General features: G+C 39.3%; 2 protein-coding genes, 2 non-coding genes and 1 pseudogene across 7 annotated transcripts in view; 2 read left to right on the forward strand and 3 right to left on the reverse strand.

Moving 5' to 3' along the window:
- Positions 1-112,935, forward strand: part of RIT2 (Ras like without CAAX 2) — a 355,142-nt gene extending 242,207 nt beyond the window's left edge. Inside the window, exon 5 of the mRNA XM_066246856.1 lies at positions 112,514-112,935. Coding sequence (XP_066102953.1) covers positions 112,514-112,741 — 228 coding nt within the window. The 3' untranslated portion in view covers positions 112,742-112,935. The remainder of the gene's footprint in view (positions 1-112,513) is intronic.
- A 75,486-nt stretch (positions 112,936-188,421) lies between these two features.
- On the reverse strand, positions 188,422-188,526 carry LOC136315805 (U6 spliceosomal RNA). Its single transcript, XR_010727588.1, has one exon. It is a non-coding gene; the product is annotated as a U6 spliceosomal RNA (small nuclear RNA).
- A 102,684-nt stretch (positions 188,527-291,210) lies between these two features.
- On the reverse strand, positions 291,211-867,034 carry PIK3C3 (phosphatidylinositol 3-kinase catalytic subunit type 3). 4 transcript variants are annotated; one of them, XM_066246827.1, is made up of 25 exons: positions 866,895-867,034; positions 864,854-865,042; positions 860,062-860,205; positions 844,844-844,973; positions 828,820-828,906; positions 826,336-826,431; positions 824,615-824,686; positions 819,317-819,421; positions 818,595-818,687; positions 810,644-810,829; positions 802,991-803,145; positions 800,774-800,864; positions 797,828-797,895; positions 790,295-790,400; positions 787,988-788,104; positions 784,493-784,624; positions 782,539-782,667; positions 781,724-781,793; positions 778,865-778,929; positions 777,899-777,983; positions 775,472-775,546; positions 756,863-757,031; positions 753,841-753,931; positions 746,120-746,245; positions 291,211-291,312 (listed from the first exon to the last, which is right to left on the reverse strand). In XM_066246827.1, exons 1-25 carry the CDS (start codon positions 866,960-866,962, stop codon positions 291,298-291,300), a joined length of 2,664 nt encoding a protein of 887 aa, XP_066102924.1. In that variant the 5' UTR covers positions 866,963-867,034; the 3' UTR covers positions 291,211-291,297. The 4 variants fall into 4 exon arrangements, with proteins under 4 accessions (XP_066102924.1, XP_066102925.1, XP_066102923.1 ...); XM_066246826.1 differs by lacking the exon at positions 291,211-291,312 and adding an exon at positions 736,173-737,498; XM_066246828.1 differs by lacking the exons at positions 291,211-291,312; positions 746,120-746,245 and adding an exon at positions 736,171-737,498.
- On the forward strand, positions 436,959-437,466 carry LOC136315596 (large ribosomal subunit protein eL21-like; annotated as a pseudogene).
- On the reverse strand, positions 763,491-763,647 carry LOC136315849 (U1 spliceosomal RNA). Its single transcript, XR_010727628.1, has one exon. It is a non-coding gene; the product is annotated as a U1 spliceosomal RNA (small nuclear RNA).
- Positions 867,035-1,153,433: the final 286,399 nt, after the last annotated feature.

Raw genomic sequence — 1,153,433 nt, forward strand, 5'->3', positions numbered from 1 at the left:
TAAAAAGAAGAGAATAAGGAGAGAACAAGATGCCCACACCAAAGGTAAAAAACAAAGCAGTTTTAAGAAGGACAGAGTGGTTCCTGCTACAGATGGTAGCTTCAATACACAACATATTTTCAACCCTCTTGAAACCCCACTAAACCAATAGTAAGGGTTTTTTTTTAGGGGATAAAACTACAAGGATCAAGAAAAGAGAAAACGATGCAAACAGTCAAAGTTTGAAAGCTGGGAAGCAGATCCTAAACTGGCGGTAGATGAGAAAGGGACTGCTGTATATACCCCTGTATGTTTTAAACCCCCACTTTCTCCTAGTCAGCTCCCAGAAATCCAATAGCCACCTCAGAAGATTGAAGTCAGTGTATCTGGGACAAAAGAAACAGCCGATGAGAATCTAACACATAAATATATCGAGATCAAGACTCAATCTAATCCTAATCAAATCATCGTAACATGAAGCCCACAGTGATAGGTCTTGCGCATGCGCTCAGAGTTCCTTTTCAATTTTTTTTGTCTTATATTTGTGTAGCTTTGAATTCCTCACTAGATAACTGGCTATCCTCAAGAATGAAATAGTCTGAAAGAAGCCTTTAAAACTGTGAAAGCAAATCTCAAAGGGCTTAGATTTTCTACTGTTCTTGTGAGGAACAGCAGGATAAAAAAAAATTATATCTCTGAATTTCTAAAGACTTGGCCTTCAAATATATTTTAGTGCATATGATAGCAATTTATTTTCACAAAATATTAAATTGTATAAGAACAAAGAATTTAATGCACACATAAAAACAAAAAGAATATAATGGCTATCATTTATAATACTTCCCAGACCACTGGCTGTTACTCATTAGAAAAAGAAATGTACTAAAATAAATATGGATCTCTAAATAAATGAATATGAAAACTGTATTTCTCAAAATTACTTGGGAATGTGTTTCCCAGTGTTATTTACTAACTTTACAATATTCAGTAATAATGTTATTCAAGGTTTTGCCTTTTTTCTCCCCTTGTGATTACTTTTCTCACAAGTGGTAAAGAGCAAGAAGAGCAAAGAGGCTTGAAATTGAAAACAAAGTTAATTTAAGACCTCATTCCTTTTCTGTCTTTTTAGATACTCCCTTTCTCTTGACACCCTTGAAAGTGATAACTCGTATAAATAATCGTTCTCAAAAAAATCAGTGTTTTCCTGAAAAAATGTTTTATACACAGTTAAATTAACATTTGATTTTTAAAAATGAATTATGAGTGCTCAAATATTAATATGTGATGAAGGTAAACTGAAGTGGGAGTCAGAAACCTGAGTTATATCATCTTAGTTATCCGGATAAAAGATGTATTAGTCACCTCTCTTCTCTGAGACCTAATCTTTATACTAAAAGTCAGAGTATTGAACCAATAAATGGTCTGTGAAGACCTTTCCAGCTCTAAACTTTCTGACTTTAATATAGTTCAGTGACTAATTGAATTGACTTTTTTTGTGTGTTTGCAATTTGATGTTGAGTCATCTGTTTATACTTTAAAAGTTATCATAGTTTAGAACCCACTGCCAAGCCATCTCCTTCCCAAGCTCCATGCTGAGAATATCACCTGAGATTAAATCTTTGATAAAAAAAAAAAATCTACCCTTTTCTTCTATGCTCTTTCAAATGCAAATAGTCGAGAACTCTGTTAATATTAAGTTGATTATATCAGTCTCTTCACCATGAAGGACAGAAATGAAACAGGATAAGAATATTTGGGTGAAGATGGAAAAAAGAGACTAGAATAGGTGGCCTATTCTTTTATTTTCCCTAAAGCTATGTGTAATGCTAATGAAAATCATCATGGTTTCTAAAGGTACTTTTTACAAATCTACAATGTGTTTTTAACCATTTGAGTAGTACAAACTTTCATGGACATCCTCGTGTCTCCTGACCATCCAGAGTATAATCGATTTATTTTAAAAACGTGTAAGGCAACATTTTAAAAAGGCAAATGTATGTTCTTGTTTCCATAAATTGGTTATCAAACAAACATGATTTTAAGTTAATAAAATTGTAACGAACTAATTTTATTTTGGGGGAGAAAAACAACAACTCACTCCCAGGTGTTAGCGAGCATGAAAAAACTCACTACTCAAAAAGAGTTAAATAACAGTGCAGCTACATAAAATTAACATATTGAATAAGGGGTGCAGGAGTGGCATTAACTAAAGGTCTTACCTGCAAGCCAAGCATCTCTGTTTTCACATATTCAAAAGTGTGTTTTTCATAAATTAAAACACTAATAATTACACAATACCCCTTACTAGTACACTAGCATACAGAAAATATTTTGCTATTTCTATCTCTACTCTTTCATTCAAATCTCACCACTCTATGAAGTGTGTGTGTATGTATTAGCAGAGAAGACAATTTAGGCTTAGGAAGAGTAAATTAACATGCCCAAGGGGGAGAGTCATACTTTGAAACAAAATAAAACACAATCTGTATCCATTGTCTCTTGACTCAGAACAAGCATACCCATGCTAAATCTACAGAGAGAAGAAAAGATATGGAGAACAGGAAAGACTAAGAGTGGAAGGAATTGCAGGAGAGAGGTGGCAGACAGTGCAGTGGGGAGGGCTGAGAGGGACGAAAGGACCTAGAGGGCACTGTGTTAAGTGATATCAGTCAGACAAAGACAAATACCTCATGATTTCATTTACACGTGGAATCTGAAGAACAAAATGAATGGTCAGGCAGGATAGAGAAAGGCTCATGGATGCAGAGAATGGACTGGAAATTGATGGCAGAGCAGGGGTGAAGGGTGGAGGATGCAGAGTGGTCACTGGGATGTGGATTGCAGCATTGGAGTATATTCAATAGTGTCGTGGTGACTATGTGTGGGGTTAGGTGGGTGCTTGGAATAATGAGGTGTTGGGCAGATAAAATATATTATGCTCACTTTGTTAAAGATGGCGCTGCCCACGTGGAAGCCCATCGCCCAAGTGATATTAATGTGTGTTGGGGGTGGGCTGTGGGCAGGCAGGATCCTTGTAACCTGGGGCTTGGTTTTAGGACTAAGCCTTTCCCACCCTTTTTGATATGGGGTGGTGCAATCCTATCATGCCTCAGATAAGTGACTTTGTATTAGAGACTTCGCTATTTTGTATATTGGATTAAAGGTTTTGATTTCTGCAATATAAAGTGGGACAGACCGGGAGCTTGCTGTCTTGGTTTCTGAGATTAGCATTAGAGCAGAGACAGGTTGGACAGCAGAGAAAGGCCACGTGGAGGAGGCCAGGAGAAGCAGCCAAGATGATGGAGTGCTGAGTGAGAAGCCAGTTTGTGCAGAGTTTGTGCAGGGAGAAGGAAGGAAATGGGGAACAGAGGAGAATAAGTCTGGTGAGCTAGAAACTTTTGATTCTAGGAAACTCAGATAAGTCAGTAGCTTTGTGAGCACTGAATGAGTGGGTTTTGGAGCCCAGTGTGTGTTTTTACTTGTCTGCCAGGTGCAAGCTAGGATTAAAGCTAATGGCCCACTAGTTCTTGGGCTCCATTGTTTCTTTACTGACTGTCCAAATCCAATGCAGACCTGCCAGGACCAGGCAGCTGTGATAGTGGCAGTGGATACTGGCCATACATGGGGGGACCACTCCATAAGGGATAGAGTTGTCTGGCCTCTGTGCTGTGCATCTGAAGCTCATGTAGAATGGTGTTGAGCATGAACTATGATTGAAAAGTAACAATTTTTCAAAAAGTAAAAAATTTTAAAAAGCCGTATGCCAAAGTAATATGTGTTTGACCATGGCTCTTCATGGTGCTGGTCACAGTGACACATTGACTATTCTGGTTTTAAGTTTTCTCCCTGCTTAGATCCAAACTATGTGAGTGTAATATAGAATCACTCGCTTCACACACACCATCGGTTCAGCTTCAGAGGAATAGGTTCCTGCCCGTATGGTGTGACTCTCGGGGCACCAGGCAGCCCTGAGTGAGCCTTCTCTCTGCTCCTTGCACTCTCCCTCACAGGGATTCCATGTCTTTTCTTCCAACTATGGGCTGGTGTACAAAGCCATTAACACTACAGCTTAGGATTTTGGTGCCTAAAAAAAATGTAAATTCTCCAGTAAAGGAAAGGTTTTTATTTTTCCAATTGTTCTTACAATTCATAACATAGTATGATGAAGATTCTATAATCAGGACCGTATTAAAGGGAAAAGTGCATTGTACACCAAGAAGTTACACAGCAATTTCACAGTGTCAACACCCGGGAACTACAGGACATGTGAATAGAAGTTACACAGTTATCAACTATTTTTTTCTGTTAAAATCTAATATCTTCAAATCTAAGGGTTTCAACAATGTAAAAGGTAACATCTATTGTAAAGATTCTTGTTTCAGTCATGGACAAATATTAGTTGTGTTTATGTAAAACAGTTTGACTAAAGCATGGTTCTCAACAAATCTGCAAGTAAAAATATGAAAAAAAGAAAACCTTTTTTTTACATAGACTTCAATTAAATTATAATATTAAGAAGGCTGCAGCAGGAGTCCATTAAAGATTTAGTTACCTTCTGTGGTGAACATTAAGAAGCTATTACTCAAATTCTATTTAAACTGTTAAAAGAAATTAAAATGTATAAGAAAGACCATTACATATCACGAGCTAATTTTCTAACGCAAGTTTAGCAGCTGATAGATTGTTTAAGTCTCTCCAAGGTGTTAGTTTCATACTCAATAATTCAGAGACACGAACAGGGTTATGTTGATTCATAATTTGCTCCCATCCATCTCTCCATGGAATGATGCTGTGATGGCAACTCTGCCTTCATTCCCATTCTATATCTAAAGATATGCTCTCTGAGTTACACTCTGCAATTAGCAGCAAGAAAGTGACATTGTGTTCTCCCAGGGCCCACTTGTCACTCTCCATTGTATTTTGTGATTCCTAATTCAGTACTCTTTTCACTGTAACATGTAGCCTCTTCTTGTTTCCAAACCATTGGCAAGGACAGAGGAGTTAGTTTTCTTTCATTAGCTTAGAAAGTGTGCCCCCTCCTTTCTTTCTTAAGAGAAATTATGTTTATAAATGCAAGGTCCCTTCCTTTTAATTTTCCTTTTGAGGAAGAATTGCCTTAAAAAGTTCCTACTATCTTCTTTCATCAACTTGAATATTCTTTCTGTCAAGCAGAAGGAAGAAAAATTTCTTTGTTTTTCCTTAAAAACTTGAACCATTTCTTAAATTAAAAAGTCATCAAGGAGTAACTAGAAGAACAAAAGAAAATTTAATTTAAGCACTGTAAAATAAAACTATGTAAGATAAATGTAGGGAGTGTTGTTTAGAATGGTCCCGGGTTTTTCTTTTTTTTTTTTTTTTAACTTGATATCAAAACCTCAGATATGGAGGGATCAAGTTTTACACTACTGTGTTGAGTGACAAGTGAGGATAGCCCTGGACGCTCATTTCCGTCCCCCATTTGGTAGCCTAGTGCAGATTGGGTTCCCTGGCCCAAGAAAGTCTATGAGACAAGGCCATGGTTGGTGTCCATATTCCTGATACATAGAATACTTCCAAGGCCCTTGTATGTACTCCCTCCCATAGTTCCTGGGCCCACAAATCATTCAAAATTGCTCTTGTTACTTCAAAAAACTATAAGTTACTTAAGGAGCTTTTAGGCGAACTATACAGTTTTTGCATGTAAAGGTATGGAATCTGTAAGCAATCCACTCCACTGGGCAAGGCAAACCCCACTCTCCCTCACCCTTACCCTCACCACCCCTCCTTTGGCTGTTGTGCAGACAGAGCATTTATACCTGGGTGGTTTAAGCTGTAGAACAATGAGTTTGGTGATTGTGTTTGCTCTATTAGTTCTCTGTTTATAAGATTTCTCCCAGTGGAAATATGTTCATGCATATATATCCTTGACACTAGGTTATCAACAGAAATAAAAAACAATTGGCTTAGACAAATTTAGTGTGGATTTGTTGTGTGTCCAGGTGCTACTTTATTTGGAATAAATCAGATAATGTCTTGATTCAGTTCTATTTTGGCATCATGAAATATAAAAAGTGTTTAATCAGTTATTGTTGAAATATATATTTTATACATATATATATCTTCACATCATATAAATACATTTGACTTATTTAAAGAGTTTAAAATATAGTTTAAAATGTAGATTCTCAGATGAAACATTCAGATCAGATAAGGAAATCTTAAAGGAATATTAAGTGCCAAAATATGTCACTGCTTATTAGTTACAACAGAGTTAAGAGGGGTTAGGTGATGAGTATTGGCTAGAACAGTTCTAGAGGACTTAATTTTAGCAGTGCTTTATAAACATGAATCAGATAATTATCTCCCTCAATGAGATAGTTATTGTAGGAGGGGCACTTTGTGTGATGTATATCATCAGTCAGAACATAGACCATAACTCATTAATTAATAGCTCTGTGTTCCACATAATAACACACATTTGTTTTTAGTGATGAGAAAGTTAATCCCTAAAACAAAATACTCTGTCTCTTGAAATAAAATTAAATCTTTAAGAAGTTATGAAGTTGTTTGTGTTCTGTGTTGTGTAGTAAGGTGGTATATTGGGAAAAGATGAAAGTAAGAATTGAAGGTAAAACTTCTATCTTGAATGTTCTTATCAATGAGTTTCTTTTTTGATCTTCTCAGGAGAGCTGCCATATTGCCCAACTTTATAGGGAACCGTTCAATAAGGAATACAGTGAGTGAGGTAGTCTTTTTATTTTTATTATTTTTATTTTTTTATTAATATTCTTTATTTAATTTTTTAGATTTTATAATATTTATTCATTTTTATTAGAGAGAGGAGGGGAGGGAGAGGGGGGGATAGATAGAGAACAGGGGGAGGAGCAGGAAGCATCAACTCCCATATGTGCCTTGACCAGGCAAGCCCAGGGTTTTGAACTGGAGACCTCAGCATTCCAGGTCGACACTTTATCCACTGCACCACCACAGGTCAGGCCAGTGAGGTAGTCTTAATTCCTGACCTACTTATTCACTGGTTTCCCGTTCAGAGTTTTCTTAGGTATGGGATCTTCATTAGTGATGTTTTAAAGATGAATCTTTGTTTCTAAAGCATTTGATACTTTTTAGAATGTTATTTCATAGTTATTAACAAAATACACTTCTAAGGAAGAAGAATTATAGAAGGTAGAATATCCTCAGCTAGATAAACCTCAGCTGATTCTATGATTAAGACGAATTATAATGATCAGTATTTGCTTCATGTATAAATTTGCACCAGATAACAAAGGCTATGTCATCAGAAAAGAAAATGTATTTTCTAGTACTTAGTATCGAGGTAAATTGTTCCTCAATAAATATCATATAAGAAACCAAAATTGAAAGACTATCCTGTGGAAGAAATAACAAAGTTGTTCCAGAAATAATGTTAGGACTTAAGCAAAAGGGAAAATTTACATATACTATGTAATATATTACAGCAATGTAATGTGCTACCTAATGAAGAAAAATAAGAGCACTTCAGTCAGTGTTCTGGGCCATCAAATGACAAAGATATTTTATAATGGGTATTCTAATTGAGGAGAAAGGCTGGGAAAAGATGCCCATTAAGATTCCCAATTATACGATATTCCCATTTTCTGTGGAGTGCTACCAATAATAAGTTAAACTGTAATATCTTGGTGAATGATTATCTCTAAATCATGGAATATCAGCTATACAAATATTTTGATTTAGATATTAACAGAGCTATTTGCTCATGAATCCTATGTATATTACCTTTATATACTTGAGCATTGTTCAATAAATATTTATTGACCTATTATAAAGTAGAAGTTAAGAATACACACGGTACCTATATAGCTGCCTAGCAAATTAAAATAAATCATTTAATGTTTTGTAGATAAAAGAATGTGTGAAATTCAAAAGAATGTTTTCTATACTTCCATTTATCATTCATAAAACCTTAAGAAAATCCAGAAATACCTTTAAGCTACCCTTGGTTTCCTCTATGGAAAACAAGAAAAAATCTACTTTTGCTGATTTTGTAGGTTGGTAAATAATGTTGTATAAATTGATAAGACAAACTTTCTCTGGACTCTCAACTTTCAAACATACTGATTTTGGCTTACCTTCTGGAAAAAAAATGTTGGTAGTTTTCAATGTTGGCTACATGTTGCAATCACCAATAGAAAGTACTATGCCTGAGCACATACCTGAGAAATTCTCATTTAACTGACCTGAGTTTCCAGAGATTTAAGAGTTCCCCAGAAAATTTTAATGTACAGACATTGCTGAGAACCATAGGGACAGGAATAACACTTAAAAATCACCTGCTTTATTTAGGATATTTATTGCCTGTTGGACTAAGTATATAGTTAGAGCATGGTGAGATTGAATTCTACAGAACCCTGGTACTCAGTGTGGTCCACAGACCAGTGGGACCTACTAGGAACGTGTAAGAAATACACATTTTAGATCAACCTCAGGTTTTCTGAATCAGAAATGTAGAGCTCTGAAAATTATGTTTTGTGTAGTTAATTCTAATAAACTTTCCACATGCAAGTCACTGTCATCAATATGAGTGAGTTTCTCTGAAGAGTGGCAAACTGAAGATAAAGCTTTGATATCCTTCCTGCAGTTCACTCATTCTGAGACAGGCCCAGACACCTGGCTACTTCCTATGACAAAAAAGAACCCAAAAGTCAGTAGCTTCCATTTGGAGTATAGCAGAGTACAGAGTGTGCAGTGAAAATGCCAATTACTCTATTAATGATAACAGAAGAAAAGGTTGAATAATTAAATGACTATTGTGCATGAGTTTCATGGGGATTTGTAATTTACAAAACTTTTTCAATTATTCAGGGGCATAATGTGGAAAAGAATAAAATTGAAAAGTAAATTGAAAATCTCATTAGGGGTATGAGTATTTTAAAAGTTGATACCAGGTTCTAGTGCTGTGACGGTTTAGGCTGTGCAAGTAAAAGGCAGACATATCAACAGCAAGCAGGTATGAATGACTGATAAAGTGTTATTTTGGTGTGTTCAGGTCAGGAAATTATTGAAGGGTTGATTGATTGTTTACCAGTATCACCTCTATATAGCTTTTCTCCATTTCTTTATGAACACTCTTTTATTCAATTGGTAGATAGAGTTGCTAGTGCCCCATCTCAATGTCTTATGATAATTTCATTATTGTTTTTTTTTTCTCCTTTTCTATGAAACAATACCTGATTCAATTAGTTTGCTTTCAGTCTCTCAAGGCATAGATACCGGTCATTTACTTCTGCTTGGCTCTACTTAATTAGATTTATCTTTGAAATATACACCTTTTGGTGGTTATTTGAAAGGAGTCATAGATAGCCTGATCTGAGATCAGTATTGAGCCATTTTGGAATCGTAATCCAAGTTTATGTAAAAGGGAGAGTGACTCACCAGTAGTTAGAAAGAGAGCTGAAGAAATGGGAAAGGTTCCAGTGAATATTCTAGGAGTTAATATTTTAAAAAAGATAAAATAGTCCATTTCCTAGAATTTCCATGGAAGTATGTTTGGCTTTTAAATTTAAGGTGCAAGATACTTGTGTTATTGCTTTGTAAGAGATCTGGCTAAATTCTTTGTTACTCTTATCTAGAGAATTTTTCTCTATCTGAACTATAGATACTAGAAAGGCATAGGAGAAGAGATTTTCTCTCATTTCTAAAAATATCAAAAGGAGAATCAGAATGATTAGAAATCGACATATTTAATAGAAGAATTATGGTAAAAACAAACAAACAAAACCTAGAACAATTTGAATTAAAGCCCCTTAATTTTGGGGTATTTAATGATTTTAACAGTTAATAGATCATTTAGTATGTATTTTATGTTCTTAAGCATTATGCCTAATCTATTCATAGATGTTATTGAAAATATAAATAATGAAGACATTTGTCCTTGGTTCTCAGAAATTCCATAATCTTATTAGGAAGGTTACACATGTCCACAATGGAGAATTAAATTACGGTGGAAAGAAATTTTTGCTCAGGAAGCTGAGTCACTGCTGTTGACAGATACAGGTTCAGGCAGTTTGAATGTTGGGTTGCAGAAGCATAATACATAATATACAATAAGGAATTCATGAAGAAATGTATGGAGATTATATGAGAATTAGACCAAGTTTGGATGAACTCACAAAATATTGAATTGGCACTATAAGTTCCCAAGTTATGATTTGAAAATAGTGATGTTGATTCCAGCTTTGTGATAAATGCAATTACATTAAATGCCACAATGAACTATGTTTGGTTTCACATATCCCAGTATCTTTCTCTCTGAATCATATCACAGATGTATGCAATGGTAATATTATATATATATATATAAAAAAACAATATGCTTTTCTCTTTCGCTTTTCAATATGCCTGACCTCTGCCCCATCAAGTTTAAAAGTTTAACTTCCAGAGTGGAAAATGGGATTAGGATTGTGATAGAAATACAGAGGAAAATATATAGTTAATGGCATTCAAAATAGTATTATGCTTTGATGGACTAGGATTAAAAGCCAGCTATTACTGAAAAAGAAGGGGTTTGCTAATTTCTTTTGTCCTCTGTTTAGCATGATCCTAGTGAAGGGGAGAGGAAGTATGTTGGAAAAATTGACAGAAATAGAAGAGAGATTGACATACTTTTAGAAACTCTAGAACAGGTATCTCCAAACTACAACCCCGCAGGCTACATGCAGCCCCCTGAGGCCATTTATTCCCCCCCTCACTTCCAGAAGAGGCACCTCTTTCATTGGTGGTCAGTAAGAGGAGCACTGTATGTGGCGGCCCTCAAATGGTCTGAGGGACAGTGAACTGGCCCCCTGTGTAAAAAGTTTGGGGACCCCTGCTAGAAGAACGTTTTTCTACAGGATCACTGAATAAAATGATAACAAACCAACATGAATGTCAAGCTATTAATAGCATGAAACAGCATTATCAGCTAGAGCAGCGGTTCTCAACCTGTGGGTCGCGACCCTGGCGGGGGTCGAATGACCAAAACACAGGGGTCACCTAAAGCCATCGGAAATACATATTTTATTTAAAAATGTATTGTATAATAAATATATATTTTCCGATGGCTTTAGGCGACCCCTGTGTTTTGGTTGTTCGACTCCCCGCCGGGGTCGCGACCCACAGGTTGAGAACCGCTGAGCTAGAGAAATGGTTTCTTCCATATTTTGAAGTCTTCCTGTGCTCTCCTATCATATGAATGATCCATTGAGAGCCAGCATGCCTGACTGTGGATCATTCTCTGGTGAGACATCTGGTGATGTCACCACAGATTCGTAGACTAGAGTCTGAACACATGGCCAAGACTTGAAGGCTTGAGAGATGATGGGGAAGCGAAATAAGCTGGCGGCCCTGACAGGATACAGGAAGATAGACACATGCTACTATCCGAATCACTGTCTCTAACAGAGAAAGTCAGAGGTGGAACTCAGTCAGGAGTATCTCAGGGGCTGTCACAAGGAAAGGGATGAGAGAGCACCTTGCCCTAACCGTCAGTTAGTCAATCAAATCTCTTTCTTATACTCACACACCACTTGAAAGTGGCTGAGGGTGGAGGAGATGAATATGGAATATTAAGTAAATCAGTGTTAACCTAATTACCTGGTTTGTTTAACTGGACCTAGTAAACTTTAAGGCAGACAGTCCCAAATATAGCTATATTATTTTATTTCTTCACTATGCAGTGGTGTAAATCTTATGAGAAATATTATACCAGTTATAGACAAAGTAAAAAAGCTACATTTTCTCCATGAATTTGAGTGTAATATTAAGGACTTGTGACCCAATACAAACACACACACAGCCCTCATAAAGATAAAGGTTAGCCTGACCGGTGATAGCACAGTGGATACAGCATTCACCTGGGATGCTAGGTATCAGGCTCAAAACCTCAATGTCTCTGGCTTCAATGTGGGCTGATCCAGCTTGCGTGTGAGGTCACCAGCTTGAGCATGGATGATCGGCATGATCCAATGGTTGCTGGCTTGAGCCCAAAGGTCACTGGCTTGAGCAAGAGGTCAATGGCTTGGCTGGAGCCCCAGTCAAGGCACATATGAGAAAGCAATCAATGAACAACTAAAGTGCTGCAATGAGTTGATGCTTCTCATCTCATCTCCCTCTCTTTTTCTCTTCTAGCTTAAATAAATAAATAAATAAACATTAATTTCCTGATGGAGATAGATATGAAAGAAGAAAAATCTCTTACACAAAGTGTGACCTGCACAGACCCTTGCCATCCTGGGAATATGTGAACATGGTTGTACAGAGTGAGGTTACTTTTTCCCTTTGGTTCATCTGCTGTCTTTCACACTCTGCCTAAGGCCTGGCCTACTGGAATAAAACACACACACACACACACACACACACACACACACACACTGAAAGAAAGCAGGTTTATTACAAAGCTCTCTATAGCCTACTGAAGGCTACAGAGAGAAGGGCAGAAATGTTTGCTCTATCCCAGGATAGGTGGCACTTTTTCTGGAAGGAAGATTTTTGCTCTATTCTTCCACCTTCTCCCCAATGAGGAATCAAAGGAAACCACAGAATTTTTGTTCAGATTATAATAGGATAGAAGAGCCCATCTGGAATGGTGAAGTAGGGACTTCCAAAAGATTTGTTTCTCTGTAAAGGTAAAGAAAACACTGGCAAAAAAAAAAAAAAAATCAAAACCAACTTTTAGAAACTGAAAATTAACTACATTCTTGAAACAATCAGCGAGTATTTATTAAAGAGAAATGTCTACTCTCAAGAAGAGCAGCAAGCCTCGTGATGTTTAACTTGCCCATTACCAGTTCCCCCAGCTCCCATGCCTGTACTCCAGAAAACTCAGGCCCCAGAGTACCACATATGTTCATGCAGGAGCAGAGTGATGGCCCTTTCCCCACATCCGTGTCACATTTTATTGTCGGGTGCCAAAAGAAATTCTATTTGAGCCCAAAATTGTAGTCTTTCATGAATGTAACTGCATCTGCTTTTGCTTATTTATTTATTTTTTTTAGCCACAGGCTCTTTCCCATTCCAAGGGTTAAAATATTACCAGGTACTCTGCAATCCCCTACATAAATCTTGAGCCTAAAACTTGCTTCTAATAAAAGCATTTAATTTGCCCCTGTTGCAAAAGTAAGGACCCTGTTTATATCAGTGGTTATGAAAGCATTCTGGGGCATGGCCACTTCATTGCACAATTCTGATACTGTGAGGAATAAGGACCCTTTCCAGGGTCTGGCTATGCTGTCTGTGGGACGTAGTTGCCCAGCCATAACAGCAAGTCTGAGGTCTTTCATCTAAAATATATTTTGCTATAAATATGTATTTTTTCTAGTAATTTATTCTATTGTATTTTATTTGTGTGTGTTCAATTATAACCTTGTGTACAACGGATCTATTAGACTGGGTCAGAAAAAAATAACACTGGAGTAAAAAATAACACTAGTGTATCTCCCAACAAATGACTCAGTGCTGTTGTCCACAAATGTGTAAGTTTGATTTAAAAATAAGCTGAAAAGAATCTCATGAACAAATAGGTTAAAGCAAGAATACAGAATTTGAAGGGATCTCTGAAACACTCTAGTCCAGGATTTTCCACTGTGAAACTGTTGACATTTGGATTGAATAATTCTTTGTTGTGGGGGTTGGTTCTGTGCACTGTAGGCTGTTTTGCAGCACCCCCCACCCCCACTGGATGTTAATGCTCCCCCCATGCTAGTTGTGAGGATAAAATATGTCTGTGGGCAGAGACCAATAATTCCTCCTCTCCCCCTTATTGAGAATATTTGAGACTCAGTTTTTTCTTGTCTAATCCCTTTATGTTCTGAAAGCAAAATGAACCCTAGTGATTTCAAGTGACCTGCTTTTGATGGCATATAAGTCAGAGCAAAATCTGGTAAGAACCCTTGTGACATTTGTCCAGTGATCCTCCTGACATCACCCTCAGTAAAGAGAGTAAAGATATACTGGATCTGAAAAAAAATATTAAAACTTTACTGATTTCATGGTTCAGATGCAATAGTGACACACACATACAGGGGTGGGAAGAAGTAGGTTTCTAGTTGTGAGTACACAAAACACAGAATTTATTCTTGTGCTATTGTTTACCATTGTATTATTTTTCATACAAACAAATGTAAACCTAATTTTGCCCACCCCTGTATATAGTTACATATTTATCATGTTTGCCTATCTTCTTTTTTTTTTTTTTTTTTCTGAAGCTGGAAACAGGGAGAGACGGTCAGACAGACTCCCGCATGCGCCCGACCGGGATCCACCCGGCATGCCCACCAGGGGCAACGCTCTGCCCACCAGGGGGCGATGCTCTGCCCCTCCGGGGCGTCGCTCTGCCTCGACCAGAGCCACTCTAGCGCCTGGGGCAGAGGCCAAGGAGCCATCCCCAGCGCCCGGGCCATCTTTGCTCCAATGGAGCCTTGGCTGCGGGAGGGGAAGAGAGAGACAGAGAGGAAGGAGGAGGAGGGTGGAGAAGCAAATGGGCGCTTCTCCTATGTGCCCTGGCCAGGAATTGAACCCCCCGGGTCCCCCTCACGCCAGGCCAACGCTCTACCGCTGAGCCAACCGGCCAGGGCCGCCTATCTTCTTTTTTTAATTGCTTCCCTTATAATGTCTAAATCAAGTCTACAGTTTTTCAACTGCCAGTCCATAAACTGGTCCGCCAGAAATTTCGTGCTAGTCCACGAAAGAGTGAACCACCCTGATGTTGTGTGAAGATTATAGATCCAATGATCTTAGTCAAATTTGCTTATGCTCAGGATAATTTCTACCTTAGCAGTCCCCAAAATAATTCTCCTACTTTCACTGGCCCCCAAGTATAAAAAGGTCGAAAACCACTGCTAGCCAATTGAAAAAACAGGATTCTGTATGTTCTTCTGTGTTAAACTCTATAACTATTATCTACAATGCTGACTAGACTTTAAGATTTATGAAAGATATATTGCTTAGCAACCTAAGGAAAACTGAGATTACAGCTGACTGGTGACTTTTAGAAGTATAATTCTGAGGCATGTCCCCCTTTCTACTTACATGTTGGGTCAAGTGAATAGATGAATTTATTCCATTTTCTGTTCTCATTACAGATTTTGTCAGGAAAAGTGAATTATCACAGAATTTTACTGTGTGATATATCTGGTGAATTATAGCAGTGAGCACAAGATGGTTAACCTCTCTTATAATTGTATATCTTGAGTGACTATTATGCCCTTTTCAAGTGCTCTGGAATAAAAATTTACCTCTTAATCTCTATATAAATCTTAAGATGGTAATACTTAACTAAAACTATTAAAAGGGTTAAGAGTATTTCCCTGATGAAGAAAGTTTTTAGTCAATAATATAACCCCAAACTAAAGCAAGTTCCCAACAGGCCTTGTTATCTGAAGAATATAAAAAAAATATTTCAAATCTCATAAAATATCATTTGAGAAAGACATGTCTTAGCAGTGCAAAATAATTTGCTGGTTTTTCAGAAATGAAAACACTTATGATATATAATCCTGCTGACTGATAGTCAGCCTGGAAGGCTGTTGAGTTTCCCAAAAAATCAACGTAAAACTTATTAATAAGGTAAATCGTAGTGTTTTACATCTTCCCAATAAAGCAAGAACACTACCTTCATAAGCTCTTAGTAGTGTCTCGAAAGGCAGGGGTCAAAGAAGAATATAAGATTTTTGTCAAGCGATCTGTGATTTTAAAGTGAGTCTCACAAAGAGGGTAAATGGTTGGGATTTTTAGAATTTACAACCTATTGGCTTTGGATTGATAGATACAGCAAGGTGAATTTTGATGAGCAAGCTGTAAGCCTTTATATAAAGCTAATTTTAGTAGGGTCACAGTTTTCTCTTCTAGGAACAAGTATTTCCTGGAACAAATAATTTAGTTCTGTGGCTTGTTCTCAGTATTGTAGAAGTGTATGCCTGGTCCCATAATGTTTAACACATAGGCATAAAAACATGCCTGATCCTAACAAGACAGGGATGGGAATTGTGTTTATTTCAGTTCCAAAGGCCAATTTGAATTTACAATTACTATTAAGACCCTAACATAAATGTAAGAACTAATATTAACAACAAAGTATCCTGAATAAGACAGGAGTCTCAAAACAAGCCCACATAAGAATGCTCCGGCCCTGTGTTTATTGGGACTGTAGGGTTTAATTTTGTTCTCAGTCTTGCACTTGCCCCTTACTATATGCTCACTATATTAAAGATCCTAGACAAGGAGCTATAGAGCTGTTATATGAACAATACATAGGTCCCTGTAAATCAAGCAAAAGTTATATCATCTCACTTTCTGACTTATTGGTTGGAGAATTGGGATCCTTATTAGCTAAGAAAGCAATAAAGCTGTATGTATTATTATAACTGTTTTGTGTAAAGTTCTGGGCTATATATAGAATGTGGAAAACCAAACTATATAGTATATAGTATGGCTCTTGCCCTCATAACCTAACTATAAGGATAAACAAATTTGTAAAGAATAATTTAGTTTTTAAAAGTTACAGATAACTTGCTAAATCTGATGATGTAATTAAAGAATCAAGTGATGTAATGAGCTGCCAATCATGTGAAATAATAATAGAACAGAGAGTGGAATAGTTTGTTTTCTTTGAGTCTAGTTTCAAGAGACCTTCCAGGTTGAAAACAAGGTTCTTTTGCACAGAACAAATTCAATCCTTTGATCGCTGTTATAAACCCAGATTTTCTCTCTAAGCATTTAGTACAATCTATTTATAAGCTTACAGGTCAGAGATTTAAGAAGAAGTACATGAGTTGAATTTTAGCTGAGCCAAAAAGAGCTTGAAAACCTATGCAATCAGTTAAAACTGTTGAGCGTATACACAGGACTTTAATAGCTTCTATAGGAGCTACAGATCTATAAGAGAGAGACCTCAGATCTTAGAAATCCTGCTACAAAGCAGAATTACAATGTTAGCAGGAGCTTAGAATCTGAGGAGAGGAGTAAAAAGTATAGTTATAGGTGAGAAAATAGATCCTGCAATACTGGGAACTTGTTCAAGTATAAGATTCTCTGTTTCCTTACCTTGAGTTTTATGATTTTTACATGCAAATGTCAGGAAATAAATACTCATGATGAAGTAATTGGAATTCAGAGAACAGATACTTTATCAATTTATTCCGAATGGTGGATTTAGTGGCTATGCTTAGACATTGCCTGAATTTATGCCAGTGATTCATTTGAATTCTAACTTGTGCATGATCAAGGTTTATGAAACTACAGTGGCTTGTCACACATGCAAAGCAGTCTCAATTGCGACAGTCCTACAGCAACTCATTAAACACTCCAAATGGCTTAGCAGCTAGATCTATTTTTAACAATTATTATATCAATAGAGAAGGCATAAGTAGCTAACTTTAAGCATACATACAAGAAAGATATCACAAATTAATCTCAAGTCATTACAGAAAGAATTCTTACAAGAAAATCTCAAATGAGAATTAAATCGAACCCATTTCATTTTACAGAGACAGGCATATTATAAGCTGTACAGTCAGGTGATAATAGTTACAGAGCTTGTGTGATCAGAAATAGAGGGCACATGTTTGAAAAGGAGAGCCTTTCAAATGCCATTGCCATTTTGCATTGATTTTACTTGGTCTCAATGACATCTCTAACCACAAACCAATGGGTCAAGTGAGGAAGAGGCCTCAGACTATGAACACCTTGAGGTTAAAGTCACATACTTCACTCTATCCCTTACCTCATATTTAGCCAAATCAGTTCAGCTATTCAGAGCCTTATTAGTATTTTATCATGCCCCCTACTTTAGTAGGATGTTTAACTGAGCTCCTTTATAGTCTAAATTGATTATTGCCTCTCCTACTACTTTTAATTTCTATCAAAACTGAACTTCCCTAAGTTTTAGAATCATGTTCATGAATTTTAAACAACAGCTAGGAGCCTGACTAATTCATCTAGATGCACTAAGTTATACATGTGAGAGAACTAAATCATACCCTGCTACCAATTTGCATTTTTAGGGTACACTTCATATTTGAATGGATGCCTTTAGGACTTAATGACTTAATGACAATTTCATGGTGGAGAGTTGAGAGTGATAGGAGATGGGGACCAGCACTGTTACAGCCTGTGGTACACTTCCATCTGGAGTCAGGTGCACAACTCTGGTGTCTGGAAGCCTGCAGAGGCCAGGGATGACTTTATAGGCATGTGTGGAATCATGTGTCTCCTGCAGGCCATCCAATCTCTGCGGCCACAGAGTAGGGCAGGCTTTACCCATAAGAGAGAGGGTTCTCTGTGGTGAGACCCTTACTTGACTTTTAAGAGTGCGGAAGCAAAAAACATATTCTTGTCTTTCAACTTTACCACCTGTGTCTATGACGTTCTAAACATAAGATGTGCTAGATACTATGGAGCCCCATTTTGGAGAACCCCTTTTGTTTTTATTTTGTTGTTATTGTTGGTTTATTTTGGTTTGTTTTCAAAAACACATTACTTCCCAATTTATGTTCTATTCAGTAATACTCAGATTCTAAAATCATCTACCAGCAAAATCAGCATTTTAAAATTTGCTTTAAGCTTATTGTCAATATTAAACAGGATTCTACTTGAGAAAAGTATAAATTATAAGCACATCACAAAAGTAACAAGGGGTACTTCAGAGGAAGGAGAGAGGATGAGCACCTCAAAATGGTCAGAGACATCTGAGAACTAGCAGTCTCATCTGCCTAGATTTTGGCATCATCTGAATTAAGTAATGGAATCACCTGAGCAAAACTAGGTATTTTTGCCTGGTCATTGGCACTACCGCTTAGTCCAGGAATTTATGACTTTTGTTTTCTTCGTGTCCTCACTCATGAGAACCTCTTATATATGTTCACTACTGTAGGAGGCAAAGTGGAGGATGTGCAAGAACATACCATCTGGTTCCTGACATCTGAGAATTATAGAGTAGTTGGGGAAAGTGCCTATCATGGTGACAGGACCATTAGAGAGAATTGCCTAACATACTGTCAAGATGGTAAGTTCAGAGGTGGATAAGATCATTGGGTAATGGAACAGAGAGTTAAGGAAGCATCCTGGACAAAGTGGGACTTGAAGCCAGGACAAAAGAGTAGATAGGGACCTGAACCTTTCTGCCAAGGAAACAATTTTTATTGATCTATAAAAGCCAAAGGAGAATCAAAAGGTAAAATTTGAGTCTTTTTATACATTACTCCTATGAATTTTTTTTTCATTTATCCATTCTCAAGGATTTCCCCCCAGCCTCTGAAGTCACTTGATCTTCTAGGAATATCTTCACCAGTGACTCTGCATGACTTGTAAAAGGACTTCATGCATAAAGGCTATTAACACATTCATCATCAAATGTGGTCTGCCACCAGATTTACATCCAGACCAGCCTTACTCTTTACAATACAATCCATTAACTGTGCATAAACATGTTCAAGCAATTTAGATAATGTGGGTAATGGTGCAACTGAGTGATAGCCATGCCCCAGGGTAACATGATTCAAAACTGGTGGCATTTTAAATTTTCTGGCCAGAATTTATTTTACTGATTATTTTGATAGCAAATTAAAAGGAGAGGTAAAAGGGATGGGGCTATTCCAAAGAATTATCATTGCCAGATATCTTTCTTAACCAAGTTACCCTGTGTGGACCCATAGTGGATTCACTAACATTGTATTCATCTTCTTACATTTATGCATGCACACTCACACATACAGATACACAAGGAGGTGTTTTTGCTTAAATAAAATATGTGCTTCCTAAAGTATACTAAGAATGGGAGGGAAGTGTGCTTTGGGCCTTAGTTTTAGAATACTTAGCATAAGAATTATGGATTATTACACCTCAAAGGATACTTTGAATTTAACACAGTTCTAATTATATAGATGAGAAAATTGAGGCCCCGAGGGTTAAATAGTTTGCCCCAGGAGAGACAAATTCTTGTTGGCTGAGCTGAGAATGTGGCATATTTCCTGCCTCTCTAGAATTTCCCAGGTTATCATGCTGGGTTGGGTTAGAGATAGACAATTGATGGACATGATTCTGCTTAGGTTTATATGTGAGGGTGATGAATTAATGTCCCATGGTTTGCTGTGTGATCTTAGAGAGTTCTGCATTTATGAGGGTTTTTCTTTGTTGTTGAGCCTACTCTCAAACATAAACATAAGTTGGTCCTTTGTAGTACTACTATAAATATTAATAATAATCTAACTATTTGGGATACTTACTATATGCCACTCACTCTGATGAACACTTATCTCTGTTAATCCTCAGTTAGCCTGAAAAATTATTGAGTCCACTTTTACTCCAGTGAGAATCAGATAAATTATAACCTGCTTAAAGTCTTAAAGCTGGTAAGTGAGGGTACTGGAATTTGAACTTGGATAATCTTACTAAAATATGCTTAGATGCAATGGCAAACTCAGGCACTAAATAAAACTATTCCTTTTGATTTCTTGTGATTTGATTTCATAATTATAAGAGGATAAAAGGTCTAGAAATTGTCATCTAATATTTACAGACCTATCTTAGAAAAATTAGATATACAATGACTTTATTTTCCTTAAAATTAGATAGACAATTTCAAACACCAACATAGTTGCTCCAATCATCAAGGTTTTAAAATCACTAGCTCCTAATTTGGATCTTATTTGAACTCTTTGTACAATTTTGAAAAGGCTAACTACTGTGTAGAATTTGTAATTCTTTTCTTTGTGGCCTTTGATTTTTACAGCCCCATGGAATTGCATCTTCAACTCAATTTGTTTTCTCTACAAATAACATTTGAGAAGTCTCCTTCATCACTGTCTCTGAAGTCATTGCTACAAATCTCAAGACTTTTCTGATATCCAAGTCTCCATTGTATACCTGCCGAAGTTCTATAGAAATAAGTCATAATACTTTCTAAATAGGGAAACCCCTGAGCTTGCTTGCTTTATTCCAATGTCATTGAGGCCAATAAAATGATAAATGAACAGGTTGTGCTTTGAATCTGGAGCACGTGTGTTCTCTTTCTCGCTGTTTATTTCTACTTGAGTTGTTTTTTTTTTCCTTTGTGACTGTTTTATGCACCAAATTTCCAGACATATGGTTATGCTCTGCAAGCAGCTTGGCCAGATCATTAAAGAGTTTCATAAAAATGTATTTTATAATTGTAAGTTACTATTCTGAGGTTAATATTTCCTTTTGGTATCTTATTAGTGGAGACATAGGAGAAGTTCATAGTAGAGAACTTTATGTTGCTAGGGAGTTTCTGAAAGCCTGAGGTGGCAGATTTTAAAATTTATGGGTTTTAGTCATGTAGTCATTAATATAAAGAGTCTTCATGTATGATGCTTTTAGTTTAACATGTCGCTCTATAATTCTCTCCCACAATTCAAGTACGGAATTTCTCTTTGGAGTTCCTATAGCCTTGTGCTTACACTTTCTGAGCATTCATCACACACCATGAATTTCCTATTTACCTTTAATAGTGAGTCTAAAACTATTTGATGTCAGAGACTTAGTTGTTCCTCATTATATTCTTAATTATTAGAATAATATCTAGTGCACAGTAGATGCTAAGTAAACATGCTGAATTTAATTGATTCCAACAGCCATTAGAACAGAAATATAGAAAGCTTAGAACTTGATGGGCACCTGATAAAGTCTCTGAACTTTAAAAAAATTTCCTGTTTTCTGTTCCTTAGAATGATATTAGAAGAGAGTACTTACAAATTTTCTTTGAGTTAACATAATTAAAGGAGTGTAATTTAACAAAAATAACATATCAACTGAATAATGAGGACCTGATCTTCTTCATTTCTTGACCACATTTTGTTTTTGATGACTTCATTCGCAACTAGTCATTCCTCAGGATTGCACAATGGTTGCCAACAGTATCTCAAGGGCTACACAAACAGAAAAGGAATCGTCTCTTCTTTAGTTTGCACAAGTCTTCTATCTAATTCTTCTTTACATGAATTATGGGGTCCTGTGCCCATCATAGCTATTTTGAGAAGGGATATAATTTACTAATTGATGTAAGCCTGGGTAAATGCTCACATCTGAATTGTGAGATTTATTCATTCTTATCATAAACATAGAAATGGATAGTAAGATAATTACCATATGGGGAGTTTGATGTTGTTAACCTAAGAGGGAGAAAGCATAATGAATATTCAAAAAAGAATTCACAAATATCTGTTACAATGAATAAATGAATGTCATAAATATCAATGCCTCTTATCCCTAACCTATGAAATGAAAGTAACATTTGGAGAGAAATCTTCCCTTCTAATGTATGTCTTTGGAAACTTTATGAGAAGCTAGAAGGTGTATGGATCCAAGTCAGTGTATGTTTGAACTTGTTCTGTATTTAATATGTCTGCTATTTCTTTATATTATTAAAAATAGTTTCAAATGTTTATCTTTCCTTGCATCCACTTAGCCTTAAAGCCAACACTAGACATTTACCATACACTAACTCCCTGTGCATTAATTTATATATTTATTCAGTTGTGATTTGGTGGAAGGTTTGTTTTGCCATTGCGGGAGCTATCAGGACTGAGGACTTCCTTTATGAAACCATAATACACTTTTTCTGAATATGAAGGACTGAAAATTTATCTCAGCTTGAGGAAGGAAGATGATGTAAATCAGCCCACATTTCACTGTGCATTTGATAAATATCTGAGAAATGTATGTATAAGACTTTTAGTCACCTTCTCTCTTATAATTTTCATGTACATAAATTAATTTTCTTCTAATTTTTTTCTTATACAGCTGAATTCAATAAAAGTATGATTTGAGGGAAAATCAAGTATTTTATATCAGTAATTTATATCTGCACCTTCTGTTTCAACCCCTCAACACATATTTGTTAGAAGGTGATGCTTGAATCTATGTAAATGCAATAAATTAAAATCATAAATAAAAAAAGATGACAGACATTGATAATAATAGACCCAAGGGGATTTTATTTCTTAGTGAGTTTGATAACAACCCTGTGCCCTTTCCGCCAGATGTAAACTAACTTAAGTTGTAAGTGATATATAATAATGATCAATGAACGCAAATAAAATGAACAAATGATAATCAGTGTACAACACAACAGAAGGTGAATCTGGCAGAGTCTGAATGAATACTTTCCCCTGGAGAAAAATGCCATTAATAGACAAATTATTTCTATATCAGCCCCCAACAAATAAATGCTTTTTATCTCCTCAATTGGCTGGTAGTTGCTGAAACAATCAGGAAACGTCACAGAAATGATATTTAGTGGGGATAAATGTGGATTCTCAACTTTATATTTAAAAGAATCTATTATATGACTACAGGATGCAGGTCAGGCAAGACCTGGATGACATGAGGTTATGACAGAGCTCTGGAGGTTGGAGTGAGGACAGACTCAGTGTGACCTTAGGGTGTAAATCAGTGCTTCAAAGTTGAATTTATAGAAAAAGAGATTGCTCTCTTGGACAATCATGGAATTATATACAGATTTTATATTAAAACATAATGTTAAATTCCACAAATGAGAATGCAGACTAAATATGACACAATCTAAATTAATATCTTATTCTTTTGGTGTAATGGAGTTATTGAATGGTAGATAGTGAAATAGAAAGAGAAGGCAAGATGTTAAAGGAAGCTTAGGGTGTGCAATCTGAAACCCAGTGTTTAGATTAGAATTTAGATTAAATTTGACTCAAATTTACGGTTTCTAGTATATAAAGATGAAAAATTGTGGGTTATGTATTTTTATTGTTACATGAAAGAAACAAACCATCAAGAGCAAGAAAGATTTTTTTCTAGAGACCGCATTTTACCTAAATTCATCATATAGCTCTTTATAGAAGGGAAATTAGAAAACGATAAAAATGTATCACTCTGTACTTTAAAAACTGTACATTTTTCTTAAGGAAACTGATGTTTTATTCAGTTTAGGCATTATAGATGAAAAGTTGCTATAATGCCAACTGAAGGCTGATTTTGTATTAACAAGTTTAAGGTGAGCAAGGAATAGAAGAGAGGGGAAAATATGTGTTTCTCTGATACCACTATCATAATTATTCTTGTTATTTGAAAATTCTTAATGGGGTTTTCAGCAGAGTATTTATTGAAACACACCACTGACATCATTCACTTTCATTTCTATCCTCTCCCTAATCTAGCACATGTCTCTACTTAGAATTCTTATGTGCCAATTTCTGTCTCCTCTCTCACTCATAGATCAGCATTTAGGTCTTTTAAAATAGAAATTGTGTATAAATTTGATTGTAAAAATGTCATTCTTAACTTTGAAGTGTAGTCTACTAGTAAGGAAATGGGCTTTGCCATCTGACAGATGTAGTTTTTAATCCCTCATTCTAGTACTCAAACATATTGCTAAATATCTCTAAGTCACAGGTGTCCCATTAGGGAATGACAGTATCCACTTCAGAATAGTGTAAGAGTTATAAGTAATACCTGTCAAACTCTTGGCAGTTTTTGGATTTGGGGGTTTATAATAAATAATTTTGCCAGAATCAGAAAATAAAAATACAGGGTGCCCAGCTAGCTTTGAACTTCAGAGAAATAATAATTGTTTAGTATAAATATGTCCTATGGAAATAAATGATAACCAACCCACGAGAATAAGCAAAGGCTACTTATTTCCAGCAAAGGATCAGCCATTGTCCCGTGTGTTTTGGTAAAGACTCAAAGGCAGGCAGAAAAGTAAGAAAGTTGTACAGTAGAAAAAAGGGAAAGTTTCAGGAGGGCCTTGATGGAAGCTGTTGGCAAGAGAAAGCTGCAGGCATGCTAAATGAAATGGTCATCCTATGTGATTGGTTGGGGATACCTAGTTACCTAGTTATCTGCTTATGGTTGGTTCCAAATTGTGAGCAGGGACAACAGTCGGAAAGTTTATTAGTTATTAATCAATTCCTGGACCTTTGGGGTTGACTGTTAAGAAAATTATTGTTTGGCTTCCTGGTTTGTCTCTAGTGATAGTCTGACTTTCTACAAGTCTGGCTTCCTGGGATGGTTATTGTAGATAAGGGGTTGCTTTCCCTGACAGATTGCTGAAGGTTATGGGTCAAAGACCTATTTTTATATATGATCTGGACATTGTCCATTTCTGTATTTAATCTCTTAGTCCCAAATATTGCATGTGTCCTGGCAACACTAATATTAAGTACTTGCTAAATGGTTGATGCTATATAACTAATTATAGTGATAATGACATGTGTATTAGTTTCCCAGGAGTATTTGCATTTTATAAAATAACCAAAGAGAACACAATGCTTTCATGTGGCAAAGGCAGTCTCTTATGATGTAATGGCAGATTATGGAATTTTCTCAAGGGAAATTTTTAGGTCAGTCAAGTCCTCAAGTCACACCATGCTATTAACACATGCTATTATCAGTTTTCTCATAGAGTCAACTGATGCCAAGACATAAACTTTTTCATGTGAAAGAAATTGTTTAGATTAGGGAGAAATCACATGGCTCTCAAGCAAGTCCCACACCTCTCATTTCAACAAAGTCCAGTGTTTCCATTGAATTTTCTTTCTTCCCTCTCACTAGTCCTCCTGATGTTTATTGATTCTGTTTCCTTTATCACTTTTCATTGATTGGTGAATGTCTATATTTAAGCATTAGGGGTATTGATCTTGAAGGAATGGCCCTCTAATGAGGGTCAGCTGAAATCAGACATAAAACTTGGCCTTTTCTTGGTTTTTGTTATTATGGCTTACTGGGGCTTTGCTCTTCTCATCTGGTAGTATACAGTGAATTGGCTGGGGATAAAGAAATCTTTTTAACATGTTAACTAGTTGGGCTGTTTTCTGCTGTGTTAGCATCTCCCTGGTCCTTCTGGGCTGGGTGTTGCGATGGAGTGCCAGGACCCATCTGGCTGGAGCGAGTTGTTGTTGGAAGTTGATCTGCAAGGTGAGGTGTGCACTGACTTTGGCATGCTCCTTCCTCTCCAGTGAGGGGAAGTGGTGCATGCCAGTTTCTGGAACATATGTTTCTGTTTCGGTTGCTTGTTCTTTTTGGTTGTAAATAACAGCTGAAGCAAACTATCTAGTGCTTAATCAGAACCCATGGGCTTTAGGGTATCTAAATGAATGCACATGTTTTGGTTTCAAAGTTCTGAGGCCTTCATCCAAGAAGATAGTAGAGATTTGAAAAGGTAAAATGTTCTGTCAGAAAAAAAAAGCAGGATGAAGAGAAAAGTTTTCAGACCCAGACAAAGCTATTTTAATATTTCAGAGTAAAACTGCCACTTTGTAGCTATGTGAATAGGGCCATACTGTTTGACTTCTCTGAACTTTAGTTTCCTCATCCATAAACTTGAGCATAACACTCCGTAATTGCCATGGAAGATGAGAGGTAATATTGTAAAACATACACTGTGGGGTGTTGGCATCAACATCTAGAAAGTAGGAGAGGAGGTGATGGAAAAAATGGAGTCATTTTAAAAAATCAACAGGTTTCCAGTCCACTGTGGTTTCTGATAAAAAAAAATGCTATTACTGAATAAACTTTTGGGGGAATATTCCAAAAGGGCTGAAAAATTGGAAGGGGCTGTTCCCTGGAATCATAGTCTTCCCTGTAGAACAAAAACCAACTTTAGTTCTACAGAGTCATATGAAAAGAACACTATTGCATGAACCCAGCTTTTGATAAGCTTTTAATCTGCTTGAAGAGAACAGAAAAAAAGCATACAAATCAGTACAGTAGAATAAATAATCAGGCATCAAATGTATGGTGCCACCGACGAATTTCAGAGAAGAGAGTAATCATGCATGTGTTGGTTGAGTTTTTGTGTCACCATGATATCTGCACTCCCTTCTTCCACATTTCCCCAGTAACCCATTTTCTTCCTGAAATATACTTGGTAACATGCTTCATTTATTTTTCTCCTTAATATTTCATTGTGACTTATCTACATTTGCTTAATATCCTTGGTACCATGTAGACACAAACCAAGAGTATGATGCTTCCAAATTCCCTGTTTAATTTCAGTTAAAAGAATGTTTTGAAATGTCCAATTTAATAAAAACAAAAATAATTTATTAAACCTGGGCAAGATGGTTTAATAGCTCAAATAAGAACTATAGAAAGACCATAATTTTCCCTGAATTATACTTTTTTCTTCATCTTCCTTTCATGTAGTTGTTTCTGTAATCTAGAGCAGTGGTCACCAACCTTTTTTGAGCCACGGACCGGTTTTATGTCAGAAAATATTTTCACGGACTGGTCTTTAGGGTGGGATGGATAAATGTATCATGTGACCAAGACAAGCATCAAGAGTGAGTCTTAGACGGATGTAACAGAGGGAATCTGGTCATTTTTTAAAATTAAAACATCATTCAGACTTAAATATAAATAAAACGAAAATAATGTAAGTTATTTATTCTTTCTCTGCGGACAGGTACCAAATGGCCCACGGACCAGTACCAGTCCGTGGCCCAGGTGTTGGGGACTACTGATATAGAGAATCTTGTAATTGGAGAAGGGTTTGACAAAATCACCAAATAGCATTTCTCTTCAAGCTTGTCCCTTGAACAGGTCCCAGTCCATGAACTGAACATTATTGATATAAATACAAAACTTGAGTTTAAAAATATTTATAGCAATTTAACATAGTCATGTTCTTTAAGAACATAATCAGTTGAATGGTTCATTGAAAAGGTCTAGATCAGTTTGAATGTGATTATATTATTTACATGGTAAACATTGTATATAACTTGAGCTATGTAGCAGACAGGGTCAGTAGGACTATGTGTCCACTCATGACAGTTAAAAAAAGAAAACAAAATGGTCCTTTCCCACAGATAGTTTGAAAAATACTGCATTAGGAAATTTAGTGATTCTATCCAAATTTCTTTTTTTTAATTTATTGATTTTAAAGAGAGAGGAAGGGAGAGAGACAGAAATATCAATTTGTTGTTCCACTTATTTATGCATTTATTGGTTGATTCTTGTATATGCCCAGACTGGGGATTGAACCCACAACCTTGGTGTATAGGGACAATGCTCCAACTAACTGAGCTACCTGGCAGGGCTAAATTTTTTCTCTTAATACATGTCTAATGTACACAGCTGCAGAGTCCTTACCATGGGGAACAGCATTCCTGAGATTGTTAACATTGGGGAAAGGCTTGATTAAATCCTGTGCAAATCACAAAACATGTTAAAACCTGAGAGGCACTTAAATCATAGCACTTTTACTTTTGAAAGATAGAGAATGATATATCATCTCAGAGTAACTTGGTCATCTCAAGGTCAAGTGAATGTTACCAAGTACATTACTGTTCCTCAACAGAAACTAAAGAGCCTGGTGGTATTTTTTTTAATCTCTATTCCTATTCCTATGATTTCTATGGTCTTCATTTTCCTGTTCTTTGAGTTTGTTAATCTAGCATGGGAAAAAGTTATTATTCCCAGAAGCCATCTCTCTTCAGTATCATTTTGAGGTAAAAATCTAAAGATAGGAAAGCTTGGCCTCTTTGCCTTCTCATCGTCTTTTATTTTTCTTCCGTCTTACCTTCTGGTGTCCAGTGCCCACTATTCTCGTTTGCACGTTAGGCCCTATGACTATTCCACAGGCATAGGCTCCTAACATAGAGGAGAACACTTTAGCTGTACCATCCCCACCCATCCATTTGTTGCAGAGGCATACTTTGTTTTATTGGATGTTGCTCTATTGTGCTTCAAAGATGTTGTGATTTTTCCAAATTGAGGGCATGACCTTCCACTAGCAAAAAGATTATGACTCACTTTATCGCAACACTTGCTTTTTATGAGGGTGGTCTGGAACCAAAACCACTGTATCTCCGAGGTATGGCTGTGGTTTCCATTAGCCTAGCTTAGACACCGATGAGTTTAAGTTTAAAATGGTGGTTTTGTAAATCATAGCTTCCAGGGAAGCATTAAACTATGTTACCTGAAAGTCAAGAAAGTAAGGACACTTTCTTGGGAGAAATTAAAGATGATCATGTATGAAATGAAGCTTTACTTATTTATTTTTGGTCTGCTTAATGTTTATGTACCATATGCCTTTATGGATTATTACTATCCCAATTTCTTTTCTATATACAACTCAGAAGTGAGGAGAGGAAGTATTTAAGGAATAAGTCCTTAAGTAAGAAATTAAGGGTATTAGAAAGGAAACTTGATGATCAGCTAGTTCTCCACCATCATATTACAAAATAGAAAAATTAAAACCTAGAAAGTGATATGATTTGGTTACTTTTATTGAGAACAAATGCATTATTGTTGATAATAATTTCATATTTGGAGGAATACAAATTAATTTATTTATATAGTTTTGAGTAAACAACAAATATTCTGCCCAGGACAATATGGTACACATTTCTTTACTACCCTTTATTAACCTCCAGTCATTTTGAAGTATGTAGACCCCATGTTATTGAAAGTAGATTTCAACATTTGCAGGCATTAATTCCATCACGCTCAAAACTGTTTTTAAAGTTTATCATTCAAAGGTACACTTCTAACTTCATGTGTGTTTCTCTACATGTTTGTATATGTCCTGCTGTCCTATCTGTTGAATCTTTGGTAGAAACCAGAAAATCTAATCAATATGATGGACTGATATAAACTTTAGAGAACTGTCTTTAAAAGTGCATTGAGTGTGGCCAAAGTAGAAGATGGATTTTCAAAAACCTTTTTTCCTAAAATTTTACTCTAGTTAGAAATAGTTAAAAATAAAGGTTTTTAACTGGATGCTTCATGGGTCATAACTGTGTATGGACTTTAAGTGGAATCATTTGTCTCCAATGTTGAATGGTAGAGTGAGGACAGTTTGAAGACTCCTGCTTGACCAGCTCATTCAGCAAAATTAAATGAATTTTCTTTTGTGCTTATAGAGTTTAGCAATCATGTCTGTTGTGGGACTGATTTATGTCAAACATGTCAAAAGCATTCTGAAAGATACAGTGAATTCACTGTGGCATCAACTGCTTTTAGCTTAATTTGTAAGTACATACTCAAGTGGACAAATATGGAACATATCTACTAGAGTGTGACATTTTTCTGAGAAAACAGTATGGTTTCCCATTGAATAACTATATATTTAAATTTATTTCTATTTTAAAAGTCTGTTTATATCAGTAATTAACATTCTTTTATAACTTAGTAGAAATTAATTTATAATAAATAATCCTGTTTTCATTGGAAAGAAATTTTGAAAGCTATTCAAAACCATTATAGAAGTGTGTGAGAGAGAGAAAGAGTGCAAAAGTGGTAGCAAAATTCTATCCCCTCCCCTATAACAAATATCCAGTCACATAATTTAGACAAGCCAAGTTCAGTTAAATCATTATTTTTTTTTAAAAAATTGGACCACCTGACCAGGCACAGTGGATAGAGCGTCAGCCTGGGATGCAGAGGACCCAGGTTCAAAACTCCAAGATCACCAGCTTGAGCATGGGGTCTCTGGATTGAGCATGGGCTCATAGACATGGTTGCTGGCTTGACCCCAAAGGTTGCTGGCTTAAAGCCCAAGGTTGCTGGCTTGAGCAAGGGGTCACTCACTCTGCTGTAGCCCCCCCCCCAGTCAATGCACATATGAGAAAGCAATCAGTGAATAACTAAGGTGCCACAACAAGTCATTGATGCTTCTCATCTCTCTCCCTTTCTATCTGTCTGTCCCTATCTGTTCCTTTCTCTGTCTCTGTCTCTCTCACACAAAAAAATAAAATAAAAATTAAAAAAAATAAAATGGACTTTTGGCTTTGTCTAATCTAATCCAACCCATCACTTATAGGAGGAAAAATTAAGGTTCTTGAAGTTGATATTTTATGTTAATTGCCCTAGCCTCTAGAAGGAGTTGAAAACAGACACAAACCTAGATGGCAGAGTATTTGATTCTCAACCCAGGAAACTTCCAACTATACCATGCACAGACCAGTCAAGGACTTCAACTAAATAGTCAATCTTTTTCTCTCCTCCTGTGAATGTCCATAGTAAATGAGTTTTGCCTTTCATTTATTATATAATCCCTGGGGAAGAGCAAAGTATGGTGGAGAGAAGATGAGGCTGATAGAGTCCACTCCACAGCAGCTCTGGGGGGTGAGAGGGTTGGGGGACAACTTATATAACATCTCTTTGTTCTTCTACCTTATAAGAGAAGCAACATGTGTCTGCGTGATTGCTGTCTAGATTAAAATAGAGAGCACCTTTTCAATTCCATAGCACCCTGCCTGGCAGACAGTGAGGCTGGCACAGTGTTTCTCCCCTCTTCCTCTCTCCTCAGATCTATTCTTTTCCACTCTGATTTTCTTGTACCATTCTCCTCAGAGCAGTACAATAACTTACATTTCTGAGGGTTTTTTCTTCCTATCAGTGCTTACCAAAATGCTGAGCACAGTCAGTCCTCAATAAATATTCTTTTGAATTTTATCAATTAATTTGGGTTGAATCAATAAGAATGCATTCAATAAGTGACTCCCCTAGTTTCATTTTCAATTTAGATAACGAGCTTTTGACTCAGGAGATAAGTTTGAGCCCGTCTGTGACTTGCAAGCTGCATGATCTTAGGTGCAAGTTATTTTTCTTATTTAAGTGTGTCAGGACCTGTGTGTATGTATACCTAAAAAGCTATATAAAGTAGAGTGACTTTATTACTGGCAGAGTCTGTCCTCTCATTTAAAAGGCAATACTTGTGTTCATGTTCATTTCACAATACTATTTATTAGAAGTAAACATAAACCGTATTAAACCATATTCTGATCATGAGAATTGCTTAAAAATCAGCTTTCTAGTAAAATTATCTAAAAGTTGGACTATCAGTTTTTATTACTTTGTAGGGTGGGTGGAGAAGTGACTAATCCACAAGTTTATTTCATCACTTTCTACTGGGCACTTGAATTATTTGGAAACTGTTTGATCACAGATTTATTCCAACACAAGGCTGTTTACTGCTGCTTTGGGCTCAAGGGTAACCCTGATGGTTAAGTTCACTCTTACCTGGGCCAGACACTAAATGATTCATGGTCGGATTTAATGGCACACACTGGACTACAAGCTGCCTCCTTGGTTCCTCATTTCCAACCCATTTTCAACATTTTCTGCAAAACTGCTCCTCTGATAATAGTGGGCCCTGAGGCTTTCTCCTCTGAGTCTGCATCTGACCTAAGGAAAGAAAGTCAAGTATATAAATAGGGGACATGACATACTGTGGCTTCGGCTTGCCTAAGTGTCTGTGGGACCGGAAGTAAATTAGGTGGGTATTAAGCCTGATCATTCAAGTCAATGTTTTATAAGCTAGGAGATTAATTTCTATTGCAGGAAAGGGGAGAGCCAGCAAGATCAGGAGTTGTCAATCACTCAGGTGACTTTCCCAATCATAATTAGCACTTGCTCAGGAGTTGGAGCGAAATGATTGTGAACCCTTCTTTCCAAGTTTAGTTTGTGTTTTATATATCTGTGTTCCATACCTGCTGGGACAGGGTCAGATGTAACACTTAACAGTCAAAGATGTAAACTGAATTTTCTTCTTCTTGCCTCCATTCCTCCCTCTTGTCCCTTCATTCTGTCGGACTTCCTGTTCCTTGGGCACTATTCCTATTTGCCTCTACCCTTGCACTAAGCATACCTGCTTTCTTGTTAGAGGAAATGATTTGATACACACTCCCTATCAAGGCAAATGTGCCCCAAATACCAATGGGTTTAAATTTTTTATAAAATCAATGAGTACAATTTTTAACCAAAAGGACATATCTGGAAAAAAAAGCAAAACCAGGAGCTAGCTTTGTGGAGAATGAAAATTTTCTGTCCTTCAAATCAGTTCCCTTTTGACGTATTTGCTTGCTTAGACATAAAATCAGCTTTATGAGAAAACAGGTATTTTAACACTGAGGTAGTACTAAACACAGATGTTAAATTTCTTTTATTTGAGAAACCATTCCTAACTCTCTTAGTAGACACAAAGAAAAGAAAAAGCTATCAAGCACACTCATTTACATAATCTGTTCAGTTTAAAATGATAATTAGTTAGTCCAGGCTAAAATGTACAACTCAGCAGGCAAAAGTAATTTTAAAATCATTAGGCTTATACATCATGGTCAGGGGGTCAGCACACTTGAATTTCATTATGCACTAAGGAAAAGCATTTCCAGTTTCCACATCTTTGTTCTGTGCCCTTATTTAGAAGAGCAAATTCGAAAATACTATGGGAGGAACAATCCATTTCTATCAATTACTTTCTGGAAGAAAGTGCAGTTGGTGACCCAGGGATTCTGGTTTTACGTGAAGACTTTGATGAGCCTCGATTCATTTAATTCATTTCCTGGAAAGGAAAACGCCCAGCCAATTATCATCAAAAAGCACTTATCACAGACCCATCTATGATTAAGGCAGGGTTTGTTCACTGTCTCGCCTCAAATTCCCATAGCACCTATTGTTTTATCCTCAAAAGGCACTCAGATCAAATGGACAGAGTGATGGGGAGGACCCTTGAGCTCATGAAGAAGCTCTGTTTCCAGCTCCAGATGATTAGCACATTTCTGTCTTTAGGTCCTGTAGAACTTGGGTCTATACACTTGATGGATCCAAAGTTTAATCTTCCCACACCATTCCAGCAAGTTTGGTGAACAGGAAGTATATATGATTTCCCCTTGGTCATTCATGGAAGCTCTTTCTTGCTGGAAAATTCCTCAGCAGCTGGGGGAAGTTTTTATTGAAGGAGTTCTCATAGGTGTAAGGTATTTTCCACCAAGGAGGAAAGAAGGATGTAGCCACCAAGTGTGGACAAGAAAAAGCTTTATTTAGAGCACTCCCGGGCGAGGTGCACTGGTCCGCAAGACGGACCAGGGAAGTCGCGCAGCTTCTCTCGCCCGGGGGCTGTGAGGGGTAATTTATAGCTTTGGTAGGGTGGTGGTGGGTGGTGAAATTTCATTGGCTGACAGACAGATGTTCTTTCTCAAAATGCTCCTGGGCCATTTCTTTTGGCGGGCATGGGTGTGGCCGTTTCTTTTGGTAGTCATAGGTGTGGGTGGTTCCTCAGGTGACCTTCCTCCATTGCCAACTGACTTCACATTCTGACATTTTATGTTAGAAAGGGGCACCGCTATTCATCTGGCTACTTCCTGCTGGTTAGGGGCATCGTGGGGAAGGGAGGTCAGAAGGTGGTGGCTCTGAGGGTAGTCACGTATATGGGTGTAGAAGCATCTGGTTGACCGTAACTCGAGAAACCTCGCAGATGCAGCTGTGTAAGAATCTAAGAAAAAGAGGAGCAAACATGAGTAATATGCTGATAATTAGAAGAGGACTTAGGATAGGGGCAGCCCAGGTGAGGATGCGTGACTGCCCAGGAGTTAAGTGGGTTGTAAGGAGAGGTCCTTGCACAGTTTCTCTTGCAGACAGTTGAGGACCTTGATGTTCTCTTCCATCAGGCCAGTCTCATTGATATAGTAACAGCATTGCTCCTGGCTTTAATTCACTCTGGCGGCAGGTTCCCAGTGGGAGGGACAGGAGTACCAGGAGAATCTGCAGGGCCCAACCTTTTGGTGAGCTGAAGACGGACGGGGTCCAGTGGTTCTGACTGCCAGCGGTCCTGAATGGGGCAAGCTTGAGGTGAGAGACATGATACCAAGGTGTTTGCCCTAAGAGCTTGGCTGTGGTAGGAGTAGTCGATATTACCATATGGGGTCCCGTCCACCTGGGCTGGAGGGAGCCGGGCTGGAGCTCCCTCAGAAGAACTCTGTCTCCTGGCTGGAGGGGGACCACTGGGTGTGCTTCATCTGGACCCCCTATGGGAGGAAGGGTCTGGTCTGTGTGTTCCCTGAGAAGATGGCAGAGTAAGGATAGAAAGGGGAGGTATGTAGCAAGAGGAGGGGGGTTAATAGGTAAGTTGTGATTGATTAGGAATGGTCTACCGTAAATCAGCTCAAAGAGGCTGAGTCCAGTGGGGTTTTGTGGGGTTGCTCTGATTCTGGTGAGTGCCAGGGGGAGGAGGTTTGGACAGGAGAGTCTGGTCTCGATGGAAAGTTTGTTTAGCTGACCCTTCAGGATGCCATGGGCCCTTTCCACCTTACCTGACAATTGAGGGTGATAGGGTATGTGGAGTCTCAGGTGATGTTGAGAGAGGTGGCAACCTGTTGGACTATCTGGGCAGTGAAGTCCAGGCCATTGTCTGACTGGATGGTAGTCAGCAGTCCAAACCGTGGGATGATGTTTTCAACGAGAATGGAGGCAACGGTGTCTGCTGTCTCTTGTGAGGTGGGAAAGGCTTCTACTCACCCTGAAAAGGTATCGACAAAAGTTAAGAGATAATGGAGTTTTATGTGAGGGGCATGTGAGTGAAGTCGATTTGCCAATCTTGGCCTGGTAAGTGACCCCTCAGCTGATGAGTGGGGAAGCGGGGGCGGAGTCCCCCTTGTGTGGAGGCTTTGGAACAGACAGCACATGCTGCATGTACCTTTTCGATAGTCTGCTGGAGGCCTGGGAAGAAAAAGAGTGGTTGCAAGAATTGATAGAGAACTTTTGGTCCTATGTATAAGAAACAGTGAATATCAGAAAGGAGAGTTTCAGCCCATTCTTTTGGTAAGGCAATTCTAGCTCCAAGAAATATCCATCCCTGGTTGCATATATCCCCACCTTTTCTGAGGAGGGTATGCTCTTCCTCAGGAGTGTAGGAACGTTTCAAGGAGGTGGAGAGAAACATGAGAGGAGTGGGGGAGGTCCCCAGGGTGAGGTTTCGAGCCCCCGCGTTGGCCCGAGCATTTCCTAAGGCCACCGGGTCCTGAGAGGTTTGATGACCACTACAGTGTACCACGGCCACCTCAGTGGGTAGCTGTAATGCCTGCAAAAGTTTAGAAATGAGGGTAGCATTGATTATGGGGGGGGGGGCTTCGTAGTGAGGAAGCCCCTTTCCTTCCAGAGGGCAGAGTGGCTGTGGGTGATAAGAAAAGCATATTTAGAGTCAGTATATATGGTTATGCGTTTTCCCTGGACCAGAGTGAGTGCCCGTGTGAGAGCAATTAGCTCTGCTTTCTGGGAGGTGATGCCCTCTGGCAGCTGTTGAGCTTCTAGGGTGGAGGAGGTGGTGACCACCACATAGGCCGCCCGTCGTCGTCCATTGGGTCCCTGTACAGAGCTCCCAACTACAAAGAGTATTAGATCTGGATCTTTTAAAGGAGAATCTGATAATTCATCTCAGGGTCTGTTGAGGAAATCTATTAGCTCTGTACAAGAGTGGGTGGGTTCCAGAAGTGTTATTGGAGCTGGCAGTAGAGTGACTGGATTGAGTCAGGGAGAGGGCAAAAGAGTGACTGAAGGATCTTTGATGAACAAGAGATGAAATTTTTGTAGGTGGAAGGTCTTAACCAGGGGTCCCCAAACTTTTTACACAGGGGGCCAGTTCATTGTCCCTCAGACCGTTGGAGGGCCGGACTATAAAAAAAAAACTATGAACAAATCCCTATGCACACTGCACATATCTTATTTTAAAGTAAAAAAAAAAAAAAAAAAAAAAAAAAAAAAAAAAAAAAAAAACAACAACAAAAAAAACCAGGAACAAATACAATATTTAAAATAAAGAACAAGTAAATTTAAATCAACAAACCGACCAGTATTTCAATGGGAACTATGGACCTGCTTTTGGCTAATGAGATGGTCAATGTGCTCCTCTCACTGACCACCAATGAAAGAGGTACCCCTTCTGGAAGTGCGGCGGGGGCCAGATAAATGGCCTCAGGGGGTCGCATGTGGCCCGCGGGCCGTAGTTTGGGGACCCCTGGTCTTAACAGAGAGAGAGACTGTGAGAAAGGAGGTCGGTGAGTCAGTGGGAGGAGAAGACAGTGATGGGTTGGGAAAGGGTGAGTTTAGTAGCCTCCTTGGTGAGTTCAGCTGCCATGCCCAGTGCCCAGAGGCAGGGCTGCCAACCTTGATGGTGGTATCTAATTGTTTAGAGAGATATGCCACAGGGCGGTAAGTAGGCCCCACAGGTTGAGTCAGTACTCCAATTGCATTACCGTGCTTTTCATCAGTGAAAAGGTAGAAGGGGCGTCTGGGGTCAGGTAAAGCAAGAGGGGGAAAGAGATAAGGCCCTCTCGAAGGGTAGAGAAAGCTCTTTTAATAGTGTTGGGGGATGTGAGAGGTCCCGTGGGAATCTCTTTTGCAGCCTCGTAGAGGGGTTTGGCTAAGAGAGCAAAATTAGGAATCCAGTGTCTAAAGAAGCCCTTCAGACTGAGGAAAGTAAGTATCTGATCAGCGGTGGTAGGTGGCTGGAGACTGTGGAGGGCCTGAGTTCAATCTAGAGTGAGACCTCAGGTGGTGGGGATTAAGGCGATGCCCAGATAGACTATGGACTGAGAGTGAAGCTGAGCCTTAGTAGAGGAGACACGATACCCCTTCACAGCGAGGAAGTTAAGAAGAGTGGCGGTGTGTCTCCTTGAGGCAGACAGGGAGGGGCTGCAGAGGAGTAGGTCATCTACATATTGCAAGAGGGTACTTGTCTTGAGATTGCATGCAGCCAGATCTCGAGCTAGCACCTGCCAAACAGGTGTGGACTGTCCCTGAACCCCTGGGGTTCGTTAGTTTCTGGGTCAGTCCAAGTAAAAGCGAACAGAAAGTAAGAGAGTATAGAGGAATGGTAAAGAAGGCATCCTTGAGATCTAGGACCGTGAAGTAAGTGGTGTCTGAGCAAACGTGTGACAGTAATGTGTGTGGATTAGGGACCACCGGATGGAGAGGGACAACTGCCTCATTAATTAGGTGTAAGTCTTGTATAAGGTGATAAGCCCTTGAAGGTTTTTGAACAGGAAGGATGGGGGTATTGCAGGGAGAGTCCATGGAATGAGTAAGCCTTGGTTCAAGAGGTGGGTAATTATTGGTTTAAGGCCCTGGTGGTGACTTGCTGAAATAGAGAATTGGGGCCTAGATGGGAATCAGGAAGGATCCTTCAAGCAGATGTGTACAGGTGGGTGGTGGGTCACTACCACTGGGGTCGAGGTGTCCCAAATTTGGGGGTTGACAGCATCAGGTGGACTAGGGGGTGTGATCGGGTTAGGGTAATCTGTGGTAGTGGGAAAGCCTTCAGTAAGGAGTGATAGAAGTAAGTGGGAAGATGTTGTCAGCTGGATAGTGGCTCTGAGACTTTGTAGAATGTCCCGACCCAGGAGGGGTACAGGGCATGATGGCATAACTAAGAAGAAGTGCGAAAAGAGGATTCCGTGCAAACTACATGTCAGGGGTGGTGTGCGAAGGGGAAAAGAAGGGGTCCCATCAACTCCCATAACCGAGACCTGTGAGGGAACTGGAGGTCCAGAGTGTGATGGCAAAACAGAGAAGGTAGCCCCCATGTCCACAAGAAATAAGATGGACTTACCCGCTACCTGCAGCATTACCCAGGGCTCGGCGAGGGTGATGGGGGTCTTTGAGTCTGGGCAGTGTCAGTCATCCATGAGACTGAAAGTTTGAGAAATGGGCCTGCCTGGCTGGCCTGGCCTCCCATTTGGATGGCTTGTCCTCCGTGTGGGGACGCCAAGAAAGAGCCTGTTACCCGAAGGGGGCAATCGCTTCACCAGTGACTGGGCCGCTTGCTGTCAGGGCAGGGCTTAGTGGGCGGCCTCAGGCAGGGGCATTGCCGGGCCCAGTGACCCTTTTTGCCAAATTTAAAGCAAGCTCCTGGTGGGGTTCCTCTATGCAGCCCGGACTTGGGTCAGGCACCGCCTATGCCTTGCCCCTGTTGATCTGCCGGTCTCAGGGCTGCCACAAGAGCCTGGGTTTGGAGCGTTACCTTTTGCTACCTCAGCTTTTTCCTCTCGACCATTAAAAACTTTAAATGCCATATTCATCAGGTTTTGGATAGGGGTTTGGGGGCTGAGAATAAGAGGAGGGGGGCTCCTGGGGAGCCTGGCACCCAGATCCAGCTGGAACTGCCGGAGCCAGAGGCAGGACAAGACCAGGCCTTCCTGCAAGAAGACCAGGGCTGGACCATGGGGTTCAGGAGCCCTGCAAACTCGGGGGTCATTGGCCGGCGGAGGACGGGACTTCCTAGAGGGAAGAGACCCAAGTGGAAGGGATCTGCAGAGGGATCAGAGAGGGGTCCCTAGAGAGGGGTGCCCCTGGATGTCAGGCAGGAGAGGGAGAGAGTTCCTCAACGGGGTCGGCGAAGGAGGCAAGATCATAAGCAGAGGGTTTAGCTGAGGTTTCTCTGGCTAAAAGGTCCTGCGCCATAGAGCAGGTGGCACAGAGATTAGGACGGGAGCACAAATACCAGAAGCCCTGAATGTAAGGGATCTCTGACTATTTCCCAGTTCTCTGGCAATAGTTCTGTAAATCGGTGAGGGTGTTAAAGTCAAAAGTCCCTTCAGGAGGCCACCTGGTCTGGTTATCCAGTGGGTATTGTGGCCAAGTCACAGTGGAGAAGAAGATCAGTTTCTTCTTCTTTAGGGAGGGATCTATGTTTGATAGATTCTGGATAAGGCACCCTAGGGGTGTTTTTGAGCCAGGTTTAGATTCCTGTGCCCCCATGGCTACCCTCAGCATTGGGATGATCAGAGATGAGAATTGGCGCCCCGCAACTCAATCTCTGGCCACCAGACAGTCAGGCAGAGTGGGAGTGTCCAGCCGTCTCCATGGGCACACACGCACTCGGAAAGGGTAGGAGGCCCCGGATGCAGCTGCGATTACAGACAAGGAGTCTCAGAGTCAGAAAGAACTGAGGGGAGGCCAGAGGCAGGGGACTTACCGTACCATGTGCTGAAGCAGATGGGAGGTCGGAGGTCCTGGTCCCTCTAGGAAGGGAAGAGGAGAGGAGTGGCCCTTGTGGACTCAAGCTCCTCCTGGGTTTTGGCACCAAATATAAGGTATTTTCCACCGAGGAAGAAAGAAGGACATAGCCACCAAGTGTGGACAAGCAAAAGCTTTATTTAGAGCGCTCCTGGGTGAGGTTCACTGGTCCGCAAAACGGGCCACGGAAGTCATGCAGCTTCTCCCACACAGGGGTAATTTATAGTGGTGGTAGGGTGCTGCTGGGTGGCAAAATTTCATTGGCTGACAGACAGTTGTTCTTTCTCAAAATGCTCCTGGGCCATTTCCTTTGGTGGTCATGGGTGTGGGTGGTTCCTCAGGTGACCTTCCCCATTGCTAACTGACCTCACAGTGTCCACTTAGGTGACTCTTGTGAAACTATTACAATGAGTAGTGTGATAAGGTGCCAAAGAACTGTAAAACTTAGTATTGGCAAGGCCATTTTAAAGAGGAAAGGTCAGGCTTCTTGCCCCCTCCTTTCTGTGAAGAATGGAGGGAGAAGAATGCAGGAGCTTCCTGGCTTATAAAGACAAATGGGTCATCTAGTTATAGTTTAACTATAGTTCTCTGGAAGGACTGAGACCACTACTTGGTAGACAACAAAGAGGATAAAACTTATCTGAAAACTTCCTCTTCCCCACCCTTAAGATCCTTTAGGACTGTGGCCCCAACCCCCAGGCCATGAACCGGTACCGGTCTGTGGGCCATTTGGTACTAGTCCACAGAGAAAGAATAAATAACTTACATTATTTCCGTTTTATTTATATTTAAGTCTGGACGATGTTTTATTTTTAAAAAATGACCAGATTCTCTCTGTTACATCCGTCTAAGACTCACTCTTGACGCTTGTCTCGTAAGTTAGACAATTATATTTTAAAATACCACAGTTTTTACACTGGTCATATAATTTTATTTTGTGCATTTATCTGTCCCTAAAGGCCAGTTCGTGAAAATATTTTCTGACATTAAACCGGTCCGTGACCCCAAAAAGTTTGGGGACCACTGCTTTAGGAGACAAGTTTGCATGTCTTAATTAAAATTTCTACACTGATTCTAACTTTTCTCCCTCCTGGATTCCTGAGAGTGACATATAACTCTACTAGAGGTGGGTCGTGACCCCAGCAGGGTCGCCTAAAGCCATCAGAAAATACATAATGCATATCAGGTATTTACATTCCGAATCATAACTGTAGCAAAATTACAGTTATGAAGTAGCCACCAAAATTATTTTTTGGTTTGGGGTCACTGCAACATGAGGAACTGTATTGTGGGGTCACGGCATTAGAAAGGTTGAGAACCACTGCTCTAGAGTCTAAACCAGCGTTAGTCAACCTGGTCCCTACCACCCACTAGTGGGTATTCCAGCTTTCATGGTGGGTGGTAGCGAAGCAACCAAAATATAAATAAAAAGATAGATTTAACTATAGTAAGTTGTTTTATAAAGATTTATTCTGCCAAACTTAGTGAAACTCCAACATAAAGTACTTGGTAAGTAATTATCATTATATGCTTTAACTTGCTGTAACTCTGCTTTATAACTTTTATAAAGTAAAGTTACTTCCCTACTTTATAAATCACCATTACTGTGGAACCGGTGGGCAGTTAGAAAATTTTACTACTAACAGAGATACAAAAGTGGGCGGTAGGTATAAAAAGGTTGACTATCTCTGGTCTAGACAAAGGGATCAGGAGACCACTTTCCCTGCTTGAAAAACCTGCATTCTGTAACATTTTATATGCTTTCTAATAATCATCCTTCTTTAAATCCTTTATATGTATAAAAACTTGTAAACTAAACAAGAGGGGACTAGCTTATTAGATTTCCTAATAAGTGAGTCCCAACACTTTTAGCAAACATATTTGGTCTCTCTCCTTATCCTGTGTTGGTCAAATAAGTTTGTAAATATGATTTGTATGTTTGCTCGCTTATAGTTTGCATTGGCTGTGGGGGGACAGGCTTTAAGCAGGCACGGTCCTTATAGCCTAAGGCTTAGTTTTAAGACTAAGCCTTTTCCATGTTTTTAATCCTAAAATCTTCTCAACACTAAGCTTTTCTCCACACCCTTGACTGTTGCATGATGTGGGGTGGTACTCTGTTAGGAGGAATCCCATTTATGCTTCAGATAAGTGACTTTGTATCAGAGACTTTCTTATTTGTATATTGGCTTAAATGTTTTGATTTCTACACTATACAATGGGGCAGACTGGGTGCTTGCTCTATGTAGGTTCCTGAAATTAGCATTGAAGAGGAGAGGCAGCCAAGATGGCAGAGTGCTGAAGGAGAAGCCAGTTTGTGCAGAGTTTGTGCAGAGAAAAGGAGATGGGGAACAGAGGTGAATAAGGTAGAAACCTTTGATTCTAAGAAACTCAGATGAGTTAGTGGTTTTGGGAGCCCTGAATGGAAAGGGAAGTGTTTTCCCACTGTGTGTATTTCTTGCCCTCTGGGTGCAAGCTAGGGTTAAATGTAATGTCCCACCAGTTCTTGGCTCCATTGTTTTGTTACCATCTGTCTGAATCAAATGTGAACCTGCACGGGCCAGGCTGTGTTGGTGGCCGTGGCTACTGAAACTGTAGCAACCTTTCTGTGATACAAACTCCTGTTGTCACCTTTTCAGATAGTGAATTTATCTGCTTACCCCTCAAGGAAGTGGTGTTTGAGTGGGTACATCTAGGCAGTAAGCCCTCTCTACCCAGGAGGATCACGTGGTAGGGGTTGTGATGAAATTGCTCTCAAGAAGAAAAGCTGGATAATTCTGAGAACTCATAAATTCTCATTCCTCGGTTGCTTCTAGAAATGTTTATTTCTTCCCCTTTCCTCATCTCTCCCTCATATTCTGTTTTTATTTTGTCATTTAAATATGGCTTCCCTTAAGCTTCTTTATTTTTATACTTTATTCATATTATTCCTTTTTAATTCCTACCACTGGTTTTTAAACCCATTTAATTATATATTTAATGTTTTTATTTCAATGTTGCCATAAACTTCTTTCCCGATCTTTTAATTCTCTACATTATAACAAATAATATGTATACTGCTTTTGCTGCTTACTCATATTTTAGTTTTAATTACATTTTAATCCACTCTTCTCATCTCACATACCAGTTATACTCCTGCAAAAATCTTCCTAGAGCTCTCTAGTTTTTTTGTGTATAGACAAAATGATTTTGCTCCCACTAGTCACATGTGTCATCTCTCAGCTTTTCTCAACTTGCACTTGACAGTTTCTTAATACTGCATAGCCCTGAATCCTTCCATCATAGTGGGCCTGTCCATTCTTCTGCCGCTGCTTCCTGGAACATCTCACAGGTGCCTACATGGAAAACTCCTACTCATCCTACAAGAAGCTAAAGCGTCATCTAATCCTAACAAGTGTCTGACTCCTGCATCCTTCCCTCCAGGATGAATTGATGCACTCTCTTTTTCTTGAATGAAATGAATGAACGAATTTACACTTCCTCACACATTCTTTTCATACGAACTCTGAGAATTCTCCATGATGTTGAACTGCCTTGTTTCTGCCTCTTACATTATGCATTGTTTCTGTTCAAGGTCAGGGTTCTGATGATGCTTACTTTTAAATCCTAGCTTTGAGCGTAGTGTCTGTGTAGTGTAAACCCTGACTTTTTCTTACATTTGGGTAACGCATGTGTCTAACCGAAGCTGAGATTGCCAGGGCATCCACGTTAAGAGGGCTATCTCCAGCAAACACATTGCAGCCATGGGACTACATACAACGCCAGACTGCCCCCCCACACACACACACCACAGAGGCTGCTTTGTTTTAGAGATCTTAGTTGAATTTCAGAACTGACCATTTGAGCCTCTAGTTTTTCCTCTTCTGCCACACTTTAAATTTCTGCTTCTATGTTTTAAATTCACCAATAAAGAGTGAGTCTGCAAAAACCCTGCCCAACCCCCAACCCCAATGGTAACAAACCATAGTTCCTTTGCAGGAGACCCCCCCCCCCTCTGTCTCTCTTTCTCTCTCTGCCTCTGTCAGTCTCTCACCACAAAATTGCTGTGTGGCCCCAGGTGTACTGTGGGACTGGCCCCATAGGTTAGGAAATGCCACCAAACACTCTAATGCTTAAAAGATAGTGAACACATGAATGAATATTTGTTGATCAAAGCTGAACAAAAGGTGAATACCAATGATGAAATAAAAATGTAACTGAATATTCTACTTATATTGAAACCACATAGAAAATACCAAATTTCACTAAGCTGTTCAAGTTATTTGGTTAAAATATTAGTGACACAAATAGTAGTGTGTGTGAGTGTGTATGTACATGCTTGATTGTTTTTTATACCTATGGCTCTTTAGGTTTTTGTTGGTGTTTTTACTGAATTCTCTGTTGACTTTAATGAATTGGACAATGAATTCAGGCATGTTATGGTATATGTTAATAAAGTCATTGTTTCCCTATGTGGTGTCAAGCAGGAATCCCATCTTTGAAAATTTGGGGATAACATGAAACAAGATAAATTAATATTTGTAGAGTACACTGACATGCATAAGTAAATGCTTTATTTAAATATAAAAACAGTTAATAAAAGACCACTATGCTGGAGAAGACAATATCATAAAGTCAGTCAGGTTTACTTTAGAGGAAAAAAATATTACACTTGAACTAATAAGGATTTAACAAGATATTCTTTAGAAATAAACAGTTCATGAATTGTGATTATCTCCTATGTTTGACATTGTTTACATGATATTCCAAATCTCTAGTGATTTTAATGAAATGGAACCAAGGGGCTTCAGTATCAAGTGTTAGAATACAAATTAAAGGATTGCAACATTTACATTGTTTTTGCATAATCCTATTGATGAATACAAATTTGGTAATACCCATGATGTTGCTACCAGTTCCTCTTCAGCTATAACATCTCATCATATAATGCAGAAATATAAACACTGTTTTGTGTAAGAGTATCTCACCTTTGTTCACAAACTGAGTTTCTAACCACTTCTGTCTTTTTTTGTAATTTCTTTTCTTGAACAAAGATTTTTCTAAGAGTTGGTACAGCAAAGCCGTGGTTTATTGTCCTTTTCTTAATCCTGTACAATATTTTCATCACATATAACACTTAAAATATAAATGAAAAGGGGAACTATGTTGAAGACTCAATATTTATGAGCATTTAGATGACTGCTATATCCTTTCTGACTTGAACTTTTTTTGCATTCCAATTCTTTCTAGAAAGAACCAATCTAATGGTTGACTGACTTTTCTGCCTGTCACATTGCTCCCAAATGCTTCTGTTTTCTATTCCAGATGCTCCATAATCTGCCCTAACCTAACTATCACGCTATATTGACCATGCCTTCCAAGAAACCACCTTTCACTATAATCAGTGATGTGCCTGCAGTGTTTTTTTGTTTTTTTTGTCCTTGCTCTGTGTCTGTGCTCCTTGACATCCTTAGTTAAGGAGGAAACATGACCTATTGCTGTTTGTAGCAACCTTTCCAAATCCAATCTATCCTCCAAAGTAAAAATTAGATATCAAGAGCTATGCAAAGATTTATTTCAAGAATCTGTTATCCAAAGATTTCCCTCTTTTCTGCACATTTACATGTACATTAGCACAATACAGTCTACCACTGAAGAGTCTCATTGCTTCATGTGTGAATCTTGTCCTCAAATTTCTCAGGGGAAAAGGAAAATAATTTGTATTAAACACTTAAGTTTACTAGGTTTTTTCACTGTACCAATTGTAATAGGTTACAGAAACAGACAAAAGTAGAATTATAAAATGCACTTAGGGACCCAGCTGGTCTGGTTTTGTCTCTTCTCGGCATCAGTGTCTTGACTTTGTATATCTGGTAATGCATGGTCAATTCATTCTGGTTGAATAGTCATTTATTTTATATTTTTGAAAGAAGTGTCATAGAGGACCTCATTTTATCTTAATATTAAGCATATTGAGCAGCTGTGTCACTAACAGTAATTATTGTTTTTAACAAAAACTCTTGAAATAGCAACATGACTAATGTATTACTTTAATGCGTATCTAGTTGAGATATTTCAATATAAATAAATTTATATTATACATTATTTAACAGACAAGTTAGCACAAAAATAATATAAAAAGTCTATACCAACCACGATAATGATTATTTATTATAAATGACAAAGTATTAAATGCTTGTGTTGTGCATGCACTTCACAAGATACTTTATAAATATATATTATCCTCACAGCAGTCCTGAGCAGTAGGTATCCTCACTATTTTAAGCATGAGGAAATTGAGCTTCAGGCAACCTGGCTTGTCACAGGTCCCAAAATTATTACTTGGCCAACCAAAATTTCAGGCTCAGATTTCAATGGTTTCAAAGTTCTCTATCTTCCCCCTGGTCTAAGCTCCATCTCTTAATTCCCATGTAAAGATAAGTGACACTCATCAGAAAAAAACCAATGCAGACAGGCTTTGAATTTCAATCCCATTTTACTTCCATTATATCGCAATTGCTATGCTATATAATGGAAGCAATGCTAATCTGTTATTTTAAACTCCTCTAGTACATCTTATTATTGTGACATCTAATAAATGTTTATCTTTTAATGGAAGTAATTTCAAACCTACATGCAGATTATCCAATTAATTATTCAAAGACATTTTTGGATGATAATTGTGAAACTAATTATAGTAGATCAAACTGGTCACAGAATGGATTTTCTTTTCCATGATGTGAACAAAACTCAGCAAATCTAATCCATTGTCTCTCTCTGAAACTACTTTAAAAAAATGAAAAATACAAAGACAATCAACTTTGAGAACACACTGATCAAATGTTCAATTTAGCTCCAACTGAATTGTGAATGTTTTACTGATCAAGTTGAGTTCAGATCTGTTTAAAAAAAACAAAAAACAAAACGGATGTGACTCAAACCCATTTCCTCGGCCTCCAGCTCCTCTCCCTGCTCCCTGTGTGTGTCCAGGAATACGTTCTCTGGGATAGTCGGAATTGTGTTCAGTCTGTGTTAGGGCAGCTAGTTCCAGCTTGACCTGGTTCAGATAAGAACTTCAATTTAGCTCTTTCTCTTTTTCACTTCACAGCCAGGTTGTAGTCTCAGAAACATAGAGAAAATTTTCCTGTAATCTCAGTTCTTGCTATTTGAAGGATGGTCAGCAGACCAGCAGCAGAGCACCCTCTGGGGGTTTGTTGGTGATGCAGAAAAGGTGACTAGCTATAATAAGAAGCTCTGAAACAATATACTGAGTACATAAAAAGAACCTTTAGTAAAATCTCCCTGTTTACTCAATCTGTGGAAGAGATCAGTCTCTCAGATATGAAATCAGCATGAAGAGCCCAAGGGAATCCCATCAATCCTTCCTTCACTTCTTTTCCTCTTCCCCTTCTTCCATGAAAATGCATTGGTGATCTTGCTAATGTGGGGTATCGTGCTAGACTCTAGGGAAACAAAATAGGGAAGAAAAGCATCCTATCTTTGAGAAGGTAGAGTTCTTTTTTTTTTTTTTTTTTTGTATTTTTCTGAAGCTGGAAACGGGGAGAGACAGACAGGCAGACTCCCGCATGCGCCCGACCGGGCGATGCTCCAGGGAGCGATGCTCCGCCCCTCCGGGGCATCGCTCTGCCAGGAGCGGAGCCACTCAAGGCTGCAGGAGGGGAAGAGAGAGACAGAGAGGAAGGAGGGGGGGGGGGTGTGTGTGGAGAAGCAAATGGGCGCTTCTCCTATGTGCCCTGGCCGGGAATCGAATCCGGTCCCCCGCACGCCAGGCCGACACTCTACCGCCGAGCCACCCGGCCAGGGCCCGAGAAGGTAGAGTTCTTAAGGACAAAATAGTCACAAATACTTTGCCATGTTATAATAGAATAGTATAATAAAGAAATGGCTTTCTAACAGAATCCCCCAAACCAAATATATCAATCAGGATGAAATAGTTTATGTTGGAAATGTTCTCTTACTTTCAATAACTTAAAACCACAAAACTTTATTTCTTGTTTACTCTCTTGTCAATCTTGGGTTGGTAGAGAGTTCTACCAAATGTGGCCTTTATTGGCCCTGGCCGGTTGGCTCAGCGGTAGAGCATTGGCCTGGCGTGCGGGTGACCCGGGTTCGATTCCCGGCCAGGGCACATAGGAGAAGCGCCCATTTGCTTCTCCACCCCCCCCCTCCTTCCTCTCTGTCTCTCTCTTCCCCTCCCGCAGCAAAGGCTCCATTGGAGCAAAGTTGGCACGGGCGCTGGGGATGGCTCCTTGGCCTCTGCCCCAGGTGCTAGAGTGGCTCTGGTCGTGGCAGAGCGATGCCCCGCAGGGGCAGAGCATCGCCCCCTGGTGGCAGAGCGTCACCCCTGGTGGGCGTGCTGGGTGGATCCCGGTCGGCCGCATGCGGGAGTCTGACTGTCTCTCCCCGTTTCCAGCTTAAGAAAAAAAAAATGTGGCCTTTATTGAGGGACCCTAGTTTAGAGAAGCTTCTTATCCAGATGTTCATGATCCTGAAGACTGAAAAATAGGAATATGAAGACTCGTATGTAAATAAAATGTTTACTTACATCTTATTTACATCTTATTGACCAAAGCATATTATATGGCTACACCTAACTTCAAAGATGGCAAGGATATAGGATCCTACTATGTTCTGGAAAATAGTCAGAAATAAGTGAACAATACTAATAGCATTTATACCAAAAAACTTACCAAGAGATATACCAAGTTGCTCCTATCACACTTACCACACTGTTCTGCATACCTCTGGATCACTTTTTTTGTTTTTGTTTATCTTTCTGCTTGTGAGTATCTTCATGTATTTACAGGCCCAGGACTTCCATGTCTGTATAGAATGCTCAATACTTATACACAGTACCTGTATTTACTTACCTTATGCCTACTTGATATTAAATCTGGGACCTTGCATTCTTTGGAGAGTTAATTTTTGTAACATTTATAGATATTTTTTCTCATCACTGTATATATGTTCTCTTGATATTTCATTCTTCAGTGTTCACATGTCCATAATTCTAGTACCTTGCCCTGTGTTTCAAATGAATCATTCTAGTTACATTATTCCACTAAAGCACAACTGTTAGTGAATTATCTAATAGTATTTATCTATTGTATATTTATAATTTACCTATTTAAAAATTTTTCTTTTTAGAACAAGATTCTTTTTCAGAACCCATTATTACAGAAATTATACAGAAAGTTCAACCATTTGATTGTACATAGCTTTTTGAACAGCCTGGGAGACATTCCTGGATCACGAACACATTGTCCTTTGTGGTATGAGGCATTTTTGTAGGATCCTTAAACCTCAGTCAAGCTCTTTGTTTCCTGGTTGTGGCCCTGGTTAATAATTCCCACTTCACATGTCCCTGCACACACGTCACCTATAAATATATCATCAACATGAATGGTTTATGAACTTTCAAAAATGTTTTGGTGCAGTGATCTTAGTGTGTAATATTCAGTGGGAAGCCACAGATAATGCTGGAACTGCTCAATAACCAAAGGTTGCATTTAAGTTTTTTCACGTCTGTGCTGCACGTCTCTTTCTAGATCTGTTTAATCTGTAACTGAGTGAAAGATGATATGCTAGGGATGAATAAGAAATAAAATAATAACATCTGAGAATTAGAAGAGGGTTTTGAGGTCGTCTACTCTTAACTTCCTAGCAAAGTCTGAAATTTCCTGCACATCCATGAAATTGAAAGGAGGAAGTCTGGCATCCAAAACTGAAAGAATGACATGAATTAAAGCAAAGCCAGAGAAAACTATAAAACTTCTTGGAGAAAGAATAATTAGAAAGATTTCTCTAAAACTTAGGATCCAAAGAGAGAACACAGACAATACTAGAATCTGGAATTGAAAAGTCAGTTTGAGGTCACAATGTTCAAAGTCCATGCAAAGGAACTAATTTAGAATTCCTGTTTTAAGATTGAGGGGTCCACCTGACCTGTGGTGGTGCAGTGGATCAAGCGTTGACCTGGAACACTGAGGTCACTGGTTCAAAACCCTGGGCTTGCCTGGTTAAGGCACATATGAGAGTTGATGCTTCCTGCTCCTCCCCCTTCTCTCTCTCTTTCTCTTTCTCTCTCTCTCTCTCTCTCTGTCTCTCTCCTCTAAAATGAATAAATAAATAAAAATAATTTAAAAAAAGATTGAGGGGTGTCATATTACAGTTAGTGAGAAGTCATTAAAAGTTTGACACAGAGGAGTTGCTTGACCTTTTGCTCTTGTTTTCTTCTTAAAGAAATCCAAGGAATTTTCTCAGGAGGAAAGAGATTTACCGTTGTAGGTAGAGCTTTTTGAAAGGGAAGCAATTATTTATAGTACAGTCAATGAGATTCTTTGCTTGAGATTAATGGACTGGTCACTGCAGAAAATAGCCTTTCTTTTTCCAGGTAGTTGAATGCAGATGACCTAATAGTTCTCTTTCATCTTGGATTTTTATGGCACTGATTACATTAATTAGGAGAAGATACTGTATAATGAAGTTGGTCATGTAAAAAAATTAATAGGTTACTTTAATAAGTTTTTTCTGTGATTTGTGTTGCTGATATGAACAGCAATTATCCAGCTAAGTAATGAGCCACTAATGAGCATGTCTTTCTTAGATTACATTGCGACTGCACCAGAGGAATTCTGCTATAAAGACAAGCAATGATTTCTTTTCTGTAGGTAAGCAATTTTGACAGAAGTATTTGTAAAAACCCACAATAAAGAATCTCATTTATGAGTATAACCCCCAAATGTACCTCTTTACATGTTACCTTACACTTTAAACTTGTTTCTCTTCTTTAGATAGTTATTCCATTACACACACAGATTCATGGAAAACCTCTTCCAGGGCTGGTAGTATTCAGTTGTACATAGACTCATACAGGTGAGATGGGAAAGTCTGAACGTTTATCACAGAGCATGCACTCTACAGGATGGCATTAGAATGAACTGTCTCCTACAGACACAGTCAAGTATTCAATCCAGCTCTTGAAATTCATTTCAGATTTTCTAGTTTTCATGACTCAGAATGAAGCTTTGCTTGACAAGAGTCCACATAACATATAACAGAGCAGTATAGTGTGACGGAGAGTAAAATAACAGGGATTTGAGAGATTTGAACTTAAGTAATTTATGTCTATTTCTAGTTATAGAATGTTTTGAACCTTGTCCCGTACTGTTTTCATTTAATAACTTGGCTCAGATTGTCTCTAAATTCCTTTTCAGTACTTCAATGTTATGACGCAAATTAGATTATTTTCAAAACACAATATAATCAGAATTTTTGTTGAATTTAATGTTTTTACTATATCTTTGTCACCATATTATACAATAAGTTTATATGACCTGTGTTATTTGTTTTGTCTAGCCTATCAACAGTATTAGGAAATCCTTATAAACAAGTTCAACTCTAATACAAGTTTTCCCCAATGTAAATACATTCTAAATAAAGGCTTCCTATTGTAATGGTATATTAAACCTACTGATATAAAGTTTGAAAGAGCCCCCGGCCAGATAGCTTGGTTGGTTAAAGCATCATTCTGATATGTTAAAGTTGTGGGTTTGATCCCCAGTGAGGGAACATATAGGAACAGATTAATGATTCTGTCTCTCTCTCTCTAAAATTAATTTTTTTAAAAAGTTTGGAAAAGCCAAGTCTTTACTGTAAACCTTAAGAGGATGGCCTTTCTGGTAGTTTCCATATCATTTTAAATTTAGTAACTGCTACTGGTAAATAACTAACCTAAGTAGAACAGTAGGATTATATTTTGGTTATTGTTAGAGTTGTTCACGATTATTGAGACCAGTCTTCAGTGAATTTTTACACAATAATTTACACGAGCACACTACACAGCTTACCATTCTTCTAGGCACTTAAAAGATAGAGCAAACATAGTTTTAAGAAAAAACATAGTTTTAAGAGGGAACTCTACTAAACACAGATGATCTAATTTTCACTTCAATCAGATTTTCAGTTGGTTATCCCCTTTTTCCTCTTACCAAGTAAAAAAATAATGAATTCTCTCTTTTGTCCTATTTAGCCAACTTGATGATTCAAGTGATGTGGACTTGTTTATGTAAAGATAGACATCTTTATTGCGGCGCCTGTACAGAAATAGGATACAGAGCTATTCTTTTTCTCTAGAGAGGAAACAATAGCTCTTTAGTGATTAGAGGGGGCGATGGAATCCTCACACAAAATGATGACTTTACATGAAATTTGTGTGTGTGCTCCACATGAATGTATTATTCTTTTCCATGAAGTCCAACATTTTCCAGATCTTGATGTATGTAAACAGCATACAGATCCCCTTAGCTAAACAGCCCTGATCTGTGTTGTAGAACTCTGTGTTAATATTGTCCATCTTCCCCACATCAATTCAGTCTTTTCAGTTCTCTCGTACAACTCTGGGGCAAGGAAATAGATGCTAAATGATTTTGCTTTTGCTCCATTGAGCAAAACAACCTTGAGAGATGCCATGCTGAGCCTTCCAGGTATTTATTAATCCTTTGTTCATATTCATTCCGGCATTCTGAGAATGCCGACTAGCTGGCCAGCTGACAGTTCATGAGAGTCTGCTGGGCTCTTCCTATAACCCGTCATCCACATAAGACACAAAGAACCAGCCTTGAGTCTTTCGATCAAAAATCCCACCTTAACATCTTTAGCATTGACTGTTACCAACACCAGTAACTGCTGAAGCACCCTGGCAAACTCACATAGAATTTACTTTATTTCCAGTGAAATAGACACTCACTTTCTGTTAAAGTTACCTTGTCCCTACCTTTTGTGCTTCAAAGAGACAGAAGTTTTCACAACAGCTTAAGTTCAAGGACTGGAAATGTTTTTATTTTGTTATTCTGACTCAGTATCTATGATACAGTTTTCAGGTACCATGTTTTAAACTAGTGTTCTCAAAACACAAACACTATTCAAGGCTGCTTAAAACATGTAACCTGTTTGACCCATTCTCAAAGAAAACAGAAAAGCTGAGAACTTGATCTTATCTAGAAAAGACTGAGGAAGAAATGACCCACCCCATATAAAATGGCCTTCTTGGTAAGGCCATTTTAATGTATAAATTGGAAGACTCAGTGGAACATAATTTCGCTTTTTTTTTTTTTTTTTGTATTTTTCTGAAGCTGGAAACGGGGAGAGACAGACAGACTCCCGCATGCGGCCGACCGGGATCCACCCGGCACGCCCACCAGGGGCAACGCTCTGCCCACCAGGGGGCTATGCTCTGCCCCTCCGGGGCGTCGCTCTGCCGCGACCAGAGCCACTCTAGTGCCTGGGGCAGAGGCCAAGGAGCCATCCCCAGCGCCCAGGCCATCTTTGCTCCAATGGAGCCTTGGCTGCAGGAGGGGAAGAGAGAGACAGAGAGGAAGGAGGGGGCGGGGGTGGAGAAGCAAATGGGCGTTTCTCCTATGTGCCCTGGCCGGGAATCGAACCCAGGTCCCCTGCATGCCAGGCCGACGCTCTACCGCTGAGGCAACCGGCCAGGGCCAGTGGAACATAATTTAAAGGACAATGGAGATAGTGAAATTTACACAGAATTTTAAGAAACTATGAACAATTCAACTAATATAAGATATATATTAAAGTCATACAACCCCTGCAAACACATCTCAGGAACGTTCCTTCTATATTTTTGTAGTATGAAGGTTGTTTTCTTCAAGGAAAAATATTCTTCCCACATACTGATGTAGAAATTACTACATACAACTCAACTTTCTTGCATCAAGTATGGCCTTCTCTGTTAGAGGGGTATTGAACATTTTATAACTATTGCCTTTGCAAATTCAGTAGTTATTTAATAAATTCAAGGTGATTTTAGTGATTGAGGATCATTTCTCTGCAAAACATTAATTTAGAATACTTTCAGACAAAGTGCACTCCACAGACGCCTGCGACCCTGTAAGGTCAAAACTATTCTCGTAGTAATATTAAGTTACTACTAGCATCTTTTACGATGAAGCTGCCGGTCCTTTAGCACAACTCAAATTATTAGCACTAAACTGCATTAGTTGTCATTGTGTTCCTCATGGCCACATAGTACTAGTAAAAGCAAAGAAAAGGAAAGAGAAAAGAAAGCCAGTTTCACTTAAAAATGCCCTTGAATCAGTTACAAACAATGAATTTTATTGAATCTCTACCTTTGAGAACATGTCACTTTAATATTCTGTTGACAAAATGACAAAGAAGTACTGTGGCATATAAGAACTATAATAGCAGTTACAACTTCTCTCTCTATAAAAATTTATCTAGGAGCTTGGTAGCAATATAAATAAGTATGATTGTTTTGATTTTGTATAATCAATGTGTTAGCATTTGGAAAATCAGCATTGTTCAGTAAACCAATATTTCCCAAATGACCACTACGTGATGTTATAAAATCAGGAATGAGTAAAAAGAAAAGAATCCATTCAAAATGTAAGCTAGGCAAATATATTTAAATGTAAGAAGGTACAAGCCAAGGGGGCAGGGGAAGGGGAGGGGCACAAAGAATACCAGATAGAAGGTGACAGAAGACAATTTGACTTTGGGGGAGGGGTATGCAACATAATCAAATGTCAAAATAATCTGGAGATGTTTTCTCTGAACATATATACCCTGATTTATCAATGTCACTGCATTAAAATTAATAAAAAGATAAAAAAAGAAAGTACAAGCCATTTACTTATATGGTTTCAGATTCTATACTGCAACTAACTTTTAGTCCTGTTTTGGAATAATAGCAAAGAAAACCATCTACAATTACCCAGAATGGCTATTCAAATACTTCTCCCTTTCCCAACTTTGTAAGCCAAGAGTGTCTTAATCTACTATATTAAAACAATATAGTAATAGCATATTAATATATATAACTCACATAAACCAATAGGAACTCACATAAACCAATAGGAGCCACTAAACTAGAACCTTAGTCTTTAGTCTTATAGTCTGCCATCCCCAAAAAGATGGGTGCTTTCTTTTGTTCCTTTTTTTTTTTTTGTAATTTTTCTGAAGTGAGAAGTGGGGAGGCAGAAGGACAGATTCCCGCATGTGCCCCACTAGGATCCACCCAGCATGTCCACTAGGAGGCGATGCTCTGCCCATCTGCGGCATTGCTCCTTTGCAACTGGAACCATTCTAGCAACTGAGTTGGAGGCCATAGAGCCATCTTCAGCACCTGGGGCCAACTTTGCTCCAATGAAGCCTTGGCTGCGGGAGGGGAAGAGAGAGATACAGAGGAAGGAGAGAGGGAGGGGTGGAGAAGCAGATGGGTGCCTCTCCTGTGTGCCCTGACCAGGAGTTGAACCCAGGACATCCACAAGCCAGGCCGACACTCTATCACTGAGCCAACCAGCCAGGGCCTTTTTTTGTCCTTGGTTTTACTTTTGCTTAAAAAAAAGTCTCTTTCCTAAAGTCTCTTTCCAATGAGAAACCTCACTCTCCTTTCTGTGGGCCTTAGATTGCCTAGAATTCGGTGCACTCCACATCAGCTCTCTCTTTCCTGATTAGGGCACATCTAGGGAAATAAAGAATGACAGAGTGTAGGTGTTGAAATTCATTCCTACCTGGAAATTAAAACCAGAGTTAGAGATGATAAGCTTTGGTCAGCTGGTGATGGTAAAGAAGTTCAAGAAAATTGAGATTGACTTGGGTCACAGTGGGCTGTGATAGTTGACACGTATTTGAGGATCAAGGCCATGAGTTCATTATTTATATTTTGTTACATAAGGATGAAAGTTTGGGGGTATGTGGAAGACATTTACCTTTCCTAAGACTATAAACCTCAATCCAAATTGGTATGAACATTCCTTCTTATCCAGTTTATGCTTGATACAGATATATGTAGTTATCTTGGAAATGCTGATATATTTGTAAAGGGTTCCTTTGGGACATCCTGACTTTCAAAATTTATTGTCACCTCTTTTGATATATAAGCCAACATCTGTGAATCTAGTCTTAATTATTACTCCAATTCTTTGCTTATGAGCAGTATATTTTACTTGCTAGTCTGAATACCTATACTCCTTGGCTGATGTTTTCCTTTAAGACCTGAATGTAACAAAAATTGTGATATTAACCAAGTTTTTTCTTAAAAGTAGCCTCATACCTTAAAATTTACCTGTACTTGTGCTATGCAGGGTTCAGTTGATGCTGGCTAATCATCAGATTCTATTTCTTAAACTGGAAATAAGTATAGGCAGTCCCCAGGATATGAATGACGTAGGCTCTGTAGGTTTGTTCTTAAGTTGAATTTGTATATAAGTTGGAACAGGTACCTATTAAATGCAACTTAGACTGATGTTTGTCTTAACATAGTATTTATTTTTACCTCTCTGTGCATATAAATACTTAAATATTTTAACTTATACCTGCAGAACCTATCTCGTTCGTAACCTGGGGACTCTGTAATTAAAACAGAGTTCTTGTTGAAATCACATCTTTAAAACAAATGTTACCATTTTTATCAGAATAGTGTTGGTTGCAAAATGCTTTATAGGACTATTAATAAGCACCTTGGGCAGAAAAAAACATCAGGTTGAAATCTACCAACACATGCATTAATTGTTCCATAAAACATGCTCTGTTTTGTCCTATTGCCTAAATTAGATGGAGTTGCCAAGGCAACCCTTGCATCCTGTGATACCACTGTGGCTAAAAGAGGGCATACTAAATTCCACGCTCCACTTAGAGAAGGGCTAATAGGAAAGCTGCACAGAAGCGAAGAGTTCTCATTGTTTACACTTGACTGCAAACATACTCACACAGTATTTGGTAACAATACTAGTTGGAAATCATACCAGGTCCGATAGCAGTATTTTCAATGGACTGTTGCAACTGACAGCAAAGGTTTCAAATGGGCACCGAAGTCAAACAACACAACATAAAAATATTCTTTTAAGCTCCCAGCTGCACATTTCCTGTACTCGTATAAAAGCAATTGATCTTATGTTTCAAGTGAGATTCTAAAGGCTTGATCTTCCTTAGGATATTTGAACTATTTCATTATTTATTCATTAATTTTTTTCAATCATTGTTTTACTTTAGTCTGTTATTAGATACAAAATGCTTTGATAGTGGCTAGAGGCTGCTACTTTTTTACTCTAAAATCCAAAAGCTTATCTTTTATCTTTTACTAGGGTAAGGATATTATTGAGGGTAATGCTTGCTAGCTCCTATAACCAACAACAACAAAAACCTCAGTGGTTTAACAAAATGAGATTTTATTCTAGTTCATGTCAGAATATTATATAGATGGAGCAACTCTCCTGGGTGACTTTTTTCCAAATAGAGTCTGGAATCCAGGCTCCCTTGGGAAACTGTAATCTTCAACCCATGTGTCAACAGTTGCCACAAAAGGGAAAGAAAAGTGTGATTACAAGGTGGTGTTATGGTAGAAGTGCAGTGATTTTCATCATGTTTTGCATGATTCCTCCTTGTCCAGTGTGGCCTATGCACCTAAAGAAACAAGGTACATACCTCCTGTCACATCCCATATACAATGGCAGAACAGGAACTGAATAATTCAATAAACCTTACCATTCAAAAAAAAAATGAAATAAATGGAAATAAATGAAAAAAAAGAAATGTCACTCTGTAGTAATTCTGAAAGTCAGTTGACAGGTATTTTAAAGGACCCTCCATAGGGGTCAAAGGAATGTTATCTGATTAGGGCTTTCTCTTGGCTTTTGATCTCTGTGGCACCTGATCTTAATCTCTGATTTGAGCACTGAGAAACATGCTTTCGTTAATTTCTATATAGAGCTAAAGCTGATTCTTGCTCATGAAAAGTTGGAAACTGAAAGATTGTTTTAGGTCCTGAATAGTCAGTCATATTTAAGACATAGATCTGATTGATTTATTTGTGTTCTTAAAAAAATGTTTATTTTTATTATTTGTTTCACCTTTAAATACATTCATTTTATAGCCTTATAACATTATTGAACTCAGTTTCCTACATAATTCTTTTTATACTATTTCAATTTCTATAGAGTAATAATTTACCCTCTAGCTCTATTGCTCACCACTAATCTACATGATGGAAATTACTACCACCTGTTTGAATATGCCTTTTAGGGTCTAAATTCTAGTACCAGAGAAAGGAAGTAAGTCTGAATAACTTGAGGGAATGTTTCAATGAGGTCTCTAAAATAAAATAACTCAATTAGCTCCAGTATGACAAACTTCACCTCTGCTTTATAATTTATAAGTAAATACAATGCATAATTAAGAAATGGCCATTTTGAGGGGTAAATAATAGGTTTCAGTGAAAGATAAATAGATATTTGTTCATTCAAAAGGTAACAAACTACTTCCACTCATCTTTATAATTTATTTTAGGATTAAGTAATGTGGCTCTTAGTTCCTCTCTTTGGATAAAATGAAATTGGGAAAATTTAGTGTATACAGTTTAACTTACCTAAAGAAGGAAATGGTACTTGAGTAAAGAATGGGCTAAGATACTAAAGTCACTAGAATTTACTATTGATAAGAACAGTTAATGTTTACTGAATACTAAGTAGATGTACAGTGCCTAGAGTAGATGTTAATGAATATTTAATTAAAATTATCAGTCGATGAAGGGATTAGTGGCACTTTTATCTCCATCTTCCAGATGAGGAAACTAAGATTTAGCAGGTTAAATATCTCGCCCAAGGTCACAGTACTGGTAGGCAACAGAGCCGTGATTCCCTGAGGGCTAACTATAACATCCATAGAGTACTGGCAGTTTAAATGTTTACAATGAAATATGTTAGAGATTTGTTTTAGTTTATAAATAAATAGGGCATAAGTTTTCAAAATGCCTGAAAACAACACAGTTTTGAAATTCTAAGACATCCACATAAAGGGAAAATGAGAGAGAACATAAAACATAAACATCTATGTAATCAGCAATGTCAGGTTAGCAAGAGAACCAATCCACGCCACAAATAAAGTAAAAGAAGACACAGCAGTTAGGTCCCTGTATGTGGTTTGAAGAATCACTTTTTGAAAAAACATATTCTAGATCCCAGGAAGGATTTACAAAATGACTAGTACCTCTATTCCTTTTGTCTTTACTATTTTTAGCAGTTTCCCATTTTTATCTTATCAGTGTGCAAACAGGTATTGATACTAGACATTGTTGCTCATCAGTCTTCCACATTAGTGCATGCTCCTATAAATATTTTTCTTAAAACATAATGCCTGAAACAGCAGACAAGGCTGAAGATGTTATCTGACCTGACTTTCCTATGGATAGTTTTTTTTTCTATATTCAACCTAAAATTCCATTCATTTTTTTGTAACTACACCATACTACTGTTTGATTGTACTAAGCATGCTGGCTAATAAACTGCTCTCTCCTTCTGCATGAACTAGTTTTTAAATAAGTTCTCAAGCATCTCTTCATTTTTATATTTTTTTAAACCCATGTGTAAGACTGAACATTTCTACTAATTATAACCCTAATTAAAATTCATGCATTCAATTTGACTCTATTTTCAAGTGTACCCAATTCTGACTCTGCTAGCCTATATATTCTGCATTTCAGCTGGGCAAAATTGTGTTCCTTGCATTATTTATATGCCTTCTTTATAAGTCATTTTTATGAGTCAAATACAAATAAATAAGTAAATAAATAGATGGGTAAATAAATAAATAATGTTATTGATGGGGCTCTAGGCAAAGATCTGTAGCTCTTGGCATTTGATGTCCAAAGTGACATTGAGCAGGGACTCAGTGTCACATGCTGTGAGTACATTGTTCAACAAACAGCAAATGCATGCAAAACACTAGCATCGAGTTCATATTTTTGCATATTGTAAAACCATCATAAGAAATACTGTCACATAACTGTTTAGGTCAAGCATCTTCTCTTTACAACTCAGGAACTGAGCATGAGAAAGATGTAAAAATGGCAGTCATGAGTAATTGATGTTAGTGAAACTTATGGGAATGATGAAATTGCCAATGGAATACATGAAAAATTAATGGAATGAACTAGAGGATATAATTACGAATTCATAAAAAAAAATAGCCATATAGAGGATAAGGGTCCAATACATAAAACTAAGAGAAAACTGTAAGACATACTGAAGAAGAACGTCGTGTCTTGGAAACAAGACAAGGAACAATTAGCTTTGGAAGGTTCAGCTCTGAAGTTGACTTCTATGTGCAGTGCAAGCAGGTTAAAGTCAATGTGAATAATAGTTTAAATATAAAACCCTGAAGTAAATTGGGAATCAGGGTCCTGCAGACAGTAGCTACATGTTGAAACATGATTTATGTAAAGTTGATAGTTACTTGGACTGCAGTAATAGGACTATATACTAATAGTAAGTACTATTATATACTGCTATTATTAATGTATATTGCACTACATATAATACATATTTTATCACTGTTATATATTCACTCTATTCATTTATTCATCTACAAGAATTTGTTATATTTTTAAACATTTATTTTGGTGTTTAAATGGATATGAAAGATGATTATTTATGAAAAATGCAAGAATGAGAAATTCTGCTTTGGATAAAGGGCTTGACTATATTACTTCTAAGATCCATTTCAAGAAAGTCTATAATCTTATTATTTTGTAACACCTTAATAGAGTTACTTAAATTGCAACTCCATGAAAAGAGACTAGACTTTGCTCCCAGTGGAGTCACAGCTCCACTGGGGGTGGGAAGGTAAGGAGATAGAATTTCATTTGGATCACTGTATTCTTGTCTCTTCAGCCACTGAAGGCCTGATACAGGTGGCCTATATATTTATTTCTCAGAATACTTAATTTTCCCCTAATAGCTACTGAACTTACTATGTTGACAGTGTGACAGAAGTGAGGATAACAAGCAATTACAATAAACACTAAACTAAAATAAACAGTTATGCAGTGAGACTGGCTGCGTTTCCATGGGTTGATCATGATTAAAGACCCGTGAAAATTCTCCAGGATGATTCTCCAGCCTGCAGAGATTCTGAACGTAGGACTCTGTGTCTCCATTGCATCTGAGTCATCACCAGGCTCTCTTGGAGACCGGAAATTTTCAATTAAACCTTTGTGAATAAAGACAAAACCTTTCATAAAGCAATTGTCTGGAACCAGTGGCAACCCAATTTCAAACATTCAGTGTAGCCATTAATTGGCTAGGTGCCCATCCTGGGTTGGAGGGATTAGGAAGAAAATATGTCAGAGCTGAACATAAGGCACAATTTCAATTTTACTTTTTTATTATTGTTGATTTTTAGAGAGAAAAGATGAAGGGGAGAGAGAGAGAAACATTCATTTGTTGTTCTACTTATTTATGCATTCATTGGTTGATTCTTGTATGTGTCCTGACCGGGGATCTAAACCACAATCTTGGTGTATCAGGACACTCGACCCAACTGAGCTAACCAGCCAAAGCCCCTCGACATGTTGCTTTCCTACAGTCCCAGCAGAAGGCAAAATCTGATAGAACATCTCTAATTAGCTTTCCAATTTAATATCTATTGGTTATGATTTCTATTGTATTTATTTTTTAATACTTTTTTAGCTTAAACTTTAGAGAGGGAAAGTCAATAGTACAATAAACTATTGGAAATTAAAGTAAATCAGCTTTCATCTGTATAAATAATCTCAATGCTTAAAAAATAAGGAAAGGACTGTTGCTACTCAGAAGTGGCTTCAGTTTTAATTTTGCATGACTATGGGGTAAAATTTGCTGCAATAAGTTCACAAATCCTAGACTGTTTTGTTTCTTCCAAAATGAATAGTAGGGCCCTGGCTAGTTGGCTCAGCGGTGGAGCGTCGGCCTGGCGTGCGGGGGACCCGGGTTCGATTCCCGGCCAGGGCACATAGGAGAGGCGCCCATTTGCTTCTCCACCCTCACCCCCTCCTTCCTCTCTGTCTCTCTCTTCCCCTCCCACAGCCAAGGCTCCATTGGAGCAGGGATGGCCCGGGCGCTGGGGATGGCTCCTTGGCCTCTGCCCCAGGCGCTGGAGTGGCTCTGGTTGCGGCAGAGCGACACCCCGGAGGGGCAGAGCATCGCCCCCGGTGGGCAGAGTGAAGCCCCTGGTGGGTGTGCCGGTGGATCCCAGTCGGGCGCACGTGGGAGTCTGTCTGACTGTCTCTCCCCGTTTCCAGCTTAAGAAAAAAACAAACAAACAAACAAACAAAAAAACCCAAAATGAATAGTAGAACCATATATTCCATAGTATTATATAATAACCTGCATATCTTTATAGAATTAAAACTGATGATCCAGAACAGAGTATGTGGACATGAAAGGAAATATGGAGGATAGTACAAGCCCTATATTTGGCAAATAGAGTATAGAGATTCAAGTATTTAATTTATGCAAACTCAAATTTTAGACAGAATGATGGAGGTCTTAGCTTCTACCCTACATACTATTACTGGGCCACCTTATTGTAGAAGGTCATGTCTTGTCATTTTAGTGTTCTCTGAAATGTTGAAATTGGCCTTTTGAGTAAGTAAATTCCTTAGTTCCTCCTGTGGGTGACAAATATATTGCTTCCATACTTACTTTTCATTTCAGATCAGTTTATAGTAAGGGCATGTTTGTGGAGCTTAGCCAAAAAGGCAGAGGTTTTCTGAAAACCTTTGAGGTGGTGCTGTCTCCATGCCAGAGAGTGACCCAGAGTGACGGTCCCAACCAAACCACCCATAATCATCTTGGGTCAGCCTATGCAGAGATGGAGTGTGAGTGCTCTTCCTCATGATTTGTAATAAACAATAAGGAAAATGCCTAATTTTGCAAATGAATTACTTTTAGCAAAATAAGATTCGGAGCTATTAATGCATCTTCATGATACTGTCACTCTCTTGTAATATTTTGATTTTTCTTTTTCTTATAGTGGAATAGCAAAAGATGCCACTTTGGTTTTAGAGCTCAGATTTTCACATGCAAGCTTAATTTATTCCTGTGGTTTGAGTGAAGAAGAGGTGGTAACATTGCTGAAGTAAACACATTCATCCCCCTTTGGTACTACAGTCCATACTGTGGACTTTCAGATATCCTAAACTACCCTTCTTTAAGATTAAAATCCTGGCCCTGGACGGTTGGCTCAGTGGTAGAGCGTTGGCCTGGTGTGCGGAAGTCCCAGGTTCCATTCCCGGCCAGGGCACACAGGAGAAGCGCCCATCTGCTTCTCCATCCCTCCCCCTCTCCTTCCTTTCTGTCTCTCTCTTCCCCTCCCGCAGCCGAGGCTCCATTGGAGCAAAAGATGGCCCAGGCACTGGGGATGGCTCCTTGGCCTCTGCCCCAGGCGCTAGAGTGGCTCTGGTCACGACAGAGCGACGCCCAGGATGGGCAGAGCATCGCCCCCTGGTGAGCGTGTGGGGTGGATCCCGGTAGGGCGCATGCAGGAGTCTGTCTGACTGCCTCCCCGTTTCCAGCTTCAGAAAAATACAAAAAAAAAAAAAAAAAAAAAAGATCAAAATCCCTTTTTAGGTTATGTGCCTGGTTTCCTATCCTTTACATATTTCCTATGCAGCCACAAAGGAAGTGAACAAGAGTAATATTTACTGAGGGCCTACTGTGTAGATGTTCTCTGTAGACACGTTTGTATTATGTAAATCTCTCAACCACCCTGTCAAATTCTAACAATTATTCTCCTCCTTATAAATGGGCAAATAAGTATTTAGAGGTATCTAAAATTAGCCAGCAATAAATGCAAGAAAAGAAATAGAAATTTAACTTACTTTTATTGCTTTTACCAAAGTCTATTTACTCGACTACTCTGACGTCCTAAGATAATTCCTGTCTTTACTTAAGGAGTCAGGGAGCACAGCTGAATGTTTTACAAAAAGGGAGTTTAATCTTCACAGTTCTGGTAACTGAGCTCTCCTGGATGAACCCAGAGTACACATGTCGGGAAAAGTCGTTGAAAAGTATTTGAGAGAGTCAGAGGCTACTTGGTTCTGTTGACCAGGTAAGTACAAAGGAAGAAGAGCAGACTCAGAGGAACTGGGGTGAGTTCCGTTAGGACGAGATAGGAGGATGTCAGAGGAAGGTCAAATGAGAAAGACAGAAAATATTAAAACACGTGGTAATAACATTCCAAGTTTTTAAAAAACCACACATACAAAAGAATGGCATCTTTTTAGAACTCAGGCTAAATCCTGTTATATAATAACTATAAGTATGAACTCAGTCTCTCTTTTTTTAAAAAAACAAAAAACACCAAAGATAATGTTTGTCCACTTCATTGGGATGCTTAATGAGAGACCCAAAGAACTGAGAACCCCTGCACCCAGCACCCTGCTGGCTGTGGTCAGGAGCAGATGGGGGTGCTCGTGCCTGTTCCTCTCCTTACTTTCAAGGAAAGAGAAAAACATTTGAAATATTAATGTCAATTTTTCTACAGCCTGTGACATATCAAGATTTTTCTGTGGCAAAGAAATGCCCTAGGTAAATGGTAGAGGCCTCTCTCCACTGTCAATATGACAGTTATTTCCATCATTTTTTATTATGTATTATTTTTCATAATGATGAAAAAGAACTGCCCCCCTTCCCTGTTAGCATGGAAGTCCTCAAAGTTTTTCATTGCTTTCTTTGATAAATGACATGATATGAATCAGCTTCTACTGCGCAATATGAACTGTTTCCTATAATAAAAATGCACCATACAACAATTCCATCACCTTTATTGAATTTAAGGTTTTTTTATGTTAGACATTTGCACTGAGACATCCATGTAAACTATTTTTAAAATCAGAAGTATAAAGTGTGTCTTTAAGACCTCTTTATTTTAACCTAAAAGACAAAGCAAGCCCATCTTACCTTTCATTCCTATTCCTCTTAATCAAGAAAATTATAAGGAAAATTTTGGAAAGAGTAATGCAGAAGCAAGCATTATAATTAACACAAAAACTGACTAATTAGCTAAATCCATTATTTTGATACAATATGTTATTCAAAGGTTTATATATACTAGTCAATGCCATGTCATGTAAATCAGTGGTCCCCAACCCCCGGGCCACGGACCGGTACTGGTCCGTGGGCCATTTGGTACCAGTCTGCAGAGAAAGAGTAAATAACTTACATTATATCTGTTTTATTTATATTTAAGTCTGACCGATGTTTTATTTTTAAAAAATGATCAGATTCCCTCTGTTACATCTGTCTAAAACTCACTCTTGACGCTTGCCTTGCTCACGTGATACATTTATCTGTCCCACCCTAAAGGCTGGTCCATGAAAATATTTTCTGACATTAAACTGGTCTATGGCCCAAAAACGGTTGGGGACCACTGATGTAAATGATTTCTTTGATTTGGACTAGGTAGATATTTCTGCTTTAAAAATGAGGATTCCAGGCCCTAGCCAGATAGCTCAGTTGGTTAAAGTGTTGTCCTGATACACACAAGTTGTGGGTTTGATTCCTAGTTGGGGCCCATACAAGAACAGATCAGTGTTTCTGTCTCCCATTCTCTCCCTTCCTCTCTTTCTAAAATCAATAAACAAAAAGAAAAATAAAGATGAGGGTGCCAATGATTCAAAAGAACAAGTTTCTTTTTTTTTTCTTTCTTTTTTTTTTTTTTTTTTTTAATTTTTTTTTTTTTATTTATTCATTTTAGAGAGGAGAGGGAGAGACAGAGAGAGAGAAAGGAGAGACAGAGAGAGAGAGAAAGGGGGAGGAGCTGGAAGCATCAACTCCCATATGTGCCTTGACCAGGCAAGCCCAGGGTTTCGAACCGGTGACCTCAGCATTTCCAGGTCAACGCTTTATCCACTGCGCCACCACAGGTCAGGCAAGAACAAGTTTCTTAACTGATATTTCCAAGTGGGAGTTTTCTTGGAGGTAAAAAATATGTAGGCTAGTGAAATTACTGCATCCCTTCATGTAGCTAGTAGTTAATTGTAATAAAAGTGGGAACCCAGAAAATATATGATGACATCTGGAAAAATGTTCTAATTGTGGGGTGCTAATGGAAAATATAAGAGGGCTTAGATATGAGAGAGGGCTTTCCTAAAAGTTATCAAGCTGTCCTAGAAAAATGTCAGGAAAAAAAAATAAAGAAATCTTTTGGTTAATCTCCATCTTCATCTCCCTCTATCAGATAAAAAGTACAGAGTAAAAGCAAATTATGATTTATCAGCAGTATTCCACACAATCACTGTCCTCCTTGAAACACTTTCTTCTGTTTTGTTTTTCACTTTGGATCTTTTGTTTGTTTTTTGGGGGTTTTTTGTTTTTGTTTTTTTTGTATTTTTCTGAAGCTGGAAACGGGGAGGCAGTCAGATAGAGTCCCGCATGCCCCTGACCAGGATCCATCCGGCACGCCCACCAGGGGGCGATGCTCTGCCCCTCCGTGGCGTTGCTCTGTCACGACCAGAGCCACGCTAGCGCCTGGGGCAGAGGCCAAGGAGCCATCCCCAGCGCCCGGGCCATCTTTTGCTCCAATGGATCCTCAGCTGTGGGAGGGGAAGAGAGAGACAGAGAGGAAAGAGAGGGGGGGAGGGGGGGAGAAGCAGATGGGCGCCTCTCCTGTGTGCCCTGGCCGGGAATCGAACCCAGGACTTCCGCACGCCAGACCAACGCTCTACCACTGAGCCAACCGGCCAGGGCCTTGTTTGTTTTTTCTTAGTCATTTTCCTTTTGTCTCTCCTTATGACACCAATCCCCCCCACCTCCGCACCTACTGTACTCAATTACTAGATGATCTCATTGGCCTCATGACTTTAGCATCACTATGTGAAACTCCCCCAAATTCATTTCTGGAGCTGAAGTAACTCAGTTAAATATAAAGAAGAAAAGAAAGAAAGAAAAGTCCAGATAAGAAATGACTGGATTTTATGAGTCCACATGGGCATCATGGAGTTGATGAGCTTTGAGCTAGTTTTAAACAATGAAATAGGTTTTTAGATAGAGAGGGAGTATGTGTACAGTTTATAGAGAATGGTTGATAATGCCTATGTCTTGTACAAGGGCCTAAGAAGTAAAATATTTATGTTTAAATGGCTGCAGGAGGGGAAGATAGATGGGATAGGGGGAGGGGTGATGAAGCACATGGTCACTTCTCCTGTGTGCCCTGACCGAGAATTGAACCTGGGACTTCCACAACTGGGCAAACGCTCCACCACTGAGCCAGTTGGCCAGAGCCCACATACCCTTTCTGAGAGCTCCAAGTTAACAGAATGTTTATGGGAAGCATTTCCTAAAGACCAGTGTTTCCTCTCACATTTGGCTAAAAATACTCCATCAGCTATTATAGGAGAGAAAAATATTGTTAACAAAAAATGACCTTACCTACTATTTTGTACAGGGGGCAGAACAAGTAGAATTAGACCTTTCAATCAAAGCCTGATTACAAGAGATGACTGATGCTGTGAATGTCAAGTAAACTAAAGTGACTAAGCAGTACTAAGTACTAAATACATTATCAATAACCAATGTTGGGTTAGCTACTCTGACACCTACAGAATAGTCGGGGACACAAAACCCCTCGCCATATTCTGAGTGGTTAAACAAGGAAGTGGAAGTACATATCTAATCTGGTCAAGGCAACACTGTGGGATTTGTCTGGGTGTGCTATACACAACTGATGAACATTCTGAGTGGAAGCCTGCATGGTGCTAAAAAAAAAAAAACACAGGAAAAGAGAGAGGGCTACCTCATATGAGTAGGTTAATTCAAGTGTATTTAATAGCTTTGAGGGTTCTATAGTCCTGCTGCTTTTCTCTCTGACTCTGTCAAGTTAATTTAATGAATAAAGAACAGATTTGTTGCTACATTGGCTTGCCTGTTACACTAATAAAAAATGGCATCTAGGGAGAGAACCCTAAGAAAACACGGAGGGATCATTCCCATAGATTTCTGTGTCAGTTGACCTGCCAGAAATGGTGTCATCAGGCAGCTGTTGATGGTGTTTTCTGTTTTTGTTATTACTTGAAGAGATTGGGCCAGCCCGGACAGAGGGGTAAAATAGTCAACAGGGTCTTACCTCAGCTTCTTTGACCATTAGTGTGCTCATATGTGACATGAGAATACAGTATTTAACTTTTCTACCTGTAGACACCATATCAAAATAAAATATATTAAAACACTTTAAAATTTAGTGATAAAAATTTAAGATTTTTTGAGGGGGTGTAAATTGGTCTTCTAATCTGATTTGTTTTTTCTGCATTGTTTTTTCTACATCCTCGAACTAGGCAGGAGATGCATGTGTCTAGGAAGAAAGCTGCATGTGCCTTTCTTAATATTCTTAATATTCCATCTGTTCAGTGGAATATTATTTTAGTAGGAATCACAAGAGGGAAAATTGGAGGTCTCAGGATGTTTGAATTGTTCAAATTGCAGGGGAGCTATACATGTGTGAAGATGGTGCTAAGATATAAAAAATTTTAGATTTGTAAGTTACTTGAGTTGGCAATAGGGTGATCTCTATATAAAAGAAATGAAGTACAAAGTAGCTCCATCATTTTGACTGTTTTTTGAGGTGATAAGTACAACTTTTTTTTTGAATCTTAAAGAAAATAGAAAAAATATGTTTGCTAAAAAATTAAATCAAACAACATGTTCAACAGTAAAACTGAGTGACAAAATGTGTGTGTGTGTGTGTGTGTGTGTGTGTGTGTGTGTGTAAGCCAAGGGAATGGTAATCTTCACAATAAGAAGTTGAAGACTATGATAGAGTTTTTCTTACCTCCCCCTCCTTTTTTAAACTAGAGTTCCCTAAGCAAGGAAATACAATGAGTGAACATCTTATCAGGTGACTCTACTATGTCAAGTAGCCCACATAGCCAGCCTCCTGAATTATCTGACAAATTGGTTACTTCTCATCTTAGGAAATACTGTCATCGCTATTTCCACTGTTAGGTTTACAGCTCATACAAACTAAAATGAGGACTCTATCTCCTCGTTGGGCTAGTGTACGTGGTGATAAAATACCGTAAGTGGTTTTTCCAAGAGGTTGAGATTACTAGAATAGGGGTTTTGTCTTTGTTTCTTTTTCACATCTTATACACTGTTTTAAAAAAAAGCAGTTTGTTCACTCGTACTTTCTCCACTCACAAAATAGTTTTATCTATCTTTGCATATATATTTGGAAAGCCTTACTATTAACTATCAAATAGATATGTATTTGACTCTTCATTATGTTACTCTTACCTCATTTCTTGATGCACTGCCTCCCTTCTGGAATCTGCCTGGTCTGTGCTAATGTAGATCCTGCCCCCTGTCAGTGCCAGGGTTCATCAATAATCTTTTAAGAAGAGAGAGAAAATGGATTAAAACAACGACTCATAATATTTTTATAATCTATACCCCTATGTATTTCCCAAACTGATAAAGTGTTTTGAGGCAGTGATTTGATAGTTGAGAGCCAAAGTGATTTACAGAACAGGGGCTTACAATCCAGATAAGAAGAGTCATTAGCTCCCTGTCAATTTATTAGTCTGTGCTTGATCCTAATTTAGTTGGTAGCTCAAAGTAATTAACAGATGTAGAATAGAGAGCAAACACTAGGAAAACTCCTGTTGGAAGAGCCCTTTGTAAATAGCATATCTGGATTTAAAAGAGGAAATAATTATTTTCTGAGAGTATGAAAGGACACATTTCTATATTCCTGGCAATACTTTGGCTATGGAAATATATATATATGTATATATACATATACATGTATATACACACACACATATATATACACACACACACACACACACACACACACACAAACACACATGCACCAAAATTGTGACATTGGTGATTCAAAATAAATATAACAGTAGAACAGAGGTTCTCAAGGTGTGGTACCAGAACCACTGAGGATCTCCAAGATGTGGTTAGGGGATCTATAATGTCAAACCTTTTTATAATAAAATAAAAACTGCTTTTCATTTATTCTACTGCATTGACATTTGTATTGATGATACAGAAATTATGGTAGATAAAACTTATGGTAAATTAAAATAATTTAATGTGGTGGTATCGAATTCTACTAGTAATTGTTTTATTCTTGACCACCACATACTCACATTAAAATAGACCAGTTTCATTTAAGAATGCCTTTGATGAATCAGTAAATACTGATTTTATTAAATTTATATCCTTGAGTACATCTCTGAAATTCTGCATGAGAAACTAGTAAGTAGGCATACTTACTAATACTAATCCTGCCCCATACTAATATTAAAGGGTCATTTCCAGGAAAAGCACTTGTGCAATCAAGTGGCACGCTAAATTAGCCACTTAGTTCATAGAGGCCATTTATTTAAATTTGTAGTAATAACTAATTGGCAATATACTTATGGTTATTTGGATTTAGGGTTAAGTAGATATTTTCTTGGAAATGAATAAATGAGTTTTTATTTCAAGGAAAAAAATGACAATGTCATCAAACTTTCAAATAAAAATTAGGATTTTGGAAAATCCATATGGACCACATGGGGCTAGACAGCTTTCTAATACTTAAAGACATTTCCGATGAAATCAGTAGTGATATTAGTGAATGTGGCTTCTTGATATTTTATGTCAACATTTATAAATGCAACTTAGGTCAGTAAAGCAATGTCTTCCAATGATAAATGTAAGATTTTTTTCAAAAATAATTCATAGATAAAAATTCATTCAACATTCAAGATTGACCAATGAATTTTAAATGTAACAAAAATAAAGATTTTAATGACTTGGTCTCAGATTTCTACATTGTAACTAATATTTAGGGATACTGACCTTGCCAAGTTTTGGTGTAGTATCAAAAGGAAACACCATAACCATCTGAAAAGGAAGATACTTTTTCTTTTCCAACTATGTATTTGTGTGAGCCTGCATATATATGTTTTAACCAAACAATATATTTGTAAATATGGAATTAAGAAGCTGTATATTAGGGTTCTCCAGAGAAACGGAACCAACAGGATTATACATATATGTAGAACAGGAGATTTATTATAGAAATTGGCTCCCAGGATTATGGAGACTGAGAGGTCCCATGCTCTGCTGTTTGAAAGCTGGAAAATCAAGAAAAACAGTGATGTATTTCACTCTAAGTCTGGAGTCCTGAACTGGAAAAGCCTATGGTGTATGTCCTGGTCCAAGTCTGATGTCCGAGGATAGAAGAACATGGATGTCCCAGCTCAAACAACAAGGACAAATTTGTCCTTCTTCAGCAATTTTGTTCTGTCCAAGCTCCCAATTGATTGGATACTTGCTAGCTTTGGTGAAGGTGGGTCTTTTTTACTCAGTCTACCAATTCAAGTGTTAATCTTTCCCAGAAACACCCTCACAGACATACCCAGAAATAACATTTTACCAGGCATTCCTTTGTCAGTTGGGCTGACTGATAATCAAACATGACACATATGAGAACCTAGCTGTCTTCTATTAAGCAACATAAATTTGCAAAAATGTAAAACAATGACACTTGTTTATAAACATGTTTTAAACTTGTTTATAGACATGTTTATGTTGATATGTAATAGGGTTTATTATTATTGTATTAATATTTTTTAATCTCAAATTTATTTTGTAATATGGAAATATTAATATCTAGCCCATATAAACAAAAGATATATAAAGTTCTCAAAAATTTTTAAGAGTGGTGTCCTGACCCCTATCTTATACCATTCACTAAAATTAACTGGAAGTTGTTTAAAGACTTAAATGTATGACCTATGAAACTATAAAACTCCTGGAAGAAAATATGGGGGGAAAGTCCCTTGACATTAGTCTTGGCAATGATTTCCTAGATAAAACACCAAAAACACAGGCAACAAAAAGTAAAAAAAAGCATATTTCCCTTATCTGGAAATTTAATTTTTCCCTTTGAGGTTCCAGTCTTTCTTTATATAATTTCTTTAATTTTTATTTTTAATTTATTTTATCGACATGGTTTCAGGTGTCCCACTCAATATAACACCCTCTACACACTGCATTGTATTAAGAGGTTCCAGTCTTAATATCTATAAATTTCATGATTTCTTGGGTCTCACTCTTCTCTGAACTTCTATAGTGGACTAATATGAGAATAAGAGCTGTATAAACTTTGAACAAGGTGAGGGAAAACAAACAGGGTTATAAGAAAGTGCTCTGGAGTAATTAGACTGGATATAAAAAATTAGGCAAATTTGATCAATGAAAAGGAAGTTAGGCTTTTTATGTGTAACACAGAGTCAAAACATTGAGAATTATTATGAGGGTGTTGGGTGAGGATGGGGAGTTCTATATGACTAGAGTGAAGACTTCATATAAAAGACTAGTAGTAATAAATACCACTGGAATAAAAGGATGAAACAAGATGATTGTCAGACCTGAGACTTAAGAGTTGGCATGCTATTTAATTGCCAAGAATGTGCTCTCAAACTACACTACTTGAACTAGAAGAGGAAGGTAAAGCAATTTAAGTAAATAGACATTTACATTTTAATATTTGCATGTATTAATAGTTGTGTTTATACTTTAATGAATGAATTTATTTTAATTTCTATTAAACACAAATAAGTAGTTACAAAGATATAATGATAGTGATATAAAATACTTCCTGATATTTACTTCTAGAATAACAAGTCAATTATAAAATGCCATAAGTAAATAATAGTACAGACAAAAGGCAGATTTCTAATTAAAATACTATGATTAGAAAAATCTTCTCATTAAAAAATTCAAACACGATCAGAATAAATTCACATCCTTTGTATAGAGGAAAACAAAAACACTAAATGAAATCAAACAACAATCAACCCAAAAGTCCTAATGGCTATGACAAGTGTCAATACATTGCCAGTTATATTTCTGGGAGGGTTTTCCAGTTATTATTGACCTTTATTAAAATCCCCATACACCAGACATTTAGGTTATTCACCTCTCTTTTTATCTTTTTAGATCTGCTACAACTTACTGTTCCACTGATCTAGTTCTGAAATGATTTCCTTTCATCCACAGTGAATTAAATTTTAAAAAGGCATTTTTAATTGCTTACCCAAGGGTGAACTGAATATATATTTGGGAATCCTGGGTTCTCATTTTAGCTGCATTGCCTTGGGCAGGTTTTCTGGGCATCTCTCTTCTTTGATGATGATTATGACTCTTTAAAATTCTAAAATGTATGATGAATGAAAAATGTGCTAGACATAATACCAGGTGTTCTATATACCATCTAACTTAGTTAACTATCCAATGGTTCTATAACTGTAGATATAGATAGCACCATTTGGAAATGAGACTGTTTTTTCCTAAGGAGGGTAAGTTACACATATGCTCAAATGTGAAACTATCCCTTATAAAAAGGAATAGCCTACGGTTGAATATTTCAATATCACTCAAAATTTGGAGTATTCTCTCAATTACCTTATTATACACAATAAAATGACATCTGACATCTGAGGAGGACATTCTAACTTGAAACAACCTTAGTCATAGGTGGTAGTAAATGTTTATAGAAGTAGAATTGGTTTAATTTTTTTTAAAAGAGACCAAGAAAATTAACATTGACTTAATAATGATTCTTTGGCATGTAATTTCACAATTCTAAATGATGGGGATGATTAGAAATCAGAATTTGAATATCATTAAAAAATAATAGCTGTGATCTTAATGATTTACTATATCTATTCCTACAAGGCATGTGGTGAGGGGAAGAATCAACTGTGCTAAAATTATACAAATGACACTTGAAGTAAAATTTTCACTGCCAGCATCTTTTGGAAACAGAAAATACAGTATCTCAACCAGATGTGGAGAGAAGTGTTTGATGACTTCACAAATAACTCTATTTGTAAGAGTCTAGCATCAAAAATGATTATGAAATTTTAAAGAGTTTTTTAATAAAATATAAGGCTTGACTTGGGAGGGCAAACACATAATATGGAGTACAGAGATGTTGTAGAATTGTGCACCTGAAACGTGTAATTTTGTTAACAAGTGTCATCCCAATAATTCAATTAAAATATATGAGAAAAGAATGCTATGTATAAATTAATATATTATTATTATTTAGCAAGAGAGAGGGAGAGAAATGAGAAGCATCAACTGGTAGTTTTGACACTTTAGTTGTTCATTGTTTCTCATAAGTGCCTTGATTGCAGGTCTCCAGCTGAGCCAGTGACCCCATGCTCAAGCCAGTGACCTTGGGCTTCAAACCAGCAATCTTTGGGGTCAGGCTGACAATCATGGGATCATGCTGATGATCTTACACTCAAGCCAGCGACCCCATGCTCAAGCTAGTGAACCTGTAATCAAGCTGGATGAGCCCCTGCCTGAGCAGGAGACCTCAGGGTTTTGAACCTAGGACCTCAACATTACAGGTCGACTCTGTCCATTGTACCACCGCCAGTCAGGCTAAATTAATACATTATTTTTAATAAACCTTAAAATCTATGAATTTAGAATTAAATATTATAAGCAAATATGTAACTCAGTTTATAAATTCAAAACTTATTTTGGATTTTCTTATTTGGAACTTGGATTCCCTTCTATTTGATCAATTGTAGTTACTCATCCAATAATGTCTAGCCAGGAAATGACAAGGGATTCAAGAACAGGTCTGTTTGAATTCACAGCACTTTCTATAGTCTATAAATGATGTTTTTAAAATTTTGTGTGATGTCAACATAGAAAACATCCAAACCTGTTGAGAATTTTTATGAGTTTATTTGGGCCAAACTGACAACAGTTTCCAGGAAGCAAAATCTCAACAAACTGAGAAAATGTGCCTTAGAATGCCAGTTTTCCAGCTTCCTTTATTCATTAGAATTGAAGGAGATGTATAGAGGGGTTACATGAAATCCATAGGAGGGAGACGAAGGAGGCAGGGAAAATATAGTGGGGAAATTTCTAGGGTGGATAGAAGGCAAACTTGAGAAACACATACTTCTTTTACATTGGTGAGTACAGGGTCATTAATAATTAGCATTTATAGCACAGAGTGATGGTATTAGGAGAACAGGATAACAATGAGAAGTTCTGTGGTCTCCTGCTGCTGGGGGTTGTGCCTTTGAGGGGTAGAAAAAGAAAATTATTCTGACATTTTGAAGATATGTTATCCTAGATGTACAAGAAAAATGGGCAGACTTATTTAAGGTTAAGCCTGACCTTTGGTAAGGAAGGTACAGGCCTGGTTTGTGACTTCTCGCTATATAACCTGCTCTGTTAGGAATCTCTGATCAGACCATCCTGTGTGGTTACCTTTGGTCTCTTGAGTTTGCTAGGCTTGCCATGTATCTCCCTTCACCCCACCCACTCTTGACAGGTTTATTGCCTATCTCCCTTTCTGTTCACAACAAACTCTAATGAATGCCTGGATAATTCCAAAAGAGATTAATGGGTACCAAAGTATTTGAGAGAGTCTTAATGATATTTGTAAAATTTGAACTGAGTATTGAAGTTTATGATTTATATTGACAGAAAAAGCATTGCAGTCACAGTTAATATAAAAAAAAAAAAGGCATTCTACTTAATCTCAAAATTTCTGTTTTTGGTAACCAAACAGTAAAACCATTATTATTGACACAAAAATGCTTTACATTTATTGAGAGTTTACAGTCAAGCACCATGCAAAGCATACTGGAAAATGTCACATTCAATTCATGTAACAACCCTGAGGCTTGACATCATTCTCATTCTAATAAGAGAATCTAGGCTGAATTGAGTAGGTAATTTACCTGATAGCATAAAGAAAAAAACAAAACTATGGCCCAAACCCAAGTACAGGGGTCCCCAAACTACAGCCCACGTGCTGCATGCGGACCCCTGAGGCCATTTATCCACCCCGCTGCATTTCCAGAAGGGGCGCCTCTTTCACTGGTGGTCAGTGAGAGGAGCACATTGATCATCTCATTAGCCAAAAGCAGGCCCATCATTCCCATTGAAATACTGGTCAGTTTGTTGATTTAAATTTACTTGTTCTTTATTTTAAATATTGTATTTGTTCCCATTTTGTTTTTTTACTTTAAAATAAGATATGTGCAGTGTGCATAGGGATTTGTTCATAGTTTTTTTTTAATAGTGCAGCCCTCCAAAGGTCTGAGGGACAGTGAACTGGCCCTTTGTGTAAAAAGTTTGGGGACCCCTGTCCAAGTATATCCCAGTCCACTACTTGAGTTCATAATCTGCAGTATTCTGTTGCCTTAATATGTCATACCATTTAAGGTTAAAAGAAAAATCTTGAAAGAAAGAGAGGGTAAAAAAGATCTATGAACCTTTAACAAGACTCACCAAGAAAAGAAGAGAGAGGATTCAAATAAAATTAGAAATGAGAGTGGAAAAATAACAACAGACACAACAGAAATACAAAATATTGTAAGAAAATACTATGAAGAACAGTATGCCAAAAAATTAAACAACCTAGGTGAAATGGACAAATTCCTTGAAACATAGAATCTTCCAAAAATCAATCTGGAAGAATCAGAAAACCTAAACAGACCGATTACAACAAAAGAGATCAAAACAGTTATCAAAAAGCTCCCAAAAAACAAAACTCCTGGGCCCGATGGCCTCACTGGTGAATTCTACCAAACATTCAAAGAAGAACTAACTCCTATCCTTCTCAAGCTATTTCATAAAATTCAGGAGGAAGGAACACTTCCAAGTTCCTTTTATGAGGCGAGTATAATTCTGATTCCAAAACCAGGAAAAGACAACACAAAGAAAGAAAATTATAGGCCAATATCCCTGATGAATTTAGATGCTAAAATCCTCAACAAAATATTAGCAAACTGGATCCAGCAATACATGAAAAAAATCATACATCATGATCAAGTGGGATTTATTCTGGGGAGGCAAGGCTGGTACAACATTTGTAAATCAATTAATGTGATTCACCACAAACAAAAAGAAGGAGAAAAAGAAAAACCACATGATAATTTCAACAGATGCAGAAAAAGCATTTGATAAAATCCAGCACCCATTTATGATCAAAACTCTTAGCAAAATGGGAATACAGGGAACATACCTCAACATGATAAAGGCCATCTATGACAAACCCACAACCAACATTATAATTAATGGACAAATATTAAAAGCAATCCCCTAAAATCAGGAACAAGGCAGGGGTGCCCCCTTTCACCACTCTTATTCAACATAGTACTGGAAGTCCTAGCTACAGCAATCAGACAAGAAGAAGAAATAAAAGGCATCCAAATTGGAAAAGAAGAAGTAAAACTATCATTATTTTCAGATGATATGATATTGTATATAGAAAACCCTAAAGTCTCAGTAAAAAAACTACTGGACCTAATAAACAAATTCAGCAAGATAGCAGGATATAAAATTAATACACAGAAATCAGAGGCATTTTTATACATGAACAATGAACTGTCAGAGAAATTAAGGAAACAATCCCCTTCACTATTGCAACAAAAAAAATAAAGTACCTAGGAGTAAATTTAACCAAAAAGGTTAAAGACTTGTAAACATTGTTAAAAGAAAATTACAAAATATTGATAAAAGAAATCAAGGAAGACACAAACAAGTGGAGGCATATACCGTGCTCATGGTTAGGAAGAATAAACATCATTAAAATGTCTATATTACCGCCCTGGCCGGTTGGCTCAGTGGTAGAGCATCGGCCTGGCGTGCAGAAGTCCCAGGTTCAATTCCCAGCCAGGGCACACAGGAGAAGCGCCCATCTGCTTCTCCACCCCTCCCCCTCTCCTTCCTCTCTGTCTCTCTCTTCCCGTCCAGCAGCCGAGGCTCCATTGGAGCAAAGATGGCCCGGGCACTGGGGATGGCTCCTTGGCCTCTGCCCAGGCGCTAGAGTGGCTCTGGTCGTGGCAGAGCGACGTCCGGGAGGGGCAGAGCATCACCTCCTGGTGGACAGAGCGTCGCCCCCTGGTGGGCGTGCCGGGTGGATCCCGGTCAGGTGCATGCGGGAGTCTGTCTGACTGTCTCTCCCCGTTTCTAGCTTCAGAAAAATACACACACAAAAAAAAAATTAAAAAAAATGTCTATATTACCCAAAGCAATTTATAAATTCAATGCAGTACCAGTTAAAATACCAATGACATACTTCAAAGATATAGAACACATATTCCAAAAATTTATATGGAACCAAAAAAGAACACTAATAGCCTCAGCAATCTTGAAAAAGAAGAATAAAGTGGGAGGTATCACACTTCCTGATACAAGGCCATTGTACTCAAAACAGCTTGGTACTGGCATAAGAACAGACATATAGATCAATGGAACAGAACAGAGAACCCAGAAACAAACCCACATCTTTATGGACAACTGATATTTGACAAAGGAGGTAAGAGCATACAGTGGAGTAAAGACAGTCTTTTTAACAAATGGTGTTGGGAAAACTGGACAGCTACCTGCAAAAAAAATGAAACTAGACCACCAACTTACACCATGCACAAAAAGAAACTCAAAATGGATAAAGGACTTAAATGTAAATCGTGAAACCATAAGTATCCTAGAAGAAAACTTAGGCAGTAAGCTCACCGACATCTATTGCAGCAATTTCTTTGCTGAATTATCTCCACAGGCAAATAAAATAAAAGAATAAACAAATGGGACTATATCAAACTAAAAAGTTTTTACACAGCTAAAGACAATATGAACAGAATAAAAAGACAAACCACATAATGGGAGAACATATTCAACAATACATCTGATAAGGGATTAATAACCAAAATTTATAAAGAACTCGTAAAACTTAACACCAGGAAGACAAACAATCCAATCAAAAAATGGGCACAAGAAATGAATAGACACTTCTCCAAAGAGGACATACAGATGGCCAATAGGCAAATGAAAAAATTTTCAACATCACTAATCATTAGAGAAATGCAAATTAAAATCACAATGAGATACCACCTCACACCAGTCATAATGGCGCTCATTGACAAAAGAACACACGATAGGTGCTGGTGAGAATGTGCAGAAAGGGGAACCCTCCTGCACTGCTGGTGGGAATGCAGACTAGTGCAGTCACTGTGGAAAACAGTATGGAGATTCCTCAAAAAATTAGAAATGGAACTGCCCTTTGACCCAGCCATTCCACTTATAGGAATATATCCCAAGGACACCATATCACCAACTGAAAAAAAGAAATGCACCCCCATGTTTATGGCAGCATTGTTCACATAGTGAAGATCTGGAAACAGCCCAAGTATCTGTCAGTGGATGAGTGGATTAAAAAGCTGTGGTACATATATATTATGGAATACTATGGGGCTATGAAAAAGAAGGAAATCTTACCTTTTGCAACAATATAGAGGGACCTGGAAACTATTATGTTGAGTGAAATAAGCCAGACAGAGAAAGAAAAATATCATATGATCTCACTCATTTGAGGAATCCAAGGAATAATGAGAACTGAGGAATAGAATTGAGACAGAGGAGAGATCAAAGGGAACAGAGGAAAAGAGGACAGAGGGAAAGGGGATGATAGGGATGGGATAAACCTGAAGGGAAGGGGGAGGGTGTTAGAGGGAGGGGGGCAAGGGAGATGTTGAGGGGAATAGGGGGGAGGTGGGAGGCATTCAGGGTGACCCTAGAATCTATGTAAACACAATTAATTAAATTAAAAATACTAATAATATAAAGAAAAATCTTGAAAGAGAGATTTATTTCTTGATTGATTGATTAATAAAGACTGGGATTGATTATCAAGGATCGCTGTAAGCAGAGACTATATTTTGAGTTTGGCCTTGAGAGATATGTATAATTTAGATATGCAGAGGAGCTATGGGAAACTATGATAATGTGAATAAAAGATGTAACTATGAACAAGGTAGGCATGGCACTTATGAAAATGGGAAAAGTGAACAAATAACCATGTTCATCTCCCTTGACTACCTAACAAGGAAAACATGGCTTTGTCATTGCTGAGTCTTTGAAGATTTCTTCCACTGAGAGTTTTTCTTAAACGGCTAAGAATATATGAGTGCTGATGTATGAGGATTGACCAAGGGCTCAAGGAACAAATATCTACTTTATATTATTCAAAAGAGAATAATTAATGACCCTGCCATAGTGCGTTAGCACCTTCCATTGGACTGTTAAAATTATCATCTGGCTCGTAGGTCTCTGTCTGCCTGATGTTCCCAAATAAGTGTTTTTAATATGAAGTCAGAATTGACTGACACAGTGTTATGTTCTACAAGACTCACTGGACTTTCGAGAAAACCTTGAAAAAAGCAGCTATTAAATTGCTTTCTTATTTCCAACTAATTTCTTACAGTTACTCACAGGGAAGCTTTAAGCAAAACTAAGTAGTGCTAATGTAACTATGAACAGACATTTTATATGCAGATGTCCCTTAGGCGGGGGCTCTACTCTCCCCTCTATCCAGCCTTTATATAATTTATAGAGATTGTGAACTAAAAAAAACAAAAAAAACATTTTTATTTGAAATAGTGAAATTTTTATTTCAGTTGAAAAAAATCATAATTTTTATTACCTTGAGGTTAGTGTTCAGAAGTGCATTTAAAATTGCACAGGCCCACTTGACCAGGCGCTGGCGCAGTGGATAGAGCATCTAACTGGGATGAGGAGGATCCAGGTTCGAGGCCTGAGGTCACTAGCTTGAGCGCGGGCTCATCTGGTTTGAGTAAGATTCACCAGCTTGGACCCAAGGTCGCTGGCTCGAGCAAGGGGTCACTTGGTCTGCAGAAGGCCCATGGTCAAGGCACATATGAGAAAGCAATCAATGAACAACTGAGGAACTGCAAAGAAGAACTGATTCTTCTAATCTCTCTCCCTTCCTATCTGTCTGTCCCTATCTGTCCCTCTCTCTGTCTCTGTCACAAAAACAAAGAAATTGCACAGGCCCAATATAATTTGGACCAACCTGTGTTGCTTTTTCCGTACCTTCACTCCCAGCATTCTTTCTCCTTGCCCTGATTCTTCCCTCATCACCTCCGTCCATGTCTGCCTGCTTATCAGAGCTGAGCTCAGGTTCCATTTCCTGCAGGAGCCTTCCCTTGCCACTCCAGCCTTCGCTATCTCCTCTTTTCTCTCCATTTCTATAGTATTTGTAAGTAAGTGATATGTACATGTATCACACAGTTCATTCCATTTTTAGTGTTAGAATGTGCACAACCATTTGTTTGATAAAGCATTAATATTTAGAACTAAAGGAATGGGTCTTACATGTATTTCAAGCACAAGTTAACTATAGACTTCTCAGTGCAATCTGAGTTCCTGAATAACTTAGCCATTGCAGTAGCCTGTGATTGATCGTGCATGACTATCCATCGATGACTGCCCTCCATTTCTCATCTTCGTCTCATATTCGTTTCTTTTTGAGCTCCCTAGAAATGATCTTGCTTGTTCTATGTCTATCTCTGACACATTACTTTTCCTTCGGGATATGTAAGACTCCACCCCTTCCACGCTCTATGTTTAGGGCCTTTTGTCATTGAAGCATTTAGATACTTTTGGTGGCCACCTTGTACTCGGGTTTAAAACTTAAATTGCTCAAACTCATTCACTTTTCAGTCCCTCTGATTTACCCTATGCACATTGATGTCGAGAAATCTTAGGCTATCCTTAAAACATTTATGTTATGAATTTAAAACATTATGTTATAAATTTAGTGCTTTGTATGAATTCTTTATCTGAATTTACTTACCGTTATATAGTATAACTGTCCTAATGACATGTATGTATGTATTTTTCTATCATCTTACCAGCTAGGCAGACAAACATATGAATCAATAAGAAATTATATGTGATAAATACCAAATTAAAAATAACAAATCATCTTGCTGCTTGTTGTATAGTTAACAATTTAGTTCAAGCTGAGTAACACATCACATAACACTCAGGATATTTGGTGCTCAATGAACTAATTGTACTTAACACATGAGTAATAATTTCTAATTGTTACTATTACAGTAATCCATGGGAGAAAGAGACAATTTTTGAGCAGCCCCACTTAATGTCTGTTCAATGAATGGTTAAATGGTTGTGTTCCAGACACCTACAGCTAGTCTGAATCATTGCATACAGATAAAATCAATGTTAAACATACAAAGAAACTGCATATGTTGTGTAAGGTTTGAATTGTATTTAGCAGTTGGTACTTCTATGAGACTTGAAGCTAATATATTTTCAAGGATTTAGTTAGTATAAAGATTTACTTAATTTATCATTACCAAAAAAAAATTGCTCATTAGAAGGAAAAATGCCAAGAATAAAACAATTGAAAAAAGAGCAAATTTACGCATCACTCCACAACTAAAAGTCAAAAGGCAGAAGTCTGTCATTTCTAGTTCCTCGCTGTCATACCTTTGCAGAGCACTATACCTGAATGGTTTCATTTAAGTGTGCATAGCTTATGTGTCCTTGCTGGTCCTACAGGGTGTGAATTAACAAGTGTGCAACTAACTGAAAAGTAAAGGGCAAGAGAGGAGAATCCAGGGAACAAAAATTTCCCCACGCAGAACTAGCATATGTACACTAGTACATCTGCATAGACAACTATCAATGTTTATCCACAACCCAGCTCAATTCTGCCATCTCTGGTGCTGGAAAATCACAAGGAATAACATGATGACAGATGTGTGGAGCACGGACCTGACCTTCAGAGTAGCTGTGCTGAGGTTCTGGGGAGAGAACCAAAGGCTGCCGTGGGCAGGTGGCCAGGCAGGGCAAACAAAAGGCTTTCTCTGTTGCTGTCATTGTAGAGAAGCACACGTTCCCATCTGTCCTTCTCTGAATTACAAAGAAAATCACTCTCTGAGATGATGATTCTGATGCAAGGATGTATAGATTTAAGCAGAATTTCCACAAATGCAGGAAAAAGAGATACAGATTTATGCTATTTTGGGATGTAGAAACTGGGAGGACTATCAGGCAAGTACAGTTTAAGGAGTTAATGTATATTACTCCCCAAATGCCAGAATGTATAAAATCTGACAAATTTCAGAAGTCAACTGGTTTTCCTGTTGTTTGTTTCATTGTTTTAGAGTGGACATTCATTTCATTTTATAGTTATCATATTTTCCATGTTTTTGATTTTTTTTCCGTTTGAAAGCACTTTCACAGATTTTTAGTAAAGTAAGCAGTAAATTATAGTGCTCAGATTTTTACAGCAGGTCAGCCTTTTATGAAGTAATAACCTGAATCAAGATATTTACCAGCTGTGTGCCTCAGTTTCCTCCTGTGTAAAATAGGGATGGAAACAGTACTACCTAAAGTTGCTGTAAGAATTGAATGAGTTGCTACAGGTAAAGCATTTAGAATGTTACACCTGCCACATCATAAGTGCTCAATAATTGTTGGCTGTTTTTAAGTCTCAGAACATAGTTAAATCAGCTATTCTCTCCATTTTATGGATGAGGAAGGTGGCTCATCCATAAAATAGAGAGAATAGCTCCATTTTATGGAGTAGTCAATGGCAAAGTCAGATATAATGTGCTCTGTGCACAATATTACCTTTAGGTTAACGTAGGTGTTAGCTAATGATCTTATTTATAGACTATTAACAAATCACATTGACTTCTTTCTTAGCACCTCAATTAATTACTGTTGTTGATAGAGCACTTTTCACTTTCTCTTCGGTGTGTCTGTTTCTATTTATTAAACTGATTATAAGCTCTGTAGGTTGACGGTAGTATTTATATTTCCACCCCATCTTTCACAGTCCCTGCTGATATGGTAAGAACATGTGTACCAGGCCTGGCCTGTGGTGGCACAGTGGATAAAGGTTTGACCTGGAACACTGAGGCTGCCAGTTTGAAACCCTGGGCTTGCCTGGTCAAAAAAACATATAAGAGGTGATGCTTCCTGCTCCCTCTCTTCTCTCTCTCCTCTCTAAAATGAATAAATAAAATCTTTTTTAAAATGTGCACCAGGAACTTGTTAAAAATGGAAAGAAGACTTTATTCAAGACTATCAAATTAGGGTTCAAGACTATAGCTAGTGCTCAACTTACGACCACGATTGGGTCCGACAGACTGGTTGTAACACGATTTGGTCGTAAGTTCAGTAGGCTATATGTACAGTACTGTGAAATGATGTTATAAAAATCTTTAAGTCATATTTTATCATAATTTTCTTTCATTATTATATATCATAATTTTTTAAATTCATTTTATGCCATTTGTATCATCTCTACACCATTTTCTTTCTTATTTTTACATTCGTCAGGTTTAAGTAAAACACTGCATTACCAGTACAACTGGTTTAATATTTGCAAAACATACAAAATTACAAAATACAGGTGCATACAAAAATATAAAATACAAGTGTAAAAAATACCATAGGAAACATTTTCCCAATTGCAAAACATATCAAAATATATAAACATGTATGAAACATTTTATTGGCCACTGGTGCTTGGCTGCGGATCGTTGATGTCGTCCTCTGAGGCAGCAGTTGGGATTACCGGAGTTGGTTTTTTCATAAACATGTGCGATCACTTTCACTTTCTTTCCTCCTTCATACTTGTTCATTGATTGCTTTCTCATATGTGCCTTGGCCAGGGGGTTACAGCAGAGGGAGTGGCCCTTTGCTCAAGCCAGTGACCTTGGGTTCAAATCAGCAATCATGGGGTCATGTCTATAATCCCATGCTCAAGCCAGCACCCCTGCACTCAAGCTGGTGAACCCATGCTCAAGTCAGATGAGCACGCGCTCATTTTCAGGTCGAGATCGATGGCCTTTCTTTCCTTCTTGGCAGGCTGAGGTGTAGACAAAGACAATTCCCTCTTGGTAGACATTTTGAGAAGGGTTTGATGAAAAATATCCAAGACACAAAACACAAATTGCTGTACCGAGTCTGGGATAACAGTTGAAATGGTACACGCGGAGATGGTAGTGCTGCCAGAAGCTGGTCCGCACTGTCGTACACCCAGCTGAGCAACGCTTGTGCTGCCAGATGCAGAGCAGTTGTGGCTAGTGATTGTGGTCGTAAAGTCGAATGGTCGTAAGTTGCATAGGTCATAAGTCGACCAATATCTGTACTGTAGGCCCTGGCCAGTTGGCTAAGTAGCAGAGTGTCAGCCCAGCGTGTGGAAGTTCTGAGTTCGATTTTTAGTCAGGGCACACAGGAGAAGTGCCCATCTGCTTCTCCCCCCTCCCTCCTCTCCTTTCTCTTCATCTCTTTCTTCCTCTCCCATAGCCAAGGCTGCACTGGAGAAAAGTTGGCTCAGGTGCTAAGGATGGCTTCATGGCTCAGGCGCTAGAATGGCTCTGGTTGCAACAAAGTAACAGCCCAGATGGGCAGAACATTGCCCCCTGGTGGGCATGTCAGGTGGATCCTGGTTGGGCGCACGTGGGGGTTTGTGTCTCAGCCTCCCCGCTTCTCACTTCAGAAAAAATAAAAAAGACTACTGCAGTATGGGAGAGAGACAACACTCAATCAATTTTACTGAAAGAAAAAGTGGAGGATTTATAAAGACTGTATTGAGATTATGAGAAAAATTACTGAAGGATGTCAGAGGTCATCTGTGTTTGCCAATTGTCACTTATTAAAGTAAGGCTCCTACCCTTCCACAGAAATGGGGAGACAGGGGTCCTATCTTTCCTACTGATTACATTTCAAAGGGATGGCTCCCAGGCCTTTAAGAATGACATTCCTGGATCATAAAAGATTTACATCTCAAAGAGATAGAGAATGAATTTACAATCGAAAATTTTCTAAAGTGAATTCTCTAATGCTTCATTAATTTATTCCTAAATTTATCCCTCAGGATCCAAAAAGATATTAGTCAAACTTATGTTTACAATATGTACTAGTTGTATTAATATTTTTTTGTAAGGGAGACAGATACACAGAGAAGTAAAAAAAAGTGTCTAGTCAGTTGGTGAGTTTAATGAATCTTTGTAGCCAGGGTGGGAGAGGGGACTTTTTGTTTTTCTGTTTTTCAGTACTGTGACTCCACAGCAATCAAATGTATTGTCTCTATTTTGTGTGCTTTGCCCAATTTTTTTTTTTTTGAGGAAGTGCTCAAAAGCATTAAGATGCTCACAAAATAGCTAAAGAAAATACATGAAATAAAAAAATCGGCTATTCAGATTGAGACATTGGGAATGTTTCAATCTACCTGGCCCCTTCAACATCTAGCACTGAAGGGGTGGGTACAGGCATCAAGTCTGGTGTGAAACTGGCAGTGGGGACTGGAAAGGCCCAGGCATGGTGCTGATGAGGGGAGTTATGTAATTGTATCTCTTCCAAAAATGGGAGGTAGCTCCATGTATGTATGTTCTCATTTTTATTTCAAATGATATTTAAAGTATTCACCAGAAAATTGTCACGGTTTCCTTAAGAGTCCGTTTTAATGTGTTAGTAAATTTTTAGAAAAGGTCCTTCAAATAAGTCCAGTAGGCGTCTGTATATAATAATCACGACTGAACACGTTAGCTTCCTTTACAGTTAACAGATCAACAAAAGAAAAGGAGCAATGACTGACAGATTTCCAAGGGTTAACTGTTTTTCTTAATTGATGGAAAGTCACCATCTGGAGCTGCCATACTTTCCTGTCAAGATCTTTTCTTTCTTTTAGTGACACTATGACAAAGGAAATGAGCATATAATCTCTGTTCTGACTGCTGAAGGGAGGAGTCCAGACCTCATTAACTCAGGGGCGTAAGGATATGATTTTCAAGTACTGTGTACACACCAGCCCCTCCCTGTGTCTTTGCTGGCTCAGTAGCCAGCCACAGACAGCATGAGGGCTTTAAATAGCAAACTACCTGAGGATAGCTGAGGACAGACTGAAAAAAAAAGTTTTCTGGAAATCCAGTTGTCAAGTGAGGATCAATAAGGCAAATAGGTGATAAAGTTTTGATTTGAAACGTGCTATTGTTCTTTATGTATTGCCAATCATTTTGTAAAATATATTTTGCATATATGATTATTTTATTTTGTAGTTAGAGTTTGTACTTCCTAAAAGACTTATAATTCAATGCCCAAATACTAGACCAGAATTTGGTATTATTTACATATTAGCTTTTTCTGTATGTAATGAACTTAATTTTCTAGTGTTCACATAATAATAAGGCACTACTGCTTGGGCAAAAATATTATTTTTAAGAGAAAGTAGCCAACCTCTTTAATGGAATAAACTATGAAAATTCAATTTTTGTTAATATTACACGACACAGATAGAATAAGACTATATTTCTAAACTCTCCAACAAATCAGAAATGATGGGTGACCTGTAACCAAATAACTTGGTAAATATTGCCAATGATTTCTATCATATGGAATCAAATGCTTAGTTCACAATCTATCTTATTGACCTATCAGTAACATTTGCCAATGACCACTTTTTCATTGAAACTTGGAACATTCCTCACTTGGCTTCCAGGAGTCCACATTCTCCTATTTTATTTACCACTGCTTCTAAGTCTTCTGTGTTGTTTTATCTTTCTTTCCCTGATCTGCAAATGTTGAAAGTCCTATGTGACTATGGCTTAAATACCATTTCATGCAATTGAATCCTAAATTTATGTGTCTAATCATATTTTCCTTTTCTTTGAAATATGAACAAGTGGTTTCAACTTACTGGCATCTTGCCTTTTAAAAAAATTACTAAATTTGTTAGGGTTACATTGGTTAATAAAATTATCTAGGTTTCAGGCGTACAATTTTATAATACATCATCTGTATATGGTATTGCGTGTTCACCACCCCAAGTCAGGTCTCCCTCCATCTCTTCTTAAATCAGACCTAAAAATTTCTGAGTACAATGTTTCTTCTACCCCTGCACTTTCCACCCATGTTTTTCTCCATCTCAGTAAATAGTATACTATTCATCCAATTAAAAGGGCCATATAACTAGGAGGGAGCTTTTTTCTCTTCTTTTCCTGCATCTGACCATTTTCTACCACCTCTTCTACCCTGATCTAAACCACTCTTATATTTTTTCAAAATACTTAAATTCCTCCTCCTTTTCTTTTTCTTTTTTTTTTTTTTTTACGTAAGACACCCTAAGATACAGTCTCACATAATTTGATACTCCTGATAATGATACTTCCCTTCTTTTCCCTTCTTAATCCCCTGCCCGTGGCTTCTTACCACACAAAAACTCCTATTTAGGTGTTAATTGGTGCTATTTTTGTAATGCAATTATTGCATGTGTGTGATGTATAGTCAGAATCCTTAGATTTTAATCTAGACTCTACTTGGGAACTTTTAGCATATTACCAATCTTTGAGAATCCATGTCCTGGCCCTGGCCGGTTGGCTCAGTGGTAGAGCGTCGGCCTGGCGTGCAGAAGTCCCGGGTTCGATTCCCGGCCAGGGCACGCAGGAGAAGCGCCCATTTGCTTCTCCACCCCTCCCCCTCTCCTTCCTCTCTGTCTCTCTCTTCCCCTCCCGCAGCCGAGGCTCCATTGGAGCAAAGATGGCCCGGGCACTGGGGATGGCTTCTTGGCCTCTGCCCCAGGCGCTAGAGTGGCTCTGGTCGCAACAGAGCGACGTCCCGGAGGGGCAGAGCATCGCCCCCTGGTGGGCAGAGCGTCGCCCCTGGTGGGCGTGCCGGGTGGATCCCGGTCGGGCGCATGCGGGAGTCTCTCTGACCGTCTCTCCCCATTTCCAGCTTCAGAAAAATCCAAAAAAAAAAAAAAGAGAGAGAATCCATGTCCTTGTCTATAAATGAGTGTGATAACAACACTGCCTCATAAAGTTGTTAATTCTGAAAATCAAATAAGTTATTTGGTTAAACTGGCATTTTCTACTCTTGTATAATTTTTATGAACACAGAGAATGAGTTTGCAATAACTACTCAGTGAAGGTTAAGGATTACCATGATGAATATTGATGTTTCCTCCGGTGAGTTTTATAAAGTCAAAGATTGGGTTTATTTTGTATGTGCTATGTCCAGAATCAACTATAGGATTAGCACATATTAGAGGATTGGTAAGTACAATAATTGCTGAATAAGAGGAAAAAAAAAACAATATAATAAAAGTTGTTTATCTTTATTCTCAGTCCTTTTTTCTTTTTTTGATTTTCTCTAGTCCAGCTGTTTATATATTTATATTTTCTAAAACCTAGAAATATACTAATAGAGTCCATCCTTTCTTATCATGACTTTTCCTACCCTGTTTCACATTAGGCCCAAAAGCCAGAGCTCATTAAATCAATTTATTGCCTAAAATGTTATCCTTATTTATTTCTCTATTGAATAGACCTAGGAAGAAGAAAAGTATGAAAGAGTGTGTGCATGTGCATGTATGTACATAAGGTTTCTTCTGCCTTAGGAACTAACTTTGGGAAATTGAGCAAAGAGGGAATTCATAGATTGGTATCAGAAATCTATCTGTTTTGGTCATAAAGTCCATGTTTACCCTGAAGGAGCATGGCAGTCATTAACGTCTACCTAAAATATACCTGTCTCTTTACCTCTAGACCAGGGGCCCCCAAACTTTTTACACAGGGGGCCAGTTCACTGTCCCTCAGACCATTGGAGGGCCGGACTATAAAAAAAAACTATGAACAAATCCCTATGCACACTGCACATATCTTATTTTAAAGTAAAAAAACAAAACGGGAACAAATACAATATTTAAAATAAAGAACAAGTAAATTTAAATCAACAAACTGACCAGTATTTCAATGGGAACTATGCTCCTCTCACTGACCACCAATGAAAGAGGTGCCCCTTCTGGAAGTGCGGCGGGGGCGGATAAATGGCCTCAGGGGGCCGCATGCGGCCCGCGGGCTGTAGTTTGGGGACCCCTGCTCTAGACACAGAGCATATTAACTCTTCATAGTGTCCTTGTTTGTATGGAACCATGTGATTGGTCCTGGCCAGTGAATTTTTTTTTTTTTTTTCCATTTTTCTGAAGCTGGAAACAGGGAGAGACAGTCAGACAGACTCCCGCATGCGCCCGACCGGGATCCACCTGGCACGCCCACCAGGGGCGACGCTCTGCCCACCAGGGGGCGATGCTCTGCCCATCCTGGGTGTCGCCATGTTGCGACCAGAGCCACTCTAGCGCCTGAGGCAGAGGCCACAGAGCCATCCCCAGCGCCTGGGCCATATTTGCTCCAATGGAGCCTTGGCTGCGGGAGGGGAAGAGAGAGACAGAGAGGAAAGCGCGGCGGAGGGGTGGAGAAGCAAATGGGCGCTTCTCCTGTGTGCCCTGGCCGGGAATTGAACCCGGGTCCTCCGCACGCTAGGCCGACGCTCTACCGCTGAGCCAACCGGCCAGGGCTTTGGCCAGTGAATTTTAAGTGGGACAATGTGCGTCACTTCTAGTCCAAAGCATTTTATTGCTATTGTACAACCCTTCAGAGCTCTCTTCTCTCTCTAGCATGGTAATTGACCTTATTAGGGATGGCAGCTGTTCCAACAGGCGGGGTCCCTTAGTGATAAAAATAAGCAGAGTCCTCAGGCAATCTGTGATAAACATTTAGTGTGTGTAACAAACTTTTGTCATTTCCTGCCACTGAGATTTAGAGGCCGTATTATTTCAACATAACCTAGCCTGTCCTGACTTATATATAAGTTCATCTTTTCAAAAAAAAAGTTATTTTCTACTTTTATTTCTTATGCAATGAGAAAAATATAAACTAGAGCATGCTGTACAATCAAAAACATAATAAAATTTTAAGTCTCAATGTAGATCATATTTTGCATATAAACAGTAGAAATCTATCTATATCTATGTTTTTATATAGAGAGAGTCATGGTAGTGCTTGTTCTTCTGTTGCTGAATATTCAAGATCATGAGATTTCAAAATCTACACTAAGCCTCTCATTCAAAAAAAAATGTTTTGCATGGCCCTGGCTGGTTGACTCCATGGTAGCATGTTGGCCTGGCATGTGGATGTTTGGGTTGGACTCCCGGTCAGGGCACACAGGAGAAGTGACCATCTGCTTCTCCACCCCTCCCCCTCTCTCTTCTCTCTCTCTTCCTCTTTCACAGCTGTGGCTCAGCTGGAGCAAATTAGCCCTGGGTGCTGAGGATGGGTCCATGGCCAACCCTCAGACATTAAAGTAGCTTGGTTGCTGAGCAACAGAGCAATAGTCCAAGCATAGCCCAGTAGGGGTTTTGCCAGGTGGATTCTTGTCAGGGTGCCTGCAGGAGTCTGTCTTTCTGCCTCCCTGCTTCTCACTTAAGAAAAATTTTTAAAAAGATATTTTTCTTGTGAGAAAACAAAGATAAGACATCTAGCTAGAAATCTAGTTGTCCTATTTTATGCTAATATTGATTTTAAAAATGAAAAAACAAATGGAATAAGGCTATATCTCCATGGTTTCAAATACTTCATTTGGTCTGGTTTAAAAAAATAGTTATCTGAATACTTGAACATAATGCAGAGAAAATGTTTGGTTAACTAACTGACCAGCTGTCTTCATACCACATACGTTCTGTCTAGGGAGAAGATAATTGCACTTATTCTGTGCTTTTTTTTTTTTTTTTTTAGCTCAGGCCAAGGCTTTCATAGAAAATGGACTGATTCCGTCAATTTGTGGGTCAGGGAGAGAGCATGCTACTCTCTAAGGAAAGAGGGGAGAAAACCTCTTTCCCCCTAAACTCAAATTATTATACAATATCTGAGAAAATGACTCTACTAAAGTCACTCATGCAGTTAGAAGAAGAGGAAAAAATAAACATCATTGAGTCTACAATTTAAATGTGCAGACATTCAAATAAAATTGGTCTTGAATTGAAACTTAGAGGAGAAAAACCCTTCTGTAAATAGTTTGAATTGCTTTCTTTCTCTTAAGTACTCTGGGCTTGGAAATATATTTTTAACTTTGTTGAAAGGCGTTCTAACATATTGGCTCCTGGTGACACTGATTAATTGCTTTTTACAGCGTTGCTAAAATTGTCAATTCCATTACTTTTTCATTTTTTGCCAGGCCAACATTTTCTACAAACTCCTTTGTGTAGCCTTTAGAACCCATAGGAAAACTAAAACCACATAAAAGATGGAGAGATTTCCCTATGAACCTTTTAAAATAAGTATTATTTTAAAGAATAAAAAATGAGAATCATCCAGCTTTTGTGTTGGCCAGACAAACCTGGTAAATCTGGTTCATGCCAACATTTCTATCATCTCTTCAGGGGCATTGCCTTATTTGACAGAATATATTCAAATTTCTGTATTCATTAAAGCTTCATGTCATGGTATTTATTGTTTTTTACTAAATTGAATAATTAATTACTATGTGTTCTGCATAATATAATATAGATTGATCCATTGAGGAGAGGGATTATATGTAATTTACTTTAGCCAGCATGTAGCACAGACATGGTACTAAGTAAGCACCTAAAACAAATTTGCTTAAAGGACACTTTTCCATCTGTTTATCTCTCTAAGGACTAACTATTGAAGTCAACTATTAATAATTTAGCTTGCTGTGCCTAGATCTAGAAAAGAAATTATTTTCTCATTCTTCAGTTGATATTGCTGATATTCTCATTTGAAACTGTTTCATTATGCCAAGGTGTCATATTGGGGGGGGGGGATTTCCTGAGCCACATTTGTTCTTCTGATGGATATTTCTGAATAAAAAAATATTCTTACTGTTACCTTCAGATAATTTTTCCTGAATGTTTCTGAGTGTTTTTTGGTAGCTACAAACATCTTTTTATACTTCAGTGTTTTGCCTCAAATTAACAGCCTATGTAGAATGATAATCATCTCTCTGTCTTCCAAAACCCATCATTAGCTCCTATTTCTGGATGTGTTATGGTAGTTCTTGAGGCCTGCACTTAGGATAGCTGAGATGGAATGGGACGTTGTTAATAACTGATTAGCTTATTGGGAATGAAGAAGAAATAGGGATCTACAATGAATCACTAGGAAGTTGATTTGCTATTAAGATAAAGGAACAAAAGGGAATGAGAAACAATATGCATTTACGCATTTGTATTTTATTTTTATATTTTATATGAAATTTGAAAATAGAGGAAGTCCAGGTGGATGCATTCAGGGGACAATGAGAAAGTCAGGTCTGGATTTGGGCAGGGGGAATATGGCTGGGAATCCATTGCCTGCAGATGGAATTTTAAAATATGGCAGTGAGTAAAGGTGTCCATAGGCAAGCCTGTCTCTAACAATGTTGACCTGGCCAGGTCAAGACTAGAAATGAATGTCCCTGGTTGTTCCAAGGCCAAGCTCCCTTTCTTTTCACCTTTGACTTTGTCCTTCATCTTAAAAACCCATCTATCCACATATCCAAGCTCTATACACACCTCTCATAATGAGCCTCTACTTGACCACCTCCCCACACTTACTGTAAAGGGAAGATGGCCACGGGGCCACTAGGTTGGATCTAGAGGTAAGACCCAGTAAGTAAATTTAAGATCATTTGGGCAGTTAATTCTGAGGTTCTACATATCAAGTTCTACAATGGTATAGAATCTAGGTTAGTATATGATGTTGACCTCTTCACCCTGTATTGATTGGTGTCACTAGAGGAAGTTCAGAGAAATGCCCTCTTAAATTCAGGGACCAACTGGGCAAAGGCCCTGGTCAATTAAGTCTAAGAACAGTATTACTTAGTAGTAAGAGGCTGAATCCAAATCTTTGGGCAACACATATCCCTAGTGTATGAGAGCAAGAATCAGCAAGAGAAATAGAAAAAGAATTACATTTCACAAAATCCAACAAAGATTAGAATTTAACAGGAAAGTACTGATAAAATACTACAGAAAAAATTTTAAATGTAAGTCTGCAAAATCATTCTAGGTTCGGAAATACTAATAAACAGTTTTTGAGAAAGAATAAGCCTTTAATCATTTTTTTTCAGTAAAATAAGGTTGGATTTTTTTTTACATTTTTAAGAATTGTGGTAAAATATGCATAGCATTAAATTTACCATCTTAATCATTTTGAAGTGTAGAGTTAAGTAGTGTTAAGTATATTCACATTGTTGTTCATCCAGTTTCCAAGTATTTTTATTTTGCAAAAGTGCCTCAGTGACCATCGATTCCTCTTACCCAGAATTATTCACCTGACATGTCCCAGGTCACAGAATAGCTATCAAAGCCCATGTGGCCACTGCTCCTGTGGAGACTTGCTCTCCAGAGTGATGTCCATGTGTCCCAGGAGCCCAATGGCATGATTGGGTCTCTTTTGTCAAACCTGCATAGGCATTTTATAAGCTACAGGTTCTGATTTTACAGGTTAATTATTTTGACAAATATTTCATATACATATTTTCATTGAAATGCACAGATCTGCTTGATTGACTCCCTGTGACACGGAGTAACATTTGCCTTAAAATTTTTGAGCTTGTACTTTTCCATTTGGTTCTGCTCCCCCTTAGTACACGTCTGACTTGTCCCTGTGAGCTGGGGGAACCCACAGGTGTTGATTGAATCCACAACTCCGAAGAGGAAACCCACAGAGCAAATACAGTGTTAACCTTAAGTTAATAAAAGAGTTAATGTGTACTGCTAAAAAATAAAAAACAAAACTAAAACTCCATACCCATTAAAATACTACTTCCCAGGCCCTGGAAACTATCATTCTGCCTTCTACCTGTACATATTTGACTCATAAAAGTGGAATCATACAGTTTATGTAATTTTGTGTCTGGCTAATTATACTTAGCATAATGAACTCAAGGTGCATCCATTTTGTAGCATGTGTCAAAAGTTCCTTCCTCTTTAAGGCTAAATAATATTCCATTGTATGTATATACCACATTCTGCTTATCCAGTCATCTATCATGGCCATTTGTATCTTCCAATTTTACATTATAGTTAATAATGCTTCTATGACCATGAGTATGCAAATACCTCTTTGAGACCCTCCTTTCAGTTTTTAATATTTATATATATACTAAAAGTGATTGTTAGATCATATAATTTTACCTTTGAGGAACTACTGTATCATTTTCCATAGTGGCTACACCACCAGTAGTGCACAACGATTTCAATTTTCCCAAAGTTTTACCAACACCTATTTTCTTCCTTTTCTTTCTCTTTTTTCTTTGATAGAAGATATTCTAATGGGTATAAGGTGGTATATCATTGTGGTTTTTATTTAAATTTCTCTAATGATTAATATGTGGAGTATCTTTTCATGTGCTTTTGGGCATATCTATTTGTTTTTGTCATTAAATTATAAGCTATCTTTATATATTCTGGATATTGACCTATTAGTTAGATACATGATTTGCAAATATTTTTCCCTTTTTGTGGGTTGCCTTCTGGTCAACGGATTGTATCTTTTGATGCACAGAAATTTTAAATTTTGATGCAGTGTGATGTAGCTATTTTTTTCCTTTATTATCTGTGCTTTTGACAGTATATGCAAGAAATCATTGCCAAAACTAATGTTATATAGCTTTCGCCTTTCTTTTCTTCTAAGAGTTGTATGATCTTGAGTTAATTTTGTATATGTGTAAGGTAAAGATTTAACATCATTCTTTTACATATGAATATCCACTTTCCCCAACATCATTTGTTTAAAAGACTGTACCTTGGAACCCCTGTCAAAAATTATTTGACCATATATGAGAGGGTTTATTTCTGGGCTTTCTGTTCTATTGGTCTATATGTATGCCTTTATGCCAGTACCACAGTATTTTGATTACAATATCTTTATAATAATCTTTGAAATCCAGAAGTGTGAAACTTCCAACTTTTTTCTTCTTTTTCAAGATTATTTTGAATCTTCAGCATCTCTTGAGATTGCATTGCATGTAAAGTTAAAAATGAATTTTTCCATTTCTAAAAAACACCATCGGTATTGGTAGAGATTTCATTAAATCTGTAGATTACTTTGGTAATTATCAACATCTAAAGTTTTCCAATTCCTGTACATGAAATGCTTTTTCATTTATTTGTAATTGGTTACTTTTATCAGACCAGTTTTAGTGGAGAGGTGAGGCAATTGACTAATTTTAGTAAACTAAATTATGAATGGTGTGTAACTGTGGAGTATTCTTTGAACAAATCAAATTGGGAAAAGGAAAGAATAATATATCATCTAGGAAAAAAATAAAACATAGAAAATAGGATGCATCATTTATTTGATGAAATTAAGACACTAGCAAAGAAGAAAAAGTTGAGTGTAAGAGAGAATGAGAGAAGAAATAATATCTGGAGGACATAAAATTAGAAAGGGCATTTTACCTTCTTATAAATAGAGCTAAAATTGAAACAGTGGAGTAAAAACTCAGAGAAGTTTAATGATAGAAAGAAAATAGAGAAGACTTTTGCTCAATAGCCTGTCTTTAGAGAGGCAGGTCGTCTGCTGTGTCGGACAGTGAAAGGAGCTGGTTGTGAGACAAAATGAATGAGGAAAGGTGTGAAGTGGTTACAGGAAATGTGAGCTGTGGTGGCCACATAAAAAGCAAACAGAGTGTTTGGGAAGGATTGAGGATCCAGCAGAGATTTGTCAAAGTCAGCTAGGAGGTTTGAACAATTTTGTCTGACAGGATTCAAATACTTAAAGAAGGCCTAGAAGTTTAAAGAATAAAAGACTGGAGATTTGAGGGTGCTGGTGAGTGAGTTTTTTATTTGGCTGGGTAAGAGGTTAATGTATGGAAAGGAAAGAAGTAAATTACAGAGGAAGATGCTTGTTATGAAGAAAAAAAACCTAAGTCAAAAGATTGACAGTGCCAAATGTTCTCTACAACCAAAGAAACTGACTTACAATGAGCAATTGTGAAGCAAGAAGAAATACTATGTCATTAAGCATTGAACATGGTGTCAGAAGACTTGGAGGTTCAGGTCTGCTCTATCATTAATTTACTGTATGTCCTAGGGTGAATTGCTTAATTTCTGGAGATCTGAAGTCTTGCAATTAAGTAATTTTCAAGCTCCCTCCAGTCTTTAATTATTTGCCTAGCCTCCATGGAGTTTTTTTCTGCCATCACCATCCAGTGGCCCTGTTGTAGCTATTTTATATTTCTTTGGACCTAGGATAAATTGCCATGCCAACAAGTCACACATGGGCTGACAGTCATAAAAAAAGGTTACAGAGGAAAACGTGTCAATATTTCTAATTCCTTGCCTCACTTGAAAGGTCAATGCAATTCATTCCACTACACCACGGCTCAAATTTGAGGGAGAGAACATACCTGGAATTGCATTGCTACCAGTCAATAAGCACCAAACTCTATTTATTAGACACTATTCCAACAAATATACCATAATTCCACTTGAAAAATAAAATTTTTGAAATTTGTATAGTGACTTTTTCCCCCCATTCAAGGTGAAGGCAGTCTTAATACCATCAGTGTAGCTGTTCAAATTAATTCCTCATAATTTTAATAATCAAACATTATATACATACATAAATATACATACTATATGGTAAGCACTATACTGAATCCTGAGTAAAAATGAGTGAATTTTATATATGAGCTGAGAGAGGTAAAATAATTTGTCTAGTGCCATATAACTAGTAAGTTACTGAGCCAGGATTTGAATAAGAATTTGAATTCATGTTTATAAGATTTTATTTTGAACTCTTAAGCATAAGAATTTATTTTTACGACCACTACAATAAGCTTCTTCCACTTCTTCAAAGAACTTAGTTTCAAGTTAAATTATCAACATGGAAGCAAATATGGAGAGAAATATGATAAATGCCATCATAGAAGAGTGCAGAAAGTACATAAAAGAAAGCTTTTTAACTCTCTCATCTTGAAGGGGTCAAGAATGGCTCTGCAACGAAACCAACACTGCATCTTTCCTCAAATATGATTATTGGTTGTTCAGGCCAACAAGTAAAAAAAGATAATTCCAAATAAGGGAAAAAAGGTACAGAAATAATGAAAACTAACAAAGTACATTCAAAAAAATCAGAGCCTGTATTCAGTATCCAAAGTGCAGTCTCTGATAAAATTTGTATCATTCTGCCAGGAAATAGGAAAAAGTGACCATGTAGGTGGTTTTTCACATTTAACCTATATAAAATGCCATATATTAGGAGCTCTGCTCCTAGATCACTGTGACTTCTTCTCTGGCTGTGGATACTTGTGACTATCCCACAGGCTGGTCTTTGCATTGGCAACGGCCTAAATGAGTTGTACTATATGTTTGTCTTTCAATGCCAAAGTGGTCTAAAAGATTCTACCATTGGTGATACTAGTTACACTTCTTTCTTCTTATTATGTATCTCTCTCAAACACCAGTCCTTGGCTTTCTGGGTCTCCAAATGGCCAACCAGAAACTGCAGTTTCTTCCAAACCTGGTGTAAACCACAAGAAAGCCCAGGAATTTTGGCCTTGACTGCCTTGGAAATCAGTATTGGAGTTCTCCCAACAGGGCTACATAACCCTGCTCTTTCTCTAAGGTTCATTCACCACACATAGTCCAGTGGTTCTGAGCCCTGCAGCATGTCTTGTAGTTCAGAAAACATCCAATCCCCAGCTAGGAAATGGAATACCATTCTTTTTGATGCAATCACAGATAAAATGACTCTCTAAGTTACCTGAGATGGGGAAAAGAAAAAATGAGGTCTTGCTCACCAATCTGATATGCCAAGAATTTTTAGCCTCTTTTTAAATATTTCTGGAAGCAAATATTACTTAGCTAGTCCTTGCAATTTGATGCAAAATATGAATATCTAACACCAGGAATCAAGCTCCCACTGAATTCGGTCATTTGAAATTTATCTTCTTTGCTTCTGCCTTTGGGTCCTTTCACAGTAATCTCTACCCTCATTTGTAACCCCAGGGGACCAGGAAGGGGTCTTGGTAATGCTTTACATCAGTGGTCCCCAAACCCCAGGCTGCGGACCAGTCCGTGGGCCTTTTGGTACCGGTCTGCAGGGAAAGAATAAATAGCTTATATTATTTCCATTTTATTTATATAATATTTAAGTCTGAATGATTTTTTATTTTTTAAAAATGACCAGATTCCCTCTGTTACATCTGTCTAAGACTCACTCTTGACGCTTGTCTCAGTCATGTGATACGTTTATCCGTCCCACCCTAAAGGCTGGTCCGTGAAAATATTTTCTGACATTAAACCGGTCCATGGCCCAAAAAAGGTTGGGGACTACTGCTTTACATCACTGTATAATATTTGCTGAAATAAAAACTTGACGGCCATATTTGTCAGAACCCTTTTAGTTCTTACAAAATTCTACATATAATAGTTTAAACAACAACAGAAAAAATGATTTATTAGCTCCTCTAACGAGGATACCCAATTTATTTGGCTTCAGACATAACTAGATTCAGAGCCACTAACTATATACCATAACCATTCTGTTTCTTTGGTTTTTTTTTTATCTTCCTATTGATTATAACTTTAGCTAAGCCCTTATACTTCACAAAGGTAGCTACTCCTATCAAGAAAAATAACCACTTTCACATTGTGCTAGCAAAGTTTCTTGGAAGGGGTCTCATTAGCTGTGTCTAGGTTATAGCTAACTCTGTTTTAGGCAACAGGGAATCAGTCAATAGTATTAGAGGAGCAATAAAATCACATCTGAGTTAAAATTTCACACTACTGCCTTCCACAGTTTTACGTACTCATCCCTTTTTGTTCTTTAATTAAAGTGGACTTTTGACACTGTTCATAGAAACCTGCTTCTCTCTGGTAACTAATTAGGCTAACCTCCACTGAACCCCTACCCATCATGTTTGTGCAAAGAGCTTCTGAAGAGTTATCATTGCACCTGTACACAGGATGAGGTATCCATGGAAACCTTAAACTTCTAATGACGGGTGGTTGGCAGGTTCAGGCACCCAGAGAGCAATTTATTGCTAGGCTGCCTGGAGACCAGCACTTGGGCCTGCCATTCTGATTTAGATGATTTTGTTAATGGTAGCTCCCCACCAAAATGTATCTTGGGCTGGTCCCAGTATCATTCTTTGATAAACACATGCAGAAATGTAACTGTTTCTCCATTAAAGACAAGTCAAGGCCATGGAATAATCACCATATTACTTACCATAATATGGATGTACATACATACATGTTATACTATCTCATATACATATAAACTACATATAAAATACACGTGTCTAAACATTTAAGTGTATAGACAGATACATAAAAAATAGTCTTCCCCTTTAGGCCGGGACTAGGTCTCACTGCTGTGAACGCACTTTGTTCGTTCAGCCTCCCTGCTCCCCCTGGACCCGTGTTCCGTTTCTGTCCTCTCGGCTTGGAGGGCTGACCTTCGCAGCGAGCTGTCTGTCTTAAATATGGCAGGTCCTCTATCAGTTCCTCCCTGGGCTGTCGGGAGTTCCTTTTAATCTCACTTGTAATTTTCCAGGGGAGGTTTACAAAGGCCAAAAACAGAATTTTAATATTGTAAAATACCCGCAGAGACAGTAAATATTTCCTTTTTCATGAGGACAGGTTATATGTCAACTGGTCTCAGAGAAAATACAGACATTTTCCAAGTTAAACTTAATTCTATTTAAATTGTCCCTGAATTGGGATATCTGCCTTACTCCCGTGAAGGGACTCCCTTTACATGCAGTCATAGCTTAGGTGCAGGCATGCCGTTCTTGTTACACAATGCCTGATTCCTGAAAAAACTTTTTCTTCTAACACAAGCAAAATATTCATCCCACTAATTTGCAGATGCAGTGATTGTGCATTTTAAAATTAGATCTAGAAACTAATGGCAAAATCAATGGATTTTCAAAGCCCCCACTGAGAGAAAAAAATATAGGCCAGGGACACTTATTGATGAAGAATATACTGAGTGCTCCTAAATATTAAGGCAATAATGACTTCTCAAGATAGCTAAAAATGGAATCTTGAATTTCTCAGGTCATCTAGCCAGTAAACACTATAAACTAAAGAACACTGCAATACAAATTAGTATGGTAAGCAAGTTTCGGTTTTAATTATTTATGCTAATACTTCATAGCTTTCTGAAAGCTGGCACATACTTAGGGAAATAGGAGAGGTTAGTAGAAAGTCTTCCCACAGCAGTCTCTTATTCAGGTCTGCAGAGGAGGGGACAACATCAGTGATGCTGTGACTTTATTTGTGAATACAACTAATTCAACAAATATTTATCAAATCCTTGCTATGGATAAATTCTGAGGATAAAAAATGAAGTGCTGTTTATGAGAAAAAACAGGGCATCTAGCCCATAAGGTACCAGGAACTGTGCAGAGGGTGGGGTAAAGATAATGCTTCACTTCAAAGACAGTAGAGGTAACCTTTTAAGGGATGTGATGCATTCCTAGCAAATGTATCGAGGCATAAGGAATGACACATTCATAAAAGTGGGAGTAGTTTTGAATGGCTGGCGTGTAGAGTACAGAAGGTGTGGGGTGGTTGGCAACTGGGTGAATCTCCATTGTTCATTACACTTCTGGAAATAGGCATGAAAAAAATAATATGGGGGACAGAGATGGATAGAGAAAGGCAACAAATTACAGTATGTTTGAGAAATTACTGAAAACTGGGGGAAGAAATAATTTTAGATATCATCTGGTCCTCTCCCTTAATTTTTAGATAAGGACAGTGGTGTCCAAATTAGTATGGTCATCACGTTGTCTTGAAGGAAATGAACTTGGCTTATGGTTTTAAAAAATGAAACCCATGTATAAAAGTTATTTCTAAGTTCTTGCTGGTTTCCTCTGTACAAATGAGACGGCACTCGAACCCCAGGTATGCAGGCTTTATTAGAGGAGAAAGACCTGCTGGGGCACTGCTCCAGGAGAAGTGCACTGAAACAGACTCTTAGGCAAGCATTTATTAAGGCGGGGAGAGCTTTGAGCAAGCGTGCGTTGAGTCAGCAATTCTGGTATGCTCCCTTCTGCAGTCCTACGATTTCGGCTTCCTGGAATGCTTCTCCTCGGGGTAGCTGACCAGCTTCCTAGAACTTTTCTGTTTCAGGGGCGATAGTCCAGCAAGGGTGCAGTCAGACAGCCAAGCAGAACAGCAAAAGGGCAGTTTGGAAGTTTTGGTAAATTCATGTATCTATCATCCTCTTCCACACAAAAAGCAGATGCATGATGGTACTCATCCTGGTGATAGTCATCTAGACTACTCTAGTATAGTAAGTATGTATCAAGGCTCTACCATATACAAATACAGTGTGTTGTTTAATTTAAGATAAACAAAAACAATGCAACTACCCATAAGGAGTTACATGTGAGGCAAAATGGACTTGGACTAAGTCATTGGAGAAAGCTATTTTGTAGGAAGCAGACAGTGCTTGTAATATTTCCAAGGATACATTTCAGCCTTCCATATTTTTGTTTGTGTATTTAGCAAAAAAATTAAAATGCAGTTGCCTACCTATGTGCCTTTATCCTAGCAGAGGGAATAATAAGCACAGTTAAAAAACCTTTAATGTCTGCTGTGGACATGCTCCTCCTTTGAAGTTAGAAAAGTAATGAACTCACAACCAAAGTTTCATTGTTGTTACAGCTATTTATCTGTTTTAGAGATACTTTTTTTGTCACACATTTTCTATAAAAACAAAACAAAATGGAGCCATCTACTCATATTTCTTCTCTATGAGTCATTTTTTTAGTTTAAGATTCTGCAGGAGGAAGGCTGTCTTCTGAAAATAAGACAGCACTATCTTCTGAATACAATCACTAGGAAAGCCATCAGTGAAAGGCATCATCTGTGTTTTCCAATTTTAAGTGAATTGTCATATGGAAGGAAAAAGGAAGATTATTTTGACTGTGTCTTCTAAGGCCAGCATACAAAAAATAAATAGAAATCTAGGGAGAACATTTTTCTTCTTAATATTATTGACTTTTATCCAGTGAGAGCTACACATTACAGCCTTGAATTCTCTTATATGTGAATAAAGTCATTACTGGAAAGGTCCATAAAAAGTTCGGTATGTCCCCTCTCACAGGAATGGTTTAGAGGCTATAATGTCCGATATCATCAAAATCTATCATTTCATGGCTTACCTCTCTACCCAGCATGGCTCGCACTTAGACAAATTGTAATTCAGAATTTTGCTGAATTAGATGCCAACTGTGAATTACAGTAATCACAAGAGAAAATTTAGGTTGCTTTGATAGTTACGTATTATGAGAGGGAAATAAACTTGAATCCCTAAGGCAAACTTTGTATTAATTGAGAGGAGGGGAGAAGTTTATAAACTTAGTTGTCAGTTAGCTTTAGGAAATAACAGAGGTCAGGTTTTCAAGCCAATTTGATTATTATTCTAGGTTAAGGAGATCCACAGGTGATAGGAACACTGTGTGCCTATGAAATATACCCTGGGTATGGAGGAAGAAAAGTATTAGTTCTAATAAAAAACTGAGTGATCAAAAATCATCTCCAGTCACAGGGGTCACAAATGCTTCATGAAGTAGAGTCAAAACATTTTAGAAAAGCCTAAGGAGTTAGTATATAGAATGTTGAAGATATAAAGAAGAACAAAATGAAAAGGTAAAGAAAGGAGATCAGATAATAGAGAGTTTTAAGGCTTCTGGTCAAATGACAGAGTTGAACGCTGTGCTCACCTCCTCCCATGACCACATCATCAAAATTACATCTAAAGTATAGAACTGCTGTCCCTGAGATCCATCTGAACGGAAGTCTGATAACCAAGGATATAAAGAAGTCACGATGCCCTGGCCGGTTGGCTCAGCGGTAGAGCGTCGGCCTAGCATGCAGAGGACCCAGGTTCGATTCCCGGCCAGGGCACACAGGAGAAGCGCCCATTTGCTTCTCCACTCCTCCACCGCGCTTTCCTCTCTGTCTCTCTCTTCCCCTCCTGCAGCCAAGGCTCCATTGGGGCAAATGATGGCCCGGGCGCTGGGGATGGCTCTGTGGCCTCTGCCTCAGGCGCTAGAGTGGCTCTGGTCGCAACATGGCAACGCCCAGGATGGGCAGAGCATCGCCCCCTGGTGGGCAGAGCGTCGCCCCCTGGTGGGCGTGCCGGGTGGATCCCGGTCGGGCGCATGCGGAAGTCTGTCTGACTGTCTCTCCCTGTTTCCAGCTTCAGAAAAATGAAAAAAAAAAAAAAAAAAAGTCACGATGAGACTGGTTGTAGAGTTGTGGAATAGGCTGTAGGTTGGTCCTAGACCCACAGTGTGATGATTAAGAATTGGGAAGGGATACCCCCTAAGGACTGCTCCATTTGGGGCACCAGTGCTAGCAAGGGGAATCCCTCTAACATCTGGCTATGAAAACAAGCTGGGACTCATGGACATAGATAAAAGTGAAGTGGTTATCAGGGAGAAGGGGGTGTGGGGGAGGAGGTTGGGTGAAGGTTGTAAAGAGGAACAAATATAAGGTGATGGAAAATGATCTGACTTTGGGTGATGGGTATACAATATAATCAATAGTTCAAATGCTATAGAAGAAATGTCAACCTGAAACCTATGTATCCTTATTGATCAATGTCACCATGTTAAAGTTAATTTTCTAAATAAAATTTAACAATTAAAAAAAGAAAAGATATATCTCTTATTAAACCCATTTTAGAGACAGACATTAAGTATTAGAAAGGCTAAGTACCTTAGTTAAGGTCACTCAACTAGTAAGTAGCCCAGATAGGATTAGAACTCAGACCATTTGATTTCAGAAACCATCCTCTTAACTAGGACGCCTCCCTCCCTTATATCTTATTGAGGCCTGCTGTTTTGACTGAGGAGGCTCTGTTCTTGGCTGCTTCCAGGGAGGATGGAGCACAGATCATGTCAGGGAGCTGACAAGGCATTGCATGATGGTGTTATTTGCCACGTGCTGACATGACCGGAATCTAGAAAAGAAAACAGGCGTTGCCGACTCAGAGACATGGTCTCAGGCTGCTGCTAAACAGACTTGTCAAGATTACCTGCCTGGCGCTGGCATGCTGTGTGCCCAGCCATGGCAGCAGGTCATGTTGTCCTCCTGGGGAGGGAGCAGGCAACAGGGCTTGGGAAACAAATGGAAGGAGTTTCTAAGGCCACAGAGGGGCTTCCTGTAGCAGTCAGAAGCTGTCATCTGTGCAGCCACTTGAATCTACACATCCTATTTTTCAAATCCAAAGGGTTGTGAACTTGCATACATACATTCTATGATACAAGAAATCTAAAGGATATGAATTTAAACAATATAAGTTTGAATTTAATAAAGTGGAAGCCCCAGATCCAGGTGGCCACAGTCCTGTACGCCTCTCTAAATAGGAGTAAATAGCAGCTGCCCCTCGTCGCTACACTCCTGCAAGCCGACTGAGGACTTTTCTTGTCAAAATCTTGACTTCCAGTGTGCTCCTGTCCAAAACTCACTTGTCCCAAGCTCCATCTCTTCAGCCCCGGAGTCTCTGTGTGCTAGATGAAGGGGCATAGCAGGGGTAAAAAGAGAAGTCCTGGGTTTCCATGCCAACTAAAACATTAAAGAAATATATACTCTCTTGGAAATCCAGGGATTCCCAAGTTGTTTTAGTTTATTTCATTTATATAAGAGGTAATTAGGAGTATGGGATGACTAGGGAGAATTTCAGCTCTGAAAGTTCCCTTCTGTGCAAATATAAGAACCTTTGACAGAAGGGTCATTTTGCAGAGAGAAGTGCAATAAGTAGTGTGTGCCTACAGAAACTAATCAATGAGAGATGCTGTGGAAGAGACTCATGTAATGATGTGGTGGCCTGAAGACGACTCGAGAGGCCATGGCAACCCTGAATTCTTTTGCTTTAAGTATATTCAATACTCTTTAATTCTCATAGCCCAACTGATGTCCTTTTGTCATTCTTACTAAGTACATATCTATTAAATATATTCTGTATGCTAGAAGTATACTGACCATATTACTACATACTCTACAGTAATCAGCGTAAGAACCTTCTGAGGGAGATAGGATTATTCTTCTTATCTTAAAGAGAAGGAAATTGAGGTTTGAGAGGCAGAGTTACTTATCCAGAGTAAATAACTAATAGCTAGTACTAGTAGCTGTAGGAATAATAGCACTGGTTTTTGAGCACTTACTGTGTGCTACCCACTATGTTAGTGGTGATGGAGAGTCACAGAAATAACATAACTGGAGAGCTTGTAATTGCCTTTATGTTATGGAAATGCCCCTCTGGCTATATAGCATTAAGGGGTAGATTTGAGGAAGTCAAATCTGAAAATGTGAAAATTATTTCGGGGATAAGTAAACAAGACCCAGAAGTAAGGCAAAAGCTATGCAAATGGAGAGAATGGCAGCATACAAAATATTAAAAGGACAGAAATAAATGACTGAATTAGTAATTTGATTTAGGGATGTGGGAGCTAGAGGCATCTAAAAGGACTGCAAAGGTTCTCACCTGGCTTACTGAGAGTATTTGGTGCCATTAGCCAGGATGGAACATTTTGGGAGGAAAAATAATCTGATCATATGAATTCTGAAGTGCTTATGAAATATTCCAGAGGAACTCCCCTGCAGAGAGTTGTATATGTAATTCTGGAGTTAAACTGAGAGTTCAGGTCTGAGGACATCAATATGTCATTCATGAATGAGCACAATAATGATGACTAAAGTTATGGATCTGAATAAGAATATGTGAGGAGGAAATGCCAAATGAGAATAGAAAAAAACATCAGGGACATGTACCTAATTATGAGGAGTGAATGAATAATAGGGTTTTCAGGACAGCGGTCAGAACGTTCTTAAAGAGTAATCAGAGGTTAGAGAATGAAGGAAGAAGACAGTCCCCAACTCAAAGGAGAAGAGTTTAAAGAAGGGAGTGGTCAACTCGTCATATGTTAGACAGTGAAAGATTATTGGAAGCATCAGTTGGGTTTGTCAGCAAGGGTGATATTCATACATGAAAGCCATTTTAGGAGAATGAGTCAGAAGGAGACAGAACCAAGATTTTTAATGTTGATGTATAAATCAGAAGTGATTAAGAGAAATTGGCATATAAATCTATGATTTTTTTTTTTGCAACTATGCATTGTTTTCTAATCACTTTCCTGCCTCGGCCCCATTTTTCTTCTTTTTAACTCTGTACAAATTACTTGGCTGAATAATCTACATTTGATGGTGAATGAAAGAAGAGATATAAGAAACTAAGTAGAACTGGAGTCTTAAAATAGGTGACTTACATATTTTTTTTCTGAGAAAAAGGGGGAGTTTAGAGAAGAAGGCTAAAAATATGGGATGTAAGGGATAGAACAAATGGTGCAAGGTTGAAGTAGATAGCAAGGAGAGCTTAGAGATTAGATAGAGGCATTACACTTGAGAGACTCAGTAACATCACTTCATCAGAGACTGAGAGAGTAAGATAAGATATCTAATGAGACAGGTGAGCTTCCAGGTGCTAATCCCAGATGTTAAAGTCATTCTTTTTGGTTGCTTAGATTTCCTCACTAAGGTGAAGGAAGAGGACAAGAACATCCGCTGAAAATGAGGATAGGGTTAAAGACCTGAGAACAGAAGATTCTGAAGCACTAAATGAGGAATAGAAAAGAATAAAAAGAATACTGGCTAATAATAAGTAAAATGATTGCCAAGGGCATTGATGGTTCTGCTGAAGTTGAAAACGAAATTTACAGTAGTGCTAACAAGCACAGGCTTATACATTTTTTTCAGAAAACTACCCAGCTCCTGGTATGTAGGGCCAGAACATAAGGAACACTGGTTCATTTTGCCTTCTGTAGATCTCAGGATGAAAACTGATATCAAATTTACTTTTATCAGGCTCTTCCCTCTTTTCATGTCATACCATTTCCAAATATAAACCAAAAGGCTACAACAGGCTGACCATGAGCTTGAGGAACCCGGATATCTCTGGCTTTCGTTTGGACCTCACCAGAGTTATCTGCCACTGTGGTCCTTAGACTCCATTCAAGAAAGCATCATGGCCCAGGCTTCTTATCTCTTCTGCTTAGAGTTTCTGCAGTCTGCATGTTTTATTCAGCAAGTATATGTAATAGGGCATTTGTGACACTAGAAATGAATTTTAATGTAAAGGACTTAAAACCTTTAGCAATTCCAGTGAGAGTCTAGTTTCTGGCTCTCTAGTTAATGGAGAGTTTTTGCTGTAGTAATTGGATGGTTCTCCCTTGGTCACCTTTCTATATTTAATTCACCCACACATTCGAAGAAGAGAGGTAAAGATATTTATTGAGCACAGCTCATGTGCAGAATACTGAGGTGTTACTGGGGATGCAAGGTTCTTAGCCCTCATGGTCTTATATTCTACAGGGAACCAGACATTATACAGTTATAAAATGTATTAGTTAATTATAATTGTTATACATGTTAAAAGTATGATACATAAGTCCCTTCTGTTTTTACCTAATATAGATTTATTAATGTAATAAATTAACCATTGAGATATTTTTTCATGCTTAAGGAGTAAAATGTTGGCCACTGAAAAAAACTTAATTATTCATAATAACTAATTCCCTTAAGGTTCAGGAGAATCATTCATTTAATATACATCAAATACACACATTTATTCATTAGTGCAAATATAAGAGGATACCCTTAGGCATGGGCATACATATATGTATACTTATGCATACATATTCCTGCATGTATATTTCAAATACTGCCTTAGTTTATTGATTTATAATTTTAACAAGATATTTTAAAAATAAAGCCCTTAAGAGAAAAATTCAAAGAAGAAGCCAGATACTGCTTTTAGCAAAATATTGAACATTGACCTTCTCCTTTTTTCCCTGTCATAGCAACTACAGGCTGCCATGGCAACCTTTCCCCACAGCATACCACAGCTTCTTGGATGAAAAGCACAAGGCCTTGGAGACTTCAAATGTCTCTTATACAAAGCAGTCTAAACCCTTTACCCTAGAGCCATTACCATCCTGTGTTTCAGAAGGACTTGGCTGTGCCATTTAATTTATTATGTCTTGCTTTCTCTCTCCATTTAATCAATATCTCTCCAGAACAGCAAGAAAGAAAATATATATATATTTTCTTGCACAGAGTAGGCACTCAAGATACAGTACCCCCCTTTTTCTTTTGATTACTTAATTAATGTATACCAAACAAATTTCCCATGAGTCTAATTCGGCATTTAAATTTACTAATTCTTCTGATTGTGCTCTTCATTCACTCCATCCTCCCTCACACTCTGGTCTAAACCAGGTTAAGTACTGATGATTCCACAAAAGCTCCATTATCACTTCCACCCTAGGCCTTTGTCCTTCTAAAGTGTACCCCTTTCTGCTCCTGAAGACCCAAGCCCTCCCACCAACCCACGTAATTCTTCCTTGTCATTCAAGTTTCTGATGAAGGCTCCCTCCTTCAGAAAGCCACGAACCACTAATAAGGGCCTAGACACACACTACTTATAAATACTGCCAGAGTGCCCTGTCCTGGCCACCATAATGGTAATGATCACAGTGATCTGAACTTTCTTTTAACAAATAGAATGTTTTAAACCTGAAATTGCCAGAAAAATATAATTCTTGCTACCTTGATGATGTAGGCTCTATAATGAAAGTTAATAACTCCATGGGTGAAACATGAAGTGAAATACAGACAGGGAGACATTAAAATACATATATATACCAAATCCCAAAGAGTTTGTTCTATATGCTAAATGCCTTAACAGGGACCAGCAGGCTTAGCCAAAAAAATATTTCGTTCATGAAATTACTCATGGGAGAGCCAGACCCACCTTTCTACCAATCTCTCATTATTCAAGGTTATCAATTATAGCTGAGCAGTATCAGAGTTTCCTTTTGTGCTCTTAAGAATTATTTTGACTACTAGACAGTCACCATTACCCTGCATACCTTTACAACAACTTAATTTAAATTTATATTTACTGAGTTCAGATACAAGATAAAAACATGTAAAAAGCAGTGAAGCCCCCGAAGGTAGCAGATTATTGGGAATGAAACTCTACTTGACCGGCATGCATGCGATGCCCACTAGCAGCTAGGCCTGGAATGGAACAGGATCCGCTTGCCCCAGTAGTCTCATTAACTCCCCTGCAGCTGTGGCTGTGTTCTAATACCTCCTTTGGCAAATGGGAAATGGCATTTCAGGGAGTATGGGGCATATTACACAATGATCTTCCTCGGTGAAGAAGGTCATATATATTAAAAAGATGGTTCCCTTGGGTTATTGAAATTTTCTATTACTTGCATGAAACATTTTTTTCTTTATTCCTTTTTTGTTCTGCCAATGCTTTCTAGGACCTCCAGGTGGCCCCTTTGATCACAGACTTCCCCTCTTTGCAATTGAGGGCCATGGTTGTATAATGGTATATGCACTGATTGCTCCTCCCCTACCCTAAATAATCTTTCTATAACATTTATTTTTTCCCTATGTTTCTGTATTTGTTTAAAATATTCTTTTTAGGTTAATGCAATATAAACTATTCTATGCCATTTGTTTACCAATTAAGAATGATCTTATGTTGAAACACCTCCTATCAGAATAATCAATTACATATACTGCTCACAAAAATTAGGGGATATTTCAAAATGAATATGAAGTGATAAAATATTCCCTAATTTTTGTGAGCAGTGTATATGGAATACTAGCAAAGGGAACTGGACAGAACCCATGAAAAATAGCAAGAAGGCCTGGAAACAATACTTGATGGAAAAGTCTAGAACATGATGGTTAGTTTACTAAATATGTGTGTGACCTTGAATCACTTGCTTAAGCTTTTTTTTTTTTTTTTTTTTTTTTATATTTTTCCAAAGCTGGAAACAGGGAGAGACAGTCAGACAGACTCCCGCATGCGCCCGACAGGGATCCACCCAGCACGCCCACCAGGGGCGAAGCTCTGCCCACCAGGGGGCAATGCTCTGCCCCCTCCAGGGCCTCGCTCTGCCGAGACCAGAGCCACTCCAGCGCCTGGGGCAGAGGCCAAGGAGCCATCCCCAGTGCCCGGGCCATCCCTGCTCCAATGGAGCCTCGGCTGCGGGAGGGGAAGAGAGAGACAGAGAGGAAGGGGGGGGTGGAGAAGCAGATGGGCGCCTCTCCTATGTGCCCTGGCTGGGAATCGAACCCCGGTCCCCCGCATGCCAGGCCGACGCTCTACCGCTGAGCCAACCGGCCAGGGCCTGCTTAAGCTTTTTGAAAGTCCTCATTTGAGGGAAAAAAAAACCTGACCATAATTACTAAGCATAAAGGCCAGAATCTATAAAAATTACTTTTTCTTACATGTTTGGACTCAGGTTCTTCCATTGAATTTATAGTATATCATGTCTAACATCAAAGGTAGGTATGGTAAATTTATAGTTTGTCAATACTGGTATGAGATAGAATTTAATGAAACTTCAAAATTTATTTTTAAAGTATGCTTTCACCTTTTATTTTTAAAGATAAAAATGTTAGGCCTGACTAGGCGGTGGCACAGTGGATAAAGTATCAGACTGGGATGCAGAGGACCCAGGTTCGAGACCCTGAGGTCACCAGCTTGAGCGTGGGCTCATCTGGTTTGAGCAAAGCTCACCAGCTAGGACCCAAGGTCTCTGGCTTGAGCAAGGGGTTACTCGGTCTGCTGTAGCACCCCCCCCCCCGGTCAAGGCACATATAAGAAAGCAATCAATGAACAACTAAAGTGCCACAATGAAAAACTGATGATTGATGCTTCTCATCTCTCTGCGTTCCTGTCTGTCTGTCTCTATCTTTCTCTCTCTGACTCTCGCTCTGTCTCTGAAAAAAAAAAAAATGTTAGGTCACTGATCTAATAAAAATATTTGAAGGAAATATAGAAGAGATTAAATATTTTACTGAGTTGAATTTCTATTTAGATTTCATTATAATGAACATGAAAATTACCGAGTTATTAAATTAAATAACATAAAATATTCTGATAATGAATCTAAGAATACACGCAACTACATTCATAATTTGAAATAGAGGGTTTGCAATTCTTACATTACTTATGCAGCAGTAGAGTTCAAAATACTTCAACCTGCTGCAATTAATAAATTAGGCAGTTATGTCATCTGATAGGGGTGGTTCACTCTATACAATTTCAATAAGAATCTTTACATGGAATTTATCTTCCAGTTTTATTTCACGTTAAGATTGACTGTTACATTGAACTTTTAACTGAATTTTTAATTTGCCAATGATTTATTTGAATTATTTACATTTTTATAATTAGGAAACACTTCATAAATACATGTGTATAGAGAGATTTTTTCAAATGTGTAAAAAATTTTGTTGACTTACTTAAAGACATCACTCACTTCTCTTTTTCTGAGTGGGATTTTTAGCACCCAGCTACAGTGACATAGACTTCATTCTTTAAGTATTTGTGCATCATGTAGGTTTGTAATCATCCTTCTAACTCCTCTAATGGTAATTCAGGTGCCAGGCACTGTGGTAGACACTGAAGGGATGACAAAGGAGACACAATCTCTGACCTCAGTCCATTTGTCATCTCTAGAAGACCCACTGCTATAACAAGCCACAACATGATAAGCGCCACCAAAAAACCCAAAGATCTAACTAAGGCTGCTCTGAAGAGCTCGGCCAAAGAAAGACTTGTCATAATGCAGATGTCTTGCTTTCTGTTTTCACCTGAAGACTATTTCACATTTCATGAGAACTTCACCCCGACTTATTCTCAAAGCTCTGTAATTATAATTAATAATGAATAGTTAGAGCTTTAAGTATGTGCTCAGCACGTTCAATACACCTTGTATTGACAGTCTCTTACAAAACTCTAGCAAAGAACCTTTGAGGTTTTATTATGTTACGTATGAGAAAACGGAGGCCAAAAGTTTAAGAAATTCACCCAAGTTTGCAGAGCTAGAAAGAAGGAGATCTGGGATTGGAAACCAAGCAGTTTTAATCTAAAACCACACTTCTGACCATTTTGCTCTGTTATTTTTTTTTTGAAGACTGGAGAGTTGATTTCTGGTTCCATGTTTAATAAGCTCCAACCAGTTGCTCTTTCAGAGAGTCTGATTTCTCACTTGTCCTTCAGATTCAGAAATTCTAGAAATCTTCCCTCAAAATATTATATATTTTATATATATATATACATTTTATGTATATAGTATATATAGTATGTATATATTATATATAAAATATGTATATATATATTTTTAATTTTTTTAATGTAACAGGCCCACAACCCTGAAAGAGAACATGCTTTTTGATCATCTCTCCCTTCCTCTCTTTTTAATATCATTTCTTTTCCCTTTAGGTCTCTACAGAAGAAGGCATGGGTCTGGCCCGAGAATATAACTGTGCTTTCTTTGAGACCTCCGCGGCCCTCAGATTCTGCATTGATGATGCCTTCCATGGTTTAGTGAGAGAAATCCGCAAGAAGGAGTCCGGGCCATCCATGACAGAAAAGAAATTGAAGAGAAAAGACAGCCTGTGGAAGAAGTTAAAAGGCTCTCTGAAGAAGAAGAGAGAAAGCATGACATGAGAGTCTTCCTTCTAACTCCCTTTCTCTTTCCTCTCTCTCTCAAGTTTATCAGTTGGACAATTCCAGATGTTGCATTCTGCTTCAGTTCTCTCTCTCTCTCAATATCTTCCTGTAGGTAAAAGCAAGATCTATATAACTGTACCTCTTGAGATGGTTTTGTTTTGCCCTTAACAGTTGGATGAATTTTGTCAATCAGCCGGATATGCTGTTTAGTTTTTATAATATATGACTAAATAAAATTGACATTCCAATTGACTCATTTCCCTTCAAAGAGTCTAGCTTCATTTGGTATGCTGTCTGGTTATAGAGGAAATATTCAGAATTGCAGACAGAATGATAAAAGGCTCAGGGGATGTGCCTCTGCTTGATAAGACTCCGGCTGTTTGCATTTCAGGAATCTCAGTAAATAATGAAGCTCAGGAAGCAAGTCAGAGCAGAAGTCAGCAGCCTGGTGTTTCCTTAAATGCAGGAGTTGTGGTGCTTTCTCGTGAATACTCCACAGATGGCCCTTAGAGGAATTATTCATAATAGAAACTGGTTGTGGGTCACTGAAAGACTGAAGAGAAATATCCCCATAGTTACAGTGCTCCATCCTGTTGGGTTTTGGCAAAATTACCAGTGAAGTCACTGGGCAGAGGCAAAGGGGTGCTGTCTTTGTATCAGGAAGAGATGGTTACTATGTGTTTGGTGGTTCGCATCCTCATAAAAGGACACTCTGCTTGTTGTCAGTGAGAAATCTCTCTTGGGGCTGCTTTACCTGGGGTGGGAACATCTGTAGAGCAAGAGGTGTGTTAATTCCAGAGACCCTACATTCTCTTTATGTTGCCAAAATTTCTGATCTCCTACTCAAACCATGAGCCACCACCCATCTCAGGGCCTATTTTCTTGTTTATTTTACAATGGACCATCACGTTAAATAAAATTGCCTATTAACTCCTTTATCCCATTGTGTACATTGGTTTATTTAAATCAAAGCCCAGCCCTGGCCGGTTGGCTCAGCGGTTGAGCGTCGGCCTAGCGTGCGGAGGACCCGGGTTCAATTCCCGGCCAGGGCACACAGGAGAAGCGCACATTTGCTTCTCCACCCCTCCGCCGCGCCTTCCTCTCTGTCTCTCTCTTCCCCTCCCGCAGCCAAGGCTCCATTGGAGCAAAGATGGCCCGGGTGCTGGGGATGGCTCTGTGGCCTCTGCCCCAGGCGCTGGAGTGGCTCTGGTCGCGACATGGCGACGCCCAGGATGGGCAGAGCATCGCCCCCTGGTGGGCAGAGCGTTGCCCCTGGTGGGCGTGCCGGGTGAATCCCGGTCGGGCTCATGCGGGAGTCTGTCTGACTGTCTCTCCCTGTTTCCAGCTTCAGAAAAATGAAAAAAAAAAAAAATAATAATAATAATAAATCAAAGCCCAGAAAGCACCCTGTTCTGAATGTTTAATAGACATGTTAAAAGGAAAGCTATGAACAGACAACTAAGTTTGAGAAGGAATCCATCAAAGCAGTCTTCCTGGCTTGGCGAAGGATGAAGAGCTTATCATTCCACATGCAAGCACTTACCCTCCTTTATTCACCGTGCCCCTGGCACTGGCTAATCACTGAGAACGCAGAAAGCAATCCAAGCAGCCACACATTGAGCTCAAAGACTACCATGGCTGAAGACCAGTTGGGATTATGACATTTTAGATGGGAAGGCATATTTTGCAGCATAAAATGGCTACAACTAGGAAGGATTTAGAGATTATAATTTTCAATTAGTGGACAATAGTCTCAGCCTTTCAGAATATTATACATGGGGATCCCCTTACTTCTTGGGGCCAGGGCCTTTCACAAACCCACAAAGACTTCACTGTTCTTGCTCTAGGCCCTGGAATCAAGGCTCAGCTCAGTGTGAAATCAGTTTGTTAGTAACTGCCGCCACTCTTTTTGGATTTTTTTTAACCCTCGACTTCTATGAAATAGGGCATGAACTAATCAGTTTTCCCAATTCCATATTACCCCTAAAATCAAATCCACATTATCTTTTCAAAAGACATTCATAATTAGACAAAAATCAAAATATTAATAAACGTAGAGATGACATCAAGATAGAAAGGTTCATATAGTCAGAGAACTGGTCTTTGCCTCCTTTTCTCCTTGGTTTTTAATATTTAATATTCTGTTTTTATCCTGTTAAAATGGGTTAGTACAGTCTTTGCCTGCTGCAGGCCCTGACTCCTGGAACTCCTCCAAGTCTGGAAAAGACCCTGTGAACATGGCATTCCATCAGACTCGCGCTGGAAAATGTAATTTGGGTGAAAATAGTGGGCACCTGGTTTCATACAGTGAAACTACATCTTTGAAAACCTGATTACTGCCCTGTCTGTGAATAATAACAATGTCTGGCGTGTTTCCTCACACAACTAAGTCTTTGTACATTTTATTGTAAGTTTCCCTGCCTTTGGCTCTAGAGATTTATATCTCATTTCCATTTATCACCTTCCTCTCTTTCTTTATGCTTCTCCACCTGTAATGAATAATTGATGGAGCTTAGAAATTCTTGTGAGGTTTAGATTAAGAAAAAGTTACCAAGTCCAACCATTTCATTCTATAAAAGGAGGGAGGTCTGTAAGTGATGACCTGAAGGGCGACACAAATTTGAAATAGTTGTCACTAGTAGACATAGAGGCAGACTTCAAGCCTTCTTTTAAATCATTCTTTCTAGAAGTTTGGGACAGAAGAAATGTGCCAGAAAAATAAAATCCAAGTACTCATTCTGTTTGGCATAAGGCCAAAATACCAGAGTCTCATTTCTGACCACTCTCCCTGAAAACTTCTGACCATAATTAGGAGATCTAAGTCAATCTCAAAATCTTGGAGAAGAGAACCACAATGTGCATGTGTCTACATGGCCAAGGGAGGGTCAAGAAACTGTTGAAAACAAAAATAAGTGTCCATGGTAGATGAAGTATAGCCACCTAACACAATTTATCAAATAGCATTGTTCCAGAAACCATACTCCTATGCATGTGGCGGGTGGGTAGTGTGTGTGTGTGTGTGTGTGTGTGTGTGTGTGTGTGTGTGTGTGGTGGGCACTAGGTAATTCTGAACACAGTTTCTGGTCTCCAGAAATGTATCCTCTATCTATTTTTAGGTATTTTTCATCAACTTATGGTGTGGGTCCCCATGATAAAATAATTTACAGATCAGAGACAAATGGCAGTCTAAAATATATTTTGTGTTTAGTTGGCAACAGTTGAACCTGAAAATTTCTGTAGAAAATGCCAGTGGGAAAGAAACATGGGCAGTTAGGCCAAACATTATTCACTTCACACTCAGATGTGCAAGAAATAACTGCTTTATTTCTCTATAACTCATCTGTTCTTTCTCATGAGTCCCTGACTAATGGGTAGATGGGGGCAGAGGGGGACCAAATTTGAGTTCAGTCCAGTAATTTAGTGCTAATCTGAGGCAATAATATAAGAAATATCTTTAAATAACACAACCTCTGCTGGGTGCACTTATAAGAGTCAATGTTTGATCAAGTTCTGCCCTGTTTGCTCTCTTTTCCAAAACTGCATCTGGGTATAGGGGAAAGACATGGCTTATGTGACCTCATGGCAGTAAAGTTCCCTCTATTCATCTTCTAATTACTATAGTATCCTCTGCATTTTCTTTGATATTTAAAAATTTTTTAAATTCCCATTGATTTGAGATGGGAGAGGGAGAGGCAGAGAGAGAGTGAGAAAGAGAATAATTAACTCCTTCCACTTAGTTGTTCCATTTAGTTGTGCACTCATTGACTGTTTCTTATACATGCCCTGACTGGGGATGAAACCCACGACCATGGCGTGCGGGTACAACACTCTATCCATGGAGCCACCTGGCCAGGGTTTCTCTTTGATATTTTTAACTAAGGGTCTGGCCTGATTCTTTTTCAAATTTTATTTTACTATCATAAGAACACTTGATGAGAGATCGACCCCATACAAGTTTTTTAGTTTTTAATATATTAATGCTGGTTATAGATACAATTTATAGTTGTGCATTGGCTCTCTACAGCTTATTCACCTTGCTTGAAGCTTTATTCCTCTTGATTAGTAACTCATGATCCTCCTTCCTCCTGGCCCCTGGCCACCACCGCATTCTATTTACTAGATTAGTTGACCCTTGGCAATAGACAAGTGGGGCCATGATAAATAGGCACTTACTCCTGGAGTCTATGAACCTGCCCCTCTACCTTTGGGTCTTGAGGTCCTTCCCAACATAGTCTCTTTATTCTGACCCCAGGTCTCTTCCAGTCGATCTCTGCCAGTACCACTGGCTCCCCTGGGATCCCTTGCATGCCACACATAGGCAGTGGGGGTTCCTGAGCATGCTTGGCCTCAGTGAAGCTGTGGAGGCTTTCTGCCTCCACCTCTGTCTAGCTCATGTGGAACTGCCCCAGGGAGTCCAGCTTACTTCTAGCATTCCTTGGGGGAAGTGCTATACAATCAGAGACCAATCAAAATGGAGAATGGCTATAAAAAATGTGTACCATGACTGTTGGAAATTTGGTCATGATCCCCTGTGTTCTCAAACTTCCCTGTGGTTATTTGTAAGTAACCCCCACCATTAGCCAGAGGGCCTGGAGTGGTGGGATTAAGAAGATCTTGCCATCTAACCCATTTGCTATATTAGCACCTCTTTTCCACAAGACTACATGCTTCTCCTTTTTCTAAGTAGTCCTGCAAAAGCATGCAAGCATTCAAAATAAACAAGGAAGCAGAATTCAGTTGTCAAACATGAGAACTAACTTGTTTCACACGGCTTCTGTTCTGCTGAAGGACCAAAACACATTCCTTCGAAAGATGAAAGCCCCATTAGAAAAACAACAACAACTATATATATGATAAAAGACAGAAAAAAGCCATGGGTAAAAAATTCTAAGGAGAGGTGAATATAGGTAAAAATAGTTCAAAACATTATGATCCTTGTTATACATGCAACATCTAAGACTAAATAAGCCTTTTGACCATCTTTATAGAAATTAAAGTTGTATTTTTTTTTTGGTTCACATGGGTCTTTACATGATACTAAGAGATATCTAAAACCTACTAAGTTCTCTATTGTCAGCTTGCACTTCACACTTCCACTTAGCCTGAGTTTTAGTTTTTATTTGAGGTTAGATGGCAAAAGTGCAGTCACTTTTTCCAACCATTTAGCCACAATTCAATGTAAATATGAGAAAGTAGAAAATTTAACCATCTCATTAAAATGTACACACCATAAATATTTGTGTCATATAACGTACTTGCCACTTTTAAAAGCAGAACAGAGAGGCCTGTAGTGAGAGGGACAAAGAACATGTGAATTTTTATGGATGAAGAAAGGGTCTAGAGTCTAGACCATACATCATTTGAAGGGGACTGTAGGTCTACGTAGCCGACCATTCCTGGAAATTCTGGACATATAAGATAAAGGAAAGGAACACAGGATGAAAGGATTTCTAAGGGGAGTGAGAGGATGCTGATGACCAAAGCAGGGTAGGATATAAGAACACAACACAGAACTCCTATGGATAAACTATATCCTACTCCCTTCAACCTTTCGCTTCAGCCTGGCTCTGCCTCCCAAACTCCATAACTGGTGTAACTGCCTCTCTTCAAAATACTGGTGTACATCATTACATTGTCCAGAAAGGAAAATACATCAATAGATTACTATTTCCATCTAATCAAAATCTGGTACAAAGTTTTAATGACAAGGTATGAATTGTATTTTATTCATTTAACAAATATATTTCATAGCATCTAACTTCTGTATCTTAATAAAAATGTTCAATTAGCCCAACCAGGCAGTGGTGCAGTACATAGAGCATCAGGCTGGGATGCTGAGGACCCAGGTTCGAAACTCCGAGGTTGCTGGTTTGAGTGTGGGCTTATCCGGCTTGAGCACAGGCTCACCAGCTTGAGTGTGGGCTCATACACATGACCTCATGGTCGCTGGCTTGAGACCAAAGGTTGCTGGCTTAAGCATGGGATCACTGGCTCAGCTAAAATCCCGTGGTCAAGCACATATGAGAAAGCAATCAATGATTAACTAAAGTGCTACAACTAAGAGTTGATGCTTCTCACCTCTCTTCCTTCTTAACTGTCTGTCCCCATTTGTTCCTCTCTCAGTCATTAAAAAAAATTAAAAATATATAAATAAAAAAGTTCAATTATAGAGTAAATAAATAAAATCCTAGTGCTTTAAGCAACCATATAAATCATGATGTCCTGGTCCTCACCTAAAGATGAAGACATTAAGTACCAGAGCAGAGAAAAACAGCCAGGCCTGAGGGTCTGTCAAGCCCCTCCACCCTCTCTCAGGTCCTTCTGTGTCCTTCACTGTCCTTTCTGTGTTGCAATTTGGGCATCATTCAGCTTTCTCTTGAGGTGTAATTAAAACCAGCTAATAAATAAAATAAAAAATATGGTTCCTGGAATATATCCATAGTGTCTCTTTAAAATTATATAAAATATGATGACTATTTATCTCCCTTTCTAGGTTAAGCAAACAGGATGCCAGAAATAATGCTATTGTAAATCACTCCCTCCAGGGAAGTGCATTAGAGCAAGGCGTGGGAACATCAATTAAGGAGAGTCTGCCAAAGGTTGTTAATTTATTGCTGGTGAGAAGAGCTGGACTTACAGCAATTAGAGTGTGTATTTATGTGTGGAAGAGGTAAAGAGAGAAATAAAAGCATTATCAGCATGCCACCACCTTGGAGATGTCTGAAAAATTCAAAAACTATGAATTACATACTTAAGAGCTTTCAGCTCCCATTGGCCTGAATCACAGACAGACTCTGTGACTTTAGGACAGTCTCTAGTCCTTTACCTCTCTGAGCACAATTAGTTTCCATATAAATCAGGATGGGACAAGGCAATAGGATGATGGATATTCTTTCAATGATTTATCTTGACCCTTGACACAGACTGTATAATTTATTTATAATATATCCTCTGAGTTTAATAGGGTTTTTAAATAGGTTTATAATAATATAAACTATTTGTATTCTTTCAACTATTATTGGGAGGAAAGAGGAATTCTATAGTAACCACATTGCCAAAAATATCAAACAAAAATGATCAATCACTAATTTACAAGCAGTTAATTCACTCACAGATAGTTCTCATCCATTTATTCATCTAATAATTCAGTAATATTTTAAGCTCCTGTTGTGTGCAACATACCCTCCTTGCCATTGTTTTATTAATTTTTGTGTGTGTGACAGAGACAGAGAGAGAAAGTCAGAGAAAGGGACAGATAGGGACAGATAGACCGAAAGGGAGAGAGATGAGAAGCATCAAATAGTCTTCATTGCAGCACCTTACTTGTTTATTGATTGCTTTCTCATATGTGCCTTGAGCAGGGGCTACAGCACAGTTAGTAACCCCTTGCTCATGCCAGTGAACTTAGGCTTCAAGCCAGAGACCTTTGGGCTCAATCCAGAAACCATGGGGTCATATCTATGATCCCAGGCTCAAGCCAGTGACCCTGCACTCAAGCTGGCGAGCCTGTGCTCAAGCCGGATGAGCCCACCCTCAAGCTGGCAACCTTGAGGTTTGAAAACTAGGTCCTCCATGGCCCAGTCTGATGCTCTATCCACTGTGCCACCACCTGGTCAGGCTTATTAACTCTTCAGTAATCACACAATAAAACCATGCATATGTACAATATAAAAATATTTTCTGAGCACCTACTCTGTGTCTAGTACTGAAATAAATTCTGTGGATGCAACTGTAGAAATATAGCTATGGTGTTTGATCTCTTATCACTTACAGTCTAACTAAGATGAGAACAAAAACATATTTAGGTTTTTAATTTTAAAATTGAGACTATAACCAATGTTAATATGGAGAGTTTTGGGTGTAAATATTTTCCATAATAGGAGGATTTGACCCAGTTGAGGGAATCAGGAGCTCCCCTGAAGACAAGAAGATTGGGTTGGGATGTGATGGATATCATTTTTTAGGCCAAAAAGAGAAGGATGACCTTAAGGTGCTTTGAAAACCAAGAAAAGCATGAGCATAAGTCCTGTGGCAGGTGGAGCCATGATGAGTACAGGGGACCAGTATGACAGGGATGGAAAAGAGAAAATATATCTGTACCATGATGAGACAGGAGGGCAAGCTGGGAATAAAACCAGGCAGATCTATGGAGGTGAGAGTTAGGAGTTTGGTCTTTATCCTGATAAAAATGAAAGGCTGTTAAAGGAATTTAAATGGTTGGATGAAGTAATTATTTGCCTTTTAAAATGGCAATTCTGCCTCTGAAAAGGAGATTGAGAGAACAGAGTAAAATGCCATCATTCTATTTTATTTTATCAGAAGTTACATAACTGAATACCTATAATTTACTCAGGGCTGAATAAAACTTTAAAAGAATTGGTCACTCTCTGGAAAAATGTGATACTGCCATTTTCATAGCAACAAGTATATTCTGTCCTCTCTACATGGACTTTTGCAAAGCCCTTCTCTAAACAGACCAAGAAGTTAGAGTGTTCTTCAGAATTCCTTCAACTATATTTTGGAAAGGAGCTCTACTGCATGTCACCATTTGATTGAACATCTTTACAGAATTCCTTAATATGCTGGTGAGCCACAGATCAATCTTATGCCTATTATGACATTGTGGTTTCTGAAACCCACCCCAATACTTTAAGGTCACATTCTTGGAGAGTAATACCACAACTGCAGAAATCGACTATGGTGAGATGATTTTATTGGGTTATGTTGAGGTGTGTTGTGTTGTTTTATTATCATTGAGAAGCCCATTAAGCTTGTAAAGATGACAGAAGAAGAAGAAAAAAATAGCAAACCTCACTGATAGATAACAGGATGCATTTGCTCAATAATTGGAACTCTTGTTGTCAAGAAAGAAGGCCTGAAACTCTTAAGAGTTTGTTCCTAAAGGAAACAAATGATATAAGGATGCATCTCATCTGCGAGAAACATAGGATTGTGCCATTTGTATTTTTTCCTCAAAGTTTTTCCTGAGTTTCTGGTTTGACCCTGTTGTTGATCTCACTAGAAAAAAGAAAATGAACACAGTGATGGTCACAAAAGGCAGGTTACTTTCCCTATAAATCACCTCTTACTAGTGTGGGCTAAGTATATACAGAGTGGGGCAAAAGCAGGTTTACATTTGTGAGTACGTGAAGCAATTTATTCTTGTATTATTATGTAATAACAATTGTATTATTTCTCCGATGAACAACTGTAAACCTACTTTTGCCCCACCCTTTACTTTCTTTTTTTTTTTTTTAAATAAATTTTTATTAATGGTAATGGGATGACATTAATAAATCATGGTACATATATTCAAAGAAAACATGTCTAGGTTATTTTGTCATTAAATTATGTTGCATACCCCTCGCCCAAAGTCAGATTGTCCTCCGCCACCCTCTATCTAGTTCTCTGTGCCCCTCCCCTCCCCCTAACTCTCTCCCTCCCTCCCTCTCATGTCCTCCCTCCCCCCACCCCTGGTAACCACCACACTCTTGTCCATGTCTCTTAGTCTCGTTTTTATGTTCCACCAATGTATGGAATCATGTAGTTCTTGTTTTTTTCTGATTTACTTATTTCACGCTGTATAATGTTATCAAGATCCCACCATTTTGCTGTAAATGATCTGATGTCATCATTTCTTATGGCTGAGTAGTATTCCATAGTGTATATGTGCCACATCTTCTTTATCTAGTCTTCTATCGAAGGGCTTTTTGGTTGTTTCCATGTCTTGGCCACTGTGAACAGTGCTGCAATGAACATGGGGCTACATGTGTCTTTACGTATCAATGTTTTTGAGGTTTTGGGGCATATACCCAGTAGAGGGATTGCTGGGTCATAAGGTAGTTCTATTTGCAGTTTTTTGAGAAACCACCATACTTTCCTCCATAATGGTTGTACTACTTTACAGTCCCACCAACAGTGGATGAGAGTTCCCTTTTCTCTGCAGCCTCTCCAACATTTGCTATTACCCGTCTTGTTGATAATAGCTAATCTAACAGGGGTGAGGTGGTATCTCATTGTAGTTTTGATTTGCATTTCTCTAATAACTAATGAAGCTGAGCATCTTTTCATATATCTTTTGGCCATTTGTATCTCTTGCTGGGAGAATTGTCTGTTCATGTCCTCTTCCCATTTTTTTATTGGATTGTTTGTTTGTTTGTTGTTGAGTTTTATGAGTTCTTTGTAAATTTTGGATATTAGGCCCTTATCTGAGCTGTTGTTTGAAAATATCATTTCCCATTTAGTTGGCTGTCTGTTTATTTTGATATCAGTTTCTCTTGCTGAGCAAAAACTTTTTATTCTGATGTAGTCCCATTCATTTATCTTTGCCTTCACTTCTCTTGCCATTAGAGTCAAGTTCATAAAATGTTCTTTAAAACCCAGGTCCATGATTTTAGTACCTATGTCTTCTTCTATGTACTTTATTGTTTCAGGTCTTATATTTAGGTCTTTGATCCATTTTCAATTAATTTTAGTACACGGGGACAGGCTGTAGTCGAGTTTCATTCTTTTGCATGTGGCTTTCCAGTTTTCCCAACACCATTTATTGAAGAGGCTTTCTTTTCTCCATTGTTTGTTGTTGGCCCCTTTATCAAAGATTATTTGACCATATATATGTGGTTTTATTTCTGGGCTTTCTATTCTGTTCCATTGGTCTGAGTGTCTATTTTTCTGCCAATACCATGCTGTTTTGATTATCGTGGCCCTATAATATAGTTTAAAGTCAGGTATTGTAATGCCCCCAGCTTCATTCTTTTTCCTTAGGATTGTTTTGGCTATTCGGGGTTTTTTATAGTTCCATATAAATCTGATGATTTTTTGTTCCATTTCTTTAAAAAATCTCATAGAAATTTTGATGGGAATTGCATTAAATTTATATATTGCTTTGGGTAATATGGCCATTTTAATTATATTTATTCTTCCTATCCAAGAACAAGGAATATTTTTCCATCTCATTGTGTCTTTTTCTATTTCTCTTAATAATGCCTTGTAGTTTTCGTTATATAGGTCCTTTACATTCTTTGTTATGTTTATTCCTAGGTATTTTATTTTTTTGTTGCAATCGTGAAGGGGATTATTTTTTTGAGTTCGTTTTCTAATATTTCATTGTTGGCATATAGAAAGGCTATAGACTTTTGTATGTTAATTTTGTATCCTGCGATCTTACTGTATTGGTTTATTGTTTCTAATAATCTTTTTGTGGAGTCCTTCGGGTTTTCGATGTATAGGATCATATCATCAGCAAAAGGTGATACCTTTACTTCTTCTTTTCCGATATGGATGCCTTTTATTTCTTTGTCTTGTCTGATTGCTCTGGCCAGAACTTCTAGCACCACGTTAAATAAGAGTGGAGAGAGTGGACAACCCTGTCTTGTTCCTGATTTAAGGTAGAAAGTCCTCAGTTTTATGCCGTTTAATAGGATGTTGGCTGATGGTTTATCATATCTGGCCTTTATCATGTTGAGATATTTTTCTTCTATACCCATTTTGTTGAGAGTCTTAAACATAAAATTGTGTTGTATTTTATCAAAAGCCTTTTCTGCATCTATTGATAAGATCATGTGGTTTTTGTTCTTTGTTTTGTTGATATGGTGTATTACGTTAACCGTTTTACATATGTTGAACCATCCTTGAGATTCTGGGATGAATCCCACTTGATCATGATGTATTATTTTTTTAATATGTTGTTGTATTCGGTTTGCTAGTATTTTGTTTAGTATTTTAGCATCTGTATTCATTAGAGATATTGGTCTGTAGTTTTCTTCCTTTGTGCCATCCTTGCCAGGTTTTGGTATGAGGGTTATGTTGGCCTCATAAAATGTGTTTGGAAGTATTGCTTCTTCTTCAATTTTTTGGAAGACTTTGAGTAGAATAGGAACCAAGTCTTCTTTGAATGTTTGATAGAATTCACTAGTATAACCGTCTGGGCCTGGACTTTTATTTTTGGGGAGGTTTTTAATAGTTTTTTTCTATTTCCTCCCTGCTGATTGGTCTGTTTAGGCTTTCTGCTTCTTCATGACTCAGTCTAGGAAGGTTGTATTGTTTTAGGAATTTATCCATTTCTTCTAGATTGTTGTATTTGGTGGCATATAATTTTTCATAGTATTCTACAATAATTCTTTGTATATCTATGATGTCTGTGGTGATCTCTCCTCTTTCATTTTGGATTTTATTTATTTGAGTCCTGTGCCTTTTTTCCTTGGTGAGTCTTGCCAAGGGTTTGTCAATTTTGTTGATCTTTTCAAAGAACCAGCTCCTTGTTTTCTTGATTTTTTCTATAGTTTTTCTGTTCTCTATTTCATTTATTTCTGCTCTGATTTTTATTATCTCCTTTCTTCGGCTGGTTTTGGGTTGTCTTTGTTCTTCTTTTTCTAGTTCCTTAAGGTGTGAAGTTAAGTGGTTTACTTCGGCTCTCTCTTGTTTGTTCATATAGGCCTGAAGTGATATGAACTTTCCTCTTATTACTGCTTTTGCTGCATCCCAGAGATTCTGATATGTCGTATTTTCATTTTCATTTGTCTGTATATATCTTTTGATCTCTGTGCTTATTTCTTCTTTGACCCATTCATTTTTAAGAAGTATGTTGTTTAGTTTCCACATTTTTGTGGGTTTTTCCCCCTCTTTTTTGCAGTTGAATTCTAGTTTCAAGGCTTTATGATCAGAAAATATGCTTGGTACAATTTCAATTTTTCTAAATTTGCTGATATTGTCTTTGTGGCCCAACATATGGTCAATTCTTGAGAATGTTCCATGTACACTAGAGAAAAATGTATACTCTGTCGCTTTGGGATGAAGTGTCCTGTAGATGTCTATCATATCCAGGTGTTCTAGTATTTCGTTTAAGGCCACTATATCTTTATTGATTCTCTGTTTGGATGACCGATCTAGAGCCGTCAGCGGTGTATTGAGGTCTCCAAGTATGATTATATTTTTGTTAGTTTTTGTTTTAAGGTCAATAAGTAGCTGTCTATATATTTTGGTGCTCCTTGGTTTGGTGCATATATATTAAGGATTGTTATGTCTTCTTGATTCAACTTCCCCTTAATCATTATGAAATGACCATTTTTGTCTCTGAGTACTTTTTCTGTCTTGTAGTCAGCATTATTAGATATGAGTATTGCTACACCTGCTTTTTTTGGGGTGTTGTTTGCTTGGAGTATTGTTTTCCAGCCTTTCACTTTGAATTTGTTTTTATCCTTGTTGCTTAGATGTGTTTCTTGTAGGCAGCATATAGTTGGATTTTCTTTTTTAATCCATTCTGCTACTTTGTATCCACCCTTTACTTTCACATCAGGTTTAAGGTTTGCACCCAGCTTAAATCTAAGGCCCCTCCTAATCTCCATTCTTATTCCCCTTAATCTCTTCCTATCCAGAAAAAGGAGCTAAGCAGAATTAATAAAAGAAGAAAATAACATAAATCAAAGCAGAAATAAAGACTTAAAAGACAATAGAAGAGATCTAAGAGCTGGTTCTTTGAAAAGACAAACCTTTAGCTAGAACTCACCAAGTAAAAAAGAGAGAAGACCTAAATAAATAAATTTAGAAAAAGCACCAAATCAATAAATTTTAAAAATAAGATTCTATGGCAGAGATAGGTAAAGGGTTGGTGTTATTTCTTATAAGCTATTTTATAAAAAGCAATGGGGAGTTTTATGAGTGATAGAAAAATTTCAGAAGAAAACCCAAGGTTCCTCGCAGACATGTATTGATTAAAAAGAATCTGAGATATTCTCAAGATCCATCCATGTTGTCGCAAATGGCTGTATTTCATCTCTTCTTATGGCTAAGTAGTATTCCACTGCATATATGTACCACATCTTCTTTATTATGCTAAACAAAATATAAGTCAGACAGAAAAAATAAAAAAACCATATGATTTTAGTCTCTGTAGGATATAAAACTGAAAGCAACAAATGAACAAACGAGAAAAACAAACAGAAACTCATAGACACAGACAATAGTATGGTGGTCACCAGAAGGGAGGAGGCAGGGAAAGTAGTCAAGAGGAAAGGGGGTCAAATGTATAGTGATGGAAGATGTGACTCTGGGTAGTGGGCACACAATGCAAAATACAGATGATGTATCACAGACTTGCACACTTGAAACCCATATAATTTTATTAGCCAATGTCACTCAGTAAATTTAATTAAAAAAAAAAGATGTGGGGAGACTACTTGTTCTAGATTAGGATGAAATAGACTTACTGTTCTCTGATTCTCCTCTTTTAATACAAAATACCCTGGAATTCTCCATCAGGCAGTGCTACAGAGACAAGGAAAGCTGGAAGGAATAGGCTGGGAGGAACCTCAGGGACTAAGGAAGGGTGGCACAGTAAGTCCCCTGAGTCTCTCCCATATTCCCCCAGACTAGACCGGAGAGGTCTGCCGTGAGGACAGAAGGCAGGCAGGAAGGGAGGCAAGAGGGGACAGAGGGAGGGATGGAGGGCAGGAGAGGAAGGAAAAAGGGAAATATAGGAAAAAAAAAACATGCAGTCTTCCAAAGCTCTAAGAAATTAAAGCCCACATAAGATCACGTGGAGGCACAGCCAATGTCCAACAGCCAGCAATAGAAGGAAGGCCTGTTCCATGAGAGCTCTACTTCATAATCTGGCCTGGCAGCCATTTGATCCACTGGCAGAAGGAAACCGTAGACCACCCCAGTTCCTACTTTAGAGCCACGGCAGTGCGAGCCTAGGGCTACCACCACAGAAGGGACTGTAGCAAAACCTCAAAACAAGACAGACCCCACCCTGCAACTGGGGCTAGGCAGAAACCTAACCTGTGGACAGAGACAGCAGCAGCGGAGCCCTGCTTCTGTCTCTGTCCATCACCTGATGCAGACCCAGGCTCAGTGGTTCTACCCACTTACTACCCCCAACTTGACAAATCATATAAGGCAGACCAGTCTCTGCTTTTGCCCATGCAGATGGCACCAGCAGAGACTGAGGCCCAGGACTACCAGAAAAATGAAGAAGACCAAAATAGCATTACAGGGGCTCTGTAAACTAAATCAACATTGGAACTAAAGCCCACAATTGTCAGACAGAACTCAAACACTACACCTAAGCAGAGTGATGACCTGAAATAGGAAATTAAATAGGATCAAGAATCTCCTATCATAACAACTAAAATGGCTAGGATATAACAGAAAATCAGTTGTCATACCAAAAATGAAGAAAATCATGATCTGAATCATAAAACTGTTTCAACAATCAATTATGAATTCTCTTGAACCAAATGAATAAATATAATCTCAGCAAAGAAATAAATTCTGGAAAAGAACCAAATAGAAATTATGGAGCTGAAAAATAGAGTAAGTGAAATTAAACCTAATAGTACAATACTGCCACTGCCACTGCACAAAGCTCTGTAAGTGGGGGGGGGGGGGAAACCTTACTGGATGATCTCAAAAATAGAATGTGGATAACAGAAGGCAAAATTAGGAAATTGGAATACAGATCAATAGACTTCACCCAATCTGAACAGCAGAGAGAAAGGGGACTGAAAAAGCACAGAGCCTCAGCATTCCATGGTATAAGGATAAAAGATCTAACATGCCTATCCTCAAAGTCCCAGCAGAGTAGGTCTGAAAAAGTATTCACAGAAGTAATGGTTGAAAATTTCTCAAATGTAGTGAAACACATAAACCTAAAGATACAAGAAGCTGAGAAATTTATAAACAGGATAAGCGCAAAGAAACCCACATCAAGACACATTATAATTAAACTACTGAAAACCAAGGACAAAGAAAAGAAAAAAAAAGTCAGCCAGAGACAAAGGATGCATTAACAAGAAAAGGAAAACCAATTCACATGACAGTAGTTGTATTACGTGAAACCAAAGGGACCAGAAATAAATGGCACAATATTTTTCAGGGGCTGAAAGAAAAGAACTGGCAACCCAAAGTCTATATGAGGTGAAACCACTTTTTTACAAATGAAAAGGGAAATATAGTCATGCTCAGATGACAGAAAATTGTTGCTAACAGATGTTTTCAGTCTGCCTTTTAGGATGGCTGAAGGAAGCTCTACAGAGAGATAGAAAATGACAATGGAGAATCTGGGACCTTCAGAAAGGACTGAACTAGGTAAGTATAGGAGAAAAAAACTGCAGAAAAAAAGACTGCTCAGAGGATTTCTCTTGGGATCAGCTGCTTTGTGGACCAGGGCATGGCGATATAATAAAATCAATGTTCCCAAATCCTCTCTCCCTGCTCCATTTTGTATGTTTTATCCATCCCCTTAATCATATTGACAAGCCCCTGGTTTTGTTCTTTCCAAATTCCATATCACCAGATCCTCACTAGTTTTAAACAAATGGTCTTTACCAAATAATAAGTATAATGTTAGGCAATTTACAATCTTTCTGAGCTCTGAGCCTTCCTTTTTAAAAAAATTTTAATTGAAGAAACTTCAATTTGTTGCTCCATCAATTCTTGCTGTCATTGGCTGATTCTTGTATGTGCCCTGATCAGGGATTGAACCCGCCACCTTGGCATGATGAGATGAGGCTCAAGCCAACTGGGTTCAGACTAAGTCTCGTTTTATAAATCTTTAAAATGGGACTAATATAAGACTATGTCACAACTCAGTAGGCATAATAAATGAGATTATGCATATTAAAATATATTGCAGAGCTTTTTATTTAGTAGGTGCTAAAAGAGTAAGTAAATGAATACATGTAGTTAGTGTTATGCAAGTAACACAATTGGGCTCTGGGTTTTTCCACAGAAGAGGTGGAAAAGTCTTACCATAAATGTACAGATAGGTGATTTGGCAGAGAATACATAAGTCCATTTAGAAAATTAATATTAACCTTCCACCTTCTAGAAGTGAATCAGCCAGAGTGCTGTGAGCAAAACAAAATAAAGATTAAATATGGTCCTTAAAAGGTGGAAAGGGAGGAATCTTTTTTGCTTTTGTATAGTAGAAAAGAAGGTCACAGAAGAGAGTTCTCCCACTACAAGGTCAGCCTAATAGGAACCACTGCTAAAACTTCATGCTCAGAAAGTAAAGAATTAAGTTTTAAGAGAATATAAGTATACCCAAGTCTGTCAAAAAGCAGGTCATTGCTGTCTATGTGTCATTATTTTAATCAAGTCCCTGACATTTAAGTATATCAAAGTCTTAATAAAAAGAAAGAAAAAAAGAAAGAATGTCCAATAATATTATTGCCTCAGTCAACTTATTAAATGCTTCATAATTAAACTGATGTTCAACAATGCAATTCTCCCCAAAGTAGTCAGTCAACCAGCTTAAAACTGATGCCTGATGCCCCTGTGATGCTCAGATCTGTTTAGTCCTATTTTAATTATTCAAGAAAATGGAAGCTGAAGTTTTTTAATGAACATTATATACATGTTTAAGCAGATGTTACTGAGGATATGTACTAGAACACAACATAATACAAGAGAATATGAAAAGGCATCTTAGTTTTAAATATATTTCATTCAAGCTCCAAATTCCACTCGACTACAAGAGTAGCAAATTTTAGTCTTTATTTAATTAAGTGCTCCACATTACAAAAAAGAGGTAAGGACAATTCAAAATTGAAACCAACATATTCATTTGTACTTTGGTCTTTCTAGAAATCAATCCTAAGTATGAAAAAATTTAAAGAAAAATTTATTCAATGTTAATTATTTATTTACAAAAAGATTCTTCAACTACCACTGGTATTCACCTTGGTAAATGCAACCTTTAACCTGACTCTGTTCATGTCAAAGAGTTTTATTTATTCATTAAAAAAATAAAAACAAAGTTTTATATTTGGAAAAACTAAAAGCCCTGAAAAGAACACCCAGAGATAAGGGCTAAATTGAAGAGAAAACAGGAAAGAAATAGGATTAAAAGTCTAGAGCTAGATGAATAGCTTTTGTGTTAAGATCATAAGGTTTGTAAAAGATCAATAAATAAAAAGACACATGGCTAAGGGAAAAGATGGAAAGACTTAGCTTCGAACAGGGTAGAAAAACCAACTGGAGATACCCCAAAACAAATTAGCAATAACAAAATCAAATACTATTACTTCCTTGTTCCAAAGCCCTCATCTCGGTGAAGCTTCCCATCCTAGACCCCTGCATGACTCTCAGGCCCCGTCTCCTTCTGTCACTTGTCTCGTAATCCTTTGAGTGTCCTAGTTGAACACTGACCTCACATGTAACTGAAGTCACCTGAACACTGTGTTTACTGTCTGTAAGTTTAAATTATTTTAGCTTTGAGACATAGAAAATTCAATGCAGAAGTGTTAAAAGAAAAAAAAAAATCTTTGTCTTCTAACATAAAAAGGAGTGTAGGTGGAATGGCTTTGGGGTGGCTGCTAGTCAATTCCTCCCGTACCTCAAAAATTTCTTAAGGACTTTAATTGTTTTGAGCTTTTACTGTCATTCTTAATGTTTGAGTAGCTTCGTCATGGTTGCAAGGTGGATGTGGTTTCATTTTTCACCATATTTATATCCATAAGAAAAAAAAGGCATCATCCTTTCCCTCTTACTTTAAAAGCTAAGAAATTTTCCCAGAAGCAACATTGGTAGACTTATCCTCACACCCCATTGATCAGAATGACGTCACGTGTCATTGGTAGGGAGAATGTTATTACCATGACTGATTTAGGCAAAGCAAGGTTCAGTCTTTCTTGAAGTGCATAGCCTTCTGTTATATGAAAAAGTCGAAGTTCTCCTAGTACAGAAAGGCTACTGTGGAGCAGGAGAGCAGACAGTAAGCTTTTGAGTAGGCCACAAAAATGGCAGACCACCCTCTGTATGCCAAGTTTCTCTGCTAGCTGAGTAGTCCCCAGGAGAAGGTAAAGGTGGAAACTATCACAGGAAATGCAGAGAAATGAACATTGGTACTTCTTGTAAACTTTGCTTGTCTTTGTGTGTGAGTGTTAAGGCTATCAGCTAGGATATTTATCTATTTCACATTTTGTCTCTTCTTGGATCTGGCACTACAAAGAATTATCCTAGCACTCAAAGCATTTACCTGTAAACAGGAATTTATGACAGTACACAATGTGCCAGTGTGTTGCTAAAACACAGAGAAGACAAGTGAGGGCTATCTGCGTATGCCATTCTTTTAAAAGACAAAAAGGTAATTTGTTATTTTGATGTTTATTTTATCCATTTTTCCAGTTAGTCTGTCTTCTGACCTTCAATACTTTTGACCTTTTGGTATAAAAAAATAAAATATTCATTACTGTACTTTGCAAAGAGAAAAACGAATATATTACTGAATATATCATTGTATTCAGTAGTTATGTCCTTGAAAAGCAGTATGCATAACTTTAATTTTATAAACTTACAAAAGAAAGATGCCCTTCAAAGGATTTTGTATATATATATGCATGTGTGTATACAAATCGTTTGTACTTCATATAAACTTTTATGTACAATTTAATATCTTATTTTTTTCACTATATTATTTATTGTATAAACATGATTATTAATGCCCATAGAGAAATCTATATTTATAGACCATATATTACTTAATCATTCATCTAATTTTAGACCTTCAATTTTTTTCTCAAATTTCAATATTGTGAATATCACTGTGCTGACATATTTATATACAATTTTTGTCTGTCTTTCAAATTATTTCCTCAAGATTTTTAAACAAATTGCTAAACGTGCCAAATTGTTTCCTTGTAAAGTTATATCAAATCAATTTACACTTGCCAAAAGGTGCTATGAATAATAATTATTTCAGCTATAAGTACAGCTACAACTTGCTACAGGGTACCATATAAAAACACCAATAATTTCTTAAAAGATTTACTCTCCTTATCATTCTAAGTTTCAGAGAGGAGTGATGTTGATTCTCTTTTACCCCTTGTTCAAAAATTAACACTCATAGATGGCATGTAAAACTGAAAGCAACAAATAAACAAGCCAGGAAAACAAACATAAACTCCTAAACATAGAAAACCAGAGGGAAGGAGGTGGGGGGAGTAAATGGAGTCAAATATATGGTGATGAAAGCTTTGACTTTGGGTGATGGACACACAGTGCAATATACAGATGAAGTATCATAGATTTGTGTACATAAGTGTGATTAGATGATCTCTACATTACCTTCAATCTGAAGACAATAATTGAATACTGGGCAAACCACTTACATGCTCCATTGGGCTTCAGTTGATCCTGCTTTATCCTGTGCCCCCATGGTTACCTGCTTCTCACTAAATTACTTATATTAGTGTCCTGTGGCTGCTATAACAACTTATAACAAATTTAGTGGCTTAAAAAAAGAGAAATGTTTTCTCTCATAGTTCTAGATGTTATAAGTTCAAAATCAAGGTGTTGTCAAAGCCATGTCCTTTCCAAACTCTCTAGGAGAGACCTTCTAATTGCCTATTCCAGCTTCTAGTGGCCCAGGAATTCTTAGACTTGTTACATCATTCCAGTCTCTGTCTCCCTGGTCACATTGCATTCTCTTCTGCTATCTCCAAACTCTCTATGCCTCTCTACTATGAGGACAACGTGACTGCAGTTAGAGCAAACCCAGATCATCCAGGATAAGCACCTCTTCTTGAGATTCTTAATTGCATATTACCACATGCAGTGTTATGGAGAAATATTTGTGTTCCCCCCCAAAAGTTGTATATTAAAATCTCAATCCCAAGGTGATGGTATCAGTAAGTAGGGCCTTTGAAAGGTAACTGGGTCATTAGCATGAGGCCCTCATGAATAGCATAGAGTCCTTACAAGAAGAGTCAGGAGAGCTTGCTTCTCTCTCTGCATTCTTCCATGTGAGATATGAGAAAACAGTCCTCTGCAATCCAAGAAGCATGCCCTCATCACACAGTGGATCTGCCAGCACCGTGATCTGAACTTCTTAGCCTCCAGAACTGTGAGAATAAAGATCTGTTGTTCAAGCCCTGCCCGCTCCCAGTAAATGGTATTTTATCCCAGTAGCCCAGACTGACTAAGCCATTCAGTTATATTCACTTTTTCCATATAAGGTGATATACACAGGTTACATGGTTTGGTGCAAGCATATATCTTTTGGAAGGCCACTATTCAGCCCAATAGTATGTTTAATATACATTATTTCTCCCTAAGCTGTGTTACATGCTTAGGGCTAATAGCAGACATTCAGGTTCAAGCAACAATTAACCCTGCTAGGAATTCCTAACAGGACTCTGGGGAGGTAAATAATTTATTTCACTAAAAATTTGCATTTAAGTATTCATGGTTTCTAAGGATTTGGATATGTTGAAAAAAAAATAAAACTACCTATAAACTGAGAAGGTTATACATAAGGTGAGCAGTAGAATAGGGGCAAAAGATGAAGCTTAGAAGGGCTTCTTAGAAAAGGCAGTTATGCAATGCCTAGCAGACTGGTTTATTTTGAACAATATAGGTAACATTGCAGAAGGATATAGCAATGTGCAAAAATATGGAAATGGATCAAACCAAGAGCAAAAGTCCAATTAAGAGGCTCTTGCAGCAAGTTCATAGATAAATAATGGGAAACTGAACTATGCAAGACATGAATGTGGTAAAAATGAGAAAAATCTTGGTGACTGATTAGAACTGAGCATCCTTGGCCTGTCCATTCATCAGTTTTAAAAGTAGCTCCTAATAGTAATTTTGTGTCAATTTCCTTTCACACGGGCTATTTAACATGGTGTTTTGAAAGGCTCCGCAACTAATAATAACAGTTATGTTTTGTGCCGCCACAAGGCAGGATGCATATTTGATCGTCAATCATCCATCCCACAATCTATTTGGCACTGTGCCACACACAGCAGACCTGTGAGGCCCTCAGAGGGCCCTGCCAACAGATGCAGTTGGCGATGGCACAATTGAGTGAGTATGGAATGATTCACAAAGAAAAACGGCATCAGCAGTTTAGCAGGAACTGGTAAAGACAGGCGTGTCAGAATCCTGCTCCAAGCCATTAGATTCTCTTTGCCCCTCACAAAGCTTGTGCTGTATATATAGGGTCCTATCAGCCAATGGCTAAATGAGGCCTAGATGAATTTTCTGTAGGAGAATTTCCTTCTTTCTTTCAAGGAAGTACAAGTGCTCTTACGCTCAAATCAAGGAACAAGATGGGAGTTACGCGTCTTGCCTATTGTTTCCACCTTCTCATCCGGCAGAAGAGAATACTCAGTGAACAACAAACTATGAGTAGAGAGGGAATAAAGAAAATTAGACATGACCCCACTCCTTTTTTTAACAAATGAAGAAAGTAACATTCAGAGAAAATAAGTTATTTGAATAAAGCTACACATCTCGCAAGTAGCTAGCACTTGAAGCTAGGTTCTCTTAATACAAATACATTGTCTATTCTAGGCTTACTTGGTTTTACACAGTAACTAAGCTAAGTAGAGGCCTGCTGTTAGTCCTACATTAACAGTTAAGAGATGTGAGGTATGTTCTCTAATACAGGGTGGGGCAAAAGTAGGTTTATAGCCGTGAGAATGGAAAAAAAAATACACTAATAAACAATAATATAAGAAAAAGCTCTGTGCTTTGTATACTCACAAGTGTAAACCTACGTTTGCCCCATAATATGTGTCAATAACTAGTTTTGATTATGAAAACATTTTACATTCTGCTGGGCTTTAATTTCTTAATTTAAATATCAGGAAGAGTGAGCCTCATTAATGTCCCTATGATGAAAAACAAAGAGGTTAAAAAATACAAGATAAAAGTATTTCATTAGGAAAAATTTGGCATTGTGTTCCTTAAGTTCATGTATATTGCTAGGAATCTTTTGTGAGCAGAGAAGGAGAATGGCAGCTCCTGGTCGAGGAGAAATGGACAAAAAGGCAGAGAAAGATGGAGTCTGGGCAGAGCTTTGAAAAGGTTGATTGTGTAATTCTAATTGTTATGAATAATAATCCCTGACAATCATGTTTGGTGAGGGGAGAAAATGAAGAGAGAAATGGTAATAAAGTGTTTAGAGAAATCAAGTGGAATAAACAGGACAGGAAGGAAGAAAAGAGTACAGTTGCAAGAAATATACCGTATTTTTCACTCCATAAGATGCACTTCTCCCCCCACCCCAAAAGTAGAGGGGGAAATGCCCATTTATCGCATGGAGCGAAAAATACGGTATTTCATTAAATCTTTTTTTTTTTTTTCATTTTTCTGAAGCTGGAAACAGGGAGAGACAGTCAGACAAACTCCCACATGAGCCCAACCGGGATCCACCCGGCACGCCCACCATGGGGCGATGCTCTGCCCACCAGGGGGCGATGTTCTGCCCATCCTGGGCATCGCCATGTTGCAACCAGAGCCACTCTAGTGCCTGAGGCAGAGGCCACAGAGCCATCCCCAGCGCACGGGCCATCTTTGCTCCAATGGAGCCTTGGCTGCGGGAGGGGAAGAGAGAGACAGAGAGGAAAGCGCGGCGGAGGGGTGGAGAAGCAAATGGGTGTTTCTCCTGTGTGCCCTGGCCGGGAATCGAACCCGGGTCCTCCGCACACTAGGCCGACACTCTACCGCTGAGCCAACCGGCCAGGGCTCATTAAATCTTTTAACACATCATTTGGTTCAGTTTTTTTTTTTCTTCTTATTTTTCTCCTTAAAACTCTAGGTGTGTCTTATGGTCAGGTGCATCTTAAGGAGTGAAAAATACAACATTCTTTTTTATAAAGAGTTCTGATTCTAATAAAAATGAACCTATGCTATATCTTAAAGTATATGTTAGGTATACAAAAGGATATTAAGGATAATTAGAAATCTTCTCACCCCATTAAATTCAATTTCTAAATTAAAAATAAATGAGATTTTCTGAAAAAGAAATCTTTAGAAGTAAGTGAGGCAGGATATGTCTGGATTTTGATGTAGTCATATGGACAAGAAAGATGTTAAATTTCTTATAAAACTAAGTTTTTTTCAAGTTTTTTTTTAACCTAGATTATCTTGAAGAGTCTGGTGAAAGCTATGGTGTCTCAAGAAAAATACTCACACATGTATATGTACCTACCAGTGCACTTCCATCTAGATCTACACACACCCGTACAACTACACCTACTACTACAGCTACAGAAATAAACACGTTGTCTGTAGATGCAACTATACCTACAGGTGCACTTCCACCTAGACCTACATACACCCATACAACTACTCCTACTACTACAGCTACAGAAATAAACATATTGTCTGTAGATGCAACTATACCTACAGGTACACTCCCACCTAGACCTACATACACCCATACAACTACTCCTACTACTACAGCTACAGAAATAAACATATTGTCTGTAGATGCAACTACACCTACAGATACAGAGACTTACACATGTCCATATACAATTTCAGGGATTTCATAGATAGCCTGGGGTTAGTCCATAGATTGCTAGACAGAAAGGAAAGAAGGGAGGGAGGGAGGGAGGGAGGAAGGGAGGAAGGAAGGAAGGAAGGAAGGAAGGAAGGAAGGAAGGAAGGAAGGAAGGAAGGAAGGAAAGAAGGAAGAAGGAAGGAAGGGGAAAAAACTTCTATCACACTCTAGAGATTTGCTAGAATATATATTTATTCATTTATTTATTATTTATTTAGACAATTACATTTAACAGGGTGACATTGGTCAACCAGAGCACATAGATTTAGAGAAAACATCTCCACATCATTTGAACAGTTGATTATGCTGTATACCCATCACCCAAAGTTAAATCATCCTCTGTTACCTTATATTTTCTGTTTCAGCCCCTCCTCTTCCCCTATCCCTTTCTCCTCATCCCTTCTCATCCCCCTGGTAACCACTTAACTTTTATCTATGTCCATGAGTCTCAATTAGAATAGAACTACTATATGACCCAGCAATCTCTCTACTGGGTATATACCCCCAAAACTTGAAAATATGGGTACATAAAGACACATGTACCCCATGTTCATTGCAGCATTGTTTACAGTGGCCAAGACATGGAAACAGCTGAAATGCCCTTCAATAGAAGATTGGATAAAGAAGATGTGGTACCTGTATACAATGGAATACTACACAGCCATAAGAAATGATGACATAGTATCATTTATGACAACATGGATGGACCTTGATAACATTATACCGAGTGAAATAAGTAAATCAGAAAAAGCTAAGAACTGTATGATTCCATACATAGGTGGGACACACAATAGAATATATATTTGTGATCTGATTGTAATTTATCTAAGTGACAGGAAGAAAAATTCTCAAACAGAATGATCATATAATACTATGACATAGCATAGTAAAACAAAATGAAAGTTTAACTGTCTTTTAGCCAATTCTAAGGTGAGAGGACAAGCTTCTAACAATTTAATTCATATATAATAGAGCACAGCTAATCCTATGTGATAATTGTAAGTTAAATGAAAAACCTGGTTAAAACAGGATATTAAAACACACACATACATAAACATAATACTTTATGTATGTATGTATATGTATGCAAATTAGATACTAATCTTTTATTTTATAATTTTGGCAACCTTCATCCTAATTATACAAAGGAAAAGTGAATTTTGCACATCCAAGTTCTTTGCACTTAAGACTGAGATTACTTTCACTTTAGAATCAGAATGCCTGAATAGTATCATCCCTGGACCAGCTACTTAAAGTGATCTCAATCAAGTTACTTACATTATATAAGTTTTACTTTCTGAAACCTTATTAAGACTGTTATTAATTTTGAATGAAGTATGAGTTCAAAGTATTTAATAAAATGGCTATTTTATAATAGGCATTCAGTAAGTCTATTAGCGTTGTTACAAAAATAACAGTAAGAATTAACTTCAAATGTGAATAAGTCAGATGAGGAGTGGACAGGTTATACTTACACAGAAAGCAACAGCATAACACAGAGATCCAAAGAAGTCAGAAACAGAGCAGAAATGAAAATGGCAGTGACCATCAGAGAGTTATAAACATGGTGGTGTAGGGCCAAAAATAAAATAGAGTCCACTTCTCTGAAGGCTTTTACCTGGGCACTCACTGGCCCACAGAGAGGAGCATGAGGTCCTCACTAGTGTGACCACAAACATCTAGTTCAGGCTCAGGACGATTTTTAGTCAAAAAGTAAAGTGGAAAGAATCAGAACAGGAGTCAGCAAACAGCTTGAGTCCTGACACCAGCATCCTGGTTCACCTTGAGATCCTAATGAAAACACTTTGACTTAATTTCTTTATCTATAAAAAGACAGGAAAGAACACTACCAGCCCAAACATCTCGTGTTATTATTTCTACTCCTCTTGTCTGAATTTCCTGCAAAATGGTTTTTTGAATATTTATATCACAAATCAATTATAATTTATATTGGGCTTTGATAATATCTCTTCAGGAACCCTGGATTAGGAATCACTAGATAAAATAATCCCCAAACTCTCTTCAGCTCTCCAAAATTTATGATTTTAATATATTCTATCAATATACCTATATGGGAAATAAACAGCATGATTTGCTAGGAGCAAACACATTTTTTCTTTGTCTTTTATTATCTTCCAAATATTTATATATACATATGTATACACACACACAAACACACACAGAGATTTTAAGGTAATCACAGTTGATGGCATAAATGAGACTAGGACATAAAATAAACTTTTATTGCCTTTCACAGAGCCATTTTCTCCTTTGTTTCTTGAACTAGCACATATACTTTCAGTTTTCTCAGGTGCCAGAACACACATAAAAGCAGTTTTTGTGTGACTACCCCAGGATTTTATCTAAGTCATTAAATTCCGATGTCAGACTGCTCATGTTGTAAAATCAAAGAAGGGACACCGAATTGAGCATTTTAAAAAGTCAATTTTATTTGGCCCACAAGGAAATGATTTCTTATAAGACAGAACAGAAAGGGACAGAGACTGCAGTACTATAAAGCCTTTGTCTACCTGTAGATTAGGCCTAAGCAAAAGATGGATTCTATATAAGGAAAGAATGACTTTTTCAGAAGTCATAATTGAAAGGAAATCTAAAAATTGTGATCAAAATTTAATAACTTGACCTGTCATACAGTGAGGAAACACTAGATTCTGAGTGATCAGAGAAAAAAAATGAATAAGTGGGGGGAGGGAGAGAGGGAGAGAGAGAGAGAGAGAAGAGAGGAGAGAAAAGAACTCAGTCTGTTTTCAAAAAAGACAAACCCTAAATTTAGCCATAGACTATTCTTTAAATTAATAGTATTAAATAAATTGTGGGTATATTTGTAAAACTACCACAACATCCCTGCTTTATAATTAGATGCATAATTACCCTCCAAGACTTCTGGTTGTCTTTTATCTTCTTAGCTACCTTCTCTTAGGAGTCATTGTCTTTTTTTTCTGAGAGTGAAGACATTCTGCTTCAAAAGTTTAAGCTATGTTTTCTTTGTTCAGCAACTTGTAGAAAAAAATAAACCTTATATGTACTTTACAAGAACTTCTTGTCCTTAAAAAAATAGTAATTTCTTCACATCTCAGCCTTGTTATCCCTAGGATAGAGATATCACAGGAGAAATATGAATTATAGAATTGTGTCTCCAAAACAGTTCAGGGGTCACCTGCTCTAAATAGACTGCTTAAATCATACTAGCAAGATATATTTAGATGCTAGAGATATTCTAAGCCAACTGTTTAATCTCATGGCTGAAAATATTAAAGTTCAAAGATGTAAAATGATTTTCCAAGCTCACAATGCCGTCAGTCAATTAAGTATTAGAGTCTGGATCGGTGTCTATTTCTATTTCATCCTATTGCAATTTCAAGCACTCTTTAGTGATTTATTTTTCTTCCATCTTTATCAACTGAAACCTAAATTATTTTATCTTATTACTCCTATAATTTCCACCATTAATTCTACAGTGAGTACAATGGTGTTCTGAAAACATTTCAATTTCCAATGGAAATGACAGCATATGTAACTTTGGTTGGGAGCCTATAGCACAGTCAAGATCTCAACATGAGTATCATAACATGTGCTCAGGCAAATGTTGTGGGGTTGGGGGCTTTGAATGGGAGCCAAAAATGAACATAAGCCTGCTGGAGGCCCTCTGCAATACCCCTTTGGTGAGGTCAGCACAGCGGTGGCTGCCTTGCATGAGGACTGAGTTGCCCCAAATTAGTCAATGAGTCTCTGCAGAAGGAATGGTGGCCCTGAAGAGGCAGCAAACTTGCAAAAAAGGAGCACCTACAAAATGAATGGACTCAGAGACAATTATTCTCCATTGCTCAAAGTTCTTCTAGAAGAAGGTGACCCTTGAAAGTGGTGAGGTTAACACTTGGGATCACATAAAACATTAAAATTTTCACAGTTGTTAAGTAGAAGAAAATGGTAGGACACAAAACCAAATACAATGTGTGATCATGGTCAATATCTAAGTCTATTTATAAATCTATATATGTATATGTGTTTCATATAATTATATATAAACTTGGTTATAACTACACATGATATATAGATACTAACCACTTTATACACATGCATTATGCACAGTTTACAAATAGAAGACTAAAATTTAATGACAGGAATTTAATACTCTAAAATTTTAGCAATGGATTTATATTCAGGATGTAACATTATAACTTATTTTAATGTCAGATTTTCTAAATTTTCCACAATTGGAATCTATTTATTTTGTGTTTAGAAGAAATAAAATGTTAAGTCCTAAGTAATAGTTTCTATCTGAATAGTCATCTAGGTAGAGGTTTCTTCAGAGAAACCTGGGGATATCGGGTCTCTCCCATAATAAATTCTCACTTGATTGCTTTAAAACCAGCCTGAGCTCCTTGCCAAAGCTAATTGTCATTACAGCACACTAATTCAATCTGGCCTCATACTGGACTATCACATGGTTTATTTGATCAATTCTTTTTAGCCTGATTATTTCAGGAGAAACCAAATGTTAATTAAAGAAATAGCTGTCATTATTCTCAGCTTCTACTCCACTGAGGTCTCTGCTCAGGCTGAAGAACATTCTACCTTAGAGCGTGTGATGCTCTGCCCACCCTGTCCTGCCAACCTCCTGTTCGTTAGGGCACCCAGGTCATCAAGACCCAATGCCATGAAAGACTCCTGATTACAGCACCTGCCTATTATTGTTCCTCCTTATCAACATTCTCCTTTGTCATGTTCACAGCTACCATCTTACTTTCTCTGTATTCACACTGCTTGCTGACACTGCCTGCTCTGCAGTGATTTCAGATGTAGACTAGACTGTAAGACCAAGAAGGTCAAGGGCTTCTAGTTGGAAGAAGCTGTTTCATGTGTTTGGACTTTGTTGAAATGTCACACCTTCTAGGTAACTTTTTTTCTTCAACTAGTGACACAAGTCATTTTAAGGACAGACATTACATTATAAACTGTATTATTATGACTTGTGTCCCCTTCTAGTAAAGCAATAACTAGTGTGATGGACAGGACAGAGTACTGGGTTGGGAATTGGATGACCTGGATTACCTTGAGACTTCACCCCTTACTGAGTGACTTTGGACCAGTCACTTTGCCTAGATATAGCCTTGGTTTTCTTGCCCTATATGCTTCCAGAATCTGTTCTGAGAGTCAGAGAAAATAATGTATACAAAACTACTCAAAAGTATGTGCAAATGTTTATGCTATTTTCTATACTTGCATTCTGAACCATGGTTGATTATCCTTATAACCACCAGAATACCCAAAACAAGACTTAGTATTTCTGAGTACTGTGTAAGTCTTGTTACTTAGGTTAATAAATAACTAATGGCTCCATGAGAAACTCATGCAACATTAACCAAACAAAATGTGAGAATAATCCCCTCCTGGGATGCCTCTTTAAAGATCAAATTTTTTCAACTTTCTTAAAAGTTAACACTTTGATGTGTCTCCTGTGCCTCACACCCGTTTCCTCTTATTGCTGGTTTATGGGAGCTTGGCTCATTCATGGGCAGATTGTTCGTGTCTCTGACGCCTTCCATTTACAACCAGCTCTCATGCTGTCCTATATTTCTTATTGATGGCTTTTAACAAGCAAACCAGCCTGTCATCCCAGCCCAGCCATTGCAGTTTTCCTGTTGGAAGAAATCTTGTTCATCTGTTTACAAGGCCACACAGAATACACATAAACATGCTTGACCTAGCCCAGTGGTGGGAAAATATGAGAGTAATAATCTTGGATTTCAGGCGAGGAGTGGTGTATCTATATCCCTAAAGAGGGGACATTAGAAATGATTATAGCATTTAGCTGCTGGATGACCTATCTCATGTGAATTATGCTGACAGGAGCTAGGAAAAAATGTATTTTGTAACTTGATGATAATAGCTAAGATGATGATTAGCATGGTGATACTAATAAAAGCAATACCTATTTCAGTAATAGACTTGTATCTTTTTTGTTTCTCATTAATACCCTTTGAGATAAGTAGGGTACTATTAGCTCAAGTAGGAGATAAGGCAACTGAGGTACTAGGTAACTTTTCCATGTTCCATCCATTCATTTATAAAATGTGTGTCCTGTATGTCCAGCACTGTTCCAGAGAAAACATCTGTTCTTGGGCAGTCTGCATTCTAGTGGTAGAGGTTAGCCCAAATACATAAGTCACATGCCCGACAACAAAGATAATGACAAATGGAATGATGACAATGCATATACAACTTTTAAAAAGACAGAGATTGCTGGAAGGGAGGGTCAACAGGGGTCTACTCTCAGATGAGTAGTCAAGAAAGACCTGAGGGGAAAATATCTGACCTGAGATGGGGGAAAGGAGAAACGGCCAATAGGAAGGCTGCTGGGAAGAATTCCAGGCAGAGGGAATTAGAGGGAAAGGCTGTAAGGCAGGAAAGGGCTTGACGTTCCAGGGAGTGTGCTGGATACCTGTGTGGCTAGAATCTAGTAGCAATAAAGTGTCACAAATTAGGTCAAAACAATTGGGGCCAGATTATGCAAGGTTTATAACCCATAGTTAGGAGTTTAGAGAGTAATTTATTCTTTCTTCAGCTACTTGATATGGGCCTTTCACATGACATGTTGAACACTGGCTTAAATCCTATTTAATCATGACATATGTTTTTATATTACATTGTTGGAATTGACTAGTTAATATTTGCTTTTGAATATTTATATTTATCCTCTCTTATCCTGTCTATATATGATTCAGGATAAAATTTATGCAAACCCCATGAAATAACTAAACAATCATACCCTGTGTTATGAAAAATGTTGTATTGATATAAAACAAAAAATATTTTTTAAAAGTTTGATAGACGACACTTAAAAGCTAACTAGAACAAATATTTATATATATATATATATATATTTTTTTTTTTTTTTCTGAAGCTGGAAACAGGGAGAGACAGTCTGACAGACTCCCACATGCGCCCTACCGGGATCCACCCGGCACGCCCACCATGGGGCGACACTCTGCCCACCAGGGGGCGATGCTCTGCCCTTCCGGGGCGTCGCCATGTTGCGACCAGAGCCACTCTAGCGCCTGAGGCAGAGGCCACAGAGCCATCCCCAGCGCCTGGGCCATCTTTGCTCCAATGGAGCCTTGGCTGTGGGAGGAGAAGAGAGAGACAGAGAGGAAAGCGCGGTGGAGGGGTGGAGAAGCAAATGGGTGTTTCTCCTGTGTGCCCTGGCCGGGAATCGAACCCGGGTCCTCCGCACGCTAGGCCAACGCTCTACCGCTGAGCCAACCGGCCAGGGCCATATTTTTATATTTTAATGGAGGAGAGGAAATAGTTTTGCCTCTTTATTTAGCATTTCATTATTATTAAAAATGACTAGTTTAGCCCTGGCCAGAAAGCTCAGTTTGTTAGAGCACCATCCTGAAGTACAGAGGTTGCTGGTTCAATTCCCTAGTCAGAGCACATACAGGAACCGATTGATGTTCCTGTCTCTCTCTTTCTCTTTCTCTCTCCCTTCCTCTCTTATTAAAATTAATAAATAAATATTTTTAAAACATTAATTTATTTCTTTTTTTTAGTTTCCTCTGGGTTAGTTTAGCATTTTAAAATTTTCCAGAAAATTTTACTTCTCATTTTTCCTGAAAAATTTGTCATATATTTTATATATATTTTAAATTTTATTACAGCTTACCTATTTCTTTTTTTAAATTATATTTTGCTTATCTGTCTTTTGATTTTTATAACTCCTGCCAGATAATTGATTATGCATTTTAGAATAGAAGGGTTTTTTTAAGGAAGCATCTTATGATTTTCTCCCTATTTTTTCTTTACTTGGTTGCGCTTTCCTTTATATACATAGGATATGTATATAGACAATCAAGTGAAAAATATAGTTTAAGTCATCATTGTAAAGGCTGCATAATTATAGTTTTAATCATTTCTCCATTCATAAGTTGTTTTTAATTTTTCCTATTGTAAATGATTTTGAGCACTTGTTCTACTTTTCTATTAAGAAAAATATCTTACTAGTGGACTTGCAAAATCAAGGGTCATAAACATTTCAGGCTTTTTTGGAGTGTGTTACAGAGACAGAGAGAGACAGAGAGAGGGACAGAAAGGGACAGACAAACAGGAAGGCAGAGAGATGAGAAGCATCAATTCTTCATTGTGGATCCTTAGTCTCATTAGTTGTTCATTGATTGCTTTCTCATATGTGCCTTGACCAGGCAGCTGCAGCAGAGTAAGTGATCCCTTGCTCAAGCCAGTGACCTCAGGCTTCAAGCCCATGACCATGGGGTCATGTCTATGATCCCATGCTTAAGCCAGCGACCCTTCACTCAAGCTGGTGAGCCTGTGCTCAAGTTGGCGATCTCAGGGTTTTGAACCTGGGTCCTCTGTGTCCCAGTCCGATGCTCTATCCATTGCACCACCACCTGGTCAGGCCATTTCAGGCTTTTAATGCATTTTAACAAACATTCTTCCAGAAATGTTGATTAAATAACACTCTTTCAACCCATAAGTAAACCCTTAAGCTCCTATTTCTTTTCGGCTTTCCCAGGGTTCAGTGTTATTATTTTAATTGTTGATTTTCTCAAAGTGAAAAAATCTCAATGTCCTTAAAATATCGACAAGGCCCTATGCTGTCTGGACATCTCCCTGGCCCCTCTATACCCCTGATGACCTCACCCCCTCTCATTCTCTTCTTTCCCATTTGGTTTGATGCAGGTCACACTGAAGTCTCCGCTATTCCTCGCACTAAGCAAACTCTGGTCATGAGGTGTTTGTATCTACTGCTTCCTCTAACAAGAACAATTTTCCCTTGGATGTTCACTTAGCTTGTCCTCACTTCTTCATGTCACTTTTACAATAAGGCCTTCTCTGAAGACACTGTTTTAAAAGCAGCCCACTCCTTACCTATAACCATACTATAATATTAGAGCTGCTCTAGAAATAGTTTAAACTCATGACTTTTAAAATTATACACACACACAAATATATACATATATAAATATATTTTTTCAACAAAACTGTCAAGAAACCAGGTCACTCCTATAATGCAAACCTGATATATATCACCAAAAATTCAGGTTTTTTTCTAATAAAATTTCAACCTAAAGAATCCCAGATTCCTTGGGAAAATAGGTAAAATCCATGTATGAATCATGGACAGTAGTGGGGAGCATGGGATATTTTGTGCATAAAAAAGGGGAGTTTGCAAAGATTAATGTGATCATTACCAAATGACAACTTAAAGGGGCTCTGCTCATGAAAGTTGGACAATATGACCATAAAAAGGCTAATAATAGTTATATTGACTGAAATACATTAAGTCGATAAAAAGTCACTGGTCCACAGTGATCCAGACACTGAGAAAAATCAGTATGCAATATAGAAAATCACTTCTGATATCTCTTTGGAAAAAATATATTAACTTGTATTTACTTGAATATTTAGAATTAACTTCCAATCTTTAGCTATAACAGAAATAAAGAAAAAAAATAAATGAATAATTTAAATTTGCACTAATAAAATTAGTAGTTTTTTAACTAGCATAAAGAATGTTAAATTTTGTTGTTTCATTAGTGAAATTAATAGCAGTCAAAATAGATGAACTGTAAAGTATTAATGAGGCTGTTCACACTGCTGCATAGTATATAAGAATCTAGTGAGTTCTTTTTAAAAAAAACTATTTATTTAGACAATTAAATTTAACAGGGTGACATTGGTCAACCAGAGCACACAGATTTAAAGAAAACATCTCCACATCATTTGGACAGTCAATTATGCTGTATACCCATCACCCAAAGTCAAATCATCTTCTGTCACCCTATATTTTGTTTCTCTTTAAGGCTTTGTCCATGTCTCACAGCCATTCTCTATGCTAGATGTATAAGTGGCCTTGTGTCTAGCAACTGGCTCTTAACAACCTGATTGTGACTAGCAGGGTCAGCTGATCTTACCACTAATGTATTATCACCTTTACTTTGAGTGCACTTATTTTGAAAAGGAGCACTGGAGCCCACAAAGGGAAAGACCTGAGATTTCATCAAGCCTACTGGAAAAGTTATGTGCCTTTTTTGTGCTTCCTTGCTAATGCATCTGTGTATGTGATCTTATCTTTCCCCACAGTTGTGGAGGGAAAAAATATATACTTATCATCTATCTGTAACTATTGATAAATATTAACTTTTATCAAAAAAGATTTTATCATACATGATTGAATTGGCTTAGGATCCAAATAAACAAGCCTTTCTCAAAAATTCAAAGAATAGTAGAGTCTATCCTTTACTCTTTGGGCAAAGATAAGGAAAGACTGAGGCCCTGTTCTAAATTGAAAATGATTAAAGGAACATGATGACTAAATGTAACCTATGACCCTGGACATATAAATATCACTGAGATAATGAAGAAAGGTGAATGGGTTAAGTTGAAAAAATGATAAAACTGGATATTAATTTTCTGATTTTAAGAATTATACTCTTATAACGGGGAGAATGTCTCTTTTGTGCAAATATACATTGAAGCCCTCAAGGTTCCGAGGTTTTTGTGTGTGCAGCTTACACGCACATGGTCAGAAAAGAGAGAACAATGCTCAGCCCAGTGTGCTGACAGTGAGCAGCTCTGAGCTGTGTGAAGGGCCTCAGGAGCCCTTTGTACTGTGGCAATCCTCTGTGGATTGCAAAACATTTCAAAATAAACAGTTCTAATTAATAATACTGCTAAAACAAATCATTTTATAACAATTGCTGGAGCAATAGTCCTCACTCTTTCTCTTGATCTTAGAATTTGGGAATCCCTGATGAAGTTATAAAAGGAACTCTTAAAAAATCCTCCTGTACCAATCACAGCAATATCAATCATTGTTTATAAGGGTCTGAGAACAGTTTTTTGTTAATATAAAAGATCTGCACCCTGAATCATGACTCTAATATCTCCCCAGGCTCAGTAAACCCCCACTCACCAAAAAATCCTCTATAATTATAGAAGAAATTACCTTGTTATTTTAAATGTAAATTAGATGTATTTGAATAGATTAAATGTAGTACATAGAAATAGCTTTAAGAACCAAAGTATTCACTAGCTGAGCTAGCTATGTTTTTCTTTATTGTCTGTTTCTTTAAAAAATAAAAAGCAATAAACCTGAAAACATGCAAAAGAAACAAAAGGAAAAGAAAAAAGTTGGCACACCTGCATTTTTACCCACATAATCACCTCCAAAGAGTACATAACAATCAAATAAAGTAGATAAAAATCTCTGTAGTCATTTGTCATCAACTGTGATATCACTTTCTCTCCAAAACTCATAGTAACTTCTTCCCAGAGCAACCCTGATAATGTCCAGACAATGAATTTTCTAAAGGTGTATAAAGTTATGAAGGTTCAAGGACGTGTGCAGAACAAAGTGTTTCAGCCTAGAATGAAGCTGACTTCAGATTTCCACGGCGTTTGCTCTGTGGGATCCTTCCGGCCTGAGCTGATTCTGTCTTCAAACTATGGATAAATCAAACTCAGGATACCTTCCTAAGGCAAATTGTAGACCGCCAGCTCACTGTCTCCGAAGTTGTCTATTACATCCAAGTTTGTAACTCTCAAGAGATGTCATTCTGTTGTTGTTGTTGTTGTTGGTAAGCAGTGGTGAAGGAGAATACAAAGGCTACAAGGACAAATTGCTTCTTTCTCTGGGATTCTGTGACAGTTTTTCATGCCATGTCCCCAGCTCTTACTGTGTTACATTATGGTAATGGTGAACGTATCTGTCACCCCAGCCAGGATGAACACTCCTTGAGGGAACAAATTATGTCTTATTCATTTTGGCATTCCAGGGTTTTTGTACATGTCTGGTACACACAGGCACTTAATAAACATTTGTGGAGTTGACTGTAATATGTTCATTTGCTTTGAAGATTCACTAAACTTAAAACTTAAACACCTAAATGCAGGAGAAAATAATTCCCAAGAGTAACAATACATCATGCAAATGGCTTTATTACAACGTAGAGAGAGCTCCAACCATTTATTTGCATTTTTCTCTAGAGAATTTCAGCCATAATAAAAATTACCAGATTAAATTGCCCAGAAAATATGAGACCAATGCTGAAAGGTTATGTGAAATGTTAAGGAAAGATGCTAAGAAAGTGTGCCTGGTCTCCCTCCCTGAAAATATTCTTTAATCCTCATTATTTTTTCAAATCCCAGAAGACAAATTAGAATTTATAATGGAAAATAATTAGAGATATATAGCCTGTAGGTAACCCACAACAGCAGCTGAATATATATCTATTCAAAATTCAAGATGCCTATTCTTTGTTCTGCTTTCCTTCTCCCCAAAGGGCAAAGCCAGTGAAGACACTATTGCTTCACAGACAAATATGTGTGCCAAAGGCTCTCTTTGCTGTTCTCTACAGATAAGAAGGGTTTTCGCATCAAATAAAACCTATGCTGCTGGCAAATTCTACACTTGGGTCATTTGCCGCAATTAACTAAAATACAAGGAAGCTAAAATGAATGTTTCCAAGGGCTCATCATTTTTCACCTATGAAGTCAGTCTTTTCAGGGAGTAAAAACTGTAGTTCTGACAATTTGGGGGTAGTGATTTAAATGATCAATGTATCCATTGGGTAAGGTAAAGATTTTTCTTTAATTTTGACTAGTCATCACGGTTTTGTTTTGTTATTTTTAAGATTTTATTTATTGATTTTAGAGAGAAGAGAGAACAGTGTGTGTGGAGGGGGAGGGAGTGGGAAGCATCAACTCATACATAGCAATTCTCTCATGTGCCTTGACTGGACTAGCCCAGGGTTTAGACCCTATGACTTCAGCATTCGAGGTCAGTGCTTTATCCACTGTACCACCACCAGTCAGGCAGTCAACACGTTCTTAACCCTTTGAGTAGTGAGTTTTTCTCATGCTCGCTGACCCCTGGGAATTAGTTGTTTTTGGGGGGTTTTTTTTCAAAAAATAAAATTAGTTTGTTACAGTTTTATTAACTTAAAATCATGTTTGTTTCATAACCAATTTATGGAAACTAGAAGAAGATACATTTGCCTTTTTTTAATGTTGCCTTATATATATTTAAAATAAATTGATCATAATCTGGATGGTCAAGAGGCACAAGGACGTACATGACGTTTGTACTACTCAAAGGGTTAATATTCCATTAGATAAGTGTCAAAAATATGAGAAAACAAAAAGATAGCTGAAGGCTGGTCCTGGGTTAATCAGTCATAGACTGCAGTCTCAGTGAGAGCAAAGCAGGACATGAAAACTTAATTTAGGAATTACAGTGGATTTTAATGAAATGTTTAATTTTAGTATTTCTTTTGATGAAATATTTGCTATACCTTCACAAAAGACTTTGCTGTAGAATACTTTAAACTTGGTCCATTTCCTTTAATTTCCCTAGTCATTCTTTAAACTTCACATATAAACTACCAAGAAAACTCCTACATACCATTAGTAATCGTTATTGAAAGAAAAGAATTGCAAAAGCATGATGGAAATAATCTTGTAGGTAACTTTTTCATATTTACTGGCCCAGGCTTTCTAGTTGTGAACTTTGGGTCTTCATGATCCCTAGTGACAGCAGTCTATGGAATCCCACTCTATAATGGGGAATATAGCCATCCTACCTCTAAAGGTAGGTTACTACCTGATCCAGGGTTCTTGATTTCTCTCGCTATAACTTGAGTTTTCTCATTTGTGATTTAGTGTTTTTTCTGAAATCTATATTCTGATGGACACATCAATTATCTCTTTGTTTTTTCCCTCACATGTTAGAGCAATTCTCTGCTAGTCTTGTCTTTCCTATCATTGTACTTTTCAAGCAGTACACTTTGAATGCTATCTAAAACAAATTTTTGTCATTCAATATGGTGTTTTTTTAAAAAATTTGAGTATGTTAACTATCATTTATCAGTGATAATATAAACTATGTGTATTTATTAAATCTAGACATCTGTGTGTTTTGAATGAGAGATTATTATTGCTTCTGGCCAAGTTATATTAATCTGGGCAATCGTGCTCTTCCACCTGCTGTCAGTTCACAAGGGCTGCTGTAACAATGTACAACCAACTGGTGGCTATAACAATTGAAAAGTATTGTCTCACAGTTCTGAAGGTTGAACTCTGAGATCTCAGTTCCTAAGAGAATCTGCCCCCTGCCTCTTCCTTTCAATGAATGGTAAGCTTTCTCTTCCAGACCCTCTACTTCAAAAATGAGGAAGTCTTCACCTGACCAGAAGAAATATGATACACAAGATTTCTTTTAAAGCCAAATTTACCACTTATGAAAACTGAAATAATGAACAAAATAAACTATCAGGCAAAATAGAAATTAACTCGCTGAAAGAGACAGGCTAACAGTAATCAGGTTGGGGGGGATGGGTGAGGCAGTGGAGGGAGTGAGCTAAAAAGCACAAAAATGTAAGAGAAAAAACTCTTGGACACTGTCGGGAAAATAAGTGATTTTTTCTTACTCTTAGTGTTAAAGATGGCTGCTGCCCTCATGTGATAACAGCTAATTGCCCTTCTTGCTTGGAAAGGGGCTTGGTTATGCTAATATATGTTGGGGGAGGGCTTTTGCACTAAAATGTTTTAAAAGGAGGAGCTAGGAGGCCATTTTGGAGAGATCATGTTGTTCCAGGGGAGAGAGAGAGGCCATGTGGGGGAGAGGAGACAGCCAAAATGGAGGCAAAGAAATGGGAGCCTTTGATTCTAGGAAAACTCGGATGAGTCAGTGGCTCTGGGACCCCTGAATGGAAAGAGAAGTGTTTCCCACTGTGTATTTTTACTAGCTTGCCAAGTGCGAGTATAGAATAAAGGAAAATGGACCACCAGTTTTTGGCTCCAGATCAAATGCAAACCTGCAAGAGCCAGGCAGCTATGATGGTGGCCATGACTACTGGCTTTACAGACACAAACAACAGTGTAGTGATTGTAAGTGGGGGCAGACAGAGGATGGTAGAAGGGAGATAAGTGGTGATGGATGGAGACTTGACTTGGGGTGGTGAACAAACAAAACAGTGTAAAGATGATGTGGTGTAGAATTGTGCACCTGAAAACTATATAATATTTTTAATTAGAATCACCCTATTAAATTCAATGAAAAAGGAAAATAAATAAAAATGGCCAATAAAAAAATAACAGAAGTAGAAAAAATAAAAACATTATTTTATTACATTTCTGATGTGAAAATCATCTTTAGATTACCAATTTATATTGATGATTGATGATATGCATGGTTATACTTATTTATATACAGATATATATATTTAACAGGGCAAAATATTATCACCAAGATTATTTAAATTCTTGAAAATGTCATTGATCCATGAAATTCCAAAGCAGCATGCCACATTATTTCTCATTGTATATTATAATTCTCCATTGTTATGCTTCTCCTGCCAGAGAAAGGGAGAGAGAAAGAAAGAGAGAGAAAAAACTATATTTTCTCTCTGGAGGGAGGGAGGGAAGGAAGGAAGGAAGGAAGGAAGGAAGGAAGGAAGGAAGGAAGGAAGGAAGGAGGGAGGGAGGGAGGGAAGGAGGGAAGGAGGGAGAAAGAGAAAGAAAAGAAAAAGAAAGAACCTGTCTGATGTTTACTAAGGCTCATATGGATAAAGGTGGGGGTGGAGAAATGGGCATGTGAATATAACCTAGGATTGTAGGAAATAAATTTCATGTATTAAATGAAAACAGTGAAAAATAACACAGGGTTTATTCATGACATTCTGGCCAGTTGCCTGATTCTAACCATGCAAATCCCTTAGTTGGGAAAGCGAAGGATCAGCTGCTGTTTCTCTTCATTTCTTTCTACCTCTGCTCTCCAAACTCATTTCGGGTCCTAAGCGGGCCCTCATGCTGCCCCGCCCTCATAATAAGCCTCCATAAATGGATTGTTCCCCCATTGAATACCTCAGATAAAGCAAAAATAGTGTTGCCATCTTAGTCTGAGGCTGTAATTTATCTTTAACTACAAAAAGGAGAAGGAAGAAACACTGACAGGCTCATATTTCAGAGTGCAGATTTCTTCTCCTACCTTACGTCAGCCTCGCCACAGGTAGATGGCTGGCACAGCCCCTGGGGGCACCGTGCCAGGCTCTTTACTATTTGGGACTGCTCGGATCCCTTCCCCTTCCATTTTTGGATCATTTTTCTCCCTGCTGTCTTTAGAATTTTCCCATTCCACTGGCAATCATCAAGCCTGAATAATTGATACATTTTAGGAAGAGCATGATTCAGTGTCACTGTATTGGCTCATAGATAAAAGTTTCTGATCTAGAATCTCCTCTCTCTATTTAAGGTAAAGATTTTCCTTAACTCTAAATGGGCAGTGGGAGAGCCAGCTGAATTTATACTGAGTAAACTGTTTTTATCAAATGTAATCAAGCACTGAGATACTTGGAATTTGTGTTAGATATGTAAATTTCTTATGAATGCCTCCACAGAGTTTGTGGGCAAGCTGTCTTTTGTTATGAATAAGAAAGGTGTTTTGTTTTGTTTTAATCTTCTTCTTTCTTTTCCTCTAGAACTACCTAGAGAAATGGCTTGGGAAAAGCACCATCAAGCAAATTTAAGGTGTTTGTACCACACATCAAAATCCCCATTTTGCCTGACCAGGCAGTGGTGCAGTGAAGCAATGGATAGAGCGTCAGCCTGGGATTCAGAGGACCCAGGTTTGAAACCTTGGGGTCACCAGCTTGAGCACAGGGCTGGTTTGAGCATGGGATCATAGACACAAACCCATGGTCACTGGCTTGAGCCCAGGGTCACTGGCCTGGCTGAAGCCCCTCAGTCAAGGCACATATGAGAAAGCAATCACTGAACAACTAAGGAACTGCAACAAGGAATTGATGCTTCTCATCTCTCTCTTTTCCTGTCTGTCTGTCCTTATCTGTCCCTCTCTCTGTCTCTGTCTCTCTCCCTCTATCTCTCTCTCACTAAAAAAAATATTTAAATCCCCACCTTGTTCAGAGAGAAGAGTTCTGAAGGCTCAACCTAGTCAGGTCTGCACTTCTAGGTGAAGGTATCTGGAGCTCATCTGCAAGAAACAGGGAGCTGTTGAAAGATTGGAAATTGGAGAAGGACAGGACAAATTTAGAGACTAAGGAAGATGATTCTGGCAATAGCGCATGATGGACAGGTGGAGGAGAAGGGTAGGTTAAAGTGTATCGCTATTCCACCCACGGAGCCCGACAGCCTTCCGTGTCCACAGGCACTCTTCAGCACAATGCCATGCGCCACCTGCGGCAGAAGACAGAAGCCCTCTCATTGTCCTGCCCTCCCTGCTCAACACCTAAGGTGTGCCCTTCATGCATCCCCACAGAGAATTAGGCCAGGAAAAATACGCAACTCCACATGCACATAGATATTCACTATGTATACACTCATTTTGTAGGTGAGCGTTTTATGGCATATAAAATGTATATTAAGTTACATTCCAATGACAAATAGCATCCAGGTTGTCAAATGATTTAACACAAGCTGTCCTCATTAATTCAGCTCTGCAGAGCTGGGCCCGGAGTGCGTCTGAGCTCCTAGTGCGCGCTGCCAGCATTATTTATTTAATGCCACTTTGCCAGGTGTCGACACTCCTCCTCCAAAAAGGAGCTGCTCCAAAGTGCTTCATAAAAGCTTCACCATTATCTCTTCGAATCCACATCCTCGCTTAATAGTATGTCTTTTTTTCCCTTAGATTGCCCATCTTCAACTCTGTTTATTTGTTGAAGAAAAGACAACATTTTCCGAGTATGCTCAGCATACACCTTGTGAGTACAAGCAGTAGGAGACTGCTTCCAGACTTGAAATTAAGTTGCAGCAAAACTCAATTCCTACCTCCAAATCTCTCTCCTCTTGTCGGCTCGAGTGCCTCAAATCGTCGCTAAAAGTTGTCATTTCTAAGCTTTGGAAACTGACTCAAGTTGACTGGATGTTGCGTATCTCCTACTGAAGTCTTTTGGAGACCAGGAGAGCCATTAATGGATCTCAGGCCCCACAACTCTCTCTTCACGACCTTACACTCAGCAGTATATTGAATAGATAGATAGAAATCATTCATTCCCTTGTTCTGCAAGCTTATATCATCCCTACACTTATTTTTAATGCTGTGACCACCTCCTCAAACAAAAGGTTGACTCAAAACATACAAACCATCCTTCCTGGGCTAAGGCTCTATTACTCTTATCTTCATCATCAGTCAGCCATCCATTCTCCTAAACCAATAGCAGGACCATGGGGTCGCAAATGCCATTCATTACCTGAAAGCTACTCATCTCACTGAACTTGCATGCTCTGTTTTTGTAAGGTGGGTGTGGCTTTGAATTTTTTGATCGATCTATATATTTTGAACACTTTTCAAAATCACCCATGAGCCACTATTTATTTTTATCATTTACCAGTCTGATTACAAAAGAACTAATTTCACCCATAAAAAATGTTTTTTGCCACTCACCAGTCTAACTTGCATATAACACGAGGTGTTGCTCAAGACATCTTGTAGGAGCTGTATGTAAGATACAGACTTTTCCACATCATGCTAGCGACTGCCCCTGTAGTGTGGATTCTCAGTGAGGACAATTGCTAAAGTGAAGTCTTAAAGTGCTTAGTATATACATATCTCACTGACTGTGCTAGAGTATTTTTAAGTAACTTGTAGATATCATAAGCTAGAAAGCATACTGAAAAATACTGGACTTGGGAATAAATAAAACTGAACTCTACTGATGAATTTCTTAGAAATAATATTTGTGATCTTCCTTCTGCTCTTCTTTCTTCATTTATTGAATGGGTATAGCCTCTAATACTCTTTCCACTCCCAATGTTATATACCAACTAATATCACACAGTGCATTACCCTTTATAACATAACATCCTAGTATTATCATTATTACTTTACAGATGGAAATGGAGCCTCCATTCCGGGGTCAAGGGCAAAGGCATTTCACTACTTCTTTTTCTGTGATGTTCCATTAGATGTTTACTGATGGAGGCCACTTTACTCTCTCATATCTAAAAATAGCTTTTGCAGATGTTTTCTCCCCGTTCTCAATCCCTGTCTTTCAGGTTGTACCATGAGCCTTAGTTCAAATTCAAGAGGCATATATATCCTCTAATGGCTAGGGTTGTGATACTGGGTCAAGCTTGTGTGTTTGAGTCTTCCCTTCAGAGAAAGTGCCCCGAATGAGGTTTCTCAGAGCATCAGAAAAGTCGACTTCTGGTTAATATGCCCTACAAATCGGTCAGACATAGCTCGCATCCATGGACCCACCTGTCAGTCATGTCTGGCAATAAATATTTCAACATCTACATAAACCTCCTCGAAAAAATCCTGGTGGGAAAGTGGAAACACTCGCTGTCTTTTAAGTTGTTCCAAGAGACATCAACATCCAGAGATGCAAGGTCTCAAGCTATAGATGGTCCCTTTTCCCTGCATGGTGGAGCAGTAGCTATTTAAGTGGATTTGGGCAAAGGATAGATATCTTTATGCTTTCTAAAAATGTCTCCAATAAGCTCCTCCTTGAAATTTTTTGCTTTCTATGAACTTTCCATTCTGGATAACAGCACGTTAGGCTCCTTTTGTCCTTCCTGCATTGGTGGATAAACAGCATGCTCAAAGGAGCAACAGGCTGAGGAGCCATTGTGCATAGGCCTAAAGCCAGCATGTATGTTTCCCTGGCCCGGAGTTTGATGACAGTTCCTTTCTACTTCCTCAGCTTCTCTGTTTCAGACAAGAAGGACTTCCAGATCCTTCCTCCAGGGTTCATGTTCCCCCTGACTTGCTATCAGACAACCAGGCTCCAATGTGACAAGTTGGCAATGCCATTAGTTTTCATCTGATCAGAGGATATTATTTTATTTGCCAAAAGTAGAGAGCCTTTCCTCATCAACACTGGAGTGAATTTTGTTAAAGTAATTGCAATGAGTCAAACAATTGAGGAACAAAATAACAAAAAATGGTGAAAGCGTTTTATAAGAACTTTTACTCTGAATTATGTGCAAGGCCCAGACTGTATTTAGCAAGTTTCTACTTTGCATTCAATCCTCTGTTGAAAGGTCAGACATTTTCCTTTTCTGGGTAGAGCTGGCATTGCTTCCTTGAGATGAAGGGCCAACAATTTCAGTGCCCAGGGCCCTCAGAAGTGATAGCAGTCCAGCAAATGGTAGAATATTCTGATCTGTTTTGTACCTCTTTGGCAACAAAGACTAAATTGAAGTGTTTTTTTGTTTTGTTTTTAATTTTTATTTAATTTTAGAGAGAGAGGAAGGGGAAGAGAGAAACATTGATTTCTGTTTCCACTTATTCATGCATTCATTGGTTGACTATTGTATGTGCCCTGACTAGAGATTGAACCCACAACCTTGGTGTATTGGTACGATACTTAGCCAACTGAGATACCTGGTCAGGGAGGGAAAAGACTAGAGAGTCACTAGTAAATGTATTCATAATTGTTATTTTTTTGTATTTTTTTTTAAAGTTAGAAGCAGGAAGGTAGTCATACAGACTCCACAGGCACCTGACCAGGATCCACCCGGCATGCCCACCAGGGGGGCAATGTTCTGCCCATCTGGGGCATTGCTCCGTTGCAACCAGAGTCATTCTAGTACCTGTGGAGGAGGCCATGGAGCTGTCCTCAGTGCCAGGTCCAACTTTGCTCCAATGGAGCCTTGGCTGCAGGAAAGGAAGAGAGAGATAGAGAGGAAGGAGAGGAGGAAGGGTGGAGAAGCAGATGGGCACTTCCCCTGTGTGCCCTGGCTGGGAATCAAACCCAGGATCTCCACACACTGGCCCGACGCTCTACCACTGAGTATTCATAATTTGCTCTCTCATGCCACCTGTGGCAAAATCCCATTAGACCTTCCTTGTCTATTCTACCTTATCAACAAAGAAACAAATCTCTCCTCAAATAGTTTAAGGAGCTTATACAGGGAATGGCAAGTAAGCTCAATTGCTGGAGCGAGGAGTTTTAAGTCAGAGATGGGTATGTATTTTTCATTCTCATACAATGCACTACAGATAACTTGTGGGGAATAAACAGCAACTTGATTCCAACAATGACCGTAATTTATTGATCTCTTCATTCCAGTAAAATGGTAAAAAAGTACTCCCATAGCAGAGTCCATGAAGATGGGACTCAGGTAAAGGAAGCTTTACCAAGTGTCTTCCTTAACAGTGACGTGTATGTCTCTCCTTAATGAAACATGTTACTTTCTTTTTTTATATATTTTTAAAAATTTTATTATTATTAAATTTAATGCAGTGACATTGATAAATCAGGGTACATATGATGACGGGAAATTTCTCCAGATTATTTTGACATTTGATTATACTGCATACCCCTCACCCAAAGTCAAATTGTCTTCCGTCACCTTCTATCTGGTTTTCTTTGTGCCCCTCCCCTCCCTCTACCCCCTCTCTCTCCTTCCTCTCCCCATCCCCCACTTCGTTACCATCATAATCTTGTCCATGTCTTTGAGTCTCATTTTTATGTCCCATCTATGTATAGAATCATATAGTTCTTAGTTTTTTCTGATTTACTTATTTTACTCCGTATAATGTTATCAAGGCCCATCCATGTTGTTGTAAAAGATCCTATGTCATCATTTCTTATGGCTGAGTAGTATTCCATAGTATATATGTGCCAAAGCTTTTTAATCCACTCGTCCTCTGATGGACACTTGGGTTCTTTGCAGATCTTCGCTATTGTGAATAATTATGCAACAAACATGGGGGTGCATTTCTCCTTTTGGAGCCGTTCTATGGTGTTCTTGGTGTATATTCCTAAAAGCGGGATAGCTGGGTCAAAAGGCAGTTCGATTTTTAATTTTGTGAGGAATCTCCATACTGTTTTCCACAGTGGCTGCACCAGTCTGCATTCCCACCAACAGTGCAGGATGGTTCCCTTTTCTCCACATCCTCGCCAGCACTTATTCTGTGTTGTTTTGTTGATGAGCGCCATTCTGGCTGGTGTGAGGTGATATCTCATTGTGGTTTTAATTTGCATTTCTCTAATAATTAGTGATGTTGAGCATTTTTTCATATGCCTATTTGCCATCTGTATGACCTCTTGGAGAAGTGTCTATTCATTTCTTTATTTTTTTAATTGGATTGTTTGTCTTCCTGGTGTTGAGATTTATAAGTTCTTTATAAATTTTGGTTATTAACCCCTTATCAGATGTATTGTCAAATATGTTCTCCCATTGTGTAGTTTGTCTTTTTATTCTGTTCTTATTGACTTTAGCTGTCCAAAAGCTTTCTAGTTTGATATAGTCCCATTTGTTTATCCTGTCTTTTATTTCACTTGCCCGTGGAGATAAATCGGCAAATATATCGCTGTGAGAGAGGTTGGAGAGCTTACTGCCTATGTTTTCTTCTAAGATGCTTATGGTTTCACGACTTACATTTAAGTCTTTTATCCATTTTGAGTTTATTTTTGTGAATGGTATAAGTTGGTGGTCTAGTCTCATTTTCTTGCAGGTAGCTGTACAATTTTCCCAACACCATTTATTAAAGAGGCTGTCTTTACTCCATTGTATTTCCTTACCTCCTTTGTCAAATATCAGTTGTCCATAGAGCTGTGGGTTTATTTCTGCGTTCTCTGTTCTGTTCCATTGATCTATATGCCTGTTCTTATGCCAGTACCAGGCTGTTTTGAGTACAATGGCCTTGTAATATAACTTGATATCACGAAGTGTGATACCTCCCACTTTATTCTTCTTTTACAAGATTGCTGAGGCTATTCGTGTTCTTTTTTGGTTCCATATAAATTTTTGGAATATGTGATCTATATCTTTGAAGTATGTCATTGGTATTTTAATTGGTATTGCATTGAATTTATAGATTGCTTTGGGTAATATAGACATTTTAATGATGTTTATTCTTCCTAACTATGAGCATGGTATATGCTTCCACTTCTTTCTATCTTCCCTCATTTCTTTTATCAATATTTTATAATTTTCCGAGTATAGTCTTTAGTCTCCTTGGTTAAATTTACTCCTAGGTACTTTATATTTTTGGTTGTAATAGTGAAGGGGATTGTTTCCTTAATTTCTCTTTCTGACTGTTCATTGTTGGTGTATAAAAATGCCTCTGATTTCTGAATATTAATTTTATATCCTGCTACTTTGCTGAATTCATTTATCAGGTCCAGTAGTTTTTTGACTGAGACTTTAGGATTTTCTATATACAATATCATATCATCTGCAAATAATGATAGTTTTACTTCTTCTTTCCCAACTTGAATGCCTTTTATTTCTTCTTCTTGTCTGATTGCTGTGGCTAGAACTTCCAGAACTACGTAGAATGAGAGTGGTGAAAGAGTGCACCCCCGCCTTGTTCCTAATCTTAGGGGATTGCTTTTAACTTTTGCCCATTGAGTATGATGTTGGCTGTGGGTTTGTCATAGATGGATTTTATCATGTTGAGGTATGTTCCCTGTATTTCCACTTTGCTGTGAGTTTTGATCATGAGTGGGTGCTGGATTTTATCAAATGCTTTTTCTGCATCTATTGAAATTATCATGTGGCTTTTCTCTTTCCTTTTGTTTATGTGATGAATCACATTGATTGACTTACAAATATTGTACCAGCCTTGCCTCTCCAGAATAAATTCCACTTGATCATGGTGTATGATTTTTCTATATATAGTTGGATCTGGTTTGCTAATATTTTGTTGAGGATTTTAGTATCTATATTCATCAGGGATATTGGTTTATAATTTTCTTTTTTTGTGTTGTCTTTGCCTGGTTTTGGAATCAGAATTATACTCACCTCATAAAAGGAGCTTGGAAGTCTTCCTTCCTCTTGGATTTCTTGAAATAGCTTGAGGAGGATAGGAGTTAGTTCTTGTTTGAATATTTGGTAGAATTCCCTTGTGAAGCCATCAGGCCCAGGACTTTTCTTTTTTGGGAGTTTTTGATAGCTGTTTCAATCTCATTTGTTGTAATCAGTCTGTTTAGGTTTTCTAATTCTTCCAGATTGATTTTTGGAAGATTATATGTTTCAAGGAATTTGTCCATTTCATCTAGGTTGTCTAGTTTTTTGGCATACAGTTCTTCATAGTATTTTCTTACAATATTTTGTATTTCTGTTGTATCAGTTGTTATTTCTCCACTCTCATTTCTAATTTTATTTATTTGAGTCCTCTCTCTTTTTTTCTTGGTGAGTCTTGTTAAAGGTTCATCGATCTTGTTTACCTTTTCAAAGAACCAGCTCCTAGTTTCATTGATCCTCTGTATTGTTTCTTTAGCTTCTATGTCATTTATTTCTGCTCTGATCTTTATTATTTCCTTCCTTCTACTACATTTGGGCTTTACTTGCTGTTTTTTTTTTCTAATTCTTTTAGATGCAGGGTTAAGTTGTTTATTTGAGCTTTTTCTAGTATCTTAAAGTGTGCCTGTCCTATAAACTTCCCTCACAGTACTGCTTTTGCTGTGTCCCATAGATTTTGAGTTGTTGTATGCTCATTGTCATTTGTTTCTAGGAATTTTTTAATTTCTTCTTTGATCTTATTCTTAATCCATTTGTTATTTAACAACCTGCTATTTAGTTTCCAAGTGTTTGAGCTTTTCTGTTGTGGTTCATTTCTAGTTTCATGCCATTGTGATCAGAGAAAGTGCTTGATATGATTTCAATCTTCTTATATTTGTTGAGACCACTTTTGTGCCCTAACATGTGGTCTATCCTAGAGAATGTACCATGAGCACTTGAAAAGAATGTATATTCTGCTGCTTTAGGGTGAAAGGTTCTGAAGATATCTATTAAATCGAGTTGATATAGTGTGTCCTTTAAGTCTGCTGTTTCTTTGTTAATTTTCTTTCTTGAGGATCTATCTAGTGATGTTAGTGGGGTATTAAAATCCCCTACTATTATAGTATCACTGTTGATCTCTCCCATTAAATCCATCAAGGTCTGCTTTATATATTTAGGTGCTCCCATATTAGGTGCGTAGATATTTATAACGGTTATATCTTCCTGTTGGATTGCTCCCTTTATCATTATGTAGTGACCTTCTTTATCTCTTACTATAGTCTTTGTTTTAAAGTCCATTTTGTCTGATATAAATATTGCTACCCCAGCTTTTTTTTTTCATTTCCATTTGCGTGAAATGATTTTTTCCATCCTTTTACCTTCAGTCTATGTGCATCTTTTGTTTTAAGGTGTGTCTCTTGTAGACAGCATATGTATGGTCCTGGTTTCTTATCCATGCAGCTACCCTATGTCTTTTGATCGGATCATTTAATCCATTTACATTTAAAGTTATTATTGATATGTAATTGTTTATTGCCATTTTATTCTTTAAAACTGTATACCTCTTTTGCTGTATTCTTTTTCTCCTTTGATCTGTTTACAACAGACCTCTTAGCATTTCTTGCAGCCTTCGTTTGGTTGTAGTGAATTCCTTGAGTTGTTCTTTTTCCTCTGGAAAACTTTTTATTTCTCCTTCAATTTTAAATGATATCCTTGCTGGATAAAGTAATATTGGTTGTAGGCTCTTGTTCTGCATTACTTTGAATATTTCTTGCCATTCCCTTCTGGCCTCAAGTGTTTCTGTTGAGAAGTTGAAAGTCATCCTTATGGGGGCTCCTTTGTAGGTGATAGTCTTTTTTTTCTCTAGCAGCTTTTAATATTTTCTCTTTATCACTTAGCTTTGGTATTTTAATTATGATGTGTCTTGGTGTAGATTTCTTTGGGTTTCTCTTTAATGGAGTTCTCTGTGCTTCTTGAACATGTGAGATGTTTTTGTGCCTTAGTTGAGGGAAGTTTTCAGCTATGATATATTTAAACAAAGTCTCTATCCCTTGTTTTTTCTCTTCTTCTTCTTCAGGAACCCCTATGATGTGAATGTTATTTCCCTTCATGTTGTCACAGAGGTCTCTTAGAGTTTCCTCCAACTTTTTGAGTCTCTTTTCTTTTTTCTGCTCTGCTTCCGTGCCTTTAGTTATCTTGTCCTCTAACTTGCTGATTGATTCTCTGCTTCATCCATCCTGCTTTTAATTCCTTCCATTGTGTTCTCCATTTCTGATATTGTATTTGTCATTTCTGACTGATTCTTTTTTATTATTTCAATGTTCTTTTTTATATTTGCTATCTCTTTATTTAAATATTTGTAATGACCATCTATTGTTGTTCTAATATCTTTGAGCATCCTAACAATCATTATTTTAAACTCTGCATCTGGTAATTTGGTTATATCTGACTCATTCAGTTCCTTTTTTGGGGATTTCTCTTGATTCATTTGTGTTGCATTTCTCTGCTTTCTTATTTTGTCTGTGTAAAAGAAGGTTTCAGCCACTGGAGTCCACTGGGTATGGCCTCTGTGTTCCCTAGGTGTGGTCTGTCTGCAGGCCCGCCACCCTCTCTGCTGTTGCTGCCTAGGCTGTTCGGATATGGGCTTTGCCGGTGCCTGCCCACTGGGGCTGTTGCTGTGGTTTCCGCCTCTCCTCTATGGGAATGCCTGTGATCACGTGCTTGGGTGTACAAGCCTTGTTGGCCTTGGCCTTTGTCCCACCCCCGCAGGTGGCATTATGCTCGGCCCTGAAAGCAGGGGTGAGCACCTTTGCTCAGCTGTGGATCTCTGCCTGATTCCAGGCTTTCGCCCCACTCTTGCAAGAGGAGCCCACTCGTGGGACGGCTGCAAGTCTTGGCTACACAGGCTGGGTCAGACTGTGTGCCCATGCTCAGTAGCGGGACTCCTCTTGTTCTGGGCTTTTGGCTTCACCCCCACAGGAGGAGCAGCTCCCAAGTCAGGCCACAAGTCTTGGTTCTACAAGCAGGGCAGGGCTGTGTTCCTGCACCCTTGCTGAAAGGCGCGTCTCCACCCCTTCCGGGGCTCCTGCCCTTCCCCCACTGGCTGGATTACAGACGGCCTGCAACTGGGCTTGACCACTTCTGCACATCCCTTCCTCCCCAGCCGGGCAAGACTGAGCTCACACCTGGGCCTCAGTGGTGGCCATCCAGCTTCCACCCTTGCCAACAGAACTGCGCTTCCATGTCCTGCCACCACCCGCCCTTGGGCAAACCCTCAGCTGTGTGGGTGGGGCGCTGCAGCTCAGACCCTAAGACTCACTACTGTAGTCCCGAAAGCTCCCTCCTTCTAAGTGACTCTACTCTGAGTGCTGCGGGAGAGCTTCTTTGGCTGGTGTCCTGCTTCCTTTTGCTGGTATTGCTGTTTCCAGGGGAAATATTTACTTCCGATTTGGGGTGTGACTCGTCCCAGAGGTTAGGGTGGCTGTCTGTCAAAATGTTTCTCCCTGTGCCTCCTAGATTACACTCCCTTCCTGCTACTCCAGTCCTCTCCTTTCTCCCTGTCCCCTGGAGCCCTGGGTGAGTGGTTGTGAGAGAGGTTTTCTGCCTGGTTTCTTTAAGAAGAATCCTGGGTCTGAGAAATCAGTCTCTTTCTCACAAACAGTATCCTGTCTTGTTTCCAGCTAAATACTGTGCATATGCCTCTTCTAGGCTCTGAGGCTGCAGGCTGGGGCTTTGTTCCTGGGACTCAGGATCCTCCCCTCTCTGCTAAACTCACTTCCTGCCATGCAAGTCTCTCCCGGCTGCCATTCGCTCTGGGGAGCTGGGCAGCCCTCTCTGTGTTTCTGCTTTTCCTACCAGTCTCAGTGTGGCTTCTTTAGTGTTCCTTGGTTGAAGAGTCCTCTTAGTTTAGTCCAAAGTTGGTTTTTCCAGATGACGGTTCTTAAAATTAGTTTGTAATCCACTTTGGTTCTGGGAGGTGGAAGTTGGTACGTCCGCCTACTCCATCGCCATCTTGTCTCTTTAACATCTATCTGATTCTCTGAAACATGTTACTTTCTATCTGCATTTTGTTCTGTTCTTCCAATGTCACATATAGGAGTTAATCTTTTTAGATATATTGATTTAATCCTTTTCAAATATGTCTAGTTTGTTAAAACTTATAATTTCTAGCATTATACTTAAAAACCACATTGAAGCTTAATGTTTTTCAGTGTTGCAGTTGTAGTTACATGGTAAGCTCCTTTTTAAAAAATTTATTTAGAAAATTAAATTTGGTCCTGGCCAGTTGTCTCAGTGTTAGAGCATTGGCCCAGGGTGTGGAAGTCCTGGGTTTGATTTCCAGTCAGGATACACAGGAGAAACGACCATCTGCTTTTCCACCCCTCACCCTATCCTCTCTCTCACTGTATCTCTCTTTCTCTCTCTTCCCATCCCACAGCCATGGCTCAAAGGGTTTGAGCAAAGTTGGCCCCAGGTACTGAGGATGGCTCCATGACCTTGCCTCAAGCACTAAAATAGCTCAGTTGCCAAGTTGGGTAGAGCATCGCCTGGCAGGGGGCTTGCCAGGTGGATCCCAGTCAGGGAACATGTGGGAGTCTGTCTCTGTCTCCCTGCTTCTTACTTAATAATAATAATAATAATAATAATAAACAACAAAATTAAATTTGATGGGACTTCTTAATGTTTCTCCATTTAAACTCAAACTGGTTGGGGCTTGCTGAATCCTCACTACTATTATTCATTGCACAGTAGAGGTCTGTGTGCTCATTCTCCTGGCATTCTGGGCATGCACCTGGAAGGTTTCCTGCAGGATACTTAATTTCAGAAATACTGTTATCAAGATTCATCCATTTTGTTATAAATGATCCAATGTCACTATACGGAGTGAAATAAGTAAATCAGAAAAAACTAAGAACTGTATGATTGCATACATAGGTGGGACATAAAAATGAGACTAAGAGTCATGCACAAGAGTGTGGTGGTTACGAAGGGGGAGGGAGGAGAGGGAGGGAGAGGGGAAGGGGGAGGGGGAAGGGCACAAAGAAAACCAGATAGAAGGTGATGGAGGACAATCTGACTTTGGGTGATGGGTATGCAACATAATTGAATGACAAGACAACCTGGAGATGTTTTCTTTGAACATATGTACCCTGATTTATTGATGTCACCCCATTAAAATTAATAAAAATTTATAATTTAAAAAATAAAATAAAAATAAACAAGGACAGTTAATGAAACAATACTAAAATTTATCAGTGAATCTCTAAAATAATAGATCTATCTAAAACACAAATGTAATCTAGTTCTGCTAGTTTATTATATAGCATTCCAACTGATTCCCTCTTTGAAGACAGTATCATGCTTTAGGATCTGTAATCTAAAGAGAAAAGGTTCCACTCCCCAGGATTCTCAATGGTCCTGACTTCCCCACTGGGCACTTATTTTTGGTGTTCTGTGACTGTGCCATGAGAGGAGGAAACTGTTTGCTAAGTACAAACCTATGATATGCACTTTACAATCACAGTCTAGTAACACACCCAGCCACCACTGGCCAATTTTGTCTAGCTTTCTACTAATTATACAATAAATTATAGACCTATTGTTACTTCACATCTGTAAATAAATGCTGTATTTTTGTTTTAGAATTTCTCTATGATTGCTAACTGAAGTTAAAAGCTCAAATTTTTTATATAACTTCTGTTGATAAAACTCTAGGCTTCTTACCCATTTATCTTTGTATTCATGTATAGCGTAACAGTCTGAAAACTACCATTAGGAAAAAAATATGCATTACTTTAATAGTGTCTTTAAGTATCCATCCTGAAGACTGAACCAAAAAGCCCTCCAAAGTCTTCCACCATAGCTCCACTGACTTAATTCTAACACTATTTCCAAAGGGTTTTAAGGCTAATGGTTCTTCTCTTTTGTCCGTGAACTAACCCTTTTAGGATTTATTTTCTAACAGGCTCCAAGCTGTGATTTTGAAAACCAATAGTTAGTTTTTCATAAATATCCCAGAGCACACATTGGTGGGTGTGGAGTGTAGCCAGTGAAATCTGCCTGGTTAATGCTTAGCAATACCTGGGCCAATATACCCCACATATTCCAAAGAGTCACACCAGAATTGGTGCCCATTTAGAAACAATTTTAAACTCACTTTACAACTGCTTTGGGATGTGAAGAAATTCTACCTCTTGCAATGTCCTGACAAAGACAATAATTCTGAGCGTATACTAGAATCTTGTCAAAATTCACATCAACTATCACCTTCATTGGTTGTCAAGGATCTTCTGCTTTGCCAGTTACTAACTTTGTCACCATAGTTTTATCTAGGGTTCCCAGAGTTAGCAAACAAAAATGCAGAACACTCAGCTAAATTTAAATTTCAGATAGGCATGCAATATTTAGACTATATTTACACTAAAAAAAAGTTATTTATCTGAAATTCAAATTTAACTGAATGTCCTGTATTTTATCTGGTAATATTTATTCAATCACTTTTCCAACTAAATTTATTTTTCTCGTTAGAGCTTGTGAGCTGCTGAGCACATTAAATGTGTGAATGGCCAAGGAAGTGTTTTGTAAACTCTAAAAGATTAGTCATATGTTATTATTGTCATTATTACTGTTATTTTCTTAACCAATTATCCAACCTTAATTTCCATAAGGCTTATGTTTAATTCACTTCCAAATGTGTTTTATAGATATTAATGATTATTTTTTCAAATGGCCAAAATAATGATATATATTGTTTTCTTCAGACAAGCATTTAAGATTATGTCTTAGTGTCTATGGTCATGAGAGCAGTTTCCTCATAGTTTCTCCTGATGTTGATGGATTTCCTGCATCTGTTGTATAAACAATCACAGTGAAACAGTAGGAAACATCGTTCCAACTTGACTTAATTCCCTGATATATTCAAAGCATATGGCAAGGTGGCAAGAGACTGGTCCCTGGTTGGGAATTTTGAGAGATGGGGAGAGTGTACGTTTTTACATTGCTCAGTTGGCTCCCTAAAGCCTTCATTAGTGGTTTCAGGAAAAAGTGTAAAATAGCTCAGTTCTTTTCCACTCATTCCTAAGACAACAGAATGTAGAAGTTTTAAATGTGAGAAATCAGCAAAACAAAGTTCATCAAGATGAAAAATCTTTCAACCTATTTTCAAATAAAGATTGGACTATAGCCATACCACCCTGAACACGCCTGATCTCCTCAAATAAAAGTTATATTATGGGAGGATAGAAAAGAAGAGAACATACATAAAAAAAAATCTAGAGTGGTTGGCTTTAAATCAAGTACTAAATCTATCACTTAGGAAACATCCACAGTCTGGATGCTTTCTAGATTTCAAAACAAAGGAAAAAAATACCCTGAAAATCAAGACTCTTAGCAATAGAGCCCCCTTTACAAAACCACACAAAAATGTTTCCTCTGAAGAAAAGGAAAACTTGTAATCCTAGACAAAAAGAGTGACTTTGTGGAGCTTAATTACCGGTAATATCAATACAACTCAAACTAACTTGAGCAAAAGGCAACAAAAAGTCTGGAGTATCTCATAAAATTAGTTCACCCCATTCACTGACTTGAGTGCAGGCTCACCAGCTTGAGCACAGGGTCACCAGCTTAAGCGTAGAATCATAGACATGACTCCATAGGTCACTGGTTTGAGCTGAAAGGTTACTGGCTTGAAGCCCAAGGTTGCTGGCTTGAGCAAGGGATCACTGGCTCAGCTGCCCCCCCCCCCCAGACAAGGCACATATGAGAAGCAATCAATGAACAACTAAGGGACCACAACTATGAGTTGATGTTTCTCACTTCTCTCCCTTCCTGTCTGTCCTTGTCTCTCCCTCTCTCTCACTTGATTGTGCACATGAAAAAAAAATTAGTCCACCTCTAAGGTGAGTGTTAGCTGGCTCTGTACCAACTATAATCAAGCATTCGAATACTGCTGGTTCTCTACATCCTTTTCTCACACCAGATTCTTTCTGCATGTCAGCCTCTCTCCCATTGTAGATGTTTAAGATTTCACCAAATTCTGGAGAAAAGGCTGTCAAAGGACCACAGTTCAACACAAAAAGGGTTGACTCAGATAACGGCAGTTTGAAAAATCTTAGGAAAGAATTCTGATTGGTCTCTTTTACAACCACGTGTGACCAGAAGAAGGCACATAGATAAATCAGGTACCCATTGCCTTATTAGAAAAGTGTAGTTGGGGTGGAGTTATAATTACATAAAAGGCATTTCTGGGAGAAATCACATAGGTAGGTTGGGGTAGGAAGGTTTCAAAATATTTCTGCTCAAAAGAAATGTAGAAGGATACTGAGCAGGCAAAATGATAAGAATTTACTGCAGAGAATTGACAAACATTAAACTAATAATCAGACACTAAAATAAATTGCAATTTTGTGTTTCATTAGAGCAGGACACCTTATTAAAAGGTTTAGAAAGGTCTTTTTGGATGCTCAAACCATTAAAAAATTACAAAAAAAGAAAGGATACTGTGTCTAGAGAATGATAAAACATACAGGACCACAACATGGAGTTATGAAGGCATGGATCTAATGATGTCTACTGTGGACCAAATTGAAGATTTTATTTTTTTTTTCCTCAAGAGCACTGGGTTTTGATTCAAAGGTGATAGGACCCAATTGATGTTTTCATAACTTAAATCATACAGCTGAGAACTCCAGAGCCATGGGAATAAAAGTAGAAGATACAAAGAAAAAAATTGTAGTTGGGGTAAAGTGAGACATGATGAATGCAATTACTCACTACTGTGTTGCTATTTTGACAGATCACCCCTCTCCTTAACTATATTGGAAATCACCACATGGAATATCTATATTCAGCCAGGCTGATGGGATTTGACATTTCCTAATATGTGTGCACCTGTTCTGAGATTATGCAGACAAATGTACATGTATTGTTGAGACACTGGATTAAGCTGTTGTGTGGGGAAAGAAAAAATAGAAAGTTTGAAACATCTTTCCATAATAATAATAGTCCATAAAAATAACCATATCATAGTCATAGAAAGTTGGAAATGCCTGTGTCAGCAAGCCCGGGTATCAGCAAGCCTTCACCAAACTGATCAGTAATGAGAGCAGTCTGCCATTTTTAGACATTACAGACCTGGATGGCAACAATATGTACCACACAAACAAACAAATGCTGGAGATATTTGTCTTCATTTTCTTTATTACTAATGTTTTTAGAAATAGAATTTGAGATAAGTTTGCGATATAGCGACAATGTAAAGAAGTAAAGGGATAAAAACACACCTGCATGTCAGCAATGAGGCACACCTGGCCTGGCATTGAGCCAACACACAAATTTTCACATAGAGCAAGCAGAAAGATAAAAGTCAGTCAAAAATGACCAGTTAATTTTTCTACACATTGACCACCAACCAATTTGATGGATTTTAAAAAATTTATTGATTTGATGGTTAATTTTGGCCCTGCATAAAGATATCAACTGAATCTTCAGGATAACTTTACTAATGAAACAAATTTATTTATGGTGCACCATATTTTTACATAGTATAATCCTATATGTTAATTAAATAAACTAAAAATATATACAGAGTGCTCCCTGGTTAGGATAGACTAAGTTGTTCTGCTGACCCAAGAGACCCAACATTAATTCAGTGTCTTAAAAAATAAAAAGGCCTGATTAGGTGGTGGCACAGTGGATAGAGCATTGGCCTGGGATGCTGAGGACTCAGGTTCAAAACCCCAAGATTGCCGGCTTGAGTTCAGGATCATACACATGACCCCATGGTTGCTGGCTTGAGCCCAAGGTTTCTGGCTTGAGCAAAAGGTCATTGGATCAGCTGTTGCCTCCCAGTCAAGGCACATATGAGAAAGCAATGAATGAACAGCTAAGGTGCTGCAACAAAGAATTGATGTTTCTTATCTCTGTCACTTCCTGTCTGACTCTGTTTGTCCTTCTCTCTCTCTCTCTTGTTAAAAATAAATAAAATTAGCCTTGGCCTGTTGGCTCAGCGGTAGAGCATCGGCCTGGCGTGCGGGAGACCCAGGTTTGATTCCTGGCCAGGGCACATAGGAGAAGCGCCCATTTGCTTCTCCACCCCCCTCCTTCCTCTCTGTCTCTCTCTTCCCCTCCCGCAGCCAAGGCTCCATTGGAGCAAAGATGGCCTGGGCGCTGGGGATGGCTCCTTGGCCTCTGCCCCAGGCGCTAGAGTGGCTCTGGTCGTGGTAGAGCGACGCCCGGAGGGGCAGAGCATCGTCCCCTGGTGGGCAGAGCGTCGCCCCTGGTGGGCGTGCCGGGTGGATCCCGGTCGGGCGCATGCGGGAGTCTGACTGTCTCTCCCTGTTTCCAGCTTCAGGAAAAAAATAAAAAAAAAAATAAAAATAAATAAATAAATAAATAAAATTAAAAAAGAAAATAAGGTCTATTTCTCACTTATGTAATAGCCCAGGGTGGGTGTTTAAGGACAATGGGCATGATTCAGACACCCAAAGGACAGTGTGGCTCTGCCATCTGCAACAAATGACTTTCTTAGTGGCCATGCTCTGGTCATCTCAGCCCAGAAGAAGAAAGAAAAGAGTACTTATAGCAAGACAAGCAAACTTCAGGGGCAAATTTCAGGAGGCAGGTGAGAATTTAGTTAGATGGCAATGCCTCGTTGCAATGAAGGCTGAGATATGTGGTCTCTGGTAAGCCAGCTGACTCTCAGCTCAACAATATGATCTTGAAAGAATGAGGATGTAAATTTTGGTGACACCTAACTAATTAGGTATCTAGATAAAAATAGAATTTTTAGAAGAATATAATTCAGATACGCACAGAGACTTCAGCTCTGCTGTGAGTCTGGGGGACGGCATCACCTTAGCCAGCCAAGCACCTGTGGGGGCTGTGCTGGGGGTGATCTTTCATGGGAGTGACAACAGCTGCAGTTATGGGCTGTGTGATCTTGAATGTTCTCACGATAGAGTTTACCTCACAGGATTATGGTGTGAGTTTAATGACTTTAAGTAAAGTAAAACTAACAACTCAATGATGGTCACAGAATGAAAGCCAAACAGATGAGATCTGGTTCCTGTGTTTTCCAAATCTTTTGACCAGAGAGATTCCATCTTGTCATAAAATGAGACTTAAGACTGTTTCAGGCAAGACAGAGATGCTCCCTCACACTCTTCAACAAATTTAATTAGGATATGTTTGCAGATCAGGTGGAATTTAGGGTGCTTCTTGATGGTACTTGGCTTCATCCAAAAAGTCCTGTCACTCATCCTGTCCTTTTCATCTTTGTGTTCCCAAGAGAGCTGTACAGATTAGCAAGAGGATCACTTCATTTTCACCAATAAGACTCAATGTGGGAGTACCTCAGCTGGGCTAGAGCCAATAGCCTGAGCTTCCCTCCTTCTGAAAGAAGGTTCAGATCTTTATTACTAAAGAAAGAAGAGGCAGGGTGAGAAAAATAGTAATATAAATGAAGGGACTGGTTCTATGTGGTCAACTTCCTCAGTAAGCCAAATAGAAATTGAAAAGAGATGGGAGAGATCTATTAGCAGGTGTATTCAACAGAGTTCATTACCAAACAAGAGTGAGAGAGAGACACACAGACAGACAGACAGACAGACAGACAGAGACTATAAGGAATTGACTCACAGGATCTCAGAGGCTAACTAACCTAAAGTCTAAAACAACAGGCCAGCAGGCTGAAGACTCAGGTAAGGGTTGATATTAAAGTCTTGATCTAAATTCCTTCTTCTTCTAGAAATCCAAGTCTTTGTTCTTAAGGTTTTCAACTGAATGAGACCCACTCATATTATCGAGATAATCTGCTTTACTCAGTTCTACTGATTTAAATGGTAATCAAACCTAAGAAAATATATCATAACAACACTTAGACTGGTGTTTGACCAAACAACATGGCACCATAGTCCAGCCAATTTGACACCTAAAATTAAACCTCAAAGCAGAGAATGGCCTTTAAACACAAAAAAACCTAACATCTAAGGTGGGACAGCTGGACCAATCTCCTGGAATTTTTCTCATCAGATTAATTATCTTTTTCTGGAAAAGCAAATAGGAAGGTACTAAAAGAAAGCAGTCTTACCTTTACCACCAAGGAAGAAAGATCCCTTTTCTTTCTTCCTTTCTTTCTTCCTTCCTTCCTTCCTTCCTTCCTTCCTTCCTTCCTTCCTTCCTTCCTTCCTTCCTTTCCTTTCTTTCTTTCTTTCTTTCTTTCTTTCCTTTCTTTTTTTCTTTCTTTCTTTCTTTCCTTTCTCTCTCTCTCTCTCTTTCTTTCTTTCTTTCTTCTTTCTTTTTTTCTTGGCAGCAGTGGCTGACAAGGCTACCAGATAAAATTTATGAGGAAAGCCAATCATATCAAATAAGGATAAATGATCCTTATATAAGCATTGCAGTAGAGTATGAAAATCTCTAAATAATTTTACAACAAATGCATCCTAAATAAATATGTATGTATTTTTATGGGGAAGAGCATTAATATTTAATATTAAACTTACTCTTGTCAAAAGAAGGCAGAAAGGAGTTAGGTGACTGAATCTGGAAACACGCTAAACTGCAAGCAATGTGATAAATCTTTTGTAAGTTGTATTTTTATAAGTTTGCTCTAAACAGCTTAGCTGAATATTTTCTGATAAACTGTACAGAAAATTGGCATCCTTTAAATCTTCTGAGGCACCAAATCGTAATAGAATATATTAGAATGAAGCATGGCTATAATTTATAGTGAGCATCAAAGACACAGGATAAATTTGTTTTAAAGGGGGAAAGCTTATGAATTAATTAAACTATTTTTTGACTAAGGAAAATAATTTCAGCCTAGACCTTTTGAACACACAAGTTTCCTTGTTCATAGAAATTAAAATTTTATGGAGATATCACAACAAAAGGAATCGACAACCTGTAATGTGTCTAAAGAAGGAAAAACTGAATTGCTAAAAATGAACAATTGTTCACTCTTTGGTATATGTAGTCAATAAATATTTTGAAAGCCTGGAATATACAGAGCCCTGATGTATAAGATAAAATGACAATCTTCAGAGCAATTGTTCTCAGCTTTGAGTTGTAGAAATATTCTTCTATAAGTCATCATTTTTCAACTCATCCAATCAAACTGTTTGCTCTGCTATGATGTAATTGTTTTTGAAAAGAAGCATTTTGTGACAGTGCTTCATGGAAAAGGGGGTGTAAGGCTAAGATATTTCACATTCACTAAAGTGATTTCTTTCCCCTGGAAGAATTTTAGTAAGAGTGGACATTAAGAAAGCTCTAAGAATATAATTCTAAAACCCAACCATAACTGAAGAAGTCCAGCATTGAATCTAATTATCATTTGCTCAAGAGTAATTTCCATTGTTTGCATATTGCCACCAGCACTGTGGCTAGCCCAGACATTACACATTGTATGGTCCCTTAATCAATTATCACTGTTACAGAGATCAACACAGCAACTCTGCTGGGCCTTTTAAAGTGTTAGTTCTCACTTGCCATTTTAGTACAAGGCATCACAAGTCAGATATGAAAATCATGAAAGTTCCCAATTTCCAGTTCTAAAAGAATGGATTACACGGAAAAAATCATATATGTATGTTTGTGTGTATACACACACATTATTTCTTTTTTTAAAATAATTTTATTTTTAATGGGGCGACATCAATAAATCAGGATACATATATTCAAAGATAACAACTCCAGGTTATCTTGTCGTTCACTTATGTTGCATACCCATCACCCAAAGTCAGATTGTCCTCTGTCACCTTCTATCTAGTTTTCTTTGTGCCCCTCCCTCTCCCCCTTTCCCTCTCTCTCTCCCCCCCTCCCCCCGTAACCACCACACTCTTATCAATGTCTCTTAGTTTCACTTTTATGTCCCACCTACGTATGGAATAATGCAGTTCCTGTTTTTTTCTGATTTACTTATTCACTTCGTATAATGTTATCAAGATCCCACCATTTTGCTGTAAATGATCCGATGTCATCATTTCTTATGGCTGAGTAGTATTCCATAGTGTATATGTGCCACATCTTCTTTATCCAGTCATCTATTGATGGGCTTTTTTGGTTGTTTCCATGTCCTGGCCACTGTGAACAATGCTGCAATGAACATGGGGCTGCACGCACACACATTATTTCTATCCTAGTGAAATCTATGTTTCCCAGAGAATTCAAGTCTGAAAGAGGACACTCCTCCATTCTCTTAAACAATTCCTCACCCTCATTCCCATGTGCACACACACTTGCACACACACACACTTGCACACACACATACACACACACACAGATATATGCACTTCCAAATGTTTTTCTGTAATAATATACCTTGTTAACTAACTTCTGTTTTTTTTTATTTCCTTTGTTGAGTTTTCTTTTACTTGATTTGTTCTCTTTGGGTTTTTTTTTTTTTTGAGCTGGGCATTTGTTTTCATTCTTTCATTTATTATTGGTGAAAGAGTGGGAGTGATGTCAGAGAAATGGCACCATGAAAAGGGCTCCCGATACCTCTCCCCAATATTTCAACAAATTCAATAACTAGAGACAGAAAAACAATCCCAGGAGCATCTGAAATACACATACACTAAACAAAGGTATGATTGGGCGAAATGGTAGCTAAATAAATAATCCACTCTGAAGAAAATAAGATGGAGAACAGAGCACTCCACCTTCTTCACTGACTTGAGCAAGGGCTGCTTTCACTTGGAACTGAGAGAAAGTGAGGGCTGGGAGCATGGAAAATGCTGGGCTGGGGTAGAGATATTCAAGCCGAGGAGAGAGTGTGCCCGCAGCTCTGCCCACATGCAGCATGGAGCCAACACCCACAGCAAGCCCTGGCAGAGGTGGACGAGCAGTTGCCTTGTTTATTCCCAATACCCAGGTCGGCAAGTGCGGACAGTGTATGAGTGGTTCCTCCTAGTGACCCAGGGCATGGGCGCCCACGTTCCCGGACAGAGGGGCTGGGTCGGAAACTGTTGCCAGTAGCCTTCTGCGTGGGCTGCTACCACATTCTTGGTGTAATCCCTGCTCCCGGAACAACAGCGCAAGGGAAGTGTGCATAAGCCTGCTTCCCTACCCCTGGACCTCTCTCTGGGTGGGCGGGACACCTCCACCAGCCATACAGGCTAACAAAGCACATTACCCAGGAAGAAAAAATATGGAAGTGCTAGGGGGAGAGGCATGCAGGCAGCTTGCAGACAGCTTTGGAGAGCAAAACTGGGAATGGATATTGCTGAAAGGAGCCTAACCCGCAGTCTGCTCACTGTCCAGCTGGCTAACGCTGGCAGCGGCTCCAGCTGACAAGGTCTTCTTTCTCAGGTCTGCAATCTTAGAGAACCTGAAGGAGAGAAGTGATATTTTTAGGGCCTCTTGCTCTGCACACAGTGGCTGGGGTAACCTCCTGCCAGCCGATACAGAGTAAAAAATACATTCCTATGGAACAGACCTCAGAGAACACTGCAGAGGTTGGGCAGGCTAAGCTGTAGGCTTCTTAACAAGAGAGAGGCCTGTAGAGAGCAGTACCATGTAACGCTAAGGCAAATTTAACTAGTCATACCCGGGGAACCTTAGAAAAGAGCCTGATCAGAAGTCACTCGCCCCCCTACCTGCTTAAGCTGGAGGCTCTGGTCGGCAGAGCTTTTATACTCAGGGCTGTGCTCTAAAAGGACTTGGAGGAGGGACTTTGCAGCTTTTAAGACCTCCTTTTCTGCAGGCAGCGACTAGGGCATCTTCCTGCCAGCCAGTACAGGTTACAAAGAACAAAAAGCCTGGGGAGAGTGGTCCCACAGAGTGCTGAGGCATCCTAGACATGCCTGAAGGCTCATAGAAAGATACCTTGAGAGTAATTGGCTCCCAGCCCTGCCTGATTACACTAGCAGCTCTGGCTGGCAAAGCCTTACCAGAGCCCTGTGTTGAGTGGAAACAGCAGAGGGATTTGGCAGCTCTTTGAGCCTCCTACTCTCCAGGCAGTGGCAGGCAACTTTAGAGCTCGGTCACCAGGCTGCTGATTCAGGAAGGAGAGACTTGGAGAGAGGCTTCGGGAAAATAGACTCGCCCATTGTTGGAGCCTGCAAACGCTAACAAGCTCCAACTACCAACGATACTGAGGCCTAGTATATGTCATCGCCATAGCAACACATCAACTGCAAATATCTACCTAAGCGTGCCACAGGGGCAGAGCCTGGGGTACAGTGCCACTGACCAAAAAGAGAGAGAAGAAGGAAAGAGGAAAAAGATAACCTCACAAAATCAAGAATAAGCCACAGTCCTTTTAACTTTTTCCACCTTTTTTTTCTTTCATTTTTTATATTTACTTTTTTTCTTCCACCTTGGTCCTTTTATTCTCTTTTCATCTTATTCTTTTCATTTCATCTTAAACTTCATTACCCATAGGTGTTATATTTCCCATTCATTTTTTTTCTTTCTCTCAATGAGGGTTACATTCCAAAAACCTTAACTCTCTCCCCTTTTTCCTCTTATTTTTCTCCCTCTCTTTTGGTTTCTTCTTTTCTCTTTCACTTTTCCTTTCACTCGATTCTAACTCACAAACAAATTATTTTATTTTGGATTCAAATTTTTTCTTTGTGGCACTTTGTGTGCTCTTTACTTTTATTTTTATCTCGTTAGCATTTCCCCAACCTCAGCTCTCCATTCTATGTAGTTTTTGATCCACTTAATACAACAGAATTTTTTTCTCTTTTTTTCTTTTCTTGTCTTCTTTTCTCTTTCTATATTTCTCATAAGACCATCGTTTACAAGAAAATTGTTTTATTCTTGATACAAATTTTTTTCTTGTAACATTTTGTGGATCCTTACCTCATTTATTGCCCCTTTGTCACTTCTCCCCAACTCAGGCCCTCCATCCTAGGTAGTTTTTGTTCCATTTAGCAGAATATAATTCTCAGTTTTTTATGGAATTTTCTCAAAAAAAGAATTTTTTTAATTTTATTATTCTTTATCAATTCTTATTAGTATTATTAAGGAAACCACCCTCAGATACCATTAAGGAAAAGGAAATCGAATACCATGGATACAAAAGACAGAGATGTAGCACAGATAGATGAGGAAAAATCTATAGAAAAAAATTTTAATAGATTGGAAACCTTGGAGTTAAATGACAGATAATTTAAAATAGAAATCCTAAAAATACTCAGAGATATACAAGAAAGCACAGAGAGGCAATTTAGGGAGCTCAAAAAAACAACTCAACAAACAGAAAGAATATATTACCAAAGAAATTGAAACTATGAAAACGAATCAGAGATGAAAAACTCAATTCATGAACTGAAAAACAAGGTAACAAACTTAGCTAATAGAACAGGCCAGATAGAAGACAGAATTAGTGACATAGAAGATAGGTAACTAGAGACACAACAGAGAGAAGAGGAGAGAGACTCATGAATTAAAAAAAGCAAAAAGAAATCCCTAATGGAATTGTCTGACTCCATCAAAAAGAGCAACATAAGAATAATAGGTATATCAGAAGGAGAAGAGAGAAAAAATGGAATGGAGAATATATTCAAACAAATAATAGACGAGAACTTCCCAAGTATATGGAAAGAACTAAAGCCTCAAATTCAAGAAGCAAACAGAACACCGAGTTATCTTAATCCCAACAAACCTATTCCAAGGTACATCATAATGAAATTGGCACAAACCAATGACAAACAAAAAATTCTCTAGGCAGCCAGGGAAAAGAAGAATACAACATATAAAGGAAGGCCCATTAGATTATCATCAGATTTCTCAGCAGAAACTCAACAAGCTAGAAGAGAGTGGACCCAATATTTACAGTTCTGAAAGAAAGGAACTTCCAGCCAAGAATATTATACCAATCAAAACTATCCTTCAAAAATGAAGGAGAAATAAAAACATTCACAGATACAGAAAAGATGAGGAAATTTATTACCAGAAAACTCCCACTTCAGGAAATACTAAAGGGGTTTTTCTAACGAGATACAAAGAACAAAACAAAACAAAACCACAAGTAAAAGCTCCACCAAGAAAAAAATAAAACCAAATTTAAACTGTGACAACAAAAACAAAAAAGGGGAGAGGACGAAGATTAATAGTAGCAAAGGAGGATGTAGTGCAGAAGCACTCAAGAGATAATGTACTATAATGAACATGGTAGGTACCCTTTCCATTAATTAATGGTAACCACCCCTGAAAAAACCACCATAGAAGCATATGACTAAAAAAAAAAGTAACAGAGGAAAGAAGTATAGATTACAACCAAACAAAAACAAATGATAGAAAAACAAAAGAGAAGAATCAAACAAGATACAAAACTAACAGAAAGCAATATATAAAATGGCAGTAGGAAACCCTCAAGTGTCAATAAATACACTAAATATAAATGGATTGAAATCACCAATAAAAAGACACAGAGTAGCAGAATGGATTAAAAAAGAAAATCCAACTGTATGCTGCCTACAAAAAACACATCTATGCTACAAGAATAAAATTAAATTCAAAGGGAAAGACTAGAAAACAATATTCCAAGCAAATAACATCCAAAAAGCAGGTCTGGCAATACGCATATCTAACAGTGCTGACTACAAGACAGCAAAGGTAATCAGAGACAAAAACAGTCATTTCATAAAGATTATGGGAATATTGAATCAAGAAGACATAACACTTCTTAATGTATAAGCACCAAACCAAGGAGCACCAAAATATATAAGACAGCTACTTACTGACCTAAAAACAAAAACTGACAAAAATACAATCATACTTGGAAACCTCAATACACCATTGATGGATCTAGATTATTCATCCAAACAGAAAATCAATAAAGAAATATTGGCCTTACATGAAACACTAGAACAATTGGATATGATAGACATCTAAAGGACATTTCATCCCAAAGTACCAGAATATACATTTTTCTCTAGTGTACATGGAACATTCTCAAGAATTGACCATCTGTTGGGCCACAAAAATAACATCAGCAAATTCAGAAAAATTGAAATTATACCGAGCATATTTTCTGATCATAAAGCCTTGAAACTAGAATTCAAATGCAAAAATGAAGTAAACAAACACACAAAAATGTGAAAACTATACAACATACTTTTAAAAAATGAGTGAGTCAAAGAAGAAATAAGCACAGAGATCAAAAGATACATACAGACAAACAAAAATAACAATACAAAATATCAGAATCTCTGGGTGCAGCAAAAGCAGTAATAAGAGGGAAGTTCATACCACTACAGGCCTATATAAAAAAAACAAGAGAAAGCCCAACTAAACCACTTAACTTCACACCTTAAGGAACTAGAAAAAGAACAAAGACAACCTAAATCCAGCAGAAGAAAGAAAATAATAAAAATCAGAACAGAAAGAAATGAAATAGAGAACAGAAAAACTATAGAAAAAATTAAAACAAGGAGCTGGTTCTTTGAAAAGATCAACAAAATTGACAAACCCTTGACAAGACTCACCAAGGAAAAAAGAGATAAGATTCATATAAACAAAATCCAAAATGAAAGAGGAGAAATTGCCACAGATATCATAAATATAAAAAGAATTATTGTAAAATAATCTGAAAAGCTATATGCCGCCAAATTTAACAATCTAGAGAAGTGGATAAATTCCTATAAAAATACAATATTTCTAGACTGAGTCATGAAGAAGCAGAAAGCCTAAACAGACCCATAAGCAGGGAGGAAATAGAAAAAACTATTAAAAACTTCCCCAAAAATAAAAGTCCAGCCTGACCTGTGGTGGCACAGTGGATAAAGCGTTGACCTGGAAATGCTGAGGTTCCAGTTTGAAACCCTGGGCTTGCCTGGTCAAGGCACATATGGGAGTTGATGCTTCCAGCTCCTCCTCACCTTCTCTCTCTGTCTCTCTCTCCTCTGTCTCCCTCTCTGTCTCTCTCTCTCCCTTTCTCTCTCCTCTCTAAAATGAATAAAATAAATAAAATAAAATAAAAAATAAAAGTCCAGGGCCATACGGCTATACCAGTGAATTCTATCAAACATTCAAAGAATACTTGGTTCCTATTCTACTCAAAGTCTTCCAAAAAAATTGAAGAAGAAGCAATACTTCCAAACACATTTTTATGAGGCCAATATAACCCTCATACTGAAACCAGGCAAGGACAACACACACAAAAAATAACTACAGACCAATATCTCTAATGAATACAGATGCTAAAATACTAAACAAAATACTAGCAAATCAAATACAACAACACATTAAAAAATAATATACCATATCAACAAAACAAAGAACAAAAACCACATGATCTTAGCAATAGATGCAGAAAAGGCATTCGATAAAATACAACACAATTTTATGTTTAAAACACTCAACAAAATGGGAATAGGAGGAAAATATCTTAACATAGTAAAGGCAATATATGATAAAACATCAGCTAACATCATATTAAATGTCATAAAACTGAGGACTTTTCCCCTTAAATCAGGAACAAGACAAGGTTGTCTACTCTCTCCACTATTATTCAATGTAGTGCTGGAAGTTTAGCCAGAACAATCCGACAAGGAAAAGTAATAAACGGCATTCATATTGGAAAAGAAGAAGTAAAGATTTCACTTTTTGCAGATGATATGATCCTATACATTGAATATTCCAAAGACTCCACAAAAAGATTATTAGAAACAATAAACCAATACAGTAAGGTCGTAGGATACAAAATTAATATACTAAAGTCCATTGCCTTCCCATATGCCAACAATGAAACATCAGAAAATGAACTCAAAATAATAATCCCCTTCATGGTTGCAACAAACAAAATAAAATACCTAGGAATAAACATAACAAAGAATGTAAAGGACCTATATAATGAAAACTACAAAGCATTGTTAAAAGAAATTGAAAAAGATATAATGAAATGGAAAAATATTCCTTGTTCTTGGATAGAAAGAATAAATATAGTCAAAATGACCATATTACCTAAAGCAATATACAAATTTAATGCAATTCCCATTAGAATACCAATGGCATTTTTTAAAGAAATGGAACAAAAAATCATCAGATTTATATGGAACTATAAAAAAACCCAATAGACAAAGCAATCGTAAGGAAAAAGAATGAAGCTGGGGGCATTACAATACCTGAGTTCAAATTATATTATAGAGCATGGTATTGGCAGAAAAATAGACACTCAGACCAATGGAACAGAATAGAAAGCTCATAAATAAAAACACATATATATGGTCAAATAGTTTTCAATAAAGTGGCCAACAACACACAATGGAGAAAAGAAAGCCTCTTCAACAAATGGTGCTGGGGAAACTGAAAAGCTACATGTAAAAGAATGAAACTCAACTACAGTTTGTCCCCTGTACTAAAATTAATTCAAAATAAATCAAAGACCTAAATATAAGACCTGAAACAATAAAGTACATAGAAGAAAACATAAGTACTAAACTCATGGACCTTGATTATAAGGAGCACTTTATGAATTTGACTCCAAAGGCAAGGGAAGTGAAAGCAAAGATAAATGAATGGGACCACATCAGACTAAGAAGTTTTTCCTCAGCAAGAGAAACTGACAACAAAATAAACAGACAGTCGACTAAATGGGAGATGATATTTTCAAACAACAGCACAGATAAGGGCCTAATATCCAAAATATACAAAGAACTCATAAAACTCAACAACAAACAAACAAACAATCCAATAAAAAAATGAGAAAGGACATGAACAGACACTTCTCCCAGGAATAAATACAAATGGCCAACAGATATATGAAAAGATGCTCATCTTCATTAGTTATTAGAGAAATGCAAATCAAAATGGCAATGAGATACCACCTCACACCTGTTAGATTAGCTATTATCAACAAGACAGATAATAATAAGTGTTGGAGAGGCTGTGGAGAAAAAGGAACCCTCATTCACAGTTGGTGGGAATGTAAAGTAGTACAACCATTATGGAAGAAAGTATGGTGGTACCTCAAAAAACTAAAAATAGAACTACTATATGATCCAGCAATCTCTCTCCTGGGTATATATATACCCCACAAACTCAAAAACATTGATACATAAAGACACATGCAGCTCTATGTTCATTGCAGCATTATTTATGCTGGCCAAGAAATGGAAAAACCAAAAAGCCCTTCAATAGATGACTGGATAAAGAAGAAATGGTACATATATACTATAAAATACTACTCAGCCATAAGAAATGATGACATCAGATCATTTACAACAACATGGATGGACCTTGATAACATTATACTGAGTGAAATTAGTAAATCAGAAAAAACTGAGAACTATATAATTCTATACATAGGTGGGACATTAAAATGAGACTCAGAGACATGGACAAGAATGTGGTGGTTAAGGGGGGAGGGAGAAGAGGGAAAGGGTGAGGGGAGGAAAGGGGCAGAAAAAAACCAGATAGAAGGTGACAGAAGACAATTTGACTTTGGGTGATGGGTATGCAACATAATTAAATGTCAAAATAACCTGGAGATATTTTCTCTGAATATATGTACCTTGATTTATTAATGTCACCCCATTAAAATTAATAAAAAGAAAGAACAAAAAAAAAAGAGAAAGAGTTAGTGTTATGAATTTTCCTCTGACCACTGCTTTAAGTGTAGCCAGGGGTTCTTTATGGAGTGCTTTGATTATTTTATTCAATTCTGCAGTTTCAATCTGCATTTTTTTGTTTCACTCAAGGATTGTCTAATAGCAGCTTTTTAAAGCATTTGCTGGTGGAAGGGCCTTTTAATTTTTTATATTTTAATAATTGCTAGTTATAGTGTATTGTAATCAAGAGAATATTGTTGGTGATATTTGAGTTACAGTACATATTGACGTGTTCCTTGTGGTCCAGTGTATGAAAAACTTTGTCTTTAATAAACACCTAGGAAGGAAGTACATTTTCTATATCAGGGTCTACAATTTGGGATATGATGATAACATCTATTTTATTGATTTATGTCATTGAGGTCTCTGGTTCCTTAATTATATTTGGTTTGTCTACTTGATCTATCTTGAAAGACTGTTGCATTACTATAGATTTCTATCTCTGTACAACAGTTTATATTCATAAATTCCATATCATTTTGACTTGTGGAATTTAGCATTAAAAAGTACCTTTCTTATCAATTCTATCGCTTTTTTGGCTTGAATACTGCTTTATCTGATAGCAAGATCAGATCTTTTCCTACTATGTCTGTAGATCTGATGTAGCTTTGCTATTTTATTTGTTTTTCTAGTCATTTTCTAATTGTTTTAATCATGCCACTAGTATACAGCATATGTCTGTGTATTTCTTTGTAAACAAAGTGTAAATCACATTATTTTAACAAGTTAATTTGCATTTATTGATATGACTACTATGTCTCAATTCTGTGGCAATTGTTTTAGAATTATGTATGTTAGGTCATACTTGTTATGCTTATTTCTTTACAAAATTCATATTATTTGCTTTTTGATTAAAAATGATAATTATGAAAAATTGTATATATTTTCTTTTTTTTAAAATTATTTTTATTTATTTATTCATTTTAGAGGAGGGGGAGGAGAAAGAAAGGGGGGAGGAGCAGGAAGCTTCAACTCCCATATGTGCCTTGACCGGGCGAGTCCAGGTTTTTGAACTGGTGATCTCACCATTCCAGGTCAACGCTTTATCCACTGCGTCACCACAGGTCAGGCCTGTATATATTTTCATTCTAATGGTTACCTTTAATTTTACATCTTCTACAATGTCTTGTCTTATGTATTCTTTGGAAAACAGTTTTGAGTCAAGATTCAGTTTAGAGTTTAGTCTTGTAATTTTAATCTCTGGTTTATTACTTTTTAATAGTATTCCTTAAATTCTATTTTTTGCCTCTGTAACAATCAATAAGTTTATTCTAGTTTCTACTTCCTCTCTCTCTTCTCCATTCATGTTTGTTTTATTTTTGCTCTGATATAAAGGACTAGAAATCTGGTGGTCATACGAAATGACCACTGTTCTAGATATTATAAATTGTAATTAAAATGATTTGTGCAAAGGTGTCTGCTAATTCCAAATGAATTACCCAGGGCAGGCGGTGAGGACGCCCCTTTGCTTAGTGAGCCACGGGGTTTCCCCCTTCTACTTGCTTAATTGTTTAAAGTAGAGTGCAATGAAGGAAACCACTGGCGGTACATTTCTTAAGAGCCACCGCTATTTTGCATTTCTCTCCTGCCTTTGTTCAAGGGACTCATTTTGTCGAGACAGGCTTTTTTGTCTTGCATCTGAGGCAAGCCTTGTTTCTCTATGCTCATCAGTCTCATTTTGCCGAGAAAGACGCATTTGCTCTGTGACTGAAGCCAGCCTTGTCTTTCTCTGCTCAGTGGTTTCTTTTTGTTGAGAAAGCCGTTTTTGTGCAGCTTTAGCTCCTTTTCTCTCCTCTTCAGTGCTGTATTTTCTAGGAGGCATTCTTAAAAGAAATTACATTAAGACATAGTTTTTATGTAAAACAGATGATTGCCAATGCAAACAAATGTTCACCTTCCCCCTGACACGCTCATTTGCGTTCAGCCATGGCAACTTCACCCCATTGGCTAGTACAGTTATGCAAGCAACCAATAAGCTATTGGTGACAGACACTTAAGCTGCATATAATAAAGATAACATCTGTGCATTTGCCCTCTCCCCTCACTCATGCCATTGTTATATACTTGAGCTTCTATATTTATTATTTGATCTTTTTCCTAGTTGTCTTGAGAGGTTTCCTTTGCCCCTTTTTTTCCTTCTAATAATTTTTATTAGGATGTACCTTGGAGATGATCATATTGAGTTAATTTCTCAGGCCCTTAGTGTGCTTTTCAATATATGGATTTGGATATTCTTTATTTTTGGAAAGTTTTGTTTTATTATATGTCTTTAATATTCTCTTGTACAGTGTATTCATAAATTCATGGTGCACTTTTGACCAGTCACAGGAAAGGAACAAAAGACAATAGAAATGTGAAATCTGCACCAAATAAAAGGAAAACTCTCCCAGTTTCATACCTATTCAGTGCATTTCGATGTGGCTCACACACAGATTTTTTAGGGCTCCTTAGGTAACTATCCCATATAGCCTCTACAGACTCGACACTGACTGATGGCCTACCAGAACGGGGTTTCTCCACCAAACTACCGGTTTCCTTCAAGTGCTTATCCCACCGAGTAATGTTATTCCTATGTGGTGGCGCTTTGTTATAAAAATGCCAATATTCACGTTGCACTTTGGTAATGGATTCAAATTTAGTGAGCCACAAAACACACTGAACTTTCTTCTGCACCGTCTACATCTCCACTGGCATGGCCGTGGGCTGTTCCGCTGTATACATGGTGTTACATCATCATCTGCATATGAGCACATGTCGCCACATCATCCTACAGAAACTGAGAGGGTTTTCCTTTTATTTGGTGCAGATTTCACATTTCTATCATCTTTTGTTGCTTTCCTGTGACCAGTCAAAAGTGCACCATGACTTTACTGTATATTTTAGTTTTCTTTTGCAGGGAGTTTGGTGATACCTCCACTATTCTTGTCTGTGTGCCTTTCATTTCCATGACTTTATCTTTGGCCCCTTCTACTTCTTTGTCACCTCATTTTCATTTTCTTGGCCATGTTTTACCTTTTTTCAACAACATTTATTTGAAAAATTATTTTATATTTTATTTGTGTCCAAACTACAATCAACTCTATAACTTCCTGATTTTTATTTGTTTTTGGACCATTTCTGTTCTGATTCAAAGTGGTTTTGCATATCCTCAAATCCTCAAATAAATATTTGAGTATATTTAATTCAATTTGGAGTTTAGTCTTATAATTTTCTTCTGTTTTATGTTTCCACAAGATAAAAATTTATATTTTCTAATATGGTTTGGTAATTTTTACTAGATTTATTCAGCTTTTTTTAGTTCATTCTGTGGATCTGGGATGGTTTACAAGATTAATAGTACAAGGGCATGTTTCTGTTACCATATAGAAGTCTAGATTCTTTACTGAATTTGTGTCGTGTGTGTGGTTGAGGGAGGTACAGGTGTCTTTCCCCTTTGCTTTTCCACATACTGCTTAATTACCAAAGGTGCTTCTCCCTCACTTTTGCCCTTTTTTGTCCCCAGCAGCTCTTGAGCCCAGTCATGTCTAGTAGTGCATCCTTGTAAATTCCTTCTCTGCCATCCATGACCTGACCTACTAAGGCAGTGGTCCCCAACCCCTGGGCCACAGACCAGTATCGGTCTGTGGGCCATTTGGTACTGGTCCACAGAGAAAAAATAAATAACTTACATTATTTCTGTTTTATTTATATTTAAGTCTGAATGATTTTTATTCTTAAAAAATGACCAGATCCCCTCTGTTACATCTGTCTAGGACTCACTCTTGATGCTTGTCTCGGTCACATGATACATTTATCTGTCCCACCCTAAAGGCCGGTCCATGAAAATATTTTCTGACATTAAACCGGTCCGTCCATGGCCCAAAAGAGGTTGGGGACCACTGCACTAAGGCACATTAGAATTTTCCAACTAAAAGTGGATGCAATGTTTCTGGATGTGTTTTGGCTCAACTTTACTCAAGTCACTGACTCCCCTTTTGTCTTCCCCTACTTCTTCCCAGAGTGCGTGCTTTGCCTCAAAGTCTTGTGACATGGTGGGAACATAAGAGATCATTTACTGCCAGTTGGAGACATTTTTCTTCTATTTTTTCTTATTCCCTTTTTTGTTTACAGTTACTCTAAAATTAAGCCATATTCTATCTCCAACTACAGTGAGTGAGCTATTCTTGTGTAGTTTTGTTTGTCTTTCTGATTTTTTCTCTATTATTAGATAGGAAACATTAAGGGGCATGGACCTAAGAATGACTAGTTCTATAGCTACTCTATTCCCTTCTTTTATTTCATGAAAAATCAGAATTCAAAAAGTCCCCATGGGGAATAGCTAGCTAGAAGTCATACCCAAATGTTTCCAAGCTGAAGTCTATTCTTGAGGCTTTATATGGTGCCAGTCTAACTAGGTCCAGGTAAATTTTCCTTAAAATAATCCTTATTAAATATTTCTTTATTTATTCCTTAAAAAATATTTATTCCTCACAAGTGAAATTGTGGCATCTTTAGAAAGCAGACTTTCTACTTTCATTCTGCCCAAAGTCCCAGCATAAATAACTCCGGGGTCATGATCTCCTAAGTATCTTTCTTGTGAATCACAAGCACATTGAGCAACAATGATGTATCTTTGTTATTGAAGTTAAAGCCTATACGATTCCTGAGAGATTATCTGGTATAATTAGAAATAAAAAATTTAAGTAAATAAAACAACTTTTAAAAATTGTCCTAGATATTGACCAAGTCATCACCAGAAGCCAACTCTCCTGATTCTCAGTCTAGCACTACTTTTGAAATTTTGATTATTTTGCATTCCATGTGTGTTCATTTATTTTACACTTATAAAAGAAATTGCCTACCCCTCTTCCCCATCCTCTCCCCCAAGCCTCTTTTCATAAACATCTAAAAATTAAAATCAAATAAAAATAGACAAGTTAATATTAGTACAATTATGTCTAAATGTAGTCCTCATAATTATTAAAGTTCAAACCTCTTACAAGGGACCAATGCCCAACAGATTCATAGAGCGGTAAGAAAAAATACATATTACAAACTAGCAAATTGTAGTACAAAAATCAAGTCTGTGCATTGGAATAACCTTTCCTTTTAAAAATATAGACTGCTTCATGGATTTGCTTTGCATCCTTGCTCAGGGGACCAAGCTAATCTCTGTGTCATGGCAATTTTTGTGCATGTCCTGCTGAAGCGAGCACTAGTGCTGTTTTTTATGCTTTTATTGCCCAGGTTGTATGAAAACGTGCTTCGAAGAAATCAGCAACTACATAGTCATCAGGCTTTTAATTCTCCAGTTTATAGAGAACATTCACATTCTATGTATTTCCTATAAGTTACTTTTATACCAATGAGAGCTTCTAAATAGCACTGAGAACACAGATAATAGTGGTACTTGTGCCCTGAATTGGTAATCAAAACAAATTATTTAAAATATGATTTCTGGCAAGTTTTATGAAATATTGAAAATTATTATCAACCTACATTTCCACCTTTATGGACTGGTGGTTCTCTATGAACTCATGAACTAGATGAAAACCCATGAACTTGCTATTTTAGATTCCTTTTAACTTGGGCATTCTTTGTCTTTCTGATAGTCTGTGTCAAATCATCCATGTCATTCAATAGAAGCCCAACAACACCGACCTCATTATAAATACACTAGTTGACAATAAGGAATTTGGGTTCTGTGGTATTCTTTTTTTTTTTGACAGACAGTGAGAGTTAAAGAGAGGGACAGACAGAGGAAAGGAAAGAGATGAGAATCATCAATTCTTTGTTTCAGCACCTTAGTTGTTCATTGATTGCTTTCTCATATGTGTCTAGATGGGGAATGGTAGGGGGGCTAAAGCAGAGCAAGTGACCCCTTGCTCAAGCCAGCAACCTTGGGATCAAGCAAGTGACCTTGGGCTCAAGCCAGCAACCATGAGGTCTTATCTGTGATCCCACACTCAAGCCAGTGACCCCTTGCTCAAGCTGGTGAACCTGTGTTCAAGCCAGATGAGCTTGCACTCAAGACAAAGACCTCAGGGTTTCCTCCACATCCCAGTCCAATGCTCTATCCACTGTGCCACTGCCTGGTCAGGCCTTAAAAAACTCTTTTCCTTTATCATGCAAAAAAGTGTTTTTTAAAAATTATTCCTTTATTTTATTTTATTTTTTTTAGAGAAAGAGATACAGAGAGACAGACAGACAGGCAGGCAGAAACATCAATCTGTAGCTGTATGTGCCCTGACAGGGATCAAACCCACAACCTCTGTATTATTGGGACAATGCTTTAACCAATTGAGCTATCTAGCCAGGCTGCGCGTGTGCGTGCACGCACACACACACACACACACACACACACACACAAACTGTTCTGAAGGTAGGGTAAAACCTGATTGGGATGGGCTTTTGCGGCTCTCAAATACTTCAGCTGCTTTTTAATATAGTCCTCAAATCTGAGATGAAACAAACAGATTGGTTTTTCTAGAGACACGTATTACTCACCACCATCACCTATGGGCATTACATACATCTGTGCACATGCCGTATCTTAGATAGAAGGTAAGACCTTCTGTTTATAAGCTAGTTTTCACAAAAGTGACATTTTCTGATGTTATTAGCATTTAATTTTCCACCCATGCACTTACAAGTTCTCATCAACAAATGAATGCCACTGTGACACTAACCCTGAATGAAGCATGACTTTCTTCTTAGCGCCTTTTGTGCTGACACAATGGCAAGAATTAAACACTCACCACTGGCCACAGTAAAGTTTCTTATTGCAAACTCACCAACAACTTTTGACCTCTGGACCCAAAGACCATCAATTACCCAGCATGCAGGGGTTGAATACAGTAAACCGGCAGCATCATTTGCCTTTCACCACGTTAACATCCTATCATAGGTTGAAAAGCAATTTGCCCAATATTTCAACTGTCAGGGAGGATTCTTTATTAGCTTTTGGATAGGTCTGCCTTTCAAGTGGATGATTTGAATGGCTTCTGCAGTAGGAGAGATGCTGCCCTCAGATAATGATTTTGCATCTCACCTCATCATTAATGCTTTGGACCTCCAGGGAAGTCACTGTGCCTTTTATGAAGGTCGAAGCATTTTATAACCTTAATAAGGACGCATAGCCTCAGGAACAGCAAGTGGGAGCAAGTGTGGGGGATTGACTGAATAAAAATATAACCAAATTGTCTCTTCAGACTGTGCTACTTAAAGGATTTCAATTGCAAATCAACAGTTAAAGAGTACAATGGCACCCCAAACTTCAGTGCTATTTAAAAATACATACACAGAGAATATAAAAAAAATAAAATGACAAGATATTTATACATAGAAACTGGCATTATTCAAAGAAAAGTGAGAGAAATTATCTTTTACCCCTCTTTAGAAAAGCTTTTTTTGATGGTAATTTTATATTTATTTGCCAAATGTTTCACATGGGTGCTATATAGGGATAGTTTAATAAGCATCTTGATAGATTTGAATTCAAAACAATTAGTAGTCATGGTGGTTCTTAGTTATTGTAAATTTATTTCTACCTAGAATTTTATAGTGTAAAATAAATACAATATAATAAGGGTGATTATAAAAACTACATCATTGTCTATATTTCCCAAAGTATAGGTCACTGTTCCACATATTACTAATAACTTACAACTTTCAATAACTTACTTAAGAGTACCCTTCAACAAAAACATCCTAATTTATAAATTCAGTGAACTTATTTTTACTTTTCCTAATTTTCTGCTTTCTTCCTTTAGGCACATTTTCCAGCCATATATTCACAAAAACTGAGAAAAAAGAAAAAAGAAAAAAACCCACAGGAGTTGCTATGCCAGCCATTGTAATAGAATGTTATCTCATCTTCTCTGACCTTCATAGAAACCTTTAGAGGAAAGCATTTTATTCCTGTTTATGGCCTGTGGATCAGAAAGGTTAAATAATGTTGCAAGGTCATATTCCTGATAAATATTAGAGCTGAACCGTGCTGAATTCATCCTGTCATTCAAGTGTAGGAAAGCATCCTATCTAGTTCAGCAAAAAGAGTGCAGGCCAGAAGGTCTGGGGAGGGGCTGGAGCAGGACGCTGTTTGGAATGCGCACAACGGTCCTCACACTCGATAATACATTGATGAGAGGGCTGGTTCTCAGGACGAGTTCTGGGGAGCCTGTCACAAAAGGATGATGGAGGCAAGTAAGGCTCTGGATGGAGTCAGCAGTTGGAAGTAGCAATTGACTTGTCAGCTCTGTGGACTGGCAATTGGCTAGAAGGCCATTGGGTTGCCCAAGAAATTACTCCATAAGCTACAGGAAAATTTCAGATTTTCAATTCTACTTGCCCATAACTCTATGAACTTGAGCTATGTAAGGGTAGGGTATGGATCTCTTCTTCAGTTTATCCCAAGTGTCTAGAAATGCTTGCTGAAGAGTAGTTTCTCAATAAATTAAAATAATTTTAAAAAGTGATCAAATTCAAGCTAGGCAGAGGGCAAAAGTCAGGGTTAGTGTTCAGATACCTATACTAAGTTCAAAGGCACTATTTCTGGGTGTACATAGCACCAGAAATGTTCTGGGTATAGATAATACCAAGCAACTGGAATATATTAGTGTGCCCAAGAAACCCAGAATTTAAGAATAATGTTTATTTTTTGTTTGTTTACTCCCTTCATCTTTTTCACTGCAACCCTCTCCCCCCTTAACAATTGTCAATCTGTTCTTCATAAGTCTGAAACTTATAGACACAGACAATAATATGGTGACTACCAGAAGAAAGTGGGTGGGGAGAAGAAGAAGGTATAGGCGATATAAATGGTGATGGGAGGAGACTTGACTTGGTATGGTGAATACACAATATGACATACAGATGAGGTATTATAGAATTGTACGCCTGAAACCTACATAATTTTATTAACCAATGTCACACCCCAATAAATTCAATAGAAAAAGAAGGGGAAAAAACAATATTTAGTAACTTTAATTCTTTAATTAAAATCTGCCACATCAGTACATTGACACTTAGAATCAGAGCTTGGTCAGACTTGCATTACAGAGCCAAAAGCCATTTGATTGTTTCAGGGTTATTTAGTCTTTTCTTCTAGTTTTGCTACTTGTAGATGTTCCCACCATTAATCCAAACCTGAAGCTGACCACAACTGCCTCACTCACTCCAGCTCCAATAAGCACCATGTCTCAGCCTAGCACTAAAATGTCTTCATCTTCTTCCTTTAACCTTCCTTTACTCATTCATTTACTCCTTTGTTCTCAAATATCTATTAACGCCATACTGTTCCAGGCCCCGGGGATAGAACAGTTAGCTGAGTAGCCACCATGGAATATCATTGGCAGGGAAGACAGAAAACTTCGCAAGAACTTCTCCAGTGCCACATCTGTTAAAGGGTCAATTTCCAAACTTCATAAAGAACGTATAGAACTCAACAACAAGAAAATAAGCAATCCAATTTTAAAAAATAGGCAAAGGACCTGAACAGATACATCTTCAAAGAGGACAGACAGATGGCCAATAGACATATGAAAGATACTCGAAGCCCTACTCCTTGCATCAGCTAGTTTGTCGTCATGGATACTGGGAAACGGGAGCTGATCTGTATTCTCTCTTTCTTTTAAACTGGGACAATTGAAGCTCGATGTAAACTGAGATAATTGAAGCTTGACATGCAAACTCTGCCTGAGGTTGCATGTACTAACTTAATACTCTCCTGATCTTGATTTCCATTTGCTCATTTCCTTTACTACTCACTTGATTGCCTCCAGGGGTGGGAGAAGATAAAATATGAGTAAATAAATATATCACCCCAGAAATACTCCTTTCACCTACTGGGCATCTGGAGACTTTGTACATAGCAAATTGTCTTATATATTTCTTTTCCTTCCTGGACAACTAGACTGAGAGTAAGATTAAAATTTCCTTTTAATATTTAAGTGTTTTAGAGGCCTAGATGTATTACTTTCAATACGATGATAGAAGACAGAGATAGAAAGACTTTTTTTAATTCATTAATCCTTCCCTTCTTTCACCACTTTTTCATTACAGGCACTGTTTTAACCATTAGTAGACTAAGTACCGGTAACACACATTTCAAAAAGTAAGAGTCCTGCCATCACTGAGGTTGCATTCTAAAAGAGACAACTAACACATGCTCTGTGTGAAAATGAGAAATACTATGATTAAAGATGAGGCAGAGAACAGGGATAGAGATATGGTATTTCATGCATGAAGGTCAGAGAACAAGTCCTTGATACTAATATATCTAAGGGATATATTTTAAAAAATGCTCATGAGCCCTGGCTGGTTGGCTCAGTGGTAGAGTGTCGGCCTGGTGTGTGGATGTTCCGGGTTTGATTCTTGGTCAGGGTACAAAGGAGAAGCGCCCATCTGCTTCTCCACCCTTCCCCCTCTCCTTTCTCTCTTTCTCTTCCTCTCCTGCAGCCAAGGCTCCATTGGAGCAAAACTGGCCTGGGCGCTGAGGACGGCTCCATGGCCTCCGCCTCAGGTGCTAGAATGTCTCCAGTTTCAATGGAGCAACCCCTAGATGGGCAGAGCATCACCCCCTAGTGGGTATGCCAGGTGAATCCTAGTGGGGCACATGCGGGAGTCTGTTTGTCTGCCTCCCTGCTTCTCGCTTCGGAAAAATACAAAAAAAAAATGCTCATGAGGTTTTCTAGGGAAGAACCTTCCCCACAGAGGGAACCACAGTAGCAAAGATCTTAATACAAGAATTGTGTTGGCAACTTTGAGGAATCCCGAGGAGGCCATCGTGACTGGAATGGAAATGATAGAAGTTGATAGGAAATGAGGTCAGGAAGGTGAGGATCTTGCAGAATGTCATATAGAGCAAAGGTGGAAACAGGGTGTCCATTTTAGAGGACATCTGAAACAAATCAGGGAAGCAGACTGTCAACAGTGGAGGTGCTGTGAAATAACCAGGTTCCAGAGGCATTTTGAAGGTAGCTTGAGAGGCCTGGCTAAATAGATATGATGCTGGGTGTGAGGAGCCTGATTTCTGGTTCATGAATAGGAAATACAGGACTGATCAAGGTGACTAAATTGAGTAGCTTTAGGGTAGACAAGTACAAGTCATGCAAGAGTGAACCCTGAGTATAGAAATGAGGATTTGGGTAAAAGCCAGGAGTAAAGAGGGAGCAGTTAGAGAATAGAATAAGAGCAAAAAAGATGGAGAGAAGCAATTTCAGGGTCAAGAGCAGCCTGATTTTAAGCTTAGGAGGATATAAGAGCTATGCGCTTTTTGCCAATGACCAGGAGCTACTGACTCACTGCAAGACCGGCTCTCTCCCACTGCCTCACATTAGATACCTGCACCTATTAGAAGGAGTCCACAACATGCTGACCTTGGACCTGCCTTACTGAGAAAACTGGCTTACAAATAATACTGAATGTCAACTGTAATTGAAAAGTAATATATTTTTAAAAAGTTATGTGTAACCTATGAATAAAATAACTCACTAATATATTTTCTTATGTGAACTTCATCATCAATCTATCTTAAGGTGAATTCTAATCTAGAGTTAATTTGGCAAAAGTGAGGGCACAGTTCTTTTCATGTGTACTATGCATTTTCTCATGAATGTGATAAATTTACATATATGTATTTTCTCTGACATTCCCAATGACAATCGATATTTGAAGCAGTGAGGAGTTTGGGATTGTTCTATCCATACCTTTCAAACTGTTACTCCCTCCACACTGGCTAAACCCAAGGCTGACTGTTGTTACCCCAAGACATAGGAAACTTATGTAGAGTTATATACCAAAAAGTCTTGTTCTCTAAGGCCTCAGACATTATTTCACTGACAAACAGTGATTTTCTTATAATGAGGTATTTAGAAAACAACAATGTTGTTGGATTGGGTCCACAAGGGATTTTATTTACGAGTGCAGATATACACTCTTTTAATATAAAATATTATTATTTTTCTTTGCCACATTATAATGTGATTCAGTCCATTCTGGAATAATAAGATTCTGTCGTGCCAGCCCTACAAATTAGGCATTATTTTTAAAACTGTGCAAGTTACAGTGAGGTCAAAGCCCTTGTTTCTCTTGGGTAAGTAAGGAAAGGCATTTTTTAAAAAGCTGTGAATGATATAAGAAAAAACAGATAAAAATTATATTTTTATACGATAGGTTAGCACAAAAATGGGAAGAGGAAAAAATAATAAAAGAGGAAAATTATACCCATGAGGAATGATGCTCTTATCCTAAACAAGTCTTGGCTATAATTCTTAATTAATCTCTAGACCAAATGGGTCATTATTAGAAGCCTTATGTAAAAACAGTAATTGTTAATAGTTACTAAGCCTTCTTGCAGAAAGAGAAAAGAGCAGAGGTCATATAAAACAACTGTTAAACACAAACACACACACATAAAAACACAAATACCCACACAAATATTCGTTAAATTAAAACAAAATGTTACCCTTAAGTTTTACCAATCAAATTGGCAAAGAACTATTTAAAAGATCATAATCTATTGACAAGGAATCTTTCATGAGATAAACGGGTCTTCTCATACATTGCATAGATAACAAATTGGTATTTTTAGGAGAGTAATCAGCAATATGTGCTGAAAGCATCAGAAATGTTGATACATTTTGACCAGACATTTCACATCTGACAATTTACCCTGATACAATAAGTGAGGAATTATGGATTGATGCTCAGTGATGCTTATCAAATATTAACTGCACTAATAAAAAATTATAAACATTTACATATTCAAGAATGAGAACAAGTGTGGTAAATTATAATATGTTATGCGGAGATTAAGTATATTTTGAAAATGACATAGGAAAAAATTTTAACATAACACAAGTGGGAGAAATTAGGATACCAACTATTTATTTGGCAGGATAATAATTTGTATTAAATAAGGAAATACAGAAATAATCTATGTGCGCCATAAAGGGTAAGATAGCTAAAAGAAAATTCACCAAAATGTTAGCTGTCATTTTTCTGACTGGTCAAATCATAGGTGACTTTTATAAATATTTTATAAAGAAATATTTATATTTCTTTAAACTAGACTATAAGTCAAAGAGAGGGTGAGAGAGAGGGGTTTTCAAGCCTATGTAGAGTGACTGCTTAGTTATTTATGTGAAAGCAAAAATACAAACAAGCAAATATAGCCATGAAATAGCTACAAAACCCACATTTGCGGAGAAAGCCACAGACTGACAACTCTGAGGCTAATGTAGAGCTGACCAAGGGAAGTAACATGAATATTTTCTCCTGTGAAAGAAGCATGAGATTTGCATATTTAATGTAAAGCTACGAAAATTTCTGCTTCTGTGATCCAATAAGAAAAATTCATTCACATGGAAACTCCTCAGAGTTCAATTTGACTCCCTGCAGAGAGAATGAGCCAGTCTCTCCTGTGAAGCCATCGCGTTGTTCAGAGTCTACACCAGGGGTCCCCAAACTTTTTACACAGGGAGCCAGTTCACTGTCCCTCAGACCGTTGGAGGGCCGAACTATAAAAAAAAACTATGAACAAATCCCTATGCACACTGCACATATCTTATTTTAAAGTAAAAAAAAAACAAAACAGGAACAAAAACAATATTTAAAATAAAGAACAAGTAAATTTAAATCAACAAACTGACCAGTATTTCAATGGGAACTATGCTCCTTTCACTGACCACCAATGAAAGAGGTGCCCCTTCTGGAAGTGCGTTGGGGGCAGAATAAATGGCCTCAGGGGGCCGCATGTGGCCCATGGGCCGTAGTTTGGGGACCCCTGGTCTACACTGTGGTGAGCCAACACTTCACCCAAATAGCTCCATGTTTCTTCTAGGGCATAGACCCATTTTATTTTTATGTTTTTCTGTGAAAAATGAGAATGTTATTTTCTACACATCTATTGAGGACCTGGCACCACAATTACATGCACCCTTTTTATGTTTTGTGCATTCCTTGCTCTATATTTTTGTCTATTTTCTTATTCCTCTCAAGATAAAACATTATTTTTTCTCTTCTGCATTTCCAAGATGGGGTCCAAGATAGGTCACCCATCATCCCCGAAAACTTTCTTGACTCAACATGCTCAGTGTATCTTTCCCCTAAGCATTTAATTCTATACAAATTTTAGAACAAATACTCCAAAAATTTATATGGAACCACAAAAGACCCTGAATATCTTCAGCAGTTCTGAGAAAGAAGAACAAAGTTGGAGGAATCATGCTACCAGATATCAAACTGCACTACAAGGTCATAGTAATCAAAACAGGATGGTACTGACATAAAAACAGACATATAGATTCATTGAAACAGGATAGAAAGTCCAGAAATAAACCTATACTTTTATGGTCAATGAATATTTGACAAAGGAGGCAAGAACATACAATGGGGAAAACAGCGTCCATTCAATAAATGGTGTTGGGAAAATTGGACAGATACATGCAACAAAAAAACCTGAAACCACCCCATCTCCTTACACCATACACAAGAATAAACTAAAAATAGATCAAAGGCTTAAAGTTAAGTCACAAAACCATAAAACCCTAGAAGAAAATATAGGCAATAAAATCTTGGATATTTATCATAGCATTTTTTTTTCTGATATATCTCCTCAGGCAGGAAAACAAAAGAAAAAATAAAATAATGGTACTACATCAAACTAAAAAGCTTTTATACAGCAAAAGAACCCATCAACAAAATGAAAAGGTAACCTGCTGAATGGAAGAACACATTTGTCAATGTTACAGCTGATAAGGGGCTAATTTCCAAAATTTATGAAGAACTTAAACAACTCAACACCAAAAATAAAAACAACCCAGTAAAAAATGAACAAAGGACCTGAATAGACATTTCTCTAAAGAGGACATACAGATGACTAATAGACATATGACAAGATGCTTAACATCAATAATCATCAGAGAAATGCAAATTAAAATCACAATGAGATATCACACAATATCACCTCACACCTGTCAGAATGGCTATCATCAATAAATCAACAATGAACAAGTGTTGGAAAAGGTATGGGGAAAAGGGAACCCTCTTGCATTGTTGGTGGGAAGGCAGATCGGTGTAGCCACTGTGGAAAATACCATGGAGTTTTGTCAAAAAATTAAAAATAAAACTGCCTTATGACCCAGAGACTGGGAATATATCCAAAGAAATCCAAAATACTAATTCAAAAGATATATGCACCTCTATGTTCATTTCAGTGTTATTTACAATAGCCAAGATTTAGAAGCAGCCTAAGTGCCCATTAGTTGATGAGTAAGTAAAAAAGCTGTGGTACATTTCCACAATGAAATATTACTTGGCCATAAAAAAGGAAATCTTACCTTTTATGAAAGCATGGATGGACTTGGAGAGAATTATGCTAAGTGAAATAAGCCAGTCTGAGAAAGAAAAATACTATGATTTCATTTATGTATGGAATCTAACAAAAATAAGTAACTAACAAACAAAATAGGAACAGACTCATGGATACAGAGAACAGACTGGCAGCTGTTAGAGAGAAAGGGGGTTGGGGATTGGGTGAAAAAGGATGAAAGAATTAAATAACAACAACAAAAAACAGACAATAGTATGGTGACTGCCAGAGAGAAAAGGGGTGGGGAGAGGTTGAAGAGGGCAACGATGGATAAATGTTGGCAGAAAGAGACTTGACTTTGGATATAAACTCACAATGCAGTAGGCAGATGATGTGTTCTAGAGTTGTACATTTGAAACTTGTATGGTTTTATTAACCAATGTCACCCTAATTATATTGATTTTTAAAAAATAAAATAAGAGCCCTGGATGGTTGGCTCAGTGGTAGAGCATCAGTCCAGCATGTGGATGTCTCAGGTTCAATTCCCAGTCAAGGCACACAGGAGAAGCACCCATCTGTTCTCTACCTCTACCCTCCTCGCTTCTCTTTCTCTCTCTCTTCCACCCCTGCAGCCATGGCTCAAATGGAGCAGGTTGGCCCTGGGCACAAAAGATGGCTCCATGGCCCTGCTTCAGGCACTAAGAAGAGCTTGGTTGTTGAACAATGGAGCAATGACACAGATGAGCAGAGCATTGATCCCTAGTGGGCTTGCCAGGTGGATATTGGACTGGGTGCACGCAGGAGTCTGTCTCTGCCTCCCTGCCTCTCATTGAATTAAATTAATTAAGTAATTAAATTTAAAAATAAATATATCTCTGCACAATTTAACAGTTGATCACAGAGTAATTTTTTCCGTAGTTTTCCACTTCATCTGGAGGTACTAGAAGGCAAAAAATTTGAGGAACAGTCATCATTTTTTCTCCCCAATACCTAACACAGAACCGTTCACCCTCAGAAAAGACTAACTGAATGATTTCCAAACATATTTGAAGCAGTTCAGTGTTCCTTCAGCAATTCAATGCGTTGGGTGCCATGAGGCTTTTAAAGAGAAAACTCCAAATCATGTGAGAGAACTTGGACCAGATGGGTCTTTATTTTAATATGGCAGGGGAACATTTCCAATGCTGAAGGACTGCTTCTCTCCACCTCCTCCTCGGTAAACTCTGGCTTGTCACACCTTAATTATTTACCAGCCGCTGCCTGGCATGAAACCAGAGAGGACTGGCTCGTTACTGTTCCATTCCAGCACACATTCTTTCCAGAAGCCTTTAAGAAACTCATGAATATTTCATTGTCTTATCGGTGCCAGGAACATGGCACCATTATCTAAGAAACTAAATGCTATTTGTTGGTTTGCTTCCTTGAGCTATTGATGCCCAAACAGGGCACATTCCCTGAATGATCATTTCTGTGAATCCACACACATTGACAGGTGACACAAATGAAAAGCAGGCTCAGAAACAGGGCAATCAATGAAAGAAAGCATTTGGGGTGCTCTTCTCTCTAATGGCAGATCCTGCTTCAGACTGTGTGTGTGTGTGTGTGTGTGTGTGTGTGTGTATACACCAGAGCTCAGGAGTCATTAATAAAGTTTAACCTCTCTTTAAGTGGCACTTAATGAAAGTAAAACAATAAAACAAATAAAGGGGTAAATCTGGCCATAGAAAATAGCTTAATAGACAAGGGAAGAGACCCTAGTCCTTTTCTTTCCTTTTCTTTTCTTTCTTTCTTTTTTTTTTTTTTAAGAGAAAACTTCAAGCCAAGAAATCTGTGGGGAGTTTGAATATTTAATGTTATGTTCCCCACCCTCTGCTTTCACACTCTTCCTTATATGCTCAAAAGCCATATGATCAGGGACATAAGGAAGAGCTGCTTTACTCAAATATATCCAAGCTGTAAGGCAGTTTTGAAAATAGAAACCTAAAAAAAAGTATATCATATTTCAAAGTAAATCAGGTCCATAACGGCTAGCGGATTATGATAATATATAGGACATAATAACGTAAACCCTGCATTATTAAATATAATTATGGTTGCCTGTGATTTATTCCATTGAAAGTTTACATTTCACACCTTAGAATTTCTGCAGAAGGCACAAACATTATTTTCCCATTTTATAGGGGAGCAAATTGGCATGGGGAATTTAAATAATTTGTCTCTAAAAAATGAATAGCTATCTGATGGTGGACCTAATTGTCAAATGCCCACATTCTTGGCAGTTCAGATCCTCTCATTGAAACCATGTGCTGTATTTCTGCAGGGTATGCATTTCCAGGGGGTTTAATGATAATATTCTCTGGGAAAGGTTAACCCTCCAATACAAGTATTTGGAAGTTGTATGCAAGACCTAGGTCCAAATTGGCATAGAAAACTCTGAAATATCTCTAGCTGACACCTAATTATCTTTTTTTCCATAATTTCAAAATAATTTTTGAAAATATCTAATCACAAAGAATGTGCCACTAATTGTACAGAATTAGGTGCCAACTCAGCAGCTCAGTGCCACTTATTAGAATCCCTCAATTAAACCACACTCTTTTCTGTTTATTTTCAAAGGCTTATTTTATTCGTTTTCCGTGAGATAGACAGGTCATTATCTGCAATCTGACAGAGGCAATTAAAATGCAGATTGACCATTACTACAATAATAGTTATCATAGCTGCAGCTAGTAGCATATACTTAAAAAAAATAAAATTCTTGATACAGTCTCTGAAAACTAAAATTTGCCACAGTTTGAAATTATTTGTTTCCCTGATGATCAATTCAGTACTTTTTCCTAGATCATTTTTCTCTCTGGCCAGTCAGCTCAGTATGTAGGCAGTTACATACCACAAATGACATCGGCTGATTTCAGGGGCAAAGGAAAAGAGAATAGCTCTATCCTACTGCTCCTCACCTGCAAACTGAACAAGGTCATTGCAAGTGCAGTGTGATTCCCAGAGTCCCTTGAGATTGCACACACAATCAGGACCTTAAGGACCACAGCCCATACAGGGAAAAAGGTTTCAGGCAAGATGGAAGTGTTCCTCAAACCCTCAGTACCTCTAAGCCAAATGTTTGATGGGTGTGTTAAATAGTTATTTCTATTTAGGTGAGAGTAATTATTCTTCATTTCAAACATATCAAAGGAACCTAGAAAAGGAAGGCAGAACAAAAACTGGCAAGATTGCACTAGCTAAATACTTGAGATGTAAATGTCACAAATGCATTGATTGAGTTTATTATAGTGCAAGATCCTTGGACTATATAATAAGTGGAGACACTGAATTCTAATCCCAGATCTGTCACTAAGTAGAAATAAATGTAATTTACCAGGCTGTCAGAATCCATAGCTAATGTGAAAATTAAACTATAATTGTTTATAACAATCACTTTATAAGTGAAAATGCTCTTATTATAGTTTATTAGTACAAATATTATTAATAACTAAAACAAGAATAAAAAAGTAGCAAAAATACAATGACAGGAATATATATTTTATGATATAACTGCAGTTTTATATTCTGTGCATTATATATTTATAACTGAGGGGATTATTAGTGACTTGGAAACTAGAATTAAAAATAATTACAGCCCTGGCAAGTTGGTTCAGTGGTAAAGTGAGCATTGGCTCAGCACGTGGATGTCCCAAGTTTGATTTCCGGTCAAGGCTCACAGGAGTAGTGCCCACCTGCTTCCCCACCCCTTCCCCTCTCGCTTCTCTCTCTCTCTCTCTCTCTCTCTCTCTCTCTCTCTCTCTCTCTTTATCTTTCTGTCTCTCTTCCCTTCCTCCAGACATGGCTCAATTGGAGCAAGTTGACCTCTGGTGCTGAGGATGGTTCCATGGCTTCTGCCTCAAATGCTAAGAAGAGCTTGGTTGCTGAGTAACGAGCTATGCCCCATATGGGAAGAGCATTGCCCCCTAGTGGGCTTGCCTGGTGAATCCTGGCCCAGAGGGATGTGGGAGTCTGTCTCCACCTCCCCACCTCTCACTGAATAAAAAAATAAATAAAAAATAATTACAGAAGAATGTTCTAAAATTCCATGATAAAGTTCATCAAAGTTCTGGGAAATAGGAATTTTTTTGTTTACTAATTTCTGTCCTAAATTCTATATCTAAAATCTAATGTCACATATTTTCTTCAGAATCTCAGTACCCAATTAAGCAATCTGATTGTCTATAGTGGTTATACATCAATAAAATATGTATTGCAATCCAACTGTGTGTTCCGTCTCCACTTAGCCCTGGAGAACAAACACACAGATGTAGCAGACAGGCCTGTACTAAAGAGCTTTAAAACTTAACCTTATGTGGATTTAGGATAACATATAGAAATTGCTAAAGGATTAGAAGTGGAGTTAGCATTAGAATGTGGTGTGAAATGGAATCTCCTGTAATCACTGATGAAAATGAGGTGCTGTGAATCATTCAAGTATTCCTTTCTTTTCCTGTCTTAAGATCTCCTTTGACCCCATACATACATCTAGTTACAATAGTCCCTTGTTCCTCAACTCCAGGACAGCCTCTTGAAAGCCAATTGTTTCCTGATGTCTTATCTGCCTTGTACCACTTGCTCCAGACAGCCACTAAAACAAATATACACAGCTAAGTTCTATCTGACAAGCTCAACACAGAGCTGCCAGATGACTTGGGTGATCAGGTCTGCTTCCAAAGTTATCACAGGAAACAATTTTCCAACATTTCTGCCACTGCATAACACACATGGGCCTCTTTGCCATCTCTAATATCAGGTTTCTCCCTGTTCACTGCCTGATCATTAGCCTTTGCCATATGTTTTAGAAGGTTGTTATGGTAGCACCCTATAACTGCTGTTTTTTTTAATACCAATGGCCTAAAATAATTTTTAAAATCTCCTTCTTTCCCATCAATGCAAACGGAATCAAAGGACTTTAAAATGGCAGAGCCACATGATGGGAGGAACCTCGACCCCTGAGTTGCCACTAGGAAAACTGTCTTTTCATCAAACTTTATGATGAGCAACACAAAATCTATTGCATTAAGCCCTTGAGGGTTGCTTGTTACAATAACTAGCATTCATTATCCTTACTAATAAACAATTGCTCTTGAAATCCTACTTAGTTAATTGAGTACCACCACTATAAATCCAGTTGCCTAGCCCAGAAACTGGGATTTACATCTGCCATAACTTTTTCCTTATTCCCTCATCCAATTTCTCATATATTTTTTTACTTTAACTTCATAAGTAGTATTACTTTTGAAATGTTTGCATTTGTTTATATTACCAGCACACAACCTTATTTTAGATTACCAATACTTTAAGCCAAATTACATAGTCTCAGAGAGTTGATCCTCCACCCCAATTTCTGATACCCAATAATCCACTTTCCACATCATAGCATGAGAAAAACTGTCGAAGGGTCCAGTCTGGTCATATCATTTTCCTACTTAATATTTTTCAATGAATTGCTATTGCTGTAGAATACTGTTCTAATTGTTTAGACCAGTTAAGACCTCTCATGAACTGGCTTCTGTTTTCCTCATCAACCTCAATTCACCACTTGTCCTTCAACTTTCTGGTTTCTCAAATATACCATCCTCTCCCATATTTCTGAACTTTTGCATATCCCCAACTTTTGCACAAAACTTTCTCCATGATTCCACTGCCTCTTCCCCTTTGTTTTTTATTTTATATTTTGCTTCTTCTGGGATGTCTTCCACAACTTCCTAAAATAGCTGTATTATGTGCTTCACGTTGCACTGTCCCAGAACAGCAATCTCATCTTTAAACCACTGCCTTCTTGTCAGACTATCCCTATATTTTGCATTCCTTATGGTCAGGGACTGGGTCTTACTCATCACTACATTCTGAGCATCTGGTTTAGTGCCTGGCTCAGAGTATGCTCAGTACATATCAAATACGTGAACGATTAACTCTCTCTTTGTACAAACAGATACTTGTTGCGAGGTTAGTGTAATTACAGAGTAGAGTCTTTAAAATCTCCAGGGTTTATAAGAAGTCTTACCCACTATTTCAAAATGCAAAAATTCCCACTATTTTGTACCTCTTCGATACATAAATATAGAAATAAGCCTTGACTATATAGGGCTAGTGGCCAAATGTACAGAGGAAAAAAAGCTAGAAATGAAATATAAATATTTATATTATGTTTCTAGTTCATAGGCTAAGTATCTATTTTTAAAACCTTGCCTATTGCTATACACACACACACTTATACATACATAAAGTACTTCAGCATTTTTCAAATACAAGTAAATTTCTTAGGACTTGCGTGCATACTTAGAGACCTATTTACGAGACATATGCATTTAAGCACCATTTCAATCAAGGTAAAAGATCAGATGTAAAGCCACAATAAGCCCTTGAAATCAAAATCAACAAGGAAATCCAACTCAATCACATTGTAGTGTTTATCCTTTCAAGTAGCCAAATTTTACCCTTGACAATAACCAATGCAACTTCTTATGATTTTCTTTTGTGATTTATTCCAAATACTATAAACAAACTCATCTAAATGGTCTCATCTAAAATAATGAGTTCTACTTAATAAATTCCTCTTTATTGAATACATTATTTCTTTGTGTCAAAAAATCTAAAATGGGTGATTAAAGCAATTATTTGACTATAATTCTACTGCCAGAATTACCTAAAAATGTAGTATTTACCACAGCAAAGGGCAAGCTTACTTTCATTTTGAAGTAAAAGGAAGTAAGAAGAGCTAGCTGTTCCTTATGTTCTCAAAAGTCACTATTTCAGGTAGATGTAATGGTTTCTGATTTATGAGCATTCCAGCATTCCACTGCTTCAGTCCCAGGGCAAGACAAGCTTTTAAAGCATATTCACATTTTCTGTCTTATTTTTCATATGTAATAGTTTTACCCTAATTTTACAATAGTGGAAACTATATAGAGCAGCTAACTGCACTGTTCCATATGTGGACTCACTGTATGTATCAGGACATGCCCTGGGACATTCTCCTGCTCTTTTTAGGGGCATGCAGAGTTCTTAAAGCAACATGCTTGCATTCAACTGCTAAACAATTGGACAGATTTGAAGTTGTCTGTAAAAATTAATCAAATCTGAACGTGACTGGTGGCTAATTTTATAAGTTTAGGAAAGAGCTTCTCTTTTGTGCAAAACATGTCCTTGCCCTACTTGGAAAAGGCTCAAGTTCCTTCAGTTGGGATCCAGTCTTTTTTCTACTCCTACATATAAAGTTAAAGATGCAAATGTCCTGAAGGGAAGGAAACTAGTAATTTACAGTGCTCGGTATTTGGATAATTATTATCAGTTCTTAATGAGTTTTTAAGGAGGAAGAGGAGGGAAAATGAGGCCACTAGACAGGACAAAGAGGGGAGGCCAGGATATCGAAGACAAACTTCATCAATTTCATAACTTTGAAGCCAATAACTCCTTCTCCACACATTACTGAGCCACTCCTGATTCTAGCTGATTTATAGTGGGTGGAGGAGAGATCTCAGAACAAGTGGTTCATTCTTTACCCTTAAAAGTGAACATATAGTCAGTCATTTTGACAATGGCAGGTACGTTTTGGTTGCCACCTACAAGTTCAATCATGGTATATAAAGTATCCTATGTCATTCAGTAATGACTCAGAAAAATTGGAGTAGTTTTGGTCTTGGTTTTAGAATTTGTTAATGTTTTATTTTGTTTTGTTTTGTTCTTTTATTTTTTTTTAATAAATTTTTATTAATGGTAATGGGATGACATTAATAAATCAGGGTACATATATTCAAAGAAAACAAAACATGTCTAGGTTATTTTGTCATCAAATTATGTTGCAAACCCCTCGCTCAAAGTCAGATTGTCCTCCGCCACCCTCTATCTAGTTCTCTGTGCCCCTCCCCCTCCCCCTAACTCTCTCCCTCCCTCCCTCCCATGTCCTCCCTCTCCCCCCACCCTTGGTAACCACCACACTCTTGTCCATGTCTCTTAGTCTCATTTTTATGTTCCACCATTGTATGGAATCATGTAGTTCTTGTTTTTTTCTGATTTACTTATTTCACTCCTTATAATGTTATCAAGATCCCACCATTTTGCTGTAAATGATCTGATGTCATCATTTCTTATGGCTGAGTAGTATTCCATAGTGTATATGTGCCACATCTTCTTTATCTAGTCTTCTATCGAAGGGCTTTTTGGTTGTTTCCATGTCTTGGCCACTGTGAACAGTGCTGCAATGAACATGGGGCTACATGTGTCTTCACGTATCAATGTTTCTGAGGTTTTGGGGTATATACCCAGTAGAGGGATTGCTGGGTCATAAGGTAGATCTATTTGCAGTTTTTTGAGGAACCACCATACTTTCCTCCATAATGGTTGTACTACTTTACAGTCCCACCAACAGTGAATGAGGGTTCCTTTTTCTCCACAGCCTCTCCAACATTTGCTATTACCCGTCTTGTTGATAATAGCTAATCTAACAGGAGTGAGGTGGTATCTCATTGTAGTTTTGATTTGCATTTCTCTAATAACTAATGAAGCTGAGCATCTTTTCATATATCTGTTGGCCATTTGTATCTCTTCCTGGGAGAAGTGTCTGTTCATGTCCTCTTCCCATTTTTTTATTGGATTGTTTGTTTGTTTGTTGTTGAGTTTTATGAGTTCTTTGTAAATTTTGGATATTAGGCCCTTATCTGAGCTGTCGTTTGAAAATATCAGTTCCCATATAGTTGGCTGTCTGTTTATTTTGATATCAGTTTCTCTTGCTGAGCAAAAACTTTTAATTCTGATGTAGTCCCATTCATTTATCTTTGCCTTCACTTCTCTTGCCATTGGAGTCAAGTTCATAAAATGTTCTTTAAAACCCAGGTCCATGATTTTAGTACCTATGTCTTCTTCTATGTACTTTATTGTTTCAGGTCTTATATTTAGGTCTTTGATCCATTTTGAATTAATTTTAGTACACGGGGACAGGCTGTAGTCGAGTTTCATTCTTTTGCATGTGGCTTTCCAGTTTTCCCAACACCATTTGTTGAAGAGGCTTTCTTTTCTCCATTGTGTGTTGTTGGCCCCTTTATCAAAGATTATTTGACCATATATATGTGGTTTTATTTCTGGGCTTTCTATTCTGTTCCATTGGTCTGAGTGTCTATTTTTCTGCCAATACCATGCTGTTTTGATTATCGTGGCCCTATAATATAGTTTAAAGTCAGGTATTGTAATGCCCCCAGCTTCATTCTTTTTCCTTAGGATTGTTTTGGCTATTCGGGGTTTTTTATAGTTCCATATAAATCTGATGATTTTTTGTTCCATTTCTTTAAAAAATCTCATAGGGATTTTGATGGGAATTGCATTAAATTTGTATATTGCTTTGGGTAATATGGCCATTTTCATTATATTTATTCTTCCTATCCAAGAACAAGGAATATTGTTCCATCTCATTGTATCTTTTTCGATTTCCCTTAACAATGCTTTGTAATTTTCATTATATAAGTCCTTTACGTTCTTTGTTATGTTTATTCCTAGGTATTTTATTTTTTTTGTTGCAATCGTGAAGGGGATTATTTTTTTGAGTTTGTTTTCTAATATTTTATTGTTGGCATATAGAAAGGCTATGGACTTTTGTATGTTAATTTTGTATCCTGCGACCTTACTGTATTGGTTTATTGTTTCTAATAATCTTTTTGTGGAGTCCTTCGGATTTTCGATGTATAGGATCATATCATCAGCAAAAAGTGATAGCTTTACTTCTTCTTTTCCGATATGGATGCCTTTTATTTCTTTGTCTTGTCTGATTGCTCTGGCCAGAACTTCTAGCACCACGTTGAATAAGAGTGGAGAGAGTGGACAACCCTGTCTTGTTCCTGATTTAAGGTAGAAAGTCCTCAGTTTTATGCCGTTTAATAGGATGTTGGCTGATGGTTTATCATATATGGCCTTTATCATGTTGAGATATTTTCTTTCTATACCCATTTTGTTGAGCGCCTTAAACATAAAATTGTGTTGTATTTTATCAAAAGCCTTTTCTGCATCTATTGATAAGATCATGTGGTTTTTGTTCTTTGTTTTGTTGATATGGTGTATTACGTTAACCGTTTTGCGTATGTTGAACCATCCTTGAGATTCTGGGATGAATCCCACTTGATCATGATGTATTATTTTTTTAATATGTTGTTGTATTCGGTTTGCCAGTATTTTGTTCAGTATTTTAGCGTCTGTATTCATTAGAGATATTGGTCTGTAGTTTTCTTTCTTTGTGCCATCCTTGCCAGGTTTTGGTATGAGGGTTATGTTGGCCTCATAAAATGTGTTTGGAAGTATTGCTTCTTCTTCAATTTTTTGGAAGACTTTGAGTAGAATAGGAACCAAGTCTTCTTTGAATGTTTGATAGAATTCACTAGTATAACCGTCTGGGCCTGGACTTTTATTTTTGGGGAGATTTTTAATAGTTTTTTCTATTTCCTCCCTGCTGATTGGTCTGTTTAGGCTTTCTGCTTCTTCATGACTCAGTCTAGGAAGGTTGTATTGTTCTAGTAATTTATCCATTTCTTCTAGATTGTTGTATTTGGTGGCATATAATTTTTCATAGTATTCTACAATAATTCTTTGTATATCTATGATGTCTGTGGTGATCTCTCCTCTTTCATTTTGGATTTTATTTATTTGAGTCCTGTGTCTTTTTTCCTTGGTGAGTCTTGCCAAGGGTTTGTCAATTTTGTTGATCTTTTCAAAGAACCAGCTCCTTGTTTTATTGATTTTTTCTATAGTTTTTCTGTTCTCTATTTCATTTATTTCTGCTCTGATTTTTATTATCTCCTTTCTTCGGCTGGTTTTGGGTTGTCTTTGTTCTTCTTTTTCTAGTTCCTTAAGGTGTGAAGTTAAGTGGTTTACTTCGGCTCTCTTTTGTTTGTTCATATAGGCCTGAAGTGATATGAACTTTCCTCTTATTACTGCTTTTGCTGCATCCCATAGATTCTGATATGTCGTATTTTCATTTTCATTTGTCTGTATATATCTTTTGATCTCTGCGCTTATTTCTTCTTTGACCCATTCATTTTTTAGAAGTATGTTGTTTAGTTTCCACATTTTTGTGGGTTTTTCCCCCTCTTTTTTGCAGTTGAATTCTAGTTTCAAGGCTTTATGATCAGAAAATATGCTTGGTACAATTTCAATAAATTTGCTGATATTGTCTTTGTGGCCCAACATATGGTCAATTCTTGAGAATGTTCCATGTACACTAGAGAAAAATGTATACTCTGTAACTTTGGGATGAAGTGTCCTGTAGATGTCTATCATATCCAGGTGTTCTAGTATTTCGTTTAAGGCCACTATATCTTTATTGATTCTCTGTTTGGATGACCGATCTAGAGCCATCAGCGGTGTATTGAGGTCTCCAAGTATGATTGTATTTTTGTTAGTTTTTGTTTTAAGGTCAATAAGTAGCTGTCTTATATATTTTGGTGCTCCTTGGTTTGGTGCATATATATTAAGGATTGTTATGTCTTCTTGATTCAACTTCCCCTTAATCAGTATGAAATGACCATTTTTGTCTCTGAGTACTTTTTCTGTCTTGTAGTCAGCATTATTAGATATGAGTATTGCTACGCCTGCTTTTTTTTGGGTGTTGTTTGCTTGGAGTATTGTTTTCCAGCCTTTCACTTTGAATTTGTTTTTATCCTTGTTGCTTAGATGTGTTTCTTGTAGGCAGCATACAGTTGGATTTTCTTTTTTAATCCATTCTGCTACTCTGTGTCTTTTTATTGGTAAGTTTAATCCATTTACATTTAGTGTAATTATTGACACTTGTGGGTTCCCTACTGCCATTTTATAACTTGCATTCTGTTAGTTTTGTATCTAGTTTGATTCTTCTCTTTTGTTTTTCTATCATTTGTTTTTGTTTGTGTTCCATACTTCTTTCCTCTGTTGCTACCTTTTTTAAGTCAAGTGTTTTTGTGGTGGTTTTTTTAAGGGTGGTTACCATTAAGTAATGAAAAGGGTACCTACCATATTCATTGTAGTACCCTATCTTATAAGTATTTCTGCACTTCATCATCCTTTGCTACTGTTAATCTCCATCCTCTCCCCCCTTTTTTTCCTTTGTTGTCACAGTTTAAGTTTGGTTTTATTGTGTTCTTGGTGGAGCTGTTACTTGTGGTGTTGTTTTCTTTTGTTCTTTGAATCTGGTTGGAAAACCCCTTTTAGTATTTCCTGGAGTGGGGGCTTTCTGTTGATAAATTCTCTCATCTTTTCTGTATTTGTGAATGTTTTTATATCTCCTTCATACTTGAAGGATAGCTTTGATGGGTATAGTATTCTTGGCTGAAAGTTCCTCTCTTTCAGGGCTTTAAATATTGGGGTCCACTCTCTTCTAGCTTGTAGAGTTTCTGCTGAGAAATCTGATGATAATCTAATAGGCCTTCCTTTATATGTTGTACTCTTCTTTTCCCTGGCTGCCTTGAGAATTTTTTCTTTGTCATTGGTTTGTGTCATCTTTATTATGATGTGCCTTGGAGTGGGTTTGTTGGGGTTAAGAAAACTTGGTGTTCTGTTTGCTTCTTGAATTTGAGGCTTTAGTTCCTTCCACAGGCTTGGGAAGTTCTAGTATATTCTCCATTCCATTTTCTTTCTCTTCTCCCTCTGATCAACGATGAGAGAGTTTGCTTTCCTGGATTCTCTCTCCTAGTCCCCCCTTTCTGAATTAGCAGCCTGGTGATCCAGCTATAAGGCTGCAACTGCTTCTGCCTGGGGAGTAAGAGGCTCAAAGAGCTGGGAAATCCCCACTCTATCCCCACTCAGTGCAAGGCTTTGGGAAAGGCTCTGACAGTCAGGGCCTCCAGTGTAATCAGGCCGGGTTGGGAGTCAATTGTTGTCAAGGTGACTGATCAGCGCCTATCATTTAGTTGGACCTCTCAACCCAGGCTTTCCACACTTTGTAGCCTGTTTTTGCAGGGAAGAAGAGGCACTAGTCTCTGCTTACGACTAGTGTAGTATAGACCTTATTATCTGCCAAGTCCTTCTTGTTAGCGTTTATCCCTGAATATGGAGGCTCTATCAGTCAGAAGTTGCTCCCCGCCCCTTTAGCGAGAGGCACTAAAAAATATCACGCCTCTTGTCTTGGATCGCTGAACTGAGAGAGATCTTATCAATTAGAACCGAGGGTGCGCAGATTTCATGGGTTAAGCTAATTTCAGTGACTGGGTCGCAGCTGTGTTTCCGAAGGTATTTTAGGCTGCCTGCGCGCGCCCCTCCCCCAACGCTTGATTGTTAGCTTGAATGGCTGGGTGAGGTGCCCCGCCCACGGAGAGAATCTTCCAAGCCTCTCCCGCTCGCCCTGCCGCTGGCGGCTGGACCGCACCAGGCGCAGGATAATGGAGCCCCCTGGGTGTGCGGGCCAGCAGGGCGCCCTGGGCGCGTGGAATGCCCAAGGCACGCGCGCGAATGGGGCGCTCTGGGCACCGGTGGCCGGCGACCCCCACTCGCAGTGTGCGGGCCGCTGGGAACCTCAGCGGTGCTCAACCGGACCGGGCGCGCGCGCGGTTGCTCGCGGGGGCTCGCGGCGGCTGGCGGTGGCGGCTCGGGTCGGCCGCTCGCGGCGGCTCGCGGTTCCCAAGTATATGGGCTGACTCACCACAGGCGCACTTCCTTGCGGTTTGAAAGAACGTCCCTGTGGTAGATTTCTCCACACCCTCGTCTCTCAGATTCAAGTGATAACAGTCCTTTCGCTATCAGTTTGTGTGGAACTCCGGAATGCTCCGAGGATAAATTTTTCTATTTCTAGTTGATAAATTTGTTGTGATTTAGGGGAGAGCTGTCGGACACGCTGCTCACGGCGCCATTTCCGTGACGTCACTCTGTTTTGTTCTTTTAATTTTAACCTTGAAAGCTTTTAATTTAATCTAAAGGAAAAAAAACGATGCTTTGTCAATTTTATCTATCTTCAGAATTAAAGATATCAGCAAGCAAAATACAAAGCCAGGAGAGCCACCACTTATTAAACCTTGTGTATATATACCAAACTCTGCTCTTTATGCATATAATGGTCTTTGCAAAGATTCTAAAAAGTAGCTACTATTAGCCCCATTTTGAAGACTAACAACACAATACTGAGAAAATCACATATGACAAACCAAAGTCACACATGACACACTCCAAAGCGTGATTAGAACTCAGTTCTGTCTGACTCAAAATCCCCTTCTGATGGGAAGATAGGTGGCAGCAACCCTGGCTTGAAAGTCAGTTCTGAATCCTACAGAGCTGGTACTCTGTAGGAAGGGCCAAGAACATAACAGGACTGGAACAGAGCGGGAGGGTTTTAGAATGTTCTGGAAACTACTCTCGGTCACCCAGTCAACCACAGTATATACCTCAGACACGAGAGAAGGGCCTATACAAAGTACCACTGAAGCTGAACCCTAAATCTACAAGCAAAACTTCAGACTCTCTGTTGTAAACACAGTGAGGGATGGGTGAGCAAATGTTCACTAAACTGTTTGAAACAGGGAACTGGTCAGGGGGTCCCTTCCTGGAAGGACCTGCCATTGTTTAAAGAAGTGCCTAGACATGGAATGGAAGGAAATAATATCTCAAAGAGAATAAGAGAATAGAAAATCATAATGCTGGTCATTCTGTGGGTTGCTTAGCAGTCTTGGTTTTGAGAGACAAACCCCTCAGGTTTTCTGGGATAGCATTTGGTTCTCTATAAAGACAAAATTAAGGTTAGACTACACAGGTAATTTAGACAGCATATCATTTTGTTATTTGAGGGGAAGGTGACAGCCTCTTAAAGCTCTACTTCTGGCCTCTTATGGGTGTTTTAAATTCCCATTATGAGATACTATGTCTTTTTCAAGAGTCTGCTAATTTGAGTAGAATGAGTAAAATCTAGAAAATAAACAATCCAGTGTGAACTGGTTTGGAACCACAAGAGTATGTCCCAAGAGGATGAAAAAGATTTAAGTTTTTATTTAGGAGGATAGAAAAGTCTGAAGCATCAGGCCTTATCCAAGAGGGAACACTGTGGTCACAACAGTGAATAACTCAACTGCCAGGGCAGTGGAGTAAAGACCACAAGAGAGGAAGATGCTTGGCTCTGGAGGGTGTTTGCAGGTGTCCTGAAGAGTTAAAATGGGGAAGGAGGAGTAGCACAATGATAAATATCGAGTCTTCTGTATTTGTTGCATGTGCATGTGTCCTTTCTCTTCAAACAAAACACAGACCTTCCTCAAGCCCTTTATGGTTCAGACATAGCAAAGGACCACAGTTAGAACTAAACATTTTGTTGATTTGAAAGAAAATGCTTAATGTCTATTTTATTTTCTAAATGAAATCTGCTGATGATAGATTACCTTAACAAGGGCAAACCCGATCAAAGTATATAATCTAAGCACTATGTTCGGTCCTCCTCTACCGCACAATTCTTGTTCACAGAAGCATCTTAAGTAATTTTCTGAAAGAAAAAGAAAAACTCACAAAGCCCATGTAACTCAGTAGCAACAGCCTGCAGTCCTCAACCTAGTTAGTGTTTGGAGTGCCTCATTTAATCAAATATATGATGTACGAGAGAGCAGACTAGCTGTGTAGAGAACATACGATCATAACTCCCGGGAGAAGGGTGATTCCAAAATAGCAACCCCAGAAAGTTATCCACCAAGGTGAACAATTAAGCCTGATGGCATTCGATTCTGCTGCAGCTTGCAGCTTGCACACCACAGCAGTTTACTCTGTAATTCCCCATCTCTAAGCACGTACAGCTTGCATATACCTACACTCTGCTCTGGGGTTTCCTCGTCTATCAAGAAACTTTCAAACAAGGCCTGTGAAGACAGAACGACTAGGAATGACTAGTTCATAAAAGAAAATATGTTTGGAAATCCATAGCAAGCAGACAATTAAATACTTACTTTTTCTTTTACTTTTTTCTTTTATTTTAAATGAATGTGGCTAGATTGGGGTCTATAGGATTTAATCATTTATTTATTTATTTATTATTATTTTTTTATAATTTTATTTTTTTAATGGGGTGACATCAATAAATCAGGATACATATATTCAAAGATAACAAGTCCAGGTTATCTTGTCGTTCAATTATGTTGCATACCCACCACCCAAAGTCAGATTATCCTCCATCACCCTCTATCTTGTTCTCTCTGTGCCCCTCCGCCTCCCCCTTTCCCTCCCCCATTCCCCCCTCCCCCCCGTAACCACCACACTCTTATCAATGTCTCTTAGTTTCACTATTATGTCCCACCTACGTATGGAATAATACAGTTCCTGGTTTTTTCTGATTTACTTATTTCGCTTCGTATCATGTTATCAAGATCCCACCATTTTGCTGTAAATGTTCCGATGTCATCATTTCTTATGGCTGAGTAGTATTCCATAGTGTATATGTGCCACATCTTCTTTATCCAGTCATCTATTGATGGGCATTTTGGTTGTTTCCATGTCCTGTCCACTGTGAACAATGCTGCAATAAACATGGGGCTGCATGTGTCTTTACGTATCAATGTTTCTGAGTTTTGGGGATATATACCCAGTAGAGGAATTGCTGGGTCATAAGGTAGTTCTATTTTCAGTTTTTTGAGGAACCACCATACTTTCTTCCATAATGGTTGTACTACTTTACATTCCCACCAACAGTCGATGAGGGTTCCTTTTTCTCCACAGCCTCTCCAACATTTGCTATTACCTGACTTGCTAATAACAGCTAATCGAACAGGTGTGAGGTGGTATCTCATTGCCGTTTTGATTTGCATTTCTCTAATAGCTAAAGAAGATGAGCATCTTTTCATATATCTGTTGGCCATTTGTATTTCTTCCTGGGAGAAGTGTCTGTTCATATCCTCTTCCCATTTTTTTATGGGATTTTTGTTTGTTTGTTGTTGAGTTTTATGAGTTCTTTGTATATTTTGGATATTAAGCCCTTATCTGAGCTGTTGTTTGAAAATATCATTTCCCATTTAGTTGGCTTTCTGTTTATTTTGTTATCAGTTTCTCTTGCTGAGCAAAAACTTCTTAGTCTGATGTAGTCCCATTCATTAATTTTTGCCTTCACTTCTCTTGCTATTGGAGTCAAATTCATAAAATGCTCTTTAAAACCCAGGTCCATGAGTTGAGTACCTATGTCTTCTTCTATGTACTTAATTGTTTCAGGTCTTATGTTTAGATCTTTGATCCATTTTGAGTTAACTTTTGTACAGGGGGAGAGACTGTAGTCCAGTTTCATTCTTTTGCATGTGGCTTTCCAGTTTTCCCAGCACCATTTATTGAAGAGGCTTTCTTTTCTCCATTGTGTGTTGTTGGCCCCTTTATCAAAAATTATTTGACTATATATATGTGGTTTTATTTCTGGACTTTCTATTCTGTTCCATTGGTCTGAGTGTCTATTTTTCTGCCAATACCATGCTGTTTTGATTGTCGTGGCCCAATAATAGAGTTTGAAGTCAGGTATTGTTATGCCCCCAGCTTCATTCTTTTTCTTTAGGATTGCTTTGGCTATTCGGGGTTTTTTATAGTTCCATATAAATCTGATGATTTTTTGCTCTATTTCTTTAAAAAATGTCATTGGAAGTTTGATGGGAATTGCATTAAATTTGTATATTGCTTTGGGTAATATAGCCATCTTGATTATATTTATTCTTCCTAGCCAAGAACAAGGTATATTCTTCCATCTCTTTATATCTTTTTCAATTTCCCTTAACAATAGTTTATAGTTTTCATTATATAAGTCCTTTACATTCTTTGTTATGTTTATTCCTAAGTATTTTATTTTTTTTGTTGCAATCGTGAAGGGGATTATTCTTTTGAGTTCCTTCTCAGTTGTTTCATTGTTGGCATATAGAAAGGCTATTGACTTCTGTATGTTAATTTTGTATCCTGCGACCTTACTGTATTGGCTTATTGTTTCTAGTAGTCTTTTTGTGGATTCTTTGGGGTTTTCGATGTATAGGATCATATCATCTGCAAAAAGTGATACCTTTACTTCTTCTTTTCCGATATGGATGCCATTTATTTCTTTGTCTTGTCTGATTGCTCTGGCTAGAACCTCTAGTACCACATTAAATAAGAGTGGAGAGAGTGGACAACCCTGTCTTGTTCCTGATTTAAGGGGGAAAGCCTTCAGTTTAGTGCCATTTAATATGATGTTAGCTGATGGTTTATCATATATGGCCTTTATCATGTTGAGATATTTTCCTTCTATACCCATTTTGTTGAGAGTCTTAAACATAAAATTGTGTTGTATTTTATCGAAAGCCTTTTCTGCATCTATTGATAAGATCATGTGGTTTTTGTTCTTTGTTTTGTTGATATGGTGTATTACGTTAACCGTTTTACGTATGTTGAACCATCCTTGAGATTCTGGGATGAATCCCACTTGATCATGATGTATTATTTTTTTAATATGTTGTTGTATTCGATTTGCTAGTATTTTGTTTAGTATTTTAGCATCTGTATTCATTAGAGATATTGGTCTGTAGTTTTCTTTTTTTGTGCCATCCTTGCCTGGTTTTGGTATGAGGGTTATGTTGGCCTCATAAAATGTGTTTGGAAGTATTGCTTCTTCTTCAATTTTTTGGAAGACTTTGAGTAGAATAGGAACCAAGTCTTCTTTGAATGTTTGATAAAATTCGCTGGTATAGCCATCAGGTCCTGGACTTTTATTTTTGGGGAGGTTTTTAATGGTTTTTTCTATTTCTTCTCTACTGATAGGTCTGTTTAGGCTTTCTGCTTCTTCTTCACTCAGTCTAGGAAGGTTGTATTGTTCTAGGAATTTATCCATTTCTTCTAGGTTGTTGAATTTAGTGGCATAAAGTTTTTCATAGAGTTCTACAATAATTCTTTGTATATCTACGGTGTCCGTGGTGATTTCTCCTCTTTCATTTTGGATTTTGTTTATATGAGTTCTTTCTCTTTTTTCCTTGGTAAGTCTTCCAAGGGTTTGTCAATTTTGTTGATGTTTTCAAAGAACCAGCTCCTTGTTCTATTAATTTTTTCTATAGTTTTTCTGTTCTCTAATTCATTTATTTCTGCTCTGATTTTTATTATCTCCTTTCTTCGGCTGGTTTTGGGTTGTCTTTGTTCTTCTTTTTCTAGTTCCTTAAGGTGAGAAGTTAAGTGGTTCACTTGGGCTCTCTCTTGTTTGTTCATATATGCCTGAAGCAATATGAACTTCCCTCTTATCACTGCTTTTGCTGCATCCCATAGATTCTGATATGTCGTATTGTCATTTTCATTAGTCTGTATATATCTTTTGATCTCTGCACTTATTTCTTCTTTGACCCATTCATTTTTTAAAAGTATGTTGTTTAGTTTCCACATTTTTGTGGGATTTTTTTCCTCTTTTTTGCAGTTGAATTCTAGTTTCAAGGCTTTATGATCAGAAAATATGCTTGGTACAACTTCACTTTTTCTGAATTTGCTGATGTTGTTTATGTGGCCCAACATATGGTCAATTCTTGAGAATGATCCATGTACACTGGAGAAAAATGTATACTCAGTCACTTTGGGATGAAATGTCCTGTAGATGTCTATCATATCCAGGTGCTCTAGTGTTTTGTTTAAGGCCACTATGTCTTTGTTGATTCTCTGTTTGGATGACCGATCTAGAGCCGTCAGCGGTGTATTGAGGTCTCCAAGTATGATTGTATTTTTGTCAGTTTTTGTTTTAAGATCAATAAGTAGCTGTCTTATATATTTTGGTGCTCCTTGGTTTGGTGCATATATATTAAGAATTGTTATGTCTTCTTGATTCAGTGTCCCCTTAGCCATTATGAAATGGCCATTTTTGTCTCTGAGTACTTTTCCTGTCTTGTAGTCAGCATTATCCGATATGAGTATTGCTACACCTGCTTTTTTTTGGATGTTATTTGCTTGGAGTATTGTTTTCCAGCCTTTCACTTTGAATTTGTTTTTATCCTTGTTGCTTAGATGAGTTTCCTGTAGGCAGCATACAGTTGGATTTTCTTTTTTAATCCATTCTGCTACTCTGTGCCTTTTTATTTGTGAGTTTAATCCGTTTACATTTAGTGTAATTATTGATACTTGTGAGTTCCCTATTGCCATTTTATATCTTGCTTTCTGTTAGTTTTGTGTCTTGTTTGATCCTTCTCTTTCGTTTTTCTATCTTTTGTTTTTATTTGGTTGTATTCCATACATCTTTCCTCTGTTGCTATCTTTTTTATCTCATGTGCTTCTGTGGTGGTTTTTTCAATGGTGGTTACCTTTGAGTAATGAAAAGGGTCCCTACCCTGTTCATTGTAGCGAACTATTTTGTGAGTACTTTTGCACTCCATCGTCCTTTGCTACTGTTAATCTCCATCTTCTCCCCCTCTTTCTTTTTGTTGTTGTCACAGTTTAAATTTAGTTTCATTGTGTTCTTCTTGGAGCTTTTACTTGTGGCTCTGGTTTTTTTTTTGTTCTTTGTATCTGATTGGAGAACCCCCTTTAGTAATTCCTGGAGTGGGGATTTTCTGATGATAAATTCCCTCATCTTTTCTGTATCTGTGAATGTTTTTATTTCTCCTTCGTATTTGAAGGATAGCTTTGATGGGTATAGTATTCGTGGCTGAAAGTTCCTCTCTTTCAGGACTTTAAATATTGGGGTCCACTCTCTTCTAGCTTGTAGAGTTTCTGCTGAGAAATCTGATGATAATCTAATGGGCCTTCCTTTATATGTTGTATTCTTCTTTTCCCTGGCTGCCTTGAGAATTTTTTCTTTGCTGTTTGTTTGTGCCAATTTCATTATGATATGCCTTGGAGTAGGTTTGTTGGGGTTAAGAAAACTCGGAGTTCTGTTTGCTTCTTGAACTTGAGGCTTTAGTTCTTTCCACAGGCTTGGGAAGTTCTCATCTATTATTTGTTTGAGTATGTTCTCCATTCCATTTTCTCTCTCTTCTCCCTCTGATATACCTATTATTCTTATGTTATTCTTTTTGATGGAGTCAGATAATTCTTGTAGGGCTATCTCATTTTTTTTAATTTTTGAGTCTCTTTCTTCTTCTCTCTGTTGTGCCTCAAGTTGCTTGTCTTCTATTTCACTAATCCTCTCTTCTATCTGACCTGTTCTATTAGCTAAGCTTGTTATTTCGTTTTTCAGCTCGTGAATTGAGTTTTTCATCTCTGTTTGATTTGTTTTTATAGTTTCAATTTCCTTGGACATATATTCTTTGTGTTCATGGAGTTGTTTTCTGAGCTCCCTAAATTGCCTTTCTGTGTTTTCTTGTATATCTCGGAGGATTTTTAGTATTTCTATCTTGAATTCTCTGTCATTTAGCTCCAAGGTTTCCAATATATTAAATTTTTTCTCCATAGATTTTTCCTCATCTAGCTGTGTTACCTCTCTTTCTTTTGTATCCATGATATTCGATTTTCTCTTCCTTAATGGCATCTGAGGGTGGTTTTGTTGATAGTATTAATGAGATTTAATAAAGAATAAAAAGTTAAAAAAAATAACAATAAAAAGAATAAAAAATCGAAAAGAGTTGTTTTTTTTTAAAAAAAATTAATAATGAAATAAAGAAAAATAAAATAAAAATTAAAAAAAAGGAAATTATTCCCCCCCTCCTTTTTTTCCTCTCCTCTCCTCTCCCCTCTTTTTTGAGAAAATCTTGTGGTGGACTGTGAATTATAACAAACAATGCCTGTGATGGAGGGCCTGAATTGGGGAAAAGTAATAAAGGGGCAAAAAAAGAAAAAAAAAGAAAAAAAAAAAAAAGGAAAGAAAAAAGAAAAAAAAAGAGCGTATGGACCCACAAAAAGCAAATAAGGAAAAAATTTGGGTCAAGAATGAAATGATTTGCTTTTAGGTGTTGGTTGTCTAAGAGTTATGATGAGAGGAATAAGAGGAAAATGGAAAAATGGGGGGACAAATTAAAAAATTACTATTGTATTTAGTGGAACAAGAACTAGATAATATGGAGAGCCAGGGATGAGAGCACTGCTAGTGAGTTAAAAAGGTGAAGTAAAAAACCACCAAAATGCCACAAACATAGGTTTGAGTCCCAGATAAGATAATTTGTTTGTTATTGAGGTTTGAATGAGAGGAGATGTAAAGGAGAAAGGAAGAAACTAATATAGAGGGAGAAAGGAAAGAGAGAGAAAAAATGAGGTAACCACTAAAAGAAGAAAAAAGAAAGGAGAGAGAGAGAGAGAGAGTTAAGGGTTTTGGAGTGCAACCCTCATAGAGAGAAAGGAAGAGAAGAGAAAAGATAATGGGAGATGTAACACTTATGGGTAGTGTAGTTCAAGGAGAGGAGAGAGTAAGACCGGTAGAGAGTTAATCGGCCAAATTGGAGGAGGAAAAAAAAGTATCAAGAATGAAGATAAGAGAAACAAACGAACAAATATAATAAAATGGGATAGGTTATAAAGTCTGCAGATTATTCTTGATTTTGAGAGGTTATCTTCTTGCTTTTTCTTTTCTCTCCCTCTTCCTGGTCGGTGACTCTCTACCCCGGGTTCTGCCCCTTTGGCACGCTCAGGTAGAGGTTTGCAGTTGATAAGTCTCTATGGCAATGTCATGTATTGTGCTTTAGTCTCGTTGGCAGTCGAAGCTCAATAGCATTTATAGGCTCCGACAGTGAGAGAGTCCGTGTTCCTGGAGCCTTTCTCCTAGTCTTTCCTTCCTTAATTAGTAGCCTGATAATCCAGCTATGGGGTTGCTGCTGCCTCTGCCTGGGTAGTAAGAGGCTCAAAGAGCTGGCAACTCCCCACTCTATTTCCACTCAGCACAGGGCTCTGGGTAAGGCTCAGTCAGTCAGAGCTGCTAGCATAATCAGGCGGGCTTTCTGCCCACTCAAAGACCTCTGGCTCTGCCACTCTGTCCGGTAACACAAGCGGGCGCCCACTTCCGGGGCGCTTGGAGGAAACTCTCACTCACTGTCTGTGACCAGGATATCCGGCCAGCAGTCTCACGCTCTGAGTGAAACCCCCAACCGCAGGGAAAATTTGCAGCGTTGGAATTGAGTCTCACTCCGTCCCCGTGCGTGGCTTTTGCAAGGCGCTGGGGTGGCTCGAGATTCCGCTTTGGCCCACACAAAGGCCCCTGACTCTGCCCCTCTGTGCGATAACACGGGCGCGCACTGCCGAGGCACTCGGAGGAATCGCTCACTCCTTATCTGCGCGCGCAAACCAGGATATGAGGCCGGCCGTGGTTCCCTCTGAGTGAAACACCCTCCAGCACGGAAAATCTCCACCGTTGGAATTGAGTCTCGCTCCGTCCCTGTGCGCGGCTTTTGCAAGGCGCTGGGGTGGCTCGAGATTCCGCTTTGGCCCACACAAAGGCCCCTGACTCTGCCCCTCTGTGCGATAACACGGGCGCGCACTGCCGAGGCACTCGGAGGAATCGCTCACTCCTTATCTGCGCGCGCAAACCAGGATATGAGGCCGGCCGCGGTTCCCTCTGAGTGAAACACCCTCCAGCACGGAAAATCTCCACCGTTGGAATTAGTTCTCACTCCCTCCCGTGCGTGGCTTTCCCAGGAAGAAATTCTCGCCCACTAACTGCGCACCGACCAGGAGACCGGGTAAAATGGCCGCTCTGCTTTTCTTTCTTTGTTTGGGTTTGGCGCGAGTGTTAGCTTGTATTGCCCGGGTTGCCACAGGATCAGATTTTCCTCGGCTTGGATCTCTGTGCCACAGCCTGGTTCAGCCGTTTGTGCTGCGGCGGCCTGGATCTATTCACCCCCTTTGCCCGCCTCAGTTTCTATATTCACAGTTACCAGAGAAAGCCGCCCTGTTTAGGTTAGTGAGGAAGGAGGAGCATTTCTTACTCCCTATTTCCTTTGGGGTTTGGTTATATATTTAGCCAATTTTTCACTCAATCATACCTTTGGGTGTATTGCGAAGCATCTGGAAGCTCCAAGTATAGGTTTTTCTGTTTTTGGTTGAAGATCTTGTTGAGTTTTGGGGGAGATTTATCGGTATCGCTTCCTACCCCGCCATTACTCTGACGTCATCCTCTATTTATTTATTTTTAACAACAGATTTTTTTTTTTTTTACAAAGACAGAGCGAGAGTCAGAGAGAGGGATAGATAGAGACAGACAGACAGGAATGCAGAGAGATGAGAAGCATCAATCATCAGTTTTTTGTTATGGCACTTTAGTTGTTCATTGATTGCTTTCTCATATGTGCCTTGACCGTGGGGCTACAGCAGACTAACCCCGTGCTCAAGCTGGCGACCTCAGGGTCTCGAACCTGGGTTCTCTGCATCCCAGGCCGACGCTCTATCCACTGCACCACCGCCTGGTCAGGCTTTTTTTTTTTTTTTCCTCTCTTAATAAGGTTCCTGACCTTTGGAAAAATTGAGAGTATAATTAAAACCGCAATGAGTGACTAGGTAATTAGGAGCAAGAAGAATAAAAGAGAAAACAGGAAAAAGCTGTTATGTTAAGTGATTAGAACCCATCCAGATTCTAAATATAGCCTGCTGTCCTCTCAAAGTAAAGGAACTACCCTATAAATTGTTGCCATGTTTGCACATGGTTCCTTATTACAGGGGGAAAAACAGAGAAAGTTCAAAGTATATAATATTTACCATGTTCTGAGAGAGGAAAAAGTGTATGAGCATCACATATGTAGAAATAACCAAATGAGAAAAGCAAAGTCTATTTATTCAGAGCTTGCTATAGCAAGGGAGGCAGCTACCATACTTAGGTTTTGGCGGAGACTCAAAGACCAGCAAAGAAGTGGGAAAGTTTAATAGTGGAAAAATAGGGAGGCCTCAGGTAGGCAGTGATTGGAAGCTGTTGCCATGGGGAAGTTCTAGGTAGGCCAATTAGAAGCATGACTGGGTAGAGGTGCATAATTAGCTTTCTCTGGTTGCTTCTAAGTTGGAAGTGGGAACAAAAATTAGGGAGATTGGTAGTTATTAGCCAAGTCCTGGCCATTTGGAATGACTGTTAGAGAAGTTATGGTTGTTTTCTGGATTGTAACTAGAGAATAATCTGGCTTTCTACAAGTATATTTTATAGCAATCTGGTTTCCTGGATTATTCATTATAGATAAGGGATTGCTTTTTTAGGGAAATGACTGCAGGCTGTGAGTCAGAGTTTTATTTTTACAAAGGTCTTGCATCGTCCATTTGTAAATTCAGTCTCTCACGTACATTTAGATCACCAAATAAGAATGAAATATTTTAAGTTCTATAAAACTTTGAAAGTGATGACTATTATTTTATTAGGAAACAAATGGTAATATATTAAGATGAACACAGAGCCTATAATACCTAGTGGAAAATGGACTAAACTTTTTGTGATACTCTGAAAAATAATTGTTCAAAACATTTAGAAAAATATCAAGTCAGGACTGTATAATTGTAAAACAAAAGATATTTCAACTGTAAAAGTATTCTCAATAGTCTATTAGGTATTATAGGATGGTGCTTGTAAAGAAATATAGCTCTGCCACTTTCTCTTCTACAAACAAATCTAGTTTAATGCCATATTGAATCTTCTCCAAGGAGGACAATCCTAACGTTCTGAGTGGGCTTGATTTTTATTTTATCTTATCCTAACATGTTTTATTTTATTTCCAATTACCTAAAGTTATATAAAATCAAGACTGTTTTCTTATCTGGCTGTCAAATAGCTCCAAGTTTCAGAATAGGATATATCAAAGAGTTTAAGTACTGGCAATATTAGCAGAATCATAGTATTCCATTTCAAAATAACCATATGGAAGGGGACCCAACACCCCTTTAATTTACTCTCTGAACAACAAATAGGGAGTACATGCCATGTACGAGATATTAAGTCGCTGCTGGGATTTCAGAGGATTATGATTTAGAACCTTCTTCAAAGAACTTAGGGTCTGCTAGACAAAAACAGACTTATAATCAAGTAGGGGTAAGTACTAACTAGTCATTTTTCTGTAAAATCATTCCAGAAGTGTTTGTAAGATATAATGAGAACACACAGAGGCCTGGACTGTGGTGGCACAGTGGATGAAGTGTTGACCTGGAATGCTGAGGTTGCTGGTTTGAAACCCTGGACTTGCCTGGTCAAGGTACATATGGGAGTTGATGCTTCCTGCTCCTCCTCCCTTGTTTCCCCTTTCTCTCTGTCTCTCTTCTCTCTAAAAAAATGAATAAATAAAATCTTTTTAAAAGAAAACACATAAAAGAGTGCTCAGTTCTCTGGGATAGGTGATAAAATCTCAATAAAATTTGTTTAGAACAAGAAATTTTGGACTTGTATCTTTCACCACATGGACAAATCAGATAAGGCATTTAAGACAAGGGAACAGAGTAAGCAAAGGCATGGAGCATGAAGCAGCCTAATGCATCTGAGAATCCACAAGTTATAATTTCCAGAAAAAGGGTACATGTTAAGGAAGGGTAAAAATAAAAATAAGAGGGTTATTCGAGACCATACCAAAACACATCATAGTTAAAATTCAGAAGGTTAAAGACAAAGAGAATCTTCAAGGCAGCAAGAGAAAAGCAGTTAGTTACCTACAAAGGAGCTCCCATAAGACTGTCAGCTGATTTCTCAACAGAAACTTTGTAGGCCAAAAGGGAGTACCAAGAAATATTCAAAGTGATGAAAATCAAGGACCTATACCCAAGATTATTCGACCCAGCAAAGCTACCATTTAGAATTGAAGGACATATAAAGAGTTTCCCGGACAAGAAAAAGCTAAATGAGTTCATTACCACCAAACCAAATGAAGTATTAATAGGTCTTCTTTAGGAAGAAGAAGAAAAAATAAAGAAAAAAAAACATGATAAAAAAATTGCAATAAGCACATACCTATCAACAATTGACTCTAAGAAACAAAATACATGAATAAGCAGAACAGAAACAGACTTATAGATACAGAGACCATTTTGATGGTTGTCACGGGATAAGGGAGAAAAGTGAAGGGATTAAGATGTACAAGTTGGCTGTTACAGAATAGCCATGGAGATAGATGTAGAGTACAGCATAGGGAAAGTGGTCAATAATAACTAATAACTATGTATGGTGTCAGATGGGCGAGAGACAGGATGATCATTTAGTAAGTTATGTAATGGCTAACCACTGGGTTGTGTACACAAAGCTAATACAATATTGTATGTCAACAGTAATAGAAAAATAAAAAACAATTTTAAAAAGCTAGAATTTAAAAAGTGCCTAGTCTCCCAACCACAACACCAGACTGGCTCCTTTTCTCCCCAGTAGTGAGACTGCGGACATGTCAGCCAAGATGAGTCTCCTTGGCACTCTTTGAGTATGTTGTGTTCAACCTCGTACTTTGCACATGCTGTTTCTTCAGTCTTCTTGGGTAATCACTACAGGGCTAAGGACAGAAAATGGTGACTGGATAAACCTTTCAAAGAGAAATACTCAGCATTCACTGCTGGTTACAATCACTGCTACTCTTAAAGAAAAAGACTGTTTAGACCACAAATTGGTGATTGAAACTGATGATGCCCAAACTCCTGTACCTCAACCCTTCCATTGTGTGTTGTAAGATTTTTTAGTGTTAATTAGTTTTGAGTAAAACTTTTTACTTCGATGTGCTATGATACATTTGAGAGCCTAAGTTAAATGATGAGTTTTCAGAAAATACATCAAAAATGACTTCACTAGGCAGCTATCTAATCTGTTCAGAGCCTTAGGGGAAGTCAACTATTCCAATAAAGTTATTAGGTACAGCCATGAGGAACCAAGGGATAAAGTTCCAAACTGAGGACAGAATGGGTAAGAGTTGTGGAAGAGGTGGGAAAAAATGTTATTCTGTCTGTACTGAGGATTTTAGGTAGGCTGATTTAAGCATAAGTATTATTCTCTCACAGAAGTTTTCCATGACTCCCTAGTCCAGATTAGTCCCCCAATGACAGACTCTCTTAGCCATCTTCATTTTTCCTTTATTGTACTATTATATAATTAATTGATCAATTATTTGTTTTCTGTGTTCCCATTGAACCTGATTACAAGCTCCATGTTTACAGCGATTGTATACATCTTCAGTACTCAGGAAGAGAACTTTGTACTTGTTAAGGGAAAAGAGGAAAAGAGGAAAAGACAAAGGCAGGGATGCTGACTCATGCAGGTGATGATATAGAAAAGGTTATTTAGACCCTTACAATGAGGCCCCAGGAATGTCAAGGGTGACACAGTGATTTCAAGTAAATTCTTTGCATTGGTTTGCCATGAACAAGCTACAATATGTCCTTTCTCTTTTCTTCTGCTTCTTCATTTTTATTTTTAATTGAGAGCAGTGGAGGCAGAAAGAAAGACTCCTGCATGCCTCCTGACTGGGATCCACCCAGCAATCCCCCTATGGGGTGATGTTCTGCCCATCTACCATTGCTCAGCAGCCAAGCTATTTATAGCATCTGAGGCAGAGGCCATGGCACTATCCTCAGTGCCAGGGGTCAACTTGCTCAAATCAATTGATCCATGGATGCAGGAGCGGGTAGGGACAGAGAGAGAGAGAGAGTGGAGAGGGAGAGGGGTAGAGAAGCAGTTAGTGACTTCTCTGTGTGTCCTGAGCAGAAATTGAACCTGGGACATTCACATGCCAGCTGGGAGACTCTCTACCACGGAGTCAACCCACCAGGGCCATGTCCTTTTCTTTACTCTCCAGCAATACTTCTAACCAACAGACAATTTTTATCAAATGGCTCTTCTGTACTTTTCACTCAATCCCTATTATTGGTTGTAATATTGTTACTTAATATGTTAGAATCAATTTAACACACAGTACACAATGAGGTAACACTTTGCTCTGGTTTTTGAGGATTTGCTGCCATTTCTTTCTGGGTTCCAAGTCTACCTCTTCATTTCAGAACAGAAATACATTCTCTGCTATTAACAGAATTTAAAACTCAGCTTTCCACTAGACCAATTTATTTGTTCTTAAACATTTTCTCTTGGTATTGTCTTTCTGCAAATTATATGACCTTTTCTGATCTAATATTTGGTCTTAAATTCAGTGCATGCTCCCTTCTCATCTGCTGCTACTTTTCTTAAGTTATTCTTCTTGTGTAAACAAGTTTCTTTTTCAGTACTGTTTCACTCTTTTCACTATTTACTGTATTCACATACTTTTGTGACCATTCCTTCTCTCTTCCTGATATATCTCTGCTGCTTATTATGAAATCAGTATCTCCAAACTTCACATTTGCCCCAGGCATATAAATGCTCATCTACAGTGGTCAAGCTAAGTCAGGGGAAACAGGTGTTTAAATGATCAAGTGAGGAGCCAGGTGCAGAAAGCTGAGCACACATGAAATGAACAGACCAGAGGCCATGTAAACAAAAATGAAAGCAATAAGAATGGGGCTACATAGAGAAGAGAGCAAGTCAAGGAGCCAAATGTCCATGGAAACAGTCAATAACCAAGAGCGATGCAGAGACATGGTTGCTGTCTTCCACTTGCTCTCTTGCATTGAGTATGTAGGCTTCTCATTTGGCTATTGCTCAGATTGATATTTAATTATATATATTAAAAGCAGTCTATATTTTACCTTGAAAAGAGAGAGAGGGAAGAGAAATGCAGAGAAAAATGAATGGTAAAATGTCTCATTAGAATAGTCAGTAAAGAGAACATCTCCAGAGAAGGGGCCAGAGATTACTAAAGGTTCAGTGGGTCCACAGCAAGAAGAGCCCCTGATGTCTTACGTCTTAAAGGAGTCTACAGTCCTCCTTGCATCCCAGTGAAAACCAGCTTTGGATGAATCTGTCCTGAAGATAGCTATCTGACATGCATGTTCCTAAAGGAAACAAATCCAGTGCTCCCAAGAATAAAAAAGGGAACATGGATGGACCTTGATAACATTATACTGAGTGAAATAAGTAAATCAGAAAAAACTAAGAACTATATGATTTCATACATAGGTGGGACATAAAAATGAGACTCAGGGACATGGACAAGAGTGCGGTGGTTCTGGGGGGGGAGAGGGAAGGGGGAAGGAAGGGGCACAAAGAAAACCAGATAGAAGGTGATCAAAGACAATTTGACTTTGGGTGATGGATATGCAACATAATCAAATGTCAAAATAACCTGGAGATGTTTTCTCTAAACCTGATTGATCAATGTCACCCTATTAAAATTAATTTTAAAAAAGTTGAAAAACAAAGCCAGATATTTTGATACAAAGTAGGTCTGCCTTGGCTGAGTTATTTGACAATGAAAATTAAACTTTCCAATGAGGATATAAGGTGAATATTTTCCAAAAACTGAAAGACTTAAGCTTACAGTTAAAAGTTATGATGAAAATATATACAAAATACTTTATAAGAAAGAAATGCTTCTTCAAAAAATATGTATTAGCACAGATGTATTGAAATAAATGATATATATTTCACAAAAAAGAGAAACATTTCATAGCACTGATTTAATCAGATATTTTGCCACTTGCTAAATTCAACTGCCACCTTAAAAATGAAGAAAGAAATTATGCTTTTGGTTATGAATAGATTACAAAAGGTAGCATCTTTTGAATTTCCTTCAAAGAGAAACTACCCAACCCCTTGTCCCAACCTACCTGTGTACCGTTAACGGCTGTGATATTGCAGAGAGAGCTCCTGCCTCCAAAGCCCTAATTCTAGTTACTTCTCATTATTTGTTCAAAACCACCATGGTGATGTTTCTAAGGTGTTGTGAAAATAGCAAGTGAATTTAACATTATATCAGATTCCTTGAAGTACTCTGATTACTTTCAGCACTAAATTTTCTTCCAGCCCACAATATCCCCTTTATATTTTTAATGTAAGTATCTTTCATTAAATTTTTGATGAGTTTAGTTTTAAGTAATTTCATTGTGAGATATAGTATATTACAAAAAATTACACAAAAATGTACAGCTCAGTGGATTATCATAAAGCAAACAACTGGATAAATGCCATCCAGGTAGTTACAAAATAGTCATGGGGATGTAAAGTACAGCATAGGGAATATAGTCAATAATATTGCAATAAATTTGCATGGTGTCAGGTGGGTACTGGAAATATCAGCAGGAACACTCTGTAAAGTATATAACTGTCTAACAATTATGCTGTACACCTGAAACCAATACAAAATAATATTAAAAGTAAAATGTAATTGAAAAACGAAAAAATAAAAACCAGTGCCGATGATACCCTAAAGCCTCTCCCTCCACAATGCTTCTTCCTTATCACTCCTCCATCACTCTTTCTTAAGAAAATATTTGCTAATCGCACTGCATTGTATTCCATTATCTGATACACAAAATCATCAATCTGTACTATTATTGACCATAAACTTGTGTTGTTCAATGTTGGGACTATTAAGAATGAAGTTGTAAGCATTCTTGTACTATCTTATGGGGTCATATAGTTGAGTGTAGACTCAGATGAGTTTCTTTAACTTTAATAAATAATACCAAAAAAAAGCGTTATAAGACATCGTGCCAATTAACACTTCCATCAGTGTGTAATAGAATCCAGTGCTCTTCTTTCAATCCAATGAATTTGAACCAAACTGCTATGCGTATGGAGGCATCTAATTTTGGTTTTCTGTACTTATTTGTTATTGGGATATCTTCCTTTATGAAGTGCCCATCCCAAACTTTGGCCCGATTTTTATTATGTCATCTTTTTCTTACTGATTTGTAGATTTTATATAGTCTGGATTCACACCCGTCAAATGTTACATGTATTATAAATATCTTCCATTTGATGGCTTACTTTTTAATTTTCTTAAGAATAGTTCTCAGTGTTAATGTAGTTATACTTCTTAAATCTCTTTCTTTGTATATTGTGCTTTCTGTAGACTATTTTTTTTTAAGCAAGAGAGAGAGCCAGTGAGACAGAGAAACAGAGAGAGGGACAGATAGGGACAGACAGACAGGAAGGGAGAGAGAATAGAAGCATCAATTCTTCATTGCAACTCCTTAGTTGTTCATTGATTGCTTTCTCATATGTGCCTTGACCAGGGGGCTGCAGCTGAGCCAGTGACCCCTTGCTCAAGCCAGTGACTGTGGGCTTTAATCCAGCAATATTTGCCCTCAAGCCAGCAACCATGGGGTCATGTCTATGATCCCACACTCAAGCCAGTGACCCTGCGCTCAGACGGGTGAGCCCGCATTCAAGCCAGCAACCTCAGGGTTTTGAACCAGGGTCCTCTGCATCCTAGGCTCACACCCTATCCACTGTGCCACTGCCTGGTCAGGCTAGCCCAGCAGTTCTCAACCTGTGGGTCGCGACCCTGGTGGGGGTCGAATGACCAAAACACAGGGGTTGCTTAGCCATCGGAAAATACATATTTTATTTAAAAATGTATTGTATAATAAATATGTATTTTCCAATGGTTTTAGGTGACCCCTGTGTTTTGGTCGTTCAACCCCCGCTGGGGTCGCGACCCACAGGTTGAGAACCGCTGGGCTAGACTATGATTTTTTTTTACTTTCCTCAAAGTCATGACACTACATGACAATATTCTCTATTGTAACTTATTGGAGCCTTGTTCACCTGACAGATTTTTGTGTGTATTGTGAGGGAGAGAACAAGTTTCACTTCTTTAAAATATGTATATTTAATTGTTCTAGCAATGTTAATTAGAAGACTATACTTTCTCCCATAGCTCTGCAGTGTTAACTTAATTTTAAATCAAACACTTATGTATAGAACTGTCTGCCAGAAAACTGGCAGAATTTACTAAAGTTAGATGCATTCATATATTACAATCTAGCAATTATACTTCTAGGCATATAACCAATAGAGAAGCATATATATTTATAAAAATCATAAATAAAAATATTTTAAAACAGCATTGCTTTTATTAGGTCAAACCTAGAAAGAAACTAAGCAATCATCCACAGGAGTAAGAATAAATACATAGTATGAATTTATATTATAAGTACACATACAATGAAGGTAATAAGCAACAATAAAAGTGATGACCAAAGTTACATATTTCAGGAACAAGTCTTATTAATATAATGTTGTGGGGAAAGAGTCAAAAACATATACAATATGATTCCTTTATCTAAGATATAAAAACATGTAAAATTAAAACCTTTGGGAGAACAGAGTAAATTTTCATGAATGAGGAAGAGGGCAGAGGAACTATGAATTACTTATAACATTCTATTTCTTTACTGCACTGTTTTTATGTGATTCATTTTGTGAAAATTCAATCATAGCACTTACACTTTGTGCCTTATTTTTATGTCACTATGCTATATTTTAGCAAAAAGTTTATTTTAAAAAAATCAATAAGCTAGAAACACAAATACGTTCATGTTAATGTGGCATGTGTGAGTTTTGAAGAAAAGAACACTTTGTGATGTAGTAAATGAAAGAATGCAGGAAAGTCTTTAGGAAATGAGGCTTTTGTTGTGACTTTGTCATTAATTAGTTTGCTATCTTAAAAAGAGTCCCTGGCTTCTCTAGACTGTTGCTTTCTTCTCTGTAAACTGAAAGGCATTGAACCCTCAAAAGGAACTACAAGAAATGGTAATCTGAAATTGCATTTACTCAGATAACTACAGCAGAGTCACACATCTTTATGCCTATCCCCACGGGAACTCTAATTTTTATTTCTACTTCGTATGCTTTCTCCGTTGGTTTTATTGTTGGCCTATCTCTGTGGACATTTCCCATAACAGCTTTTATCTTGAAACAATCAAAAGCCAGTAAAAAAAAATAGGCAAAACCACTTCAGTGTTTCTCAGTAGCATGTGTGACTGGCCATCTGGTCCCATTCACAACTATGGTAAGATGATGCTTCCTCGATCTTACTAATTCAGTGCAATGTCTTCTGTTGAGAAGTGAGAGGGTCAATATTCAATTCTGACTCTCCTGTCAAAACTCATGGGAAACATCTGGCCCTTTTAAAGTATAGCACATGCCCATCCCTTCACTATTTTTTAATGAAAGGGCAGAGTTTGGTATGCTAGAGGACACCTTTTAAGCATATCAAAATAAACATTCATACAGCAATCTCTTCTGTTCATTACCATGATTTAGAGCCATACATCCATGCAGACAGCAAGATTAATGTCTGTTCTCATGCCCTCACACCTGCTTTAGAAGTGCAATAACTTTGCATCTGTGTCATGGCCCCTGATTTCTCTTTGATCCAATCTATCTTGTACTGTGCTAGCACGTTAATCTTTCCAAAACATGACTTTCACTCTTCAGTAGCTTCAGACTTTTTACATTATATCAGACCTTCTCAATTTTTAGCAAGCTAAAAGATCACTAGGGTCATGTACTGTTTTAAGAGGCAGATTCTGCCCTGGCCGGTTGGTTCAGCAATAGAGTGACCGCAGGCTTTTGGAAGTCTCGGGCTTGATTCCCAGTCAGGGCACACAAGAGAAGTGACAATCTGCTTCTCCACTCCTCCCCCTTCTCTTTTTCTCTCTTTCCCTCCTATAGCCATGGATGAAAAGCTTTGAGCAAGTTGGGCCTGGGTACTGAGGATGGCTCCATTGCCTCACCTCAGGCACTAAAATAGCTCGATTGCTGAGCAATGGAGCAGCAGCCCCAGATGGGCAGAGCATTGCCTGGTAGGGGGCTTTCCAGGTGGATCCAGGTTGAGGTACATGTGGGAGTCTGTGTCTGCCTCCCTGCCTCTCAATAAAATAAAAAAGAGGCAGATTCCAGGCCCTGGATGGGTAGCTCAGTTGGTTGCAGCATAGTCCTGACATGCTGAGGTTACTGGTTTGATCCCCAATCATTGCACATACAAGAGTCAACCAATGATGGCATGGATAGGTAGAAAAACAAATCAATGTTTCTTTCTCTGTCTCTCCCCCTTTCTCTCTCTCTAAACAACAACAACAATAAAAAAGAGGCATATTCCACATTCCCCACTTGAGATGTTGCCTTGGTTAGTTAAGAGCAAAACACACAAAAAAAGAGCAACCCTTGGTTGCCTATCCAAGTTTGGGAAAGATGGGAAATTACAGAATCTTCCCTGCCCTCTGTAAGTGGAGGAATGACTATGTAAAAATGAAACCTGCTCTGGTGAAAAATCTAACAATGAGTCTGTGTGCTGCCAAGAAGCCATTCTCCTCAGCAGGTTCCTATAAAACTTACCTTTGCTAATATAGTAAAACTTAACCTGACCTGGCTCATAGAAAAAATTAAGCTAACATCAACAAAGAGTGTGACAGCATGGGTATTTCACAGACATTTTTCTCAGATGTGTGAATAGGAAACTTTGGACAATAACCCAAAAAGTGGCAGGTGGCATGTGGCTGCTTCGTGGAGCTCCTACGTAACCCCTTCAGAATAGTCTCTCAGAAAGATCAAGAGTTCATTTAAATTATTGGAGCAATTAAGAAACCCCCAGACTCTAACAGGAGCAGCCGCTGTAGCCCTGGCAGCAATGAAATAGTGAATGGCAGCTCCAGTGGAGGCCAGCAGAGAGACATTAGCTAAAGAATGTTTTATTGTTTGGAGAGTCCATTCTCTCATTCCTCCACCCAGTGAATTACCCATGATAGAATACATGAACTATTATTGCACACGATATTGGGAAAAAATAGCTAGGGGCAAGTGTATTTTACCCTAAGCCAAATGCAAAGAGATCCATTTGATTTCCCGCAAAGAAATATGGTAGGAATGGAAATAATCAAGATGTATCATAGTACTCTGCCTATATCACCCCTTTCTATTTCTTTTCCCCCAACCACTTAATACTTTTCTCTGCAACCAAATAATAATTGTTCTTTTCCTGCATATGATGGCTATTCTATGCAGTTACATGCATTTACATGTATTTACATAGGCTCTTCCTTCTGTCTAGAATGTCAAACCGAGTGCCTACTCATTCTTCAGCTCCCAATCAAACTCTCCATTCCCAATCTAGCCCTTTAGGACCTACTTATTTTCAGAGATGAGTTATTTTAATCTCTGTTTCCTTCTTCTAGCATCTTACCTTTGATACATTTTTAATTCATTACACATAACACTGTACTAAGATCATTTGTTTTCACCACAAGGTTGACTCAAGTATCGAGTCCAAGCCTTTATAATCTGTATATTTCTTCATATGAAATATAGTGCATGCTCTGTTTGTTGAATTAAATAGAATTATAATAATTGAGGGGGGTAGCAAGTTCATTATAAAACATTTAAGAGTAGCTGGGTGCTTAATTCTCAGCTAAAAGAGTAACCCTCAGTGTGAAATATGAACACTATATTCTCTACAATGGCTAAGACAGGGAACATATAGATGATTTTCAAAAACTAAATGACTATATGTTTAAGTGATTATTATAGAAAATGACACTGAGTTCACTTAAATTGTCCAGATAATTAAAAATAAAGGCTAAATTCATACCACTGATCAATGTGAGTACTTTGATTCATTGTGCTGTTAAGGATAAAGTTGCTAAAGCTTTCATCTTAAGATAATACTTGTTCAAAAAAAAAGAAAAAGATAATACTTCCTTATGAATATTTCTCACTTAGAGCAGACTAGGCATCATGCTAAATATTTCAAATGTATTATCTCATTTAATACTCACAATAAGCTAATGATGGAGGTACTGTTACTATCCTCATTTAGGGAAAACTAAGTCTTAGTACGGTTACATAACTGATACAAGGTCATGTAGCTTTTGGGGACTGCAACCAAGAAATGTGACTAAAAACTGTATACAAATAATTATATCATACAGCATATTATAGATTGAGGTTATTGAGAAAAAAGGTAAGGCCCAATGTAAATTATAAAAAACTTTCCATATCAAGTAAAATTTTATTATTAAAGTGTTCTTTGAAAACTTAGTCAGTTGAAATGAAATTGTTCTGAGAATCAAAACAATAGGCCTCTGTCCATATCCTCCCAGAGAAAAAAGATAAGAGTATGGTGCTCCTAGAAGCCCTTAGGCTCCAATAGATTTTCTGAAGCTAAAGGAACTGGGAAAGTGTTTCAGAAAAAAAATGAGCTTTGTCATTTTTTGTGGCATTTACCAAGTAAGAGCCTGAGACAAAGATTGTAAATGAGCTGAGCCCTGTTAGTAGGAACATTCCTCTAACAGTACCAAACTCAGACTCAAGTGCCCATACCTGCATTTACTTTTTCATTTAGTTAAATGTAGGTGGGACATCTAAGTCCTCACTTCCAGTAAAGATGATACTTGTTCCTTGAACCTCTTTTCAGCTCCATCTCTAATGAAGTACATTGACTGTCCAGTTTCCATCAAACTTTCACACTTGAGAACCCCCAAAAACATAGTCATGTAAAACCTTTCTCCTCATTACTCATTTATGATTGCACTTGGCATCTGATATCCTCCATTAGGTAAGCTACTCACCTCATACTTATTTCCAAAACAACATAATCTCTCTCCCCACTTTTCTATCCAAGCCCCATCTGCATACTCTACCTTGATTAATAGCATTAGTGATTAAAACAGTTAAACCCAGTTAGAACCACCAGTTAGGTAATCCTTCATATCTCTTTCTCTTTCATATTCCACATCTTTGTGAAAATCTATACTCCTTCCTCTCAGACTTACATATTTTTCTCCATCACCAATTTTCAGTCTTAAATATTCTTACTCTCTCTGTATCTCACTTGAAGTTGAAATAGGTTCCTATGCATTTCCCTACATATTGTCTTGCTCACCTAATTAGTGCTCATCCTTAACAATGCTATCACAGAGAGCTCACAAAACAGAAGTAAATATAATGTCATCATGTCATTCCTTAGTCTGTAAACTTTCAGTAGCTACTTGCTGCTTAAAAAATTAAATCCAAAGTCCTTAGGCTGGTACTAGGTATCTTTCAAAATTTGGCTCTCATCTCCTTCCCAGATTTTTGCTTTTCTATTTCTCCCCAACCTTCATAAATACAAACAACTAGATAAATGAAATCAAGCACCATTAATAGGTCACAAATTTCTCTGAAGCACAAGCAAACCCAGTTTCTGTTAGAATTAAAACCATCCCCTTCTCACAGTTAATTTTCTTCCTGGAAAACTCCCAATTTATCATACAAATTAGGGCTCAGGTCCTATACATAGTGTTTCCTGAGTTCACCATTTGTCATTATTCCGCTTCTATATACTCCTAATACCTTATCTAAGTTTCTCTTTGGTTCTTCTCATATTATAATTAATGTCCTTACTTATTATATGTTTGTTGTTCCATTAAACTCTAAGCTGCTCAATGGCACTCTGATCTCAAATTCTAGCTGTCCATAAAAATTGCTCGACATATTTAACAAATATTACTAAAGCCAAGAAGAGCTAACAATTATTGTGTCCTTAATGTTTTCCAGAAGCCATATATTATCTCACTTTATCTTCTCCCAAACTTCAGGAATAGACTGTCATGTGCTAATAACAGCCCCATTGTACAGGCAAGAAAGTGAAGATAAATCATTCCCCTGATCTTACACATAGGTAGGGCCACAAAAGGTGTCATACTGGATGTACTGGTCCAGACTTAGGGCTCCGAAGCCCTTCACTCTAATAAAATGGATAATTTAGTCCTTCTTGGACTTGAAGTGAAGGATATTCTTCTCCCCAAACAGCAATGCCCTTGACATTTCTCTCTATCCATGCAATAGAGATCAGTATTTGAAAGAATATTTCTCAGATTTCTAAACATGTTTTCTTTATAGTTTTAACTTTAACATTTTTCTTGCCCTAACCTATCCAGTTAAAGCTCAGGATTGTTTCAAATGTGAATAGCTGCCATTCAGATCATGGTTTTGAATGATTCATCCAGGCCTTTAAATTATTCAACTCAATGATTCCATTATTATTGCAAATAATGAACTGAATGGCTCTTCAAAACACTCATCTACTCTCTGCCACTCTATGGGAGCTGTTCTTTCCTCAAGAAAGACCTGAGGGGGAAATGTGAAAAGAGTAAAGGGGTTTTGCTCTTAGCATGAATTTTAAAGTCATCACCTGCACATACAGAATTCAGAGATGGTGGAGTTGAATCCAACAAGACCCATTACTTTGAATGTGAATGTTTATAACACCTTTGTAAATAACTGCTTAACTTAATTCCATCACTAGTCTCCCCAAAACTAGTTTGTGTAGATAGTCACAATTTAAGTCTATTTGGTTTCTCACCTTTCTCTATCCTCTTAGACTATGAATGTGTGACAAAAACATTAGGGCCATGCACATTGAGAACTCCTGCCTGAGATCCCAGGAGAATACAGACACAATTTGTGTTCTTAATGTTCCTCTCGCCATTTCCAGCTGTGTTAGCTTGAAATTACTATAGTAAATAGAAGAGATATTATTACTAAAGTCAACATTTCCTTTGACAGGTTTGATGCTCTGAACAAAATCCTGAGAACTAAAGGGTTACTTGAAAATGTATTCAGTTCATAATCGAATGAAACTGTGATAGGTTCAGATAAATTTCTTGTGGCAAAACTTTCTTCATACTCTAATGTCTCCGGAAAAACTGTGACTTCTTTCTTTAACTCCTTCAGAAGTAAATCCACTGACCATGTGATTTAGGAAAACAGATGAATATTCCCTAGAGTCCCTTGGAAATGAAATGAAATGAACAAAATTGAAATAACACAGTTTGTTTTATTATGATGTATATGTTTGCTTGTTTATAGTTTGTTCATTTATTTATTTATTTATTTATTTATTTTGTATTTTTCTGAAGTTGGAAATGGGGAGGCAGTCAGACAGACTCCTGCATGCACCCGACTGGGATCTACCTGGCACGCCCACCAGGGGGCGATACTCTGCCCATCTGGGGCATTGCTCTGTTGCAACCAGAGCCATTCTAGTGCCTGAGGCAGAGGCCACAGAGCCATCCTTAGCGCCCGGGCCAACTTTGCTCCAATGGAGCCTTGGCTGCGGGAGGGGAAGAGAGAGACAGAGAGGAAGGAGAGGGGGAGGGGTGGAGAAGCAGATGGGCGCTTCTCCTGTATGCCCTGGCCGGGAATCGAATCCGAACTCCTGCATGCCAGGCTGATGCTCTACCACTGAGCCAACCGGCCAGGGCCACAAGTTTGTTTTAGGACACTTTAATTTGGGCCCTAGGAAGTTAGATCTGGAAGGGGCCCTGAATATAAACTGACATATTTTATGGTTACTCTGAAAGCCAAGGACTTGTGAGTCACATGGCTTGACAAGAACAGAGCTGGGAACCCAGCCAGCCAACTTCACTCTGTAACTCTGGGCTGACACTCACCATGCTCACGGGGATAAGGCATGATGGTGAATGAACAAAATAGACAAATGCCATCTCTACCATGGCCAGGCCTTTGTAAGAGAAATTCATCCAGCAAAAGAAAAGGACACTACATAGAGGCTTGCCCTAATAATTTTCCTTTATCACACTAATTTCTGTTATATTTAGGGCTAAGGAAATAATAGTGAAATATGACCTGTAATTTCAAGATTAACTAAATGTACATTTCAACATGATAAAGTGCTTTTAATGTTAGCTCTAATATCCTCCTTCCCTGTCTTCATTGATCAAAAGTCCATTTATGAAAATAAAACACAATGTTAATACTTCCTTCTCTGAGTGATGGGGTTAAAGGGGTAATCTTATTGTTTTGCATACATATTTTTTTATTTCCAAGTTTTCTATGGTGAGCATGTGTTATTTTAACTCAAAAACCCCATTTTACAAAGAGAAAGGGAACTACCCTTTAGGGCACAGCTTTAATAGGATCCCATATTAGTTTCTAAGTGACACTGAAACAAATTATAATAAATTCCCACAAATTTAGAGGCTTAAAACAACACAAACTTATTACCTTATACTTCTGGAAGTCAGATGTTCAAAAAGGGTGGGCAGGACCATACTGCTTGGCAGGAGGCTCTGAGGAGAACCAATTTCCTTATCTATTCGAGCTTCTATAGCCACCTTCATGCCGTGGTTCACAGCCTCTTCCTCCATCTTCAAAGCCAGCAGCATCTCCAACTCTTGATCTCTTTCTCTCTCCCACTTCAGCTTCCATCTACAAATCTCTGACTCTCTTCTGTTTCCCACTTCTAAAGACCCTTATAAATATATTGGCTATATAATCCAGGCTCCATCTCCAGATCCTTAACTTTATCATATCTGCAAACCCTTTTGCCATGAAAGAAACATGCTTATAGCTGTAGACATCTTTGGTGGAGGGCATTCATACAGCCTATCACAGACCCTGTTTATCAAGCCTTTCTGATTTCTTTCAACCATTCTCAATTTTCCTCTCTCTCAATTTCTCTATCTCTCTCTTCATTCACTACCCCCACCTGTCACATATACAAATATATGCACATACACACACATAAAACACTGTCTTTCTGTCTCTATGGAATATAGAAATTCCACTTTATATTATACCAATTAACATTCTATACCCCTTCCCCTCTAGACTTTATTTTTTATGAGAGAGACAGAGAGATGGACAGATAAGGATAGACAGACCAAAAGGAAGTGAGATGAGAAGCACCAATTCTTTGTGTGGCACCTTAGTTGTTTACTGATTGCTTTCTCATATTGCCTTGATTGAGGGGCTACAGTAGAGCAAGTTACCCCTTGCTCAATCCAGTGACGTTGGACTCAAGCCAACAACCTTGAGCTTCAAGCCAGCAACCTTTGGGCTCAAGCCAGAGACCATGGAGTCATGTCTATGATCCCACTCTCAAGCCAGCGACCCCATGCTCAAACTCCAAGGTGCTCAAGCCAGCAACCTTGGGGCTTTGAACCTGGGTCCTCTGTGTCCCAGGATGATGCTCTATCCACTACACCACCACCTGATCAGTCTTCCCCTCTAGACTTTAAGCACCATAAATTGTTTCTTTTCTCATTTTCTCTCCTTTAGTCAATTATCAAACATGAATTGAGCACCTACATATCACAGGCTCTGTCTATGAACAGCATCGATGAGGATACTGCTTAGAGAACTTGCATTGTGATAGTAGAATGATAAACCTACAGAAAAAAACATATAAACAAAGTAATTAGAACTTCTCTCCCCTAAATATTGGGAGAAACAGGTGGGATGTAATGAGAGTAATAGAGAGACGGATGGCAGAATCATTAGTGCTGTTCCTTCTAAAGGGTGAAAGTGAGGCTGAAACCCGAAATGGGAAAATGTAGTGGAGCAGAACAAAACCAGATGGAGGCACTGAGAATTAAGACGGTCCTAAGTCCCCTTCACCTCCTACAGCATCTACAACAGATCCCAGTATTGTTCAGGGGCATGGGTACTAATTTGGGGCTTGGGAGACATAAATAAATAAAAGACTAGAAAAATAGCCTTTAGTTTCCTCATCCTTAATATTAGGGAACTGAATAATAAAACAAATATTTGTAGGTATTTGATAAATACATATAAGATTTTATTTTTACATAGCTGAAGATGCACTGTCCTTTGGGATACTGAAAGTCAAAGGCATTTGGCACTAATATACTGTTTTATTTATTTAGGGTGTGTGTGTGTGTGTGTGTGTGTGTGTGTGTGTGTGTGTGTGTGTGTGTTATCAATATGTCCGGTTGGTAGAATGTTTCATTCTGGGAACCATCAAATAGACTAAATGACTAGAAAATAATTACAAGCGTATTATGGTCATCTAAGCCAACATCATTATTGTTTCTGAAATGAGGCTTCTGATTCCTCTGTGCTTCTAATAAAAGTGCGTGCACAGCCGACATTTATCGTTCTGACTCAGACATGCTGTCCACAATCTGCGTTCGTCCTTTGGCCACCTCCCAACAATGGGAAATTGTCTAACACTGCTGACCCCAATATGATTTGGATTCTATTCACTACCTAGGAAAACATTATAGATCATTCTTATTTGATCATAACAAGGCAGCTCAGCCCTGCTTTTATAATGGTCGTAAGTAAAAATAAATAACCAATTTCGCCTCAATGAGATAAAATCAATACTTCTCCTTTGCAATATGCTTCTCAGGAAGAAAACCCACAAATTAGTCTCATTTCTAAAAGTCTGGTAGCAAATCACTCAGCGATATAAATTTTTTTTCAAGTCATCATGAAATGGGCCAAAACACATTATCCGTATTTTGCAGGTGCCCAACAAGCTCATAGTGGCTCAACCTAAAGTAATTTTTACGGATGATTACAACGAATATATATCCTAGTGCACCTTAGAACAACCAATCTAATTTTTTTTTTGTGACTAGCATAACATAGTGTGAGATTGATCTGTGTGCTCACAACACCTATTAGGTGCTATGGAGGTGGAGATGGAGATAGGGTGAGATCCCTGTTCATTCTGTAAGACATGGTCACTGTTAATGTTCTGACACAATAAATGCAGTTACAGCAGCATGGCTATAAAAGTCATTCCTGGCATTTATTTTTTTCTTCTTAAAACTCCCAACGTTACTGTGGTAGTTATTAGGGGAAATTTTGAACCTTTTTCTTACAGGTATTAATCAACTTTTCTGATTCCTTTATGATTGTCTGATTAAGGTCTTAAACAATGTAAAGGACATAAATATAACTAAGCACCTAACTTACTTAAAAAATAGATGAGGAAGAGATAAAAGTCATAACCTTTTAAAAGTTATGAACATATCTGTTTTATCCAAAATATGGCAAAAAGAAATAAATGTAATTGCAAACAGTTTCAAGGTTTATTGCTTTTTTCAAGCAACTCAAAAATATGCAGGGGGGTGTATATTGTTTAAGAATCAAATAAAAAAGCACATGGTCAGTAAAATGCATTATTTACTTTTGTCAGAGCTTTTTGCTTATTTTGTTTGTTTTTGTTTCTTGGTTGCTGGTAATTATTATGAAAATAAATATACAAAGGCAAAAGCATTCTTTTCAAATGTGTCATTAGGTCATGGATGAGGGTTTTTCTGTAACAGTTCAGGATGTCCCTTCTGTTTTATTAGTGTTTACAGAACAGCAGAATCACCTACCCATCTCTGCCTACTGGAACTTATACAGTCCGCTGTGCAGAAAAAAAAAAAAGCATTTCAATGTCACTCAGGGGGCAATGAAGGGAAATAAAACAACATAATGCCATTAACACTCTTGAAACTTTATTTCCTTCAGTGTTAACTTGGTACAGCTATTTTTACGAATAATTTTATGTGCATAATTATAGTAAGACATGCACAATGGAGTCTGATTCTGAACTCTGAACTAAAGGCAAAGCATCCTGCCACCCACAGGGAGCCACTCGTCCTTCGCTAGGTTCCATTCCTCCTCCTAGGTAGCACAAGAATCAGTGGGACCTGTTTGTGAGGCTGATAGTCCATATCTTCTTACATACCCATTCATCAGTTCACCCCAACCTCGAACAGAGTAGAATACAAGACTCCTTCAGCTGCAACATCAGGAAAAGAGAATATTGGAAGAAAGTGCAGAGAACTTTTATTATGGGTATGATAAAAGGACTGAATTGGAAGTTGAAATTCTGGGTTCTGCTTCTGACTCTCTTAACTATAGCAATGCTGGTTAATTTGTTAATTTCTCCTTATTTATCTCAGTTTCCTTATACAGCCATGCACTGCATAATGACATTTCAGTCAATAACAGACTGCATATATGACGGTGGTCCCATAAGGTCATAACAGAACGGAAAAACTCCTATTGCCTAGTGATGTCATAGCCTATAGCCAACGGAACATCATAATGCAATGCATTACTCACGTGTTTGTGGTGATGCTGATGTAAACAAACCTAATGTGCTATCATTCATACAAGAGTACAGCACACACAATTTTGCACAATACATAATATTTGATAATGATAATAAATGACATGTTGCTGGTTTATATGTTTACTATATTACACTTTTTATGTTATTTTAGAGCATACTACTTCTACTTATGAAAAGTACGTTTGCTGTTAAACAGTGTGCCGTGTTCTGCCAGTGGCAGCCTCACACATCTCATGTTTACAGTGTCCCTTGATGGCATCATTTTCTCTTGCTCTTGCTTTGATCTCATGTTGTTTTGTACAGTAACACACTGTGCTGCTTTGTGGCCTAGGAGCAATAGGCTGTACCTAGGTGTGTAGTGGGCTAGACCATCTAGGTTTGTGTACATGCAATCTATGATGTTCACACAATGACAAAATCACCAAACCATGTATTTCTCAGAACATATCCCCATCGCTAAGTGACGCATGATCAAATATAACAGAAAGGGGTTGGACTAGATACTCTCCAGACTCCTTTCAGAATCCTCATGCATTCCCAATTTCAGTGCTCTTCACTGAAAAGCCATTTCCTTCTTCCTCTCACCATGTGGCTCACTTCATATAAATGACCTGGCACGACAGAACCCTCCATCGCTTGCCAGCTGAGCGTGCAGAGCTGACCTCCATTTTACACGGCCTGTGTCTATATGGCTGACTGGCTTGACTATTTGCAAGTCAGCCTTCTAGCAATTTATCTTCTCTTTGCAAGTTGGCAACAATTTAGAGGTTAAGACAACTGGAGGAACCTGACCGTGAAATGGTCACTCCCCGGCTCTACTTTGGCACAAAACCAGTCTTTTGTTGTCCCAGGTAGCTGAGCCTCATTATTGGAGTATCTAGCTCAGAAATTTAACAGTCTTAGGCTTATTTCAGGGAAGATACAGCATGCCACTGCCACTGAGAGCCTGCCCAGCCACTTCCTCTTACACAGGTAAGCCCAAAGATAGGCAGGGAATGACAGCACTGAAATCCAAGAGGTGGGCCATCCTGAGCAAGGGCCTCCTGCACTCATGTTTCAACTACACTGTAGTCGATACAAGTCTCTCCTCCTAGAGAAGCCAAGTCAACAGACAACATGCAAAGATGACAAGTTTGACAACTGAAAGGAATCATGAAAAATGAAGGCAAAGTGCAATTGGATTTCTAGTACTTCAATGTTTACAATAAATTTCTGTTTAACAAAAGGACACATTTGTCTTGGGGGAGGTCTAGGGGTCAAGTTAACACCATTGACTCAAAGGTCAGAATCATGAAACAATTCATGTTTATTCTAACTGCATGGTACATTTTTATGGGGCTATACAGTTTTAAATGTCCTCGTGTAAAAAGTAACCCCTGCTGAGGGAAATAGTTTTTCTTATGACATCAGTTGTAAGGACTGTAGACTTACACATCCTAAGTGTTATTGGACTGTACCATAGTTTGAGAAACATTGTCACAATTAAGTTTGACTTTCAGCACTGAGAGAAAAACTTTTAGGTTGAATATAGCCTGAAAAAACATATTCCACTTTGAAGAAGTCATATACAATACTTCCCTCTTATATCACGTAACTGAACTTCCTTTACTCCCTCCTGTAGGGTATAGCAATCCAAAATATTAATATTTAACTGTTTTCAACCTCTTTGTAAGCTACACTCTCACATGCATTAGCTCTTTGAATCTCACAAAACCTTACTCTCAAAATATCTGAATATCTCAATACGACACAACTGTCAAGGGCTGGCCCTGCTATAGTGATTCCAAGCCTGATACTTTTTCATTGTGCATAAATACACACACACACTAAACTCACAGAGCTGCTTCAGGCGACCAGATTCAACATTGGTGTCTGGAACACAAAAGTCAGGAGTGCAAGTAAATGGAGCCCAGAGGGCACACAGAGGTAAGGGTTCCTTCTCTGTGTAGTAGCTACTGCTAGCTGATCAGAATAAGGTGGCATCAAGCACAGAGCTTCATTCATCAAACCCTAGTTTCTTAAGTCTTTTATGACCCTGACACGACTATGTCCAATAGCCATTTAAGTGATTTTTATATTTTATGGAGCATCTTTAGAGAATTATGAAATGCCATTTCTCCTCTAAATTACTTTTCCCCCAAATAATGACTGGATCTCTGAAACCTTTGCTAATAAAAGAGTATGTTTTTGGACTTAGATTATAGTGTTGAATCAAAGCCAGTGTTTTCTTTAAAATTAAAATAAATTTCAAAATCTTTGTGCTCTACCACAAGTGAGTAAGTGGGCACCAAAGAAACTTTGAGTATTTGTGCTAGAGCCCATTTCCGAAACAAGCCACTTAAAACTGAAACATGCACATATCCTACATTAGGCCACTGAAAGCCACACGCATTGCAGAACCTGATTATAGTTTGAAATATGTTGCCCGATTCCCCGGCATCATTCATTTCAAGGATATAGCATGACAGGCAAATGGAGCTGACCAAAATAAATTGCATTGCTGCGCACGTTCAGCGAAGCTCACAGGAAAAAAGAAGAAGAATTTTAAAAAACACACACACAGAAAAACATCTATTCTCACCAAGTGGAAGTAAACTCAAGTCTGGATGGAAGCATGGCGCTCCTTATTGTGTAAGAGAATACGATTTGAAATATAGGCAGGATTTTCACTGAGCGTACTGAACAGAGAAGCAAACTTTGGGGTCGAGAGCATCCTGTTGTATTCACATAACTTCTCTGTGGATTTTGAGAGATGGATTTACGGTTTTCGTTCCTAGGTATCACAAATAAAACAAAGAGGTGTGCATTGCCCCACGAGGTGTTCATTTTGATGTGGGTCACGCAAGGTCATACTTCCAAATACCTCCGCTCTCTGGAGAATTCACTATGCTTCATGCATCATTTATTTCCCTCGTTTAGCTAGACTTTTGTCAGAAATCTCAACCCTGGTATCATGATATGATGAATTGTTGCTACAAGAACAATTTTTCTCCTGCATTCACATGTGTAGCTTTTTCTAAGTCTCTGTCCATACAACACACAAAGGGCTCATTGAGAGGGTCGAAATACGTCCATCAAAAATCCTTTTTTTAATTCATGAGGCAAATGCCTTGAGTGACTGCTTTGGGAATTAATTTGATGAGTTTTTTGGCATTGGGAAAATATAGCCTTAGTTTTAACAAGGATTTGCTGCAAATCCTAGAAAATGGACTTGTCAAGTGACAAAGACGCTTACACTGTCTATGGTCTATTTCTGAAGTGCTGGGGAGTTCAATTTGATGAAATTGTGCTGATAACTAGATTCAAGCTGTGATATCTGGAATCTAAAGGTCCAGAAAAATCATCAGCCATGTCATTAAAAATTATTTAAATTTTAATTAATACATATCTGCTTATTTGTAAAGGGTAACAACACCATGCACTCACAATTCCCATTATGTTCACATGAGTTCTTTCCTCTATTACCTATTCTTCTCCAACCTTTTTTGTTTTTTATTTCCTAGAAGAACAATATCTAAACCTTTAAGCTCTAAGTCAGAAAAAAAATCTCCAGAACTTTCTGGGGCCAGGCGGGCAATGCCCTGTTCAGAGTGGGCAGGATGTGGACACATATACATACTGGTTGGGGTAGAAGCAGGCAGCATTCAACCCCACCCACTTGTGTTTTGTTTACCTGAGGCCTGGCTTGTTCTTCCTTATCTTGGGAGGACAGGGTAATTTTATGATCATAGTCCACTCAGAAGAAAACATTGCCATGGATCTTAAAGTTTAGACTGATAGGCTGGGGTTATAGGAGGAGGTGTTAGAGAAGTTAGCTTGGAAAAGAAGTGATCTCACTCACAATGGGGTTGAGTGGATGGGAGTTTCTGGAAAAGGGGAAGAACTAACTGGTGAGCTCCTGATTCTCCCAGTTCACTATTTTGATGTTGATGCTATAGTGAGTGGTAAAGGTTAGAGTATAAGGATGGTGCTCAAACCAGTGAACAAAATGGAACCAGCATTATGAATATATGATCTTGTGATTTATCTCTCCCTACTCATCTATTCAACAAAACCTTTAAGCATCTTTGTGTGCCAAGTTCTATGTTACATGTTGGGAACATACAAACTCTTAAGTCAAAAAGAACTCAAAGAAAAAGTGATTGTTTCTGCTTGGAAACTTGAAAGGGGGGGGGGATGATAAGTAGATGGCTTAAATGAAAGAGGTAAGGTCTGAAGCTTCATAATGGACCTGGTTGTCAAGCTGACCAAAGACAAGGAAAAGAAAGCCCTGCTCAGTCTCAGAGAACACTGGAAATGAAGGTGAGGACACAGGAAACAGGGATGTATGATGATGGTGGGTGCAAGTACTTAGTGAAGATGGCTGGAGAGAGGTGAGCCTTATGAATGGAGGGGCAGAAGACAGGAGTGAGGAGTAAGATCAGAGATTACAGAGAGCAGCAGGGAGCTGCCAGGACTCCGCTTTGGAATTTAGACCTTGTCCTGAAGGTAGGAAATGCCGGAAGGTCTGGAAATATTTTTGATCAATGGCCATGTGAGCAGCAAGCTATGTTTGTTTTGTAACATGTATTACTATTTTATTTTACACATGTGGAATCTGAGGGTCAGAACTATAGCAATGTGCCAATAATAACAACATGTTTAGCAAGCAGAAATGGCACTCAAACTCAAGATTTAAACCCGCATGCTTCGGGCTCTCTCTACTAGAAGACAAAACTTTCACGAACAGTACCGCAGCCCCCTGCTTTGAATATCCACAAGTGCCCACAGATGCGTCTGAAAACCATAACAATCAAAAAGGGAAACAAAATCCATATGCAGAGTTTTTAAATGCCATTCAGTTTGGACGGCACGAATGCAATTATGTCTAATTTCCCACCTTCATCCTGCTAACATGTGCGGAGCCAGAAGCCTTTCGCTTTGGCACATCTGAGCACTCTCGGTGAAGAGCATCTGTGCCTAGCAGACCTCGCCAGGGCCTGAGCTGGAAGTAGCACAATAATACACCAAAGGTCACCACCATTAAAGCCAGGAGGAAGTCTGTTCTCAGAGATTTCCATTGAGCAAAACCAACTGCTTTGAGTCAATCTATAAAAATATGATTGTCCAAAACAAAGAAAGAAAATGATCTTATTACATATTGCTGAAATATTTTAGTTTTGTTTGTATCTGCCTATTACATATTAGTGATAGAAGGGGCAAAGCTATCTTTACTCAGGACTGCTCATTGATTCCTCCTGCGCTTTTCAGAAAGAAAACTACTCCTGTATTTCTAAATCCCTCTATTCTCTGGCCCAGGTTGATATCAGTTTCATAGAATTCACTCTGAGAAGTCACCTACTTCCTTAAAGTTAGCTGATTACACTGGGGAACAAAGTTTTTGTTGCATCCACAAAAACACTTGCTCTTACCTAATTCGAGTGTGCTGACTTCAAATCTGACATTAGTTTTTCTCTATAAGATACAGTTTTTTTGCAATTCAAGATTTTAAGTTTTCATCTTATTGTAAAATTTTCAACATTTACCTTAACATAATGAAGTAGAATGTCTTCTTGGGCATCATCTTTGTGAAAATATAATAATTTATATAATTCAGTAAATACAGTAATACACTAAAAGATATGATTGCATCAGAATTTGTCTACAATTTCAAAATAGAAGATATTAACACACTTATTTTAATCATAAAATTTGCGCAAAACTTATTTAAATTCTATTCAGGCAAAAATTTGCATTTGTAGCTCTTGCATTTATGTACTTGTTGAGGACAATCTTGTTTGATGCTCCAGCAGTAGTCTGCTCATCACTAACAGCTCCAAAATTTTCGGGAAACTTATCAAGGTGACTGTTCAGGAAGTGAATCTTAATGCTCATATTATATCCAATGTCACGGAAAGCCAACAGCATCCTTTGAATCAGAAGTTCATAGTTTTCTACTTTTTTCTTGCCACAAAACACTGCCATGCTGCTTTCACCTCCTTATTCATCTCCCTGGCACATTCTTCGTCACATATGAGAGTTCAAATTTGAGGCCCATTAAATATACCTGCTTTTATCTTCTCGAAAGACAAGGGAGGAAAAGCAGAAATAATATGTTGAAAGCATTCACTTTCTTTATTCAAAGCCAGAACAAACTGCTTCATTAAGCCAAGTTTGATGTGAAGTGGGGGAAAAATGATCCTGTCTCTATTAACTACAGGTTCATTCACAATATTTTGCATCCCTACTTTCAAAGCTTCATGTTTTAGCCACTTCTTCTGTGTCCAGTGTTTCTCCCAAGCTCGGCTGTCCCACAAACACAGAAAGCAAGGATACTTCATGAAACCTCTCTGTTGTCCTAGCAGGAAATTTACCATTTTAAGATCCGCACAAATGATCCAGTTATGCTCTTCATACTTCAGAAAGTTGAGGACAATTTTTATGTCATTAAAATCTTCTCACAGATGAGTCGAATAACCAATTGGAACCGCTGCATAAACATTACTGTTGTGTAGGAGAACACATTTCAGACTCCGTTTAGAGCTGTCAAGAAATAGCCGCCATTCTGTTGGACTGTAAGTGGTAACACCTAGCTGGCTGAGAAGACTACTGATATCATGACAGTAAACAAAGTGTTTGTCTTCAGAAAAAAAGTCCACAAAAATTTGTTCATGCTTCCTGAAATGGGATACTTTAGCTGACCAGTGAAGTACATTCTTTTCTTGAAGCCTGGAGGCTAATAACTCAGCTGCTTTCTTTGATAGGCCCAAATCTCTTACTAAGTCATTCAATTTGGGTTGGCTAAACTGCTGAGGGGTTAATGACTGCTTGGCATCAGAAGAAGACCCTTCAGATTCTACAACCATTTCCTCATGCATCTTATCAAAATACACTTGATCACCGTGTTCACTTTCTTCGTCCTTAGAAGAAATAAAACCATTGCAAACTGGAACTGGGAGTGTCTCAGAGTGTGGGATAGGTCATATTGCTGAAGGAATATTAGGATATGTGATCATTTGCCATTTTTGCTTGCCGATGCCCTTTGTATGGATCAGACAGAAATAATAGTCACTGCTGTGGTCCTTAGGTTCACGCCAAACCATGGGAATACCAAAAGGCATTCCTTTGTGTTTTCTTTTTGTCCAGTCACAAAGCATTTCCTCACAATTATGACACACAATATGAGGAGTCTAATTCTTATCTTCATCCCCAAGGGGAACTTGAAAATAGGCAATATATGCACATGTCACAAATGATGAAATATTGTGCCTTTGACGTTGAAGTGTGTAATAGCCACATATATAACACAGGTGTCAGGACTATTCTTACATTTACACCTACTCAAAGAAGCCATGATTCAATCTTAGAACAAAATAAGAGGGTGTTTTTATCAGATAATAATTTTTTACATTTAAAACAACTATAATTATGTAAAAGTGATGTTTGTAAAACATTAATTGCCTTGTGGTTATGTTCAATCCAAGAATCGTTGCCCTTTAACTCCAATTTAAAAATCAATGCATGCCATTAACTATAACAAAAATAAATTAAAATTGCACAGAACTAGAGCATGCACCAAAAACAGATTTCATATTTGGAATCAGTGATGCAGAAATATATAGAAACAGTTCTAAAACCTCATGCAACGAAAATGAAAAAAAAATTGTTCCCCAGTGTTATTTAATATTAGTTCCTTCAATGCTAATCTCAGGTTTCCTTCTAATGACCTGACCGTTGAAGAGAAAAGGAGGAGATAATCAATGTTCTCAGAGTTTTGCCTATTTCCCCTGGTTATGGAAATAAAACCCAACGTGGTCGAGTTTTCCAGCCTGCAGGAGGCCATCCTCCCTTTGACATTGAGTTACCATCATTCAATCACTGGCACTGATTCTCTTCTTGCAGCTTTAGTCCGGGGTAGTAACGAGCAGGTACCCTTCCAGGTAGACTAAACATTCATGGTGGCTATCTGCCTCTGGTCTCTCCAACTCTCCTTTATTGGTCCACACTTGCCCTCCTGCTCCATATTGCTTTGGCTCTCCCTTCCCCCTCCTCCCATGCAGCCTACACAGTCCTGTTTATTCCACCCAGAACATCAAACATCAGGCTAAAGATTTGACAAACCTTTCCAAAGACTTGAGAATGGGATAAGAAAAACTAGTGTCTATAAACATTGTTCCCAGAGTCCACAGACATAGTTCCATCTACTAAAGGCTTCCTCCTGAACTTCTTTTCTCTTAGCTCTCTGCCTGTCATTATATTGTCTGATATTTTATGCATGTATTTTCAGTGGTGGTGGTGGTGGTGAGGGTAATCTTATCTTCAACAGATGGGAATGTTTGACCATCATCCTCTCCACTCAGAATACAGGCTTCCAAACCACTTTTGGACCCAATAAAGAAGAATATCTCCCTTTCCCTACTGTACTTTTGTCAACCTATCCAAGGTCAGCTTATGATCACACAGAAATGTCACTCTGCTCCAGTGAGTATGGATGTTTATATTATAATTGAGTGCACATTAATGCCTTGTTTTCTGGGCCATCTCCATTCCAGAGAACTTAGGCAAAACCAAAGGCCCCATCAGAATGGATATTTTCAAACAGAAATATATACAGAAACAAATCTAAAAGAATCTTTCAGTAACATCTTGTCCTTGAGGTATTACTTTGTTCACAGCTTGTTTCTGGGTACACACCATTCTGCATTAATTTTCTGTGTGGTTTTACCTCTTCAGCCCATCTCTTGGCCTGATCTTTCATGTGCCCCTCATGTTAGCGGGGTAGATTATATTCACTTGCCAGGTTCACAATAATGATATAATTATTTTGCATATAGCAATATTTAGCTGTCAGTCTGTCCTAAAAAAATTATAACATTTTTTTTTTCAGGATTTTCACACAAAGGACCTGCTCAGTGGTTTTAGTGAATTATTTCATAAGTCACCAGGAATATAAAATAATTCAACAAGTATAAGGACATTGTCATTTAGACAAAATATGAATGAGGTGTTATCTCAATCATCTTCACTAGTAAGGGAAGTGGACATGAAGAATACAAACACCAGGAAAGATGAAAATAAAGTGTGATGGAAACTGTAGGAAGAGCATACAAACATACTTAGGGAGTGAAGAAGTTAATACTGGAGGTGATATGCTGACGGATTGTGAAGAATGAGAGACAAAGGTCAGCAGTGGAAGTAAGTGAGGTGGAAGCCAGATATTTGTCAGGTGAGGAAAACAAAGAAAGCAAACAGTCAGGATTTTGGTCTAGGGCGATAATGGCCTTATCGCTTTTCCACTGCTGCAAATTTGAAAGACATTCCCTATTTCTTCTTTAAGCAAATGTACACCAACTTTCAGAAGGTTGGTGCTTCCAGACGGGGGAGCACCAATTTCTTTCATTATAAAAAATGCACCCTTTTAAGTGGCTGTAGCCAGCATTTGAGACTAAATGAGAAACAAATGTTTTATTCACTCCAAACAAATAACATGCCCTGTGTTATAGAGCCTGAAATTGCCTCTCTGAAAATAATGGGATGTTTACAAAACATGTGCCTATAATGTAATGAAAACAGACCAACAGTCATCCCAGTGTTAGCTGAGCCTCTCCAGATCTGGCTAGAATGTGTTACTGATGACTTTGTTAGTTTTCTCAGGGGTAGGAAGTAGCACAGACAGATGTCCTAAGTCACGTGACCAGGCCGAAGACAAATAGCCAGGATGCAGCTCTGTAGACAGCTGTCTCAACCGATTAAAAAATAGATCTATCCAATCCCCTTGGTACCTTGAAAGACTCTGGGATTATCACAATTTATACACCAGCCCAAATATGTCTCCCATGTAATAATACAACTTAGCCCTTCCCTGGCATTATAATTTTTTAAAGTTCACTGAAAATATAGGTTCAATTTCAGAGTCTTTAAGGGAGATAAGTAGGAAAGTCTGGCTAAGCAGATATACAAATGTAGCATCACCCCCAATTAATTCATTAAATCTCTGAACATTTTAGTATGTGTGATCCATAATTTCATGACTTCAGTCAAGGAGATGCAGCCATAGAGATAAGAAACAAGTCACTCAAGCTAGGCCAGGCATTTGATGTCACAAAGTAGTATGCAGCTTCAAATTCTGGATACAATATATCTGCCTGGACCCCACAATTCCAGTCCTAATATTAACCCAAGAGACTAAAAAAGCAAACACAGAAACAAAACAATTCAGTTGTCCATCAATAGGAGAATGGATAAACCATTAGATATTTATGCAATAGAACTCTAGATAGTAATGGAAATGAATAACTTACTATTTCTACCGGACTTCTGATAAGATCACTGAAGCTGAGGTTGGAAAAGACACTTACCTTGTTGCAAATAGGTAGGTTTGCTTTGAATGTAATATGCAATAGAATTCTAGATAGCAATGAAAATGAGTAGTTTACAATTTCCACTTCCAAAGATATCACTAAAGCTGAACTCAGAAAATACACTTACCTTGTTGCAGGTAGGTAGGCAGTGTACCAGACCTATTCTTTTTATCTGTTCATCACACCCCAGGTGGGCACTCAGTACTTTGCAACAGTGAACAGGCACAACTTGTTGCTATTCTTGCTTTGGTAAATGTAATCTTTTTATTCCTCACATTGTTTCTTGACCTGTAAAGAGGAAAAATTAAAAAAAAAACCATATCTAATAAGTTAATACAACTATTTAACTAATCTGAATAATTTGTAAATAATTTAGGATTCTCTATGTACTCTGCTCACAAAAATTAAGGGATATTTTAGAGTGTGACGTCACGGAAATGGCGCCGTGAGCAGTGCATACGACAGATCTCCCCAAAATCTCAACAAATTTATCAACTAGAAACAGAAAAATTTATCCTCAGAGCATTTTGGAGTTCCACACACACTGAAGGCGAAAGGACTGTTATCACTTGAATCTGAGAGATGGGATGGAGCTGAGGGTGTGGAGGAAGCTAACTACCGCACGGGCATTTATTCAAGCCGAGGAGGGAGTGCGCCTGTGGTGAGTCAACCCACGCGTGCAACTGCCCGCCCACACTCGGGGAGGAACAGCCTGAGCACTGCGAGCAGCCGCCCGCCTGCCCTGAGAAACTGGGTGCGCGCCCCGTGCCGCGGTCTGGTTGCAGAGCAAGCTCCCCTGCGCCGTGAGCGTCCCCAGCGGCCCGCTCACTGCGAGCGAGCGTCCCCAGCCACTGGCGTGCCCAGAGCACCCCACTCACCTGCACACCCAGAGTGCCCCATTCTCCCGCGCACCCAGTGCACCCCAGCCGCCAGCGGCAAGGCAAGCGGGAAGGGTGCCAAAGCTATCTTCCCTACCCCAAGCTTCTCTCCATGGGCGGGGCACCTCACCCAGCCATTCAAGCTATCAATCAAGCATTGGGGGAGGGGCACGCGGGCAGCTTGAAATACTTTCTGGAGCACAGCTGCAGATCCAATCACTGAAATTAGCTTAACCCATGAAATCTGCGCACCCACGGGGCTCTAATTGATAAGATCTCTCTCAGTTCAGCGATCCAAGACAAGAGGCATGATATTTTTTAGTGCTTCTCACTAAAGGGGCGGGGGCAACTTCTGATTGACAGAGCCTTCATATTCAGGGATATATGCTAACAAGAGGGACTTGGCAGATGTTAAGATCTATACAGCAAGCAGAGACTAGTGCTTCTTCTTCCCAGCCAAAACAGGCTACAAAGTGTGGAAAGCCTGGGTTGAGTGGTCCAACTGAATGCTAGGCGCTGAACAGGCCTAGAGGCTTATTGAAAGTCACCTTGAAAACAATTGGCTCCCAGACTGCCAGAGCCTTACCCAGAGCCTTGCGCTGAGTGGGGATAGAGTGGGGATTTCCCAGCTCTTTGAGCCTCTTACTCCCCAGGCAGAAGCAGTGGCAGCCTCATAGCTGGATCACCAGGCTGCTAATTCAGGAAGGGGAGACTAGGAGAGAGGCTCCAGGAAAGCAAACTCTCTCATTGTTGGACCCTGCAAATGCCAACAAGCCTTGACTACCAATGAGACTAAAGCCAATTATATGACATTGCCATAGAATCCCATCAACTGCAAATCCCTACCTAAGCGTGACACAGGGGCAGAGCCTGGGGTACAGAGTCACCGACCAGGAAGAGGGAGAGAAAAGAAAAAGGAAGAAGGTAACCTCTCAAAATCAAGAAAAATCCACAGACTTTATAACTTGTTCCACTATTTTTTCATTGTTGTTGTTTGTTTCTTCTATCTTATTGCCTTTATTATTATTATTTCTATTTCCTCCACCTCGGTTCTTTTATTCTCTGCCCATCTTATTCTTCCCTTTTCTTGAACTACACTACCCATGAGTGTTACATTTTATTTCTTTTCTTCATCCTTACTCTCCTTTAGGGTTACAGTCCAAAACCCTTAACTCTCACTCTCTCCCCTTTTGTTTTTTTCTTTTCCTTTTTTTCTTCCTTCGTTTTTCTCTTTTTCTTATTTCTCCCTTTCTATTCGTTTCTTGTTTTCTCCTTTTACTTTTCCTCCCATTCAATCCTCAATCACGAACAAATTATTTAATTTGGGACTCAAGTATTTTTTTTTTGCTTTTCTTTTTGGTTTTTTTTGTTTGTTTTTGTGGCATTTTGGGTACTTTTTACTTTTCTTTTTAACTCATTAGCATTCCTCCCAACCTAAGGTCTCCATTGTATTTAGTCTTTGCTCCACTTAATACAACAGATTTTTACTTATATTTTTATTTTTTTCTTCTTTAATTATTTTTTTCTCCTTTTTTCTGTTTCCCTCTTATCCCTCTTAGTCAACCATCACTTACAAGCAAATCATTTTATACTAGTCTAAGGTTTTCTCCTTTTTTTGCATTTAGTAGGTCCCTACTCCCTTTTTTGCCCCTTGAACTCTTCACCCCAAATCAGGCCCTCCATTATAGGCAGTTTTTGTTCCATTTAGCATAATATAATTCACAGGTCATCACAATATTTCCCTAAAAAGGGGAGAGGAGGGAAAGAGAAGAAAGAAAAGAGGGGAAAAAAATAAATTATTACTGTTGTTTTTTTATTGGTGGGATGGTTTTCTTTTTTCCTTTTTTTTGCCTCTTTCCCCCCCAAAAAAATTTTTTTTTTACTTTTTATTCTTTATTAATTCTAATTAGTGCTATCAAGAAGACCACCCTCAGATGCCAATAAGAAAAAGGAAATCGAATATCATGAATACAAAAGATAGAGAGGTAACACAAATAGATGTGGAAAAATCTACGGAGAAAAAATTTAACATATTGGAAACCTTGGAGCTAAATGACAGAGAATTTAAAATAGAAATCCTAAAAATACTGAGAGATATACAAGAAAACACAGAAAGGCAATTTAGGGAGCTCAGAAAACAACTCAACGAACACAAAGAATATATTACCAAGGAAATTGAAACTATAAAAACAAATCAAACAGAAATGAAAAACTCAATTCACGAGCTGAAAAACGAGGTAACAAGCTTAGCTAATAGAACAGCCCAGATAGAAGGTAGGATTAGTGAAATAGAAGACAAGCAACTTGAGGCACAACAGAGAGAAGAAGAAAGAGACTCAAAAATAATAAAAAATGAGAAAGCCCTACAGGAATTGTCTGACTCCATCAGAAAGAATAACATAAGAATAATAGGTATATCAGAGGGAGAAGAGAAAGAAAATGGAGTGGAGAATATATTCAAACAAATAATAGACGAGAACTTCCCAAGCCTGTGGAAAGAACTAAAGCCTCAAATTCAAGAAGCAAACAGAACACAGAGTTTTCTTAAACCCAACAAACCTACTCCAAGGCACATCATAATGAAGATGGCACAAACCAATGACAAAGAAAAAATTCTCAAGGCAGCCAGGGAAAAGAAGAGTACAACATATAAAGGAAGGCCTATTAGATTATCATCAGATTTCTCAGCAGAAACTCTACAAGCTAGAAGAAAGTGGACCCCAATATTTAAAGCCCTGAAAGAGAGGAACTTTCAGCCAAGAATACTATACCCATCAAAGCTATCCTTCAAGTATGAAGGAGATATAAAAACATTCATAAATACAAAAAAGATGAGGGAATTTATCATCAGAAAGCCCCCAATCCAGGAAATACTAAGGGGGGTTTTCCAACCAGATTCAAAGAACAAAACAAAACAAAACCACAAGTAACAGCTCCACCAAGAACACAATAAAACCAAATTTATACTGTGACAACAAAAGAAAAAAAGGGGGGGAGAGGATGGAGATTAACAGTAGCAAAGGACGATGAAGCACAGAAATACTCACAAGATAGGGTACTACAATGAATATGGTAGGTACCCTTTTCATTATTTAATGGTAACCACCCTTGAAAAAACCACCACAAAAACACTTGACTTAAAAAAGGTAGCAACAGAGGAAAGAAGTATGGAATACAAACAAACAAAAACAAATGATAGAAAAACAAAAGAGAAGAATCAAACAAGATACAAAACTAACAGAAAGCAATTTATAAAATGGCAATAGGGAACCCACAAGTGTCAATAATTACACTAAATGTAAATGGATTAAACTTACCAATAAAAAGACACAGAGTAGCAGAATGGATTAAAAAAGAAAATCCAACTGTATTCTGCCTACAAGAAACACATCTAAGCAACAAGGATAAAAACAAATTCAAAGTGAAAGGCTAGAAAACAATACTCCAAGCAAACAACACCAAAAAAAAAGCAGGTGTAGCAATACTCATATCTAATAATGCTTACTACAAGACAGAAAATGTACTCAGAGAAAAAAATGGTCATTTTATAATGATTAAGGGGACACTGAATCAAGAAGACATAACAATCCTTAATATATATGCACCAAACCAAGGAGCACCAAAATATATAAGACAGCTACTTATTGACCTAAAAACAAAAACTGACAAAAATACAATCATACTTGGAGACCTCAATACACTGCTGACAGCTCTAGATCTGTCATCCAAACAGAGAATCAATAAAGATATAGTGGCCTTAAACGAAATACTAGAACACCTGGATATGATAGACATCTACAGGACACTTCATCCCAAAGTTACAGAGTATACATTTTTCTCTAGTGTACATGGAATATTCTCAAGAATTGACCATATGTTGGGCCACAAAGACAATATAGCAAATTTAGAAAAATTGAAATTGTACCAAGCATATTCTCTAATCATAAAGCCTTGAAACTAGAATTTAACTGCAAAAAAGAGGGGGAAAAACCCACAAAAATGTGAAAACTAAACAACATACTTCTAAAAAATGAATGGGTCAAAGAAGAAATAAGCACAGAGATCAAAAGATACATACAGACTAATGAAAATGACAATACGACATATCAGAATCTCTGGGATGCAGCAAAAGCAGTAATAAGAGGAAAGTTCATATCACTTCAGGCCTATATGAACAAACAAGAGAGAGCCGAAGTAAACCACTTAACTTCACACCTTAAGGAACTAGAAAAAGAAGAACAAAGACAACCCAAAACCAGCCGAAGAAAGGAGATAATAAAAATCAGAGCAGAAATAAATGAAATAGAGAACAGAAAAACTATAGAAAAAAATTAATAAAACAAGGAGCTGGTTCTTTGAAAAGATCAACAAAATTGACAAATCTTTGGCAAGATTCACCAAGGAAAAAAGGCACAGGACTCAAATAAATAAAATCCAAAATGAAAGAGGAGAAATCAACACAGACATCATAGATATACAAAGAATTATTGTAGAATACTATGAAAAACTACATGCCACCAAATTCAACAATCTAGAAGAAATGGATAAGTTCCTAGAACAATACAACCTTCCTAGGCTGAGTCATGAAGAAGCAGAAAGCCTAAACAGACCAATCAGCAGGGAGGAAATAGAAAAAACTATTAAAAACCTCCCCAAAAATAAAGTCCAGGCCCAGACTAGTGAATTCTATCAAACATTCAAAACTTGGTTCCTATTCTACTCAAAGTCTTCCAAAAAATTGAAGAAGAAGCAATACTCCAAACACATTTTATGAGGTCAAAATAACCCTCATACCAAAACCTGGCAAGGATGGCACAAAAAAAAAAAACAAAAACTACAGACCAATATCTCTAATGAATACAGATGCTAAAATACTAAACAAAATACTGGCAAATCGAATACAACAACATATTAAAAAGATAATACATCATGATCAAGTGGGATTCGTCCCAGAATCTCAAGGTTGGTTCAACATACGTAAAACGATTAATGTAATACACCATATCAACAAAACAAAGAACAAAAACCACATGATCTTACCAATAGATGCAGAAAAGGCTTTTGATAAAATACAACACAATTTTATGTTTAAGACTCTCAACAAAATGGGTATAGAAGGAAAATATCTCAACATGATAAAGGCCATATATGATAAACCATCAGCCAACATCATATTAAATGGCATAAAACTGAGGACCTCCCACCTTAAATCAGGAACAAGACAGGGTTTTCCACTCTCTCCACTCTTATTTAACGTGGTGCTAGAAGTTCTGGCCAGAGCAATCAGACAAGACAAAGAAATAAAAGGCATCCATATCGGAAAAGAAGAAGTAAAGGTATCACTTTTTGCTGATGATATGATCCTATACATCGAAAACCTGAAGGACTCCACAAAAAGATTACTAGAAACAATAAACCAATACAGTAAGGTCGCAGGATACAAAATTAACATACAAAAGTCCATAGCCTTTCTATATGCCAACAATGAAATATTAGAAAACAAACTCAAAAAAATAATTCCCTTCACGATTGCAACAAAAAAAATAAAATACCTAGGAATAAACATAACAAAGAATGTAAAGGACCTATATAATAAAAACTACAAAGCATTGTTCAAAGAAATAGAAAAAGAAACAATGAGATGGAAAAATACTCCTTGTTCTTAGATAGGAAGAATAAATGTAATTAAAATGGCCATATTACCCAAAGCAATATGTAAATTTAATGAAATTCCCATCAAAATTCCAATGACATTTTTTAAAGAAATGGAACAAAAAATCATCAGATTTATATGGAAGTATAAAAAACCCCGAATAGCCAAAGCAATCCTAAGGAAAAAGAACGAAGCTGGGGATATTACAATACCTGACTTTAAACTATATTATAGGGCCACGATAATCAAAACAGCATAGCATTGGCAGAAAAATAGACACTCAGACCAATGGAACAGAATAGAAAGTCCAGAAATAAAATCACATATATATAGTCAAATAATTTTTGATAAAGGGGCCAACAACACACAATGGAGAAAAGAAAGCCTCTTCAACAAACGGTGTTGGGAAAACTGGAAAGCCACATGCAAAAGAATGAAACTCGACTACAGCTTGTCCCCGTGTGCTAAAATTAATTCAAAATGGATCAAAGACCTAAATATAAGACCTGAAACAATAAAGTACATAGAAGAAGACATAGGTACTCAACTCATGGACCTGGGTTTTAAAGAACATTTTATGAATTTGACTTCAATGGCAAGAGAAGTGAAGGCAAAGATAAATGAATGGGACTACATCAGAATAAAAAGTTTTTGCTCAGCAAGAGAAACTGACATCAAAATAAACAGACAGCCAACTAAATGGGAAATGTTATTTTCAAACAAAAGCTCAGATAAGGGCTTAATATCTAAAATTTACAAAGAACTCATAAAACTCAACAACAAAGAAACAAACAATCCAATAAAAAAATGGGAAGAGGACATGAACAGACACTTCTCCCAGAAAGAAATGCAAATGGACAACAGATATATGAAAAGATGCTCATCTTTATTAGTTATTAGAGAAATGCAAATCAAAACTACAATGAGATACCTCCTCACCCCTGTTAGATTAGCTATTATCAAAAGACGGGTAATAGCAAATGTTGGAGAGGCTGCAGAGAAAAGGGAACTCTCATCCACTGTTCGTGGGACTGTAAAGTAGTACAACCATTATGGAGGAAAGCATGGTGGTTCCTCAAAAAACTGAAAATAGAATAACCTTATGACCCAGCAATTCCTCTACTGGGTATATACCCCAAAACCTCAGAAACATTGTTACATAAAGACACATATAGCCCCATATTCATTGCAGCACTGTTCACAGTGGCCAAGACATGGAAACAACCAAAAAGCCCTTCAATAGAAGACTGGATAGGAGATGACGTCAGAGTAATGGCAGAGTAGGAAGCGATACCGATAAATCTCCCCCAAAACTCAACAAGATCTTCAACCAGAAACAGAAAAACCTATACTTGGAGCTTCCAGATTCTTCGCAATACACCCAAAGGTATGATTGAGTGAAAAATTGGCTAAATATATAACCAAACCCCAAAGGAAATAGGGAGTAAGAAATGCTCCGCCTTCCTCACTAACCTAAACAGGGCGGCTTTCTCTGGTAACTGTGAATATAGAAACTGAGGCGGGCAAAGGGGGTGAATAGATCCAGGCCTCCGCAGCAAAAACGGCCGAACCAGGCTGTGGCTCAGAGATCCAAGCCGAGGAAAATCTGATCCTGTGGCAACCCGGGCAATACAAGCTAACACTCGTGCCAAACCCAAACAAAGAAAGACAAGCGGAGCGGCCATTTTACCCGGTCTCCTGGTCGGTGCGCAGTTAGTGGAAGAGAGATTTCTTCCTAAGCCGCGGAAGTGGGTGCCCGTGTTGCCCCACGGAGAGGCAGGGTCAGAGGCCTTTCTGTGGGCTGAGGGCAGAGTCTCTGGGCAGCCCCAGCGCCCTGGGAAAGCCACGCATGGGAGGGAGTGAGAACTAATCCCAACGGTGGAGATTTTCCATGCTGGAGGCTGTTTCACTCAGAGGGAACCGCGGCCGACCTCATATCCTGGTGTGCGCGCGCAGATAAGGAGTGAGCGATTCCTCCGAGTGCCTCGGCAGTGCGCGCCCGTGTTATCGCACAGAGGGGCAGAGTCAGGGGCCTTTGTGTGGGCCAAAGCGGAATCTCGGGCCGCCCCAGCGCCTTGCAAAAGCCGCACACGGGGACGGAGCGAGACTCAATTCCAACGCTGCAACTTTTCCCTGCGGTTGGGGGTTTCACTCAGAGCGTGAGACTGCTGGCCGGATATCCTGGTTGCAGACAGTGAGTAAGAGTTTCCTCCAAGCGCCCCGGAAGTGGGCGCCCACTTGTGTTACCGGATAGAGTGGCAGAGCCAGAGGTCTTCGAGTGGGCGGAAAGCCCGCCTGATTATGCTAGCAGCTCTGACTGACTGAGCCTTACCCAGAGCCCTGTGCTGAGTGGAAATAGAGTGGGGAGTTGCCAGCAATTTGAGCCTCTTACTATCCAGGCAGAGGCAGCAGCAACCCCATACCTGGACTATCAGGCTACTAATTGAGGAAGCAAAGACTAGGAGAAAGGCTCCAGGAACACGGACTCTCTCACTGTCGGAGCCTATAAATGCTAATGAGCCTCGACTCCCAACGAGAATAAAGCACAATACATGACATTGCCATAGAGACTTATCAACTGCAAACCTCTACCTGAGCGTGCCAAAGGGGCAAAACCCGGGGTACAGAGTCACCGACCAGGAAGAGGGAGAGAAAAGAAAAAGCAAGAAGATAACCTCTCAAAATCAAGAATAATCTGCAGACTTTATAACCTATCCCATTTTATTATATTTGTTCGTTTGTTTCTCTTATCTTCATTCTTGAGACTTTTTTTTCCTCCTCCAATTTGGCCGATTAACTCTCTACCGGTCTTACTCTCTCCTCTCCTTGAACTACACTACCCATAAGTGTTACATCTCCCATTATCATTTCTCTTCTCTTCCTTTCTCTCTATGAGGGTTGCACTCCAAAACCCTTAACTCTCTCTCTCTCTCTCCTTTCTTTTTTCTTCTTTTAGTGGTTCCCTCTTTTTTTCTCTCTCTCTCTTTCTTTTCTCCTTCTATATTACTTTCTTCCTTTCTCCTTTACATCTCCTCTCATTCAAACCTCAATAACAAACAAATTATCTTATCTGGGACTCAAACCTATGTTTGTGGCATTTTGGGGGGTTTTTACTTCACCTTTTAACTCACTAGCAGTGCTCCCATCCCTGGCTCTCCATATTATCTAGTTCTTGTTCCACTAAATACAATAGTAAGTTTTTAATTTGTCCCCCCATTTTTCCATTTTCCTCTTATTCCTCTCATCATAACTCTTAGAAAACCAACACCTAAAAGCAAATCATTTTATTCCTGACCCAAATTTTTCCTTATTTGCTTTTGGTGGGTCCATATGCCCTTTTTTTTTTCTTTTTTCTTTTTTTTTTCCCTTTTTTTTTTTTTTTCTTTCTCTCTTTTTTGCCCCTTTATTACTTTTCCCCAATTCAGGCCCTCCATCACAGGCATTGTTTGTTATAACTCACAGTCCACCACAAGATTTTCTCAAGAAAGAGGGGAGAGGAGAGGAGAGGAAAAAAAGAGGGGGGGAATAATTTCCTTTTTAAAAAAATTTTTATTTTATTTTATTTTTCTTTATTTCATTATTAATTTTTTTTTAAAAAAACAACTCTTTTCGATTTGTTATTTTTTTATTTTTTTTAACTTTTTATTCTTTATTAAATCTCATTAATACTATCAACAAAACCACCCTCAGATGCCATTAAGGAAGAGAAAATCGAATATCATGGATACAAAAGAAAGAGAGGTAACACAGCTAGATGAGGAAAAATCTATGGAGAAAAAATTTAATATATTGGAAACCTTGGAGCTAAATGACAGAGAATTCAAGATAGAAATCCTAAAAATCCTCCGAGATATACAAGAAAACACAGAAAGGCAATATAGGGAGCTCAGAAAACAACTCCATGAACACAAAGAATATATGTCCAAGGAAATTGAAACTATAAAATCAAATCAAACAGAGATGAAAAACTCAATTCACGAGCTGAAAAACGAAGTAACAAGCTTAGCTAATAGAACAGGTCAGATAGAAAAGAGGATTAGTGAAATAGAAGACAAGCAACTTGAGGCACAACAGAGAGAAGAAGAAAGAGACTCAAAAATTAAAAAAAATGAGATAGCCCTACAAGAATTATCTGACTCCATCAAAAAGAATAACATAAGAATAATAGGTATATCAGAGGGAGAAGAGAGAGAAAATGGAATGGAGAACATACTTAAACAAATAATTGATGAGAACTTCCCAAGCCTGTGGAAAGAACTAAAGCCTCAAGTTCAAGAAGCAAACAGAACTCCAAGTTTTCTTAACCCCAACAAACCTACTCCAAGGCATATCATAATGAAATTGACACAAACCAACAGCAAAGAAAAAATTCTCAAGGCAGCCAGGGAAAAGAAGAATACAACATATAAAGGAAGGCCCATTAGATTATCATCAGATTTCTCAGCAGAAACTCTACAAGCTAGAAGAGAGTGGACCCCAATATTTAAAGTCCTGAAAGAGAGGAACTTTCAGCCACGAATACTATACCCATCAAAGCTATCCTTCAAATACGAAGGAGAAATAAAAACATTCACAGATACAGAAAAGATGAGGGAATTTATCATCAGAAAACCCCCACTCCAGGAATTACTAAAGGGGGTTCTCCAATCAGATACAAAGAACAAAAAAAAACAGAGCCACAAGTAAAAGCTCCAAGAAGAACACAATAAAACCAAATTTAAACTGTGACAACAACAAAAAGAAAGAGGGGGAGAGACGGAGATTAACAGTAGCAAAGGACGATGGAGTGCAAAAGTACTCACAAAATAGTTCGCTACAATGAACAGGGTAGGACCCTTTTCATTACTCAAAGGTAACCACCATTGAAAAAACCACCACAGAAGCACATGAGATAAAAAAGATAGCAACAGAGGAAAGATGTATGGAATACAACCAAATAAAAACAAAAGATAGAAAAACGAAAGAGAAGGATCAAACAAGACACAAAACTAACAGGAAGCAAGATATAAAATGGCAATAGGGAACTCACAAGTATCAATAATTACACTAAATGTAAATGGATTAAACTCACCAATAAAAAGGCACAGAGTAGCAGAATGGATTAAAAAAGAAAATCCAAATGTATGCTGCCTACAGGAAACTCATCTAAGTAACAAGGATAAAAACAAATTCAAAGTGAAAGGCTGGAAAACAATACTCCAAGCAAATAACATCCAAAAAAAAGCAGGTGTAGCAATACTCATATCGGATAATGCTGACTACAAGACAGGAAAATTACTTAGAGACAAAAATGGCCATTTCATAATGGCTAAGGGGACACTGAATCAAGAAGACATAACAATTCTTAATATATATGCACCAAACCAAGGAGCACCAAAATATATAAGACAGCTACTTATTGATCTTAAAACAAAAACTGACAAAAATACAATCATACTTGGAGACCTCAATACACCGCTGACGGCTCTAGATCGGTCATCCAAACAGAGAATCAACAAAGACATAGTGGCCTTAAACAAAACACTAGAGCATCTGGATATGATAGACATCTACAGGACATTTCATCCCAAAGTGACTGAGTATACATTTTTCTCCAGTGTACATGGATCATTCTCAAGGATTGACCATATGTTGAGCCACAAAAACAATATCAGCAAATTCAGAAAAATTGAAGTTGTACCAAGCATATTTTCTGATCATAAAGCCTTGAAACTAGAATTCAACTGCAAAAAAGAGGAAAAAAATCCCACAAAAATGTGGAAACTAAACAACATACTTTTAAAAAATGAATGGGTCAAAGAAGAAATAAGTGCAGAGATCAAAAGATATATACAGACTAATGAAAATGACAATACGACATATCAGAATCTATGGGATGCAGCAAAAGCAGTGATAAGAGGGAAGTTCATATTGCTTCAGGCATATATGAACAAACAAGAGAGAGCCCAAGTGAACCACTTAACTTCCCACCTTAAGGAACTAGAAAAAGAAGAACAAAGACAACCCAAAACCAGCCAAAGAAAGGAGATAATAAAAATCAGAGCAGAAATAAATGAATTAGAGAACAGAAAAACTATAGAAAAAATTAATAGAACAAGGAGCTGGTTCTTTGAAAACATCAACAAAATTGACAAACCCTTGGCAAGACTTACCAAGGAAAAAAGAGAAAGAACTCATATAAACAAAATCCAAAATGAAAGAGGAGAAATCACCACGGACACCGTAGATATACAAAGAATTATTGTAGAATACTATGAAAAACTTTATGCCACTAAATTCAACAACCTAGAAGAAATGGATAAATTCCTAGAACAATACAACCTTCCTAGACTGAGTCAAGAAGAAGCAGAAAGCCTAAACAGACCTATCAGTAGAGAAGAAATAGAAAAAAACCATTAAAAACCTTCCCAAAAATAAAAGTCCAGGCCCTGACGGCTATACCAGCGAATTTTATCAAACATTCAAAGAAGACTTGGTTCCTATTCTACTCAAAGTCTTCCAAAAAATTGAAGAAGAAGCAATACTTCCAAACACATTTTATGAGGCCAACATAACCCTCATACCAAAACCAGGCAAGGATGGCACAAAAAAAGAAAACTACAGACCAATATCTCTAATGAATACAGATGCTAAAATACTAAACAAAATACTAGCAAATCGAATACAACAACATATTAAAAAAAATAATACATCATGATCAAGTGGGATTCATCCCAGAATCTCAAGGATGGTTCAACATACGTAAAACGGTTAATGTAATACACCATATCAACAAAACAAAGAACAAAAACCACATGATCTTATCAATAGACGCAGAAAAGGCTTTTGATAAAATACAACACAATTTTATGTTTAAGACTCTCAACAAAATGGGTATAGAAGGAAAATATCTCAACATGATAAAGGCCATATATGATAAACCATCAGCTAACATCATATTAAATGGCACTAAACTGAAGGCTTTCCCCCTTAAATCAGGAACAAGACAGGGTTGTCCACTCTCTCCACTCTTATTTAATGTGGTACTAGAGGTTCTAGCCAGAGCAATCAGACAAGACAAAGAAATAAAAGGCATCCATATCGGAAAAGAAGAAGTAAAGGTATCACTTTTTGCAGATGATATGATCCTATACATCGAAAACCCCAAAGAATCCACAAAAAGACTACTAGAAACAATAAGCCAATACAGTAAGGTCGCAGGATACAAAATTAACATACAGAAGTCAATAGCCTTTCTATATGCCAACAATGAAACAACTGAGAAGGAACTCAAAAGAATAATCCCCTTCACGATTGCAACAAAAAAAATAAAATACTTAGGAATAAACATAACAAAGAATGTAAAGGACTTATATAATGAAAACTATAAACCATTGTTAAGGGAAATCGAAAAAGATATAATGAGATGGAAGAATATACCTTGTTCTTGGCTAGGAAGAATAAATATAATCAAGATGGCTATATTACCCAAAGCAATATACAAATTTAATGCAATTCCCATCAAAATTCCAATGACATTTTTTAAAGAAATAGAGCAAAAAATCATCAGATTTATATGGAACTATAAAAAACCCCGAATAGCCAAAGCAATCCTAAAGAAAAAGAATGAAGCTGGGGGCATAACAATACCTGACTTCAAACTCTATTATAGGGCCACGACAATCAAAACAGCATGGTATTGGCAGAAAAATAGACACTCAGACCAATGGAACAGAATAGAAAGTCCAGAAATAAAACCACATATATATAGTCAAATAATTTTTGATAAAGGGGCCAACAACACACAATGGAGAAAAGAAAGCCTCTTCAATAAATGGTGCTGGGAAAACTGGAAAGCCACATGCAAAAGAATGAAACTGGACTACAGTCTCTCCCCCTGTACAAAAGTTAACTCAAAATGGATCAAAGATCTAAACATAAGACCTGAAACAATTAAGTACATAGAAGAAGACATAGGTACTCAACTCATGGACCTGGGTTTTAAAGAGCATTTTATGAATTTGACTCCAATGGCAAGAGAAGTGAAGGCAAAAATTAATGAATGGGACTACATCAGACTAAGAAGTTTTTGCTCAGCAAGGGAAACTGATAACAAAATAAACAGAAAGCCAACTAAATGGGAAATGATATTTTCAAACAACAGCTCAGATAAGGGCCTAATATCCAAAATATACAAAGAACTCATAAAACTCAACAACAAACAAACAAACAATCCAATAAAAAAATGGGAAGAGGATATGAACAGACACTTCTCCCAGGAAGAGATACAAATGGCCAACAGATATATGAAAAGATGCTCATCTTCTTTAGCTATTAGAGAAATGCAAATCAAAACGGCAATGAGATACCACCTCACACCTGTTCGATTAGCTGTTATTAGCAAGTCAGGTAATAGCAAATGTTGGAGAGGCTGTGGAGAAAAAGGAACCCTCATCGACTGTTGGTGGGAATGTAAAGTAGTACAACCATTATGGAAGAAAGTATGGTGGTTCCTCAAAAAACTGAAAATAGAACTACCTTATGACCCAGCAATCCCTCTACTGGGTATATATCCCCAAAACTCAGAAACATTGATACGTAAAGACACATGCAGCCCCATGTTTATTGCAGCATTGTTCACAGTGGCCAGGACATGGAAACAACCAAAAAGCCCATCAATAGATGACTGGATAAAGAAGATGTGGCACATATACACTATGGAATACTACTCAGCCATAAGAAATGATGACATCGGAACATTTACAGCAAAATGGTGGGATCTTGATAACATGATACGAAGCGAAATAAGTAAATCAGAAAAAAACAGGAACTGTATTATTCCATACGTAGGTGGGACATAATAGTGAAACTAAGAGACATTGATAAGAGTGTGGTGGTTCCGGGGGTAGGGGGGAATGGGAGAGGGATAGGGGGTGGGAGGGGCACAAAGAAAACAAGATAGAAGGTGACAGAGGACAATCTGACTTTGGGTGGTGGGTATGCAACATAATTGAACGACAAGATAACCTGGACTTGTTATCTTTGAATATATGTATCCTGATTTATTGATGTCACCCCATTAAAAAAATAAAATTATAAAAAAAAGAAAAAAAAGAAAAAATAGAAAAAAAAATAGAAGACTGGATAAAGAAGATGTGGCACATATACACTATGGAATACTACTCAGCCATAAGAAATGATGACATCAGATCATTTACAGCAAAATGGTGGGATCTTGATAACATTATATGGAGTGAAATAAGTAAATCAGAAAAAAACAAGAACTACATGATTCCATACATTGGTGGAACATAAAAACGAGACTAAGAGACATGGACAAGAGTGTGGTGGTTACCAGGGGTGGGGGGAGGGAGGACGCGGGAGGGAAGGGGGAGAGGGTTAGGGGGAGGGGGAGGGGCACAAAGAAAACTAGATACAGGTTGACGGAGTACAATCTGACTTTGGGCGAGGGGTATGCAACATAATTTAATGACAAGATAGCCTAGACATGTTTTCTTTGAATATATGTACCCTGATTTATTGTCATCCCATTAACATTAATAAAAATTTATTTTAAAAAAGGGGATATTTTATAGCCTCAAATTCATTTTGAAATATCCCCTAATTTTTATGAGCAGTATATACAATCAATCACCTGAAAGCAATGATAATTCGGTTTGATCCTTTCTAAAAACTAAAAGAAAAACCCAAAACTATATTTGAAAGATTTTTATACAAAATAATTTATATAAAACAGTACAAACCGACAGAACTTACCAAAACAAACAATAATATCCAGTTCTGAAGCAGATACTCTTATAAATGGCAACTTTAAAAGGTGAAACAACAAAGTAATTTGACCTTGAAAATAAAATAATGACAAAAACCTTAAAACCAAAAAAAAAAAAAATCTAAGAATAACATGAAACAGAAAAAAAAAGATTTTAATGAATGAACTCAGCAAGTATAAATAATTATTAACATGAGTTTAAGGATGAGAGATAAGGAAGTCAGCCACACTGTTTAAGGGCCCAGTGGTGGTAGAATAACCACTGTTTTAAAGGAGAATAATCTGGACTTTCCTTAAAGCTTTGTCACTAACTAGTCTGTGATTTTATGGAAGCAATTTCCCAAGGGTTATTGACCATATTGATCTTTGATCCTCCCCCATTAAAAAATTCTACTTATTGATAAATATCCAAAAGTTATTTTAGCTGAACTTGAATATTTTATGATTCTATAGCTAAATTGACTATGATATAATTCTTATTATTACAAAAAAAATCCCTATACTCATATTGTCTTCAAAATGCCTTGTCAACCATAACCTTCTTTAACCCCAATCATAAATATTATGGAGAATTTTGCAGATGATGAATGTGAAACTCAAAGAAGCAATTCATCAAAGGCCCCAGTGATGTTTAACAGAGCATTAATAGTGCTTAAGTCCTTTACAGCCTAAAACTTAAGTGTTTTAGTTCACATTTCTTCCCACAACGGTGCTCATCTGAAGAGCAATTAATGCTGACTGACATATAACTTGGTATTATTAGATAATGCCTAGGGCTAAGACAACATACAAATGTGATATAAAAATGTTTGCATTTGTAGAACTTCCAATTTTTGAGAGTTCTGGGAATGAGCGAGAAGTAAGAAGTAGGAAATCACAGGAGTAGTGTGTGGAGGTCTGGGTATCGTAGATTACTTTGCCAGGCATGAAGAAATGAAACTAGGACATGGGTTCTGGATGAGTAAATATGTACATGGATACACTGTGTTTAAGAAATAATAAGGTGTGATGCTCAGGGCTATAAGGATATATCTGGTTTGGAACATGGCAAGAGAGTTGGCTTAAAGCAACATCATCAGCATATATGGCCACGAGGCAGAGTAATGGTTGTTTGAATAGAAAATCCCTGATGTTAAGATTATGCTAATCCCTGCATATGCAGACAAGGATGTTGTGCTGCCAGACTGTGAGCAAGATGTGCAGTGCTGAGCAAGGCAGAGCGAAGCTTCTGGGGTCCACCTCGACTGCAAAGGAGGAAGCTCCTAACATGAGAGGGCCATGATATGTGGGTCCTGGGACAAACCTACTCACAGTCTGAGTTCATGCTTTCAGAATATTCCCAGTGACCCCCATATGTGGGCCCAACACTGTGGAATCTCAGTGGAATCAATAAGACAAACATGAGGCCAAATACATACAATCCAGTCTGAATCATTCACTTCTCTACTTCCAGTTTGGAATATAGTCTCTTTCCTCATTCTGCACATCTTTCCAGCAGAAAGAGTCAATGTTCTTCCTTGGTTAATATTTACTACTAGAATATGAACTTATTTAATAGGAATCTGCGATAAACTGAATGCCCCCCACCCAGATATCTACCAAAGAGATCCTAATCCCTCATATCTGTGCATATTACTTTATGCAGCAAAAGTGACTTTGCAGATAGAATTAATTATGGCTCTTCTGATAGGGAGATTATCGTGGATTACCCAGGTGGGCCATGAATAAAACCACAAGTCATTTTATAAGGAATAGGGAGATTTGACACAAAAGAAAAGACAATGTAAGCACTGAAGCAAAATACAAAATACTATGCTGGATTTAAAAATGAAGGGCCCTGGCCAGCTGGCTCAGTGGTAGATTATTGGCCCAGTGTGTGGAAGTCCCGGGTTTGATTCCCTGCCAGGGCACACAGGAGAAACGTCCATCTGCTTCTCCACCCTTCCACCTCTTCTTCTCTCTCTCTCTTCCCCTCCTTTGGAGCAAAGTTGGCCCAGGAGCTAAGGATGGCACCATGGCCTCGCCTCAGGCACTAAAATGGCTCCAGTGGCAATGGAGCAAGGGCCCCACATGTGCAGAGCATCACCCTCTAGTGGGCATGCCAGGTGGATCCCAGTCAGGGGTATGAGGGAGTCTGTTTCTCTGCCTCCCCACTTCTCACTTCAGAAAAATACAAAATAGATAAATAAGTAAATAAGAAGGGACCACTAGCCAAGTATTACCTGGAGTGCAGCGCTAGACCCTAGAAGAAGCAAAAACAAAACAAAACAAAACAAAAAAAACTCTTCTCTAGAGCCTCTGGAAGGAACAAAGTTCTGCTGACATACTGATTTTGTACCTAATATTGGACCTCTGATCCCCAATACTATAATACAATAAATGTGCACTGTTTGGGGGCACCAAGTTTATGGTAGATACAACAGCAATATAGAAATAATACCAAGTCGAAATAATTAGGAGAGTTGAACCAGTAGGGAGCAAAAAACCATAACTAACATTACAAAATTAAACAGATAATGCTTTGGATGGATGACTCTGTGAGTTACTCACATTGCTCTCAACCTCCATTTGGCCCAGTTCACATTCTCTTCATGTCAATCACCTCGTGCTTCAACCTGGTCTTGTTCTCTTCTACCTTGTTTTCCCATTTCCAGTCTCAGCCCTTCCATTCTGCATACCTATATTCTACATGTATTTCAAGATTTACAACCTCAGGTCTTCTCCTCCAATAAGAATACTACAAGTCTGGGACGCTCCATCCTTGAGGAAAGTTACTGTGCTTTGCTTTTGGTTTGTTTCCTTCAGAATGCTTACTTTCATGTTGCTGTACATGGGGGTGTTTACTATATATCCGTTGAATTATCCAATGATTGCTTGATTAACTTCTCTGGGTAAGCATTGAACCAAAATAACCATGACATGGCTAAACTAAATAAATTGGTTTTATTTGCAGTGAGGTACAAGGCCTTATTTAACCAATTTAGGAGCAGATAAAATAGAACAATTAGTGTCAAAAGGAAATGCAGGCATACAGACCCACACAAACTCAAATTCAAAATGTGGAATTTGAACTTTTGGGGGAGTGGCCCCAGTGTGGATTTTGAAGAAATGCTGATTCCAAAGACTAGAGATAGAATCAGAGTGAAACAACAGTGACAGCTCTTCTAGTCTAACCTGTTATCGTTTGAGACTAAATTATGTGTGAACAGTAATCTAAATCAACACGTGCTTAGAAAGAAAAAAACCCATGAAGAGCATGACAATAATCACAATTCTCTTAGAATCAAGAGAAATTACTATGATGAAAGGTGAAAAGAAACAACTCACCCTATAAGTAGACACTGAGAACAGACTGACAGCTGTCAGAGAAGTAGGAGGTTGGGCGAAGGGCAAGTGAAAAAGGTAAAGGGATTAAGCAAAGGAAAAACATATATAGACACAGACAATAGAATGGTGATAACCAGAGGAAAAGGGCACAGGGGGAGGTAGAAGAGGGTAAAGGGGGAGATAAATGGTTATGGAAGGAGACTTGACTGGACTCAAGGTGGTAAATACACAATACAATATACAGAAGATGCATTATAGAATTGTACCTATGAAACCTATATAATCTTATTAACCAATGTCATCCCAATAAATTCAATAAAGATGAAAAAAATAAGTAAAACAAGTCAGATGTCTACTCATTTTCAATTTAGCATGACCATATACCATTGCGAGTAAAAACAACCCAATTTTTAGTTTGATTCCAAGCATATCCTTTTCCATTTCTGTTCAGTTTAGCACTTATGAACAAACCCTACTTTGGTGAGCTCTTTCTAACATGTAAATTCCTTATAATTTTACGTAGTTATGCAAAACTGTAAGTAGAGGATGCCTTTCACTGCTTTGTGAGCTACTTAGCCTGAAGGGAATTTGTCAGCCTCAATGATTAAACAACTGTTCTCACAGAGGAATCTATAAAAAAAATGGAGATTCTATTTCAATTGAGGAAAATTTCTTGTAGAAAGGATCCCACATCTGGAGGAATGAGAAAAGATAGTTCATAAGCATTTGTAGGTGAGGGTACCCTGCTCCAATAAGAATGGCATTTGCTGTTAGGAGGACCTTTCTTCCTTGCTGAATGTCAACCCAAGTTTGGAGAACAAAGGAGTAAAAACTCAAAATTTCATGAGTTTTGCTAAATGTATGACCCTTATTTAATGCTGCTTTCTTTGTACTGACTTTTCCTTTGTTTCTCTCTGACCTTGTCCAGTGCTTTGATTTCGTAGTTCGAAGTGATGGTCAACTCAAGTTCATAATTTCCCCATTTGTTTTGTTTCTCTTCTCCTTGTCAGAACACATTATTTTCTCCCAGCTCATATTATCTCCTTTTGACAATTCATTTTAATTTTTAACAATAAACATTTTAATTAGATCATATTTTACAAACTATCAATCAGATAAAAAGAAAAGTGTAATCTCTAATTTAATATCTGTGTTAAAGCTCAACCATCTCTTTCATCTCCACTCCCATCTTTAACTAAAGTTATCTTGGCCTCTTAAATTTTACAGTTTGTTTTTACTTGGGTAATTATTTGGCCTTTTGAGATTTTCCTTATACACTTAGAGCTTTTCTACCACTCTCCCCCTTTTAAGAGTAGGGCCATCCCCGGACAGGAAGAAACTTCTATAGCTCAGAAGTTGTGGGGAGAGCTGTATGATCCTGGCCTCTCTTTCAGCTTCTTGCTGTGTTCACTATTGGTGCCATTTGGGGGACTTCATCCATATTACCCTAAACTGGTATCAGTGTGTACAGCTGGTCCCAACTGGTCTTTGGGGCATGATATTGGCTGTTGTTGAAGTCAATGGTCATTCCTTCCTTCCTGACTTGATCAGGGCCTCAACTATGTAAAATCAACTACATTTAACTTTGTACATACTAAATTACTAAATATAGAAGTAGGCATCCTCCCCATCTGTACCTAAGAAGTTAAAAATCAGACATGATGTTCTTAAACCTTTTCCAACTATCCTCATTTTCTACTCCTTATACCCCCTCACACTTGCCTCTGACATCTTGAACATCACATCCTCTCTCTCTTTGCACCAACTCCCACAGACAAATATTTTCCATTCCCTGTATGAAACGAACTTCACTTATTTTTGGGTTGGGGAATAAGTTTGTAGCGTTTTAATATTTTCTTTTATTTTACAACGATTTGTTTGCTGTTTGGCAAAGGGTAAGTATTCATTTGATAAAACTCTTTCTGCTCTACAGAACTATGTTAATTGTATTTTTGAGTTATTTAATTTTTTATTAGTTTTGAGGCTTAGAAATGGAATACCCAGGAGGCAAAACTCAACATTTTCGACACCTGCTCTTCTTTGCTTTTCATCGAGGTCAAAAAGCTGCCGAAGCAGCCCGGGACATTTGCGACTTGTATGGAGAAGGTGTCATAGGCGAGTCTACAGCACGGAAATGGTTTGCAAAGTTCAAAAATGGCGACTTTGACGTCGATGACACATGCCGCAGCGGAAGGCCTTCTGAATTCTATGAAGAACTGGGAAATGCTCAAAAAGAATGCCACGGTCAACAAGGAGCTCTACATTGCCCAGATACATCGCATGAATGAGGCTATTCGACTGAAAAGACCTGATCGACATGGTCAAACCATACTCCTTCACGACAATGCCAGGCCCCATGTTGCATAAGTCATCAAAGCCGCACTCCAAGAGCTCAAATGGGAGGTCCTTCAGCATCCGCCATATTCTCCGGACCTTGCACCGACCGATTACCATCTTTTCCGCTCCCTGTCAAACCATATGAAGGGCGTTACCTTCGATAACAAAGAGGTTCTTAAAAACTGGCTCAACAACTTCTTTGACACCAGACCAGGCGATTTTTGGCAGAACGGCATTAACAAATTGGTCAAGAGGGGGGAAGAGGTTGTAAACAGCAACGGTGAATATATAATTGATTAACTTATTGATATAATTATTGTTTTTTGTTTAAATAAAAGTCTTCGGTAAAAACGCTACGAACTTATTCCCCAACCCAATATTTATTCTTTTGTCCTTCCTATGTGTCAGCTACAATATGGTCAGTCCTCCAGATAGGTATCTTTTTTGCCTCCGTTTTATTTATTTCTGCTTTAATCTTTATTATTAATTTCTTTGTTAACTTTGGGCTCAGTTTGTTCTTCTTTTCCTAATTCCTTGAAGTATAAAGTTAGACTTAGGTTGTTTATTTGAGATTTCTTGCTTCTTTTTTTTTTTTCATTTTTCCGAAGTTGGAAACGGGGAGGCAGTCAGACTCCCGCATGAGCCCGACCAGGATCCACCCGGCACGCCCATCAGGGGGCGATGCTCTGCCCCTCTGAGGCATCGCTCTGTTGCATCCAGAGCCATTCTAGCACCTGAGGCAGAGGCCACAGAGCCATCCTCAGTGCCCGGGCTATCTTTGCTCCAATGGAGCCTCGGCTGCGGGAGGGGAAGAGAGAGACAGAGAGGAAGGAGAGGGGAAAGGGTGGAGAAGCTGATGGGTGCCTCTCCTGTGTGCCCTGGCCGGGAATTGAACCCAGGACTCCTGCATGGCAGGCCGACGCTCTACCGCTGAGCCAACCAGTCAGGGCCGATTTCTTGTTCTTAATGCAGTTATTTATTGCTATCAACTTTCTTCTTAGAACTGATTTTTCTGCAGCCTGTAAGTTTTGGCATGTTGTGTTTTCAATATTGTTTTCTTCAAGACACATTTTTATTTCACCTTTAATTTCTTCATTGATCCATTGCTTATTCAGGAGAGTGTTGTTAAATATATGAAAATCTGTTTGTTTTACCAGTTTTCCTTCTGTTATTGATTTCTAGTTTTATACCATGTGGTCACAGCAGATATCTGGTATGATTTCAATCTTTGTGAATATGCTAAGACTTGTCTTATGACCTGACACATCTATATGGTCTATCCTACAAAATGCTCCATGTGTACTTACAAAAAAAGCATGTTCTACTGTTGTCGAATAGAAAGTTCTATATATGCCTGTTTGGTCCATTTTGTTTACAATTTTGTTCCAAGCTGCTGTTTCCTTATTGATTCTCTCTCTGGATGACCTATACATCATTGAGAAAGGGACATTAAAGTCCCCAACTATTATGTATTGCTGTTTATTTTTCCTTTTAGCTCTGTTAGTTTTAACTTTATATATTTATATGTTCTGATGTTGGGTATAAAAATACTTATAATTGTTATATATTCTTTATATATTGACCCCTTTCTCATCACTTATAATGACCTTCTGTGTCTCTTTTTATAATTTTAAATCTAAAGTCTATTTTATATAAGTATAGCTACCCCTGTTTTTTTCTGGTTACTATTTGCTTTAAATATTTTTTCCCTATCCCTTTACTCTTTGTCTATGTATCTTTAATGTTAACGTGAGTATCTTGTAGACAATATATCATTAGATCTTGTTTTTATAAATCTATTTAGTCATTATACATTATATATATAAATTTTCTTTTTACACTGAACCATGTTTTTTCCTTTTTATTGAATTTATTGTGGTGACACTGATAAACAAAATCATACAGATTTCAGGTACATAATTCTACAACACATCATCTGTACACTATATTGTGTGTGCATCATTCCAAGTGGTCTCCACCCATCACCACTTATCCCCCCATACCCCCCCACTTCCCTCACTTCCCTCCCCTGGCAATCACCATACTGTTTTCTCTGTGATTTTTTTCTTTTTTTCTCAATCCCTCTGTGCCCCTAACACCCCAACCCCAACAGAGGTCAGCCTGCTCTAATGCATTTATATTTAAGTAATTACTGATAGATAATGATTTACTAATCCCATTTTGTTAATTGTTTTCTGGCTGTTTTGTGGACCAAAAAATTATTTTTGATCTCTATAGGCCATGCCTTAGATTTTCAAGTAAAAATAGCCAGCCAGTCTTCAAGACTGTTATTTTATTAGGAAATCTAAAATGTCTTGTTTGAAATTCAAATCTGAACAATGATATATTTTACCTAGTGATATCTGTTTTCACTTTCTCCATTAAGACTAGTGGAAAGGCTGATAGGGAAAATTCTGATTCAGTGATATAGTTGAAAAACGTTCTCCATCTATATAAACTTATTGTGATATTTAGCCATTATATGAATTCTATCTCTGTATATAAAAGAATGTGTGTTACAGTACTTATTTTATTCTTAATGACTTTCATAACCTTTCTAAGAAGAATGGTCACTAGAGCTTTCTTTGTTTTCTAAATTTGAGTGCCTGCATTAAAAAAAAAGATTGGGGTGAGCTCCGTTGGTGATTAAATGTTGTAACATAGGAGAAGAAAAAGAGGCAACTAAGGGCTGGTTGTTTGAGAAAGGGAATAACTGGAGACAAGAGATATATTAATAGGGAATCATCGGGGACTATGTGGAGGGGCATGGGATGCAAAATGCTCTTCCATTTCTCCTACCAACTGCTCAATAAAATGTATGTACATTAATATTGCTTCTGATGAAAGTATGTAAATTCTAGCATTGTGAAGAATTGTCAAGTCAATCAAATTTTTGGGTTTTACCAGTTCTTAGGCCAAGACACAGTCATTTCACAACTCAGTTACACACATTTTTAAATTGAGGATCTATTAAGTGCCATATTATGCTTCTTTTGTGTCTAATTACTTTTATATCAGAGATAAGGGTATACCAAACAATTGCTCAGCAAGATAAATTAGTATATTAATTTTTAAAGGATTTTAAAACAATGAATACTTTGCTGAAATAAAATATTGTAAAGCTCACTCATACATGAGGAGGAGCCATGTGACTGTAAAAATGAGTGTAATATCTCTACACTTGTTTGATTGTTCATATTAGGGAAGGGTCAGGGTGTGAATAAAATTGCATCCTTAAAACTGCATGCTTTCATAGTATTACAGAAAGTGAGGAAATTGAATTCTAGAAGAAACCACATACCCAATAAAAGGATCCTTGACTTAGACCTAGCTCATCTTTTCTCCTAGTCCCTTTAGAATTCTTTCTTCTAATACCTTATGGTCAATGACAGACTCTCTCAGAGTGCCTAGGAACTGCTTTGCCTAACAGAATATAAAATACTTCTTTTGGTTGAAAAAGTCTTTAACTACCTAAGTGCACAATTTTCCAATTACCTTTTCAGAAATGATGTGCAGGAATAATCAAACTAGAGGGTGAAACCTTAGCTCTTTCACTGATGTGAAATTGATTGCTTCCTTTGTTCCCCGTGATATTTCTCTTTAAAAAAGAAAGAAAAAAGCAAATCAATTTAAGTGCTGAATTGACAACGTGGAGTCTAGAGTGCCAAAAGACACTTATTGCTAAAAGATAATATAAAGTAGATGTAAAGATAAAGCAAACTTTCCTGGGACAGAAATTTCTGAAGCCAGTTGATAAGCTACAACTGGGTGTTCCTAATTCCCAATGCTGTGCCAAATAACCTTGCCCATAAAGGTATGAACCCTGAGTTTCAACTAAAGTAACTTCCTCAAGTTATGAGGGGTCACCTTGTGAAAGGGAAATGGAATTGTTCTTCAAGCCTTAAAGGGACAGAGTTAAGACCAATGAGGAGAAGTCACAGGCCAGAGACCAAGTGAAGCAGCTGCCAGGACCTGGGGGGACTGGTCCTTTTCTGGCATCTGTTCCACATTCCCTGTGGTCTGGTACTCAGAAGGGCAGAATAGACAGACCCACCCATGGCCTTCCTCCTCAATGACATGAAGCAGATCAAGAATGTGACAACACAGCCCTGTGAGGTGACCACAGAGTGAGGAGAATGATAAGAAAGTGAAATCCCCTCGGGCCTACATTTCTAATTCATCCCCTTCTCTTTAGTTCCATAATATAGAACATCAGGGTTCAGTTCATCAGTGGAGAAAAATAAATATTCTCTCTCATGCGTGAAGAAATTATTTCTTGTTAAAAAATATACATAGTATTAAGGTAATCAATGAGATGACAAATATTAATAAAATTACTTATTCCTGCTCTCAAAGAGCTTCATATATGGCATAAAGGTGCAAATTATAAAAAAAAAATTCAGTGGGTGTAATATTAGTGATAACTGGGACTCATAGAAGGAATCAGAGTATCTCACCCTGATGAGGAAAGGGACTCATGTAAGGGTCACTGGAAAATTTCACAAGCACCAAATCTTATTATTTTAGATTTATGTTTATTATTTTCAATGTCAGTAAGTTGCAATTTCTATAGAAAATAAAGTCAAAAGATACAAATGCAAAGAGAATAAAGGTTAAGTTTCCCTCCTTTCACTTAGAGCCACCTGCTTTCCTTCCAGGACATAACTGGATGTTTTGCATCTCCACCCAGACATACTCCATGCACTTAAGTATATATAATATTTTTCTACTATGAATAAAAGTATCCAGGATAGAAGTGCTATCCAACAGAAATACAACTTCTAGCCACATATATAATTCTAGTGATATTAATTGTAATGAACCCAGCATACTCAAAATAGAATTTTAGTATGTAGTCAATTTTTTAAATAAGATATTTAAAATTTTTTGTCCCATGCCATCAAAATCTAGTGTGTATTTGTATGCTACAGTGAATTCCAATTCAGACAATATATTTTTATCTGAAATACCTGCTTTGTATTTACACTTCATAAAATTAAAAATTTTAAAAATATTCACATATGCAAACTATTCCAAGCATACTTAAAATTTTTTCCATTATCTGAATCAAGCATCATATTTAAATTTTGATCAACTAAAATAAAAAATTTATTTCTTCTGTCAAACTACCCATATTTCAAGTGCTCTACAGCAGTGGTCCCCAACTCCCGGGCCATGGACCGGTACCAGTCCGTGGGCCATTTGGTACCGGTCCACAGAGAGAGAATAAATAACTTACATTATTTCCATTTTATTTATATTTAAGTCTGAACGATGTTTTATTTTTTAAAAAAGACCAGATTCCCTCTGTTACATCCGTCTAAGACTCACTCTTGACGCTTGTCTCGGTCACATGATACATTTATCTGTCTCACCCTAAAGGCCGGTCCATGAAAATATTTTCTGACATTAAACCGGTCCGTGGCCCAAAAAAGGTTGGGGGCCACTGCTCTATATCATATCACTAGTCATCAGGAAAATGCAAATCAAAACCGCAATGAGATACCACCTCACACCTGTTAGAATGGCTATTATTAAAAAGACAAGAGATAACAAGTGTTAGCGAGCATAGGGAGAAATGGGAACCCTTATTCACTTTTGGGGGAATGTAAACTGGTACAGTTATTATAAAAAACTATTATAAAGTTTCCTCAAAAGATTAAAAATAGAACTACCATACGATCCAGTGATTCCACCTTTGGGTATACATCCAAAGCAAATAAAATCACTGTTGTAGGAATGTCCGCATCTCCATCTTCACTGTAGCATCATTCACTGACCTTATTGTGGTAATCACTTCATAAAAATTTCACAACATATTTTCAAACTTTCCACACCTTTCTTTCTCTATCACTGTTAACAAATAACCTTTTCTACTATAACCCTGGAAAATTGAAAACTCAAAACTCCCTCCAGTTTATCAACCTCACTAAATCTTCCCCCTCCTCTTATAATGGAATTGTTTCCTATCTAAAATAAAATTCTCCACTTGTCTCAAGATGGCTGGCCTTTTCACCTGGGAGAGTTCACTCTTTTATTTACAGAACACCTTTGTATTATTAGGCTTCCTTCTTTTAACTCATCACCATCATCTTAGGGCTCTATTATTGTGTATGGTTTGTTTTGTTTGTTTTTAAGTGAGAGGAAGGGAGATAATGAGACAGACTCTCACATGCACCCCGACCAGGATCTATGGGGCAATCCTGTCTGGGGCAGATGCGTGAACCAGCCGAGACACTGGCTGTGAGAGGAGAAGAGGGAGAGAAGGGGGAGAGAGAGAAGGGGGAGAGAGAGAGGGAGAGAAGCAGATGGTTGTTTTTGCTTGTGTTCCCTGACCGGGAATTGAACATGGGGTGTCCATACACCAGACCAGCGAGTGCTCTATCCACTGAGCCAACAGGCCAGGGCTTATTGTGTCTGTTAAAAAAAAATAGTCATCTCTTTACCCAGTAAAAGATGGATCCCCAGTATCCTCTCTTATCTGTCCCCTCACTTACCTGCTCCTTCAGTAGTTAGAGAAGAGCGAAGAGCTGTCTCCAGTCCAACACCAGTCCTTTACCCATCTTCACTGCAGCCCGTCTCTAGCTTTCAACCTAAATTGATAATTTTTTCAAACTGCCTTCAAGAAATTTATATTCTAATTGGAGATAAAGACAATCCCACTTAACCAAATACAATGACCATTTTCTAGAGCTCAATCTGCATTCTCTCAGTAACATTCCCTAAGAGTAGTTCCTATTGCTGTTCTCTTGTCCTAGCAGATCTGCAATGAAGAACTGGGATTGGGGCGATGCTGGTCAAGGAGGCAAGCAGGCAATCAGAAGACGAGTAAGTTCTGGAGATCTGATACGCAACACAGTGATTACACCATGTCAACAACACTGTTAGAAACTTCACAGTTAGGAAGACAATGAATCTTAACTGTTCTCAACATAAAATAGGAATTACAAATATATAGCACAAAAAGCTGTTAGCTAATGCTACTGTAATAATTATACTGCAATACATAAATATACCAAGACCACACATTTCACACCTTAAAATTACAAAATGTTATATGAAAATTATATCACAATTATATGTAATACATTTATGTAACATATACATTTATAATAAATACATAGCTTATATACATTTATAATATAGAATTTATATATTTATAATAATACATATAATAACTATATATACAAAGGCCTCATAATGGGCCCTGTTATGTACGGGATGGCTCTTAACCTCCATATTATTATCCCTGCCTACACACACACACACACACACACACACGAGTTCTCTGACATTTCAGGATGCACACAGGGTTTTTGGTTGTTTGTGTGCATAGAACAACATTGTCTTCTGTGTTCAAAGTTAAGTTCTGGTTTAAACGGAAACTGATGCTTCTTTAAAATGTCAGTGTCCCCACTTTCAGTTGTAAATGCAACTGTCATCTTTACTCTTTGACTTTCACCGAACATCACGCATTGCGGCCCCACTCGATTCTGTGATCCTGGGGAACTGTCAATGCTAATAGAGTCACAAGAGATGGGGCTGACACACATATTGAGGGATCTCCTCTCCTCCTGCACGTGCTCACTGCCCCATCAGATTCCACTTACAGAATCACCAACTCAAAGATAAAATCACTAACACTTTCAACACAACAACAGCAAAGCACTCAATTAAGTGCAAGGCCCTCTGAGTGCGGAGTCTTGCGTCACTAACTGCACAGGGAATGCCCCCACGAAGCTGGCCCTGGTCTTCGGCATGTAAGTGGCATTTAACTCCATGGGATTGGCTGAGATCACTGTAGAGTGCAGACAGAACAAGCACGGTGGTGGTTAACCATTGAGGTTGATTGGGGAGAAAGAGTCCACAAGGAGCGTGAGGAGGAGCAGCCAGGAAATAAGAGGGCTGGGAATTGAAAAAAATATATCTTGCCATGATGCTATTAATCCATATTCTGGAACCCTCATTCTGTGACACTCTAAATAGGATGGCACTGATGTCCAAGTTCACTCCTGAGATTCTGATATAACTTCAGGTACTGTGGGTGAACACGAGAGAAGGAAGGCATTTAGCTGCAGTGGGCTAGCATATTAATGCTCTCGTAGGGACTTGTAGTAATATTTGAGATAGAGTTTTAAGCAGATTTTGGATTCTGAGAGATGATTGGAAGGAAATTTGAGTTAGGCGCCGGCACCCATGTCCATGAGGTACGTGAGGGCTAATTCTGCTGTGGCAGCGTGTGCACATGGCTTTTTTCCTTAAGAAAGACAAGCCAGACCCCTCCCTGGTAGCGACTGTCGCTGCTGCAGCGCTAACTTGAACCAAGAAAAAGAGAGACAATTGTCCCAGAATGTCAATTTGGCTTTCTGCGGTAACATAAGCACCAATTTCTCAGAAGGAGAACTACCACGGCCAATTCACCACCTGAACCTGCTGAATATGAATGAGCAGAGGGAGGGGGTTACCTTTTGGAGGGAGCAGTGTTCAAAGAGGTGCTCTCCTCCTCCTTCTGGTGAAGGAAGTGGTCTTTTCACTCCGTGCCAAGGGAGAAAGGCCCCAGGAAAACTGCTGAATGGTAGTGGGCGTCTGCTTATAAACAGGGTTCGCTTCTAACTTCTGCCTCCTGCCCAAGTGTTTTGAATTACAGTCCGTGTTTCAAATAACGTTCTGACTTAAATAAAGCACCATGCTGTCTTTGAAGATCAAAGTCTCCTTAGCAAACTGGACTGGGTCAGGCTGCGGCCACAGGCAGGAGGCCCGGGGCTTCGCCGCGCTGCCCAGCTGCTCTGTGTCCTCTGCACCGCCCAGGAGGGTCCGTCCCCAGCTCCAGCCAGGCGGGAAAGCACGGTGTCCGTTTCCCTGTGACTTGGGAACACTGCTCCGGAGGTGGTGGCCTCAACCAGGGGCTCGGAGAGCCAAGGGCGGGCAAAAGTGGAGATTGATACCTAACCAGCGAAGACCAGTGGAGACCGGGCAGAAGTCGCCAGGGAACCTCCTCTTCTGGCTGCCTCACGCGGGAGCGGAGACCCGGCCAGGGGTCTTCCCGCTTCTTTGGCTCCAGCCGCCTTCCTCCATCAGATTCACAGCCAGTGTTTTCCCGCCAAAGTGTCACTTTACAGTTAGTCGCCATTTTACCCCCAGCCCCTGGCAACCTCTGATCTGCTTTTTGCCTGTGAAGATTTACCTTTTTCTGGAAATGGAAGCTTGTAATATGTGGTCTTTTGTGTCTGGCTTCTTTCACTTAGCATATTTTGGAGGTTCGTCCATATTGCTGTAGCCTAAGTAGTGTTTTTGTTTTTAATTGCTGAATTGTAAGAATGTATCACATTTTGTTTAGCCATTCACCAGTTGATGAACAATTGAGTTGTTACACCTTTGGGGGTTTATGAATCAAGGCAGAAACACTTGTGTACAAGCTTTTATGTGGACGTTTTCATTTCTCTTGGGTCGATACCTAGGGGTGGAATTGTGGGTTCTGTATGCTAAGTTTAGGTTAAACACTTTATTTTTAATTTCCAACTCAAATCTCTTTATTAGATTTAAAAGTTTATTTTATTGATTTTAGAGAAAGGAAGGGAAAAAGTGAGAGACAAGAACATTGATCTGTTCCTGTATGTGCCCTGATCGGGGATCGAACCGGCAACCTCTGCACGTCGGGACGATACTCTGACCAACCAAGCTATCCGGCCAGGGCTCTTTATTAGATTTAATTTTCTTAAATGTTTTTTATTTATTTTAGAGAAGAGAGAGAGAGAGAGAGATGAGAGAGAGGGGGGGAGAGAGAGAGGGAGGGAGAAAGGGGAGAGGAGAAGGAAGCATCAACTCCCATATGTGCCTTGACCCGGTAAGCCCAGGGTTTTGAACTGGCGACCTCAGCGTTCCAGGTTGACGCTTTATCCACTATGCTACCACAGGTCTAGCTGGCTCTTTATTAGATTTAAAGCAAAATGTTTGATCAGAAAGCCATTTTACTGAAACTAAAATTAACTAAAATGGATGGAATTTCTAATTGAAGTCCTTGTTAACTGAGAATTAACTGTTCTTTTACTCATTTTTTTTTTTAATTTACTGAGCTAGACATTGTACTAACCACTCAATACTGGGTCAAGTTAACTAAACGTCATTGGTTTTCTTTGATGGCTGATAATCTTGCAATGGATCCTGATTATGGACATAACAGTCATGGTTCAGTGCTCTGTAACAAATGGAGCTGACAGTATAGAGCCTGACATTAGGATATACTTTGGAGATTTTATTATGTTGAGTTTACTGAATCCCTAAAACTAAGTTGCTTGATTTTACTGATGTTATTCTTTAAAAAGAGAGGAGGTAAAATAAATAAATAAATGTGCATGGTGCCTAGTTTCACAGCACAGAAGGTAAACTTTTGACACTCAGAGTCTACTGATGATGGCCCTAGGAATTCAAAGGTTGGGAGAGTGGGATTGTAGAAAGCTCTGTGGAAACGAGACACCAGGATATGAGGACTGACTTAGGAAGGTCCGTGTTTTCTTGAGGTGACTAACAAAACAGAAATAAAGGGCAAAACAGAATTAGTCCTGATGGTTTCAAGGTAGATGGTGGTAATGATCTAAAATTGAGAATTTAAGAAATAGCTAAATTCTAGTTGAAGTCTGTGGTTCATTCAGCTATTGGCTACTATATGCATTTTGAGCTTATTTATATCCATATCTTCCTACTCTAGGTTTAGAATGGCTGTATCAGGATGCTATATTAACTTCAATTTTAAAATCAGACATCTTATTTGGGGAGTTATCCTGTAAAAACAAATCAGAACAACAACAACAAAAAAAACTCCTTGGAGAAGGCTGACTCCAGAGCTGGGGCAGAGAAACTATAACTTGAGCCAGGATCATCTTGTGCAAAAAAGGGAGGACTCAAAGAATATGGGGGACATGTCAGGGGACACAGGCACCAGACTGAATACATGTCAGTTCTGGGCAATTTCACCTTCAATATGAAAATAGGAATGCATTTATAATAATATAAAGTAGGGATCCATAGAATCCATACTAATATACATAGATGAATAAATAATTAATGGTGAAAGGAGAGCTCTATCTTATATGACTGGGGAGGTATAATGTAAAAGTGTAGAAACAGTTAGGACCAACCTCCCACCAAAATCTTACTCAAGTAAAGTTCCCCTTGACCACCCCACTTCTCATTCAAACTCAGTTTGGCATACTGTACAATGAGAAGGTATTAAGCCAGGAATAGCTCCTGTAACTTGCTAAGGGATCCTGACGCGGGTCCTCACGTGATGGAATCTGAGAGAAGGGTGGGGTACATCAGTCTACCAGGTCTGCTAGGAAGGGAAGTCAATGATAACGTCACACAAATTTAGCAGCATTCGTTTTGTCAGCAAAGTGTTGTGGAGTTTATGAAGATGAGTAAGATGACACAATTGTATCTTACAATAATTCCAATGGGGATCAGCAAATTATGTTTATATGTTGTCTATGACTGATTTTATTTTTTTTCCTGTAACAGAAGAGTTGAGTTGTTATGACTGGGTCAATGCTTTTCAAAGCTGAAAATATTTCCCATCTTGGCCCTTTACAGAAAAAGTTTTTCAACCTCTACCAGAGATGCAAATATCACAAAAATGTCCCACTTTACTAAACACCAACTTAAAATCTGTAACTAAAGAATTACAAGAATTCAGAAGGTTGGAGAGGTCACTTTCAATATGGTGGTTTTGAGAAAAACCTTTTGGAGGGAGGAGGTGTCAAAAGAAACAGGATGAAAATGAGGATAGAGGTGGATTAAGAGCTTCTCGGCACAAAAAATGATGTCAGTATGTGAAGCAAGGAAAAAGCAAGACAAGATGGAGCTTGCCAATTTGTTTGGGCATAAACTCTCTCATGAGGATTTGCAAAGGTCTTTTCTTCTTCACTATTTTTCTAGTCTGCATGTGTGTTTGACAGAAAGCACATTCCTTACGCTCTAGGACGCCTCCTAATTATATGCTTCCTCTCCAGCTGGTAACCCCACTTGAAAGAGACAAACTCACAGATAAGAATTTGGTGACAAGTAAACATTATAATTAATGGCATTCTCTGAAACAGTACCTGAAGTTAACCTTCTTAGTCTTTTCTGTCATTTGATATTTGGTATGTATTTAGCACCGAGAGAATGAGACATTCTTTTCCTTCCAAAGCAAAGTCACATGACTCCACAATATATTAATCTGCAAAGATTACTTTGTGTTGCTCTCTCACTTATGTGCATTCCTTATCCCCAAAGTTGCACAAGGCAAAAAAGCTAGAGAGATTAGTGAGACTTCTGGTCTTAAAAGAGAAAAAATGAGCTGGTTAAACCAGAGAGGATACCTTCCATTAACAGGTGTAGGGGAGCCTTTTTAAAAGGCATATAAAAACTAAGTTTGAATCCAAAAAATTTATTGCACAAAGACAATATATGCTTATACATATATGTAACAATATCTTAAGCTCAATACTAACAGGTGTTACTGAACTACTGTTTTTGGACAGTTATCCAGAAATGGCTACATTTTCATATCCTGTTTTATGTATTTACAACCCAGAAAAACTATGAACTACAGTTTTCCAGAAAAAAAAACACACACCCCAATATTTATAAAAGAAAATAAATTTTAAAAAATGAACTGTACAAGTATTACCGATAATATGTTAATCTTTAAGTATTTTATATTAGGCAAAACCAAACAAATACTGGGAATGGGGAATGGAGGGAGGAATAGACAAAACAAAACAAAACTTACAGCCTGACCAGGCGGTAGTGCAGGGCATAGAGTGTCGACCTGGGATGCTGAGGACCCAGATTCAAAAACCAAGGTTGCCGGCTTGAGCGTGGGATCACAGAAATGACCCCAAGGTCACTAACTTGAGCCAAGGTCACTGGCTTGACCAAGGGTTCACTGGCTTGGCTGGAGTCCCCCAATCAAGGTACATGTGATAAAGCAAGCAATGAACAAGTAACAGTACCACAACTATGAGTTGATGCTTCTCATATCTCTCCCTTCCTGTTTTTCTGTCCCTGTCTGTCCCTCTCTCTTGCTAAAAAACAAAAAGCAAAAAAAAAAAAAAATTATAAACTAAGACAATCCAAATTCATGTAACTGCTTTCTTGATATGAAGAGATGAAGGAGAAAAGGACATTTCAAACTGAAAGACTACAATGTTTTACTATTTCCACATGAAATTCCTCCTAAACTGCTATATGTACATGATCCTAAAATACGATGCTCACATCACAGGTTACTATCAATGTGTATATTTGAAAATAAATACAATATTTCAAAACAAAACCCTTCAAAACCATATTTAAGCAATGACATCCAAGGAATTCAGACACCGTGGCACAGTTGGGATATATGGTATCTTGAAGATTAAATGTCCTTTCTTGCACAAAAGCCACATGATCTTATCAATAGATGCAGAAAAGGCTTTCGATAAAATACAACACAATTTTATGTTTAAGACTCTCAACAAAATGGGTATAGAAGGAAAATATCTCAACATGATAAAGGCCATATATGATAAACCATCAGCTAACATCATATTAAATGGCATAAAACTGAAGGCTTTCCCCCTTAAATCAAACAAGACAGGGTTGTCCACTCTCTCCACTCTTATTTAATGTGGTACTAGAGGTTCTAGCCAGAGCAATCAGACAAGACAAAGAAATAAAAGGCATCCATATCGGAAAAGAAGAAGTAAAGCTATCACTTTTTGCAGATGATATGATCCTATACACCGAAAATCCCAAAGAATCCACAAAAAGACTACTAGAAACAATAAGCCAATACAGTAAGGTCGCAGGATATAAAATTAACATACAGAAGTCAATAGCCTTTCTATATGCCAACAATGAAACATTTGAGAACAAACTCAAAAGAATAATCCCCTTCACGATTACAAAAAAAAAATAATAAAATACCTAGGAATAAACATAACAAAGAATGTAAAGGACTTATATAATGAAAACTATAAACCATTGTTAAGGGAAATCGAAAAAGATATAATGAGATGGAAGAATATTCCTTGTTCTTGGTTAGGAAGAATAAATATAATCAAGATGGCCATATTACCCAAAGCAATATACAAATTTAATGCAATTCCCATTAAAATTCCAATGATATTTTTTAAAGAAATGGAGCAAAAAATCATCAGATTTATATGGAACTATAAAAAACCCCGAAAAGCCAAAGCAATCCTAAAGAAAAAGAATGAAGCTGGGAGCATTACAATACCTGACTTCAAACTATATTATAGGGCCATGACAATCAAAACAGCATAGTATTGGCAGAAAAATAGACACTCAGACCAATGGAACAGAATAGAAAACCCAGAAATAAAGCCATATATATATATATAGTCAAATAATTTTTGATAAAGGGGCCAACAACACACAATGGAGAAAAGAAATCCTCTTCAATAAATGGTGCTGGGAAAACTGGAAAGCCACATGCAGAAGAATGAAACTGGACTACAGTTAGTCCCCTTGTACTAAAATTAACTTAAAATGGATCAAAGATCTAAACATAAGACCTGAAACAATAAAGTACATAGAAGAAGACATAGGTACTCAACTCATGGACCTGGGTTTTAAAGAGCATTTTATGAATTTGACTCCACAGGCAAGAGAAGTGAAGGCAAAAATTAATGAATGGGACTATATCAGACTAAGAAGTTTTTGCTCAGCAAGAGAAACTAATAACAAAATAAACAGACAGCCAACTAAATGGGAAATGATATTTTCAAACAATAGCTCAGATAAGGGCCTAATATCCAAAATATACAAAGAACTCATACAACTCAACAACAAACAAACAAACAAACAATCCAATAAAAAAAATGGGAAGAGGACATGAACAGACACTTCTCCCAGGAAGAAATACAAATGGCCAACAGATATATGAAAAGATGCTCATCTTCATTAGTTATTAGAGAAATGCAAATCAAAACTGCAATGAGATACCACCTCACACCTGTTAGATTAGCTATTATTAACAAGACAGGTAATAGCAAATGTTGGAGAGGCTGTGGAGAAAAAGGAACCCTCATCGACTGTTGGTGGGAATGTAAAGTAGTACAACCATTATGGAGGAAAGTATGGTGGTTTCTCAAAAAACTGAAAATAGAACTACCTTATGACCCAGCAATCCCTCTACTGGGTATATACCCCAAAAACTCAGAAACATTGATACGTAAAGACACATGCAGCCCCATGTTTATGGCAGCATTGTTCATAGTGGCCAAGACATGGAAACAACCAAAAAGTTTTTCAATAGAAGACTGGATAAAGAAGATGTGGCACATATACACTATGGAATACTACTCAGCCATAAGAAATGATGAAATTCGATCATTTACAGCAAAATGGTGGGATCTTGATAACATAATACGGAGTGAAGTAAGTAAATCAGAAAAAAACAGGAACTGCATTATTCCATACGTAGGTGGGACATAAAAGTGAGACTAAGAGACATTGATAAGAGTGTGGTGGTTATGGGGGAGGGGGGAGTGGGAGAGGGAAAGTGGGAGGGGGAGGGGCACAAAGAAAACTAGATAGAAGGTGACAGAGGACAATCTGACTTTGGGTGATGGGTATGCAACATAATTGAACGACAAGATAACCTGGACATGTTATCTTTGAATATATGTATCCTGATTTATTGATGTCGCCCCATTAAAAAAATAAAATTATTAAAAAAAAAGTTCTTTCTTGCTTGTTATTCTGAAGTCTTCATTATACACAGGTTGCTTCTAAGGTAGTTTCCTTACGGAGTCAAGCCTCTTGCGGGACCAAACCCCATTTCATTTTCTCCAGTACTACAGGAATTAACAACAGATAATCAGAAAACAATTAGCTTCACTGTTCACAAAGAAAGATAAACAATAGGCAATGAACACATAGTTCTTTTAGAGGACAAAAACTGAGCTAATTTCGATTCTTTTCAAAAGCATTTTCTATAAAGTGAAAAATATTACTTTATTAAATGTCACAAAGAGGATTCCAATTACCTACAATGTACAAGATTCCTGAGACTTAGCTTAAAAATCAGTTTATATGAGAAAATATTTTAGAGAAGGAATGTTTGCTGACTGTAAGCTCAAGATGAACCAATTATTATTACATGGCAGGCAAATCTAGCGCTTGGAAGGCAAAAGTCCCACTAAATCCTGCAGTGACAAATAATATTTTGAGAAGTATGGCTAGTTCTTGGTGTAACATTTATACAGAGGCTAGAAAACCTACAGGTAACTCCATAGACCACTTCTACAGTGAATTCATTCCAGAAAATATCTGGAAGAAAATCAAAGAAAGTAGTCCTGAAAAAATAAGACAGGCCCAGTCAGCAGTTATTTGGGGGCCAATACATTGACAGTGTTCGATATTAAAAAATCAAGCAGAAATAAATCACCATTTATAGCACCTAACCTGTAACAGGCACCCTCACAGTTAGAGCATTTAAGGTTTAAAAGCAAACATGGCACTGCCCTCTCTCCATTATCATCATCTTGCAAATTTAGCATTCAGTGAGAGTCATAGGACTCTAATGCGAAAGTAATCAGCTAATCAGCTATCAGTCACCCACTCTCTCTGTAAGGACAACGCTGATCCTTTTGTTTGGGTGAACATACACTGAGCCAACCACACCTGTGCTTCTGGTTCAACAGCACACATGCTGGCATCATCTCTGTTTCTGTGAACTTCACCTCCTTATTACTGGGAGGGAAAATCCGATGGAAATAACGCACTACCAGAAGTGTTTGTGTGTGTGCACATGTATGTGTAAAACTGGGCAAGGTGCTGGTTTTAACTTGACACAACTTAAAGTGGCAATTCTAAAAAGAATATCATAAGACATTTAATGCTAATAAAAATGTAATTTACAATTTAAGACACTGTGTAAATGTTTTCTTAAAAGCATTATCAGAGAAAAGAAAAATAAACTTAAACAGTCCTTGGCACATACATAATATGATACATACACAGCTAAGTGGTACTGCTATGTGGCAGGAACAGTTTGTGTTCGATGAGACCTCAAAGACAGAATGTTATAAACAGAAACAGTCATAATTGGGCAAATGGGGGGAACTCAGCCTAGGCAAGGAGCACAGGCAGACTGCTTGGTGGGAGGGGCAGCGAGGGTTACTGAGTATGAGGACTTGTCACGTGGGCGGGTCATCAGAAATACGAAGAAGCTTCCTTCTGATTGCGGGTGGAAGAAGATACAAGTTGAAACTGTAGGTTAAAACCAACTTGTGAAGGGTTCTCACTGACATGTTCGGAAGTCTAAAAATCCTGGACACAATTACGCATGTCTGTGTGAGAGAAAGCTGCTACTGAACAGATGGCTCTCCCATTATTTCCTCAATACTTCAAAGTGTCTGTGTCTATAAAAAAATATCAGTAATACCTGTGCTGCAGAGCCAGTACCAAATATTCACCTCCCTGTACAACTGAAGAATTTATATAAAAGGGTGTGCTATAACACAGAGGGGCAGGAAAACAACAATATAACAATTAATCTTATTAAAAGCAGGTATTGAAGCAAATAGGCAAATCTTACCACGGATTACATTTAAGTGCTTGAAAACCTTCCTTAGAGACGATAAGGAAATTAAATTTATACAGATGAAAAATAAACTGCAGCCTGACCGGTGGTGCCGCAGTGGACAGAGTCAATCTGTGACTCTGAGGACCCAGGTTCAAAACCCCGAGGTCACAGCTTGAGCACGGGTCGCTGGCTTGAGTGTGGGATCATCAACATGGTCGGTCACTGGCTTGAAGCAAAGGTCACTGGCTTGAGCCCAAGGCTTGAACAAGGGTCACTGGCTCAGCTAGAGCCCCCTCGTCAAGACACATGAGAAGCAATCAATGAACTAAGGTGCCGCAACTGGCAGTTGATGGTTCTCATCTCTTCCTCTTCTAAGAAAGAAAGAAAGAAAGAAAGAAAGAAAGAAAGAAAGAAAGAAAGAAAGAAAGAAAGAAAGAAAGAAAGAAAGAAAGAAAGAAAGAAAGAAAGAAAGAAAGAAAGAAAGAAAGAAAGAAAGAAGAAAGAAAGAAGGAAAGAAAGATTGATTAAATGGCAGGACATTTTAGCTGAAATTATGGAGTATGCTGACTGTTGCTATTACAATTATTAACTGATTTTAAGAGCTTAAAACATCAGTATTGCAGCAAGCACATGAGTTCTGTTTTTTAGAAGTCCTGGGGCAGCCATGTAGCTGTGCTGACTGTGGAGCAAGAGGATAGCACAGGGGCCAATACAACTTAACACTGGATTTTAGTCAACATGCAAAATAAATGATATCCCATATTTATCATATTTTTCTCAGATTAGCTATTTTCAGTGCCCCTTTTTACATCATACCCTCTTGACTGTTTGCACTGATGATTTCTTCTTTTGATAATCAGATTTAAAAAGTAAGGGAAGTCAAAAGATCATTTTTAAAATTTACAAGTACATTCTTTAAAAACTAGCTACTCACAATAAAATTTATTCATGTCTAGTCTGACCTGTGGTGGCGCAGTGGATAGAGCGTCAACCTGGAAACACTGAGGTTGCCGGTTCAAAACCCTGGGCTTGCCTGGTCAAGGCACATATGGGAGTTGATGCTTCCTGCTTCTCCCCCCTTCTCTCTCTCTCACTCTCTCCTCTCTATAATAAATAAATTTTAAAGAAATCTAAAAAAAAAATTTATTTATGTCTAATAAAGCTTCAATGTAGACTTAGGAACACATAATTTAGAAGCTATTGTCTATTTCTACAATCCGGGTTTTGAGTCTGAATCTGAACTTTGTCATCTATTGACCTTGAGATCTTGAGCAAATTATTTAGTGCTTCTAAGCCTCAGTTTTCTCATCTGTACACAGGCTTGGTGACACACTTATTTCACAGGTGTGACGATTAAGAGAGGTGATACAGAGAAAGCACTTGACATATGAGGCTTTTTAGCAGATCAGAGAGTAGTGCAGTTACAGTGGAAGCATCCTACGCTGGGCTTTGATCACATAAAGGTGAAGCAGGAGTATAAATGATCAAACGTATTCAAGAAAAGCTCTTCGGATGGCAACACATTAGAGACAGTCATCTCTCTTAAAGTTGAAAACAGATAGCTTTCTCCCCTAGTGCAGTACTGATGCAAACCCCCACAAACTGAAAACAAAGACACAAACAAACCCTGTTTCTTTGAGCAGAAGGTGGGGCAGGTGGCTTGCATGAAGAGGGCACGCTGTACAAAGACAATGAGAACCGAGTGCTGGGATCCCATCAGCCCGGTAAGAGGTCGTGTCATGGGGGGCACTGGAGATCTGAGACAGTTCTGACAGGATGCTCCTTTCACATGCATCACAGCAGTGGTCCCCAGGCCGCGGACCGGTATGGGTCTGTAGGCCATTTGGTACCGGTCCGCAGAGAAAGAATAAATAACTTATATTATTTCCATTTTATTTATATTTAAGCCTGAATGATGTTTTATCTTTTAAAAATGACCAGTTTCCCTCTGTTACATCCATCTAAGACTCACTCTTGATGCTTGTCTCAGTCACATGATACATTTATCTGTCCCACCCTAAAGGCAGGTCCATGAAAATATTTTCTGACATTAAACCGGTCCGTGGCCCAAAAAAGGTTGGGGACCACTGCTCTACAGCGATATGTGGCTAATGACTAACATTGAACAGCTCAGATCTATATATTGTTCTATACTAAGCTTATAAATTATTAGTACTTTGTTTTCTTTGAACTGCCTGTTCATTGTCATTGTTTATATTCTGTTGATTAATTGATTCACAGAACTCAAAATGTTAACGAATTAGCCGTTTATATGTTAGTTCAGCTGTAAATCCTTTTGCATTTGTGTTTTCTTTTTTCTGGAGCATATGGAGCATGCAAGCGTGTGCATGCATGTTTCTGTGTTTGTGTGTATAGCCACACTGTCATTTTTCTTTTTGTGTAATCAGATATGGAAGGGTTCTGTTTGATTATTGATTTGGCATGATGCCAGGAAAGGCCTCCCCCACTCTTTAGATAATTGGAAGTGTTCCTTCCTTCATTTTTTACTTTTATTCCTTTTATAATGTCATTGTTTTGATGATTAAGTAATTAATCCCTCAAGGCTTCATTTTGGTATAAAATACAGGGAACTGTTTTATGTAATGGCAACTCATTTCTCTCAACACTACTTATTGCATAATCCATCTTCTCCCTATTGATTTCACTTGTAATATAAACCAAATTCCTGTAGTTAAGAATATTTTTCTATGGAGTGTTCTATTCATATACCTGGCATTGTCTTAAAGAATGAATGTGCTTGATTCAGATGGGAGAGTTGGAGATGGTACTCACAACAGAGCAGATAAACAGCAAGGACACAGATTGAGGGTTCAAAGACTTGTAGGAAATGTTGGTGAGTTTTATGTTGCTAAAACAAACTTTTAGGACAACAATTAGAGAAAAATAAATCTGTAAAGATGGGCTGGCAGCTGACTGTGGGCAGCATTATGTGCTGCCTTAAGTAACCTATATTTAATTATAAAAGGGACTAAAATGAATAATTTTCAGTAAAACAACATGTCTGCTTTAGAAAGATTATTTTAGGAAACAGAATAGAATTGTATTTGAAAAATCAGTTTTATGGATAGAATAACCAATGTGAGAGTGTGACACAGCAGTTCAACGGAGAGATGGAGGACTGGATGATGTAATAAGGATGAAGAAGAAAGGATGGACTAGAGAGATACTTGGGAGGAAAACTCTGTGTCATTTGATGATTAATAAAAAGGCAAATTAGTTAAAGAGAAAAATAGTGAGTTTATTTTGGACTTGTTGGGTTTGAGATACTGGCTGATTGTACTAGCATGTAATCTGATACATGGAACTGACACTTGAATTTGAGCTCCGTAGAAAAGATGTTGGTTGGGATTCAGTATATGAACCTTAATCGATACCATGAGGAGACATGAGAAAAGGAATGGGCTGAGGGCAGAACTCTAAGGGGCACAATACAGAAGAGAAAGGAACAGCATAGACAAGAAAGGTACTACAATGATACAACAGTGCTATGCAAGAGGAGAAAAAAATTGAAAATGTAGAAAGTGATGAACGAGATCACTGTAGCAGAGAGGTTCAATACGTAAGAATCTAAAATAGCTCCTGCACTTGACAAGTAGTGTCTTTGATGAGAACCACCTAAGAACATGTTCTGAGATAGGGCTTATAGTGGATCCCAGTCATGTGACAAGTGGCTGGGAGACAGGAAATAAAAGTAATGGGTATAGAATAGAATAGGTAGAAAGAATGTGCAAGGGTTGAGCAGGAAGGCAATATAGATGGAAAGACTGAAAAAATAAGAGGAACATCTGCCCTTGAGCAAGAAAAAAAGAACCTCATTCTATGAAAAGAAGGAGAATTAAAATTCTGAACTTTAGGTGCATGTGAAAATAGGCGTATTTATCGGGTGAATTTCAGGAAGATATCTCTTAGTGACATTTTTGAGGTAATGAAAGACAAGGTTCTTCGCTGACAGGAAAAGTATAAAAGCTGAATAAAGTGTTGTGGAAATTGAAAAATATTTTGAAATCATAGTTGAGGAGGACATTCAGAAAAAGTATAAACAAGGGTGAGTGATACCAAGGGTCCAGCTGATGCTTTAATATAAAGGGTGGTTCAATTATTTGTTTACTATTTTTAAATAAATTTATTAAATTTATTGAGTGACATTGGTTAATGGGTCATATAGGTTTCAAGTGTACATTTGTATGACACAAGATATGTATATTGCATTACATGCCCAATTCCCAAAGTCAAACTATCTCCCATTACTGTATACATGGCCCCTTTGTTCACTTATTTTTTAAAAAAATTTGAGAAACTAAAACAATACCCAGAGAGTATTGATATCAAGAGAGTAAAAATAAGTCAAAACTCTCATCTTATTTATGGTCAAGTGGAAAAGGACTTGTGTGCACTCATGAAAAATTAAGTTCTTCATAAGAGATACCAGTGAATCATTTTGACATTCAGGAAGAACTTGGAAGGTAACAGAAGTCTTTATTGGGTTGAGAAATCTGACCTCGTCTGACTTTGGGCATTGCAATATATATAGATAACTTTCAACAGATAGAAAAGCAGGAAAGTGTGGAGGATAAGGCATGTGAGGAGCCAAGCTACAGAGGTTGAAATGCTATCTGTGTTAAGGGAGGAGTAGTAGATAAAATGCTCATTTATGGACTGAGAGATAGGAGAGAGGCCTGGGGAAGAGGGTCACAGACTTCAGAAAGGCTATAAAAGTAAGGTTTTGCGTGTGTGTGTGTGTGTATGTATACATACATATCATACAATACCATAGATATTACATATAAAATATGCATATATGTTATATACACACACATACACACAATGTCATACTTAACATCACTAGATCCGCCAAAACAAGATGTAACCATCTCTAATCTGAAATTCACATCTTGCAGAACACGTAACATGTTAGCTTTTTTGCATGCTTAGTGAATGGGTAGAGTGCATCTACAGTCTAATTATAAATGAGCTGAGTGGTAAACCAAGCTCTGATATATACAGTCAGGAAAGAAAATCAGCTTCCAGGGGCCTCATGCCATCTCTTTATTTTACTGAGCTAGGGCCTCACATTCCAATTTCAGAGACAAACTTTTTCCACCTGTTCCTAAGAAAGAGTCTTTGGATCAGCCCTGAAATGGAAATGAAGGCAATTCAGAGGATTACGTGAGATTTGGACTGGGAACACATCACTTAGGTTTGCATTTTTGTCTCAGTGATGTTCTGCTCATGGTATCAGCACTTTGCTTTGCTTCTATCCCCTTGGTAACTCAGGGATAAACATAAAAACTGAAATTATCCCTGTCTCTGAAGTGAGTGCTTCTTTCTGAGTCAGAGTGAATAGCTAAAGTCATTATTTGACTTCTTCAGCAGTCCTGCAAATGGGAGGCTGTACGTCTCTGCTAGGATAAGAGTTGAGCTTGTTCAGCAGATCCTCCTCATGGGGATGCTTATTCCTAGTTCTTAGGTAATTATTTTAAAAGCCATCTTAAACTCTCATGAACTCTGCATTTTTCAAGATTGAATTTTTGTTGAAATAAGTATATTTACTATGTATATTAACAATAAGTAGAAAGTGATGAATGAAATCACTGTAGCAGAGAGGTTCAATAAGTAAAAATCTAATAAGTAAATGAGCCAGTGTCCTGATTTGGATTTCCCCAGAACTAGGCACAAAAATTCAAGTGTAAGTATTCTACCTGGACAGTAAAGAAAACGCTGGTATGACAGTGAGGACGAGAAGCACAGTCCAGGGAAGCAAAACAATCAAGAGTAAATTTTCAGGACCATGGAAGACTGGAGATTAAGCCAAAAGGATAACTCCAGGAGCTAGTGTGGCACATACACGTCAGAATTATTCCAAACAAAGGGTGCAGAGCTGGGGTTTTCACGGTGAGAAAAAGCATACAGGTATAGAAACCCAGGTGAGGGCAGCTGGGAGTTGACTGGTGCTCACTGAGAAGGTAAGGCTAAGGATCTGGTTGGGGAATTGATAGCATCTACCTTCCCCCAACAACTGAATGCTTTTGTGAGATTTTATGTGCCGTAAACTATCAGAAATAGAATTATCAAAAATTTTTCCAAGTAAAAACTTCTTGGAATCCTAGTGTTCAGTTATATTTATAATTATAGTATATAATATAAAATAATATATAATATATAATATATATATTAGCACTCTTTTCCTATTTGCAAGCTGAGTGTATGCAGTCAGTTTAGAGCTTAACTAGTTTTACAACAGCAAAAGGAAGCTCATGATGCAAATTATATGTTTTAGTCAGTAAAAAACTCTATTTAATTTTTCTAGAAAGAGGAATTTACTTCAACCACTTCATTTTCATGGTGAAATTTCCCCTCTCTCATTGTGATGTACAGCACCATTATTAGTACCTACTGTTTGGAGAATAATCTGGTTGTCAGCATAGATACAAAAGAACCTGAAAATATAATTGCTGGCTGTGGAATTTCCACCAAAGAAGAAAAATCTTGACAAGCACACACACAACAAGATATGAAACACGCAAAAAGTAAGACATAAATAGATGTAAACAAATCAATCAAAATATATTACTGTGTCCCCTTCCTATATTAAACCCCATATTTTTTTTTTTTACAGGGACAGAGAGAGAGTCAGAGAGAGGAATAGATTGGGACAGACAGACAGGAATGGAGAGAGATGAGAAGCATCAATCATCAGTTTCTCATTGTGACACCTTAGTTGTTCATTGATTGCTTTCTCATATGTGCCTTGACTGCGGGCCTTCAGCAGACTGAGTGACCCCTTGCTCAAGCAAGCAACCTTGGGTCAAGCTGGTGAGCTTTTTTTGCTCAAGCCAGATGAGCTCACGGTCAAGCTGGCGACCTTAGGGTCTCAAACCTGGGTCTTCCGCATCCCAGTTCGACGCTCTATCCGCTGTGCCACTGCCTGGTCAGGCTAAACCCTATATTAAATGCTATGTGACTGAGCAGAAGTTTATCCTCCCTGAAATTTGGAATATACTTGAAGGAAACAGTAACAGTGAAACAAGAAGAGAATTCTACGAGAGCAAACATGCTTAGTTCACACATTGGGTAGCACAGAGTTGAGATATTTTGGAACAGAGAGGCATGAAATGTGCTACCCAGAAAATATGTCATGGAAGAAGAATGGGGAGAACCTTCCAGATTAATGTTATCAAAAGAATAGAAGAAACCATTGTAAATAATGAGTAATTATGTGGCTCTTGATACTCCTTTTTTCCCTCTTGAATTGACCAGTGATTTCCTGAACTAATTGAGCCAATGCTCTTTTGGTGCCAAATATGTGTGTTTCAGAGTTGCTTACAATGTCTCTTTATGACAGGTGACATAAAGAAAAAAACAGATTGGTGCAAACACCAAAAAAGAAGTTCTCTGTCTAAACATAATAATTGAACCTTAGTATGCATTTTGCAAACGTGATGTCAAATGTGTCTCCAGAGAACCAGCCTAAGGTTTCTCTCAATAGAACCCAAGGATTGTCTTTTGTTCCCATGACAACAGACCCAGATCTGAAAGAAAAAAAAATAACCCAAGAAAGCCTATTCTATAGATCTGAATGTATACCATGTACTAACTGATAATTATTGAACACCTGCTATGGATGTAGCACTGTTGTAACACTCCACTTGTTCAGACAGTCGTCTAAGAAAGTTAAAGATAAGAGAAACAGGTAAGAATAAAATCCAGCTAGTGACCAAATAAAACCCTTCAGCCATGGGAAAGCTACTAGAATTATTAATAAGGAGAAAAGCTTAGGAACATTTAGAAATGCATTATTTATTAAGAAACTGTCAATGGGACTCATAAAAGGCAGGCTGTGAGTGAAAAATACGCTTGTTTGGGTTGAACGTATTATTACAGACAGGCTGGAGATAAACTGGAAACAAAGGGGAACATTAATCTGACTCTCAAGAAAGCATTTGTTATGGCAGCAACTAGTGCTGCGGTTTAAGCAAATGAATCACGATACATGGTGAAAGTAAGTAGGAGTAATTAAAGAACAAAGGCTGTACACTGTCTCAGGGATGGAGTTGGATTTAGCCCTCTCATCTTGGGCCCAGTTAGGGGAGACTCAGCACAACAGACTACCTGACCTGTCTCTTGGGAAATGAGAAAATGAGCAGGACAAAAGATACATGAGAATTAAGGGGAAGAACACTTCACTGAGCAATTGAATGATGGGACTTATTTGCTAACAAGAAGCAAGAGCAGTGGACATGGGTGACAGCCCTTCCCCACTCCCACAGATTACTACTAGATTTTCAACCTGCTGACCAGGACACATCATGGCAGGGAGGATTTTATATCTCCTGAACCTGTCTTATTTGCTTATCTAACCACATAAGCCAAGGAGTACATTTAATGCCACATGGAATAATGCAACAAACTCAGACCTTGGTATAAACAGATCTGAGTTTAAATTTGGGTTCTGCCACTTAAAAGCAGCATACTGTATTTCCCCATGTATAAGACACACTCCTTTTCAAAAAATTTGGAGTCTAAAAACTGGGTACATCTTATACAGTGGTTGTAGAAGTGTGGCATTTCAAATGCCACAGATGGAACTGAGGATGAGGCAATATATGAAGACAGTGATTCATCATCAGACACAGATGAAGACAAACTAATGGATGGGAGTTTTGACAATGAGGAGCAGTTGTATGAATTTTATAATGAATAAAACTTGAGTTTAATAGCTTTATGGAATACATTTATTTTTTCAAATTTTGGGCCCCAAAATTAAGGTGTGTCTTTTCATGGGAGCATCTTATTCATGGGTAACTTGAACTTGTGATCATAGAGTCTCTGGGTATAAAGAAATAGAAACACCAATTTCATATAATTGTTCAATGGAAGATTAAAATTTTAAGACAGGATGAACATAAGATATTAAACACAGTTGCTGGCACATAGCAGGGGCTTGATGAATATTAGCTGCTTCAAAGTGTCTTTATTTCTCTATTTGGTTTAGCATCAGCTGAGAAAAGTAAGCTAAAAACTCAGACAATAACTGTGTTGATTTCGGAAGTGTTTCTTTAATATGTATGCCTGCATTTATATTGGTACATGATGTTCTGGGTGTTTCTTTCTTCATTGTGGATTCTACCTTTTCCCTTATAAAATATACTTTTATCCATTTTTCTTGAATTCTGGAATATTCTTTAAGTTAATATTGTCTACATTTTCTTCTTGAGTATTTTCTATTTCATTTCTAGTTGTAACTACTATACATCACTTTCCTCTTAATGGATGATTTTCTAAGCTGAATAAAATTTTAAAAACTGCTGAGAGTCTTCATATTTTAATCTGCCTAAATTAACTAATATATCTACATGTTCAATCACCTATTATCATAATTTTTTTCTCTAAAATATGAACTATAAAATGTTTTTGCTCTTTGCTCAATTTTATTTCTTTTTGTACTATATGACTTAATTTTACTTTGCTTTCTTCTTCTCCAGGAATCTATATGATACAAAGTAAGTTTTAATTCTACTAAAATTGCCCTCTAAGTTTTTCAAAACACTCTTATACCTATTTTTTTAATTAGTAAAGTAAAAAGTGCAGTAGTATCTTCAGACACCTTTACTCACCTAATAAGAATATTTTACTATGTCCCCTACTATTAAGGTCTTAGTCTTACTTTTATCCTCTTGCACTTATTTATATATGATATTGAAAGCTATGAACATGATAGAGAAGAGACCTTGCCTCAAGTTCAGACTCATCTATCCAGCTGGTTACTCAAAGCCTCAAATGCATATCTCTTAAACATCTCAAACTTAATATCCTCAAAATTCAACTTCTAAACAACTTTCCCTAAAAATCTGCTCCACCCAGAGCTTTCTCTCTATCAATGAATGAACATTTTGTCCTAGTTATTCATGTAAGAACTTTGGAGTCAATATTGACTCCTTTTTTATTCACTAAATCTTACTGGTTGCCTCTTAAAATTTTCTTTTATATCCTGTCTCTTCTCACCTCCACCTCTAACTCTTATCCATCATTACTTCTCACCCACCTGAATTGTCACAATCATCTCCTAACTAGTCTCCTCTAGTCTACTGTCTATACAGTAACCCAAATGAAACTGGTCATAAACTATGGTTTGTGGTTTCCTATTACACATTTTCCTCATCTGCATGCATGAGGGAGTGGTACCATTCGAGAAAAGCCAAGGTCCTACATCTTTTCTTGGGAGAGTGTGAGCTAGAAAATTCTCCTTATCCCCTATATCACATTACGAAGTGAGTTAAAGATATCCTTCCATTGAGTTAAATCATGAGATTTTGAAGGAAAGGGCTGATGCTGCCGAGTAGCCTCAGCTAATCCAGAAATGGTTTCCAGACTGAAGTGCCACTGACACACAATCCTAAAGCATATGGCAATTGCTTAGAAGTTAGGCATCAACTGGTGAAGAAAGAGATACAGTGACCTGGTCAGCTGGAGACTGTTATTCAATGGCAAAATATTTTCTGAAACAGCCACCCACTATAACTGAGAAAGCAGATCGTGTGCTTACTGACCTTAAAGCTCCAAGGGAAAAGGTTGGAAAACATATCATTTGTAGCTACATGTTCACCAGTGCCATTTGACTTTGCTGAACACATAGGAACTGTGCATTTCCAAACTTCCCTTGAATGAAGACTACATGCCTAAGTACTTGACAATGGAATGTCAAGTGGACAGCAGGGATAATGAACACGTTCAGGCCTGTCAATAAACTGGCCCCCAAGATTTTCAATGTGTTCTCATATATCCATTCAGGTGATAGAAAGCACAAGGCTCTGAGATGAAAGGCCCATACGTGAGAAAGAAAAGAAAGGGCCATTTTTTGAACCTTGTCTTATTGAGTAAATCTGTTTTGTTTTTTTAATGAACAGTTCTTAGTCTTCAATACTTTTGCTGAAAGAACTACGCTCATCATGTAAAGTTTCACTTTCTTCTAGCATTTGTTATTGCTAAGAAAAATGCTGATGTCAACAGAATGTTTGGTCATTTGACATTAAATTTTTCATTTCTTTTTGATACTTGAATGAGATCTCTCTCATGTTAATTATTAACCATTGATCTATTTAATCTATTTCTTTGGGACACAGAGTCTTTCAATTCAAATACCTATGCCTCCTTTTATCTTTAAAAATATTTTCCTTCACATTGCAGATTATTGCTTCTCTTAAAACTTTGTTTCATTTTTTAAAATAGCCATAAATCTCAATTTAAATTATTATCACTTCTTGATATCTTTTATCTCACTGCTCCAAGTAGTGGTTCTATTCTTTTACATTTAGGCGTGTCTCAATTTTGCACCCTACCTTACTAGTTCAACTTTCTATAGTCCAAAATGTAACCACGTGTCTTTCCAATTTTCCTTGCAGTTTTAAATGGCATACTCATTCCTTTTCTCAGCCAATTTTACTTTGCTATAAATCTGTTTTCTTCATACCTCTTCTTATAACCTTCCATTAAACAGTTTCTTCCCATGTGAATTTGTTGTTCTCTTGCACAGACATTGACCATTAAAACCTATATTCTTTTGAATATAGTAAGTGGTATTCTAAATTTTTAGCAGAACATTTCCAGATGTGTGTTCCTTCTCACAAATTCTCATTATGCTATTTATTTCCTTTCCTATATCCTAGAGTATAATTTTACATTTGTGTGTCACTGACTCATAAATAAAGCAAATCTACTCATTCTTTACTTGTCAAAATAAAGAGTGTATATAGATGACCTTTCCCTTCCTCACCATTTACGTGCATGATAGAAGAATCTACTTCACAGATGCACAGCTAGAGGGCAGCTAGAACTGCTAAACTTCCCCCTAAATCCCACTGTCTAGTACCCATTTATCAGTGATCTTTGCTAAAGCAAGGTAATATTCTTTTCTCTCCCTACTGCTTGCTTATATGATCTCTAAGTGATTTAAATACATTAAAAAACTACAATTCTAAATATAGCATTTTACTAGGGCTCGTGCTGTAACATATCTGTCCATTTGTTAACTATTTAATCATTGATTTTTTAATATTTTAGTGCTACATTTTGAAAGCACATTCTCTACCATCAAGATGTGAGTTCAGGTAGAAGTTATACTCTCTCGTTACTCAAGGGAAATATCTCTAGATAAAAAGCTCTACTGCTTCAGCCCTACAGCCCTGCATTTTTGCCCTTATGTTATTTGAAAAGTCCAGTGTCTGAATAGAAGGAAAGACAAAAAAGATGGGCAGATACTACTCTGATCCCAAAAAAAAAAAGCAGAAAGTAGTCCTGTTTGTTTGTTTGTTTTATTTGTTTGTTTGTTTTCAGGTTACATATCCTGGGTCTCTACATGGGTAGCTACTTGGAGAGGCCTAAATGTCTTTACCTCTTTCTGATGAATGAAAATATTTTGATTCTTTAACTAATATGGGCAGGAAGTCAATTATTCTCCCCCAGAGAGTTCCACTTGCTTTGTAGTCAACAGGTTGCTGACAATAAATTGAACATTTAGCCTTTGTCATTTGTGCTGATAAACTTGTTCTCTATTCCTCTGTTTAATGTACCTGCTATGAAGTTCCTGTTCCCATTACTTTCCTTTCCACACACTGAACTGTCATTCTGATCTATTTCACTGATTCCACTAACTGTAGCTAGAGGTACCTGCAGAAACTTCAAAGACCTAGCTCTTCAGCCCTCAATAAATTCCTGATCACCATCTCCACATATATAACTCCATGTCAGACATCTCCATCTTAACAATCTAACAGAGACTCAGTAAAACTTCATAGGTCATCATCAAATCCCATCTTCCTTGAACCCCCACCCCTCAAATCACTACTCTTATCATTTCCCTATAATATAATGAGATCCTGATCCTTTCCTGATCAGTCAGACTTGAAATCTTACAAGCAACTTCCAGTCCAGGTTCCTTAGTACATTTCCAGTAAAGTGTTCTTTCTAAAATATCACTTCCTCCAAAGTTTTTCTGCTTAGTTTATCTGGTAGCAATCCTTATCTTCATTATATTCACCATTATTATATAATATGTATGGAAGACTCTATATACCAGAAAATGTTCTAAGAACTTTGTATTTAATCTTCATAACAATGCTATGTAATAGTTGATATTCTTTCATCCAATTTATACATAAGGAATACTATAGTGTGGAAAAGATAAAAAAAAAAAAAACTTTTCCCAAGGTAAGTAATATAACTAGTTAGTGTTAGAAAAATTTTCTCCTTGGAAGGCAATAAAATATGTAAAAAAGAAAAGAGAGAAAGAAGCAAAAAGGCTTTGAAGTAGGTGAATCTATCCATATCTTGATGATTCTTCTAGTTTCTCTGTGCTTTGTTCTTGAGTTTGGTCTCCACATCTTTCTCTCTCTCTCTCTCTCTCTCTCTCTCTCTCTCTCTCTCTGAGCTGTCATATCAACATCTATAAAATGACGATAATGACAACAGGATTATAATAAGAATTAAACAAAGATAAATTTTCTGAAACAAAACAAGTAATTTTTTATATAAATTGGCTTTTCTCTAGTGGAAAAACAAAATAGCCTACTGAGACTCTTTTAGTCAACTAAGTTGCAATATGAGAGTTTCTGCAATCTCTAAATCTTATCTAAGAAGCCATTATACATGAGTACAGCTTTTGGTGTCCTGTTTTAATATTCAACTTTAAATTTTGGCATTTACATGCCTGACCAGGCGGTGGCGCAGTGGATGGAGCGTCGGACTGGGATGCAGAGGACCCAGGTTCGAGACCTCAGGGTCGCCAGCTTGAGCGTGGGCTCATCTGGTTTGAGCAAAAGTCTACCAGCTTGAACCCAAGGTCGCTGGGTCCAACAAGGGGTTACTCGGTCTGCTGAAGACCCGCGGTCAGGGCACATGTGAGAGAGCAATTAATGAACAACTAAGGTGTTGCAAGCGCAGTGGAAAACTAATGATTGATGCTTCTCATCTCTCTCCGTTCCTGTCTGTCCCTGTCTATCCCTCACTCTGACTCACTTTCTGTCTCTGAAATAAATAAATAAATAAAGACTTAAATTTTGGCATTTACAAATGATAAATTAATGGCTGATCAATTCCAGATAAATTACCATTCTTTAGAGGTGACACTAATCAATAGTAGGACATGGTAGGGCTGGTTTGAGAAAGGTTCATTTGACATTGAAGAAGAGATAATAATGGCCTGGTATTTGTGATTTTCACTACTTATTATGTTATTACCATTACAAACTTATTAGCTCTAATTAAGCCTTTTGATACTATAACTTCTACCAAGCTGATGATGGTAATCATGTTATTATGAAGATTATGTTAATAATAGGACTGGGTCTTTTAGAGATAAAGGATTGATAACAATAATAATTTAATTGTGTCAACATTCTCCATATATCAGCAGGAAGCACAGTATTAGATATGAACTGTGTTAGAGGACAGTTTAGGCACACTGGTTGTAGAAGGAGGCTTCAAACATGAGGTAACCAGCTGGGAACAGGGACAGAAAAGGTGGGTAGAGGCAGGAAGATCTAGAGGTTGGTACTCTTGGATGATCAGGATTAAGGAATGAGCTCATGTCAGGGATGTCACACTATGGTTCCTCAGGAACAAGCAGATAGATTTACTGAGACACAACAGAATTATGACACCAGAAAAAAAAGTGTAGAATTGAGGGACTTATGCTATAAGACCCAGAAACAGGATTAAAGATATAAGCAAAGATTCTATATAACCAAGGACAAAGTCCAGCCAAAGAATTTGACTGAAAGGCTAATGAACAGGAGAAAGAGGGAGGGAAGGAAAGAAAGACGGAGGGAGGGAAGGAGGGAAGGAGGGAGGTAGGATAAGAAGGAGGGAAAGAGAGAAGGAAGAAAAGAAGGAAAGAGAGGCCAGGGAGTGAAAGAAAGGGGAGGGAGGGAGGGAGGGACAGAGAAACAGAGATAGAATTTAAATTTAACAACCAGACATTAGTCTGCATCAGTCCAGGAAGCAATATTAATTTTAGCAACAGTCTATATCTGAGGAAGAATGAGGTGAGTCTCCTAGCAGCCATGGAATCTCTCCTTAGCCCCATCTTCACAGTAAATTTATCAATGATTAACAGAAAACATCCTGGCCCTGGCTGGATAGCTCGGTTGGTTAGAACATCATCCCAAAGTGCAGAGGTTGCCAGTTTGATCCCTGCTGAGGACACATACAGGAACAAAGCAATGTTCCCCCCCCCCCTAAAATCAATTAAGAAAAAAAAATAAAAGAAAGCAAAGACATTCTATCAGGTTTTAAGAATACCAAGCTAACACAATAGATGTAAGTCTGATTCTTGACTACTTTCTCTGGTTCAAAGTTAATATAAATATGTTCCTGTAATGTTCCGTTTATGAGTTTAAGGTTTTTCAGATAAAGTAATAACAATGTTTATACATTTAATTAATTTACAGCTAAATAATTATAACTCTGTTGTTCCTAGTGAGAAATAACTAATATCAATAGAGATAAGTTTTTCCTTCTGAACATTTTGAACAGTTTTATCTTTAGTCCTTAACTGTCAGTGGATACCAAGATTCATGTATCTACCTGCCCTCATGACATATCTAACTGAATGTCTAATTTGCATTTCAAACTGAACACGACAAAATAGGAATCTTGATTTCTTCATCCATCCTGCGCTCTTATCTGCCAGTCCCTTACACTTTCACATTTTTTTAGATGGCACCATTATTTATCCAACTGCTCAGACGAAAAAGCAAAGCATTGTTCTCAAGTTTTCTCTTTGCTTCTTGTGAATATCACAATCATTTAGCACATTCACTGACTACCCCCAACACATATCCCAAATCTGTCTACTTCTTTCCAGTTATACTTCAATGCTGGTTCAAGCCACTGTTTCTCTTGCCTAGATTGTCATTCTAGAGTTGCATCTGTGTATTTCTGGTACAACCCATCTACAATTCATTTTTCATGAATGGCAGATAAATAGTTATAAAATATAAATCATATTTTGATAAATCTCGGCTTAAAACTGTTTAGTGGATTTACACTACACTTAAAACATGTAATGTGACATATGTCCATGTAATGTGACATATCTCTTTCTTGTTCTCCAAATTGATTTCACATTATTCCTTATATACTGCCCTCCAACCACTGACCTTTCTTTTCTTGAACAAGTTCAACTTAGTGCCTACTTGGATCCTTTTCCCTCTTGTAATTCTCTTCTGTTTTTTGATAATCCAACCTAGCAGCCACCTAGTAACTATATACCACAAAGAACATTAACAGTGACCAAATCCAGAAATACCAAGCTGGAACATTACAGTCAATAGATACTCTGAAATTCAGCCAATCCAAAACTTTACTGAATGTCTACCCCTATATCAAGGCAATATTCTAGACCTTGAAGATCCCAATCTGATATATTAGACATTGGGGAATCCTAATTCAGAGATGCACAGAAATCATATATAAATAAGAATATTTTAAAAGCTATAACTACTAAATTTCAGTTAAGATGTACACACATGTGCAAAAGAATGTATCAGGAAAGACATATCTTTAGGCACAGTGCTGATTTCATGCCAAGTTCCAAGCTAAGCATGATGTGTGTGTGTGTGTGTGTGTATACATTATGTAACTTTAAGATGTGCATGATTTGATACACATATGTAATGCAAAATGATTTAATACATGTATATAACACAAAATGGTTTCCACAATAAGGTTAGTTAATATATCCATCACTTCAGATAGTTATAGTCTGTGTGATAAGAAGATTTAGATTTACTCTCTTAGTTACTTTCAAGTACAGAATAAACTTCACTACAGACACCATGAATTTATTCATCTTATAACTGGAAGTCCATACCCTTTGGTCAACACCCCCACCTATTCCTCCATCCCTCATCCCCTAGCAACCACTACTCTGCTCTGTTTCTATGAGGGTTTTTGTTTTGGCTTACTTTAGATTCCACATGTAAGTAAAATCATGCATATTGTTTGTCTTTCACTGTTTGACTTACTTCACTTAACATAATGCTCTCATGGCCAATTGATATTATTACAAATGTCAGAATTACCTTCTTTCTATGACTAACTAATATTCTATTGTTTATGCATACACTACATTTTCTTTATCCTTTCATCCATTAATAGACATTTGGATTGTTTTCATTTCTTGGCTTTTATGAATAATGAACATGAGTTTGCAGGAATCACTTTAAATTTGTGATTTCATTTCCTTCAGATATGTAACCAGAATTGGAATGCTGAATTATATGGTAATTCTTTTTTTTTTTTAAAGAAACTACACACTGTTTTTCATAGTAGCTGTACCAATTTACTTTCCCACCAACAGTGAACCAGGATTCCCTTTTCTTCACATTCCTGTCAATACTTTTTATCTCTTGTCTTTTTTTATAATAGACAGTATAACAAATGTAAGGTGAGATTTCATAGTGGTTGTGATTTCTATTTCCCTGATTATTAGTGTTTTTGGGCATCTTTGCGGGTAACTGTTGGCCATTTGGATGTCTTTTTGCAAAAGTGCCTAGTCAGGCCCTCTGTCCATTTTTAAATCTCATTATTTGGTTTTTCTTTTTGCAATTGAGTAATAAGGGTTCCTTATATATTTTGGATATTAACCCCTTATCTGATAGGTGCTTTAAAAATTTCTTCTCACATTCCATAGGTTACCTCTTCATTCAGCTGATTATTTCTTCTGCTGTGCAGAAGCTTTTTCATTTAATGTCACCTCACTTATTTATTTTTGCTTCTGTTATTTGTGCTTTTGGTATCATATCCAAAACCTTTTTCTCTGTTTTCTTCTAGGAGTTTTGTAATTTTCAATCATACTTTTAAGTCTTTAATTCAAATTAATTTCTGTGAGCAATGTAAGATAGGGTCAAGTTTCATTTCTTTCTTTTGAAAGCCATTGTCTTAAAACTATTTATTGAAAAGACTATTCTTGCCCCACTGAGTATTCTCGGCTTCTCTGTCAAGCTGGAAAATTATACTCTCTCTTTACTCAACCATATATGCACTGGAGTATTTCCTGGCTTTCTATTTTAATTCCATTGATCTATCTGTCTAATTTTATGCCAGTAGAATACAGTTGTAATTATTATAGCTTGGTAATATTGGTAGAATTCACCTATTAAACCATCTAATCCTGGGTTTTCCATTACTCTTTTTGATTACTGATTCAATCTTCTTAGTATCTATTGGTCTGTTCATATCTTCTATTCTTTATGATTGAGACTTACATGTTTCTAGGAATTTATTTCTTCTAAGTTATCTAATTTGTTGATGTATAATGGCTCACAGTAATTTCTTCTGATCCTATGTATTCCTGAAATATCAGTTGTATTGCATCTTCTTTCATTTATAATATTGTTTGGGTTCTTTTTCTTGGTTAGTTTAGGTAAAGGTTAATCAATTTTGTTTAACTTTTCGCAAAAAACTCTTGGCCTGACCAGGTAGTGGCACAGTGGATAGAGTGCCGGCCTGGGATGCAAAGGACCCAAGTTTGAAACCCTGAGGTTGCCAGCTTGAACGCAGGTTCACTAGCTTTAGTGCAGGGTCACTGGCTTGAGCCTAAAGGTTGCTGGCTTGAGCAAGGAGTCACTTGGTCTGCTGTAGCCCCTGGTCAAGGCACATATGAGAAGGCAAACAATGAACAACTAAGGTGTGCAATAAAAATTGATGCTTCTCATCTCTCCCTTCCTGTCTTTCTGTTCCAATCTCTGTCCCTCTGTTTCTGTCTCTCTCTCTCTCTCTCTCTCTCTCTCACACACACACACACACACACACACACACAAAGAAGAAGAAGAAGAAGAAGAAGAAGAAGAAGAAGAAGAAGAAGAAGAAGAAGAAGAAGAAGAAGAGGGAAAACCGAAAAGAAAAAAAACTCTTGGTTTCACAGATTTATTTCTATTATTTTTCTAGTCTCTGTTTTATTGATTTTTGCTGTGAACTTTATTTTCTTTTTCTTTGTTAACTTTGGGCTTAGTTTGCTGTTGGCCTTTTTGGAGAGAGAAGTAATTTTCTCAGAAATCTGTGACAAGATTTTCTTAACTTCTAGGCCATTGAGACTCAGACATTATTTGCACTTATATGTTCCTGTGTCTGTCTTCCAAAACTAGAGGCAAAGAACACTTTGAAGACAGAATTTATATTGCATACACTGCCTAAATATAAATATGAATAGTCATAATTAGTTTATAAAGTGTTAAGTACCCATGTTCCTACCATCAAGGAAATCTTGAAGCTGACCTTTTATTTCTGTATCTGCTGTTCTTCTCACCTCCCTTAACTACCTCCTCAAAAAAGTCAAGATCTTCGATTTTCTGTGTTCCATTCCCATGCTTATCTCCATAGTTTCAGGATAAATTACTATAATTCAAAATACATTGTTACAGTTTTTTAAGCTTCATATAATTGGAACCATAATGGTTATATTCTTCTGACTTACTTTTTTTTCACTCAACATTTATTCAACATGGTAGAGCTTGCGAAGTTTATATAGGTTAATGAGAATAGCTGATGTTCATGCCTTCTTACTGCTGTATCATTTGTTCTATATCATTGCTTGTCAATTTTACAGTTTTTATTCATGCTGTTTTTAGTTTCTTGGTTATATGAAAACTATAGCTAATCTCTCATCTGTTTCCTGGTTCACATGTCCAAGATGTCTCCAGAGTACACACCTAAGGCTGGAACTGTTGAGTGTGGGAGATGGATGTCTTCAAACCCATCAAGTAGGGACAAATTGTTTTTTAGAATGGTTGTACAAATATACCTTTTGAACATCTGAAGGTGGTCTATAAGATTTCCTACTGTCTCACATCCTTCCAAACTCCTTACATTGTCAGTAATTTTTACTTTTGCCAAAATGATGAGTGTAAAATAAAAGCTTTTATGACTTTAGTTTGAATTTCCCTGATTAACAGTGAGCTTGAGACTCACTTTGTATTTACTGGCCATTGATGCTTCCTTTTTCTACAAAATGTCTTAATTTTTAAATCATTTATTTATATATTTGATTCATAAAAAATATTTATATGTTCTTGATTTAAATCTATTTATTTTCCATGTAGTCTATATCTTTGTAAAATATGTAGCTTGTATTTTCACTTTAAAATGCAGATCTTGAATTGAAATGTTAAACTAGTGACGTCAGAGAAATGGTGCCGTGAGGAGCACGACCGACAAATCTCCCTAAAATTTCAACAAGTTCATCAACCAGAGACAGAAAAATCTATCCTTGGAGTGTCTGGAAATCCCACACACTGAAAACAAAGGTATGATTGAGCGAAAAATTAACTAAATATATAATCAACCCTGAAGGAAATAAGACGGAGAAAGGAACACTCCACCTTGCTCATTAACCTGAGCAAAGGCTGCTTTCACTGGGAACAGAGATAGAGTGGGGGGGGGGCTAAGGGTGTGGAGGAAGCTAGGCTGCGACACGGCTGTTCAAGCCGAGGAAAGAGTGTGCCTGCGGTGACTCAGCCCACGCGAGCTAATGCCCGCACCGGTTCCGGCAAAGACGGGCGAGCAGCAGCTGCCAGCGGTGCACGCGGGGAGTGCGCCAAAGCAAACTTTCCTATGCCTGGGCTTCTCTGGGCGGGTGGGGCACCTCACCCAGCCATTCAAACTAACAATCAAGAGTCGGGGGAGGGGTGCACGGGCAGCTTGCAGTCCTTTCTGGAGCAGATTGGAGGATCCAATTGCTGAAATTAGCTTAAACCATGGTCTGCTCACCTCCCAACTGACTTATGCAGCTCTAATTGACAAGATCTCTCTCAGTTGAGTGATCTAAGACAAGAGGCATGATATTTTTTAGTGCCTCTTGCTATAGGGGTGGGGGCAACTTCTGATTGACACAGCTTTCATACTCAGGGATATAAGCTAAAAAGAGGGACTTGGCAGTGTTAAGACCTCCTGTACTGCAGGCAGTGACTAGGGCATCTTCTTCCCAGCCAAAACAGGTTACAAAGTGCAAAAAGCCTGGGGAGAGTGGTCCCACAGAGTTTTAGGTGTGCTGAACAGGCCTGGAAGCTCAGAGAAAGTCAATTTGAGAGCAATTGGCGCCCAGCCCCGCCTGATTACGCTGGCGGCTCTAACTGACAGAGCCTTACCCAGAGCCCTATATGTTGAGTGGGGATAGAGTGGGGATTTACCAGCTCTTTGAGCCTCTTACTCCCCAGGCAGAGGCACTGGCAGCCTCATAGCTGGATCATCAGGCTATGGGAAGGAGGACTAGCAGACAGGCTTTGGGAAAACGGACTCTCTCATTGTTGAAGCTTGTAAACGCTAACAAGCATTGACTACCAACGAGACTGAAGCCTAATATATGACATCGCCGTAGAGTCTCATCAACTGCAAATCTCTGCCTAAGTGTGCCACATGGGCAGAGCGTGAGGTATAGAGTCACTGACCAGGAAGAGAGAGAGGGGAAAAAAAGGAGGAAGTTAACCTCTCAAAATCAAGAAAAATCCACAGACTTTATAACTTGTTCCACTATTTTTTTTGTTTCTTTCATCTTCTTTATTATTATTATTTCTTTTTCCTCCACCTTGGTCCTTTTATTCCCTGCCCATCTTATTCTTTCCTCTTCTTGAACACTACCCATAAGTGTTACATTTCTCATTTTTTTTCTTTTCTTCTTTCTTTCTATCCATGAGGGTTACACTCCAAAACCCTTAATTCTCTCTCTTTTTGTTTTTTTCCTTTTTTCTTCTTTTACTTTTCCCCTTTTTCTTTTTTCTCCCTCTCTATTAGTTTCCTCTTTTCTCCTTTTACTTTTCCTCTCATTCAATCCACAATCATGAACAAATTATTTTATTTGGGACTCAAATTCTTTTTTTGTGGCACTTTGGGTGCTCTTTACTTTGCCTTTTAACTAATTAGCATTCCTCTCAATCCCAGCTCTCCATTCTATCTAGTTTTTGCTACACTTAATACAATAGTATTTTTTCCTTTTTCTTGTTTCCCTCTTATCCCTCTCATTATATCTCTTAGTCAACCATCACTTACAAGCAAATTATTTTATACTTGACCCCAATATTTTTTTTGCATTTGGTGGGTCACTACCTCCTTTTTTACCCCTTGAACACTTCCCCCCAACTCAGGCCCTCTGTTATAGGCAGGTTTTGCTCCATTTAGCATAATATAATTCACAGTTCATCCTGATATTTTCCCAAGGAGGACAGGAGAGGAGGGGAAGAGAAGAAAAAAGAGGGGAAATAATAAATTATTATTATTTCTTTTTCCAAATTTTTCTTCCTTTTTTTTTCTTTTACTTTTTATTCTTTTTTAATTCTTATTAGTGCTATCAACAAGACCACCCTCAGATGCCATTAAGAAAAAGGATATCGAATATCATGAATACAAAAGATAGAGAAGTAGGACAGATAGATGCGGAAAAATCTATGGAGAAAATTTTAATATATTGGAAACCTTGGAGCTAAATGACAGAGAATTTAAAATAGAAATCCTAAAAATACTCACAGATATACAAGAAAACACAGAAAGGCAATTTAGGGAGCTCAGAAAACAACTCAACGAACACAAAAAATATATTACCAAGGAAATTGAAACTATAAAAACAAATAAAACAGAAATGAAAAACTCAATTGATGAACTGAAAAATGAGGTAACAAGCTTAGCTAATAGAACAGGCCAGATAGAAAGTAGGATTAGTGACATAGAAGACAAGCAACTTGAGGCAAAACAGAGAGAAGAAGAGAGCAACTCAAAAATTTTAAAAAATGAGAAAGCCCTACAGGAATTGTCTGACTTCATTAAAAGAATAACGTAAGAATAATAGGTATATCAGAAGAAGAAGAGAGAGAAAATGGAATGCAGATTATATTCAAACAAATAATAGATGAGAATGTCCCAAGCCTGTGGAAAGAACTAAAGCCTCAAATTCAAGAAGCAAACAGAACACTGAGTTTTCTTAACCACAACAAACCTACTCCAAGGTACATCATAAAGAAATTGGCACAAACCGATGACAAAGAAAAAATTCTCAAGGCAGCCAGGGAAAAGAACAATACAACATATAAAGCAAGGTCTATTAGATTATCATCAGATTTCTCAGCAGAAACTCTACAAGCTAGAAGAAAGTGGACCCCAATATTTAAAGTCCTAAAAGAGAGGAACTTCCAGCCAAGAGTACTATACCCATCAAAGCAATCCTTAAAATATGAAGGAGAAATAAAAACATTCACAAATACAGAAAAGATGAGGGAATTTATCATCAGAAAAGCCCCACTCCAGGAAATACTAAAGGGGGTTTTCCAACCAGATACAAAGAACAGAACAAAACCAAACCACAAGTAAAAGCTCCACCAAGAACACAATAAAACTAAATTTAAACTGTGACAACAAAAACAAGAAAAAGTTTGGGGGGCGGACGGAGATTAACAGTAGCAAAGGACAATGGAGTATAGAAACACTCATAAGATAGAGTACTACAATGAATATGGTAGTACCCTTTTCATTACTTCATGGTAACCACCCTTGAAAAAACCACCACAGAAGCACATGACTTAAAAAACTTAGCAACAGAAGAAAGAAGTATGGAATACAAACAAACAAAGACAAATGATAGAAAAACAAAAGAGAAGAATCAAACAAGATACAAAACTTACAGAAAGCAATTTATAAAATGGCAATAGAGAATGAACAAGTGTCAATAATTACACTAAATGTAAATGGATTAAACTCACCAATAAAAAGACACAGAGTAGGCCCTGGCCAGTTGGCTCAGTGGTAGAGCGTCAGCCTGCCGTGCAGAGGTCCCAGGTTCGATTCTCGGCCAGGGCACACAAGGGAAGCGCCCATCTGCTTCTCCACCCCTCCCCCTCTCCGTCTCTGTCTCTTTCTTCTCCTCCCGCAGCCGAGGCTCCATTAGAGCAAAGATGGCCTGGGTGCTGGGGATGGCTCCTTGGCCTCTGCCCCAGGCGTTAGAGTGGCTCTGGTCATGACAGAGCAATGCCCCGGAGGGGCAGAGCATCGCCCCCTGGTGGGCAGAGCGTCATCCCCTGGTGGGCGTGCCGGGTGGATCCCAGTCGGGCGCATGTGGAAGTCTGTCTGACTGTCTCTCCCCATTTCTAGCTTCAGAAAAATACAAAAAAAAAAAAGACACAGAGTAGCAGAATGGATTAAAAAAGAAAATCCAACCATATGCTGCCTACAAGAAACACATCTAAGTAACAAGGATAAAAACAAATTCAAAGTGAAAGGCTGGAAAACAATACTCTAAGCAAATAACATCCAAAAAAAAGCAGGCATAGCAATACTCATATCTGACAATGCTGACTACAAGACAGAAAAAGTACTCAGAGACAAAAATGGTCATTTAATAATGATTAAGGGGACACTGAATCAAGAAGACATAACAATTCTTAATATATATGCACCAAACCAAGGAGCACCAAAATATATAATGACCTAAAAACAAAAACTGACAAAAAATACAATCATACTTGGAGACCTCAATACACTGCTGATGGCTCTAGATAATTCATCCAAACAAAAAATCAATAAAGATATATTGGCCTTAAATGAAACACTAGAGCACCTGGATATGATAGACATCTACAGTACACTTCATCCCAAAGCAACAGAGTATATATTTTTCTCTACTGTACATAGAACATTCTCAAGAATTGACCATATGTTGGGCCACAAAAATAACATCAGCAAATTCAGAAAAATCAAAATTGTACCAAGTATATTTTATGATCATAAAGCCTTGAAACTAGAATTCTACTGCAAAAAAGAGGAAAACACAACCCACAAAAATGTGTAAACTAAACAACTTACTTTGAAAAAATGAATGGGTCAAAGAAGAAATAAGCGCAGAGATCAAAAGATACATACAGACAAATGAAAATGACAATACGACATATCAGAATCTATGGGATGCAGCAAAAGCAGTGATAAGAGGGAAGTTCATATCACTTCAGGCCTATATGAACAAACAAGAGAGATCCCAAGTAAACCACTTAACTTCCCACCTTAAGGAACTAGAAAAAGAAGAACAAAGACAACCCAAAACCAGCCGAAGAAAGGAGATAATAAAAATCAGAGCAGAAATAAATGAAATAGAGAACAGAAAAACTATAGAAAAAATTAATAGAACAAGGAGCTGTTTCTTTGAAAAGATCAACAAAATTGACAAACCCTTGGCAAGACTCACCAAGGAAAAAAGAGAAAGGACTCATATAAACAAAATCCAAAATGAAAGAGGAGAAATCACCACAGACATCATAGATATACAAGAATTATTGTAGAATACTATGAAAAACTATATGCCACCAAATTCAACAATCTAGAAGAAATGGATGAGTTCCTAGAACAATACAACCTTCCTAGACTGAGTTATGAAGAAGCAGAAAGCCTAAACAGACCCATAAGCAGAGAAAATAGAAAAAACTATTAAAAGGCTCCCCCAAAATAAAAGTCCAGGCCCAGACGGTTATACTAGTGAATTCTATCAAACATTCAAAGAAGACTTGGTTCCTATTCTACTCAAAGTCTTCCAAAAAATTGAAGAAGAAGCAATACTTCCAAACACATTTTATGAGGCCAACATAACCCTCATAACCTGGCAAAGACGGCACAAAAAAAGAAAACTACAGACCAATATCTCTAATGAATACAGATGCTAAAATACTAAACAAAATACTAGCAAATCAAATACAACAACATATTAAAAAAATAATACATCATGATCAAGTGGGATTCATCCCAGAATCTCAAGAATGGTTCAACATATGTAAAACAGTTAACGTAATACACCATATCTACAAAACAAAGAACAAAACCACATGATCTTATCAATAGATGCAGAAAAGGCATTCGATAAAATACAACACAGCTTTATGTTTAAGACACTCAACAAAATGGGTATGGAAGGAAAATATCTCAACATGTTAAAGGCCATATATAATAAACCATCAGCCAACATCATATTAAATGGCACAAAACTGAGGACTTTCCCCCTTAAATCAGGAACAAGATGGGGTTGTCCTCTCTCTCCACTCTTATTTAACGTGGTGCTAGAAGTTCTGGCCAGAGCAATCAGACAAGAGAAAGAAATAAAAGGCATCCATATCGGAAAAGAAGAAGTAAAGGTATCACTTTTTGCAGATGATATAATCCTATACATTGAAAACCCCAAAGACAAAATGATTACTAGAAACAATAAACCAATACAGTAAGGTCGCAGGATACAAAATTAATATATAAAAGTCCATAGCCTTTCTATATACCAACAATGAAATATTAGAAAATAAACTCAAAAAAAATAATTCCATTTATGATTGCAACAACAAAAAAAATACCTAGGAATAAACATAACAAAGAATGTCAAGAACCTATATAATGAAAACTACAAAGCATTGTTAAGGGAAATCAAAAAAGATACAATGAGATGGAAAAATATTCCTTGTTCTTGGATAAGAAGAATAAATATAATCAAAATGGTCATATTACCCAAAGCAATTTATAAATTTAACGCAATTCCCATCAAAATTCCAATGACAATTTTTAAAGAAATGGAACAAAAAGTCATCAGATTTATATGGAACTATAAAAATTCCCAAATATCCAAAACAATCCTAAGGAAAAAGAATGAAGCTGGGGGCATTACAATACCTGACTTCAAAGTATATTATAGGGCCACGACAATCAAAACAGCATGGTATTGGCAGAAAAATAGACACTCAGACCAATGGAACAGAATAGAAAGCCCAGAAATAAAACTACATATATATGGTCAAATAATTTTCAATGAAGGGGCAGCAACACACAATGGAGAAAAGAAATCCTCTTCAACAAATGGTGCTGGGAAAACTGGAAAGCCACATGCAAAAGAATGAAACTCGACTACAGCTTGTCCCCGTGTACTAAAATTAATTCAAAATGGATCAAAAACCTAAATATAAGAACTGAAACAATAAAGTACATAGAAGAAGACACAGGTACTAAACTCATGGACCTGGGTTTTAAAGAGCATTTTATGAATTTGACTCCACAGGCAAGAGAAGTGAAGGCAAAGATAACTGAATGGGACTACGTCAGACTAAGAAGGTTTTGCTCAGCAAGAGAAACTGACAACAAGATAAACAGACAGCCAATGAAATGGGAAACAATATTTTCAAACAACAGCTCAGATAAGGGCCTAATATCCAAAATATACAAAGAACTCAAAAAACTCAACAACAAACAAACAAACAAACAATCCAATAAAAAAAATGGGAAGAGGACATGAACAGACACTTCTCCCAGGAAGAAAAACAAATGGCCAACAGATATATGAAAAGATGCTCATCTTCATTAGTTATTAGAGAAATGCAAATCAAAACTACAATGAGATACTACCTCACACCTGTTAGATTAGCTATTATCAACAAGACAGGTAATAACAGATGTTGGAGAGGCGTGGAAAAAAAGGAACCCTCATTCACTGTTGGGAAAATGTAAAGTAGTACAGCCATTATGGAAGAAAGTATGGTGGTTCCTCAAAAAACTGAAAACAGAACTACCTATGACCCAGCAATCCCTCTACTGGGTATATACCCCAAAAACTCAGAAATATTGATACGTAAAACACATGTAGCCCCATGTTCATTGCAGCATTGTTTACAGTGGCCAATACATGGAAACAACCAAAAAGCCCTTCAACAGAAGACTGGATAAAGAAGATGTGGCACATATACACTATGGAATACTACTCAGCCATAAGAAATGATGACATCGGATCATTTACAACAAAATGGTGGGATCTTGATAATATGATACGAAGTGAAATAAGTAAATCAGAAAAAACCAAAAACTGCATGATTCCATACATGGGTGGGACATAAAAACGAGACTAAGAGACATGGACAAGAGGGTGCTGGTTATGGGGGTGGGGGGAGGGGGAGAGGGGAAGGGGGAGGGGAAGAGAGGAAGGGGAGGAGGAGGGGCACAAAGAAAACTAAATAGAAGGTGACGGAGGACAATCTGACTTTGGGTAATGGGTACGCAACATAATTGAATGACAAGATAACCTGGACATGTTTTCTTTGAATATATGTACCCTGATTTATTTTTATCACCCCATTAAAATTAATAAAAATTTATTTAAAAAAGAAATGTTAAACTATAATTTAATTACATTCATCAAAATTTTTCTATACATTTTATGCTTTTGAAAATTTATCTTCCCTTAATATAATAAACATCTATTTTCTAATAGATCCCAAGTTCTGCACTTTAAATTTAAGCCTTAAATCTATTTGTATTGGATTATTGTATACAATGCAAGGTATGCATCCAAATTTGCATTTTTTCTAATGGAAAGTCATTTGCCCATTTGCGAAATGGGGCATTCTTTTCAGCTCATTTATTTTCCACCTCTCTCATGTAGCAAGATTCTGGATAAGCCAGAATCTATTTCTGAGTTGTTTTATATCTCATTGGGTCATTTCTCTCTCCCCAGGTGAATTTTCACTTTCTTAATTATACAACAGAAGTATTATGAAATTATATATTAAATATATATTAATATGTAATATATAATAATACATATTATAATAATTATATAATTTGTTAGTTATTCTAAGACAGTACAGCATTATAATTAGAAGAGTAAACTCTGGAGCCGGATTATCTTGGTTTGATTTCTAGTTCAGTTCCATCACTGTCATTTGTGGTTCCCAGAGCATGTTGCCTAACCTCTCTACTCTCTATTTATAACCATATCTGATGTGCAGTAATGCTCAATAAAAAGTTAACATTACTTAAAATTTTTCACTACATTCATTTTTTTCAGACTCTCAAGAAATCTGAGGGGCAAAAGGTAAAATGTTATTAGATAGGCAAATCAAAACCACATCCTTCGTGTCTTCTTCCCATTTTCAAAATGTAATTAATATCATTATTTCTTCAGGTCATACCTGCTGTCCTCAAACCTGCTGTCATTTCTCCATGAGGAATTGGCCTTGACAAGTATTTTGGCCTCTTGCCCTGGCCTGCTGCCAGCCATCTGCTTATTTCCTGGGACATGCCGGGTGATGCGTTTTTTCCAGCCTGAACATTGTTTATTGCTCATGCACTGAACACTAACTGAGGTTTCCAGGAGCTTATTCCTCCAAGCCAACTTTGTTCCAATGCTGGGTCCAATCAGCCCAACGTCCCATGGGACACCATCCATCCAAATGCAGGGATGCATGGGTTTGGTCTTCTGGCTGAAAACCAGAGATCTCCCACGGTCCATTGGTCTTGAAGTCCACATTTCAGGAGAATGTTTGTTAGTGGAGAGATTCAGGAATCTCTGAAAGCACTCCAAAATGGCTGTTCTGTCTGAGCAAGAAACAGGTACAGAAGTTTAGAAAAAGGGACTGTTTCCCATGTTGCAACATGCTACATGTGCTCTGCCTCAGACAGGATGACAAGTAAATATTTCTTGGATGAATGAATGATTACAATATAATTATTATTATTATTACATTTTATCGTTGTAAATTCCATTCTCCAAAAAGTTTTTACATGAACCCAATTTAAATATTATAATCTTGGAATATAACACTTATCATTCATTCTTTATATTAACCTCATTTTTACCACTTGAAAATGAAAGAAACGACAAACATGGATTATGATCAAAATTAAAGAACTAACATGTCTTGTCTCATTTTTTCATTAAGCAATTATCGAATGCTGATCTGCCAGGAACTGCTAGCTACTAGAAAAGCAAAAATGATTAAAATAAGGTTTGTGACCCCTTCCTGCCTGGTCTACTCACTTTCAGCTTCATGTTATAGAAAGTGAAATAAATGTGAAAATACCTAATCATAAAACAAAGTTACAAATGCTGTCACACAGGTTTCTACAAAGTACTGGTAGGACCAACATTAAGGAGGTTTAAATTTTAGGCTGGCCACGGTCTTAAGAGAATCAACAGAAGATTCCAAAAAAAAAAAAGAATAAAGGCTGGCTGTACAGACAAAGGAAAGCATAAAGGAGTAAGGTGGTTTTGTCTTCAGGAAGGGAACTGAAAAATAAGGATGGATGCTGTATAGAAAAAGGTGATGAAAAATAAGGTTAGAAAAATAAATAAATTGAGTAACTACTCCAAATGCCACCAGTGGTAGTTGTGAATAGCATATAAAATAAAACATGTAAAAACATATAATAAATCATATTATGATAAAGATATTGGGCAATGCAATTTATTTTATTGTATATATAGTGGGTAATATTTTTTCTCTTCCTAGCACCTGATTGGTCTAAAGATATTTCCTCCCCTTTCCCATTGACTGATCCAAAGTGTGCATGTAGCCCAATTCATACCAATACCAAGAAGAGAAACATTTGTTGGGGAAGAATCTTTCTAACTTATAAAAGCACCCCCCATGTCCCCCTGGAGGCCAACACGTGGGAATATAAAGTAATAATCTTATGTCTTCCATATAACCAAGGTATTATCATAATCTGTATAAATTTGTGCATTGATGAGTAGCCCTTTGTTGTCTATAGAAACAACTTATCTTTGTGGATAACACCCAATAAATCTATTACTCAAGTGGCAAAGCAGGCACAAATACGTAAATCTGTAAAATATGCTTCAGGAGTTGTCCTGACCAAAAACATCTTCTCACTCATACATAAATAATTCTGGATCAGGTATTAAAATACAAATATTCTAGGAAAGGTAATGTATCAAGTGACCACAACTTATATTTAAATTTATTAGATGAATTTCTCCTGTTTTAGGAGGGTCAGGGACCTCATTTGATGAGAGAAGAGGGGGAGTTTATGCATTGCTTCAAGAAGCGAAAAAGCAATAGCATGTCTTCAAGTCAATTCTGCATAACAGGTAATCCCCCAAAGAGGTCACTGTATCAAGTATGCAGGCCAGGTGACCCTTCCCACCATTAGTTACATGTGGGAGTTGGGCAAATGGAAAATTGACTTGAGTGATGTTAGCCACAGCTCTCCTGCCCTGTGTGAAGACAGGCAGGCTGAAATTTCAATAAAGTAAAGATTCTCCAAGTTCATCTCAGTTTAAAATATACTTCTGTAAGAGTTTATTGGCAGACAAAGCACCTTAATATGTCTGGAGAAAGATAAGCCATTAGATTCAAGTTCACTTTCACCAAGAGTCTTTAGCACTCTGTTCTGTATAACCAAATTCAACCAGGGAAAACTATTTGTATTATCCACATATATATACATGTATGTAAAAGATATAATGGAGAGAGCTAAGTGATGGAAGGATAGAACAACAACAACAAAATACTATCAGTAGTTTATGTAATTAGGCTGAATTTGCTTGCATCTCAAAAGATTGTGTGATAATTAACTGAGATTGTTTATGGTTTGAACTAATCTTAATGTGGCTTTCAGACTAACCTTTCAGAAAAGTAAAAATATCAAAGGCTTTGGACAGGACAATGAAGTGATTAAGGCAACATTTTAGAGCACAGAAGCAATACACAGCACACTGAGGTTGAGCTAGCAAGCTGGTTCAGAAGCAATAACCATGGGTGGGACACTTAGAACCACTTCTAAGGAAAATACCTAAGAAAACAGAATAGATTCCAAAGCGTAGTGTTTGGACAAAGCTCAAGAAAACCAGAATTGGAAACAAACTATTAAACTAGGGTTTTAAAATGCAGAACAAGGAGCCCCTTGTAATGTCACTGGATTAGGCTATTGCCACAAACATCTTTTTATTTTATTCTATTTTTATAGCATTGCTGTAAACTTAATTTGAGTAGATTTACACTCAAATTAATCTTTGCATTCTCTTGACTGGCATATTGTCAACTCATCACAAGGTGACTTGTGGAGATGAAATAATAATAATAATAATAGTAATAACCTGAGCTGCTTTTGAAAAGAATTGATCTTATCTCTGGTACAATCAAACTGTTAAGTTTGGGAATCTTTGGAGCTTAGTTTCTCTTAAAATTAAGGGAGAGTAGACTAACCTAATCTTTAAAATCAATTTGCTCTACAAAATATTCTGTACAGATTGCCCCATGAATGGCATGGTTATTCACATCCCAGAAAGAAATTATGTCTTCCTATGTTTGAAGTAAGTAAATCTCAAGCACCTCTTACAGTACCTGCTCACCAGAGTGACTTTTGAGCACATGAGTGATATTTTCAGAATATCCACGACTTTGCTCTATGCCTTCATTTAAAGGCTTCTCACCTTTCTTGCTCTTTGTCTTTTACATCTAGTGAATCAGAAGGAAGGAGCTGAGAAGTCTGGACTCCTTAACCAACCCGCTTCCAAAAGAACTGCTCTGTCTTTCGCTGCGATTGCCAGCTGAGGAGCTGGGCGGGGAACTGTCAGATTAGAGGATTAGCCAGTCACTGCATGTGACTGGGATGTAGGTGAGGAACAACGGTACATTTATCTTCCGGGCTGCCAACAGGTTGTCTCCCAACTCCCTGGAGATTTGTCCTGTACAGGAAGTGGTATTTACCAACATCCACTGACTGCTCCTAAAAGCAAGCAACAAGAGGCTACCCTCAGTTGTCTAATTACCGACCTAGTTGCCCTGCAGGCACACCGAATCCTTGAGGTGGGACCCACTGGAAACCTAACACACACTAAGGGTGCACAAAGCCTTCTTACGTCTTCCTTCCACTGGTTCTGGAGGCTGCACTTCTTAGACTGTCATCTACCTTCAGGCATCACTTCCAAGCCTGTGTCCCCCGTTCCGCAGCACTGACCCTGGTGTGAACCACTAACTCGGGTTTTGGGACATATACACACATGCACAAACACAGTCGTAAAACCAAAAACTAAACAAACACAAAAATGTTCTTAATGAAAACATTAAAGAATGTGATGATTATTACTGACTAAATGGAGAGTAATACTAGAGGGGGATTTTTAACACTGCAACTGCACAGTCATCTTAAGAGATTCATGACTGAGTGGGTGCCTCAGAGCACCCCCCCCCAATTCTGGTGCAGTTAGTAGAAGGAGAACTCAGGAATGTGAATGTCAACAGTCATGTGGGACTGATACAGGAGACCTGTGGGCCACATATAGAGAAACTGAGCCATAGAGTCCCACATTCTCCCTCAGAGCTCATCAATGAATTTCATTAAGGGGAGCTCCTATAGGATGAATTTCAGTCCTAGCTGGGAAGAAAATAAAAAGTACTTCTTTTAAATTTTAATTTGGTTAGTAGCAAAAATACATACTGATAATTAAAGTTCTAAGTGACTGTATACAGTTTAACTAAATAACACTATTGAGAGTAACATTTTTTAAAAGATTCAGAAACTTGCTAGAAAGAGGATTTTGTAGATACTGTCTTCATTTCTTTGGAGTTATGTCAATTTTCTGGAAACTGAAATATAATGAGTGTGTGAATGTGTGAGTGAGTGTGTAAGTGCGATACTTGCACCATTCTCTCAGTCATGTAAGTCAGAAACCCTGTTACCTGTGACTCTTCCTTTTCTACCATCTCCCTTGTTTCACTGTGTCCTGTCGATTTTACTTTACTAAATATTATTCTGAATCTGTTCTCGTTATTTTCACCACATCTCATAAACTAAGCTGCCAACAATCACTTGTTTTCATATTGGAAGACTTACTTAACATTCAGTCTCTCTCCCTTCTGATCCAGCCTAACTGATCTTCTAAGACTAAATCTCAGTTCATTTCCCTTCACCACTCTCTTCCCATCTGCTTTAAAACACCTCATGAATTTCTGCTGTCATTGTCTTTAGGATGGAAACTTGAGTAGAAAAAAAGACTAACTAGTGGAATGACAGGTTGAGGAAGAACCTTGTGTTTTATTTTTCACCACTGTAGTAAGAATAGTCCCTTTTTGCCCTTGTTGGGTGGGTGAAGAGTAGTTGACCCATAAGAGATACATGACTCATAATTTTTATGCCTTTCAGATGGGACATCAGTGGTGTTATGCAATACAGGAGTAGAAGGGGTGCCTTTGCATTAGAAGTTTTAGTAGAGGAGGCAGCACTCTGTAGAAAGAATAGAGGTGGAGTGTGATCAGAAGCCAGTAAAGACAAGAAAAAGGTCTGGGGTCCAGATGATTGAATACCAAAGTCTTATTCTGACACCTGTTCCAGATATGGCTTGAGTAGGAGGGATAGTAGCATTATGTGAGTACTGAGAAGTGGTGGTTAGACTAGAGAATCTATTTGAATATTAGCCCCTGATTGATTTAACAGAATATTCTGGACCATGTGTTAAGCAAATCATGGCAAAGTGTATACCGAAACATTGCTCAAAGATCACCCTACATCATGTGAAGATACATTCCCCTAACACTTCAGCACTCATGTGAACTCTGGGAACCTCCAAACACTCAAACAATTGGAGAAGAGCTCAGATAAGGGGTTCTCAATGAACCTTAAGCAGAAAACAACAGGGAATGGACCCAATTATGAAACGGAAATTCTTGTCAAAGCCTTGCAAGTCCCCTGCCTACCTCTCACCAGCCTGATGTTAATACTCCTGGCTCCTTCACTCTCTTCTCAAAAGCTATTTTAGGCTCTTTCAGGTCTTTAAACTTTTCATATTATTTTTCATCTGGTGACTTTAATAGTAGTGTCCCCTCTATGTGGAAAACTCCCCTTCTCCCAAGATTCCTCTTCATGTTCAACAAATACATATTTGTCTGTTATGTGCCAGACTCTATGCTCTGTGCTGGATATACAGTGGTGAATAAAGAGACCTATTCCCTGTCCTCCTGGAGCCTGCAATTTGGTGAGGAAGATAAAAGATCAATGAGTTAAGCAAATGAAAGTATATCATCACAAGTTATGCAAGTGTTAAGATTAAAACCACTGGAGTGATGAAAATGTTCTAGAATTGATGGTTGTAACAGTCTTATACTCCACTGAATCGTCTACTTTATATGGGTGAATTACGTAGTATGTGAATTATGTCTCAATAAAGCTTTTTTATTTTTAAGTAATAAGTAAAACCAGTGAGTTTAATGATAAGTAGTAGTGGAGACGAAAAAGTCAATCTGGTTCTGGGTTCTGAGCTGAAGCCTACAGGTTAGGAGGGGGAAACCACAAGAAACACCCGTGAGAATAGTGGCGGGTCGGGGGTGAGAGTGCAACTGTTTAAGTGAAATGTTGAGCATTCTAGGAAGTAACGTATGCAATGTCCTTGAAATGAAAAAGCGATAAGTGGATTTGAGGAAATGAAAGAATGCCAAAGCGGTTGGGGATTCAGAGAACAAGAAGATCATTTTGGTCACATATAATGCTGGCAAGAGGGCAGGAGCTGATCCCAAGGTGCTGGGGTGTTTTGTTTGTTTTTACCAGGCAATGAAGGAGCAGTGTTAAGATGAGCTTTATGTTAATTTTTTTTTTTTTTTTTCTGTATTTTTCTGAAGCCGGAAACGGGAGAGACAGCAGACAGACTTCCGCATGCGCCTGACCGGGATCCAACCGGCACGCGCACCAGGGGGCGACGCTCTGCCCACCAGGGGGCGATGCTCTGCCCTTCGGGGGTGTCGCTCTGTTGCGACCAGAGCTGCTCTAGCGCCTGGGGCAGAGGCTGAGGAGCCATCCCCAGCGCCCAGGCCATCCTTGCTCCAATGGAGCCTTGGCTGCGGGAGGGGAAGAGAGAGACAGAGAGGAAGGAGAGGGGGAGGGGTGGAGAAGAAGATGGGTGCTTCTCCTGTGTGCCCTGGCCGGGAATCGAACCCGGGACTTCTGCATGCCAGGCCGACGCTCTACCACTGAGCCAACTGGCCAGGACAGCTTTATGTTATAAACAGTTAATTCTCCCAACTATGGAGAGTGGATGTGAATCAACCAGGACTGGAAGCAATGAGAGTGGTCACAGATTATTGCAATAAACCAGCCAAGAAATGAAGGTGAGTTAGACCAGTGTGACTGCTGGGAGGTAATTCTCCACAGATCCGGAGTTTCTCTACCTCTTCTGAGCAAAAGGCATTGACAACCTTGTTCAAGGATGTTGGGATGACAGATGGTTCTGGAAGCTAGAAACAGTGTCTCCCTCCAGGTCAGAGGGGATATTCATTTCCTGACAAGGACAATAGAGATAATATGTTCTCTGACAAAACGTGAACAAGTTTGCTAGTAGCTCCTATAAAAGATTGGGAGTTTCCTAAGCTCAGCGTTCCTCAGCTATAACACAAATTCTCATGTGCACAGTATCCACTGGGCCCCACCTCTACATCACCCCCAATGGACTTGGGAGCAAGGGGGACTGAAAAGAATATGAAGTTGATGCTGTCTACTGTCTAAATCCATCTGCGTTCTCAGTCTCCTTACAAAGTCTGTGGAAGTGTGGAAGGTCAGTATAATGGCTGCTTAAAAATTGTTTGATTCAGGATTAGACAGCTAACGAGTTCAAGATTTAAGGGAGGGGGCATATTCCCATGCACACTACACACATGCAAACCATTCACTATAACTAGGTTCAGCACAGAAACTCATCATAGAAGAACATGGGTACAGGTGAATGTATGCAGCACATGCCACTGTAATTATTAGTGACGTAACTCCAATACATAAACAAAAAGGAAGACACTAGCCATCTAGTAGGAAGATCATTCTGGTGAGAGCCAGGAGGACCAGGTCCTACTTCCAGACTTTCACTAGCTGTGGGATTTCAAATAAGTTATTTCACATCTCTGAAACACACTTTCTTTGTATAGAAAGTCAAGGGGTGGAGTGTTCCCCACTGTCACATTCTAGGATTCAGGTGTCTACAGATAACACAGTCAAATGTCTTAGGAACATCTTTAAATGGCATTATATCAGCTAGTTTTTGTTATGTAACAAGCCATCCCAAAATTTAGAACAACATAGTTTGCCCACATTGTTGCAGGTGAGCAATTCAGACTGGGCTCTGCTGGATAGTTCTGCTGTATTGGGTTAGTCATGGCTGATCTCATTTGGGGCTCATTCATGAGTCAGCTATCAGTTTTTGGGTAAGTTTAAGGCTGGCTGACTACTAGCCAGGCATGTCCATTCCCCACCATAGGTTCTCACCCTTCTGGAGATAAGAATGGCTCCCTTCCCTTGGTCATAGGGTTCTAAGAGAAAGCAAGAAGGAAAACCAGGGAAAATGTTTGTCAAGACACTGCAAGAGTCACATGAGTTTCCACACCATTGGCCAAAGCAAGTCATATGGCTGAACCCAGAGTCAGTGTGAAAACACACAGAAACACTGGGACAAACTGAAGCCAGTATTACACTCAATCTACTAGATGAAGGGATATTAAAAATAAAAATTAGAATAGCAATTGTTCACATCAACTATAAAGATACCATGTATCTGGATTTTTTCAAATTGTTCTAATTTTGTAAATTTTATTTTTAATGCATATGATTTATTACATGTATTATTAATTTACATTAAACTCACACATTTATTTGTAGATGAATTTGAAACCAAGAATTAGCATTTTTTTTTCAGAGTCTGATTCTTTCAGTTTGGGGAATATGGCTATTGTCGTTATTCACTCTTCAAGGATTTATTTCTGACCAACCACTAATAGGCATTAACACTATGGCACTTCACTATGGAGGGCTGTGTCATTAAAAGGGTATTTTCCATCCAAAACTGATAAGAAGAGCTAATCCAGTTTGTAACTAATACCTTTAAGAGACAAAAGCGGTAATCCTTTCCAGCCGCTCTTTTGGTTCTCCTGTTCAGAGTTATAATAACTGCTAGAGAAAAAATAGACACTTCCTGATTTTCTCTCTTACAAAGAGCACTGCTAAGCCAGAATTTACTTTTAATCTTTTTTTTTCTGCTATAACCCCTACTCATTTAACTACATACAGTCAAAACTCACTTTTCCTGAACCTGAATACCATGTTTCGATGAATGCAGAAGACAGTTGCCATGGACTGCAGAAAGCTTTGTATGTCCTTAACCTGGAAGAACAGACTGCTCCTTTGCAGAGAGACTACTCTATCAGGAGCCCTTTCCCAGATTAGGAAATCATTTAGAAAGAGAGACATAAGCAGAGCCTTTGTTCGTGCCACTTTCTTGTCCCCAGGTAAGACAAAATGATCTTCTTGTCTAATCAAAATGCTGTTAGGTAGATTAACTACTCTCGCAGAAACCCAGGAGAGGGATTTGGCGTACATGCAGGCAGAACATGTGTGCCATCCAGAACAGTGAATGGAAAATCCCCAAATTAGGGAAGAAATGTCTCAAGAGGAAGTGGGAGGACAGCCCTTAGTTTGAGGAACGATCCACTTGGAGTCCTCGTTTTCCCTGGAGTTGTTTACTTTCCTCCCAGGATGTAAGAAAGTGCTGACAAGGACACTGCTGATGCCTGTTCTCAGAGACCGTATGGGCTCATCCTCACCACAGGAATCCTTTCCTCAGAATTAGACATAGTTAGATCTATATATATAAATATCAGTTTAATGTGGCTATATATCTTAATAACCCACCTTGGCTTATTCTTAAAATACATTATTAGGCATTGAAATTTTACCCGGTGATTTCAAGATAGAAATTCATTATAATGAATTTCTTATTCTGAAATTTAGTCATTTTCTTAACACCATTTCTCCTGCAGAAAGGTTGCTTTTCCTTTAATATTATGTATAATGCTGGGAATGAATGTCTGTGAATAAGTCAGTGTTTTGTTGATTTTAGAGAGAGAGAAAGGGAGGGAGTAAGTGGGAAATAGGAAGGAGAGAGAGGGAGGGAGGGAGGGAAAAAAGGCAAGAAGGAGGAAGAGGGGGGGAGTGAGGAAGGGAAGGAGGGAGGGGGGGAGAAGAAAAGAGAGAAACATTGATTTGCTGTTCTACTAACCCATACACTCATTGGTTTGATTCTTATATGTGCCCTCACAACATTGGCATATTAAGACAACACTCTAACCAGCTGAGATACCCAGTCAGGTATGGATGAATTAATTTCTAAAACTAACAAGAATGCTAATGGAAGGTAGGCATTGTGTTGCAACAGATTTGTATTTTACTAGGTGGTGTATCAATAAACTTCTTCCTTTCTTTGTGTGTTGGATAAAGTAAAAGGATAAAAAGAAAAAACCCCACCATATATGAAATTTAATGAATGCACAGAACCTTCAAAGTGTCATTGAGACTGAAAGTACAAAGCTTGTCCCACTGATGGAATATGCAGAAGTAAAGCTATTAACCCTTAAACGTCTCTGCCCTGATGGCCCACTGGTGCCTGCACAGCTCTTCCTCATGTCCTGCTCACTCGGCTGTTTTTGTTTATCTCTGAATCATACTGTCTCTTTCACTTGCAGTCTATCACAGAAAAGGGACTTCTGTTAATCCCTGATGATACCCCGTGCCCCAGAGAAGATCTTTAATATTCTACACTGTCTGGCTCTTTGTTTTTACTTTGTTAAATAATCATTTGTTACACAGAACTAACTTTAGATACAATGTTAGGATCTAAGAGCTTTTCTCAAAATTATATCAAAGTGCCATTTTCCATTCCATTCCAACCCTTTAGAGGAGTATTTTTACTTTAAATTGACAACCTTAAAATAACACACCTCAAGAGGGAAAAACAAGTAATTAAAATGCAGAGCATTCCTGCTTAAAAAATTTTCCCCCTTGGGCCTGACCTGTGGTGGCGCAGTGGATACAGCGTCGACCTGGAAATGCTGAGGTCGCCGGTTCGAAACCCTGGGCTTGCCTGGTCAAGGCACATATGGAAGTTGATGCTTCCAGCTCCTCCCCCCTGTCTCTCTCTCCTCTCTCTCCCCCTCTCTCTCCTCTCTAAAATGAATAAATAAAATTAAATTAAAATTAAAAAATAAAATTTCCCCCAGAGGGTTGGTAGGGAAACTCAGCAATCTGAATACAATTATTTCAAATATCTACTTCTGAGAAAGGGTAGACAGAAGAAGCCCTCCCTCCATAAACCTGATACCAATTATTCCTAGGCAAAAAAATAAACAACATTACACTGTATCATACCCTCAACACACACTTGTTTACACACAGATGCACATACATAAATATGCCCCCCCACACACACACACAGTCTTCTAAATGACTACTGTGTCTGGAAGTGAAAGGAAATGGTGAGAACGTTTTGGTGGTCTACATAAACATTAGAAAGCATACAGTGACCCCCACATATAGTGGAGATAATATTTTTAGTATGTTCTTCTAAAAGAAAAGTTGAAAGGAAATAACACCCCCATTCTCCCCTTCCTTATTCATAATCATCAGAAAGAAGGAAAGGGGCTCCGATCTTTGAGGCAGATGGGATTTCACACACCTGAGCTGTTCACATGAATGGAATTCCCAACAGCATGAAACTCCCTATCAGTGATTTAGACTTCATTAAGCCCCTCCCATCACCCTGAGTTTTTGAAGCATATGACCCACACATGAGAGGTGCATAAATCACCCCCAAGAGTGGGGAAGCGAACAGCTTCCAGGCTAGAAGTCTTGGGGAACCATTACTGATATACAAATCCCATTGTTACATTATGGTCTCATTAGGAACAAAGCCCAGAAGCCCTGGCCTTTCAGCCTGTCTGAGCACTCAGATGTCTAAATGCTCCTCCCCATCTTATCTGAACCAGACTGATGCTGGGAAGGGAGGGTGTGAGTACAGGACTGTCATTTACCCTGAGGTTTCCCGCTCGAGGGGAAAACTAGGTGAAGGGATGAATACTATTAGCATTCAATGTTTGAGTCAAGATTGGAGTTACAGTAAATTTCCTTCTATAACTAACAGCAGGATTTCTGAAAAGACTGAAAGAAATAGGAAATATTCAGTACACAAAAAAATTAATTTTTTTTTAAAAAAGCACATTTCAAGGTCTAAATACATGGTTTTTGTTTACAACTGTTCCTTTACTAAGATGTGTGACTTTAAGAAACTTGTTTCTATTGTTCCTTAGTAAAATGGGGAAAATATTATATCCATATATCATCAAGTGATATCAAAGAAACACCTGCTGTGAAGCACACATGTAACATACAACCATTCATTTAAAAAAAAAAAAAAGGTAATGACTTCAACATTAAAGACAGCCAGAAGACTTAGAACCCATGTCCACCCCTCAGCTCAAAGGAAACAGATAAATGATGAATTGGTTAAAGAAATACCGGGATCACAGAATGAGAAATGACAACATGAGGAGAGAAACTTAACCCTCTAAATCCAGGAGGGACATGAAAAGGTCACTGAATCTTAGACTTGCTTTTAAGCCCAAATCCTAATAACACATTTGTTATGAGCTGAATGACATCCCATCAAAGTTCATATGTTGAAGTCTTAACACTCAGTACCCTTAGAATGTGACTATTTGGAGATAGGGCCTATGCAGAGATAAGTTAAAATGAGGCACTTAGGTGGGCCCTAATCCAGCTTGACTGGAGTCTTTAGAAGAAGATGAAGACACAGACACAGAGGAAAGACCATGGGAAGACCACAGGTGATCGCCTCCATCTGCTAGCCGTGAGAGGGCTGCACAGAAACCAACCCTGCCGACACCTTGATCTGGGACTTAATTGTGAAAAACCAGATTCCTGTTGCTTAGTTTACTCACACTGGTACTTTTTATGGCAGCCTAGCAAGGCATTTTAAAGTAATTTCTATCCATTCCTTTAACAAATATTTATTGACCATTAGCCTTACAAATCCAGTTTCTGCTCTCAGTAAGTTTATAGTCCAATGAAGGAGACAAGCATTATTCCAGCTCACACAGAAATGTGAAATTGCAATCATGGTGCCTGGTGGTATAAAAGCATAAAACAGGAGGATGCACCAGGGAGGTCAGGGAAACCCTCCGGAAGAAAGAACACTTGGTCAGAGAGGAGAACTACAATCTTGTCAGGCAATGAAGGGAGATTGATTAAAGACCTCCTCCCTCCTGCATGGCCCCGATCCTGGCTTCTGTCAGCAGTTCCCATAAGAATCCAATGAAAACTTGGAGCACAGAGAAATCTGAGATCAATTCTCTTCAGATTGTCTTCTTGTCTTTTGCAAAACTTCTAATTCTTTCTTTAAAGCCAGATATCATATATTAGATACTAAGAAGAAAGGCAAATTGGCCTTTTACGATTAGTCTTTATGCGAAGACGGCTAGAAGCTGAGTTGTGCTTAATGTTTTTTTGTTGCCGTAAGTGACAGAGGCTTCAAATTTTCTAGAGTCCTTGTTTATGTCTTACTGAGAAGGGCTTATCTAAGCATGCCTCCTCCGAGACCATCTATGCCCTGCGCCATTTACAGCTTCAATCTACCTGTATTCTACTGGCATCCTGGGGAGTGTTGGTAAGAATGGAGTGGGGGAGGGAGAACGGTCAATAATCCTATGATTACATCTCAGCCTTGACTTGGGTCTGTGCATATGGACTGTAACCTTCATAAGTATTTCTCAGGTTGTACAACTTTTATTTCTTCACTTTGTTGAGACAGGAAGACTAGAATGGGGCTAGATTGTGATGAAAGATGTTGTACAAAGTGTCTTGAGACTCAGGCAAAGTCTCTTCCCTTGGGAAGTAGGTCTTTGTCATCAAGAACACTGGGGGCTGATTTCACAGTGATTATCCATTCCACCACTACCCTGTCCCCAACCACTAAGAGCCATGAAAGATACTTCCTGCGGGTGATTTAGACCTTAGCTGTGACTCTCGAAATTCATCTGCCCCTCCCAGACTTTTGGAGTATCAGTTTGCCCTGCAACCTCAGTTCCTTGAAAGGCCTCCAAGATGTTCATTTTCTGATTGTTCAAACACTTTTCTTTTTGTAAAGCTGGGAGTGATGAATTCCACGCTTTTTACCTGTCAGAGTTGAAACCAGAAATACTGACTTTTTCATTACACAAATTTCTTGCTGAGGGAAGCAGTGTTGAGATTTATATTCTGGTACAAGCTCTTTCTTACTGTCACAGGCAATTACTAAAATGTACCACTTCCAAGCCTGCCTTGCAAAATTTATCAAATATGATGTATGAATTAATATTATATAATAATGCAAATAAATACATTTGTGATCTACTTTGTTGGATATATGATTAGGTAGTATCTCCCAGGAAGGACCTTGGGAATTAGATACAAGTCATAAACGTTTAATTTGGGAGAAGGTTGATGGAAGAGATGGAAGAACAATGGCAAATACTATAAAGGTTTAGAACAATGCATGCTCCTGAGAAGAGGCAATGGCCTTATATAGAAAAAATAAATAAGTAAAAAAGCATGCATATAGCATGGTCTACTTGTAAAATATAATACAGTCCATTTTTAATGGCTGACACAGTTTCCATGTGCTAGCAGAACATTCTACACGGAGATAGAATCCATGGACTGTTGTTTCATTCATTCATTCATTCATTCATTCATTCATTCATTTATAATATTGTCTGAGGCTGTTCTGAATCAAAAATACTAACACCTAGAATTTAATATTTTAAGATTTAAAAATGTAAAGAATTTAATATTTTAAATTAAAAAATAAAAGAAAGGATTCACTTGTAAATCCTTTTTTCCCAGTAACTCTGCTGCTGAGTCTATACTTCTATAAGAAAGCACGCCACCATCCTTATCTTGGCAAATGGGTGAGCTTGAGTCTAGTACAGGGGTCCTCAAACTATGGCCCACGGGCCGCATGCAGCCCCCTGAGGCCATTTATCCGGCCCCCGCCGCACTTCCAGAAGGGGCACCTCTTTCATTGGTGGTCAGTGAGAGGAGCACATTGACCATCTCATTAGCCAAAAGCAGGCCCATAGTTCCCATTGAAATACTGGTCAGTTTGTTGATTTAAATTTACTTGTTCTTTATTTTAAATATTGTATTTGTTCCCGTTTTGTTTTTTTTACTTTAAGATATGTGCAGTGTGCATAGGGATTTGTTCATAGTTTTTTTTATAGTCTGGCCCTCCAACGGTCTGAGGGACAGTGAACTGGCCCCCTGTGTAAAAAGTTTGGGGATCCCTGGTCTAGTAAGAGACTGAAGAGCAGTGGGCAGAGCAAGGTTCAGGCTCCAGCTTTCAGGCAGTTTGGTTAGTAACCCCAATTCCAGGCCAGGCCAGCTCTTCACGACATCATCTCTTCACCAGTTCTCCCATACTTCCCTGCATAATCTGCACTATTTGCTGTCTACCTGACTCCCCTGCTCAAGGTGACTCAGTTTTCCCACTCATCCATGAGTTTGTGACTTCCATTTCCACAATAATCATTAATTTACATTGCTAACCTGACCCAGAACCATTCTCTCCTCCATTCACACTTTTTTATTGCATCCAATTTAGTCTAAGTCTGACATCCTGCATAAAGCCTCTAGGATAATCCCAGCCCACAATAATAGTCAACAATTATAGAGCAAGTACTATATACATAGTATTATAGGATTTAATGCATTAATCTTCACAATAGCTCTAACAGTTGACATTATTATCTCTATTTGACAAAGGAAGAAACTAGAGTAAAGAGAAGCCAAGAGTGAGGCCACCAAGCTGGTAAGTGATGGAACTGGGTTTAAATCTGAACAGTCTGGCCACAGGGCTCCAGGATTTAGCCTCTGCCTAATAGAGACTCCTACCATACTTGTATTTCATTTGGTCCATACTGTATATAGCAAAGTATTTTAGAAATCCATTGATTCTTGGTTTCATGTATGAATGCCTGACTTCTCAGTGTATAGTCAGTATCAAAAAATAGGACCATATTTCATAGCATGTAACTTAGAACCAGGCACATGGTAAGTATTAAAATAATATATTCTAAAGGATTAATTATTCTTAACCTGATCCATTGAGCCAATCCAGGCAACTAATCAAAGGAAGAAGAATGGCATAACACATGTAAATTGTAATATTATCTGTATGTATCTAAAATATATTTATGCATATTTAAGAGGAGTTTCAAAGGGACATGACTTAAAAAACAGAACCACCACAACAAAAACACTTCACATCAGCATCCATAACCATAGCTGAGAAAGCACATGTCTGAATGTTCTGATATTGCCCCTTACTTCCCTTCACTCTTCTGAAAGACCACAGCGAAGTACAGAGTCGGAGAGCCCTCCAGCCCTCTGCCCCACTCTCGTTCTTCATTTTACACATGCCACATGTGACTCTGCGGAGTGAATGACTCTTAGGCATTTTGCTAGGACAACAAACACCAGGCCTCTGGAGGTTCAGGACGATACCCAGTTATGAGTGCCCGTTTCTGCTTTGTCTGCGTGACTTTGGCCATAGAGTCTTGAACCCTCAGTATCTTTGGAATTCAGTATTACACTTCAAAAGGGAGTTCATAGACTATCCTGCTTAACTTGTGGGCCAGCCATGGGAAAATTAAAAACATGTGTGTTTAAATATATTGAAAATAGTTTAAACCATTAAATAATGCCAGAAAATAACTGAGCAAGTGGAGACACATTCCTCTTTAAGTAAGAAGATCTTGCAAAACACAGGGGTCCATACTGCCTCGGCCTGTCTCTGTTATGAAGTGTTCTCTGACAACTGCAGTTCCCATTACGCCTCCTGGAGAACTTGTTACCTCCCAATCAAGAGGAGAGAATCTCATTTTAAGGTGTTTTTTTTGTTTGTTTGTTTTTGTTTTTACTTGGAGACTGAAATTAACTGTGTACATATAAGTGGGAAGAATTTAAAAAATTACTTTTCCTAAACCAGGAACCCCACTTTCACTGCCTCAACCCTTTATGACATGTGGAACAACTGTTTCCATATATATGATTGACAAAATCTATAAAGAAAGCCCATGATATCAATACATTCCTGTTCCCTAACAAAAAGTCCTCTAATCCCCAAATCCCCAAGTCATTATTTTGCATAGTAAATAAAGTTAATAGAGTTCTAATTAAGTATGTAAACTGAGTCTCTGACTATCACTAGATTCTAAGTCGTTAGCTAATAAAAATTACCTAAATATGCACATATCTGGCATTTTCAGGAGAAGGTACTATTCATTTTCTGTTTTAGTGGACAATGTAAATATTGAAGTACACCTGAGGTTATCCTTAGTTTTCTCAAGTGTCTCTTCTGATACAACACTGATCAGCAGGCTCATATCGAGAAATTTTTCATGAACCCTCATGCATTATCGGTGGAATTATAAATTGGTACAGCCACTATGGAAAATAGCATGGAGATTTCTCACAAAACTAAAATAAAACCACCATATGACCCAGCCATTTCACTCTTGCATACTTAACAAAAATACCCAAAAACACTAATTGGAAAAAGTGTATGCTCCACTATGTTCACTGCAGCATTATCTACAATAGATGTCCACTGACAGATGAATGGATGAAGAAGATATACACATATATAAAATGAAATATTACTCAGCAATAAAAAGAATGAAATCTTGCCATTCATGACAGCATGGATGGGCCTAAAAGGTATTATCTTAACTAAAACGAATCAGACAAAGAACAGCAAACACCATATGATTTCACTTACATGCGCAATCTAAAAAACAAACCAACGAAATAAAAACAGAGTCATAAAAACAGATATCAAGCTAATGGCTACCAGGCTTGGTTAATGGAGGAATGTATGAAAAAGGTGAAGGGGGATACAGTCAATAATAGTGATAACTTAGCACCATGAGAAATGGTCACTAGACTTAGTATGGCAATCCCATTGTAAGGTGTATAAATATTGATTCACTATACCTGAAACTAACGTGATATTGTATGGCAACTATAGTTTAATAAAAATTATTTTAAATTCCTCATGGTCTAGAAAAGGTAAGAGCTTCTAGAATAATTTCTTCCTCCTTCTGCATTTTCTAAACTGCCTTGTCTAAAAAGCAGCAACTGACATGTTCATGAAAACAAAGCCTGGTTCTCGTGTGGTAGGACAAAAGGACACTGAATGTTCCAAAAGGCTGTAAAATTTCATCCTTTGTTTGATAATTACTGGAAGCTAGCTTGTATGTGAATTTCAAGGTCAAGTGGACACTTATTAAGGTTATTCAGACCAAGAAAATCAATATTGTGAAAAATAATAAAATTAGTCAAAAGCACTGTGGGCCCTGGCCGGCTGGCTCAGTGGTAGAGTGTCAGCCTGGTGTGCGGAAGTCCCGGGTTCAATTCCCGGACAGAGCACACAGGAGAAGCGCCCATCTGCTTCTCCACCCCTCCCCCTCTCCTTTCTCTCTGTCTCTCTTCCCCTCCTGCAGCCAAGGCTCCATTGGAGCAAAGATGGCCTGGGCACTGGGGATGGCTCCATGGCCTCTGCCTCAGGCGTTAGAATGGCTCTGGTTGCAACAGAGTGATGCCCCAGATGAGGAGAGTATTGCACCCTGGTGGGCATGCCGGGTGGATCCCGGTCGGGTGCATGCGGAGGTCTGTCTGACTGTCTCCCCGTTTCCAGCTTCAGAAAAATACAAAAATAAAAAAATAAATTAAAAAAAAAAGCACTGCGTAAAATTTTTTGAACCTGAATTACATGCATAATTGCCTCAACTTTCCACTAGTAGATATTGGAACTGTCTTAGAGCAGTGAGATACCAAAATGGAAGGGGGAAATTAGAGGAGAGGAGGATCAAGCTAGGAAATGAAGAAACGCCCTGCCTCTCGCCTAAGACAAAGCAATTCAGTCATCTACTTATGCATTCTTAAAATAAATTGTAGTGGCCATCCTAACTCTATTGGTGACACCTGACATAATACGTACACTTTCTATTTGAGGGATTTAATGTTGCAATCCTACACTAATGAATAGTGTGTAAGACTTATGAAGTCTCTTGTAACACAGTAAAATAATTAACTCTGATAACTAGCAGATGCCCACGTTAACATCTGAATTTTTTTTTCTGGAAGAACATTTTCAAGTGGATTGGAACGTGCCTAGTGAAGTATAGAGAGATTCACTGATGGATTAATGGAATTCATTTACAACAGACTATGCGAGATGTCCATAGATTCGTAGATCTGATTCTAATAGTTTCTAAATTCAGAGATAATACTGGTATTTCAGAGAAAACTGAGGGAACCTAAAGGACTTAGTATACAATAGGATGGAAAGAATGGGAGCATAATTGGCCACAAGCCATTTCCTTCAAAGTGACATTGGGCTCGTTCACTAGCACTCCTTGAGTAACCCCCTTCTTCTGCCTGCTTCTGCATGGCAGTCTGACGCACAGCAGGATCAACACTTGATTCTATGTTAATTGGCTTGACAATGATCTCCCCTATATCAATCATCTCTCTAGATTGCATGCTCCTTGAAGACAGGATAGTAATACAACAGAGTAGTTACATTCTTTAACTGATTTTAGGAAACTTTGAAAAGTTTTTTTTTTTTTAATTCCCAGTTAGGGCACACAGACGGGACCATCTGCTTCTCCACCCCTCCCCCTCTCCCTTCTATTTCTCTCTCTCTCTCTTCTTCTCCCGCAGCCATGGCTCAGTTGGAGCAAGCTGGCCGTGGGTGCTGAGGATGGCTCTATGGCCTCACCTTAGGTGCTAAAATAGCACTGTTGCTGAGTAACAGAGCAGTGGCCCTAAATGGGCAGAGCATCCCCCAGTAAGGGGCTTGCTAGGTGGATCCCAGTTGGGGCACATGTGGGAATCTATCTTTCTGCCTCCCTACTTCCTACTTAAGAAAATATTTTTAAAAACAGTATTATTTTTACCCCAAATATATTCTCTTCCCTTTTAATTTAAATACCTAGATTCCATTTCTATAAACCAAAGTTTTTTATTACAGTTAGAAATATACTCTAAAATAGGAATGGAAAGCCTATTAATAGGGGAGATAGGTAAGAGATCCTGAAGCAGGCCCTCATCTGAAGGGAATCTGAGAAAAGTGTGGGAAGACCTACAAAATGGAGTTTGAATGAGAACCTGGGTGGTCAAGGGGAACTTGACTTGAATAAGATTTTGCTGAGAAGCTAGTCCTGAAGGTTTCTACATTTTTATTTTGTACCTCAACAGTATCTTAGATTTTCAAGATGACAAAATGAATGCAGCAAAATTTGTCTGACATTATTAAAATAATAATTATAACATGAAAATTCATAGATAAATCAGTAACTGGCCAAATAACATTCTGTCAGATTTAAAAAAAAAAGCACGTTCAAATTAGGATGCTATAACTGGGTTAATACATTTTCCTTGTACAATATGCCAAATTGAGTTTGTTTAAAAATATATAGCCTTTCCTTCCTAACTGACCAGGTAGGTACAGCTTTTAATTCTGAGCATTGCCTCTGCTCCCAAATAATGAACATAAAAGAAAGTGGTTACATAGATTTATGATACGATTTCATGGCATGATGGTGAATGCTCATAACTATAGAACCAGGTGGGAAGCAATACCTGATATTTAACTCCAGCAGTCCAGAGCCTACCCTCTGCGAGAAAACATTTATTTTTCTTGTAGTGTAAGGCCAACTTAGAAGAATAGATATACATAGCATGAAAGTTGTAACATTTTATGAGCATGCGTGGAGAATTTATCTTTTGCAGTCATTCTTCACATCATTTTTCACAATTGAAAAGCTCCATCCTTGTTATGCGATACCCTGTTTCTAGCTATAAAAATGAGAAACATTTTTTTCTTCAGACATGTTTGATTTAAAAAGAAAAAAAGATACAAACAGCTTGTTGTCAACTCCTTGTTTTCAGCTACAAATTGTGCATTTTACGTCCTCACCCAAATAAATATTATTTTTCCTAAGAGGTCACTTTTCTGAAATGCATAAATGAGAGTTATAGATACCATAAAATTATTTGGTACTTTTTGAAAAGCAAGAGAAAAATTAAAAAGGGAGAAAATTCTCTTTAACATAACCAAATAGTCTATTTATTGTTTCTATATTTGACCTCACAGCCTCAACGCTAGTCTATGGATTGCGGAAATAACACACACGAGACATGTGAGACGTAGCTTCCACAGAACCCTTTTTCTGCCCTTTCACTCTGTCACTGAACAGATTCCAGCAGCATCACTCTCATTTGTGTCTCCTCTTCAAGTTGCTCATCCCCTTTTATATTCCTGAAAGATCTCTTTAAAAGACTGTTAAGAAGTTTGTCGATATAATCTTAATCCTTTCGTGAAAAGGAAGAAAGACAAACTGGTAGAGTTGATAGAAGATCCCCGTGGCAGATGTCTTAGGTTGGCATCACAAGATTTTAAAACACATAACCACATGGTGAATATTTAAAACTGAGAGAGGACTCACACACAAAGACAATGGCAGCTGTCTTAATTCTCTTGACAAGTGGAATGCTCCCTCCATACGGGGCCTACATTCTGGTATCGGCCAATCAGCTTCTACTTCTCACCTTGTGTTTGAGTCATTTATATGACATGCCTGATCCCTGAGGAGCTCTGAGTTCATTCCCAAGATGCATAAGGCCATTAGCCATATGGCTCATCCCACCCGAATGCTGGGTCTTGAAATGTTGGTAGAACTCGCAGAAATAATTTTTTTTCTGTAGTGACAATTCATGAAGTCACACACAAAAAAGAAAAGGGACTTTAGAGGACATTTATCTTCTTCTATTCCTTCCTGAGAGCACAGGAGCCTGACCTCCCACCAACCCACCAATAAATAATCACCCTAAGACCAAGCAGGTTGCTAATCAGTAGCCCACTTATAATGCTGCCTCCTCATCCAGGGTTCTTGCTTCAACATTCCCATTAGCAAATGGTAGCTTCTTTTTCACCTAGTAAATATTTTTTTTGAAAACTGATCAAAGGTTTGAGATCTATTTTCCCAGAGTTATTGTATAGCAGGACTTCGCACCAACCCTTGGCTGGAGAATGAACTTCATTTTGCTTCTAATGATGCAGCCTCCCAGGCTCTGGTACTGTGGGTAGGAAGGGCTAACACGGACTGGGAAACAGCTGGGGTTGTCATGGCCACAGTGTGTGAAAGAGAAGGCAGCCCGGGAAATGCTGCAGGGAGGCTGACCGATTCAAAACCTGTCTGGCATCTGCTCTTAAACTTCATCCACCCTGGACTGTGACAGACAAACAAACATGCACAACACACGCACACAAATGTGTGGTTCTTATGCACTTGCCTTACAGGGATGCCAAGCCTGGAAGAGAATGTGTACGCATATATGGGAGAAAAAAGTGTGATAGAAGGAAAAAAATACATGGAGCACAGTAAATCTATATAAAAACAAAATCTAAATGTCACACTATACATTACCCTGTAATGGATCTCCTGCTGTGTCCTTCACTGTCTCCTTCCTGCTCCTCGCTAGCCAGCATCAGCCACGGACTAAGATTTGTATATACTTTTCCACCAGCAGCACTGAGTAACAGTTCTGGGAGTAATTTCCCAATTTGAATTTTAGAATAAAGGAAGAGTGGGTCGTTAGCAAAACGTGAATTAAGCTGACATCCTTGTTGGCACTGATAATAGTCTCTCAATTCTCTATCATCATCATCATCATCATCATCATCACCATCATCTCATGTTTTCCTTGGGCTTTCCTATACGGGTCAGTGTCCACAAACCCTATCCATTCTGTTCATTGTAAGACTTGCTTTTTTGCAAAACATTAGGACTTCACCTGCACTAAGGCATGGACATCTAAGGGCAACTTTTATTGGATAAGTTGTACAAATAAAATAGGAAAGTTTTGACTAACGAAATTGCAAATATCAATTATCAACTAATGTGTAGATGGCAATCGGGTTGGGCAAAGTCTGGGCAAGGGCTGGAGAGGCGTGTCCCTTTCCTGGCAAAGCGCCTTACACAGCTCAGCCACTCATTCTTGGACCAGTGTTTTTAAAAGAGAATGAAAGAGGGAAAGAGAACGAGGGAGTATAGGAGACATGACTACCACTCCAGAACCACGAAAAGTTCCATCCTCATCTCTATTATCTCTTAGGTCTGGTTCTCTAAAGGCAGGAACCACATGTAAGTACAAATAGCAAAATTTATCATAAGACTGTCTCATTAAAACCTGAGAGTAGGTAACTGATCCAAATGTTACTGTCATAAATTTCTCTGTTTTAAACAAAGTGACAGAATGAGTATAAGGGCTCCTGATGCTTATTTGTTTTGACACAGCCTTTATTTTTAGCTCTGACACTGGTCTAATAAAAACAAACTGGGGTTTGGGGTGGGCACAAGAAGAAACTTTCTGAGAAGGAAGAAAGTGATAGCAGGCATCAATAATAGATAAACAGGATCTGCACCGGCCTGTGAATTGCCATCCTAGATTTCGAAGTGAGACCCCACATAGCTGGCAACCCTTTAATAAGAGGCACCTTGTTTTTACTGTGCCTCAAGACAGGGAGCAAAGGTAAGAAGTTCATTGCACACTGCTTTCTTAGCTCCATGCCTTCCATGGGTCTGTCATTCCCTCCCTCTAGCTTCTCAAATGTAATTCTGTGTCTGGGGGTTTGTGGGGGGGCAGGCAGCTCACAGTCTTATATTCTTTATTAAAAATCAAATAAAAACACAAAAGGAGAGGCAGCCTGAAGAGCTTCCTCATGGCAGGGGGTCCATCTCTTGGAAAAAAATGACTTGCTATTTGCTTTGTCTTGTGTCTTCCCTATTAGAGGCTCCCAGAGTGCTCCTGGGCGTCATCTGTAATCTCACATCCTCAGGAGAACCCTGTAACAGTGATTTTTCTTTAATGAAAAGATCCGGGCCACTGGGGAGGAGATGAGAGGAGAGGGACAGGCTGCACTGTGTGCGTGCATGTGTGATGTTTGATGAGGAGAGAGAATATATCCTTAAATTTCATGTCACATATGCATAAGCGGAATAAGCTAACCCACTAAAATTTTAATCCTGTGCTTTCAAAGGTGTTTTACTTTAAATACAAGGTAAATACATGTCTATTTCTGATGAGCACTCTATATGGCAGCAAAGAATTTCTAAATATATAATTGCTTATATCGGGGGACAGAACTCCTTCCACCGATGGCACTTTGAAAGGGACTTTGCAAGCATGTCTGTCTTCTGTCTTTCATTATCTGTGTATAATATCTAGCGCCAGAGAACGTGGGGAGCTCATCAGTGCTAAGTAATGGAAATGTGGTAATTCAGCATAAGTGATCTTTCTCTCCACTGTCTCCTCCTCAGCTCCAGATTCATTATATTAAATGGGCTAATCTCCTTTATCCCTGTTTCTGATCCTGTTTATTCACTCATTCATTCAATGCATATTTATGAATAGGTACTGAATATTCAATTGTAAATAAAACAAGGATGCTAACTTCACAAAGTTTATTTTTGAGTTGGGGAAACAGGCACTGACTAGGCATGAATGAGTATATACATATTTGCATATATTACCGGGAAAAGAGGCAGCGGTGCCTCGACCAATGGGGACAGAGATAACTATTATAAATTGAGGGTCAGACAAAGCCTCTCTGGAAGATGAGAAGGAGCCAGAGGGGAAAATATTCTAGAAAGAAAGCAAGTATGTAAGGATCTTAATCCTGGCTTTTGTTTTGTCCTGGTAGCTTAGTTCTTCCTACTCTGTTTTTGCTGGTCCCCGCCTGATGGTCAAAAAAGATTGGAACTAGGCCTACAAACCAGCAGGATGTACAGGGTTTGCTTCTTACCTGCAGAGTTCTCTGCTGCTCACTCTCCATCTGTCTGCCCACATGCTTTGTCCCTAACTAAACTTCTTTGTGACTCTAACCATTCTGCTCCCAATTCCAATGTGTGGATTCCCCCCACACACACACACCAACAGGCAATTCACTACACTAGCTGGGCATTCTACAATTAAGCCCCATTCTGACACTAGTTACTCAGAGATGTCTCACACAGGTTAGGGCTCCACCCTCCAAGACCACCCCCACTACAGATGCCAACTGCAAGCCCAGGCTGTTATCTGTGCTTCCCATCAATGGGCTTCCGAGAACTCCTTCCCTTTGATTTGATTAATTAGCTGGAGTGGCTCACAGAACTCAGAGAAATATTTTATTTACTAGATTACTGGTTTAATATAAAAGAATACAGTAATACAGGAACAGCTAGGTATAACAGCTGCATAGGGCAAGTTACGTGGGAAGGGGCACGGAGCTTCCACATCCTCCCCAGGGGGTAACCTACTCTCCCAGAATATCCACCCACATGTTCACCAACCTGGAAGCTCTTCAAAGCCAGTCCTTTCGGTTTTTATGAAGGCTTCATTACATCAGCATAACTGATTCAATCACTGGCCACTGGTGATTGATCTCAGTCCTTCTGGGAGTAGGACTGAAAGCTCTAGTCCCAGAATGACTTGGTTGGCTCCACTGGTAGCAGCCTCCAGCCTGAAGCACAGTCCGAAATAGCCTCATTAACATAACAGAAGCAACTTTATTGCTCTCCAACACAGGAAATTCCAAGGATTTGAGGAGCTCTGTGCCAGGACAGAGACCAAATGTAGGACCATTAGCCATGTTTGGCCTGCCTCACGTTGTGTGTACCATTCCATCTGCCCTTTAGAGCTCCTCTCAGTACTTGCTGTGTGTACCATTCCATCTGCCCTTTAGAGCTCTTCTCAGTACTTGCTGTGTGTACCACCCCATCTGCCCTTTAGAGCTCCTCTCACTACTTGCTGTGTGTACCATTCCATCTGCCCTTTAGAGCTCCTCTCACTACTTGACCAAGGCTCTGGTCTGAATCCCTTCCCTGCTGTTTGTACTGTTATGAACTTCACCAACTTCTCAAATCGAACGCAGGAAGCAATTCTGACTCTGACCATTATGTTAGACTTGTGCTGTGATTTATGCTTAAAATTTAGACCTTGTTTGTTTGTTTTTTATCTAAAACAAAACAAAAATCTTATTCAATAGTCAACCAGCCTAGGCAACTTGACCTTGGCCAAGTCCTTCGTGAACAGCACTCATGGCAGGCTTGCCGTCTGTGCCCTCTACAGTGAAAAGCTATATAAAGCCCAATCTGTCCATTCAAGGTGGCAATTAATACCATTTTTTTTAATCAAGTGAAAGTTACAGATCAGTATTTATGAGCATGGGCTCTGGAGTCAAGCTGGTGGCTTTGAATTCTGGCTCAGCTACTGACTAGCTGTGTGAGACCTTGGGAAAAGTACAGCTTTTTTCTGCCTCACTTTTTTCAACTGTAAAATAGATCATAGTATTTACATCAAAGGGTAGTTGGGAGGATCAAATAAAGAAACACACATAAAGAACGTAAAAAGGTATCTGGCACATAGTAAATATCTCCTGAAAATAGCAAGAGCGACAAGGGGAAATAAATTGGTAACTACTTATGAAATTCAGCATTAGGAGGCTTGGCCAAGAAACACAGAAAATAAAATTGTAGACACTGAAAATCTAGATATAAGATTAGAATATGTCCAGGTTAAGGCTGAATTATTAGTGACTTCTGTGTCATAACTTTCCTTAAATTTCTTCTAAGCTAAAACAGATAATGTCACCATGGGTGGAAGAACTGAGCATGTGAGTAGGGGCCAGTTATCCCTGACTTCCGGAAAGGAAAAAAATGTGGGGGCTCCAGTATTTTCCTTTTTGTGCTCTTCCCCTACACCTTGTTTTTCTTTCATTGTCAACTCAGAGGTTTGGACTGGATGACCTGTTATACAATTTGACGATTACTTCTAGACATTCAACGATGTCAAACATCATGCAGAATTCAAATATGAAACAGCTGCTTCTCTAAACAAACTCCTTTATCCCTTAAAGGTGCATGACATAGATATATAAGAATCTCAACAGCAGCATATGACAGTAATGCACAACTCCACTTAAACTTGTTTCAGGAACAACAAACAGACTGTATTGTGACATGGAAAGACTTCCTGTAGGACATGGAAATTAGATATAGGCACCAAAGCCGTAAGTATAGGCTGTTTGTTTTTCCAAAAGCACACAGCCAGTTTGAAATGCTGATGGCATACGAACGTGACTGCCAACTCCAGCTAGCTACAGATCCCTGTCATTAGTGATAAATAACCATGGCAATCTTTGAAATAAATAGCATCCACAGTTAGAAGATGGCCTATTCCAGAGGATGTTTGTTTATGTCCGGCAATTAGAGCCCCGCCACTGTAGGACAGCCATAGTCCCAGTTGGACTTTAGGAAATGTGGCCTTCCATTAAAGAGACTGCCTTCAAGAAATTGGATTTATATGAAACTGAAAGAGATGGACCTTGCAAAGATGTGTTAACATGCTACATAAAATTACAAACCCCCACTGGCTCAGCCTCACATCCCCATCTCAACAGCCTGAGCAGTGGCAGAATTCATTCATTCAATAAATGAGAACCTGCACTGGGACAGCCATGGGCTAAGAAAAAAAAAAGAGAGAGAGAAAGAAAGAGAAACATCCCTGACTCAAGGCAACAATCATAAACTTACCCTTGGGTTGTAGAACAAATTTCGTTTTTCAAGGAGTTTCAATTCCAAAACCTTCAATTCAATAATTAAAATATTATGAGATCCTTGGGGTGAGATGACAGGGAAAGATGCTAAAACAATGGGAAGAGGGAGCCCTAGTTGGAAACTGGCAGAAGGTCAAGTGGGAAGTGAAATGAACCTCTAACTAATGTGGCATTCCTGGATCAGAGGGACTGGCTTTGTCATGCAGAGTGTGGCAGGATACATTTCTCCTATTGGTGTTGTTTAGTTCCTATTTTCCCATATCCACTACTCCATACAACAGTTTCAGGTTCTGTCATAACTTGACCTGTGGTGGTTGAGATGAACTTGTAGTCCAGGGGATCTATTGTAGGGTAGAATGTAGAATCAGTTGGGAAGATACTTTCCTTCCAATGTTTTATTTCTCAAAACACACACACACAAAACAAAACAACAGCAACAACAAAACACTTACTGAGAAGCTTGTCCCAAGTGTCTTGGACAGCGGCTATTTGAGAGGCTTCTTGAAGCTCAAAAATAATGGTCTCACCAATTCATTTCTGTGGCCTCTAAAGCCATTTGATTTGATCACTAAAATTAGATTTGAGAAGAGATGGGTGACCTCAGAGGAAAAGTAAAGATAAAGAATCCCAGATGCAGTGACATCAAAGAAATGGTGCCATGAGGAGGGCTCCCGATACCTCTCCCAGAAATTTCAACAAATTCAACAACTAGAGACAGAAAAACAATCCCAGGAGCATCTGAAATACACATACACCAAATAAAGGTACGATTGGGTGAAACGGTAGCTGGATATATAATCCACTCTGAAGGAAATAAGATGGAGGACAGAGTACTCCTCCTTCCTCACTGACCTGAGCAAGGGCTTCTTTCACATGGAACTGAGAGAAAGCGAGGGCTGGGGGCGTGGAAAATGCTGGGCTGGGGCAGAGATGTTCAAGCCGAGGAGAGAGTGTGCCCCCGGCTCAACCCACATGGAGCGCAGAGCTAACACCACCAACAAACCAAGGCAGAGGTGGGCACACAGTTGCCTTGTTTATCCTGATATCCTGGTCGGGGAGTGTGGACAGTGTACAAGTGGTTCCTCTTAGCACCCCGGGCATGGGCGCCTGCATTCCAGGATAGAGGGGCAGGGTTGGAGACTGTGAGCAGTAGCTTTCTGCATGGGCTGCGACCAGAGTCTCAGTGTAATCCCTGCTCCCCAAACAACAGCACACAGGGAGTGTGCAAAAGCCAGCTCCACTACGCCCAGACCTCTCTGGGCGGGGCACCTCTGCCAGCCATACAGGCTAACAAAGCACATTACCCAGGAAGAAAAAATACGAAAGTGCTAGGGGGAGGGGTGCGCAGAAAGCTTGCAGACAGCATTTGGAGAGCAGACCCACAGATCAGATCGCTGAAAGGAACCTAACAGGCAGTCTGCTCACTGCCCAGCTGGCTAATGCTGGCAGCAGCTCTGGCTGACAGGGTCTTCTTTCTCAGGTCTGCGATCTAAGAGAACCCAAAGGAGAGATGTGATATTTTTTTAGGGTCTCTCACTCTGCACACAGTGGCTGGGGCAACTTTATGCCAGTAGATACAGGGTAAAAAACACATTCCTATGGAACAGACCTCAGAGAACACTGCAGAAGTTGGGCAGAATAGGCTGTAGGCTTCTTAACAAGGGAGAAGCCTGCAGAGAGCAGTCCCAGAAAATGCCAAGGCAAATTTAACTAGATATACCTGGGGAACCTTAGAAAGGAGCCTGAACAGAAGTCAACTTGCCCTCCTACCTGCTTAAGCTGGAGGCTCTGGTCAGCAGAGCTTTCATACTCAAGGCTGTGCTCTAAAAGGACTTGGACAAGGAACTTGGCAGCTTTTAAGACCTCCTGTTCTGCAGACAGTGACTAGGGCATCTTCCTGCCAGCCAATACAGGTTACAAAGTACAAAAAGCCTGGGGAGAGTGGTCCTGCAGAGTGCAGACACATAAGAGACACACCTGGATGCTCATAGAAAGACACCTTGAGAGCAATAGGCTCCCACTCTTGTCTGATAACACTGGTGACTCTGGTTAGCAAAGCCTTACCCAGAGCCCTACGTTGAGTGAGAATAGAGGGGGGATTTGGCAGCTCTTAGGGCCTCGTGCTCTCAGGCAGTGGCAGGGGCAACTTCAAGGCTGGGTCACCAGGCTGCTGATTCAGGAAGGAGAGACTTGGAGAGAGGCTGTGGGAAAACGGACTCTCCCATTGTTGGAGCCTGCAAACACTACCAAGCTCCGAGGCCTAGTATATGTCATTGCTATAGTGACACATCAACTGCAAATCTCCACCTAAGCGTGACACAGGAGCAGAGCCTGGGTGCAGTGCCACTGACCAAAAAGAGAGAAAAGAAGAAAAGAGGAAGAAGATAATCTCACAAAATCAAGAATAATCCACAGTTTTTATATTTTTTCCACTTTTTTTTCTTTCATTTTTTATCTTTATTTTTTTCTTCCACTTTGGTCATTTTATCCTCTTTTCATCTTATTCTTTTCTTTGTATCTTGAACTTCATTACCTATAGGTGTTACATTTCCCATTCATTTTTTTTCTTTCTCTCTGTGAGGGTTACATTCCAAAAACCTTAACTTTTTCCTTTATTTTTTCTTTCCTTTTCTCTCTTTTATTTCCCATCCCTCTTTTGGTTTCTTCTATCCTCTTTTAATTTTCCTCTCATTTAACCCTCACATACAAAAAAATTATTTTATTTTGAATTCAAATTTTTTCTTTGTGGCATTTTGTGTGCTTTTTACTTCGCTTTTTATATCATTAGCATTCCCCCCAACCCCGGCACTCTATTCTATCTAGTTTTTGTTCCACTTAATACAATAAAAAAATTTTTCTTTCTCTTGTTTTTTTCTTTTCTCTTTCACTATATCTCTCATTCAACCAGCATTTAAAAGCAAATTATTTTATTCTTGATCCAAATTTTTTCCTTGTAGCATTTTGTGGGTCCTAGCCTTGTTTTCTTCACCTTTGTCACTTCTCCCCAACTCAGGTGCTCAGTTCTAGGTAGTTTTTGTTCCATTTAACAAAATATAATTCTCAATTTTTCATGGTAATTTCTCAAAAAATTTTTTTTTAATTTTTATCAATTCTTATTAGTGTTATTAACAAAACCACCCTTAGATGCCATTAAGGAAAAGGAAATCGAATATCATGGATACAAAAGATCAGAGATGTAGCATGGATAGATGAGGAAAAAACCTATAGAAAAAATTTTTAATAGATTGGAAACCTTGGAGTTAAATGACAGATAATTTAAAATAGAAATCCTAAAAATACTCAGAGATATACAAGAAAGCACAGAAAGGCAATTTAGGGAGCTCAAAAAAACAAGTCAACAAACAGAAAGAATATATTACCAAGGAAATTGAAACTATGAAAATGAATCAAACAGAGATGAAAAACTCAATTCATGAATGGAAAAACGAGGTAACAAACTTAGCTAATAGACCAGGCCAGATAGAAGACAGAATTAGTGACATAGAAGACAGGCAACTAAAGGCACAACAGAGAGAAGAGGAAAAAGATTCACAAATTTTAAAAAATGAGAAAGCCCTACAGGAATTGTCTGACTACATCAAAAAGAGCAACATAAGAATAATAGGTATATCAGAAGGAGAAGAGAGAGAAAATGGAATGGAGAACATATTCAAACAAATAATAGACAAGAACTTCCCCAGCCTATGGAAAGAACTAAAGTCTCAAATTCAAGAAGCAAACAGAACACCGAGTTATCTTAACCCCAACAAACCTATTCCAAGGCACATCATAATGAAATTGGCACAAACCAATGACAAAGAAAAAATTCTCAAGGCAGCTAGGGAAAAGAAGAATACAAAATATAAGGAAGGCCTATAAGATTATCATCATATTTCTCAGCAGAAACTCTACAAGCTAGAAGAGAGTGGACCCCAATATTTAAAGTCCTGAAAGAAAGGAACTTCTAGCCAAGAATACTATACTCATCAAAGTTATCCTTCAAATATGAAGGAGAAATAAAAACATTCACAGATATAGAAAAGATGAGGAAATTTATCACCAGAAAACACCCGCTTCAGGAAATACTAAAGGGGGTTTACTGACAAGATAAAAAAAAAATTACAAGAATAAGCTCCACCAAGAACACAATAAAATCAAATTTAAACTGTGACAACAAAAACAAAAAAGGGGAGAGGATGAAGATTAAGAGTAGCAAAGGAGGATGGAGTGCAGAAGCATTCATGAGATAGTGTACTAAATGAACATGGCAGTACCCTTTCCATTACTTAATGGTAACTACCCTTGAAAAAACCACCACAGAAGCACATGACTTGAAAAAAGTAACAGGGGAAAGAGTATGGATTACAACCAAACAAAAACAATGATAGAAAAACAAAAGAGAAGACTCAAACAAGATACAAAATGAACAGAAAGCAATATATAAAATGGCAGTAGGAAACCCTCAAGCGTCAATAATTATACTAAATGTAAATGGATTGAACTCACCAATAAAAAGACACAGAGTAGCAGAATGGAATAAAAAAGAAAATCCAACTGTATGCTCCCTACAAGAAACACATCTAGTCTACAAGGATAAAAACAAATTCAAAGTGAATGGTTGGAAAACAATACTCCAAGCAAAACAATCCCCCAAAAAAGCAGGTGTATATCATATCTAACAATGTTGAATACAAGACAGCAAATGTAAGCAGAGACAAACACGGTCATTTCATAATGATTAAGGGGACACTGAATCAAGAAGACATAACAATTCTTAATATATATGCACCAAACCAAGGAGCACCAAAATATATAAGACAGCTACTGAATGACCTAAAAACAAAAACTGACAAAAATACAATCATACTTGGAGACCTCAATACACCACTGATGGCTCTAGATAATTCATCCAAACAAAAAATCAATAAAAATATATTGGCCTTAAATGAAACACTAGATCACCTGGATATGATAGACATCTACAGTACACTTCATTCCAAAGTGCCAGAGTATACATTTTTCTCCAGTGTACATGGAACATTCTCAAGAACTGACTATATGTTGGGCCATAAAAATAACATCAGCAAATTCAGAAAATTGAAATTATATGAAGCATATTTTTTGATAATAAAGCGTTGAAACTAGAATTCAACTGCAAAAATGAGGTAAACAAACCCACAAAAATGTGGAAACTAAACAACATACTTTTAAAAAATGAGTGGGTCAAAGAAGAAATAAGCACAGAGATCAAAAGATACATACAGACAAACGAAAATAATACGACATATCAGAAACTCTGGGATGCAGCAAAAGCAGTAATAAGATGGAAGTTTAAATCACTACAGGTCTATATGAACAAATAAGAGAGAGCCCAAGTGAACCACTTAACTTCACATCTTAAGGAACTACTAAAAGAAGAACAAAGATAACCCAAAACCAGCCGAAGAAAGGAGATAATAAAAATCAGAGCAGAAATAAATGAAATAGAAAACAGAAAAACTATAGAAAAAATTAATAAAACATGGAGCTGGTACTTTGAAAAGATCAACAAAATTGAAAAACCCTTGGCAAGACTCACCAAGGAAAAAAGAGAAAGGACTTATTTAAACAAAATCCAAAATGAAAGAAGAGAAATCACTACAGATATCATAGATATACAAAGAATTATTGTAGAATACTATGAAAAATTATGTGCCACCAAATTTAACAATATAAATAAAAGAAATGGATAAATTCCTAGAACAATACAATTTTCCTAGACTGAGTCATAAAGAAGCAGAAAGCCTAAACAGAACCATAAGCAGGGAGGAAATAGAAATAACTATTAAAAACCTCCCCAAAAATAAAACTTCAGGACCAGACGGCTATACTAGTGAATTCTATCAAACATTCAAAGAAGACTTGGTTCCTATTCTACTCAAAGTCTTCCAAAAAATTAAAGAAAAAGCAATACTTTCAAACATATTTTATGAGGCCAACATAACCCTCATACCAAAACCTAGCAAGGATAACACAAGAAAAGAAAACTACAGACCAATATCTCTAATGAATACAGATGCTAAAATACTAAACAAAATACTAGCAAATTGAATACAACACATTAAAAAAGAATTCATCATGATCAAGTGGGATTCATCCCAGAATCATAAGGATGGTTCAACATACATAAAACTGTTAATGTAATACACCATATCAACAAAACAAAGAACAAAAACCACATGATCTTAGCAATAGATGCAGAAAAGACTTTTGATAAAATACAACACAATTTGATGTATAAAACACTCAACAAAATGGGTATAGAAGGGAAATATCTCAACATATTAAAGGCCATTTTTGATAAACCATCAGCTAACATCATATTAAATGGCATAAAACTGAGGACTTTCCCCCTTAAATCAGGAACAAGATAGGGTTGTCCACTCTCTCCACTTTTATTTAACGTGGTGCTAGAAGTTTTAGCCAACGCAATCAGACAAGAAAAAGTAATAAAAGGCATTTATATTGGAAAAGAAGAAGTAAAGATTTCACTTTTTGCAGATGATATGTTCCTATACATCGAAAACCCAAAGACTCCACAAAAAGATTACTAGAAACAATAAACCAATACAGTAAGGTCACAGATACAAAACTAATATACAAAAGTCCATTGTCTTCCTATATGCCAACAATGAAACATCAGAAAACAACTCAAAAAAATAATCACCTTCATGGTTGCAACAAAAAATAAATAAAATACCTAGGAATAAACATAACAAAGAATGTAAAGGACCTATATAATGAAAACTACAACGCATTGTTAAGGGAAATTGAAAAAGATACAATGTAATGGAAAAATATTTCTTGTTTGGATAGGAAGAATAAATATAATCAAAATGACCATATTATCCAAAGCAATATACAAATTCAATGCAATTCCCATCAAAATTCCAATAGCATTTTTTAAAGAAATGGAATAAAAAATCATCAGATTTATATGGAACTATAAAAAAACCTCGAATAGCCAAAGCAATCCTAAGAAAAAAGAATGAAGCTGGGTCATTACAAACTATATTATAGAGCCACAACAATCAAAACAGCATGGTATTGGCAGAAAAATAGACACTCAGACCAATGGAACAGAATAGAAACCCATAAATAAAAACACATATATATGGTCAAATAATTTTTGATAAAGAAGTCAACAACACACAAAGGAGAAAAGAAAGCCTCTTCAACAAATGGTGTTGGGAAAACTGGAAAGCTACATGCAAAAGAATGAAACTCGACTACAGTTTGTCCCCTCATACTAAAATTAATTAAAATGGATCAAAGACCTAAATATAAGACCTGAAACAATAAAGTGCATAGAAGAAAACATAAGTACTAAACTCATGGACCTTGGTTATAAAGAGCACTTTATGAATTTGATTCCAAAGGCAAGGGAAGTGAAGGCAAAGATAAATGAATAGGACCACATTAGACTAAGAAGTTTTTGCACAGCCAGAGATACTGACAACAGGCCCTGGCCAGTTGACTAAGTGGTAGAGCATCGGCCTGGCATGCAGGATTTCTGGGTTCAATTCCCGGCCAGGGCACACAGGAGAAGTGCCCATCTGCTTCTCCATCCCTCCCTCTCTCCTTCCTCTCTGTCTCTCTCTTTCCCTCCCGCAGCCGAGGCTCCATTGGAGCAAAGTTGGCCCGGGCGCTGAGGATGGCTCCATGGTGTCTGCTACAGGTGTTAGAATAGCTCTGGTAACAACAGAGTGACGCTCCGGATGGGCAGAGCATCGCCCCCTCTGGTCGCAACAGAGCGACGCCCCAGATGGGCAGAGCATTGCCCCCCTGGTGGTCATGCCGGGTGGATCTCAGTCGGGCACATGCGGGAGTCTGTCTGACTGCCTCCCCTTTTCCAACTTCAGAAAAATACAAAAAAAAAAAAAAGAAGAAACTGACAACAAAACAAACAGCCAACTAAATGGGAACTAAATGGGAGATGATATTTTCAAACAACAGCTCAGATAAGGGTCTAATATCCAAAATATACAAAGAACTCATAAAACTCAACAGCAAACAAACAAACAATCCAATAAAAAAATGAGAAAGGACATGAACAGACAATTCTCCTAGGAAGAAATACAAATGGCCAACAGATATATGAAAAGATGCTCATCTTCATTAGTTATTAGAGAAATGCAAATCAAAACTACAATGAGATACCACCTCACACCTGTTAGATTAGCTATTATCAACAAGACAAATAACAACAAGTGTTGTAGAGGCTGTAGAGAAAAAGGAACCCTCATCGACTGTTAGTGGGAATGTAAGGTAGTACAACCATTATGGAGGAAAGTATGATGGTACCTCAAAAAACTAAAAATAGAACTACCATATGACTCAGCAATCCCTCTACTGGGTATATATCATATATACCCCCAAAACTCAAAAACATTGGTACATAAAGACACATGCAGCCCCATGTTCATTGCAGCATTGCTCACAGTGGCCAAAACATGGAAACAACCAAAAACCCTTCAATAGATGACTGGATAAAGAAGATGTGGTACATATATACTATGGAATGCTACTCAGCCATAAGAAGTGATGACATCGGATCATTCACAACAACATGGATGGACCTTGATAACATTATATTGAGTGAAATAAGTAAATCAGAAAAAACTAAGAACTATATAATGTCATACATAGGCGGGACCTAAAAATGAGACTCAGAGACATGGACAGGAGTGTGGTGGTTACCAGGGGGTTGGGGGGGGAGGGAAGAGAAGGAGGGGTGGGGGTATGGGAGGGGCACAAAGAAAACCAGATAGAAGGTGACAGAAGACAATTTGACTTTGGGTGATGGGTATGCAACATAATTAAATGTCACAATAACCTGGAGATGTTTTCTCTGAACATATGTATCCTGATTTATTAATGTCACCCCATTAAAATTAAAATAAAAAAGAATCCCAGATGCAATAATAATAATAATAATAATAATAAAGAATCCCAGATGCCTGGTGTTGAGTAAAGGAGTTTGTAAAATTTTGAGTTTGCTCATTTTTAGTGTTGAAAAATGACACTGGGCAGTGCCAGGTATGTGACCTGTGAAACTGCATGTTACCTTCCTGCTTGGGAAGGGCCATTGTTTTGTTAATGTGTGCTGGAGGAGAGAGAAACCATGTTTGCAGAGAGAAAGCAGAGAGAATGCAGGGTGCTGAGAAAGAAGCCAGTTTGTGCAGAGAGGTAGAAGATATGCTGATGGGGAACCAGAGGTGAGGGGTCTTTGTGAGCTCTGCTGGGACTGGTGGGGCCTTTGATTCTAGGAGAAACTGGAGAAGATTCCCCAGGTTATCGGACTAAAGAATGTGTCACTGGCTTTGAGAGCCCAGAGTGAAAGGGAAGTGTTTCCTTGTGTGTTGCTCGTTGACCAGTACAAGACTTTAATAAAGGATGGCCCACCATTTTTTGGCTCCACTGTTTCTTTACCGTCTGTTCGAATCTAATGGGAACTTGCATATGAACGGCCATGATGGCCACAACTACTGGCTGTACACCTGGTAAAGCCGGTTCCTGTTCCCTAACCTCTGAAATTTTCCTGGAGAAGAAGGAGGGACTTGGAAGCCTCCAGGTGTTTGGAAGTAAAGCAAATCCCAGACTACACCAAAAAGAAAAAAAAAAAAAGAGCCAAACCATTTCAAGGCACAGAACAAGTGGTTATTCAAAACTTAAGGACCTAACTGTCACCTCCACAATGATCGGGGGACATAAGGGCTATGACCAGATGGGCCTTCCTGGGACATCAGCTCTGCCTACAAACAGGAACCTTGGCACATCCCTGGCAAGGCTGTGGGGCAGAAGGCTCAAATGTTCTAATATAAAATTTCCTACCAACTTCAACAAAGTCAGGTTTGAAACTTAAATTTGACAAAATCAATTTAAGAAAATAAACAAAAGCCATGTTTTTGCACACTAAATTCATGGATTTGGAATCGTATTTACTACTGAGAATAACAAAGAAACTGAGAGGAAAGGGTTCCATTTTGTCTGGGTCTAGATTCAGATATTAATGACATCAAAATGACATATTTTCCTGACAGCTGGAACCACACACAAATACATTGGGGAAGAAAAGAAGAAAAATTAAATTAATTCCAACAAGTAACTTTTTAAAGTAGCTCATTGGGAGGGTTATTTAATAGCATCTCTCCGTCTTTAGAACTGCAGGGAATGCATCACTCCATTGACATGTCTGTTGGCGCCTTCTTGGTGATGGTGGACTGAATGCTGTGGTCTGGTGGGCTTTACAATCACACAGAACCAGAAACCAGCAGCTCACACGAGCTCCACAGACTGTCTGACAACCTCTGGAATATTTCATGCGCTGGACAGGATCAGACCCACTGTATTGGATTATACTTTGCAGGGCCCAATACAGCTTTTAAAACTCCACCTTTTTTTTTTTTTTTCTGCTAGTGTGACCTCTTAAAGTGCCCCAACAGCACAAGTCATCAGCTGCATGTATGCTCCACAGGAGATAACATTACAAATAAGTAAGCTGGGCTATTGGGCTTTATCACATTTAACGTGCCTTTTGAAGTTCAAAACAAGATTAGCTGTAAATGCTTGGCAAACCTAGGTTAATCCCATCTTCATGAGAAAACACAAAAGGACATCCTTTACACTCAATATCCGCTCACGTTTTGTGTTATTATTTCAAAAGGTGAATTTGGTGCATTTGTGGTGAAACTCGTAACATTACTATTGTAGATGATGCTCCTTCCACTCGTAAACAAGGCATCTTTTCTTCCATAAAATGTCTGCATATCAAATCCACTGAAGATTTTCAATAGTGTTGTTTCTCAACTTTGAGGAACTGGACACTTCAAACCATGGTTGGTGTCAATAACTCTCAAACAGAGATAATAGTATTGGTGGTGTAATTTTTGGCTGGAGAGTATGTTTCTAGCTAGATATCTTTGTCTTGCACAGTAGTGCAAGCATGTTGTGCTTCCCCAAAGCTTAAGGCTTCCGTGGGACTCCCACATGTAGGAGAAACATGGGGCAATGTACCTGAAAGATAAAGGCTGGTGTTAAATGAAGAGCTCATTTCGTATTCATCGGCCATGCTGACCCTGATTCTCACATAAGAATCAGAGAAGAGTGGAACAAAGGGAGACTTCTCAGATGATATGCAGACATGGCAGAACTTTATAGCCAATTTATTAAATCATAAACTCTATTGGTGTCATTTTGATTAGCTATGTCTGGTTCACTGATGTAAAGACCTTGCATTTCTCAGCTTGGCATGGGTTAAAGATTTTCTTGCTAATTAAATACTAGACTTGTAAAAATATTTTATAAAGTGCTTCAATCTGTTTGTGTGTCTATCACCCACATACATCTATGTCTCAAGAAAGATGAATGTGTGTTATAATAGAATCATTTAACACTAATCTCTCAAAACACTGCTTTAAATGTACCTGAAATTTAATATATGAGTGTGACTGAGTGATAAAATGAAAAGGTCAATACCTTTGAAAGAAGAGTTTGTTATTACAATTCCAAGAAGAGGAGGCACACCACACCATGCAGAGTAGTACAAAGAGGCACCAAAGTTGACTAGGAGACAGAAGGAGTGGGTGGAAGCCATTATTATCATAGTGGTGGGAAATTGTTAGGTGGGGACATCCCCTATTAGGCAGGAAGGAAAACAACAGATGTTGAGGGTTGTGGTGACCGTTTTAGATATGATTTTTGGGCACCTGTGAAAACACAGGAATGGTATAGATATCAACAACTTCAGTTGCTAGTTTGGCCCATGTTTCCAAGATATCAAATCATTAATTTCAGAGTGTTAAGAATGATCTTTAAAAAAACATAATCTAACATTAATCACCTTACATGTCTTTTTGAGATATTTCCCAATGAATAGTCTTTAAACTGTTTAAAATTATGTTTACAAAATATTCTTATCCATTTTCTTATAGATGCTTTGGAAAAACTTATAAATTTTCTTCAAAATCTTGTTTTTCTCAACTGTAATTATTAAATCAATTACACTTCATTTTTTTCTTCCCCTAACTGTATAAAGAAATAAAATTTTTCTCTATCAGATTAGTATTCTATTTCATCCTTGTTCCTAATTTGGTTATTAACTGTCCTAGGTAGCATGTGGGACCAGGCAAACTTATTTTACAGCAGTAAATTATATATTCTGGTAGAAAGCAATTCATTTTTTAAAAATATTTTATTCCATACAAACTATTCAGCAATACTTAAAACACTGCCATTCTGCTTCTGTTAAGGTTAGGAATGAGCTCTGGCTAAATGTGCATTTAAATTGTTGTTGGTTGGTGCTGTGCATACAGGTGTGTGTGTGTGCACACATGTGTGTAAAGGGTTCAATTAGTATTTTGTGATAATCTGCTCATCACACAGAAACAGCGCCTAAGCAAAGGGATTGACTTTCAGAATTAATACTGTACTGAACATTTACGTTTCACAGCAAATATCAATAGGCCCAAAGTAGTTCGTGTGCTGGACAGTCTAATTGGCAATGCAATGAGAATGACCAAATTTGCTCCCAAATCCTTCTCACCAGATCTTTCCCCCTCACTCACATCCAGATACTGAAATATCACAAGGTGAACAAACACAGAGACCCACATTAGCTCAGTCCACTTGGCTTTTTAAGAGGCCAGTGGCTCACTGCAAATAAAAAAATAACATAGGACTTAAACTCAAGCTGTCGGCCCACGGATGTGATACTCTTCATCCAAGTCCACGAGCTTTTCCTCTTCTTTCATGTTATGGTTTATTTCAGATATGATAAAATAAGACTTAACGTTTAGATGAATTAAATATGAAAAAAATCTACTAGATCTTAAATAAAATCCATAGAATGACCAAGTTACACGCAGATGTAAGGGATAACTTATTCAAACTGAGTAGACATTGTCAAAATAACTTTATAATTTACCATTCATATGTTATAAGCAGGGAGAAACTGGGCGGAGATCTGGAAAGAGCAGGAGAGTAGGTTATGAAGACATGAAGCTAGGAAGAGGAAAGCATTGTTTTCTAGACTCTTCAGAAGGAGCAGGCCTTGCCAACAACTTGATCTCAGTCTTATAGTCTCCAGAGCTGCGAGAGAATAAAATTCTATTGTTTCAAGCCACCCAATTCGTGAACCTTTGTTTTAAGAGCCCTTGGAAACAATATACTAAGAGAATTAAGACCTGCTATTTATCTTTTAGAGAAAATGTCATTTAGATAGCCAGAGAAATTGATTCAACAGATATCAATCTAGTATAAAATAGGATTGAGTGTCAAAAAAATTAAGAAAGAAGAGAGATCAGAGGACAATGAATTATAGAATTGAATACTTGATTAAAGCTAATTTCTTAGGGTTAATTAAATAACACTTAATCTAACTCATTTTACTGAGAAAGTCTTGAAGAAATGTCACTTGAGCACTGACAATATTAATATTCTCTTTAGGAATTCTGCTTACTGTTCCAGGCAGTACTGCTGACCCTGCCTCACTCCCCATGGTCTTTGTCTCCCCCACTTCCACACAGTGGGATCGCCAGGCCTCCAGGAACCCCTCCCAATCCCACAGCCCCATCTGACCAGTTTGAAGGCACTGTCAACTCCATCATTTGCTAAACTGTATAAAGAGAAAGGGGAAGAAAATCAAGTGTCTGTTTCACCAGGCATTGCAGTAATACTTTTCCATACAGAGTAATATTTCATTCATTCATTCAATACTCATCTATAATTTGCCAATTTATATTAAGCATATCCTAAATGCCTAGTGTTTAACCAAATTTGAGGGATTCCAAGTTGGACAAGAGTAATGCTCCCTACTCTCTTTTCCACTCATATTCATATTTGCCTGATCCTGGGAGTTACACCTTAGTTCTCCTGTTGGGTTCCTGTTCTGCCTCTAAGACTCACCTGACCAGGGCTAATTCCTGCAGAATATGAAGCCCCTAAAATGGCTTTACCAAACAGCTGCAATGATGTTTGCCCAGTTCACTGGATTGGGCTTTCTCCTTGACACCTCAAATCACTCTAGAGTTTTCCTTGTTGTCTTCCTTAAGGCCTAATCTCCACTGTGGCAGCAAAGTCAAGTTCAGAAACTTTCAATAGCTGAGGATGCTTGGCTCAGTCCATGTAGCTCCTTACAAGGCCAGTGGCTCACTGCAAATAACATAGGACTTAAACTCAAGCTATCAGCCCACGGATGTGATACTCTTTATCCAAGTACATGGGCTTTACTTCTTCTTTAATTTTATGGTTTATTTGAGATGTGAAAAAATAAGGCTTTAAAAAAATAATGTTAAAATGAATTAAATATGAAAAAAAAAGTCTAGTAGTTCTATCAGCTTTATTTTCCTAGAGCTAGAGTCTCTGAATACACTGAATTCCCCTAAATCATTCCTTCAGTCTGTCAGGCAGCCGTTGAATATTTATTCAGAACTTACTGTGTGCCAGAACCATTCTACAGATATAGTGCTAAACACAATAGATATAGTTTCTTTCATCATGAAGCTTAGATTCTACATTAATAGAACAAGCAAAAGAAAAACCAAAAAAAAGAAAAAGCAAAATAAACAACCAAGTAGTACATAGATAAATAAAACAACTGCCAAGACTAAGACATTTTATCTAAAACAACACAACACCAAAGAGCTAAAAGGACATTAAAAGAGGAGGTTGGGAAAACTTTTCTAAGGAGCTATCTTTTAAACTGACATCAAAAGAACTAGTCCTGCAATTACAAGTAAAAATACACAAGGCCAGGCTAACAGCCAGCGCAAAGACCCCAAAGAATGACACAGCGTGTCATATCCCAGAAACGCGAAGAAGATACACAGTTAGTGCATAGTTGATGAATGGAAGAAGTAACTGCATTAACTTCCTATTGCTGCTGTCATAAAATATCACAGACTGGTCTAAAACAACATAAATTACAGTTCTGAAGGTCAAAAGTTTGAAATGGGTCTCACTAGCATAAAATCAAAGGGTCATCAGAGCTGTAGTCCTTTTGGAAACTTTAGGGGACAATACATTCCTTTGCCTTTTCCAGCATCCTACCTGTAATCCCCTTCCAGTGATCATATCATTCCAACCTCTGCTTCCATCGTCGTATCTTCTCTGATCCTGACCCTCCTGTGTCTCTGATACTCCTGTAAGTATATTGAGTCTACCAAGACAGTCCTGACTAATTTCCCCATCACAAGATCTTTAACCTAATTTCATCTGCAAATTTCTCTTTGCCATGTAAGGTAACGTTCACATATTCTGAAGGGATTGCAACATAGACATTTTGGGAGCTATTAGTCTACCTACCACAGTTATATTAATACAACAGAGATTGGAAAGTGAAGAGCATTCAGGGAATACAGGTCATGGTAAGTAATGGTAAATTTTTAAAAATAGAAATGGGAAGCTATAGAAAGCTTTAAGAAGGAAAGTACTTGTAAAGCCAGAAGCCATGGCCACTATCACAGCAGCCGCCCGGCTCGTGCAGGTTCGCATTGGATTCGGACAGTCGGTAAAGAAACAACGGAGCCACAAACTGGTGGGCCATAGTCTTTAATCCTAGCTTGCACCCAGCGGGCAAGTAAAAACACACACTGGGCTCCAAAACCCAATCACATTCAGTGCTCACAAAGCCACTGACTTATCCGAGTTTCCTAGAATCAAAGGTTTCTAGCTCACCAGCCTTATTCTCCTCAGTTCCCCATCTCCTTCCTTATCCCAGATACAAACTCTGTACAAACTGGCATCTCACTCAGCACTCCGCCATCTTGGCTGCTTTTTCTAGCCTCCTCCACATGGCCTCCTTCTGCTGCTGGCTCTACTCTCTCTGCTCTCTCATGCTAACCTCAGGAACCAAGAGGGCAAACTCTCGTTCTGCCCCCATTTTATATTGTAGCTTCACAACCTCTAATCCAATATACAAAATAGGGAAGTCTCTAATACAAAGTCACTTCTCTGAGGCATGATTGGATTGTACCACCCCACATCAAAAAGGGTGGAAAAGGCTTAATCCCAAAACCAAGCCCCAGGCTACAAGGATTCTGAACACACATTAATATCACCTGGGCAACGGCCTCACGTGGGCAGTGCTATTTTTAACAAAGTGAGCATAATATATTTTATCTGCCCAACAGTACTATTTTCCAACTTATGTTTTAAAAAAGATTACCCATACCACTAGGTGGGAAAAGTTTTCATGTTGGAAAAGAGGGCTAATTAGAATCAGATAGGTTATTACTGGTATCCCTGAAAATTGGGTAAGAGATGGTAGATGTCCAAACGAGCATGGCGGCAGCAGAGATGAAGAGCAGAAGAAAATCCCAATCACCCAATCACATCAACTGAATTAGTTAGTACATTATATGATGCGTGAAGGAAAGTACAAGAATCGAGGACTCTTAGGTTTTCAAAAATTTAGTTTCTGATGGTGTTGTTATTGACTGAGATAGGAAAGACTAAGGGAGAAGTTAAGGGGGGTGTTGGGCAGATAAAATGTATTATGCTCACTTTGTAAAAGATAACCTTGCCCACGTGGAGGCCGTTGCCCAGGTGATATTAATGTGTGTTGGGGGCAGGCAGAATTGTTGTAGCCTGGGGCTTGGTTTTGGGATTAAGCCTTTCCCACCCTTTTTGATGTGGGGCGGTACAATCCAATTATGCCTCAGAGAAGTGACTTTGTATTAGAGACTTCCCTATTTTGTATATTGGATTAAAGGTTTGGATTTCTACACTATAAAATAGGGGCAGAATGGGGGCTTGCCTGCTCTTGGTTCCTGAGATTATCATTAGAGGAGAGAGCAGAGCAGAGAGCAGAGAAAGGCCATGTGGAGTAGGCCAGGAGAAGCAGCCAAGATGGCGGAGTGCTGAGTGAGATGCCAGTTTGTGTAGAGTTTGTATCTGGGATAAGGAAGGAGATGAGAGACTGAGGAGAATAAGGCTGGTGAGCTAGAAACCTTTGATTCTAGGAAACTCGGATAGGTCAGTGGCTTTGTGAGCACTGAATGTGAGTGGGTTTTGGAGCCCAGTGTGTATTTTTACTTGCTCCCCGGGTGCAAGCTAGGATTAAAGACTATGGCCCACCAGTTTTTGGCTCCGCTGTTTCTTTACCAACTGTCCGAATCCAATGCGAACCTGCATGGGCCAGGCTGCTGTGATGGTGGCCCTGGCTGCTGGCCATACAGGGGGATTTAGGATTCCATTTGGACAGTGACATTTTAAGTGTCAATGATATATGAGATATATCATATCATTAGTTTCACACGTGATATTTGGAAGTCAGAGGAAGAACTGGGCTGAAAAATTTAATCTGGAAGTCACCCAAATGAAGAAAACTTTCAAACTGATGGTAATTAAGGAAGTTACCTGTAAAAAAAAAAAAACCCAAGTGAGGAGGACGAGAAGAACAGGGAAGGAGAAAGGGAGGAAAGACACATGGAGAATTCTTACATGGATGATTTCTTGAACTCCCAGGCACCAACTGTTAGCCCCTGACCTTTCCACGCCAGGCAACACTCAGCCTCTTCTTGACTGATTCCTCCAGTCCTTCCCAATTATAATCTCACCCTGTGGGAATATTTTTTAGACAAAGCTTCTCTTATCCATTTAAACACAAATTCTCAAATTCTAGCTTTTATTTACTCTTTTCTACTGCCAATGCCAATAATACCTACTCTTCATTAAATGTGAAATTTTCTGTTCCTCAGCTAGTGATTTCTAAATAAAGCTATCTCTCATCTAACAGTCACTGATTAAAATACTAATCCTTTTCTAAGAGAAAAGCCTCAGGCTTCCAGGATTCCACAAGACCTTTCAGAAAATGAAAAACTTGTCAGTCCCAGAATCCAATAAAATTAGAAGAGTTTTATTTGAGAAATTCAGTCTAATGGCCTTCATAATAGGTGCGGAAGCTGAGGCCTCAAACTATATTCAATGTTTTAGAGACAGATAACAGAGCAAGAACCAAAACTCAGGCAGCAAAAACCTTCATATGACAAAGATTCTTTCTACTAAACCATGTTATTTCTAGAAAGATTGAAATAGCAGTCTGATACCAACATGTTCTTGTCCCCATAGAGGAAACAATCAAAACTATGGAAACTCAGTGATTTTTCTATAATTTGTGAAATTTAAAACAAAACAAACAACCTCTCCTAGAGATTAATGTGATGAAAGAAATCAGGGATAATTGTGCTGTCCCAGCTAGAAACTGGGACAAAAGCCATAAACTGTCTCCATCATGTGATTCTAATGAAAAATGTCCAGTCAGCAACTCTAGAGACTTAAGTCCTTCTCTTCTAGAGAAGGGCAAAACTCAGAGCCTCGTGCATGTTTAGAAAGTGGACCAGAGAAATGCCAATTCGATTTCCATGACCAATTCAGTCCTGGACCCTTCTCAAGTACCAGCACCAGCAGCTCCCAATGATCATCAGTTGTGAAGGTGTTTTTTTTGCTACACTAAGAACTTGACTGATAACTCATTTCATAAGTCACCAAACAGTTGACAAAGGATAATGACTTTCAGTCGATCTTAAGTGGGAGATACATTCAAACCAAAGACGTAAAGGTGAAAGTCCTCTACCCACTGTCCATTATGCAGCCTTGAGGTAGTTAATTTATGCTTAATGCAATTTTCAGTGAAAGCTAAAAAGATCTGAGTGGTAATTAATCTTCAAGCATGCATGTAGTTGTGACTTTTCCTGAAAGCTTTTCACTCGACCCACTTTGGAAAGGGGCATTCGCAAACTCCTCCGCATTAAATAGGCTAATGGTGTGTCCAGGGGTGAACCAAGCACAGCATGTTTCTGTGGAACTCACTGGAGCAGCAAAATAGAATTCAATTCAAGTTGCAGGTACATGATAATATTAGTTTTGGTGATTGATTTTTAAAATACTGTGCTCAGGGGGATTTCTGTAGTAGATGCAATGATTTTTTTTTTCTATCACTCAGTGTTTCCCAAACCCATCATGTGCAATCTCTATAAAATAATACATTCATTATTATAAATACATTGAAACTTTTAGACAAGAGTATTCTCCTACCGATAGATTTTCTCTTTATATCTGTGGCTGAACGTTGAAGATTCTTGATGAAAATTGCATACATATGACGTTAAAAGGTGTGCAGCTCTTTCTTTGTACAGACTGAGACAGTCACAGAAAAATTTTATCTGGGGGAGATATCAGAACTCTCCCTGTAGGCCTCTTATTTTGCAAATGAGAGAACTGAAGCCTAGAGTGGTCACATGTCTCATCACTGCTCCTGGGGTTTGGACTCTAAACCAAGTCCTTTGATTAGAGTCTGAGGTACTTTTGACTTTACCCCATACTTCCGTACCCACCTTACATCCTGTTGAAATAAGGCTGATGATAAATTAACAAATCATATCAGATGAAAATAGATGATCTTTAAAAATATGATTACTTTTTTTAGCTATGCATTTTTTGTTTATAAAATAACTACTTATTCCACCAGCCCAATAGAATGCTTTTTTCCCAGGAAAAGCAACCCTTAGTTCAGAAGGCCATGTGCTCAGATAGCACCTGTGGTACTTTGAAAGAGGGTGCCAAAGCGAACAAAACGCCATTCCTGGCAGGAGGAGCTTAGGATCAAATTGCTGATAATAATAATACTGACCATAATGTCAGCACTGGGGCAGTAATTTAAAGTTGGGACGGGAGAGCCCTGGCCGGTTGGCTCAGTGGTAGAGCGTCCGCCTGGCGTGCAGAAGTCCCAGGTTCGATTCCTGGCCAGGGCACACAGGAGAAGCACCCATCTGCTTCTCCACCCCTCCCCCTCTCCTTCCTCTCTGTCTCTCTCTTCCCCTCCCACAGCCGAAGCTCCATTGGAGCAAAGATGGCCTGGGCGCTGGGGATGGCTCCTTGGCCTCTGCCCCAGGCGCTAGAGTGGCTCTGGTCGCGATAGAGCGACGCCCCGGATGGTGGGCAGAGCGTCGCCCCCTGGTGAGCGTCGCCCCGGTGGATCCCGGTCCGGCGCATGCGGGAGTCTGTCTATCTGTCCCCGTTTCCAGCTTCAGAAAAATACAAAAAAAAAAAGAAAGTTGGGATGGGAGAGCTAATTGTGTGCGAGGAGTTTTCAGAAAAAAACTTAAATTGGAAATAGTTTTGAAACTATGATTCAACTAGGTGGAGGAAACTAAACATCAACAAATGGTAAAACAATAAGCAGAGGAAGGCAGCTGGCATCTTCAGTCATCAGGTGACCGTGGTCCAAACAACCTACTGGCCCATTTTGCCCTGAGGGGGAAAGCAGACTCCCTGGTCCAGGCTTCTTGGTGTCAGCTGCGTGTTCATGACCACACTTTCCACTCAGACACAGGGTTTGCAAAATTGTTTTGATACTAGAATTTGCATTTATCACTTTGCTTTTTCGCTGCTTCTTTCTGCTCCCAGGAAAGATGTCACCTTTCATAGCCTCAGTTTTCAATTTGTGTTCATTCATATGCTACAATACAGAAATGACAGTGGGCAGTAGAATGTAAAGATGAATGAGATCCATTCACTGTTGGTGGGACTGTAAAGTAGTACGACCATTATGGAGGAAAGTATGGTGGTTCCTCAAAAAACTGCAAATAGAACTACCTTATGACCCAGCAATCCCTCTACTGGGTATATACCCCAAAACCTCAGAAACATTGATACGTGAAGACACATGTAGCCCCATGTTCATTGCAGCACTGTTCACAGTGGCCAAGACATGGAAACAACCAAAAAGCCCTTCAATAGAAGACTGGATAAAGAAGATGTGGCACATATACACTATGGAATACTACTCAACCATAAGAAATGATGACATCAGATCATTTACAGCAAAATGGTGGGATCTTGATAACATTATAAGGAGTGAAATAAGTAAATCAGAAAAAAACAAGAACTACATGATTCCATACATTGGTGGAACATAAAAATGAGACTAAGAGACATGGACAAGAGTGTGGTGGTTACCAGGGGTGGGGGGAGGGAGGACATGGGAGGGAGGGAGGGAGAGAGTTAGGGGGAGGGGGAGGGGCACAGAGAACTAGATAGAGGGTGGCAGAGGACAATCTGACTTTGGGCGAGGGGTACGCAACATAATTTAATGACAAAATAACCTAGACATGTTTTCTTTGAATATATGTACCCTGATTTATTAATGTCATCCCATTACCATTAATAAAAATTTATTTAAAAAAAAAAAAAAAAAAGATGAATGAGATCAAGCCCTGGCCGGTTGGCTCAGCGGTAGAGCGTCGGCCTAGCGTGCGGAGGACCCGGGTTCGATTCCCAGCCAGGGCACACAGGAGAAGCGCCCATTTACTTCTCCACCCTTCCGCCGTGCTTTCCTCTCTGTCTCTCTCTTCCCCTGCCGCAGCCAAGGCTCCATTGGAGCAAAGATGGCCCGGGCGCTGGGGATGGCTCTGTGGCCTCTGCCTCAGGCGCTAGAGTGGCTCTGGTCGCAACATGGCGACGCCCAGGATGGGCAGAGCATCGCCCCCTGGTGGGCAGAGCATCGACCCTGGTGGGCATGCTGGGTGGATCCCAGTCGGGCACATGTGGGAGTCTGTCTGACTGTCTCTCCCTGTTTCCAGCTTCAGAAAAATGAAAAAAAGATGAATGAGATCAACATGACCTTAGCTTTCACAGTCTATAGGAAGGCAGATAATTTGGAACAAGTACAATGAAGGGTGACCATGTTTATGTATGATAAAGTCAGGACAGGGTGACATGGCAACATGTAGTATGGGCATCTACAAGCTCTAGGATCCCAGGAAAGCTTCCCAGAGAAGGAGGGAGTCAGTTGATTCTAAAAGATATAGGTAGGAGATAGCTAAAACAGTAGAGCTAATATGGGGCTTTGGGCAAAATGTTCCAGGCAGTGGAATCATCACTCACAATGGCTGGAAGTAAGAGAGAACATGGGGACATCCAAGCACTAGGCAAAGTATGGAAAGTGGGGTCACGACTGACAGATGAGGCTAGAGGGAGAGAGGCAGGAAGCAATGAGGAGGCAACCTGAAAACTGAGATCTGAAATTATATTTTCTCTTTGGCATAGAGATTACATTATTCTTAAGGTCAGTTTCCTTGGTAGGCTTGTGGCAACTTTATTATTATTATTATTATTATTATTATTATCATTATTAGTCAGGGACGCAGAGAGACAGACTCCTGTACGCACCCTGACCAGGATCCACCCGGCATGACCACCAGGGAATGATGCTCTGCCCATCTAGGGCCATTGCTTTATTGTTCAGCAATCAAGCTATTTTAGCGCCTGAGGTGAGGCCATGATGCAATCTTCAGCGCCCAGGGTTAACTTGCTTGAATGAGCCAGGGGGGTGTGGGGAGCAAGAGATAGAGAGAGAGAGAGAGAGAAAAGGGGAGGTAGAGGGGTAGAAAAGCAGATGGTCTCTTCTCCTGTGTGCCTTGACCAGAAATCGAACCTGGGACTTCCACATGCCAGGTTGACGCTCTACTCTTGAGCCAACTGGCCAGGGTATGGCAACCTTTTTAATGGAATTCATGAAAAGATGGTATTTTAATAGAACAATGTTCTGCAGAGTTTAAAAAATTCAAAGTAATGGGTTAGATCTTTATTTTACAGGCAATGAGGAAGACTCATGAAATATTTGTCAGAAGAAACGTGACATGAAAGCAGTGTTTTAGGTGTATGTGCTGTAACAATGGTCAAGATAAAAGACAAGGAGAAAGCAGAGGAAAATAAAAAAAAACTGCATGGAAATGCGATATCTATTAGATAGCATAGCGATTTACATAATGTAAATTAAGTCACCTTTGAGGTAACTTCTCCTTAAAGATCTGTAGTTCACTTATGAGATTCTTCACAAATTCCAGTTATAGCTGCTGCTGCATAATGGAGCTTTTGATCCTTTGAGATAGTTGAAGTCTTATGATTTTGACTTTCTCCTATCTGGCTAGTAATTTTGGAGAAAAACTGGCACAAAATCCATTAACTTGATATTGTATAAAATTAGGCACCTCTACAGAGGTCATTATAATTTTGAAATGCATACCTTCTTTGCAGAAAATGAACAATCATGGGTATATATAAGTAAAGCAGTTTAAAGAGCAGCTGCTAGAATACAAAACCGTATCCTTCATCAATATTAATCATTATAATTGATTGGAGTCTCCTCTCTGTCTGGCAAATAAAAGCATGGCCCCAACTCCACCAGAATGCCACCCATTTTCCTTCCTCTTTTACTTGAAATGCTAAGACCACAGGCATTGACATAGGGATAGGGGGACACCAGATGTGTCGAAGACAAGCAGCCCAGCTGTTCTAAGTCCTGTTCTTACTTACAGCTCATGGCTTTCACAGGCAAAACCATGGTTGCCTAAAGTTCCTGTAAGTTTTTTACTCACTTCCTTGTCTACTCATTTCTCAGTCTTCGCAACTGAACAAACTATGTGCCGCGTACCAAAAGCTGACACTCCCTTTGGAATGCAGTTTAGATAAAGCCTATGTGATCGAACCTCTCGTCCCCTCCTCTCTTCCCCCTCTCCTTTCTTTTTTACCCAAACAATGGAAATTTATTATTGTCTCACACTTTCGGAGGCCAGAAGACCAGATCAGGCTGTTGGCAAAGTTGCTTCCTTCCAAGGGCTTTGAGACTATTAAGGCACTTAGTACAAGGACTAGCCCACATATTTTAAATTATAGCCATTATGATTATTTTGGGTTAAATTATGTCACCCCCCCAAAAAATACATTGAAGCCCTAACCCCAAATACCCTATTGAGAAATAGAGTCTATATAGAGGTTACCTAGTTCAAAGGAGGTCATCAGGCACGGCCAATACTGTGTCCCTATAAAAAGGGGAAATGTGAACACAGAGACAGGCATGTGCACAGGAAGAATGTCCTATAAAGATGAAAGCAGAGATTGAGTCTAAACCATTTCTTAAACCAAGAAACACAATCTAACCGAAAAAAGTCATTTCAAAAGAGCTCAACATGTTTGCTTCTGTTTTCTAAGAAGCATAAAGATGCTTTAAATATAAAAGCCATGGGCAGCACTTACTAAAATTCCTTGAACTCTTAATTCTATCTCTCCCTCACATTCTGCAAACTGGTGCTCCAACAACTGTCTCTTTAAACCTCCCGAGGGAAAGAATGAAACGCCAATGGAAACAAAGCCCAACACTAAATAAAGTCTTCCTCCACACTCGGCTCTCCACATCTTCAGTTCTTCATTACATGGGCCAAGCCTTCGCTTCAATCTTGTCTTTCCCTCCAGCTTTGCTCCTCAAACTCACCTGTGATTCTAAAAATTTATTTCCAAAGTCCAAAAATTCACTCTGGCACAGAGAACTCTCCTCAGAAAGATGAGCAGGGCAAGGCAGGCGTGCTGGCAATATTTGGAGGGATGGCATAAAAGGGAGGGGACCCGGGCAGGTACAGACCCCAAAATTCTTTCTGAGGAGGGGGTCTATGAATGCTTACAGGGTAAACATAGTCTTATTCCAATCATCTCGCCCACCCCAGCTTCCTCCCTCTTCCTTTCACCATCTACTCTGTCTCCTGCCTCCTCTTCATCACCGCCCTGTCCCAAACTTGCGACTTCACACTGGGACCACAGCACACAAGCCATTCCCTCTCCTAGAGATCCAGCTGTCCCCCACCCCCATGGCTTTTCTCTTTCTCCCTTTTCTAGATTCAGCATTTCTACTCACTTGGTGATAATTCCCAACGTGCTACTCTCTTAACTCTTCCTATTAGTAGAGCATGGTGTTAGGAATTTCTTTGCATGAAAATGCTCTGATTTCTCATTTAACCAGCATAGCGGGCTGACAGCTCCCAGAAACGTGCAAATTTGGACTTAGATACAAAAGAATTTGCCTGTGATCACACGGTGTGCTGAAAAATAATACAAGGCAAACCTAGTTTTAAAGAGTCAAACAATAATTTAGTGATAATGGTACAGATAGCTTAATGTATTTATTTTTGTAGTCAGTGACATCCTTGACATGTAGCATTCCTTCAAAGGATGTAAACATTCTTTATCACTCTGGCCTAAAATTTATTTGATAGAAACTGGTGCTTGTAAATTGCTACAGATAAATAATGTTTACCATCTGTATACTTTCTGTTTAGTGTTTTATTTCAGGATTGAAATCTCCATGCTTAAAAGACATCTCTAGAGAGAAAGTGTATGTGATTGGATGGGGAATTTTCAAACAATAAACATGATTCTGGTCATGGCTAGGTGCCTCAGTGGATAGAGTTCTGTCCCAGCACACCAAGGTTGTGGGTTTGATCCCCAGTCAGTGCACATACAAGCAGTATCCAATGAGTGCACAACAAAATAGAACAGCTAAGTGGAACAACAGGTTGACATTCTCTCTTTCTCTCTCTCTCAAATCAATGGAAAAAATAATAAAAAAAAGCATTATTCTAGTTTCATGGTTTTATAACAATGTGCAATTGTAGACATTGCAAGAAGTAAACTCAAGAATCACCTCCTTGACTCAATAGGCTGGGTGTCATTTTGTTTACTCTGCTAATACTGCTACTGATCAACATCTCTATACATAGCACTAGGCTTTTTGTGATATTGAGAACCCTGACTACAGGACTAATGAAGGATATAGTCTATATCTTGTTAGAGGTAGGGCTCACCCTCAGTGGAGCCAGTTAGAGGAAGAGGAGTTGAGTGGGGCAAGGTCTTGCCTTAAAGTGAAAGCTTATTTTTCTGTTAAGGAGACCAGAAAAGAATTCCCAATAATTGGGTAATCCAAAAACACCACAATAGGGACCTCTAAGATTGCTTTATTACTGTAAACAACCTACATTATCTCAAATATTTTGTACTGTCACAGACATTTCATAGAGTGGGTTTGGTGGACAGCCACATCAAGATACTGAGTTCAATGCTGTGTCTAATTTAGCATAGGAAAGAGATCACCATGGGAAGGAATCTATAATGTAGTCTGATCTTCAATAGAGGAAAGAAGAGGCCAGAAATGCTTAGGAAATTACAAGACCCTCGGATTTTACCGAAGTCTTACAATAAAAAGAATCTGATAATGGAAAAGATGTCATGGAACTGATCTTCATGTGCTCTTGGGAGCACAAGGGACTCATATCATGTGACTGACCTTCATGTGTCCTTGAAAGCAGATGGGACTGATACCATGGGACTGACCTTCATCTGCCCTTGGGAGTACATTAGTGGTACACTCAGGTTATGCCAAAGAAGAGAATAAATGCTATACACATTGTTTTTTTAAAAAGAAAATTTGTTTGACTATACTATTTCTTTAAAACCAAAAGGCAGAAATTCAATTTGTCAGTCATACTATATAATTTTATTTTTCCAGTTACCATTTTTTTCCCCTGTCAGATCAGTTTCTCACTATCCTGTGTGATGATTGCCTGAGAGCTTAACTTGTTATAGAACTGTCCTTGGGGCCTACCTTAAACCTAAAACTCAGTTCCCTGGGCTGATCCAGTCTTCCATTCCCTAATGATAAGGAGCCTATTTTTTCATGAACACTTGAGCATTCTACCACTCACCCCTCATGGACCTTCAGGAAAATGTGCCAGTCCTACCTGCCCACACTCCCCTCTGCCACACTTCCCCAAGGCTCCCTCTCCTCCCAATTCTTTCTGGGGCCAGTTTCCCTGGTACATCTCCCTGTTTGGATATACATCCAAACAGTAATTACTATCGCAAGTGGAATTGGTTTGATATAGTGGAAAGAACACAAAACTGTCTGGGGAAATTTTAGTGTTTGATGGTAGCACTAATATTAATGAGCCATGTGACTTTGACCAAGTAATAGAAAATTTCACAAATCTGCTTTTCCATTTATAAACTGAGATAATGACATATTCGCTATATTACCATAGAGGGTAGTTTCAAGGCTCACAAGAGATAATAAAACAACTCTGAAAAGTAAATAAAATTATCCACATTTGCAAAATATTTCATGACTTGGCATTTTTCATTCCTTGTCCTATGAAGTGGAAGATGAAGTTTTAATGTGATTTTAGGTAAACTATGACCTCATTTAGTAAATTAATGAACACTGACATAGAGCCGTGTTGCACTGAGGGCTATGAAGGTTAGGGTTCCTGGGACTAGGAAACAGTCATAAGAAAGTGAGAGGCAAAAGGTATTACACACTGCTTTTCTTTCTTTCTCCAGAAAAAGAATATTTTCTCTATCAAGAAAATACCGGCCTGGCTGGTTGGCTCAGCGGTGGAGCATCGGCCTGGCGTGCGGGAGACTCGGGTTCGATTCCTGGCCAGGGCACACAGGAGAAGCGCCCATTTGCTTCTCCACCCCCACCCCCTCCTTCCTCTCTGTCTCTCTCTTCCCCTCCCGCAGCCAAGGCTCCATTGGAGCAAAGATGGCCCGGGCGCTGGGGATGGCTCCTTGGCCTCTGCCCCAGGCGCTAGAGTGGCTCTGGTTGCGGCAGAGCGACCCCCCGGAGGGGCAGAGCATCGCCCCCTGGTGGGCGTGCCAGGTGGATCCCGGTCGGGTGCATGCGGGAGTCTGTCTGACTGTCTCTCCCCGTTTCCAGCTTCAGAAAAAAAAAGAAAAGAAAATACCCACTCTGGGTGTGGGGAGAGGGAGTCATTTATATAATAAAAATTCTTTTTATGAGTTTGGGATTGAAAGAGAATATCAAAAATAATCTTATCACATTACAAAGATACACAGGACAAAAACAAGGAAGGAAAGATGAAAAATGGAAAGAAAAGGAAGGGGGAGGGAAAAGGGAAGGGAGGGAGGGAGAGAGAAAGGGAGGGAGGAAAGAAGGAAGAAAGGAAGGAAGTTAGAAAAATAAAGGGAGAAAAAATAAAAGGAGGAAATGAGGAAGGAAGGAAGAAAAGAAGCTACTTATTAATAAACTGAGTTACTAGAGTCAAGTTTTCTGAGCTTGATTTCCTTAACTGACAAATAAGAAGACTTGGACTAGTGGACTGCTAAGATCTTTTCAAGTCTATAAAAAGAATTTTGCAATTTTAATTCTCTTTTTGTACTCTTAGGGCCATGAGCTACTTGCTTCCTATAAGCAAAAGCTAGAAAGGCGCTATTATGTAGCATCACTCTCCAATATATTTTGCTACAATGAACAGAAAAAGAGGGTTAAGGATTCTTCTGCCACACAGTGTTATACACTAAATAGTTTTTCCCCTTATTAAAAATTATCAAATCTTTCATCATACAGCTAATGTGCGAATGCAGGAATGCAGCGGTTGAAGCTGTCTGTTAACCATTAAGCTAAATAGTACACCATTTCATGCCTGACTTCCTTCAGCTATATGAAGGTTGTGGTGGTGTGTTGAAAAGGTAGCGGGGAATCAGGAAATAAAAAATTCGTCTTTGTGATGTCTGACAGTCTACTCTAATTTAAAAGCCTTTTAAAAGAGCTCCAATTCCCTACTCAGGAGAGCAGAACGTTTTCACAGATGGCATTGCCCACTTGGATAATAGCCCAATTGTTTGTCTCCACAATAAAAGGGATAGAAAGAAAATGAACTAGTAACACAGAGCCTCACAGATAATAAACATAGTGATAACATACTGGTCTTGGGAAGAGACCAATTAAATGAACAACCCTTTAGATTTCTCAAAGCCATCCTGGCCCAAGGCAAAACTGAAAATGAGGTTGCCCCCAAATTCCCACTGTCACTCCAAGGCTTCTCTTTTTTCTTCTTTTATTAAATTTATTGGGGTAACATTGGTAAATAAAATTATATAGGTTTCTGGTGTACAGGTCTAGAATACATATAATCTGTACAGTATATTGTGTGTTCCATTTCTTTGGATCCAGTATCTTACCGGTTTCTCCCAGCATGCAGCTTATAACTCACTTATTGAAGTGTTAAAAACCTATTTTGGCCTGACGAGGTGGTGGCGTAGTTGATAGAGCATCGGACTGGGATGCCGAGGACCCAGGTTCGAGACCCTGAGGTCACTAGCTTGAGCTCAGGCTCATCTGGTTTGAGCAAAAGCTCACCAACTTGGACCCAAGGTCGCTGGCTCGAGCAAGGGGTTACTCGGTCCGCTGAAGGCCCGCGATCAAGGCACATATGCGCAATGAAAAACTAATGATTGATGCTTCTCATCTCTCTATCCCTGTCTATCCCTCTCTCTGACTCTCTCTCTGTCTCTGTAAAAAAAAAACAAAAAAAAAAACCTATTTTGTTTTCTCACCTGAAATTATATGATATTGGCAAGAGCAATGGTTTATCCCAGCGATTTTCAATCAGTGTGCCACACTGGTATGCCATAAGAATTTTTAAAACATGCAATCTCTGACTGTTTAGTCAGGGGCACTGGTCTCTTTTCCCTTAGATTGTCAAGCTTAAAAATATGACAACAGCCAACATAACAATAGCCATTTGGTGTGAATGAATCAAAATTATACCTTTTTTTTTTTTGTTAGATTAGCAAAATATATATTTTCTGGTGTGCCACAGAATTTTTGTAATCAGGTTATATGTGCCATGAGATGAAAAAGATGGAAAAATGATGGTTTACCCAAAAGCAACGTGACATAATAGAAGCTCTCATAGAACTTGAATTTGGAGTCCCGCCTCAGCTTTACAGACAAACTGCTTTTTGGATACGGGCAAGATCACTCCTCTGAGTCTTAGTTTTTCACATGAAATGACCCAGGAACCAATAATGAAGGCAGAATTTCAGGCCTTAATAGAAGAAAAGATGAGAAGATTTGGGAAAACTCCCGACGCAGGTCTCCATATCCACTCAAAGAGCACAGGCAAGCTTAGTTAAGAAGCAAAAGCATGCATTATAATTCAGTACTTGCAAACGTATAATAATTATTTTTCTAATATCTACCTAAAGATGTTCTGTGACTTAGTAACGTAACTGCCTGGTTGGTGCAAATGATACCTTTCAAGCACAGGAGTAAGGAGTAAATCACTGCTGAAATTGGCAGAAGTGCCCACTGTCCTTTGTTTTGTCCTGGCAGTGTTTAGCAAACCACTTAGAGCGTAATTCCTACTGAGCACTTGACAAAGTAATGGGACAATATAACGTTGTGGCTCCACTGATAATGTCCTACAAATTAAACAAAATATGGTAAGTTGACTGTGCATGTTCATTTTTTTTTTTTTCTTTTTTTCTGAAGCTGGAAATAGAGATAGACAGTCAGACAGACTCCCGCATGCGCCCGACCGGGATCCACCCAGCACGCCCACCAGGGGCGATGCTCTGCCCACCAGGGGGCGGTGCTCTGCCCATCCTGGGCGTCGCCATGTTGCGACCAGAGCCACTCTAGCGCCTGAGGCAGAGGCCACAGAGCCATCCCCAGCACCCGGGCCATCTTTGCTCCAATGGAGCCTTGGCTGCTGGAGGGGAAGAAAGAGACAGAGAGGAAAGCGCGGCGGAGGGGTGGAGAAGCAAATGGGCGCTTCTCCTGTGTGCCCTGGCCGGGAATCGAACCCAGGTCCTCCGCACGCTAGGCCGACGCTCTACCGCTGAGCCAACCGGCCAGGGCCTGCATGTCCATTTAAATAAATCCAATGAGTTTTTCTTTATCTCTTGAAGAAGGTTAATCCCACGATAAATGGCTGTAAGAGGAAGTGCATTCCCGGGCAGTATCTGAGGAGACAGTGAGCCACAGACTGGCAATGGAGGAGTGAGAGTACTGCATGAGAGGAACTAGTCGTGAGAAAAGATGAAGACAGTTTAGAGGAAGTGGGGCACAATGACATAGGAAAGGGCATTTTCTGCTGCTAATGGGAATCTAATCACAGGGCTACGGCTGGTATTTGAGATGACATAAGAGATCTTTACATTTGAGACCTCTTAATATTCAGTGACCCTACAGAAGGAGATCTAATTCTTAGTTGCCCACAAGCAGGGTTGATACCTTTGGTCATACTGTGTGTGTATCATACAAAGAAAAATAAATATACAACAGAGAGAATTAACAAACATGGCCCTGGCTGGGTGGTTCAGTGGACAGAGCATCGTCCCTATGCACCAAGATCAAGGTTTTGATCCCCAGTCAGGGCACATATGAGAAGCAACCAACGAATGCATAGCTAATTGGAACAAATAATTAGAAAATTTAAAAAACATATAAAATATATAAAAGCTACTATTTACAATAGCATAAAAAATATGAAGTATCCACAAACAGATCTAACAATGGTTCTCCCTATATAGAGAAAACTTTGAAATATGAATGAGATACTGTAAAAGGCTTAAATAAATGGAGGGAGATGCTATCTATGTTTTAGGGTCCTGTAGTAGAACACTAAGTATTATAAAGATGTCAATCTTCCCTCATGTTAATCTATGGGAGGAGCAAAAAAGTAGGCTTAGAGTTGTGAGTACTCAAAACACAGAAATTATTCTTGTATCATTTATTTGTTATTGTATTATTTATTATTATTAACTTACTCTTTCCCACCCCTGTATAAAGTTCAATGTAATCCCAATCAAAATTCCAACAGATTTTACAATGAAACTGGACAAACAGATTCTAAGTGTGAATGCAAGGACAAAGACGATGAATAGCAAATAGTCACAGGAATGTAATGTACAGCATAGTGAATAGAGTTAATAACATAATAACTATGTATACTGTCTGATGTATACTAGATTTATTGGGGTGATCACTTTGTAAGTTATATAAATCACTATGTTGTACATCTGAAACTAATATATTGTATGTCAACAGTAATTGAAAAATAAAAAGAAATTATTTCAAAAAGTGAACAGCCAAAACATTTTGAAGAAACAGAACAAGGACAGGAGACTCATTCTACTATACATCAAGACTAATATAAATCAGGCCATGTGGAATTGATGGATAGACAAGTAGGCCAATGAAATAACACAAAGAGTCCACAGAGAGACTAACACAAAATATGGACATGGATAGGCTATATAATGAAGGTTGTAGTGCAGATACATGGAAAAAGAATAGACCGTACAATGCTTGAGCAATTATTATCCTCATGGAATAAAAACAATAGATCTTTGTTTCCCATAATACAAAAAATTCAATTATGGGTTTTTAAAGATGTCAACCTAAAATACAAAACTCTACAAATTTCAGAAGGAAATAGAGGAGAATATCTCTATAATCTTGGGGTAGAGAATGAGTTATTAAACAAGCCACAAAAGTACAGTAATCATAAAGGCAAAGAAAGATTGATTAATTCATGAATATCAAAGTTAAGACTCTATATTTCAAGAAACACCATACAATTAAAAACGGAAAATACCTGAAAGCACATAATTGACAAAGGATACTATTCCTAACTGACAAAGACATCTTGTGAATCAATAAAAAAAGGACAAACAAGCTAATTCCTTCTTCTATAGAGATTTATTGCATTCATCAGTGATGGACAGAATAAAACTTCTTTAAAGAAAGGGCTCCTTATCACTGATAATTTGAGAAATACTAATATCTAGTTGATCTAGACATAAAATTTACACTTAGAAATACTTTGAAAACTGGATTTGACCAAGAAAAAAAAAAGAATCTGATTTTTTGTAGTCTTTCTGTCAGTGCATATGGAGATATCACCTTTTAAAAAACAAATTGTTTAATTAATTGTCACACTATATAACCTGGGAAAACACCTTTCCCTGTCCCCATCTCTAGTCATAGATATTAACTTTCTTTCTATCCACTCAAAAGAAAGCTAATCTTATAGATACTATCAGCTATCCCTGAACTCAAATTTTCACCACTCCTGTCAATCTCAACATCTATTAATGGATTAAGAGAACAGGATAAATAGTAAGTCATATAATTTTGATCTTCCCACTTCCATACCCTCAAATCTTGGGTGTTTTGTTATATTCAGAACAAATTTCTTTTAGCATCCACCATACTTTCACACATCCTGTTCTTTCTATGTCTACTGCCACCATCCCACCTTGAAAAGTCACTATCTCTAGCTCAACCTCCTACAGTAACCACCAAAATGAATTCCAGCCTACAACTCCCTCTACTAGACTTTATCCCACTTATGATTGTCAGATTTATTTTCCTCAAGTGGAAATGTAATTCCAGCTCTGAAGTTCAAAACCCTCGGGCTGCCTACTAAACAATTGCTATTGATGAAATATAAATTTCTCATATCTGACATTCAACATTCTCTATGCCCTGAGCTCAGCTGAATTCCAATGTTTCTCATCTTATAATTCATAAGCTGCAAACAAACGGAAAATTGTTCTCTAAACATATCATAACCTGTGAAGCTTTCCTAAGGTCTTCAGTAGAATACACAACATCTCCCTCCTTCTTTCCCTCCACGACATTTTGCTTGATGGGTTCCTTATCTTACCCTACAATATGTTATAGTTGTTGGTCTCATAGCACACAGAGTATTAATGCCTCAGGGAAGTTGGTAATATGCTCACAGTGCCTGTGACGGGAATTCCATGAATAGAAGTCTAATACGTGTGGGAAATTGAATTCTCCAGCGCACAGGAGACAGACTTAACACCTGTTCTTGCTCGTAACTACCTTTCCACTGCTAGTGACCACTCTCCCATTTCCACAATCTTGCTTCTCTTGTATCGACTTAGACTTGTTCCACATGTAATTGCTCATACTGTTCTCTCCAGCCAAAACAGTCTTTCCACTTTCTTTGTTTATACAAATCTCATTTACCCTTTAATGACCTGTTTAAATCCTAACTCCTCCATCTTTCACATTTGGAGAATAGGATGTGATTTTTTCCCCCTGCAATACTTCGTTTTTTCTTCTGTACATTATGACCCCATGACCTACTCACCTTATAACTGGAAATCAGTACCTTTTAACCCCCTTCTCCCATTGCATCCACCTCCCAAAGCCACCTCCCAAAGCCACCTCAGGCAATCACCAATCTCTCCTCTACAGCCATGAGCTTCATTTTTTATCAGGATAATTTCTTATTTGGCAAATTAATATTAAACAGATTTATGGTATTACAGACATCTCTTTTTCAGAGTCACTTTAGAATAGTGTGTTTGTCATTTATTATTATTACAAGTTTGAGGTATCTGTGACTTGTCTGCCATGTAGTCCATGAGACAGACATGTTCTAATAGCTAAGAGTATACATTGTGGTTCTAGGTTGGGTTTAAATCCCAATTGTGCCCCTTATTCATAGCATGGGAAAGTTTCTTATCCTCTATGGGTTTATGCTTTCCATATCAGTAAAATATAAATTGTCCCTACCTCCTACAACTGAGGACTAAATGAGCCAGAATAAGAGAAACACTGAGGCCAGTGCCTGGCCCATGGCAAGTGCTCAGGAAATATATTATTATTATTACTTTTCCACCTTCTGTTATCATCTTTGGAGAAAAAGGGCTTAGCTGTTAGTGCTTTGCTTTGTTCAGAGCACACATTCATTCCACATCTGTGTATTCAGAACACACCGTATACTAGCACTGGCCTATAATTACTGGCACAGAAGGGTGAACAGAAGAAAGCTCACAGACTGGTAGAGATATCTGAGCTTGTTATTCAGCTCTCTACCACTCTCACCATTTGAACAAAAGAGGTTTTATTATTTCTATGGTCATAATAATTCCACCCTTCCTTAAATCTCTTCTCCACCTTAACAAGGAAAAACAAACAAACAAACAAAAGACCACTGAGTAAAATTCAGTGAACGTGAAGTCCTAGAGAACTAATATCACCCAGAAAAAAGCCCGCGGACTTTGCATAAGAACAATCTTAGTTCACTGTTCACTGAATGGTAGTTCACTGATCTACCATTCACCAGATGGCTGACTTTAGACTCATTAACTTTCCTGAGCTTAAGTTTTCCTACATGTTAGCATCTATATTGTATTCACCACTTAAGATCATTGCGTAAATCAAGTGAAATAAATATTTAAAGTGCTTGGCACATAGTGACACACCCAATAAAAGCAAGCTATTATTGTTTTTATGGAAGAGTATATATTTATTATAGACATTAGAGACTTTTATCATAAAACATCCTAGAATGCCTACCCTGTGAACCTAAAATTAGATTTAATTACTTAAATGTAATGTATTAGAAGAACAATAGGTAATAATAAAAACCTAGTCAATTATGTGCTTTTTAATAAATAATATTTAATAGCCCTTAATGAAATTTAATCATAAAAGCTAATATCTTAATATCAACTCTATGTTCTCATAAAAGAGAACAAAACTGGTACTTATGATATTTATAAGGAAGTTTCTATCTTGCTTGTGTTTTTATGCTAATTTCTTTCATAGGCCTGTCCTGACCAGTGCCAGCATTCATAACTAGACACACTCCTAAAGTCCAGAGAAAAACAATCTTTTCCCCAAACCCGAAACCACATGAAACACTATGGAGCAGCTGGTCAGTTACGCTTTGGTTACAGAAACTCAAAACTAGTATGTGCTCAGTCACTGCTTATTGTTTTTCTCTGACCTAATATTTTTTTCCAGGTTGTGTCCACTGTGAAAAGCACCACCCTGTCACCATACTTAGACAAACTAAACTTCTAAACATGCTTAAGAAACATCTAACAAGCCTGGCTGGGTAGCTCAGTTGGTCAGAACATCATCCTGATAATGTCAAGGGTGTGAGTTCAATCCTCAATCAGGTCACATACAAGAATCAACCAATGGCCTGACCAGGTGATGGTACAGTGAATAGGGCATTGACCTGCTATGCTCAGGACCCAGGTTCAAACCCCGGGGTCACTGGTTTGAGTGCAGACTCATCTGGCTTGAGTGAGGGCTCACCTACTTGAGAACAGGATCACCAGCTTGAGAGTGGGATCACAGACGTGACCCCATGGTCAATGGCTTGAGCCCAGAGGTTGCTGGCTTGAAGCCCAAGGTTCCTGGCTTGAGCCCAAGGTCACTGGCTTGGGGTCACTCGCTCTGCTGGAGCCCCCTGGTCAAGGCACATATGAGAAAGCAATGAGTGAACCACTAAGGTGCTGCAACAAAGAGATGAAGCTTCTTATCTCTCTCCCTTCCTGTTTGTCTGTCCCTCTTTTTCTCTCTCTCCTCCGGTCCTTAACAAAAAATTTTTTTAAAAAAATCAAATGATGATTACATAAATAAGTGAAATCGATGTTTATCTTTCTCAAGTCAATAAATAAAAAAAAATTTAAACAGCTAATATATATTTATTTTTGTTATCTAGGGATGCACTGTCTAATATAGCAGCTATTAGTTATAGTGGCTTTTTAGACATTATATGCTAGTAATATTTAACAATCAGCTATCTTCCAAAAAATTGCAACAATTGACAATTTCTGTAGAATAAATATTCCCATGGCGGCCCATTATAATCTATGAATCCACCAGCTCATGAAATTCTCAAAATTTAACAACTGGCTCTGGCAATCCAGAGCAAGCAGGGTCCCTCATACCATCCAGATGGCTAGTCCAAATTAAGATGTGTTTCTAAATGTGAAATATATGCTATATTTTTAAGACAGCAAAAAAGGTAAAATATCTTAACATCTATATTGATTATATTTAAGATACATTAACTTTAATAAAATATGTTATTAAAATTAATTACAATTGTTATTTACCTTTGTAAAATATGGTTACTAGGAAATTTAAAATTATATATGTAGCTTGTATTATATTTCTAAATAGATAGCACTAATCCAAAAAATATTTTTAAACAAATAAACACATTTACATTAAGTAAATTATAATATATATATTTACTTAGTTATATTGGTGACCTAATCATGGTTAAATCAAATTCCCAGAATCCTAAACCAGATTAACTCAGACTATTAAATGCTATTCCAGAAGAGTACAATGGTGTCTTTCATCCCCCCTCCAAAAAAAAATACCCAGAAAATACTAAATATCTTTGAGTATATTTAAAATATATATGTTTAAAAAGCTGTCTTATTATTTCTCAGCTCCTGTTTATATTAAACGGCACTGGAAAACACTTCATCTTTTGACATACCTGGTAAGGATGGGGTCAGTGGAAAATTTTAAATGTATACTGTGATCAAATCTCATAACCTTGAGCACACCTGTAAGAAATAATGGGCAAAGCAAATTGAAAACTGTAGCACATGGGCTGAGTTCATGGATATGTGGGTTTTATTGAGGCTTGTAATTTTCCAGTGGTCCAGTTGATGGCCTATGAATAGACTCCACGTGACTATGAAGAGTCTTTGACTGCACTTCAGTGAGCTGATAGCTGGGCTGGAGGGAATGGTAATGCATTCTACAGGGGCGCAGCACCTTCAAGAAGGACCAAGACACAAAAAGGTGTCTTCAATCTAAAAGTCCTAACTGGGCAGATGACATATGAGCTTTATCATGCTCTACCAGACTGTCAAAAAACATTTCTTGTCACCTGTACACACACACAAAGCAGGATGATTTCATTCACCAAAATGATGAATTGCCAGTTTGTGGGATCTGGTTAGTCATTGAAAATTGCTCTTTCAAAGTACTAATATGCATACAATTATTGCTATCCTTGCAGAATGCCATGATGTCAAGGCACAAATGGACAGGGCTCCATCCCAGGAAGGAGATAATGGAAGGTGGGAAGGTGTCATTAAGTGGAAGAAGGTATTCTGGACTGGACATCAGGGGAACTCTGTTCAAGTTCTGATTCCCGCACTGACTTTCTGTTTAACCAGGGGCACTGCATTTAGACATCAGACTTCAGTTTTTCACCCAAAAACCAGGGATAGTAGTAGATGTCTTATGAGGTGATTGTGAGCTTGAGTTAAGCAATTACATAAAAAGGGGCTTTGAATATTGACTATTTTACACACAGTGTTATGTACGAATAGACAGCTTTATGGAGCAAGCAGGTGTCACCAAAAAAGAGTCAAAGACAGTAACTTTCTGTGAAAAATCCATCTTGCAGATAAATAATTCATTGAGCAAGGCTGTCTAAAATTCAAAGTTCTCTGCAAAGTGTTGAGAAAGCTTTTTGAAAAATCACTTATTTCCCCTGCTTTCAGAGTTTACAGTTTAGTTTGGAAAGTATAAATAAACAGGTAAAACAAACCAAAGGCAATTCTAAGAAACAATTTAAACAATAGCATATTACTGTGAATTAGCTGAATTCCCTTAGCTCTTTTGTTATAAGAGACAAGCTTAGGTTTCATTCTGTGAAAATAGAAAGGAAGGAAGGAAAGAAGAAAGTGAAGGAGGGAGGGCAGGAAGGAGGGAGAAACTCTTGGGCAGGAGCTTACAATATTTTAAATTTAACTGGAAAGGCAAAGGTATAATAAAAAATATAAATAAATTATAGTAGGCAAAGCCCAGAGTATATGCTAGGAAGTCAAGAAAAAAGTCACAGAACATTGAAAAGCAGAGCATGGAACTTTTGACCATTGATGGGCTGAAACGCCACACCAAGATACCCAACTTGTATCAGCTGTCAATGGGGAGAGAGCCAAGCTCCTGAGTAAGGTCCTATTTTCAGTAAGAGGAAGACTGTGACTGTGATGACCAAATATTCTAGATCTGGGTTAGTCCTCTAGGAGAAAGCTGTTTCCTCATCTGTAAAATGGTAGCTTCCATTTAGGATTTTATAAGGATTGTAGATTTAAACACCAAAATTGCCTACCATATATGGAAATGTTCAATAGAAAGTAACTTTTCTTTTATATTTAAATAGAGTTTTACACATTTTAAAAGGCTAAAATACCTTTCTTTATATCACAGATGTGACCTTCAATTTTCCTCAATGAACCTCAATTTTCCATATAGATCAATGTCTAGCAAAGAACAGGAACTAAGCTGGCCTCTGGGCATTGACTCAGACTCCCTCCCCTTTACTCGAGTGGACTCAGAATCAGTGAGGAGGGTCAGCAGATGCAGAAAAGCACCATCTGTAGACTAAACGCCATCCTGAAAATGTGTTAGAACAGGCAAAACTGTTATGTTGTCGTTTTGTATTCCAAAAGAACAGATACGAGAGCTCTACCTTTGTCATTGGGAAGCAGTAGCTCACAAGGTCTGGCGGGTTGTGTGGCCAAGTTATACCATAGTGTAGTTCAGAGGTGCCTTAATGTGGGAACGGCTCTGGGTGGTGCAGAAGGGTTTGGAAAGAAGGTAGATGCAAGGAACCCCAGAGAGGGAAAAAACTACCAGTAATCACAGCACAGGTGTTTCAACAGGTTGCCAGACTCTGAGAATAAAGTATGAGGAAGTAGAGAGGCTAGTTATTTTCTGAGAGGTCACTCATTTTCTAGAGAAGGGTGTTTGCCCTATTTCAAATAGTGCCTTTCTTTCTTGGGTATACACCTCACAAGGCTTGGATTATATTTGGTTACCCACATGTGTTGTGAGATTAGAAAACTTATTTATACTTTTATGCATTTACTCAAGAACACCATGGTAAGTGTTGGCTCTGTGTGAAATTCTACACTAGGTGCCCACCATAAAAATGTAAGTGCAGACTGCCACCCTCCAGGCTAACATTCTACTCTCCTGTTTTCTTATATTAGACCAGGGGTCCCAAAACTTTTTACACAGGGGGCCAGTTCACTGTCCCTCAGACCACTGGAGGGCCAGACTATAAAAAAAACTATGAACAAATCCCTATGCACACTGCACATATCTTATTTTAAAGTAAAAAAACAAAATGAGAACAAATACAATATTTAAAATAAAGAACAAGTAAATTTAAATCAACAAACTGACCAGTATTTCAATGGGAACTATGCTCCTCTCTCTGACCACCAATGAAAGAGGTGCCCCTTCCGGAAGTGCGGTGGGGGCCGGATAAATGGCCTCAGGGGGCCACATGCGGCCCGTGGGCCGTAGTTTGGGGACCCCTGTATTAAAACCCTAATAAAGCTCATTTTCTCCAGTCCTTACGGGGGAGGCTGTTCACTAGTGTACTTTATCCAGAAAACAAATTTTCTCTTAGGAAACTGATTTTGAAAAATGTTAACATCTTCAGATATTCATAAAATGGAAAAAGCAGTGATTGCTAAGCATTTTACATGGTAAGAATATCAGACAATGGGTTTGAAAAACAGGTTTCTATTCAAAGATTGTGCTCTGCAGCTATGTTGCGCCTTTGGTCAGCTACTGGAACTTTCTGTGCTCATTAATGAACTGCAAAATAATCCCTGTTCAACCCACATGACAAGCCTGCTAAGAAGATGAATTTGGTAACATAGAAAAATGGCTGAAAAGTATAAGATGCTCTATACAGGCCTTTCAGTGTATGTTTTGAATATATTGAAGTGTGAAAAATAATTCTAATAGACACAGTATTTACTAATTGTTACCAGTCAGCCGAGGTGTTTTCTCAAAGGGCACAAATGATTGCAGTCCCCTGGGTGACCTGGGAAGTGCAAAACTGTGTAAATGAAGACAAGTAGGCTGAAAGCTGCCACATCAGCAGAGGAAAGTTACACCACCTGTTCTAAGGACACACAATTACGCACATTAACCAGCTTCCTGGGAACAAAAGTCTCCAACAATATATTAAGATCTTAGGGCCCTGGCCGGTTGGCTCAGTGGTAGAGTGTCGGCCTGGCATGCAGAAGTCCCAGGTTCGATTCCTGGCCAGGGCACACAGGAGAAGTGCCCATCTGCTTCTGCACCCCTCCCCCTCTCCTTCCTCTCTGTCTCTCTCTTCCGCTCCCAGCCGAGGCTCCATTGGAGCAAAGATGGCCCGGGTGCTGGGGATGGCTCCTTGGCCTCTGCCCCAGGCGCTAGAGTGGCTCTGGTCACGACAGAGCAACGCCCCGGATGGGCAGAGCATTGCTCCCTGGTGGGCGTGCTGGGTGGATCCCGGTCGGGCGCATGCGGGAGTCTGTTTGACTGCCTCCCCGTTTCCAGCTTCAGAAAAATACAAAAAAAAAAAAAAAAAAAAAAATCTTATTAGATTGAGACACTCGGATAAGGCAAAGAGTTATCTTCTCTCTGGTAACAAAACATTAACAGTGGTCTGCCCAGGCTGCTACGTGGGGGGCTGCCACGGGGGGGGGGGGCATTTTTCCCTTAGATGGAAACTTCCTGCTACTCCTGCTTGTGAGCTCACATCACAGCTCTCGCTACCATGTGGGGGGGGGACCACTTTCAGGACATTTGAAGTGGGAAAATCATAATTGATTCCTGGCCTCGGGAATTTCCCTCAGTGGCCTCCTAAGTCAGAAAAGTGTGAAGACAGCAAGGGCTGGCTGGGTAGAAGAGAGGGGAGAGCACTGGCTGGGGAGGTTGGCTGACCGGGTCAGAGACTCACCCTGTGTTTCAGCTGGGCTTCTCTCTACCATCCTGAGTTGTGGCCCGTGAGTGAGCGTGCTTCCCTGCACGCCTTCAGGCACGTGAGCACAGTTCTATCCATGTTAGATAGCACATACTATACCATGTACACACAGAGGAACAGAGAGGACAGAAGAACTGTGAGAAGGCTTGAGGGATAATAGAAATTTCCTGAGGGAAAATTGTGATTGTTTCATTCAATACTGTTTCTCCCCCACTCAGGACAGTGTATGACACACAGTAAGTGCTTAGATTAGTCAGCTTTTACTGAAGGAATGTTGCATTGAAAAAAAAAAAGTTGGTGGCTTAAAACAATAAGCATTTGCTTTAAGCTCATCGACCTGTAGACTTGCTGCAGCCTGCTTCACTGTGCAAGTCCACCAGCCTGTGCTGAATCTGGCTCCAGGCCGAGGGCCAGATTCAGGTCTATTCATGGCTTCTCATTATGGGACCTCAGGTTGGACATCTAAGATATAAACCCATTCTCTTGCTTCAAAATTAAAATATAAGAGCACAGTGGCCTGACCTGTGGTGGCTCAGTGGATAAAGCGTCGACCTAGAAATGCTGAGGTCGCCGGTTCAAAACCCTGGGCTTGCCTGGTCAAGGCATACATGGGAGTTGATGCTTCCAGCTCCTCCCCCCCTTCTCTCTCTCTGTTTATCCTCTCTCTCTCCTCTCTAAAATGAATAAATATATATATATATATATATATATATATATATATATATATATATATGCGCACAGAGAAAGGCTGTGGAACAAAGACCCAGTGGGAAGCAGAACTAGAAGTCCCGGCATCTATACAGGGGTGGCCATAGAAAGTGACTACAGACAAGTCACTGCAGAGAACACAGAGTTAAACCAGCAGTGTTCAGACTTTCTTTGGACAGGCTCACTCAGAATCCCTGTGGACACGAAAGATAAGGGTATCATGGCTTTACCAGCCCTGATGGAGGCTCCTGGCAGCACAGTGAGAAAAATGCTCCCCACAATGGTTCCTAGGTTGTCCTAGTCACAAGCAGTGGTCTAAGGAAGAAGGAAGGCATGAGCTGCAAGCCCCAGGAGTCGATGTCTGGCACAGGAAGTAGTCTGCCCACGTGAGGCAAGGGTCATCTGAGCAGAGAGAAGTACAACCCAGCAGTGATACAAGATCACACGCGTCACTATCCACATTCCTGGTGCAGGGGAGACGCAGATATGTCAGCAGCCACAGCCTCCTACCATGGGGACAGAGATGGAAACACTAGCAATGAGCAAGGGGGCTCAGAAACAAGCAGAAATTCTCTCTATTCCAGGCCACATGATAAGACAATGACAGTGTCTGGGGAAAGGCACAGATAGTTATTCTGCTCCTCACTTCTTTTAACTTACAGACCATGGTGATGGGTTAATGCAGATGTGTGTGTGCACAACGCATACACACACTCCCAGTGACATCCCTAATATAGCCTCATCACAGACTGATAGAAATAATAAGAGTCCTCTTAGCTATTTAATACACTGGAGGTTTATTTACCATTTCAATGTGTTTATCCTCAAATATCTGCATCCATTTTAATGATAAGGATGCTGTTTCACTGAATCTGGGTGAGATTCAAGATGAATTCTAGTAGTGTGTTCAATATTTCTCAACATTTGCATGCTAGACATCCTTCATTTATTGTAATTTTCTTGTTTTCTAATATTAACACCATTGTACACTGAAGCAACTATGAAAATTATCTTCAGAGAGCAGCAGTGTGGCACAGAGACACATGGGTAGAAACTTTGGATGATCTTGGGTGCTCTGCTTTTATCTCTAAAAAGAGATGTACTTTAAAGTATCTCTAAAACCCCTTCTGGTTTAAGTGAGACTCACTGTATATTTGCAAAGTTAAAATCCAAGGGTGTAGTTCACGCTCATCACGGAGAAGGCTGAGAAAACTCCCATGATTCAGGATCAGAGAACCAAGAAGGACCAGTATTTGAAGAGAAGGCTGCTCTGTATCCTTGCATCGTTATAAAAAGGCATGGATTCTACCACAGCTCACTGCATGAATGCTTGATCACTCTCAAGGACCACCATATGATGCTTAACATCTTTTGAATTTATGACCTCTTTTTTAAATGTATGAATATTATGGACTGCACCGCAGAAAAATGCAGCATATACCTAGGATCACAAACTTGTGTAACCAGTTTCAAGGTGTTTGACTTTCCCTAAAGCTCATCCATGGAGGGTTAAGTAGTCATTTCCAGGGTAGGAGTCCAAGTAGCCTTAAAATAATTACCTGACTTTGGGGGAATGTATAAAGAAAATATGATGACTACACTAAGGAAAAGTAGCTAAAATTTTAAAAAATTAACTTTTATCAATATACAATTTAACTTAAAAATTACACTTACTGAATTTACAAGCAATACATACATTGAGGGCCACATTTTTAAAAAAAATTTTTACAGGCCCTGGCCGGTTGGCTCAGCGGTAGAGCGTCGGCCTAGCGTGCGGAGGACCTGGGTTCGATTCCCAGCCAGGGCACACAGGAGAAGCGCCCATTTGCTTCTCCACCCCTCCACCGTACCTTCCTCTCTGTCTCTCTCTTCCCCTCCCGCAGCCGAGACTCCATTGGAGCAAAGATGGCCCGGGCGCTGGGGATGGCTCTGTGGCCTCTGCCTCAGGCGCTAGAGTGGCTCTAGCCATGGATGGGCAGAGGCGATGCCCAGGATGGGCAGAGCGTCGCCCCATGGTGGGCGTGCCGGGTGGATCCCGGTCGGGCGCATGCAGGAGTCTGTCTGACTGTCTCTCCCTGTTTCCAGCTTCAGAAAAATAAAAAAAAATAGAAAAAAATTTTTACAGCTATTACATAATTTGCACATTTGAAGAACACTAACCTAGTCTCACTGGCTATTCTTATAGATAGATAGAGATATGATTTGAGAGACTTCTAATCTGATAACCTCTCTGCAATCCTACTTGGTGGCTAAATCCCCCATCATATGTATATATGAAAATCAGGGAATATTAACCCATTTAACCATTAACACAAGGTTATGAGTATGTGCGTTATTTCTCTAACCAGTAGAATTCTTGGAGAACTGAACAAAGAACAGGAATTCTCTGTGGGTATTATGAGAAGAAATAGAAAGTTTGGAGAATGTACAATCACCAGCAGATCCAGCATAGACCCAGCCTATCATAGGGGATTCTTATGTGCTACAAGATAGCAGAGGAGCACTAAGAAACAGCAGGCAGAGTACAGAGGGGATTAGCAATGGAAGGATAGAGAGCAGAATTTGAAAGTCATTGCCAACGTGATTCCCCCAGATTCCCGCTACTGCCTGTCTGGCCATATCAGTGACAGTCATCAAATGCTTGCACATCCATCATCTTATAACTTAGATTCCAAGTTGGAATCTCTTTAGAGAGCCCTAAACTCCTGGGATATCTTAAAGCATCAATTTTCAATTGGGGGTGACTTTGCCCACAAGGGACACTTAGCAATATCTGGGGACATATTTGGTTGTCACAACTTTGAAGGTCTATCACTGGTATCTAGTGGGTAGAAGCCCAGCATGCTGTTAACATCCTACAATGCACAGGACAGCTCCCTACAACAAAGACTTATCTAGCCCAAATGTCAGTAGTGACAAGGTTGAGAAACCTTGTCTTAAAGGAACAAAGTAAGGCCATTAAGATTGGTCCACGGTAGGGGGCAACTCTAGAAATGTATGTGTTCATTCGGTGGCCCCTTGTTTGTAGCTCCATCCTCAAAACCTCAATCCTCTGAGCAGCCAGTCTGCCCCCCAGTGGGGTCTGAAATATCACTGATTTATCACCAACTATCCATCTCACAATAGGGAGGAAATTTAAGACCAGCTCTATCAAAGGAAATATAAATCTGCCCTTTCTATCAGCCTTAAAGAAACAGAATTTAATGATCTCAGCTGGGGCCTAATGAGCCAGTGTCCATATCAGAAAATTGCTCTATGTTTGACGTGTTTGACAGTGTGTTAGGGGAAAACGAGGGGGGAAAATATATTGGAAGACTAATTGAGCACTGCAGCTGAGCAACCCATGGAAGTCCTGTCCTCTAGCTAAAGGTCGCTATGCTTCGGTGGAGCCGGAGACAGATTGCCATGAGGATGTCACTCTTCTACATGGAAAAATATGACTATAACATAACAAAAGCTAGGAGTACTTGGGAGGTGTGATTTCAGTTGCAGGAACTGCTGTCAAAAAGAACCACCCAGCTGTGACTAAAGGTTTGACTTCTCTGTAAAGTGCACCAGACGTGAAAGGGTCCCCTGTGCCTATTGTTCTGCTTTGGGACTGGAAATATAAGGCTGAAGTATGTGGGGGCTGCCACCACAGAGCAGCCTGGGCCTGTCCCATGAGACAAGGTCATCCTGCAAGATTTGTGAAATGGTCAGGGCTCCTAGCACAGGGGCTACGCCCCTGATAGGGAGGGGTGTTACTGGTGACAAAGCCAAAGACATTAGAAGGATGTAAAGGAATGCCAGCAGAGAGAATGGGATAAATGTGATTCTGAAACAGCCTCGGGCAAGGGTTCCCAGCTCTGGGCTGCTGGGAAATGCCCAAGGCCAGGACTGGTCAGAAGTATAACAAGCACTTACGTGCATTAAGTCAGACACGGATGTGAAGATTAATCTGGCAGCTGCTTTGATGTGTGGTTAATGAATAGCTCTCAGTCTTGGTTTTCTCACTGATAAATGGTCTCACAGACTTCCTTTATGTTTAACTAAATGCATGAGAACTACTTACGACGATTAACTAAAACTGCCTATGAATATAACACATAGTATACCCTCTCTAGGTAATAGGTAATATTTGAGAACATGGGACTGAAATCAGCTCAGATTATAAGCAGGTCTGGTAGTGGTACAGGCAACAGGCCACATATATGAGGACCTTCTGTCATCACCATCCCACTTAAGTGTTGCTATGACACTTGAAAAACTTTAAGTGAAATGACTCCCTAGTTTAAAGCATTCGGGTCTTCATTAAAAATGAGCATACTTAAAGAAGCACATTGACTTATTCTATGTACTAAAACCTTATTGAAAATTATTCTAATAAATAAAAAAAAAAGTGTGAAGAAAAAAGACTAAATGTGGAGTAAGCAGATCTGGAACCTAGACTTGAGTCAAGTTAGCTGTATGACCCTGGCCAAGTCATTTCATCTGCCTGAGCTGCAGCATCCTTCACTGCAGTTAAATACAATTCTAGCTAATGCTGCAATCCTTAAAGGCATGGTAAGAATCAGGTAAGATAGTAGAGGCATAAACACATTAAAAATTTCAAAGTGCTATATACACAAATGACAGTATTATCCAACAAGTTACATATACATGAACACATGCAACAGATGCATTCATCTCTGAATATAAACAAAGATAGAAACATGCAAGTCCTTCAATTGCCAGCTTTAGAGTTGAGAAGATGAGCAACATGGGAACAGCATTATTCAGGAGCATATTCTACAAGCAGTGTCCCAAAAGAAGGAAATACTGTGAAACGGTGGAGACTGTAGACATGGACTTCCCAGATGCACATGTCAAGTACTCGAGGCAAACAACCCTCAAATGTCATATCCCTTCCCCATGATTTTCTCCTCACCCTGAAATGGCGATTATAAACCTATGAAAGAAACTCAACTGCTTATTCTATATTTATTGGTTTGTTCAGTGTATTTCTTAATTATACAGTTTTAACATCTAAAAACTAGATTTGGCAGGCAACTAGTTACAAAGATCAGACTAAAGAAAGTTTGCATTAGGAATGCTGGGGGTCCTCCAGGGGAATGGTAGAGTGGCTATAGATTAAGAAGTGAGAAGGGGGTCTGAGTGTGGACAGTTACCTGAAATTAGGAGATCTGTCAAGGAGGAATGATGAGCATGATGACATGTGGGTCCTCTTCAGCTAGGAGAAGCCCTGAACTGCCTTAAGTTTAAGTAGGTCTCTTCTAATACAAGCTATAACAGAGGAGTGATCAGGAACCCTACTAATAAAAGACTCCATGGCAGTGGAATCACTGCTTTTAGAAGCCTCCAGGGAGCATGGAGCTCAGGTCAGGAAATTTCAGTCCCTGGAACTCTGGTCTCCCATGAAGAATCTAATCATTGGGCAAGACAAAAAAATCTAGAATTTGTTAAGTACCCATTTTGTGTCATGTGATGAGAGGCTTTCTATCACCCTTGTACTGTAGATAAAGAAATATAGGCTCAAAAATTTCAAGAAATCCAGTGGAAAATGGCTAAGACCATGCTCTTTCACATGTACTCCCCAGTACCTCGCCCTTAGTAAATGCTTAATTAATGCTAATTCATTGGGAGAGCATTGAACTGAATTTTACTAATCGGACTGTCAAATATACACATGCCCACATACATTCTCATTTTCCCTTAAAAGACTGTAAGCTCAGCCTCTTCTCCTCTTATATTACCATCAGCCTAATGAAGGAACATAACAGAAGATTAATAAGCACACAGAATTTTGAATGAAACTGAATTAAAAACTTGGATAAGCCTAATAATGCATGTGTGTAAGCTACTTTCTTCTAAAAACTCCCCAATATACTAGAGCCAATATACCAAAGAGAGAGAGAGAGAGAGAGAGAGAGAGAGAGAGAGAGACATATTAGGTGGTCCTTTCTCTCATTTATAAAGAGGGTATTTTATTTTAACCTTCAAAGGGCATCTTTGGAAATTCTCATCAACCCTAATGCCATCTCTCCTATTCTACTTTTTTTTTTTAATCTAAAGTTGGCTGGCCCATTCTGCAGTGGTAGTTAAACCCACACAGACCTCCTCTTGAGGTTCGTTTGGTAATAAGCTTCTGAGATTCTCCACCCACATCACTGCCAGCAAACACAGCTGAAGTTCATTCACACTGCACAAAGTCTAGAAGACACAGATAGGAGACAGTGAAAGATCTAGCTGCTGGCATTGCTGATGACCATCCAAATCTTGAACTTAAAAGCAGAACACAGCCCTGCCAACACAGACAGTGCCCAGTGTTTCCCTTCATTAACTGGGGACGCAGGGACCTCTCAAAGGAAAGAAAAAAGAAAAAGAAACATGTACATTTTATACATACCTCATGGTTCTGAACTCCAAGATCATAGTACTGTATGACTTTATTTTTCTCCCTGATTCTCTTTTATAACATATCAGATTGCGGTTTTATCTTGTACTGTAATATGTAGAATAAAAGTGAATGGTTGCTACCCAGGAGATATGGATCAGCACATAGCTCTGTGGAACTATTAAGTGTTGCCTTTTATCATGTTAAATGGGAGAGAGTGACACAGCCCACCACAGAAGACCAGGTTTTTCTGTCCATTTTTAAAATATGTATGTGAATATACTGCAATCTACAGTAATGTACATTTCAGTTCTGCATGCAACACATTTCACACCCATTTTAATGAACCCCACTGGGCATTCCCATTCTTTTGTTGAGCTGGAATTGAACTAGAATGAGGGCCTTTCTAAACGTCATTCAATAAATGGAGTGTCTACTGACGGCCACACTGAACCACTTGCCAGCCCCCTAGCCCAGATCCCTGCCCTGTGCATGTGCTTTTTCCTAAAACTCCATCCACACCTGGACCTGATTCCATGCAAAGTATTTTTCATAACTCATTTCAGTCCTATATTTCTTCTAGAAGCTCTGCCTGCCTCATTCAGTACACAATAAATGTCCTAACCAACGAGTGCTCATTACACCATTTGTTTAACCCTTCTCTCCATCTTTCCATCTACCTACTCACCCACAAAACTTAGTTCCCAAGACACAGGGACCAACATTTATGTTTCTACCTTCAGTACTGAGTACAGTGCCTGACCTATATAATGAGAGCTTCCATAACCGAGGAAGGAAAAATACATATAAGTGCTTGTCGTGAATGAGTAAGCTCTGAATAAGATAGAAAAATGATTCCAGCCAAGTTTAGGTTATTTAGGAGTTCAATTTGGGGAAATTAGTGGATTTGTACACATTTTTTATTGGATAATGAGGGGCTAAGAAGAATGAAAATGATAGCTTGAATAAAGAGAAGGTTGAGAGCCACAGAATCCTTGACTCATCCTGTGCAACAGTACCAGAGCACAGAAAGATGTGTGCTAGACAGTGACTGCTTCATGGGCTGGACCAAGAATAAAACCCTCTGAGCATCCATCATGTGCTTTTTCACTGTAGTGAAATATAACAGATCAGCAAATTTTCACAATAGGCTTATTATGCTCTGAAAAAAAGACACAGCTTTGTTATAAAAATCTTTTGTCAGAATGGCCTCTGCTTTCATAAAATTTTAAGAGAATAAGAGAGTGCAGAGAAAGGGACAGATAGGAACAGACAGATATGAAGGGAGAGAGACAAGAAGCATCAACTCTTCATGGCAGCTCCTTAGTTGTTCGTTGATTGCTTTCTCATATGCGCCTTGACCGGGGGAGCTACAGCAGAGCAAGTGACCCCTTGCTCAAACCAGCAACCTTGGGTTCAAGCCAGCAACCTTGGGCTTTAAGCCAGAAACCTTTGGGCTCAAGCCAGTGACTATGGGGTCATGTCTATGGTCCCATGCTCAAGCCAGTGACCCCGCACTTAAGCTGGTGAGCCCGAACTCAAGCCGGCGACCTCAGGGTTTTGAACCTGGGTCCTCTGTGTCCCAGTCTGATGCTCTATCCACTGTGCCTCTGCCTGGTCAGGCCTAAGAGAGTGCCTTGTTCTTCCCTGCAGCAACCCCTTCATCAGGTGCTTTAAGGCAAATAAGATAACTCTTTAGTCCATGCTTTTGCTAATACATTGTTCCCATTGAATCCTATAAAACAAAGACTGTTCTACAAGCAAAAAAAAAAAATCTGTCTTGGCAAACAAGACTGAGCTAGAAGCATCTAACTACAGGTTTTTCTATGGCTTTGCCCTCTACCTGTTGCATACCCTGGGTATTATCTCAAATAAATGCAAGATGAAAAAAAAAAAGCAAAATACTTGGACACTCTGGCAAAAAACAGAGTCTAGTTACATAACTCTGAGCATGGTATCTAGGCACAAACAAGGTTCATTAATCAGGTCTGGCATCCGTGACCACGATAAGGGCAACAGACGAAGTCTTACCTCAAAACACCTTTCTAAACTGTTCACTGATAACTAATATTTACGCTTCCTTTTGAGGAAGGGCAGAGTCTTTCCTTTCCAAGAAATGAAGCTTTCAATGGCCATTCACTCCTGTGGTAGTGGGGAGATGCATACATTTAAATATATAATAAAATCGGAGGACAGAATGGGAATAGGAGTCCAAGAGGGTAATCTTTGGGTGGAAGGATTTCCGTTTAAGGAGGAAAAAATAAAGGCATGGTGAAGGTTGAGAATGAATTCCAGAATTAGCAGGAATTTAGAATTATTTCATCCAGGTTTCCTCAGACCTTAAACAACTGTTCTCTAATGAAGAGAATGCCCGCCGAAGCAGCAGAGCTACCTACCTATATATCTATCTCCTCTACAACTGGCTGCTTCTGCATGGTGCTAAGGGTTCATCTAGGCATGTGTACACAACTTTTATTTTCCATATTGGAATTAGATTGTGATTTTTTTTTTATCACTCAAATGTTGTGGATTGAGTTGCATTCCCCCAAATGATATATGGAAGTCCTAGCCCCAGGTACCTGTGAATGGGACCTTTTTTTGGAAATAGGATCTTTGCAGATATAATCAAGCTAAGAAAGGTCATGAAGACTTGCAGTGGGTTCTAAAACCCAATGACCTGTGTACTTACAAGAAAATGTATGTTAAAAGACATTAAGACATGACACAAAGAGGGTCATGGGAAGAAAGAGGCAGAGATTAAAGTGTTACAGCTACAAACCAAGGAATGACAAGGAATGCTGGGAGTCATATAAAGCTAAAAAGCAGCTAGAAAGAATTATTCCCTTCAGACAAAGCATGGTCCTGCTGACACCTTGATTTTGGATGATCTGCATCCAGAACTAAGAGAAAATACATTTCTATTGTTTTAAGCCCCTCGTTAGTGGTCATTTTAAGGGCAGCCATAGGAAACTCATACCTCAGGTATCATCTGATTTGCCTATTATGTTCACCTGTGTATTGGAACGCACTCCTGAGTCTCACATTGCTGCATAACTTGTGAGCAGAAGCACTAATGGCTTTGGATCCAGACTATCTTTTCAGGGATGCAAAAAGCTGAATAGCAAAAAGCTTTGGGAGATGTAGAATCTACGTCTGCGGCAGAAGGCAGGTGTGCTCACTGTCCAAGATGACAGGCACACTGTCTGCCTCCAGGGCCAAGGTTGAGAAGGTTTGCTTTCAGCCATACAGGGGCCATCTTGTCCTTGTTGCAATGCCCCATGGCAACTGGGGCTTGGAAAACCAGGTCAAATGGTGATACTGACTACTGTCACCACTGTGAGTAATAAATGGCCATTGTCTGAGTCAGGAGTCTTATGTTTTCTGCCGGCATTCATGAACCTGCAGCAGGCTAATTTGTTAGCTTGCAAGTAGGGTAAAATCTCAGACCTTTCACAGTCTGTGGGAAGACACAGTGCCTTCCCATCAGAGCACTGGACCACCTTCCCTCCTGTCTTCACCATCAAAAGGACACATGCCCCCTCCTCACTTGCTCATCAACATGTCATACTGGTAGTAGGGCCAGGTTTTAAGTTTGTGACCATTAAATACATAGTTGGGCAGTCAAGACCAGCACACACAAATCACCAGGCGTCCCCAAACTACGGCCCGTGGGCCGCAATGCGGCCCCCTGAGGCCATTTATCCGCCCCCGCTGCACTTCTGGAAGGGGCACCTCTTTCATTGGTGGTCAGTGAGAGGACCACTGTATTTGGCAGCCCTCCAATGGTCTGAGGGACAGTGAACTGGCCCCCTGTGTAAAAAGTTTGGAGACCCCTGATCCTAGACTCTAAACCAGCAGTATCAATAGTCCCTGACACATTGCCATAAATGCAGAATCTCAGACCCCCTCTAGATGTAACTAAAATCTGCATGTTACCAAGATCCCTGAGTGATTCATGGGCACACAGTGGTTTGTAAAGTGCTAATTTAGATTCCAATAAAATGAAGAATACTTGTGTCATTGTGCTATGGCAGTTGGGTGAGGGAGATCAGTATCACCCAAGGCTGTTAAGAAAAGCCACCTGGATTCTGGTGTTTGGGACTCTCTAAGGAAAAGGTAGAAATTGGGGGACTAGGGGGTAAGGAGGACACATGGACAGTAAGAATACATGAGCAAAGGCACAGAGGACTCTGCACTCTCAACTTTACAAATTGGTCCCCTTAATTTGATTTACCCAAATCAGAAATAAACTGAAGATTTCTAACTTCTCAGAGGCCCCCAGGGCCCTGGTAGCCTTGGTAGGAGATGGGGACCTCAGACTCAAGAAGGGGGGCTACTTCTCAACAGGAGGAAGTATTTAAGCTTCTATGATTCAGGGAAGCCTGCCTACTTCAGAGAAGCAAGAGGTTGTGGGTTCTTGATAGAAAAATATGGGTCAAGAGGACACCCAGTGCGAAATGTTCTCTCTCCCTTTTAACGGATTCTCTGAGCAGTTTCATTTCACCTATTGTCCCAAAAATGTTACTTTCTTCTCACATTTTAAGTACAGATATTTCAAGAGTTTGGCTCTTCTAACAGTCCATTACAAGCCCCAAAGATTTTAGGGAAGGAAGTTAGGTAAGAAAAAGAAAAGCCAGATATTATAGACAAGCTGACAGTCAGCCACACAGAGGTGGGCGTTGACATCTCATGGCTATCCAGACCCTCTGGCCTTGCATCTCCTTGTTGGAAAGCCTGACCCACGCTCCACCCTGGCCTCACTCCTCAGCAGTGGGGGCCACTCCTCAGCAGCGGGGGCCGGAACCTGAGTGCAGCATCCATTCTTCCAGCTCTGCTACAAAACACAGCAAGGAAGGCAGAGACCGCTGGAGCAGCTAGAAGGGCTCAGAGCTCTGAGATATTTCAAGACAAACAAAAAGGTTTTCTTGTAAGAAAATTAAAATGCAAATTGCAATGCTTGCTTAATATCCTTCGGAGAATCCTAATGCTATAAATACACTATTTACTCCTGGACGTGTGCATAGGTGCATAATTGTGTTAATATGCAGGAGGGCAGCTCATCCAGCTTGTTAAATCACCCCCTACATTTTATAGCTTTACAAATGTCAGGCCGTTAGGCCATAACTCTCCTGTGAGGACCTCATTACCTATAAAGCATTCGTATCTGCCACATAAAAGATGCAGGTGGGACACAGATTTAGCAATTAACCCATACATCTTTATCCGTCTGACTGGCCTTGCCTATTTTTTTTTTTAAACAACAATTATATTTTCCTGGGAACTTTTCACAAAGTACTACTCTCTCAGTTTGGGGAATGGAACTGTCAATCAAAAGATTCATTTCTTCTGGTAAGTAGTCTCAAAAATAATCCAGGTAGACTCCAGGTAAATTCTAAGAAGTTTTGCGATAGTTCCAGGGGCAGGAGGTCGGCAAGTTCCATAATGTGGTCCAGGTGAAATTGCAAAGGAGAGGCCCCTCCCCCTCATGCTGGACACACCCCTGCCACATGAACACCATCTGCAGGTCCAGACCTTGCCTCACAGGCGCACCTCTCTGGGAAATACCCTTACTCTAGGTCTTTCTTTACTTCTGTCCTCGCTTATCAGAACCTATTATTACCTTAGCAATGAGAAATAAATATACCCTCTGGGGTGACAAATCTTCTGTCATCAGTTAAATTCTATTCAAACTCACTTGAGCAATTTTCCAACAAGGTCTGAATTTTGGGACTTCTGAGATCATCTCTGCATGGTCCAATTTAGCAAGAATCACGCTAAGTCAGTCTAACCAGAAGCCCCCACCCTCCACAGCTGATGAGGTTTCTCAGCCTCCATCACCCCCAGGCAACAATGTCTGATCACCCTAGCCTGCTTTCAGCAAGAATCCTGTCAAGTCAGGATAGCTAGAATTCTCCCTGATCCTTGATGTTTCCACTCAGTCATCTTCCATCACTGACACCAACATGCTCCATGCCTATAAATACCTACTTGTCCACACTGTATTCCGAGTGCAGCCCAATCTGTCTCTCCCACTACACAACGCCATCACACGAGTCCCTATACCTATTGCAACAGTCTTCCCAACTCCATCTCCTTTAAATAAACTCTTCCTGACTGTAAGGCCAGGGGCTGCCACCATTGTGGTCATTTACATGCAGGTTCCCATTAGATTTGGGCAGATGGTAAAGAAACTGCGGAGCCAAAAACTGGTGGGCCTTTCCTTTATTCTAGCCTTGCACTCAGCAGGTGAGTGAAAACACACAGGGCTCTAAAACCCACCCATTTAGAGCTCAGAAAGCTACTGACACATCTGGGTTTTCCTAGAACCAAAGGCCTCCCACCAGTCTCAGTCACCTCTGGTTCCGCATCTGCCAACATGGCTTCCTTCTTCCTCCTCCTTCTCTTTCTCTTCTTAAAACTTTTTGGCACAAAACCTCCCCTCCAGCACACATTAGCATAACAATGGCCCTTCCCAAACTGGAAGGTAACCTGCAACTTCAAAGACCAGAGACATTTTTAACAATAAAAGTGAGCAAATTCAAAAAATACAGATGTTACAAACTCATTTGCCCAACACTGACATATTTTTACATGACATTGATTTTGTTTTACTTTAACAGAGTTAATTAATGATCAATGTCTTTGGGGCTGGGGAGAAGACTAAGGTTAGTTCAGAATCTGTGTCAGAACAATCTACTGACCATATATGAGCAACTTTAATCCTTATCATTATGCCAGAAAGTAGTGAATGTCTTCTCTATATTTCAAATATGAAAACTGGAACTCAAAAAAGCTAAGCACCTCTCCTAAGTGGCCCAGTACTCTGTATGACCCTCAACCCCAGGCTCTTGCCAGGACACATTTTCACCCCTTCTTAAACAGAAGGATGTGTCTCTTCTTAGCTCATCCAGTGAATGAGAGCCTTTTTGGTGGTAGCCTAGTAACTATTTCATGATTACTTTCTCCTCAGGAGTAAGGCATTAACCTAAAAAATGAAATTAATGACCTTGATACATAAAATATATTTCTCACCATGAGTGGGACTTCCTGCCTCTCCAATGATATACTTACAGAATAACAATCAAATTCCCCTTTGCTTTCTGTGCTGGGGTGATGGACAACTGGGGCTGCTTTTCTGATACCTTATAAACATGCAACTCTTGATTTACATTTCTAAGAGACACCAGCTAAGCACGTTCCTGTTCTCAGCATGAATGTGAATAGGTTAATTCCCAAGGGGCCACTTACAAGAATCTTACAAACAACCCTCAGGAAATTAAAATGTAAGTGCCAATTTTATGACAACTCTCAAGTTCCCAGGATAAAATCTATAATGTCTTACATCTATTAGGGCAATTTATTACCAGCCAGCCTTACTTACCCGGGTTCTTTAGATTTTTGAAGGACAACTTTCAGACACTTTGCCAAAAGTGTTTTATCTGAAGCAAAAACTTTTTTCCTCTAAGGAGTGTAGTTAGTCAGGTTAAGTCAATCATCTGAACTTGAACTGTACTGAAAGTAACCCTACTGAATTTTACAGATTCTTCTTAAAAGTCACTGAACATTTATCCTAAGCTGGACACTACAAAGTGATCATGATGGAGGTTCTATGTGATGAAATGATAATGCCTTTGAGTTTGTATAGCATGTTCTAAGAAGTATTCATAATGATAGCAACCACTAATTGTGTTCTAAGTTTTTTTTGTTTGTTTGGGTTTTTTTGTTTGTTTGGTTGGGTTTTTTTGTTTTTGTTTTTTTGTATTTTTCTGAAGCTGGAAACGGGGAGAGACAGTCAGACAGACTCCCACATGCGCCTGACTGGGATCCACCCGGAACGCCCACCAGGGGCGATGCTCTGCCCACCAGGGGGCGATGCTCTGCCCCTCAGGGGCGTCGCTCTGCCACGACCAGAGCCACTAGAGTGCCTGGGGCAGAGGCCAAGGAGCCATCCCCAGTGCCCGGGCCATCTCCGCTCCAATGGAGCCTTGGCTGCGGGAGGGGAAGAGAGAGACAGAGAGGAAGGAGGGGGGGTAGAGAAGCAGACGGGCGCTTCTCCTATGTGCCCTGGCTGGGAATCGAACCCGGGTCCCCCACACGCTAGGCCGACGCTCTACCACTGAGCCAACCAGCCAGGGCCTGGTTGGTTTTTTTGTATTTTTCTGAAGTTGGAAATGGGGAGGCAGTCAGACAGACTCCCGCATGCGCCTGACCAGGATCCACCCGGCACGCCCATTTGGGGCGTCGCTCTGTTGCATCCAGAGCCATTCTAGTGCCTGAGGCAGAGGCCACAGAGCCATCCTCAGTGCCCGGGCCAACTTTGCTCCAATGGAGCCTTGGCTTTGGGAGGGAAAGAGAGAGACAGAGAAGAAGGAGAGGGGGGTGTGGAGAGGCAGATGGGTGCTTCTCCTGTGTGCCCTGGCTGGAAATCAAACCTGGGACTCCTGCACGCCAGGCTGATGCTCTACCACTGAGCAAACCAGCCAGGGCGTCCTAAGTATTTTTTATAGGCCACTTCATTTAATCATGACAACAACTTTGATTGTTCACTATCATTAGCTAAATCTCAAAGTTGATGGGGTTGGACAGGTGGCTCATCAAATGGCAAACTCAGGTTTTGAACCAAGTCTATCTCATTCCCAATCCCATGCCCTTCCCTCTCATTTATGAGCCTCCATTTTCTTCACAGAACAAGCTAGTAAGAACCATGTAAAAACAAATCTTTGTCCCCATCTGACCTATAAGATAGCTGAGCATAAAATAATTGTCCTTTCCTATGTGGCTGAGAGATACTGTTTGTTAGTAAGGGAATAGAGACAAATCCATGGAGCTCCTGGTTCCAAGTCTAAGCTCTTTTCTCTAGAACATGCCAACAATGTGAAATGTGACTCAGATCAGTCTGTATGTTCCTTGGGATCACTCTGCAACCTGCCTCCAGTAAAACTCAGGCCCGGGATGTTATGAATACATAATTCAATGTACTGAACTCTTATAACCTTAAGTCATGATATATAAAGAGGGGATCAGGTGAGAAAACATCCCATAGCCTACCTAGCAGGCCATCAGCAGCAGTAATGGTGTGCTGGTAACCCGGCTCTCCAGAAAAGAGTGGCTGGGGAGTAAGGTTTGCCAATTCCCACTGTCTAAGTACACCCACTTAGCCAATTTCAGACTACCAACATCAAGGATATGTATAATCCGCTTTGCAAACCAGTGGAAACCAGCTCCGGCACACCACTGCCAAGGCCATTAGAAGTCATCAATAATTCTGAATCCTTCCCTTGGATAAAACAGCTCTTGTGTCAGCCATAGCTGGCACTTCTACACAATGCAAATGCCCTGGGAAGAATGCAGGAAAGGGAGATTCTTCTTTCAGAGTTTCTACAATATTAGACTTGAGGCTGTTGCTCTCCTTGGTGCTGATTTCTGACAAATGGAGAAAGGGACACTAGGAAAGCAGCTCGAATAATGATGGCAGGAGACACAAGAAGGGGAGTTTCATTTGTTTATAAATAAAAATCAGGCTAATAAAAGGAGACCCCAGGCACAGAGGCAAAGACAGATGGGCTTGAAGATGGAAGAAGAGAGAGAGTCGAGAGAAAGGAGATTCCCAAGCCACCAGGACAAGATCTCGCCCTCTGACGCTAGTGGTCCTGAGAAGCACAGCTTCTCCGGAGTGGCCTGTCAGGTGAGCAGAGTGTGCCAGGGACTAGAGCCAGGAGTCTGGGAACTGGGCCCGTTACCTTGCCAGTCAGTGATGTAGTAAGGCTGATTATATTTCCCAGGTGGGCCAGGCCTCCTCACAGGCATGAAACCACCTGACAGTGAGCACGTGGCAAGTTCATCATCCCAGAAGGTACAGGAGGCCAGAACATCCCACGGAGCAGCTAGTGGCATTTCTGGTCACCGTGAAGCTCCTTCCTTACATCCTATCCCTTGTCCCCGTGCTTCTCCTCTCCATGCCATCCCCATGCCACAGTCAACCGTGGTACATGACGTCTGCACGGAGTGGCAGGCTTGTCCCCTGAACTTGACCACACTCAGTGATTTGGGGACAAGGCCAAGGTCTAGGAAATCGCACTGCCTGTTCAGCAGCCTCCTCACTAGTGTGATGAGAACTTCTACTAGGAAAGGGAAGCATGGCTTGAGGAGGGGGTGGAGGAAAAGGAGAGGAACAGGAGAGAATCAACAACATGGTGTGTTTCCTCCCTACCTGCCTGACAGGCAGGCTCCCCCACCTCTCCAGACACCGAGTCTTATTCATGTGTCAGCTCTCCTTCTCTAAGAGCCTGGGCCTTTGAAAACCTCCTTTCTTCCAAAAGTCAATATTTCCAAAGAAGGAGGGCCTAATATCCTCACCTCCAGAGCAGATGGTCGCTAATTGCCACAAGTAAACAAACAGGCTGCGACAGATACATCTTGTAGCTCTGCATATCATTAATTTTCAAGAACACCGGGGGCACCCATTTCCAATTAGTGGTGCGTGTGAGGCTGGGAGCAGGACTGCAGTTGCTGTGCCAGGCTGGCCACGCAGGGTGTCCGCCACCAGACCTGCCTGCCCAGACCCGATAGAAGGAATTCAGAAAGCCACTTAACCTTGTTGCCTTTATTTTCTCATCTGTGAAACAGTGGGTAATAAGATCCCTCTGCTTCTGCGTGGGGGTTTATGGGAGTGAACTAATTAATGATTGTATAAAGCCTAATATAATGCAACATGTAATTGAAAAGTTTAATCATCAAGGTAATAGTCCAATAATAGGTTGCAAAGTGGTGATAAACAGCACGTTTAAAATGCAGATATTACTGTTTTGATATTTTCTCTCTGATCTGCATTTTCAAATTAGCAGCATAGATAATTTCACTTTGATTCCCATTTTTATAAGACTGTTTAATGCTACAAAGCTGCTTCCTCTTTTGTTTTAACTGCAATATTTCAACCAAGCAGAGAATGCTATATATTCCAGTAATAACTGGGAATTCTAATTAAAAGTCTTTATGCCCATGAGTCCTAACAAACTAGGCAGTCAAGGATCTGCTTGACCCTTACAGAGCTGGAGAAGTCACTGCTTTCATTTCCACTTTCCCAATCAGATAAAAGGAGGTCTTCCCAATCGTTGTCCTTCGACCTCCTTCTTGTTCCTGAAAGTTCATATTGTTCTCTCCTGTGTTTAAGCCAGTGAACAAGTTGTCTCTTTCTCCTGGAATGCCATCTACCCTCCTTCACAGCAATATTTCTTTTTGGATTATTCCTATTCTTTTTTTTTTTTTTTTTGAAAGGACACTGTCTATGACACTATCCTAACACCACCAAGAACACCTAAAATTCTCATAGTTATTAACCCTTCCAGAACTTACTGGAATCTCCTTTACTAGAATCATCACAACATATTGTTCTGGTTTGTTGACTATGCTTCCCTCACTGGACACCAAGCAACTTAGGAACAGAAAGAGTCTCTTATAATTCATGCATTTCCCTTTCCCAGGACAGCAAGTGGCACAATGTAAGTGTACAACAAATATTTCTGTAGTGATTATAATAAATTACAAATTCCTATAGAGCAGAGGTCCCCAAACTACGGCCCGCGGGCCGCATGCGGCCCCCTGAGGCCATTTATCCGGCCCCGCCGCACTTCTGGAAGAAGCACCTCTTTCATTGGTAGTCATTGAGAGGAGCACATTGACCATCTCATTAGCCAAAAGCAAACCCATAGTTCCCATTGAAATACTGGTCAGGGCCCTGGCCGGTTGGCTCAGCGGTAGAGCGTCGGCCTAGCGTGCGGAGGACCCGGGTTCGATTCCCGGCCAGGGCACACAGGAGAAGCGCCCATTTGCTTCTCCACCCCCTCCGCCGCGTCTTCCTCTCTCTCTCTTCCCCTCCCGCAGCCAAGGCTCTATTGGAGCAAAGATGGCCCGGGCACTGGAGATGGCTCTGTGGCCTCTGCCTCAGGCGCTAGAGTGGCTCTGGTCACAACATGGCGACACCCAGGATGGGCAGAGCATCGCCCCCTGGTGGGCATGCCGGGTGGATCCCGGTCGGGCGCATGCGGGAGTCTGTCTGACTGTCTATCCCCGTTTCCAGCTTCAGAAAAATGCAAAAAAAAAAAAAAAGCAAAAAAAAAAAAAGAAATACTGGTCAGTTTGTTGATTTAAATTTACTTGTTCTTTATTTTAAATATTGTATTTGTTCCCGTTTTGTTTTTTTACTTTAAAATAAGATATGTGCAGTGTGCATAGGGATTTGTTCATACGTTTTTTTATAGTCCAGCCCTCCAACGGTATGAGGGACAGTGAACTGGCCCCCTGTATAAAAAGTTTGGGGATCCCTGCTATAGAGCATTGTTGAATTAATTATATCTTTGTGTTAATATATATTTTCTTATTTAGTAACTTTTTTCACGTGTGAGTCGGCCCACAAAAGGAATTTAAGAAGACTTCTCACACTTGGTACAATTCAGAATAGCATTATGCTCAAATCCATATACCTTACTTAAAAAGTCTTCCGTGAGCAGCCCAAGTGCCCATGAGTAGATGAGTAGATAAAGAAGCTGTGGTACATATATGCAATGGAATATTACTCGGCCATAAAAAAGAATGAAATCTTAGCATTTGCAACAGCATGGATGGACCTAGAGGGTGTTACACTAAGTGAAGTAAGTCAGTCAGAGAAAGACAAATACAATATGAGAACAAAATAAATGAACAAACAAAACTGAAACAGACTCGTAGACCAGAGGGAGGGGATTTGGGAGACTGGGTAAAAAAGGTGAAAGGATTAAGAAGTACAAATCGGTTGTTATAAAATAGTCACAGGAATATAAAGTACAGTATAGAGGATATAGTCAACAATATTGTAATAACTATGTATGGTGCCCACTGGGTACTGCAAATATTGGGGAACACTTTGTAACCTATATGAATGTCTAACCACTATGCTGTACACCAGAAATTAATACAAAGTAATATTAAATATAAACTGTATTAAACAAAAATTTTTAATAAAAGGAATGTCTTCAATGATTTGATGCCTGCTTACCTTTCTAAGTTCAAAAGTGATCACTTCCTTCAGAAGAACACCTGCTGGAATCACCCTGGACTTCCTGCAGCTTCCTGAATCATCCGGGCTGCACAATGCTGGTTCCGGTGCTGATGCACCTGCAATGCTCCAGAATGGGCTCCCATGCTGGTTGATAAAACTACTCCCGCTCACCTCCATTATCATCTCCTCTGTGTGGTGTCCATGACACTTCATGCCCCTCTTTTCAGATGGGTGCTTTTCCTCTTTATACTTCCCCTGGATCCTTATGGACCACTCCGTTGCTCCTCTCACCATAGGTGCATACTTATGCCCTCCTCTCCATCAAGCTGAGCTCTTTGTAGATGGTGGCAGTGTTTGCTGCTGCCTCCATACAGCAGATATTCTTCCAATGATGACACATACTTAATGTTCAATTAATAGCTGTTGAATGAATTAATTAATTACTCACAGGCTATCATACAGGCTGATTGGATATCATACAGTCTGATTGGAAGGAGATGAAAGTTATAAACTCCTAATGCTCTACCCTTTAACTACAAAGCATGAAGTTTTCTCTTTGTCCAAGTTTATTATCAGATGTACTTGAAAAAATATGGAAAACATTTTCCCTAATTCACTTTCCACAATTTCCCTAGAATAAAATGTGTCTGTGTACCCACCACCTTTCCTTTTTCCATTACGCTGAGACATCCCACCAAACAATCTCATCTTCCTCTCTCTCTCTCTCTGCCCAAGTTTTAAAATCATCTCCCAGGCTACTTTGAAAGAGTTATTTCTGATCTACACAACTCCAGCCAGTAAAAGGAAATTCCCCAACCACACATGAAAATCATTTATCTCATTTGTGACTTGGAGAGCTTGGAGGAGATTGACAGTGACTGTGAGCATTCAACAGTAAACCCAAGACATGCTGAAGTCAAAGAATCCTAGAGATTGAGACGAGATTGATGGCATGAATAAAAAGTTAAAACTCTATATTTCAGTATACTTCTCTAATCTGTGCATTTTAAATGAAAAAAAAATTTGCACCCAAATTGACAGACTAATGAAATTTTCCATTTCTTTTACTAAAGCATTGCATTGGGCAGCTCAGATGCGATTGCTAATTAAAACTGCCAGCTTTAGTAATATGATCTTGTTCTGGAATATTTATATATAAAATGGGAAACTGAAAGTATTCTTTTACAGGTTATGGAGAAAAAGTGACATCTCATTTTCTAGGAAGACCCTTGCTCAAGGCTAAATATATTTGTGTGTGTGTGTGTGTGTGTGTGTGTGTGTGTGTGTGTGTGTGTTTCATGGCTTCTCTGAAGGAAGGGACTGAGCGGTTCTGCTTGAATAAATATCCAAGATGTTATCAACATTATTCAGAGACTCCAAGCCAGACCTCCTCAGAGAATAATAGAGTCAAGTTCATCTCACATCATATAAACTAAAAAAGTTCTATCTTTTTTAATATTATTTTTATTAATTTTAATGCAGTGACATTGATAAATCAGGGTAAATATGTTCTGAGAAAACATCTCCAGATTATTTTGACATTTGCTTATGCTGCATACCACTCACCCAAAGTCAAATTGTCTTCTGTCACCTTCTATCTGGTTTTCTTTATGTCCCTCCCCTCCCCCTCCCCCCTCCCTCGCCTTTCTCATCCCCTCCCCACCCCTCTACCCACCCCCTGTTACCATCACATTCTTGTCCATGTCTCTGAGTTTCATTTTTATGTCCCATATATGTATGGGTTCATATACTTCTTAGTTTTTTCTGATTTACTTATTTCACTCCATATAATGTTATCAAGGTCCATCCATGTTATTGTAAATGATCTGATGTCATCATTTCTTATGGCTGAGTAGTATTCCATAGTATATATATACCAAAGCTTTTTAATCCACTTGTCCTCTGACAGACACTTGGACTGTTTCCAGATCATCGCTATTGTGAACAATGCTACTATAAACATGGGGGTGCATTTCTCCTTCTGGAACCGTTCTATGGTGTTCTTGGGGTATATTCCTAAAAGTGGGATGGCTGGGTCAAAAGGCAGTTCGATTTTCAATTTTTTTTTTTTTTTTGTATTTTTATAAAGCTGGAAACGGGGATGCGCCCGACCGGGATCCACCTGGCACACCCACCAGGGGGCGATGCTCTGCCCATCCGGGGTGTCGCTCTGTCGCGACCAGAGCCACTCTAGTGCCTGGGGCAGAGGCCAAGGAGCCATCCCCAGCGCCCAGGCCATCTTTGCTCCAATAGAGCCTGGGCTGCGGGAGGGGAAGAGAGAGACAGAGAGGAAGGAGAGGGGGAGGGGTGGAGAAGCAGATGGGCGCTTCTCCTGTGTGCCCTGGCCGGGAATCGAACCCGGGACTTCTGCACACCAGGCCGATGCTCTACCACTGAGCCAACTGGCCAGGGCTGATTTTCAATTTTTTGAGGAATCTCCATATTGTTTTCCACAGAGGTTGCACCAGTCTGCATTCCCACCAGCAGTGTAGGAGGGATCCCTTTTCTCCACATCCTCACCAGCACTTACTCTGTTGGAAAAGAAGAAGTAAAAATATCATTATTTTGCAGATGATATGATATTGTATATAGAAAACCCTAAAGTCTCAGTCAAAAAACTACTGGATCTGATAAATGAATTCAGCAAAGTGGCAGGATATAAAATTAATACTCAGAAATCAGAGGCACTTTTATAAGCCAACAATGAACAGTCAGAAAGAGAAATTTTGGCCCTGGCCGGTTGGCTCAGTGGTAGAGTGTTGGCCTGGCGTGCAGAAGTCCCGGGTTCGATTCCCAGCCAGGGCACACAGGAGAGGCGCCCATCTGCTTCTCCACCCCCTCTCCTTCCTCTCTGTCTCTCTCTTCCCCTCACGCAGCTGAGGCTTCATTGGAGCATAAAGATGGCCCGGGTGCTGGGGATAGCTCCTTGGCCTCTGCCCCAGGCGCTAGAGTGGCTCTGGTTGTGACAGAGCGACACCCCGGATGGGCAGAGCATCGCCCCCTGGTGGGCAGAGCATCGCCCCCTGGTGGGCTTGCTGGGTGGATCCTGGTCGGGCGCATGTGGGAGTCTGTCTGACTGCCTCCCCGTTTCCAGCTTCAGAAAAATACAAAAATAAATAAATAAATAAACATGGAAAGAAAGAGAAATTAAGAAAACAATCCCCTTCACTATTACAACCAAAAAAATAAAGTACCTAGGAGTACATTTAACCGAGAGATTAAAGACTTGTACTCGGAAAATTATAAAACATTGATAAAAGAAATCAAGAAAGATACAAACAAGAGGAAGCATATACCATGCTCATGGTTAGGAAGAATACACATCATTAAAATGTCTATATTACCCAAAGCAATTTATAAATTCAATGCAATACCAATTAAAATACCAATGACATACTTTAAAGATATAGATCACATATTCCAAAAATTTATATGGAACCAAAAGAGAACACAAATAACCTCAGCAATCTTAAAAAAGAAGAAGAAAGGGGGAGATATCACACTTCCTAATCTCAAGCTATACTACAAGGCCATTGTACTCAAAACAGCCTGGTACTAGCATAAGAACAGGCACATAGATCAATGGAACAGAACAGAGAACCCAGAAATAAACCCACAGCTCTATGGACAACTGATATTTGACAAAGGAGGTAAGGGCATACAATGGAGTAAAGATAGCCTCTTCAACAAATGGTGTTGGGAAAATTGGACAGCAACCTGCAAAAAAATGAAACTAGACCACCAACTTACACCATTCACAAAAATAAACTCAAAATGGATAAAAGACTTAAATGTAAGGCGTGAAACCATAAGCATCTTAGAAGAAAACATAGTCAGTAAGCTCTTCGACATCTCTCGCAGCGATATATTTGCTTATTTATCTCCACGGGCAAGGGAAATAAAAGATAGGATAAACAAATAGGGCTATATCAAACTAAAAAGCTTTTGCACAGCCAAAGGCAATAAGAACAGAATAGAAAGACAAACTACACAATGGGAGAACATATTTGACAGTATATCTGATAAGGGGTTAATAACCAAAACTTATAAAGAACTTGTAAATCTCAACACCAGAAAGACAAACAATCCAATCAAAAAATGTGCAAAAGAAATAAATAGACACTTCTCCAAAGAGGACATACAGATGGCCAATAGGCATATAAAAAAATGCTCAACATCACTAATCATTAGAGAAATGCAAATTAAAACCACAATGAGATATCACCTCACACCAGTCAGAATGGCGCTCATCAACAAAACAACACAGAAAAGTCCTATCTTTGTCACTGAGAGAAAACTTATCAGTAACAGATAAATACCTCAAAAGATGATATAATAAGTTCAAGTCATAAATTCTCCTTTTGCCCTGTAGCTTCAGGTCTATGTTTAATAGACTGTGGAGCTCTCCTTTTCCCAGAAACACTAACTCTTACCCCCAGCACTGGTACCTATTCTGAGTGCACCGAGACATGTCTTGATGTGACCTCCCCAGTGGTGCATTGGTTGCACCGTGGTGCTGTTTTGGTGGCTGGTACTTTTTGGAGAGAGAGTCCCTAATCACGTCACAATAACTTTAGCCCATGGGCTTTCTATCTAACTTGTTTCTGGACCAAGGATATTTTCTCAAGCTGGACTGTATGACTTTATAGAGGGGAACAGAATCACTGCTCTATTATTTCCTTTGGTTTCCAGAATTTAAAGAAAAGAGTGACTTTTGAACAAGGTTTAGGAGAAAAACTGTGAAGTTCAGCACAGTGCTTTATGGGAGCCCTGGTTTGCTTTTTCTATATTCTGTTCCAGCTGGGCTATTTCTTCCTTTCTTCCCTTCTTTCTCTTTCTTCCCTCATATTCCTTAACAGTGTTCCCAGTGGAGTCTATCAGACCATTCATCTATGACTTCCCATGGATTTAAGTTATGATTACACTTTAAAAGTATAACTACTTTGTGGGAACATCGAAGCCCTGTTTGAAACATTATTATGACATGCTTAGACAGTTACTAAAACATTTTCCATAGCAGTGAGTGAATAAGAACAAAATCATTTGGAACAGAAAACTTCCCTTTTGCAAGCAAAATTAGGTTTCTGGCTTTTCCACCTAAGCAGAAATTAGTACTGCTTAGATACAGTGGCAACTTTGCACCACTACTAGTGACTTCAGGTCCCTTACTCAAGCTGCTTCCCACTCTCACCCTCATATAAGGGACCCATCGCACCTGTTACAGACAGTATAATCTATGCTCTTTCCTTTCCCTTGGCGGGTACAGATGCCCCTTAACTCTAGCCCTTCCAAATCAAGATCTTCTAAATGCTGTTCTTCATAATGAAATACAAGTTTGATAAAATGCTTCAGATACCTTCTACTCAAGATATTATTTTTACTATGCACAGGGGATATAAATAAATCTCCTACTTTGATCTTGACACAGTCAATTCTTGGTTAATCACAAATGAGTAGTTTAATATAATATAAAGTTCAGTATATATGTCTGACTTTTCACAAACTATGATAATGTAAAGGAAATCTGATTCAACTTTAGCAAGCATTTCAGTGCTCATTTTTAAAAATTAGTGGCTTTTATAATAAAAACTTTATACAACAACTGAAGTGTATAAAGTTATGAGGTGTAGTTAATTATATGGTTCTTGAAACAGGCTATGGATACTGGCCCCTATGGTAACATTCATAAATATTTTAGATATTGGAAGTTTCGGTGGAATATGTGTGTAGCTACCCTAGCTGAGCACTTATATGAAAAGAATATTGATTTGGATTATGAATTCAGTAACTTAAAATTATAGACTACTGGCACTGGAATGGAAGGGGACCATGGAGATATTGCTGGTATATTAGAATCTGTAGGAAACACTTTCAATGGATTTAAAGGGATCCCCAATCAGTCCTACAGGTGCTCAGAATAAGGGAACAAAGATTCTCATATCTGTTCTTTGACACAACATTTAATTTCCTGGGGGTAACATTTTCTACTAGTCATTGGCACCAAAACTTCAAGTTGCAATCCCTTATGTATAAGTTTATTATCATGCCTTATACATAATGAGAAAATGAGCAGCAGATATCAGAAATTATACCATTGCATCCTTTCTCTCACTGTCACTCCTTCAGCAACAAGCATTTATTGAGCATCTACTATGTGCCAGTTGTTATTCTGGGTGCTGCAGATTATAGCCATGAACCACTGTAGCCAAGGCCTCTGCTTGCAGAAGTAACATTTTATCAAGTGAGTCAGAGTACAAACAAGCAAACAAATAGGCGAATAAATGCTGGGTAAAATATTTGAGACAGTAAAAAGTTTTCCAATAGGAATAAGGACATGTAACATGACAGAAAATTCCCAGAGCATTTATGTAAAGAGAACTGTTTGAGAACATGAAAGGCAACTAAGAGCCAACTCTGCAACACCGCAGGAGAACATGACCGGCAGAGGGGTCAAATGGAGCAATGAATGACCCAAAGGAAAATGTGGGGGGGGGGGACAGGAAGGGTCCTGGGACTTGTGGTTCAGTCAAGTCTCTTCTTTCCAGGGTTCCTCTTGCCACTTCCTACTGCCCTCCCTCTGTTGATACACACACACACACATACACACACACACACACACACACACACACACACACGCTTTGCTGCATTCTCATCATTGTCCTGGTCTCTACATTTCAGGTTTCTTCGTTCTTTATTGCCTGTCAAAATGCCTCCATATATTGGAGTTCTAACTATGTCCTGCTGTCCTTAGCAAAGACTTTACCTGTGGAGTAGTCTGAACTCATCCAGCTCCGCTTCCATGACCTCCACCTTCTAATGTATCCATTCACTTGTCCACTACAACACACAGGCCACACATTTTGCAACCCGGACATGTATGTCCTGACCATTCTCAAACACTCACCTTACAGCTTGCCTTTTCCCTTTTGTCCATCTATTCAAACTTAGGGACACAAACTTAAGACACAAAGATCTAAGATGAAATGTGCCTATTACCTCATTCTTCTGTTCATTATAGCCCGCCCTAACGTATCTCATTTTTCTTTCAGTCTATGACAATTTGTGTCAGTATAATTCATTTGTTCATTAATCAACTTTGTAAGACCTTTTCTTTCTTTCATCATCATCAAGGGACATTATCTGTTTGATCTTTATTTACCTGTCTGCATGCTCATTTCTGGTCTCTTCAATTAAGTTTAAGTACTTTCAGAACAATGCTGTGTCTCATATCTCTTCCTTTTTCTTAGAGAGCCAAGCAAAGTATCCGGCACAAAATATATCCTTAATAGCTGTTATGATCTGAACTGACCTACCCACTGTTCTGCCTGACTTAATATGCAGAAGTATGTTTTGAATGGTCTTACCTTTAAAATAGGAATCTACTTATTCAAGATTTACATAAAATAAACAAATTATTATAGTATATCCTTTTACCAAAAGGAAACATCTTTCCAAGTCATGCCCCAAGCCCCTTCCCAGCAATATTTGTGAAATGTACATTAACTCTCAGCTCCATTGAGTCATAAAAAGGAACCCTCAGGAGGCAACATAACACGGGCAAATTAATGATTTCATGAGTGATGAATGGAATGGCGTAGAAATAGACGAGAGACCCCCAAGGAAAGCGGTCTACTCAGCCTGGAATAGGAACATCAGAGAAACAAGTCCATTTAAATAAATGTCACATCTCATATAAAATCCTAAGAAACCCAGAACCACCAATGCTGAGAACTACTTGCTGATGCCAGTCTTGCTAACAGTATAATTTTCCTAGAAAGAAAAGAAAATTATACAATATAGAGGTATAATTTTTGGAACCACAGATTTTGACTTTGGAGATAATTTGGTGAAACCATTTGTGGAGATGAGGGAACTAAGCCTAGACAGTGAACTGACTTGCAGAGAGGATCCTGATGTTGAGCAGTGCCCCTCACATCGGCTGTTTCTTATACATGGTGACAGTTTCAGAAACCGGTTTCCATTGTCAGCCTCTTTCTATGACCAGAGTTTTCTCAGGAGCTACCTCACTCCAAGTCATAAAAAACTCCTGAGAGGCCTGAAGCCTCTCACCCCACCACCTCCTTGGGTGCTGGAAGAATGAGTTACTGGGAAATCCAAGAGGCCTTATAAACCTACCACTTTACACTCATCATATCGCTGCTCATACCCTGTCTCTTCGCTCAGCTCCACACTGCTCAGGGCTTTCTCTTTCCAGGACACAAACCCCAACTGCTTCCCATCTGCAAGCATTTCCTCTCTTTATCATAAACCCCACCATCCTCCAAGCCTACTGTGAACTGGTCCCCTGCTCCCAGGCTTTGACACAGACTTTGCAGTGCCTGAAGGACAGTATCTGAAATAAATACATCGCAAATAGAAATTTATCTTTCTCCTTCATCATCTCTGCCTAAGATAAACTCTCTAGAGCTCCTTCCAGAACATCTCTGCTTATACCTGGGAGGGAGGGAAGGGAGGGAGGAAAAGAAAGAAAGATTTTGTGTTCAATGCTTCCTTATCATTGTTATCATGCTGCTGACCATTCAGTCTTATTCCCTGAAGCTTTAACTCAGAGCTCGCCAACCTTTGGCTAATCCTAGATCCTACTTCCTTCTTGGATGCTCTCAGTACCAGAGGCGGATTAAGTTGGTTGAGGCCCCGGGTGCAGAAGAAAATATTGGGCCCCTTAAATAAAACAGAGAGACAGGGAAAATAAAAATACATGTTAACCATGTTTTTAAATATATAAAAAATAGTACGTATTATTAATGTTAAAATTGCACATTCGAAACCAAACTTGGAGTCATTAGAAAAAAGTGTAAGGTTGGGGTTTTGCAGGGCACTTCAGAAGCCGGGACTCAGGGCGCATGCTCCGTGTACCTGCAGTTAAATCTGCCTCTGCTCAGTACTCTTGGTTTACAGCCATCTCACAACCTGTATCCCTTCACCTTGCATTTCTGTCAAAGTCTCCCAGCTCCGTTTCAGCCATCTACTTATATGTCCTTACTCTGTATTTTGTCACTGCCCATTGCTATGATGCCTCTAAAACATTTGATTTAAAATTCAGCTCTCATGTAACTTAATTGCCCAATAATAGAAAAAAAAAAGTTATATAAATTATTCTAATGGCAAAATATCATGCAATTGTTTAAACAAATTAAGCAGATATAAATGTACTGATGTGGAAGTTCACTAAGACATATTGTTCATTGAACAGAGTCAATCAGAGAATTATCATCTATTTCGATAAAAATAAGTGCAGCCATGTGTATATATTGTAAAAAGCAAGTTGAAAAGGATAAACCTTAAACCTCTGAGAGTGACTACTTTGGGAAAGGGATTGATAATGGGGAAGATAGGAAAGGCTTCAGCATTTAACCCTCTGTAGTTCTATACATCCTGAATTAGTTTCAATAAGAATGTGTTTCAATTACATTATTTGTGTAATTGTTACAGGTGTAAATATGAAAAAAGTTCATCCTGATCACAATGTTTACTTTCTATTACTCAGTTACCTCTTTTGCCTCTATTTTGACTTCATTGAGAATTTATGGGTTTTTACCCCCATTATGTTTCTGTCAGTTTCCTACTATCTGTCTTTCTTTAACTTCCAATCCTACTCTCCATTTTCTCCATCAAGTCAACCATCTTACTGCAATTTTGCAGTATTTGCCCATTTTCTCTTTATCATATCTACCCATATTATTCCAACTTCCAATAGATTCAACTGTCCACTTTTTTTAATCAACATATAGGTGACCACCACCACATTCTCCCCATTTTCTTCCTTAGATGACCCTCTTCCTTTCCTATAGGTTATTTTTTCTCTGCCTACAGGATTAGAATTTCTCAGAGATTTTCCTGAGCACCTCTTCTTGTAATACACACACACACACACTCACACATTCCCTTATGTAGATCTCACCTACTTTTGTGACTTTAAAACGCCACCTAAAGCTTAGTTATAATTTCCAAGTATTTATCCTATGTCTCTCTATTATGTTCCAGACATGTATTCAGATTTATGACACTCACAGATACCTCAGTCTTAATATGTCCAAAACCACATTTTTCTTTTATCTCTTCAAATCTGTTCCTCTTCCAATAATTGTTATCACTCTCTCAATGACAATCTCATCATCCTGTGGCTGCCCAAGTCAACATTAGAGTTGAATTACAATTCTTTATTTCAGATTTTAGTCATGCTTCATCTCTGTTCTCCACATTAATTCATTCACCCATTCTACTGAATGCATCCCCTAAATAACTCTTAAAATACACATTTCAAGTCATCAGCATGTCCTCCCTGGATTATTACAGAAGCCTCTTGTCTAGTCTCTCTCTCATTTCTCCATATAGCTCATTTCTCACACAGCCTGGGTGATTTCAGACCAGAATCTGGTCATGTCACTTCTCTGATAAAAATCACTTATTGATTGTTCTAACAAAGAAAGGCCGAAGTCCTTTATAGGCCTAACAACACTCTTTGCATATCATTTTACTTATATTTTACTTTCTCTGCTCCATTCATAATGAACTTCCTCAAAGTACTGTGCTTTCTTTCTTACTTCAATGTCTTGAGCAACCATGGACCTCTGTCTGTCTGCACGCTCTCCCATCACTCTGCGTTGAGCATGTTCCCACCCACCTCATAGTCTCTAATTAAAGCCCCTTCTTCCTATGGATTCCAGAGGACCTTAAGCCTTCTTTCATTGTTGTTCATGTCACTCTATATATTTTTTTTCTTTCTGAAGCTGGAAACGGGGAGAGACAGTCAGACAGACTCCCACATGCGCCTGACTGGGATCCACCCGGAACGCCCACCAGGGGCGATGCTCTGCCCACCAGGGGGCGATGCTCTGCCCCTCAGGGGCGTCGCTCTGCCGTGACCAGAGCCAAGGAGCCATCCCCAGCGCCCGGGCCATCCTTGCTCCAATGTAGCCTTGGCTGCAGGAGGGGAAGAGAGAGAGAGAGGAAGGAGGGGGGTGGAGAAGCAAATGGGCGCTTCTCCTATGTGCCCTGGCCGGGAATCGAACCCGGGTCCCCCGCACGCCAGGCCGAAGCTCTACCGCTGAGCCAACCAGCCAGGGCCCATATCACTCTATATTTTAACTGACTTTTTATTTATTGGCTTCCTTCACTGAACTATAATCGAGTTCTTTGAGAGCTAAGGCAAGTTAGTTTATTGTAATGTATGGGGTCTGTCACATGGCAAGAATATAGTAACATCCAAATGCCAATCACTCCTGATCTATCACTCTAACTAAAGTCTTTACCTTAATCTTCAGACCCAAGATGTATACCATCCATTGATTTCTTACCTCAGCATTCCATATGCTATGAGTTCAATACATGCCATATCCATGCTTATTCTGACCCAAAACAGTATAAGATGAATATAAAAAGTAATTGTACTCATGAAATGTCTGTTTATTCCTCAAGTGGACATATTTTCATTTTTACTGGGCACTGAGCATCTGTCTGTCTTTAGCCTCATTTTAGACAGTAACCAGATACATTTGTTCATTAGCATATCATGCATCAATATCATGTGAATGAAAGTTTTGCTACATGGATTGCTGGTCTCTGTTATAAAAGTATCTCCCGCAGCAGTCGCTAACTTGTGATTACAGAATCATTGTCAATCATTAGAAGAGAACTGTGACAGGGAACTAGGAAACTGGATATGGTCGAAAATAGTGTTATTTATTTAAAAACACAGGGAAGTCAACTAAAATTTATTGAGCATCAGATTCACATATGGTATCTCACTAAAATATTATAAGCTCCCTAGAAAGAATGGCTTTACAGAGAAAATGGAAGTTTAAGGAGGTAAATTACTTGGGAATATAAAAGATGCAAAAGTTAAGGTCAGATCTTTCTCAACTGCAAAGTCCCATATCCTTTTAAAAATAACCTCAGTAAAATTGTAAAAAGTGGTGAATAAAAATTGAAAAAGATAAGTCTATATTTTATTTAACAGTGAATTCAGTATCAATTTCTGTCAAAATTCTAAGAAATGTCACATTATAACATTTTCTGTAATTTTTATATATCTGTTAAAAAATAAGCAAACCAACACATTGGCCTATTATACCTTGATTTCAGGAAAACCATCCCCTCAGAACTTCTCTGTGGATAAGATAAAAATATCTAGACTTGCTAGCATAACTAGATGGAGAACATGTGGTTAAACATCGATATACCCCAAAATGTTAATTAATGGGTATGATGAACAGTAGTTTGGAAGACCTGATTAAATAAGTTCACACACACACATACATACACACAGACTTACAATGAGAATGTTATCTTCTTGATATTTGGCCTGTAGGGTGATCAATCCTGTTTTTCTAGGACTGAGGAGGTTTTTCTAGGACATGTGTCTCTGTTCTAAAACCAGCAGATCTCAGGCAAACTGGGAAGAGCTTGTTATCCTATCAGGATGGCATGTCTATCTCCTGCTTATATTTGCCCTGGTATTTTGGCTCTATTATCAGGGAAATAACCCTGAGTCCAAGGCTAAGATATAGTGGGAAGGTGTCATTTAATAATAATAGGCGGCCCTGGCCGGTTGGCTCAACGGTAGAGCGTTGGCCTGGCGTGCGGGGGACCCGGGTTCGATTCCCGGCCAGGGCACATAGGAGAAGCACCCATTTGCTTCTCCACCCCCCCCTCCTTCCTCTCTGTCTCTCTCTTCCCCTCCCGCAGCCAAGGCTCCATTGGAGCAAAGATGGCCCGGGCGCTGGGGATGGCTCCTTGGCCTCTGCCCCAGGTACTAGAGTGGCTCTGGTGGCGGCAGAGCGACACCCCGAAGGGGCAAAGCATTGCCCCCTGGTGGGCAGAGCGTCGCCCCTGGTGGGCGTGCCGGGTGGATCCCGGTCGGGCGCATGTGGGAGTCTGTCTGACTGTCTCTCCCCGTTTCCAGCTTCAGAAAAATACAAATAATAATAATAATAATAATAATGGGCAATTTTTACTCCTACTACATTATGCTTAGCTGACATATGGATCCTTGACCTTAAATTTCTCCCTAGATGTTTCCCTATCTGCTGATGGTGCTGACACCAATCAAGAAACCACCATTCCCAAACTATGTTCACTTCTCTAAACTGCCTGAAGTCCAACCATGAAAAGACTTCATCTCTCCCTTTGTACTGCCTAGCAATCAGAAAAATATCAATACTATCTGCTCTAGCTGACCACTGAGCTGGTGGTCCTTGAGAGGGATGAGCTCCATTCCTAAACAAAGCACAAAATAAAGACTGACTGAGGTCTAGAAAGGTCAAAGCCAAGACCTACAGACTGTCTTACCAGCTGAGTATAAACCCTGTGTTTGTTCCTTTTTGGCTGTTGACCAGAAAGGAAAGGCATCAATGACAGATGGAGAATATGACAGAGCATTTTGGGCAGTGTGAGCAGACAGTCAGTGGCTGGAACCGTACAATGATAGACACATTCAATATTCCTGCCAAAATACATAGGCTTGTGGATAAAAGCAATAAATCACTTTTGTTTAAATGAAAGTTGGTTGGATATATTTCTTTTTGTGACAAATTCATGAAAGGAAAGGGGATACACAGAATACTACTCATAGCCATCCAGGAGTAAATTGGCTTAGATTTTTAATAAACTCTTTTTTCTGTGGACCTCAAATGAACATAAACAGTAAACGTGGGGGGTAGTCCCTAATGATTTATTCCAGGGTCAACATTTATTCCTGACTTCTTAATGTATTTTGTGATAGTGGTTATGGTAGTGGTGGTGGTGGCTGCTGATTAATAGAATGACTATTCTGACTTTGACAAGTTTTTGAGAAAAACTACTAATTAAAAAGGTAAAGTCAGTGATGTGGCAGCCAATTGGTGCAATTTGGGGAATTTTTGAGCCAGTTGTTGAAGCTCAGATTGGACGAAATCAGTGCTGGTGAGAGTATTTACACCACAGGAATTGGCCAACACAGTAATCAGAGTTTTATTATTTTGTTTGTTTTTGTTTTTCCTGGTAAGCTAGCTGTTAAACATTCACTAATGTATAACTGGGCCAAATCTCATCCAAAACGTGCAATTCAGACCAGTGTCCAACTACAACTACCTCCAGAACCCCAGAGCAAAAGCACCTTGCTTATGTCCATCTTCTCCTCCTCATTTAAGGACCAGCCTTCATTATCTAGAACTCTACATTATCTCATGGAAAAATAAAAGTTAACCTTCATAAAGAACCTGTAGCTAAACAAAGAAAAAGTTACCATGAAGTGTGAAACGGTTATGAACACTAAGTGCCATTTATTTTAGTTGAAAGCACATAATTTATTAAGAATGAACAAAAAGAGAAAGTCATCACTTTTCCTCCAGTTAATAATGCCCTCCACTTCCTTGCCTCCCGATGCTTTGTTCAGTGAACTTCAGAAGATTAAAAAAAGAAATCCTGAGACAGCTTTTCCATCCTGAGGTCTTCTTAAAAGCTTTCAAATCTTTTCTTAGATTAAACTTAACTTCAAAAGCAGCGGCTGGGGGTCTGTGTTTGTCACTGTGAGAAGGAATTCAAGTGTTGCAGAGCTAAGATCCTAGAGTGACACTTCTTTTTCTTTTTTGTCCCAAAACACATTCTTTTTCATGCAATCCCATGGTCAAGCAGCCCATAAGAAATGTTAGGGAGAACGGCTTTTGCATTTTGGACATAAGTCATGGGTTTCAGCGTCCCGGGATGAATTCCAAAGGTTTTTTTCTCTCATCAATTTCTGAGATCTGTTACAAACATCCAAAATGTGGCTCATTTATTTCTCATTTCCTCTTGCTTTATTTATAGATTTGGGTGCCAGTGCCTTGCGATGAGGATTTGCATTCTCTGGCATTAGTCAAGGTCAAAGTACAGAGTCTTTGTGTGCATTTTAAGCTCTTTCAAATATGTGTTCACCCCCTGGTGCAATGCATTATAAAAAGATACGTGGCTCAGAATCGACCCCACAGGCTCCTGCATTTTGTTTGTCTTTTATTAAAGACTAAGCAGCTACATTTTTATTTCAAATTCCACATCAGTCCTTTCACAATAGCTTAAATCTTGAGCTGTCAGAAGACAAGAGAAGTATTAGATGACCTCCCAGAAATCTCTCCCTATTCCTAGTTTTTAGACACTGTAGGGGCTTCCCTCGCCTCTCTGTGTACCCAGGACTGCTTGTGACCCAATATTGAAGGTCACAGGCTCTCTGCAATTAACCCTTTCCCTAACATTTGCTTCCTAACTCCAAGTTGCTATTATATTCTGTCCTCCTGTCTCCAGAACTCAACATGTTTGCAGTAAGTCACAGATAAATAATACATATAGTATGCATATCTAAGAGTAACTGAGAATATATCCAACTTAACAATATCCAATAATGGTGGTAGAAAAACCTACTGAGAGTCAGGATAATGACTGTTTAAATAAGGTGACTATACAGACTAACACAGCTAAATTTCTTACAAATTCCTCACAGAACGGTTGGCATTTATTGAGCATCTCTAGATCTCTAGGCTGGTTGGCCTATCTGTAAAAAAGAAAAAAAAATCATAGTTACTTTGTTGTAAAAATTATAACAGGTATAGAAAGTATTTGCTCTGGAACATAGAACCAGGTCAAAAAAAAAAAAAAAGAAAAGCAAATAATCTAATAGCTGTTGATCAATTTCCTGTGCCTGGAAAGGTTCGGCTCTTAGTGGAAAACAGGATGCTGAATTCAGCCTCCGCTGATCTCAGCCTGAAGCACAGAGCAGCAGCGGGGGGCAGGTAGAATGCTCTACAGGAAGGAGTCCCAGCTACTCAGAGCAGACTGTTATGAAAGAATTGGAGGTCAAAATGAAAACCCCACGCCAGGCTCCCTAAGTGACCCCTGATTTTCTTAGTCTCCACTCATTTGGGTTTTCCCAGCTGCAAAACATATGCTAATGGCCTCGGGCTAGTGAATCAGAGTAACAGAAACATCTGCACACTTATCACACTCCTTCCAGCGCCGATCCAACAAGAGTTTTTCAAGAGAAAAAAAGCATAAATGTTAAATATAATTATTATTAATTACAGGATAAATTGAATTTAGAAACATAAAAAAAATGTAGAAAACAAGTGTGCTGTTCAGAATTAAGGACATATTTATACTGAACTCAAAATTAGTTTTCATACTGTGAAAGGTAGTCTTCTCACCAATTCTTCCTCTTTCTCTTGTTATGGAACTTAGATTGGTTCCTACAAAAAAAAAATCTATATGTTGATAGGCTAGATGTGACATCCAGAAAGATCATCTAAAACATGATTAGGAAGCTCAGTTAAGGAGGTGAGAAAAAATTCAGACAATAGAATCTGGGTTCCCAAGATCTACACATGTGGATGGTCAAGTGACAGGAGTACAGTGGTACCTTGGGAACAAACAGACCAACATGAATTTTTTAAGATACGAGCTGCAACTTGGTCCCTATTTTTGTTCAAGATCTGAGTGAAATTCTGAGATACGAGTTGTGATTCAGGAAGCTGCCGCTAATTGGCGCATTGGCGCATGGGTCCAGTATCGGCAGTTTGATATACGAGTTGATTGACATGAGTTCGGTTACAGAGTGAATTAAATTCATATATCAAGATACCACTGTACATATAACTTTCTCTTGTTTTGCTACATTTGAGCTAAAAGGCTCCTTTTATACACACTTTCTAGAAGCATATCAATGTGTATCAAAGAACAGTGAGGATAGGCAGTGTGATGGGTTAGATACTGAAATAGCTGGGTTTAGAGTAAGGCGAGAAGTCTAGGACAGTGGTCAGCAAACCGTGGCTCGTGACCCCCACATGCAGCTCTTTGGCCCCTTGAGTGTGGCTTTTCCACAAAATATCACGTGCAGGTGCAAAGGCCAGCTTAGGGGTACCCTAATTAAGTTAATAACAATGTACCTACCTATATAGTTTAAGTTTAAAAAATTTGGTTCTCAAAAGAAATTTCAATCATTGTACTGTTGATATTTGGCTCTGTTGACTAATGAGTTTGCCGACCACTAGTCTAGGAGAATCAATTATAACTAGTTACTTTAGCATTGATGTGGTCAGGGTTAGACTTTAGACTCTTCGAAATAGCAGAATCATGATTTAGGAAGCAGTTGGTACCCAAACATAAGACAGCCAAATAAATCCAAGCTCCTGACGGACAATAGATCCAGCTGGTTTAGGGAGAAGAGGCTACTAGGATAGTAGGTGTCACAGGTACAACTGCCAAAGATGGGCTCATGGCTCTTGAGAGAGGATAACCTTGTAACTCCTCCTCCCTTCATGTGATGATTTCTTTTCCTTGCCCTTTCAGACCCCATTTGTAGGCATCTCGACAGCTGCCTCTTCCCTGCACATATCACTACAAATGCTATATTCTGGACACTTCTCATTTAAGTCTTGCTTCTGCAGGCCATCTGGATAAATCACTGAACAAAGCCAGGCAACTTCTGAAGCAGGGGAGGAAGAGAATTTTCCTCTCAGTTTAAAGTACCCTTCCATCCGGCTGATGAGTCTCCAAGTTCCTTTCCCGTGGGACATTTTTCTTACACCATGCAAATGGCTCAGCACTTGGACCTGAATCACATCAATACCCAATTTTACAAATCCCCATTCTAAAATAAAGGTAGGACAAGAAAAATTAAGATCAATTAATTAACATACAAATGCTGTGGGTCCCTAAATCATTAACCTTAAAAAACGATATTCTCAGAACTAGGTTTCTTCATTTGCAGACATAATAAATCAAATACAAACATTTAAAACCTAACAATGAAATGATGCTCCTCACAATGGTATGTCTGATGAGCATGCCTGGAAAGACCAGTATATGAAAATACAGTGTAACATATGCCACAATAGAAGCACGTATAGGGTATCATGGGAGAAGAATAAACCCAGCCCAGGCAACAAGACAGGGATTCCCAGAGGCTTCACAAGGTGGGTAAGCTTGAGTTCAGTCTTGAAAAATTAGTCCTAAGATTCTAGGCAGAGAAAACAACACAAATGTCAAAAGAATATATGTAATTTTTGTGTGTGTGTCTATGTGTGTGCACACGTGCATGGGAATCCTAATTTCCACCTTCCTTCTGACATGCAATCAGTCATATAAATTGCATGATATGAATGAATAAAACTCAACGTGTTCACAGCCTGGGGTCTTACACTTGAAGTCTAACCTCCAGCTATAGAATCAAGTCTTTGTTCTCCAATAAAAGAATCCCAGGTACCCATATCAGAGGACTGTCATATATATATTTTGAGAAGAAGAGTCTTAATTGTCTACATCTTCCCAGAGTCACCTCCTCTACGTCCAGGCAGGCCCTGCCTTAGCTTTGGCACTAACACGGGGTCCTGAGACGGCACACAGGTAGGAGGCTGCTTCCTGCTGCAGTGAGAGCATCCAGGGCTCACGCACCATGTGGCTTCTCTCCTGCCCTGGCCAGGCGCCAGGCTCCTTTCCTCGGAGACACTTTTTGCTCATGACATAATTGGGTCATGCCACAACCACAGTGTGGTACTTCTAGGGACCAAGCCAATTTCCTTCCCTCTCCAACCTACTCAATGCTCACAGGGCCAGTCATAGGAAGAACAAGTGACAAGGAGCACAGCCAAGCAACAAGACAGTAAGGGACACGACAGCAAATCCTGATTTCAACCCCCTGCAGGTGTCCATGGCCTTCAGATCTGAACGGTAATTACCTTTATCTTGATCACTATTTTCCCCATGAAATATTATCACCTTCTAAGTTGTTTGGCATGTAGGTTGTAGTAGAGAACAGTACACAGTCCTAGGCTTGGGAGATCTGAGTCCTAGCCTTGTGAGTGTGCTGATCAACTGTGTCACTTTGGAAAAGCCACTCATCTCTGTCCCTGTGCTTCCTCACCAGACATGAGGCTGTTTACTCATCCTAGGCTACTGGGACTACCTCGCTATCAGGGAGATGAAAGCATGTCCAAAAACTTTAAAACACTGAGTAATATTGAATTAAGTCAGGAAGTTGTTCATCCAGAACAGTGGCCGAGACCACCGAGAGCAAGCAGGCCCATTTTCTAAGACAAGTGGGTCAATTGTTGTTGTCACACTTTTCCATCCATGCAAGATATGCCACCTGATTTACAAGAAAGTCTGGGATCAGAGAAGTTAAGTTCACTCTGCTGAATACTAAATATTCATTGAGAACCTCTCATGTACAATGTGCTGTGCTATATGTTTTAATTTCAGCGATTTGTCCGAGGTCAGGGAGCTGGTTAGCGTGGGGCTCAACTAGCTGCCCTCACTCCCAGCTGTGTGATCCATCATCCCACTCCATCACATGCTTTGGAGCCAACTGTTTCCAAAGGGCAGACAACAGAATTTATCTGCTTCAGGTTCACAGCAGTTTCATCCTGAGTTCTGCATAAAGCACATAGATTTTTCCCAGAAATATTTCATCGAATTTCTCTTTTTGGGGAAGGGAAAATACATCAGTGGCACCAGGAGTTTTCCAGGAAGAGACAGGAAAAAAAAAACAGTATCTCAGAACACACCTGGATTTCTAAGAAAAAACAGCGGGAGCAAGGACAGCATGAGATGCCAATAAAATCAACACATAAATAATTCTACAATAATTGCCAGGCATGAATTCACTGGCTGTCATCCTAAAATGAAAGGAAATCAGACCAGAGGTCTAGTAACATGATCCAAGTGATCTGCCATCTCGTCTTATTCATTGTTGTCCATTGTGGATGTTCTAAGGTGTATCTATCCAGCTGTGGCCCTCGCCACATGAAGATAAAGAATGAAAAAGAAATTTGGCTCTTGTCACAGAGGATGTCATGCTGATTTATCAACCTGAAATATAGTTTAATCTGCATAAAAATGGGGTCTTGCAAACTGACTGGGATTAATAGGCTCCAGCACTAATTCCTTCTGGTGGTCTCATTTAAATAGGCCATTCATCACCGTGACCTCATTTGATAATAGCCTTTACTGTAATATTTAATATTACATTAATTCTGTTGTAACTTAGCCAATGTTCATTTGCAGAATAATCACTAAGGAATTAGCTCTGCCCCCCGCCCCCACCCTTACCAACATCTCATGAATGCCAAAACAATTGAAGATAGTCGATTCACACATTTGCTAAATTGTATTGGTCAAGAGTTCTGAGTGTTTAGACAGAATAGGTGGTAAGAAAAAAGAGACATTAACACAGAATCTTCTCCTAGACTATAAGGTTGGACATTTATTTTCAGCTAATTAAAACATAAAATATGGCTCAATGCCAAAGTCAACTCAAAAGGTCAATTGGCATGTATTAGATGCTTTCTACTTGTGCTAGAATTTGGCAAAGTCATCAACAACACTATTGCTTCTCAGGCAGAATATGTTTGGTCCTTAGGAATATTATGGATTCTAATAAATTTTATCTAATTCATTACACTTTAATATGTTTATGGAACACGTATTGTGTCCTCTGCATATTACAAAGCTAACATACAGCTGTTCTAAGGAGGCTTACAATGGACAAGTCACGCCACACTTAAGTCATGGCAAAGCAAAAATCATGTTTCTACCAACTTGGCCAGGAATGGGATGCAAACGTTTCTTTTTCCCTTCACCATTCCCTGTAACAGTCAGTAGTATACCCGAGGGACAGAGGCACTCACACAAGAAACAAATTATGTGTGTGTTCACACATAGTTCTATGAATGGTCAGAGAATCCAGAGAGTGCTGTATCCGGCAAAGACAGAGAAATCAAGATTAGAACTGGCCAACCAGGCAAAAACAACCTAGGGACAGATAAGATTCTTCTTTTCCTGTCCTGCTAGATAGATCTCAGAGGGGACTGGCAATTGACAGTCGGAGATAACTTAAAAGCTCTGGGTCTGCTAAAGGATCCAATGTGTCAGAGGTGTCCTGGGCAGGCAGCAGCTGCGAAGATGAGCTCAGCATTTGTGTGTGTTATTTTCTCTTTCTGCAGGTCACATGCATGTGATTGATAATGGAATTACTGGTACTTTCCTATTTTAGAATTTAGAGTTGCATTAAAGATTATCTAATACAACTTGAGATGAGATAGCCCTGCCCGTAAAGAACAAGTAAATTGCTCACAAGCTGTAGGTGGCAGGGCCCCGGCCAGAATCCATGTCTCTTGATCCCTGGGTCCACTGCCCCTTCCACCTTCCAACCCCTACAGGCTACTTCAAGCATCTCTCACTCTGTATAAATGGCCATATTGGTCAGAACTCAGTTAAGGAGGGCACCAGTGCTCCTGCTGCTTGGGAGCTCTGAGCCCGCTTTATAAACCAGCATCCTGCCCACCACTGCCTGTCTTTCCTCCCCTGAGCTTCCGAATTCCAAATGCATATATTCAACCTCACAATGGACAACAGGACTTGGATATCTAACAGGCAGTTTAAACTTAACATCTAAATACAAACACTGGACATCCTCCCCTTAATACCTGCTCTGTATCAGTCTTAACCTGGTCAGTAAATGGCCATCCTATTCTTTTTAGTTTTCTCAGTCCAAAAATCATTTTAATCATCCTTAATCTACAACTTGCTTTCACATCCAATCTGTCAGTCAATCATATGACAGTGCCTCCAAAATACACCCACAGTCTTACCACTGTGTACCAACTCCAGCCACCACCATCTCTCAGCTGTGCTAGCACAATTGTTTCCCAATTAGTCCCTATATTTCCAAACTTGTCTCTCACCATCTGTTCATTGCACTGTAGTTGGGGTTACCATTTTCTTTCTCTCTTTTTTTTTAGAGATAGTGAAGCAGACTCCTGCATGTGCCCCGACTGGGATCCATCCAACAATCCCATCTGTAGTAGATGCTTAAGTACCAACCTATTTTTAGTAACTGAGGCTGATGTGCTCCATTGGAGCTATCCTCAGCACCTGGGACCACACCGGAACCAATCAAGCCACTGACTGTGGCAGGGGAAGAGGGAGAGAAGGAGGACAGAGAGTAGGAAGAAGCAGATGGTTACTTCTCCTGTGATCTCTGACCAGGAATCAAACCCAGAATATCCATATGCCTGGCCAATGCTCTATCTACGGAGCCACCAGCCAGGGCCAGGGTTACCATTTTCAAAGATCACATCACTCCTCTCCTGCAAACTAACCAATGATTCCTCATGTCTCTCAAGAAAAGGGCCAGAGTTTTCAAAAGGCCTTGTAGGAACCTACACAATTTTTCCCACTACTTCTGTGATTGTTTAACGTTTGCAGCAGTTCATGCTACACTCAGTAGACAGCATCAGTGGGATGGAGGACACCAGGCAGGAGGACTTGAGGGGCCTTTCAAACAGGAATTAAATGTTTATAGACTCTTGGGGCAGAGACCAGAAATGAGAATATATATTAAGAAAAATAGGGTTGGACACGAACGTAGGATGGGTCGGATTACAGAGGTAGGGGGTATTTCAACGCCAATGTCCTTTTCTGTCTGTCCTTAAACATGCCTTTGCTCAGAAAATAAATTCTGTCACCGTAGGCAGCATTTTCATCTCCTGCCCAAGCTCTTTCGCAAGCCCAACATGCTTCTTGTCACCCGTTCACATCTGTAACATTTAACTTTAATGCCTCTGCCCCTGAGAAGGGGCCAAACACATTTGGCGGGGGAATTTGGCTGCTTGGCTGTGTATCAGCCAGTGACCTTTCCTATTGACACTGTCTGCAGCGTGGCTTGGCCACATGGACAGGAATAAATTTCCTCCTGAACTGAGCCTCGGATGGGGTAGGGGGCATTGCACAGCCATTCAGATTTATTAAGGAGAGAGAATCGTCAAGGCAAGGGGAGTGAAAATCATAAAAACGGACCCAGAGTGTGAGTTCTCCTTACTGTGAAAGCTACAAGGGCTGCACTCTGTTGTGGCACCCCTGGGAGCAAGCCACTACTGGGCTTGGGATGCAATTAAAACCAAAACTGAAGTCTGGGTGGAAGAGCTTGCCTCACCCCAGCCGGGCAGACACTGTTTTCAGAGCTCCAACCTGCTCTGGAATTGGAACGCAGGAAAGTTCTTCATTCCTCCACCCCTTGATTTTACTCTCTGCTGTGCACGATAGTGTGGCATATAGTAAAAATCTGAACTATTAGTTATTGTGGGTGGTTTGGGGTGAAATGTTATTTGAGGAACGTGATGAAGTGTAAGGTTTAAAAATGCTGCCGATCAGTGAATTTTAAAATTGTTAAGCTGCAGCTTTTTTTTCTTGTTGCTGTTTGTTGTGTTTTTAACAAAACCTGAAGGAGCCACAATCCAAAATAAAAACAAAAGTATAGCTTCTCTGGTTAGAGGGGTAATGATAGAAGAGCTGTAACCACCCCCCAAAGCAGCCCAGACACAATTGTAGTTGTATGCAATCCTGAACCTCTGAGGATGACTGAGAAATAATGCCCTGCACAGAGGGGTTACTCTAGTTTTTATCATCAGAGTAAAAGGGCCAGTTTCTACCTACTCACAAAAATTAAGGGCTATTTCAAAATGAGTATGAAGTGATTAAAAAAAGGAAGCATTTGATTTTTTTTATTAAACAAGAACATCAGAAAAGCAAACAAGTCAAAGAAAGTTGTTCGATTATGCAAATGATGCAAAACCAACTATTATTTCATTGGTGAAAATGCACTATATAAACGGCTGAAAGTATTGGAGTATTTGCATGTTCCCTGATCCCCTAATTTTTGTGAGCAGTATAGTAGAGCCAAATCGGGATGTGAATTATCCAAATACATTTCTATCCAGTCTTCCTAGCACTATTTAATTAAAAACACTCTCATTTTCAAACTGAGTGTTCTTGGCTCTCTTGTCAAATATTAGTTTAAAAATATGTGTAAGAATTTATTTCTGAGCTTTCAATTGTGGTCCCTGTATCGGTATTGGTTTTTTATGCCAATGCTATTCTGTTTTGATTACAATAGCCTTTTATATACACTGCTCACAAAAATTAAGGGATATTTCAAAATGAATATGAAGCGATAAAAGAAAGAAGCATTTGATTTTTTTTTATTAACAAGAACATCAGAAAAGCAAACAACAAGTCAAAGAAAGTTGTTCAGTTATGGAAATGAGATGCAAAACCAACTTTTATTTCATTGGTGAAAATGCACTATTCAAAAGGCTAAAAGCATTGGAGTATCTGCACGTTCCCTGATCCCCTAATTTTTGTAAGCTGTATAGTTTGAAATTAGGAAGTATGATGCCTTTGTTTTGTTCTCATTTCTCAGGATTTCTCTGGCTATCTAGTTATTGTATTTTCTATTTCTGTGAGAAAACATCATTGGCACTTTTATAGGGATTGCACTGAATCTATAGACGTCATGCCTATATATCTCAATAAAACTGGAAAAAAATAGAAAAAAATTAAATTCTCAGGGATATATATATATATATATATATATATATATATCCATGCAATATATTCAGTGAGTTTTGGAAAGAATCTCCATTATTGAGTTAGATTGATTTTTATACTTCATAATTGTGACAAGTAACTTAATTCCCCAAAGTCACTTTGAGTTTATTAATGCTTCTAGCCCCACTGTGAGGATTAAACAGGACAGTATAAGAAAAATAACTGGAATAGTACTTAGCCCAGATGTACCCCTTCTCAACTGTCTCTCCCGCTCCCAGCCAAGCCCACTGTTTCAATGAGATTATGATGCTACCCGGAGCTGAGGCTGGGAGGTATACATAAACCACCAAGGACATTTCAAGGTGTTCAGTGCTAAATAGAAACACAGATAAAGTGCTATGGAAGTAAACAATTGTATGCACTAAGATTATAGGAGAGGCTTCAAAATGAAGAGGCGTCTAGTATAGGTGTCAGAAAGATGAATTCACATTCACTAGGTATAGAAAGGAGGCAAGTGGATGTTCTAAGTAGAAGGAAGACTGAACAAAAGAAGCAGGAAACTATATCAGATCTCAGCCAGAGCACAGGGTGTGGGGCCCTGAGAGACCATGAATCTTGCCTGCCCATTTGTCCTCCCAGTCTACATGCATCATCTTTGGGGCATAGTTACTAGTACTGGGAGATAAGATTAGAACAACAGTTATATTCAGCTTCCATTAATCAGCAAACCTGGGTAAGGAGTCTAGACTTTATTCTTCACAGAATAAAAACCACTAAAGGTTTTTAAGTCATAGCAACCTGATTTTTGCACAATATAATTCTGGTTTCCTTAGGAAGACCAGTTTTAATGCAAACATTGATTCCAAGGAGATAATACAGGAAGGTATTTAAATAATCCAGCAAATGATGATAATATAAGAATAGCTGCCATTTATCTTCAAATGTGCCAGGGGCACTTCCATACACATCATGACATTATCTCATCTAATCCTCAACACAATCCAGTGGGAAAGACTCTACAACCATCCCCATTTTAGAGGTGAAGAAACCAAGGCACTGGGCAGTTAAGTAATTTACCAAGAATCTAGAACTACTTGGCAATGGAATCTACCTATGCAATTAGGAGATTTGACTATTGACAAAGACCCAAAATAAAATCTGTGTGATTTTATGACATTAGACAAGAAATTAAGCTGCCAAAGATAACCATAATATTTCTATCTTGAAAGACTAGTAGATCATAATGTAGTTAAGTGAAAGAAAAAAATGTAAAGAAATGAGTGTATGTATTTAAAAGGGGGGGGGGGGGGACAAGGAGACAATTAAGAAGACAGATGGCCAGGGAATTGGCAATGGGGAGCCATATGCTTAATAACAAATTGCTTCAAATTTTTTTCCAGTGTTAATTTCCTTATATAAGAGTCATAATATATTAAGAGTCATAATATGTACATATGTTAGAGCCTATGTTATCCATTAAAAATTAATACTAAGTCCTTTTGAGTTGAATTTGAATTTAGGTCCTACGGTCATTTGAACTCTGAATGTTTAGTTTATTACCATACTTGAGTGTCTTCTGAATCTTTCAGAATTTTATATTCAAAAGACAGAGAAGGATGAGAATATATATAACTATAAAATATATCAATTGATTAAAAAATAAAAAAAATCAAGACCTTCGAAGAATGTCTCAAAGATATGAGATTTTATAAGAGACATTTTGATTAGGAAGGGAATTGAGACATTATCTAATACAAACCCTTGTTTTTTCTTTTTGAGCAAGTAACATAAAAACAAGAAAGTTAATATACCCTTCCTTTCGGCCAAAACCACCATCTTCCAGTAATTAGCCAAAATGGTCAACACAAAGGGAAAGAGGAGAGGCACCCACTGCCTGTTCTCTAGGTCATTTAGAAAACATGGAGCTGTCCCTTTGGCTAATCTTGTGAGTCTACAACAAAGGTGATATTGTAGACATCAAGGAAATGGGCACAGTTCAGAAAGAAACGCCCCACAGATGTTTCCATGGCAAAACTGGAAGAGTCTACAGTGTCACCAGGCAGTGGGTGTTGTTATAAACAAAAAAAAGTTAAGAGCAAGATTCCTCCCAAGAGAATTAATGTACATATTGAGCATATTAAGCACTCTAAAAGCCAAGACAGCTTCCTGAAACATGTAATGAAAAATTATCTGAAAGAGGAGGAAGCTAAAGAGAGAGGGAGCTGTGTTCAATGGAAACATCAGCCTGCTCTGCCCAGAGAGACTCTAGTGAGAACCATGGAGAGGAGCCTAAGCTGCTGGAACACATTCTCTCTGAATTCATACATGATAAATGTAAAAACCAAAAGACTCTGTACTGTTAAAAAAAAAGATACTGGAACTATGCCAAGTTCTGATTCACATCTTATTTTGGGTTCCCATCAGAGTAGGTAAAATTGCTGGAGATAGGCTGGAAAGTATTTTCAGTTGATATATTAGTCTTTTATAAAAAAACACTGAGAATTTTAAAAATCTGTATTTTTTTAATCAGACAATTGCATGCACCTTCCATAACAATATATTTTTAGGAAGGATGCTTTTAGATGCAAATGGTAACTGAAAAAATTGTGGGGTCCTTTCAGGAGTCTGAGCCCATAGAGGGGTCACACTGTACCACTCCTTGAAGAGAGGTAAGCAGATACATTCTGATGCATTGCAAAGCTGACACCTTTCCTATTTTAGCCTTTTTCCCAGTCCTTGAATGGCATTCACCTGCTTTTGAGACAAATATGACTCCCATTAACTACAAAATGTTAGAGCATTTGAAGTCTGTTCTGAAAACTCTAGTGTTAGATGCTGCTCTGCCTTGTTTCATAGCTTTACTTCCTCTCCAAGGCAGCAAACTCCTGGAAGGCAAAGATAACATTTTTATTCTGTTATTTACTGCACAGTCTATCCAAGAACAAGAAACATAGTAGGAACTCAAAGTATTTACTGATTTGCCTTGCTTTGACAGGAGTTAATCAACTTTACAAAATAAATTGTGGAAAATAATCTGTAAAGTTACAAAAAAAGATTATTTCCAACAGGCACATTATTTTAATGCTTCATGTCTTATTTTTACTGTTTTAGAAAGATAGACAGTTAGAAATATTGCATTCATTCAGTAATATACAATCGGTAATTCTGGTCTTACGATCACGTTAAGGAATCCTCTCTTCTTTTCATATCCAATCATGGCACTTCCATTTTTCTCTCCTCAGCCAAGTTGTTTATTTATATCCTGTGGTTCTTTAGAGGGTAGCTCTGCGCTTGTATTTCCCCCTCCTCATTTTCTATTATAATAAGTGACCACAAAATACTGTGTTGACATTCCAGGTTGCAGTTTCTGGGTGGAAGAAAAGCCACTTTTAAATGTGAATGACACTGAGTCCTGAAAGGAAGGGTCTTTGGAGTTTGGGAAGTGGGAACAGAGGACAAACGTGCACACAACCCTACTGGAGCCAACAGCATATCCTCAGGGGTCATTTCGGCCTCACTAAAGGCATTTGATAAGCTCAGAAAACCAGGAAATCTCAGCTTTCCCAGGATTTCTTATCTTTGCATTTAGAGGAAGCTTTGCATAACCAAGATAAAATAAACAGTACATATGCACCTGAAAGTTTCACTGTACTGTCTTACTTTCCACTCTTGCCTTTCAGAGACACAAAACCTCTGCTGTTTTCTTTATAGTCACAATTGAAGGTTTCCCTGGGACAGAGCACGGAGTTGAGACAGGAAAACTGGACTGGCGTCATTGTTGTCATTCTGTTATGATCACTATCTCTATACAGCCTATGTTGAAATAAAAAATGTCCTCCTTCTTGAATGTCACTTCTTTTTTAATACAAATTACAGTATTGACCAGCCTCCCACTGGTCCCCCGGCCACATCTCAAATCAGCAGGATTGAATCCTGTTCTGCTGGTGCCTGGCTTCCCAATGTCCTACTTATCTTTTGGTAAAAAACAGATTTGTACCTCAGTATCACAATATTATATTTCAAAGGGAAGTCACTAGGCATTTTAGCAGTAGTGACATGATTTGATTTATATTTTTTAAGAGTCACGCTGGCTCCTCTGTGGGGAATGGACTCTCAGGGGACATGAACAGAAACAGAAGATGAGACAGAGACTGTATGACAGTCCTGGTGACGGAGAGCAGGGGCTTCATATAGGGCGGGGCTGTGAAATGGAGAAAGGGGGTTAGGACATTTTGGGGAGGATTAAGATATGAGGAGCGAGAGCCGGAGAGGGTGGCACTAGGCGAGATGCAAGACATAATTTCAGCAGCCAGTTTTCTTGGCATTCTCAGGATGTTCTTACTTTATACATCATAAAACAGAACACCTGCCTTATTCCGAAGGATGACTGGTCTTGCCTACTACTACCTATTCCTAGTTCAGTTTGACTTTTTCCAGAACTTTTTGATTTACGCATAACTTCCTGTATCCAATCTTATCTATACACATAAAGAAAACTGCATATCTATTTTCAATAGACAGATATACACTGAATAGGGGAAGCAGGACATCCATCTACCCTCCCACCTGTCTGTCGGTATAAACACATTATCCTCAGGGACTTTGTAGCTAGAAAACAGGTCTGCCCCATTGCGAAGCTTCTGCTCCCCGCTACCCTGTACTGTCTCCCTAGAGGCATGCTGCCTTATCAGAGAGTACAAGAAATATCAACATATATATTAGGAATCCATTTCTCTTACATAACTTAAAATCTTATTCGGGGGTGGGGAAAGATTTTTTTAAAACTTACCCATATGGATCAGTAAGGAGCAAATAAATAATTAGCCTTTCAAGTACTAAAATGATATAGAGAACTTTCTGGCTGGAGGGGACACAGCAAATCGAATTAAATTAGTCTCTGAAAGTTTAATAGAATCTGTTAGGCAGAGGAAAAAAATGGATAGACATTCCAAACACTAGGACCAGTAAATATGTCAAAAGTAAGGAATTTGTGTAAGGAATAGAAAGGGACCTAACACTTATTAGGAGCCAACTGTGTCTCCCAAACTGTGGCATTCCATGTATGTCATATATTATCTTATTCGATTCTTACAATGCTGAAATAGGAAACTACCAGTATGTCCATTCCATAGACGTGAGAATAGGGAGGCAGAATACATGAGACACTTTTCCCAAGGCCAGGAAAAAAGCAGAGGCACAGCTGGGTTTTGCTCCTGCAATGCCTCCAGTTCTAGACTTGCCCTCCCTATGCTAAAACTGTGAGGGAATGGTGGGAGGAAAGGTAGGCTGAGGCCAGGCTGGGCGGGACCCTGATCGGAACATCTTTGAATTTGGCAACAGGCAGACATGAAGATTTTGAGCAGAGTAACCATTGCTGAAATTTTTTGCTTTTGTTTAGTTTTTGATTTTACTAGAATTTGGATATGTTGAATTCCCTCCTGAGGTAAATATTCTGAAACATTTAGATTTTAAAAAATTCCGGTAGGTTTATTTAGGTGTTCCTGTTATTTTAAAGTCTTCCTTCTTGCCTGACCTATGGTGGCGCACTGGATAAAGCGTCGACCTGGAAATGCTGAGGTCGCCGGTTCAAAACCATGGGCTTGCCTGGTCAAGGCACATATGGGAGTTGATGCTTCCAGCTCCTCCCCTCTTCTTTCTCTCTGTCTCTCTCTCTCCTCTCTAAAAATGAATAAATAAAATAAAAATTAAAGTCTTCCTTCTTGGAGCTCATATTGTAGACATGAAGGAGCTGTGATTCACAGATTCTATAACATAGGGCTTTAAAGTTACAATGTTGCAAAATAAATCACCATTTACTCTGATCACTTTTAGAAAGAGCTGATCACTTATAAGAGACTGTAAGTCAATATCTTGGTAATTTTTCAAGAGAATAATGCCTCCTATCTGACCTCCAAAGAATACAGGCAGTCCCTGGGTTACAGACGAAACAGGTTCTGTTGGTTTGTTCTTCAGTTGAATTTGTATGTAAGTTGGAACAGGTGTATTTACCAATTAAATGCAACTTAGACAGATGTTTGTCTTAACATACTATTTATTTTTACCTTTCTGTTCATATAAATACTTAAAAATTTTCAAACTACAGAACCTATTTCATTTGTAACCTGTGTACTGTCTGTATTAATTTTCTACTCTGTTTACAGCTTTATGGTGTTGGGGAAGCAAGAGACTCATAACGTTTAATTCTTTCTCTCTCAAAGTACTCATCATGTGTGGGAAGAAAAGATGTCCACACTTTAGAAACCATCAGACACCACAAAAATCATGACTGACTTTCTTGGAATTTTTTCAGTTTATGAAGCAATCACACTGACAATATCATGCATGGTGACAAGACCCAACCTATAGCTGGGTGGGGCAACGTTATCATTTCTCTTAGAAAGACTGGAACACAAAGATGTGGGTGGGCCACCTGACCTCCCCAAAGCCACACAGGCAGAGCAGATTTAGGACAAGAAGCACAAAAGAACACAACAAGCTGCCTCTTCCCAAACTGGTCTAGACAATGTGCATGCTCTGTCCAGCTCAGCGGGCAGAGTCCTGCTTGTTACATTCATGGGGGAAGTTTCAAAGAGGAGGTCTAAGTTGAACTGGGCCTTGGAGAAAGGTAAAGCTAGAGGTCTGAAGAGGCCCCAGAGGGGAGGCGGTGTCTACTGTTCTGTTCTGTAAACTAGCTCTGGGCCTCCCCCTCCCAGACCAAACCACATATTAGTAATACAGTCAAGATACACACTTTCTTAAGTATACAAAAATATGTTTACTTCTTCATTTTTCCCCTTCTACATATGATGCGTACCACTGACAACATCGATGTTTGGGGGAGGGGAAAGAAAGGTGCTGAGGAGGGGAAATATTGACTTTAAAAACAAAGCAAAACAAAATCACAGCGCAGCATCAATAGCTCATGATCTTTAAACTTAACCACTTGCACTCAGATGTGTGAGGCAGGTATTTTTTCCTCAGGCTCCTCTACTCAAGCTGAGAAAAAGAATTATCTTAAATATTTTCTGCTTTTCCTCGGAATGCTTCCAAGTGTGTACAATGCCCTCTGCTGAATGACTGCTGGACGTTTTCCCTGAATTAGCGTGTGATCTCCATGAAAGCGCGCTCTGCCCGCCCTGCTGCCTGCCCGGGGCAGCAGGGCACAGCCCGGGACTGGCAGGCAGCAAACGGGGGAGTCTTCAGGACCAGGCTTCTCTGAGCAAACATCCTCTAGTGGGCTTGATGACATCTGACAACATCCCCATCAGGCCAAACTGTATTCACTTGTGTCTCTCACCCTGTCAGCCAACAGAATAGCAAGGTCCCCATGTTCCAGCCGAAGGGGAAGCAGGTTAGCGCTGGGCCCAATGAGGACAGGAAAAACGAGACAGTTGTCTAAGTCAGTAAAAAATTAAGATCTGGGCCATTGATTCAGACATCTCCAATGCTCTCCAGAGTTTTACCTAAGTCAAAGGAGAAAATAAAAGAAACAGACTACTAACATAATAGCTGTCAAAATGTCAAAAAAAACTTCCTCAAAGGCCTGAGGTGCAGAGGCAGGGAATTCTCCTTGATAATACTCAGACAGGACCAGGAGGAACTAAATGTCTTCCCAAGGAAACTAAAATAAGGATATGTCAGTACCGAGTTATAGGTAGAAAGTCAGACCACACAAATCATGCATAAGGAAGAGACTCAAAGCACAGTGATACAGATGTAGATAGTGGATTGCCACATTCAGGCTTTTAAGCCAGCAGTTCTGGTACAATTCCAGAACTGGAGGATAAGGTCAAAGTAGGGAGAATTTACCACTAGCTGTAATAAGGCGTATATTCATGGGTTAAAGCAAAACTTTGGGATAATAATATTAAACAGGCAGCAGGAATTCAAATCAACTTAAGAATGCTAGAGAAAGATATAAGGTAAGAAGCCAGAAGAAGAAAAACAAACCCACAGAAATACAAGTGTAATATTGTTGGGGGAAAGGTAGCATAAAGCTAGGGACCCTTAATGCAAACATAGTGAGTAGAAAAGGGAAAAGAAAAATGTTTCTTTCCCAGACTGATGGTAACACAACCGATAAACATGTCCACATTAAAAAAGGGGGGGGGGGGTGCCCACCTACAAGAGGGATAAAAGATAATACAAATAAAGCAAAACTTGGCCCAATAAGACTATTTTTAAAAAATTGAGGCAGTTCAGCCTGGGGGAAGAAGACTTGAAGAAAATGAGAACTGTCTTCAGATATTTAAAGGACTCTTATCTTAGGATAAAAATTATTTTCTATCGTCTCAAAGGCGAATCATTCAGGTTTCATCTGCTTATTTGATTACACTTAATAACCCATTGTCATGACCCATGATATTTCTATCGCTGAACACACCTCACAAGAAACTTAAGCAGAATAAAATAGAAATAACCATCTTTAAACCTTTCAAATCTATAAATACAAACTAATCTCTGCAGCTATTCTAGGGATATAACATTTCTTTTAGTTCCAAGGGTTTCTACTTGGCTCTTAAAAATTACCACTCCATAAGTCAGAGGACTAACATGGGAATCTTACTTGTTACTAACTATATACCTTTGCCATCAATACACCAGGGACCAAGTGTTGGCTTTGTAAACCCGCTGGGCTAACTGACATAATGTCAGGCCTAAATTCTCTTTACCACCTGCTATTCCTAAGTCTCACTGCTGATCTCTGGACTATAATACTGTCTGAGTTAACAGAGAATTGTATTTTCATGGACCCAATGTGCAATGATTTCAAAGACCAGGTATTTTCTAGTCAGGACATAATTAACCTTAAATTTGCCACAGGTCTTTTTGGGGACGGTTAGGAGGAAGATATGTAGTAAACAGATGAAAATTAACTACAGGATCCTTCTGTAAGCATGCCCCATTTGCCTTTTACTCAAATGGTTGCCGGTCAAGTTTATAAGTTGGTTGGGGGACTGCAACTGTCTACGTAGTGTTAACTTAAGTCATTAATTATATATTCATTTTGTCTATTCATTAAGCCCCATGTGATTTTTAGGTATAGAAATCAATTAGAGTATTTTTTCATTAATATTTTATATTGGTTTTAGGTACATAGATAGTAGTTAGATTATCATATACTTTCCAGGGGTCTCCAAACTTTTTACACAGGGGGCCAGTTCACTGTCCCTCAGACCATTGGAGGGCTGCCAAATACAGTGGTCCTCTCACTGACCACCAATGAAAGAGGTGCTCCTTCCAGAAGTGCAGTGGGAACTGGATAAATGGCCTCAGGGGGCCACATTGCGGCCCGCGGGCCGTAGTTTGGGGATGCCTGCACAGTGTTCCCCTGATATTTCCAGTATCCCAACCGGCACCATACATAGTTATCACAATATTACTGACTATACTCTCTACACTGTACTTTAAGTCCCAGGACTATTCTGTAACCACCAATGTGAACTTCTCAGTCCCTTTGCCTCTTTCTCCCAGTCTTTCAAACCCTCTCTCCTCTGGTAATTACCAGACTACTCTCTGTGTTTATGAGTCTGTTCCAATTTTGTTAGTTCATCTATTTTGCTTTTTAGATTTCACATATAAGTGAAATCATATGGTATTTGTCTTTCTCTGTCTGACTTATTTCACTGAGCATAATACCATCTAGGTCAATCCAAATGATATTGCAAATAGTAAGATTTCATCCCATTCTACAGCTGAGTGATATTTCACTGTAGGTAGGGACCAGTGCTTTTTTATCCACTCATCTATTGGAGGGCACTTAGCTTGCTCCCATATCTTGACTATTGTAAATAATGCTGCAATGAATATTGGAGTGCATGTATTCTTTTGAATTAGTGTTTTGGATTTCTTGAGAAAAATCCTCAGAAGTGGCCATAAGGCAAGTCTATTTTTAACTTTTTGAAGGAACTCCATACTGTTTCCCACAGTGGCTGCACCATTCTGCATTCCCACCAACAGTGCCTGAGGGTTCCCTTTCGTCCACATCCTCTCCAGCACTTGTCATTTGTGGATTTGTTGATCATAGCTATTCTGGCAGGTGTGAGGTGATAACTTATTGTGGTTTCAATTTGTATTTCCCTGACAGTGAGTTTGAGCATCTTTTTATATGTCTATTGGCCATCTGTATGTTCTCTTTGGAGAAGTGTCTATTCACCACTTTCTTTGTAAGAGAATGTCCATCAATTTCAGTTCTAAGAACCTCATGATCAATTAGATCAATTAGCCATTGCCAGTATTCCACGCAGATCAAATTATTCTGATTACCATTTATGCCCTGTTGCCTTAAAATGTTAACATATCCATCCTTTTTCTGTGGATTAATAACTAATATTTTGCTTCTGCTACTCTAAGTACCAACATTCTCATTAAAATTAGGAAGTCATTTAAATGGTTGCATTTTCCACTTTTACCCCAGCCTAGAGAGCACAACCTATAAAGTCACTAGCACTTTTCTCATCAATGTATTTTTTCATGAAAGATAAAGTGATCATCATCTAGGCTCTCTCACAGAACATATTTTGGAAGCATGATCCAGTCATATATGATAAATCGTTTCCAAAATTCCATGTCTTCCTAAGGCTCTGGATTCCTTGCTCTATATCAGTGGTCCCCAACCCCCGGGCCACGGACCAGTACTGGTCTGTGGGCCATTTGGTACCGGTCTGCAGAGAAAGAATAAATAACTTACATTATTTCCATTTTATTTATATTTAAGTCTGAACGATGTTTTATTTTTTTTTTAAATGACCAGATTCCCTCTGTTACATCCATCTAAGACTCACTCTTGATGCTTGTCTCGGTCACGTGATACATTTATCCGTCCCACCATAAAGGCCGGTCCGTGAAAATATTTTCTGACATTAAACCAGTCCGTGGCCCAAAAAAGGTTTGGGGCCACTACTCTATATTAAACTAAGGGGTTTCTAGTATCTTTGCTTCTTTTGGCATATTGAGTCCAGTTTTAGTCGATAATCCAAGTAAATAATTAAATCCACTTCCAGTTACTTAAACTGGCTTGACCTAGCTTATTAAATCCAGAATCTCTTTTAAGTACACCAAAATTGATAAATTCAACCTGACCTAAAATATTACTCTCCCCCCCTATCTAGCTCCCTTAGGACTAATCCCTATATATATATTTTCCCCAAGAATTTTTGTGGATGCAACATATTGAAATGCATAAGTCAACACCCAGGTTTGATTCATAATTGATCCCCAAGAGCACACTGGGATCTAATGCCAGTTTCTACATGGGATAGTTCAGTGGGGCAGAAAAAGATTTGGCATCTTATCCAGTGAAGCCATTACAATGTCTTCAGGCATCAAAATCAGTCTCATCTTATAATAAGAACTGTTTTTGATGCCCTAGGATGTTCAGGGGAGTTATTGATTAATTGATTGATTGATTGATTGATTTCAGCGAGAGAATGTGAGAGAGCGAGCAAAAGAAACATCAACCTGTTTCTCTATCTTCCCTGACTGGGGATTGAACTGGCAACCTTTACGTGTTGGGATGACACTCTAACCAACAGAGCTATCTGGCCAGGACAGGGAGAGTTTTTTAAAAAATACTTTAAATGGTTACAAATCCAATCCTTCAGGGCTCAATTCTTTTTTTTTTTTTTTTTTTTTTAATATTAATGTGGTGACATTGATAAATCAGGGTACATATGTTCAGAGAAAACATCTCCAGGTTATTTTGACATGTGATTATGTTGCATACCCCTCACTCAAAGTCAAATTGTCTTCTGTCACCTTCTATCTGGTTTTCTTTGCCCCCCCCCTGACCCCCTTGTAACCAACACACTCTTGTCCATGTTTCTGAGTCTCATTTTTATGTCTCATCTATGTATGGAATCATATAGTTCTCAGTTCTTTCTGATTTACTTATTTCACTTCATATAATGTTATCAATGTTATTGTAAATGATCCGATGTCATCATTTCTTATGGCTGAGTAGTATTCCATAGTATATATGTACCAAAGCTTTTTAATCCACTCGTCCACTGACGGACACTTTGGCTGTTTCCAGAGCTTCACTATTGTGAACAATGCTGCCATAAACATGGGGGTGCCTTTCTCCTTTTGGAACAGTCCTATGGTGTTCTTGGGGTATATTCCTAACAGTGGATAGCTGGGTCAAAAGGCAGTTTGATTTTTAATTTTTTGAGGAATCTCTATACTATTCTTTACCAACCAATGCCTTTTCTTAATCTGGGAACATAGTAAAGCTGTGAATTCAAACTATGTTTTAATTCAGCAATCTACATAGTCCAGATCCATGACTGTTTTTGCACACATCAGTGCTGGAGCTTCAGGAAAGCCTTGCTCTCTAACTGAGCCAAGGAGTTAAGACTCTTGAGTCTGCCTTTTTTTTTCTTTATTTTCTTTTTAAGCTCTTCAATGTAGTCAGAAGTAGTCTTTCCCGTGATTGCGTTCTCTGTCATACTGCATGGTTCTTTCAGTCTGTCGAAATCATCCCTTAATTTCTGGTGGCTACAAGTGAAAATTTAAGCACAACAGTTTATACTGGGTAACCTCCAAGTCAGACAGCCCATTCTATATTTCTTTTCTTTTTTACTCTGCTATCTTCAACCACATCCAGTGGGCTATACTGTGGGTCAATGTTATTCTGTGGTTGCAGGATAGGCAACAGAATCTATCTTTACCTTAATTTAAGTGTGAATAACAACAAAATGGTTCTATGGAAATAACCTCCCAAGGTGAACTGATCATGAATCCCTAATGGGGCGGGTCATGGTGGGTAGTCATGCCCCACATATATAACTTTTTAGCAAAAGGCTTATCTTTGCCTTAAGGAAGCCCTATCCATTGTTTCTTTGCATCTAGGTTAACACACCTTTGAAATGCCTCTTCGTAGACTTTCTTTCTGATACATGACCACCCTTTCAGATCTGTCCTTCTATAGCTTGAGAGCACATCATCTTACCTATCCTGCGTTGTTTTCTTCTACTTTCATGTAATCTTCCTTAATTTCCCTTTTAAATTTCAAATTCATTAAAAAAACCCAAAACTCCAGAACTGTTATTCTCCAGAGCATTTGAAATCTTGCTTCCTGGCAAATGTCATCAGCTTTGCTCAGACACACTCATAAAAATTCTCTACACATTTAGGTGATTCTCTGTAGATATGAGAAAAAGGCATAGCCATCTATACCACAGAGGAGTTCCTGTGGAAATCCCACTGATAGTGCTACCTACTGCTTAACACCCAAATAACTCAGGACTAACCATCAGAATTTCCAACTACTGCAAAAACAAATAAACAAAGAAACAAAAACCCGAGTGACTGCACAAATGTACTTTCCACAAAGGCTGCACATTACTGTATTCTGATGTGTATATGCCTTCCAGAACTCATCCAGGTGCATCTGCTTGGCCAATGTGAGCTGCAGGGAGCCCAGAAAATGAAGCATTTAGCTACAGGAAACATGCTATAAGAAGGTTGGAATGTCTTTGAATGAACCTATCTCACAGGCTGCCACAGTCACATTTACCTCTGTGTGGTGACTTTTGATTCATGACACAGTTTTGAGATAAATCCTACTTACTATTTGAACCTGAATATAAGGTTTTCCACAGCTGCTATTTTTCTCTTAGGGAAGAAAAACTTCTGCAGAGAAACATTTCCATATGCAAAATAAAACTTGCTTTACATAGAAAAAGAAACTCTAATTCACTAAGCATAGGAGTATAAAGTGGTATAGCCACCATGATAAAAAGTATGGAGGGTCCTCAAAAAACTTAAGAATAAGGTTACCATATAACCCAACTATCCCTCTTCTGGCTATTGACCAAAGAAATTTAAAAACATTTATTTGGAAAGATATATGCACCCCTATGTTCATCACAGTATTTTCCACAGTAACCATGACATGGAAACAACCAAAGTGCTTTTTGATAAAGGATTGGACAAAGAATATATAGTACATATATACAATGGAATATTACTCAGCCATATGACAAGATGAAATATTGCTATTTGTGACAACTTAGTTGAATCTTGAGAATATCATGCTAAGTGAAGTAAGTCAGTTGGAAAAAGTCAAGAGCCATATGATTTCACTCACATGTGGGATTTAAATTGAAAGCAACAAATGAACCAAATAGGACAAACAAACAAACAAAAACTCATGGACACAGACAGATGATGCTGATTACCAGAGGGAAAGAGGGGGCAGGAGAAATAAAAGGAGACTTGACTTAGGGTGGTGAACACAATGCAATATACAGATGATGTATTATAGAAATGTATATAACTTTATTCACCAATGTCACCCCAATAAATTTAAATAAAATTTTTACTTGTTTATTTCTAATATCCAAGCTTTGATAAACACAAAATACTAAAAAAAAAAAGAAAGAAACCACGAAAACTCTTATTCAAGCACAGTCCCTTGCTTTTAGGGATCTTTAGTCAAGAAAGGAGAAAGGCAGAGATGTCAATAATAAAAAATAATTATGGTAACTACAAAGAGTGAAATATGCACAGGGAATATTGTGGATGTAACAATAGTAATGATGAAAGCTAAAATCGATTGAATGTGTCTAGTAATGATTTATAGCATTTTCATGTGTTTTATGTCATACCATCATTGTATAATTAAACCCCAATTGGACCATTGCAACCTTAACACCTACAACCCACAAATTTTCTTGGTCCAGGAGGGGTCTTACATTTACCTCCAAATCATAGCACAGAGGAAGAGACTGGTGTCCTCCATACCCTAAAAGGACCCTAAAAGAGGACCTCCTACACTGGTCCTCTCCCCTTCCAGATTAAGCCATGATGACATCGCTGCTTAGCTTTGTGCCAGCTGTGATATACCATATGAAGCTGAAAGTATACCATATGAAGTTTCCTTGTAGTATTCTATGACTTTAGATAAGTATGTTTTTCCAAGGAAAACTTTATTTTAAAAAATTGTGCCTGATAGAGGGTGGGGGGGGTATCTTATTTGTTCCAAATCATTTCACCCTCCTAATATTTGATTGATGAACAAATAAAATAGGGTAATTTTGCCACATACCTGGAACACCATCTGTTGCAAGGAATAATGCTTTGCTACAGTTTCACAAAACTGTATCCAGTGAGCAGAATAATAGTTCTGCCAAAGCAGTGAATGGGGATGTCATCAATTCAAGGGTGTGTGGGCAACATCTCCCTGTAGCTGTCCCCAGGTAAGACAGTGCTGTCTCCCACCCGAACTGGCTTACACTGGGGAAAGTACACCCGGACTTCCGGGTTAACCATCACCCTCTTTCTCTCACTGATTTCCCAGAGACAGAAGAGATTGACTTCAAGCTGATATATAAAACCATCCAACCTAACTTCCTCTGTGAACCAGTGAGCTGACTCAGTGAGTCCGAGAAAGGGTTCAGGACAGCTGCCCTAGGATAACATTTTAGCACATACGATAATGCTCTTACATACAGCTGATGCTCTTGATCCACTACCAAGATTTTGTTTTCTTTACCCCAGAAGAGGAAGTGGGTCAGCTAAGCTGGACAGAAGTCTGTCAACAATTTGATTTATGGGTCCCCTGTCCTATTTTCTCTCTCAAATAAAAATCAGCTTTCATTCAATCATTACAGTTTTATTCTTCTGAGCTTTGGAGTATTGAATCCTCAAGGCATAGATTGAAACTCTGTTAGCAGTCACAAGTGGTATTATTACCAGCGTCCTTTACAGCTATTTCTAACATTGCACCATCAGATAGAGACTTGAAAGAGTAAGGAATCTGGGTAGATAGACAAAAGTTAGGGTTTGCTGACTTCCCAATTTTTCTTGTTTTAATCTCTTTTTTAATTTATTGATTTTTAGGCCCTGGCCGGTTGGCTCAGTGGTAGAGCGTCTGCCTGGCGTGCAGAAGTCCCGGGTTCGATTCCCGACCAGGGCACACAGGAGAAGCACCCATCTGCTTCTCCACCCCTCCCCCCTCCTTCCTCTCTGTCTCTCTCTTCCCCTCCCGCAGCCGAGGCTCCATTGGAGCAAAGATGGCCCGGGCGCTGGGGATGGCTCCTTGGCCTCTGCCCCAGGCGCTAGAATGGCTCTGGTCGCAACAGAGCGACGCCCCAGAGGGGCAGAGCGTCACCCCCTGGTGGGCGTGCCGGGTGGATCCCGGTCAGGTGCATGCGGGAGTCTGTCTGACTGTCTCTCCCCATCTCCGGCTTCAGAAAAATACAAAAAAAAAAAAATTATTGATTTTTAGAGAGAGAGAGAAAGAAAAGGTGGGAGAGAAAGGAGAGAGGGAGGAAGACAGCATTAATTAGTTGCTTCTTGCATATGTCCTGATGGGGATAGAACCCACAACCTTGTCTTACCAAGATGATGCTCTAAGCAACTGAGCTACCCATCCAGAGCCTGACTTCCCACTTTTTCAAAGTGATGCTATGGGGCCGTGGCATATTGCCACTCCTTTGGGTTCTCTTGGCTCCAAGGTGGTTTATTTGGAGTAAACTGGCCTAGGTGACAGGCACTGTAAAGCTATAGAACAGAAATAAGGAAATCAATGTCTATTACTTGAGGATAAAGCCCATGACCTTGGGTTAGGGCAGCTTTCTCCAAACAGCCATCCCACACTTTGCCACAGACAGCTGCAGCCAACACCATGCCTTTGGTATTGTCTACATTACAAGCAGAAACGGCTCTCCATTTCACACCTGATTCTAAAGACTAAATTATTTTCCCAGGAATGACTTCTGAGAATTTTCACCTGAGACGCTAGCCCTTTAAAATCCATAACAAAGGCCTGTCAGCTGCTGTGCAAGACTCTGACATATTACCCTGACATTGGGATCAATCACAGCTCAGGGTCTGAGATTCAATATATCTTGTTGAAAGGATGCAAAATTTTTAGAATGCATTACAGGGAGGTTTGCAAATCCTATGGACATAAATTAGGAGATCTACTTAATATACTTCATGTCACTGAAGAGTTGCTGAGCACCTCAGTGGTGTGGAGACCGAGCAGGGCTGCTTCCCAGACAGAAAGAATGGTGGCATCTTGGACACGTGTGCCTGTCTCCTCCACCCCACTGGGCCCCAAAGTATTGTAACTGAACTTGGATTTCCTTACATCTTATTAGCCCCATCTGACCCTGAAACTGCTATTGCTTCAAAAAAAGGAAGGAGGAATGTTAGAAGGTAGAAAAGGAACAAAAGGCACAAGAATAAACTGAAGCAAACACGCATTTATTAGCTCAGCAAGAGGAAGTGGGAAAATATGTTTTTCTCTGGGAATTTCGATTTTGCTAATATTAAACTACTTGCAAAGCCATCACTGTTGCTTCTAATAAAGTCTGATGACTCACGAACTGCCCTGTCAGACATTTCCACTCCTGATTAAGCCAGTGGCTGTGGTTTTATAACCTGAGTTAGACTTCCCTTCTCCCCTTCAGAGTCCAGTGCTGCAGGAACCTTTCCCCACTGACCTGGACAGGCACTGTTGCAAGATGAGTAATCTTTTGCCTCGGTCAGAAATGCCTTTAGAATTAGAGGGTGGTGGAAACAGAGTGACTTTTGAACAGTATTTTTTTTTTTACCTTGGCAATATTACCCAGCCCTGTACCTCTCTGACTACAACACCCACACCTTTTGAAATGTCTCACTTATCAATTATTTGGTGTTAATGAAGTCAGGAAAGTGAAATTCTGGTACCCAACAGAGAACAAATCTGTGTCACCATTTATGAAGACCTGGCTGACATGCATGACCCCACACAACAGCTGCTGGCCAATGATTATACCCTTTCTTCCAGTCTTTTAAAAGTTCAAAGTGGAGACACGATAACCTTTGTAAAGGAATTATGCGCCTGTACGTTTTCATACCCGGTCTCAAAAGAACTTCCAAAATAAGGATTATAAAATGAGCAGCTGTCTTCCTCTAGTAACTAAAGCAGTAACACAAAACCCTCTGAAACAGCAAGCCATATATTTAACTTCACTATCAACATAAATAAATAAGGTAAAATATAGACAGAGCCATGAAGCTGCCATCCTTCCTGCGGAGTGAGTTATGTCTGAAGCCAAGAAGAAAACCAGCTCTTCACAAGCAAAATGTGATCAAATCACAGGCTATGCATGCATATTGAAACATTTTTCCCTAATTTACTCAAGAAATCCGTAAGTCCTAGTAAGCACACACCAAAATATGATCTTCTGGGCAACAAACACAAAGTGAAAGACACCCCAAAATATAGTGGCTTAAGTCAAGTAGTGTGTTGCCCTCTCATGCAGAAGTCTGTTAGTCCAGGGTTGACATGATGACAACAGAGCTGGAGACTCTGACTATTTCCATCTGTGCCTCTGCTCTGGACAGGGTGCTGCCCTCATTCTCATGGTCATCAAATCCACATTCAAGCTCATAGCAAAGGGGAGCAGGAGGACATAATAATAGATGATCTAAAATTTTAACATAAATTTTCCCACATCCCAGTGACTGAAACTTAAGACGAATTGCTGCACCTAAGTGGAAGGAAATTTTGAAACGTTTGCTTTATTTTGAATAGCCCTGTACCCAGCTAAAAATTAAAGGTACCAATTCTAAAAGGAAAAGAGAAAGAGCAGAAATTGGAAGACAGTCATCTCTCTGCCATATGTAACAGCCAGAGCCTGTTATAAGGTACTAAGGGATATCGATCTTCCATACGCTGAGTATTTCTCCCTGCCTATACACCTCCTCCCATGACCCCAGACTGTCTTCACACTCTGTGCCTTCAGACACAGTCCTTAATTGGTTCAGAAGCCCTGCACTGCCTGGCTCTACTCTCGTGCATTTTCTTCAGCACCACTATATTGTGTCATCAGAAATGCACGAACCGACATTATACTAGAATACTTCATCCAAAAAGAGTGGCCTCTGGGGTAGTTATGCAGAGGGCATTACCTCCCGATTACCCCTGAAAATCTGTGTTGCCTCTTGTTTCACAGGAAGCTTTCTGCAGCTTTTTCAGCTCACGATACCTTCATGGGGTCCCTCAATCAATCTTTCCATTTATTTCGATTAATCAAGTCCATAGTGATGGCCCAGGTTTAATTCAACTTTCTCCTTAAAGTTTTTCCTTACCACTTAGATCTCACTGACTGTGTTTTCCTTTGAATTTTTCTCAGCTCTTACAAAACCTTCATCCCACAGTCAACACTTGAATGCTCTGTTATGTAAGCTGTTTATAACATACAATGTCATGTATATTAATACTGTCTTCTCAATAATATCAATTCCTTGAAGACTTGGGCCATTTATCATGCTCAGTACCAGCTCAAAACTTCAAAGCTGATGAATTGACTTTTTAAAACTACTTATATGGTGCTTATCATATGACTGTCACTGTACAATCTAAACTAAAATTCATAAAAATTCATAAAGAACTTTTGAAGGTGATAGACTTTTTTCATGGCATAGAATGCAGTGATGATTTCACGGATGTATACTTATGTCCAAACTCATCAATGTGTATAGCTTTTTATATATCAGTCATAGTTCAATACAGTGATTTAAAAATAAATAGGACCTATAACATACCCCAGAATATTAAGGCTAAAGCTAATCAAGGAAGGAAGCATTAAATATAAACCAGGAGTAAAGAGAAGGTTTTGCATAAGTACTGAAAAGTCAGACTCCCCCCTTCAGCTTGGTTCTACAAATTGTAAACATTTTTTGCCAGTAGATGTGCAGAATGGTGAAAAAAAAGGGGGGGGGGAGGAGGGGGCCATTGTCAGGAGTAATATTTGCTTATTCTGCCAGTTCTAGGATCCACCATTTCAATTTCAAATGTCAATAGATTCAACTCTTTCAGATATGTCTCCTTGGCAACCCCTTTAATAGTTCTTTTATGTCAAGACTTTACAATGATGAGAAAGGAATTAACTGAGCACACACTATGATATAAACAGATTAATTCTTAACTAAAAAGAGATACACATACATATATTAGATATGTAGTTAATACAAATTGTAATTGATGCATACCATATGGCTATGATGTTATAATTCTTCCTCAAAATGGACCAAGAAAAACCCTCATCCATTTATCCAAATGGATGATCCCTCCATCTTTTGTCTTATGATTTCATCTCATCATTACTTCTCTTGGTCTTGGATTATTCCATGCCACATGGTGATCTACAGGACTGACCATTTTATTATGCCAAGTCTGATATATCAGTAATTTAGCAGCTCCTCAGCTCTTTCTACTCCTCCTCTTGCCCTTTTCCCTCTCTTCCCTGACCTGCTTTCATCTCTTCATCCTTTTCCTGGCAATAGCTTCTTTTCTTTGCTGTAGCTGTGATATGAATGACATTAGAAGTTCTCATTTGGGTAGGAACTAAGTCTCTTTTGAGAAAAGTGACATGCAATAAAAATAATCATCATTCTTCAAAAATCCGTGATTATTATCATTACACTTGTTTATGCTTATTTACATGTGTATAGGCATAGCTCTACACATTGCAAATGATGCTTACTTTCTCACATCTATGCAGCTAGAATGATCCACACAATGCATACAAAGTATTTTGAGACAAAGACCTGGACATAGAAGGAAGTCATTCTTTTTCCCTTCTCCTTTTTATTCCACATTTTGCTATTCTGGCCTACAGTGCAGCTGCTCTAATTGCTCTAGCTCTGGAGTAATACAATGCATTAAAGTGGCTTTTATGATTGATTAAATGCTCCTGCTCTGTCACTACATTTAATCAATGGCAGCAACCCAAAACAGCTTCATTGGTTACAAGGCATTACAGATTCAACTTCACATATTTTGGAACAAATTAGAATTTTTGTAACTACAGTATTTTTAGATCTTCAGAGGGTGACAATTATTTCTAGGAAAATAACATGTTCATTTTAATTATAATTCATTAGGATGCTCAGCATTATTGCAAGATACATTGCACTAATACCTTGACTTAGCAAAGACTGTAAAAATGTTGATTCTATATTTATTTCAATAGTTTGGGGATGACTCTCGTAGTAACTGGTCATTAGAGAAAACCTGAAATTCCAGCCACCAAGTCTTCAAGACTTGAAGAGTTTATGTGGAGAATGGTCATCTGCTTAAATCTTCCATGATAGGGAAATCTTCCTTAGTTCTAGTGGCTCAAAAGATAGTTGTTCTTTTGGCCCTGGCTGGTTTGCTCAGTGGTAGAGCGTCGGCCTGGCGTGTGGGAGTCCTGGGTTCGATTCCCAGCCAGGACACACAGGAGAAGCGCCCATCTGCTTCTTCACCCCTACCCCTCTCCTTCCTCTCTGTCTCTCTCTTCCCCTCCTGCAGACAAGGCTCCATTGGAGCCAAGTTGGCCCGGGCGCTGAGGATGGCCCTGTGGCCTCTGCCTCAGGCGCTAGAATGGCTCTGATTGTGGCAGAGCAACCCCCCAGATGGGCAGAGCATCGCCCCCTGGTGGGCATGCCGGGTGGATCCCGGTCGGGCCATGCAGGAGTCTGTCTGACTGCCTCCCCATTTCCAACCTCAGAAAAATTAAAAAAAAAAAGAAAAAGATAGTTGTTCTTTTATATATTTTTCTAGAACGCATAGTAAAATATCCTTCCCCCTTTCAGGAGTCCTATTTCTTCCCTAAGCAGCCAGCACAGATAAACCCCAAAATGATGAAAATAGCAGATTATAGCATTGGGACTCAACCATTAAAAGACACCTAAGGACAATGACCTCCTGTCCTCTGAAGATATAGCCCAAATAAGATGTTAAAAATAATTACAACAGCATCCCTTTTGTCAATAACACAGGAAGACATACATAAGTGAACTCATATACTGTGCTGATTGCATTTCTCTTTGTAAAGGAAAATGTTTCTAGGAGAAGCTACTATCAAAGAAAGCAAGAACACTGAATAACCTACATTCATAAACACACCAAAAATGGTAAGTTCTTCAGATGGTCATGAAAAATAACTGATCAGTACCCTCCAAAATTTCAAAGTATTGAAAGACAAAGAACAACTAAGGAATTTTTACATGTTGGAAACTAAGGAGAAATTATAATTCAATGCAATGTGGGATTTTAGATGGGATCCTGGAATGAAAATTAGACATTAGTGGATAAACTGATGCAATTTATATAAAAGCGGTAGTTTGTTAATAGTATTATTCCAAAGTTAATTTCCTGTTTTTGATCATTGTTCTCTGGCAATGTCAGATGTTAACATTAGGGAAAACTGGGTCAAGAGTTGAAGGGAACTCTACCACTTATGTTAATTTCTTATCAAGCTAAAATTAGCTCAACATAAAAGTAAAATAATTTAAAAAAAGTATTTAATAAAATAATCAGTAAGATCAGTAAGATTGGTAGTGAATGAACTCCCTGGTCATCAACTGCTAGAGGATTAGGTTGTCAGTTAGGATGCTTTTAAAAGCAAGCAATAGAAATCTAACTCAAATCAGCTTAAACAAGAACATTATTGGCTTCCTGGAAGTTCAGAGGTAGGTGGTGTAAGGTCGGTGGATAATGGGGAAATGTCAGGCCCGCGAACTTTGGCTGGGACTGCCCACAGCCAAGCATGCCAAAAGAAACTTCCCAGGAATCATTTGGAAAAAAGCGTCCTCTGCCAGCCAGTGAGGTTTCACTACATCATATTAGCTCTCCCACCCTAGGGACCCTTTAAATATCTCTCACACAGGTCACTCCTTGCGACTTCCTTGGCCTCCATCTTTCCTCAGGGCCAGGGAACCTCATCGGGTGGGATGCACGCTCTGTACTCAATAAAGCCTTTTATTATTCCACACTTCATGGCTCTGGCCCTCTTCCTTCTTTCTTGGCGGGGAAAAATACCTTACAGGTGGCCTTCTGGCTTGGTCCAACTGGGACTCTAGCTCTGTCTTTGTTATTCTTTCCTGATCTCACCATAGACCTTCTTCAGGCTGAATTTCCTTATGGCCTTAGGATAGATGAGTCACTGAGGTCTAGCTTCCTCATCTTCTTTCTAAGAAAGAGGGAGGAACCAACCCCTCTTTTCCTCTACCCTAAGAGCAAGAATCTTTCCAAAGGTCTTGACCATTTCCATTGGGTCATATGTACCAATGTAGGACAATGATGGGCAAAAGATTGTCATGATTTATTTAACTAATCAAATCTCATCTTTGAAACCGGGCACAGGCATATCTTCTCTTGAGTAACACAGCTGCATAAAGGTGAGGCAGAAACATGAGTAAAACCAGGTCTCTTCCAGAATAAAGGAAATGGATGTTTGGGAGGCAAACAAAAATATTCACTGCAGTTATAATAGTATTATAATAGTATTATTATTTGAACAGGTCTTGAAATTTTAAAAAAGATCACTATCGATTACATAAAATAAAGTACTACTCTGCAGAGTAGATAGCATACACACACAGAGAGAATAGTAACCTAACCCTTGAAACAAAAAGTTTGTTATATAGATTCAAATGTGTTTTCAGTTTATGAAGACTAGATAACTTCAGATTAGTCTGCAAATTACAGATTACCACACAATTCTAGACTTAGAGTTTCCTTACAGATCTGCACTGAGTCAGTGCAAAGCTCCTCCACCCCTAATAACCCCCCTTCTAAAATACCTCTCCTATGCATAGGCTGGCCACAGGTCTACAGTCAGGTCGTTATGTTTTATGTTGCTGTTATTCTGTCTTCTGGATGGTCGCTAATACAAATGCCCTCCTCCTTCCTACGGCAGGCTTTCCAATTCTGGAAGGTAACTCCATTTCTTTTCTTCATGCTGAACAAGGTTGTCTTCAGGCATCGCATATGTGTAGTCACCCTCTGGGCCACCACGCGCCCTCCCACATGCAGCATCCACCCCAGTGTTCTATCTCAGTAAAAGGAGCACCAATGGACCTCAACGCGCAGGAAATCAGAACGCTATCTTAATTAATGCAGCCTCACATTATGTGCTTAATATGTTCACATTTTTCATATTAAGTTCCTTTGGGGCTGAGGGGGAATGAGCTCCCAGGTAAAAAACTGCCTAAATGTGCTGAATAACAATAGAAATGTCCCTTCCATTCCCCTCCCATGAACTCCTGCTTAGTGGCCTCCTGAGGGTAATAACAATAAAACAAAGTTAAGGAGAAAGTTGGGGGAGAACTTAGCAGATGTTTAGCCTATCTGAGCCAGGAGACATTCTCTCCTACCAAGGCCCCAAACAGCCTTCAAACTGCAATAAAATAAACCTTGTTATTGTAGCTGAAGGAATCGCCTGAGTTATTGCCCTGCAGGCATTAGAAATTAGAATATGCATCAATCTATTCTGTGGCCTTGAGAGCAATTCTAATTCAATCTTTGAGAGTAGAGGTGAGAGGGAAAGACTGGAAAATCGTTATGTCCAGCAAATCTCCATTTCTCATTCCACACTCTAAGGTGTCCTTCACACAAAATATGACTTCTGGACAAAGTGCTTAAACTGAATAAAATTCAGTCTCACACAGCCAAGCAATCTGTTCTTCTGTAGATAAGTTTTTGCTCCTCCTTCCCCAAAAAGAGAGCTCTAGTGATGATCTGGTCTCACTAGATGGGGTGACCAGACAGCCTGATGGGCCAGGACAGTCCCAATGAGTCCCTGTTGAAGTACACAATAATTGTAATACAACCCCCACGTAGCATATGAGACAGTGACACCCAACATCATACAGCTTGGTCATAGCAGGGCCAGCTATAGAACTCCCATCTCCTGAGGCTTATTTCAAAATTTTCCCTAGGAAATCTCACTGTGGGGCACTTATTCTTCTCCCCCTCCTGCGTTGAGACAAGGGGTAAGAAAGACAGTCAAGGAGACCTTGTTTTTTCCTCTCTGTACATTACTTTGCTGAGTTATCTATTTTTTTATTTATTGGATGGAAGAGATAGCATGATTTAAGAAGCTTTTTTTTTGCTGCTTCTTTATGAAGTATTGTTTACTTTATCTTTGCTAAGTAATGTGTGATTACAAAAGGACAGTTGGAAGATACAGAAAACGTACAAAGAAAAGAAGTGTTCAGTCTCAGAATGTGGCAGAGGGAGAGTCTATAAAGAAAAAAATCCAACTTTTGTTTGTTTAGAATCATACCTTCAACTCTACTGACTCTTCCCAGACTGTCCTTTCTACTTTCTCCTGTGAATCCATGTTTGTGCATGTTTTTAAGGCCTCTCCAAATCTTTTCCTAAGAGCCCTGGTCTGCAATAAATAACCCCTAATAATTTCTCTCGCTCCAGGGGGTCTCGACCACTTATTTCACACATGGTATATACCCCTTTGTGACTTTCTATTACTTATTTTATTGCAAAACTTTCTCTCCAACTAGATTCACACTTCTTCATGGAACAGGATCCTTATCCCTCTCCATATCCATATCAGCTTGTCTACACCTGACAAGAGACTAAGAGTTATATATCTTTTGTAGTTTATGACCATGATGACCATGATGGTGATGTTATCAAATAGGTTTAGAATGACTGTTTAGTCTTTGCACATATAGTGCCTTCTTATTTTTTTATTATTAGCCTTGACCACATATCTTAAAGAACTTTTAAATCCTGTAAATAATACCTGTGTCCCCTTATAGAAAATTACATTCAGGCCTAGAGCTTCTCAGATAGAGAAGGATGTTGACAAATGGCTGCAAATTCAGTGGAGAGTTGCGAGATTGATTAAGGGGATGCAGGGTTTGATTTATGAGCAAACATTAAAAGGACTAAATATGTAGAGCTGGGTTCTACAGCCATTCAAAGTGGGCCTGGGGGACCTGACAACTGTGTATCAGTAGCCAGAGGATGAAAACAGCATTGGGAGGACTGCTTAAATTAGGGGAGAGTGCCTTCGGTGACACTCAGCAGGGACTGTCATTCTGGGGATACGTGCCCTGCTCTATGGATTCAGGGGTTCTCAAACCATCATGTGCACATAAATCACTGAGGGGTCATACTAAAATGCAGATTCTGACTTGGTGGGTCTGAAGTAGGCCGAGAATATCTATTTCTAGCAAGCTCCTAAGTAAGTCCAGAGACTAAGCACGCTTAGTCAAGTCTTTTCTCTTTTAGAATGGTACAGTCCTGTTGAATTACAGAATAAAATAAGCTTTAAAAATGTGATATGTGGCCTAAATAAAGTATTATGGGAACGCAGAGAGAGGGAGTCTGGGCACACACCAGACAAACAGACCAGGAAGGTGAGCCGTCCTCCCCAGGTGTTCACCTGCCTTCTGTGGCATCCGCACAGGGCCCACACTGTGATTGACCACCCAGCTCACTGCTTCTTCCGATTCATCTTCCCGCTTGTGCCAGATGACAGCATAGAAAGAAAGAGCAGCTACCTCCGAGTTATGATTGTAGGCTACTGGAAAGTTCCTTCTGCTTCTAAAATAGCTTCCTCACTTTTTGACGAGTGCCTGGAATCCTACAGCTGGTGCTTCATTCCTTCAAATTAAAAATTCCATCCTCTTGATGGTAGAAATGCCATTGTTCTGTGTATCGGGGTGTGAATGGCCTTCAGTTCTTTCCTGGTAGGCTATAATGGAGGGCAATAAGACATCATAAAGACATTGATTACTGAGGATGTAGAAAAGGATGGGGCAGTACAAGGTCAATCCACCCATTTCACACATAAAATGTGGTTCAAAGAAAAGATGCCGCTTTGCCTACTTCTTTGTTTCTTAAATCCAGACTTCCAGATTTTCAGGCCAGCATTCTTTCCAGTTCACCAAACCTCCCTCTCCCCTCCCCTAAAAATCTGCAATGCTCAGCTCTTCATCTGTTCCAGGCTGGAAGCATAACAGAGGGGCTTCTCTCAGCCCTTGGAACAAGTCACCAATGAACAGTTTTTCTCACCCAAATATGCTTGATCAGATAACTTGAAGATAATGTTTCCCTCATCAGAGATAACCCCTAAACACGTGAGTTTCCATTTCTTTATTATAACCAAAGCAATTAGGATGAAAATTGGGAAGGCGAGCCCAGCTGCTTCCTATCACACAGCTCAAAAAGACTTCCATTAAATCACTAACTGCTAAAAGATATATCTCACCTCTGCACATATGATCAAATGAGCATAGTAAGGACACATCCCGGCTACCCATCCCACCCCAACCTGTACTCCAGGTTTCTACCCATTTGATAACCTGGATATCTCTTATGGTCCTAAGGTATCACTGGTCACGTGGCGCTTGTTTGTATATCTTTTAAGGTGATTATCACAATAATTGCTAAGAAATTTATTATTATTATCAACTTCCTCTTTTTAAACTGAAGAAACCAGTTGACAGAAAAATTAACATAATGCCCAATGTCGCACTTAATCTGAAATGTGGATTCTGGGCTTTGAACTTCAATTTCCATGTTATTTTCTTAACAATATACATCCTTAGTCAAGTCTCAGGATAAGACAAGTTCAAAACTTGTTGCTTTTACTTAAAAAAAAATGGACTTCAGTGAGGCATGATAAACTATTGATTTTGTGTATCCTTGTGTGATTTTTATGATTTTCATTTGTTTTTCTAGCATACTGCCAACTTAGAAAGTACATTTATTAGCAAATGATGGCACACTTAGAATTTTCTTCAACTCAATGAGTTAAAAGAAGCAGAAGGCAAGAAAACCAATGCAGTAATTTGCTTAAAAAATCCAGTGCAAATCTTTGAGTCATTATAGATGCAGTGTGAACTCCTCATTTTCTGTCTCTATCTTTAGTACAGAACACTGAGAATTCATAGCCATTAAGATGTCGCCAAGCCTCTTTAAGATCCCAGTCTGCAGAGGCAAAATCAATCATGTTCAATAGGCCCTCCCCACTGAGACATAAAATAATTGTGGACACAAAGACAATGCCCAACAAGAAAGTTTGACAAAAATGTGTTAATTTAGTTTAGATTCTTTATCCCCCACTGATATAACTGACAAAATTTCCTACTCCCTATAGGTCCTGGGAAACTTAGTCTTTACTGTCATTTTTGTTTCCACCTTGACTATCAGAAATGAAAATATCAAAGTATTCCCAACTCCTTTCATTGGTATGAGCCTTTGGATCAGTGACACCAAGCCTAGTCATCATTTAAGGAACATCTCCTGCTCTACTTAGCTCTGTATAAATAATATCAACCTGTGTGATCTTAAATGGCAACGTCAAGAGCAGGTGTACAGGCAAGGAGTAGCACATGTTTTTCTCCACGTATTGTTTCCTTATATATATATTTTTCTCTATATAGCAAGACCTTTTGATTTAAAAGTAAGCAGTGATCATTTTAATGGTTATTATACATCCTAGCTGTCCTCCTTACTTTTGAGGTGCATCCAAATATATAAAGCTTTCAGTGCCTAAAGAGTAAAAAATAAAACCATGATGGTGGCATAGGTAGACTACAGTTACAAACATACATACACTAAACCAATTGGGAAAGATGACAGCAAAAAGAAAGGGTGGCCAGGACCAGATAGAAAGATAGCCAAGCAAGAGTACTAAGTTTGCAAGTGAAGGAAGAAATATTCTATATATAACAAAATGGCTTAAATTAGAATGATAGGATGACTGTCAATACCCAGTGTCAGCAAGGATTGAAGTAACTGGAATTCTCACATATTGCCTACAATAAGGCAAAAAGTTATAACCAAGTTGCAAGACAGTTTGGCAATATCTACTACATTAAACATTAACTTACCCTTTGGCACAGAAATTTTCTTCTTAAATATGTACCCAAGTGAAATGAATACATTTAGCCACCAAAAACATGCACAATAATTTTTACACTAACCTTATTTAAAATAACCAGAATTGAGCAGTAATCTCTTAATCAACAAGAAAATGGACAAGTAGGTGGCAGCATTCCCATACAACAGAATGTTATATATATAATAATAATAAAAATCTAACCGATACACTTAACAACATGGACAATTTTCATAGCTAGGACACTGAATGAAAGAAGCTAGACATAAGAGATACATAATATACAACTCCATTGTATAAAAGAAGCCATACTAGTAGTTACAGGACAAGGATGGGGTGAATTGAGAAGGCTTCCAGCTGGAAAAGAACATGTAAGAGACGTCTTCTGGGCCTAGAAATGTTCCATGTCTTCTGGGTAGTAGATACTTGAGTGTCTATATATAAAATTCATCACATTCCACTTTTAACAGTAGCATACAGTTGAGACCCAGGACAGGCCACATCAAGGTATCCCACAATGGCATATTGATTGTTTAGAATTAAAATCACCCGAGAAACAGCGGGAGCAGGAGGGGTTCTCTGACTTTCCCAGTCTCTCTAAATGCAGGAAATAAATCTCCCTGTGATAGGTGCCCCCTCTGCTCCTTAGGGCCCAGAGACAAACTCATCACAAGAATTTAAACAACCCAGCATCCAAAATGCCTGTGTAGCCAACTTCGTAGCTTCATAGCTCCTTTACTAATTTTCCACCCAAGCTCACAACTTGCATAGAATTCTTCCTGATGAGCACTAACTTTCTTTGTCCTGTCAATTTCATCACATTTATTTTCTGTGTCTAAAAAGTATAAAAAGGTGCCCAGTTCGATCATTTCTTTGAGCTTCACTTAATGATCTGAGTATTATACTGTGATTCTCCCATGTGCATGTCTTACATTGTTTTTGTCCCTATTATCTAGTTTTGTGTCAATTTATTGTTAGTTCGACTGTAAAACTAAAGAAAGGTAGAAGAGAGAAATTCTCCCCTTTCCTGACAATACTGCACAGCTATTTTTAAAAAGTAGCTGAAGGTAAATAATGGCAAACATAGGGTCTGGGTAGAACCACACTCACCTGCCATCCTTGCTTAGGGGCTTCCTTTGAAGGCCCAAGTCCCAATTTTAGCGAAATAACTTAAAGACAAAGACCCCAGTCCAAATGCCTAGAAACAAATGCTTCAGCACACTCCTAATTCTTAAATTATCCTCATCAGATGGCATTTGGCTAATGAGCCAGGTTTTTCAGAGAACTTAAGTGCCTATCAGACAAATGCCCGAAGGCCAAAGAGTAAGGCTGCAGTAAGTCTTTCTTCTGGGTATTATGCATATGTATAACTTTCATCACCAATGCAAATTTTTCTTTACTTACTTCATCTCCATTTCCCTATTTTAAAACTGTAAAATTTAGTCATTTGTCATGGGAATTCAGGATACTTGTAAAAATGAATAATATCCCATTATATTATAATCACCTCTTAAATGGGTTTTTATTTTTCATCTGTGGATTGCTAGTTTATTAAAAATTAGCTTGGAAGAAAATTAAAAATCCTCAGAAAAAGACAGTGCTGGAATACAATTTTTTTTTTTTTTTTAAAAAAAAGCCTTCTTTTTTTCTTTTAGTGTAGTACAAACCTACTCCCAATTTTAAGGTGAAACTGAACTGACTGATTGTGGTATAATGCTGGTTGGGTAGCAGATTGAATAAACAAGTGTTGGAGGATGGTCATAGCTTGGTAACTATCTTATCATAAGAAAATTACTCAACTAGAGAGATCACAATAATATTTGGACACTGATGTTGCTTAAAATATACCATTCATTAAGGTGCCATTGATTCAAACAATACTAGTATCTTTCTAACAATAATTCTAAGCAGCTAATATTGATAACAGCCAGCAGTATCTTCAACTATATTTAAAAAGGAAAATTATTTTCATTATAAACTTTATTTTAGCCTGACCAGGCGGTGGCGCAGTGGATAGAGCATCGGAGTGGGATGCGGAGGACCCAGGTTCAAGACCCCGAGGTTGCCAGCTTGAATGCGGGGTCATCTGGTTTGAGCAAAGATCACCAGCTTGGACCCAAGGTCTCTGGCTAGAGCAAGGGGTTACTCAGTCTGCTGAAGGCCCACAGTCAAGGCACATATGAGAAAGCAATCAATGAATAACTAAGGTGTCGCAACAAAAAATTAATGATTGATGCTTCTCATCTCTCTCTGTTTCTGTCTGTCCCTATCTATCCCTCTCTCTGACTCTGTTTCTGAAAGAAAAAACAACTTTATTTTAGAACTATCTTCTTAAACATTTGTCCTTAAAATATCAGTATCTCTTTCAAGCAAAAAGCCAAATTCCTGTTGCCTTGTTATTAAAAATATCAGATTTCCCTCTATTTATTGATTTCTTTAAAAAAAAACATATGGCTTTTAAAACATATTTCTGCAACATAATAACTCCATGTTTATTTCAAGATAATTATTAAAAATTAATTTAAAAAATTAAACATGGGCATTTCCAATGTAGGAGTATTTAAATAAATCCATGCCTCCACGTGGGTAGCACATACTTCATGCACCAAACTTACATGGAACTCTTACGATGTGGCAGACTGTGTACAGGTCTTTAGAAATTTAATAGTAAGAATTTAGGAGTTTACCATGGAGAGTGAAACTTGGGAAATCTGGGAGGTTATACAAAATTTTTTTCTTGCAATAAATATTTCTTTAAGTCTAAAATTAGCTGAAAATAAAAAGCTAACAGAAAAAAAATTAAACCACAAGAAACAAAAAAAAATAGTGTGTGAACTTGGAATATCTAAGTTTGGACTTCAATTCTGGCTCTCCTACATGCTAGCTGTTAATCCAAATTCGGAGGGACCCGAAATATGGAAGACAGGAGCAAGGTCCGTCGTTTACACATTAAAGCTTTATTGTCTAGCTTGGCCAAGTGGTGGGAACTCCGACAGAAATCTAAGGGAGAGTGCGCCGGCTCTTTGTTCTACTTAGTTTTTATAGTTTTGTAAGTGGGAAGTACAGAAGCAAAAATTGCAATTAGGAGCCCCTTACCGCTATTGGTTATAGTCATATGTCCTTTAACATGATAGGACCACGTTCAATTTGCAAACCATACATCATTTTGGAGAAAACAAAATTTACAAGTCAACACAATGGTAGAAAGATATCTCTTTACATATTAAAAGCCCTTCCCATATTTTCTAGTGTTCATCTGCCATCTCTGTCCAGAGTCAGACGTATTAACCACATGCATTTACATAAGAGAGGTAGTTTCCGTGGGGACAAATGCCCGCAAATGGTTCATTGCTATAAGAAAAGGTTTATTTTGGCTTTTCCCTTCCTGCACCTGGCTAGCCATTCACTCCTTTCCCCACAGGTGTGGTGGAATGTCAGGGAATCTATGCTTTCCTTCCCTTTTCATTTACAATACAATGGCAAGAGCCATCCTGGTTATGCCAATCACACAGTACAGAGACTATTCTCACAATTTCTCTGCACACCTTAACCCAAATTAATAAAATGTTCTCCAAGCCTCCTAAAATATTAATATTAATTCTGTAGCCTTTTGGTACTTTACAACATCTGCAGGTGAAATGGCTCAGTGGCTCCTCATAGCCATGCAATCAGTACCAAGGTACCCAACCTGGGCAAGCTTCGCTTTCATAATCTATAAAATGTGGCCGAAATTAAACGTTATTAAACATAAAATACTCAATAAATTTATTATTAGCATTAAGGTAATAAAAGAGAAAAGTGGGTAGACTCAAAATATATCAAGGTGAGAGTGGGTGACTCTGTGGACCGGACTGGGCTCTACTTCCGGTTGCCAGCTCACCCAGTTCTGTCACTGGAGCATAACCAAGGCAATCCTGTTCCAGTGTTCCAAGTTCACACTAACATCTTCATCCTTTCCCTAATCCCCGTTTGGCCCTGCCACTGCTTTTCCAAACTCCGAAAATGTTTCGAAACTGTTCTGAGGTCTGCCAGCAATAAGAGAGGAGTGTTGTAACTGGTAAAATAGAAAACTCAATCAAGAGATGATGCTGTGAATAGTAGCACCCTGGTGCTGGGTGTTTTCAGTACTCACAGATAAGGAAACACTCAGAGTGGGTCACAATACTTCAGCTGTGTCCCTTACCAGTTCAGAGCAACTGTTATCTCCCCAGAGAAGAGCTCTATTTCTATTTATGGGACCTAGGCTACTGTAGGAAAAGATTCAGTTAGGCTGTCACTGAATTCCCTTCCCCAGAATTGTTTATAATGTAAACTATACTGCTCACAAAAATTAGGGGATAGTTCAAAATGCATATGAAGGGATAAAATATCCCCTAATTTTTGTGAGCAGTATAGTTCTTTTGTAGAAGTACATGGTTTGTCGTTTGGTTCAAGGAATAGGCAAAGCTACCCATTCATCAGAGCTGGGGGAAGGCAATTTCCCTGATTTCCTGCAATCATACTCTCTGAAGGCTCCTACTTCCCCCATGCAAAAGGCCAACCCTGCTCAATAATGTCCCATTGCACGGGACAGTTCCTCTTGATATGTCCCCCTTGGCCCTTGCAGGAAAGCAAGCAGTCTTATTCATCATGTGATCTTCCAAGGAAGAAATCAGAAATCTATCAGCATTCAAGGCCCGAGTGATGGAGACAGGAACAACAACAAAAAATCTCAAATTGGGGCTGGATCGGAGCAAAGTTGACAAGAGCTCCTGAGGGACCATTTGTTTTCCTTATTTATCACCTGTCAGGGCAGGAAGGAAACGGGGACCAAGTCAGATAAAGGACTCAGTAAAAACATCAACAACTTGCCCTTATTTAGACAACATTGGTGAGGAATACCAAGAGAATCTTACTAGGGACAATGCTACCGGTGGGATATCTGTGTAAATTAACATCTAAACTGAGACCCCCTTGGAGAGGAAAACGAGCTGAATTAATGATTACTTCATAACAGCCAACATCAATCAGGACTGTCACAAGGAAATAAACGTATGTATATGGTCACTATACCAATGAAGACATTAGATAAAGATTCATTCTAATTTTGCCAAAGGACCAACAGATATATTTCTTTCAGACTAGAATAAACAAATTTTTAGAACTCAAATAAGTTGATGTTTCTAATTTACAGATGAAGCTGAAAAAAGGAAAGAGCCTTTATTAACAACTAAAACTAAAAAATGGAAAAGATCAATGTCTACTAGGCAGTTCCTGAGATTCATGTTTCCAAATCACTACATCTGATGAGGGAAGCAAGTCTACGCCTAGAAAATTCTAGAATTGTCAGTCTTCTTATCACATTCATCTGAAAAATGGACTCAAACATCACATCCCAAGCTACTATTCACTTCATTCTTCAGAGTATAATTTCTTATTAAAGGCTGTATTTATCAAAAGGAAGACCCACACATGAAGCCAACAGCCATTACACCCATCAGTACTCATGAAATAATAGGTCCACTCTTTTTCCAAACTTAAAAACATATCTGAACTCCTGAATTCAGGATCCAGACATATTCACCAATTAAACAATAAAATCAAGACTCATATACATGTTGGCATGCTTGCCTGTGCATGAAGCAAGACATATGGACTCCAACTCATAACATGATCAAAGCAAGCAGATCAGGACCTACCAAGAAACTACATGCATAGAATAAAAGTTCCCAGGGGAGATGCACGTATCAGGGTCTAAAGAAGAGGCTGGAGGAGGGGTTAAATACACCCCTCAAAAATACCAGACTGAAAGATTCCAGAAAATCACGTGGCTAAGCCTTCTGCCTTCTGGCCAGTGTCATTCTTTCTCTCTGGACACTCAGAAGTTTACTGTATCCATAATCACCTACAGTTTTCTTCAAACATTTAGTTGCCAAATTCTACTGTGCTCATACCACCTCATCTTTGCTGTTGCCATGCTAGGTCAATGTCTGAAGGAAACAAGGGATTTAGCTCAAAGCACAGACAGCTAGGCCAGAGACTGGGGAAGGCTGATGCTCTCTACCATTCTGTGTACTAGGTGCGACTTACTCTCCTGCCCCTGGACTGTCCTGTCATTAGACTCTCCTTTATATCCAGGTTTCAGATTTTATCTGACTCCCTAAAGAAAGGCAACTCTCTCCATCCTTCCGGACTGTCAAAAGAGGGAAAGAATAGGAAGACAGAAGAGGCAGCGAGGGAATAAGGATTGATGAAAGCAGGGCAGAGGTAAGAGGGAGTAACTCAGGGAAGTTACATAGCAATTTTCAAAAAGAAAAAGTTCAAATCAAACATTCCTGAGGCAAACAACAACCCTCCTGGATTTCTAGAACTGATGCTTTCCAGATGGCTTTGTGCACACAAAAGAAGGAAAACTCAGGGAATCTTCCCAACTTGACTGCAAATGCTACCAACATGTTCAATCTGCCGTCTCAAGCTGCAGCCCCATGAAGATTGTGAGGAACTGTAGTATGGAGGCAATTGTGGGGTGGTAGAGAGTACCGTCATCCTCCAATAGGAGCTGTTTTATGATTCTAAATAGGCCACTCTATTGTGAGCAAGGCCAAAATACATTATAACCTTCTAGCAGCACATGTTGGACAATGGGCTTCTTTAGCTAGTAGTTTTATGCTAATTTACATAAATTCTCTGGTCGTTTTCTCAACTCCTTGGGTCACTTAGGTTTCAAATTCTGATTTTCTTTTTTCAGAAAAACAATACTATATGTATGCTATATATTTCATAATCTACCAAGTTTGACTTGTGGAAGTAAGTCATAATCAAACAATTATTTTGCAACAAAATATATACATATTCATACTAAGTGGTATAAAAACTATAAACCGTCCCATTCAACTTCAGGTCAGATTTGACTGTCAAATCATTTTGCCACAAATTATAAAAGCTTCAGGGGTTTTCAAGTATTTTAGATTTTGGCATCATGGACTTATATTTATTGTTAATATTCTTTAGAATTGGGGGGTGAACAAAGAAAGAATTCAATATTGGATCACAGTTTCTTTCAAGGGAAATTACCCACTTTTAAGTATGTCTTTCTTTGATGCCCTTCTATCTATTATATATTGACTATAAAAATTAAGAAATGAAACACTGCCATACAATGATGTGTCCCGGTTCACCCTAAGAAAAGCAGACTATGAGTAACATGCCGAGGGGCTGCTTGGCAAAGTTTCTCTCTATCCTTTATTAGCTCCACTTCTTCAACCAGGTTACTCAATCCATCCATTCTTCAGTTTCATCTTCTGTAAAATGGGAATATTAGTACCCATCTTGAGGGAATATCTGATAATTCAATGAGGTAAACATGGTACACAAGAACAAAGCCCAACACACAGTGAGCACCACAAAAATGTTAGGTACATCATTACTGAGCTCACAGTGATCCTCAGCCAGACATTGAGAGAGTGGCCAGTAAGATTCAGTCTTACACATGATGTTGAATTACCTGGAATAATTTAGAAGGGCCTGCTGCTCCCAAGAGTACTTTCCTCATTGGCTGTTAAAAACTGTCTTTTCTTATAATAACTTCTGTTCAAATGCATAATCCTTGGAAGAAGTCAAACTTTGATGAGAATCAAAGAGCTAAAACTAAGTTTTTGTGAGAGAAAAGAAAGAGGACATGGGGTCTTTAGGTCCTTAGGAGCATGTCACCATCGAAGAGGGAGAACAAAAAAGTCAATATTCACTGGACAGTACTGCTGCAGGCCAAGGACTAGGGATGCAAACATCTCTGAACCTCAGTTCTCAGGAGGAAAGTGTCCTCTTTCTAAGTGACAGCACTGAAACCAATGATGGTAACCGTCTTGCCCAAGACGCTGCAGCAACACGTTGTCTTCAATTACTGATTATCTTACACAAGTCATTGTCTTTCAGATTTATCTTGTTTTGTCCTATTCGGTGTCACAAAGTGAAGATCTGAACTTCCAACCCACTAAGTCTTCAAAGTCTCAGTGCTGATGGTGGCTCGCTATAGTACAAGGCTGCCTGAGCATCAGGCAGGAGATTCCTCTAACATGAGACTGTACATACACATATGAGTATAGGAGATGGATAATAGATAAGTTAGGGTGATTTGCCATGAAATAAACCTAGTACAGTAGGATCATGGAAAAAGTACTTACTATGGTTTATTTGTCCATAATATTGGGGGAAATAATAATTCACTATTATGAAGACTAGATGTAAAATGTTGGCAGAGTATGCAACACTCAGGAGGGACAGACTCCCCTCCTCCCTTTTCCCCTGACTGTCCGAAGGACAGTTCTGTTGCTGCCCTATCTTACCTGTGTTCCTCCCCTAGAATCAAGGTGTTTAGGCAACATAGGGAGCAAATGCCGAAAAGAAAAAAGGACAAAAGCCTGACCAGGCAGTGGGGCAGTGGATAAAGCGTCCGACTGGGATGCGGAGGACCCAGGTTCGAGACCCTGAGGTTGCCAGCTTGAGCGCGGGCTCAGCTGGTTTGAGAAAAAAAAAGCTCACCAGCTTGAATCCAAGGTTGGTGGCTCCAGCAAGGGGTTACTCAGTCTGCTGAAGGCCCCCGGTCAAGGCACATATGAGAAAGCACTCAATGAACAACTAAGGAGTCCCAGTGAAAAACTGATGATTGATGCTTCTCATCTCTCTTTGTTCCTGTCTGTCGGTCCCTGACTATCCCTCTCTCTGACTCACTCTCTGTCTCTGGAATAAATAAATAAATAAACAAACAAACAAACAAATAAATAAATAAATGAAAAAAGGACAAAAGCAACATAAAAAGAGAGTGTATATGTTGGGACAGAAGGAACGGTGGCCTTTCACAGACAACACAACAAAACAAATAACCATCATCTATCCGAGAGAGCACCACCAAGGCTCAGAAACGTGCAGCTGGAGCCTTCCCGTACCCTGCACTGCTAACAGGACAGCGGCATTTCAGCACTCTTTGTAAATGGCAATGACAAGATGCACTCCCTCATTCCATTGGCCCTGACCTTGTCAGAAATAACTGCCTCTTTGCAACACGCTCTATAGGCTCCAGAGAGATGTGGTGACAGAAAGCTGGTTTGGAGCTCAGAGGACCCTCTGCTCATCCCTGCTAAGCCCTAGTTGGTCGAGGAGATATTTCAGGCCCTGGCCACACTGGGGAGAGGTTATCCTGTCTCCAGGCAACCGACAGAGCTGGAGGACTACTACTCAGCCATCTGCAGGCACGGCAGGGCAACTGCTGGGGAAGACCGTGCCCAGACATGTGGAGAGGGTCCGGTTGATTCTGTTTGCTAAAACCAGGGACCATGATTTCTTCCCACTTAATCCTTTCACTTTTTTTATCCAGCCTGCCAACCCGCCAACCCCCTCCCCTCTGACCTCTGTCAGCCTGTTTGCTGTCTCTGAGTGTTTCACTCCCGGTTGTTAGTTTATTTTGAAGAATTGACTTGGGGTGGCGAATACACAATATATGGGTGATGTATTATAGCATCACACACTTAAAACCTATACAGTTGTATTAACCAGTGTCACCTCAATAAACTCAATAAAAAATGTTTTAAAAGAAAAAATAAATAAATATTCCTGAATTCAGTGAACTTGGAAAAAAAAGAGACAAAAACAGGGACTGTGATTCAGCAACAGTGATGTGTCATTTTTCGGCCTGCACCTTGCCCCCATGCCCTGCCAGTGACACTCCCCTCCACACACCCACACAGTCTCTTCTTCAACTGTAAGCAGAACGGCCTGGACAGGAGAGGGACACTGTCAATATTGCTGACCTGCATATGACTCACTTTTCCTCATTAAATGTCCAAATGACTCATTACAAATGAGAGATTTTAGACAAAAATGAGAGGAGGTGTTAAATTAGCATAAGGATTGGTCATTTAGAAAATATTGCTGACAAATATTTACAAATGATTATTAACTGACAAGTCCCAGACTCCGACAACAAGGGACCTAATTCTAAAGGCCAACAATTTATGAACACAAGATGTTAATTTTGCACAGGCAGACCAATAATAAGGATGTAAATGAGTAATTATCAAATGCAAACAGAACAGAGAAAGAATCGTAAATATAAACTCCATAAAGGGTCAACTCTGGTTTATACTCTTTCGGGTTCAACTCAATGGACAGAGAATGGTAAAACTCTTAATAGAATTAATTCTTCCCCATAAATAAGTATTTTATACAACTGAATTTTAACTCTTTAAATACCCAATTGTCCAATGTCATTAGCAATGTTTTAAAGGCATATACTTCCCCAAATGTTAAAACAGAACCAGCTAGACCTACCTTAGCCCAACCTAATCTCTACTCAGTTATAATCAGGATACTTCATGAGTTGAGGATGGACAGCATCCACACTGCTGAATTAATATATGCTCTGGCCTGTCCTCCATCTGGGTGTGCTTCTTCAAGTGTGCATCCTCTTCCATTCTGTATACTGTCTCATGTATTATAAGGCTGAACTGAAGATCTCACAGATAACACTTAAGTTATCTGAAACTAGTTAACTCTTAAGGCCAAGGTCAGAAAATACAAATGTTGGGAGAGAAAAGAGGAAATTAATGTTGAACATCTAAGAACTCCAAGGAGAACCCCCCAACCATGGCCAAAATGTGGCCCTTGGAAAACACCCAAATAGAAACACAAGTTGTGTCTGGGCAGATAAGAACAGAGCATCTTACATCAGTGACCTAGGCATGGCGTTGGAGACAAAAATGATGGGTCTATAGGAAAGAAGATGGACCTGGATGATATGCAGGGCGAGTAGTCATCTGTTTCAATCACTATTCAAAGACAATGTTCACACTGCTTGCCTCAGACCCTGGTCTTCCCATCTTTCCCTAAATATCTCCCACTTCAGGATGCCACATTGATTTGGACTCCAAGTTTGCTGCCAGGCCTGCTGTGACAGTGGCCTGCTCCTTCCATGCCTATAACATAAATCCTGCCTGTGGCTGTGACAAGTTCTGACATTTGGCCATCTGTCAAGGTCAGGTTCACGCAGAAGCCAATCCAGAGCCAAGGGTTTAAGTGGAAGTGATTTATAATGGAAGTGTCCCCAGGAGAAAGCAGTAAAAGAATAGGAGAATCAGGAGCCGGAAGAGAAAGGAGCCAAGCACCTCTCAGCCTCAGCCTGATCCCCTGGGTAGCACTGGGATATAAATAAAATCTCAGTCTGTTCCGCCTTGAGATGAAGGAACCGGCTTTGGTGTTCTCCCAGCAGTTAGTCACCAGCTACAACGGTCTAAGTTTCAGGGTTGGAGTAGTGACATGAATCCCCAAGCACTTCCTGTTCTCCATAGAAGAAGGTGTTTCTAGCACCCAAGGGTATCCCTCAAGGTCACAGGCGCCAGGTGTTGGCAGCAAACCTCACCGAAGCTGGGAGCTGGGCTCACAGATCTGTTAAAAGGGATCTGACATGATCTGGGCAGGCAATTAAGAATCCTTTGTCCTTCAATAGCATCATCCCACGAAAATTTTATTCACTAAAATCACTGAGTTGTACATGCAAAAGGGATGAATTTTATGGTATATAAATTATACTCAAATAATGAAGAAATAGGCAGGGCAAGAAAAGCAATTAGAAACAAAGCGTATGAGCCACTCTTGGAGAATGTTATCATGAACAGGAAAAGAGGACAAGAAATGGGTGGTGTCTTAGGGGAAAGCGGGGCTGAGATGAAGCCTGTTTTAGATGGGAGAAATAATGGCACTTTGTGTGCTGGTTTAACTGACACAGTAGAGAAGAAAAACTTATGATGATCGAAGGGAATTATTAAGTAATTTTTATAAGATAGCAACTATTCACTGAGCCCATACAATATGTCAGATGCTGGACTACATATTGCATATACTATTTCATGCACTTCCTAACTGTTCCTCCCCCAGGTAATAGATTATTATACAGCTCCAATTGCTAGACATGGAAAGTAAAGTGATAATCTAGAATTTGTGACCCAAAATTAAAATTTCAGCATACCAAAATGCCCACATTCTGATCCCCAGGACCTCTGAATATGTCACATTACAGAACAAAAGAGATTCTGTAGTGGTGACAAAATAAAGGGTCCTGAGAGAGGGAGATTAATTGGGGATTATGTGATGTGTTCAATGTAATCAAACACAAGAGGGAGGCAAAAGAGGCCAAGTTATGCTCTTGGTGTTGAACATGGGCAGAGGGGCCATCAGCCAAGAAATGTAGGTGGCTTCCAGTAGGTGAAAAAGAGGATGGAGTCTCTTCTAGAGCCTGTAGAAAGGACTACAGCTCTGCCAACACTTGTACCTTAGGCCAGCGAGACCCTGTTTAGACTTCTAACTTTCAGAAACATAAGATAATAAATCTGTGTTGTTTTAAAGCACTAAACTTGTGGTCTTTTGTTACGGCAATGGAAGGAAACTAATACATGTGGCATAAAACAAGAACATGCGGAGACTGAGAAAAATATTGAAAGATGTGAAAAGCCAAGATAAAAGACAATTCTCATGGCCCATGCTGGAGAAAAATTTAATATTAATGATCTCTTCATGTAGGCTCTGGTGTTATTTTAATTTATCTAACACACTCTGAGACAGGGACGTGGGTGTGGAGGTAATGCCAGGAAGTACAAGTGAGGAAGCAGGGAGGAGTAAAACAGGAAAGAAGAAACAAAAGAATGGCTCCATAAGGGCCAGGGACCTTTGAGAAGCATACAACATGCTTTCCAGAACTAATCATTCAGTATAGAAAGGCTGGGCCATGGCTCCACTACCTCCCATCTCCAATTTGGTAAGGATTAACCTCTTTCACCCATGGAGGCTGCAGAGCTTTGGAGAGTTAACTAAAACAGAAGGCAGACAGATATGATGTCCACACATATGCTGAAATCAGAGGTAGGTCAGGGATATGTGATGCAAGGCATCAAAAGAATTATAGTGTGTTATAAATACAGTGATTATAGAAAATTTAAAAAATATATAAACCCCCACCCAAAAAGGGGTAAAGATGTAGACAGGCATTACACCAAAGAATCCATTCAAACTAAAAATAGGTGCATGAAAAATATGATACAGCTTTTAAGTCATGGAAGAAATGTAAATAAAAACAATGAATAACCTCTTTCCTATCAAGATGATGCTTCTATACTTGTGAGAAAGCTAAATTTCCCCCATTTCTCTGGGAGTTATTTTTGCTTTATATATTTAAAAATAATTAAAAACATGAATTTTCTTAGACTCATCATTCACAGTTCTAATAATTTAACCTAAAGAAATTAATAACATTTAATAATTTAAATGCCCTAAAATAGGGAATTGCTTCAATAAATCTTAATATAAATGTATATGGAACATTAACCATTATCATGTAACAACTATTTTTAGATATGAAAACAGAGCCATGACATATTACTAAATGAAATATCTAAATTACAAAGAGGCACCCATGGAGTAATTCAATTTTCTATAAAAAATATTTTATATCTGAAACTATACATTTCAAGCTCTTAGAATTATCTTTGAGATTTATTTTTCAATATTTTTACAAAGCATGTGTACTTCTTTTGTAATACAATTCCAATTAGGATTTCTAAAAAGAAAACCCATATTATAATATTTATAATGTTTTATAAAATGATTATCAAGGTAACTGCATAGTAAAACCTACAGATAATAGATACTTCATATTCTCAGAGGATAGGACTCGAGACACTAGAGGAGTCACAAATGGATGGACAGCATCCTAGCTATTTAATTTTTCTCTTATAATACAAAAGAGTATTATACAAAAATTTAAGTGGCTCATTCAGATCCTTAAGTCTACAAGGCTTTCAATTAGTTTATAAAGTTAGTAAAACACATGGTGAGCCAAACAAACCATTCTGCATCAGCTCTCTAGTGTTCAAAATAAATGTTTATCATCAAGAAACCCAAGCGGTGACAACTTGGAGGGTACAGAAGGGTGAAATTAGATGCTAGTGTTGATCTAAGTTCTTCCAACTATACTGAATGCAAAATAAAACAGGGCAGAGCAGCCCGGTTGCACTGCAGTGGGGATGATGGGTGTTCAGCCATGCTTTCTCACGTAAGATAAACCCTCCTGCCCTGACGGGTTGGCTCAGTGGTAGAGCGTCGGCCTGGCGTGCGGGGGACCTGTGTTCGATTCCCGGCCAGGGCACATAGGAGAAGTGCCCATTTGCTTCTCCACCCCCAACCCCCTCCTTCCTCTCTCTCTCTTCCCCTCCCACAGCCAAGGCTCCATTGGCCCGGGCGCTGGGGATGGCTCCTTGGCTTCTGCCCCAGGCGCTAGAGTGGCTCTGGTCGCAGCAGAGCGACGCCCCGGAGGGGCAGAGCATCGCCCCCTGGTGGGCGTGCCGGGTGGATCCCGGTTGGGCGTATGCGGGAGTCTGTCTGACTGTCTCTTCCCATTTCCAGCTTCAGAAAAATTAAAAAAAAAAAAAAAAAAAGACAAACCCTCCTTTCCATAAATTGATTCAAACCCATGAAGAAAAGTCATGGTCTACCGTGTTGTTCATAGGTTCCGTTATTCTCAAAAATTGTTTTATTGTTGGTAGTAGATCCTAAAATAAAACATTCACCATCTATGTATTAATCGGGCCTTTCCATTCTCTGAAGTTTTGACATCTGCAGCCTTAATAATCCTGGATAGACTATTTTTCCAGGCTAGTTAATTCCTAGAGGTAGCAGATATCTTGCTCTAGCAGCATTTCTTTACATGCAAATTGACCAATACAGAGCTCGCCCCACCACACACACCTCCCTTATGGGGCTCTTACACTCCAGACCAGTCAATATTCTCTGGCCCTAATCATCCCAGGGCCAGATGTCAAGCAACTAGAAACATCGCCAGAGCTTCCTGAAATGAAGTCAAACCAACACCCGTCTACCTTGCCTTGCCGACTCCACCACTCATAAACCACAAAGAAGGCTCTTGCACTCATTTTTTCCTGGCTCCCTTTGCCTGCTGACTGACCCTGGTGCCTCCCTGTTTGACACTGCCTGGTACAGCCTGCCCTCTGGTCTTGGAAACTGTAAGTAGGAAGCGATGTTGTCAATGGCACTTATCTCCTATCTGTTGGCCTCGCCATACTAGAATAATAATAAAAAGCTCCATTTTAAAACAATACATGGCTGCAGATAGCACCTGCTGATGGGTCCTGATTAGATAAGATGAAGTGCTCAGCAATGCCAAGTTAGCTGTCTAATGTTGTCTGATGTGCTTTATATTTCATATGGACTTTATAACAGCTTTTTACTATCATATAATGTTGAGAAGGGTTTATTTGAGAAGGCAACTATAATATCGAAGAAGAAAGAAGGGCCCTTGAAAACCAATGAGTTAAGGACAATTTTAATGTGCCTACAATGTTGTTAAGGCTAATTGGTTCTGTCTTACCTTTGGTGGCTGTTGAGAAATTCCTTACGTGGCCAGTGCTACAGGCTGCTGCCAGGCACAGGGAGAAGGCAGGGCTGACACTGCTGGCATGGGCCCAGAACCTCTTCTGCCACCAGCTGCTGCTCTTCCACATTTACCATCTTCAAGTCACAGCTTCGGCTCTGCCTGTACGAGCCTGCTATTGTCTCCAGGACTTCCGGATGCCCACAAGAATATTTTGTTCCCAAATATTGACTCTCTATCCTCTAAAGAAGCCTTAATTTTCTTGACCATAAGTTTACCTGATTCCAATCTCAAAAGAGAAAGGGAAGAGATGCAAATTAACTTATTTTTTGTGCTTAAACATGAAACATTATTAAGTAGTAAACGTGGCCATTGCTAACTTGGTTTGGCCCCTTAATTCTACTGGATCAGAGCTGATCTTCCAGCTCGCAGCAGCGTCTCAGGCAATGCAGTCTTGTTTAACATTGCTGGACTCAGGATCCTTTGTGGCAGACCCGCTACCCTCTACATCCCCAGGAAGGCTTAACACTGGGTCAGGACCTTGAACTACAACTCTCCTTTATGTTTCCTCTACCCCTTGGTAATACTCCAAGGTCAGCTCATTCCTTTTTGTAATAATTCTCTCCTACTTTTGACAAAAACTTCAATGAACAGATTTACTTGTCAGGCCATTTACAAATCCTGTTTGTATGTAATTCATCTGTGCTCTCATATGAATGTTGAAAAGGGTTTAACAGAATTAATGTCCTCCCGTCTTGCTTAGAGAAAAAAGTAGTTTGGAATACAGGGTTGAAGTCAGATTGCCTATCCCCAGGTCTTGACTCTGCCACTTAGTAGCTATGTGACCATGAATAAACTGCTTAACTTCCCTCTGCCTCAATTTTCTTATCTGTCAAGTAGGGATAATAAATAAAAGTGCCTAACGTATAGTTTTTGTGCAGGAGAGAATTTAATGAGGTATGACACTTCAATCATCAAAAATGGTCTTTAGCGTTCACTAAATGCTAATTACTATTACATACTTCCAACCCACTTTATAAGGCCTAGGTCCTAGTGCAGCTACTGTATCAACCGTACCCAAGCTTTGTATACATAATAGACATGTGAGACCTCGGTTTCAAAGGCAGGTTCCCACGTGCCAGCCCAGAGAGACTGACTAAGTGGGAGGACCTGCCTGTGTCCTAGCAATCTACATTCTCAACAAGCACGCTGGTGTTATTACACAGGTGCCCGCATTTAAGACAGCACTGTTCTATCAAAGTCATCTCTAATTACCACTTGTATACATATCAGCCCTGCTGTTCTGAATGTATAGCAGTTGGCGCTTGGCATTTACTACCCATGTTTCATGTTTAAGTATGATCATCAAGTAAGATTATAAGTTACTCAAAGGCAGACATTTTGTTTCCATCAGTTGGGTATTCTCCATAGCACAGAATAGTACCTTTCTTATATGAATGAAGGATGTACACTAGTTTTTTGATAGACTCATCACTGAGTCTCCAGTCTCAAAGGCACAAACCCAAATCTTCTCACTGAATTCAGTTTTAAACAAGCAGTAGCAGGCTCTGCTCTTTAATATAGTTTCAGGACATTACTTGAGTTATTCTAAAAATATAGTTATTTAAAATGCTTTATTTATATTTTGATTTGCATGAAAAGTTAGTGAGTTAAATCAAGATTTCTATTAGGCTCCAAATATTTTTCAGAGTAGATAGTAATGGCCCTAAGAAATAATTCAACATCCTCAAAATCATTTTGATATGTCTGGATATACCCAGAAGAAACATTAGCTTGAATATGACTTTATATACCCATTGTTTTTCATAACCTAAATGCCATATTTTATAGTAGCACACTGAGTTAACACATCATATGAAATCACCAACTCCTAGTAATGGGAAAAAAATATATTTTGACATTCTTCTAAACCTATCCAGAAACACTAGTCAGGTGACTAGCTTCAGTATCTATCAGTGGCCACACAGTAGAATCACTTAGAAAGCTTAAAAATATACTGATTTCCAGGTCACATGCCAGACCAATGAAATGAGAAGCTCTAGAGATGTGACTGAAGTATCAACATCTATAAAATTTCTTGGGTGACGGCGGCCTACAGCAAGGTTGAGGACCACTGGGACCACTTCATGGGACTCTATCAAGCTTGGTAGGCACAGACTCCCAGTTCCAAGCCTAAATGTATATAAACAATAGAGATATTAAACTAAAAACATAATGATTCTGATTTACAATGAGCCATAAATATCACTCATCTAATTAAGACACCACTTTACAGATGAGAATTAGGGACGAGAAATTATTCCAAATCTCTCATTATGAGAAAATATGCCACGAGGTACCTTTGCCTGATGCTTACTGCCACTATCGTTGATGTAAATGACCTATGCTACACTCTCCTCACAACAGCCGAGGTGTGGGAGAATTGGAAAAAATAAGTGCGTGGAGAACTGAAGCAGGGGAAAATAATTTTCAAGAAATTGTTGAGACTCGATGAGTAAACCTGACAATGTTGGACAACCTCCACAGTTTTACTAAAGTTTCATTGAGTAAATATACTTAAAGCACTTAGAACTGTACCTGGTAGATAAGAAGGGCTATTTAAGTGTTTGTTGTATATTATAAATATGGGAAGAATGTCCCTACCTGTGATATGCACTCTTTTAGGGAAATCGCTGAGTAAGGCTGTCAACTCTGTGTACCTTCCCATAGTTATGCCTTCAAACAACACATCAGCCTGGCTTAAAGTCCACACTTTGAGTGCTATATAGTACATTATACTGTATAGACAACTGGAACCATAATCAAGAGTGGTTAAACCACTGCCCAGGGACCAAATTCAGCCCAATGACTATTTTTGTAAATAAAGTTTTATTGGAACACAGGCCACATCTATTCATTTACATATACTGTGGTTATGGCTGCTTTTACTCAGATGCCATACGACCTGCAAACTAAAATATTTACTATCTGGCCCTTTACAAAATGTGTGGACTGCTGATCTAGATAATTCTGTTTAAGAAGAGAAATTCTACACTATCAAGATAACAAGGACAAATGTGTTTGATTTAGCCTCATTTTTCATATCCTTTCTATAGTTATCAACCTCAGCTGAGTTTTGTGCTTGTAAAGTCAGCTATACCCTAACATAAAAGCAAATTAAAATTCTGTAACAAAATAGCAAGTTATAATGGCAGAAGTCACAGCCATCACACTCTTAAAATTTTTTAGACTTGTAAGTAGACTAGGACATAGCCAATGGTTGAAATTTTATGAAGTTACTGAAATATTATCTTTCTTCAAGGTTAAAATAGTATGAGAATATCCTTATGTTATACTGTTAAATGAAAAAGTCAAATTCAATATTATATAACGTAGGATCACAACTATGTAAAACAAACTATATACATTTTTACAGGAAATCTCTAAAGCAAAACACATCAGAATGTGTTGCCTTCAAGTGACAGAAACATGACTTTTTGGTCTGTTTTTCTATGTAGTTAACTCTATAATAAACAAGCATTACTGTTATACTAAAAATAAACAAACTTGATTTTTCAAATATATAGTATAAATTATGTTTGTTTTTTAAGTCTGAAATGGACAATTTTAGGCACATTTGTTGGATGTGGCACTTGATATTTGTGACTTGCAAACAAAAACAGAACTACCACTAATGTGTTATATATGTACAAGTCTTTGACATTTAGAAAAGTTTTTCAGATACATCATTTTACTTGGCTTTTACTATTTCAAAAAGGATTTACAAGACTGAAATTGACAAAGTAGGGTAACAACTGAGACCTGTGACAAATGTAAGCACTCTTTAAAATTTACCACACCTAATTATATTCATACTAGCTTATTCCTGCTCCCTCTGGATACCATGTAAACGTAATATTTAGTTGGTGAGGATTTTTCTCCTTTTCTATGAAGTCTTGGGTTTCCACAGTAAGTTGTAGAGGACAGTTGGAATCTCTAAAGTATTGTTTGCTCATAGTTCTATAACAATGCAAGCTGCATCAAAATCTCAAGTACTTGTTCAATGGCTTCTCAATCACAGAATGACCCTTCAATAGCCCAGTATCCACAGATAGTACAGTTAAGGCAAGCTGAGCACACTGAATTATCTCAGCACCCAATCTTGACTGTCTTCCTCCTCCAGTGGGGCTGAATGGGCCAATCACATGGCAGAGGAGCTGACAAGGAATAGCACACAAGTCCTTCAGATTTCCTAAGAGCTTGGTGGACAATGTTGCTTCTTATAAACAAGAAACAGCTCTTGAAAAAGTTTTAAATTTTATCTTCAAGTCTTCCTTCCAGGTCCCTCTTTTGTCTCCCCACCACATCCCAGCCCCAGTTCTGTCACCCTCACTGCTCCAGGCACTTAGCTGTCCCATCTGCCATGCTCAAAGGCCCTGCTCTCAGGAGCTGCTCAGGGAATTTCTGCTAAGATAGTAACTGAGAAGAAAGAACAAAAACATATTTATAAATAATAATAATAATCCTCTGTTATTATAACATCAAAATGCATATGTATTTCTACTCAGCTTACCTCTCTCTTTCCTATCTCACCTCCTCCATTTTTGTAACTAGAACTATATTATATCTCCTCAAGCCTTTCGTTCCTCAATTAACACTACCCTTGTGAATTCTTCCTTTCTTTCTAAAAGCATCTTGCTCCTTCTTCAGCTAGAAACAAATTCATGGTAGCATAATAGTCAAAACTTCCACAAGCTGGGCTCAGTCTGTTTAGCAAACCTATCCTGCTCTCAGCAACCTCCTGACTGGCATCTCCACAAAGAGCCAGTTTCCATTTATCGAATAGACCTGATTCTGCCACATCAGTGTGCTTCACCTTGATGATACCTTCCAAGGGAATTTTCTTCTCTTGAACCTTTTAACCTTCTCTGAGAAGTCTTACAATCTCTCCTAGGCAAAGTGAGCTGATTCTTCCTCTCACTACCATTATACTCTCACATAAGTCTATTACAGCACTCATTGCATTTTATTATAATTGGAAATCTATGTCTCTATGGCCTCCATTTGACTTGAGCTACTTAATATCAGGGTCTTTATCTCTATCTTATCCAGATTATATGCCCATTTCTTCCCATCCTCACTACCTCTAAGCTACTAGTAGACAGCTGGGCAAATACAAGGGCCAAAGTAATTATTGAACTCCTATGAAAAAAAATAAGTTCATGAATGATTAATGCCATTATTTTCAGTTATCATAAGAGGCAAAGTAGGCAAGAATTTCTGGTCAGGTCACTGGACCTTTTAGAAAATGGTATCAACCAATTGCCTTGCTATGTAATGACAATGACTACAAGAGATGTCAATTGCACAATAAATACTCTCTCTCCTTTTTAAATTAAAATCAAACAAGCTTGTACTCTGAATAGTCAACTGTAAAATTTAAGTTAAATGCTGTAATTAAACAAACTTTACAACCAAATTAATTTGGGCTATTCAGACTAATTATTGGAACATAGTCATTTGAACATTAATATTGCTAGCGGGTCATGTAGAGGAAAATAGGGCTCAGGAGTCCAAAAAGTTACCATTTATCATATTTTTCAGGGTTACCTTCACCCAACCTATGAGGGGAAGTTATAATTATAGGAAATTTAACATGAAATTAAACAAGTAGACAAACATTTTCTAAGCAAGAAAGATTTACATTATGAGTTAAAGTTACGATTTAACCAAGCTAGAAATCTATGTGGCCATTTCTAACATTTATGAAATTATAAGGGATAAAATTTTATTTTTGTATTATTCCCAACGTAGTAAAATTTACCAAGTTCCTAAATTTTGTGGAGGGGCAATACATGTGTTCTCTGACAATTCCTGAAACTAATTAGTGATAAATATGAGTTCTCAAACTTATAAGGTTAATAACCTTGTCTGTTTTGAAATATCTAATATTCCTGCGTATTCCAACAGATTTTTTTTCCAATTCAGTCTGAGAAAGAACAGAGCCATGCATCATTAGGCTGGACAGATGATAAACAACATTGTTATGGTACTGTGGTTGCTAGGTTGCTAAAGGCTGTAAAGTGGTAACTCTCATTATTTGACACAGACAAGTTGCTAAATGAGTGTCAAGGCAATTGTTGATGCCCAAAGTGGTTGAAACAACCCAGCATATTTGCCATTGCAAGAACTGTCTATTCCTTTCCGAGAGTGCAGTCTGGTTCACTGTACTCACTGCTTGCAGATTTCCCATATTCAAGCACATCCAGAGTTTTCCTTTCAGTAAGTACTATTTTCATCAGACCATTTATCTGTCCAAGCAAAGGCACAGAATGGTTCCCATCTGTGTTCAAATAAAGTTCAAACTCCAAAGTCTGCCTTTTAAACCATAATGCAATCTATTCACAATCATCTTTCCAGTATTAGAGTCGCCACTCTTCCAAAATAATTCTGTTACCTGGACAAACTTATTTCTGATCATAGCATGTGTAACCACACTTCTACCATAGTTCCAAATTCTGTTTCTTTTACTACTTATTTTCCCCTTCAAATTTTTCCCATGAATTTTTTCCTGACTCTGCTTCTTCTGTGTGATTATCGTATCCTCTTAACTGGATATCATGCATTCTGCAAAAGGCTTATAATACAATAGATGTTCCTGTTTTTATATTTTGATCCTGAACTATGGTATAAGTATTTATCTTTTCTTAGTGTTTATTTTATTGATTTTAGAGGGGGGAGGAGAGAGAGAGAGAGAGAGACAGGGACATCTATTCCTGTATGTGCCCTGACTGGGGATTGAACTGGCAACCTCTGCACTTCATGACAAGGCTCTGACCAGCTGAGCTATCTGGCCAGGGCAAGTAAGTATAAACATTGCAAGAGACAAACACTGTTGCATACTTTTTTTGAAACTCCACAATCTATCAGTGAATTTTAAACAGTTGGTAATTCCTTATTTTAGCATCTAAATTGGATCAGACATAAAGGACATCTTTCCTCAAAAAATATCTTCTCTACCACTAATCATGCCAGGCACTCTAGACTTTATTTGAAGCACTTAAGCATTCTATTGTTGGCAGACTTACTTTTTGAGAAGGTCTTTCTTAGTTATACTAAGACAATTCTGCTTCCCAGCACTTTGGCTTTAGTTCAGTTCACTGAAATGATACAAATTAAGTTCAGCGCATCTCCTCTGATACCTGCTGCAAGTACTTGATTACCATGTCTTCCTCAAGACATTCTTCCTCCTACGCAAATATTTCTCATTCTCTTTAGTACTCTTCATGTAATGTTTTCAAATACCCTACTTATTCTTTTGGTCTTTTTTTTTTTTTTTTTTTGGACCCTAAGCTATTTACCAAATTTTCTCTTTAATATAGTCATGAGATCAAAGCATAAGTCTCCATGTTATCCCACAAATGCATAATTCAGTGGAAGAGGTGAAAGGTGATTTGCTTAATCTTGACACTACATTGCCAATAACAAAGTCTAAGTTTATGTTATTTTTAATATCACATCATAATCTTGGCTCAAATTAAAGTAATATCTACAAATATATTCCACACAACTTACTATGTACTCAGGTGTTTGCATCTTGAACTTGCATAATATTTGTTGCTATTGGTTTCCTAATCTTTTTCTATTAAACTTTCAAAGAGGGAGAAAACTTTAGGTTGGAATAATTTTTCTCCCTCAGAGAAAAGTTGTTGAAAAATGTAGATATGAAAGTTGAAATTTGCTTCTAATAAATTATAACCTCATATATTTAAGAGACTACCAGTTTAAAGGAAACTAAATTTACGCTGGATATCTCCAGATGACAAATAAATAATGAGTAGGATTTTAATGACAAAAGTTTACTCTAGCCTGACCTGTGGTGGCACAGTGGATAAAGTGTTGACCTGGAATGCTGAGGTCGCCAGTTCGAAACCCTGGGCTTGCCTGGTCAAGGCACATATGGGAGTTGATGCTTCTAGCTCCTCCCCCCTTCTCTCTCTCTGTCTCTCTCTCCTCTCTCTCCCTCTCTCTCTGTCTCTCTCTCCTCTCTAAAAATGAATAAATAAAATAAAAATTAAAAAAAATTAAAAAAAAAAAGTTTACTCTAAAGGTAAATGACTTCTTACAATTAAAACTGTCCAATGAAATGTGTTGTCTCCATAGAGACTATCTCATCACCGATTACGCCCAAACAGAAGTTGACAGTCATCTTATTAGTAATATTTTTAACGTGGAGTAAAAATTGGTCAGGTGAAAAAGGATCAGCTGGTGGTCCCATGTGGAGTTCCCCCAGATCAGAATCATAGACTACAGCAGCTTTGAGGTTCATTTAGAAGGATGGTCTACTCCATCTGACAAAAAGCAACAGTGTTTGATGAGCATTACAAATGGCCTCAATTGCCCCCTTGACTTTTCTGGACTTTGATTTTCTTTGCTCTAAAATAAGAAAGATCTGCCTGGATAAATACCATGCCCCCTTTTGAATTGAAGACTATCTACAGTCTTTCCTTTTCCAAGTACATTCAAGCCATCTGTTAAAAATTTTGTTCTGAATATTGATGGATATCGGTGTTAATAAATCAGTCTAAGGTTTCCAAAAGCTATGTTTTCCTCCAGTGGGAAACTGGCACAGATTTTGTCCTTTTTTAAAAAAAATTATACTGGTGATTAAATAAACAATGAAGTAATTTGATCACCAACTTCTATGACAAAGCACAGTTGATTCTTGAACAAATGAATGCCTAGTAAAACCATAAGTAACTGCCAGTCCATCTCTCTTTAGCCCTTTAGACATTATATTCTTAGACCAAATTGGCTCCGGGTCCCACTCACGCTGAGCCAGAGCAGAAACACTGTGCGTGCGCGTGTGTGTGTGTGTGTGTGTGTGCGCGCGCACGCGTGTGTGTGTGTGTGTGTGTGTGTGTGTGTGTGTCAATCACATTTAACCATCAGAAACAATGATCTCACTTACCCCTCCCCCTTCTCAGTTCAGATTTTGGATTTGTCAAGTGACTGACTAGTGTTAACAACTAGCAGATGGACAAGGGGGGCAGATGGGGTTCTCAAGAAAGCCGCTAAGAAGTGATTAAAATCACCAGGGATGGCACTCATTCCTCCTTTCAAAGGATGCTATATTCTTCTCACTATTAAATCTGATAAAAATAACAAAGCAGACAATAAAAGTGAGGCACTACCTGTTATTCTCTCTCTCTCTCTCTCTTTCTCTCTCTCTCTCTAGAAGACATGGTAGCTGGAAAATATTTAAATAAGAAGTTATATGTTTAAATACTTATGTCGTATCCTTCCATAAAATTTTGGGATGCACAATAAGATATTTCCTATTTTTATAAAATTTTAGATCTGTCAACTCAGTCCCTATGTATATTGGATTCCTACACCATTATTTTACTCATTTAATCATTTAAAATGCATGTATGAGACAAGCCCTGTAGTAGGTGCTGGCATTACCATGAACAGTATAACCTCCTTAAACTTAAACTCAGTCCCCCTTGGTGCAGTAATGGGTGCACACACATGACTACACCATTCAGAGCATTCACTTTGAGATACTGTACACATTTTAATAGCACTTCTCTTTCCTACATTTCTGGGTCACCTTTTTAGGAAATGCTTTCAGAAGTAGATTAGCAGCTAAAAAAAAACAACAACAAACAAACAAAGAAATCTTGTCTTATTATTTTATAGGTAAGCCTTATTTTTAATCCAAAATAGTTTTGTTCAGTTTACTTATCAAATTTGATTATGAATGTCATTTTACTGGTTACAGGACATATTTTCATATATTAAAGAATGTACCATGGGAACAAGAGAACATATAATAAAGGAAGTCCTTTGGGAAAATGCTTAAGCAATAATAGGAAAAATAATGCCCTCCCAAAGATGCCCATGTTCTAATCTTTAGAACCTCTGCAAATGTTACTGTACAAGGATGATGAAGTTAAGGATCATGAGATAGGCTGATTATCCCAGATTACCTCGGTGGACCCAGTATAATTGCGAGGGTTATTAGCATAAGGAGGCAGTCAGTGAAATGAGACGTTCAAATGGGAGCAGAAGTCAAATTTAAAGATGTTCATTCCTAGCCTTGGAGGAAGGGCTCACTACCAAAGAGTTCAGGTTGTGTCTAGAGCCGGATAAGAAAAGATTCTTCCATACAGCTTCGAGAAGAAATACAATCCTCTGACACTCTGATTTTAGGACTTTTGGTCTTCAGAACGATAAGGCAATAAATCTGTGTTGTTATAAATTACTAAATTTGTGAGAATGCACTGCATTAGCAACAGAAAATTAAAATAGCACACAAAATAGTTAAATAATGACATATTAGTATTCAAATCCATTCACCTATGAAAATGGTAAGACAGTGATATTTTCCCCTATATGCCAGCTTAATTGAAGAAAAGATGCCTATTGGTGTGCTGTGTTGATGACTCCTAAGGCCTGGGTTAGTGGGTGACATCCTGATTTAGTGGGTGAGCATGTAGCACTTGATTAGTGATGTTTGCGGCAGGAGTAGGGCAAAGAATGGTGATCTGTGTGTCTGTCATACGTTTGCTATCTCTGGTTGCTGAGAAGTGGCAAACTGGATCATTCTCTCAAAATCACAAAATATTAGAGTTTAAAGTTTGAGGTTCTTGTCTAGCACAGCAGAGGATTTAAATACCAGTTCAGTAGAAAAACTTATCAAAGTCACTTAGGATATTACTAATGGAATTAGATATCAAATTAAGGGTCTTTTTCTTTTTTTATTATTTATTAAATTTAATGCAGTGACATTGATATATCAGGGTACATATGTAGAGAGAAAACATCTCTAGATTATTTTGACATTGGATTGTGCTGTATACCCCTCCCCCAAAGTTAAATTGTCTTCTGTCACCTTCTATCTGTTTTTTTTTGTGCCCCTCCCCTCCCCCAACCCCTCTCTCCTTCTTTGCCCCATCCCCCCTCCGCCCACCCCCCACCCCTGTTGCTATCACATTCTTGTTCATGTCTCTGAGTCTCATTTTTATGTCCCTTCCATGTATGGATTCACATAGTTCTTAGTTTTTTTTTCTCATTTACTTATTTCACTTTGTATAATGTTATCAAGGTCCATCCATGTTATTGTAAATGATCCGATGTCATCATTTCTTATGGCTGAGTAGTATTCCATAGTATATATGTACCAAAGCTTTTTAATCCACTCGTCCTCTGACGGACACTTGGGCTGTTTCCAGATCTTCGCTATTGTGAACAATGCTGCCACAAACATGGGGGTGCACTTCTCCTTTTGGAGCCGTTCTATGGTGTCCTTGGGGTATATTCCTAAAAGTGGGATAGCTGAGTCAAAAGGCAGTTCGATTTTCAGTTTTTTGAGGAATCTCCATACTGTTTTCCACAGTGGATGCACCAGTCTGCATTCCCACCAGCATTGCAGAACGGTTCCCTTTTCTCCACATCCAAAACGACACTTATTCTGTGTTGTTTTGTTGAGAGCGCCATTCTGGCTGGTGTGAGGTTATATCTCATTGTGGTTTTAATTTGCATTTCTCTAATGATTAGTGATGTTGAGCATTTTTTCCATCCTTTTACCTTCAATCTATGTGTATCTTGCTCTAAGGTGTGTCTCTTGTAGACAGCATATGTATGGGTCCTGTTTTCTTATCCACGCAGCTACCCTATGTCTTTTAATTGGATCATTTAATCCATTTACATTTAAGGTTATTATTGATATGTAGTTGTTTATTGCCATTTTATTCTTTAAAGCTGTATTCCTTTTTTGCTATATTCTTTTCCCACTTTGATCTGTTTACAACAGGCCCCTTAACATTTCCTGCAGCATTGGTTTGGTTGTAATGAATTCCTTGAGTTGTTTTTTGTCTGGGAAGCTTTTTATTTCTTCTTCGATTTTAAACAATAGCCTTGCTGGATAAAGTAGTCTTGGTTGTAGGTTCTTGTTCTGCATTACTTTGAGTATTTCTTGTCATTCCCTTCTGGCCTCAAATGTTTCTGTTGAGTAATTGAATATCATCCTTATGGGGGCTCCTTTGTAGGTGATAACTTTTTTTCTCTTGCAGCTTTTAATATTTTCTCTTTATCGCTTAGCTTTGGTATTTTAATTATGATGTGTCTTGGTGTATGTTTCTTTGAGTTTCTCTTTAATGGAGTCCTCTGTCTTCTTGGACTTGTGAGAGTTTCTCTTGCATTAATTTAGGGAAGTTTTCAGCTATGATATGATTGAACAAAGTCTCTATCCCTTGTTCTTTTTCTTCTTCTTCAGGAACCCCTATGATGTGGATGTTATTTCTCTTCATGTTGTCACAGAGCTCTCTAAGAGTTTCCTCTGACTTTTTGAGTCTCTTTTCTCTTTTCTTCTCTGCTTTCATGCCTTCATTCCAGTTGTCCTCCAACTCGCTGATTCGATCCTCAGCTGTATCCATCCTGTTTTTAATTCCTTCCATTGTGGTCTTTATTTCTGATATTGTATTTGTCATCTCCGACTGATTTTTTTTTATACTTGCTATTTCTTTATTTAGGTGTTCATAATTACCATCCATTGTTGTTCTAAGATCCCTAAGCATCCTTACAATCATTATTTTGAACTCCGCATCTGGAAGTTTGATTATTTCCATATCACTCAGTTCATCTCCTGAAGGTGTCTCTTGTGGTTTCATTTGGATTGCACTTCTTTGTCTTCTCATTATCTGTTTTTGGGTGTTTTATTTGTAGATTTTGTTGAGTCTAGGCTTGGTGTTGTCTGCCTCCAGTTTTCAGTTGTGTTATTTCTAGGTCTTCTTAGGTTGGTATCAGCTATTATTTGTAATCCACTTTCGGATTTGGGCAGCTTTGAAGTCTTGATTTGTTTGTTTTCTTAACAGGTGATAGTCTTGTTTACTGATCTCAGCAGGGAGCTTCCTTGAAACTGTATCCAGGAATGTTATGAGTGTAACCTGAGACTCTGAAGGCCTCTTTAGCCAGCTAATCTCACTGGGGGCAGGGTGTTTTCTCAGCTTCAGTAGGGGGAGGTGTATCTCAGATCTCCATGGAGACCTGAGTTACTGCCCCTCCTCCCCACTTCTTGTTTTCAGCTGTGTCTTGTTGTGCTGATTCGAGCTGGATAGATGTCTGGAGATCTCTCATCCAGAAGCAACTCAGCTCTGTTTTGTGACAGGTTCAGTCCCACCCCCAGCTATGGCCGCCTCCAGCATGGATGAATCAGCTTTTTTAGCTCGTCTCTTGCATTCCTTAGCCCCTCACAGTCTGTCCCTCTCTCTTTCCTTTCCACTTGGGAGATAAGCTGGTCTTTTCAACACACCTCGCTCCCTGGTCGCCAGGCAAGTGGCTGTGAGCAGTAGTTTCTGCTCTTTTCCCTTGTGTGAGATCCTCTTAGGGCTCTCAGCCTCACCCCCCCCATTCCTGTAAGCAGGGGAGATTCAGGCGCTCCCTACCAGGTTTGTTGTGGCTTCTTATTTGCTCCTTGGTCTTTGAGAGCTGTTCTTGCAGTTCAGAGTTGGTTTTTCATGCTGATTTTTCCTAAATTGATTTGTATTCTGTTTGGTGGTGAGAGCTGGGTGTCTGTGCACCCGCCTACTCTGCTGCCATATTTTTCTCTGGGTCTTTTTCTTTTATGTGCAACTTTTCTTATGACATCTTCATGTGTTTGGTATCTCCAACACATAATACTGATAAAAAAAAATAACTGTTCCCTCCTCCCTGAGGACCTCTCTGTGTAAGCGCAGGGCTTCAGTGTGTTTGTGCTACCCTGTTAGGCTCTACCCATGTTCCCTTGCTGGATAGAACCCAACCTGTAAACATCCTATACTTCTCCGCTTCCGTGTCTTCTGCATCTACGATATCTATCAAGTGTTAAGTATCATTTCTCACAAAAAAAAATTTAAAGAGAGATATAGAGACCTAATGAACTAATTTATGCCTAAAACTGGCTTAATTATTGTGTTTCCAATAATATTTTTGAGAATCATTAACACTTTAAAATGTACTACAAAAAGAAAAGATTTAAATCAAATATTTGTAGCTTTCATTGCATGCAATACAAAGTCAGCAAAAGTAATAATCATTGGAGATAATTGATAACTATTTGTTAGATGTCTAAGAGGTGCTCTACCAGGTACTGAGAATGCTACTTTGAATAAGAAAGACAGCATTCATATCCTTGAAGAATTTACAGATCTGGGGAGCCCCTCAAATCTTACAAATTAATTTGAACATAGATCACCTGTTCCCTCTGCCACATTCTGGCTCTGAGGAGTAGATAGGCTTAGACACAGCTTGTTAAAACACAGCAGCTATTTGAGCAGTCATTGTGAGTTTGATCTTTACAGTCCAACTCTTTCTGAGAGGACAGACCACTAACTTCTTGGAAAAATGCACTTTTCACAGGGAGGCAGAATAATAAGTCATTAGGTATTCATAATCTGAAAACCGACTGCCTGAGTTTGAATGGGAGTTTTTCCCTTTTGAGAGATGTTAAACAAATTACTCCATCTTTCTGAGTCTGTTTTCTCATCTATAAACTGAAATAAATTATATCTTCTTTCTCATGAGGTAAGGAGTGAATGAAATAATCATGTAAAGAATGGTAAGTAGTTCAACCACTAGTATGCAGTAGGTGCTGATAACGGAGCGATTAGTATTGTGATTAATATTGCCATTAACATTAAAACCATTCTCTTCCCCTACTTCTCCATGACTGTGATAAAATATTTTGAAAATAAAGCCTGGTAGAATATTAAAAGGTCATATTATCTCTATCGGTTTTTGTGAATATGGTAGCTCCATTTGCCATAATTCCCCTTGTCTTCTTTCCCTGTTAGAAATGCCAAATCCACTAAAATGCTGGAAGGTAGTTTCCAAGCCTGGAAGTAGGATAAGGAAATGTAACCCAACAAGATCAAAGAGGAATTCTATTGGAGATGTCTTGGAAATATATTTCTACCTTATGGAGAGTGAAACATATAAAGAAAGATCTTCCTCTACCCTCTTCCCACCTGCATTGCATATTATTGTGTGAGGAGGTGATGCTTAAGTCAACCACCCCCAACCATGCACCATGAAGGGAAAGCCAAAGGAAATACCAGGAAAAGAAGAGACTCAATGGGGAACAGCTGCTGAATTAACCAGTGAGAAAGCCACTAGTTTGGGACATCTCTTTATGAGCAATCATATCAATTGAACTCTATTATTAAAGCCACTTTTAGGCCCTGGCCAGTTAGCTCAGTGGTAGAGCGTCAGCCTGGCGTGTGGGAGTCCCGGGTTCGATTCCTGGCCAGGGCACACAGGAGAGGCGCCCATCTGCTTCTCCACCCCTCCCCCTCTCCTTCCTCTCTGTCTCTCTCTTCCCCTCCCGCAGCCGAGGCTCTATTGGAGCAAAGTTTGCCCAGGTGCTGGGGATGGCTCTGTGGCCTCTGCCTCAGGCACTAGAATGGCTCTGATTTCGGCAGAGTGAAGCCCCGGATGGGCAGAGCATCGCCCCCTGGTGGGTGTGCCGGGTTGATCCTGGTCGGGCGCATGCGGGAGTCTCTCTGACTGCCTCCCCGTTTCCAACTTCAGAAAAATACAAAATAAATAAATAAATAAAGTCACTTTTAGTGAAGCTTTTTACCAGCAGCCAAATTTATTCTAATGTAGTAAAAATGACTGGGTCGTCTCCATTCCTTCTGCCAGGGTCTTGCTCTGATGTACAAAAAAGCTCTCAGTCACAGCCTGTGGAAACCCAACAGCTCTTCAAGCTGTTGGTGTGAGCTTGATACCTCATTAGAAACACTCAAGCCATTCTTAGAGAGCTGGGTTTTAAGGGAAAACAAAATAGAGTACAAATATAAAGTAAAGAAAAAGAAATCCAACATAAAATATTTAGATTTTATTGAATAAGAAAAGGATTTAATTTGTGGTATTTATTAAGATGAGTAAATGAAATAATGCCAACTTTAGAAAAAGTACTTGATTTTATCCTGGATACTCATGTTTCTGGAAAATTTCACCCCAAATTATTAGCACTGAGTTATGTTTTTGAAGAGAAACCTGTATGTTTAGCCATTCCATGAGTGAGGAAAGCAGGCAGACCATACAACTCCAGGTGATTCAGGTTTCTCTTCCAGAAACATGAGTATCCACTTTCATCACTTTAATGAACACCAGCCAACAAACAACTCCTCTATTCCTCTGCAGAGAGTTCTCTTGCACTGTTAGGATCAGATCATCTGCCTTCGTGGTGGGCTAGAAATAACTGACCCCTGGAAATGAATGTACCCCTGGGAGTATCCCTCAACCACAGATACACAGGCCTTTTCTAAAAAATATTTTAGTCTGCTTATCGCTTTGATGTGACCATCCTAATGCACATTTTCTACACTGATTCACGAATTCCTCTGTGGGATTAAGCTTTGAAGGTAACTTGCTTGATAGGGAACTCTATATGAGCTGTCTTCTTCCACGTTTCTACTCCCATGCCAGTGTTTCCTGGGATAAACTCTCAAGTAAACCACTTGTACTTGAATCCTTGTCTCAGGACCTGCTTAAAGGGAGATCTACACATCAGTAGACAAAGTGAGAATGACAGGTAATAACAGATACCTTACAACAGTGAAAAGTCATCTGTTCAGGGGGAGAATACACACATCTGCAGAAAGGTTTATATTTAGAATATAAAAAATACTGCCACAAATCAATAAGAAAAATAGAAATCAATTTTGAAAAAAATAAGCAAGAGACTTGAATAGATAAAGCCTCTACCCCAGTGGTCAATAAATGAATAAAAAGGTATGAAACCAACTCAATAATCAGAGAAATATGAATGAAAACTACAGTGAAATTCAACTATACAGGGTGGGGCAAACATAGGTTTACAGTTGTGAGAACACAAAACATAGAGTTTATTCTTGTATTATTAATTATTGTATTTTTTCCATACAAACTACTGCAAACCTACTTTTGCCCCACCCTACACATTCACTAGAGTGGCAAAATTTTTTTAATTAACAGTATTAATATTAGCAAGGATCTCAAGCAAAGGAAATTTTATACGCTGGTCAGAGAGTAAAATGGCACACCCACTGTGATACACTAATTATCAGTAACCAGTAAAGCTGAACATGTGCATATTACCAAGGCCTCACAGTGCCACTTTGTATATATGCCCAAGAAACTGTAAAAAGCCATCATAGCAACATTAGTATAATAGTCAACTGAAAACAACCCAAATATCTATCACCACTCAAATGAATCAATAGGCTACAGTTTCACAATAGTATCCTTTACCACAATAACAATAAGCAAACTAAAAGAGCACCTAACAGTATGACTGCATCTTACAAATATGATTTTGAGTGAAAGAATCCAGACGTAAACTAACATGGACTTCATTATTCCATTGATAAGAAATGTATTCTTTTTAAAGCAGACCTTTGAACATTATAAAGTTGCAGAATATGGCCCTGGCCGGTTGGCTCAGCAGTGGAGCGTCGGCCCGGCGTGCAGAAGTCCCGGGTTCGATTCCCGGCCAGGGCACATAGGAGAGGCGCCCATTTGCTTCTCCACCCCCTCCTCCTTCCTCTCTGTCTCTCTCTTCCCCTCCTGCAACCGGGGCTCCATTGGAGCAAAGATGGCCCGGGCGCTGGGGATGGCTCTTTGGCCTCTGCCCCAGGCACTAGAGTGGCTCTGGTCGCAGCAGAGCGACGCCCCCTGGTGGGCAGAGTGTCGCCCCTGGTGGGCGTGCCAGGTGGATCCCAGTCGGGCGCATGCGGGAGTCTGTCTGACTGTCTCTCCCGTTTCCAGCTTCAGAAAAATACAAAAAAAAAAAAAAAAGAATTAAAAAAAAGTTGCAGAATAGTACAGAGATATAAAGTACAGCAATACAGTCACTAATATTGTAATAACTATGTAGGGGCCAAGTGGGTACTGGAAATGTCGGGGAACCACTCTGCTAAGTACATGATTGTCTAACCACTATGCTGCACACCTGAAACTAATACAGAATAATAGTAGATATAAACTGCAGTTAAAAAAATAAAAACTTGCTTACTAAAAATTAAAAAGCATACATTTGAAAAGTATTTAAAAAGGCAAGAAAGTGGTTATCATAAATTCAGAGTAGTTGCTGGACACAATCTGGATTTTGACCAGGATGCTGCACATGTCAGTGCCACTCCCAGTGTGGTCTGGAAAATAGCACCAGTCTGTGAACTGCCAGGTAAGAGCGATGCTGTGAAGGTTATGTCCAGCAGGCCAGCAATTGGCTGGAACCACGTTGCTAAGGTCCTTGACAAGGCACTGACCAATAGTCAAGGTATGATATACTGATTAATAGTGGTGTTTTGTTAACATGAGTCTGAGGAGTTTAGAGGTGGTTTGTACCAACTTGTTAGCATTGTTTATTGATAACACTGATATTGATTTGGACCCGGTCTCAGTATGGCACCTGAAGGGAGGGCTATCTCATTGGGCATGGTAACATAGCAAGAATATGCTTACCTGACCAGCAGGTATAAGCAGCACCAGCTGAAACCCCATTTTGTGATCCTTCATCGAAACTATTCCGTGCTCACATGTAGTCCGATAAGAGCCTGCGTTGGCAAGATAAATGGGGCCTCCATCAGGCCTCTCTGGACACCTGCTGGGAGACAGCCCTTAGCTGTGATGCACTGCCTTGTTTTGATGCCACAGTGATACTATGTCCTTTTGTGTAACAAATTGTATACTTGTAAGCACTGCCATTTTAGGTCCGAAGAGTTTGTTTGTTTGTTTGTTTGTTTGTTTGTTTAGCAATTTAACTCTGAATTGCCACCATTATTGTATGAGTCCAGATGAGACAAGTAGAGAAATTGAGAGTCAACATTCAAAAACTTTATTTGACCAAGAAATCTTATGTCTTTTGAATATAGTAATTTAAAAATTGGATATGGGTTTCATTTGTCTTTGTTTTGTTTTTCTTTCACTTTTTCTGGTAATTGAATTTTACTGCTTTTCCAAAAATGCACATTTCATAAAACTTCGTCTTTTCAGTATTTCATTCTAATTGTATTTTTGAAACAGATGGATTAGGAAAAATACTGGTGCTTCCCTACAGTCCGAGAAGCACTCTTTCACATGAATGTACAGTTGGTGATAAATCATTATGCAGCGCAGCTTTCTTCTGCACACGTTCAGTGTGTTATACTACACAAGAAAAAACCGTTTCTAATAAAAAGTAAATTCCATGAGACTAGTTTTGCTTTCTCCTATGAATCTGCGTCCCAATCCCACACTATCTGATTGCTCTTGCCTCTGGGTTCTCTGACACTCTACCATGGCCGCCACCATCCAGGCTTGCAATTATTGTTAATCTGGGGTTACTACAAGAGATTCTGCGCTCCCAGTGCCATGCCTGGATTTCAGTTCATAGCTTCGTGCCTGACATATAGCATGTACTCAGTAAATATCTGCTGAATAAACACATTTTTGGCCAATGGGTATTATAAACACTCTCGCATGGTCATGACAGTCCCTCATTGTTCTTATTACACCTGTCTGAACCTGTTAGCGAATTCCCTGAGCATAAGCATCGAGCATGTGCAGGGGTATGATAGAACACAAGCACCTGGTGAGGCTTCAGGAAATATGCTGACATGAGTTACAAACGCACAACTTCTTTTATGTCTCTCTTCAGCCCCAAAAAAACCTCACCTAGAATTTGGACACAACCTGGCTCCCCTGCCACAATTAAGAAACCAGACAGAAAAGTAGCTTGACAAATTTGAGGTATCGCCCAAGTAAAACATGGGTTTGAAGTGATGGCGTAGTGCCAGTTAGGAAGCTGGAGACCACAGGCCACAGCAGCATGACTTGGTTTTGAGTTAGACCCAACCTATAATTATCAGCACATTTAATATGCAGGTCCTGTGCCAGATAATAGGAATATGATGACATGAGGTTTACAGTCTACTTGGCTTCTGGGAAAGCTTTCCCCTCCCTAAACCCTCCTAAAAGGAAACCTTTTCCCCAAACAAGATCAAATCTGTGGACTTCTGCTGTATTTCTCCATTTATATGTAATATCTCTGGTTTTCTAATTCAGCAGCATGCATTATTCCCCTCCAAACAGATAAAAATCCTATAAATCTGAAAACTCTTTCGGTTTAGGCTGCTTAGACTTCCAGCTCACATCCCGAGCCTCCCATCTCCACCAGGGTCCCCCTTGTTATGCATGCTGGGTACTGGGCATTATCGACAATGCTACATTGGTGTTAAATGGGATGCAGAGCCGCTTCCTGATGGATGGAGGCCAAGAGAGAAAATACCAAAGAGTCTGAAGCTCACCACATAAATCAGAAACTACTTCATGCTGTGATCATGATAAATAGATCTGAAAATACCTACCAGGAAAAGTTTAGAAAAGTCTTGGGGCATTGTGTTATACCTGAATTAAAAGGCAGTTTTGCTAAAAATGAACTTTGATTCAGGCCAGTAGTATGCTTGTTATTTTTTGTCTAAAAATGAAGTGTAGAAAAACCCCTATCAGGCACTGAAGAGAACTGGCAGTTGAAACTCAGGATGCATTTTGTTCAAGGGTGCCACCATACTGGACAGAGGAAAGAGAGATTATTTTTCATAGAGTTAATACCAGGAACCTAATGTCAGTATCTTCCTTGCATGGACTGTACCAATTTCTTTTTTAATCTTCTCATTTTGACTGATCTCCCTCAAATTTAGATTCAGATAATAACCCAATAAAGATTATTACTCAGTATTATTCAATATTCTGGGAAGTTAAATATTGTAGTCTTTGAGGTTATTATTTAAAAGTACCATACAATATCCTTGGAATGTGTTCTGAAGACCTGAAATTATGTTAGCAAATCGGTTAACTGATATGTCAGAATATTTGGATTTTGCTAAATGTCACAAAACCATAGGTCTATTTCTGATATAATTTCATGTTTTTGTCACAAACTGCTCTTTTTTTTTTTTTTAGACAAGCTGAATCCATTTTGTTCCTCACATTACTGACTTTGAGCTCATAGGTGAACCCAGGGAGGTGGGACGGCTCTGTGAATAGCAACTCCAAAAGAAGAGATCCCTCCCATTGCAATGAGCTAGAGAAAGAGTGTCTGCTCTGTTTGCAAACCCAAATCCTGGACTGGAAATGTCCCCTTACCAAACTTAAGGAGTGCCTTTAACTTCCTTATTTGTTAATAATAGCATAACAGTAATATAAACAACCAACACAAGGCATTCAAACAATAAGCTATAATCTAATTCACCACGCAATACCGATCCAGCTTCCTGGCTCATAAACAGGAACATTGCTATCTTGAGTTTATTTAAAATCAGGCTAGTAACTAAGTAGAAACTCTGTCCACTTCACAGTTGTATGGCAACATGGCTGAAAGGGGCAGGTCTAGAGTCAAAATAGAGTGCTCCATCATGTGACCTTGGGCAACTTACTTCAGCTTTGGTTTTCTTTGTAGATAACAGAGACATAAGTGGTACCTACCACAAAGGGTTTTTAGAAATAATAATAATAATAATAATAATAAGTACATACATTGCCCATGCAGTTCTTTGTGTAATAGAAGAGTTCAGAAAATGGCAAGTTAAATTAAGACTATTATTGGTATAAACTGATGGGCCATGCAGTAAAATGTTGAAAGCACTCTAAATGAATTACTAAGGTGAATATTCAACTGTGGCACTGAAGGCCAGCACCCATCCCTCCAGTGCTAGCTCCTGACACTGAAGACACCAAAAAAGAATGTGTCACTTCATAGTCGGAGAAACACTAATGCAAAACCCGGAAGCAGTCAAGTAGCCTGGAGGTGGCTGTCGAGAGAGAACAAGTCTCCTGCCTACTGGCATTACTTGCATTGGAGCCAAAGAAGGTAATAAAAATTCACACTGAGAAACATTTAATAAAATGAAACTTCACCCAAAAGATATTAATGCTGCTTAAATAATTCAGAGCTTTTTAATGTTTAGCTATAATTTTATTGAGGGGTAAGAGAGCATCAAGGCAAGGAGATGCCCATATTTGTAAGAATCGCCTTGAATTCAAGATGTATTCTTAGAGAGGGAAAGTTGTGTCTTGACTGGGTAAATTATAAAGCACACAAATCCTGTTTCAAAGGAGCCCTATGCAGATTCAGGTAATGTGAAATAATTATCTAACGTGACACAGTTATCTAAAGGCAGCTGAAAAGAGCAGTAGAAATTCATTTTTAAACACTCACTTGTATTATTTCTTTGCACTGGAGAAGGCACTGTGTCCTTCCCAACAGCAATACTACCACCACCTCCCATCTTCAGGATCCTATTAGATTTTGAAATGCACAGTCTCAAAAAGTCCTGTGCTGCTAATGGTTTGAGCTCTGTCTTAATTGGCTATTAACTTTCTTTGAAAGGCCATTTGAGAGCAATCATGGGGGAAAAGGGAACATTGTGAAGAATGAAATCAGAAGATAATTTGACCGCGGGGTGAAATAGGGACCGGTCTTGAATGGGCAAGCCCAGAGTCTAGGAGCTGAGCGAGCAGAGTTTTCCTGGAATAGAGTCTACACTCTGGGAAGTACCAGGACAAGTTGACTGAGTTGAGAACGTGTATGAGGGACATTTTTTAGTGCCTAGGGAGGGGAAACAACAGATGAGGAACTATTAGCCAGTACTGCCGCTTTCACTTATGTGGGAATAGTGCCAGTAGCCAGAAACTTTACCCATCAACCAAGAGTCTCATTTGGGTCCCAGTGAGAACAGTGGCAGCTCTGACCTGAACTGGTTCTCACTACTCCCTTGGACCTTGAGGAGGCTTCCCCACAAATCCCTACAGTTACCAGGTAAGTTGCTGAGAAAATATAATTAAAAAAAAAAAAAGAAAAGAAATCTCCCAGCCCAGAAACTTTTCCAGAAAAGTGGTTTAAAAAAAACCAAAATTTGATTATTGAATAGCATTAAATCAAAATTTGATGTACATCACTGGCGAGCACAAAAAGACTGAAAAGACAGAAAGAAATCTGATCCTTTTATATAGCCAGAGAGATCCTACCCAGTACCTATAAATTTGCAAGATAAACCACAAGTCCTGGAGTAAGGGGGCTATTTATTATATATAGTATGCCCTAAATTTACCAGGTAATTGTCATGACTGTCCATGTTAGTTAATTGGTTTTATACAAAGGAAAAATAAACTTCTCAAACCTTTTGGCAAGAGGTAGTTTGGCAACATGGAGCCAGGCAGCCTGATGTTGGGCTCCGACCCTCCCACACCAACTGGCCAGCATGGATACTGTATCCTATGATGATGACATTATACAGAGATGGCTCCCAGGTCCTTAAGAAAGACATTCCTGGGCCAGAAAGCTGACAAGAAGCTTATTTAGCTTTTAAAACAATTTCCATACATTTCAAAGGGACTGAGAAAGAACTTCAAAGTTTTCTAAAGTAAATGCCATAATAAGAGGGACAAGAGAGAAGTCTCCATTTTATTCAACGGGAAGAAAATAAAGCCTCTTATATGGGGACCCCTGAAGTGGATGCATTGGTGGTGAGTTCCCATGCTGGTATAATGGTGAGTATGGAAGAGCTCTCCCACCTAAGACAACAACACAGGTGGTAACCATGCCAGTGAAGAGTACAGTGCCTGTAATATCTGCTCATTAAAATGTTGTTGAAAAAAATAATAAAAACCTAATGTGTAGCTTAAGTAGAAAGGCACAAGCATAATGTATTTTAATGCCCACTATCATTTTTCTGGGTCATTAAGAAAATGATAGTGATGTGATTATTTCTCAAACACTTCTTTTCTGTCTTGGATTCAGACTTTTTTTTTTAACCAGTACATGGAAATTATTACTCTATCCCACAGCACCTCTAGTTATGAAAACCAAATGAGAGCAAAGATAAAGAATGCTTCTAAAGTTAAGATGAAGTATCACTATTTCTAGAAATGAAATGGCTTGTGATAATTCAAAGGAGGGTCATTCTAAAAGACACATTAGGCTTTCGAGTACATTATACACACATATATTTAAGCTGAACATCAAAATAGGCGCTGTTTCCTGTGAATGCAGATGAAATGGGCTTGTAAGAGGTGGGCAGGGAGATGCTGAAGAAGCATTCCTGCTGCAATGCATCTCCCTTCCTCGCACATAATACATACAACAGTGATGGCTGTTTGCATCTTGGTGTCTGTCCTTTGAAAACTTTGTGTTTAAACTACCCTTAATTAGCACCTGTGACCATCAATGAAGAAAGTCCATCACATTTTGCTGTGGAGGCTCTGATTATAGTCTAAGTCACTTATGTCTCAAGATAAAAGTGATTTTTTTTCTCATAGCAATATCTATCTCTTCCTAAACAAGAATTCAAGTGTCTGATTTTATTCTTGCATAACTTAGATTTATAATCCACAAAGCTGACCTGAGGAATTTAATGGAAAATTACTTCCATGATATGTCCTAGAATAAGTAAATACAATCTCACTCCAATATCTCCTGTTTCTATCTAAGCCTCTGGGCAGTCAAATTTATGTTTAGAATAATAATCAAAAAACTTTGGGAGGTCTTGCTATTGTTAAACATGTTGTCAATGATAGTAGACACTCATTTTATGGAGCACCCTTTCTTCGGAAACTGGTAATCTCAGCACAAAACAATAAATTCTGATTAAGCAGACTACACACTTAATCAAAATAGACTTTCTATTTTCCTAAAAACATTCCTGGAAAAAATTAAAGTTTACTATTCATAACATTTTTTGTTATGTCAACAGAATATATGTGTGTCATTGGCTAGGCTTTTCATCAAACTGATGTCTGGGGATCATATGGGCAGAACAAGACGGGTCCTAGGATCCACACACCACACATTAATGCTCTGATGTATATACAAGGACAATCAGCTGGGCTGCTGCTTACAAATTGTTCAGGTACCACTTAAGCATCAGCCACTGAGAAAAAGTTAAATATTTTTCCCATTGATTCATTACACCAAATGGTGACCAAGCAAAATACCATATTGACACCCCATATGTTTTAATGAAAACAACCAAGAAAAGATATTACTCCAAAAATACATGCCAGCGATAAAGCCTGTATAAGGTAGTTTGTAAACATGCCAGCAGTAACGCAGCTTCCAACGGGTGGAGAAGACCGGGCTGTGCTGAGCTCAGTTTTAGTGATAAGCTCTTTGGTAACAGCAAGGACAAGCTTCACAAAGGAACAGTTGGCAGTTGGCAAGGATTAAAAGACTAAGTACGCGTTCGAGGTTGGTCTGAATGGGTCCTGCAGAGCATCTCTGCGGGAATGGTTGTTGGATTCCCACTGGACCTTATCCCACAAACAAACTGCAATGTTTCACAGGGTCCATCCCATTCCTCGGATGAATGCACAGACAATGCCCTGGGAATAAAAGTCTTCTTGTGACAAATGCCCTTTCCAATTTGTGTTTCAAGGAGGAAGGGGGAAAAAACATTAAATTCAATGCATTCCACTGCATATTGCACTCATGCCTATGTTGACACAAATATGCTCAGGAGATAAAGGCATCCATCCATCTCGATTCTGGAAGGGCTCCTTCAGAGAGGGAATGGAATTCAGGCTTGCAATACCAGTTATCAGTCGTGGTACAGCCATGTTTATCTTACCCTTGATAGTCAGTCTTAATATGAACTTGAGCAGATTCCCCAAGTCAAATGTCAGAATAAAAACCCTGTAATGTTCCTGGTGAAACCTGAGAATGCTACAACCACAGATGTTGTCAACAGCTCTAGATCTGGTAACATACAGAGGTGACAAGGAATAGGCAGAACCCAGCCCTACTCTGCAGTCTTTTCCTCGAAAAACAATGTCCTACAAGAATGTGCAGGACACTCACTAAAGGGTAAAAGAAGCCCAGGGCAGAAGACATGAAAGACCATTCAGTTGATTTCAGAGAGTTTAACATCTACTGCTGGCAAACTTCTAGAACTGGTTATTGAATAGACAGATTATAAAGGCTAATCACTGGGAGAAATAACTTAAAAAAAATTTTTTAAGGCAGAACTCATTATAGTAGAGACTAGCACACTGCTAAGAACAGTGGTGTGCTCCGTAAACTAAGTGCCTTTTGTGTTCATGGGAATTGTGCTTGAACCCTAGCTCAGCCACGTAAGTGGCTGCCCTTGCACAGTTATTAGCATCCCTGAGCCTCAATGTTTTCATATGTGAGATTGCTACAGTAACTGTCATTGTGTTCAGGATTAATATTTCAATGAGTTCATGACTATAAAGAGTATGACACCATGTCTTCCCACAATGTGAGAATGATTACTAGTAATAGGCAAAACAGTTTACAAAAGGAGAGTTCTAAATTTAGGAATAATTGTGAAGAAACTTAAGGAAATCTTTAAGTACCCTGTTTCCCTGAAAATAAGAGAGTGTCTTATATTAATTTTTGCTCCTAAAGACATGCTAGGTTTTATTTTCAGGGGATGCCTTATATTTCTAGCTTGAAAAAAATTGCACTAGGTCTTATTTTCGGAGGATGTCTTATTTTCGGGGAAACAGTTATTGCGGGCCTGATTAACATTTTTACAAAGCCATTCATAGTTGCAGAAAGAAGGGGATGGTGCCTCTGGTTTTACCTACTTCACAGAGGGACTACACAGAGCCAAAGTGCTCTCTTAGCTCAACACTTGCCTTTGCCTGCTTCCAAATCACAACCATTGCATAACAGCTTGACCTATACAAGGAACACATTATTATTATTTTTTTTGTATTTTTCTGAAGTTGGAAATGGGGAGGCAGTCAGAGAGACTCCCACATGCGCCCGACTGGGATCCACCTGGCATGCCCACCAGGGGGTGATGCTCTGCCCATCTGGGGCGCTGCTCTGTTGCAACCAGAGCCACTCTAGCCCCTGAGGCAGAGGCCACAGAGCCATCCTCAGTGCCCGGGCCAACTTTGCTCCAATGGAGCCTCGGCTGCAGGAGGGGAAGAGAGAGACAGAGAGGAAGGAGAGGGGGAGGGGTGGAGAAGCAGACGGGCGCTTCTCCTGTGTGCTCTGCCTGGGAATCGAACCCCGGACTCCTGCATGCCAGGCCGATGCTCTACCACTGAACCAACCAGCCAAGGCAAGGAACACATTATTTAAAATGCCGCTCAAATGCCATTACTACTCTTTCTAGCTCTGAAACTTGAGAAATCCAGAACAGAGGAAAAATCAAGCTAGACATAATTGATACATTTTAAGTCAGTGGAGGTCTAAGGTTGAGATTTTTTAAGTGGTATTGTCCCCTGTACCAATAAGGATTGTTCTGTGAGATCTGCTTTCCAAAACAAGTATTAAAAAAATCTATAAAAGTAGCTTGGCTGCATTTATTTCTCTTGTTATCCTTACAAAAATGCTCAGTTCCAAAAATCATGAGCTTGTAACGGCTTGCTATTGTTAAACAAAATTCAACTAAGTAAATTTTAAAGCTCTAACTGGCTTTATTCAGTGATGCATGAATCAGGCAGCAACCCATCTAGCAGATAAAAAGGAGCTCAGAGGAGCTGTATAAAACAGAAGACTTTTACAGCCAGAAAGGGGAAAGGACAAGGAAAACGCAAAGTTTCAGGCAAAGTCACCTTCCTATTGGTGTATCACCTCATTGGTGTTGAGCAGGTAACTCCAGATGGACTGTTTCAAGGTTCTAGTCCTGGACAGACAGGCTGAAACTGGAACGAGGTTAGGTATTAAATGCTGACTTGCTGCTGTAGGCTTAGTACAAGTGACTCCATTTTGGGCCTGTTGTCTCTTTATTGTTTTGGCACTATTATATTCAGTTTTGGCCACCGTTGATAGTTTCTTATGTTTTAAAATAGAAGAGAAAGCCTTTGGTGATAGTGGTAACACAGTAGTATAAAAACTGAGGCTGCATGCTGTCCTCTGCTGTCATTCAGGAGTTCATCTGTTCACTGCTCACCTGTTTGCAACATCTGATTGCCTCAATTTTCTGCAAACTGTGATTCCCTGAACAGTAACGTTCTTCCTTTAACTTCTGAAGGAAGCAGCTCACTAACAGGCTCCGCCCTGTCTATCAATCATAATGAGCCAGATTGCTTTTCAAAGGCATTCCTGCGGTAAGAACTCAGTCAAGTGTCAAGGAATGCTTCTAATTGCAAAGTTAATTTTTATCCTGGTAGATGTGAAAATCCAAGGATTAAATCTGATTCCCCTGGTTGAACTAAAATATAAAAGTCCAGAATGTTTCATGACAGGGAGAGAAACCCTTAGATAAGGAATAACCCAGCAGACCCCTTAAAAGGACAGAAGAGAATCTGAAAAAAAATCACTAAGACATTCTCAAAGGTGTGGATCAGAGAACTGACTTCAGGGAAGGTGGCTGGTGTTAGAAGTAGAACGACCCCTGTAGCCCCAAGGGTGAGGAATATTCGCAGTCTCAGAGTAAAAAAATACAGGAGATAAACTCCCAGGATAGAAAAAGCAGTCAGACAAGCAGCTGCAGGCTCGGGTGTGGGTGTCCCTAGGGATTCCTATCTCAGTGAGAAGAGAAGGCAGAGTGTGGAGGAACTGCTTCTGATGCTTTCCCTTCCCTCTGTCCATCGCCTGGCCTGTCCACCACAGCCTGGCCTGGCGCCGGGCCTGTGGTACCAGTGTGGCATCAGCACCCACAGTCAGAAACATGCCTGTGATGGTTGCCAGAGGGAGGGAGCCTGGGGGGCTGGGTGCAAAGGTGACAACGTGGGCCTCTATTTTAATTTAATTATCAGGATGGAAAGGATTTTTTTCTGATAACAAATGAGCAGGGCCTTCGCCTGTGCTGCTTTCACACTAGCTTGAGCCCATCAGCCCTTGGGCTGCCTTCATCCACGCCTTCTCCACCAGGACACCCAGTTGGCTTTGGGTCATTTGCACACCTCACGTTGAGAGTAGCCAGTTATTTTCTCAGAACATATTCAGGGAGTGATCCTGTCATATTTGGATTATGGATTTCATTTGAGCAAGGCTGACATTTCCAAAACTGGGAAAAACCACTAACCTTTTCTAAGAAAACAAGTTACTTTAAACAATAAATGTTCCTGTAAAGAGGAGTTCGCAACCCCTGAAACACACATAAGCACTTTTTCTCTTGTTCATCTTAATAGAAGGTCACAAAGTAGGGCACAGGGCTCTCTAAACAATTCCTGCATAGGAAGGGGTTTGAATAAAATTGTGGATTAAGAATAGATAAACTGTTTTAACCCGAGGTGACATTTTTTCCTTGTCTTCTGGATCATGGTACCCCCACCCCCATGTCTTGTACTAAGCAGGCAACAAGCCCCAAGCAATGGGCAGACCCATCATGTGTGGTAGATAAGAGAGTCTTTAACTCACATACATGTTCCCTTTCAAAGAAGATCCTCAAAATAGTACAAGTGCTTAGGTCCAAGGAACCAATAACTTAGGGTGTATTTTCAGGGGTCAACCAGAAGAGAACTTTTATAAGTATGGGGAATTTCCTGGTATCTATCAGCATGCTCTTGTCTAGAAACTGTTCCTTCTTCATCATTACTGCCATGTCATGTCCAATGGTGACAAAGAACTGGGCAAAGTTCCTGGGAGTCCTGCCCTTGGGGAACCTGGATGTCACTCAAGGCCCAATAAGTAGCAAGGATCTTCAGGGCTACCTCAAGAGGCACCTCTCGGAATCTGTTACTCTTCCAAGACTGTACAGCTAGTAGGTAGTGGGAAAACATTTAAATCCGAATTTCATAGTTTTCCTTCTATACTGCATGCTCTCACATCATGACAGGGAAACATGTTGACAATGCCACATGATGTAACATTTATTGCCCTTTAATTGTAAACTCCTGGAAGGAAGGACATGGTCTTATCCTTTCCTTCTGTTCTTGCCCACAACGGCGTGGTAGACACTGACACAAGGCATAAAAGAACAATCATAAATAAACATAAAAAGAAATACAGTCAAACTCAGTAGCTACTGAATGTGTGGATAACGGATGCAGGAGCAAAGGGATTATGAGTCAGGTGGAAGAAAATGACTGTCAAATGCTGAGTTCCAACAGGGTAATGAATGACAGAAAAGACACAAATGGATGAGAAGAGGGAAAGAGGTAATTCCAGGCACAGGAATGGCCCAAGAACCACTAATATGAAGGAGGGGAATATGTGTGGGGATTTACATGGTCACTAGCATCATCCGGGCATCATTAGGGCTGAGGGGCTGGGTTTAATTTGATGCCAGATCCAAGAAAAGGATTCGTTAGAATGCCATTGTGTAAAATAGTCACAGCTCCTGTGTTTGAGTGGATCCCACTGAGTTGTTCAAAATAGGTTATGTTGCTTGGTAAACTTCTCTATCAACCTGTTCGAAGGGACTCAGAGAGCATCTGCTAACTATGCATGTTATGTGTTACACCACACAGAATGTCACCATCAAGAACAAATAGCATCCGTTGCCACCATGCTGTGGCATTATATTTTACAAAATATGTCATTATTAAGCGGCGAGGGATATTGATTTCTCAGTATGTTTCCTGCTTGCTCAATTGCTTTGGTTACAGCAACAACAACACTATATGTTAGATAAACAGAGGAGATACAAAAGGTTTATCCCTGGGTGGGTCCTCGATAATGTGCAACTTGTACTTTGCCCTGGCGAGTCATCAAGTTCCCCGAAACCCATCCTGATTCCATTTTCTTTTTTTTTTTTAAGGTTTTTTTTTTTTTTCAGAGACAGAGACAGAGTCAGAGAGAGGGATAGCCAGGACCAGACAGACAGGAACGGAGAGAGATGAGAAGCATCAATTATTAGTTTTTCGTTGCAACACCTTAGTTGTTCATTGATTGTTTTCTCATATGTGCCTTGACCGTGGGCCTTCAGCAGACCAAGTAACCCCTTGCTCAAGCCAGTGACCTTGGGTTCAAGCTGGTGAGCTTTTGCTCAAACCAGATGAGCCCTCGCTCAAGCTGGCAACCTCAAGGTCTCAAACCTGGGTCTTCCGCATCCTAGTCCAACCTCTATCCATTGCACCACCGCCTGGTCAGGCCTGATTCCATTTTCTTGAACAGAACCTGGCTTTTTTTTTTTTCACTTCTCTTTTGCTGAAGGTTTACAGTGTAAGAAAGCTCCCCGTGTCGAGCTGAGTCAGGTGGCACAGGGTGTGGTCTGAAAGTCGGACCAGCAGGGTCAGGTCCCTGCTGATTACCGAGTTACCTTGGGGATCCCACCACCTCCCTGACCTTCCATTTCTCCCTCTGTAAAGGAAAAAGACTGTTCTAGTTATTCCTAAAATCCCCTTGAGCACTAAAATATATATTATTCTCTAGTGACTTAAAGGATTTTTTTTCATTCAAGATACATTATTTATTTATTTATTATTATATACATATTTATTTAGCACCGAATACGTACCAGGTATTGTTCTAAACCTCAGGGCACACTGCAATTACACATACACACAAATATATAAATATATATATATATACACACACACACACACACACACACACACACACACACACCCTGCCCTTCTGGGGCATAGCTTCTAATAGATGGCAATAATAAAAAAGTAAATAGCATGTAAATGGGTGAGAAGCACTATGGAAAAAAATTAATTAGGATAAGTCAAATAAAGCATGGGATTGTGGAAGTAGAGCTAGGGTAGGAAGTGGGATGCTAATTTATTTTAGGTAGTCAGGAAAGCACTGGTTGATAAGGTCACAACAGAGCAGAGAACAGAGTGAAATGAGAAAGTAAACCAAACAAGTATCTGTAGGAAAAGTATTCTATGCAGCAGGAACTGCATGTGCAAAGGCCCTGATACAGAGCGGGCTTGCAGTGTTCTAGGAATCTGTTCTCAAGTGCTCTGCCTTGGAAAGACATCAGAGGCTCATCTGAATATTTCTGCATTTCCTGAATTGCCTTCTTCCCTGCTGTTGGATCAACACAATCTTGAGCAACGTTCCAAGCAGCATTGGGGACATTCTGGAAAATGCCTACCTTTGGATCTACTGAAAGTCCACAATGACTAGTATAGTGGAGAAATGAAGAAATCCTTCAGAAGGACATATGAAACTATAGTTTTCCTCAAGTAAATCAAATTCTCCTCTTTGCAAAGAGTAAACATTATGAGAGCTTTTCTTTTTTTCTGAAAAAAGGCAAAGTTGAAAGTAATGTAATTATATTTGAGCGGAAATGCTAAATGCCTAAATGCCTGCATTTGTAATTGTAGCCACACAATCACCTTGCATACACTTAATAACTTCATAAGATTGTTTAATGAGTCTCTTCGTAAATGAGAAACCCCACTGTCTAAAATGGGCCCATTAAATGGTATGCAGCTGTTTTGAGGCCTCCAACAAATTGCAAACAGGTCCCCTCTGGTATTCTGTAATGTTAAGTGCTGAGTTTAGGAGATTGAAAATTTGGCTATCCTTGCCTCCAAGCGTACTTAGGAGAGACATCAAGTGCTTCAGACACAGCCCCACACACAAGGAGACTAGGTGGCTGCCCACATGGGGAATCCTGGAAATCCAATCCCATGTTCACATGTTTCCAGATTACTTCAGTTTATACTGATAGCCCTCTTCTCTGGAATGTGCTATTGGGAAGAGACACAGAAAACACTTTATCTTTGCCCTTTGGATGTTTACCCTCCACCAGTGACTGTACATAGGCAATGTGAGGTCAGACATCATGAGACTCGCAAGCCAATTGCTGTAGGAATTTAGAAAGAAAGAAATGCTACTAGAAATAATCAAGTAAGGCTTCATGGATGTGGCAATATTTCTGATGAGCCCAAGGAGGACAACACTCAGCAAACTGAATAGGAAGGTGTTGACAGATCACTGAGTAATCTAGCATGGACAGAGAAACACACTTCAGAAAGCAGTAAAAATTAAATGCTAGAAAATACGGTGAGAATCACATAACGTAGATCCCTGAATTAAAAGTGTTAAGAATTTGGCTCTGGCCAGTTGGCTCAGCGGCAGTGTCGGCTAGGCATGTGGAAGTTCCAGGTTGGATTCCTGGTCAGGGCACACAGGAGAAGCTACCATCTGCTTCTCTTCTTCTTCTTCTTCTTCTTCTTTTCTTCTTCTTTTCTTCTTCTTCTTCTTCTTCTTCTTCTTCTTCTTCTTCTTCTTCTTCTTCTTCTTCTTCTTCTTCTTCTTCTCCTCCTCCTCCTCCTCCTCCTCCTCCTCCTCCTCCTCCTTCTCTCTCTCTCTCTCTCTCTCTCTCTCTCTCTCTCTCTCTCTCTCTCTCCTGCTCCCACAGCCATGGCTCAAACAGTTGAGCAAGTTGACCCCAGGCACTGAGGATGGCTCCATGGCCTTACCTCAGGCACTAAAGATGTCTCAGTTTCCGAGCAACGATCAACGGAGCAGCAGCCCCAGATGGGCAGAGCATCGCCACATAGGGGTCTTGCCAGTAGATCCCAGTCTGGGTGCATGCAGGAGTCTGTCTCTGCCTCCTTGCCTCTTACATAATAATAATAATAATAATAATAATAATAATAAGTGTTAAAAATTTGAACTTTAAACTATGAGTAAGTGAGCGGCCTTTGTAGGGTTTTGAACAGAAGTTACAAAAAGATTAATATTATAACAGTGGATATATTTTAGAGCAAAAGGAAGCTGCAAGCTGAGTTTATGAACTTGAGAAAATCAGCACCAAATTTGAGTGGTAGCAATGGGAATGCCAGGAAGCAGGTTAAAAATAACTGATCTATACCAGACAGTCCAGCAAAACATGAAAGTGTTTATCAATTGTGTTGTATACAATAGCCTGCAATAGAGTTCGTTTCTTAATTTTTCCTTTAATTCCCACACTAGCGCAGGATTGGTCACAAAATAGATGCTCCGGAAATAACTGTTCATTGGCCAACATGAAAACCTCCTGTCCCCTCCTTAGCTTCTTCAGTGAGCAACAACAAAGGGCTTTCCTTGGGTCCACCCCAGTCAGAGAGTGGGCTAGGGCCACAGCTTTGTCTGTCGCGTCCGGGTCACGCTAGATAACTTCCTCCTTGAAAACTCCAAAACACTGGCACATGCAGCCTAAAAATGCACGTTAGCAGCCTGTATCCCATTTCTTCCTCCTTGAGGAAGGCGGAGTGCCAGGACCTCCTGCAGCACAGACGGCTTCTAAATTAAATTTCTGAGCAAGCCATGGTGCCCCACTCATGACTATGTTAACATAAAGGCAACAGTTGCAGGCCTGACCTGTGGTGGCGCAGTGGATAAAGTGTCGACCTGGAAATGCTGAGGTCGCCGGTTCAAAACCCTGGGCTTGCCTGGTCAAGGCACATATGGGAGTTGATGCTTCCAGCTCCTCCCCCCTGTCTCTCTCTCTCTCTCTCTCTCTCTCTCTCCTCTCTAAAATGAATAAATAATAAAAAAATAAATAAAAAATTAAAAAAAAAAAAGGCAACAGTTGCAGATAAAAAGCAGAAACATGTATCTAACATGAGCATTTCCAGGCTGCTCTTGCATTTTCCAAAGAAAACTGCATGGTCCTAGTAAATAACTCTGAGTACCAGTGCTCTGCACACTGTACATAGAAAACGAGGGTTTATTCATAGGACACCAAGCAACCTGAGTGGTCCAAGATGGGCGTCGCTGTCCCACTTGAGCAACGACTCCTTCATGCTGCATATATGAGGTAGAGGTGGGGGGCACGTGAAGTCCTCGTGAATCTCTGTCCCAAGAACAGCCTTGGGCAAGGAAGAATTTCATCTAAGTGGCTGAAAGAACGTTGGAGGCTCGCTTGTGAATGTGATCCTAGTCTGGGTTTCCAGGAGACTAAGCAAGAGTCACACTTCACATTCTTTCCATTCTTTCCTTGAGTGTCACAACTCTCCTGAAGTAGGATTTATGAACCCATTACATAGATTCTGCTGACCAGACAAAAACATTGCTTAAGGGCTTAGGAAAATTGCCTTGAAAGACATGGCTACCCTGACAGAAATTTTAAAAAATTGAAAAAATCCGGTGTTTGCAGGAGTATGAGAAATGAGTAGTATTATAAATGGATACAGCTTTTTAAAAGACAATTTAATACTATTTATCAACATTACTAATGAACTTGTCACTTGATCCTGAAATTCTGCTTCTAGAAATCTATCCTACTAAAATACTTGTAAATGTACACAAAGACTTATGTGTGAGAATTTCTGGAACTGTGTTATTTGTCATATAGAAAAAAATAGTGGAAAGATCAATGAATAAATCATGTTTTATCCAAACCGAGAAGTGCTATACATTTTTTTAAAAAACATTTTAACTTTTTTATTCTGTTCACCTGTCTGTAGCTTCACAATTTTTATAATGAGTATGCATTTATATATTAGCTTAGTTTTAAATATCTTTGAATGTAAAAAAGACAAAACTCTAGACTCATATCCACTATTTATTCCATAGTAGTATAATTTATAAAGGATTTTTTTTAATTTCTACCAGCTTTATTGATATATAATTGACAAATAATAGTGTCTAAGTGTAAGTGTGATAGTGTACAGTGTGATTTGACATACATATATATTGTGAAATGACCACATAAAAGTTCAAGGTTAGTTAATATCTTGCATATTAAGCATTCTTTGGTGTGTAGTGAAAATATTTAAGATCTACTCTTAGCAAATTTCAAATACAGTATTGTTAGCTATATTTCCTATGCTGTGCATTAGACCCCCAGAATGTGTTCATCCTATAGCTGAAAGTCTGTGCCCTTTGAACAGCATCTCCCACGTCCCCTACACCCAGCCCCTGGGAACCACTCACTGACTACTTCTATGATTCAGCTTTTTAATATTCCAAATATAAGTGAGATCACATAATGTGTCTTTTCCTGACTAATTTCATTTAGCATAATGTATATAGGGCTTTTAAGAACCACATATCAGCCTGACCTGTGGTGGCGCAGTGGATAGAGCATTGACCTGGAAATGCCGAGGTCGCCGGTTCGAAACCCTGGGCTTGCCTGGTCAAGGCACATATGGGAGTTGATGCTTCCAGCTCCTCCCCCCTTCTCTCTGTCTCTTCTCTCTCACTCTCTCACTCTCTCTCTCTCTCTGTCTCTCCCTCTCCTCTCAAATGAATAAATAAAAAATAAAAAGTTGAATAAAAGAACCACATATCAAATAGTTTAGTTCTCCCAGGATCTGCTTGTCACATAAAGTTCAATTTTAGAGTTTTGTGTGGGCAAATGTATCATCAACTCAAACCCAAGTGGGTTTATGAGTTTTTCCCATAGAAGGTCTGGCAATGCCATACTGACCTTGCTGTTATCAGCAAAGAACAAATAACTTGGGTATCAAGAGATAACACATGGGGGCAATGATGGTTTCTTAATGACCTGATAGTTCTGTAGTCTCTCCACTCTTCTACGAAGTCCAATTTGTAGCTCATATTCGGCCATTCACTTCCTCATTGAAATACCTGAGTGCCTACTGTGTGTCAAGCATGAGACAAATAAAATACTGTCTTCTTTTTCAGGGAAGATAGAAGAGCTATTCAAATAGGGCAACAGTAGGGGCCATGGTTGCTCCCCTGGACTTTCCATTATGGCCCAAACAAATTACAATTATGCGTTGACAGTATATGCCTCGCAGAAGGTATAGGAGACGTGACAGAATCAGAAGCCGGGGATACTGGGCAGTTTTCAATGAAGTGGCCGTCGAGTAGCCATTCATTTTTCTGAAATTCAATCTTATTATTACTATGAGTTAACACATGCCGCCTCCCACCCTGATGTTTCAGGGAGAACAGTTAATACCATGTATAGGAAAGCAGTGCATAAACTGCAAAGGCATATACACCCCCACATACATGATTTTAAGTACATTTTCTTGCTGTGATTTAGAAGGCTTTGTGGGGGGAAATCCTCAAGTTCTGCAGGTTTCCACTTTTTCAACCCTGTCACATATGAAGGGGGCCACCTCTGGGTCAAGGGAGCAGCAGAAGTAACGTTTCTGAGTACAAAGGAACGTGTGAAGAATTATTAGGTGTAAAATTTCTCGTGCTATTAGTCAGACACTATTTATTATAAAAGTATGCATGTGCATCTATGAAATAAAGGTCACCTCTATAAACTACCTAAATGATGACACAGGGAGAGGCTAGCTAAAATGTTAAGCTGAGATTGGACTCGAAAACAAAATTATCTGGAATATCAACTATAAGCCAATTGTCAAACGAAGGAACCCGGGGCAGCAGAAAGGATGAGGAGGAGGCTGCAAAGACAGATGCGAGAAGGAAATCAGGGTTTGACAGCTGGGCCTGACCCACCCAGCTCCCATTCCTGCTTCACACAGCAGTCAGTAGTCAGACGAGGGGACAGAGGTTTCCAGCAAGCCTGAGACTTCATGGAGACATGAGACTCCACAAGAGAAACTTTCTCTCCCTGTGAGCCCCAAATATCCCGCTCAGATCCGCCTGTTATGCCACCTATAAATGGAGAGGGGACAGGTTAGACCCTATCCTTCAATCCACTCGTCAGGCTTACAGGTAACCTGCTCTCCCCAATCTCTGTTGCCCTAGTAATAGTTCTAGTTACAAGTAATACAAATACACAAGCTCCCCTCTCTGCCTTGTGCTGCTGGAACATAGGTGCTGGAGTAGAGGGTGGGGGGAGGCAGATGTGCATATTAAGAAAACTGTTTTGTATAGTTTTCTGTTTCTTTTATTTTTTTATTACAGAAAACTAAAATAGAGTAAAAACCTTAACTAGTGTTTTGAAACCCAAACCTCAAATATTTCCAAAACTGAGACATGATCTTTTTCCCTGTTTGACGAAGGTACCTTCAGGGGTCAGAGAAGTCCCACTAGTGATCTCACTCCATGGTGCCTGCTGCCCCATCAGCACCTTGGAAAAGTCTCCTTATCCATGCTCCTGGAAGAGGGTGAGAAATGGACTGGCCCAGGGCACCATTCCTCTCTCTTCAACACCTGGAGTCAGTCCTGCTTATTCAATTTACACCAGAGCCCCGGAGACTATGCAAATTACCGTATTTCCCCATGTATAAGGCCCAGATATTTTTGAAAAATTTGGGGCCTAAAAACTGGGTGTGTCTTATACAGTAGTTCTAGTTTGATTTTTGTTGTTTTTACTTGCATTTCCTGCTTTTTCACACTTTTTTATGCTCATTGTTGAAGACAGTGATTCATCAACAGACACAGATGAGGACAAGCTAATGGATGGGAGTTTTGACAGTGATGTGTTGTATGAATTTTATGATGAATAAAACGAGTTCAATAACTTTATGTAATACTTTTTTTTTTTAATTTTAGGCCCCAAAATTATACACAGGATCATCTTATATATAAATCCACTCTCTGCCATATGTTTGGTTCTATCCTCATGTCTTGTACTTTTTTTGTTTGTTTGTTTGTTTGTTTCTGAAGTTGGAAACAGGGAGGCAGTCAGACAGACTCCCGCATGCGCCCGACCAGGATCCACACGGCATGTCCACCAGGGGGCGATGCTCTGCCCATCTGGGGCTTTGCTCTGTTGCAACCAGAGCCATTCTAGCGCCTGAGGCAGAGGCCACAGAGCCATCCTCAGCGCCCGGGGCCAACTTTGCTCCAATGGAGCCTTGGCTGGGGGAGGGAAACAGAGAGACAGAGAGGAAGGAGACGGGGAGGGGTGGAGAAGCAGATGGGCGCTTCTCCTGTGTGCCCTGGCCGGGAATCGAACCCGGGACTCCTGCATGCCAGGCCGACGCTCTACCACTGAGCTAACCAGCCAGGGCCTCTTGTACGGTTTTATTGTGCTTATTTTATAAGTTTGTTTTTTGCTTGTTGAAGCACAAGGTTTTGGAAGAAACAATCAATTGACTCTGTCCCCCTGTTAGTTTTTAAGTCAGGCTTAGTGAAGGTCGGAAGCCACTGCCCAGGGACCGTCCCTCTCCTCAGAGGAACAGATGATGAAAGCAGGTTCCAATTCACCACCTAAGGTGCATGGTGCTGGGGCTGGTACTGGCCGAAGGGCTTGGCACGGTGCTTTTGGCTGGGAGTGAAGTGCTCAGTTGTCCCACCCCCTTTCTTCAGTAACAGGGTGCTGGAAAGCCTGAAGTAACAGTTCTGTCTTGAAAGAAAAGGCATCACGCTGGAGTGACTGTCGCCTCTTCAAAGAGTGAGCTACTGAGTTTTGTGCGACTTTTACATCTGGGAGATGCCACTGATCTAAGGCTATGGTGTTCATATTGAAAAAGAAAGAGAATAAACGCAGCCTCCAAAATACATGACTGGTGCGTCACCCTTTGTGAGGATGGATTTTAAAGGGGGGTGAGGGAACCATGAGGGCACAGAGGATCTGAATGGGTGAAGGAGGGAGTCAGGCACGAAGGAAATAAATGCTACCCAGTCTAATCACTGGGCTCGACCTGCTAAAATTTTATTGAGGATTTTAGTGTCAGAGTTCATGAGAGGTGTTGATCTCTTTTCTTGTTATATAGTCTTTTTTTGTGTTCTTTGGTTTTGTTATCAAGGTAATACTGGCCAGATAAGATGAATTAAGTATTGCTTCTTTTTTCTGGAAGGAACTGTGCAACATTCATGTTAACTATATATTTTTTCTTAATTGAATTTATTGGGGGGGGGGCACTGGTTAAGGTAATTATACTGGTTTCAGGTGCCCAAATCAACAACAACTCTCCGTATGCTGAACTATGTTCATCCTCCTCCCCTCATATTTGATAAAAATTCTCCACTGAAACCTCCTGGTCTAGAGATTTCTTTGGGGGTAGCTGTTTATTTATACTGTAACTTCAATAACCTTAATAGTTACAGAGCTATTTGATTTACCTATTTCATATTGGAGGAGTCAAGTAGCTGGTGTTTTTTGAGGTACTGAGAGGTTTCATCTAAATTTGTCAAATAGGCCCTGGCCGGTTGGCTCAGCGGTAGAGCGTTGGCCTGGCGTGCGGGGGACCCGGGTTCGATTCCTGGCCAGGGCACATAGGAAAAGCGCCCATTTGCTTCTCCACCCCCCCCTCCTTCCTCTCTGTCTCTCTCTTCCCCTCCCGCAGCCAAGGCTCCATTGGAGCAAAGATGGCCCGGGCGCTGGGGATGGCTCCTTGGCCTCTGCCCCAGGCGCTAGAGTGGCTCTGGTGCGGCAGAGCGACACCCCGGAGGGGCAGAGCATCGCCCCTGGTGGGCGTGCCGGGTGGATCCCAGGCCAGGCGCATGCGGGAACCTGTCTGACTGTCTCTCCCCGTTTCCAGCCTCAGAAAAAAAATACAAAAAAAAAAAATTGTCAAATACAGGTTTGTAAAGACAATCATAGCAATCTCTTATTGACCTTTAGATGTCTTTCTGGTCTATAATTATGTCCTCTGTGTCATTCATGATATTGGTTATTTAGATCTTTTTTTTTTTTTTTCAGTCTTGCTCCATGTATTTGTCAACTTTAATCATCTTTTCAGAGAATCACCTTTTTGTTTTACTGATTTTCTCTAGGATTTTTCAGTTACTAATTTCACTGATTTCTGCTCTTATCTGTATTTCCTTCTTTCTTGCTTCAGATTTATTTTCCTCTCCTTATTTTAGATTCTTGAAGTGGGCACTTAAATAACTGATTTTTTTTTTCTTCCCTAAGGTAAGCATTGAAAGCTAAAAAATTTCCTTTCAGGGAATTTACTTTCCTTTTATAATATTTCCTCTTCATACGTGAGAAAAACAGATGATGTTACAATTTTTCTTTTAACTACCCAATGTAATATAGAAAACTCAAGGGGAGCAGCAAAACTTATTGCATTTACTCATGCTTTTGCTTATTATTTTTCTTCTTTCTTTATGTTTCAAAAATTCTTCTTTTATAATTCCTTTCTACTCAAAACATTTCCTTCAGCTCTTTTTTGGGGTGGTCTGCTGGTACCGAGTCCCTTACCTTCCTTTCATATGAAATGTTCTGATTTCCTCTTTGTTCTTAAAGGTTCTTTTTTGTTTTGGGTTTTTTTTTCCTGGGTATAGAATGCTGGATTAACAGTTCCTGTCTTTCAGCACATAAACCTACTTTTTCCCACCCTGTATATTATGTCTATTCCATCTCGCCTCCATGGTTTCTGCTGAGAACCCCAATATTATTCAAATTTTCTTTTATAAAAAGAAACCATTGTCTATCACTTCTTTCAAGATCTTTTTTGTTTTAGTTTTCAGAAGTTTGACTATAATGTTCTCGGTTTTGAGTTCTTTGTGTTTATATTGTTTGGAGTTCACTCAGCTTCTTATATCCATACATATGTGTCCTTTCCCAAATTAGAGAAGTATTCAGATATTATTTTTTTAGTGCTTTTTCAGCCCCCTTTCTCCTCTCTGAAACTTTATTGACATAAATATAAATTTAGTTGTAAATTTTACAATTAATATTAATGGATTCTAGCCATGTATAAATGAGACAGTTCGATGTCAATAAAAAGGATTTGCTGCCTGACCAGGTGGTAGCACAGTGGATAGAGCGTCAGACTGGGATGCGGAAGACCCAGGTTCGCGACTCCGAGGTCACCAGCTTGAGTGTGGGCTCATCTGGTTTGAGCAAAAGCTCACCAGCTTGGACCCAAGGTCGCTTACTCGGTCTGCTGAAGGCCCCCGGTCAAGGCACATATGAGAAAGCAATCAATGAACAACTAAGGTGTCACAATGCGCAATGAAAAACTAATGATTGATGCTTCTCATCTCTCTGTTCCTGTCTGTCTGTCCCTGTCTATCCCTCTCACTGACTCTCTCTCTGTCTCTGTAAAAAAAAAAAAAAAGACTTGCTAAATAATATAACTAAGCTTGAGTATTTTATACAGCCAGAGGGCCAGCCTCTCACTTGGTTCCTACCACCACCCTACAGGTGGAAACTACCCTTGTAAAGGGAAGGCCCAAACAGAGAAGACCACACAGCTAGTCAGCAGTATTCAAGCCCAAGTCTCTCTGGCTCCAGGGCCAGGGTCATTAACCACTGTGCTCTACTTATTGCTTCTCAGATAGAGCTTCTGAGTATCAAGCAGGCTGCATGCAGAATGCAGAAATATCCTTACTGCTGAAGTAAGAGTTTTTGACATTCGGGGAGGGGGGGGGTGTGTTGTTTTTGTTTTGTTTTATTTTGTTTTGTTTTGTTTTGATGAGCTATGACCTGACAGCTTGTGCTAAAAGGATCTTTCATTACCTCATTCATAAGAAAAGGCTTGACTAGTATATATGCTTCTCCTTGTATCTCAGCCGCTTAATCATTCAAATTGAGTGAGTCTGGACACACATCTGTGATATGTTGGCTTTTCTTCCCTGTGGGTCCCCGTTGGTTTATTTGAGAACCGAATTTCTTTAGCTGCATGTGACTAGTACAGGGGAGCTCCTCACTCCCAGGAAATTAGAGCAAATAGAATATTTTTTGCTGTTTTCCTTCTTAAATCTTTCATGTTCTAGTCTCTTTGAAGACTGTATTAATAATCTACATGCATTTTTACACTGAATGTGTCTCATCTTATCCTGAAGGGAGGATTTGCCAAATGGAACAAAGGAGTTTTAATCATTTGTAAATTTGGTTCAATTCCTGGTTTGATAGAAGTTCTTTCTAATCTAGTCCCTAGGTCCATACAGGTCAAGTAAAAGACAATGTAATAGCTCATGCTTATAGTCTAGCAAGTGCTAATGAGGGTAATATTTATTCTAATACACAAGAACTCTGTGCACGCATGTGTGGTATGTAGTGCCTGTATATGTATTGATTATGGGAACTTTAGTGTCAGACAAAGCTAAATTTGAACTTTTCTTCCAACTATTAATTATAGGACTCAGGTCTTCATCTTTAAAAATAGAGATAATTGTTCCACTCATAGGTCTGCTATATCATAAGTGGTATAATTTTGCATGTGTGAGTTGGTTTTTTTAATATGCCTTATACAATGTCTAAAACACACAGGCATTCCATTAACATCAACACCCTTTCCCTTCCCACTTCTATTATGAATTTCGTGAGGAAACATTTCTTCGCATTGCTCTATAATCACAAATACCTCAGTAGCAGTTGCTTATTCCAACCCAAAGAAAAGAAAATATTTCCAGACAAAGCATGAGTGCTGTTTCATGTGCATCTATCATCTGAGAGAAGGCTCTGACTCTCGAATTCCCTAGGACAATGATGTCTGATAGAACTTTCTGTGCAATTCTGCAGCCACTAACCACAGGTGTCCTTTAAATTTCACTAGTGCAACAAAGGAACTGAACTTTTAATTCTATGTAATTTTAATTCATTTAAATAGCCACATGAGGTTCATAGCTATCCAGCTGGACAGCACAACTCTAGAGACTGACCCTATTACAGAGCTGATTGACATTTTAAAGCCCCTGGAAGCATTAAAATACTACTGAATTCAATAATACCTGGACATGAGAGATTTTCCAGGAGTATTAGATGCTTTGGCAAATACATGTTGCAAGCTAGAGATTCTCTTCCTCCCATTCTGTCTTTACCTCCACATTTCAACTTAACGCTTTTCATCTCTTATGCCCACCCCTCCTCAACATTATGTAAGCAGGTAAAATCAGGTTAAACGTAACATCAAATAAATTATTACATTAGTCAACAGAAAGTCTAAGTGCTATGTGTAAAGGCTTTCTTTTGAAACGCATGCTCCCTTTAATGAAGACACGAGAGAAAGAGAAAGGTGGGCCACTGTTTCTAGCACCTAGAAGTGCCTTCTCCTGAAGGCGCACAGGTCACCGGGGGCCGAAGTCTCTGCTCTTCTAGAATAGCACTTGCTGAGGACAAAATACCAATGAGATGAGATAGCTTCTGGCAGTGGGGCTGTTAATAAGGCAAGATGCAAATAATCATACCTTGTGCTTATCGAGTGCTTGGAGTTTTTTAAGGAAGAGACCAACATCTTGTTTGATTCTTTAAGTATTATTTAGGCAGGTTACAAAAGTGAGGCACAAAGAATCTGTGACAGATTCAGCAAACCTAGACTTCCTGAGTCTTAGGCTACTTTATTTGACCCTTCACTCACTAGTCTGACTCACCCCTGTCTGGGATGGGGCATTAGCATCCCTTGACTGATTCTCTTATTGGCCAATTTCAACTATCATTAAGTGTCTTGATTGTGTCGATTAGTTTCATGACTAAAGGACAGAGCTGTTTCTAGGATTGATATTAGATGTTGGTGCATAGTCAAGGTCATATTCTGGAAGAATTTGAAAGATCAACCATACAGACAATGACTCCTGCTAATCAATCAACCTATATAAATCAACCTATATAAATCCAATAGGTTGGAGAAGACCTCTCAAAAGAAACCTTGGCTTCTAGAGAAATGAACCCACCCCCTGAGATACAAGTCTTGGCCATAATGCTCTCTAAGAATAAGTTCTGGTCACAGATACAATGGTGAAAGTTCACAGAGAGGACTGTGACATGAAAGAACACAACTTGAATTGGCATGATCCTACTTGCCAATGTAGAGAGTACTTGTAATTGCCTCCTGTAATGAGGGTTTCATAGAAAGTGATAAAAAAAAAACTGGTTGTTTTGGGTTGTGCCTAGTCTTGGTTTAGAATCAAATTATTCATGGTACAGATGAAACTGACAAACCATGACAAAATTATTACATTCACTAAAGAGGGAGGGAATATTAATTTATGCCACTTCTTGAGGTCAAAGGGCTTTCAGAGGAGTAGTTCAGCAGGATTGATATTAGATGTTGGTGCATAGTCAAGGTCATATTCTGGAAGAATTTGAAAGATCAACCACACAGACAATGACCTCCTGCTATTCAATCAAGAGGAAGCATATCAGTTCTGCTGATGGCAATGACCTAACCAGTGCCACTCAAAGCAGAATGTGGTTTGGCTGACTGTCCAGTGAGCAGTCTGACTGACCATTCCCAATCGTACTTAGCGATCAGGATCACTGAAGTGCAATGAACAGTTTGGTGACCTAGCTGTTGACATTACTGCACAGCAGCAGCTGAAGTGAGGCAGAGCTTGTTGCCAATCCTTTTTCTGTCCTCATCCTATTAAAGTGAAGCTAATGCTTATGTATGAAGAAGTTGGCCCCAGACTACTACACATACAGTAGAGCCCTTTACCCATGGGAACCCAATCCAAGACCTCCAATGGATGCCTGAATCCATGGATAACACCAAACTTGCACCTTTTCTCTTAGAGAAAGTACTTGACAGCATCTCTTTGGCACATCTTAATTGCCAGCATCACTATTCTTATAATTGGGGACCTTATTAAAAATAAGGGTTACTTGAAAATAAGCATTGTAATACCACAATAGTCCATCTGATTCCTTAGCTACTAAGTGACTAATGGCTATCACATGCAACATAAATCTACTGTACAAAGGGATGATTTGTGTCCTGGGCAGGGTAGAGAGAGATGGCTCAAAATATCATTAAGCTACTCAAAGCGGCATGCAATTTAAAACTTATGAATTATATATTTCAGGAATTTTCTCTTTAATATAACCCAGACCACAGTAGACCACATATAACAAACTGTGGAAAGCAAAACTGGATGAGGGGGGACTACTGTACTGAAACACTCCTTGTAGTCTAGAAAGAAGGGACAGCTGGTAGACTGCACAGCTATATTCCACTGTGTTAGCTTGTTCTCGTTAGGCAAATAGTGCATGTTTTTAGGTTAGTCAATAAGGGGTTGGAAATGTTTTCTTTTCTCTGAGAAAAAGCAAGAGAATCAAATCTGTGCATTGGTCCAATTAGCCCTGCTAAATTAGCCCTACACACTACATCCAACCACATCGTGGGGGAAGGGGGACAGTCTTTAAAGAAGGCCCCACGGAGGAGCTGACTGACTTCCTGAAATGTTTCCAGTGGGTGGGTCTAATCTGACAGGCTCCCAGCCTGGGACACAGCAACAATTTCTCCTCAGGGCCATCTCTAAACCCAAAGGTAAAAACAGAAAGCTTTCTCCTTCTGTAAAATGTCACTTAATATTTTACCAGGTCTAAGAGTCAAAGGCCCGTGTTACACTGAGTGCTAAACTCAGCCATCCTTAGACATTCTGATGTCTTCTGCAGTTGCTTGATTAATATGCAAATAGGCTACTTTTTCAAGTGCCTTTAAAGGGCAGTCAGTGTTAACCACAAAGGAAAGGAGGGAGTGGAAAATGAGGAGGGAGACTAGAATGAGATGGGACATCCATCCTGTCTCAGGAAACAGACAGTAGTGGCTAAGAATATTGATGGAAATACTGAAAATCAATTTTAAGTGTTTCCTACATGGAAAATCAAAAGTAGGGCATTTCATACATCACTACTGGCCTGATTCTTTCATTCCTCGCCTGTCATTTTGACTTTGTGCTTTTTTTTCTCCTTTTGTTTTCTTCTTGACTGAAGTGGAGGGATGGGGGGAGAGGTTTCAGCTTGAAATGTGTCTGTAGACAGAATCTCACAGGTGGTCGTTCCCCAAGCTCTCCCAGGTCCAGTCAGACACACATCATGCATGTACAGGAACCCTACATATTTATTTTTAAATTTCAAAAACCTCCTTCTTTCAAATGAAAACCTTCATTTCCAGACTGTTGCTTTTGTTGTGGGCTCTCAAAGCTGAGCAGTGATTCCTGTTCTCAACATATCTGCCATTCCCCTGAGGGCAGCGCCTATAGAGACCTGCCTCCTCTGCCCAAGGGACGAGGAAGGAATTGAAAAATTCAGGAATAGGAACCGCTGTCAATATCTGTATTATCCTGATATGTGATAAAATGTCATGAGCAGTAAAACAACACAGCTTGTCAAACTACCTACACACTTACACTCTAATATTACCCATTCACAACTTCTCCCCTATCTCCTCTCATAGTTATACAACCTACAGAACTGACATTTTCACTCTTACGGGATATCTGTGTCTCCTAAACAACACAGTTCTCTGTTATATATACTCAGTGAGATGACAATTAAAAAAATTTTTTTTAATTCATTGATGTTTAGAGAGAGAAGAAAGAGACAGAGAGATACAGAAACATCGATTTGTTGTCCCACTCATTGATGCCATCATTGGTTGATTCTTGTATGTGCCCTGAATAGAGATTGAACCTGCAACCTCAGCATGAAGGCATGACTCTAACCAACTGAGCTAGCAGGCAAGGGCTGACAATCCTATTAATAATATTTTCTGTAGTTTTAGCTTCCTTTAATAATAAATCAAATTCATCAATGTCAAAGTAGCTAGTAAAGAATAGAACTTTAGTTTATATTGAAGGGGTGGTTTAGAAGATGGGAAAGAGTCATTTTAACAGATATAAGCAGTCATTTCTTCTAGAAGGGGTGAATCTGATCGATGGTTTTAGTTTTCTCTAAGAATACTGTCTTCCTATTATATTGGTGAAGACCTGAGTCTGAACTCAGATGAGATGTCCTCTTTATTAAGTAATGTAAAATGGGCATAACTTTTCAAAATTATACAAATAATTATATTTGCTTATTATATCCTCTCCCTAGATGATGATTGAAACTCTCCATTACCAAAAGTAATTGTTCCATCTTACGATATGCTCTTGCTCAGTATTTGCTAACAGGATATTGGGAGATCATAATAAGGCAGAAGGTACATTCAGTTTCACCTTCTCTTCCTTTCAGACTGAAAAGAAAGGCTTACAAAGGGGCTGACAGGCTGGGCTCAGGTCAACCTGGAGTGAACATTTTAGCATTCCACTCCCAGGATGATCCAGAACAAAATGGTCCCGACTAAGGAAACTGTGGAAGGTGGAAGTGGTCTTACAGTTGATGGGAAGAGGTCAGTGAAGGAGATAGACTTGCCAGCTCTGGAGGAGAATAAAAAAAAGGCTTGCTTTCCTCTGGGCTTTGAGTTCTCCATTTTGAGAAGAACTCTGTTCAAACGCAACCTGCTGAATGGGGTTGGTTCCTACAACAAGCCAGAGATAAGGAGAAGGGCCCATTGGAGATTCTACTAAGATTCTTCCCATAGACAATGGACTTTGGGAAGAATCCTAACATTTTGCAGGTTTCAGTTTCTCCTTGTTTTGCTTTTACTTTTTGTAAAGTCTTATAAAAAAAAAATAGAAGGTGTCCTCAAGCATTACTGTGTGGAAATATGGGCAAAGCCTGACCTGCACCTTAAGAGGTGTCGAGGGAGTAGCAGCGGTCTAATGAATGGTGGCTCCCCAGTGGCAGAAATGACGACAGAAGAGCAATACAGCAGGCCGAAGCCAATAGCCAACAACAGAGATAACCACATCTAGAGGAAGTATCTCTGGACCAAACGCATCAGCCATCCTGCACATGTCCAGAAACATTTAAAGAGAAAAACACGGTAAAAGTCTGGGCTTTTGCAAGCAACATGGGGATTGTGTCATAATGATTTGGATGTCAAAAGGAGAGATGACTGAAGGCTGCTTAAGGCTGTGACATCTGAATTCCACTAGCATCAATAATACTTTCCCAGTTCTAGGGTTAAGAGTCCACCAGAAAGAGTGAACTATTTCCACACTTAAATAGTGAATTTCCTTGATTACTCCAGCCTGTACTCAAGCAACTCTGTGGAGGTTTCCATAATCCAGCAACAAATGCATCAATCCCTGACACAGCTGGGGGTCTCTAGAGCCTGCGTCTTTGCCACATCATACTGATTATTACATTAGTTGGCCGTTACCTTTGCCTACATTTAGTGGACTGACTGTAATAGATACAAGGAAGTATTTTTAAATGGTATTTATTCTTAAAGAGTTTACTTGGGGATAAATAAAACCAATGCATGTAGGCTAAATAGGAAATAACACAGTGAATGTCTAATTGAATATAGAGCCAAGGGGAATCATAAAAATTTGGAGTGACCAGGGAGGCTGATGGAAGTCAGATTAGGAAAAAGCACTTTTCCTTAAAGCCATGTGGGCTCATCTTCTGTCTTAGGTTGGGTTAAATAATGTTGCGTTACCCTCACTCTAACAATACATCTTCCTTTGCCACATAATGCAATGCTATCATTGCTGGGCTGTGCAATGCAACAATTCAACCTCCCTCTTTTATTTGCCCACTCAACACCATGTTAATTTTTCTATGCAACAGTAATTGGAGGAATTATGAGGATGCATACAATGTGAGGAGAGAGAAAATAGGCCATCTTGTCCTAAGTTATGGACATGCCAAAATTACCAGGGCAAACTCTTCCATTACTTTATTTCCAATAAAATTTGGAATCAGCTGTACATAAATAATGACCCAATTAATTCATTGAAATAAATTCACTAATTTAAAATGAATTGTGATCAATTGTTAGGAGCAGCTTACATTATCCTAGCATCTTCTATTAATTCCACACAAAGTAGACTCTATATTTACCACAGAATGAAGGCCATAAAGAGTAAAGACATGAAATACAGGATGTATGGAAATCAAACTAGATAAACACAAGAAATCCAATTATACACACGTCTTAAGAAGTAACAGTTTCTAAAATTCAGTCTTATCATCTCAATATCAAATAAAAAACAATATTATTGGATTGAAGATATGAATTGTCAAGAATCTGATGAAAAGAAGTTATAATAGAGGAAAAATAAATAAATTTTCCATTCCCTACAGCTAACCAAAGCAAAAGATTTGCTTAATTGGGTGCCATAGCTGAACCTTTTATTGTTTTACTGCCCAGTAAATTAAAGCTGTTTTCAGAAGTCTGATAATTAGGTGTCAGAGCATGTGATAGCCAAGTACATTAAGGAAAAACACTAGGAAACCAGCCCTTTACCCCCTGCAGAGAAACCGCATATACTTTCTTAAAGGAAAATGTCTTCTACAAAGTTTTATGAAGCATAAACGCCCTAGGAACAGAGGCATAGCTGCATTAGAAAAATTTGTTTGCAGAAGTCATTATTTTTTTAAAATTAAATTAAAAAATTTAACTCCGTAAAAGGAGACACTTCAGTAACATAAGACTTACAAGAAAGAACCTGGACATTTTCTATCAACCATTATATTCCTTACACTGTATAAAGTTCACCAGGGTCTCCATTACCCTACCTCAGGCTCATGCCATTAATGATGCCACACAACATTAATCAGATCTTCTTTCTCTAACTGAAGTAAGAGGCTAGCAACAACCACTTCCCTTTTCTAGTAGCATATTGTTTTTTTTTCTTTTTTATTTATTCATTTTAGAGAGGAGAGGGAGAGAGAATGGGGGGGGGCAGGAAGCATCAACTCCCACATGTGCCTTGACAGACAAGTGCAGGGTTTCGAACTGGCGACCTCAGCGTTCCAGGTCGATGCTTTATCCACTGCACCATCACAGGTCAGGGTCTAGTAGCATACTGTATATTGCATTGGAAACCTTTTCATTTGAATTTCTCATATTTCAGTATTGTGCCCTCGTTTTCAGGTCGTGTGAGTACAGTAGTTTTGAGATCCAAATATATCTTTTTCTTCCCTTTTTTCTACTCCCCCCCCCCATATGCCTTGAGTATCTAGAGTCACCTTTATTCTCGTTTCTAGTAACCAGCCCTGCTATTGTCCTGTTTCTTTTGGAAACGTACTGCTGAGATGATTGTTTCGTAGAGACCCTCCCTTCAGGAGTCTTTAAAAACAATTTTTTAAATTTATTTTTAGAAAGAAAGGAAGAGAGACAGAAACAGAGAGAAACATCGACTTCTTGGCCTTGTTGTTCCATTTACTCATGTCGTCATTGGTTGTTTCTCATATGTGTCCTGACTAGGGATTGAACCCACAACCTCAGCATGTCGGAATGACGTCTAACCAACTGAGCTACCTGGGCAGTGCAAGGTTCAGCTGTCTTTAACAAAAGAGAGAGTTGACACACATCTTGGCTAAAATCTCATTTCCCCAGGAGTCTTTCTCTGGACCCAGACTAGCTTAACTCCCACCCTCTCATTCCTATAGGCAGTCCCATAAAACCCAGACTGCTTCTTAATCATGGCTTGTCAGTACTGACCCCCACCCTGTGCCCTGAGAGAGGTGCCAGTGTCGGTGTCACCTGTAACCCTTCTCTGAGTGGTAGGTGCCTGGGTAACTGTTGGCAGTCTGTGTCAGTGTGTTGAATGTCAAGTAAAGCGTACCATTCATGACACATTTCTTATACATGTTATACAGTATATAAATCCCATATAGTAGTTATATTATACTATATTATATATTTTATTCTTTCTATAAATTATATAATATACTTTGTATCATAACTTTAGTTCTCTTCAGAAATTGTTAACCAAATTTCTATCTCGGACATATTTATCTATCTGGAAAGTTCTTCTTTAGAGAAACTTAAAACCATAAAAACTAATACTTGTTTTCCAATGAAGATATTTTTTAAAGCTAAGACAATGATGACTTTTTAAAAATAAATAATTATATGAAAAGATGCTCATCTTCTTTAGCTATTAGAGAAATGCAAATCAAAACTGCAATGAGATACCATCTCACACCTGTTCGATTAGCTATTATTAGCAAGACAGGTAATAGCAAATGTTGGAGAGGCTGTGGAGAAAAAGGAACCCTCAAACACTGTTGGTGGAAATGTAAAGTAGTACAACCATTATGGAAGAAAGTATGGTGGTTCCTCAAAAAACTGAAAATAGAACTACCTTATGACCCAGCAATCCCTCCTACTGGGTATATACCCCCAAAACTCAGAAACATTGATACGTAAAGACACATGCAGCCCCATGTTTATTGCAGCATTGTTCACAGTGGCCAGGACATGGAAACAACCAAAAATCCCGTCAATAGATGATTGGATAAAGAAGATGTGGCACATATACACTATGGAATACTACTCAGCCATAAGAAATGATGACATCGGATCATTTACAGCAAAATGGTGGGATCTTGATAACATGATACGAAGTGAAATAAGTAAATCAGAAAAAACCAGGAACTCCATTATTCCATACGTAGGTGGGACATAAAAGTGAAACTAAGAGACATTGATAAGAGTGTGGTGGTTACGGGGGGAGGAGGGAATGGGAGAGGGAAAGGGGGAGGGGGAGGAGCACAAAGAAAACAAGATAGAAGGTGACAGAGGACAATCTGACTTTGGGTGATGGGTATGCAACATAATTGAATGACAAGATACCCTGGACTTGTTATCTTTGAATATATGTATCCTGATTTATTGATGTCACCCCATTAAAAAAATAAAATTATTTAAAAAAATAAAAAATAAAAAAATAAAAAAATAAAAATAAATAAAAATAAATAATTTATTCCTCTTCATTTTACCATGTAGCAGGGATAAAAACTGTTTTAAGAGCCTCGAGAAATTACTAGGCGGTAGAACCATAATGGGCTAATAGAGAGGTTCTCTGTGTGTGGCTGGGTCCTAACTGTGAGGGGGGTGTTCCAGGATAGAGCCTCTCGACCCTCATGCCGAGCGGGTGAGTGCTGGTCTCGGGGGCCACGGGATGCAACCATCCTTCCACTAAGAATGCGTTGCTGGTTTAAAAGCTTTAGTGATCTGTCACTGTCATCTGAGGGTGTTCATTAGCTTCCTTCTAGGAAGGATTGTGAGAAGAGTAAAAATAAGAAGGCGTGAAATCCTTCACGTCAGGAAGAAAGAGTGCTGTGTGCGGAGGATCAACTTGACTAACACAGCCCATCTTTGCCACAGGAGTTTTCCCATGCACTAAATTCTGCCCAAGCTTGCAGTTTGCAACACCATCCTCAATTATTTTATTTGCACCAAATGAAAACGAATAGAAACTTTTGTAGCAGTGGGGTGGTTGTATTGTCCAGGAATAAGCCTCACATGAATGCTCAAAATGCTCTTTAATGCGGAAAAGACAGAACCAATGCACTCAGTGGACCAGAGCCAGCATTTACGATGCTGAGCCCTAGTAATGAGTAAGAAAACAAGACTTGTCTCAGAAGCTGGTCTTTGTGACAGGAGAAATACGGAACAGACCAGCATTCCTTGCTTCTGTCTGAGCCTCAAGAAAGGTTCTTTTTATTTTTCTTTGCACTAAAGAGAAAATACAAAATAATGGTTATAAACTTAATTGTAGCTTATAACAGTCATCATCCCAGAGAATTTGATCATTAACACAGTTAATGACCAGTTTGTTAGTGTGTTAACTGCTCTCAGCTTCATCCTAGAATACACAGTTAGCAAGCCAGTCATTAAATACTAGTAATGACTAATTATTCCAGAATTAAAAGCTTAAATATAAATAAAAATGAGATTGAGACTCTTTAAATTAATGAGTGCACGTGTCTTCTCTTTACAATGGCTGTACTATATATTATGTTCTTCTGAATAATTTTATTTCTAGGGGGATATGGTTGTTTCCGAGTGGGATTCAATTTATGTCTGCAACAGATGTTTAATCTACCACATATTGGCTATTGTTTTACAAGTCCCTGTTCTTCCCCTTAATGGAATCTCCTAACTCACAGACTCCTCAGGTCTCTGGGGCGTCATTTGGAGGTGTTCAGGTTTAAATTTTTTTTCTGTATTTTGCCCTCCCATTCCAATTTTAAACCTCATATCCTTGCCTCGCTAGCCCCAGGATCACACATACACAGACATACTGCCATGTTATCAATATCATTATTGTCAAGCAATATCGATTCCACACAAGCTATCTCCACAGAGATATGGCTATCACCATAGAGCAATATATTACCTTTGGGTAGAGTTTTATTATATCAAAGTGATTTTAGATCCAGTCATGTAAATGTAAATTCACATGTCTCCTCTGATCCACAAAGCATATCTGAGATGGAAGGAGGGCGATTTAAAAAAAAAAAATAGAAACAAGCCAAGGCAAAGAGAGGTCACATGAATAGCCTGAGGCCACATGGCAGGTTTCTGTCAAAGCAGGAGCTCAGAGTAAGTGCTTTAGTGGAAGTAGCCCCTGGCTGGCATCGGGAACCTGATTCTTTTCCTAGTTCTGTCAAGCTAGAAATATGTGTAAACTTGGAGGACTCCAGCTTTCTTGTGAAATGAGGTTTTAAACTTGATAAGCACCAGGTTCCCTCAGTTCTGTCCTCCTACCTCACAGATCTGTCTGGTATGATTCCATAAGGCAGATTAATTTAGTACCCTGACATAACTCAGTTGTGTAGAAGAAATGCATTAAGGTGACTGAATTCATCAAGGGCAAGTTTACAAGGAAGAAAAGACATGACCTATGTCCTTAATTATAGGTGCTGGGCAACAGAGAATAGTTTTGCTTTTTGATAAAGAGCATGTTAAAACATGGCGGTGGAAATAAGATAAATCCACATATAAGTAAGACAACTATATAAGGCGATGATAAAAGGTGAAAATTATATTTTAATAGATTGATTTCTGTAGAGCTTCAGAAAAAAGGAGAGGTCGATAAGTTGTTTCTTCAATAGCCTGTGGCATTTTTTTTCCTTCATCATGGTTGGAGTGAAAAGTCTTTCCAGCCATCTCTCATTCTTCCTTCTCTGTGTTAGAGTCTCAGCAGGGAGATCTGTGAGCCCCACATCTGGCTTCAAAGCCAAATGGGGGTCATTCAGATGAAGACTCTACACTATTCCAGTATTCCACATGCTGTCTCTTTCCAGAGACACACATGTGTGCACACAGACACACACACACACACATTCTTTTTCCTGTTCTTTCAGGGAAATTCAGAAAATAAGCACATAGGCAGAATCAAAGTTTGGTGAGATATGAGAGCATCACCTGGGTAAGACAAGTTGAGAAATTTACTGACAAAAAGAGAAACTCAATCACTTTTAAATTATTCAGTCAATAAACACAAATTATTTTCTACATTTGAGCTCATCTTAGTCACCAGGATTAGGCTATGAAGCATTCCTAAAATGCTTTTTGTGTTTCAAAGCTTTTTTTCCTCTGGGTGTTACTGAATAAGCACAAAGCCCTATGAGTTTGGTTGATTTATGATCATGATTCTCCGTTTATAAACTTCTCCAACAGAAGAAGAGTTGGATGTTGTACCCAATTAGAGCCACACAAATGTATTCTTCTCATCACTGATGCAGATGAAACTCAAAGGGTTAGTTATTTATTGAACTTTCAATAAATATAAAAACATACGTTAAATTGTACCTTTAGCTAAATTGAAAAAAAAAATTTAAATGAGTTTTCAAAGAGGTAGTTCTGATTGAACCTAGTCAAAGCTATGATGTCTTTAAATTGTTGACCTAGAATAAGCCAAAAACATTACAATATTTTTAATCTAAAAACAAAAATCTGTTTTTGTAATAATTCACTTTATTGTTGCAATTATCATTATTTTGGTCCTAGTAACTCAAGAAGTGATTCTGGTCAAGGCTCATAGGTGGGGCATTTTCCAAACATCATGGGGTAAAACAAGGGCAGTGAAAAGGCAAAAAGATAAATGACAAACTGGAGAAAATATAGTTGCAACTTATATAGCAGAGAAATGATTAATGTCCCTGATAGAGTATAAGCTTCTAAAGCCCAACAACCCTATAGAAAAATGGGCTGGGAAAATGAACAGCAACAGAAACAAAAATTCAAATGGCTCTTAGAAATATAAAAAGATATTTGACCTTGGTCACATGAAAAGAAATGCAAACTTAAAACACAATGAGATATCATTTCTTATCTATTACATTAGCAAAAATCCACAGTTCACAGTATGCTCTGTAGGGGAGGCTATGGGAAAATAAGTACTCTTACATATATTTTGGTGGGAATGAAAAGTAGCAAACCATGACAAGAGAATTTGACAGAAGGTGCATTTACCTTTTGACCTAAGCAATTCCAATTCCAGAAATCTATCCCTGGTTAAAAAAAAAAAAAATCAGTAATAAAAATATAAAAAGACATGTATGCAAGACAGTCATTTTCAGTCTGTTTATAATAGCAAGAGACTAGATACAAGGTAAATGTCTACCATAAGGAGACTAGTGGAATAAACTAGGAAATGTGCAGCCACACAGTGGAGTACTACCTTGCTGTTGAAAGGAATAAAAATTATCTCTGTATGCTACATGTAGTGATATCCATATAATATTCTTTTTTTATTATTAAGTGAGAGGTGGGAGGCATAAAGTAAGACTTCCACATGTGCCCTGACAGGGATCCACCTGACAAGCCCCATCTGGGCCGATGTTCTGCTCATCTGGGGCTGCTGCTCCATTGTTCAGCAACCAAGCTATTTTAGCACCTGATGTGAGGCCATGGAGCCATCCTCAGTGCCCAGGGCCAACTTTTCTTGAACCATTTAAGCCATGGCTGTGGGAAGGGGGAGGGAGAGAGACAGAAAGAGTTGGGGAGGAATAGTGGAAAAGAGAGAGCAGTGAGAAGATGGAGAAGCAGATGGTCACTTCTCCTGTTTTCCCTGACCAGGAATCAAACCTGGGACTTCTACACACTGGGCAGATGTTCTACCACTGAGCCAACTTTCCAGAGCTCATGTAATATTCTAAGTAAAGCAGGTGAGGAGAAAGTATGCTCCAAGTTTTATAAGAAAAGATGAAATACAAATAAATACATACATAATAGATATGTAATACACATGCTGTATGTTTTCAGTTTTTAAATCCCTAATGCTAAAAAGTAGTTACTTATAAAAAAGATGGAGAGAATTAGGTGGCAAGGACAAAGAAAGAAGACAAACTTTTTAAGCCATATTTTGTTTTGCTGATTTGACTTTGGAATTATGTGAATATTAAAAATAAATTAAAAATTTTATTAAAATAAATTTAAAATTTTAAAATCAACCTCTAAAAATTGGAAATACAATTAAATGATACAAAATATACATATAACTGATATCATAATGACACAGGAAATACTCTAATAGATTTTAAGACATAGTATTTTTACCAAATGTTCCTACTGAGTTATATACTAAAGACAACAACCACTAGAAAATGAAAACCTTCAACTGTTTACAGTAATTATATTATTATGCTGAGACTACTATTGGTATAATGTGGGATAAAGCTAAGAATTCTTAGCATGGAAGAAAAGAGATCACAGGTGTAAAATGGAAGAAATTCTATAAACTTCCATTAGTCCTAAACCCAAATTTTACATTTTATATTTTGAAAATATTACCAGAAAAGGCAGAAAAATAAAACCAGCCTTCTAGCAACGAGTGCCTTCAGTACCCAGAATGTCGTCTCTAAATACCATTTCCTACTAAAGGGACAAAGGATCCTAGGAAAGATTTTTAATTTTGGTCTGGAGCAAGAAATGTTCCAGATGGGACCAGAAAAACTTATAAAAAACTGTAAGAATCCATGGGAGTCCGAAAGACCAGAGTAACAGGCTTTATTGAAAGGAAGAAAGGAACCCTGCCGGGCACTTCTCCAGGGGAAGAAGAGCGCTGGTTACAGACTAGGGGCCAGTTATATAGTGTTTGGGTGAGCCTGAGGGGATACTGAGGCAAAAGTTCTGGTATGTCCGGTATGCTCCTCCTTGGGGGCTTGGAGCATGTGGGTGTTGAATCAAAAGTCCTGGTGTGTCCAGAGCCCCTCCTTGGGGCGGCTTCTCAGCTTTTTGGAATTCCTTTGTCTCAGGGGCGATAGTCCAGTAAGGGTGAGGTCTGACAGATAAGCAGAACACCAAGAGGGCAGTTTGGAATTTACAAACCTATCAAAAACTACCATAATGTCATCAAAAATAAATAGAGTTTTGAGAGGAGGACCCAGGAACTGTCGAAAAATCTCTCATTGGCCAACAATAACATTTGAATCATGGATAAAGACAATAATTAGAATGAATCAAAACATATACATTTAGCCCTGGCCGGTTGGCTCAGCGGTAGAGCGTCGGCCTAGCGTGCGGAGGACCCGGGTTCGATTCCCGGCCAGGGCACATAGGAGAAGCGTCCATTTGCTTCTCCACCCCTCCGCCGCACTTTCCTCACTATCTCTCTCTTCCCCTCCCGCAGCCAAGGCTCCATTGGAGCAAAGATGGCCCGGGCGCTGGGCATGGCTTTGTGGCCTCTGCCTCAGGCGCTAGAGTGGCTCTGGTCGCAATGTGGCGACGCCCAGGATGGGCAGAGCATCGCCCCCTGGGGGGCAGAGCACCGCCCCTGGTGGGCGTGCCGGGTGGATCCCGGTGGGGCGCATGCGGGAGTCTGTCTGACTGTCTCTCCCTGTTTCCAGCTTCAGAAAAAAGAAAAAAAAAAGAAAAAGAAAAAAAAAAAACATATACATTTAAATCAATGAGCTCATAATGATGTATTTTTTTAAGCTAATTGAAATCTATTAGAAGATTATAGTTGTTTGAATCATTATTTTAAACAGTGGTCAATAAAGAGAAAGAGTTACGCATCTATGCTGACTTTCCTATACAAACTGAATGACTAGGCTAGCAAATAGTGAAAAAGAGAAGTTTCTCTTTGTAGAAGTACTTTAGCTAATAAATGAAAAGGGGAAGTAAAGTATTATCATTGTGAAACCTGCAATGAATTAATGGATCAAGGCAATGGACCAATGGCAGCTGACAACATAAAATGAGAGATGGCTAGAGGGTGTCTCCTGATGGAAGAAAATATCACAATCTTAGTTTATTTTCCAAAAAGCAAATGGCACCTAAACCTCTTTCAGATGCATCTATCAATTTCAGGAATTACAGAGGAAGAGAGAAGTGTTAAGTGACATCACAGTGTTACAATCAGCAAAATCTTGACCATGGAAAATTCTGCAGGACAAATGACCCCATTTCTCCTGCAAGTATTGTGTAAGAACAGTAAAAGATAAGAACTTGTGACTTTAAAAGGTATTCATGAGATACAGCTATCAACAACAATGCATGGGCCTTATTTGGATACTAATTTGAAGAAACAAACTGGGGAAAATAAGATAATATGAAACCATTAGAAATGTGAATACTGACTGCCTATTGAATGATACTGGCTTAACTTATTATAGATCTGATGATAACTGTGTGGTTATATTTTTAAACGTTACTATATTTTAGAGATACATAAGAAAATATACTGCTCATATAAATTAGGGGATATTTCAAAATAAATATGAAGCAATAAAATATCCCTAATTTTTGTGAGCAGAAATTATTTCATCAGGTAATACTACTGTTCTCAGAACCACCTGGTGAGAATACATTTTATTGTTCTTCAGTACAGCTGCTCATATTCAAACCCTAATCTCTTAAATGCAAAGTCTTAATCCAACATTCTTAATCACTGTACCAAATGACCTGTCATTCATTTATTCTTTCATTCAGCAAATGTTTATCAAGTATTTATGTGCCAGGCATTATGGGTTCACTGCTAAAAATTTCACGCACCGTTGCAAGTTCAACTTTACCACGGCCTCCTTGTTGGAAATCCTTGAACTGGGGATTATAGCTGCACTGGTAGGGTTTTTTTTTTTTTTTTTTTTTTTTGCATTTTTCTGAAGCTGGAAACAGGGAGAGACAGTCAGACAGACTCCCGCATGCGCCCGACCGGGATCCACCCGGCACGCCCACCAGGGGGCGACGCTCTGCCCACCAGGGGGTGATGCTCTGCCCATCCTGGGCGTCGCCATGTTGCGACCAGAGCCACTCTAGCGTCTGGGGCAGAGGCCACAGAGCCATCCCCAGTGCCCGGGCCATCTTTGCTCCAATGGAGCCTTGGCTGCGGGAGGGGAAGAGAGAGACAGAGAGGAAGGCGCGGCGGAGGGGTGGAGAAGCAAATGGGCGCTTCTCCTGTGTGCCCTGGCCGGGAATCGAACCCAGGTCCTCCGCACGCTAGGCCGACGCTCTACCGCTGAGCCAACCGGCCAGGGCCTGCACTGGTAGGGTTTTAAGTGTGAAGCTCAGGGAACTGGGTGAATATAGAAGTTTATCTGCACTTACTTTTGTTGGGAAAGTATGTGACTTAAATAGAAGCATGCAAGGCTCATATTTCTGTCTTATGAAGATTATGTCCTCATGACAACAAGTCATTGGTTGACCTCTGAAGTGGAAAAACTTATTAACAAGTAGACAATTTATTAACCACAAAAAAATTGACTCATTTCTTCTCATCTTCCATATTTTGAAAACATATTCTATTATGGAAGTTTAAAACATATACTAAAATAGACAGAATCGTGTAATGAACCTTGCAGCACATGTCACCTTGACTCAAAATGCATCAACTCATGGACAGCCATGTTTTATCTATATCCTGACTTGCTTCTTCCAGAAATCTTTTCTCCTCTGTAAATACTATAAATAAACACATATACATACATACATATAGCTATGTGTATATTCTAGTAGATAGATGGATAATAATGGATAGATGATATAAACAATATCAAGAAGAGAAGCACAATAAAATTTAATTTGTGTACTGGGCAGAGAACTGGATTAGAACTTGCCTCCACCATAAATTACAAGTTGACTCCTGGCAAAGCACTTAACCTCACTGTGGCTGGCAATGCTGGAAGCACAATAACAGGGTTTATTTAAATGCCATGTCTAGTTCAAAAGTTCAGTCTTTTGACATAAAATATTTAGCATAAGGCAGATATAGGTCACTAGAGCATGGGCAAGTCACAGCTATTTATGTCTCTCCCAAGTAATAAAAGCATACAGTTAGTGACAACTGATCTTGGCTCTCTTCACTCCCATTTTCACTCTTTAGTATGAGATGTTCCTCTAGTGCACATCACTAGGCCAGCTGACCTGTATCCATGCATGTCAGCTTTTATGTTGCAATGAGCCTAGGGACTGTAGGAAATGGAAATTAATTGGCATCTAAAAGACAGGGTGGGGTCTACAGAAATAATTATTCTAGAAGTCTACACTAATCCAAGACCTGCCCCCAACCCTGGTCTCCACAGGCTTAAATCTGTTCTCCTCACAATTCTGTTTATAAATGAAACTGTTTTCAGTCCTCATTATGCATAAATGGGGGATACTCAGGTTACAACAGTCTCAACATATGATGTTCCTAGTTTACAATGCTCATTCCCATAAAAACTTAAAAAAATTGAGATGTGAGTGTTTCAGTTTACACCGTTAGTGTTGGGTGAACTAGTTTAGTTGCACACAGCGGAAGAATACGCAGTAATGTGGATGTGGAATACGAGTGAGGGAGATGGCGACCCCAGTTTGTTACCTACGCCATTTTGGACTATTAAAAGCACCATTGTTCTGTTTGTGTTGCTTTGTTTGACAACTTTTTGGCCCTTGTCATGGCTCTTAAATGAAAGTGTTTTTATGTTCTAGATTATGATTTTACAATTGTGTTAGGATAGGTAAGTGACTTAGGCTAGGGTGTGTTTCAATTTATACCAAAATTCAGGTTGTCACTGTCATAGGAACAGAACTGTCATAATCTAAGGACCCCTATATACCTATTTCTTTTGTATACCTATTTCTTATGTCTGCAAGGTCAGAGACCTCAAAGCCAGAGAAATCAGAGCTAGAAGGAACTTTAGAGATAATCTAACAAAGCTTGCCTGAGGTTACAGAGCAAGTTCATGTGGGGCTATGAGAAAGCCAGCTCTCCTGATCACAACTCCTCACAGTATACTGATTGTTCCACTAGCTAATTCTTACCCAGAGCGCTAATCCTATCCAAAATAATGAGTAGGAGGAGGAGGAGAAAAAGAATGACACCCGTTAGTTCCCTAGATATCTTCCTTATAGCCTTTAATATTGAAAACCCCAAGTTCTATGCTGGTTATGGTATCAATAAACACTGCTGGGATGAGCTAGGGTCCTGTGATTCAACTCTGTGACATAAAACCACATGCTCCCTTGACAAAGGCAATATCAAGCAGGAAATGCTGGTTGTGCAGTATTAGCTAAGGTTTCACAAAACAATGACTGAGGTAACAGGGAACCAGTTCCTGATTAGGGAACAAGCAGAGGTCCAGGGCCCAGAATCCATGCTGACCTTTCCAATTGGGCCTTCCATTTAAGCTAATTAGGTTGACACACAGGCAACTAAATCAGTCTATGTTCTCCAGGAAATGTAACTGCCCTTCTCTGTAATATCCTGGAAAAGAAATAAAATCTTTGTGAAGTCCTCAGCGTCAAATAAAGAGACAGATTGCCATATTTAAGCTTCAGTTCTGGGTCTGAGAAGAGTATTGTCAGACATCTGTGAAAAAATCACGATTATTTTCTGGCCCCGGTAGATGGCTGGAACTCTGAGGCTGCAAAACTGCAGGCAGGACAAGAAGCAAACAGTCATGACTGCTCCTCCCCAGCAGGCAGAGTTTCTCTCTCTTCTCTCTCAGCCCATTCATTAGCACCTTCCACACCTTCAGAATATTCTGAAGAGGACCCCACCCCAGGTATAGCCCTTGGCAAGAAGTTGAGGAGTGACAAGTGGGGCTGGTGAAGTTAGGATGAAGGCTCAACACCTCCGGGATCTCTCAGGAGCCAGCCTGCACATGACAGGTGTTTGTTCTGCTCCTGCCCCGATGAGGTGAGCTCAACTGACAGTAGCCCAAGTCTGCCTTCTAGCAGGGAGCTGGGAGGTCCTTCTCTCACTGTTCCCACTGCCAGGTCTCACAGGGACCAGGCAGGGATGTACTGAACGCCACCTACTCTTCCTAACAGAGACCTACTGTGTGTGAGACCAAGACTGTGTTTAGGGGTTGGCGGAGTCATAGCGAGATCTAATGTGAAAAAAGCTGGTAAAATATACAGGTTTTATATGTGGAATCTAAAGAACAATATAGATGAACAAACAAAACAGAAACAGACTTATAGATATATTATAGATACAGAGAAGAGACTGATGGTTATCAGAAGGGATAAGGGTTTGGGAACCGAGTAAAAAAGATGAACAAATTAAGAAGTATAAATTGGTAGTTACAAAATAGTCACCAGGATATAAAGTACAGCATAGGAAATATAGTCAATAAATAATCTTATAACTCTGTATGGTGCCAGGTGCCAGGTAGGTAACTGGAAATATTAGGGGAAACACTTTGTAAAAGTATATGATTGTCTGATCACTATTCTGTACACCTGAAACTAATAAAAAATAATACTGAATATAAAGTGTAATTGAAAAAAGAAAGATAAGCAGTTTCAACCATAAGTCTGCACTGTGTTATTCATTCTAGCTTTAACAATAATATTCATCTATCTGACTCCCCTGCCTCATTCTCAATTGGTTCATGAACCTGCAGAGGAGAGTCAGTATTTATTCCCTCTTCTTAAGAACAAACAACAAACACTCTTCAATAGACTTGACATAGCCTATTGCTTCCAGGAAAATTGTCCCATCACCTCTCTCTCATCAACATCCAATAAGGTATGCAGAATAGGCAGTACTAAATTCCTGGGTCCAAGCAAAGTCTCACTGTTTGAGGTTGTCCGATCTATGCCACTGGGTAAGTTAATGATTAGTCTATGCCCTGGTTTCCTCTTTTGAAAATATAGGGTCGGGAAGTCCTTCCCAATTCCAAGATTCCCTGAATCTGCATACAAAATATCTGGTTCACAGCCAGATAGAAAAGATAATACATGGTTCATCAGGGAGGAGCCAGGACACTGTTCAGGGGGAGCTGGGGCTGACACTGACCAAGGGGTAGAATTCGGACATGCAGTAAAAATAGGACGGCATTCGAAACAGGAGACATGGTTCAAGCAAAGGTGTGAAGGCAGGAAGCTGTCTTGGAGTTGTGTATGGCCTCCAGTTTGCAAACATTAAAAATGTTCAAATTTGCCATTTTACACAGGTTTGTTAGGAAATTCATGCTCACAGAATATAAAGGGAATGATCCTAAATCTAGTAAAGTGCACGGTCAGAATCACTGTATCAAGTGCTCCACAGTTCTGTGTGTGTGTGTGTGTGTGTAAGAATGTGTGTGTGTGTGTTTTGTAGAGCTCACATTTAGGGGGGCCTTGGGGTAAAACTGGCTGAACCAAGTGGGCGATTCACACTGAGCCGCAGAACAACACAGCTAGATTGATTGCTTCTAGGTCAATCATCAAATACGGATTTGGAGTGCCTCAGGGTCGATCTAATTCTCTCATTAAAATGACTGAAATAACCAGCCCACTGCACAGTCAATATGGTTATTTCATCCATCTTAATGACCCAATCAGATCAACTCTTGAGAGATCTTCAACACCGGCCCCAAAGGGTTTTCGTACACAGACAGAACGGCAGCCCGGGATGAGCTCTCCTAATTTAACGATGGACGGAGTCGCAGAGAGATCCCCAGAGGAAAGACAGTTGAGTAGTTATTGCTCATAAACAAAGATACTAAGGGTAATATCTTAATGAGGCTAAAGGAAAAGACTGCAATTTTGAGTAAATAGACAAAAAGAGGAGTGAACAAGATATACATAAAAGATCAAAAGCACACCTCTTTAGCCAAAGCAGTACTCCCATGTCACAGGAGTATTAAAAGGTGATAGTTATAAGGCGGAGAAGATGAGCCAACTGATGTGAGAAAAGTCAAATGGCTTATGTCTTGATCAATGTATACTCAAATTAGCTCAGAACCTAGTAATATAAAATTTTTTAATGAATGTTGGTTCTGATAACAATGTTAATGATGGTGCTCATAATTTTGATGATAGCAATAATGTAATCTGTTGGCAAGAGTGACCAATAGCAATCAAGAAAGATCAATGCAAAAATGATCAAAAAGAAAAAAAGCTCTGGGGAAGTTTCTGTTAGCAAATATGAAGTGAGATTAGAGATAACTGGAAGTATAAAGCAGTCTTAGTAGGGTAATGGCCACAAATACATAAAAGCAGCAGTAGCTGAGGATAATGACTGTTATAAATTGAACTGTACACCCTTAAAGGCCACTTGTTGAAACCTTAAGACCCAATGAGACTATATTTGAAGATGGTCCCTTTAAGAAAATAATTAATGTTAAATGATATCATAAGAATGTGGGCTTAATCCCCTGGGACTGGTGTTCTTATTAGAAGAAAAATCAGCCTGACCAGGTAGTGGCTCGGTGAATAGAGAGCATTGACCTGGGATGTTGAGGACCTAGGTTCGAAACTCCAAGGTTACTGGCTTGAGTGCAGGCTCATTCAGCTTAAGCACAGGCTCATCTGGCTTGAGCATGGGCTCACCGGCTTGAGCGTGGTATCATACACATTACCTCATGGTCGCTGGCTTGAGCCCAAAGATTGCTGGCTTGAGCAAGGGGTCACTCGCTTTGCTGAAGCCACGCCCCACTCCCAGTCAAGGCACATATGAGAAAGCAATCAATGAACAACTAAGATGCTGCAACAAAGAACTGATGCTTCTCATCTCTCTCCCTTCTTGTCTGTCTGTCTCTGTGTGTCCCTCTCTCACACACTAAAAAAAAAAAAAAAAGAGAGAGAGAGGGAGAGAGAGAGAGAGAGAGGAACTCTATAGAAGCCTACGCACAGTGAAAATGCCATGTGAGGACACAGTTAGAAGACAACCATCTTCAAGTCAGGGAAAGAGAGGGTTCAGGTACCTTGACCTTGGACTTCCAGCTTCCAGAACTGAGGAAATAGACTTCTATTGTTTGAGCTATCCAGGGCTAGATACTGTGGTTTGGTAGCCCGGCAGACTAATACAGAGACCAACCCCAACGATGACACTTGCCTCAGTGAAAGAATACAAATTTGTACAGTTGTCATTGAGAGACAAAGCAATCTTCATGAAAGGGTCTCAATTAAGAAGAATGCCCTTTTAGATTTGGTCTCTCACAATGGAAGAGGAACACCACTAAATTCTCCTCGTATCACCATTATAATTCAGAGTTTTAAGAATAATTTTAAAGAATGTATACCCAAATCCCAATCTCTAGACACTATAATACCAAATATATATATTTGGATAACTCAGAATATGATGCTCAATTTTTAAAAATTTTTAATTCCCATTTCTCACATGTGCAACTCAGAGCCAGATATAGAAACATTTCTCAAACTGTCCGAGTATTTCGAGACCCAAATGTGAATAAAGTTTGAAAATTCTGGGGGGTGGGGAGTCCTGCTTACATTCTGCCTCTCTCTCATGGTCTGCTCCAACCTTTTCTCCAGGTGCCAAGTCTCTGTGCACTCCCTTGTGGCAGACTGTACCCACAGTCCCTGGTTCCATTAAATGTAACTATCTTGTAGCCCATTTCTTTTTTTTTTTTTTTTTGTATTTTTCTGAAGCTGGAAACGGGGAGAGACAGTCAGACAGACTCCCGCATGCGCCCAACTGGGATCCACCCGGCTCGCCCACCAGGGGCCACGCTCTGCCCACCAGGGGGCAATGCTCTGCCCCTCTGGGGCGTCACTCTGTCGCGACCAGAGCCACTCTAGCACCTGGGGCAGAGGCCAAGGAGCCATCCCCAGCACCCGGGCCATCTTTGCTCCAATGGAGCCTCGGCTGCGGGAGGGGAAGAGAGAGACAGAGAGGAAGGAGAGGGGGAGGGGTGGAGAAGCAGATGGGCGCTTCTCCTGTGTGCCCTGGCCGGGAATCGAGCCCGGGACTTCTGCACGCCAGGCCGACGCTCTACCACTGAGCCAACTGGCCAGGGCTGTAGCCCATTTCTTTACCTTCTCTTCTTATCAGTACCAAGCCAACCAAATAGATGAAACTATAGCATTAATAATTGTATTAATCGAGGTAGGATAAGGTAGTAAACAAATGCAAAATTTCAGTCACCTAATGTAAAAAGGTGTTTTGTTGTTTTTTTCTCATTCACAAGTCATGCAGGTAGCAACCTCAGGGGCCAAGTTAATGGAGGAGCCATAGTGCTGCCTTCGTCTATTCAGATCACACAACTATATGGTCAAGAAAAATGGAGGATCAAGTGCTGGCATTTAAAAGCTGAAGCCAGGGCCCTGGCCGGTTGGCTCAGTGGTAGAGCGTCGGCCTGGCATGCGGGGGTCCCGGGTTCGATTCCCAGCCAGGGCACACAGGAGAAGTGCCCATCTGCTTCTCCACCTCCACTCCCTCTCCTTCCTCTGTCTCTCTCTTCCCCTCCCGCAGCCAAGTCTTCATTGGAGCAAAGATGGCCCCGGCGCTGGGGATGGCTCCTTGGCCTCTGCCCCAGGCGCTAGAGTGGCTCTGGTCACAATAGAGCGACGCCCCAGAGGGGCAGAGCATCGCCCCCTGGTGGGCAGAGCGTGGCCCCTGGTGGGCGTGCCGGGTGGATCCCAGTTGGGCGCATGCGGGAGTCTGTCTGACTGTCTCTCCCCGTTTCCAGCTTCAGAAAAATACAAAAAACTAAAAAAAAAAAGTTGAAACCAGAAAATGACTCAGAACACCCTTGTTCACATTCTATTGCCAGAGCCCAGGGTCAGAGGGACAACTCTGAAGCCTGGCTTCCTGTTAGAGTCACCTGGGCTGCACGTCAGAAAGATACAGTTTGAGGCCCCCCACCCAAAGATTCCGAATTAATTGGGCAGGAGTGAAGCCCTGGCATCTAAAAAGTGCCCCGAACAGTCAGGACTGCTAGTTCATATGAAAATAATTTAAATATGGTTGGAGGATATTCTTCAAAGGGCTCATACTGCAGATGAAAACAAAACAACAAACAAGTTCAATATCACACAGTGGGACAGTGGCAGCTCCAGGCCTAAAAACCACATGTGCTAGGTCCCAGCGGGTTCCTTTGCCCTTAACGGGACTGCACACAGCACAAACATTGTTTTAGGATCAATTTTCTCCCCAAATTTCTCACACTGCGCTTAAAATGGATCTGTCACTAGCCAGGCAGAGCTTGGCCCTTGGTTAAACAGCTGCTGTCTCAGGCAAAGGGGGTGCGCACCGCTCCATCTCCAGCTCTTCTGGGTGGGTGAGGGCTCAGTCCAGGACAGGCTACAGGGGACCTCTGCCCTTCCCGCCCTGGTTTCCAGCCCTGAGCAGCCCTCCTGGGCTCCCTGACCCAGCCGCACGCAGATTCTGCCTCTGCCCAGGAGCTGGGGCCAAGGGCTGAGGTTGGCAGAGAGGCCCACTTCTAAAGAAACGGAGGAGAAAATGAACAGAGCTGCTGCCGGCGTGTCCTTGGGTCCCACCTAAACTCCGGGAGGCAGCGGAGCAGCAATTTCATCTGAAAAAGCAACTGAGGTGATAAAGCCCAGCTACCTTCCCAACTCAGAGTCAGGCCCCCCTCTGCTCCCATGCCCACCACACAAACACAGAATGTTCATTTGCCCATTATGGAATTTTACTGAATTCGTCAACTCTAAGTAAAAATAAGTAAATAAGACCTGATCTGCCGTGCCTTTACAGACTTTGAGCTGATTTAACAGCCACCGGACAAACACCCCCTGCATCTCTAATGGCCTCTGGCCTGAGACTGGGTATAAAGCCGAGAAACATCGCCATCTGCTGGCCTACGAGCCCACGTGCATGGAAATTTCCACCTCAGCTGGCTTCCAACAGCGGTCAGCACCGGAGAAAGGCACCAGAGAAGTCTGGGAATTCTACAAATGGGTTGAAACTCCTCCAAAAAATCACTCAATCCCTTCATCAAAACTACATCATGATTTTTTTTAATTGACTTTCTGGTGCGTGTGTATGTGTATGATAGGTTAAGAAGAGGAAGCTTTTTGCATGGTACCTACCTTTTTTATTTTTGTTGCCCTTGTCTTATCTTGAAATTCTCAATGTTGCGAATTCTGTAGGTCCATTCAAACAAGATCAACAGAGTTCCTTCCAGGTGCTATGTATCCACACCGACAGAATCAAATGACAGAGACTGGGGAGAGTTGTACTGACTGGAAAGTTCTGTGATTTTGATCTCTATACATCTTGACTGTGAAACATGTGAATCAGCCTGTTGGAAGTAGATTTTCAGCACAAACAGGTGCTATATCTTGAAAATAGCCAAATAATAATACGGCTCTTGTGGCTTCTTCTGCACTGTATCTTCCTTGGAAAACAGGAGACAGATACTCTTAAGCCCTAAAAGAGGGGTATCCTGGTTCCGGGATGTGTGTATGATTCCTTTCTTTTCCTTTCTCTCCATCCCCACCCAAGTCCACCTCTACATCCTCCATCTACATCCACAGTCCTCACATCTCTGAACAGACCTAAGCAAATTACGGAGTATGGTTTTTCTCGCTTTAACACCTATACTAGTGGAACTTGTTTAAAATGTACAGAAATATTAATAGTGGGAGGAGCAGGGCAGGAAGTGTAGCAGAGAATGCAAGGTACAGTGTGAGGGGCTGGCTTTGTCTTTGGTGGTTGAGTGGTGGTTTTCAAACTGGTGATGATTGTATTCTCTCTTATACCATGGAGAACTTCAGCATTTAGCCTCACTGGCTGTGGAGTAGGGACCCTACATAATGGATCTTAGCTGTGCAGAATCCTGGGAACAGCTCTGACATCTCTTTTTACCACTCAGTCACCTCCTCTCTCAGCTCCCCCAAACTTCTCTACCCAAACAGAGCAGCAGGAAACCCTTGTCCCTTATGGCTGAGAATGAAAGAGTAGAGAAGTGAGGAATCAAAGGAATGGGTAGGAGTGATGCCAGGCACTGTAATGATTTCCTCCCAGTGATGAGCTGGCTGGGAGGCAGCCCTGCCTGCTTAACCACCCCAAAGTGACTCAACAGAAAAACAAGAGAGGAAAGCTCACTTCAAGTGTGGAGGTGGAGTCCACGCCTGCCCACGCTGTTATATACAGATCGGGTTAACTATTCAACTTTCCCCTAACACTGGTCCTGTGGGAGAAACAAGCTTTAAATTCCTCAATGGTTAGAGCAAGGAGAAAACACAAAGAGGAACTCACAGTGATAAACCTGAAGTCCCTGGGAGGAAGGTACCATAACTTGTCCAAGGTCACACAACACCTAAGTGACAGAATTGAGTCTCCTGCCTCTTAGATTAGATTTCTCACTGCAATCGCCTGTTCCATTACACAATAGTACAGTGCCATAGTCCTCAGGTTACTCACATTGTGATCATGAATCTTGAGAAATTATAGACTTTCCCTCCCCCTCTCCTAGTAAAGCTTCTAACTCCAGAACCGCTTTTATCAGAGTATCCTCAGAGAAAAGCCATTAATATAATTCAAACTAAAGTATGAGAGATCCAGGTCACATAAGTATTGTTCAACATTGAGGGTGTCACTTCTAATCATGAGCACCCAAGGAGAAAGTGCAGGGAAACAGGCTGTGCTCTAAAACAAGGGGCTTTATTGTTCTGTGGTTAGTACCTTGGGTTCTGAAAGCAAAATGCTAAGAGATGGACTCTTCAATGTGACCCTTAAGAGCTGGGCAAATAAATCAACCTCTGAGAGTATCATAGTAAGGATAAGTTAAATCAAATCAGGTGTTTTGAATAATGTGTGGCACATAGTAACAAGTCAAGCAATGTTAGGTTTGTTTTTATTGCTATTATTACCCAGTGAGTGACTAGTAGATAATCATAACTTTAAGAGAAAAATCACTTTTTTCATCCTTAGTAATCATTACGTACCAATCTTCTCTCTACTTTTTTTCCAGAAACAATTAAAAAGAAAAATAAAGTCCTGAATGTCCTTGAATCTTTTCAAAGAAGTTCTAAAGTAAGGGGGAAACATCAAGAATTGATAGGTTTCACCACTAAACCCAACAACAGACCCCTCTGCAGAGCTCCTGTTTCTATTTTTTTTCAAGTGATTGTATTTGTTTTCAGTAATAGGCAGAAACACAAGTCAATAACCTCCTCTGTGGGTGTCAAGAAATGACCCTGAATCAGAACCTCAGCTGGAAGAAAGGGCATTTGAAGTCAAATTACCTAAAGATTAGTGAATATACAGCACCATCCGCAGTGAATTCAATAGAGCAGAAGAGCCTAAAAGTGAGTTTTAGTCTGAAATCACAGGGAACTTTCTATATGGTAGCCACTTGACCTCTCTGGGCCAAGTTTCCCCTTCTGTAAAGTGAAATACTGGACTTAATCATATCTAAGTCCTTTAGAGTTCTAACTTTCTATTCCTACTCCTCTCAGGGGTATGTTTACTTAATATGGAAGTATTACAGGGCAAAGCTTACACCAAGCTAATGAGTAATGTGTGGTTAGTGATCAGCTGTCAGGGAAGTAGATGGCCAGAGGTTGGGGATTATCTCAGTTCCCACCACAGTGTGTGATCACTCTGTATAGCTGTTCCCTCATAGGTCCTCCAGGCTGCTTGAGGTTTGACTAATGTAGTGCTGCCCTTTCTCGAACAACAATCTCCTGGATCTGACCACCAAACCTCTCCACACCCCCACCCACCTTATTTGGGTCAGCAGTTGCAATTCCTTCTCTTATTCAGTTGAGCTCGTGAGCCTTCCTGTCTTTTACCTGCCAGTGAAATCCACACAATGCCAAAGTACATATAATCCCCTTAAGTAAAATGCAATGTGAATTGTGGTATCACAGACTTAATTTCCCTGGATGTTACTTATGTATTTGAAGTCTAAACACCCAAAACACACCACACAATTATTGCTTTTGATGCACAAGGATAGACCTGATTTGATACGTGTTTGGCATCACAACCAGGTATAATTTTTTTTTATGAGAAAAATGTATTATATTATTCCTGTTTTCCTTGACATTTTAAAAAGCAGTAAAATTCTAGGATTTGTTAGTGAAATTTATTGTGGGGGGACATATTAATAAAGCTGTACAGGTTTGAAGTGTACAGTTCTGTGAAACATATGGTGATTAAAGATTTCACTTTGGGTGATAGGCACGCAGTACAACATGCAGATGATGTACCACAGAATTGCTCACCAGATAACATTTAACATAGCAGCTGGCCTTTCAACATGATTCTAAACCGCTAAAATTTGCTTTGATAAATCAAAGGGTGTTGGGTAAATGGTACTTGAGTGTTCAAAGAACTATTCCCCTGTGGGTCAAACTTATCTCCCAGAATCCTTCTATATGACAGTTCAGTCTGACAACTGACCCTGATTTTTGTGGCTTTGCCAAACTTAACTGAGAAAGAAAAGTTATAGTCAACCTGTGTGACCAGATATATCAGTTTAAATGACCTGTAGAGAGTTCAACCGATGTAAGTGTCTTCGCTCCTCAAAAGTCTGCTCACACATCTTTGTCATATTGTGAATTTTAATCGAATCCAATTCTGCAATAGACTATTTGAGTCCATCTCCAATTCAGTTCTTACTGAATAATGGGGTGTATGTGTATAGAAGCTGTTTTGTATTCTTTTTGTTTTGAAGCATTTCTTCTCTCTGCTTTGAAAGAGGTCACTGTGCATCTTCCCACCTTTTGGTCTCAGGGAACACAAAGCTTCCAAAACGTTACGAGCTCCAGATGGAGTTGTAGAAGCTGTCCACTGCAACAGCAGTGTGATTTGTGTAGCATTAACAGCCCTTTGTTCCACTAGCTTCAATTCCCTTCAAAATAGAAGTGTGTTGAACTCACCATTTTGTAAGGCTAATAAAAGGAAACATACGCCTGGATGTGAGCTTATGCACTGTGGTTATCGATACTGACATCAAGATCACACTCCCCACTGGTCCTCAGGCCCCACGGAGCTCAGGGCCTTGATGTGAGGATGTCGGATGTGCTGCAGGTCAGGCTGAAAAGCAGTAAGTTACCAGGCTGCTCTGAACAGCAGGACTCTGTGGGTTGCTGCTATGCTGAGAAATCTGCCTCTTTAACCAGAAAGACCCAGAATATTGCAGACACGATATTAAGGTCTCACATGTGAATAAGTGGAGCTTTCAACTTCGGGCATATCTTATTAAAAACAATAAAAAGCAATATCTTGTCTGGGTCAATATTTTTAAAGGAATTGTATTTTCTATTACTGCCTCTCAAACCAGCAATAGCAGAACCGAAGGGAAGTTTGGGGGGGGGGGGGGATGGCTGCCTTGTTCCAAAGCCCTCTCTACAGGAACTTTTCAGGATAACTCAGCTTCCACAAGTTAATGCCAAAGTATCAAGTGATTTCCAGAAAGCAAAATGTAAGACAGTCACCAGATGATTGATGAATAAATGTAAACTGAGCACTGAGTGTGTGATGAGAAAAAAAAAATCCTGTGTTAGTCGATGCTAGGCTCTCTCAAATCAAATTAACCATCACACTGTGGGCAAGATTGATATTATCTGCATCTTCACTCTTCTGCTCCCAGCTAGCTATACCTAATGCCACCCTCCCACACCTGTCTTTCAAGGGGCTCTGAATTGAGGCCCAATTAATGATCCCACCTTCTCTTCAGTACCAGTCTGCTCACCCCACTACCTCCATCAATATGCCCTTGCTTGGACCACCCCCAGCATGGAATCAATTCATTAGTTAAGCAGCCAAAGGCTATTTATTGGGCACTAAGTGCCCTGTGCTCAGTGCTGTGTTGGAATCAAAGAAATAAACCAACATTCTTACTATGACGGGACTTCCAAAAATAAAAAATATTATTCTGGGATAGTCTGGGATAGGATAGTCCATATCAAATTGTGTTTAACAAACAGTAAATGGAGAATTCTAATCAAAACTAATGTGACCTAAAGGAAATACAGAAATATATGTCTAGGGAATTTAGTTTCAGTCAAACTATTTACAAATAATTTAGTCAAACTATTAACAGACCTTAAAGTAAGTTCTATTTATCTTTCAATACTCAATTCAAATGCAAATTCTTTCCCAGTCACTTCAGAAACCTACCTTTTCCATACACAAAAATTTCTTTAAAATCCCATTAAAAGTGACATCTCTTTCTTCTTTAATCTCTTCATGTAGACACGCTACATGTGTGTCAATAAATTTTAATGCTCCCTAGTATTTTTGCCTCAAACATCTTATTGTTGCAGGCAGCTTTTTAAAAATCATTTTTATTGACATAAAGTTTACACACCATAAAAGTTTTCCATTTTCTGTGTACCATTAAATAATTTTTAGTAATATAGGAAGTTGTACACTTACCATGCTACCTAATTTTAGAGTATTGTGATCATTTCAAAAAAGAAATCTTGTGACCATACCCAGTTGCTCTCATTCCCATCCCTAACACCCAGCAAGACTTCTGATCTCTGTAAATTCACCTCCTCTGGTAATTACATACAAATGGAACCATACAATGTGGTCTTTTGTTTCTGTGTTCTTGTAGTTAGCATAATGTTTTTGAAGTTCATCCACTTTGTAGCATGTATCAGTCCTCATTCCTTTTCATTGCTCAGTAATATTCCCTTGTATGGATATGCTATTAATTGTTTATGCACTCACCAGAGGACATTTGAATGCTTCCCACTTTTTGGCTATTATAAATAATGTTGCCATAAACATTCATATATAGGCCTTTGTATAGATATACAGTTTCACTTCTCTTGGTTACCTAAGGGTAGAATTGCTCCATCACATAATAAATTTATACTTAACATTTTAATAAACTACCACAGTCATCACTTCCACCAATAATGCATGAGGGCTCCTAGATAGATATTTAACCACCTTGAGGAAATTATAAAAAAAAATATTTTAATATGCTATCAAAATTGTATTCACCAAAACAAAAACAAAAACAAAAAAAAAAACCTTCAAAATACAAGCATCCTGGCCCTGGCCAGTTGGCTCAGCGGTAGAGCATCGGCCTGGCGCGTGGGGGACCCGGGTTCGATTTCCGGCCAGGGCACACAGGAGAAGCGCCCATCTGCTTCTCCACCCCCCCTCCTTCCTCTCTGTCTCTCTCTTCCCCTCCCGCAGCCAAGGCTCCATTGGAGCAAAGATGGCCCGGGCGCTGGGGATGGCTCCTTGGCCTCTGCCCCAGGCGCTAGAGTGGCTCTGGTCGCGGCAGAGCGACGCCCCGGAGGGGCAGAACATCGCCCCCTGGTGGGCAGAGTGTCGCCCCCTGATGGGCATGCCGGGTGGATCCCGGTTGGCGCATGCGGGAGTCAGTCTGACTGTTTCTCCCCATTTCCAGCTTCAGAAAAATACAAAAAAAGAAAAAAGAAAAAAATACAAGCATCCTTTTTCAATTTACATAGGTCAAAGATGAGGCAAAAAAATAAGCTTACTTCCTCACAGTAACTGGTCTTAACAGGCCTAGGAAAATTCCAGAAAGAAAGAAATAAACTATTGAAATGGAAAGCCTACATACAAAGTAAATAATTACACAAGGATAACAGAGTTTCTTTGTGACTTTAAAGTTGCCAGTGGGGTCCCACATTACACATGAAAATTAGTTTTATTGCTTTACAGTCATACCATATATAATAAGATACCAAAAGTTTTTACTCATTCTAGAGAAGAGATTAATCTGAGCTAGTGAAAGATCAGAATTTATGAGATATTTGAAAAGAACTAAAACTAATTTATTTGAAATGCATGCAGCCTTACCAACGGTAGACTAAACACAGATTTCTTTCCACAATGGTAAATGCCATCCATTCTGACCCTGCCTCAGCGTTCTCATGGACCCTACTCCAAGTGTCACTAAAACCACCACGCTCCAGATGCTTCAAGCTCCCTGGCCCTTGCTCATTGCTGAGTCGCTTTTCATGTGCTACTTCTTATTGCCTCTTTTATTTTTATTATTTTGTTTTTAGATATTGACATTCTTTTCAGATTTCAAGTGTTCATTCAAAAGCCATCCCTCCTAAATTTCTACCCAACTCTTAGGTCCTAACGCCTTTTATACATGAATTTATCCAGCATAAAAATGTTCACTTTATCTCATTTAATTGCATGAAGTGGGTGTTAATGTTAGCTTCATCTCACAGATGAAAAAATCAGGGTTTAGAGAATTTATATGGGCTGCTATATAACCTTCCTGACTCCAAAAATCTCATGCTCTTTACCTCTGGGCATTCTCAATCCTCTATTTTCACCTATTTCACTGTTATTTCATCCTTTCTTGGGTTCTGCTGAGTGTTTTATGATCCTGTTCTACTGGTTTTAATTGCCCAGAGGGCAAGATTTGTATTTCATTTATTTCTGTGTTCTAGAAGTTTCTACCACAGGGCTTTGAAGATTGTAGAGATTCAATAAAAATGTGCCAAACAAATAAAAATGTTTGATCAATAAGACATCAACTAGACCTCCTAGGAAACCACTTTACTGAATACACTTAAACTTGTATCTAAGTAGTTGATACCAAAGACTCAAAACAAGTGTGTTCTTTAACCAAATTGCCATTTATACTAAAGTTCTTCTATCAAAAACAGAACAGAGATAAATTTCAATTGCATTCCACTCAAATTACCATTTCAGAGATTAAGAACTTGACACTTCTGAAACCATGACATAGAAATTTATCGCTACCATGTATACAAGAGAAGGACTGGTCCCCAGTTAATTTTCCAAAGAAAAATCAAAGCCAGAGAACATCGAAACAGTGCTGTAGCTCAACACAGCTAGAGACAAACCAGCTTGTGGCTCTCTGACCTCTGACATGAACCCACCTCAATGTGAGGTTGTGCAAAGACTAAGGGCTCTTTGAGGATTGTTTCCAGCTCTTGCCATTTCTATGACCTTGGGCAAGTCACTTAACTCTCTCTCTCTTCCTCTGTTTATAATGTCCTTATTTGGAAAGCACTTTAAGTCACTCTGATTAAAAATGCTATTTCAAGTCCCAGGTACCATTCCAGAAATAAATGAAAAAAGTAGCAAGAGGAGACTGGCACTCAATCATTTCAGCCTGGCTTGTCCCTGTGCTCTCTGCTCTACCAGCACCAGCAGGCGCTCAGCCACGTGGAAGGATGAAGCTAAGCAGATGATTAACCTTGGATCAAACCTCCTCAGCTTCAGATAATAATTGAAACATTCTGTTGCAATCTCTTCTACATACTATTTCCTGGGACACATGATTACTTTCACATCATTATTTTGCCTTTTTTTTTAATTGGGGAAATATAATTGAACCATTCTGAATAGTCAATTGGAGAGTCAGCAGTGACCTTGAGATTGTGTCTGCAAACACAGGGAAAATCAGACAGTTCACTGATGAGGACAAGTCTAGAGAGAACAGGTCAGTTCATCTCTGTACTTAGCTATAACGAAATAAATGTGACACTGTAACCACTCCTATCCTGAATGGTGAAAATAAATGTTAGATAAGTTCACTTATAAATCTAATTAGCATGACTAACATAGCAAAACCAAGTTTTTACTTTTCTTCTCCAAATCTAAAGTCAATGCAGTGATAAGCTCAATAACAGACAGAATGGAAAGCTCTCATTCAGGAGGCTGTCAAAATGTAAAAATAGAGTAAAATATAGCTTTAGAGATTTGATCTATAATCTCTCATACAATTCAGAAATACTTGAATTTGATGCATGCTCTTCAGGGGACAGAGCCTGGCACAGTCTTTGATAAACGTGAGCACTCAACTAAGACAGGGTGATGAAGAAATGAAAACCAAAAGAATCATTTTACTTATCACTACTGGATTAAGGAATGCACCCCAAGTATAAATTTAAAAAGAAAGAAAAACAGTTTTCTCTTGATCGGTTGATATACCAAAATGCTGATCACCATATATTCACTTTTCATAATACAAAATTAAGATTGATTCAAATTTAAAACCCCTCCAAATGTTACTAAATTTATATCCAAAAGACTCCCCGAGGTACTGACTGGCTTTATGTACCAGGCATCTTCCCTAGAATTGCCTCAGTAATTCCCTCCCGCCACCCCCTACTAATAGAAATGCTCACAAAAATTAGGGGATCAAGGAATGTGCAGATACTCCAGTACTTTCAGCCTTTTGTAGAGTGCATTTTCACCAATGAAATAAAAGTTGGTTTTGCATCTCATTTGCATAATCTAACAACTTTCTTTGACTTACTATCTGCTTTTCTGATGTTCTTGTTTAATAAAAAGAAAATCAAATGGTTTTTTTATCACTTCATATTCATTTTGAAATATCCCCTAATTTTTGTGAGCAGTACATTTATTCTCTAGACTCCTGCTTCAAGCCCACACCTTTCATAGTTGCCCCTCAGAAGTATTATTTCTCTTCTCTGAACCTCTATACCCCTCTTTCTCTCTACATGGATACAGCAGCTTTTTTCGGTTTTTATCTTTGCACATCTGTGTCTCAAATAGCTTCCATTTACTGAAAAAGACCAGAACCAGATCATGTGCTCCCTTAATTAATTCAACTACATGATGAGAAGGACGTTGGTCTCATTTTAAAGACGAGGAAACTGCAGACTGGAGAGGAAAAGCTACATGCCCAGATGGAAATGAAAAGTGATGGCCAGGGCATCCCCAAATCTATAAGATCTCAAAACTCCACTCTTAATCACTGCTATTCAGGGACCCTCATTTTCTGAAAATGTAGAATCTGAATCCCCACATTATTACATTTCACAGCAAAGTAAAATTCTTTAAAACATGAAAATATTTACTATTATCCCTCCTATCTCCCCATATTTTCTAAACTTAGCCGCTACCTACCCTTCCTTTCTGACCTACAACTCTGATAGTTGTGTCTCATTTATCAGCACTGCATTACCATATAAACATGAAATGAAAAACAATTGTAAGGTAAAATTACACATTTTGCAAAGATTCAAGATTTCATGAGGTCTATGAAAGTGATCATGGAAAATTATTTACAACACAGGCAGACTCATTAAAAGGAGAGCTGAATGAAGTAGAGTTAATCTAGATAACCACCAAAACTGATGATGCCAGAACAGGTGCTTCTCAAGAGTGTTTTAAATATCAAAAAATTAAGGAAACCCCTTGAAAAAGCCCTGATTGTTTATGCAAAGGGGATTTTCTTCAGGATGCTCATACAAAAGCAAATGGCTAGCAGAGGATGTTGATGGTATTATCTTATCTTACAAGATTGTTAAATAGCCTTTCCTTGTCTTTCTTCTGTGAATTAGGTCCTAGTTCCAATTACAATAGAAGATAAGTCTTTCATGTTTTTAAATTTCACTTTTGAAGCGTTTTTTTACCCTCCTAAAGTTTCTTTTCATCATCTGCCATGAAATTCTCTGCGACCACGGTACTCAATTTCCCCATCCATAAGTCATTAGTAAAGGATGAGTAGCCCGGCCGGAGGAGAGCCAAGTCATTGCCCTAGAATTCTAGAATGACAAAGGAAAGCATCCTTCTGGTAGCCCAGACTAAAATATGCACAGCTAGGAATCGTCTGTGCCAAGAGTTCCTGCCACGTTCACCGGAGAAGCTGAAAAAGCCAGTCTGCATGGAAACAGATTAAAAGCAAAAGAGACACAGCAACAAGAGAAAAGAAAAGGATGTTTCCTTGGTCCCTATACCCAGCACATTTGTGCCTTGGAGACTCTCCAGTAAACTTAAAATAATTCTCCTTTTGGCATCCTCTAACTCATTCCTTAGGTCAGAGTCTGAACCGAGCCAGAGACGCCTCTGCAGCCACACTGACCCTTCCCTGGCCATGTCTTCCACAGAAACCCTAGGGGATATGTCTATCTGAAGCCTGCACCCCCCACCCCCCCTGCATAAGCCTCTCCATTGGCCTGTCCCCCACCGTGATGGACAAAATCACTGTTCGGGACACTCTGGATCCAAGGACAGACCCAGGAAAGCTATGACAAAGGCTGTAGGTAAAGCCTGAACTGGGACATTTACTTGTGTCCAAGTAAGGTCCCTACAGCGCAGAACAGAGCACTGAGTGGGGACAGAAAGGGGTGCCCTCAGATCATGGGGTGTCCTTAAGGACCCAAGCTCAAACCTGTGATTCCAGATTATAATAAAAATGTATTAGGCAAGGAGGCAGAATAGAATGCATTACAATGAACAATTCACTAGCTTGATGTACAACCATTAAATATTTAGACACTTGGAATAGGAACCTCCATTTTTATTATTCCCCAGATGCTGTAAATGTCAGGGGCAGCAGGCATGACACATTGTGATAAAGGTTAACTTTGATTCAATAACATTGCAGGACATACCATGGCCCTGGCACTACACTAGACGCTCTATAGGACTTCAACCTATATGCCATGAAGGATGCTGATTTCATGAGCTACCTTCCCAGGGACAATAATATTCCTCTGTGTTGTGTTAAACCTGTCAGACATAGCAAGGTAAAGAAAACTCAGAAGGAAAAAAAAACACAAAAAAAACTCAGACGATAACTTACCACCTCCTGAATGCGTAAATGTCTCTTAACAGAATAAACCAAAGAATCCGGTATAAAACCAGATTTAAAAAATTAATCCCATTATCCTTAATTATGGGCAGAAGTTATGAACCATGACACCTAAAAATCCACCAAGTTGTCTTAACCACAAAAATCTGAGTCTATTAATGTTGCCACTGTTTTAGGCTTCATCTGGATGTGAATATAAAATTTACCATCATTTTTAACTGAATTATAGGTATAACCATTTATAATTCACATTTGATAAAATCAATAAATCTTACTTAGTGAAGGCCAAAAGTACCAGCTAATTTTTTTAACATGTTGCCTGCAGAAAACAGGGCTTAATATTCTTATAAAGGTTTTCATCAATTTATGATCAATGTAGAATCCAGTCATAGAAATAAAATTAAATTTTAATCAAAGACTCTTAGGGTGGGGAGAGGCAGCCCTACGATCCTCTGGCTCAACTCCCTCGCCATCACTTTACAGAGAACAAAACTGAACCCCGGAGAAGGGAAGTAATTGTCCCAAAGTAACAACTTGCAATTGACAATCCTTACTATATTGTTAATTCGTCTTTAAATTTCACACGTCTATTTTAAAACAGTCACTTTTTAGATTTAAAAACAAAACATGTCATCTAAAAATAATTCATAGGACATTAAAAACATAAGCAGGTTGGAAATCAGATTTCTGCTAAATGACTTCAACAAATACTCCTTTAATGTTCTAATTTATGCAAGTCCTCACCAGGCGACTTTTCTCTCATTTATCATTTGCTTAAGTCTTCATAAGTGGCCCCTCAATAACTTCCTGAAGTTGCACACCTTTTCCCCTGGCTTGGACTATATCTTTCATTTACTCGATTTCAGAACAGGTAGTACCGACTCTATTTTAATGATCATCTCAAGGCTTTTCTGCAATTGTACCTATTTTAAAAAAAAAATTGATAGTCACCACTGCCAAAAAAAATTTCTGAAAATAAAGATATTTTAAATATAAAAGTCGCTGAATTCCAACAATATTTATGGGTAATGAATACACAGATACACACACACACACACACACACACACACACACACACACCTGAAAAAACTGGGTACAAGTTTTTAAAAATATCCAGAGCATCGTCATCTCAAGCACTGGATGGAAATTGAGCAGCAATAGGGTGTTCACAGAGGTGGACCATGTCGCATCTACCCTCAGAGAACTTAAGAATAAAAGCTTTTTGAGGAGACACTATTTTTTTAAGGGGAAACACTATTTTTTTAAATACAAAAAAGCACATAAGAAATAGAAATATAATTTAAAATAAAAATTAGTGTCACAGGAATTCAAGAGAGAGAGAGAGAAAGATGAGCAGAGGATGGAGAGTCAGAGACAATCTCAAACATAATAAAGGGAACTGGCACATCAGGCCAGCAGCAATGAATTGGGAGGGCATTTGAGATTTCACTTGGGGTCTCTTTCAGTGCTTCGCGAAGTCTCAGCTTCCTCATCTATAAAAGTGAGATAATGAGAGGACTCACTTCATAGGATTAGTAAAGGACTAAGGTGGACTCAGCGCTTCACAGTGTCTAACTCTAGTGACAGTGACTGTTAGGTTTGCCCAGCACTTGTCCCCTGGCAGTGTCAGTATGGAAGATGTCGTCATGTTACCCAAACTGCCTCCCTTGCTGTAGTGACCAGTGCCTGGTAACACCTGATCTAAGCTGATTTAATCATTTGCCTCATTCCCTAGTTACCCTGGTCCTCCAGTGTGGAATTCGGATAGTTTTTGGACTTGCGTCTAAGTCTTTTTTCTTTTGGCCCTCTCCCCTCTGGTGACCAACTGTCCGGGATTTTCTGAGGGATTTCCCAGGATGCAGCAGAACTTTTAGCACTAAAATGAGAAACTATCAGGCATACTGGGAATTTTGATCACCAGCTGGAAAGATACGAGCCCCATCCTTCTTGTGGAAGAAGCCAGTCTGCAGTAGGAAAAATGGAGACAAAACACTGAGAGAGACAGCGGGGAGAGAAACAGTGCTGGTAGACTTTCAGTCTTTGGTTTGAACTGTTTTCACAGCCTGCGATTCTTTGGCTTCACTCCTGACACAATAAACTTCCCTTTGTGCCTGGCGAACTGGAGTTGGGGTTTCTGCCACTTGTAACTGAAAGAATCCTGCTTGATACATTGGCACATGAAAAAAATGCTTCATAAATACTAGCTGTTGTAACTGTAGTAATTATTATTAGATTCTACCAAGGAGTGTTACTTCTCTTGGTTTATATTAGTTAAGATGAAGACAGAAGAAAAAAGAAGAGAATCCTGCACTGGTGGACACATAGCCCAGAGACCATGCGTGCTAGTTTGAGTGATTCTGGCTCCTGCTACGGGACTAGAGACTGTCTCTACAGCCTCAGGAAACTCGGGACAAAAATACGCATCAGGTCTAGAGAACTGTTTGGATCTAGAACTATACTAATGGCTCTCCCTCCACTCCTGGCTCCAAAGCAAGCTCCCAGAGCCAGCTCCTACTCTGACTCCTGGTAAATGATTTGGGTGTGCAGACTGGTGAACTTTTCTGCTTGTGAAACACAAAATCAGCTTTTCCTTATGGTTCAAAAACAAAAAGTTTTCCCTGATCATTCCTAAAATTCAAAATTATTGATTGCTTTGATTATATTCTATCTTAGAATTCATTGGATAATAATTCACAGTTCTTTCTATGTGTTCTTTAACTAGAAATAAAATACAGTGTGTCCGTAAAGTCATGGTGCACTTTTGACCGGTCACAGGAAAGCAACAAAAGATGATAGAAATGTGAAATCTGCACCAAATAAAAGAAAAACACTTCCAGTTTCTGTAGGATGATGTGACAGCATGTGCGCATGCGCAGATGATGACGTAACACAGTGTATACAGCGGAGAGCAGCCCACGACCATGCCAGTCGAGATGTGGACGGTACAGAGGAGAGTTCACTGTGTTCTGTGGCTCGCTAAATTCGAATCTGTGACCAAAGTGCAACGTGAATATCGATGCGTTTATAATGAAGTGCCACCACATAGGAATAACGTTACTCGGTGGGATAAGCAGTTGAAGGAAACTGGCAGTTTGGTGGAGAAACCCCGTTCTGGTAGGCCATCAGTCAGTGACGAGTCTGTAGAGGCTATACGGGATAGCTACCTAAGGAGCCCTAAAAAATCTGTGCGGGAGCCCACATCAAATTGCACTGAATAGGTATAAAATTGGGAGAGTTTTCCTTTTATTTGGTGCAGGTTCACATTTCTATCGTCTTTTGTTGCTTTCCTGTGACCGGTCAAAAGTGCACCATGACTTTATGGACACACTGTACTTTCAAAAGAAATTCGTAATTCATGAGGAAATGTTTTTTTTGTTGTAGATAACAGCTGATAACTTTCATAGTTCTTATTTTCATTTATATGTGTTTCCATACAGTCACGCTAAAATAACTCTGGAAGTTAAAAAATGCTAAGCATATCTATGGCTCCATACTTGTAAAAGAAATTAATTTATAACAAGGGAGTTATGTGTGGTACAAATTTTTCTCTAGAAAAATTTTTTTTTAAATATCATTAAGCTTTTGCTGGGCAGCTTCAACTCTGTACATGTAACATGCCCTGCTTTCATCAGAAAGAAAAGACAAACTGAGAAATCCCACAGTGGCTTTTGAAGTCTTGTTTAGAAGTAAAACATCACTTACATTCACATTTCATTGGCCAAAATAAGTCACATGAAAAAGGCAACTGAATGGGAAATAAAATATGTTCCACCAGAGAGGAAGGAGGAGAAATACATTGAAAACAATATTACAATGTAATATAGTTGATATCACTCTGGTGTCTCCCTTTTTCCTTTCTCTTCTTCTGATAAGTTCCCACCCAGCACTCTCTTCCTATTCAACCCTCATCTATACCCCCAATGTCTTCCTTCTCTGATGCCCCTTCTTTCTTATTGCCCCATGCAATTCCTTCCTAAATATTCCTACCTAAATATCTTGAATTTATATGATAAAATACTTTAAGTCTAAAGGCTCAGAATATCACACCTCTCAGGCATTTTTTTCTGCTAGATAGGACCTTCAAATTATCTCCACACATTTTTTAAGCACTATGTATAAACCAGTAGCTAGGTATGGTACATGAAATTCTCTTAAAAAGCCTATTAACCATAGGAGTTGGGCATAAAACAAATGATAGGTAAAAAATAAAACATCTAAGTAGCATACGTAGGCAAAAAATAGATCTATGTAAAAGCAGTGAATGATTAATTTTCAAGTGATGTTCACAGATGGCAGTTGCTACTGGGGTAAAAAACCAGAAGAGTTTATTAAAGGCTTTTACATTCAACCCACTATTCTGTTAACAAACCAACATCAGTAAGTTATTAGATGCATGTTACCAGCTTCTTTCTCGCTGCCAACTGAAGGTCTTGGCTTTGTGCTTGGAGCTTTTTATTACCTTTCACACCCCCTATAGAGGGTTCTGCCATATCAATAAGCTTTTCTGGGTATATATGGTTTTAAAAAAATGAAAAAGAAGCCTGACCTGGTGGTGGCACAGTGGATAGAGCATTGGACTGGGATGCGGAGAACTCAGGTTTGAGACCCCGAGGTCGCCAGCTTGAGCGTGGGCTCATCTGGTTTGAGCAAAGTTCACCAGCTTGGACCCAAGGTCTCTGGCTCGAGCAAGGGGTTACTCGGTCTGCTGAAGGCCCGCGGTCAAGGCACATATGAGAAAGCAATCAATGAACAACTAAAATATCACAACAAAAAACTAATGATTGCTGTTTCTCCTCTCTCTTCATTCCTGTCTGTCTGTCCCTATCTATCCCTCTCTCTGACTCTCTCTCTCTGTCTCTGTATAAAAAATAAAATAAAATAAATTTTTAAAAATGAAAAAGATACACTAGAGTAGGAACAAAGGGAGTTCAGTTTGAGAAATTTGAGAAAAGTATAAGACTTTCTATCTTTCGTGAGGGAGACCAATATTAAGGGGGCAATGAGCATTTTTAGAAGCATTGTTGTGGCCTTCGTATCTTTTTCCAGCTGTTGGAGAAATGTATGTAAAGACACTGAGTTCTTTTGCGATTACTTTGAGATTAGGTACTGCTTAAATTCTGCCACAACTCTGGGACTGGACCCCATGGAACATAGCGTCCATCAACTTACTAAGCACATATTTACTGAACATGACCATGTGCCAAGTACAATTTTGAAGTGCTAGGTGTTCTAGTGCTAAACAAAAAAGCCTTACTACCTGACCTCAGTAGGTAGAATGATACCTAATCGTCTAGGAATGAAAAGATTTTGAGTAAGAAGAGGGTAAGGGGAAGTTCTAGGAAATAATGAAAGGGGAACTATTTGAACCAGCCAGTTTTTTCAATGCCTCTGAAATGATTTAGTAAAGCCAGCAATATACTCCCTCTAAAATGCATATAGCTATCTCCCTAAGCCATTTATCAAGTATATTTTACATGCCAGACAATACGCTAAGTGCTTTTCTTGGACTCTCTCAACCATTCCCATAGCATATTAGGCAGATATTCTAATGCTATGCTCAGGTAATAAATAAGCTATGAATTGACTGACCTTCCAGGTTATGTATTTAACCACGACGACCTACAACCCTTACTTTCTAATGGACGATTTGGCAGTTTGCTCCATTTTTATGCAATCATGACGTAGCTCATTTCTATCCCACACTTGAGAAAGAATTCACAGAGCTGCATGTAACATAAAAACCTCAAGAGCTGCTTTAAGGTTTAGATCAGTGGTCCCCAACCTTTTTTGGGCCATGGACCAGTTTAATGTCAGAAAATATTTTCACGGACCAGCCTTTAGGGTGGGATGGATAAATGTATCATGTGACTAAGACAAGTGTCAAGAGTGAGTCTTAGACAGATGTAACAGAGGGAATCTGGTCATTTTTTAAAAATAAAACATCGTTCAAACTTAAATATAAATAAAACAAAAATAATGTAAGTTATTTATTCTTTCTCTGCAGACCAGTACCAAATGGCCCACAGACCAGTACCGGTCCGTGGCCCGGGGGTTGGGGACCACTGGTTTAGATGACTCCTTTCTCTCTTATGTTCAAGCAAATGTCAGTTCCAAATTTTCCTTAGGAAGACATTTCAGGTTTGGTTTGCTTTGTCTCTCATTTAAGGAATTTAGAAAGTGTGAAAATATTTGGGATCAACGTTCACTTTGTAGAATGCTTCCAACCCCAAGGTTCCATGACCCCAAATATATGCATTTTACAGCATTATTCCTTGGAATACATATCATTTAAGATAAACACTACTGGCCCTGGCCAGTTGGCTCAGTGGTAGAGCGTCGGCCTGGCGTGCAGAAGTCCCGGGTTTGATTCCCAGCCAGGGCACACAGGAGAAGCGCCCATCTGCTTCTCCACCCCTCCCCCTCTCCTTCCTCTCTGTCTCTCTCTTCCCCTCCCACAGCCGAGGCTCCATTGGAGCAAGGATGGCCCGGGCGCTGGGGATGGCTCCTTGGCCTCTGCCCCAGGCGCTGGAGTGGCTCTGGTCACAACAGAGCGATGCCCCGGAGGGGCAGAGCATCGCCCCCTGGTGGGCGTGCCGGGTGGATCCTGTTAGGGTGCATGCGGGAGTCTGACTGTCTCTCCCCGTTTCCAGCTTCAGAAAAATACAAAAAAAAAAAAAAAAAAAGATGAACACTACTACGATGAGATAGGCAAATGAGGATTTATAATTATTTGCTGAAAGATTAACAATACCAAAAAATTAAATAGCTTGCCACCCAAATTTACACACAGGTTAAGAAGTGGCAAAATCCAGGTCTTCTTATATCAGTCTAGCCCCCTTGTGCCTCCTACCCACCAAGCCTAAGGTCAGCGCATGTAGTTGCCTTCCAAGCTATTTACCTAAAATAGCTATTCCCAATATACTCTCCCTTCCCTGCACTGCTTCTAACACACTCAGCAGATTCAAAATTCTTTGCCTTTCTCCATGCATCTCCACAGAAATTTGAGGGTGAGCATTAAAGAAAGTTTGCTAGGTAAGCCACCACAAATTTGCTCTGTGTCTTAGAGTGGCTTCCCAGGAAACAACTGTTTTATTCTGATCCCCTCCTCCCTGCAAGTTGCAACGGGGTCATAAAAATAATTAATTTTTGAGTAGGGTAGAAAATAGCAATTTTAAGTGATTAAAAAAGGGAATCATTTTTTAAAAAATAATTACTATCATTTTTTTATTTGAAAGGAAGAGAGAGATAAATATATTGTGAGTCAATAAAAGACTTGGCCCACGGCCTCAAAGTCTTATTTATCTGGGAGTTATTTATCTCCTCAAGTCCTCCCTCAGAAAATAATAATAATTATTGCTTAATTATAGCAGAAGTGGATTTTTTTTTTCTTTCAATTCTAAAGCAAGATGACTCAAAACTCTTTATTTATAAAGAGATAGATGTCTTTGGGAAGAAAATATTTTTTTAAAAGCCAGAGTGTGAAAGAAGCTTAAGCCTTCCATCTGGGACAGCAACATAGTACATGTCTCCTCTAAATAACAACGGAGCTATTGCCACTTGACTCTAAGTGCCCCAGTGAGGAATGCTCACACCTTTAAGAAATGAAGTCAAGGGAAGCATCTTCCAGCAGGGACCATCCTTCTGCTTCTCATGACCGCAGAGACAAGGAGAAATCCCTCCAGGGAAACCCATGAGTCTCTTACGATGCTTCCAGCTGAGCTATCCCATTACTGCTAAGTATCCTCAGAGCAATAAAGGTCCATCAGAACATACTCCCCTCTACAGCAAGCCTCTGTGCTGTTCCGGACGATGGTTGAATTTCTGCTCACTCATCTAGGAACTTGGAATCCAGCCCTCTGAACTATGCATCTCAAACCCTAACCTCAGTGGGGTTCCTCAACCCGATTCATATCCAAGTCCCTGTCCTCCGTCCCTCCCTCAGCCTCATCAGAAAGATCTGAGTTTCAGCCAGCCTCACTCTAGTTGCAAGTGTTTACATTCAGCGTGAAGAAATCAGTGATGTTCCCTTTCTTCATTTCCAGGGAAATGGGACAAAGGCTAAAAACGAACTCAGCAGGGAACCATAGTATTGGATGGACTACATCTGACCAACATCTTGCAAGAAATACTGTTATCGGTATGGTGTGTTATACTGAAATTACTATAACCTCTTCTACTTGGAAATGTAGACTGAGTCCAATGGAACCTTTTACCACCTGGCCAGCTGTCAGGCTTTCTAAGAGGCTGGGGAACCATGCAGGCAGATGACAGGAAAACAAATGGGAAGATTCTGACCCTAATACAACAGAATGACTTTGGAAGATGAAGTCCACAAGTTTTACATGATCTTCCCTTTGTGATCCCTGAAAGAGGCAGGTAGGGCTTTCCCATTGTATGTGAAGGCAAGAACTTTCCTTTCTGTTGAAGGGAACAGTGGTGATTTTACAGTGCCAGGAAGGACTCAATCAACAGACCCATCCAGTACCTGGTAGTCTGACCCTAGCCCTTCAGGATAAGTATTACCTGCCTCATAATATTAGTGATCAGCATAGCAAAACTAAATTGCTTTATAATTTTAGAGTGTAAGACAAACATGAACACTACATGGAAAGGTAATTTGTCATGTTGTCAGCATCTTTGTGTGAATTAATGTAAACAAAGAGACATCAGCACCTGTGAAGGGGTGTGTGGAAAGGAAGGAGTAGCCATGGAAAGGGGGACCAATGGAAACAGTTCGTCTACATGTTTATTTAGTCTAGTGACAGGCTCCCTCTCCCTCCAAACACGACATAACCACGTGCTGCCCACTACATGTCACACATCTTCAGCCAGTCCTTAGTAGTCCTAAGTAGCTGGGTTTTAAAATGATACATATTTACCATATTGATCTCACCATCTGTGGCAGGTTTAATTTTAACAGCATTTTCTGAAGAAAATAGAAAAGTGCTCTATTTCGTTTTCTCCCTTGACCTACTGCAGCATCTTCTGCTCCACTTAATATTTTCCTTCCTTTGCGTTCTCCTCCTCCATGTTATGCAAACGAGCTGCTGAGCTGGAGAAAATAAACGGCATTTGTCTTCCTGCCACCATCCCTGAAGCGCAGTGGGAAACCTGAATCTGAGCGTTGATCATGCCTCCCTCTGTGCGTGGGCTGGCACACACAGAGCTCCCCTCTCATAGAAGGACGCCTGGGATTCAGGAAGACGCAGAGAGGAATTTCAAACTGCCCGCCACATCCCCCAACTCTCTTTCTTCAGACTTCTGTGTCCCATCAAGGCCTGACCTAAGGACACCATGTTTCAAACACTTAGTTCTGTCCCCTCCACTGTGTGATCAATGTTCACAAGATTCAGGCTGGCCTGGCCCTGTCATTCTTCTCCATGAATGAAGCTCAGATGAAGTGCTTGGCTTTTGGCCACCCAGCTAGTAAGTGGCAGAACTGGAACTAAGACCAGGCAGTAGGACTCCTAAATCAGCGCTCTTTTCCCCTTATGCTGTTTACCACACATTTGGGGATGTTCTCTTTCTTCCCATCAATAGTTGGAGACTCACTTCCTGAGACGTTAGCCCTGGAAGAGAGAACAGCTGAGAAATCTGATGAACCAACAGATGAGACAGTGACAGAGTGAGCCAGTGACATCCAAGGTGTGTGCCAAAACAACTCTTGTTAACCTTCCTTATTACTGATTTCGCTTGCCACCTGCCAAAATGCGACTTGTGTTCCAGCAGCACTGGTATCACCTGGGAGCTTTTTGAAATGCAGGCTGTCAGGCCCCACCCAGACCAACCAATCCTGAGCCTGCATTTTAACAAGACCCACAGGTGAATTGTATGTACCTCACTCCTTGAAAAGCCGTGATCAAGTTGCTCATGAAAGCTCTCTCCTTGTTCCTAAATCCTTCTATGAAACAGAGTGTTTCATAGGGACCATGCAGTAGGCAAATGAATTTCACCATGGGCCCCATCACACAAACCAGGAGAGTCATTTGAGCTTCGTCGTTCCATCTAATGAAGGTTGCTGACGTGGGCATTTAGTAGGACTCCTCCCAAGAGACATCACGGCATTTCAACAGCATAGTGCCAAACTTTCTCTGCATTTATTTGACTGAGTATATTCACCCTTATGAGTATACCAAGGCATTTGCACTATCCCAGAAACCTAAGCCACAACTTTTGGTTAACATAATACTTCTTAAGATATAATTTTAGAAGGTGATGGAGGACAATCTGACTTTGGGTGATGGATATGCAACATAATTGAATGACCAGATAACCTGGAGATGTTTTCTTTGAACATATGTACCCTGATTTATTAATGTCACTCCATTAAAATTAATAAAAAAATTTAAAAACAGATATAATTTTGACTCTTCTCTAATTTATTACAAAGTAAATTACTATTAAACTCCAGAGCAGTTATTCCTAGTGATACCATAATTTGCAACACATATCACCTCTTGTCACAACCTATTTACCCCCTAAATATAACTATTGCCTTCATCCTAGAAAGTGTCTTTTATAGTAGGTGATGGTGAGTTATCGGGGAATTCTTGGGAGTTACTGGGGAGCGAGGGGCATTCATAGCACCCATCAACTCTGACTGCACATGAGAATCAGCTAGTCAACAGAGCCAAATATCAACAGTACAACGACTGAAATTTCTTTTGAGAGCCAAAATTTTTAAACTTAAACTATATAGGTAGGTACATTGTTATTAACTTAATTAGGGTACTCCTAAGCTGGCCTTTGCTAAACACTCAAGGGGCCAAAGAACCGCATGCATCTTGCGAGCCGTGGTTTGCCAACCACTGAGTTAGTGAGTTCATTTAGGCATTTGGCTTAAGAGGAGAGATTGCCCTCTGTCAGGATGTTCAGTATGGATTTAACCTGACTACCCTAGAGAAAGATTTAAGGAAAAAGGTAATTGAAAACAGTAATTCAATTCACATGTCCTGAGCATGGGCATTTATGCAGAGCCCCAAGGGCAGATAAGGGAACAGTTAAATGCTCTTCAGACCAGCCTATATGATTGAAGCCCAGGACATTTGACTACAGTTGACATATTAGATAGAATTGTGAGCTCAAGTTGGCCTTTGGAACCTTTTCTCTTCCTTGTTGTGCCCTACTCACCTCACCTCACCTCATGTCATTTTTCATTCAAATCCTTTGTTCTGTCTTTTTAGCTATTACTTATCTAACTGCCCTTTTTTGCCTCCTCAGAACAGCTCTCTGGAAAAAAGAAAAACATTTTATTTCATACAAGCTCTTGTCACTGGTTCTGACGTTTTTATGCTTATCCTCTAATAAGGAACCTCTTCAGAACCCCTGAACTCAACACTTAGTGGCCACCCTAGTTGGCCTATGTGTGAGACCTGGCCTGAATAGGCATATGTGCTCTCTATCCTGTCATAAATGAAAGCCCAACACTTTGTTATAAAGAAAATCACTCTCCAACTACAAAATAAATTTGAGACACTACTTCTGATGGCCGCTCATTTTAGGGGATGGCATTTCAGGGGATTATTTTTCTACAGTCCTGATAGTCTTCCTTCTGCTATACCTGCAGTCGACCTCTTGGAATTATAAACCTTTAAATAAATAAGAAAGAGAAATGAAAGTAAAATAGCTATATTGTGCTGAGTTCAGGCAGACAAAAGAAATGAAGTCAAGACCTGCCATTTTGTAGAGAAAGAGCAGCAATGTGAAATTCCTAGGAATTACTTTGGAGGAAGGGTCACCACATGAATTCTCACTTAACATACATCAAAGACATGCAGAATGCCCTTCTAGACATGAACCGGAAGACTGGCTTCTTGTTCACGAGAGTTGCCATTGCCTGTGCTGACCAAGGACCACAGCCCGAATACATACAAGCAGCGTACATCCAGACTGCTGGTTTTATTGCTGAGTTTCTGTTGACCTCAGAGCATATCAGATTTTTCTTGTTGTGTGTGTTAATAGATGTCCCACTCTGATGACATATTCTAGCTTTCCATTCATCTCTACTCTTCATAAACCTCATCAAAAGATTTGAAGTGTAAGATTAGTAATATTTATTCTATTTCTTCTTCTTTTTTTTTTTTTTTGCTCATCACTTTTCCAACAAAGAACTTCTCTCATTTTTTATTATAGGTTGAATCTGCCTCTGAAATTCCAGTAGCCAGGTACTGTGATATTTCACTTTTGGAAGAGATGGCATGGGGCTAGTTTCTCATGGAATCTGTATGAATTACACCTCTCAAGGGGTGATGAGAGGAGGATTCTCTTCAGCCTAAAGTGTCATCCTCCCAGATCACCAGGTGTGAAACCTCCAAATTATCCTCAATGTCCTTACTTTCTTTATCCCTAAAATTTTATTTTTAGCTAAACCCTAATATGCTTCCTCCATTATGCCCACTTCTTCCAACTGTCACCTCCTGGTTGTAGGCTGAGCTTCCTTAAAGTTGAGGTTTGTATTGAGGAAACTGACTGAGGAATAGTCTCAGGAGTGACATATATGGGGGAAACTGGTTTGGGCAAAGAGAACAGCTGAACCATGATGCATCTGCACCAAAACCTCTGGCAGAACATATGGGAAGCTCCGGATTTGGGACATCCCAATAGAGATGTCCTGAATTGAGGAAAGAAGTCCTTCTACCCCAATTTTGACCAGTCATTGAATGTAAATTGACTCAGAAAAAAACACACAACCTCAGGCAAGGCAATTGCCTTCAGCAGTGGGCAATTTCCAGAAAGAGACCTATCTGTGAGCTCTCAAGAGCCATTATACTTCAGGAACTGGGGGACTGAGTGTCTTGGTCTTAAAGGGAAATCTGGGAGATTCAGCACAACATCCACTTATTTGCAAATTTTCAAATCCTTTCTGTTAGAAAAATGTTCTACAATGAGCTATAGAATTCTTAAAGAGAAGAAGAAGACCACATTTTACTCTGAATTACAATGGTTTTTCTCCAGCATTTTGGGGAGCTAAAATTCTTGGCAGACACTAGTCACACTATTGGAAAAAATAATAATAAATAAATGAATGAATGAATGAATGAATGAATAAAATGGCACACAAAGTAGAAATTTCTATTTAAGCAGCTGTAGCCGAACAGCAGCGATATATTTTCCAGGAGCATCACACTGGTCAAATGTCACGAAAACAATTTCCAAGCCAACCTGCCCTCATTAGTTCTCTGAAGTCTTGATTACAAATTTATAAGTGACCTGCCCCAGACAGCCAGAGAGCTCCTTCGAGATGGCCATCCCATTGGCCTTGAGCATTTTCCACTGGGAACATTAGAAACCCTGCCCATCAACCAAAATAAACAGCTCCTCTCATGAATAGAGCCAATGAAAGCCCTATAAATCATGGCTGTCAAAAATGTCACTAGCATTGTGGAAGACAGAAATCAATCCAAAACTCATTAGTTTGCCTGACAAGAACTTAATCTCATATTGTTTAATACCAACCATAGTACATCAGGTAGAATAGGAAACTTCAAGAGACCATCTAGGTTCCTGTAGCAGAAATAAATGTTCAATGTATATGGCTTAATATGCCCTTTGGACCAAGCCCATTCTTTGGACAGAAACCCTTGCACCCTGCTTAGGGTCAAGGTGCCTGTGGTCTGAGGCAGGAATCACTCTGCTATTGTCATGTTTCCCAGATATTAATGTTACGTTTGCATGTCTGGGAGACATTTCAGATAAGAAGGACACAGAGGTTACTGTGTAAGTGAAGTTCTGCTGTGCCTATAGGGAGTCAAAGTTTAAATACAATTTTTACCATAATAAAAATATTCCTACAGAGAGAAGTCAGCAGAAACACCTCCTTCCCTTTCAAGTAACACCCTGATGTTACAGGCCTTTTATGACTCCATCTTTTCTTTCAGACTTCCCAAGATCGTATTTATTTTTATTTTTTTAAGACTTTATTCATTTTAGAGAGGAGAAAGGAGTTGAGAGAGAGAGAGAGAGAGAGAGAAGAGGGGAGGAGCAGGAAGCATCAATTCCTATATGTGCCTTGACCAGGTAATCCCAGGGATTTGAACTGGTGACCTCAGCATTCCAGGTCGAAGCTTTATCCACTGCGCCACCACAGGTCAGGCCCACGATCATTTTAATCAGATTTCAATGGTACACAAATCCCAGGATTAGCAGTGATGAGAGGTGTGGGGCAGGGGCAGGACAAGCAGAGCTTAGACTAGATGGATTGTGACATCACACAGGTCACAGGCTCCTGCACACAGAAAAAGATCAAACTCCTTTTTTAGATCATAGAGGAGCTCCACGAACTGGTAAAAATTACTCTGACTGGTTAGCCTCCAAATGTCCTCTCAACCCACCTACATACTCTGACATCGTCTCTTCTATGATCCCACTGGAATAACTTAGCTTCTTCATTGCCTGTCCAATGCCTTCCTGGGCATAAGCTCCTCTGGAAAAGTTATTTCTGCTCTTGTTAATGTATTCCACTAATGTTCTTTTAGGGCTTAAATTGTTTGTGTACCTTCTAGCTTTTAATGCTGCCTTGGATTTTGACTGTCTTTTGAAAAACAAGCAGCTGATTCCCAAAGACCTTGTTAAAAACCAAAGGTCTGAATCCACTATTTACTTTCACCAAGTGTGATGGTAAATTTCTATTTACCAGCTAAAGTATTCAACTGGAGGGGGACAGAGTTCACATTTCATTATACCTCATTTTCTTTGAAATCATACAATTCTTTTTTCTTTTTTCTTTTTTATTTATTTATTTATTTTTGTATTTTTCTGAAGTTGGAAACTGAGAGGCAGTCAGACAGACTCCCACATGCGCCCGACCAGGATCCACCCGGCACGCCCACCAGGGGGCGATGCTCTGCCCATCTGGGGCGTCACTCTGTTGCAACCAGAGCCATTCTAGCACCTGAGGCAGAGGCCACAGAGCCATCCTCAGTGCCCGGGCCAACTTTGCTCCAATGGAGCCTTGGCTGCAGGAGGGGAAGAGAGAGAAAGAAAGGAAGGAGAGGGGGAGGGGTGGAGAAGCAGATGGGTGCTTCTCCTGTGTGCCCTGGCCGGGAATCAAACCTGGGACTCTTGCACGCCAGGCTGAAGCTCTACCACTGAGCCAACTGGCCAGGGCTGAAATCATACAATTTTGATAAACATTTTAATAAGGTCAGATATTTCATACTGCATAAAATATAAAACCATCTACCCCAGTACACTAAAAATCCTGGAGAATATAAATTGTGACTCAAACCCATGAGTGTCCTCCATTACCTAATACAGAACATAGAACTCAAAATGTATTTATTGTTTGCTATCAATTTTAAGCAAAAAAAAAAAAAGCTGAAATGCTCAAATTCTATTAATATGTCACATGAACTCTTTAAATAAGACTAAGAAGATATATGATGGAAACACAGGGTGGATTTTCATCCTTATAAATTGAGGATACAAGTTCATTTCAGACTAGGTCTACAAATAACATTTATTTTTTAAAATATGCTTGTAGAATTTGTTTTCAAACATCCTCACTTCAAACCATGAATGTAAGAAAACCTCAAAAAATATTAGCTAACCAAATTCAACAATACATCAAAAGATAATTTATCATTATCTAGTGGAATTTATTCTTGAGATACAAAGGTGGTTCAACAACTGCAAATCAATCAATATGATGCACCACATTGTGATACACACAACAAAATGAAAGATAAAGATCATATGATCATCCTAATATATCCTGATAAAATTGAATACTCATTTATGATAAATTTTCTCAAAACAGTGGGTAGAAAGGAAACTCACCTCAACATAAAGGTCATATATGACAAGCCTACAGCTGACATAATATTCAGTGGTGAGAAGTTGAAAGCTTTTTCTCTGGAACAAAACAAGAATGCCCACTCTTCACACTTTTATTCAACATAATATTGGAAATTGCCAGAGCAATCAGTCAAGAAAAAGAAATGAAAGCCATCCAAATTAGACAGGAAGGAGTACAACAGTCACTATTTGCAGAAGATATATTTAGAAAATAGAGAAGTCTGAAGACTCCACGAAAAATTTTAAGAACTAACTAGTGAATACTGTAAAGTTGCAGGATACAATTTTCTGTAGTTGTAGGCAACTTACAGAAGGGGATAAATATTTGCAAATCATATATCTGACATGGGGTTAACATTAAAAATATATAAAGAACTCATACAACTCACTAGCAATAAAAAATGATATTAAAATGATCAGAGGATCTAAATAGACACTTTTCCAAAAGAAAGACATACAGATGCCCAATAGATACAGGAAAAGATGCTCAACATCACTAATCAGGAAAATATAATTCAAAACCACGTTGAGACCTCATACATACCTGTTAGAATGGCTATTGTCAAAATGACAAGAGGTGACAAGTGTTGGTGGGGAAGGGGAGGAAGGGAATAATTGTGCACCTTTAATGGGAATGTAAACTGGTACATCCATCCACCAAGGAAAAAAATTAAGTTTCTCAAAAAATTAAAAATGGAACTACATATGATGCAGCAATTCCACTTCTGGGTATTTATCCAAAGAAACTTAAAATATTAATTTAAAAAGATATATGCACAACTGCGTTTACTAGAGCATCATTTACAATAGCCAAAATTTGGAAACAAAAGCTATGATATGGAAACAACCTAAGTGTCAGTCAATGAATGAATGGACTTTAGAAAATGTAGAATATATGTATACAATGAGTATTATTCAACCATAAAAAGTTAGATCTTGGTTCTGGCCAGTTGGCTCAGTGGTAGAGTGTTGGCCTGGTGTATAGAAGTCCTAGGTTCAATTACCGGTCAGAGTACATAGGAGAAGTGACCATTTGCTTCCCCCCCCCCTTCCCCCATCTCTCTCTCTCTCTCTCTCTTCCCTTCACACAGCCATGGCTCAAATGGTTTGAGCAAAGTTGGCTCTGAATGCTGAAGATAGTTCCATGGCCTCACCTCAGGGGCTAAAATAGCTCGGTTGCTGAGCAACAGAGCAGTGACCCCAGATGGGCAGAGCATCGCCTGGTAGGGGACTTGCCAGGTAGATCCCGGTTGGGATGCATGCAGGAGTCTGTCTCTGCCTTCTTGTCTCCCTCCTCTCACTTAATAAGAAATAAATAAAATTTAAAAATAAGATAAAATAAAAGCAATTAAATCTTTTTATTTGTGACAACCTAGATGGACTTTCAGGGCATTATGTTAAGTTAAATAAGTCAGACAGAAAGACTAAGACTGTACAATCTCACTTATATGCAGAATCTTAAGGGAAAAAAAAGACAAGAGATCAGATTGGTAGTTTCCAGAGGCAATGGGTGGGTATAAGCAAATGGGCTAAGGGGGGTCAAAAGGTACAAACTTCCAGTTATAAAATAAATAAGTTATGCAGGTGCAATGTACAACATGGCAACTATAATTAATAATAATGTATTGCATATCTGCAAGTTGTTAAATCTTTCAAGTTATCACAAGAAAAATTGTAATGTGTGCAGATAGTGGTAACTAGACTTATTGTGATCATTTTTCAATATGTATACAAATATTAATTATGCTGTACTCCCAAAACTAGTATAGCATTCTGTCCGTTATACTTCAAGATAAAAAAAAATGTCAGTTCATTAAACATTTTTAATCCAAAAAATTTAGCAAAGGATTTTATTCAATGGGTTATTGCCCTTATTGGTTAAACCTAGTTAAAATGTTCAAAGGTTTCGGCCTGATCTGTGGTGGTGCAGTGGATAAAGCATCGACCTGGAAATGCTGAGGTCGCTGGTTCGAAACCCTGGGCTTGCCTGGTCAAGGCACATATGGGAGTTGATGCTTCCAGCTCCTCCCCTACTTCTCTCTCTCTCTCTCTCTCTCTCTCTCTCTCTCTCTCTCTCCTCTCTAAAATGAATAAATAAAAAAAACAAAAACAAAAAAAACCTTCCAAATCTATCTATCTATCTATCTATCTATCTATCTATCTATCTATCATGTTCTGATTCTAATTCTTTTAAAAAAAATGTTCAAAGGTTTCTATATAGAGCTATGAACACAAAACTAATCTTAAAATGGGAGATTTGAGAGGGGAAAAAAATCACATGAACAACATTGATTGCAACACATTGGCTGGCACCATGCTAACAAGCACATCTCAAAATCTTTCTATTTGAGGGCTTATGGACAAGGTTCAACAAAACCAATGAACACAAGAATTTCTTATCAGTAAGTTTTGCCTGTAGTAAGGGCTACAATTCTCAAGACAATGATTATATAAATAAGTCTGTTTTCTTTATTGAAGTAAGTGGTTGGGAGGATTAAGAAGATAGTGTCCAGAACCTTTTATTTTTCCATACTGTGCCCGTGTGTATTTGTATATGTTTATGTGTGCACCACATATGGTAGAGGTAAAGGTAGTAAGTATATGTTTATGTGCGCACCATGTATGGTAGAGGTAAAGGTAGTAAGTATATGTTTATGTGTGCACCACGTATGGTGGAGGTAAAGGTAGTAAGTATATGTTTATGTGTGCACCACGTATGGTAGAGGTAAAGGTAGTAAGTATATGTTTATGTGTGCACCACGTATGGTAGAGGTAAAGGTAGTAAGTATATGTTTATGTGTGCACCATGTATGGTAGAGGTAAAGGTAGCAAGTATATGTTTATGTGTGCACCATGTATGGTAGAGGTAAAGGTAGTAAGTATATGCTTATGTGCGCACCACGTATGGTGGAGGTAAAGGTAGTAAGAAAGGGTAAAGAATGCCAGGTGGGAACTGAGATCCATGGAAACCAAGTAAACAAGGAATATCAGAGAGGTCCCACCTCTCAAAATATGCATTTCCAATGGTGATTGGAAACATGATTTTAACTGATGAGTCCTCTTTTTGAAAAAGCAAACACTCCTGAAAAGATAAATATAATTCACTCATTATCTAAATTATATTAACAAATATTTAAAGTTCTTCTGTTAAAGCCTAGGAAGGATCAGCATTACTATTTTACTGCTGCATTCATTTTCTATTGCTGCTGTTACAAATGATCATAATTTGGCAACTTAAAACAATACACACTATCTCATACATCTGTAAGTCAAGTTCAGCGGTTTTACTGCTCTGCATTTCACAGAGTAAAATCGAGGTGTCTGTAGGGCGGTATTCCTTTCTGAAAGCTCTGTAAATAGCTCTTCTTCTAAATACTCATCAGGTGTAGGCAGAATTCCATGCCCACTGTAGGAATAAGGTCTTGTTTCCTTGTTTGCTGTCAACTAGGAGTTGTTCTCTGTTCTTGAGACTGCCCACATTCCTTGACTTGTGGGCCTCTTCTTTCATCTTCAAGTCAGGTGGGCTAAGTCTCTCTCATGTTTTGAATCTAACTGCCCCTCTGACAAATCTCTATGCCTTCCTCTGCATGCCCTCTGCTGGGAGAATCATGCCATTTCAGCCAGCCCACTCTGATAACAGAATATAACCCGTTTCTTAAAGTCAGCTGATTCCTAACTTAATTCCATCTGCAAAGTCCCTTCTCAGCAGTGCTTAGATTAGGGTTTCACTTAATAATTATGAGATGGGAATATTGGGTTACATCTTTGAAATTCTGCCCCACACAATTAGGAATTTGGGATTTAGAATCATCTGGTTCCTGTGCAGACCTGGTGGGTAGATAAATTGAGGCAGGGAAGCTGAAGGTATGATGAAAGGTACGTTTGGAAGAGAAAGAGGGAGGAACTCAGGCCAGAAGGGTCCAAAGGCAACTTTAGCTAGTTCTGTATGTTTCTAGAAGTGTTATGCCTCTGAAAAATTAATGCCATAATTATTTATGCTTTTCAACTAAATAATTTTCTTAACATAGAATTTCCTTCTAGAATGCTTTGGTTTTATCCTCTTTGCCCACATCATTTGAAAGCATAGTGATAAAAGGAAACTGTCAGAGTCCACTTTATCTAGCCCCACCATCTTCCTTTCTGATGGAATCCCATCGCCAGTTTAAAATCTGAAAACTCATATTTCAAAGGTACTGTCAACCCTCCCCCATCCACACACTGTGACTGTTAGTGGAGGCACACCCAGCATGTGACGACACTGCCAGATGGTCTCCCAGCCTGTGTCTGAACACTCCATTGAAGAGGAACATCCTCCTTCATCAAGCACCAGTCCCATTGTTGCAGAGCTCAGATTGCTAGAAAATTCTTCAGTAATTTCCAACCCTTGGTTTTCAAAACTACATATGTGCTCCTCACTAACATAATCCTTCCAAGACTGGATTGTGGCCATTAGATCTTTGCTCAGCACCTTTACATTTTTCTAGGCTAAATAGATAAAATTTCTTTTTTTTTCTCTCAGATGATATTTTCCCCCCTAGATTCCTCTCCATAAATGGCTACTATGTGACCTTCTATGTTATATAAACCTGAAGTTAAAAAGAAGAAAAGAAAGACTTCAGATGTGATCTACACTAAAGGTTTTCAATAAATCATAAATCATGATCAAATTTTTAAAATTTTTTATTTATTGATTTTGGCAAGAGAGGATGGGAGAGAGACAGAAACATTGATTTGTTTCTGTATGTACTCTGACCAGGGATTGAACCCGCAAACTCCATGCTTCAAAATGATGCTCTAACCCAGTGTTTCTCAAACTTTTTTAAGTTTGGGCACATTTAGAATCCTACAAACAATTGTAGGCACACTATATACAAATTTCTGAGAAATATATTATAATAAAGTCAAATATTAAAGAAAAAATATGAAGTCCAAGCATGCTTTTATGGTAATTATGCAAAATAAATATGACAAAATTAAATTTATTCTGACATTAAAAACATTCATATGTTACATTTTTTGAGTTATGCTTTTTAGAATTAGTAAAAAAAGAGGGGTTAAAAAATAAAAAAATGACAAAGAAATTATCTTTTTATATATATAGATACATTCTTAGTAAGATTTAGTAAATTCAGCAGGTCCTGGCATGAATGTGTTAAGTTTTTTCATTCTTGTGTTTATGAGACACAAGATCCTTATGTGTCCTAGTGATTTTTTCAATGTTTGGGCATATATTTGAATGACAAATTCTCATTTCCTCATCAATACATTGAAGAATCCTTCCTTTTTTACTCTTAATTGTGTTGAGTGCAGAAAACCCCCACCATACATATCATCTTAACTTTACACCAAACAAAGGATAGAAGAAACTTGCCTCTAGTCTTTCTGGGGAACATGGGGTTAGTGTAAACAATCCAGCACCACAGCTTAACAGCCTTCTGCAACCTAATCAGGCAAGTGGGGTGGGGGGTTGGGCAGACTGTCAGCTTACAGCCAATTCCCCACACCTCTGTCCCCCAAAAATCTAAACTCCAAAAACCCTGTTGGTTTTCTGGTCCCCAAAAGGCACATATTTCTCTGGAATAACATAGGGCACACCTGGAAATCTTCTAGGGCGCACCAGTATGCCCTGGCGTGCACTTTGAGAACCACTGCTCTAACCAAACACACTCTCCAGCCAGGGCCATGATTCAATTCTTTAATCTCAAAAACTTCTTAATATTTTAATTTTATTTTCACTTTTGTGAAGTAATATTTCCTGGATGTTTTCCCTATATTAGTCACCATCATCAAAAGGGATTATAAATATACACAAGCTAATTAAAAAGTGAAAATAATGAAGATGCTTTAAATTAATATCATTTATTTTGTCTTAAATTCATTATTCCTTGAGTTACAATTTCTAACAAATGATATGAATTAATTATAGAATTCCTAGTTGCCAAAAAAATGGGAAAAATAAAAGAGAAATAATCATGCCATACATTGATTGTTTTCTTCCTCTTCAAAGTGTTTTCAAACATTGCCTAATTATTTCTTTTACTTAATTGAGTATTTGTACCTAAAGAAGTAATGACTTAAAATTGTACATTTTAAATAGATCAGAAGCTTCACAGAAAATTAACTTTATTATTCTTTCTGATGCTTCATGAGTTTTTATTATAATTATTTCCTTTGGGCTTTAATGAATGAGACATTCACATTTCTCTTTATCCTCATTCCAGAAAAAATATAAAAATATAAAGTATTTCATCATTGAAAGATGCAAGAAAAATATCTTGAAAAGACAGGCATGTCTTCTTTGCCTCCACTCATCCTGATCTGCCTAAATTTGTGTTTCCTTCTTCCTCTGACAGAAACACCTTCCCTTGTCCTATTTTCCACACAAACCCTAGTCCTTCTTTCACCCTTAATATGGCTCTAGTCCCACATCTTAAAGAACACCTTCCCTAAATGACAGACCACACTACTTCCTTTGTCAAGATGTCTCAGGGAATGACTTGGTAATGCCATTTTCAGAGGTAAAAATGATAAGTGTACTATGGCACCTCCCAAGTTTCTGTATATGAATTTACCAGCTGATGGTGGGGAAATGTCAGGATCTATTCCACTGGGGAACACATTTTTATTCATTTTTCGTTGCATGAAGTTTTAGAACTGTTTCTATATATCTCTGCATTGCTGATTTCAAATCTGAAATCTGTTTTTTGGTGCATGCTCTAGTTTTTATGCAATTTTAATTTCTTTTTGTTACAGTTAATGGCATGCATTGGTTTTTAAATTGGAGATAAAGGGCAACGACTCTTGGATTAAACATAACCACAAGGTAATTAATGTTTTACAAACATTACTTTTACATAATTGTAGTTGTTTTTAAATGTAAAAAATTATTATGTGATAAAAACACTCTCTTATTTTGTTTTAAAATCAAATCATGGCTTCTTCGAGTAGGCATAAATGTAAGAATAGTCCTGACACCTTCTGTTATATATGTGGCTGTTACATACTTCAACATCAAAGGTGCAATATTTAATCATTTGTGACACATGCATATATTGCCTATTTTCAAGTTCCTCTTGGTGATCAAGACAAGAATTGGGCTCCTCATATTGTGTGTCATAATTGTGAGGAAACGCTTCGTGACTGGACAAAAGGAAAACACAAAGGAATGCCTTTTGGTATTCCCATGGTGTGGCGTGAACCTAAGGACCACAGCAGTGACTGTTATTTCTGTCCGATCCATACAAAGGGCATTGGCAAGAAAAAACAGCATATGATCTCATATCCTAATATTCCTTCAGCAATACGACCTATCCACTCTGAGACACTCCCGGTTCCAGTTCTCAATGGTTTTATTTCTTCTAAGGATGAAGAAAGTAAACATGGTGATCAAGTGTATTTTGATAAGATGCATGAGGAAATGGTTGTAGAATCTGAAGGGTCTTCTTCTGATGCCAAGCAGTCATTAACCCCTCAGAAGTTTAGCCAACCCAAATTGAATGATTTAGTAAGAGATTTAGGCCTATCAAAGAAAGCAGCTGTGTTATTAGCCTTCAGGCTTCAAGAAAAGAATGTACTTCACTGGTCAGCTAAAGTATCCCATTTCAGGAAGCATGAACAAATTTTTGAGGACTTTTTTTTTGAAGACAAACACTTTGTTTACTGTCTGGTATCAGTAGTCTTCTCAGCCAGCTAGGTGTTACCACTTAAAGTCCAACAGAATGGCAGCTATTTCTTGACAGCTCTAAATGAAGTCTGAAATGTGTTGTCTTACACAACAGTAATGTTTATGCAGTGGTTCCAATTGGTTATTCAACTCATCTGCGAGAAGATAATGACATAAAATTTGTCCTCGACTTTCTGAAGTATGAGGAGGATAACTGGGTCATTTGTGTGGATCTTAAAATGGTAAATTTCCTGCTAGGACAATAGAGAGGTTTCACAAAGTATCCTTGCTTTCTGTGTTTGTGGGACAGCCGAGCTCAGGAGAAACACTGAACACAGAAAGAGTGGCTGAAATGTGAAGCTCTGGAAGTAGGGATGCAAAATATTGTGAATGAACCTGTAGTTAATCGAGACAGGATCATTGCCCCCACACACACACTTCACATTAAACTTGGCTTAATGAATGTTCAGGCTTTGAATAAAGAAAGTGAATGCTTTCAACATATTATTTCTGCTTTTCCTGCCTTGTCTTTTGAGATGAGAAAAGCAAGTGTATTCGATGGACCTCAAATTCAAACCCTCATACATGACAAAGAATTTTCCAGGAAGATGAATAAGGAGGAGAAAGCAGCATGGCAGTCTTTTGTGGCTGTTACAAAGAACTTCCTTGGCAACAAAAAAGCAGAAAACCATGAACTTCTTGTTCAAAGGATGCTGTTGGCTTTCCACAACATTGGATGTAACATGAATGTTAAGATTCACTTCCTGAACAGTCACCATGATAAGTTTCCTGAAAATCTTGGAGCTGTTAGTGATGAGCAGACTACTGCTGGAGCATCAAATGAGATTGTCCTCAACAAGTACACAAACACAAGAGCTACAAACACAAATTTTTGCTTGAATAGAATTTAAATAAGTTTTGCACAAATTTTATGATTAAAATAAGTGTTTTGCCCTGGCCAGTTGGCTCAGTGGTAGAGCATCTTTTTAGCGTGCACGATTCCTGGGTTCGATTCCCAGCCAGGGCACACAGGAGAAGAACCCATCTGCTTCTCCACCCCGCCCCCTCTCCTTCCTCTCTGTCTCTCTCTTCCCCCCTGCAGCCAAGGCTCCATTGGAGCAAAGTTGGCCTGGGCGCTGGGGATGGCTCTATGGCCTCTGCCTCAGGCCCTAGAATGGCTCTGGTTGCAACAGAGCAACGCTTCAGATAGGCAGAGCATCGTCCCCTGGTGGGCATGCCAGGTGGATCCTGATCGGGCGCATGCGGGAGTCTGTCTGACTGCCTCCCCGTTTCCAACTTCAGAAAAATACAAAAAAAATAATAAGTGTTTTAATATGTTCTATTTTGAAATTGTAGATAAATCCTGATGCAATCATATCTTTTGTATTAGTGTATTTACTGCATTATATAAATTATTGTATTTTCACAAAGATGATGCCCAAGAAGACATTCTACTTTATTATGTTAAACTAATGTTGAAAATTTTACAATAAGATGAAAACCTAAAATCTTGAATGGCAAAAAAACTGTAGCTTACAGAGAAAAACTAATGTCATATTTGAGATCAGCACACTCAAATTAGGTAAGAATAGGTGTTTTTGTGGATGCAACAAAAATTTTGTTCCCCAGTGTTCTCTTTCCAATGTAAAGAGATTACAGCTTTAGAATCAGAGAGACTTTTTAGTTTTAGTACAATCTCCATTTACAGCCTGATTTCCTCATATAAATAATATTACTACAGGATATCACAGGGAACATTAATAGAGAATGTATATGAAAATCTTGGCCCACTTCCTGTCACTTAAATTTCTGCAAATAAAATACTTATTGTATATTATTAATGGCAAAAAAAAAAAACCTAGATCATGTAATCTTAGATTAGGATTCATGTTTTCTTGCATGGTTGCTTCTCTGAATATATATCTAAGAGTCGAGTTTTGTTTTTTTTTTTTAATTTTTTACAGAGACTGGGAGTCAGGGAGAGGTACAGATAGGGACAGACATGAAGAAAGAGAGATGAGAAGCATCAATTCTTCGTTGCGGCACCTTAGTTGTTCATTGATTGCTTTCTCATATGTGCCTTGATTGGGGAAATACAGCAGAGCAAGTGACCCCTTGCTCAAGCCAGCAACCTGGGGCTTTAAGCCAGTGACCTTGGCTTCAATCCAGCAGCCATGGGTCGTGTCATGATCCTACGCTCAAACCAGCGACCCTGCGCCCAAGCTGGTGAGCCTGCACTCAAGCTGGCGACCTCAGGGTTTCGAATCTCAGTCTTCTATGTCCCAGTCCAATGCTCTATCCACTGGGCCACTGCCTGGTCAGGCTAAGAGTCGAGTTTAGAAAACGCTTTGTGCTCTGGTCCAGTGAAGGCTGCCTCTTTTGTAAAAGAAAGCTTGGGTACACAACATTGAGGTGGGGAAAGTTGAAACAGATTTGTGATCATGATCCAATCAGTTCAAACAATCTTAATATGCTCTTCAAAGCACAAAGGACAGTGACCTAGGCAGTATATGTGTCTGTGAGAGGGGGTGGGAGGAGCAGCGGGGACAGGGAGGAGGACTTGCTCCAGTTTTGGAAAGTGATATAATATGCAAAGTATAGGCAGATGTTCAGCATTGGAATATATCAACATAGTGTGTTAAATTAATAAACAAAGAGGCTATAGATTGGTGTGGCTCTAATGCCATGGCAGCCTACAATAAGGAGACCAAAATCTTAGCCTGTAAATGCCTCAATTTTATGAAACCAAAATGTAAAAACAACCAATCACAAAGAGCCACCTAGGCTTTAAATGATAGCCAATCAATGTCCTAACTTTATTTCCGCTTTTCTCCAGAAAAGTCTCTTCTCAGCTCCTACCCACTTCTAGTTTGGTGCTGCCCGATTCAAACAGACATTTTTTCACAAATGAACTCTTAAAATTTTTAAATGCCTCAGTTTATCTTCTAACACAACAAAGACAGGAAAGTCTTTTGAAAAAGCGTAAGTATCCGTTAAAATAGGATAACTACAGGTTGTCAGTCTTTCTTCCTCTTTTTTCTCTATCCCCCATCTTTCTCCACTTCTTTCTTGACAGCAATGACTATTCTCAAAGGATCAAAAAATGTTACTGCTTTCTCTGACCACTGAACATTTAGAAGTGTTAAAGTTTCCAAAACACAAGGTAAAGAATAATTTAAAGAAAAAAAAAAAGCTCTAATGTCCTAACATTTACAGGTAAACTTTGAGATAAGAGATTCCATTTCCTCACACATGTTATTATTCATTTTTATTGCTGCAACATTTTTGCATACACACGATTTTAGCATAATTTTTATGAGTGACAAATAAGCTTGTAAGGTGGTTTGACGTCTCTGCATTTCATTAAACACAATTTCTGGTTGTCTTTCTAACTCAAGTACAGCTGTTATGCTAATACTGAAAATATTAAACATTAATAAGTACTTGCCAGGGGGACAAAAAGCTATTTCCATTGTTTTCCTCATCCTGAGTTTATTCTTAATAAAATTTCTCTGCAAACATCCATCTCCCTGCAAGTGCCTGAGGCGATGAAGTCTGATATAATAGCACCCAGAGTGCTGCAAATTTTTCAGCTGGTCTTGGCTCTGTCATGTGATCTGATAGGAGTAGAGACTCTTATTACAAGTTAACTGGGAATATTGCCTTATGGAGACAGATGATACAGTACATCTCCCACATTGCACAGTGCCACGAGAGGTGGCCACGACTCTAACCTGAGTACATTACAGATTCAATCGGAGCTGTTCCCCATCGTTTTCACTTATAAAGCAATATCCTGTAGCTTTATCTTGTAATGTGTCCTCAGGAGCAAAATGTGGCATTCTAAACACTTTACCAAATTCAACAATACAGTCCAAAAACGAACCAGAAGCAATGGGAGATAAATCTAAGCGCCTAAACACAGGAGGAAATTGGATAATTCCAAATCAGACTTTAAAAGATACACAGGGCCCTGGCCAGTTGGCTCAGTGGCAGAGCATCGGCCTGGCATGCAGGAGTCCCGGGTTTGATTCCCGGCCAGGGCACACAGGAGAAGTGCCCATCTGCTTCTCCACCCCGCCCCCTCTCCTTCCTCTCTGTCTCTCTCTTCCCCTCCTGCAGCCAAGGCTCCATTGGAGCAAAGTTGGCCTGGGCGCTGGGGATGGCTCCATGGTCTCTGCCTCAAGCCCTAGAATGGCTCTGGTTGCAACAGAGCAACGCCCCAGATGGGCAGAGCATTGCCCCCTGGTGAGCATGCCGGGTGGATCCTGGTCAGGCGCATGCGGGAGTCTGTCTGACTGCCTCCCCGTTTCCAACTTCAGAAAAATACAAAAAAAAAAAAAAAAAATACACAGGGTTTGAGGTAGATCTTGTAAATTGTCAAGTGGGGCAATGTTGAGTTTTTGCTACCTTTCCACTACCTTTGCATCATCGCAAGTCCCAACCCCCACCTAAGGGCACCCCACCTTTTCTTTTGTTGAACAGATCTTTCTGGGGTACAAATAAACTAAAAAGTCTATTTGCAGTGCAGTCAAAAAACATCATACTATACTCCTCATAGGGTGTGCCTCTTCCAAGAGACCTAGGAGAAGGAAGTGGGTGGAAGCTAGGAAAGGAATCATTAATGCAAGGACTCCAGGTAGCTGCTGGAGAGGGATTCTGAACCGGAAAGTTTGCCAGGACTCTCATCTATCTCATCGAAGTGGCAACCTTGTTATTTTTCTTCCTGAGCTCACACAATCCTCACCCCCTTTTTCACAAGTTTTCACAATAGAACGCTGGAGTTCTGCTAGTGTCATTATTTATTTTATTGGTTGTTCTAAAGTGTCTATGCATTTTCCTGTCTGGTTCTCTCCAGAACAGGGGGTGGGATTTCTCACTCCTGGAGCTTCCCAGAGAATGGTCTTCTTGAGCAGGTTTGTACTAGATAGAGATGGAGACAAGACTGAAGATTGGCCGGAATCTAAATTGACCTCTAAGGCAGTGGTCCCCAACCTTTTTTGAGCCATGGACCGGTTTAATGTCAGAAAATATTTTCACGGACCGGCCTTTAGGGTGGGACAGATAAATGTATCACGTGACCAAGACAAGCGTCAAGAGTGAGTCTTAGACGGATGTAACAGAGGGAATCTGGTCATTTTTTAAAAATAAAACATTGTTCAGACTTAAATATAATTAAAACGGAAATAATGTAAGTTATTTATTCTTTCTCTGCAGACCGGTACCAAATGGCCCATGGACTGGTACTGGTCCGTGGCCCGGGGTTTGGAGACCACTGCTCTAAGGCATATGCATGAAGCATGTTCTCCTTCTTAATAGGGTCCTGAAGTAAACTCTGTACCATTTACTCTTCTCCTTCAAGGTGGTTTCCAGGAGAAGGAGAAGAGTAAATGTGATTTTCTCTAGAAGAAGTGACACATCTTCCCTTAGGCGTGTGAGGAAATATTCCATAAAATGTTTGATGTTAAAAGAAAATCAACAATGCCATCGCTGGCTCCAAAGTGAAGATTCTCCTGTGCCTATTGAAACTTTCTGTAAACCCTCTGCAGAATGGAGACAGGCTCAGGTAACTTACCTGGGACTTTCTACCTCAGTCTCTTATTGTACTCACTGATTCATTTCCTAAATGGCTTACCCCCCCCCAAAAAAAAAAACCACATGAGTGAGCAGCTCTGATGTTCCTAAAGTTAAAAAAACTTTGTTAATATTCACCAAATTAAAAAAATTACAAGCACTGAGAAAAATATAATCCTGTTTAACACAGACGGGATGCTATCGATAAAGGCGTAATGAGATTCTGGCCATCGCCAGCTAGCAGAGTTCATCAGTTCAGGCAGTATTGCAGAAAGCAGCGGCCAGACAGAAGCCCTTCCTCCAGCCACGTGGACCTTGACAATTGAAAGCAGTAGTGTTAATTCCTTCCAGCAACTCGGTCAGAGGCTCCTTTTGATTTCAAGCTTGAAGAAAAAATTGAGAGAAGAGAAGGTCAAAAACTGACAAATGACCTCCATATTCGAGGCCAGGATGTGAGGAAAGGTCCAGGTTACAGATTGATTGTGAAGCCAGTAGCAAAGTGATGACTCATCTCTTTAGATTTCATAGGCCAGCACTGGACCCCTTATTTACCAGAACAATCACTCTTTTGGGACTAAAACATTCTCAAAAAAAAAAAAAAAACCCAAAACTTTACTCTTCCAAGATTCCTGTACTGTCCAATGCCCTCTGAAGCATTTCAATAAACGTGTTTAGAGAGAAAGCACCACATGCACTTCAATTAAAATGCACACTCTAGATTCATTTTTAATTCTCTTTAGTCCAACTAGATCATTGCAATGGATCCATCCAAGTACTCAGAAGCACACAGGAGAAATATACGATGCAGTCCCCACCTTTTGGGAGCTTACACATTAGTTAGAGATAAAATATCAGCAATTTCTCAACAAAGATTAGGACACTGCTCTCCATAGGTGGCCTGAGGAAACTTCTGTCATCGTGTCATCATCCAAGTACCCAAAGCCTTTGTCATCCCTGTCCAGCTGGCCTCATCTTTCAAAATGAAGCCAAGTTTGATAAATAAGGAACGGAGAGGTACAAGTACTTGTAATATTATACTGAAGCACTAATAAGCCTTCCCAAAGATTATTTACTTCTCTAAGACAGTGTGCCTGTTTTGACATAGAATTTATTGTTAACTACATTCCAGGCATTGTTAAGTTGCAAGTTAACCTGTAGACTTCTGTTTCATAGAGGTGTAAGTTGTAAGTTATTTCTGTCAGGTAGATAAGACAACCCAAAATTAGAGTTATACTATCCTGAAATGTGTCCAAACTAGTGAGTTTATATAAGAATATCTTTCCCCACTATGTAAATATGGGGGGAAATATATGTTCCTCAAATACTCAGTGATGGAAATGCCATTTGTAATATCCTGATGGTTTCCTAATAATTGGGGTAAATAAATATTTAATATGTGTTCAGTATTAGAGTAATGTTTGTAACTTCTTTTAATATAAAATAATGAATGCACCACTATTCATATGTTCATTGCTATGTTGTTTATAAAAGTAATTAGGAAAAAATAAAATATCAGTAAGAAATAAGTAAATAATGATATACATATGAAATGAACATGCAGTTATATAAATTGATGATGTTTATTTCAAGCTGTAACATTAAAATAATTTGATTATATTAAAAAAGCAGCTTCAGAACAAATAGAATACATGAGACAATTCCTTTTCAGCAGAACTATATCAATGTATCTCTATGTCTGGAAAGGTATTCACCAAGATATTCACAATAATTATCTCTCAGAGTGTAGATTTCATATAACTTTCATAACCTTCTTATTTATATATCTTATTTGTACTTTTTTCCTATCAAAAGAAGGTACCATTTTTACAAATTCTTTAACAGTCACCATAAGGATTATTTCCTGGGTTGGAAAAGGCATGTCTCTATTGACCACCTAGGTAGAATGCAACTCTCTCTTTTGAGACCCAGTGGATATGGCCTGTACCTCTGGGAGAGCACATGTAAGATGTCAGTGTTCTCACACAGCCCCTCCATACTAGGCCATGAAAACATCAAGAATCACAATATGCCTAGTTCATCTGTATAGCCTCAATGTGTCAAAATAAACACATCTTTTTATTTGAGAGAGAGCCTCTAAGTCATAGCAATTTCCAACCTAGTCCGATAGTGTTCCAATTGCCCTGACTGGGTACTCCCTTGGCTTTACAATGCCATCTCTGTAATAGTAATCCCTATCTAAAATGTGGGTATTTCAGCCCTGGCTTGTTGGCTCAGTGGTAGAGCGTTGGCCTGGCGTGCGGAAGTCCCGGGTTCGATTCCCGGCCAGGGCACATAGGAGAAGCGCCCATCTGCTTCTCCATCCCTCCCTCTCTCCTTCCTCTCTGTCTCTCTCTTCCCCTCCCGCAGCCGAGGCTCCATTGGAGCAAAGATGGCCCCGGCGCTGGGGATGGCTCCTTGGCCTCTGCCCCAGGCGCTAGAGTGGCTCTGGTTGCGACAGAGTGACCCCCCGGAGGGGCAGAGCATCGCCCCCTGGTGGGCATAGCGTCGCCCCCTGGTGGGCATGCCGGGTGGATCCCGGTCGGGTGCATGCGAGAGTCTGTCTGTCTCTCCCCGTTTCCAGCTTCAGAAAAATACAAAAAAAATAAAAATAAATAAATAAATAAATAAATAAATAAATAAATAAATAAATAAAATGTGGGTATTTCCCCAAAACCACAGGCAATGACCAAAACCACAGTAGCTAGTCTAGATCATTCTAGCCCTTAAACTCTGTGCCTAGAGCTTCATCTTTGTACTGATGCTGGTAGGGTGCATGCAACCTAAAGATATCTTCCTAAACTGACTCCAACCACTGCAATATCATTTGCTAATTTGAGTTTGTAGCTATTCTGCACTGGTCAGATCTTAAACACTAATCAATGGCTATACTGCACCTCCATTGTAAGCATTCATTCAATCATTTATCAAACATCAACCACATTCCTGGCGTTTGACTGGGCTCTGGAGATTTGAGAGTGAACAGGATGAAGCTGGTTCTTTCCATCACTGAATTTACAGTCCAGTTAGGAAAATAATGGTTCCCTCAATAATTACCAGTGTACCATAGGTTAAGAAAACAGACTGCTTTCTACTGGAGGGTTGGCCCCTGGAGTACAGTCAGGCCAGCTCAATCTTCATAAGCATCTCATGATACCAGGTTTCCCCCCTCTTCCTTAGTTGTGTTACTGTGTTCCTATTTACTGCTCCAGCTGAGATACTTTATTAATTGTCCATAGGGCATGCAGGGAAAAACTAATGTGCATTCACCTCACACCCTCTCTGTTAAGGGTAGTTATTAGGATATACTAATTCCTCCAAAAAATATGTTAAAAAACTTCTTATAAAAGCAAAAGTAATGATCCACTGTCCACCCACAAGTATTTAGTAATCATGTCATGCCAGCCACTATGCTAAGAATCTCCCTGAAAGACCTCATTATGTATTTGTAAGACAAATAGTTGAGTTGTTTTTAAAAGACATATCTGTAGTGAAAGAGCTCCATGCTCTCTCCCAGGGATATTTGTGATCAAAATGCTTTTAAGAGAGTGGACATGATGGATAGAATTTATGGCTCACTAAAACAGTAGTTAACTGACCCACTTGGGATCAAATAAAACCAATAGCTCAGGTTTTGTTAGTATTGGGCTCTAGCATACATATTTATACTAGTAATTTATTGAGCTAAAAAACGTACCCAAGGATAAACTGATGCTAATTACCTAGCTCTCCATATAGGCACACAAAAGAATTCACAGTAGTATAAGTTAGAATCATTAAGACAAAAACCAATAAATGATCTTTGACACTGTCATCCTACCCAAGAACCAGTCACCAAACCTTCTGGATTTTTCTTCTGGACACTTTTTTTCCCTCCCTCTCCACAGCTACAATTCTAGTTCAAGATACCCTCCCCTCATACCTCACCTGGACCACTAAAATAAACTACCAAGGGAATTTCCAAGGAAAACCTTCCAGACCCCTTCTATCTGTTTTCCTAAATAAGTACAAGATTATGTCACCTTATATAGAAAATCCTAAAGACTCCAACAAAAAAACCTGTTGTAGTTAACCAAGAAATTCAGGAAAATTGCAGGATACAAGATTAACATATAAAAGTCAGTACTGTTGCCCAGGATGGTTGGTTCACTGGATAGAACATTGGCCCAGCTTATGGACATCCTGGGTTTGACCCTGGGTCAGGACACACATGAGAAGCACCCATCTTCTTCTCTTTCTTTCCTCTCCCCTTTCTCTCTTTTCCTCTCACAGCTTGATTGGTTTGAGCACCTGCCCATCTTCTGGGACACTCCTACCACCTATGCATAACACAGATCTAAGGAAGTATCACATTCAAATCGAGGGACATTCTTTAAAATAATTGGCCCCATCTCTTCAAAATGTCAAAGTTGAGAGGACAAAGGAACACTAAGACTGATCCAGATGAAGGAAGGCTTAAGAGACATGACAACTGAAATGCAACCGATGATCTTGAATTGGATCCTATACCTGAAAATTTTTTACTATAGAGAAGACAATGGGTAAAATCTGAACAAAGTCTGTGTATCAGATAAAAAACAAACAAAGAAACAAACAAAAATCCCTGTAAGGCCTTTCTAATGGCCTCAGATAAAGACCACAATCCTTAACATGGCCTACTAGGTTTTGTAATCCTCAAGGTCTCGCCTTTTTGCAACACACCTCACAATTTCAATAGCTTCTCTCTTCTTTTTTACTTCCTTCTGTTTTTTTTTTCATCCCCATTAGCTGTTTCATTATTAATCCTTTTCTCCTTCTTGGATATATAAGGCAACCAAGAAGATGAGGAGTCTAGAAAACTCACTGTGAAGTCAGAATTAGTGGAAGTGGAATTAGAAAAGACGAGACATAAGGAAGATGTGATATCCTCTTTCAAAGTCTAAGCATTTAAAAATAAATAAATAAAATGGAAAATGTACTTAAAGAGGTGCCAACAACAGCCTGAGCTGCTGCTGATGAAATGGTCCCTTGCTTGTAACAGTAGTACATGAAAATCTGTAGGATGTGGGGGGAAAATACTGTAATTCTGTTGACAAGTTACTGAAAGTTTAACAAGGCAGCAACCTGTTATTTTCATAAAATAAATGAAATTTGTTATTTCTTTTTTTTACCAGCAGGTTGCTTGCTTCAATTTGGGGGAGATAACTGTATCAAAAATAGGGTGCTTACCCATGTAAATAGTGAACCAAATAAAATCCTAGTCTGCTGTAGTTGAGGAATACTGCAATACTGGTAATCACAATAAAGTAGAAAAGGTTAAAGAAAGACGATGCATAATCAGATACAGTAAAATCTTAGCACAGGGGTCCCCAAACTTTTTACACAGGGGGCCAGTTCACTGTCCCTCAGACCATTGGAGGGCCAGACTATAAAAAAACTATGAACAAATCCTTATGCACACTGCACATATCTTATTTTAAAGTAAGAAAACAAAATGGGAACAAATACAATATTTAAAATAAAGAACAAGTAAATTTAAATCAACAAGCTGACCAGTATTTCAATGGGAACTATGCTCCTGTCACTGACCACCAATGAAAGAGGTGCCCCTTCCGGAAGTGCAGCGGGGGCCGGATAAATGGCCTCAAGGAGCCGCATGTGGCCCGCGGGCTGTAGTTTGGGCACCCCTGTCTTAGCACATGGGCCGTTGATGTCTGCAATTTAACTACATATGTTTGGCAAACTGAAAAAAAAAAGGCAAGAAAAAGAATTGACAATTTAAAGAATGTGAGTCATCTACCTAGCAATTACCCCTTATGACTATATACCTCAGAGTGTGCTTGAGGTAGGAGCCATGAATCTGCCGTCCCTCAGTCTGGACTCAATCCCTTTAAGTTCTCCGGGTTTAGACTAGAGTGAGCATCTTACCACTTGAGTAAGACTCTAATGAGAAACATATGCCTGTTACAATATGACCCAAAATGCAAGCTGACTGTTGCCTCTGGTACTCAACTAAAAAAAAGCCATATGCTTTAATGCTGGAGGAAAAAAAAACAAAAAACAAGTACCATTGTGTTTAGCAAGAAATGATGTGCCTATTTTCCAGATGATACCTTCCTGCAGCCCCGCCTGAAATACACGTCTCAGATTCACAGGCCTGACCTAGGCTTGTTGCTGTCAAGTCTTCTATCAAGTTATTTGGTAGGTTACTATCACCATGAATGCCCCACAAAAGAACAAGAAGTGCATTCACTCATTGAGGAGGGTCTCTAAAGTGGGAGTTTAAAAAAAGGGGGATTAAGATTAAAAAAAAAAATCAGCGTTCTTATCCAAATAATTTTGTCTTAGACTTATACCTTGAAGTAAGTTATTTGCCTTTCTTAGCCTTGGTTTTCTCTTTATCTGTTAAGTATAATTTTCTCTTCTCTGTTATGTCTTTCATGATGTTGTGTTCTTCAAGGTCATAATGAGGAAGACATGAGAAAAGTATAAATATTATACTCACTTAATGGGATAGTGTATTAATTCTAGAGAGAAGAGTAAGGAATATTTTTCTAGGTCATAGGACACTATGCCTCAATCAGTAGTACCAAGCTAAAAAATATTTTTTCTTACTCTTTTTTCATATACATTTAGTTTAATATGTCAAAATCTACAAAAAAAAACTGACACAATTTTGTTTGGGATTTCATTAAATCCATGAGCATATTTGAGAATTTACCTTTTTACATTTTTGAATTTTCCAATACTGTCCTCCATGATAATATGGTAAATTCTATTAATTTCTCTTAATGATCTCATGTAATTCTCAGTATGAATGTGGTACATATCTGTCATTCAATTAATTCCTAGTTGATGCTTTATGAAGCTCTGAAATATGGTATTGTTTTTGAAATTTTGTCTTCCATCTACTTTTGTCAATAGATAGAAACAATCAATTTTTATTTATTTACTTTATATCAATATGTAAAAAGACACTTTGATAAATTCACTTATTAAGTCTAAGTTTAAAGCTTCATTTGGATTTCATACATACATGTCAAATGATGGTTTCATGTCTTTTTTTCCAACATTCGTGCTTTCTATATTGTTTGCTTCCCTTTTTATGCTGCCTGGGACCCCCAGTAAAATGTTGACAATACTAGTGATGTCAATGTCTAGGAGAAGCTTTCAGTATTTTACCATCAGGTGTATGTTTTGTTTGCTAGTATCTACCAGAGCTGAAAACAGGCATACCCTGTGATATAGTGATTCCACTCTTAGGTATATTATGCCCACTCTAAAATATTTATAAGAAATATAATAGCAGCATTGTTTCTATTATACAGAAACCTCTCATAAGCCAACCAACAACAGAATGGATAAATTGAGGCAGATACATCCTGAAATACTATTATATATAGAAAAAAGAATGAACTCACTATACTATATACAAGATCAACCATATTAAGAGTGAGCAAAAGAAGGCAGATACAAAAGCATATATTCTGCATGATACAATTCATAAAAAAGACCAAAATCAGGGAGACCTAGTCTATGCTCTTAGAAGTCAGTTCAGTAGTGATCATTAAAGGAGGTAGTAAATGAAAAGGGCAGGAGAAGACTTCTAGGGGGCTGGTACTGTTTTGTTTCTTGAAGTAGGTGCCAGTTACATAGGTGTGTCAGTATGTAAAAACCCATTGAACTTAACATTTATGGTCTCAACATAGATTCCTACTTTAAAATGCAAAAATGAGGCATCATTGATTTTCATTCAGGTAAAGCGCCAAATCATAATGCCCCTGGAGGTCCATAGAACACTCCCCTTACTCTTACCACTTGCTGCCACCAAACCTTGTGCTTTATATTCAAGCCACATACACACAAGTCCCAGAATGCTCTACGTATGCCCCTTCCTCCACTCATTTTCCCTTCGTAAGTTTTATCAGAGGCAGCACAATATAGTCATAAAAGAACAGAGTTGCCCCGTGGATTTTGCTCAGATACTACCTATGTGCCTTCCTATCTGCACAGTTGAATCTGGGGACTTCCCTAACTCAGCTCTAGCTGAACTGCATTAGCGATATGTATTAGTTTACTAGAGTGGCCATATTAAAGTGTCACCAACCAGGTGGCTTCAACAGAAATTTTCTCACAACTTTAGAGGCTTGCAAATATAAAGATCAAGGTGTTGCCCAAATAGATTTCATTCTGAGGCTTGTTTCCATAGCTCGTAGATAACTGTCTTCTCCCTTTCTCCGCACTGTCTTCCTTCTCTGTGTGTCTGTGTTCTAACCTCTTCTTCTTATAAGGACACCAGTCATATTAGATTAGAGTCCACCCAATGACTTTATTTAAACTTCTCCTTTATTTAAATACAATCACAATCTGAAAACTGGCAGTTAGGGATTAAACATATAAATTTGGGGGAATACAATTCAGCCCATACCAAGGTATTTATTCATCTCTCTCTCTTCTAACTATGATCTCCTGAAAGAAGAGGTTGCCTGTGTATCTCAACTCCTTGCAAAGCACCTGGAACATAGCAGACTCTTAAAAATAGGAGCAATAGCCTGACCAGGTGCTGGCACAGTGGCTAGAGCATCAGACTGGGAACCGAACACCCAGGTCTGAAACCCCAAGGTCGCCAGCTTGAGCGCAGGGTTGCCGGCTTGAGTGTGAGATCATAGATATGACTCTATGGTCACTGGCTTGAGCCCAAAAGTCACTGGATTGAAGCCCAAGGTCGCTGGCTTGAGCCCAAGGTTGTTGGCTTAAACAAGGGATCACTGGCTCTGCTGGAGCCTCCTGGTCAAGGCACATATGAGAAAGCAATCAATGAACAACTAAGGAGCTTCAACAAAGAACTGATACTTCTCTCCCTTCTTATCTATCCCTATCTCTCTCTCTCTCTCTCTCTCTCTCTTTCTCTCTCTGTGTGTGTGTGTGTGTGTGTGTAAAATATAAAATAAAATAAATAGGAACAACAGAGGGAAGAATGCTCACACAAACAAGCTCATGTGAACAAAATTCATCATTTCCTGAGAGGCACTGATGACCTAAGGATAAGAGGAGAGCTCCATTCAATCAAACAAATGATCAAAAACAAAACTTGATGAATGAAATATACTGACTCAACTGGGGCTGACAGAGCCATAGCGGTAATTCTAGATCATTCATTCCCAAGTGAAGTTGACTTTTCTCAATAACAGTTCTTTGATATTAATTATCCAGTAACTCCTACTTCTGTGCCTTTCAGGGTGAAAGCCAAAATGAATGACTTGCACAAGTTTTCTCTATTTTTAATTTAGTTGTATTTTAAAAAGTAATATAGCTATTTGGATTAAAACAATATGATAATGTATAGACTAAGACATCTTTCTCTCGCCTGACCAGGTGGTGGTACAAAGGATAGAGCATTGGCCTGAGATGCAGAGGACCCAAGTTTGACACCCTAATGTCACCAGCTAGAGCGCGGGCTTTTTCTCACCTGATCAGGCAGTGGTGCAGTGGATAGAGCATACTGGCTCAAGCAAGGGTTCACTCGCTTTGCTGTAGCCCCCTAGTCAAGGCACATATGAGAAAGCAATTGATGAACAACTAAGGTTGCCACAACAAAGAATTGATGCTTCTCATCTCTTTCCCTTCCTGTCTGTCTGTTCCTATCTGTCCGTCTCTCTGTCTCTGTCACACACATACATACACACACACACACACACACACACACACACACACAAAGAAATCTTTCTCTCACTTTTCTTCCTGTCTCCTCTTTCTCAACACCCCTCATATAAGTAAATTTCATCTGAGGTTAGATCTGTATTTTGTAATTGTCTTGACTTGCAGTTTATTAATGTTGGTAACCCTTGATGAAATTAAGACAGTAGAGAAAAGAGAATGGAGGAAAGAAATGGTGGTGTAACTTTCAAAGATCCAGTTCTGGAAGTGGTATATATAACTTTTATACATATTCCATGGTCCATTTCCAGTTATAGATCCCAGGGAAATGTAAAGAGAACTAGAAAATGTTGTCCCAGGCTCTGGCCAGTTGGCTCAGTGGATAGAGCATCAACCCACTGTGCAGACGTCCTAGGTTTGATCCAGTGTCAGGGCACATATGAGAAGCTATCATCTGCTTTTTTTCCCATCCCTCTTCCCCTTCTCTCTGTCTTCCCTTCTCATAGCTAGTGGCTCTCATTGGTCTCAGGCACTGAGGATAGCTTGGTTGGTCCAAGCATCGGCCTCAGTAGAGGGTTGCCAGGTATATCCTGGTTGGGGCACATGTGAAAGTCTATCTATCTCACCTCCTCTCACTTAAAAAAAAAAAGTCATCCCCAGCTGAACATCCACTTCTCAGAAAAAAACTATATATTATGGAAGGGAAGAAAGGAATCTTTGAGAGCTAGTTGGCCATGCAGAGATGCATTGCTATATTTCTACTGCCATTTAGCACTGACTTTAAGTGCTTCACCCAAACACTGAATTTAATCATGTAAATCCACTTTTGTTAAGCTGTGGAACTGTGTTAGATATATATTTTTTAAATCAATTACTTCCAAGGACAACTTCTTCAGAGTTGTTTATCCTCTAGGCCCCATGGCCTCAGTGTGCTTACCTGTAAAACAACACATTTAAACTAGATTATTTCAAGCATCAACTGCATGAATCTGGAATGTTACAATTTAAGTTGTCTTGTAGTGACTGAATTGTTGGCCGCAAAGCCAACAACTCCTCCAACAGCATACTAACTTTTTAATTACTTCTTTTTCTGTTCTTTCCTGGGGTCTACCAAGAAATGTTGACTTGTCATAATAGAAGCTAATGTTAGAAAATAAGAATCTCCATATCCCTTATCTCTGCGCTTCTCAAATCAAATAGCTTCCCAACTTGCTGCTGATTAATTAGTGAGCCATATTCTTTTCAGATAAAGGGTTTCAATTAAGTTCCACCATACTACTTCATAAAGTGTCTACTCCATGTCCAATAATGAACTGAACTGGAGAAAGAAAGAGGAAGGAAAAAATTTGAACCTAGAAGTTTATATTCTGATTTTTAAAAAAGATTCAAGAGAGTCTGACCGGTAGTAGCACAGTGAGTTGAGCCCCAGTTTGAAACCCCGTGGCGGCCAGCTAGAGCGTGGGCTCTTTGGCTTGAGCATGGGATCATCGACATGATCCCAAGGTCACTGGTTTGAGCAATGACTCACTGGCTTGGCTTGAGCCCATTGGCCAAGGCACATATGAGAAGAAGTCAATAAGCAACTACTGTGAAGCAACTAGGAGTTGATGCTTCTCATCTCTCTCCTCCCTCTCCCCTCCCTTCCTGTAACTCTAAAAAAAAAAATTAAAAATAAAAAGATTCAAGGGACAAAGCAGTATAAAAACATAACTACTGATCCAAAAAAGTTTGTAATGTCTTTTATTATATTAGGCATGCTCACAGGAAAACCATAACAAGACGAAAAAAGACAACTTTCTGCCAAGTTGAGTGAATGAAGAGAGCAAACTGTGCCAGTGAGGGTAGGGAAAGGCCCGGCCTGAACTGCTCTTAACATCAAGATGAGGGCCAAACTCTGTGTAACATAAAGCATTGAGGCAGGAAAATTAGAAGTTAGGAACAATGCTGGGCAAGTGGAATGGCAAAACTGAGGCAAGATGGTTAAGCAAGGCCAAACATTCTGACCAATTCACAGCCAGCTAGTGAATCGCAAACCTTACATATCTTCCCTAACCAAGGACACTGGAGGGTAAATGGTTTATACCTCTTCTCTCTAACCAGAGAATAAATATTCAATAGCTTAAGTCACCCAGTCAGGGAGCTAGGTAACAGAGACCCAATTAATGTCATTTGTGCCAGCCAAACCCAAGGATGGATAAAGTCAGGGGAACAAATAAAAATGCAATTAGAGCCAGACAGACTGACCAGAGAATAATCCGAAACTCCCCTATCTACTCATTTGGATTTGTCAGCATATTAAAAATGCTCCTGGAAAGCTGAGCAATATTCCACTGAAACTCTCCCGTAATATTCCTCAGAGCAGAAGAGAAAAACCCTCAAGACAAAGGATGCTGAGATGGGCTCTTCCTGGAGCCAATGCCTTTCCTGCACAAAGTAAGGACCCACACACTATCAAGCCAGCCCAAGGCAGACCCACCTGGACCTGGTCCCAGTCCAGTAACAGCATGAAGGAAGCAGAATCGCCAGTAAGCAATTCCTCATCATGCAAAGCAAACTTGGCCTCTCATGTGGTTCTGCCCTCTAAGGGGGCAAAGGTCAAGGCTTCTTTCATTCCCGCCTATAATTAACACCTTGGCATATGGTGGAAAAATATGCTTCTCAATCATGTGTTCCTATCAGGAGAGAGACTAAAGCCTATGTGATCCAAGAGCATCTTTTCAATGATGGCTAAAATTCAAAAAGGTCAAAGATCATCTGTGCCTAGAATAAATGGAATTTTAAAAAATGCCATTAACTTCACTTCTACTTTCCTCCTGTTGACACAGTGGATAGTCCTCTGGTGAAAAGTGATTTTCAGAACCAAAGCAATTTTTGAAAAGAAGAGTTAGCAATTGTGTAACTATGTGGTTTCCAATATTGTGATAAAAGCCAACGAGGAATTACTAATTCTAGTTTATAGACAAAACGGAGGTACAACTCTTTTATATTAAAAGCTCAAGTTCAGATGTTCTAAGTGAAGAAGTCAGAACTGGAACACAAGTCTTTTGGTTCCAAGTTGAGTGTTTTTTTCTACCAGATCTCACCTTTGGGATGACCTTTTTCCTACCCTAAGGCAGAGAACCTGGTGGCCAACAGAATAATATATAAAGCAGGTCAATGTTACAACACAGTGGTCCAACATCTTCTCATGAGGCCCAATATGTACTTGAAAAGTACCAACTAGATCAAAAGGAACTGAAACTTACCTGGTTTAACCCCCCTCATTTTACAGCTGATAACAGAAAGACACAAGGACTCAAGGTAACTTAAACAAGACTGAAATTTAAAAGACTCTTTATCTCCTTGTCCAGACTTTGCACCAAACCAAGAACTTGCTGGATATTTCTGTCACATAGTTTACTGCTGCACATCCTTCCCATCATTAATAATAACTGTTGAAGACAAACCACCTTTGTTTCCTGCATGTAGATCATTCTCATGAACACTTGTCTCCCGATGGGTGGCTCACCCTTCCTGCTTCCTCACTCTGTGACTGAATGGGATTCCTCGGAATAAAAACAAACACGCTCGAGCTTGTGGGAAATCTAACCAGGCAGCTCCAAATACATGGAAGAGACAGCAGCTGGTGCTGATAAGTACGAATTAAGTACAATATTTCAAAAACTGCTGAATAGAGACCAGAGTACACAATAACCAGATTGGCCTTAGCCAGAAGTGGGGTGACTGCAAAGGAAGCATGTTTGAGGGACCTTAAATATGACCTCCACTTGGAAGATACTGTTATTACTACATCACTATATTCAATAAGGAGGGATGCCTTTCTTTTATATTTCTAACATGCCTGGGATGATTGGAGGGAAAAGGTTGGGAAACACATTAGTTACACCTTAGTGGGGTGCAATTTAATTAAATTGTTCCCCTCCTAACACATATTTGAGCTCAGCCCCAGGAGGAGTTTAATAGCTGTAACTAGAAACATAAGAAAGTAATTTTGAATGGTGGGCACTTCTGGAAAGGGCAGACTTGCCCTAGGGAAACACAGCATGAGGTTTGGCAATGTAAGAACACTGATCCATTGGGAGGTGGGTCACAGAGATGGGACATGAGAAAGGGAGAGGGTGTCACAAAAGTGGGAGTGTGGAGCTGGAAAGAGGGGGGGGTCGCCACAGGCCTTCCCAGGGACGGTCCCCAATGTTCCAAGATTCAAATCTGACAGTTTCTTATGTTGGCTTAGAGGTCTCTGGAACTTGATGAAGATTTACGGCCTCCTGCTTCTTTATTTTCCTCCTGGATAAGGTCTGGCAGGCACTCTCACCTCCCACAAAATAAACAGGAAGGTTTATGAGGGGAAGCAAAGCAATATAGAGCTGCCCAGGAAGGCAAAGCTGTCAGACGCCCACACACAAGTCACTCACAGTGGCGGCCAGCTGGGAAGGAACGTTATAAAGTTGTGATTTTGCTTTCTTGGCCTCAAGAGATTTTATTAACCCCCTGTAGCAATGAGCAATGGCTTCCATTCGAGGGCAATTCCTATTTACTAGAAGAAGAGTGTGACTGAACCATGGTCAGAGGGTCAGGCATCTCGAGGCTGCCAAAGCCATCTTGGTCACTTTGCTGACTGATTAATACATGATCCTTCTAAGAGGCACGCTTGGTCGTATTTCTTCCCTGCTTAAGCTTTCAGTGGTTTCCAGATGCCTAGCTGGTAAGAGCCATGTTCCTCCATGTAGCCTGCTAGGGCTCAAGCCTCATGGCTGCGCACCCCTTGTACCCTACCCCACCCAGGCAGAGACCATCCCTCACACCCCTCCTCCCACGGTGTTTCTTGAAGCTCCCCAAATGATTTCAGCACCCTTCAGCCTCCCAATACTCCATTACTGTGTCTAGAACAAATCTCTCCTCAACATCCTTCCATTCCTAGGTCAACAGCAGCATACTGGGTTCAGTGAGATGCAGGCCATAAAGACCACCTGAGCTCAAATCCTAGTGCCTGTTCACTGACTGTGGAAGTGATTCACTCTCTTGTTACCTCAGTTTCATCTGCAAAGTGGAAAGTAATAATACTACTACTTCATTTCTGGGATTGTGGTGAGGATTCAGTAAATTAATCCACACAGGGCATTTAGAAGTGTGCCTAGGATTTGATGAGTTCTAAGTAAACTTATCCATGATTCTGGGGTGCCTCTGCTAACCTACACAGAATAAGATGATAATGAATTCTTCTCTGTCACCACATTATTATCCCATCTGTCACACTGTATAGAGCATTTTTGTCGGTTGATAACATATTTCGATCCAAAAAGTTGAGTCAATGGTTTCATTTAGTCTTATTAAATTATTTTTAAGTGAGTTTGTCATCCTGTGAGTTTTGAACTTCTGAGAGTAAAGGCTTTATCTTGGTTTTTGGGTATCTAGTGCCTGCATAGAGCAGTGCCTGGCATATACTAGATCAATAAATATTCTTAAGGTGGGTTATAATTAAGAACACATGGAATGAAAAGTTCATTGAATTGGCGCCAAGGTCTAGGGGTTTCATTCATGAGCTTGTCTCTGATTTGTTATTTGACCAGAAATAACTCATGTAATTTTTCCAGGCCTCATTTTCCTCATCTCTAGCTCAGAAAAACTTGGAGATTAGGATGATAGATCAGGAACAGCTTGGAAAATGTCTCAGCTTTCAACTTCAGAATTGAACATTTCTTCTATAATAGTAAAATCCAATGGGGGACCAATCTATTGTATTAACAGTTAAAAATCAGATTTATATTCAAAGTTTCTAACAGAGTGTCTGCTATGCAGTAAGTCCCCAATTCAGGGAAGCTACTACTGTACATTCTATTAAAATCTTATTGTAATGCAAATATAATTTCCTATTCTAAGAACATAGTATATTTAACCAACTGTTATTAAAATGAGGTTTTTTTTCTAATTTTCTTTATTTAAAGACACTAACATTGCGATGACTCTTTTTAAATGTAAGGGGTTTTTTGTTTCTTTGTTTTTACTTTCATAAAAATACTATTTTTTTTAAATACATCTGGAAGGATATAAAGGTTTGTAAGGTTTTGATACTTGATGTAAAACACTTTCCTAGGAGTTGTACCAAACTTCCCACCAGGTTTGTGTGGGATTGTGCATCTTTCTGAACCTTTCCCAGTAGTCCATTTTATTGACATTTAAATCTTTGCCAATTTGGCGGGTAAAAAAATTCTCATTATTTACACTTTGGGTTTCTTTAATTGCCAGTGAGGTTATTTTTTTCATATTCATTAATAATTTATTTCTCCTCTTCTGTACATTATCTTTTCATGACCTTCATGATCATTACTCTAAAACACATTCGGTCAGCCAAAAAGAAGAAAAATAAAAGAGGAAGACAGTCATGCAAAAATGTCTTTAAGATTCACACAGATTATCTGGAAAGTTTTATCCACATTTTGTTCTTAACTACTGACTTTCACAATAATATTCTGTCAAACAAAATATAATAATATTCTCTCCTCCATCCCATGCCTCTTTATTTCTGCCTTTTGCAGGGCTCTGTTCCAGTGTAACCTCCTCCAGGAAACTTGCTTGACTCTTTTATGATGCTTTCCCTCTCCAACTAGACACCTTGGGTGCTCAGTCTGGGTTGTTCCCCTTTATACCCTCAAGCTACAATGCTGTTATAGTCAAAGCTAGACTTTGCAGCAAGTCCTCACTGATTGGAATAGTCTATATTGTCAGCTTCTTTGCTTTCCTTTCCAAGTTCAAGGAAGGGGCTCATTTATTGCAAGAAAATCTAGATAAAATATGAACACAGTCTGAAATGTTTCTCCGACCAGGGAAAGAATGGGAAAGAATGGATGAGTGGCATTCTGTGCAATGAACTTGCTGGGCCGTGTATTTCTTGGAATTCTGACAGGCTGTTGTTATATCACTTTAACTGATTTTAAATGTCATGCTTGTAAGCAGAGAGACACAATTTCTAGAATTTGTTCTGAGTTGGGCTTAAGTACAGTAGATATTCATAAGGGAAAAAGGTTTCTGTTTACTGGCCTTTTCTCTTTGGGGGATGAAGGAAAGAGCAGAGAGGTCTGCCCTTGACCTTAGCCTCCAGCTGAGGAGGATTCTGGGGCTCTTCTGTGTATTGTAGTACACATTCCTGTTCCTAGCGGGCTAAGGAGGGGAAGCCGCGGCCCCTCCAAGGGACCTTTATTATTCATGAGCTCCATGCACATTTGCTGTTCAGCAGTCTGGTACATAGATCCTTGTCTAAGGATAGGTGCCAACTCACAGGATGAAGTCTGCCCCTCCTACAGGCTATGCATCTGATACATTAATGCTCTTCATTCTCTTTTATTGATATTACAGTTTTATCAATATTCAGAAATTGGTGGCATAGTTCCAGCAGAGTTTGAAGACCTGAGAACCCAAGAGAACAGATGGTAGAAATCCCTGTCCAAGGTCACAGATTGGGTGATGTCACCCACATTGGAGAGGGCCATCTGCCTCATCCAGTTCACCAATTCAAATACTAATATCTTCCAGAAATACCCTTACAGACACACCCAGGAATAATGTTTTACCAGATTATCATCCCTTGACCCACTCAAACTGACACATAAAGTTTACCATCATAGTCTCCTATTATCTGAAACCGGTTTTGCTAGAACCACAGAAGGGAGAGGGAAATATCTGATTCTGCAAGACCTAAGCCTGCCCAGGACCTAACCGTTTACCACCTCTGCAGAATCATCTCAGATCATGACCACAATGATAAAAGCCATTTTAAGTAACAATGGTATCTTCACTTAAGTGTCAGCTCAGTAGCCTGAATGAGAAAAAGTTAATTGGACTGGATTTTGACTGGCATGTTTACTAGTGTTCTAGGGCTTTGGGTCAGTTATTGAGATGGTCTGGGGACACAGGCAAAGTTAACACTTGGAGCTCTGCAGATGGCCTGCCCTCCATTATGTCCTCAGAGCACACGATGGAGCCAAGGCCTAGGTCTGAGGTCCAGAGGCTGCAGCAACTCTTGGCATGCTGTGTAATTAAATTTCAGATCAGAACATTCAACTTTACAAAATAGGCAAATTAGTGAGGAAAAGTATCTGTAAATGTCAAAACAATCTAGTCTTTTTCATCTGTAGAATGCAGGATTATTTCATCCAGTGAATTTCCTTAACAATTAAGTGTTAGCTTTAAATTATCAATCAACTAATAGAAAAGTTGTGAGGGGAGAAGGGGGTTATATACACCATGGAACTTAAAAGTCAATGTTAAAGGACCTGACCACTCAAGATGAATTCAAAGTAAAGATGCAGCACAGCACCATTCCACTGTGAAACGATTCTGCTGCAAAGGTCAGGGTGCCCGAGGTTAAAGGTCCACTTCTGCTTCCTAATTAAATATGCAATTCTGCACAGGATACTTAGTCTCCTGAGGTCTCATTTCCCTCATATGTAGTTGCGCTCATTCTCTTAAAGATTTCTTTTCTTTTAGAATCCTGACAATCACTTTAGTTCTGGTAACATTTTTTCACCTAAATGTCATATAAGATCACGGCTCTGAAAGTGCTTGGAAATGCCCTAAGTTTTCCACAAAGGTGAAGTAATGCCATCATTATCACCATTTTAAGAACTTCTAGTTTTTTGCCCTGGCCAGTGGTTCAGTGGATAGATAGGGTGTCAGCCCAGCATATGGACATACTGGGTTTCATTCCCAGTCAGGGTACATAGGAGAAACGACCATCAGCTTCTCTCCCTCTTCATGCCCTCTTTCCCTACCACAGCCAATGGCTAAACTGGTTCAAAGGTGGCCCAGAGTGCTGAGGATAGGTCAGTTGGTCCAAGCGTGTCAGCCTCAGGCACTGAAAATAGCTCAATTGATTCAAACATCAGCACAGATGGGGTTGCTGGGTGGATCCTGGTCAGGGCACGTGTGAGAGTCTGCCTCACTAACTCCCCTCCTCTCTAGTTTATCAATGAGTGGGAATTCAAGATTCACTATGTCCCTTAGTTGTGTTTTTCAGGAGGGGATCCTGATGTTGCTTGGATTCTTCCAGAGAGATGCAGGAAGAAGAGCTGTCAAAAGGAACATACCAGTTCAATGGGCCAAACTATTTCTATACCAGTAAAATGCAGATAACATTTATGATCACCTAAGCCTTGTCAAAGAGCATTCTTGAACTGTTTTATTCTGTCTTCACAGCACTGAAGATTTTTATCAACTTGTTAGAGATAAGATAGTCAAAGCACTAAGAAGTTAAAACCACTTTCCTGAACTCATCTCATTTTTTAGAAGACCTGGAATTAAATCTAAACGTCCTAACATATGGCCTGCACTTGTTAGGAAATGGCAGGACCCTCGATGTCTATTCTTGACTGCCTCGCCTCCTGCCATGAATGAAGATTTCCCCTCTTCCCTAGAGGGCACAGTCAATCCCTCTTCTTCAAGGGTTTTATAATTTTTCTTATACATTTTTAATAAAACACATTCACATAGTTATTTATTGTCTTCCTTCCTGAACTATGAGGTTAAGCTCAGAAACCATGGTTCTAACCATATGCCCTGACAAACTGGTTAACATGATCCGGGGCTCAGCAAATTATCATGGAATAAATGACCAACAAAAGAGCCATCAAATGTTTAGAGAGTAAGAAACAAGAGGGGACAGGGAGGAGAGAAAAGAAGACAGGAGGAGAAGGGGAAGGAGGGGGAGGAGGCAGGGAGCTGGTGTTATGTCTGACCATGTTTCAAAGACAAACAGCACACTGTCAATGTTTAGCTACTGGGTTTACCTAACCACATTCTGTTCACCATTAATGAGAACAGTTGAGAGTTGGTGAATCTGCAAACATTTCCACCCAAACACAACAAACATTGGAAAAAGTGAAGAGAGTGTCCCAGCTTTCTGTTGGTCATTTACCATGGCTGTCCAGAGAACACTGTATTTTTCCAAGATAAAACACATTGTACTCTCATTTCCTGGGCTATCACAGTAATTTAACTAGAAATGGGGATCATGGACAACAAGGACAAGGTGATGATCTTGTCACACACACGCAAAAGGAGGGCAGTAACTGTATGTATGTGTGTATATATCTTTAGGAGCTTTTGTGAGAGAAAACTGAAATACTCATAACTTATGAAAAATTATAAAGTACCTCATTCACCCACTTTCTTCTCTCTCTGGGCCTCATATGTAACACAGTGGGCATTCAATAAGTAAGTGATTGAATTAAAGTATACATAAGAAAAATAAGAACATTAGCCTATTCGAGCAGATATTTTCTTGCTCTGGAAAAAATGTTGTTATTCTTGACACACTTATATAAAAGTGATGTCTCAGTTTCCCCCAAATGGCCAGTCTCTTCTAAGAACAGGTCAACAGTTCTGAAAAAGATGCAAAATTAAACAAATAAAATCTCACTGTGTATATGTGCTTATATAATTGTTGAGGAGCGTAAACACTTAGTTGACCAAATTGCAATGAACTACACTTTCTGTCAATAGGCATTCAACATTTTTTTTATTATTATTCAGTGAGAGGAGGGGAGACAGAAAGACTGACTCCCACATGCACCCCAACTGGGATCCACCCAGCAAACTCACGGGGGGGAGCAATGTTCTGCCCATTCAATACACTGCTCATTGCTCAGCAATTGAGCTCTTCTTAGCACCCAGGTGAAGGCCAAGGAGCCATCCTCAGCACCCAGGGCCAACTCACTCCAATCAAACCATGGCTGCTGGAGGGGAAGAGAGAGAGAGAGAAGCAAGAGGAGGAAGGGTGGAGAAGCAGATGGGTGCTTCTCCTGTGTATTGACTGGGAATTGAACCCGGGACATTCATATGCAGGGCCAATGCTCTACCACTGAGCCAACCCACCAGGGCACATTCAATATTTTTTAAATTATGTTTTGAGACTCTACTATGTACCAGAGCCCACATGGGGTATTAAGCGTACAGTAGTAAGAGAGATGTTACCTCTGCTTCTATTTTAGTGGGGAAAATGAAAAATAAATTCATATTTTTTAACTACAAGAAAACATTTTAACAGCATGTAATTCACCCTACATGTCCCTTTGATGTGACAAGCATATTTTACATTCCCATAATTCACCAGTGTGTAAAAAGTACCACTAAGTTCACATCTTTCTTAATTATAAATACATCTATCTTGTTTTCCTGAGAAGCAAAGAAATCAGATTGTTTAGCCCTTCACACTGTTGAAGCCTATCCCTGACTAATTGTCAAATGTCATAGGAGTTCCTTTACACCCCCTTTCACTGCTTTGAAGAACACTGCCCTCTTTGCAAGCTGGTGGAAAATTACACAGTATTGAACTAAACTACCTTAATACTGAAAATACACCTATCAACCCAAAATATTCCAACACACAGAATCACCAAGAAGTATTACTTATACGTGATCAATTATGACATAATGCTTATTGTTGAGTCAAAATGTGATCATTTAAGCAGTTGAGATGAAAACTTGCACAGTAAAAAATCTATGGTAAGCACCTTATTCAGAGGTGGGAGTTTTCCAGAATACTGAGTTGGTTATCTTGTTTTCCAACCCACAGCAAGTTAGAAACAGCGAAGAAGGCATATGGGAGGAGCAGCCAATTGTAGGCAGTAACAGCAACAGGAAGTACAATACCAAGCTAAACAGCGATCACATTAACAGGAACGGGTGGTGTATGTGTGCCAAGCTCCTAACTATGCCTCTCAACAAACTGGGAGGCAATATCAAAAGGTACCTACTACTGCCAAGAATTTTACATAAATATTCTTTAATCCTCACAACTATCTGGCACTAATATGCCCAATTTGCAAGTAAGGAAACTGGTTCAGAGAAATTGAATGACTTGTGGCAAGGTTCCTTAACTAGCAAGCAACAAGTCCAGAATTTGTACCTGGTCCAAAGTAAAGTAACCACACATCCCAGTTTGAATGGGGCAGTTACATTCTATTCCTGTTGCCCTGCTTTATAATAGTGTTCCCTTTCATCCTCAATAGTGTCCTGGTTTGGAAGATAAGTTATATGGCCTCCATGATACATCCTCTCCATTCAGCCATACCTTCTCCACACCATGGTGGCTATCAATGTTGACACTTTGACACTGAGGCAAAAGAAACATAACTTTTAAAAAGAACCTCAAACATTTAAAATGCATGGCAATTCTAAATCATTCAGAGACAGAAAAATTGATTATCCCATCTAATAACTCCTAAAAGAAGGAACCTAGTAAAGGAATAATACCTGTTAAATGATACTGTCCCAAGAAGAAATGTTAAATTAAATGTAAACAGAAGAGTATATGACAAGTTCTAAAAGGATTTTATCCCAAATTGTGAAAGTTCTCATTTTTGAGCTCTTCTAAAGAGGGTAAATTTTAGTGGTCTACAAAAGTCATTGTTTTCTTTCCCCCTTTTTTTTTCTTTTTCTTCTTTTCTAAGTGAGAGGAGGGGAGATAGAGAGACAGCCTTCTGCATGTGCTCTGACCAGTATCAACCTGGCAATCCCCATCTGTGGTGATGCTCTGCCCATCTGGGGCCATGCTTGTAACCAAACTATTTTTAGCACCTGAGGCAGAGGCTCCATGGAGCCATCCTCAGCGCCCAGGGCAAATGCACTCAAACCAATTGAGCCATGGCTGTAGGAGGGGGAGAGAGAGAATATGAGAGAGAAAAGGGGGAGGGGGTGGAGAAGCAGATGGTCACTTCTCCCATGTGCCCTGACCAGGAATCAAACCTGGGACATCCACATGCCAGGCTGACACTCTACCACTGGACCAGTCGGCCAGGGCCAACACTTCTTTTCTTAGGGCCGACCCTTTCTTTCTTTGTCATGCTGGAATGAGGACTTGCTTTGTTTCTCCCCCATGAAATGCTACCTCACTCCAAAAATAAAACAAACAAACACTTCTAAATTTGGTCTCTTATGTGTGACAGCCTGAGTTCAAACATTCACTATGCACTCTATGATTTTGGGCAAGTTACCTGCCCTCCCCACCCTGCCATTTTTTTCATCTGTAGTATTAGGATAATAACAATACATCACTCACTGGAACACAGGAAGGATAGTGTAAAATAATGTAGGCAAACACTTGGAACAGTGAAGAATACTCAGCACACAAGAAGTACTTAACAAGTTTATTATAAATTTTAGCTTCTCTAATATCATTAAAGGTTAACCCTAGTTCAAATCCTTTTCTTCTTTGAAAAGTGAAATTCCAAGTAGAAGAAACACAATTAAAATCTAGAGCCAAACTGAGAGTCTCACTCCTGTTTATAAAGCATATCCAAAAATACACTTAAAAATTAAAGCTAATAGGGCCCTTAAAAATCACATAATCCAACTACTTCATTTTATAGAAAAGGAAAGTGGGACCAGAGAAGTGATATGACTTCACAAAGACATAAAACCAACCTGTGGTGGCCCTGGTCGGTTGGCTGTGGTGGAGCGTCAGCCTGGCGTGTGGAAATCCTGGGTTCGATTCCTGGCCAGGGCACACAGGAGAAGTGCCCGTCTGCTTCTCCACCCCTCTCCCTCTCCTTCCTCTCTGTCTCTCTCTTCCCCTCCCGCAGCCAAGGCTCCATTGGAGCAAAGGATGGCCCGGGCGCTGGGGATGGCTCCGTGGCCTCTGCCCCAGGCGCTAGAGAGGCTCTAGTCGCAGCAGAGTTTCCACACTGCAGCTGTGTAACCTCAAACAGGTTTACTTAACATTTCTGAAACTTGTATTTCTCAGGTGATAAGATCAGAGTTCATTGTCAGAGTATTCTGAGAAGGAAAAGCTGTAACATTCCAAGAGCCCAAGTCCCTCTCATGGGCACCACACATTGGGCACCTGAAGTGGTCCTGCTGCCAGGAGGAAAGTTCTCAGTGTCTACCTAACCATAAAACCTGCAAATCCTTCCGCACAGGGACTCCCCTTCTAAAAATGCATCCTATGGGCAAATGTATGTTCACTGCAGCTTAACTGTAAGAACAGCAAAAATAATTAAATCTCTATCAAGAGGGAAATGCTGCTAAAAAAGAATGAGAGATAGTTTATATAAAGAAGCCACTTAAAGCCTCTTGAAACATGTTAAGTTAAAAATGAATGTCATTGGATAATATATGGACTGGAATTTATGTCAAAAGAGAACATAAAAATATAAATATGTATATGCATACACAGATTAAATGGTTATGAAGCCTCTTGAGGTCAGTGGTATTTCAAGAAATAGAGAAATCAAGATAATTTTTACCTTTTATTCTATATATCCCCATATCTTTACATTTTTTGTCCTAAGAATAAATTTTTAATAGAAAAAATTGACACTGTCCAGCATATAGTAGATTTTAAATGTTTCCTTCTGTCCATACACCTCATAGTGTTATAATTTTTATTATTATAATTGCTATTACTATCATTATCATTATAAACTTCAGATTCAACTTTAGAGAACAAATATTGTTTCAGGGACTACTCTGGCCCATTAGAGAGCCTTTCCACAGAGCTTTGAATCTGACTGTTCACTTATGACCTGCACTAAAGGTCTATATCCTACAACCTGAGCAAAAGGAGGAACAAAGTTTAATAAAAACACATAAAGAAAAGGTGGGGGCAGTCCCCCTCATCTCTGTTTGTGGTGTCATTTGTCTCCCTGTTAAACTGTAATAAAGACAATAAAAGGAAATCAACTGTAAAAAATTAAAGAGCCCTCTATTCATAAAAACAGTTCAAATGAGAAAAGCCTTTTAATGGGCAAGGGACCACTACCATGCAAAGTAATGAGTGGGAGAGGGACACATAAAACCCTTAAGACAATTCATTAACCACAAATTATTGTAGGCAACTCAAATACTTTCCTCCAAATCATGTTTATGTTCTAACCATCAAAGTGATGGATGCCTTCAAGCAAGTTCTCAGACTTGCATCTCTGCTGCAAACAGCAGGAGAAAGCAATATGTTTGTTTGACAAGAGAATCTTCCCTGATTGGAGAGTCTGTAGTAGGAAGGTGGCCCCATAATGGGTATAAAAAAAGAGACAGCGTAGTACAGATAGGAGGCCAACTAGCTCACACACAGATCGGACTTCTTGTTTCACTTCAACTTACCTTCCCGAATGAATAAATTGATGATCCTACAAAAGGTTAATTACTTTATCTCTGGACTATCTTACCTAAAGTGAGGTTAGTTATATATGTTTCCTCACTTCTCATAGATGTCATGATGCTTAGATGATAGAAAGTAAAATAAAATATATGGTGACTCCAAATTGCTCCCTCTACATTGTGTCAGGCACCCAGATGCCACACGGGCAGCTCCCTATTAAAAACACCAATACGATTTGTAAAGTGCCAGGCCTTAATATGAAAATTTTGGCAGACTCCTTCCTGTTGCAATTAACCAATTACAAATCTTTTCATAGTTTTTGTTACTCACAAGTACCGGAAATATCCTTGAAAGTCATTCAGTGGTCTTGGAACTTGAGACATCTCACTTTAAGTACTGCAAGAGACAGCCTAATCTCCTCCTCACCCTTTCTTCCCTCCAACCACAATCCACTCTACCCAAGGTGAAGGAGAAGCAAAGGAACCTTTGGTTGTGTTTGCTAGATTAGACTAGTTTTATCATAAGAGAGTTAGTCAGTTGTGAAGGATTTTCAACACAAAGCACCAAAGTGTACACAACTGGGCTCTGGAAGATCTGTCTCAACTCTGTCACAAGCTAGCTTCTAAGAACAGGAGGAAGTAGCTCACCATTCAAGGGCATCATTTTCCCTATAGCTATACTTTCTACTGAGAAAGTTAGACTATAACTATAAGGTCTGGACACACTGAGTTTCTTCCTCAGAGACATGCTGGGGCCAGCCATACCTTGGAGCTGTTGTCTACCAGCCAGGGCAAATTTTAGTAATCTTTCCTATTCAGGGCCTCCTTCTGCAGTTCTGCTGTTGACAATTATAAACCAACACTCAAATAATATAAACTGAAAGTGTTTATTTGATATGCAATATTCACCCGTCTTCTATATTCTCTAGGATGGCAAAATAAAACGTATTTTACAAATAGAGGATTTGAATCATCAGTGAGCTGTCAAAAGACAGTGCTTCTGGGGGGGCAGAGGGAAGCAAAAATAAAATAGTAGCACTCTTAAGCATAACTGCTTTATAGATTCAGATACTGCCTAGTTGGTTATGACTACAGCCTTGATCTACTATGGATATTGGTTGCCTATCTACAAAATAATTAGGTTGAATTTTATCATCTCTGAGATTGTTTCCAGGTCTAAAATTCTAGTGTTCTGAGGGTGTGGAGGAATCTACCACAGGGACGTTCTTTCAAATCGCAAGGAAGTGCGCCTGTGGTGAGTCAGCCCATATACTTGGGAACCGCGAGACCCCGCGAGCCGCCGCCGCGAGCGAGCGGAGCAGCTGCTGCGAACCGCCGCCGTGAGCGGCCGCCACGAGCCGCCGCCCGCCACGCGCGAGCCACCGCAAGCAGCCGTGGGCGCGCCCGGTCCAGTTGAGCACCACCGCTGACGTTCCCAGCGGCCCGCACACTGCGAGTGGGGGTCGCCGGCCACCGGTGCCCGGAGCGCCCCATTCACGCGCGTGCCTTGGGCATTCCACGCGCCCAGGGCGCCCTGCTGGCCCGCACACCCAGGGGGCTCCATTATCCTGCGCCTGGTGCGGTCCAGCCGCCAGCGGCGGGGCGAGCGGGAGAGGCTTGGGAGATTCTCTCCGTGGGCGGGGCACCTCACCCAGCCATTCAGGCTAACAATCAAGTGTTGGGGGAGGGGCGCACGCAGGCAGCCTAAAATACCTTCGGAAGCACAGCTGCGACCCAATCACTGAAATTAGCTTAACCCATGAAATCTGCGCACCCTCGGTTCTAATTGATAAGATCTCTCTCAATTCAGCGATCCAAGACAAGAGGCGTGATATTTTTTAGTGCCTCTCGCTAAAGGGGCGGGGGCAACTTCTGATTAATAGAGCCTCCATATTTAGGGATAAACTCTAACAAGAAGGACTTGGCAGATAATAAGGTCTATACTACACTAGTTGTAAGCAGAGACTAGTGCCTCTTCTTCCCTGCAAAAACAGGCTACAAAGTGTGGAAAGCCTGGGTTGAGAGGTCCAACTAAATGATAGGCGCTGAACAGTTACCTTGACAACAATTGACTCCCACCCCCGCCTGATTACACTCGAGGCCCTGACTGTCAGAGCCTTTCCCAAAGCCTTGCACTGAGTGGGGATAGAGTGGGGATTTCCCAGCTCTTTGAGCCTCTTACTCCCCAGGCAGAAGCAGTTGCAGCCTTATAGCTGGATCACCAGGCTGCTAATTCAGAAAGGGGGGACTAGGAGAGAGAATCCAGGAAAGCAAACTCTCATCGTTGGACCCTGCAAACGCTAACAAGCCTTTACTTCCAGCAAGACTAAAGCCAATTATATGACATTGCCATAGAATCCCATCAACTGCAAATCCCTACCTAAGAGTGACACAGGGGTAGAGCCTGGGGTACAGAGTCACCGACCAGGAAGAGGGAGAGAAAAGAAAAAGGAAGAAGTTAACCTCTCAAAATCAAGAAAAACCCACAGACTTTACAACTTGATCCACTATTTTTTGTTGTTGTTGTTGTTGTTGTTGTTGTTGTTTGTTTCTTCTATCTTTTTGCCTTTATTTCCTCCACCTCGGTCCTTCTATTCTCTGCCCATCTTATGCTTCCCCTTTCTTGAACTACACTACCCATGAGTGTTGCATTTTATTTTTCTTCTTCATCCTCACCCTCCTTTAAGGTTATACTCCAAAACACTTAACTCTCACTCTCTCCTCTTTTTTTTTTTTTGTCTTGCTTTATTTTGTTTTTTTTCTCTTCCTATTTTATTTCTTCCTTCGTTTCTCTCTTTTTCTTATTTTTTCCTTTCTATTCGTTTTTTCTTTTCTCATTTTACTTTCCTCCCATATAATCCTCAATCACGAACAAATTACTTAATTTGGGACTCAAGGCTTTTTTTTGGCTTTATTTCTCTTTTTTGCTTTTGTTTTTATTTTTTTTCTTGTTTGTTTATTTTTGTGGCATTTTGGGTCCTCCCAACCCAAGGTCTCCATTGTATTTAGTCTTTGCTCCACTTAATACAACAGATTTTTACTTATTATTTTTATTTTTTCTTCTTTATTATTCTTTTTTTGGTCCTTTTTTCTGGTTCCCTCTTATCCCTCTCATTATATCTCTTAGTTGACCATCACATACAAGCAAATCATCTTATGCTTGTCTAAGATTTTCTTCCTTTTTTTTTTTTTTTTTTTTTTGCATTTAGTAGGTCCCTACTCCCTTTTTTTTGCCCCTTGAACTCTTCACCCCAAATCAGGCCCTCCATATAGGCACGATATTTCCCTGAGGAGGGGAGAGGAGGGAAAGAGAAGAGAGAAAAAAAGGGGGAAATAATAAATTATTACTGTTTTTTTTTGTGGGGTGTTTTACCTTTTTTTTTTTTTTTTTTTTTTACGTTTTACTCTTTATTAATTCTAATTAGTGCTATCAATAAGACCACCCTCAGATGTCGATAAGAAAGAGGAAATCGAATATTATGGATACAAAAGAAAGAGAGGTAACACAAATAGATGTGGAAAAATCTATGGAGAAAAGACTTAACATATTGGAAGCCTTGGAGCTAAATGACAGAGAATTTAAAATAGAAATCTTAAAAATACTCAGAGATATACAAGAAAACACAGAAAGGCAATATAGGGAGATCAGAAAACAACTCAGTGAACACAAAGAATATATTACCAAGGAAATTGAAACTATAAAAACAAATCAAACAGAAATGAAAAACTCAATTCACGAGCTGAAAAATGAGGTAACAAGCTTAGCTAACAGAACAGCCCAGATTGAAGATAGGATTAGTGAAATAGAAGACAAACAACTTGAGGCACAACAGAGAGAAGAAGAAAGAGACTCAAAAATAATAAAAAACGAGAAAGCCCTACAGGAATTGTCTGACTCCATCAGAAAGAATAACATAAGAATAATAGGTATATCAGAGGGAGAAGAGAAAGAAAATGGAATGGAGAATATACTCAAACAAATAATAGACGAGAACTTCCCAAGCCTGTGGAAGGAACTAAAGCCTCAAATTCAAGAAGCAAACAGAACACCAAGTTTTCTTAACCCCAACAAACCCACTCCAAGGCACATCATAATAAAGATGACACAAACCAATGACAAAGAAAAAATTCTCAAGGCAGCCAGGGAAAAGAAGAGTACAACATATAAAGGAAGGCCTATTAGATTATCATCAGATTTCTCAGCAGAAACTCTACAAGCTAGAAGAGAGTGGACCCCAATATTTAAAGCCCTGAAAGAGAGGAACTTTTAGCCAAGAATACTATACCCATCAAAGCTATCCTTCAAGTATGAAGGAGATATAAAAACATTCACAAATACAGAAAAGATGAGAGAATTTATCAACAGAAAGCCCCCACTCCAGGAAATACTAAAGGGGGTTTTCCAACCAGATTCAAAGAACAAAAGAAAACAACACCACAAGTAACAGCTCCACCAAGAACACAATAAAACCAAACTTAAACTGTGACAACAAAGAAAAAAAAGGGGGGAGAGGATGGAGATTAACAGTAGCAAAGGATGATGAAGTGCAGAAATACTTATAAGATAGGGTACTACAATGAATATGGTAGGTACCCTTTTCATTACTTAATGGTAACCACCCTTAAAAAAACCACCACAAAAACACTGGACTTAAAAAAGGTAGCAACAGAGGAAAGAAGTATGGAACACAAACAAACAAAAACAAATGATAGAAAAACAAAAGAGAAGAATCAAACTAGATACAAAACTAACAGAAAGCAATTTATTTATTTATTTATTTATTTTTTTAATAAATTTTTATTAATGGTAATGGGATGACATTAATAAATCAGGGTACATATATTCAAAGAAAACATGTCTAGGTTATTTTGTCATCAAATTATGTTGCAAACCCCTCGCTCAAAGTCAGATTGTCCTCCGTCACCTTCCATCTAGTTCTCTGTGCCCCTCCCACTCCCCCTAACTCTCTCCCTCCCTCCCTCCCATGTCCTCCCTCACCCCCCACCCTTGGTAACCACCACACTCTTGTCCATGTCTCTTAGTCTCATTTTTATGTTCCACCAATGTATGGAATCATGTAGTTCTTGTTTTTTTCTGATTTACTTATTTCACTCCTTATAATGTTATCAAGATCCCACCATTTTGCTGTAAATGATCTGATGTCATCATTTCTTATGGCTGAGTAGTATTCCATAGTGTATATGTGCCACATCTTCTTTATCCAGTCTTCTATTGAAGGGCTTTTTGGTTGTTTCCATGTCTTGGCCACTGTGAACAGTGCTGCAATGAACATGGGGCTACATGTGTCTTCACGTATCAATGTTTCTGAGGTTTTGGGGTATATACCCAGTAGAGGGATTGCTGGGTCATAAGGTAGTTCTATTTGCAGTTTTTTGAGGAACCACCATACTTTCCTCCATAATGGTTGTACTACTTTACAGTCCCACCAACAGTGAATGAGGGTTCCTTTTTCTCCACAACCTCTCCAACATTTGCTATTACCCGTCTTGTTGATAATAGCTAATCTAACAGGAGTGAGGTGGTATCTCATTGTAGTTTTGATTTGCATTTCTCTAATAACTAATGAAGCTGAGCATCTTTTCATATATCTGTTGGCCATTTGTATCTCTTCCTGGGAGAAGTGTCTGTTCATGTCCTCTTCCCATTTTTTTATTGGATTGCTTGTTTGTTTGTTGTTGAGTTTTATGAGTTCTTTGTAAATTTTGGATATTAGGCCCTTATCTGAGCTGTCACCAAGGAAAAAAGACACAGGACTCAAATAAATAAAATCCAAAATGAAAGAGGAGAGATCACCACAGACATCATAGATATACAAAGAATTATTGTAGAATACTATGAAAAATTATATGCCACCAAATACAACAATCTAGAAGAAATGGATAAATTCCTAGAACAATACAACCTTCCTAGACTGAGTCATGAAGAAGCAGAAAGCCTAAACAGACCAATCAGCAGGGAGGAAATAGAAAAAACTTTTAAAAATCTCCCCAAAAATAAAAGGCCCAGACGGTTATACTAGTGAATTCTATCAAACATTCAAAGAAGACTTGGTTCCTATTCTACTCAAAGTCTTCCAAAAAATTGAAGAAGAAGCAATACTTCCAAACACATTTTATGAGGCCAACATAACCCTCATACCAAAACCTGGCAAGGATGGCACAAAGAAAGAAAACTACAGACCAATATCTCTAATGAATACAGATGCTAAAATACTAAACAAAATACTGGCAAACCGAATACAACAACATATTAAAAAAATAATACATCATGATCAAGTGGGATTCATCCCAGAATCTCAAGGATGGTTCAACATACGCAAAACGGTTAACGTAATACACCATATCAACAAAACAAAGAACAAAAACCACATGATCTTATCAATAGATGCAGAAAAGGCTTTTGATAAAATACAACACAATTTTATGTTTAAGACTCTCAACAAAATGGGTATAGAAGGAAAATATCTCAACATGATAAAGGCCATATATGATAAACCATCAGCCAACATCCTATTAAACGGCATAAAACTGAGGACTTTCTACCTTAAATAAGGAACAAGACAGGGTTGTCCACTCTCTCCACTCTTATTCAACGTGGTGCTAGAAGTTCTGGCCAGAGCAATCAGACAAGACAAAGAAATAAAAGGCATCCATATCGGAAAAGAAGAAGTAAAGCTATCACTTTTTGCTGATGATATGATCCTATACATCGAAAACCCGAAGGACTCCACAAAAAGATTATTAGAAACAATAAACCAATACAGTAAGGTCGCAGGATACAAAATTAACATACAAAAGTCCATAGCCTTTCTATATGCCAACAATGAAATATTAAAAAACGAACTCAAAAAAATAATCCCCTTCACGATTGCAACAAAAAAAATAAAATACCTAGGAATAAACATAACAAAGAACGTAAAGAAATATAATTCAAAGAATATAATGAAAATTACAAAGCATTGTTAAGGGAAATCGAAAAAGATACAATGAGATGGAAAAATATTCCTTGTTCTTGGATAGGAAGAATAAATATAATCAAAATGGCCATATTACCCAAAGCAATATACAAATTTAATGCAATTCCCATCAAAATCCCTATGAGATTTTTTAAAGAAATGGAACAAAAAATCATCAGATTTATATGGAACTATAAAAAACCCCGAATAGCCAAAACAATCCTAAGGAAAAAGAATGAAGCTGGGGGCATTACAATACCTGACTTTAAACTATATTATAGGGCCACGATAATCAAAACAGCATGGTATTGGCAAAAAAATAGACACTCAGACCAATGGAACAGAATAGAAAGCCCAGAAATAAAACCACATATATATGGTCAAATAATCTTTGATAAAGGGGCCAACAACACACAATGGAGAAAAGAAAGCCTCTTCAACAAATGGTGTTGGGAAAACTGGAAAGCCACATGCAAAAGAATGAAACTCGACTACAGCCTGTCCCCGTGTACTAAAATTAATTCAAAATGGATCAAAGACCTAAATATAAGACCTGAAACAATAAAGTACATAGAAGAAGACATAGGTACTAAAATCATGGACCTGGGTTTTAAAGAACATTTTATGAACTTGACTCCAATGGCAAGAGAAGTGAAGGCAAAGATAAATGAATGGGACTACATCAGAATTAAAAGTTTTTGCTCAGCAAGAGATACTGATATCAAAATAAACAGACAGCCAACTATATGGGAACTGATATTTTCAAACGACAGCTCAGATAAGGGCCTAATATCCAAAATTTACAAAGAACTCATAAAACTCAACAACAAACAAACAAGCAATCCAATAAAAAAATGGGAAGAGGACATGAACAGACACTTCTCCCAGGAAGAGATACAAATGGCCAACAGATATATGAAAAGATGCTCAGCTTCATTAGTTATTAGAGAAATGCAAATCAAAACTACAATGAGATACCACCTCACTCCTGTTAGATTAGCTATTATCAACAAGACGGGTAATAGCAAATGTTGGAGAGGTGGTGGAGAAAAAGGAACCCTCATTCACTGTTGGTGGGACTGTAAAGTAGTACAACCATTATGGAGGAAAGTATGGTGGTTCCTCAAAAAACTGCAAATAGAACTACCTTATGACCCAGCAATCCCTCTACTGGGTATATACCCCAAAACCTCAGAAACATTGATACGTGAAGACACATGTAGCCCCATGTTCATTGCAGCACTGTTCACAGTGGCCAAGACATGGAAACAACCAAAAAGCCCTTCAATAGAAGACTGGATAAAGAAGATGTGGCACATATACACTATGGAATACTACTCAGCCATAAGAAATGATGACATCAGATCATTTACAGCAAAATGGTGGGATCTTGATAACATTATAAGGAGTGAAATAAGTAAATCAGAAAAAAACAAGAACTACATGATTCCATACATTGGTGGAACATAAAAATGAGACTAAGAGACATGGACAAGAGTGTGGTGGTTACCAAGGGTGGGGGGTGAGGGAGGACATGGGAGGGAGGGAGGGAGAGAGTTAGGGGGAGTGGGAGGGGCACAGAGAACTAGATGGAAGGTGACGGAGGACAATCTGACTTTGAGCGAGGGGTTTGCAACATAATTTGATGACAAAATAACCTAGACATGTTTTCTTTGAATATATGTACCCTGATTTATTAATGTCATCCCATTACCATTAATAAAAATTTATTAAAAAAAAAAAAATTCTAGTGTTCTGTTAATTGCTGACTTACTTGTTGAAATTTATTTTGCAGGGTTTTTTTTCTATTTTTGTTCTGGAACTTAAGGCTTTGTTCATCTGGAGAAAAAGCACAGGGTTGGTTGCCCCCACTGCAGCCTTGGTTGACTACCTGTTCCTGAGAATTGGGGGTTAGCTAGCATAAATATAAGATTACAGTCAAGAAATCTACAAAAGTCGGCCCAGTGTGTAGAAGTTCGGGTTAGATTCCTAGCCAGGGCACACAGGAGAAGCGCCTATCTGCTTACCTTCCCAAATGAATCTCCACCCTTTCTCCTCTCCTTCCTCTCTGTCTCTCTCTTCCCCTCCCGCAGCCAAGGCTCCATTGGAGCAAAGTTGGCCCGGGGAATTGAGGATGGCTCCATGGCCTCTGCCTCAGGCACTAGAATGGCTCCAGTTGCAACAGAGCTATGCTGCAGATGAGCAGAGCATCACACCCTGGTGGGCGTGCTGGGTGGGTCCTGGTCTCCCAGTCAGGCACATGCGGGACTCTGTTTCTGTCTCCCTGCTTCTCACTTCAGAAAAATACCAAAACACACACACACACACACACACACACACACACACACACAAATGTAATCACAATTTTAGCATAAAGGATTTCTTTTTTTAAAAAAAAACAAAAACCTTTAATCCAATATACAAATAAGGAAGTCTCTGATACAAAGTCACTTTTTTTTAAAAAAAGAAGTGTGTTTTTTGGGTCTTTTTTTATAGAGACAGAGAGAGAGTCAGAGAGAGGGATAGATAGGGACAGACAGACAGGAACGGAGAGAGATGAGAGCATCAATCAGTTTTTCATTGGGACACCTTAGTTGTTCATTGATTGCTTTCTCATATGTGCCTTGACTGCAGGCCTTCAGCTGACCGAGTAACCCCTTGCTCGAGCCAGCAACCTTGGGTCCAAGCTGGTGAGCTTTTGCTCAAACCAGATGAGCCTGCGCTCAAGCTGGCGACCTTGGGGTCTTGAACATGGGTCTTCCCCATCCCAGTCCTACGCTCTATCCACTGCACCACTGCCTGGTCAGGCAGCACAAAGGATTTCAAAGGTCTTTGCATATGAGAACATTAACCATTTGGAGATACTGCCTTAGGTTTCTTTTCCTATGACATTACAAAGCACAGTTTTATGCTTATGGCTCATTTGTAAAATATAATATTTTGCATTTATCCAGCATTTCCTATACAAACTATACCATTTGATTTGTAAATATTCTAGTGATAGATGTATTTCAGAAATACAACTATACATTATACATCTAATTTTAGATGCATAAACAATAATTGAGTTAGAATAACCCCATTTTTGAATTTTCAATGAATCAATGTATCTTCTCATTGACCATCAACAGCTGCTAAAAGACAGGCAGCCAGACAGTAAGTGCCTACAGATGAAAAAACACACTAACAATTATCAAGTCACATTGCAAAAAACAAAAAGCAAAACAAAAAACTAACTGTATCTGATTAAATCCACTAGACTGAATCCTCAATTTACAGAAACTGCAGAGATCAAAGAACCTATTAAGTAAAACCATGGGGGATACAATCATTATAATCCAGACTGGGAAAAGCTCTGTAGGACAACTCTTTCTTCAACAAAGCCAAATGTTAACAGTTTTCAGGCCCAATTCATACAAATGGTTTAAGAATTCTAATATCTAACAGGATTTAAAATTTGAACAATGACTAGGTATTTGATGATAGTAAGAAGTTATTTTTTTATTTGTGGCAAAGCAATAATAGTTAATTTTTGAAGTATTATTTTTGGGAAATATGCATTGAAAAATCTTACAGATGAAATAATTTGATTTCTGGGGTTTGCTTCAAACAAATAACAGATGACGGTAAGTGGATGGAGACGTTGATGAAACAATATTATCATGACTTTATAATTTCTGAAGCTGGATGGTGAGTGCATGTGAGTTTACTTTACCAGTATTTGTGCTTTAGCATATGATTACAAAGTTATGGAAACTTCCAAAAATTATTTAATTTTTTTCAAAAAACTTTAATGGGGTAGAGAGGTGTATGGCCAGTAGTTGCGGTGGCCATCATAGCCGCCTGGCACATGCAGTTTCGAATTACATTTGGATAGATGGTAATGAAACTGCGGAGCCAATGGTGGGCCATCCTTTTATTCTAGCTCACAACTGGTGGGCGAGTAAATACACACAGCAGGAAAACACTTCCCTTTCCATTCAGGGTTCCCAAAGCCACTGACTTTCTCCCAGTTTTCCTAGAATCAAAGGCCCACTAGCTCAGTCACCTCTGTTTCCCCTCTCCTCTCTGTACAAACTCTGCACAAACTGTCTTCTCCTTCAGCACCCCGCCATCTTGGCTTCCTCTCCTCCCTGCAACAACATAGCCTCTGCAAAAATGGCCTCCTAGCTCCTCCTTCTTTCTTCTTAAAACTTTTTGGTGTGACAGCCCCTCCTCCAGCACACATTAGCATAACCAAGCCCCTTCCCAAGCATGAAGGTAATTAACAGTATCACCTGGACAGCACAATCACGTGGTCAGTGGCCATTTTTAACAACAAAAGTGAGCAAAATTAATAACACAAATTTTACCAACTTATTTGCCCAAAAGAAGGTAATTGGAGATTTATTAATTGTTTTTATTCTTTTGAGTTTGCACAATACGGAAGAGATAATTCTCTCTCAAGTAAAATTCTCTAGTGAGGCTCCTCCACTTACCACTGTCATGTATATAAACTGAAGGAGTAATTTTTCTATGACCTGCCTTCCTGAAATTGCTCAGATGTGATAAAACCAAAACATTCTTCATGGTCTATATTCTGGTGCCACGTGACTTGCTTATAAATGATAGGAAGCTAAAAAATGGCAGAAAATATCCAATTTTACAACTACTTTTGAAAATCTTTAATATTCAGTATGTTAAAAGTACATCAGTCCCTCTGACATAAAGTTGGAACATAAACTCTATCAAGTTTGGAGCAGAATTATGGTGCAATAAAAATATGTGGAACTGGCCAATAGGATAGCTCTCTGAATCTCACTTATTATCCATTGTGGGCATAAAATAAAACATAGCGTATTTAAGGATTTGCAAGGTAGAATACTGATGTTTCTCTAGGACAAGCAGATATATCCTGACTGAAGGAGCAAATATCATTCCAATACATATAACAGCAAAAAAAAAAAAATCAGCAACAGCATTATATTATAAAAAACAATGCAGTACAGTGAAAATAAAACCTAGTTTAAATAATCATATTTGTGATCATGTTGGTATTATTATACTGACACAGGTACATGGATATTGTGAGATAAAGTGTTACTCAGAACAAAGACCTCTGGCATGGGAGAAAAGACAGATATAAAGGAGATTATATTAAAAAGAAACTCATAATCCTAAATTTGAATTGCAAGTATCAGTGGGAACTTGATATGTTTTATAATATACATACAAAAACAGCAACAAACTGATAGCAAAGAGTAGTCCCAGCAACAAGATGATGGTTTACAAGATACTTTCATACTTTAAAAAAAAAAAAGTCTATGGAGAAATAAAGAGGTCAACAACTCTTCTCTCTACCCCAACAAAAGAGGACAAAATTGTAAAATTGGGGACTCTGAACGGATGAACAAATGCCAACAACAAATTGAGAAGTACTTATCGAAAACTGCTAGTCCTTCAGCTAAAAACAACAGAGTATTTAGTCTTCTTAGCTGGGACTAAAGTCATCCCCCATCTCCAGTGATGATGGCAGGGATAATGTCAGTGTTACCAGCATAAGGCCAGTCAAGATAACAGTAGCTTTGCTACTAGAGAATGTGGGCACAATTTTAGGAACAAGAATAAAAGAAATCTACAGCAGGCAGCACTATCAGTAGGAAATAAATGATAAACCGACAGCTCTACTATCCTAAGATAGTCCTCTTAGTTGAAGCAAGAGGTGAACCAGCCATAAATTTAATGGAGAATTCTTGAAAGTAAGCGAGCCATAGAAAACATGAGATAAATGTCTCATGCATCCCTGGCAAACTGGGAATCTGCTCCACATATGAGATGAACCGAAAGAGTTGAAAGTAAAAGTCCAAGAAGACCCCAGAACTGGCTGAACACCGCATGTGCCCCCAACCACAATGAAGACCAATCGGCATTGGGAGGAAGATTTATGAGCTTCAGGTATTTGAGCACAACACATTCCCTAATCATTGGCTGACCATTAAGCTATAAAGATACTCGGGCAATTTCTATGAAGCCAGGCTAAAAAATAAAAATTCTAAAAATCTGAGCAGAGACAAGCAACTATACACTGCAGGGAGATAAGTTCCACAGTTTAATTCCAGGTAAGTTACAGAAAACAAAACAATGACAAAAAACAGAAAAAGTAAAGTCAGAATATAAAACTGCTACATTAGCTAAAATGCCCTGTTTTCAACATAATATTATAGGGCACGCAAAACAAACAGGAAAGTATGACCCTCCCCAAAGGAAAAAAAAACTCAGTGAAACTGAGTAGACCTAGATGGAGGTATTAGCAGCCCAAAACTTCAATGCAGCTATTATAAACATGTCTAAAATAGGAAGTAACATTCACGGTATTGAAGGAAATTTTGCTAGAAAGACTTAACAGATAGGAAATCAATCTACAGAAAGTATTTTTAAAATAGAAAAGTTGAAAAATGTAGTAACAACAATGAAAAATTCATCAGATGGACTCAATAGCAGATTTGTGATGGTAGAAGAAAGAATAGAAAGAAAGTAGATTAAAGAAAAATTGACAGACCCAGAGACAGAAAATTATAAAGCATCTATATACACATAATGTAAGTCCCAGAAGGAGGACAGAGAAAGTAGCAGAAAATCGTATTTGAGGTGGACTTCTGGTTTCAGCTCTGACATGAAAAGATTAAAGTCATTACTGTCATTCTTACAACAGGAAAAAAAACAAACTGAAAATCAATGACTTTTCTTAGACTCAGGGAACTATTTTCATAGCACAAACCATCACCTTCAATCTGCAGAGAATTGTTGTCTAGTTGAATCTGGAAGATTAAAGCCACTATCTGCTTCCCTGGAGCAGAAGCCAGTGAAGCAATCCTGGTAGGAATACTCAAGTGGTGATTTTCATGAATTGCTGAAGCTTTCATACTAACTTGAGAGTGAAAAACTCCTGGGAGTGGCAGCAGCATTAAAGGGACCTTCACACTTTGGTTTTTTGTTTGTTTGTTTGTTTTTACCACTGGCAATCCAACCATACTTTAACAGTGAAGATCTAACAAAGATCTTTGTATGGGCCCTGGCCGGCTGGCTCAGTGGTAGAGCATCGGCCCAGTGTGCAGTTGTTCGGGTTTGATCCCTGGTCAGGGTACAGATGAGAGCGACCGCCTGCTTCTCTCCCCCACCCTCTCTCTGCCTTTCTCTCTCTCCCTGCTGCAGCCAGAGGCTAATTCGTCTGTGCATTGGCCCTGGGCACTGAGGATAGTTCAGTTGATTGAGTGTCAGCCCCAGACGGGGGTTGCCAGGTGAATCCTGGTAGGGGCACATGTGGGAATCTGTCTCACTATCTCCCCTCCTCTCCTTTGAAAAAGAAAAAAAAACAACAAAACATTGTGTGGCTCTGGCAGAGGAAGGGTAATAGTAACCACTATGAAATATGCCAGAGCATTTTCTGTAACAAAGGTCTACTCTCCAGAGGGAAAGACTTTAGGCCAGGGGTCCCCAAACTTTTTACACAGGGGGTCAGTTCACTGTCCCTCAGACCATTGGAGGGCCGGACTATAAAAAAAACTATGAACAAATCCCTATGCACACTGCACATATCTTAAAGTAAAAAACAAAATGGGAACAAATACAATATTTAAAATAAAGAACAAGTAAATTTAAATCAACAAACTGACCAGTATTTCAATGGGAACTATGGGCCTGCTTTTGGCTAATGAGATGGTCAATGTGCTCCTCTCACTGACCACCAATGAAAAAAGGTGCCCCTTCCGGAAGTGTGGCGGGGGCCGGATAAATGGCCTCAGGGGGCTGCATGCGGCGCACGGGCCGTAGTCTGGGGACCCCTGCTTTAGCCACCTTATTCTACTCTGAAAAAGATGTTTCCCTAATTCCAGCCCCATCCAGCCTTTCATACTCACCTAAAGGGAGGAAATCCCAACAAGCTCTTTTGTAGATACTGACATGATCTGGAAATATATTTTTGAAAAGACTAGAATCACAAACAAAGCATTCAAGGTGATCAAAGCAAGGAAACTGACAGTACTCAATTTCAAGGATTAATATAGAGCAGGGGTCTCAAACTCGCAGCCTGCGGGCCGCATGCGGCCCGCTGAACAATTTTGTGCGGCCCGCAGACTAATCCACGAAGTTCAAAATATTTTGGATAAAATTAAGTAAGCCTAGGAGCCTACTTGTATTTTTCATTTCTCTAGCATCCTAGCTAGACATTAGCTTAGTTAACAGCAGTTGTGATGCGAACTACAGTTTCTGGTCGTTTTGTGACACTGAGTAAACTGCATGTACGATTGTGCTTGTTGTACTGATTTTTTTTGTTTTCAACTGCAGTGAGAAAAGTGTTGCGTAACAGTTGCCTTTTGTAGACCTAGTGTGGCCCGCCGAACGGCTGTGATCTTGCTCTGTGGCCCACATGCTGAGTTGAGTTTGAGACCCCTGATATAGAGCTTCAATAATCAAGACAGCATAATGTTGGCTGAAGAATAGACACAATAGAATAGAGAACTCAGAAAGAGACATCCAAATATAATCAGTTGATCTTTGACAAAACAACAGAGGCAATTGAACAAATGGTGCTAAAACAAGTGAATATCAATGTGCAAAAAAAATTTAATTCAGACACAAATTTTATATCTTTCACAGAAATTTTTAAAAGACCATAAACCTAAATGTAAAACATAAAACTATCAGACTTCTAGAAAAAAAAATCTATCAAACATTCTAGGGGGAGAAAACATGAAGATGTCCTTTGTTTGGTGATGAGTTTTCAGATACAATATCAAAAGTATGATCCGTGAAAAAAATATATAAATTAGACTTTATTAAAATTTAAAAGCTTTTCTGTGAAAGACACTGTTTGAAAAATGAAATGACAAAGCACAGACTGGAAGAAAATATTTGCAAAACACATTTTGAAAAATGACTTGCATCCAAAATGAGATACAAAGAACTCTTAAAATTCAGCAATAGGAAAACAAACAGCCCAATTAAAAATGAGCAAAGATCCAAAACAGACACCTTACCAAAGATATACAGATAGCAAATACACCTACAGAAAGGATGATAAACATCTGTCATTAAGGAACCGCAAGTTAAACAACAATGAGATACCACTGCACACCTATCAGAATGGCTAAAATCCAAAACTCTGACAAAACCAATTGCTGGCAAGGATGCAGAGCAACAGGAACTCTCATTCATCTACTGGTGGAAATGCAAACGAGACAGCCCCATTGGAGGAGAACTGGCAGCTTCTTACTAAGTCAAACATAGACTTAACATATGACCAATAATCTCACTCCTAGGTATTTTCTCAAATGATTTGGGGTAAACACAGCCACACAAAAGCCTGTGTGTACATGTATATAGTAACTTTATTTATAATTGCCAAAATCCAGAAGCAACCAAGTGTCCTACAGCAGATAAATATACAAGCAAACTGTGGGACAACCATACAAAGAAATATTCAGTGATAAAAGGAAATGAGCTAGCAAACCATGAAAAGGCATCAATTATTTGTAAATGCTTATTGCTAAATAAATTTGAAAAGAATCTGAAAATACTATATACACTATACTTCCAATTATATGACATTTTAGGAAAGCAAAACTATGAAAACAGTAAAAAGGTCAGTGGCTGCCTGAGGTCCAGAGAGATGAGCAGGAAGGTTGAGTTGATGAAGCCCAGGAAATTTTTAGATTGGTGATATTATTCTGTACGATATTGTCATTGTAGATATATGACATGGATTTGTCAGTCAGTTGAACTTTACAGCATAAAGGGTATATCTTAATGTATGCAAATTTAAAAAATCATTTAGGGTGTTAGGGTTAAAATATGTGATGTGATAAAACAGGGTAACTGTATTACCAATGTATACCACAACCTCACTGAATGGGACTTGGGAAAAGCATGCTGAACGAGGCCTTTTGAAAATGAGTAGAGTCTATATAACTAAAGGCAAAGAGCCTTGGCCGATGCCTCAGTTGGTTGGAGCATCATCCCAAAGCACAAAGGTTGCCAGTTCAGTCCTTGGTCAGGGCACATATAGGAACAGATCAATGTTCCTCTCTCTCTCTCTCTCTCTCTCTCTCTCTCTCTCTTTCTCACTTACTCCCCTCCACTTTCTCACCCTCTAAAATCAATTTAAAAATTTTAAAAATCCTAAAGGCTAAATGTGTAAGCACTGTACTCTAGCTGATACATGCATACTAGATTTGAAAACTTATGCAGAATGAATGGTGGACCATGGAAAGCAGCTTTCTCACCATTGCATGCTCAGTGGTTAGGGAAAAGGCTTTCTGGTGCTTGCTGGGACTGAAGCTACCTTTTAGCAGTTCTCAGATATGGCCAGTTCAGTCCTGCAATATTCTTACACAGATAAGTAGGCCAAGTTGTTTACTGCTTTGGAATACACAGCTCTTAACAAGCACATGGCACTTGGTCAAGCCACCCGTATTCCTGGAGGCTATACTTATTGAGACCCCACCTCCTGTCAGTTTGGAGATTCATTGTTTTGCGGCAGCTCAAGGCCCTCTCTCTGTCCATAAATTTCCTTAATAAACTCTTTGTTTCATTCTGGAGTGGTCAGCCTTTCTCTTTGGTCTCTCAACCCTGACCTCCTTTAAGATTCAGTTCCAGTATACCTCAGGAAATTTACTCGACAGCATTTTACAGAAAAGAGTGAGGAAGAGACTAAAATGAGCCCTAGGGTAATGGACAGAAATTGGAGATATCTGAATGAACTCATTCAGCTTAATATAGATAAAAATGGTCACGTATGGAAAGACTTCCAGATATAGGCATACATATGGGCTAGGATACACACACGTATTTACTTGCTCTTTCAGCTGAGAATGCCTAGAAGCAGTGATACTCCCAATAATAGAGTATAGCTAGTACTCAGATATTGGTTTCTAATACTGTTCCCCCAAAAACAACCAGGTCTCTCTGGAAAAATAGCTGAGTCAACAGATAATACTGTAACAGATACTGTTAGAGAAAAGAACCATGAGTTAAAGGAGAAATCACAAGGAAAATTCAAAAATGTCTAAATAGCCTGACCAGGCGGTGGCGCAGTGGATAGAGCATGTGACTTGGATGCAGAGGACCCAGGTTCGAGACCCTGAGGTTGCCAGCTTGAGCATGGGCTCATCTGGTTCGAGCAAAGCTCACCAGTTTGGACCCAAGGTCGCTGGCTGGAGCAAGGGTTACTCGGTCTGCTGAAGGCCCATAGTCAAGGCACATATGAGAAAGCAATCAATGAACAACTAAGGTGTCGCAACGAAAAACTGATGATTGATGCTTCTCATCTCTCTCTATTCCTGTCTGTCCCTCTCTCTCTGACTCTCTCTCTGTCTCTGAAAAAAAAAGAAAAGTCTGAATAATTGTTCATGGGAATAAGAAGAGCCTGGAACAGTAGGAGCCAGGAGATAGCACTTAACCATCATAAACAAGGTTGTTAAAATCACCGTAATAGGAGGCAATGTAAGAAAGGCAGCCAGGGTTGAGTTGACCTAGGAACAGGATGGAAATCCATCAAGGCTATTGCTTAACAAAGCATAAAGAAAAGAAATCAATAATAAATACGTAGAAGGTTGAGGTCATCTAACCAAAGAGCAGTGAGGATTCTTGGCCGATTTGCAGACCTGAATCATTTCTAAGACTCCGGACCATCAACTGAAGGAGAAGACAGGAACTGAAAGAAAAGGACAAGTAACCACATAGATAGTGTGCATGCTAGTGCTCTCCACAGTCCTTCTGAAAAGTGACAATGGCTCTTTACTCATAACCAGATACCAGAGAAATAATAACCAGATATTTCAAAGGCAGCTATATACAGTGTGTCCGTAAAGTCATGGTGCACTTTTGACCGGTCACAGGAAAGCAATAAAAGACAATAGAAATGTGAAATCTGCACCAAATAAAAGGAAAACTCTCCCAGTTTCATACCTATTCAGTGCAGTTCGATGTGGGCTCACACACAGATTTTTTAGGGCTCCTTAGGTAGCTATCCCATATAGCCTCTACAGACTCGTCACTGACTGATGGCCTACCAGAACGGCATTTCTCCACCAAACTGCCGGTTTCCTTCAACTGCTTATCCCACCGAGTAATATTATTGCTATGTGATGGCACTTCGTTATAAACGCGCCGATGTTCAGGTTGCACTTTGGTCACAGATTCGAATTTAGCGAGCCACAGAACACACTGAACTTTCCTCTGTACCGTCCACATCTCGACTGGCATGGCCGTGGGCTGCTCTGCTGTATACACAGTGTTATGTCATCATATGCGCATGTGTACATGCTGCCACATCATCCTACAGAAACTGGGAGGGTTTTTTCCTTTTATTTGGTGCAGATTTCACATTTCTGTCGTCTTTTGTTGCTTTCCTGTGACGAGTCAAAAGTGCACCATGACTTTACGGACCCAGTGTATAGGGTATGAGTTGATGCTGAGAACGAATGATCCAGGAAGACCTTATGATCCCCTATTAAAGTAAGAAAGTGTGGGGTTCAGATAACAGGTCGCTGACCCAGGGGTATCTCATGGTATATTCATTAGGTCTGTAGGCCCACATAATAATTTTCTCTCAGTTCTCAAATGCACAATTAGAAAAGACAAGACTAACAATTTAGAAGCCTCATATTGGCTCCTGGACCTGTAAAGCAAGAGCTAGTGTTGTAGGAAAAGTCAAATGGAATACCTGAAATTTCTCCCTTCAGTCAAGCTAGTAAAAATAAACAAACAACAATAACAACAAAACAGTGTTGTATTTTAGGGAGAGATGTGTCTGTTTCAAGACTTAAGTAATGATGATGCAATCGTGTCCTATTATATTCACGAGGTGGCTCTTGCAAAAAGCCCATTGAATCACAGCAACTGATAGTGAACCACTACAAAACCTAAGCAAACAGTAGACCCTAGTACAGCTGCTCTATCTCATCTGGTATCTTTAGTAGCGCAGATCGGCACATCCTTGGTTATGATAGTTATGTATCTATCAATTGCAGCCTTTTCAATATGTACCAGGGAGGAGCATGAACAGCAGCTTGGGACAACAAATTTACATGAACTATCTTACCTGAGAGTTACCTTCATTTTCCTGCTTTTCATCAAAATAGAACTCAGAGGGACCTGAACCATCTGAACATTCTGCACAACATCACATTGCCCACTATATAGATGGGATCCAGCTTATCAAACCTGATGGTCAAGAATTGGCAATTACTCTGAATGTCTTGGTAGGATACATGCATTCCAGAGAATGAGAGATAACCCTCACAAAGATGGAGGGACATACCACATTGTTGAAGTTTTTAGGGGTCCAGTGATAAACAGAATGCTGGAATGTCCCCTGCAAAGTAAAGGACAAGTTATTCCATGTATCTTGTAGCTTCTGCCATTAAGAAATAAATAGTGTTTTGGCCCTGGCGGGTTGGTTCAGCGGTAGAGCATCGGCCTGGCGTGAGGGGTTCCAGGGTTCGATTCCCGGCCAGGGCACATAGGAGAAGCGCCCATTTGCTTCTCCACCCCCTCCTCCTTCCTCTCTGTCTCTCTCTTCCCCTCCCTCAGCCAAGGCTCCATTGGAGCAAGGATGGCCCGGGCGCTGGGGATGGCTCCTTGGCCTCTGCCCCTGGCGCTAGAGTGGCTCTGGTTGTGGCAGAGCGACGTCCCGGAGGGGCAGAGCATCGCCCCCTGGTGGGCAGAGCGTCGCCCCTGGTGGGCGTGTCTGGTGGATCCCGGTCGGGCGCATGCGGGAGTCTGTCTGACTGTCTCCCCCCGTTTCCAACTTCAGAAAAATACAAAAAAAAAATTAAAGAAAGAAATAGTGTTTTATAGGCCCCTGAATTTTGGAGACAGCATATTCCACACAAAAATGCTACTCAATTCCACACATCGGTTAACACAGAGACTTCAAAGTTTTGAGTGAGACCCAGAGCAAGAAAAGAGACATCTGACTTCCAAAGACAACATTTGAGACTCCAGTTAAATTTCTAACTGGAAATTCAAAGCAAAACCTCAAGGTTTCTGGAGCAACATACCAACTTCAGAAGAGACCTATATATATATATCATTCAAAAAGTCGTTTCTGGCATGCTACTTGGTATCTAGTGACCTGAAACCGGAACTGGCCACCATGCACTTATACCATTAGATACATCATGTTCTGAGTTCAGGCAGGCCCAGCAACAACTCATCATAAAGTGGAAACAGTATATCAGGAATCACTGACTCTACCTCTGCTTCTAGTGAACAAACCTAAGACATAAGCCAAGCATAATGTAGCTTCTCAAAGGCTGAGAAATGAAGCAGAAATTGTAATAGTCTCACAATGTTGGAGAGGAAAAGAAATGGTATTCAAGGTCCACCAAGTAGGATAAGTATCCTGATAAGGACACCAGAAGAGTTTTACATTCAACTTCTAATCAGCTCAATAGCTGACTGAATTAAAGTGATTTGCCACTATCCTTTCTGCATGAAGACCAGAATCTCTTCAGTGCCTCATAAACAATACCTGGCATTCCATTAAAAATGACCAGGCATAGAAAGAAATCGGACCAAGAGATAAATCATAAAATAAAAATAGACCCACAAGTAATCCAGGTATTGAAGTTAATAAGATGTAACTAAAATAACTGATTATTATAGTCAAGAAAATAAATGACAAGCTAAAGTATTGCAGAAAGTAACTATTTTTTAAAAGGTAAATAAAATGAAAATTTTATAACTAAATAACAATGGAAATTAAGAAGTTTAATAACAATGTAGACAAAGTAACAAAGTTAACAAAAGGAATAAAAAACAGGACCATAGGTCAAATAAGCATACATGTCTTATAGGATTAATAGACATGCAGTCCAGTGGTTTTTAACTTGAAATAATTTTTTTCCTTCTCCCCCAACATTTGGCAATATCTAGGGATACTTTTCTATTGTCACAACTTCTAGGGGTTGCTACCTCCATTCTAATGAGTAGAGGCTAAAGATATTGTTAGATATCTTACAATGGCTGTGAGAGACTCACACAAATAAGAATTATACGGTATAAAAAATGTCAACAAAACAGGTGTTGAGAATTATTATATAAAGCCCAAGAAAAAGAGAAGAAATATAAACTGGCAGAAGCAGTATTTAAAGAATATTTAAATGTTTAAAGCAATATTTAGAGAAAGATTTTCCCAAAATAACAAATACATAATTACTTAAAAGAAGACTAAATCTTCTATCGGATAATTGCTATAAATGGACTTATTTGATACTGGTCCATAAAGGCAAATTACAAAAAGAAATAAGACAATCAAGTAAGTTTGAAAACTTACTGAGTCTGACCTGTGCTGGCTCAGTGAATAAAGCATTGACCAGGAATGCTGAGGTTACCGGGTCAAAACTCCTGGCTTGTCCGGTCAAGGTATGTATGAGAAGAAACTACTAAGAGTTGATGCTTCCTGCTCCTAACCCACCTTGCTTTCTCTCTTTTTTTCTCTCTTCTCCTATCTCTAAAATCAATAAATAAAATCTTAAAAAAATAACTTTAATAGTGTAAAAAAATCATTCTTAATTTAAGATGAAATAATATTATGGCTATGCTTAAGAATCATTCCTTGCCCTGGCTAATTGGCTCAGTGGTAGAGCATCAGCTCAGCATGTGGATGTCCCGGGTTTGATTCCCAGTCAGGGCACACAGGAGAAATGGCTATCTGCTTCTCCACCACTACCCCTCTTGATTCTTTCCTCTTTCTCTCTTCTCCTCCCCTCCTACAGACATGGCTCGACTGGAGTGAGTTTGCCTCAGGCACTGAGGATGGCTCCATGGCCTCTGTTTTAGGAGCTAAAAAATGGCTCTGGTTGTAATGGAGCAAGGGCTCCAGATGAGCAGAGCATCGCCTCCTAGTGGGCTTAATCGGGTGTATGTGGGAGTCTGTCTCTGCCTCCCCTCCTCTCACTAAATTTTTTAAAAAATCATTATTTTTTAGAGATATATACAGATATATTCATGGATGAATTGATTTCAAGTCTGGGGTTTACTACAAAGTAATCTAGTAAATCTACAGATGAAACAACACTGGCCATGAATTAAACATTGCTGAAGCTAGGTGAAAGGTATGTTAGCACTGATTATACTATTCTCTCCATTGTGTATATTTATTTTTTATGTTCTTGCATAATAAAATTTAAATAAATTTATAGTAAAAAGGCCTGACCTGGCAGTGGTGCAGTGGATAGAGTGTCAGACTGGGGTGCCAAGGACCCAGGTTCGAAAACCCGAGGTCGCCGCTTGAGCATGGGCTCACCAGCTTGAGCACGGGATTGCTGGTTTGAGCATGAATCATAGACATGACCCCATGGTCAATGGCTTGAACCCAAAGCTCGCTGTCTTGAACCAAAGGTTGCTAACTTGAACTGAAGGCCGCTGGCTTGAGCAAGGTGGGGTCATTCACTCTGCTGTAGCCCCACCCCCCTGGTCAAGGTTCATATGAGAAAGCAGTCAATGAACAACTAAAGTGTCACAATGGAGAATTGATGCTTCTCATCTCTCTCCCTTTCTGCCTGTCTGTCCCTATCTCTCTCTCTGTATCTCTCTGTCTCTCTCTGTCTCTGACACACACACACACACACACACACACACACAAATTATAGTAAAAAGGAGCAAGAATTTAAATGCTAATAGACTTTTATAATTGCATTAAACAATGTATCAGCTCTTTCAGGCATCTCCTAAGGGCTCCCCTTTCACAAATTTAGGTAATAAGATTAAGTTTCTTGTATGTGCTAATCTTCTGTATAAGGAGAATACAGATGTCACAATCACATGCTGAAACTGACCTGCTACCATCATAAAAGGCATGTTTCAAAAATCTACCACACAAGTGATTCTTTTTCCTCACTTTGCCTCCCTCTTGTAGCTCTCTCAGATTTCCCTGTCTGACTGCTGCCTCCAGCTGCTTCTGGCCTTCCTGTGACTGCTTGGTCTCATTTTTGGTCCTCATTTCCCATTTCCTGGCCTCTAACACACTGCCTTTGACTAACGTGATCCAAACTCCAGCCTTGACTCCCTTCCCTGACTTGAACTTCCCTACCCAGTTCTATCCATGACCTTGCTTTGAAATTCAGCAATTGAATATACTCCTGCTCCAGACTGCCCAGCTGCTTACAGACTCCCACCACCAAACTATTCTGATCACAACTTTCAGTCCCATGGACAAGGCACATGGCTATGCAATGACAGAATATATTGGTGTAGTTGAGTGGGACACGGTGTTAAACAGCCGCAGCTCTTGGCTTTTCCCTCCCCAAACTATCCGGGATGAGGCCTTCCCACCATAGGTGCTAAGCACACATGTTGCTGCTGTGTGTGTGCTAATTCTAAGTAAAAATGCACCCAACTGTTTCCCAAATTGTTAAAGATACAAATATTTCTTTCTTTCTCCTTACCCATCAAGTACCCTTTGCATGCAGATGCGACATTCACCTTTTCCCCAGTGACCAAATGCCCACTTACTGGCATACATGACCGAAGTGACCTACCTTTATACACGCCAGGAAAATATAACCATAATTGCTCATTTTGAGGGGCTCTATCCTCAACTATTTGTACTTTTAGGCTCCATTCATCAATATTCAATCTTTTTAGATTATAAGTCTCTTACATTAGCTAATACAATAACATGCATATAGGAATTATTTGAGATGTATTGAAGAAAAAAATAAATTAATACACTAATACATAAAAATATTTATGTCCCTTCAAAATAGGAGTGAATTGTTCACTACAAATCAGCGATGTCAAATCACTGCATCACAGAGTAAAGGATATGAATTCATTAAATTGAAGTCCTACTTGGATGGAGGCCACTTTCCAAATGAATGTGTCCAAACTCCCATTATGAGTGCTGGGATGCAGTGCCATGCTGTGTTTTCTACAGAAAGCAATTGTGAAGAGTGCCAAAAATGCACCGCCGCGGAACCTGGTGGGACCTTAGCGTTCTCCTGTTTCCAGATTGTAAAGTGATTGCTTTGGGTTTCAACTATTTCCCATTCTCATTACACTCTTTGTCACCAGAATGGATTTATATGGTGCCATATTCTGCACACATTATAATGTTTGTCAAGATAATGAATAGTCTGAAATTTTGAATTTCCAATAGAGTCAATGAATTATGAAAGTGTGTCTTAAACTGTTTCCTCATTCTGCTCACTCACCCAACTGGCTTGACTCTCCCTTTTCTCGAAAGCCCAATTGTTGCCAGGAAGAAGTCAGAGGTCAGAAAGCAACAATTAGAATATTAAAAAAGGTCACAAGGGTGCAGCCACTTCTTTTATTTGCACCACGTATTAGACATTAGCATTCTAGGTTCTCACTCTTATGACAAATGAGAATAGAAAACTGGCATGAAATTAATCGGCAAGACTTTTTAAAGTGACAAATGGTTATTAATTTCTTTGGTATTTATTACAACAGCATTCATCATGAAAAACTCTTTGAATGTGAAAGTAGCCATTATGTGCAGTTCTACCGGCATTTGGTGGTAATCTAGCATTCATTAATGTCCATTTACAATGAAGTGTTACTGTATTAATCCGCTTTCCTGTGACAAAAGCTGCAATAGGTGGAAGACAAGCTCTGCCACCCCTGTAGATGTTCCATTTCAACTGTGAAGCCAACTCATGCCTTTAGTTAAGACTAAAATCCTCAGGGGTCTTCTGATTACTATGGCCATCCCCAAGTCCGAAGTTCAAAGAATGTGAAAAATGAGGGTGACCCTGGCTACCAAGGAACATAATACATTTTTTTAAAATTTATGTCACTGAGTTTTTGCTTTAGCTGCAGGTTACTCTAGCCAACTCAATAACAATAAATATATTGAATCTTCTTAGAGGTAGGTGGCCACTCCGTACTTCAAATCCTAACTTTAATCTTGGTTTGCTATCTTGCTGCAAGTGGTTTAAGATGAAAGGGTAATATCAATTCTGGTTTAAAAAAAGTATAATGTAAATAGAAAATATTATAAACCCAAAGCAAAGACCACAGACACTCTGATAATTGGATATAGCTAAATCCCTTCAGATTTCAAAACCATTATTTATTTTTTCCCCTGAATCCAATGCCATAATAAATAAATAAATAAATAAGTAGATAAATAAACCTCTACTAGAATAATAATGAACTTCTTAATAACCAATAACATCTTATTGTTCCCAATGACACCAAAAGTAATAATATCATCAATACTATTAGACACTCTCTGCTAGGCACTCTTATAAGAAATTAACATGCATTAGTCAATCCTCTCAGGAATCCTAGGGAAACAGCATTTATACTTTCCCTATCTTATACAGATGAGGAGAGGAACACGGGCACACATGTAGTAACTGCCTGGGCTTAGATTTGGAACCTGGTAGTCTGACATCAGGATCTATCTCTGAGAAATTATTCTGTGCTGCCTCTTACCTTGCCCAATGGGCTGCTTGCAAGAACATGGAGTAAGATGGTAAACTTAAATTACAAACCTTTAAAACAAAGGAAGCTCAAGTTCCTAAGAACTCAGAGAAAAAAAAATTTGTCTCTCTAAATCTGAGATTTCCAAAAAAATGTATTCTGCAGCCAGTTCCAGGAGATACTGACCCCATCAGCCCACAGGCACCCAGATGACGGAAGCCAAAGCTAATAGACCAGTTGTAAGCACAATCTGCCTCTTCCAGGCTCCTTAAAGCTTGCTGGAGAGCATCGGGGGCTGAAGTATTAAACACCCCAGGCCACTAGCAGGATGAGTGACACCTGTCATGTGCTGCTGCGTGCCTGGGAGGCTGATGTAGATAGGGAGGGGCTGTCCTACTTGGCCGCAGAAGCCAGCTGCAGAGCACAGCACTGCCACTGAAATGCAAAGAACCAACAGAACTGCTAGAGGATGTCATATCCTGTGTAAACAGGGAGACGTCTAACCAGAGCCCAAGGTGTGGCCACTTGGGGGTGAGCGGGAGGCCCAGGTTCAAGGGTCTGGTGTGCCATGTCCCAGGCAGTGCCGAGTCCCTGCCTCCATGTTGAAACTTCTGTCAGTTTGCAGCTGATGTGCCCTTTCATTGGCATCCAAGCTACCTGCAGAGCGATAGCTCTAATAATTCGTGCATGTTCTGAGAATCAGAACCCCACTGCTTCTAAATACATGATATGAAGAAGCTCAGTTAGGCTGGAATCTTCACATTATCACAAGAAATGTCCTTATTCGTCCATGAAAGAGACGAGCTATCGGAGCCTTAATGTAATTTTACCTGTTATAAGTAAATTGTAGAATAATTGCAAAAGTTATTTTAGGTTTTTTTGTGAAACCGTCTGTGAAACAAAATTTCTTTGTGGATGAAGACCATCAACTTGAAGATATAATTAAAAACTCTTAATCAGAATGTATATGTAGTCATTTCAAGCATTCACCTTTGTATTAAAAAGTTATACCCATGAAAGCAAGCTCAGACTTCTCAATAAAAATTAAAATAATCGATAATCTACCGGGAATTTTATAAATACGTTCTCTATTCTTTCATGTTTTATATTTATTGTTTTTATATAATATACAGAAAAAAGTAATGAGTGTTTTTGCCATTTTTTAGAAAAGTCCCACAAATTCCCTTCACCATTCCCCAGAATGCCACCCAGACACGCTCCTGGAAAGCTCAGGAAGCCCTGTTCAAGGAGGTGTCAGACGTGTAGACACAGCCTAACAAGCTCACAAGAACCCAAGGAAAATTATCCTAGGAACAAAAGAGATTTCAAGTCCCCCTGACTTTCTAAGGTTTTTAAAAAATGTTTATGTTGTGCTCATGAAGGCTTTTTTAAAATGATAAATGTTCACCCAATTAAAAAGTAAACTCTGGCCCTGGCCAGTTGGCTCAGTGGTAGAGGGTTGGCCTGGCATCTGGAAGTCCTGGGTTCGATTCCCAGTCAGGGCACACAGGAGAAGCACCCATCTGCTTCTCCACCCCTCCCTCTCTCCTTTCTCTCTCTCTCTCTCTTCCCCTCCTGCAGCCAAGAATCCACTGGAGCAAAGTTAGCCCAGGCACTGAGGACAGCTCCATGGCCTCCACCTCAGGCACTAGAGTGGCTTTGGTTGTAGCGGAGCAACGCCCCAGATGGGCAGAGCATCGCCCCCTGGTGTGTTTGCTGGGTGGATCTAGGTCAGGTGCATACAGGAGTCTGTCTCTGCCTCTCCTCCTCTCATTAAATAAAAAAAGAAAAAACTTTTAAAAAGGGAACTCAGCTGATAACAAGCAATCAGGTTTTGAACTTGACAGGCCTACACACATGCAAGTACCTGTGCCAGGGAAGGGGTTGGTTTTCTTTCAAATTCCAACGTCCTTGCCCTCCTACAGTTCTGTTTGGCTGTGCATCTCCAGCACCAGAGTGACCCCTTTGTAGCAAAGCCGATGACTGTGTGTTCTGGGACTGTCCAATAAGCCAGGGGCCCTCGTCACTGTAAACTTGGGTTTCCCCAACCCATTCCATGCCCCTGCCTCACATTTCTGCCCCCACAATACTTAGGAGAAAGTTCAGGTGGCATATAGACTCCTCCTGCCGTGTGTTTGAGGAGTCTCACTAACTATACTGAAACTGTTTCCTCACCTGTAAAATGGGGAAAGGCTTACCTATGTCCTATAACCTTTGTAAAGATGAGGCGAGGTTCATTAGATCTAAGGCTGCAAGGCCTTCCATACATTTTAACCAAGGATAGCTGTTATTAATCATCATTGAAGCAAATGTTGAAAGTATTTTTTCAAGAGTGCTAACTAGTTTCAAAAGTTCTATTCCCACTTGCATGATACCATCACAAGATAATACACTTAAATAAAACTGAGGATGTTCTAATGAAAGCAGCAGGCTTTACAACCATCTCTCTTAGGCCTAAAAATCTCGGGCAAGTTTATTCATTTATTTCTGATCCCTTCCACTGCCCTGCCCCAAAGGATGAGGCCACGAGAAGCCTTTCAGCATATTAGCTCCTCTTTTCTCCTGAAGTGGGCTGGACTGGGCCCATCTGAAAAGCCAAGGACCCACCCTCCTGGCTGCAGTCTCCCTTTTCACTGATCTTAATATCCAGAGCTACCCAAGCCACCAATCCAGGCCCAGCTCACTTTTCTTATATTTCTTCTCTCTGTTGCTTCATCCTTTTTCCAAGCTTGCAAATACCCAATCTTCTTTGCATCTACTCCTAAGATTTACAACTCTCCCTGGCTGTTTTCCTTTGTCCCCTCATCAATGCCTTCCATGTCCAGATGCCCTGAGCCCTGGCCTGCCACCAGGTTTGAAGCCTCAATGTCATTATTCACTCCGTGGTTATCACCCATCGAGCACTTTCCCTTATGCCCACCATTAGGGCGCAGGAAACTTTCACCCTGTCGCCTCTCCCTTCTTCATTCCCCTCTCTCCTTACGCCCCTCCACCAGGAGGGTTCTGAGAAAATCTTTTGTTCTGAGATGGGGCTATTCAGGCATGAGCAAATCAAAGACATCAGAGCTGCCACATAACTGTGTTTTCTCCTCCCTCCTACCCTTGTTCTGACCAGCCAGCATGGAACGCACGAGGCCCGCACAACAACGTTAGATGAAAAGATGAGGCGTAAGAGTTTACAAAGTGTGTCTTTCTGTTTTTCTTGTGCCTGGTATAGTGCCTGCATATTGCGGGTGCTCCATAAATATGTGATGTCTAAATATATTTGTTAATGAATGCACTGATAAAAATACTGGTAAAAAAAGATGTCAAAATGGTTGTCTTTGAGTGATAGGAATATAAATGGCCCACTGTTTTTTCCTGGCTTTTCAAATTTTCTATACTGAGCACACATGACACTATACTTTGCACACATGCAAAGGAACTTAGAAAAAATAATCGTCAAATACAAATCATTCATAGTGCCTATAGAAGTTTCCTTACAAAATTTAATTATTCCCTGAAGCCAAACATAAAAGAATACATACTGGATTATTCCATTCTACAAATTTCAAAAACAGGCAAAACTAACCCATGCTACTAGAGAATGGTAGTTACCTCCCATAGACAGGGGGCCCAAGAGGGACTTCTGGGAGCTGAACATCACTGGTTTTTCATCTGGTGCTAGTTACACAAGTTTGTCAACTTTCTGGAAATCAAGATGCACACCTCTGTGCACCTTTTTGTACACCTATGTGCACCTCTTTCCACGTATATCAAACGTCACTAGAAAGTTTACTTCTAAAACAGAAAATATTTCTCAAGTAAAACATTTCAAAGGAAAATGCCTTAATTTTAAAGTTTTGCTCTGTTGATTCTACCATTCTGTTCATAGGAAATAACTGTAAGTATGAACATTAAGAAGAGAGTAAGTGATGGAGTGACGTCACGGAAATGGCACCGTGAGAAGCGCGTCCGACAGCTCTCCCCTAAATCACAACAAATTTATCAACTAGAAACAGAAAAATTTATCCTCGGAGCATTCCGGAGTTCCACACAAACTGAAAGCAAAAGGACTGTTATCACTTGAATCTGAGAGACAAGGGTGTGGAGGAAGCTACCGCAGCGACGCTCATTCAAGTCGCGAGGGAGTGCGCCTGCGGTGAGTCAGCCCATATACTTGGGAACCGCGAGCCACCACTGCGAGCCGTCGTGAGCCCCCGCAAGCCGCCGCGCCGCGAACCGCCACCAGGAGCGGCCGCCACGAGCCGCCGCCGCAAGCAGTCGCGCGCGTGCGCCCGGTCCGGTTGAGCACCGCTGACGTTCCCAGTGGCCCGCACACTGCGAGTGGGGGTCGCCGGCCACCGGTGCCCAGAGCGCCCCATTCGCGCACGTGCCTTGGGCATTCCACGCGCCCAGGGCGCCCTGCTGGCCCGCACACCCAGGGGGCTCCATTATCCTGCGCCTGGTGCGGTCCAGCCGCCAGCGGCGGGGCGAGCGGGAGAGGCTTGGGAGATTCTCTCCGTGGGCGGGGCACCTCACCCAGCCATTCAAGCTAACAATCAAGCGTTGGGGGAGGGGCGCGCGCAGGCAGCCTAAAATACCTTCGGAAGCACAGCTGCGACCCAATCACTGAAATTAGCTTAACCCATAAAATCTGCGCACCCTGGGTTCTAATTGATAAGATCTCTCTCAGTTCAGCGATCCAAGACAAAAGGCGTGATATTTTTTAAGTGCCTCTCGCTAAAGGGGCGGGGGCAACTTCTGATTGATAGAGCCTCCATATTCAGGGATAAACGCTAACAAGAAGGACTTGGCAGATAATAAGGTCTATACTACACTAGTCGTAAGCAGAGACTAGTGCCTCTTCTTCCCTGCAAAAACAGGCTACAAAGTGTGGAAAGCCTGGGTTGAGAGGTCCAACTAAATGATAGGCGCTGAACAGTCACCTTGACAACAATTGACTCCCACCCTCGCCTGATTACATTGGAGGCCCTGACTCTCAGAGCCTTTCCCAAAGCCTTGCACTGAGTGGGGATAGAGTGGGGATTTCCCAGCTCTTTGAGCCTCTTACTCCCCAGGCAGAAGCAGTTGCAGCCTTATAGCTGGATCACCAGGCTGCTAATTCAGAAAGGGGGGACTAGGAGAGAGAATCCAGGAAAGCAAACTCTCTCATCGTTGGACCCTGCAAATGCCAACAAGCCTTTACTTCCAGCAAGACTAAAGCCAATTATATGGCATTGCCATAGAATCCCATCAACTGCAAATCCCTACCTAAGAGTGACAAAGGGGCAGAGCCTGGGGTACAGAGTCACCGACCAGGAAGAGGGAGAGAAAAGAAAAAGGAAGAAGTTAACCTCTCAAAATCAAGAAAAACCCACAGACTTTACAACTTGATCCACTAATTTTTTGTTGTTGTTGTTGTTGTTTGTTTCTTCTATCTTTTTGCCTTTATTTCCTCCACCTCGGTCCTTCTATTCTCTGCCCATCTTATGCTTCCCCTTTATTGAACTACACTACCCATGAGTGTTGCATTTTATTTTTCTTCTTCATCCTCACCCTCCTTTAAGGTTATACTCCAAAACACTTAACTCTCACTCTCTCTTTTTTTTTTTTTTTTTTTTTTTTTTGTCTTGCTTTATTTTGTTTTTTTCTCCTCCTATTTTCTTTCTTCCTTCGTTTTTCTCTTTTTCTTATTTTTTCCTTTCTATTCGTTTTTTCTTTTCTCATTTTACTTTCCTCCCATATAATCCTCAATCACGAACAAATTAGTTAATTTGGGACTCAAGGCTTTTTTTTGGCTTTATTTCTCTTTTTTGCTTTTGTTTTTATTTTATTTTTCTCTTGTTTGTTTATTTTTGTGGCATTTTGGGTCCTCCCAACCCAAGGTCTCCATTGTATTTAGTCTTCGCTCCACTTAATACAACAGATTTTTACTTATTATTTTTATTTTTTCTTCTTTATTATTCTTTTTTGGTCCTTTTTTCTGATTCCCTCTTATCCCTCTCATTATATCTCTTTGTTGACCATCACTTACAAGCAAATCATCTTATGCTTGTCTAAGATTTTCTTCCTTTTTTTTTTTTGCATTTAGTAGGTCCCTACTCCCTTTTTTTTTACCCTTGAACTCTTCACCCCAAATCAGGCCCTCCATTATAGGCACAATATTTCCCTGAGGAGGGGAGAGGAGGGAAAGAGAAGAAAGAAAAAAAGGGGGAAATAATAAATTATTACTGTTTTTTTTTGTGGGGTGTTTTACCCTTTTTTTTTTTCTTTTTACTCTTTATTAATTCTAATTAGTGCTATCAATAAGACCACCCTCAGATGCCGATAAGAAAGAGGAAATCGAATATTATGGATACAAAAGAAAGAGAGGTAACACAAATAGATGTGGAAAAAACTATGGAGAAAAGACTTAACATATTGGAAGCCTTGGAGCTAAATGACAGAGAATTTAAAATAGAAATCTTAAAAATACTCAGAGATATACAAGAAAACACAGAAAGGCAATATAGGGAGATTAGAAAACAACTCAATGAACACAAAGAATATATTACCAAGGAAATTGAAACTATAAAAACAAATCAAACAGAAATGAAAAACTCAATTCATGAGCTGAAAAACGAGGTAACAAGATTAGCTAACAGAACAGCCCAGATTGAAGATAGGATTAGTGAAATAGAAGACAAACAACTTGAGGCACAACAGAGAGAAGAAGAAAGAGACTCAAAAATAATAAAAAATGAGAAAGCCCTACAGGAATTGTCTGACTCCATCAGAAAGAATAACATAAGAATAATAGATATATCAGAGGGAGAAGAGAAAGAAAATGGAATGGAGAATATACTCAAACAAATAGTAGACGAGAACTTCCCAAGCCTGTGGAAGGAACTAAAGCCTCAAATTCAAGAAGCAAACAGAACACCAAGTTTTCTTAACTCCAACAAACCCACTCCAAGGCACATCATAATAAAGATGACACAAACCAATGACAAAGAAAAAATTCTCAAGGCAGCCAGGGAAAAGAAGAGTACAACATATAAAGGAAGGCCTATTAGATTATCATCAGATTTCTCAGCAGAAACTCTACAAAGTAGAAGAGAGTGGACCCCAATATTTAAAGCCCTGAAAGAGAGGAACTTTCACCCAAGAATACTATACCCATCAAAGCTATCCTTCAAGTATGAAGGAGATATAAAAACATTCACAAATACAGAAAAGATGAGAGAATTTATCAACAGAAAGCCCCTACTCCAGGAAATACTAAGGGGGGTTTTCCAACCAGATTCAAAGAACAAAAGAAAACAACACCACAAGTAACAGCTCCACCAAGAACACAATAAAACCAAACTTAAACTGTGACAACAAAGGAAAAAAAGGGGGGCGAGGATGGAGATTAACAGTAGCAAAGGATGATGAAGTGCAGAAATACTTATAAGATAGGGTACTACAATGAATATGGTAGATACCCTTTTCATTACTTAATGGTAACCACCCTTAAAAAAACCACCACAAAAACACTGGACTTAAAAAAGGTAGCAACAGAGGAAAGAAGTATGGAACACAAACAAACAAAAACAAATGATAGAAAAACAAAAGAGAAGAATCAAACTAGATACAAAACTAACAGAAAGCAAGTTATAAAATGGCAGTAGGGAACCCACAAGTGTCAATAATTACACTAAATGTAAATGGATTAAACTTACCAATAAAAAGACACAGAGTAGCAGAATGGATTAAAAAAGAAAATCCAACTATATGCTGCCTACAAGAAACACATCTAAGCAACAAGGAGAAAAACAAATTCAAAGTGAAAGGCTGGAAAACAATACTCCAAGCAAACAACACCCAAAAAAAAGCAGGTGTAGTAATACTCATATCTAATAATGCTGACTACAAGACAGAAAAAGTACTCAGAGACAAAAATGGTCATTTCATAATGATTAAGGGGAAGTTGAATCAAGAAGACATAACAATCCTTAATATATATGCACCAAACCAAGGAGCACCAAAATATATAAGACAGCTACTTATTGACCTTAAAACAAAAACTAACAAAAATACAATCATACTTGGAGACCTCAATACACCGCTGACGGCTCTAGATCGGTCATCCAAACAGAGAATCAATAAAGATATAGTGGCCTTAAACGAAATACTACAACACCTGGATATGATAGACATCTACAGGACACTTCATCCCAAAGCGACAGAGTATACATTTTTCTCTAGTGTACATGGAACATTCTCAAGAATTGACCATATGTTGGGCCACAAAGACAATATCAGCAAATTTAGAAAAATTGAAATTGTACCAAGCATATTTTCTGATCATAAAGCCTTGAAACTAGAATTCAACTGCAAAAAAGAGGGGGAAAAACCCACAAAAATGTGGAAACTAAACAACATACTTCTAAAAAATGAATGGGTCAAAGAAGAAATAAGCGCAGAAATCAAAAGATATATACAGACAAATGAAAATGAAAATACGACATATCAGAATCTCTGGGATGCAGGAAAAGCAGTAATAAGAGGAAAGTTCATATCACTTCAGGCCTATATGAACAAACAAGAGAGTGCCGAAGTAAACCACTTAACTTCACACCTTAAGGAACTAGAAAAAGAAGAACAAAGACAACCCAAAACCAACCGAAGAAAGGAGATAATAAAAATCAGAGCAGAAATAAATGAAATAGAGAACAGAAAAACTATAGAAAAAATCAATAAAACAAGGAGCTGGTTCTTTGAAAAGATCAACAAAATTGACAAACCCTTGGCAAGACTCACCAAGGAAAAAAGACACAGGACTCAAATAAATAAAATCCAAAATGAAAGAGGAGAGATCACCACAGACATCATAGAAATACAAAGAATTATTGTAGAATACTATGAAAAATTATATGCCACCAAATACAACAATCTAGAAGAAATGGATAAATTCCTAGAACAATACAACCTTCCTAGACTGAGTCATGAAGAAGCAGAAAGCCTAAACAGACCAATCAGCAGGGAGGAAATAGAAAAAACTATTAAAAATCTCCACAAAAATAAAAGTCCAGGCCCAGACGGTTATACTAGTGAATTTTATCAAACATTCAAAGAAGACTTGGTTCCTATTCTACTCAAAGTCTTCCAAAAAATTGAAGAAGAAGCAATACTTCCAAACACATTTTATGAGGCCAACATAACCCTCATACCAAAACCTGGCAAGGATGGCACAAAGAAAGAAAACTACAGACCAATATCTCTAATGAATACAGATGCTAAAATACTAAACAAAATACTGGCAAACCGAATACAACAACATATTAAAAAAATAATACATCATGATCAAGTGGGATTCATCCCAGAATCTCAAGGATGGTTCAACATACGCAAAACGGTTAAAGTAATACACCATATCAACAAAACAAGGAACAAAAACCACATGATCTTATCAATAGATGCAGAAAAGGCTTTTGATAAAATACAACACAATTTTATGTTTAAGACTCTCAACAAAATGGGTATAGAAGGAAAATATCTCAACATGATAAAGGCCATATATGATAAACCATCAGCCAACATCCTATTAAACGGCATAAAACTGAGGACTTTCTACCTTAAATCAGGAACAAGACAGGGTTGTCCACTCTCTCCACTCTTATTCAACGTGGTGCTAGAAGTTCTGGCCAGAGCAATCAGACAAGACAAAGAAATAAAAGGCATCCATATCGGAAAAGAAGAAGTAAAGCTATCACTTTTTGCTGATGATATGATCCTATACATCGAAAACCCGAAGGACTCCACAAAAAGATTATTAGAAACAATAAACCAATACAGTAAGGTCGCAGGATACAAAATTAACATACAAAAGTCCATAGCCTTTCTATATGCCAACAATGAAATATTAGAAAACGAACTCAAAAAAATAATCCCCTTCACGATTGCAACAAAAAAAATAAAATACCTAGGAATAAACATAACAAAGAACGTAAAGGACCTATATAATGAAAATTACAAAGCATTGTTAAGGGAAATCGAAAAAGATACAATGAGATGGAAAAATATTCCTTGTTCTTGGATAGGAAGAATAAATATAATCAAAATGGCCATATTACCCAAAGCAATATACAAATTTAATGCAATTCCCATCAAAATCCCTATGAGATTTTTTAAAGAAATGGAACAAAAAATCATCAGATTTATATGGAACTATAAAAAACCCCGAATAGCCAAAACAATCCTAAGGAAAAAGAATGAAGCTGGGGGCATTACAATACCTGACTTTAAACTATATTATAGGGCCATGATAATCAAAACAGCATGGTATTGGCAGAAAAATAGACACTCAGACCAATGGAACAGAATAGAAAGCCCAGAAATAAAACCACATATATATGGTGAAATAATCTTTGATAAAGGGGCCAACAACACACAATGGAGAAAAGAAAGCCTCTTCAACAAATGGTGTTGGGAAAACTGGAAAGCCACTTGCAAAAGAATGAAACTCGACTACAGCCTGTCCCCGTGTACTAAAATTAATTCAAAATGGATCAAAGACCTAAATATAAGACCTGAAACAATAAAGTACATAGAAGAAGACATAGGTACTAAAATCATGGACCTGGGTTTTAAAGAACATTTTATGAACTTGACTCCAATGGCAAGAGAAGTGAAGGCAAAGATAAATGAATGGGACTACATCAGAATTAAAAGTTTTTGCTCAGCAAGAGAAACTGATATCAAAATAAACAGACAGCCAACTATATGGGAACTGATATTTTCAAACGACAGCTCAGATAAGGGCCTAATATCCAAAATTTACAAAGAACTCATAAAACTCAACAACAAACAAACAAACAATCCAATAAAAAAATGGGAAGAGGACATGAACAGACACTTCTCCCAGGAAGAGATACAAATGGCCAACAGATATATGAAAAGATGCTCAGCTTCATTAGTTATTAGAGAAATGCAAATCAAAACTACAATGAGATACCACCTCACTCCTGTTAGATTAGCTATTATCAACAAGACGGGTAATAGCAAATGTTGGAGAGGCTGTGGAGAAAAAGGAACCCTCATTCACTGTTGGTGGGACTGTAAAGTAGTACAACCATTATGGAGGAAAGTATGGTGGTTCCTCAAAAAACTGCAAATAGAACTACCTTATGACCCAACAATCCCTCTACTGGGTATATACCCCAAAACCTCAGAAACATTGATACGTGAAGACACATGTAGCCCCATGTTCATAGCAGCACTGTTCACAGTGGCCAAGACATGGAAACAACCAAAAAGCCCTTCAATAGAAGACTGGATAAAGAAGATGTGGCACATATACACTATGGAATACTACTCAGCCATAAGAAATGATGACATCAGATCATTTACAGCAAAATGGTGGGATCTTGATAACATTATAAGGAGTGAAATAAGTAAATCAGAAAAAAACAAGAACTACATGATTCCATACATTGGTGGAACATAAAAATGAGACTAAGAGACATGGACAAGAGTGTGGTGGTTACCAAGGGTGGGGGGGGAGGGAGGACATGGGAGGGAGGGAGGGAGAGAGTTAGGGGGAGGGGGAGGGGCACAGAGAACTAGATAGAGGGTGACGGAGGACAATCTGACTTTGGGCGAGGGGTTTGCAACATAATTTGATGACAAAATAACCTAGACATGTTTTCTTTGAATATATGTACCCTGATTTATTAATGTCATCCCATTACCATTAATAAAAATTTATTAAAAAAAAAAAAAAAGAGAGTAAGTATCCCAGCACAGCAGTTGAGTAATATTTGAAATGAAAAGCTTTTAAATTGACAGAAGAGTAATTATTACCATATTAAAACTTGTTTTTAATCTTTATTAAGTCATGTAATTAGCTAATATACAAATATACTTGGAATAGTTAATCGCTAGTGTTTGCTTTTCTAATTATAATGTAATTTATAAGATTTCTGAACTCTCTCAAAACCAAAATCGTTCTTCTACCTGCATGATGGAATTAGAAAAAAAAATTATAAGCACACTCTCACACCCTCATTAAGTAGAGAAATGCTCATGTCAGGATCACCCTGACCTTGACCTTATGTCCATTCCATTATATTTTATGATGGTTCCAAGTGCCTTATTTCATTTGAGTCCTGTGGATGTATAAGCATGTTAGTCAATCAATGACACTCCCAGCATTACCTGATTAAAAGCAAGCTGGGACTGGGGGCTCCTTCCAAACACAGTAGGCTGTGCACAAACTCAACTTTCTACAAGGTAAACAGGTGCTAACAGTTGACATCTGAGGTCAAATGATTGGGGTTGAGGTAGCGTGCTCAGCTCCAGCTGTGAAGGCTGTTCTATGGTCTCCCCTGGAAAAGGGAATAACAGCAGAGGACAAGGCCTCTGTCTTACAGCAGAAACTTCACAGAAGTCCATGTGTGCCTGGCCGCAGCACCTCCCTCTCCGACAAGAATGGGAAGCCCAGCATACCAGGATCACTGCTGGGTGTCACCTGAGCCCTTCGCACAACAGAGCTCCCCCAGCCCCAAGCAAAAATGTGTAACTGATAAGGGAAGAATAATCCCATTTTAGAGATACTCAATCTTATGGCTAATTCCAGTGTCATCAAGAGTCCAGGCCACAACCTAAGCTTCATCCATCACTGGGCTTCAGAAATGAATGGTAGGTAGTTTATTTAAAATTTTAAAAGAAGGTACATTGGCAAAGATTGGGGGAGGGGGAGAAGTTTATAAAGAAATGTCAGAGACACGGGAAAAATGTTTTTCTTTACCAGTGTAAAGCCAATAGCCAAGGCCACCATCACAGCTGCCTGGCCCATGCAGGTTCGTATTGGATTCAGACAGTCCGTAAAGAAATGGCGGAGTCGGAAGATGGTGGGCCATTATCTTTAATCCTAGCTTGCACCCAGCAGACAAGTAAAAACACACACTGGGCTCCAAAACCCACTCACATTCAGTGCTCACAAAGCTACTGACTTAACCGAGTTTCCTAGAATCAAAGGTTTCTAGCTCACCAGACTTATTCACTTCTGGTCCCCATCTCCTTCTCTCTGCACAAACTCTGCACAAACTGGCTTCTCCTTTAGCACTTCATCATCTTGGCTGCTTCTCCTGGCCTCCTCCACGTGGCCTTTCCCTGCTCTCCTCTCTAATGCTAATCTCAGGAACCCAGCGAGCAAGCTCCCGGTCTGCCCCACTTTATAGTGCAGAAATCAAAACCTTTAATCCAATATACAAACAAGGAAGTCTCTAATACAAAGTCAATTATCTGAGGTATGATGGGATTGCACCACCCCACATCAAAAGGCTTAGTCCTAAAACCAAGCCCCAGTCTATAAGGATCCTGCCTGCCCACAGCCCACCCCCAACACACATTAATATAATTACGCCCATTCCAAGCATAAGGGTAACTAATATCATCACCTGAGAGATGGGCTTCCATGTGGACAGTGCCGTTTTTAACAAAGTGAGCATAATATATTTTATGTGCCCAACAACCAGTAATGAAAAATGAAAATAAAAAGTAGATAATAGTATTTTACATCAAAATTAACAAAATAATTACAAAATAAGTAATTTAACTCCTAGAACCCAATGTTAGAATATGTCTACATTACTGTAAACCTGGTACATAAGGACAACCTCCTTGGAATTCAGTATGAATATATGTAATGACCTATGTCAATATGTCTACATTCTTTAATAATTTCCAAAAATTTATATTAGAAAAATAATAGTTTTTAAAGTAGTCACTGTGCCATTATCTAATCTCTTTTTTGAAAGAAGTTGAATAAACTATTAAATTTAGTAAGATATATAATTTTTTAAAGCTATAGCAATAAACTCTATGCAATTACAAGGAAAAATGTTTATAACATTGTTAAAAATTCAGAATCACATATGTATAATTCCTATTATAATTATGTAAATAATACAATTACAACTGAAAAATATGCTAAAATGAAATCAGCTATATTTTTTAGAGTTGTGAATTGGGATGATTTATGTCTTTAAGATTCATTTAACACCATATATACCTGTGTTGTAAATACATTTTACAAGACAATTAGCTCCTGGGTATTATTGAAAATTCTATAAATAATAAAATATGTCTTATTTTACCACACTAAAGAGATAATAAAATCAAAAGGTATTTTGTTTAAAACCTTAGCAAGGATAGGATAATGGCCAAATCACTTAACCTCTCTGGACCTTTACTTCCTCATTTAAAATATGGTAATACCCATCATTCCTGTTCGTCTCAGGTTTTATGCTGTTCAAAAGAGCTGATACACATAAAGGAACTTATTAATCATATTGTCTTAGTCCATTGAGCTGCTATAACAAAATACCAAAAACTAGGCGAGTTATAAACAAAATACAATTATTTCTCACCGTTCTGGGGATGGGAAGTCCAAGAATGAGGCACCAACAGGTTCACCTTATGTGAGGGCCGCTTTCTAGACAGCAACTTCCTCACTAAACCACTCATGGCGAAAAGGAAGCAGGGAGAGTTCTCGGGCCGTATTTATGAGCATGCTAAACCCATTCAAGGCAACAGCCAACACCTGGTTCACACAGAATACAAGTGAAAATTCCCGACTGACTACAAATCCAACATCAACCAATTATGTGACCCTGATTTTTTATAGCTTCTACAACTTGTGAAAAGAGGAGTGGGCTTTTGGAGATAACCCTACTTCTTGACTTTTTCTCTGTCTTCAGAAGTACCCTGTTTAATAGCATGTTACCTTACCCCATCCCTTCACTACTGATTCACGCCAAGTTTTTAGGGCATGATTATCCCTCCCAAGAACATGTGAACTCTAAAGCCAGAAAAAGCACTGCTTAAACCCAATGCACACAGGTCTGCCTCAGTGCAGATCCCAGCAAAGGGGATCCTGGATGACGAGTCAAGTCCAAGTGCAATAATTGATCTAGAAAAGGGTAGTCAACCTTTTTATACCTACTGCCCACTTTTGTATCTCTGTTAGTAGTAAAATTTCCTACCGCCCACCAGTTCCACAGTAATGGTGATTTATAAAGTAGGCAAGTAACTTTACTTTATAAAATTTATAAAGCAGAGTTACAGCAAGTTAAAGCATATAATAATAATTACTTAACAAGTACTTTATGTTGGATTTTTGCTAAGTTTGGCAGAATAAATCTTCATAAAATAACTTACTATAGTTAAATCTATCTTTTTATTTATACTTTGGTTGCTTCGCTACCGCCCACCATGAAAGCTGAAATGCCCACTAGTGGGCGATAGGGACCAGGTTGACTACCACTGATCTAGAAGGTGATAACTTTCAGAAAACGTGAATAGAGAAGTGGAATGGTGAGATGGGAAAGGAAAGGACCAATAGAGGGGTGTTCTCAAGCAAGTCATACCGTGGACAACTGGAACTTAATTAATCTAGGGAACCAGAAAATAGTTCAGACATGGACCTCAGAGTTATCCCATCCCATGCGGAAGGGAGCTGAGTAATTTACTGAGTGGGGAATCTGTGAGCAATTCTGACTTGTTGAGCGGTCAGCCAAAGCAGGCTCCAACAGCCAGAAAGAGGGCCCAGGTAGAGTGGCAGGTGCTGGTAGGTGGGAATTTGAAAGGCAGGCATGGCAGCATTGTTGCTATGAGGATATGAGCAGGGAATTGCCGGCATCAGCCCCTGGATCCTTTTGAGAAGCACCCTATTGAGGAGTGCAATCAGTTAGTGCACGGGGCCTATTGCTTCTTGATTTATTCATGAATACCTTACCTCCTTTAAGAAGTGTTTTGAATCACAAAAGTTTACATTTAATGAAGAGGTGAAATTGAATGGCATGGTTGTTATAAGCCTAAGAGCCTCCTACCAGTGAGAAATATGAATGCCTCAGTTGGGTACTGGAAATATCAGTGGAAACACTTTGTAAAGTATATGGTTATCTAACTACTATGCTGTACACCTGAAACTAATACAGAATAATATTGAGTATAAACTATAATTGAAAAAAATTTAAGTACATATGAGTTCTTGAAAAGGTTAATATCTTTGAATATTTTTAAGAACTCTACTATAATCACAGCAGAAACTGGAATGCCATTTTTGAAAAAACGGATTTTCTAAAAAAAATGGCAAATTTCAGTTCAAGCACTGGAACGACACAAATTTCACGCTAATCAAGACTTTGTGACAGGTTGAAATTTTTTGTTGTTGTTGGTTTGTTGTTTTTAAGTGTGACCGCAGCATCTCAGTGATCACTAAACAATGACTTGGAAATGTAGCTGCTTTAGGATTCTCTCGCTGAAAATGCAGCTTTTTAGTAATGATCTCAGCCCAGATGGCAGCTTTTCATAACTCCCTGTTGGTTACCTAGCGGTATAGAAAGGACTTTGTGTCTTATCCAATCAATCCTGGGAAACAAGCGGCCTTTGTCAACCCAGGCGTCAGAATGCCTGAGGCTGACAGGGAACTTTTCTATGGCCTTACTGAAGATATTTAAAAATAGAACACGTGGACTCCTTTTCCAATAGCTTCCTGAGCTTTCATATCAAACAGAGGAGGCAAGAAGGAATGCTGGGAAGAAGTGGTACATCGCTGGCAGATTCCAGATGGAGAGTTTATTGTAACTGAAACAAGACACGTGGTGTTTGATTTCCTGTGTATCTGCTTCATTCAGTTAGTTAAATTGTTTTCTTTTTTTATGGATTAAAGAAATATGCATGTTATAATATATGGACAAATTCAAACAACTAAACTTTGAAAATAATTTTTTTTTCCCAATCAAAAAGTCATTATCAGCATTGATGGCAAAGGGGTAAACCTTTTGGAGTGACAGGAATGTTCCTGGACCTTCATGATGATGATCACATGCTTGTATACAGTTGTTGAAACTCAAAGTATGCACTGAAATGTGCATTTTACTGATGTAAATTACACATCAATAAATGTAATTTACTTTGCCTGACCTGTGGTGGCGCAGTGGATAAAGCGTCGACCTGGAAATGCTGAGGTCGCCGGTTCGAAACCCTGGGCTTGCCTGGTCAAGGCACATATGGGAGTTGATGCTTCCAGCTCCTCCCCCCCTTCTCTCTCTCTGTCTCTCCTCTTCTCTCTCTCTCTCTCTCTCTCTCTCTCTCTCTCTCTCTCTCCTCTCTAAAATGAATAAATAAAAAAATAATTAAAAAAAATAAACGTAATTTATTTTTTAAGGTACCCATTCTGAGAAATACAGGGGAAAAAAAAGTCATCAGGATTCTCATTTTATGATTAAATATTGACTAGTTGCTTTGTATGTATGGGAGGTTCACATTTCTAGAAATAACTATGTTAGTGAATATACATTTATGTCAGGAGTTGACTCTGTCCCATGTGCTCTTGTTATATGTTCTTAAAGTTTGATCTTGTTTTACGACAAGACTTAACCAATAAGATGGAAAATTGATTCAGTGTTTTTGATGCCTTTACTAACTGAATGGAAACAAGCAAATGGTGAATAAGTCAAAGAACATAGGTTTACTGAGCACTTGTTACACCTGCACAGTTTGTGGAGAAGAGAGAAAGAAAGGAGAAGGGAAAGTATCCTTCCAAGGAATCACTGTGCTAGCTGCTCTGCCTACATTGTGTTATCTTCCCATCAGTCTTATGTGGTAGCTATTATTAGGCCTGTTTTCCAAAAGAAAAAACAAAGCTTTTAAAACTCAAAAGAGCTTTGATCAGTGACTTACACCAAGTTTTTAGGGCATGATTCCCTCTCCCTGGAACATTTGAATTATAAAAGAAGGCTCATGAGGAAGCACTGTTTGAAACTGAAGTTTAAGTAGCCCATTTTCTTTATAACCTCTATCTTCCAAATAGGAACCAGAAAGTTCCTTTGAAGTTACAAAATGAACTGCAAAAATATCAGTTTGAGACCAATATTTTTAGTTTAGTCTGGGGTTTTTTTGAGGTAATATTAACATACACATATTTAAAGTATACAATTTGACCAATTTTAACTTGTACACATCCATGAGACCATCATCACAATCAAGAAACTAATACCTGGCCCTAGCCAGTTGGTTCAGTGGAAGAGCATCGTCCCAGCATGGGGAAGTCCTGGCTTCAATTCCCAATCAGGGCACAGAGAAGTGACCATCTGCTTCTCCACCTCTCCCCCTCTCCCTTCTCTCTCTCTATCCCTCTCCTCTCCTCCTGTAGCCATTACTCAGTTAGAACAAGTTGGCCCCGGGTGCTGAGGATGGCTCCACATCCTCATCTCAGGTGCTAAAGTAGCTTGGTTGCTGAGCAACAGAACAACAGCCCCAGATGGGCATAGCACTGCCACATAGGAGACTTGCCAAGTGGATCCCGGTTGGGGCACATGCAGGAGTTTGTCGCTCTGCCTTCTGCTTCTCACTTAAGAAATAAAAAAAGAAGAATCTAACACAATCATCATCACCAAAGTTTCCTTGTGATCATTTGGAATTCTTTCCTCCTGTTCCTCTCTCCACCCCCAAGCAATAACTAGTCTACTTTTTCTCGTTCTAGAACATCATAAAAATGGAATCTTACAGTATATGCTCTTTTGTGGTCTAGTTTCTTTCATGCAATATAATTATTTTGAGATTTATCCATGTTGTTGCATGTATCAATAATTTATTCAACTTCATTACAGATTAATATTACATAGTATGAATATACTACAGTTTGTGCATTCATCTTTTGTTTTTAGGTTGTGGCTAAAACAAATAAAACTGCCATGAAAATGTATGTGTGCCTGACTGGTGGTGGCACACTGGATAGAGCATGGACCTGGGATGCTGAGGTCCCAGGTTCAAAACCCCGAGGTCACCAGCTTGAGTGCAGGGCTGCCAACTTGAGCATGGGATCATTAACATGATCCTATGGCTGCTGGCTTGAGCCCAAAGGCTGCTGGCTTGAGCTCAAGGTCACCAGCTTGAGCAAGGATCATGGCTTGACTGGAACCCTGCTGCCCTCCTTCCAGCTCCCCGCCCCCACCCCCCCATCAAGGCACATATGAGAAGCAATCAATGGACAACTGAAAGCACTGCAGCTACAAGTTAATCCTTCTCATCTCTCTCCCTTCTTGTCTCTCTCTCTCTCTCTCTCTCTTAAAAAAAAATCTGTGTGTTCCTGGTATGAATGTGTGCTTTATTTCTCCCCCTTGGGTGGATACTTATGAGTGGAATGGATGGGTAAAATAAAAGGTACATTTTTAACCTTTTAAAAATCTATCAAAATGTTTCCCAATGTAATCATACCATTTCACATTCCCAGCAGTGGGATATGAGTTCCAGATATTCCCCATTCTTGCTAATACGTACTTGCTATTGTCGGTCTTTTTCATTTTAGCCACTTTACTGGAACGGTGGTGGATTGTCACTAGTATAATTTGCATTTCCCTGATGACTAATGATGTTGCACATCTTTTCATGTGCTTATTTGCCCCTTGTACATCCTCTGTGGTAAAGTATCTTCAGAACCTTTTCCTTTTTTATTTCAAATAGGATATTTTCCTTATATTGAGTAGTTATAAGAGCACTTTATATATTCTAGAATATGTCCTTTATTAGACATACAATTTGCTATATTTTTAACCAGGGTGTGCCTTTGCCTTTTCATTTTCCTAAGTGTCTTTTAAGAGCAAAATGTTTTTAATTTTGATTAAGTCAAATCTTTTTCTACTTCAACACTTTTTTGTTTATTGATGTGCTTTTTGTGTGGTATTTAAGAACTCTTTGCCAAACTCAAAGTCACTATGATTTTTTTTTCTCTCTGTTTTCCTTTTAATATTTTATAGCTTAAGCTATTACATTTAAGAAAATAATCCATTTCAAATTAATTTTTTATGTAGTGTTAGGTAAAGATTTATTTTTTTAAGTTTTTTTTTTTTTTTTGCTTGCTTCTTTGTTTGTTTGTTTATATATAGCTGGTCAAATGTTCTAGCACAATTTTTGAAATTACCCTACTAAATTTCTTTAGTATCTCTGTCAAAATCAAATTAGCCATAATGAGTACATCTGTCTCCAAAGAGAAACCCCAAGTTTATTTGTTCTTAACCATTCACATGTAAGGATCAAGAAAAGATCAAATTGTTAGATTCAGGAAAGTGTGCTGGGATTGCCAGAGTGTAGACGCAGAGACAGGGAGGTAAGGATAGGGACCCTGTAAGGCTAAGAACAAAAGAAGACAAACGTTTGCATTCCATTGGTTAGAGACCCTTATCAGAAGTTTATGTTTGAAGTTCGCCAATGAGCTAGACCCAGCCCCTGTTGCTATGCTATGTGCAACTCCCTTAGCAAATAAGTGACCACTATTTTTGCTTCTGTATTTATGCTTGCTTACTTAGGATATATAAGGAACTAGCTGTAAGAGCCCGGGGCGGTTCCCATTTGCAGCTCACGGTGTCTCTGGACATCAGGAAACTCGCCCCTGCGCAGGTGAAACTGGCCAATAAAGTTACATCTATACCTACCTCTGAAAGTTTCCGACATTTGTTTTTATTATACTCGGTGGATGCTTCACACACACCTGTTATTTTAAAGAAATTATTTAAGATAATACAATAGCACAATAACAACAACAAAAAGTGCAAGTAGAAAGAACGCTGTGAAATCCTGGAAACTGGCAGCTGACTTTAAACCCAGGAGTAAAGAAGGAGCTGTAAAGAAATGAAGAGAAGCTGCTGGAAGAGTCTCTGTCAAATGGTGAAGTCTGAATGTAGAGTGTTGTTTCTCAACAGGGAACTGTTTTGCTCCCTGGGAAAATCTGGCAATGTCTGCACACATTCTTGATTTTCACAACTTGAATGAGGAATGCAGCAGGGATTAGCGAGGAGGGGCCAGGACACCCCTCTGTCACAAAGAAAAATCTGGCCCACAATGTCAATACGTAGTAATTCTAAGACTGAGGAATTTGAAGCCTGACTTACATATCCTTCGCCTCGGCTTGAGCCACACTAACTAGCTGCATGTAAACAACATTACATAATTATAACAACAATATTGAGAGTCTCTTAGGCTATTTTATAGTTACAGAACAGATTGTGAAAATAGCCATTTGGGCAGTAATTTTTTAAATGCATTTTTTTTTCCTAGACCAATTTGTTAAAATGTTATATGGTGTTATAATTTCTTTGCTTTTGAGTCTATGATGTTCGCTACAAATTTTACAAATTTGGTGCCAACAAATTTTCCTTCATAAAGCAAGCTCAGGTCCTGTGCTCCAGGAGCTCACAGGCCAGCAGAAATAGAAAGCATACTCACTGATACTCACCACACCAAGTAGGAAGTGAGAAGGGCCCTGAAAAATATATAGCTAGACGTATTCAGAGAGATTTAAGGATGGGGAGAATATATTCCCAACAGGGGCAATCAGGAGAGCCTTCCCACCACGAGAGGATTTTGAGGTAGATGTTGACAGCGGGTAGATGTTCCACACAGAGAGGAGGAAGAGTGAATTTCAGAAGTGGAGAACATGAACAGAGGCATGGGGATAAAAGCACATCCCAGGAACAGAAATTTAAGATGAAGAAAAATATCAAGAGCAGCTTGGTTTTCATTCCAGAATGTTCTGTGGAGATGAGGCTAAATAAAGGGTTTCCTCATCAGGGAGAAATGAACTGATGAAAAACAGATTCCAAATCCTAGTACTCCAATATTCTGCCCAGTCCATCCTACCCTTCAGTTTATCAATGGAAAACTGAAAAGTCAAAGAAAATAGTAGCTCATTTATTAAACAGTTAAACATTTCAGGTAGAAAATATACAGAAACAGGCCCTGGCCGGTTGGCTCAGCGGTAGAGCATCGGCCTGGCATGCGGGGGACCCGGGTTTGATTCCCGGCCAGGGCACATAGGAGAAGCGCCCATTTGCTTCTCCATCCCCCCCCCTTCCTTTCTGTCTCTCTCTTCCCCTCCCGCAGCCAAGGCTCCATTGGAGCAAAGATAGCCCGGGCGCTGGGGATGGCTCCTTGGCCTCTGCCCCAGGCGCTAGAGTGGCTCTGGTCGCAACAGAGCGACGCCCCAGGAGAGGCAGAGCATCGCCCCCTGGTGGGCAGAGCGTCGCCCCTGGTGGGCGTGCTGGGTGGATCCCAGTCGGGCACATGCAGGAGTCTGTCTGACTGTCTCTCCCCGTTTCCAACTTCAGAAAAATACAAAAAAAAATACAAAAAAAAAAAAAAAAATATATATATATATATATATATATATATATATATATATACAGAAACAGATACCTTTTTTCATAAAGTATCCCCTGAATTTTTCCAGATTTTGATGACTCTGTTTTCCTCTGAACACTAATTCTATTATAGCAACTTACCAGGAGAAAACTTTGGACTATTAGCCACCCTCCTGTGTGTTTCATCTTGCCTCCTAAACAAATATCTCTTTCTTTATGTTTTTATTATTATTATTATTATTATTTTAGAGAGACGAAGGGAGAGAGCAGGAGAGAGACAGGAACATATATCTGTCCCTGTATGTGCCCTGACCAGAGATTGAACCAGCAACCTCTGCACTTCGGGACAATGCTCCAACCAACCAAACTATCTGGCCAGAGCTCTTTTATTTTTTTGAATGCACATTTTCTACTTGTTGACTGATAACATTTCTCACAGTACACCCTGGAAAATTACATGCAGAAAATATTTTCATTCCGAAATATTTTTTGTTTTGTGACCCATCCAGCAAAGGCTGAAATTGTTAGAATTAAGGTGATTTCTGGCAGCCCAATCTGTATGTGGTCTGTCTTAAACCAGCATGCTAGCATCCTTTTTATAGCTCTATATCGGGTTTACATATAATTTAATCAGTACCTTGGAGCACACTATTTGATGATTACAATAATAAAAAGAAAAAGGTCTATTTTGTTGTTCTTTGTGAAGTTACTTTCTTTATTATACGTCATTCAGGTACAAGGGTTTATGGGACTATTTACACCTGATGGACACTTTAAACATAAGATTCTTATGACAACTAAACTCCAAGATAAATGAAAACATTGTAGAAAGATAGTAGAATCCTTTCCTTGGTCTTTGATTGATATTAACTGAGGCAGTAAAAAGAGTTTCCTTTTCAATAGTCCTGCCTGTTACCAGGTGCCGGAGAGAGGAAGCTCACTGGGGTGTTCTTTGTTGCTAATGCCCATTCAATACCAGCGAGCACCTCATAGCTAGCAATAAAAAATTTAAAAACCAAACAATAATTTTTTAACCAATGCACAAATACTTTAGTAGGTAATTAAACAAATATTGGTTGGACACATTCCATAAGAGTAGGCCTGTATGTGGTCAGTGGGTCTCCCTCTTCTCTCCTGTGACCTTTAGCTCCCTAACAGGTCACTTTTTTGAGCCATGAGACTATTTTGGTTTCAAGACAGTCATTTAAAATGCAAGCCTCTATAGGGAGAGAAATTTGAATATGAATGACATATTAGATTATTCTATTAATATTAAATTTCTTGATTTTGAGAATTAAACTGTTTATATAAGAAAAGTAAAAGTTCATGTTTTTTGGAAGTATGTGCTAAAAGAATGAAGAGTCATGACCTCTGCAAGTTACTGTCAAGTGGTTCATCAAGTGATAATAATTATAATATTATAAGAATAAGAACAATAACTACCTGTGGTGGCACAGTGCATAAAGTGTCAGCTTGGAATGTTGAGGTCACTGGTTTGAAACTCTGGGCTTGCTGGTCAAGGCACATACAACAAGCTACCAATGGACAAATAAAGTGAAGCAACTATGAGTTGATATTTCTCATTCCACCACCACCTGTAAAATCAATAAATAAAAATTTTAATAATAAAAAAGAATAATACTGTGGATGTGTTATATCATATATAGAGAGAGAGATCAAATTGTTAACATTGGGTTGAATTTAGGTGAAAGACATATAAGAGTGCAATGTCTCATTCTTGAAACTTTTCTGTAGATACAAAAATTTTTTTAATAAAAATTTAACTGAGCAGTACTAAAGAGCTGTCTGATCAAAGAAGCCATAAAAAATGGTACCCAGGTGGCACCTAAAGGAGCAAATGGACCCTTGATGCCCCTTAGCAATTCCTCTCTTTTTCACCAAGCCATTGCTGTGTTCCATTCCCTCCAGTACTCATAACCCTCCAGCACATGCCTCAGAATCCCTAATTCTACCCATTCTAGTCTCTCTCGTCACATGGCTTAGTGGCATTGCTTCACTTCTAGGCTAATCTGTTAACAATAACTACTCTAACCTGCTGTCCCAGAAGCTGTCTCCACCCACCGCCCCTTCCAGAGCCAGCCACATAGGTACTCCTCCAGCCCTTCCTGGTTCCACCCTCCTCTTGACCCCTCCCTGCATATACGTGTACATGTGTATATATACATACATGTACGTGTGTGTGTGTTGGTAAATGTGTACGTGTATGTTTGTGCAGATATGTACATATATGTATATATGGGCAAAAGTAGGATTACAGTTGTTCATATGGAAAATAATACAATAATAAATAATAGTACAAGACTAAATTCTGTGTTTCATATACTCACAACTGTAAACCTACTTTTTTCCCCACCAAATATATGAGTGTGTGTGTGTGTATACATATAATCTCCTTTCACAATTCTTAAAGTATAAAGGTGGCACTGATCTGTTACCCACCAAGAATGTGGGAGGGGGCTGAGCTAAACTAAAATCACACAGATTACATGTTACAGAAATCCACAAAATTACCTTAAGGTAACAATGGCTCCGAGGTCATAAGGACTTGGCTAACATGGCCTAACATAGATATAGAAACTGTGTGGTTATTACATATAAAAGGTTAATTCAGAAAAACAGCAGAGGACAAAGGCAAAACTACAGAGACAAAGGCAGATCAGCAGTCGGCATGGGGTGGGGTAGAGGGGACGATGAGAACTGACTGCAACAGGGAGCATTTTAGGGTGATGGAGGCTCTATATATGATATGTTGGTCACACTGGTGATTCTACGACTATACACATGTGTCAAAATTAATCCAATTGCACTTTTTAAATTGGTGAATTTTACTGTAGGTAAATTAAACTCAACATAGTTAACTTTAAACACTGAAGTTATCACCCTGGCCATAGAGATCGGTTGGAGCATCATCCCGATAGAGATTACCAGTTAGATCCGGATGAGGGCACATACAGGAACAGTGCTCCTCTCTCTGTGTCTGTCCCTTCCTCTCTCTCTAAAATCAATAAGTTCAAAAAAAAATTTTAATGAAGTTATCATTTTACAATGACAAGATTAGGAGGGCATACATCACAATTATTACACACGTGTAGGCATGACACGCTGTTTACGATAGTGAATAACAAGAACACTGCTCCCTCCGCCAAGTCCCTCAGCGTCCATGTGCCCTTCCCAGGCTGGAGTAGTTGCTCTGAAACCACATTCTCTGGGGGCTTCTTGCCTGCACAGAAGCCCTACTGCATGTTGTCATAATAAAACTAACTCCACTTTATCTGACTATACTGTATTAAGAATCTCCCCCTTGCTCAGAGTGGACTCATGGCATTACAGCTTTTACAGAGAGCTAAAAAGACACACACAACCCTTTTATTTGTTATCAGACATTATCTCTCCCACACTGGGCTTAAAGTTACCAGTAACATCTGTAAGATTTTGTGTGTGTGTGTGTGTGTGTGTGTAGGTGGGGGAGGGGGGGATAGACAAAGAAAAAAATGGCTTTAATTGCACCCGGCATGGATTTTTCTCTTTTGTTAGGTTCCAATAACAAACCAAGGAAAATCTAAATCCTAAAAGCCTGTCTGTTAGCATCTGCTTCCCCAGAGACCGAAGAAAATGCTTTCATTTAGCTGAAGGTTGCTACAGGCAGCCACACGCCCACCTGGGAAAAGATATCATTTCTGCAAGTGTGGAAATGACTGCGAACGGCAGGCAGAGCCCTAGTTACACGGCCCATTTCAGTCTTCAGCCCCAGCGGCAGTGACCAAGTAGGACGGCAATGGCCCTGGGGACTCAGGAACTCAGTTTCTGTCTGACAGCCTCACATCCTGAGGCCACACTGAGTAAGAAGAAGGGCCTCTGTCACCAGCTCAGAAAAACCATCCATGGCAGGGACCCAATCTTGGTTCCAAAGGAGTCACTGTCAGCCCCTGGCTCAGCTTCCACAGGCTAGACCCTTCAGAGGACTGTGAGTGATGGCCACCGTGAAAGGTTGCTTTACACCAAACAGCTGCAGACAAAGCAAGTCGCTTCCTCTTGCCTCAGCATCTGGCTGAACTAACTGCCCAGCCCAGACTGCCTGACCCCCTTTCTCTTTCTGCCAGCCCCTCCCCCAAATCCCATTACTTTGTGGCAACACCAAGACTAAACAGGCCAAGGCCCCAGCACAATTCAACTGTGCCTCTGATATTTATCAGTATGCTCACAGACCTTTACTAATGCTTACATTTGCAAATAGCACCTTAGCATATCATTTCTGGCATAAAATACAGAGAACTCTGAAAGAACTTTAGTTCAGTGTCCCCTTCAGATCTTCCACCAGAATTACTGTGACAAGACAATGATAAGAAAGAAAACAGCCATTCTGAGATGTAAATGCTGGGTGGTCAGTCAAGTCCATACACAAGCAAAACTACTGGAAGGCCAGTAGCCGCGACTACCATCATAGCCACCTGGCTCGTGCAGGTTCCATTTGATTCAGACAGACCAGTGGTTGGCAACCTCGGCTCGCTAGCCACATGCTGCTCTTTGGCCCCTTGAATGTGGTTCTTTCACAAAATACCACGTGTGGGCACTACCTCGATAAGGAATGTACCTACCTATATAGTTTAAGTTTTTAAATTTTGGCTCTCAAAAGAAATTTCAATCGTTGTACTGTTGATATTTGGCTCTGTTGACTAATGAGTTTCCTGACCACTGGTAGATGGTAATGAAACAATGGAGCCAAGAACTGGTGGGCCATTTTCTTTGTTTCTAGCCTCGCACTTGGCAAACGAGTAAAAACACAGAGTGGGAAAACACTTCCCTTTCCATGGGGGCTCTCAAAGCCACTGACTCATCTGAGTTTTCCTAGACTCAAAGGCCCCACTAGCCTCAGCCACCTCCTCTTCCCCATCTGCATGCCTCCATCTTGCTGCTTTCTCTCCAACCACCACGTGACCTCTCTGCCCTGTAACAACGTGGTCTCCCCCAAAATGGCCTCCTAGCTCCTCCTTTTAAAACTTTTTGGAGTGAAAGCCCTCCTCCAACACACATTAGCATAACCAAGCCCCTTCTCAAGCATAAAGGTAATTAATCGTATCATCTGAGCAACAGCCATTCACATGGGCAGCACCATTTTTAACAATAAAATTGAGCAAACCCCAAAAATACAGATTTCACAAACTTATTTGCCCAACAACCACCATCATCAGACCTTTAACACCTGCTTCTCAGCATGTACAAGTTAACTTCATGCCTTAAACCAGGTGCAAGTAGCCAGAGAGCTCTGAGTCCACAAACAGAGAAGGCTAGGACTATTCAATCTCAGGACCCTGGGGTTTCTACCCCCTCGCCTATTACCACAGGGCCACCCCAGCTCCACCAGAAGAGAGCAGCCTTAGGCTGCCATTGAGATCCCATGGTGACCGGCTGGTTTCTGAGCCCACCTGAATATGGAGAGGGACATTGGACTCCTTCCTGTTAAAGGGAGGGCCCAGGCTTCATCTACATGAAGGGAAATATGTCTGAAATGGAGTCACTCCAGTGGGGAAGAGCCTCCACAGCTGGAGACACAACTTTTCCTCCCTTGCAAGTTGGAAATTTGTTGCTTACAAGTCCTCTTTGTCTTGTGATTGAATATTATTTGTTTCCCTTGCCATTTTCTTTGCAAAACAGTGTCTTCTCTCCACCTCTTCCTCATAGGCCAGTCCCATCAAGTCATGCTGGGGTTATTATACTAACATTTCATCTCAACCCCAATGGCCAGATCTGCACTAAAGCACCACCTTGTGCTCGCTTTGGCAGCATGTATACAAAGGCATCACGTTTATCTTTGCTTTGCAGCATCATTGAGAAATATCAGTGGATCCCTTTGATCTAAAAAATACCAACTCCCAATGTCTCGGCCAGTCTTTCAGTGACCACCACCATCCTCCCACCCCACACCCATTTCTGGCTCTTCCCTTCAGCCCCCACGGTACAGAATTCCTCACGCTCCCTGTCCACTCTCATCATTCCTTGTGTCTTTTCTTCCCCTTCAGTCCCCTCTCTTCTTCCTCTGCTATAGGAAGAACACTCATTATTTTGTGTGGGCCAGAACAAACCTTAGCTTCCACATGAAGCTTTCCTGCAACTTCTTCAGCTGACACTGGCCTTCCCTGCTTTTCTTGTGTCTGAAAGCATCTGGAACATACACTACATTGGTTAGCATTTGATATTTGCAAATTGTGTCATGGGTATGTGTTTCCCTGTACTTTGTAAAGGATCCTGGGTCCTGGATCCTGGAAACAAACAGGAGGTTGCCCTGTGACATCTAGGCTGAAACACGTTGAGAAAATTATTTCCAAATATGTACTTCTTTTGTATCTGAGAAATCAACACCTAATTCACTCAGAGCGATGCTCAAATTCAGTAATTACCTGTGAAATATCCCATTCCCCATGTGATTTGACATCTTTCCCCAGGAGAACATCCCTCATCTACACTGCTACTCAATGGCTTTGACAAATAGAGTTCACCTAGAAACTCCCTTCAAACCATATTTAAACCTCCACCCTTTCAGTAAAGACCCTAGGCTGGATCTCTGAGCCAGTCGGCCTCCCTGATCTGTAACCAATTTTTGATTTACTAAATGCCAGCATTCAGCTAGAGGACAGATGGAAAAGCCCCCGGCAACTGGTGACTTTCTGATTAGAGGAATAAAATAACCATACTGGATCTCACATTCAGATATCTACGGAGATTGGGTGTGAAAGATTGTTCCCAAGGTTAGAGGGAGGAAGGAAAGCATATGGACCAGGAATAACAGGTGGTTAGAGAATTTATAAATTAGTAGAGGGAGGGATTTATTATAACCTTCAAAGCCAATAAGAAATATTCTGAAAACTTAAACGTCATTCTGAGAAAGCCAGTTCAAGTGGAGGACTTATCCTAGAAAGAAGTGAAATATAGTGTTAACAATAAGAGATTATGCTCCTAATGAGAGGCACAGGTAGCTGCTATTGTCATAAAGTACCATACCCCAGATTCTGAAAGGCACCGTACCTCACTCCATCTGGTTTACATAGAAACACCAAGTCCAGATGAATTTTGAAGAGTTTTATTAAAGGAGTAGATTTATTAAATATGCCAGCCGCATATAGCTTACAGGGACCACAGACCCAAATTGTGTGTCCCAAAATAATATTTCAGGGGCTGTTTATATACCTTTGATCACACACTGGCAGTGGAGAGCATGACATCATGGCACAAGCTGACAACATTTGTTTAGGGGATTTACAGAAACATTAAGACTTTTAAGGTAACACAATCAAAGATGTTTACAAATATTTCAGGGTTCATCTTCCCTCACTAGCCTAGAGGTATTTTACTCTCAAGATTCCAGGAGGGGGAGGAACTACAGTCAATGCAAGTTGGTATGTAAATTCTGTCTCCAATTGAAAGAGAAAAAGTTTCTCGGTTAGCCTTTATTTTAGATTTAAAACTAAATGACCCATTGTTCTTGCAAGCCAGAAACTTCTACATTCTTCTCCTTCCCCTCCCCAAAGGAAGGATGGGACAGGAAAGCCTGACCTTTCTTCCTAGAATATCAATATTAATTTTTCAGCTTTTTGGTACCTTACAACACTATCACACATCATGAAAGCATGTGGTTCTCTGGTGGACAGGGCCAGCTCAAGGCAACATCATGCAGTGTAAGGCGTTTGGTTTGGTTCTTCTCTGCCATTCTCCATGTGTACATACCTGTCCCAAATCCTCTCTCCACTCCTTCACAGACATCTCTCATGTTTTCCATCTCACCTCTTTGCTCCCTTCTCCTCCTCTTCCTGCCACTGCAACTCATCTCTTCCCCTGTGAGGTGCACACTATTAACAATGGAGAGATGCCTTGACATACGGCTGCCCCAGGAGCCCATGCATTTGAACAGGGAGAAGACTGACGGCTAACCCAGGGGATTGACATATTTACGGTTGAGTTTCCAAAAGATATTTTGGCCTGAGAGTTCTCTAAATGCAAATGACAATGCAGACTGTCGGGGTGTGGAGACAGTTCTGGAAATAGACTAGAGTGAGATAGTCGCAGAAGAGGCAGGCTTTTTGAGGTGACCCTGAGGAGCAGCATGGGACAGGGGCAGAGTGGGGGTGCAGGCTGCCAGTCACAGGGATGAGCAGGCCTGGGGGGTGTGGGGGGAGTGGCAAGGAGCAAGCAAGGAAAATTCTGGGGAAGAACCGTTGAGTACTTAGTCATGTAGGTGCCATGTCTGAGTCACAGCTTGTGAGGAGAGAGGTCTCCAGCCTGCTCCAGAGGGGTCCCCAGGAAAGTCACAAATAGAGTTCACCTAGAATCTCCCTTCAAACCATATTTAAAGCTCCACAGTTTCAGCAAGGACTCTGGCTGGATCCCTTTGAGCCAGCCAGATAATGAGCAGCATCAGCACATCACAAAGATGGGTCAGCCTCAGCAGCGAACCAAACCTCTTTCTATGGTGAGAATAGCTGGAATAGTGACAAAAAGATACCTTCACTTTCCCCTTTTTCTAAAATAAAAAAAGAAGTACTTTTTTTTTTTTTAATTTTTTTTTTTGCATTTTTTCTGAAGCTAGAAACAGGGAGAGACAGTCAGACAGACTCCCGCATGCGCCCGACCGGGATCCACCCGGCACGCCCACCAGGGGCGACGCTCTGTCCACCAGGGGGAGATGCTCTGCCCATCCTGGGCGTCGCCATGTTGCGACCCTCCTGGGTGTCGCCATGTTGCGACCAGAGCCACTCTAGCGCCTGGGGCAGAGGCCACAGAGCCATCCCCAGCGCCCGGGCCATCTTTGCTCCAATGGAGCCCTGGCTGCGGGAGGGGAAGAGAGAGACAGAGAGGAAGGCGCGGCGGAGGGGTGGAGAAGCAAATGGGCGCTTCTCCTATGTGCCCTGGCCGGGAATCGAACCCGGGTCCTCCGCATGCTAGGCCGACGCTCTACCGCTGAGCCAACCGGCCAGGGCCAAGAAGTACTTTCTATGTATGTATGTTCCAAGGAAATGCATAATTTTATCTGCAGTCACATTTAGTCTTTTCTTTTGCTATGAGTATTTTTATATTCACCACAGGCTCATAACATGTCTACTTCACAGATTCTCTCGAAAGACTGCACTGTCAATAGACGTCCCATGAATGCAGGAATACTGCGGAATGAGTACAGACACGGGACAATGCCAAGGGTATTCGTGAACCGGGAAATACAACAGCCAGCAGAGAAGTCATGAGATTAGGCTGGGAGGCCATGTCTGACTCTGCATACCAAGAGGGTTCACTGAAGGATAAGGAGATGGTTACAACGCTGGCCAAGCACCTTGCCTTGTTACCTCATTCAGCCCACAAAGCAAACTCATAGGCTGGTGTTTCACCTCCTCATTTACAGATGTAGAAACTGAGGCTCAGAGATACTAAGTACCTTGCTCAAGATTAGAGACCAAGCCAGTGACAGAGTCACGATTTGAATCCACACCCACACTCTGCGAAGTTGGTTTTGAATGTTGGAGAAAAGGAAATAAGTGATTTGAGAACATACACAGAGATGCTAGTTGACTAAGAGGAGACCATAAGCCCTGGTGGTCTATTAAAGAGCTATCTCTGTATCTGCTGCCTTAGGAAAAGTTTAAGTTTGACATTACCAACAACAACAAAAGAAAGGCTCAAGGGAGTTTTCTGTCATTTTCATTGTTAGGTTTGCTTGTTTGTTTGTCTTACTTAACTCCCTCTAGGTATGTGAGACTGCCTCCTGCCTAACTGAATGCCTCCGCTACCATTTTAATTTATGGTCTAATACAGTGGTTCTCGAACTTTTTGAAGTCGGGGTGCATTTAAAATCCTACACATAATTGTAGACACACTATATACAAATATCTTATAATAATTAAGTCAAATATTAAAGAAAAAATATATAAAGTCAAAGCATGCTTTTATGGTAATTAAAATAAATACTACAAAATTAAGTTTATTCTGACATTAAAAACATTTTTATGTTATATTTTTTTGAGTTATGCTTTTTAGAATCCATAAAAAAAGAGGGGTTAAAAAAATAAAAAAATGACAGAAAAGTTATCTTTATATATATATAGATAAATACATTCTTAGTAAGATTGATAAATTTTGGGTGACATCAGAGAAATGGAGCCGTGAGGAGTGCGACCGACAAATCTCCCCAAAATTTCAACAAGTTCATCAACTAGAAACAGAAAAATCTTTCCTTGGAGTGTCTGGGAGTCCCACATACTGAAAACAAAGGTATGATGGAGTGAAAAATTGACTAAATATATAATCAACCCTGAAGGAAATAAGACAGAGAAAGGAACACTCCGCCTTCCTCACTAACCTGAGCAAAGGCTGCTTTCACTTGGAACTGAGAGTTGGGGGGGGCTAAGGGTGTGGAGGAAGCTAGGCTGTGGCACAGACGTTCAAGCCAAGGAAAGAGTGTGCCTGCGGCGACTCAGCCCACATGAGCTAATGCCCGCACCAGTCTCTGGCAAGGACAGGTGAGCAGCAGCTGCCAGCAGTGCGGGGGGAGTGAGCCAAAGCGAACTTCCCTACACCCGAGCTTCTCTGGGCGGGCCAGGCGCCTCACCCAGCCATTCAAGCTAACAATCAAGCATCGGGGGAGGGGCACGCGGGCAGCTTGCCATTCTTTCTGGAGCAGATCTGCGGATCCAATCACTGAAATTAGCTTAACCCACAGGCTACTCACCTCCCAATTGACCTACGTGGCTCTAACTGACAAGATCTCTCTCAGTTCAGTGATCTAAGACAAGATGCGTGATATTTTTAGTGCCTCTTGCTAAAGGGGTGGGGGCAACTTCTGATTGGCAGAGCTTTCATACTCAGGGATATATGCTAAAAAAAAGGAACTTGGCAGATATTAAGACCTCCTGTACTGCAGGCAGCGACTGGGGCATTTTCTTCCCAGCCAAAACAGGTTACAAAGTGCGGAAAGCCTGGGGACAGTGGTCCCACAGAGTGCTAGGTGTGCTGAACAGGCCTGGAGGCTCATAGAAAGTCACCTTGAGAGCATTTGGCTCCCAGCCCTGCCTGATTACACTGGCAGCTCTGACTGACAGATCCTTACCCAGAGCCCTGCATTGAGTGGGGATAGAGTGGGGATTTGCCAGCTCTTTGAGCCTCTTACTCCCCAGGCAGAGGTAGCAGCAGTCTCATAGCTGGATCATCAGGCTGCTAATTCAGGAAGGAGAGACTAGGAGAGAGGGTCCGGGAAAACAGACTCTCTCATTATCGGAGCCTGCAAACGCTAATAAGCCTTGACTACCAACGAGACTGAAGCCTAATATATGACATCACCGTAGAGTCTCATCAACTGTAAATCCCTACCTAAGCGTGCCACAGGGGCAGAGCCTGGGGTACACAGTCACTGAACAGGAAGAGGGAGAGGAAAGAAAAAGGAAGAAGTTAACCTCTCAAAATCAAGAAAAATCCACAGACTTTATAACTTGTTCTACTATTTTTTTTTATTTCTTTCATCTTCTGGCCTTTATTATTTTTTTTTCCTCCACCTTCTTCCTTTTATTCTCTGCACATCTTATTCTTTCCTCTTCTTGAACTACACTACTCATAAGTGTTACATTTCCCATTTTATTTCTTTTCTTCTTCCTTACTATCCATGAGGGTTACACTCCAAAACCCTTAACTCTCTCTCTCTTTTTGTTTTCTTTTCTTTTTTCTTCTTTTCCTTTTCCCCTTTTTCTTTTTTCTCCCTCTCTATTAGTTTCTTCTTTTTTCCTTTTACTTTTCCTCTCATTCAATCCTCAATCATGAACAAATTATATTATTTGGGACTCAAGTTGGGTTTCTTTGTGGCCTTTTGGGTGCTTTTTACTTTGCTTTTTAAATCATTAGCATTCCTCCCAACCCAAGCTCTCCATTCTATTTAGCTTTTGCTCCACTTAATACAATAGTAATTTTTTTCTTTTTTCTTGTTTCCCTCTTATTCCTCTCATTATATCTCGTAGTCGACCATCACTTACAAGCAAATCATATTATACTTGACCTAAATGTTTTCCTTTTTTGCATTTTGTAGGTCCCTACCTCCTTTTTTGCCCCTTGAACACTTCCACCCAACTCAGACCCTCTGTTATAGGCAGTTTTGTTCCATTTAGCATAATATAATTCACAGTTCATCACAATATTTTCCTCATGAGGAGATGAGAAAAGGGGAAAGGAGGGAAATAGTAAATTTTTATTATTTTTTTTCCAAATTTTTTTCTTTTTTCCTTACTCTTTATTCTTTATTAACTCTCATTAGTGCTATCAACAAGACGACCCTCAGATGCCATTAAGAAAAAGAAAATTGAATATCATGGATTCAAAAGATAGAGAAGTACCACAGATAGATGTGGAAAAATCTATGGAGAAAAAATTTAATATATTGGAAACCTTGGAGCTAAATGACAGAGAATTTAAAATAGAAATCCTAAAAATACTCAGAAATATACAAGAAAACACAGAAATGCAATTTAGGGAGCTCAGAAAACAACTCAATTGAACACAAAGAATATATTAACAAGGAAATTGAAACTATAAAAACAAATCAAACAGAGATGAAAAACTCAATTCATGAACTGAAAAATGAGGTAACAAGCTTAGCTAATAGAACAGGCCAGATAGAAGGTAGAATTAGTGACATAGATGACAAGCAACTTCAGGCACAACAGAGAGAAGAAGTGAGAGACTCAAAAATTAAAAAAAATGAGAAAGCCTTACAAGAATTATCTGCTCCATCAAAAAGAATAACATAAGAATAATAGGTATATCAGAGGGAGAAGAGAGAGAAAATGGAATGAAGAATATATTCAAACAAATAATAGATGAGAACTTCCCAAGCCTGTGGAATAAACTAAAGCCTCAAATTCAAGAAGCAACCAGAACACCGAGTTTTCTTAACCACAACAAACCTACTCCAAGGCACATCATAATGAAAATGGCACAAACCGCCTGACCTGCGGTGGCGCAGTGGATAAAGCCTCGACCTGGAAATGCTGAGGTTGCTGGTTCAAAACCCTGGGCTTTCCCAGTCAAGGCACATATGGGAGTTGAAGCTTCCTGCTCCTCCCCCTTCTCTCTCTCTCTCTCTCTCTCTCTCTTCTCTAAAATGAATAAATAAATAATTTTTTTAAAAAAGAAAGAAAATGGCACAAACCAATGACAAAGAAAAAATTCTCAAGGCAGCCAGGGAAAAGAAAAATACAACATATAAAGGAAGGCCTATTAGATTATCATCAGATTTCTCAGCAGAAACTCTACAAGCTAGAAGAGAGTGGACCCCAATATTTAAAGCCCTGAAAGAGAGGAACTTTCAGCCAAGAATACTATACCCATCAAAGCTATCCTTCAAATATGACAGAGAAATAAAAACATTCACAAATACAGAAAAGATGAGGGAATTTATCATCAGAAAACCCCCACTCCAGGAAATACTAAAAAGAGTTTTCCAACTAGATTCAAAGAACAAAACAAAACAAAACCACAAGTAAAAGCTTCATCAAGAACACAATAAAACCAAATTTAAACTGTGACAACAAAAGCAAAAAAAAGGGGAGAGGACCAAGATTAACAGTAGCAAAGGACAATGAAGTGCAGAAACACTCATAAGATAGGGTACTACAATGAATATGGTAGGTACCCTTTTCATTACTTAATGGTAACCACCCTTGAAAAAACCACCACAGAAGCACATGACTTAAAAAAGGTAGCAACAGAGGAAAGTATGGAATACAAACAAACAAAAACAAATGATAGAGAGACAAAAGAGAAGAATCAAACAAGATACAAAACTAACAGAAAGCAATTTATAAAATGACAATAGAGAACCCACAAGTGTCAATAATTACACTAAATGTAAATGGATTAAACTCGCCAATAAAAAGACACAGAGTAGCAGAATGGATTAAAAAAGAAAATCCAGAGGAGATGACGTCAGAGTAATGGTGGGGTAGGAAGCGATACCAATAAATCTCCCCCAAAACTCAACAAGATCTTCAACCAGAAACAGAAAAACCTATACTTGGAGCTTCCAGATGCTTCGCAATACACCCAAAGGTATGATTGAGTGAAAAATTGGCTAAATATATAACCAAACCCCGAAGGAAATAGGGAGGAAGAAATGCTCCGCCTTCCTCACTAACCTAAACAGGGCGGCTTTCTCTGGTAACTGTGAATATAGACTGAGGCGGGCAAAGGGGGTGAATAGATCCAGGCCGCCGCGGCACAAACGGCCGAACCAGGCTGTGGCACAGAGATCCAAGCCGAGGAAAATCTGATCCTGTGACAACCCGGGCAATAAAAGCTAACACTCACGCCAAACCCAAACAAAGAAAGACAAGCGGAGCGGTCATTTTACCCGGTCTCCTGGTCGGTGCGCAGTTAGTGGGCGAGAATTTCTTCCTAGGCCCTGAGAGTGGGTGCCCGTGTTGCCCCACGGAGAGGCAGGGTCAGAGGCCTTTCTGTGGGCCGAGGGCAGAGTCTCTGGGCAGCCCCAGTGCCCTGGGAAAGCCACGCACGGGAGGGAGTGAGAACTAATTCCAACGGTAAAGATTTTCCGTGCTGGAGGGTGTTTCACTCAGAGGGAAACGCGGCCGGCCTCATATCCTGGTTTGCGCGCGCAGATAAGGAGTGAGCAATTCCTCCGAGTGCCTCGGCAGTGCACGCCCGTGTTATCGCACAGAGGGGCAGAGTCAGGGGCCTTTGTGTGGGCCAAAGCGGAATCTCGAGCCGCCCCAGCGCCTTGCAAAAGCCGCGCACGGGGATGGAGCGAGACTCAATTCCAACGCTGCAACTTTTCCCTGCGGTTGGGGGTTTCACTCAGAGCGTGAGACTGCTGGCTGGATATCCTGGTCGCAGACAGTGAGTGAGAGTTTCCTCCAAGCGCCCCCCAGAAGTGGGCGCCCGCTTGTGTTACCGGACAGAGTGGCAGAGCCAGAGGTCTTTGAGTGGGCGGAAAGCTCGCCTGATTATGCTAGCAGCTCTGACTGACTGAGCCTTACCCAGAGCCCTGTGCTGAGTGGAAATAGAGTGGGGAGTTGCCAGCTCTTTGAGCCTCTTACTATACAGGCAGAGGCAGCAGCAACCCCATAGCTGGATTATCAGGCTACTAATTGAGAAAGGAAAGACTAGGAGAAAGGCTCCAGGAACACGGACTCTCTCACTGTCGGAGCCTATAAATGCTATTGAGCTTCGACTGCCAACGAGACTAAAGCACAATACATGACATTGCCATAGAGACTTATCAACTGCAAACCTCTACCTGAGCGTGCCAAAGGGGCAGAACCCGGGGTACAGAGTCACCGGCCAGGAAGAGGGAGAGAAAAGAAAAAGCAAGAAGATAACCTCTCAAAATCAAGAATAATCTGCAGACTTTATAACCTATCCCATTTTAGTATATTTGTTCGTTTGTTTCTCTTATCTTCATTCTTGATACTTTTTTTTCCTCCTCCAATTTGGCCGATTAACTCTCTACCGGTCTTACTCTCTCCTCTCCTTGAACTACACTACCCATAAGTGTTACATCTCCCATTATCTTTTCTCTTCTCTTCCTTTCTCTCTATGAGGGTTCCACTCCAAAACCCTTAACTCTCTCTCTCTCTCTCTCCTCTCTTTTTTCTTCTTTTAGTGGTTCCCTCTTTTTTTCTCTCTCTCTCTTTCTTTTCTCCCTCTATATTAGTTTCTTACTCTCTCCTTTACATCTCCTCTCATTCAAACCTCAATAACAAACAAATTATCTTATCTGGGACTCAAACCTATGTTTGTGGCATTTTGGGGGGTTTTTACTTCACCTTTTTAACTCACTAGCAGTGCTCCCATCCCTAGCTCTCCATATTATCTAGTTCTTGTTCCACTAAATACAATAGTAATTTTTTAATTTGTCCCCCCATTTTTCCGTTTTCCTCTTATTCCTCTCATCATAACTCTTAGACAACCAACACCTAAAAGCAAATCATTTTATTCTTGACCCAAATTTTTTCCTTATTTGCTTTTTGTGGGTCCATACGCTCTTTTTTTTTCTTTTTTCTTTTTTTTTCCTTTTTTTTTTTCTTTTTTTGCCCCTTTATTACTTTTCCCCAATTCAGGCCCTCCATCACAGGCATTGTTTGTTATAATTCACAGTCCACCACAAGATTTTCTCAAGAAAAAGGGGAGAGGAGAGGAGAGGAAAAAAAGGAGGGGGGGAATAATTTCCTTTTTTTTTAATTTTTATTTTATTTTTCTTTATTTCATTATTAATTTTTTTTAAAAAACAACTCTTTTCGATTTTTTATTTTTTTATTTTTTATTTTTTTAACTTTTTATTCTTTATTAAATCTCATTAATACTATCAACAAAACCACCCTCAGATGCCATTAAGGAAGAGAAAATCGAATATCATGGATACAAAAGAAAGAGAGGTAACACAGCTAGATGAGGAAAAATCTATGGAGAAAAAATTTAATATATTGGAAACCTTGGAGCTAAATGACAGAGAATTCAAGATAGAAATCCTAAAAATCCTCCGAGATATACAAGAAAACATAGAAAGGCAATTTAGGGAGCGCAGAAAACAACTCAATAAACACAAAGAATATATGTCCAAGGAAATTGAAACTATAAAAGCAAATCAAACAGAGATGAAAAACTCAATTCACGAGCTGAAAAACGAAGTAACAAGCTTAGCTAATAGAACAAGTCAGATAGAAGAGAGGATTAGTGAAATAGAAGACAAGCAACTTGAGGCACAACAGAGAGAAGAAGAAAGAGACTCAAAAATTTAAAAAAATGAGATAGCCCTACAAGAATTATCTGACTCCATCAAAAAGAATAACATAAGAATAATAGGTATATCAGAGGGAGAAGAGAGAGAAAATGGAATGGAGAACATACTCAAACAAATAATAGATGAGAACTTCCCAAGCCTGTGGAAAGAACTAAAGCCTCAAGTTCAAGAAGCAAACAGAACTCCAAGTTTTCTTAACCCCAACAAACCTACTCCAAGGCATATCATAATGAAATTGGCACAAACCAACAGCAAAGAAAAAATTCTCAAGGCAGCCAGGGAAAAGAAGAATACAACATATAAAGGAAGGCCCATTAGATTATCATCAGATTTCTCAGCAGAAACTCTACAAGCTAGAAGAGAGTGGACCCCAATATTTAAAGTCCTGAAAGAGAGGAACTTTCAGCCATGAATACTATACCCATCAAAGCTATCCTTCAAATACGAAGGAGAAATAAAAATATTCACAGATACAGAAAAGATGAGGGAATTTATCATCAGAAAAACCCCACTCCAGGAATTACTAAAGGGGGTTCTCCAATCAGATACAAAGAACAAAAAAAAACAGAGCCACAAGTAAAAGCTCCAAGAAGAACACAATAAAACCAAATTTAAACTGTGACAACAACAAAAAGAAAGAGGGGGAGAAGATGGAGATTAACAGTAGCAAAGGACGATGGAGTGCAAAAGTACTCACAAAATAGTTCGCTACAATGAACAGGGTAGGGACCCTTTTCATTACTCAAAGGTAACCACCATTGAAAAAACCACCACAGAAGCACATGAGATAAAAAAGATAGCAACAGAGGAAAGATGTATGGAATACAACCAAATAAAAACAAAAGATAGAAAAACGAAAGAGAAGGATCAAACAAGACACAAAACTAACAGAAAGCAAGATATAAAATGGCAATAGGGAACTCACAAGTATCAATAATTACACTAAATGTAAACGGATTAAACTCACCAATAAAAAGGCACAGAGTAGCAGAATGGATTAAAAAAGAAAATCCAACTGTATGCTGCCTACAGGAAACTCATCTAAGTAACAAGGATAAAAACAAATTCAAAGTGAAAGGCTGGAAAACAATACTCCAAGCAAATAACATCCAAAAAAAAGCAGATGTAGCAATACTCATATCGGATAATGCTGACTACAAGACAGGAAAAGTACTCAGAGACAAAAATGGCCATTTCATAATGGCTAAGGGGACACTGAATCAAGAAGACATAACAATTCTTAATATATATGCACCAAACCAAGGAGCACCAAAATATATAAGACAGCTACTTATTGATCTTAAAACAAAACTGACAAAATTACAATCATACTTGGAGACCTCAATACACCGCTGATGGCTCTAGATCGGTCATCCAAACAGAGAATCAACAAAGACATAGTGGCCTTAAACAAAACACTAGAGCACCTGGATATGATAGACATCTACAGGACATTTCATCCCAAATTGACTGAGTATACATTTTTCTCCAGTGTACATGGATATTCTCAAGAATTGACCATATGTTGGGCCACAAAAACAACATCAGCAAATTCAGAAAAATTGAAGTTGTACCAAGCATATTTTCTGATCATAAAGCCTTGAAACTAGAATTCAAAAAAGAGGAAAAAAATCCCACAAAAATGTGGAAACTAAACAACATACTTTTAAAAATGAATGGGTCAAAGAAGAAATAAGTGCAGAGATCAAAAGATATATACAGACTAATGAAAATGACAATACGACATATCAGAATCTATGGGATGCAGCAAAAGCAGTGATAAGAGGGAAGTTCATATCGCTTCAGGCATATATGAACAAACAAGAGAGAGCCCAAGTGAACCACTTAACTTCCCACCTTAAGGAACTAGAAAAAGAAGAACAAAGACAACCCAAAACCAGCCGAAGAAAGGAGATAATAAAAATCAGAGCAGAAATAAATGAATTAGAGAACAGAAAAACTATAGAAAAAATTAATAGAACAAGGAGCTGGTTCTTTGAAAAGATCAACAAAATTGACAAACCCTTGGCAAGACTTACCAAGGAAAAAAGAGAAAGAACTCATATAAACAAAATCCAAAATGAAAGAGGAGAAATCACCACGAACACCGTAGATATACAAAGAATTATTGTAGAATAATTGAAAATTATTGTAGAATTTCATAATATGTAGAATATTATGAAAAACTTTATGCCACTAAATTCAAAAACCTAGAAGAAATGGATAAATTCCTAGAAAAATACAACCTTCCTAGACTGAGTCAAGAAGAAGCAGAAAGCCTAAACAGACCTATCAGTAGAGAAGAAATAGAAAAAACCATTAAAAACCTCCCCAAAAATAAAAGTCCAGGCCCTGACGGCTATACCAGCAAATTTTATCAAACATTCAAAGAAGACTTGGTTCCTATTCTACTCAAAGTCTTCCAAAAAATTGAAAAAGAAGCAATACTTCCAAACACATTTTATGAAGCCAACATAACCCTCATACCAAAACCAGGCAAGGATGGCACAAAAAAAGAAAACTACAGACCAATATCTCTAATGAATACAGATGCTAATATACTAAACAAAATACTGGCAAATCGAATACAACAACATATTAAAAAAATAATACATCATGATCAAGTGGGATTCATCCCAGAATCTCAAGGATGGTTCAACATACATAAAACGGTTAATGTAATACACAATATCAACAAAACAAAGAACAAAAACCACATGATCTTATCAATAGACGCAGAAACGGCTTTCGATAAAATACAACACAATTTTATGTTTAAGACTCTCTACAAGCCTGACCTGTGGTGGCTCAGTGAATAAAGCGTCGACCTGGAAATGCTGAGGTCGCCGGTTCGAAACCCTGGGCTTGCCTGGTAAAGGCACATATGGGGGTTGATGCTTCCAGCTCCTCCCCCCTTCTCTCTCTCTGTCTCTCCTCTCTCTCTCTCTCTCTCTCTCTCTCTCCTCTCTAAAATGAATAAATAAAAAATTTAAAAAAAAAAAGACTCTCAACAAAATGGGTATAGAAGAAAAATATCTCAACATGATAAACCATCAGCTAACATCATATTAAATGGCACTAAACTGAAGGCTTTCCCCCTTAAATCAGGAACAAGACAGGGTTGTCCACTCTCTCCACTCTTATTTAATGTGGTACTAGAGGTTCTAGCCAGAGCAATCAGACAAGACAAAGAAATAAAAGGCATCCATATCGGAAAAGAAGAAGTAAAGGTATCACTTTTTGCAGATGATATGATCCTATACATCGAAAACCCCAAAGAATCCACAAAAAGACTACTAGAAACAATAAGCCAATACAGTAAGGTCGCAGGATACAAAATTAACATACAGAAGTCAATAGCCTTTCTATATGCCAACAATGAAACAACTGAGAAGGAACTCAAAAGAATAATCCCCTTCACGATTGCAACAAAAAAAATAAAATACTTAGGAATAAACATAACAAAGAATGTAAAGGACTTATATAATGAAAACTATAAACCATTGTTAAGGGAAATCGAAAAAGATATAATGAGATGGAAGAATATACCTTGTTCTTGGCTAGGAAGAATAAATATAATCAAGATGGCTATATTACCCAAAGCAATATACAAATTTAATGCAATTCCCATCAAAATTCCAATGACATTTTTTAAAGAAATAGAGCAAAAAATCATCAGATTTATATGGAACTATAAAAAACCCCGAATAGCCAAAGCAATCCTAAAGAAAAAGAATGAAGCTGGGGGCATAACAATACCTGACTTCAAACTCTATTATAGGGCCACGACAATCAAAACAGCATGGTATTGGCAGAAAAATAGACACTCAGACCAATGGAACAGAATAGAAAGTCCAGAAATAAAACCACATATATATAGTCAAATAATTTTTGATAAAGGGGCCAACAACACACAATGGAGAAAAGAAAGCCTCTTCAATAAATGGTGCTGGGAAAACTGGAAAGCCACATGCAAAAGAATGAAACTGGACTACAGTCTCTCCCCCTGTACAAAAATTAACTCAAAATGGATCAAAGATCTAAACATAAGACCTGAAACAATTAAGTACATAGAAGAAGACATAGGTACTCAACTCATGGACCTGGGTTTTAAAGAGCATTTTATGAATTTGACTCCAATGGCAAGAGAAGTGAAGGCAAAAATTAATGAATGGGACTACATCAGACTAAGAAGTTTTTGCTCAGCAAGGGAAACTGATAACAAAATAAACAGAAAGCCAACTAAATGGGAAATGATATTTTCAAACAACAGCTCAGATAAGGGCCTAATATCCAAAATATACAAAGAACTCATAAAACTCAACAACAAACAAACAAACAATCCAATAAAAAAATGGGAAGAGGATATGAATAGACACTTCTCCCAGGAAGAAATACAAATGGCCAACAGATATATGAAAAGATGCTCATCTTCTTTAGCTATTAGAGAAATGCAAATCAAAACGGCAATGAGATACCACCTCACACCTGTTCGATTAGCTGTTATTAGCAAGACAGGTAATAGCAAATGTTGGAGAGGCTGTGGAGAAAAAGGAACCCTCATCCACTGTTGGTGGGAATGTAAAGTAGTACAACCATTATGGAAGAAAGTATGGTGGTTCCTCAAAAAACTGAAAATAGAACTACCTTATGACCCAGCAATCCCTCTACTGGGTATATATCCCCAAAACTCAGAAACATTGATACGTAAAGACACATGCAGCCCCATGTTTATTGCAGCATTGTTCACAGTGGCCAGGACATGGAAACAACCAAAAAGCCCAGCAATAGATGACTGGATAAAGAAGATGTGGCACATATACACTATGGAATACTACTCAGCCATAAGAAATGATGACATCGGAACATTTACAGCAAAATGGTGGGATCTTGATAACATGATACGAAGCGAAATAAGTAAATCAGAAAAAAACAGGAACTGTATTATTCCATACGTAGGTGGGACATAATAGTGAAACTAAGAGACATTGATAACAGTGTGGTGGTTACGGGGGGGAGGGGGGAATGGGAGAGGGATAGGGGGTGGGAGGGGCACAAAGAAAACAAGATAGAAGGTGACAGAGGACAATCTGACTTTGGGTGGTGGGTATGCAACATAATTGAACGAAAAGATAACCTGGACTTGTTATCTTTGAATATATGTATCCTGATTTATTGATGTCACCCCATTAAAATAAAAATTTATTAAAAAAAAAAAAAAAAAAAACCCCAAAGAATCCACAAAAAGACTACTAGAAACAATAAGCCAATACAGTAAGGTCGCAGGATACAAAATTAACATACAAAAGTCCATAGCCTTTATGGCCTGACCTGTGGTGGCGCAGTGGATAAAGCGTCGACCTGGAAATGCTGAGGTCGCTGGTTCAAAACCCTGGGCTTGCCTGGTCAAGGCACATATGGGAGTTGATGCTTCCAGCTCCTCCCCCCCTTCTCTCTCTCTGTCTCTCTCTCTCTCTCTCTCTGTCTGTCTCTCCCTCTCCTCTCTAAAATGAATAAATAAAAATAAATAATTAAAAAAAAAAAATGAAAAAAAAAAAAAAAAGTCCATAGCCTTTCTATATGCCAACAATGAAACAACTGAGAAGGAACTCAAAAGAATAATCCCCTTCACAATTGCAACAAAAAAAATAAAATACTTAGGAATAAACATAACAAAGAATGTAAAGGACTTATATAATGAAAACTATAAACCATTGTTAAGGGAAATCGAAAAAGATATAATGAGATGGAAGAATATACCTTGTTCTTGGCTAGGAAGAATAAATATAATCAAGATGGCTATATTACCCAAAGCAATATACAAATTTAATGCAATTCCCATCAAACTTCCAATGACGTTTTTTAAAGAAATAGAGCAAAAAATCATCAGATTTATATGGAACTATAAAAAACCCCGAATAGCCAAAGCAATCCTAAAGAAAAAGAATGAAGCTGGGGGCATAACAATACCTGACTTCAAACTCTATTATAGGGCCACGACAATCAAAACAGCATGGTATTGGCAGAAAAATAGACACTCAGACCAATGGAACAGAATAGAAAGTCCAGAAATAAAACCACATATATATAGTCAAATAATTTTTGATAAAGGGGCCAACAACACACAATGGAGAAAAGAAAGCCTCTTCAATAAATGGTGCTGGGAAAACTGGAAAGCCACATGCAAAAGAATGAAACTGGACTACAGTCTCTCCCCCTGTACAAAAATTAACTCAAAATGGATCAAAGATCTAAACATAAGACCTGAAACAATTAAGTACATAGAAGAAGACATAGGTACTCAACTCATGGACCTGGGTTTTAAAGAGCATTTTATGAATTTGACTCCAATGGCAAGAGAAGTGAAGGCAAAAATTAATGAATGGGACTACATCAGACTAAGAAGTTTTGCTCAGCAAGAGAAACTGATAACAAAATAAACAGAAAGCCAACTAAATGGGAAATGATATTTTCAAACAACAGCTCAGATAAGGGCCTAATATCCAAAATATACAAAGAACTCATAAAACTCAACAACAAACAAACAAACAATCCAATAAAAAAATGGGAAGAGGATATGAATGGACACTTCTCCCAGGAAGAAATACAAATGGCCAACAGATATATGAAAAGATGCTCATCTTCTTTAGCTATTAGAGAAATGCAAATCAAAACGGCAATGAGATACCACCTCACACCTGTTCAATTAGCTGTTATTAGCAAGTCAGGTAATAGCAAATGTTGGAGAGGCTGTGGAGAGAGGGGAACCCTCATACACTGTTGGTGGGAATGTAGAGTGGTGCAGCCATTGTGGAAGAAAGTATGGTGGTTCCTCAAAAAACTGAAAATAGAACTACCTTATGACCCAGCAATCCCTCTACTGGGTATATATCCCCAAAACTCAGAAACATTGATACGTAAAGACACATGCAGCCCCATGTTTATTGCAGCATTGTTCACAGTGGCCAGGACATAGAAACAACCAAAAAGCCCATCAATAGATGACTGGATAACGAAGATGTGGCACATATACACTATGGAATACTACTCAGCCATAAGAAATGATGACATCGGAACATTTACAGCAAAATGGTGGGATCTTGATAACATGATACGAAGCGAAATAAGTAAATCAGAAAAAAACAGGAACTGTATTATTCCATACGTAGGTGGGACATAATAGTGAAACTAAGAGACATTGATAAGAGTGTGGTGGTTACGGGGGGGAGGGGGGAATGGGAGAGGGATAGGGGGTGGGGAGGGGCACAAAGAAAACAAGAAAGAAGGTGACAGAGGACAATCTGACTTTGGGTGATGGGTATGCAACATAATTGAATGACAAGATAACCTGGACTTGTTATCTTTGAATATATGTATCCTGATTTATTGATGTCACCCCATTAAAAAAATAAAATTAAAAAAAAAAAAAAAAAAGAAAATCCAATTGTATACTGCCTACAAAAAACTCATCTAAGCAACAAGGATAAAAACAAATTACAAGTGAAAGGCTGGAAAACAATACTCCAAGCAAATAGCATCCAAAAAAAAGCAGGTGTAGCAATACTTATATCTAATAATGCTGACTACAAGACAGCAAAAGTACTCAAAGACAAAAATGGTCATTTCATAATGATTAAGGGGACACTGAATCAAGAAAACATAACAATCCTTAATATATATGCAGCAAACCAAGGAGCACCAAAATATATAAGACAGCTACTTATTGACCTAAAAACAAAAACTGACAAAAATACAATCATACTTGGAGATCTCAGTACACTGCTGACGGCTCTAGATCGGTCATCCAAACAGAGAATCAATAACGTTATATTGGCCTTAAACAAAATAAAATACTAGAGCACCTTGATATGATAGACATCTACAGGACACTTCATCCCAAAGTGACAGAGTATACATTTTTCTCTAGTGTACATGAAACATTCTCAAGAATTGACCATACATTGGGACACAAAAATAACATCAGCAAATTCAGAAAAATTGAAATTGTACCAAGCATATTTTCTTATTATAAAGCCTTGAAACTAGAATTCAACTACAAAAAAGAGGGGAAAAACCCACAAAAATGTGGAAACTAAACAACATACTTTTAAAAAAATGAATGGGTCAAAGAAGAAGTAAGCACAGAGATCAAAAAATATATACAGACAAATGAAAATGACAATATGACATTATCAGAATCTCTGGGATGTAGCAAAAGCAGTAATAAGAGGGAAGTTCATATCGCTTCAGGCCTATATGAACAAACAAGTGAGAACCCAAATGAACCACTTAACTTTATACCTTAAAAAACTAGAAAAAGAAGAACGAAGACAACCCAAAACCAGCCGAAGAAAGGAAATAATAAAAATCAGAGCAGAAATAAATGAAATAGAGAACAGAAAAACTATAGAAAAAATTAATAGAACAAGGAGCTGGTTCTTTGAAAAGATCAACAAAATTGACAAACCCTTGGCAAGACTCACCAAGGAAAAAAGAGAAAGGTCTCATATAAACAAAATCCAAAATGAAAAAGGAGAAATCAGCACAGATATCATAGATATACAAAGAATTATTGTAGAATACTACGAAAAACTATATGCCACCAAATTCAACAATCTAAAAGAAATGGATAAATTTCTAGAACAATACAACCTTCCTAGACTGAGTCATGAAGAAGCAGAAAGCCTAAACAGACCAATTAGCAGGGAGGAAATAAAAAAAAACTATTAAAAGACTCCTCCAAAATAAAAGTCCAGGCCCAGATGATTATACTAGTGAAGTCTATCAAACATTCAAAGAAGACTTGGTTTCTATTCTACTCAAAGTCTTCCAAAATATTGAAAAAGAAGCAATACTTCCAAACACATTTCATTAGGCCAACATAACCCTCATACCGAAACCTGGCAAGGACGGCACAAAAAAAGAAAACTACAGATCAATTTCTCTAATGAATACAGATGCTAAAATACTAAACAAAATACTGGCAAATCGAATACAACAACATATTAAAAAAATAATACATCATGTAAAGTGGGATTCATCCCAGAATCTCAAGGATGGTTCAACATATCAACAAAACAAAGAACAAAAACCACATGACCTTACCAATAGATGCAGAAGTCATTCGATAAAATACAACATAGCTTTATGTTTAAGACACTCAACAAAATGGGTATAGAAGGAAAATATCTCAACATGATGAAGGCCATATATGATAAACCATCAGCCAACATCATATTAAATGGCATAAAACTGAGGACTTTCCTCCTTAAATCAGGAACAAGACACGGTTGTCCACTCTCTCCACTCTTATTTAACGTGATACTAGAATTTCTGGCCAGAGCAATCAGATAAGAGAAAGAAATAAAAGGCATCCATATCAGAAAAGAAGAAGTAAAGGTATCACTTTTTGCAGATGATATGATCCTATACACCGAAAACCCCAAAGACTCCATAGGAAGATTACTAGAGGCAATGGACCAATGCACTAAGGTCGCAGGATACAAAGTTGATATACAGAGGTCCATGGCCTTTCTATATGCCAATAACAAAATATTGGAGGACAAACTCAGGAAAGTGATCCCCTTCACAATTGCAACAAAAAATATAAAATACCTAGGAATAAACATAACAAAGAATGTAAAGAACCTATATAATGAAAACTGCAAAGCATTGTTAGGGGAGATCAAAAGAGATACTATGAGATGGAGGGATGTTCCTTGTTCTTGGATGGGAAGAATGAATATAATCAGAATGGCCATATTATTCAAAGAAATTTATAAATTAATAAATTAATGCAATTCTCATCAAAATTTTGATGACATTTTTTTTAAAATGGAACAAAAAATCATCAGATTTATATGGAACTATAAAAAATGCCGAATAGCCAAAGCAATTCTAAGGAAAAAGAATGAAGCTGGGGGCATTACAATACATGACTTCAAACTATATTATAGGGCCACGACAATCAAAACGCCATGGTATTGGCAGAAAAATAGACACTCAGACCAATGGAACAGAATAGAAAGTCCAGAAATAAAACCACATATATATGGTCAAATAATTTTCGATAAAGGGGCCAACAACACACAATGAAGAAAAGAAAGCCTCTTCAGCAGGTGCTGGGAAAACTGGAAAGCCACATGCAAAAGAATGAGACTCAACTATAGCTTGTCCCCTTGTACTAAAATTAATTCAAAATGGATCAAAGACCTAAATATAAGACCTGAAACAGGCCCTGGGCAGTTGGCTCCGTGGTAGAGTGTCGGCCTGGCGTGCAGGAGTCCCAGGTTTGATTCCCGGCCAAGGCACACAGGAGAAGCACCCATCTGTTTCTTCACCCCTCCTCCTCTCCTTCCTCTCTGTCTCTCTCTTCTCCTCCCGCAGCCGAGGCTCCATTGAAGCAAAGTTGGCCCCGGTGCTGGTGGTGGCTCCATGGCCTCTGCCTCAGGCACTAGAGTGGCTCTGGTTGGAACAGAGCGATGCCCCAGATGGGCAGAGCTTCGCCCCCTGGTAGGCATGCTGGGTGGATCCTGGTCGGGCGCATGCGGGAGTCTGTCTGACTGCCTCCCCGTTTCCAACTTCAGAAAAAAAAAAGAAAGAAAGAAAGAAAAATTTAAAAAAAGACCTGAAACAATAAAATAGATAGAAGAAGACATAGGTACTAAACTCATGGGCCTGGGTTTTAAAGAGCATTTTATGAATTTGACTCCAAAGGCAAGAGAAGTGAAGGTAAAGATAAATGAATGGGACTATATCAGTCTAAGAAGTTTTTGCTTACAAAGAGAAACTGACAACAAAATAGACAGCCAACTAAATGGGAAATGATATTTTCAAACAACAGCTCAGATAAGGGCCTAATATCCAAAATATACAAAGAACTCATAAAACTCAACAACAAACAATCCAGTGGAGGAATGGGAGGAGGACATGAACAGACACTTCTCCCAGGAAGAAATACAAATAGCCAACAGATATATGAAAAGATGCTCATCTTCTTTAGCTATTAGAGAAATGCAAGTCAAAACTGCAATGAGATACCACCTCACACCTGTTAGATTAGCTATTATCAACAAGACAGGTAATAGCAAATTTTGGAGAGGCTGTGGAGAAAAAGGAACCCTCATTCACTGTTGGTGGGAATGTAAAGTAGTACAGCCATTATGGAAGAAAATATGGTAGTTCCTCAAAAAACTCAAAATAGAACTACCTTATGACCCAGCAATCCCTCTACTGGGTATATACCCCAAAAACTCAGAAACATTGATATGTAAAGACACATGTAGCCCCATGTTTATTGCAGCATTGTTCACAGTGGCCAAGACATGGAAACAACAAAAAAGTTTTTCAATAGAAGACTGGATAAAGAAGATGTGGCACATATACACTATGGAATACTATTCAGCCATAAGAAATGATGACAACAGATCATTTACAACAAAATGGTGGGATCTTGATAACATACGGAGTGAAATAAGTAAATTAGAAAAAACTAAGAACTATATGATTCCATACATTGGTGGGACATAAAAATGAGAGTAAGAGACATGGACAAGAGGGTGGTGGTTACGGGGGGGGGGGGGGGAGGAGGGAGAGGGGAAGGGGGAGGGGAGGTGCACAAAGAAAACTAGATTGAAGGTGACGGAGGACAATCTGACTTTGGGTGATGGGTATGCAACATAATTGAATGAAAGATAACCTGGACATGTTTTCTTTGAATATATGTACCCTGATTTATTGATGTCACCCCATTAACATTAATAAAAATTTATTTATAAAAAAAAGATTGGTAAATTTGACAGGACCTGGCGCAAATGTGTTAATTTTTTTCATTCTTGTGTTTATGAGAAACATGAGCCTTATGTGTCCTACTGATTTCTTCAATGTTTGGGCATATATTTGAAAGACAAACTCTCATTTCCTTGTCAATACATTGAAGAATCCTTCTCTTTTTACTCTTAATTGTGTTGAGTGCAGAAAACTCCCACCATACATATCATCTTAACTTGACACCAAACAAAGGATAGAAGAAACTTGCCTCCAGTCTTTCTGGGGAACATGGGGGGGGTAGTGTAAACAATCCAGCATCACAGCTTAACAGCCTTTTGCAACCTAATCAGGCAAGTCAGGTGGGGAGTTGGGCAGACTGTCAGTTTACAGTCAATTCACCACACCTTTGTCCCCCAAAAATCTAAACTTTAAAAACCCTGTTGGATTTTTTGTCCCCAACAGGCACATATTTCTCTGGAATACCATAGGGTGCACCTGGAAATCTTCTAGGGTGCACCAGTGCACCCTGGCATACACTTTGAGAACCACTGGACTAATCTGCTGAACAACTAAGAATGCACTGTAGACTCACTGTCTTTTCAAAACATGGACCATCTTAGCTTATACAGTAAGTCCTCGTCTAAAGTTACCTATGGGTTCTGTGATTTTAAGCAAAACAATGTGTAATAAAACTAATTTTACCATAGGCTAATTGATACAAAGAAGAGTTAAGTTCCTATGGCATGTCATCAATGTTACAAACAAACAATGTTGAACAAAATGACATTATTCGAGGACCTGCTGTATATGCACACTAAAGCTCTCTATGTCTTTATTCAAGCACTTGCCTCCTAGTTTTTAAGTTTGAGAGTATTTCAAGGGGCATTTTATCTTTCTCTGAGTCATTTACTTTCAGTTCATTCAAACCATTCAGAGGCAGACTGCAAAAAATAATTGCTTTTCAGGTAGTCTCAGAGTCACCAGGTACCTGAAAACTTTCATCATGGGGCCAACATTGAATGAAAATGTCAGTTTTCAAGTGAATTTTTAATACAAGATTGAAAGAATAGTTTGTTAACAGACAACAATTACTTCCTAACACAATCTTTTGTGCTAAAGTCTGCAGTCACTCCACAATATTTAGGAGCATGCAAGAGGTGCAGGAATGAGTTAATCTTGTTGGCTGTTTAAGCATTCAGGGTACCACCTCTTCTGGCCTGTATTCATGTCCCCAGGTCAGTATTCATGTTTTTGCCCTGAGGGCAAAGTGTGCATCCATCCATGCAGCACATTGCCACAGGAACCTCATATGAAAAGTCAGCATTTGATAAAGAAAAGCCAAGTCAGAAATAAATTGTAATGTTGAGTTACAGAAGAACAAGGCTGTATACTGAACAACTGGTCTATCATGATAATCCGATTTAGGGCAGTTTTAAGTAAAATCCAAGTCAGCTTCAGAAAGCCATTCAGGATGTTACTTGTTGAATAGAGAGCAAGTAGGTAAAATGAAATCAAGTACAAAGTGCATACAGAACTTTTTATGCCACCTGAAGATCCATCAATCTACCTAGAACCACACAAATGGTATTTTCCTCTGTGATATTGGCACCGAAGTATAAAAATTAGTGACCTCCCCACTGGGATGTATCCTTCAAGTTTGTGATTGAAATAGTTGCAAATATAAAGCCATCACCAGAATCATGCAATGGCCAGGGCTGTGAATCTCAGGATATTTTAGATGTGGGATATATTGTAGCCTGAATTTCTGCTCCTTTTTTCCTTTGAGTTTATAAACAGCCACAAACTTTCTAAAGGGCAAGGGTGATCTTGTCATCCCAGGGTAACTTTTTCTGCTGCCCATACAGGAAGTAATCCTATCGGCCCGGTGTGGTCTTTCCGGTTCTGAATGAGCAGGCTGGTCCCTGAATCTCAGGCTGGTCCCTGAATCTCAGGCTCTCTTCCAGTCAGTCACCTTCGGGCACAGTAGACTTTCTAGAACAGGCTGAGTTTTTAGGATTCTGTGACTTGGCACATCCAACTAGGAAATCTTATCCCTTTCACACCCATTACATTTCACTAATCTAATCAGCTGACGTGACTGGGCCAAGGCCACAATGTATGTTATCTTTGTACCTCTAACTCCTAAGGTCCCAGAACAAATTGCTAGATACATGGTTTTAGTATGTTGAACATGACCTAGTAATTAAGACTTTACACAGCATTCTCAGCCGAGAGAAATCTAATACTTTCAAGGGTTTAGAAAAGAACTTGCTTCTCCTCTCATTTTATTAACATACCTGTTGCTTGGCTAGGGGTGGGAAAGCAAATTTTCCTACATATTTTAACAAATATCATTGCAAGTCAGTAAGTGGGGGAAAAATTAACATGCCCCCAGAGCTAGATGCTGAATGCTGAATGCTAACTTCTCATTCGATGCTTGCATATGATGTGAAGGAGAACTTTGAGAACCTCCAGTGCTTAGTTTTATTACACTTATGCAATAAATACATTATGTTAAATAGCAAGCTCTAATTACTTGCCATAAATGGGTATTGTATTGAAATGACTCATGAAAAAATTTTAGCTTTTTATCTCAGCAACATATCCACAAGGCAGCAAAGACTCCCTGGATACATGCCTGGTGCAATCGGGCACCAAATGCCAAATTTTGTTCTACACTGCTACACTGGTTGGCCCCAAAAGTCAAGAACTAAATTTTTTTTCTAAAAATAAGAAACAAACTTTTTATTTCGGGAAAGCACAAATTAAGGTAAATAGACCAAATTGAGAGTGTTTATATTTGAGGATATTATGGAGAACACCCTGTGCAATTCTGAACTAATTTACAGACTTGTGCTACAAGACACTCCAATGTTCCCATCATTGTCCTCTACTGAAAGAGGAAGAATCAATTCTCTTTCCTTGCAGCTTGTCTTCCTAAATCCTACTGACAACACATGATAGCAATCCTCTTTGGAGAGATTTTGTTATGGTCAGAGAGGGACATTGCATTAATAAGTATTAAAGCAATGTAAGCTGAAAGCTAGAAGGGAAATCTAGTCCAACAAGCATCTCCCCAGAGAAATCACTATTCACTTTGAGAGTTAAGACCTTCCCTTACTCCTCCAACCCTGAAAGGTGACCTGGTCATGAGAAACCCCCCACAAAGAAGGCCAGTTTGAATGATTAGGCCTTTCTCCATATTAGCAGTGGATTCTCTAGGCTTTCCTTTTCCAATAAGCAGAGGAGGTTGAAAGTTCTATCTTGCACTAGGAAAATAAAATTGACTTTCTCAATGATGTGCATTCCCAGGGCCTTTTTTGATGAATCAGCTTTCATAGATTCCCTCTTTGACCTTATTAAGGACAGGCACAGCAGATAATTTTAATAACACAGCCTTCAATAGATCAAGAGTATTTGCCTCCAAAGACTGAATATCTGAAAAGACTAATTATGGTTGTTTCTTTGGGGAGGGAGCTGGAAAAGTAGTTAAAAGGTAGAGCAATTTAACCAGAGCTTGAACAGTAAAATGCTGGCTTTAATTTTTCTTTTTCTTATCTGGCTGCTTCCCACTATGAATCAAAAGCAGAGCATTTGGCCTGGCATAAGGAACCCTAACCAGACCACAATCAATAGATTTCTAATGAGAACAGCCTGCTGAGCAGCCTCAATTATCATAATCAATACAGAAGGAAATGTGAAAACAGTTGGGTAGAGGGTATTTTGTCTAATCACCCTAAGCACCCCTAATAAGAGGATGTGGTGAGTATTCCAGACATCTATAATAAGTAGACAGTATCAGAATCCTTTTATATAATTGCATAATGAGGATGTATGGACTACATGGCTTGGGATACACAAAATAGCAGAGGCTAAGACACATATATAGGTCTGGGAGGAGGAGCCTCTATCTTTCCCTGGTACTGACTATGACAAGTCAAATGCCCAGTTTAACCTTACCAGAAACACTATATTTCACAAAAAGAGAGAAGTACTGGGTCAGCTAACAGTGGCCAGTGAGTAGCAAGATTCTAACAGGTTCCATTTTCTGCATTCCTTTGCCTAGGAATACCATAAAATTTGTCTGCCAAGTCAGGATGCTTTGAGACTGAAAAAAGACTCTTAATAATTATACCAGGTCAACAGGAGATAGTGAAGCCTGAACCAGGCAAATGAGACTATGGTCACTCTACTAATGTGCCATGATATGAGAGTTCTGAGTAATTAAAAGTAAACCCAGCTGTCCAAAATATTTGAAGAGCCCCAACTAAGAACTCAAGGACATAGCTGTATTGTACTTTCTGTATTCGGTCCTTACCTCCTTCCTTTCTCCCTCTCTCTTCCCTTCCCTCCCTTCTTCTTTTCTTTTCTTTCCTTTTTTCTACCAATATATGTGGCTCTCCCCCTTGGTAATTCCTGTGCAGAGAAGAAGTGCATATCAGAGATGGTCTCTCTATTCATAGAGTAGGTGGTGACAGGGAATAACAATATTAATAACCACACAAATAAACAGAAGCTTCAGCTATGAAAGAGCTACAGGAAGAGGGTCAGATGCAGAATACTTAGGATATGAATATGCATCACACAGTACCCAATGAAGAGCCAATATCTATGCTTGGACGCTATACAGACAACAAGCCATGATGGTCATATCAACGCAGGCACCATCTTTCTGCTGTTTGATGCCATTTGGACCACTGAATGCTCCCTGGGAGAAGTTCGACTTCCAAACTCATTTTCATTAACACCAAGAACTGATCCAGGGTAACATCATTTGATCTGTTTAAAATGATGCTATAATTTCAGTCACTCTTTTCCCAGCATAGTTAGGTGACTTTGAAACAACTGAGACTTTCCACCCCAGAGGCAAGGAAAGCAATGATTTTGTTCATAATATGGTTGGGGAAATAAAAATACTTGGCTTACTCTTAATGGCTTTCCTCTTTGAAAGAAAGCATCCTATAAATATATGTATGTGGATGTTATTATGTTAATATTGCAAATGGGGACTCACAAGAGAAAGCTAAGCGAAGCCCATGGAGAAGTAGAGAGCAGAGAGCTTGCCAGGACACTCCATTAGAGAGAGCTCTCATACCCAGTCTTGGTTCCTTGCTGTTTGTCAGCTTAATCATAAACCAAGCCCTAAAATTCACCAAGGCTTCCCAATTTGAATTGTTTACACTTAAAATCTAAATAATACTGACTCAGGCTGAAGTCTCCTAGTTGTCTGTGAGGGGTGTTTTGTTAAGTAAATTAATATTGTGCAGTAAATTGCTAGGGACTGAAGTGAGAGCTATTTAAACAATATTCGTAAATTATTTCTCAGCATTTTAGCAGCACCCATTTATGTGCAAACTATGGGAATTAGAAATCATTATCTTCTTTTAAAACAGAACTCCTGTAGAACATGAGAAAAATGCTTTGTTTAAATTTCTCTTCTAATTTGGGATAGCAAGCCTGAAGTTTTTTTTAAAAAAGTTTACATTCCAAATTTAGCACTAACATTTTTATCTTCTTAGAACTCATAAGATATTGGACAGGAGTGATTAAAGCAGTCTTCTAATCTGCTGTTGCCGTGGAAATGTTGAATAATGTCTGCAGGAAATGTCCTGGTACTCGTGTTTCTGCACAATGATGGAACTCATTTTTCAAGCAGGACTTCAACAGAGAAGTAAGTCTTTATGCAAAATGGAGTCTCCTCACCATCCCAACACCAAAACACCACAATTCAAAAAGAATCTATTTCACCAAGAAGATCCACGCCACAAAAAGCTGTCTCATAGAGCTAAAGGCAGAAATTCTCAGAGACTACTAGAGGAGCAAAAATTTCCTTCACCAAACTCAACTAATAGAGGGTCAATATTTAAAGGTTTTATTTGAATATGTTTAAGCACAGACCATGACTTAAGATAGGGTTTTAAATCAAGAGCAGCATTAACTCCCCAAAGAAAAGAGTAACATAACACACTCAGAGGAGAATAAAGAATGGACTTTAACTGCCCCTTAACCACATCAGTTAAGATCACACCAGTTCCCTATGAAAGACAGAGTGAGAGCCAGTTTCAAGAGCTAGTGCCTTTACTAGGTGGTGTACATTGCATAGTCATTGTTCTCACCTCCAAAACACTTCTTATTATCTTCTTTAAGTCTTAGTATAAAAAAGGAAAGAAGTCTTCAATTTGGTTTAGTTGAATGAAGCAACTCTGTTGATATTAGAGGCAAGATCCTGATATCCGATACTAGGTAAGAAGACCCTTGACAAGTTGTTTTACCAGCGTAATTTCTACTTGGATGTCCAACAGGTTTGAATAGTCCATATCATATTGGTACTGTATTGAATAATTTTCACAAAACCATTCTAAGAGAAAAAAACTTATAACTTCTATTTATATTTTTATAAACTTTTGGAAGGTTCACTTTTGCATAAGTTTTATTATGTTCACATTAGAGTAGCAAAGTATGATATGTTATGAATAAATAAGGATCAATGAGATCATGCATAAAGAGCTGAGTGCTGGTGTGTATGATGTAGAAGATGAGGCGACCACTGCTCTATACTAGATTCTTAACACAGGACCACATATAAATTTTCTTTATATATTCAGAACCTAAGTTGCTAGAAAATGGTAGACAGTCAATAAATACATGTTGAATAAGCGAATGGAGTAAGAAATGAACATGGCCGTGGACTTTGTATCCCTGCGTTCTATACCGGCCCATCTTCATCAAATAAGCACTGAACACTTCAGGACCTGATCATCAGGAAGAACTTTGGGGAGCCCAGTCATCAGGCTCTCTCTGCAAGAGACACAGCTGCGCTCATCAGCCTCTCATCTGTCGCCAGGGCCCTTTGGATGAGGCCCTGACACTTGCAAAGGGGTGTTGGCCCTTCTGATTTGCAGGTTCACCATAGCACAAAGCCTTGCACCTAGTCATACTGAGCAAGTAGGACTCAGTTGTTGGAGAAAGTTTTCACCACTCAGAAGGAAGGCAGCCCAAAATATGCCCTTCTTCCCTTGTGGCGTAAACCTGGATTTTCCCACTCTGTCTTGTTTCTGAGTTTGTTGTGACCCCCCTACCAAGCAACAGGCTGTGGCTTTTGCTCTCTTAGCTACCCTTCCTCTGCCTTATGTATTCTTCTACCCCCACCTTTGATAGAGCCTCAAGAAGGAAGGTTCTGCTGAGGTCAAGAAGAGGGAGGATAACATTCATCAACTGATGCAGAAAGACAGCCAATGAATATTGTAGAATAACAAAAAGCAAGACACAGACTGGTGTGCACAGTCTATGGGGAAAGTCCATATTAAAAAAACACTGGAACAATAAACCAGAAGCTAATTATTAAATGATTACATGAAATTGGTAAGGGGAAAATTAAAGCAAGGTTTTTCTGAATATATAAACAATATTGTCTTGATCTTTGAATTATATGGATGTATTATTAGCTTTTCAAGAAAGTTAAATTAGAGAAAACACTGCAAATTGAAAACAAATTGAGACAAATGAACCTAACCATATATCTTATTGGTAACAGCAAAAAGATTTATTCAAAAAGCACAAAAACATAATATTTTGACTGTGAATACTTAATGTGAAATAATGTAAGGAAAATAAACCACACATACAAATAAACCTCTCTTAGTAATTATACCATTTGCTGTAAAATTGGTATTTTCAAACTATTTTTAATATATGCTAACACAAGTAATTATGTTGACATTTTAGAAATCTAAACTTTCAGTATAAGTTTAGAGGAATATAAGTATAAAATAAAGAGTAAGTAAAAACACTTTAATGTTGACATTTTAATTAAAATTACAAATATGAGCTCATGACTTTTTAAATATATATTTAAAGACCCTGAAAGGTTCTAGAATCGATGTAATCTCAATAGCACCGAACACCCTCATGCTCAGATTGTGGCATTCATTACTGTTTCCCGTGAAAAGAAACTAAGGCTCCTTGGCTGATTCTGTCTGGGAGAGAAAAGGGGGAAGGTGAGGCTGGGACCTGTTGTTGGGTCAGAAAGCAAAGGGGTCTGCGAAGATTAATATTTCTGTGCCAAGCAGAGTCAGGGACCAATGTGGAGAGCCTACCACTGGTCAAAACTGTGACAATTTGGACCTCAAGAAGAATAATGAGTTTAGTGGATTGAAATGGACTGAATCAAAGAAAAGTCAATGAGTACATAATGAGACCATAAAAAATAAAGTCATGAAAATCTTACTTGTCACCATTTGATATAAATATTAACACAACTCCTCTACAAATTGAAAAATAAAGGGAAAGAATGGATCATTTTGTCTTGTCTGGAACTGGGTTCTAAGGCAATAATTAAACACACCTGGGTTTCAGGGTGATAACATCACCCACTTAGTGAGGGAAGGCTTTTCTTCACGTGGGAATGTCAGCTAACAACTAAAGGAGGAGTGGTGGAATTTTAAAACATTTTTAGAAACTCTAATTAAATTCATTGCTTCAGACAAGGATTATCAATTGGTGTTAGAGCAGTAGGTGAATGGTTTGTACAGTAAGACATTCATATCAGCAAAAGAATACCACTCAGATTACTTTCTGGTCCCAAGAGAGACAAAAAGTAATTCTACAAAGGAGGAAATAAATTGTCTTTATTTTTATCCAGGGGTCAATGTTAGTACCACTAATGACGGGTCAACCAAGTATAATGTGTCTTCTGGCATACTACAGTATTATAACTCTAAAATCAGCCAGAAATGTTTAACTTGAATTTATTAAGCCTTTCAACATAACTCCCAGTGTACAGGAACACACATTCAATATAAGATAGATTTGGGCCCTGGCCGGTTGGCTCAGCGGTAGAGCGTCGGCCTGGCGTGCGGGGGACCCGGGTTCAATTCCCGGCCAGGGCACACAGGAGAAGCGCCCATTTGCTTCTCCACCCCCGCCCCCTCCTTCCTCTCTGTCTCTCTCTTCCCCTCCCGCAGCCAAGGCTCCACTGGAGCAAAGATAGCCCGGGCGCTGGGGATGGCTCCTTGGCCTCTGCCCCAGGCGCTAGAGTGGCTCTGGTGGCGGCAGAGCGAAGCCCCGGAGGGGCAGAGCATCACCCCCTGGTGGGCGTGCCGGGTGGATCCCGGTCGGGCGCATGCGGGAGTCTGTCTGACTGTCTCTCCCTGTTTCCAGCTTCAGAAAAATACAAAAAAAACCCCAAAACGAAACAAACAAACAAGATAGATTTGGGCAAATGACACCAAAAGATGAATGAAGATTGTATTACATTCTTCAGGTCAACAGACCTACTCTCTTTTACAAGTCAGTGTCATAAGAAAAAAAAGGGTGGGGGATCTATGCTACATTAAATTATAGTAGAGGCAAAGGTGTGCTGGTAAATGTTTTATGACCAGTTCAGAGTGATGGGGAAGCTCCCATGTGCACTATTTCCAATTTCCCTACTGTAAACACCCCCACCAGGGCAATTTCAAGCTACCTGCATGACATCGAATAGCTAGCAGCATTCCTTGTGCATGGTATAAGTCCACTGTACCAAGCCACTGCTCAGGGGACATAACAACCTATTCAATGTGGTCCTGGATTGATTCTGGAGGAACCAACCATACAAGTTATTTGGGAGAATATCTGATGAGTTTACAATTTAACAAAATAAAAAAGATGGTCATCATTAATGAGAAAAGAAAGAGGTTGCAGAAGAGTATACATGATATGATGTCATTGAGTATAAAATATTGCAAACAGGCACAGATGGCTGTGCAACAAGGTACTAAGAGTGGTGACTTCTGGGTGATAGAACATGCTGGTTAGAAGTTTTTAAAATTTCTCTCTGAGATTCAACAATACACCTTTAGTGGTGCTATAATATTTGGGCTGTAACATTATAGGGATATTTTAGTAAGGGAGATGATAAATGAGTCAGAACTGGCATCCTGGAGCAGGAGGTACCATGCTAGATGGTGTTTGAGGCATTGATCTGTTTATTCTCAGACTCCAAGCAGTTTTCTTGGCCCCTGGGTCCTGGTTGAGGCCTCTAAAAAGGAAATTTAGCTGCACTTTTGGAAGTTCACAGATCACACAGGAACTTACTACTCCTCAGTTTTCCCGTTTTCGAGTGCTCAGTGATCACTGTGGCCCAGACCAGTGGGAGCTCTCCCGGAACTCTCGCCGAGCATTGTTTATCCACTGATTCACTCAGGCACACATCTTTGAAGACCCCACAAACTGGCCTTAATCCTGGGCAACTTGGGAGGGTTGACAGAGATGCTGGGCATGGAAGGATGGATGCACGCTCGTGACCCTCAGCGTCTCACCTGGGATTCAGCTCATTCTTCTTCCTCGCTCCCATTTCAGAGTGTTTACAGAATGAAGATCATTGCTCATTCTTCTTCATTTCTGTTGCAAAATTTAGCCTATGACTATTTATATACGATATACTTATAAAATAACAACTGACTACCAGATGGACTGACTTTAATATTTTTAACTTTCTAAGGCAATAATTAAACACACCAACCAGTATAGGTCATTGGCTGGTGATCTCCAAAGTTTTGGATCATATATTCCCCTAAGTTAAAAAAAAAAAAAAAGTGAGCATTAGCTCTCAAAGTATGCACATTTTAAAAAAATCTATGAATTATATACAGGTTAAATACCGCTGTGTTAACATAAGGTCTAAATTTTGCTTATTTTTAGACAACAAATGATTTTATTTTGACAACCTATAGAAAGTACTGGACTCAACTAGTCTTCCTTTTGTCCCTTATTCTCCTCCCAGCACTCCTTCCAAAATCCACAAGGACAAATATAATATTCTCATAAAAAGGGAACAAGGGCCTGACCCGTGGTGGCACAGTGGATAGAGCATTGGACTGGGATGCGGAGAACCCAGGTTTGAGACCCCGAGGTCGCCAGCTTGAGCACGGGTTCATCTGGTTTGAGCAAAGCTCACCAGCTTGGATTCATGGTCGCTGGCTTGAGCAAGGGGTTACTCGATCTGCTGAAGGCCCATGGTCAAGTCACATATGAGAAAGCAATCAATGAACAACTAAGGTGTTGCAACAAAAAACTGATGATTGATGCTTCTCACCTCTCTCGATTCCTGTCTGTCTGTTCCTGTCTATCCCTCTCTCTGACTCTCTCTCTATCTCTGTAAAAAAAAAAAAAAAAAGAAAAAAAAAGAGGAACAAGGATGTGGGAATTGTCTTCACCCTGAGTTAGAGGCACTTCTGCCAGCCTCCTCCTCCACCCCCTACACCTGGAGGGAGCTCCCCCACCTGGGTCTTGCTCTTGAATCTTGCAATCACCCACGCACACACCTTTTCAGTTTGGAATGTAAGCCGAGTGAATACAGTTACCCACTCCATAAATAACACCAGCCACGATGCAGCGTCAAATGACCACCTGTGCGCTCTCCCCTTACTAGAGAGAAAATAACTTTGAGCTCGTGTCATTTCGGCAGGGAGCTAACTCGGTGATTTTCATCTGGATGAAATGAGGAAGACCGATCAGGACTTGTCTATTACCCATGCAGGTGAGACAGCGCTGGAAACACCTGCTCTGTCAAATTGAGCAGCCTGGCTCTTCAGCGCTCTTAGACTCTGGTTTAACATCAAGATGTCTCAGGCTTTAAATGAAATGTCAAATATAATTTGGCTCTGGATTCCCAAGATATATGATTGCCCTTGGAGAAAACTTGATAACTCAGCATTCTTGTGTCAAATGTGTATCCACCTGATAGGGCACTCTATAGCCCTGGTCCCCTCCTCTCTCCCACTACCACATAAACACCCTCAGCCAGCCTGATGCTAGCCACCACTCCTCGCTTTAACGTGCATGAGACTTCACAAAGAAAATGTTTGTGTCCATGAGCCAGAGGGCTTTGTTCAGAGTTCTCTTTGGGTATCTAATCTGCACAGGATATGACAGTCCAGTTGTAAAATGCAGAGACTGGCAAAGCCTCGGGACACGACTGGCTATGCCCACAACACGGTATCACACATACTCCCTTCTCCTCCTCTGTCTTCGAGTTCCTCATTTCACTGTCCCTAGTGTGGCATTAACTTTCCTCATTTGTGGAAGAATCAGACTCAGTCCCAAAACCCAACTAAAAAACAAAAGTAAAGAAAAAAATAAGCAGCCTGCTTCCTTAAAGCAAAAGAAAACTCACAGCCTACATTTGAAAGGGCTGAGAGGCTGGTATTTGCTCAGCAGCTGCTGGAAAATAGTGATAGTTTGGGTAGCGAATGCCATCACAAGACTCCTAATCTGACCCAAAGTGATTTTTGAAAGCTAACATGGTAGGTAAAAATTTCGGACAGCTTTAGCCCTTAGTGTACATAAACCTTTAGTGGAATTTGATCTGTAGAAAAGGGCCTTTCTCTCACTGACACATGACGGTGTCTGAAATTCCACTTGGTATGCCTAACATAAATGTCACAATGAAATGTATCGCTAGGAGGGCAATGAGCCACCCTGTCCCGAATATACCACCTGCTCCTTACTGAGCACTTAAAAGGAGGCTGGCAAAATAGTATGAGGCCTCCTCAGAAAACCAAAAATGGAACTGTCTTATGAGCCAGCACTCCCACTTCTGGGTATATGTCTGAAGAAAACCAAAATACTAATATGAATATATATATATATATATATATATATATATCCCTATATTCACTGCAGCATTCATTGCAGCATTATTTAAAATAGCCAGGATATGGAAGCAATCCAAGTGCCCATCAATAAATGAGCAGATAAAAAAAGTTGTGGGTCATAAATACAACGAAATACTACAGTGGAATCTTACCATTTGTGACAACACAGACAGACCTGGAGGGTATTATATTAAGTGAAATAAGCCAGACAGAGAAGACAAATGTATGGTTTCACTTCTATGAAGAAAGTAAAGAAGCCTGACCAGGTGGTGGCTCAGTGGATAGAGCATCGGACTGGGATGCAGAGGACCCAGGTTCGAGACCCCGAGGTTGCCATCTTGAGCGCAGGCTCATCTGGTTTGAGCAAAGCTCATCAGCTTGGACCCAAGGTCACTAGCTCAAGCAAGGGGTTACTCGATCTACTGTAGCCACACGGTCAAGGCACATATGAGAAAGCAATCAATGAACAACTAAGGTGTCGCAATGAAAAACTGATGATTGATGCTTCTCATCTCTCTCCGTTCCTGTCTGTCTGTCCCTATCTATCCCTCTCTCTTACTCTTTCTTTGTCTCTGAAAAAAAAAAAATCTAAAGAAACTAACAAACAGACTCATAGACACAGAAAACAAATTGATAGTTGCCAGAGGGGAGTGGTCTTGGGGGTCGGGGGAAAAAGGTGAATGATTAAGAAGTACAGATTGGCAATTATATAATAGTCATAGGCTATAAAGTGCAGCACAGGAAAAATAGTCAATAATATTGTAATGTTACAGGGTGGGGGGAGGAGAGGGCGGGGGTTGGGGGAGGGGAGGGGCACAAAGAAAACCAGTTAGAAGGTGATGGAAAACAATTGGACTTTGGGTGATGAGAATGCAGCATAATCAAATGTCAAAATAACCTAGAGATGTTTTCTTTGAACATATGTACCCTGATTTATCAATGTCACCCCATTAAAATTAATCAATAATAATAATAATATCATAACAACTAAATATGGTGCCAGGTGGGTACTTGAAATATCAGGGGGGTCACTGTGTAAATTACCATATCTTTTACTCTATAAGACACACCTGATCATAGACACACCTAGGATTTTAAGGAGGAAAATAAGAAAAAAAAATTCTCAACCAAATGGTGTGTTAAAATATTTAATAAAATACCGTATTTTTCACTCCATAATGCACAGGCATTTACCCCTCCACTTTTGAGGAGGAAAAAGTCCATCTATGGAGTGAAAAATATGGTATATGATTGTCTAACCACTATGCTGTGCACCTAAAACTAATATAAAATAGTATTGAATATCAAAATTTTTTTTAAACATAAAATAAAATGAGCCTGGCAATTTAGACCCATTGTCAGAACTGCAAAGGACAGTTTTAATTGTGTCTCTCCAAAAGATGTGTTAAAGTCCTACCCCCAGGACCTCAGAATGTGATCTAATTTGGAAACAGGGTCTTTACAGCAATAATCAAATTCAAATGAGGTCATGGTGGGCGTGGAGAGACTCTAAACCCATGATTTATCCTTATAAAAAGTAGATATGTGAACAGGAACATAAGCCCAGAGGGAAGGTGATGTGAGCAGGCAGGGAGAGCACCATGTGAAGGTGGAGGACCGAAGTGGTGCTCCTCTGAGCAAAGGGATGTTGGGGGCTTCCAGGAGCTGCGAGAGAGGCACGCAGCAGCCTTCTGCTAAACACCCTGATTTCAGACTTCTGGGCTCTAGAACTGTGAGATAATACATTCCTATTGTTCTAAGGCACCCAGTGTGTAGTATTTTACTACGGAAGCCCAAGCATACCGACATAAAAGGCAAGTGGGCACTGAGGCAGAATTCAATTCAGTCTCTCTCTGACTACAGAGCTCCTACCCATGCAACTATATCAACGCCTCCAAACTAGTTTCCATGGGCCTGAGATTCAGACACGTGCCCCAAATTCAAAGCAGTCATTCCAAAAAGTTTTTAATTTTCTATTTGCATTTCAATGGTTTTTAAAAAATATTTTATCACTTTTTATTTTTCAGTTACAGTTGATATACAATATTATATTATTTTCAGGTGCACACCTTAGTGAGTAGACATTATATAACTTACTAAGGGATTATCCTGATAAATCTCCTACCCATCTGGCACTATACATAGTTATTAGAACATTATTGACAATATTCCCTCTGCTCTACTTTCATTCCCATGACTATTCTGTAATCAATTTGTACTTATTAACCTCTTCACCTTTTTTACCCATTCCCTCAACCCCCCTCCCATGTTACAACATGAATATATATGGGTTTATCGTATTGGTCATCTAATAACCAAGCACTACCCCATTATTTCTGGGTCCAAGCTTGTTTTGTGTTGGTGATGGAGCTGATATGTACCGGTAGAATTAAAACTGTCCCAGAATAACTAAAAAAGAGTACAGCATATTTATTATGTAGATAATGACTTGCCACAATGTGAAGTCCTAATAGCATTATAGATGACTTTATGAAAAGAGGTCACAGGAGCTGAAACAAAAAAACTGTGAGCAAACTACATCATCAGCACAATAGCAGACTCAAGCTGACCTCAAAAAGGCCATGTCATAGCAGTCAGAGACACGGTGACACCCAAAATGGTAAGTTCTCTTCAAATGCCGTCAACACATATGAATATCACTAATACAGATTTTATTGGCTTATATATTTGCTTCTAACATTATGTTTGTTACTAAGGTTAAGAGCCAGAGACATTAAAAAACTTATATCTCCTTTCATGACTAGATGGGAGGTAGAATTTTTTGAGATGATGTGTTTCAGGGTCTGCAATGCCCACCAGTCCCATTTTACAGGTTAATCAGGTACCTGGTTCTCTTGCATCAGGAGGCTTTGTGGGGCCATAACTGCCTAGCTGAAGCTCTTGAAGCCCACATAACTGCATCAATAAAAATAAAAAAGAAGGTATGCTCAGTACACCAGAGGGGGAGGGAAGGAAGCAAAGTTCCCTGCTAGAGAGAGAGAAAAATGCAGAGAAAAATAATGGCGGATTTACCAATAATGCGAGGAGATAAAGCTCTAAGTTTCCTCAAGTAGTGAATGAAATCCATGTCCTACTGCCTCTCGGGACAAGGTGTGGGGGATGGGTAAGTTGCTGCTTGGTGCACCTGAAGGATTGAACCCTAGGGACCCAGGGTTTGATATAGGGACCAAACATGGAATCAGAGCTGAAGAAAATGATAAGAAAATAATGAGGCCATTTCCTGGGTATACTTTACAAAGTTCAGCTCAAGTAATATTTTTTATGTATATATGTGTGTATATATGTATATGTGTATTTATATGTGTATATGTGTGTATATACACGTATATGTGTGTATATATACAGGAGATGTGTGTATATATGTATGTGTGTGTATATACAGGAGATGTGTGTATATATGTATATGTGTGTATATATAGGAGATGTGGGTATAGTATATATGTATATATGTGTATATATAAGAGATGTATATATGTGTATATGTATATATAGGAGATGTATATATATGTATATGTGTGTGTATATACAGGAGATGTGTGTATATGTATATGTTTGTGTATATAGGAGATGTGTGTCTATCTGTATGCATACAAATATTCTTTCAGTCAGTAGGTGTTTTGAGGAGAGAGGCACAGCTGTTCATTTTCTCTCCCTAGCCCTTGGCACAGCCCTATGATGGGAGGAAGATGAAGAACCGCTGAGAGGGTTACGAACACGTCTTATCTGGCACATCCCCTAGTCAGTGCCAGCTGTCAAACACAGCAACCCTGTGACCACGCTTTGCTCTCTCTTCCTTAACAGTCATTTCCAATCAATGCTCTGAATTCAGATGGAATCCTATTAGAGATCCCTTCATCCTCCTAATTCTGCATATCTTCCACAGGCCCAAGAGAGGGGGTGATAAACCCTAGGGCAAGGGACATACATGCATATATATGTCACTCATGTCCTTTGAGGGTTTCTTCTACCTGTCCTCCCTGTCCAAGTGACAAATGCATTCAATAGGAATGCATTCAATGGAACCTCCCAAGTCATCCTTTACAAAGATGACTTCCTTGAACAATGAGGCTTGTGTGAGGTCCCAGTGGCAAAGGACATTTCTATGGGAAAATGTGAAGCTGAAGTGGGCAGAGGAGGCATCTTTGGAGTACTTTTGTGAGAAAACAACTTAAAGGTATTGTTCTAGTCATCTGTTGCTGTGCAACAAACTCCTCAAAATGTAATTGCTTCATATAACTATTTTATTTGCTCACACTGTGGGTCAGGAATTTGAGAGAGTCTGGACTGGAGAGCTGAGCTCTAGCCCACGCAGCATCAGCTGCCGTCGCCAAGGGGGCGGGAGCAGCTGAAGAGGAGGGGTTCACATCCAATCAGTGTCTTCGCTCACTGCCCTGAAGCCTGGGATGAATGCCTGGCAGCTGATTCCAGCTGGTGGCTGGGAGCCCAGCTGTGGCTGCTGGCCAGAGAGGTGACAAGCAGTATTACCATGTGGCTTGGGCTTCTCATAGCAGGTGGCTTGGTTCCAGAGAAAGCATCCCAAGAACAAGTGGACCTAAAGACCCAGGCAGATGCTGCATGGCTTCTTATGACTAATCTTAGACATCCCAGGACATTTCTGCCACATTCTTTAGGTCAACCAAATCACTGAGTAACAGAAGTAGACTCCATCTTTCAATGACAAGAATAAAAACGATTCTGTGGCCAGTACCATAGGGATGTTGAGATGAATTCCATGTGAAGGGAGGTGATGCTGCTTTCTTCCCCTTGTCTTTATATAAGCATGGTATAGAATGGATATTCTACTGAAACAAAAGCCAGCCCTTCCTTATGGCAAAAGTCAACTAATTATCACCATGAGCAAGTCATTGAACCATTACATACACACACACACACACACATTCAAGCATGTATTTATTTAATTGACAATGTGGGGAATAAATGGCAAGTTAGTATTATTCTTGCTTAAGAGGAGAACAAAGCTCAGAGAGACTGAGTTTACTAAATATCACAGAATTAATTCAATGAAAAGTTGGAATAAAAATTCAGGTCTTCTTATTCTATTAAATCAAAGCAATGGCCAACTGCTTCTATAACTTTCTAGCTCTGCCCCACCATGTTAATGCCCCTTTTCCTTTATTTGACTACTAAGAACAAAGAACTAAAGATAAAGTCCTAAAGGAGTTCAGATTGTGTCCAATAGAATGTGGGAATGAGCATTTTCTTCCTAAGAGGTTACACATCGGTGTTCCTGGACCATAGATGAAGTGGCTGATGTGGACTCCAGGCTCTGACAATAGCTTTACATCAACTTCTCTGAACCTCAGGCCTACACACACCCAACAAGTGATAATACCGACCCAATGCAATATGGAGCTTTGTTTCTGGTATCTTATCAGAATATGCAGAAGCCCTTAGGAAACAAGAAGTGAAGCCATACATGAGTGGTGTGGTTGTTACAGTTGTTAAATGTGTGGATGGGAACAGAGATAATAGCCAATGTTGGCTGGACTTCTTGCTTGGAGATCAAGCAAATCCAGAGGAGAAGGGTTTGGATACAATTCCTAAGCAAAAAAGCAAAGTCCATAAGCGGATCAATGCTTAGAAAATAAGAGACAGTTGGTCTCACAGCTTGGCCAGGCAGGAGAGTTGGCACAGCTCCTCAGATCATTGGCTCTGCCTGGTAGATCAAGGGGCTTCACCAAGGGCTGGACATTAACCTCCTTCTGGGTGGAGAGAAGCAGAGGAGGTTGTTATGACCACCTGTTCTGCTCAGGATGTCACTGTACCTCTTGCATAATTTACTACAATGGCAGAGTCCAAGCCAGGCCCTCAGCAAAATAATAAAGCAAGAAACGTCTGCCTTCTTCCTCCCCATTTCTTCTTCAGTCTGCCCACCTCCTTATCACATAGTGCCCCTCCAGTGACCCATGACAGCTCACACCTATAGCTCTAATCCAGTCTGTGGAGGCTCTGCTATCCCTGCTCCCCAATTCCCTGAAACGCACTGCCCTCTCTCATGCTGTGCTCAGCAGGCTGGAAACCTGAGTGGATACGTAGTTCCCACTGAAGACGCGCTGGAGAGTGAGTGATCAGGGATTCCAGACTGAACCAGGCCGTGGTGGAGAGCAGCACTGATGGGGAAAAATGACTGCTGTGTTCACTGCAAGCTGCCCTGACACACCACAGCCACTGGTTCCCTGCAGCCTGATCTGAAGGTGCACTTCAAAATCCAATTAAGGCCCTGGCTGGTTGGCTCAGTGGTAGAGCATCAGCCTGGTGTGCAGGAGTTTCAGGTTTGATTCCCGGCCAGGGCACACAGGAGAAGCACCCATCTGCTTCTCCACCCCTCCCCTTCTCCTTCCTCTCTGTCTCTCTCTTCCCCTTCCGCAGCCAAGGCTCCATTGGAGCAAAGTGGGCCTGGGCGCTGAGGATGGCTCTGTGGCCTCTGCCTCAGGCGCTAGAATGGCTCTGGTCGCAACAGAGCGATGCCCCAGATGGGCAGAGCATTGCCCCCTGGTGGGCATGCCGGGTGGATCCCAGTCAGGCGCATGTGGGAGTCTGTCTGACTGCCTCCCCATTTCCAACTTCAGAAAAATACACACACAAAAAAAATCCAATTAACACACAGATTCCGCAAGTTTGTGTCTTTGGAAAAGCCACCCTATTCCTGAGTTCTCTTTCTACAGGTATTTCATCCTCAGTAAGTACTTTATCCTTCAAAATATTAGTAGAAGAGCCTTGGCCAGATAGCTCGGTTGTCTGAAGCATCATCTGAAAGCACTAAGGGTGCTGGTTCAATCCCCAATCAGGGCACATACAGGAACAGATCAATGTTCCTGTCTCTGTCTCTCTGTCTCCTTCCCTCTCTCTCTAAAATCAAGAAAATAAACATTGAAAGATAATAATAAATAAATAAAATATTACTAGAAGAGATCAGAATGCAAAACTGTGGTGTCATTGCAACTAAGTAAAATGAATAAGAAAAAAGTATGAGTTAATGATGCCCACACCTAGGTTACGGGGCTTAGGATCTAAAATAACATGGCAGGAGCCAAAACAAAAAAGAATGTGACAAAAAGTCTAGGAAAGCTAAGGGATGAGATAGTGGTCAATTTTCTGAAGATAGATGCCAAGCTCAGGGCCAGTTATTCAAAGGCAAATGGGAACATGCATAGTAGGCAGAACCAGGAAGGACTGGGGAGATCAGAAAAGAATCAAATCTCTATACAGGGGAATTTATGTTGTGAGGGGAAATATTTAAATTGCCAATGCAATGACAATTGTACCAAGAGTCTAATGTGGAAGGGCAGAGTAGAAAGCATTGTAAAATATGACTCAGGCCCTGGCCGGTTGGCTCAGCGGTAGAGCGTCGGCCTAGCGTGCGGAGGACCCGGGTTTGATTCCCGGCCAGGGCACACAGGAGAAGCGCCCATTTGCTTCTCCACCCCTCCGCCGCACTTTCCTCTCTGTCTCTCTCTTCCCCTCCTGCAGCCAAGGCTCCATTGGAGCAAAGATGGCCCGGGCGCTGGGGATTGCTCTGTGGCCTCTTCCTCAGGCGCTAGAGTGGCTCTGGTCGCAACATGGCGACGCCCAGGATGGGCAGAGCATCGCCCCCTGGTGGGCGTGCCGGGTGGATCCCGGTGGGGCGCATGCGGGAGTCTGTCTGACTGTCTCTCCCTGTTTCCAGCTTCAGAAAAGTCAAAAAAATAATAATAATAATAAAAAAAATAAAATATGACTCAGGACCAAAAACTTCTGATACTGTCATTAACCAGTTGTGTGCTTTAGACATTGCACCTTTCTGGGCCATAGTATTATGACTGTAAGCTCACAGGGGTGGACTAGATCAGTCAACCTATATTTATTAAATACCTTGTTTGAGTCAGTCACTATGCTAGACATAGGACATTCGATGGGCTTTCCTATGCAACAGATCACTGGAACAGATAACTTCCCTGTTTTCATGAGACTTAGGTCTAGGTTAGTGGTTTTAAAATTTTTTTTAAGTATTTGTTTACATGACCCACTATTAGAAATGTATAAATATATTTTAAGACAAACACTGCATGTATGTATGTGTATTAAACAAAAAGGTTATGAAACAATATCTAATCTTTTGTGTAGGGTACTTTGCTTTTGGTTCTGTCCTGTCAAAATTTTTAAATGCTATCATTAATTTGATTTTATTCCTGACTAAAGGGTTATCACTAGTAGTTTGAAAAACCTCACTCTAGACGATGACCTCTAAGATTTCTTATAACCTTTTAATTCAATTATTCTATTACACTAAGATTTCATCTCTCAACCTTCTCCAAACAAGTGACCATTTACTTAATCTGATTTACGCTCTTTGTAATCATGTGGACTGACATTCCAAATCCAAAAGCAACCCACAAATGGAGTAATTTTGGCCACAGCAGCACCCATTGCTTTTAACGCATCCTGTTCACTGACTTCCATTGGCTCCCTGACAGTGAACAGCTTTGAAATTCCTTTGCCTTTCTTTTCCTCTAAATTTTATGCTGTCCTTTTCATTGGCCGAGAAATATCCCCTTCCTCCAAACCCTCAACTTCACATAACACACCAGTGTCCAGGGCAGAAAGTCCGTTCAACATCACATCGGCCTGGGGTTTCAGGAGGACCCCTCTCCTCCCTGTCACTCCATGCCCAGGGCAGCTGGCCTTTTATCTGAGAGCATAGTGTTTGTGCCAGAAACACTCTCCCTACAAAGGAAGAGTACTTTCCACATAGACCTGTGAACCAGAACGGGGAAAACAAATGTACTTTCTAATAAAGAAATCATGTTTTTCTGGTTCTTTGGGCCAAAAATGATCTTCCGTTTCTGTTTAGTTGGTTGCTTGTTAGTTTCCCAAGAGAAAATAAAAAAGAAAAGAAAATTTCTAAAAGGCAGTGAATGCAAAGAATTTTTCCAATGTGTCCTCTAAGAATGTGACTGGCTCGTGTCCAAGAGGCCATAACTTTCTATCTTCCTTAATTAGACAGTAAGGTCTCACGAAAATACCATGGAATCGGAAGATGAGAGATTTAAGTCCGGCCTCTCTTAGATGCAGGTTGATACAAATGCTGCTCTCCTCACTGAGGAATTTACAAAATATGCAACATGAATTAATGAAAGACAAATAGGTAAAGCCAAAGGTTTTTGTAAGTTCTGCATAATAAATATGAAATCTCTACCACCTAGGAACTTCACAAATGTCAGCTCCTGCTCATCACACATGTCAAACAGGTACCCTGCCAACTAGCAGAACAGCAAGAGGTCAGTGGAGGTTTGAGGGGAGATGGAAGCATCACACCGATGGCCTCGGGCATCTGGGGTGGGTGGATGGACAGGATTTCTAGAGAGCAGGAGGAGGGGCTCTGCTGATTATGTTTCTATGGGTTATTTCCATAGTAACATATAATAGTTTGAATCTGCATCTTCCGCTTTCTAATGCTGATCTAAGACAGTTCCATTTCATAAGAATCCAATCCCTTTCTGTATTTAAAAATAATAACAATAATGTCTCCTGACTTAACTATTTAAATGTCTTGTTTTATTAAATAGTTGTTTCTGGTAAAAAAAAATTATAAAATTTAGTGTCTTAGAAATAAAATTAATAATATTGATTCTGTATACCCATGTTGAGAGCCTGGGCTGGGGTCTAGAAACACAGCTGTGAATATGCTGGCTGCTTGCTTCCAACTATTTGCAATAAAATTAAATGGGAGGAAAGAGCTAGGTGAGGTTTCACAAAAGGGGATATTTAAACAGCTTCCTGAAAGATAAAATGTTGCTGGCTAGTCACGGAGGGGGGACTTAATAGAAAAGAAGATTCTCAAGGAAGAAACAGCATGAGCAGAGATCTGTAGTCGGTTCCATTTAATCAAGTGTATATGCCTTGAACTGGGGAACTGAGAAGAATGTCACAGGTTCTGCCTCCTCCCGGGGAGACAAGGTCAATGTAAAATGGTACACCGCATGAGACAGGCATGCTCTCCATACTGCAGATGGGTCAATCCATTCATAAAAAGTTAGCCAGGTGACGTAGGAGGAGTACATCACATCTCAGACCATGAGAAACCAGTTGGTATGAGTGCGTCATTGTACGTGAAAGCGTGTAGCACGCAGCAGGGCGAACATGGCCAGTTTGGGAGAGAGCAAAGAGCCCAGCCTGTCTGTTTTATGATAATGGTGATGGAAAATAAACATGGCTTATGCATAGCTTTCAGTAGACAGCTAATGAGTGTGTTCTTTGTCCTAGAGTGGTGGGGCATAGACTAGTCTTCTGGGCACACGAACTAAAGCGAGAGGAAACACAATTCTGGCAGCAGTGAGCTGGATATTTCGAGGCAAAGAAGAGCCAGGAAGAGAGAAAACTGGTGAACTGGCTGCAGAAATAAACCAGGCCTGCCACAGTGATGGCCTAGACCAGATTCATGGCAGGAGAAATGGAAGGATCAGACATAGTTTTCATCTGTCAGATAAGAGGGAATGTGTTCATGGCATCGATTGAAGGTATTAACTGAGATTTATTTCATTTTAGAATTCTGATACAGGCAACTTTCTGCTGATCATTCTTTGGACTGCATTACAGAGATCAACATCAGAGCCACTCAGCACGGGCAGCCCAGCCTGGAATTGACCAATGAGGAGATGGAGACTAAAATAGGCCAGTCTTTGTGGCAGATAAACAAGAACAGCTCCATTCTCATGATCCCAGTGCACCTCTTGTCACACCAGAATTTCATCCTAGGGACCACCCATCAGTGTCCACAGAGACCGAGGCACGGAGCAAGGGTGTGCTCTGTATAGAGGTGGCCGAAGCTCTTGGCTCTGGCTTCCCTGGTTGTTCAAAGTGACAGGCACAAGTCTTTCATCCTTCAGGAACAGGCTTCCCAGTCACACGTGTGCTGACAAACGTTACTGAATTCTGCTAAGAACAGTCCTGGTGCTGGAAAAGCAGAGGCAAGCGGAGCCCAGGTCTGGAGCAGGCCCACGATGAGTGCTGACTGCGGTGGGCAGCATTTTTGCTGAGGTGGACAGCAGGGACCTACTGCCCAGTGGAGTCTGGAATTGCTTCTGCTGTTGCTAGGTCGGGAGATGCTGCCCAGCACGATGCTCACTCCTTGTATCTGAACCTCGGTCTCCCTGGGATGAGCTGCCCTCAAGTCTGCCTTGCCATCTCCTCTCCCTGGGAACCAGCCATGTCCCTGAAATCTTCAGTCACTGGCTGGGGTCCTGCCTGCGACCGCACAGCCATCCTGCCACGGACCTGACTTCCAGCATCCCTGCTGCTCAGAGATGCTCATTGCTGTGTTACACCCATATCAGAATTCCTGAAATCAGCTGGAATTAAATCCCAATTTGCCATATATATTTACTGCAGGCCACCTCATTAGGGGTCATCTTGGTTAACAGTTCTAATACTGCCGGGCCGAGGGCCTCCTCTTCACACACTCCCTACTTCAATCCCCGAAATGCCTTAGAGAGAAAGCACCTGAGATAGGACAAGAGCTCCAGGAGTGGAAGGCAGCATTTTCCAGGACGCCCGGGCTCCCCTCCGTGCTGGCAGCAAAGTACCAGCAAGCAGAACAGAGAGGGCAGGCGCTGTAGGAAGTGCTGAGCCCCTGAGGCCAGCACAGCCCAAATATACAGTTGTCTGGATACGGCTTCATCTTACTCAGAGCTTATTCAATTTGGGCTCAGCTGTCCAGGGAAACTGGGCTATTTCCATGGAATCGCTAGGCTGTTGTGGCACTGTCCACCTACAGCTATCAGGTTTATTTGTGTTGCACCCTATCACTACGGTTCTCAGAGCAAGAGGAACAGTAAAACAGAAAGAAACCACCCAGAGCCATCAAAGGGGGGCTCCCCACATCTAATGAACCACCACTGCCAAACAAATGATGCCTTCTGATAATGCACACATATTGCTGTAGCCATGGAAACACACTTAGCAACAAAGAAACCTTGACCTTTCCCCATCTGTTTAGAATCTTCACAATGACACATTAATTTCAACATAGAAAAACAAAGAAAAGGGGCATAAATGTTACATTTTCTGTAATTCCCAAGCAGCACCTAGCTTAATGTGGATAAAAGTCCTATATGAGGAAGGCCTGGTGTAGTCAGTTTTAGCCCGAGACTCCACGGTGGAACCTGGGTGACATTTTACTTGCATTAAAGCAAGATAACTCAAATATGCTCTGCTGCTTACCCAGAGATTCCAGGAAAATTGTGCCTGAGATGGACAGCAACAAGAACAAACACTAGCTAGCGTGAATATTCCCAAGAGACTATAAAGGACATCTCCAAAGACTAATATTCTGCAAGAGCTACAGCTTTCTTCCCATGCAGCTGCCGTTAGCAGCCCGAGGCTGAAGACCACTGAGCTAGTTCCAGGCCAATTCTATCTAATCCAATAAACACTAAGGAGGCTGTCTCTGTGTCCATTGATAGATAAGAATTGGGCATAGAGATACAGAACACACATTCTGTCTCTAAAATAGAACATTTTTTTTTGTAAATAAAAAAGATATTAACTCACTTAAATCAATTACAAAACTCTATGAAAGGCAAGATGGATGTTGCAAAAGTAATAAGGGAAAGTCCATGAAGTGTCACTTGAGCTAAACTTGAAGAAAGCAGAACATTTTTCAATAAGTTAACTGTCATCTGAGCCAGAGAGATGAGTCAAAGATATATTTACTCTTTAATGAAGGAACCAGCAGGATGGCAAAGCCAATTTGAAGGAGTTGAGAAACTGATAGATGTCAGTGGGTGAAAAAAAAAACAGGAAAAGATCACAAACTTAGATTGAAAACTGGTGATGCCCAACAGAACAATAAAAACATAGCTTGGAGGTACCTTTTCTATCCAATAAAAATCATTTGCAACATATAAATCTTCCACAGCTTAGCACCCAATTTTAAAGAAGCTGAGCCCTAATCCAATAATAAATAATAAGCCAAACAATGTTAGCTTCCTCCAGAGTGTGAGATGGCCCTCAGGTGCATTTGCTATAAAATGTTCTAAGATGACACGGAAAGGGCGTGCAGGGGTCTATCTGCCTTAGTTCTAAGTTTTTGGGCAATTTTTCTTCACAAAAGTAGAGTATAAATAGAGAGCAACCATGGAAACAGACATCATTAAAACTGAAGGAAGAGTTGGAATGACATGGTCATTACTCAGCCCTCCACTCATGTGCATTATTAGGAGAAACATAACACTCCCAGCTATGGACTGAGTGAGAAGAAATAAGATTCCGTTTCAATTTGAGAAATCTGGGTTTGAGCTGATAATCTGACAGGATTAGAAATAATGTTCAGCCTGACCTGTGGTGGTGCAGTGGATAAAGTGACCTGGAACACTGAGGTCACCAGTTCAAAACCCTAGGCTTACCTGGTCAAGGCACATATGGGAGTTAATGCCTCTTGTGCTTCCCTCTTCTCTTTTTCTCCCTCCCCCCCTCTCTCCCTTAAAATGAATAAATAAAAAAAAAATTTTTTTAATGAAATAATGTTGAGATTCTTTTTTTTTTTTTCATTTGCTAAAAGTCCTTGCTGGTAAATTACACACAGATTAATAATGAGATAGAAAATGACTTTTGAGAATTAAGTGACCCCACAGGAATAAAAACAAATCAGTCAAGAGCTACTTTCAAAAAAAGAATTTATTTGGTGCTGTCTCCCTTAGATATAAAATGCTTCCTACTGGGCTATTTTTAATTAAGAGTTAACAACTATATTGACTACAACCAGTATGTGCTGAAAATACACACCACCTTTCGGTTCCACATTCAGACAAGCTGGAAGGGAAGAAGTGGGGGCAGGTGGGGGAAATCAGAGAACTGAAAGAGAGTACAAAGGAGAAACAGGAGGAAAAGACCAGATAGGAATCAAAGAGACAAAACATGAAGGCCTGTAGGAACAGAGACGAGGACAGCAGGGACAGGAATCAGATCAAAGTGACAACCAGGAAGGAGCGATAGACAGAGGAAGATGAGGTTAAAGGAGCAAAGTGAGAAGGAATAGGCATAAAGGGAGTGGTTCAGTAACACTGGAAATAAAGGCCAGTTGGCATTTCCATTCCCTTATTCTTCACTCGCTCTGTGGATATTTTTGTGATGCTATTAGAAGGAAGCAGTGACCAGCTGTCTGACCATTATCCGAAGTCCTTCGCTTAAACCCAGAGGGGAGAAATTGCATTCTAGTCCATAGGGGAGATTGTGCTGTTTGAATGAACTCAAGCTGGAGTTACATACAGTCCCTGAGGTAAGACGCTTTTTCCTCCCAACGAAACCTAGCAGCTAAGAAGAGGTGACCCATGTTCAAGGCCCATATCCAGATTTTCACCCTATGGTGTGACCTAAGCAAGTCCCAAGTCCCCTGGACATTCCCTACTGTGGTAATAGTAAGGTGCCCAGTATACTCAAGGAGGTCATCAAGTTGAGTGAAAGGTCAGGTGAGCGCACGTTGTCTGGGGTGCGGCAGCCATCCGGGCGGGGTGCAGCACCTGCTATCTGGATGGAGCGGGTCGGGCCACAGGACACACACACAAGATGACGCCAAACCCTTTCTGCTCCCCAGTTTCTCTGACTAAACCTCCCTCCGCTTCACCCTCAGCTCCCAACACAACTGACTCTGCCTGTAAGAGGTTAATACAAGCTGGAGAGCAGCTACTTGGAAGTTTTCTGCTTTTAATTTCTGTTTAATGATGTATTAGCCAGGGTGCGATCACATCGTCTTACTTAACAGCCTCTCCTGGGCCATAAACTGCGCTTGGTGCCCACCTCGGCCCACAAACCCTACAATTAAGTGATCGTTTGTCCTCACAAGCCTGACAGAAACAGGAGTCTGAGGCGGGCTGGGAAGGAGCCCAGATTATTAAAGTAATAAATAACCCGGATGACCCCACCAAGCCGCTGCCTCCCCCTTCTTATTTACTTCCTTTTTGTGGCTTCAGAGATGGGAAGATGGGGAACTTAATTGCTTGGAAAGAAAGTTGCCTAAGGACTGCAAGCGCTCTCATCCAAGAAACAATAAAATAAAACGGGGAGGCTCTCGGGCTGCAGTGTAGCAAGGGCTCTGTTGCCTGGGCTGGGTTTCCCTGTCCGCTCACTCATTGTTTCTAGAAGCGCGGGACTCACTCAGCACATGGAGGCGCTGGGCTGGGCTGGGCAACAGTAGAGCCAGCTGGCTGGCCAAAGGGACACCCTCCACAACGGGGTTCTTATTCCCCTTGGTATTTGCTCTATCCTTTTTATTCTGTTTTTGATAAGGTGGTTTTTTTTTAAATCATCTTGCAGATAGTATTATTTTACACGTAGAAATCCCTGGATAGTCCCTTGTACTTAATATTCTTAAATGTCATTTTCTTCCTTAGACATTCTACCTCATTTGGTGACAAATTTAAATTATTATCACAAAATACAAGTGCATGGCTAAGTAACAATTTACCGAGCCAGAACTCATCTTCCTTGAATATTGTTATATCTAAAACATTTTATGAAAGCATCACACAATGCAAAGCAGTTTTCTAGAAAGTCAAAAGAGATGTCATGCATATACATATGTATATATAACTTTACAAAAATTTTCACAAGTATATTTATGTACTTTCTCTGTCCTCAATCTAGAAAGTAATAATCCTTCCTACAGGCTTATTTTTAAGGACAAGTCAGTCCTCTTCCTGCTTTTCTTGCCCAAATTAAGCTTATGAAATTCACATAACATAAAATGAACTTTTTTAAAGTGAACAATTCAGTGGCATTCAGCGCATTCATAGTGTTGTGCAACTACCTCTATTGATACAGTTTCCAAACATTCAAAACACTCCCACCAGCCCAGTAGGGCTTCTTTTACTCAGAATAATGTTTACAAGGTCCAGAAGTGGAATCACTGGGTCATAAGGCAGTTCCATTTTTAATTTTCTGTGGTAACTTCATACTGTTTCCCACAGAGGCTGCACCAGTCTGCATCCCCACCAGCAATGCAGGAGGGTTCCCTTTTCTCCATGTTCTTACCAACGCTTGTTGGTTGGTTTATTGATGTTAGCCATTCGTACAGGTGTTATGTGATATCTCATCGTGGTTTTCGTTCACATTTCTCTTATTATTAGTGACATTGAGTAACTTTTCATATGCCTATTTGAATATCTTCTTTGGAGAAGTGTCTATTCAGATCCTTTGCCCATTTTTTAATTGGATTATTTGTTTTTTTCGTGTTGATTTGTATAAGCTCTTCATAAAGTTTAGATATTAACCCCTTATCAGATGTAGCAATGGCAGATATGCTCTCCCATTCAATGAGTTATCTTTTCATTTTGTTGGTTTTCTTTGTTGTGCAGAAACTTTTTTTTAAGTGAGAGGAGGGGAGACAGTGAGACAGACTCCCACATGTGCCCCAACCAGGAGCCACCCAGCACACCCTGTCTGGGGCCAATGCTTGAATCAGCCGAGCTATCCTCAGCATCTGGAGCTGATGCTCGAACCAAACGAGCCACTGGCTGTGAGAAGGGAAAAGAGAGAAAAGGAAAAGAGAGGAAAGAGAAGAGAAGCAGATGGTTGTTTGTTATGTGTGCCCTGACCAGGGATCAAACCCAGGACATCTGTATGCTGGGTTGATGCTCTATCCACTGAACCAACCAGCCAGGACCAAAAACTTTCTAGTTTGATACAGTTCCATTCATTTTTCTTTAATTTTCCTTGCCCAAGGAGATATATCAGTAAAAAGGGAGGGTGTCCCTTTGGCCATCTCATGAGATGTCTGAGATTTTACTGCCTGTGTTTTCTTCCATGATTTTTCTGGTTTGGAGTCCCAACATTTAAGTCTTTAAACTATTTTGAGTTTAGTCTTGTGTATGGTGTAAGAAGGTGGTCAAATTTCATTTTTTTGCATTATCTGTCCAATTTTCCCAATCTCACTTATTGAATAAACTATACTTAACCCATTGTATTTTCTTGCCTCTTTTGTCAAATATTAATTGACCGTAAAGAGTTGGATTTAGTTCTGGGCTCAAGAAGGACCTTTTTAAAAGTAAGGGTCAATAGTCACCAGGACAAAAAATATTCTGCTCAAAAAATTAGGGGATATTTTATTGCATCATATTCATTTTGAAATATCCCCCAATTTTTGTGAGCAGTATATTTATTATGCAAACTATTAACAGAGATAGCAGTGTGTATGACCAGTAGCCACGGCCATCACAGCCATCACTGCCAGACATGTGCAGGTTCCCATAAGATTCTGTCAGATGGTAAAGAGATAGCAGAGCCAAAAACTGGTGAGCCATTCCTTTATTCTGTTGTAAAGAATCATACCTTAATTCCACGGGTTATGTAGAGACACCAAGGCAGGATACAGAAGAATTTTTAAGAGGAGATTTATTAATAAGCTGGCTGCATATGACTTACACGGGGTATAGCTGACCCAAATCATGTGTGTGCAAAATAGCCCTGCAGCTCGTTATATAGACTTGATCACATACAGGTTGGGGGAGGAAGGAAGGGGTACATGATACAATAATCATTAACAAGCTTATAACATTTGTCTATAGGATCATTCCTACATATTAAAACTTACAAGGTAACATAACAGTGATGTCGTTTTACATATCAAAGACATTCACAAATCTTTCAGTATCTACCTCCCATTCCTTTGTCTAGAGGTATATGTTACTCTCAGGATTCCAGGAAGGGAGGAAGAGTTAAAATCAGTGTAGGATATGCAAACATTGTCTCTTACTGAAAAGGAAAAGAAGTTCTTCAGATAACCTTTATTCTTTCAGAGAACTATAGTTAAACTAAATGGCCCAGTCATCCTTGTAAGCCAGAAAGTTTCTGCACTCTTCTCCCTCCATTTTCCACAGAACGAAAGGTATGAGAAGCTTTACTTTTCCTCTTTAAAATGGCGTTGCCAATACTAAGTTTTACAGTTCTTTGGCACCTTACCACAATTCTAGCCTTGCAACTGGTCAGTGAGTAAAAACACACAGAGGTGTTGGTCAAATAAGTTTGTAAATATGATATATATGTTTGCTCACTTATAGTTGCATGGGGGGGGCAGGCTATAAGCAGGCAGGGTCATTATAGCTTAAGACTTAGTTTTAAGACTAAGCCTTTCCCACCCTTTTAATACTAAGATCTTTTCAAAACTAAGCTTTTCCCCACACCCTTGACTGTTGCATGATGTGGGGTGGTGCACTCTCATGAGGAATCCCATTATGCCTCAGATAAGTGACTTTGTATCAGAGACTTCCTTGTTTGTATATTAGATTAAAGGTTTTGATTTCTACACTATAAAATGGGGCAGAGGAACCCACGAGGAGCAGAGCAGAAAAAGGCCACATGGAGGAGAGGAGAAGCAGCCAAGATGGCAGAGTGCTGAAGGAGAAGCTAGTTTGTGCAGAGTTTGTGCAGAGAGAAGGAGATGGAAAACAAAAGTGAATAAGGCTGGTGAGGTAGAAACCTTTGATTCTAAGAAACTCAGATGAGTCAGTGGCTTTAGGAGCCCTGAATGAAAAGGGAAGTGTTTTCCCACTGTGTGTATTTCTTGCCCAGCGGATGCAAGCTAGAATATAAATGATGGCCCACCAGTTCTTGGCTCCGTTGTTTCATTACTGTCTGTCCGAATCAAACCTGAACCTGCTCAGGCCAGGCAGCTGTGATGATGGCCGTGGCTACGGGGCTACTGGCCTTACATTCAGTCGTCCTTGTAAGCCAGAAAGCTTCTGCATTCTTCTCCCTCCATTTTCCACAGAACAAAGGGGGCGAGAAGCCTGACTTTTCCTCTTTAAAATGGCGTTGCCAATACTAAGTTTTACAGTTCTTTGGCACCTTACCACAATTCTAGCCTCGTAACCGGTCGGTGAGTAAAAACACACAGGGGGCTCCAAAACCCACTCACACATTCTCCAGTTCCACAACCAGGAGAATTTTTCAGTTTTCCTTGAATCAAAGGCCCCTACCAGCTCAGTCTTGTTCCCCATCTGCACACCTTTTCCCTTATCCTCTCTGCACAAACTGGCTTCTCCTTCAGCACTCTGCCATCTTGGCTGCCTTCTCTACAAAAATGGCCTCTCTCTTCCTCCCCCTTCTTCTCTCCTTAAAACATTTTGGTGCAAAAACCCCTCCTCCAGCAACATTAGCATAACAAAGCCCCTTCCCAAGCAGGAAGGTAATTAGCAGTTTCACAGATCACATATCTGGGCAGCAGCCATTTTTAACAATAAAGAGCAATTCAGAACATACAAATTTTACAAACTCATTTGCCCAACACAGTGCAATAACAAACTCTAAACCCAAGTGTATGACCATTATTTGTTTATTTTTACAAAGTTAATATTTAAAAAAATATTCAGAATAGAAAATGTGTGTGTGTGTGCGCGCGCACACATGCGTGCGTGTGTGTGTGTGTGTGCGTGCGCGCGTGCGTGTGTTTTCTGAGAGAGAGAGGCAGGAACATCAAGCTGCTGCTGTAAGGCACTGACCAGGGGATCGACCCAGCAACCTCCGCGCTCCAGGATGGTACTCCAACCAACCGAGCTAATTGATTTTTTTTTTTTTTTTTAGAGAGATACAGAGAGAAATGGAGAGAGAGGGAGGGGGAAAGGAAGCCTCTGTTGTTTTACTCAGTATTGCATTTTGAGGGGGGGAGTTGCTTCCCACATGTTCTCTGATAGGGGATTGAACCCTCAAAACCTTGTTGTTTTGGGACTATGCTCTGAATTGAAAGTGCTAACCACCCCGGGCCAGAAAAAGCATATTAACTGAACAAAAGAAGCCAGAATTCCAAATACATTGTTTCTTGGATATCTGTAAGTCAAAGAGAGTAAAGTTTCAAAATATTTTCCTTGTGACTTATTTTGTTATTGTTACCAAAACCTTATCCAAGTGGTATGATTTTCTGTTATCATCTCTTTTTTTTTCTAAGTCCATATTTTGTCTGGATGCCAAATTTCTTTCTTAATACTCATCTCTATTTTTAATCATGTAAATAAAAGTTTCAAAAAAGATCCAATCATTAGAAATTTACTTCATAAAATGTCGCCTCTAAAACATGTGTTCAGATTTGCACCATGATACTAACCACATTAAATTATGATTGAACAGAGAGAAGTTAAGAAATATTCTAGAATATACAATGAGGCTTTCTTCTTTTAGTCATTTAAGGGGGAAAAAACTTTTTAAGGTTCCTATACTGAAAAACCAGCTGGAGCCCCAAGACTCTAGCTTAGTGGGCAGCGCCATCTAGTGGGAGCACTTTGCTTCTAGTTTCAGTTGTACTAGCAATTAGCTGGATGGCTTCAGCAAAGTCATTTAACTCTGCATCAGCAGTCTTGCATCAAATTAGGGATTACAGTGCTTGCTGTCTACCTTTCTTGGCTACTGAAGTAAAAAAAAAGAAAAAGAAGTTAATGCAGAACCTTGGGGTATTTATTATTAGCTCATAGTTTTGCTTGAAAGATGAAAGTTAATTTTTGCTCTAACAGCAGAGTCCTCAAAGTCCTGTGAATTTAGATAAGTTTGACTGAAAACTATTGGTTTTCTCTCCTTCTAGAACTGTTGCCTATATTAATCTAATTAGTGCTTCTGAAAAACTTATAAAGTGATTGCCTAGGACCCAGTAACCTTTCACGGGGCACATAGGTCACCCAAGCCAATTACAAAGGAAAATTATGGGCCCAGTCATGACGTGATCATGGGCAATCCTCAGAGGAGGCTATGAAGGGGACGCCACTCTCAGTGAGAGACACAAAAGCAACTTGGACTTCACCCTTGCCTGGTGGCAAGGTCATGCCTGGGGTTGTAGGGGGAACCACGTGGCCCTGTGGCCCGATGTGGGATGTGGCTGTCTGAGGCTGTCTAATTGCCTTTTCTTGCCTCTGGGTCTTCTCTGTTTCCTCCTCCCTCATTCATATTCAAGACCACGATCTGAAGCCTTGAACAGATATGCAAAGTGTTTCTTAAATGCCGAGAATTGAAATATAAATGTTCCTCCCTTGCGTTCTTAATTATTTTATAGCTTTCCCCAAGCACCCTTTGTATAAATAGGGATTGAAATGATGCCTGTGAAATGTGTAGAGAATTTTCCCCAGTTCACCTGCTGCTGCTTCTCAGGTGCATGTCCCACCTGTACCCATTCCAACCCTCTCCAAAAGTATGAGGAGGAGCTGCAGCCAAGATACACGTCTCCATTCTTAGTGAGATTATAAACAACCTGAAGATCTTTTCGCACAATCCCTGCCACCAATCGCCATGCGACCCTGGTTGAGTTGCCATAACACGGCTGCTGGGGACCGGGTTGGCTAGCTAACTCATGGACAGCATCAGCAGGGCCTGGTACTTAGTAAGTGCTCAATAACACGTATTTTAACAATAACAAGTTAGCTGATCAACTTGTTAGCATGCAAGATGAAAACCTCAGACCCTTCACAGTTCTTGACATCATTGGCTTCGAGTTTGTTTTCTAGTCCCCAAAATGAGTCCCTGGGCGGTATTAAGCAGTCAAGGTGACAACCCAATGAAATGGGAGCCTATCTCCACTTAGAATCAATTAGCTGTTTCATAATAGAAAAATCATTGCTTATCTAAATTAGACCAGTTTTTTTTTAACCCCTGTTGGGCAGATAAAATATATTATGCTCACTTTGTTAAAGATGGCACTACCCACATAGAAGGCCATCGCCCAGGTGATGGTATTGGTTGCCCTTCTTGCTTAGGATTGGCATGATTATATTAATGTGTGTTGGGGGTGGGCTATGGGCAGGCAGGATCCTTGTAGCCTGGGGCTTGGTTTGGGGACTAAGACTTTCCCATCCTTTTTTCATGAGGGGTGGTGTACTCTCATGAGGAATCCCATTATGCCTCAGATAAGTGACTTTGTATCAGAGACTTCCTTGTTTGTATATGGGATTAAAGGTTTTGGTTTCTACACTATAAAGTGGGGCAGACCCGGAGCTTGCTCTCTCTTGGTTCCTGAGATTAGCATTAGAGGAGAGAGCAGAGAGGAGAGCAGAGTAAGGCCATGTGGAGGAGAGGAGAAGCAGCCAAAATGGCAGAGTGCTGAAGGAGAAGCCGGTTTGTGTAGAGTTTGTGCAGAGAGAAGAAGATGGGGAACAGAGGTAAATAAGGCTGGTGAGGTAGAAACCTTTGATTCTAGAAAACTCGGATAAGTCAGTGGCTTTGGGAGCTCTGAATGGAAAGGGAAGTGTTTTCCGACTGTGTGTATTTCTTGCCTGCCGGGTGCAAGCTAGGATTAAAGCTAATGGCCCACCAGTTCTTGGCTTCGTTGTTTCATTACCTATTGTGGACCGTTAATGGCAAAAAGCCATTATAGATTCGAGGCTTGGCAGGGGGCTAAGTTCTCCCCCCTCCATCTCCATATTTGGCTTTGATGCTGAGTATCTGTACCCACTCCACTTCCTTCCTTGGGTTGCAGGAAGCAATATACATGCCCTTCCTCTGACTCTTTGCTTGTTTCAGATGTTTATAAATTTCACTAATGTATCCTGTTTTTGCCTTGGGAGAGTTCCTGTCTTAGCCTTTGATGTGCAACTTTGTATCAGGGTCCTTGATTTGCATAGGTCTATATAATAAAGCGAACTGGGGCTATGAGGCACTCAGATACTGCCAGGCAGTTTGAGGAGTCCTCCCGGTCCCATCAGTTTTGTTCTGACAAAGTGTGTTTCCTCAATTCCGCACCGTTATTAGATGCTGTGCTGGTCCGTGGCAATTACCATCTGTCCAAATCCAATGCAAACCTGCATGGGCTAGGCGGCTGTGATGATGGCCATGAATACTGGCTTTACCACCCCAAACCAGCTTGTGTGTAAACAGCTGTATGTATATCACAGCCTGAACTGTCCTTTTATTTGAGCTTCTCTTGGGCCCAGAAAGGAGAAAACAAGTGTGTGGTGTTAATAACATGAAATATCAAGAACTTTCCATGCACTGCTCAAATTCTCCCAATTCTTTGGTGTTTTTCTACTTTACAGAATGTGAAACTGGGTGTCAGAGGTGTTGTTGGTCAAATAAGTTTGTAAATAATGATATATATGTTTTCTCGCTAATAGTTTGCATTGGATGTGGGGGGACAGGCTGTAAGCAGGCAGGATTCTTATAGCCTAAGGCTTAGTTTTAAGACTAAGCCTTTCCCACCCTTTTTTATGTAGGGTGGTGCACTCTCATGAGAAATCCCATTATGCCTCAGATAAGTGACTTTGTATCAGAGACTTACTTGTTTGTATATTGGATTAAAAGTTTTGATTTCTATACTATAAAGTGGGGCAGACCAGTAGCTTGCTCTCTCTTGGTTCTTGAGATTAGCATTAGAGAGGAGAGCAGGGAAAGGCCACGTGAAGAAGGCCAGGAGAAGCAGCCAAGATGGTGGAGTGCTGAGTGAGAAGCCAGTTAGTGCAGAGTTTGTGCAGAGAGAAGGAAGGAGATGGGGAACAGAGGTGAATGAGACTGGTGAGGTTAGAAACCTTTGATTCTAGGAAACTCGGATAAGTCAGTAGCTTTGTGAGCACTGAATGAGTGGGTTTTGGAGCCCAGTGTGTGTTTTTACTTGCCTGCTGGGTGCAAGCTAGGATTAAAGATAATGGCCCACCAGTTATTGGCTCCGTTGTTTCACTACCGACTGTCCGAATCAAATGCGAACCTGCACGGGCCGGGAGGCTGTGATGGTGGCTGCGGCAACTGGCTTTACAATATGTGAAAGCACTTTTTTCATTTACATTTGCTTTTGTTGTAGAAATTCTTAAAGAGCTCCATTTTTTAAAATCTTGGATACTTTATGTTGGCAAGTGAGTTTGTAAAATTTGTGTTTTTTGAGTTTGCTCACTTTTGGTGTTAAAAATGGCACTGGGCAGTGCCAGGTATGTGATCTGTAAAATTGCAAATTCCCTTTCTGCTTGGGAAGGGCCATTGTCTTGCTAATGTGTGCTGGAGGAAGGGTTCTGAGCCAGAAAGTTTTGAAAAGGAGAAGGAGCAGGGAAAGACTCCGGGGAAGCCATTTTTGCAGTTTGAGCAGAGAGGATGCAGGGTGCTGAAGAAGAAGTCAGTTTCTGCAGAAAGTTTGAAGAAGGAGATGGGAACAGAGCTGAGGGGCTTTTTGTGAGCTCCACTGAGACTGGTGAGGCCTTTGATTCTAGGAGAAACTGGAGAAGATTCTCCTGGTTGTGGAACCGAAGAATGTGTCAGTGGCTTTGGGAGTCCTGTGTGCTTGCTCCTCGGCTGGTGTTGAGTCTTGCATAAAGGAATGGCCCACCATTTTATGGCTCCACTGTTTCTTTACCATCTGTCCAAATCTAATGGGAACCTGCATGTGAATGGCTGCAACGGCGGCTACTACTGTCCGTACACTTTAGTTCTTTAAAAATATCTATTTCAAATTCATAGAAGGTGAGGAGCCACTGAGCCATTTCACCTGCAGATGTTGTAAAGTACCAAAAGGCTAAAGAATTAATATTAATATTTTAGGAGGCTTGGAGAACATTTTATTAATTTGGGTTAAGAGAAATTGTGAGAATAGTCTCTGTGCTGTGTGATTAGCATAGCCAGGATGGCTCTTGCCATTGTATTGTAAATGAAAAGGGAAGGAAAGCATAGATTCCCTGACATTCCACCACACCTGTGGGGAAGGGAGTGAATGGCTAGCCAGGTGCAGGAGGGGAAAAGCCAAAATGAACCTTTTCTTATAGCAATGAGCCATTTGCGGGCATTTGTCCCCAAAGAAACTACCTCTCTTATGTAAATGCATGTGGTTAATACATCTGACTCTGGACAGAGAGATGGCGGGTGAACACTAGAAAATATAGGAAGGCCTTTTAATATGTAAAGAGATATCTTTCTACCATTGTGTTGACTTGTAAATTTTGTTTTCTCCAAAATGATGTATGGTTTGCAAATTGAGCGTGGTCCTATCATGTTAAAGGACATATGACTATAACCAATAGCGGTAAGGGGCTCCTAATTGCAATTTTTGCTTCTGTACTTCCCACTTACAAAACTATAAAAACTAAGTAGGACAAAGGGCCGGCGCGCTCTCCGTCAGATTTCTGTCGGAGTTCCCGCCACTTGACCAAGCTAGACAATAAAGCTTTAATGTGTAAACCACGGACCTTGCTTCTGTCTTCCATAATTCGGGTCCCTCCAAATTTGGATTAACAGAAGGGAAGTGCATTCCACATGGTAACCAGTTGACAGCAGATTCCAGAATAAAAATTTGAGCATTAGGATACGCTGTAAGTCGTATAAACGTCACTAATCTGCCTGCATCCAGCATTGACCTCAAAAGGCCACACATGACAAGTGCAAGAGAAACTTAGGACTGGCATGGGAAATAGACTCTGAGCTTTTCATTTCCATTTCAAATATTGATTTATTTTCCAAACAGAAGCTGGAACACCAAATCAACTGAGCGCACCCATCTGATAAAAGATACGCAGATATGTTTATAAATAAATAGTATCATCTATAATGTTGACAGGTCAGATAAAGGCACGAACTTTCAGTGAACACTAAATTCTAAATACAGCACACAGAGTTTTTCCAGACACACACGCTCAATCTATTATATTTCAGGTCCACAGATGGTTACAAATTGCATGGATGACTGACAGACTCCTCAGGCCCAACTTACCTTCACGTACAAACCAGACTCCACAATTGAAAGAACTTTCAACGTCTGAATTTTAAAAAACCAATAGATTATGAGAATTATCAAAAAGTATTGTGGAAATGCAATTAGGACACATATCACCTCTGGATGTGTTCATTAACAACAACAAAAATCCCAAACAAAATTTAAAACAAGGACAACAAAAACCTGGTTAAACGTCTGCCAAGCAAGAGCCCACCCATGTAGCAGCAGCCCCAGGGCAACTTCCTGCTTTCCAACCAAGAGCTCCATCAGCTATTCCTTTTTGTCTCTTTAATAAATAATTGAGATGCAGAGCCCCTGAAGGCAGTGAGAGGTCCCACATAGGGAAGGCAGGACTGCACAGAGGTGGCCCCAGGTTTGATCTGACAAGTGACTGTCCCACTTGGACCAGACAGCCCAGAGCTGGGAGTCCCTGTGAGATGACAGAGAGTTCTGCAATGCCTTCCTGAAAGCAATGTGCCTGTGGAGAGAGGAACCCACTTGCAGTTCTTTTGTTCTTTTGTTTTTGTGAGCACTGACCTCTTCCTCCCTCCTCTGTTTCCTTCCTTCTCTCCTCCCCCAGGCTTTCCCTTCAGAATTCTCTAATGCCAAGAAAAAGTCAGAACACAAAGAAAGAATAATCAGGGTCAAAGACCAGAGGGCCCACCTCTGATCTTTCCTGTGCTGCTGATGAGGTCTTGGGCTCCAGAGCATCTGACAAGACATCAATGGAATCAATGTGGCTAAATTAAACTGGGCAAAACAACTGTGTTTTACATGCAGCGGCTGGGAGAGAAAACGCACAGCCAGCAGGGTCTGATAGCAGGTGAAGGAGGAACCGGTGATCGAGGCTCTAAGATGGCACACAGGGAGGCCAGCATGAGCTGACGGGAGCCCAGGCATGGAAGAAGTAGAAAGAACAATCAAACCAGGTAAACACTGAAATGCAGAACCCCTAAAACATGGTGAGACTTTTGCTGAGAGTGAATGCACCCAGCTGGGTGGATGACTTCCACATTCAAGGCACACTGATTGAGGCCCCACTTCAGGCTCTGACTGGGGTGAGTATGCATACATACTTGACACCTTCCAGCAGCCTGAAGCATAGAACACATTAGCAACTCAAGGCCTGAAATGGACAAACTCAACAGCTGACAGGTAGAAACTGTCCCGGGGTAAAGGAGTTGGCATGTTAATGCCTTTTGGGCTTTAGAATCTGATTGAAATCTCAGTCAAGTGACTCAGACACTGTTTGAGACATAAACCAGTATTTTGAAAGTTTTCCTAATTCACTGAATAAAAAATTAACTACTGTATATATTTAACAAGACAGTCTGTCCAATCAATGTTTCTTTCAATCCAGAGAATGCATAATTTTAATATTTCACTGTCTGGTCATTCAACCTTCGGTCTTCACAAAACCTAGCTCAAAGAAATTTCAATAATACTGTCTTTAATTAGCTTCTCTTCCTTTCCAGTTAATAAACCTACAGTACTTAAGTTGCCTACTACAGTCCCAAGTCTCCTGTTCAAGAGCAATGTTCTTCGCTTCTGCCATCTGCACCTCCACCCCTCTGCCTCAAGCCCACAGAACCAGAGGGATGAACAAGAGGGTTCACCCGAGTGGCACTATAATTATGATAATAGCTGATACTTACATGGCAATTATGCGTGCCAGGATCTGTTGTAAGTGCCTTACACGCATTAACTTGTTTAACCTTCACACAACCCTACAGGTAGGGACTATTATGATCCTCATTTTACTTGTTTAGAGGATCTCTGGAGTGCTTGGCACCAGGGAACTACAGTCTAAGGCAAAGGGGAGAGAAGAAACACTTAGTTCAAGGACATTAACTAGGGCTGAAAAGATGGAGAGTGTGAGCCCCGCTGTGTTTCCTGATTTGTTCTCCTGGGGGCCCACTTCTCCTACAACCCAGCCCTGTAAGTTTAAAGGAGAAGAGACTACAGGTAAATCCTCACGGGTCCCTTGCAGTAAGGAGAGTGCTCAGGGGACTGCCTTCACCTCCAGTCCAGGAAACTCAGAGGACAAGAGACGGTCAGTGCACGACTTTGGAGGAAGAATAAGACAGAGCCACTGTGCTGTGGGGACAAAAACTGCATAAGAACTACTCATGGATTAGATGTGGTCAACACAGGAGAGCTGGCCTAGAACTAGGTTAAATCCCATGCAGGAAATCTGCCAGGAATGGTGATGGGTCCCAGCAGACAAAGTGTCTGAAACAAACTGCAAAGAAGGACTGGGAGCAAGGCAGCTGACTCCAGAAAGCCACTGGCCTCTGAGAAGCCTCTGAGAAGCCTCTGAGAAGCCCACTAAAACATGCATGTGAGAAAGAGAAACCCTGAAACACCCAGTGGATCCCAGCATCACAAAGCAACGTCAGGTACAGACTTACCAGTCCCCTTACGCTCCTCCCCCGCCATCTTTCTACTTTGAATGGTCAGAAGCCAATATTAGCGAGACAGGAAAGGAGAGGTCTATAGGAGAGAAGGGATAGTGATCCCTCCAACCACCCTTCACTGGCTATAGGGTTCTGCCTACATCTGGCTATCAGGGGGAGACAGAGATGACACCGCTGCAGGACACTGCTTTAGGGAGAGAGGGAAGAAGAATCAAGGAAGGCTGGGGGAAGAAGACAGGGAGGGAGAAGACTAATGCACAACACCCCACCATCACAGCCAACACCCTGCACAGCACACTCCTGACAGGGTATGCAAGGACAGAAGCAGCAGTGAGACAGGAAGAGGACCTGACAAGGACTCATTGGGGCAATTGCTATGTCTCCAGGAACTTGAAAAGTCAGCTGGATTACTAGACAAGAAACGTTCTTTTTGAATATGACTAATACTGTAGAAGGGATCAAAGAGCAAGAGTTAGGAGAGGATTGTGAATCTAAATAAGCTGCTTAATGTTTCTGAACATAAAACAAATAAAAATAACCTAGTAGACAGTTCAAACTTTCTTCTTAGAAAGTTCAAATAAAACCTGACCAGGTATCTCGGTTGGTCCCAATGCACCAAGGTTGTGGGTTTCATCCCACATCAGGGCACATACAAGAATTAACCAATGGATACAAAAATAAGTGGAACACAAATAGATGTGTTTCTCTTTCTCTCTCTAAAAATCAATAAAAAATTTCAAAAAAAACCTTCAAATATAAAAAAAAGGCAAATTAGCATTGCGTTAATGACTTTAAGTTTTAATAGTCTATGACCCTGGTCGGCAAACTGCAGCTCTCAAGCCACATGCGGCTCTTGGGTCTCTTGAGTGTGGCTCTTCCACAAAATACCACATGTGGGCGCCCCCTCGATAAGGAATATACCTACCTATTTAGCTTAAATTTAAAAAGTTTGGCTCTCAAAAGAAATTTCAATCATTGTACTGTTGATATTTGGCTCTGTACAAATGAGTTTGCTGAACACTGTTCTATGATATTAGACTACTAGTTGAGAAGATTTCTTTTTTTGTGTGACAGAGACAGAGAGATAGAGAGGGGATAGATAGGAACAGACAGACAGGAAGGGAGAGATGAGAAGCATCAATTATTTGTTGTGGCACCTTAGTTGTTCATTGATTGCTTTCCCATGTGCCTTGACTGGGGGGCTACAGCAGACCAAGTGACCCTTTGTTCAAGCTGGTGACCTTGGGGTCAAGCTGGGGAGCCTTGCTCAAACCAAATGAGCCCTCACTCAAGCTGGTGACTTCGGGGTTTCAAACCTTGGTCTTCCGCGTCCTAGTCCAACTCTCTATCCACTGCGCCACTTCCTGGTCAGGCAGAGAGATTTCTTAGTAGTACCTAACAACATGGTCATGACAAAGGCCTGCTAAGTTAGTGAGTTAACAAGGTTGGGATCTGTGTGATGTTCTGATGAGACCCCCCCCCCGCCCCCCGGCCTCTCCCTTACTCTGGCTACTGCCCTATCCCTTCATTCCTCATGACTGGTACTTTAAGTCCAGGTCCCTGCATCAGTGCCTACTTTTGGAAGACAATGTGTACCCACTCATGTGCCCTCTTCAAATACTGTTATCTGAGACATTGTTTTTCTCAAAGAACACCAGGCCCCTACTCAGTAAAGAACGGCAGATGAGGGTTTTGCATCACACACATATGGGAGTTGATGCTTCCTGCTCCTCCCCCCTTCCTCCCTCTCTCTCTCTCTTCTCTAAAATGAATAAAAAACATTAAAAAAATTTTAAATCTAATAAAGAGCCCTGGCCGGATAGTTTGGTTGGTCCGAGTATTGTCCCGAAGTGCAGAGGTTGCCGGTTCGATCCTGATCAGGGCACATACAGGAACAGATCAATGTTCTTGTCTCTCACTCTTTCCCTTCCTTTCTCTAAAATCAATAAAATAAACTTTTAATCTAATAAAGAGATTTGAGTTGGCAATTAAAAATAAAGTGTTTAACCTAAACTTAGCATACAAAACCCACAATTCCACTCCTAGGTACCTACCCAAGAGAAATGAAAACGTCCACATAAAAGCTTGAACACAAATGTTTCTGCCGTGATTCATAAACCTCCAAAGGTGTAACAACTCAATTGTTCATCAACTGGTGAATGGCTAAACAAAATGTGATACATTCTTACACTTCAGCAATTAAAACAAAAACACTACTTAGGCTACAACAATATGGACGAACCTCCAAAATATGCTAAGTGAAAGAAGCCAGACACAAAAGACCACATATTACAAGCTTCCATTTCCAGAAAAAGGTAAATCTTCACAGGCAAAAAGCAGATCAGAGGTTGCCAGGGGCTGGGGGTAAAATGGCGACTAACTGTAAAGTGACACGAAGGCGGGAAAACACTGGCTGTGAATCTGATGGAGGAAGGCGGCTGGAGCCGGAGAAGCGGGAAGACCCCTGGCTGGGTCTCCACTCCCACGTGAGGCAGCCAGAAGAGTAGATTCCGTGGCGACTTCTGCCCGGTCTCCACTGGTCTTCGCTGGTTAGGTATCAACCTCCACTTTTGCCCGCCCGGCTCTGGCCCTCCGAGCCCCTGGCTGAGGCCACCACCTCCGGAGCAGTGTTCCCAAGTCACAGGGAAACGGACTCCGTGCTTTCCGGCCTGGCTGGAGCTGGGGACGGACCCTCCTGGGCGGTCAGAGGACACAGAGCAGCTGGGGAGCGCGGCGGAGCCCCGGGCCTCCTGCCTGTGGCCGCAGCCTGACCCAGTCCAGTTTGCTAAGGAGACTTCGATCTTCAAAGACAGTATGGTGCTTTATTTAAGTCAGAACGTTATTTGAGACACGGACTGTAATTCAAAACACTTGAGGAGGCAGAAGTTAAAAGTGAGCTGTTTATAAGCAGACGCCCACTACCATTCAGCAGTTTTCCTGGGGCCTTTCTCCCTTGGCACGGAGTGAGAAGACCACTTCCTTCACCGGAAGGAGGAGGAGAGCCCCTCTTTGAACACTGCTTCCCTCCAAAAGGTAACCCCCTCCCTCTGCTCATTCATATTCAGCAGGTTCGGGTGGTGAATTGGCTGTGGTAGTTCCACTTCTGAGAAATTGGTGCTTATGTTACCTAAGAAAGCCAAATTGACAATCTGGGACAATTGTCACTTTTTCTTGGTTTAGGCGAGGAATTGGTCTCTCATTCCAAAACCTGTGCTGGGAACGTCCAGGGTTTTCTTCATTCCGTTCCATAGGGTTAGCGCTGCAGCAGCGACAGTCGCTGCCAGGGAGGGGTCTGGCTTGTCTTTCTTAAGGAAAAAAGCCATGTGCACACGCTGCCACAGCAGAATTAGCCCTCACGTACCTCGTGGACATGGGTGCGGGCGCTTAACTCAAATTTCCTTCCAAGCATCTCCCAGAATCCAAAATCTGCTTAAAACTCTATCTCAAATATTACTACACGTCCCTACGAGAGCATTAATATGCTAGCCCACTGCAGCTAAATGCCTTCCTTCTCTCGTGTTCACCCACAGTACCTGTAGTTATATCAGAATCTCAGGAGTGAACTTGGACATCACTGCCATCCTATTTAGAGGGTCACAGAATGAGGGTTCCAGAAAATGGATTAATAGCATCATGGCAAGATATATGTTTTCAATTCCCAGCCCTCTTACTTCCTGACTGCTCCTCCTCACGCTCCTTGTGGACTCTTTCTCCCCAATCAACCTCTATGGTTAACCACCACAATGCTTGTTCTGTCTGCACTCTACAAGTGATCTCAGCCAATCCCATGGAGTTAAATGCCACTTACATGCCAAAGACCAGGGCCAGCTTCATGGGGGCATTCCCTGTGCAGTTAGTGACGCAAGACTCCGCACTCAGAGGGCCTTGCACTTAATTGAATGCTTTGCTGTTGTTGTGTTGAAAGTGTTAGTGATTTTATCTTTGAGTTGGTGATTTTGTAAATGGAATCTGATGGAGCAGTGAGCACGTGCAGGAGGAGAGGTGATCCCTCAATATGTGTGTCAGCCCCATCTCTTGTGACTCTATTAGCATTGACAGTTCCCCAGGATCACAGAATCGAGTGGGGCCGTAATGCGTGATGTTCGGTGAGAGTCAAAGAGTAAAGATGACAGTTGCATCTACGACTGAAAGTGGGGACGCTGACATTTTAAAGAGGCATCAGTTTCTGTTTGAACCAGAACTTACTTTGAACACAGAAGACAATGGTGTTCTATGAACACAAACAACCAAAAACCCTGTGTGCATCCTGAAATGTCAGAGAACTCTGTGTGTGTGTGTGTGTGTGTGTGTGTGTGTGTGTGTGTGTGTGTGTGTGTGTAGGCAGGGATAATAATACGGAGGTTAATATGTATTGTATAATAAATATATATTTTCCGATGGCTTCAGGTGACCCCTGTGTTTTGGTCGTTCGACCCCTGCCAGGGTCGCGACCCACAGGTTGAGAACTGCTGCTGTAACAGAAGAGTTGAGTTGTTATGACTAAGGTTAATGCTTTTCAAAGCTGAAAGTATTTACCATCTTGGCCCTTTACAGAAAAAGTTTTTCAATTTCTACCACAGATGCAAATATCACAAAAATGTCCCACTTTACCAAACACCAACTCAAAATCTGTAACTAAAGAATTACAAGAATTCAGAAGGTTGGAGAGGTCACTTTCAACACGGTGGTTTTGAGAAAACCTTTTGGAGGGAGGAGGTGTCAAAAGAAACAGGATGAAAATGAGGATACAGGTGGATTAAGAGCTTCTTGGCACAGAAAATGATGTCACTATGTGAAACAAGAAAAAGCCAGACAGGATGGAGCTTGCCAATTTGTTTGGGCATAAACTCTCTCATGAGGATTTGCAAAGGTCTTTTTTTTTTTTTTTTTTTTTGTATTTTTCCAAAGCTGGAAACAGGAGGCAGTCAGATAGACTCCCGCATGCACCCGACTGGGATGCACCCGACTGGGATGCACCCGGCACGCCCACCAGGGGGCAATGCTCTGCCCATATGGGGTATTGCTCTGTTGCAACCAGAGCCATTCTAGCACCTGAGGTAAAGGCCCCAGAGCCATCCTCAGCGCCCGGGCCAACTTTGCTCCAATGGAGCCTTGGCTGTGGGAGGGGAAAAGAGAGACAGAGAGGAAGGAGAGGGGGAGGGATGGAGAAGCAGATGGGTGCTTCTGCTGTGTGCCCTGGCCGGGAATCAACCCTGGGACTCCTGCACGCCAGGCCAATGCTCTACCACTGAGCCAACCAGCCAAGGTCGCAAAGGTCTTTTCTTCTTCACTATTTTTCTAGTCTGCATGTGTGTTTGACAGAAATCACATTCCTTATGCTCTAGGACGCCTCCTAATTATATGCTTCCTCTCCAGCTGGTAACCCTACTCGAAAGAGACAAACTCACAGATAAGAATTTGGTGACAAGTAAACATTATAATTAATGACATTCTCTGAAACAGTACCTGAAGTTAACCTTCTTAATCTTTTCTGTCATTTGATATTTGGTATGTATTTAGCACCGAGAGAATGAGACATTCTTTTCCTTCCAAAGCAAAGTCACATGACTCCACAACATATTAATCTGCAAAGATTACTTTGTGTTGCTCTCTCACTTATGTGCATTCCCTTTCCCCAAAGTTGCACAAGGCAAAAAAGCTAGAGAGATTAGTGAGACTTCTGGTCTTAAAAGAGAAAAAATGAGCTGGTTAAACCAGAGAGGATACCTTCCATTAACAAGTCTAGGGGAGCTATTTCAAAAGGCATATAAAAACTAAGTTTGAATCCAAAAAATTTATTGCATAAAGACAATATATGCTTATACATATATGTAACAATATCTTAAGCTCAATACTAACAGCTGTTACTGAACTACCGTTTTGGCCAGTTATCCAGAAATGGCTACATTTTCATATCCTGTTTTATGTATTTACAACCCAGAAAAACTATGAACTACAATTTTCAACCCCCCCCCCAATATTTATAAAAGAAAATCATTTTTTAAAAATGAACTGTACAAGATTACCGATAATATGTTAATCTTTAAGTATTTTATATTAGGCAAAACCAAACAAATACTGGGAATGGGGAACGAAGGGAGGAATAGACAAAACAAAACAAAACAAAACTTACAGCCTGACCAGGAGGTAATGCAGGGCATAGAGTGTCGACCTGGGATGCTGAGGACTCAGATTCAAAACCCAAGGTTGCCGGCTTGAGTGTGGGATCACAGACATGACCCCAAGGTCACTAACTTGAGCCCAAGGTTGCTTGTTTGAGCCCAAGGTCACTAGCTTGAGCAAGGGTTCACTGGCTTGGCTGGAGTCCCCCAATCAAGGTACATGTGAGAAAGCAAGCAATGAACAACTAACAGTACCACAACTATGAGTTGATGCTTCTCATCTCTCTCCCTTCCTGTTTGTCTGTCCCTATCTGTCCCTCTCTCTTGCTAAAAAAACAAACAAACAAAAATTATAAACTAAGACAATCCAAATTCATATAACTGCTTTCTTGATGTAAAGAGATGAGGGGAAAAAGGACATTTCAAACTGAAAAACTACAATGTTTTACTAATTCCACATGAAATTCCTCCCAAACTGCTATATGTACATGATCCTAGAATACGATGCTCACATCACAGGTTACTAACAATGTGTATATTTGAAAATAAATACAATATTTCAAAACAAAACCCTTCAAAACCATATTTAAGCAATGACATCCAAGGAATTCAGACACCGTGGCACACTTGGGATATATGGTATCTTGAAGATGAAATGTTCTTTCTTGCTTGTTACTCTGAAGTCTTCATTATACACGGGTTGCTTCTAAGGTAGTTTCCTTACGGAGTCAAACCTCCTGATGGACCAAACCCCGTCTCACTTTCTCCAGTACTACAGGAATTAACAACAGATAAACAGAAAACAATTAGCTTCACTGTTCACAAAGAAAGATAAACAATAGGCAATGAACACATAGTTCTTTTAGAGGACAAAAAACTGAGCTAATTCCGATTCTTTTCAATAGCATTTTCTATAAAGTGAAAAACATTACTTTATTAAATGTCACAAAGAGGATTCCAATTAGCCACAATGTACAAGATTCCTGAGACTTAGCTTAAAAATCAATTTATATGAGAAAATATTTTAGAGAAGGAATGTTTGCTGACTGTAAGCTCAAGATGACCCAATTATTATTACATGGCAGGCAAATCTAGCGCTTCGAAGGCAAAAGTCCCACTAAATTCTGCAGTGACAAATAATATTTTGAGAAGTGTGGCTAGTTCTTGGTGTAACATTTATACAGAGGCTAGAAAACCTACAGGTAACTCCATAGACCACTTCTACAGCGAATTCATTCCAGAAAATGTCTGGAAGAAAATCAAAGAAAGTAGTCCTGAAAGAATAAGACAGGCCCAGTCAGCAGTTATTTGGGGGCCAACACATTGACAGTGTTCGATATTAAAAAATCAAGCAGAAATAAATCACCATTTATAGCACCTAGCTTGTAACAGGCACCCTCACAGTTAGAGCATTTAAGGTTTAAAAGCAAACGTGGCACTGCCCTCTCTTCATTATCATCATCTCGCAAATTTAGCATTCAGTGAGAGTCATAGGACTCTAATGCGAAAGTAATCAGCTAATCAGCTATCAGTCACCCGCTCTCTCTGTAAGGACAACGCTGATCCTTTTGTTTGGGTGAACATACACTGAGCCAGCCACACCTGTGCTTCTGGTTCAACAGCACACATGCTGGCGTCATCTCTGTTTCTGTGAACCTCATCTCCTTATTACTGGGAGGGAAAATACGATGGAAATAACGCACTACCAGAAGTGTTTATGCGTGTGCACATGTACGTGTAAAACTGGGCAAGGTGCTGATTTTAACTTGACACTTTTTTTTTTTTTTTTTTACAGGGACAGAGAGTCAGAGAGAGGGATAGACAGGGACAGACAGACAGGAACAGAGAGATGAGAACCATCAATCATCAGTTTTTCGTTGCGACACCTCAGTTCATTGACTGCTTTCTCATATGTGCCTTGACCGCGGGCCTTCAGCAGACCGAGTAACCCCCTGCTTGAGATAGCGACCTTGGGTCGAAGCTGGAGAGCTTTTTGCTCAAGCCAGATGAGCCTGTGCTCAAACTGGCAACCTCAAGGTCTTGAACCTGGGCCCTCCGCATCCCACTGGGCCCTGACGTTCTATCCACTGTGCCACCGCCTGGTCAGGCTAACTTGACACAATTTAAAGTGGCAATTCTAAAAAGAATATCATAAGACATTTAATGCTAATAAAAAAATGTAATTTACAATTTAAGACACTGTGTAAATGTTTTCTTAAAAGCATTATCAGAGAAAAGAAAAATAAACAGTCCTTGGCGCACACATAATATGATACATACACAGCTAAGTGGTACTACTATGTGGCAGGAACAGTTTGTGTTCGATGAGACCTCAAAGACAGACTGTTTATGAACAGAAAGAGTCATAATTGGGCAAATGGGGGGAACTCAGCCTAGGCAAGGAGCACTGGCGGACTGCTTGGTGGGAGGGGCAGCGAGGGTTACTGAGTATGAGGACTTGTCACGTGGGCGGGTCATCAGAAATACGAAGAAGCTTCCTTCTGATTGTGGGTGGAATCTGATTGGAAGAAGATACAAGTTGAAACTGCAGGTTAAAACCAACTTGTGAAGGGTTCTCACTGACATGTTCGGAAGTCTAAAAATCCTGGACACAATTACGCATGTCTGTGTGAGAGAAAGCTGCTACTGAACAGATGGCTCTCCCATTATTTCCTCAATACTTCAAAGTGTCTGTGTCTATAAAAAAATATCAGTAATACCTGTGCTGCAGAGCCAGTACCAAATATTCACCTCCCTGTACAACTGAAGAATTTATATAAAAGGGTGTGCTATAACAGAGGGGCAGGAAAACAACCATATAACAATTAATCTTATTAAAAGCAGGTATTGAAGCAAATAGTCAAATCTTACCACGGATTACATTCAAGTGCTTGAAAACCTTCCTTAGAGATGATAAGGAAATTAAATTTATACAGATGAAAAATAAACTGCAGCCTGACCGGTGGTGCCGCAGTGGACAGAGTCAATCTGTGACTCTGAGGACCCAGGTTTAAAACTCTGAGGTCACAGCTTGAGCACGGGTCGCTGGCTTAAGTGTGGGATCATCAACATGGTCGGTCACTGGCTTGAAGCCCAAGGTCACTGGCTTGAGCCCAAGGCTTGAACAAGGGGTCACTGGCTCAGCTGGAGCCCCCTAGTCAAGACACATGAGAAGCAATCAATGAACTAAGGTGCCGCAACTACATGTTGATGGTTCTCATCTCTTCCTCTTCTCTCAAAAAAAAAAAAAAAGAAAAAGAAAAAAAATAGAAAAAATAAATGGCAGGACATTTTAGCTGAAATTATGGAGTACGCTGACTGTTGCTATTACAATTATTAACTGATCTTAACAGCTTAAAACATCAGTATTGTAGCAAGCACATGAGTTCTGTTTTTTAAGACTCTTTTTTTTAATTTTTTTTTCTGAAGCTGGAAACGGGGAGAGACAGTCAGACAGACTCCCGCATGCGCCCGACCAGGATCCACCCGGCACGCCCACCAGGGGGCGACGCTCTGCCCACCAGGGGGCAATGCTCTGCCCCTCCGGGGCGTCGCTCTGTTGCGACCAGAGCCACTCTAGCGCCTGGGGCAGAGGCCAAGGAGCCATCCCCAGCACCCGGGCCATCTTTGCTCCAATGGAGCCTCGGCTGCAGGAGGGGAAGAGAGAGACAGAGAGGAAGGAAAGGGGGAGGGGTGGAGAAGCAGATGGGCGCTTCTCCTGTGTGCCCTGGCCGGGAATTGAACCCGGGACTTCTGCACGCCAGGCCGACGCTCTACCACTGAGCCAACCGGCCAGGGCCGAGTTCTGTTTTTTAAAAGTCCTGGGCTTTAAGGGGCAGCCATGCAGCTGTGCTGACTGCGGAGCAAGAGGACAGCACAGGGGCCAATACAATTTAACACTGGTTTTTAGCCAACATGCAAAATAAATGATATCCCATATTTATCATATTTTTCTCAGATTAGCTATTTTCAGTGCCCCTTTTTACATCATACTCTCTTGACTGTTTGCACTGATGATTTCTTCTTTTGATAATCAGATGAAAAGAGTAAGGGAAGTGAAAAGATCATTTTTAAAATTTACAAGTACATTCTTTAAAAACTAGCTACTCACAATAAAATTTATTCATATCTAATAAAGCTTTGATATAGACTTAGGAACACATAATTTAGAAGCTATTGTCTATTTCTACAATCCGGGTTTTGAGTTTGAATCTGAACTTTGTCATCTATTGACCTTGAGATCTTGAGCAAATTATTTAACGCTTCTAAGCCTTAGTTTTCTCATCTGTACACAGGCTTGGTGACACACTTATTTCACAGGTGTGACGATTAAGAGAGGTGATACAGAGAAAGCACTTGACATATGAGGCTTTTTAGCAGATCAGAGAGTAGTGCAGTTACAGTGGAAGCATCCTACGCTGGGCTTTGATCACATAAAGGTGAAGCAGGAGTATAAATGATCAAACGTATTCAAGAAAAGCTCTTCGGATGGCAACACATTAGAGACAGTCATCTCTCTTAAAGTTGAAAACAGATAGCTTTCTCCCCTAGTGCAGTACTGATGCAAACCCCCACAAACTGAAAACAAAGACACAAACAAACCCTGTTTCTTTGAGCAGAAGGTGGGGCAGGCAGTTTGCATGCAGAGGGCATGCTGTACAAAGACAATGAGAACCGAGTACTGGGATCCCATCAGCCCAGTAAGAGGGTAAGAAGTCGTGTCATGGGGGGCACTGGAGATCTGAGACAGTTCTGACAGGATGCTCCTTTCACATGCATCACAGCAGTGGTCTCCAACCCCCGGGCCATGGACCGGTACTGGTCTGTGGGCCATTTGGTACCGGTCCACAGAGAAAGAATAAATAACTTACATTATTTCCGTTTTATTTATATTTAAGTCTGAACGATGTTTTATTTTTTAAAAATGACCAGATTACCTCTGTTACATCCATCTAAGACTCACTCTCGACGCTTGTCTCAGTCACATGATACATGATACATTTATCCATCCCACCCTAAAGGCCGATCTGTGAAAATATTTTCTGACATTAAACCGGTCCGTGGCCCAAAAAAGGTTGGGGACCACTGCATTACAGGAAATGTGCTCTGCAGGGGAAATGGCAGAGTAGCTACACCATTTTCCTCTTTCATTCTTTTATATATAAATTCTCTCAGTTAAAAAAACATAAGAGGTTACTACACTTTATATGCCCCCGTCCTGACCGGTGCTTTTCCTCTTTGGATACACAGAGGCTAAGCAAATATTCTTGCCAAATGGACAGAAGTGTTCTTAGTATCTTGCACTGGAACTTCGGTAAACTTTCTGAACCCAATCTGTTATTTTTTTATGCTCAGTGTGTGATAATTACATCTCTAACCCCAGTTAGTCCATGAAGATTCATTCGGTTGAGATTCAGTATGTATTAAGACTAAAGGAAACCACACCCCATTCTCCAGAATTCTACCATCAATCAGTGCAGAGAGACACAGACAGGCAAACCAAGAAATCGGGAAGAAATGAGCTGTGCTGTGCGAGTCCGGGTTTTAGAGCTGTTAGTGACCCAAACTAAGTAATCGCTGCCTTTCTGTGCAGGAGACTAGAAAGCCCATTAAAGATCATTTCAGCGGAAGAGTGTGATGATGTAATTTCAAAGACCATGACCCAAATAACGGTGTTATTTTTACCACTAATAGGCTGTTGCTGGGCGGCAGGTATTGCGGTATTTAATCTCTACCCTTCCTAGGGACTGGTCTGATGGAAGAAAATAAAATAAATCTCAGCATTTCAAGTAAATAGCTGGATCAGGCAATTTCTAAGTCTTTTAGAATATTTGTTCTTTTATGCTGAAACAACTATAACTTTTGTTAATATTTGTATTAGTTTACCTGCATTTTTAAAAAATCGAGTTTTATAATTCATAGTGATTAACAGGAAGGCACTAAAATTAGCATAAATCAATTAGGAATATACATACTTAAAATAAATACTATAAGTTACAAAATATGTTGGTTATCAGAATTTGTGCATGCGATTTATTAGTATCAATACTTAGAAAACGTAGAAATATGAGTTTCAAAAAGAAAGTAAACTTCGGAGATTAGTTAAGAACCAGGTATTTCTATAATTTTATAATTTGATCAGACTTATGCAAAGCTAAGACTTTATTCAGTATCCTTGTTGCCTTCAAAGCCTGATCAAGTTCTAATGAAATTTAACACCCTTGGGTTACTCTTACTGTGACACTGTTTCATGTGCACAATTATATAGGCACAGGTGACATATTGAAGGAAACCTAAAAAATAACATGAGCATTTTAAGTTCATTTCTTAGGAAAAAGAATTTGGGAATCTGGTAAAAAGACTTGAATTTGATAAGCTAGGAAACAATTTTTTAGATAGGTTAGTCTTTTCATCTATAAAAGGGGATAATGTTAAAACTCACTTAAATTGTTTAGTAAGAATTATATATTAAAAAATATATAATTAAGTACTATATGAAGTACTTAATTGAAGTATAACGTTAAACTAAATAGAGGCTATTGTTTCAGATATTATTCAATACTATAAAATGGAGAGCTGAGAAATCTAAAAGATTTTTATCTCCATAAATATACATGCTGCATTAAAGCCTCCCTTTTACTACTTTGACTAGTGTTAGAATGATGACGGTGGCCCTTATGTTGCTGAAATCATTTGGGTATTTACTCTTAACTCATATTCATGCGGTTATTGCTTTGCTTTTCTACACTATTTTGTAATCAAGGCTATATATCCTAATAAAAAAAAAATTTTTTTTGGTTTTTTTTTTTTGGTTTTTTCTGAAACTGGAAACGGGGAGGCAGGCAGACAGACTCCAGCATGCGCCCAACCGGGATCCGCCCGGCATGCCCACCAGGAGGCGATGTTCTGCCCATCTCGGGCGTCGCTTTGTTGCAACCAGAGCCACTCTAGCGCCTAAGGCAGAGGCCATGGAGCCATCCTCAGCGCCCAGGCCAACTTTGCTCCAATGGAGCCTTGGCTGCGGGAGGGGAAGAGAGAGGCAGAGAAGAAGGAGAGAGGGAGAGGTGAAGAAGCAGATGGGCGCTTCTCCTGTGTGCCCTGGCCAGGATTCAAACCCGGGACTTCCGCACGCCAGACCAACGCTCTACCACTGAGCCAACCGGCCAGGGCCTCCAAAAGAATTTTTAACTGAGGCTGAAGTAATTTAAAATAACTATTCAGAATTCCTATATGTATCTTAGATAAGATATAGGGAATTATGTTAGATATTTTACTGAAGCACTGGAAAGCAGGAGTCTCAGAAATAGACTTACTGCTTCATTCCAAGAAATGTAATCATCTATAAGTTAATGGTTATAAAATGATCTTTCCCATGTCTAACTTAAGAGTATGAACCTTAAAGGTAAGTGGCAATAACTCTTAGTTCTGAACAACCTCATAATGTAATTATTGGGGACTGAGGGGGTTTCTTTTATTTAGTCTGTGTGGTAGTCAATATTAGCATTATATATGGAAAGCAATTAACTTCTGTACATCTCGACATTAAATTTGTTATCTTTTACCTCAATTATCAATCACTTTATAGATGTGGAAACTGAGGTTCACTTTATAGATGTGGAAACTGAGGTCCAGAGATACTGGTAAACCAAGATCCTTTTATTACTACCTCCCCAAATTATAATATGGTCCTTTTTTTTTTTTTTCGTTCTGAAGCTGGAAACGGGGAGAGACAGTCAGACAGACTCTCGCATGCGCCCTACCGGGATCCACTCAGCACGCCAACCAAGTCTGCCCACCAGGGGGCGATGCTCTGCCCCTCCGGGGCGTCGCTCTGCTGCAACCAGAGCCACTCCAGCACCTGGGGCAGAGGCCAAGGAGCCATCCCCAGCGCCCGGGCCATCCCCGCTCCAATGGAGCCCTGGCTGCGGGAGGGGAAGAGAGAGACAGAGAGGAAGGAGGGAGGGGGATGGAGAAGCAAATGGGCACCTCTCCTCTGTGCCCTGGCCGGGAATCGAACCCAGGTCCCCCGCACGCCAGGCCAATGCTCCACTGCTGAGCCAACCGGCCAGGGCCATGGTCCTTTTTTTATAAGGCTCTTCCTCTCTATTTTTAATACAGAGAATTAACAAAATAGCTCTTCTAGTCTTAGATCCAGCTAGCAAAGCAAAACACACAACTTATGCAAATTGCCAACAGAATTTCAAAACCAGACCACTAGTTCATTTCACAGAATTTGAAAGCTCAGACCTTAAGCTAGAGCACATTCCATGAGTGGCAGTTAAGTCTTCAAAGATGACACACCTAATTCCTCTGCTCTCACACATGTACCCCCTCCTCCCATCAAAAGGCCAAATCTGTCTTCTTCCTGGGAATCTGGCCTGGCCTTGTGATTTGTTTCAAGAGGCCCTCTGCTTCTGCTTTCTCAGTCTCGTGGGAAAGCCAGGGGCCCTGCAGCCGACCAGAGGCCGGGGATAAAACACTCTATGGTTAGACTACCACTAGCTAGGAAAAGATCAAAATTCACAATTCAAAGTAAAGTTTCTACTGAACGTCTATCACTTTCGCACAATCATAAAGTTGAAAAATCTTTAGTAGAACCAGGATAAGCTGAGGAACTTCTGCAGCTTAGTGTTAAATGTCAGAAAATGACAGGAAAGAATAAGTTAAAAATGATTAAAGACCTCAAAAGGCTTGATGACATACTGGATACTGTGGATACTGAGTGAGGGAGAAGACCAAGCAGATCTTGGGAAATTAGTACAAGTATTATTAACTCTGTTAAGAAGCTGGAAGGAGTTCACAAAAAGAGGCACGTGAAGGCGTGGGAAAGGAAAGAAGCCTGATATTTCTGTTCACTAACCAATCATCATTATGACATTCATAATTAAACTTGTTTTAAACCATCATTTAGTGTAACAAGGCAGCCATCAGTCAGACATTTTATGAAAGATTTTGCCACCAATAAGTCTACAGATAGACCATTTCAATGTTTGTTATGCATTGCTTTTCTCAGCTTTGAAATCCTTTCCTAGAACTTCACCATTCACCAAACCTTAAGGAGTCTCACTTGCCAAGACCTCTACTAAACCCAAAATCATTCTCAAGAAGGGCTTAGAGTCACCACTGACTACCAAGGACAAAGACACCGACGCTGACACAACACAATTTACTACGCAATTTCACAGTCCACCAAGAAGATTTAAGTGGCAAGTTTTAGACTTAATTGTGCATGCAACATGTTCCCGTCAGCTAGCTGGGGAGATGTCAAAAAGACCTGACCAAAACAACAGAAACACAGAGAAGATGCCAGTTGGCATGAAAGGTGAGTCTCTGAGGACTCTGGACCAGTACCTGATGCAGCTGAGACCAGCACACCGCCCTCGGGGAACCTACCTGGGCAAACTTGTGGATCTGTTCTACCACCGCGGCAAACAGAGCGTGGACGCTTTCATCGATCAGACTCTGCATGTAGTGCACGGCCTCCTCATCGGACAGGTCTAGGCGGAATTTATCCTGAACCTACAGGGGCACAGTCCATTAGTCTTTTTTTTTTCTTTTTTTTTTTTTTGTATTTTTCTGAAGCTGGAAATGGGAGGCAGTCAGACAGACTCCTGCATGCGCCCGACCGGGATCCACCCAGCACGCCCACCAGGGGGCGATGCTCTGCCCATCTGGGGCGTCGCTCTGTTGCAACCAGAGCCATTCTAGCGCCTGAGGCAGAGGCCACAGAGCCATCCTCAGTGCCCGGGCCAACTCTGCTCCAATGGAGCCTTGGCTGTGGGAAGGGAAGAGAGAGACAGAGAGGAAGGAGAGGAGGAGGGGTGGAAATGGGCACTTCTCCTGTGTGCCCTGGCCGGGAATCGAACCCAGGACTCCTGCATGCCAGGCCGACGCTCTACCACTGAGCCAACCGGCCAGGGCATTAGTCTTTTGAACTAAGGAAAACAGACATATTTTGAGGAGACAGAATTAAACTGATACAGACATTACAATGTAGTATGAGCTATTTCTATGCCAAAGAAATAATTCGTAACTTATAAGGAGTTCTGAATAGTGTTCATTTGAGTGAGGAAGCTTACTGCTTATGCTATATGCACTTTACATCACTCTATCCTTGTTGGTTGCAAATAAGCCCTATAGATTTAAAAATTATTCTTTTAATGCAAGGGTGTACTTTATTTTCTTTCATTTTAAACCTAGAACTACTAAGTTTTAAGCTGTGATATTTATTAACAATCTCCTTTACTGTTTTTGTTATTCATTGTGAAATGGATATACCACTTTTTATTGTAGCTTGACATTACAATCTTCTGAAAAATGATTTACTAAACATATGTCCTTGATAGCATAGCTTCTAAAGGAAACCATAAAGATTTCTCATCAGAGGCATCCACTGTAATCAATGGACAGTTGTGGTGCCAACCTTAGGCAATAAAAGTCATGTTCCTAAAGTTTACTGTGTATATGAATGAATTACCAGTTGCTGATGTCTAATCAAATGCTACAAAAGACAGAATCAAATCCTTTGACTTCTCCGGTTTCAAAATGGAGGTCAGTCATATCAATTTTTTTCTTCAAACTAATTTCATGAATCTCAATTTGGATATACTAAAAAAAACAATAACTGGCAATTCAGTATCTCACTTTTCTACTGAAAGTTGAGTACACTTTAACTTACAAAGTAAATTAAACATATAATGATTATCAAATAGAAATAATACATGAGTAATGCATTTTCTTATATTTGAAGACTAATTTAAAACTATATTTCTCTGATCTGTCCTGAGGATTTAACAAACTGATCTGAAAATAGCTACCCTTGAGAAACCAGATCCTTGTCTATTACATCTGCTCTTCTGATCCACGTGGGGATGACTGATGCTCTCCTTTTAACATGCCACACTCTGGCAGGGACAGATAATTCCGTGCGCCTGATGGTTCTTTTGAGAACCATAATTAGAAATTCTCTAAGTATGCAGAAGGATAAGTAACCTCACTCTACCTGTGATCTGTTATTCTGGTCAGTGGTCAGACCAAACTCGGGGGAGGCTAGGGGAGCTAACAGCTAAGCAAGGATCCCCTGGCCTTGATTCGCTTTGCACACCAAAGGGGCTGTCAAGCAAAAATGAGACCTTTTATTTTGAAGGAACAATCTATGAAACATGAATTTCAATTAAAATAAAACCCACAGATTTGGCCTGAAGTTCTTAAACCATCCTGGAATCACATAAGCTCTGTGCATGCGTACACACACACACCCATACGCCCCTTCCAACACTCCAGTTAATAGTATTAAATTTTGTCTTTATTAGCATTTTGATGTATACTTTTTTTGTACCCACCCCATTATGGTGTATGGGGAGCTATTCCCCAAACAAAAAACCCCACAACACATTTCTAGATTAAATTATACTATCTTTTATAATGGGCAGTGATTTCATTTATACCTAATATTTAACCTTTCCCTTTGAAAGTTCAAAATACTCCATTACAAGACCAAGTTAACATTCATTAACATAAAAAGAAGGCTTTTGCTTAAAATTAGTGTTTAGCATCTCTGATATAATAGTAACTTTCCTTAAAATAATAAAAAGATTTCATTTTAAATTCTTCTTACTCAAATTGTTAGAATTAGGAAAAATGTTTTTCCTTGTTCTCATTTCCCAATAATTTAATCATAAAAGTAATTAAAACAACGGCACAGTTTTCATTCATAAGGTGAAAGGAAGAGTTTTAATCTAAATATGATTTTCTTGCTGTGTTCAATGGATCACTTGAACTGCATCAGGATAAAAAAAACTTACTTGATAAAAAAGAACTTAAAGAGTAATTATAAAAAGAAAAATGATAAAATCAACCCTAATCCAACTACTGCTAAAATATAATGCTGTAAAAAATTCTCTGTAAGAAGGCGCATGATTACTGATAAAGAAAAAACTTACATTGCCCAAATTCTATCATGCATATTACAGCTTGTATGTTTATTCATCTTACAGGTAGCAAGTTAATTTGATTTGACAGATTATTTGAAATAGGTCGTCAGATAATTTCTAGCTGCCTGTAATATATATAACTTGTTTGCTTTAAGGTTTAGTAAAAAAAAAAAAGAAGATCAGTTTAGAGAAGAAATACGTCCATTGAATTCTTAATCAAAACAGTATTAGGTTGTTAAAATACTTTGAATAAACTTGTTACCACAGTTTTTAGGTTTCTTTTTTACTATGGATTTAAAGGAGCACAGGAGTGAAAAAAGCATTGAGAAAGGTTTAAAATATCTTAAAGATAGGCAATTATCTTCTTCCAACACACTCCCCCTAATAGATGGTTGCTGGGAAATGCATGTTCTTTTTACCTCAAATATATTAACTTTTCTTCACTTACTAGTATATTCTCTAGAAGTTGCCTAAGAAGTCTTATTTCCATTCCACAGGTTTATGAAATATCTCCTTTTAATTTCAAAAAGGGCTGACACACACTTTCTCAGTAACCATCAAACCTAAAATTACACCACCACTACCAACCCAACATTTTATGTCCCTCTCTCTGTTTTTCTTTTCTCTATAACACTAATGGGTATTAATATCCTATATATTTTACCTACTTTATCATGTTTCTGATCTATTTCCCTTACTAGAAGGTAGGTTCCATAAAGGCAGGAAGTTTTTTTTTATTATTACTGTAACTCAGATACTGAGACAGTGCTTGGCACATAGTAACATCTCAATAACCTCTGTTGAGTGAATGAACAAAGTTATGAAAAAAATAAGAAAGGAAATACTCATGTTGCAGGAGAAGGATTATCTTTGGGATACAGGAATGCAGGTGAGAGCAATTCGACCCTAACTATAGTATTTTGACTCATTAATAAAAGAGGATTTAAAGGGCAAAGTGTTAACATTTGTTAAATATGGTTGGGGTTTTTTTGTTTTTGTTTTTTTTTTTTATGAAGCTGGAAACGGGGAGAGACAGTCAGACAGACCCCCGCATGCGCCCGACCGGGATCCACCTGGCATGCCCACCAGGGGCGACGCTCTGCCCACCAGGAGGCGATGCTCTACCCCTCCAGGGCATCGCTCTGTCGCGACCAGAGCCACTCTAGCGCCTGGGGCAGAGGCCAAGGAGCCATCCCCAGCGCTCGGGCCACCTTTGCTCCAATGGAGCCTTGGCTGCAGGAGGGGAAGAGAGAGACAGAGAGGAAGGAGGGGGTGGGGGTGGAGAAGCAAATGGGCGCCTCTCCTATGTGCCCTGGCCGGGAATCGAACCCGGGTCCCCCGCATGCCAGGCCGACGCTCTACCGCTGAGCCAACCAGCCAGGGCCAAATATGGTTGGTTTTTAATGGGTGTTTGATACATGAGTATTTGTATCTTCTATGATTTAAATTCATATAAAATAGTTATTGAGAAAAAACTACTATTCATGGAGATTAGTCTATCCACTACACTTTAGTTATATTAGCACTATAAAACCTCACTTTTATCAGTATGGATTATTTTTTTTAGCAAGAGAGACAGAGAGGGACAGACAGGGACAGATAGACAGGAAGGGAGAGAGAAGAGAAACATCAATTCTTCTTTGCAACACTTTAGTTGCTTACTGATGACTTGCTTATATGTGCCTTGACTGGGACTATAGACAAGCCAGTGACCCCTTGATCAAGCCAGTGACCTTGGGCTTCAAGCCAGTGACCTTTGGGCTCAAGCCAGCGACCCCCGCACTCAAGCTGGCAACCTCAGGGTTTCGAACCTGGGTCCTCTTCGTCCCAGGCCAATGCTGTATCCACTGTGCTACCTACCACCTGGCCAGGCAATGTGTATTAATTGTATTAGACTGCTTACTTCTCACAGCCTCAAGCAACAAGTGGCACACTAATCAACTACCGATTACTCACTGATGTTTGTGATGATTATAGGTTTTAAATTGTGACCCACCATCTCACATTTTTGGGCAATTGTGTTTTCTAAGAAATAAACAAACTGATTAACAAATATATACATTCCCTATATACGTAATCAGTTTCCAAAAATTGAATAAATTTGATATATTAAAATAAGTTATGAAAACAGAAAAATATTTTTGTACTTTGTTAGGATTACTCAAATAATTTTAGTAATCTGTACTTCTCTGAAGACTTTAGCCTCAACAGTATGCTCTGTTTCTTTCACTGACTTCCACTCACGAGGCCAGTGCTAACATTATCCAAGTTGTAAGACTTCAATTGTTATTTCAAAGTATAAAAATCTACTTCTATTTCTTTAAAAAGCCAACCAATATGAAACAAATTTTTGCCTTTCCAGCATAACTTCCCAGTATTATTATGAGTTTATTGACAAGTTTATGATGACATTGATTATATCATATTCTTGATAAAGCAATAGAAAACAAATAAACCTTTTCTGAAATACCCTTTTGGGGAAAAATCCGGTGCAGTAACTTTTTTCAGGGTCCACTTCACTGAAACTAGAATAAACAACTTGGGAGTACTAGTCAAAAGAAATACGACTAATGAACGTGTTGTTGTTTTTATAAAATGATTTGCTGCATATGTTGAAAAATAGGGCAATAAAGACCGCTGGTAACAAAAGGGCACTGTCCTTAGTAAGATCAGAATTTCCTAAAAGAGAAACTGGATGGAACAAAGGATCTAATAAAAACAAGAACAACATAACTTAATTGGCAGGAGAAATTGGAGGACTCAGTTTGACAAATATTGTTAGAACTTTCATGAATGTTTTCTGAACACAAGTGAAGCCAGGGAAAAGTGAACATATGATAGAGATAAATGAGTTTAAAATAAACAGCAAAATAGACACTAAGTATAGCAATGCAAAAGAAAAAAGAAAGAAAACATTTGAAATCTGGGGCAGCCATCAATTATTGCTAAGGAAATTTTCATCAACAAATTACATACTACTCACAAAAATTAGGAGATATTTTAAAATGAATATGAAGTGATAAAATATCCTCTAATTTTTGTGAGGATATTTTTATTAGGGGATATTTTATCACTTCATATTCATTTTAAAATACCCCTAATTTTTGTGAGCAGTATATTTCTTGATGATGAACTGCAGTCAATAAAAATATAAATAAAATGACAAAAATTAGCCATGGCAAAAACTAGTGTAGTAAGTAGTCTATTTCTACAAGGGGTTATAAAGGTGCTTCTTGGATAAAATAGTATCAATAATTGAAATCCTAATAAAAACATAATTTTCTTAAATGGCTAAACAATAAAATATTTACGTTAAAATCTCATTGTTTTCTAAAACCTTACAAAATTAGGTAAAAAAGATTAACCTCATTCATGTTTGCAATGGTCTAAATATCTGTGCTTCCCACAAATCCATGCTGAAATATGATGCCCAATGTGATGGTATTGGGAAGTAAAGCCGCTGGGAGGTGCTTAGGTCAGAGGGTGAATCCCTGTTGAATGGGACAGCACAGAATGCCCTAGATCACTCCATCATGTGAAGCTATAAGACCTCAAAATGTTCCTCACTTGATCATGCTGGCCACCCTGATCTCAAATTTCCAGCCTGCAGAACTGTAAGCGGTAAAGTTCTGTTGATTATAAGCCACCTGTATTTTGTTATCATATCCTGAATGGACTAAGACACTGTTCAGTCCAGAAGGGAATCTTTCTAATAATGAACAGGATCAGTTATGTCAGAACTTACGGCTTTTGGTGCCAATTACTATTTTCAACCCCAGAGAAATTCTATGTGACAACACTATTGCCCTTTAGTAGTTTTGTATTTCTACTAGTTAAAAAACTATACAGTCTTTCTTTGAAGTTCAATATTGATAAACATATTGATATTTTAGATCACCTTCTGCTATCTCTGGGTAAATAAATTGCTTTACATCACTCCCCTCCCTCTCAATGAATCCAGAGCCAGAAACTGATTTGGACAAAAATCTTCAAATCCATTGCCCTTCCTCCTGTCTCTCACTGAAACTCAACGTAAGAAGTTCTGAATAACCCTTCACTTACGTGACGGCTCTCCTTTGTTCTTTCTGCAGGCTGAGTGAAAAGCAGGTCTCTACTTTACTAATACAGTAAGAAATTCCTGTAACCATGGGTGTGGATGGGCAGGATACATAAAAAAAGGCTGTTTTCTCCTCTATGTGGTTAGAATATTTTATTTCTGATCCTTAGCATGCTTAGCCTGGGAGCCCCAGGAGCCAGGTATTCTATTAGGAATGGTAAAGAGCTAAATGTTTCAAGACAAAGCATAAGGCCTGTGGTAGAAAGCTTCTGTCTAAATACAGTGACCCAGTCACGTGACGGTGGGTATGAACAGGGAAGGGGACAGAGCTGACTGTAGAGGACTTGAGAGGCTGTTGTATTCCAGGGTATGAAAAAAAATTATACACAAGGTCTCTTTCTTTCTTTTTTAAAAGATTTTATTTATTAATTTTTTTATTTTTTATTTATTCATTTTTTAGAGAAAAGAGGGAGAGACAGAGAGAGAAAGAGAGAGAGAGAGAGAGAGAGAAGAGACAGAGGGAGAAAAGGGGGGAGGAGCTGGAAGCATCAACTCCCATATGTGCCTTGACCAGGCAAGCCCAGGGTTTCGAACCGGCAACCTCAGCATTTCCAGGTCGACACTTTATCCACTGCACCACCACAGGTCAGGCCCACAAGTTCTCTTTCTTAATTTGTATTACAAGTCGTCCCTCGCCATATTGCGGTTCACTTTTCGCGGTCTCACTGTATCGCAGATTTTTAAATTGTATATATCTAATTCTGTATCATGCGATTTGTGGTCTATAGGTATTTTTATATGTTTATTATTTTAATTATTTTTGCGGTAAAATAAGCAAAATAAGTGTGGTAAAGGTTAATAACAGTGAGGGAAAGGTTGATAAGCGTGTGGGAAAGGTTTATAAAGCCTTAAAATATATATAAATAATACAATAAATATAAGGTTGCTACTTCGTAGATTTTCGCCTATTGTGGGGGGTTCTGGAACCTAACCCCCGCGATAGACAAGGGACCACTGTACTTAAGAATCTAGGGGCTGGGACAAGGTGAAATGGGCTGTTAAAACTCTAACATCTTTTATATATGAAAAGTAGGCTGAAATGTCCAAGGATGTATAAAATTTACCTTTTTCACAGTTTTATCTGGTTCAAGCGCAATATCTGGAATGTTTGCATCCACCATCAAGGAAAACAAGTTCAGTATCAGATTGGAATACCTAAGGGAGAATGGGAAATAAAAGAAATAGCAATGCCTTGTCATTCTGCAGTTCTCCTCATATTAAGCACACTCCTAGAAATAGTGGTGGTCTCAGTCTTTATAACAATTACTATTATTCCCATGGAACAAACTTTTGGAGTAACCATCTACTGACTTTTTCAGTTTTTTAGAGAGTATATTCTTTCTGATGGGGTCAAGGAGAATCTACTTTATACCCAATTAGCATTTTACTAAGCAATGAAGATCTGTCTTTGCTAAATGATGACAAAAGTCTGCCTCTTTAAGACTACCTCAGTGTGATGGGTAATGAATGAAAGGGAAATCCTGCCTTCCCACTAATCATTCACGAGTATCCTACAGAGATACTAAACACCATTTCTGAAACTACAAGTGACTGGTCTGAACATAAGCAACTGACTGAAGGAGAAAGGCCCCCTGGCCGGGTAGTACAGTGGTTAGATAGGCCAAGGTTGCGGAGCTGATCCCCGGGCAGGGCACATACAAGAACCAACTAATGAATGCATAAAAAAGTGAAACGACAAACTGATGTTTCTGTTTTTGCTCTCCCCCCCCCCCCCCGTTCCTCTCTCTCTAAAATCAATTAAAAAATTAAATAAGGAAGAAAATAACTAGTATTCCACTATATTAAAAATGGGCAAGATATTTCATTTTTGGATTATGCTGACTTGGACAAGAACTAAAGATTTATCCTCATCAATCCTCACACTTTTCATCTTACTCCAAACTAAGAGAAAGAAAGTTACTACTTCAAATGTTCATTTCCAGAGGTGGAGTCTTGAGAGGAAAGGGGTCCGTAAGTACACACGACACACAGAACACTCTGTCCTTGAACAGTGATGCATGTAGTGTAGTGGCCCCTCAGCACCCCAGTGATAAAAGCAGATTCAGGTTTGACTCTGGAGATGATGTGGGTAAAAGCTTTGGTTTCAGGCAATGAACGTTTTTAGCTGGACTCAGGAGAATTGTCAAATGCATGTCTGTAAAATGTATGTTAGAGTTGGTGATGTGTGAGAGAAAATAAGTTAACAAGGAAGGTCTACTGAGTCAATATAAAAATTAAAACTGACTAATACAGAACAGCCATTTCCTGCCACCAGCAGCATCAACATTACCTGGGAACATAGCCTCATGCCAGATAGGAAGCAGAAATTCTGGGGGCTTTCTTACAAATACTGAAGGTTCTCATTCAATAACTATACACTGAGTGTTATGTTCTAACCACTATACAATACATGGAAATGCATTTACAAAACAGACAAGATAGAGCCACATTAATAGGCAACTGTCTACAGTTATATATATATATTTTATATATATATATTTCTTTATAGAGACAGAGAGTCAGAGAGAGGGATAGACAGGGACAGACAGACAAGAACAGAGAGATGAGAAGCATCAATCATTAGTTTTTCGTTGCATATTGCGATACATTAGTTGTTCATTGATTGCTTTCTCATATGTGCCTTGACCGCGGGCCTTCAGCAGACCGAGTAACCCCTTGCTCGAGCCAGTGACCTTGGGTCCAAGCTGGTGAGCTTTTGCTCAAACCAGATGAATCGGTGCTCAAGCTGGTGACCTCAGGGTCTCGAACCTGGGTCCTCAGCATCCCAGTCTGATGCTCTATCTACTGCGCCACCACCTGGTCAGGCTACAGTCATATTTTTATGTGGAAGAGTATACAGCAGGGGTCCCCAAACTGCGGCCCTCTGAGGCCATTTATCCGGCCCCCGCCACACTTCCGGAAGGGGCACCTCTTTCATTGGTGGTCAGTGAGAGGAGCACATTGACCATCTCATTAGCCAAAAGCAGGCCCATAGTTCCCATTGAAATACTGGTCAGTTTGTTGATTTAAATTTACTTGTTCTTTATTTTAAATATTGTATTTGTTCCCGTTTTGTTTTTTTTTACTTTAAATTAAGATATGTGCAGTGTGCATAGGGATTTGTTCATAGTTTTTTTTTTTATAGTCCGGCCCTCCAACGGTCTGAGGGACAGTGAACTGGCCCCCTATGTAAAAAGTTTGGGGACCCCTGGTATACAGTATGTCTCCTGAGCTAGGATTATCAGCTGGTCTAAGAATATTCACTTTGCATAGTTAGGTGGAAAACAGAGTTAAGAGTCAAATAATCCTGTCATTTTTAACTAATCATCAGAGCCATGTCCTGAATTTAACAAATGAAGCTTTTATTTTTTTTTCCTAGTGATATATGATGTTCAGTCTTAAGTAAGCAGAGAGATGCTGGCATTGGAGGAAAAAAAGGGATAGAGAAAAATCAACATTTTTTCCAAAGCAGAATGACTGATGAGGTGTTAAAGACAGACAAAATCGTAATGTAACATATATTCTTCATTCATTTAACAAACTTCCAAAGAGCAAACAAAACTAAAGCTGATAAAAGTGCCAACAATAAAAATAACTGTATTAATATAACCCTCAGTCAGCTAAACACTTCACTGATACGGAAGCAGAAAGTCGGCTAGAGGAGAAGGAGCATGACCCCACCACGTGATTAGTCCTTCAAGGCTGGGCTCTGGGAGACCTGGGCAATGGGAAGTGTCTCAGCCTCTTCCCTAAGCCAGCACTGTCAAAACACAGAACAGACTAAAAAAAAAATTATTTCAACGCATTGATTTTGAAGCCTCTGTGTTTGCCTCCCTGGCTTATATAATGCCAGCTTCCCGTTCGGTGACATTTAGTAATCAGATAATGAGTGGAAAGCAAGAAATTCTTTTTTCTTTAAAATCAGACTGCATGTCAAAAGAGACATCAGATGTACATTAAGAAACAGTACTGCCTGTGTCATTCTAAAAGAGAGTGATGCTAAAGACTGTACATTCAAACGACTCTACTTCTCTGGCTCTGTGAAACAAACCGATCCACCTTTTCTATGTCAGGCAAAGCACTCACCTTCGGAGGTGGAGGAAGGCCGTGTAGCACTGCTTGCGGAACTCCTGGTACTGCTCGCTCTGCGTGCCCCCCATGCCTTCCACCATTTCTTTATTTAGCTTCATCGGGGGAGGAAGCGGCTTTGGATCCCGACCCAGGATATACCCAAAGTCTATGTGGAAGAGTTTGCCTAGATGTTGATAAGAAACTCATTTGTTTCCATAATTCTCTTACGGAATTGGGAAGGGGACATATTATACCATTGGAAAAGCAGTGTCTCTTCATAGAGAATATTAGTTCATGATGAAGTCTATTAAGTTGTTGACCTTCTCACCCCAGGCTGGGAGTAGCCTTGAGAACATATTTTAGTTCATTTCAATTCACATTCATTCAGATGAACGTATGCTTATAATCATCCCACAGTACCATTAAAAATTTAAATCCCACTTTGAGATCTCCACAAAGTTAGTAAAGCCTGAACAACTTTTTTGAATGTATTAGCATAAATAAATATCTTGTAGCAAATTTGTCATGCTAAAGTTTAAGCAAACTACCTTTCATACAGCAGAAAACCCAGCAATCCCTCTACTGGGTATATACCCCAAAAACTCAGAAACATTGATACGTAAAGACACATGCAGCCCCATGTTCATTGCAGCATTGTTCACAGTGGCCAGGACATGGAAACAAACAAAAAGCCCGTCAATAGATGACTGGATAAAGAAGATGTGGCACATATACACTATGGAATACTACTCAGCCATAAGAAATGATGACATCAGATCATTTACTGCAAAATGGTGGGATCTTGATAACATTATACAAAGTGAAATAAGTAAATCAGAAAAAAACAGGAACTGCATTATTCCATACGTAGGTGGGACATAAAAGTGAAACTAAGAGACATTGATAAGAGTGTGGTGGTTACGGGGGGAGGGGGGAGGGGGGAAAGGGGAAGGGAAAGGGGGAGGGGGAGGGGCACAAAGAAAACTAGATAGAAGGTGACAGAGGACAATCTGACTTTGGGTGATGGGTATGTAACATAATTGAACGACAAGATAACCTGGACTTGTTATATTTGAAAAAAAAAAAAAAGAATTCCTAAAGATGAAGCCTTCCTAACCATCCCCACCAAACAATCTCTTACATTTCACATTATATTGTTAATTTCATCTGAACCACTTCCAACTAATTCATGTCACTCCTTAGCTGCAGACTAAGAACCCAAGCACACTCTTCATACCTGCCCACAGCTGGACACAGCTGCACTGCCCATGAAGACAAACCCGGGAAGGGTCGCCCACCCTCACAGACCAGACGTGTAAGAATGTGTTCGTTCACTTTAGAGAACGAGTCACAATAGAATTCACAAAGCATCTTGTGATGTATAAGAAGATATAAAGTAGACCTAGTTCTTTTAAAACACCTTAGCCAAGTGTATGAAATTATTTGCTCACTTCTCTTCTGCACATGAAACTGTTAAAGAACCATTAAATCTTATCATCAAAAATCTTGTTTTGTTTTTTTCATAGTCCTGATATCTAGGATCATATCTAGCATACAGGAACATTGAACATGGCTATTTTGCATTTATTTATCCAATAACATCTCAATTTCACATTTACAGTTTACATAACACTTCAAAAACATTGTTGATGTAATTTTCTTCTAGAAACTTGAAAGTTCTTATAATAAAGAGTTGTGTTTTAAAATCTTCCTGTCTTGGCCCTGGCCGGTTGGCTCAGTAGTAGAGTGTCGGCCTGGCGTGCAGAAGTCCCGGGTCCGATTCCCGGCCAGGGCACACAGGAGAAATGCCCATTTGCCCCCTGGTGGGCAAAACGTCGCCCCTGGTGGGCGTGCCGGGTGGATCCCGCTCGGGCTCATGCGGGAGTCTGTCTGACTGTCTCTCCCCGTTTCCGGCTTCAGGGGAAAAAAAAAAAAATTCCTGTCTTCATTTCCATGGAGATATATAATTAAAATAACAGAGGCCAAATCTGGATCATCTGAATGTTACCTTACTACTGTCTGACATTCATGCCGTTAGATTAAATTCTGCAAGTTTGTAACATGACTTAATTCATGTCTGTTTTTATTTTGTACTTATGCAAGGATAGATATACAAGAAGTTAATATCAGGCTTTATGTTGTACATACTTAAGATTATAAAATGCAGTATGTCCACATAGGAAGTTCACTTAGTATGTCCACACAGGAGGTTTACTTCTATTTAAAACAGTTCTGTGTATTACTCATTATTGCAAAACACCTTTTAAAATCCCAAAACAGGCTCCAGAGGTCTCTAAACACAATGAATTCAATCTGGGGGGAAATCCAGAGTTCACCAAATTCCCAAGTCAAGTCCATGATTCCAAAAAAATGAAAAACTAGTTTTAGAATAAGATTAAGTAATTGTAGTACTCACTGGGAAAGCACCATCTTCTAATCTCTCTCTCTCTCTTTTTCTTTTGTGACAGAGACAGAGAGACAGACAGAGATAGGGACAGACAGGCAGGAAGGGAAAGAGATGAGAAGCATCAATTCTTCATTGCAGCTCCTTAGTTGTTCATTGATTGCTTTCTCACATGTGCCTTAACTAAGGGACTACAGCTGAGTGACTGATTCCTTGCTCAAGCCTGCAACCTTGGACTTCAAGCCATCGACCTTAGGCTTAAGCCAGCAACCACGGGGTCATGTCTATGATTCCACACTCAAGCCAGCAACCCTGCGCTCAAACTGGTAAGCCCATGCTCAAGCTGGCGACCTTGGGGCTTTGAACCTGGGTCCTCTGCGTCCCAGTCTGACACTCCATCCACTGTGCCACCACCTAGTCAGGCTGAATATAATTCTTAGTGATACTCAGCACTTGAGCAGATAACCTATCTGACCAACTTTTGATTTAAAACTGCCACCCTAATGAAGCACAACATCCTAGCATCCAACGGTATCAGGCATCATATACGGTTTATGTAGTGGGCTCCATGCTTTTAACAGGAAGCCCAGTCCCATTTTTCTTCCTTTCAGTACAGGCATTATTGGAATTCCAATGTCAGCTATGCATTGCTGCTAACAAATGAAGTCTATTTCTATTCTTCTTATAAGAAAACTTTCAAAGAACAGGATTACTGCTTAATTATAAGGCATAAAAGATTCAGTATCTAACAATGAAACCATTATTATGCTTTGCAAGTGCACAGAGTCATGTATTTTGAAAAGAAGCTCTTAATGTTTCAAGAAAACGTATCCTCTTACATAGCAAAGGGAATGTCTCTTTTAAAGTTAATACCTGTAGATGAAACTTGTAAGGATTTTTAAAATGTGCTACATAAAAGTTTAATTAAGAAATTCAAGTATGGCTTTATTATTACCTCAAGCAGCCAAGAAGTAAAGTGTATAGAAAACAAACTGAATGTTGGTTGTAATTATCTCCTATGTCCCTGACTTGGAAGACGAAGGGGATAAGAGGAATCAATTAAATGTCTTTGTTAGCTGCATAAGTGACAAGAACTTATTTCTAAAATTGTATCTCAAGACATTTGTAGTTCTTGTATTAAAGAGAACAGATATTATTGAATATTATAGTATTTAATAGTAGAGTGTTTTAATTTCCATTTTGTCTATCTAATAATTAAACATGAGCCATCTCAGTATTGTAATTATTCCACTTTTCATATCTCTGCTTATTTCCCTTTTATTTCACTCTCTCCTTCTGCTCCCTATGATCTAACCCTAACTTTTAAAAACCCCACAAAATTCCCAAATTAAAAAATTCTTCCCACACACTATTTCGGAGTAAGTTTCCCTTTCCCTTTAATGTTTTTTATACAATCTGACATGTTACTCTTTTCTGAAAAATGTCTTTATTCTTTCTCCACCCCCCCCCTCCACAGGGACAGGGGGGGGGGATAAACAGACAGGAATGGAGAGAGATCAATCATCAGTTTTTCGTTGCGCATTGCGACACATTAGTTGTTCATTGATTGCTTTCTCATATATGCCTTGACCGCGGGCCTTCAGCAGACCGAGTAACCCCTTGCTTGAGCCAATGACCTTGCGTCCAAGCTGGTGAGCTTTTGCTCAAACCAGATGAGCATGCACTCAAGCTGGTGACCTCGGGGCCTCGAACCTGGGTTCTGTGCATCTCAGTCCGACCCTCTATTCACTGCGCCACCGCCTGGTCAGGCAAAATGTCTTTATTCTTATGTGAATTTCTATCTTCCCTGGTGCCCTACCATAAGACATAGAACAAAGAAGTGGTAAACAACTATTTATTGATATAATGGAACCTATAGTTTTGGAATTAAAAATACTCCCTCTACCTACACTTCCACTGCTCCAATACTTACTAGTTTAGTTACACCTTATGATATACTTGGTTAGAATTAGTTCTTATAGTTAAAAGTATAGTAATGATTCAGTATTTTTCAATAATAGTTTCTGGGTAGCAAAGAACAATAAGATACATGTACATTAAGTACAGATGAGTATAGATATTCCAATTACTTGGTAAATGTTTCAGATAATTAATCATCATTTCACATTCAACTGTTAAAAGAGGGCTTATGAATAGTGACAATTTTGGTAACTAATGAAAAGGGGACAAATCATGACTCAGACAGTGTATTTGATTAGACAGTATTTCATTCAAGAAAAACAAATGTTAAACGTTATCTATATTTCCATTTTTTCTACCGTCAATGATGCAATGAAGTTTTCCCCTGCAATACTCTTTTCTTCTAAGGAATTGTGTAATGTCTAAGGCAGAACAGGAACCCCCTAAAGATATAATGGCCTTGATTCAACAATTTTTCTTTGTATTTTTCTGAAGTGAGAAGCTGGGTAGGGGGAGAAGGGGCAGACAGACTCCTGTAAGTACCAGACTGGGATCCACCTGGCATGCCCACCAGGAGGCGATGCTCAGCCCACCTAGGGTGTTGCTCAGTTGTAACTGGAGCCACTCCAGCGCCTGAGGTGGGGGCCATAGAGCCGTCCTCAGTGCCTGGGCCAACTTTGCTCCAATGGAGCCTTGGCTGTGGGAGCGGAAAAGAGAGATAGAGAAAAAGGAGAGGGGGAACAGTGGAGAAGCAGATGGTCACTTCTACTGTGTGCCCTGGCCAGGAATCAAACCCAGGACTTTCACATGCCAGGTCAACACTACTGCTCAGCCAACTGGCCAGGGCCTGATTCAACAATTTTAAATGTTTTGGTCTCATGATCTTTTAAAAATATTAATTAATTTAAAAATAATAGGTCAATAACATTTTAACATAACTTTTGTATAAATAACTGTTTTCTGGCCTGAGCTGTGGTGGCGCAGTGGATAAAGGGTCGACCTGGAAATGCTGAGGTTGCCGGTTCAAAACCCTGGGCTTGCCTGGTCAAGGCACATATGGGAGTTGATGCTTCCAGCTCCTCCCCACCTTCTCTCTCTCTCTCTCCCTCTCTCTCTCTCTCCCTCTCCTCTCTAAAATGAATAAATAAAAAATTTTAAAAATTTATAAAAAAACTGTTTTCTAAATTAAAAATAATAATTTAGTGAAAAGAGTGTTATTGCTGTACATTTTGCTAATCTCTTTAATGTCTGGGTTAATAGCAAACAGGTGGATTCTCCTATTGTTTCTCCTCTCAGTCTATTAGGATATGTTGTTTGGACTGAAGGAAAAGAAGAGAGCCCACCCCTCTACATAGATACAGATTTTTAAAATGGAGAATTTTAATACCCTTTTCAAATAATTATGGGCAGTGTAACAAATTCTCAGATCCTACCACACCTACTCAGTCAGAACCTCTGAGACTGAGCCTGGAGACCAACTGTCTGTATGTTAACTCCCTCTCCAGGTAATAATGACATGAAATCGCATCAGGCTGAAAATGAAGGTCTTCTACTTACTACCGACAAAGACACTCTCAACTTCAGTTAGGTCACTGTAGAGGGGACAGTGACAAGATGAATCACCTAAATGAACTACAACTCATATTCAACACTAACGTTTACAGTTTTTCCACACTGTTCAACTCCGTTACATTAAAATTCCACACATTTTTTTATTCAAGGGGTCACTATGAAACTGCAGTAACTTTTTAATAATCTGATTTACAGCTGCCAGTGTATGGTGGAATTTGAATTCTTTAAAGTAAATTAAAATTGAACACCCTTCCCCAAAATTATTCATTGCAAAGCAAAACAGTGTTTAACCAGCATTAAGAAATTCATCACCTGATAAGAAAACTTACATAAAAAAATTTAATATCTGCGTCTACAGTTTTACTTCAATGACTGAATTTGGTTTTGCCATATAAAAGGTGATCCAAACAGAGGCAGAAATGACGTCCCTCCACAATCTGACCTCAATCCAACCAGCCTAGGGACATACCAGCTGCAAAGGCATTTTTTATTTTAGCCTCTTAAGCTTTTACTAGAACGGGTGCTTCTCTCCATTTGCATTGCATATGTAACTAACCCCTTCCTCATCGCCCAGCCTAAGCTACTTTATCCATGAAGCAATATCCATCTCCATAGACACAGAGCATACCACCTTATCATTTTTTACTTCTTAAGAGAAGCAGTGTTCTTCTAAAACAAACTTTTTCAAACAAAGCACACTTACAACAACCATTAAGGTTTCAGTAAACATCAAGACTTTTTTTAAAATAAGGGTAAAGTGCTCCGGCAGTCCCCCCCACTACCATAAATTACGCAACTGAGTTTCCCACATTTGGGGAAATTGCGGGGGGTCAGCCACCTGGAGTGCAACAGGCTGACCTGGGGAGACACCCTTCATGATCATTACACTCCCCCTGCCAAGTATAGAGGAGACTCTGTGATACTAAATATTCAAAAAACTTGCATAAGATCAGATTCTAAATCATGTTTACAAAGAAAACTATTCATGTTTTATTATTTAAACAAGTCTTTCTTATTATTTAAACATTTAAAGTAATCATCAGTAAACTAAAAAAGTATCCTGCTCACAAAAATTAGGAAATATTTTAAAATGAATATGAAGCTATAAAATATCTCCTAATTTCTGTGAGCACTGTATTTATAAATAAAAAGGGAATGTCTTATGTGCCAGGCTCTATTTTGTGTACATTTTGCATACATTAACTGAGAAAAAACAATCGGTAGACAAACAGGTAGACAACAGTATGTCTATAGTGTATAATAATAAAAATTTAAATAAAAACAGATTTTTCCTGGAATCCCTAAGATTGGATAAAAGACAAAACAACAACAACAACAAAAAAAAACTAGTTTATTTATTCATTCTAAAAGCACTTACTGGGTACTTACTGAATACATAAAAGTTTTTATATCCCTTTCTCTCATTTCCCAGAAAATAAAAAATCACATTAGAAAAATAAGCTGTAGTCTTAGATTCTGTAGCATATTTAATCTACTAAACTGAATAACTTCAATGCAATAGCTGAGGAGGCACCACCATTTGAACGGTGAGTAGTTCTTTCCATGTGAGATTCTGAACATCGTAAGCAACTCTATTATGCCTTGAGGAAAAAATAAAACAAATATAGTACATTTTAAAAATATCAAGTTTTACCCTAAAATACAGGAAGAATAACATTAAATCAATAATCAAATTGACTGCTTCACTTTTATAAACCTTCCTATACTACTAAAATAAAGAGCCACTCAAGAGAATTTAGAAGGTAATATCATAAAAATGTTTCAATTTTGGAGTGAGGAAAAAGAAATTTGTGAAATAAATTATTTTCATATCTCTAAAATTATGACTCCAAATATCAGCTACAAAAGTAAAAAATGGAAAGCATTCTTACTTCCTGCTGGAAAAACAAGGAAACAAAGTCAGGAGAGCTAGCTAGCCTTTGAGACCTGTTCATTATGTGCTCACTACCAGAGAAGTCTATTATGTATCTAATTCAATCCTCACACCACCACCAGGAGACGTTCTCTTATTACACTGCTCACGAAAATTAGGGGATATTTTATAGCTTCACATTCACTTTGAAATATCCCCTATTTTTTGTGAGCAGTATATTGACACATTCAGAAGAAAAGCTGAGTCACAGATGTCTCAGATAACTTACCCAAAGTCACCCAGTGGTGGAGGGGCAACTTAAACCCAAAGAATTTGACTTTGAGCCTGACATATTAACTAATGCAACGTAAGACTGTTCCGAAAATTTAAAAAAGGAAGCGAATCAATTTCACACAAAATTAAAGAACAATTAAGACAATCAAGATAGAAAATATATTTTTAAAAAGTTTTAAAATTAGCCTGACCAGGCAGTGGCGCAGTGGATAGAGCAATAAGCTAGGATACAAAGGACCCAGGATGGAAACCCCGAGGTTACTGGCTTGGGTGCAGGCTCATCCCACTTAGGAGAAAGCAATCAATGAACTAAGGGGCCACAACGAAGAATTGATGCTTCTCATCTCTCTCCTTTTCTGTCTGTCTGTCCCTTTCTGTCTCCATCATACACATATGCAAAAAAGTTTTTAAATTATAAAACAGTAAGAATGACTACGTTTTCTTCACTTTGAGCTTTCCAAGAGAGGATCAACAGGCATTACTCGTGTCAAGACAAACAAAAAAGGGCAACATTCCTCTCACTACAGAAATGTACATCCAGGTTAGAAGGGCCACCCTTAGAACTACAACTAACTTTCCTTGTACTGAAAAGGAAAGTTTGTTTGTTTTCAGTTACTTACAGATGAATTTGATATGTTAATTCTATCATAAAATCTGTATACCATAAACAATGAACAAATTTTTCAGTTATGCTGGTTCTTTATGCTTCCCCTAAAATACTCAAAAATAAAAATAAACATTTCCCCAAAGAGTTGGTATAAACCCAAATCATGTTTCATTAGAGTACTGCCACAAATGATTATTCCAAATAAGCTTACAGCTTCCTTGGACAGCAACTCTGAGAAAAAAATTTTACATTTTTTTCAATTCCATACACAGCTTAAATTTTAAAATTTCTTGCTCAGATAATGCTATATTAATGCATTAATAAGTGAAACATAATTCACTCTAAATCTGCTTCAATAAAACGATGTTATAATTGACCACAGGACAACACACTGAACTGACGAAGTTAGGAAGCTTTACATTTATGGTGGGTACACAGCGCCCTCTGCTGCACAAGCTGGAGAAACGTACACAAAGCTAAAAGTATCAAAAATCAAGTATTATAAAAAGCATAGGCTTCTTGGAAATCTGTAATTGAGACTGTATTTTATATTTTTTCAAATTACCAATCTGTAGATTTAAAAATTCTCTATATGTAGTGAAGCATTTTCCTCCACACACTCCTGAACTGCTTACTCAGTCTGATCCTTTTCTGTTCTCACCTCTATTTACACGGTAGAACAATTTACTGGGAGAATTCCCCGCAAGAGCCCAGTGAAATGAAACCTGGGCTCTCCTTTCTCTCTACTGCACCTCTTATAACAGTAGATGTAGATGAATCAGTGGAACTCTGATAACAATTCCAAACCAAAGCAGGGTCACCGCTTTTAAACCTGCCCAAACCAGCAAACGAGAACAGAAGACAAAAGGTATTATATTTTGAATAATGGGAGAGATCTTATTTTTCATTAAAAAAAATGCTCCATAAACACCTAGAGACAGTATAGTTACATAAGAAAATTTAAAGTCCTAAATGTTTAATATGTTACAGTCTGTACTGAAGGTATAATGGACCCAAATTATACCATGGTAGATGCTTCATGATAGTCAAGGTAATTTTAACTACAAGCACTAGAATGCCATTTCCTGCACGAACCACATTTAAAATGCACTTTGAATATCTAGTAGTTGTCTAAACTATACAAAGTCTACTTATATAATTAATATCATATAATTAATATCATATAACTTGAAACTGCTTTAGAATATATAGACTGTTAGTAAAAGATGACTAATGACACAAATAATTTGAAACCATTATACATGTTTAACTCTTTGAGTAGTATGAACATTCATGTACGTCCTCGTGCCTCCTGACCATCCAGAGTATAATTGATTTCTTTTAAAAATGTGTAAGGCAACATTAAAAAAAGGCAAATGTATGTTCTTCTTATTTCCATAAATTGGTTATCAAACAAACATGATTTTAAGGTAATAAAACTGTAACTGGAACTAATTTCATTTTTTTTTTTTTTGTATTTTTCTGAAGCTGGAAACGGGGAGAGACAGTCAGAGACTCCCGCATGCGCCCGACCGGGATCCACCCGGCACGCCCACCAGGGGCGAGCTCTGCCCACCAGGGGGCGATGCTCTGCCCCTCCGGGCGTCGCTCTGTTGCGACCAGAGCCACTCTAGCGCCTGGGGCAGAGGCCAAGGAGTCATCCCCAGCGCCCGGGCCATCTTTGCTCCAATGGAGCCTTGGCTGCAGGAGGGGAAGAGAGAGACAGAGAGGAAGGAGAGGGGGAGGGTTGGAGAAGCAAATGGGCGCTTCTCCTGTGTGCCCTGGCCGGGAATCGAACCCGGGACGTCTGCACGCCAGGCTGATGCTCTACCACTGAGCCAACTGGCCAGGGCCCTAATTTCATTTTTTGAAAAAAAAAACAAAAAACTCACTCCTGGGTTTCGGCGGGCATGAAAAAACCTCACTACTCAAAGGGTTAAAAGTTGACGAAAGCATTATACTTCCATTTATCTTAACATAATCGGACTTCCCTTATGTACCTAACTTCACTCAAATCAAACCTGAAATTGAAAACATTTACCCAAGTGAAGAAGACTGAAAATACTAACTGCATGATACATCTGGATAAAACAATTAAAACGCAGTCAGAAAAAATAACTCAAGTGACGCTTTTAAAAAAGAGAATGTGTCTCTTACCTAGCACATTTTAAGGGAAGTTTAGTTTTTAATAGCTTATTTGAAGCACCCTCTAGTGGAAAACTGGTAACAAAAAGTTAAAAGCTTTTGTTTCTGAAATTTTGTAATTCAATTTCCATAAAATAAGTTAACTATGACCTAGGCCAAAAAAAGTAGATGCAGTATACTCTTTTTTCGGAATCGTACTCTTAAAATATCGCCCCTCCCCTCCACACACGACAGAGCAGTTCACACAAGTACAACAGAAAAAGTCTAATACAGGGGATACTCAGGTTATGACATAGCTCTGTTCCTACAACAGTAAAGTAACCTGGATTTTAGTGTAAGTTGAAACACACCCTAGCCTAACACAAACAGAACACTTCCACTTTTAACAGTCCAAAATGGTGTGGATAAGCCTCCTGGAGGACGCTAACTGCCTCACTCCTGTGCTGCATTACCACATATTTTTCCGCTGTCTGCAACCAAACTGGTTCGCCCACATAGTTCCTAAGCACGAGCTAACAGCATAAGTTGAAACATTCACGTCTCAATTGTTTTATGTTTTTATTGGGAGTGAGCATTTTAAACTCCTAATAAATTTTGTATGTCAAGACTGGAGTAACACAAGGACTCTCTGTATTTATCCATTTCAAAACAAAACAAAACAGGATCTCTGTGTGTACCATCAGAGATGTAGGCTACTTCATACATTAAAGAGTCCATTGTGGCTATAATATGATTAAAACATAGAAAAACATGAAATCACTTTGGTGGCTTGATATACACAGTTAAAAGATTCAACCAAAAAGAATGCTAAGAAAACACCACAGGAAAACTACAAAATTACAATTCTTTCCAAATACACCATAACATTTTATAAAGAGCCTTTGCTAAAACAACCAATGAGGTAAGACCTCCCGGACAATCCGATTCCATTCCTACATTTTGGCATAGGCATGGTTCCCACAGCAAATTATACCATGGGGACATTTACATTAGCCATTTAAAATTGAAGAGGTGAAATTCCAGATTATGTGAATTAACAGGGTTTCCCATTAATAATTAAATGATATACTGTGCATTATGTAAACTTTTAGTCTCACAATTTGGAGAAATGCTAATAAAACAAAGTATGTCCTCACCTGAGGTACCAATTTAAAAAATAATTTAAAATCTATTGTCTGAGGAAAAGATGGAAAACTTTTGTCTATTTGGCCTAGGGAAGAAAAGGCTACACAAAAGAGCAGTTAATGAACACTTCAACTAGGTATTGTTCAAGGCTCTGGAGGCATGGTGCCAAGCTGGATGAACAAGATCTTTGCTCTCATGAAACCTGCACCTTGGTAGGAACCGTTTTCTATACTTAATGGTAACCACCCTTGAAAAAACCACCACAAAAGCGCATGATTTAAAAAAGATAGCAACAGAGGAAAGAAGTATGGAATACAACCAAACTAAAACAAAGGATAGAAAAACAAAAGAGAAGAATCAAACAAGACACAAAACAAACAGAAAGCAATGTATAAAATGGGGCAATAGGGAACCCACAAGTGTCAATAATTACACTAAATGTAAACGGATTAAACTCACCAATAAAAAGGCAGCGTAGCAGAATGGATTAAAACAGATAATCCAACTGTATGCTGCCTACAAGAAACTCATCTAAGCAACAAGGATAAAAACAAATTCAAAGTGAAAGGCTAGAAAACAATACTCCAACCAAATAACATCCAAAAAAAAAAGCAGGCATAGCAATACTCATATCGGATAATGCTGACTACAAGACAGCAAAAGTACTCAAAGACAAAAATGGTCATTTCATAATGATTAAGGGGATGCTGAATCAAGAAGACATAAAAATTCTTAATATATATGCACCAAACCAAGGAGCACCAAAATATATAAGACAGCTACTTATTGACCTTAAAACAAAAATTGACAAAAATACAATCATACTTGGAGACCTCAATACACCACTGACGGCTCTAGATCAGTCATCCAAACATAGAATCAATAAAGATATATTGGCCTTAAACAAAACACTAGAGCACCTGGATATGATAGACGTCTACATGACATTTCATCCCAAAGTGACGGAGTATACATTTTTCTCCAGTGTACATGGATCATTCTCAAGAATTGACCAAATGTTGGGCCACATAACACATAAAAATAACATCAGCAAATTCAGAAAAATCGAAGTTGTACCAAGCATATTTTCTGATCATAAAGCCTTGAAACTAGAATTCAACTGCAAAAAAGAAGAAAAAACCCCACAAAAATGTGGAAACTAAACAACATACTTTTAAAAAATGAATGGGTCAAAGAGGAAATTAAGTGCAGAGATCAAAAGATATATACTGACAAATGAAAATGAAAATACAACATATCAGAATCTATGGGATGCAGCAAAAGCAGTGATAAGAGGGAAGTTCATATCACTTCAGGCCTTTATGAACAAACAAGAGAGAGCCCAAGTGAACCACTTAACCTTAAGTAACTGGAAAAAGAAGAACAAAGACAACCTAAAACCAGCCGAAGAAAAGAGATAATAAAAATCAGAGCAGAAATAAATGAAATAGAGAACAGACAAACTATAGAAAAAATTAATAGAACAAGGAGCTGGTTCTTTGAAAAGATTAACAAAATGGACAAACCCTTGGCAAGACTTACCAAGGAAAAAAGAGAAAAGACTCATATAAACAAAATCCAAAATGAAAGAGGAGAAATCACCATGGATATCACAGATATACAAAGAATTATTGTAGAATACTATGAAAAACTTTATGCCACTAAATTCAACAACCTAGAAGAAATGGATAAATTCCTAGAACAACACAACCTTCCTAGACTGAGTCATGAAGAAGCAGAAAGCCTAAACAGACCAATTAGTAGGGAAGAAATAGAAAAAACTATTAAAAACTTCCCCAAAAATAAAAGTCCAGGTCCACACAGTTATACTAGTGAAGTCTATAAAACATTCAAAGAAGACTTGGTTCCTATTCTACTCAAAGTCTTCCAAAAAACTGAAGAAGCAGCAATACTTCCAAACACATTTTATGAGGCCAACATAACCCTCATATCGAAACCGGGCAAGGACAGCACAAAAAAAGAAAACTACAGACCAATATCACTAATGAATACAGATGCTAAAATACTAAACAAAATACTAGCAAATCGAATACAACAACATATTAAAAAATAATACATCACGATCAAGTGGGATTCATCCCAGAATCTCAAGGATAGTTCAACATTCGTAAAACGGTTAACATCATACACCATATCAACAAAACAAAGAACAAAAACTACATGATCTTATCAATAGATGCAGAAAAGGCATTCGATAAAATACAACACAATTTTATGTTTAAGACGCTCAACAAAATGGGTATAGAAGGAAAATATCTCAAAAGGATAAGGGCCATATATGATAAACCATCAGCTAACATCATATTAAATGGCACAAAACTGAAGGCTTTCCCCCATAAATCAGGAACAAGACAGGGTTGTCCACTCTCTCCATTCTTATTTAATGTGGTGCTAGAGGTTCTGGCCAGAGCAATCAGACAAGACAAAGAAATACAAGGCATCCATATCAGAAAAGAAGAAGTAAAAGTATCACTTTTTGCAGATGATATGATCCTATACATCGAAAACCCCAAAGAATCTACAAAAAGACTACTAGAAACAATAAGCCAATCCAGTAAGGTTGCAGGATACAAAATTAACATACAAAAGTCCATAGCCTTTCTATATGCCAACAATGAAACATTTGAGAATAAACTAAAAAAAATAATCCCCTTCACAATTGCAACAAAAAAAATAAAATATCTAGGAATAAACATAACAAAGAATGCAAAGGACTTATATAAAGAAAACTACAAAGCATTCTTAAGGGAAATCGAAAAAGATACAATGAGATGGAAGAATATTCCTTGTTCTTGGATAGGAAGAATAAATATAATCAAGATGGCCATATTACCCAAAACAATATACAAATTTAATGCAATTCCCATCAAAATTCCAATGACATTTTTTAAAGAAATGGAACAAAAATTCATCAGATTTATATGAAACTATAAAAAACCCTGAATAGCCAAAGCAATCCTAAAGAAAAAGAATGAAGCTGGGGGCATTACAATACCTGGCTTCAAACTATATTTTAGAGCTACAACAATCAAAACAGCATGGTATTGGCAGAAAAATAGACACTCAGACCAATGGAACAGAATAGAAAGTCCAGAAATAAAACCACATATATATAGTCAAATAATTTTTGATAAAGGGGCCAACAACACACAATGGAGAAAAGAAAGCCTCTTTAACAAATGGTGCTGGGAAAACTGGAAAGCTACATGCAGAAGAATGAAACTGGACTACAGTTTGTCCCCTTGTACTAAAATTAATTCTAAATGGATCAAAGACCGAAATATAAGACCTGAAACAATAAAGTACATAGAAGAAGACATAGGTACTAAGCTCATGGACCTTGGTTTTAAAAAGCATTTTATGAATTTGACTCCAAAGGCAAGGAAAGTTAAGGCAAAAATAAATGAATGGGACTACATCAAACTAAGAAGTCTTTGCTCAGCAAGAGAAACTGACAAAATAAACAGCCAACTAAATGGGAAATGATATTTTCAAACAACAGCTCAGATAAGGGCCTAATATCCAAAATATACAAAGAACTCATAAAACTCAACAACAAACAAACAAACAATCCAATAAAAAAATGGGAAGAGGACATGAAATACAAATGGCCAATAGATATATGAAAAGATGCTCATCTTCATTAGTTATCAGAGAAATGCAAATCAAAACTGCAATGAGATACCACCTCACACCTGTTAGATTAGCTATTATTAACAAGACAGGTAATAGTAAATGTTGGAGAGGCTGTGGAGAAAAAGGAATCCTCATTCACTGTTGTGGGAATGTAAAGTAGTACAACCATTATGGAAGAAAGTACGGTGGTTCCTCAAAAAACTGAAAATAGAACTACCTTATGACCCAGCAATCCCTCTACTGGGTATATACCCCAAAAACTCAGAAACATTGATATGTAAAGACACATGCAGCCCCGTGTTCATTGCAGCATTATTCACAGTGGCCAAGACATGGAAACAACCAAAAAGCCCTTCAATAGATGACTGGATAAAGAAGATGTGGCACATATATACTATGGAATACTACTCAGCCATAAGAAATGACGACATCGGATCATTTACAACAAAATGGTGGGATCTTGATAACATAATACGGTGAAATAAGTAAATCTGAAAAAACCAAGAACTGCATTATTCCATACGTAGGTGGGACATAAAAATGAGACTTAAGAGACATAAGTAAATCTGAAAAAAACAAGAACTGCATTATTCCATATGTAGGTGGGACATAAAAAGGAGACTAAGAGACATTGACAAGAGTGTGGTGGTTGGGGGGGGCGGAATGGGAGAGGGAGGGGGAGGGGTACAAAGAAAACTAGATAGAAGGTGACGGAGGACAATCTGACTTTGGGTGATAGGTATGCAACATAATTGATTGACAAGATAACCTGGACATGTTTTCTTTGAACATATGTACCCTGATTTATTGATGTCACCCCATTAAAATTAGTAAAAGTTTATAATAATAAAAAAAAAGAAACCTGCACCTTGAATGGGTGCAGATGATGGTAAGAAATCAGCAAGTTCCTTTAGGATCAGGGTTTCTTTCTGCTCTATCCCTTGGGTATCTCCAGTGGTATCCCCAGCACTTACAACTATAACTGGCACATAGTAGATGCTCAATAAATATTTATTGAGTTACATACAACAGAAACTTTGGCTAGTGATGAGTAAGTAGTATAAAGAAAACAAACTGAATAATCAATAGAGAGCAATAGGGAAGTGTGGGTGGCAGGTACATGCTTTTTCAGATCAGAGAATTAGAAGAGGCTTCTCTTAAGAAATTGCCATTAGAACTTAGACTTAATAACCAAAGTCAGACTTGCAAAGATCTGAAAGGGGCTTTCCAGAAAGAGGAAACAAGGGCACTGGCCTGTGGCAGGGCCAGTGACATTTAAACATGCAGACTGGTCAGTGTGGGCAAGCCACACAGAAGCCATAGTGAAGAGTCAGGTTTTTTTGATTCAGACAGTTTGGGCAAAAGATGTTGGTTTCAAAAAGGGTCAAAGCAGTGGAAATGAAGGGAGCGTGTAACTCCCTAATCTGTGTTGGAGGTGAGGAATAGACATGGTTTGCCGATGGGTTAAATTTGTGAGATGAGGACAAGAGTAGTATAAAAATATCTCTTAAGTTTGGTGCTTAAACAACTGGGTGGATAAGGCTACTTACTGAGATGGGAAAACAAGGTGAAGACCAGGTTTCAGGGAGGTAGTAGGCAGAGGGGACAACTTTTACAATTAACCATATAATTAGGAGTTCAAGTAAATAGTTGTAGTTTCAGCTGGAAGCTAATACAATGGATTGAGGTAAAGAGCTATAAATTTGGAATTTGTTTCTAGAGATGATGTTTAAAGCCATGGGGCCAAAGAGTTACCAGGAAGAAGGGGGGGGGTAATTATTACATTAGAAAAAAACAACAAAGAATTAAAGAGAGATTAAAGTGAGTTAAGTTGGAGAGGGTTTAATAAGAAACAGAACAGTCTAACATTCTAATTAGAGTTGTACAGAAAGAGATTAGACTGCTTACATACAAGATGGTCTGTCACCAAAGGAGGCATTTTAAGAAGCTAGGGCTACAGTCTGACCAGGCGGTGGCGGAGTGGATAGAGCGTTGGACTGGGACGCACAGGATGACCCAGGTTTAAAACCCCAAGGTCGCCAGCTTGAGTGCGAGCTCATCTGGTTTGAGTAAAGCTCACCAGCTTGAGCCCAAGGTTGCTGGCTTGAGCAAGGGGTCACTCGGCCTGCTTTAGCTACCCGGTCAAGGCACATATGAGAAAGCAATCAATGAACGACTAAGGTACCGCAACGAAGAATTGATGCTTCTCATCTCTCTCCCTTCCTGTCTGTCCCTATCTGTCCCTCTCTCTGTCGCTCTCTGTCTCTGTCATAGAAAAAAACAAAAGCAGCAGCCAGGGCTACATGAGCATCAAGTATTACTACTGATGTGATTGTTATAAGGCAGGGAGCTTCCCTTAGATGTCCTTCAGAAGCACCACTTAAACAGACTTTTTCTGCCTGGCCTGTGTTGGCGCAGTGGATCAAGCGTTGACCTGGAACACTGAAGTCGCCGGTTCAAAACCCTGGGCTTGAACATATGGAAGTTGATGCTTCCTGCTCCTTCCCCCTTCTCTCTCTCTCTTTCTCTCTCTCTCTTCTCTAAAATGAATAAATAAAAAAAAATTAAAAAAATAAACAGACTTTTTGTGAGGAGGAGGAGGAGGAGTGTTAAGTGAGACAGACCCACATGCACCCTGACTAGGATCCCAGCAATGCCCATCTGGGCTGATGCTTGACTTTAAGTGCCTGAAGCTGATACACTAGGACCAACCAAGCTATCCTCTTCCCCTGGGGCCAATGCTTGAACAAATCAAGCCACTGGCTGTGGGAGGGGAAGAGGGAGATAAGGGGGACAAGGAGGGGGGAGAAGTAGATGGTCTCTTCTCTTGCGTGCCCTAACTGGGAATGTGCCTGTGACGTCCATATGCTGGGCCAACGCTCTATCCACTGAGAAAACTGGTCAGGGCCTAAAGATACTTTTAAGAGTCTATGACTTACCTTCACTTATGCATATTATATGTAACTCAGTAGAAAATCACTAGCATATAAAATGCATATCTATCTACTAGTAACAATTCCATGTTACCTGTTTTTGTCAGCAAAAGGTTATCCAAGTGCCTGTCTCCAACTCCAAGTATGTATGTAATCACACAATATCCAGCTGCAATAACAGTTAAGGAAAAAGTGAAAAACATGCAAACCGGGTTGTACGGAAAACTGAAGACAAAAGCAATTTGTACTACTTCAATTTTAATTTGCTTACTACTGTTTTTAATATCTCACCTAAATTCTCAAATTAAATTTATAAGCTTTGATACTATGAATAGTTTATTATTTAAAACTCAAAAGAAATGACCATTTGCAACAGGAAAAAAAAATAGTGTAGAATTTTGTCAAATTATACAAGCCACATGTATCAAAAGTGAAATCAGCTTTCAGGCCTACCATTTCTCATTTCAAATGGGACATGTGTTAAACATGACAGTGAGAAAGAAATGTGTACAGAAATGCACATAATGATGTCACTCGTCCCACAACCTTGCTGTCTAAAAGGTAACAAAAGCAAACACTGGGGAAAAAAAACACCTTTAGAGAAATAACCTTGAATTGCCAGCAGATACAAAAAAATTGAGTTCACTTAAGTGGTAAAAACATTTAAGAAGTTCAAACCATAATGTTCTAAAGTATGAGGGAAAATCACATGACCAGGGCTGGGGAAGGCACCGCTCGAGCTTCATTCTCTTTTATCTTTCTCTTCCAGAGAGTCTGGAAACTTGGCGTGTGTTGAAAATGCTCACAAAAATCTGAAGCATATTTTTCCCTCTGATTCTTCCATTAGTGACAACACACACAACTTACAAAAAATACATATGACTATATTGGAATTTACAAAAAATGTTTATTTTAGCCAATATGTACAAAAATGATTGGACTATCTGTTAATGACCAATTACTCTTGTCTGAATTCAATAAACATTAAGGTTCATTTGACTCAGGTTCTGAAGGTCATTTCAGAAGTCTAAAAGTGACTTAATCAATGATGTAATCATGGTGTTAATCTTTAATTACAGTTTAGTGAAGGGGAGGCACATCACTTTCACCGTTAGCTCATCCTTCAAATGCAAAAGCTCAGGCTCCAAGGGGAACTGGATCAAGGTCAATGGGCTGCAATTTGAATTTCAGTTTGACTCTGAACACCTAGCTCATGTCATTTTTGCACTAACTTTCAACAGGTGCAACACTCAACAAGATATTTAGGCTAAAGTTTATTTGTTTAGAATAAATAACCATATTCTAATTATAGATAAAATTACATGTTGTCTATTTCAAAATATATCAGTATCTAGAGAATGAATAAAAGATCACATGTCATCACTCAAAAGATGCTTCTAATCATGTCACTAATCTAACAATATTTACTTAACTGTAACAAATCAGTTATAGTAGATTGTAAACAAATCAGTGATTCTCAAAAGATAGTCTGTAGTATGACAGGGACTCATAGTTTCCTACACAATATTCTAATTATGGTTCTTCCTTAAAACAAAACAAAACAAAACTAGATGTATGGGGGAAGTCCATGCCTAGGTAAGAGACTACATTCCCAGCCTCATCTGCACATATCTATAAGACGTTGTTCTGATAATTTTACCGAGGGAGCAGTGTTTTCAAATTTTGGTCAATATTTATAGATTGTATATGTGTGTATAGTTTTCAAATAGAAAAAGTAAACATTCCTTTGTTAAATAGGGTTACAATGTAAAAAAAATTTTACAGTAATACCTGAAAGTCAAGTAAAAAGAAGATAGTTCTGTGGAGGCATGAAAAATATCTCATTTAGGAACATACTGAAAACAAAGTGTGGCGAATAAATGGCCACACATTTTTTCACACTCTTTTCATTCAAGGTGGGAACTACATTCCTTCCCCCTTGAATCCCGGCAGGCTCTGTGACCGACAGATTTAAGCCACAGAATATGACAGAAGGGAGGAAGTGCCAGCCTGCCATCCAGCCCTCAGAACCCAACACTTTCCATTTCCGGTCTCTGGGACCACCTCCTCCAGGAGGCCGGCTCTGGGAAGCCCCAGCCTCAGAAAGACCTGCACAGGTGACTCAACTGACAGGCCGGGCTGGGAAGTAGTATCAGCTACCTGTCTTGTGAGTGATCTGTCACTGAGTCACATCTACAGGTGATATGTATTATAATTTGTTCAGATCACAGAAAACGCTAGCCTTTTTCAGCAAATGAGGACACAAGAAGTCTTCAGCCCAAAGAAGACCCTTGGCTGACCATTCTGGGACCCATGCTGGGAATTCCAGCCTCCAGAGCTGTGAGAAATAAATTTCTGTTGTGTATAAAATACCCAGTCTCTGATATTTTGTGACAGTGGCCTGAAGGAACTCAGACCATATCTTAAAATATTGTTAATATGTGTGAATATGGCAATCTCAGAATAGCCTATGTTCCTTCATTTAAACATATCAACGGAAGTCATAGTTTGTAAAACTTACCACAGCTTTTAACATAAGTGTCCATCACCTCAGCGCTGATCCCATAGGGCCCATTGTCACTTGGTGCATATTTTCTAAAGAAGTTCTGAAAAGATGTTATCTGCATGTTAACAGTTCAATAATCCTTAAACACATTTGTCATTTCAAAACTATATAATGACCATAGGTGTCTGATCTAAAATGTAGTCAGTAAGTATAAAATGTGGACTTTAGGAAGCATATTTCTCAGGAATAAGTCTACTGCTATGCTTACAAACTGTTAAGACAAAAAAATAAACAAAAAAAACTACATAATAACAACATATATATGCTGCTATTTCTATAACCCAGCAAAAACATTAAAGAAAACAGAATAAAATTACTGCTATATTTCCATATTCAATGTATCACTTTGTTCAACTTTCTCCTGAAAGTGAACATCAGGTTTCTTAAATGTCATTCTCCTGAAAATGAACATGAGTTGTTCATTTTTAAATTACAGTCAGTCTTTGGTATTCACAGGTTCCACATGTGTGGATTCAACTAGCCACAGGCCAAAAATATTCATGAAGGAGATATGTACTATGGAGTTAGGCATACATGGTTACATCTGTATTAAACATATACAGACTTTTTTCCTTGTCATTATTCCCTAAACAACACAGTAAAATAACTAATTGCACTGTACAGTACTAGGTATTACACAATCTAGAGATGACTTTAGGCATATGGGACAATGCGTATTGGTAATATGCAAATACTATGCCATTTTAAAGGGACTTGAGCATCCACAGGTTTCGGTATGCTTGGGAGTCCTGGGACCAGTCTGTTGAGGATGTTACGGGAAGACTGTGCCATTTAAGCATAGCTACTAAAACACTATTATCACTAACAAGCTCGATAAAATTACGTCAAAATTTTTAAATAATTATAATGCAAGAATTTATTTATAAGTTGTATAAATCTTTAAATATATAGATACTATACCTGAATGCTTCCTTCTGTATCAAGAACTTCAGCAACAGGAACGGACTGAATGAACTGCATGAAGCCTACACAGAAATACAGGCATTGACTCATTAAGTAGTATTGGTTAAGCAATAAAAATAAACGTTCTCCTAAGAAAAACCTTCCTTTGCAAATGTACACACTACATACCTGAATAACTTAAAAAGCTCTGCAAACACTAAGTTTATACTGGTGTTTATCTCATAAAAACTACAAGGAAACTTTCATTTTTTTTTAAATTTAAATGAGAGATGGGGAGATAGAGAGACCGACTCCACATGCACCCTAACTGAGATCCACTTGGTGAGCCTCATCCCGGGCCAATGCTGCCCAACTGAGCTTATTTTTAGCACTTGAGACAGAGACTCCATGGAGCCATCCTCAGTGCCTGGGGCCAATGTGCTCAAACCAATCGAGCCATGGCTGAGGGAGGAAAACAGAGAGGGGAGGGGAGAGAGAGAGAAAAGGAGAAGAGTGGAGAAACAGGTGGTTGCCTTTCCTGAGTGCCCTGTCTTGAAATCAAACCTGGGATTTTCATATGCCTGGTTGGTGCTCTACACCACTGAACAACTGGCCAGGGCTGGAAACTTTCAAAAAATTAAGCTAATCTAACCTGTATGTTTCTCTAGGCCAGTGGTCGGCAAACTCATTAGGCAACAGAGCCAAATATCAACAGTACAACGATTGAAATTTCTTTTGTGAGCCAAATTTTTTAAACTTAAACTATATAGGTAAGTATATTCCTTATCAAGGTAGCTCCTCCATGTGGTAGTTTGTGAAAGAGCCACACTCAAGGGGCCAAAGAGCCGCATGTGGCTTGTGAGCTGCAGTTTGCCGACCACTGCTCTAGGCCAATTTCTATTATTGTACACAGGAATACAAAGATTGAAGAAAGCCATTCTTCTTAAATCTGGCAAAAAAAATTTCATCTTTCATATTCTGTAGTTTTTTAAAATATCAATTAAAAATATTCCATTCCACATTTAAATCACTTCAAGAAATCTGAAACTATGACTCAATTAACCCTAAAACTACTATGTTCTTTAGCTTTTTTGTTTAACATCACATCTTCTGCCGTTTACTGGAAGATAGTATAAATCCTTTAGACTACCAAAAAGAAGGGGGAGGAGAGAGTACACAGAACAAAAAGGAGAAAAATCTAGGAACAACAGGAGTATAAAACAACAAATACATGAAAAAAAATAAAAGCTGAATGAAAGAAACGATTTTAGGACCATACACACAGTGATCTGGTTTTGGTTACTTTGTATCATAGTTATTGGCATGCAGATTAGGAGACTGGATATTGCTTTAGAATATGCAATGTTTCATCATTACTATATCATAAATATGAAATAGTCTTCATAAATTCACTTAAGATTTTTATTGTTTTTCTATTACGTAGCAAGAACTTTGCCAGGTAAAACACAGAGCCTTGACCTGCCTTCATAGATTACTCAAGCTTGCAAGTTTTATTGGGATAATTTTTTTTTTTTAATTGAGAGGCAGGGAGACAGAGAGACAAACTCCTGCATGCATCCCAACTAGGATCCACCCAGCAAGCCCCCTACTGGGGTGATGCTCTGCCCATTTGAAACTGCTGCTCTGTTGCTAGGCAACCAAGCTATTTTAGTGCCTGAGGTGAGGCCATGGAGCCATTCTCAGCGCCTGGGGCCAACTTGCTCATTTGAGCCATGGCTGAAGGAGGGAACAAAAGAGAGGGAGAGAGAGAGAGAAAGAGAGGGAGAGGGGACGGGGTGGAGAAGTAGATTATAGTTTCTCTGTGTGCCCTGAGAATTGAACCTGAGACTTGCACACGCCTAAGCCAGACAGCCAAGGCCAGTATAAATTCTACAACTGAAAGGTTACTATGAAGAGAATAGTGTAGGGAGACCTAAATTACAATAGAGATCAGAGGGCAGCCGACAACTGGAGCCATGTTTTGAAGGATAATAAAAGTTAATAGGTAAAGCTGTGGAGAAGAACCGCTGAAGACAAGGAACACAGCATGTGTGAAGACCTTAAGGCTGGAAAGACCACAGTGCACTTGAGAACATGGAAGGTGGTCAGTGTGGCTAAGGTCAGGAAGCAAGGGGGAGAGCGGCAAGGGAGGCCTCAGAAATGAGGCAGGAGGAATGTCACACCGGCCACAACTAAGCCGAGGCTTTTGTCTTTGTCCCAAGAGAAATGAAAGCTAGTAAATCAATTTAAGCATGAGAGTCAAAAAGTTTATTTGCAATTTTAATAAGCTCACTCTGAGAGGAAAATGAGAAGAGGAGTTACAATCCCAAGCATGTGGAAGTGGCCAGGGGAAGGGCAGAAGCCTGAGAGAGACTCGTTCTCCAGGGCACGGGAGGGGAAGGAGCTCTACGCATCACAAGACTGGATGAGATTCACACAGGCACGAGGCTAGCACTCCTAGGGAATCTTCCGCCAAACTTCCAGAGGTTACTCAATTTCACATGTGATACTACAGATCTGTACAGAGATTATTTAATTAGTGGCTTTTATAAGCAGAGCACAGAACAAAGGCACTCTGGTCACAGTAACTGAAATAATGATTCAAGACACAGATCACCATACAAGAAACTACTGTGAATTATATCCAGTTTTGAATGCAAAGAAACACATTATAAAAATTTTAATTTTTCTCCCAAATAAGATGTTTACTGATTTCGAAGGGAGGGAGGGAGGGAAGGAGAGAGGCAAGCAGGCCAGCTCAACTGGTCTTCAATGCTACACATGAGTTCAATTTCTAGTATGTTTAATGATTTTCAGTTAAAAAAGGAAAACTATACTCACTGGTCATTAAACAATCACTGTGTAAAATAAACTTACCGTGTTTTGTACTAGTGGCTAGTACTTTATAGGGTGTTAACTTCAAATCCAAGTTTTCTTTCCGTAGCAGCTTTGATCAAAAGACAAAATATATTTGCTAAATGTAAATATTGTTATGAAAGTTTTACAGGCAAGTGAAATAGCAGTCTACTAAGAGGTTCATGAGGTGAACCGAATTTAAGGTTTAACTAAATTAATTAGTTAACATAATTTTCATCATCAAAATTAATTTACTTAGCTATTACTAGATGGTATGCCAAATTTTTACCTTATTGTAAATCACTGTTTGTAGTTTTCAATGAATAGTAGAATTCCTCCTACTAATTTATGCAGTCTTTTCCTGTTCATGAAGAATTTCAGACTCAGAAAAAAGAAATAAGGGCATATATATTCCTTTAAGATCCAGGGATAGGGGTAGGATTTTAAAAAGATTATCTAGTTGACTAAGAAGAAGGAAATTGCTAAATCCAACATTGAGAGAACTTAATTGGGGAAAATTTTTTTTATAATAAAACACATGCAGTTTCATTTTATCTGAAATGCCTGATGAAATTCATTTTATCTGAAACGCCTGATAAATGCCTTATTCATCACTGAGCCCGATGAAGAGCAGACATTCTGCATGTGTTCGCCATGAACCATTCTCTAGGGTACAAAAACAAACAAATTTGTTCAAGGTCAAGTGGAGACTGCTGAGTTTTCTGTATTGTATCTGAATGTTACAAAAACACCCTGTGTCTACATAGAGCACATGAACTAAACCAGAGTTTTCTGAAATGAAATAGCGTTTCCCACCGACATCAGGTTACGCTCACCTTGTCCATGAGTGAGATGATTTGAAGAATAAGTTGATCTTGGCGTAAATCATCCCCATGCTTAAATATAACTGGGTATTTGCCTCCATCTTCTGTCTTAAAGAATAACTGTGCAGGCATAAGGGCACTCTGGAAATAAAAATATTGTTTTCAAATCTGGATGGAAGTTAATGTATGAAAATTTATTACACACAGAAGACAATGCTGACACGTAAGCTAAACACACAGGTGAACAGGACTTAAGAATTATGATGGACGGGCAGCAAGATGCATTCGGGTGCCCTGGAGGAAACAGTGGGCTAGCTGAGTCCGAGTTCCACGAACAGTCAGCACGGCACTGAATCCAGGCTGCGCCAGGTAGGAGCTGGATGAACCGCACACATTCTTATCCCATCTCCTCATCTGCACAGCACAGAAAACTCCTTCTCCACCGGTGTTACTAAGGCAATCTGAAACTGGAGAGGGTCAGTCTGGCCCTGAGCCTGATGAAGAGCAGACATTCTGCATGTGTTCGCCATGATTACTGGTATTATGAGCCACACTGGAGTAAACGAGGTAAAACCATGTGGCATAAAAATGCACCAGATAAAGAGGCAAGAGGCCTGGCTTCCAATGGCAGGTACGGGACAAGCTTTGCAGCTTTTAGACTTATATTACTCTTTCATAAAACGAAGGGAGAGCTCAAATACCTTTATCTTTTATTCTAGAATAACTATGTTTCCCCTAGAATCTTCCCCGTAATTAGATAAAGTTTGACTTAGGGTATGTGTTTAAAATCAACAAATAATGTCATTAAATTCTCTTTAGAAACAAAACCTCAGATAGGACAGCATCCCGAGACAACCATTTTGAAGGTAAAATGTCAGAAAACTCTTTTGAGAGACATGCCCTATTGATATTTATTTATTTATTTATTTCTTACAGAGACAGAGAGAGAGTCAGAGAGAGGGGGAGATAGGGACAGACAGACAGGAACAGAGAGAGGTGAGAAGCATCAATCATTAGTTTTTCGTTGCACCACCTTAGTTGTTCATTGATTGCTTTCTCATATGTGCCTTGACCACGGACCTTCAGCAGACCGAGTAAACTCTTGCTCAAGCCAGTGACCTTGGGTCCAAGCTGGTGAGCTTTGCTCAAACTAGATGAGCCCGCGCTCAAGCTGGCGACCTCGGGGTCTCCAACCTGGGTCCTCTGCATCCCAGTCCGACGCACTGTCCACTGCGCCACCGCCTGGTCAGGCGCCCTACTGGTTTTGATTACTGAAGAAGAAATTATAGATACTAGATCTTAAATCAAAACAGTTATATATACTTATATTTATATGTAATATATAAATATATATAACATTTTTTTCTAGCATTTACTAAATCAAATAAAATTGTAGATATTGCCTGCAATGTAATAATTTTCAAAGATAGTGCCTCTGTTCTAGCTTTAACCTTTCGAGTAGTATGAACGTTCACGTACGTCCCTGTGTCTCCTACCATTCAGAGTATGATCATACATGTGTAAGGCAACACTAAAGAAAGGCAAATGTAGACTGACCTGTGGTGGCTCAGTGGATAAAGCGTTGACCTGGAACACTGAGGTCACCAGTTCAAAACCCTGCACTTGTCTGATCAAGGCACATATGCAAGTTGATGCTTCCTGCTCCTCCCCCCTTCTCTCTCCCTCTCTTTCTCTCTCATCTCTAAATAATGAATAAATTCATTTAAAAACATTTTGGATATCATTTAAAAAATAAAAAGATAAAAAGGCAAATGTATATTCTTCTTTTTCCATAAATTGGTTATCAAACAAACATAATTTTAAATTAATAAAACTGCAACTAGAATTAATTTCATTTTTTGAAAAAACTCACTCCTGGGGGTCAGTGAGCATGAAAAATCCTCACTATTGAAAGGGTTAAAGACCTAGGTTCCAATCACAGACGTTAAAGACCCATCACAATTACCTTGAACAGTGTAGCTGTTTCTGGTATTATTCCTCTAATTTTCACCTGGGGTTCTAAAGGCAATGGGATAAGTTCCACATCTGACAAGTTCATCTTTTCATTGTCTCCAAGCAATGCCTGTAGCCTCTCATTCTAGGAGAACAAGTCAGAAAGGACTGATTAGGCTAACATTTAAAAGGAATACTAGTTTACAAAACATGGTAAAGACATAAAGACTGAGTTCGTTAACTTTAAAATATCTGTGAATCACCAAAAAAAAGATGTGCAAAGAAACCTAAAGGAGACAGTGCCAGGTGAGAGTCAGCCAGCTGTAACCAGCTGACGGCAGCAGCAGCGTGCTCTAACAAGAGCAGTCCTCTGACTACGGAGGGCTGGACTTTCTCAAGGTTAGGGAATACATTTCTCTTGCTGATGCTGAGGATCAGGAATATACTCAAGCTGAACTAAAAGATTTGATTTCTGTTTTCAAAGGATGTGTAAAGTCACAAAGAGAAACTAATTTCTGGAAGATTAATTTTTGCATAACCAAATATTAAGCAAGAATTTTATTATGCTGCTCCTGTGCATGTTTTAGGGTTAAAAAGTAAACTCAGTTCACTCAGAGAAACTTGGGCCCTATCTTTTTTACTGTTCATTAACTGACTGATCAAACTTGTCATAAGATAGCATCACTGACTTTCTTCAGCTCACACGCAGTACTGCATTGGGCCAAGATTTCAAGTCACAGGGAAATAGCTTTGTCATTGAGGACCATCTGTCATATTTAGACCAAGCCCTTCCATTCAATTTCAAAAGAACAATCTATTCCTCTGAATGCTGTGAGAGTCGGGCATTCTTGGAATAGATGAGCTGGTTCTTTAAGGGGAAAACTTGGCTTGTCAGTCTCAGCAGCACAGAGCACTTCACCTGTAACAGTGTGGAAAGGATGTATCTGTCAAAGGAGAGGACTCAGGAATCAGAGATGGAAGTTCAGAAAAGTTTCAAGGACCAAGACATACAACTCAGCTCTTTCCCTTTAGTAATACTCCAATTCTTCTTTTGACTCATGGAAAGTTGAAGCTAGAGTCAACGAAAACCGTTATAATTTCTCCATATCCTCTACAAAAACCAGTAAATCTATCTAACCAAATATACCATCAGACATATACTAGTATAAAGTAACATTAGTTCATGTGAATTTCCAATTACCCAATTGTAACCAATTTCTAGTTAGTGTGCTAATAAACAATAAAATAACCAGAAAGCAGCTAACAAGAGAAGGGCGAGAAATCCAGCCACTTCTTCCCACCTCCACTGCTTTAGGCCCTGGGGTCCAAGCCATCATTTGTCATCTGGATTCCCACCAACAGCCTCCTGACTGCTCCTCCTCTTCAGCCTCTGCCTCTCAAGTGTCTCTAACCAGAAACAACTAGAGTGTTGCTGCTAAAATGAAAGTCAGATTGTATCACTCCTGTGTTCAAACCTCCAGTAGCCTCTCCTCTTATTCAATATTGAAGTCAAGACCTTACAGGCTTATAAGGATATATACTATTTCCCTATTCTCTGTCCTCTACTCTTCCTCATATTTTCTTTAAATTCAAACATGTCATACATATGTCCCTGCACCAGGGCCCTTGCACATGCTGTTCCTCCAGCTGGAATAGTCTTCTCTAGAGATTCACACGGCTTGTTTCCTGATCTGCTTCAGGCCTTTGTTCAAATGTTAACTTCTCCGTGCGGCCCTCCCTGACTGTTCCTCTGAGAAGAGTGAATGATGCCTCCCTACTTGAACCCAGCCCTTCTGACTGCCCTTTCCTGCTTTATTTTTTCTCCACAGCGCACAACATTCTATCTGGCACACTAAATATTTTATTTATTTACTTTGTTTACTTTCCCCTCCAATAGAAATATAAGTTCCATAGGGAAGGGATTTTTATACTTACTGTTGTAGTATCCCCAGAACCCAGAAAAGTGCTTGGCACAGAGGAGGCATGCAATAATACATTTTTATAGAACAAATAAATTTATAATATCACCGAAAGAATAACAAAGTGAAAAGAGACTACTTAACATATAAAATAAAACCTTTACTTTTTAACAACCATCCATAGAACATAGTTTTCTTAGAACTCAACCGTCTACTCAGAGACCGCTTCTAACAAGAGTTTTTCCTAAACTAGAGGTTGAGACAGAAAAAAGATAGCAATAAGAGTGTCATTTGTTTCACCAATTTGACACATAAAAATGTGTTTCTCTTCATCCTGCTTTCTCCCTCCTACCCTTGTGAACATTATTCCATGTGAATACCTCTGCTAGCAATGCTCTTTGGGCCTAATTCCCTGTCTTTGAACTCCAGACTCAGTTTCCCCTTGTCTTCTCTCCGCTTTCTTCTCAGAGGCCTGGAGGACAAAGTAACATGGACTGTGTAGTTTAACAAAGGCCACTAAAAAAGACCTACCCGCCCACTATGGGACTAGGGAAAGATGAAGATTATCAAATAGCTCCTTCATATAATTTAGGCTATTGATTAGAAAAAATAACATGAGACACTCATCTGTTCTAATCAAGCCATAGCCTCACTGATGAAAGATCTAGTACTAACCATGCAAACAGATTCAAAGCCAGCGCCGTTCCAAACAGCGAGTGGGCAAGTCACTCCAGACCTTCATCCTCACTGACAGATCTAATCTACAAGGTTCCCAGGGGTCCTCTCCACAGCAAACAGATTATATTTTAGGATGCTAAGATTCTAAAATAAGAGCCAATAAAACATTATAATTAAAAGTATGGACTCAGATGTCTGGGTACAAATCCCAATGCCAACACTTCCTGAAGACACAACAAATTAACCTCTCAATTCCCATGTTTCTTTACAATGAGGATAATAATAGTTCCTAACTTATGGGGTTATTGTAAAGATTAAATCAATATACATATAAACTCGACCCTGGCCGGTTGGCTCAGCGGTAGGGTTTTGGCCCAGCATGTAGAAGTCCTGGGTTCGATTCCAGGTCAGGGCACACAGGAGAAGCATCCATCTGCTTCTCCACCCTTCCCCCTCTCCTTTCTCTCTCTCTTTCCCTCTCTCTCTCTCTTTCTCTTCTCCTTCTGAAGCCAAGGCTCCATGGGAGCAAAGTTGGCCAGGGCACTGAGGATGGCTCTAAGGCCTCCACCTCAGGCACTAGAATGGCTCCGGTTGCAGAAAAGCAACAGCCCAGATGGGCCAAACATCGCCCCCTGGTGGGCATGCTGGGTGGATCCCGGTCGGGCACATGCGAGAGTCTGTCAGTTTGCCTCCCCACTTTTCACTTTGGAAAAATACAAAAAAAACCCAAAACATATAAACTTATAAAATTGGATACTGTACATAATCAGTACTTTTAAATGTTCCTATTACTAAAATTACATAAGATTTTCATAAAATACATTAACCTAAAAGTAAAGTACCCAAACACAGACCTTTATGAAACTAAGACATTCTTAATCATCAAAAGAAAGCGAAGCCCAGGGGTTTACCTTTTTCTTCCGATTTCCGCTCTCCCGCTGCACCGCCTTCATGAGATGCACCAGCCGGTCCACAAACGTCTGCTGTGCGGCCAGCAGGGAACGCATGACTCTGACAGACTTGTCACCCTGAAGGGAGTCAACGGAAAGGAAATCAGCGCTATGCAGTGTAACGATCAGGGTTTCTTTAATAGCATGGGTGATCTTTACTCTTCTGATAGCTGAAAACTTCAATGCAAAGTACAATGGAAAATGATTAATTATCTTGATTCAGAGATAATGAGAAACCTCTTATCATAAATGTCACTAAGTCTTCCACAGTTGAAATACATATTATCTGAGTATTCGGTGACCGCAAGAGTCTATCAAAAATAGCACTTTTCCCCCACATACAACCATGTGACAAGATAAAATTCATTCACCCAAAATGCCTTCCCTCATTGATTCAATAAATATTTGGACGCCTGTGATGTCTTCAGAAATGCACTGGGGATTTGGTAGAAACAATATTATCTTCAAGGAACTAAAAATCTATCGAAAAAAGGGTAAAGTTCTCAAATAGCAATGCATTACATGCTTGCTCAGTATAACAGAAGTCATAAAAACTAAACGCTGTAATGTCTGAGGCAGTGATTCCAAGTTCATAAAATACTAGAAAATACACTTTCTCATTTAATCTTCCAATTACACCAATGAAGGCAGCTGGGAAGAGTATCATCCTCATTTTGAAGACAAGAAAACTGAAGTTTAGAGGAACTAAGATTTCTTCACAGAGTGACAGATGCTGTAGCGAGAGAACTGAGGTTAGAAAAGAGAACCGAATGCCTATTTGCTAATCAGTTTGATGTACAGACGCTCTGAGAACTACAAAAAAGTTTAGTGTCAAAGACTTCAAAAGAAGTGATTTAAATATTTAATAACATGAAACAGAAGATAAAAGATGCTACGAGTAAATCTTTCTGTAAATAACAGATTGTGAGTTTTCTTTTTATTGCCTGTGCCCCCTCTGCTGGCTGAACTGTGACATTGCTTTTAAGAGTCACATAAAGGCTGACCAGGCAGTGGTACAGTGGATAGAGCATCCGACTGGGATGCGGACGACCAGGTTCGAGACCCCAAGGTCGCCAGTTTGAGCGCAGGCTCATCTGGTTTAAGCAAAGCTCACCAGCTTGGACCCAAGGTTGCTGGCTTGAGCAAGGGGTTACTCGGTCTGCTGAAGGCCCACAGTCAAGGCACATATGAGAAAGCAATCAATGAACAACTAAGGTCTCGCAATGAAAAACTGGTAATTGATGCTTCTTATCTCTCTCCATTCCTGTCTGTCTGTCCCTATCTTTCCTTCTCTCTGACTTTCTGTCTCTGTAAAAAAAAAAAAAAAAAAAAAAAAAAAGTCACATAAACATTAGGTAGAAAATAGCTTTTACATATCTCTAAAAATTGTTAATGAAAGAAAAATGTTTCATGCAAAGTATTTGCAATATGAGCATTATCAGAAATATGACCATTACTCAATTTCTGGGAATGTATCTAGTTTTTAAAATAAAAATAAGAAACAGAGATGGAAATAAAAAGCAAAGCTTTGGAGTTTTCTGTTCCATACATAGGTTTACTTCATTAACTCAGGGATCAACAAACTTTGTGGTCTGACCTGGCAGTGTGCAGTGGATAAAACATCAGCCTGTGACACTAAGGACCCAGGTACAAACCCAGAAGTTGCTGGCTTGAGCATGGGCTCATCTGGCTTGAGCATGGGATCATAGACATGACCCCATAGTCACTGGCTTGAAGCCCAAAGGTCACTAACTTGAACCTAAGGTTGCTGGCTTGAGCAAAGGGTTATGGGTTCAGCTGGAGCTCCCCGGGCAAGGCACATATGAGAAAGCAATCAATGAACAGCTCAAGTGCTGCAACTAAGAGTTGGTGCTTCTCATCTTTCTCCTTTCTGTCTGTTTGTCCCTTTCTCTTTTTTCTCCTTTGGGGAAAAAAACACACAAAACTTTCCATAAGGAGCCAAGAGATAAATTCTTTAGGCCCGGTGGCCTTTCTATCCAACTACTCACTGCTATTGTAATGCAAAACTGGCCCTCTACAATATGACTACAAAAGGCATGACTAGGTTCCAATAAGATTTTACTTCTGAACACTGAAATTTAAGTTTCAGGTAATTTTCCTGTATTGCAACAAAATGTTCTTCTTCTTTGACTTCTTTCAATCATTTGAAAATATAAAAACCATTCTTAGCTCAGGGGACAAACCCAAACAGGCAGCAGGCCAGCTGCGGCCCCTGCGCTGCCTGCCAGCCCCACACTACGTGGTTACCTTCAGCAATGCTTGGCTGAATCGCCTCATCACATTCAAGTACATCTCATGGGTCTTTGGGTCTCTCTGCTGAGTGTCTTGATCTTCACATTCCACTATCACATACCTTAAAAATATGGTAAGTCATTCAAATGAAATAAAATAAAACTCATATTCATTTTGCAAATATTTATGCCTTTCCATTAAAATATTCATATTTGAAAAAATAATTATGTGGGAGTAATGAGATATTTTATCATCACTCCTTCAAAAGTGAAAATATAATGAACAACAAATACAATCGTCTATAAGAGGTAAATTATATCTTATTTTGTAAAATATCCTCCCTAGATTTTTCTGAAAAATTTGGCATCAAAACAAGCATTTTCTCCTACTCCTTTATGAAGTAGATGGAGCATTAGCATATTCAGAACTCTTTATTTCTACCATGTAACTCAAGACCAAGACTATTTTCACAATCTCTGTTATTCTCTTGGTATTACTTAGGGCTCTCATTCTGAAAACCAATCTGAAGCCATTTTCCTTCATTAACATTCTTCTAAAGCAGTGGTAGTCAACCTGGTTCCTACCGCCCACTAGTGGGTGTTCCAGCTTTCATGGTGGGCGGTAGCGGAGCAACCAAAGTATAAATAAAAAGATAGATTTAACTATAGTAAGTTGTTTTATAAAGATTTATTCTGCTAAACTTAGCGGAAATCTGACATAAAATACTTGGTAAGTAATTATTATTATATGCTTTAACTTGCTGTAACTCTGCTTTATAAATTTTATAAAGTAAAGTTACTTCCCTACTTTATAAATCACCATTACTGTGGAACCGGTGGGCGGTTAGAAAATTTTACTACTAACAGAGATATAAAAGTGGGTGGTAGGTATAAAAAGGTTGACTATCCCTGTTCTAAAGTATGACTAAAATTTTAAAATGATTTTTCCTTTCTCATCCAATTTCCCCATTTTCCCAAAATCCAAATGTAATCTTTAATTTTTCCATCATAAAATCATGGTTCTAAAGAGTTAAAGAAATTTTAAATATTTTCTTACACCTATACGGCTTCTACTTTTACACAATCATATAAGCAATGATCTGGATTACACCTCAGAGCTCACGTAATCCAGTGTCTTGAACTGTCCTTTCTTTTAAAGTATAATCAATATACTGTATTATATTAGTTTCAGATGCACAATATAGCAATTCAACAAAATTATCATGACGACAGGTCTTGTAACATGTCACTGTACAGTTATTAAAATATTTTACTACGTTCCCTGTGAACACTGTGTCTCCACAATTACTTTATAACTGGAATTTTGTACTTCTTAATCCCCTCTGCCTTTTTCACACATCCCCTCTCCCCTGCCCTCTGTCAACCGTTAGTGTGTTCTCTGCTTCTATGAGTCTGTTTAGTTTTGCTTGCTTATTTATTTTGAACTTCAGAATCCATACATAAGTAAAACTATACTATATCCCTTTCTCTGATTTCTTCCACTTAGCATAATACCCTCTAGGTCTATCCATGTTGCAGTAAATATCAGGATCTCATTCTTTTTCATGGCTGAGTAATATTCTATTGTACATAAATATATATTTATATCTATCAATCTATCTACCTACATACTGACCACAACTTCTTAATCCATTCATCTGCTGATATACACCCTGGCTGCTTTCACATCTTAGCTACTGTAAATAATTCAATGAACATAGGGTCATATATATTTTCAAATTAATTTTTTTGTTTTCTTTGGATAAATACCCAAAGAATTGCTGGGTCATACAGTAGTTCTAGTTTTTATTTTTTGAGGATTGTCCATTCTGTTTTCCATAGTGGATGCACCAACTTACAATCCCACCAACAGTGCACAGGGGTTCCCCTCACAGCTTTGTACACCTGGCCACGTGTGTGCACACAGGTGCATAAAAAAAAAAAGTTTTACATTTTTTCTTTATATAACAAATGCTAGACTGTGGCCCTTTAAACTGATTTCAATGAGTTATGATGGATAGCTTGAAAATCACAGCTCTATACCAACTTGCTTATTTCATCATAGCAGAACTTAGAGGGGTTATGTCTTGACCATGGCAGTGCCATTAGTTGGCTGCAGAGCTAAAAATCAGAACACAAGACTCTAGGCTCCTAGGTCAGAACTCCTTCTGTTTTACTAAGCTTCCTTTCACACTGTGTTATCTTAAAAAGCCATGTAACCAGCACCATCTGGATTCAACCAGCCGGTATCACGTACTTCACCTCTTCACTCTAAAATAAAACCCCTTATTGTTTGAGATACAGTGATCCTAAATTTTTCTCCTTGAAACTACCTTTACCATGCCCCACCTATATGAACAGAAACATCAATGGTTCCCCCTTTTCCACTATTTTAAAACAATTTCTGGTCCAAACTTGCACGATGTCCAATTTTATGAATTCCCACTCTATTTGGGTCAAGCCCCTAACCACCCTTTGTGCCTTTGGTCATGTTGCCATACTGTCCATAAACACCTTCCTATCTCTACCTTTCCTTCTAAAATAGAGTGGCACCGATCTATTTCAGGAAGTTGTCAAAAGTCCTAACAACTTCATCCTTCTCTTCCTAGAATAGCCACAGCTTTCACAAGGCTTGTGCTGATAATTTTACCTTACATGTCACTATTTCACACGTTTAATTCCTAGTGCTCCTCAGAGGTTATAAAGAAATTGATGCCTGATGCCGTATGTTAAAAATTTTCAGCTTAACCAGGCGGTGGCACAGTGCATAGAGCTTTGGACTGGGACACAGAGGACCCAGTTTGAAACCCCGAGTTTGCCGGCTTGAGCGTGGCTCGTCTGGTTTGAGCAAAGCTTACCAGCTTGAACCGAAGGTCGCTGGCTCGAGTAAGGGGTCATTCAGTCAGCTATAGCTCCCCAGTCAAGGCACATATGAGAAAGCAATCAATGAACTAAGGTGCCTCAACAATGAATTGATGCTTCTCATCTCTCTCCTTTCCTGTCTGTCTGTCCCTATCTGTCCCTCTCTCTGTCTGTCACAAAAAAAAAAAAAAAATTAAATAAAAATTTCAAGAGCTAACAAACCCAATCCGGTCTTACATACAAGAACATTCTAAAAGTTGATAAAATTAAAAGTCTTCTCCTCCCAACTTCCCAGTGTCACGCTTTACTATTGTAACGGTGTTCTGAAAGTCACCAGAGTTGTATAACTTAGAATTGTCTGTAAAATGCTATGAGGAACTGAACCATGACACTATTTTCACCATGTTTCCAACAAGAGTTTTAAACCAAAAATTCAAGAAGATATTGTGAGTCCTGGATCCAGAATGCTTTCTAAAGTCACAGCTCACATATGACTGTTTAAAATAAAATTAATTAAAATTATAAATTCAGTTTCTCACTCACATTATCCACATTTCAAGTGCTCAGGGAATATATATGCAGCATGGTAGCTTATTTCCATCACTGTATAAAGTTTTACCGGACAGCTCTGTTCTAGATGAATAAGCTAAAAATAGTTAAAATAAACTCATACTTTCTATTCCAGGACAGTATTCCAGGATGTTTAGTCATTTTACGATATCATCTAAGAAAGTCAAGCAGATAGTCATTCTAAACTATAACACTGTCAATATGGTGATATTCAAATCCAACCTACACCTTTCCAATCCTTAAAGTCCTTAACTGTCTGCAAGACCTTAAGTATATTCATCTTATTCTCCTGTGTGTTTATGTAGCGAACTCCTTTCCAAATAAGCAACAGAGATGTCCACACTGTACAGGCTGCCTTCCTCTGTTAAGGTCTCCTTGACCACCAAGTAAACACAATGGCCACAGAGACTTCATGTGATTGAGGATACACACTGGTGCTCATGATAAAAGTCAAGAATCCAACATCTCATTTCTCAAGATCATTCAAGGCAAAGTTCTGCTGCAAAGAGAAAGTCCATATAAAATAAAAATAGCAGTGCTGTTTCCCAATATGAAGATAAACTTAGATCAAGACTAGAAAATGTACAGTGGTAGAGCATCAGCCTAGCGTGCAGGAGTCCCAGGTTCGATTCCCGGCCAGGGCACACAGGAGAAGTGCCCATCTGCTTCTCCACCCTTCCCCCTCTCCTTCCTCTCTGTCTCTCTCTTCCCCTCCTGCAGCCAACACTCCACTGGAGCAAAGTTGGCCCAGGCGCTGAGGATGGCTCTGTGGCCTCTGCCTCAGGCACTAGAATGGCTCTGGTTGCAACAGAGCAATGCCCCAGATGGGCAGAGCATCGCCCCTTGGTGGGCATGCCGAGTGGATCCCAGTCAGGCGCATGTGGGAGTCTGTCTGACTGCCTCCCCATTTCCAACTTCAGAAAAATACAAAAAAAAAAGACTAGAAAATGTAGATCGGAATCATTTCTGAATTCTCTATTTAGAGCAGTAAGTGAGATTCTAGAAAGCATGCTAAGGTACTACCTCCCTTCAAGTCTGTCAACTTCAAATAGAAAGGCAGACAAAACAGCCCAGGTACCCACTGTGAGATGACATCACTGGGCTACCTGTTTCCTGCCAATTTTGTTTTGCGGGGTAAATAACCTTTATTACCGTGAAAGGTCCTAAAGGTTTTAGAAAAACATGTCAAAGCATCTAAAGTTTACTTTCAATTTAGACATACTGGAATAGCTATAAAAATAAAACACTGAAACGATTTATAGATCCTGACGCCCAACACTTTACAGATTGGAGACTGTAACTCCCCTCTGTGGCTTAAAAGGTTGACGCTCCTCATTTCAAAAGGATTGCCCACACAACAATGGGCCCCTAAGGATTCGACTATGGCAGAAATCCCACTTAAATCATTGAGAAGGGAACAAATGAAAAAGGAAATTCAAAATGTTCAAAAGGAAATAAAGCAATCAATTAAAATTTATATTTTACATTTGATTAATACCTTTATACTACTCTGTCCATGTTTAAAGGAAGTGAATGATCATTTTAAACCAATTATTTGAAATTATTTCCCATATTCTCATATATAATCACAAAAGCAATGTCTACCAAAGTCAGAAGTCCACATTAATACCTCTTCTCCCTGAGTATTTGAATATGTAATATGCAGACTTAAATATGAGAAAAATAATTACTCCTCAGAGAGTGAGTAAATATGATACATACTAATGCTTAGATGAATCAAGAGTTATAGTAGAAAAACACAAATCAAATCTAAATCTGATGGAATGTTTATAAGACTGGGCACTGGGGTTGCACTTCCTTTATTATCTATGAAGAAAACAAAGTGGTCTTTCTAAATAGAAACTGTTGCCTTATTAGTAACAGCCCATCTAACAGGTTTTTGACTGTTCAGCTGCTCTCAGAATTGTTTGAAAACTCTTTCTACTTGAAATAAGAGATCAAAGATTCTATCACAACTAATTTCAGGTTTTACAGTGAAATGTGGTCTACAGTAAAATCTGAAGAATACATCATTTTAAAACACTACAAATCAGCATATGCGCTCAGCTCTTATCATAGTAACTCCTCTAGACTACAAATTCTGAGACAGAAAAACATTTCACGAATATTGCAAGAAAACTGAAACACCTATTAAGAAATTTTTAGTAAATGATTTTTAAAAATAGAAAATCTTAATTTTAAAATACCTAAGAAGCTTGTAAGTACTTACTCAAAAACTCGACAACATGCTCCACATTTCTTTCTATGTATTTCCTTTTAGATATTTACTTAAATTTTCATGAAAAAGTATTTTTCTGCAACACCAGTGAATAGAAATGTATTTATTAACAATTCAGACTGGGGCCCTGGCCAGGTGGCTCAATGAATAAAGGGTTGTCCCGGTGCCCCAAGACCCCGAGTTCAATTCCTGGTCAGGGCATGTACAAGAAGCAATCAATGAGTTCACAGCTAAATAAAACAACTAAGTGGAACGAGTTGATGCTTCTCTCTCTTCTCCTCTTCTCTCCCTCTCCTTCATTCTCTTTCAAATCAATGGGAAAATTAAAAAAAAAATTGGAATGTGGAGAAATTAGAAAGCCAGAGGTTACATTAAAAGGAAATAGTCACTATTAGACTATTTCCAATATGAGAATTTCTAAATAAATATTTCAAAGTAAAAATGGTGATTAACAACTAGCCAAAACTTCTTCTGGGTATATTTTTAGGAAATTTACTACTGTGAGGGAAATGTAGTTTTATGAATATTAAGTTAAAATTTCTAAAGTAAAAGAAACTATTTTTCTTTCCACTATGAAAGTCGAGAAAAAAAAGTCACAGGGTCCAAAGAGGGTAAAAAGGAAAGATTTAGTTAAGATAACTGATAGTGGCTTTATTCTTTGTGAAGAGAACCATAAAAGCTGAAACTAAACAATTATTTATTGTTTATATAAATAATGAACCCCTCCTTGTGTTTGTAGAGTTCTTTAATTTAGTTACCTACTTACTGGCTGCAGGGACAGTACTCACAATAACTACATCAGGTTCAGATAGTGTGAGAATGAAGTTAATGTTTGATTTGGTATACTAGATAGTTTTTCTAAACTCAGTCTAAAACAAGACATTATCGTTTAATTTTGTCACAGAAAATAAAATGCCTCATTTTTCTTCAAAAATAATGAAATTTCAAAATCGATATCCATTAATTGGTACTGTTTAAATAAACACAGTAAAGTGAGCAGTAAATCAGCTTAGAGATCATTTCTATAGTTAAAATACATCAGGTATATGGAGAAGTTTTAAATGTTCTCTCCAATGAGCAGGACGCTTCCAGCAGGCCTTACCCAGCTGGCTTGTCCGTGTGCTCTGTAAAACTGGATAAGGCTCCCCCGTCTAGTGTCCAATACTAGTGCTACCTTTTTACTGAACCAAAGTATTTCTTGTTGTGGCTAAGTTTCTTGTCCTTTACATGTCAGAATTCTGCGACAGATAAAGGGAATCTCACTTCCTATGAATTATGGCTCATGAAGTCAATCAGCCTCCCTGACCTTAGTTTCTTTCTTTCCTTCAACTCCAGAGACTGGAGGAACAGAGGTAATTATACTTTCATTACATAACTTCACAGTGACAAATGAGAAAGGGTCACTGAAAATACTCTGTAAATAGGAAAGTTCTAGATAAGTGATTTAATCCCAGTTCAGCTTCTATCAAGTTCATTTATTCATCTGTAAAATAAATAACTTAAAATTCCCACTTTCCAGTTTTGTATGTTTCCTGTGTTTTGGTAAACAATGTGAAAGCACACACTTCTAAGGGACTGTGAAGTATTACACTTAAACTACTTAGATACCATACAAGGCAAACAGGCACCAAATTGAAAAACCCCACTGCCCTACTTAACTTGATCTTAGACACTGAAAGGAGTGAAAGGAAGAGAAACAGTGGTGCCAATGAACATGTTCATGAGCACAACTGTAAAGGAATAAAGCTAGATATAAACACTGCATTTAGGCTTTTGGTGATTTCTCATACCTTATTTTAAATCGACTTGATGCTTATAGTATGGGGGAAACAGTTATAAAGAGTGATAAGAAAATAAACAAAAAATTTTTTTACATACCAGTATAAATAATTAGCCAATGTTGAGTTTTTGCAGGCTCTTGATATCAAGAAGGTACAGAGATCTTGCTGAAATGAAAAGAAATGTATATACATTACATGACCATTTGTTACTAACCATGAGAACATAAAAGAGTCTACATTAGCCCATCGGTTTCACCTACACATCTTACACCACAGATATCTGATTTCATGCACCCATCTATTCTTCCGTACAATATTTATTCTAAGCCAGACAACACTATGGGAGAGGTAAGGATCCCACGGTTCACAGAGCTCCTTGTCCAACTGAAGCTTAACATTTAGTGTAGGAGAGAGAGCGGTTTCCCAAAACTCCAAGAGAAACAGGGAAAGAAAAAGTAAGCAAACAAGATACTTCTCAGGTGTCAGGGAGGAGACAAGAATGTTGGTATCTGTAGAGCTAAGTGAAGGAACTCAGCGTGTTTGGTTATCACCTCGATATCCCTTAACACTTACAGCAGTACCTTGACACATGAGTTAAATTCGTTTCATGGCCGAGCTCGTGACTCATTTTGCTCATGTGTCAAATCAAATTTCCCCATATAAATTAATGGGAATGCAATTAATCCATTCTGGTCCCCAAAAACCACACAAAGTTTTTGTTTTATATGCTTATAAATAAGAAAATGTACTTTATAAATAACAAATACATATATATATATACACACACATACACACACACATATATACACACATAAGAGAGAATATAAAGAAATAAACTGATTTATGAAATGTATTTACCTTCAAGTATACTTGAAGATGCTGGTGGTGGGGGAGGAGACATTAGCAAAACAATGGCGCTTCCCAAGCAGGAAGGTAATTAGCAATTTCACAGATAGCTGCCCAGTGCCATTTTTACAATAAAAGAGAGCAAACTGAGAAAATACAACTTTTACAAACTGATTTGCCCAACAATCATTTTCTTCACTGACTTTTGGCTTTTTCACCACATTTTTCTTGCTTTCACTTAGAGGCTGTTTCAACAAAAACATTTCCATGGAAGTTTGTTTCTTCCTCCCTTTCAGAATGTTTGGCAAGCTATCTAGTGGAAAGTGGTGGAAGCTCATTATTCAAATATCCACTGGTGACTTAAGCAAAAAATTCCCCTCATGACTGCTGTCTCTCAAATTGCTCATGACTTAAAGTGCTTTTGTGTTAAGGTACCACTGTAATTGCTTAGGGATATCTTAAAGGTAATACCTGCTGGTGCAATATTATTAGCCTACTTGGGACAGGAAAGAGGAAGGGAAACGGCACTCAAAATAATTTCCACTGATTTCTGGGATAGCTTAGATTACTTGAACCTTTTAAGAAACTATTTAACTGAGAAAAGATAAAATCGCTTAATCATTAAATGACAACAAACAGGATCATCAGTCAAAAAAGAAATATTTAAAATATATTAAAATTATTTTTATTTTTATCCTACAAATTTTGAGTATTAGGTGGTGTGTAAAACAACATTCTAAACAACTTTCAGAATCCAGGCACTTCACACAATCTTCAGCGTCAATTATACTGGCTCAAGCTACCACTGTCACCTGGATTATTTCAATAACATCCCAGTAAAAGTCATTTGATCCCATGGCCTACCGGCCTTGCGAGACTATCTCTTGCTGTACCTCAGACTCATTCCCTCACCACGCTGCCCTTTGCTCACGCCCCGGGGCCAGGCACACTGTTCTCTGTAGTGTCCAAACAAACGTAAGCTCTGGTCGGAGGGCCTCTACACTTGCTGTACCCTCTGCCTGAAATCTCTCCCCAGATCACCACATGCTTGTTCCCTCACCTGATTCATCTTTATAAAGAGGTAACTTTCCAGAAAGGCCTTCACTGACCAATCTTTTCAAAATTGCAACTGACCAACCCCACCCACCCCAGCACTCCCTATTATTTTTCTCTGGCTTATTTTTCTCCACAGAAAATAAATATTATCTCCTCTGCTATAAATAAGCATTACTGACTATAACCAGCCCAAACAGAAGAACATAAGCTCCATGTGACAAAGATTTTTACTGCATTGACCCCAGCACCTAGAAACAGTTGCTGGTACATAACGAGAGCTCAAAAAACATGTGTGAGTGAATTACTAAATCTTCATCACTACCTTAACTTTAAAAGGGCAAGTAACTGAAGCTGAATGGCTCTTTAAAGGGCTGCCCTAAGGATTCTACAGTTTAAAATTCCTCTTTCAATATTTCTAATTATATCAAAAGGTAAGGAGACATACAAACTTTGGCTAACAGTTAAAAATGAAAACAAGAGTCATTCAATCATCAACATTAACTCCTCTAAGTTTTGACTAAAAGTAATAGGTATGCATTTTAAAAATCAACTGACCTTTCCAGTATCAAAACCTCTAACATTTGTTTTAAACATCATGGGGGTGAAAGAGTCTTCTCAAACAGAATTCTTAAAGAGGAATGCAACAATACCCACTAGTGCTTCTGCAAGTGCACTGTTGATGTGCCTTTCAGAGCGGCACCTGCAGTGAGGCCTGTGTTACCTCAAAAGTTAGTCTACTTCTCAAAAAGATTCAATTTTTCTGAGTTAGAAACAGCTTGACAGTATATTAGCCTTAGTATCAAAGTCATACATTTTTACAATGTAATCACAAACTACAGTAATGTTCATAAATATGTTAACATTGAGTTTCTTTAATAACAAAATATTTAAGTCAGTTTATTTTCACATTGCTTATGGATCCATTTATATGCCCAAAGCACCAATAAAATGCCTCGAATTGAAGATTATTTGGCACTTTTTGCTGAGAAAAAGTCATAAACATGCATCATAAAACAAATTATTTAATAAAGTTATAATATTTGGCTTATTCATCAAAATCAATGCTTTAAAAACTACCACATAATGTTTGCATGGCAGGGGCTTTCTCTCCCACAGGAAACTTGAAAAGTTCTGTGCTCACCTCCAGATTTTCACCATCTGAACCTTCTTTGGTCTTAGATGCAGGAGGAGGGGAAGACACTGGAGGAAGGGGGCTGGTTATAATTTGGGAGCTGAAAAAAAATAAGAGATATGTAAAATATTCTGTCTGGAAGAGAGGATACACATTTTTTTACAAAACAGTTCACCTCAACTGTGTCTGGGTAAGGTGTCTCTTCCTACAGTGTGTTCTGTACAACATCAGTCACATTATACTTTGGAAAAGAGGACCCACAGGCAAAGAATATGGGTAAGACTCTTAGAGATGTGTGTGTAACACTGCATATTGATAAATACTAGTTTTTTTAAAAGCCCATTTTACTTTAAATTAAAGCATTTCAGCTTTTCTCAAACATATCTGGTGACAAGACCACCTCTACCTACATGATATATTTTTTAAAAATACATAAATTAGTGACCAGCACACCATGATTTGAGAAACAGTGGGTGACAGTTTATAATGTCATAAATTCCTAAGCAGAGTTCTAGAAAACACTGTATATAGCATAAATAAGGAGGAAGGTAAATCTGCATGACTAGAGACTGAAGGCCTCTAATGTACAGTGGGAGAAAATCCAAGGGCGTCTCTTCTCTTAAAAACAGAATAGGCCCTGGCCAGTTGGCTCAGCGGTAGAGCGTCGGCCTGGCGTGCGGGGGACCCGGGTTCGATTCCCGGCCAGGGCACATAGGAGAAGCGCCCATTTGCTTCTCCACCTCCGCCCCCTCCTTCCTCTCTGTCTCTCTCTTCCCCTCCCGCAGCCAAGGCTCCATTGGAGCAAAGATGGCCCGGGCACTGGGGATGGCTCCTTGGCCTCTGCCCCAGGTGCTAGAGTGGCTCTGGTCGCGGCAGAGCGACGCCCCAGAGGGGCAGAGCATCGCCCCCTGGTGGGCAGAGCGTCGCCCCTGGTGGGCGTGCCGGGTGGATCCCGGTCGGGCACATGCGGTAGTCTATCTGACTGTCTCTCCCCGTTTCCAGCTTCAGAAAAATACAAAAAACAAAAAACAAACAAACAACAAAAAAAAACCCAGAAAAATATAAAGCAGCCTAGGGAAGAAAAAAAATATATCTTTCTGTTTTTCAGTTCTTCTCCAAATGAAAACACAGAAGATAAAAAGACCCTTAACATAACCATAAAAATATTCAGAAATATAATCTTGAGCCTATGTGATAACTGAAATAATTAGTGATTTAGGTACTCATTTCTAGACCACATTCTGTCATTAATAAATCTCATGAACTTTCCCAAAACAACTACTGATGTCACAGGGCCTCAAAGTTCTCACCCAAAGGTTCCTCTTTATCTCAAGTTTTAAGATTTTATAGAAAGAACTATGGCAAAGTAGAAAGAATGGGGACTCTGGAATTGACTCTATGATTTGCAAGTTTTATGATTTGGGACAATTTACTTAATTTCTAGTTAAGTCATTGATACCCAAATTTGAGATATGAATGCCTACATTGGGATTACTATAACAAGTCACAGTGTCTGCTAAAGGTGAGAGTTCTTAATTGTTGTTATTGTTACAAGCTGATTTTAGTTCAAGTAACATATTTCTTTAGTATAACTACTAAAAACAATACAACTTTACAATAAAATATGAGTCCACTGACATGCCCTGTCCTTCATTTTATTTAGGCATGAACAGTAAATAGTCCATAACACTTACTGAGAACTATGTGCCAGACACTTTTCTATAGGCTTTACATGTAGTAAGTTATTTAACCTTTCAGCAACTCTTAAACAGTAACTCCATTTTAAACTAAGGTCATATAGAGAATACATAACAGCTAGTAAGTGGCAAAGTCAAGATTTTAACTTAGGTAGTTTGACTCCATAGCCTGCCAAATCCCGCAATATAATGTTTGTATTTTTTGAGTGAATATGCATAGTCATTGGTAAAACTTTAAACTTAGTACCAACGCGGGTTTGGTACATCTCAGGGAAATGAAAAGCAGATGACAATTTGAAAAGGAGGGAAACGTCCAGATTTGAAAACAAGTCCAGCCCTGGTCATCTCGACATGCCAAGTTCGTAGACTCAACCCCTGGTCAGGGCATACACAAGAATCAAGCAATGAATGTATAGGTAAGTGGAAAAACAAAACAAGGTTTATTTTTTCCTCTGTCTCTCCCTTTCTCTCTCTCTGACAAAAAAAAAGAAAGAGAAAAAGAAAACAACTTCTCCCTGGATATGCATACCTATCTATTTCTGAAGAATTTATTCCAGAATTTGACACACTCTCAGACACTGAACCCTGACTATCCTTCTTGGTAGGTTCTAATCCATTCTTTATATCATCAAAATTTTCATATTTGAGAGCTTGGACCAGCTGTAATAAGTACATCAACAAATCCTGTAAAACAAACACACAAAAAAAGAAGATAATATTAGAAAAACAAATGCAGTATACGGTTACAGGCATAATTTACCCTGAAATATCAAGCTAACGATCCACTCCATCTATCACTGACCAGCTGTGTCTTTGGAAGATTACTAGGAAACCTAACCTTCTGGTGTCTCACTGGGTCCCCATCCATGAAGTGAACAGAATCAAACAAGCCTTAGAGATAAGGAGTAAGGATTAAATTAACTAATAGAGGAAAGTCACAGAATAATGCCTGGCACAGAGTAAGGGGCTAGAAAATGCCTTGTTTAAAGCAGTATCCAAAATGTAAAGCAGCCTGACCAGGCGGTGGCACAGTGGATAGAGCATCAGACTGGGACGCAGAGGACGCAGGTTCGAAACCTCAAGGTCACCAGCTTGAGCGCGGGGTCGCTGGCTTGAGCATGGGATCATAGACATGACCCCAAGGTCACTGGATTGAGCACAAAGGTCGCTGGCTTGAGCAAGGGCTCACTCGTTCTGCTGTAGTCCCCCGGTCAAGACACATATGAGAAAGCAGTCAATGAACAACTAAGGTGCTGCAACGAGGAATTGATGCTTCTCATCTTTCTCCCTTCCTGCCGTCTGTCCCTATCTCTAATTCTCTGTCTCTGTCACAAAAAGCCCCTCCAAAAACAAAAAACAAACTGCAAAGCAAAAAAAAAAAAAAAAAAAAAAAAACCCACAAAATTTAAAAAAGGGTTGAGACAGTTTGTTTAGGCAGGATCCTTTTGTCAGCAATAAAGCAGATAATAGGATTTTATAACTAAGATTACATAAGAAACTCCAAATTTTCAAGTTTTCCAAGAATTTCTGCTTCATAACCTTTCCTGGTTGGGATTTTAAAAAAAAATCCTGCATTCTTTGTGTGTGTGTGTGTGTGTGTGTGTGACAGAGAGAGAGAGAGAGAGACAGAGAGAGAGGGAAGACCAGAAAGGAGAGAGATGAGAAGCATCAATTCTTCGTTGTAGCACCTTAGTTGTTCCTTGGGTTTCAAGCCAGCGACCCTGAGCTCAATCTGGATGAGTCCGCTCAAGCTGGCGACCTCAGGGTTTTGAACCTGGTTCCTCTGCATCCCAGTCTAATGCTCTATCCACTGTGCCACTGCCTGGTCAGGCAAAAAATCCTGTGTTCCTTTTATTTTTCCTGAAAGCTCAGGTTCTAAAGAATTTGGATTGCTTTTTAAATAAAAATCCTACAAAACAGATATTTTAATTTTAACATTTGTGACTAAGTGAAATACCTACTTTCCTGACAACTACCAATAATGATCTATAAAAACAAATTCCAAAGCCTAAATTTCCCATACTCCTATTGACAATCGATGGGGTAATTAGGACTAAAAAGTGTCAACAAAGTAGCTTTTACCTTTCTGAGCGTTCACCTAATGTAAAAAGATGCTCCAGGTTTAATATTTAGGATGGAAATATTTCCTGTCTTACTCTGTAAGTGCAGTTCTTCCCAATGACTCTTTAAAGTATCTGCTATCTTCCCATTTTAATTGTCACTGTTAAGCCCTCAACACTTACAATGAGAAAAACATTTTTTTATTTATTAATTTTAGAGTGGAAGGGGGTGAGGAGGAGCAGGAAGCATCAAGTCCCATATGTGCCTTGACCAGGCAAGCCCAGGGTTTCAAAATGGTGACTTCATTGTTCCAGGTCGATGCTTTATCCACTGCGCCACCACAGGTCAGGCATAATGAGATAATTTTGAGATTTTGCAACTGCAAATTCAACGTCCGTCTCTTCTTTTGGCCCACAAACCAGTTAAATTCCCTGTAAAAATTTAATGGCACACCCTACCCTCTCTCCTGTTTCTAACATGAACTGTACAGCACTTGTAGTTACTTGCTTTACTTTTTGCCTTTTGCACTATATTATAAACTCCATGAGTATAGAGACGCTTTCCAACAATCTATTTTCCCATACATAATACCATAATGGATTTTTAAAATAATTTTTTTTCTTACATTGTATGGCCATCATTTTTATCATTACCCAAACACTGACAGAGTAATATGCATGGTTTTACCACTAAATGATTTCTTTATCAAAAAAAAAAAATTAAATGAGAGATTAACTGGCTTATTAACTCTTATTCAAATAAAATAATCAATGTCAGTGGCCAGGGAACTCAAGTAACTGTATCAAAGCATCTGTATAGTATACTGTTGTTGCTGAAAACTTTTTAATTAGAGCAATAAACATCTGATTTTCTATTATTTTATTTAAGATTTACAGAATCTAACAGCTATAGGAATGCTTAGATGCTTTTTCTAAGAAAAAAAAAAGTGAATTATATAACAGAAAATTGATTAATACACTTAATGACAAGTAACCTTCTTGGGAGGTATAAGTAATTCAGTTTCAGTGCTAGCCTTCATTACCAGGGCATGCTTTGAAAATGTTGAATATATCACCTGTTGCCTTTTCCTAATTACAGAAAAGAATCACCACATGAAATAAAAAAATATCTTCATTGTTACTAAATTTTCCACGAAGGAGAAATTCAGAAGAAAACTCCCCTTTTATTTTTAGGTCACTCATCACCATCTTATTTGTCGGTCTTCTATATTCAACTACTCTTTCCTTCATTTGTATGGAAATGAATTAACTTCAATAGTAAGTACAAAGTCTGTTTGCTCATTATACAGTCACATCTTGAAAAACATAAAACTCCTCCAAGCATGAAGGAGAGAAGCGTAGGTGTAAAACAAAACAAAACAAAAAGAAATCAGGTTTCCATCTCAGACAATTCAGTAAAAATTTCCCAAGAGCTCTGAAATATTATCTAGATACTGATCACCATTTTCCTCAAGAACATGTTAATTCTAATGTTTCAGAGAGAAAATGCAAAGTCCCATGTCAAATCACTCACTGACTTCTCATTTCTTACTGAATTAAGAGTAATTCTTCAGACAGACATTTTGAGTTAGCGACATGAGTGCTGATCCTGCCTCACAGATAGCTACACAGACCCCACACACCCACTAAAGGGAAGTATTTTCTGTTTTTCCTGTACTTTTCAACCACCTTGCCTTTGCTCCTAGTGCTCTCCCCACTTAGAATGTACCTGAACTCATGTCCAACTGTGAAAATTCTACTCTTCCATCAATGCCTATTTTAAATGCCTCTTCCTCCTCAAATTTTAATGGGGAATCTCTCCATTTGAGCCACATATTTGAGTAAGAAATATGACTTTAAAATTTTTCCTAGGTAGGATATTAGCAAGTCAAATTTAGAAAGATATTAATATTGAGTAAGAAATATTTTACAAATGTACAGATTGTATAACATAATAAAATCTATAAACAAAGATTTCATATATATACTATATACTGATGTTTTTCAGACAGCATGACACTTTACATAAAAAATACAGGAACCCACCTAACATCCATTAGAACTAATATGATAAATCACTAAACCCACAAGGTGAAACACAAATATTTATTATTTATTTACTTATTTTTAGCGAAGGGTGTATGAGAAGCATCAACTCATAGTTGAGGCACTTTGGTTACTCATTGATCGCTTCTCATTTGTGCCTTGTTGGTGGGGGGGCTGCAGCCGAGCCAGCAACCTTGGAATCAAGCCAGTGACCACGGGGTCATGTTGATGATCCCACACTTAAGCCTATAACCCCATGCTCAAGCTGATGAGCCTGCACTCAAGTTGGATGAGCCAGTGCTCAGGCTGATAATCTCGAGATTTTAAACCTGGGACACCAACAACCTGAGTCAATGTTCTATATACTACACCACCACTGGTCAGGTAGGTAAAACATAAATCTTAAAACAAAAACACATCTTTCCAAAACACATACACACATACACAGCTTTCCATTTAACAAAAATAAGACATAAAAAGGATAGAGTCGTTCATAACAATAATTGTCACAGAATAAATCTAACTTTAAAAAATGCATAAAATTTTTATAAAATAGGAGCTTAAATTTAAAAAAAAATCATTATCTCCAGGAGGGAAAATTTAGTATCATAAAGATGTCATTTTTTTCCTTAATAAAAAATTTTAATGGCCCTGGCCGGTTGGCTCAGTGGTACAGCGTTGGCCTGGTGAAGTCCTGGGTTCAATTCCTGGTGAGGGCACACAGGAGAAGTGACCATCTGCTTCTCCACCCTTCCTCCTTCTCTCTCTGTCTCTCTTTTTCTCTTTCTTTCTCTCCCCCCGCCCCTTCCTGCAGCCATGGCTCAGTTTGAGCAAGGTGGCCCCAGGCGCTGAAGATGGCTCCATGGCCTCGCCTCAGGTGCTAAAATAGCTCAGTTGCCAAGCAACAGAGCAGTGGCCCCAGATGGGCAGAGCATCACCTGGTAGGGGGCTTGCCAGGTGGATCCTGGTTGGGGTGCATGCAGGAGTTTGTCTCTATCTCCCTCTCACTTAATAAAAAAAAAATACTAATAAAATTTTAATGTAATTCCACTTAAAATTTTGGTGGAGTTTTAAGAAAAGGACAGAATTATTCCAAAATTATTGGGAAAAATAATGTACAAAAATTATAAAAGTAAACTTACAGGCATCCATAAAATAATCTAGAAACACAGTATTTTTTTTTACAAATTAAACATACCTTTGACATCATTTGCCTTTATATTCACTAGCCTATTTCAAAAATTTATAGACACCAAATATATGTGCCGATTGTGAGAAAATGTCCAAGATTATACTATCAGTGAATAAGGCAAATTTTTAACAATATATTAATATTTATAGAATATACATATTTATGACAGTTTATAAAAAGACGTATGTATGTATGCTGTACATGCATACATATGTTTGCAATTTGCATAAAGAATATATAAAAAAATATACGAGTGGCTACCTTTCTGGGGATAAAGAATGGCCAGAGGAGTAGAGTCCTATATTATTTCTTTCACAGTTAAAAAGCAAAGTAAATTGAAAAAAAAAAAGGATTAATATCACAGTATGGAAATAAAGCAAATTCTGTGGGAGCGGAAGGAAACAAACAGAAGAGCCGCTTGCTCCGAGGTGGCTCCGGGAGCTCTCAGGCGGGAGGCCTGCTGGGAGGCCTGCGCTCCAGCCTGAATGACGACAGGGAGAGAGACACTGGGACACCGGGGAGCCTGGGCAAAGGCACGGCTACTAGAGACTGTGGCACGTGCAAGACATCAGACTAACTGTCCAAACAGACAACACAGCGTTTTCATTCAGCTTTCCCAGTAGTCCAAGAGGGAGATAGTTAGACAAATTGACCTCTGACATGACATCTTTTCACACTATGATTATATGATTCTACTATCTTTTGCAAACCCCCAAACATTTGAAGTTTATAAAACCATAAATACTGTACTCCGAAGACACAGCATGATTTCAGCATAAAATTTACAAAATATAAATGTGCAATCTTTTTGCATATGGGCATGAGTACAATTTTCAAAGCGTTTTTGAATTTTTTTGTTCATTACTATCAAGTGACGTAAGTAACTATTATCACTATTTTTCTTCAGCGAGTAAACAGGTGAGAATACATATACAGGGTTCCCAAAGACATATATGATATATATGTAGATATACAGAGTTAAAGAAAAGACAAAATTCATATCTTAATATACATCTAACATATCAGTAGGAAGAAAAATCATGAGCTAACTTAACTACCATACTATTTATGCTAGATCTCTACAACCTTAAAAATACTAACAATAAATAACTGACTGCAGTTTAAAATGCATGCAATGTTTCTCTCATCTCTACCTCAGAAAACAAATTATAAAATGGCCTAGAAATAGCTCAGTACCTATACAAACTCTACACAAACACTAATAACTCCAGACACAAATACAGTTCAAATACTTAACCTCTAGGTTCCAGGAAGCTGAAGCCAGACAATCAAAAGTGATGATTTATAATTTTTTCTATTTAAATTCTGAACCCATATTGAGAGACTGTGTTGACTACACCCCAGAGGCCTTTACATAAATTCTATGACTCATGTCAAACATAGAGAATTATTGACTTGAGTGAAATTTCTAATGAATTTCAAAATAAATATTTTGATTATTTCAAATTAATATTGTAATAATTTTTCTACTTGTGAAACAGTAAAGACAATTAGGAAGAAGATAATAGGCTCAATACAATGTTAGAACTGCTTTCTGATAGGAGAGTAAATAACATTCTATTCTGATAAAATTGTGCAATATCTGAGATCTTGTATAAAAGAAATCTAATGGAGGGGAAGGAATGGGGAGGAGAGAGTAAGCGGTGTTATAGATGAAACAAGATGGCTATGAGTTGGCAATTGTTAAAGATGGGTAATTTATATGTAAGCACTCCCTCTATACTATTTACTATAAAGTTTAAATTTTACTATAATTAACTATATACATAAAAATATTAACCTTAATAAATCCTCTTTGCTTCTTGAAATTCAGATACTACTATCAATTCAAAATGATTTAATTATTATTTTAAAAAATTTTCCATTGATGTGAGAGAAAGTGAAAGAAGCATCAACTTGTTCCACTAAAGTCATTCCATTTAGTGGTGCACTCATAGACTGTTTCTCCTATGTGCCCTGACTGGGGTCAAACCTGCGACCTTAGAATGGCAGGACAATGCTTCATCCACTGAGCCACCTGACCAAGGCCATGATTTAATTATTTTTAATAAGGGTCCTTGATAGTAACTGTTCTATAGGATCAGCATTCCTATATACACATTGAGGTTTGAGAAGAGTTATCCCATATCCTATAAGCCCTGCAGGCTAGCACAAACTATTAGATTATATTTGAGAGCACATTCACCCTATAAAAATTAGTAAAAAGTATTGCTAGATTAGTCTGTCTCATTAGGAATTACTAAAATGCAAAACCCAGCAGTGCTTTGAGTCAACACAGAATGTTTCTCCTTCCCTAGTGGCCTCAGACATATAAACAAGGCCAGCATTAAGTCTGTGGTCTCTGCTTTCCAGAGGATTCAAAACCATCAAGAAACATACATATACACATGATTCTCGGCAACTGGAAGTTTAAAGGAGTGGGAAGGCGAATAAGATGACCACGCATCTCTATGTTTTAAAAAGGACTTTTCAAGGCTACAATTAAAGGTGGCTTGTTGTGTACCGACTAATAGAGGGGATCTGAATTACTCCCCAGCTGGTGCTACATTAAACCATTTTTCATTAGAATTCCTTTTTCCAGACAGAAGGTATAAGCTCTGCTGCCAGGTAAATGTGCTGGGAGAGATTGTCCTATCACAAAACAGATCAGGAAGTAAATTTTCATTTCACAGAGAAGTCCCTGGAGGAATATTTTAAGTTTACTTCTGAAAACACATCTAGTATATCCTCTTCGCTTCTAAAAAATCTGCCCCCCCTTCACACACACACACACACACACACACACACACACACACACACACACTCTTGAGTCTATAATCAGGCTCTAGTTTAAAATGTACCCAAAGAAAGAACAACAACGCACCTCATCATCCGCCTGCCGCAGCCGGGCCACTGCGTAGCGCCTCACTGTGGGGTTGGTGTAATGCGAGGACAGCAGCTCCAGGGAATCCTCTACGTCCATTGGCTTCCACTTCCCCAGAAGTTCCAGTGCCTGTTTGGCCTCCTGAGGTAGATCCCAATTAACACACTTCAAGAATTTTGTCAAAGCCTAAAATCAGAAAAGATTTTTAAATTAGAAACAACCACCTATTATTTGGGGTAGGGAAGGTCCATGGGTGACGAGGCAGAGATCCACTTGGTCGTGATGGAAGAGTCACAGACTCAACGGCAGACTCCCTATGTAATCACTAAACAAGGTTATACATTCAATTCTAGGAAAGTAACACAGGGCAGGAAAAAAAAGCATGTTGGCTGAAACTTTACAGATCAAACTACTTTCAAAGCATTATGAATTATTAAATTTTCTTTAGCCTTTCTTCACTATGCTTTTGTTATTTTAAAATACGTTAGGCCTCTGACCTGTGGTGGCGCAGTAGATAAAGTGTCAACCTGGAAATGCTGAGGTTGCCGGTTCAAAACCCTGGGCTTGCCTGATCAAGGCACATATGGGAGTTGATGCTTCCTGTTCCTCCCCCCTTCTCTCTCTCTCTCTTCTCTCTCTATAATGAATAAATAAAAATAAAAAATCTTTAAAAAAAGACTCAGCTCGCATTATTATTAAAAAGAAATTAAAATACGTTAGGCCTCAAGATGTGAAAATAGTTGAGGCAGATCTCACGAATTCTGAGATGCCTTTGAGACAACCTTCATTTTGCAACATCAACATGTGATATAATATAAAGTAGCCAATGAATGAAAAATTCCAAAGCCAAGTGAGAATAGACTCCTCATCACTAAGCCCACTCTTGAACACTTCTCCGGAGTCACTGGGTTTCCTCGATACTCATACATACCTAAGGACTCAAAAGAAATTGATTATATTATGTCTCTCTGCACCTAGAAGTAACTATTTAAAAAAGGACAACCAAGTAAAAACTTCACAAGAACAAGCATAAAACAAAACAAAACACTGAAGCAGTAGCAAACAGTCTATGATTCAACTAGCTGTCTGTAGCATCTCTCTGGAACCTCGCTTCTTTGGATAGATAGCATACTGAAGTCTTCACCAGATTGTCACATAAGTAAAGTACCTTGGTGCATATAACTCGCGGCTACATACATAATAAATGCATACCTGCCAAAAATTCAACTTGCCCAGGAAGTTGCTGGCAACTTTCAGCTTCCTTTAATAGTTACCTCAATCTTATTTAAACCTTCATTTAAATCAGGGGTCTCGCCGAACAATTTTGTGCGGCCCGCAGACTAATCCACGAAGTTCAAAATATTTTGGATAAAATTAAGCCTAGGGGCCTACTTGTATTTTTCATTTCTCTAGCATCCATCCTAGCTAGATATTAGCTTAGTTAACAGCAGTTGTGATGCGAACTACAGTTTCTGGTCATTTTGTGACACTGAGTAAACTGCATGTACGATTGTGGTTGTTGTACTGATTTTTTTTTGTTTTCAACTGCAGTGAGAAAAGTGTTGCGTAACAGTTGCCTTTTGTGGACCTAGTGCGGCCCGCGGAACGGCTGTGATCTTGCTCTGCGGCCCACATGCTGAGTTGAGTTTGAGACCCCTGATTTAAATGATGCTCTTCTAACTGCCAAATGCTTTTGAGGGCACCCTTATCTCTGGAGTCTGCATTCCCCAAGAGTAGCGATCTATCTCTTCTGCACCTCCTGCATGGCGTTTAGTACACTGTTCCCGCTCCAAATAACAACACAAACTGCCCTAGTAATGGACTCAAGCAATTATTTTCCACTTCTAAAATGTACTTCTAGGTTGAAGTGTGGAAACAAAGCAATACTTCTTAGATCACTACAGCGAAAGGTTTTCCATTGCACAGAACATCAGCAGCCTAAATAGAAACGTGTGGCTATGTGCTTGTTATAAGCAAATCCTGCAGCATGCCGATATACTCAATTCAATAACTGAAACAATCTATCTCCCAGATTCTATGATTTATAGACCTATTAGTAAGATTTACGACATATACTACTGCCAAGAAACCTAAGGACTGTACAAGAATTCCACAACTTTATAATGCTAAATGTTACAAATGTAAACAAGGAGGTAGTAGATTGAGGAAGGAATGAGATAGAAGTATGAGAATCTGAAGGCAGCAATAGTAATGATACTTCCCCTTAAATCCATTAAAGATGCTTAGTGATCTATGTAAAGGTACAGGCCTCAAAGGTAATGTTGTCCCTAGAGCTTCCAAAGATAACAGGGGTGTACACACAAGCTTTAGAGCCAGTGTGCTTGGGGTCAATCCTAATTCCCAGCTCCATCAATTATTAGCTTAGTCACTTAGAGCACATTATTTAAATTATAAGTGACCTGTCTCAGAATGTTGTGGTGAAAATGAAATAAGATTGAATGCAAATGTTTAGGACGGTACCTTTTACATAATAAATATTTGATAAATGTTAATCATTTTATTATCCAATTATTATTGTTTTTCTATTTCTATATTGAATCCAACATCAAATGTTAATATTATTGCATTTATTATCATGTTTTATATTTTAATAGCAATAACTATATATTTGTTAATCTCCCTCTGATCTTAGAATCACCTCACTGGTATTTCATATTCTTACAATCAAAAGCGCAATCACTTTAGAGCTGTATTTATCATATATATTTCTTTTTTTGGTTTTTTTTTTCCATTTTTTTTCTGAAGCTGGAAACGGGGAGAGACAGTCAGACAGACTCCCGCATGTGCCCGACCGGGATCCACCCGGCACGCCCACCATGGGGCGACACTCTGCCCACCAGGGGGCGATAATCTGCCCATCCTGGGAGTCGCCATGTTGCGACCAGAGCCACTCTAGTGCCTGAGGCAGAGGCCACAGAGCCATCCCCAGCGCCCGGGCCATCTTTGCTCCAATGGAGCCTTGGCTGCGGGAGGGGAAGAGAGAGACAGAGAGGAAAGCGTGGCGGAGGGGTGGAGAAGCAAATGGGCGCTTCTCCTGTGTGCCCTGGCCGGGAATCGAACCCGGGTCCTCCGCACGCTAGGCCGACGCTCTACCGCTGAGCCAACCGGCCAGGGCTATATATTTCTAATTTTAACTTCTACCCACACGATTATTGGAAATTTCTACTTTGTTGCTAAAGGAAAACCTATTCCTCTACTCAAGACACTTCTGATACTAAACTTGAGTTTTCCACACCATCCAACCCCCTAATCTTCTGAGGACACCAATTGGGTGTCCCACACTTTAATTCAATTTCGATACTAATGACCTGGAGTCAATGCAGAATCCAAGGGTTAAGCGTTAAGTCTCACAAGATTACTTCCCATTTCAGATGCCCAAACTTCTGTCTGACTTGGCTACAAATCAGGAGTTACCATAACATCTTCCTCAGGTTCAATAATGTGCTACAGTGGCTCACAGAACTCAGAGAAACACTTAACTTATTACTGCTGGTATATTTTAAAGGATACAAATGAATAACCAGATGAAGAGACACATAGGCAATGTCTGGAAGAGTCCTGTACCCATATAGTTTGAAGTGCCTATCTCCTGTCACATGATGTGTTCACCAACCCAGAAGATCTATGAACCGCAATGCGTAGTTTTTTTGAAGGTTCCATTCCATAGGCATGATTTATTTAATCTCTCACCACTGGTGATTAATCCCATCCCAGACCCTCTCCCAGAGCTGGGAGTGGGGCTCAAAGTTCCAATCCTTTGATCACAGGGTTGGTTCCTCTGGCAATCAGCCCCACCCTAAAAGAGCCACCTCATTAGCATAAACGTAGGTGTGGTGGAATGCATGGAGTTTATTACTACCACTCAGCAAATCCTAGGGTTTTAGAAACTATGCCAGGAATCACAGATCAAATGTACATACCTTATTATATCACAGTATCACAGTTGTTCTTCTAATAAATTAAATACAAAACATTCCAAAATAAAAGTATCTCCTCACCTTGATCCTTCAACTTGCTGTATTTCCTTATTTCAGACAAACCCCGAGAGTTGTCACCTAGACATTTCATACATTTCCCTCTAAGCTGACCTCCCACTTAGCTCTCCAAATCAGTACACTGTCTTCTAATTATGTCTTTTTTTCATTCTCAGTTCTGCTCCAATCTACCCTGGTTTGTCTTCCTTAAAATGGCACTTGCTAAGACACATTCTGCTGCTTTAATGGTTTCCTCTTGCCGGTAAAATACAACTCCCAGGCACAGAATTCCAGGCTCATCACAAATGTACTCCATCTTTTTTACTTCATAACCATTCATGAACGGTTCAGAGACTCTGTCTCTAAACCGAACTAACACTTTGGTATACTCATGTTTCCCCCTCCCCCCCCATGAGAATGATCATCAAATCAAAAGCACCTCAAGAGCTTACTGGACCCGTAAGACCAGTCTCTGCTCGGGGACACTTCCTTCTCATCTCGCAGGGACCTTGCTCTCTGCTCCATGTTCATTACAGCAATCTCCTAATTGTCTATTAAGGGAGTGACCTTCAATTCCTACCCTGTACTTTTCCATTTTATCTGTATATAAATATCCTTGCCCCCTGACCTGTGGTGGCGCAGTGGATAAAGCATCGACCTGGAAATGCTGAGGTCGCCGGTTCGAAACCCTGGGCTTGCCTGGTCAAGGCACATATGGGAGTTGATGCTTCCAGCTCCTCCCCCCTTCTCTCTGTCTCTCCTCTCTCTCTCTCCCCTCTGTCTCTCCCTCTCCTCTCTAAAAAATGAATAAATAAATAAAAAAAAAAATTAAAAAAATAAAATAAAATAAATATCCTTGCCCCAACAGTTTTAATTTATATGAAAACATAAAAATGATATTGCAAGCCCATAGTTCTCAATAATACTAGGTCAAGAGTTAACAACAAATGTTTGCTGAACTGAATCTGTTCCCACCATGGTTGTCTACCTGCTCTCACTGTCTCAGTAGTTGCTTCAGAAGCAGCCTCTTCAGAACATTCAATGTATCACTATTTCACCACACATGCCTTTTCAAATACAATGGAAAGGCATCAAGTTAACGTAACATTTATCCTTTTTTGTGTGTGTGACAGAGAGACAGAGAGGGACAGGAAGGGAGACAGATTAGAAGCATCAATTCTTTGTTGCGGCACCTAAGTTGTTCGTTGATTGCTTTCTCATATGTGCCTTGATGGGGGGGTGGGCCTACAGCACAGTGACTGACCCCTTGCTCAAGCCAGCAACCTTAGGCTCAAGCCAGCGACCTGGGGCTCAAGTTGGATGAGCCGACACTCAAGCCAGTGAACTTGGGGTTTCAAACCTGGGTCCTCTGTATCCCAGTCCGATGCTCTTTCCACTGTGCCACTGCCTGGTCAGGCAACAGTTATTTTTTAATTAACATTTTTACAAGAAAGGCTATGATAAACACTAGTTTTGAAAAGTTATAATAGTCATCTTTTGGGTTCCATAGAAATGAATCACTTCTTAAATACTATGGACCACAAATTTAAAAATGCTTCATAAGTTTAACTGATTTTGATGGACAAAGTTATTACTGTGAACTTTCTAGGTGCAACAGCAAGTCTAAACTAGAGATTGTCATCTGAAGCACTGAAGACTGTAGGTGCCAGCAAGCCCTGGCACACGGTCATGTAGGAAAACATAGGTGGAAAGACCAAACAATAAAAAAATAAGTAGATATGAATTTGTTAGAACCAATTTCCACCAACTTGTTTTCTGAGCACTGCTTTCTCTCCAGAAAATAATTTTAGCCTCAGGGCCCAGAATCCAACTAACCTACAGCAAGGCTCCTGGACACCAACCCTGAAGGAATTTCTTTACGTAAAAAAATCTAAGGGACAAGGTGCAGGAATATCTGTTTCCTGAAAAATCCATTTTAAATTACTACAAAGACACCTATGTGGCTGTGTAAATAAGTTCTCTGGTCACTTCAAGGCCAATATACTGAAAAGTGCTTCCTGAACATTAAAAAATATCGTTCACTCAACCCTGGTGATCATAAGGATCCCGTAATATGTCTTGAGAATTGAAGTTTCATCATCCACTTTTCGAAAACTTAAAATCAACTAGTTAAGCAAAACCTGTCATATATTTTATATCACTTGAGCATTTGATTTCTTTTGCACATATCTAGAAGTAATTGAATTTCAGTGGGAAGTGACTACATTTTAAACAAACAATTTTTCTTGCAAGCCTTTCCATCTACGGCAGTTCTGCTCTGTAACTCTATTCTATGCTTCTTGAGTCTATACATCCTAACAATTTAATTCAATACCTTGCTGTGCATTTTAGACAAGACCGTTCTGCATTCAAGATACAATTTTTGTGACCAGTTATTCTTCATTTAACAGAGTATCATACCCTAACTCATTTTTTTATATCACACAAAATCACAAACCTGTGATTCTACTGATATTTCCTTTTTCTGTGGTGAAGAGAATAACTCTCAAAGATCTAGTAAATTTAAAATTCTTCTCTCATTCTTGTTATGAATATAAAGAGAAAAAGATGATTCAACTACAAAGAATTTTCAAAGGCCCCGATAAAAGATAAAGAGGCATAGCTGAAGAGTAAAGATGAGCTACAAATGGATTTTTATCTTTACCTTTGAAATTAATATAATTATTTCAGAAAAACAAGTTAAAGCAGCTAAAGACCATCTCAAGAGACTGTAAAACATATTTATTCATTCATTCGCACATAATTGTAGAATAGTTTTCAGACAGACACTAATTTTCCTTATGCTTCTGTTTTACCCACAATGCATTTCATAATTTCTAAGGCATGTGCATGACACTGCAATATTTTATCTATAATCCTCCCTTTTGCTTCACCAACTATCTTCTATTCTAACTCATAAATGTGAGCATACTGATCAGCACTGACAAACTTTGTGATTCTGCACAGGTTCCTTAACCCAAGACTCAACTTCCCTCACCGTAGAACTGTAGCAAAAATATCTAAATTGTGGGGTTGTTGTGGGATATGAAAGATCCCTAGCATAAATGGCTGTTTAATAGATACTGGCTATTATTATAATATTTTAAGGGTTAGTCCTGAACCAGTCTCCTAAGAATTTACAGACTATCACGTTCACTATCATTTAATCAACTCCTATTAGATATAAGGAAATGAAAGCTTTGACAGGTGAAGTACTCTGCTTGCAGTAAAAAGCTTCAGAGTGGCAATACTAAGGATTCAAGATGAGCCTGCAAACTCAAGTCTAGTGTTGACAGCTTCATCCTAATTCTGTTTCTCCAGAAACTCTCTACCTAGTTTTATTATGGAAACCAAATGCCTAGTTCTGACCTAGCCTCTGTCCTGCTCTCCAAGCTGGCAGGCACTCTACCAACTCAATTTACACATTTCAAATTAGTTTCTCATACTTTCTCTAGCCACACCTCCTCCAGAATTCTATAGTTTCTTTAATGATGTAAATATTTTGCTAGTCAATCCAGGCTCAAAGAGGTGAGACAAAGAAGTGAATCAACATTTACTCTGAACCTATTAGTCACCAGATACTTAGCAAGGCTATTCACCTGTATTATCTCGCCTATGAAGGAGGGTTTCATCGTAAGAAAAATAAAGAAACCAAGCTTCCAAAGCAATTTCCTTCACCTTACCTAGTAAGAAAAAGCTACAGTGCCAGAACTAAATCGTCTCTCTCTGACCTTTCTCATTCAGCTGCTGACTACAGATTATCAAATGGCTCTATGTGTCTTTGTGTGTACACATCTATAACTTTTTTTCAAATGAAGTATCAAATATACTGTTCTGTAACTAGTAAAAAATTTGACCATTTTTCTCTTATTTCCATGGAAGTTTTGCTTCATCTTGTTCATCAGCAACAAACTTTGTAGATACATTTGATGTATGAAAACATTCAAGAAATTTACCTTTTCTTGGTTAGTAAGATAATATCTAAACTTCCAAACAAGATCTTGTTCTTCATATGTAAGCTGCTTGGTTGGTGGATAACTCACAATAATCTACAACAAAAATAAAAAAAGAATTACTTTTGTCAAATGTATTCTTCCTATATATTTCCATTTCATTTACAATTTTGAATTTATTTAAATATTTCTATTATGAAACTAATAGCAGCAAGGAAAATGTGCATGCAGTTGAGTAAGACTTAACTTTACTAAACTTATCAGTCCAAAAATAATAGAATATAAAGGGAGAAAAAGATAAGATGGAAAAGTCATTGTCCATATAAAAGTATATAATTATAGGACTAATGTAATTATACCAAAGCTCTATATAACTAAAGCCTCTGCCCTCAAACAGAAAAATCCAAACAATAAATGTTTCCTTGTCCAGTCAACTTGCAGAACAAGGCGTGTGTGCACAGCAAGGCCTCTCAGGCAATGTGCCTTCAGCCCGCTTCTAAGAGCACTTATCAAAAAGCATGTACTACTTGTAGCTCTGGCTTCAGGACGAATATATTTTCTGAAAGCCTCAATATAATAAAACTACGGATAGCTGAAATTATTGTAATTCATTAATCTGGGGGTAGGGGAATATCTGAATAATATTTAAGTGAAGTGGTACCACATTGATTGTAACCAAAATATCCATTTAATTATTTTTATAGTAATATTTTATAAATTCTTACGTTTAGTTGATCTCTGGTGGTGGCATTAGGTTTGAGATCATGGTCAGAAGGTCCACTTCTTAAACTCCGGGCAAGCTTGTGGTGTTTGCTCTCAACCAAGTTCTCCTATTAATTATTTAAAAATATCAACAATGGAGATCTCATCAAAAGGAAACTTCAATAGTTAGTTAGAAAAGTAAGCCTTATCAGGCAGTTGGTGCAGTAGACAGTGTTGACCTAGAATGCTGAAGACCAAGGTCACCAGCTTAAACATAGGCTCATCGGCTTGAGTGCAGGCTCATCAACTTGAGCATGGGGTTGCCAGCTTGAGTGTGGGATCATAGAGATGACCCCATGGTTACTGGCTTGAGCCCTAAGGTCGATGGCTTGAAGCCCAAGGAAGCTGGCTTGACAAAGGAATCACTGGCTCGGCTGAAGCCCCCCCAGTCAAGGGACATATAAGAAAGCAATCAATGATCAACTAAGGTGCCACAACTATGAGTTGATGGTTCTCATCTCCTTCCTTTCCTGTCTGTCCCTATCTGTCACTCAATCTCTCTCCCTCTCTAAAGAAAAAAAAAAGAAAAGTAAATAGTTACTTAAGACCATTCAATCATATCGAATATTTTATTTTGGTTAAAACTTTAGCCTCCGATGTTTTAGAAATGTATCACCATTTTGAGATAAGGAAATAGCATGCTTTATGCCTTACTAGGGCCATAACATGCACATGCCAATCCAGCTTTCTTTTTTTATCTAATTTTATTACGATATCATTCAGTTTTTAAAAAGACTTTATTTAATGATTTTAGAGAGAGAGGAGGGGGAAGTGAGAAGTATCAACTCATAGTTGCTTCACTTTCATTGCTCACTGATTGCTTGTTTATGTGCCTTGATCAGGCATGCCCAGGGTTTCTAACCAGCGACCTCAGCATTCCAGGTCGACGCTTTAGCCACTGCACCACCACAGGCCAGGCCCATTCCAGCTTTTTAAAACATCTACCTCTCCTTCTCCAGTTATTCAATGTTGTAATATTCTCTAACCACTCAAATACCACCTTCTCTCTAAGACCTTCCCTGACAACCCAGACTAAATCATTCCCTCTTCTTATGAGCTACTAACACCTTGTGACACATTGTACTATCATCTTCTTAACAGTTTAACATCCAATAGTCACTTGAGAGCAGGGATAATGACCATAATAATTAAATATACATATTTGGTATTGACAATGTTACCGATGGCCAAAATCATTTGTTTTAAATACACTGTCTTTGCTTAAAAAAGTTTTCTGCATACATGAACTGTCTTCCAAATTTTCAATTGTTTTTCTGGTCTTTTGTTCTTCAGTATTTAAAAGTTCTTTACACATTAGATATTCAGCCCTCTGTCAGTGATGTATGTCACAAACACTGCCTCGCAATTTATCAACTGTCTTGCCTGACTTGTGGTGGCGCAGTGGATAAAGCGTCGACCTGGAAATGCTGAGGTCGCCGGTTCAAAACCCTGGGCTTGCCTGGTCAAGGCACATATGGGAGTTGATGCTTCCTGCTCCTCCCCCCCTTCTCTCTCTCCTCTCTCTCTCCACCCCCCTCTCTAAAAAAAAAAAAAAAAAAAAAGAATGCAATTTATCAACTGTCTTTTAACTTCGTTTTGGTGGTTTTGCCATGCAGTCAATTTTTTAATGCAGTCAAATCTATCAAGCATTTCTTTTCCTGCCTTTTGAGTCATCATTAGAAAGTTTTTCCCTACACTGAGGGTACAGGACCAGCAGTTTCATTTTTTACCATTTAAATTCCTGATTCAGGCCCTGGCCGGCTGGCTCAGTGGTAGAGCGTCAGCCTGGCGTGCAAGGGGTCCCGGGTTCGATTCCCGGCCAGGGCACATAGGAGAAGCGCCCATCTGCTTCTCCACCCCTCCCTCTCTCCCCCTCTCCCCCCTCTCTGTCTCTCTCTCTTCCCGTCCCACAGAGAGGCTCCATTGGAGCAAAGATGGCCCGGGTGCTGGGGATGGCTCCTTGGCCTCTGCCCCAGGTGCTAGAGTAGCTCTGGTCGCGACAGAGCGACGCCCCGGAGGGGCAGAGCGTCGCCCCCTGGTGGGCGTGCCGGGTGGATCCCGGTCAGGCACATGCGGGAGTCTGTCTGACTGTCTCTCCCCGTTTCCAGCTTCGGAAAAATACAAAATAATAATATTAATAATAAATTCCTGATTCATTTGGAGTTTTTCCCTATGAATGGTATGAGGTATAACTCTGCTTTCCAAATGGCTAATCAGTTCCCCAGCACTATGCTTCAGTGACGAAACACCACTTTTATCATATACTAATTTCTGTATTTACTTGAATCCATTTCTGAGCTTTTTATTCGATTCCACCTGTCTATCTGTACATGTACAAACTGTACTTATCAAAGTTTTACAGTCATTTTTATTGCCTGATGCCTGGTACCAGCTCAATGCCATGTTGAGTTACTTTGTTAAAATATATTCCTCTATTTAGTGAGCAATCATGGCTAAATACTGAACTCAATTTTTATGCAATGGAGGTAAGGAGAGTAGTTTGCCTTTTTTCCCCCCCCAACCTTTCTTTTGTTTGTGCTTGCTTCATTTAAAACTAAAAACTTTAATAGGGTCCTCAGTCCATTTTTTTTAAACTTACACAATCCATAATGTTAAAGCTAGAACTAAGTATTGATGCAAATTTTCTTTAGAAAAGAACACACTAAATATACAGACATCTCATTTTTCTGACATTCTGGTAGGAGTTACACAAAAGCAGTATCTATGGGTCCAATAAGACAAAACTTGTTTACTCATGGCCATTTTAAAGGTAACCAGAGTGCCTCTATTTGTATGTTTCAAATATCCTGAATGCAAAATATAATTTGATTTTATAATGAAAGGTCAGTGTCAAATTTAGATATATTGACTCAATTTTAGTATGCTGTGCATAGGCTCTGTGAAGGTATTTAGGAATTTTGTTTCTAAAAGATTCCCAAGTGACCTTTATTCCTAACCTTTTGTACATTTTTCCCCCTATCTCTTTGTCTGAGGTTAGGTATCAGCCATTATATTACTTCCTGATGTATTTACCTCAGTCATCATATTTTCATCTTCCAATGTGCTACTTTTAATCTACTTTGTTCTGATTAGGAAGATAAATAATCTAATTAGAAATACATAAAATCAGAACGAAATGGTTTAGAGTGATGTAAATGAGTTATAAGTATGAATATCATGGTATCTATTATACTGTTAAAAGGATTTTTTGCCTGGAACTTTCTAAAACTAAAGTCATCTAATTAAAGCTCTGCTGAAGAGAGAGGGAGAGAGGAGGACAGAAAGAAGCATGAACTCATTGTTTCACCTAGTTGTTCCGTGTAGTTGTGCACTCATTGATTGCTTCTTATATGTTATGTGCCCTAAATGGGGATGGAACCAACCACCTAGGTATCCAGGATGATGCTTCATCCACTGAACCACCCAGTCAGGACTGCAAAGTGGGAATTCTTACTCTTTATATCCAAGAAAAAACTATCATCTCAAAAATTCAATTGGTAGGTATAAAATCATCTAAGACATCATGATTCAAATTGAATAGTTCTAATAGCTACAATGATCCTCCGTATTTTGCAACCAGCCCAGTTTTCCTAAAATTTTCACCACCGATCCTATTACATCCTGGTATAAACCAATTCCCCTTCTCTATGATGGCAATCTTTCAAATACAGGCATACCTTGTTTCACTGCGCTTCGCTTTATTAAACTTCACTGATATTGCGGGGTTTTGTGGGGATTTTTTTCAAACAAATTGAAGGTTTTAGCAACCCTGAGTCAAAAAGTCAGAGGCACCAGTTTCCAATAGCATTTGCCCACTCTTTATATCTGTGTTACATTCTGGTCATTCTCACAATATATCACACTTTTTTATTGTTATTTGATTTGTTGTGGTGGTCTGTGATCAGTGATCTTTGATGCTATTATTACACTTGTTCTGGGGTACCACAAACCCACCCATATAAGACAGCAAATTTAACTGATAAATGTTGTGTGTGTTCTGACTGCCCCACTGACCAGCAGTTCCCCCATCTCTCTCCCTCTCCTCAGGCCTCCTTATTCCAACACACAATACTGAAATTATCTCAGTTAATAACCACAGTAACCTCCAAGCATGCAAATGGAGAGTCACACATCTCTCATTTTAAATAAAAAGCTAGAAATGACTAAGCTTAGTGAGAAAGACACATCAAAAGCCAAGATAGGTCAAATACTGGGCATCCTGCACCAGTAAGTTAAGTCATGAATACAAAGGGAAAGTTCTTAAAAACTATTAAAAGGGCTACTATAGCCCTGGCCAGCTGGCTCAGCGGTAGAGTGCCGGTCCGGCCTGTGGAAGTCCCGGGTGTGATTCCCGGCCAGGGCACACAGGAGAAGCACCCATCTGCTTTTCCACCCTTCCCCCTCTCCTTCCTCTCTGTCTCTCTCTTCCCCTCCTGCAGCCAAGGTTCCACTGGAGAAAAAATTGGCCCGGGCGCTGAGGATGGCTCTGTAGCCTCCGCCTCAGGTGCTAGAATGGCTCCAGCCGCAGCAGAGCAACGCCCAAGATGGACAAAGCATCACCCCCTGGTGGGCGTGCCAAGTGGATCCCGGTCGGGCACCTGCGGGGAGTCTGTCTGACTGCCTCCCCATTTCTAACTAGGGGAAAATTAAAAAAAAAAAAAGGTGGGCTACTATACAAAACACAGAAACAGATGATAAAAAAATAAAAACAGCCTTACTGCTGACACGGGGGAAGTTTTAGTGGTCTGAAGAAAAGATCAAACCAGCCACAACATTCCCTTAAACCAAAGTCTAATCTAGAGCAAGGCTCCAACTCTCTTCAAGACTAAGAAGGCTGAGAGAGGTGAGACAGATGGAGAAGAAAAGTTTGAAGCTAGCAGAGGTTGAGGAAACAAAAACTTTGTGTGACCTGCTTCATTGTAACATCTGCTTTACTGTGGTGGGGGAACAAACACAGCATCTCCAAGGTGTGCCTGCACCTGTTTTCTGAGTCCTCATTCAAGACTACATTTCCTGGCTCTTTCAGTAATTCAAATAAAATGACTTCCCACCACTACACTATCATGACCTTACTATTACATTTTAATTTTTCTTGTAAAAAATCCCAGCTGAAGTTGATTCCAGGTAGCTAAAGTAGATTGATAATTTTTTTTTAGATAACTGAGGGACTTACAGATAAACTTTTTAAAGAGAAAGTGTGAAGTCAACCAAAGTCATAATTACTCTGGAGTGAAGAAACGTTCAATTTGACAGTAACTCACCATTGACATCTGAGGGTCAGGAACTTTCACTATTTCAAAGCTTGTTAAAATTGGAGATGACTCATCACCATCCTGGATTACAGTGTATAAATTTTTTTTAAAAAGTGAGTAAAATTAACAAAATGGTAAGAAAAAACAATACATAATAATGTAAACACCAATATATTTTAATTCTATTCAGTAAATGCCATTCTTTCCTTTCAAAAATTAATCTTTCAATTACATTTTAAAATACATTATTTTTCCATCTTTTGTTGCTGATTAAATATTTTGAGAAAAATAAAACCTAACAATAGAGATTTGTAATAGTTTTTAGAGATATTTGATCTGAAAATCAGCAGATAGACACTGTCTTTTTTTTTTTTATACTTTGTTTATAATGACACTGGGTCAAAAATTTTATGTTCTCATTGTCAAACTTGGAATAAGAAACCAGAACATAATTAAAATATGGTACAATGGATGAATTACATCACTTGGAAAAACCACTAAATGGATGTTGGTAACTTCAAATAAACAACAATTAAGCCCCATTCAGAGAAGCAGAATTTTAAGAGTGGAATAATGGTACTCAAATTTATACACAGCGAGAGACTCATCAGCACTGCTTCTCAAAGGGTGAGAAGCGGTGTCTACTCAACACAATGCAAACTGGAATAACGAGAATCAATCCTTCAGTTCTTAAGAAATAAAGCTGTCTGATTTTGTTGGTATTGTCATCTTTGAAGAATGTTGGCTTTTATTTTTATCCAATTCTAGAAAGAAAGGTAATTCAGCATAATAAAATGTCATTGCACACATACTAGAAAAGGCTAAGCTAATTAAAGTAAAAATTCATCTCCTCACAACTATACACCTAGAATAAAGTTTTGCTATCAATTTCCAAATGCTGCTGTCTTTTCAAATTTAGATATGTGCAACAAAATCAGGAAATAGGAAGAGGGGAGGTATTGTGACTTGACTTTAGTTCAGTAATTGAGTCTTAGAGAAAACCACAAATTCCCACAGCGTTGTTTAACAGGCTGGTTCTCAGTCACAACACCAGAAAACACATTTATCAGCCCAACTGTGACAAGTAATCTTCACTAAGGCTATCTGTCACAAAAGACAGGTGACAAGAAAGTCTATTTCCATTAGATTCAATACACTGGCCCAGCAATCTTTACACTAAGTGGAAATACGACAGGGTAGATACACAGGTATTAATTTATAGGTAATTTTTCAAGGAGCAGTAGAAAAAGGTCAACTTTTTCAAAAATACTTGAAATTCACCTAATTTCTACTCTGTTACTATTTCTTCTATCATCAAAACTGTCTTTTGAAAGATCCTTCATATCTGCAATGTGCGAAACTATCAACTCCATTAGCATGTTTCTGCATACAAACTTCATATGGGTTGTGAATATTACTTTTAATGAAATTACATATGGTATAAAATGTGAAATGTAATTTTATTAAAATGCACTGGTGATAAAATTTCACTCATACATTTCCCTTTCTTTATAAGACTGATTTTCTAATAAATTAATAAACAATGTTAGGCTTCTGTAATCTTGTTGCTACATGATTTGATTTGTGTACACATAAACAGCTGCTGCTAACACCTGTCTGCTGCTATCCTGCAACCAAATAATTCATCTCGGTGGGAACAATAGTAACTTTCTTAATGTTTTTTACCCCTTCCTCTCTACTTTAGGTGGTAACAGTTCAAAGGCAAATACCTTTTCATAGTAAACAATCCCATACTCCTTATCGTCGCACTTGACACATCGAAACTCAACCATCAAGTACATGAAATTAGAACTTCGTTTTTCACTCTAAAAAAACAAAAACAAGAAAAATAATCATCTTTAACATTCTCTTAAAGGATCAGTATGTATCATTATTCAGTAATACATAAACCTATTAAGGTACACCTTAAAATGTAACAAATTTTCATTTCATTATTACAAATGCACTGTTTTATAGAGCACTACTGGTATTTTACTATAGGCAGCGCTACTCTTACCCAGTACCGACTACTCCTCACTTGTAAGTCCCTCTTAAAACTTAATGACATTGATGGTTTATTCAGTAGTTTGAATTTTATTATATAAAATCTTGATGGTATTTTGCACACACTGTATGAGAACTATTTAATTTCAAAAATAAAGATGTTTTATACTTCTAACAATTTTAAGCAAAGAACAGTTCACTCTTAAACCATATGACTAATCCTAACTATAACTATTAATACCAGTACTACTAAAATCAGAAGTTAAACAAAGTATGTAACTAAGGACTTAATTTGAGCTTAATAGATATAATCTTTATAAGTTTTTCACAATTTATAAATGGCCTTGAGATGATGTGCAGTCATCTGTAAATTTTTATCAATTTTTTTAAATACACTGGGAAAGTTACTTCCTCCACAACATACAAATTGTCCCTTTTAAAAAAAGCAAATACTGTGAATAAAGAAGTGAAAATCAAATGAGGTCTAAAAGAATTTAGTCTTGTCCCAAAACAGTTTTTAAAATGGTAAATCTATATGTATGAAACCATATAAAGTTCTAAAGAGGTCACTTAAATTGTTCAGCTTTATAAAGTATACTACAGTCTATTTTGGTATAATGGTCTCCTATCTTTTAAGGATTGGGGTTGGGGAGAATGAGAAAGGCTGGACAAAGTAAGCTCTAACTTTACATTTTCTATCCTAGGGGAACCTAAGTTGAAGAATAAAAAATAATAGTGAAACATTTTGATTAAACTATTTTTGGAATGTGACTATTATAAAAATTCAGTAAAGTTTTCTTTCAGTTTGACATATAAGAATATATTATGAATAAAATTGGAACAATATATTCATCCTAAATATAAATGGTGTTAAACACCACTAGTTTGTTTTGTAAAAAAGAAACAAAGTCAGAATGTAACTTCTGCCGGGTTTCATTCCCGGCCAGGGCATATAGGGGTAGCGTTCATCTGCTTCTCCACCCCTCCCCCTCTTCTTTCTCTCTATTTCTCTCTTCCTCTCCCACAGCCAAGGCTCCATTGGAGCAAAGTTGGCCTGGGTGCCAAGGATGGCTCCATGGCTTCCATGTTAGGCACTAGAATGGCTCCAGCTGCAGCAGAGCAACGCCCCAGATGGGCAGAGCATCACTCCCTAGTGGGCATGCCGGGTGGATCCCGGTCGGGCACATGCAGGAGTCAGTCTGACTGCCTCCCCGCTTCTAACTTTGAAAAAAATACAAAAAAATATAAAAAATTATTTTAAATTAAATAATTTAAAAAGTGTTTACTATAATAATGAAAAATATTTGTCTTTTCCCACCTCCTGAAAACTTTTCAAAGAACAGTGACCTATGGTGGTCTCTATAAGCAAGGCATATCACAAAACTGGTATTTTCTCTTTCTAATGTGATTAATATTATTGTTATGTCTGCTCTCTAGACACCAAATGTTAGGCCAAACATCAAATGTTTCTATATAAATACACATAAAAGAAAAAAATGTGTTCTAACATTTTCAGTTTCACTGAAGTCATCTTTTAAGTAATCATAGTCTAGACCAGTGGTCGGCAAACTCATTAGTCAACAGAGCCAAATATCAACAATACAACGATTGAAATTTCTTTTGAGAGCCAAATTTTTTAAACTTAAACTATATAGGTAGGTATATTCCTTATCAAGGTAGCGCCTGCACATGGTATTTTGTGGAAGAGCCACACTCAAAGGGCCAAAGAGCCACAAGTGGCTCGCGAGCCGCAGTTTGCCGACCAGGGGTCTAGACCAATATATAACATCGAGAAATCAACTACTTGAACCATGCAACTTGATTAAGGGTGCAGAGTCCTACATGTAGAACATAAGACAAGAATTATCTTAACTGGGGAGAGGATTTGCTAAAGAGCTTGAACATGAGCTGCCATATGGAGAAAAAACACACAGTGAGCCATCAAACTCACACAGGCGTCTGTAATTTATTATAATATTAGGTATACTTATAATATCTAGGACTTACTTCACGGCTGAACATACCATTAAGATAAAAGAAAGGAAGATATCCCAAGTTTTCCACTTATTAGCTTAGAACTCCCTAAACTACACATTATGCCAGTAATCCATTTGTGAGTTACCTGACAATATATAAGTCTCCTCAAAAAATTACTGATTTAGATACTTGAGAGAAAATATTTTAAAATAAAAAAGAGAGATACAACCCACCTCGTTTATCATTTCAATTTCTCGAAATGTCAATCTGTCCAGCCAATCTACTTTCACCATGTGTCCTTGTCGATGGGCTTTGGTGAGCTGCAGAATAAATATAATGAAAGCATTTTAACACTGATCTCACAGGAAGGAGGGGAAAAACAGTGCTGCCCATCACTCCCTTTCAGCATCATACTGGAAGTATTAGCTAATGTAGTGAGAGACTGGGAAGAAAGAAAGAAATATGTCTTTGTTCACAGATAACACAATCATCTATATAGAAAATATAAAAGAATATACAAAAAAAAAACCTCCTAGAACTAATAGCTATTAGCAATTATAGCAAGGCTGCAGAATAGAAGGTTAATATATAAAAGTCAATTACTTTCCTATTTACCAGCAATCAACAAGTGGAGTTTGAAATTAAAAACACAGAGGCATGTAAATAATATCTCAATAAAGCTCCTTTTTTAAAAAAAAAAAGCATCATTTAGCCTGACCAGGCGGTGGCGCAGTGGATAGAGCGTCGGACTGGGATGCGGAAGGACCCAGGTTCGAGACCCCGGGGTTGCCAGCTTCAGCGCGGGCTCATCTGGCTTGAGCAAAAAGCTCACTAGCATGGACCCAAGGTCACTGGCTCGAGCGGGGGGGTTACTCAGTCTGCTGAAGGCCCGCGGTCATGGCACATATGAGAAAACAATGAACAACTACGGTGTCTCAACGAAAAACTGATGATTGATGCTTCTCATCTCTCTCCGTTCCTGTCTGTCTGTCCCTACCTATCCCTCTGACTCTCTCTCTGACCCTGTAAAAAAAAATAAAAAAAAGCATCATTTATACTAGAACCCAGAAAAGTGAAATTGAGATAAATGAAATTAAAAAAAAAAAAAAAAAAAAGACTAAGCAAATGGAGAGATGCTCCCGTCCACGGATAAGAATACTCAAAATTGTCAAGATTTCAGTTCGTGACCAATTTGATATATAGATTTAATATAATCCCAGTGAAAATCCTAGCAAGTTATTCTGTAGATAACAAAATGATTCTAAAATTTATAGGGAGAGGAAAAAAGATCCAGAATACCCAACAGACTGTTGAAAGACAAGAACAAAATTGGAGGGTTGACAGTACCCACATCAAGAATTATCGTAAAGTTACGATTATCAAGGCAGTTTGGTACGGACAAAAGACCAAAGAAATATATTAATAAAATAGAATACAGAGCCTAGAAATAGACCCACATAAATATAGTCAACTGATCTTTGACAAAGGAGCAGAGGAGTACAATGGAGCAAAGATAGTCCTTTCATCAAATGGACTAACTAGACATTTACATATGAAAAAAAATGAACTTAAAAACAGAAGTTACATCATTCAAAACTTAAAATAAATCACAGACCTAAATGTATAATGCATAACTACAAAACTCCTATAAGATAGCATAGGAGAAAATCTAAATGACCTTCGGTATGGTCACAATATTTCAGATGAACACCACAGACATGATCCATGATAGAAATCATTGATTAAGTTGGACTTAATTAAAATTACTAACTTCTATTCTATGAAAGTCACTGTCAAGTCTAACCAGACGGTGGCGCAGTGGATAGAGCATCGGACTGGGATGCGGAGGACCCAGGTTTGAGACCCTGAGGTCGCCAGCTTGAGTGCAGGCTCATCTGGTTTGAGCAAAGCTCACCAGCTTGGACCCAAAGTCGCTGGCTTGAGCAAGGGGTTACTCGGTCTGCTGAAGGCCCACGGTCAAGGCACATATGAGAAAGCAACCAATGAACAACTAAGGTGCTGCAACAAAAACCTGATGATTGATGCTTCTCATCTCTCTCCGTTACTGTCTGTCTGTCCCTATCTATCCCTCTCTCTGACTCTCTCTAAAAAAAAAAAAAAAAGAAGTCACTGCCAAGAGCTTAAGAAGATAAGGCACTGATGAAAGAAAATAGCTGCAAAAGGCATATTTAATGTAGGACTGTTAATTAAAAAATATAAAAAAAGTATTAAAACTCAACAATAATAAACAAAACGATTAAAAAATGGGCCCTTGACAACTCACCAATGAAGACATATAGATGACAAACATGCAATATGAAATTCTAAATCATATATTTCAGAAAAATGCAAATTAAAACAAGATATCCCTAAACACCTATTAGAATGGCGAAAACCTGAAACACTGACAATACCAAATGCAGGTGAGGGTATGGAACAAGAGCTCTCATTCATTGCTGGTGGGAATGCAAAACAGTACAACTATTCTGTGGAGGTTTCTTACAAAACTAAATATAATCTTAGCATATGATCCAGGCATTGTATTCCTTGGTATTTATCTAAAGGAGTTGAAAGATTAGGTCCACACAAAAGCCTATATGTGAATGTTTAGAACAGCTGTATCCATAATTGACAAAACTTAGAAGCAATTAAGATGTCTTTCAGTAGATGAATGGACAAACTGTGGTACTCCAGACAATGGAATATTATTCAGCACTAAAATGAAATAAAAATCAAGCCACAAAAAGGCTTGGAGGGGGAAAAAAGGGACATAGAAGACCCTTACATGCATATTTCTACATAAAAGAATCCTATATGAAAAAGCTATATATACACTGTATGATTACAAGTATATGACATTCTGGAAAATACAACACTACAGAGACAATAAAAAGATAATGGTAGCTCAGGGTTAAGAGGGAAAGTAGGGTTGAAGAGGCGAAGCACAGAAGATTTTTAGGACACTAAACTACTGTGAATGATACTGTAATGATGCCTACCTGTCATTACACGTGTCAAGCCTATAGAATGTACACACACAGAGTGAACCCTAGAGTGAACTAGGTACTTTGGAGATGATAATGTGTCAGTGTAGGTTCATCCACTGTAACAAATGTGCAGCTCTGGTGGGAAATGTTGATAAAAGGGGAAGCTATGCACATGTAGGGGCAGAAGGTATATGGGAAATTTCTGCACCGTCCTCTTGATATTGCTGTGAAGCTAAAACTGCTCTACAATGGTCATGTCACTGCCATATTTGATACATTCCCATACATAACAGAAATCATACATAACTATCAGGACAAGAAAGACTTTGCTAGTGAGTCATCATTATGTTTTTTTAAAGAAAAGCAATTTTAAAAAATGTTTTAAATGTTCACAATCTGCCATCTAACATATTTAAAAAGTCATTTCCAGCCATGGCTAGTTGGCTTAGTGATAGAGTGTCGGCCCAGCATGTGGATGTCCAGGGTTCAATTCCCAGTCAGGGCACACAGAAGCAATCATCTGGTTCTCTACCCACCCTCCCCCAATCCGCCTCCTGCAGCCATGGCTCAATTTGTTCAAGCGAATTGGCCCCTGGCACTGAGGATGGCTCTGTGGAGGCTCCACCTCAGGCACTAAAAATAGCTCAGTTACCAAGTAATAGCTCCAGATGGGCAGAGCATCACCTGGTAGGGGACTTGATGAGTGGATCCTGGTGGGGACATGTGTAGGAGTCTCTCTCTGTCTCCCCTCCTCTCACTTAAAAAAAAAAAAGTTATTTACATTCACTCCAGAATTCATGGTTGCTTCTTATATATATTCTTCCTATACAGCTATTCCTGGCTTCATTACATGAGTACTAAAGATGACCATTGTCAACCTTTCAAATAGCAACCAAAGAACATATGATCAAGACAATAGTGTCATAAACTGATAACGCCAGTTTGGAGAAATTTAAATGATCCTAGATACAGTCACATTTGGGCACCATTTGCAATACTGAAAATTTAGACATAAAAATGTAAATGTGCTTCAACAGTGGGAATTAAGAAACTACAGTAAACACACAGTATAAAATACTACAATGAAAAAGAAAGAAAAATCAATCTACCCCATAAGGAAAAGTCAGTACAGTAGAGCTGAATGCAAAATCAGCTGCAAAGTAAGGTACCAGCACTCACGCTATCACCGTTCACAAGTCTGTCTCCTGCGCCAGACTCTAAGACTACGAGCAAAACTTCTAGAGATTTCTCTGCTTGAATCAGATTTATACTTTCTGCAGTACTGGAAAGTTACCACTCAAAATGTCCCCTAGCCACCTGTGCTATTTACCTATTACCATGAAACAAAGTTCCCTATGCCTTAGTGCCTCAAAACAACACTTATTTTATCATTTCTCATGATTGTTGGAGAAGTCAAGAGGTCATTTTTTTTTAGGGCATCTGGATTTTTTTTTTCTATTGGTGTAACAGTCTCTCATGAAACTGTCATCATTTCTAATGCCTTTGTGGGGAAGGGTGGGCTCAGCTGGGAATTAAGGGTGATGGAGTCTCTCTCCTTCTGCCTGAACTCTCAAGTGTTGCTCCCTCTCCTCTCCAAGTGGACTTCCCAGCAGGGTAGTGAGAATGCTTACATGGTGGCTCACTGTACCCAAAGTGCAGAAGCAGAAGCTATCAAGCTGTCTTAAGGTCAGGCTGAAAACAGGCATAGCATCACCTCAGCTGCACTGGCCTGTTAAAAGGAGTCACAGGGCTAGTGAAGATCAAACGCAGAATGCTGTGAGAATCAAGAGGCATGCTGCACTGAGGACCATCTTTGGGGACTACAAAGCACAGCACATACATATTGGAAAGTCAAAGCATACAGTACAACTGGTTGCTCAATTGCAAAAGAATAGAGAGAGACCCTGGAGCTGGCAACGTCATCTCTTGGCTGGACTGTAGGCAGCAGGGAAAGTCTAGAATCAGCAAGCATAATTCCTAAATGATTGGCCCCTGCCTTCCTCTCCAAAATAATCTCCTCCAGCTCTCCAGCTGACACACTTCACTCCAAATGCCCTTTTCAGTTCTTCAAACCACAGACTCAGATTCAATATTAGATGAAAATATTTTACTAGAATGTATGTATTCTGAAACTATAAAGTACTGTGTTCTGAAACTATAAAGTACTGTGTAAATTGTTAGCAGCTATTGTAATTGGCCATAATCTATGTCTGCCAATAACACTGCAGATAGACTTGGTGTTTTCATCTGTCCAGAGCAGCTTCTTGTTCTCTCTCTCCAGGCCAGGGATGTCTAAACATAATGAAGACCAAAATCGAACTTTTAACAATTTATATTTCGTTTGGGTCTGAAATGTCAGTGACCTAGATCTTTCAAAAGAGAAAATGTGCATTCTGTTAAACAGCAGGGTAAAACCAGCAAAATCTGTTTCAAATTACGTGTGAAGAAATCATCCTCACCAGGGTGCCCGTCCTAGGAGGAAGGCAGGTCGAGAAATCGGTGAGTGTCATTCTCTCTTTATAAGGAACGCATGTTTCCACGGGATTCACAAGAAGTCACATAGAGCTTGGAGGAGAAGACCACCATCACAGAAATAACAGCATAATTATTCAGTTCTAACGTCCTCAAAAATTAAACAGCAAGGGGTTTTAAAAGCTACTTAACTAAAAAATCTGTAAGAACCAAAAGCAACATTAGTTGGAATACTAATCATGTATTATCATATTTAATGGAAGGACAGAAATATGTGTTTGAAGAAAATGTCTCTGATTAGTAGGTATTCAATACAAGTACCAGGAATGGACTTAAAAATAGGCCAACTTGCTATACTATATATACACAGACTAAGAACAGCAGGAAAAACAGTGTCAAACCATACAGTGACCCCTGGGAACAGACAGATTTCCATGGTCAGCACAACTCACAATTCATTGTTCCTTATTTACATCTGCCATATTGGGCTATAAGGTTCTTGAGTGTGAACTACAAATGGCTGATAGAATCTCACATTTATTCATTCAGTGAATATTTGTAGTTGTTGAAAGGCCTTTTAATGTGGAAAGGTGACAGAATGGAAAACAAATGTTTGTATATTTGGAAATCTGCTCAAGAGCTTGTGGGAGTTGATGATGGGGAAAGGAGGATAGAGTGATACCCAAAAAGGAAGCTGGACAAAGGTACTACTCATACCAGAGACTTGAATGATAAGCCAATAGCCAAACAAAAAGGATGAAATCCTCCAGGAAGAGGAAATAGCTTGTCTGCCAGCATAACAGTTAGCATGATGAGCCCAGGCATTAAAGATCAGTATGGTAGACCTCAGTAAACATTTAACTAAATAAATAAGTAAGTTCTCTTCAAGGTGGAGAGTAGGAAGTTCTATACATACATGAAATGCTTACTGGAATCAACTTTCCTGAGGTCATCATGATCTAGTAGACATTACACTTAAAAATCCTGAAGGGAAAAAGGAAAGAGTGAGAAGGACTGAAAAATAAAGTTTACCATTACAAGTCTGCCACAGAATCTGTAGAGAGGTCAATGGGGAGAGATAGACTCAAAATAAAAGTAAAGAAAAATGATTTTTGCTTTACAAATCTCCTTAGCCAATTTCTTCCATATGCATATACGTACTGTATCTTTACAAAAGACATCAATGGGTGACGGAAAATGATTTGACTTTGGGTGATGGGTATACAACATAATCAAATGTTCACCTGAAACTTATTTACTGTTATTGATCAATGTCACCCTGTTAAAGTTGATTTTCTAAATAAAATCTAAAAATTAAAAAACAAAAAAGACATTTATGAACATGTATTTATCAAACAATACCAGATATGTGGCCCAAGTACACAGAGGCTATGAAAGGTGAGTTAGTTTTGTTTGCTTAAGAGATAATATACTTGCTTAGGAAGTTTAGTATCTAGCTGTGGAAACAAGATGAACACAGAAGAATATAACTGATAGAATACAAAATTCAAAGATGTATATACGGCCCTGGCCGGTTGGCTCAGCAGTAGAGCGTCGGCCTGGCGTGCGGGGGACCCGGGTTCGATTCCCCGCCAGGGCACATAGGAGAAGCGCCCATTTGCTTCTCCACCCCCCCCCTTCCTCTCTGTCTCTCTCTTCCCCTCCCGCAGCCAAGGCTCCATTGGAGCAAAGATGGCCCGGTGCTGGGGATGGCTCGGGCGCTGGGGATGGCTCCTTGGCCTCTGCCCCAGGCGCTGGAGTGGCTCTGGTCGCAACAGAGCGATGCCCCGGAGGGGCAGAGCGTCACCCCTGGTGGGCGTACTGGGTGGATCCCGGTCGGGCGCATGCGGGAGTCTGTCTGGCTGTCTCTCCCCGTTTCCAGCTTCAGGAAAAAAAAAAAAAAAAAAGATGTATATACAAGCTTGATTCTGATTTTAGGCACCCACAATACCTTATAACTATGCCTGATAACTTGGTAATACTGTATCTGAGCAAATCAAGCCAACTAAAAACAACTCAAAAGAAAAGCCTTTTTATTTTCAAGCCAACAAAAAATTTAAAGTGGATAACAGCTTTACAAAAGCACATAATTGCAAACATTCTGAATCTTTACAGACATATTAGTACAGTAAGTCCTCATTTAACGCTGTTGATAGGTTCTGTGACTTTAAAGCAAAATGATCTGTAACAAAACCAATTTCCCTTAGGCTAATTGAAATAAACAAGAGTTAAGTTCCTATGGAACCTAATTAACATTATAAGGAAATGTCATCATTTGAGGATCTGCTGTATCTTAAGTGACCTGAAACAATTTTGTCACACTATCACGTGTAAAAGTAGGATTACCCACACATACAACATGATCCCAGTTAAAAAATATCTACAAATATGTACATTCATATATAACACACATGTTAATTCACTAAAAGCATATCAACCAAAATATTAACGATAATTATTTCTAGGCAGAGGGTCATAGGTGATTTTTATAGTGTTTGTACTTTAACAATCTTCTACTATGGTAGAACATATGTATTATCTTTGTAATAAGAAAAAAAAATAATATATCATTTAAAAACTAATGCTGCCTGACTGGCGGTGCAGTCATATTTCCTTTGCTTCTTTGAGGTTCAAGGCTGAAAAAGATCTTAAAAGTGACTTTTTTTATTGCTTCTACTTTATGCATTAACACCAGTTGAGGCCTTAAGTATTGTTTACAGCTCCAGTCCACTCACAGCACAGACAGGTACTGGTGTCCTCTCACCACAGCCTAGCTGCTGTGCACTGAGTTACTGGGCCCCATCTCTCATGCCAGATCTGAGGACCTGCAGGTGTGCAAGATTTGGATATGAACACTTACCTTTGAAAAGACATTTACATAAAGAATTTAAAGACCTGATTTTAAGTCCTGGTTCAAAAACTTTGTAAGTATAAAACTTAAAATACTTAACTTCTCTAAGCTTCTATCTTTTCATAAGTTTAAAAACCATATACATTTCATGAATTCTGTGTCAGGGCCCGGAGTAGGCTGCCCCCAAATATCCCAAAGGGGCATTCTGGTTACTCTGAATTAAAGTTATTTGACAAGCAGCCAATGCAAAATGGGAACAGGACTCTAACTTGTCTCCTTGAATCAGGAAACAAATCTCCCCTGTGAGAAGTGGCTTCCTCACTCCAGAGGGGCTAAGAGATAAGCCTAGAGTTAAGGAATCCAGGGCCAAAAAACTTACAGAAACAAACCTTGTTACTCCTTTGCTAATTTACTACCCAAGTTCAAATTTTGTTTAGAGTCCTCTTTAATGAGCACCCAAACGTAAAGTGCCTTTGTCCTGTCGTTTGTTCACAAATTAGTTGTTTCTTTGTCTAAAAAGTATACAAAGCCAGCTGGTTCATCATTTGAAATAGCATCATCGATTATCTACCATACCCACATATTAAATTGTTTTTCTCCTGGTCTTGTGTCAATTTTATTAGTCCACCACAGAAATCAAGAAGTGTAGAGGGGGGCATCCCCCTCCCAAGTTACAAATCCAATCATTACACTTGTTAGAAGCCAATGAAAGCAAATAAGATAAAGTAATAACAACAGTTAACATTTATTAGTGCTCAGTACTACCAGGCAATATACTAAATCCTTAAAATATTTTATTTCACTCATAGTCTTCACAACAACAAAAAGGTAGCTATAACTATTATTCCTGATTTACAGAAGATTACATGGCTTGTTAAAGGTTGAGTAGCTAATCCAATATCACATTTAAACAAAAGACACAACTGGAATCGGAGTGAAAAATTATCTCCAAAGCCATGATTTTAACCGTTTCTCCATTTTAGTTCTCAATCTAGGCTAAAGGATTTTATAAATATTAAAGTACTTTATACGTGCAAGATGATTATTACTATACTTATTACTCCTCGTAATAGAACTAATGACAGGATCAATCTGGTACAGAGATCCTCGAATTACAACACAGTTCCATTTCTATGACAGTGATGCAAACTGAATTTTGGTGTAAGTCGAAACACACTCTAGCCTAATACAAATGGAACACTTGACCTTTCAGCAGTCCAGAGTGACACAGGCAAGTGTACCGGAGATGCCACTCCCTCACTCAAATGCCACATTACTGAGTACTCTTCCATCGTGTGCACCCAACTAGTTCACCCACACATCCTGTAAGTATGACACTAACGGTGTAAGCCGAATCACTCACGTCTCAACTTTTTAAAGTTTTTATGTGAGTGAGTGTCATAAACTCCAAAGCGTTATATGTTGAGGCTGTTATAACCCAAGGACCTCCTGTATATACTTTGTCTCCAACATTTAAAAGTGTGATTTCCACAGGTAATGATGGTGGAGATAAAAAAAAAAAAAACTTGTCCACATGCTTAAAATTCTCAGTGATCAACTCTAATTAATACCTCAAGAGAAGTACCATTCATTGAATGCAAACCATTTCCTTTCAAGGGTAATGTTTCAGCAGGTTAATTAGTACTATAAAATAATTTAACATAAAGAGTCTCAATCTCACCTCACTGAATTAGGTGACCAAAAACATTCCTGATACCCTAATCTCAATTTAAAAGGATTGTTTTGTGGTCAAAACTTGTCAACATTTATTCAAAGGATGCAGTGTAACCAGCACATTCAAGTAATCCTGCAACTAACTAGACAGACAATATCCAGAGAGAAAATCCTTTTAAGATTTCCCTCAAAATGAGAGAAATATCTCACAAACTTTCTTGCTCCTTCATGGCTCACTAAGAAATCAATCATCTTCAGAAGACTAATTTAAATTCCAAGGTACCTTGAAAAATGGTGTCTTGGGTAGAAGATACAAGTAATGTGATTAGCAGAAAGGCAATAATACGGTTGGTCATCCATTACAAATTAGCAAACTGGCACACCAGACCACTGCTAACCAACTGAACTTTTAATAATAATGAAATATTCCACAGCGGCACTGTCCAGTATGCGGCCACTTAGCCACATGTGGCTACTGAGCACCTGAAATGTGACTACAACACAATCACGGTAATATAAACCTCTAAATTTTATTTAACTTTAACTTAAAACAAATTGTCACATGTGAATTGTGACTTAAACAGTACAGCTCTAGATTATAAAGAACCCCTTGAATTGATTGATATGAACCTACTCTCAAGATAATTCGTATTTCAGGATGAACTAGAAAAACCCAGTTCCTATTGCAATAAACCTGAGGTCTCGACCCTGGACCAGAGTGACCACATGTGGGCAATCTGAAGGCCAGTTTAAAACATCACATCTCACCACACTTCCCTGTACCAATGCTCACTTACACACTGCTCACCATTCCCCAACTTAACTGTGTCACTCACACCACAAAACATTTTTCATCCAGTCGTTACTTTCTCTTTGCCACCTCTTAATCAAATTGACAGAAACTAAAGCACATTCCCAGACGCGTCAAGCAGAGATGCTAAAATGAAAAGGAGACAGCAGAGAAGCATGCATTTGCACTAACCTTTCACGTCTGAAGACACGGCCTCAAATATAAATCAAACACTAAAGCTTGGTAGTCACATCCAAACCCCAGCTGAATATGCATCCTAGTCATAAAACTCTTAAAATATGACACGCTGAAAAACAGAGCAGATGGGAACAATGGGCAAATCTGCTCAAGGCCACAGTTGTTAAAAGGCTGGGACATGGACATTGAAAGTGTAATAAATGTCCCAGAAGTCTGGCCTTTGATTATTTTCACAAATCAACTCCAACAGAAAGATACTCTAGTATTAAAAATTAACTAGGGAGATGCAGAGATGGGAAAGAGAAGATAATGAGGAAGGGGGGGAATGCTTTTAGTACATTCATTTCTTCCTATTCTCTACTAAGTCTAAGAAATCCAGTTATAGAAACTATAACTAAACCAAAGACTGTTCAGTTTTGTCTCCTTTTTTTCACACATTTTTCCTCAAAAGAAAACTACACGTTTGCAAAATGATGCAAAATCATTAGGGAGCTTAATTCCACTAAAATTCTTTCTGAAATGATTTGATTTTTTAAAATGTTAAACCTAGAAATAAGGCTTTGAAACTTCAGTTTTTCATATTGCAGTTATAATTCCACTTTCATAGCTGAACTATAAGTCAGAGTAAGAATATTTAATCAAGCTCAAGTCTGAGGTTGTTTAATGATTACCTAGCACATCTTTCCGCAGACTGTTAAGTAGTTCATCTTCATTTCCCAGCCCCCTCGGCCCACTATCCCCAGGAAGCTATTTAGCAATTCTCTAATTGAATAAAGTTTCTTACATTGCAGACTGAACACTGTCACTATGCTATTTATTTTGGCTCATGGGTACAAGGCAGGGCAACTATGCTATCCTATTATTAAGATTTATGCACACCTTTTTCCTCTTAGCCAACTGTCTTCTCACCAATTAGAAACATCATGGTGAATCGCTGGCTAGAAAACCACAGTGCAACAAGAAACAGACTGTTGCGTCCTAACCACTTCCACCTCATCTACTTGAGTACTCACTTCTTGTCTTAAAATGGGAGTGTGAAAAATCCAAGTATTACATCTTAAATTTCTGCTCCTTTTGTATGAAAATAGAAACATGAACATATACATTCTTTCCCTATCTTTAAAAGTGCATTGTACCAAAAATAATTTCAAAATATTTTGTGGGAGAGAATGATAATCTAACTGAACAAACTTTTTAATGTGGACCCAGAAAAAAGGGTGGTGAAGGGAGAGAAGGAGTGATAGGGAAGGAGAGAGAAAGAGAGCTATTTGGACACAGTTTTAAACAAAACAAGTAGTCTTACATTCAGAACATAACAAATATCAAAGTATACTTTCTCTTAAGTTTAGAAGTTAAGAACAAAGTATAACTCCTCTGGTACAAGCCAGGAAAACAAACTCAGGAGTCCAGTCTAAAAAATTTAAGTAAAGAAACAGACACTAATCCAACAACAAAAACAAAATCTAAGGGCATAGCTGCATTATTCACATCAGGCAGGCCCTAAGTAACACCTTGCTCTAGGCCAGGGGTAGTCAACCTTTTTAAACCTACTGCCCACTTTTGTATCTCTGTTAGTAGTAAATTTTCTAACTGCCCACTGGTTTCACAGTAATGGTGGTTTATAAAGTAGGGAAGTAACTTTACTTTATAAAATTTATAAAGCAGAGTTACAGCAAGTTAAAACATATAATAATGGCTCTGGCCAGTTGGCTCAGTGGTAGAGTGTCGGCCTGGCGTGCGGGAGTCCCGGGTTCAATTCCCGGCCAGGGCACACAGGAGAAGCGCCCATCTGCTTCTCCACCCCTCCCCCTCTCCTTCCTCTCTGTCTCTCTCTTCCCCTCCTGCAGCCAAGGCTCCATTGGAACAAAGTTGGCCTGGGAGCTGACGATGGCTCTGTGGCCTCTGCCTCAGGCGCTAGAGTGGCTCTGGATGCAACACAGCAACACCCCAGATGGGCAGAGCATCGCCCCCTGGTGGGCATGCCGGGTGGATCCCTGTCAGGCGCATGTGGGAGTCTGTCTCACTGCCTCCCCATTTCCAACTTCAGAAAAATACAAAAAACAAACAAACAAAAAAATATATAATAATAATTACTTACCAAGAACTTTATGTCGGATTTTCGCTAAGTTTGGCAGAATAAATCTTTATAAAACAACTTACTATAGTTAAATCTATCTTTTTATTTATACTTTGGTTGCTCCACCATGAAAGCTGGAACGCCCACAGTGGGCGGTAGGGACCAGGTTGACTATAACTGCTCTAGGCCTATGCATGGAAGAAAAGAAATGGCATGAACAAGACTAGTTCACAAATACAAACTGATGATCACATGTTTATTCGCTACTAAAGTAATAACAAAATCAGGTATAAAAAGAATCCCGACTATTTACTATTTTAATGCCTTTAGAATTATAGAATATGAATAGCAACACAGAACCTCAAATGTCATTCATTCTAAAATTCTGATTTTACAGGCTCGGAAACAATTTTCCTGAGTCGGCAAATCTGACTCACACTATAGTGCTCTTACCACTGCAAAGTACTCGCAAGTGCCCAAGTTTCCAATTTCATCAAAACTAAGACATCACTTTTAGAACACAATCTTCTTTAAGAGTAGCAGGGATATAACGGGTTCAGGAACCTCAAAGAATATGACCAACTGCTGAGCAGGGAAGAAGGGGACATGTTTACCCAAAGTGCCAAGAAATACAGAGCTTCGTTCAAAGAGGGAACAATTCCTCCAACAATGCTTCCAACATATGCATTTTTCCCCTTGAGAAAGTAATTACTGGTTTTATTGGTTTCTGTTTACTACAGTTTCTAGGGAACATGAGTTAACACTAATATGAGCTGTCACAGTATAGCAAGCGCTGAAGTCTCCACTCAAGTAAAAAGTATAATTCCATTAGGGACAAAGTACTTTGACAAAAGCTCATCTCCAATTAGCATCATAGAGACTGTAAGATGCTTATTCTCATTAATTTTTATTCCTATTTTAAAATTTTAGAAACCAATGCATAAACACCCTACTTAAAAACTGTTAACTACCCTGGGCAATACAGACACCGTATGAATTTTAATAACTATCTCTTGAAAAGATGACCCGACTTGCCATACTCTCCAATAAAAAAAATCTGGACTGTTGATGATGATTGTTACCAATGAACAAAAATGTTAAGAAGGCTTCTTTCCAACACCTCACATAGCTTTGCACATTTAGTCACTGCTTCTAGAATTGCAACACTGCACAGAAAACCGAAAAAATAAATATAAACCCATATGATTTTTAAGGGGTATTCTTTAAGTCATTAAAAGCTGATCATTAGCAAGTCATACCTATTTCCCAACCATAAAATTCAAAAGTTAGAAACGAGAAATGTATACTACAACACTGTGCTACACTAGAAAGCTAGAAGTCCAGTTCAAACAAATTCCAGTGCTGTATATACTGCTATTTGAAGAATGTCATAGTCGCTAAAAATTATTTTTGAATTAGAACATGGACTGACCAGGCAGTGGCGCAGTGGATAGAGCATCAGCCTGTGATGCTAAGAACCCAGGGTCGAAACCTTGAGGTCATTGGCTTGAGTGAGGCTCACCAGCTTGAGTGAGGGGTTGCAAGCTTGAGCATGGGATCATGGATATGACCCCGTGGTTGCTGGCTTCAGCTCAAAGGTCGCTGTCTTGAGCTCAAGGTCATTGGTTTGAGCAAGTGGTCACTCACTCTGCTGGAGTCCTCCACCCCTGGTGAAGGCATATACCTTCCTGTCTGTCTATCCCTCTCTCTTTCTCACCAAAAATAAAAAATTAAAAAAAATAACGTTAATAGAAGCCTAAATAATTCATTTAATGAGAACCAAAGTGGACAACTATACAGCTTTATATTTCCTAACTCTGTCTCTTTCTCCTCAATTTTAGAACTTAGACCATAATATGAATCACAATGCTGTTGGTTTTCTCAATAAAGCAATTGAAGAGCATTTGCTTCTTCAACACAAGCTACAAAATTTCTATGAACTATTCAAAGTTTAAAAAAGTCAGAGTAGCTTAAATGAAAGTTCATCACCAAGACAAACTCTTAAAAAGACATATGAAATGCTCAAGAAATTTCATATATCCCATGTAAGAATATAAAAAAAATATCTGATTGAGTAGCTGAATTGAAAATTAAACTACTTATTTAATTATAGAGGACATTGATAATAGTAATTTACTTAAAAAGCATATTAGAAAGCCATGAATCATTTTTCCATAAAAGAACTACAAAAAATTCACAGAATGGACTTGATAACAAAAATTTTATGGTGAAGTACAAAGCTTAGCCGATGTAAGTAGTGATGCTTTATAATTAATATTTCTTCCATATATGTGGAGGCAACAAGCCGAAAAGGCTTGGTATCAAAACCACCTACAGACATTAAAGAGTCACCTACACTAAAAAGATGGCGGCAGAAAATTACATGTAAGAATGAAATGAAAGTCTCTTAATTAAATAATTGTAAAAAGATCTTAAAACAGTACTTAGCATAGTGTTTTGTGAACAGGTATTGACAAAATAAGTTACATCATTCTGATTTAAGCACAGATTTGAGCTTAGCTTTTGTATTTCTCAGTGAAAAGACTTAAAACAGTTTTGAAATAAAAAGGGAATCACTAAATCTGCTTACAAAAACAGGAGTAGAAGTGGAAAGAGAATAATAGACTAACAGTATATGGAACCTTCCCTTTCAAACAACGTAAGACTCACTAATGTGTCTTGAAGACTATGTCACCAAAAGAGGCTGGTGGTCATCTTGAAAATATCTCCAAAAGTTCTCCATTGTCCAATCTGATGGAATCCCAGATACAAAAGGCCACATGATATGATTCCATTTACATGAAATATCCAGAATAGGAAAATTCATGAAGACAGAGAGCAGAGTAGCAGTTGCCAGGGGCTGGAGGGAGTGGAGAAGGACTGCTAATGGATACACAGTTACAAATTTAGTAAAACATTCACCTTACACTTTACAACAGTGAATTTTATATATGAATTCTATTTCAATAAAACCATTAAAAATTTAAATATAAAAATAAAAATAGTCTGGGCTCTGGCTGAAAATCTCAGAGTGGGGTTCAATCCTCATTCAGGGCACATACAAAAATCAACCAATGAAGGTATAAGTCTTTTTTCCTCTCTCTCTAAAACCAAACAAAACAAAAAACTGGAAGAATTAATCATGTTAATTTATACCACAACAGACATTACTCAGAGCTTTCCACCTGTTCCAAAAGTTCCTTTTTACCTTGGCAAGGCGGCTCATCTGATCTTCTGAGAGAGTACTGCTTGTTCTGCCGGGAGTTTTTGTGGGTTCTGATCCATCTGCTTCTACATTAGGCCAGACTTTTAAGTCATGCATCCCTTGGCGAAACATGCTAGGCAAAAAGAGAATGTTCAGGGTAGAAGCAAATTAATGTAGTTCATTACAGGAAACTTTAGATCCCTAAACAGAGAATTCCACACTAGGAAATGCGTGTCTCTCGCCAAGCTTTAAACCTCCAGTGGGTTGTAAAGCAATTACCTAAGCAACTAAAATCCATGTAACACTGTTTCACATGCTATTCTTTTCTCCTCCAAGCCTTCAGTATTATCACAGAGATTCTGAAGGTACACTGGACAAATGGAAGGATCGGGAATGGATCAAACACTCTTAATCACTTCACTGGAGATCTTGGGAATAATAGAGACCAAATTCCTACCCAATGAAAGAATATCACCTTTATAATGACTGAAACAAAATTTAAATAATTACATAATTGTCTATGGGACAAGTCAGCACAGTGACTGTCCAAACTGCTGGGGTTGGAATCTAAGTTGTGCCATCTATGACCTATGTGACCTTGGATAAATTGCTTAAATTCTCTGTGCCTCAGTTTCCTCATCTATAAAATGGGATTATAAAGAGTACTTGTACCTTACAGGGCTATTATAAAAATTAAATCAGCACAAGTAAAAGTACTTAAGAGTAGGACCTGACACACAATTAGTATTCAGTAAATGTTAACTATTATTATCCTTTTCACTAGGTACAGGTTGATCTTTCTCCTGTCTTCCTTTCTATAAGAGCAAGGTCTTATGGGAAAAAGAACAGTAAATTCATGTAAGAAAAAAATTCCCATGTCTACAAAACATACAGTGAGAAACTCACTCTGAGCCTGGTGGATCCTGCTTTACAGTGAAAAACTTCATGACGTTTAATTATTATCTTTTCTTCAAAAAACTACCAAAAAGATCTAAAATACATGGTGAACAAACTCATAAAGGAATTTGGACAACTGTTTTGTTTTTTGGGGTTTTTTTAGATATATTAATGCCAAGTTCCTGAGCTTTTTGTTTTTGTTTTTTCCTAATGGGAGGAAGATAAAAAAATTGTTAGTGTGTTCTCTCTCTCTCTCTCTTTTATTTAAACAAAACTGTTCAATGAAGTCTGCTCAAATAGCATCCTTTCCAAGCTTTCCATGTCAACCGCATAGAAAGAGTAAGACTAGGTGTGTGCGGGTGGACAGGCAAGTCTAAAGCATTTTGCACACTCATCAAATATTTTTTTAAAATAAGGTACATGTTGCATATATATTGACACATTTCCCATCTTTTAAAAATTGCACTTAACTGTAAAAGTTTTACATAAATTTTTTAAACTATTATTATCATGTTCTCACTAATAGAAAATTTCTCCACAGATTTTCCTGAAGTAATAAAAGAGAATTTTCACTGAACATTATGCAAAGTAATGATGCCATAAACACTTAGATAGAAAACTATAAAGGATAGCTATAAGCTCATGAGCACAATAAGATTAAAGACCATATCTACTGCAAGGTCTCTAAGGTTGGCAATAAACAGGTAATATACAGCAACTATGTCTGCAAAAGCTTACCTTACAGGCCCATAGCAAATGCCCTGACTGGTTGTGAGGAATCAACATTTTTAATGTTTACCATGTTAGAGATCAAAAATGTTACATTACAAAAAAGCACATAAACAAGCCTTTCATTTCCTTTCCCCTCTAATTGAGATATGGACTCAATATCAAGCAGACCTGCTTAGTCCCTAAGAAACTTTGTACAGTGAAATAATATCACTTTAAATGAATATCCTTAAATATACCTTCCTTAAATGTACCTTCTGAAACATCAGGTCTCCCTTCATTTTCTTCACATCCTTCTACCCCAGTGAATACTTTGACTGGCTGAACTTAACTAAATCAAAAATAAGTACGTTTGGCAGGAAGTCAGTTTACTAAATGATTTAGGTGCCTTGGGATGGATCTGGAGAGAAGATTTAAGGATAGGGGATATGAAGAGCAGGAGTAACGGCAAGTAACTCAAATGATCAAGTGAATATATTACTTTCTTTTGACGCTAATGGAACCTCTGTAGAATTATACACAGCCTCCAGGTGGCAAGCCAGAAGATGCTCAGAGCATCACATCCACTTGGGAAATTAAGACAAGCAGGCAAGACAAAAGAAACTCCACAGCAGGCCCTCCTTCAGATGCCAGTAGAGGCCCCAGCAACAGCTGCTGCTGCTTCTCTGACTCCCAAAGCCAAGCCACTACAGCAGCGCCTGCCCCGGCTTCAGACCCACACTGGAAAAAACATCTGCAGGAGAAAGCTGCAGCTCGCCTGGGGTTCTGTGCCAAGTCAATCTAATGATCAATCCATTCTTTACCTCCTTAGAAGTCTCACAAGCTAGACTTTCAAAATGAGGACAATTAGTTATTCGAGCCATATCCTAACAAATCAGTCTTTCAATTATTAATTACAGTATTCTCCAACAATTAGTTTCACACTGACTCAAGCAAGTATATAAAAAACAGGTATTAGCAAATAGTAAGAGCTGATAGTCACAAGATTCCCAATGCTATAATGCAACTATTAGTCACTTTGAGGACCACTTTTTAAGAGCTACTATATCCACACCAGGACTCTAGGGAAAAAGATGGGGAGCATCTGGTGTTATTTCATTGCCTAAGAAACACTTGAGGAAACTAGCGCTCCCCTAAGTCATGAGAATGTGGAGGAAAATGACACGATGTTTACGAGTAGGTGGAAGAAGCTGTGCAGGCCCTCTGGCTGAGGCCACCCCAAAGACTCAGCGGCTCCCCTGCCAGGCTATCAGCAGCACCGCACACAGGCAGCTGTGTGGAGGTACAAGTAGAAGTCTGTACTCTGCTGCAACATCTGGCACTCCTGAATAGCATCACACCCTTCCACAACCCAAAGCTGCACAAGAATTCCGGTATCAGCTAGAGAACCCCTGGGCTCATCTCCACAAGGAAAGGCCCCAGGACACAGAGAAAATGACATAATTTTAATTTCGTACATTGTCTTCCAATTCCATGAAGGAAAGTAAAACCATCAGCCTAGAGGAAACAGAGGAGAAAGTAGTCTAGGATTTTTGCATTTCTTCTACACTGTTCAAATTATCCATAGAGTTCTATTAATACCTAATGTTATCAATTGCCCTACTACCACATAGAAGTTCAACTGGCTAAAAAAAAATGTTGCTGTAAAATCTTATCTTGACCTTAAATTAAGTGACAGTGAGCTGAATATCCCCCTACAACTGTCTAGGCACAAACAGCCTTTCAAATTAACGGACTTTTTTGAATAGGTATTCTATACATATTTGCAAAGCTTCTTATCATTTCTATTTCACTAGGGGTTTTGTTTCCATTTCTAATGTTTAGTAACATAGTTATTTTCAAGGTATTTATTTTTTATCATTATCAATGTTAAATAATACTTGTTTTCCATGTAGAGCAGGATATTAATTTTTTTTCTTTAAATTACATAGAAGTAAAAAAAAGTGAGCTAGTATAAATAACAATATCAAGTAAATAAGAGTATGAACTTAGTACATACTTCTGTACTAGCAAAAATTCTGAGAGTGGTAAATCAATGACTCACCTTGGAGAAACCCTGCCCTCAGAGGTAATCGCACAGAATCGAGGCTGCTCTCCAACATGGTTCACTGGTATCTAACATCTGATGTGGCTAGGATACGGAGCAACAGCATGAACTACTTTCCCAGTTCAGATAAAACAGATGACTCTTCAAGATTCAGTCTTATCATTTCATACCAGAAAAACTAATTGAAATTTAACCCCCACTTACTGCTACTAGTACCTTTGTGAAAATCCTTGGGCTTTAATTACTTCTTAAACTAAAACAAATACTCCTGATTTATGTTTCAGGCATGTTCCTAGCATGTTTGGATCCAAGGTAAAGAAATTATTACTTTACTGGGATATACACAGAAATACAAACAAAGTGGGTAGCAGAGGATGGAGTAAGGAAGAAAGCTCTGAAAAGAACTGCATGAAAAACCAAGACAGCTATAAAAAGGTTAGTGCGGTGTTTCTCAGTGTGGTCCACAGCCACCCTTCACAGAATCACCTGGGATGCTTATTACAAATGCTGGTTCTTGGGCCCCACCAAGAATTATTCAGAACACAGGAAGGTGCTTTTTAAGTGAGCTTACCAGCTCATTTTATACAAAGACATATTATTACTGATTTCATGTACTTTTCAAAAACTTTCCAAAATCTGAGAGAAGCAGTATCAGAAATGTCAATCTGAGAGTTTATTTGCTTTCGTCAGTCATTTCATCATACTTCCATACTCTAGTTAGTGCCTCCTGAACCTACGTTACGGTCATCAACAGCGCATCTGAGAACTAAAGAGGAATTCTTATGAGGGAGCCTCCTGCTAACATTCCAGAAGGTAAACCATTTCCAAAGAGGAAAGGAAAAGGCCCTGGCCGGTTGGCTCAGCGGTAGAGCGTTGGCCTGGCGTGCAGGAGTCCCGGGTTCGATTCCCGGCCAGGGTACACAGGAGAGGCGCCCATTTGCATCTCCACCCCTCCTCCTCTCCTTCCTCTCTGTCTCTCTCTTCCCCTCCCGCAGCCGAGGCTCCACTGGAGCAAGGATGGCCCGGGTGCTGGGGATGGCTCCTTGGCCTCTGCCCCAGGCGCTAGAGTGGCTCTAGTCGCAACAGAGTGACGCCCCAGAGGGGCAGAGCATCGCCCCCTGGTGGGCATGCCGGGTGGATCCCGGTCGGGCGCATGCAGTAGTCTGTCGACTGCCTCGCCGTTTCCAGCTTCAGAAAAATGAAAAACAAAAAACAAACAAAAAAGAGGCCAGGAAAAAAGACCAGGAGGTCTATCTGACTGCTTCTCAAGAACATTTAACCACTAAGACTAAGAAATAAACTGTATGCTTTCTCTCTGTGGCACGAAAACCCCACCCAAGAAAAGGTAAAAGGGACAATCACTCTGGGAAAGGAACAGAACTGATTTAGTAGCACGTCCATTCTACTGTAACTTGATATTTTATCAAAGCATCAGACTATGTCTAACCTACTATTCCTGCCTAGATTCCAATTACAAGTATCTCTATAAAAGCTACATTAAACTAAAATACCTACACAATACTATGCATTCAAGCTATTCTAAATGGAATCACACCTAGATTTTATTCATGAGCTTAATTTAAGCCTTTCTGACATACACTATTCCTATAGAATAATTCAGTACTATAAAAGTGTCAATTATCTCTTTAACATATGATGTAATACAATTTCCCAACAAAATAACAATGAGTTCTATATAAATTGAGGAAATAATGGCAATATTTGTCTGACAAAACAAAGAGAATGGCTAGAGAAAGTCTAAAAAGAGGACTAATGAGGAAGACTCTTCCTATCTATTAAAACATTTTAATGTATAATAGTATTTAAAACTAACAGACTAGTTCAGAAATGATAGCTCATATTTACTGAGCACTCATTAAACTCATTATGCCTTTAGTAATTAATCACCATATACTACCTCATGAGTTAAATACTATTGTTATCTCATTTCACAGATGAGAAAATTGAGGCATAGGTAGATTAAATAACTTCTCCAAGGGCATATATATTTAGCAAACAAGCCAGAATTTCAACCCAGATAATCTAGTTCTATTACCTGCCTTCCTAACCACATATAATATACTACACTTTTTCACTTCAATGTCAATATATAATGAAATGAACACATAAGAATGCCATTTCAAAACAGTTGGAAACAATGGCTTAATGTATGGTATTGAGACAAATAAATAGCCAACTATTGTTAAAAAAAAAAAAAAAGCTAACCCAATAATCACTCCTTTCACAACAGTGATTTTAGAAGAATCAAAGATTTAAATGTAAAGAATTAAAACCATAACAGAAAAAAAACATTTTTAAAACTGGGAAAGAACTTTTTAAAAATTAAATTCACAGGCCATTAAAAGCTGATAAATTCTGAGTGACGTCACGGAAATGGCACCGTGAGAAGCGCGTCCGACAGCTCTCCCCTAAATCACAACAAATTTATCAGCTAGAAACAGAAAAATTTATCCTCGGAGCATTCCAGAGTTCCACACAAATTGAAAGCAAAAGGACTGTTATCACTTGAATCTGAGAGACGAGGGTGTGGAGGAAGCTACTGCAGCAGCGACGCTCATTCAAGCCGCGAGGGAGTGCGCCTGCGGTGAGTCAGCCCATATACTTGGGAACCGCGAGCCGCCGCGAGCCGCCGCCGCCGCCGCGAACTGCCACCGCGAGCGGCCGCCATGAGCCGCGCGCGCGCCCGGTCCGGTTGAGCACCGCTGACGTTCCCAGCGGCCCGCACACTGCGAGTGGAGGTCGCCGGCCACCGGTGCCCGGAGCGCCCCATTCGCGCGCGTGCCTTGGGCATTCCACGCGCCCAGGGCGCCCTGCTGGCCCGCACACCCAGGGGGCTCCATTATCCTGCACCTGGTGCGGTCCAGCCGCCAGCGGCAGGGCGAGCGGGAGAGGCTTGGGAGATTCTCTCCGTGGGCGGGGCACCTCACCCAGCCATTCAAGCTAACAATCAAGCGTTGGGGGAGGGGCGCGCGCAGGCAGCCTAAAATACCTTCGGAAGCACAGCTGCGACCCAATCACTGAAATTAGCTTAACCCATGAAATCTGCGCACCCTCGGTTCTAATTGATAAGATCTCTCTCAGTTCAGCGATCCAAGACAAGAGGCGTGATATTTTTTAGTGCCTCTCGCTAAAGGGGCGGGGGCAACTTCTGATTGATAGAGCCTCCATATTCAGGGATAAACGCTAACAAGAAGGACTTGGCAGATAATAAGGTCTATACTACACTAGTCGTAAGCAGAGACTAGTGCCTCTTCTTCCCTGCAAAAACAGGCTACAAAGTGTGGAAAGCCTGGGTTGAGAGGTCCAACTAAATGATAGGCGCTGAACAGTCACCTTGACAACAATTGACTCCCACCCCCGCCTGATTACACTGGAGGCCCTGACTCTCAGAGCCTTTCCCAAAGCCTTGCACTGAGTGGGGATAGAGTGGGGATTTCCCAGCTCTTTGAGCCTCTTACTCCCCAGGCAGAAGCAGTTGCAGCCTTATAGCTGGATCACCAGGCTGCTAATTCAGAAAGGGGGGACTAGGAAAGAGAATCCAGGAAAGCAAACTCTCTCATCGTTGGACCCTGCAAACGCCAACAAGCCTTTACTTCCAGCAAGACTAAAGCCAATTATATGACATTGCCATAGAATCCCATCAACTGCAAATCCCTACCTAAGAGTGACACAGGGGCAGAGCCTGGGGTACAGAGTCACCGACTAGGAAGAGGGAGAGAAAAGAAAAAGGAAGAAGTTAACCTCTCAAAATCAAGAAAAACCCACAGACTTTACAACTTGATCCACTAATTTTTTTGTTGTTGTTGTTGTTGTTGTTTGTTTCTTCTATCTTTTTGCCTTTATTTCCTCCACCTTGGTCCTTCTATTCTCTGCCCATCTTATGCTTCCCCTTTCTTGAACTACACTACCCATGAGTGTTGCATTTTATTTTTCTTCTTCATCCTCACCCTCCTTTAAGGTTATACTCCAAAACACTTAACTCTCACTCTCTCCTCTTTTGTTTTTTTTTTGTTTTTTTTTGTCTTGCTTTATTTTGTTTTTTTCTCCTCCTATTTTATTTCTTCCTTCGTTTTTCTCTTTTTCTTATTTTTTCCTTTCTATTCGTTTTTTCTTTTCTCATTTTACTTTCCTCCCATATAATCCTCAATCACGAACAAATTAGTTAATTTGGGACTCAAGGCTTTTTTTTGGCTTTATTTCTCTTTTTTGCTTTTGTTTTTATTTTTTTTCTCTTGTTTGTTTATTTTTGTGGCATTTTGGGTCCTCCCAACCCAAGGTCTCCATTGTATTTAGTCTTCGCTCCACTTAATACAACAGATTTTTACTTATTATTTTTATTTTTTCTTCTTTATTATTCTTTTTTGGTCCTTTTTTTCTGATTCCCTCTTATCCCTCTCATTATATCTCTTAGTTGACCATCACTTACAAGCAAATCATCTTATGCTTGTCTAAAATTTTCTTACTTTTTTTTTTTTTTTTTTTTTTTGCATTTAGTAGGTCCCTACTCCCTTTTTTTTGCCTCTTGAACTCTTCACCCCAAATCAGGCCCTCCATTATAGGCACGATATTTCCCTGAGGAGGGGAGAGGAGGGAAAGAGAAGAGAGAAAAAAAGGGGGAAATAATAAATTATTACTGTTTTTTTTGTGGGGTGTTTTACCCTTTTTTTTTTTTTTCTTTTTACTCTTTATTAATTCTAATTAGTGCTATCAATAAGACCACCCTCAGATGCCGATAAGAAAGAGGAAATCGAATATTATGGATACAAAAGAAAGAGAGGTAACACAAATAGATGTGGAAAAATCTATGGAGAAAAGACTTAACATATTGGAAGCCTTGGAGCTAAATGACAGAGAATTTAAAATAGAAATCTTAAAATACTCAGAGATATACAAGAAAACACAGGCAATATAGGGAGATCAGAAAACAACTCAATGAAGACAAAGAATATATTACCAAGGAAATTGAAACTATAAAAACAAATCAAACAGAAATGAAAAACTCAATTCACGAGCTGAAAAACGAGGTAACAAGCTTAGCTAACAGAACAGCCCAGATTGAAGATAGGATTAGTGAAATAGAAGACAAACAACTTGAGGCACAACAGAGAGAAGAAGAAAGAGACTCAAAAATAATAAAAAATGAGAAAGCCCTACAGGAATTGTCTGACTCCATCAGAAAGAATAACATAAGAATAATAGGTATATCAGAGGGAGAAGAGAAAGAAAATGGAATGGAGAATATACTCAAACAAATAATAGACGAGAACTTCCCAAGCCTGTGGAAGGAACTAAAGCCTCAAATTCAAGAAGCAAACAGAACGCCAAGTTTTCTTAACCCCAACAAACCCACTCCAAGGCACATCATAATAAAGATGACACAAACCAATGACAAAGAAAAAATTCTCAAGGCAGCCAGGGAAAAGAAGAGTACAACATATAAAGGAAGGCCTATTAGATTATCATCAGATTTCTCAGCAGAAACTCTACAAGCTAGAAGAGAGTGGACCCCAATATTTAAAGCCCTGAAAGAGAGGAACTTTCAGCCAAGAATACTATACCCATCAAAGCTATCCTTCAAGTATGAAGGAGAAATAAAAATATTCACAAATACAGAAAAGATGAGAGAATTTATCAACAGAAAGCCCCCACTCCAGGAAATACTAAGGGGGGTTTTCCAACCAGATTCAAAGAACAAAAGAAAACAACACCACAAGTAACAGCTCCACCAAGAACACAATAAAACCAAACTTAAACTGTGACAACAAAGGAAAAAAAGGGGGGAGAGGATGGAGATTAACAGTAGCAAAGGATGATGAAGTGCAGAAATACTTATAAGATAGGGTACTACAATGAATATGGTAGGTACCCTTTTCATTATTTAATGGTAACCACCCTTAAAAAAACCACCACAAAAACACGGGACTTAAAAAAGGTAGCAACAGAGGAAAGAAGTATGGAACACAAACAAACAAAAACAAATGATAGAAAAACAAAAGAGAAGAATCAAACTAGATACAAAACTAACAGAAAGCAATTTATAAAATGGCAGTAGGGAACCCACAAGTGTCAATAATTACACTAAATGTAAATGGATTAAACTTACCAATAAAAAGACACAGAGTAGCAGAATGGATTAAAAAAGAAAATCCAACTATATGCTGCCTACAAGAAACACATCTAAGCAACAAGGAGAAAAACAAATTCAAAGTGAAAGGCTGGAAAACAATACTCCAAGCAAACAACACCCAAAAAAAAGCAGGTGTAGCAATACTCATATCTAATAATGCTGACTACAAGACAGAAAAAGTACTCAGAGACAAAAATGGTCATTTCATAATGATTAAGGGGAAGTTGAATCAAGAAGACATAACAATCCTTAATATATATGCACCAAACCAAGGAGCACCAAAATATATAAGACAGCTACTTATTGACCTTAAAACAAAAACTAACAAAAATACAATCATACTTGGAGACCTCAATACACCGCTGACGGCTCTAGATCGGTCATCCAAACAGAGAATCAATAAAGATATAGTGGCCTTAAACGAAATACTAGAACACCTGGATATGATAGACATCTACAGGACACTTCATCCCAAAGCGACAGAGTATACATTTTTCTCTAGTGTACATGGAACATTCTCAAGAATTGACCATATGTTGGGCCACAAAGACAATATCAGCAAATTTAGAAAATTTGAAATTGTACCAAGCATATTTTCTGATCATAAAGCCTTGAAACTAGAATTCAACTGCAAAAAAGAGGGGGAAAAACCCACAAAAATGTGGAAACTAAACAACATACTTCTAAAAAATGAATGGGTCAAAGAAGAAATAAGCGCAGAAATCAAAAGATATATACAGACAAATGAAAATGAAAATACGACATATCAGAATCTCTGGGATGCAGCAAAAGCAGTAATAAGAGGAAAGGTTCATATCACTTCAGGCCTATATGAACAAACAAGAGAGAGCCGAAGTAAACCACTTAACTTCACACCTTAAGGAACTAGAAAAAGAAGAACAAAGACAACCCAAAACCAGCCGAAGAAAGGAGATAATAAAAATCAGAGCAGAAATAAATGAAATAGAGAACAGAAAAACTATAGAAAAAATCAATAAAACAAGGAGCTGGTTCTTTGAAAAGATCAACAAAATTGACAAACCCTTGGCAAGACTCACCAAGGAAAAAAGACACAGGACTCAAATAAATAAAAACCAAAATGAAAGAGGAGAGATCACCACAGACATCATAGATATACATAGAATTATTGTAGAATACTATGAAAAATTATATGCCACCAAATACAACAATCTAGAAGAAATGGATAACTTCCTAGAACAATACAACCTTCCTAGACTGAGTCATGAAGAAGCAGAAAGCCTAAACAGACCAATCAGCAGGGAGGAAATAGAAAAAACTATTAAAAACCTCCCCAAAAATAAAAGTCCAGGCCCAGACGGTTATACTAGTGAATTCTATCAAACATTCAAAGAAGACTTGGTTCCTATTCTACTCAAAGTCTTCCAAATAATTGAAGAAGAAGCAATACTTCCAAACACATTTTATGAGGCCAACATAACCCTCATACCAAAACCTGGCAAGGATGGCACAAAGAAAGAAAACTACAGACCAATATCTCTAATGAATACAGATGCTAAAATACAAAACAAAATACTGGCAAACCGAATACAACAACATATTAAAAAAATAATACATCATGATCAAGTGGGATTCATCCCAGAATCTCAAGGATGGTTCAACATACGCAAAACGGTTAACGTAATACACCATATCAACAAAACAAAGAACAAAAACCACATGATCTTATCAATAGATGCAGAAAAGGCTTTTGATAAAATACAACACAATTTTATGTTTAAGACTCTCAACAAAATGGGTATAGAAGGAAAATATCTCAACATGATAAAGGCCATATATGATAAACCATCAGCCAACATCCTATTAAACGGCATAAAACTGAGGACTTTCTACCTTAAATCAGGAACAAGACAGGGTTGTCCACTCTCTCCACTCTTATTCAACGTGGTGCTAGAAGTTCTGGCCAGAGCAATCAGACAAGACAAAGAAATAAAAGGCATCCATATCGGAAAAGAAGAAGTAAAGCTATCACTTTTTGCTGATGATATGATCCTATACATCGAAAACCCGAAGGACTCCACAAAAAGATTATTAGAAACAATAAACCAATACAGTAAGGTCGCAGGATACAAAATTAACATACAAAAGTCCATAGCCTTTCTATATGCCAACAATGAAATATTAGAAAACGAACTCAAAAAAATAATCCCCTTCACGATTGCAACAAAAAAAATAAAATACCTAGAAATAAACATAACAAAGAACGTAAAGGATATATAATGAAAATTACAAAGCATTGTTAAGGGAAATCGAAAAAGATACAATGAGATGGAAAAATATTCCTTGTTCTTGGATAGGAAGAATAAATATAATCAAAATGGCCATATTACCCAAAGCAATATACAAATTTAATGCAATTCCCATCAAAATCCCTATGAGATTTCTTAAAGAAATGGAACAAAAAATCATCAGATTTATATGGAACTATAAAAAACCCCGAATAGCCAAAACAATCCTAAGGAAAAAGAATGAAGCAGGGGGCATTACAATACCTGACTTTAAACTATATTATAGGGCCACGATAATCAAAACAGCATGGTATTGGCAAAAAAATAGACACTCAGACCAATGGAACAGAATAGAAAGCCCAGAAATAAAACCACATATATATGGTCAAATAATCTTTGATAAAGGGGCCAACAACACACAATGGAGAAAAGAAAGCCTCTTCAACAAATGGTGTTGGGAAAACTGGAAAGCCACATGCAAAAGAATGAAACTTGACTACAGCCTGTCCCCGTGTACTAAAATTAATTCAAAATGGATCAAAGACCTAAATATAAGACCTGAAACAATAAAGTACATAGAAGAAGACATAGGTACTAAAATCATGGACCTGGGTTTTAAAGAACATTTTATGAACTTGACTCCAATGGCAAGAGAAGTGAAGGCAAAGATAAATGAATGGGACTACATCAGAATTAAAAGTTTTTGCTCAGCAAGAGAAACTGATATCAAAATAAACAGACAGCCAACTATATGGGAACTGATATTTTCAAACGACAGCTCAGATAAGGGCCTAATATCCAAAATTTACAAAGAACTCATAAAACTCAACAACAAACAAACAAACAATCCAATAAAAAAATGGGAAGAGGACATGAACAGACACTTCTCCCAGGAAGAGATACAAATGGCCAACAGATATATGAAAAGATGCTCAGCTTCATTAGTTATTAGAGAAATGCAAATCAAAACTACAATGAGATACCACCTCACTCCTGTTAGATTAGCTATTATCAACAAGACGGGTAATAGCAAATGTTGGAGAGGCTGTGGAGAAAAAGGAACCTTCATTCACTGTTGGTGGGACTGTAAAGTAGTACAACCATTATGGAGGAAAGTATGGTGGTTCCTCAAAAAACTGCAAATAGAACTACCTTATGACCCAGCAATCCCTCTACTGGGTATATACCCCAAAACCTCAGAAACATTGATATGTGAAGACACATGTAGCCCCATGTTCATTGCAGCACTGTTCACAGTGGCCAAGACATGGAAACAACCAAAAAGCCCTTCAATAGAAGACTGGATAAAGAAGATGTGGCACATATACACTATGGAATACTACTCAGCCATAAGAAATGATGACATCAGATCATTTACAGCAAAATGGTGGGATCTTGATAACATTATAAGGAGTGAAATAAGCAAATCAGAAAAAAACAAGAACTACATGATTCCATACATTGGTGGAACATAAAAATGAGACTAAGAGACATGGACAAGAGTGTGGTGGTTACCAAGGGTGGGGGGGGAGGGAGGACATGGGAGGGAGGGAGGGAGGGAGAGAGTTAGGGGGAGGGGGAGGGGCACAGAGAACTAGATAGAGGGTGACGGAGGACAATCTGACTTTGGGCGAGGGGTTTGCAACATAATTTGATGACAAAATAACCTAGACATGTTTTCTTTGAATATATGTACCCTGATTTATTAATGTCATCCCATTACCATTAATAAAAATTTATTAAAAAAAAAAAAAAAAAGCTGATAAATTCTACTTCATAATTTAAGATCCATGAATAGTAAGTAAATAAACAAATATTTAAGAAATTAAAAAGAAAATGTCAAACAGAAAATACAGTATTTGTAGCATGAAACACACAAAGGTATGACTTTTTTAATCTACAAAGACCCCCTCACTACATTAATAAGAAAAACAACAACTCAAAACAATGTCAATAATTTTATGGTGAACTACATTGCAATTTTAAAAAGTGGGCCAAAGACTTCAAAAACAATTCACAGGAATATAATCTCAAAGAGCAAATGAATATATCAAAATATGACCATTCATATTTAATGATGTGAAAATTAATTCAGGAGATACACATTTCCCAACTTTAAAATAAACAAAAATGAAGAAGTTTGGTAATATTTAGACGAAAGTCTCTACTGTTTGGCAATGAAAGGAACAAGGATGTTTTTCAAAGACACCAGATCTCAGGCAGAAACGTCCCGATGAGCTGGAATAGCTTGTCTAAGAGAAAGCACAGAAGCTATTAATGTCTGTTAGAGTACTATCGAAAGGACATGGGATCAACTTGAAGGGGTTCCTATAAGAGAGGCATTATAACGAATAAAGATAAAAAATGTTTAAGACTATAAAGTTCAGGATAAAACATAAAGACAAAAAACAGAAAACCATCAATCACTCACTACCTTTGCAGGTTACCAGGGTACCAACTCAGTCTTAAAATAAATGAAAGGGAAAAAATAAAACATGCACGATCTGTCCTTACTAAATAACTGTATACAAAGCTAACTCAATACTTGATAAAAGACCACGTTCTTTAAAGAAAAGATCCAATTAATATACACAGAATAAGTAATAGAATATCAACAATTTTTCTAAGGATAAACAGTGAATCTCCTTTCCAAGAGAAAAAGGACAGAAATATGGGTTTTGTTTTGTTCAAAATAAACTTTTATTATCTGTAAATTTTTAAAAGCTGAATTAACTTTTCTATTATAATCGTTACCACGATTAGCATATTAGTGCTTTTTAACCCTGCTTATTTTCCTTTTATCACTAGTATGATGAAGCAGAAAAGCAAAGCTGTTACAGTATATGGCATATAGCACTTTTCCTAAAAGCAAGACTCTGATTTCCAATGACTATTTTCTAGTGGGGATCACATTACCAATCACTAACAGCAGAGTAACATAAACTGCGTTTCTTAATTAATCTATCAGCATACCCTATCAAAAATCCATCATATTCAGTCTGGAGAATGACGGAGTCATGTGCCAAACATGTACACACAGAACCAGTCTGGACATAAACTATTAGAGCTTCCCAAAAAGAAAAGGACCAGAAAACTACAACACCCCTATAGATCAGGAAAAGAGCATGCTTACCCGTATTTTCCAAAGAGCGAAACCGTCGTCCCACCCACAGGCACTGCCTTCCCTGGTCCATACACATCCCAGATAGTCAGGGCCACCTGGGCATTCCTGGGCAGGTCAGGGTACTTCACAGGCAGTTTCAGCCATTCATTCCAGCTATGGAAATAAAGTCAATGTAAACATGTATTATAGATATAAAGCCCTCTTTAAAATTAACAAACCATATGAGAAGGTTTGGCCAGAGAAAATGTCCCAAAAGATTAAGTCAGTACTACAAAAATGAATGTGACAGTTACCTCAATTTTGCCCTAGGCAATTTCAATTTTAAATACAAAACACATGAAATAAATATTTTTGAAAAACAGAGCTCATAAAAAATAACAGTGATAAAGCTTTTAATCCAAAAAAACCAAAATATCACTCAGACTCAAAGAATATAATACTAATAATAATTTTGGAAAACACTTTTTTTTGTGAGAGAGACAGACAGAGATAGACAGGAAGGAAGAGATTGAAAAGAATCAACTCATAGCTGTGGCATTTTAGTTGTTTGCTATTGCTTTCTTGTATGTGCCTTGATGGGTGGGGGGCAGTCCAGCCAAGCCAGTGACAATGGGGTCATGTCTATGATCCCACGTTCAAGCCAGTGACCCCATACTCAAGCCAGCAACCTCAGGGTTTCAAACCTGGGTCCTTAGCATCCCAGGCCAATGCTCTATCCACTGTGCCACCACCTGGTCAGGAAACACTAAACCCTCTTTATAACCAAACTTGTTTTGAACCAAACTGTGAATGTCTATAAGCATTGCCTGGAATACAGGTTTTATACAAAACACTGCTAAGGATAACATGGTCCTATAATATGCCTGAGTAAAGCAGAAAACCAAAGCCTGAAAAAGACTAAAGCAGACTATTCACTACCTTTGTAATATGAAGTTACCAGACAGCTCAGGACAAACGTGACATTTTTTTACATGAGATTTTTCTGTTCCTCAAGTTATTTCATTAATAATGATAACACTTAGCTATTAGTTTTTTGTGCTTTTAAAGCATGTTTGTATACAGTGGTACCTTGAGATACGAGCAGACTGACATACAAAATTTTTTTTTTAAAGATATGAGCTGTGACTCAGTCGATATTTTTGTTTAAGATCTGAGCAAAATTCCGATACGAGTCATGATTCAGGAAGCTGCCACTAGTTGGCGCACAGATCCAGTACCGGCAGCACAACACCAGCATCTTGTTCTTTCTCATGTGTTACCTGCAGAATCAAGTTGAATCTCGTGCGCTGTACCTGTTCTTGCATCATTTTTGCATTTTTTACTAACTTTTTTTTGTGTGCTATCATGGGGTCGAAGAATGGGAGAGTAAAGGACAGTGGTGAGAAGAAGAGAATGATGTCGACAGAAGTAAAGCAAGAAATAATAGAAAAACATGAGCGTGATTGAACTGGCAAAGCTGTACGACCACAATACATCTACAATTTGTACGATCCTTAACAAAAGGATGCCATCAAAAGCGCAAATCCAGCAAAAGGAACTACAATTCTGTCCCAATTAAGGACAGATATCCATGAAGAAATGGAGAAGCTTCTGCTGGTGTGGGTGAAAGAGAAAGAGCTGGCAGGAGATACAGTGACGAAGACTGTAATATGCGAAAAGGCACGTATTATTTACTGCAACTTGAAGAATCATCAACCTCAAAAGAGGCAGAAGATACGTTTAAGGCAAGTCACGGCTGGTTTGAAAATTTCAAGAAGAGATCTGGCATCCACTGGGTGGTGAGGCATGGTGAAGCTGCGAGTGCTGATGTTAAGGCAGCCGAGGAGTACATCGCATGTTTTGCTGTGCTTATCGCATAGGCAGGCTACATCTCCCAACAAGTGTTCAACTGTGATGAAACAGGATTGCTTTGGAAAAAAAATGCCCTAGAGGACTTTCATCATTGCACAGGAGAAGAAGCTGCCAGGCCATAAATCCATGAAGTACCATCTGACCCTTGCATTGTGTGCAAATGCTAGCGGTGACTGTAAAGTAAAGCCACTGCTACTGTATCATTCTGAAAATCCTCCAGCCTTTAAGACTCACAAGATTCTTAAAGAAAAACTGCAGGTTATGTGGCGTGCCAATGCTAGGGCATAGGTTACGCGGCAGTTTTTTATTGAATTGGTAAATCTCATCTTTGGTCCTGCAGTGAAGAAATATCTTCAAGAAAATAAACTCCCGATGAAAGCATTACTAATCCTTGAAAATGCTCCAGCCCACCCACCTGGTCTTGAAGATGACATTCCTGATGAGTTCAAATTCATGAAAGTCCTCTACCTCCCACCCAACACGACTTCAATCTTGCAACCTATGGATCAGCAGGTAAAAATTCTCACCCCTGTGTCTGCCCTTTGACCAGGAGACAATATATTATCATCAAGCAATCAAGCCTTAAATCATTTGCAATCCAACACCAGGCTTCCCACACCTTTAAACAAAGTACTGTACTTTAACCTGTTATATATACTGAGTTTCTACAGAAGAGTTCTTTTTAAGAAAACAAATCTGTAGCTAAAGAGTTTCAAAACTACCCTAGCTAGTTTAGAAATTCTGGAAAGATCTGGTCAAACATCAAAAGCTGTATATTTTGGGCCCTGGCCGGTTGGCTCAGCGGTAGAGCGTCGGCCTGGCGTGCGGGGGACCCGGGTTCGATTCCCGGCCAGGGCACATAGGAGAAGCGCCCATTTGCTTCTCCACCCCCACCCCCTCCTTCCTCTCTGTCTCTCTCTTCCCCTCCCGCAGCCAAGGCTCCATTGGAGCAAAGATGGCCCGGGCACTGGGGATGGCTCCTTGGCCTCTGCCCCAGGTGCTGGAGTGGCTCTGGTCGCGGCAGAGCGACGCCCTGGAGGGGCAGAGCATTGCCTCCTGGTGGGCAGAGCGTCGCCCCCTGGTGGGCGTGCCGGGTGGATCCCGGTCGGGCGCATGCGGGAGTCTGTCTGACTGTCTCTCCCCGTTTCCAGCTTCAGAAAAATACAAAAAAATAAAAAAAAAAATTTAAAAAAAAAGCTGTATATTTTGAACATCATTTTGTTCTCTACCTCCCCACGCATCATCCCTACCCCAACCTTCATTACCTCAAGACTAAATTCACCTACCAACTTTCACTGCACTGTAAAACCGTAAAGCCTGAGTCCAGATGGTCTGACTCCTACCATGCACCCTGACCCTTACACACACTGTACTAACTCTCTAGTATGATTAATGCACTCCTAAGTCCTACTGTTCACAATTTGTAAATGTTGACTTTCTAGAACTAAATTAGTGAGTCTAAGTCTTTTTGGCGTCGCAAGCTACCCCAGGACATCTAATAAGCTTTTAGCTTTGTTCCTGTAAAAATAAACAGCACACAAAATTCTGCATACAATTCCAGGTTTTGTAGATATCTTGACTCTGGTATAACCACCTTTGATACAATTAAGAAATTTTGGTCTGTTGTTTTAGGTGTAATGATAGTGCAATTATGTATGTAGTTAAAAAGAAATATACATAAATATTTACAATTAGGATAATATATTGGGAATTTGCTTCAAAATTAACATTGGTAAAGATAAAACAAGATTGCCCTTGAGTTAGTAATCATCAAAACTAGGTGAATGGACTTATAAATCCATTATATAAGGTTTAAAATTTTCCAGAATAAACATAGGGTTGTAGCCTTACCAGCAGAGCCTGGCAGTCCATGTGGCCATACCTTGTCTTCCATGAACACCGTGGGCATAAGCTACTTCCTAGCAGCACACAACAGGTATATCCCATAGCTAGCCTACCAAGGTATGGAATAACACTCGTAGATCAAGCATTAGAACTGCTCCATATAGGCTCTGGCCGGTTAGTTCAGTCAGTTAGAGCATAGTCCCAAAACACTAAGGTTGTGGGTTCACTGCCCAGTCAGGGCACATATGGGAAACAACCAATGAATACACAAATTAATGCTTTTCGCCTGGCTTGTGGTGGCACAGCATTTAGGACATCAACCTGAAGCACTGAGGTCACTGGTTCAAAACCCCAGGCTTGCCCAGTCAAGGCACATACAAGCAACAAGCAAGCAATGAACAACTCAAGTGAAGGAACTCTGAGTTGATACTTCTCATTGCCTCTCTCTCTCTCTCTCTCAAATCTTTTTTAAAAATAAACATTTTTCTACTCTCTAAAATCAATTTTAAAAAAAACAACACCATATAACCTATCAAATAAGCAGTATTAAAAGGTTAAATGTTGGACCCACAATATTGTTCCAAAAAACCAGGAAATTCATGTTCATTATATTTGCCTTGCATCCTGATAATGGTTTGCTAATGTACCATGCTCAATAAACCATGTAGTTTAAAAAAGTTAGTTTCATATAATAAAATATGATCCAAACAGATAATAGATCTGCCTTTAAAGATCTGAGCTCCAAACATCTGACTGGACAACTTTTAAGACTATCAAGAAGTGTTTTTGTGTTCAAAGGCATAGAATGAAAATTTAAAGATGTTACATTATGCATGTGTTTTTAATTTGAATCATTTTGTGAATCAAGTTCTTCTAAAAATATGTCAACATATTGAATACAAAGAAGTTCACTTCCATCTTAACTGAGTTATATTTAATACTTTATTCTATTTAAGTAGGTTACTGCTTTAAACTACTCAATTAATGCTTATAAGTATTAAAGAAATTTTTAAAAATTTCTCTATAATCATTACCAAATCATACAACATTTACAAAGAAATGGGAGGACAGTCGGAAACTCACCATATGCAAGAAAACTACTTACTTCCATCTTGTACTAAATGCCTTGTAAGATGTTCTCACTGGCAAGGCCAGAGGCTTCCCTTCTGCAAAAACTTGACAAGTAACATAAAGGTCAGAGCATGTCTCTTGGTACAGTCCTGAAAACTTCAACATAGGGTCTTCTAGAACAGCTTTATAACTCTTTTGTTCTCTCTTTCCTTCCAAACTTCCTCTGGAAGTATAAGAACAATAATGTTTAGACAAACATTTTTTAAGCAAACAATGACAAATACTAAAGAGTTTATGGTTGTGTCAAAGCAAGCTTACGCTACCTAAACATTTTCCTGTACATGAAATTAAAGTTACCTTTACATCTAATAAGATCTTACCAAAAGCAAGATAAGTTAGATTTTCAGTCAAAATTAGAGAGGGAAAAGATAATCTAGGGCAGTAAGGTAGAAAAGATATTTAGCAAGTAGATTCAAGACAACTTGTGCCTGATTAAACAGAGAAGGTAAGGGATGGTGTCTGCATGACTCTGAGTTTTCTGTCTTAACAAACTCAATAAATGTTGCTAACAATCACCAAAATAGGATGAGACAATGTAGGAAATTCAGAGTTAACGAGGCAGCCTAATGATGTACTCAGTTTGGGACAAGTTGCTTTTAAAGTGCTGTGGGACATCCAAAGTGACCACGTCTTGTGGACAGTTTGATATTCAATGACAGTGCTAAGAAAAGAGACATCAAAGTGCAAGCTGTTATTAAAACCACAGAAACAGATGAAAAGACCTGGGGAGAATAAACATATTTAAAGAATTTACTATTTTCTGACTTGATGATTCTGAATTGATACCTGCAGCTCCCTCCCCCCCCAAAAAAAACCAACAATGCCAGTCTGAGAAGCCAAAAGATGGTTAGTACTAAATTTTACCAAACTTCTGATGAATATTTTATCTTTGCCTCAAAATATTCAATGTGTGTATCTGTTAATAATGGACCAGTTCTTTTCTTTCCTTTTAATGTTCAAAAGTTTCAAAAATACATTCATATGTCCAAGAAAAACAGAGGAAAGTGACTAAAGGAAAGCCCTGGACCAGATGATGGCATACAGGTCCTGTATAAGCATCTAGTGATGTTATCATGTAGAAATTACCTTAAATGAATGTATAAAGTACTACACAAATGGACAGTACGTTGTTGATATATTATTCTTAACATCACTCAAAAAGAATAGCAAATTGTCAATCTTAGGTAACTTCTGACAATAAAAAGAAACATTCACTCAAAGGCACCTATGACTGAGGAACATTTGTTAAATTCTGATATATTATGAAAGATGTTGTGATTAATAATGTGTGATATTTTTGCATATTAAAATACTCCTCCAAGATTGCTTTAAAATGGACATCATTTCCAACTCGGTCCTACCGGTGCCACACCTCAGTTCCATTATTTTCATCTCACGATGTCATGCCCTTGGCCTTTACTTCAACCCTGATGCCCCAAGATATTCCTGCAAGGCCTTTTTCTCCTATTGTCTGGTCTCTTTGCAACTGGCACCCTCCTCTCAGACTCACTCCCAACTTCTCTGGCGAAACAATGCCAGGCTTTCCAAAGGTTCACCCCAATCCTCTAACACTTCCCGTGCTTCTCATTCTACTGAGCATCCACGTGCTCATCTTTTTTCTCAGCTTTCTCATCTGCACCAACTAAAGAGTCTACAATAAAGATCTTCCAATTAGCTGCGAGACGACTTTACTAAGACTTAATTTCTTCATCTGTCAAATGAGCTAGTAATGCTTCAAAAGGTTGCTGTGCATAGCAAAATGCTTTGAAGGAAGTAAAACACCGTGCGAGTTAAGGGCTTATTTCTACCGCTGTCCTCCCTGAGACCACGTCCTCAATCCTCCCGTCGCCCCCGTCTTGCGCTCCCGCTTTCCTCCGCAGTCCTGGCCACAGCCCTTCCCGCTGCCCCCAAGGCCAGCATTCAAACTAGTAACCATCCTCTCTCCAAACCCACAGAGCCCTCATTCCCGGTCCCTAAGCGCCAACAATCCAGTCCCTGTCCCCACAGTTTCTCACATCTTAAGCTGCACGTTGATGTCCAGGTCACAACTGTAGATGTAGTGAAACTTCTCCGCTTCCCCCATTGCACCTGTGTAAAGCTGCACCTATCGCTAGAACCAAGGCACTGGAAAGATGTTTGGATTAAACCGGCTGCGTCCCACAACACGGGTGTTTCCGGTCCCGCCTCTCAGCCCTGGCGCCGCCAATCCCTGACTGAAACGTAACCCGCCGCGCCGGAACTCCCCGCCTAAGCTTTCTCTCTCCGCGCATGTGCAAAGGCGCCCTCCATCTTGCTTACGGGTAAATGACAATTCGGAAACAACCAATCAGGTTATTTTCCAGACTTTCTGTATTGTATTATTCTTCCTGTTTTGACGAGACTTTTTTTTTTTTTTTTTTTTTTTAAGGAAAACGAACTTGAGGCATTTGGGAAACCAGTAAGAGAAAAATTGTTTGGGAAAGAAATGTAACAACTTTCACTGCCTACAGGCTAAATAGGGAACAGTCACATAATTAGAATTTTGCCAAATTCAAATTTCAGTGGTCTTTCCAAAAACTGTAGATTAAATTTTAAAAATTTGCTATATCAAGCAACGATTTCCTCTGAATGATCTAAACTCTAAAGAGTAGAGGAAGTACTAGACAAAGAACAAAAACAAACAAAAAAACACCGGAGTTCCAGGGTTGGCATTACCAATGTTTATGGCACTTTGGACAGAATACTTGGATGTTTTTTGAACTGGGTATTTTCAGATCCACTGGAGCTTTCAAGACAAAAGCCCAGTTAAAACCCAGAAACGTGCATTAATGACTCTAGAATTCAGATTTCTAAACTCTGAACTCCTACATGCTTGTCTATATAATATTTAATATTATCTAAAATTGTAATCTTCATTTCCAATTGATAGATACAGGGACTCCAAACTGCCCTCTTGATGTTCTGCTTATCTGTCAAACCTCACCCTTACTGTGAGACAGAGGAATTCCAAGAAGCTGGCAAGCCCCCCAAGTTGGAGCATTCCGGACATACCAGAACTTTTGCCTCAGTATCCACCCAGGCTCTCCTAAACACTATATGATTCACCCCTAGTCTGTAACCGGTGCTTTTGTCCCTCGGAGAAGTGCCCAGCAGGGTTCCTTTCTTTTTTTCAATAAAGCCTGTTACTCTGGTGTTTCGGACTCCCATGGATTCCAACATTTGGTGCTGAAACCCAGGACAGGGTACTGTCTGGATGATCCCTCTTTGCCGTCCAAACTTACAACCAGGGAAGCAATGGGCAGTGGCAGTTCGTCCCAGGTTTACGCCCTGATTCTATTTGGATGTACAAGTGTAGGTTGATTCGCCAGCAGTCTAACCCTGTCCTGAACCCCTGCTGGACCAGAAGGTAAGGAGCTTCTCCCTCCCCTTCCCCGGTTGGCCTCCAAATTTCTCTCCAAAACACCCCTTCCTGGTTGGACGGTTTTGACTTCGGACCCCATATCTACGGGTGGTCTGCCTCTACTCCTTTATGGACTTCTACAAAAGTCTAGGCACGCCTAGCAGGCCTCTCTCCTACATCCTGAGATCTCAGCCTTGGGGTGACAACCTCTTGTCTGAGACTCACTTTCTACGGAGATTTTCTCCTCTCGGAACTGTGATTGAAGGCAGGGATGCCCCCTTCTTTCACCAGTCTCCTCTACTGTGGGCTCCTCCCAGTCCAAACCATCCAGCCAGACTCCCCTCGGAACACGGGCTCCTCCCAATCTCAGGCCTCAGCGACTACTCCTCTACTCCTTTGGGACTCCTCTACTCCTTCGGCACTCACCCTACTCTCTAAGGTTCACAGTTTGGGAGGTTTCTACTCTGAGCGGCTAGCTTCTATGGACTTTCTCGAAAGTGTAGGCACCTAGCCAGGTTGCGTTCTACTACCATTAAAATATCCTAAGAGATCTTGACAACTTTTGCCACCAGATGGGGAGGGCATCAGAGATTCCTTACGTGCGGGCTTTGCTTCTCCCTTCTCTCCTGTCCTTAATTTTCTGTGCCTTCTGTTCTACACGCAGGCCGTTTTTGGCCAAAGAAACCTCACCTAAAACATTCACTCCTAATCTCTCCTTCTCTGTGGACTCCCAAAACTCTCTTCTGCCTTACCCCTGAGGGCACCCCTCTCTCAGGACCCCTCTTTGGTCCCTCTGCAGATCTCTTCAACTGGAGTCTCTTCCCTCCAAGAGCCCCCTCCCTTTGCAGAAACCTGATTCTCATTCACCTGCAAATACCACACTCCCTCTTTCCCCTCCCCTGCTGGCTAGGGGCTTCTCCCTTCTCCACTGTGTTCTTCATCCCCTCTCCCCTCCTTAGAAGCTGTGGCTCCGGCAGTGGTGCTTGTCTCTTCTCTGACTCCGACTCCTCCTCTTGCAGTTTCTGACCCTCCTTCTTTCCATCCAGCTGCTCACACTGTCCATCCGTCTGCTTTCTCTCTTCCTCCCCTCTATGCTGATAACTCCCTGCCATCTCGAAAAACTTAAAAAAACAGAATTGTATATTAAACTATGAGAGTAAGTAATCTGTTTAACTTTGTTAAAGATGGCGCTGCCCACGTAGAGGCCCATCACCCAGGTGATATTAATGTGTGTTGGGGGCAGGCTGTGGGCAGGCATGATCCTTGTAGCCTGGGACTTGGTTTTAGGACTAAGCCTTTCCCACCCTTTTTGATGTGGAGTGGTACAATCCCATCATGCCTCAGATAAGTGACTTTGTAGTAGAGACTTCCCTATTTTGTATATTGGATTAAAGGTTTTGATTTCTACACTATAAAATGCGGAAAGAACGGGAAGCTTGCTCTTAGTTCCTGAGATTAACATTAGAGGAGACAGCAGAGAGAGGCCACGTGGAGGAGGCCAGGAGAAGCAGCCAAGATGGCAGAGTGTTGAGTGAGAAACCAGTTTGTGCAGAGTTTGTGCAGGGAGAAGGAAGGAGATGGGGAACAGAGGTGAATAAGACTGGTGAGCTAGAAACCTTTGATTCTAGGAAACTCGGATAAGTCAGTAGCTTTGTGAGCACTGAATGTGAGTGGCTTTTGGAGCCCAGTGTGTGTTTTTATTGATACTTGTCCACTGGGTGCAAGCTAGGATTAAAGAGGATGGCCCATCTGTTTTTGGTTCCGTTGTTTCTTTACTGACTGTCCGAATTCAATGAAAACCTGCATGGGCCAGGCTGCTGTGATCATGGTGGTCCTGGCTGTTGGCTTTACATCCGTCTTGTCTCTTTGTTTGTCAGAAAATATTTCTAGTAAAATTTGAATTGAAAGAAGTAAAGTGCGCTCATTTAAATTCCTTAATTCATAACTTTTATGTAAGTCTTTGTTTAATGTGTAACTGTGTCTGTTTCTAAGGCCTTAAACCAATAATTACCCACCTCTTAAACCAGGTTTACACATCCCCATGGACTCTCTGTGCAATACCCCCATCTTTCCTGTTCAAAAACCTTCAGGGGATTATCGCCTTGTACAAGACTTACGCCTAATCAATGAGGCAATAGTTCCCCTCCATCCTGTAGTCCCTAATCTCTACAAGTTACTGTCACACATTCCTTCAAACACCACTCACTTCAGGATCCTAGACCTCAAGAATGCCTTCTTTACCATTCCTCTACACCCTGACTCTTACTTTCGGTTTGCATTCACCCGGACTGACCTGGACACTAATACAGCCCAGCAACTTACATAGACTATCTTACCCCAGGGGATCAAAAACAGCCCACACCTGTTTAGACTAGCACTAGCTGAGGATTTAGCAGCATGCGATCTCAAAACTAGTACTCTCTTACAATATGTAAATAATCTACTCCTCTGCAGCCCCTCCCTGCATGCCTCAAGGAGACACACCACCACCCTCCTTAACTTCCTTGCTGTAAAGGGATATTGTGTCTTCTCTACTAAGGCTCAACTTCATTCTCAGTCCATAGTCTATCTAGGCACTGCCTTCACCCCCACAACCTGAAGTCTCACCCTAGATCAAACTCAGACCCTTTGCAGTCTCCAACCACCTACCACCACAAATCAAATCTTTTCTTTACTCAGCCTAATAGGCTTCTATAAATGCTGGATTCCCAAATTTTTCTCTCTTAGTCAAGCCCCTCAGTGAGATCTTCTGAGCATGGTTTTAAGGTCTATAATGGCCAAGGAGGTAACAGAAAAGACAAAAAAGGCCCAAAAGAAGTTGGGAAATACCAACTTTTGGCATACACTCTTAAAGGCTCCAGTGCTCTAAAGGGCTTCATAGGATTCTATCAGGGCCCTGCTCCAGAGTGGAAAGAAAGGTCATTGTACTGAAGCCTGCCAGGCTTCCTGGCTCCATCAAGGGACACATCTCTGCTGTGGAAAGAGGGACACAAGAAGGTAAGTTGCCCCCTTGCTCCATGGAGGCAGGGTTCAGTCTCTTCTAGCCCTGCTCCAGCAACCTGTGACCTGACCTTGCTCAGCATGCTGGGAATTGCCACTGAAGGCCTAAGGACATCATTCACGAGCCTAAGGTATTTCTTCCAAGTAGCAGATAAGCTGATCTTATTTCTTGTAAACACACGGGCCATCTACTATGCTTGCCTGAATATTTGAATTTTATTTATCCCTCAAAGATCTCTACTGTGGGTATTGACAGTCTGAGTTTGTTACTTTATTTAATGTATAGTATCTCCTTTATTCCTCTAGTCTCAATGTCCCATGCCTATTATAGGCTGGGACCTGCTGCTAATTCTAGCTAGAAGCAGTGGTCATTAGGACTTAAACTCTAACTTCAAAGTGTAGAAATGTAACCACCCTTTTCTTAAGCACTTGCAGGATTTACAGGTTACTCAGCAAACTGTTCAAAGACTGTCCAAGAGGTGCTTCCAGCATTACATAACCCAAGGACTAACTTTCACATGGACATGTCTACACACCATGATCCTGACAACTCCCATTGCTGCTAAGGGTGGCTCTTTCCTTCACCCTGACCATCTGGAGCTCAGAAACAGAGAAACAAAACTGACCCCTTGTCCTTCCATTATCTATTCACCTCTCAGCCTGCCTCACCTAATCAAAGTCTTTCTACTTCTGTGGGACCAACACCTATATGTGTCTCCTTACTAACTGGACAAAAACCTGTACCCTAATCTATCTCACCCCAATATCAATCTAATCCCACCCCATGAGCTTCTTCCAGTTCCCAGAACACTGCCCATCAATCTATGGACCAAATAAGCTGTACAGGTAATCTCTCTTCTTGTTGCTTTAGAAATCTCTACAAAAGTAGGTCTAGGGACAGGGGGACTGGCCACACTGCCCTGTCTTATTCCCTCTCTCTCTCTCTCTCTTTCTCTCTCTGAAGCCAAGCGAATTCATAAACATGGAATCAGTGGTTTCACACAAACTGAGTGTTGACTATTGCCTTTCATTGGTCCACTCACTCTCCTATTTATTTTTCTAACTTTTGGACCCTGTCTCTTACGTTTGTTCACTAGTTTCGTACAGAACCAAATGCAGACCTTTGTCAATCAGAAAATTGGAAAAATCTACCTAAACCTACATACCAACCCTGAAACCTGCCCTTGCGAAAGAGAAAAATCTGAAACCCTGTATCAGCAAACTTCCTAAATCCTATCTTTCAACCCCTACAGGTCCCCTAACCCTAAAGCTTTCCCATACCCCTGAAGAACTAGGAAAAGAATAGCATTCACCTCTTAATGCTTCTCAGTCTTTTTACCCTTCACATAGTAAGGGGACAAGATTGCTCAGTCTTCTTGGCTGAAGAAGTGCCTACAAATGAACATGAAACATTTCTTTTAGCTCAAACTAACTGCCCTCTCCAGGGCTGCCAGGAAAGAATATCTCTAACTTTACCATGGAATAACTTTCACCCCCCACTATACAACCCTCGTTATCTCTGCATTCCTGATCTCCAAATACTTGCCCCCTTCTTTATCAAGATCCTATAGGCCAGGATGAGAGAAATCTCTAGGGTTACCTACAATCAAATGCTCCTACACTCCTATTTCCCAATACCCCAAGGAGAACTTCACAAGGGAAATATCAAATAGGTAGCAATGACAGCAGGAAGAAGCTGCCCCTCAGCCCAAGAAGTTCCATCCTGAATGTTCTCCAAACCTCCTTCCTTTTAAACCACACATACTCAGTCCTTCTAAAACTTACACCAACAGGTTCCCTGTCTCTAAAAATCTCCACATATCCTCCCATTTGAGAGGAACCAGACCAGCACATCTCATGAGGCTCATCCAGGAGACCATGTATCACCATGTCACTCTGTCCAGTTGGCACTCACAGCAAGCAACTAACAATTATTACCTCGCAAATTTTTTTCTTTTTTTTACTTCCTCACTCAGGTTTTCCGAGAACATTGGTTCAGACCTCACAGCATGGAAATTGACAACCTTCTTAACTGGATGAGGGACTTGGCTTGGCAAGGTTCCCTTCTTGAGTTCTCTCCAGTAGAAGCAGTAATTTTCCAATTTATTCTCCTCTTTCTCCTCATCACCCCTCACCTTATATTATAAAATTAATAACTACCTTTCTTTTTATATGTAACCACAGAGTTGAGAAATGATAGATACAGGGATTCCAAACTGCCCTCTTGATGTTCCACTTATCTGTCAGACCTCACCCTTACTGGACTGTTGCCCCTGAGACAGAGGAATTCCAAGAAGCTGGCAAGCCCCCCAAGGAGGAGCATTCTGGATATACCAGAACTTTTGCCTCAGTATCCACCCAGGCTCTCCCAAACACTATATGATTCACCCCTAGTCTGTAACTGGTGCTCTTCTCCCCCGGAGAAGTGCCTGGCAGGGTTCCTTTCTTCCTTTCAATAGAGCCTGTTACTCTGGTCTTTTGGACTTTCATGGATTCAAACAACAATTAGATTGAAACACTTTGAAGACAAGAATAGTGTGCCAATAAACTTCTGTATCAACCCTGCCCCTTAGTGCCCAATACTGTTTAATAATTCATTTTTTTTATTATTGATGATATACAGTGTGTCCGTAAAGTCATGGTGCACTTTTGACCAGTCATACGAAAGTAACAAAAGATGATAGAAACATGAAATTTGCAAAAAATAAAAGGAAAACTCAATTTTATAACTATTCAGTGCAGTTCGATGTAAGCTCACGCACAGATTTTTTAGTGCTCTATAGGTAGCTATCCCGTATAGCCTCTACAGACTCATCACTGATGATGGACTACCAGAACGGGGTTTCTCCACCAAACTGCTGGTTTCCTTCAACTGCTTATCCCACCGAGTAATATTATTCCTATGTGCAGGCACTTCGTTATAAACATGCCGACATTCACATTAAACTTTGGTCACAGATTCGAATTTAGCAAGCAAAAGAACACACTGAACTTTCCTCTGTACCGTCCACATCTTGATTGGCATGTCCCTGAGCTGCTCCGCTGTATACATTATGTTACGTCATCATCTGTGCATGCACACAAGCTGCCACATCATCCTGCAATAACTGGTAGGGTTTTCCTTTTATTTGATGCAGATTTCACATTTCTCTCATCTTTTGTTGCTTTCCTGTGACTGGTAAAAATTGCACCATGACTTTATGGACACACTGTATATAATATCAGATTCCTCAAGTTAAACAATAACCTCTATGTGTAATTAAAGTCACACAATGATGAGGAAAACAGCTGTTAACCCCGAATTTAAAGGTAACTTCAATCATCTAGCTAACATGAGCAGCAAGTCCATCTTAACTGCACATGTACAGGAAAAGTTACAAGGTCACTAAAGTTAAAACTAGAGATATTTTCTACATTACACAGAGTACTTGGCTCAAGATATGTATGTAATCAAAGAGCCATTGTTAAACAACCAGCCTATGTTCTGTCATGGTATCCTCAGCCTTTAAAAAAGTCCAGATACCTAAATCATATAGATGAAGCCAGAAGTATCCTAGAACTGAAATGAAATGTTTCTCTATACTTTCTCTTATTCTGATCCTAATATCAAACTGTATATCATACTAAGCTGCAGAATATATCCTAACATTAATTTGAACTCATTAGCCTTTCTCTGTCTTTCCCTATCAGAAGTGAAAGAATACCATTTTGATCTATTAGAAAGCATTATGTTTTCACTGCGTACATAACTAAACATACTTTGTCAGAAGTCCAGCAATATCCTGAAAAATATTAAACTGTAAACAAGTAGGTTTTCAGTGACATGTCTAAGGAATTGTTGAAATGCATTGTCAACATTCATTACATTGATTCTTTCACATCTTACAGGCACAATTAAAAAAGTTCAGATCCTGTCCTATCAGAAACAGTGTTGTGATCACATTTGGATTCCAACTGAAACGTAAAACCCATACTAGATTTTGCTCCTTAGTAAAGAAACAGAGTTTGGAAAAGAACATTGCAGGTAAGACATGCGTCTGCATTAGTACTAGAAGAAACAGTCATCATTGTACCTTCTTCCTTTAAAGCAGAGAGCAAACATAAAATATTCTTAAAGCCTTTTGTAAACTGAAGAACGGTCTACAACAACCACAGCATACAAACTTTCAAAAGTGACCATAGATATCAACCCTTTCTTTCTACTTTTGACGAACACCACCAGAATAATTAGTCAAAATTACTGTAGTATTTAGTAGAGATACCCAGTTCTCCGCTCTTCAGGAGAAGCAGTGCCTGGCAATATGTTGATATTCACTAGGAGTTGAGATAGTACTCAGTTCTGTAACACAGTAATGTGCATACCCCAACTGTGCTTAGACTCTCGAACTGAATGAAACCGTGTGGTTACAAATAACTGTTACTGCACATTTTGTAAGAGCTTGTACAAAGATCAGTTCATACTTCTGAAGATGTTCTATTCTTCCAGGACAATGGTTAACACTTTCTTACACTTCAGATTTACTTTTTTGTTTATCTGGGTTTTTGCAAAATCCAGTTTCAAGTGTTCTGAGGTAGCTTTGCTCATGAACATGTTTGTTTCTACTTGGTAATGAACTTCAGGCTTTTTTGATTTTATAGTCTGTATTTTCTGCTTCATAAACTCTTCAAAGCTTAGGCAACATAGTCTTCTTTTACCCTAAGAGTGCTTCATTACTGAACTGGAGTTTAACCAGCACATGGAGTACTATATAAAATCAGATTCCTCAAGTTCAACAGTAAGCTCATTGTGTAAATAGTTAAAACCCTGAAGCAAACAGCAGTTAAATCTGAATTTTAAAGTAAATTTAAACTTCTACATATATAATATCAGATTTCTCAAGTTGTAAGTTCCTTGTGGAAATATAGTCACACAATCCTGAGAAAAACAGCTGTTAACCCAGAATTTAGAATTAACTTCAATCATCTAGTTAACATGAGCATCAAGTCCATCTTAACTGTACATGTACAGGAAACATACAGGGCACTAAAGTTAAAACTAGAGATATTGTCTAGGTTAGGAAGAGTACATGCTCAAGATATGTGCATAATTAAAGAGCCATTTTTAAACATCAAGTCTATGTTGTTTCCAGTGCCTGCCCTCTGGGGTTGTTGCTCTGGTTTTCACCTCTTTTTCACAGGAGTGGCTGTGATCACGTGCTCAGGTGCACAAGCCTTGGTGGCCTTGGCCTTTGCCCCTCCCCCATGTGTGACGTTATGCTCGGCCCTGAGGGCAGTGGCGAGCACCTTTGCTCAGCAGCAGGTCTCTGCTTGTTTCTGGGCTTTCGCCCTGCCCTTGCAGGAGGAGCCTGCTCATGGAACTGCTGCTAGCCTTGGCTCTACCGGCTGGACAGGACTGCGTGCCCACACTCAGCTCAGTAGTGGAACTCTGCCTGTTCTGGGCTTTTGGCTCCACCACTGCAAGAGAAGCTGGCTCCCAAGTGAGGCCACAAGCCTCGGTTCCGCGGGCGGGGCAAGGCTGTGCTCCTGCTGCCTTGCTCAAGGGCTGGTCTCCACCCCTTCTGAGGCTCCCACCCTTCTCCCACAGGCTGGATTACAGGCAACCCACAGCTGGGCTTGACCAATTTTGTACACCCCCTCCTCCCAAGCTGGGCAAAACTGAGCTCACACCTGGGCCCAGTGGCGGCCAGCCGGCTTCTGCCCCTGCTGAAAGAACTGCACTTTTGCGTTGCGCAGCCGCCTGCCCTCTGGCAAGCCCTCAGCCATGTGGGTGCGGGTGCTGCAGCTCAGACCCTAACACTCACTACTGTAGACCCGAAAGCTCCCTCCTTCTAAGCAACTCTGCTCTGAGTGCCACGGAAGAGCTTGTTTGGCTGGTGTCCTGCTTCCCTTTTCTGGTTTTGCTGTTTCCGGGGAAATATTCACTTCATATTTGGGGAGTGACTCATCCCAGGGGTTAGGGTGGCTGTCTCCCCAAATGTTTCCTACTGTGCCTCCTAGATTACACTCTCTTCCTGCTACTTCAGTCCTCTCCTCTCTCCCATTCCCCATAGCCCCGGGTGAGTGTTTGTGAGAGAGGTGTTCTGCGCGGTCCCATTAAGAAGAATCCTGGGTCTGAGAAATCAGTCTCTTTCTCACAAACAGTATCCTGACTTGTTTCCAGCTAAATAGTGTCCATATGCCTCTTCTCGGCTCTGGGCTGGGGCTTTGTTTCTGGGACTCAGGTCCCTCCCCTCTCTGTAATCTCACTTCCCACCACGCGAGTCTCTCCCGGCTGCCATTCGCTCTGGGGAGCTGGGCAGCCCTCTCCGTGTTTCCGCTTTTCCTACCAGTCTCAGTGTGGCTTCTTCAGTGTTCCTTCGTTGAAGAGTACTCTTAGTTTAGTCCTAAATTGGTTTTTCCAGATGATAGTTCTTAAAATTAGTTTGTAGTCCACTTTGGTTCTGGGAGATGGATGTTGGTACATCTGGCTGCACCAGCGCCATCTTGTCTTCTCTGTTATTCTGCTCTTAATATCAAAAAGTATATCATACTAAGCTCGAGAAGATATCCTAACATTAAATTGAACTCATTAGCTTTTTTCTGTCTTTTCCTATCAGAAGTGACAGAATAACATTTTGGTCTTCTAGAAAGCATTATGTTTTCACTGCATACATAACTAAACATTCTTTGCCAGAAGTCTAGCAATTTCTTGAAATATATTACACTGTAAACAAGTAGGTTTCCAGTGACAAGTCTAATGAATTGTTGAAGTGCATTTTCAATATTCATAACATTGAATCTTTCATGTTTCACAGATACTACTCAAAACGTTCAGCTCCTGTCCCATCAGAAAAAGTGTTGGGATCACATTTGGATTTCAGTTGAACATAAAACCCTTACTAGATTTTGCTCTTTAGTAAACAAACAGCAATTAAAATAGAATATTGCAGGTAAGAAATGCATCTGTATTAGTACTAGAAGAAACAGTTCATCAGTGTACCTTCCTTCTTTAAAGCAGACAACAAACATAAAATCTCTTTAAAACCTTCTGTAGACTTTAGAACTGTCTATAACAACCACAGCATACAAATGTTCAAAAGTGACAATAGATATCAACCATTTCTTTCCACTTTTTACAAACACCACCAGAATTACTAGTCAAAATTACTGTAGTATTTAATAGAGTTACCCAGTTGTCTGCTCTTCTGTAGAAGCATTGCCTGGAAATATGTTGATATTCACAAGGAGTTGAGATAGCACTCAGTTTTGTTACATAGTAATGTGCATACCCCAACTTTGCTTAGACTACGAATTGAATGAAACCTAGTTGTTTCAAATAACTGTTACTCTAATTAAGATCAGGTCATACTTTGGAACATATTCTTTCCTTATAAGACAATGGTTAATACTTTCTTACACATCAGATTTACCTTTTAGTTTTATCTGGGTTTTTGTCAAATCAAGTTTCAAGTGTTCTGAGGTAGCTTTGCTCATCAACATGTTTGTTTCTACTTGGTAATGAACTTCAGGCTTTCCTGATTAAATAGTCTGTATTTCCTGCTCCAGAAACTCTTCAAAGCTTAGGCTACATAAAGTCTTCTTTTACCCTAAGAGTGTTTCATTTATGAACTGGAGTTTTACCAGCACAAAAAGTACTATATAAAATCAGATTCCACAAGTTCAACAATAAGCTCATTGTATAAATAGAGTTACAAATACTGAAAAAATGACAGTAAAATCCCGAATTTAAAATTAAATTTAAACTTCTACACATATAATATCAGATTTCTCAAGTTAAACAGTAACCTCCTTGTGGAAATAGTCACACATCCTGAGATAAACAGCTGTTAACCCCGAATTTAAAGGTAACTTCTAGCATCTAGCTAACATGAGCATTAAGTCCATCTGAATTGCACATGTACAGAAAATGTACACGGGCACTAAAGTTAAAACTAGAGATGTTTTCTACATTAGCAGAGTATATGCTTAAGATATGTGCATAATCAAAGAGCCATTTTTAAACAAGTCTATGTTCTGTCATGGTATCCTCAGCCTTTACAAAATTCTAAATAGCTAAATGATATAGATCAACCCATAAGTATCCTAGAACTGAAATTAAATGTTTTTCTATACGTTCTCTTATTCTGCTCTTAATATCAAAGAGTATATCATACTAAGCTCCAGAAGATATTATAACATTAATTTGAACTCATTAACCTTTCTCTGTTTTTCCCTATCAGAAGTGTCAGAATACCATTTTGGTCTTTTAGTAAGAGTTAGGTTTTCACTGTGTACCTAACTAAATGTACATTGCCAGAAGTCCAACAATTTCCTACAAAATATTACACTTTAAACAAGTAGGTTTTGTTTCATGTCTAATGAATTGTTGAAATACATTGTCAATTTTCATCACATTGTATCTTTCATATTTTACAGACAATACTCAAAACATTCAGCTCTTGTTCTATCAGAAGAAGTGTCATGATCACATTTGGATTTCAGTTGAACTTAAAACCCATACTAGATTTTGCTCTTTAGTAAATGAACAGCACTTAAAATACAACATTGCAGGGAAGACATGCGTCTGTATTAGTACTAGAAGAAACAGTTCTTCAGTGTACCTTCTTCCTTTAAAGCAGACAGCAAACATAAAATATCTTTAAAAACTTCTGTAGACTTCAGAAATGTCTATAATAACCCCAGCATACAAACGTTCAAAAGTGTCCCTAGATATCAACCCTTTCTTTCCACTTTTGACAAACACCTCCAGAATTAGTAGTCAAAATTACTGTAGTATTTAATAGAGATACCCCATTGTCTGCTCTTCAGGAGAAGCAGTGCCTGGCAATATGTTGATATTCACTAGGAGTTGAGATAGTACTCAGTTTTGTTACTCAATAATGTGCATATTCCAGCTGTGCTTAGAATGTTGAACTGAATGAAACCGTGATGTTTCAAATAACTGTTACTCTACTTTTTGTATGAACTTGTACAAGGATCAGTTCATACTTCTGAAGTTATTCTTCCAGTACATTGAATAATGCTTTCTTACATATCAGATTTACCTTTTGTTGTATCTGTTTTTTTGCGTTTTTTTTTTAACAGAGACAGAGAGAGTCAGAGAGAGAGATAGACAGGGACAGACAGACAGGAACAGAGAGATGAGAAGCACCAATCATTAGTTTTTCATTGCGCATTGCGACACAGTTGTTCATTGATTGCTTTCTCATATATGCCTTCACCGTGGGCCTTCAGCAGACCAAGTAACCCCTTCCTCGAGCCAGCAACATTGGGTCCAAGTTGGTGAGCTTTTTGCTCAAACCAGATGAGCCCACGTTCATGCTAGCACCATGGTGTCTTGAACCTGGGTCCTTAGCATCCCAGTTCGATGCTCTATCCACTGCACCACTGCCAGGTCAGGTTGTATCTGGGTTTTTGCCAAATCCAGTTTCAAGTGTTCTGAGGTATCTTTGCTCATGAGCATGTTTGTTTCTACTTAGTAATAAACTTCTGGCTTTCCTGATTAAATAGTCTGTATTTCCAGCTCTGGAAACTCTTCAAAGCTTAGGCTACATAAAGTCTTCTTATTTTTTTATTAAATAAATTTTTATTAATGTTAATGTGGTGACATCAATAAATCAGGGTACATATATTCAAAGAAAACATGTCCAGGTTATCTTGTCATCCAATTATGTTGCATACTTATCACCCAAAGTCAGATTGTCCTCCTTCACCTTCAATCTAGTTTTTTTTTGTGCCCCTTCCCCTCCCCCTTCCTCTCTCCCTATCCTCCCCCCATAAACACCACACTCTTGTCCATGTTTCTTAGTCTCGTCTTTATTCCCACCAATGTATGGAATCATGTATTTCTTGTTTTTTTCTGGTTTACTTATTTCACTCCCTTTAATGTTATCAAGATCCCACCATTTTGTTGTAAATGATCCGATGTCATCATTTCTTATGGCTGAATAGTATTCCATAGTGTATATGTGACACATCTTCTTTATCCAGTATTCTATTGAAGGGCTTTTTGGTTGTTTCCATGTCCTGGCTACTGTGAACAATGCTGCAATGAACATGGGGCTACTTGTGTCTTTACATATCAATGTTTCTGAGTTTGGGGTTATATACCCAGTAGAGGAATTGCTGGGTCATAAGGTAGTTCTATTTTCAGTTTTTTGAGGAACCACCATACTTTCTTCCATAATGGTTGTACTACTTTACATTCCCACCAACAGTGAAGGAGGGTTCCTTTTTCTCCACAGCCTCTCCAACATTTGCTATTATCTGTCTTGTTAATAATAGCTAATCTAACAGGTGTGAGGTGGTACTTCATTGTAGTTTTGATTTGCATTTCTCTAATAACTAATGAAAATGAGCTTCTTTTCATATATCTGTTGGCCATTTGTATTTCTTCCTGGGAGAAGCATCTGTTCATATCCTCCTCCCATTCCTCCACTTGATTGTTTGTTTGTTTGTTGTTGAGTTTTATGAGTTCTTTGTATATTTTGGATATTAGGCCCTTATCTGAGCTGTTGTTTGAAAATATCATTTCCCATTTAGTTGGCTGTCTGTTTATTTTGTTGTCAGTTTCTCTTGCTGAGCAAAAACTTCTAAGTCTGATGTAGTCCCATTCATTTATCTTTGCCTTCACTTCTCTTGCCTTTGGAGTCAAATTCATAAAATGCTCTTTAAAACCCAGGTCAATGAGTTTAGTACTTGTCTTCTTCTATGTACTTTATTGTTTCAAGTTTTATATTTAGGTCTTTGATCTATTTTGTATTAATTTTAGTAGAAGGGAACAAGCTGTAGTTGAGTTTCATTCTTTTGCATGTGGCTTTCCAGTTTTCCCAGCACCATTTGTTGAAGAGGCTTTCTTTTCTCCATTGTGTGTTGTTGGCCACTTTACCGAAAATTATTTGACCATATATATGTGGTTTTATTTCTGGACTTTCTATTCTGTTCCATTTGTCTGAGTGTCTATTTTTCTGCCATACCATGCTGTTATGATTGTCGTGGCTTTATAATATAGTTTGAAGTCAGGTATTATAATGCCCCCACCTTCATTCTTTTTCCTTAGGATTGCTTTGGCTATTTGGGTTTTTTTATAATTCCATATAAATCTGAAGATTTTTTGTTCCACTTCTTTTAAAAATGTCATTGGAATTTTGATGGGAATTGCATTAAATTTATAAATTGCTTTGGGCAATATGGCCATTTTGATTATATTTATTCTTCCTATCCAAGAACAAGGAATATTCTTCCATCTCATTGTATCTTTTTCGATTTCCCTTAACAATGCTTTGTAGTTTTCATTATATAGGTCCTTTACATTCTTTGTTATGTTTATTCCTAGGTATTTTTTGTTGTTGTTGCAATCGTGAAGGGGATTATTTTTTTGAGTTCATTTTCTAATATTTCATTATTGGCATATAAAAAAGTTGTGAAATTTTGTATATTAATTTTGTATCCTGCGACCTTACTGTATTAGTTTATTGTTTCTAGTAATCTTTTTGTGGAGTCTTTGGGTTTTCGATGTATAGAATCATATCATCTTCAAAAAGTGGTACCTTTACTTCTTCTTTTCTGATATGGATGCCTTTTATTTCTTTCTCTTGTCTGATTGCTCTGGCCGGAACATCTAGCACCGTGTTAAATAAGAGTGGAGAGAGTGGACAACCCTGTCTTGTTCCTGATTTAACGGGAAAGTCCTCAGTTTTATGCCATTTAATATGATGTTGGCTGATGGGTTATCATATATGGCCTTTATCATGTTGGGATATTTTTCTTCTATACCCATTTTGTTGAGTGTCTTAAACATAAAGCTGTGTTGTATTTATTGAATGCCGTTTCTGCAACTATTGATAAGATCACGTGGTTTTTGTTCTTTGTTTTGTTGATATGGTGTATTACGTTAACAGTTTTATGTATGTTGAACCATCCTTGAGATTCTGGTATGAAACTCACTTGATGATGATTTTTTTAATATGTTGTTGTATTCGATTTGCTAGTATTTTGCTCAGTATTTTAGCATCTGTATTCATTAGAGATATTGGTTTGTAGTTTTCTTTTTTTGAGCCATCCTTGCCAGGTTTCGGTATGAGGGTTATGTTGGCCTCATAAAAGGTGTTTGGCCTGACCAGGCAGTGGTGCAGTGGATAGAGCATTGGACTGGGATGTGGAGGACCCTGGTTCGAGACCTTGAGGTTGCTAGCTTGAGTGCGGGCTCATCTGGCTTGAGCAAAGGTCACCAGCTTGGACCCAAGGTAGCTGGCTTAAGCAAGGGGTTACTCGGTCTGCTGAAGGCCCACTGTCAAGGCACATATGAGAAAGCAATCAATGAACAACTGAGGTGTCACAAGAAAAACCTGATGATTGATGCTTCTCATCTTTCTCCATTCCTGTCTGTCTATCTCCATCTGTCCCTCTCTCTGACTCTCTCTCTCTGTCTCTGTAAAAAAACAAACAAGAAAACCCGAATAAAATCTGTTACTTAAAAAAAATGTGTTTGGAAGTATTGCTTCTTCTTCAATTTTTTGGAAGACTTTGAGTAGAATAGGAACCAAGTCTTCTTTGAATGTTTGATAGAATTCACTAGTATAACTGTCTGGGCTGGACTTTTATTTTTGGGGACGTTTTTAATAGTTTTTTTCTATTTCCTCCCAGCCAATTGGTCTGTTTAGGCTTTCTGATTCTTCATGACTCAGTCTAGCAATGTTCTGGAAATTTATCCATTTTTTTATATATTGTTGAATTTGTTGGCTATAGTTTTTTGTAGTATTCTATAATAATTCTTTGTATATCTATGATGTCTGTGGTGATTTCTCCCCTTTCATTTTGGATTTTGTTTATATGAGTCCTTTCTCTTTTTTCCTTGGTGAGTCTTGCCAAGGGTTTGTCAATTCTGATGATCTTTTCAAAGAACCAGCTCCTTGTTTTATTAATTTTTCTATAGTTTTTCTGTTCTCTATTTCATTTATTTTTGCTCTGATTTTTATTATTTCCTTTCTTCGGCTGGTTTTGGGTTGTCTTTGATATTCTTTTTCTTGTTCCTTAAGGTGTGAAGTTAAGTGGTTTACATGGGCTCTCTCTTGTTTGTTCATAGAGGCCTGAAGTGATATGAACTTCCATCTTATTACTGCTTTTGCTGCATCCCAGAGATTCTGATATGTTGTATTGTCATTTTCATTTGTCTGTATATATCTTTTGATCTCTGTGCTTATTTCTGCTTTGACCCATTCATTTTTTTTTTCTTTTCATTTTTTCCGAAGCTGGAAACGGGGAGGCAGTCAGACAGACTCCCGCATGCACCTGACTGGGATCCACCCAGCATGCTTATCAGAGACCGATGCTCTGCTCTTCTGGGGCGTCACTCTGTTGCATCCAGAGCCATTCTAGCACCTAAGGCAGAGGCCATAGAGCCATCCTCAGCGCCCAGGCAATCTTTGTTCCAATGGAGCCTCGGCTGTGGAAGGGGAAGAGAGAGACAGAGAGGAAGGAGAGGGGGAGGGGTGGAGAAGCAGATGGGTGCTTCTCCTGTGTACCCTGGCTGGGAATCGAACCTGGGACTCCTGCACACCAGGCCGATGCTCTACCACTGAGCCAACCAGCCAGGGCCCATGCATTCATTTTTTTAAAAGTATGTTGTTTAGTTTCCACATTTTTGTGGGGGTTTTCCCCTCTTTTTTGCATTTGAATTCTAGTTTCAAGGCTTTATGATCAGAAAATATGCTCGGTACAATTTCAATTTTTCTGAATTTGCTGATGTTATTTTTGTGGCCCAACTTATGGTCAATTCTTGAGAATGTTCCATGTACACTAGAGAAAAATGTATACTCTGTCACTTTGGGATGAAGCGTCCTGTAGATGTCTATCATATCCAGGTGCTCTAGTGTTTCATTTAAGGCCAATATATCTTTATTGATTTTCTGTTTGGATGAACGATCTAGAGCCATCATAATTGTATTGAGGTCTCCAAGTATGATTGTATTTTTGTCAGTTTTTGTTTTTAGGTCAATAAGTAGCTGTCTTATATATTTTGGTGCTCCCTGGTTTGGTGCATATACATTAAGGATTGTTATGTCTTCTTGATTCAGTGTCCCCTTAATCATTATGAAATGACCATTTTTGTCTCTGAGTACATTTGCTGTCTTGTAGTCTGCATTATTAGATTTGCGTATTGTTACACCTGCTTTTTTTTGGATGTTATTTGGTTGGAGTATTGTTTTCTAGCCTTTCACTTTGAATTTGTTTTTATCCTTGTTGCTTAGATGTGTTTCTTGTAGGCAGCATACAGTTGGATTTTCTTTTTTAATCCATTCTGCTACTCTGTGTCTTTTTCTTGGTAAGTTTAATCCATTTACATTTAGTGTAATTATTGACACATGTTGGTTCCCTATTGCCATTTTATAAATTGCGTTTTGTTAGTTTTCTATCTTGTTTGATTCTTCTCTTTTGTTTTTTTATCATTTGTTTTTGTTTGTTTGTATTCCATACTTCTTTCCTCTGTTGCTACCTTTTTAAAGTCATGTGTTTCTGTGGTAGTTTTTTCAAGGGTGGTTACCATTAAGTAATGAAAAGGGTACCTACCATTTTCATTGTAGTACCCTATCTTATGAATGTTTCTGCACTCCATCATCTTTTGCTACTGTTAATCTCCATTCTCTCCCCCTTTTTTTTTGTTTTTGTTGTCACAGTTTAAATTAGGTTTTCCTGTGTTCTTGGTGAAGCTTTTACTTGTGGTTTTGTTTTGTTCTTTGTATCTGGTTGGAAAACTTCCTTTAGTATTTCCTGGAGTAGGGGGTTTTCTGATGATAAATTCCCTCATCTTTTCTGTATTTGTGAATATTTTTATTTCTCCTTCATATTTGAAGGATAGCTTTGATGGGTATAGTATTCTTGGCTGAAAGTTCCTCTCTTTCAGGGCTTTTAATATTGGGGTCCACTCTTTTCTAGCTTGTAGAGTTTCTGCTGAGAAATCTAATGATAATCTAATAGGCCTTCCTTTATATGTTGTATTCTTTTTTCCCCTGGCTGCCTTGAGAATTTTTTCTTTGTCATTGGTTTGTGCCAATTTCATTATGATGTGCCTTGGAGTAGGTTTTTTGTGGTTAAGAATACTCGGTGTTGCCTGACCTGTGGTGGTGCAGTGGATAAAGCATCAACCTGGAAATGCTGAGGTTGCCGGTTCGAAACCCTGGGCTGGCCTGGTCAAGGCTCATATGGGAGTTGATGCTTCCAGCTCCTCCCCCCTTCTCTCTCTCTGTCTCTCCCTCTCCTCTCTAAAAGAATGAATGAATAAATAAATTAAAAAAAAAAAGAATACTCGGTGTTCTGTTTGCTTTTTGAATTTTAGGCTTTAGTTCTTCCCACAGGCTTGGGAAGTTCTTATCTATTATTTGTTTCAATAAATTCTCCATTCCATTTTCTCTCTCTTCTCCCTCTCATATACCTATTATTCTTATGTTATTCTTTTTGATGGAGTCACACAATTCCTGTAGGGCTTTCTCATTTTTTAAAATGTTTGAATCTCTCTCTTCTCTCTGTTGTGCCTCAAGTTGCTTGTCTTCTATATTACTAATCCTAATTTCTTTCTGGCCTGTTCTATTAGCTAAGCTTGTTACCTCATTTTTCAGTTCATGAATTGAGTTTTTCATGTCTGTTTGATTTGTTTTTATAGTTTCAATTTCCTTGGTAATATATTTTTTGTGTGTTCATTGAGTTGTTTTTTGAGCTCCCTAAATTGCCTTTCTGTGTTTTCTTGTATATCTATGAGTATTTTTAGGATTTCTATTTTAAATTCTCTGTCATTTAGCTCCAAGGTTTCCAATATATTAAATTTTTTCTCCATAGATTTTTCCACATCTATCTGTGCTACTTTTCTATCTTTTGTATCCATGATATTCAATTTCCTTTTTCTTAATGGCATCTGAAGGTGGTCTTGTTGATAGCACTAATGAAAATTAATAAAGAATAAAAAGTAAAAAAATTTGGAAAAAATAATAAAATAATAATAAAAAATAATAATTTATTATTTCCCCTTTTTTTCTTCTCTTCCCCTCCTATGCCCTCCTCCTTAGGAAAATATCATGATGAACTGTGAATTATATTATGTTAAATGGAACAAAAATTACCTATAATGGAGGGCCTGAGTTGGGGGGAAGTATTCAAGGGGCAAAGAAGGAGTTAAGGACCCATAACATGCAAAAAAGGAAAAAATTTGGGTCAAGTATAAAATGATTTGCTTGTAAGTGATGGTCGACTAAGAGATATAATTAGAGGGATAAGAGGGAAACAGAATAAAAGGAAAAAATTACTATTGTATTAATTGTAGAAAAAACTAAATAGAATGGAGAGCCTAGGTTGGGAGGAATTCTAATGAGTTAAAAAGTGAAGTAAAAAGCACCCAAAATCCCACACACAAAAAAACTTGAGTCCCAAATAAAATAATTTGTTTTTGATTGAGGATTGAATGAGAGGAAAAGTAAAAGGAGAAAAGAAGAAACTAATATAGAGGGAGAAAAAAGAAAACGGGGAAAAGGAAAAGAAGAAAAAAGAAAAAAACAGAGAGAGAGTTAAGGGTTTTGTAGTGTAACCCTCATGGAGAGTAAGGAAGAAGAAAAGAAATAAAATGGGAAATGTAACACTTATGAGTAGTGTAGTTCAAGAAGAGGAAAGAATAAGACAGGCAGAGAATAAAAGGACCAAGGTGGAGGAAAAAGAAATAATATTAAAGGCCGGAAGATGAAAGAAACAAAACAAAATAGTAGAACAAGTTATAAAGTCTGTGCATTTTTCTTGATTTTGAGAGGTTAACTTCTTCCTTTTTCTATCCTCTCTCTCTTCCTGGTTGGTGACTGTTGGGCAGATAAAATATATTATGCTCACTTTGTTAAAGATAGCGCTGCCCACACAGAAGCTGTCGCCCAGGTGATATTAATGTGTGTTGGGGGCAGGCTGTGGGCAGACAGGATTCTTGTAGCCTAGGGTTTGGTTTTAGGACTAAGCCTTTCCCACCCTTTTTGATGTGGAGTGGTACAATCCCATCATGTCCCAATAAGTGACTTTGTGTTAGAGACTTCCCTATTTTGTATATTGGATTAAAGGTTTGGATTTCTACACTATAAAATAGGGGCAGAATGGGAGCTTGCTCTCTCTTGGTTTCTGGGATTAACATTAGAGAGCAGAGCGGAGAGCAGAGAGAGGCTATGTGGAGGAGGCCAGGAGAAGCAGCCAAGATGGCGGAGTGTTGAGTGAGAAGCCAGTGTGTGCAGAGTTTGTGCAGGGAGAAGGAAGGAGATGGGGAACAGAGGTGAATAAGTCTGGTGAGCTAGAAACCTTTGATTCTAGGAACCTCGGATAAGTCAGTAGCTTTGTGAGCACTGAATGTGAGTGGGTTTTGGAGCCCAGTGTGTGTTTTTACTTGTCCACTGGGTGCAAGCTAGGATTAAAGAGGATGGCCCATCAGTTTTTGGTTCTGTTATTTCTTTACCGACTGTCTGAATCCAATGCGAACCTGCATGGGCCAGGCTGCTATGATGGTGGGCCTGGCTACTGGCTTTACAGTGACTTTGTACCCCAGGCTCTGCTTCTGTGGCATGCTTAGGTAGGGATTTCCAATTGATGAGACCCTACGGTGATGTCATATATTAGGTTTCAGTCTCATTGGTAGTCAAGGCTTATTAGAGTTTGCATGCTCTGATAATGAGAGAGTCCGTTTTCCCGGACCCTCTCTCCTAGCCTCTCCTTCCTGAATTAGCAGCCTGATGATCCAGCTATGAGGCTGCCACTACCTCTGCCTGGGGAGTAAGAGGCTCAAAGAGCTGGCAAATCCCCACTCTATCCCCACTCAATGCAGGACCCTGGGTAAGGCTTTGTCAGTCAGAGCCACCAGCAGAATCAGGCGGGGCTGGGAGCCAATTGCTCTCAAGGTGACTTTCTATGAGCCTCCAGGCCTGTTCAGCACACCTAGCACTCTGTGGGACCACTCTCCCCAGGCTTTTTGCACTTTGTAACCTGATTTTGCTGGGAAGAAGTCCTAGTTGCTGCCTGCAGTACAGGAGGTCTTAACATCTGCATGTCCCTCTTTTTAGCGTATATCCCTGAGTATGAAAGCTCTGCTAATCAGAAGTTGCCCCCACCTCTATAGCAAGAGGCACCAAAAAATATCACGCCTCTTGTCTTAGATCGCTGAGCTGAGAGAGATCTTGTCAGTTAGAGCCGTGTATGTCAGTTGGGCGGTGAGCAGACCATGGATTAAGCGAATTTCAGCGATTGGATCTGCTGACCTGCTCCAGCAAGGTCGGCAAACTGCTCGCATGCCCCTCCCCTGATGCTTGATTGTTAGCTTGAATGGCTGGGTGAGGCGCCCCACCCGCCCAGAGAAACTCAGGCAAAGGAAGTTTTCTTTAAAGCTTAGGCTACATAAAGTCTTCCGTAACACTAAGAGTGCTTCATTTATGAACTGGAGTTTTACCAGCACGCGCAATGCTATGTAAAATCAGATATCTAAGTTCAACAGTTATCTCATTGTGTAAATACAGTTATAATTTCTGAAAAAAATGACAGTTAAACTCGAATTTAAAAGTAAATTTAAACTTTTACATATATAATATCAAATTTTTCAAGTTAAGCAGTGACTTCTTTGTGAAAATAGAGTAACACAATCCTGAGAAAAACAGCTGTTAACCCGAATTTCAAGGTAACTTCTACCATGTGGCTACCATGAGCAGAAAGTCTACCTTAACTGCACATGAACAGGAAACATATAAGGCACTAAAGTTGAAACTAGAGATGTTTTCTAAGTTAGTCAGAGTACATGCTCAAATTATGTGCATAATCAAAGAGCCATTTTTAAACAACAAGTCTATGTTCTGTCATGGCATCCTCAGCCTTTACAAAATTCTAGATAGCTAAATCATATCCCAGAAGTGTCCTAGAACTGAAATGAAATGTTTTTCTACACATTCTGTTAATCTGCTCTTAATATCAAAGAGTATATCATACTAAGCTCCAGAAGATATCCTAATATTAAATTGAACTCATTAGCCTTTCTCTGTCTTTCCCTATGAAAAATGTAATAATACCATTTTGATCTTTTAGAAAGCATTAAGTTTTCACTGCATACATAACTAAATATTCTTTGCCAGATGTCCAGCAATTTCCTGAAAAATATTACACTGTTAACAAGTAGGTTTTCAGTGTCATATCTAATGAATTGTTGAAATGCATTGTCAATATTCATCACACTGTATTTTTCATGTTTTTCAGACAATATTCAAAACGTTTAGTTCCTGTCCTATAAGAAAAAGTGTCGTGATCACATATGGATTTCAGTTGAATTTAAAAGCCATACTAGATTTTTCTCTTTAGTAAATGAATAGCACCTAAAATGGAACATTGCGGGAAGACATGCGACTGTATTAGTACTAGAAGAAAGAGTTCATCAGTATACCCTCTTCCTTTAAAGTGGACAGCAAACATAAAATAGTTTTAAAGCCTTCTGTAGACTTTAGAAATGTCTATAATAATCCCAGCTTACAAACATTCAAAAGTGACCCTAGATATCAACCCTTTCTTTCCACTTTTGACAAACACCCCCAGAATTAGTAGTCAAAATTACTGTAGCATTTAATAGAGATACCCCATTGTCTGCTCTTCAGGAGAAGCATTGACTGGCAATATGTTGATATTCACTAGGAGTTGAGATAGTACTCAGTTTTGTTACTCAATAATGTACATACCCCTGCTGTGCTTAGAATCTCGAACTGAATTAAACAGTGTGGTTTCAAATAACTGTTACTTCACTTTTTGTAAGAACTTGTACAAAGATCATTTCATACTTTTGAAGGCATTCTATTCTTCCAGTACAATGGATAATGCTTTATTACACATCAGATTTACATTTTCCTTGTATCTGGGTTTTTGCCAAATTCAATTTCAAGTGTTCTGTGTTAGCTTCGCTCATGAGCATGTTTGTTTCAACTTGATAATGAATTTCAGGCTTTCCTGATTAAATAGTCTGTATTTCCTGCTCTGGAAACTCTTCATATCTTAGGCTACATAAGATCTTCTTTTTTCCTTATAGTGCTTCATTTATGAATTGGAGTTTTACCAGCACACACAATTCTATATAAAGTCATATATCTCAAGTTAAACAGTAGGCTCACTGTGTAAATAAAGTTACAAATTCTGAGGAAAACAGCAGTTAAACTCAAATTTAAAAGTAAATTTAAACTTTTACATATATAATATCAAATTTCTCAAGTTAAGCAGTAACCTCTTTGTGGCTATAGAGTCACACAATCTTGAGATAAACAGCTGTTAACCCCTAATTTCAAGGTAACTTCTAGCATCTAGCTACCTTGTGCAGCAAGTCCATCTTAAGTGCACATGTACAGGAAATGTACAAGGGCACTAAAGTTAAAACTAGAGATGTTTTCTACATTAGGCAGACTACATGCTCAAGAGACATGCATAATCAAAGAGCCATTTTTAAACAACAAGTCTATGTTCTGTCATGGTATCCTCATTCTTTACAAAACTCTAGATAGCTAAACATATAGTGACCCAGAAGTATCCTATAACTGAAATGAAATGTTTCTCTATACCTTCTGTTATTCTTCTCTTAATAATAAAGTGTATATCATTCTAAGCTCCAGAAGATATCCAAACATTAAATTGAACTCATTACTTTTCTCTGTCTTTCCCTATGAAAAATGTCAGAATACCATTTGGTCTTTAGAAAGCATGAAGTTTTCACTGCGTACATAACGAAATGTACTTTGCCAGAAGTCCATCAATTTGCTGATAAATATTACATTGTAAACAAGTAGGTTTGCAGTGTCATGGCTATGGAATTGTTGAAAAGCATTGTCAATATTCATCACATTTTATCTTCCATGTTTTTCAGAGAATAATCAAAAGGTTCAGCACCTGTCCTATCAGAAAAAGTGTCGTGATCACATTTGGATTTCAGTTGAACTTTTAAAAGCCATACTAGATTTTGCTCTTTAGTAAATGAACAGCATTTGGAATAGAACATTGCATGTAAAACATGCATCTGTATTAGTACTAGAAGAGACAGTTCATCAATGTACCTTCTTCCTTTACAGGAGACTGCAAAATAATTTATCTTTAAAGCCTTCTGTAGATTTTAGAATTGTCTATAACAAGCACAGCATACAAATATTCAAATGTGAGCATAGATATCAACCCTTACTTAATACTTTTTACAAACACCACCGAAATTAGTAGTCAAAATTACTGTATTATTTCATAGAGTTCCCCAGTTGTCTGCTCTTTAGGAGAAGCTATACCTCACAATATGCTGATATTCACTGGAATTTGAGATAGTACTCAAATCTGTAACACAGTAATGAGCAAATCCCAACTGTGCTTAGATTCTCGAACTGAGTGAAACCGCATTGTTTCAAATAAGTGTTACTATATTTTTCGTAAGATCTTGTACAAAGATCAGTTCATACTTCGGAAGTTATTCTATTATTTTAGGACAATGGTTCATACTTTCTTACAAATCAGACTTACCTTTTCGCTGGATACGTGTTTTTGCCAAATCCAGTTTCAAGTGTTCTTAGGTAGCTTTGCTCATGTGTATGTTTGATTCTACATGGTAATGAACTTCAGGCTTTCCTGATACATAGTCTGAATTTCCTGCTCCAGAAACTCTAAAAAAAGCTTAGGCTACATAAAGTCTTCTTTTACCCTAAGAATGCTTCATTTATGAACTGGAGTTTTAACAGCACACAGAGTGGTATATAAAATCAGATTCCTCAAGTTTAGCTGTAAGTTCATTGAGTAAATAAAGTTACAAGTACTGAAATAAACAGCAGTTAAGCCCGAACTTAAAAGTAAATTTAGACTTCTACATATATAATATCAGATTTCTCAAGTTAAACAGTAACCTCCTTGTGGAAATAGAGTCACACAATCCTGAGAAAAACAGCTTTTAATCCTGAATTTAAAGGTAACTCTAGCTAACATGAGAAGCAAGTCAATCTTAACTGCACATGTACAGGAAATACCAAGGTACTTATGCTAAATCTAGACATATTTTCTACATTACAAAAGTACATGCTCAAGATAAGTGCCTAATCAAAGAGCCATGTTTAAACTACAAGTCTATGTTCTGTCATGGTATCCTCTGCCTTTACAAAATTCTAGATAGCTAAATCATATAGATGAACCTAGAAATATCCTAGATCTGAAATGAAATGTTTCTGTATCCTTTCTGTTATTCTGCTCGTAATATCAAACAGTATATCATACTAAGTTCCAGAAGATATCCTAACATTAAATTTAATTCATTAGCTTTTCTTTGTCTTTCCCTATAAGAAGTTCAGAATACCATTTCTGTCTTTTAGAAAGCATTATGTTTTCACTGCGTATTTTTCAGGTAATTGTTGGACTTCTGAAAAATTCCAATTAGTTCTGTACGCAGTGAAAACACAATGTTTTCTAAAAGATAGAAATGGTATTCTAAACGTACTTTGCCATAAGTCCAGCAATTTTCTGAAAAGTATCACACTGTAAACAAGTAGGTTTTCAGTGACATGTCTAATGAATTGTAAAATGCATTGTGAATATTCATCACATTGTATCTTTCACGTTTTACAGACACTACTCAAAATGCTCAGCTCCTGTCCTATCAGAAACAGTGTCGTGATCACAATTGGATTTCAATTGAAATGTAAAACCCACACTAGATTTTGGTCTTAAGTAAACGATGAACACTTGGAATAAAACATTGCAGGTAAGACATGCGTCTGTAAATGTACGAGAAGACACAGTTCATTAGTGTACCTTATTTTTTAAGACAGACAGCAAACATATAATATCTTTAAAGCCTTCTGTAGACTTTAGAACTGTCTGTAACAACCACAGCATACAAATGTTCAAAAGTGACCATAGATATGAAACCTTTCTTCCACTTTCTACAAACACCACCAGAATTAGTAGTCAAAATTCTGTAGTATTTAAAAAAGTTTCCTAGTTGTCTTCTTTTTAGGAGCAGCTGTGCCTTGCATTACATTGATATTCACTGGAATTTGAGATAGTACTCAGTTCTGTAACACAGTAATGTCCGTATACCAACTGTGCTTAGTTTCTCAAACATGAATGAAACCGAGTGGTTTCAAATAACTGTAACTCTACTTTTCATAAAATCTTGTACAAAGATGAGTTCATACTTCTGAAGTTATTCTATTATTTTAGGACAATGGTTCATGCTTACTTACAAATCAGATTTACCTTTTCATTGGATACGGGTTTTTGCCAAATCCAGTTTCAAGTGTTCTTAGGTAGCTTTGCTCATGTGTGTGTTTGATTCTACATGGTAATGAACTTCAGGCTTTCCTGATTACATAGTCTGAATTTCCTGCTATGAAAACTCTTCAAGGCTTAGGCTACATAAAGTCTTGTTTTACCATAAGAGTCCTTCATTTATGAACTTGAGTTTTAACGGAACACAGAGTAGTATATAAAATCAGATTTCTCAACTTCAGCAGTAAGCTCATTGTGTAAATAGAATGACATGTACTGAATAAAATGGCAGTTAAAACCGAACTTAAAAGTAAATTTAAACTTCTACATATATAATATCAGATTTCTCAAGTTAAACAGTAACCTCCTTGTGGAAAGAGAGTCACACAATCCTGTGAAAAACAATTGTTAATCCTGAATTTCAAGGTAATTTCAATAATCTAGCTAACATGAGCAGCAGTTCAATCTAAACTGCACATACACAGGAAACGTACCAGGGTACTAAAGTTTAATCTAGAGATATTTTCTATTACGCAGAGTACATGCTCAAGATAAGTGCCCAATCAAAGAGCCATGTTTAAACAACAAGTCTATGTTCTGTCATGGTATCCTCTGCCTTTACAAAATTCTAGATAGCTAAATCATATAGATGAACCTAGAAATATCCTAGATCTGAAATGGAATGTTTCTGTATCCTTTCTGTTATTCTGCTCGTAATATCAAACAGTATATCATACTAAGCTCCAGAAGATATCCTTACATTAAATTCAACTCATTAGCTTTTCTCTGTCTTTCCCTATAAGGTGTTTCAGAATACCATTTCTGTCTTTTAGAAAGCATTATGTTTTCACTGCGTATTTTTCAGGTAATTGCTGGACCTCTGAATAATTCCAAATAGTTCTGTACACAGTGAAAACATAATGTTTTCTAAAGATAGAAATGGTATTCTAAACGTACTTTGCCATAAGTCCAGCAATTTTCTGAAAAGTATCACACTGTAAACAAGTAGGTTTTCAGTGACATGTCTAATGAATTGTAGAAATGCATTGTGAATATTCATCACATTGTATCTTTCACGTTTTACAGACACTACTCAAAACGCTCAGCTCCTGTCCTATCGGAAACAGTGTCATGATCACAATTGGATTTCAATTGAAACGTAAAACCCACACTAGATTTTGGCCTTTAGTAAACGATTAGCACTTGGAATAAAACATTGCAGGTAAGACATGCGTCAATATTTGTACTTGAAGAAACAGTTCATTAGTGTACCTTATTTTTTAAGACAGACAGCAAACATATAATATATTTAAAGTCTTCTGTAGACTTTAGAACTGTTTATAACAACCACAGCATACAAACCTTTAAAACTGACCATACATATCAAACCTTTCTTCCACTTTTTACAAACACCACCCTAATTAATAGTAAAAAATTCTGTAGTATTTAAGATAGTGTTCTAGTTCTCTGCTCTTTAGGAGCAGCTGTGCCTGCATTATGTTGATATTCACTGGAATTTGAGATAGTACTCAGTTCTGTAACACAGTAATGTGCATATCCCAACTGTGCTTAGATTCTCGAACATGAATGAAACCGAGTAGTTTCAAATAACTGTAACTCTACTTTTCGTAAGATCTTGTACAAATATGAGTTCATACCTCTGAAATTATTCTATTATTTTAGGACAATGGTTCATGCTTACTTACAAATCAGATTTACCTTTTTGTTTGTTACAGGTTTTTTTAAATCCAGTTTCAAGTGTTCTTAGGTAGCTTTGCTCATGTGTATGTTTGATTCTACATGGTAATGAACTTCAGGCTTTCCTGATTACATAGTCTAAATTTCTTGCTCCGGAAGTCTTCAAAGCTTAGGCTACATAAAGTCTTCCTTTACCATAAGAGTGCCTCATTTATGAACTGGAATTTTAACAGCACACAGAGTGGTATATAAAATCAAATTTCTCAAGTTTAGTATTAAGTTTATTGTGTAAATAGAGTTATAATACTGACAAAAACAGCAGTTGAACCCGAACTTAAAAGTAAATTTAGACTTCTACATATATAACATCAGATTTCTCAAGTTAAACAGTAACCTCCTTGTGGAAATAGAGTCCCACAATCCTGAGAATAACAGCTTCTAATCCTGAATTTACAGGTAACTTCAATAATCTAGCTAACATGAGAAGCAAGTCAATCTTAACTGCACATGTACAGGAAACGTACCAAAGTACTTAAGCTAAATCTAGACATATATTCTGCATTACAAAAGGACATGATCTAGATAAGTGTGTAATCAAAGAGCCATGTTTAAACTACAAGTCTATGTTCTGTCATGGTATCCTCTGCATTTACAAAATTCTAAATAGCTAAATCATATAGATGAACCTAGATATATCCTAGATCTGAAATGAAATATTTCTTGATCCTTTCTGTTATTCTGCTCATAATATCAAACAGTATATCATACTAAGTTCCAGAAGATATCCTTACATTAAATTGAACTCATTAGCTTTTCTCTGTCTTTCCCTATAAGGTGTTTCAGAATACCATTTCTGTCTTTTAGAAAGCATTATGTTTTCACTGCGTATTTTTCAGGTAATTGCTGGACTTCTGAAAAATTCCGATTAGTTTTGTACGCAGTAAAAACATAATGTTTTCTAAAAGATAGAAATGGCACTCTAAACGTACTTTGCCATAAGTCTAGCAATTTTCTTAAAAATATCATACTGTAAACAAGTAGGGTTTCAGTGACTTGTCTAATAAATTGTAGAAATGCATTGTGAATATTCATCACATTGTATCTTTCACGTTTTACAGACACTACTCAAAACGCTCAGCTCCTGTCCTATCAGAAACAGTGTCGTGATCACAATTGGATTTCAATTGAAACGTAGAACCCATACTAGATTTTGGTCTTTAGTAAACGATTAGCACTTGGAATAGAACATTGCAGTTAAGACATGAGTCTGTATTTGTAGTGGAAGAAGTAGTTCATTATTGTACTTTATTTTTTAAGATAGACAGCAAACATAAAATAACTTTAAAGCCTTCTGTAGACTTTAGAACTGTCTATAACAACCACAGCATTCAAAAGTTCAAAAGTGACTATTGATATCAAATTTTCTTTTTACTTTTTACAAATACCACCAGAATTAATAGTCAAAATTACTGTAGTTACCTTGTGGTATGCTCTTCAGGAGAGGCAGTGCCTTGTAATATGTTGATATTCACTGGGATTTGAGATAGAACTCAGTTCTGTAACACAGTAATGTGCATATCCCAAGTGTGCTTAGATTCTCAAACTGAATGAAACTGAGTGTTTTCAAATAACTGTTACTCTACTTTTCGTAAGATATTGTACAAAGATCAGTTCATACTGCTGAAGTTATTCTATTATTTTAAGACAATGGTTCATGCTTTCTTATAAATCAGATTTACCTTTACCATTGCAACCAAAAAAATAAAGTACCTAGGAATAAATTTAACCAGGGAGATTAAAGATTTATACTGGAAAATTATAAAACATTGATAAAAATAATCAGGGAAGATACAAACAAGTGGAAGCATATACCATGCTCATGGTTAGGAAGAATAAAAATCATTAAAATGTCTATATTACCTAAAGCAATTTATAAATTCAATGCAATACCGATTAAAATACCAACGACTTACTTCAAAAATATAGAACACATAATCCAAAAATTTATATGGAACCAAAAGAGAACATGAATAGCCTCAGCAATCCTGAAAAGGAAAAATATAGTGGGAAGTATCACACTTCCGGATATCAAGTTATACTACAAGGCCATTGTACTCAAAACAGCCTGGTATTGGCATAATAACAGGCATATAGATCAATGGAACAGAACGGGGAACCCAGAAATAAACCCACACCTTTATGGACAACTGATATTTGACAAAGGAGGTCAGAGCATACATTGGAGTAAAGACAGCCTCTTCAACAAATGGTGTTCGGAATATTGGAAAGCTACCTGCAAAAAAATGAAACTAGACCACCAACTTACACCATTCACAAAAATAAACTCAAAATGGATAAAAGACTTAAATGTAAGCCATGAAACCATAAGCATCTTAGAAGAAAACATAGGAAGTAAGCTCTCTGACATTTCTTGCAGCAATATATTTGCCGAATTGTCTCCACAGGCAAGTGAAATAAAAGACAGGATAAACAAATGGGACTATATCAAACTAAAAAGCTTCTGCACAGCTAAAGACAATAAGAACAGAATAAAAAGACAAACTACACAATGGGAGAATATATCTGACAATGTGTCTGATAAGGGGTTAATAACCAAAATTTATAAAGAGCTTGTAAAACTTAATACAGGAAGACAAACAATCCAATCCAAAAATGGGCAAAAGAAATGTATAGACACTTCTCCAAAGAGGACATACAAATGGGCAAGAGGCATATGAAAAAATGCTCAACATCACTAATCATTAGAGAAATGCAAATTAAAACCACAATAACATATCACCTCACACCAGTCAGAATGGCGCTCATCAACAATACAACACAGAATAAGTGCTGGCGAGGAGGTGGAGAAAAGGGAACCCTCCTTCACTGCTGGTGGGAATGCAGACTGGTGCAGCCACTGTGGAAAACAGTATGGAGATTCCTCAAGAAATTGAAAATCAAACTGCCTTTTGACCCAGCTATCCCACTGTTAGGAATATACCCCAAGAACACCATAGCACTGTATGAAAAAAAGAAATGCACCCCCATGTTTATGGCAGCATTGTTCACAACAGCGAAGATCTGGAAACAGCCCAAGTGTCCGTCAGAGGATGAGTGGATTAAAAAGCTTTGGCACATATATACTATGGAATACTACTCAGCCATAAGAAATGATGACATTGGATCATTTACAATAACATGGATGGACCTTGATAACATTATAGTGAGTGAAATATGTAAATCAGAAAAAACTAAGAACTATATGATTCCATACAAAGGTGGGACATAAAAATGAGACTCAGAGACATGGGTGGGGGTAGGAGAGGGAGGAGAATGGGGGAGGGGAGGGGCACAAAAAAAACCAGCTAGAAGGTGATGAAAGACAATTGGACTTTGGGTGATAGGAATGCAGCATAAGCAAATGGCAAAATAACCTAGAGCTGTTTTCTCTGAACACATATACCCTGATTTATCAATGTCACCCCATTAAAATTAATCAAAAAAAGAAAGAATTTGTCTCAGTGCTAATTCAGGCAGTTAGAAGAAAAGTATAAGGATGCTAATTCTGCTTCTCAGGCCACATCCTGCAAAAGGGGCCCCAAGAAAATTGGCAATTTGGCTCTTCTGACTTTGCCAATTAGATAAAAAAAAAATAGGTCAGGAACACCCTGAAATGGAGCTAACAATACAAGGGCATAAATTTAAAGGACTTTTAGATACTGGAGCTGATGTATCTGTTATTGCTAAGCTACATTGGCCTCCTTCCTGGCCCACTCATGCAGCAGCCACAGAATTACAAGGTATAGGGCAGAGAAAATCCCCTCAACAAAGTTCTAGTTTTTTACATTGTGAAGATTAAGAAGGTCATTCCGGATTTTTTGTTATGTTTTGTTTTGTTTTCCCCTTTTTTGTATTTTTTCTGAAGCTGGAAACGGGGAGAGACAGTCAGACAGACTCCTGCATGCGCCCGACCGGGATCCACCCGGCACGCCCACCAAGGGCGATGCTCTGCCCACCAGGGGGCGATGCTCTGCCCCTCTGGGGCATCGCTCTGTTGCGACCAGAGCCACTCTAATGCCTGGGGCAGAGGCCAAGGAGCCATCCCCAGTGCCCGGGCCATCTTTGCTCCAATGGAGCCTCGTCTGCGGGAGGGGAAGAGAGAGACAGAGAGGAAGGAGAGGGGGAGGGGTGGAGAAGCAGATGGGCGCTTCTCCTGTGTGCCCTGGCAGGGAATTGAACTCGGGACTTCTGCACGCCAGGCCGACGCTCTACCACTGAGCCAACTGGCCAGGGCCTCTCATTCTGGATTTTTTAAGCCTTATGCGATCCCTGGATGGCCTGTTAATTTGGGGGGTAGAGATGTTTTGAAAAACACGGGAGCATTGCTTGTCAGTCCAAATGGTTTAGTCAGTATTCAGATACTTGATCGGGGATTTTTGTCCACCAAGGTACTAGGGAAAGAACAGTGAGGAAATCTTACCCCCATAGAAATGGCACCCAATACTAGGAGGTGTGGATTAGGATATCAAAATTTAGCATAGGGGCCTTGGTAGCTCCTGCTACCCCAATAATACATTGTACAGACCTAATTACTTGGAAATCAGATAATCCTGTATGGGTAGACTAATGGCCCTTTTCTCAGGAGAAACTTAGGGCAGCTGCTCAATTGGTACAAGAGCAGCTACAGCTTGGGCACATTGAACCATCTAATAGCCCATGGAATACACTTTCATATTTTGATATTGTCGACTCCTTGATTATCAAGGGGCATAGGCAACCCTTACAGCTTATAGGTTTTGAGCCTCAAAATTGTTGTTGTTCCCTTTTTCAAAGGATCAACAACAATGGCTCTGGGAAACTTCCACTAAATGGCAAATTGCTTTTGCAGATCAGTGGACAACTTTATACTGAAACAGTCAACTTAAAATCAGCTCAAAGACTAGAAATATATGCCATTATCATGGCTTTTTAGCATTCGCCATATTCCTCCTTTAATCTATATACAGACAGCAAATATTTATTTATGGTTGTTTCCACTATAAAGACTGCTGTCTTAGGGACAACTGCTGATGAACTATTTCAGCAGTTCCTCCTTCTTCAAAGACTTGTATGTCAACAGAGCTCCATGTTTTATAGGACATACTCGAGCTCACTCCATGCTCCCTGGAGCTTTAGCACAAGGGAATGCCCTTGTTGATCAAGCTACCCAAAAGAAAATTATTCGCAGCAACCATGACAGATCGAGCAATTCAGTCTCATACTATTCATCACCAGAACGCTGCAGCCCTGTGTAAATAGTTTCAACTTTCTTGGGAAGCAGCACGGCAGACTGGTAAATTCTGTCCAAGGGGTCTTATACTACAATCTTGTCCCTTCATTTGGAGTTAACCCTCAAGGACTCCTGCCAGGACAACTTTGGCAAATGGATGTTACTCATATACCTTCATTTGGCAAACAGTCCTATGACCACGTTACAGTGGTTACTTATTCTGGATTTATAGTAACCTCTGTCAGAAGAGGAGAGGCTGCTAAGCATGTTATAGCTCATTGTCTGTATGCATTGTTCTATTATTGGATTTCCTAAACTGGTTAAACTGACAGTGCTCCTGCATATGTAGCAAAAGCGTTTACTGTATTTTGTCAAACCTTTCAAATTATGGGTATCTCTTACAATTGTTAAAGTCAAGGTATTATTAAAGTGTACCCAGCAAATATTTTAAGGTCAATTTAAAAAAAAAATTTAAAAGTGGGGAGTCATATCCTGGAACTCCTACGTGTCTACCATATTATGCTTTTTACTTAAAAATTTTTAAATTTCTTTTGAATGCTGATGAACAGGAGAAGCCAAATCTGTTTCTCCTGCAAACTTCTATCTTCTTTTATTTGATCCAGCTAATAACACTGTTTTATCTTTTTCCAAATAGCTCCAGATATATGAAAAAGGTTTATATAGGCGGATAGGGATCGTCAAACCCCTCAGCGAGATCTTCTGAGCATGGCCTTTAAAGTACCAAGAAGCAGAAAAAGCCCAATAGAGATCAGGTGAATTACCAGCATTTAGGATATGCCCTTAAAGGCTCCAACACCCCAAAGAAGTCTCATAGGAAACCATCTGGGTCCTGCTTCATTAGTAAAAAGGAAGGTCATTGAGCTAAAGCCTGCCTGGCTTACATGCCTTTGCTGTAAGGAAAAGGGACACTGGAAGGTAGGCTTCACCCTTGCTCCTCTAAGGGAGGGTTCAGTCTCTTCCAGCCCTGCTCCAGCCACCTATGACCTAACCTTGCCCAGAAAGCTGGGGTTTGCCACTGAAGGCTGAATGTGCCCAGAGCCGTTGGCCCCATCGACGACACTGTGGACGAGCCTAGGGTATTTCTTCCAAGAAGCAGGTAAACTGATCTCATTTTTACAAGGGCCACTTAACTATGTTTTGCCTGAATAGTCAGGTTTTTTATTCTTCCCTCGAAGATCTCTGTTGTGGGTGTTGATAGTCCTATTTTCTGCTGCTTTGTTCAATATATAGTGTTTCCTTTATTCTTCCAACCTCAATGCCCCACTCATATTTCAGGCTGGGACCTACTCCTAATTTAGAGCTCTCTCTCCCCCTTTTGCTAACTTCTATTATTAATCTACCTTTGCCACCCATCTTAGTGTATCCTAAGGTTCTCTTTACCATGCCACAGTTGCAGAGCTCCAGGGAAAAGCACCCTGGTCTCATCTCTCCAGGCAGAGGAGAATAGAGGCTCCATCTCCACACATGCTGCTGCAGATGGCTTTTCCAGTCTACCTGAATCATTACCAGCTAGAAGCAGCGGTCATTGGGCCTTAGACGTGAACTGCAAAGTATAGAATTGTGACAACAATTCCAGTGCCATGCGGACTTTTCCTGGCTGTGGACTTTTTCTGGACTCCTGCTCCTTGTGATAGCTCCTAACGGACTGAACTGGAGTTGGGTTGCATTTTTCAGGGATTTGGAATGGTGTTGGTGCCTACTTGGACTTGGTGAACATGTTAAGGACACTACTCTTTATGGATTCTTGGTGTATTGGCCAAGAGTTTGCTTAAAGGCTTTAATCACAGTAAAAAAAAAAAAATATATATATATATATATATATGTATGTATATATGTGTGTGTGTGTGTGTGTATGTGTGTGTGTGTGTATATATATGTATGTATATATATATAGAAGACCGGATAAAGAAGATGTGGTACATATACACTATGGCAGGGGTCCCCAAACTTTTTACACAGGGGGCCAGTTCACTGTCACTCAGACCATTGGAGAGCCGGACTATAAAAAAAACTATGAACAAATCCCTATGCACACTGCACATATCTTATTGTAAAGTAAAAAAACAAAACGGGAACAAATACAATATTTAAAATAAAGAACAAGTAAATTTAAATCAACAAACTGACCAGTATTTCAATGGGGACTATGCTCCTCTCACTGACCACCAATGAAAGAGGTGTCCCTTCTGGAAGTGCGGTGGGGGCCAGATAAATGGCCTCAGGGGGCCGCAGTTTGGGGACCCCTGCACTATGGTATACTACTCAGCCATAAGAAATGATGACATCAGATCATTTACAACAAAATGGTGTGATCTTGATAACATTGTACAGAGTGAAATAAGTAAATCAGAAGAAACCAAGAACTGCAAGATTTCATACATTGGTGGGACATAAAAACGAGACTAAGAGACATGGACAAGAGTGCGGTGGTTATGGGGGGGAGGGAAGGAGAAAAAGAAAGAGGGGAAGGGGGAAAAGCACAAAAAAACCCTAAATAGACGGAGACGGAGGATAATCTGATTTTGAGTGAAGGGTATGCAACGTAATTGAATGACAAGATAACCTGGACACGTTTTCTTTGAATATATGTACCCTGATTTATTGATGTCACCCCGTTAAAATTAATAAAAATTTATGTATAAAAAAAAGTTTCCTAGTTCTCTGCTCTTTAGGAGCAGCTGTGCCTTGCATTATGTTGATATTCACTGGAATTTGAGATAGTACTCAGTTCTGTAACACAGTAATGTGCATATCCCAACTGTGCTTAGATTCTCGAACATGAATGAAACCAAGTGGTTTCAAGTAACTGTAACTTTACTTTTCATAAGATCTTCTGCAAAGATCAGTTCATACTTCTGAAGTTATTCTATTATTTTAGGACAATGGTTCATGCCTTCTTACAAATCAGATTTACCTTTTCGTTGGATACGGGTTTTTGCCAAATCCAGTTTCAAGTGTTCTTAGGTAGCTTTGCTCATGTGTGTGTTTGATTCTACATGGTAATGAACTTCAGGCTTTCCTGATTACATAGTCTGAATTTCCTGCTACGAAAACTCTTCAAGGCTTAGGCTACATAAAGTCTTGTTTTACCATAAGAGTCCTTCATTTATGAACTTGAGTTTTAACAGAACACAGAGTAGTATATAAAATCAGATTTCTCAAGTTCAGCAGTAAGCTCATTGTGTAAATAGAATGACATGTACTGAATAAAACGGCAGTTAAAACCGAACTTAAAAGTAAATTTAAATAAACTTCTACATATATAATATCAGATTTCTCAAGTTAAACAGTAACCTCCTTGTGGAAATAGAGTCACACAATCCTGAGAAAAACAATTGTTAATGCTGAATTTAAAAGTAATTTCAATAATCTAGCTAAAATGAGCCACAGGTCAATCTAAACTGCACATACACAGGAAACGTACCAGGGTACTAAAGCTTAATCTAGAGATATTTTCTACGTTACGCAGAGTACATGCTCAAGATAAGTGCCCAATCAAAGAGCCATGTTTAAACAACAAGTCTATGTTCTGTCATGGTATCCTCTGCCTTTACAAAATGCTAGATAGTTAAATCATATAGATGAACCTAGAAATATCCTAGATCTGAAATGGAATGTTTCTGTATCCTTTCTGTTATTCTGCTTGTAATATCAAACAGTATATCCTACTAAGTTCCAAATTATATCCTAACATTAAATGCAACTCATTAGCTTTTCTCTGTCTTTCCCTATAAGAAGTTCACATTACCATTTCTGTCTTTTAGAAAGCATTATGTTTTCACTACATTTTTTTCACGTAGTTGCTGGACATCTGACAAAGTACGATTTGTTCTGTACGCAATGAAAACTTAATGTGTTCTAAAAGATAGAAATGGTATTCTAAATGTACTTTGCCATAAGTACAGCAATTTTCTGAAAAGTATCACACTGTAAACAAGTAGGTTTTCAGTGACATGTCTAATGTTTTGTAGAAATGCATTGTGAATATTCATCACATTGTATCTTTCACGTGTTACAGACACTACTCAAAACGCTCAGCTCCTGTCCTATCAGAAATAGTGTTGTGATCACAATTGGATTTCAATTAAAACGTAAAACCCATACTAGATTTTGGTCTTTAGTAAATGATCAGCACTTGCAATAGAACTTTGCAGTTAAGATATGTGTCAGTATTTGTACTGGAAGAAACAGTTCATTAATGTACCTGATTTTTTAAGAAAGTCAGCAAACATAAAATATCTTAAAAACCATCTATAGACTTTAGAACTGTCTATAACAACCACAGCATACAAACATTCAAAAGTGACCATAGATATGAAACCTTTCTTTCACTTTTTACAAACACCACTGGAATTATTAGTCAACATTACTGTAGTATTTAATAGAGTTCCCCAGTTTTCTGCTCTTTACGAGAAGCTGTGCCTTTTAATATGTTGATATTCACTGGAATTTAAGATAGTACTCAATTCTGTAACACAGTAATGTGCATATCCCAACTGTGCTTAGATTCTCGAATTGAAAGAAACAGATTGGTTTCAAATAACTGTTACTCTATTTTTCATTACATCTTGTACAAAGATCAGTTCATACTTCTGAAGTTATTCTATTATTTTAAGACAATGGTTCATGCCTTCTTACAAATCAGATTTACCTTTTCGTTGGATACAGGTTTTTGCCAAATCCAGTTTCAAGTGTTCTTAGGTAGCTTTGCTCATGTGTATGTTTGATTCTACATGGTAATGCACTTCAGGCTTTCCTGATTACATAGTCTAAATTTCCAGCTCCAGAAACTCTTCAAAGCTTAGGCTACATAAATTCTTCTTTTATCCTAAGAGTGCTTCATTTATGAACTGGAGCTGTAACAGCACAAAGAGTGGTATATAAAATCAGATTTCTCAAGTTCAGCAGTAAGCTCATTGTGTAAATAGAGTTACAATACTGAAGAAAACAGCAGTTAAACCCAAACTTAAAAGTAAATTTAAACTTCTACATATATAATATCAGATTTCTCAAGTTAAATAGTAACCTCCTTGTGGAAATAGAGTCACACAATGCTGAGAAAAACAGCTGTTAATCCTGAATTTAAAGGTAACTTCAATAATCTAGCTAACATGAGAAGCAAGTCAATCTTAACTGCACATTTACAGGAAACGTACCAAGGTACTTAAGCTAAATCTAGACATATTTTCTACATTACGAGAGTACATGCTCAAGATAAGTGCATAATTAAAGAGTAATGTTTATACAACAAGTCTATGTTCTGTCATGGTATCCTCTGCCTTTACAAAATTCGAGATGGCTATATCATATAGAATAGATCAACCAAGAAGTATCCGGAATGGAAATGAAATGTTTCTCTATACTTTCTCTTATACTTCACTTAATATCAAACAGTATATCATACTAGTTTCCAGAAGTTAACCTAACATTATATGAACTCATTAGGCTTTTTCTGTCTTTCCCCATAAGAAGTATTAGAATTCCATTTCGTTCTTTTTTTTTGAAAGCATTTTGATTTCACTGTGGACAGAACTAAATGTACTTTGTAGAAGTCCAGCAATTTTCTGAAAAGTATCACACTGTAAACAAGTAGGTTTTCAGTGACATGTCTAATGAATTGTTGAAATGCATTGTGAATATTCATCTCATTGTATCTTTCATGTTTTACAGACACTACTCAAAACGCTCAGCTCCTGTCCTATCAGAAACAGTGTCGTGATCACAATTGGATTTCAATTGAAATGTAAAACCCACACTAGATTTTGGTCTTTAGTAAACGATCAGCACTTGGAATAGAACATTGCAGGTAAGACATTCCTCTGTATTATTACTAGAAGAAAGAGTTCATCAGTGCACTGTCTTCCTTTAGGCATACAGCAAGTATAAAATGTCTTTAAAGCCTTCTGTAGACTTTAGAACTGTCTATAACCACCACAGCATACAAATGTTCAAAAGTGACCATGAATATCAACCCTTTCTTTTAACTTTTTACAAACACCACCAGAATTAGTAGTCAAAATTACTGTAGTTTTTAATAGAGTTACCTAGTGCTATGCTCTTCAGGAGAAGCTGTGCCTTGCAATATGTTCATATTCTCTAGAATTTGAGATAGTACTCAGTTCTGTAACACAGTAATGTGCATATCCCAACTGTGCTTAGATTCTCAAACTGAATGAAGTGGAGTGGTTTCAAATAACTGTTATTCTACTTTTCATAAGATCTTGTACAAAGATCAGTTCATACTTCTGAAAATATTCTATTATTTTAGGACAATGGTTCATGCTTTCTAACAAATCATCATCAAAAAGACATTGTTAAAACAACAAGTCTATGTTCTGTCATGGTATCCTCAGCCTTTACAAAATTCTAGATAGCTAAATGATATAGATCAACCCATAAGTATCCTAGAACTGAAATGAATTATTTCTCTATACTTTCTGTTATTCTGCTCTTAATATCAAGCAATATATTATACTAAGTTCCAGAAGATATCCTAACATTAATTTGAACTCCTTAGCCTTTCTCTTTCTTTCTCTATCAGAAGTGTCAGAATACCATTTCCGTCTTTTATAAAACATTATGTTTTTACTGCATACATAATTAACCATAGTTTGCCAGAAGTCCAGCAATTTCCTGAAAAATATTACACTGTAAACAAGTGGGTTTTCAGTGACATGTCTAATGAATTGTTGAAATGCATTGTTAATATTCAACACATTGTGTCTTTCATGTTTTACAAACACTATTCAAGACATTCAGTTGCTGTCCTATCAGAAACAGTGTCGTGATCGTATTTGGATTCCCATTGAAACTTAAAACCCATACTAGATTTAGCTTTTTTGTAAAAGAACAGTGTTTTGAAAAGAACATGGTAGGTAAGACAATTGTCTCTATTAACACTAGAAGAAACAGTCCATCAGTGTACCTTCTTCCTTTAAAGCAGACATCAAACATAAAATATTTTTAAAGCCCTCTGTAGACTTCATTACTGTCTATAACAACTACAGCATACAAACACTCAAAAGTGACCATAGATATCAACCCTTTCTTTCACTTTTTACAAACACCCCCAGAATTAGTAGTCAAATTACTGTAGTATTTAATAGAGATCCCCCATTGTCTGCTCTTCAGGAGAAGCAGTGCCTGGCAATATTTTGATATTCACTAGGTGTTGAGATAGTACTCAGTTTTGTTACACAGTAATGTGCGTACATCAACTGTGCTTAGACTCTCGTACTGAATGAAACCGTGTGGTTTCAAATAACTGTTACTGTACTTTTTGTAAGAACTTGTACAAAGATCAGTTCATACTTCTGACGATATTCTATTCTTCCAGGAAAATGGTTTATGCTTTCTTACACATCAGATTTACCTTTTCGTCGTATCCAGGTTTTTGCCAGATCCAGTTTCACGTGTTCTGAGGTAGCTTTGCTCATATGCATGCTTCTTTCTACTTGAAAATGAACTTCAGGCTTTCCTGATTACATAGTCTGTATTTTCCTGCTCCAGAAACTCTTCAAAGCTTAGGCTATGTAAAATCTTCTTTTAACCTAACAGTGCTTCATTTATACACTGGACTTTACCAGCACATGGAGTTTTATATAAATTCAGATACCTCATGTTCAACAGTAACCTCATTGTGTAAATAGAGTTACAAAATTCTGAAGAAAATGGAAGTTAAACCCGAATTTAAAAGTAACTTTAATCTTCTACAGTGTGTCTGTAAAGTCATGTTGCAATTTTGACTAGTCACAGGAAAGCAACAGATGACAATAGATACTTGAAATCTGCACCAAATAAAAGGAAAACTCTCCCAGTTTCATACCTATTCAGTGCAGTTCGATGTGGGCTCATGCACAGATTTTTTAGCACTCATGAGGTAGCTATCCCGTATAGCCTCTACAGAGTTGTCACTGACTGATAGCCTACCAGAACGGGGTTTCTCCACCAAACTGCCGGTTTAACTTAAACTGCTTATCCCACCGAGTAATGTTATTCCTATGTGGTGGTGCTTTGTTATAAACGGTGCTTTGTTATAAACGCGCCGACATTCACATTGCACTTTGGTCATGGATTCGAATTTAGCAAGGCACAGAACACACTGAAATTTTCTCTGTACCGTCCACACTTTGACTGGCATGGCCATGGGCTGCTCCACTATATTTGTGGTGTTACATCATCATCTGCGCATGCACACATGTTGCCACATCATCCTGCAGGAACTGGGAGGGTTTTCCTTTTATTTGGTGCAGATTTTACATTTCTATCATCTTCTGTTGCTTTCCTGTAACCGGCCAAAAGTGCTGCATAACTTTACGGACACACTGTATATGAAAGTCTCCATTTTTTATGTTTATTTTTAAGTGCCACATTTAAGAGGCAAATCTCTAGAGTATGTATTATTTACAGTAATTAAGGAAAAATATATCTTTCAGGTAAAGTTTAAAGGAGTGTAGTTCCTTTCAGAACAAAAGAAAAGTAAATAGTAAATGTAGAATATTTTGTCCGAAGTAAGTTCTCAAAATATTGGTGGAAGGCAACTGAAGGGAAAACATGATATATATTCTCCTATAACAAAAAATCCCAAGGTAATAAAGCAGACTTGATTTATTCCTAAGTATAACTACCACCAATGGTTGGAACTTACAAAAACTGTAATTGGAGCAAACAGAAAAAACTGAATTTTTGAATCATCAGAGCTGTCCAACAGTGAAACATAATTACAAGTGCCCTCTCCCTGAATAATTCCAGCAGAGGGTATGATGTTTGATGTCAAACAAGGTTTTCAAAGGTTGAATATAATATTGACAATGAAAAATTTATTATGGAAAAATCTTAGAAGACAACTGAAAATTTTAAAGGCAATATGAAACAGAAAAAATAATGTGTCAGTAAATAGGAGAATTTTTGTAGGCCATAGAAGCATGGTAAAAGCTACAGAAACCAAAACTGGCAGTGCCTTCTAGACAAACCAGAAAGACATGGGTTAGCAGATCTGAGTATCAGGGTACACTTGGCAAAGTCATATTCATTGAGAAAATGGAAGACTTAGGCATTTTTTTTCTGAAAGGAAAAGTATGATATTTTCTTTCCCATGTGCTCTTTCACAACTCTTAAAACCCACTTATACAATGCAATTTGCATAGAAAGAGCCTTCAGTTCCACAAACTACTGCCTGCCTGTAAAACAATAACTTTTATGCATTAAGTGTTTTCTTTGTGTGGTAATCTACTTCAATGACTATTTGCTTCTGTATTTAATTCACCTTTGGAGTTGCCATTTTGATTTTGTGTTTCTTTTGCCATCTTGCTTCAGTTTTATGTTTAATTATTCAAATAATAGATTTTAATGATGGTTAAGAAATTTGTCGATATAATACATTCCTTTGAGTGGTGCAGGACCATATAATAATGATAATCAGATTTGATTTTTTCAATTTCTGTCACCCAATTTATCCTCTTGAACTTGTAATAAAAAATTACACTCATAGCTTTAAAAAGCTGCCATCTATTATTGAGTTTTCATGAAGAAAAGAATATGATATTGTGAAATTAAAATGATCTTATCATTTTTTTTGCTCCAATTAAAAAATGCCTTTATAAGTTTTCTAATAACATGTTCAGATCATTTAGAATCTAATCACATGGTAGAACAAACAACATTGTCAGAAAGCTAGAATAATCCTACCTCATAAGCCAAGACTCTTGGCCATTTATCCAATGGCAACATGGAAAATGATGGGCTTTAGAACGTCTGTTAATGATCCTGGAGCAGGAACCTATTGAGACCTGGGAGGGTCCACTGAAAAAGGGTACCTTTGATCAGCCCCAAATGGGAAAGGATCAAAAACAGAAGGTATTTTTTAAAAAACATTTTTCTTTCTTCCAATTGAAGTTTACATTCAATATTATTTTATATTCTTTTCATTTGTACAGCATTGTGTTTAAACAATCATATACTTTACAAAGTGTTCTCCTGGATATTTCCAGTACCTAACAGGAAGTAAAAGTTACTTTTAAAAATAATAAAAGTCTATCTTTCATATGTTTTTCATAATGTTTTTATTATAAATAGAAAAGCTCCTTTTACAGTGTCACAAGTGAGAAAAGAAAACTTGGAGTTGAGTGACATTACTGTAAAGAATCTTAGTTATACAAGAGAAACGGTGTAATATGTCTCCTAGAAAGTGTGATCAGGAATATGGTGGGATGAGCTCTTTGTGCCTCCTCAAACCCGGACATCCCCCACTAAATATCAGAGTGCTCTCTAGGACTCAGACCTTGGAAAAGAGAGCCAAGAAATTTTGTGAGAAGTATGAGATTATTTATATTATTCATTCAAAATGTTAAAAGAAAAATTTTAAACTCTTAGCCTCAACAACTCAGAATTACAAAACTGTGTTGGACTCTGAGAGAGTCTTTCTCCCCCACTTCTACAAAAGAAACTTCTATTACATTTTTGCATTGCAAGCCTAACATCATTCTCTCAGAGAAGACTCCTCATACCTCACTTCCTCCCCAACATTAGTTAAGTCATCTTACTAAAAATCTATGCCTTCTTGTATTGTTATATTACAGTATTTTCAAGAGTTTCTATGACAATACAGGTATCCCCCTTTTTTTGAAAGTTTGTTATACCAATTCACTTTTACTTAAGACCTACTGTTTTCACTAACCAAAAAAAAATCTAAAGAGGATTTTTACTTTTAAGAAAAAAAGCCCAGCCTGACCAGGTGGTGGCGCAGTGAATAGAGAGCGTTGGACTGGGATGTAGAGGACCCAAGTTCAAGACCCTGAGGTCACCAGCTTGAGTGAGGGCTCATCTGGTTTGAGCAAGGCTCACCAGCTTGAGCTCAAGGGTGCTGACTTGAACAAGGAGTCATTTGGTTTGCTGTAGCACCCCGGTCAAGGTATATGTGACAGATCAATCAATGAACAACTAAGGAATCACAATGAAGAATTGTTGTTTCTCATCTCCCTCCTTTCCTGTCTATCTGTCCCTATCTGTCCCTTTCTCTGACTTTCTCTCTGTCTCTGCCACAAAAAAATAAAGGAAAAGAAAAGAAAAAGAAAAGCCTGACCTGTGCTGGTGCAGCAAATAAAGTGTCAACCTGTAATACTGAGGTCGTCAATTTGAAACCCTGGGCTTGCTCAGTCAAGGCACATATGGTAAGAAACTACTACAAGTTGATGCCTCCCACTTCTCCCCTCTTTTTCTCCCTCTCTCTTTTTCTCTCTCCCTTCTTTCTAAAAAAAAATCAATAAATAAAAAATTTTACATTTATAAAAATAAAAAAGGCAAAAGCAACAATAGCATTCAGTGTTTGTTCTGCAGCAAGCCATTATAGGGGCAGCCCAACTACACTCAGCATCTCAGCAGCAAGCTGCCATTGCTTTGAACTGAGTCTCTAAGCATCTGTGCTTTATCTTGATTTATTTTGTGCATCTGTTACCAAGATATGTCCTAAGGTACCAGAAAAGGTTAAGAGAGCTCATAAGGGGGTTACACTTAGTTTAAAACGGGCATATTTAAGCATTTTGAGGGTGGTGAACAAAAGAAGGCCATTGTGTATGTGTGTTGAACTTTAGGTCTGGAAATGCTCAAAAAGGTGCTGGCCGGATGGCTCAGTGGCAGAGCATCAGCCTGGTGTGTGGATGTCCCAGGTTTGATCCCCAGTCAAGCACACAGGAGAAGCACCCATCTGATTCTCCACCTCTTTGCTTCTCACTTCTCTTTCTCTCTTTCTTTGCCGCCTGCAGCCATGGCTCAATTGGAGCGAGTTGGTTCTGGGTGCTGAAGATGGCTCAATTACCTCCTCCTGGGTGCTAAGAAAGAGCTCAGTTGCTAAGCAACAGAGCAACACCCCAGATGGGCACCGCATCCTCCCGGGTGCATCCCAGTCAGACAATCTGTCTTTCTGCCTCCTCCCCTCTCACTGAATTAAAAATAAGAAAAGAAAAAGAAAAGAAATGTTCAAAAAAATTCCATAAAAATTAATTATAATTGCTTCTTCAGTTTACACCATTCCAGCTTATGAATGGTTTCACAGGAACATGCTACTTTCAGATAGCAGGGAAAACCTGTAATTTGGTTAATGTCTGCTTTACCACTAGACTACAAGCTCTACGAGGAAAAGTTTCATCAGTTTTATTTACTACCGTACCTACTATAGTTCCTGCCACAGAGCATACATAAGGAAAATAGGAAAAACCTAGCATTTGAATAACTACTACCTGTCAGATAACACATTGGGCAATTTCATGTATATTATTTTAATTCATGTATTTCAACAAATTAGTGAATTAGGTACTGTCATCCTATTTTACAGAAAAGTAACTGTTGGTGATTTGTATATGCTAAGAGCAAATGCAGAGACCGGTATATCTGACTTCATAAGGAATGACGTACTACCAAACTGTGATGGAATATTCCAGAGAAATTCCTGAACTTACTTTTTTGCAACAGAAAATAAATTATTAATGGCAGTATTTTCAGTATCCTCAGTGTTATTTAGCACTGCTATTGATCCCTCTGCCTCGCTGTAGATTTTATTCTCAGGTAAACATCTTGACTCATTACGGATGAACTACATGATTTGTCCCACTCAGCATCTTTGCACATCACTCATTAACTTAACCAATATTTACTGAGTGCTTAAAATGTGCCATGAACTACACCAAGCACTGTCTTAGATACTGGCTTCTCCAGTTTCACCAGGGAAAAAACGGTAACCCCGTCTGCATGTGGTGCTGCTATCGTAGCATCCCTCAGTGTGTTCCTTATGCCATCATGCAATCTGTCATCCTGTAAGAGCATATGTCCAAAGAGTATCATTTCATTTGTTCTATAAATACTGGAGGATGACAATGATATCGAATCTGGCCTGGCTGCCTGCTGTTCAAAAGAATGATGGAAGGAAAGCAGGTTTATTCAAGAGCCTGCAACCTGATAAGATGGGAGAGTCTCCTCACAAAGACCATCTTACACAGGGGTCCCCAAACTACGGCCCGCGGGCTGCATGTGGCCCCCTGAGGCCATTTATCCGGCCCCCGCCGCACTTCCGGAAGGGGCACCTCTTTCATTGGTGGTCAGTGAGAGGAGCATAGTTCCCATTGAAATACTGGTCAGTTTGTTGACTTAAATTTACTTGTTCTTTATTTTAAATATTGTATTTGTTCCCCCCCCCCTTTTTTTTTTTACTTTAAAATAAGATATGTGCAGTGTGCATAGGGATTTGTTCATAGTTTTTTTTTTTATAGTCCGGCCCTCCAACGGTCTGAGGGACAGTGAACTGGCCCCCTGTGTAAAAAGTTTGGGGACCCCTGATTACATCTCAGTGCAGGCTGGGGTTTTTATGAGTTGGGTGGGAGGAGGCAGAACAAAGGAAACCAGGGGGGGTTGGAGCTCTCTTTGAAGGTACTGTGTGCAAGTCAGCACAGTCTACTGGATAACCAGGCACTGGCCTGGTTTTCCCCAAAGGTGAGCGAATCTCCTGAAGCCAAAATGCCTGAAGGCTGGAGTCTGCTTTCTTTGAGATTAGCTCCTAGAATCCTTTTAAGCATCCAGGCTGTTTATCAGCAGCTACATGTGAATTTACAAGTCGTTATTTACAGAACCACTGTTAAAAAAAATGGTTGGGTAGGTTACAATAGTAACTATACATTGCTGAGAACTCACTGTTGTCAGAAAACCCATAGCAATGAGTGCATCCTCAGCCCACATTATGTTTGATCTGCCCTTCTGCTCCCATTGCAGCTGAGCAATGCCCCAGATGGGCCAAGCATCGCCCCCTGGTGGGCATACTAGGTGGATCCCGGTTGGGCGCCTGTGGGAGTCTGTCTGCTGCCCATACCCCTGCTTCTCACTTCGGAAAAATACAAATAATAATAATAATAATAATAATAATAATAATGAGGTAATTCCTCAGGATTCCTCGAGTCATTCTAAGCCATTTTGCCACCTACCCATATTCTGTAAGTATTCAATGAAAAGAAATGACAGAAACCCTGAGAGGCAGATGTAAAGCCAGAAGCCAGGGCCAGGGCCACCATCAAAGCAGCCACTATCACAACAGCCCAGCCCATGCAGGTTCACATTGGATTCGGACAGTCGGTAAAGAAACAACGGAGCCACAAACTGGTGGGCCATAGTCTTTAATTCTAGCTTGTACCCGGCGGGCAAGTAAAAACATACACTGTGCTCCAAGACCCAATCACATTCAGTGCTCACAAAGCTACTGATTTATCCGAGTTTCCTAGAATCAAAGGTTTCTAGCTCACCAGACTTATTCTCCTCAGTTCCCCATCTCCTTCCTTATCCCAAATACAAACTCTACACAAACTGGCATCTCACTCAGCACTCCACCATCTTGGCTGCTTCTCCTGGCCTCCTCCACATGGCCTTTCTCTGTTCTCCTCTGCTCTCTCTTGCTAATCTCAGGAACCAAGAGCGACAAACTCCCACTCCGTTCCCATTTTATAGTGTAGAAATCCAAACCCTTAATCCAATATACATAATAGGGAAGTCTCTAATACAAAGTCACTTCTCTGAGGCATGATAGGATTGTACCACCTCACACCAAAAAGGGTGGGACAGGCTTAATCCCAAAACCAAGCCTCAGGGTACAACAATTCTCAACACACATTAATATCACCTGGGCCACGGCCTCCTCCTGTTATCTTTAACAAAGTGAGCATAATACATTTTATCTGCCCAACAGCAGACAAGACCATCACTGTGTTGTAGAAATTTATGTTTTATGAGAAATAAAACAAAAAGTTTAAGAGAACGCTAAAAGAAACCCTGGAATGAGAGAGAGGGAAGAAAAAGGAGAATTGCCCAGTTGAGTCTGCTTGGATTTGAGCTTCACATTATTGTAAGAGTTCTGAAAATTAATATTCTCTCCAGAAAAGAAGGGTGCTTGTCAGGCTGGACAGAGAGAGAATCAAATGAGAAAAAGTGAGAAACAAAACACTGGGGCTTCCATCTTTTCAGAAAAATAAAATCTAGTTAAGATGCAGGGTTGAAACTTTATCTCTTTCTGTCTTAAAGACTCTTGAAGGAGGTATTCAAAGGATGTTACTGCCAGGCAATTGGAGGCTCCTAACCCCTCACTGTCCTTGGAATGTGCATTTTACTCACTATTTCCAAGAATAGAGCCAGTTTCAGTGATAAAACCTTGAGAAACTAGGGTACTGTGAGACCATCTGGATAGTCTACATGAATGAACCCATTGAAGGCTTCTGTATAAACTTTGAAGATTCTGATAGGTGGGTACCTAGCGGAAGATTTATTTAACTTTTGGCCACCCAAGACAAGAATCATAGGTTAAGTTCCTTTGCTTATTAAAACTGCAATTTACCAAACTGGAGTGACCTGAGTCTTTCTCCTGTCTTTCCTTGTCCTCTGTGTGAGGAGGTGGTTTACTATTTTACCCAAAAAGCTCCAGAGTTTTTGAACGAACAAAGACAAAACAAGGCAAAAGTGATATTCTGTGCCAGGGCTCTTCACAACAGTCAGGAGGAAAAAGAATTCATATTCGTGGACTATTTAGAATTAGAGCAAAGTTTTAGGTGTTTTGTGAAATTGTTATTTTCTCTTTGCCTTCTGATATCTTTTGAAGCTATCAGTTCTGAATATCCTTTTTCCTATTCTAAATTCATATTTTGCCTTTATCTTCACCAAGAAGTGGTATAGGTTCTATAAGGTTGCAAAGCACTGAATTAATAAATATTGAAACATTGCTCTTAGTAAAAATAAAGGATTATTTTCCTGAGAGCCTCTGGTCACAACATTCCATCTAATAATGAATATATAATCTTGTTTTATGTATGTTTCTGTCTATAGGTACCTTATTTAATATGTATTGTTGATTTATTACACTAAATGTATGGGCAATAACAGACAATAGCATCATAACCCATGTCTAAATAAACACATGTATTTTCCCCATGAGGCATATCACATTCTTCTTGCACTTATGAAAACCAGATACTACTTCAGCACTGCACTTGGGAGATTTTAAACAGTGAAAGGGCTAATAAAAAACACAAAAATTGCAGAAAAACGAAAAGCAAAGAAACAAACAACAACATGGCACTAAATACACTGTAAAAAAGACACTTGTTTACAGTGTGAGAACTAAAACAAGAAGACTGAGTGTTGCCTTGCTTGACCTCAGCTGGACCATGTACTCACCTCAAGTGACTCAAACTTTTCACTGCTCTGTGCATGTTTGTGATGGCTGTATTAATTTGGGGGTTCCAAATAAATTTTTGAGAGTAAGCAAATTAGTAAACACAGAATCTGTGAATAAGAAGAATCAACTGTATTTGTTCTCAAAGGAGAACAAGGAGTTTCTTTAGCCCAGTGTGCATATGATTCACCAGGGGATCAGATTAAAATTCAGACTCTGATTCAATATGTGGGCAGTGGGGCCTAAGAGTCTTCATTTCTAATGAGTGAGGCTAAGACTGGCTTTGAGTAGTACTAATCCACATCCCCAGTCCCTCTTCATATAGAGACACAGAAATTGTGTCCTGTAAAGATTAACTTACAAGGTCATGTGATAATTATAGAGAAGAGGGGCTTCTGTGATGCTAACAGACAACAAATTAAATTCCTGGTAGGGCGTCCTAGGAAGCTACGTCCTGCTGTGGCTGCTATCTGCTTGTCCCCTTCTCTATTCTTTTCCCAAGAGGAAAAGCATTTGTTGAAGGCCACCTCTATGCTCTTGAGGGTCTACTTGAGACATCCTAAAAAGAATAAAACCTTTCTAATGGGATTTCTAGTAAGCCAGGATAAGAGTCCAATCCATTTTTTTTTCTTTCATGCCTACATTTAACTACATATCAGTTTGTCCCTCTTCTGCTTAGAACCCTTCAATGGCTCATCACACCTTATGGAACAGAAATCAGATCTCCTACCTGACACTGCTTTATCTTCCAAGACCTTACTTCAGCCTCCTTTTTGGTATGTTGTTTTCTACTGCTTCTCAAGGTGAACTCTCTGATTAAACTACAGCCAACTGAAGTCTTCTATGAAACCCATACTTCTTTTTTTTTTTTTAGATTTTTATTTATTCATTTTTAGAGAGAGGAGAGAGAGAGAGAGAAGGGGGAGGAGCAGGAAGCATCAACTCCCATATGTGCCTTGATTGGGCAAGCCCCGGGTTCGAACCGGCGACCTCAGCGTTCCAGGTCGACACTTTATCCACTGCGCTACCACAGATCAGGCTGAAACCCATACTTCTTCACATATCTATGGCTTGTGCTATGTATCTTCCTTAAAAAGTTGATTCTTTCCTCATTATCCCACTTACTTCAAGAACCAGCTTTATTACATATAGCCCTCCTTGATGTTCAGGTACAAATTTTCCAAACTCCTAGATATTTTTGAAATCCCTATACTTACTGGCATGCATATGTATGTACATTTGTTTTCTTCTATAAGTAGCCCAGAGCCAAAATTAATTCATCGTTGCATTTTCCACAAATCACATGAGAATTTATTATTGCACCTGTCATTCATTCATTATTTTAACAAATATTTATTTATTTATTATTTTTAGGTGAGGGGAGGGATTTAGAGAGACAGACTCCCGCATGCACCCTGACTGGGATCCACCCGGCAACCCATCTGAGGCTGACCGGCTCGGACCAACTGAGCTATCCTAAGCACTCAGAGCCACACTCAAACCAATCGAGCCATTGGCTGTGGGAAGGAAAGAGGGATAGAAGGGGGAGAGGGAATGGGGGAGAAGCAGGTGGTTGCTTTCTCCTGTGTGCCCTGACCAGGAATCGAACCTGGGACGTCCATATACCCAGCCAATGCTCTATCTACCAAGCCACCGGCCAGGGCCACAAATATTTATTGAGCATCTGCTATTAACCAGGCATAGGAGTACAGAGAACATAGACATAGACAGATACAGTCTCTACTCTCTCTGAGTTACAGTCTTATTGGGAAGACATAAAACTAAAAAAAGTACAGTATTCCTCATTATTCAAGGATCTCATATTTACAAATTTACCTACTCTTACTAAAATTTATCCATAACCCCCAAATTAATACAGTGCTTTTTTTTTTATCATTTACAGACATGTGCAGAGTGGAAAAAAGTTTTGAGTCATATAATGTGCGCATTCTCAGCTGAGATTGAACGAGTCAATACTTCTCCTTGTTGCAGCTCTCATACTGTGAACAAGTATTCTCTTTGCAATCTATTTAGTATTATGTGCTTTGCATTAAACAGATTGTTTTATTTTTTAGTAGGTTTTTTGGTTTTTTTAGTAAGAGGCAGGGAGGCTGACAGATTCCCACATGAGGCCTGACAGGGATCTACCTGGCAAGCCCACCAGGGGGCGATTCTCTGCCCAGCTGGGGCTATTGTTCCACTGCTCAGGAATGGAACCATTTTTTAGCACCTGAGGCAGAGGCCACAGAGCCATCCTCAGCACCTGAGGCCAACTTTGCTCAATCAAGCCATGTCGTGGGGTGGGGGGGAGGATACACAGAGAGAGAGAGGTGAAGAAGCAAGTGGTTGCTTCTCCTGTGTGCCCTGACCGGGAATCAAACCAGAGACCAGGGACATTCACACGACAGGCCGACACTCTATCACTGAGTAAACTTGCCAGGGCTGTACTTTTTAATGGTGACTTCACTGTTTAAAATGGCACTCAAGTGTAAGTGCTGAAGTGTTCCTAAGTGTTAGAAGGTTGTGATGTACCTTACAAAGGAAATAGATGTGTCAGGTAAGCTTCATTCCAGCTGAGTTATAGAGTAGTTGGCCATGAAGTCAATGTTAATGAACCCATAATATCTAGAAAATAGCTATCTTTAAACAGAAACACACATAAAACTAGATTATGTATTGATTGATAAAAATGTTGGGACCAGAGGCCCACAGGAACTTAACCCTGCATGTTCCATTACAGCAGTGGCTCAGTATTCACTAACGCAGTGCTCATGGCTATTTCATAGAACAGAACTACATAAATAACCAGAATTGGCTATAATTAGTTACGATAGTATGAAAAGTAATATGGTGTTCCATGGGAGTACATCAGACTGTCTATTTGCATTTGTGGGGTGCAGATGAGATAAGAAAGACTTTGCAGAGGAAGAAAGCAAGAAGCAGAGATTTGAAGGCTGAACAGAAGTTAGGCAGGTGACTGGGGAGAAACATGGATGGGAACAAAGAAGAGTGTGTTCTGGGAAGAGGGAAACGGCATGGGGTTTCCCAAACAGGAGGAACTGAAAGAAGCACAAAACATAGTAGGAAGGGAATATATTAGTTTGCCAAGACTGCTGTAACAAAGTACCATAAACTGGTGACTTTAGAGACAGAAATCTAATCTCATACATCTAAAGGCTAAAAGGCCAAAATCAAGGTGTTGGCAGGGTTGGCCTCTTCTGGGGCCTCTGAGGAAGAATCTAGTTCATGTCTCTCCTTTAGCTTCTACTGGTTTGCTAGCAATCTTTTGTGTTCTTTAGTTTACAGAAACATCACCTGGATTTTCGCTTTCAACTTCACATGGCCTTCAACCTGTGTGTGCATGTCAGTGTTAATTTTTTCCTTTTTGCAGGAACATTAGTCATATTGAATTAGGGCTCACCCTACTTCATGATGAGCCCATCTTAACTAATTACGTCTGCAATAATCCTATTTCCAAATAAGGTCACATTCTTTAAAACAATTATTATTATTATAATTATTTATTTATTTAATTAATTATGTTTACATAGATTCTAGGGTCACCCCAAATGCATCCGCCCTCCCCCATATTCCCTTCAACATCTCCCTTGCCCCTCTCCCTAGAGTACCCTCCCCCTTCCCTTCAGGTTTATCCCATCCTATTATCCCCCTTTCCCTCTGTCCTCTTTTCCTCTGGTCCCTTTGATCCCTCCTCTGTCTCCATTCCATTCCTCAGTTTTCATTATTCCTTGGATTCCTCAAATGAGTGAGGTCATATGGTATTTTTCTCTCTCTGCCTGGCTTATTTCACTTAACATAATAGTTTCCAGGTCCATCCATGTTGTTGCAAAAGGTAATATTTCCTTCTTTTTCATGGCCCCATTGTATATATGTACCACAGCTTTTTAATCCACTCATCCACTGACGGACACTTGGGTTGTTTCCAGATCTTCGCTATTGTGAACAATGCTGCCATAAACATGGGGGTGCATTTCTTTATTTCAGTCGGTGATATGGTGTTCTTGGGATATATTCCTAAAAGTGGGATGGCTGGGTCAAAAGGCAGATCCATTTTTAATTTTTTGAGGAATCTCCATACTGTTTTCCACAGAGGCTGCACAAGTCTGCATTCCCACCAGCAGTGCAGGAGGGTTCCCCTTTCTCCACATCCTCGCCAGCACTTATTCTGTGTTGTTTTGTTAATGAGCGCATCATTCTGATGGGTGTGAGGTGGTATTTCTTCGTGGTTTTAATTTACATTTCTCTAATGATTAGTGATATTGAATATTATCATTATTTTTAAGGGAGAGGAAGGGAGATAGTGAGACAGACTCCCACATACACCCCTATCGAGGTCCACCCAGCAACCTCATCTGGGGCTGATGGTGGAATCAACTGAGCTATTTTGAACCCCTGAGGCTGATACACACGAACCAACCAAGGTATCCTCAGCACAAACGCTGATGTTCGAACCAATCAAGCCACTAGCTGCAGGAGGGGAAGAAAGAGAGAAGGGGGAGAATGAGAGGAAGAGAAGCAGATGGTCACCAGATAGTTGCTTCTCATGTGTGCCCTGACTGAGAATCGAACCTGGAACACTGAGTTGACAATCTATCCATTGAGCTAACCGGCCAGGGCCACATTCTTTGACATAAGAATTTTTTTTTAACATAAGGATTTTGAGGAACCACTATTCAATCTATAATTTACAGGAAAGACTATGAAAGAAGGTTATAGCTAGGAGGAGCCAGGGCCTGGTTTAAGAACACTAAAATGTACAGACTTCACCATTAAAGGCAAGGCATAAAAAAAGAAAGAACTATGCATTTTCAATTGACACTCCTCCAGATTATATGATTTTATTCTTTCTTAGTTTTTGAGTTTTTTATCACTTTGTAAGTTGTAGACAACTAATAGCAATGCAAAATAATTCCTGCAGGTAACTCTAAGTTGACTTCCCTCCACCATCTTTGGAACTACTGGTTTTGCCTTGATTTGCATATTCATGTCAATATTTATGATCTAAATATATGAATATTTTTTGAACTGGTTATAAAACCAACCTGATTGAATAATGAATGGAATAAAATTATTAATGTGTTTGTTTTTATATCTGTATGAAGGTCATCATTTTACCTTTTTCTAAAATTTACAAGAATATGAAGGCCTCAATGGATGATACATCAATAAATGAACAAATACATGAATAAGTTAGGTTTCCTAATATGTCAACTCACAAGAGGCAAGACAGTTTGGTTCTAGTTAATAACCAGATAGAAAATGACAGCGTTGAACTTCATCTAAGCCTGGTGTTCTTGAAAAAAAGAGATGGTTGAGAAACCCCTACTCTTTGTGATCTAGAAAAATGGTTTACCTACAAAGAACCACCCTTCTCCCAATGACTTAGATAAAACTTGCTAATGGACCTCTTTTTGTTCATGACAAAACCAGACACAGACCCTCCAAATTTCTATTCTTGGTCTCAGATATAATTAACTAAACTGTTTCTTTCCCAAATTAGCTAGACACAGAGAGAAACAGTTCCTACTTAGTGACTGACTGAGGACCTCCCCAATTATAAAAGCAATACCAACTATAAAATCTCTCTACCTATGACTTGTCTACTTCTCCCTGTAAAAGTCTAAGATGAAATCATCCTGCTGAGAAACTCTGATCTTTGGGTCTGAAGTATTCTCCCTACAATAATGGCCTGAATAAAAGTAATTTTCTTCCTTGTTTGGTTTTTGTCTTTGACAAGAACCTATCAATCATAGATTCCAAGTACTATACCTCCAACAGCCCTGAAATTGGAATGAAATCTAGAATTTAATAATCAACTTGAAGGTTCAGTGAAATTATTATTTCCTGTCAACCTTATTTCCAATCTCAAATCTATTTGCTTCTCTTTTCCCTTCCATAGCTGAAGTTGAATCCTGTAGTGTTTACATCTATTGTTTAAACACTTTGCTATTGGGACCCCCTGCAAGATGGCTGTCTTCTTGCTGCATCATCATCATCATCCTCTGTTAAAAATTAAAAATAAGAACTTCTTATTGAATTTAACTATTTGTAATAGTTAAATGTGTTTATTTTTATATCTGTATGAAGGTCATCATTTTACTTTTTTCTAAAATTTATAAGATTATGAAGGCCTCAATGGATGATACATCAATAAATGAACAAATGCATGAAACAAAACAACTTAAAATTATAAGAAAGAGGCCTGACCTGTGGTGGCGCAGTGGATAAAGCGTCGACCTGGAAATGCTGAGGTTGCCGGTTCGAAACCCTGGGCTTGCCTGGCACATATGGGAGTTGATGCTTCCTGCTCCTCCCCCTCTTCTCTCTCTGTCTCTCTTCTCCCTCTCTCTCTCTTTCTAAAATGAATAAATAAAATAAAAATTAAAAAAAGAAGCTTTAAAAAAATTATAAGAAAGAGAAAGAAAAATTCTGAAGGTAAAATTATACAACATGCTATCTTGTCTCTAGTGGTACTTGATTCATAAAGTCATTTAGTACCGTATAAGCATTTGATGATATACATTTCAGTATTTGCATTTCCAGATGACTTAGGGTTACTGAAAGTGGTTTTCAGTGCAGTAAACAGAAGCTATGCATTCCCCTTTTCTATAGAAGACATTTTTTTCTTTTCTTTTCTTTTATTTAAATTTTTATTTATTGGTTGATTTTAGAGAGAGAGGAAGGGAGAGAGAAAGAGAAACGTCAATTTGTTGTTCCACCCATTCATGCACTCACTGGTTCATGTGTTCCAAACGGGGATCAAATCTGCAACATTGCCATATTAGGATGATGCTGTGACCAGCTGAGCAACTCAGCCAGGGTGACATCCTTTTAAAATGCATATTTTTCTTATAGAGATTTAAATAATTCTGCCATGACTTAGAATCTTTCTGTGATTTATTGATTTTTTTTTCCCCTGGCCTCACAAATGATCTCACCTCCAAAGCAAAAAAACAAAACAAAACAAAAAACCCTAACCCTTTTTTATTTTATTGGAATGAGATTATTTGTGTGGTATATGGGTAAGGGGACCAGAATTATGAAATAGTATACTGTATTTACAGGTCACTATTACTATATAGAAAATATGAGCTTTATTTATTCAGTACATGTGTGGAACACTAGAATATATGTGGAACATGGTTTTTGCCTGTTGGTATTTATTTATTTAGAGTGCTGGTTTCTTTGCTTTTTCACCCCACATTGATTAGCATGGAATATGACCTTTATTTTCTTATAATCACAATAAGTCCCAGAACAGAGCCAGACAGATATTGGTACTAAAAAAAAATTTTTTTAAATTGATGTTAAATTGATTATCTTTTGAGTAATTGCCTCTTGATGAGTGACAGTGAGCATTTCCAAATCTGTTTTTATTAATATGATAATCTTTTAAATACTGAGACAAATAGTAAACTAAATTACCTTGCGGCATCCCACTGGGAGCAATTTAGACAAAAAAACTGCTTTAAAAACGACCCAATAAATTCAGTTCTATGAGTGTCCCCAGGGAGGAACAGTGATTAAAAGAAAAACAAAAATCAAAATTCTCCATTTCTGTTTCGCCTTGCGTGGGAAGAACGGAAGGCTCCCTTTTGAAAGTTCAGTAGATTGTTAGGTGAGTAAATAGATTTAGAGAAAAGAGATCTCAGTCCTGATCTCTGCCTTGCCCCATTTTCTGCTTAAGGAGACTGGCAGGCCCCTGACGTGATTTGAATTTTAGAGTGAATTCATAAACTCTCTTTTGTCTTTTTCCTTCCCTCCCCACACCCCATCAATCAGAGATTATATCTGCACAGAGGCAATCTCCATCATTATAAAGCCGGGCTGCTTCCTGGTGTAAATCTGTATTTTAACAAAGAGAGAAAAAGGGAAGGAGAGGGAGATGCCTGGGGCAGGCTCCTTCTCTGACCCCCAGGCAATCGTCCTACCCGATTTGGCAGTCCCAGGATGCAGGCCAGGTTAAAACAAACACATCTGCCCCATCCGCGGCTACCTTGCCTCCTGCCTTTTGAAGAAGAGGCTTTCTCCAGAGCCCGCCTAATGAGTGCTGCCTGCCACTCTCAGACTGGCTTTTACAGTGTTAAGAGCCCTCTGCACGCGCATCGAGCCCTTCTCTCTACTTTGCACTTCAAGAACTTATGAAGCTTCAGGGGAAATAAGGATTTAGGATTTTTTTTTCTCCCTCCTTTATGACGAGCATTGCTTTTCCTAAAAGATGCACTGAAGCACCATGAAAACTCACATGTGGCTTTCAGGTTACAGGCACTTAGAGGCCAAAGGCGTGTGGTCTGCTGGTCCAGGGCTGAAGCGGAAGGCCCTCCGCAGCACGGGTGTGAGCATACACCCCTGGCACCCCTCTCACCCCCCTAGTACCCCCTCTTTGGGTTCAGCAAGCCCGGCCAGCTCAATGACAGAACTCAGTGCGACAGAGATGAAGAGAGTATGTGGTGAGACACCCTGAACTGTTGTTTTACCTGCGGTTTCACTTTCCCCGGTTTTAGTTATCTGTGGTTAACTGTGGTCCAAAAGTATTAAAAGTAAAATTCCAGAAATAAAGCAGCATAAGTTTTACAGCGTGCCGCTGTTTTTGGTAGTGATAAAATCTCGCGACACACAGCTCCTCACGCGAGACCTGAACCATTCTCTTGTCCCCGTCTTCGCGCTGTAGACGTCATGAATCACGTAGTAGCCATCTTAGTTATTGGGGGGGGGGGGGGGCTTGCTGTGTCGCAGTGCTTGCTTCCAAATAATCACACTATTTTACTTAAAAGTGTCCCCCAAAGCATAAGAGTAGTGATGCTGGTAATTCAGATGTGCCGGAGAGAAGTTGTAAAGTGCCTTCTTGAAGGGAAAAGGTGAGTGCAGTACAATAAGATACTTTGAGAGCGAGAGGCCACATTTACATAACTTGTATTACAGTGAATTATAATTGCCCCATTTTACTTTTAGTTATGGTTGGTAATCTCTCACTATGCTAATTTATGAGGTAAACTATCGTAGCTGTATACTTATAAGGAAAACATAGTATATATAGGGTTCAGTATTATCCTTGTTGTCGATATCCTCTGCAGTTCCTGGAACGTGTCTGTGCAGACAGGTCGGGCACCGAACTGTCTTCAGCCTCAATTGCCATCCCTCTCTCTGCTTTCCTCAGCATTTCTCATCAGGCCTGCCAGTCCCTCCCCAGCCTGAGATGTCCTGGACCTCTAATTGTTCAGCTCTTGCCTCTGAGTCCACCCCTGCACCCACCCAGATACATACATACCTTCTCCAATCCAGTGGAAATGCTGATCTAGGAATGTGTCCTCTTGCAGTAGTGTCTTTGGATACAGTTGGGCCAACCCCGGATATTAGACTCTGGATGGAGAGGAAAGTAGTGGGCAGGAACTCAGGTCTTAAATTGTATAAAAGCAGAAACCTAGTCCTTAGATGGGCCATTAGAAGAGGTGCTGGACCCTGATGGCAGGAGCTCAGAGATAGCAAAGAGTTTAAAGCTTGGCTACATTATGCTTTTCCTAGGCCCTAGGTATATTAGCCCCTTCCTTAGTGAGAAAATACTAAAAAGTATCTATATCTATATCTATCTATCTATATCTATACATTAAAAAAATAAAGATTTTATTCATTCACTTTTTTAGAGAGGGGAGAGAGAAAGAAAAAGGAAGGTAGGAGGGAGAAGTAGAAAGCATTATTTCATAGTTGCTTCTCACATGTGCCTTGACCAGGCAAGCCTGGGGTTTTAAACTAGCAACTTCAGTGTTCCAGGTCGATGCTCCATCCACTTCACCATCACAGGTCAGGCTAAAAAGTATATCTGCATTAGGAAAAGGCTATAATTTGGATTGGGTCATATTTATTTATTTATTTATTTATTTATTTTGGGTATTTAAAGAAATCAAAGTATGTTTCTAGTCCCCTAAAAGCAATACAGGTCGTAGGTACTGTGCCTTCAGTGCCCAGTCGAGGAAGGGGGAAAAAGAGAATGGTTGGAAGCCACTGTGGGGATCAAACTTTTATCTAATCCGCCACCTGGCCTTGAGTAGACATTGCATAAGAGGACAAATGAAAGATCGGCTTTCAGAAATGAGGCTGAGGTTACTGTTTGATTGCAAAAGATGGTTCAGTAAGGGAAAGGGTTCAGGGATGAGAAGGATAGAACTGAGTCAGACTGGGCTGGGATGGCCAAATGGGAGTGGGAATTCAGGTGCCGATGGATGAGCTGGCCTTCTGGTGAGGGGCATGGGAACGTGAGGCTTGATGCACTTGAAACAGTCCGAAGTTGTTTCCTAAGTGGCTCAGTAGGTCCATGAGCACTCCACTCTGGGAATGCAGCTCACCTTACCTCAGAGCAGGGGTCGGGAACCTATGGCTCTCACAAGCCAGATGTGGCTCTTTTGATGGCTGCATCTGGCTCACAGACAAATCTTTAATAAAACAAATAATAACCTTAAAAATATAAAACATTCTCATGTATTACAATCCATTCATTTCCTACCGCTCACGTTCATGGTTGTGGGTGGCTGGAGCCAATCACAGCTGTCCTCCGGGACAACACCAAATTTTTATTGGATAATGCGTAATGTACATGGGTTGTTGTATGGCTCTCACGGAATTACATTTTAAAATATGTGGCGTTCATGGCTCTCTCAGCCAAAAAGGTTCCCGACCCCTGCCTCAGAGGGAATGTCACCTGATGGTGTGATGAAATGGGAAATGTCTGAGAGTGTGGAGACTACATTGGAAGTACTTTTTATGCTTCATCTTATTTAATTCTTAGAACAGGCCCTTTGCCCTGGCCGGTTGGCTCAGTGGTAGAGCATCAGCCCAGCGTATGGTAGTCCTGGGTTGGATTCCCGGCCAGGGCACACAGGAGAAGCTCCCATCTGCTTCTCCACCCTTCCCCCTCTCCTTCCTCTCTATCTCTCTCTTCCCCTCCTGTAGCCAAGGCTCCACTGGAGCAAAGTTGGCCCGGGCTCCATGGCCTCCACCTCAGGCACTAGAATAGTTCCATCTGTAATGGAGCAATGCCCCCTGGTGGACACACCAGGTGGATCCCGGTCAGGCGCATGCGGGAGTCTGACTGCAGCCCCGCTTCTAACTTTGGAAAAACAACAACAACAAAAATAGCCCGTTTACAATAAATAGGAAGATTGCTTCCTGTCTCTCTATGTCATGTGTTTATGTGTGCATCTACACATATATATATACATGTATATGTGTATATATATATAATTACAGATGTATGTACATAAAAGTGTGTGTGTATATACACACATGCTCAGAAGAGGTATATTAGATGTTCCTGCTGTAGTTTTAAGTGTAACTTGAAAAGTGAACCCCTGAGTAACATTTTATGATCCACTAACAGAGAGGGTAATGCTTTTATTCTTTAGGCTATATGCTGTATGTATGTCCTTTAGGTATCTGTGCTGCCATAATGTAATTACCCTGGATTTTAGATTTCTAGAAGGCAGGAAACATTTCTAAGGCAAACTCTGTATACATAAATGCTAAATCGTGTTTTGGTCATAGTAAAAGGACAGATTTTTCAGCTTTCTATGTTTAAACTATCAGCTGTCTGTAGTCAGAGTTATCACAATGGGGAGAGAGTTAAAGATCTTTCTACTTTCATTCAATTAAAGTGTGAGTCATTATTGCTTTCCAGAAGCCTAGCTCCTAGGACTACCTGCTGGTGATCCTGGATGAGTTACTTAATTCCTTTAAGGCTCTGTTTGCTAGCCTTGTGAAATTACTTAGCTCGATTTCTGGGAGCTAGTAGTTGCTCAATAAATAGTAATTATTTTACTGTTGAATGCTTACTATGTGCCAGGCATTTTGCAAGCTCTTAGAGACTCAGGGTTACTCTCACGGAGTTCATAATCAAGGGATAAGACTTTGAAATAAGGAATTACCCCCCACACACACACACACACTCACAGTTGTGCATGTTATAATAGAGCTATGCACAGTGAAACTCTACTGAAAGTAACCAAATACTAAAAGAAACCAGAGGTCTCATTGCAAGATGGTGGCATTTGGTTTAATTTTCTGTGTGTGCGCGGGTGTTCGTGTGGGGGGCAGTCATAATTGTTTTGAGGACATCTGATCTTTTAACTTGAGCTGTTCAATTCCACACCAACTGGGAAGACTCCGCAGAGTAAAACTGACATCTGTGTTGTTTTTTGGGTGAACAAAGCAGCATGGAGGAGGAGGCAACACGCTAGAAGCTGGAAGATGCTGCTCCATCCTTCCTGCTTTACAGGCTCTTCTCCCCTGCCCTCCCTGGTGTCAGCTTTCATCCTGTGAGGGTGTGACAGGTTACTTGGTCATGGAGCACCAAGGAGAATGGTAACATGGAAAGTGTTTTCCAGGTGATTACTTCTTTATCTTTATTTCTTTTTTTTTTTTAAAGCTTATTTTTGATAAATGAGCAGCAAGAACCCCAAACTTACTGTTTCTCAGAATCAACAGTAAAGAGCCCTGCACTGCTGATAATGTTTGGAGTTTTTCTCTCCCTGGGATTACAGGCCTTTTCACAATGCTGATGCACGGTTTTTAGCTATGTTAGTTCTGTAATGTTAGTTCTGAATGTTTTCATAATATTCCCCTGGTAGTTAGAAGCAGGGAAAGATTTATTTTAAAGGGGAAGAAAAGAGATCATTATTTCAGCCCCAGAGTCACAAGTTAGGGAAAGAAACTTGGAAAGTGTAAATGCAATACTCCCAGCTCAAACTCCAAACCACCTCGGGTTTTGGCCAGCTCCATTTATTATTTCAATTACAGAAGAGATCTGTGGCTACAAAGAGCCATAGTGTGTCTATTTTATAAAGAAAGAAAAGGCAATTTAAGGCAGTTTAATCTTTAAACTCTTTTATGTGACTGTTTTTTTCACTGTTGAGCATTTTAGGAAATGAAGAACATTGCCTGTAACCAGTTTCTTTTAGTTTTCAAGTTATCTGAACTCTGTTTTTTTATCTTTTCTGATAGTCCTGTACCCTTCTCAACTGAAGCATAATTATTATGCTTACTCATGCTAAACAAATTTACTTTTTAAGAAAATCATATGGCCCTGGCCAGTTGGCTCAGTGGATAGAGCTCTGGCCTGGCATATGGATGTCCTCAGTTCATTCCCTAGTCAGGGCACACATGAGAAGTGACCATCTACTTCTCTCCCCCTCACTCTTCCCCTCCTCTCTCTCTTCCCCTCTTGTAGCCAGCGGCTCAATTTGTTTGAGCACTGGCCCCAGGTGCTAAAGATAGCTTAGTTGATTCGAGCATTGGCCCCAGATATTGGTTGCTGGGTGGGTCCCAGTCAGGCACATGCAGGAGTTTGACTATCTATCTCCTCTTCTCTCAAATAAAAAGAATTATATAACTTTTACCAATGTTTTTAAAAAGTTCACTAATTTACATGCTACTTATGGCTAGTCTCAAGCAAATTGTTTGTTCAATGTTTTTTCTACATGTCATTCAAGAAAACTTAATATAAAATATTTTTTTCTCATGATACCATTAAGACCTAAAACAAACCCTTTTCCCAAAAAACCATATATGCAGGTATATTTTAAAGATGTTTACTATTTGAAATACAACCTTTACACTTATGTGGGAAAAATCAAATAATATCAGGTAAGAGCCACTCATTACTCATTCAACAAAATTACAGAGGCTGTTGAAAATAACATGAGCTCTAGTATAGCATCTAATAACAAAGATGTATATATGTACTAGAAATATGGAATTTTCACTTTACATATAACTATACATTTTATGTGCTTTTACAACATATTGCAACATTCAACACTAGGATGTTGACTATTTCTCTGCCTTACTGGACAGACCAAAATACTGGCATTAATTTTTTGGGATAGAATTATTATTCAAAATGAAAAGTAAAGGCAAGAAAGCTAATCTAATATATTGATAACAATTACAATTATACAAAGCTAAACATTTATTTTTAAAAATTTATATTTTGCAGCATAATATATAATAGCAAACAATAAAGAAACAATCTAAATATCCAACAAAGGGAAATTTTCTATATGAATTCAGATTTATTCCTAAAGTGGTAAATTCTATTGCCATTAAAATAAGTTTATTTAATAGTTTTAATCACATAAAAAATGGTCAGATGATAGAAAGGATTTAAACTATATGTAACAAATGAATCCAATTAAAGCATCTAATTAGACAAATGCACAAAAGACTAGAAAGAAATTCCAAAATATTAAAAGTAGTAAGACTAAAGGTATTTTTAGTTTCTTCTTTAAACTTTCCTATACTTTTCTATACTTTTCCATTACAAACTTGTATACTTTTGTAATAAAAATTTAAATAAGGTTTTTAAAAAATAAAGATTTTGAAATCAGATTTGGAGACAAGTTCAGCACTAGATTAATAGCTAAATATTTATACACATTAAAAAACCCCCTAAAACTGGAAAATACTGTAACTGGAATGGAAAACTTGCTTGATGTTCTCAGTAGTAGAGATGACAAAGAAGGGAATCAGTGAATTTGGAGGTAGATCAATAGAATATACCTTATCTCAATAATAGAAAAATGGGCAGGAAAAAAACCCAATCTCAAGGATCTGCACAACATAATTATTAGAATTCCCCAAATAAGGGGAGTCTATAGAATTCCCCAAATAAGGAAGAAAATGGGATTAAAAACTTATTCAAAGAAATAACAGCTGAAGTTTTCCAAATGTGGTGAAAGACATAAATTTACAGAGTAAAGAGCTAAATGAATAGCAAATACAATAAATGAAAAAAATAACATCCTCTCTGATTATAGACATTAGCTAAAAAGAGCAAAAGCATCTAGACTAGAGAGAAAGGGGACATCATATCACTTAAAGATCCCTATTGTTCTTTCTGTAAAATAACACTCCCTAGGGCAGGTGGAAATCCACTTGGAACTTTATTATGTCTCAACTACTCGTTGCATGCTTTGGTTTTTAAATTTTTGCTTCTCTTTCTTCATTTATTTTTTTCGGAATGTCTTACAAGAATGCATTTTGTGGTTTCTTTGTCCAGTAAATATTTATTGAATGTCTATATTCTGACCAAGGCACTGTGAAAGGTTCAGGTAATACAAAAGGGAAAAAGGCAAATTACCTTCACCTTAGGATTTCAGAGTTCAATGGGGGACACTAATATTGATATGAACATGTAATAAAAAATCTCAGTGGAAGTTGTACCAAATGGAATCATGGTTTATACTAATGTAGTTTCAGTTCGTTGGGAGAACATATATTTATTTGAAAACATGAGCACTAAACTTGTTATCAAGTGATGGCAGCAAGGATTACTTAGATCATATGTACCTTTCTATTTGCTGATAAGTAATGGCAGACACTACTCTGGAATAGGAGAATTATTCATATCAATACATAGTAATTACAGGTTGGCTTCACAAAAAGATCAAGTGTTGCTGTCATTGAGCGACCACAGAACAACTACACCCAAGGTCAGACTCTGGTGTCCACATTCTAACTGTATGCCCACTATAAGCACCATGGGAAAGGAATGCAGCTGCAGAGGGCAGTATCCTTTTCATGGAGCCCTGCATCATCATGGTGGAACCAGGGGTGCTCAGCCAATCGTATTGCTACCCAGGATGGCATGAGATTTGGGAAGACATACATGGGTCAACCCTTTGTTTTTGGTATCCAGCCTGAATGAAAGGATGCTTTCTTATGTTGCACAAACCATGATTATTCAATATTTTTTAAATCAATATATGTATGAGGAAACAAAGATTCAGACTGCCTAAATGTTTTGCTCAAGGACTCCAAACCAAGATAGGTGGAATTACAATTTCAGAACAGGTCTTTCAACTATCAGGCTAGGATCCTCTCAGTCTTATCAAACTATCATTTCTTGCACGATTGAATCAAAAGAGGATATAAATTACAAATGAAAAAAATATATATATATATGAGAAATATATTATTTGTAGCTTGAAAAGTTTTGACTTACATGTGTAAAGATAGGGAAAATTCCTATTACTGACCAGATAGAAAGCATTAATGTTTCATTTACTAATGTTAAGAGGTCTGTGTGGAATTATATTTAAAATTTGAAGAAATGCCTTGATTGGCTCTATTAGCAAATACTCTTTTTTTCATATTTCATATACCTTTAACCGAATAAGAAATATTTAAGTGCTGTAATATGAAACGAGAAACAATCACTATTGTACTTGTCTGTAGTGGGCAACTTTTGGGGCCCATGCAGTCGACAAGATAATCTCCCTTCTGGGAAACTCTTGATGCAGAGCGAGCCTCCAGCATCCCTCTATGTATGATGTAATCTTTCCTGGCCTATAGCTGAAGGAGTCTAGGTGGGGCCTATCACCTAATACGGTGCTCAAAGGTCATCTCTCTTGGGATAAGATACAGAATTTTTTTTTTTTTTTTTTTTTTTACAGAGACAAAGAGAAAGTCAGAGAGGACAGAAAGGGACAGATAGATAGGAAGGGAGAGAGATGAGAAGCATCAATTCTTCATTGTGGCACCTTAGTTCATTGATTGCTTTAGCATATGTGCCTTGATGGGGGGGGGGGCTACAGCAGAGCGAGTGACCCCTTGCTCAAACCAACAACCTTGCGCTCAAGCCAGCAACCTTGGGCTTCAAGTCGGAAACCTTTTGGCTCAAGCTAGTGACCATGAGGTCATGTCTATGATCCCACACTCAAGCCAGTGATCCCATGTTTAAGCTGGTGAGCCTGCACTCAATCTGGCGACCTTGGGGTTTCAAACCTGAGTCTTCTGTGCTCCAGTCCAATGCTCTATCCACTGTGCCACTGCCTGGTCAGGCAAGATACAGGAATCTTGAAATGACCAGTCTGTATCAGGAATTGAAATATGTAAATCAAATCTGACAAAGCTAGTCTGGAGGGGGAGGAGGCAGAGAGTGCATATCAAAAGAAGTAGAGGTGAGATATTCAGAGACACTACTTCTACCATTTAACCTGATTGGGTTCTCACATTTTTCCGAGCCTTAGAGGCAGTCCTAAATTTGGATTCTTTTAATATCCTCCATATCATTTAAATAATTTCTTCTATTTGGCTTAATGTAGCTTAAATCAGTTTACTTGCAATTGATACTTTCAATTGAAAAGAGTATTTGTTAATAGAGCCAATCAAGGCATTTCTTCACATTTTAAATTTAAATTTTACTGGGTTTTGAAGGCTCTGTAAGACCTGGTCGTATACCAGTGGTGGGATTCAGCCAGTTTGCACCGGTTCGGCAGAATTGATACCTTTTTTGTTGAGTTCAGCCAACCTGTTGTTAAAATGACACTGTAATCAAGGTTCTCTCTTAAGGTGGGTGCCTGGGCAGCCATACAATGTGGAAATTACAAGTTTACATTCCTTACTCTTATTTTAATGTTCATCTGTGCAACAAAGTATTCTAAGTGCCTCTAGTAATGTTCATTACGTCTGTAGGTGAAAGAAATTGCAAGTGAAGATGTCAATCAAGAAGCAATATGGAGCCTGACCAGATGGTGGTACAGTGGATAGAGCATCAAACTGGGATGCATAGGACCCAGGTTTGAAACCCTGAGGTTGCTGGCTTGAGTGCAGACTCCTCTGGCTTGAGCACGGGCTCACCAGCTTGAGCATGGGGTCGCTGGCTTGAGCATGGGATCATGGACATGACCCCATGGTCGGTGGCTTGAGCCCAAAGGTTACTGGCTTGAAGCCCAAGTTTGCTGGCTTGAGTCCAAGGTTGCTGGCTTGAGCAAGAGGTCACTTGCTCTGCTGAAGCCCCTGGTCAGGAAACAGATGAGAAACTAGTCAATGAACAACTAAAGAGCTGCAACAAAGAATTGATGCTTCTCATCTCTCTTCCTTCCTGTCTGCCTGTCTCTATCTGTCCCTTTCTCTCACTCTCTCTCTGTCTGTCAAAAAAAAAAAAAAAAAAGAAAAAAAGAAGAAGCAATATGGAAATATCTTAAATAACAGTTTTATTGTTTTTTTTGGTTAGGTATTTAATATTCATTAATATTTTAAAACTTTTTTATAACATAGTTTAGTTTTGTCTACCCCTTTTATTGTTCTTAAGTATTAAATCTATGAAATGATAAACTACCTTTCAGTATATTGTTTTTTTATACTTAGAATGGTCATTAGGGCAGAGAACCGGTTGTTAAATTATTTGAATCCCACCACTGTTCTATACTATATTGCCAGCCATATTCCCTGATATTTTCTAATGCTTTCATTACATTTGTCATTCTCCTCTTTTACTCACATGGAACTCACACCTCTCCTTTGCTCAAGTTGCATATGCTAGCCTACAATGTTTTTCTTTCCTTCCAGGTAACAGCCATTCTTGGCAAATCTCAAGCTGAACACCCTCTCATACAGATTTGCTCCAATTTTAGGCTTATAGCCTGTCAGGTATGATAGGTTATGTTGTGTCAACAAGTTACCTTGAAATATCAGTCATTTAACAAATCATTATTTTTCATTCTACATTTCTAATTAAGATCAGGGAAATCACTTCCAACAAGCACTCAGGGACAAATAACTGAAAGAAATACTTGTACTGTCTGAAACACACAGTGATCTTAAATACTGAAATTGAATTTGTTCCTTCTATGTAATACCCTATTTATTTAGAAAAAATGGCTTCAGATATACTCAACCTTATAGCATATCTGTGCACAAAGAAATAAGTGAACAGGAACCCTGATATTCCAAAATATTATGTAATATTTTAACATTTATCAATTTGATTTTCTACCTATGCAGATGCAAAAGCTATTAAAGTTTTGTATGCAATTATAGAGTACTGAAGTGTGAGGAAGACAGAAGGAAAATGTGGTGGTCGGTGTGGGAAAAAATTTTCTCTCCAGATAATTTTTTTCCTTTAGAAAAAAAACGGAAACCAAGACCATGCCAATAATCAGAACTCAAAGATGAAAATTGATACATGAATAAAAAATAATCCTGTTTGGTCAACATAATGCAACCAGAGTAATGTGCTAATTTTCTAAAGTTGTATCTTTAAGTAACATTAAAAAGCTGTGCCCTTGCCTGACCAGGTGGTGGCGCAGTGGATAGAGCGTCGGACTGGGATGCGGAAGGACCCAGGTTCGAGACCCCAAGATCGCCAGCTTGAGCGCGAGCTCATCTGGCTTGAGCAAAGAGCTCACCAGCTTAGATCCAAGGTCGCTGGCTCCAGCAGGGGGTTACTCTGTCTGCTGAAGGCCCGCGGTCAAGGCACATGTGAGAAAGCAATCAATGAACAACTAAGAAGTCGCAACGCGCAACGAGAAACTGATGATTGATGCTTCTCATCTCTCTCCGTGTCTGTCTGTCCCTGTCTATCTCTGCCTCTGTAAAATTAAATAAAATTTAAAAAAAAAAATTAAAAAAATTAAAAAAAGCTGTGCCCTTGCTGGATAGCCCAGTTGGTTGGAGCATCATCCCAATATGCCAAGATTGTGGGTTCTGTTGCTGGTCAAGGCACATAACAAAAATCAATCAATGAATGCATAAATAAGTGGAACAACAAATCAGCGTTTCTCTCTCTCCCTTTCTCTCTAAAATAAGTTAATAAAGCCCTGGCCGGTTGGCTCAGCGGTAGAGCATCGGCCTGGCGTGCAGGAGTCCCGGGTTCGATTCTCGGTCAGGGCACACAGGAGAGACGCCCATCTGCTTCTCCACCCCTCCCCCTCTCCTTCCTCTCTGTCTCTCTCTTCCCCTCCCGCAGCCAAGGCTCCATTGGAGCAAAGATGGCCCGGGCGCTGGGGATGGCTCTGTGGCCTCTGCCTCAGGCGCTAGAATGGCTCTGGATGCAACAGAGCGACGCCCCAGAGGTGCAGAACATCGCCCCCTGGTGGGCATGCCGGGTGGATCCCGGTCGGGCGCATGCGGGAGTCTGTCTGACTGCCTTCCTGTTTCCAGCTTCGGAAAAATGAAAAAAAAAATAAAATAAAATAAGTTAATAAATAAAATTTTAAAAAGTTAATGCTATGATAATTAATCAGTGGTGGGATTCAAATAGTTTAACAACCGGTTCTCTATCCTATTGGTTGTTTTAAGTACAAAAAAGATAACATACTGAAAGGTAGTTTATTATTTCATGTATTTCATACTTAAATAAGAACAATAAAAGTGGTACACAAAACTAGATTATGTTATAAGAAAGAATATTAAAATATTAAAAATAAAATTAAACAATACCTGACAAACAATAAAACTGTTATTTAAGATATTTCCATGTTGCTTCTTGATTGGCTTCCTCGTTAGCAATTTTCTAGCCTAGAACTTTAAGAGGAAAGCACTCTTTTGGTCTCTCGAGGCCTCACTGGGGGCAATGAGGAGTATAACTTCCACCCATTGGCTTTCTTCAGAGGAGGCATTTGCAGAACAGGAGGCAATTGGAAGATGAACCACAGCAATTTTGGTGGGTGATGTCTAGAGCCATTCTAATATATTTGTCTGGCACTGCTGATGATAAAGATTTCATTTCAGTGCTAGCCGGATGGCTCAGTTGGTTAAAGCATCATCTGAAGTACAGAGGTTGCAGGTTTGATCTGTGGTCAGGGCACATACAGAAACAGCCCGATGTTCCTATCTCTCTCCATTCCTCTCTTGCTAAAGTCAATCAATAAAAATTACTATGGGTGCTTAGAATACACTGTTGTGCTGATGAACCGTAAAAAAGAGTAGGGAATGTAAACTTCTGATTTCCACATTGGGTGGCTGCCCAGGCACCCACCTTAGAGAGAACCCTGATTACAAGTGCCGTTTTAACAACTGGTTTGCCAAACTCAACAAAACCTTAGGCATTGTTTCTGCCAAACAGGTGCAAACTGGCTGAAGACCACCTCTGTAATTAATTACTATTTTTTTGCTTATGTCTTAGAAGGAAATAAGTCAGTGTAGGAATCCTGCTACTGTCTGCCTTGTACCCACCTTATCTGCTAACCCCTCCTCACTCCTACCTTACCATATTAATTAAAAGGACAGCAGTGAGAAGGGGAGGGAGGCGGGAGAAGGGGTCCTGATACAGGACGATGCTGCTCAAAGTAACATCTTATCCAATTCATGAGAATAAAATTCTTGTACCCACCTCATGTTCTCTGATTCTCCCTGGGACTGCCACTATGGGGATTCATCCACTCCTTGACACCAGGTACACCATAAGCTATCCTTTCTTAAAGGAAGAATGGATGAAGTCAGGGACCTTCCACCTTCCAGTCAAGCTGGGAGCTGAGTTATGGGAGTGCAGGGCAATTGTTGACCTTTATTTTTCTTTTTTTTCCTCTATAAAAAAGGTCCCTTTTTTTCCCTCTTAAAGTAACTGATGTAAAAGAGTTTGTTTGGTTGAAACATGGGGGCAGGCTAGGTAGAAGTGAAATAATCCCTCTGTAAACCTATGAAAAGGCTTTATGAGAGGCATTCTGCAATGACAACAGAAGTGATTGTTGACATCTGGGGAGAATAAGACACTCAAAACCAACGCAGAGACAGACGTTGCATAATAGTGTATTATAGGGAATTGACATTCATAGTGCTGACCTTGTTTCATGAAGAAAAGGTGTGTATGGTCCCGATTCTCTGCTTCAGAAGTCAGAAAAATAAAGCATTTTAAAGATATTTCTATTAAGTGTGGTTAAGGAAAATGCACTGCAGGACTTGGCTGCAGATAAACTTCAGTTATTTTGTAATATTTACCTATATGGAATCATTCCTTTCTTAATGATGACAGGTGAATATATTATCACTGAGTTTTGATTTCCACAGTTTTCTTCACGTCTGATGAGAAAGAGAATACATTTTGTGTTTAGAAATATAACCCAAGAGAGAAACAGATGAAAATCAATTTTTGGTAACACAAGTCTTAGGTTCATTATTGAATAAAACTGAAAAAAAATCTCATGAAAGTCTATGAACCAAACTCATGCCTTCAGATAAAAAAATGTCTGACGGCATCAGGACAGTTTATAATACATTGTCTTTGGGAAACCAATGTCCCACATATTTTTTTAGCGCTTTCTAAGGCAAGCCTAACAATTCTAATAATTATAATAATCAAGGTATACTTTGAAAACCCTAACCCCAAATTTTCTCCTTTGAACTTTTTAATAACAGTTTATTGAGATATAAATCATATACTATAAATTCAACTTTTGAAACTGTACAATCCAGTGTTTTTTTTTTATATGTTCTGAGCTGTGCATTTATCACCACTAATTTTAATACATTTGTTTGATCACCTGTACCCATTCGCAATCACTCCCATTTACCCTTCACTTACCCTTTGGCAGTCATTCATCTACTTTCTTTTTCTATGAGGTTGCCTACTCTGGACATTTCATATAAATCAAATCATACAATATATGACCTTTTGTGTCTTGTTTCTTTCACTCAACATTAATTTTTCAAGGTTTATCCATGTTGTATAATGTATCAGTTTTTTATTTCTTTTTAAGGCTGAATAATATTCCATTGTATGGCTATACCAAATATGTTATCCATTCATCAGCTGATAGATATTTGGATTGTTTTCACTTTGATTATTGTGGATAATACTGCTATAAACATTTGTGTAAAAGTTTTCGTGTGGACATATGCTTTCAATTCTTTTGGGTATATACCTAGGAGTGAAATTGCTGGATCATATGGTAACTCTATGTTTAACCCTTTGAGGAACTTCCAAATCAGTTTCCAAAGTGGCTGCTCCATTTTGTATTTCCACTAGCAATACGTGAGGTTTCTAATTTCTCCACATTTCTCCCACACTTGATATCATCTGTCTTACTGGTTATAGAGATCCTGGTGGGTATGAAGTGGTAGCTTTGAATTTCTCTTATGATGAGTGATACTGAGTTGCTTAATTCAAAGTCACAAAGTTTCCTTTGTTTTTTCTTTTTCTAAGAAATTTATGGTTTTAGCTCTAACATTTAGGTCTACGACATATTTTGAGTTAATATTTTGTATAATGGCAGAGGTCCACTTCATTCTTTTGCATGTGAATATCCAGGTGTCTCTCATTAAATGGTCATGACACCCTTGTTGAACGTTAACGTAAAGGTTTATTTATGGACTGTTAATTCTATTTCACTGATCTATCTGATTAGTCCTATGCTAGTACCACACTGTTTGATTACTGAAGCTGTCTGGTATTTCTCCTTAAATTTAAACTAATTTCCTCTTTCAGTGCCAGAGAGAACAACTTAACTGGCCTACCCCATCATCATAAGTCTTTCTTTTCACAGAGTTATGGAATATCTCAGCTGGAAAGGATCTCAGTGATTAGCTGGTCCAGTCACTTCATTTTAGATGGTGACTGTAAGATTTGTAAGACCAGAGACTGTAAGACTGCAAGACCAGAGATTTGTCTACCTGATGTGTTTATGTGGGCCTTCATGAACACATAGGACCAAGTTTAACAAATGTCATCCATTTGTCATATTAGCTTCGGACTTTTTTTTTTTTTTTTTTAGAAAGAAATCAAATAGCAGAGACTCTGTGTACTTGGCCAAATTTTATTCTTCTCTTTCCATCCCAGGAAAATCTACTATCTTACATCTAGTGTGTATCATTGCATGAGTTTTTCTTTTGTGCTTTTCTAGAACCAGTACAAAGTAGTATACTTTTTTCTAATCATTCAGTAAAATGCATTTCTCATTTTAGAATTGCTTATAAGGTTCATTCATGTTGATACATATAGCTTTGATTCATTCATTTGAAATGTTCTATCATATTTTACTTAATGAATATATCACTTTTATATATCCATTCTCCTGTTGAGAGACAGTTATGCTTTCTCCTTTTTTTCTTTTTCTGTTATAAGTAATGCTAGTATATTTGTCCTCGTGCTCAGCTACGAGAGTGCCGCTGGTGGGGAATGCCACTGGAGAGCAGCAGAGGACCTGCAGCTTTAAAACTGGAGATTGCAAATTGCTCACCAAAGTGCTTCTTATAACTTCTGTTTTTCTCATCCAAACTTGTATGTGATATCATCACACTTCAAAATTTTTGCCAGTGTGATGTGTACATAATGGTATCTCATTCTTCAATTTGCATTTCCCTGATTACTAGTAAAATTGAACATTTTTCTTCATATGTTTATTGGCCATTTGTTTTCCCCCTTCCATTACATACTTAAAAAATACATTTCAGAATACTGTATTTTTTCTCCCTGCAGTATGGAATTGCTGCTTTATTTAGCTTGTAGTTAAATATGACTCCCTGAAGACGGGTTTATTCTTACTGTTACTGCTGTCCGGCCACTGCTGCCACCTTCACCAGCAATACCTCCACGGCTGCTGTTTACTGATCGGCTGTTTTGTGCTGGGAGTATTTATTATTCTAGTTCTCTCAAGAAGCTTTCAGAGACATAAAATTTTCATTTTAAAAAGAACCCGAGGTTTGGAGCTATGTGATGTATATAAAGTTGTTCAATTAAGAAGTGTTGGGATTATATTCAAATCCATATTCATTTTCTTTAAAAACCCCTTTTCTTGCCCAAAGAATTTTCTTTTATCATGTCTTTCTCTTTATCTATTTTCTCTAAATGGGTCATCTTGTTCCCATTGATTTTTGTACTATTTTAAAGACAGTTTTGTAAATTATCAGGGACATTTTAAGTTTTCTTTTTGTCTTTTTAATACTTACTTTGTAATACATTGAAATTTATTAACTAGTGTTGATTATTTTTAAAAATTATTTTTTGTTTTTAGAAAATAGAGTGGGATGGATGCTAAAGATGTGTATTTGGGCCACCATTTAAAATTGTCAGGTGAATTGTGAGTCATTTCTAACTAAGTCCAATTCAAATAAGCCCAAGTAGCAATAATGGGGACAATTCTGTTTTTCCTTGACTGCTAATGATATTTTTAATAGCCTCTAATGCCTTTCTCAAAGCATGAAACATTTATCCTTTGTGTCTGTAATCTATGCTTTATCATAGGAGGAAACTGAACCAATCTAAAATGTTATGTTCTTCTGAAAACTGTGTTGATGCTTGCATGATATTTTGTGCACAGAATAATTGCTACTTGATTGATGACTTGTTCTGCTATTTCAGATGCAGATGGCAGTCTGGCTTCATACCTCTGTATTCATGCATTCTATTCAACAAACGTACTTAGTTTCAATTATGTGGCAGGTACTGTGCGTAGCTGTGGGGATGATAATATCATATCTAATACTTACTGAGTATCTATATATGCTAGGCATTGGAATAGGTGCTTTATATTCATCATCTCATATTATTTTTGTCAGATCCAAAAAGGGTTGCTGACCCAGTTTTACAAATGAGAAAACTGAGGCTTAAGAAATTCAGCCCAATGCTACCAAACTTGTAAGTGGTGGCACTCGATCAGTCACACATATTCCCAATGTCAATCTTGGCAGTGAAGAAGAAGGGCAATGCCAGAGCCTAACTTGAGGCACTTGAATGTGGGATTCTGGAGAGGTACCAGATGTTATGAGGATATTGGGAGATGGTAGTCAGGGAAGTGAAAACTAAGCATCAGTAGCTTATTTATAATTGTGCGTGTCACTAGACCTGTTGTTAAATGTAGTTGTTAAAGCTGGGTAAAGTAGAGAACGAAGGCCTGTCTCCTGAAATGAAAATGAATGACTTACGCATCTATCTATCTATCTATCTATCTATCTATCTATATTTATTTATCACTGTTAATTCACCAGAGACTTTATTTATATAACCAATCTCCACAAAGAGCAGCATAGTGGTCCGTGAACTAGTATTTCTAGGCTCACTGGTTGGAAGCCATCTTCTGATCTACATTGCTTTGCATTGGGTTCTGAATGTAGTACAAATGAATTTAATAATTACTAGCATCACTATTTTTATTAAAGGTGAAATATGACAACGAAGATCCATGCTTGCCAACAAGGCTACTTAGCACTGCATGGTTTTCCTTTTCAAATGTGCTTTTGCAAATATTAAACAGACAAATGATTCTACTGTGATGTGAATAGAAGCCACACAGCTGTAACTCCACGAACTCTGTGAATATGTTCCCTGCAATGTCAATTAATTTTGCTTCCTGAAGCATATTCTTTCATGTATAGTTTCATCCATGCTGTGTGTTCTGCCTGAAATGATTAGAGGCCTGCTAAACTGGATAAAAATAACAAATTAAAAACAGAAAAAAAACCCAACAAAACATAATGGCTTTTCAGGAGTGAGGCCAGAACTCGGAATCTGTTTTCTTTCCATTTTCTATGTTTTAATTTACAGTGTAAATTAATCGCCTTTCTCCCACCCCTTGATAAGAATGGTCTTTTGCACTCTATTAACCCCACGTTCTAGAGAGAGGCAATTTCCTAACAGGTGAATTAACAGTAGATAACATTACCTCAAATGCCAAGTCATTTAATGTATAATTAAAAAAAAATTTTTTTCGGAACATGTAAGGCAGTGTCTTAACTTAAAACTATATATTTGGAGAGAGTTTTTACAAACTAACTCCAGACTCCCTACCTCCTGAGAGTGATTTGCCTATTAACAAAGCACAAGAACAACTCCCACCACCAGTACACAAAGAAATAGCCCCCAATTTCCAATTACTTTTGCCGCTGACAGTTCACTGGACTGTTAAGACGCGTTCGGCACCATTGTGTGGATGTGGTGAAGCCAGGCAGCCGTGTGTGCCTCTCCTTTTCATTATGCTGTAATTAGACTGTTCCACTAATGGAAGGATGGGAAAAAGTTTCTAGAGAAAATGACATCCGGCGCAGCTCTCTTTGAAAAAAACTCACTGGCACAAAAGAATAAAGAGTAACCTTTTTGTCATGAACACTGTGAAAGGTTTCGTGCGTTAACTAAGCTGCATTAAAAATGAAAAGTTGGAATCGCAAATTAGCACAGGCATAATTGTATGTTTGCTTGCAAATAATAAAGCAAATAGGTGATTCAGACAAGCTCATTAGTCAATAATAAGGCCTTTCAGAGATGTACACAAGAGACTTTCTGGACGCAGACGAGCGTCTCTAAGAATTCTGGATTCTGTGTTTCTGCTCTGTATTCATTGCGGATCCCTTGACAGTATTCAGAGAGTGGGAGCTTGCCCTTTTGTCCTTGAACTGGCTTCACCTGAGAGCTCAGCTCTCCTGTGGGTTATTAATGTATTAGTCACCCTATAAAAGTACTCTTGATTTATTTTCTCTGGTAGAGAATTTAATTCCTTTCTCCTAAAATTAAAACCTCAATTCAGTCTCCCTGCTCTGTCACCGTTACCCCCCAACACCCACAATCTTCTTTCCCCCTTCCTGCTTTTTTTCACTCAACTTCACATTTTTTGTATTTTGTGTGAATGTGACATTTTCCTTTTTACCTATAGAATTTCCCCATTCTCTCTCCCCAGTGTGGATTGAAAATGGCAATTCTTTATTCAGTGCACTGCAAATGACTGGCAATCTATTGCAGGTACGAATATAACCAAATGTCTCCCTTTTTGGTTTTATAAATTCTTAGAAGGTTGGATGCCCTTTGCAGTTTCTCCTCTTTTGTTGTTAACAGACACAGCAAAAAGAGTTTGGGGGATGGAAAAATGTTGAAATGATCAGTTAAATGCATTGCTCTGATAAAGGAAAATATTTATCTGAGTTCTTATATATGTATTACTCACTTATGCCTGATTTATACTCGATTAACACTATCTGTATAATGGTTCTCTGGTTCTGTTTCTCTTTTATATGACAATTAACAAACAGTTTCTTTTTAGCAGAATTCCATGGTAACTCTATTTTTCAAACAGAAGTTTAGGACCGGAATTCGACAAAATATTTTTGTGCCAATTCTGCCTTGGAAAGCACAATTAGATTTAGATTGTGAGATTGTGATGGACATGCATGCTGGGATTTTGCCTTGCTCATGGGATAAAGGGCATTTAAAATGAGGACCCCTGAAGGTTTTCAGCATAGGGTTGTGGTATAGCTTTGAGTACAATTTTTAACATAATAGTTAACTTTATTTTTTCTTCTTTCAAGAGAGCATATTTAAAGAAAATGAGTTAATGTAGCATTGTTCATGGCAGAGCCTCACAGATACTCTCTTTTATTAAAAATCACACATTTTAAAGTATTTTCCTTATTAACATCTAATTACTTATACTCCACTAAGATTGATCTTAAAGAACTTCACAGCTATTATGAACAAGTGACTATGGCATGACACTTTGGTTGAGAACTGGTGATTTAAGATATGCCCTGCATCAAGGAACATAGTGCAGTTTGAAATTATTTGTGATTCTCTACCTATTGTTGCCAATGGAGAAGAGAGGGGGAAAAAAAAAAGGAAGAAATGACAATTTAGAAGGACCCATTTCAAATACAACGTTTTTCATCTTGCCTGTCTTGACTACCTCTGCCACAAACATCATTACTGCCATTAACATTATTAGTGTGACAAACACCATCATCAGACCCTGTGAATCTGGGACTCACATACACAAAAAGGACACCATGTATCTTTGTTTCTTGAGTGGCTTTGTGTTGTCATCTAGCATTTAAAAAAAACTAAAAATATTTCTTTATGAAATATTGGTGTGAGTTAAATTTTTGTCAAGAGAAGAGCATTTAAATTGAAACATACTATTACATAAACGGAACTACTCAATTTCAAACATACCTTGTAGCAAATTATCTATTAAATAGGACACATTTTTTTGGCAATAGAAATAATTGCTTCTCAAACTTTTTAATATATGTTTTACAATTTTTTATTCCTATGTATTTTTAAATTTTTTATTGATTTGCAAGAGAGAGGAAGAGAAAGAGAGAGGGAGAGAGTAAAGCATCAACTCGCCATTTCACTTAGGGTCCCATCTAGTTGTGCACTCATTGTTTCTCCTACGTGCCCTGACTGGAGGTTCGAACCCCCTACTTCTGGCATGCTGGGTGGATGATTTATCTAATAAGACACTCAGCCAGGACTTATTCATATTTTCTTATATTGGATTTTCTTAATTTAACACCCATTCAATGTGTAATGTTTGCTTTATTGTTATTGTATAAACTGGGTATATGTAACAAAACATACACTTGAGGAGGGTTCTGACTTCAGTTACCAAAAATGTTGATGGGCCTGGTAACACTTGTGACCCAGAATATAGATATATATTTATGAATTCATTTGGAACCTCAGCTGTGGAGGGTTGATTTCTTTCTTTCTTTCTTTTTTAATGTTCTCAGTTCACACACACCAGCAGCATTAGTTAATGCAAAACCTCTTTCATCATTGGAATCTATTCCTATAATTATGCCTTCTACATCTTCTTTATTTTGTTTAATGTATACCTTCTTGTTTGTATGTGCTTTCATAAGATGCATGTTTTAGTTAGACAATATGCTTAATGTCTATAAATGGTGTTGGTATAGCATTCTGTTGTGTTTTTTTTTTAACTTTTTCACTAAGAACTATCTATTAAAGATCCACTTATTTTTCAGTGAACATGGGTTGAATATTTAAAAGTTAGGCAGCAGCTGGTAAGCAAGTCTTTGCTTGTCTTATAAAGTTAGGTTTTGGGACTAGCATACAAAAGCAGGTATGGATCAGAAACACAGACTTATACATAAAACATCCAAAAGTATCATTACAGCATATCATTAAGTACCAGAATATGAAGCATATGGTAGTAGTCGGTAACATTTAAGAGGAGAAGAAAATCAGTTAAGGGGTAGAGAAATAAACAAAACCTAGAAATGGAAGGACCCAAGATTTGAACATGCAGCAGGAAAAGAGATTCGTTGTTGGAAGTGGGGCAGGATAAGAGGAGTGGAAATAAAACAATGAGAGTAAAGGCACAAGCTTGGAGACTGTGTGATACAGGGTAGCAAAAAAGTCATTTAAACGACTCCTTCTAGAGCCGCAGCAAGATCAGAAAGGTGCTTTTGTGTGGACTTCCTCTTTCTTCATTGTGTGCACTTCTTTTCACTGATTGCCCTCTTTCTCTGCTGTTAAAGGTAGTAGTAGAAGCCCCAGTCCACATCCTCCATCTGAAGGGTGATCCAAGAAGAGAATGTTTTCTTATCAAGATTCTTCTGATGTCTAATTTCATGGATAGACTATTTCTGGGGCTAGATTATTTTCCTTAGGATATTTATTCTTTGGCCACTTGCTGAGGACATGGGAATGGAATACCACAATTGATCAGGCCTCTACCACATGCCTAGGTCTGAGACGAGAAACAAGCTTGTCTCTGTGAGTGACAATCCACAAGAGACATGCCGATGGATAAAGGGCGACTTCCTCCAAGGGAAGATGGACCTAGGCAGAAGAACAGCAGATATGTCTTCTAGTTTCTCATGTGATCCTCCCAGCAGTTCCAAGAGGCTGATAGGACAGGAGTTCCCATTCTCGTTACTAGATGAGGACACTGGCTGCTCAGAGTCAAATAATTTGTAAATGGACGAGGAAAAACTTGACCAAAGCCAATGAATATTTTTGAACAGGAAAACAAAATGACCAGAGTGATATTTAAGAAAAATTATCAATAGTGAATAGAAATAAGCCCTGATATTTATGTTAAATTTTTGAACAAAAGTTTCTTCTATTCTTTAAATTTACTTTTTCCTCCTGTATTTATATAACCTATGAATCATATGACAATTCTTAGAGGGTAAAATTCAGGAAATCAATGTTAAAAAGCTTTTTATTATTCAGAAAAGAAATAGCGTACATCCAGAGCTTAAGCGCAGACATATTCACACCCACTCATTCACATTCATACATGGTCCTGTTATGTTTATTGAGAATTTATTTTGTTTCAGGCACCTGCCACATACCTTATACATATTATCTCATTTAACCCTCAGATAATGACCTTATGATGCACTCTCTACTGTTATTTACATTTATAAAGTCACAGAGAGGTCAAATAATTTGTCCAAGTTCATGTAGATAAAGGCAGTAGAGCCAAAATTTATACACAGCCTGGTTGCAAAAACAGATGTTCTTATGCACCAAGCCATACAGCTAAATAATGTATGCATATGCAGGAGAAAAATGTACATGTATTTTATTACATAGATATAGTTCATGTAATTTATTTGTAATTGCTAATGCCAGACAATTTGTAATCAATATAAACTGCATGTTTTGCCGTTGGAACTCAGAAAATTCCTTAAATTTAGTATTCATTAGAATAGATGGGCACACACATATATGGAACAATGTAAATTTAATTGCCAATAGATGATCAACTCCAATCTTTTTATATACATAAAGCCCAAATTAGTCATGAGGGAAGATTTCAGATGTCAAACAGTATATTGCCTTATATATCACTTCCTGACTTTATCTGTTATGTATAGACACCTCTGCCAGGACTTACATCTTACTAAATACATTTTTTTAATGTTTCATTGCAAATATAATTGTTATTGAGTTATAATGTAAAAGATCAGCACTTAGCAGTTGGAAGATAACATTTTGATGATAGCTGAGACTTGGGGGCAAAATCTCTACCAGGGATCCTGTCAATATTCAGCTGACAGAGGCTACTCCTGCTCGATTCAGGGGAAGATATTCAATCTGTCTGCAACTAGCTGCCAAAACTTTTGGATGAATAGGGAAGAATACAGTCAATCACCCAGATGTTTCACCTGCAGGAGGCCAGGCACCCAGCTACTTAGAAACATCCAGGTGTCTGGAACATGAAGGCAATACATCTGGAATGTGTGTGTGTGTGTGTGTGTGTGTGTGTGTGTGTGTGTGTGTGTGTGTATTATCATTCTGAGAGGATATAATGATGTCATTTGAAACAATTACTAACCCTTTCTGTACCCAACTCTGAGATAAAATGTATATGATGTAGTTTAGAGGAATGTTTAAATATAGTCCATATTATATCTTGGTCTCATCGACAAAATGTAGATAATTCTTTCTCAGCATATGTATGAAGGGATTCCCTAATGCCAAACCCTATTTAGATATTGCATATTCAGTACTTCATCCTGGTAATGGTTAATTAAGCAATATATCCACTTCAAGTTTTCTGGGGTTTTTTTGGCTTTCCCCTATCTCCATCCCAACTTCTAACACTTTATCAAGGTCATCTAGTCCTAGTGAATTCAGATGACCAGTAAAGATAAGAAAACATGTCCAGCCTCCTTAGTAACTCTGGACATGTGAGTTAAAATAACAAGATACATTGTAGAGCTTTCAATTAGGGGGAGGATATGATCATCATGCTGTTTAAAGGTTTAGCTCAAGATGTAAATCATAAGGATCTGAGATATGAAAAACATGAACAAATATGTAGTGATGTAATACAAGGAAATATCACAATGTCCCGGATAGTGAAATATTGTAGCTGGTATTGTAGCTCTAATCTTAGATACACTGAGGTATTGGAGTCCCAGTCCTAGATGGATAGAGATAGTGGGCAGCTTGTTAAGACAGGAACATAGGAACAGGTATGTGGAAGGTATACAGTTACTGAGCTGGGCATAAAGAGGGATAGTAGAGGGGTTTTGCTTGGGCTTGGTATATCTGCTAAAATGCACTACATCACACTGCAGATGCTGGTGATATGGCCTATGGTGAACAGTCAGGAGTTAGAGGGCCGAGGAGCAGGGTTGTACTCTGCAACTGATGTCCTGTGGATCCTTGGACAACTCTTTATACAAAATGACTGAGGTCCCCATATCATCAGTCTCCCCGCTCCAGCAGCAGACATTTGTAATGGGCTTACAGTTTTATTGTCTTACAGCTGGAGACAGAATGCCAGTTAGAAAAATAATTACTTAGGAAAGTACTTTGATAAGTTTCAGAGAGAAATGTGAGATCTTTATTGGGACTGAAGCCCAAAATGAAATAGCCACATTCCTTTGAGTTAAAAAAAAAAAAGATATAGAAATTAAGATGGGAGAAAGAAGAGAGATAAGAGAGGGGAGGAGAGAAGAGCCAGTGGAAAGCCACAGGGCTGAGGCACCGCAGGTGAGGTGGCAGGTAGGAAAAACAATGAATATTGAAAGAGCAAGGTTTATTTGCAAGGCTGATATTTATTTTGAAGTGTTTTGTAATTTCCTTTTCCTTTCTTCCAAGTCATTGATAATGTCTGATAGGATTTTCAGTGGGACCTGAGAAAGAGGCTTATTTTCATACTTGGTCGATGTGGTGTAGATGCAGAGTGTGTACCTGAGAAGGTGAGAAGCAATACTTCCAAACCAGAGGTCATTATTAGGACATACCCCACCCACCCTCAATTTCCTGCGAATTTGGAAAGAATCAGAGTTTTGGATTTTCACAGGACACAGAACAAAGTTTGAGCCCATCAGGTAAGTTCTAGACAAAAATTCTAGAGTAGAGAACCATGTAAGTTCACATCAAGGCTACTTTGTAGGTCCGAAGCCCCATTCTTTTCTTGTTAAAATAATAAACGATTTTTCTCCATTAAGAAATAGATTTAATGCAACAGCTGAGCACTGTGATAAATTGCAACTAGTGTAGACCATCTGGCTGTCATGAATAGTCTGAAATAAATCGAAACACAAATAAGAAATCTAAGGAGACAGTAGTTTCCATCTTAAGAGAACGTGCAAGGTTTGGAGAACACTTTCTGGTTTCAGGGGATTGTTCATTGCAGTTGGAACATTAAGTAGTCATACATGATTATGACACCATATTATATAGTTCTAGGCAGTCAAATCAAAAATAGGGTGATGAAAGGATTCACAGATCTCAGAGTACAAGAGACTCTCCGGAAAACTAATTACTACTCTGTTCCTGTAAGTTTGTGTTCAGGGACTCAGTCTTTATTTGGCATTAATGGGAAATTAGTGACATTAGAGCCACTATCTCCTGGCTCTTTCTTTTTCTTACAGGTTTAAATCTAAAAGTATCCATTTATTTATTTATTCGCAAGCATTTATTGAGTATTCACTATGTGTCTGGGTCTGGGACACAGCACTGAGAATACACAGATAGATAAAATGTGCCTCCTCTCCTTTGGAGCACATAGTCTAATGAAAGGATAGCAGGCAAACAATTTAAGTGGAATGACAAGTTGTGAGGCTTGGGCAAGGTTTCAGTGAGAGAGCACGGTGGAGAGAGAGGCATTGACTCTGCCTGGGGAAAAGGAAAGGACTTCAAAGAGCAGTTTACTTATGATAAAAGCACAATATGACCAGATCAGGGACTTAAAGTATCCTTTAGGAAGTGAAATACTAGGTTTCTTGAGTGGAAATTAAGCATAGACATATGGATGGCCTAATTTTACTAGTGGGCAATATATTTCTCCTTATTATTCTAACCACTTGAAAATATCAATTTAGATGAAGTCATATATCTTAATAATCATATCTACCATCAATATGTTGCATATTATATTAGCTATGTAAACTAAGCGATTACAATAAATAGATCCAGGTTCAGTAGCTTGAACAGTTTATTTCTTGCTCATATAATTTCAGGGCAGATATTCAAGGTCAGAAGATCACCCTTGCACAGAGAGCATGATTTTTGGGGTATAGTAAAGGTGAGTTGTCACATCCAGGTGCAATGGAGGAAGGAGGGAAAGAGGATGGAATAGGCATGCTGCTCAAAGTACGTAGTATGTACTCTTTTTACTCACATTCAGTTGGCTAGAAGTCAATCTCAGAGCTGCATCTAACTACAAAGGAGGGCTAGGAAATGTAATCCAGTTTTGTCTCCAAGAACGAGACACTAATTTTTGGTGGCCAGCAAATATTATTTGATCCAGATATAAAATTAAAACTGATAATAAAAATTCCTACAGTCTAGATTAGTCTCAATGGATCTAAAACTATAAGATAAAATTTCTCAGCATAGTGTGTAAATTCCTTCATTTAGTCTAAAAAATTAATTGCACAAGTGCAGAATAAGATAGCCAAATTAGCAGTGTTCATTTGGGGGAAAGGGAGATTTTGCTTGAAGACTAATTCAGCATCAGCCCAGTTTAATGTGGTTCCTGAAAAATAAACACAATAACCAATAAAAAAGCAAATACAATTATAAGTTTCATCACTACAAGTACAGAAAGGAAATTAATTCTGATCCACAAAAATTGAATTCAGGATCTTTTAATAGTATTCTGGTGCTATTTTTAAAACGCACGTGAATGAACAGAGTCTATGATGATAAGGTGACAGGGACCTAGAGGAAGAGTAGTAAAGAAACCAGGTTCTGTCCTAGCGGGAAAAATATAGCATAAGAAAAGATGTGTTTGTGAAGGGGAGAAGGGTATGGATTAAAGTAATCCTAAAAACTCAAAAGAAATTGAAAGTTTAAACACTTGGAGGTTAGCCACATGGAAGAGAAAGTAGATTTGTTCTCTTCTGCATCATGAAACAAGGGAGAAAACATTGGGCTTAATCTGAAGAAGATCTGAATAATAATTGAAGCTATCCAAGAGTGCGGGAATGGGCTGCTTAGAGAACTCTGAGATTCACATCATTGCAAGTGCATGATTAGAGCTGAATGACCTTGTGTCAGGTCTGTTGCAGAGAGAATTTTCTCCAAGTGTGAACTAGATGAGGTCTAAAATATTTCCTAATTCTATGATTCACTAAATTTGGCATTATTATCATGGCTCTTCTGGATGTATCAAACCAAAATAAAACTCCTGTCAAGAAATATGACTGAAAGCCACTCCTGTTAATTTGGCCAAGAGGCATAGACAGTGTAGCCAACATTACAGACACTCCAATTTCCACTCGGAAAGTTCTTTTGAAATCGATTAGCAGGTTTGTTTGTTTTTTCTCATGAGATACCATTTTGCTTGAAACCGAACACTGACAGACAAATAATGATTATTCAGACTTGAGAAATTGGCAGACTTTGTTTTTGAAAATGAACAATGTGAATCTGTCACTTCAAGGATACAATGAACAATATTTATTGCCAATGGAAATATTTGAGCTTTTAAGCAAAAATTGGCTGTATAGACCCCCTTCTAAATGCCTCATGAAAATGATAGCCCTCCAACATTTAAAGAATTTTCTGATGAAGCCAGTGATGATATCATTAACAAATGTATTTTTTCATATTGGCTAATAAAATGTGTCAATATTTGGATAACTATGTCAATATCTGGATAACTCAATGAGCCAGTATTTTCTAAATGATCAATACATAATATTATAAAATCATGCATGAATAAATGATCCACTCAAAGTACACAGTAAACCAAGGTATTTTTATGCAGCAGAGTACAGAAATGTGATTAATATAGTTTTGGATTCCACATTATAACTAACTTTAAAGAAATGACCACTTGTTAAGTTTTGATGTAGTATCGAAGAATATTCACAATTATCTGAAATTGATATTAAAATACTCCTCCCTCTCTCAAGTGCATATCTGTCTGAGGCCAAATTTCTTCATGTGCTATAAACAAAATCTCACATTGCAATATTGAATGCAAGTAGATATGAGAATCTAGCTGTCTCCTGTTAGAGCAGGTATTAAAAAGATTTGCAAAAAATAAAAATGCCACTATTCTTCTTAAATTATTTCACTTTGCAAAGTACAGTTTCTTCCATACAAATCTATTATTTATGTGAACACATAATAAAGTTCTTCAGATAAGCTCTCACATTGTGAAAGTGGCCAGTTTTCTTCACGTCTTCCTCTATCTCTGTGCTAATTGACTTTGTAGTTCATCCTATCAGAAGAGGATTCTGCGTCTTATATCAGAACTGATTTTGCGATTTGCCTTGGCCAACTGATTGCAAGGGAAGTGACGGGGTGCTAGTTGCAGGCTTGGGCTTCGAGAAGACTTGAGTGGTTCTGCCCTTTCTGAGTAGCTTGTACCACTTACCGCGTGAGCAAACCTGGGCTAGCCTGCTAGGGGTTGGGAGAACACAGCAGAAGAGCCCAGCTGTCCTAGTTGTGGCCGTCATAAACCAGCCGATAGCCAACTAACTAGTTACATAAGAAACTTTCTCTATACTCTACTCGCCACACTCTGACACCAAATTGTTTTTCTCCTCCCACATCAACCAATACTCCCAATTCTCTGGATGCCAAATGGGTGTCCTACCATTTCGTTATGACAATATTTACCTGGAGTTAGTGTAGACCCCACAGGTTAAGGGCTCAGGCCCACAGACTGCTCCCACTTTAGAGTTCAGTTGAAAGTTCCAGGCTGTCACCTGGATTTCTGCCCAACTGGCTATAAATTGGAGGTTCCCACAACCGTCTCCTCAGGTTTGATAATTTGCTATGAGGACTAGCAGAACTCAGGACCATACCACTTAGATTCACTGGTTTATTCTGAAGGGCCCTGATGAACAGCCAGATGAAGAGAGCACGGAGGGCAAGGTCTGGAAGAATCCTGTCCCCAGGGAGTGGCTCAGTGTCACCTCCAAGTATGTGGATGTGTTCATCAACCCTCATAGTTAAGGGGTTTTCTGTAGGCATGATTCATTAATTATTAATCTCCAGCCCCTCTCCCCTCCACAGAGGTTAAAACTTCCATGCTTATAATCATGGCTTAATCTTTCTGATGACTAACCCCCATCCCAAAGCTATCTAGGAACCCACCAAAAGTTGCCTCCTTAGAAAAAAAGACTCTCCTATTTTGTGGGAAATTCCAAGGATTTTAGGAGCTTTGTGTGCTAGATGCTGTTAGCACTCGTATTACTTAGGTCATGATGAGGGTTTGAGGAGCTCTGTGTTGGAAACCAGGAAAAGAGAGAACATGTATTTCTTGTTATGTCACATCAACACACAGAGAGCAGGACCGAGAAGGGCAGAGCTGCCTCCATGATCTACCACTGACCACAGAGCCCTGAATAGGCCTCCTAGACTGGTGAACAATAATATTTGTAGTTTAAAGCCTCTACACTTTGGGGTCATTTGTTATGCAGGAATAACTAATGGATACAATTTCAATGAGAACCGAGACTAAAATAGTTCTGTGTTGATATCCTGTGACAGGTAATATGTAACTTGAAGGATGAATAGGGTTGAGTAAGCAGGGAAGGGAAGAGGCAATATCACAGACTGGGGAGAAGGGACTGTAGTAAGGAAATGAAGAGAGGTTCAAATGAATGATTTATTCAGGAGTCAATGGATGGGCTAATGTGGAGATAAAACTTGACATCAGGGTGCAGAGGAGAAAAGAGGCGAGAAAAGCGAGTCTGAGTCAGACTGCAGAGATTCTGATGTTAGTTTAGGGGGGGCTTGGAGAACACGTGGAGGTGGTGATTGTGGTTGGCTCTATCCCAGTCTCTCTTTCATTTCAGCCACTACTCAATTCTAAAGTATTTGCAAAAGAAGAGTACAGAGTCTGTGGAAGCACCTGGATTTTATTGCATAGAATAGTGACGGCGGTAAAGGAGATGTTCTCAGGGTGAATATCCCCAGTCTATATTTTATGGCTAGGAGCACAGTTTGGAAGATGAGCCAAGATACTTACATCCCGAGCAAAGAGAAACTTATGGAAGAAATAATTTTTTCTAAAATAGAAGACAAATACAGAAAAAAAAACCCCATCTTGTTTACATAAAAAGGCAAAATGCATGTTTTGTTATTCACTAAAGGCTGTTTCCTTCTTTCTTGAAGTGCCATGTTAATTTGTGCCTGACCACTAGATGGCACTTGTGTACAGCATTTGAAAGTGATTCCGGCAAAAACAAAATTACCTGCGGTGCGGTCAGAATAGAATGTGAGGTTTTTGCTCTGATGCAGTCGGCTTCCTCCCCCACCCTGTGTCAAGAGGGGTATAGGAGAGAAGGCCTAAATCTTTTCTGTGCTTTTCTGACTTATAAAGAAAAATGAACATGGCAGAAGTGTTCCTGATTAGATTGGGAGAAAAAGGATGATACATTCCGGCTGGATGAATCAGGAGAGATGATGTTCTGTCATTCTTTAGATATAGACCTGAAATACTAACTTTAAATTTATGGTTGCTGGTACGAGCCATGGTTCTGTTTACCCAGTCGGTACATTTGGGTGAAGCATGAATAGTGTGTCTTCCAATTGGTTACTTTATCAACACTGACGATTTCTGAAGATAGAATAACTGTTACCCTTTTGGGTGAAAAATAAATGAATTTCACAAGTTTTCTTATCAGATCACCATAGTCTGATCCATCTTTATGAGAGCTGGCTGCTTGGTTGTTCATTGCTGCCTCCTACTCATCTGGACATGTTCAGATGGTGCAAAGGGTGATAGCAACTATGAACATCACCCACAAATGTATCAGGACCAGGCAGGACACGTCTTCAAAAAAAAAAGAAAAGAAAAAAGAGAAAGAAAAATAATAGTAAGCAAGCAGGCAAGCAAACAAACAAAAACCCCAATGATGCAAGACATCTCACTGGAATGCCAGAGGAAATGACAATCTCGCTTAACCCAGGGGTCCCCAAACTACCGCCTGCAGGCCGCATGCGGCCCCCTGAGGCCATTTATCCGGCCTGCTGCACTTCCGGAAGGGGCACCTCTTTCATTGGTGCTCAGGGAGAGGAGCATAGTTCCCATTGAAATACTGGTCAGTTCGTTGATTTAAATTTACTTGTTCTTTATTTTAAATATTGTATTTGTCCCCGTTTTGTTTTTTTACTTTAAAATAAGATATGTGCAGTGTGCATAAGAATTTGTTCATAGTTTTTTTTGTTTTTGTTTTTGTTTTTTTTTTGCATTTTTCTGAAGCTGGAAACAGAGACAGTCAGACAGACTCCCGCATGCGCCCGACCGGGATCCACCCGGCACGCCCACCAGGGGGCGACGCTCTGCCCATCCTGGGTGTCGCCATGTTGTGACCAGAGCCACTCTAGCGCCTGGGGCAGAGGCCACAGAGCCATCCCCAGCGCCCGGGCCATCTTTGCTCCAATGGAGCCTTGGCTGCGGGAGGGGAAGAGAGAGACAGAGAGGAAGGTGCGGCGGAGGGGTGGAGAAGCAAATGGGCGCTTCTCCTATGTGCCCTGGCCGGGAATCGAACCCGGGTCCTCCGCACGCTAGGCCGACGCTCTACCGCTGAGCCAACCAGCCAGGGCCCATAGTTTTTTTTATAGTCCGGCCCTCCAACTGTCTGAGGGACAGTGAACAGGTCCCCTGTGTAAAAAGTTTAAGGACCCCTGGCTTAACCTGTGCCTCTCATTTCCCTGGCCTGGAGCTGCTATCAACATTTAGAACCCCAGCAAACCACTACTTCTTCTCTGGGAGGTAAGATATTGGCAATCTGCCAGTTCCAGCCCTGCCAACCCCATTAGCGTGTCACCACTGTGCTGATGCTGATCTCTTTCGGGTCTCCTCTAATCTTGGCCTTTAGGTAGCCTCAGCTTTCTCCTGAGCTGCTATAAGCACATGTTCGAAGCATCATTACAATCTGATATGAAAGGGATATCTGTCCTAAAGAAGACTGGAGTGGGGATCAGGGACTCCCAGTAGGGCACAAGGAGAACAGCTGATTGGGTCTTAGGAGTACAAGGAATTCGAAACCGAAATTGTATGTGCTGGGGAGGTGCAACCCAGAGACAGCAGTCCTCTTCCATGTCTCAGGTCCAATGCCTTTGACCTCAGCAATGGCATCTCTTGGTCCTCTTCTTGGTTACTTGGAGCATTCGTGCTCTTTTCCAAATGTCCTTATCAAGTCCTGCCTCAGGAAAGGATTGATAAACTCAGTCCAACTGAAGGTTAACATTTTAGGAGACAGAGCATAAATTTGAGAGAGCCATGGAATATGAGTCTAATGGTAGGAAGGCAAGTGTTGGTGGGCATTGTGGGAGATCCCTCCCTCCTAACGGTGAAGTCACTCTCTGGCCTATCTACGTTAGTGTGTTTTACAGACTATTCTCGATCACATAAATTAATGTACATGTGGGACACTTACTAGCTCTATGGTTTTGACCGCATCAAATATGCTCAATTCGATTAGGAGATAAATAGGGACTGAATTATTGGTAAAATGCTTGAGGTAGAATTTGGGGAGGTCCATGTATAAGAACTCCAAAATAGCAAACACATGGAAACAATACATGAGAAGTTAGTGGGTCATGTGGACGTAGTGGCAGCAGAGGGTCTTGGAGGCTCACTGAGTTGAGGGAATGTGAAAGTTGCCAAAACACCATAAAGGAAAGAGTTCATGGAGGCTTCAGGGAGGGAGTCACAGGTCCAAAAGGCAATAGGCTCCAGAGCTGACAAGGTCCAAATAAGTCAAAGCCCCACTGATGGCAGGGACTCAGGCACGATGAACTGGCCCAAGAGTAGAGGCCTGTTTGCTGCCTGCCGTGTTGGGTTTCTTTATTATCATGGAGCCCTGAGCTAGAGGCATTCATCATTGCCAGAAGAAAGTCTGAGGATTGGGTGCTACCTACTACTGTTGTCAGGGACCAACAGATGACTAGAAGATTCCTTAATACAGTGAAGTAGATTTATGACCTTTATGGAAACTGGTTATTTTAAGGGGCAGTGGCTTCCCGTGCTGGGCTTTTTTTTTTTTTTTCCTACTTAGCATATGTTTCCTCTTTCTTTTGCTATGAATAGGTCTCTTCCTTTGAGTAATTGACCTTATTCTATTCCATGTGGTTCTTTTGGGTCTGCCAAACACAGTATATCAATCTTCTGGTTACAGGTTAAGTATGTCATCAGGGCTTGTCAACCAGGTGTCTTATATAACTGGCTTAGGATCTCAAACCAGCCAATCAGACCTCTTCTCTGTGATTTTAGATAGGTAGATAGATAAAATGCTATCTCCTTTTCTGGAATTGCAAAGCTGGAATGATGGAAGCCTGGAACTACTTGTGGTCTTGTTTCTGCCTCCCTGCAGCCATGGAGCAAGACTTTCTGAAATCATAAAGAATGAGGCCAGTGGGCAGAAAGAACCAGAGATGTGAGTTCAGCAAAGGTAGCCCCATTTCTGATCCTTTTGGTTAAATGACCCAGACATTTCTTTTTAGCTTAAACCATTTGAACTGGGTGTTTGTCACTGAGTGCCATGAAAATCTTGACAAACATATTCCCCAAATAGTCTGACTGAGTCTTCAAATAGGACATTTGTGTCGCTACTGGAAGTTTCATGAATCAAATTAGTGTACATCTCTAACTCAGCTTGCCATCCCATTCTAATAGAGAAAACGGTCAATATCTTTAGAATAAAATATAACTATAATTCAGATTTTGGCCCTCTTGACTCATGATTATTTTATGACCTGAAGCACAAGTATTAGCTATCCCTGCAAGAATTAGTATTTAAGAGAGAACCGAATAATATTTTCAATCATTTACCATATATTTGTAGGGAAACTTACAATAAATGGAGTTTTCATTAACTCCTCAGCTTTTGTTTTCTTTTAAGATTTTATTTATTGATTTTAGAGAGAGGATATATAGTAAGAAAGGTGAAGGGAGGAGCAGGAAGTGTATTCCTTGGACAGGCAAGCCCAGGGTTTCAAACCAGTGATCTCAGCGTTCCAGGTCAATGCTTGATCCACTGCGCCACCACAGGTCAGGCAGGCTTTTTTCTTAAATACTATATTGACTGACTGTGCTGAGCTAGCCAATACTTTTCTCTTGTGTTTTCCCCTAACATGGACTAACAAGGATGGCAGAAAGATTTCTTGGAATTCTGAGTCAGCTTAAACCTAACAGCAGTAAGATTAGAGGAAGGAAAATCATGCATCAGCAGGAAGTAGATGGTACCTTATTGCTTTTAGGTCCCATAGACCAGTGTTTTCCAAACAAGTCTATAATCTTTGGGTCTGTAATCTTCACACCACATCAGGGTGGTCAGCTCTTTCGCAGATCCACATGAAATTTCTGGTGGACCGGCACCAGTCCACGAACTGGAGATGAAAACCACTGCCATAGACCATTCCCTGACCCGGCACCCCACCACAGTGAAAGGCAAGGACCTTAGTCCTGTCCAACTCCCTTATTTTGTGGCAGTGGAAACCCAAGAGGTTAAGTGATCTAAACAATGTCACAAAACAAGTTTGTGAGGAACCAGGACTCTGTCCTATTTTGACATACCAGATTGCATGTAAATATTTGTTTAAAGAGAAATTATTTTGTAGTAATTTAAGATGGTTATTTCCCCCAATTAATGAATTCCAGCTAGTAGGTTAAAAAAGGAGCCAGTTATCTTTGAATATATGTATCCTGATTTATTGATGTTGCCCCATTAAAAATAAAATTATTAATAAATAAATAAATAAAGGAGTCAGGTGATTTCTATACAGATATAAATAAAACAAACAAAAAAATAGTGCATTTATAGCTTTCCCCACAGTACCATCAAAACAGGTCTTTATGTTTTCCTGTCCCCAAGCATGCCTTAGTTTTCTGCTTTTGTGCCACCCTCTTTGTAGTTTGTGTTTCTTAGAGTAGCCTTTCCTACCCCTCAGTATGGTTCAGTACCCCTGTCCTAAGCACCTTCTCTGTGCCATCCACTCCCAACACTGGCACTGTCCAACAGAAATAGAACACAAGCCACACATGAGATCTAAATTTTCTAAGCCACATTAAAAGAATGAAAAAGTGGAAAATAGTTTTAATTATATATTCTATTTAACCCCATATATCTGAAATATTACCATTTCAATATGTAATTGATATATGAAACTATTCATGGAATATTTCACATTCTTTGTCGTTAAGTCTTCTAAATCTCGTATGCATTTTTTTTCATTTATTATTTTTTTTAGTGCGTGAGAGAGAGACAGGCAGGCAATCAGACAGGGATGGACAGACAGGAAGGGAGAGAAATGAGAAGCATAAACTCATAGTTGTGACACCTGATTTGTTTATTGGTTGCTTTCTCATTTGTGCCCTGTCGGGGGGATGGGGGTGGGGGCTTCAGCAGAGCAAGTGACCCCTTGCTCAAGCCAGAAACCTTGGGCTCAAGCTAGAAACCTTTGGGCTTAAGCCAGAGACCATGAGGTCATGACTATGATCCCACGCTCAAGCCGGTGACCTGTGCTCAAGCTGGTGAGCCCGAACTCAAGCCGGGTGAGCCTGCGCTCAAGCCGGCAACCTCGGGGTTTCGAATCTGGGTCCTCTCAGCATCCCAGGCTGATGCTCTATCCATAGCACCACTGCCTCGTCAGGCCTGTATGCATTTTATATTAAGAGCACATCTCAGTGTTGATTAGTCATGTCTCAAGTGCTTTATTGCCACACGTAGCTATTGGCTGTCATATTGCACGTGTAGATAAAGAGCCTTAGAGTAGATGTAGAGTATAGCCAGGTCTGACTAGTTTCTCAAAATCAAGCTTCATTTTCACATTGTAATTTTTTCTTTATTTTGCAGGTCAAAAATAATTTTCTACTGTGAACCAGTATTTCTGTTACTGGGCAAACTCCCCTTTACCATGAGTACCAACAAAGAGCCAGGCATCATGCTAGATCTTAGGCAGGTGTCTGAATCTTCCTCGATTCCCTGGAGCACTTTGCCTGTATCTCTTGGGGCCCTAATATACTATTATACCTCATCTCGTGGTACACCGTTAACACAAGGATGTTGAATCACATAGATGGGAGTGGTTTTCAACCTTTTACACTCGGGGACTGGTGAAAATAGAAGAATTATTTCAGGGACCACTAAGGCAGAAGTCACCCAGAACATAAGCAAATTAGGCTAAGATCACTGGGTCTATAACCTTCATACAACATCAGGGTGGCTCACTCTTTTTTTTTTTTTTTTTAATATATTTTTTTTCATTTTTCTGAAGCTGGAAACAGGGAGAGACAGTGAGACAGACTCCCGCATGCGCCCAACCGGGATCCACCCGGCATGCTCTGCCCACCAGGGGGCGACGCTCCGCCCATCCTGGGCGTCGCCATGTTGCGACCAGAGCCACTCCAGCGCCCGAGGCAGAGGCCACAGAGCCATCCCCAGCGCCCGGCCCATCCCCGCTCCAATGGAGCCTCAGCTGCGGGAGGGGAAGAGAGAGACAGAGAGGAAAGCGCGGCGGAGGGGTGGAGAAGCAAATGGGTGCCTCTCCCGTGTGCCCTGGCCGGGAATCGAGCCCGGGTCCTCCGCACGCTAGGCCGACGCTCCACCGCTGAGCCAACCGGCCAGGGCCAGGGTGGCTCACTCTTTTGCAGACCGGCACCAGTCTGCAGACTGGTGGTTGAAAAACACTGCTGTCTATTATGTCTTCCCATTTAAAAGGTGAACGTCTTGAGGGAGATTCCATACCTTATTTTGCTCTGTGTGCTCCCAGAAACTCATAGGAAAAAGTTTTGTATAAAGAATATACTTGCCAAGTATTATTGATTGATTTTGATCTAAGGTAAGGCAGGCATTTTCCTATCCCGAAGCATGGTGTAGTTGAGAGGAGGTGGAGGTCTGGTTCTCACTAGATATTTGCCAAATGGGCTTTGTTAACAATGACCCCCCCCAAGTCTTTAGGTAAATAATTAATTTTCCAAATTTTTTTAAAATCAATATTAATTTCATCTCAATTTTCACATATGTAAAAATGGGAATTATGATATTTATTAAGTTGTACTAATGATGACATGAACTTATGATTTTAAAACCCTTTACTAATGGCTAACATATGACTATAAATGCAGAATAGATACTGGGTTTTGTCCTTATCTCTCTCCAGAAGAAACACAATTAGTAAATGATAAGCTGGGGTTACAAAGTACTTCTGTCTAAATCCTGACGGTATATTATTTCTCTTTCTTGTGACTCCTCATGTGGCTTCAAGCAGTAATGCAGCTACAAGATAAATGACCATTAATCTGGAGGGAAGTCAGTGACGCAAGCCTCAGGGCTCTGCCCAGGCCTTTGTCCAACTACTTACTGGAGACCAGGTGAGGACAGGGAGAGAATGCTGATCAAATTCGTAAGTGGCACAAAGCTAGGCTGAATATCTAGTATGTCAGAGGTCAGAAGCAAGGCTCAGAGAGGTCTTTAGATGTTGGTGTAATGGCCTAAATCCAATAAGGCAAAATTTACAGGGAATAATACGAAGGTCTTGCACTTCAGTCTGAAAACTCAGTTGGGGGACATGTAGCTTCACAATAGATCTGTGGGAAAAAATAATCGCAGGGGGGTCTTAGGTGGCAATAAACTTCATATGAATCTATAGTAATAAGATTGTTTAAAAAGAGAAGTCAGTCTAGGTTGCATTGGTGGGTGCTTCACATTCAGGAAGAGAGGAGTGATCAACCCGTTTCTCCAGGCTTGCGGGACAGTGCCTGGAGCTTTCCCGCCTGCTCTGGGCACTGCACTTGCAGGGGAAGAGAGACAAATGAATGCATGCTCATCACGGGGCAGAAACACTCATCCTTCATGTACTCACCTAGTGCGTCCTACTGAGTGCCTACTGTGCTCCACACACTTCCATTGCTACCTGGGGTACAGCAGCGGACAAAGCAGACAAGTCATTCCTTTGCGAACTCAGGACCTTTAGTCTGTGAAAGAAAACTTAGCAAGTGCATGCTGTTTTCCAGTGTTTGAAGGGCATAATATCCTTCTGGACAATCACAGAGCTAGTACTACTGTGCATATGTTAAAACGAAGTGGTATCTGGGCCACAACTTCCCATCAATTAAAAACATCCACTGATGAACTAGGCTGCTTTGTGAGTGCGTTATACAGTGTAAGTCAACTGATCTCTTACAGGCCATAAAGGGAGTCAGATAGAAGATACAGTAACAATCTGTGATAATGAGCCCCTGATACTAGGGATTCTAATACAATGTACTATACTTGACCAGTAGCCTTTTTGTTTCTCTTTTTCAAAAGGGGCTGGGTAAATTTATCTTCTCAGGGGTGGCGGCAATGGGGAGCTCTTTTGGATTTGAACAGGAGATGGAAGAAGGGAAATAGCAGGCAACCTCATCCTGTTAGCAGGCCTGTGTCCTGCTGGCCCAGTCTCTCCACATCAGGCCCCTGGAACAGGTGCCATTTTTTAAATCATTCTTGGAATGGCGACAGCAATATTAGAAGTCCCAGCCAGCCCTGACGCCCTGAATGGTCCTCATCAATATTAATCTGGACTAGATAGCCACCATCAGGTGGCATGAAACCATAACTGGGGTCTGGATAGATCCAGATTATACCACCAAACGAAATGCCACACTTGTCATTTCATTAATGTTATAGTAATCAGCCTAGACATTCTATGTGATTGAAAATTTTGAGTTTACTTTTCAAATCATGGAGGTATTTTACCATACGAGAAGCATTGCTGGACTATACTGCCCCTAAATGTCCTTCCAGCCCTCCATTTATCCAACCTGTTCTAATTCTCTTGGTGATCCACTCAACCTTCAGGCCCCGGCTGAGTGTTATGTTGTAAAGTCCAGTATTATTTCTCCAGTCAGAAATAATTTTCTTTATTTGTATTGCTATAGAATTCTTTCATGTTTACCCTCAAACAGTTATTAAATTGCATTACAATTCCCCAGCCCCAGTGCATTCATCAGTAAATATTTGCCAAGCACCTGCTCTTGCCTAAACACAAGGAAAAGAAATTGCACATGATTTTAAGAGGCTTTCAGGACAATTGGGTGGATCAGCTCAGATCAGCATGGGTCCTCAGACAGCATTGTAGGGCGGACTGCATGGTGTGACATTGACAGGCGCATTGCTCAGAGATGGGAGAGGTTTATGGGGACAGAAAGGAGAAAGCTCCCAGGCAAGCCCAGAGTCCTCACTGCTTAGATTGCTCTGTTGGGGAGACCTGGGTCTTTCACAGCATTGGTCTATCACATGATCTGATTTTTCCCAGGATAATAGTGGACTGAAGGAGTGTTAGATGAGTATAGCTCCTCCCCCCCACCCCCCGCACACGTCAAACTATGGGGCCAGGTTTTGAGCACAATACCATGAAGTTATCAAATGTTATATCTTAGCCACTGTGGTACCATTAAAAATCAAAATTCACCTGCAGTCTAAAACTATTATCATTTTGATAGAGAAAAGAGCCAGAAAATTATTGCCCGTATAGCTGCCTTTCAACATAGAAATTTGAAACAATCATTTCCTCAAACACTATTGTCTTTTTTAAAAAATTCAAAACAGTGGCTTTGTCATTTTATATTAATTTATTAACTGTTTGCCTCTAAACCCAGCTGATCTTTCTTTCTGAGTCTCAGAGTTGCCATATGTAAAATATTACCCTACTTCTCAGGGCTATCAAGAAGATCAAATTTGATGTTTAAAATTACAGGATAAATGCTCTTTTATGAGTATTTTCTATAACAAGCAATTGCTGCCTCAGTTCCCCATTTTCTCAGGGCTTATTTCTTGGTTTCTACCTGCCATTGACTTTGCTTGATGAAGTTTAATTGCTATTTTTCACGATCAATTGCTGTTGGCAAATCTCTCCAACTACCTCATGTTTTTCCATCAATAAATAAGGGATTAAAATGATTTCACTGAGTGCAGAGCAGTGTATTGGTCTTTGGGAGGGTTTCAGGTGATCTGAAGAAGATTCGTTCCCTGCCCTCCCAAAGTCAATAGTCTTAAGAATGCATCAACCAAGACACAAAATTTTCTATAAATACATATATAAAGCTGTGTGTTTCGTTGACCTATTTATTCTAGCAAGGCACAAAAGGAGAGGTTGTGGGAGCCCTTGCTCCTTCTTCTTGGTGTTAAGGACTTAGGAATATTTTCCAAATAATCTGATTCCTGTTAAGGGCACTGTTAGATCCAGCTATAAATTCATATCAACCATTTTTTTTTTTTTTTTTCATTTTTCATTTTTCTGAAGCTGGAAACGGGGAGAGACAGTCAGACAGACTCCCGCATGCGCCCGACCGGGATCCACCCGGCACGCCCACCAGGGGCGACGCTCTGCCCACCAGGGGACGATGCTCTGCCCATCCTGGGCGTCGCCATGTTGCGACCAGAGCCACTCTAGCGCCTGAGGCAGAGGCCACAGAGCCATCCCCAGCGCCCGGGCCATCTTTGCTCCAATGGAGCCTTGGCTGCAGGAGGGGAAGAGAGAGACAGAGAGGAAAGTGCGGCGGAGGGGTGGAGAAGCAAATGGGCGCTTCTCCTGTGTGCCCTGGCCGGGAATCGAACCCGGGTCCTCCGCACGCTAGGCCGACGCTCTACCGCTGAGCCAACCGGCCAGGGCCATATCAACCATTTTTTAACTCTTTTTAATTTTTACCTGGTGTTACAACTTGTGTGATACCAATGACAATTGTTTATTCGCATTAAGTATTTATTATGTTTTACTAGACTGTGCTTCACATACATTGTCTCATTTTATCCTTATAGCAACCTTCAAAGGGATTCTTTCATAACCCCCATTTTACAGACAATCACATTGAGACTGTTTGGAAGGTTATTTGTCTTAGAACCCTTAGAATAAATGAAAGAGCTGAGATTCCAATTTTGGTATTCTAATTGCAGAATTTATCTGCATGGCAGGTTTGCTAAACTGCCTTGATAACAACTTAATTCATCTTAAAACTGTTTCTTTTTATTTTTAAATGTCTCTCTACTCCATCTTTCTCAATTCTGGTATTCTGCAATATCATAAACCCTCTCCCTTCCACCATTCCAAAACTTTTATGAAAAAGAATTTGTAATAAGATGGAAGTGCATTGGTCTAAGAATGAAAAGGCCCTCTAGTTTTGGCTCCACTAACATTTATCCAGATATATATGGGAAACTTAAGTTCTCTGATTTTCTTTCTCCCTTTGAGAAATAGAGATGAATGATGTCTTCTGTCTAGGTTGTGAAAAGCAGTAACTTAATATGGATGAAACTATGGTAAACTGCAATTGGGAAAACTAATATAATAAAAAACATAATTGATTTCAGTTACATCTTGTTAGCCTTTGTACTTCCTTCAGATCGTTGTAGTTGGACATTATAAAGGAACTCTCCACTTCCTTAAACATCATAAATGTGATTTCTATATCTTTCAGAACAACACGAAGAATTTTGGAAGTAGGTGTACCAAAGAAAAAATACTCCCTTCTTATTTTTTCATCTCTTGTTTTTAAAATGACCCTTTTCTGACTTCTATAGAAGATTCTGAGATGGGCTGAATAAATTCTCAGACACGAAAAGTTCATATTTGTGAAGCAGTGAAAGATGGGGTTACCTTATAAGTGGTTGTTGAGTGCTTCATAAAGCAGTGCTGCTAGCAAGAATTTGTTGTCTAGTTAAGAGATGCAGGTTAGTGATGACCCAATAAGACCATGTCCTCCTTTCATGTACAATTACTGCTTTATTCATGGGGAATTTCAATATGCATTGTGATTGGACAATATGGATTCCTGTTGCTGCCTGGACCTTCAGGGATACTTTTGTATGAGAAAGATCTTTCAGAAAGGGCAGCACTCACAGTCTGGCCCTAGTGCTGAACTTCTCAAGTAAGCAATGTGTAAAATGGCCATCCCTTTACAGAGAGGTGGGGGCAAGGTTACTGACTGAGTTTGAGCCAGGGTGATGATTCCCTGTGATGCCAAAGGATGGTTTTTCACATGGCGCCATCTGGCACTTGTGTGTGTTGCCATCTCTGCAAGACTCTTAGTCCTGCACCATTCTCTACTAGCTCTGCACAGGACCTGTGAAATTACCCAGGAAGACAAAGGGAAGGATGTGGGAGTGGGGGTTGGAAGAGGTTTTATCATCTTTTTTGTTGCCAGGGTTTCTAAATCAGAGATTTTATGATTGCATTTTCCACGGGTTTATGGGGTTTTGGAAACTTGGGCTTTACACACTGGAGTTCTCTGTTTTGTGATGTGTCCAACTGTGTTCTGGTGCCTACTCCCTGCACCCCTGCCACCATGCATGCATACTCTTTACTAACAACAGCGTCGTCTGTAGGAGCATTAGGAACATTGTTTATATGAATTGCCGTGAGTGAAAATGATAAAGAAGGAAGTTATTTGTATGTTCATATAGAATATGAACGTATTATACTATGTATAAAGCCCAAGTTTCCATGTTTCCCTGTAGACTGCTGAAGATTATGACAGAGGAAGGCATTAGCAAAAAATAAGAGTAAGTTGAGGACTGTGGTAGTACCCAGAAAAAACTCATCCATAACACTAAGGAACCATTTATCAAGGCGAAGGGTCACCTTATGAATATGGTGGGGGAGTGGCAGACTGCCAGGGATGAAAAGCCCCTTCTTCCTGCTGCTTCCAGATGGGGGATCCAGCTTGACCTAGTATCCATGCTTCTGGAAATCACTTATAATAATATACCCAGTTCAAAAGATGGGAATTTTGGGAGAAGCACTCCTGCTGTTTGATCAATCAATTGTCCACTAGCCCAGTGGCCTTTTCTGTCACAGTGAAAACAGTGAAACGGTGACTTATTTAATCAATAGAAGGCAGCCCAGAGCTGGTGAAGGAACAGCACACCACCATACCACCCTTTTCCTCCTGGCAGATCCTATCTTTTCCTCCCTCCCTCCCTCATTCTCTTCCTCCTTTCCTCCCTATTTATTTAACTTCCTCTTCTGTGGGGAGAATAAACCTTTATAAAGTTAAGGAGCTTTATTTAGAACTTTGAAATTCAAACCCAGGGTAAAGAGCACATGTCAGATCCTGTGATACGGGAACAGAGGCGGTGGCTTGGATAGTTGGGATGGGGATGAGGGACCTTCTTGGAGTAGATGATGCTTGAACAGGATCCAGAGAGAGGAGCTCTGTGTTTACTGATATCACACTGGTAGCTTAAAATGAGCAATGGTGGGTATATTTACACAGCAAAAACCAGAACACTACAACAAGGGTGGAGAAGATGCTGATAAGGCAGATCAATCCCAAAAGTGCGTTGTTTCTGTAGCTGTTACATACTGAAGAGAATACAGTTTGAGGATATATTCTTTATTCAAAAACTATTACCAGTAGCCCTGGCCGGTTGACTCAGCGGTAGAGCGTCGGCCTAGCGTGCGGAGGACCCGGGTTCGATTCCCGGCCAGGGCACATAGGAGAAGCGCCCATTTGCTTCTCCACCCCTCCACCGCGCTTTCCTCTCTGTCTCTCTCTTCCCCTCCCGCAGCCGAGGCTCCATTGGAGCAGAGATGGCCCGGGCGCTGGGGATGGCTCTGTGGCCTCTGCCTCAGGCGCTAGAGTGGCTCTGGTCGCAATATAGCGACGCCCAGGATGGGCAGAGCATCGCCCCCTGGGGGGCAGAGCACCGCCCCTGGTGGGCGTGCCGGGTGGATCCCGGTCGGGCGCATGCGGGAGTCTGTCTGACTGTCTCTCCCTGTTTCCAGCTTCAGAAAAATGAAAAAACAAACAAACAAAAAAAAAAACTATTACCAGTTGATCAAAAAGGAGAGGCTTACATTATTTTATTTTTTTAGTATATTTTTTAATAATTTTTTTTAATGGGGCGACATCAATAAATCAGGATACATATATTCAAAGATAACATATCCAGGTTATCTTGTCATTCAATTATGTTGCATACCCATCACCCAAAGTCAGATTGTCCTCTGTCACCCTCTATCTAGTTTTCTTTGTGCCCCTCCCCCTCCCCCCTTTCCCTCTCCCTCTCCCCCCTCCCCCCGTAACCACCACACTCTTATCAATGTCTCTTAGTCTCACTTTTATGTCCCAACTACGTATGGAATAATGCAGTTCCTGTTTTTTTCTGATTTACTTATTTCACTTCGTATAATGTTATCAAGATCCCACCATTTTGCTGTAAATGATCCGATGTCATCATTTCTTATGGCTGAGTAGTATTCCATAGTGTATATGTGCCACATCTTCTTTATCCAGTCATCTATTGATGGGCTTTTTGTTTGTTTCCATGTCCTGGCCACTGTGAACAATGCTGCAATGAACATGGGGCTGCATGTGTCTTTACATATCAATGTTTCTGAGTTTTGGGGGTATATACCCAGTAGAGGGATTGCTGGGTCATAAGGTAGTTCTATTTTCAATTTTTTGAGGAAGAGAGGCTTACATTATTGACCAACAAATGAAGTTCCAATATTTCAATTTTATCTTACTCATTATCATTTAATTATTTCCCCCTAGAGGACTAGTTGTTATATTACTAGTGCATCACTACTCTCAGGCTATCATTCACCAAGGAAAACACCACATAGGAGGACACAAACATTGGGGCGGAGTGGGGAATGTAGATGAGTCAGTTTTGTACATTTGAGAATAGCAAGTAGGGAGTAACAAATGTGAATCTTGGACATGTGTCATGGTAGGTTTAATGAGGGAGGTAGAAAGTGCTCGGGAGGTCAGTGTAAAAAACAACCACAATTAACTGAAGCAAGTAAGGCAAAGTTTATGGGTTAGGAAACATTTTTGCTGAGCCACACAGAAAACGGTGGTCTTTTGATAGAGATGGTAGGAAAAGACCCTCCAGATTGGAAGAACAATAACAGCAATGATTTGGGATGAAAAAATGTGGAGGAAATTTTAAGACACCAGGGAATCAATTTGACCTGAAAATTTGGTAATGTATAAAAGTTAAATTGTAGGAGATTTTATTAGAAAGGTAAATTAGGGTTATATTGAAAAGGGCATTGATAACCAATATTAGAAAAAATAAATTATAAATAAGGTATTTATCTATGTAATAAAACATGGACAGTTTCAGGGGATCTTGACTAGATTTCCAAATTTATAATTTTAGAGATGGAAAGAACAGTACTCATTCAGTCCTGTTCCCTTTTTTTATGTGAAGAATTAAAGTATAGACAGATATATATATATATATTTTTTCAGAGACAGAGAGGGAGTCAGAGAGAGGGATAGACAGGGACAGACAGACAGGAACGGAGAGATGAGAAGCATCAATCATTAGTTTTTCTTTGCGCATTGCAACACCTCAATTGTTCATTGATTGCTTTCTCATATGTGCCTTGACCGCGGACCTTCAGCAGACCGAGTAACCCCTTGCTCGAGCCAGCGACCTTGGGCTCAAGCTGGTGAGCTTTTGCTCAAACCAGATGAGGATTTGCTCAAGCTGGAGACCTTGGGGTCTCAAACCTGGGTCATCTGCATCCCAGTCCGACGCTCTATCCACTGCGCCACCACCTGGTCAGGCAGTATAGACAGATTTTTAAAGGCAACTCTAGATTTAGAACCTCAGCCCCCTGGGTTAGCATACCAGGCTGCCCTCCAACTAAAGTTTATAAGTTTCTAAACTCAGCGTTTACTAGCCTTTTTGCTAATTATTTAAGTGGAATCCAGTACAGTACCTGGCAAATAACAGAGCCTCCATAAATATATTACCTGAATAAATGCATAAATATCCTGGAAAAGAGTGATGACACATTTTATATACACTGGATGGCCAGGAGACTGGCAAAACCCACAACTCTTAGAGAAATGACCAGAGCAAATCAAGAGCTTATTCCTGTAGTCTGATAATTGACTAAAAGTGAATGAAGCACAAGAAAATATATCATGGAATGAACAGATGGTCTTGTCAGCATTAAGAATGATGGTTTTCAAACCAGGAAGAAGCTGTCAAAATAATAACACACAGACATACATGCATACATACATATGCATATACATATGCATGTGCATATACATGTACATATGAATATACCTGGCCTGTTACAAATTTATGATGGATGGGCTGGGTGAGAAAAGACAAGAATGTGCAAGAGAGCCATGAGGAGTGGGAGCTGTGCACAGGCCCGTCGGGTAGCGTGTTCTGACTCTGCGCAGGCCCGTCGGGTAGCGTGTTCTGACTCCGCGCAGGCCCGTCGGGTAGCGTGTTCTGACTCTGCGCAGGCCCGTCGGGTAGCGTGTTCTGACTCTGCGCAGGCCCGTCGGGTAGCGTGTTCTGACTCTGCGCAGGCCCGTCGGGTAGCGTGTTCTGACTCCGCGCAGGCCCGTCGGGTAGCGTGTTCTGACTGCGCAGGAGAGCTGTCAGTGAGTCCAGTGCATACAAGACTCAGTAGTCCGACTCAAGTGCCAACCAGAAGCCTCATTATAAATTTAGCTTAGATTGAGCATAGGAATGATGATAATTAGTGTCAAATACCCTATGAAGGGTTTTCCAAATTGAGATTTAAATTTGCCTGTAGATTACTAGGAAGAATTTGGTAGAATTACGTGTCTTTTAGTTAGAGGGTAATAAGAGTAATGGAACCCCACAGGGGAGATTTGTGTGTGTGTGTGAATGAGAATTTTCCAGGTTGCTGAGACAGGCATATAACTACAGGAGCTGAACTTCTTTCGAGGTGTTTCCCATCGGTCATAATTCTGGATATCGGTCAGGAGGTATTTTGATATACCTCGGTTAAATTTCATTGAACAGTTTAATTCCCCATCATGCAAACTAGCCTTCCATGTGATGCTATTTTATTACCCTTTTCCTAATACATTTTAAAGTATCAGCTTACTCACTGCATGTTCAATATTATGTTAAGTACTGGGGGATTAAACCCTAATACTATTTTCTTTATAATTAGCCCAACTAATTTTATTTTTCTTTATTTATTTTTTGCTGACTTGGGCAGTGAAAAGCAGGGTTTGGTAATCGGGCATAGGATCTTGACTGTATGGGTTTGGGAGAGTCATTTAACCTCTTATAAGTGGCTTGTCACTTTCTACTTACCTGTCATTACTCTGCCTCACTCTTCCATTGCCCCCAACAACCTGCACTACTTTCTGATAGTGAAGATGCTCCTCTTCCATGCCTTTGCCATACTGTTTCTCCCTCACCTCCACATACACGTGACCTCTGTCCTCCCAAACCAGGCTCCATGCCCACTTCCTTTCCTGATTTCCCTATGGGAAGTGATTACTTTCTTCTCCCTGAATTTCCACAGCAGGGTACAGAAAGCTGTTATGGCACTGAAGTGTTTCTACATGGAATTGCATTATTAGTTTATATATCTGTTAACTGATGCCAGATAGTCATCTCTGAGGGTGGGTCAGATGTGGGGGAAGGGCTTGAGATACGTTAATGGATTAAAATTCCACAGGATAATATTGCATTAGCCTGTTTCCTTTTTTCATCTCTGTTCTAGTCTTTACATTTGTAGACACTTATCTGGCCTTACATTTCAAGATGTAGCACAGACAAATAATAATGAAACAGTCAACAGTTACTGAGCACATGGCGTGTAAACTTGGGCCTATCAAAATGCTTTTCTTTCATTCTCTCATTTAGTCCTCACGACAACCTTGTGAGATAGGTGCTATTGCTGTCCTCATTTTACACTTGACTTTACTATTCAGGTAGTAAGAATCCAAGTCTCCATCCACTTCTGCCACTTTTGACACATTGATTTTGAGAATAAAATAAGCTGCTTCTTACTGCCCCCCTCCATTGTTTTTCTGCTTATAATTACCTAGCACATGTGATCTGCTTCCCCAGTTGGTTCTCTAGTCAATAGTTCTTGCTTCAAGTGCTTTGTGAAATGTCTTGATCTTTTGTCTTTGTATGCATTTTATAATCCTAAAACTAGTGATTAGTGTCATTGTTGCTTTGGCTGGTTGATGAGCCAATCAATCAGCAAGTGTTTATTGGATTGGTACAAAGCATTTGACCTCTGTCTTGGCCGGAGATAACTTGGGCTTTGTTTTGTTTTGTTTTTGTTTAAGGGAAAAAGTTCCTTCTAATTTCCAGTTGGTCATAGGGAGTTGTATTTGTCAGGATTTTCATAGAAATAAAATATATGCAGTGTGTGTGTGTGTGTGTGTGTGTGTGTGTGAGAGAGAGAGAGAGAGAGACAGAGAGAGAGAGAGAGAGGAGATTTAACATAAGGAACTGGCTCACACAATTATAGAGGCTAGCATGTCTCAAGATTTGCAGGGTGGCCTAATAAACTGGAGACCCAGGAGAGACAGTGTTCCAGTTCAAGTCCGAAGGCCATCTGCTTTATAACCAGGATGAGCCAATGTTACAGATAAAGTTCAAAGGCAGTTTGCTGGAGAACTCTCTCTTACTTGGGGGTGGGGGGCTGAATTTTTTGTTCTAATCAGGCATTCAAGTCATTGGAGGAAGCCATCCACATATGGAGGGCAATCCAGTTTACTCAAAGCTCACTGATTTAAAAGATAATCTCATCCAAAAACACCCTCACAGAATTACCTAGAATAATGTTTGACCAAATATATGGGCACCCTGTGGCCCAGCCAAGTTGACACATAATCGTGACCATTGCAGGAATGTTCTAAGTAGTTTTAACTCAAGTTTGGAGGATGTTGGTAACACCCAGCAGACAGAAATGAGGGAGACTGGTCCAGTAGACATGTGGGGCAAGCTGACTGTGGGAGCTGCAGTGGCTTCTATTTCTTTGGGATTAGCCAGAAATAGAAAATACCAGACAAAAGGCAGAGTTAGCTCAAGTTCAATACAAGCTGATGTCAATACACAAATGAGATAATTTAATACCAGCTGAAAAATGACATTATTTCTTTGTGTACTTGTTTATTGTCTGTCTCCCTTGCTATGCATATTAAATTTTGTTTGCATGAATATCACAGTAATGCTCAACAGTTCTTTATTTTTGTTGAAAGATGGGGGTATGGTGTAAAGTAAGAGCTTCTCAGTGGTAGCAGGTGCAGTTTCTGGCTCAGGGCTGTAATTCAAAGAGGACTGTCCAATTTGGAATAAGGGATACTAGACACAGGGTCCATCCTGGGATACAGGGCCAGTAAGAATGGGGAAGAGGCACTAAGGACCCGAGCTGATGTCCTGGGGGTCTATAGCTAAGGAAACAACAATGTGACATGTATAAACATTGTTTTATTTCATTTTATTTTTATAACAACAAGACCCTGGACCTATGGCTGCAGTCTATATCCTGAATTACTAAATAGACATATTTGCCTACTGGCTTCTCAAACCTTAGGATCCTATTGGACTTCTCCACCCTTACTTCTTGTTCCACATTGACTTCCATACAATATTGACTGTCTATCACAGCAGTTATTGAAAACAGCATCACAAAGATATGATGTCATTGAAAGACATTTAGTGTAATCTAAGGTTGAAATTGATGTGGAAGATAGCTACTTCTTCTGAAAATTAAAAAAATATCCCAGTACACTCTCAAGAGATTTTATTAGAGTACATTTTGAGAACTACTCATTGAATAGTTTTATGCAGGGCATTCACCTGACCAGCCTGTGTTTTGTGGAAGAAAAAAAAGACAACACTCTGCCTTGTGGATTGGTTGGAATTAAAAGTGGAATTATGGGAGATGAATTCAGAAGCACTTGAAGTAGAGAAGGGAAAGTGACAGCAGCTTAGTCTAGTATAGTGTTACTAAAAATGCAGAGGTATGTGCGAATATTATTTAAGAGAAAAACTATGGAAACGCTAGGTTTGGAGCTAAGGAGAGGGTGAAGAAAGTAGAAGATTTGGACCCTGAGTTATTTATTTAGAAAATAATGATTTTGAAACATATTTTGTTGTAATGAACTCTGGTTGGTCAAGGTACCAGGATATATTCCTTAGCTGTCTCCCATTTCAGACAAATAATGTTAATCTTCTGTATATAAAATTTGACTGTAACTCATGGTTTCTTCAGACCCCTGCCATGGGAGATGCCAAGATGCACAGGACATGCAGATACTCCTCAGGATGGAGTTTAGTCCCATGGTAGTTGCATGTGTGACACACTGTGCTAGAAGAAAGAGCCACCTTTCCCTCTTGACTTTCTTCCCAGCATTGCAAACAGCTCAATTAAGGTTGTAGAACAGGCTGAAGAGCCTCAGTGCCACTGGGCCCCTCATCTGACACCTGGCCTCATGCTGCTAAACCTCCAGCCTCTGCTGGTGTTCTCCTCTGCTTCCCTGCTGAGCTGGAACACTTGCCAAACTATCTCAGCCTCAGTCGCAGGGCTGCAGATCACTGTCTGACAGTAGCCACATTGCTTCTGTGTGTGACAATTTTTTTCCCAGCAGTAGTCAGCTTGAATTCTAATTCTTCCCCTTTTGATCCCTAGATCAAAAGATTCTGAAGCTGGTTCTGGTTTTCAGGGTTATTGTTCCCTTTGTGAAGGCACCAAGGGAAGGAGGAGGTCCTTGCTGACAACCTCTCCTTGTGTCCTAGGGTAAAGCAGACATATGTCACCTCAAGAATTTTGACTGTGACCCTAGGCAGGACCAGACTCTATAACATCTGCTCTTGGGCCAAGTGGCTGCCTTCCCGGGCATTCATGTTTGTGGTTGGGGACACTTATCTCTCTCTTTTTTGTGACAGTGTCTTAATCCTGTGGTTCAGGGAAATAATTATGAGACCCCACCCCCCAGTCCTCTTCATAGATTTCTCTAGAGGGCCTGAGGGCACAAACACCCAACAGAAGGATGGAGATTATGCTGCTCCCTCATGCCCTTTCTGAAAGTTTCTAAAAAGTACAAGTTCATTTTGCCTCTTTCAGAAGACAGAATCTCCAAGCCCTGTGCCAAACCAATTCCCCAGTGTATCTCTTTCTATCTTTATTCATGCTTAGGGACTTATTTTCTTTGGATATTTGGGGCTAGAAATTAGAACACCACAAACACAACCATCTTCTAAATAGAATAAAACACTTAGGAATGGATCTTGTTTATCCCCAAATGCCAAATCACTCTTAATGAGAAAGGCTCCTGAACTTATTCTAAATGCACAATACTAACATGAGCTAGATATGTACCCCAATTCACTGAGGCATGCTGCTGTGAGGAAGTTGTACCACAGTCACTTAACACATGCATGTGACTCCTGTTCTTCCCATGTTTGTCCATGTGTGTCCTTCTAACTGATACCTTTTCTTTCATTCACTCAGTGTCAGATGAGGGATGGCAATCTCACTGTGTGGTGTAGCTTTGTAAAGGTCCACGTGTGGTAAAACATAGCCCCTTTGAGAAAGCCTTCACTTGGAAGCACAAGGAATGTGAAATGGTATTTGCAAGATGGAAGAAACCAACAGATCAGTATTTGTGAAGTGCAGGCTAGATGACTTCAAGCTGCAAAGCTGGGCCTTGACAGACTGACTTAGCACCATTAGCAGTGGCTTGTTGAAAAACAAAAATGACTTCAAAACTCTTCCCTCTGAACCAGAATGTGGCGTTCATCTCTTCGTTAAAACATCCGTTATTTGCTGACTTGTTTTCGGTGCCCCCCCCACCTCCAGCCTCTCACTCTTTTGTGTCGGAGCTAATGTTCCCAGTGTCTACACTGCGTCGGCCCTGATTATTTGTGAGACAGAGTGAGTTAATGCAGATTTGCAAGCTGTTCCCATTTGTTAAATGTCAGAAAAACACATGCAAGTCACTGGCTTTAGCACTTAGCTGCCAGCTGGCTCTTCTGGAGGCAGGGGACAAATGACAGTCTATCACACAGCATGCTTTCAAAGAAAGAGGGGACCTATTCCAGAACAGCAGCATCAGAGCGGCTTTTAACAACATAAGCAAAATAAGAAGCCAACATCAGTTTTTTTTCCTCCCTTATTTCTCCCCCTGTTGTTGAATGAATGGCAGCACAACATTTGGGAGCTTTTCAAAGCCTTGGGAATATCGATTCCACTGGCCACCATCTGAGAGAGTGATGGGATAATGGGAGCTTGCCAGAAGGCGGCACACTCCCCGGGAGAGTATGGTGGAGAGACCCTTCAAGCCTTGGGGGCGAGTGTCCACCCCTCCTCACCCCTGTCCTTCAGGTGGTTGTGTTTCCCACCTCTTCACTGCCAACCTGTCTGCAGGGGTCTGAATAAAAGTTTAATTCTGCCTCCCTCCCTCTATTGCATCATGCTGTGGTCCTTATCTGGGTCTTAGAGTCAATCCCTCAGAGCCCCCATCCCTGCTTTTTAAAGAAGGAAATAATTACAGGGTGGCAATAATGCAGAACTTTTTTATTAATTCATCCACTCATCTATCCATCAGGTATTTATTGCGTGTCCCGTATATGCAGGGCTCCGTAGGGGGTGAGAAGAAGTAGGAGACGTGGCTTGTTCTTGTGTGCAAGGATCTAACAGGGTTGTTGGTTCTAAAATAGTCCCACCTGAGAGTATCAGTGGGTGCAAGTGATTACAAAGAAACGTGATGTCATAAGACTTCGTAATTTGAGTGGGTAATGGGCTGGGCTGGGAAGGACATGAGATTTTAATAGCCGGAAAGAAACAAAGAAGGACACTGAGGTGGGGATGAGGCGGGAAGGCGGATGGGAAGTACAGTTGGCTGTGAGTACAGCAGCCTATTTGCAGCAGAAAGTTAGGAGCATGGTGGGAGAAAATGAGAAACTGGATTGAAGCCAGACTAAGGAAGATGGGAAGATGGGCTCTCCGTGGACGGTTTTGAATCATTTCAGAGCGGTGGGTCAGATGTTTACCCACTCATTCATGTGAGATCAGATTCAATGCTCTGTTCATGTCAGAGATTTAGGCACAAAGCTAAATCAGGTTTTCTCTGTGGTAAGCCCGAAGAGGGCACAGTAGAGAGATCAAGTTCATGGTTTAGTTAGGACGCTTTTTCTTTGGGCATCAAAACAATGTTCTTAATGGAAACCTGACTTACCCCTAATGCCACAATCTCCCTTAGTGCAGCAGAACTACCTGCCTTATACTTTGTTAATTCCTGTTGCTGTTTTCAGATTGTTACTCTTACATTGTCATGGAAAAAAAACCTCCCTTTTTTCTTAGGTTCAGGCAATTAGAATTCTGGGTCTTGCCTTACCTTACTGTTCTTCACTCTCAAGTCCTGGGTGACTTCTCTACCCACATAGACAGTCCAGGCAAGAGGTGGCCAACACTTGCCATATGTCCCTACTTTTACTTCCTAAGGGCAGATATTACTATTGACTATAGCATTCTTTCCTACTAAGCCTAGATAAACCACTAGAATCCTTGTCAACACAGCACTTTATGAGAAAAAACATATTTGACCTTCTTGCCTCAGACTTAAAACTGGAAATAATATTTATCCCTACTATTGCAGGCTCATAATTCCAAGATCATACCTCAGGTTTTTGTTTCTTTTAATCAACTAAAATCTTAAGCTGGCTCCATGGTCTCTGTCCTTTCTCTATACTTGCTAAAGTGATGGATTTCCAGTGTCTTTTTTCCAGGCTACTGCTGGGCATGAGTTCACCTTCTTCCCCGGCCAACCAGGCTTCACGGTGAGGGCCGGCATCTCTGCAAAGCTAAGGCCAAGTCCTGGCCTTCCCAAAGCTCATTATTCTGAGGAGGTTGCTTCATGTCTCCAAAGTCCCCAGCCCCTCCTCTGCCCATGTCATAGCAGGTGACCGTGCCGTTTCCCTCCGCCTAGGTTTCCCGACCTTCCTGAGGAAGAGGCAGCTGCTCTCCACACTTCTCCTGTAAGACGTTGTCATTTTCAACCTCTCCCTCTCTATTGGTTCTTTTTTTCTATCCCACAAATAAGCTCAAGCCTTTATATATATATATATATATATATATATATATATATATATATATATATATATATATATATATATATTTTTTTTTTTTTTTTTTTTTTTTTTGTATTTTTCCGGAGCTGGAAATGGGGAGGCAGTCAGACAGACTCTTGAATGCGCCCGACCGGGATCCACCCGGCACGCCCACCAGGGGGCGATGCTCTGCCCATCTTGGGGTGTTGCTCTGCTGCAATCAGAGCCATTCTAGCGCCTAAGGCAGAGACCACAGAGCCATCCTCAGCGCCTGGGCAAACTTTGCTCCAGTGGAGCCTTGGCTGCGGAAGGGGAAGAGAGAGACAGAGAGGAAGGAGAGGGGGAGGGGTGGAGAAGCAGATGGGTGCTTCTCCTGTGTGCCCTGGCCGGGAATCGAACCGGGACTCCCACACGCCAGGCCGATGCTCTACCACTGAGCCAACCAGCCAGGGCCTAGCTCAAGCCTTTTGAACCTTTTAAACATTCTCAAAACAATCTCTCTCTATTTCACATCTTCTTTTAGAGATCACTTCTCTCTCTCCTCTGGATGAGAGTCAGGTTTCCTGACCTCACATGCAGGCTTCCCCGCTGCCTTCTAATCCTGTCCCTTCTCTCCCTTCATCATTCCTGGTGGAGAGCATAAAGGGACAGCTGAGGCTCAAGCCATCGGACCTTTCATGTTACTTGAGCTCTCAGAAGTGTTTAACCTTATTGAATATGCCTGAGGACAGATGACCAGATTTTATCAATTTCCTTATAATACTGATGGCTATGGGCTTGGGCTATTATGGTAATAGAAGTGACTTGCCAAAACGGTTTCAGTGTGAAAGTAAGCTTAGTTTATATAAATTTTTAAAAAGCCTACTCTTTGGGCTGATTTTGAGATGTGATATTGCTTATTTCATAGATGTTGGTGTATATCATATAGTCGGTACTCAATAAATATTGGCTGATAAAAAGAAATGAGTTTAGCAGAAAATCTAGATAATAAATAATCTCATCAGACTCCTGCATTAAGGATCTGAAACAACTCTGGTGGTTTCTAGGAGCTATAAACACTGAATGTGGGGTAATGGGTGTGAAGTCTGACATACTAAGACCAATTCATCCAAAACTGGTGGATCCTAGCACCGAAACTGAGTCTTGGAGGACAAATAGAAGTCAGTCAGGCAAGGAGGTTTTAGGACAGTGGTCCTCAACCTTTTTTGGGCCACAAACCGGTTTCATGGCAGAAAATATTTTCACGGACCGGCCTTTAGGGTGGGACAGATAAATGTATCACGTGACCAAGACAAGTGTCAAGAGTGAGTCTTAGACGGATGTAACAGAGGGAATCTGGTCATTTTTAAAAAATAAAACATCGTTCAGACTTAAATATAAATAAAACTGAAATAATGTAAGTTATTTATTCTTTCTCTGCGGACCGGTACCAAATGGTGCATGGCCCGGTACCGGTCCACGGCCCGGGGTTTGGGGACCACTGTTTTAGGGCATTTCACTGAGGAAAGATATGATGGGCAGAGATATGGCTTATATGACATCATGGTTTCCTGATTACCTTTTTATCTGTCTCTTTTCAATCTTTGCAGGTTCTTCTTCATCTTCCTGCTCTTTAAATGTTATGATAATAAGAATAGTAACATTGATGGAATATTCATTCTATAATTTGCACGCAGCATATTATTTAATCATCAAACCATTAATCTGTTGAGCAAATATTGACCATCTACTGCATGTCTGACATTGCTTTTGGTTTTATAATACAAAAATAGAAAGACACTAGCTAGATCATTCAGCAAGCTTGTGGTCTAGAACGGAGGGACAGAAACATGTGCCATATGATGCAGCTAATATGATGTTTAAGAACACAGTGAGTACTCAATCAGTGTTTGTTAGCTAGATTATTAATATAGCTCAATTCTTTAGAAATTGTAAAACTGGCTTCCATACCACACCCCAATCCCGCCCCTACTGCACACTGCAGAGTCATTTCTATCTGGCTCCATGTATGTGTGTGTGAGTGTGAACTCTAAATGGGCAGATGAAAGTGGCATTTGTGGAAAGAGGTTTTGCCTGATCTCTTTAGCTTAGTCAGATATAGCTACACTTTTGTTCTTTTCCAGCCAGCATTCAGAAGATGGTTCAAAATTTTTTCCACCCATTGTTGTCCAAAGTTCAGAATATGTACCTCCGTGAGAAAGTTCATTCTAGTGAAAGACACCAGTTACTTAACAGCCCTTATAGAAATGAAAGGAGTACAATTAGATCAGAAGTTGCTGGGGAGAAGGTCAGAGCAAGACAGTAACAAAGGCCTTGGTAATCTCATTGCAGACATTTTCTATCTCTGCCTCTGTATCGCCATCCCTGTCCTTACCTCTATCTACACCTCCAGCTAAATCTACATCTACAATATCTATATACCTAAATTTATATTCCTATCCAAATCTGTATTCTAAAAAAATCTAACTATGTATTCTTATTAATGTGGCTTATAAAATTTTTTTATAAACTACTCCAAACCTATTGCCTCTACTCCCAAAGAGTCGGGGTGACTAAATAATTCTCTTGACATTTGACATATGTTTCTATGCTTTATATAAATACAAAAGATGTTTTCAGATGCAGCTGAAGAAAACATTATAAGCTTTTCTCTTCTGTGTCGTGCATGCAACAGTACACTAGGCCAAGATAAAGTTAAGGTATGGAATATAAAAAACAGACAAAAAACAAAAGCTCAGGATGGTGAAAATGAGTAGAAAGAGTATCTAATTGAATTATTTTCTAGAGATAAGAGACCAAGAGAGGAGAAGAAGAATGCAATCTATACATGGAGTTAATTCTATTGGTCTTTCTAAAAGGATTATGTCTTCAGGACAAATGTTGGGGAGATAGCCCTGGATGCCCAAGTCTATCGGTTAGTCAGACTGCATGTGCAATGCTGGGGACCACCGGGCTGCATTCTCTCTCTGTGCTTGTAGCCAGGATCCTCTCTAGGGAAAGAGGGTCCATGGCAAGGCTTTTATGAGGGGAGCTAATTTGTAATGATATTTAATAATGACAATTATATTTTTCCAGAATTTTATTATTTTCAAAGCTTATTAAAAAGATTCTCTCTCACTTTTAGATGCTCAATTGCATTCCACATTCATTAAGCATATTTATATGTTTGTGCCTTACCTCCGACTTTTTATCCTATATATAGCTTCCATTTCACTCACAATTGATTGTCTCTGACCTTGAAACGGGCTTGTACTTTTCACCCTTTTAATATACCATTTTACTTGCAATGCCTCTTTTCTCCTCTCCATTTTCCCAAATTTTTGAAAGCATAGCTCAAGCTCTATTTTCTCTGGAAAGTCTTCCCTTGAACTTCTACCCTGAACTCCCATAACTCTTGTTATCTGTGTATCTCACTTGGCAGGTGTCTCTACCTATTAGATCCTTTTCAGTCACAAATGATAGAAACCCAACTCAAACTATCTTAACTAAAAGAAGGAGATCTTGCCTGACCTGTGGTGGCGCAGTGGATAAAGTGTCGACCTGGAAATGCTGAGGTCACCGGTTCGAAACCCTGGGCTTGCCTAGTCAAGGCACATATGGGAGTTGATGCTTCCTGCTCCTCCCCCTTCTCTCTCTCTGTTTCTCTCTCTCTCCCTCTCTCTCTCCTTTCTAAAATGAATAAATAAAATAAAAAATAATAAAAAGAAGGAGATCTTTTGTGGGAGGTTGCAGAACAGAGAAATTAAAAATTTGAATGTAGCCCTGGCCAGTTGGCTCAGCGGTAGAGCGTCGGCCTAGCGTGCGCAGGACCTGGGTTCGATTCCCGGCCAGGGCACACAGGAGAAGCGCCCATTTGCTTCTCCACCCCTCTGCCGCGCCTTCCTCTCTGTCTCTCTCTTCCCCTCCCGCAGCCAAGGCTCCATTGGAGCAAAGATGGCCCGGGTGCTGGGGATGGCTCTGTGGCCTCTGCCTCAGGCGCTAGAGTGGCTCTGGTCGCAACATGGTGACGCCCAGGATGGGCAGAGCATCGCCCCCTGGTGGGCAGAGCGTCGCCCCATGGTGGGCGTGCCGGGTGGATCCCAGTCGGGCGCATGCGGGAGTCTGACTGTCTCTCCCTGTTTCCAGCTTCAGAAAAAAAAATGCAAAAAAAAAAAAAATTTTGAATGTAGCTTTGGGAGACGCTGTATCTAAAAATTTCAATGATATTTTCAGGACCCTCACAGTCTCTACACTTACCCTGACTTGTTTCTCAGATGTGCTCTATGTGTATATCGAGTAAGTTGCCATTGACTGCCTGTGCTCCACATTCTCCTAGTTAAAAAAGTTTAGGATGTTTTGGTGATAGAGGGCAATGATTTTAGAGACCTCTAGCATAAAATTTCTGGGAAGACCATTGTTTTCAAATTTAGATTATTGATCATTTCTGCACCAATGTCTGTAACTACTGGTATGAGTTACTGTGGGGTCAGTTCCATCTGAATGACAGAGAAAATATTCACTGTAAGAATGAAGAATAAAGGGAGGCAGACAAAAACCAAGAGCATCCACAATACCTAGTAGTATGAAGTTCTCACATAGTTAATGGATTCCCCTCTATCTAAGAATGCAAACCTTTAAGCCTTGAGACTTTGTCTCAGATCGCTTTGTGTTTCTGACTATTTTTTACATATACTTGGTGTTCAAAAATGTGTTGCAATAATTTTGGGCAATTATATAGTATGTATGCAGCTGGTTACTTTGGTTAGTTAAAGTATGATTTTAAAGAGACCAAACTGTTGAATATTTTGCACACAAAGGTCACTAACATGTAAATTCCTTCTTTCTGGAGCTTTGGAATACTCCTGGGACCTTAGACAGCTGTCTTGAAAACACAGCCATTGGGTTGGGGGTCAGGATGGGTCTGCAGATGAGAGCCTGAAAATGGATTACTGCGAATCTAATGCCTTTGTTAGAAAAGCAGTGTCGTGTGCACATTCTGGTGGTGTATTATCTTCACAAGACAAAAACATGATTAATAGTAGAACATAATATATGATGCTAGAGTGGCTGGGGAAAAAATGCCATTTTTCTGTTCAGCATTTGGACCCCCTTGGAAGTAAGTTGTATTGTAAATTCTAAAGAGTCTTGTATAAAAATGGTAAAATTTCTATTGGAATAGATGACCTATTTAGTCTATCACATCTTTAGTTTCTACGATTCTGAGATTCCTTGGGGCGTGTGCAGAATGGAGCAATCGAAGAACAGCAAATTTCACAGTGTGGTCCACCATCTGTATAAGAACAGCAAGAAAACTGATGGGATTTCTCTCTCTGGAAGATATTTATTTCTCAAGTGCCCTTAAAACAGGAGGTCTGCAAAATTCTTCATGAGCAGTTAAAACATGAAGATTGATTTACAAATGTGTATTTACTAGGAAGAAATATTTCACAGTGTGCCTAAAGTTTCCATTAAAAAAAATCTAACCAAATATTTCTAGCTTCTCCCCAGACTCCTCAGCTCCCATAATTTTAATAAATCAAGAAACATTTGCAACTGCTCAATGTTAAATGGTTATTCACAGTTAATTTTTAATCAACTAACAACAGTTATTTGTTAATTGAATGCCATTAACAAACCATAACTTGATGCATTAGCTCTTTTGTTATGCAAAGAAACATTTCCCTTCAGCTTTTATATATTGTCTGACTGCGTTCTAAATAGAACATCAATATCTAAAGATGGTGAATTTAACAAGTGCATTTGTTGACATATAGGTGTGTCTCTGTTCCTGCACCCATTTAAAATATTCTGCTCACAAAATTAGGGGATATTTTATTGCTTTATATTCATTTTGAAACATCCCCTAACTTTTGTGAGCAGTATAAATCAGAATGGGCTGAAGTACTAAAAGTGAAAGAGAAATCCAAATTTAGTCCCATGAAAGAAATTAGATAAGCAGCGGCCAAACTAGAAGCCAATTTTGATATTTCAATTCTAATCTTAACTCATTATTTTTACTTTGAATTTTTAAGTTTCTTAATACTTCTTTGACTTCTATATTACTTTTGAAAACATGGCTAGATTGATTTTGATAGGGGCTATTTCTTCATCATAGATTGAAACAAAAAATTAACAATGTTCTTACAAGTCAACACACTAAGAAAAAGCTGATATATATCACCCTCCTAATATATTTCTGAAAATGTAGCATAGTTTTGTGGTAAGATACAGCCGGGATCACAGTGTAGCAAGTTATCATGGCTCCAGTGAAAGAGACTGGAGACAGCAGGGCCTTAAAAACAAGGTCAAGTGGGGGAGGTGGAGATAAAGAAACAGCACTGGCAGGGCCAGACCAGTCTTCCATGGCCCCTGTCCAAAGGGCTGTTCTGCGAATGCAGAACACCGGCCAACCCAGGCTGCCACACAGTGTTGACAGGTACTAAACTGTGAAGCCTGTTCTTTTCTACTGTTTTTCTTCTCTGTTCACACAAAGGCTCCATTGTCCCATCAGATTTATTTATAAAATACAAATTCAAAAAATAAGATGATTAAGAATAATAAGAGCATCAAAGGATGTGTGGGACCTTTCTGAATGTGGGGTCCTGTGTGACAGCCCGCAAAGCCTGGTTGTAACCCTGACCTCTCATTCATTTTAAAGACGTACAGGAAGTCTGCAGACAACTGTACTCATTAGGAAGAGTTGGGATGCAGTGAATTAAGGAAACAGGAAGCATTTACATCAAAACTAAACATATTATTAGCTTGATCCTTTGGAATACCCTGATAATAAGTTTGAAATCTCCACAGTGATGACCAATGAGTCTATTTTTCACTTTTCTGGAAGTGGTCATGGACTACCTGAAGATTCCTTAAGACCCTTCCGGATGCCTTTGAAGTCTTTGAAGTATGTGTTAAAAAAAAAAAAAAATATATATATATATATATATATATATATGGCAGTGTATTTATGTTCTAATTAGAAGCTACTACATTAGTTCTATTGAAAGATATATAATCCTGTAAGGGAGTTCTAACCAGTCAGAAGTATACAGACTATTGATATTTCTTGGTGTTCTTCTCTGGAAGCATTTGCAGTATTCTGTCCCTCTAAACACTTCTAGAAGGGTCAGTATGAGAGCCTCTCACCCCTACCTCACCCGTACATGAACTCGGCCACCACTTGAAAGGTGTACAGGGAGAGGGTGTCTATGCCAGAAGCCAGGTGCACCTCACACGTATACTATCTTGGCTTCTACTTTTGTGTAGATACTTACTTTCCCCAACTATAAGGTCTTTACAGGACAGACTACTTTAAATCTGTGTCCTGCCCTGATGCCGATGGGCCTTCGCCAGGCACGCTGGGCACAGTTCCACAATAAGGTGACAATGAATATTTGTGCAGCTTCGTCCAGGATGTTTTTAAACCTTATTTTATTTGGTTCTTATTTTGGTTCCTTACTATGATGCCAGCAGTAAAAGTGCCCCTATTTTACAGATGAGGAATCACGCTGTGGGAGCTTACATGATTTGTCTTAAGTGACTTACATGTCGAGGAGTGAAGCCCGGCCTTAAAATAGGTCTACTTCACTCTGCTATTTTGGAGAAATAGGCCAAGGCTTCACGGACCCATCAAGGTTTCCTTCTATTCCTCGATGCCTGAAAAGTGGAAAAGAACAAGATTGCCAGGGTCATGTAAGACTCAGCTCCTAAATCCTCACATCTTTTCTTCATTGCTGTCAGCAGGACTGCTTGTGGTCCCACAGATGTGCATGGCATGTGTGGCCTTCTACAAGGCCCATCCCTAGTCCTCAACAATTGAGACTTACCTTTCCTTCAAGTTTAGGCTCAGGTTTAGGAACACAAGCGCAATGACGACTATCTGCAGTAGAAGTAATGCCCCCTGCCCACTCTAAACGCACACATTTATGGCTTCGATTTTGCTTGTATCTCCTCCCGCGGCTCATCTCCCATCCTACAGAGGCTATTTGTGTACCAAGCCCATCTTCTCTATTAGGCTCTGACGACAGCAAGACATCTCCTGTACCCAATGTACAGCCTAGGCCCTGTTAGGGGTCAGTGAATGGCATTGATTGTACTTTTCAACCACATCCATTGTATCTCTGGTTGTTAGATTGCTGTCAGTCTCGTCTCTTTATTCATTTGCTATCTCTTTCGAAACACATACCTTAAGCTCCCTTCTGCCTTCCACAACACAATTAAACACAGGGAGTCAATACTTGCTGAGTGTGTCATTACTTAAGCTTGGGTTAGCCTATGCTTTTCTTGAGGATCACCTGAAGTCAACCATAATATAAAGTAGGTGGCTCATTTATTTTCTCATTCATTTATTTCTTTCCCTTAACATACTACATGCTCTCCTCAAACTGTAATCTGGCTTTATAAGAGCTCAGCTTTATGTTTTTCCTCTCTAAGCAGCACCCATGGCTTCAGCCCATTCTCTTCAAGCTCGGGCTCGAGGTCCCATTCCCTCAGGGTCCTGCGGGGCCAGTGCTTTCGTGACTGCTGTTTGACTCATGCAGTAGCCTTCCTACAAGTGGCAGCATTATCCTGGAGTCTTCTGAAGACAAAACACTTTAAATTTTAGTGTCTTTGAATCAACTTTTTCATGGTGAGAACTTTAGACACCATGATAGGCAAATGCCAGGGGGATTTCAAGGCATAAGAGTACTCTTCCCAGTTCTTGTAAATTGCACATCGCAGGCATCTGCCAAAGCACAAGTGTGGTGCTGCCGTAGTTCAGTCTTGTTGAGAGAAATAGGAGAGTGTAGAAGGAGGAATTCCCTGTAAGCAAGCTTACTGCGGGAAATGGGGGTTTATATTGGATTGAAATCCTTTATGGACATAGACTGCTTTTCTTTATTTTTTTCTTTAGGTTAGCTGGAACTTAGGGGCTTTTTCTCCCAGGAGGCAGGAAGGAATAGGAAGGGACAGGCTGCAAGACCAGGACGTGTCTGTGTGACCCTGGATCATCATTCTCCCCAAGTTCTCTCTGTTGTAAAATACACTATCTCGTTAAGGTTTTTGTTTTGTTTTGTTTTGTTTGTATTTTTCTGAAGCTGGAAACGGGGAGAGACAGTCAGACAGACTTCCGCATGCGCCCGACCGGGTTCCACCCAGCACGCCCACCAGGGGCGACACTCTGCCCACCAGGTGGCGATGCTCTGCCCCTCCGGGGCCTCGCTCTACCGTGACCAGAGCCACTCTAGCGCCTGGGGCAGAGGCCAAGGAGCCATCCCCAGCGCCCGGGCCATCTTTGCTCCAATGGAGCCTTGGCTGTGGGGGGGGGGGGGAGAGACAGAGAGGAAGGAGGGGGGGGTAGAGAAGCAAATGGGTCCTTCTCCTATGTGCCCTGGCCGGGAATCGAACCCGGGTCCCCCGCACTCCAGGCCAACGCTCTACCACTGAGCCAACCGGCCAGGGCCCTCTTTAAGGTTTTTAAGAGTCCCTGCTATTAACATTTTACATAATCAGAGTAATATGGAAGTGGTGGCCAGAAAGGCTTGTGGATTTTGGTAAATCTTATGTTTGGGAGTCTCAACTTCATCCTAAAAGGGGGTGGGATTGTTGATATTTCAGGCCTCTTTCAGAAATAAACATATTTATTTGATGACAGTTATTAATTGTCCTTCGGCTTTCCCTGGCTTTGTCATTTGGGGAATAATTCTATAGAAGGAAAAAAAAAACCTAATTCTTTGTTTCTTTCTTTAAAATATTTATGAAAATATTTTTAATTGGATACTTTTCAATTACTAATTACTAAACTGAAGATGAAATATTTAGGCCTCTCAGATTTGACAATGTCTTTTAAATTGCTTTTTCCTCCTGCACAGCTAGATTTGCATCTGTAAATGTTTAAGTTGTGCTGCCAGCCAATCTTGCCTACAGCTACTTGATTCTGGGAGAGACTTCCATAAAGCTGATTATAGCCTTTCCCTGCCACACAGTGAAAAAACAATGTAGTATATTATGATAAAGCATGGACTGGATACGGGAATATGAAAGTGTCATCAGATTGCGGGGCAAAGAGTGGCTTTCTTCTTTCTCTGGGGTGAGGTAGGGATGAGAATATTCATTGAGTTAAGCTCTCTGATCTTTGCTGAGAGATCACTTTGTTATCAAAGCTTTGCCCCTTTCAGCTACCAGTGAATATTGTCAGCCTTCTAGAAGTGTATGTGTGTTGTAATATGGGAGAAAAAAACTAAAAGAGGATTAATATTTGCTAAGTATACACTCACTGATTATTTCCATATATGTTCATTGAGAGCCTAGTGTCTTCCTAAGTGTTGGACATCTAGTAGGTGCTCAATTAAACTATTGAATGAATAAAAACATAGGCGTCCAATGTAATAAAACAAAATGAATATTTTATGTCGAGGTGAAATAACAACACATTGACTGGGTTTGGAGTCTTGTGGATGGAAGAAGCAAGGGTTTTGGTCTCTGTCCTTGGCGATTATAAATTTCATTGCATAAGGGGTTTGTACAAGGCTTAATAACAATGGGATGAAGTAATCAACATTACAGTAAGAATGCTTTTAAGATAATAAATTGTACATGTCGACTGAGTGAGTGTAGCAGTGAGACAGGAATTCAGAGTAGGGAGCTATACCTGGGAGGGCACAGGAAGTAGGAACACAAACAGGGGATATATTTAAATTAAAAATCATTTGTTTATAGCTACCATAAGTCAAGCACTCTGTTGGATCCTGGGCATAGAACAATAAGATTTAGGTCATGGAAAAACTCAGATTTTAAATTTAGTAGTTCTCAAACTTTTATGGGCTTACTATTCACTGGGGATACTTGTGACAATACAGATTCCTGGGACCCATCAAAGGAGAAGCATATTCAGTCAGTCTGGCATGGGACTTAGGAAGCTGCATTTTGACAGTTGCATAAAATGATTGGTTACAGGTTATCTGGGGACTATGTGTTGGGTCACACTGACATTGGACAGTATTCAAATCATAGCCTCTAGCCCAGCAGTGGCTGCTAGGAATTTGTTACAAATCCAAATTATTGGGATTCACTGATTAAATCAGAATCTGTGAGATGGGTCCAATGATTTGTAAGTCAGATGAACACTAACGTATGAAACCTTGGTTCAGGGGTTGTGGTAGACTGGGTATAAATTCTGCCTCCTTCATAATTCCTCTGGGTATACCAGTGAATAGCGTTTATCCTTTGAATATATGTTTGCATTATTTATGTAGCTCAATCTGAAGGCATGACATCTTGTCAAAAAGCCAACATATTGTTGCGTGAGATTAAAATACAGAGAATGGCCTAGAGGAAAGAAAATAAGCTTAATTGGGAAGAGCTCCCTAATGCCACTATGTGTTCATCTGTGGATAAGTCGTAGATCAGATGTTGACTGAAGCAGAGGAGAGCTCAGCTGGCAAGGACAGTCTTTTTTCCTTCAAGTGCCTTGCACGTGTGTACTTTTCCCCATGTTCATGTGGTTTTTTCTTACCCCACTGTCAGAGGGTCAGTGTGAATCAGAGCTAGCACCAAGACTGGAGTGGGCACTGAAGTCGATGGCCTCTGCTAGCTCTGTCACCCTTTGCAACTAACATAATTTATCTCGGCCCCAGTTTTCTCTTTAATGTATAAATAATGTGTACCTTATCTACCTCGGAGGTGGTTTTAAAGATGATGATAGGCATAGCTAACATTTACTGAGCGCTTACTCAGTGCCAGACACTGTGCTAAGTGCTTTACATGAATTGTCTCTTTTAATCTTCCCAAGAACCCCATTATCATTGTACAAATGAGGAAATTGAGGTTTGGCTAGATTAAGCAAATTGCCTGAGGTCACACAGCTGGCAAGTGGTAGAGCCAGGATTTAATTTAGATGGTCTGACTCAGAGCTCAGGCATATAACTGCCATGCTGAAGTATTAAGTTTGAAAGGAGATAACTATACACTGCAAAGTGCAATTCACATTGAGGAGGAAGATGGTATACATACCCTTTACTGTGTTTAATCATGATATCATCAAAAATATTAGGCATATAAAAGAATCTCAATAAAAAGCAGTTGATGGATGACAATTAGGCGTTCTCTCTTTTTGTCCTAACCAAAAGGTCTAGTCTGATTATGTTCTCAGTGTTATATATCGGGCTATGAGAATTAAACCGAGAAGCCTAGGGTAGTTTCTAGGGTAACATAGGCACAGAGGATGTTCTTTGAAGTACGATATCTGCTTTGCTCTTGGATTCTAACATCTCCTCCACATCTCTGGGACAGATGGTACATATGTGGGGCGGTTCTACCTCCTTATTACAATTAGAGCTCTGTGTATTAATTTTAAGATATAGGCTTTTATGCCTATTGAATAATCTTCAGTAAATTGGTTAGGTAATAAACACTGTTCTCTCTATATACCAGAACTATGCTAAGCTTGTAAGAAATAAAGAAATAAATTTATATCATGGAGTTACCCAAGGACATGATATATTGGGTAGTTGAGGTGAAAAAGTAGGGATGCAAAATGGAAGAATAATTAGTAATATAGTTTATTATGGTATTTTACATGATAAAGAGTTAGGAAACAGTTACCAGAGCGAATAAAAAAATTCTAGAAAAGAGTCTATATATATTTGGAGCTTAATACATGTTTGTTGAATGAATAAGCTAAGAAACAGAAGGGTTGAATTTTAATTATGGTCCTTACTACTATTGGTATGATTTAGTAGAAGTTGATTAATCTTTTTGGGTCTCAGTTTCCATATTTGCGAAATGGTAAAATAATGTCAATCCAAGCATCTTCCAAAGTACCGGTATATGATAATAATTAAAAAATATAACAGATGTAAGGAAGTGGAGAATAAAATACAGTTTTAAGTCACTGTTTTAAAATATGCTAAAAGTGCAATCAACGTAAACAAAAAGTATAAAAATAAGGAGATTCAAGTTGGTGGGCTTTTTGACTGAAAGCAGATTTGAAGAAGGGGCAATACTTCCCTCCATAGAGTTTGATTCCTGCTGTCTAGATAGCTAACCTGGAAATTAGAAAGCATTTAGATAATTATCTCAGAATCAGTAGTCTAGAATGTTTTGTCCAAGAAGAGTTCTTGAAATATTATCTTTGGATGCAAAGCGGACAGAAACAATATCCAGCTATGCAAACTCCTTGTTTTAATTTTAGAAATTTAAAACACTACAGAAGGCTACATTAATTTATTTTTAACATAAATAATTATGTAAGTGATTTATGAATTTTAATTCTTCTCTTGAAAGAGAAAAATTAGAACAGAAAGCTAAAGTTCACCATCTTCGTTGTCTACCATTTTCCGTTCTGATCTTTTGCCTTCCTCACCACACTGAGTTGCTGTTGTGAGTCTGATGTGTGGATCCTCAGTTCATTTTAAAAAGAAAGTGTTTTGTACATCTTCAACATCCACATAAATAGTAAACAGTACACATTGTTTTATAATTTTTTCACTTACTGATTTATTTTTGATTATCAGTCAGCCAAAATAAAACTAGCTAATTCCCCTTAACTAGACAATGGCTTCCTATTAAAAATACATTTGAAAACCTTGTCCAACTATTTCCCTGCAGCAGGCTCACTGCATTTAAGAAACAAGCACATTGAGCACAGTTCCAGGACACATCGCATCCCATTGCCAATAGGACAGGCAGAGCCCGAGCAAAAAGATGAAGAACTTCTAAGGATGATTCCTAATCAATATCCTGAAACGCAGTTCAAACAATGACTTGCTTCTGAAAACCACTGTTCAGTTGACCTGAAAATAATCTCGCTGCCGCTCCCTCCCTGCGCTCTGTGCTCCGCCCCGTCGTGCCTGCCGCAGCCTTTGTGGCCTGAATCCAAATGAGTTGAGGTTGAGCTCTAGCTGCTCTCCCGAGAGTATTATTATTTTTCCCCTTTTCAACTTCAGGGTGCTAATTAATGTAGGAAAGTCATGTGCCGAGTTTGCTTTGCCTGTGGTTTCCTTAGATTAAAGGCTACTGGCAACTCCAGCTCTGTCAGAAGGGTGGGTGCTGTACACTTATCCCCGGAAGGAAGCTTCGGCTCTGCTGACTCTAGAAGGCTTCAGCTTTTGATTCGGAGTTATTGGATATTGACCCGTCACTCACAGCAGAGTTATGGACCTGCTGCCCTGAATCCAGGAAACTGGGCTCTGGCTTTGCCTGCAGCATCTCCCCCCCCACCACCTCACTTTACAGTTTCTGTTGAACCTAAGCCTGTAAATGTCAATTTCATTTTTTTGTAAAGGCCAGGCAGTTGTCAGTTCTTCCAGGGGATTCAGGCAGAAGGGGCGCAGGACAGTGCCTTCAGCCACATTTTTAGAGTATTTTGCTGCGGCTCTCCAAGCTCTCAGTCTTTTTCTCTGATTCCTTCCTTCCTTCCTTCCCTGCCCCCACTTCACCCAAACTGCCACCATCTTCCTTGCCGTGGCCACGATCAGTGAGCCAGCTTTCCATCTAGCCTGACTACTGACATAACCGTTTTCAACTACTCTGATGTCCCGCACATCTATGATGCAACTTCAATACAAAGGTCTTCATGCAAAGAAAACGAAGTTGTTGGGACAACTTTTTTTTTTTTTTTTTGCATTTTTCTGAAGCTAGAAACAGGGAGAGACAGTCAGACAGACTCCCGCATGCGCCCGACTGGGATCCACCCGGCACACCCACCATGGGGCAACGCTCTGCCCACCAGGGGGCGATGCTCTGCCCATCCTGGGCGTCGCCATGTTGCGAACAGAGCCACTCTAGCGCCTGAGGCAGAGGCCACAAAGCCATCCCCAGCGCCCGGGCCATCTTTGCTCCAATGGAGCCTTGGCTGCGTGAGGGGAAGAGAGAGACAGAGAAGAAGGCGCGGCGGAGGGGTGGAGAAGCAAATGGGCGCTTCTCCTGTGTGCCCTGGCCGGGAATCGAACCCAGGTCCTCCTCATGCTAGGCCGACGCTCTACCACTGAGCCAACCGGCCAGGGCCAGGACAACTTCTTTAAAAGGGATTGCTCTTGGTAAAACCAAATTCCTAGTTGACTGGATAATCAAGTTTACCAGAAATGGTAATTATGATAATCTTATGGTGAGGAAAACCCTTTTTCTTTAAGCTTTAGCTTCACAACTCATCCACAGTTACTTCTCTTTAATTATGATTGTGGCAAGATCCCAGTTCATGATGGGTTCCGCCATGTCTGTGCCTACATCGCCACGGGATTTGAGAGCAGACCAGAAGAATGTCATGAACGCTTAGTGGTCTCCTGAGAAAAAACCCGAGTTAAGGAACCACTTATGATGACCTTGACCTACTAACAAAGCCTCGTATTTGGAAGTGATGCTGAGGACTATGAATAAAAGACAGAAAAAGTAGCTTCACTTAAATCTGTGTAACACAGAGGCACAAGCACCTAGATTTGAAACTCCACTACCATTCTTGAACACAAAAATAGAATAGATGTACTAGATGCCATTGGACATGGACGGATGATGTCTCCCAGGCTGTGGAGGGCTCAGGAATACATCCCCTAAAGCAGTGGTCCCCGACCCCTGGGCCGCGGACTGGTACTGGTCCATGGGCTATTTGGTACCGATCCGCAGAGAAAGAATAAATAACTTACATTATTTCCGTTTTATTTATATTTAAGTCTGAATGATGTTTTATTTCTAAAAAATGACAGATTCCCTCTGTTACATTTGTCTAAGACTCATTCTTGTCGCTTGTCTCGGTCACGTGATACATTTATCCGTCCCACCCTAAAGGGGGTTTGTGAAAATATTTTCTGACATTAAACCAGTCCGTGGCCCAAAAAAGATTGGGGACCACTGCCCTAAAGGGACTGGAACAGGTGCTGAGGTCAATTCTGGAGACCTACTGGGTGTTGTGGACACGTCTGGGGAATCCAGCTTACACTGTCCCACTACTTCCCAAAATTTGGTCAACAATGGCTCACCCCTTTTTTACTTTGTGTAATCAGGGATGAGCACATGACCAAGGCCAGGCTAATCAGTCTCCATCATCCATGAATTTGCAATTGGGCCCCAAGGAGTGATTTATTTCTTTCCTGGTATTTAGATTTGTATCTTGTACTTCCTGAAACTGTCAGTGGTCACATAGATGGAGAAGCAAGGAGGCCCACTGCAGAGAGATGGAGAAGGAGGCAGGGGTGAGGAGAGGGCCCAGGGCAATTCAAGCCTCAGGCTCTATGAGGCACTCCTGTGTTATTCTAGCATAGCACTGTAACATTTATTGCACAAGGTAAATTGGGTTGGGATTTGTTATCTGCAGCCAGAGCAGTCTTACATTATGGCAGATTTGAGGTCTAATAGGAAACAGTAGAGTCCTCAAAGTGGCCATGGAAGTTCCCTAGACCTTAGTGAGGAGAAAAAGCTTAGGAACCAAGAACAAGTCAGAATACCGTCAGTAGAATCAAAGTTATGAACTAGAATCTGAGCCAGGAGACTGGGAACCGTTGCCCAGGGAAGATGAGCAGCAAGGATTGTGTGTGCAGCTGGAAATGGTTGGTTATTCTTCTTAAGTTCAGATGATTCTATAAACTGGGGCAGTGCAGAGTGTGGATGGGATGGTGGAGATGGCTGAGACTAGAAGTTGGGGTGAAGAGGAAAGCCAAGGCTGATTGGCCCACCATGGATACTTGGAATGTGACATTTAGTGAGCATCTGTTATATATTTCATGTGCTTATATGCAAGACTTTTGCCTAATTATGATGCAATCAAATTTCCAAGTACAAAGGATCCTCGGGTTACAACACAGTTTCGTTCCTATGACAGTGACATAACCCAAATTTTAGTGTAAGTCAAAACACAACCTAGTTTGTCACTTACCTATCCTAACAGAGTTGTAAAATCATAATCTAGAATATAAAAACACAAATAAGCCACAGAAAAGGGAAAAGTTACTGTACTATAGTAACAGAAAAAAATGACAAAAAATGAGTGTATAAAAAATTCTTACCTTAATTCCTGTGGTTGACTTGCACACCAGAAGGGGCATTGCAAGGGGGGAGAGAGTAACTTATTGGGAGGAGGAAGCTGGAGAGGCAGGAGAACCTGCTGAAGGTGCTGGAGATACTGGGTCAGGTGAATCAGGATTGCCAAAGGAACATGCAGGAGATGCTGGAAATGATTCTACCTGAGTTTTTATGGGAGTCAGCATTGTAAACTTGAAACGTTGTATGTCAAGACTCTTGTAACCTGAGGACCCCCTGTACTTATTCATTTTATGTATGAACCAAGCCACTAGGAATCTTTTGTCCCAGTTCTGAGAGCAAGCCTATTTTCATGTCACAAGATTTTTGTCAGCTTTTTCACCATCAGAGCATTGTGACCTGAATCTGTATGTGATTGAAAGGTATCATTGTACTTTCAAATGGGCCTAGTTAATTGTAGATAATAATTTTTAAAACACAATTTCTAGAATTAAAGATAATAAGAGTAAGCATCAGCATAATAATGTCACTTTATTTCCTGGCAACACTTACCTTTTTTTTGGGCATTGCAAAATTTTCTGTTTTAATGAATATTTCATTTAATCCTTATAATAATCCTGCAGGGAAGGAAGGATAGAGGTTTTTCTTTTCCTCATTTTGAAGGTGAACTCACAGAGAATTTGAATGACTTGCCAGAAGTTACTTAGCAAGTTGGTGTTAGAACCTGACTTGATTGAAATTTCCTGAGACAAGGGAGATGTGATCTAACTTTTGTCCTTTACGGACTACGCATATGACATGTGACTTAACTTGGTCCCCACAACAGTCCTGTAAGGTAGGATTTATTATTCCTTTTTATAGAGGGGGAAACTGACTGTCAATGAGATAAAGCAATTTATGATTATCCAACTCTTTAGAGTGCAAAGATGGATCCAACCTGGATCAATCTTTCTAGCATGAAGACTTTCCTTTGCCTCCTGTCCCAGACTCTCTCTGCCCTCATGGTTTTCTGCTCTCCTCAATGCCAAGTGAAGAAACACTCAGCTCTAACACTGCGGAGGATTCTCCTGAAGTGTCTGGGATGCTCCTGAAGTAGAACTGGAATTTCAGTGGAGTGGAGCTGTCTGAAAAAAGTACCATTAGGTTTAAGTTTGTATGGGAAGCCAGAGGGGTGGGTGGGTATGTAAGACATGGTTTCAGAACAAATTTAGGAGCTTAGGGGATGTGAGGGGGACCCCTGTAATGGTGACCTTGGACTGTGCCTGGATGGGGACAGAAGGGTCATTAGCACTAAGCACTTACCCAGTTGTACAATTGCAGAGCCTGGAAAAATTCCCTCTTGATCTGGGATCGGCTTAAGCCCTGAAGCATGAAATGTGAATACCTTTTGCTCAGCATCCATTAAATAAATGTTATTCTTCTCCCTGGCAGAAAACACAAATTTCTCTGCTCAGAGCCACGGTGTAGCAGAAGGAACAGAATTTACAATATCCCTCTTTACGATAATGGCTCTCACCTTCCAAGGAAATGAGCTTGGAGGAAAGAAGCACCACCGAGTGCCCAGTGACAAGTGTCTGGGCTTGCTGCTGCTGCTAATTATCTGGTAGGGAGGAAAGGCTGTGTCCCTGGAATACGGAGGAGGTTTTGTGAACTTTGGAAAGTGGGCAAGGCCCTGGTGTCTGTGTCTTGCAAACTGGAGACGGGCCCCCACCGGGTCATGTCTGACCTTTACCTCTTCTCCACTAGTGAGCAGACATTTCTGCCAATTATGATCCCAAACACGCTGAAAAGTACCCTTGGCCACTGACAGTTTGCGAGGGAGAAAGCAATGCCTCTGGAATAATACCATGCTCAGGACAAAGAGGAAGGGTAAACAAAGCATTACTTTGTGTTGCAAATAGATGCCTTTGTTAAATACTAGAGAAATCCCCTCGGTGTCCACCTTACGCAGCTCTGATAAAAATGCATTTGCTATACGCTCAGTGTCAAGAAATCACATCTTCCTGGGCTAAAGAGGTTAAGAGCATCTCCCCAACTACAGAATAAAACTCATTAAAATTGTCTTTCCAGCAAGAGAAGGCTCAATTTCCTACCCTCTCTACACCCTCCTTTTTCTTTCTTTGAAACTACTGTATTACAGAAATAGAGGCACGATCAAAATGTCCTAATCCACATTTGTGTATTAAAAATAATAAGCTTGGTAACAATGGAAAAAATTAGTGGTAAACAGCATCAGAAAACACAGCAGAGGCAAAAGTTTACTTAACAGGACATACTTGACCGGCAGGTAACACATTAAAATGCTATTTTGGCAGACAGAATTGATAGCAGACTTACTGAAAGAAAATCCGCTCTGAAAAGTTGACAAATACAATCCTAATCCCCTTTTTCCTGCCACAAACTGCAGGTGAGTGAAACCAAGGGGGGGAAATTCTTATTACAGAAAATACGTGTGAGTCCAGAGGAAAAATCAAGTCAAGTTGACAATTTACACATTTTCTTTCAAGCATAAAAGGGGACTGGAAACCAGGTAATTTTTTTTCCCCTAAAATCCCAGGTCTGGTGTTTGGTACCTGTTACTAAGGCCGACTGAGCATAGGGGTATGGGTAAAAGCTCATTACCAACCCAGAAATCATCTCTCGGAAATAAAGCAAGAATGAAATAACTTTTGTCAGACAAGCAATATTAGATAACCTAATTTGGGGAAGAGACATTTTTCCTGCTGCCCAGTGGGTATTGGCAGATGAGCAGCTTGGGTTTAGTTAGGGCACCACTGATGAGAGTTAGAGAGGGACCATCAGGGTCTCATAACAACCTCAAGCACATCTGTCTTTGTTTGGGTCCTGGCGATGTTTCTGATATTTACATTGGCGGCTGTTAATCCTGTGTAGCTGGTGTCTTTGCTCATCCAAAGGACAGGTACGTCTAACGCACTAGTGAACTCTCTGGATAAACTGAGTGTCACAGATGTGATGGAGTTGGAGCTCCAACATGGAACAACTATGGAGATAGGAAAGAAGTAGGGGGGAAATGTATACACTGTTAGATCGTTTCTGAGAAATAAGGGAGAACATGGGCCCAAGGGGATGTGAATTTGAACCACATAGCCTGTATCGTGGGAGGCTGATGTTCTAGTCCCACTCTGATGTTTCTAGCCCTCTTTTTTCAATATTAATATTCTTTGTGATCTAGATAATTTCTTTCAACTAGGTTTATTTCTTTGTTTAAGTATGCTCTGATTTATTTCTAACATATCAATAATCCCTCCTTTACTCTCAAAGTATTCTGTTTTGGGTGAAATTATATGATTGCTCTACTTGTAAACTCTGTGGGGTTCAGTGACCATAATTGAAAATAAAGCCATTGTTCTAAAAAGTATCCTAGCTTCAAACACACACATGCATTTCCTGTGCTCCAGTATGTTAAATATGCTCTTAATCAGTTAGTATCACTGATAAAGGTTGACAAATAAATGGTGGCAGATTAGAGTGTTGCCCCTATATAACATTTTAATAGGGCACTTTTGAAAATAAGCTATTTGTAATTCAAAATACTGACTTTTTCTTCATTAGAGGAGGTAAGGCAGAGAGATACAGTCATGCATGTGCCCTGACTGAGATCCACCCAGCAAGCCCACTAGGGGGCAATGCTCTGCCCATTTTGGGAGTTGTTCTGTTGTTCAGCAACTGAGCTCTTCTTAGTGCCTGAAGTGGAGACCATGGAGTCATTCTCAGTGCCTGGGGCCAACTTGCTCCAATGGCTGCAGGAGGGGAGGAGAGGAAGAAGTGAGAGGGGGAAGGGATGGAAAAGTAGATGGGTGCTTCTCTTGTATGCCATGACTAGGAATTGAACCACATGCCGGGCTGATGCTCAATACTGAGCCAACCGTCCAGGAAAAAATACTGACTCTTTAGTGATGAAATTACAGACAATCTTAGCTTAGATGAGCTATTTTCTCTTTGAAAATCACTGTACACTGAATTGGTGATCTTCAGTGAATGATCCAGGAGATCCTAAAAACCAGTCCTGGGCAAACTACATCGGATAACCTGGGAAATGAAAACAAAAACATGTCCTATGTCCCTAACCCTCAAGGTTTTCATGAGGTTTCTACTTTAGATTTTTGAATTGCTCCCTAGGCATTTCTAGTTCACACTGGCTTTGGAGACATAGTTCTACTCCAGTATCTTTCAGGAAGCAGTAATAATAACAATGAGTGTTTGGTTCTTGTTTTTTGCCAAGTGCATCTGTGAACAGAATTTCCCTTAAGCCTTATCAGAGTTCCATGAGGTTTAAAATTTGGCCCCATTTTATCAGGGATAATGTAAGACAAAATAAAAAAAATGTGCCCAAAGTCATAGAGCTAGTTAGAGGCAGAATCAGAACTGGGGTCATGTTTCTGATGCCCATTCTGGGTCTATTGCTGTTACCTGTAATGACAGGTTGTTGGGGGAAAGCTTGCATTTCTTTGACTGAAGTGCTCAACTCAATTTTTTCCTTGTTTTTTGAAGAGATACACATTCAGGAGGTTGTTTTATTCCTGGTCTTGGGTTTTTTGGATGAACTGTTAACTCTGCTCTTCCCCCTCCCTGTGTGTGGAATGGGCTGCCTGGCAGAGATGGCTGGAGATGTTTTCATGGGCAATCAAGGACATAGATGCATTGGCTGCCAGCCTCAGGCAGGGAAACAGACTTGTCTCCCACCAGCAGAGCGATGATGCATTTACCCAAAATGTTCCAAGAATGGCCTGGAATGTGACGAGACAAGGTCCATGCGGTCTCATGAATGGCTTCACACTGCACCAGCCAGAAAACAAACACAACAGTAATTCTTGGATTAGCATGAAAACACTTTCAAAGGGGGTTCAAAGACAGCCTTTTGTCCCTTTTATAAAAGAGAAGAGATGAGGTGTGACAAATGGCCTTTTGGATAGATTTCTGTGCCAGGCAGAGGTCATCTTAGAAGGGCAACACAGATACAGTTTAATAGAGAAGAAGTGGACTCAAAGCTAAAAGACAAAGAACGTTTCAGAAGAGACAAGGTGGTGTCTAAAGAAGACAGTTTAAATTGAAATAGTAAAGGGAAATAGCATGACTCACATATTTAAAAAAAAAAAGCATTGTCTTTTGCATTGAGACATGATGCATGTAGTACCAACTACATGGGACTTTGTAATCAGGAGACATAGTTATTCCATCTGGAGCCAAGATGCTATAACATCCTGGCCCTCAGTTTTTGCATGCATAAAATAAGGCTAAGGATGCCTACTCTGCCTGGTTGCTGTGAGGATTAAATGGGATGAGAGATAGGAAGTCAGGAGGATGGGGACTGGTGAAGGGAGCACATGCTGGAACACAGGCACCTTGGGCTGAGACCTTTGTTTCCCAGGACTAGGTGGTATGGGACAAGTCATTTTGCTTGGATGGCCCTCAGATTTCTCAAACTTTTTAGGATGTGTCTGCGGAACCAGAATTGAACACATTAATTCTCAAACAAAATCCTAATATAAGTTACAGATGTGGAGCTGCCCTGTTTGAAGCTCTGGTGGGTTGAAGGGAGGTGTGTAGGCTTATTCGACCCCCAGCCCCATCTCTTCCTCCCATGACAGTGTCTGAGGCAGCTTTTTTGTTTCCAAGTCCTAGGGAATATGAGCAGCTGTTCACCTCTGCTGACTTGCTTACTCTTTCCAGAATGAACTGGGAAGTAATTCTTTCAAAACCTATCTATCACTAAATTTACTGAAACTTATACAGAAGGCAGATTTACTTATCTTTGATAATGGTCATACGAACAAATAGGAAAAGTAGATTCAGGTATGTGAATATTTAGGTGACAGAATTAAATACCTTTGATTGGCTTTGCACTGCTTCCCAGGGCCTGGGAATTTAAAAAGCACCTCTAGGGTCATAGATACAAGGTTGTTGTTGTTGTCTAAAAAGCTCTTATTTGTTTACTTTAGTAGAAAGAGGAGTAGGAATATGAGTTTAAATTTCATAGGCAGGAAGTCACTTTGGACTTCAGGTGCTGTAGTGACTATATAAATGAGTAATTCCAATCAATAGTGCCACATAAAAAAATAATAGTGATTTTGACTTTATTTTCACAGCATAATCTATCACATGTTGCCCTTCACATTGATATATACATGTGTACACACACACACACACACAGACACACACACACACGCTGCATAGCAAACCCTGTATCAGCAATAGGAGCATCAAGCCAGAGTCTCATAAAATTTGAATGAACCTGTCTGTCAGAAGTTCTCATAATTCCATGTTCCTTCAAAAGCATTTCTTTTGTGTTTGCTTTAGGATCTACCAATGTCTTGATTTATGGAGATTAGATAAACCTTCAAAGCTTTGAAGACAGAGAAACAGAATGATATATTTGGAGGGATTCTAAGAAAAAAATAAAGGACCTCCTCTGTGCATCATATAAAATAAGTATGTCTTAATCTATGTCATGATTGCTCTTTCTATCATTATTTTACTGTGCAATCCTGGATAATCATTATGAACCTGTGACTCAGTTGTCCTCATCTGTAAAATGAGGAAAATAATGTCTGGTGAAGATCAAGTGAGAACAACATATGTTAGGTTTTGGAAAGTATAAAAATGCTAGTCAAATGTGATCTATATGATTAAAAAATATAAAATGTAATTGTTGTTATCTGAGTCATATTATTAAAAATAAAGGTAAAAAAGAAGACCTTTTTCTCTTTCTGGTAATAACCAGAGCAGCACAAACTCATAACTGATAATAAACAGACACATTAATGTTCAGCGCACATAGGATTTTATTTTATCTTAGAGGGTTTACACAAAGTAGCTCGGAATGTAAGCCCAAAGCTCTCACGTTCAGTTGAGTTCTCTGAGACCTTCCTTGTTAAATTCTGGTTGGATCAGGAGGATTCTGAGTTACTAAATTGGACTGTATGCTGCAGCTGTTGTTTTGTGACATCTGGCGGGATGTTTTGGGCCTCTTCCCAAGCCTTGAGCTCCCTCAACCCTCTTGGGGAATTAAGAATTAGAGCCCTGGCCGGTTGGCTCAGCGGTAGAGCGTCGGCCTAGCGTGCGGAGGACCCGGGTTCGATTCCCGGCTAGGGCACACAGGAGAAGCGCCCATTTGCTTCTCCACCCCTCCGCCGCGCCTTCCTCTCTGTCTCTCTCTTCCCCTCTCGCAGCCAAGACTCCATTGGAGCAAAGATGGCCCGGCGCTGGGGATGGCTCTGTGGCCTCTGCCCCAGGCGCTAGAGTGGCTCTGGTCGCAACATGGCGACGCCCCGGAGGGGCAGAGCATCGCCCCCCTGGTGGGCAGAGCGTCAGCCCATGGTGGGCGTGCTGGGTGGATCCCGGTCGGGCGCATGCGGGAGTCTATCTGACTGTCTCTCCCTGTTTCCAGCTTCAGAAAAATGCAAAAAAAAAAAAAAAAAAAAAAAAAAGAATTAGAAACTACACTTAGGGTCAGCTCCAAACAAAAGAAAACTGTATATTTGGGGTTCCTGGTTCCAATCCACCTTCAAGTTGCCTGACTTCCTGTTGTTAGTATTTCTCTTCACTGGGAGGAAAACGATCTGATAAATTTAATTACCTTGAAGGGTTTGCAACTGAATCTGTAAGGAGGGAGGCATGGAGCTGGCAGTGAGGCCAAACCCATCCAAAGTGAATGGCTGAGAACAGGAGACAGGAAATGGGAGAGCCAGTAGGAAGTGCAATGGCTGCTGGGAAACCTCAAAAAAGCAAATACTCATTCTTGCTGATTTGTTTGATTACAGACTCCTTTTTTTCTTTCTTTCTTGTTCCTGGAGTCAATTTGAGCTTCAGTGTGGATGGAGCATTTGACTGAGTCAGGAGACAGGGCTCCAGTTCTCGTGGGTCACTGATGAGCTGAATGACCTTGGACAGCATCATTTTACCTCTCTGGCCCTGGCTTTCCCTTTGTGTAAAATGAATTGGGGTAGAGAGGTTTTTATTCCAAGGTGCCTTCCAGCTCTAAATACTGTAATTACTATCTTTCGAGTCCTGTAGATGTGTGCAGCTTCATTGTGATATGCGGGTTACTACTCAGAATAATGGGAGACGAAAAGCCCCGCCATGAAAGTTGACCACTGTGCACGTGGCCTTCATCTGGCTTCATTCCACCCCCATCACAGGAGGTCAGGAGTGATGTATTTCCTGCGTGCTGCACAGATGGATATCTGGCATCTGACTCTTGATCATTATAAGTGATGTTCAGATCAGGATAGCTAAGGTGAGCATAGGATATAACCGGGAGAGAAACGTTATTGCTCTAGCAGCAATCTTCACTCTTTTTTTTAACTGCTGTGAAATGAAAAACTACTTCATTCCAGAAATGTAAATGAAGGCAGTTGACTGCCTTCCTTCTTGAATGACTTAGACTTCAGCCTCAGCCAGAGGCGAGAGGGTAGGAGAGTTGACCTCTGGGAGTCCTGTCTTAGCCCCTGCATTCTCCAAAACTCTGGCCCTGAAGGAAAAGTGTCACATGTCTTCTCGCATGTCCTGTCTCATACTGAGTAATGTTGCCCCTCTGCCCCCAGCGGAGCGTTTTAATGATAACGGCTGTCTTCGGGGACAGATAGTGACTTGTCTTTTAAAGGAAGATGAAATCTATTAAGACAGTGAGGACAGAAAAGAAAAGCTATGTCCCTGAGAGGAGAGCTATAGAGGAGAGCACTGTTAGTTCCTTCCTTGTCCCCTCCCCACCATTTCTTTCTTTTTGTTAGAAGGGTATACCCTTCAACTGCTCTGCTTTGTGTCTGGATTATTGTGGTTATTGGTGTATAACATTGCTGCTGGTGTGTATAATTTGTAAGCGCTACAAAATGATAAATAATCTCAAGGAAGAAGAGTTATTTGTGTTAACATCCTCAGGGTACTTTTGTAAAGGAATTTAATTTCTTGGGGAAAATTGTCTATAATAGCCTGTGGAATGTTAGTGAACTGGTTCATAGCTGGGATTTATTTTTTGTCAGCTTCCCCCTCCCCCCATTATTGGTTTGGATAGGTTTACTCGGGCAAATGAAATTATATAATGAAGTCTTGATGAACTAGGAAGCCTAGGAAAATGGAGGCTAATTTATTTTTCTTAGTTTTGTTTCAGGCCTATTGTTCAAATCCTTTTGAGGCCTTGTGTGTGTGTGCACACATGTGCTGTAATCTGGTGATTCTCAATTAGGGGCAATTTTGCCACCTAGGAGCATTTGGCAAAGTCTGAAGGTAATATCGATTGTCACAACTAAGGGATTGATAGTGGCATACAGTGGGTAGAGGCCATGGGCGTTGCTATTCATCCTCTGATGCCCCCTTCCCATCACCACTACCCCACCCAACAAAGATTTATTAGACCCAAAACGCTAATACTGCCAACACTGAGAAATCCTGATGTAGTCAGTAGGCTCCCAGGTAACATAATTCAATATATATATATATATATATATATATATATATATATATATATATATATATATATATTTTTTTTTTTTTTTAACCAAGTAATTTTTACAGAATTCCACCATTCTTTTTTTCACCAAGGATGGAGACAGGGAACAAGAAAATACTGGAATTGGGTTAAATGTGCGAGTCTTCCAATGGATATAGCGCAGTGCTTTAAAAACAGAAAAAAGAACTACATGACTACATATGTTTTTCTATCATTGTTTTGCATTTCCTTAATATTTAAGTTCAGTTTTTGATTGCAATAAAAAAAAAGTTCTGGCTAATTGATGTAACCAGTGAAATGGATTTTAGTTATTTAAGGTATTACCATCATAGTCTTCTTAAAAATATTCTCAAGAGCCTGACTAGGCGGTGGCGCAGTGGATAGAGCATTGGACTGGGATGCAGAGGACCCAGGTTCGAGACCCCGAGGTTGCCAGCTTGAGTTTGGGCTCATCTGGCTTGAACAACAACAACAACAAAAAGCTCACCAGCTTGGACCCAAGGTTGCTGGCTCGAGCAAGGGGTTACTTGGTCTGCTGTAGCCCCATGGTCAAGGCACATATGAGAAAGCAATCAATGAACAACTAAGGTGTTGCAACGAAAAACTGATGATTGATGCTTCTCATCTCTCTCCATTCCTGTCTGTCTGTCCCTATCTATCCCTCTCTCTGACTCTCTCTGTCGCTGTTTCTTAAAATAAAAAAATTTAAAATGTAAAATTAAAAATATTCTCAAGAAAGAATGGTCAAGCATTAAAAATCATAATCCTAAACTTGCACTCTATGTATACAACTATGGAGATCAAGATTAAAGGTTGGGCCAGGGGTGTTTAATAGTGGAGTAGGAGCTCAGGGGCAGAGATCACTCTGCCTAACACCCTGTATACTTCCCCAGCACTGAGCCTGGTAGTTATTATTGAGATTAATGGATTGATTGGAATGCTATAAGCACTATCTACATGTTAGTCTTCAACTATGCAAATATGAATAGCTTTAAACTTCTTGGGTGGTGTTTAAGACTTCCTATGGACTGACCTCAACTTACTTCTTACTCAATCTCCTTCTTCAGTCCTCTGCTCTAGTCAACCTCTTTTTTTTTTTCCCAATGCCTTATACACTTGGCTTGAATTATCATATAGTCATATACTCATACTGTTGCTTATGCCAATTCCTTCTCCTCCTGGCCATTGACATTTTAGCTGTTCTTCAAGAGTGACATTAAATTTTATTTTCATGAACTAACCAGCCAGAAATACTGCTCCCTCCCTCCCACCTTCCCTCTTTCCTTCCATGACAAAATGATAACATGTATTAATTGTGGGTGCGTGGACATAAGCTTTTTTTGTTGTTTGTATTTTTCTGTATTAAAAACTTTTTAAGTGTACAGTGAGTTTGTGGGTCACCCCCAGTTCCACTAACACTGACAAAACTTGTTGTGTAACCCAGAACATGCCACTTAACATCTCTGACCTTCATTTTAAGATAAATTTATAAAGAAGGCAGAATAATACTTATTCTGCTTCTCTCTCAAGGTTGTTTTGGATCAAATGAGATAATGAACACAAAAAGCCCTTTGAAAAATATAAAGAACTACAAAATGTAAGGCATTATTATTGTCACCAATTTACAAAACCAGAGTCTCACAAAGTGCTAATGCTCTATATATTCTGCAAAGCACTTAGCTGCATTCTGCACTTAATAAATGAGAGTTCACACAAGTGAATTGTTTCCACGGTGAAGACAGACTGGCAGGAATAGCAGTTAGAGATGGGAGGCTGAGTAAGAGGTTACTACCTGTATTGATAGAGAAGCTATTAAAAGCAGAATGTGATTTTTAACATCCCCAGGACCATGATAGAAATGAATAAAATTTTGTGCGCTTTATCATTTGTGACCCAGAAAAGAGAACCCTGAAGGCATAAAAAGTCTTAAAATAAATTATTTGTGTGCAAAAGGTGGCAACATATTCCACTGATTTGACAATTTTAGTTTCTCCATTAGGGGTACAAATAGGAGATGGGGTCACTTAAGAAAAATACTTCCTGATTTGTTCAAGTCTTTGCAGACTACAAATTCATAAGCCTGAATTTATTTTTGTGAATTGACGTTTGTAGCCCAACGTACTAACTTCCTTTTGGAAGTAGATTGGTGGGAGGAGGGTAGACTTACCTGGATGGGGTGGGGTGGGGGGAGGGAGGCCTGGTCTGGGAAGTGGCAGAGTTGGCCTTCAGTTGCTCGGCATGAAGCCAAGAGAACTATTTCAGATCCAGTGGCAGCTCCAGGGTGACAAGGACAAGGGGCAGGGGAAACAAGAATAGAATCAGCCCTGGCCGGTTGGCTCAGCGGTAGAGCGTCGGCCTAGCGTGCGGAGGACCCGGGTTCGATTCCCGGCCAGGGCACATAGGAGAAGCGCCCATTTGCTTCTCCACCCCTCCGCCGCGCTTTCCTCTCTGTCTCTTCCCCTCCCGCAGCCAAGGCTCCATTGGAGCAAAGATGGCCCGGGCGCTGGGGATGGCTCTGTGGCCTCTGCCTCAGGCGCTAGAGTGGCTCTGGTCGCAATATGGCGACGCCCAGGATGGGCAGAGCATCGCCCCCTGGGGGGCAGAGCACCGCCCCTGGTGGGCGTGCTGGGTGGATCCCGGTCGGGCGCATGCGGGAGTCTATCTGACTGTCTCTCCCTGTTTCCAGCTTCAGAAAAATGAAAGAAACAAAAACAAAAACAAACAAACAAAAAAGAATAGAATCAACCAATGATGGCTAATGGCTAGTGGGTTGTAGGGAGCTACCTCAAAGCCTGGCAATTTAGCTAGTCCCTGAGGCCAAGTGGGAGTGAGTTTTCTAAATTGCCTGTGTTTTAACCTTTCTCAGTGATTGGGAGGAAACTCTTAGCTATTTCTAGCTGTAAGAACATTAAATGAACAATAGGTTAATTTATTGCCATAGAACTAAGTATGGTTATATTTTTGTTATGTGAATATAATATAAAAAGAGATAGGATAGTGAATATGAAGCATTTAGGCTATAAGACTGCTTTTTAGTCAGTTTCTGCCTCTGCCATTGATTAACTTGTTGATGTGACCTTGAGCAAGTTACTCACCCTCTCCAGGCCTCAGTTTTCCCATCTATAAAATAGGAATAATAGTCTGTACTTCACAGTGAGTCAGAATTGGCATTTTAAAAAGGACTCCGGTGATTGCTGTCAGATTAAAGCTTGAGAAGCATTCCTCTAAAGCAATGATGTAGAATTTTTTGAAGGAAAAAGGGGAAAGAATGGGAAGCCATATACAGTTGAGTAGTTTGAAATTGATTGGTCATAACATATTTGATCAAACACAAAAATAAAAGGCTAGAACAAGAATGAGATGTATAGCACAAGCACCATCACAACTGCAGCAGAGTTATGATAAGATTTAGTTAACGTTGACATAATATAGCAAGACCTAGTGAGGATATGAGATGTTAAAAAACCTGAAGAAACAGCTGCTTGTTTGCCAAGTATCCATGTTCCTCCAGCAAAAATCAAGAAATAAAAGGAGCAAAATAAAGGAATTAGAATCAGGTTACTTACTAGGACATAAAAGAGCTGACTAGAAGGGGAGTTTTGGGAAACTATAGGGGAGAAGATTATCAAATGACTGCATCATACAGAAATTTAATTTCTTCAGTAGAACCATGTGCCGCAGAATGATGTTGCAGCAAATGACAGACCAACATTACAATGGGAGCTGAAAAATTCCTATTGCCTAGTGATGTCATTGCTGTAAAGTTGTAGCACAGCACGTTACACATTTGTGGTGATGCTGGTGTCAACAAACCAAGTGCCACAAAAGTATAGCACATACCATTATGAAGAGTGCATAGTATTTGATAATGATAATACACAACTATGTTGTTGGTTTATGTATATACTATATTTTGTCATTATTTTAGAGTGTACTCTTTCTACTTATAAAAAAAGTTTTTCTGCAAAACAGTGTGCCGTGCTCTGCGGGAAGCAGCCTCATACAGCTTGTGTTTACAGTGTCTCCTGATGGCATCATTTTCTCTTGTGCTTGATTTAATTTCACATTGCTTTGTTTACCATTGCCCCTAAGCATACAGAATCTACCAGTAATGTTGCCAGTCAGAGGTCACGTAGAGCAATTGACCTGGACACATAATTAAGATTGATTAAGGTCTCTCACTATGGAAAATCAGTGATGGTTTTTGCTCACCAGTCAGGCATTTTTTATTCCACCATAGCTATGATCTTCAAGAACAAGAACAAAGTGACAGAGGCTGGTAAAGAATCTGCTTCATGGAAGACAATGAGACTAACAGGAATTCGACGAGGGCCTAAGTCGAACATGCAGAAACTTCTAATGACTTGTTTTAAAGACCAGACACAGAAGTGTGTCCCTCTCTGCACCATTGCAATCATGGCCAAAGTGAAAAGTTTGCGGGAGATGTTGAGAGAAAAGGCTGGAACCCATTCTGATGTTAAATTTATTGCTAGCTCTGGGTGGTTTAAATGACTCAAGTGAGTTATTCAGTATATAATGTGAAAGTGAGTGGTAAGACTGTGAGTGCCGATGTGAAGGCAGCTGAAGAATTTCTGCAAACTCTAGATGAGCTGATTGTGGAGGAAAATGACTTTGCCAGAACAAATATTCAGTATGGATGGGTCCTCCCTATTCTGGAAATTGATGCCTGAAAGAACTTTCATCCATATGGAAGCCAAATCAATGCCAGGTTTGAAAGCTTTCAAAGACAGGATCACAGGCTTGCTTGGGGGCAATGTCAAAGAAGTGGAGTACTGTTTGGAGAATAACATACCTTTCAAGATTTTGCTTGTCGTTGATAATGTCCCTTGTTATCATCCTTTATTGGTGATCTTCATCTCAGTATCAAAGTGCTGTTTTTCCCTCCCACCACCACCTCTTTGATCTAATTCATGAATCAAGGAGCTACAGCAGCTTTTAAGGCCCGCTACCTGAAGAAGATCATTGCCCAAGATATCACTGCAACTGAGGGAGACACTGGGAAGACACTGCTACAATTCTGGAAGGATTACAACATCTATGATTTTATCAAGGACTTTGCTTGGGCTTGGAGTGATGTCACCAAGAAGTGTATAAATGGCCCATGGAAGCAAACTTCAAAGGATTTGTTTGCCAAGCCTAAGGAGATGTTTGCTATCTAACAACAGGCTGTGGTTTAGATGGCAAACTGCTACAACCCAGGTATGGGTGAGGATGACATTAAGGAGCTCCTAGGGGTGATTCCTGACAAATTAATTAATGAAGAGTTTTTGGAACTGGAACGGGAATAGCTGAGTAAGCAGGAGAAAAGGAAACTATAGCAGAAGAAAAAGAAGAATCTCCAAGAGAAGTCTCAGTGAAGAATTTGGCAGAAGCTTTTGCAGACCTCAACAACTCCTTTAAAAAGTTTGAAAACATGATCTCAACAATGAAAGGTTTTCATTAATAGAAAGGGATGTTTATGGTGTATTATCTGCTTACAAGCAAATATATGATGAACAAAAGAAATAAACCAAGCAATCATCATGGATGTATTTCTGAAAAGAGTGACATTTCTTTAAAAAGAGTCTCTGGTCTGACCAGGTGGTAGCACAGTGGATAGAGTGTCAGACTGGGATGCAGAGGACCCAGGTTCAAAACCCCAAGGTTGTTGGCTTGAGAATGGGCTCACCAGTTTGAGCGCAGGGTCGCTGGCTTGAGTGTGAGATCATAGACATGATCCCATGGTTGCTGGCTTGAGCCCAAAGGTCACTGGCTTGAAGCCCAAGGTCGCTGGCTTGAGCAAGTGGTTACTCACTCTACTGTAGCCCCCCCCCCCTCGGTCAAGGCACATATGACCACTCACACACTGCCTCACCCAGGGCAACTTCTAGTCCTTCAAGTGCCATACATGGTACATTCCCTATATAGGTGTACTATTTTTTATCTTGTATACTGTATTTTTATTGTACCTTTTTATGTTTAGATATATTTAGATGAGCAAATACTTATAAATATGAAGTAGAGGAAGAAAATAGAAAAGAGAACCAAGATGGTTCCATCACCTCACCTGTGACTCAAGTGGATCCAGAATACCATGCACCTGAAGATCTTAGTGTCCTCGATGTTTGAGGGAGGACTGGCAGCAATACCTTAATTCTTTCTCTCTGCCTTAAAATGCTTTTTGCTTTCTACCTCTCTTGTTGGGTTCCTTCATTTGTAGGTTAACTTCTGTGTCATCTTTCCAACTAACTGCTTTATCCTTTAGATTTGAATTTCCCTTTTATTAAAAAATAAAAATAATAATAACAACAATCACTATAATAATTTTGGCTAACTAATCTACTCCTTAGCTAACTCCGTTGGTCTACCTCTGAGTGAATAAGGGAGAGATTTCAGGATCTTGATAATGTAATCATGAAGCCTCCCAGAGTCAGGAACTGGGACTGCGAGTTCTGGCCTAAATAATCAAAACATCCAATCCAGACAAAACTAGTATATGAAAGCAGAAATCTGAAGATCCTGACTAAATCCCAGAGAATCACCTGAACCACAGTGGGCCAGAAGTAAGTTTTAAAGTCAGGATATGTGGCTGGGAATTCCAGTATGAGATAAACAAAAAGATGGGAATGATGATCAGGGTAGAAGAGACAAGTGGACATTATGGGATCCAAGCAATTTTTAGAACATTTACTGTTTTTCCAAAATATTTTTAATTGTTGTTATAAGCAGGACAAAGGTGGCTTATGATCTAGTTCAGGGTCAGGAACCTATGGCTCACGAGCCAGATGTGGCTCTTTTGATGGCTACATCTGGCTTGCAGACAAATCTTTAATAAAAATAATAATAACGTTAAAAATATAAAACATTCTCATGTATTACAATCCATTCATTTTCTACAGTTCATGTTCATGGTTGCCGGTGGCTGGAGCCAATCACAGCTGTCCTCCAGGACAACACTAAATTTTTATTAGATAATGCATAATATATACGGGTCGTTGTATGGCTCTCACGGAATTACATTTTAAAATATGTGGCGTTCATGGCTCTCTCAGCCAAAATGTTTTCCGACCCCTGATCTAGTTGAAAGGGCTCACAATAGAATAGATATTAGCTATCCTTCTTTGTAGAGTATAGATTTTAAAATGTTTATAGAAAATCAACTATGTACTAGAAGCCATGTGAGACTTTCACCATCTTTTAACTTTGAAAAATACACAATTATGTAGTTGTTGTAAAAACCCCAAACATATATAGAGAGATAGACTTTTTTATGTGTATGTGTGTGTTCATGCAGGTGTGAGAGGGAAATGAACATGGGGGGGGAGATAGAGAAAGAGAAACAATAGGAAGGAGATAGTTCTTCATCTCAGTATGCTCCTATCCCAATCAGATATCTCTACATAAAGGCTCCATGAAAAACACTGTCATTATTGCTAAGACTCAGAATATTCCATTCATTTGATACTAGAAGGGACCCTTTTATTTATTTTTTTTGCTTTTCTGATCACTGGAGGGGACTTATCCTTTGTTCTTTCATGAAATAATCTTCTCAAAGCTTCCTTTTCTCATGACCTGTGTTTTCAGACAACAAATGTACTTAGATTTAAATCTATGGACAGTCCTCAACAGCCTTCGGTGCTATTTTGTTTGTGACATTGAAGGTTTCTATATGGGCAGGACCAGGCTGTTTCAGGCTGTACTATTCACAGTGGGAAAGATTGGGGTCATGAGAAGTTGCTTTACAGGTCAGCTAAGCCATAGCATACAAGCAGTACTCTACTGATGCTTTATTATGAGTTACTGACATAGGATAAAAGATGTGATTCTTTTAATGAAGATGAAATGCATGGTTCATTGAAGGAGCAGAAATGTCACTTGTTACTTTCACAATTGGAGCATTTGGTTGAATATTTGTATTGCTTTATTTGTTACTTATCAAAGGATTCAGATAGGTATTGCAAATCCTTAGCTGAACTGCAGAATATAACCATAGAAAAAGAAAGTTAAAAAAAAGGAAATTTTAAAAGGCAAACTTACATCTTGAACTCTGTGATTTCAAGAATGGTCAAGCAGGCCACATAGTGTCTGAGGGAGACTAGCAATAAAATGAGACTGAGAGAGAGACGAAGAAGACTGACTGAGGCAGAACCCAAGCCACAAAGCTGCGATTCAATCTCTGCAATCTCCTGGTACCATTTCCTTGTTTCCCCCCAGGGCTAGTTAATGCCAAATCTGAAAGCTTTGTACTTCAGTATTCCTTGCATGCAATCAAGAAGCTATGAATAAAATAATTGCACCCCCCATTAAAAAAAATAGAAGAAATGGAAATACATCACATGAGTAAAATTGGTTAAATAGGTTCTAAATGTATACAGGATAAGGACCTGAGCTTTATTTGTTTTGTGCTAAATTCCCCACCACATTCAGCACAATGTTTGGCCCCAGATAGTAATATGTATTTTGTATTTGCTTTCATTGATTGTTGTTAAATATAATGATAATTGACTGACAGTTTATTTTGATTGACATGGATTGAGAGCTATTAAAAAGATAGATTCTTGTCAAGCTAAGATTGTTTAGGTGTGTGCTACCTGAGGGCTGCAGAAAGAGCCAAATGACCAGTCACACTTTCCTCTCATCTGAAGAGTCCACTATTCAATCCAAATACTTATGATAAACTGTGTAATAGGAGGAAACAATCATAAAATGATCCTTTCCGATTGCTTCAGAGACAAGCATATTAACACTTTGTCACAGACCCATTTGTTTTAATTGTTCTCTCCTAGGTAATATGAAAAAGTCAACATGGGGAGAGGAAACAGAAAAAAAAAACAATTTGTTCCTCATTAAATGTTAGAAAAGTCCAAGATAAACCTATTTAAAATTGATCTGATAAGCCCCGAGAACTGTGATGCACGGATGTGTTTTCCTGGGCTAATGGTCTTCAGCTAATATTTATCCATCGCTTTGAGAAACCATTAATCTCTTGTGTTGAGAAACTCCACAAATGCAATTTCTAGGGCATTTAACCTTTCCACGTTTGCTGTCTCCTGAGTTTGGGTGACTGGGTTATGGTGTATACTCAATTTCATTTAGTTTTCTTGGGTCCCAATTGCCAAGATAATAGCACCAGGTCCATTTAAAATTAGTCTTTCTCCTTCCACAACACAGCGATACATTCCTAGGTGTAATGAAGTTAAATTCATTTCGCCCTCGTACACTTACACTCTTATCCATTACTACCTTCTCCTCCCTGCAGTGTATTCCCCGCTATTTTTCTCCTCTGTAATTTGACATCAGGAATGGCTGCACAGGAAACAGCTAAGCAGTGTAAATGTGTTTCTAATGATCACAAAGCTCCACTGCAACCTTAATAATATCAACATCCTCGGATCCATCTCTAGGTGGGTGATTTTTATTTATTTATTTTATTTTGTTCCTGTTGAAAAATTTTCATGGCTTAACTATGCAGCCAACTCAAGTTCACTTTTTAACTTAAAGGAGTCATCTGCCTTTCCCCTCCTCCCTCTTTTCTTTCTTTCTCCTGTTACCCCATTCTGGGTCTGACAAGTAAGGCTTTTGAAAAAAATGACTACAGTTCTGAACAAAGCCTGTTGTTGCAGGTAATTGTTGAAATATCAAGGGTATCGCGTCCTCCATTACTTAAGCTCTCATTTGTGGTTTTCATGGTTTTGAGGAATGTTTATGGCTGACAGTCCTGTCTTTACGGCTCTATCCTTCAAGCTCTGGCTGATCCTGCTGAGAATGACCGCTTGAGTGACTGATAAAATGTCAAGATGCCATTATTTCCAAGAGACTGTTTGGGAGCAATAAGATCTGTTTCAATTTATCTCATCCACCTGAGTTGAAGTCTTCAGGTTTAACTTCGTTGGCGGCTGCAACCAAATCGTCTCTGGGTTTTTAGAGAACAGCCATCATGGAAAGCGGAGAGGGTTATGAGGATGGTCGCGCCATGACATTTGTGTTGTGTTGCTCTGTGCACATTGTGCAATATTTTGGACTTAATTAATACACTCCAGGAACCTCAGTTTATGGATGGCAATAACCATATTTTAGATCATGTGAAATACTGCAACAAAAATTCAATTCATAAGGCAGATGGCAAAGCCTAGTTTGAAAAACAACAAAACAGGAAGATTTACAGTGAGTTTCAGAACTCTTCAATTGGAATCCAGCCGCTGCCAAAGTTCTATTATTTCACTGGAGGGTAACAATCTGTGAGGGTCATTAGTGTCCTCATAAAAGCCGGTATTAAAAAGTAGTCAAATGAAGTGAATAAATAGTCTAGGCTTTGCCTATGTGATACAAACTTAAAAAGCAAGTTTTCCTAATGTTTTTTAAAAAGTCATTCAGTAGTCATTTGTTTTCAACCTGGAATTTTCTAAAGTAATACTTTTTAATAAAATGAGAAGGATCTTGTTACATTCTCAAGTGTGCAGCATACAAGGAAACTGTTTAATAAGCAGCTATATTTTCTCTCTCTCTTCTTCAGAGCTTGGAACAGAACTCAGTAAGGAAACAGTTATGATGGAGAAGAAAGGCTAATGAATAGGATGTTAATAATACCAGTACCCAGTTGCTTTGGTGTTTCTGATTTAGATACTGCCACAAACACCCACATAAAAATGACATGGTTCATATAGGTTTTAATCTGACGAAGCTGAAAGTTCATCAGGAGCTTAGATGCCTTTCAAATTTTCTGACATTAGTTAGGGAAGGCTATTGAGACTGAGGTCAGACCACCCATGGACTCAGCAAACACCTTGTCTCTGCCTGAGTGTTAAAGAAAATGGTATAATAAATAATTTAAAAAAAATTATAATAAGAGACTTTCAACATCACAGGATAGAGTTTTATGAGTGCTTGTGTGTATGTACATGGGATTGTAGCAGTTATTTACATTAATTTTTTTTAAATTCTAAAGATTATAATTCTGTCTAATTAGTATGAAAGTTAGTGGATGGGGATGAGAGAGTAGGATAAAGTAATGATTTAAATTTACTTTTCTAAGGCTTCAAAGCTTGAGAGAATTTAAAAAGTAGAGACATTAAGTGGTTACGCATAAGACAACTGGAAATCTCTTAAGCAACCACCATTTGCATCTCATAAACCGTATCTATGAAGGACCAGCCTACCTCTCACCATTGTTCCCGATCAGTTGGCCAAGACAATGCAAGTACATTATGGAGAGTCAGAAATTCAGATGTTTCTTATACAAACCTGTTGTTCGAATGTGTGAATCTAGACCAGAGCTCCTCTTTGATGTGCCTTAGCAACACTGAAGTACTGTGAATAGGTTATAAGTGTGCCAAGGTATTGATCCCAATATTGTTAGCCAAGCAGAGCTGAGGGCAGCCAGTCCTCCCAGATGATCACGAGCAGCCTTTACAAATCATTCCATTGTGCCATAAAAATGCATTCACTTTCTATGTTGTCATGACATGAACATCCTTGGGAAGTAATACTCTAGTACTTCCTATGAAATGAAGAGATTGGACAAGGTGATTTCCAAGGTCCATTGCATTCTTACAATTCTATAGCACATATCAGCTTGCTGTTAAAACACCCAGAACTCCCTGTTCCTTTAGCCATAGTTTCCTAAGCCACAGAGGCTCATAAAAATTGAATTGAAAAACATGGAAAAATGTAGTAGAGTATATTTCATGTACTGGAAATCTACTACCTGATCTTTATTGGATTCTGTGCACAAAAGGCAATCCTTGTTTTTGTGGCAGCAAAGGGGCTCATGGAACTATAACATGATCTATTATTTAAAAATATTGTTATAGCAAAAGGTCTCTGTATCTGTGATCCAGCCAGTCCTCTGCCTTCTCTAGACCAATGATTTTCAACCTTTTTTATTTCATGGCACACACAATTACTAAAATTCTGCCGCATACCAAAAAATATATTTTTCCTCGATCTGACAAAAATAATGGGTATAATTTTGATTCATCATATTGGATGGCTATGGTTGTATTAACTATTGTCATTGGTTTATTTGACAACCTAAGGGAAAAGAGGTCAGCCCCTGACTAAATAGTCAAGTACTAAATATTTTTAAAATTCTTACGGCACACCAGTGTGAGTCTTGTGGCATATCGGTTGAAAATTGCTGTTCTATACGATTTACCATTCCCAGCAATTAGCTAGATAAGCTCCCAAATTCTATGCATTGAAAGCCCTGAAAGGAGAAAAATAATTAAATTACTGGCTCATTTCATTTGATTAGTTACCAAGGGGAGGTGTGTATAGAGAATGACAGTGGAATTGGCTGACTTTGACATGTGCGAAAATACTCTCTATCAGATTTAGTTATTTGTTGAAAAGGATACAATAATTTTCTTCTAAATTCAGGTTAGTGGTAGTGGAGAAAATCCTTTTTGTCTTCATTTTACTTTTAGTGGCCTTTAAGAGTTTCATGTCAGGTTTGCAATCATCTTCTAACATCTTCAAAATCCAGCTTATTCCCTTGGAGAGTCATCGTTCTTCCTGGATCTCATAGACAAAGACAAAGTCAAATGATATCGTTTTTACTCTACAAAACTTCACTTTAGCACACAATTACTTTTGAACCTTCTTTGACTGATAAGAATAAAGTTGGTGATTCATTCCTTAATATATAGCTTCAGTGGTTTTTCAATTACTCAATGTTCCTTAGTATATTCTTTTCTAAGATAAAGGAGGTAATGATACCTTATATGATACCTTATAAATATGATGTGATTATTATGAATATCATTTAGTTAATTAGAATATAAATATAATAAAACACTTTTAATTTGCTCAATATTTTCCCATTTGTCATCATGCTTATTTTCTTTAAATGTTACTTTGCAATTATTTCATGTCTCTCTGTTTACAAATATATTGAAGGCAAAGGTAAGCTCACGACTTTTATAAACTGCCTAGTCAAGTACTTCTCTCTCCCTTCTATGCTCTGTGTAAGAAATAGAAGCAGAAAGTTTGTTCCCTGTCCTTTATACTCACAATGATACCATTTCATTGAGGAGACAAGATCATGTCTTGTTTCCTTATGTTCTATGATATATGAAGCCATCAGAAAAAATTATAACAAAAAATGGATAAAGTTCTAAAGTGCCCTAAATACTTGGTATCATGGGACTTTGACATGACATGATGGTTCACAGATGGCTACGAGATTAGAGAATCAGGGAATCCCTCTGGAGCTGGTGCCAACATGGTCCTTAACGGAGAAATAAGATTCATAATTATATTTCTTAAAAAAGATACCATGATAATTGTTAATACCAAGATGTCTACTATTTAAATCAGAATAATGTCTTTTGAAATTGTTTCAAGGTTCATAAAAACTTTTTGGAAAATACGTTAGGAACAATAATAATATATGACTGTCACCAGAACATGAGTAAAGCATCAAAGTCAACAAATACTTTCAAGCACTCAGTGGTCATAAAGGTCTGCACATGTTATGAGAATATAAAGATGAATAGTCCTTGATCACTTTATTAAAGAGTGAATAAGCTAGCAGGTTGGAAATATCATTTTAGTAGAATAGAGAAAGTGAAGAATGAGTTAACTTGAATTTTATTTCAAATTTCTCCCTGACTTGTTATAGCATAGGGAATTGCTCTTACCCTTTTGAGGTTTTAGCTTTCACCCTTACAAATACATGAGTTGGGTTAGATGAATTCTCTTTGCCATTACTATAGCCATTGCCCTCTGCAATAGTTTGCCATGGATACCTAATTGAACTCTCTTTTCTCTCACACTTGCCTTTCTCATCCCATCCTTCATACATGTATGCCAGGAGAATAAATTACAGCTCTCATCTGAGCATGGCATTTTCCTTGCAACTCTTGCGGGTTTCCTTACGGTCTCTGTGAAGGCAAAATCCCAGTTCTTGAACGTGGTCTAGGAGGCTCTTTATAATCTATGTCCTTCCTCTTCAGTCTTCTAACCACTCAAGAATTCTTGGTTTACACCTGGGTCACATTGGAATACCTGTTGTTTCCCAATAGCACCATGTTGCATCTCACCTTTGGGAAATGTGTACATGTACTTCCTTTTATATGGAACATTCTTCTTTATCTCTTTGTGCTGGGCTCACTGATTTCCAGAGGCTCGCCTAAGTCCTTCCCTTCTCAGATTTTCTGTGAAGCTTTGTGTGTACCACAGTCACCAAACTTCCATCTTGCTTATCTCTGTCACCCCCACTGGTCAGTAATGTATTTGAGTTCGGACAATGTACTGCATTTGTTTTTACTTGGAACGGCACTCAATAAATACTTTGGAATGAATGAATCCATGAATGAAGAGTCTATATTGTATGTCCTATAACAGTACGAACTCATAGAAGAGAGATGTGGAGAAATTATAATGGGCCTGGAAAGAAGAGAGAAGTTAGTGCTGGCTAAAGGGATTGAGTTAGTTGATTTTTGTTTATTGAGTGATATTTTAAAAGACAGTAATAGGGAGGAATGTAATCCCAAGGAGTTAAGCCTGGAATGAGAACGAGGAAAGAATTTGGCTTATTCCAAATCATCCTCAAATTTAGTGGCTTTGAAATAAATTTCTTGGCCTGAGATGGAGCCATGCATGTTGGAGTGCCTTCTCAGCAAACAAAATCTTTGCTAACTTTTCTGTCCCTGTAAATGCTTTGCTTGGCCAGAAACACATTAGATCCAGTCAGCCAATTCCCCAAAGCCAAGCCAACTATGGTATTTATATTTATCTCTGTGGTCCTTTTCACTCCAAATAATCTTGACTAGGGTCCCAGCCAATCAGATATTTTCTATTTGTCTCTTTCTTGTTCTTTATTCTTTGTCTTATAAAAGTTTATTGCCTTGAGCCCCAGTTCTACAAAAGGAGGCTGTGTACTTTAGAAAATATTAAAGTTTATTTGTGTTACCTAAATTGTCTTTTTAATCATTATTTTTAAACAAATGGTTTGAAAATCAATTTCTTATTTTCTGTCTTAAGCAGCTGTATTCAAAGACCATCTGGGCCTAGGTCATCTGAGCTGGGTGTCCAAGATGGCTGGGCATTTCACTCACAAGTCTGGAGTCTCAGTACTTCTGCAAGTGCCTCCCTGTCAGAGTAGCATGGACTTTGTTTATTCTGTTTATTCATTTTAGAAAGGTGTGTGTGTGTTTGAGAGAGAGAGAGAGAGAGAGAGAGAGAGAGAAAGAATGGGAAAGAGGAGCAGAAATCATCAACTCGTATATGTGCCTTGACCAGGCAAGCCCAAAGTTTCAAATCAGCAACCTCAGTGTTCCAGGTTGATGCTTTATACACTGTGCCACCACAGATCAGACCACATGGACTTCTTACATGAGCTCCAAGAGGCAGGAGTTGGAGATGCCAACTCAGTTAAGGATTATGCCAGGCAGGTACACAGAATCACTTTGCCTTCTTTTATCAATTAAAGCTGCCATAGAGTTCATCCAGACTCGAGGCGGAGGGGAGATAGTTTCCACCTTGCATTGGGCTGGGGCAAGACCACCCTGCAGAAGAACACGAGATATGAGACATTGCTGCAGCTCTCCTGGCAAATACACTCTACCACAGACTTCCTTTTTGACAATAGTAAGGAGTGTGTGCAGGCTCAAGAAAGGGAAATATGGTCTCTTATGCCATAAGGAAAGTTGGCCTGAGCCCAGAGAGCTTTGGGTGCACTATGTCACTGGAGTTTTAGTGAAAAGTGTGCCATTTTATTAGTAGGCAGTTCCTGTGGTATTTCATCCTTCTGGAGTAGTTGCTCTCTTTCAACTCTATTGAAACTTTTAGTTTTAGTATGGATTTGTTCTATACTGACCTATTTTTGCTAAAATCGTGTACTTTATGATAGGATATCAAAATCTCTCTATTTTTTATTTTTAACACAGTCATTCATCTTGAGACAAAAATGCAAGCTGAGCAAACTTATCAAATAGGCATATATTCTGTAATATTTGATAGATTTCAGTGAAATTTAGTACACATGTAGGGGTTATAGAAATAACAGATTGCTTTGGGTGACGGCTACAGTTTACTGAACTGCTAGGATAGTTGTCGCTGAATACCTTCCAAAAAATGGCTTGTAGTAATTGATGCCCTGGGAGAAGCTAATGTATTGGCAGAGCGGATGGAACTTTAAGAAAACTATGTAGTGATTTGGTTGATGACAGAGCCAGACTAGATAAATTTAGACCCAACTGCCATTTTAGTGAAAAAAAGTTATTTTTTTCCCTGCCAAAGTTTTTTTTTTTAAATAATTATATCTCAACTTCCAGATACTCTGATAGGGACAGCTTCTGGGTCCAAGAAATCTTAGGATGCTTTTCAAAAAGCTGGAGTACTGTAAGTAACAGCCCATCTGTCCCCCAATTCTATAGTAATTTTTAAAAAATATCTTCCATTTTTATTCTTACCTCTAAGCTGTAATGCAAATGATACAGCAGGCCACCATGATAGATGATAAACAAGTGTTATTGGCCAATTTCCTGATTCATTGTCTAACTGATTTATACAAGCAATAACAGCATCACAGAAAACGCTATGACTCTGTTGAACTTTGGTGCCATGTCAAGGGCTACACTAACAGACTTCTTAAGAAATAGCCCTGTGAAGATTAGGACTACTTTCATAATTAAAAAAATTTTTTTTTCATAAAAAAAATGATGTTCACTACATAAGAGTGTATTTCCATGAGGGCTCTGCTTTTATAACCAAAAGAATCCACTTCTCCTGTGCACCTGTTTTACTTTCAAACACTAAGTGATGTGACTGCTAGCTTTTCTTTTTTATTATAGTTCTCTTGGAAGTTTGGAGACAAATTTGTGTTCCATTTCTGGTAATAGTGCTGTATTGTATTATGAATACTTTTGAATTCTATTTTAAATCCTGAGGCACAACCAGGTACAAAACAAACAAATAATCAACTATCCAGTGAATTCATCTCAGCTTGATTGTTCTATGATCCATTTGCCATGACAGTCGCTAAATCCTATATATAGATGTCAACCTCATAGAGTATGGGGAGTTAGAAAGTTGCAGTCCCTTTCTTGATTTATGCAAGTTCATTAATCTTTAAAATGAGCTAGAACACACATAGGTTTGGTTAGCCTTTATCCTGAATAGCATGTGGTTATGGTGATGGGTTAGGAAACAGCCAGTGGTTTGAAAAATTGTGTGGTAATGTGGTTAGAGCTTCTGGCTTCCCCATATGGGGAATTTACTTCCAAATTGACTTCAGTTGGTAAATATTATGAAAAGCTGAATTCTGGCAGGGGCTCTAAATTACTTTTCTGTGCCTTGACAGAATATCTACATTAACCCCACATTTTTTATGGGTTGTCTCACATATCTTTCCTGCCTAGACTGTCAGGGAATCTGTGAGATGTGAAGCCATGAACAGTGTCCTCTATTAAATATATGTAAAGGGAAGTGGGGGAGTGTTTTGATGGCACATATATTTAATTGTTGCTCCACTGACTGATATAAGTGAGAAAAAAGACTAGGTTAAAGAGAACAGATCCTCTGAATGAAATAGCAAAACTTGGATACCAAAAACATAGTATTTATTCAAGAGTGTTCATGTATTTATTTGTACAGTGTATATAAAGTATTCCTGTTGTGTAGCCTATGGGTTTCTACACACAGTAAAAATACCAAATAACAATTTATGATGGAAATAAACCACATTTGTGGATCACTAACAACCAAACACTGATGAGACTGATTCTCAGTCTCTTTGTGGATTCATGAAACACTGACAGATGCTACCCAACTGCCTATTAGAAATACATTTCTTGATCAAATCAACAGGGCTTCAACTTGATCCAGATAAAATTGTGGCAATGTTGACAGCATAAAGGCATGACTCTGAGGAACTCCCCGAGATACCTCCTCATCAGAGACTCATGCAGTAACCTCTGAGGACCAAGACAATGCAGATGGTTTGGGTTAGTTTGCTAATTAAGCAAGTTATTTTGCTGAATATGTGTTCCACAATAGAGAGCATGTATTGTTTCACTGTAGAAATCCCTTCTGTGCAGGACATGAGTGGAATGTTGAATCAATTACTCAAGCGATGACTAAGCTTTAAATGCCTAGCAGGACATAAGCCACATCTCAGTGGCAGACACAAATATGTATAAGACACTATTCTTCTCTTTGACCAGTTTAATATCTATTTTGGAAGATGGGCTATATATAGGAATAAAAGCAAATTACAGACAAGCTCTATTAAGGGGACACCTCATGGAGTTTTGGAAAGAGAAGAACCTGGTAAGGCAATCTGGGTTATGCCTCAGAGAAGAGAAATTGATTTTTTTTACCCTCTTATAATCTCTCCTTTGGTTCACTGGGACTGAGGGACTGCCTATCTCCGAACTTCTTGTGAAATAAGCAAAACTTGGTATCTTAAATGTTTGAGTCACTTTTATTTGGGCCTTCTGTTATTTGCAGATAAAAGGATCCTGCCACAAAACCAGCTGTTCTAGACTTAATCTCCTGAGAGTACTGATGTGTTCTGCTTTGTGCAGAATCATCTAAAACATTCCCTTGAGGTGTTGCCATTTTTAAAATACTTTGTGCTTTAACCCAGTTAGAGTATATATTTACTAATTCATAAAATACATTTTATTGAATTATCTTCTAGGAGACAGGCTCCACGCTGGACACTGGAAATTTAAAGATTAATGAGATGTCCTTCCCTTTATAGAACTCATAATCTACTGGGTGTGGGGGATGGCTGAGAAGAGACGCTGAGAGAACTAATTTTAGTGAATTATGCTAAGTTATGATAGAAACCCTATACGTAAGGTACTCTGAGATAGAAAGAAAGAAAGAAAGAAAGAAAGAAAGAAAGAAAGAAAGAAAGAAAAGAAAGAAAGAAAGAAGAAAGATAAAAGTGGCATGGAATGGAAGCAGGAGGAACAACTTCCCTACAGAAAGTTTCTCCACAATATTTTAGGGAGTCCTCTTAACGCTGGAAATTGTAGGCAGGATGAAGCCGTTGTTTGACAGCCATTCTTTTTCTCTTCTCTAGATATAATGCTCTGTGCAGGGCACCTGGGGATGTTTCTGTTCAGTAATGACAGAAAGATCTCTCCCAGGAGATGAGAACACGCTGAATGCAGAGTTACAAGGGACTGGGATCTGCTCCCATCTCTGCTATTCATTTCCTCTGTAACTGTGGCAGGCACTTCCTTTCGGAACTCTCTTTTCGCCATTTCTAAAGTAAAGATAATTAAGCCTGCTTTTGGGCACAAGTGTGAGGCTAGAGCAAAGAGGGATGCCAGAAAAGTTGCTTGTACTGACAGAAGGAGGGCAATTGGGTGTTGGGCATAATAGTAGAATAAGGAAAGTTATAAGGTAGTGATAAGCCAACTAAAATAATAAAAGAAAAGGCCAACAGAGTTTGCCATGTGTCAGGCATTTACTGAAGCCCTTTACTTGTATGAACAAGTGTTGTCTCTCAATACTCTTTTGAGGTAGACACTATTCATATCCTTATATTACTGGTGGGTAAACTAAGGCTCAGGGATGTTAAATATCTTACCTCAAGTCACACAGTAATATTGTATTTAATGCTGGTTTGAAGAGCCAATAGCAAAGGAGCTTTAAGTGATAGAGAACAGAGTGGGAGTAATGAAAAAGATATGAAAGAAACATTAACGAGTAAAACATTTTTTTCATATATGCTTTTGTATCTGGACACCAATAGGGACTCTTGTCTAGAACTCCTTCCCTGGGTGCCTCAGGACTTTTAGAAATGGTACATTAGTGTGCTAGAAAACATACTTCCTCTCTCTGAAGACAATCAGAGGACCAATATGACCACCAACATACTCATGATCTTCTCTGTGGAAGTGAAGGGGGTTGGTAGAGAATATACAGTGGTGCGATTCAAATAATTTAACAAAGGGTTCTCTGCTTTAATGACCATTTTAAGTATAAAAAAATGATATACCAAAAAGTAGTTTATTATTTTATACGTTTAATACTTAAATAAGAACAATAAAAGAAGTACTCAAAACAAGATTATAAGAGTTTCAAAATATTAATGAAGAAATATTAAATAATATCTGACCCCCCAAAAAACTGTATAAAACTGTTATTTAAGATATTTCCATATTGCTTCTTGATTGGTGTCCTTACTTGCAATTTTTTTCACCTATGGACAGAATGAACATTACTACAGGTACTTAGGATACACTGTTGCACACATGAACATTAAAAAAGAGTAAGGATTGACCTTGGCTGGTTGGCTCAGCGGTAGAGCATTGGCCCAGCATGTGTAAGTCCTGGGTTCAATTCCCGATCAGGGTACACAGAAGCACCCATCTGCTTCTCCATCCTTGCCCCGCTCCTTCCTCTCTATCTCTCTCTTCCCCTCTCGCAGCCAAGGCTCCACTGGGGCAAAGTTGGCACGGGTGCTGAGGATGGCTGCATGGCTTCCCCCACAGCTGCTAGAATGGCTCTGGCTGCAACAGAGCAATGCCCCAGATGGGCAGAACATCGCCCCCAGGTAAACATGCCAGGTGGATCCCAGTTGGGCACATACGGGAGTCTGTGTGACTGCCTCCTCGCTTCTAACTTCAGAAAAATACAAAAAAAAAAAAAAAAGAGTAAGGATTGTAATTTTGTGATTTCCACATTAAGTGGCTGTCTAGGCACCCACCTTAGGGAGAACCCTGATTATAAGTGCTATTTTTTTTAGATTTTATTTATTCATTTTTAGAGAGAGAGGAGAGAGAGATAGAAGGAGGGAGGATCAGGAAGCATCAACTTCCATATGTGGCTTGACTGGGCAAGCTCAAGGTTTTGAACCAGCGACCTCAGCATTCCAGGTTGACACTTTATCTACTGTGCCACTACAGGTCAGACCAGATTTCTCTTTCCTCTTTTGTCATGCTGGACAGATTTGTAGGAGGTCCTGTGTTCCACATATGCGTGTGAATACATAGCATGGGCTTGCCTTGTGCCTCAAGTACTTATATCAGTAGAAGTTTTCTGAAGAGCTAGGATAAATGTAGTAAGACTGATAGAGATGGATGCTGATAGAACAGGTCCACTCATTGGAAGCTGCTTTTGGAGGCATGGCTTGGAGGAAAAGAATACTACCATAATGGATGGAGGGTCTTGGGAACTCAGGCATGGAATTATTCATAAAAGGTACGGGAGGCCCTATCAGCTCTCTTAGATATTAAAAAGTTAATACTGGAAGGGATTTTAGAGACCACTTTCAACTTACCAAATATTTATTTTGATAGCAGAAGTTGAACTAAAACTCAGATTTCATAATGTCAAGTTGAATGCATTGCTTATCACAATGACTAATGCCAGTGTCTAACGTTTTTTTCCTTCAATTACTATGAACTTTCATATGCAATTTCAATTAAAAGGGAAAAGAACTTTGGTCATCCTGTTTGTCTTTCCAGAGACCAGAAAACTGTATTTGGCTATGCTACTTTTCCATATACTGGAGGCAGGGTATATATATCCCATTCGAACTGAAGAGTCCATGATTAGAGTCACCAGCCTTGTTGCAATAGATTTTGAAAAATATATTTTAAAATAAACACAAGTTCAAGGTATTACTCAGTAACACCTTCCTAAACTCCACTTCTGTAAATGGTGAGATACTTGGTTGAAGGAACATGTAGATGAGAGTTAGGTACAGGAAGGGAAGGGATGGCAATATTCAAGGGAAATTCCCCTCCTCGCATCCCAAAGGATATGTGCAAATAAAACAATATAACCATAGAATTTTAGTTTTACAATTACTATCAGAAAGCATATTATTTAACATTTTCATTTTATATTTGAAAAACTGAAACTTAGATTTGCCCACAGTTGAAGAGCTTTTAATAACAACATAAGACTATGGTTTTTTTTTTTTACTCTACATCAAGTGCTTTTTGTCAGCCAATGGAATAATTATTGTGCTACTATTGTTGCCATGAAGTAGGATGGGTATCATTGTGGACAAAAGAAGTAGGGAACATATTACTATCTTAAAGACTTTGTCCATTTGGATCATGTAGAAAGAAATATGGTATAGTCCACCCTTAAACAACATGGAGTTAAGGATACAAACCCCCCATGTAGTCAAATGTTTACATATAACTTTGGACTCTACCGTTAGTGTTAAACCTAATCTGGAGGGACTTGAAACATTGAAGACATGAACAAAATCCATCGATTACACACCAAAGCTTTATTGTCTAGTGTGGCCAAGTGGAGGCAACTCCTACAGAAATCTGAGAGAGAGTGCGCCAGCCCTTTGTTCTACTTAGTTTTTATAGTTTTGCAAATGGGAAGTATAGAAGCAAAAATTGCAATTAGGTGCCCTTTACCACTATTGGTTCTAGTCATATACCCTTTAACATGATAGGACCAGGTTCAATTTGCAAGCCATACATCATTTTGGAGAAAACAAAATTTACAAGTCAACACAATGATAGAAAGAGGTCTCTTTACATATTAAGACCTTCCTATATTTTCTAATGTTTATCCACCATCTCTTTGTCCAGAGTCACACACATTATATGAATTCATATGGGAGAGGTAGTTTCCATGGGGACAAATGCCTGCAAATGGCTCATTACTATAAGAAAAGGTTTATTTTGGCTTTTCTCTTCCTGCATCTGGCTAGCCATTCACCTCTTTCCCCACAGATGTGGTGGAATGTCAGGGAATCCATGTTTTCCTTCCCTTTGTATTTACAATATAATGCCAAGGGCCATCCTGGTTTTATTCCAATCATACAATACAGAGATTATTTCCAAAATTTCTCTGCACACCTTAACCCAAATTAATAAAATGTTCTTTAAGCCTCTTAAAATATTAATATTGATTCTGTAGCTTTTGGTACTTTACAACACCTGCGGGTAAGGTGGCACAGTGGCTCCTCAGGGCTCCTCAGTTAGTACTTTGTCTTTGAAGATTGAGCCAACCAAGAATTGAAAATAGGATTCTCCATCTGAAGTTGTGAAACTGCAGTTGGGAATGCAAAATAACTGTTTTTAATTGAAGGGTGGTTGAATTTGTGGATGCAAAACTGTGAACACAGAGGCCATGACCAAATGAATGTATTCATTGAAAAATATCCGTGTGTCAGTTCACTCCGCACAGTTGAAACCCTTGTTGTTCCAAGCTGAAGTGTATAAGACTCAAGCTTGGCTGTGCCATTTAGTTAGTAAGCTTGAGAGAAGTTCATAGAAGGCTGGTTCAGAAGAAGTGGACCTTGTGCAAGACCTGAGCTAACCTTAGAGAAAGGATAATAAGATTTGAACTGGCAGGTGGTAATTGAGAGAGAGTGCATTTCAGGCAACCAGGATTAGCATTGCCACAGGAAGAACGTGTGACGTGTGATGGAGGGAACATTTATTTTATTCTTTACAAGTTTTGATCTTCTTATTTTAATCCATATGAATAACTTTGGGCAAGTAACTCAGCTACTCTGTTCCTCTGGGTTTCTTTTTTTAGCAGCATGGAGGAAATAACAAAGCAGGGCTGCATTATAGGGAAACCAGGAGGCATCCTGAGCATGGAGCATTATAAAGGGCTTTATCCACACAAAGGGGAAGAAGAATATGCTCCACAAAATTCTTCAGCCAGAATTTCAAAGCATCATTGTTGCCTAATGATGGTTTCAGCTTGGCTCTCGGTGGATATACAGTTGGAGGTTTGCAACTGAAAAAATATCTTTGTTATGTTTTGCCTGGATCAAAGCACATATGAAGCCTGATAGAATGGGACAAAAGGGGAAAGACAGAGGTGAGTGCCCCAGCATGATGATGATCCGCCCTCAGGTTTTTGCTAATGACCTAACCAGTTAAAATGTTCTGAAACCTTTGTAAGTAAGGGCTGAAAATCCAACAGAATTACCATATCTCCTATCCAGAATGGGTGTGCCTGCCTTCCCGGAGATCGGAGTTGCTACAGATAGAAAGATCAACACTTGGAGCCCTTCTCTTGAACAAGGCATGAGACTAGGCCCCCAAAAGAGAGAGAGTTGTTAGAAGAAAAGTGAAACTGCAAAAAGTTGGAAGATTGTAAGAGAGGGGAAAGATAAAGAAATCTGTTTAAATAAGAATAAGTCTGTATAAAAAAAATCTAGATTTTTTAGTTTTAGGTGCACAATGAGGAAGTTTTATGAAAAGAGGAGAGTATCATAAAAAAAAACTTCAATGGTTTGCATATAAGTGATATTTTTCAATGAGAACTAGAGAAACCTTTCTTAAAATAAGTGAGATTAGTATTTATATTCACACTGGGCAGAGGGGGACATCTTTCTGTTCTCCTAAGCTGTAGTTTTTAATGGCATCCATATACACTAAAGAAGTACCTTTTATCACAATTCAGATAGAAATGAAAGGCGGAGCTGTTACAGTTAGTTGTGTAAATTCCAGCCAAACCTAAAAGAGTCGTATTGAGAGTGAGAATTCTTGATGCAGACTTCGTGCCTTATTGGCATCTTCTTCATTAAAGAACTAATTAATGTCTAGTTCTTAACTTTGACTCTCTGAGCCTTCTCTTCACCTTTCTCAGCAATTCTTTCAAAATCTTCTAGCAACATCGTGTTGTTTTTTTTCTTGCATAAAGGGCTAAGCATTGGGGTCCAAAAGTCCCTTTGCTACATATGGGCTATATATAGTAACACAGATGGAAAGTAGAAAGTTTAGCTTAGAAAAGATATATGGTTTTGAGTTCCAAAATTTAAAAAAAACACAAAGCAAAACACCTAATTTGATTGGCTGGTCTTTTCTTACTAGAATGACCTCATATGATAAAATTCAACTGCATTACCACCTGCTTAGTGTTAGAAAAAATTTCTTGTGCTTTCATTTTATTTCTACCTCATTTCATTTTTACCTCACCTCCTCAATAATTTGCATAATAGTTTATCCTTAGAAAACCCTTGAAAAACACAGGTTGATTGAAAGATTCTTTATTTATCAAATTGGTTTATTAAATTGCCATAGACATGGAGTAGCTGGAGGTTTTCAATGGAGACACAAGGAGGCTTTCAGGGACCATGCAATATTTATCTTTGTCTTCCTTATGTTGAGTAACCTCATGCTCTGCTCAGTGCTTCTTATAGGCAGATTCTTCATTTCTGTTTATTAAATAAAAATACTTTCTATTGTTGAGCAATAGTTCCTCAATTAAGTTCTTTTATGAGAACTTTTACCACCAGATTAAATTTTGAAACAAAACAAAATTGTTGTTGCATGACCTGGGCTTTTAGTATTGAGCATCTAATATAATAATAAAAGGTTATTTCCTTCAGAGTGTATTATCACTCTAGCCAGGTGCTCATTGTTACATGCACAACAAGCTTCTTAGAGCTAAAAGGTTCTCCCCCATGTGGGTGCAGGAACAAATGAAAACCACTTACTTGGTCAACATTATTTCATAGGGTGCTGAGGAATAAATCAGGCCTAGCATGACCTTCATTGAAATTTCAGATTTATTTACAGAGGTTTGTGCTGATCGCTTTATCTACCGGAGGCTCCGTTTCCCCTTGGTGACTCATAAGTAATGTGGTCCACGCAAAACTGAGCAAATAGAGCTAATATTTCAAGGGAGGTCATGCTATATACTTTTCCCCTGAGAAGAGATGATGGCTGACTGCTGGGCTGATATGAAATTTATCTTTGTGAGGGAGAAGAGGGATTGAATGGCCCAGAGGTCAATATCTAGGGTGTGTTAATTCTAAGAAGGGCTGAGACACACTGGGATCCCAGTGTGTTTGCATTGTGTGTCTCTACTTATGGGGAAAGATGAACAAAAGAAAACAAAATAACTCACTCAAGTCAAGTCTTCATAGTCTACAAAGTCATCTTGATTTTTCTCAATTTATTTATGTATATTTTTTCCTTTGAACCACTAAATCCAGTGGTCTCCAAAGAAGAGTTTGCCCCACTGAAAAAATAGATCTTTAAGCTGGTTGCCTCTGTCAATTTCTCTTCTTTTTCTTTATCCTGCTTTCAGGCCCTCACTACGTCTCTTTCCCTGCCTTATAATGTATTTTGCTGAGGTTTCTTGCACATAACTAGCTCCCTTACTCACAGTTTACCTCCCAGAGCCTTATCCGTACACATCAGGAGACACCCACTCAGTCATAGGCATGTACAGAGTGAATCTATGGCTTTGGGAAAATAAAAGCAAGTTCCTCTTTGTAAAATGTTTGTGTAAAATATGAAACCCTGTGCTCTAGGACTTCTTATCTCTGCTTTATAATATATGATTGTATTAAACCTTATAAATGTTATTTTTTTAATTTATTAAATTTAATGCAGTGACATTGATAAGTCAGGGTACATATGTTGAGAGAAAACATCTCTAGATTATTTTGACATTTGATTGCGCTGTATACCCCTCCCCCAAAGTTAAATTGTCTTCTGTCACCTTCTATCTGGTTTTCTTTATGCCCCTCCCCTCCCCCAATCCCTCACTCCTACTTCACCCCATCCCCCCTCCCTCCACCCCCCACACCTGTTGCCATCACATTCTTATTCATGTCTCTGAGTCTCATTTTTATGTCCCTTCTATGTATGGATTCATATAGTTCTTAGTTTTTTTCTGATTTACTTATTTCACTCCGTATAATGTTATCAAGGTCCATCCATGTTATTGTAAATGATCCGATGTCATCATTTATTATGGCTGAGTAGTATTCCATAGTATACATGTACCAAAGCTTTTTAATCCACTCGTCCTCTGATGGACACTTGGGCTGTTTTCAGATCTTCGCTATTGTGAACAATGCTGCCACAAACATGGGGGTGCATTTCTCCTTTTGGAGCTGTTCTATGGTGTCCTTGTGGTATATTCCTAAAAGTGGGATAGCTGGGTCAAAAGGCAGTTCGATTTTCAGTTTTTTGAGGAATCTCCATACTGTTTTCCACAGTGGCTGCACCAGTCTGCATTCCCACCAGCAGTGCAGGAGGGTTCCCTTTTCTCCACATCCTCACCAGCACTTATTCTGTGTTGTTTTGTTGATGAGCGCCATTCTGGCTGGTGTGAGGTGATATCTCATTGTGGTTTTAATTTGCATTTCTCTAATGATTAGTGATGTTCAGCATTTTTTCATATGCCTATTGGACATCTGTATGTCCTCTTTGGAGAAGTGTCTATTCATCTCTTTTGCCCATTTTTGGATTGGATTGTTTGTCTTCCTGGTGTTGAGATTTACAAGTTCTTTATAAATTTTGGTTATTAATCCCTTATCAGACGTATTGTCAAATATGTTCTCCCATTGTGTAGTTTGTCTTTTTATTCTGTTCTTGTTGTCTTTAGCTGTGCAAAAGCTTTTTTTTTTTTTTTTTGTTTGTTTGTTTGTTTTAATTTTATTTATTCATTTTTTAGAGATGAGAGAGAAAGAGACAGAGAGAGAGAGAGAGAGAGAGAGAAGGGGGGAGGAGCTGGAAGCATCAACTCACATATGTGCCTTGACCAGTCAAGCCCAGGGTTTTGAACCGGCGACCTCAGCATTTCCACGTCGACGCTTTATCCACTGCGCCACCACAGGTCAGGCTGCAAAAGCTTTTTAATTTGATATGGTCCCATTTGTTTATCCTGTCTTTTATTTCACTTCCCCATGGAGATAAATCAGCAAATATATTGCTCCGAGACATGTCCGAGAACTTACTGCCTATGTTTTCTTCTAAGATGCTTATGGTTTCACGGCCTACATTTAAGTCTTTTATCCATTTTGAGTTTATTTTTGTGAGTGGTGTAAGCTGGTGATCTAGTTTCATTTTTTTGCAGATAGCTGCACCAATTTTCCCAGCACCATTTTTTAAAGAGGCTGTCTTTACTCCATTGTATTTCCTAACCTCCTTTGTCAAATATCAGTTGTCCATAGAACTGTGGGTTTATTTCTGGGTTCTCTGTTCTGGTCCATTGATCTATATGCCTGTTCTTATGCCATTACCAGGCTGTTTTGAGTGCAATGGCCTTGTAGTATAACTTGATATCAGGAAGTGTTATACCTCCCACTTTATTCTTCTTTTTTAAGATTGCTGAGGCTATTCGTGTTCTTTTTTGGTTCCATATAAATTTTTGGAATATGTGGTCTATATCTTTGAAGTATGTCATTGGTATTTTAATTGGTATTGCATTGAATTTATAGATTGCTTTAGGTAATATAGACATTTTAATGATGTTTATTCTTCCTAACCATGAGCACGGTATATGCTTCCACTTGTTTGTATCTTCCTTGATTTCTTTTATCAATGCTTTGTAATTTTCCGAGTACAAGTCTTTAGTCTCCTTGGTTAAGTTTACTCCTAGATACTTTATTTTTTTGGTTGTAATAGTGAAGGGGATTGTTTCCTTAATTTTCCTTTCTGACTGTTCATTGTTGGTGTATAAAAATGCCTCTGATTTCTGAGTATTGATTTTATATCCTGCCACTTTGATGAATTCATTTATCAGGTCCAGTAATTTTTGACTGAGACTTTAGGGTTTTCTATATACAATATCATATCATCTGCAAATAATGATAGTTTTACTTCTTCTTTTCCAACTTGAATGCCTTTTATTTCTTCTTCTTGTCTGATTGCTGTTGCTAGGACTTCCAGGACTATGTTAAATAAGAGTGGTGAAAGGGGGCACCCCTGCCTTGTTCCTGATCTTAAGGGTATTGCTTTTAATTTTTTCCCATTGAGTATGATGTTGGCTGTGAGTTTCTCATAGATGGCTTTTATCATGTTGAGGTATGTTCCCTGTATTCCCACTTTGCTGAGAGTTTTGATCATGAATGGGTGCTGGATTTTATCAAATGCTTTTTCTGCATCTATTGAAATTATCATATGGTTTTTCTCCTTCTTTTTGTTTATGTGATGAATCACATTGATTGATTTACGAATATTGTACCAGCTTTGCCTCCCCAGAATAAATCCCACTTGATCATGGTATATGATTTTTTCCATATATTGTTGGATCCGGTTTGCTAATATTTTGTTGAGGATTTTAGCATCTATATTCATCTGGGATATTGGCCTATAATTTTCTTTCTTTGTGTTGTCTTTGCCTGGTTTTGGAATCAGAATTATGCTCGCCTCATAAAAGGAGCTTGGAAGTCTTCCTTCCTCTTGAATTTTTTTGAAATAGTTTGAGAAGGATAGGAGTTAGTTCTTCTTTGAATATTTGGTAGAATTCCGTTGTGAAGCCATCGGGCCCCGGACTTTTCTTTGTTGGGAGTTTTTTGATAACTGTTTCGATCTCATTTGGTGTAATCGGTCTGTTTAGGTTTTCTGATTCTTCCAGATTGATTTTTGGAAGATTGTATGTTTCAAGGAATTTGTCCATTTCATCTAGGTTGTCTAGTTTTTTGGCATACAGTTCTTCATAGTATTTTCTTACAATATTTTGTATTTCTGTTGTGTCAGTTGTTATTTCTCCTCTCTCATTTCTAATTTTATTTATTTGAGTCCTCTCTCTCTTTTTCTTGGTGAGTCTAGTTAAAGGTTCATCAATCTTGTTTACCTTTTCAAAGTACCAGCTCCTAGTTTCATTGATCCTCTGTATTGTTTCTTTAGCCTCTGTCATTTATTTCTGCTCTGACCTTTATTATTTCCTTCCTTCTACTACATTTGGGCTTTACTTGCTGTTCTTTTTCTAGTTCTTTTAGATACAGGGTTAAGTTGTTTATTTGAGCTTTTTCTAGCTTCTGAAAGTGTGCCTGTAGTGCTATGAACTTCCCTCTCAGTACTGCTTTCGCTGTGTCCCATAAATTTTGAGTTGTTGTATGCTCATTGTCATTCGTTTCTAGGAATTTTTTTATTTCTTCTTTGATCTCATTCTTAATCCATTCATTATTTAACAACCTGCTATTTAGTTTCCATGGGATTGAGAATTTTTTAGCTTTTCTGTTGTGGTTGATTTCTAGTTTCATGCCATTGTGATCAGAGAAAGTGTTTGATATGATTTCAGTCTTCTTAAATTTGTTGAGACCACTTTTGTGCCCTAACATGTGGTCTGTCCTAGAGAATGTACCATGAGCACTTGAAAAGAATGTATATTCTGCTGCTTTAGGGTGAAAGGTTCTGAAGATATCTATTAAATTGAGTTGATCTAGTATGTCCAATAAGTCTGCTGTTTCTTTGTTAATTTTCTTTCTTGAGGATCTATCTAGTGATGTTAGTGGGGTATTGAAATCCCCTACTATTATAGTATTGCTGTTGATCTCGCCCTTTAAATCCATCAAAGTCTGCTTTATATATTTGGGTGCTCCTATATTAGGTGCATAGATATTTATAATAGTTATATCTTCCTGTTGGATTACTCCCTTTATCATTATGTAGTGGCCTTCTTTATCTCTTACTATATCCTTTGTTTTAAAGTCCAGTTTGTCTGATATAAGTATTGCCATCCCAGCTTTTTTTTCATTTCCATTTGCATGAAATGTTTTTTTCCATCCTTTTACCTTCAATCTATGTGTATCCTTTGTTCTAAGGTGTATCTCTTGAAGACAGCATATGTATGGGTCCTGTTTTTTTATCCATGCAGCTACCCTATGTCTTTTGATTGGATCATTTAATCCATTTACATTTAAGGTTATTATTGATATGTAGTTGTTTATTGCCATTTTCTTCTTTAAAGGTGTATTCCTTTTTTGCTATATTCTTTTCCCACTTTGATCTGTTTACAACAGGCCCCTTAACATTTCCTGCAGCATTGGTTTGGTTGTAATAAATTTCTTGAGTTATATTTTGTCTGGGAAGTTTTTTATTTCTCCTTCGATTTTAAACGATAGCCTTGCTGGATAAAGTAGTCTTGGTTGTAGGTTTTTGTTCTGCATTGCTTTGAATATTTCTTGCCATTCCCTTCTGGCCTCAAGTGTTTCTGTTGAGAAGTCTGATGTCATCCTTATGGGGGCTCCTTTGTAGGTGATAACTTTTTTTCTCTTGCAGCTTTTAATATTTTCTCTTTATTGCTTAGCTTTGGTATTTTAATTATGATGTGTCTTGGTGTAGGTTTCTTTGGGTTTCTCTTTAATGGAGTTCTTTGTGTTTCTTGGACTTGTGAGAGTTTCTCTTGCATTAATTTAGGGAAGTTTTCAGCTATGATATGATTGAACAAAGTCTCTATCCCTTGTTCTTTTTCTTCTTCTTCAGGAACCCCTATGATGCGGATGTTATTTCTCTTCATGTTGTCACAGAGCTCTCTAAGAGTTTCCTCTGACTTTTTGAGTCTCTTTTCTCTTTTCTTCTCTGCTTTCATGCCTTCATTCCAGTTGTCCTCCAACTCACTGATTCGATCCTCAACTCTATATATCCTGTTTTTAATTTCTTCCATTGTGGTCTTTATTTCTGATATTGTATTTGTCATCTCTGACTGATTCTTTTTTATACTTGCTATTTCTTTTTTTTTTTTTTCTTTCTGAAGCTGGAAACGGGGAGACACAGTCAGACAGACTCCCGCATGCGCCTGACCGGGATCCACCCGGCACGCCCACCATGGGCGAGGCTCTGCCCACCAGGGGGCGATGCTCTGCCCTTCCAGGGCGTCGCTCTGCCATGACCAGAGTCACTCTAGCGCCTGGGGCAGAGGCCAAGGAGCCATCCCCAGCGCCCGGGCCATCTTTGCTCCAATGGAGCCTTGGCTGGGGAAGAGAGAGACAGAGAGGAAGGAGGGGGGGTGGAGAAGCAAATGGGCACTTCTCCTATGTGCCCTGGCCGGGAATCGAACCCGGGTCCCCCGCGTGCCAGGCCAATGCTCTACCGCTGAGCCAACCGGCCAGGGCCACTTGCTATTTCTTTATTTAGGTGTTCATAATGACCATCCATTATTGTTCTAAGATCCCTAAGAATCCTTACAATCATTATTTTGAACTCCGCATCTGGAAGTTTGATTATTTCCATATCACTCAGTTCATCTCCTGAAGGTGTCTCTTGTGGTTTCATTTGGATTGCACTTCTTTGTCTTCTCATTGTCTGTTTTGGGGTGTTTTATTTGTAGGGTTGGTTGAGTCTAGGTTTGGTGTTGTCTGCCTCCAGTGTTCAGTTGTGTTATTTCTAGGTCTTCTTGGGTTGGTATCAGCTGTTATCTGTAATCCACTTTCGGATTTGGGCAGCTTTGAAGTCTTGATTTGTTTGTTTTCTTAGCAGGTGATAGTCTTGTTAATGATCTCAGCAGGGGGCTTCCTTGAAACTGTATCCAGGAATGCGATGGGTGTAACCTGAGACTCTGAAGGCCTCTTTATTCAACTAATCTCACTGGGGGCAGGGTGTTTTCTCAGCTTCAGTAGGGGGAGGTGTATCTCAGATCTCCATGGAGACCTGAGTTACTGCCCTCCTCCCCACTTCTTGTTTTCAGCTGTGTCTTGCTGCGCTGATTGGAGCTGGATAGATGTCCGGAGATCTCTGATCTGGAAGCAATTCAGCTCTGTTTTGTGAAAGGTTCAGTCCCTCCCCCAGCTATGGCCGCCTCCAGCATGGATGAGTCAGCTTTTTTAGGTCTCCTTCATTCCTTAGCCCCTCACCGTCTGTCCTCTCTCTTTCCTTTCCACTTGGGAGATAAGCTGATCTTTTCAACACACCTCGCACCCTGGTCGCCAGGCAAGTGCTGGTGAGCAGTAGTTTCTACTCTTTTCCCTTGTGTGAGATCCCCTCTTGGCTCTCAGCCTCACCCCCCCCCCCGTTCCTGTAAGCCGGGGAGATTCAGACGCTCTCTACCAGGTTTGTTGTGGCTTCTTCTTTGCTCCTAGGTTTTTGAGAGCTGTTCTTGCAGTTCAGAGTTGGTTTTTCATGCTGATTTTTCCTAAATTGATTTGTATTTCAGTTTGGTGGTGATTGCTGGGTGTCTGTGCATCCACCTACTCTGCTGCCATCTTTTTCTCCCCCTTATAAATGTTATTGATTAAGATGTCTAAAAGGAAGCCAGATAACAGTATTAGAATTAATCAAGAAATACACACTAAGCACATTCTGTGGCCCCAGTATGTTGCTACTTGCACTGTGAGACATTGATCTTGGCCTCATGTAACTTACAATGTGTTTGGAGAAATGAGATGAATACTCTGGAAAAATAAATTAGCTGTGCAGTATGGACTTAGTATCATTCTAAATACATATGTGGCCATGCCACTTTCCTTAACACCATCCCTGGGGATGAAGTCCAGCCCCCTTACAGCTCTTGGATCCACAAGAGCTCTGTGATCTGGCCCAAGCTTATCCAACCATATCTCCTTCCTGCCCACAAACTATATTCCAGCTTCACTGGACACATCTAAACTACTATAATATTTATTTGAGGATCAGGAAACTAAAGATAAATAACTTGTATAAGCTCACAAGGACTATTAGTTATAGTATTTTGCAATCGTATTACTTTATTACCTTTATCTTCTCTCAGCTTGGAATGCCCTCTACCACCACGTCTGACTAGCATGGATTAGCGTCTCCAATCCTCTAGGAACCGACTGAGTTATTCTTCTCCCTGTGCTCACCAAGCACTTGCTTCTTTTAGGCTGCATTTTAAGTCATCTCTGTTTCACATTCTTCCACTAGACCATGAGCTTTTTGAGGGCAAGTAGTATATTTTATTTATCATGGATTCTCCAGTACCTAGTACCAGAATGTTGTATGTGTGTTTTAAAGGCAAGTAAATTCTCAGCAAGTGGCAGTATGATTTTCTCAGTGAACAGAGAATGCAGCTGCCTCTTGTGACCTGAGAGCTACCAAATAGAACCTTCATACTAAAATATGAAACCCACCGCCCCTTTACCCTATACCTGTAGCAAGAGAATTTACTCATACTCCTTGGGGTGAAGCTTGCTATGATCCTGATCCTGGGACACTTGACTCTTACTCTTCTCAGAGTATTTTGTGTCATCATTATCCACATCATCACCTTCAGCAACAATGGCCAGACACATTTACTGTGTTGATGGGACCATATCTCAGGTATTATGGGTATAGACATATCACCAGTCTCTGTCCTGCAGAATCTAATAGAGTAGTAAAAAATAGAAAGAAATGTTACGGAATAGCACAGAGTTTTCCATGTCTCCACTACTATCTTAGAAAACTGAAAATAAAGAGTGCTTTGGACAAATAAGGTGCTATATCCACTTTCTAGAGATTTTTAATGTACGATAACATGATAGAAGCTTTCAGAGGCTTTGTGGTAAAGACGTCTGCCTAACTTTTATTGAAATATGATTGCATACATCAAAACATACAGATTTTAAGCATGAGGTTTGATAAGTTTTAACCAATGGAAACAGTTTTAAAACCAGAACTTAAAAGATGTATAGAATATTTCTATCACTCTAGAAAGTTTTCTCATCATCCTTACCAGTCAGCCCTCATCCCTAGTCTGCCCTTACCCAGGCCACCGCCATTCTGATTTCCATCCCCATAGATGGAGTGGTTTCACCTGTTGTTGATGCTTACAAGGCGGTTCTCTTCTTAAAATGTAACATTTATGAATATTACACATATTTATTATACTGTGAAATATGCTTTGAAAAATGCTAGGTTATCACATTATTGCTTTCAATGGATTATCATAGTCATTATCTGATATAATTCAAAATAACAATATAAGAATACTTTAAGTGCTAAATGAATGATTTATACAGTGGGTGCCATAGGAATTTTGATGAAAACATGGCCCTTAGGGTCAGTTTGAATTGGGAAAGCTTCCCAGTGGTTGTCAGCCAAATTTCAACTATACCTTCAGGGTGGGTAGGATATAGGCAAGAGGAGAAACAAGGAGAGGAAGTACCATGATTTTGGAGTGGTATGGGCAAAGATTTACAAGGGTGATATGTAGTGTGTATTAGAAGAGCAACAGGAGACTAAAGCTGTGGGAACAGAGCTTGAGTCCGCACAGCCCAGTTTCCACTCCCCCAGCCACGAGAGCACATTGGCACCGGGGAGAGCACTGTGTTTCCAGAGCCCTGGACACATGCTTCCTGCATGGTCTTCTCAGTGGTGTTTGCTTAGTATTGCTGAGGTTACATGAACTTTTAAGAACTAAGCTCACCTATTTGAGTTCTATTTTTCTTCCCCATGCTCAGGGGTAGTACATAGCTATTGTTGGAGGAGGTTAAGGAGCAGACATGACTACTAGTTAACCAGAATATGGACCTGGGCAATTGGAGTTCCCTCATACTTATGAGGTAGGCCCTAGAGTGCACGTTCTGCCCAACATTTCCACAGTGGGCGCCATTGTTAAGGATATCTTCAAGGATGCAGCCCTGAGAGAGTAGTGTGCTATTGCGACCATCTGGATGCTGTATGAGACAGAACCCTATTAAGGCCTCTATATAAACTTGGTGGGCAGGTGAGATCAATTCCTTTCACAGTCACCCAAGACAAGTTTCATATATAAGTTCCCTTCTTTATTAAAACTGCCACTTGCCAATCTGGGGTGGCTTGCCTCTTTTATGGTCTCCCTTTGCCTTCTGTATATAAGGGCCACCTCTGAATTTCACCTGGAGAACTCGCTCTCAACAAAAATTCCTTCATTTTCACTGTTCTTTTGGTAAATGTGCATGGGGAGGGAAGTTGCTTATGTTTCATCATGGGGGAAATGGTTTGCAAGGATTTCTTATGTCTTGGAACTGTTAGAGAGTCCCAACCTTCCTAGAGCAGATTCTTTCCAGAACATCTTTCTTCTCCAGTCTAAGGGCTATCCACCAAGGGGGGGGGTGGTTCTGATCTCCCTACTATGACCTCTTCAGTCATTCAGTGGAGGGTGGGGTTAGGGGTAAAAGAAAAGGTACATCCCCACTGGGGAACATCAGGTGGTTTTCTTGGCTGGAAGCCCTCTACTTTCCATAGAATTCTTCTCCAAACAGGTAAATAGAATTTTTGGTAAGTAATTTTCCAATGAGATCACATCCTTTATATTAGGTCAATGACTCTGGCAATTTTTGGACAGGGCCTGAGGCATGGCTCTACTTATAATTGTTTTCCTTACAACACATGGTAAGGAAAAAGAGAAAACACACACACTACAGTATGGTAACCAATCTGAAAAAGGTTCTGTTTTAAATAGCAGGAGAGGGGGAAACACATTATATAAAATTAGTTCTAGACAAAACAAAAATCAGTGTAGGCACCTTTGGCAACCTCTTACCTTTCTACTTTCTGAACCCCACCCACCTGAGCCTCAGTGCCCTCATCTTATTCCCCGAAGTTGATTGTATCCATACTGCCACATCCTTTGGTGGTTGCAACAGAGAAAAGATTGTAAGACAAGATGAGTGGTCCTTTTAGATGAGGTTCATGCTCCATCCTTTATTCATGTATTATTAGACATTAGAAATATATATATATATACACATACATATATATAATCAAAATATTAGACCTTCTATATTATACATCTCTCCACCCTAATTTCACACTCAGAGGAAGAGACATATTAAAGGAAGTGCCTTTGCAAGTTCACAGAGTGAGTTAGCTATAGGAGCAGGGTAGCACTAAGCTTCTTGGCTCCTTCTTTATATCCATTTACCCTGCCCCCTGGTGGCTCATGATGCAGAGAAGTAGTGGGCTCTGTGCCTGGTTTCCTACCAAGGGTGTGGACATATTGTTTCATCCTCTGGAACTCTATCCCCCACCCTCTACCTAGCAGATTCCTCCTCATCCGCTATGTCTAAGGCAAAATATAACTTTTTCTTGGAAAGACCCCCCCCTCCTTTGTTCTAGGCTGTCTGCCATTCTTTTCAGGAGGACCCTGCCTTTCTTTACCACACACTGCACTTTCAATTACCTGTTAATTCTCTTTCCTCCTTGGGAGACTATAAGCAGCAGCATGAGAGTACATGTCTGACACATAGTTTGTGCTGAGTGGACACTTGTTGGCTGAATGAATAAATATGGATTGAGCCCTTAGGTAGGCCAGAATGTTTCAAACACTTTCACGAAGACATACTACAGCATACAGGCATATTGTTATTTGATGGTTTTTTAAAATTGTTTTTTTGGTTGACACAGGCAACTCTGGCTAACTACAGCAAGAATGACATTTACTGGAAGGAGATTGCTAACTCACAGAGAAGGCTGAGAACCAGGCTTGGAAGAGACAGCTTTGGAGGAGCTGAAACGGTAAGGACTAAAACTCTTTCAGAGCAAGGCAAGCCATGTCAGGGGCCATGGCTGTAATCAGTCACCCCATACATTTAAAGTCTCTCAGTCACCATTAACAAGTTTCATATGTTGGGGAAGGAGCACCAAATTAGCATTGGTTGACTTTGCTCCTTAGTCTGATGGAGAAAAAGTAAGTTTCTTAGAAGGTCCTATTGGGAAAGAGTAATGAATGATGGGTGACTAAGATAAAAAAGCAAAATAAGACTCATGTTTACTGCATATATACATTGATGAAATGCCTCAGATCTTCCTGTGCCTTCACAGACTGGGGAAGGTGCTCCCTGGCACCATGAGCGCCTCTCATGCAGGGCTGCAATTTTGATAAGATGACAAGTGGGCAGGGTAGCAATCATCGAAGGGTGCCAGAGAGAGAGATACCATAAGGTAGATGTGGACACTAATAATAACCATTTGACTTTGGGTATATATTTAGTTCTCAAAAGTTTCTCAAAACCACCTTGTAAAATGAGTAGGACAGCTACATTCCTCGTCACTGATAAAGAAACTCGACTTAGTGAGATTAAGTCATTTATTCTGAGTCACAAAACCAATTATTTGTAAAGCTGGGGTCAGAATACAGGTCACCTGTTTTTTCCTCCAATGCTTGATATACTGGTTGAGTAATTTTATTTTCAGTGTTTTAAATTCAAATGTATGAGGTTTTTGTAAGGGAACAAAAGAAGCTCAAGGACATTTGAAAATAATGAGCATTCTTAGAAATGAAGCTAATGAAAAGTACCATGTTTGTGTGTACATAGAGTGTGAAAACGAAGGGGTATTGTGTGTGTGTCTAAAGTGAAACATTTAGGTAGCGATTTCTTTGGGAATAGAACTCTGAGAGGGAATAAGGAGTTAGAATGTTGTGGAGTCCTCTGTGAGTGCCATCTCATTGCTCCTGTCCCTGAGCATTGTTTTGTTACTGTTGTTGTTACTGAATTATTATATAGTAAGGAATTATTGAAATAGATGGCTTTGTTGTTTATATTGCATACTATATCCCCCAGAACAACAGCAACAACAGATAACCCTTCAGAAAAGCTTGTGTTCTTGGAGAAACAGCTTATGGAAAGAGAGGACTCATTAAACACACATTCAAGATAATTTAGGTTGAAGGCCCTGGCCGGTTGGCTCAGCGGTAGAGCATCGGCCTAGCGTGCGGAGGACCCGGGTTCGATTCCCGGCCAGGGCACACAGGAGAAGCGCCCATTTGCTTCTCCACCCCTCCGCCACGCCTTCCTCTCTGTCTCTCTCTTCCCCTCCCGCAGCCAAGGTTCCATTGGAGCAAAGATGGTCCGGGCACTGGGGATGGCTATGTGGCCTCTGCCTCAGGTGCTAGAGTGGCTCTGGTTGCAACATGGCGACGCCCAGGATGGGCAGAGCATCGCCCCCTGGTGGGCAGAGCGTCGCCCCATGGTGGGCGTGCCGGGTGGATCCCGGTCGGGCGCATGCGGGAGTCTGTCTGACTGTCTCTCCCTGTTTCCAGCTTCAGAGAAATGCAAAAAAAAAAAAAAAGATAATTTAGGTTGAATAGTCATGTGTTCCACATTTCATCTCACTACTGTTATGGGATAAAAAGCCCTTGACAGCACACTTGTGAATACCTAAAAATCGTCACCAGACCCTTGGATGGGGTCAAGGACAGTCTAATACTACCCATAGCACAGTTTGCAATCCTGTGACTCTGCTGGATCAGAGGCAAAGTAGGTCTTTGCTCTAGCAGACTACTTGGGTGGGTTACCTGACCTCCATATATTGTGTAAACAGTGTCTGCTATTGTAAAGGGATAATAATATGTAGAATCTTCTCAACTCCTTGCTTTGGCAGTTGAAATAGAAAACATCCTAGTTCCAAATTTCTTCCAGCCAACTCACACTTAACCCCCTGTTCTGGGTTAGATTTTTCATCTTCAAGTAGTATTTAAGACTGTAGATTATTAGTCTACCTATGAGGATTAATCTACGATGGAGAAGGAAATAGGTGTATGAGCAGTTCTTTGCTCTTCCCTCCTTTCTGCCTGTTACTCCACTTATGTGTGTTCATTTTGGTGAATTAACTTCTGTATGTATGAGAGAAAAGAGAAGAGCTAGAAAAATGTCAGAGCAACGGATATGATTAACCCTGATTCTCTAAAATCAGAAGAAAACAGGGTGGAGGTTTCTCAAAAAATAAAAAATAGAACTTCTGGATGATTCAACTATTTCACTTCTAGTTATATATCCAAAGAAAATGAAATTAATGTCTTGAAGATATAGCTACATTTCCATGTTCATTGCAGCATTATTCACAATAGCCAAGATACGTAAACAACCTAAATGTCTGTCGATGGATGAATAGATTAAAAAAAATGTGATTATATATATAATAGTACTTAGCCTTAAAAAAAGAAGGAAATCCTGCCATTTGTGTCAACATGGATGAGACTGGAGAACATTATGCTCAGTAAAATAAGCCAGACACAGGTGACAAATACTGCATGAGCTCATTTATATATGGAATCTAAGAAGGCAGACTCATAAGTACCAGGAGTATAATATGGTATCCAGGGATTGGAGGGTGGGGTATATATATTGGTCCAAAGGTACAAAGGTTCAGCTATGTGGGCTGAATGAGTCCTGGAGATCTAATGTATTACCTGATAACTATAGTTAACAATACTGTGTATTGTATAATTGAAATGTGGTAACAGAGTTTACCTTAAGTGTTCTTACCACACACACAAAAAAAATCCTAACTGTGTGAGATGATGAATGTGTTAATTAACTTGGTTGTGATACTCATTTCATAATGTATGTATAAAAACACTGCGTCAAAAATATTGCATTGATACCTTAAATATTCTGGTCACAAAAATTTATCACTTCATATTCATTTTGAAATATCCCCTAATGTTTGTGAGCTGTATATATACAATTTGTATTTGTCAAGTATACTTTGCTAGAGCTAGAAAAGAAAAAAAAGACTGGCTCAAGCTGATTCTCAGTGAACATGTTTCTGGAAGCAGAGAGGTCATGGAAGGGCAAGAAAGAAAGAGAGCCAGAGACAAATGGGAACCCTGGCCTGAGATAGAATGACCAGTAGACAACGGCCCTTGATGAAAAAGGGACCCCAAAGAATTTTTCAGCCAGAACAGGAAAAGAAAGTTGTCAAACTCCAGTCCCATTAGGTCCTTGAGAAACTCACCTCCCAAAGAGTGGGGAGGGATGGAGGGAGGAAGGAAACTATTGTTGGCAGCATTTTAATAATGAGAGCCATGATTCTGTTCAGAGGTTCAAAAAAATCAGTCTTCGGTGGTTTGGCAGTTTGTATGTTTGGCAACTATTGATAGTATAAAGGAGGAAAAGTCAACAGTTAAAATTATTAGTTGAGTTTTACATTTTTTCCCCTCAATTCTTTTTGCCCCATTTTTTGAGGCAGAAGAAAAGTCACACACTCCCTAAAATTCTAAAATTCTTGCAGGCTGGAAGTGTAAAGAGAAAAGGATTCTTGAGATGTATGCTTTGCTTTTCTGTAGAGAGCAAAATTAGCATTCAACCTCCTTGTTACAAGTCCCATTTTGATCTTTTTTTAATTGCCAGTGAAAAAAAGTAATGAAGAGCAATTTTAATTTAGCCACAAAAATCCTACAAATGATAAAAAAAAAAAAAAAGTCGAGCTGACAGGTGCACTGAAAATGGTCATGTCTTTTCTCTCACTTTGAATCTAACTGTAGCTAATAATGGCCGGGCGTCATCCTTTGAACTGCTGGTGCTGTCTTTCATCTGAGGAGTTCAAAGCCCTTTACAAACAAATAATTAGGACCCACCAAAGGCCTCAAAGTAGGAACACAAAGATTACACTGTACCCATTTTACAGTTGAATAATGGATCTGCACAGGCCCAGAGATGGCTGTGGAAACATTCGTCTCCAAGTCCTCTGTCCTCAACTTCTTCCTCTCACTTTGGGGGCCCCTCTGCTGCCTACCCACTCCGAGGAAAAGCCACCATTCACATTCTTACCTTTCCCCTGCGCCAGACCCGCTAACTTAACCACCTTTCTTTCATCTTCAGTCTTTGTTTCTGACCTTTCCTCTCTTTGCTTACTTCTTGTCTCATAAAATCCTTGTCTCGGCTGCTTTGTGAGAATCATTCTATTTTGAGTATACCCTGCACTTCACAAATTACAATAGGAGGGCTCTGCACTCTTTTAAAATACAATTAATGAATAAGTATTTCTTAAGCACCTCCTATGTCTGCAGCAGTGGCCCGGGCATGTCAGGGGCTAAAGAGGGAGCATAAAGCAGCGATCTCTCCTGGGAGAAGCTGCTGGCAGGTGAAGTGATGGGACTGAGAACCAGGGTATATACACAGCAAGGAGCCAGGCCCGCATCGTGGCTTCATTGTGTGTTATCTAATGTGGTATCCAACTCCTGGGGATACGGCGATTCAGAAGGAAGGGTGTGGGGAATCAGACAGGATTCTCAGACATGTTGAAGACAGAGTGAGTAGAAGATTTAGGAGAGGCGTTTAGGTCCAGGGCCAAAAGGTGCTCTGGGCTGAGGGGGATTCGGGTTGTTGGGGGGTCATAACAGAGAAGTAAACTTAGAGAGCATCTTTCTGTAGCGTGTGACACAAACCTTTGCTCATATTAACTACTCAAGAAAATAAGGGTGTGTGATTGACACGGAGTAACACATACTGAGCTCAACATGAAAGTCCTTTGCCCTTTTCACAATAGTGGGAAACTCAGGCCAGTATCCTGCAGTGGAATTTGCCCCTGTTGGGCTAACTTGAGGTAACTTTCTCTAAATGCAATATATGTGTGTTGGGGTTTTTTTGTGACAGAGAGAGGGGACAGACAGACAGGAAGGGAGAGAGATGAGAAGCACCAATCCTTAGTTGTTCATTAATTGCTTTCTCATATGTGCCTTGACTGGGGGGCTCTAGCAGAGTGACCCCTTGCTCAAGCCAGCAACCTTGGGCTCAAGTCAGCGACTGTGGGCTTCAAGCCAGCAACCTTAGGGCTCAAGCCAGCAACCATGGGGTCATGTCTATGATCCCACGCTTAAGCCAGCCACCTGTGCTCAAGCTGGTGAGCCCGCGCTCAAGCCGGGGACCTCGGGGTTTCGAATCTGGATCCTCCGCATCCAAGTCCGATGTCATATTCACTGCGCCACTACCTGGTCAGGCTTTTAATGTAATTCTTTATCCTTACTTTATTTTAACTTCACTCTGATGCTGGGCACTTGCAGCTGGGTCCGTGTGTTGGCAGGCAGAGGCAGAGTTCTGCTCTGTATCAGTATCCATCAGTAAATCAGCATTTGCATACACGGAGCTCTCCAGGCTGGGGTTCATATATAAAAGGACTGCTTCCTGTTGGGTGCTGAATCCACCTCGGGCTTTGGGAGGAGATGACCTGAGCTAAGCTTGGGCAAAGATGAGTAGAGAGCAGGATCCCGGGAGGAACGGAATGAGAATGCACAATGTGGCAGTCGCAGATGGTTAGACGTAAAACACACGTAATGTTCAGCCATTTTCAGAGTGCTGTGACCCGTTATTTCCCTGGATGTCTGTGACTTCCATGGGAAGCAGTCATGACAGGTTTTAGCACCCTCATTTTACAGATGAGGAATGTGAGAAACGGAGAGTGTTGGTCATCCCTCAAGATAATACAGCGATCTAGCAGCAATTTAGGCCTGGAATCTGAGACTTCCATTTCTTAACCCGGGGCCTTTCCAGCTAGGGGGCTGTGTCAGGCATGGGGTGGGGGGTAGGGGGCGGAGGGCAGCAGGAAAGACCCTGGACTTTCAGTCATCATGAAGTTGTGTTTCTCATCCTGATTCCGGGCATGGAGAAGCACCCAGGAATGCAGGCGGCGAAGCTAGTCCAGGCTTGGCCTTGGGTTCAGTTAGTATTTTAACAACATTTCCCTGCTAGACGGGGAACTTAGTGCAGGGCCATGCACACAGTAGGTGTTCCATTAATATTTGTTGATGCTGTAGGTATGGTGCAACTGGCTCCCAGCAGGCCCACCATACCTAATCGCCTCAGAAAGGACTGGGAAGAGATTGAAAATAAAAATCTCATCAATAATAGAATCTGTTGTTTTCCCTTCTCTGCCCAGGGAGACTTTGGTTCCTCAGTTGCATTTCCAGTATTTTAAGATGGGAATAATTTTCACAGTGGCAGGTACAGCTGGTGAGATGCTGTTTTAATACAAAGGAAAATGCTAGAATAGAATTTAAGAATATTAAGAAGGGATTTGGTTTCTGACAAATATTAGCTGTAAAGGCCGGTATAAAGATTTTAGAGAAATTTAATTAAAATTTAATCTTCTTTCTAATTAAAGTTTCCTTTAATTAAACTTAAAATTAAATTTGCTTTAATTGGAGGAATTAAAAGTGTATTACCTTTTGAGTGTCAATCATTTTGAAAAAAAAATTATGCTTCTTTGTCTGGTTTAAAATGAGGGTCGGTGTCAAATTTCCAGAATAGTAATAAAAATATTGTGTTTAAATATAAATCAGCCCTTCTTGTTGTTTGGCTCCTCTTTTGCCTCATTCAGAAACATTTGGCTTAAATTGCAGTTTTTCTCTGTGAGGGAGACTTCTGGAGAAGGTCACGTTTAGACTCAAGAACCTTAATCTGAAACTTTTGTATTTTTTCTCCATTATTCAGGCTCCCCGGGGAGCTGCCTCCCTCATGCCTGTTTCAGAGGACCTGCTCAGTTGAAAAATCAGGGGAAATGCTTGCCTTCTGCCTTTCTCTGTGGCTCCAAGCCCCCTCTGCACATTTCTTTCTTTTTAATTTAAAAATTAAATTTAATGGGTTCATCATGCTCATGTCTTTCTCAAAGCCTTTTTATGTGATATATTAGAATCCTCTCAAGCCCTAGATTATGCCATCTCAAAAACTAAGGCTGAAAGTGAGTCAACTTTTTAACCCAGGCTGGCTCCCACTTATGACTTCGCTGTTTCTTAGGACTGCATCAAAAGAGGTTCTCCATTCTCCCTTTGTGTTCTCACCCTCCAGGGTAGCCACAGCCCAGCGTAGCTCCTTATATCAACAACCCTCCATAATGACAGACGAAAGCTATAGCTTCCAATAGGTCTATCTGCTTCCCATTCCATCTCTTACCTTCCTGCATTCTCCTGGCAAGTCATTAGTCTGAGACTACTGCTCCTGGCCTCCCAGATAAATCCCAAACTTCTAACCCCAGCATTCCAGGCCTCCAACAGTGTGGCTTCAACTTACCCTTTCCACATTCATCCCCCTGATGTTGCTAACACACTCAGTCTGTTCCAGCTCTGCTATGTCTCATGGCTCCTTAAACATACTTGGAGGTTTTTGGCTTCTGTGCTTTTTGCCACACTGTTCTCTACCAGCCTAGAATGTTTTCTCTTTCTTCAAGATCCTAATGCAATTCTGAATCATTAACAAAACAAACCCTACCAACGTGTCCTGGCATCATTCTTCTGTAGCCCTGTAATGCTCATTCTGTAGTATACATTCTTTTGTGTGTGTGTGTGTGTGTGTGTGTGTGTGTGTGTGTGTGTGACAGAGTCAGAGAGAGGGACAGACAGACAGGAAGGGAGAGAGATGAGAAACATCAATTCTTCATTGCAGCACCTCAGTTGTTCATTGATTGCTTTTTCATATGTGCCTTGACCAGGGGGCTACAGCAGACTGAGTGACCACTTGCTTGAGCCAGTGACCTTGGGCTCAAGCTGGTGAGCTCTGCTCAAACCAGATGAGCCTGTGCTCAAGCACCGACTTTGGGGTCTCAAACCAGGGTTCTCCACATCCCAGTCCAATGCTCTATCCACTGTGCAACCACCCGGTCAGGTTGTACTCATATATACATTTTTTTATTCACATGTATCTTGTATTTGACAGTTTCCGGAGCTTGGAATGTGTTATCTCTCCATTTGATCACTGAAGCCAGCTGTGATATATTTCACAGAAGTGTTGCTATTCATATTTTATTTCTGACTGATATGAGGCTCCAAAGGTTTGGCTTCCTCAAGATCACACAGCTAATGAGTGAGAGGGTGAGGATTAGAAACTGGGTTCTTTCCTGGCTTATTTCTGCAGGTTCACTTTACCTTTTTCTCTTTTGGTAAGGTTTCCTGCAAAACTGGTTAGGGGCTGTCCTGTTTAAATAGTTTAAATACTTCAGAAGAGAAGGACAAAGACCTTTTTAGAACTCATATTTGAACACTATAGGGACTTGCTAAGCTAGTATAAAGATAATCTTTTGCTATTTTATTCAAAGTAAGTATGATACAAATAAAGATCTTCAAAGGAGGATAAATGACTGACTGTCTACTGGCTTGTCATCACCAACAGTTATACTCTCATCAGCATCTCTCAGTTTCCTCCCTCCCTCCTCCTTCTTTCTTCTTGTCTTCCTTTTTTTTTTCTTTTTTTCAAAAAGAACAAAATAATTGCAGGAAAAGACACAGAATGCTACAGGAAAAATAAGTAGTTTAAAGCAGTAGATAAAGTGGACTAGGGTTTTAGAGCACAAAATTGGAATTCAGACCTGGAACTTATATCTTCCTTTGGATACTTAGCGCCCAGAAGATCCTTGGCATAGCTGTGAGGACTGGTGCAGGTGCTAAGGTGGAGGACCCACTGAAGTCATCGCAGGTATGTTGCTGGAGGTAGCCAGGGCTTAATCAGTCTTTTTCCTCTAACACTTTTTCCTTAAAAAAAAGGATTAGATTCCTGCAAGGAATCCTTAAAGTGCTAAGGGGCTATTGCATTCACATCTCCCTTCAAAGGAAAGTGCCTCAAGCAGTTCTTGTGTAGTTGCTGTAGCTTCTGCTCTGAGTGTTGTGATCAACTCAACCTGATCTCCTGCCATTGTCTGGACCATCCAGTGGTCTCAGCCAAGGGCAACTATGAACAGGCTGGAATACGAGAGGCGAGCTACTTTACTTTGTGCAATAAATCTTGCTCCATATTGGATTGTTTTGAATCTGTCTAACAGATAGTCTCTCTTGGGGAAGTGAACACCATAGGCCACAGGGCTGATGACTCCCTGGAGATCAAGGTGAGTCTGGAGTAGATGAATTGCTTTCTCTGAAGCTTGGAAGTCCTGGGACCCAGACCAAGCCAGTTGCCTTGCTGTCCTGCTTTTCTTTGTGAACTTAATAAGTGGTTATTATTTAAGGCATCTGAGAATGTCTTTTCTTTGAAGTCTGAAAAACTTAGGGTCCCAATTATGTAATTTTATATCTCAATTTTTTTCAAAGTTCTGGATCCAATATCTTTTAAATTATGAATTATTAATCCTGGTTTTGAAGACTTCCTGCCATTAACCTGTCTTTCTAAACATTCCTCTGTTAGTTCTCTAGATCAGGAGTTGGTAAGATTTATTTTTTTATAAAAGACTAGAAAGTAAACATTTTATGCTTTATGAGCCCCTCAGTCTATGTTGTACCTACTCAGTTCTCTGAAAGTAGCCATAGACAATACAAAATGAGTGAGCATGGCTGTGCTCCAATAGAACTTTATTAATGGACAAGAAAATTCCATATGCATTTATACATTTTATATAGTTTTTATGGCTCATGAAATATTATCCTTTTAGAAATTTTTTCACCTTCATAAAATGTAAAAACCATTCTTTAATGACCAGCTGAACAAAAACACACACTAGGTCAGTTTGCCAGCCCTGCCTTCCCCCTAGATACTATGTTTGCTTCTTCTGGGTCATTTTCTCACCGGGGGCACCTGATTTTCTCACTTCCACATCTTTGTTGATGTTGTTAGTCTCCTAAATTGGAAAATCGTATCCTCAGTCAAATTTTGCCTCATGTTCAAACTCTAGCTGAAATATATAATTGAGATTAAATTTCAGGTTTCCTGTCCTCGAGCCATACTAAGAATGGGACTTTGAATTCAGACTACCTGGCTGTGAATCCTGGTCTCCTGCTTACTAACCCTGTCATTTTGAGTAACTTAATCTTATTAAGCTTCATCTGAGGACTGGAGATAACAACAGTCCTGTACTCAGATCCACAGTTCAGAGGGCTGTTGTAACGATAAGATATTATAAGCAGGTAGAGAGAGCTTAGCACAGTAGCTGCCCAGGATGAAGTAACCTGTCCGTGTTAGGCCTTGTCAGCTCTGTGAGCTGTGTCTTGGGTCCTGTGCTAACTGCTGGACTGTCCTTCTGCAGTTTAGAGGAGAAACAATTCTGCAGTGAGAACAAAGTCAATGCGATATATATATTTTTAACAAATATCTTCATTCTTACATGTACATTTTAATTCCTTGCCTTTGGTTTAATAATAACTTAAAAAAACAAATGTTTTTTTTCTTTCTTGTCTATACTCATCCCCACAGAAGAAATGTAATTTTCTCTTTTCTCTGTTTTTTTTTTTTTTTTAAATTAGATTTGTAATATGCGGTGCTAGAATTAATGTAGTTTCTCCCTCTAACGAAAATTTGTGCTCTCAGAGTCTTATCCTACGGCCACATCTTGGTTTGGGTACTACAACCATCAATTTATATCTACCCAGGTCCAGGAGTAATGTAGTTTATTAATTCTTTCTGTAGAATATGGAAGCAGGGCCAGGAAACTCTGAAGAAAGAAATTATTTTCTTTCAGTTACCTTTTGATAAAGTATAAAGAACATCAGGTAATTAGAAATAGGAGGGTAAGATTTTTTTTTAATTTAAACTCATCTTAAACCATGTCAGGTACAAGTTGAAAACCAGTCTAAACTTCTTGAATTCAAGTGTAGTGTTTTTTGGTGGTTTTTTTTTGGTAATCAGAGATACAGATATTGATTGACTTATGACCTATGCAACTTAACAACCATTCGACTTTACGACCATAATTGCTAGCCACGACTGCTCTGCTCCTGGCAGCGCAAGCGTTGCCCAGCTGGGTGTATGACAGTGTGGACCAGCTTCCGGCAGCACTACCATCTCTGTGTGCACCATTTCAACTGTTATCCCAGACTCGGTACAGCAATTTGTGTTTTGTGTCTTGGATATTTTTCATCAAACCCCTCCCAAGATGTCTACCAAGAGGAAATTGTCTTTGTTTATGCCTCAGCCTGCCAAGAAGGAAAGAAAGGCCATCGATCTCCATACAAAAATGAGCGCGGGCTCATCCGACTTGAGCATGGGTTCACCAGCTTGAGTTCAGGAGTGCTGGCTTGAGCATGGGATCATAGACATAGCCCCATGGTCACTGGTTTGAGCCCAAGGTCACTGACTTGAGCAAGGGGCCACTCGCTCTGCTGTAACCCCCCCCCCCCATCAAGGCACATATGAGAAAGCAATCAATGAACAAGTGTGAAGGAGGAAAAAAAGTGAATGTGATCGCACATGTTTATGAAAAAACCAATTCCAGTTACCCCAACTGCTGCCTCAGATGATGACATCAAGGTCCGCAGCCAAGCACCAGCGGCCAATAAAATGTTTCATACATGTTTATATATTTTGATATGTTTTGCAATTGGGAAAATATTTCCTATGGTATTTTTTACACCTGTATTTTGTATTTTGGTATGCACCTGTACTTTGTAATTTTGTATGTTTTGCAAATATTAAACCAGTTGTACTGGTAATGCAATGTTTTACTTAAACCTGATGAATGTAAAAATAAGAAACAAAATGGGCCCTGGCGGGTTGGCTCAGTGGTAGAGCGTCTGCCTGGTGTGCAGGAGTCCCGGGTTTGATTTCCGGCCAGGGCACACAGGAGAAGCGCCCATCTGCTTCTCCACCCCTCCCCCTCTCCTTCTTCTCTATCTCTCTCTTCCCCTCCCCCAGTCAAGGCTCCATTGGAGCAAAGTTGGCCTGGGGGCTGAGGAAGGCTCTATGGCCTCTGCCCCAGGCGCTAGAGTGGCTCTGGTCGGACAGAGCGACGCCCCGAATGGGCAGAGCATCGCCCCCTGGTGGGCATGCCAGGTGGATTCCAGTCTGGCACATGTGGGAGTCTGTCTGACTGCCTCCCTGTTTCCAACTTCAGAAAAATACAAAATAAATAAATAAATAAATAAAAAAGAAAGAAACAAAATGGTATAGAGATGATACAAATGACATAAAATGAACAAAGAAAATTATGATATATAACAATAATGAAAGAAAATTATGATAAAATATGACTTAAAGATTTTTATAACATCATTTCACAGTACTGTACATATAGCCTACTCAACTTATGACCAAATCATGTTATGACTGGCCTGTCAGAACCAATCGTGGTCGTAAGTCGAGCACTAGCTGTACTTACCTTCTGTGGTTACTTCATCTATCATTTCATTCATTCAGGGCACTTAATGAATACCCAGAGATCACCTCAGCCAGGCTGTGCAGGGCAAAGAAGATGAATGAGGCACAGTAGTAATTAACTCAAGTACCTTCCAGGCCACGAGAGTGCATACCTGGACGAAAAATGAGCTGTGATGTCAGGCAGGGTGCCCTGGGTTAGGCACACAGCCCCTGTGTGGTAGGAAGCAATGACTAATAGAGATGGTGCCAGGGGAGAAGGCTACAGGGCAGTTAGATTGGGCAGAGGGTTGCTAAAAGGGCACCCCGAGCTAACGGGGCAGCATGAGTGTGAAGGTGTGTGATGAGTTCAGGGGAAAAACAACAGTGGTTTTCGTGACTAGAGCAAATAACGGATAGTGGGATGTGATGAGAGGTGGGGCTGAGAAATCTACATCCGCCTTTGAAAAACTCACTGCAAAGACCTGGCTATCGTGGAAAAAGACAAGGGAATTCAGTTAAATTAATAATTATCTTTTTAATTCAGAAAATGTTAGAAAACATTGAAATATGAAAATTCCTGATTTTTATTAGGAATTACAGAAACTGTCACCACCAAATGACAATTCCTAAGAATAAACACACAGCTTTTGAAAAGCATTGTCTCATCATCTTACCCTACCTCAAGCCAAAGAATCACAAAAGCTTAGAATATAAAAAGAACCATACAGTTACTCAGATTCAGTAAATGCAATTTTTTTTAAATTTGAGAATCCCTTGAACATGACATAAAATTTCCCAGATTTTCCACATAATATTAGTATTCGCTTATTAAAAAACTCATAATTTCACAAAAAGCAACTATGGGTTTAGAAACAGAAAGAGTGTGTGACTTGATTGTTCTTGCTCAATGGATATCTTTTCTTTTTTTAAAATTAATTTTTAAAATTTATTGTGTTAAATAGATTCAAGTGTCTCATTCCATATAACACCCTCCACCGCTAACAAGGTGTCCCCTACTGCCCCCCCATCCTCTTACCTCCCTTCTTCCCTTCTTTCTGGGACTTGCTGTCCTATTATCCGTATCCATGTGTTATGTAGATATAATTTGACTAATCCCTTCACCTTCTCTGATCCTGTCCCCTCGTCTCCCTTCCCTCTGACAGCTGTCCCTCTGCTCCCCGTGACCCCGCCTCTGCCTCTATTCCGTTCTCCAGTTCACCATGTTCATTAGATTCCATATATAAGTGAGATCATAGGTTATTTGTCTTTGCCTAGCTTACTTCATTTAGCATAATGCTCTCCAGGTCCTCAATGAATATCCTTTCTATCCTAGATTATTTTTAATTTTTTTTCTGTAAGGATTCAACTTTAATTAACGATATAGATTGACAAATAGTAAGAAACATTGAGCAAAATAAACTTTGTGGGTGTTTTAACCATGGGTTTAGTTTGTAACCGGAACCTTGCAAACTTCTTGCCCAAGATTTCTGGAAAAACTTCACTCTGGCTCCACCAATTCCTGTAAGGGGTGCTCTGGCAATAGTATTGCTTCTTTTCTTTGCCAAAGGTACTTTTACTGTTGGTCTGGTGGAATTCAACAAATATACAGGAGCAATGTTGAATTGTCTTGACGAGGTTGGGTGAAACTTGCACGGACTCCGATAGACATTAAATGAAACTCCAAGGAAATCACTTCTATACAATTATTGAATCAGCAGATTATGCTGTGATGTGATGGCATGGAGACAGATGGCAGAGGACGTAGATTTTTCTTTGTGAATGTTCAATTCCTTCGTCTGAATGCTGGTATACCAAAGTGGTGCAGAACATGGGCACCAGAATGAGACCTAGGGTGCAAATCCCAGCTCTGTTCCTTACTAGCTATCTGGCCTTGTTCTTTGATGTCTCTGTGTGTTCATTCCTTATCTGTAGTTCACAAAGCAATAGTGCTTGCCTCATATGTTGGTTAACACATGTGAAACACTTAGCCCAATGCCTATTGCATAACATTCAAAAAAGTTAGCTATTATTATGTGCTATAAAATAATACAATTTGGATACTCTGACCTTTGGAGCTGGAACAGTGGCATTACATGGGTTGGAATTCTGTCTCTGTCATTAACTGGGAGAATTTTGATAATTTTTTAAAAACGTTCTTGAAGACTCAGAATATGGAAACAATGGTACCTAGTGCATTATTCTGAAGATGACACAATTTCTTAGTACAATCTCTGACACATGGTGCATGAACAATGATTTGTGCTCATTTAATTTATAGTAGTATTTGATGACTGTGATTTGGGAAAAATCTAGTGCTAAAAGATTTGAAGAATGAAGTGTCTTATATCCTCAAAAAACTTACTAAGTAGCTAGGGAGGTAAGAAATACAAATCACTAGCAATATAAAAGTCAAAAACACATCATGCAAAACATGGTAGAAGACCAGATTTGATTAATTGTCCAATGGCATAGGAGTTCAAATAAAAGCCGAGACCCAGCAAAGACCCGTGATTCTGTGAAAAACCAAGACTCTATCATAAAAATGTATTTATGGAAGATGGCAGCAAGCTACCTGTAACCACTCACAAGTTTCAGGGATTCTGCATCAAGTCTACAGAAAGTGAATAGCAATTTTTCCCTTGGCCCAAGTCAGAGAATGATTGATGTCCAGACTGGAGAAACTGCCATTATCACGTGCTGACAAAATTGGGCCCTTTGTGGAGAATGTAACGTCTAGTTTATTTCGGGCACTTTGTTGGGTTTGTCTTCAAGGACCCTGCTGCTGCAGTTCTTGCCATTTCCCCATGGAAGCTATCCTGCAGCCTCATCGATTCTCGGTGAGGAACTCATCCTTTGCAACAGGGCACATATTTACTTTCCCTCAATCTCATTGTATTGTTCTAGCTAATACCCTCTTGGGTGACATAGAACTATTTTTTACCTCTTTGGGGACTTGTAAGCTTTCCATATTTGTCTCCCACAGCTTCATCCTGAAACTACCACCCCATCTCAAAAGGGTAGCTCAGGTATTTGTATAAATGTTCCCCATTTAAATGCTAAACCACCAGGTTATTTTTAAAGCCAGTGTTCTGGGAGAAGTGAGGCAGGAACAAGAAAAGGCTGTTGATTTAGCTGAGCGGCTGGCAAGCCTGTAGAGGTGGATGACTGTGTGCTTCTGGTGAACTACCTGCCATGTTTCTTAGCTGGCAAAGAGGGGAGAAATGGCAGGAGTCAACAAGAGACCAATTAAAGCCTGACCTCCAGGTCCTGGCTGCGAGGATCTGGGCCAGGCAGGTGGCCTCTAACTACCTCTCCACCTATGCTACTGGTCGTGAAGCTTCTATTCTGAGGTTAGATAAAGGCGGGGTTGGAGGGGCATTCTGGGAAGAAACCGCAGCTTGAGAATGGTTTTCAATAACAAGCCCCCACCCCCTTGGAAGCAGGCTGTGAAGAGGACTAAAACCTTCAGGGAAACAAGCAGAAGGTACTGGGAGGAAAATGTGCAATGGAGCAAACTGGGTATTGCCAATTTGTTTCAGAGAACAAGAGGAAAGAATTTTTCAAGGACAAAGGGTGAGAAGCAAAGGGGAAATGGAAACACACACACAACACACATGCATACATACACATGCACCATGTTCAGGGGGGTTTCTCTAATGTTCTGTGCAGCAGGATTGACAGGTTCCTGACTGCGGGCGCTCTTTGTCATCTGGAATCTATCAAACAGGCACTTGCGAGGAGGCACTTTGCTGGGATGACAGTGTTAATGATTAAGGACTTTCTTGTTGAGTTTAGCTTTCCTGACAAACTGGTGTTATCATAATTAAATGCACAAGCCTCCCTCCTACCCTTCAAATTACCATTACATGAGGTTATTTTTTTCTGTTTGCTTCACTTGCTCCTGATACCTCTCTCCTTGAACTCTTTCCTCCAAAAAAATTTCCGCAGAATGTTTTTTCTTTCCTGAAAAACGACCTCATTTCCTTAGTCCTGCTGAACAGAAGTTGGATTTGTTGAGTATCTCCAACTTTATTGTGCTCAGTGTATTTCAGGCTGGCCAGAGCACCTCATGTCAAAGGTGGATATTGCTTAAATTTTCTGAAATCACATGCCTTGGCTCTGAGAGTTTCAACCTCATTATTAATTAGTCCTGCATTTTGACCCTATTGAGTAGGCATGTGATAGCATAAATTAGTAAGATAATTGATGTAACAGTTTTAAAACAAGAACTTTACCTTCTAGTTAATCCACTTTTCAAACTTATTTACTTTTGATAGAATAAGGACAGTCTCTATGAAGTCTAAACATTCTGGGCTCCTGGCCTTTGCTTTTTTCATTGTAGTTTTCTGCTTTCGCTAAGTATATACCAGTTGTACCTCCACTCAAGTTCCAAATAAAATCACCTCTTCCAGGAAGCCCTCTATGACTCTCTACCTATTTTATTCTAAATGAACTTCTACTTCCAGTTTTTATATCATCTATCTATCTATCTATCTATCTATCTATCTATCTATCTATCATGTATCTATATATCATCATATCTACTAATTTAAATAGACTATTTTTAGGGCAGTTTTTGGTTTATAGCAAAATTGAGTGGAAGGTACAGAGAATTCCCATATACCCTTTACCCCCATACATACACTCCATTTATTTTTTATTTATTCTGAATAGTGTCCGATTCTTTGAGCTTTTTGTGTGTGTAAATTTTATCTTCCCATTAAGAGATTAGAAGGCTTGTCCTCTCTCGATGTCCACGGTGATACTAATGCATAACAGGATAATAAGTGCTCAAATGGCACATTGGTTGATAATACTATTGTTTTTTCTTAGTCGTAGGAAAGGTTAAAATTTATGGCACATTGTTTTGCTCTTGTAGCCTGCTTTTCAATGTTGATATTAATGTTTTTATAATACATGAGAAATAATGACTATATGGCTAAGTGTTCATAACATACCATGTCTCTATCCATATTTAGTCTCGGGGCAGACACCAGCCCTGCTCTTGGCTAACTATTTGAGATAGTTGGCTGTTTGTTACAATAATACCTGTTGCATGCAAAACTGTGTATAATTGATTTTCTTCAAGTTTGTCCACCTTTTCCTATTTTCGGGGAAGAAAAACTTTAATTGATGTTCCACTTGTATTAGAGGAATTACTTTGTATACCAATGATTATGCCAAATGAAATAATAAATTTTGAAACGTCTTCTTGATCTTTGCTTCTTCACTTGAACAGACAGCTTTAATCTATTTATGCACAGAGTAGAGGAAAACTTACTCATCTATGAACCTATGACTAAGGATTTTGAAAGGCAACTTAAATATGATGCCCTCACGAGAGTAGGATCTGAAGTGAATTAATTTTTTAATCTTATACCCCAAATGGGGTAAAAAATTCTCTATACAGAAAGTTCTGCTTTTTACAGAGCTGAAGTTTGTGAAGTAAGTCCTTAAAATCACATCTGTTCACCTTATGTGACGAGAAGGAGAGGCGACTTCTGAAGCAGGGTGATTGAAATGGAAATACATTCAAATAAATGGACTCTGGAGCTCCACTTTGTTCTAAATAACCTCTACTGTAAGTGATCAGCTTATTTGAAAGTATGATGGGTGGGCTATCGGGGCAAGACTGTATCTGATTTTTTTTAAATCATTAGTCTATCTTCCCTTTTTATTCAACCTTTTGGAATAAGGTCTTCCACTGAGGGCAGAACAGGGAGTGGGGGAGCTGAGCCTTCAAAGGACACTGCACATGTTTCTAATGGGTTTTCAAGTGCATTCTTCTCCCCTTGGACTATGTCTCTTTCAGAACACCCAGGTTTGAAATTTGCTATATTATTGCTAGGTGGTCAGAAACCAAGGAATGCCATAAGTACTGATTTGTATATAAAGAGAAAAAGAATTTTGATTTTTTTCCTTAATCAAGAAAGCCATGTGCTCAGCACCCTGTGGCACTAACAATTACACCTTGCATAACACACTAGGTATCACAGTTGAACATGTCTGAGCTGCATGGGAACAAAGAATTAGTTACAATAATATGTATGTATTTGCATATGATCAGCTCATATTTTCCTTTATAACCCTCTGACTACACCTTAAGTCAGACTCACGTTTTATTTAACTTTATCTATACATTGTCCCTGTCACTTGAATTCAGGTGAATATCCTTTTGTTCACTTGAATGACCCTTTTTTTCCTATTCTTTCAAGAAGAAAGGTGAAGAGAACTTTCCCCTTCATTGAAAGCATGGGATATTTTTGGAATTATATTTTGGGTTTTAAATATTGCATCTTATTTTTATCTTTTTAGCAACTCCATAAATAATGAAGTATTATCTTCATTTTATAGTCAGGAAATTTATAGCTTAGAAATGATCAAATGACTTTTCAAGTTTATCTAGCTCACAAGTGGTAGTGTCAGGATCCCAGTTTTCTAATACAAGATTCAGTCAAGTTCTCCTTTTTTCCTATTTTTATCTATATTTTAATTATTTTTGAAATTAACTAGATTGTTCTGTTTCTAGAAAAAACTGGTTTTTGCCTTTTCTCCTTTCCTGCTTTCCCCTTTCTTTCTTCCTTCAAATGATATGCTGATGGCACAAAATTCAAACAACATAGAAATATATAGAGCCAAAGTTTTAAGTCTCTTTTACCTTCTAGCCCTATTCTTTCTTCCATCTTTTGAAGTAACAGTTTGCAACTTATCATGTGTCTCTCCAGACAATTGTGTATGTATTTAGGCATACAAAAATACATATACACATACAGATATATAGCAACACACACATATATATATTTCTGCATTCACATATAGTTTAATTTAATATTTTTCCATGAATGGGGTTATAATACATATATTGCCAGGATATTTGATATCTAATCATATAAAACATCTGTTCCAGTTATTTGGCTCCATAGTAAATCAGCCCAGAACTCAGTGGCATAAAATAACCATTTATTATTATTTTCATGAATTATGTGGGTCAGAAATGTGGAAAGAACACAGTGTGGAAGGTATATATTTATATCCCAAACAAAGTCTGGGGCTTAAAGGACTTAAAATCTGGAAGCTGGCACCAGCTGAAGGTTCATTCACTCATGTGTCTGAAGGGTGGTTTGGCTATTGGTTGGGAGCCTGGGTTCCTCTCAATGTAGGCTTCTCCCTCTGGTATTTCTGTATGGAATAGTTTGGGCTCCCCCACAGAATGGTGCTAACTCCATCCAGACTGAATGTACCCCAAAACAGAGAAAGCTAGGCTGATTCTACATCTTCTTTTATGACCTTGCCTTAAAGGTTGCCTCACTTTCACTATGCAGTGTTAGAATAGTCACTAGTCCACCCAAATTGAAAGAAAAGGAACATAGCCCCATTTCTGCGTAGGAAGGTAGACAAAGTTCCACTGCGAGAAAAGCATGTGGGATTGGAGACATTCTTACCTTTATTTAGAATCAAACAGACAAACACCCTACTAGCTTAGATAGCATAGGTGTATATCCAGATCAATCTGGAGTCCTGTATAGTATTCTATGTTACACATGGACTGCAATTTATTTGACTTGCTATTAGTGCATATTCAGATGGTCTCTCTTTCTCTTTTTCTTTTTTTTTTTTTTATAATTTTCTGAAGTGAGAGGCAGAGGGGAGGCAGAGAGAGAGAGAGACTCCCGCATGTGCCTGGCCAGGATCCATCCAGCATGCCCAGTAAGGGTCGATGCTCTGCCCATCTGGAGCATTGCTCCATTGCAACCAGAGCTATTCTAGCACCTGAGGCAGAGGCCATGCAGCCATCTTTGCTCCTGGGCCAACTTTACTCCAATGGAGCCTTGGCTGTGGGAGGGGAAGAGGGAGATAGAAAGGAGAGAAGGAAGGGTGGAGAAGCAGATGGGCACTTCTGTGTGCCCTGACTGGGAATTGAACCCAGGACATCCACACACCACGCCAATGCTCTAGCACTGAGCCAACTGGCCAGGGCGTCAGGTGATCTCTTTTTATTTTTTAGTATATCATTGTGGCAATAAATATCTTTGTTTATTGAATTTTGAGCATCTGTGTATTTCTATAGATTTGCACCCTAGAAATAGAAATTCTGAAACAAGAGGTATACATATCAGATAATGTAAAACTGCCCTCCTTAAATGCTGTTCAAAACTTTGTCCCCACAGTGTGTGGATGGCCTGTTTCTCTCTTTTCTTACAAGGCACAGTATTTTTTACTTTTGCGTATATGAGGTGCAAAATAGACTTTAGTGGTTGTTTATAATTTGCACTTTGCTTCTTGCTAGAAGAACTGAATATTTGCTTCTGAGTTTATGCTTATTTTGTGAATTGTCTATTAATATGTTTTGGCCATTATTGGTTATTTTTATTTTTTATAAGTTAAAATAACTTTTTATATATTATAGATATTAATCTTTCTTTGTTATATATGCTGTACTTATCTCCAAGTATGTTACTTGTCTTCTATACTAGTTTGTGTATCTTTGTTTATGGAAGTTTATAAGTTATATGACATAGTAATATCACAGACATATAAGTTGTGATATTCTTTATGCTTTCTGGGTTTAGTTCTACATAGGAAAATCTTTCCTAGCTCATTATTCTTCTGTATAGTCTCCTAATGGTATTTATGCCTTTGTGGTTATATTTTCTCTTTAATGAATGTACCTCATACATAAATGGGAAAGTACATAATCAGAAAAGACCTCAAGCTTGTACCTAGTGGTCTATGTTTTCCTTGTCTTATATGTCTAAATACTTTATACCTTAGACAGCTGAGTTCATGTCATTTAATGTCTATTTTTATTTTCAACTCAGAAATGAAATGTAGTGGTTAGAATGGCAAATGCTTTTGCTGATGTCTTTAAAGATTAAGGATGTTGGCATTCTTATTTAGAACAGTTCTTCATCAGAAGCTACCTGCAAGAGAACATGGTGTCTAAGCAAGGCAGATACTAGCTTACAGTAATACGTCTGTTCTTCAACCATAGGTTCCAGATTTGACTTATCTTTCACTTGGTTTGTGCTAAAAGCAGATTGTCCTAATTTCCATTCTGTAGTCTCATCCCACTGTTCTGAGTTATACTTTGAGTTTTCCTATTGACATCAATAAGCCCTTAAGAGAATTACAAAGAATCTCTAGTAAGAGCTAAACTCTCTTTGCTTCAAAGATCTTTAAAATTGTTTCTTATCAGGGAAACAAGAACTCTGCTTAGTTAAGTGTGATGTTATATTAAGAAGCATTTTCTGAAGAATGTTGTTGCCCTTGCCTCCTAGGAAGGGGGGTTCTGCCTTGAAAGCCACACTCATTCCACAGTGAAGCTCAGACTTCTTCTCCTGGGGGAAGGCAGAAGGCTAAGTGGTAATCACAGCTATGGCTCTCTTACTACATACTACATGCCTAATGTTTCACCTGTACTTTCAATGACTATCTATGGTAGCCATTAATATCTTCATTTTCAGACCAACAACCAGGACTCAGAAAGGTTAAGTAATGTGACCTATGTCATGTCATAAGAAAGTACCAGGGATAAGATTCCAGGTCAGGTCTGTCTTATTCCGAAGCCCACTAGTTCATATGCTGCCTCTCATACTCATGCATTTGGAAATTACTATCCGCATTAATAAAAATAAAAACAACATGTATTACTTACTGAACACACTGTTTTAAGCTTTTTACATACAATAACTCATTTAATTTTTGGAAGATAACCACATGAGATAGTTATTCTATTTCCAGATGCAGAATCAGAAACTAAGTAGCTAGCCAAAACTTTCCTAGCTAATAAAGGTGGACTGGGATTCTAAAGATAATATTGTTCAAAGCCATAAATTATTTTAAAGAGTTAGTTCATGAATTATAGCTCTATAAACTATTGTTCTAGGGATGTTGATCTTGAGGCCACACTGTTACATCATGTAACTGTTACAGCGCCCTCTAATGGCCCCACTGGGCTGCTCTTGAAGGCTGAGTTCTGACTGGGATGGAACCAGTATGTCAATATGTGCATTATTAAAGTTCTGAAGTTACTCATAAACCTACACGAAGGAGTCTGGCTGACTCACCCACAAATCTGCTTCATCTCGAGCAGCAGGGTCCTCATCCCACCTGAAGGATCTAATTAACCTGCCTTGTCTCCTCACTGTGGCCAGATGAGCACAGCCTTGGCCGAGTACAGAATGACCTCTGGCCTGTTGGAATGTGGGGAAGAGACAGGGCACCCTGGGAAGACCTTGTTTGAAGGTCAGCAGAATTATTGGCAAGCAATTTCTCTAACAGAGGGAGGGAATTTGGAATTGAAAAAGTTTCTCCATTCCAAGAGCACACATTACAAGATGGTAATGTCCAGTCGAGGCCTATGGCTCAGATGCCCCATTTATAACCTCAGCATGGGCAAGGCTCAGTGCTGAGGCAACTCTACTGCCAATTCAACTTGTGGAAGAAGCTGCCGAGGAGTGTGATAGGATGCCACTGCTGGGGCAGTATCTCCAACTGCTGACAGCGGCCTCAAAATGAGTGCTCACCGAAGAGTGAGTCAGGGCAGTGACAGCTGTCTATATATACTAGCTGTCTATATTTTTTACTACTTGTACAGCAAGAGGCTTTACCCTTTTCTTTTTCCTCTTTCTTTCTCTCTCTCTAAAAGAGAGAAAGAGACAGGAAGGTGGGGGAATAGTGCCTCACCATTCTTTAAAGGCTAGCCTTTCCAAGTTATAAAGGCCATAATCCAAAGTTCTCCATCTGCCTCCCCACCTCATTTTTTTTGAAGAAATAATAAAGTTTCACATACATGAATAGAATGCACAAGTTTGTTTAATGGTTAAGTGGCAACAGTAGACGGGAGACCCAGCAGGTACTCAATAAGTATTTGATGAACTAGCAATGTTCATAAATGCATACTGTAGGATAAACTCTGTTCTTCATCATTCCAGAACCCAGCTCATTTTAACCCTATTAATTACAAAAATTATTGGTATTTAAAATTTTATTTATTGATTTTAGAGAAAGAAGAAGGCGGGGTGGGGGGAGACAGGGACACTGGTCTGTCCCTGTATGTGCCCTGACTAGGGGTCAAACTGCAACGTCTGTGCTTCAAAATGAAGCTCTAACCAGCTGATCTATGCAGCCAGGACAAAAAAAAATACGTATATTGATATTTAAAACCATGGCCCTGTGATAACAAAAATGTGAAGTATTATCTGATTTGTTAAAGATTAAATTATATCCAGTAAAATCTATGGATTAAAAATGCATTATTTTTCTGAAGATTTTTAATCCCTATAAAGCACAAATAATTCAGTCAATCAGAAAGTTTGATGAACTAATACAGTTTATTTCAAGCAAATTGAACAAACAATAGTTTATTAAATTCTAAAGCTTTATTTGGGATCCTCTGTCAGATTGCATACAGACAAGATAGAGCAAGTATGAACACCTTGTACTATATTCTTTCTTATACAAAGACTTTCTTAAGGTATAACCATTGCTGTTAAAAAATACATATGGCTCAAATGGTTTTGATATAAATTTAGTTCTAACAAGGGCCCAAATAACATTGATTCAAAGAATATAGACATCAATATCTCTCTCATGAAGGTCTAAGCTGGTCTGGAAGTTTTGAATGCCCACAAAGCTAAAAGTTGCTTAGAATGGTTGGGGAAAGTTGATGTGGTTGAGAATGTTATTGGGAAGGATTTTTATTGCCATCCCCTTCCTTCCTGACAAGGTGTCTCCTTCAATCACATATTTCAAACTAGCTGTCTATATTTTTATAACTTGTACAGCAAGAGGCTTTACTCTTTTTTTTTCCTCTTTCTTTCTCTCTCTCTCCCTCTTTAATCCTTCCTTCCTTCCTTCCTTCCTTCCTTCCTTCCTTCCTTCCTTCCTTCCTTCCTTCCTTCCTTCCTTCCTTCCTTCCTCCTTCCTTCCTTCCTCCTTCTTTCCTTCCTCCCTCCCTCTCCCCTCTCCCTTTCTTTCTTTCTTTCTTTCTTTCTTTCTTTCTTTCTTTCTTTCTTTCTTTCTTTCTTTCTTTCTTTCTTTCTCTCTTTCTCTCTCTCTTTCTTTCTTCCTTTCTGAGAGAGAAAATGACAGGAAGGTGGGGGAATAGAGATGAGAGCATCAAATCATAGTTGTGGCACTTCAGTTGTTCATTGATTGCTTTTCATATGTGCCTTGACTAGGGAGCTCAAGCTGAGCCAGAGACCCCTTTGCTCAAGCCAGTGTCCCCTTGCTGAAGCCAGTAACCTTGGGCTTTATGCCAGTGACCGCATGATCAAGCTGGCAAGCCTCTGCTCAACCTGCTGAGCCTGCACTTTAGCCAGCAACTTCGGGGTTTTGAAGCAGGGCTCTCAGCATAGTGGGCCCATGCTTAATCTACTGTATCACTGTCGGTCAGGCTACCCTTTTCTTAAGGGCACAACCTAAAAGTTTCCAACATCAATTGTGCTAATATTCCATTGATCAGAATTTAGTCATGTGGTTCGGAAAGGTATTTCTAGCTAGCTAGCCAATTGCCTAGTGGACAATTCAACTATCGAGTAAGAAGGAGAGGAGGAATAACTGGGGGATAACTGGAAATCTTTCTCATGAAACTCTCTATAAATAAAAGATAGAAGTAATTTCTTTCACTTAGTGTCACTGACTGCTTCTGAGGATAGACCCAGTAGCTCCCTGTAGCTTAACAGAGACATCTCTGCACTGACCCTGGTTCTGGTTCTATGGTATTGAGTTCAAAATGTACACAGCTCAAAAAAATCAAGGGGTATTTTATAGCTTCATATTCATTTTGAAAGATCCCCTAATTTTTGTGAGCAGTATACTTGGACCATACTATACTATCATGAGAGGCTGAGACACACAAAAGTTGTTATGCCAAGTGTCTATACTGCATTGCCCCTGCAGTTGCAATACATAGGCATGGTCCGTGCTTGCTGAGGGTAGCTGAGATGACATGGTTATGGGAAGTACCCAAGCTCCTTGTATTAATCTGTTTCTATTGAGATTCTGATTAGGCTTTCACTCACGCAGGTGTCACTACTCATGGTAATTGGGAGTCTGAAACCTTATACTTCATCTATCTGTTACTGATCTGGTTCCCAAACATGATTACTTCCTTCTCTGTCATAGATAGATGGATGGATAGGTAGGTAGATAGGTAGATGATAGATTTTATGAGGGATTGGCTCACATGATTATGGAGGCTGAGAAATCCCATGATCTGGCATCTGCCAGCTGGGGGCCCAAAAAAACTGGTGGTACGTTTCTAGTTTAAACCCAAAGGCCTGAGAACTGGGGAAGCCAATGGTGGAAGTCCTCGTCTGAGTCCAAATGCCCAAGAATCAGGAGTACAGATGTCCAAGGGCAAAAACAGATGGATGTCCCTACTCAAGCAGACGGCAAATTTACTTTTACTCTGCCTTTTTGTTCTATTCAGGCCCTCAGAGGACCCGATGATACCTACTCATACTGGTGAGGTCTATCTTCTTTACTAGGTCTATCTATTGAAATGCTAATCTCTTTGGAAACATTTTTGCAGCTACATCTATAAATAATATTCTACTAGGCATCTGGGTATCCCTTAGCCCAGTCAAATTAACCTTTATATTAGGTAAATCTGGTTTGACCCAAGTGATGTCTGTCAAATGTCAATCTCTCTTGTCAATATTCTTTTTTTTTTTTTTTTTTTTTTTGTATTTTTCTGAAGTTGGAAATGGGGAGGCAGTCAGACTCCCGCATGCGCCGGACTGGGATCCACCTGGCATGCCCACCAGGGGGTGATGCTCTGCCCATTCGGGGCGTTGCTCTGTTGCAACCAGAGCCATTCTAGCGCCTGAGGCAGAGGCCATAGAGCCTTCCTCAGCCCCCGGGCCATCATTGCTCCGATGGAGCCTTGGCTGCAGGAGGGGAAGAGAGAGACAGAGAAGAAGGAGAGGGGGAGGGGTGGAGAAGCAGATGGGCGCTTCTCCTGTGTGCCCTGGCCAGGAATCAGATCTGGGACTCCTGCATGCGAGGTCAACGCTCTACCACTGAGCCAACTGGCCAGGGGTCAATATTCTTGATGTTCATTTGCACAGGCCTTTATTCTTATAAAAGGAGTTGGTGGGAGGGAGGCATACAGTGTAACTTGGTTAAAAAACTTCTCTAAGTTCAGATCATCCTAGAGGTATCTCTTTTAGTTTCTCTGTGACTAAATCCAGGGACTGGGCCATGTCTGCATGGCTCAGTCTCAGCATTTAATAAAGAATCTTCGAGAAAGTAGATGCACATTATTGAATATATGCTACTCAAATATAAGAACATTATAGAGGCCACCCTGGAGCAATATTAACACCCCTTTAATATAACCTTCTGTTTCTGAACAAGAATTTGACTTCAAAGACCTTAAGATTCCCTTTACATGGATGTTAGATTTATCACTTATCAGTCTAAACTTTGCTAGAAGCCTGTTTATGGGGATATAAATTTTCAGTGTTTTTACTTTGCATAACCCAGGGCTATTTTGACCCCATTATCTATATGGTGATGATGTTTGAACAGTGTGTTAATAAATCAGAATTATACCAACAATGATGGATTCTAATCGATGAATTTTCATTGAGGAAGCCTTTTGAGAATGAACTCAAGCCAATTTAATGCCATGTTCAATTTTCTATACAGTGCAGTTAAGCCATTTATAATTTTTCCAATTCTATTTTATTTAATTAAAATTATTTTCTTCAGAATAATTCTTCATGCATAAAATTTTTAATGATTTGATTCATCAATCACCTATAAAAATTCTTGCAACAATGCCTCTGCCAGTCTGCATTTTCTTTCATGGCAGTTATTTCTACCGGGTCCAATTTTCCTGGATCAGATTCTCCAGATCAAAATTTGGGCAAGAAAATTAGATTCTTCTGTCAATTTTTAGTTGATAACACATTTTTCCACCATGCAGTTTCAGCCACTGTCAGTTTGACTTTGCGACAATTATTTCTACTAAGTCTAATTTTCCTGGGTCAATTTTTGCAATTTTTGAATTTATTAAAATGAGGGGATTTTTCAGTCAGTTTTTCTATTAATTTTGCTGTATGTCATGTTAGCCTTTTACAATTTAACTTTGTTGATTTTTTTTAAGTATTTACTGATTTTCTGGGACAAAAATTCTTGATAGGTCAAAAGCTTTGTATGGCAGAATCCCGTGATGGGGTTAAAATGGTAACATTCCATTTTACCTAGAAGCGTCTCCTTAATGTTCTGATGGAGGGATGGAGAGAGCCCCCCTTACACAAGGTTCATGGTAATTATTACTTTCTGAATTTATATTTAATTTCCCCTGGAGACAGAACTAGAACCAATAGGATAGAGAAGGCAATATTACTTTAAAATAAGAAAAATGCCTATCAACTGAAATGGTGCAAGCTAAAATGGTGTTGGTGAGTTTCTCCTTAGTACTCAAACAAACTTGGGTAAAGATCTGTGAGAGATCCATTGAATTTTCTAAGTGTTCTTTTAAAAAGTTTACATCAGACAATATTTTGTTTACCAATTTATATTTTCTATGATTTCCAATTATGGTTCAAGGGAAGATTTGAATTTTCTCTTTTTTTTTAGCCTTTATCTTTTTTAAATTATAGAGAACTGATTGTTTTAATTTATCTTATTTTTAGGTCTTTCAAGAGAGGTTCTAGTTTTCTCTCCTGCACCACTTTGTCTTGCCCCAACCCAAACTCTTAGGTCCTATTCTTGGGTCTGTAGATGCTACACCCTCTGTCTACTTCTACACTGTCTTCCCCAGACTTCTCTGGCCTTGGCCTTCAGAATTCTGTTCCCTCCTTAGTAGCTCTGAGAAATCTGTGCGTGCTAGCCCTTCTAAAAGTGAGCTTGGTACTTGTTCAGTATTATTCAGATGTTTAGCAACAAGTGGCATTGGATCGTCTGTGTGAATGATTGATTTTCAAAAGTTTTATTATAGATATGTTAATGGTATACAAGCAGATCAGTATAATATACTCTGTCAAAATTAGACAAATAATTTTGTGTAGCTTAAATGAGGCATAGTATACAATCCTTCTCCAAGAGCTTCCATGCTTGTTGGGGAATCAAAATCTATCTTTGTAAACATTAAGAAAAATTATAGGATATTAATTCGCCAAGTAATTTAATAGGCATTATAGATGAAGCTGGTGACAGAAGTTTAGGGAAAAAAGATCCATGTGGGCTAGTGTTCTCAAGGAAAGTCTAATAGAAGAGGTAAATTATTAATCATTAAGAAAACTTTCATATTTGTGTTGGATTTACCAGAAAGAGAATCATGGTTAATAAAATCCTGCAGGTGTTTTGATTTAAAATTTGTGAGTCATAATAAGTTAAGCCAGTGGTTCTCAAAGTGTGTGCCAGGGTGCACTGGTGCACCCTAGAAGATTTTCAGGTGTGCCGTATGGTATTCCAGAGAAATATGTGCCTGTTGGCAACAGGGTTTTTGGAGTTTAGATTTTTGGGGACAGGGTGTGGGGAATTGGCTGTAAACTGACAGTCTGCCCAACCTCCCACCTCACTTGCCTGAGAAGGTTGCAAAAGGCTGATAAGCTGTGGTGCTGGATTGTTTACACTACCCCACCATGTTCCTCAAAAAGACTGGAGGCAAGTTTCTTCTATCCTTTGTTTGGTGTAAAGTTAAGGTGATAGTGTGAGGATTTTGGATTGATGCTTAAATATAAGGAATTGTCTCTTGAAGCCTTTTCGATTTTTATAAAAGAAGAATATGTGGCAATATCTAAAAAAGCTTTGAACATTTTACTACAATTTTCAACATTCTATTTATGTGAATTGGGATTTTCTACCCTCAATACAATTAAGAGTAAAAAGAGAGGAATTCTTCAATGTATTTATGAGGAAATGAGAATTTGCCTTTCAAATATATGCCCAAACATTGAAGAAATCACTAGAACACATCAGGCTCATGTTTCTCATAAACACAAGAATGAAAAAACTTAGCACATTCGCACAAGGACCTGCCGAATTTACTAAATCTTACTAAAACTGTGTCTATATATATAAAAAGATAACTTTTTTTTTGTCTTTTTAACCCCTCTTTTTTACAAATTCTAAAAAGTATAACTCAAAAAATATAACATAAAAATGTTTTTTAATGTCAGAATAAATTTAATTTTGTTGTATTTATTTTATTTAATTACCATAAAAGCACACTTGTACTTTATATTTTTTTCTTTAATATTTTTTTTATTTATTCATTTTTTTTTTAGAGAGGAGAGAGAGAGGGAGAGAGAGAGAGACAGAGAGGAGAGAGAGACAGAGAGAGAGAGAGAGAAGCGGGGAGGAGCTGGAAGCATCAACTCCCATATGTGCCTTAACCAGGCAGGCCCAGGGTTTCGAACCGGCGACCTCAGCATTTCCAGGTCGACACTTTATCCACTGCGCCACCACAGGTCAGGCTTCTTTAATATTTGACTTAATTATTATAACCTATTACTCAGAAATTTGTATATAGTGCGCTTACAATTATTTGTAGGATTTAAAATGTGCCCCGACTTCATAAAGTTTGAGAACCACTGGGTTAAGCTATAATATTTTTAGCTGGCCTTTGGGGTATGTGGCAATTACAGACACACGTGCACATGCCGTCATTTTACAGAAGAAATATTAGAAAATCTAGACTGTATAGAAGGAAATTAAGAAACCCTGTAGCCAAAACTCTGATCCAGAGAGATGGCAGTTGAATCCCAAATATCCTGAGAGGGATCAAAGAACAGAAGTGAAGAGCAATTCCAAGCAGGTGGGATTCCTTCGTTCCTGTTACAGATATTTACTGAGTATCCCGAATGTGTCAGATGCGATCTTAATTACTAGGAGGCAGAAAGAGACTGCACAGATGCAGCTGGGGCTTTCCATTCTCAGGGAAGGAAACAGCCACATTTCTCCCCTACTCCCACCACCTATTAATAATACTTATTCTGCCTTCAGCTCTCTCCCTTGCATGTTGTCATGAAAGAGCAAGTGAAGTGCCGAGGGGGAGGATAATGGACCTAATAACCTCTGCATGTCCCTTCCAGCTTGAGCAATCATGAAACTCTCCAGCCCTCCGTGAGCCACAGTCCTGGGGAGCTGATCATCTTTCTCTGGTCTTCTCCATGTTTACCCCGAAGCTGGGGCTCTGCACATGCAAGGCTTGCAATCAACGATCATTTAATAATGCTCCTTTGCTCTGAAATGGGAATTGCTCACTTCAAAAAATGAATCTGAAAACACAGAAGGGATATCATTCTCACTGTATACTGTGTATGTATATATTTTCCCTTGAAGGTAGTAACATATGGAGCAATAATTATTACAAGATTTTCTTCTAGCATTATCATATTTAACATTTTTTTCCAACATAGAATATTCATTTTTAAAATTCTTGGCCCACATTCAATGTTGTCCTTCCAAATGACTAACCTTTTGTTGAGTTCTCATGCACTGTATAATATAGGTTTAGCTAATCAGCCTCACCCTGCTCGTATATCATAACAAAGTATTTCTCAGAGCAGCACAATCTGGTGGCAATGATGAAACTATTGAATTTAACGGGCCCATTTCAGATTTACCCTTTCAAACTACAGCTGTGATGTCTGTGACACTAGTCATCTTTTTCCTCTTCTTTCTCTCCTCTTGTTCTCTTTTATTTCCATCCTTCATTTTCCTCTTACTTATTTCTCTTTTTTCTCTTCTTCCTCTTCCCTCTCTGCCAGGATGCGTAGCAGGCACACATTACATCCTTAATTGTCTTTTACTCGTAAACTGTAGTAAATAATTTGAATTCCTGTGCCCTCTAACAGTCTGAAATTGGGTCAGCTCTCCCTAATTGCTACTGTGTCAGGACCCTTTTCACAAGGAGGTTAGGTCCAAAGAGCGAGAGGTTCCTACCTTCTCTCCTGATTTAATTCTAGTTCAATTTCTACCATATTGCAGAATCATTTTCTTACTGCTCCAAATGGACTGGTGTTCTCAAAATCCTGCAGCCCTTACTTCTCTGCTTTGCTTATCTGGCCCTTGCCATGCTCTGCACTGCATTATTCATCAGCTTCCTCATGGGTAAAATTTAATCTTCCTAGGGAAGAAAAGGGGAAGCTATCTCATGGTTTTGAACTTCTGTCATTGGCCAGACATTGTTAGAAACTTCATATAAATTATCTCCTTTGATTCTGATAATAGACCAAGAAGATGGGTCGCATTATCCCCTTTCTCAGTTGAGAAAACTAAAGTTTGTAGGATTTGAGACATTTGGATAATGATATTTGAACTTGAACTAGGGTCTATTGATTCCAAAGGAAACACTCTTGTTTCTAAAAAAGTTTATTGCCAACCATGTTACATCAGGATGCAGACTTTTCTTTTGAATTACTTATATCTAGGGTAGCACCTTGCATTTAGGAAGTCTCCCAACATTCTTGTTGACTACTTCTGTGTTCTCCACTATCTTAGTAGTCTCAAAATAATTAGCCTCCCAAGTAATTAATCCATTGATTGATTTTCTTCATAACCTTTAAATATTCCCAAATACCTGTAGTATAAATTTTTAAGATGTACTGACTATCCACAAAATCAGCATATGCTATTATTGATCACAAAAATAATGTTTATCATCATTCTGCTTTCTGAGTTTCAGATAATCTTTTTAAATAGGTACCATATGTTTGCAGTTTTCGTTTCTATGTTCTTAGCTTTAGTCTCGTGTTTTATAAATCTAATTTCAGTCCTTATCATTGTTAGAGATTTCTGGATGTGGCTTTAATGCCTTATTTATTCTCTAAACTTTCCTCCCTCTGGAGTTACTGGAGGAGATAGATATACACACCTGACCACAGTAAAAATGGAAGGCAAAATATTATCTGCTGATCTCTAGGCTACTATGTCTTAATTTTCAGTGCAGGGCTCAAAGAAGAGCTGAATATGACTTGGACCAGGGAAGCCCTTGCTTCTTCCAGCCTCTCCTCTGAATCTCAAATACTCAAGCATTGCCAAGGTGGTTTTTGACTCAGAAGGTTTCCCAGTTGGTTCCTTCCTTGTCCTGGTTGTAGCAGATGCCGTGTGGAAAGTTAGAGAAGGATGGAAGAGCTGTTTCTAGGATGGACACTCTGAATATGTCTGCTTAGCATATTAACCATGTAGAGATTGTAAAGCCAGTAGCTATGGCCACCATCACAGCTGCCTGGCCAGTGCAGGTTCTCATTTCATTCGGATAAATGGTAATGAAACAATGGAGCCAAGAACTGGCTTTAATCCTAGCTTGCACCTGGCGAGCAAGAAATACACAGTGGGAAAACACTTTCCTTTCCATTCAGGGCTCCCAAAGCCACTGACTTATCCGAGTTTCCTAGAATCAAAGGTATCTATCTCACCAGTCTTATTCACCTTTGTTCCCCATCTCCTTCTCTCTACACAAACTCTGCACAAACTGGCTTCTCCTTCAGCACTCCGCCATCTTGGCTGCCTCTCCTCTCCTCCATGTGGCCTTTCTCTGTTCTCCTCTCCTCTTCTGGGCTCTTCCTAGAACGTAATCACTCTTCCCCGGAACAAAGTGATCTCTCCTTTTAAAACCTTTTGGAGCGAAAGCCCTCCCCCAACATACATTAATATAATTACGCCCATCCCAAGCAAGAAGGGCAACTAATATTATCACCTGGGCAATGGGCTTCCATGTGGGCAGCACCATCTTTAACAAAGTGAGCATAATATATTTTGTCTGCCCAACAGAGATTTAGAAAAGCAAGTAAGATGCAGGGTGGCTGACTGGGACACAGAGGGACAGACCCTGCCCGGGGGGTTCGCACATGGGGCAGGAAGTGGGAGTGCTGTCTCAGTACTTGAGCATTGATGTGTAACACACAGTGACCTTGATCACTAGTAAGAGAAAGAGAAATAGATTTATATCACAGACTCTTACGAATTAGGTGGGAAGTATCTCTTCCTTGTTGGGAATTAGTGAGCATGATACGGAGTGTCCTGGGTGCAAGTTTCCTTTACAAAAAGCACTAATGCCTAGTGCTTCTGCACTCACTTGAGACTCCGTTCAAAAACTGGGTGCTGTGAAGGACCGCTGGCTTTTCCCTGTTAACTTGCAGATTAACCTGCACTTACTTATTTTATCTTTTTCCTGTTTGAGTAGGAACAGGAGAGCAGCAGTTATGTGCTGACCCTTCGGGTGTGGCAGCACAGTGAGTTGCAACCTTAGAGATTTTCCTGTTCAGCATTGTCCAGGTTTTCCCAGTCTGCTCACCGTAAGGATAGTCCAATAGGCTGATCCTAGGCTTCACTTGTCCCTGCAATACTGCATTACTACTGGTAGAGAGATAGGTATTATTCCTCAACAGTGGGTTAAACAGTGACTAGCCAACAGAAAAATCAGCCTGATAAAGTCAAGAAGGGTAGATGGATTTGGAGCCATGACTTCAAAATTTTGAGGTAGATCTGAGATCCAGGGTTGTGACTCCTATGATTTCTTCTCTTGTTCCCAGGCTTTGGCATGTGTCATTGCCTTATGCTCTCTATTCTTCCAGTTAGCTCACTTCAACTCAACAACCCACACTTGCCTTCTCTTGAGCCTTCCCTGAGCATCTTTCTCTGCTGCTTCCTGCCTTCTCTAGACTGGGCAAGGGCGATCCCTCTGTGTCCTCCTGGGGTCCTGCTCTCATCTCTAGCACACTGTTTTGTAAGTACTCTTTAATTGCTTCTCCCTGCCCCCACCTCCCTTGGCGGTGAGCCCCCTAGGGCAACTCCTGCCATGAGGATTAAGGTTCACTGAGTATCTTCAACTTTCCAAACATTGTACCAGACCTGTCCTATCCATTATCTTAATAAATCTCTACAACTCTGTCCTGTGAGGGGATTTTATTATCTTTATTTTATAGATGAGTAAATGGTGGCTTAGAGATATTAAGCAGCATGCCCAAGGCCATTTATTAAGTGGTAGAGCTGGGATTTGAAACCAGTTTTTTCTGACCCACCAGCCCTTGCTTTTCTCCTGGTGTCTCTGTTCAGATCCTCTGGTATACTTCATGGGCAGTGCCGACTCATACATCCACTGCTGGCTCAATTAACATTGCTATCTTCATTTCCCTTCTCTGACCTCCTATCGGGTCCTTCAGTCATGGCTGAACCTGTCTTCTCCCTCTCCCGTTTCTGCTTCCAGGTTTCTCCTGCTGACTAGGAGATTTGCAACTTGAGTGACAGAGAGTGACTGATATCATCCCCACTCATTTCACTGTCAAGGGTTAGGCCTGTCAGCAGTTGGTGAATAATATGCCGGCGATGGACTCTGATCATAAATCGTTCCCCATTAGCTGTCACGGTCACACTCACCTCCCCAAGTTGTGGAGTTCCAGATGGGCCACTTCCTGTGCTTATATTAAAAAAAACACCTTTATTATTTGGTCATTTAATTTTTCACTTGAGCAGGGGGCTCTCTGATTCCCTAGTGGTTTGCATTTTTGTATTCTAAAAGGAAAATGTGGATCACTCATGATGGAGCACATATTCCTTCCTAAGCTTATCGTTAATTGACACTTATCAGATTAGAAAAGCAATTAGCAGCTTTCTTTTCTTCTCTCTAGATATCCAATCAGAACAGAGACTCTGTTTTTATTTGTTTTTCTTGCAATTCTCTGCTTCCTCCTCTTCAACATCCTCTTATCAAATCTATATGACAATAATTTATACTCACTGAGCATTTATTAGGTGCCTGGCTCTGGTCTAAGTGTCTTACAGAGATCAACTCTCTAGTATCGTCCCCAGTACTGGTGCATTGTAAAAGCACTGTTAACACATGCGCAGTGAGAGCAAACCCCCCCCCCCCCCATCTGTGCGGTACTGCTATCCCGGCGTTGTTACTACCTCCACTTCAAAGAGGAGCTGAGAAACAGAGAAGTGAAATAACTTGCCCAACCCCCCACTGCTGTGGTTGATGCATGCTGGCACCCAAACGTGGGCAGCCTGGCTCCAGGCTTCCCACTGTACTCCGTCTAGTCTCTGGTTCCCGGTAGAACCTAGGAGAGAGAAGGTTTCGTTTGGGTACGCACTCTGCGTAACTGAGAGTATTAAAACTTTTTTTGTTTCAACAGATGTTCCTTAAAAATCTTTATAAACTGACTCAGTTGACTTCCTGGCCCAATGAGTCACCTCCTCAGTGAACTGTGTTTTTATCTGTGTGAGTTCCGCAAGCCCACGAGTCCATTCCGAAACTCTGCTTGCATCTCAGAGGCATTCCCGTGTAGATGGGGGAAGTATGGAGATGAGAGGATTCTCCCCATAAAAAGCTGACTCAGACTTCGGATTGTGAAAGTTTCTCATGTCCGTGCACAAGCTCCGCTGAGTCCACTAAAACAGTATGTTTCCTTCCTTTGACGTTATGCTAGTTTATAGCTGATCACCGAATTGACGTGATAGAACCTGATTCCAAATCACCCTTCAGTGTGACTTCAATAAGCATATATACTCTGACAGTGGGATAAAAACATTTTTAACTATGTCTTGATTCTAACATTCCCAGGGAACCTTAGACATCATATAGTTCAATCCAAATTATGAATCACTTGACTACAATTGTGAATTTTTAAAAAATGAGGTGTGTCTGCTTTGGTATCTCTATTCACAGGGATCTCACCATCTCTGAAAATTGCAGTGGTCCATTAAAAGGACATTTGCTTAGATTACTTCTAGCTCAACTAATTCCTACCACTCCTAGGCAGGGAAAGAGGCACATACAAGTTGGTGAATGAATTTTAAAGTGTTTGGGTGCCTCTCTTTTGGGGTCTGGTACCGGTAGTGTGAGCCATGCCTGAAGGTCTGTTCTCATGACCTACCAGGGGTCCCCAAACTTTTTACACAGGGGGCCAGTTCACTGTCCCTCAGACCGTTGGAGGGCCGGACTATGAAAAAAACTATGAACAAATCCCTATGCACACTGCACATATCTTATTTTAAAGTAAAAAAACAAAACGGGAACAAATACAATATTTAAAATAAAGAACAAGTAAATTTAAATCAACAAACTGACCAGTATTTCAATGGGAACTATGGGCCTGTTTTTGGCTAATGAGATGGTCAATATCCAGTTCCATATTTGTCACTGCTAGCCGTAACAAATGATATGACACACTTACACGGAACCGTGATGCGTACGTCCCGCGTCAGCAGAAGTAGTACTGTACATAAGCTACGCCGCTCTTTGCATCCGCATCCTGTGCTCCTCTCACTGACCACCAATGAAAGAGGTGCCCCTTCCAGAAGTGCGGCAGGGGACAGATAAATGGTCTCGGGGGTCACACGCGGCCCGCGGGCCGTAGTTTGGGGACCCCTGACCTACACCATTCAGGCCACACGGAAAGCCCGCTCATCTTTTCCCTGTGTCTTCAAACACACAGCACCTCTTTCTGTGTGCCACGGAGGCTTGTAGGTTGAAGCCTGTGGAAGCCCAAGGCAAAGAGTGTTTTGAGTATGGGAAAGATGGGAGTATAGAAAACACGCAGTTAAGATAAGAGACAATTAATTAGCATGTCAAGGCTTTTCTCTCAGAGGCACGGGGGAAATCAGTTTCTGCAGTACATTTGGGGTCTGTTCCACGTTGCTCTTCAGGTTCCACTTCAGAGTCTGGAGGGACTCACAGATTTTCATGGGGGCTGAAACTTGCAATATTAAACAATGTATATAACTTTAAAACTTGTATTTAGTTTTAGCTAGATATATGTGAAGAGTAATAGATACTGATTCTTTATATTGACAATTAGATGAACATTGTAAATTAGAACAGTAAATATTTTTATAATGTTTAATATATTTTCAAATATTAAATACATAGTTCAGCTTATAAAATAGTGGTTTCAAAAATTTTATTCACTGGTTATAGTTGATATTTTACTTTTTAGTTTTTGCTATTTTAAAAGTAAATAAACTTGAAAAATAACTTTTAACATTTAGGTATAAGGTATGTGGGTCTCCAGTTGTGCTTGTGCCCTGAGTCCTACAAATATGGTACCCTGGGACACAGATTAATCTCTGTAGGGCTCAGTCAGTTCACTTGTATACTGAGCTCTTAGGGCTGTGATGAGAACTGATAATGCATATCAAAAAAATTGTAAATTACAAGGTGCCACTCCAATATGTAAATTATTGTTTAGTACTAACTGTCTAAGAACACTTTTTAAATGTTGACTAAAAACCTATTCCCACATAACTTAGAATAACAGAATCGTTAACTTGAAGGAAACCTAACATAAAGACCACTTCTCTTTCCTTCCCTCGGCACTTCCAGAGACAACCCATTTTATGCTTCGATAGCTCAGTTTTTAGAGAGTTGAAATGTGTCCCTTCTTCTATCTTCATAATATGCCCTCATCAGAGGCATCATTACTGCTACAAATTGTTCTTGAATGTTACCTCTCACCTTTAAAACGAAGATAACTTTAAAAAGACAAATAAATTGAAATTTAAAAACACTTCCACCTCTGTAAGCCTTATTCTTTTTAAAAGCACTCACCAGGGTACTGGATCTCCATTTTTCCTGACATTACATTTCCCCCCAGAATCTACACATTCAAATGCTCCTCTCCTTCAATGTTATAAATTCTAGACTGATACGATCACTTTCTGTTCTATCCTGTTTCTAAAGTATTTGTTTTATTTTTCTTATTGGTCAGAATTAAGCCCAGAATAACATCTTCCCTCTTTACCCTTTCCTCTTTCTGAGCTATCACATTCATGAATAAGGTAAACTCAATGTGCATCAGATACTGTACTTTTCACATGATTAGATTATTTCTTCTGCTGATGGGGATCGTGCATATCTAAGCAGCCTGTGTGAGGGAATTACTGAAATGATGCATGACTTTTCTTTTTGCATGACTGTGAAATCATCCTCATGCCAGTCTAGCAGATGTCTTAAGCAAAGACAATCGAATGTAGTAGGAGCAAGTGGTAGGAGCCCCATGATGAGTTAGAGAGATTTCCAAATACTTCTTTTAGTAAAATTCCTGCCCACACCTTGAAATGCTTTTATTCCCCTCCTCCATACAGTACATTGTATTCAAAGATCTACATGGAATAAAGAAAAAGCACAATTGTGTTGTAGAGTTGACAGTGTGTGTCTATACCATTAACTGTGTGGGATCCCTGGCAGCAGTTTAGAGGGAGGTTATGGCGGCTCCCATCCTCCCCCTGCTGCCTCCGCTCTGTGTTATCAAGTGATGGATCATTTGAAGTCAAAAGTAAACCCTGTTGAGTTTCTATAACCAATTTAGGATTATACCAGAAATAATTATACCTTCTGCTACTTTGCAAAAGATTGTCACCAATAAATTCTAATAAACAGGAGGAGAAAGATTTTATTCATGGCATTCCTAAGAAATTAGAACATAGTAGTGTTATTTAGCAATGCAGATGTTATATTATTGTGTTGTTTATGTGAAAATGGATATGACACAGAGAGGTATATCAAATGAGTAGGAGAGAGATGGGAGCTGGGCTACTGTTTTGATTATGCATATTTATTCATAATGCAGAAGTCGATTCATGGAGCCTCTTCTCCTAAGATGGATTACCTATTTTTGGAAGCCTTATTCTATTTTTTTTTTCATATTTAGATGTGTCAATACCACCTTGGTACAATATTTATGAGTGCCTTGTTTAAATTGTACCTTAATTGGTTTAGTCTCCCGACTTGTAAGACATGATGCTAATACTCAGTACCGAGTGAGCGGGGAGATAATAATGTGTGCTGTCGGTTGGCTGCTGGGGAATGGTCCTCTGTGCATGTTCTGAAAACAGTAATTGCACTGTGAGTCTGATTTGTTGTTCTGGACATAATGTTGTTTTACCAGTAGATCACCTCATTTTCTATTATGATTATTCTGTCAGGACTGTAGTCCAATGCACATATTTTGTTTTATGTACTCGATGGCAGTATGCAAAGAAAATATTTTTGTTAACCAACTGATGAAAAAATTAAAACAATTAGTTAGATGACCTCCATGCACACATGCACAATACCATCTTTCACTCTTCCATCCTCTCTTCTGTGTGTATATTTCTTGCTTGAAATATTCACAGTGTTGAGGTCAAAGTGATTTAGGAAATACTTTGAATTACCAACACCGTAACCCAATATTGTGACCCTTTCTTTAGTGGAATAATCACACCCAAATAGTCCATATGCTTCAAAAAGAAAGATAAAGAGTAATAAATATTACAAACTGAGAATTGATACCTTAGAAGTTAATCTCCTATCTGGAGCAGATTAGAAGGGTCAAGAGAAGGAAGGGACACCTTAAAGTAACTTTGGAAATCATTTTCAGCTTGGTACAATAATTACATTCGTCTTTAAAATTGGGTCCTATGAACAAGTCACAAGGCCTTATGCTTGCAAACTCATCCCATTTCACATTACTTCCTATCTTATCAAGCTCAGAACAGGGTACATCAGTTTCAAGTTTTTACTAGTTACATCTCACTGTAACTGTAACATACCAATTATTCTAAGCCTGCTCAATCTAGCTCTCCAGTCTAGGATATACTGTCTCTTCTCCTTGTCTATAAAACCCAAGGGGTATCATGTGGGTTGTAGATTCCATGGCAGTTCTCCTATGTGTCTCTTTTATGTCTGGTTATACCTAGCAACAAGGTCACACAGATACTGTAAAACATATTTTTGTATCAAAAGTATACATTTGGCCTCACTGGTGGTGGCACAGTGGATAGAATGTCAACCTGGGATGCTGAGGACCCAGGTTCAAAACCCTGAGGTTGCCAGCTTGAGTGTGGGATCATTGACATGATCTCATGGTTGCTGTTTTGAGCCCAGAGTTCACTAGCTTAAAGCCCAAGGTTGCTGGCTTGAGCAAGGGGTCACTTGCTCAGCTTGAGCCCCCCACTCAAGGCACATATGAGAAGTAATCAGTGAACAACTAAAGTGCCACAACTACGAGTTGATGTTTATTATCTCTCTGCCTTTCTGTTTGTCTGTCGGTCTATCTATGTACCTCTCTCTTTCTCACAAAGAAAGAAAAAGAAAGAAAGAAAGAAAGAAAGAGAGAGAGAGAGAGAGAGAGAGAGAGGGAGGGAGGGAGGGAGGGAGGAAGGAAGGAAGGAAGGAAGGAAGGAAGGAAGGAAGGAAGGAAGGAAGGAAGGAAAGGAAAGGAAAAGATAAAAGAAAAGAAAGTACACATTTTTATTTTCACTTTCAATAATCTTTTAGCTAAGCAGGTAAGAGAAGGGATGGACTTAGTTGAAAGACTTGCTCTACAACTTCAACCCTTTGCTGGTAGCTGTAAACCATCAAAACAATAGAAAGGAACTAGGGTCTCTCCTGCAATCTTAAGATTCTCTTAAGTCTTTGGTTATTTTCTTTCCTTAAGTCTCTGGGTCTTGCTCTTATAGGCAGTGGCAGGTAACATTTGTCCCTGTGGGTCCCCATGATTGCCATCGCCATGGTCCATAGTCAAGCTTCCCTGAAGAGGAGATATAACATCTGCCTGTTTATGAAGCTTCTTATGATGTATCTGATTTTTACAAATTACCAACAGATGTTCCCAGGTGTTTCACTTCTTTGACAACTAAGACATTCCAACTAAAAATTTAAGGCAGCACTTGCATCATCATAAAAATGTGATAGAAATTTTAAAATTTCTACAACTAAGTTTTCAATTAATTTAGCCAGTGGGGTGATAACTTATACCCCCAATTATAACTTATAGTAAGTCCAAGGCAAGAAGATGGGGTAAAACCAAGGCCAGAGAGACTTCCCAGGATTATTTTCTGGTTGTGCTTTTGTTGCTTCAAGTCCCAGACCCCCCCCCCCCCCCAATCCCTCACAGACCACTTCAGCTTAGGAACTCTGGTCTTTAAAAGCATGTAGAGCCAGTTAGCAATTTTGCCTTTCTTAGACCGGGAGATACACTGAACATATTCCTAGTTCTCTAAATGGTCTCCAGTTTACCTTTGCTTTTTCCTCTTACTTAGGAGGTAAGCTATTTGAATGCAGGAGGTGTACAGTAGGTTCTCTTTGGAGTATTTTTATTCTATAAAGATGCCCAAACCCAGAATCAGCACACTGAACCTGTTCCTAGGGAAAATACAAAACAGTGTTAAGGGACTTGCCTAAGGTCACTTCAATAGCTGCCAGAATTGTGTCTCCACCCACTGGTCATCTTTATATGATGATAAAAAAGTAGCAAAGCATCTTTTTATTAGACCTCAGCTGAGAAATGCGGTGGGTACTCAGGTAAAATTTTTACCGCTCTGGGCATGTCTGTGAAGGACACAAAAGCCCGTAAGTATTGATTTGGGGGTTACAAATACATTTTAGCCTTACACAAATTTGGCAGATATGAAATCTGTAGATAATGAGAATCGGTTGCGTTTGTTATATGTCTTTGGATGCCCCAAGCACTGAATAAAGCTTTTTGCCGGGAGTGATTGCTCAATGAAAGATTGCTCAGTGATGTGTTGAATGAGCGAATGAGTCAACAGCCCCAAATCAAAGAGCCAGAGCCAGGTTTCTTTCTCCTTCCTTCGTGGTGTACCTCCCAGTGTGCTGAAAGACACATAGTGAAAATGTTGACAGCATGGACCCTGGAGACAGAGGGGCTGGCTTTCTGTCCTAACTCCACTGTTATGTCCACCTCAGTTCCCTCGTTTATAAAATTGGAGATAATAATTGTAGTGACTTTAGGGAGTTGTTATAATGATTAAATGAGTTAATATTTAAAAAAAGTATGGAAAACACCTGGCACATAGTGCTGCATAACTGTTTGGTAAAATAAAGTAAAAAATAAAAAAAAAACAAAACCCAATATCCTGCCAATACCATGTTCTGAATGCTAAGCATTGCAAGGGTCTATTTTTATTGTGTTTCTAATAATTCATATTTATCAGGTTCCATTTCCTTATCCTTATGGAAATAAAAACATCTAACTTTCTCTATAAGAAGACTAGAAAATGCAAAGATAACTGCATGGAGAAGTATAAACTTAAAGAAATGCCATGTGTCACTGCGAGACCTTTGTATGCACGTTTGGCAGTTTGCAAAACCAGGCTGTGGTCTCCTGGGTCTGTCCTAGTTTTGCTCTGAAGCTTGTACCTTGTAGTTCAACAAGTACATGGACAGGTAGCAATCTTGTTGTAAGTTTCTCACACGTAATGTCTTTGAATGAGGTGACAGAGCTCACTGCCGCACGGCCAGGAAATAACCATTTAGGGTGGAATTGTATACCTGTCTTCCTTTTTCCACCAATCAACAGGTTGTAACTTAGGATAGAAATGAGGCCCCTGAGTTCATGCTGAAAATGGGGGTGGGAGGAAGTAAGAAATGATAGGTTGTCAGCTTTCCTGAAAAGGTTCAAGGCATCAGAACTGAAAATAAAAGACTTTATTGCCTTGCAAAGGAGGCTTGGTGGCATTCAGATACTATCTACATCTGCTTTAATGATTCCATTGAAGCTGTCATTTTCTGCATTCACCTTGCAGCATTCAAAAGCAACTCTACTTACATGTTCACGGCCAACGCATTGCCAGCATTACAAAGAAGAGGAGTGTGGGGAGAAAATAGTATATGATGTATTTCAAAGAACAGTTTACTTGCAGAAAATTAGCAGTAATTTTGAGGCCACTCTTAAAGGGAGATAAAGTTTCTTTAGAGACAAAAAAAATGCTGACACTGAACAAAAAAAGGAGAGAGAGTGAGACAGAATTCTCTCTCCTGTTTTTTCTCTCTCCGTCCATTTGCTATGTGCTGGGGCACCTGGTCAAGCACTTCCATGAGGATTTTCAGGAAGCTGGGCATGAAATCATCACACTATTATTCCGACATGACCAGTCCTGATTGAGGAAAAGAACAAATAATGATGGCTTTCCTGGGGATTTACTTGGCTTCCTTTGGAATGTGAGTAATGTGGCTGTGGTTTCCAAGGGCTGTGAAGAAGGTCCCAAGATTTTCTTAAAGCTTCTTAGATGTCCCACAATGACTTATAATCCAGAAATGCAAATCACTTTGATTATGGCAACTCTGTATGGCTGGTCAAATATTCTGACTCAAATGCTATGAGTTCCTCTCTAAATAGGCTTCATTGCTCAAGTTTTACCTTAAATTCCACCAACACGGTCTCCAACCCCTCCAACCCTTGAGAAGTCTCTTCTTTCTTTGGTTACTGTGACTTTGGTAAACCCGACTCCAGGTTTGCACTTTGGACTAGGGCATTCATATGTTCACATGTTTCTGTATCTCTGTTTATTTTCTTAGCTCTCCAACAAAAATTAAATTTTGTAAATTCAGAGTTATATACTTCTTCAGGCCACTCAAGGCTCCTGCATGTCTCATTGCAAGAATAAGTGCTTGAAACAATAATACTTTGTCTGCTAATTCTTAATAATGGTGAGTGTGTATTTACCTTTTTATAGCCCTTCCCCTGCCTATTTTGCCTGTTAGGGGATTCTAGCTAGCTACATTAAGCTTCTAAATGGTTTCTAACTCATTCTGTTAGCGCCCCAAACAAACTCGGGCTGACAGTTCAGATTAAGCAAACTTGGTTTCGTGGAAAGAACACTGGCTTATGATTAAGCGAACCTAGTCCATCGGCCCTTGATTCTCAGTTATAAGGCTCTTCAGGACCAAGTAATGGTGAAGCCAACTTTATGGTGCTCCTTAGTACTGAGAACATAGAGTGTTCATGATTATACAAAGTGGAACTCCATAAATCATTTTTGTAATAAATGAATGTACTAATGAATTAATATATAAATTCAGCATCCTTGAGCAATTTTCTTAGTCCCCTTTGATCTCTGTAATCATCAGAATAGTGCTTAGTGTTCTTTTAATCTGAGTGCATAATTCAGCAGGTTTATGCTCAATTCCCAAAAGAAATAATTTTGAATTTTTTTCTAGAATGAATACATTAAAAGTGAAGAAAATTAGAGATTTTAAAATAGTTGGTAGAGCCACAGGCAGAAGCAGGGGGGGATTTTTTTTTAAACTGTTACTCTAATAATATTTCATTTTCTATAAGGTGAGGGAACTCGAGGAAGCATGGGCTAGAGTTGAGTAACGGATTTTAATTCCCTTTTGGAGGAAGGGGAGAGATCTTGTCTTACTTGGCTTTTGCATTCAAGTGCCAAGCATGATGTCTAGATACAGTAGGTGTTTAATAAGTGCTTTTTGAGTAAATGAGGAGGAAGCATTATAATAGTGGATTAAAAAGGTAGGTCAAGCCCTGGCCAGTTGTCTCCTTGATAGAGCATCGGCCCAGCATGTGGAAGTCTGGGGTTCAATTCCTGGTCAGGCCACACAGGAGAAGTGCCCATTTGCTTCTTCACCCTCCCCTCTCACTTCTCTCTCTATAATCGAGCCAAGGCTCGATTAGAGCCAGTTTCAGGGGTCTCCAAACTTTTTACACAGGGGGCCAGTTCACTGTCCCTCAGACCATTGGAGGGCTGCCAAATACAGTGGTCCTCTCACTGACCACCAATGAAAGAGGTGCCCCTTCCAGAAGTGCAGTGGGGGCTGGATAAATGGCCTCAGGGGGCCGCATTGCGGCCTGCGGGCTCTAGTTTGGGGACACCTGCCCTAGGTGCTGAGGGTGGATCCATGGCCTCTACTTCAGTTACTAAAATGGCTCCAGTTACAATGGAGCAAGGGCCCCAGATGGGCAGAGCATCACAAGCCTCCTAGTGGGCTTGCCAGGTGGATCCTGGTCAGGGCGCATGAGGGAGTCTGTCTCTTCTTCCCCTCCTCTCACTAAAAAAAAAAAAAAAAAAAAGAAAAAAAAAAAGAAGAAAGGTAGGTCAGGTGGATAGATAGGGTAGAGGGCTAATAGAAAACATGTCTGTGTTTCTGGCTCTTCTTTTTTCAAATGCTCTTCCACATGAGAATAGGGAAAAGAGGGAGTGCATTTTTAACTGCTGCCAATTTTCCCCTATATCTCTGTTAGCTCTGCCCTCTAATCTTTTGGTTTGGCATTCAGAAGGATAACTGCACACTGAATCCCACCCCCAACTTCTCACATCTCCTCAACTCTTTTCTTTTGTCCTTGAAGACATAATTGCGCAGTGGAGATGGGCAACTAGAACCCTGGCTTGTTTCAGTAATAGTAGTGTTAACAATTGAATGAAGATTATTTTATTTTTCACAAATATTTGGTTTTATCAGGAAACAAAGTCTGATACGAAGGATATCATGATATTGCCCTTAACAGAATTCAAGATAAGATTTATCAGAGAGATTAAGCATTAATTAAAAAAAATTATATATATATATGTACATGCTTTTTCTAGGTTCAAATAAGTTTGAAAAGGGTGGCTTAATTAAACACAGTTAAACAGATTAGAATTCTCAGTTTTTTGTTTTTAATGTACAATATTCTATGTGAATCTCCACATCTCTGAAAGTTATTTTTCCATGGGCCTTTTTTTTTTAGCCTAGTGTTTTGAGAGATTAGCATTCTATGCAGAACTCTTTGAAAAAAATTGTAATAAGCCACCTCCCTGAGTTTATTCACAGAGTGAGAGCTATAAGCCTCAATCCTGAAAACAAGCTGAAATGGAATAATTTTCTGATTCATTTTTTTTCCATTTCAGAATTCACACAGCATTATTTATCCCAAGCTACAAGATGTTGAACACCACTTCCCTTTTACCAAAACAAGAAAGAATAAATTATAGGTGTGTGCAAGAAACTTTGCAATAAAAGCACCTGCACTGCATAACGACTGATTTAGTTATTGATAAGATTGGGGACAATAAGTCTCTGAACTCTATGCTGTAACATTTCTCATAAGCCATATTTTCAAGTTTTTCAATTGCTTCAAAACCATTAATCAGTGAAGAAGTGTATCCCAAATGCAATAATGTCAAAATGAAAAGGACAGGAATTAGACCGAAAGGAAGCAAACTGATCAAAATGCAATGTTATGTTTCCCATAATCATGGCAGGTCCTTTGGTTAGTATCAAAATTTAGAATTTACTTTTCTGTCATGGTGGAAAGGAAATTTCAGCCAAATGTGGCAGAAACTCGGGAGGTGCTGCTCGCCACAGGTGTTTAATCATCAGGGATGCTCTTGGGTAATAGCTGGCCGGACCGAGGTCTATAGATGGGGAGAAGCTAGTGGGTGGGGAGAGGTAGGTTAGAAGAGAATCAAAATCTGGACAAGCTCCAAAGAAAATTTCATCTTTTGTTTCACACCTTTGCAATTTGCTGTCAGTCTCTCCCAGGAAAGTGTTACTGCTTTGCAGTGCTCCACAGGGGTTGATGGGCAACCTCAAACATTTCCCTTCGGCTTCCCTGCCTCTCTGATGGACTTCTTCATTAAAGCCCACACCACACTTCTCCTGGTTTAATGGGCATAAATGTAGCCCATCCCCAAAGAAGGGGATCACTTTCCTATCCACGAAGATATTACATCCAAGGGACAAAAGGAAAACCTGCTAATTGAGAATTGCACTTCAGTTTAATTACACAGATGCGAAAATAATGTAACTGAAGCGCTTTAAAAATATAATTATCCACTATGCAATGCTTGAGAGCATGTTTTATCTTTTTTGCCTTTAATGTACATGATCAAGGAAGAGCCAACAAAAGAATCCTTCCTGGGTAATTTGGGAAAACTGGGGCATGTTTGGGTTTGAAAGATGTTTCAGAAAGTGTCTTGAATTTGGAAGGAATCATCAAAGCTATTTTGTGAGTAACTATACATAAAATCCTTCTTTACCTGTATACTCTTCAAAGACACCTTGGATTAAAATAAATAATAAATTTTTAGGGTAGCTTGAAACTGTATCCAATTATCTCCTCCAACATACTAAAGGGAGAGGACTGCCGTATATTTGGAGAGACATACTGCTTAAATGCTGTGACTTGAAGAAGGTCTGGAAAGGAGCCCTGATTGACTAAATATTCTTTCCAGCTTTCTTTCCTCAACTTTAAAACCCATTGAATTGATTGTTAACACAATCAATGGCTTCTTATAAATGTCTCCAAAAAAAATTGCATAGAATGCTAATATCTCAAAACACTGTTAAAAATAAACCTGATTATGCATTGCTTTCCAATGCTGTTTATTTTGTATTTATATGGATGACACTTTGTGTTTTTATGTGTAGAACCTGGTAGATTCTAACAATTTCTATAAGTAGTGTTTGCTATGGGTGAACACTGGTTGATTCATGCTAATATTATGCATTTATGATTAACATGGCGGGCAGTCCATACTATTGCTGTCCTAATGAAGATTCTCAGCCAACAATGTATAGTGATTTAGTTAAAGGAAGGCTGATAAAGTCTGCTATATAGCTATCTTGAGAAGGTACTGAAAGAAATTCATAGATCCAATTCTCGCCTTCAAGAGGTGAGAAATCTAGATGCTAGAAAGAGATGAGTGTAGTCCTCAGAGGAGGAAGAAGGAAACATGAGCAAGAAGCATGAGCTTCTTAAGGCCAACATGAAAAGGAGGACCATAGGTTAAGTTGCACATTCACAGACCACCTTGTTAGAACCTTGAAGATTTAGGCTGCAGCAGAGGGCACATAGGAGAGTAGGAACAGAGCCTTGGCAAGATTTCAGCTGAGGGAGGTATTGGTTTTCCCAGCATCCCATGAAGCCTGGAGCTGTGAAGAATTACAGGGGATGAAAGTTCAGACTCTGGAAACAAAATACCTGGACCTTAATCTGTCTCCATCTAGCAGTAGCTGTGGAGTCTTGGAAAAGTGACCTACCTGTTTAATCCTCAGTTTCTTCTTTTGTAAAATGAAGTTAATAATAGTGTCCACTGGGTTGAGTTGTTGTGATAATTAATTGAAATAATCCAGTGGACATATTTAAAGGAGTGCTTATCTTGTTGTGAACACATAAAAAATTATTTGGCTTCAGTTTTCTGAAGCTCAGCTAATTCTACTTTGCCAAACCATGTATACATTTCATACATCTTATGTGTGAACACACAGAAGGCGGAGGACTGTAGTTCTCAGAACCTTGGAGAAGACAGAAAATTCTGCAAAGTTTGAGGAATCTTGGATTATAGATTCAGTGCCAAGCTGGTCTGTCTTCTACATCCTTGCTCAACTAGAAAAAGGAAAGCATCACAGCTAAGAAATGGGGCTAGAACTGTACTGGACAGTTCTTAGGTTGGATAGTCACAGATGTGTTTACGTTCACATCTAGGTGGTACACGGCTCATTACTTCGGGGTGAAAGGCTACTGTATACATGTGCATCTGCTAATGAATCTGGACCTGCCTCAGCAGATTGCCCAGGCAGTTACATTTTTTTGGATGATGTGTATATTTTGAATGGAGGCAGAAAGGGGGAGGTATTTTGTTAATTGCTAAATATCTTGAAGAGTACATTTTTTCTCATCAGTATTCTCATTTTTTCTTATTGATAAAATTGCAATACCCCAGACTTATAGAATGCTTTATATGTATTATGACTTTTATTGTTGAAGAAATTAGGAACATTAATGACATCTTTGTGAAGGTGAATTTGTAAGCTCGTGTTAGTAATGTTACTCTCATTATTTTGCCACTGTTTGACATAGTACCGTAAGTGTTTTTGATAAACTTTCTTAGCAACATTGGTTTGTGCCCTCCTAGTCTTGAGACAAATGAGAACTCACAAAAAAAAGAGGGAGGCACTGTAGTATAAAGAAATGTGGGGGTTATGTGGACCTGGGTTGAATCTTAGTTCCACCACTTACTAGCTGTGTTGAACAAATTAGGTTCTCTAAGACTCCAATATAGAAATACCTATGTTTGGGTCTCTGTGAGAGTTAGAACTAATATATGTAAAGTGCTTGAAATATAGCAAGCACTAAAAATATTAGCCACTTGGTATACTTAATTTTGATCTCTTGTTATAATAGCACTCATGTCAGGCACAAAGAATGCCTGTTGAACCACACAGTATAGTCCTTCAACTCCCCAAATTCACTCTCAAACATCAGATGAAGAGAACAAAGTATATAAATGTTGATTCTGACTTTAGGTTATATGGTAGGCTTGTTTGCTTCTCTTCTTCTCCACTCTTCCATTCAAGGCAGGGCTACCACTATCTCTTCATATCAGCTTCTGCAGAAGCCACCAGTCTCCCATTTACACTTCAGTTCTCTCCACTATGCTCCCCACCAGTGGTCTGTGTGTGACTCTAACACTTAAATCAAGTTATGCCATTCCCTTGCTGAAGACGTATCTACAGCTACCCATTGAACTTGGAGATCTGTATTCTACTGGGCTACTTCCTCTACCTTTTTTCATCAGTAAAACAAGTGAACTGGTCCAGGTAATCTCTAAGTTCTTTCAGTTCCAAGATTCTAGAATTCCACTCTGTTTTTTTGTTTGTTTGTTTTGTTTGTTTGGTTTTTTTTTGGTATCAGAGTCACCCTTCTGGAAGTAAAATGACCAGATTTCTATTAGTAAGTGTGAGTTAAGGCTAGCTGCTATAACAAACACGTTCAGTTTTCAGAGGGTTAATCACGGGTGTGGTGGTAAATATCAAATGACTATCTAAACAAAAGAGAGAAAAGCCTTAATTTGTAGCACTTGCTATTTTTTGGGGGTAAATACTTCCACCAGGGTTGATGTTAAGATTTAAGTTAACAATGTTATGTCACTGCAGATGGAATGGGAAGAGATGTTATGATTGGTTTTTCTGAGTTGGTAGGGACTGTCTCTTTTTTTTTTTTTTTCCTGAAGCTGGAAACGGGGAGAGACAGTCAGACAGACTCCCGCATGCGCCCGACCAGGATCCACCCAGCACGCCCACCAGGGGGCAACGCTCTGCCCACCAGGGGGTGATGCTCTGCCCCTCCGGGGCGTCGCTCTGTCGCGACCAGAGCCACTCTAGCACCTGGGGCAGAGGCCAAGGAGCCATCCCCAGCGCCCGGGCCATCCTTTGCTCCAATGGAGCCTCGCTGTGGGAGGAGAAGAGAAAGACAGAGAGGAAGGAGAGGGGGAGGGGTGGAGAAGCAAATGGGCGCCTCTCCTGTGTGCCCTGGCCGGGAATCGAACCTGGGACTTCTGCACGCCAGGCCGATGCTCTACCACTGAGCCAACCGGCCAGGGCCAGGACTGTCTCTTGTACACTACTGGGCTTAACTTGGTGAAGTTTCTTTCTCACTACTGTGTAGTTTGGTGTGAGCAGTGGGATGCAGAGTGAGGCTCTGCTGCTCACATCATTCAAGGACCCCATTGACAGAGGTTCTGCTGTGTTCCCTGTGTAGCTCTTTAGGCCATGTAGGGTGTTGACATCCTGCTGGAAGGCACAGGACAAGAGAGAGCATAAACAATCATGGCAACTTTGAGCTGCCAAGCCTGAAATTTGCAACAGTAGTGACTCCCAGTTTTCTTCAACTAGAAGTCAATCATGTAACCACATAACTATAGGGACACTGGGAAATGTAGTCTTGCTGAGTGCCTAACAATAAAGAGTAGTAGAACATTGTCCTTGACAGAGACTGGCCTCTGGTAACTGGTCTGTCCAACTGTCTCACTTTTTCCTACACTAAAACATACCTTTGCCTTAAGAAGTAGCAGCAATCTGTCCTGCCAGCTGACTGCATTAGTGTCCTAGATCTAACATAACAAACTACCACAAACTGGGGGGCTTAAAATAGGAGAAATTTATTCTCTTACAATTCTGAAGTCTAGAAGTCCAAAATCAAGTTGTTGGCCAGACTGTGCTCCTTCTGAAGGTTTCAGAAAAGAATTCTTCCTTGCCTTTTCCAGATTCCGGGGGTTGTTAACAGTTCTTAGCATTGTTTAGCTTGTAGATGCATCACTCCAACCTCTGCCTCCATCTGTACATAGCTTTCTCCTCTTTATCTGCGTCTCTGTGTCCAAACTTCCCTCTTATTTTAAGGGCACCAGTCATTGTATTAAGGCTTGTCCTAATCCAATATAACCTTATTTTAACTTGATTGCATCTACAAAGACCCTATTTTCAAAACAGTTCACATTTACATATACCTGGGGTTAGGATTTAAAATGTATCTTTTGGGGGGACACAAACCAATAACACTGGCCATCCCCCAAAGAATTTGGCCTCTTGCAAATCTCTGCAGACCTAGTCCAATCAATCTAGGTAAATTCCAAAGCTTGGAACCTAAAATCACAATCACCCCAAGGGAGGGATGAGCATTTCACCAACAATAAATAGAAAGCCAACAGGAAAGAGCTGGGGCCAAGTTTCTGTCATTTTCTATTATAATTGTTCCTTGTCCATTGATCATGCTGGGTAGGGGAAGGTCTGGTGTTTCCAGCTCAAAGGCTTATTTGGTCTTTTTTTCCCCCCTACTCCTTGGGGCCCATGAAGCAGTCGATATTTTTAATTAAATGCATGTATTTCTGGACTTGTTTTTGAACCAAGGGGTCTGTTTACCTGTGAGCATCAAAGCCCCATCAAATGTAAACAGGAGTTTGCAGCCAAGAAAGTAAGGGTTTATTAGTTGAGGAAATGATGCCAAGCCTAGAGTCACAGGTGAGCTAATGCTCAGAGATCTGGCTCCCGATGGCTTCCAGGGGATGGGCTATCCAGGGGAAGAATCATTAATCATGTGGCTAAAGGAGTTGGGGTCATGGGCTCTACTGATTGGTTGGGGCCAGGGTACAGAATAATGGATCATTGTATCAGGTCCTGGTGTCAGCCATGGCATTGTTCTGTCTGGCTTCTTGAGAATGTGGTCTGTAGGGTCCTTCCACTTTCATGCGCCTGCTGCTGAAAAACAACTGAAGTCAAGATCTTATCTTTAGTTTGACCAAAACTATGTTCCTGTGGTCCACAGACCGGAGGCTTTGGTACTGACAATAATCTGATGTCCCAGGGCTCAATAATTAAGGAAGGAAATGGATAGGCAGAAGAGAAAAAGGCTTCTGTTAAAGAAATGGAGCTTCTGCATGGTTATACATGCTTTCTATTCTTTTATTTATTTTTATAAACTAATCAGTTTTCTCTTGAACTTGTCATTTTATTATAATTGCTAACCAAATTCAGCAATAATTATAAAAACACACTAATACTCTACTTTCAACCACTTTACCTAGATCCACAGTCTCAGTAGGTAAGTAATGTTGTAAAAAACCTCTCAATTCTCAGTGGATTAACACATTAGAAGTTTATTTCTTACTCACGATTGGCAGGAGGGGAGGTATCTGGCTCTGGTCCATGTGGTTAATCAAGAACTCAAGATCCTTGCATCTTTCATCACTGCTGTTTTCAGCAGGTGACTCCAAGCTTACCACCGAAGGAGACCCATTTGTTCTTAGCCATCTCAGTCTGTAAGTAACCATAAGTTTTCCTTACATTTCTGTGGCACCAATGAGACACAAGGGAGCTGGGAAATGCAGTTTAGCTCTGTTCAGTAAGAGGAAATACATTTGGTGAGCATCCAGAATAGTCCCTGCCAGTGATCTAATTGTTTATATCATTTATGAGAAGAGTAGTTTTGCCCCAGGTCATTTCTGAAGAGGGTAGCATTAGGAAAAAAAAAAAAGTAGGGTAAGAAGTAGAGACTGAATAACAAGAACCTCAATCAGAACCACCTATAATTCAATCCAACCAACATATATTGAACACTCCCCATGTTCCTAACTCTTGTCGGGGTAGCATTGATTTTTCTGAACATTTCTAGTACAACATCTCTAAATGTCAGTCACAAACTAAACATGCAAGGCACCCCAGGATTGTGCCACTTGGTATTCTGTTGTTGTGGGTGTAGAAGTAAATCTTAGCAAGGTGTTAGGATAATTTTTTATCAGAAGAGAAACTTGTCCATGGATTCTTTATTCTCTAGTTCACTACACTATTAACTCAAAATATGAGAGAAGAGGCTAATATTATTTTTTAATAAATCCCTTTTAGGCTCAATTATATCTGTCTCTTGCCCTGAAAACACTGCCATGTAATGCCCAGGTCCTGGGGCACTCAGATAACCAGATACTCACTGGCTGGAGTGAGCTGAATAATGCATGAGCCCAGTATCACTCAGCACCCTCCCTGCTCTCATTGAGTGAAGTGCTTTGTTTTTCAAAACCTCCTTTGGGAGGCTTCACAAACAACTGCTATTTAGCTCATAGATTCCAAAGATGATAGACAGAGGCTTTTTCCTGCAGGTATAGATATCTTACTTTCTGAGGATAGAGATCTGATTACTGGCACCCTCCTTGCAAATGACCCTGCCCAGAATCAAACAAAAATCTGAGATATTCAAAACCAAATGAAAAAAAGACTGAGAGTCTAGCAAAATTCAAATTAACGCCAACCTCCACTAGCAGAATACATAATGTGGTATGCTTATTAAGAGGCACATTTGAGCCATTTGAGGTTGAGGATTTTGCTTTGCTGATTTTGAACGAAAGAAAGAAAAAACAACCCAGGCAGCTGCCCTAGTTTCTAGTTGGACACGAGAGTATTTACTCAGCACAGAGCCAATCGGAGCTCATGGTTCTGAGTGCCTCTAATGGGCCTCCGGGTTGGAGAGAGCCAGATTTGGCATGAGCAGACAGATATGCCTTGTGAGAGTGGGCAGGTCTCCTCTGATGAGGTCCACCACCTACCCTCTCCTCGGGAGTTTTCAGATCCTCCCATGGAGCATGTGTGCATGTGTCCAAAGCTCATGAGCTTGGATCGATATCTAAAAGTTTGGAGGTTTATGAAGTCTTCCAAATTGGAATGGAAACCTCTCCCTGGATATTCCGGCATGCTAGTAAGTGGAAATGAAACATCTGAGCGAAGGCGAAGCGTTCCCTAGACCTTCATCTTATTTCCGCTCAGATGTAATCCAAAATTAACACTTGCTCCAGACACCCAGCCTATTAGCACCCGAATGATTCCTCAGCTTCAACGAGCAGGGCAGCGGCTGGGGGCCCCGGGCAAGGGGTGAGAGGCTCCCCCACATGGAATTCCACCCTGGTAAACCCAACAAGAGGCGCCCATTACCATTTAATTATAATGACGGAGCAGATGTGATAACAAGGTTGTCTTCTCTGGCTCTGTTCCTGATGTCACCGCAAGGGTTTCCAGTTGTTACTCTTTCTCATTTTGGGCTTCCTCATTAATCTTGGCTCCTCCAGCTGTCTCCTACCCTCCTCGCCGACATGTGTGATCGGCCTTTGTGCAAGGAAGCACAGCCTCTCAGAGAAGTGGCTGTGAGGGGCTGGGCATCCGCTTAGCTGGGCTGCAGCCATCTGCGCGCTCCTGCAGGCCACCTCGCGCTCCTCTCTCAGCTCTGTGACTTCCTCTCCATCAAATTAGAGCATTTAAAAAAAAAAGACATTTCATACCCAAATGACTTCTTTGTGGCATCCATGAAAGGGCGTTTTCTTTTGAATTCTGTGACTGTTATTTGGAATTTGCTCCTCATTAGTCCCTTGACTACTCCAAAGCTCCCTCCTTTTTCCTTTGTCTGTTTTCCTGACTTCCAGCTTGAATATGGAGATAATAATTTAACACCCACCCCCAGTGTTCAGGCTTACTAGACTCAAAACTAAGAACAAAGAGAATGGTTTCATCAGTTTGACATAGGCTAGAATTCTGTACCGTTTCCAAGAGAATGAAACCTGAGGATGAAGGTAATTTTGGTAAAGTGTGTAAATCACTAAATTTATTGTGCTTAAGAGTTTGAATCTGACTTGGTATATGTATATTTTCTAGCTTTTAGTTTCCTAGTCCTTGTGGAGCAAACAGGTGTTGAGGGTGTATGTAAGCTCTCTGATGAAAGAAAACATGTCTTTTTCTTTTTTGTGTTATTCTTAGCACTTGACTCATGAGAACCAATTCTACAATGAATAATAAGACTTTCTTTTTGAGAAGTTAGTATATATCCAGTGATGTGCTTAGCTTTTTATAGATAGAATCTCATGATAACTTGCTAAAGTGGGGACCATTATATCACCCCCATTTTACAGATTTGTAAACTGAGGCACTGGGAAGTTAAGACTTGCCAAAGTTATAAGAGAAGGTATTGCTGGTGGCTTGCTGGAAACACAGACAGGGTGTTCTGATGCGTGATATTCATTTTACAGTATTTTTTTCCTGGAAAAGTGGAATAGCTGTCATTATAAAGCTAATAATAATGAAAGCAATGCTCAAGCTTAATAACTGAGAAGCCTGTATGTGATGTTGGTGATCAGAACTATTGGGTTCCAGACACACAAAAGGATACGGATTTTGGTCTCATAGAGACCAGATGGGGAGAGGAAGCACTTTAGGTAAAGTAACATGTTGCCAACAAGAGGAAGGCCATTGGATTGGAGAGGAAGAGAATAATACTTCTGTACCTAATCTTTGGTTCTGCAGGGGGAGTCAAAAACTCCTGGGCTTTTTTGAGGACATGATAAAGCAATGGAAAGAACCATAGATTTGAGGGCTAGATTACTTTTTAGAGGGTTTATTATTGCTGCCCATTTCATAGCCAGTAGACGGACTTGTGCTGTGTGCTCAGTTCAAGTCTGAACGCAGAGACATCTTTCATACTCAGGGAGTGAGTAAGGAGAGGAACCAGAATCCTTGGTATTTCCAGGTGAGCTTTTCTTCTTCACATCTTCTGCTTGCTCTCTAGGCGGGAGTTGTCATTGTACCCAGCAGGTACACTGGGCTGCAGCATCGCTGATCTGAGGCCAGCTGTATTCTTGATTGATCCTGACTGGATCGATGCAGGGTCCTCCTATCAGAGGTCATTCCTGAAAACTGCAAGTTAAGGTCAAATACTAGGAAATATTATCATACATAGAAATGGAGAAGTTACAGGTTTTTAGAAACAATTACATCATTGCTGAGTTGAAAATGTGAAAAATTTCAAGAAGTGAAATGTATTTATAGATACATAAACCCTTAGATAATTAATACGAACTCCTTCTAAGGATTCTTATTCAAAGATGTAATGCATTTACTGATTGTAGATCAAGGTGAAGTGTCATGTTGTTCTTGAGTTTGGGTCCCAGGTATGCTGGTATCAGTAATTACATATTCACTGAGCCATGTGGTTACAGGACTGTCCGCTGAGAAATGTCAGGGAAAGCCAGAAACAAAACCACTTAACCCATTTCAAGTTTATTGTTGTTCCGGTGGTGTGGCTCTTGGTAATTTATGAGACTGTCTGTGGGGTTCAGAAGCTCTTGAGACCTCCCATCTAATAAAATAGCCATGTCGTTTTTCCTGAGTGAAGGGACCGACATATATCAAGAAGTGCAATTTGTTTGATATCCTTTTGTGCAAGCAAAGGAAAGGCTGCGGCGTTTGTAGGTTAGTAAAAAGAAGGAGGAAGTTAGGTACATAGGTATGTGAGAGAGACCTTGCAGCTGCAAGTACATAAAGGTCCTTTTGTATTTAATACCTTGAGGGCATAGGACATTATATTAAGAATACTAAAGTTTCAAATACTGAAGTTGCAGCTGTCAGCTTAGAGATTTAAATGTAGACCACTGCATATTCCTTCAGATTTTAAAGGCACCAAAACAGCTCTTTTTCTCTAATAATTGGTTAAGGCACCCCTTAGCTAAAGAGACAGGTAAGGGGTGGCTGAAAAAGCTATAGCCCTGATTATGAAAGGAAGCATTCTGACAAGTCTTCATTCCCAGAGAGTGAGTTGTCATTTCATAATCCCAAAAAGGGATGTGTAATTACATACTGGGCCATTGGAGCCAAAGGCTATGCCCCCGAGTGAACAGTCTGACTAAGCACACAGCTATCCCAGGAAGTGAAGAGCCATTTAGTCTGTTGTTTAAAGTATAAAGCTATGTTTTTTACTGACAAAAAATAAACCTGTGACACATAAATGAAGGACACAAATATTGAATTCTCTATTATTCTGGGCAATGAATAGGCTTGGGTAATTTGACACAGGGCATTTCACTAGCAGTATGTCAATATGCTTGTGGTGTGTCTGTGTGCATGCACAGGCATGTGCATATATGTGTATATGTGAGTGTGTGAATGAGATACTGACATTATAAGGCTGAAGATTCAAGTGGGTACTGGTAGCACTGGGGCTGGCCATTGGCATGTGGTATTCTAAGTAGGACAGTTGGGATTTTCTGACCAAAAATTGGGAGTTTCTTGTAGTCAGGACATAATGTGCAAGTGAATGTATATTTGACCATGGACTTTTGTAACAGTTTATTGATGGCAATAGTGCCACGCATTCAAGACACATGTTTTCATGGCAGGCTAGAGGATAGCGTTCTTCTCAAAAAAGTATTTTTCTCTGGCTAGAGCTTCCCTCAACAATGCCGGGAGTGTGCTTCATGTACAATTTGGAGTAAAGTGGTCTGGTTCTTTATAGCTCCTGTCTTTTCTAGTAGAAATCTTTTAACCAATTCCTTCCAGCAAGGTTTCTGCAAATAGCAATGTTGAGTCATTGGGGAGTGGTTATGGAAGGAGCCCAGTTGCATTCTTCCTGGGGGTCCCTAGGAATGGAGACATCTGGCATTGGACAAAGTACTAGCTAGTAACTTACATGAAGCTCTGACAATTTTGCAGTAATTCTTCCAACTGTCTGACTCAATACCAGCTTACAGAAGGGTATTTTTTATCTATGACAGTTGTAGCTTTCAATCCTAGATTGGATTTCTTCCTGTCCTCCCAGAAGATGTTTTAGTGATGTACCAGCTTTAGCGTATGATTGGTAAGACCTTGAAATAAATCCCCAGCTAAAAGAGAGGCATGGTAGAGTAGGGTGGGAAAGGGCGTTCAAATTCACTAGTAAATCTAATATCCTACTGGCACTTTTTCTAAGAAAGGAGAGGCTTCTTCATTTCTGCATTCTTTCTAAGATCCTTAGCTCTCTTTCCTTCTTCTCTTTTTATTTTCATTTGTCTGTAGAATGGTTTTTTTTAATCAGATTGACCATCATGATTCTGAAATTTGTGATACATGGTTGCTGATGTGTGGTTACATTTGAGACGGTGTGTGGAATCAGTGACATGGTCCTCATGAAGGCTGAGTGCCTGTCCTCATTACTCCTATCTTCCTGTGGCCTTGAACAAATACCTTTTCTGCCAGGGCCTTTTTTTTCTTTAAAACAATACTGCATATTATCCTTAAGTCACATAACAAGAAGAAAGAAGATTGAGAAATCAAATTGGGAGAATGATGAATAGATGAGAAGACATGTAGTGAAAAAAGAAAACCAGTTACATGCAAGGCAATGGTCAATGAGTGGAATTTTGTAGAAAAGGGAAAAGCAAGCCCTGGATGGATAGCTGAGTTGGTTAGAGCGTCATCCTGATACATCAAGGTTGCTGTTCTATCCCTGGTCAGGGCTAGATAAGAATAAACCAATGAACGCACAAACACAAGTGCAATAACAAATCAGTGTTTCTCTAGAGCAAAAAATCATCAGATTTATATGGAACTATAAAAAACCCCGAATAGCCAAAGCAATCCTAAAGAAAAAGAATGAAGCTGGGGGCATAACAATACCTGACTTCAAACTCTATTATAGGGCCACGACAATCAAAACAGCATGGTATTGGCAGAAAAATAGACACTCAGACCAATGGAACAGAATAGAAAGTCCAGAAATAAAACCACATATATATAGTCAAATAATTTTTGATAAAGGGGCCAACAACACACAATGGAGAAAAGAAAGCCTCTTCAATAAATGGTGCTGGGAAAACTGGAAAGCCACATGCAAAAGAATGAAACTGGACTACAGTCTCTCTCCCTGTACAAAAATTAACTCAAAATGGATCAAAGATCTAAACATAAGACCTGAAACAATTAAGTACATAGAAGAAGACATAGGTACTCAACTCATGGACCTGGGTTTTAAAGAGCATTTTATGAATTTGACTCCAATGGCAAGAGAAGTGAAGGCAAAAATTAATGAATGGGACTACATCAGACTAAGAAGTTTTTGCTCAGCAAGGGAAACTGATAACAAAATAAACAGAAAGCCAACTAAATGGGAAATGATATTTTCAAACAACAGCTCAGATAAGGGCCTAATATCCAAAATATACAAAGAACTCATAAAACTCAACAACAAACAAACAAACAATCCAATAAAAAAATGGGAAGAGGATATGAATAGACACTTCTCCCAGGAAGAAATACAAATGGCCAACAGATATATGAAAAGATGCTCATCTTCTTTAGCTATTAGAGAAATGCAAATCAAAACGGCAATGAGATACCACCTCACACCTGTTCGATTAGCTGTTATTAGCAAGTCAGGTAATAGCAAATGTTGGAGAGGCTGTGGAGAAAAAGGAACCCTCATACACTGTTGGTGGGAATGTAAAGTAGTACAACCATTATGGAAGAAAGTATGGTGGTTCCTCAAAAAACTGAAAATAGAACTACCTTATGACCCAGCAATCCCTCTACTGGGTATATATCCCCAAAACTCAGAAACATTGATACGTAAAGACACATGCAGCCCCATGTTTATTGCAGCATTGTTCACAGTGGCCAGGACATGGAAACAACCAAAAAGCCCATCAATAGATGACTGGATAAAGAAGATGTGGCACATATACACTATGGAATACTACTCAGCCATAAGAAATGATGACATCGGAACATTTACAGCAAAATGGTGGGATCTTGATAACATGATACGAAGCGAAATAAGCAAATCAGAAAAAACCAGGAACTGTATTATTCCATACGTAGGTGGGACATAATACTGAAACTAAGAGACATTGACAAGAGTGTGGTGGTTACGGGGGGGAGGGGGGAATGGGAGAGGGATAGGGGGTGGGGAGGGGCACAAAGAAAACAAGATAGAAGGTGACAAAGGACAATCTGACTTTGGGTGGTGGGTATGCAACATAATTGAACGACAAGATAACCTGGACTTGTTATCTTTGAATATATGTATCGTGATTTATTGATGTCACCCCATTAAAAAAATAAAATTAAAAAAAAAAAAAAGTCATAAAAAAAATCAGTGTTTCTCGCTCTCTCTCTTTCTCCTTTGCTCCCTCTAAATTCAATAAATGCGGACTAGGAAATGCTAGGGAAACGGAGAAGGAAACAGAAGAGAAATTGCTCTAAAACAAAGGAGAACAGAACAAGTATGCAGAAAGGAGGTTTGGTAGAAGAAGTGCAGAGAGGGCTGAAAAGCAAAAGTTTCTTCAGTAGGAAGTTCCGAAGCTCTCTGGGACCATGGGACCTCTCTTGGGCACAAAGTGACCTTCTGACCAATGTTTCCGAGTTCTTCAGGGCAATGTGTGGGTGAATGTTGCCAGGCCATTTCTACCTTTTAAAGATGTCTTCCCAAGATCTCCCAGAATTTCTGACATTCTGAAAAGAGATAGTGAATACGGGCAGAAACAGTATCTCCTGAAGATTCCTAAAAATCCACAATATTTATCTGAGGAACACCAAATTATCCTATTAATACCAAGGTGCAGCTCTGACAATAAGCCTGGCAGCTCGGCGAGGGCGCGGGACCAGGTTCGTGGTGTGCCCTGCCTTGCAGAGTTGCAGTCATGGCAATGCAAAGCCAGCCATCTGACAAAGGTGGGGCAGGGTGCGTGTGTGTGTTTGTGTGTATGCTCACGTGCTCACACATGGGCTTGCACAAATGCGTTCTTAATTGTTAGGCTTAAAAATGAAAAAAGAGAGCATTATGGACTTGAGAAATCAGAATCATCTTCAAGGAAGAGGTGGAACGTGAGGATAGTATGGAAAAGTTGACTAAATGGAGAGGCACGTGGGACATGCCTCCTGGTGAGAAAGATGAGGACACACCCAGAGGCATGAGAAGTCAGGGCGTTTACAGGTGATAATTAAGAAAGCCTGCTTATATCAAAATAAAGTAAACAGATTCAGACGAGGAAAGGGCTTGGATACCAGATAAAAGGTGGCATCCTGAGCACACAGGATCAAAGCAGCCTGTGATTTGACACCATATTCAAAGCTGTGGAGTCTGTATTTCATTTCTTAGTACTGTTTGCTTTGCATTTTCCAAATGGTTTTCAGTTCATTTCTGCTTTAGGTGTAGAAAAACAGTTCACTTTTTTCAGATGTATGGATTACCATTATGTGTTCAACTATATCGATTTTGAGATCTATAAGTGATGGCTACTCAGACTCCAAATTCTTGTGAATTTTGTAGATTTAGTCAATTATATTGTATCAACGAGGATCGCATTCAGCTGCAAGTTATGCAAACTTGATTACAGATGCTTATTATGCAAACATTATTGCATTTTTCTCACACAACAAAATATCCAGAGGTAAGCAGTTATAGGCATTGGGTCAGTGGTTTAGCGAGGTCAGGACTGAATTCTCTGCGATTGTCTTAGCCTTTCCCTTATTGTCTCAAGATGTCTCCAGCCACTATATTCATAGTCAAGACAGAAAGAAATGATAAAATAGAAGGCCAGAATTGGGTTTCACAGCTTCTCTTTGTCAAAGAGAAAGCTAAGAAAGGGGTTTCTTGACTTTGCAGACAGTTTGGTGAGGTACAGAAATGAAGAAGAGAGATGAGAATAGCTTCTTGTTGTCACAAATACCTACCATGATAATCTGGGTATTTAGTGATTAAAAGCTTTATTGTATCTTTTTATTATTATTATTATTTTATTTAGTGAGAGAAGGGGAGGTAGAGACACACTCCTTCATGTACCCCTACCAGGATCCACACGGCTAGCCCACCTCAGATGCTCTGCCCATCGTAACTGAAGCCATTTTAGCACCTGAGGTGGAGACCTTGGAGCCATCCTCAGCACCTGGGGCTAACTTGCTCTAATCAAGCCTTGGCTGCAGGAAAGGAGGAGAGAGAGAGAGAGAGAGAGAGAGAGAGAGAGAGAGAGAAGGAGAGAGAGAGAGGTGAGAGGGGGAGGGGTAGAGCAGCAGATGGGCGCCTCTCTTGTGTATCTTGACCTGGAATTGAACCAGGGACATCTACATGCTGGGCCAATGGTCTACCACTGAGCCAACTGGCCAGGACTATACTCTATCATTTAAATGTGAAAATACCAATAGAAACAAAGCCTATGGTGATTGTTAAGTGTCCAGATATTAATATTATGCTACCAACTGGATTTTTAAGCACTCACCCCAGGTCTGTTATTCCTAATACCTTTATAAATATTATTCACAAGTTTTCCCATGCTTCTAATTTCTGGTGCACCATTTCAATGCCAAATATAAGATTTCTTCCAAAATGCTAACTGGAGTAAATACATGAAACAGTTTTGCAGCATACTATCTTTCCAATAATTTTCTGCTTTAAGTCATGATTATCTTCCTAGTTGTCAACATTTATATTGCCCTTGAGATGTGAGGTCTTTATATTCATTATTCTCATTTTCATGATGCTTCAAATTACTTATTATTATCCCTTTTTTACAAATAAGGAAACTGAGGCTCAGATAAGAGTAATGTGACTTGCTGAGGGGTATATATGGCAGGAAGGTAGAAAAATACATTTAGAGCTGACTTTGTTTATTCCAACATCTGCTTGTTTGGTTGGTTTATTTTCAGAAGGCTGTTGCTGACTCTCATGTACCATTTGGGAAAGTTCATACTATCTACTTACCAGATCTCATCTGGATTAAAACTATGAGGACAAATTCAGGGATAATTCCTACTCTAACTCAACCTTGGGTTATGATTACCTGGAGTCAAAATCTAAAGTTTCAACTCCAAGAACTGTGAAGATGAGAGCTGGAATAGACATGTCTTTCTCTGACCATTAGGCGAAATATAATGATGAGGTTTTCAGAAATATTAACCTGTTCTTGTCCTTTATTCCTGACTGCTTCATTGTGAAGGTACAGTCTTTATTCTTGAGGACAATCTCCATGTTGAATTTTCATTCAGGTCTTGCTTGAAAGGAACTGGCCAGATGTATTTCTGTTAGTGAACCTTCGTGATGTGTCTGGAACAGGGTTCTCAATACACACATTAGAGTCACCTTGGAAGCCTGAAAAATATGAAAGCCTGCTCCTACCTCCAGACAGTCTGCTTTAATTGGTGTGGAATGGAGCCCAGACATCAGTAATATATATATATATATATATATATATATATATATATATATATATATATATGCTGTTTTGTTTTGTATTTTGTCTCCCCAGGTGATTCTAATGCTCAGCTTGAGTAGAAAATCAGTGGCCTAGATGATTAATAGAGGTGCTAATGGAGGGGAGGGGAGAGAGAGCCCCAGAGTGGGTGCTTCTCCAACTTTTTGGTCTATGGACCATTTCATGGGGTGTAAAAGAAATAGTTCTCTTCAGAATTAGTAGAAATAATTGCCTGGCTTTTTGATGAGGCACCAATGAGTGAAAGGATAAGTAAATGACTAACGAGAGAGAAGTTATGCATGGAGAGTAACTTGATTGTGTGTTTCTATGATGCTTTTTATAGTTTTTTAAGTAGCATCATCCAAGTTTACTGGTGAAAAAACCCTAGAACACTTTGGGGGTAAATACGTGAAACAGAATATAGTTTTAGACAGTTGAAAGCTTGAATTGAAACTTTGTGCTGATCAGACTTTGTCCAGATTCTTTCTTGTTTATTTGGGCACTCCTGAGGCCACCCCAATGGGAGATCCACCTTCATGAGCATCGCTGAGAGATCAACTAAGTGCACAGATTTGTGTTCTGGGGAAAGGAATGATTGCTCTGATTGGGTCCCCAGATTTCACCTCGCAGGAGCTCTGTTCTCTCGGCCACTAGGGTCAGCTCGTGTGTGCTTTGCCGCACCGTTGTGTCAGCACAGGTATCTGCAGCGGCTGTTTTCAGTCTCCTGGGCCAAATGTGCTTCCTTTATGTTTGGTGGCAGGTGCCTCTTTGTTCCCCAAAGCCCATATCTTACATTTTTTTAATTCTGTTTCAAAATTTGATCCATCTGAAATCTATACATTATTTCATAGACACTAGTGGCTTTTTTCCAGATTAAATTATTTAATGGCATTGTTTCATTGAAGTCTTCAGATTAGCGGCTGACACTTATCGGCAGAAAGAAACACGGTTTTCCATTGGGATAAAACATAATTTTTATTAGAGAAAAGAGCAACTGAATTGAATTTCTGTCTTTTAAATTCTAGCTGTGGCAAATGAAGCACTGGGTGCTTTAAAATGACAATTTACCTTTGGATCGAAATTAAACATTCATCACCCAACCTGTATTTTCCCTCTCCTTCTTCCTTCTTCTTCCCTCTTGCTGTCTCCCCTTCTCCCAATCTTCTCCTCTTGGTTGTCTTCATTCACCACCCCTCCCTCCCTCTGGTGCCCTTCATCACTCTCTTCCCTTCCCCCTCTGCTTTCCCTTTTCTGCACTCTCTCTCTTCCTCTCCACATCTCCACCCTTCCTTCTCTCATCTCATTCATTTTCTTCTCTCCTTGTCCCTGCCTCCCCCTCCTTTGCCTGTTCTAACTTCCTCTATTCCGGTTGGCTTATCACACATCTTCTTAGGCTTTATTCCTCTGGGTTTGGAGGTTTTAATTCCAAATGCCACTCATCTCAAGGAGTGAACAAATCAGGGAGCCGAAAGGAAAGAGGAAAAATAAATGAGGTCTAATTTCCTGTCTTCTTTTTTCTGTCAGGCACTTTCCTTGGGAATGTTATAGAAACAAATGAAAAGAATAAAAACTTTGCTTGTTTCACGCTCCAGGAGAGGAAATGGGGGTGAGGAGATCAGTGGCTACCTGAGTCCTCCTGCCCAGAAGTACATAACTGCAATTAGGCACCTGTTTTCCAAGCATTTCTAGAGATTTGGTCTATCCACCTGGCATTCCATGCACTGCATCGGTATAACGTACCTTTCTGTATCTGTCAAAATAATCCATAGCTACAATCTGACAGTTATCATCATAGCAACTTCTCTGTGCAGCATGTGCCCATTTTCCAGATGAGGCCTGTGGCCTAAGTCAGCATTAGTAGGAAGATTCCTCGGCTGTTTGAGAGGACAGTAGTGTCCTTACAGTGCAGAGCCTGGAAAGCGAGGTAAAAACTGGCAGTCTGCAACCACTTCCTTCTGGATGCCAAGTTCAAATGGGGCCTGATGAGTTGAGGGAGAATGAAGCTGAGGGGGTCTGAAACGTGCTGCTTAAGGAAGGAAGGAGCAGGGGCAGAAAGGAGAAGTCAGGAGGAATTTTCTCAAATTAATTGAACAATGGTGGAGCCACACCTCCTGGGTGTGCCTGAATGTAGAAGAGGGTGACTTAGCAAAGGTGATCCTATAGTGGGATCTGAGTGTTCTGAAGTGCAGTATTGGGAAGGGCCTTCATGGGGTTGAGCTCGAGCCACTCTCAGCTCTCTGCGGTAGACTGCAGCCCTGTAGGGAGGCGGGCCTTTGTCCTGGCTGGCAGGTCTCATAGGCTTACCTAATCAGGAACTGTATCTGAATTCAGGGAGCTTACTTGACAACTAGGGTCTCCTAGTAAGTAAGAGAGTAGCTCAAGGTCAGGAATTGGGACCCTTGATTCTTGAACAGATTTTATATGTTTTGTCCACGAGATACTGCTGTGTAGTGTAATAACAAAATGGATGAAGTGCAAAAAAAAGAAAGAAAGAAAGGAAATCTCAAAATCCAAAGTGGCAAGCTCTTCCTTTCACAATGGTTTGAGAAGACAAGCTCAGGACTTTGTTTTTGTGAAGAATGCAGCAGTCTTGTGAGGAGCAGGCGTTCTCTATGCCTGATTTGCCCAACAGCCGCACCATGCTAAAGACAGCCCTCGACTGCTGTGCCTCTTAGTCTTAATGGCGCTGCCACCTCTGCGTCGCTGGGATTCCTCAGAACCTGCCTAGCCAGGGGTGTCATAACTGGGCTCAATTATCCATTCCCAATAAATGAGCAGAGTAACTGGGAGTACATAGGATAAAAGTGGGAGGGGGGTGATTGCCTTGAAACTGACAAGCAAGAAAGTCTTCTTGAATACAAGGAAAAATAAGAGTATTTCAGGGGAGAATGTATGGTCTCTACTTTATCCTTCATTCCAGCTAAACTTGAACCAAAGATGAAACCAGGGGTTGTGGGCATAGAAGGTATCTGTTTAGCACGTGGATTGTGGCCGGATTACTGTCTGTAAAATGAAGTCATTGCAAACACCAAGTTGAATTCTGGAATTAGGAGATGTAAGCCACTAGCTGGGTCCACTCTGTAGATGTTAGGCTTCTCACCTGTAATATAATGTGTAATGTGTAATGTGGAGCTACAGTGCTGTGGGGTCGAGAATAATACCTACTCTGGCTGCATTATAAATCGTCATGAGACTCAGTAGCAAAAATGGATGCAAAAGCACATTGGAAAATATGGTAAACTATTGTGCAACTAAAGGCACTTTTATAATTTTATACATTTCTTTTTTGTTCCTGGTCTCTTTTCTAAGCCCACTACTCCTTAGCCTTCTCTCCTGCTTTCAACATTTTCCTCTTTATCTAAGGGCTACACCTGTCTGATTTGAAGAGGGAATCTTACACAGATAGGTAGCAGAGCTCTTATACATGTGCTTGGCAGGAGAAGGAAAAGATGAAACCATTTGGACTACCTTCTTTAAAGTGAAGGACAATAAAAAAATTCACTGATTCATTAATATATACATTTACTCACTCATCAAATATTTATAGAGGGTCAATCATATCACAGGCACTGTACTAGATACTGAGGGTGTTGTTGTATAGGGATTTTTTTTTTTGACAGAGAGAGAGTCAGACAGGAATGGAGAGAGATGAGAAGCATCTATCATCAGGTTTTTTTGTTGCGACACCTTAGTTGTTCATTGATTGCTTTCTCATATGTGCCTTGACCGTGGGCTTTCAACAGACCGAGTAACCCCTTGCTCAAGCCAGCGACCTTGGGTCTAAGCTAGTGAGCTTTGCTCAAACCAGATGAGCCTGCACTCAAGCTGGCGACCTCGGGGTCTTGAACCTGGGTCCTCCACATCCCAGTCCGACGCTCTATCCACTGCGCCACTGCCTGGTCAGGCCTGTATAGGGATCTTCTAAGCAGAGTAAATGTATTGTTTTGGAGGGATAGACTTAACTGTATGTAAAAGTGACTATATATGGTGGGAGTGCCCTTTGTGTTTTTTGTCTTCCTTCCTCTCTCAGGAAGCAGGATACTGATCATCCATGTACTGAGGGAGTGGACCTATGATTTTTCTTATTCTCTTTGTAAGTGAAATAGCCACTGTGTTGGACCAAACTAGAAAGATGAAACCGTTGCCAGAAAGCTAACCAGGTTATGAGCTATTTAATTACATGGGCAAGACAAGAACAAAAGGATGGAATAAATAAAAAAAGTTGCCCAGGGAGGAAGTTAGATGAATGGAGTGAAGAAGGAAAAACTACACAGTAGCAGGTGAGGTAGAGAGTTTCAGGAATGAAGGAGAGGAGCATATATTAGGATATAGTTGAGTCTGCTGTGGCTGGGTTGACTCTTAAAAGTTACTAAGCATGGCATGTAGTAAATGCTTTCTGAGCTAAATCACACCATTTGGAGCAATTCAGAATACAATTCTAATATTCTGTATCAAAAGGAAAATATCATTTTTAATTATTCCATCAGAGTGTCTACCCAGATTTTTACCTCTTTTATAAATAATCAATAGAAAATTACATCAACAAATATTTACTGGGAACTTTACTGTGTAAGAGCCTTAGGGGTTCAAAGATACTAAGAGTCCTGGATTTTCAAAGGTGAATCAAAGGTTTGGAGCAGGTAATGCCCGCAGGGAATTAACAGAATGACAGAGCAAAGATAGCACACACAAGGATGACTGTAGAATGTGAGACGTCATGAAAGAGAGAGATGCCTTATCTTCTATGGGATTCAAAGCAGGCAATGATGATTTTGAGTTGAGAGTCTCAGGAAGAATTAGGGAAGTTCACATGAAGGACTTGACCAGGGAAGTTACAAAATGATGAGAAAATGAATGTCTTATATGAAGGAAATAAATTGAACCAAGATACTGAAGAGGTGGAGCATGTAAGCAGAAAACAATGAGCTCTGTGAGGGCAGTGGTGGGGAATTAATGTTGAAAAGGTGAGTTTGGGCTCAGGTACAAGATTATGAAATGACTTAAAAGTTAAAAGGCTCATACTTTATTCTATAACCAACAGGGAGCCACTGACAACTTTGGGTGTGTGTGTGTGTGTGGTGTGTATGTGTGTGTGTGTGTGTGTATGGGGAGGGGATAATATTAGAACTGCATGTCAGTAATATTGTTAATCCAGCTATAAATCACCACATTTACTGGATGATCTACTCATTGCAAGGCATTATGCTAAATGCTGAGATAAGACTCCAAATGGATTGAATGAGAATACAAAAGGAATATATCACATAATTCAAAGGAGGATAACTAACTATTGAGTCATTTTACAATCAATTCTGGATAAATAATTATATTTGTAGCTTTTTGGTTTCCATTGAGTGTAATCTAGATTCTTCCATGTGGAAATTTTTGGTTGCAAATTTGTCTTTGTTCTTAGTTTATAATCTGTTAGCTTGTTCTAAATTGCTGCTTGTGGAGGGGAAATTACATAGCAAAGTTAAGTGCTGAAAACCTACTACCCTGAGTGGATTTATAAAGAAAATTTTCCAAGGCTCTCTTCTCCCCTCAACTGTGAAGTGTATTTAGCTGGATGGAGAATCTTTTGTTTCAGTGATTAATTGTATATTGCACTGTCCTAGAACCTGATATTTAATTATCCTAAAATGCTTTGTGAATATAGATTATGTGTCTCCAGGATCATACACGTGGGCCAGGGATGATTGTTGAGTGATCTTTCCTTTAATCAATGTAAATTTTGCCAGAGACAAGCAATGTCTTTTCCATTGTCTGACTCTGAGCGGTGGCTACATCTGGAAAAAAGGACATACTTCCATAGGGCATCCTTTATCTCAGGCCACAGCTGGACTCTGGATGCTTACACGAGTCTCAGTTGATATAGTTCTGCCTTAGTTCCTTGTCAATTAGGCACACATCCACATCATTGACAAAATATAGCATAAAATGAGTTTTATTATTGTTTTGTGTTTTCCTTGTTTTATTTATTATGCATTGTTTTGGGAGGGGCAGCCACAAGGAACTTGCTTGCCTTTTACTGGTAGAAATCTTAGGGAAGATCTTCCTCCTTATTAACATACCACCTTCATCATCATGATATCATTGTCAACTTCGTGATCAGAATTTTACTGAGGGCTGTCCATGAGTCGGGGTCTGTGTTAAGCTATTTTATTCACTGTAAAAAAGATATATCAGTGTCCTTTTTGGACAAAGATGCCACCATTATCTCCATATCAATAGATTATTCTGTCAGGTAATAGAATCAGACAGTGCTCTTGGTCAGGTAACTTTACAAGGTGACTAAATGGGTTATATAGAGCTTAGCCTGAGGCCACAAGATATTACATATGTAAAGTTAGGACCCATACTTTTATATGGGTTAGATCTTGTTCACTCTGTGTTGAATGCACCAGGCTAATTGCCCGCAGGCAAAAAGAAAGTGAGAGTTAATTGTATTAGGTGCTTATGAAGGTACTGGATGTCTTCTCAAAACAGCTGCTTCCCTCAAAACCTTTCTTCATATTTTTCCTCCTGTGGGAAGTTCTTCTTTGCCTTTTCCAGCCATACATTAAACCAGTCTTAAAATTGGCACAGACACAAGCCCACATCTGGAAGATATTAGTCTTCCCAAAAGAACTTAGCCTGTGAACTGGTAAGAATTTCAATAAAATATTTGGAAATCAGATTCATTCCCTTGCTCTAGTGTTTCCACAGGTATTTATATTTTCTGGGTTAGCGGCCACATTACTTTGTGTTGTTGAGTCTGGAAAGGGTGTGTGAAAATGTTGTGGGCTGACAGATGTTTTGAACTTCTCTATCTCCCCAGCTGCACCAAATTTAACAGCCTGAAAGTGATTTCTCTTTATGATATTTCATACCACATTGCAAATCTAAATTGAGGCCTGTTTCCTAAATACATTTAACTATTAGCTGAATATAAAAATGTGAATACAGCCAACAATCCATGAATACGCAAATGTATTTCAAAACACTCTTCACCCCGAGAATCAGAAAATGGCATATCTGGGACAAGTGAAGACGGATACAAAAGACCAAAATGGAAACATGCCTGTCTGTGTATCTAAGCGTTACTATTGTGTCTATCACCATAGTGTCTGGGTCTTTTGTTGAGAAACATTTCTCCTCCTTAAAGATGATAAACTCAGGAATATACAGGAACAAGAGAGCTAATTTATAAATAACGTGAACCTCATCCATAATGGCCAGTATTGGGAGGCCATTATGTAGATGCATCCAGATCATTAACTGGCAAGGTTGGCAACATTACAAATTCTTTATCCATGTGCAGAGGCCAGGGAGAAGGGGAGAAGGGGAGAAGGGATAAGAAGCAGGTGTTCTTTTTTGTTTGTTTTGGAGATCCAAAATGCGATGGGAACCTCTCAATTTCAGATCTTAGCATTGCTTGCACCTGTAATGTATTGCCACCCTGCATAGGTCTTGGTTTACAAATCTTGTTAGGTGAAAATTATTTCTAGAAATGAGAGAGGTCTGAATAGATTCAATAAAAGGCACATCATTACTCTATGGCTTTGTTTTTATTGTGGGTTACAAAAAATTTCCCATGTACATATTTACCAATGATGCAAATTAATCCATGCTGATATGCTTTATCTGAAATATGTAGAAATTCATCATGACTGCTCACTAAGCCAAGGTTGAGTCCAATTTCATAATACAGGGAGTCCTCAGGTTCAATAGTCTCGACATACGACGTTTTGAGTTTATGATACTCACTCCCATAAATACTTCAAAGAATTGAGATGTTAGTGTTTTGTCTCACGCTGTTAGCATTGTATTACATGGGTGAACTAGTTTGGTTGTGTGCAGTGGAAGAATACACAGTATTCTTTTTCTGTGGCTTATTTGTGTTTTTATGTTCTAGATTATGATTTTACAACTGTGTTAGGATAGGTGAGTGACTTAGGCTAGGGTGTGCTTTGACATACACCAAAATTCAGGTTATGTCATTGTTGTAGGAACGGAACTATGTCATAATCAAAGGACCCCTTGTGTTCCCTTTAATTTTTTAATAGAAACCTTTTCCCCCCATTTCTCCTTCTGAGACAGTTTTCAGTGTACCCTACACAGAATAAGGATATTCTAACCAGCTTTTAGTATAGAGCAGACCCCCATAAATAAAAGTTGGTTGATAGAGTAAATTTTTTAACGGACATGAGCTAGTTTTTTTGTTTTGTTTTGTTTAAATAATCACCAAAGATCAAAGATAATTATGGAACGAATCCTAAAACTCAAACTATTTTTCATTTTATGTTTCTTTATCATTTTCAGTTTTTATCTATACATTTTATTGAAGATTATTAGCCTAATAAAAACTCACATTAAGAGCGTTTATAATGTCCTTTTTTTCTTTTTAAAGATTGAATAAGAGTTTCTTTTCTAACATGCTGAAAATAACTTGTAGACACTTCCATTCTTCTGACATTTGTCTAATGTGGTCTCTTCTTCTACAGAGTAGGTAGAAGCAGGTGTTCTTTGTATTTGAGAAACCCAAAGGGAAAAATGTCACTCTCCTTTGTGTAGCTCCCCAGGTGCTATGTCAAATTCTACAAATATAGTGGTGAACAAATGACTGATTCTGGACCTAACTGTGCATAAAGTCTAGGGATGGTACTGTATTAGATGCCAAAAACAGGATGAACTATTTAAAACATAGCTCTTGATCGTAAGGAATTACATTTAAAAAGGGAGAAAAGGCCTATCTATGTAGATAATTTAACAATGTAATATAATGTGTGATACAGTGGTGGAGATATCAAACACTACCAATACTGATATGAAGGCATTTCATATTGAAACTTTCAAGGAAGACTGACTTGGAGTTTGGGGCAGATTTTGATTAGTGGAGAAGAATTTGTAGTGGATGACAATTAGGGGACAATGTAGGGCAATGTGTGAAAGCATCTTTTTTTTTTTTTTTTTTCACTTTTCTGAAGCTGGAAACAGGGAGAGACAGTCAGACAGACTCCCGCATGTGCCCAACCAGGATCCACCCGGCACGCCCACCAGGGGCGACGCTCTGCCCACCAGGGGGCGATGCTCTGCCCATCCTGGGCGTCGCCATGTTGTGACCAGAGCCACTCTAGCGCCTGAGGAAGAGGCCACAGAGCCATCCCCAGTGCCCGGGCCATCTTTGCTCCAATGGAGCCTTGGCTGCGGGAGGGGAAGAGAGAGACAGAGAGGAAAGCGTGGCGGAGGGGTGGAGAAGCAAATGGGCGCTTCTCCTGTGTGCCCTGGCCGGGAATCGAACCCGGGTCCTCCGCACGCTAGGCCAACGCTCTACCGCTGAGCCAACCGGCCAGGGCAGAAAGCATCTTTACGTAATGTGTATCCAGAGGGCATAATGCTGATCCACATGATTCAAACAGAATTTATATGGGAGGACAGTGTGAGAAAAATTTGTCTGACCAGGTTTGAGTTAGATGGCGAAGGATTTTGAATAGTGTGTTAAGGAGTTTAGCTGTATAGGCCATAGGAGTCCATTCAAGATTTCTTTGCATAAAATAAATTGTTTCAGAATTCTGTAACTAAGAGCTGGCAGGAATCTTGGGAGACCATCAACTTCTAGCCCATATTCTCGTATAACAAACCTGGACAAGTAATATTATACCAATGTGGAGAAGTAGTATTTCTTGTGGAGCATTCTAACTCCCTAGTCAAGTAGATCACTAGGTTCTTTCTGCAATCCCAGCAGGACAAACCAAATTTTCACAAATCTAAGTCTAGTCTTGTTCCTCTTGTGTGCATTTATGGTTTAACTTTGATTACCTCAGACACCTGAAAACCAGACATTTGTCCAGAAGTCAATGTACTGGTCACCCAGCTGAATTTCAGCACATTTTATAATTGTGATATATAGAGATGAAATAAAGTAATAACACTCCACTCCTTCACATGACGATCCTTCTCACCCATCTGCTCTGATGTCTCCGTAATGATATTATGAAGTTGTATTTGACACAATGGTCCAGTGACGATCAGGGTGATTCTCAGTGCAGCAATTTTAGTCTTATCTCTTGCATTTCTTTTTTACTTCCAGGCACTGTGCAAGTGAAAGCTAGGTAAGCATTATTTCCTTTTTTAAGTACATTAAGGATGGGTAGTGGGCAGCCAAGAGGATAAATTAATTGTCTGCTTAATGCAGCAGAGTGCATTATCTTACCCAGAAGTGGAAATCTTTAGCTCCCTGGTAGCAATACAATAGCAAAAACCCACTGTCTACTTCTCAGGGATTCAAAATACCCCCAAGTGGGGCAGTTAAGGAGGACTTGTCCAAAGTGAAATGTTTGCACTTACTGAGATAGCATCATGGGACACGTTCTGGACTGTTCAATACTTTCTTCTTTTTCGTTTGATGGCTGTACTCTGGCCATTTTCTGCTCCAGAAGTGGGCCGGCCTCACTGCTCTCTGTGCACTCATTTCTGATTTCTGTTTTCCCAGGCGGCTCTCTGTGACCCCTAGAACTTGCAGCCTGTTTTCCTGCAGGAGCTCAGAATCCCTGCATCACTCTGGATCCCTGCTTCTCTGTTCCTGCTCTGTTTCTCCTCCACCTGTTCTTGAAGGTCTGCCCCCTGCAGGACACTCTCTGTGCCTGCACTAACCCTCCCTTGCCGTTGATTCCACCTGTCCGCGAAGGTCCGTGCTTCCCCACTGGACTGCGGTGCGTATGCTTGCTCTCCTTTCCGGTTGCTCAACAGGATCCCCCATGCACAGGTTTCTTTATTCCTTCTTTCCTCTTTTTTTTTTTTTTTTTAATATTGAATCATTGGCTTTCAACTGGGCTCTGCGTCAGCATTTGCTCTGAAACTCTGCAAAAACAAGTAGTCTGCATCCAGAGATGATGGTTCTGGGTGGCCCGATGCTCTGCATTTGTATGAAGTCCTGCAGGTGATTCAGAGACATAATTGTGGTTCAGAAATTTTGATTTAATATGTTTTGCATAGCTCATTTTTGTTTTATGTGGGTACATCTTTTCTTTGTAACTAAACTATGAGGCACTGCAATTTGGTGGGAGTATTTTATCTTACAGCATTTGCATTGTCAATATTCTAGTATATATTGCTTTGCTTAATTCACTTGGCGGAGATGTTGGGTCTGACCCCGGCTCTGCTTCTCCAGGGCAGTTATTGAACACTTCTGATCACAAGGGACATGAGAGACCCCCATCTAGAGGAGCCCTCACCAGGCACATACACTTCAAAAGAACACTGTCGATTTTTGCCAGGAACAGAAGCCTGAAGGCATTGTTTAGACATTTTTGTTTTTACCAGAATTTATGTGAATAAGAATAACCCCTGGTGAAAATAAAAATTTGGGGTGATCCTGTATTCTGATCTACATCAAAACCTGGCTGTCATGAAATTTACTTGAGAAAAGGGTGGAGCTGCAGAATCTCATCAGAATCTCTGAATATACCAGAACAAAGCAAACGGAAGTCGGGGTAGCCCTTTGCTCAAGTGCCTGTGCCCCTACACATCCTGAGAAGAAATGAAATTAGGTGTGTGTGCGGGGAGGGGGCCTCATCTCACCCCACCCCATGGTCTTCCTTCTCTGTTGCTGTAGGCTGTTATCTCACAGTAGGTAAGCACTTCTGTAGACCTCTGTACATGCTCCGGAAACTCACCAACATGGGGAGTGGTGAAGAAAATACACCCACTTCTGGGATAAGGACATTACCATTCTTATAAGCCTCTTCAACAGCCAGGCTGGTCAGACTGGGGGACATGCTACTTGTGCTTAGAAACCACACTCTGTGTTTCTTAGAAAAGCTGAATCAGGTAAGTTTACAGCATTGACTCCTGGTCGTTCCCTCCCTGCCCCCCCCCCACCAGACTTTTCCCATGGTTCCACACGCCCACCCACCACCCCCTCCTATTTCAGCTCAGCTGTGTGAGCATTTGGTTAGGCCAGGCTCAGGGCACTGAGAAGGTTCAAGCAGCCGTCTCTGAAAGGGGCTGCATTTGCCCAGCTTTTAGGTCAGAGTCAGCTCATCTGTCTTCACTTCTTTTAGGCCTCCTTTCCTCTCCCCTTCGTATGGAGGGGGAGCCTATTTTCACATATGTGCTCAGACATGCAGAAGCAAACGCCAAAATGAATTAACTGGAATAGCTCTATTAATTTATGCCTCGACAGTAATGACCTTAAGACACAGAAGAATTATATATTAATTTGTTTCTAGTGTATAGCACTGCTAAGCTAACACATTTAGGAGAATCCACTTCCCTGTCTCCAGCTGTGAGGGTAAATGAGGCCGGTCTAGGCTGCAAGCGGAGTTCAGGCAACGTCCCACTAGATGGCAGGGTGGCCTCAGGGATGGGCCAGGCTGCTGGCGCCTGCAAAACACTTTGTTTGCAAGTCATTATTTGACACACTCCAAAATCGACAATTTTTCTCATGTTGTTCATTTGGAAATTATATTTAAACGTATTTATTTACGCAGGCACATAACAGAACATGTATATTTACAAACAAATATGCCTACGTTGTCCGAGATAAGGGTGTCGAAGAAACAAAGCCTCCCCGAGCCAGGCTGGCTGACTCCAGTGAAGTCCCGGGCCCGCAGACGCCCCGCTGCGCTCCAACCCGCGCTCGCGCGCTCGCGCGCGCGCCATCCAGCCTTATTGATGTCGGGAAGCGGAGAGATGCCTTTCAAAGTCAAAGGGCAGAATCCCTTCCAGCTGGGAAACTGTTTTTTAACACATGGTTTGGTTAGTTAGGGGCGCTTAGAAAAAGAAAAAAAAAAAAAAAGTGAAACAATCCGCATTTTACATTCAAAACCTCCCCCTCAAAGGAGATTAAAAGTAAAACCAGATTAGAGATTTGAATTGTATTCAAATCCTCTCTCCCCATTCCTCTCCCCCTTGGCCCTCTAATCTCTCCTACTCTTTTACTTTCCCGTCTCTCCTCTTTGTTCCTGTTTCCACCCAATCTCCCTCCCCTAGCTTTTCCCCTTTCTCCTGTGTCTGAATTTGCACATCTCCCCTTTCTCCATCCTGCGTGTTCACAGAATTGGACGCTGCCTCGCTGCCTCCTACCCTGCATTCCTTTGTGCAGTCTTTTCGCGTTAATGACTTGTTAAAATTTCACAGGAAGAGGTGACTGTGCTCCTCTCTGCTCCTGGCCACTGTGGCTGGCAAGCTGCTTTTCGCTGGAGCAGGAAAGTCACAGCTCGGAGCCGGCTCCCTCCGGTCTGCAAGTAGTTTTCCAGGGTTTAGACATTCAGTGTGCAGGAGGGTCTTTCATTATTATTATTTTTTTCTTCCTCACTCAGGTTTAGGTCGGATTAGGATTTCAGTTAATGAAGGAGCTTCTGAAAAAGAGGGACTATTCACAGCAGAGAAAACAGACTCCAGTGGTCTTTCAAAATGCCTGGCTTTTGCAGTTTTCTGCAGTGGAAAGATTTCAGGAAACTCATAGAAGAGGAGGACCCATTCGACTGAATTTTTGGAGTGAGACTCTGAGAAGCACCTCTGCCTCAGTTGCCTAGAAGGCAATTCCGTATATAAAAAAACTTGTAACTTTCAATAATTTTCTTTCAGATAAAATTAAGGTCATCTTCTTTATCGTCCTTCCTCCAATTATTTACGTGGGCTTCTGGGATCTGTGCGCCTGTTGTCTTTGTCAGTTGAAGGATAATTGCTTTATGCATGTGTGGGTGAGAAAAAATAAAACAAAAAGCAATCAATAAATTTTAGTCTAGGTTAAAAAGTGATGTTGTCCCTTAAACATATACATATAAAATATGTATGCAGTTAGTTATATGCAATTCTCTATAACAGATACGAACAAATATGGTCATGACCCTCTTTAATATTTACCCAACAGTAAGTAACTTTTGGGAAAATTGTGTTGTCGCCTGCTCACTCACCCTCCATAAATTTAAAAAACTTCAGATGTGAACCACACAAACAAACACCAGATTTTATAATTTGATTTTACTCCACAATTACCCTGCAAAATTATTGTTCATGATAATTAATATACTACAGGCACTTGAACTTCTGAAGTTCTTTCAAAAGTTTTCTTTTAAAACAGTTAAAAAATGTTAATTGAAGCCTCTTTGTTAAATATATTATGCTGCATTTTCATTAATGGGAAAGCTACATCTAGTATTCACAATGCATTCAGTTGTAAAGAAATATTGCTTAAACAGAACATCCCATCTTTTAAAGATGTTGAGTAACTCAGTATTTGATATTCTCACTTCCTTTTTATTTTCTTTTTTTTAAACTTCCTCCTTTTCCCCATCCTTTTTTCTTTACACCTTTCCTATATATCACTGTGGACATTAGTGAGAAATTCATACCAGCTGTTTGTTTATAGAATTTTAAAAAAAAGAAAGCCACTGAATTTCCTTCTTTCTCTTAGCATTTTTTCTTCAAACAACAGATACAGACCACCTCAAAAGCAGTAGATAGGTGCTGACATTTTATAAATTTTGCCCTTATCATAAACCTCAACCAAGTCCTCTAGATGTTTTCAGGGAAATTTTTCTTTTCAGCCAATACTGGGCACATTTAGAAATCTAAGAAAAAAAATTGTTCTCCTGGTCTTCTGTGGAATGCTTCCTGTTGTTATGTGAATAATTGAGCAGTTTATATCAATCAGGGGCTCTTTGCAGAGGGGGGTCTGGAGAGGGTTAATTGCTAGAGTAAAACAACTACAGAGTTCAGCTTACTAGGGTGCTAATTGGGTAACAGGTGAACATAAATAGTGAGGAGAAGCAGGAAATTAGAATGTAGGAGGAAAAATGAGTATTTTAAGTTCCACAGCCCTTATAAATGTACGTAAGTCATCATTGGTACTGCAAACTGAAGGGCAAGCTGTTTTCCCTTCAGAAATTTCAGCCAGCTGTGCTATATGACGGGAACTGGTTTAGGAAAGAAACGGGGTAGGTTTTCTGTTGAGATAGTGACCCCAGGCACATTAAACAGTTGGGCTCTAGGCTTTCAGCACCATTGCATTGTGTCACAGGTCAAGGCAACTGTGCATGAAGTCAGGCTTATTCCCAGTTCTGGCTTGACCAGAAAGCTCTAGGATGAATGGCCCTGTCTTCCTGTATCTACTCCATACCTGTGACTCCTTTGATAAGATTAGGCAATATTCACCTTACAAATAAACAGTAGAATTAAATGATCAACATTTCTGGAAGAAAAAAATAAGGTGATTTGATCCCGCTTTTAGGTATATTCACTTGAGATCATATCCCTTCTTTCCCCAAGAGTGGGTTTAAAAGAAAAGTCTAGAGTAGCAATCCTCCACCTTGGCTGCAGGTGAGAATCACCTAGGAAGTGTTTAAAACTCCCTATACCCAGGCTGCACCCCAATCAGTTAAATTAGAATCTCAGTTGATGGGATTCACATATCACTAAACTTTAGAAAAACACAGATGATTCTAATAAGCCAAGGTTGAGAACCATAAACCAGAGAGAAAAGCAGAGTTTAGAAAAGAGCAACTATCCTGTGTAACTATTGTGACATAGTGTAATTATTTTGTATTTAATGCCATATTTTTTGACATCTGTGAGGGATAAAGAGAGATTATATGTAGGGGCTGCAGAGTTATTAAAAGGTGGTGTAATCTTTGTGCTAAATGCTTCAGGGAAACAGTTATATTTTATACTAGAATTAAGAACTGGGAAGGAGGGACCTGCAGAAATGAGAACAGAGGCTTTGTCTTTCTTGGTCCAGGGAAAGAAAGGTATAAATAACTAAAAATGTTCAGGATCCCAAACCACTGGAGATCTCAAATATCTAATTTTATCTCTGAGTGGTATCTCTTCACTGCTCTACCCACCTTAACCTTCGACCTATCTGGAGATATGTACTTGAACTTTAGTAAGTCTGTCAACCTCGAAGTATCTTTCATTCCTCTTTGGTGATTAGTTATTAGCTTCCTGTGGCTATTGTCACAAATTATCACCAACTTAGTGGCTTAAAGCAATAGAAATTAATTTTCTACAATTCTGGAAGCCAGAAGGCTAAAATCAGTATTATTGGACCCAAATCAGTGTTGGTAGGACTGTGCTCCCCCTAGAGGAGAATCCATTCCCTGATGTTCCCAGTATCTGGTGGTTGCTGGCATTCCTTGGTTTGTGGCCACCATCTTCAAATCTCTGTTCAGTCTTCACATCACCGTCTTCTCTGGGTGTTTGCCAAATGTTCCTCTGCCTTCTTCTTATAAGGATGGATATATCTGATTGCATTTTGGTCCCAAACAGATAGAATAGTCTCTCTATCTCACTACCTTAATTTAGTCATATCTTTGAGGATTTTACCATATAACATTTATAGATTTCGGGGGTAAGGACCTGATGTATTTTCAGGTCATTATTCAGCCTACCATAAAGGTTTGTGGGCTCACATTGCTGCCAGGCATTATAAGGTTAATGCATTTGATTTATTAGTTCAGAACTTTCCCATCTCTCAAGCAGATGCCTCCTCGGGCTCTAAGACCCATACAGACCATTCTTTTTCTCCAGCTCTGCCTGAAAGAGAGGAATGGATAGTTGGCGAGCTGCTGGAAACTCCTCGGTATCGCGGTAGTATTGGCAAAGGGAATGGTGCAAAATAATAGTAGCTGCAAGCCCTCTTTTACTAATAATTTTCATCTCATTTCTTCTAATCCTGGGCTTCCTAAGAGTATTAATTAATTATTCATTAATTAAGCTACCAGATAGTATTTATCAAGTACTATGTTCAAGATATTATATAAGCACTGGGGTACAAAAATAAATTTGGGGGAACCTCAAATCCAGGGAACTTTAATAATTATAGTCCTTAGTATACAGTATTGTTAACTATTGTTAGCAATTAGTTGGTGCAAGTTTCCTCCCTTCCTTCCTTCCTTCCTTCCTTCCTTCCTTCCTTCCTTCCTTCCTTCCTTCCTCCCTTCCTCCCTTCCTCCCTTCCTCCCTTCCTCCCTTCCTCCCTTCCTTCCCTCCTTCCCTCCTCACTTCCTCACTTCCTCCCTTCCCTCCTTCCCTCTTTCCCTTCTTCTCTCCCCTTTCTCTACACTCGCTTCCCTAGGCAACCATAATAATGTGTGTTGGAGGAGGTCCTTGAGACAGTGTGACCACCAGTTAACCTGTATGGTGGACCCAGACAAATGGAGGCTCCTCACCCCCATCCGTGGAAGGTATGCTCTGCCCACCGTTCCCACAGTGGGAGCTATTTTCAAGAATGTAGCCCTGAGAGAGCAGTGTGTTATTGAGACCATCTGGATTGTGTGCTGTGACCAAATCTCGTTAGGGCCTCTATATAAACTTTTAAAATTCTGGTGGACGGTATGATGATCTCCTCATCTTGCAGTTATCAAGGCAAGCTTCGTAGGTGAGTTCCCTTGCTTATTATTGCATGCCTCTTCCTTTGGTTCAGTTTCAGATTTTACCCAGGAAGCTCTGGAGTTTGCTGACCAAAACTGTGTTAGCAAGTATATGTACAAGTCCTCAACCTTGTATGTATCCTTATAGAATACACATGTTGCTTTGTATGCATATGCAATTTTATATTTTTCATAAACATTGCGTTTCTTAATTTTTAAACTCAGCCTTTTATTTTTAAGATCCATTCATTTTGATGTATGTACTTTGGTTGCAGCCATTGCATCTAAATAACTGTGTAATATTCTGCAATATTTATTGATCTCATTTTACTTTTCCCTTCCTCCAGGAATGGACACCTAACTTGTCTCTTCCTCCCTGCTACAGGCATATCCTTGTCCATGTCCTAGAGATTATGATGAATCATAGAGTATACGATTAGTTAATTGGAGTAAGCATTGCCAATTGCTCTCAGAAATAGCTATTCCAGTCTCTGTTACTACTAACAGTGGAAGAAGGTACTTCTTTATATTCCTAGCAATATTTGGCATTATCCAGTATTCTAACTTTTGTTATTCAGATAAATGTAAACTATATCATTTTGATTTCCATTTCTCTGAATATTATTGAGGTTGGATGCCTTTCATATACTTGAGAAGCAGTTGAGTTTCCACTTCTGTGAATTATCTGTTCATATCCTTTTGGCATTTTTATTTTGGCTTTATGTCATTTTCTTGAAGATTTGCAGGAATGTCTTTTATATTATAGAGTTATGCTGTCCAAGTGCAATAGCAACTAGCCACTTATGACTAGTTGAATGTAAATTAACTAAGAATTAAAATTAAAATTCAGTGCCTTGGTCACACTTACATTTCAAGTGCTCAATAGTCATATGTTTTTAATGTATGGCTACCATAGTCAACCATGCAGAAGATATTTCCATTATCAGAGAAAGTTGTTTAGGACAGTGCTGTTCTAGAAATATTAGTTTTTTATCTAATTAGTTCCTTAGCTAATATTTTCTTCAAATCTATATCAACATTTCCTATGATATGACAGATTAAAGATGGCAGCCCACTTTTTTTTCTTTTAAGTGAGAGAGAGAAAGAGAGAGAGAGAGACATACAGAGACAGACAGACAGGAAGAGAGAGAGAGAGATAAGAAGCGTCAACTCACAGTTGAATACCTTAATTGCTCATCGATTACTTTCTCATAAGTGCCTTGACGGGGTGGGGGTGAGGGGCTGCACCTGAGCCAGTGACCCCTTGCTCAAACCAGCATCCATGGAGTCATGTCTATGATCCCACACTCAAACTGACAACCCCACACTCAAGCTGGTGAGCCCACACTCAAGCTGGCAACCTTAGGGTTTTGAACCTGGGTCCTCAGCATCCCAGGCCAATGCTCTATCCACTACACACTGCTTAGTCAGGTGGCAGCCCATTCTTTGAGACTTTTCTTAATGAGAAGTATAATCTGTGTCTCCTCCCCCTGAATCTGGGACTCCTTTTACAAATAGAATATGGGAGAGGTGATACTGTGCCACTTTCTGAGGGAGAGACTTAAACTGGTAGCTTCTAGTTTCCATCTCTTGGAATACTCTCTTTGGAGGCTTGAGTCTCCAGGTAAGAAGTCTGACCTCTCTAAAAACTGTTCTATAAAGAGGCACATGGTGGTGCTCTGTTCAGCAGCCCCAGCTGAGCCCAGCCTACCAGCCATCTCTACCCAAGCAGCAGGCATTTTAGTGAAGTCGTCTTGCTGAGTATCCTGCTAAGTACAACCAAGAGGATTCAGTCAATGCAACATGGAATAGGATAATCTGGCTGAGCCCTCCTTGAATTCTAGACCTAAAAATTCATGACATATTATAAAATTGGTTCTTTTAATCCATTAAGTTTCAGGGTAACTCATTATGCAGCAATAGATAACCAATAACCAGATAGCTTTTTTTTTTTTAAGGAATAGTTTTGATGTTAGGAATGCAGTGTGATATCTATATTATTGTATAGCAACTATGAATGATAGAACCTTAGTAATGGTCAGACTGGGGTTTGGATTATGCCCTTGGATTATGAGCTTTTTCATAATTTTTTATGACATTTCCTGACCCGTGTAAGTGTTATTCTAATTGAGGAATGTGCAAAGTACAGATGTGACACAAAGGATAGGTGATGGACTCTGCTTGGGCAAGTGAGGTGCAGAGCAGTTGTCAGGCAAGTGTCCTTGGAATGAAAGGGTTTGCTGTGTATTAGTGGCAGGAATTTATCAGACTAATTTAAGGAGGAAAAGATACTCAAGGTAGAGTGGTTATGGTATGCTAAAACAAACACAACCATTTATTTAAAAATCTGTATGTGCATCTATATCTATATATATACACACACACACACTTAAATATATTTAACATATCTACCTGCATATATTACATACATAAATATATATAGGTATGTATATGTATATGCATATACACAGCAGGTCCTCGAATAACATTGTTTGGTTCAATGCTGTAGGAACTTAACCTTTTGTTCATATCAATTAGTCTATGGTAAAATTAGTTTTGTTATACATTGTTTCACTGCAGTTCCAAGAACTTATTGAGAATATTAAGTGAGGACTTAATGTATACACATTTTTGTTTTTTGATGACTACACATGCCTAATTTTAATATAATCAAATTTATAACATTTGTCTTTACAGCTTTGCTTTTGACATCTTGTTTTAAAAAATCCTCCCATACCTAGAAGTAATAGTGATATTTTCTTGAAGCATCTTCTAAAGTTTAGTGTTTTGCCACTGTTTAACATAAAAGATTTTTAACACATCTGGAATTCATTTATTGTGTGTAATGTAAGGTAGGAATTTGATTTCACTTGGATAACCAATTATCCTAGAACAACATACTAAATAGTTCATCCTTTCCCATTGATTTGTAATGCTCACTGTGCCATAAATCAAGTTTCTAAATAGACATCGGTCTATTCTTTTCAACTCTTCTATATATTTATTGAGACATTACTACCACACTGTACTGTAATGATCATGTATTATACTTGATAAGGCAAGTTTTCCTCCCTTTCTTTTTGTTAATTTTAAAAAAAATTAAAGCTGTATTTTAGAGCAGTTTTAAACTTGAAAAACTTCAGGGTAAACTTGAGGGAAAGTTATATGGATTTCCCATGAAACTCACCCCCACACAGGTGCAGCCTCCCCCACCATCCACATGCCTCACCATGGTGGTACCTCTGTTACAACTGAGGAACGTAGCTGTAACTATATTTTTATTTTTACATTTTGGAGGTTATTTCATTATGTAGGAAAATACTCATCATATTGTTAAATGGATAAAAAAGAACACACAGCAGCCACATTTCCAAATCTGCTAGAAATTGTAGATATTTGTCTGATTAAAACAATAGGAGAAAATATCTTAAAATATTTACCATGATTATTTCTAGGTAATAAAATCATAGGCCATTTTCTCAATTATCTTCATACATTTTGTGTCCTGAAAATTTTTATGATGAGCATAATCACTTTTACAATCTGTAAAACCAACACATCTGAACAGCTAGAACATTTATTTTGAAAATATTTATGTGCAAAGGGATTTCAGGCTTCACCCAGTGGGTGACAGAGTTATCTAGGGAGACAGTGAGGCTTTTTCATGCTCCAAACTCGTGTGGGGAAGGAAGCAGCTGCTTACTCCAGTTTTGAGGGGGATTGATTATAAGCTTGAGACTCATTGTCTTCTAACAGCTTGTAAATAGGCTCTGAAGGCAGTTTCCATAAAAGAGTTCAAAGTTGAAATAGGTAATTAGTCCCCTGAAGTAAATACATAGCACAATACCCATTTTTTAATATGTTCTGGTGTATCTGATAAAAAGAGTCCAATTAAATTACTCCCCACCCCTGCCCAAGGAAGATTGTCACATGAAAGCATATAGAGGAAGATTGGCAAGAGGTTTGAAGAGGAAGACAAGACTGAGACTGGCTCTCACACTTACTAGCTGTGTAACTTGGGTTTAAACCTCAATTTCCATTCCAGTAAAACGGGACTAATAATATCCATTGTGTCAGGCTATCCTAACATTTATTAGAAAACACTTCATGAACTAACACAGTGGTTGTAACATACGGAATTCTAATATTTAAAGAAAAATGACTGGGTGATGGGTATACAACATAGTCAACATTTCAAATCCTATAGAGATGTTTACCTGTTAATCCCTGATCAACTGTTGAGCATCTTTAAATAATTATTGATCAAAAAATAGGTTAAAGAAATTAGTTTTTATTTATGGTGTCTTCAACTAAAATACATTGTTAAGGAAGAACAGAGTCTTCTTCAAGGAAATTCTCACTCCCATTTGCATTATCTGTATATTTGATACTTGTTGCTTTTCATTAATGTAATACAGATAGCATTTTTCTCCAGAATTTGGATTTTTGTATTTATTTTTCTTACAATAAAGTATGTATATTTAAAAAAAGGAAAATATAAGGTCTATCGGAAAGTTCTGTTTGTTTCAATCACAACAAGTTTCGACACGTAAGCACATGTTTATTTGGTGCATGTGTGCCTCTCTATTTTTATCACTTAATACATACGTACTGACGTAGCAAATTAACTAAACAAAGTTGATTCACGTTCGTCTTATGTGTGAAGCAATAGTGTACCCATGGCTACTGATAAAGTTCATTTACGCTACTGTATTTTTTTTATTTTTATTTTTAAAAATCTTTTTTTATTTTTATTTTTTTGTATTTTTCTGAAGTTGGAAATGGGGAGGCAATCAGACAGACTCCCGCATGCGCCCAACCGGGATCCACCCAGCATGCCCACCATGGGGCGATGCTCTGCCCATCTGGGGCGTTGCTCTGTTGCAACCAGGGCCATTCTAGCACCTGAGGCAGAGGCCATGGAGCCATCCTCAGCACTCGGGGCCTACTTTGCTCCAATGGAACCTTGGCTGTGGGAGGGGAAGAGAGAGACAGAGAGGAAGGAGAGGGGGAGAGGTGGAGAAGCAGATGGGTGCTTCTCCTGTGTGCCCTGGCCGAGAATCAAACCCGGGACTCCTGCACACCAGGCCGACACTCTACCACTGAGCCAACCGGCCAGGGCCTACGCCACTATATTTTGATATGAATTTCAACAAGGAAGAAATGCTACAGAAGCATGTAGAAATTTATTGAAAGTGTTTGGTGAAGGTACAGTTTCTGATAGGACATGCAGAGATGGTTAGAAAAAATTTGAAACAGGTGATTTCGACCTTTCTGATAAGCCTCATTCTGGGTGACCATCTTTGATCGATGATGATGATGTTGTTAAGACTATGTTGGAGAAAGATCCTTTTCTGACAACATCGGATATCGCAGAAAGGCTTAATTCAGCCCAGCAAACCATTTTGGACCATATTCAGAAGATAGGATTGGTGTGGAAATATATTATTTAATAAAGTTTATTGACGGTAAGAAAAATTTGTTTTTTGTTTTATTCCAAAAACAGACAGAACTTTCCGGTAGACCTTATATTTATGTGTAAAGGAGTTCTTCTACTAAAATACCTGACAGTTCTTCCCTTTCCTCTCATTCTTTCCTTTTCACATCTTTCTCCTAGGGTTGTGCTATTGGACACCTACATTTCTGATATTTTTGCTACTCTTAGCATGAAGGACAGATTGTTGCAGAAAATAGTGTTTATCTTGTAAGCAGTTTTTTGACTGCTCAAGTCAGGTTTGGGTTCACACTCAGCTGGATGCAGACAGATGTTGTAGAATTCTCTCTCAGGGCTTTGTCTTCAATCCACTCTCACTGAACCATGTCTGCCTCTGGGGTTCACTACTGACCTGGGAGTTAACCTCACTTGAGTTTGATGTGTTGGGACTATTTTTTTTAAAATGGTATTATATAATTATATTTACTTCTTTGTATAGTCTCTGCTGATGTTGACTCTTGTATCCCTAAAGGAATCTATGCTATTTTTAAGTCTGACTTCTAAGTGAGTCTCCACTCTTGCTTCTTGTTCTGAGCAGAAATGTCTGTGCTTGTGGGATATAGAGGTCACCACATGTGTGTTGATGGCAATAGCAGTCAGCCTCTCCCTTGAATCCCAATTAGTTGGCCCCGAGCCCCATTCTTATAGAAATACTATACTGATCAAGAAATCTCCACTATCAGAGTAACTCTAATCTTAGGTCGTGACTCACAGATGGAGATGATAGGACCTCAATGGATGCCTGGTTCAATGCTTGGGGACAACTTCTGAAAGTCATTGCTTCTTAATTAGGTTTGCATTTTGTCAAGTTCATCCTCAACACTGAAATTCTGGATTCTGGGGAAATCATTGAGATCCATTGTGCTTTGGAAAAGTACTGGGCTGATACCTGTAGGTTTCCATATAATTTTCATTTTTTCTGCCCTTTAACCTATTGCCTATCCATATTGCACTTTTCATGTTTGCAGATAAAAGAAATTTACGTACTTCGCAGGCTGTTGTGATGTCGATGATCCTCTGCTTGCTTTTTTTATTTTTTGACTTTCCATTTCATAAAAAAATAAGGTGTTTTCACCACAGTATTACATTTAAGGCTCTCAAAAACATGATGCCATCCTCTAGTGTTACCTCATAACCTTATACTTTCTGGATCAGGAATTTACCAGGCTCATCATCATTTTACAACACTATTATGTATACTTTTCAGTCTTATTCCCATGTTACTCATTTAGTGCAATGTATCCTTCACCAAGTTTCAAAATCTTCTTTTTTTTTTTTTTTTGTATTTTGCTGAAGCTGGAAACGGGGAGAGACAGTCAGACAGACTCCCGCATGCACCCGACCGGGATCCACCCGGCACGCCCACCAGGGGCGACGCTCTGCCCACCAGGGGGCGATGCTCTGCCCCTCTGGGGCATCGCTCTGCCGCGACCAGAGCCACTCTAGCGCCTGGGGCAGAGGCCAAGGAGCCATCCCCAGCGCCCGGGCCATCTTTGCTCCAATGGAGCCTAGGCTGTGGAAGGGGAAGAGAGAGACAGAGAGAAAGGAGAGGGGGAGGGGTGGAGAAGCAGATGGGCGCTTCTCCTGTGTGCCCTGGAATCGAACCCGGGACTTCTGCATGCCAGGCCGACGCTCTACCACTGAGCCAACCGGCCAGGGCCCAAGTTTCAAAATCTTAAAAGTCTTTCTTGTCTCTATCCATGTCTCAAGCAAACTCCTCTTTTTCTTCAGCAGATCACTCCTTTCTCTACATTACTGTTCCTGCAGACATTTAGATAACCTATTTTAGAAAGGGTCAGTTCAAAAACAGCCTTCTCCGTTTTTTTTTTAACTGTTGTATATATTGATGAGCCCATCAAGTTCTATATGGCAGGAAATGAATCAAACTCCAAATATCGATCAAGAAACATGTTTGTTGCTGATCAGAGATAACATTACTTGTAAAACTGTGCATTTTGGTCAATATTTATTCCTTCCTAAAATTACACAATTATGTTTTTTTTTCTGTTAAACTCAATTTGTCCAATTTTCTATAATGTAATTTCCTGTACCATGTTTAATTTATTTATATGATTAGTGTATCCTCTGTGGAAACTTAAACTGATATAACTTCCTTTGAACAACATATCTGGGGCAGTTATGATGTGTTATCGGGGAAATATCTTGCTTATGAGTCACAAAAACAAATGTAAGCAAACAATTGCTTAGAGTGATCAATTTTTAAGCAAGGGCAGGGGTGGACAAGATTTATGCTGTTCATATAACTACATTCTCCCAATTTTAAACATAGCTAGATCTGATCTTTGGTAATAAGATATTAGTAGTTAACAAAGTAAAGGATGTTTTTTAAAGGATTTTTAACTATTGTTTATTACGTAAGGCACACTGCAATCATTAACTGATTCATATAATGTTTATATACTATTTATGTATGTAAAGGAGCTGCTAAATGAATAATCTGGTAACAGTGAATGTAGACAATATTTACTCAATGAGTATTTATAAAGTGTCTGGAGTATGTACCATGCTGTGTTTGTTGCTGATAGAAATATAAATGAGTTAATATATGTCTATGCAAGCTAATGGAGAGGGAAGGATTTCTACCGATGAACACAGAGTCTAAAATAACCGTATGATATGTGACATACTTTAATTTCCTCACTTCAAAATGTGCAGTGCATATTAGCTATAATAATAATAATTATTATTATTAACTGTATGCAAAATAGAAACAAAAAGGAGTCCTAGCTCACTCTAGACCAGGGGTCTCAAACTCAACTCAGCATGTGGGCCGCAGAGCAAGATCACAGCCGTTCTGCGGGCCGCACTAGGTCTACAAAAGGCTACTGTTATGCAACACTTTTCTCACTGCAGTTGAAAACAAAAAAAAATCAGTACAACAACCACAATCATACATGCAGTTTACTCAGTGTCACAAAACGACCAGAAACTGTAGTTCGCATCACAACTGCTGTTAACTAAGCTAATATCTAGCTAGGATGCTAGAGAAATGAAAAATACAAGTAGGCCCCTAGGCTTACTTAATTTTATCCAAAATATTTTGAACTTCGTGGATTAGTCTGCGGGCTGCACAAAATTGTTCGGCGGGCCACATGCGGCCCGTGGGCCGCGAGTTTGAGACCCCTGCTCTAGACCTAAGAAATAAAGGGAGTTGTTATAAAAGTGGTTGAACTTGTGATGGCTTTGAAAATGGATGGTATCTGTACGTGTGGAGAGGTAGTGGGAAGGCATGGCTGGGTAGTTGGCTGTTGCATGAGCAAGTTCAAGTTGCTGAAAACAAAAGCTGTATTGGAGGGCTAGGCCAACTGAACAGAGAGCAGGCTTGCTTAGTGGAAGAAATTAGAAATAATACTAGAAATATAGAGTAGGTCTAATTGATGGGCTATCTTGTGGTAGGATAAAGTACTAGAAAGTAATAATGGATTGTGTGAGAAGAAAATATTTTAATCCCTTTCTGTGGATTTGAGCAAGTCATGTAGGTTTTCTGTGTCTCAGTTTCTTCATCTGTAACACATTAACATGGTAAGATAAATCTAATTTTTTCTTAAGTATAATATAATTTGGTCTGTAATATATAGCAACTTCTGTAGAGAGCACAGTACTGCTTAGTGCTTTATAGTATACTTTATAAATGTATTATAAACTCCTAGTGTGCAAATATTTTATCATAATTATCATCACTATTATCATTATTGTTAATAACATTTGTAAGTTGAGGAATTGATTTCATTTTGTAGGTGATGAACAAATGGGTTTGTTTTATAATAAGTAAATGTCATAAGGAAAGAAACTATGATGTAATTTTTTTAATTTTATTTTTTAATTTTTAAATTATTTATTTATTTATTCATTTTAGAGGAGAGAGAGAGAGAAGGGGGGGAGGAGCAAGAAGCTTGAACTCCCATATGTGCCTTGACTGGGCAATCCCAGGGTTTTAAACTGGCGACCTCAGCATTCCAGGTCGACGCTTTATCCACTGCGCCACCACAGGTCAGGCTATGGTGTAATTTTGACCCTAACATTTGTTAGCATGTCAGAAGGAAAAAATATTTATAACATATAAACAAAAGTATTCTTAGACTTGCTATATAAAAAGTTTCTAACTTCTCCATGAAAATTGGACAAAAGACATGGAATGAGAAATTCATGCAGAATTTCAAGTGACTGATAAATTTATCCATTTATAAGAACTTCAACTTAATTTATGCTCAAAGAAATATAAATGAAAGAAATTTAAGATTTTCAACTATCACATGGAAAAATTCTAAAAATAAGTTGTGGTTTTGGTGAGAATACAGGCAAGGGATACTTACATATATTGTGGTAACGGTGAAATTTGGTACCACATCTGTGGAAAAACGATTTGGCAATATTTATCAACACTCTTAAAATTTTTTTACCCTTTAATCCTAAATTACCATTTAAAAAAATTTAATTTAAGGAATTAATTATAGATGCATAAAGAAAGATTAACTTCATGGATGTCATCACTAAATTATTTCTAGGAAAAAAGTTGAAAAAAAACTTACATTTCCAATATAAGAGATTGTTTAGTTAATACTAAATCTATCAAAAGAAATATATTGCTGCCATTTAAGTTATATAATAATATGTAATAATACAGCTATATCTGCACAATAAACCAAAACAGTTTCAAATCTAAATTAATAATCTATCTATAAAATATAAATGTAGTCTGGCCAGGCGGTGGCGCAGTGGATAGAGCAACAGACTGGGATGCAGAAGACCCAGGTTTGAGACCCCGAGGTCGCCAGCTTGAGCGCAGCTCATCTGGTTTGAGCAAAAGCTCACCAGCTTGAGCCCAAGGTCGCTGGCTCAAGCAAGGGGTCACTCAGTCTGCTGAAGGCCCGCGGTCAAGGCACATATGAGAAAGCAATCAATGAACAACTAAGGTGTTGCAACACACAACGAAAAACTGATGATTGATGCTTCTCATCTCTCCGTTCCTGTCTGTCTGTCCCTGTCTATCCCTCTCTCTGACTCTCTCTCTCTGTCTCTGTAAAAAAAAATATATATATATATAAATGTATAAGCTTACATCCACATATACATATAAATGGAAGTGCGTTATAACATTAATAGTGATAATTTGTGAAATGCTGACTTACATTGTTATGTTATTTACTTCTTTTGACCTATTTTTTTGAGGTTTTCTCTACTGACCCTGTATTCTTTAATAATAAAATAATTAAGAAAACTTTGTGGCATGGATATGAGCACAGGCTAAACCTCCCGAGGAGAGAGAACCAGACTGTCATGGTTGATCTTTTCATTCTGGCTCATTGGTACAATGCAGTGAAACTCTTGTGACTTTTGACCTACAGTAAACTCAGGTTTATCATGTATTGACCTGTATTTGATTTTCCGTCTTAATGGGGACTTCATTTGAATTTGAGAGATCAGTCTGTTATTTGACCAACTCACCATACCTATTCAAAGACAAAGTAATATCAATGAGGTTTATTTTGTGATAGTTCCCTACACATTTCAAACTTCCGTAATAGCAAGAAATCTCAAAAGCATTAGGAGATATTATTCTCATCTTTTGAAAATGATGTAATAGAAATTACCTGATTGATATGTCCTTATATATTTGTTCATTTAAATGGCCAGTTTATACTGCTTCTTGGCCAGTTTGATCAAAGATTAAAGTTAACATAGTTTCAGTCTTCCAAACAATTGATCTTATACCACAGTTGTTAAATGACTGCATAAACACAAGTACAATTTATAAAAGTTCTTTTTCATTGCATTATGGCACACAGAATAATAAAGGGATTTTAAAGTCAGCTGCCTTGATTCAGCACCCAGCATCCCATAATCTATAAGAAATGATTAAAGAGTGTTGTGGGTAAATGTTTAACAAATGCTTATCCAAAAGGTAGGTGAAGAGTTCTGACTGTGCATTAGCTTATTTTCATGGTGCAGATATTCCCACCATGGTTAATTTTGAAACCCCAATGTGAAGCTGCTGAAAGCTGTTGAAAAGAGAAGTGCACAATCAACTCTCCCATCAGTACGAGCCAGTTGTACTGAAAAAGAGCACCTCAAACAACTGCAATGTGCTTACATCTATTGCTATACAGATCACAATGGGTTCATTATGCCTGTCTCTTTCCACTTAATGAATTGTTCGTTTTTGTTTCCCCAGTGCCACACGAAATGCTGGGCATACAATCAGTATGGTTATTGGGAGAATAAAAAGGCTTAAACCAGAATTAGAAAATACATAGGAAAGACTATACAGGTAAAGTGGGGACTAAAAACGTTAATCTATATGTAAAATTTGTTTGCATAGGATGTTTTGTATATAACTACTCAAACATCAGCCTTATTTAAATAAATGCAGTAGGTACTAAATTCTATTTAATGAATTTAAAAATAATTAGTGTTGTTATGTGAGAGAACTTGTCTTAAAAACAAAGAAAATGGGATAAATATAAAAGATAAATTTTTCTGTGACTGAAGCTAAATGCCTGGGAAAAAAAGCAATTTAGTTTCCCAATATTAATTATTGGGCCATATCCTGCTATTGATCTATGCATGTAAAAATCAATGCAAAGATAAGGACCTTCATAATTGACAGGAGTAATTTTGAGGTATATGCTCATTGACATTCAAAGAGCCAGGAAACAATGAAGACATTATGAATGCAAACTCTAGATTTATCTGAAATTTTAATTACTACTTCTCAAACTTTTAAAGGAAGTGGAGGAGGAAGACACAATAAGCATATTATTTTATTCTTTATTCCTTCCAGGTTTGCAAGAAAAGAAAAAGAAAAATATGCAACTGACAGATTACAGACTATTACATTCATAGAGCCTCTTTTAATTTTGCAAAACTTTTTCACATTCACATCTGATTTTTATGTCAGCCTGTGGGTAGAAGCCATGTAAGAGTTTTTCTCAATTTCTAACAGATGGGGCATGAGACTGCGACCCTGTACTGTGATTCTAACTGCTGTTTACCTTTTATTAGAATATATTTTCTCCTCGTTGATTGTGTGTGAATGATTATATGGATTTTTGCTTGGAAAGACAAAGGTGTGGAAAATTAATCAGAGGACATCACTCAGCTTTTATTTTCTGGTGGGAAAAAAATGCTATATTTTTTCTACTTGTTCAATTTGTGTCCTCTCTGGTTCATGGCAACTCTTGACTTGGCAATTTCGTGGAGAATCTGAGAGGTGGTAAATGGTAACAGACACTGGGAAAAAGCTTGTTCGGAGGTCGCATATGAGAAAGATGCAAATCTTTGGAAGTGCAGGTCTCCAGATTTACTCAGCCCTGAGCTATCTTGTGGAGCAGAGATGAGACTTACTTTACTGCTCCAGATGATGAGTCTAGTGCTTAGGAAGATAAAGTTAATGAAGGTGGATTTCAATAATAAGCAAGGGAGAACTTTCAAGAGGTAGAAGTACCCTAAATGAAATTACCTTTCAAATAACTTTTATTAACAGAAAATGTTCAAATAGAGGCTAATTATCTGAGAGAGATGACATGGAGATTCTTTTACTGGGCAGAAAGTTTTACTAAACTCTAAAGAACTTTCCAAGTCTAACATTTTATGGTGCTATATTTGTTGAATTGAATTGAAAATCCTCTTGTGCCTTTAAAATCTAATCCACATACATGATGATGTCTATATTCCTTTGGGAATATTCACTAATCAGGTTGAATAACTACTTCTTTGATGCATTTATATGGCTTTTTTTCTCATGCAAGTCAAGAAGAGACATAAAAAAATAACATTTTAAATTATCTTGTATCTAGAGAAAAATATTTCAGAGAAGGAAGAAATGACAGGCTTGTTAAGAGTAAAGAAGGCTCCCAAGAAGATTAGCAAGTATGAATCATGCGTCTAGATCAGAAGGGTCAGTTCAATAAGGCAAGCTTTAAAAAGGTCCTTTGGTCCGATCCCCAAGAGACAGGTTATGAAATGACTGATGCCAATCAAATCTCAAGTTGAAGGTTCTGTGTGTGCGTGTGTGTGTGTGTGTGTGTGTGTATGTGTGAGAGAGAGAGAGAGAGAGAGAGAGAGAGAGAGAGAGCGCCTGTATATTTCAACGGTTAAAATGTCAAATCAAAACTAACGTCAGTCAGTCATCATGGTGTCAGTGTGGTGGAGATGGAGTTGACGTGTAGCTAGAGATTGGAGAAGCTGAAAGGTCTCTTTAAATGTTGAGAATTCATGTTAGATAGAGTATCAACAAGCAAGAGAGGATTTAAGGCATAGTATGTAATTTTAAACACGTTTCTACATTAATGATGGAAGAATAACTATTATGTTATTAAACACCTTCCTACAGACAAACCCTAATGGAGGCTTCTAATTTCTAATTCATTTAACTCCAGTATTACTGACCCACCCTTTCATTTTTGCCCCCATGACTCTTTACTATGACTATAGTTAGCTCTTTCTTCACAGTTTCCCAAACTGATGGTTATCACGTTCTTATGAGACTTTGTCCATTTTTGAAGTGTATACCTCCCTTCTAGTTCTCCATTACAACTTTGAATTAAAAAACAAAAACTGAAAACATACTATATATTTTTAAATCACATTAAAAGTATCACAGCATGTCATATCACAGTACATCATTCATTCCCAGCTACCTAGCCTTATGCAGCCCAGAGCTGTCCCCAACCATTCTTGTCCACAACTATCCCTGTTCACTGACCTGCTACTGAAGGAAAATGAAACACCTCCAAGAAGAAGGAAAAATAGCATAACAACAAATTGTTCTTCAGCATTTAGCTTGTGACATCAATAAGATACTACATCACTTTTGAGTCTAGTACCTTTCTTATAATTCTCTTGTATTTTTTTTTGACAGAGACAGAAAGAGAGTCAGAGAGAGGGACAGATAGAGACAGACAGATAGGAAGGGAGAGAGATGAGAAGCATCAATTCTTCATTGCAGCACCTTAGTTGTTCATTGATTGATTTCTCATATGTGCCTTTACCGTGGGGCTACAGCAGAGTGAGTGACCTCTTACTCACGCCAGCAAACTTGGGCTCAAGCCAGTGACCTTGGGCTTCAAGCCAGTGACCTTTGGGCTCAAGCCAGTGGCCATGGGGTCATGTCCATGATCCCATGCTAAAGCCAGTGACCTCATGCTCAAGCTGGTGAGTCTGTGCTCAATTGAGCCAGCGACCTCGGGGGTTCGAACCTGGGTCCTCTGCGTCCCAGTCCGATGCTCTATCTACTTTGCCACTGCCTGGTCAGGCTCTCCACATGATACTTTTGCAAAACACTACATTAAATTTGAGCTCAATCCTAATAACATATTTTAAAGTTAACAATAAGGCTTTTGAAGTTAAAATATGTGGATCAAGGTAAAGACTGAAAGCATCCACCCTGTCTCTTCATCTTATTGACCAGGCTTTGCCCATTTCATTGGGACTTCAGTTCTTCAAGGTAGGAACTGTGACTTATTTGGCTCTTTTGAAATCTCCCAAAGTGGCCAGCATATAAAAGGTACTTATTTGTTCATCCATTCTAGAATACTTTTGACCTTTAACTATGGGGTGGACATCGTGTGAGGTTTAAGCGAATGGCAATAAGGAAGAGGACAGCTTGATTTCTGCTTTCCAAGGCAGGTAACATACCATAGTAGGGTAGTTGGAAACAATCTGAACTTAAATACTGTATTATTCTATTCTATTCTATTCTATTCTATTCTATTCTATTCTATTCTATTCTATTCTATTCTATTCTATTCTATTTATTTATTAAAGTGAGAGGAAGGGAGATAGTGAGACAGACTCTTGCACGTACCCTAACGGGGATCCACCTGGCAACCTCTGTTTTAGACCAACACTAGAACCAACTGAAGTATCCTCAGTGTCTGGGGCTGTCGCCCAAACCAATTGAACTATTGGCTGCAAGAGGGGAAAAGAGAGAGAAGGGAAAGAGGGAGGAGGAGAGAAGTAGATGGGCACTTCTCATGTGTCCCCTGACCAGGGATCAAACCCCAGATGTCTGCATGCCAGGCCGACGCTCAATCCACTGAGCAAACTGGTCAGGGCCTCTAAATACTCTATTAACCTACCTCTTAGAAAATGTGGAGAATGGCCTGAAGAAACCTACTTAAGACTCCTCATTGGTGGGTAGACCTTGAGAATTCATTGAATTAGTAAAAGTTCTTTGACTACTGCCTGACATAACATATGTTAATTATTTTTATAATCACAGAGCTTTTATTCTAGATGAAGAATGGATAATTTAAAAGTGGCAACATGAAAGTGTACAAGGGTTATGAGAAAGGAAATATTAAAAAATAAAAAGCCCATAGATTATAACTGGCCTAGTCTAAAGGGCAAAGGCAGTGTCTGGGGGAAGTCAGATTTGTGCTGAGACTTGCTGTATTAATGCTGGCTGAGTGCATGCCAACAGCAACTTTCCATTCGTGTGGAAATATATCCAGTTTTTCTATTGTTCTCTTTAATTTCCCTTCTGTTAGGAGCAGTGCTGGCCATTTTAGTCTTTTGTACCCTTCAGACATTTCTGCTTAGCAGATGACATGCACAGTCTCCTGTACATGTGTGTTATTTAGTTGTGTGCTTTTCTTGGGCCATTTTAATTGATAAAGTATGAAGGATTTGGGATTATATTTCACATATGAGGGTGGTAGGGCTGGAAACCAGGTATGGGTAGAATAAATGTCCCAGCTCAGATCAGGGCTGAAGCAAAATTATGAAATAGGTGACATTCATTTTTTAAGTGCTCATTACTTCTCTCTTATGAGCACATCAATGTAACTGAAGTTCTGTTGTCATCATATTTCTCCAGGGTCTCTTCTGTTACTAGGATAGCAAACTAATTGATTAAAAGTATGGTATTTATAGGGCGAGTATAATTTATTATTTAATATGACTTTTAAGCATGAAAGAGGTTGCTATTAATTATTTCAGGACAATAGGCATAACCCAAGATAGTCTTGGGCAAATGAGGATGTATGGTCATCTTTAAATATTTAAAACTTAATCTATTAGCCTTTTGGAGATCCTTCAATGTGCACCTAACAAATGCTACCTTTTGCTTTGAGCACTTTTGCTTAGAAATAAAAAGGCTAAGTGAGAAGACAATAATTAATGAATTTCTAATGATACAATTTTAGACATTTTAGCCCCATGATGAGGAAGATATTTATTGGTAGACCTCATTCTTAGTAGCTGTTGAATTCTATACTTTGTATGTGTATCTAAACCTGGCCTCTGTGTAACCTTTAAGGAACGTCAGGGTATGTGTGTGTCCATGGAAATACACAGTCAGAAGAGTTGGAAACTTTTTTTTTTTTTTCAGTTTGTACATACCAAGACAGCTTACAATTAGGACTGGGATCAAAGCTAAGCTATATTCAGTGGTAAATAATTCATAACACTTCCTTTTCTCATCTCCCTTGCTTAACCCAAACTGAGACCCATTTTGTGTTCCATTGCTCCTTTGAGAAATAATCACTCACCACCTCAGCCCTTTTCCCAATTTCTGTCTTCCTGACAATGTCCGCTGTTTCAAAATACCTCATTATCTTCACTCTCCCACTGAGCCTGCGATGTGATGGCATTTGCCTTGCCTGAGGAATGAAGAGACAGTTTTTCCTCTCTCCACAGTCCTGCACATTGATATCTGACCAGCGCATTCTCAAGCTGACTCCAAATGCACTCCCTGGAAAGGGGAGAGCAGACTTGTTCATCCCCATTGCCATCAAGTGGGAGAATGTTCTGCCAGGTCTCCTGACAGATTTCCTAGTCAAAGAGAAAAGCTCTGTAGTGCTTAGAAAACAAAGCTATTTCAGGTTGTTTGGCTGTGAGCTGATAAACAAGGCCTAGGGTGAGAAACACAACATACACACACATGCCTCTGGTCAGCTGAAGACAGAACTGACATACTTAGCAGCCAAGCTACATTGCTTTCTCTCTGACTACATATTCAGTTGATAGCTTCCTGCTACCTATCACAAAACAATAAAATTCCTTTCCAAATTGCTCTAATATCTTCTTTAAAGAGAGCAAGAATGCAGAAAGTTCTCCTGTAGGGAATTTATTTTTCATAGATATGCAATTTTTGGTGTTTAAGTACAAGCTTTTGATTTTACATTGAAATAATCTTGTCAAAAAAGGTACATGAAAGACACTTACGCTGGGCTTTTTTCCACTTGGGGTCATAGCTGATCCTTCTCATGTCTTTTATCCCCAGAACACTTGACTGGCACCTGACTTCACTTTGCTTTTAGCAGTTGATTCAGGAAAGTCTGTTTTCTGTTTTTCCTATTTTCCTTTGTTCTTTCCTTTTAATTTTTTAAGTTATTTTTTTTTGTTTATCAAGAGAGTTGGATTTGAGGATGGCAGTAGTGTGAGGTGAGTGTTCAAGATAAATAATATTTTAATGTAATCTTAAAAAAAAATCAATGAAAAAATCCATGATAAACAAAGTACCAGAATTTTAAAATAAAACAGGATCAGTATTACTGATTTTTCCTTTTACCTTAGGCTCCTCTATAATCTACCAGGTGAATTATTATGACAACAAGCAGGAAAATGAGGTGGCATTACTGAGGTGAGTCCACATCTATTTCTATGTCCCTTCCCAGAGCACAGTAGCTAAGGGCATGATGGATCAGAGTCAAGCGAATCACGAACGTTCACTGAACAACAATTTTGCTCAGTCCTCAGATGCTATAATCACGTACAACAGCCCTGAAAGCACAGATCTGTAATTAAGTCTAAAGGGCAAAGGCAAACCACTTAGATAAGGGATGGCACATCTGAGCGGATCTGCTCAGTAGAAAAGGGGGAAGGGAGGAAGGAATGAGAAGTTGAAGTTTGGAAGGGATCAGGCTGTTGTGGGAGGTTTCATGGGAAGACACAGGCACGTATCAGAGAGTGTGTCCAGTATCCCAGTATCCATTGGCCATGGTTGTGATAAGGATGCTGGTGGAGAAATTGCAAACTACAGAAAACCTTGGACACATTACTTGGCCTCTCTGATTCGGTATTTTATGAGATTTATAGAGTCCGTTAACCACAAGGAAGTGAGGCACATAATTATTGCTTTTAATCTTCACATTTCCTATTGAGACACAGGAATTGATTTATAAATAACTTGGGTTTGTGACTCTCCTTTCTAGAAAATCTCCCTCATTTTTTGTTGTTGTTGTGGTGGTTAAATATACATAACCTGAAGTTTGCCATTTTAATCATTTATAAATGTACAATCTCATTGTTTTAAGTACATTCACATTGTTATACCGCTATCTCCATCCTTCATCTCCAGAAAAATCTCAACTTTCCAAAGTGAAGTTCTCTTTATTAAATACTACTGCCCTATTTCCTTCTTTCTTTCTTCTCTGGCAACCACCCTTCTACTTTCTCTCTCTATGGATTTGACTACTTGAGGTAGCTTGCATACAAGGAATGGTACTCTATTTGTCCTTTTGTAGCTTACCATGTACCCCTTCTCAATTGTTGCCCCCTGGCTCTCACTTCTACCATTCACTGCAGCTAATTTCTTCAAGCTCATCAATGATCTTTCTGTTTCCAAATTTAAGGGACCTTTACCTTGCCTGACCTTGCAACAGCGTTTGAGATCATTAACTTCTTCTCAAGTCTTAGAATAACTTACTTGAAGTCTACAGGCTCTAATTTATTCCTGTCTTTAGCTAGTCCTTCTTACTCTCCTACTTGGGCTCATCCAACCACCTTTTGGAATTCTTTCTCTTCTATTTTGTAGTTGATTTGCATGATCTAATGCAATGTCTGAACCTCAATGATTTCATGAACCTAATTAACAAATCTGGTATCTCATAGTTTAAAAATGTATTAAAAATGAAGCAGAGGTATAAAATTGTAAAAGCACATAAAAGTATCAAAGCTAAACAGGCATAACATCAGGCAGAACACTTTAGGCATAAGGAGATAGTTCCTTATTTTTAATGTTTTTATTTTTTTAGAGTTACCAGAAAAAGCTCCTGAAGTTACTGTGGACTTTTCTTTCTGGGATATTAAACACTTACCATACCAATATTTGTTTGTTTGTTTGTTTGTTTTTTGCTTGCACTTCATTTGGAAATGATTCTCACATACTGGGTAGTCAGCTGGGATAGGTGTCCCAAACGATAAATGATGGTGTGGGCAAGTTATAGCCTTTCTTAGCCTAGCGGCATTTCAGATAGATTAAAGAGATAACATCCTAATATAACATGGTTAAATGTCAGTACTAGGGAATATTTATATAGTGGGGCCTCATCTGTGCTCTTAGTGCAAATGCAGGTGTACTGGGTTTTTAGGGAACTTGTACAAAGGGAGACCACAATGGCCCATGGAGGTGAGAGGACAAATAACTGGGCAGATGTGGGACTGATAGCCCTAAACTACTCTCTTAGGACAGATCGAATGTAGAGGACTGAGCAGTATGAGTTCAGAGATGAGATGAAGGGAGAGGTTCAATGACAAATTACCTTTGATCCAGGCCTCTTTGACCATATCATGGAGCCCAGCCAAAGGGGCTTTAACTAATTACCAAGTCAGATAAAAAGATTTAGCATTATAATGTCTGGTAAGGCTGAGCGACTCAGATAGCCCTGCTTGGTGGCTTGATAACTGGAAGGATACATGTAATATTCATTACAACCTGCTCTTTATAGCTCACTTATCCTGCATGAAAGCTATAGGCACAGTTCTACAGAAGAAAACAAAAAACAAACCAAAAAAATAAAAAGAAAACCATTTGTAGCATTTCTGGGTAGATTTTTCCATTCATACAGGCAGCAGTCACATCAGGCAAATAGTCAGGACATCTACCTCGAATGAGAGTATGGGATTTGGAAGAAACCACGTAACATTTCATTTTCTGTGTGGTTTCAGGATTTCCTGTTGTAGCAGGATCTTGGGATACACTGAAATGCCAGATTATGTGACCCAAACCGCACTGATCACTGACTTGAACAATAAATGAACATGGCTGTCCTCCTACCCAGACTGCCAGCTCCACACCTGCCTCTCTCTTTCCTCACTTGCCCACCTCACCACCTGGCCCACCAGGCTGGCTTTGACTATACAGAGGCCATGTCTGCTGCATTTTACTTGGGCCTAGCATCCTTGAATTTTATTTTTCCCTTCTGGGATCAAAACTGTACCTTTTCTAGAAAGCCTCTTCAATAAATGGTGCTGGGAAAACTGGAAAGCCACATGCAAAAGAATGAAACTGGACTACAGTTTGTCCCCCTGTACTAAAATTAACTCAAAATGGATCAAAGATCTAAACATAAGACCTGAAACAATTAAGTACATAGAAGAAGACATAGGTACTCAACTCATGGACCTGGGTTTTAAAGAGCATTTTATGAATTTGACTCCAATGGCAAGAGAAGTGAAGGCAAAAATTAATGAATGGGACTACATCAGACTAAGAAGGTTTTGCTCAGCAAGAGAAACTGATAACAAAATAAACAGAAAGCTAACTAAATGGGAAATGATATTTTCAAACAACAGCTCAGATAAGGGCCTAATATCCAAAATATACAAAGAACTCATAAAACTCAACAACAAACAAACAAACAATCCCATAAAAAAATGGGAAGAGGATATGAACAGACACTTCTCCCAGGAAGAAATACAAATGGCCAACAGATATATGAAAAGATGCTCATCTTCTTTAGCTATTAGAGAAATGCAAATCAAAACAGCAATGAGATACCACCTCACACCTGTTCGATTAGCTATTATTAGCAAGACAGGTAATAGCAAATGTTGGAGAGGCTGTGGAGAAAAAGGAACCCTCATACACTGTTGGTGGGAATGTAAAGTAGTACAACCATTATGGAAGAAAGTATGGTGGTTCCTCAAAAAACTGAAAATAGAACTACCTTATGACCCAGCAATCCCTCTACTGGGTATATACCCCAAAAACTCAGAAACATTGATACGTAAAGACACATGCAGCCCCATGTTTATTGCAGCATTGTTCACAGTGGCCAGGACATGGAAACAACCAAAAAGCCCGTCAATAGATGACTGGATAAAGAAGATGTGGCACATATACACTATGGAATACTACTCAGCCATAAGAAATGATGACATCGGAACATTTACAGCAAAATGGTGGGATCTAGATAACATGATACGAAGCGAAATAAGTAAATCAGAAAAAACCAGGAACTGCATTATTCCATACGTAGGTGGGACATAAAAGTGAAACTAAGAGACATTGATAAGAGTGTGGTGGTTACGGGGGGGAGGGGGGAATGGGAGAGGGAAAGGGGGAGGGGGAGGGGCACAAAGAAAACAAGATAGAAGGTGACAGAGGACAATCTGACTTTGGGTGACGGGTATGCATCATAATTGAACGACAAGATACCCTGGTCTTGTTATCTTTGAATATATGTATCCTGATTTATTGATGTCACTCCATTAAAAAAATAAAATTATTTAAAAAAAACAAAAAAAAAACTGTACCTTTTCTTTGTTCTACTGGGTAACAAAAGCTCCTCTGAGAATTTATTCTAAACCAGGGCATTCTCGAGAGCTAATGCTTTACAGATTATCATACTCATAGAAAATGTTGGGCTTTGATCAGGGCCATTTAAGTTCTTGTCTTAGAGCAGCTAATTTTATGATGCAAGTGTTAACACTTGTGAAATGCGAGCTTGTGGGAAGATATCTCCTAGAGTGGGTAATGGTTTGGGCTTTCTTTCTCCTTATCAGGAAGTGAGATTTTCTAGCATGGAGAGATGGTTAGAGGGAACAGTCAGCCAAGGATCCCAGTGAACTGACTTGGTTTTCTTTCCTGGGGGGTGGAATCGGGTAAGGTTTGGAGAGTAGAGGGTTGGGATTGCTTTGGATGTTTAAACGGATTCCCTCTTGCTAGTTAAGAAATCACTCTGGCATAGCCATTTGCCGTGGTATTTTTCACACTTTATCTAGCATCCTGTGTCTCTGTTGCCTGAGAACTGTATTTATATTTACACTGCGAAGCGTGAAGATGCTACTGTCCTTTGGGGAAAGGGATTCATCAAATAATCCTTTTGCTTGAGTATTATTAAGTGGACCATGGCACTTCCTCTGCTTGTTTTTGCTTGGAGCCCCTGGGACATGTGAGGTGGCCTTGTCCAGTTCAATGGGTTTCAGCAGGGTGAGCTAGATTTAAAGAAACATAAATTCAGTTCAGAGAGAACGTAACACGGCATAGCTGAATAATGTGCTTTAATAGGCAAACCAAATAGTTAAATGCAAGATGTTTGCTGCATGCTAAAACTTAAGGAATGCATATTCAATGCAATGCATTATTAAATACAACATTGAGCATATGGGTACACACAATTAATGTATATAAATAGCTGATAAAATTGCTCAGTATTAGAAAGCTAGCGGCAAAAATGACCTCATATGTCAAGCAGACAAGTAGGCAGCTACCATTTTCTTTGTACACCTTACAGATGATAAATTAGCTTTATGGTCTGCATGGGGCCCTTATCACACTACAGCACCAAGTGCATGATAAAGAAAAAAATGCCTCGGCTCAAAAATCGAACTGGAATTTGGAGTCCCAGCGGAGCTCATTTTTTAAATGTAAAGAATTTTAGCTCGCTTCCTTTGGGGAAGATTTATTGTGGCCACAAGAAATGTAGATCTTGGTTATGTGTTTTGATTAAAACTTGATTTTTGTTTTTATTGACACTGGGTACAATGTGAATCTGTCATAACTGGCTGCCTATTGATTGAGAGCAGTTTGGTCCAATGAACACAGGACAGGAAAAAGAAGGGGGAGTCCTGCCTCTTATTTCCAGTTGTACTACTAACAGGCAGAGCTGACCTTGGGTAAAACTTTGTAACTCTTTACTGGCTCTGCCTGCTCTGTTTAATTTCCCTGAACACTGGTGAACAAACCCCCTCTGTTTTATCCCTAAGTTCATAGGCTACTGAGAGAAGTTACCCAATTCAGAATTAAAGGAGGGTGGACTAAATTGTCCTCCCATTATACAGTCCCCTTTTTTACTCTTCCTGCTGAGATGATGTCGCTGTGATCTCTGGCATAAACGTCTATCTTGAGTCACAGGTTTTTGTTTTTTGTATTTTTGATTCCTTTGTAGAGTTATGGAAATGGTGTAGAGGGGAGCTGATTTGTTATCTAAATAAGTTGACATTATTGTGCAGTGTGTGTGTAGTGTGTAGGAACCATTGATGTCGATTTAAACATAGAAAACTTAAAAGAGAAAGAAGCCCAGAAAGATAGTAGGCTCTTGCTCAGGGTTTATACACAGTTTCTCGATCTTTGTGAGCCTATGCATCTCTTTGAGAAAGCATAAAACTTTCATGTGCTCCGTTCCTACAATTGGAAATTCAAAATAAATTAAATGTTGTGACTGAAATCAATCACTGTGATGGGACAGAGGCCCGGTTTGCTTTCAAGTGGCCCGAGACCTGGTTGCCCCGCAAACTCCGCTCCCCGAGAATCCCTGCTCGATGGGCACAGGTCTCCTTGGCGGACCCATCAGTGATCTGGTCACTCATATCAGGCTAGTGGCAGTGTGTGTCTGGTAGGAGGCACTCCTGTCTGTGCTGCGGTTTCAGAGGCGACAAAATTCCTTCTTTCAAGACTAGCGCTATTCAGAGAGCTGGCACGAGAAAGGGTCAGTTAAGGTATAAAGAGGGCTAGCTTGAAAAGGATGTGAGTCTTTTGTTTTTTCATGCTGAAGTCAAGTCAGGAGCAAAGCCTTCGGGGCCTCTTGCCACTGAGGTGGTGTTCTATGGTTTCAGCAGAGCTCTGGTGTAAATATATGTTTTAACTCACAGGCTTTTGTTTTTGGGTCCCTTATCAGATTTACAGGAATGGTGTGTGAGGCAGTTGTCAGTCTTCCTAAACTCTGAGCAAAGTAAACATTTCTTCTTGGTTCTCATATTACTGCAATTTCATATAGGCCCCTGCTCTTTCACTCATCCATGCATGCATTTGATCGCAAATATTTACTGAGCAATCACCGTGCTAAAACTCAGCGATGCAAAACTTTTCATGAGCCCGGCTGTCTTCCCTGCGACCCCAGTTTCACTCTTTCTCACCCACATGAACATTTCCCGTGCTCATGGATCCTCCCGGCTCTACAGCAACACATTATCCAGCCTTGGAGAGTGTTATGTATTGTTGTGCATCTGAAACTCTGGACATGATGTTCGTCTTGTCCAAAACTGTCTTGTCCCTTTTCTTCTCTCACTCACTTCTAGTCATTCTTTAGGTGTCCAATTCATTAATGGATGATTTCTCCAGGAAGACCAGGTTGGATGCTCCTCATTTCTAGGTAATCCTTGATAAACTTGACTGCTACTGCTGTTCAGTTATGTTTCATCCCTACTGGATTATACGTTCCCTGAAACTAGAGTCCATCCTCACTGTTATCTCCTTGGTATCTATGTAGACCTTGAGACATAGGTAACCCTTACTAAGTACTTTTGAATAAATGAATGCAGACACAATGGTTTTTGTCTCACAAGCTGAGGAAGGGGATAAGGAAGGGTGGGTTCGCCTCTTCCTGGCTTTTGTAGTTTAGGAGTGCCTAGGTGATTTATTTGTGATGACAAAGATTCAGAGGACTAAAGATTATGAAGAGGCTTTTAGTTTACTAAATATTTAAAACATAGTTATTCTTTGTAGGCTTCTGTTTGGAACTGATCCCAAAGTATGTGCATGTTATATATGTAATTACATCTTAGTTAATGTCTTTTGCTCTATAAATAATATGTAGCACAATGTGTATCTACACAAATAAATCCCTGCAAATAGTGAACAAGAAAGGCTATCTGGCTACCCTTTCCTTGAACTATTAGACCTGGGAAATGCTCTATGATGCTGTATAGGAGCTCTGGTCTAGAACGTTCACACGACTATTCTTGTGGCTCCACATGGCCCTTGTCATTCCTTTTGGCTGGCAATAAACTTATCATCACTTAGGGGAAACTAATCTGGATAGGTAATGACAGGGATGAATAAAGTCATTTTGTAAATGTGCAACTGTGTTCATTAAAAATAAAGCAGACCCTCCTCAGGGGGTTGCTAACCTTGCCAGCTAGTTGACATTGTTTAGATCAGAGGACACTCAGCCTGTGTCTGAACAGAGAGAAAAAAAACCCCAGCAGGGGTTTGGTTGGAACCAAACGTTCTATTTTTTTTTTTTTTAAAGTTTTGCTTGGGTTTATTAGCAGCAGTGGACTTGATTTAGAATGGAAATGAAGTGATGCCCACAAGAGGAGTCCAGGCCTCCCTGTTCTTAGCGCTGAGTGTGCACTGAGCTATCCGTAGACATATGTATTGAGATCACCTGATAACATTTCTGCCCTTTGTCTCAGCTTATCTCATGGCTCTGCCAGCTTCCCCTCCTAGCAAATATTTGGACCGTCCTTGTTTGTTGGTAAAGTCACTCCAGAAAGTGCAGCTGACAAGAGGTTTATCGCCTGGTTTCTTTTCACAGAGATTCCAAATGAGCACATAGACACACATGCAAAAAGTAGGATTTATGCCTCTGAATATGGCTCGTAAGGAGGGAGTAAACCTCCTGAATTTAGCAATCAAATTTGTTAAGGCTTCTCTAAAGCCTAAACTTCCAATTAACAAGCAAATCATCATCAGACAGCCAGTGAATGGCAAATTCATTCCATTCAACATCTTTTCAAAAGTGGATTTCGTGCACTTATCTCCATGAAAACCCAGCAGGAAGATTTTCCCTGGGAGTGCTCCTACATCTGCCTGTTTTTAATGACGGTAATGGCAAGCAATATTCTACAATTACATTGGCGATCTCATTTCAAGCATGCAAATCATATTATTGAAGAGCCCAGCAAAAGCCATTTGTTCCTTGGAACCACCAGATCAGTTCTGTGGGGTGAGCAAATGCTGCTTGGAGAAGGCCAGGCCCTTCTGTCTCATAACCTGGACTGCACAATAGTAGGATTCGCCTGCCAAGGTCAGAAAAGACAACCTAAGTATACACATCAAAGGGAAAATGAAGGAAAATTTCATTCCTAGAGTGAAGGATTTCTTCTTTTTGTTCCATTCATGACAGAATAGCTTGGCACCTTGTATACTTAATTAAAAATAACATTATTTAAAGAAAAAGGAAGAATGCATGCTGTTGGTAAAATTCACGCAGTTAGAGCTGAGTCCTTGCTCAAGAGTGAGAACTTTATGTAATACTACGATCCTGCTGGTGTGTCCATTTTCTCTTCCTTCTAGCCTGCTCACCTGAGCGCTAATACAGTCAGTTCTGTTGGACATGTATTTAGAGGCAGCATACATGGCATAATCTTAGTTTCTCTTCATAAAGCCCTTTCTAGCTGCTCCCCAACCCTACCCCAAGATGCTTGCTCACTTCCTGGCTGGTGGACACAGTGATGCTCTGATCCCCCTTCAAGAATAAAGGATTGTTCTGCTGAGAGGGCTGCTGGCAGACGATATTCAATTATCAGCCCCTTTTCAAATGGTCTCAACCTCCCCTTCCTGGGGTATCTTGCATCAGTGGCTGATTCACTCCCACAAACCTCTGAAGGTGCATCCCATCTTCAGAAGTCCCTGAAGGAGAGGCTAAGAATTGTTCTGAGACTTCACTGAGCTAAACTTTTTCTTCTGCCCAAACCTGCTTCCTTCCTGTACTCACAGGTGTTGCACCCAAGAGCACTTCCCAGTAAAAGTTACACACGCTAATGTCTGTTCCAGAGCTATCCCAACATGGGACCCTGGATGGCTCAGCCGTTCCACCGTCAGCACTTCACTCCTTTACTGTGAGATCTGTGCTGTGGTCAAATGCCAGTACTGCTCAGTGCTGTTTTAAGTCATTTATACTTTAGTTTGAATGAGTTTCAGATGTTTTTTTTCCATGGGAAATTTTTTGGCTACAGAGAGTTGGAGACAACAGGCGTGGAAGGCAGAGAAGAATGTGCTTGCATCGGGACAAAGGCAGAACACCAGATGTTCTGGGATAATCTCTAACAGCCTTGATTTTTTCCCCCCAGAGATTTTAGTTAAGCTTTTTTTTTTTTTTTTTTTTTTTTTAGCAAATGACAGAGTACTTCTCATCCTCTTTCCAGAATAGAGTGGGGAGGTTTTCCATGTTAAGGAGGCTTTCGGGCACTAAAGAACATGTAACTTCACAGGCATCCATGAAGGACCATTCCCAGCTCCTCTCTGAGTGTGGGTTGTGTGGATTACAGGAATCCAGGAGCAGGAGTTTCAGGTTGCGAGGTTACCACTCTGCTCTTAATGTGACCTATGTATTCCCTGCATGAGGCTCTTCTCCTGTTGTAGGTACTGACCTCTCTTTCATAACAGCTGCTTCCTCAGTTCTGCTTCTTTTTAACTTCAGGTTGCTCACCGCTGCCCACGGCCCCTCCTCTACACAGTCTCTCTATGCAAACTTTCGTCTTTAGCGCTTCCTGTCCATCTCTCCAACTGCCTCTGAGAAGCAGAATCTGCATCCTAGCTCAGCGATCTGATTTTCCATAGATTCCTAGTAAGCCCAGGAATTGGCTGCTCTGGCTTTCCCATGCACCCCGGCGGCCAGTGGTCTGTAACTTGGTGGGTTGGGGAATAGTGAGGACTCCCTTGATAGAAGATGTGCTGGCTTCAGGTGTTTTTTAAATCTGTGGGGTTGAGCTGAGTTTCTCCTAAGGTGGGGCTAGAGGGACAGCAGGTACCACCATCTGTTCCTCTAGCACACTATCACTGACCTTTGCCCTTTGACATCGGGGGCCCAGGAAATGTTTCTCCTATGAAAGTTAAGCTTTATTAAGCATTATCTTTGTGATGGAGTAGTTTGCCATAGACTGCTCTATTAGGCTGAAACATTTTTGTAGAAGTATCAGATTAACTTAATGAGAATCCAACTGTACTAAAAACTGTCTGTTGCAAAAAACCTTAAAGTAGTGGCCCTTGTTCCCAAAGATTCTATATATTTCTGGCAACATAAGCTATACATATGCAAAGAAAATGATCGTAATGTAGTAGCATTTATAAGTGAAAAGGCAGTAGCATTTGTAAGTGATAAAATTCATTAGAAATAAGATTTACAACGTTCAATGGGGGAAGGGAAAGGGGAAGGTAAACCAACAAGGTGACTCCTTTTAACAGTCTCACAATTATAAATCGGTGTGTGTGTGTGTGTGTGTGTGTGTGTGTGTGTGTGTATGTGCATGTTTAAGTGACTCCGTAGGCTGGGATGCTCAAGGATAATGCTATGCAAAGATAGTACAATAGTTGAGCCTAATGGAGAGATACAATTTCAATAAGTGATGAAGACCATTAGGTGATATTCCAGACCTGAGAGACTGTGACCCATGTCACAGAAGGAAAGGAACCAGTTTATCTTTATAGAGTGATACAGAAGGTAGAAGGGAATAATAATTGTGGATAATATTGCAGTGGGAAAAATAGAGGCCTAGGTGCAAGTCCATTGTTAGGGCTCCCATAATGTTAAGGGAAACTTTTTTAACAGGTGTTCCTTCTCGGGTTTTATCCACTTTGGACACCAAGATCTAGGCTCCAGTCATGAGTAAGGATCCTACTTTTTCCAATAGCTCCTTTAACATCTGTTGGAAGGTTCTTTAACCTGGGACTTTCTAAGAACGCACATCAATTACACCAAGACTAACAGAACATACACATGATATGTGAGTTCTCTTAATGTATTATTCATTTCAATTAAACAGAGGGAATCATGATCTGTATATAAATATAATATGGCCTAATAGAAATTTCCAGTTAGCTCTCCACAAAAGAGTCAGTGAGAAGCTTTAGCCTATGATAATTTGGACTTTACTGTTTTGATGCAGTTTGAAATAGTAATATTCAAATTTTGTTGTTGTTTTTTTCTGTGTCCTTGTCCCATGGCAGTTTGTACT

This window comes from Saccopteryx bilineata, chromosome 11 (genome assembly GCF_036850765.1).
Source record: "Saccopteryx bilineata isolate mSacBil1 chromosome 11, mSacBil1_pri_phased_curated, whole genome shotgun sequence".
NCBI lineage: Eukaryota > Metazoa > Chordata > Mammalia > Chiroptera > Emballonuridae > Saccopteryx > Saccopteryx bilineata.

What these genes read in the sequence shown, in the direction of transcription:
- PIK3C3 (XM_066246827.1), bottom strand. Translation starts at nt 866,962, where the DNA reads ATGGGGGAAGCGGAGAAGTTTCACTACATCTACAGTTGTGACCTGGAC. An exon ending in CAGATGGTGAAAATCTGGAG is followed by an intron (nt 797,896 to 800,773) that starts GTGAGCACAGAA and finishes TTTTCATTTCAG; the next exon opens with CAAGATCTCTGTACCTTCTT. An exon ending in ATACAGAAGGAAGCATTCAG is followed by an intron (nt 777,984 to 778,864) that starts GTATAGTATCTA and finishes ACATCTTTTCAG; the next exon opens with AACTTCTTTAGAAAATATGC.